The sequence below is a fragment of the Choloepus didactylus genome, chromosome 2 (assembly GCF_015220235.1).
Source record: "Choloepus didactylus isolate mChoDid1 chromosome 2, mChoDid1.pri, whole genome shotgun sequence".
Lineage (NCBI taxonomy): Eukaryota > Metazoa > Chordata > Mammalia > Pilosa > Megalonychidae > Choloepus > Choloepus didactylus.
In genome coordinates, this window is record NC_051308.1 from 27787865 (window position 1) to 28936540 (window position 1148676).

At 37.3% G+C, this 1148676-nt stretch overlaps 4 protein-coding genes and 1 pseudogene across 36 annotated transcripts; 3 read left to right on the forward strand and 2 right to left on the reverse strand.

Moving 5' to 3' along the window:
- The first annotated feature begins 54510 nt into the window (after positions 1 to 54510).
- On the forward strand, positions 54511 to 55730 carry LOC119515315 (actin-related protein 2/3 complex subunit 1A-like). Its single transcript, XM_037811168.1, is given in 2 exon segments — positions 54511 to 54531; positions 54534 to 55730. Coding segments are annotated over 2 exon segments (1071 nt in total). The 3' UTR covers positions 55584 to 55730.
- A 30103-nt stretch (positions 55731 to 85833) lies between these two features.
- Positions 85834 to 269574, reverse strand: CEP170 (centrosomal protein 170). Of its 13 annotated transcripts, none has more exons than XM_037822156.1 (20): positions 269331 to 269574; positions 215853 to 215998; positions 205700 to 205789; positions 199044 to 199122; positions 190900 to 190958; positions 190622 to 190787; positions 189488 to 189622; positions 181771 to 182247; positions 177534 to 177697; positions 177054 to 177347; positions 157660 to 157809; positions 154933 to 155059; positions 150538 to 152367; positions 128941 to 129175; positions 123670 to 123817; positions 121648 to 121818; positions 119426 to 119514; positions 93172 to 93265; positions 89647 to 89698; positions 85834 to 88146 (listed from the first exon to the last, which is right to left on the reverse strand). In XM_037822156.1, the coding sequence occupies exons 2-20, from the start codon at positions 215955 to 215957 to the stop codon at positions 87857 to 87859; spliced, it is 4755 nt and encodes a 1584-aa protein (XP_037678084.1). In that variant the 5' UTR covers positions 215958 to 215998; positions 269331 to 269574; the 3' UTR covers positions 85834 to 87856. The 13 variants fall into 13 exon arrangements, with proteins under 13 accessions (XP_037678084.1, XP_037678047.1, XP_037678112.1 ...); XM_037822119.1 differs by lacking the exon at positions 269331 to 269574 and adding exons at positions 212525 to 212697; positions 214249 to 214292 and having other exon boundaries at positions 123640 to 123817; positions 177054 to 177697; positions 215853 to 215917; XM_037822184.1 differs by lacking the exon at positions 177054 to 177347 and having other exon boundaries at positions 123640 to 123817; positions 128941 to 129067.
- Positions 269575 to 270326: 752 nt separating this feature from the next.
- On the forward strand, positions 270327 to 558430 carry SDCCAG8 (SHH signaling and ciliogenesis regulator SDCCAG8). Of its 15 annotated transcripts, none has more exons than XR_005214623.1 (21): positions 270327 to 270492; positions 280616 to 280768; positions 281467 to 281552; positions 293002 to 293115; positions 302012 to 302137; positions 306709 to 306849; positions 322787 to 322851; positions 345291 to 345479; positions 357692 to 357830; positions 368621 to 368773; positions 379412 to 379546; positions 382293 to 382409; positions 441192 to 441334; positions 472338 to 472465; positions 474584 to 474692; positions 483813 to 483944; positions 548455 to 548581; positions 552099 to 552158; positions 555630 to 555798; positions 556424 to 556542; positions 558101 to 558430. XR_005214623.1 is itself a non-coding variant. In XM_037822222.1 (19 exons), exons 1-18 carry the CDS (start codon positions 270426 to 270428, stop codon positions 552141 to 552143), a joined length of 2169 nt encoding a protein of 722 aa, XP_037678150.1. In that variant the 5' UTR covers positions 270327 to 270425; the 3' UTR covers positions 552144 to 552158; positions 558101 to 558430. The 15 variants fall into 15 exon arrangements, 6 of the variants coding, with proteins under 6 accessions (XP_037678150.1, XP_037678167.1, XP_037678157.1 ...); XR_005214631.1 differs by lacking the exons at positions 552099 to 552158; positions 555630 to 555798; positions 556424 to 556542; positions 558101 to 558430 and adding exons at positions 508173 to 508257; positions 508866 to 509111; positions 538550 to 538653; positions 538938 to 538972 and having other exon boundaries at positions 548455 to 548527; XR_005214625.1 differs by lacking the exon at positions 555630 to 555798.
- Positions 284193 to 285780, forward strand: LOC119523512 (annotated as a pseudogene).
- A 1670-nt stretch (positions 558431 to 560100) lies between the features above and the next one.
- Positions 560101 to 973994, reverse strand: AKT3 (AKT serine/threonine kinase 3). Of its 7 annotated transcripts, none has more exons than XM_037822269.1 (15): positions 973727 to 973994; positions 963399 to 963551; positions 886404 to 886553; positions 788302 to 788427; positions 736165 to 736276; positions 725583 to 725727; positions 716503 to 716634; positions 693585 to 693650; positions 692177 to 692245; positions 645203 to 645325; positions 637014 to 637142; positions 626138 to 626352; positions 619917 to 620004; positions 577204 to 577306; positions 560101 to 563645 (listed from the first exon to the last, which is right to left on the reverse strand). In XM_037822269.1, the coding sequence occupies exons 2-15, from the start codon at positions 963442 to 963444 to the stop codon at positions 563560 to 563562; spliced, it is 1590 nt and encodes a 529-aa protein (XP_037678197.1). In that variant the 5' UTR covers positions 963445 to 963551; positions 973727 to 973994; the 3' UTR covers positions 560101 to 563559. The 7 variants fall into 7 exon arrangements, with proteins under 7 accessions (XP_037678197.1, XP_037678209.1, XP_037678204.1 ...); XM_037822281.1 differs by lacking the exons at positions 963399 to 963551; positions 973727 to 973994 and adding exons at positions 872501 to 872695; positions 874768 to 874827 and having other exon boundaries at positions 886404 to 886531; XM_037822276.1 differs by lacking the exon at positions 886404 to 886553.
- Positions 973995 to 1148676: the final 174682 nt, after the last annotated feature.

Here is a 1148676-nt window from a genome sequence, read left to right on the forward strand (position 1 = left end):
AACATAATTTGATATATCTGAGTACCTGCTAGATAATTAAAATTACTATTATTAGGGATAAAATGATGCTTTAAATGTTTCTGTCCTGCCTTATATTAGCATCTAGTGATGGATGCATGTGCACGTGTGCGGGCACACACATGCATGCACACACACACGCACACACACCCCCACACTGGAGCCTAAAGAAAGTAGATTGTGTTGAGCACTGTATAGGGGATTCCAACTCCCTCTGCTTTGGGAGCCCAGAGAAAGGTGAACTTAAATCGAACTGGAGCTCAGTGAGAAGACCATTTACAAGCGGGTGGAATGTGAGCTGAGCTAGGAGAGAAGCAGAGATTTGGCATATACCGAGGGATGTGTTCTTGCTCTATTGGTGGAGGACACGTGAATCATTGGGACTGGAGGGAACAGGCCCGGAGAGAAAAGACTCCTCAGGGCATTTTTAGGAACTAGGGATTAAATCTGTCTACTGAAACCCAGATTAGGTGGCTAGGAGAGTGGAAAGTAATACCAGAGAGGTAAGAGAAAATCAAATTGTGGGGGGTGCTGAACCTTGAAGTGAGGCGTTTGGACATCACTATGTGAAGTGGGCTTTTTCAGAGGTGGGCTTTAGGAAGACTGCAGCTGTGCAGGTCATGTGGGGGTGGGGAGGATTCCAGAATCAACAATGAACCAACATATTAAGAGCCTTCTTATCGTTTATCCCTGTGGTTTCATATCCTGAGGAAGTGAGGGATGTGCTAAGCAAAACAGCTGCGTGGATGCACACTCATCTGAAGGGAGTGGTCCTCGCTGGCTCATGGCACAGCCTGTGTGAGGACCACCACTCCCTGCCTTCTCAACTTTGTCTCTACCCTCATCCCCCAGCTTTATTAAGTGGAAAAATTCACTTTCTCAGGGCTCAACAAATAATTTAATCTGCACAATTGCACATTCTGCTGGTTGGGCTCACCACAGACCCTTGACTTGGGTGCCAGAGAACACGGTAACTTCTAAAAGGATTGCTACCATTTGAATACTCCATCTTTCTTGTGGCAGACTGTCAACGACAACAGTTCAGAGTCCATATATAAAGAGGGGTAGGCCTCATCCATCAGCCTTGAAGATTTATACCTAACATCTGTCAGTTCCAGAGCGGCCCAGGAAGCACAGTAATTAGATTTAAGGTTTGGAGTTAGCTCTTCAGAGTGGAAATGTGATGCAAAAGCTCTAGTTTGTTGGCTCCAAAAGGCCTAGCTTTGGCAAATCACCCTATTAAATGTTCAAAGTGAAATTTGTTGCTGCTTTCCCCTCTGCTTGAACAGCGCACACTATTCTGCCCCATTCCAGCTGGGGACCTAAGGGATTTGCTTATCCTTTCTGAGCCTCAGTGTCCTCCTCTGTAAAATGGAAATAAGATATAACTGACTCCTGCTCTGCTACAGTTTGGTGCTCTCTCCCACGAGAAGGTGAAGCCACTGACTCATCACCTGTGAGGTAGGTGTTCATTGCACAGAAATTTAGGCATATGCCTGCTGTACACCAGGCACCAGGAGAGGCCTGACCCCTTCGGTTGTGTTTCCATTGGTACTCATGAGTCAGGACAGTGGTTCTCCAACCCGTCTGGACATTGGAATCATCCGGGGGGATTTTTTAAATTACTGATGTCTGCCACCCTCTCCCACCCATGAGGTTCTAATTTATTGGTCTTGGATGCAGTGTGGGTATCTGGATTTTTTAAATCTCCCCTGGTGATTCCCATGTATAGCCCAGTTTGAGAGTGCCCCGGTGCCAGGGTCAGCAGTGCCACTGGGGGCAATGGAACAGTCAATCCAGGGGTGACAGACCTCACTGGACTCCTGACATTGGCCTCAGCAGTACCCATATGTAACCATGGGCACCTAAGGAGGGTGAGGGGCTGAGTCAGGTAATACCACCTGTTCCAGTTTGCTAATGCTGCCAGAATGCAAAACACCAGAGATGGATTGGCTTTTATAAAAGGGTGTTTATTTGGTTACACAGTTACAGTCTTTAAGGCCATAAAGTGTCCAAGGTGACACATCGACAGTCAGGTACTTTCACTGGAGGATAACCAATGGCGTTCAGAAAACCTGTTAGCTGGGAAGGCACATGGCTGGCATCTGCTTGCTCCCAGATTGTGTTTCAAAATGGCATTCTCCAAAATGTCTGCATCAGCTTCCAACAGCCGCCTTGAAAATGTGTTTCTCAGCTGCAGCTACTCTCTCAGTTCCTGTGTGTTCTTCAAAGTGTCTCTCTTGGATGTAGCTAGCTATGAGCTCCTTCTGTCTGAGCTTATAGTGTTCCAGTGAACCAATCAAGGCCCACACTGAATGGGTGGAGCCATGCCTCCATGGAAATTATCCAATCAGAATTATCACTTACAGTTGGGTGGGTCACTTCTCCATGGACACAACCAACCCAATCGAAAGGTTCCAACCTAATCCACAATTAATACCTCTGCCCCCACAAGGCTGCATTAAAGAATATGGCTTTTTCTGGGCGACATAATGTATACAAACTGTCACGCTACTCAAGAGGCATGAGGAAATTAAGAAACAGGGAACCAGCCCTGAAGCTGGGCCTTAATGTCTGAGTTACCAGCTCACAGACACGGCATCAACAATCAGGCCCTCTCCTGCAAAGAAACGAGAGGGCAGGGCTATGCTGGCAAGGGCTGTGATGCCTCTTGAGGCTCAGTGTCCATCCTGTCCTTCTCACTTTCTCTCCTCTCTACAGAACAGCCTTTCACCCAAATGCAGCAGGCCTTTGGTTAACAAGCCCTGTCCTTTAATCCTCATTCTCTCTCAGAATCAGTGCAAGTTCCTTGAAGCAGTTAAAATACAAAATTGATATTTAGAGGCCCCAATAATGAAACAACAAACCAACAAAAAGTCCCCAACAGCTTTAAGAAGGAAAAAGCAAGTGCTTTCCAGGCAGAGCCTCCAACATGACAATGTCTCAAAAGCTCCTGGAAATGGAGACGTTATAGTCTCAGGGCCTTTCTTTGTTTTTTCAGATGCTGCATCACAACCAAAGTCCTATGAATAGGTGAAGTGGCAAGCATAAAGGTAATCTAAATTATTATGTTTTGGCACCTGGTTTAATTGCTGTCATAACTTCTCCACTGAGATCCTGACTTACTAGTATAAATGCTGATTTCTTAGCATGGATTTTAACTCAGCTACTGATCATGGAAATATTATTACAGATTCCCATTAAAATGGATGAACCATTTCCTTTCTTTGCACAGTCACTCCTCTGAAGATGCTTGGGTATATCTAATGGGGGGGGGGGGGTGAAATGCCAGCTCTGACCTCCAAGGATCCCTCCTCTCTTTCCCTTCCAGGGCCAGAGAATTGAAATCACACACACTGCCTTTGGCTTCAGGCAGCAGAACTGCTTCCAGTAGCTTTGTCTGCCACCATGTTTACTTCCCATTGCGAGAGACCCTGAAACAAAGGGACTGCAAATGTTTCTATGAAACCCTCCTGATTCTCTCGGCTAGGGTAAAGCACTATGATGGTGGGATGATGGTAGTGGGAGAAAAATGCACAGCTACTGGGCATACAACCAAAAATACAAAAGCTATATGTTCCTCAGAGCATTTATTGCCACCTGGTTATTTTCTGTGTTCCTCCCACAGGAATGGAAATTCCCTGAGAGTAGGGACTTTATTGCTGTATCCCAAGAGCCTATGACAATGTCTAACACGTGGTTGGTACTCAATAAATATTTGAGATAGGAAAGAAGGAAGGAGAGAGGGAGGAAGGGAAGGAGGGAGACTCCAGACTGTGGAACCAGGTAAGACTTAGGTTTGAATTCTTTCTGTGCCAATTCCTAGCTGTGCAAAAAACATGTACGAGTTACTTAATTTCTCTGAGTCTCTTTTCTTCATCATATTACCAATTAACCTGATGGTGGTAAAGATCAACAATATTATATGTATAGCAACTAGCCTATATTAGGCAACCAAAACATGAGAGCTAATTACTTACTTGATTAGTAATATTATAAGTAAAACTCTGAACACTAATTACAGAGATATGGGAATTGGCCTCTAGTCAGAGATAATTAGATAAGAGACTTTGGCCTGCTTGTGTCTGCTCCTTGTGTTAAGGTGTTTCCAATTTAGTGAAAGATTTAATCTTTTCTCTTTACTCTCACCATTCCTGCTTTGTTTCTCCTCATATGGGTCCCATCATTCTGGCTGGCATGGCTATCTCAGCAATTGGGCCCACCCCATCCCACCCCCATCTTTGGCCCTGGTCCAGGACCCTCCTCTCTGGGAATGAAGCTCAAGTTAGCTATCATAGAAAATAGCCTGGTTCTATCCTTTTTACTTCTGACCAGCCTCTTTGGTTGAGTCATCAAAGCATTAATATCAAAAAATGAAAACATGATTCTCAAGAATTTAGTGAGTGCTTGTCGAAGATTTATTTAATCATGAAAGAAAGAACCAGGGGATGGTAATGCTGTTTCCCAGGAGAATTTAAAGAACAATGATTTAGATAGCCATTCAAGGATGGCATGCTAAAATAAGTTTGCTAATTTCAATACTGAATTGGTTAATGTGCTGTGAGGCCATAATATCTTTTTTTTTTTAATAACTTTATAATTTCCTGATGGATTTAGTTTGTGAATAAAAAAGAAAAAATGAATGAAGTGTTCACAATAATTATCAAGGCAAAGTTGAATATAACACATTTCTTTGTAATGTCATTACCCTGTCAGTAACGTGACTCCAGCAAGGACGCACACACAGTTGAAGACAGCGGTGCACGTGCCTCACGGGTACCACCACGTGGGCTGCTACTGCTACCAGAAGAACTCAAGCTACAAGGAGGCAGTGCCCAGTACTCCTCAGCAACTCCGCTAAAGTGCAACCCTTCTCTTCTGAAGCAGAGGGGAACGAATCCCAGGGTGACCCCCAAAGCCCCATCCTGGACTTTCCAAGGTGCTCAGCAGGTTCCTGGGCTGGGCCTGCAGTGGGGCCAGCTAGCCAGAAGGGGTGGTGTGTTGCCTTCAGGTAGGTCTAGCAGCATTAGAGGATGAATGCAATACTGGTGTGGTGGGGAGAGCAGGGCTGGGCCCAGAGTGCTTGCTCAGAACCAGGGCTGGATTCTGTGGCTTCCGCATGGTCCCTTCCTTTCTTGGCCATGGCATCTCTGGGGCCATGGGAGAGATTCTGGGCCTGGGAGATTTGGGGTCTAAGAAAAGGAAAGAATCTAGGGACTGAAGCCCATAGGAATTGAGATCTGAATACAATTCATTCCACCCGGATTGCAGGCTCCAGGCTGGCCAGTGCCTGGCCCATACTGGATGGGTCACTGGGTGATATAGTACCAAGTGGGCAGGAGAGAGGTTCTGTGGTTTGGGCAGGCTGCTGCCAGGTGTGGGGCCTCCAAGTCAAGCCCAGGTTACCACATGGTACTAGGCACACTGGGCTGGGACCAATGTGGGGGTAAGGATAGTTCTGGGGTCACAAAACTTGAGGCCTCTACCTAGAGATCCTGAGGATGTATAGGAAAACCCTGGTGCAACTGGGACTCTCTGAGCCCCCAGATTCTCATTCCTTTTACTCACCAGCTGTCTCTTTCACCCAGGCAGTCACTTGCCTGGAGTGTGGTCGTTGTGTTTCCCAAGAGGCTAGCTGAGCTTCCACCTAAGCCAACTTGGGAGGAGGGAGAGGAGTTTGGCTGCCCCATAGCTTGAATTCCTTTTTTAACATGACATTGATTTGCAATTTTTAAAACACAGCTCTTTTTTTCAGTTCTACAACTACTTTTTAAAATGTTATAATCTCAACAATGGACATAATGTAACTGCCCCAATTCTCTGAATCACACAGACAATATCGACAAGCAGAGAAACAAAAGAGGAGGTGGGATGGAACAAAAATCCACTTCCTCCAAATCAATCCCTAAAACCACCTCTCCCCTAGAAGAGTCAGAGGGAGAAATGCATACCTACAACAGGGTCACAGCACTCGCCAAATACATTAGAAAAAATCAGGAGACACTTGGTTACAGTTTTGACACTAAAAAGTTTGGAAACAGTATTTGCTTAAAAAGAGTAGGTAAAGACAGCCATTTTGTTCAGAGGGATTTCCCTGTAATTTATGTATCTTCTTGCCTAAAGAATCCCTTAGTTCACATGGAGGGGACACCTGATTCTTTTTAAAACATTTCTTTGAATGATTCAAGTCCCTGTCCTGAGACGCCCAGGACCTGGCAGTGGCGGTGGGCTGGCCTCGCAGGCATTGTGAGAGAAGCCTGCTACACTGTGGTCCGTTCTGTCCTCATGCCCTTGCCAACGTTCTGACTCCGGCAGGTGGGAGTCGAAGCTGCAGAGGCAGACACACACGTTATTGATATTGCTGATACTAGGTCCCACTGGGACTTGGGAGATGCTATGTGCAGATCACATTCTAGTGGGGACATAGTCCTCACTTGGCTTTTTCCTCAAAGGGAGTCATGAGACCCAGTGCTTAAGTAACGGTTGCACAGGAGGGCACGATGATTTTGGAATTGGCAGGATGCTCTAGCAGCAAATCCAAATGCCAATCCTGACCATCAACAGGGGAGCGATTAGTTCAGCAGCCGCTTCAAACTTTGTCTATATTGACTTCTCCTTCGTCTTCTCTCTGGGGAGTGGGTAAGCCAAAGGGCCCCTCATGGAAAACTATATATTGACAAAAAATGGCGAGTCACATCACCACCATTAACACTGAAGATGGCCTGGGGTCCAGTCTGCTTTACTAGGATTTCTAAAGCCAAAAACAAGAAAGAGAAGCTCTTAGATCTTCTTTAGGTGTAAGGTCAAATGTTAGAGCTGAGATGGATTTGGGGATTCCCATTCACATTTTTTAATATATTAAAGCCCATTTAAAAACATTTCCATTGCAGATGGTATCCAAGTCTTGCAAATCTCAATTCAGATACTACATCAATAACTCAAAGAGAACCTGGGATAGCAGTACATGAAAAGATGAGAAACTCACACTGCATTTCTTTAGTTATGAGCCCCAGGTGGGATTCCACCCACTCCTCTTCTTATTGTCCCCTTTGTGATGACTGTGATTTGGGGCACTGATCTTTAGGTACCAATGGAACAGATGAGTTTGGAGAACATTAATAGGCAATCTGCAGTGAGTTTTCAAAGTCACAGATCTTCACTTCAGTAGCAGTTGAGTGACCTTGTGAATACCAGAAAACGGTCATGGAATGACAAGTCCTAGTGTGATGGAAGTTTTGTATTTAGTAAATGTTGGCTCAATCAATGAGCTAAGCTCACTAAGATTCTCAAAATGCTAGGAAATGTATTAACTTTGCCCCTACAATATAAGGGCAGGTCACGTTCACTATTACACTTTATTCAGAGCCTGCTTTCATCTAGAATCACTTGAGATACCAGGATCACCACCTAAGAAGGATCAAGGAGAATCCTCGCTAGGTTCATGGAGACCAGACAGATGTCTGTCCCAGAAATTTTTCTTCTCAGAAACACCTCTCACACAGGGCTTCCATACTTTTTGGGGGGGAGAGAAAGCCATGGGTAGGGCTGAAATGAGGAGAGGAAAGGAGATGCAGTTGGAGTCACATGCCAAGGGGACAAGAGTGGCAGGGATTGTATTTGAGGATAATGGCCAAGTGGGGGGAGTCCAGGGAAACCTGCCTGATGCCTTCCCTATCCAGGCCAGTCAGGGAAGAGCAGGCCAGGTCTGGCCACTTTGTTGTTCTGCTGTGGTCCTGGGAAGGGTGTTCGCATACCTCAGCCCTCTGCATTATGGGGGGTGGTGTGAGATTCTAATACCCAGCCCTGAAATACTGGAGAGGCTTTCTACATGATTTATGGAGCATGCAATAAATAAATGGAATTGAGGTAATTGACCACAAACAACCACCACTTACTTCCTAACCCCTGTACCCACCCCTGGCTGGCCTCCCTATCAGGAAGCATCTCAGTAAAAGGTTTATGAGCAGAGTCCATTTAAACCTTCCGTAAGGAACACTCCACAGCTTCCCACAGGGAAAGGGATTGTTTTACAGCTGGGAATAAGGCAGCTGGATACTTGACCATACAAGTTAATGGGATAGTCAAGGGCTGTGGGGGGAAGATACTGGGTTGATGGCTGTGATGGGTTTATAGGCAGCATTAAATTCTTTGGGTGAGTAACTGGGGGAAGGGGAGAGGAGAAAATGCAAGATAAAAACATTTAGCCCAGCAACTCTTATCAGAAGATGTTAAGTGTCTGTTGGGAGGCTGGTGGTAGAGATGGCCAGAGGGCTGGATTTGGATTAAGTGGCTTATTTCTTGGTGCCTTATTATTTGCCACTGTAATTGTCTATGCTTGGGAAAAACACCCTTCACAATGCCAATACTTTTAACTGGATTTGCAACTCTTGGGTCAACTTTCTGAGTTGCAACATGGAACTCGCCAAGTTCTACACGGTACACGCAGATGTGGTGAGAAAATACTATCTGCAAGTGGGTGATCATAGCCCTGTAATGAGTAAACTCTTTCAGGGTAACAACAACAACAACCAAAATCCTGAATTACTAAACGAGATCTTGCAGGCAATAGGTGACTCAGCCTTCTCAAACCCATTAATTCCACTATAATAAGAAATGTTGATTCGTGAAAGGCTTTTCTTAAAAAGAGACCTGCTATTAGACAGGGGAGGGGACGGGGTATGCTTTTTACAGCTTTGTCTTAACCACCTGGTAGGTCTCACAAAATCCACCACACCTGTTCCTCACTGCAAGGAGACTTTTTCTAGGATAGTGGTAGCACATGACTTGCACAGAGTAGGCAGTTCATGAGTATTCTTTGAAAGGGGGAAGGAATGTGTATGGGATAAGGAACACTCACTGAGCCAGAAGGTTCCAGGCAATGCACAAGGCTGTGGATCTAGGAGTGCAAGTGAAGAATGAAGCTCACGGGGTGGGAGATGGAGTATAAATTGTGGCAACCACTGGGCAGCACGAGCTGGGAGCTTGGGTGGTGGGAGGGGAAGCGGCATTCTTGTCTTCCATAGGATGCAGGAGGTGCTACAGTGTCTCGTGTGTCATTCCCTCTTCTCTTTCTTTCAATTAGAGATTTTATCTGACAAACTTAAGTACAATAAGGTCAAAGGTCCTAAACAAGAGAGACTAGGGAGACATCTTTCCATATCATGAGCCAGGAAGGTTGGGACAGTCAGGGCTGGGGTGAAGACTCAAAACTTGGGATATTAGTATTTGCTAAGACATCATGAGGCTTGCCTGTACTCCCCTGAATAAAACATTACACATGAAAAGGAAGCAAACGGGATAGTAAAAAGAAGAGTTGGTTTTCTCTTTGTTTCTGTTCTCTCTTTTTCCCCATCTTTTTCTAATACTCTCTTTTTGAGATTTTTTTACCCTTTTAGGAAGAAGCACCTGTTGTGATGTTAGAACACTATGCTCTTTGGTCCATTGTGAGACATTCTCTCAATATGGTGAACTTGGAGTCCAGATTTAGTTCTCATGTCACAGGACAAAAGGTAAGAGGACACTCTGCTCCATGTCCCTCTGTAAGGGCACAGTCACCAGCTTCCACAGTTTTCTACTGCTGACAACAGGATGGCAGTCCTTCACAGAGACTCAGCAGCTTTCTCACCCTAGACATCAAGAAAATTAGTGTAGACATATGACATCCAAAGCAGACAGGCACAGTAAGATGACAGACAGCATTAAATTAGTAGAAATGCTGCTGGAATCACACTTGAAGAGCTGAGCAAGATAGGATGGAGTTTGTAGTGTTGGTTTTTTGCCAAGAAGTTTCCTTGTACTGTTCCTTTCTTGGCTCCTGAATTGGCCATATCAGGCTGCTGGGTTCGCTGCTCCCCATAACACAGGGTCAGGATGACTCTTCTAATGTGTTGACCACCTGCCCCAGGATGTCAGGGCAATGATCTGCTATCTGCTGGAGGATGGCATTGGCAAACTCCTGCAGCTCTGCATTGTCCCACTCACCTTTTTCTAACTCATTCCGAAGCTGATCATGGGTCATCTTCTGCAGCTCATTCTCCCAAGCTGCCTGGTCATCGTCCAAGTTATAGGAAGCTGGTGGGGTGAGACCACGAAGGATCAGGGGGTCTCGATCATGGCAGAGGGCTGTCAGGTGTCCTCCTTTAATTTGCTTCTATTTTGGTCAAGTTCTAAGAGGGGTTGGATAATACTGTTGTGCTACCATCTCCCAAAATTGTGTTCTAAACCACGCACTCCTGTCTTCTATCACTCTGCAGTGCTCCCTTTAGTATTTCCTGTAGGGCAGGTGTCTTGTTCACAAAGCCTCTCATTGTCTGTTTGTCAGAAAATATTTTGAGCTCTCCCTCATATTTGAAGGACAGCTTTGCTGGATATAGGATTCTTGGTTGGCGGTTTTTCTCTTTCAGTATCTTAAATATATCACACCACTTCTTTCTTGCCTCCATGGTTTCTGCTGAGAGATCCGCACATAGTCTTATTAAGCTCCCTTTGTATGTAATGGATCACTTTTTTGTTGCTGCTTTCAGGATTCTCTCTTTGTCTTTGACATTTGATAATCTGATTATTAAGTGTCTTGGCATAGGCCTATTCATATCTCTTCTGTTTGGAGTACGCCGCGCTTCTTGGATCTGTAATTTTATGTCTTTCATAAGAGATGGGAAATTTTCATTAATTATTTCCTCTATTATTGCTTCTGCCCCCTTTCCCTTCTCTTCTCCTTCTGGGACACCGATGATACGTACATTATTGTACTTTGTTTCATCCTTGAGTTCCCGGAGATGTTGCTCATATTTTTTCATTCTTTTCTCCATCCTCTCCTTTGCGTGTAGGCTTTCAGGTGTTTTGTTCTCCGGTTCCTGAGTGTTTTCTTCTGCCTCTTGAGATCTGCTGTTGTATGTTTCCATTGTGTCTTTCATCTCTTGTGTTGTGCCTTTCATTTCCATAGATTCTACTAGTTGTTTTTATGAACTTTTGATTTCTGCCGTATATATGCCCAGTGTTTCCTTTACAGCCTCTATCTCTTTTGCAATATTTTCTCTAAACTTTTTGAATTGATTTAGCATTAGTTGTTTAAATTCCTGTATCTCAGTTGAAGTGTACGTTTGTTCCTTTGACTGGGCCATAACTTTGTTTTTCTTAGTGTAGGTTGTAATTTTCTGTTGTCTAGGCATGGTTTCCTTGGTTATCCAAATCAGGTTTTCCCAGACCAGAACAGGCTCAGGTCCCAGAGGGAAGAAATATTCAGTATCTGGTTTCCCTGAGGGTGTGTCTTAGAAAATTGCTCCACCCTTTGATGCCTCAGGTCACTGTGCTTTTCTGCCCAGCAGGTGATGCCTGTTAGCCTATAATTCTTGACTGGTGTGAGGAGGTATGGCCGTGTTCCCCCAGGCTCTGGGGTCTGGTTCTGAATGGAAAGGGCCCCACCCCTTTCCTCCTAGAGAAGACAGACCCCTCAGGTGGAGGTCATTAGCATTTCAATGGTCTTGCTCTCTGCTTGTGCTGTCTCCACCCTTCCCAGAGTCACAGCCCTGCAAACTGAAAATGACTGGGGCTTTCTCCACTGAGCTGAAAAAGAAACAGATAGTCCCCTTCAGACCCAGTCCAAGGCGACCCTCCGGCTCTCCCAGGTCAGTCGTCACCCAAAGCCTCTGTCTGTTTTTTGGGGATGCGTACCTGTAGTGAGCAGTTCACACTCTCTACTTAAAACCCCAGTTGGAGCTCAGCTGAGCTGTATTCACTTGCTGGGAGAGAGCTTCTCTCTGGCACCACAAGGCTTTGCAGCTTGGGCTATGGGGGAGGGGGTCTCACGACTTGGTTCCGCAGGTTTTACTTACAGATTTTATGCTATGTTCTCGGGCATTCCTCCCAATTCAGGTTGGTGTATGATGAGTGGATGGTCTCGTTTGTACCCCCGCAGTTATTCTGGATTATTTACTGGTTGTTTCTGGTTTTTTGTAGTTGTTCCAGGGGGACTACTTAGCTTCCACTCCTCTCTATGCCCCCATCTTCCATAATATCTTTTTACAGCACAGAAATCATTTGCATCTCTACCAAACAAAAACCTACAAGTTAATGTGTAAGTTTGCAGATGCTGAGCCCTAATAGATAGTAAATGGTAAGTTAAACAAAAGTACATTTCCCTAGATAATTGAATAATCTTAGGTGGGCCTGTTAGGCAATCTTCCAGTATAACATTGGAAGAACATACAGTCTTCTTTTTTTTTTTTTCAGTTCCAAGTTTTGGATAATTTGTTTTTTTAACAGAATTGACTCATCCTAGTGGATACCACTGAAGTATGTAAGAATGCTGTTATGCTTAGATGCCTGGCACTACCAGATCCTTCTGATAGAAACTGCCCAGCCCATGTCTCTGGCTGAAGGGGAAGCTGCTGGTGGCCTTGTTTTGTACCACCCAGCTCTCTGGAAGCTGTGAATTAGACCAAGAATGGGCACCTGGCTCAAGGACAGCCCATCCAGTGATGGTCCAGTGATTTATAACATAGTACAGGGCAAAAGCTGTGCCCAAGCAAGAACAGCATGGCCCAAACAAGTTGTCACTTTCTGGGGGAATTTATATGGAGAAAGCCCATTAATAATGGAAGATAAAGAAGAAAGACCCAGAAAGAGAAACAGGGAGAGTGTAGTTGAGTCACAGAAATTACGGTGCTTAAAGAAGAATCTACAGACACCTCATCCTAAGGGCACAACATCCTCTCGGGTCAATAGAATTGTTAGCAGAGATAGGAGGATAGAGTCTCCATGAGCCCAAGGCCAGATGGTTAAAGTTCCCGTCTTCCTTATTTCTAGGTGTTATGTGTATCCTTAAACAAACTAAGAACCCACTCATTATTCAAGGTCACCTGAGTAACTCTCTCTCACTGTGCCAGTTTGAGTGTATTATATCCCCCCAAAATGCCTTTATCTTTGATGTGATCTTGTGTGGGCAGACGTATTAGTGTTGATTAGATTGTAATTCTTTGATTGAGTGTCTCCATGGAGATGCGCCCCACCCAACTGTGGGTGATAACTCTGATTAGATAATTTCCATGAAGGCGCGGCCCTGCCCATTCAGCGTGGGCCTTGATTAGTTTACTGGAGCACTATATAAGCTCAGACAGAAGAAGTTAGCTTGCTACAGCCAAGAGGGACACTTTGAAGAATGAACAGGAGCTGAGAGAGGAGCTGAAGCTTTCAGAGACATTTTGGAGATGGCCTTTGAAAGTAGACTTTTGCTCCGGAGAAGCTAAGAGAGGACAAACACCCCAGAGGAACTAACAGTGACATTTTTGAGGAACTGCAGCCTAGAGAGGAACGTCCTGGGAAAAAGCCATTTTGAAACCAGAACTTGGAGCAGACGCCAGCCACGTGCCTTCCCAGCTAACAGAGGTTTTCTGGACACCATTGGCCATCCTCCAGTGAAGGTACCTGATTGCTGATGTGTTACCTTGGACACTTTATGGCCTTAAGACTGTAACTTTGTAACCAAATAAATCCCCTTTATAAAAGCCAATCCATTTCTACTGTTTTGCAAAAACGCAGCATTAGCAAACTGGAACATTCACTTTCTATTTTGTGTGTGTACGACTGAAAACAGCTTCCTAGCACAGAAGAGGCTCCTAATCCAGAGGCCCCATGGTCTGGATTACACTGTTACCTGGAGCTGCAGACACCAGTCCGTTTCTGAGGACATTAATATTTAAATTAATTTGAGTTTGTGGGTCAGACTGAAGCAACAGCCAGTGGTTTATTCAGGAATCATTCAAAAAAACAAACTCAGTCAAACTAGCTCAAGTAAAAGAGAATCTATTGTATGGATACGGGGGATCTTAGAGAAAGCAGTTTAGTTCTACAAGTTAGATCACACTGTGCAGCTTCACCCTCCATCTTTTTCTCTTTGGGATCTTTAATCTCTAGTTGCTGCTTCTTTCTATGCTTCTTTTCCATTATTTTCATTCTATAGACTGACTTCTCTGCACATTCACCCATCTCAGGACCCCTCAAAGTTATTCCAAAATGGCTGTCTAAGCACAAAGTTAACAGGACCTTCCAGCTTACCTCCCTCAGTCACCAAACTCCCAATTTCAAGTTGCCAGGAGAGGGTATCTGTCCAGATTAGGTCAGGTGTCTATTCTTGGTCCAGTCTGTTGTGCCCAGAGACGGGTACACAGGGATGTTCCCTGTCTGCTCTTGGTGAAGCAGCTTCTCCAAGAAGGGAGTAGGCTGGAATGGAAGAAAAGAGTGTAAAAAAAAAAAAAAAAAAGAAAAGAAAAGAAAAAAGAAACTACAGTAGAAAGAGAACTGCTTTCACCTGTGGGGTGTGGTCTTGAGAGGGTGAGCCCCAGTTTAATGACTCCTCTTTTTCAAATTTGTCCAGCAGAGGAAGTACCTGCGCTCAGTGGGTGGAAAACCTGGGTAACCTCCTTACTGCTCACAGGAGCAGACTGGCATCCCACCCAGGTGTGGCAGAGAGAGTGAGCCTCACCCTCCTAATCCTGCAGGCTCAACTACACAATCTCTCTAAACCTGTTACTGAAGTCACCATTTATAGGGTGTTCCGGTTTGCTAATGCTGCCAGAATGCAAAACACCAGAAATGGATTGGCTTTTATAAAGGGGATTTATTTAGTTACACAGTTACAGTCTTAAGGCTATAAAGTGTCCATCAACAAAGGGCACCTTCACTGGAGAAAGGCCATTGGCATCTGGAAAACCTCTGTTAGCTGGGAAGGCACGTGGCTGGCGTCTGCTTGCTCCCAGGTTATGTTTCAAAATGGCGTTCCCCAAATTGTCTGCATCAGCTTCCAAGAGCCGTCTTCAAAATGTGTGTTCAACAACAGCAATGAGCTCCTTCTGTCTGAGCTTATATAAGGCTCTAGTAAACTAATCAAGGCCCATGCTGAATGGGCAAGGCCACACCTCCATGGAAATTATCCAACCAGAGTTATCACCCACAGTTGGGTGAGTCACATCTCCATGGACACAACCCAATACAAAGGTTCCAACCTAATCCACACTAACGCACCTTCCCCCACAAGACTGCAAAAAAGAATATGACCTTTTCTGTGGGACATAATATATACAAACCAGCACATAGGGTTATGAGAAAAGGAGTATTTTCTGGTAAAAGGACAGTGAATGGGGTTTTCAGAGTCCATTTGGCTGTCTCCCCTCTGGGCCTCAATGGCCAGCATTTTATCAGTAGCCTTTTTATCTTAATATTTCTAATGGGTCTATTTTGAGTAAGGATACATACAAATCCTTTTGCGATCCCAGGAGGAGATAAGATGTATAAAGCATAATTAACTTCTTTGAACTTCACCTTTCCTTATTTGTAAAAATGTCCACATTGAAGTATTATTGTATTATATTAAACTAAATTAAATTAAATGATACAGGTAAAGGTCTTAGCAGGAGCCTGGTGGATAATAAGCAGTTAATAAATGGCTGTTATCATTATCGTTAGCCTCCAAGGGAAGAGAGCAAATGTTAATTCTCAAGAAGAATTTTATAGAACAGTCTGCTTTCAGCCCACCATTTTCCCAAGTCCCTTGATCCTGATTTGAGGGTTGAGAAAAGAAAGGAGAGAATGGGCATAAAATACCATAGGCCCTGCTAACAATAAAGTCTCTGTTTCTCTGTTTTCCCATATCAATAATCTAAACTTGGATGGGTTATTCTCTCCACACTCCCATCACTGTGCACATACTATTTACCACACTCATGAAATGTGCTTATTAAAATGTACGTGTGTCTCCCTAACAAGCTGAGAGGTCCTGGAGGAGATGGTCAGTAGCTTATTTATCTTCCATTCCCAGTTTCTGGCTCAGTATCTGGCACCTACTGGATGACGGATATCTTTTGAGTGAGTGGATAAAGAAAAGTAGGAAAAGCAGGAATATGAACCCCAGCAGTTGGAATCTTAACCACGGCATCTCTCTGAAATTAGGCCCATTGGTGTATAAAAGCAAATTCCAGAAAATGTCAAGCTACCCAGGGCTCTGCAGACCCCACAGGATGTAAGGCTGGATGATTCGTTGGGACCCTCCGTGACCTCCCCGGGGACAAACCAGACTGACCTCTGAGTAAGCAGGTCCAGGGGCCGCAGGCTGGGCAGCTGTCAAGAGACCCTCTCTACTCCCAAGATGGGTCAGCTCCTGCCCTGAATTATCGGTGATTTTCAGACATGAATTATTAGGGCCACGGTTCTCAAATTGTGTTCTAGAGGCTAGCGTGCCACCAAGGAGCAGTGCAGATCAGAAGAGCTCCCCCTCCCCTAGTCATCTCTTAGAGGACTTTGGTAGGGCAGCTCCAATCACCAGATTACAAGTTCTCATTATCCTCCTACGATTTCATTAGGAAAAGAACACTGCTGTTTTAATTTTCTTTTTAAATGCCACACTGAAAAGAACGTTCCTTCATGCTCTCCAATGGACCAAAGACCCCAGTGGCAGGATGGTCAGAATCACAGCTGCTGTTCACTGGCCACTTACTGCACTTTCTGTCCCTCAGTCCTCACAACGGTCCTCCGAAGTGAGCCTAAGTATCCCCGTTTTTCAGATGAGAAAACCAAGTCTAAAGAGGGTAAGTTTATTCTAGGCTCAAATGTCCTTCAAGTTGCTTACAGCCTACAGGTCTGAAACAAATAAGAAAGAGGAAAGGCGAGAGGAGAGGAACAGAAATTCTTGTTGTCTATAAAATACCAACTGTTTATGCAGCCCATGTTTTTTAAAAATCCAGTTTGTGCCTATGACATAATACTTAAATTTGCATTGTTTCTCCATGAATGGCTTGGAAGCCATTCTAATAAAGGAAGAACTTAAATGAAAACTGGGAGGTGGTTTTTGACTCACTGTGTATGTACTTTCTGAGCCACATAGATTCACAAAGAACATCAGAGAGAGTCAGCTCAAGGAAATTGGCAGGCATTCTAACCTCACTTGCTGTCTGATGGCCTCTACGCAATTTCCAACAATGCTTTATAATATTTCATTTAGAATCATTGTGGCTTAGGTATGAAATTGGTTCTCCCTAAAGCTTTCCTGAGGCTTAAACGGTAATTGTTATCATAACTGTGACAGGGAGACTTCTTGAATTTATAATATTTCGACCCTTCACAACATACTTTACAAATCCATTTCAGGATTTCTTAGCAATAGAAGTGCACTTAATTAATCATATTTCCTTCACTACCTACACAGATGGCTTAGTATGGATCATTCATAATGGTCATTTATCCTTTGGCCTCACTACCTAAAGTCTATGAACAATGAAATTATTTTCTTCAGTGGGATTTGATTGTTTAATATAGGATGTCAAATATTTCCCCTGATATAGGGCCCAGTCTTTTAGTTTTTAATGCTGTATTTCTCAAAATACTTTCTAAGGTATTTGTAATATATTGAATTATGTATCTCAGTTTTGACATGTTCTTAATCTTAATCTGCATTCCTGTGAGTGTGAACCCATTGTAAACAGGGTCTCTTGAAGATACTATCTTTAGTTAAGGTGTAGCCAAAACGAATAAGGGTGTATTGAAATCCTATCACCAGAGGCCTTGTAGAAAGAAAGCCACTAGGAAAAGCCAGAATTTGGAAGTCAACAGAACCAGAAGAGAAAAGAGAGGACATCACCATGTGATGTGAGGAGAGATGCAAACCACGGAACCCTAAAAACTGCAGCAGAGCAGCACCAGGATGGCACCACCCCAAACTTCTGAAACTGTGAGACAATAAATTGCCATTGTCTAAGCCAAATCCAGGTTATGGTATTTGTGATAGCAACCCTGGCAAACTAAGACACCACTGAAATTCTGTCAAGAACGGCACTAAAAGAAAATTCTGTGATCTACTGAATTTGGGAAATACTGAGTATTAGAGTCACCTCTTGGATATTTGCAAGAGCCACTTAGCTTATTATATGTTAAGTAAACACAACAGTTTTTGCTCGATTTTTGAGTGATATCTATTAATATCTCCAAAATGAGTGCTCTGGGGAATCTACTTTGGGGAAAGCTTCTTGGTAAAGAAGATTCTGAAGCATGGAATCTATTTACAATAAACCCACTCACAAAATCACACCTAATACCTGAAATCACACCCAAAAGCTCCTAGAAATAGATTGAATTGCCCACTTCAGAAATAAGATGATTCTTTTGTAATAAAGACTACTATTTAATGAACACTTATTGTCTCATTGAATCATCAGGATTACCTCACAAGATAGGTATAGTTCTTTTCATTAAACATATAAGGCTGAAGAGGGTCAAAGAGGTGAAGTGACTCACCCAAGGTCCTACCACTGGGAAGAGGCAGAACCAAGTGTAAGGTGGTCTGGCATGAAAGATGGGCGACAAAGCCAAATGGTAGGCAACAAAAGAAGTTTGTTAAGAGAAACCATAGGGCCATCCCCCTCCAGCAGAGAGGCTGCTCGGGGTGGAAACCATGCAGTTGGGTGGCAGTATTCTTTTTTTATAGGGCTTTCTGTCCATTAGGAGGTTACATGGTATCTTGGAATGTAAGGTACGTGAGCTTTCACCAACGGGGGATTACACGTAGTTTATCTTGTAGCTTGGCAATGCCTGGTTTGCAGATTCAAGCAGGAGAGGTGAAGGAGGGAGGGAACAGCGAAGCAGCCTGGCTTCACAAAAGAGGGAAATGGGGTGGGGTATGTGTGCAGGGCCCAGACCTAACACATAAAAGCCTACAGGAGGAGGCCCTCTCTCATACTATCCAAGCTACAGAACATCCTCAAGAGAGTGTGGCCAGGCCTTCATCTCAGAACTCAGAAAGCAAGCCAGACTGCAGCCCTTCCCTCCCTCAGTCAAAGCACAGAGTCAAAATCCAAGCTTGGCTCCTTCCCAAAGAGAAGCAAATGATGAAGCTTAAAGTGGTCTCTGCACTGATGGGGATTTGGTAGGTTGAATTATGTACTCTAACATAATGTTGTTGGTCTTAGGCTGTGTGCCTGTGGGTGGAAGCCCACTGTAAGTGGCATCTCTTGAAGATGTATGGGTGCAGCCCAACTGAATGAGGGTAGGCCTTACTCTGATTGCTAGAGTCCTTTGTAAGCAGAATAAAAGCAGACAGAGGAGCTGGAAATCTGAAGTCTGGGGAGCCAGCAGGAAAAACAAGGAACCCAAGGACTGCTATTCAGCCAGAAAGCTACCCACCCTGGGAAGAAGCAAGGCTTCTTCGCAGAGTAGCCTTGTCATAGCGGCCTGGGAAACTAAGACAGGGAGCAAATCAACAAACTCAGGGAATTGGTCTCTAGCAATGTAAATTTGGTTGTCAGGCCACAGTGGGAGCCCTGAGATCCCAGTACACACCCTAACCCACAAGTCCTGCTTAGAGCTGCTGAATTCGGGCATGCTCATTGCATTCAATCCTCCTGTCCCCAGTGAGGAGTCTGAGCCTAATACTCATTGTCATGCAATAAATACTTAATGAGCCCCTACTCTAAGTGAAGCACTGTTGTACGTGCTGGGACTAGTAATGAATGGGTCAGGAGAAGTCTCTGCCCTGATGGTGCTTTCTTTCAAGTTAAACAAATACAGAGTATAATATAACGCCAGGTAGTAATAAACACTTCGAGGAAAATGAAAGCAGTGTAAGAGGGAGGGTTGCTACAGGAGACTCAGGGTGGACCTCCGTGAGAAAACCCCTTGTTTAGGCAGAGAGATGTGAGTAAAGTGAGGGAGCAACAAACAAAAGATGTCTAAAGGAAGAACTTTGCATGGGTCCTTCTCAGCGTCTGATGGTGCAGCCAACAGGCTGCCTGCCAGGCAGATAGTTCAGCACTGCCATCTTGGGGGCTGGCCCAGGCTGGCACCGATTCTGGGGAGAGGGGTTGGGGCTAAAGACAGGAAGGGAGGACTGTGTATTATTGCTTTCTGATCCACTCATTATTTGTTTGGGAGTAATTAAGGCAGAGAAGATTAGAAGGAACATTACAATGGAATTCAGTTGTTGAGGCTGAATTCCCTTTAATAGTGTTTAACTTTGTGTGGTGGTGTTCAACATCTAGGCTCTTTTTTGTTGGGCTGAGTTCCAGAGCCAGGTTACCTCATTCTGAGTTCGAGCTGCACCGCTTGCTAGCTTGGCAACCTTGAGCATCTCTGTACCTCAGTGCAAAATAAAAAAGAATAGTAAAAGTACCTAATCTGTAGGGTTATTTTGAGGATTAAATGAGCTAATATATACAAAACATTTAGAAGTAGTGTCTGGTACATAAGAAGCTATTTTTAAAATACTAGCTTTTTATTAATATCCTGTGTCTACATCTGAATGTGTGTGTGTGTGAGGGGTGGGGGGTGGAGAGGGAGAGGGAGAAGGGGATAGATAGGTCAAAAGACCTCTACAAGCTCTTCTGGAAATAACTTTTTTCTTTATTTCTTTCTCTCTTTCATTACAGCAGTTGTAGGTTTACAGAGAAATAACTATTCTTTAATTTCATGATTTGTCTGACATTTCACAATGATAGCTGTCCCACAGGCTATCAATAAGACCTATCGTTAGGTCTTATTCCCATTTCCTATCAGATTTTAGATGAGAGAAAAGTGGAGCACAGTATAGGCTTACTACTCAGGAAATTAATAATTATGCTGGTAATCACTGTGATTATTTGAACAGCAGCATCGAGACAAAATTGAAGTCATCTGAAGTACAGAGGAGTGATTTGCCATAGTTGAAAAGAAGGCCTCTTTATTTGCTTCTGCTAATTAAAAAATCAGAGCTAAGGATACTTAAACACTACAGTTTAAATGGCATGGCTCTATATTGGTTTAATGAATTCTCTTATGAAATCAACTAGAAAATGTTAAACATCGTAAATCGTGAAACACAACCTTCCTTGTTCTGTTATGAGCTTTATAGTTAAAATTAAAGATCACACAGTGCTTTTGTTCTTTTCTATAGGTTGTGCAATAACTTTTAGCCCAAAGAAATAAAACCCTGGGTTTCAAATTTATATGTGTTTGCCCCTTAAACAAAAAGGGAAATATATTTTATTTCAAATTCACAATTATTGGTGGTCTTGATTTTATTGTAAGTTCACCTCTGACCCTGACCCTGGGCCAGGGCAGCTACCAGGAGGCACAGAAAGTAACCAGGTTGCCCATCCACTCTCTCAACCTGTTATTTTAATCACATGGCACACTTTGGTGTTTAAAATCCCAGGGGTTAAGGAAAGTGCATGCTTATCAGAGCAAACACTGTTTACCTTGCTTGGAAAGTCATGCCTATATTTCTGTCCATCAGAAGAAATAACAGCAATAACAACAAAACAGCAACACAAGACTGGGGCAATTTCTAAACACCATGTAGCTCATTGATACATGCTCAATGCAGAAAGTGCAGGTCAGTCCAAAGAAGAAAATCAGTATTTCCCATAATCCCATAGCCTGGAGGTAACCAGTGTAAAGAATCTGGTGTAATTTTAACTAATAGACCAAAAGACGCAATGATTAGAGATTCTCAGCCTCCCTGGGTCACAGAATGAAACAGCCAGCATCTCCAGTCTCTCCAAAGTTCCTTGGCCTCTAGAGTCTGCTCTAGGCCAGGGCCAAAGGCAACTTGGGAGCCAATCCCAAGAATCAGGACATCCAAGCCACACTGCAGGAAGGGGCAAATCCATCCAAGGACACGCAAGGACAAATCCAGCAAATGATTCCGGGGGAGACATGAATACTAGTTACCGGTTCTGTTATGCCTCAGTGTGGCTGAGAATGGGATGGAAGGAACGGTGAGAGATCATCCAAACTGCAGAAGGGGCAGCCTCCATCAGGGCCTGAGAGCTACTGCAGCCTCAAATTAGAGGGAAAGAAGGTTGGAATTTAGCCGTATCTCTTAGCTAGATTGTGGGTGCCCTCAGGCTTTTTTTTTCCTAAGCACTTTTTATTATGAAATATAACATGTATACAAAAAAGTGATAATTTCAAGTTCACTTTAACAGGTAGTTATAGAGCAAAGTAAGTATGGGTTGCAGTTCCACAGTTTCAGGTATTTTCCTCTGGCTATTCTAATATGCTAGAAACTAAAAAGAAGTATCTATGTAACGATTCAGTATTCACAATCATTTATTAAATCCTAACTTCTCTGTTACAACTCCTCCCTCTCATTAGATCATTTTCTCAGTCTTCAGGGATATTTGGGCCATGACCATTCTAACTTCTTCATGTAGAAAAGGGGTGTTGACGTTATGGGGTAGGGGACGGCAACTGGTTGATATTCTGGGGGGGACAGGTAGCTCTAAGTCTCAGGGCTTATCTGGCAATAGGAACAATCTGGAGGTTTTAAGTTTCTGGATTATAAACTTAATATATAAAACTATTATAGAGTCTTAGATAGATCCCAGGGTATTCTTTGGGGTTTTCAGGAATACTGTTGGTTGGGGCTTGATAGACCATGGCAATTTGTAATATCTGTGCCCTCAGTCTTGAGTGTGCTGACACACAGCTTGACAAAGAAGAAATGAGAAAGTTTAATAAATGCTGGGAGATATTTAGGCCCCAGGAAAACATAAACTGTAAATGGAAAAAAAAAAAATACACAAAACCAAAACCCTCACAATGTTCTTATCTTTGTGTGAGTCATTTGCTGCCTGAAAATTGAGGATATGTTCATAGGATGATAAGTTCATAAGGCAAAAGGGAGGCAGCCCCTGAAGGTGGCCCTCCACTCGCCCTGAGACAGCGAGGGCACGAGGCAGTGGGAAGTGGGGTATAGTGCTTCAAAAACAGTTCCATTTTTTTTTACTCATTAGATAATAATGAACAGGTGATTTCCCTAGTCATTGTTAGTATGAGGATATCTAAGAAAGTGATTTCTGAATACCCTGTACAGGACCGATGGAGATATACACAAGGCAACACCATGGTGGGTTATTTTTAAAATGGCCTTTTCAGTTGAGCAATAAATTGGTTCAAGTAGCCATGCTGAAGGGTGAATATGGGCTCCGTAATTCAGAGGTGCACCCCAGCACCTCTCTTGCCACTGGGATAAAAATAGCTCACCAAAGCCTCCAGCAGGCACCACCATGGGCTCTGAGTACATTTTTTCAATAAGTAACCGCAAACCACAGACTTGGGGAATAAGCGAACTCACTTGTTTTATTTTATTTTTTTCACATTACAGTAGCAGTTATAGGTTCCAGCAGACTGAGTGGAAAGGAATTTGGTTTTATATAGTCTCCCTAAAGAGAAAGTAGATTAGTGAACTAATCCCCAATAAAAGCAAACCTGCCAACAAGATTGAAATTGCATGGGCTGTTGCGTGTGTGTGTGTGCATGCATTTTGGGACCAGGTGGTAAGAAAACAAGAAATACAAGATAAGAATAAGAAGGCTTGATCCAAGGCCTTCCATTTAACAAGTGGTGAACTGTAAGAAGCACTAGTGCTCCCTTTACCCCAAACTATATTTGAGCCTGAGGTGACATTTTTATAGTGACACCATGTATTTGCTTTATGTCATGTTTTATGTTCTTCCTAGACAGATTCAGAACCAGCAAGAGCTAGCCACGTGACCCCACATTTTAATAATAATGCCACAAGCATGTTCTGTGTTCTGAATGAACATTGGTTATGATTTGTTAATTCAGCAATCATATGAAATAGTGACTTAATGCTATATTGATTTGGCCATCAACTTGTTTCTACTCTTAAGCAAATTACTTAATACATAATTAAATTAAATTATATTGAAGCTACAGTTGTTTTTGTCTCAATTATCTAATAAGGGTGTTTAAAATTCTCCTTTGGCCCACTTATTCAAATATTAACTTCCATTCTCAATGTTTCATTTTATTGAGTAGATTGAGTCCATCAATAAGAATTCCATGGTGCACACCATATCAGAGTTGCAAAGTAGGTCTTTAAAGGAAATTTACAGTTATTTATTTCCATTTAAGAGCTTCCTGCCTCATTGGAAATATAGGAAAGTCACACAAAGAGATAATACAGAAAACTCTATGAAATAAGCTATAAACATACACTGAGGTAGTTGGGGCTCCAAGGACATGATAGGATTATACTTCTCCATCATCCTTGAAGTTAGGCATGGCCAAATGACTTGCTTTGGCCAATGAAATATGAATAGAAATGATCTTTACCTTTCCAAGAGAAGCTTTAAGACCCTGTGGGCTACATTCACTACTTTCCACTGCTATCTGGGTCGCAAGTGACTATTATGGGCAGAAGTCCCTATGTTAAGCCATAGATATTTGGGGGCTGCTTGTTTACACAGCATAACCTAGCCCATTCTAACTTATCCAGTATGAAAATGCATAACAAAGAAGTCTGTCAATGCTGTGGAGGACATATCAGTCAGGGCCCGAGGTTGCCAGCCCCAAAACCTACTCTGTATACTCTGGGTAGATTTAAAAATCAGGATTTATTTGAAAGCATGGGTGGAAAGACTCACAGAAGTGATGGGAAGTTGGAGAACCAGGCTGGGAGAACAGGTCACAACAAAGAGATCCCCCCCAGAGCTGGGCAGCAGAAAGCTCAGCCTTTCACGGGAACATTCTCGTCTACCTGTGCCTCTGTAGCATGTCTGCCCATGTCTCATTCACGATGCAAAACCTGAGAGAGAATGTCCAGGTGGCCAAGACTAAGACACATGCCTTCACTCACCCCAACAAAACTGCCCGCCATGAAGAATCCCTGATGAACAGAGATCACTGTGCTAATGGTAATTGGGTGGATGCTTCAGGGCCAAAAAAAATATGGCAAATATCCTTGGCAGTTGCAGAAGCAGAAATCCTTGAATTTCTGCTCATCATTTGTACCAGGATCAAGGAAGGAAATTAAGCAACTTCTAACCCCCACATTTCCCAAACTCCTATCATCCCATCGTAATCTGACAGAAGGAATTCCTGGTTGCTTCTTAAATTGAGGGTTTACCTCAGAACCCTTAGCTTGTCAGATGACTTCTTGGAGAGGCCACACTCACCTTTCTCCTTCTGCTCTTGCTGCTGACTCATGCTGGCTTTTAAAATTCCTTTTTATCCAGGAACCTCATCTCTGGAAAGGTCATACACATGCTCTCAGGAGCCTACATGGGCACTTGTATTCCTCCAGTAGCAATCAAAAGACCAACTGCAACAGAGAGGAAGAGAAGCCTCAATGATTATTATGGCTTAGCAAGTTAGGGTCCCACGGTAAAGGTCTTTGTAAAATGTGGTTTCTATTGGCATTCACTTCTGCACTAGACTCAGTGGCATTCAGTAAATATCATTGACCGACTAATTGACTAAATGTGGTCACTTGACTTCAAAAAGAAAGGGTCTCCATAAAAATTGAGGGATGGCCTTTTCCCAGCATTTAATACATCAGAAAATGCCTCCAAAAGAAAGCAGAGCTGCCTTAATTACCATCTGAAAGGAGACATGCACCGATGTGTCTTCCTGGTAGCAGGTGTTTTAAAAAGTCAAACATAAATGAACTTCAGTGTATTTTATATGTATGATAAATAAGAATCGAGTTTATTTTACTGTATTCAGGAAAAAATGCTCCCAAGATCCTAACAGAAGAATAAAGAGCCACTGTCAACAGGCTCAGTAGCCTCAATAGTGTTTTAATATCCATTTCTCAGGTGCCCATTGAAGGCACAATGTCCTGTAGCCCTTGGGATTTTTCTGTGCTGAATCTTGAATATAATGACAGATATTTAACACTGATGCTCTCAGTCAAGAAGAGCAATTAGCAAATTCATAAATTAAGTGCTTGCTTGCTCTTCATTAGTCAAACGTAAACATTTGTTAAAAGATACTTTTCTTCAAAAATTTCTCCCAGGAAATAAAAAAGACGTTTGGATTTCCACATAGCTTCTTGAATGTCACACCATTTCATCATTCCCAGGACTCAGACCCATCTATAGAGTTCCATGTGGCAGTGAGTACTGGTTAATAAGTCAGTGTGAACTGGGAGCAGGGATTATGCTAGTGTCTCAGAGCTCTCCCCTTGATCACACATGGGCCATGCTTTTATTAGAAAGTGTGTGGTGATGTCAAACTGTTCCCAGTATGGAGCTAGTTGGCAGATGGCCAAGCGGCCTCATAGGCAATGTCTTGGTGAATTCATAAGTTCAAGTTCTGGCTTTCACTCTCAACACCTGAGAAAGAATGAGTCCTGCACGTGGAGTCATCACACTAAGCTCACAGAGACTAATGCAAATAGCCGGGGTGCCAAATTATCAAATTATAGTGAGGCTTTTGCAGTCACGTGAGCTGAAATATTAGCATTGTCATACCTAGTCCCTTCTCTCTCTGCAGATGGAATTATATGGGATACCTAATTATAATCAGTATGATGTTTGGTGAGCAAAGAACCACAACAGGAAGAAGCAAAGTCACTGAAAGATTGCCAAGGGTCAAAAAGAAATTCCCAGTGAAATTATTTTTCCCCTCTATAGGAAGTTTGAACCGCAGGTCACTTGTCTACTCCCCTCCCCATGCCACACGCACACACACACACACACACACACACACACGCACGCTCATAGACAATCTATACTCTCGTTCTGTGAGAATAGAATGGCATTCTCGTTTTCCTTTTTTCTTTTTGGGATAGACCACAATTCCATCCTGTAATGTACGCCACCACCATCATTTATTAAATGCCTATGTAAAGGAGTTTTACAGACATTTTTGCTAAACTCACATGGAATTTTTCAGGAATTATGCCTATCTTATAGATGAAGAAATTGAAGCTCAGAGATTTTAAGCAACTTGTCCAAAGTCACATGCCTAATATTTCAAACCTAGCTCTATACATTCAAAGTCTATTTTTCCTCGTGATATTATACTGCCTCTCCATGGATGGAGACAGAGATGACACCTTAATAAAATCTACACACATTTGGTGAATTGTTGAGAGGGAATGCTAAGACAATGGATGATAATAAAAAGATACAAATGATCTCAACAACCTGAAACAATTAGCTGACATCCACATGAAGAACTCCCTAAGGGCAAAATGGAAATTACAATATTTGGGAGTCAAAAAAATAATAGTTTTAAGCGTACAGAATTAGGAAGACCTCTCTTATTGTGGTTCATTTGAAAACTTCCTCAGTATTTTAGGGGTCCGTACGTTCCTTATCCCAATCCGGGACCCAGCAGGAAATGGTGGTACTTTAAAGGGGGTTAAATGAGAACAGTTTAATGAAGGGTCTGTTTACAGGGCTAAGGGATCTAACAACTAATGGTGAAACATCCAAAGACTGCCGTAAGTTTGAAGGGTAATGGAAGAAGGGAATGATGTTACCAGAATCTGGCAAGTGCTTGAACCATGGACAAGAGGCTTCCCATCAGGAGCGGAGGCTATATAGATAGAAGAACACGGCCACTTTTTTATTAAAAGGCAATATCTCTTTGCTCCTGCCTTCAGAACTTTTGCCTGGTACTCCCATTGGCCAAACTCCACCAGAAGCTAGAGAGCAGGGACGCCTGGGCATGCATTCAGTAGACGTCAGTCTCCCAGGAATCTATCTGTGGGGAAGCAAACGGAGAATAACAGCACATTTATTCTCATCCAACTGAGCGATCTGGATGCTAAAAAATACACTAATTCAGTCTTGGGATTTATTAATATATATTCTAGGTCTTGATCATCAGAGTTCACAGTCCTACTATCCACAGACCAGAACACACTTGGAGGTCACACCCAACCTGATTGCTTCACAGAAAGGAAATTTACAGACAAGAACTGCATGCAGCGAAAGCAAGTTTAGTATGTCCAACATTACAAAAACTAAGGTGTTTAGGGTAGAAAAGACTCAAGAAGGACATGTAAGAAGATTTGTGCAGAAGCAAATTAATTTGTGGAAATTCAGAAAGCAGACATTAGACACATGTTGGGAAGCAGAATTTACCTCAGTATAAGCAGTAAGTTCCTGATCTCTGTAACTGTCCATCAGTGGCAAGGATTGCTACTGGAAAGAATAATCCCCTGTCACTTACAGGGTTCGTGCATAGGCCAGGCTGCCACCTGCTGTCAGGCAGGGCTGCTGTAGAAGGGATTCCCACATTAGATGGGAGAGCATTTCATTCTCCTAACAGCTGTGACATTCTGACTAGGTGACCTGATGCCAATTCTAAATACACTAAGCCCCACTTGAACAAATAACAGTCCTTCACATGAAAGGCCATATAGACAAACCCCCAAATTCTGAATTTGGTCAGTTGCTGTCCCTGCTACTGACACATAGGCATTGAAATATTAATCCCTCTATAAACAATCCGAATTCTGTTACTTCTCAGAGAGGCTAATGGGGGGTGACCAAATATCCTGAAGCTCAGAACACTTCTAAATCCTCTTAAACACCAAAATACAACTCAAAACAGACCAGTTCTGCACTTAACTTTAGACCTCACCTTACATCTCCTTTCTTGGCGATAAGGTACCCTTGATGCCCTGCTGAGGATGTCATAAATGTCCTGGTGGAGAATTAGCTGATGGAGCAGGGGACAAAATAATTTTTTGTGATCTTCAGTAGCCTACCAACCCCAGACTATGTCAAGACATGGGACCCAGAGATAAAAGTCTGTTTGTTTAAAACACTGTACTAGGCTGTGGGAGCAGAGATTCTGTTATATGCAGTTAGGCCTTATCTAACTGACATAATCACCACCCAAATGCCCCTCCCCAACCCACCCACCACAAAAAAAAGTGAATTGAGAAGCTAGCCCCATGGAAGTCCTCACCCTAAAAGAAATAGAAGTCAGAAAATTAAGGAAGCAGAGAGTCAACAATCCAGGAAGGAAATATGCCAGATTAACAGTCAGAAATGAGCAAGAGACAATTGTCAAACCAGAGTAGGAGTCCCTCACCAGCAATGACTGACTTGATTGTTTCAGACCAACCTTCCCACTGAAAAAAACTAGAAATTCTGGGTAAAATATCTCAAGAAAATCCTGTTTGAAGGCATCATAGAGCTGTCAAGATAGTGATAATTTGAAGGCCCAAGATGCAAAATAGGAAGGAATCTAGAAAGGGCGAGTCACACACTGGGGACCACGTTTACCCTCCTTCTAATTGTTGATTCCAAAAGTAAAAGTGCTTCTGAGAGACTGAGAAATGGAGCATAATTATTGGCAGTTTTATTGAACTAGGGGGACTAGAATTGAAGTTCATGTCCCTTCAATGAGGAAAGCCCAGGTAAACACCTTGGACTTATGATTGGAACACCAAAGGGCTATCTCTGGAAATATCAGTCCTCACAAGGAATGAAGCCCAGCTTCAAATCACCTCAATCCCTTTTGGGTTACACCACTCCTACCCTAGACTGCCTGCCCAAAACAAAAGTAAATCCTACCTGAATTAAAAACAAAAAAATAAAAATAAATAAAATAAATCCTATCTAAGGAAATTAACTTCACATGGAGCCTGCAATTACCTCTATTTTTGACTAAAATAAGCAGGCCTACAAAATGACAAGGATTGTCCAAAAATCAAGAGAAAAGAACAAACAAACAAAAAAAAAAAAAAAGAATTCCCAGGATATCCAGATATTGGAGTTAAACAACGTGGTATATTCTGGTACATTATTTCTCAAGGAATTAAATGTCAAAATAGTAAAATTTGGCAAACAAAACCGCTTAAAGCTATATGAAAGAATCAAATGGAAATTCTAGAACTGAAAAGTTCAATGTCTTAGTTTGCTAATGCTGCAGAATGCAAAACACCAGAGATGGATAGGCTTTTATAAAATGGGGGGTTATTTCACTACACAGTTACAGTCTTAAGGCCACAAAGCGTCCAAGGTAACACCTCAGCAATTGGGTACCTTCACCGGAGGATGGCCAATGGTGTCCGGAAAACCTCTGCTAGCTAGGAAGGCAGCTGGCGTCTGCTCCAAAGCTCCGGCCTCAAAACAGCTTTCTCCCAGGACGTTCCTCTCTAGCAAGCTTGCTCCTCTTCAAAACATCACTCCCAGCTGCACTCAGTGAGTTTCCTCTCTCTGAGTCAGCTCATTTATATAGCTCCACCGATCAAGGCCCACCCCGAATGGGTGGGGCCATGCCTCCATGGGAACATCTCATCAGAATCATCTCCCACAGCTGGGTGGGGTACATTCCAAGCAAATCCAGCCAGCACCAAAAACATCTGTCCCACAAAACTACAAAGACAATGGCATTTGGGGGACACAATACATTCAAACCGGCACATTCAATGACTAAAATTAAGATATCAGTGAATGAGTTTACCAACAAATTAGATGAAGTTGATAAGAAAATAACTGAAGTAAAAGATAGAACATAAGCAAACAAAAAATAAGGCACCAAGGGGCAAAAAAATGCAAACTTAAAAAAGAGATTGAGACATATCAGACATAGTAAAAAGCTTGAACACACATAGAACAGGTTCCAAAGGAGAGAGAAAGACAGGGGCAGAAGAAACATTTGAAGAGGCAATGGCACTCTTCCTCCTCCTTTCCTTCCTGAGACAGTCAGTCCAAAAGCAGTTGTGTGAGCAAGGGTAGATACCTGCCTGGGGTGGGAGGTGTCACAGCAGCCTGGCATGGAGAGGGCTCAGGCCGAGTGGGTGAGGAATGTGTCCATGCGAGAGGTAGTCATGGTGGCCCAAGGCAGGTTGGGGAGTGTATCTGTGCCAGAGAGAAGGGTGGTGGTGGCAATGAAAGAGTGATTCCATACGAGGAGTCAATCAAATAAGTAACATATTGAGAATAAAAGGAACAAGATTTCTCAATATCTGAGAAGGGAGTTATAAATACAAAGGGGCAAAAAACCAGAATGATCCTTGTGGTGTTGGACTGAAATCAGAGATATAGATGTAACATCAATATATGGAGATAGATGTAGAAATAAATATTGATCTAAATTATGTCTATATGTGAAGAACACACACATACACACACACTTACATAATTCCTAGCTCTGTCCACTGAGAGGGCTTGGGGGCAGCAATGTGTCATTAGCAATGAGCACACCTGGTACCCAGATCTTGGATTCTAAATACCGTCCTCAACTAAAAGGAAATAGGGCTCCTCACAGAAATGGTGATTTGGGGCCAGGAGCAGAGAAAATAGAAGATGAGCCCAGAATATCTTTCTGTGCAAGAAAGGAAGATAGTGCTCAAAGTGTGATAAAGATATGTCAAAAGGACGTAGATATCAGCTTGAAAGGGTTCCCGCTGGCCAAAAATCGGACAATTTCAGCATCAAAATAATAATACTAACAGATCATGACTCAGTAAGTAAAGTAGGGGTTCATGACACCATGCTAAAATAAACAAATAATTGAATAAATTCACATTTTGATGAGGGATGAGATACATAATCTGAAGTTAACACCTCTCTCTCTCTCTCTCTCTCTCTCTCTCTCTCTCTCTCTCTCTCACACACACACACACACACACACACACAAAATCATATTACAAAGGAAAAAAGTGCAACTTTACAGTGAAGAATAATCAGGTGGTCAAAGTGAGCGTCATTGATAACAGATCAAGTAAAAATCATTTGCCAGCTGACAGGATGCAACGAGAAGAATAAAGCATTCCTTCTGTGATATCCCTGCCGAAGATGCACTCACTGGGTCTAATGATGAGGAAACATTAGAAAACCTATATTGGGGGACCTTCTACCAAATAATTGACCTGTAATCTTCAAAAGTGTCAAGGTCATAAAAGTAAAGAAAAAAACTGAAAAACTGTTCCAGATTGTAGAAAGAAGGTTGAATTGTATCCCTCCTCCCCAAAAAGATATGTCCCTGTCCTAAACCCCAATACCTGTGAGTGTGACCTTATTGGGAATAAGGGTCTTTGCAGAGATAATTAAAGATCTCAAGATGAAATCACCCTGTATTTAGAGTAGGCGCTAAATCCAGTGACTGGTGATCTTATGTGAGAAAGGAGAGGAAGATTTGATACACACACATACAGAGGGGAAGGCCATGTGAAGATAGAGACAGAGGTTGGAGTGATGTGTCTGAAAACCAAAGAACATCAAGGATTGCCACTAGGGGCTAGAGAGAGGCATGGAGCAGAGTCTCCCAGAGGCTCTAACATTTTTGATTCCTTGATTTCAGACTTCCAGCCTCTAGTACTGTAGAAGCATAAACGTATATTTTTTAAGTTTCTGGCAATTTGTTACAGCAGCCCCATGAAACTAATATACAGACTTAAGGAGACTAAAGAGACATGGCAACTAAATGTGCAATTCTGGACTTGATCTTTTCGTTATAAAACACATTGTTGAGACAAATGATGAAACCTAAGTGGAATCTGAGGATTAGAAGGTAATAATAAGCCAGGCTTAACTTCCTGATTTTTTTGGTTGTACTGTAGTTTTGTAGAATGTTGTTGTTTGCAGGAAATACATACTGAACAGTTGAAGGTTGTTAGGGCATCATGTTGGTTGCTTCTCCTTAAATGTTTCAGAGAAAAAGTGTTCTTCATAGTATCTGTTTTGGTTTGCTAAACATGTTGGAATGCAATATACCAGAAATGAATTGGCTTTTACAATGGGGGTTTGTTGGATCACAAATTTACAGTTCTAAGGCTAGGAAAATGTCCAAATTAGGGCATCAACAGCATGATACCTTCTCTGAGGAAAGGCCACTGGCATCTGGGTTTCCTCTGTCACATGGGAAGGCACATGGCCAGCGTCTACTGATCCTTCTCTCCTGGATTTTGTTGCTTCTAGATTCTGGTTCTTTCGGTTTCTGTGGGTCCTTGCTTGCTTCTCCCAGAATTTTCCCTCCAAGCTTTCTCAGTGGTTCTCTCTGAGCTCTCTGAGAGTTTCTCTCTCTGAGCTCTTGGCTTTTTTCTGCCCTATATCCTTTCATAAAGGACACTAGTAAAGGATTAAGACCCACCTTGAATTGGGTAGGTCACATCTCAATTGAAACAACCTAATCTAAAGGTCCCAGACACAATAGACCTGCTCCCACGGGAATGGATTAAGAGAACACAGTGTTTTCTGAGGTACATAGCAGCTTCAAGCCAGCACATTGTCATTGCAACTTTCTGTATGATATTGTTTCCAAAAAAAAGTATCTGAGAATTTTCCAAAACTAATGAAAGATACCAAATCACAGATTCAAAAAGTGCTATGAAACCCAAGCAGAATGAAAACATAGAAAACCATACATACATCATAATAAAATCTTGCCTCAAAAACCCTTTCTAACTCCTAGAAGCAGCTACCTCACCCTACCCTGACACTGACAGGAATCTCCAAATGTCTCTGCTCTTCAGAGCTCAGATCCAATGCAACATTTCACTCCATTGAGAAGAAAAGATCCTTCCCTATCCCCTACCAAGGCCTACCTTCTTTGCTGCTTCAGGACTTTTGATGAAAGAGACATCCATTTTATTCAGAGTAAATCCAAACCTCAAGCCCTGAGATCCAGAAATCTCAATCACAAAAATCTGCTGTAGATATCCCAAAGGCTGGGATATTCAAAGATTCAGCATATTTACCTTGATGATTCCCAGCCAGACAGAGCTGCACCAAACCCAATTCCATTCCTCCACATCAGGCTGTTTTCCACCTGAGTTAAAGGGAAGGTCAGACATACACAACCTTCTTGCTATAGTTCAGCATGCTGGTCACCCCCATGAGCAGATTCTTAGATAAGACAAAGACACAGCTCTCAAGGCAAGTAATAATTTCTCAGACATCAGTAGGACAGTCATACATCCCATTTGCCTAGGACAGTCTCAATTTATACGCATTATCCCAGCATCACTCTTTATTCTCAAAGAAGCCCTGGTTTGCACTGTCAATTGCATGGTCACTAATTATAATGTGTATTAAAACAAAACTTTGAGGGAAAATTCTGTATGTAAAATAAACACTTGATGTTTGAAGTTGATTGGTTGGTTGATTGTTGTCTTGGATGTCTGGGACTTGATACCCATTCCACATTTGGGAAATCAACCATTGTTTGGGTCTTGGAGTAAGGCAGCGCATGGGCAATGGCTTGTGCACATGTCCCAGGCTCGGAAAATTATGGAGTCTTTCCCAGAGCTTCAAATTGGGAGCAAATGACAAAGAAGTTTTCTCAAACCTTATTATTGTGGTGAGAGGGGCAGCCCCAATATCCAGTGACTAACATCCAGAGTAGTGGTGGTAGCCCAGCATGCACATGGGTTGTTTTCCACTGGGGCTTCCTAAGCAGAGTATTCTTGTGCCATGAGCTTGTCTGTGGTGTCAGCTATCTAACTTCCCTTGGTTCTTGAACATTTATTTTCCAAGCCTAGTTCTCCAGGCTTCACATCAATTCCATCAGCTACCTGATGTTCTTCTAATAAATTACTTTTCTACTGATATTCAGAAGACTTGGTTTCTATTCCTTGTAACCAAGAAAGCTAATACACCCAGTTTACAATACTAAACAGAACTCAACCAGCCTAAAGCCTCTGCATATTTTACATAACTAAAAGGCCCAGTTGGATTTTTTTTAAAGGAAGTCTGCCGCAAAGGTAAACTGAATTGTCCCTTTTTGGTGAAGAGCACTGTCTGTAACTTTTGAATGGCAATCACCTGGATTAAAAGAAAATCTTTCCACCACGTACCAGATTTCATAAACTGAGCATTCTGAGGACTGCTAGTGGTTGTAGTATAGTCAACCCCAGGGATGTCTGCACCAAGACATCTAGGAGAAGAATCAACTTGCCTTGCTTGGGTTATTGGATTTTCATGTTTCGTATGTTACTGGCTTGAGTCTTTACAGAAATGTCCATAGAAAAAGAGAATAAATCTTTCACTTTAAGGGGCTAGAAAACACAACAATCCCTCTGCCTACTCTACACACACACACACACACACACACACACACACACACACACACAAATATGCATGCATGTTAAGAAAACTTTTTTAAAAATTCAACTTAAATATACTCAGGTAACTTGGCTTGGGCAGATTCTAATATTTCTTTGCACTGAAATTATTGTCCCAGGCAACTGTATACCCTCTCCCCTGGAACTTAGCACTGTCAGAAGTGCCGAGGGCTTTGTCTCAAATCAAAAATTGCTATCTCCCTATGAGGAAATTCTTTCCAAGGCCAGAAAAATTAGGGCAGGCATTCTTTACTTCCCTGCCAAAGACTTAACCTGGTAACTCTCTTTCTAAATTAATATTCTGAGACAGATTGGTTATCATAGCCCACTTGGTTAATCAAATTCCTCTCACACTCGCCACTTGTTCCTGGCTCTGGGCATTTGAAGATGCTCGGAGCATTTCTCACTTGCCAATTACTGAGGAAATCTAAGTTCACTTCGAAATATGGAACCCTGCCATGTTTGGATGCTCATGACATTCAGGGAACTCTGAAGACTATGCCCTTTCTCCAAATTTTGTTTAAGATTATGATCCTGTCCCCATCCTCACATCAGACCCGCGGGCAGCCAGTAGAGCCTGTATCTGATGCGCCGTCTCTCAATGTCCTGTCAGACAGCAAAGGGGGACTTGCTGTTTCCTACCCCTCACTCAGACAGCCGGTCTAGGAACTCATTCCTTCTTGGATCGTGAGCCCAGAGTGAACGCGGGAGTTTTCCTTCCTCTCTTCCATGGCTATATCCCCTCCTGTCTAACAGAAAATAGAATTGAGGGGGGAGGCAAAGGATTGCAGTTCATATAACCTCCCGCACATACTAGGTTTCGGGTTCCTATCGTGTATATTAATATTACCACTTATTTCACAACTGCTCAGTGCTTTATGTGTGTTATGTGATAAAATTTAATCCCCTTTACAATTCTAGGAGTTAGATATTATTATCATCCCCATTTCACAGATGAGGAAAATGGAGCACAGAGAAGTTGAGTAACTTGCCCATTTCATAAGAGGCAAAGCTAAAGCTCCAAAATTTTTCCTCTTAACCGTCCCCAGGTTACTCTGCATGCGCACCACACCATGTGATAAGTGTTATAATTGGGTTTGTGTGAAGTCCTGTGCGAGCATCAGGGGATGCTGTGGTGGGCAGAAAAATGTTCTCCCCCCAAGATGCCCACACCCGAATCCCCAGAACCTATGAATATATTGGGTTGCCTGGCAAAAGAGAATTGAGGTTGCAGATGAAATTAAGGTTGTTTATGAACTGACCCTAAAATAGAGAGATTATCCTGCATTATCCAGGTAAGCCCAATATAATCACAGGGGCCAGAGGAAGAGATGTGATGATGGAAGCAGGGTCAGAGAGATGCTATGTTGCTGCCTTTGAAGATGCAAGAAGTAGTCCGCGAGCCAAGAAATGCAGCTGCCTCTAGAAACTGGAAAAGGCCAAAAAAGAGATTTTCCCCTAGAGCCTCCAGAAAGGAACACAGCCCTGTCAACACTTTGATTTTAGTCCCATGGGGACTATATCAGATGTTTTACATACAGAACTGTAAGATTATAAATGTGTATTGTTTTAACCCCCCAAGTTTGTGGTAATTTGTTGCAGCAGTGATAGAAAATTAATACAGATGCCTTGCCCTGACTGGACAGGTAAAGAGAGACGGTGATATCTGAGTAAAGTTGGAAAGAATTTGTAGCAGCTCCCTGGGTGAGGAAGAAGTGCAGAGGATGATCTCAGCAGAGGGAAGGACAAACACCAAGGGAGCTGTGCGTTTCCTGGCAGGGCTGGGCCCAGGGCATGGGCTGGGAATGGCGGATGATGTCAGGTGGGTCTGCATATGTCAGGATAAAGAAGATGTGGAGATTTTACCTTACAAGGAAAGTGTCACCATTAAAAGATTTTTAAACAATGTGACATGGTCAAATTTTCATTTTACAAAGAGCATTCTGATTACCTTGTTCAACAACAATATCTATCAGATATTATTAAATCTGGAGAAGGGGCTGGAGGAGGGGTGGCTTACAGACTAGGAGAGAAATTAGGACACTTGCAGTTATTTAAGCAAGAGAAGATGAAGGTCAGAGGCAGCAAAGTTAGAGGACATAACGTATTTGTAAGATATTCAGGAAATACAATTCATGGGAGTTGGTGATTTGTTAGACATCAACAAATTTTATTACTTGAGAGATTAAGAAGATTTTGTTGCTGTTAGACAAGATAAGAAAAAAGAAGTATGCAGCCTACATTTGAGAAGAGGAAACTTGTTTTTGAGCATAATAATAATTACATACTTAAAATTTAAGTGCCAAATATGTGCTTGCCTTTTATATATGTATATTTTCTCTTGAAATATTAACACTATTATTTCCATTTGTCAGATGAAGAAAGTGAGCTCAGAAAGATTAGAAATAGCCTGTCTATGGTCACAGAGTTAAGTGTCAGAATCAAGACTCAATTCTAGTATACGAACAAAGCTTTTTCTAAGTCCAAATCCAAATTCTTGCTTTTCTCTCCACTATTATGTCATATCAAGTATATGGTGCTAATAAGAAAGATTTGATTAAAATCAAGTCTGAAAGTGAGCTCTGGACTGGAGGTTATATATAACAGTCATCAGTATACAGATGGTTGTGGAAATCCTGGGCATGGCTGGAATTGCTCAGATTAAGAAGAGAATAGAACTCATGTAGGAGTCCAGGAGAATGCATTGCTTAAGGGATGGACCAAGCAAAGTCAGCCAATGCCAGATGCCAAGGGGTGCCACAGACACAGGAGGAGCAGGGCTTAGTGATGTCACAGAGCCATACATTAGTGTCACCTATGGGGTGCCCTGTCCCCTACAAGTGTGGATGAGGTGCCTCCAAGAATTTAAGTCAGACAGAGACAGAAATAAGACTTTGTTTCGGTATGGTTTGTTTTGGTTCTGGTTTTTTAAGATTAGTAGTCAGAAGGCTAGAGACTACAATATGTTGAGGAGTGAGAATATGAGAGGCAGTAAGGACAGATTGTTGCAGTACTTTGAACAAGAAGAAAAATAGAGAAGACTGCTGCCAGGGGGTGATATAAGATTTGTGACAGAGAAATAGTCAGGTATATCTGCTAAGTGGGTTAAGGGAGTAAAAAGGACCAGTTTCAGGGATCAGGTGAGAGAAAGGGTATGGGTTATGGTTTTGGAGGAAGGGAAAGAAATGAAGTCAAGAGCCAGGTAGAGGGATTTACCTTGGCCAGCAGGACAGACAGACAGTTTCCCCACCAAGTCCAGGGAATGGGAATAAAGGAGGAGAGGAAAAATTGGAACACGAAGGTTTGATGGAAAGGGTAGAGGAAGTTGAGTATGTTTATTCTGAAAGCACTAGAGCACTAGCATACTGGAAGCAAAGAGATACACTAGGACAGGAGGGTCATAGTTCAAGAAACTCAAGGGAAGATAAGAGTGGTACTGTCATGGATTAAATTGTGTCCCAGAAAATACTCAAAGTCCTTATCCCCAGTACCATTGAATGTAACCTTATTTGTAAATTGAATCAGTACAGATGGAATTAGGCAAGTTAACATGAGGTCATACTGGAGTAAAGTGGATCCTTAATCCAATATGACTGTCATCCTTATAAGAAGAGAAAATTTGGACACAGAGGAGGAGAGAATACCACGGATTGCCAGCAAACTACCTGAAGCTAGAAAAGGAACAGATCCATCCCTCTGAATGTTAATTGAAGAATGGCCCTGCCAGCACCTGATTTTGGACTTCCAGCCTCCAGAACTATGAGGCAATAAATTTCTGTTGTTTTAAGCCACCAAGTTTGTGGTTCTTTGTTACAGAAGCCCTAGCAAACTAAGACAGGCACCTTTAGCTTCAGAACCAAAGAGATCCAAATGTAAGTCCCAAATTGGCATCATAGGGTGATTGTGAGGCTGAAATGAGGTGATGCTAATGAGATGCTCAGCACACCTGGAAAATAGTAGGCAGTCAATTAATGGTGTGGAAACAAATGAAGACCATCCAAATGAAGACAAGCAAAGGCTATTTATTCAGAGCTTGCTACTGCAAGGGACTCAGCCACCACTGTTTGACAGAGACTCAAAGGCAGGCAGAGGAGTAGGAAAGATTTATAGTAGAAAAGAGGGAAGACTTGAGGTAGACCTTGAATGAAAGCTGTTGGCATGGGGAAACCGATGAAGGTCTAACAGAAGCAGAACATCCTACCTGAGTGGTTAGGGGCACATCCTTGGCTTTCTCCAGTTGGTCCTAAGTTGGAAGTCAGGGCAAAAATAAGGCATGCTGTCAGTTACAGATCAGTTTCTAGACACTTTGGGCCTATTGTTATAGGGATTATGGTTTAGTTTCCTGAAGATAGTGGTTTGGCTTCCTGGACTGGTTGCTGCAAATAATAATGTAGCTTTCTGGGCTGGTTGTTGCAGACAGTGAGAGTACTATTTTTATATATGATCTGGCTATTGCCCATTTGTATGATAACTAACAACATTACCCATTGTCAGACAAAAAGCCAAGTGGCAGAGCCCAGACTAGAATCTGCCCTATTGCCCTTTCCTCTATGCTTTGGTACCTTTTGCTATCTGGGTAACCTGAACAACTTGTTTAACTGCTCTGGGTCTCAGTTTCTTACAAAGGATTAAGCTTATTGATACAAATCAATATATTTTTACCCCAGTGCTGAAGGGGACCCTGCAGGACTTTGAGTTCTTGACCGGTGCAGCAGGAATGACTTGTCAAACCAGTTTGGTTGCAAAGGAAAGTGATTTACTGGTCAGCAAAGAGAAGGGACCTCACAGTCTCAAACCTGTCTCCCCAAACTAAAGAAATGTGGGTTTTTATTAAAATCAATCAAAGGGAGGGGGAGACAAGAATGTTTGGGATATTGGCTTATGGTGATTGGCTAATAAATATCTAAATTAACAACTGCAGGTTAACTATTGTCATTGGCTGTTTAGAATACTCAATTTAGGGACTGCAATGACTAGCTACTTCTGCTGATTGGTCCTTTGTTGTGATAGGTGGGGCCTGTGACATTGCCAGTACTGGCACTGGACAAACCTCTCACTTTGATTTTGGTCCCATGTTTCCCTTTCTCTATTGTTCCTGCTCACTTTAATTCCATTTGCAGGGTGTTTTATGTTCCAGGATCAATTTAAGTCCAGAGTCCCTCTTTTAACACATGCACAGCAAACTGGTTTGGACTGCCTTTTAGATAAGGTGGGTGTTTCAGGACAGGAGGGACTCTGATTGTGCTTTTCACTAACAAATTTGAACTACTGAATAAAGCTACGAGCACAGATAAACCCAGAGCAAACAGAAAAGGAAACCTGATGTCTCTCCCAGCAGAGAGGTGGCAGGGCTGATGGAAAAATAAATAAATAAATAAATAAATAAATAAAAACAGAGGCTTTTGGAGACAGCTTAGCTCAGAATACTAGAAAAGGCCTGTGTCCCAAGAAAAGGGACACATAGAACTGGGTACCAATTCTGGTCAACCAGTAAAACTGGGGGGGCTGGGGACTGGCTCTGAAAAAGGGATTTCTTTCTTTCTTTCTTTTTTTCTCTCATTCCAAGTAGCTCATTAGAGAAAACCTCAGGCATTTTCAATTGTCAGGGTTGACCCAGGCAAGGGTGGAGTTAAGAGAGTCAGAAAGACAAAGGAAGAAATAAAGTGAAGGAGATAACTCCCTAAAGGGCATATCTTCCCTAAAAAGTTGGGGTGAGGGAACAGGGCCCAGCTCAAGTAGCTGTACTCCCTCAAGGAATTCAGACCCCAGGGCCTGGGAAAGAGAAAAACAAAACAGAAACAGCTTAAGCTTGACTTCTGACTCAACCTTGGTCCCTAGCAGGGAAAGGGTCTGCTAAGAATTAAAGGCACCAAGCCTCTTCATGCCAGTGGAGAGCTGAAGGCTGAAAGTACCACCTGCTGGGCAGAATAGGAAAAGCACAAAGTCTACAGGCCTCACATGAAAGTCTGACAATCTGCTGGGTCTCTTGGAAAACTTGATCCTGATTACACCCTCCTCCTGAGACCTGGGCCCATCTGGTCTGGGAAAATCTGTATGAGGTAATCAAGGAAACTGGATGCCTAGACAACAGAAAATTATGAGTCACACTAGGAAAAATGAAGATACGGTCCAGTCAAAGGAACAAAGTCACACTTCAAATGAGATACAGGAGTTGAAACAGCTAATTAAAGATCTTCAAACAAATCTAAATCAAACCAATTGAGCTGAAGAAAAATATGGCAAAAGAGATGAAGGATATAAAGAAGACACTGGGTAACCATAAAGAAGAATTCATAAACTTGAAAAAACAAATAGCAGAACTTATGGGAATGAAAGGCACAATAGAAGAGATGAAAAACACAGTGGCGATCTACAACAACAGATTTAAAGAGGCAGAAGAAAGGATTAATTAAATGGAGGACAAGACATCTGAAATCCTACACACAAAAGAACAGATAGGGAAACAAATGGAAAAATATGAGCAGCATCTGAAGGTACTGAATGACAGCATGAAGTGCATGAATGTACGTGCCATGGGTGCCCAAGAAGGAGAAGAGAAGGGAAAGGGGCAAAAACAAAGATGAGGAAATAATCACTGAAAATTTCCCATCTCTAATGAAAGACATAAAATTACAGATCCAAGAAGAGCAGCATACCCCAAACAGAAGAGATCCAAATAGACCTATGCCAAGACAGTTAATAATCAGATTATTGAATGTCAAAGACAAAGAGAATTCTGAAAGCAGCAAGAGAAAAGCAATCCATCACATACAAGGGAAGCTCAATAAGACTATGTGCTGATTTCTCAGTAGAAACCATGGAGGTGAGAAGGCAATGGTATGATATATTTAAGATACTGAAATAGAAAATCTGCTAATCATGAATTCCATATCTGGCAAAACTGTCCTTCAGAAATGAGGGAGTGTTTAAAATATTTTCAGAAAAACAGACACTGGGAGTTTGTGAACAAGAGACCTGCTCTACAAGAAATACTAAGGGAGTGCTACAGGCAGATAGGAAAAACACAAGAGAGTGACTCAGAGAAGGGTATAGAAATGAAGACTATCAGTAAGGGCAAAGAGAGAGAGAGAGAGAAAATAAAAATGAAATAAGATATGACATATAAAATCCAAAAGACAAAATGGTAGACAGTAGACATTACATTGAGTGAAATTAGCCAGAAACAAAAATACAAATACTGTATGGTCTCACTAAAATGAAATAACATTGACGAGTGAACCTTGAAAGTTAAAGTCGAGAAGACAGGTTCTCAGGAGATAGAAAGGGTTGGAGGTCAGGCATCTGATGCTGAAGGAGTACAGAATGTTCACCAGGATTGATTGTATAGATCCAGAAATAGCACAATACTGTGTGATGGTAGCACAATATTGTAAGCACTCTGAACAAAGATGATTGTGAGTATCAGTGAAAGAGGAAGGCTAGGGGCATGTATGATACTAGAAAGAAAGGTAGAGAGAGGATAAAGACTGGGACTGTATAACTGAGTGAAACCTAGAGTGCTCAATGATGGTAATTAAGTGTACTAATATAAGAATGTTTTTACATGAGGGAGAACAAATGAATGTCAACATTGCAAGGTGTTGAAAATTGGATGGTATAGGGGAAAAATATAATCAGTGCAAACTAGAGTCTATAGTTAACAGTAACATTGTAATATGCTTCCATTAATTGTAACAAAGACAATATACCAAAGCTAAATGTCTGTAAGAGGGGAATATAAGGGAGTGGAATGGGATTTTTGGTGTTATTGTTGTTTTATGACTTTTTCATTGCATTTAATTTTAATTTTTCCCCTTTTCTTTTCTTTTTTCCCCTCCTCTTCCTCTTTCGTTGTGAAAGAAATGGAAATGTCCTCATATAGACTGTAGTGGTCAATACATAACTATGTGATTGTATGAGGAATCATTGATTGTTTACTTAGGATGGATTGCATGGTGTGTGAATAAAACTGTTTAAAAAATATAGGGGGAGGCGGGGCAAGATGGCAGACTGGTGAGCTGTAAGTTTTAGTTACTCCTCCAGGAAAGTAGGTAAAAAGCCAGGAACTGCGTGGACTGGACACCACAGAGCAGTCTGTCTTTGGGCATACTTCATACAACACTCATGAAAATGTCTAACTGCTGAGATCAGCGAAATCTGTAAGTTTTTGCGACCAGGGGACCCGCGCCCCTCCCTGCCAGGCTCAGTCCCGTGGGAGGAGGGGCTGCCAGCTCCGGGAAGGAGAAGGGAGAACTGCAGTGGTAGCCCTTCTCAGAAACTCATTCTACTGATCCATATTCCAACCATAGATAGACTGAGACCAGACACCAGAGAATCTGAGAGCTGCCAACCCAGCAGAGAGGAGACAGGCATAGAAAAAAAAAAATAACACGAAAAACTCCAAAATAAAAGCAGAGGATTTTTGGAGTTCTGGTGAACACAGAAAGGGGAAGGGCGGAGCTCAGGCCTTGAGGCACATATGCAAATCCCGAAGAAAAGCTGATCTCTCTGCCCTGTAGACCTTTCCTTAATGGCCCTGGTTGCTTTGTCTATTAGCATTTCAATAACCCATTAGATCTCTGAGGAGGGCCCTTTTTTTTTTTTTTTTTTTTTTCAATCCTTTTTTCTTTTTCTAAAACAATTACTCTAAGAAGCCCAATACAGAAAGCTTCAAAGAATTGCAATTTGGGCACGTCAAGTCAAGAGCAGAACTAAGAGAGCTCTGAGACAAAAGGCAATAATCCAGTGGCTGAGAAAATTCACTAAACAACACAACTTCCCAAGAAAAGGGGAGTGTCCACTCACAGCCACCGTCCTGGTGGACAGGAAACACTCCTGCCCATCGCCAGCCCCATAGCCCAGAGCTGCCCCAGACAACCCAGTGTGACGGAAGTGCTTCAAATAACAGACACACACCACAAAACTGGGCGTGGACATTAGACTTCCCTGCAACCTCAGCTGATTGTCCCAGAGCTGGGAAGGTAGAGCAGTGTGAATTAACAAAGCCCCATTCAGCCATCATTTCAGTAGACTGGGAGCCTCCCTACACAGCCCAGCAGCCCAGAACTGCCCTGGGGTGACGGCACTCACCTGTGACATAGCACAGTCATCCCTCAACAGAGGAACCGGGGTGCACAGCCTGGAAGAGGGGCCCACTTGCAAGTCTCAGGAGCCATACGCCAATACCAAAGACTTGTGGGTCAGTGGCAGAGACAAACTGTGGCAGGACTGAACTGAAGGATTAGACTATTGCAGCAGCTTTAAAACTCTAGGATCATCAGGGAGATTTGATTGTTAGGGCCACCCCCCCCCCTCCCCGACTGCCCAGAAACACACCCCACATACAGGGCAGGCAACACCAACTACACACGCAAGCTTGGTACACCAATTGGGCCCCACAAGACTCACTCCCCCACTCACCAAAAAGGCTAAGCAGGGGAGAACTGGCTTGTGGAGAACAGGTGGCTCGTGGATGCCACCTGCTGGTTAGTTAGAGAAAGTGTACTCCACGAAGCTGTAGATCTGATAAATTAGAGATAAGGACTTCAATTGGTCTACAAATCCTAAAAGAACCCTATCAAGTTCAGCAAATGCCACGAGGCCAAAAACAACAGAAAATTATAAAGCATATGAAAAAACCAGATGATATGGATAACCCAAGCCCAAGCACCCAAATCAAAAGACCAGAAGAGACACAGCACCTAGAGCAGCTACTCAAAGAACTAAAGATGAACAATGAGACCATACTACGGGATATGAAGGAAATCAAGAAGACTCTAGAAGAGCATAAAGAAGACATTGCAAGACTAAATAAAAAAATGGATGATCTTATGGAAATTAAAGAAACTGTTGACCAAATTAAAAAGATTCTGGACACTCATAGTACAAGACTAGAGGAAGTTGAACAACGAATCAGTGACCTCGAAGATGACAGAATGGAAAATGAAAGCATAAAAGAAAGAATGGGGAAAAAAATTGAAAAAATCGAAATGGACCTCAGGGATATGATAGATAATATGAAACGTCCGAATATAAGACTCATTGGTGTCCCAGAAGGGGAAGAAAAGGGTAAAGGTCTAGGAAGAGTATTGAAAGAAATTGTTGGGGAAAACTTCCCAAATCTTCAAAACAACATAAATACACAAATCATAAATGCTCAGCGAACTCCAAATAGAATAAATCCAAATAAACCCACTCCGAGACATATACTGATCACACTGTCAAACACAGAAGAGAAGGAGCAAGTTCTGAAAGCAGCAAGAGAAAAGCAATTCACCACATACAAAGGAAACAGCATAAGACTAAGTAGTGACTACTCAGCAGCCACCATGGAGGCGAGAAGGCAGTAGCACGATATATTTAAAATTCTGAGTGAGAAAAATTTCCAGCCAAGAATACTTTATCCAGCAAAGCTCTCCTTCAAATTTGAGGGAGAGCTTAAATTTTTCACAGACAAACAAATGCTGAGAGAATTTGCTAACAACAGACCTGCCCTACTGGAGATACTCAAGGGAGCCCTACAGACAGAGAAACAAAGAGGGGACACAGAGACTTGGAGAAAGGTTCAGTATTAAAGAGATTTGGTATGGGTACAATAAAGGATATTAATAGAGAGAGGGAAAAATATGGCAAACATAAACCAAAGGATAAGATGGCCGATTCAAGAAATGCCTTAACGGTTTTAACGTTGAATGTAAATGGATTAAACTCCCCAATTAAAAGATATAGATTCGCAGAATGGGTCAAAAAAAATGAACCATCAATATATTGCATACAAGAGACTCATCTTAGACACAGGGACACAAAGAAACTGAAAGTGAAAGGATGGAAAAAAATATTTCATGCAAGCTACAGCCAAAAGAAAGCAGGTGTAGCAATATTAATCTCAGATAAAATAGACTTCAAATGCAGGGATGTTTTGAGAGACAAAGAAGGCCACTACATACTAATAAAAGGGGCAATTCAGCAAGAAGAAATAACTATCGTAAATGTCTATGCACCCAACCAAGGTGCCACAAAATACATGAGAGAAACACTGGCAAAACTAAAGGAAGCAATTGATGTTTCCACAATAATTGTGGGAGACTTCAACACATCACTCTCTCCTATAGATAGATCAACCAGACAGAAGACCAATAAGGAAATTGAAAACCTAAACAATCTGATAAATGAATTAGATTTAACAGACATATACAGGACATTACATCCCAAATCACCAGGACACACACACTTTTCTAGTGCTCATGGAACTTTCTCCAGAATAGATCATATGCTGGGACATAAAACAAGCCTCAATAAATTTAAAAAGATTGAAATTATTCAAAGCACATTCTCTGACCACAATGGAATACAATTAGAAGTCAATAACCATCAGAGACTTAGAAAATTCACAAATACCTGGAGGTTAAACAACACACTCCTAAACAATCAGTGGGTTAAAGAAGAAATAGCAAGAGAAATTGCTAAATATATAGAGACGAATGAAAATGAGAACACAACATACCAAAACCTATGGGATGCAGCAAAAGCAGTGCTAAGGGGGAAATTTATAGCACTAAACGCATATATTAAAAAGGAAGAAAGAGCCAAAATCAAAGAACTAATGGATCAACTGAAGAAGCTAGGAAATGAACAGCAAACCAATCCTAAACCAAGTAGAAGAAAAGAAATAACAAGGATTAAAGCAGAAATAAATGACATAGAGACCAAAAAGCAATAGAGAGGATAAATATCACCAAAAGTTGGTTCTTTGAGAAGATCAACAAGATTGACAAGCCCCTAGCTAGACTGACAAAATCAAAAAGAGAGAAGACCCATATAAACAAAATAATGAATGAAAAAGGTGACATAACTGCAGATCCTGAAGAAATTAAAAAAATTATAAGAGGATATTATGAACAACTGTATGGCAACAAACTGGATAATGTAGAAGAAATGGACAATTTTCTGGAAACATATGAACAACCTAGACTGACCAGAGAAGAAATAGAAGACCTCAACCAACCCATCACAAGCAAAGAGATCCAATCAGTCATCAAAAATCTTCCCACAAATAAATGCCCAGGGCCAGATGGCTTCACAGGGGAATTCTACCAAACTTTCCAGAAAGAACTGACACCAATCTTACTCAAACTCTTTCAAAACATTGAAGAAAATGGAACACTACCTAACTCATTTTATGAAGCTAACATCAATCTAATACCAAAACCAGGCAAAGATGCTACAAAAAAGGAAAACTACCGGCCAATCTCCCTAATGAATATAGATGCAAAAATCCTCAACAAAATACTTGCAAATTGAATCCAAAGACACATTAAAAAAATCATACACCATGACCAAGTGGGGTTCATTCCAGGCATGCAAGGATGGTTCAACATAAGAAAATCAATCAATGTATTACAACACATTAAAAACTCGAAAGGGAAAAATCAATTGATCATCTCAATAGATGCTGAAAAAGCATTTGACAAAATCCAACATCCATTTTTGATAAAAACACTTCAAAAGATAGGAATTGAAGGAAACTTCCTCAACATGATAAAGAGCATATATGAAAAACCCACAGCCAGCATAGTACTCAATGGTGAGAGACTGAAAGCCTTCCCTCTAAGATCAGGAACAAGACAAGGATGCCCGCTGTCACCACTGTTATTCAACATTGTGCTGGAAGTGCTAGCCAGGGCAATCCGGCAAGACAAAGAAATATAAGGCATCCGAATTGGAAAAGAAGAAGTAAAACTGTCATTGTTTGCAGATGATATGATCTTATATCTAGAAAACCCTGAAAAATCGACGATACACCTACTAGAGCTAATAAACAAATTTAGCAAAGTAGCGGGATACAAGATTAATGCACATAAGTCAGTAATGTTTGTATATGCTAGAAATGAACAAACTGAAGAGACACTCAAGAAAAAGATACCATTTTCAATAGCAACTAAAAAAATCAAGTACCTAGGAATAAACTTAACCAAAGATGTAAAAGACCTATACAAAGAAAACTACATAACTCTACTAAAAGAAATAGAAGGGGACCTTAAAAGATGGAAAAATATTCCATGTTCATGGATAGGAAGGCTAAATGTCATTAAGATGTCAATTCTACCCAAACTCATCTACAGATTCAATACAATCCCAATCAAAATTCCAACAACCTACTTTGCAGACTTGGAAAAGCTAGTTATCAAATTTATTTGGAAAGGGAAGATGCCTCGAATTGCTAAAGACACTCTAAAAAAGAAAAACGAAGTGGGAGGACTTACACTCCCTGACTTTGAAGCTTATTATAAAGCCACAGTTGCCAAAACAGCATGGTACTGGCACAAAGATAGACATATAGATCAATGGAATCGAATTGAGAATTCAGAGATAGACCCTCAGATCTATGGCCAACTGATCTTTGATAAGGCCCCCAAAGTCACTGAACTGAGCCATAATGGTCTTTTCAACAAATGGGGCTGGGAGAGTTGGATATCCATATCCAAAAGAATGAAGGAGGACCCCTACCTCACCCCCTACACAAAAATTAACTCAAAATGGACCAAAGATCTCAATATAAAAGAAAGTACCATAAAACTCCTAGAAGATAATGTAGGAAAACATCTTCAAGACCTTGTATTAGGCAGCCACTTCCTAGACTTTACACCCAAAGCACAAGCAACAAAAGAGAAAATAGATAAATGGGAACTCCTCAAGCTTAGAAGTTTCTGCACCTCAAAGGAATTTCTCAAAAAGGTAAAGAGGCAGCCAACTCAATGGGAAAAAATTTTTGGAAACCATGTATCTGACAAAAGACTGATATCTTGCATATACAAAGAAATCCTACAACTCAATGACAATAGTACAGACAGCCCAATTATAAAATGGGCAAAAGATATGAAAAGACAGTTCTCTGAAGAGGAAATACAAATGGCCAAGAAACACATGAAAAAATGTTCAGCTTCACTAGCTATTAGAGAGATGCAAATTAAGACCACAATGAGATACCATCTAACACCGATTAGAATGGCTGCCATTAAACCAACAGGAAACTACAAATGCTGGAGGGGATGTGGAGAAATTGGAACTCTTATTCATTGTTGGTGGGACTGTATAATGGTTCAGCCACTCTGGAAGTCAGTCTGGCAGTTCCTTAGAAAACTAGATATAGAGCTACCATTCGATCCAGCGATTGCACTTCTCGGTATATACCCGGAAGATCGGAAAGCAGTGACATGAACAGATATCTGCACGCCAATGTTCATAGCAGCATTATTCACAATTGCCAAGAGATGGAAACAACCCAAATGTCCTTCAACAGATGAGTGGATAAATAAAATGTGGTATATACACACGATGGAATACTACGCAGCAGTAAGAAGGAACGATCTCGTGAAACATATGACAACATGGATGAACCTTGAAGACATAATGCTGAGCGAAATAAGCCAGGCACAAAAAGAGAAATATTATATGCTACCACTAATGTGAACTTTGAAAAATGTAAAACAAATGGTTTATAATGTAGAATGTAGGGGAACTAGCAATAGAGAGCAATTAAGGAAGGGGAACAATAATCCAAGAAGAACAGATAAGCTATTTAACGTTCTGGGGATGCCCAGAAATGACTATGGTCTGTTAATTTCTGATGGATATAGTAGGAACAAGTTCACAGAAATGTTGCTATATTATGTAACTTTCTTGGGGTAAAGTAGGAACATGTTGGAAGTTAAGCAGTTATCTTAGGTTAGTTGTCTTTTTCTTACTCCCTTGCTATGGTCTCTTTGAAATGTTCTTTTATTGTATGCTTGTTTTCTTTTTAACTTTTTTTTTCATACAGTTGATTTAAAAAAGAAGGGAAAGTTAAAAAAAAAAAAAAAAAAGAAAAACAAGGAAAAAAAAAAAGATGTAGTGCCCCCTTGAGGAGCCTGTGGAGAATGCAGGGGTATTCACCTACCCCACCTCCATGGTTGCTAACATGACCACAGACATAGGGGACTGGTGGTTTGATGGGTTGCGCCCTCTACCATAAGTTTTACCCTTGGGAAGACGGTTGCTGCAAAGGAGAGGCTAGGCCTCCCTATATTTGTGCCTAAGAGTCTCCTCCTGAATGCCTCTTTGTTGCTCAGATGTAGCCCTCTCTCTCTGGCTAAGCCAACTTGAAAGGTGAAATCACTGCCCTCCCCCCTACGTTGGATCAGACACCCAGGGGAGTGAATCTCCCTGGCAACGTGGAATATGACTCCCGGGGAGGAATGTAGACCCGGCATCGTGGGACGGAGAACATCTTCTTGACCAAAAGGGGGATGTGAAAGGAAATGAAATAAGCTTCAGTGGCAGAGAGATTCCAAAACAAGCCGAGAGATCACTCTGGTGGGCACTCTTACGCACACTTTAGACAACCCTTTTTAGGTTCTAAAGAATTGGGGTAGCTGGTGGTGGATACCTGAAACTATCAAACTACAACCCAGAACCCATGAATCTCGAAGACAGTTGTATAAAAATGTAGCTTATGAGGGGTGACAATGGGATTGGGAAAGCCATAAGGACCAAACTCCACTTTGTCTAGTTTATGGATGGATGTGTAGAAAAGTAGGGGAAGGAAACAAACAGACAAAGGTACCCAGTGTTCTTTTTTACTTCAATTGCTCTTTTTCACTCTAATTATTATTCTTGTTATTTTTGTGTGTGTGCTAATGAAGGTGTCAGGGATTGATTTAGGTGATGAATGTACAACTATGTAATGGTACTGTAAACAATCGAAAGTACAATTTGTTTTGTATGACTGCGTGGTATGTGAATATATCTCAATAAAATGATGATAAAAAAATGGTAAAAAAAAAAATATATATATATATATATATATAGGGATACCAGTGCTGGAGAAAATGTGGAGAGAGGGATGTAATTGTTCACTGCTGGTGGGGAAGTAGAATGGTGCAGCCCATCTGGAAGGCAGTGTGGTGGTTTCACAGGAAGTTGAGTATGCAGTTGCCATATGATCCTGCAACCCTGTTAATGGTTGTGTACTTGGAGGAAGTGAGAGCGGGGACACAAGTAGACAATTGCACACTGGTGTTTGTGGCAACAGTATTCATGACTTTCAATGGATGGAGGTGGTCTAATGGAATACAATGGAATAGTGAGCAGCAGCAAGAAGGAATGAAGTTGTGTGATATGCAAGGAGGTGAATGGATCCTGAGGACAATAGGTTGAGTGAAATAATCCAGAAATGAAAAGACAATCATTATAATGCCTCACTAATATGGGCTAACAATAATGTGCACATGCTGAGAATTGAATCTGGGAGCATGGGTTATCAGGGGAAGGCTTATTTGAAGGTTCTTAGATTATAAGCTCTTATAGCAGTCACATCTATTCATGAATTGTAACAGTTATTTCTAAATTCTGAGGCACTGAGCTGTTTGTGTGTGACCTGGTCAGTCCCTGGAGCTTTGGGTGTTTTTATGACTCCTGGGACTCAGAGCCAGAGTTTGGCAGCTGTAAGTTTCAGCACTGCCCCATGCAGCAACTGTCAAAGAGGCTGAAAAGGAAATCAGACTTCAATGGAAGATATGAATAAAATGGACTCAGTTTGAGACTGGGGTAGCTCAGACTAAAGGGTAGAGGATGATATTAACTGTTTTAAAACTTTGACTTCATGTGGGACCAAAGGAAGAGATGTTTATTTGGTGCAAAATCTATATTTTCTATAGCATGTTATCTAATTTAACTTGTATGGTCAGTTTACTCAAATACCATAATTACATGGAATCTTGAATAGGGAGGGAGATCTGGTTGGTTTGTACAGGTTAGCATGAAGCCCTAATGCATCGCAGAGTAATTTGGGCAGAGAATAAAAGTATGTTCAAAGCCCCCTTGAGGGACTGGGGGAGAATGCGGAAATATTAAACTTCCCCACCTGAGAAATTCCTGATATTCTCACAAGCATTGGAGGCTACTAGTTTAGTATGCCAAGCCCTTGAAATTGGGGCTTGCCCTTATGAAGCTTGTTACTACTTAAAATTGTGCCTGAGAGTCACCCCCAGAGAACCTCTTTTGTTGCTCAGATGTGGCCTCTCTCTCTAATCCAACTTGGCATGTAAACTCACCTCCTTCCTCTCTATATAGGACATGACTTCCAGGGGTATAAATCTCCCTGCAACATGGTACATCACTCCTGGCGGTGAACCTGGACCCAGCATCATGGATTGAGAAAACCTTCTAGACCAAAATGGGGAAGAGAAATGAAACAAAATAAAGTTCCAGTGGCTAAGAGATTTCAAATAAAGTTGAGGGGTCATTCTGGAGGTTACTCTTACGTAGTACATAGATTTCCCTTTTTAATTTTTAGTTTATTAGAAGAGCTAGAAGGAAGTATCTGAAACTGTTGAACTGCGTTCCAGTATCCTTGATTCTTGAAGACAATTTTATAACTATATAGCTTATATGGTGTGATGGTGTGCTTGTGAAAACCTTATGGCTCACCCTCCCTTTATCCAGTGTATGAACTAAAGAGTAGAAAAATGAGGACAGAAAGTAAATGGATAATGGAGGAGAGGGAAGGGGACAGGATGTTTTAGGTGTTCTTTTTTACTTTTATTTTTATTCTTATTTCATTTTTATTTTTTGGAATAATGAAAATGTTCAAAAATTGATTGTAGTGATGAATGCACAACTATATGATGGTACTGTGAACAACTGTTGTACACTTTGGATGACTGTATGGTATGTGAGCACATTTCAATAAAATTGCATTTAAAAATTAAGAGAGTATCTATAGAAATACAAAAATATCCAGCACTCAAAATGTAAAATTCAAAATGTTTAGCGTCCAATCAAAAATGTACTAGGCACAGAAAGGGGCAGGAAAGTGTTGTTCACAATGCGGAGAAAAATGAATCAATAGAAATAGACCCAGAAATGACAAAGGATAGAATCAGTAGACAAAGGACATTAAAACAGTTATTGTAACTATATCCTTTACATTCAAGAAGGTAGAGAAAAAAATGGAGAATGTTAAGTATTCATGGAAAATATAAGAAGATATTTTTTAAAGACCAAGATCAAACTTCTAAAGAGGAAAACTACAATATCTGCCTCCCCCAAAATATGCTAATGGAATTAACAGAAGATTATCTTTTCAGAAGGAAAGATTAGTTGACATAAAGACATGCTAATAGAAACTATTCAAAATGAAACACAGATAGAAAAAAACTGTAGCAAAAAAATGAATGGAGTATCAGTGAGCTATGGGACATCAAACAGCCTAATTTATGTGTAACTAGAATCCCTAAAGAAGAGGTGAGAGAACAGATGAACAGAATAAACATTTGAAGAAATAAACAAAATATTTCTAAATGTGATGAAAACTATAAACCCACAGATTTAAGAAGTCTGAAAACCCCAAACACCAGAAACATCAAGAAAGGTCATAATCAAATTGCTTAAAAATTAAAAAAAAAAAAGAAGAGAAAAGAAAAAGAAACATCTTAAAAGCAGCCTGAGAACTAGAAGAGGAAGAACATCCAGCCCAAACTCAGGAAGGTAGAGGCAGCATTACTGCACCTGCCAGGGCCTCTTGTCTTTATCCAGATCTGGTTACACTCCAGAAGATGATCCTTTGCTTCTCCTCTTCTCAATACTTTCTTCTCCAACCCTGGGGTTGGGTTGGGAGGCATCTGATCATACAACTGTATCAGTCAAGGTCAATCAGAAAAGCAGAATCACTAAGAAACTTTATAAATGATAGATAGAGACAGATAGCAGAGATATGGCTATAAAGGGATTTGTTGGAGGGATTTGACCTCGTGTGATTGCAGGAGCTAGTTAAGCAGTCTTTGAAAGGCTATTCTCTTCAAATCGGATATTGGAGCCTGAAGTCCAAAGGGCAGGTAGTTGGGGAGGGAAGATGGATGTAAAATAAGGAAAGCAAGAATAAAGTAAAACCCACAAGCACAAGGTGGAGCCCATGGAAACTGACTGGAATCCTCAGATCTGACCTTGATGGTGTGGGTGTCTGCAGAGGCCAAGAACTTTCATCACAGGGATAAACACACACCCTGGCCCAGGAGTGTGGGAAGCTGAAGGAGAATCGAGGGGAAGGCCCGATGGCTGCCTCCTGCCAATGAAGTGTGTGTGCCTGCAGATAAGTGACAACCTGTGTAAGCTGCAAAACGCCAGCAACTTCACCTCGAGTCTCCCATAAGAACCTTTCTTGTGGACCACCCTAACCAGAAACCAACAGGAAAGGGAAATTTTGGAAATGTAACTCAACCCAGCAAAATCAACACATTAAAAGCCACTGCAGCAACTAAAATAGCATTTGTTTCAATGACAGGGAATTCCAATTATCCATGCTCCCTCTGGTCCTAATTAGCACTGATAATCAAAAGTATGCCTGTGGGTGGTCTATCCAAGTTTCTTGCATAATGAGTTGTTTTATAACCACCTTTTCCTGTATTTAGAAATCCTGTTGTAACACTGGGATGAATTTAACATGTGCAAGTGGTCCAAGTTACCTTTTTAGTGCAGAAGCCACACATTGGATAAAAAGATTAAGAATCCACTAAATGGCCAGAGCTTGTTCATGTCGACTGACCAGAATCTGCGAATACTCCGCTCTGGGACCGTCCCAACCCCAGCTTTCTACCCTTTGGAAACACTGAGAATAATGTCTCTGCATCAGTTTTTGCTAGAGCCAATCACCTGCCATGCCTGGAACAGGGATCGTACACAGATTGCCCTTAGCCCCAATAACCACGAAGCCCACATCTGTAAGAAGAACAGGAGCCAGCGGGTGAAGGCTCACAAACTCAAGGGGCACAATGGACACATCACAGGTATTGACTGGGCTCCCAAGAGCGACCGCATCGTCACTTGTGGGGCAGATTGCAACACCTATGTTTGGAGTCAGAAAGATGGTATCTGGAAGCCAACCCTGGTGATCCTAAGAATTAATTGTGCAGCCACTTTTGTGAAGTGGTCCCTGCTAGAGAACAAATTTGCAGTGGGAAGTGGAGCACGACTCATTTCTGTTTGTTACTTCGAGTCTGAGAATGACTGGTGGGTAAGCAAGCACATTAAAAAGCCTATTCGCTCCACAGTCCTCAGCTTGGATTGGCACCCCAACAATGTTTTGCTGGCAGCAGGATCCTGTGACTTTAAATGCAGAGTGTTTTCTGCCTACATTAAAGAAGTGGATGAAAAGCCAGCCAGTACGCCGTGGGGCAGCAAGATGCCTTTTGGCCAGCTGATGTCTGAGTTTGGTGGCAGTGGCACTGGTGTCTGGGTTCACGGGGTCAGCTTCTCAGCCAGTGGGAGCCGCCTCGCCTGGGTCAGCCACGACAGCACCGTGTCTGTTGCTGATGCCTCAAAAAGTGTGCAGGTTTCAACTCTGAAAACGGAGTTCCTGCCACTTCTAAGTGTATCGTTTATCTCTGAGAACAGCGTCATGGCTGTTGGCCACGACTGCTGCCCAATGCTCTTTAACTACGATGACCGCGGCTGCTTGACCTTCGTCTCCAAACTAGACCTTCCAAAACAGAGCATCCAGCGCAACATGTTGGCCATGGAATGCTTCTGCAACATGGACAAGAGGGCCACAACTGAGGACCGCAATACGGCCTTGGAGACACTGCACCAGAACAGCATCACTCAAGTGTCTATTTATGAGGTGGACAAGCAAGACTGTTGCAAATTTTGCACTACTGGCATCGATGGAGCCATGACAATTTGGGATTTCAAGACTTTAGAGTCTTCTATCCAGGGCCTTCGAATAATGTGAAGCTGAGTGAACCTCCAGGATCTAGCATGACAAACTGCGACTGACCGCAGCTCTGCTGTTTGCATGATGGGGAGGAAAGCCAGCCGCCAAGAAACACTGAGCACATCGTGTGCAAATATCGTTTGTGTGTTTTTGTTTGAATATAATTGGTGAACGTTGGTTTTTGAAAGCAGCAGTAATTTTTTTTTTTTTTCTATTTCATTCCATCTTTGACCAAAGCTTCTCTCTAAGTAGTTTATTATGGAAAATTGTCACACTAACTTAAAGGAAGGGGTAGGGAGGTATGTAAATTGTCTGCTAGAAAGTAAAAAAAAAAATAATGAATGTAAAAAAAAATAATAATAAAGAATCCACTAAATAATGCCAAAGGAAGATTGCATCTCTAGAGAATTTTTCTGAGGAGCAGGAAAGAGGTGAGGCTATCTGCTCTCAGAAAGGAAGATACTAGTCCTTTAGAAAGAGCTGGAATGGAATTAGTTAATGAACTCGAATCTCAGCTTTCTCTAAAGGATAATTTGCCAAGCATGAGCTCTAGAGGTTATTTCTGATATGAAAAATAGCTCAATGACGACAAAACGAGGTAACCAAATCTCTCTTTCCTGGGGTTGGCCCCGAGGTCATTTTCCTTGGTGAGGTGGAAGATCTGGAAACGGCTTACTTAGGATGGCAGCGTGTTTCAGTGGTATTGAAAGCTGGTGAGAGCAGCAGCCAGATTTCTTCACAGACATAGTGGCAAAGGGGCGCCTTTAGTGAGAGACAGACAGACTTCAAATAGTCTCCAGTGGAGGCAACTTTAAAGCAATCCTTGGTTGTCTGAAGAGAGGAATACAGCATCCGGTAAAGGATCACTCAGAAACAGGGCCACAGTGGAGAGTAGCTGGCAACAGATGGAGGGGGAGGTGGCTTCTCTTTAGGAGTAGGGTTTCTGGGAACCAAATAGGAAAGCATGCACATGCATATACAGACACACAGACAGACAGACACATATGCATCACTGCCACCACCATCATTATCTCTGTTAAAGAGAAAGGAGAGCAGGATAACAATAAGAGCTTCAAGTTCTGAGTGTTGACAATACTTGGCACTTCTCTTTCTGCTTTAATTCCCCTTATTAAGGAGGAAATAAAGTCATAAAGATAGAGCGATAGTCTATATTAGGTAATTCAGACTATTGAGTACACAAAAGATCCAGGGAATCTTGGGGAATTTTTGTGTTATTGGCTTGCCATGAAGTTACATACCGTTTATGATCCAAACTCAGATTATATGTATGTTTTTCAGTTTCTTATTTCTGGGGCATTCAGGAACTCATATTTCTGCCTCAACTTACTATTCTTTGTCATAATTTTAGTCAGTACCCTTTTCATCCTTACAATACTCCTCTGAAGTGATCAGGGAGTTAGATTTTCAGAATGCTCAAGCTGATAAGAGCAGCCTAACAATTGAGACATGCTGAAGATAATTGCATGAAGGAACAGGCCAAAGTTACCAATCAGCATCAAACAAGAAGCACAGGCAGCTCACCTCGTAAGCTCCATTATGGAACTGGCTCCTGCACTTAAGGTATGCAATGTGGTTTTTGCCTGTTGGCTTTAATGCATTTGCTAAGGAAGGACTAATGGTTTCTCAGTATGAGGAAACTGTAGTAGGATGTGAGGTGCCTGTTTGTGGCTAATTGGAGACTAGCATGCTTTTAGTGCTATTCACTAAGTATGGAATCACAGAGGGGTAATTTCTAGTCATAACTACATTGGTGCCTGGATTTCATTTCAATTGTCTGGGTGGGAAGTGTGACCACGGTCAGCCACTGTTTTTCAATAGGCAGAGAACTGCAAAATGTGAAGGCTAAGAATATTCTTTTACCCTCTGCTTAAAACTACTATTGTCCCTTTATATTCTTATATTTGGTTTGTTAAAGAATATCAAATGTTATGAATTATCAGAAACAGTCTTCATCGGGCACCCAAGTGGAGTTTATAATTAGTCTTTTATTAGGCCTCTTAATAAGTCTATGATGCCAACAATCACTGTCACATTGAAACTGTCTAGCTTCCCTATTTCTCCAGTTCTGCACTCCAGCAAGAATAAAAATTTCCTTTTGCTCTTGAATTCGCTAACTCTTGCAGATTGAATTATTGGCCCCAGTTGTTCATCCCTCCCTGAGTCTGTACTTTTTGCCATGTAAATATGCAGTTCTTTCCACTAAACATGTAAATTTCCCCAGCCCGTAACTTTGGGCTTGGCCATGTGACTACCTCTGTCTAACTGAATGAGGGCAGAAGTGATCATTTAAGAGACCGCATGCCTTTTCCTCTTTCCTATTGGACTTCTGCCGTTGCCATGAAAGAGCATGACCTCACTAGCCATTTGTGAATTTGAGGATTTCAGACTTGAGCAAGAAAAAGATTTGACCACTAGATGGCAGGAACACACAAGCTTTATTCAGGTGGTCCCGGACAGGTTGCCTGGAAGGGGCAGTCCCTCCCTGTAGGAAACTTTATAGATGCTGCACACAGTGGACCACCCAGAAAGGGACACAAGACCAGAGAATCCCTGAGGGAAAGAGCAATGGGAGAGGGGACTGACATATCTAGATGATGTCACTCCTCAGCCTGGTGGGGAGTCTCTGGGTCAGAGAGCTCCAAAAGGCAGCGGTGGCTTGGGGTCTTTTTAGCCTCAAGGTTTTATATTATCTATGGTTAGCAGCTGTTTGGTGCAGTTTCACAGGTATGCAAAGTAGATCAGTTCTAAATAGCTAAAAACTGCTTATTAATGCTATTTTTAAAGCAAGGTGGATGTGTGAGAATTTGAGTTTTGCACCAGCTGGCTTTGAGTCCTTAGCCTGCTGTGAAGAAGTAAATAACACACAGAGTCAATACACAAGGATTCCAGACCCATGACTGGAAGAGTGAACAGACTAGCCAAATAGATAGAAAGATAGATAGATATGCCTATATGATATATCTACCACAGATGCCGTAACAAATAGATGGCAAGACATAATTTTAGAGAGGTACAGGAAGGTACCACGTGCATTTACCAAAATCTAAAGGATAATATTATTTATATATTTTAAGAGGACTTTAGGTTTTAAAGGACTTTAGGAGTCCTCTAAATGGCAGCCTTCCTGATTGAATTAAAAATGTAATTTGATTTACTACAATTGAATTTACATGCAGCTCTTCAGCCATGAATTTATTGGGTGAAGGATGTCCCTTCATAATCTCCTTTTTATTTGTCCCCAAATCTGCACTGAGTTTAAGTGACAGTTAATGTAAAGCAGCATCTTAAAAAGGCAGAACCCCAGGTTTGGAGGAACCACTAAAGAAAGATTGAGATGGTTGTTTTAAACTGTTGAGTTTTGGGGTGGTTTTTTAAACAGCAGAAAGTGACTGACCAAGTATTTATTGAGTTCCTGCAATGCACTAAGCAAGATGTAAGTCCTTGCACTCAAGGAGAGTCCCATCTCACCCAAAGGCTCCATCAGTGCACAGTGGGACTACTGCTGCCAGGGAGGAGGATACAGAGGTTCCGGGGTCCCACAGACTCCAGCTCCAACTGTCACCCTCATCAGGAGTGTCCACATAAACAGTGAATGCTGCAGTGCCAACAGAGGAATATGGTTCAAGGGTCCTGGGAAATCTTATTACAGTTTGGGCTTCTAATCTAAACTTTAGCAGCTACTTTTTCAAAGAATCTTTTTTAATTTACAAAAAAAAAAAACATTTCACCAAATGGTTCCTTTAAATTTGTGGTTTTCAAAAGGCTGTGTAAGAATGACTTTGGAACTGGTTTTATTTTCTTTCTAAATTCAGAATTCTTAGGAATTCTGATTCAGTATGCCTGGGATGAAACACTTAAATAAGCATTTCCATGCTCCGCCCCAATCCCTTCATCCTGTGAAATTATGGTGCAATAAGTCTGGAGGCCGCATGTTGACAAGTCCCACTCTAAGTTGACATGAACATTCACGCACACTGTCCTAGATTTATGATCAGTTCCTAGATTCCTGCCTGCTTCTTTGCACTATTAGTCCCATCATTCCACCTTGACTCCTGATACCTGTTCCTTGACCTGATCTGCCTGGACTCTGGATATAGCTCTGTACTTAGTAGGTGCTCAACAAATGTTTGATGAATGAACCAATAAGCTCACCATCTGCCCAGATACAGAGTCGTGCATGTGCCTCCTTGTCCGTCTGGCTCCTGCAGATGTAAACACTGGCCTGATTATGTGATCTTCCCTGTCAGCATCTTAAGGAGGTAGGGATATGGAAGCAACTAGAAACTGGTTAATTTCTATAAATAATGACCTGCCACCTGTAAATAGGCCAAGGCAAACAGAATCAAACGCCATCTCAGAAATGGCAGCAGTAACCATTCAGCAGTCATGTTTACAATGCAGATCTAAGTCATTTAGAATTACTGAAGTGCAGTCCAGAATATGGAGCTGCTGGCTGTTTTATAGGGATTATAAATAATTCCAGCATATAATGAAATTAAAACTCTTCATTGCCATCTGGAACTTGGTGTTCACACACTGATTAGAAACCAGTTACTTGACATAATTATATAATTATATTTCTCCCCTGCCTATTTTAAAAAAATTTCACACTATCTGAAAGTATGAAAAAAAAAAAAGAAAGAAAGAAAACCCACATAGGAGAGACTAAGGTTTGAGACTGTTCTGCATGCTTAGGAGTTGCTCTCAGACATAGAATGGGAATTTGTTTTGTTTGGTTTTGTAAATGGAATTCTTTATTTAACGGCCCCTCTAAACCTGGGGTTCTGCCTTTTTAAGACGCTGCTTTAATTATAACTCAATGCAGATTGGGGACAAATAAAAAGGAGATTATGAAGTGACATCCTTTACCCGACAAGCTCATGGCTGAAGAGCTGTGTGTAAATTTAATTGTGGTAAACAAAATTAAATTTTTAATTCAATCAGGGTGGCTGCAATTTGGAGGAATCCTATGGCAAATTCTTTTATAAAATCTAAAGTCCCCTTAAAATACATAAATAATAATTATCCTTTATGTTTCTGTAAATACAAATTTTCTATGAATGCACATAGTACATTCCTGCACCTCTATAAAGTCACTTATCTCCTCCTTTTTGTTCCAACATTTGTACCTGTATGTAGATATATCATATCACTGGACAATCAGTTCACTCTTCCAGTCATGGGCCTCCCTAATATTTTAATTCTGATTGCACTTGTATTGAGCCATAAGCAAAGAAGTCGCATGTATTTACTAAATAATTGATTGTCTAGAAGGTACAATTTATATTTTTTAACACAGCAGCCAGAGTACAGATGCTTCTCTTTAGTACCAAGAGATGACATCAACTGAAAACATGAATCAGCTTTGAGAAGGGTTTAGCTACATTTAAGAATGACAGATCCAGTATTAAAAAAATGATATTGCCCTGAATTTTGAGGACACATGATATTTTTCCCATAAAATATCCCTCAGTGCTATTGTTAGAGAATATGCAGTCAAATTATTTAAACAAATGTTCTGTGTGTTACTAGGCTCTCAAAGTCACTCACAATTTCATTAGCTGTAAGTAAAAATACCCTGTAATAATTTCCTTCAGTCTAGTAAGCCTGTCCTTTCTCCAAATCCTTCATTGTCCTATCACCTAATATCACATCTATGTGTTTTGGCATCTCCCTTATGGTATGTAGATCTTGTATTTTTCTAACTCCTTAAAGTCAGGAACTGCCTTAGGTTTTTTTGTTTGTTTGGGACTTTGCTTTTTATTAAATGAATATCGATTATCATGGTTCTGTGTGTGAAAATAGACATTTGAGGAGTAAATTTAAGGGTTTTATTGAAATTAGACTGAACACATACTGTGGAGATTTTTTAAAGTTTGGTTATTGCAAAGAGTACTTTTTTCAGTACCATGGATAGTGGGCAACTTTCTAATTCTTGATCATATAAAACACCCCTTAAATATTTTTGCAAAGTAGGAAAGATATATTAGGTAGGACCACATACACAGAGTCATTACGAAACTACTACTTGAAGAAATATATCTAAGATACGGTCACAAAGTATTAGTGTTGGGAGAGAATTCTCCATGGGTCTTCTGCATTTCTGCACATCCTGAAAGCAGAGGCACTGATTACCTTTTTCTAGACTATCTTTTCGAGAATGTTTGTATAGCACACAGCCTTAGAGGAGAGAGATGGTATATTCCTCTGGAGCAAAGGGTAGATTTTATTATAGCCTTGGAAAACAGACATAAAGCCTCCCTTCAGAGCAATGGACAAGCATTCTTAAGTCCAGTGTAAAAGACTAAGGTTCCTTAAGCACAGGGTTTTCCCCTGTATCACTACCCTTTGTGTGTGCAGATGTCACCTGGCCCTCTTTGAATTGCCTTGTGGGAACTGGGGCTTGGAGAACCAGCTCAAGAAAATGCCGCTCTTTTGGCTATTGCTATGTTTGTGAGTAATAAAGCCTTTTATCTCTGGTCCAGGTCTCGTATACTTCCTGCCACAGTTCATGGAACTGTGAGAGTCTAACCTCTCATCTTACAAGTAGGGTAAAATCTCAGTTCCTTCACAGTTCTTGACTGACACTCAGTGGTTGAATGCTTCTATTCAAATCCTGGCTCTGTCACTTTATAATTGAGTGATGTTGGTGGAGTCAATTCACCTCTCTTAGCCTGAGTTTCCATACGTAACACAGAGAAAACAATAATATCTGTCTTACAGAGTTACAACATGGACATTTCTTAACGGTCTTTGGTACACTGAAAGGCATAATAAGTGGTTACTATTTTTATCTTTTTGAATCAGCCTCACTCAGAAAGTGCAGTCAAATATACAGTAATTTTTATGACAATAAAATATTTATATTAGTTGATATTTGCCTCAAACACTGAAAACTGTGACAGAGAACCCCAGGGATCCAGCTAACATATTCCTGGGTCATAGTGGGTGCCCTCCATGTTTTTCACTTTTCCATAGGTGGCAGGGGAGGAGGAGGGCAGAGGCAATGCACGAACACAGCTAATGGTGCGCAGGTGGCAATCGATCAGCAGTGTTAGTAAATGTCTTCTAAACCAGCATGGATGTCTGCGAGGTACCTGATTTTGTTCAAGTCCAAGCAGCAGGGTGAGAATCACAGAAATGAGCAAGTGTTGGTGATTCTGAATGGAGCTGTTTTTCCTGTGTGATCTTATTGCTCCCTTGACAATGAAAGCATTTCACACTTTTTTAGAGAATACAAAACCAAAATAGTTAGGATAGGTCTTTAATTTTGCATTTAAAATGAATTCATTAACATAATCCATGCCTTCAATGTACATTTTGAGCACTTACTGTAGGCTATCCCCTATGAGCTAAGCTGATTTAGAAACATATATAATTCACAGTCTCTGCCTTTGTAGAGCTCACATCTAGTCAGGAAGAGAATCAAACATCTAAGTATGAGTCAAAGTAATAAATCCATAACCTATGCATAAGGACTTGGGAGGGAAAATTAAGCATGCATGGAAGAATGAGGGAGAAACTGTAGAGAAGGAGCACTACTTGATGTAGACCCTGAACAATCTTGGAGGAAACATGTTGGTTGGCTCCATTTCTCTTCCCTCATTCTGCACATCATTTCTGGCTACAATATTTCTGCTTCTAATGACCTGCATGCACCTCTGGCTCTTTTTCTGCACCTCTGGTGTGTCCACCGACTACTGGAGCTGCTATGCCTTCACATGCTGGAAGCTGCAAGTGTCTGGAAGTTTAGGTACCCCTCAGGGTAGCCCTTAGCCAATGACTGGTGGAGTATGCAGGAGAATGAAAGTGCACATCCTTGACTTAAAACGGAACAACTGCAGGGCATAATTTATACCCCAGGGTTCCCCTGCAGAATCAGGCTGAAGCTACCCTCTGTGGGGCTTGACCTGAAATCACACCTTTCCTGAGCCTCTTTCCCTTCCCTGTCCAGACTCCTCCACTCTCTTAACAGTTCCTCCTAGGAGCAGTTCCTTAATAAATCCTTTGCACATGAATTCTCACTTCTAGGTCTGCTTCTCGGCCACTGGCATAAGGCATATGGATAGGAGATTTTTCAGGAGAAAATAAGAGGATTATAGCCAGAGGGAACAGCAAATATAAAGGCTTGGAGGCATGAAAGACCATAGGATGGTGTCTGTGAATTGGGCATAAGTTGTAGTGGGGCATTTGGATAAGACAAGAAAAATAAGCAGAACCCAGATGTGAAGGCCCTGCATGCTATGTTCAGGGGTTTGCACTTTGGCCTAGAGGCGGTGGGAAGCCAAGGAGGTTTGTCTGCAGCAGATGAGGTAAGCAGTGACCAGTTCATATCTAAGTTCTAGAAAGATACCTTGGCCTCCTTACCTCAATATGTTTTAATGAGCCGTTATATGAGTAAATATTGTTTTCCCTCAATTCTAAGAACCACTTTTTGAAAAAAAAATTTTATTAATGGGATCCTTAACCCAAATACAAGTTTGTTTGTTTGTTTTTTGTTTGTTTTCTGTTTGCTTTTTTTTTTTCCTCTCCAGAAAGTGCTATTTAATTGATGGTGGCTTATAATGAGTAGAGTTAGACATAAGAAACTATTAAATCAGCAAATAATTGGCTCAGCTTGGATAGCATGTAGGTATGGTTTGTCTAAAGACTACCGAAGTTTGTCTATTTTTGTGTTTTTGTACTACTTTTGTACTACTGCTACTTTTTACTTTCATTAAGGCACGTTTCTATCCCTATGGTGGAGGGTGACCTGAACAAACATCTTCTAGATCCTGGTGACTGAGGACTCCTTTTGATTGAAATGATTGAAGTTCATAGGTTGAAGAAAACTACCCTAATTTTTAAACTTCCTGCAATTTATGGAGAAATGTATCCCCTTTAAACGAAGGCTGACAAGGGGCATTGACTGAAGAGAGGACTAAAGAGTGCAAGCCTGTTAGAACATTTTTCTTACATTGCAAGCAAAGCATTATAACTAAGACAGAAAGAAAAAAATCTGGTACTATATGAAATATTGTGACTTTGTTGACCCTTTCTGGTTAAATTTTCAATTTAAACATAATAGTTTTTTGTGTAATGTTCATAATATCATGCCAATTTTATACCAATCAAAAATAGCGCTGCACAGAGAGATCAGCACAGAAGGACAACCAATACACAGGCACTCTTTCAATAAAAATGAGTAAAATATAGCGTGAGTTGGAAACTCACAGATACCTGTTAAGCGGCCATCAGTTTATTAATTGTGACAAATGTACCATGCTGTCATGGTTTCCTAGAGCTACCATAACAAAGTACTGGATGACTTAAAACAACAGAAATGTTTGACTCACAGTTCTGGAGGCTGGAAGTCTGAAATCAAGATGTTGGCAGGGACATGTTCCATCTGAAACCTGTCAGGGAGAATCCTTCCTTGCTTCTTCTAGCTTCTGGTATTTGCTGTCAGTTCTTGGCATTCTTTGGCTTATGGATGAGTCACTCAAATCTCAGCCACATTGGATTAGGACCTACCCTACTTCAATATGATCTCTTCTTAATGTAACTAATAGCATCTGCAATGACCATGTTTCAAATAAGTTCACATTATGAGGTGCTGGGGGTTAGGATTTCAACATATCCTTTTGGCAGACAAAGAGTTGACCAAGAATACTCCTATGACATTATTCATATTTTCCAAAAACTATAAATAACCCAAACATTCATCAACTTGTGAATGGATAAACAAAATATGGCACATCCATACTTTGGAATACTACTCACAATAAAAAGAAACAGTATTATTAACTCAAAAACATGGATAAACTAAAAAACATTATTGCTAAGTGAAAGAAGTCAAATATAAAAGACTCAAAGTGTACGATTCCATTCATATGAATTTCTAGAAAAGGCAAAAGTATAGAGATAGAAAGAAGAGTAGTAGCTGCCTCTGGCTGGGGTTGGGAAAGAAGATTGACTGCAAAGTTTCATGAGGAAACTATAGGTGGATGGAACTCTTCTATGTCCTGATTGCACTAGAGGTTAAATGACTGCATGCAAATACAAAAATGCATCAAACTTTACACCTAAAGTTAGTGAATTTTATTGCAAATAAACTGTACTTCAATCAAGCTATTTGAAAAATATAAAACTAAAAAAATTATGTTAGTGATAACAGAAGTTCAATGATCAGAAATAACTCATTTGTGTAATACAGATTTTAGAAACGGATGTCCAGTTCCTCTATGGTAGAGCTTTACAACAAGTGTTATTCATCTCAAAGTCATTTGACAAATGCGTGGATGACTCTTTAATCCTCTTTCCAATTATGGTCTCTTTCAAAATCAAAATATTTTATTGGTGCTTATTTGTGTTGTACTAACATGTTCTTTGTATAAAAAATATTAGGGAAAATCATTATAGCATACTTTCTAAAAATTTCCATGAGCAATAATGCTTAACCTTAAAGAGTACATTTATAATGGTAAAAGTTTGGATTCAGAAACCAGGGGGTATTTGGGGATTGGAAATATTCCTGGCATTCCTCAAATCACATCCTTCAACATTCATTCATTCATTCACTCAACAAGTATTTATTGAAGGCCTGCTTGATGCCAAATGATTTATATATGCTGGTGATACATCCATGAACAAGAGGGATATATAAGTATGTAAGGCTAGATTAAGTGATGCTTTGAACAAACTATTAAAAAATCTTAGTGACTTATAATCAGAGAAGTTCATTTCAGCTCCTGGTACATGACCATTGCTAGTTAGCTGCAGCTCTGCCACACATTGCCTTTACACCAGGACATAGCCTATTAGGGCAGCCAGTATCTGCAGCATTGAATTAACAAATTGTGGTATATTCACACTCTGGAATATGACTCACCAATGAAAAGGCACAAAATGTTATGAACTCAAAAAAATATGGATGAACTCAAATATATTATCGCTAAGAAAAAGAAGTCAAATGCAAAGGACATCATGGCAGAACAAAGAGCATAGCTGATTGTAACCGAGAAGTTACTATTTAAGGGCTGAGTATGATTACTGAATCATTATATAGATAGTCCTTTTTACTTTCTGGTATATTAGAGTAGACAGAGGGAAATATCTGAAACCCGAGCTGTAATCCAGCTGCCTTGATCTCTGATAATGATTGCACAGTTTTCATCTTGTGACCTTGTGATTGTAAAAACCTGGTGACTAACTCTCACTTGTACTCCCTTTATTCATATTTTTTACTTTAGAAACTTGTAATCACAAGGGCATCTCCCCCCACCACCACCCCCAATGTGAAGACGGAACTTGAGTCAGCTTAGCACTAACCATTAACTTGGTTCTAGCACATTTTCACTCCTTTACATTTGTAAATTTTTCCTACCTGTACTTGCTATAGAAATGACAGTAACCCTGTCTCCCCTCCTTTCTGTTTATACTTGCTATTGAAACAGTAATGACTCCATCTCCCCTTGTTAGAATCCATGAAAACCCTGAACTCCTTAGACAGGGTAGAAACAGATTTTTAGGCCATAGGCCATCTGATCTCCTGCTTCACGCCTAGCAATAAACTCTTTCTCTCTTTGAAACTCCCGGCGTCACAGATACCACCTTTGGTATCACAGTAGCAGGGTGTGGATACTGCCTCACTGCAGTCTCAGGGCATTTCCTTTCATCCTAGTAATCTGAGGTTTGATGAACTCCCCCAAGCTCACTGCACCTGCTACTGTCATTGCCTCAGATAATATTCTGTCTTTTAGGAAAAAGATAATCCCTCCACCCTTCTTTTGAGCATATGATTCTTCTCTGAAAAACATTCTTTGTGAACTTCCCAAGTGTGCAGGCAACAGCTTATAGCAATAAACAGGTTCAGATATGCTCAGTGTATTAATGTTTCTGGTAGGTCTTTCTAAGCTATTTCTAAGACAGGTTTAGTTATAAAATATTTACTGGGATCATGGAGTCTAGGAGAAAAAAAAACATTTTGATATTTTTTCAGATTTTTTTCTTTCTCCAAACCCAACAGGAGGGAATCTTGGCTATTTAGAGAAGCTGAAAATGGAGATAATGCAATTTAGGCATTTCATTGCCCTTATGAAATGCTGTGTTATTATTGTTCTTATAACATAAAATGTGATGAAGGAACATACTTTCTCTTTTTGCTTATTACTTTAAGAAAAAAATAACTGTAATAGTCTTTACTGAATGGTGTCTTCTCAAAACTCATTGCATCGGTGCGCAATGGAGGGATTCTGGAATGGATTTACTGCTTTCTCTAGAAAACAGAGCGTAACCTCTTCCATATAATATTGTTTTGATTCAAATCAATGGGAATGAAAATTAATAATTTCTAGTGCTAATAAGTCAGCAATTCTGATGTGCAATTTTATTCCCCGAAAGATGAGATGGGAGCAACACGTGAATTTGCCCAGTTAAGTATTGCCTCTTGAGTGATTGAAGATGGGATATGTGGGGGTTTTAATATCTCACAACCCAGGATATTGCCATTTTTACAGTGACAGCCTGCATGGGACAAAACTTTGGTCCTGCCTCTCATCCTTACTCCAGCCTTTGCTGCAGCAACCAGCTTCAAGCAGGTATAATTTGGAAATATCACTCCCCTCCCCCTTCTGCTGCAGCACATCTCTTGCTTTTGTGCCTTGAGGCTGCTCTGACACCACAGCATGGAACACCTGCAGGCACCAACCCAGCACTCACACAAGTGCCACCTGACTGTGAAAGAGTTGACTCCTGAAGGGGCAACCCTTAAACAATGGGGGTGGCGTGGGGGAGGGAGATGGTGACTAAGTATTTCCTCCCCTCTGCAGGCAGCAGGCAGACAATTCTGAAGTGCCTCCTATGGGCCTCACCAGAAGGTCTTGTGGGATCGGGTGCAATTGCCTATAAGAGAGAAGGACTCAAGAATGCACTCATTAGTTTTTCCCTCCTTATCTGCTTCACTTTCCCAAATCCCTCATTCCTGGGATTTCTGGTTCCCTTCCCAAAGTTAGAAAATTCTGGAAACCAATCAAGGTGACAAACTAGGCAACTGTGCTGAGTAGTCCTGGTATGGACTATCTAGAGATACTTGGAGAAGTCCTTTAGCCTATCCTCTGTCTTTAGGTAAGACCACAGGTAAGTCACTAACCAAAGAACCATTGAAAAAAGACTCCCAGATAAATGGAATTCCAAAATCTCCTTTAGTAATTCTATTAGGCATTCATATCCTCATGGCCTAAAAATTTTCCTGAATAGAAGACAGGAGATAAAGAGGTCTGGATGTTGGATATAAGCTCCATTGCCCATAATTGCATGAGCCAATGAATTAGCTTAAGGACTTTGGTCTCTGTGATTTTGTTCTTTTCAGCAATGTTAGCTCAGTTTCAGAACAGAAGTTTAGTGCCATTTGTTTTTCCTTTTTACATTTTGCCTACATCAAGTGTTATATAGATTTGATGTATTACTCTCCTTGTTAGACATGAAAGAAATTCACTATCAATATCAATCTTTTAACTATTTGATATTCTTTAAGCATGAATTTAATGAGGGTGGAAAGAGAATTTCTCTTAAAACCTTTTTTTAACTTGAAACAATTCAGGCATACAAAAAAAGTGCAGAAAATAATAAAATCTGTGGTATACCACCAGGATGATTCATATTTTATCTTAGTTGCTTTGAACCCATCCTTTTAATAAAAATGCTATCTTTTAATAAACGAGGTATTACAGCCCAGTTAAAGTTTCAACCAATGTCCGTCTCCTTTCCTTTCCCCTCTATCCTCAGAAGTAACTCTATTCAAAGTTACTCACAGATCTTTTATGCTTCTCCCCACATATGCTTTTGTACTTCTTCTTCAAAAGCATGCATAAGCAATATTAGTTCACTGCATTCCAGCTTTTCTTGTAATGGTAGTTCTTGGTAAATAATCTCTTTTTTCTCTGATTATTTTTAAGATTTCCTCTTTGACTTTGGTGTTCTACAATTTTACTACAGTGCATCTAGGTTTTAAAAAATTATCCTGCTTGACATAGGTTATCAGGGATAGAATGTGGGTGGAGAGTGGGCAATTGATGATTTAGGAATATAGAATTTCAATAAGGCTCATTATAAATGTTCCTACTTTGTAAGCTCTTACAGCAGTCACATCTATTCCTGAGTTTTAATGGTTATTTCTAAATTCTGGGATGCTAAGTTCTTTGGGTATAGCCTGGTAGTTCCCTGGAACTTTGGGTATCTGAGTGACACCTGAGACTCAGAGTTAGACTTCTGCAGCTCTGAAAGCCAGCTTCACTCCATAAAGCAGCTGCTAAAGAAGCTGAAATAGAGAGCATACTTCAATTAGAGATATGAATGAGATGAACTTGATTAGGACTAAGGTAAATCAGAATACAGGGTAAAGGATAATATTGACTGTATTTTAAAACTTCAACTTCTGTGTGAGACCAAAGGAAGAGATGCCTATTTGGTACAAAATTTAAATTTTCTGTAGCACATTATCTAATTTAACCTGTGTGGTCAGCTTACTTAAACAGCATAATTATATGGAACCTAGAATAAGGAATGAGATCCTGTTATTCTATACAGGTTAATGCAATACCCTGATACATTCCAGAGTATTGGGGGCAGAATATAAAAAATAATTTGCAAAGTTCTCTTGAGAGACTGAGGGAAAATGTGGAAGTATTAAATTTCCCCACTTGGGGAACTCTGGATATTCTCTCAAGCACTAGGGACTCCCAATTTAATAGGCCAAGTCCTAGATCTTGGGGCTTGCCCTTATGAAACTTATTCCTGCAAAGGAGAAGCTAAGAATACCTATGAGTATGCCTAAGAGTCACCCCTAGAGAACCCCTTTTGTTGCTCAGATGTGGCCTTTCTCTCTAAGGCAACTCTGCAAATAAACTCATTACCCTCCTCCCTACATGAGACATGACTCCAAGGTTGTAATTCTTCCTGGCAATGTGGGATATAACTCCAGGATGAGCCTGGCTCTGGCATTGTGGAATTGAGAATGCCTTCTTTACCAAAATGGGGAAAAGAAATGGAGCAAAATAAAGTTTTGGTGGCTAAGATATTTCAAATAGAGTCAAGAGGTCATTCTGGAGGCTATTCTTATGCATTATATAGCTATTCCTTTTTAGCTTTGAGTATATTTAAGATAGAAGGAAATACCTGAAACAGTTGAACTGTAATTCAGTAGCCTTGATTCTTGATGATAGTATAACTATATAGCTTTTAAGGGTTGACCATTTGATTGTGAAAACCTTGTGACTGACACTCCCTTTATCCAGTGTATGGGCAGATGAGTAATTTTAATAAAGATTAAAAATATGTAAATGATGGGGGCGGGGATAAGGGTATGGGATGCTTTAGGTGTTCTTTTTTATTTTTATTCTTTTTTTCATTTTTTTTTGGAGTAATAAAAATGTTATAAAATTGACTGTGGTGATGAATGCACAGCTATGGGGTGATACTGTGAGCCATTGATTGTATTCCTTCAATAGATTATATGGTGTGTGGATATATCTCAATAAAATTGCATTAAAAATTATCCTGCTTGAGACTCATTGTGATTGCCAAATCTGAAGATCCATGTCTTTTCTCATTTCTGGAAAAAGACCCATATTTCCCCTTCAGCATTGCCTCTTTCTGATTCCAAATCACCCTTTCCCTGAGGCAGCACCTGTGGCAGTATCTGTTCCAAGTGCCCATGTGTACTGACCCGAGGTCCATCTCTTTTCCCTGCATGAAGTAAAACCCAAGCCCCCTGCTCCCCAATAACTAGTGCCAATGCTCTCTCAGCAAAACCACAGCATCAGCTCTGTTTTTCAGTTTTCTTTTGAATCCTGGCACCTGGAATCTTATGAATTCAGTTGTGCAATTAAGAATGTCTGGCATGTTTTATCCAGTGTTTCTGTGGGTTAAGAGAGAGCAAGAGATTTTCTATCTGGTTGATATTGCTGGAACAGAAGGCCAGGAAAACATATCCCAAAATATATCTTCATGTGGATTCCTCACCTCATCAGGACAGAGTGATCACTCTACCAGAGTCTTGATAAAATACAGTAGTTCAAAAGTCAGAAGTTAAGTTCAGAAGCACCTTGGGGATAGGATTTGCTAATCCACTGGATATGGATTATGAATATAAAGTGCTGACATTTCAGGTTTAGGCATCCATCACTTTGTAGAAGGGGCACTTCCCAAATGTGGGTTTGTCACTTGGCATGGCCAATAAAAGTCACAGTGAACCAGGCTGAGGAGGAAAATGGTGTTTATTTATGCTGGTAAGAGGACTGGAGAGATTTTCCAAATCAGCCTCCATGAAGTGATTTTTCAGTTGGCTTTTAAACCCATCAGAGACAAAGAGAGATAATGATCTTAGTTAAGAGGTAACAGAAGTCTGGAAAATTTCAGTAGTTTATCCTACTTCCTTCAGGATTTACATCCTATGACACCTGGGAAAGTCCCTCCAAATCTTAGGGAGATAGATGAAAGGTTTATTCCTATCTAAGAGGTTTGGGGCAATAGATTAAAGCTGATTCAGGTCTGGGTGCAGACTTTACATTTACATATTGCTCCTTGTGAGACTGAGAGCTTCTGTTATAGCCTGCTTCCAGCTTTGAAGGTTACATTTTAAGGCTACTTTACAATTTCCACAGTTTTAAGATTATATTTAAAAAGTTACTGTTGGGGATGACATCATCAACAAGATTATATTTAAAAAGTTACTGTTGGGGGTGACATCAAAACAGCTACTGAAAACTCCTCTCCAGAGATTCAATGAAAGAAAGGAAAATTCTGAATGGTTTGAAACTCTGGAGGAGAATAGAGACTGGAGAAGGACCCTGGGAATGCTGAATTGAAGAAAGAGAAGAAATATCAGGTAGGAAACTTTTGTCCCAGACCAGCCGGTCCTCTCCCCAACCCTTCACTCAGTCTCCATGGGGGAAAGGCACAGAATCAGCATAAGGGACTCCTCCCACCAGGGACACAGATTTTAAAATTTCTCACAGCAGTGAGACATACTCTCACTGTTTGAAGACCTAGGGAGCAGGGGAGGACATTTCAAGACCTGGATTACTGAGGGACAAGGAGACTGAGAAAATGTGAACAGAGACTGTGTTTCCAATCCTGGGGACAGAACTCTTGATGGAATAAGCAGTCAGGGACCATTTCCTTGCCTTGGGGACAGCGGGGGTACTGGGTCAGCTGAGGGAGTACTCTGCCACAGGTGTAGCCCCACATCGAGCCAGATTGTGGCCAGCAAAGTAAGGGCATAGGAAACCCACAGTTTCAGCTCACCTGTGTAGACACAGTCTGTGCTTGAAGGCAAAGCAGCAATGGAACAGCACCATTTGCTGGACAGTCTGGAAAGTGCAAGAGTATAGAAACACTTTTTTAAAGATGCTCCAGACCCTTTCTTAGGGCCACAGGAGCTGGTCTACACACCCTGCACAGAAACCCAGCCCAGTTTTGGCTGAGAAATACAGACAACATAACTGTTAAAGCAGGGCTCTAAAACAAACCCGTGTCTTGCTGGCAGATGGAAAGCTGATCATCACTGGAAGCCAGCAGATCTGTATTACCACACAGAGTGAACTTGCTGAGATGCCCAGTGCCTACCTCCCATCCCTGTCACAAGCCACAGAGGGTGCCTGATTTTGGGGAAAGACTAGGTGCAGAGGCAGTCTGACAACTGGCCAGTGAGAGAAAGAAAGAAATATAGAGATCAAAGAAAATCAACAAGAAAACCCAAGGCAAAAGAAAGAAAACAGCCTCCAGAATAAACTAATCAAGAAAATCTCATGACTAGACAGCAAAAAATCACAAGCCAAACTGGGAAACATGAAGATATAGCCCAGTTAAAGGAACAAACTAACACCTCAACTGAGATTCAAGAATTGAAACTAATTAAAGATGTTCAAACAAATCTTCTAAATCAAATCAATAAGTTGAAAGAAAATGTGACAAAAGAGATGAAGGATATAAAGAAGACACTGGGAGACCATAAGGAAGAATCTGTAAGCTTGAAAAAACAAATGGCAGTGGCAGAGAGATTCCAAAAGGAGCCAAGAGGTCACTCTGGTGGGCACTCTTATGCACAATTTAGACAACCCTTTTTAGGTTCTAAAGAATTGGGGTAGCTGGTGGTGGATACCTGAAACTATCAAACTACAACCCAGAACCCATGAATCTTGAAGACAATTGTATAAAAATGTAGCTTATGAGGGGTGACAATGGGATTGGGAAAGCCATAAGGACCACACTCCACTTTGTCTAGTTTATGGATGGATGAGTAGAAAAATAGGGGAAGGAAACAAACAAACAAACAGACAAAGGTACCCAGTGTTCTTTTTCACTTCAATTGCTCTTTTTCACTTTAATTATTATTCTTGTTATTTTTGTGTGTGTGCTAATGAAGGTGTCAGGGATTGGTTTAGGTGATGAATGTACAACTATGTAATGGTACTGTGAACAATTGAATGTACAATTTGTTTTGTATGATTGCGTGGTATGTGAATATATCTCAATAAAATGAAGATTAAAAAAACAAATGGCAGAACTTATGGGAGTGAAAGTCACAAGAGAAGAAGAGATGAAAAACACAATGGAGACATACAACAGTAGTCTTGGAGAGGCAGCAAAAGGATTACTGAACTAGAGGACAGGACATCTGAAATCCTACACACAAAAGAACAGACAGGGAAAAGAATGGAAATATATGAGCAAGATACAGGGAATTGAATGACAACATGAAGTGCACGAACATACATGTTATAGGTATCCCAGAAGGAGAAGATAAGGGAAAAGGGGCAGAAAGAATAATAGAGGAAATAAACAATCAAATTTTCCCATCTCTTATGAAAGACATAAAATTACTGATCCAAGAAGCACAGTGTACCCCAAACAGAATAGATCCAAATAGACCAACTCCAAGACAATAATCACATTATCAAATGTCAAGGACAAGAAGAGAATTCTGAAAGCAGCAAGAGAAAAGCAAACTATCACATACAAGGGAAGCTCAATAAGACTATGTGCAGATTTCTCAGTAGAAACAATGGAAGTGAGAAGGCAATGGTATGATGTATTTAAGATATTGAAATAGAAAAACTGCCAACAAAGAATCCTATATCTGGCAAAATTGTCCTTCAAAAATGAAGGAGAGTTTAAAATAGTTACAGATAAACAGACACTGAGAGAGTTCATGAACAGGAGACCTCCTCTATAAGAAATACTAAAGGGAGTGCTACAGACAGATAGGAAAAGACAGGAGAGAGAGGTTTAGAGAAGAATGTATAAATGAAGATACCAGGAGATAGAAAGAGGGTAAAGATCAGGCATTTGATGCTGAAGGAGTACAGGATGTTCAACAGGATTGATTGTATAGATCCAGAAATAGCACAATATTGGGTGATGGTAACACATTATTGTGAGTACACTGAACAAAGATGATTGTGAGTACAGTTGAAAGAGGATGGTTAGGGGCATGTAGAACACCAGAAGGAAAGATAGATGATAAAGACTGGGATGGCATACTTAATGAAACCTAGAGTGGTCAATGATTGTGATTAAATGTACAAATATAAGAATGCTTTTACATGAGGGAGAATGAATGAATGTCAACTTTGCAAGGTGTTCAAAATGGGATGGTACTGGGGAAAAATACAATCAATGCAAACTAGAGTCTATAGTTAACAGTAATATTGTAATATGCTTCCATTAATTGTAACAAAGGCAATATACCAAAGCTAATTGTCTATAAGAAGGGGATATAAGGGAGAGGTATGGGATTCTTGGCATTGGTGGTATTGTCTGATCTTTTTATTGTATTTTCTTTTATTTTTTTATGTATCTTTTTTTTTTCTTTTCCCTTTTTTCTCCTCTTCCCCTTTTTTTGTGGAAGAAATGGAAATGTCCTCATATAGATTGTGGTGGTGAATGCATAACTATGTGATTATACAAGGAATCACTGATTGTTTACTTAGGAGGAAATGTATGGTGTGTGAATAAAATTGTCTAAAAAATAAACAGAGGGATACAAGTGCTGGAGAATATTTGGAGAGAAGGATATACCTAATCACTGTTGGTGGGGAAGTAGAATGGTGCAGCCCATCCAGAGGACACTGTGGTGGTTCCACAGGAAGCTAAGCATGGGGTTGCCATATGGTCCTGCAACCCCGTTATTGGGTATATACTTGGAAGAACTGAAAAGAGGGACATAAATGGACACTTGCACAGTGGGATTTATGGTGTTAGTATTCATGATTTGCAGTGGATGGAGGTGGCCTAAAGGTATATCAACTGATGAATGGAATGGTGAACCGTGGTGTACACATACAATGGAATATTGAGCTGCTACAAGAAGGAATGAAGTTGTGAGGTATGCAACTAGGTGAATGGATATTGAGGACAGTATGTTCAGTGAAATAAACCAGAAATGAAAAGAAAAACATTATAATGCCTCACTAATCTGGACTAACTATAATGTGCAAACTCTGAGAATTGAGTCTGAGAGCACATGTTACCAGGAGAAGGCTTAATATGAAGGTTCCTAGATTGTAAGCTCTTACAGCAGTCACATCTATTCCTGAGTTGTAACGACTATTTCTAAATTCTGAGATGCTGAGCTCTTTGTGTATAACCTGGTCAATCCTTGGAACTCTGGGTATCTATGTGACACCTGAGACTCAGAGCCAGAGTTCATCAGCTATGAATGTCAGCATTACCCCATACAGCAAATGTTAAAGAGTCTGAAAAAGAGATCAGACTTCAATTAGAGATATGAACGAAATGGACTTGGTTAGGACTAAGGTAAATCAGACTAAAGGGTATAGGACAATATTGACTGTGTTTTAAAACTTCAACTGTCTGAGACAAAGGAAGAGCTGTTTATTAGGTGCAAAATCTACACATTTTTAACACACTATATAATTTAACTTGTATGGCCAGTTTATTCAAACACCATAGTTACATGGGACTTTGAATAGGGAGTGAAATCTTGTTGGTTTGTACAGGTTAGTGTGAAGCCCCAATACATCCAAGAGTAATTTGGGCAGATATAAAAATGTATTTGCAAAACCCCCTTGAAGGACTGGGGGAAAATGTAGAAACATTAAACTTCCCCACTTGGGGAATTCCTGATATTCTCACAAGCTTTGGGAACTACTAATTTAGAAGGCTGAGCCCTTCATCTTGGGGCTTGCCCTTATGAGGCTTTTTACTGGAAAGGAGAGGCTAAGCCTACTTTGTTGCTCAGATGTGGCCTCTCTAAGCCAACTCAGCAGGCAAACCCACTGCCTTCCCCTCTACATGGGACATGACTCCCAAGGGTGTAAATCTCCCTGGCAATGTGGAACATGACTTGTGATAATGAGCTTGGCCCCAACATTGTGTGATTGATAAAGACTTCTGGACCAAAAGGGGGAAGAGGAATGAAACAAAATAAAGTTTCAGTGACTAAGAGATTTCAAATAATGTTGAGAGGTCATTCTGGAGGTTATTCTTATGTATTATATAGGCATCCCTTTTTAGTGTATTGGAACAGCTAGAAGGAAATACCTGAAACTGTTGAATTGTAACCCAGTAGCCTTTATTCTTAAAGACAATTGTATAACTATGTGGCTTACACTGTGTGACTATGTGATTATGAAAATCTTGTGGCTCACACTCCCTTTATCCAGTGTATGGAGAGATGAGTAGAAAAATAGGGACAAAAAGTAGATGAAGAATAGGGAGGGATGGGGTATGGGATGTTTTGGGTATTCTTTTTTACTTTAATTTTTATTCTTATTCTTTTTTTCTGGTAATGAAAACATTCAAAAATTGATTCTGGTGTTGAAAGCACAACTATATGATGGTAGTGTGAACAATTGACTATACTGTGGATGAGTGTATGGTTTGTGAATATATCTCAATAAAATTGAATTTAAAAAAAGTTACTGTTACAACTGCACTCTCAAAAGGGATCTTCCCTTAGAGGTTACAGTAAACTTAAATAAGATAGTGCCTAAAGGTGATACAGGGTGTGATCCCTGAAATTGCTGAGTTGAGGGTAACAGAAGGGTCCCTGCCATGCTGAAGTTTTCTCTCCAGCCCTCAACCCCCTGAGCTACTTTGGGGGTGCTGAAAATTTTGTGTCAGGAGTAATTCTGGCTTAGGAGACCAGCTTGAACTTGCAGCAGCTCAGAAAGGTCCAGAAAGTAGGGAACTTTTCTGACCTCCTTAATGCTGTACTGCAGAGCCAATCACAGTGTCTTGAATAAGTAGAAGCTCAATAAATACTTGCTAAATAAACAGATAATCTAGTACATTTTCAAAGGGTGAAGCACTTTGGCTAGAGAGCCAGGGGGAAGGAAACCAAAGTCACATTAGAGGCAGATTTACAGTGAATCCAAAGAAGCTTTTGTTTCAAGGCCTTTCACTTGCAAAGGCCCCTTCCAAAGCCCTAGGATATGCCTAGCAATGTGTTGGCGGTGGTGGTGATGGGCTGTGGTGTCATATGTCTTATGTAAAGTTTCTAATTGGTTAAGGTTATTGTGTCCTTCCATTCTAAATTCTTCTCCACCACCTCTCTAGTGTCAGGTGACACTGGAATGGTCAAGGACATTTTTGGGATCCAGCTAAAGGGAGCTTGAGCTGGGGATATCTTTAGTTTGGGTTTAGTAGGAATATTGAGGTGGTTCACAGTCTCTTCTGGGGATTGCTAAGTTGTTTCTATCTGTCCCAGTGTTGGAATGATCTCAAGCAGTTCTCCTACCAGCTACCAGTGCCAACTCAACCTGCATGGTGACACAAAGGTACAGACAAGATAAGAATGTGCTCTACAGTGCCCAGCACAGGAAGTAAGTGGACAGTGGAAGAGATACAGAGCTGGAAGCTGATCTGTGGAACAGTCTTTCAATCACAAGATATATAACATTGCAAACCAAAGAATAGCTTTTCCTTAATGCCTAGGCAAAATGAAAGTTCTCTTCTGCTGGGAATATGCTTGCTAATGCAGCATAAAAAATTATAAATTCACCATTAATTAGTTTTCTTGTTTTGGTGGGAATAGCAAAAGACTTCGTCAGAATCTCCAAACTTATGAGACACAAACAGTAATATAGTGAGTACACCTATGTATATGTCACTAGTTTTGTGTACCCCACTTATCAAAACAATAAACTTGATCAACCATGCTGGAGAAAAGATTGAAATATCTTTCTTTTCTCTATGTAGAAAATTATATATTATAAAATTGTTATCATATGTAGATGCAATCAAAGAGACTGCCATCAAAAAATGCCAGGAAAAAATATTGTAGAAGTTTCTTTTTCTTTTTTTCAAACTTGTGATTCATTGTGATTTCCTTTTTCATTCAAAATATTTTCAGTGTCAAATTTTGTATTCATAATTTCATATTCCTCTTCTTTAAAATGACCCCCTAAATAGTATAAGCTTTGTAGATGGGGCAGTCCCAAATCTGGGTTCTTCGCTCACTGTGGCCAATGAAAGTCACACCGAAGGAACCAGGCTGAGGAGGTAAAAGGGTTTATTTATGCCAGCAGGAAGACAGGGGAGATTTCCCAAATGAGCCTCCCCATAGTGATTTTTTGGTTGGCTCTTTAAATGTCAGAGACAAAGAGAGATAGATGATCATCTTAGTTAATAGGTAACAGAGGTGTGAAGAACTTCAGTAGTTTTTTTAATCTCAGTTATTTCCTACTTCCTTTAGGATTGACATCCTCTGTGACACCTGGAAAATGTGCCTCCAATTCTAGGGAGATAGATGAAAACTTATTCAAATCTGGGAGGTCTGGGGACCATAGGTGAAAGCTTTTTCAGGTCTGGGTACAGACTTTACATTTACATCTCCTTTGTGAGACCAAGAGCTCACATTCACAGCTTGCTTATGGTTTTAGAGTTACATTTAAAGACTACTATTAAAATGTCCAGCTTGCTGACATTTAACAAGTTACTGTTACAGCTTCAGGAGACAACACTTGCTCCTCCAACACAGATCCTGGGAATCCTAATTGAACTGGAAACTCCTATACTTTCCCCTGGCATTCTCCTGAGTTCTGACACTGCAAGTGTCTGCAGATTTTCTGAGCTTGTCTGAGTCACAGCAGTGAAGGCAGCCACGCACTCAAAAGTCATCTATCCAGTTGCCAGACCCTGGACTCCTCATGACAATCCCTGGTCCCATAACTTTGAAGAGCCTCCCAGCACCCAGCCCACATGATCCAAGCAACTCCAGCTCCACGGAGTCATTCCTGTACACTCTCTCTCAGCTTTGAGACTGAGGCAACAGGAAGTGGTAGAGAGTGCTATAGGCATCAAATTGTGTGATCATATAATTTGTGGCCCAAATAGAGACACTTGGGAGTAAAAGAAGCCACTGCTAATATTTTGCCAGTTCTGTCCCAGACAAACTGACATAGGCTCAAACCTTGGCTCTGCTTCTATAGTTGTATGGTGGTGTGAATAACCAAATTTGCAATGTGCTTGTTTCCTCACCTGTAAAATGGTAATAGGAGCTAAGAGGTTGAAAGATAATGAAAGACTTGGCTGGTCCTTGTCCCCAGTTCCTGAGAAAGCAACCTATGCACCTTTGGAATTTCCTGTGATAGGAGTGTCTTCTGTCCTTCTTCATGGACCCAGGACCACACCTGATAGCTACAGGGAGGGGCCAGCTACATCTGCAGCCTTAGGGTGGGGGCTGGCCATGCCAGAAAGACCAATCCTGTGATTAGGAGGTTGGGGCTTTGAGCTGGGTCCTATAGCCCATCTTTGACCCCCAGGAGGGGAGGGAGGCTGCAGATTGAATTCAACCATGTAGGCATTGATTCTGTCAATCGTGCTTATGTAATTGAATGCTACATAAACTCGGGACATTTGAGAGCTTCCATGATTGATAAGCTACCTCTCTGTGCCAGGAGGGTGACATGCTCTGACTCCGTGTGAAGAAGATGGGGAAGCTTGCATTGATATCCTCACAGACCTTGCCCTGTGCATCTCTTCTTCAGGCTTCTTTTTATTTGTATTCTTTTACTATAATAAAGTTATTATCATAAGAATAGCATTTTCAGTGAGTTCTGTGAATCCTTCTAGCAATTCATGTCCTCCAGAGGGGGATCTCCCAAATTTGTAGCCAGTTGGTGAGAGGTGTGGCTATCCTGGGCCTGGAACTTGGAACTGGTACCTGAAAGGCAATTTGCTAGGCTGCTGAAAGCAGGTCCCATTAAATGGTTGGGACTTTAACAATGGGAATTTATTAGCTTACAGTTTTGAGGCTGAGAAAAATGTCCAAATCAAGGCACTGTAAAGGTGATGCTTTCTTCCCAAAGGCTGGCTGCCAGAAATCCTTGACGTCTCTGCCACATGGCAAGGCACATGGTGGGGTCTGCTGGCCTCTTCCTTCTCTTCTGGGTTTTGCTGCTTTCAGCTTCTTGCTTCTGTGGCATTCTCTCTGTATGCATCCCGTTTATTATGGACTCCTGTAAGAGGATTAAGAGCCACCCTGAATGAGGTGGGTCACACCTTAACTGAAGTAGTCTCATCAAAAGGTCCTGCTTACAATGGGTTCACATACATAGGACTGGATTAACTTAAAGAACATGCTTTCCTGGGGTACACGTGTTTCAAACCACCACAGCGATCTGCAGAGAATTGCCCTTAACCTGTGGAGTCTGGAGCCTATTGTCCCCAAAGCCTGACCATCTGTCCAAGGCTATCTGCTACTTTCACGCCACATTTGAGTCAAGGAGAATCTTTCCACTACCCGCAGTCCCAAATGCCCAGACACACTGTGCAGCAGTTTTTCTTCTTGGATGTTGCTGTCTCCCAGGTGGCACTACTATAGCAGTTCCCTGCCCCTATTCCTTTAGGACCCAGAGACTTCATTTTCTAGTTTAGAAGAAATTCTTCTCCCTTCAAATCCAGTCAAGACATTCCGTCAAAGCCTGAGAATTTGCTTTTTCATTTCTGTTAACATCATGTAAATTCCCATAAGAGTTCTGGTCTTTAAATCCCCCAAACCAGAGAGAATTGCAATCTAGGTTTGCTTTCTATCCTGCCAGAGTCTTACCTGGAGACTGAGTAATCAGGTTGGCCAAAGGGAGAAATATGGGGGAAAACAAAATCTCAAAGCCACTAGTGCCCGCCACATAGAAGGGTTTCAATAAATGCTAGTTTTCATTCCCCTTTTCCTGGATGTGGTGCCACAATTGCTAAGCCATCCTGATTCAGTCCAACCTACTGGCAGCCTTTATGTGGACAAAAGTGAAATGGACAAAATATGGTGAATCAACAGGAGTAGAGCAGCAGCTTAAGGAAGAATAACATGAATGAGAGTGTCTGATGAGTTGTTTGTATAGGAGACAAGAAGAGATAACAAAACATGTTTCTGCTAGAAATCTGACAGAAGAGAGAAAAGAGTGTATTAGTCAGGGATCTCCTGGGAAATAGAACCAACAGGAGGTATCTATCTATTTATCCATCTATCTATTATGAGATTTATGATAGGAATTGGATCGTAAGAGTCCAGATAGGTCCGAAGTTGGGAACTCCAAAGGAGGTTTTGATGAATTCCCCAGAAGCTGGTTGGCTGAAGTAGAGATGGAAATTCTACTTCCTGACTGCTGAAATCATGTTCTCCTTTTAAGGCCTTCAAGTGACTGAATGAGGCCTTTCTCATTGCTGAAGGCAGTCTCCTTAGCTGACTGTAGATGTGACAGCCTTAGATGCAATGGACTTATTTGATGATTTAAATCCACAAAATATTCTCACAGTAACAATCAGGCCAGTGCTTACCTCATCAAACAACTGGGCACTATAACCTGGCCAAGGTTGGTCCAAGGGGCATTTACTTTTCTCCATTTTAATTTGCCTTGTTCAGAGCCAAGTATTGTAACTAATAGCTTGGGGGGGCACTTATCATGGGACTGATACGGACTCACTAGAGGCAGCCATATCATATTGCAGCCCTAGGTTTCACCTCTCTTAAACTAGGGAACTGTACAGCTGGCTCATAAACTGAGAAGGTTCTTGATAGTTTTCTTCCTGAAGCATTGAACAGTCAGCTTTCTATCACTTTCAAGGGATTTGTGCCCCACAAAAAGAAACATAATATTTGGCCATTGCTTGTTACCACTAGAGATGTTTATTAGGACAATGCCAGGGTCCCCAGCTCAAGAAGTTCTGTTCCAAAAGTAGAGGAAGTGGAGATAGAACAACATTGTGAATGTGATTAATTCCACTGAATGGTATGCTTGGGAGAAGCTGAGATAGGAAAATGTATATGTATGTTTCCACAACTAAAAAAAAAAAAGAGCCACTATAGAAACAATGACAATTAAATCCAGTACATGATCCTAGACTGGAACTAATAATGGAGGAGAAAAGGCCCAAAAGGACATTATTGGGACATAAGAAAAAATTGGAATATACACTAGACTTTACATGAATATTAAAGATTTTGAATTGTACTTAAAGTAGTCACATAAGTAAATCTACTTGTTCTTAGGAAATGTACATGTAAATATTAAGTATTCAAGGAACATGATGTATAAAACCTACTCACAAATGTTTAGAAAATAGACGGATAAATAGATGGACAGAGAGAAGTGTATGGCAAATGTGGCAAAATGCAGCAAAATGCTAAAAGTTGCTGGGTCTGGATATCTGGTTGGGATGTATGTTGGAATTCTTTGTACAGGTTTTGTATTATTTTTCAACTGTCCTGTAAATTTGAAATTATTTCAAAACAAAAAGTTAAAAAAAAGTAAAGGACCCAAGGACCTTTTTGGGTCTGTCACTGGCACGAGACAAAGCAGTGAAGAGCAAGTACAGGGTGTTGGCATGTCTAGGCTATACCAGTTTGCTGGGTGAGAGCCAGAAGTAGTGGATACAAACTTGGATTTCCAAATCAAATAGATCTTGATAAATTCTGGACTGCTGAATACATTCCTTGATCTCAGAAGCCTGTTTCTTAATTTCTAACAAATGAATAATACTACCTCATTTATCATGGAGTTGTTGCAAGGATTAACAGATAATGCATGTAAAGCACATAATATACTACCTAACCAAAAAGGATCCCTCTTTCAGTACTATCTATTATATTTATCTATGCCTTGATTATCTCAGATATGGATGAGGTAGTGGAATGACATGATCGCCAACATTTCTAGATCTACTATCCCATGCCTCCAAAAGTGAAATGTTGTTTCAACCCTCAGTTCAAGGTGAGAACTCTTAGTGGAAGTAGTAGCAATAACTAAAGTTAACAGAAAAATAATTCTAATAGAAGATTTCAATCAATTGACAAATGTTTAACATTTCTATATATAGAATACCAAAAATTCAACAAAAATTATATCAATTGGGGCCAGCAGGGGTCTTTTCCTATGGACAAGATACTGGAAAAGAAGTAACAAGGGGAGGTGTGAGGCTAACTAACCATCCCTGGAGGAGAGGGAGTGGGGAACTCATTCAGGCCAGCTCAAAGAGAATGTTAAACGAGGCCTTGAATTGAAAGCCACAGAGTTCAGATATTCCTGTTGTATTAATAATTCCAATATCTAAAAAAAGAAGCATGGGTTACCTAAAAGTTAGAAAGCTCCTTGGAGTAATTTCCTGGAGACCTTGAATACAAACTTCAGGTGGAATTCAGCTGCCTGGTGGAATCCCTCAGGGACTGTCAGCAGCAGCACAGTCCTGGAGAAGTCTCTACATCTTATCTAAAATCTAATGCTAAATTGTATACCATAATAAAAGTGACTTTCAGGTGAATCAGAAACCGTGGGCCTAATTAGAGCAAAGAGGAGAGCCAAGGGGAAAGGTTAGTTGGAAGTCTGACCACAGAAAATTCTTGAAATTGAGAAGAAAACTGCATTTCATTAAATAGCCATTTATTGAGTGATATATTTATTTGCAAGAAACTCAGTCTACAGGGAAAGATAACTATGTAAATAATTCACTTTAAGTAAGGTAAGACATAATGTGATCTTTATCTGACATTATCTACTTATTAAAAATTTTTATCAGCTGTCTCCCTACTTTAGAATCTAAGATCCACAAGGACAATGGTCTATTTCTGTTCACTGCCAGTAACACTCAGTGCCTAGAATAATGCCTGATATGTGGCAGGCACTTAGTACATACATATTGAATATATATGATCTGGGCTGCAACTAAATGCAAGGGGCTATAAGAACATGCCAAGAGGAAGATTTTAAATGACGAAGAATCAGAGACAGCTTTTGGAAGGTGATCTATTTCATAAAGTCACAGACCACTTGGACTGAAAGGTACTTGCAGGATAATTCAGAATGATTCCCTCATTTTGCAGATAAAAAAAAAAAAAATAGAGGAATACACTTACAGCTAATAGGGAATGAATAGATCTAGATCTCCAGTTTCCTAATCTTGCTTCCTTTCCAAAAGTGAGGATTCGACAGGCAGAGATATGGTAAACTAATCCAAGGTCAGACATAGGAAGCAAAACAGCACAGTATAAAGAACTGGGTCTATCCAAGAAACAAAGAATACTTCAGTGATTAGAAGGGAAGGACAGGTGTTTATGTAAAGGGGGGAAGGGAAGAGAGAACACAAGTGTGTGGCACAGTCCAATAAAGTAAGAGAAGCTTTACGAAGAGGCTGGTGGGACCCTGAAGAATGGATGGGATGCAATAAGAAGAGAAGATGGGGAGGAAGAGGCAAATATACAAGGGGATGAATAAGGTAAACAATGTCAAGTAATCTGTAAATGGTGGTAGAGAGTTTGTATCAGATATACAGAGATACATAAGAATGGGCCAGATTATAGAAAGCCCCAAAAGATCAAGCTGAGAAGTTTAAAATGTTGAATGGCAATAGGGAAACATTCAAGAGCATGAATAAGATGAAAGAAAATGAATCCAAATAACTCAAATTTAAGATTTCCAGGATATTTCTGTTCCTGAAATATATTACTGTCATAAAGCTTTCTCATGACCCAAGGCCAGCCAAACTTAAAGGCCTGGTTTGTACACATTACATTACAACATTAAGCTAAGAGAATTATATTTACTATAATTTGCTAAAAAAATATTTTCTTCTTTAAATAATCAAAATAATAGGAGGTTTTACAATCACCGCATACTAAACAGAATTGAAGGATTGATTCTATTTTTTGTTAAGACTTGGAAACTGTCTTAAAATAGCTATTTGGGAAATTGATGGCATATTAATTGGAGTAATAGAAGAAATAAAATATACAATCACTGTATAAAGTTCCAGAAACACTTTATTTAAAAATGGAGCTGTAAATGCATAACAAAATAACATAAGTAATAAATGTAACAAAAATAAATAAAGAGAATAATGTATTCATACAAAATAAAAATAACATCGTAAAAGGCCAAATGTTTACCATTGAACAAAACCGTGTAAACACAAACAATAATGTAAGTAGAATAGATTCTAACAATTTCCTAAACAACTTCTTACCTTCTACTACCATATGAATATAACCAGTACCCAAACATTACATAAAAGAGAGAACAATGGGTGATTATTTATTGAACATATTTTTCAAATGACTTGACCCTGTTTTAATGTTTGATTATTCCTTCAAAGCATTTATATCTTTCCATCCATGTTCTTGAAACCTTTTCGAGTCTTCCTTTATTAGACAGATGGGGAATTCAGCTTTACAAGAAGAATAGTTTACCTTATTTTTAAAGAAAAATATCAGATCCATTATACAACAGACGTTTTTCTATCTCTACAAAAAGTCTTTTTGCATCTGGTCCAACAGTATAGACTTTTAAAAATCCTGTCAAGTTTTGAAATGCACAGAATTAGTTTGTTTCTTAAAACAATGTAGCACAGGATTATTGCTGAAATATTAAAGACCATTTCATAAGCTGCAAAAGTTGAAGTTTTAACCTGTATAGATCAAGGGGAAAATACAAGTCTACTAATAATATTTAACCGAATTAAGACTGACCCAAATTATAGTGTTCTGGAAACACAAAGATAATTCCTTTCTTTTAAAACTTATCCAAATGTCAACTTACTGGAAAGAGAAAAAACAAGCTTATAGAAGATATTTTTCATAGGCTTCCTATTTAGTAGCATAGGCCCAAAGCCTTTGTCACTGTTATCTTCCAGAGTCCTTTTAAATACGTAAGACTGAGACAGGAATTACTATTGGGTCCTACAGGGAAACACATAGAAGCAATTTATTGCTTGGGAGTGAAACTATCAACTAATCTTATGACTACTGGTTCTTCAAGTCTCCTAATGAAGAAAATTTAAACCTCATGATTATTTCAAGGGAAATTTTTTTTCAACTGTCACATATAAACTTGGTAACACAGGACCAATATACATGTTCTTAGTTTTAAAAATATACTCCACCTAAACTATCTGTCTAGTTTAACCTTTCTAATTTATCATTTGACCAAAAATGAGAAACAGAATCTTATTTCCAGTGGAAAAAAAAAAAAAAAAAAAAGAAAAAAGTGCCAAATTGATCGTTAAGAAAAGTGGAGTACAACACTGTGGGGTTAAAACAAATACAGAATTATCAATCTCCTATTTACAAAAAAGACGTTTAGTCCTTACTGATATATAGATATGTCCACCTACCACTCCCAGCAAATCTTAGTGCAAACGTAATAGTTAATCTCCGTAAACCCCAAGACAATTTACGTAGCAACAAAGTTATAGAAATCACATATATGCTGGAAAATTTTAGGACACAAGAATGAATGTTTTGAAAGGTCTGTTTTACTGTGAAGAGTAATATGTCATTGTATCCAATGGTAATGAATACTAATATAAATCCTATTATTAAGAAGCAAATGTAACTGTTTAACGAATCTGTACAGATGAAAAGGAAATCCATTTCAGGGAGCAGCTTGGCACAGGAGACATGGGGTTTCAGAAATGTTGGGTATTTAGTTTGCTTGTAGGTCACAGCATGGCTTAAAAACAAAACAAAACAAAGATCTATGAAGGGAAAGGATGCAATTATATAATTCAATTAGAAAATCATAAAACCACAAAAGGCAAAACTGCCACAATCTGCTTTTGCCTCTATGTGCATCAAATGGTTATCTAAATGGTCTGAAAGGATTAATATGACACGACATTATAGGTAAAAAAAAAAAAAAAATTAATAAATAGAATCAAGAAGACAGGAATAACAAAATTGTAGTTGACCAAGCTGTCTTGTTTTGTATAAGTCAACACTATGCTGTTTCCAATATTCCTAGTCATTCCACAGGTATTATCCTTTAATAATCAAGAGAAAGTCATTCATGTACTGTAACGTCTTCCTCTTCCCCATCAGGGTTGAATCTATTGAAATGTATACTGAAATCAGCCTCAGATTCAGCATTCTCAAATTCAGCTGAGACTGAGACAGCAGCAGGATGAAGAGCCCTAGCTTCGGGTTGGCAAAGCGTCGGTGTCTGACCCGGGCTGCTGTGGTTATTCACAGGACTGGACTTCTGTTTTGGCGGAGATGGCAAGATAGCACTGGGAAACCCCATGTTGTTGAGAGCCTCCAAAGTTCCGTCTGGGTCAATCATGGCATTGATTGCTGAAGGAAAAAAAAAAGGAGTTTGGGGAGAAACATCTAATTCTAAACACAGTTACATTTGGATATGATTTGGATAATATTTCAACTATTGTTCTTCTGTGATTTTAAATTTGGCTAATCTTTCTGATACTGTATTTAAAACCCCACTCAATAATTCTGTGGCTGATCTATACTGCAGATTGCAGTCCCTTGGGTAGCTTTATGGGCATTTCAGAGCCTGTTAGAAGACTAGGTTTGAGACGTGGAATTCAAGATAGACCTTTTTGAAATTTGTTTTTATTATTGTGAGAGGATAGTGAAAATATTGGTTATGATTTAAATAAACACTCCTATCCCTATTTATCACTCAGTGGTTAGTTGCTAAGACATGGTTCAGAGTAGACTGAAGGTTTGCAAGGCTAGAACAACATCAGCATACTTTGCTGCCAGAGCAGTTTGTCATTTATCCTGGTGAGAGTGCCAGGACATCAGACATTTGCATATGCATGTGTATCACTGAGCCATATAGGTCCCCTCACAGCCTAGGTACCAATAACCCATGGCAACACCAGCAGGCCAAATAGACCCTCCACCTCCCTGGGAGGTGCCAGCTGAAGACCAGCTTTCAATCCAACAGATCCTTGGGCGGATGAGGGAAGTTATCAGGTAGTGATTTTCAAGTTGGCAGCGGGTAGTGAGTTGGGAGAAGGAAGCACCATAGCTTTAAGAGTACTTAGGAGGTCCTTTTAAAAGTACACCCCCATCCTACAAGTGAAGAATCATTGTGTTAGCAAGCCATTTTTACTCATGGGGGTATATCATAACCTTTAGGTGTGTTGGGACTGAAAAATGTTAAGAATCACTTAGCTAGGACCCACATATTATGCCTTTTATAAATCAATCAATAAGAACTGAGTACAATTAGCAGGAGGCAGAGTTTCTTTCTCTTCTCTACTTCCTCTTCTGGTCCCTATGACCAAAATGCAGTCATTTCTTGTAGTTCACTCAAGCAACCATTATTTGAATTAAAATATGTATTCATTTGAGGTTATATCACAAATATGATTTAAGAATTTTCAAATCAAACAAATATTGCTGTTAATATTAAAATAAGACATTAACAATGTGTTATGTGTTTTTACAAGTAGAGACAGCAGGCTGGATAACAGTATTTTCAGCTGTATACACAAACTTTAATGCATTATTTTATATATATAAAATATATATTATATAGAACCATAATATATAAAATACTGTGAATTAGTTTATAACATCTAGCCTATTGACAAACCTAAGCACTAAAACATGCCCCAAATTTAACTTAACTATCTTTTTAATTCTTATACTGGTTTTAAAATTTCCTTTTTATGTGTAATTTGGATATGTAGAACTCTATTTTTATCCATAGGCCATTAAATTGAATGAGACAATATCCTAATAAGAATATTTTAAGAAATACCATGTAGAATACATTTATCCTAAATTCTTAGCTCTTTATATTTAATTTAGAAAGAAATATACCTTGTAGTTGCTTTTCAACTCTTTTTAGCTCCTGTAAGATAGAAGAAATCTCCTGCAGGGAAAGCAATGATAAAAATTTGCTTACTTTAAAATGTTTTTAACAAGCAATGAACCTCACTCTGATTTTATCTGTGACAGCTGATATTACCTACATGTACTACTTTACTAGTAACATGATAGGAAATAATTATGATATCCAGTAAACAAGATTCAAAGCTTAAAATCTTTAATGTTGAAATAAATAATTTTTAAAACGAGACAATGACAGTAGAAGATGAAACGTTCAAGATGATTTACTACCGTATGAGAAAAGAATTTTAAAAACTTGTTTTGATCATCTCTGCAACAACTCTGTAAGAGTGCTTAAGAATTTTCTTTGGAAAAACATAAACTGCAGTCTCAGCATTAGGATGCCTCTGAACAAAGAAAATTTGTTAAAATTCTTGAGGAGGAGACAAGTATTACATGAAGCAGGTAAATGGAAACAACTCATGCCAACTTATTTGAGTTTGGCTCTTATTTCAAAATTACAGATCTATAATGTATACTTATGTTCAAGAACAAGCATGTATAAGAGTGAGAAACATGAAAGGTTCCTTCTTCATATCCTTGTAACTTGGAAGATATTGATATTTTAAGCACCTGTGAGAAACTTGAAGACATAAAATTCTCCAAATTTGTGCATTTACATCTTCTCTTATAAACATAAATTAAAAAACAGTTAAAAATTAAACATGTTGGCCCTGCCCCAGTAAAGATGGTGGAACGAGAAGCTTCAGGGCTCCAACCACCCACAGAAGCTTTGAACAACCAGCAAGAACTGGCAGAAACACCTTTCTCAAAGCTCTAGAAAACCATCAAAGGACAGAGGGAGTACCAAATCAAGAAAATCCTATTTAAAAGCAGTAGGATCTCCTGGTGCCCTGGCTGGCTCCTCCCCCAACCCTCAGTGCGGACCTCAGTGTGGAGATGGTCCACGCTCGCAGTGCAGATCCCTGGTCCTGGTTCCAGAGGGAGCAGGGCAACCCTCATGCACATACTGGCCCAATCTGTCTGGTGGTGGCCTGAGGGACTTGCTGCCCCAGAACCTGCCCTGCATATAGAAGACAGCTCATGGAACTCTCCTATAGAACGCTGTGGAAGAGCAGTCAAGTCACACTGCCTAGCACAAAGGATTGTTGGTGTAGGACATATGGTGCAGTGCCTGGGACTACAGGAAGAGAAAATATTCAGACTGTAAATGGGGGATTTCCTAGGGCCAAATATGCATGCCCAAGACAAGATACATGTGCAGAAAGGCTTATCATTGCATGGATAAGCACTGAAGGGGAGCACTGGCACAGATCAACCTAAAAAGACTGGGAAAGGTATTTTCTTTCTTTCTCTTTTTCTTTTTTTTTTTTTTGGTTAGCTCCTGGCATTTAAGGAAAGCTCTGCCATAACAATAACTGGATACAAGCTTAAGAAAAAGATGCCTTGGAGTCTAAATTCCATTGATAACTCATTAAAATATCAAAATGTCCAGGTTTCAACAAACGATTACAAACCATTCAAAGAAAAAGGAAGCAATGGCCTAGGCACAAGAGAAAATCTAAAGAATTAGAAATCATCAGTGAGGAGGATCAGACCCAGGACATACCAGACAAGGACTTAAAAAAAAAAAAAAAGTTCTTCAATAAGGTCAAAGAGCTAAAGGAAAATATAGACAAAGAGCTAAAGGAAATCAGAAAAACAACAGACGAACACAAAGAAAATATTGACTGGGAGACAGAAATTGTGAAAAGGAACCAAACAGAAGTAAAGACAATAGAAACAGAAATTAAAAATTCCCTAGAGGTGTTCAACAACAGATTGGAGCTGGCAGAAGAATGAATCACTGAACTTGAAGATAAGACAACTGAAATCAACCAGTCTGAGGAGCAGAAAAAGGAAAAAATAAAGAAAAGTGAACAGAACCTGAAGAATCTGTGGGACACCATCAAGCATACCAATATATGCATTGTGGGAGTCCCAGAAGAAAAAAGAGAAAAAGGGACAGAGAGATTATTCAAAGAAGTAATGGCTGAAAACTCCCCAAATTTAACAAAAGACACGAATCGAATATACAGATCCAAGATGCTCAACAAACTCCAAACAGGATAAACTCAATAGACCCATTTTGTACCAAGTTACAATCAAAGGGCTGCAGCCAGGTAAAGAGAGATTTCTGAAAGTTGCAAGAGAAGAAGCAACATGTCACATTCAAAGGAGCCTCAAAAAGACAGAGTGCCAATTTCTCATCAGAAACCATGTGGGAAAGACACACTTTTGCTGAAAGCAAAACAATTCTGACCAAGATTTTGGTATTTAGCAAAACTGTTTTTTTTCAAATGGGGAGGGATTAAGACATTCCCATATAAACAAAGCTGAGGAACTCTATCAGCACTGGACCGGACTTAAAAAAATTTAAAAAAGAAAATGCTACAGGGAGCTCTGCAGATTGAAAGGAAAGCACACTAGACAACTGACTGAAGCCACCTGAAGAAAAAAAGATCTCCAGTAAAGATAATGACACAGGTAAATATATCAGTATAACTGTATTTTTAATTTGTACCTCTACTTTTTACTTCCTACAGGATCTAAAATGCAAACGTATAAAATATAATCATAAACCAACGGTCTATAGTGTATAAATATGTAATTTGTGACAGGAACTACATAAAGGTCGACGGACAGAAGGGGAATAGGTACATACTTTATGCTACTGAAGTTAAGTTGGTACCAAAAGAAATGAGATTTTATGGATTTAGGATGTTAAATTTAAGCCTCAAGGTAACCAACCACAAATAATATATCAGAGAATATGCAAACTCATAGAGACAGTAAGTAGTGTACAACTTAGTAGGGGTGGAAGGAAAGGGCAATGGGAGTTAATGCAAAATGAGGGCAGGGTTTCTGTTTTGGGTGAAGGGGAAGTTCTTTAGTAATGGAAGGTGGTGAGGGCACTGCAACATTGTGAATGTGATTAATCCTACTGAACAGTATGCTTGAGAGAGGCTGGGATGGGAAGAATTATGTTATGTATATGTTCCCACAATTTTAAAAAAGAAAGATAAACTAAAGAGAAAATGACAATTAAATGCATTATATGATACTGGATGGAATCTAAGATTGGAGGAGAAAAGGCTCAAAAGGATACTATTGGGACATAAGGAAAAATTGGAATACAGAATGTAAGCTTTATGTCAATGTTAAACTTCTTGAACTTCATAACAGCTCTTAAGGTGATTACATAAGTGAATATCCTGTTCATAGGAAATGTACATGGAAGTACAACCTGCTCTCAGATATTCAGAAAACAGATCAATGGAAAGAAAGAAAAACAGAAAGAAAGAAAAAGAAACAACAAAGGTGGCGAAATGTTAGTATTGGTGGATCTGAGAGGGTGGGGGTATACTGGAATTTTCTGTATGGAGTTAGTATTATTTCTGCATCTGGATAAATTTGAAATTATTTCAAAATAAAAAGTTAAAAAAATTACCATACCATGCTTGAAGTTTTCACAATAGGGACTTCACTTTCAGCTCTTAACTTGCTTTCTATTTCATCCCAATTCCGATCTTTATCTTTAAATAAAATTCTATAAATCAAGAAATAGAAGCATTTTACTTTTCATAAGTTAAACATCTATCACATTTTTGTTAAAGATAATATAAAAAAAAAAACAAAACTTTTAGAATCTAAACAAGGAAAAAATAATCCAATCTAACCATTGCATGAATTGAGAATTAAATACTGGGCCGATGTTACCAATAAACTCATGTATGTGAGAGATCTGTACTGAAAAAGTAAATAAATATTAATATATGTATAAAATCTTTACTATTTATCTCATTCATTATTTAAAACCAAATATAAAACAAATGCAGATGATAATATAATCCAAAATTTTATATAATATTTTTAATTAACAATATAACTACCACTTAAGAAGAAAACACAATTTTGGTCAGATAAAATACATACATTATAAATGTAAGATTAATTTAAGATGAAAATAGGCTGAATTAGGTATGTACAACTCTGTTGGTTAAGGCCTCTTTATACAGAAAAGGTGTATCGTTGATTGAGCAAAATATGAACATTATTTTAAAGGTTGAAAACTGGGAAACTCACTATGCTTTTTTTTTTAAAAAAAAGCACCTTAATTCATGTTAGTAAATTTCTAAATAGTAACCTATTAAGGGTTAATATGTATCCTTTTGATAAAAACAATTGCCAATAAAGACAATTATCCTTATGTTAGAAACTACATTCAAATATCTTAACTTGTAACATGAAGATGTACCATAAACTTTTGATTTGTCTTTCAAATGTGGCACACTTCCCTCCCCAATATTTTAAAAACTACAGGAATACGTCAGAGATATTTTGGGTTCAGTTCCAGACTACTGCAATAAAGCCAGTATCACAATAAAGCAAATCACAAAAATTATTGGTTTCCCAGTGCATGTAAGTATGTTTCCTCTATACTATAGTCTGTTAAGTGTGCAATATCATTATGTCTAAAAAAAACCAATGTACAAACCTTAACTAAAAAAATACTTTATTGCTTAAAATTGGTAAGCATCATCTGAGCCTTCAGCAAGTCCTAATCTTTTTGATGGTGGAGGGTCTTGCCTCAGTGTTGACGGCTGCTGACTGATCAGGATGATGGTTGCTAAAGGTTGGGGTGGCTGTGGCCATTTCTTAAAATAAAACAATGAAGTTCACAGTATTGATTGACTCTTCCTTTCACGAAAGACTTCTCTGTAGGGTGTGATGCTGTTTGATAACATTTTTACCCACAGAACTTTCAAAATTGGAATTAATTCTCTCAAACCCTGCTGCTGCTTTATCAACTAAATGTAATATTCTAAATCCTTTGTTGTCATTTCAACATTCACAGCATCTTCACCCGGAATAGATTTCATCTCAAGAAACCACTTTATTTGCTCATCCATAAGAAGCAACCCCTCATCCATTAAAGTTTTATTATAAGATTGCAACAATTTATTGTCATCTTTGGGATTCACTTCTAATTCTATTGCTATTTCCAAATCTGCAATTGTTCCCTCCACTGTAGTCTTGAACCCCTCAAAGTCATCCAAACTTCTTCCAAACTCCTGTTAGTGTTGACATTTTGACCTTATCCCATGAATCACAAATGTTCTTAATAGTATCTAGAATGGTGAACCTGTTCCAGAAAGTTTTCAATCTACTCGGCCTAGATCTATCAGAGGAATCACTATCTTTGGCAGATACAGCTTTATGAAATTATTTCCTAAATAATAAGATTTGAAAGTTGAAATGACTCCTTGATTCATGGGCTGCAGATTGGATGTTGTGTTAGCAGGCATGAAAACAACATTAATCTTGTACATAGCCATCAGAGCTCCTGAGTGACACAGGAAATGCACAGGTGCACTGTCAATGAGCACTAATATTTTTAAAGGAATCTGTTTTTCTGAGCAGTAGGTCTCAACAGTGGGCTTAAAATATTCAATAAACCATGTTTTAACAGATGTGCTCTGTCATCCAGGCTTTGTTTTTCCATTTATAGACTCAGGTAGAGTAGATCTAGCATAGTTCTTAAAGGACCTAGGATTTTCAGAATGGTAAATGAGCATTAGCTTCAACTTAAAGTCACCAGCTCCATTAGCTCCTAAGAGAAGTGTCATTTTGTCCTTTGAAGCTTTGAAACTAGGCACTGAGTTCTCACTAACCACGAAAGTCCTAGATGGCAACTTGTTCCAATATAAGGCTATTTCATCTACACTGAAAATATGTTGTTTAGTGCAGCCACCTTCATAAATCATCTTAGCTAGATCTTCTGGATAAGCTGCTGCAGCTTCTACATCAGCACCTACTGCTTCACCTTGCAATTTTAAGTTATGGAGATGGCTTTTTTCCTTAAACTTCATGAACCAACCTCTGCTAGCTTCAAAGTTTTCTTCCACAGCTTCCTCACCTCTCTCAGCCTTCACAGAACTGAAGAATTAGGGCCTTGCTCTGGATTAGGCATTGCTTTAAGGTAATGTTGTGGCTGGTTTTATCTACCTAAATCACTAAAACTTTCTCCATATCAGCAATAAGTCTGTTTTGCTTTCTTATCATTCATGTGTACACTGGAGTGCACTTTTAATTTCCTTCAAAAACTTTTCCTTTGCATTCACAACTCAGCTAACTGTTTAGCACAAGAGGTCTAGCTGTCAGCCTATCTTGGCTTTTGATGTGCCTTCCTCATTAAACTTAACCATTTCTAGCTTTCGATTTAAAGTGAAAGATGTGGGATGCTTCCTTTCACTTGAACACTTAAGAGGCCATTGCAGAGTTATTAATTGGCCTAATTTCAATATTGTTGCATTTCAGGGAATAGGGAGGCCCGAGGAGAGGGAGAGAGATAAGGGAACAGCTGGTCAGTGGAGCAGTGAGAAGGCATGCAATATTTACTGATTAAGTTTACCATCTAATATGGCACAGTTTGTGGTGCCTCAAAACAATTACAATAGTAACATCAAAGATCATAGATCACAGATCACCATAACAGATATAATAATGAAAAAGTTTGAAATATCGTGAGAATTACCAAAATGTGACACAGAGACATGAAGTGAACCCATACTGTTGGAAAAATGGCACCAACAGACTTGCTTGACAGAGGGTTGACAAAGGGTTGACACAAACCTTCAATTTGCAAAAAACGTAGTAGCTGCAAAGTACAATAAAGCAAAGCATAATAAAATGAGGTATGTCGGTAATCAACTTTTGAGCTTCTTTTTAATTTTTTTCATGGAGTCTGGAAATCTAGTTGAATTGCCTTATATAAACATCAAAATTGCAGAATATTAAGAAAGTAAATTATTACTAATGGGAGCTGATTAATATTTAAGTGGTAAACCAAATTAACATTCTTATTTCTATTTCTTCAAAGGTTAATATGCCAGGTTCGCCTTGTTGAAAAACATGAAATTCATCAACATCAAATAAAGTCTGGAATATCTGCAATTACATATAGCCATACTTAAATAAGGCACAAGCAGGTCTAGAATCTGACACAAGAATATTCTTTTGGTCTACTATTAAATTTTCTAAACTTCTGAAAAGATCAAACACCTTTCCATACTGAAGACTATGATATTAAGGCATAAATAAGTTATTATGTGCTTTGTAAGAGTCCTTATAGCATTAGGATTGGTGGGAGTTAACAAAATAATGACTATTTCATGGACTACCTTAGAACCATAACAGACTCCTACAATAGAGAAAGTCTCTGTTTAGCCACATGGTATTGAAAATTCTGTGATTTTGCCAAAGGATGGTTACTAGGTATTGTGCTTTTGCTTCTGAATTGTTAAATCATGCACATTTCACTTTTGGTGAAAATGGATTAGAATGGTCACCTAAGGTCCTGACTTACCTATAAATGCCCCCAAAATTCAAAGCCACTGATGAGATAAAAAGCTTAAAGTCAATTTATAAATAATATGGTACAGATTTAAGAAGTCAAACATAATTTTGACTTTATGAAATGAAATGCTACGGAAGCAGAAAACTAGAACAAAGAAGGCAATATGCTTTTGGGAAGTTGGCAGCTAGATCAGGGTATTATATGGTGCAAGTGACATATTCTTTGACTTGATATAGATCTTATATTCAATTTATTAAGCAGTTTCACAATGGCAAAAGTAAATGACCATTCTTGTTAGGGAGAATGAATATAGAGACAAATTTATTGGTAATAAAGTTAAACCTACTCAAGTGAGACAGCATTTTAGAAACAAAGTGGCTTTGAAGATAATTATAACCCAGTGGTTCTCAAAGTTTAGTACACACCAGAATTACCCAGAGGGCTTGTTAAAACACAGTGCTGGGACCCATCCCCAGAGTTTTTGATCTGAGTTTGGGATCAATAATTTGTATATCTATCAGGTCCCATGGATAGATAAAACCATTTATGTAGTCCAACGTTTTCATCTAACAAAAGAGAAAACAGGCTTGGATTCATTAAGTGATTTGTTAAAAGTGAAAGAAATGCTTCCAACAAGCAAACATGAAGTATGCAATAAACATTGACTAAATAAATAAAACTATGATGATTAGAACAAAGGTTTCCAGATTTGCAAACTAGAGTTTTATTTCACTGTCTGCTTTCTTCCCACTAGTACCAACCTAAATGGAGTATATCCCTTTCAGACTCAGAGTTAAAATTACACATAACACAAATGTTATACATATATGTATTTTCATTAACTCTTTTAAGTAATGAAGTGATTTAGTTTTAAAAAGTTTAAAATATGATTTACCTGGGACAATTCATCTACTATATTGAGAATATGGTCTAATGGAAAGAGTCAAAAGTTTGGGTCAGGAAACCTGGAAACAAGCTGAAACCTGGTTCAAGGCATTTTACCTTCATGACCATTGCGGTGCAATAGAAAACGGAGAAAACAACTTCATTTTTTATCTTCTAAGGATTCTAGAACTTTCATGAGGATCAAATTATATGATCTATCAGAAAGCGTTTAGTAATTTAAAAAGGACTATTTGTTTTTAGTTTTTAGACTCATATTATACATAGTCACGTATGTGTTGTCCTTTTTAATTAACCAAAACTATAATGCAGTGTGTATCTGTGATTCTTCAGTACTTATTTAACCCTTACTCTGAAGGAATATTAAAATGAACAAGGCATAAAATTTAAATGAAAATCATCTAGCCAAAAAAATTCTAGTGTTCATAATGTTTTACTTTAGACCTAGTCACGATGATTAGAATGTAAGTATTCTTGTTCAAAGGTCACTGCAAATATTTCAGAAGAAAGCATAGCTTCAAAGAGTTCTTCAGATTACATTATAGTAGATTTAAAATAGTCAAAAAGCTAAACTTCAGCAAGAACAGACATTAAATTCCAAAGCCAAATTCATTCAATAATTTAATTATTATGCTAAAAATCTCTTTTGATAAATCATTTGGTTTTAGGGAAAAAAATGTCTTGGGCTCATTTTCTAAGTCCATCTATATACTCTCTAGCACCGTCCCCTCAATACATGCAAATTGTGGGTTCCTAACTGACAATCTTACCATTGGAAGGCCATGTTACAAACACAGCTTGAAGGGGTTACTTTCACTTGAAATACGAGAATGCTGCGAAACAGGAGGTCTTTATTTATATAAAGAGTTTTTAACTGGGCCCATAGAATGTATTCAAACAATTTAAATATGCACGTCTTTAGACAGCCAGAGTGGGCATTTGAGTTTATAATTCCTGGCAAACAGTTTAATGACCAGTTACACTCAGATTATTCTGATACTTTCCATGCAGAAGGCTCAGGGTTTCTATCCCTCAGATTTGCTTATCAAAAATCATACCTACCTTGAATATTATGCCCTCCACCTTAGGTGAAAGTGATTCTTCCTTTGTGTTCACCTCTAATTGGACACTAATCTATCATATCCTATGTCATACAATATTTAATGTATATGTGCCCTACCTTACCAACTAGATTGTAAATGCCATAATGGTAGACATGATGTTATGTTCTCCTTATTATCTTCCATAAAGCCTGGCATGGTGCCTGGGCACACATTAAATCTTAATGCTCAAACTAAAGGCAACTCAAATATATCAAATATTCTTAATAAGGCATTTTTACATATGTAATTTTTTTTAGCTATCCAAATTGTCAAATTTCTGAGAGAGTAAAATCAAATAACCAATCAATCAATGTGTTCTTTCGTCTCAATTTTAATTAAATGTCAAAGCTACTAAAAATATTTTTCTTTGGAGGATATTAGGAATGTGTTCAATGCAGGATGTTTGAGAAAGATGCTCTGAGGTAAGGAATAATCAACAGGAAGAGAATGGTAACAAGACAGGTACTCTATGAAAATCTGTTGAATGGATGACTGTATGAATGGACGTGGATCCTGTTAACTGCAGGGAGGATGAAATAACATGTATAAGTAAGGAGAACCCAGGGTCTATAAGTAAGGAGACCCAGGATTTTCCAGTGGCAAACCAAATGACCATATGATGAGACTTACATTAAGACATTTTTATGGATAACAATGATGTATAAAGAAGACCCATATTTGATATATTACTTTTCCATTGCTTTCAACATAAAGTACAAAATCCTTAATAAACTCTGCCTATCTGATACAGCCTTATCTCTCCAGTGTTACCTTTCACTATTCCGTAGTCCCTTCAATTCACCTAGTTTTCAACTATCTTAACTCCTTTCCACAACCTACAGGACTTAAATCGCATGGTAATTTCTCTGAGAACCCTTCTCTGAATCTTCCCCAAGTGCTCTTGCTATGGATCAAACAGTATCACATCTTTTTTTTTTTTTAATGTATAAAAACCACTCATATTTTTATTGTCTTACACTTCTACGCACTATGTACGTGCTTTTAATTTTTTTATCTTCATTTTATTGAGATATATTCACATATCATGCAGTCATACAAAACAAATCGTACATTTGATTGTTCACAGTACCATTACATAGTTGTACATTCATCACCTAAATCAATCCCTGACACCTTCATTAGCACACAAACAAAAATAATAAGAATAATAATTAAAGTGAAAAAGAGCAATTGAAGTAAAAAAGAACACTGGGTACCTTTGTATGTTTGTTTGCTTGTTTCCTTCCCCTATTTTTCTACTCATCCATCCATAAACTAGACAAAGTGGAGTGTGGTCCTTATGGTTTTCCCAATCCCATTGTCACCCCTCATAAGCTACATTTTTATACAATTGTCTTCGAGATTCATGGGTTCTGGGTTGTAGTTTGATAGTTTCAGGTATCCACCACCAGCTACCCCAATTCTTTAGAACCTAAAGAGGGTTGTCTAAATTGTGCGTAAGAGTGCCCACCAGAGTGACCTCTCGGCTCCTTTAGGAATCTCTCTGCCACTGAAGCTTATTTCATTTCCTTTCACATCCCCCTTTTGGTCAAGAAGATGTTCTCCGTCCCACGATGCCGGGTCTACATTCCTCCCCGGGAGTCATATTCCACGTTGCCAGGGAGATTCACTCCCCTGGGTGTCTGATCCCATGTAGGGGGGAGGGCAGTGATTTCACCTTTCAAGTTGGCTTAGCTAGAGAGAGAGGGCCACATCTGAGCAACAAAGAGGCATTCGGGAGGAGGCTCTTAGGCACAATTATAGGGAGGCCTAGCCTCTCCTTTGCAGCAACTGTCTTCCCAAGGGTAAAACCTATGGTAGAGGGCTCAACCCATCAAACCACCAGTTCCCTATGTCTGTGGTCATGTTAGCAACCATTGAGGTGGGGTAGGCCAATACCCCTGCATTCTCCACAGGGTCCTCAAGGGGGCACTACATATTTTTTTCCTTGCTTTTTCCTATTTTTTTTTTTTAACCTTTTTTTCCTTTTTAAATCAACTGTATGGAAAAAAAAAATTAAAAAAAAAAAAAAAAGAAAAACATACAATAAAAGAACATTTCAAAGAGACCGTAACAAGGGAATAAGAAAAAGAACTAACCTAAGATAACTGCTTTACTTCCAACCTGTTCCTACTTTACCCCAAGAAAGTTACATAATACAGCAACATTTCTGTGAACTTGCTCCTACTATATCCATCAGAAATTAACAGATCATAGTCATTCCTGGGCATCCCCAGAACGTTAAATAGCATATCTGTTCTTCTTGGATTACTGTTCCCCCTTCCTTAATTGCTCTCTATTGCTAGTTCCCCTACATTCGACATTATAAACCATTCGTTTTACATTTTTCAAAGTTCACATTAGTGGTACCATATAATATTTCTCTTTCCGTGCCTGGCTTATTTCGCTCAGCATTATGTCTTCAAGGTTCATTCATGTTGTCACATGCTTCACGAGGTCGTTCCTTCTTACTGCCGTGTAGTATTCCATCGTGTGTATATACCACATTTTATTTATCCACTCATCTGTTGAAGGACATTTGGGTTGTTTCCATCTCTTGGCAATTGTGAATAATGCTGCTATGAACATTGGCGTACAGATATCTGTTCGTGCCACTACTTTCCGATCTTCCAGGTATATACCGAGAAGTGCAATCGCTGGATCGAATGGTAACTCTATTTCTAGTTTTCTAAGGAACTGCCAGACTGACTTCCAGAGTGGCCGAACCATTATACAGTCCCACCAACAATGAATAAGAGTTCCAATTTCTCCACATCCCCTCCAGCATTTGTAGTTTCCTGTTTGTTTAATGGCAGCCACTCTAATAGGTGTTAGATGGTATCTCATTGTGGTCTTAATTTGCATCTCTCTAATAGCTAGTGAAGCTGAACATTTTTTCATGTGTTTCTTGGCCATTTGTATTTCCTCTTCAGAGAACTGTCTTTTCACATCCTTTGCCCATTTTATAATTGGGCTGTCTGTACTATTGTCATTGAGTTGTAGGATTTCTTTATATATGCAAGATATCAGTCTTTTGTCAGATACATGGTTTCCAAAAATTTTTTCCCATTGAGTTGGCTGCCTCCTTACCTTTTTGAGAAATTCCTTTGAGGTGCAGAAACTTCTAAGCTTGAGGAGTTCCCATTTATCTATTTTTTCTTTTGTTGCTTGTGCTTTGGGTGTAAAGTCTAGGAAGTGGCCGCCTAATACAAGGTCTTGAAGATGTTTCCCTACATTATCTTCTAGGAGTTTTATGGTACTTTCCTTATATTGAGATCTTTCGTCCATTTTGAGTTAATTTTTGTGTAGGGGGTGAGGTAGGGGTCCTCTTTCATTCTTTTGGATGTGGATATCCAACTCTCCCAGCCCGATTTGTTGAATAGACCATTATGACTCAGTTCAGTGACTTTGGAGGCCTTATCAAAGATCAGTCGGCCATAGATCTGAGGGTCTATCTCTGAATTCTCAATTCGATTCCATTGATCTATATGTCTATCTTTGTGCCAGTACCATGCTGTTTTGACAACTGTGGCTTTATAATAAGCTTCAAAGTCAGGGAGTGTAAGTCCTCCCACTTCGTTTTTCTTTTTTAGAGTGTCTTTAGCAATTCGAGGCATCTTCCCTTTCCAAATAAATTTGATAACTAGCTTTTCCAAGTCTGCAAAGTAGGTTGTTGGAATTTTGATTGGGATTGCATTGAATCTGTAGATGAGTTTGGGTAGAATTGACATCTTAATGACATTTAGCCTTCCTATCCATGAACATGGAATATTTTTCCATCTTTTAAGGTCCCCTTCTATTTCTTTTAGTAGAGTTATGTAGTTTTCTTTGTATAGGTCTTTTACATCTTTGGTTAAGTTTATTCCTAGGTACTTGATTTTTTTAGTTGCTATTGAAAACGGTATCTTTTTCTTGAGTGTCTCTTCAGTTTGTTCGTTTCTAGCATATACAAACATTACTGACTTATGTGCATTAATCTTGTATCCCGCTACTTTGCTAAATTTGTTTTTTAGCTCTAGTAGCTGTATTGTCGATTTCTCAGGGTTTTCCAGATACAAGATCATATCATCTGCAAACAATGACAGTTTTACTTCTTCTTTTCCAATTTGGATGCCTTTTATTTCTTTCTCTTGCCAGATTGCCCTGGCTAGCACTTCCAGCACAATGTCGAATAACAGTGGTGACAGCGGGCATCCTTGTCTTGTTCCTGATCTTAGAGGGAAAGCTTTCAGTCTCTCACCATTGAGTACTATGCTGGCTGTGGGTTTTTCATATATGCTCTTCATCATATTGAGGAAGTTTCCTTCAATTCCTACCTTTTGAAGTGTTTTTATCAAAAACGGATGTTGGATTTTGTCAAATGCTTTTTCAGCATCTATTGAGATGATCATTTGATTTTTCCCTTTCGAGTTTTTAATGTGTTGTAATACATTGATTGTTTTTCTTATGTTGAACCATCCTTGCATGCCTGGAATGAACCCCACTTGGTCATGGTGTATGATTTTTTTAATGTGTCTTTGGATTCGATTTGCAAGTATTTTGTTGAGGATTTTTGCATCTATATTCATTAGGGAGATTGGCCGGTAGTTTTCCTTTTTTGTAGCATCTTTGCCTGGTTTTGGTATTAGATTGATGTTAGCTTCATAAAATGAGTTAGGTAGTGTTCCATTTTCTTCAATGTTTTGAAAGAGTTTGAGTAAGATTGGTGTCAGTTCTTTCTGGAAAATTTGGTAGAATTCCCCTGTGAAGCCATCTGGCCCTGGGCATTTATTTGTGGGAAGATTTTTGATGACTGGATCTCTTTGCTTGTGCTGGGTTGACTGAGGTCTTTTGTTTCTTCTCTGGTCAGTCTAGGTTATTCATACGTTTCCAGGAAATTGTGCATTTCCTCTACATTATCCAGTTTGTTGCCGTACGGTTGTTCATAGTATCCTCTTATAATTTTTTTAATTTCTTCAGGATCTGCAGTTATGTCACCTTTTTCATTCATTATTTTGTTTATATGGGTCTTCTCTCTCTTTGATTTTGTCAGTCTAGCTAGGGGCTTGTCAATCTTGTTGATCTTCTCAAAGAACCAACTTTTGGTGATAGTTAACCTCTCTATTGTTTTTTTGTTCTCTATGTCATTTATTTCTGCTTTAATCCTTGTTATTTCTTTTCTTCTACTTGGTTTAGGATTGGTTTGCTGTTCATTTTCTAGCTTCTTCACTTGATCCATTAGTTCTTTGATTTTGGCTCTTTCTTCCTTTTTAATATATGCATTTAGTGCTATAAATTTCCCCCTCAGCACTGCTTTTGCTGCATCCCATAGGTTTTGGTATGTTGTGTTCTCATTTTCATTCGTCTCTACATATTTAGCAATTTCTCTTGCTATTTCTTCTTTAACCCACTGATTGTTTAGGAGTGTGTTGTTTAACATCCAGATATTTGTGAATTTTCTAAGTCTCTGATGGTTATTGACTTCTTTTTTTTTTTTTTTTTTGTGTGTGTTTATTTATTTTTTATTGAAATATGTTTACATACCATACAATCATCCAAAGTATAAAACAATTGTTCACAGTATCATCACATAGTTGTGCATTCATCACCGCATCAATTTTTGAACATTTTCATTAATCCAAAAAACAAAAATGAGACTAAAAATAAAAGTAAAAATAACACCCAAAACATCCCATACCCCTCCTCCCCCATATTATTCATTTACTTTTTTTTTTTTTTTTTTACAAAACAAATTGTACTTTCGATTGTTTACAGTACCATTACATAGTTGTACATTCATCACCTAAATCAATCCCTGACACCTTCATTAGCACACACACAAAAATAACAAGAATAATAATTAGAGTGAAAAAGAGCAATTGAAGTAAAAAAGAACACTAGGTACCTTTGTCTGTTTGTTTGCTTCCCCTACTTTTCTACACATCCATCCATAAGCTAGACAAAGTGGAGTTTGGTCCTTATGGCATTCCCAATCCCACTGTCACCCCCCATAAGCTACATTTTTATACAACTGTCTTCGAGATTCATGGGTTCTGGGTTGTAGTTTAATAGTTTCAGGTATCCACCACCAGCTACCCCAATTCTTTAGAACCTAAAACAGGTTGTCTAAAGTGTGCGTAAGAGTGCCCACCAGAGTGATCTCTCGGCTCGTTTTGGAATCTCTCTGCCACTGAAGCTTATTTCATTTCCTTTCACATCCCCCTTTTGGTCAAGAAGATGTTCTCCATCCCACGATGCCGGGTCTACATTCCTCCCCGGGAGTCATATTCCACGTTGCCAGGGAGATTCACTTCCCTGGGTGTCTGATCCCACGTAGGGGGGAGGGCAGTGATTTCACCTTTCAAGTTGGCTTAGCCAGAGAGAGAGGGCCACATCTGAGCAACAAAGAGGCATTCAGGAGGAGACTCTTAGGCACAAATACAGGGAGGCCTAGCCTCTCCTTTGCAGCAACCGTCTTCCCAAGGGTAAAACTTATGGTAGAGGGCTCAACCCATCAAACCACCAGTCCCCTATGTCTGTGGTCATGTTAGCAACCATGGAGGTGGGGTAGGCGAATACCCCTGCATTCTCCACAGGCTCCTCAAGGGGGCACTACATCTTTTTTTTTTTTTTTTTTTTCTTTCCCTTGTTTGTCTTTTTTCTTTCTTTTTTTTTTTTTAACTTTCCCTTCTTTTTTCAAATCAACTGTATGAAAAAAAAAGTTAAAAAGAAAACAAACATACAATAAAAGAACATTTCAAAGAGACCATAGCAAGGGAGTAAGAAAAAGACAACTAACCTAAGATAACTGCTTAACTTCCAACATGTTCCTACTTTACCCCAAGAAAGTTACATAATATAGCAACATTTCAGTGAACTTGTGCCTACTACATCCATCAGAAATTAACAGACCATAGTCATTTCTGGGCATCCCCAGAACGTTAAATAGCTTATCTGTTCTTCTTGGATTATTGTTCCCCCTTCCTTAATTGCTCTCTACTGCTAGTTCCCCTACATTCTACATTATAAACCATTTGTTTTACATTTTTCAAAGTTCACATTAGTGGTAGCATATAATATTTCTCTTTTTGTGCCTGGCTTATTTCGCTCAGCATTATGTCTTCAAGGTTCATCCATGTTGTCATATGTTTCACCAGATCGTTCCTTCTTACTGCCGCGTAGTATTCCATCGTGTGTATATACCACATTTTATTTATCCACTCATCTGTTGAAGGACATTTGGGTTGTTTCCATCTCTTGGCAATTGTGAATAATGCTGCTATGAACATTGGCGTGCAGGTATCTGTTCGTGTCACTGCTTTCCGATCTTCCGGGTATATACCGAGAAGTGCAATCGCTGGATCGAATGGTAGCTCTATATCTAGTTTTCTAAGGAACTGCCAGACTGACTTCCAGAGTGGCTGAACCATTATACAGTCCCACCAACAATGAATAAGAGTTCCAATTTCTCCACATCCCCTCCAGCATTTGTAGTTTCCTGTTTGTTTAATGGCAGCCATTCTAACCGGTGTTAGATGGTATCTCATTGTGGTCTTAATTTGCATCTCTCTAATAGCTAGTGAAGCTGAACATTTTTTCATGTGTTTCTTGGCCATTTGTATTTCCTCTTCAGAGAACTGTCTTTTCATATCTTTTGCCCATTTTATAATTGGGCTGTCTGTACTATTGTCATTGAGTTGTAGGATTTCTTTGTATATGCAAGATATCAGTCTTTTGTCAGATACATGGTTTCCAAAAATTTTTTCCCATTGAGTTGGCTGCCTCTTTACCTTTTTGAGAAATTCCTTTGAGGTGCAGAAACTGCTAAGCTTGAGGAGTTCCCATTTATCTATTTTCTCTTTTGTTGCTTGTGCTTTGGGTGTAAAGTCTAGGAAGTGGCCTCCTAATACAAGGTCTTGAAGATGTTTTCCTACATTATCTTCTAGGAGTTTTATGGTACTTTCTTTTATATTGAGATCTTTGGTCCATTTTGAGTTAATTTTTGTGTAGGGGGTGAGGTAGGGGTCCTCTTTCATTCTTTTGGATATGGATATCCAACTCTCCCAGCCCCATTTGTTGAAAAGACCATTATGGCTCAGTTCGGTGACTTTGGGGGCCTTATCAAAGATCAGTCGGCCATAGATCTGAGGGTCTATTTCTGAATTCTCAATTCGATTCCATTGATCTATGTGTCTATCTTTGTGCCAGTACCATGCTGTTTTGGCAACTGTGGCTTTATAATAAGCTTCAAAGTCAGGGAGTGTAAGTCCTCCCACTTCGTTTTTCTTTTTTAGAGTGTCTTTAGCAATTCGAGGCATCTTCCCTTTCCAAATAAATTTGATAACTAGCTTTTCCAAGTCTGCAAAGTAGGTTGTTGGAATTTTGATTGGGATTGCATTGAATCTGTAGATGAGTTTGGGTAGAATTGACATCTTAATGACATTTAGCCTTCCTATCCATGAACATGGAATATTTTTCCATCTTTTAAGGTCCCCTTCTATTTCTTTTAGTAGAGGTATGTAGTTTTCTTTGTATAGGTCTTTTACATCTTTGGTTAAGTTTATTCCTAGGTACTTGATTTTTTTAGTTGCTATTGAAAATGGTATCTTTTTCTTGAGTGTCTCTTCAGTTTGTTCATTTCTAGCATATAGAAACATTACTGACTTATGTGCATTAATCTTGTATCCCGCTACTTTGCTAAATTTGTTTATTAGCTCTAGTAGGTGTATCGTTGATTTCTCAGGGTTTTCTAGATATAAGATCATATCATCTGCAAACAATGACAGTTTTACTTCTTCTTTTCCAATTTGGATGCCTTTTATTTCTTTGTCTTGCCGGATTGCCCTGGCTAGCACTTCCAGCACAATGTTGAATAACAGTGGTGACAGCGGGCATCCTTGTCTTGTTCCTGATTTTAGAGGGAAGGCTTTCAGTCTCTCACCATTGAGTACTATGGTGGCTGTGGGTTTTTCATATATGCTCTTTATCATGTTGAGGAAGTTTCCTTCAATTCCTACCTTTTGAAGTGTTTTTATCAAAAAGGGATGTTGGATTTTGTCAAATGCTTTTTCAGCATCTATTGAGATGATCAATTGATTTTTCCCTTTCGAGTTTTTAATGTGTTGTAATACATTGATTGTTTTTCTTATGTTGAACCATCCTTGCATGCCTGGAATGAACCCCACTTGGTCATGGTGTATGATTTTTTTAATGTGTCTTTGGATTCGATTTGCAAGTATTTTGTTGAGGATTTTTGCATCTATATTCATTAGGGAGATTGGCCGGTAGTTTTCCTTTTTTGTAGCATCTTTGCCTGGTTTTGGTATTAGATTGATGTTAGCTTCATAAAATGAGTTAGGTAGTGTTCCATTTTTTTCAATGTTTTGAAAGAGTTTGAGTAAGATTGGTGTCAGTTCTTTCTGGAAAGTTTGGTAGAATTCCCCTGTGAAGCCATCTGGCCCTGGGCATTTATTTGTGGGAAGATTTTTGATGACTGATTGGATCTCTTTGCTTGTGATGGGTTGGTTGAGGTCTTCTATTTCTTCTCTGGTCAGTCTAGGTTGTTCATATGTTTCCAGGAAATTGTCCATTTCTTCTACATTATCCAGTTTGTTGCCATACAGTTGTTCATAATATCCTCTTATAATTTTTTTAATTTCTTCAGGCTCTGCAGTTATGTCACCTTTTTCATTCATTATTTTGTTTATATGGGTCTTCTGTCTTTTTGATTTTGTCAGTCTAGCTAGGGGCTTGTCAATCTTGTTGATCTTCTCAAAGAACCAACTTTTGGTGATATTTATCCTTTCTATTGTTTTTTTGTTCTCTATGTCATTTATTTCTGCTTTAATCCTTGTTATTTCTTTTCTTGTACTTGGTTTAGGATTGGTTTGCTGTTCATTTTCTAGCTTCTTCAGTTGATCCATTAGTTCTTTGATTTTGGCTCTTTCTTCCTTTTTAATATATGCGTTTAGTGCTATAAATTTCCCCCTTAGCACTGCTTTTGCTGCATCCCATAGGTTTTGGTATGTTGTGTTCTCATTTTCATTCGTCTCTATATATTTAGCAATTTCTCTTGCTATTTCTTCTTTAACCCACTGATTGTTTAGGAGTGTGTTGTTTAACCTCCAGGTATTTGTGAATTTTCTAAGTCTCTGATGGTTATTGACTTCTAATTGTATTCCATTGTGGTCAGAGAATGTGCTTTGAATAATTTCAATCTTTTTAAATTTATTGAGGCTTGTTTTATGTCCCAGCATATGATCTATTCTGGAGAAAGTTCCGTGAGCACTAGAAAAGTATGTGTATCCTGGTGATTTGGGATGTAATGTCCTGTAGATGTCTGTTAAATCTAATTCATTTATCAGATTGTTTAGGTTTTCAATTTCCTTATTGGTCTTCTGTCTGGTTGATCTATCTATAGGAGAGAGTGATGTGTTGAAGTCTCCCACAATTATTGTGGAAACATCAATTGCTTCCTGTAGTTTTGCCAATGTTTCTCTCATGTATTTTGTGGCACCTTGATTGGGTGCATAGACATTTACGATTGTTATTTCTTCTTGCTGAATTGCCCCTTTTATTAGTATGTAGTGGCCTTCTTTGTCTCTCAAAACATCCCTGCATTTGAAGTCTATTTTATCTGAGATTAATATTGCTACACCTGCTTTCTTTTGGCTGTAGCTTGCATGAAATATTTTTTTCCATCCTTTCACTTTCAGTTTCTTTGTGTCCCTGTGTCTAAGATGAGTCTCTTGTATGCAACATATTGATGGTTCATTTTTTTTGATCCATTCTGCGAATCTATATCTTTTAATTGGGGAGTTTAATCCATTTACATTCAACGTTAAAACCGTGAAGGCATTTCTTGAATCGGCCATCTTATCCTTTGGATTATGTTTGCCATATTTTTCCCTCTCTCTATTAATATCCTTTATTGTACCCATACCGAATCTCTTTAGTACTGAACCTTTCTCCAAGTCTCTCTGTCCTGTCTTTGTTTCTCTGTCTGTAGGGCTCCCTTTAGTATCTCCAGTAGGGCAGGTCTCTTGTTAGCAAATTCTCTCAGCATTTCTTTGTCTGTGAAAAATTTAATCTCTCCCTCAAATTTGAAGGAGAGCTTTGCTGGATAAAGTATTCTTGGCTGGAAATTCCTCTCACTCAGAATTTTAAATATATCGTGCCACTGCCTTCTCGCCTCCATGGTGGCTGCTGAGTAGTCACTACTTAGTCTTATGCTGTTTCCTTTGTATGTGGTGAATTGCTTTTCTCTTGCTGCTTTCAGAACTTGCTCCTTCTCTTCTATGTTTGACAGTGTGATCAGTATATGTCTCGGAGTGGGTTTTTTTGGATTTATTCTATTTGGAGTTCGCTGAGCATTTATGATTTGTGTATTTATGTTGTTTAGAAGATTTGGGAAGTTTTCCCCAACAATTTCTTTGAATACTCTTCCTAGACCTTTACCCTTTTCTTCCCCTTCTGGGACACCAATGAGTCTTATATTTGGACGTTTCATATTATCTATCATATCCCTGAGGTCCATTTCGAGTTTTTCAATTTTTTTCCCCATTCTTTCTTTTATGCTTTCATTTTCCATTCTGTCATCTTCCAGGTCACTGATTCGTTGTTCAACTTCCTCTAGTCTTGTACTATGAGTGTCCAGAATCTTTTTAATTTGGTCAACAGTTTCTTTAATTTCCATAAGATCATCCATTTTTTTATTTAGTCTTGCAATATCTTCTTTATGCTCTTCTAGGGTCTTCTTGATTTCCTTCATATCCCGTACTAGGGTCTCATTGTTCATCTTTAGTTCTTTGAGTAGCTGCTCTAGGTGTGTCTCTTCTGGTCTTTTGATTTGGGTGCTTGGGCTTGGGTTATCCATATCGTCTGGTTTTTTCAAATGCTTTATAATTTTCTGTTGTTTTTGGCCTCTTGGCATTTGCTGAACTTGATAGGGTTCTTTCAGGATGTGTAGACCAATTAAAGTCCTTATCTCTAATTTATCAGATCTACAGCTTCGTGGAGTACACTTTCTCTAACTAACCAGCAGGTGGCGTCCACGAGCCACCTGTTCTCCACAAGCCAGTTCTCCCCTGCTGTGCCTTTGTGGTGAGTGGGGGAGTGAGTCTTGTGGGGTCCAATTGGTGTACCAAGCTTGCATGTGTAGTTGGTGTTGCCCGCCCTGTATATGGGGCGTGTTTCTGGGCAGTCAGGGAGGGGGGGTGGCTCTAACAATCAAATCTCCCTGGTGATCCTGGAGTTTTAAAGCTGCTGCAACAGTCTAATCCTTCAGTTCAGTCCTGCCACAGTTTGTCTTTGCCAGTGACCCACAAGTCCTTGGTATTGGCGTATGACTCCTGAGACTTGCAAGTGGGTCCCTCTACCAGGCTGTGCACCCCCTGGTCCTCTGTTGAGGGATGTCTGTGCTATGTCACAGGTGAGTGCCGTCCCCCCAGGGCGGTTCTGGGCTGCTGGGCTGTGTAGGGAGGCTCCCAGTCTGCTGAAATGATGGCTGAATGGGGCTTTGTTAATTCACACTGCTGTACCTTCCCAGCTCTAGGACAATCAGCTGAGGTTGCAGGGAAGGCTAATGTCCACGCCCAGTTTTGTGGAGTGTGCCTGTTATTTGAAGCACTTCGGTCACACTGGGTTGTGTGGGGCAGCTCTGGGCTATGGGGCTGGCGATGGGCAGGAGTGTTTCCTGTCCACCAGGATGATGGCTGTGAGCGGACACCCCCCTTTTCTTGCGAAGTTGTGGTGTTTAGTGAAATTTCTCAGCCACTGGATTATTGCCTTTTGTCTCAGAGCTCTCTTAGTTCTGCTCTTGTCTTGACCTGCCCAAATTGCAAGTCTTTGAAGGTTTCTGTATTGGGCTTCTCAGAGTAATTGTTTTAGAAAAAGAAAAAAGGATTTTTTAAAAAAAAAAAAAGGGCCCTCCTCACAGATCTAATTGGTTACTGAAATGCTAAGAGACAAAGCAATTAGGGCCGTTAAGGAAAGGTCCACAGGGCAGAGAGATCAGCTTTTCTTCTGGATTTGCATATGCGCCTGAGGGCCTGAGCTCTACCCTTCCCCTTTCTATGTTCACCAGAACTCCAAAAATCCTCCGCTTTTATTTTGGAGTTTTTCGTGCTGTTTTTCTCTATGTCTATCTCCTCTCTGCTGGGCTGGCTGCTCTCAGATTCTCTGTTGTCTGGTCTCAGTCTATCTATGGTTGGAGTTTGGATCAGCAGAATGAGTTTCCGATAAGGGCTGCCACTGCAGTTCTCCCTTCTCCTTCGTGGAGCTGACAGCCCCTCCTCCCACGGGACTGAGCCTGGCAGGGAGGGGCGCGGGTCCCCTGGCTGCAAAAACTTACAGATTTCGCTGATCTCAGCAGCTCCACGTTTTCATGAGTGTTGTATGAAGTATGCCCAAAGTCAGATTGCTCTGTGGTGTCCAGTCCACGGAGTTCCTGGCTTTCCACCTACTTTCCTGGAGGAGTAACTAAAACATACAGCTCACCAGTCCGCCATCTTGCCCCGCCTCACATCTTTTACTTCCCTTTTTACATGCTTATCACATTGAACTATAATTACCTGTTTACTTGCCCATCTTCTGCACTTAATTGAGGGTATCAAAAATCGTATTTGACAAATAACTTGCACTCAAAAATTATTCAGTGAGTGAATGAGTCTAGAGACTATATTATCATATAAAATTATTTTCAATCAAAGTTTATTTCATTTATTCTTACTGACTAATCCTCCATAATGCCCCAATTTTTAGAATATAATTTTAGTAGAATTAAATTAAAAAGTACAACAATTATATATCACCTTAAAATACATTGACTATTTGTGTGAAACCTGAAGCCAGACCCCTGGAATTAACAGTATGCAGATGACTGGGTGCTACAAGTTTATTAATTCATGTGTAACTAGTTAGTTAAGCTCAAGTTTTGTTTTCCTAAAAATTTCTGTTGTGCTCTTCCCCAGGGAATGCTGGACTCGATTTGTCTCTGACCACATACTATATAACAAATCATTGGTGAATGAGTTGTTATGGTGAAGGGAGAGTTCTCTTAGTCGTGAAAGAGATCAGTAAACTTGGGAGTAGTATCATTAAGAGAATACAATATCACCTAATACATTATTAGAATACAAACTACTTAATCACTGTGTATGGATTAAAATAAAAACAATGGACTCATTTATAAGCCCGGTCAGAATTTACAGCATGTTTTATTTATAAACAGCATGCAACAAATTTGTCTAAAATCAATTAAAAATCTTAAAATATACATATCTTTTTAATTTAATAAGGATCCAATTATATTTACTGCAATTAGCATTGTTACTACACTTTTTATCTCTTCTATATAACAAGTGATTTGAATAAGAAGGAAAACGAAAAAGAGGTGACTGGGCTTGGGTGGAAACTGAAATTCTGAATATTAAGACAGATAGAGAACCTAAGATGGCAGCTAGGTGAGACAGGGCAAAAAAACACCTCTGGGAAAAATACTAGATAAAAACCAGAAAGTGACCCAGAACATCACTGCCAGCAATGCACCAGCCGGACAAGGTCTGCTAAATCCACAGGGAACTTGCATTTGGTGAAACCAGAGGCTTGCATTCTGAAATGAGTGAGTCGGCTAAAAGTCCTGCGGCCGTGCTGCGGTGTAGGGAAATGGTGGGCTGGCGTTTGGAGATGGACTAGTTCTTAAAAAAAAAAAAGCCCAGGAGTGGCTGCAGATCCAACGGGGAGAGCCATGCAGTGAAGCACGGCGGGAGTGGGCTCAGCTAACACCTCAGTGTCTGGCATGGAGGATACCCCTTCCCACACCCACTGCCGTCTCGAGACCAGAGGAGCAGAGGGGAGCCAAAAGGAGAAAAAAACTGCATTCCTTGCAGCCATCTCCCCAGCGGGCGGGGGATGCTCCTGCCCGGGGCCAGACCCACAGCCCAGAGCCGTGCCAAGAGACCCAGTGTGACAGGGAATCTTTCCCACAGCACTACACACAAGCCACAATATTGGCTGTGGACAGTGGCCTTTAATACACCCATGGCTGATTGTCCCGAAGTGGTGCAAAAAGGGGGAAGTTAACATGTCCCATTCAACCATCTTTGAAGCGGGCTGGGAGTGCCCCTGCACGGCCTAGCAACCCAGGGCTTCCCTGGTGGGCCGGTGTGCACTTGTGACGTGGTGCGGCCCTCCCTCAGCAGAGGTCCTGGAAGAGCACAGCTGGGAAGGGGGAACCACTCGGAAATCCCAGGGACTCTATGCGAATCCGAAGGACTTGTGGGTCAGTGGCAGAGACAATCGGTGGAAAGACTAAAATGAAGGCTTAGGCTCCGGCAATAGCCTTAAATCTCTGGGAACACCTGGTAGGTTTGATTATTAAAGCTGCCCTGCCTGCCTAACCACCCAGACACATGCCCCACATTCAGGGCAGACAGCACCAGCAACACACCAAACTTGCACCAATTGGACCCCACAAGAATCAGATCCCCACACACCACAAAGACAAAGTGGGGGAGAACTGACTTGAGGGGAATAGGTAACTCTCGGACGCCATGGGCTGGTTAGTTAGAGAAAGTGTATGTCACCAAGCTGCAGTTCTGTCAAATTAGGGATCAAGTAAAGCAAATGCCAAGAGGCCAAAAAGAACAGAAATTCTTAAAGCATATGATAAAAGCAGATGATATGGAGAACCCAAACCAAAACACCCAAATCAAAAGATCAGAAGACACACAGTACTTGGCACAATTAAAGAATTACAGACAGGCAACAAGAGCATGGCTCAGGATATAAAGGACATGAAGAAGAGCATAGCACAGGATATAAAGGACATAAAGAAGACCCCAGAAGAGCATAAAGAAGAAATTGCAAGAGTAAATAAAAAAACAGATGATCTTATGGAAATAAAAGAAACTCCTGGCCAAATTAAAAAGACTCTGGATACTCATAATACAAGATTAGAGGAAGTTTAACAACAACTCAGCATCCTTGAGTACCAAAGAACAGAAAATGAAAGAACAAAAGAAAGAATGGGGAAAAAATTGAAATGGATCTCAGGGATATGACAGATAAAATAAAATGTCCAAATTTAAGACTCATTGGTGTTCCAGAAGGGGAAGAAAAGGGTAAAGGTCTAGAAAGAGTATTCAAACAAATTGTTGGGGAAAACTTCCCAAACTTTCTACACAACATAAATACACAAAACATAAATGCCCAGCAAACTCCAAATAGAATAAATCCAAATAAACCCACTCCAAGACATATTCTGATCAGACTGTCAAATATTGAAGAAAAGGAGCAAGTTCTGAAAGCAGCAAGAGAAAAGCAATTCACCACATACAAAGGAAACAACATAAGACTAAGTAGTGACTACTCAACGGCCACCATGGAGAAACGAAGGCAGTGGCATGACATATTTAAAACTCTGAAGAGAGAAAAATTTCCAACCAAGAATACTTTATCCAGCTAAACTGTCCTTCAAATTTGAGGGAGAGCTTAAATTTTTCACAGACAAACAAATGTTGAGAGATTTTGCTAATAAAAGACCTGCCCTACTTCAGATACTAAAGGGAGCCCTACTGACAGAGAAAAAAGCTGAGGGACTTCATCACCAGTAGATCAGTCCTGTAAGAGATGCTAAAGGGATTTGAGCAGGCTGCAAGGAAGGGACACTAAACAATTGACTGAAACTACATGAAGAAATAAAGGGTACCACTAAAGATAACAGGGTAAATACAACTACCAATACTACTGTATTTTTGATTTGTAACTCCACTATTTACTTCCTACAGGATCTAAAATACATAAACTGTAATGATAAATCAGTGGTTTTGGACTCAGTGTAAAATATGTAATTTTTGACAAGAACTACATAAAAGTGGGGGAATGAGGGAGTACAGGAACACAGTTTATGTGTCATATTGAAGTTAAGCTGGTATCAAAGAAAAACAAGATTGCTATAGATTTAAGATGTTAAATTTAAGCTCCATGGTAAACACAAAGAAAGTATCAGAGAATATGACCATAGAGACAAAAAAGTAGAGTAGGGGTTACAAGAAGTGCGGGAAGGGGCAATGGAGAGTTAAGAAATGAGTATAGGTTTTCTGTTTGGGGTGAAGGGAAACTTCTAGAAAGGGATGGTGGGAAGGTGATAGCATTGCAACATTCTAAATGTGATTAATCCCACTAATGGAACGGTAGGGAGGGGATGGAATGGGAAGATTTAGGCTGTATATATGTTTCCACAATTTGAAAAAAAAAAAAGACAGTCTAAATAGATGACAACTGAATGCCAAGGATGATCCTGGATGGGATCTGAGGATGGAGGAGAGGCGGCTCAAAGAGACACAGATGGGACATAAGGAAAAAGGAAAAAAAAAAAAAAAAAATATATATATATATATATATATATATACACACACACACATATATATATATACACACACACATATATATATATATATATATATATAGAATGTAAGCTTTGTATCAAGGTTGAATTTCTTGAACTTCTTAGCTGTGTTTAATGGGATTGCATAAAAGAATGTTCTTGTTCATGGGAAATGTATATGTGAATTATATTGCTTTTTCAAGGATGTGTGCAGGTTCCTCTCATATGTTCAGAAGACAGAGCAATAGATGATGGATGATAGGGAGGGAGGGAGGGAAAGAAAGAAATGGTGGTGTGACAGGATGTTAAAGGTGGTGGATCGGGGTATCAGGGGAGGGGGGTTGGGGTATGCTGGAGTTCTATGTATTGGGTTTGTACTTTTTCTGCAACTGTTCCTGTAAGTTTGAATTTATCTCAAAATAAAATTTCGTATAAAAAAAAAAAGAAAAGCAGGGATACACTTTATTCTTTTCTCTATTTCTCACAGGCAAAAATAATGTTTAAAATGTAACATTTTAGATAAATATACTTGCCTTTATAATAACATTTCTTAGCTTGGCCTTAAATAAAACTAGCAACTTCACTTTTACAAAAAAAAAAAAAAAAAAAAAAAAGACATAATATTCAAGGGAAATAATGAAAATAAGACAAATCACGTACAGGTAGCAGAAACAGCTAACTTAAGCTGATCTGCTCAAATAAATGAGCTAGAATGTAAATTCCATGACAGCAGGCATCTTTGTTTTCTTTAATGTCTAATCATAAAGTGCCTAGAATGTGTTTTATAATTATTTGATATGAATGAATATTAAAGTATTATTCTGTGGAAAATCAAATTTATTTAAAACTCATAGGGATATGTGGGAATTTATAAGGGTAAATTACCTTGAAAATACAATGGATGGCAACATAAAGGTAGTCATTAAAATAGCTTTTAAAACTATATGCACCAGGTGCTGACACCATTAAGGCAGTATGCCTCATAATCCAAACAAAGTTGGAGGTGCTAGCTATACACTTCACAGATATACATTTGAAAATGCAAAGACAGTATTAAGTGAAAAGACTAAGGTGCAGAATGTAAATACATTATTATCTCATTTGTGTAAAACTTTGAGAAATGAACCTGGAGGGAAGAAATATACACATACATATGTACATTAAAATATGTATTATATATTATATATATATTTTTGGAATAGTTGAATTTTTTACCATGCTCGTGTATTAAAAGAATTCAAAATTTAAAAATAATTAAGAGGGAAAAAAGACAAGACAGAGCTGATTACACTATTCTGTTTAATACAACTGATTTTAGACTGATATTCTTCTAGAAGGCAATAAAGTGAATAGAAGCTCTGGAACATTTTTAAGGGAATATAAAGATATAGGTTCAAGATACAAAAGAAGGCTCAAGCCATTACTTAACATGCCAAGTAAAATTTAGGTGTACAGGCCATCCTTAATTTGCAAAATAAAGCAAACTGCTTTTATAGCGGCAAAAAACATTTTGTAAATGGTTAGTTTTTAAACACAACTTTAAAAAAAATACTTTTGAAATAGTTTTTGAAAACAATTTATATTAATGACTTCTCTTCTAGCTTTACAATTCAACAAGTGATTTTCGATGTGTTTTTACTATGCTTACTGGTGCTCATCAAACACCAATGAAATGCATTATTTCAACATATAAACAATATAAAATTATACTTGTATGGAATATTATAATTCACAAAGCATGTTCAGACATGGTTTCATTATATTTAAAGTTTTTAATTGCAAGAATTAGAAATAAATTAAGCTATAGTGTCAATGAATTTCTGAAACATTTTTACATATTTTACATAAAGTTTATAAGCCTGTTTCAAAATTACTTACTAATTTGAAGTGGGAAAATAGTATCTGACAGAGATTTACTTTGGGGCTAACCTTTCCAAGGTAAACACATTCTATTTCCAAAGATGGAAATTTAATTTTGAGAAAAATAACCAAAAAGCAGAGGGGTGGTATTACAGTTTAAATATATACATATATAAGCTAGATACATGTACATGAATGAAAAACAATTTTATCTTTTTCCTCTCAACAACCCTATGAATAAACAGTGAAAGTACACTTATTTCTGTATAAGGTGATGAAATTGGGGCTCAGAGACAAGGTCACAGAGTAAGTGGCAGAGCCAACTCTTAAGGCCCTCAACTCTTCTGTCCATTAGGCTAACTTCTTCTCTCTAGAGATTTTCTTTCCCCCACCTCCTTGATACTGCAAAAACTCATTAATATAGTCTTCACATTCTTCAGCCCTCTTTTCAATGACAGTTTTATAGCAGTAGTAAAGTTAAAAAGAAACAAAGCTCATTCTTTCATCTATTAATTTCAAGAAATATTTATGGAATACACACTTCATGGCAGGACATTGAGGAAAAAAAAGTTTGATATAACACAGTTCCTGTCCAACAAGAATTCAGGCTAGTGAAGGGATCAGATATTGAAAAAATCATTATAATTCAATATAAATAAATAACAGTGGCAGTAAAAAACATGGGGCTGTTACATAAACTTTTTGAGTTTCACCAGAGTTCACATATTGACCCCATTACCAACAAAGAAGATGCAACTAAAGTTTGAGGTCCTATAAAAGAATCTCCAAAAGCCTATTCATTTAAAACATTTACTATTATTTTTTTGAAGAACAAAAATGTTTCAGATCATTAATAAAATTAATCTAAGTGATTATGCTGTTAATTCTTAGTTATGAAGGAGCTGATTATCTAAGACATTTGTCTTTTTGTCCTCTTCATGCTGTCTACCTCATGGTTATTACATAACAAGCAAAAGTTAGGAATATGGCAGTAGCAGCAACAAGATTCAGTTCCACTGACTTAACTAGTTCCTAACAGCTGTGGTAGCAGGCTTGAAAAAAGTGGAACAAGAGCTTGTTAATATTTTAAGCAAGGATGTTTGAGTAATAGAACAGTACCTGATCTTCCCAGCTGTTTTGTCTATAGATTGTCTAATTTTCCTAGAGAATTGAAAGACAGATGACAGCAGTAGATTATCTCCCATGACCTGAAACATACAAAGAAAAAAGCAGACATTAAAGTATTACAACAGTATTATGTAACCTTGAAAAACACTAGTCATAACTCACTATATTTATGGGTACTTAATATCTACTCTAATTTTAATAAACGATCATTGAAAAATATAACCACAGTAATGTGTAACTAATTTGAGAAAAAGAAATAAATACTAACTTTGTTATATAACTTGTCAAGTTTGCATATTATTTTGGTAATGACACTTTAAAAAAAATCCATTTTATCCTATGTTCAATTACTATCCCTGCCATGCATACCTCAATTTCAAATTAACTCAAAAAAGGAAAGATATAAAAAGTTTATAGCACTAAATTTATTATTCAGTCTTACACCAAATAATATGAATACAGAAATCAAGAATGTTATCCTTGCTCTCTAAGATGGTCTAGTGAGAGAGATTAAAAAAAAAATTTCCTCACAGTAAGTTTTGATAATGGGAGGTGGTACCACCCCAGTTTGAGATTCACCAGTTAAACAAGCGGTCAGCAAACTTTTGCAGAGTCAGACAGTAAAGATTTAGGCTTTGAAGGCAATATGGTTTCTGTCACAAATACTTAACACTCCTGTTATAGCATGAAAGCAGACATAGATCCTATGCAAATAAATGGGCATGGCTGTATTTTAATAAAGCTTAATATACAACAACAGAAAACAGGTTGGATTTGGCTTGAGGGCTGTAATTTACCAAGCCCTCGCCTAAACCATGAAAGGCACAGCTGGTATAGTACACTAGAAAAAAACACTGAATTTGGGACTAGATGTAGGGTCTAAAATCAGCTCTTTATTCTGATAGAACTGTATTCAGGCTCTGTAATATCCAGAAAATAAGACATGGTTCTGGATAGTAAGAAGTTTTAAAGACCACTAAGAGATATTAGCAATATATAGAAAATACTATTAAATATTTTATATGAAAGTATGTAAGTAAGTGCTAAATTTCGTGACTCAGGGCTTTAAGAGTTCCAGTGACAGGGAATTCAATGAAGTATGGTATAAATAAGGAAGCCATTACGGAAAAACTGAAACTTGAGAATGACAAGGATTTGAATTTAGAGGATAAAAGGTCATTTCCGATGTTAAAAGCAATATAAACAAAGGCAATGAAAGGGTAAATAGATAACAACGGTATTTTATGGGCCTTGAAGAAACAAGTCAAATAAGGATGGAAAGAGTGAGAAAGGGCAGGACAGTCCAAGAGAAGATTATAATACAGAATAGAATAGCTCTCTTTTCTACCCCCAAAAGAGTGTAGTTCAGTACCACAATGTATGGAAAATACTAAATAAATTTCTGATATTAATCTTGATATATATCTCCAGCCTGAATGACAAATTCCGGGAAAATTATTCATTCTTTAAATTCAGTAAGAATGATTCTGTTGCTCAATAAGCAATCAAGTAGCTTGATTTACTTAGGCAAGGGAGAAGATTCTGAGGGCAGACTCCCTTGTTTCAAAAACTGGCTCTACCATGTTTCTGGGATGAGTGTATAATTACATAGCTTATATGGTGTGACCGTGTAATTGTAGAAAATCTTGTGGCTCACACTCCCTTTATCCAGTGTAGGGACAGACAGGTCGAAAAATGGGGACAAAAAGTAAATGAATAATAGAGAGGATGGGTTGCTTTGGGTGTTCTTTTTTACTTTTATTATCTTTTTTGGAGTAATGAAAATGTTCAAAAATTGTGATTACTGCATAACTATATGACGATACTGTGAACAACTGACTGTACACTTTGGATGATTGTATGGTATGTGACTATATCTCAATAAAATTGCAAGGGTAAAATAAAACAACTGGCTCCAATACTTCCTACCTATGCCATGCCTTGGGCAAGTTGCTTTACCTTTCTGGGCCTTAATTTCCTCATTTGTAAAAGGCAGACAGTAATGGCACCTATCTCGTAGTGTTGTAAAGATTAAATGACTTTTTCTGTTTTTACCAATCTCTACAAAGCCTGGAATACCTGTTGATAGCCTCCCCACTTATAGGGAGGAGTCAGGTGAATATTTATTAAAAAATAAATATACCACTTTTTTTCTAATTCGTAGTCTTTTTGAATAACTATTTCACTTGATGTATATATTATGGTTTACTTACTTCATCCCTGCTCCATGTTCTCCGCCTTGTAATTGTTAAGTGATCAGGAGTCTCTGCTGATTGAGGTCTTGAATCATTAGAACGACAGTTGTTTCCTTCTGGAGGTTTAGAATGAATTAATGGAGGGATTTTTCGGAAGTTGAGGCTTTCATCAAAAACACGATCAACCAACTAACAGGACAAAAGCAAACACATATGAGAACATAGTAATGTAGAAAAGTACAGATATTGACATTATAATTTTTATGATTAGACAGAAGTTAATCCATAATTAAGTAGTAATAGAAGCATATCTTCAATAAACCAATTACTCTTTCTTTTTCTAAGCACTTCAAAGGTATTTGCTTTATAAAATAGATGTTCATCTACATAGATTTTATTTTCAAAATCCAAACTATATAACTATGTTAAATCTGATTCTTCTATGGATAGACTTCCTCCACAATGGAAAACAAATGGTAAATTTTAAAAATTGAGTCATATAAATGGACAATGAGTTCATTTTACTCAAATAATGTTTTTTTCTTTTAGTTTCCTCTCATTTTTTTCCTCCCCCTTCTCCCAATCCAGGTGCCAATTTTTTTTTCACAAGGTACATACATTTCAAGTTCCAATTTAGTTTACAAAAGGAAAAAACTTTGAATCCACAAAATAAGTATTTCAATCTTAGATAAACTTTTAACAAAGCTAAAGAAATTACATATTCTGATAAAAATGATATACTGCCACCTACAGTGCAAATTATACACATACAATCCAAAGTAACCCAGGTTTACTGAAGAGGGAATAAATTCTAGTACAATATTTTGAAATAAAACAAAAATGAAAAATGGAAGTCTTATTGAATGAAATGTTAGAATAATTTTACTGGATCAGAGTGAATGTATAATCATGTTAGGCAAAATTCAGTTAGACAGCTGAGAAAATAATATCATTTTAAATGTACCAGAAGAATTGTGTATGTCTTGCCACCAAAAAGATTCTGTTTTTCCCAATAAGGATGATAAATTTATATACATTTACAATTGATCAATGTGGTAACAAAACTACACAAAGACTAACAAAACGCAAGTTACTAAATTAAGACAACATAAGAAGGGGTAAAAAAAATACACTTAAAAAAAAGTGACTATTAAAGAACTACATTAAAATAGGAATATGACAAAAAGCAACCAAAGAAAATATTATTAGCACAATTTACCAGAATTAAATTTGTCAAAAAGGCTAGTAATTTTTGGCTACTATTTAGAGCATTATTTTACAAAATTAAGGAAGTGGAATCATCTATATTTGAGGCCGGCAAAATTTTTCAGTCAAGGGCCAGATAATAGTTTAGGTTTTCTCTTAGTCTCTTCTCTCAAATACTCAATTCCGCCATTGTCGCACAAAAGCAGTAAGTGTGGCTGTCTTCTTATAAAACTTCTCATAAAACTTTATTAATGGATGCTGCAATTTGAATTTCATATAATTTTCATGTCATGAAATATTATTCTTCTGGTATTTTTCCAACCATTTAATAATGTAAAAATCATTCCTAGCTTTGGAGTTGTACAAAAACAGAAGACAAGCTATAGCTTGCTGATCTGTAAACTACAAAAATTCATTCTTTCACATGCCAATCCTTTCATTTCTGCCCTACATCAAGATGGTCAGTATGACCACAGAGTACTATTCAGTTTGTGTTACATGGTAAAGGCACCTTTATCAAATTTTGGTTTGCTTTTCAGATACCATTTATATTCATATTTTAAGTGAAGCTACAGATCACTAATGAGCAGGCAAAGTGCTTATTTCTAAAAATAGTTTACAGCTTCATGTTAATAGTAGACCAAATGTCAGCCTTTACTAGGTTTTGTTACAAAAATGTAAAAAAAAAAAAATGGTAAGGAAAAGTTGGAAAATGCAGAGCTTTATGCAAATGGGGAGGGCTGATAAAACTAAAATAAACCAAGCAAAAAGCTAAAAGCAAAAGAAATAAAGAAAAGAAAGAACCTTATGCATTTCTCCATGAAGATCTCCTACCTCTTCTCTAGTGTCTATGGCAGAGCCAGGGGTGGTGGCAGCAGTGCTTACTGTGGTACTAGGGGCAGTGCCTGACGAAGTCACTGAATCTATCTCTCCTGCTACATCGTTGATTTCCCGAGCAATGAGAGCAAGATCTTGGCTGATCCTGGTAATAATTTTAGAAAAGAAGTTTAATCCCTTTCAAATAACAGCTCTAGAAACAATCATTTATGATAGAATCAGTTATATACATTGAATTCAAATTAAAGAAGATCTGTACCCCAAATGAAAAATTCTTTGAAAATGATATTAAGTATTTTGATACTCAAAGTCTTGAAACTTTATTTTCACAAAGTAATATTAATGAAACTAAATTCCAAATAATTTACAAGATACCCTCTTGAAATATATTTTTAAACACCCTGAAGTAGTGCTAGGTCTTTAAAATACACTGTTAGTGTTAATGACTAGCATTTTATATCACAGGTGTTCTTAAACTTAGGGGTGGTAGATAGAATTCAAGGGGTCCATGAACTTGGATGAGAAAAAAAAACTGACAACTTTATTTTCACTAACCTCAACTGAAGTTTAGCATTTGTTTCAATTATAAATATGGACAACAAACCACAGTGATATTACCAATATAGTGGTGATTTCTGTCATTAACAGAAATCACGTAGTTGCTACAGGTATCTCAACATAAAATTTATGCTCAACATTACTTCAAGATTATTTTAGTCATTATACCGACAAAAATAATGCTTTAGTTAATATAATACCATATATTACTAAATCAAATATTTTGATAACTGTATTTCAATATAATTGGATTCCTTTATAATAAACATTTTATATCTATGCATTTAGAAGCATTGTTCTAAGAAGAGCTCCATAAGTTTCACCAGAGTGCGAAAGGGGTACCAAGAAAGTTAGAACTCTGACATAGCACTTTATGCTATGCAAAGCACTTTACTGGAATTGTGGCATTTGAGGTTCACAAAATAGGACTTATCTTACTGATTTTATGAATGAGTACTACTGATTTTATGAATGAGTACACATCCTCAGAGAAGCTGAGTGACTTGCTCATAACCACACAACTTAAAATTGATTAAGATTTTAAGACCAGATTCCAGGTTTAGAGCTCATTTCCATAAAGTCATAAAAACAGAACTAAATAATTATCAGTGATAATCAAAGAAGAAAATATAAATTTTCCTTTAGCATTATTTTTTTAAGAGGGAGAAACATAAAAAAATCTACCACTCATATTCTTGCTTTTCTCAAAAGTTCCTTCAAATCATTGTGACTTGAAAGCTTTCCATGCTATGCATTCACTGCACATGAACTCAATTTGGTTGCTTCCTTACGGAAGGTTTTGGAATGATAGAATATACTTAAAAGTACATGAAAAAGCTTCTGTAACTTTTCCAAAGTAAGTTCAAAGTAACATTTTTTAACATATAAAATGTGAGTCTGAAAGACTTTCATGGAATTCAGTAATTGCATGAAAACTTAATTACAGATTTAAAAAGAGACACTAAATTGAAGCTTATGGCACCACAGGCACAATCTGTGGTTAATTAATATATGGTTTATAAAAAATGACAGATGGTTAATCCATCTTTTATTTCCTGATACAAAAATGTAGGGGGGAAACCAACAAATATTTACTGAGCCCTTACTATGTGCCAGGCACTGTGCCAGGCCTTAAGGGCTACAATGGTGAAGAAGGCAGACAGGGTCCCGGCCCTCATGGAGCATAGAATAAAAATGAGCACTATTATAAAGAAGCTTCATATTTATTATCTCATCTAATTCTCACAACTAGATCCTAAGAGATATTAATCATCTCATTTTACAGATGACAAAAATTAGGCTTAAGGGAGGTTATGTGACCACTGTATTGGCAAAGGTTACAAATAGTAAGTGGCGTAACTGGGTCTTTTTATTATGACATGCTCTCTCTCACATTATCGTTTCAGCTATGTATTTTAAAAAACTGGTTAACTGTTGCTGTCATTCTTTTGAGAAGGGGTTTAAAGGCTTCCCTTAGATAATATATTCAATTCTTACAATTTCCTGAAATAAATGAACTAAGATGAGAAACAGGATTGCCAACCTAAACGAGATTAAAAGTGTGTAAGCATCAGCTTATTCAAAAATCTATTTGTCTTTTAAAGCTTGTATGCAGACATTTTACACAATGAAGCTTCTGATATTTATGTTTAGAAAAAACAGGAAACGGCAATCTCAGTAACATGTTATGCACTAAAAATTGGACTAAATGAGTATCTCAAGGAATACAAACAAATAATGTTCTGTTGCTGAGCACCCCAAAAAAGTCATCTTTTAATTTACAAGTCTGTTGTATATTTCCCAGCTGTTTCTTTGCACGGCAATTGCTATCTTAAACATGACTCAATAATATAAACTATTAAATTAGTTTAAATCCACATTGCTTAAAAATCTCAGCACCTACTAAAACAGTATTTGGAATTCTTAAAGGTAAATACAGTTATCAAAGAAAAAATAAATCCAAGTTATTGAATATCTTCCAAGGAGCAATACTAGATTTATGACTCAATACAGAGTATGGCTGTTAAAATAAATCTAAGCTTTCAAACTAATTTAATAATGCTTCTAGATAACATTTAATTGGACTATTTTATAACAATTCAAATGGGAATTAGATAATCTTCCACTATAATTTTTGAGTTAAATATATTTTATTTGGTTATCTGTAAAGGTGGTATTGTGGGTGGTACTGCTTTGTTTTCCCTAATATTCATAAAACCAGTAAAATCTATAAAACTCCTACTGGAGGCAAATTTATACCTATGATATAATAAATAAAATTATTTCTCAAATGCTATTTAGTTTGTGATTCACAGCTATCTGAAAATAGTCACATGTTAAGCTAACTTACAACTACCTTGTATGAATATGAAACATTAACGTTACCTTTCCTTCCATACTTTCTATTCTGCCCTTCCTAGCCCCACTCCCCACCTTTTTTCCCCTTAAAAACAAACCAAAACAAAACAAAACAAAGCTTCTTTGGGTTTGAGATTTATGGGTAGAGAACAGACCTTAAAAAGTTAATCCCCAAAGGCAGTGTTTATTACCAGCACAATTCTACTGATAAACTAGGAGGGAAAGGTACCAAATAATTACAGGTTAAATGGCCTGGCCTTAAATTCCTTTTAGAGATAAGGAAAGCACATATTCACAAAATAGAACCCAGTGAAAAACATAATGGTTAACCCTTGTTCACTTTTCTTTTTTGATTATAATTCTTTTCGGTTTGGGGGAATGGGAGTGGGTATGACCCAGAAGACTAAGTCTTTCTAGTTTGGGGTAGAGAGCTTGGGAGGGAGGCCTCCTGAGACGAGGCAGATATACACTATAGTTCCCTCACAGTTACTACTTGAGCTTCTGCAGATGCACATATTCTCCATGGAAAGTGGAAAAATGATGAAACAAAAGCAAGGCCTACTGTTGCCAGCTGTGTCCAGAAGAATAAAAAAACATGTCAAGATTCTCTCACTACAGGCATTTTGTACACATAATGATCCAGGGGTCCTGAAGCACATATATGCCCTGCCTCTAACTAGAACAGTTGTTTTAAAATGCTTCAAGAATTATTCTAATAAAGAAGCTACTACAGATTCTAAAACAAAAATGTTTTAAGCAGCAAAATGAGCCTAGAAGGGCATGTTCTCCAAGAATAAAAGCAATTACAAGTGAATAGTCATTAAAACCAAAAAACCTAAACATCACTAATGAGCCAGGAAAAACACAGTTCACACAATTTACAGAAGTCAGCAGAATACAGACAAAAAGGTAAACACCAATAAACTATGGTAAAAGTTTTTTTTTTTTAATTAAAGCATTTATGGACTATTATACATAAGTTCTTTAATAATGTGACCAAATATAAAACTGAAGCTTAGAGTCTTAAAAGTAAAGGCAGAAATAATTTTAGCATGTATATAGTGAAAATGTTTAGATAACATCTAAGATAAGGATACTGCCATAAAATTTAATCTCACAAACTTAAAAAAACAAAACCTTGTATTTTAATGGCTATAATATCTGTTGAAACATAATTTCTCTTAATGTACAACCACAATAAGTCATCAATAAAAAATTCCATCTCTAGCATGACTTTTACTTATTTTATATAATCTAAAGCTTATAATAAACAGAGCTAAAATTAAAAATAAGCATATTTTAATTATTAAAGAAAAAGGGTTGATTTGAACTTACTGTACATAATGACCTCATAAGTATGAGTAACATCTGCCAAGACTAATTCTCCCCAGAGAACATTAGTAACACAACGTCTTCAACAAGTACACTACTATTTCTTCGCAAGTTGAAAGGAAAGTAATCAGTAGTTGTGGTAGTTTGAGGCTGTTATACATAAGCACATATATGCCCTGCCTCTAACTAGAATAGAATAGTACCCAGAGAAGGTCATGTTTTAAAAATCCATTCCTGTGGGTATAGACCTATTGTGAGTGGGACCTATTGGTTAGGTTGTTTCAATTGAGATTGGTGGGTCTTAATCCTTTTACTGGAGTCCTTCATTAGAGGATAAGACACATACAGAAGCAGAAAAATGAAACCAAGAGAAACATACAGAAAGAAGTCCCAGAGAAGCTGAGAGACAAGGACACACCCACAGAAGCAGAGAGAGGAAGCCACTGAAGCCAGAAGCTGAAAGCAATGAAACCCGGGAGAGAAGGACCAGCAGACACTGGCCACGTGCCTTCCCACATGACAGAGGTGTCCCTGATGCCAGCAGCCTTTCATCAGAGAAGGTATCCTTCTGTTGATGCTTTAATTTGGACATTTTCATGGCCTTAGAATTGCAATTTGTAAACTAATAAATCCCCATTCTTAAAAGCCAATCCATTTCTGGTATACTGCATTTTAGCAGCTTTAGCAAACCAAAACAGTAATTTACCTGCATAATGCTTAGTTGTGTAGAGCTGATACTGACTGCCTTTCAATAATTTTACTAACTAATCAGCATCTCTACCATAAATAAAAATAATAGAAAACAAAACAAACTAATTCTACAATGTGTTAGTAGTACTGGCATTAAAAAAAAAAAGAAAACAAAGCTGGATGGAGCATAATACTACCAACAAAATTGAGTTAACAGTTACCAGTGAATTTCATTTCTTGGACTTTTACTACAAATCAAGTAAACTTTGTTAACAAGTTGAAATGTTGATGAAAAACTTCAACTCTTAAAGGTAATCCATTAAAACCAACCTCGCTATCTCTTCTCGATGAGCAGTCCAGTCTCGGATGTAGTCTTCCTGTTCTTTTATCCGATGCTTGAATGAAGAGCTAGCAGGCATTGCTGATCCAGTGCTCTGCAATCGAGTGGTTTTCAAGGCTGGAGAAGTACGTAGACGGGTATGTTTAGGGGAATTACGGTTTGATCCAAATTCATCTTCTGAGGTGGAAGCATAATCAGTAGGAAAGCGCCTCCATCTTGAATTTACTAAATTAGTTTAATTATTAAAAAAAGAATTACTATGTCATCTTTTAAAGGAGATAAAATAAAAAGTATGACTTCAAAAACATCATGAGAGCACACACAGCACAATTTTCAATAAGTGACATACACATACCTCACAAAACCATAAGTAAACTACGTCTTTGAAGAAACATTACACTTTGGTGAATTAAAAACAATGAATAATTAAAAACAATCAAAAGACTGTTTTCTGTAGTGTGGTGAGGAAACATTCAGATGAAAAATCTAATGATAAACAACTAAGCAAGCTCTATTCATAAATGTTTAACATGGCTACTTTTTAAACGCAAATATTTATTCTCATTTGAGTGAAGATATGGACTTTTTAAATGACAGCAACAACAACAACAAAAATAAAAACAAGGGAAAAGATCTCCTCATGCCACATGGACTTTCAACATGGAGATGGTAAAAATCCTCTTTTCCCCACATACAAATGTGCATAATTCCTGCTGTGGAAATTATGCCTTTATGGCAGAAAAAAAGCATTACCTCTGTCATTCAACATCCTGTTATGCTATCGTTGAAAAAAACTTTTTACATGGTAAAAAACACAATAAAGCATCTTCAGTACAACTCTGCTTCTCTGACACTGAAAGCATATGGTGAAAATAGACAATGGCATAAAAACCTACAAAAAGCAGACCCCTACAAGCTATTTTTGCAACCACTGACATTTAAGGCACAAGGAGATACTGTGAATAGCCACATTAAAGTGAGTGATACTCACTTTTTTAAGGTTAGTAAAGACATTTTAAAAATGGCATTGCTGACACATTTGGAAAATCAGAAGACAGATTAATGCAGACAGTTCCCTACTACTGTTAGTATGAGAATCAAAGATACAAATAATATGTGAAGCTTAAGCACAGGCCCTAAACAGGGAGATCAATAGTTAATTCAGGGTAAATTTCATGAGGGCAGGCACTATGTCTGTTTAATCCACTCATGGAAACCTAGCACTTAGCAGAGTATTTGCCTAACAATGTCCAATAAATATTTTTGAATAAATGAATAAATTCCTGGAGACAGAACATGTTTTTCTCCAATAAGTAAAAACCTAGTAAGAAGTATGAGATGTTTTTAGTGGTTAAGGTGACCAATGAGTTACCATTTCTTAAAATAAGTTCCAATTGCCATTTATACTAGAACAGTTACCCACACACCCTCTTTAATAGAAACTTACCCTAAGCAGTGTCCAGAATTCCTTCATTTTATTCATTAGAAATTTTTATACCTTTCTGTCTTTTCCCCACAAAACTACATTTTTGCCTATGCTAAGGCTGAATTGGCTCTCAGCCAAAATTTACATACATCGCCAGAGGAGTTGGAATAAAAACAGAAATCTACAATCAGAAATATGCCATAATTAGAGCCTACCCATTTGCCCTTTTTGTCTGGTCCTACTTGAAATTCCTGGGGATTTGGAACTAGATTCATGACTATGAGAGAATGAACAAACGTAGAAAACTCAATGCTCTCCATAAAAGTATATGCAAATACATACACAAGACTCTGGATAATTAATCATAGTTTTTGAAGGAAGGGCTTAAGTACATCAATCCTTATTATTCATGGATTCTGTTTCTGCAAATTTGCCTGTGAGTAAAATTTATTTCTAACCCCAAAATCAGTACTAGCAGCACTTTAGTGGTTATTTGCATGGTGAAAACTTTGAGTTGCCTGATGCTTATGTTCCCAGCTGAAGTTGAACAAGGCTCTGCCTACTTGTTTCAGCTTTCATACTGTAAACAAGTGTCCTTTGTGCAGTATATTTATAGTGGCATGTTTTTCATATTTTTGTGATTTCTGTTGGTGATTTCACTATTTACAATGATTCCCAAGAGTAGTGCTGAAGTGCTGTCTGGTGTTCCTAAGTGCAAGGCAGTGATACGTCTTATGGAGAAAATACGTGTATTAGATAAAACTTTGTTCAGGCATGAGTTTTAGTGCTGGTGGCCATGAGTTCAACTTTAATGAATCAACAATATGTGCTAAATAAAGTGTTTTTAAACTGAAATGCTAATAAAATAAGGTGATATATTGATTGGTTGATAAAAATGTTGTGTCCAGAGGCTTGCAGGAACCTAACCCTGTATTTCTCCTAGAGCAATGGTTCAGTATTTGCTAATTCAGTATTCACAGTGACTTTATGGAATATAACAATCACAAATAATGAGAACTGACTATATAACTTCTGATTTTAACACTGGAAGATAATTCATTAACATAGAAAATAAATACTTTTACCATGATAGAAACTTAGTCATTTCTAGACATTTCAAAAGTTCCATGATTGAACTGAGTCTTGAAAACAATAAATGAAAACAAGTTGAAAAGTCTTATTTATAAAATAAAAAATTGCCATGTATTAGTAAGTTATGTATTTTAGAACACAACTTAAAGTTTAGAAACAAGAGCAAAGAGGTTTTAGAAGAAAATAGAAACATGGCAAACAAACTATCAGATTGTTCTTTTCAATAAAGGCATTTCATTAAAGGAGAAATGTGTATGTATTTATTTTTATACCTAGAATATTTTCCATAAAAGACATAAATATGAAAAAGAGCATTTGTTAAACTAATTTTCCTATTTTTGGTTGGGAAACTACAGTCACAATACCCATAATGGAAAATTGTTTGGCGAGATACAAAACTAGTAACAGAATTTTAACATATTGTAGCAGATATGAAAACATAAGCAAATATGATGGAACCAAGTATGTTAATTTAGAGCAAATTTAGAAAGAATAGAACTAACAACAGATATATTTCATGAGTGGCAGAGTACAATGAAAGCAGACTGAATAATTGGGTCTCAAATTCTATTAATGTACATTAAAAGTCAGGTGAAAATAAGTAAGTAAAGCCACACTAGAAATAACTTTTTTTTTTTTTTTTTTTTACCTTTGTCTGTTTGTTTCCTTCCCCTATTTTTCTACTCATCCATCCATAAACTAGACAAAGTGGAGTGTGGTCCTTATGGCTTTCCCAATCCCATTGTCACCCCTCATAAGCTACATTTTTATACAACTGTCTTCGAGATTCATGGGTTCTGGGTTGTAGTTTGATAGTTTCAGGTATCCACCACCAGCTACCCCAATTCTTCAGAACCTAGAAAGGGTTATCTAAAGTGTGCGTAAGAGTGCCCACCAGAGTGACCTCTCGGCTCCTTTAGGAATCTCTCTGCCACTGAAGCTTATTTCATTTCCTTTCACATCCCCCTTTTGGTCAAGAAGATGTTCTCCGTCCCACGATGCCAGGTCTACATTCCTCCCCGGGAGTCATATTCCACGTTGCCAGGGAGATTCACTCCCCTGGGTGTCTGATCTCACGTAGGGGGGAGGGCAGTGATTTCACCTTTCAAGTTGGCTTAGCTAGAGAGACAGGGCCACATCTGAGCAACAAAGAGGCATTCGGGAGGAGGCTCTTAGGCACAACCATAGGGAGGCCTAGCCTCTCCTTTGCAGCAACCGTCTTCCCAAGGGTAAAACCTGTGGTAGAGGGCTCAACCCATCAAACCACCAGTCCCCTATGTCTGTGGTCATGTTAGCAACCATCGAGGTGGGGTAGGCGAATACCCCTGCATTCTCCACAGGCTCCTCAAGGGGGCACTACATCTTTTTTTTTTCCTTGTTTTTCTTTTTTTTTTTTTTTTAACTTTCCCTTCTTTTTTAAATCAACTGTATGAAAAAAAAGTTAAAAAGAAAACAAACATACAATAAAAGAACATTTCAAAGAGACCATAACAAGGGAGTAAGAAAAAGACAACTAACCTAAGATAACTGCTTAACTTCCAACATGTTCCTACTTTACCCCAAGAAAGTGACCTAATATAGCAACATTTCTGTGAACTTGCTCCTACTATATCCATCAGAAATTAACAGACCATAGTCATTCCTGGGCATCCCCAGAACGTTAAATAGCTTATCTGTTCTTCTTGGATTATTGTTCCCCCTTCCTTAATTGCTCTCTATTGCTAGTTCCCCTACATTCTACATTATAAACCATTTGTTTTACATTTTTCAAAGTTCACATTAGTGGTAGCATATAATATTTCTCTTTTTGTGCCTGGCTTATTTCGCTCAGCATTATGTCTACAAGGTTCATCCATGTTGTCATATGTTTCACGAGATCGTTCCTTCTTACTGCCGTGTAGTATTCCATCGTGTGTATATACCACATTTTATTTGTCCACTCATCTGTTGAAGGACATTTAGGTTGTTTCCATCTCTTGGCAATTGTGAATAATGCTGCTATGAACATTGGCGTGCAGATATCTGTTCGTGTCACTGCTTTCCGATCTTCCGGGTATATACCGAGAAGTGCAATCGCTGGATCGAATGGTAGCTCTATATCTAGTTTTCTAAGGAACTGCCAGACTGACTTCCAGAGTGGCTGAACCATTATACAGTCCAACCAACAGTGAATAAGAGTTCCAATTTCTCCATATCCCCTCCAGCATTTGTAGTTTCCTGTTTGTTTAATGGCAGCCATTCTAACCGGTGTTAGATGGTATCTCATTGTGGTCTTAATTTGCATCTCTCTAATAGCTAGTGAAGCTGAACATTTTTTCATGTGTTTCTTGGCCATTTGTATTTCCTCTTCAGAGAACTGTCTTTTCATATCTTTTGCCCATTTTATAATTGGGCCGACTGTACTATTGTCATTGAGTTGTAGGATTTCTTTATATATGCAAGATATCAGTCTTTTGTCAGATACATGGTGTTCTAGTTTGCTAATGCTGCAGAATGCAAAACACCAGAGATGGATAGGCTTTTATAAAATGGGGGTTTATTTCACTACACAGTTACAGTCTTAAGGCCACAAAACGTCCAAGGTAACACATCAGCAATCGGGTACCTTCACTGGAGGATGGCCAGTGGCGTCTGGAAAACCTCTGTGTGCTGGGAAGGCACGTGGCTGGCGTCTGCTCCAAAGTTCTGGTTTCAAAATGGCTTTCTCCCAGGACGTTCCTCTCTAGCAAGCTTGCTCTTCTTCAAAATGTCACTCACAGCTGCACTCTGCTCAGTCTCTTTGAGTCAGCATGCTTTATATGGCTCCACTGATCAAGGCCCACCCTGAATGGGTGGAGTCACGCCTCCATGGGAGTATCCCACCAAAGTCACCACCCACAGCTGGGTGGGGCACATTCCAAGCAAATCTAACCAGCACCAAGACGTCTGTTCCACAAGACCACAAAGATAATGGCATTTGGGGGACACAATACATTCAAACTGGCACATTCCACCCCCTGGACCCCAAAATGACATTATCTTTCCAAATACAAAATACATTCATTTCATCACAATATCACAAAAACTTAAACCATTTCAGTAACAAAAGTTAAGTACAAAATCCCATCAAAATCAAATATAGGGGTGGTCAGTCCTAAGGCATACTTTTCCTTTAGCTTGGATCTGTGGACTTAGAACAAGTTATTTGCTCCCAATATACAAAGGAGGGACATTCATAGGATAAACATTCCCATTGCCATAAGGAGAAACAGTAAAGAAAACAGGGTTAACAGGAGCAAAACAGTTCCTAAAACCCACAGGACAAAGTCCATTAGATTTCAAAGTCCGAGAGTCATTTACAGAACAATGTTGCATCCTTGGGGCTTGAGAGAGTGGGAGCCTAACCCTTCCCAAGGGCCTTTTCTGCAGCCCGTTCCTCTCCAAACACTTAGGTGAGTGCTCCAACATTTCCACACATTGGGGAGACCACCTTCTCAGCCCCACCCTCCTCAAACATCGGGGCAGCTCCCGGATTCCCTTCCATCTCCGGGGCACACGCTCAACCCCTTCAGAACAGTGTGGTGGCAGCCAGGCTCTCCCCAATTCCCTGGGAATGTGCTCCACCCTCTTTGGGGCTTGGGGTGGCAGGACATTTCCTGAGCAACGAGGCGGAAGGCCCGCCCTAGACCTCCAGGGCAAACTCACCCTTTCCCTGCGTGTGGGCTGCTCCGCTCTCTCAGCCCTAGACCTCCTGACTCCAGACCTCAACCTCCATGGCTCTGTCTTTGAAGAGATTTTTCCTTTAATTTCTTCCTTGTCTGTCTCCTCCAGTCCAGACCGGCAATGGCTCTGTCTATAAAGATCTCGCAAAAATTCTGTTGGCTTTGCATGAAGCATGCAGGGGTCAAAGCCATCAGACAATAGGACTTTCCACAAATCCTTTCTGGATAATTCCATCTCCAATCCTGGCTTGTACTGAAATGGTGGCTGGGTTCCATGTTTGGTTACATCCTCACGTTGGGCTGTAGCTTCTGGGATTCCACCCCCTGGAAGCTCGTAATTTTCCAAGCCATCAGTTTCTGGTTTCTTGGAACCCAAGAGTTCAGTTCTAAGTTTATCTCTCTCTGCTCGCATTTTACTATAAGCTGCAAGGAGAAGCCAGGGTATATCTTCCACATGTAGTCTAGAGATTTCCTCAGCTAAGTATTCCAGGTTGTCACTTTTAAATTCTTCCTTCAATCTGACACCAGGACTCAATTTTGCCAAATTCTCTGCCACTTTAAAACAAGGATCGCCTTTCTTCCAGTTTGCAACAACACATTCATCATTTCTGCTCAAGTCCTCATCAGAAGTATCTTTAGAGTCCATATTTCCATAAACAGTCTCTTTAAAGCAGTTTTGGCCTTTTCTATCAAGCTCGTCCCAATTCTTCCAGAATCTTCCCCTTATCCATTTAAAAAGCTGTTCCAACATATTTGGTATTTGCAAACTCAGCAGCAAAAGCACCCCACTTCTCTGGTACCAAAATCTGTTCTAGTTTGCTAATACTGCAGAATGCAAAACACCAGAGATGGATAGGCTTTTATAAAATGGGGGTTTATTTCACTACACAGTTACAGTCTTAAGGTCACAAAACGTCCAAGGTAACACATCAGCAATCGGGTACCTTCACTGGAGGATGGCCAATGGCATCTGGAAAACCTCTGTGTGCTGGGAAGGCATGTGGCTGGCGTCTGCTCCAAAGTTCTGGTTTCAAAATGGCTTTCTCCCAGGACATTCCTCTCTAGCAAGCTTGCTCTTCTTCAAAATGTCACTCACAGCTGCACTCTGCTCAGTCTCTTTGAGTCAGCATGCTTTATATGGCTCCACTGATCAAGGCCCACCCTGAATGGGTGGAGCCACGCCTCCATGGGAGTATCCCACCAAAGTCACCACCCACAGCTGGGTGGGGCACATTCCAAGCAAATCTAACCAGCACCAAGACATCTGTTCCACAAGACCACAAAGATAATGGCATTTGGGGGACACAATACATTCAAACTGGCACACATGGTTTCCAAAATTTTTTTCCCATTGAGTTGGCTGCCTCTTTACCTTTTTGAGAAATTCCTTTGAGGTGCAGAAACTTCTAAGCTTGAGGAGTTCCCATTTATCTATTTTCTCTTTTGTTGCTTGTGCTTTGGGTGTAAAGTCTAGGAAGTGGCCTCCTAATACAAGGTCTTGAAGATGTTTTCCTACATTATCTTCTAGGAGTTTAATGGTACTTTCTTTTATATTGAGATCTTTGGTCCATTTTGAGTTAATTTTTGTGTAGGGGGTGAGGTAGGGGTCCTCTTTCATTCTTTTGGATATGGATATCCAACTCTCCCAGCCCCATTTGTTGAAAAGACCATTATGGCTCAGTTCGGTGACTTTGGGGGCCTTATCAAAGATCAGTCGGCCATAGATCTGAGGGTCTATCTCTGAATTCTCAATTCGATTCCATTGATCTATATGTCTATCTTTGTGCCAGTACCATGCTGTTTTGGCAACTGTGGCTTTATAATAAGCTTCAAAGTCAGGGAGTGTAAGTCCTCCCACTTCGTTTTTCTTTTTTAGAGTGTCTTTAGCAATTCGAGGCATCTTCCCTTTCCAAATAAATTTGATAACTAGCTTTTCCAAGTCTGCAAAGTAGGTTGTTGGAATTTTGATTGGGATTGCATAGAATCTGTAGATGAGTTTGGGTAGAATTGACATCTTAATGACATTTAGTCTTCCTATCCATGAACATGGAATATTTTTCCATCTTTTAAGGTCCCCTTCTATTTCTTTTAGTAGAGTTATGTAGTTTTCTTTGTATAGGTCTTTTACATCTATGGTTAAGTTTATTCCTAGGTACTTGATTTTTTTAGTTGCTATTGAAAATGGTATCTTTTTCTTGAGCGTCTCTTCAGTTTGTTCATTTCTAGCATATAGAAACATTACTGACTTATGTGCATTAACCTTGTATCCCGCTACTTTGCTAAATTTGTTTATTAGCTCTAGTAGCTGTATCGTCGATTTCTCAGGGTTTTCTAGATATAAGATCATATCATCTGCAAACAATGACAGTTTTACTTCTTCTTTTCCAATTTGGATGCCTTTTATTTCTTTGTCTTGCCGGATTGCCCTGGCTAGCACTTACAGCACAATGTTGAATAACAGTGGTGACAGCGGGCATCCTTGTCTTGTTCCTGATCTTAGAGGGAAGGTTTTCAGTCTCTCACCATTGAGTACTATGCTGGCTGTGGGTTTTTCATATATGCTCTTTATCATGTTGAGGAAGTTTCCTTCAATTCCTACCTTTTGAAGTGTTTTTATCAAAAAGGGATGTTGGATTTTGTCAAATGCTTTTTCAGCATCTATTGAGATGATCAATTGATTTTTCCCTTTTGACTTGTTAATGTGTTGTAATACACTGATTGATTTTCTTATGTCGAACCATCCTTGCATGCCTAGAATAAATCCCACTTGGTCATGGTGTATGATTTTTTTAATGTGTCTTTGGATTTGATTTGCAAGTATTTTGTTGAGGATTTTTGCATCTATATTCATTAGGGAGATTGGCCGGTAGTTTTCCTTTTTTGTAGCATCTTTGCCTGGTTTTGGTATTAGATTGATGTTAGCTTCATAAAATGAGTTAGTTGTGTTCCATTTTCTTCAATGTTTTGAAAGAGTTTGAGTAAGATTGGTGTCAGTTCTTTCTGGAAAGTTTGGTAGAATTCCCCTGTGAAGCCATCTGGCCCTGGGCATTTATTTGTGGGAAGATTTTTGATGACTGATTGGATCTCTTTGCTTGTGATGGGTTGGTTGAGGTCTTCTATTTCTTATCTGGTCAGTCTAGGTTGTTCATATGTTTCCAGGAAATTGTCCATTTCCTCTACATTATCCAGTTTGTTGCCATACAGTTGTTCATAGTATCCTCTTATAATTTTTTTAATTTCTTCAGGATCTGCAGTTATGTCACCTTTTTCATTCATTATTTTGTTTATATGGGTCTTCTCTCTTTTTGATTTTGTCAGTCTAGCTAGGGGCTTGTCAATCTTGTTGATCTTCTTAAAGAACCAACTTTTGGTGATATTTATCCTCTCTATTGTTTTTTTGTACTCTATGTCATTTATTTCTGCTTTAATCCTTGTTATTTCTTTTCTTGTACTTGGTTTAGGATTGGTTTGCTGTTCATTTTCTAGCTTCTTCATTTGATCCATTAGTTCTTTGATTTTGGCTCTTTCTTCCTTTTTAATATATGCGTTTAGTGCTATAAATTTCCCCCTTAGCACTGCTTTTGCTGCATCCCATAGGTTTTGGTATGTTGTGTTCTCATTTTCATTCGTCTCTATATATTTAGCAATTTCTCTTGCTATTTCTTCTTTAACCCACTGATTGTTTAGGAGTGTGTTGTTTAACCTCCAGGTATTTGTGAATTTTCTAAGTCTCTGATGGTTATTGACTTCTAATTCTATTCCATTGTGGTCAGAGAATGTGCTTTGAATAATTTCAATCTTTTTAAATTTATTGAGGCTTGTTTTATGTCCCAGCATATGATCTATTCTGGAGAAAGTTCCATGAGCACTAGAAAAGTATGTGTATCCTGGTGATTTGGGATGTAATGTCCTGTATATGTCTGTTAAATCTAATTCATTTATCAGATTGTTCAGGTTTTCAGTTTCCTTATTGGTCTTCTGTCTGGTTGATCTATCTATAGGAGAGAGTGATGTGTTGAAGTCTCCCATAATTATTGTGGAAACATCAATTGCTTCCTTTAGTTTTGCCAGTGTTTCTCTCATGTATTTTGTGGCACCTTGATTGGGTGCATAGACATTTACGATTGTTATTTCTTCTTGCTGAATTGCCCCTTTTATTAGTACGTAGTGGCCTTGTCTCTCAAATCATCCCTGCATTTGAAGTTTATTTTATCTGAGATTAATATTGCTACACCTGCTTTCTTTTGGCTGTAGCTTGCATGAAATATTGTTTTCCATCCTTTCACTTTCAGTTTCTTTGTGTCCCTGTGTCTAAGACGAGTCTCTTGTATGCAACATATTGATGGTTCATTTTTTTTGATCCATTCTGCGAATCTATATCTTTTAATTGGGGAGTTTAATCCATTTACATTCAACATTATAACCGTGAAGGCATTTCTTGAATCGGCCATCTTATCCTTTGGTTTATGTTTGTCATATTTTTCCCCTCTGTCTATTAATATCCTTTATTGTACCCATACCGAATCTCTTTAGTACTGAACCTTTCTCCAAGTCTCTCTGTCCTGTCTTTGTTTCTCTGTCTGTAGGGCTCCCTTTAGTATCTCCAGTAGGGCAGGTCTCTTGTTAGCAAATTCTCTCAGCATTTGTTTGTCTGTGAAAAATTTAAGTTCTCCCTCAAATTTGAAGGAGAGCTTTGCTGGATAAAGTATTCTTGGCTGGAAATTTTTCTCACTCAGAATTTTAAATATATCGTGCCACTGCCTTCTCGCCTCCATGGTGGCTGCTGAGTAGTCACTACTTAGTCTTATGCTGTTTCCTTTGTATGTGGTGAATTGCTTTTCTCTTGCTGCTTTCAGAACTTGCTCCTTCTCTTCTGTGTTTGACAGTGTGATCAGTATATGTCTCGGAGTGGGTTTATTTGGATTTATTCTATTTGGGGTTCGCTGAGCATTTATGATTTGTGTATTTATGTTGTTTAGAAGATTTGGGAAGTTTTCCCCAACAGTTTCTTTGAATACTCTTCCTAGACCTTTACCCTTTTCTTCCCCTTCTGGGACACCAATGAGTCTAATATTCGGACGTTTCATATTATGTATCATATCCCTGAGGTCCATTTCGATTTTTTCAATTTTTTTCCCCATTCTTTCTTTTATGCTTTCATTTTCCATTCTGTCATCTTCCAGGTCACTGATTCGTTGTTCAACTTCCTCTAGTCTTGTACTATGAGTGTCCAGAATCTTTTTAATTTGGTCAACAGTTTAATTTCCATAAGATCAACCATTTTTTTCTTTAGTCTTGCAATGTCTTCTTTATGCTCTTCTAGGGTCTTCTTGATTTCCTTTGTCTCCTGTACTATGGTCTCATTGTTCATCTTTAGTTCTTTGAGTAGCTGCTCTAGGTGCTGTGTCTCTTCTGGTCTTTTGATTTGGGTGCTTGGGCTTGGGTTATCCATATCGTCCGGTTTTTTCATATGCTTTAGAATTTTCTGTTGTTTTTGGCCTCGTGGCATTTGCTGAACTTGATAGGGTTCTTTTAGGAATTGTAGACCAATTGAAGTCCTTATCTCTAATTTATCAGATCTACAGCTTCGTGGAGTACACTTTCTCTAACTAACCAGCAGGTGGCGTCCACGAGCCACCTGTTCTCCACAAGCCAGTTGTCCCCTGCTTAGCCTTTTTGGTGAGTGGGGGAGTGAGTCTTGTGGGGTCCAATTGGTGTACCAAGCTTGCGTGTGTAGTTGGTGTTGCCTGCCCTGTATATGGGGCGTGTTTCTGGGCAGTCAGGGAGGGGGGGGTGGCTCTAACAATCAAATCTCCCTGGTGATCCTAGAGTTTTAAAGCTGCTGCAATAGTCTAATCCTTCAGTTCAGTCCTGCCACAGTTTGTCTCTGCCACTGACCCACAAGTCCTTGGTATTGGCGTATGGCTCCTGAGACTTGCAAGTGGGCCCCTCTTCCAGGCCGTGCACCCCGGTCCTCTGTTGAGGGATGACTGTGCTATGTCACAGGTGAGTGCCGTCCTCCCAGGGCAGTTCTGGGCTGCTGGACTGTGTAGGGAGGCTCCCAGTGTGCTGAAATGATGGCTGAATGGGGCTTTGTTAATTCACACTGCTCTACCTTCCCAACTCTGGGACAATCAGCTGAGGTTGCAGGGAAGGCTAATGTCCACGCCCAGTTTTGTGGTGTGTGCCTGTTATTTGAAGCACTTCCGTCACACTGGGTTGTGTGGGGCAGTTCTGGGCTATGGGGCTGGCGATGGGCAGGAGTGTTTCCTGTCCACCAGGATGATGGCTGTGAGCGGACACCCCCCTTTTCTTGGGAAGTTGTGGTGTTTAGTTAATTTTCTCAGCCACTGGATTATTGCGTTTTGTCTCAGAGCTCTCCTAGTTCTGCTCTTGACTTGACCTGCCCAAATTGCAAGTCTTTGAAGCTTTCTGTACTGGGCTTCTTAGAGTAATTGTTTTAGAAAAAGAAAAAAGGATTAAAAAAAAACAAAAACAAACAAACAAAAAAAACGGGCCCTCCTCAGAGATCTAATGGGTTATTGAAATGCTAAGAGACAAAGCAACCAGGGCCATTAAGGAAAGGTCCACAGGGCAGAGAGATCAGCTTTTCTTCAGGATTTGCATATGCGCCTCAGGGCCCTTCCCCTTTCTATGTTCACCAGAACTCCAAAAATCCTCCGCTTTTATTTTGGAGTTTTTCGTGTTGTTTTTTTTCTATGCCTGTCTCCTCTCTGCTGGGCTGGCTGCTCTCAGATTCTCTGGTGTCTGGTCTCAGTCTATCTATGGTTGGAGTTTGAATCAGTAGAATGAGTTTCCGATAAGGGCTGCCACTGCAGTTCTCCCTTCTCCTTCCCGGAGCTGACAGCCCCTCCTCCCACGGGACTGAGCCTGGCAGGGAGGGGCGCGGGTCCCCTGGCCGCAAAAACTTACAGATTTCGCTGATCTCAGCAGTTCCACGTTTTCATGAGTGTTTTATGAAGTATGCCCAAAGTCAGATTGCTCTGTGGTGTCCAGTCCACGCAGTTCCTGGCTTTCTACCTACTTTCCTGGAAGAGTAACTAAAACATACAGCTCACCAGTCTGCCATCTTGCCCCGCCTCCAACTTTTAATTATCTGAATCTTGATATTGGAAAACAATTATATTTGCGGGGGGGAGGGGTAGTGGAGGGAATAAAAGAAAAACTCCTTTTTCTAAAGAAGTTCATAAACTTTTCACCTATTGTTACAGGTTGATCTAGAAGCCAGTAAGAAAAGTGACACTTTGAATTATAGCTTCAAAAAGGAAAAGTAATCAAAAGAATAAATCATATTATAAAACTCAAAGATAAGATCTTTAGGTTTGTCCTCTGAAAACTGAGGGCAGAATGAGAGGATAAACAAAAGAACACGAATAAGTAGGGTATAGCAGAGAAATGAAAATATGATTAATAAATCTTCAATATATAGAAAATATATTACACATGGTGTACTATGCAGCAAAACTCAAGTTGGACACTTAAAACAGCAAGGTGGAAAAGGGACTGGGAAAGGGGAATTTAAGGGCAGGGCCTCTAACTTGTTAACTGATTTCTCAAAGAACTTTTTAAATAATTTTTGCTCTCTTGACCACTGCTTTTAAACTATAGCAACCATAAATTTTATCTGAAGAAAACTGCCTACAATATGCAGGTTAATCACATGGAACTTCAAGTTAGAATCTTTTAACTTTCTCCAAACCTACTTATATCATAGAATTTTAGTTGTGGAATGACCTAACACATCAAGTAGTGCAAATTCTTCAATAGACAGAGAAGAAACAGGCCCAGTGAGGTTTAAAATCACAGTGTAAGACAGGTCTACTAACACCTAGAGTTCAAAACTCATTCTTTGCTATTCCAAGTGGGTTACAATTAAATGTTGGAATCTCTGATTTTTTTTAAATATTCCTAACTAGATTAGTTTTTTTTTTTTTTTTTTTTAAGACATCTGTAATGTTTCAAGGAATGACAGTTTTTCTGATTTCTACCTGTGGGAAACGTTGAATAAAAATTTACTTCTTCCTCTTGAATTTCATTCCTCTTAGAAAAAAACACTTCTAGAATTAAACTTAATTTTATATAAGAAAGGATAGATCAGTATTGCAAGGCACTTCACATAGATCATTAAGTTGAAAATTTGTACTGAAGGTATCTGAAACACCAGCCTCTTAAGAGGTTTCTTGTTAAAGTGTTGGATAGCATATTCTTCATCATATATTAAAATGAGAGCAAGTTCCAAGATGGGCTTAATTACTCTTGCAGTTCATTTGAAACTTATTTAATTATAAAATGCATTTTAGTTATAAAATTATGTCATGTTCATGAATCATGTAATAATGTGGATGAACCTTGAGGACATTATGTTGAGTGAAGTTAGCCAGAAACAAAAGGACAGATTCTGTATGGTCTCACTAATATGAACAGACATTAATGAACAAACTTTGGGAGTTAAAAGCTGACAACACAGGCGACCAGGAGATAGAAAGAGGGCAGAGATCAGCCATTTGATGCTGAAGGACTACAGAATGCTTAGGATTGATTGCATAGATCCAGAAATAGATAGCATAATACTGTGTGATGGTAGCACGGTATTGTAAGTACACTGAACAAAGATGTCTGTGAGTAAAGCTGAAAGAGGTGGGATAGGAGAATGTATGACACCAGAGGTAAAGATAGATGATAAAGACTGGGACTGTATAACATGGCAAAAACTGGAGTGGCCAATGACTGTTACTAAATATACAAATATAAAAATGTTTTTGCATGTGGGAAAGCAAATGAATGTCAACCATGGAGGAATTTGAAAAAGGGATGGTATTCAGGAAAAAACATAATCAAAGCAAACTGGAGTCTATGGTCAACAGTAACATTGTAATATACCTCCATTAAATGTAACAAAGGCAATATGCCAATGCTAAATGTATATGACAGGGGGATATAGGGGAGCAGTATGGGATTCTTGGTAGTGGTGTTATTTGCTGTCCTTAGTAGTATATTGTATTATATGACATGCTATTTTTTTTTTTATCATTTTTTATTATTGCTAAAAAAAAAAAAACAATTTTTCTTGTAGTAATCAGTATGTTCAAGTGCTGATTGTGGTGATAAATGTACAACTGTATGATGATACCATGAACAACTGATTGTACACTGTGGATAAATGTATGGTATGTGAACAGAACTCTATAAAATTGTAGGAAAATATATATATAGGAGTAAAAGTGTTGGAGAAAACATGGTGAGAGGGATGATGCCTCAGCAATATGGACTAACTACAATGTGTAAACTCAGAATTGAATCTTAGAACATAGCCTAACGTGGACACAATAATTGTAATAGTCCCTAGATTGTAAGCTCTTACACCAGTTAACTCTATCCCTGAATTTTAAGGCCTATCTCTAAACTTTGAGATGCTGATCCCCTAGTGTATACCTGATTGTTCTCTGGAACAATGCATATCTCTGAGACACCTGAAACTCAGAGCTAGAGCTCGGCAGATATGAATGTCAGTATTAGTGCATACAGCCACTGTCAAAAAAAAAAAAAAAAAAAAAAAAAAAAAGCTGAAAAAGAGCCCAGACTTCAATTAGTGATATGAATGAAGCAGGTCTGGTTAAGACCAGGGCAAGCCAGGCCAAAGGACAAAGGTTGAAACTGATTGTGTTTTAAAACTTCAACTTTCATATGAGACCAAGGGAATAGGTATCTATTTGGTACAGGATCTAAATTTTCTAAAAGGTACAACTCTACAGTCGATTTGTTCAAACACCACAATTGCATGGAACTTTGAACAGGAAGTGAGATACGGTAGGTTAGTATAGGCTGGAGTGAAATAGTGACACATCCCAGAGCAATTTGGGCAGATAATAAAAAATATATTTACAGCCTCCCCCTCCCCAGCCCCAAGGATCTGGGGGAACGTGTGGATGTGTTGGACATCCTCACCTGGACTGATGTTGATGTTGTCACAAACATTGGGACTAGCGGTTTGATGTGCTGAGCCCTCGAGCATGGGACTTGCCCTTACAAAGCTCATTACCACAAAGGAGAGTCTAAAGTTGTATGTAATGGTGCTTAAGAGTCTCCCCGAGTACCTCTTTGTTGCTCAGATGTGGCCCTCTCTCTCTCTAACTGAGCCATCTCGACAGGTGAACTCGCTGCCCTCCCCCCTACGTGGGACCCGACTCCCAGGGGTGTAAATCTCCCTGGCAACGCAGAGTATGACTCCCGGTGATGAATGTGGACCCGGCATCGTGGGACTGAGAGTATCTTCTTGACCAAAAGGGGGATGCAAAATGAGATGAAATAGTTTCAGTGGCTGAGAGATTCCAAATGGAGTCGAGAGGTCACTCTGGTGAACATTCTTATGCACTATACAGATAACACCTCTTAGGCTTTAATGTATTGGAATAGCTAGAAGTAAATATCTGAAACTACCAAACTCCAACCCAGCAGTCTGGACTCCTGAAGACAATTATATAATAATGTAGATTACAAGGGGTGACAGTGTGATTGTGAAGACCTTGTGGATCACACCCCCTTTATCTAGTGTATGGATGAGTGGAGGAATGGGGATAAAAACTAAAGGACAAACGGGGTGGGATGGGGGGATGATTTGGGTGTTCTTTTTTCACTTTTATTTTTTATTCTTGTTCTGGTTCTTTCTGTTGTAAGGAAAATGTTCAGAGATAGATTGTGGTGATGAACGCATAACTATGTTATCATACTGTGGACAGTGGATTGTATATCATGGATGATTGTACGGTGTGTGAATGTATTTCAATAAAACTGAATTTATTAAAAAAAAAAAAACAAGCAAGTTAACAAGACATAAAAAAAAAAAAAAAAAAAAAAGAAAAAATATGCAGAGCCCCCTTGAGGAGCTGGTGGAGAATGCAGGGGTATTGGGCTTCCCCACCTCAATGGTTGCTGATGTGCTCACAGACATAAGGGACTGGTGGTTTGATGGGTTGAGCCCTCTACCACAGGACTTGCCCTTGGGAAGACTGTTGCTGCAAAGGAGAGGCTAGGCCTGCCTATAATTGTGCCTAAGAGCCTCCTCCCAAATGCCTCTTTGTTGCTCAGATGTGGCCCTCTCTCTCTGGCTAAGCCAACTTGGAAGGTGAAGTCACTGCCCTCCCCACTATGTGGGATCAGACACCCAGGGGAGTGAATCTCCCTGGCAACGTGGAATATGACTCCTGGGGGAGGAATGTAGACCTGGCATCGTGGGATGGAGAACATCTTAACCAAAAGAGGGATGTGAAAGGAAATGAAATAAGCTTCAGTGGCAGAGAGATTCCAAAAGGAGCCGAGAAGTCACTCTAGTGGGCAATATAGACAATCCTTTTTAGGTTCTAATGAATTGGAATAGCTAGCAGTAAACATCTGAAACTATCAAACTACAACCCAGAACCCATGAATCTTGAAGATGATTGTATAAAAATGTATCTTATGAAGCATGACAATGTGATTGGGAAAGCCATATGGACCACACTCCCCTTTGTCTAATTTATGGATGGATGAGTAGAAAAATGGGGGAAGAAAAAAAAAAAGGCACCCAGTGTTCTTTTTTACTTTAATTGTTCTTTTTCACTTTAATTTTTATTCTTATTATTTTTGTGTGTGTGGTAATGAAAATGTCAAAAATTAATTTTGGTGATGAATGCACAACTATATAATGGTACTGTGAACAACTCAATGTATGCTTTGTATGACTGCATGGTATGTGAATATATATCAATAAAATGAATTGAAAAAAAATTATGTCATGTTTCTTCTCGTGGTAGTAATAAACTACTATATTCACTATAAAATAGTATATTCATGATGTCAAGAGAATTACAAAATGAAAAAGTTATCAAGATCATGTATCTGTGAATGCTTTTTTCTTTTAGTGTTAACCAAAACTTCTTTGGCCTGAATACACAGTCACATCTACAGATTTAACAAACACCTTAAAAAAAACAAACATTATATCTTCATACTTTGTTTCAGAATATTTTAGTGGGAAATTAAACTACAAGCACATTTTACATTGTACATTTATGTGCATGCAGCAATAAGATTTTATGGGGAAAACACATCCCTGACAATGTTTTCTATCAGCCTTTGACATGGAGGAAGAAATAGCTCAAGCCATGTTTGCCCAACATATGGTTCTTACCATCCATAAAATTTGAACATTAGAATAAAAAAGGGAATGCAAATAACCAAAAAAAAAAAAAAAAAAAATTTAAGGCCATTAATATAATCTTTCCATTTTTTAGGGAATGTGCCTTAAACACAATGAAAACCAACTGCTTTATTTTGATAATTTAAGGTACTTAATTTAAAATTTATCTTCCAAAAATAAATCTGGAACCTCTTCCTAAATTATGCTTATTTTCAATGTATTTCTTTAATAATCAATAATTTTAGGAACTTTAAACATAATAATTTCTAAATAATGCCATGATAGTTATTTATTACAACTTAATATTGAAGGAATTTGGGGGGCAGGGGGAAACTAGATAATCAACTCCTAAAGGAAATTACATCAGAGCTAAAGAAACACAAAAGTACTTGTACCATAAATTTTACTGTCAAAGATTTCCATTCCTCTATTTTTGTCATAGACATTTCTTTAAAAAAATGTGAATTTTTTAAAATATGGAATTTGAAACATTACACAATTATCTTTACATATGCCAATTTGGATAATACCACAGGCTCTAGGTTTAGGCATTTCCAAGATCTTCACAGTTTACAGTGGGCAAAGCAATAATGACCATTATGATTTCATATTTTTAGAATGTATTTCAAAAGCTAAGAGTTTTTATTTTCTTTTTTCATTCAAGATATTATTCTTTTCTGAAATAGAAAGGTCATAATATCAAAGACATCTCAATTAGCAAAATCAAAAAGGTATGTTTATTTTTTTTACTACCTACCCAACACAACTCTTTTAATGTGTTCCTGCTGAATGAAAGATCTGGCCATTGTCCTTCTAGATAAGACATAATACTGTAAAAGGGACATTTTGTATATGCCCCTGAATATAGAATCTTGGATCGCAATATGGCTTTAAGCCCTTAAGACAGAACAGAGAACAAGAGCAGATTTAACAGAATTATAGACATTAGAGTGAACAATACCAAAACCTTTATATCGACCTTGTAAATAATACTCCTGATAATAATCCAATCGATTCTGGCTATCTTTTGGAAGCTTGCAAATAAGTAGGCCCTTAGAGGCTATTTTTCAGAGCTAGAATAGATGTGGTAGAAAAGCCACGATTGGAATTAGGAGACTCGGGTTCTCATCCTGCCCCTGACTTAGCTATGTGACCAGGACAGGTTATCTAATCTCTTGGCCTCAGTTCCTTAACTGAAAAACTACAGATAACCTATGCGTCCAGCTCTTGAATTCCACGATTTCAATGCTATTAAGTACAAAGAAGGCCAAACTCATGTACCTCAATTTGCCCTATGAATTTTCAATAAGGAATCTAAGATAATTTCTGGATGTAGAAAATTGAATGTTTATCAAGTTCTATATTTGAAGATGCAGAAAACAAAATTTATCTTTAAAGACATACAGAATATGGCATCTTATAGCTCTTACTTGGACTTGCTGAAGTAATCATATTTGGTTTGAATCTCAAATAAGCACCTCATGTTAAACGCTGAGGAATAAAACCAGACCACTTATGTGTTAAGAGCTAGTCAACCAGTACAGAAGGAAGAGCTGCTCCATGCTACCTGGTAACATACAACTTTCATTACAGTTTATATTTAAACAATGCAATGTACTTAAATAGAGATGAGGTGACCAAACAAGCAGTGTGGGAGATGAAATTTTGTCAGCATACACACCACAGAATGCAGCACAAAGGAAATGTGAATCGAAGAGGTAGAGCCATAAGGAAACAACAGAATAACAACACTGGATTAACATAAACCAAAAGATAGTTACTTTTAAAATACTTAGCAATAAATTCATTAACCCCCATCCAAACCCTGACACGTGGAAACAAGAATGAGGGAATTAAGGAAAAAACCATCTATCCTTTTTGGATCCATGATCATATGCTATCTATTTTCAGCCTATATCCATTCCTTCCACAGACTATGATCATCATCATCACCACACCCCTCTGAGCAGCAGAGAGAAGGAAAGGTGAAAGGAGCAGAGGAAAACAGCAGTGAAGTGAGGAGGAATAAAAAGTGGAAAAAAAAAAAAAGAAGAAGAAAAAAAAACCCCACATACTAAGTACCATTAGATTGGGGTCTTCTAGGATATACTGTAGCATACATAAACCAACTAAAAATAAAGATTGCATACCAAATCTTTCACACTAAACTCAAGACCTAGGACTCCTTCTCCTTTAGATGCTTGTAGACCAACAAAAATCCTACATCTTCAAAGACTTATAATAGCTGGGCTCCTCCCCTGGTCTTTTCAGCCACACCCATGAATGAGGTTGATTATGAAGTCATGAGACCATACTTAAAGTATACACACAAAAATCTACCTAATTACTCTTTGGCAACACATGTATCCTCAGTGGCTTGAGCTCTGAATATGAAGTACTTGAACAACAAATACGCCCAAAACAGATAAAGTCTTGTGGGCAGTTAAGTAGTTTTTCTAATTATTATGTTTAACTACATCTAATTATTACATTTGCATGCTACAACAGCACCTCAAAAGATAAAAGCTCAGTTAAATTCCGATAGCCCAGTCTGATCCATATGTGCTGAGTGACTGCCCCCTGCATCCATCTCCTTCCACTGAAATAAATTAAGGGTTAGCTTTCACCTGCCCCAACCATAAACTGATTTAAGTTTAAAAACTATAAATAAAAGATATGAGATTTGAAATAAGTAGGGAAAAAGGGTAAACTATAGATTTCTTTTAGTTCTGAAAGAAATGACAGCTTTATTCCAAAGGCATTGTTTTTATTCATATTCTTAAGGACTTTGAATTATGAGGATATTTAAAGGTTAAAAACATGCTTTTAGAAGCACAATGTTAATTATTATTTAAACCAGATAATTCCTAATTTAATTTTGACACACAAATCCAGCTTACTTCGCCAAACAGGCAGTAAAAACTCCTAAATCAGTTTAATGGAATCGAATTTTGAAACCACTATTTTGTCCTAGGTCATAAATTAGAGGTCTGCATAAATGGGGAATTTTCAATTAAGCTAAATACAGCAATCAGTTTTTATAGGAAAAAAAATTCTACGTAACTTTCTGTTGAATGTTTTGGGAAGACAAAAACTAGACATTTAATTTTTTCAAAAACAATTCTCAAAAAACAGAAGAAATACACTTATAGAAAGTTTGGATCCAATTTACCTGAAGGAGAGCCATGCGCTGAGGTCATACTTTTGACCTTGGAGTCTGATAGTCGAGAGATACTGTTAGCTCTAATTCTAGGAGAAAATTTATCTGATGGTACTAATCTGGCTCCACTTCTAATGATGGCTTCTGCTGTACGTGAAGAGGCACTACTTCTAGATATTGTTGCTTCAGAGTCACTACGTGCCGATAATGAACCAAGCCTTGTTCTACGAGGCTGAGCCAATAAATCAATCCTAGAGACGTTACGTCTTCCTGTAGGAGGTTTTGATGTAGAACTTGTTGTGGATACCTCAGAAGCAACAGATGCTTTGTCAGCATCAGCAAGTTCACTGTCTGAAGCTTCACCAAGTCGTGCTCTGCGTAAGAGGGAAGTCCTGGTAGGTCGTGGCCTTGGAAGAGTGGTCGATTTACTGGATGAACCAGATGCTACAGAAGTCTTAGATTTAGTAACTTTGCTTCCTTCCAGTTTGAAATGTGTATGTTCATCTGTTGAGGTAATTGGAGTCCTTCCATGAGATTTACAAGAATAAGTTTCCTGATCAGATGACATAATATCAGAGATAGCAGAATGAGGTACACTAGAGGTTTGGTCATCATCTGTTAAATCTACTGAAGGCTGCCTTATTCTTCCACTGGATTGCACAAATTTACGACCATCTGCCCTTGAACCTACATCTGTGGAACGACTTTTTGTTTTCTTTTCAATCTTTTCTCTAGCACCTGAAGATGCTTTTGTAACATCTTTGGAAGGAGAACCTGTGGAACACCTATCTTTATAAAGGCTGGTGAAACTCTTTCGTTTCTGGGTTGACTTTCTTTCAGTTTCTCCAGTAACCAGACTGATTGTACTAGCTGTATCCACATCAGATTCTGGTGAAATAGAATTGTCTCTGTTATAACTGGGAGTATCTGGGCCTTCATCAGTTTTATTATCTTCACGCAGTTTAGCTTCTAGAAAAGCCATTACTGCTTCTGTATCTTTTAGAATAAGGGTTGTGTCCATACTAGAATCAGTATCCACAGAGTCACTTCTTTCTCGTGTTTTACTTGTAGATGTTAATGCTGAGGAAGGGGGAGTAGATGTCATCTGTTTATTTATATGTGGAATAAGTTCTATGGGTATGTTTGGGCTAGGTTTTTCTATAGTGAAGCTTCCTTGTCGTACTAATGACTTGGAGGATTCCTTCTTATCTCCTCCCTTTGGAGTTTGACATTTTAGAATTTCCTCAGCTTTTCTTCTATTGCCTTCATTTTGAACAACTCTTTCTCCTTTGCTTGCAGAATGTCCTGTAGTTTTTTCTTGAAGCTGTGACTCTTGTTTAAGAGATTCCTCTCTACATTTATCTATCTGACCTAAAACATTTTTTGAAGAAGACAATTTAATGGGTGTCCACTGTGCCTGCTCCTTTTGTTCTTGTTGCTGAATTTTAGCTAGTGTTTGCTTTACCAAAGAAGCCTCCTTATCAGTTTCACTTTTCTCTTTTCCAGGAGAAGTGCTGCCTAAGTGAAACAGGGTTTTATTATCTCCACCAGTTTTATGAGTGTCACCATTTACCACCCTGTTCATTTTATTCAAGGCTCTGTCAGTATCTTGTTTATCTTTCTCGGATACGTGTGTTGGTGTTTCTTTCTCCTGAAGTTCTGTGTCTTGTTTCTCTCCTATCTCTGATCGCTGTGTTATAACCTTTGCTCTTGAGCTCTCAAGAAACTTTTCTTCATTTGGAAGCTGGGGAAGGGTTCGTCTCCTTCTCTCTCCCTGACTAGGCAAGGAAGTTGCTGAGCCAGTACTTCTCATTGAAATGCCAGATTCACTGATATCTGTATCTATAAAAAAAAAACCACAAAGACGGAATTCATTAGAGGGAAATGAATATTATATTACATTAGATTTTGAAGTGTAAGCTAAGAAATGACTTAAATATAAAATAAAAAGATTTGTAAATAAATGAGCTAACACTGTGATAGCATGGTTTAAAAAGCAAGAACAATCCCAAACTGCAAAAATAGGCAGATTATTAATAAAAGACCAGGAAAGCAAACTGTATGAGATGAAAATTAGGGCCACCTCATCATAAACCTACATTTATTGTTCCTTTTGTCTTTTAATCTGTTTTATGGCAAAACATTTCACTGTGTTCAGTCTTGCTTTGGTGACTTTTCCCATCCTGAAGGTTTTGTTCAAGAAAACAGACTGGAACTAGTTTATTGTAGAATAGCACAAATAATGCTTAACAAACTTTGTTTATTTGCTATACTCTCAATTACACAGTACAGAATAATAACATTCCCAGCTTTTAATAAGTATTATTATCTACCTGAAAGAATTAAGTTTGGATTTCCTAATTAAAACAGAAAACTCAGAACATTAACAAGGGTTTAAAAGAATTCTAAAGCTGATTATAATATGTTTTTTTAAAAAGGTAGCAGGACATATTATAATTTTACAAACAGTGATTTTTAAATTAGGGCATTCTGGTATATTGTGCGTGGTGTGTACCCCAGGATCATGATCTTAAAGCTAATCCATTCCTGTGGGTATAAAACTATTGTTTTTGATGAGGTTACTCTGGTTAAGGCATGGACCAAGGTGAGTCTTATTCGTCTTACTGGAATCCTTTATTAATTGGATGAATACAGAGAAAAAGACAGAAAGCCAAGGAAGCAAGCAGCTGAAAGCAAGGAAACCCTTAAGAGAAAGGAGAGACCAGCAGACGTTGCCATATGCCTTGCCATGTGGCAGAGGACGCAAGTATCGGCAGCCAGTCTTTGAGAAGAAAGCATCACCTTGATGATGCCTTGATTTGAACATTTTCATGGCCTCAAAACTGTAAGTTAATAAATTCCCACTATTCAAGTCAAAACCGTTTCATAGCATCTGCTTTCAGCAGCCTAAGAAACTAAAACATGGGGCCTCATGCAGAAATAGATGATCAACTTCTTTTGTTTCCACTAGTTAGAAGCCAAGGAAAAAATACATATTTTGATTTTTCCATGTAAGGGGATTTGAGAATATTTAAGGAGGATTCTCTTGACTGTTAATAACTGAATGGATTTCTGAGAAACAGGATACATCTTTTCAGGGAACTATAAATTAACATTAAAGCATTCTAATATTTTAGGGATAAATGGGGAAAAGATACTCAATTTAGCTTAGCTGGGTCTTTTTATCCTTTATAATTCTAAAAGTTTAACATTTAAATTTTATGGCAACACAATGGTTACGATGTAGCGAAACACCTAATAAATTTACTGATTTAACTTTAATTTAGCAACTAACCGTGTTATCTTATTTTCTTATTTATTTTTTCATGTGTATATGACTTATCTCCTAAATACCTAACATGTAATAAGTATTTTATCTTTTTATTACTTTTCTAGCATTTCTCACACTTTTCACCTGCAAATAAACACTCAAATATATATTTAACGAGAGCATTTTAAGATTTAACTGGATTTATCACCTTATCTAAATTATTTATCTAATTTATTTGTCAATTATTTTTTTAACTAGGATAGAATTTGGGCTTTCATAGCTAATACTTAATAGGCTCTTTAGTAAATTTATCTAGCATGTGTCTAATTCCTTTGCTTGCCAAACTTAACTAGCTTATGTGAATAAATGTACAAATTACTGTTCTTACCAAATATTTTTTGTACTATCAATTACTTCCAGTTTCCATGATAAAAAACGATATAATTTTTATATAGTATGACCATTGCTTAAATGCTTGCTGAAAATGTTTGCAAAATTCTTAAAACAGTTTGCTGGGCTGTCACAAGCCAGAGAGAAAATAAATTTCCATTTCCATTTTCAATAAGAAAAAAATTAATAAGAATAAAGCAAAGAAGCCAAATACAAATTCTCCTTGAAGGTTTTATTTTTAATTAAAAATGTAAATAACTGAATAGGATAAGATAATGAAATGTATTAGAGGCATATAATTGGGTGGTTTTTTTAAAAACAAACATTATATTTTCACATCAGCTCACAGAATTATAATCAAAAGACTGTAAAAAATCACATTACTTAGATTTGTAAGAGATGTATTACGTAAATTCTATTTCATTGAATGATGGCACAAAGTAGGTACTTGACAATTATCATTTGTTATATTAATTAATGGGCTATGTCAGACTGGCTTTAGTCTTACTTTAAGTATTTCATTTACTGTATGCTTTATCTACTTCATCTCTTTTCCTTCTTTTAATGTTCAGTTAGGATTACACATTAATGATACATGCATTATTAGTCCAAAAAAAATCTCATTGTGTAGTATGAGCATGAGAGTAATACATGAACATAGTTTAATTGGTTTAATTTACTTAGTTTGTTTTTGAAAAACTGTGATGCTTGAGGAGGAAGCAAGGAAGGGAAAGAAAAGAAAATACCATTCTCTAAAGAAATAGGTGCAGACAATTCAATTATCCTTTCTTCTTGATCATGCCTTGTATGATTGGCAGCCAAACTAGCCCACTGTGAAACCCAACGTTTGTTTCCAGATGAAGATTTGCATTCCTAAAGAACAATGAGAGAATGAAATAATGTAGTCTGTTCAAATCTGATTCTTAGGAAACAGAATTCCGTTTAGTCACATTAACCTGTGAAAGAAAGCAATATTTAAACCTCAAGTTACTATATGATCATTTATTAAATTTCCTCATATATAAAGAGAATATTCTCTAAGGATCTCCTTTTAAGTATGCAACATTTCATTCTTACTATGAATGTAGTATTTTTTTCTTTATTTATTAAATACAAACAATGTTACTAAAACTCTTGAAGCTTAAAATTTACTGGGCTGATAGATAAGCTCAGATGGCTGTCATAGTTCTGTGGCTACAGCAGTGAAGTTAGTTCTACTTCATTTTAAGATTCAGAGAGTCCAAAGATTTATTCCCAAGTTGTTGTCTAGCCATTTAAAATATCTTTAGGAAGTTAAATTGGTACTATTATCTCTGGGAGTAATAAATCTGTAGGGCCATGTCTTCAAGGGATTTCAAAAACAAATCCAAGCCTTTCGACATCTCTCTACAACACTTTAACATTTCCAGAAGGAGCTAGAAATTATTCAACTTTTAAGAATCTTTGTATAACCAGTTTGGATCTAGACCTTCCCATGTCTAGATCTGTCCTTAAGGCAAGTACTCTCTGAACCCTTATAGTCAAGCACAAAAATAAATTTAATTCATGATCTGGTCCCACATACTTAAGATCATTAAGAGCAGGGCAATTTAGCTATTTAATATGAAAGATTGAGAGGTATATATAAAAAAATTGTTCCCTCTCACTATAATTCTAAACCAAGGCTTAATATTGAAGCTGGAATGATAACCAGGGAATGGAAAGCTATAACTGAAGCTTTATTTTGAATTATTAGATAAGTATTTTATTAAATGTGTCAGATTTACTATATTAATGATAACAGGACAGATACTGATGAAGTAACTATTTCACATAAACTATGATTTCAAGAACAACAGATTAAAAAGTACATACACAGAATGATATAAATATAATGAAGACTTTGGGATACCGCTTTATGGGAATAAACTAGTGCCTGCTGTGGTAGTACCAGAGCTATTCCCATCATGCTAGGAATACCCACAATAGAATGGGTGTCACTGTCAAACTCTTAATTTCAATCTATTGGCCTGTTTAGGTGACTCCAACATAGGCGCATATATACTAGACTCATATATAAATTTTTATGCATATATACTAGACTCATATATAAATTTTACATAGCATAGGTTGAAGGCACAGAAGAGAGGATAGAGTTTAAGTTCACAATTCACCAGAACCCTCCTGGAAAAATCAGAGTATCTAGTCACTGCCTTGCATCAACATCATTTGCTTTCAATAAGTAAATTAAACATCTTTTAAAAACAGAAACCAGAATAAAAATTCTCTAAGATCAAGGAGGAAAAAAGAACACTAAAGTACAATAATTGCTCTGACAGTTTTCAGGAAATGTCAAACCATAAAGGGACAATTTTAACATTAATATACAAACACAGATCTATTTTCCTGTCTACAAAACAAATATTTTATATAAATGCAAACTTTCACTTGTATTTTATTTGTGCCTTGAGATTTCATTCTGTTTATATTTTATATTCATGTACCATTTGTATGTTTTAAAATCAACTAATTTCCTGAGAGGCAGTATAGCATGAGTTGAGAAATCAAGGCTTCTAAAGGTTCAAATTATAGCTCCATTAGGTACCAGTTCTAAGATCTTGGCCAAGTTAATCTCTATGAACTTCAGTTTCCTTATATGTAAAATGGCATAAAGAATGATCTTATTGAATGTTAGCTGTTCCCATCTGAAGATACATGTTTTACTGCATTTCTTTTTCACACATTGGTGAGGAATGAAATTAGTAACTTTTCCAATAAAGGAATAAACATAAATCTGAGGCAGGTGCTGAGTGCATAAATCTGAGGCAGGTATTACGCTGGGTGCTTTAGGACTTCATTATAGGTTTTACCAAAATTCCATTTGTGTAGATGAGGAAACTGAAGCTAAGAGGGGGGAAGTGACTGAACCAAAGTCACTCAGCTAGTTAAGTGGCAGTTGTAGGATTTGAACTCAGGTCTTTTTACCTCTACTATACCATAAAGACTCCATACCTATATTAACCAAGTTATTCTTAATTAATTTCACATTATTTTAATTACATGTTGGGTTGTAGTACTCTGGCATTTATTTATGGGTATAAGTTTTATCTATTAGGCACTTCCTTCTACACGTTTCCTGGCATGATATACTGGTCTTTCCATTCCAAATACATGACCTCCTAGAATGTATAAGCAGTATATGATATTTCTTCCTTTATCTCCTTTTATCAATTAGAGCAGTGAGTATATAGCTCAATAACAGCTTACTAAAATGTAACATTTTTATTGACTAAAGAATATTAAAAGAACAGAATAACAAAAAGTAAAGCTGAATTACTGTAAAATTCTTTACAGCTGTCATTAGAAACAAATAATTTGTGAAAATCTGGTTGTAAGAAATATTTTACAAGGGGATATATCAATATAATTAACAAATGATACAATTTACATTTTATGCAGGTTAATTTATGTAATTATGAGGAAGAGATACATACCTCTGAGTTGTGAAATCCAGGTGTACTCAGTGGTTTTCTTTCTTCCATTACTACTGTAGCAGAACTGAGAGCCCAATCTTTTACCAGATCTCTATGTTTTTCATTGATAACAGGCCTATTATAATCCTGATTGTCATCTACTCCAAAGACCTAGAGGGAGAAAATTATTATAAATGAAAATGGAAAGTCTGAGCACCAGATTAATATGTGAATATTGCTAATTTCACAGGCAAACAGAAATATTCTAAATTAATTTGAGTATATGATTTCAATAATGAGTAAAACTTGTTTAATGACAGGGTACCATACAATTGTAGTGATGGCTGGAGAGAAAAACAGGACAGGGACGATTTATATAAATGTAATTCTCCTTTTAAAATATATAGCAAATACAGTTTGATAATATAAGAAATATTCATGATATTACATTTGATTTGTTAGAAGATGCTAATAATGTTGCTAAACATCATAATAATGCAAAGAGTCAGGAAAGAGTACCTCTTCAGCTTGTTTTCAGTTTGTTTCTATGTTCTATTATTTCTGAGAAGCATGATGAAAAACTATAAAGGTATGGTTGATTTTAACTGTTTCTTCTGTAACAAATGTTTAACATTATAAGAGTTAAGTTTTTACTTCTAATTTACCAAGTTGCCAAATAAAAGATTTTATCGTATGCTCTTTGTATAGAGTACAGCATAATTCTCAAACTTCATTGTGCCTAACAATCACCTAAAGAACTTGGCTTGAAATGCAGATTCCTGGGCCTAATCACATAGATCAGCATTTTCAATAAGTAGGCTATCTATGATCAACATTTTTGAAATATTCTAAATGCACAGACCAACTTTTTTAAGGGCAGGACCTGAGTCTTACTTGTTTCCTGGTACATAATAGGCCCTGGGTATTGTTAAATAGATTAGAAACAGGTTTAATTAAGTAAACTTAAACAATGTGTTTTACTATGAATTCCCTTCTTTGTTTCCAATGCTTATTCTTCACAGCTGTAAGTTTGGATCTGCTTATTAAAATCAAGAAAAATATTATGCATATAAATGAGCAATTTGTACAAAGAATCTTTGGAACACATCACAGAAACCTTCATTTTCTATAAGAAAGGAAAAATACCTTAGGCTAAACGATTTTCTAGACATTATTTTAATGGTCATACATTACAGCTATCTGATATTCTGAAGTCCACATTTAGTAAAAAAGATAGCAGATTTTCAAATTCACCAAAACCTGGAAATTTTGCCACTAGATGGCCTTATTACTTAATAGTTAATTTAAATAACTACATAGTTTTCAAGAATTATAAGATGTAATATTCTGTTGAGCTGCTCAATATTCAAATTATGTTTGTTTAAGAGCAAACTATATATTATTAACTTTAAATCAAACATTAGTTTTAATAATACATGGGAGTACAGTGAGCAGAAGAAAAAAAACAGAAACTGCTTCATTTTGCTAAACATTAGAATGGGCTAAAGTGAATGCCAGTAAAAAAAGTGAGTATACCCTTCTGAGTCCTCTGCTTTTAATCCCATTTTTAAAGAAAGCTAACTAGAGCTTTCTGGCTTAAAAAAAAAAAAAAAAAAAAAAAAAAAAATGCAAGACATTTTCGTCTCCCAAATTTGGTGTGGTTTGTTTCCTTATGTTTATAATCACTAGGAAAAAAAAATCTAACTCAAATTTGGAAGTAAAAGGTGAAATACAACCCTTTGATTATGTGCATTTTTGCGTTTTTTGGCAAGTTAATTTAGAAATTACCTTAAGTGATTATCTGATTTGAGAATACTTAATTCTAATCCATACTCAAAACTTGATTTCCTCAAACATCTCAGCTTTTTCAAATAAAATATAACAAATCTCCCCAAATCACTGACACTATTTTCAAATAACAATAAAACATACACACAAACACCTAATGTTTTTTGGGGAAAGGGAGTTAAAATGTATGGAAAGAGCACTCAAATGATGTTCCACAGATTCCTTTCAAAGCATTAAAGACAGCTATGCATATATTTTTTTAGAAAAATAATACTTATTTTAGAATCAAGAGCCTAAAGTACTAACATTTGGGGGGAAAAGTCTTCACAGTTCCTATGTATATTTTTGATACTGTTTTAAAAAATTAATGATAGCAATAAATACCTCTGCTTGAAATCCATATCTATTTTTGTGTTTGGTCGAAAAACACCCATTTGTGACAACTTTTGTGTGAAAACAAGAACGTAAACAGCTTAAATCTGTCTATATACTTTAAAGCTATTTTTTAAGTAAAAAAAATAACTTTTAAAATAAAAAAGCAAAATTTAAAAAAACAAAAAGCTGTTTTTCAAATTTAAAAAGTACACATAATCTGATACATGATCTAACAACTGTATAGAATTATCTCAGAGCCGAGACCAGGTTCACTAGATGTTCACATTTTTTTCTATAGTCTGTCCCTAGGTGAGTTCATCCATATCCAAGGCTTCATTTCAATTACCAACTATACAAAGCTCCTTACCTGTCACCTCATCTCCTGGATGATTCAAAGATACTAAATGCAGAATGTTAACACTAGACTCATGATTCTCTTCCCTTCTATCCTACCCTGACCTGGTTCCAATAAAAACTCCAAACTTGATATAGTATAAATTTTGATCTCAAAGTACTGAGGGAAGATGGTGAAGTAGGAAACTCCAGGAATCAGTCCCACCATGAGAACAACTATTAAACATGCAAGAACTGTATTAATCATCTGTTTTGAAAATCTGGAGTCTGGCAGAATACAGTGAAGCATCCAGGGAAGTGAAGGAGGAAGAAGCTGGTAAATTGCAGTAGGTATCAGTGAACTGCACTCTCCACATAAGCAGCTACACAACCCCCAGTCTCATGGCTGGCAGCAGTGAAATATTCAATCAGAGCCCCTGGTGCAGCTTGCTGGTATCAGGATGGGATATAAAGACCTAGCTCCCCAAGATCCTAGTGTTTGGTTCAATCGTTGACCACCACTTTTGATCAGCTACTTCAGACTGCTGGAGGCCTGGCTCTGAGGATAGCCACTATTCTAACCCACTCCAGGCAAAAGTAGCAGGAGTCTTAAAGATAATAAACTTCCACAAGATTACAGAAAACAGTAAAAGGGTACATTTACTGGACAAGTGCCAAATCAAGAAAATGCGGCTTCAAAGAGCCACAGGAGAAGATTCTGGCACTCCTGCTGATCCCTCCTATTTCTCCTCCCCAAGGCAGTGCAGAGCTGGCTAGTGTTCCTTTATGGATCCCTGGCCTCCTTCTGACTGGGAAAGACTGACCTAGGAAACTTCCCTCTAGCTCATCCCCCCTTCCAGATTTGCCCTCCAGGGCATGTAATTGCTAAAACAATATAAAAAAACAACTGAGGCAAAGGCTTATCTGCTTTAAGTCCTGGAAGGAAGCACCCAAAAGAGGGAGGAGGTCTGTTTCCGAGGGAGTAGGGGGGTGCTCAAATTCCTGTTAACAGGAAAGCTCCTAAGGCCACTAGCAAGCACAAGCCAGAGCAAGACACAGGCTCAAAACAGACAGGAAGGATCCTGTCCTCTGCATTTGCCTTGGGCCAACCTTCTTGATAGGAGGCCTGAACTCTGAAGGAGAGCAACAGACAAAGCAAAGCCAATTTGCAAAGTCTGTGAAAGGTTTTTATATTGCATTGGTTTGTTTGGTTTTGTTAGCTCCTGGCACTCAAGAAAATCTTTGTTTCTATCATTAGCAAGATACAAACTCAAGAAACAGACAGCTCATGGACTAAATCCCAGTGCTGGCATTTAAAAATAATAAAATGTACAGTGTGAAACAAAAGATTACTAGACAACAAAGAAACAGGAAATGATGGCCAATCCAAAGGAAGAGGATAAAAGTCCAGAAAACATCAACAAAGAAGAACAGATTGTGGATATACCAGGCAAAGACTTTAAAAAAATGGTCTTTAATATGTTCAAGGAGATGAAAGAAAATACAGAGACAGAACTAAAAAAGTCTCAGGAATATGAGAATCTCAATAAAGAGATGGAAATTTTAAAAAGGAACTATGCTAGTTTGGATGTATTATGTCCCCCAAAACACCATTATTTTTATGCAATCTTGTGGGGGCCGATGTATTAGTGTTGATTGGGTTGGAATGTTTTTACTGGACGTTTCCATGGAGACATGACCCACCCAATTGTGGGTGATGACTTCGATTGGATAATTTCCATGGAGGTGTTACCCCACCCATTCAGCATGGTCTGAATTAGATACCGGAGCCATATAAATGAGCTGACAAACAGACAGTCCTAAGAGCAACTGAGAGTGACATTTTGAAGAGGAGCTGCAGCTAAGAGAGCACAAAATGCCGCAAGAACAATATTTTGGAGAACACCATTTTGAAACACAACCTGGGAGCAAGCATATGCCAGCCACATGCCTTCATAGTTAAAAGAGGTTTTCTGGATGCCATTGGTCATCCTTCAATGAAGTCACCCTACTGTTAATGCCTTACCTTGGACACTTTATGGCTTTAAGACTGCTCTGTAACCAAATAAACCCCCTTTATAAAAGCCAATCCACTTCTGGTGTTTTGCAAAATGGCAGCATTAGCAAACTGGAACAGGAACCAAACAGAATTACTGGAGCTGAAAACCAAAATAACTCACATGAAGAATTTTCAGGAGGGTTTAAATAGCAGACTGGAGCTGGCAGAAGAAAGAATTGGTGAACCCAAAGACAATACAATTGAAATGAGACAGGCTGAGAAGAGAAAGAAAAAAGAATTATTAAAAGCAAAAATAGCCTAGTAGATCTGTGGGTATATGGGAGTCCCAGAGGTAGAAGGTAAGAAAGGAGTAAAAGAAATATACAAAGGAATAATGACAGAAAACTTCCCAGATTTGGCAAAAGACGTGAATATTCATATCCAAAGAGCCCAACAAACACCAAACAGGATACACTTGAAGAGAAATACAACCATACACATTGTGGTCAAACTGTTAAATGCAAAGGACAAGGAGAGTGTTCAGAGAATTGCAAGAGAAAAGAAATGTGTTATGTACAAGGGAGTCTCAATTAGATTAAGTGCCAATTTCCCATCAGAAACCAAGGAGACTAGAAGGCAGGGGTTGAAATACTTAAAGTGCTAAGAGAAATAAATTGCCAACCAAGAATTTTATATCTGGCAAGACATTCCTTCAAAAATAAGGGAGAGATAAGACAATAAATAATTAGATAAATAATAATTAATAAATAATTAGATAAACAAAAGCTGAGGTAGTACATGACCACTAGACCTGCCTTCCAAATAATGTTAAAGGGAGTTCTTCAGACTGAAAAGAAAGGGCACTCGTCAGGAGATCAAAGCAGCACAGAGAAATATTGTATGCTTTGGTATATAACCCCACTTCTTACTCTTACAGGTGCCAAAATGTAAATGCATAGAAAGTAATAATAAATCTATGGTTTCAGACATATAATGTACAAAGACATAACCTGTAATAAGCACAAAAAAAAAAGGTGGGGAAACAGAGGGGTACAGGAACAGTGCATGCGTATGCTATTATTGAAGCTAAGTAGGTATGAAATAAACTCTGTTATATATTTAGGATGACACATTTTAACATCATGGTAACCACAAAGAAAATATATGAAAAATATATCCAGAAGAAATGAGAAACAAAGTACAATAAAAAAATCATATAAATATGGAAGTATGCATTGATGGAAGAACTGAGGGTTAAAAATGCGTAAGACTTACAAACACTAAATGGGAAAATGACTGAGGAGAGTCCTGCATGATCAGCAGCTACTATAAATGACTGTAACTCTCCAGTCAAAAGGCAGAGAATGGATAAAAAAGCATAACTCAACTATATGCTGTCTGCTAGAGACTCACCTTAAATTTGAAGATATAGGTTGAAAGAGAAAGGATGGAAAAATATATATACCATGTGTGCTGGTTTGTATATATTATGTTTCCCAGAAAAAGCCATATATTCTTTAATGCAGTCTTGTGGGGGCAGACATATTAGTATGGATTAGGGTGGAACCTACTGGTTCAGTATTTCCATGGAGGTGTGGCCCTGCCCATTCAGCATGGGCCCTGATTAGTTCACTGGAGCACTATATAAGCTCAGACAGAAGGAGCACACTTGCTACAGCCAAGAGGGACACTCTGAAGAATGCACAGGAGCTGAGAGAGAGCCATTTTGAAACCAGAACTCTGGAACAGATGTCAGCCACATGCCTTCCCAGCTAACAGAGGTTTTCCGGATGCCACTGGCCACCCTCCAGTGAAGGTACCCTTTGTTGATGGACACTTTATGGCCTTAAGACTGTAACTGCGTAACCAAATAAACCCCCTTTTATAAAAGCCAATCCATTTCTGGTGTTTTGCTTTCCGGCAGCATCAGCAAACCGGAACACCATTCAAGTAGTAACCAAAAGAAAGCTGGGGTAGCTATATTAACATCAGATAAAACAGACTTTAAATCAAAAACATTTACCAGGGACAAAGACGGTCATTATAAACTGATAAAGGGGACAATTCAACAAGAAGATATAACAGTTATAAATATATATGCACCTAACAGCAGAACCCCAAAATATATGAAGCATATACTGATAGATTTGAAGGAAGAAATTGATGGTGCTACATTAATAGTAAGAGACTTTAATACACTACTTTCAATAGTGGGATAGAACATCTAGGCAGAAGATCAATAAGGAAATAGAATACTTGAATGATATTCTACCTGAACTAGACCTAACAGACATATATGGAACACTTTACCCAGCAGCAGAATAAACATTCTTCTCTAGTGCACATGAACCATTCTCCAGGACAGACCATACGCTAGGTCACAAAATAGTCTCAATAAATTAAAAAATATTGGAATCATATAATGTATCTTCTCTGACCATATTGCAATGAAACTAGAAATCAGTAACAGAGGAAGAAATGGAAAATTCACAACTGTATGGAAATTTAAAAATGTTCTCTTAAACAATCAATGGGTCAAAGAAGAAATCACAAGGGAAATTAGGAAATATCTTGAGATAAGTGAAAATGAGAACACTACATACTAAATCTTATCGGGCACAGAAAAGGTAGTGCTGAGAGGGAAATATATCATCAAAATGCTTACATTAAAAAAAAGACGAAAGATCTCAAATCAGAGACCTAACTGCAAAACTGAAGGATCTTGAAAAAGAAGAAAAATAAACCCTAAGGGAGCAGAAAAAGAAAAGATTAGAGCAGAGATAAATGAAACAATTAAAAAAAAAAAAAAAAAAAACACAGAGAATCAACAAAACCTAAAGATGGTTCTTTGAAAGGATCAATAAAATCAGAAAACCTTCAGCTAGACTGAAAAAGTAAAAAGAGGACACAAATAACTATAATCAGAAATGAAAAGGGGGCCATTACTAATGACTTCATAGAAATAAAAAGGACTATAAGAAGACACTATGAACAACTGTATATCAACAAATTAGATAACCTAGATGAAAGGGACAAATTCCCAAAAATATACAAAGTACCTACACTGACTCAAGAAGAAATAGAAGATCCAAGAAAACAAGTAGAGATTGAATCAGTAATCTAAAACCTCCCAACAATGAAAATTCCCAGGACCAGAGAGCTTGACAGGTGACTATTAACAAACATTCTAAGAAGCATTAGCACCCATTGTGCTCAAACTCCTCCAAAAATCTGAAGCAGAGGCAACACTCCCTAAATCATTCTATAAGGGCAACATCACTCTCATACCAAAGCCAGATAAAGATACTAAAAGAAAATAAAATTACAGACCAGTACCTATTATGAACGTAGATGTAATAATCCTCAACAAAGTACTAACAAACCGACTCTTAATAGCACTCCAATAATGAAAAGAAATATACGCCATGAACAAGTGGGATTTATTCCAGGTATGCAGGGGTGGTTCAACATAAGAAAATCAACTAATGTAAAATACCACATTAACAAAATGAAGCTTTGAGAAAAAAACCCACATGGTCATCGCAATTGATGCAGAAAACCCATTTAACAAAATCCAGTACCTCTTTCTTGACAGAAACACTTAGAAAACTAGGAGTAAAAAGAAACTTCCTTAATATGATAAAAGGCATATATGAAAAAAACCCACAGCTAACATCATACTTAATGATGAAAGACTGAAAGCTTTCCCTATAAGATCAAACACAAAACAAGGACACCCACTGTCACCACCGTTGTTCGACACTGTACTGGAAGTTCTAGTCAGAGCAATAAGGCAAGAAAAAGTAAAAGGCATCTAAATTAGAAAGGAAGAAGTAGAACTTTCCCTATGTGCAGATGACAAGATCTAATATAAAAACAAATCCTTAAAAATCCAGAACAGAGCTCCTAGAGCTAATAAATGAATTCAGCAAAGTGGCTGAGCAAAGGATCAACATGCAAAAATTGGTAGTGTTTCTATATACTAGTAATGACCATTCTGAAGAAGAAATCAAGAAAAAATTTCCATTTACAATAGTAACTAAAAGAATCAAATATCTTGGAATACATTTAACCAAGGATGTGAAGGACTTATATGCAGAAAACTAATACAACTTTGCTAAACTAATGCAACTTTGCTAAAATAAATCAAAGACGACCTAAATAAATGGAAGGACATTCCGTACTCTTGGATTTGGAGGCTAAATATTGTTAAGATGTCAATTCTAAGACATCAACAAGATTTACAGATTCAATGCAAACCCAATCAAAATTCCAGCAGCCTTCTTTGTAGAAATGGCAAAGCTAATCATCAAATTTATATGGAAAGGTAAGGGGCTCTGAGTAGCCAAAGCCATCTCAAAAAAGAATGAAGTTGGAGACTCACACTTTCCAATCTTAAAACTTATTACAAAGCTGCAGTAATCAAAAAAGTATGTTAATGGTATAAGGACAAATATATAGACCAATGGAATTGAATTGAGAATTTGGAAATCAAATTTATTTTTATTTTATACTAAAGAAAGCCTTAATTTCAAATTATTTCCTTTTACAGCTCCAAGTCCTAAAGATGAATTAGGGAAAATTAAGGCTAACCTAATAGCCCAGATAACTTATTGATTACTTCTCCTCTGAAAAGGAGCTGCTACCCCTGAAAGTTTTCATATATTTATAACCAAGTTGTAGTGGGTTGAATATTTCACTTACTATCCTCCAGTGTGAAGTAGCACCTTTTTCTGTTGTTTCTATTAGCAGTAAAAAACAAATTAATGTAAAGAGTTAACCCCTGCAGAGCAAGTGCTTTCAGAGCTCCCCTTTTCAAACAAATCTAACTTCTAGTTAGACAATTTTTACACATTACGGCCAACTTATGTTTGACCAGGGTGCCAAGTTCACTCAATCATGAAAGAATAGTCTCTTTAACAAATGGTGTTGGGAGAATTGGAAGTCCATATGTAAAAGAATGAAGATGGACCCCTACCTCATGTCATGAACAAAAATCAACTCTAAATGGATCACAGATCTAAATATAAGAACCAGAACTATAAAACTCCTAGTAAAACATAGGGAGGAATTCTTAGACCTCATGCTAGGCAACGGTTTCTTAGTCTTTACACCAAAAGCACAAGCAACAAAAGAAAAAAATAGATTAAATGGGCCTGTTGTGCAGAGGACTTTACCATAGAAGCAAAACAACTTTCACAAAGGGAGAAAATACTTGGAAACCACATATCCGATAATGGTTTACTATCTAGACTATATAAAGAACTTCTACAACTCAACAACAAAAAGACAAACAACCTAATTAACAAATGAGCAAAAAACTTGAATAGGTATTTCTCCAATGAAGATTGGTCAAAAAGCACGTGAAAAGATGCTCAACATCATTACCCATTAGGGAACTGCAAACTGAAACCACAAGATACAATTTTACACCCATCAGAACAGTAACTACTTAAATAAAAAAAAGGAAAATTACAAGTGTTGGACAGGATGTGGAGAAATTGGTACACTCATTCATGTTGGTAGGTAAAATGGTGTAGCTGCTGTGGAAAACAGTTTGACAGTTCCTCAGAAAGTTAAATACAGAACTACCTATGACTGGTCAATCCCATGTCTTGAGATAAACCCAAAAGAACTGAAAGCAGGGACTTGAACAGATATTTGCACACCGATGTTCACAGCAGCATTATTCATGATTGCCAAAAGATGGAAGCAACCCAAGTGTCTATCAACTTATGAATAAACAAAATGTTTTTATTCATCTGTAAAAAGGAATGAAGATCTGATACATGCAACAACATGGATGAACCTTGAAGGCAACATTTTGAGTGAAAATAAGCCAGACAGAAAAGGACAAATATTGCTGACCTTACTGATGGGTAACAATTAGATTAAGCAAATTCATCAAGTCAGAAACCAGAATATAGGATACCAGGGGTCAGGGTAGGGAATAGGGACTTAATGCTAAATTGTACAGCTAGAAGCCTATAGTGGGGAAGAGGGTGATGTCAGATTCCTTCCTATTTTTATGGTTCCTCTTTAACAGAACCCTCCATTCCAAGTTTGCCAATCAGTTTCTGACTCTTTCAGGGCAGGAGCAAACGGAAGGAGAAATAATACAGAAATAGAAAACTTAGTTTTGAATGTGTACTATCTCAGCTCTCTGGACCTGGCAGATGTTTAAAGACAACTCATTTATGTTGGGGGTGGGTGGCATCTTTCATATGCTCTCTCCTATAGTTCCCTTGATACAGATAGCTGCATCTTTATTTGGGTAAGTGACCATGACCCCTCTCGAGCCTCTGGGCTAGTGGTTAAAAAAACAGCACCATCCTACACACCCCCTTCCAAGAATCATGGGACATGTGTTCAATCTTTTCCACTGAATATTTGCATGCGATGATTTGGCATCTCATTTTGGTTTTCATATCTATATCTCAAAGGCTACTCTAAACATCAATTTTAATATCTTGCTGAGTTATAGTAGTACTATAGGATGCAGGGAGAGCCACAATAGGGTATTTAAAACTATATATGTCTTAGGCCCTCTTCTCAAAGACCTTAGGTCTAATAAAGGAATTCATAAAAAAAAAAAGAGGTCACCTCAGAGAACTATGTAGATACACTCTGTAAAATTAAAACCAAATTTCTATGAGAACCAGATTATGTTTTTAGATTTCAGTCTGAATATAAAGAAAGTAAACATTCTTCAGATAATAAAGGATTAGTATGTTTAACATAAACCTAGTCTATGAAAATTTTGACCCTCATTTTTTGCTAGGATATTATCATCAACATCATTATTATTACTTAAAAGCTTAGACTGTTCAGAAAAAAAGTCCACAATTTTCAGTGCTGAAACTGGAGGTGTGGGGAAGTAATTGTACATCAGAATACAGGGTCTATTTTCATGGTGGTAAATATACCATCTATTAAATACTTGCTAAGAGAGGTCAAAATTACATTTGACAACATCAGATATAAAAACTTACGATGACAGAAAGTAGGGACTGATGTGAAAAGGACTGGGGTGGGGGGAGGACTTAGGCATACAAAGTAATGCAAATATGGAGCAAAATGTCAACCTAATAGCAGTAGTCCTTAATTTGTCAATTAAAAACAAAATTTAAATCAGTTGGAATTCAGAATATATCTTCCCACAGAAATGAGAAATATGATGCTAGATTAAATACCAAGCTTTTGTAGGTTTATTTTAAAACAACTGAAAAATAGTATTGCATTAGTATTTCAATCCTATCAAAGCTTCCAAGTGAAAACGTAACTCAAGTTTCAACCTCATGACCAAAACACCTCTCTCCTCAAATCAGTAGCAGTGATTCTCATGGCCTATGAAAATCAGTTGACACACAGTCACTTTAAGAACTAAGCAGAATTCTAGCAACTAATGTCAAGGAACAAAATCAGGACGATTAGAGGAGAACATTTTAAAACTTGTTCTCAATGAAAAGTCTAATTTCATTTGTAAAAAGAAAAATCCCTTATTATTCAGGGGAATAAATAAATGATTATGGATGTTTAACACTGATTTTTATAACATATTTGTAATAACTTTTAAATAAAAAAATTCATACAAAATTGTTAGAGAGAGAGAGAATTCAGAAAGAGGGATAGGAGAGACATTTTATAATTCATCATGGTGCTCAAAACAAATACATGTATATGCAAGTTCACAGAAGTACCATTCACCACAGTCAAAAGGTAGAAACAACCCAAATGTCCATCAACAGGTGAATGGATGAACGAAATGTGGCATGTACATACAATGGAGTATTATTTTGCCACAAAAAGGAATTAAGTACTGACGCATGCTACCACATGGATGAACTCTGAAAACATGCTAAGCGAAAGAAGCCAGTCTCACAAAAGGCCATACAGTATATGATTCCACTTATATGAAACGTCTAGGATAAGCAAACCCATAGAGACAGAAAATACATTAGAGGTTATAAGAGGTGAGAGAGAGAAGGGAATGGGGAGATCCTGCTTAATGAATACAGAGTTTCTATTTGGCTGATGAAAAAGTTTTGTATTGGATCATGAAGATGATGGTTAGCATGACATTGTAAATGTTAATTAATGTCACTGAATTAACCGTACACTTAAAAACTGTTAAAATGGCAAAAAATATATTACATATATTTCATCAGAGTAGCTTGTTTTGAAAGCTGTAAACTAGTTTCAGTAATTAAAAATAGAAGAAAACATCTTTGTGGGGACCTCATTGGGTTTAATCAATCTATATATTCATTTAAATAATTTAGCTAATATATAGCTAACTACATGCAAATATTGACCAGAATGAAAAAAATTTTCTTTCTTATTCATTCATTCAAAAGATATTTACCGAGTGCCTGTTAGGCACTGTTCTAGGCACAAGGAATGCAAAAATCATGAGAAATGAGGACATTCTAGAAAGGAGAGACAGAAAATAAACTAGTTAGGGGTGAATTCTATAAAGAAAGTAACACATGGTAATCTGATGAAGAGACGAAAGAGGTGGCTGCTGAGGTTACTTTAGATAGGTTGGTCAGAGAGAGCCTCTTTTAAAAGGTGACATTTAAATTAAGGACTGAATGATGAAAAGAAACTAACCATGCAAAAAAACACAAGGAAGAGCTTACTAGGCTGGGGGAACAGTAAGTGGAAGGCCCCTCAAGCTGGAAAATAAACCCCATTAACTCAAGATTGTTTCTGGATTGGCTTCAGATAAAAATGTTAAATCAAAATGCTGTCTCGGTTATCAAGATCCTCTCTTATTGTTCATAGCTTTATTTGATCTCCTACTCCTTTAGTTCTTATACACAGCTGATTTTATGTTTGAGTGGACTTTGGACATGCTGCGTTCCTCTGTGTTCTAATCGACAATGTCTGCCTAGATTCTGACTCTTGTTTATCATGGTTCTCCTCATTTTGATTCTTATTTGTATCTAATCTAAAATCTTGCTGTGATCTTCAGGATTTGGAATATCCCCACATTACAAAGTCTTATAGCTGGATTCAGGTCCTCTGCACTGACTTTCCTAAGCTGTTTGACTCACTGCTATAGTGTTCTTCATCCTTTGTTTCCAGTCTTGCTATAGTTCTCCTGGTTCTGGATCCTCTAATACCTGTTGCCTATGGAACTAGCACTGACAGAAACAAGACACCATGAGGGAAGAGAATATGATATTAAGGGGCATTTTGTGGGAGATATGTTGACATATTGAAGAGGAATCAAAACTCAGATATGAAGTTTATGGGATAGAGAATACGTTCAAAAAGAGAGAGCCTCAAGCCCTCTGCTAGGGAAAAATGTTTTCTTGTTCCTTAAGTTTTGCTTTCTGTTCTATGAGTTTTTCTGATTTAGCTAGAAAGACTAGGAATAAGCTCTGACAATATCCTTCTTTTCCCTCAGTAGTGTCTATTTTGATAGAGGAGAAGGGAGAACAAACTGGCACTATGATGGGTTCTCTAGGGAGGCAGATGTCATAGGTAGGTCAAAGGAGGGGAGTGGGTATAGAGATTGTTTATGACTATTATAAGATATAATTACCTTTAATCTGGGCAGTCGATAGCACCTTATTATAGAACATTCCTCCATGTAAGCTTAGATATAAAACTTACAGGTCTTTATCAATATCATCAGGCATTTGTGTTGACATTATAAATAGTCATATAAAAGAGCATTATGAAGGTGGGACAATATATAAAATAAGTTTATCTATTGACAGCACAAAAACATGAACCCAAGTGCTGTAATCCCTCAACTTGGGGGTTGGGAAAGTAGATATCACACTACTTTTTAACTTCTACCAGCACAGAAAAACAAGGATGTGGCATTTCAGCTTGGCCATCTCTTTAAAGAGACTATATTTTAATTGTTTACAGCTTCTGAGTTAAGATACAAACATATGTTCTACTCGTCTTCTTTAGACCCAGGAATACAATGTATTTTGGGGGAAAACTGATAAGGCATTCAGTGTTTATCTTATTTAATATCTATGTATCATTTGATATTGTTGCCTAACTCTTTTTTTTTACTCTTTTGATTCCAAGACACTATTTTCTCTTGGTTTTCTCTTACTCCTTTGATCATTTTCAGTTTCCTTTGTTCACTCTTATTCATTTGCCCATCCTATAGATGTTAGTGTTGCGAAGAATTTCATCCTTTTTCTCTTTTCTATATAATCTCTCTAGATGATCTCATCTCTTATTTTGAATTCAACTACCCCCTATTTTCTGATAATTTCCAAATCTGTATTTTTCAGCCCAGATCACTTACCTAAGATCCAGTCCTTTATATCCAAATGACTACTTGGGCATATGCCAGCAGCCTTCTAATTGCCTCTCTGTTGCTGGCCTTTCCAATTTACAATCCATTCTTCACACTTCTGACCGTGTTCTGATCATGTAACTGCCCTACTGAAAATTCTTCAATGATTCCCCACAACCTTCAGCATAAACAAATCTAAAATCCTTAGGTATGAGACATGAGTGCCTTCAATATCTAACCCAATCCTCTCTCTCCAAAAGTAATTGTGGTCCTCTGAACAAGTCCTGCAGTCTCCCACTTCTGTGCTTTTGTACAGGCTGTCCTACTCTACTATTCCTGCCTATTATGAAATTAATTCCACATATATTTCAAAGCTAGCTTAATTTGCAATTAACTTTAACATTTATTGAACACATTTTATATGCCAGGCACTAGATTCCCTCAGTCTTTACATTCCCTCAGAGTTCATATTTGGGAGGAGGGGGTATAAAGAGTGGGTACAAATAAACAAAAAACTATTCAGTAGTGATAAAGCTTATTTAAAATGAAAGAAGGTGATCTGACAGTGAGTAGGTGGGCTTCTTTAGATTGGACAGCTAAAGACTTCTCTGAGGAAGAGATGTGTAAGCTGCAATCTCCTTTTGGAAGTTACTGGTACCCTTCCTCCAACAACTTATGTCTACCAATGCATTTAACATACTATTTTTAATTTATCTGTTTTTACTTGTCTGTTGCCATGCCACTGCACACTCATTTCTTGAGGTGAAGAATTCTGTCTTTTCTATTTGAATTTTCCCCTGCTAACACAAAGCTTGGCACACAGTTGATGCTGAATAAAAGTTGTTAACGAAATGAATTAATGAAATAACTCAGTTCTCAAATGAGGGAGTAAAACGGAAAGTGCCAGGCTACATGCAAGTCTCCAGGCTCAAAGAACATTTAAATTCAGATGGATAATAGCCACCCTACATAACCAAACTTCAAAAGCAGGAGTATGGATGACGGAACTCATCCATGCAATTTGATATATCTATATCTACTCTTACTCTCCCAAGTCACTTCTTATGCCTTGATTCTGGCTATCCTTGGCCTTTGTTTTCTCCACACCCACAAATTACTTCATCTTCTTCAGACATATTATTCCTGGTTCCCTGACTTCGTTTCCCCAGAGTCGGACTTTAGATAGCTTAAATTTGGCTTGCACCAACTTGGCAGGTGAAATCACTGCCCTCCCCCCTACATGGGATCTGACACCCAGGGGAGTAAATCTCCCTGGCAACGTGGAATACGACTCCCAGGGAGGAATCTAGACCTGGCACCGTGGGATGGAGAACATCTTCTTGACCAAAAGAAGGATGTGAAGGAAATGAAATATGCTTCAGTGGCAGAGAGATTCCAAAAGGAGCCGAGAGGTCACTTTGGTGGGCACTTCTACACACAACACAGACAACCCTTTTTAGGTTCTAATGACTTGGAATAGCTAGCAGTAAATACCTGAAAACCTCCAACTACAACCCAGAATCCTTGAATCTTTAAGACGATTGTATAAAAATGTAGCTTATAAGGGGTGACAGTGTGATCGGGAAAGCCACATGGACCACACTCCCCTTTGTCCAGTGTATGGTGGATGAGTAGAAAAATGGGGGCAAAAAAACAAAAAAACAAAACAAAAAAAATCCCAAGTGTTCTTTTTTACTTTAATTGTTCTTTTTCACTTTAATTTTTATTCTTATTATTTTTGTGTGTGTGGTAATGAAAATGTTCAAAAATTAATTTTGGTGATGAACGCACAATTATATAATGGTACTGTGAACAACTGAATGTAAACTTTGTATGACTGCATGGTATGTGAATATATCTTAATAAAATTGAATTAAAAAAAAATTCAGCTTGTAGCTTTAACCACAGCTAGTGGAAATCTCAGCTCTTTTTTGTTGGTATTCACAAGATAATGTAGTGACCCTGGTTTTTCCCTACAGTTATGGTCTCAGCTTTGTTTTCAGGTTTACACAAACTAAGAATGACTATGAATTATCTCCTGTTGGGGGTTGATTCATGTCCCCCACAAAAGGCACGTGCAGGTCCCAACCACTGGTCCTGTGGGTGTGAACCCTTTGGTAAACAGGACCTTTGAAAATGTTACTAGTTAAGGTGTGCCCAAACTGAATGAGTGTGGCCCTTAACCAATATGGTTGAAGTCCTTATAAGCAAAGGAAATTGGATACAGGAGAAGCCACAGAGAACAGCCAGGGCTGGAAGTCAATGGAACCAGGAAGAGAAAGGAGAAGATGCTGCCATGTACACCGCCATGTCACAGAAAACCCAAGGATCAAGGACCAAGGATCATGGGCAGCCAGCCCCAGAATGCCACAGTCTTTGGGGATAAAGCATTGTCTTGCTGATGCCTATATTTAGACTTCTCCTACCTTCATAACCATGAGCCAATAAATTCCTGTTGCTTAAGCCAACCCACTGTATGGTACTGTTTTAGCAGCTAGGAAACTAAGACATCTACGCAGTCATATATTGCCCTTAAATGACTCCCTTAAATGACTCCTGCTCTAAAATTTTGGGTTTCTCAATTCACAGTGTGAACATACAATTTGTCATCAAAACCAGGACTCTTTTTAAGAATAAAAAAGATGCTATTAATAATTACACTCACAGAAAAGGTGTAAACTGGTTTTACAGTCATCCTTCTCTACGTAGCAGTTTCCTACAGAGTCATCTGCAACAATGTATTTTTTCTTGGCTTTCTGTTGGCATGCCCTGGCTAGTCCCTTGCACTATAACTTTTATGTGCGCTTCTTATTTGACCCTTTCAGTGCTGTAAGCACTTTCCGGGATTTATCAGTACCCAGTATAGAGACCCACACGGAGAAATACCTAATAAGGGTAATAATAAACAGAGCTAACATTTTTCGAGTTCTAAGTGTAAGTCCCTTACATATTTCACTGAATTCCTTTAGTAACACAGTAAAATTTCCCCCATTTTACAGATGAAATAACTGAGACTTAGAGAGGTTAATTTATCTAAGGGCATATGCTAGGGTATATCAGAGCTTATACTTGATACCAGATCTGTCTGCCTGCAAAAGTTCATGTTCTTAAATACTACAAAATAATTCCTGTTAAATAATCTTTTATTAGAAAAACAATGATCATTATGAATGAAATATCCATTAAACAAGGATAGAATAGTTAGAATAAAATTAATATTAATCTAAATTTTGAAACTTTACCATTTCCCCTTTATTCAATCTTTTATTTTCCATTTGAAAGTATTTTAAATAGCAAAGTACCTGTTCTCAATAACCAAAGTATGTATTTCAAAATAATCTGAAAGACATATGTCATTATCAATCCTCGATGATGAAAGTAAACCAAAATTGCTAACAGTCATTTTCCGTGCTAACACTGTGCCCTTAGAAGTCCTTTAATACAATCAGAAAACTTGTTCTATTCATCTAATATTCTCAAATCCTATATTTCTTATTAGTCATAATAATATTGCTTACATGACATCTATTTCCTATACTAATGGAAACTAGCACCACTAATAGAAGTTATATATGTGTACCAGTGTAGTAACAGACTACATACATTACAGAACAAATTATGAAATGGAAATAAAATATATGAGATTAAATGCAAATATAAGCCCTAATATTTTTCCTCCATCCCAAAGGGTTTTCTTGCCCACTTGCCGAGAGACCATTCTAGAAACTCATGATCTAAATTATTGTATCTCAAATGTTAATATGATCACCTGGGCATCTTGTTTTTAGTTAGATTCTGGTCAGTATATTTGGAACGGACCTGCGATTCTGTATTTCTAACAAGTTCCAAGTCAGGCTGATGCTGTTCACCCATGGACCACACTGAGTAACAAGAACTTAAAAGATTAATGTTTAGCCAAATTAAGTTATAACCTCCAAGGGGGGCAAATAAATAGTTGACTCTTAAGTCAACTTTTCATTACCATAGGAAAAATTGGGAAAAGCTACTTTTTAAATTAAATCATACACATATACCATTAATATTAAAGAACAAATCTGAAATGTAGGTGGTAGTCATTATTACTAGGTATACACTTGGCTAAAATGAGAGTATCATAAACTAGTTTTGTTGGCATACACTTCTTTTCTATCACCAAAGATGGCAGTGAATGGAAATTAGGAAAAAAGGGCAAAAACATTAACTAAAACATGTATTTTCATCGGTTTCCAGGATGAAATTAGGCAGGAAACCTATGGTTAACTATTATCAGTTAAAATTTATGTTTATGATAAAAGTCATAGCAATCTGTTTGGGTTTTGCCTTTAGTTTTTACATAAAACAAATGCAAAGCAAGAATGTCCAAATAAAGTATATTATTTCTAAATCTTGTCTTAAATTTATACAATTTGAAAAGGTCCAAAAAATTTACATGTACAAGGTTTTACATATGAAACTCAGGTATATTCAGAATATTATCAAAATGAAATTAAAAGGCATTTTGGTCTTTTTGTTGTCTTGCAGTTGTCTACAAATACCTAAAGCTCCAATATCAGACTTCATGAGAACACTGCATATTAACTCTCCAATAATTTCCAACAGTCAAATACCCCATGTGAAAACTAACATACCCAAATTTCAGTTATTTACCTTGTCAATCATTTTTCTTGCTTCCACTTCCTCACTGTTGGGATTCTCTAACTCAATGGTATAAGTACCCTTGTCACTTTGGTCATCATCATTATCCTTTTCAGAAGTAGCAGAAGTAGCTTGACTTTTTAACATTTTATCCATCTCCTGGTTTGGTCTGTGCCCAAGACTCCCTGAACTTCTTAATAATGCAGTTTGTAGGAAGGGTATTGACACCGATGGCTCCTCTGATTTCTGTTTTAACAATTTCCCATGTGGAACACCATGCCCCCCTCTGTGATGCGTAGAGCTAGTCTGTAAAGACAAAGAAACCACTGTGGCATCTGCTGTTGGAGATTTTGCTTTTTCAACTTTTGTATGTGATGCTGAATAGGTAGTTTCCTGACACAAGGTTCCTGCACTTTGAGAAAAAGAATTTGACCGTCTTTTCCTGGGATTTTCTTCATCAAAGAATGCAATCATAAAAGCAGTTTGACTTACAACGGCTTGGTCTTGATGCTTTTCAGTAGCCTGGGCCTTCTGTAGCTTTTTCTGTTCTGAATGGTGGCGCCTTAAGTGTTCCTCAAGAGATGCCCGTTTGCTACAGCGTCTGTGAGCCCCAGCATTCTCTGAATCGCTTTGTGTGCCATCATCATGTTTATGTCCTGAACACAAAAAGAAACCGCATAATAGAGAAGGGAAAAATTCCATGTAGAAAATCAGAAGCATACACAAAAGTGCTATTTGTTTTGTTTCCTCCCATTTTTCAATCCAGAGTCATATGTTCTTTTCAATAACAGGCTCAGCAAACTTCTTTCAATTGCAATGCTTACATTCAAATTTATCAACCAACAACGAGGTCCTTTATAAACAACTGAATTGGATTGCCCTTCTTTCTTCAAATTTTAACCTTATAATGATTCATTAATGCCTTAACAGATAAGTAATGCTATTATCATCTGTGATAACTTGTATTCATAACAACAATAAATATTTATCTGAACCTCAAACTGTCTTATTTAAGCAATCAAAAATTTGACTCTAGCATTAGAAAGGAAGAGATATAATCAGATAAAAATCTATTTCTATCTTCTCCATGAATCATACAGACTTAAGTTAGAAAATATCTGATTTTTGAAACAGCAGCTTCCTAACAGAGTTATTTCTTTTTCTTATCAGTAAAAACTACTAAGTAGATACCCTTCATAGTTATGGAGTGATTAGATGTGAAACTTTATGAAGATTACTTGAATTTTCACCAATTTAGAATTTGCATTACTTAAAGTACATTAGAAGAAATACTGAAATGAAAATTATTATACTATCATATCATATAATTAATATGATTATTTTAATAGAAAGTCAAGAGTTTTGTGCACGTTTTAGATCACAATGCAAATCAGGGGTTAAATGATAGCTTCTTTAGAAGAAAGCTATAAATGCATCTAGTCAAACAGGTACATTCCAATGCTTCCAGGCCAAATCTGATATTCAAATTTCCCTCTTCTACACATTTTAATCTAAGCAACTGCTGAATAATATGGCACCAGAGAAACTGATGATTAGAGCTGAAAGACTCAGGGGTGGGAGAAGAAGCAAAGGACAGAGCCTAATGAAAAAATCAAATTTTAATATTTAAGGGTTTCTTTCTAATGGATTTAGAGCTAATCATTTGATGGTAGTGATTTAACACAAGAGAATAGGTTGGAAAAAATGAGGTAGATAAAAGGAGTGAGAAGACTCAGAGTAGAAAACAGTAAAGAATATCAAAAAGGGTGATGTTCTGGAAAAGTAACAGGCAAGGGGAAAAAAAGGGAGTGAATAAGATCAAAGTGAAGGGGGTAAAGGGAGCACTCCCAACAGAGCAATAGTGACTAATATAAAAATTAGATACAACAACTAATTTGAAAGTCTTTCTTCAAATTAACAACTATTCAAAATATAAACTGAAAAAAAAAAAAGAAACAAGTGTTTAGGTAATCCTTGCCTCAGAGAATTAAGCTAGGAATCATGGATAACAGATGGAAAGCAAAATCCAAACAAAACCAGTAGTTCAAATAAAAAATTCATTAAAAACATTATTTTTATAACTGATTTTATTTGTATTGGATATATTGAAAAAGTATCCAGTTTGTAGGTGTCAAAACAACTAAACTCCAATTCTTCGTGCATAAGAATAAATAACACATATCACACAAATACACAAAAAATTTTTTACGAAAATATCACCTTTACAGAATTAAATTCTTGTATCAGTATATATTTGCACTAAGAGGAGGCTGGGCCCTTTCAGTATCTTTCCTGTAATTTATAGTATAAAACTTCTCTTATGCCAGTACATTCCTTGTATTTCTTATATTAGATATTTATCAGAACTGCAACTTTATATCTTTATTGTTTTTACTCAAAACAGATCACCAAGCAACTCCCTTCACCATGTTTCTTTCTTTCCATTTTGTCTATCATTAACCATGCCTAAATATGATGAAATTCTTTTAGTATTTTTTAGGGTAGATTAGCTCTATCAAGTCTGTAGCTGTGGCCAAAGAAACTGCAACTCTCCTAAAGGGTAAAAGTGTATGGGCTTTGTGAAGATTATTTTCTTCACTGTCCCAAAGCGTGTGCACTTTACTCTTGTAGGAGCAAGGTTTTTTTGTTTTTTGCTTTGTTTTGCCTACTTTCAAGTTTGTAACTGATCAAAATGGCTCTTAAAAGTCTGATTATTGTGAAATTGTTACTATTTACTGTAATTGCATTTATTTAGAATTTGGGTATATACTTTTGATATCCTAAATTATGGAAAATATTTATCTAATAACAGCAGGTCTGACTTTTGGAAAATGCCAAATGTCGTTTGTTAATCTGTCTCGAGAAATAAAACGGATCTAACTTAGATCAAAAATTAGTTATGTCCATAGAGAAAAGATGGCTTGTAAAATGGTCTGAAGGCAAATCCAAGAGTTCTAAACCAGCTTTAAGCAATGGCAACATACTGGAATACATGTCTACCTATAAATCAACTTTGTAGGATAACAGTAATTTGCATAATTTCTAGTAAGGCTTTTAAATACTGAATCATTGATGAATAGATACAATATGCCTGTAGACATCAATGTCTCTGTTCGGAATCAGAGAGGCTCATCAATGGTCCTTATTCAAGAGCATAGAATGTCTTAAAATGATGGTTTATAAACATAGTTCATAAAGAAAATTGTTAAAATGAATGAAAAGTTATAATAAAAAAGGGTCTAATAGAAGTTTTTTTAAAAGGTACATTTGTAAAAGGATCTTTTAGTTCATTTTTTGTATATTTATTAAAAGTGGTTTAAAAAAGACTAACAACTTTCCTAAACTTTCAAGATTCATGCTGCCTCTTTTAGTAGGCTATCAGTATTATTTATATATTCATAAAAATGGTTAATTTAGAAATTGAGAGCTTCATTTGTGAGTTTTAACTTACACAACCACATAAAGGTCTCAATTATATTTTTATTATCGACTAGTAGAAGTAAAAGATGGGCACCTCTCAAGAACATATATGCCATGTATGTAACTGTTGATGACTATACTTAAACATGTTAATAGACCCCAACAAAGAAGTAGGCAATTACGCTATCTCACTATCCTGAAATGTCTTAGAAGCAAATGAGAAATAAGAATAAAATACTCTTTCCTTATTACTTGATTGGAACCCCAGGGCATAAAGTACCAGTTAAGCCAGGGTTAGTCTTGTCATTGATCATGAAGTCTTTCACTATTAATTCAAATTACAGAGCGCCTATCACTGGTTCAAGTCCCAGGTGAGGTGTTAGGGATACAAGGTAAGTAATAAACAGTCTGGCCTCCAAGAGCATTACCTCCTTGTATGGTAATAAAGTGGTTAGAGTAACATGCCATCACAAGTTGTTCCAAGTCATTTCCCTTATAGATACCTTGTTAAATAAAGGGAAGACAGCGCAATACAAGTCTGTACTCGATTAATTCTAAACAAATTTAACTGGCAAAACCAATGGGGATCAGCAGACAGACACCTCGATGAACAGATATGAAGACTTTGCTAATTTTGGCCAAGTGTTACACTAACAAAGCATATATAATAAGTATTTTACAAATAAACATTCAACTGTGATTTTCATTAAGTCTAAAATAAAAAAAAATTTCAATTAGGTTAATAGATTCCTAGTAAATACCTCTAAACCCAAAATCTTTGTTTTATGAGTAAAAACAGAACAGTCTGAAACACTATCAATACTGTGACACTCTATCAGCATTGTGGCCAAAAGTAGAACTTCAGGCCCATATCAATTGGCTTAAAATTTTCTATCAAAATCTAGATATTGACATTTTACTGGAAGCATTACAACAGAGAAGAATAGAATTGAATATGTATTTTCCTTAAGCAAAGAAAATGATGTGAATTGCAGGGAACGCCACTGAATGAATGAATGAATGGAATGAATTATACATTTCCCAAGGGAAAAAAGGAGTCCTATAAATAACATAAGTACAAATTCACAAAACCAATTTGGTTTTGGCAAGAAAATGAAGACTATTATGAATGAGTAAGTTGGATGTGGGCAGTGAGACTTGATTTTGAGCTTTAAAATCAAATAAAAACCTTTGAAAAAGCAGAAATTTTCTACCATATGATAACTTATGTAAGAGATATGCTGGTAAGTGAAGACTGAATTTTCCTTATAATAAAATAGGAAGTTCTCAAATCATCAATTCACTTTACCTTTCAACCTTTTCAAGTAAACTGGAACATCACTTTTAATACTTTTGGAATCCTCTTCTGTTCTTTCCCATACCACTTGAGGAGGATTGTTCTGTGCTAGCCAGTCAGCTACTTTGTTTTCTGGAGCCATCATTCCTGTTTGAATCCCTGGCAGGTCTTGAGTTCCAGGAAAGGATTTCTTTGACTTGTGGCGCTGATCAGAAGAAAATTTTGTCACATGGTCTCTAATAGTTACCTTTCCTGGGGCATTGTCATCAAATTCAATGGTAAATGAAGCATGCCCTGCACCTGTTGTATGGGAACTTGGTGTGTCTTTTGTTGGGATTTCATGAATAGTACTCTCTGTTATTTGTGATGGTTGCTGAAATTCTTTTGTAGGGATTTCAAAATAACTTGGTTCCCTACAGAAAGGAAAAAGTATTTCTTCAGTTGCAGCTGCAGATTGTTCCTCAACTTGCTTGGCATCTATGCTGCACCCTAATGAGAAAAATAAGAGAAAATTCAAAATATTTGGGAGCTTCCAGCACTTGAAGGAATCCAGTAAAGGCCATTTGTATTACTCCATGTGAATCAGAAGACAGATCATAGTCTGGATGAAAAACAATGGCATTTACATCAAAGAATGAATGTCACAGAGAAGAAAGAATCTTAATTATAAACATGCCAAGTTAGATAGTATGCTTAATGTGAAACTGTTGAAATCTATGTAGTATTCAATTATCAGCAGGAAATGCAAGTTAAGCAACAGCAATGGAAAAAGGAAAGCAAAGCTGTTAAGAAATGGATTTTGCATAGCTAGATCCATATTTTTTCCAACTTGGATCTAGAAATCATCAAGGTACAAAAGAACAGAAAGCAAATGTTGAAGGAGATCCACGTTCATTGTATATATCTAGAATGATAGAAAAAGCATGAATTTTCTTATTAAGTTAGCAGGATGAGATATCTGAAATATCTATGAACACAAGTAAGGATCCAAAGGAGAACAGATGCTCAAATGAGGATATAAGCATGAACTAATTATGTAAGCAATGCTCTAGAAGAAACGGTTCCACTTACCATTCTTCAGTATCACATTCAGAAACATTACTTTTAGAATGACATAAAATATTATTATTGATTTCTGATCCTTGCAAGAAGATGGATATATTTTATAAAGAATAAAAGAATGGTTGAAGATAAAACATGTGGTTTGCGTAAAGCATTGCAATCCAAGCAGCAGTGTGAAAGAAATAAGATAAAAATAGAAATTCAATTGCCAGCCAATAACTCTGAAGAAAATTAGTTTACATTTCCATACAGCAAAATGTGCACTGGTGCAAAAAATACTTGGAGGAAAGCTGAATTATAAATCTCTGATTAACCAAGTATAGCGGAAGAACAAGCAACTTCTGAACATTATCATTATTCTCCTGTTGCCACAGAAATTAATATAAAGGTATAAAAATAAAGGCATTTTCAAATAAAACATATAAAGATGAATAAGTGACAATTAAAATATTTTCTTTTAAGTATCTGTTCTTAGACAGTGCTAATTCAAAGCAAAAAATTTCAAGGATTAAACTGTTTCCTGGCGTTCAGGAAGCAAAAGAACCATGTCTATTATCAAGATGGAGAAGAGTGACTTCAAAAGAAATATTTTTCCTAAAGCCCATAAAAGTATTTGGTTTTAAAACAGACTAACAGAAAAATCATTTGCAGAAGAATTTATTAGGAAGAAAAGGCAGCATGGAGAAACTAAGTTATTTCCAATAATTTTCTAATTTAAAGTGATGTCTTTTGACGGGATTCTTTAGGTGCTATAATTTTCTTAACAGGACAGTCATAAAACTGTTGGCTTTTAGGATTTAGAGGAAAGAGACAGCAATATCTATAAACCTAAGTGTGAGGCAGGGTATTTAGAAGACATCAAGCTCCATTTCCAGGAATGTTAAACGGTCAAAAAAAATCTAAAAAGAAGGCAAAGAGAATATCTAATGGTAACAATTTTCAATGTAAAAACTATCTTTTCAAAATCTACTTAGTTTTTCTTACCACTAAAATTGAAACAAGAATATTAGAAAAACTCTACATTATCAGAGGACTAATTTCACATACTATTTGGAAGGAGAAGTTATACAACCTGACTCTTAATAACTTAAAGTCAAGTTTTTACAATTTCTTTATAAAAGAACTAATTCACTTTTTTCTTAATAATAAAAGGTCCACTTGGACTTTGAATGTTTACACTGAAGGCCTGTGACTTAAAATCTCCAAGAGAATAAAATGCATTAACCACTCTTCATATATTAATAAACTCATCAATAAGTGTTGTTTTCCATTTTTAGAACTGATTTATTTACTAGGTACAATGTAAACTGTAGCTGATCACTTCCATACTGTATAACTGTTCTATAAGCCTATTCCATCAATCTCTTTGTTGCTTTGCTCATCCTTCAGGTAACAGAGTAATATTGGGGACAGGGGATGGTAATTTCCTACTATAACTACCATCTTGATAACCAAATAAACATGATGTAGCTGAGCTACTAAGCAAAAATACTCAAAAAACTGGTTCAGGGGTATAGTATTTATCATCTACTTGTCATTCATTTTCCAAAGGAATAGTTCCCTATTTCTCCTCTCTAATGAAAAAAAGGTTACAGTTAATATTGACCCATTTTCAACATTTTCCTATTATAACATATTAAAACAGCAGAGGATCAACAACTAGCACACCTCTTTTTTAAGGCTGTCATTCCTTAAGCTGGTCGTACTTCAAAATCACCTTTATTCAAAGAATGAGTAACATGAAATTCATACAAAATAAACCTATATTATCCTGAAATCAGTTATCTAACAATGTCCAGAAGCACAACACAGTGGAAAGGCAGCATGTTATGTATGATCTGGTTATTATAAGCAGGTATACCAGTTTGGTGGAAAGCTGGGATGAGATTTGAAATCAGATAAATCCTGATTCTATCAGTCTTTAATCCTCATTATCCCCATCTAGGGAAGTAGGAAAATAGTAATATCTGCCCAGAAAGGTGCTGTGAAGCTTTCAGTAAGATAAGTAGTGTGAGATAATGTAGTTTAAGGAGAACAAAACCTGGCACAAAGTAGGCATGCAAATAAATGTTTCTTTGCCTTCTCCTGTATCTCTTCAATACAACAACCAAAAATCTAAAACTAAAAATCTAACTCTAAAAAACCTAAGAAAGATATATCAATGCTTATACTCTGATGTTCATGAACATTACTAACAGGGAAGTCCCTCATTGGGAGCCTTTTCACTATTTACTCAGATTACATGTGGCAAATCTGAAGCGGTACAGAAGTGAGGATTAAGGTCAACATACTGTACTAGGAAGTAACAGTCAAGTGGTAGAGATAAGATAAAGCAATGAAGAGCAGACACATGGCCTCAAAAACATGCTGGTCCAGAATCATTCATTATGTAGGACAAACAGTCTTCCATACTTCAAAGTCTCCTGAGATCATCAGTGTAATGTATCAGTCAATAATTGATATTCACAATGATGACTCTGAGTCATAGAGAAAAAAACCTAAATTACACTCAAGTTTCTCTGCTTAAGACAGAAGTGATATGGGTATTACACTTAATAGAAACACAGGAAACAAGTAAACTTAAAAAAAATTGTTAGTTTTAAAAGTAAAGATCATAAATGAATAATGGGGGGGACGGGATGTTTTGGATGCTCTTTTTAATTTTTATTCCTATTTTATTTTTACTCCTTTTTTTGGAGTAATGAAAATGTTCAAAAATTGATTGTGGTGATGAATGCACAACTATGTGATGCTACTATGAACAACTGATTGTACACTTTGGATGACTGTATGGTATGTGACTATATCTCAGTAAAATTGCGGAAAAAAAGAATAAAGGTCAATTATCTGGGAATTTCATTATATGGAGGATTTCATTTCTCTGAAGATGATTAAAATAGATGAAAGTGCAGGCCTACTACAATTGGGAAGTATAGGCCTACTAGAAAAATTATTAGGGGTCTTTTAAATTATATAGAAAAATATAACAGCTTTTCTCTTTCAGAACGCTGATACAGCAGCATTCTGTAACACGAATTTTATATTCATTTCTCTTCAAAACCCATTTTGTTTATACTAAATAAACTAATTTGCTAAAATTTTGTTTATACTTACATTTTGTTATTAATCTCAATTTCTAGATATTTAAAATTATAAAATAATTTATTCTGCTAGAATTAATTCTGTACATATAAGTCAGAAGAGCAGCTAGTGATATTCTGCTTATGTTCTTAAGGTATTTTATGATCAGGTGACCCTTCAGAGATATTTATGAGTAATCCAGAATAAATGTTCCCTTTATTTTTCTGTATTAAACAAAATAAAATATTAAGCCAATTAGAGATGACAAAGACTATAATCATGAAGGCTCATTCTGTTTTTAAGACATCCATCCAACTTAGTTCCAAGTGCTTCAAATTATGAAGATCGAGAAACGCTTTAAGAATTTACAACTTGAAAGTTTCTCAAATTAGTCTGATTCAATTAGAAATCATTATGAAAAAAAAACAAGAATATATTCCTCACAGCTGCACACTCATGAACACCTTTTCAAAATGTATACAACATTCAAAGTCCCTTAATTATAACCTGAATACATGTTTAAATCAAATTAGCTTGTAGGTGAGAGTATACCTGAGCACAGCTGTAGCTAAACTGATGGAAAATTTCCATTCTTAGTAGGATTCAAAATATTTGCACAATTTCTGAACTTAATTGCTCTGATGTAGATATTAGCTTCTAGGGTATTTGAGGCTATATGGTAAATCTTTAGGAGATTCTGGATACGTGGACCCACAAAGAAGGACATAAAAAATTTCTACACAGCAGACACTCTATTACCCTTTCTAGAAAGCTCACTTCCCGTAAGTCCTAAGATTTTTGAATTGTAAAAATTGGCAACCAAGAGGCAAATTATTTTTTGTTTAAAAGAGTGTATACTTAAAGCATAAATTATTAAACTAAGTATTTACATTCCATAATTTGAAACATCTTTTTTAAAGCCAAAATGATCGAATGAAGTGAGATTTCACTGTGGTATACATTTTCAAATCTGATTCTACAATTTCTATCAGCTTCATAAATTATTTCAGGTCAGTAAACTGTTTCTCTCATCCTATATTTTAAAAAGTTGCAAATGATAAATATGAAGCAATAACAAACTCACACTAACATAAAAAAGTAAGTGAAACTCTCATAAGGCTATTAATCATGTACAACTGATAGGGTGCTTTAAGCTATTAAACACAAGATAAATGTCACATATTTCCTTATTCACAAAAATAATTCTAGGACTATGAGGCAGCTTTTGGTTATCTGGCAGCAATTACATTCAATGAGAGAGGTCACACAAGCTGGCAATCATTTAAGAATTTAGCTTCATTCAAGATATGAAATAACTGCTGGATGCTTTGCAGTTTGACTTATTTTACTATGCTGAGGTATGAGGGATCAGTTTTTTATTTCTATTGTTTACGTGTTTAAATCTTTATACCCTATAAAGTATACACCCTTTTGGAGTGTCTTTGTGTGTATTGGTATGTGTATTTATTTACAAGAATAACAATCACTAAAATGTCAACTACTTGTGGTTAAGAGCATGAACTCTGGAGTCAGGCTGCCTGGGTTCAAACCCCAGCTCTATTCACCTTAATAGTAAGCAAATTAACCTCACTGCACTTCAGCTTTCTCATCTATAAAATGAGAAAAGTAACTACCTATTTTAATTACTGCTGTGAGGATGTAATGATTAAATGTATGCAAAGCACTTTAAGAGTGTCAGCCTAAAAGTTAGCCCCAAAGAAGTCTTAGTTATTATTATAAATCATGTTTATGCCTCCAGTACAAAGATTACATATACACTTCATTGGATTCTAGACATTATATATTTTGGATTTCAGAAGTTGTTATTTTTGGTGAGGGGGGAGGAGGGCTAAATGATTAATGGCTAGATGACATCACTACCACAATTATTTTCAAAATTTGCCAATATTAGGTAACATATAAGACAGATGAGATGAAGGAAAGGGAAGACATAATTCTTCCAAATAAAGCAGAATTCTTGATTGGCTTCCAGTATCCATTTTCTGCTCTTCCCTTCTAACAAGACTCCAATATTCTAAGATATCCACTTTTCCCTGATACAGCTCATACTGACTTAGGGGAAATGTAACCCCATACTTAGTTTCAGGGAAGGCAAGATTGTTTAAGGAAAATCTCATATTCCTTGCCAGGAACTGGTTCTGAAACAAGCAGGTGACTTAATTCTAAACCTGTGAGAAATCAATGAGATGAGAGATGTGTTGAGAATTCTTGGGGAAGTTCTTCCATCTTTTGGGAGGTCTTTTGGAAAGAACCTCTGCTTTTTTCTGCTGGATATGATAAAAGTAGCATGTTGCCCTGACTGCTGATGGCAGGCAGCAGATGACTATGAGAGGAAACTATCTCAGGATGCAGCCACTGTGGATAGCAAGGCTAAAAGATTGAGAGAAGCTAGGTATTTAATGACACTGTTGAGATGCTGGATTTATCAACACCAAAGGGGTTCAGCTATGTGAATCAGTAATTTCCTTCCTGATTAGTCCCAGGAAGGAGACTGTTATTTGCATCTAAAGCATGCTAAATAATACTAAGGTTCTGAGCTTGTAAATAAGGCACACTGTACTGGTGACAGAAACACAGAAGCTCTGATGGGAATTAATTTGCCAAACAGACTTCAATTTGGTATAGTAAAACAAGTTGATAATGCCAGCTTTCTTAGATTTGTATCCTCATATAATTCAGAGCACACCCAAAGAACCAGTGTTCATATTTCCAGCTAAGGTAAAATATTTTATTTACCTTGTAGGACTAGGGTCATGAGTAGATGATTGAGAAGACCTCTGACGGAAGCTACCCTTGGTCTTCTGTACCAACCCCTGGTGCCTGTACTTAATTCTTCTGGTCCTGGATCCTTATCTAGTGTTTTCTCTGAAACAATTACTCCATTGTTCTGTTTTGATGTCTTTGCCAGATCCTTATGTGTTAACTGATACTACAGTTTATTTTATGGGAATCTTGATTTTCTGGGTTAGGGACACTTAGTTTGCCACTGAAACCCTTCAGCAATAAAAGATGTATGCTTCTTGATTATTAATCTGAGAATCTGACCCAGAACTACTACTTCATTCTGGCTGCTGAATTCAGCTAATCTTGTTAGCTTATCCAACAAATTTGGCACACTGAGGTTTCTAAGAAATTGTAATTTCAAATCACATCATCATATTTCTGAACACAGGAGAAAATGTTCATTTTACAATATATATGCTTGTAAATCTAATGGAAACACACAAAATTAATTTGTACCTTCTAGTTTGCTCTAATTGATACATTTTAATTATTACTTTAAAATACCCAACAAGGTTATTAATCTAATTCTCCAAATTTTAGTAATCTCACAAACTGGAAAAATTTTAAATAAGAGTGCTTTACAAAGATACTGGAATTAATTCTTTATAGTGTGAGAATACTCATAGTAAAGAAATTAAATAAACATTTTCATTTAAACATACAGCAACTATCTTTAACAAATTATAGAGTACTAGATATTTCTTTTCAGGACAGCTTTTTTCTGAGATTATAAATTCTTCCCAAATATCTATTTAATATCATGGCCATTGAGATCTTTTACCTGATGTTCCAGTTTCATGATTTTTTCCTTCAGGTTTGCCATTTGACTTGAAAATACTTTGTTCATCCACTTCATCATCCCCCCACCATGATGGCTGACCATACAATGGAGTACCACGGGGCATAGCAGAAATATCTGGAAAGAGGTGGGAAAAATCTGTGTAAAGCAGAAAAATATACTTTCGCAGAATGCTAGAATTGCTTGGTTGATTTACTACATGGAAAAACAAAGTATAGTCTACAGAGCTAAACAGACTCTAAACTGAATAAGTTAGTATTTGCATAAGACCTTATTTAATGTTGGACATGATGAAATAAATGAAAATCTGCCCTGCCAAGTGTCTAAGCAATGCAACCTGCTATCTCCCAATAGCTTTTATTAGAGTGTACAATTTCTTTGGTATATAACTAAAGCATTTGTAACAAATGGACTTTGACTTGAAAATTTAGACAGGAAATGACCTCAGCAGGACAAGCTTGAAGAAATTAGGCAATAATCAATAAAAAAAGAATGAAGCCCTGTTCAGAAAAGGCTCATTAAGTCTAAATATAAAAGGCAAAATTGAAGTAAATTTTGGCATTATCAATCATTTTTAATTTTTTAAAGCCCAAGGGCATACATTGCACAATAACTTAGTTTAAACTAGTCATTAGCAGGATGAATATATCTGTATTTCAGCAAATTTGGAAATGTCCACCAATTAATTAAAAATTGCTTTTGTTTGAATAAAATTATTAATGTATTTTTTTTCACAATGCCTGGAACATGATAAATATGATAAATATGATGATGTAGCACTAATAGATTTTTAAATTCTTTCCTTTTAAGTCATTTCAGTTATCACAATCCAGAAGAAAAAGCAGACAATCATGAAATAAAAATATTGTAAGGTAAACTACTTACTTCCTTCAAATATTTAAACATATTATACATAACTGTATACAAACACCATATATAATTATGTTTTTATAACGCTTTCTAATGAAACCACTGGCTGCATTAAAACCCATTCAGAAATCATCATAAAAATACTTAGTACAAGTCTAACAGGACATGGCCAACCTTTTGAGAGCAAAGTACGTAAGTTCTTCATGATTACTTATGAATACAGTGTTTTCAAAGCAGTTGACTTACCCACAGCTTTTTCCTCAGATTTTAGTGCTTCTGTAGCTTTGTGCTGCACTTCTGTTGTTACAGCATCTGCTACCTTTGAATCTGTGCTTTTGGCACATGCAGATTTTGACAATTCTGATTCTGAAGATTTTTGGGACAACTGAAGTTGAATGGTAAACTTCTCATGCTATAAAACATTTAAAAATGGTAGTGAAACATCCATTTTTTCACTACTAAAATCCACCCTAGTCAATGGTAGGTTTACAAAAGATTACAAAATAAGTAACTAAAAATTTTACCTTAAGTGCTTCTTCAGGGACCCTCATTTCTCCCCGCACTACAGTGAAAAGATTTGTATGTAAACAGGGCTAAGGAAGGATATAATTTCAAAGTTGTTAATTAAGCTTAAACTGATCATCAAAGATAATTCAGAAATTGTCCTACTTTCAACAGGTAATTGTAATAGAATTATTATATTCTGCTTGATGATAAAATGTTAAAATATGCTTCCAAATATAAGATTTTTCATTTTGAAATAGTAAAGAAAAACTTAAAATCTAGCAAGTATTTCTAAACTTAGGTAACAATGGCATTCAAATAGCAAATAACTGGAATATTAATAAGAACACAAAAGACATTTTCAGTTTTCACTAATAATAATATGACTACAATGAAGAAAAAGCACATGGATCAAATTATATTTATAGCTAATCATAAAAATTTAAAAGGAAATAGCTCAACAATATTACCCAACAGCAAACCCTGAAGCAATTTGATTACTCAGACTTTACAAGCACTGATAAAAATGAAGCTCACTTTGCAAGTGCAAAAGAAATGTTATACTTAGGGTCCTTACAGCAACCATAATCACCCCTTTCCCCCACAAACTGCAATCAGGGTCATATTGCATTATCAAACAACTGACTGTACAGATTCTAAGCAAATGCTAGATACAAAGAATGCTTTCATTATTATACCAAAAAGAACAATGCCACTATATATTAAAAGGATCTATTCACTAAACAGTAGAGGTCACATTTCCCACCATTACTTAACCTCGTAATGAAAGGACTTTTTATAACCATGTACTAAATTCTGTTTTTTACCCTTACAGAGCACCCATGACTTCAAGGGTAGAAAGCTGTAATGATGACTACACAGGAGGGGGAAAAAAAAAAAAAAAGACTCTTCTAGCATAAGGAGCATTAAACTTGCTAACGAGTATTAACCTATGTTTTCACTAAGTGAAATAATAAAAACTCAGAATTTTTTAAATTGTAAAGAGCTTTGGAGAATATCCTATTCAATACCACTATTCCTCTTTTCCTGTTCTATAGATAAAGAATATGGGGATTCTTTATCCACAAGATAAAGGCAAAACCCAAGACAGAATCTAGTCAACTGAACCCCAATCCAGAGCTTTCTACCACTTTAGATTGCTTCCTATACTTCGGAAATAATAAAGCTTTTTTTTGATATGTACATATGCTGATACATATTTGTTACTGAAATACGTATTTTATAACTAAGTATACTTCATGAAAAATCAAAGTCTAATAACTTTGTATTTCACCTCTGAAAAACACATTAATAGAGAAGATTCATAACATTCCTATTTTTTCAAGAGAAAAAAAAAAAACTTTAAAAAGAAATTCACAGACATTTCTGTTTTTTTCAATAGAAAACTTAACTGGTTTAACACTGCTGTGCAGGTTTCTGGTGTTTCAGGTTTACCTTCTGGGAGTACTTGAAGGCTCATCACATATCCTTTTGTGCCTAGGTAATGAAAAATGTGAGAGGGGCCATCCCTCACAGGTTCAAACGCTTTGTCTTCCCAAACTGCCTGACTGCTCAACTGTTTCTGTGTATGAGAATAAAGGAGACCTCAAGAATCCGTGTTTAGGTCATGAATTTATATGACAACTCTGAAAGGACTGAGATTTTGAGACTGTCCTAGCTTAGATTATGCCTCCAAAGCTACCATCTTCCAAGTGGTGCTAACAGATGTAATTGTCTGGGGTACAATTACTCATGATGTCAACAAGTTATAAAAAGTTTAAATTAATTACTTATTCTTAAAAATAATCTTTACAGGTTATTTCCCCATAAGCCTATGATTGCTATTCTAAGTCATTCATGTGCTCAATTTATTCAAGAAATGTTTATCTAAAAGTGGAGTCTGGAAAACTCATCTGAATACTAGTAATGTGTTCTAAAATATTCCACTTTACCTTAATGACAATTAAGGCTAAAAGGAAAGCAAAATTTTAAACAGATTTGCTTACTCCTGGGGATATGGCCTTAACACACCAAGTGTCAGGTATCATTGTGAACAAGTTTTTCGTTTATAAAATTAACTCATTAAGTGGTTCCACTGGGGAGATACCAATACACACATAGTAGCAGACAAAAGGGGAAAAAATTTTAAACATCCTAATGTCACAGAATGAGCTCTTGGGACATTTCCACAGAGACACGGTTTCAAAAAATGCTATATTCTCAAATAATTTAGATGAGGATTAATGTACTAGTCTCTGAAAAACTATGTAACAAAATAAATGTGAATCTCATGGTGTTGAAGACACTAAAGTCAGATAAAAGACAATACTTGAATAAAATTATTCTATAATATGAAAGAAGCAGGAAAATCTTCTAAAAGATATTTTATATGTATGATTTAAAATAAACATGTAAGAAGGCTATTCCTAAGTTAAAATATGTAACTTTTCTTTTTGGATCTTCTCATGAGCAACATGGGAAGTTTCCTTTATTTGACCATATTTAATAATAAAATACACAATTATGCTCCATTAAGAGTCCATAAAACTTCCAAGGGAATATTTCATATGTTAGCTTAGTTTTATCTATACCATTAGGAAAATATATCATTTTATTTTAGCAGATGAAAACCTTGTCCAACTTACAGGAACAAAGTTTTTCAATAACTGATTTTAACTTTTCTTGGATCAATTCCTTCTTTAATCCAATAGCTCATCTTCATTAATTTTTAAAATTTGGTTCTTTTAAGCTTTGAGAAATGTTCCCTAATTTTGAAATTTGGAAAGTGTGTTCATGTTCATCATGATTTTTTTGTGGATATAAACCACATTAAAGGACAAAACTTCTCTGAATGAACAAGCCTTAATTTTTAAGTATGTTTACCCTCTTTGGTCATTTTAGCAGCCATTATCTGTACTGCCAAGCTACAGCAAACAGTGCTACATATAGGGTTCCAGGTACAGAATAATCATGATTTTAGATGCTATGACAAAATTTTTTTTAACCTCATTTCTAGTATGATTAACTCAATCATTTTGTAGGTCATTACGGTGGGAGTAGAAAACATTTTTGTGAAATGGTTAATAATCTGAATTTAAAAATTAAGGTACTGGGTTATTTACTTAAACTCATATGAATGGGATGGTAAGGAAGAGGACCTTGGTGGAGGAGCTGAGATTGAGGTTTATGTCATGTAAGTAATGTCTGAATAGTGTCCCACTAAATGTATACCTGCCCATACCATACACTGATTTTCCTCCTAGCCCACTAGTGTCCCCTCCCCCGCCTTTTTTTTTGCTGGTTCCTCATCTTACCCACCTGTCAATATTGCAATATGTCACATTTCAGTCCATGGACCTCTTACCTATCTATATTTACTCTTTTAGGATCTCAGTCAATCTCAAGGTTTTAAATATTATAGATATAAAGACCATTTCCAAATTTTGTTCCTAGCCTATACCTCTCCTCTGTATTCAGAAAAATAATGGTTTAAAACTTACCAAATTTAATGAAAGACATGAATATACAATCCAAGACACTCAACCCAAATAGATTAACACTGTGATATATTATAATCAAATTGCTGAAAGTCAAAGATAAGCTGCAAGAGAGAAGCAAGGTGTCACGTACAAGGGAGCCTCAATAAGATGAAGTTCCAATTTCTCATCAGAAACCATGGACCCAAGAAGACACTGGGATGACATATTTAAAGTACTGAAAGCAAAAAACTGCCAACCAAGAATTCTATATCTGGAAAAACTGTATTTCAAAACTGAGAGCGAGATTAAGACTTCTCCAGACAAAAGCTGAGGGAGTTTGTCACTACTAAACAGGCCCTAAAAGAGATGCTCATGAGAATTTTGTAAGTTGAAAGGAAGGACAATAGACAACAGATTTAAGCTGCAGGAAGAAATAATGATGTCTAGTAAGGGTAATGACATGAGTAAGTACAAGCCAGTACTATTGTACTTTTGATTTGTAACTCCACTTTTTTATTTCTTACAGATCTAAAAGGCAAATACATAAAATGGAATGATAAAATCAGTGGTTTTGGATTCAAAAGTATAAATATGTAATCTGTAACAAAACTACATGAATTTGGGAGGTTGGAGGGGTACAGGAGCACAGTTTGTGTATACTATTGAAATTAAGTTAGTATCAAAGCAAATGAGACTGTCATAGATTTGGGATGTTAAATTTAAGCCCATGGTTGCTACAAAGAAAATATTGGAGAATATGCAAGCTCACAGAGACAGAAAGTAGAACACACACTGCCTGAAGCAGGGGGCAAGATGGAAAAGGGATGAATGCATAATGGATGTAGGGTTTTTCTTTGAGGAAATGGTAAAATTTTAGCAATGGAAGATGGTCAGGGTACCACAACATTGTAAATGTGGTTAATCCCACTGAATGGTATGCCTGGGAGTAGTTAAGATAGGAAAGCTTATGTTGCCACAATTAAAAACCAAAAGAAAGAGCGAGCAATTAAAGAGATAGTAAAAACTAAATGCGATACATGATCCTGGGCAGGAACTAATAGGAGAGAAAAAAAAGACTCAAAAGGACATTATTGAACAAAGAAAAAATTGGAATATAGACTACAAGTTTTATATCAATGTTAAATTTCTTGAACTTGATAACTTTACTTAAGGTGGTTATATAAGTGAATATCTTTGTTGTTAGGAAATGTATTAAGGCAGTATTACATGGGAGTATTAAGTGTTCAAGGAATATAATGTTACAACCTACAATCAAGTGTTCAGATAATAGATTGCTAAATAGACAGATGGACTGATTGATGGACAGATAGAATGATACAGCAAATGTGGCAAAATGTTAATATTGGTGGATCTGGATATCTGGGTGAAGAGGAGAATGTTGAAGTTCTTTGTATGGGGTTTGAAAGTATTTCAAAATAAAAAGTTAAAAAAAAAAAAAAAGACTACATTTGCTATTACCCTCGCCTTATTACTTTCTTAGCCTACACAGTTTGATGAAACAGGCTGACATGTAAAAGTGGCCCACCTGACAGGGAATTGAGGTCAGTTTCCAGCCAAAATCCAGCCTAGGAATTGAGACCCTTAGTCCAACAACCCTCAAAGAACTAAATTCTGGCAACAACTATGTGAACTTGGAAATGGAACTTTCCTCAGGAGAGACTCCAGCCCTGGATAACACGTTAACTGCAGTCTTATGGGAGATATTAGGGAAGAGAAGACCTAGCTAAACCATGCCTGGACTGCTGATGTACAGAAACTGAGATAATATAAACACGCATTATTCTAAAAAAAGAAAATGAAAGAAATAGATGTGACAAATAGAACACAAATATCAACATGATAGATATAAACCTAACCACATCAATAATCATATTAAATGTAAAACGTCTAAATTCCCAACTAAAGGTAGAAATGATCAGATTAGAATTTAAAAATTAGGATTTAACCACATGCTGCCTAAAAGAAAAGTACTTTAAATGGAAAGACACATATAGGTGAGAAGAATGGAAAGTGATCTATCATGCTAACACTAATCAAAAGAAAGATGGAGTGACTGTATTAAAGTAAAACAAACCAGACTCTAGAGCAGAAAGTGTCATCAGGGACAAAATGTGTCATTTCATAAAGGGGGTCAATTTATCAAGAGGACACAATAATCCTAAATGTTTATGCACCTAATAACAGGGTTTCAAATTACATGAAGCAAAAGCTTCTGTAAGGGAAAATAACACAACCCTACAATTACAGTCTGAGATATCAATCTCTCTCAATAATTGATAGAACAAGTAGAAAACTAAATCAGGAAGACAGAGAAGGCATGAACCACACTATAAACCAACTTGGCCTAACTGACGTTTATAGAATGCTCTACCCCAAAACAGCAATATGCAATTTTTTCAAGGACACATGAAACATTTACAAATATAAGCCATATTCAAGGACACAGAAGAAGTCTTAATAAATTTAAAAGGATTCTAGACATACAAAGTATACTCTTTGGCCATAATGAAATTAAACTAGAAATCAATAACAGAAAGATCTCTGGGAAAAAAATCCTCAAATAAATAACAAACTTATAAATAACCTATGAATAAAAGAGGTAATCAGAGGGGAAATCAGGAAGTATTCTGAACATGAAAGCAGTACTTACGGGGAAATTTACAGCACTAAATGCTTACATGAGAAAAGAATAAAGATCTTGAATGATTCAGCTTCTACTTTAAAACATAAAAAGTTTGGATGATTGTATGTTATATGAATATATCTCAATAAAATTTAATTTAAAAAATATAAAAAGAACAAATTAAGCCCAAAATAAGTAGAAGAAAAGAAATAACAGATAGCAGAAATCAGACAGAAAACACAAAAACATTAGAGAAAATTCAATGAGAACAAAGCAGGTTCTGTGAGAAGATTCTTCCCATTTTCTCCACCAAAGTTGCTCTACCCACAGAATTCTGTCAGTAAATGATGACTCTATTTTTCCAATTGCTTAAGCCAAAATCTCGTATCCATCCTTGATTCCTCTCTCACATTCCACATCTATTCTAACCAGGAAACATTATTGGCTCCATCTTTAAAATATATCCAGAATCCTATCATTTCCTACAGTCTCCATTACTCACACCCTGGTCCAAACTTCCATTATTAATTGCTTGGGCTACTGCAATAGCCACCTAACCGTCTCCCTCTTCCCTCATGTCCTCACCTCTACCCTGTTTTCTGTGAACAAGAGTAGCCACAGTGATCTTTTTAAGCAAGTAAGTCATATCATATCACTCCTCTGATCAAAACCTCCAATGGCTCCCCCATTTCACTCAGAATAAAAGTCAAAATCCTTACAGTGGCCTATTAGGGTTCATATATTCTGGCCCCCCATGTCCTCCTTCTCTTCTCTGGCTCCAGCCATGCTGGTTTTTAATGCTGTTCCTCAAACATGTCAAGCATGTTCCTGCTTCAAGCTCTTTGCACGTACTCTTCCATCTGCCTGAAAAGCTCTTTCTCCAGTTATCTATATGGCCAACAACTTCACTTTCTCCACATCTTTGCTCCATTTCTGGTTTCTCAGTGAGGTCTTCTGTGAACATCCTTTTAAAAATTGTTAATTTACCGCTTACAATCACTGGCTCTCTGTATCCTCCCCTTCATACATTTTTTCCATAGAACTTACCACCCTTTAATATTCTTACTTTTTGTTTGCTGTCTGCTTCCCCCAACCCCATTAAAGTGTAAGCTCCAGGATGACAGGGATTTTTGTCTGTTTTATTCACTGTTGTATCCCCAGACCACTGGGACTGTGACTGGCACATAGGAGACATTTAATAAATAATTGTGAAATGAATGCTTATCTGCCACATTTTTGGCCACTTGGAGATTTATGAACTCTTTCTGGAGTTTTTATTGATTATTATAGCATTTTAGAAATGCTTTTATTCTTCTCCAATCCAACACATTCCTTCTATTCACAAGTGATTCTTTACTCTCTCCTGTGTGGTAGAATACAGTCATGTCCCTGTTCAGTTCTTAGAATCCTATTTTTAAAGAAAATAATTTTTAAAACACACTAAATGCATAATGCACATAATTAGGGGGCTTTGGTCTTAAAAGCCACAGGATATTAAAAAGTTTGAATTAAATAGGCAATATACATCTAATACATAAACTGGGGAAATGGGGTACAGGACGGGAAAGTGAAGGAAATTCTTATATTCCCTCCGGAAGGTTGATTTGTGCCATCTTCAACCACTTGAAAATAATCCCTAGGCTAGGCTAAAAATAAACACTTGCCTGTTATCTCCACAATTACATCCTTTGATATCCAAATAACATATGCAATAGCATTTCAGGAAGACCTCTGCTGAATCTATCTATCTATCTATCTATCTATCTATCTATCTATCTATCTATCCATCCGTCCATCTGTCTATCTAAAGGGAGGGAGGGAGAAAGAGTCTCTGAACTTTTTCAGGATTATTTTTAAAACAGGTAAAGCAACCAAAGAAAAAATATTTTTAACCATGAATTTTAATACAGGAAGAAACTCAAAAGACAGAGATGCCTAGTGTACCTATAATGTGAATTCTTATGTCTCAAGAAATGTTAATTTATACCAGAATAAAGATTTTTAATAAATCTAATACACATACAAAATCATATAAGGATATCATATCCAAATCTCAGCTTATCTTCAAGCTTCAAGGTGATATAAGTCTGTTCTGGAATTCTTACATCATTTACAAAAGTCTACAAGAAAAAAAGATAGTAGGTTACAAATGAAGTATTAATTCTTACATTTCAGGCAAAGCAAATTCTCAAACTTGATACTTACAATTTCATATAATAGTGGCTAAAACAGCTAACATCAGATGTATAATGCATACTTATATCATACTAAGCCCTTTATCACTATTACAGGTACCACAGAGAACCAGACTGTAGTGTCTTTAAGTCCACCATGCTGCCAAGACAAATTCAGGAGGCTTAGAATAGTTCCAAAAAGATGATGCCAAGAAAAGCTAGCAAATTGCAAGGGGGAAAATAGTTTACTATCAATATACCATCAGGTTTCCTTGTCCCCAGTCTCAGCAATTTTGGGCAATTCTAACTATTTTGTAGGGATTGGTATTTCATTACTTTTATTCTTAGAATTCTTCCAAAGAACAAAGAGAAAATTTACTTTAAAAAATAAAATTAAACTAAATCTATCGTGTACAAATACCATATGGGTCTTTTAGACCCTTTTATGAATCTAACATACATTATGGGATCTTCGTGATCCTATTTTTCCTGTATCTTGAAACATTCTGTTATTTCATCATTCTAGTAATTACTACATCATTACTCATCAATTATTTCTAAGCTGAAAAATACTAAAATAATCTAAAAAGTGAATAAAGGAATTACCTAGTACAGTGTTATCAACAGAAATATACTGCAAGCCACAAACGCAAACCACATGATACTAAATTTTCTAGGAGGCACAATAAAAAGGCAAAAAAAAGAGGTGAAATTAATTTTAATAGTATTTTTATTTAACCCAATATATCTAAAACATTGCCATTTCAACATATAATCAATATATAAAAATTAAGATATTTAACATTTTTTTTTTCTGTATTAAGTCTTTGAAATTTAGAATAGTCATATTTCTAGTGCCACACACATTTAGTAGTGACTGTGGTGGAAAGCAAAGGCCTAGAAGAATGATCCCTATTTCATCGTCGTTGAGCTTTCTTATTACATTGCTCAAAAAACTGCGTCTTCTTTAAAAGAAGATATAACAGACACCTAGAGATACTATCTTTGTACTTTTGTTGTTGCTATCAGGGCACCACTGAGAATTCAGAATTTTTCATTTAGAATCCATAAAGGCAAAAGAGAAGTGACATAATTTGTAATGATACAATGAATAAAAAGAGGAGAGAGCAACACTCTAGACTCTAATAATGACAGTAAAACTGATCGAGTAAGCAAAATGTGACTAAGCCTTCAGACAAAGATACCCTAGATATATCTTCTCTAACACAAGAATTGAGAGAAGATGTTTCTAAGGACAAAAAGAAAATATGATACTCTCATCCAGTAAGACATTCAATAAGAAGGACTTCAAACATTACTTTTCAACAAGAACCTGAACCATCTTTTTCAAAAGAAATTGTAACAGTATTCTTTCATTTTTTTTTTTTGATGATTATGCTCCCAACTTATTTGATATGGTTTATTAAGTGGACAGAGCTCAAGGTGTAGTTCAATCAAAGGTGACTGGAAGGAAACAGATGATGTAGTAATAAAATTATTGGATTTATCTAAATGTTGTTTACAAATCAAAAAATTAAAAATTTTTGCAATTATGGAACAAAGAAGATGGCTATTCTGTAACAAAATTATAAACTGTTGAAGTTTTTAGTAGACAATGCAAGAGTAAGAAGAACCAGAAATAATTATAAGTTATAAACTGGAGATGTACCTGAAATGCAGAATCAACATATATATCCCAGATAAACGTTATGACAACTGATGAGCAGTTAGTTGCATTCAAAGAACACTGCCCATTTTATTTATTATATAACTTTCAAAACTAGGAAAATATGAGCTAAAAATTTGAGTTTGTTATATCTAAAATTTTACTAAATTTTCAAAATTGTTTTTCACCATTTCTTTATTCTTACTTCTGTAAATTATTTGTAAAAATACTTAAAAAAATAAAAAGGGTTCACTGGACACAGATAGTCAATAGTGGTGACTATTTTTCCTGGCATACTACGGGTTAAAGACCTAGAATTTGCTTGATTTACAGAACACAGAACAATGTTGTACTTAATTGCCTGGCATCTTATAAATACCCAACAATTTTTCCTTTGATAAACTGAAGTTTTAAAAATTACTTATTTCTTTCCTTTTGAATTCTATTTTTCTAACTTCTACTCCATTGGATTTGAGTTGGTCATAAAAAGTTATCTGGCAAGGCTCCCTCCATGGTGAGGGTCTTGAATAATGTGCAGTAGAACAGATAAAGAGATTTTGTTATTGTGGTCATACTCTCAAATTCCTATGCATAATTGGCACTTTAGAATATGTCATAAAATACCAATTTCTAAATCTACCAAAAAAAATTCAGGTTTATTTCCAAAATGAACATTTCAAAGTGTTTCAAAACTTACAACTTGAGTTTACCAAAGTATACTGCGTATAATTACAAAACAGAAAATAGAAGAATGAAAGATAATATTAATTCACCAACAGTAGGTAAAAGATAAAAGACTGAGTACACCAGGCAAGAGGAATGTCACAGTTCTAAGCCAATTTATTTAAAACTGCCTCTAATAACCTAAATACCATACTTACTCAACAAGGTCTAAGATGGACTATAACATCCACTGAAAGCTTAAGATTGCATAATTCTTAAATATTAAGCACATCTACATATATGTGCTTAGAATATGTACTAGGAACTTTCAGAGATCAAGAAACAGAATTCTAACATGCTGGCTTTTAAGACAGAAATGTTCCCTAAGGTCTAAAGAGGCCTATGAAATATGAGCCAAACACCAAGTTTCAGCTCACAAAAATGTAAGTGAAAACATATGTGTGAAAATCATCTTCTCAAGGTCTAAAATTACAAATGGAGGAGAGAAAATTTAAAGAATCATTTTAGTAAATCTAATATGAAGCATTTTAGTAAGTTAGAAGTAGAAAAATAGGTTTTATTTCTTAGGTCAGTTCCATTTGATCACCTCCACCTGATAGGCAGAACTAATAAGGAAAATCCACAGAGAGTGAACTAACAATCAAGATCAACGAGTTCAGCAGCAGTAATGCTGGGATTCAAACTTGGGTCTCTGAACTACAAATCCTATGTTTCTCTACATCAAGGAAGTTTAGGAGCCTGAGAGCAGACCAGGTCCCAGTACTTCCCCATCCAAAACTCTTAATACTCCAGAAACAAACCAAACTAGATAAATACTTATTTAATTTACATAACAACTAAACTACATAATTGATGGTATAAAACCATACAACTACCATGTATTTTATTGATGCTCTGGGAAATTGAATGGAGTGGCCAATGCACAGCTAATTCAATTACTTTTCCCATGATAAAGGCACTCTCTTCTTCCCTAATCTTTCCTTTCTTATCTTCAAAGAGCATCCTTCCCCACTCTATGCTGCATTGGTCTGATGCTAGCAAGAACTCTCCAGCGTGGAAAAAAAGATACAAAAGGTGCCAAAACATGAGTAGTTGACAGGGCAGCCTAATAACAAACAACAGGATTGGAATGGGATGGGTGTGGTAGAGAAGCCAAGGTGGCTATCAGAGGGGCAAGTGTTCCAGTGGAGAGAGAAGGCAGGAAGAAGACAAGGCAAACAAGGGATCCCATGGATAAATTTCAAGAGGGCTTGCAGGTAAATGGCCCACTAAAGCATCAGCAACAGAACCACTCCAGCTTCCCAAGCAGAACAACCTCATTTCTGGTGGCAATAACAAGGTCCCTTGGGACTGTATTTTGGGCGGGATGATAGGGAACAGGAGTGAAAGTTGTCACAAGAAGAGTTATTTATAAGCTGAGTTTACTGAATAAGTGCTTTTCTCTAAAATATAACAGTGTATTCGTTGAAAAGTACAGTATATACACGCCACTCCAGTACGTTAAACTTAGCTGCTTGTTACTACAATAGCAACAACATTTACTGAATGCTTACTGTGTACCAAACACCATTCTAACTGTTTAAAATTATTAACTTATTTTTATTTTCACAACAACCTGTGAGGTGAGTTCCATTCATAACATTATCTCCATTTTACAGATGAGAATACTGAGAAACAGAGAAATTAAGTAACTAGCTCAAGGTTACATCACTAGTAAGTACTCAAGCTAGATCCATAACCACTACACTGTATCCCCTGCTTCTGATATTACTACTTTTAACTGGGTGGCTCAAATTTCTAGAATTATATTAATATCAAGAGTAAAGAAGCTGTGAATAATAGTCTACAAATCGTTCTATAAATAAAATGCAAGACAGTTGGTAGTTCATAGATTTGTCATTTTTCTAGCTACCCAAAGTCCTTTCTAACATTTTTTCTGGGCTGTCATTTGAGTAATAGTACATTTATAATCTGTATAATGCTTTAACGTTTTGTAACAGGCACACACTCACATGTATTGTCACATTTAATCGTCCTAACAACACTACTGAGCAGGAATTACCATTTCACTGTTTTATAGCTGAGGCACTGCTAAAAATCTAACTAAAATTTACACTGCACTTTCACTATCATAAACATCACTCATGACATTTTCACACAACTTGGGGAGATAATACGAATACATATGAGGAAACTAAATTTCAAAGATAATAAGTGGTTTGTCCCAGGTTACATAGCCGGTAAGTTACCAATCTAGGATTCAGATCAGGTACTGATTTCAAGTTCAACAGGCTGATGTTGCTTTCTACGAGTTATTACACTTCGTAAAATTATTGAGCATATCGAAACTATGAGAAAAGCTAGTCTAGAGAAATAGGTATGTTCATATTTCACCTGACTTAAATTTTTTATAACCAGCACCAGTTTTTCATATTTGATCACAGTCTTCTGAAATACTAAAACACTGTGGTGTAATTGTCACTCACTATTTTCCAACATAAAAGTTTAAAGACAAGTATGAACATCATTGTGGTCAAGGTGAAATTTCTAGGCTTAAAAGCAGAATATATTTTTTAAAAAAACAGACTACAACATTGTTAAAATACTTCACAGTAGTATGTAAAAATTTTCTCTATAAAGACCTTCAGATAGAAAATCAATTCCATTCAAAAGAGATTTACTGGGTTCACCTGCTTTGCAGGGTGGTCTCCTTACAGAAGAATAAATTACAGGGGCTATTCACGAGCTCATAATCCAGCAGAGGAACAGATATGTAAAAGTAGATTCAATACAAAGCTGATAAAGCAGCCAAAATAGAGATTAAAACAACAGTTTATGAATGTGGAGAAGGAAGAGAGTACTTCTGGCAAATAGGAAATGAGAATCAAAACCACCTACTTACATGCCTCATGTTGCAACATTTCTACTTAGCTTGCCTATCTCTTTCCACTTTAATCCATTCAACACGTTAACAACAATATCAGCAAGTTAATATTCCTAAATACAAGTGCCTTCTTGTTCCTTTGCTTTATTTTTAAGAAAAAGGACCAGACAGAAGAAAGCTTAATAAATTATTTGGAGAAAAGAGACAGTATAGTAGGAAGACCACTGCTTTGGAGGTATGGCAAGGTAAAGTGTGAAGGAGCATAAGTCTGAAAAGCAGGTACATACCAGATATGGGGAATTTCAAAGTAATGCCCAAAAATTAAATTAAATTATATATGCCATGACAAATAAAGGCTTGAATAAAACCAACAGAAAAGCATGCTATAAAAAAAGTATCTCAAGGAATAAAGAGAAAAGTCCTTTGGTAGCAGGCCAATTGAGAACTGCAAAAAAAAATTTTTAATGTTTTCATCAAATTTCTGCATATGTTTTTCCATATAATGCTGTAATGTATATTTTGAAAAGCAAAGCAGTTTAAAGTACTTGGGATACATTTAGTTTCTGTTAAATAGCACAGATATGAACAACACTATAATTATATATGCTTGTGCTGGTAAAGTTAAGAAAACTGAGAAACTGAAAAAAAAATTACTCAATATTTCAGCATTCTCTGAAATTCTATGGTTACCTATGTTCTGCTAATGTGGAAAGACCACATAAAGAAATAGGAAAAAAGTCACTGCAGCGACAAAATATCTTCAAAGTAGGAATCAAAAAAAGCAATAAATAATGAACATTAGTGTAATTCATGTATTATATTTGTTAAGGTAAGTGAGTGTGCTTCATCTCTTTTTACCCTACAGAAGCTCTTCCACTATCTGGCACAAAATTACCTCTTTATCTTTATTTTCTAAAGTTAAAATACACTTCTTTCTTCCCCAAAAGTGCTGTTTTGCATTTCTATTGCCATGAGTTTCCACTGTTTTTCCCCACATATAAATTCAAGCCATATATTGAGGTCCCTCAAGTTTTGGTCTCTTCTCCTTAAGGAAGTCCTTTTTAACCATTACATATAGCAACAACCAACCTTTCTGAAATCCTTATTTATTGTCTATACAGTTTCTTGGCAACACTGACTAGTTTCATATTCCTGTTGTATGCCCCAAAGTGCTAATTATCTAGTAAGCATGTAAAAGTAAAATACAAACTAAAGATAAAGGAAATATAATACAAACAGGGAATATAATCAGATTTGTCTTCCTACGATATTAAAAAAACTCAACTTACCCCATTTAGGCTGCCCAAATCTTTCACCAAATGTTCATCTGTAGAGGCATCATAATTGATTACAGCATGCTGCTTATCCACACTACGAGACTGAAAGGAATTTTTAAAGTTAATATATATAAGAAAATACTAGAAAGAATACCAAACAAAGATTTTTGGTTAGATACCTATTATTAATAGGATAGTAGATAAAAACAGGGAACTCTCCAAGAAAAAGTGTATTAAATGAGATTTAATTTGTGCTACAATACAGCAAAAATTTTGCAATACTCCACCAAAAGGAAAGTAGCCAAATTTTTAAGATACTCTTGTCTATTAAATTCACAAGTTCTACTTTTGAGAGAATTTATATCAGTTGACCTTGTTGAATATATCAAATGACAATTTTTTCATCATTTGAATCAGTTATATGGAAATCGTGAGTTACAGTTTTATAATGTTTTATGTATCTTTTTGTAAAAAACAAAAAACCTGTAGAATTTTCTTCTTTCATTACTGAAAACTGTTATATAAATTCTGTACGGAATCTCAAGATACAGAGAAAGGGAACATAATATGATATGTTCCTGAATAAAATTATCCTCACTTAAAACATGGGCTCTAAAACTGTAATTTGGGATGTGAGTGGGGGTATATTTTAAGAGGGACAGGGCAAGGAGGGGGGAGGAAAACATCAGTTTTTCCTTTTAAGCCTCTTTTATTTCCCTGTATTACTGCCATGTAAGTCTTTTAAAGTATAAACACAAACACATCAGAGCACATTGAGTTGTTTGCAGATGGAAGCACCTGAAAGATGAACTACAAGTCTGTGGAACCTTTTATTGAAAGGAAGAATCAGTATAGTCAAAGGAAGAATAGTCTGATAACAACTTAAGTTGAACTTAACAGTCACTTAGTAGAGGTTACTGTGTGAACCTTGGTATACTAAAAGCAAAGGGAATATCCAAAATGGGGAGGAGAGTGTCAGCAAATGATTAAGAAAACAGTACAGACTAGTTGATATGATACCCTTTCTAGATTACTAAAAATAAAAACGAAAAAGCCCTTCCCCAATTAGCTTAACATTACATGTTGAAAAAGTTTTATTCTTTCCTTCTAGAATACAAAACTCTATGTTAAATTAGCTGTCATTAGGGAGAAACAGTATATTATCTAAAATGTTCTGCCAACAAAACCTAAACATTCATCATACACTCTTGTTCTTCTTTAAAGGTTTTTTGTTACCATTTTGTTTGTTTTCTCTGAAATCTTAACTTCTCTAGCCTAGGACAAACTGCTAATCTCAAAATTAAGGGGAATATTATGAATAGCAGTATTGCTGCCAATTCTCTACAGCTTACATGAAAAACCATCTATTGTGGCAAATTAAAATTGCCATCATTTTAAAACATCAGCATTAAATCCCAAAATTTCTTAAACTTCATTTTGCATTTATCGTTGTGTTTTAAATTTTTTGCTCTGTTTAAACTAATGGAGTACTGAATTTAGTTCTTTGAATGATAAGCAAATGAAGCACCACCAGGCAAAATAAATTTGGCTTATTATGGATTTATCAAGTTGCTCTAGCAAATGGTTAAAAATTTCTACATGTTTTTAAGGCAAGTGAGACTACAAGTATATGTAGGTGTTCAATAAATAATGAATGACTCATCACAAATAATGTCTCTGTAAGGAAGAGAGTATAAAGAAAAAGTAGAAGTCCTTAGAATAATGAAATTTGAGGAAAAAAATCTAAATTAGGATCGTGAAAAGGATAATCACAAAGGAACGTGATGTAGTGCTATCAGATGTGGGAAAGAAGTTAAGGAACGGCTGCTCTTGGAGCCATGGAAAGACAACTTTTTAGGGGGAGCACCTAACATGAATCAGAGAGATACTGAAAAAGAATAGTTTGGGGGGGGGGGGTAAGTAATTCAGGATTGATCACTTCACTAAACTCACAAGTTTCTAGAAACCCGGAATATTCTGAATCTGATATACAACCCTGCACTCAAACTGCTTATGCAGGTGGGTAAGTAATGAACACCTACAACAAAAGGTAAAGCACAGATAAGACATAAGAGACTGACAGAAACCACTGAATCAAGATACCACTTCAACTTTGGGGATTAGGGAGTGAAGGAGTGGGGACTTCTTTGTTTTTGTTTTTCTAAATAAAGAGTGTAATAACTTTTTAAGAAGAGTAGTCTTATGAACTCAAGGCAAAGAAATAACATCAGTTTAGAACTCACAGAATCAAGTCATTCCCATTTGTGTACCTCTTTAAAAAAATCAGCTAATGAAAGCAAATAAAAATTACTGTTTGGACTTATCAAATGTATTCAAAGTATCAATGTGTTTCAGTATCCATCACAGGATCTAAGCAGAAAACCAAGATTACAGAACACAATATACCTACGGTCAATGGGCAAGAAAAACTGAGGGAACACGAAAGATATGTTATTTTCATCTAACCACATAGCATTAAACTATTTTCATTTCCTGGCAATCAAATTCACATTTCCTGTAGGTTAAACTGAACCAGGAGAAGGTACATTACAGCTTAATATTCACAACCCATTTGGAAAATTTAAAAACAACCTCTCAGAAATCTACAATTTGAACCCTAACAAAGACTGCTAACTTCATTAAGTCTCTGATACTAATGGGAAAAACTAAGCCCATTATAAGCCTAAAACCTCAAAGACAGTCAGTGTGACATGCCTCTTATTCCTGTCTCTGCAGGTCTTTGGTCAGAAAGTAACACCCTCCAGTCACTGTCCCCTTATAATCTGTTTTTCCCACAGGAATACATTCTTCCTCCTTCTCGATTTTTACTTCCTCTATGGACCTTCTTTCCCAGGCTTTGCACTGTGCACTTGAGAACTCACCTTAACTGAAACTCCTCTTTATTCTCAAGCAGTTCATAAATTGTTACCTACTTCCTTCCTTTAACTGATACCTGTCTCTCCGAGAACTCAACTGCCCCTGCATTCCTTTCAAGTGGATGCTGCCTTTCTCCTAAATCCAACATCCTGTTGAGTTCCAATGAATTCACCCAGTTTACCATTGTGGCTTCTAGATCATAACTTCTACCTTTCAAAGAAAAATTCTTCACTCTTTCAAAGTTCTTGTCATCCATCTACATACACACTAGCTTCTCTTCGCTTGCTGCAATCTTTTAGATTTGTGGCCACTCTAATTCCCCACTCCACCCAAATTTACACTCTCCTTTACTTTATTTACTACTATTTACAAATACTTGATGGGTACACCAAGCAACAACTCTCCCTTCCCCCTAATGCCACCTCTCTGGTAACCTCCACTACTTTCTGCTTCTACAAATTTGATATTTCTAGATATTACACATAAATGAAATCATATAGATTTGTCTTTCTGTGCCTTGCTTATTTCACTAAGCATATTTTCAATGCTCAATCATGTTCTAGCATGTATTAGGACTTCATTCCTTCTCACGGCCAAGTAATATTCCACTGTGTGAATGTACCACATTTTTTTTTTATCCATTCATTTGCTGATGGACCCTTGGGTTGTTTCCACCTTTTGATTATTGTGAATAATACTGCTATGGACATTAGCGTACAAGTTTCTGTTTGAGTATGTTCAATTCTTTGGGATATCCTTAAGAGTGGAACTGTCGGAACCTATGGTAATTTTTTATTTTATTTATTTTTAGAACACCACTCATTTGTTAGCTCACAGTTCTGTAGGTCAGAAGTTTGGCAGCATGGCTGGACTCACATGGTTGTAAGCAGAATTCATTTCCTTTTGGTTGTAGGACTGAGGTTCCTGTTTCCTTCCTATCAGCGGGAGGCTTCTCTCAGCTCTAGGAGGCACCCATATTCCTTGACACAACTCCTAGGGGGTGCCCCCTCCATCTTCAAAACACAGCTAAAAAGTGCACCTTAGCTCTTTAATCTCTCTTCCTTTCTGCCTTCTTTTCTTCATTTCAAACAATACTCTTTTCTTTAGAACTTGCTTAGATTATGATAACCTGCTAACTGCTTATCCTGATTCCAATCTCCAATTCCAAGACACTGCAGTGGATTGAACTGTGTATCCCAATTTGGACATGTTCTTGGTCTTGGTCTGCATTCTGGTTGATGTAAACCCACTGTAAATAGAATTTCTTAGTAATGTTGGACATTGGGCTTTAATACAGATAACTGGAGTCCCTTACAAGAATGAAATTCAGAGATGGAGAGAAAGCCAAGAGAAAAAGCTGGAAGTCAATGGAACCCAGAGGAGAAGGGGAAGACATCATTTTGTGTATTGCCATGTGACAAAAAAGCCAATGACCAAGGATCACCAGCAGCCAGCCCCATAAAGCCACAGTCTTTGGGAAGGAAGCATCACCTTGCTATGCCTCAATTTTGGACTTCTCTTAGCCTCAAAACTGTGGTCTCGTTGTTTAAGCCAATCCTGTATGGTATTTATTTTAGCAGCTGGCAGAATAATTCAGCAGTATTATAAAACAGCAGCTTAAAGTACAGGTGCTGGAGTCAGAAAGAAATGGTCCAGTCATTTGCCAGCTATGTGACCTTGGTGAAGTTACTCATCTTTGGTTAATCATCTATAAAAAAGATATACATACTTCATAGACTTTTTTGTGAGGATTCATTGAGATAATGCATGTAAAGTATTTGGCAAGGCAATACTTGCCCTGTCTAAAAACTCCTCAGTCTTCCTAGTGCCTAAGATAAAATATAAAGTTTCTAATACAACATACAAGGCCCTCCAAGATCTAGTTTCTGCTAACCTCCAAGGCTTTATCTCTCAAAATGTGTGTCTTCACATCCTATATATAAATCATAAAGAACTATTTGAATTACTTGAATAGGTATTTAAAGCCACACTATCTTGAATACCATGAACTTAACTATACCCTAACCTTCCAGAAACCATTTACTCATGTTTTAAGATTGTTCAGCTCAAGCCATCTCCTCTCTGTTTTCCCACATATCTTCCTTACATACTCCCGCAGGTGAAACTGATCAATCTCTCTATTGTACACCCAGGCAACCCACACAAACTCTCCATTGCCCCTTGTCACACTATTTATACGTGTATGTTTACATACATATCTTCTTCTTCAAGACTCTAAGACCTCAAGGATAGAGAAACCCTGTCTGCATATATGTGGATCCTCAGCAGCTACACAGCACTTAGCACATGTTGATACTATTCTATTAATAAAGGTTTGTTAAAAATAAAATAATACATGCTCTTCAACCAATCTCATTTCACAAAGAATAGAGGTAGAAAAATTTCTTAGACCATAAAATAACAGATTGCTGAAGTTACAAAGTTCAGGCCAAATTTTAGGTTAGTTGCAAATTAGTGAAGTAAATTTCTCAAAATGATAATCAATAACTTCTAGTAGCCATGATTTAAAAAAAAACCCGAAGCATTATTTTCTGGATTTGACAATTCTCCTCTAGAGGTCAATAAAACTGCAAGAAATAACTAAGACAGTCTACTAAAGGAGCAATTCATAATCAAGACCTGTTTTCTATTACCTATTCAAAAAGATACTATTAAGAACATCTGAAAATGCTTTGTCCTATTCAGAAAGAATGGATTCTACACAGCAGATAAAAGGACTACTGTAACATCTTTAACATCCAAATCAACAGTTACTGTCAGGTTTCTTCTCTCTTCTTCCACAATCAATGATGGGATAGCAGTCAACTACACCAAAAATCTAAATATTGAAGTCACAAAGTGGAAGTAAAAAGCACTTTCAGAATTTATTTTGTTACTGCTGCTATCTCTTTCTCACTCCCACTTCAACCCAATTACATGGCTGGGCTGTCTATCTAGTTCCTTTTTGTTTGGGGATCTTAGATATCTTGGCTTTCTCTGCACTCATTAAGGGTATGGATGCTTAGGGCATAGTGGGGAATGCTGCTGTTACCAGTCAACTGACCCTGTTGTCCCTGTTGGTTCCCTATTCATCTTGATTTGTGCAATCCTGAACAGAATTCCTGAAATGATTCAAATCTGCACGTGACCCTTCCAAGCCAAGATATGAGACCCTGAAGCTATGCTCACTGTTATAGTTTGCTAAATGCTGCCAGAATGCAAAACACCAGAAACAGATTGGCTTTTATAAGAGGGGATTTATTTGGTTACACAGTTACAGTCTTAAGGCCATAAAGTGTCCAAGGTAACGCATCAACAATCGGGTACCCTCACTGGAGGATGGCCAATGGTGTCCGGAAAACCTCTGTTAGCTGGGAAGGTATGTAGCTGGCATCTGCTCCAAAGTTCTGGTTTCAAAATGGCTTTCTCCCAGGACATTCCTCTCTAGGCCGCAGCTCCTCTTCAAAATGTCACTCTCAGTTGTTCTGGGGCGTTTTTCCTCTCTTAGCTTCTCTGGAGCAAGAGTCTACTTTCAACGGCCATCTTCAAATTGTCTCTCATCTGCAGCTACTCTGTCGGCTTCTGTGCATTCTTCAAAGTGTCCCTCTTGGCTGTAGCAAGATTGCTCTTTCTGTCTGAGCATATGTAGTGCTCCAGTAGACTAATCAAGGCCCATGCTGAATGGGCGGAGCCACACCTCCATGGAAATTATCCAGTCAAGTGCTATCACCCACAGTTGTGTGGGGTGTATTTCCATGGAAACAACCTAATCCAAATGTTCCAACTTAATCCCCACTAATATGTCTGCCACACAAGATTGCAGCAAAGAACATGGCTTTTTCTGGGGGACATAATATATACAAATCAGTACATTCACCATCTAACATTTATCATCATCAAACATTCTCTATCTAACATATTCCTCTTGAGCACTGACCTTTTACCAGGTCTGCAACATACCTCTAAAATCCCTTGTGATTTGCTGGCCCTCTCAGTGGGGTAGATTGGAAGGTGGGGGTGGGGGTAAGATCTAGCTCTGAGGGCATTTCTCCACATCGTTGCAATCTTCTCTCCAAATCCTCTTCCCCTACACGCTTTCCCCTTTGCTCTCAACAGAAATAAAAGCATTAAGCCTAGGAAGAAGGAGCTCTGTTCCAGTTACTACTGCTGCGTAACAAATTACCCCAAAACTTAGCAGCTTAAAACCACCACTTTATTATGCACACAAATTTTGTGGGTCAAGAATTCATATGTGTTCTTTGCACCACAATGTCCAGAGCCTCAGCCAACAAAACTCAATAGCCGTGGGTGACTCATAGGTTGGGAGCTGGCATGATACCTGGAGTTGTCTTCACTCACATATCTGTCAGCTGATATGGGCTGTCAGGTGGAACCTCAGCTGGGGCTAATAGAGCACCTTCATGTGGCTTCTCTAAGGGGCCAGAGATGCCTCTTGGCACCAGTCTCTGTAGAGTCCGAGTTCTTAATTGATGGTCTGTGACTCCAAAAGCAAGTGCCCCAACAAACAAAGCAATACATTGCATTATCTTTCTGAATTAGCCTCAGAAATCACATACAACTTCAAGGGAGGGGCCAGGGACCCCACTTTTCAATGTTAGGAATCAAGATCACACTATAGAAGGGGATGTGCGATGAGACGTTGCAGCCATCTTTTAAGACTATAATCAGCCACTGGCTCTACAAAGAAAAATTTGAACCACCAAACCAAGTTTGCCAGCTCTGCCCTTTCTGGTTCTAGGTTAATCACAAATGCTATTATCTATCCCTGAAGATTAATAGGGTGGGTTTTTACCTTAGGCTTCACCTCTGCCTCCCTTAGTTTTTGGCCTTCCTTGAGAAAAAACCTTTATTTCAGCTTTGAAACAAAACCACATTCCTCAATTTCAAATTGGTTTTTGGAATTAGTGTTTTTTAAAAATGACATCTAACTGGAGGTGAAAATTTCACTGTGAGAAACTCAACCTCACTATCAATTAAAACTGAATTCCACATATTTTTGGCAAGTTTCAGAACTGAAACAAAATGCAGTTCTTCTTTCAAGGTACACAGAGTTTAATATAAGAAACTAAAACAAAACAATTTCTAGCTCTGAGACAACTGTAAAGTCAGAAAATTCTGGAAGCTCAAAAAAAAACAAAAGAATTAAACAGAAAATAACACCTTTTCATTTATTCAAGATACACTTCCTTTCCTGCAAAAACAAACAAACAAAAAACCAAAACAAACAAACCAAAAACCCCTGCTATCCAGTAAAGCCAAACTGAAAACAAAAAAAATTCAGACCTGGCACAATAAAAAAAGCATCAAAGACTCAAATCAACCAATTTCTAAATAAAAAATAGCACATGGTACAAATGACAACTGGATGTGTGTCATGCTTTGAGTATGAAATAACTAATCAATGCTATTTCTGCAAATATTCTTTTTACTACTTAAGAAGGAGAAAAAGACACAGAAAGTCATGGATACATATGCTAAGAAAAATATATACAGAGAAAAAGAGATTTCCACTGCGTGTGATAACCATTTTAAAATATTTTTTTTCATAAAGATACTGTAGCTAAAAAACTATTTAAAAGCCCAGATACAAGTTTATGGTCATAGTAATAAACAGAGATGTATCCTTTGCTATGTACCCCAAAGGATAGATGAAAATAAATTACCTATTATCTTCAATCATATTCCATTGTCCTCCTGGGGACTGTTCCTACATCAGTATGAAAATTAAAATATTAAAATAATAAGTCAAATATGATTTCATTATACTTTCTACTATGCATCAGAAAAAAACTGTTTAATTGGTATGATGGTGTTGCTCAAAATAGAGTTCAAAATCCAAGTATTTGCTGTAATTGAAAACTTCCAGAAGATAACATTAGAGAATTTAGATGTGAGCTTTTTTGATCATGGGACTCTTTTTCTACATAGAGGTTTTCACTATAGTATAGCAAATGGTTGGGCATGTTAACTAGCATGAAAATTAAGTTATCAAACCAATTTTAGTTTACATGCATGAAACAGCAGCAACAGAATGGTAGAACAAAAAGACCATTTGATTCTGAGTCAGGATACTCTACCACGGAATGAGTGTGTGGAACTTAACCAGTCACTAAGTCTTTATGAATCTTAATTTTATCACCTGCAAAATGGGAATAATCACATCTTTCAGAATATTGTTGAGAGGAACACCACAGAAATGTACACTGAGAACTAGAAAGTATTATTCAAATATAAGGTACTTGTAATAGTAGTAATAATATTAATGGATCACTCAGAACGAAGGATAAAAATTATACTTCATACCTTTCATCCACAGCTCTCTAAAAATTAATTATGCTGTAACATCCCTGGTCTCTATCCATTAGATGTCAGCATAACACCAACAACTGTGGCAATCAAAATGTCTCCAGATATTGCCAAATGTCCCACTGGGGTAGGGGTGGGGCAAAATCATCCCCAATACAGACCCACTGGGCTAATGAAATAAACATTTCTGCTCTAAGTTAATGTTAATAGTTATGAATCACAAATAAATAAACAAATAAAACAAAAAACAGGGACGGGGGGAGGCAGCGTAACACTTTAATCCAGATTGCCAAGACTGTCAGATTTGCCTTTTGATCTACTACATAGGCTAACTCTAATAATCATATACTTTGTTTTATCCTAATATTAAAATAACTAAATCTACAAAAATCTAGAGATTCATTTTTTAGTTAATTATCTTACTGAAAGGTATCTTAAAAGTATGTTTTAAAAGCATTTATTTAAGTATTTAAATAAATAAAAGTATTTACTTAAGAAATACTTCCTTTACATGAGTCAGTGAATACCAATATTTAATTATGTTCAAACTATTAAAAGGCATAATAGTGAACATCTCTAAAAGAGTCAGTAAAACTAATCTCAGTACCACTAAAGTAACCAGGATTAAAATTCAGTTTCATTCCATGCTTTGCTAATTTATGAATTATTTGCAAGTCTTATTTTAGAAGTGTATGATGTGAAACTTTCTACTTCTTAAGAATAAACGTCTTTATTTTGAGCCCTTATTTTTCAGCTTGAAGATATAATCCCCAATAAAGTTAGATTTGGGGGGTAGGTGGTGGTGGGGTGGGTGGGTTTATTGAACTGGTAGCAAGAGCTAAAAGGATAGAGAAAACCAGAAAGTTCAAATCTAAATAACACTGTTCTCCAAAGGAATAGAAAAACATTTTATACCAGCTCTTAGTTTTGAGTAGTCATATATAGAAGGCTGACACATTACCTGCAACATGAGCTCACAGTCATCTCTTCCAACAAAAATCATTTCTCGTGGCAGCCTGTGGCGAGTGCCTCCACTGCTCACCAAAAACCAGGATGTTAGGCTCATTTTCTCCTTAGCTTCTAGGTCTTTGGCAAAGCTACGTCATCCTGCAGAGAAATATACAGAAAAAACCTGCATTCAGAATTTTTAGCTTTACCTCTTCTCTCTTCACCAATCTCTAAAAGTAGACCTAAGAACAGAACTGCATTCCATCAACGTTTATCCTTGACTAAATGGACTATCCACAGGAACCAGGAAATGATATTTCTACAAAATTTTCATCAGTAAAGTAAACCCCCAGAGCTCAATAGGAACCCAATTAAAAAGGAAGACCTTGTCATATTACTGAAAGGCTTTTAGCATAGCTTATAAATGTCTATAATCTTCAAGTAAACAATCACATTAGTATCAAGTTAACATCAAAAAGACACAGCAATGTATACAAATAAATGTCTAACCCATAAATGGTTTGAGAATGATAGACTGAATTTAAAATAAATATATTTACTATCTGACTAAGAACTTAAATGGAGACTAAACAAACTGCTTTTCTGTCTACCAAATGAAGGACCATTGAGAATGCAACAGCAGTATTTTGAAAACATAGACTTCCCCTTTTCTCACATGTACTTTACTTTCTTGATACATTTTTTTAGAGGAGTAATTCTTAAACTTTTTGGCCTCTGGATCCCTTTTCACTCTTTAAAAAAAAAAAAGACCCCCAAAAGTACTTTTTATAAAGAGTTATATGTATATTAATATCTACCATATTAGAAATTAAAAGTGAATAAAACTGGTAAATATTTATTAATTCATTTAAAATAACAATAAACCAATTTCATGTAAATATAACATTTTTATGAAAAAATAACGTTATTTTCCAAAACGAAAATAGTGAGAATAGCACTATTTTATATTTTTGTAAGTCTTTTTAATGTCTGACAATAGAAAATTCTCATATCTGATTTTGCATTCAATCTGTTGCCATATATTGTCTAACTTGATTCCGAATATGTACTTTCTAGCCTAGTCAATAGAGAATTAAAATAAAATTTTACATGAGAAAAAAACTCCAATCTAAATCTAGCATATAATTTTCATACTAACTTTTTGAGGAAGGAAAATTTTAAAACACCACATTAATAAACAGGCCAACAGTTATGCACTTATTCCTACAGTAAAGAAAAACAACAGAGCCAAACAGGGGCAACAGGAACAGTATACTATTTTCAAAATCACAGTTATACATAAGCATTTTTCATATACTGCAAAACAACTTTTTAAGTATTTATACTAAATAAAGCATAACAGTATAAAATATAAAGTTATAATACATAGTCCTGTAACATATAACTATATAAAATAATGGCTTGATATATATTTCATTTTTACTTTCAATGAGGCTTAAAATGGAACTAAAAGAATAATTATTTTCTGAAAAAACAGAAACTAAACACATCATCCTCAAAATGAAGTATATATGTATGTATTGGAATGGGGCAATGACCTTGCATCCTCTTACAGCTTCTCTACATCGAGTGGGAATGTGACATGGCAGAAAGTTCTTGTCTTTCAGGTTTTGTCTGTGACCCTCTAAGACAGCTTTCTCACTGGTCCCTCAGTTTAGGGTGTTTTTTTCTTACCCACTGAGTCCTTCTGAAACTACACATGGATGAAAGTGAAACTGATTTGGGTTTTCCTCAGTGGCTAAGGCATATGTTCCTGCTCAGGTTCCTCTAAAGGGTAGGGAAAGAGGCCTTTGGATTTGCAGTTTATACAGAATATGCTAAAGTTTTGACTAGATGTGACAGCAGTTACATTTCTTTCCAAAGTTACTAGATTAGCTGAGGAGATAAGACGTTTGGAGTAGACTTTCTGAGTAAAATTCCCAGCCCCTCCTGGTTCATAAGTGAATGTAAAAAATGTATATAATGTGTCTGCATTTCAGGTTTCCTATAGGAGAAAATGGAAGAGAGAAAGAGAGAGAGGAAGGAAGGGACGGAGGGAGGGAGGAAGGGACTGAAAGCCCAAGAAGATACTATCTATTTCACAGGATTGTTTTAAACATAAAATGAAATATAGATATGGTACCTAATAATAACTGGCATATGGGAGACACTCAAATAATGTTAATTTCCTTTTCTTCTCTCCTAATTTTTTCTGCCAAATAATACCTAAGGTCATAATTTGAGACTAGAAAGATACCAGTTCAAAAAAGATACGTTTCTATATGTTTCTATATTAATGTACTAAAAGTATTCACTAAAAGGAATATTTTTATGGTAAAAATTACGACAATATGGCTTATTCATAAAATAAAAAATGTTATAATACACATTTTAATTCTAGAGCAGATTTAAATTTATAACACTTCCTCAAAATATTAGTTTACAGGTCGTACTGGTGATCCGAAGTCTGAATAGTACAGAGGTTCACTGACACCTGAGAAGGCTACAGCACCAGATCTACTCAAATACTACCAACAAGTTAATATATAATAACCCTCTGCCCTATGACTTTGAAATTCCACCAATTTGAGAGGGAATATAATTCCCCATTCTTTAACTCTGAGCTTTGCTTCACGTGACTTGCTTTGGTCAATGGGATGATGATGCTAGATGTAATGTGAGCAGATGCATGAAATGTGCTTGGGCAACTGGGCTAGCTGGTTGGTGCAAGGTGAGTCTGTTCCACATGTCCGTTGACCTAACATTGCAGCTTGAAGCCAGGCCCTTCCAAGATCATCCAACACCAAGCTGAAGAACAGATATTTGGGCAGAGATAAAAATTATTGTTGTTTCAAGCCACTGAGAGGTGAGGTGGTTTGATACATAGCCAACTAGAGTATACAAAAGATGAACGCAGTGTATTAAAAATATAGTATCTTTTAAAAAGTATTCAATCTAACAACTAAAACCACAGGATAAGATGGCTGATTCAAGAACTGCCTTTACAGTAATAACACCGAATATGAATGGATTAAACTCCCCAGCACAGTTTCACAGAATGTATTAAAAACAGGAACCATCAATAATGTTGTTTGAAAGAGACTCATCTTAGACCCAGTGACACAAAGAGATTGAAAGTGAATGGATGAGAAAAAATATTCCACAGAAGCTACAGTCAAAAGAAAGCAGGGGTAGAAATACTAATTTCAGGCAAAATAGACTCTAAATGCAAGGATGTCGTAAGAGACAAAAAGGACTCTACACACTAATATACGAGACAATTCAAGAAGAAGAAATAACAATCATAAATGTTTATGCACCCAATAAAGGTGCTCAAAAGTACATGAGACAAACATTGGCAAAACTGAAGGAAGCAACAGATTTATCCACAATAATTACAGGAGACTTCAACACACCACTCTCTCCTATAGATAGATCAACCAGAGAGAGGACCAATAAGGAAACTGAGAACCTTAACAATGTGATAAATGAATCAGATTTAACAAATACAGAGCAGTACATCCCAAATTACCAGGATATACATTCTTCTCTAGTGCTCATGGAACTTTCTCCCGGACAGATCATATGCTGAGGCATAAAACAAGCCTCAATAAATTTAAAAGATTAAAATTATTAAAAACACATTCTCTGACCACAACAGAATGCAACTAGAAGTCAATAACCATCAAAGATCAAGAACATTCGTAAGTATCTAGAAGTTAAAGAACACACTCTTAAACAATCAGTGGGTCAAAGGAGAAACTGTTAGATACCTAGAGATGAATAAAAATGAGACAAAACATGGCAAAACTTACGGGATGCAGCAAAGACAGTTTCAGGGGGGAAATTGATAGCTTTAAATGCTTACATTAAAAAGGAAGAAAGAGCTAAAGTCAAAGAACTAATGGAACAACTGAAGAAGCTAGAGAATGATCAGCAAACTAATCCTAAAGCAAGTAGAAGAAAAGAAATAACAAGGATTAACCAGAAATAAATGAAGAAGAAGAAGAAGAACAACAACAACAAAACAATAGAGAGAATAAATAAAACCAAAAGTTGGTTCTTTGAAAAGATCAACAAGATTAACAAACCCTTAGCTAGACAAAGTCAAAAAGAGAGAAGATGCAAATAAACAAAATAATGAGAGGACGGACATTACTGCAGATCCCAGAGAAATTTAAAAAAACCATAAGAGAATACTATGAACAAAAGTATGCCAACAAACAAGACAATTTAGAGGAAATGGATAATTTCCTGAAAATATATGAACAACCTGACTGATCAGAGAAGAAACACAAGACCTCAACAAACCAATCACAAGTAAAGAGAGCCAATCAGTCAAAAAACTTCCTATAAATAAAACCCCAGAGGCAGATGGTGTCACCGGGAATTTTACCAGAGTTTGCAAAAAGAACTGACACCATTCCTACTCAAACTTTTTCAAAAAAACTGAATAAAACGGAACACTACCTAACTCATTTTATGAAGCCAACATCACTCGAATACCAAAACCAGATAAAGCTGCTACAAGAAAAGAAAATTACAGGCCAATCTCCCTAATGAATATAGATGCAAAAATCTTGACAAAATCGAATCCAAAGACACATTAAAAAATCAACACCATGACCATATGGGGTTCATCCCAGGCATGCAAGGGTGTTTCAACATAAGAAAATGAATCAATATAATTCAACACATTAACAAATCAAAAAGGAAAAATCAAATGACCATCTCAATAGATGCTGAAAAAGCATCTGACAAAATCAGCATCCTTTTTGATAAAAACACTTCAAAAGGTAGAAATTGAAGGGAACTTCCTCAATATGATAAAGAACAAATAGGAAAAACCCACAGCCAGCATAGTACTCAATGGTGAGAGACTGAAAGCCTTCCCTCTAAGATCCGGAACAAGACAAGGATGCCCACTGTCACCGCTATTGTTTAACATTGTGCTAGAACAATCCAGCAAGAAAAAGAAACAAAATGCATCTGAATTGGAAAGGAAAAAGCAAAACTGTCATTATTTGCAGATGATATGATCTTATATTTGGAAAATCCTGAGAAATCGACCACAGTGCTATTTGACCTAATAAACAAATTCAGCAAAGTGGCAGGACATAAGATTAACGCACATAAGTCAGTAATGTTCCTATACACTAGAAATGACCTAACTGAAGAGACACTCAAGAAAAAGATTCCATTCACAATAGCAACTAAAAAAATCAAGTACCTAGGAATAAACTTAACCAAGGATGTAAAAGATCTCTAAACAGAAAATTGTATAACTTTACTAAAAATAATAAAAGGACCTAAAGAGATGGAAGATATTCCATGTTCATGGATAGGAAGGCTTAATGTTGTTAAGATGTCAATCCTATCCACACTGATCTACAGATTCAATGCAATTCCAATCAAAATTCCAACAACCTATTTCACAGAATTGGAAAAGCTAGTTCTCAAATTTATTTGGAGATCCAAAATGACAGATTAGGAGAGACAGAGAAAAATTCTCCTCCATGAAAAACACTAGATAAAAGACAGAAAGTGCTCCAGCATACAGTTACAGGGTCCCACCAGCTGGGCAAGGACTTATATATCCATAATGATTGAGCAATTGCAGAAGCCAAGAGCCTGCATTCAGAATTGTGTTAAGTCTTTGATCCAGAGAGCCACTGAATAAATGGCAGCTGGACTTGTGCTGCAGTTGGAGGCTGGTCAGAGTGGGATCTAGGGAGCGACTTCCATGCCCCAGGCACATGCCTTGGTTACTAGTGTGGGTGACAGCCCTTTGCACACTTACAGCTGAAGGTCCTCAAGTTAGGGACAAGCCACTGCAGCAAGTGGACAACTGCAGAAGTGGGTTATTTTCCACACCATGCCCCACCATCTATGAAGTAGGCTGGGAGCCACCCCTTCAGAGTGGTGCAGCTGAGAGCTTCCTCAAGGGAATTCAGGATTCAGTTGGGTTGTGACAGTACAACTCCTCCCCCAAAGAAGCCCATGAGGTACACAGCCACACGGATGTGACAGGAGTCCCACAACAAGCCCAGGGACTTGTGGGTCCAGAGCAGAAAGGGACTGAGGGGAGCCTGAGCTGAAGGTGTGGATGCCTGCTACAATCCCAGGTTATCAGTGCCGCAACCCCAGGAACAGCTGGGAATACTGTTCCCTGCAAAACTGCAGAGGGCAGAACTCCCAACCACAGGGCTGGTGGTGCATATTACACATGGAAAATTGGTGCTCTGATTTGACATCCACATGGTTTGGACCCCTACTCACTGTAAAAACGAAGTTGGGGAGATCAGGATTGAGGATAAGAGGTGGCTTGGGAATGCCATCTGCTGGTAGGCCAGGGAAAGTGCGCTGCATCAAGCTGTAGCTTCGTCAAATTATAGGTAATTGTTTAAATAAGCCTGCATATTCTAAAAGAACCCTATCAAGATAAACATATGCCAGGAGGCTAAAATCAACAGAAAATTATAAACCATATGAAGAAACCAGAAGATATGAATAATCCAATCACCCAAATAAAAAAATCAGAGGAGATACAGAACTTGAAGAAACTGATGAAAGTAATCACAAACACCAATACTATGGCTCAGGAAATAAAGGACAGCAAGAAAACCCTAGAAGAGCATAAAGAAGAATTTGCAAGAGAAAATAAAAAAATAGACAATCTGATGGAAAGAAAAGAAACTGTTGATCAAATTAAAAAGATTCTTGAGGTGGAACAGAGAAGAGTGGACGCTAGTTAGACCCCTGGAACAACTAACAAACAACCAGGAACAACTAGTAAATAATCTGGAATAACTGCTGGGAGACAAATGTGACTGTCCACACATCATAAACCAGCCTGGATTGGGAGGAATGCCCGAGATCACAGCATAAAACCTGTAAGTAAAAACTGCGGACCTGAGCTAAGAGCTCTCCCCCTTACCATGGCAGCCCAAACTGCAAAGCCTCCCTGTGTTAGAGAGCAGCACTCTCTGAACAAGTGAATATACCTCAGACCAGCTCCAACTTAGGTTTTAATTAACAAATGTTGACTGATCAATATAAGCTACAAATCCCAACAAGCAGACAGAGGCTTTTGGTAAAGACTGACTTTGGAGAGCTGGAGGACCCCCCTGGGAGGGAGGGGAGCCCAGAGGACCAGGTACTGTCTCTGGCCGACAGGTGAAACTGCCGGTGGCCATGGATTGGCCCTGATGGGGGCTTTCTGTCCCTTTTTAGGTTCAGTGGAGAAAGCCTCAGCCATTTTCAGCTCCCAGCACTCTGACCCAGAGAAGGGTGGAGATAGCAGAGGAAGAGAGACTATTTGAATGCAAACAATAACTCCCCAGGGGGTATATTTTCCCTAAGATGAAAGAGGTGGTGCCAAGCTCTACTACCCGCTTTCCATTTAGAACCAGGCCCCAGAACCTGGGGGAAAACAGCCACGGGACACACCTCCTTACACCAGTCTGGAGTGACAGTCTGACAGGGGCCAAATGCTGGGCAGAAAAGCACGGTGGCTTGAGGCCTCAAAGGGTGTACCAATCTTCTAAGACACACCCTCAGGGAGACGTGATATATTGCCTCCTTCTGAGGGCTGAGCGTGTTCTGGTCTGGGAAAACCTGATTGGGGTAACCAAGGAAACCAGACGCCTAGACAACAGAAAATTACAACCTACACTAAGAAAAATGAAGTTATGGCCCAGTCAAAGGAACCAACTTACACTTCAAGTGAGATACAGGAATTTAAACAACTAATGTTAAATCAATTCGAAAGTTAGGGAAGATATGGCAAAAGAGATGAAGCACATAATGAAAACACCAGGCGTACATAAGCTAGAATTTAAAAGTTCAAAAAAACCCTGGCAGAATATATGGAAATGAAAGGCACAACACAAGAGATGAAAGGCACAATGGATACCTATAACAGCAGATCTCGAGAGGCAGAAGAAAACACTCAGGAACTGGAGAACAAGGCACCTGAAAGCCTACACACAAAAGAACAGATAGAGAAAAGAATGGAAAAATATGAGCAACATCTATGGGAACTTAAGGACAAAACGAAAAGCAGGAATGTATGTGTCACTGATGTCCCAGAAGGAGAAGAGAAGGGAAAAGGGGCAGAAGCAATAATGGAGGAAATAATCAATGAAAATTTCCCATCTCTAATGAAAGACGTAAAATTACAGATCCAAGAAGTGCAACATGCCCCAAACAGATATGAATAGGCCTACGCCAAGACAATTAATGATCAGATTATCAAATATCAAAGATAAAGAGAATCCTGAAAGCAGCAAGAGAGAAGCAATCTATCACATACAAAGGAAGCTTGATAAGACTATATGTGGATTTCTCAATAGAAACCATGGAGGCAAGAAGGAAGTGGGCTGATATATTTAAGATACTGAAAGAGAAAAACCACCAACCAAGAATCCTATATCCAGCAAAACTGTCCTTCAAATATGAGGGAGAGCTTAAAGTATTCTCTGGCAAACAGGCAATGACAGAGTTTGTGAACAAGATACCTGCTCTACAGGAAACACTAAAGAGAGCACTACAGGCAGAAAGGAAAAGACAGGAGCGAGGGGTCTGGATCACAATTTTGGGAGATAGCAGCCCAGCAATGTAAGTACACTGAACAAAGATGACTATGAGTATGGTTGAAAGTGGAAGGTTAGGAGCATGTGGGACACCAGAAAGAAAGAGAAAAGATAACGACTGGGACCGTATAACTCAGTGAAACCTAGGGTGCTCAACAATTGTAGTAAAAGGTACAAATATGTTTTTACATGAGGTAGAACAAATGAATGTCAATACTGCAAGGTGTTAAAACTAGGGTGGGAATTGGGGTGGAAATACAATCAATGCAAAATAGAGATTATAATTAACAGAAACATTGTATTATGCTTCCTTTAATGTAACAAAGGCTATATACCAAAGTTAAATGAAAAAGGGGGGGCAAGGGGGTGTATGGGACTCAGCATTGGGGATGTTGTCCGACTCTTTATTCTACTTTGGTTTAATGCTCTCTTTCCTTTTATCGCTTCCTAGCTGTCATGTTTTTTTGTTTGTTTGTTTCTCTTTCTTGTCTTTCCTTTGTCTCTCTCCCTTCTTTGACTCTTCCTCCCTCTTTGGGGAAGAAATGGAGATGTCCTTATACAGATAGTGGTGTTGGTGGTAAATACATAGATACATGACTATACAGGGAACCACAGATTGTTTACTTAGGATGGAATGTATGGTGTGTGAACAAAACCATCTTAAAAAAGGGAGGCTGATGAAGAAACCTTGAGGGCACTATATTGAGTGAAATAAGACAGACACATAAGGACAAATATTTCAGGGTCTTTATGATATGAACTAGTTATAATATGCAAACTCATAGACAGGAAATATAAGTTACCAGGATTTAGAACGGGGCTAAAAATGGGAGCAGTTGCCTATTATGAGCAGAATTTTCAACTTGGGTGAACTTAAACGTTTGGAAGTAGACAGAGGTGATGGCAGCATATTGTGAGAATGACTAACAGTGCTGAATGGTCTGTGAATGTGGTGAAAAGGGTAAGCTCAGAATGACATATGTCATCAGAAGGAAGGTTGGAGGTTAAAAGATGGGAATGTATAAAACAGTGAATCTTGTGGTTGACAATGTCCATGATTAATAGAACAAATATTAGAAATCTCTCTCATGAACTAGAGGAAATGTATGACACTATAACTAGAAGTTAATAATAGAGGGGTGTTCTAGTTTGCTAATGCTGCTGGAATGCAAAACACCAGAGACAGATTGGCTTTTATAAAAGGGGGTTTATTTGGTTACACAGTTACAGTCTTAAGGCCATAAAGTGTCCAAGGTAACACATCAACAATTGGTACCTTCACTGCAGGATGGCCAATGGTGTCGAGAAAACTTCTGTTAGCTGGGAAGGCACGTGGCTGGCATCTGCTCCAAAGTTCTGGTTTCAAAATGGCTTTCTCCCAGGACGTTCCTCTCTAGGCTGCAGTTCCTCAAAAATGTCACTCTTAGTTGCACTTGGGGTATTTGTCCTCTCTCAGCTTCTCCAGAGCAAGAGTCTGCTTTCAATGGCCGTCTTCAAACTGTCTCTCATCTGCAGCTGCTGTGCTTTCTTCAAAGTGTCCCTCTTGGCTATAGCTCCTCTTCAAAATGTCACTCACAGCTGCACAAAGTTCCCTCTGCCTGTCAGCTCATTTATATGGCTCCACTGATCAAGGCACACCTAGTGGGCAGGCCAACACTCCATGGAAATTATCCAATTAGAGTCATCACCCACAGCTGGGTGGGGCACATTCCAAAGAAACACTCAAAGAATTACAATCTAATCAACACTGATTACGTCTGCCTACACAAGATTACATCAAAGATAACTGCGTTTGGGTGACACAATATATTCAAACTGGCACAAGGGGCATATAGGAAAAAATATATACCTATTGTAAGCTATATATTATAGTTAGTAGTGATTTAACATTCTTTCATTAACAGTAACAAATGTACTATACCAATATTATGAATCAATAATGGAGGGAGGGTGGTTAGCGGTATGGGAGGATTTGAGTTACCTTTTTTTATCGTTCTTTCATTTCTGGAGTAATGAAAATGTTCTAAAAACTGAAAAACAATTGTGATGGATGTACAGCTGTATGATGATATGGTGGGCAACTAACTGTACACTTTGGCTCTCTGGACAATTTTAAGGTTTGTGAACAATCTCAGTAAAAAAAAATTCTTGATACACATAGTACTACATTAGAGGAAGCTGGCTGAGGAAAAATAAATGAACTGGGATTGGACAGGTTGGAAAGTGTAAGCATAAAAGAAAGAACGGAGAAAAAAAATCGAAAAAGTTGAAATGGATCTCAGGGATATGATGGACAACATGAAGAACACAAATATAAGAATTGTTGGTGTTCCAGTAGGGGAAGAGAAGGGTAAAGGACTAGGAAGAGTATTCAAAGACATTTTTGGAGAGAACTTCCCAACCCTTCTAAACGAGATAAATACACAAATCATAGATGCGCAATGAACTCCAAACAGAATAAACCCAAATAAACCCACTATGAGACATATTCTGATCAGATTGTCAAATGCTAAAGAGAAGGAGCAAGTTCCAAAAGTAGCAAGAGAGAAGCAATTCATCACATACAAGGGAAAACGTACAAGGCTAAATAGTGACTACTCAGCGGCCACCATGGAGGAGAGAAGGCAGTGGTGTGAGATATTTAAAATTCTGAAAGAGAAAAATTGCCAACCAAGAATCCTTTATCCAGCAAAGCTCTCGTTCAAATTCAAGGGAGCCTTTAAAATCTTCACAAACATATGCTCAGAGAACTTGCTAACAAAGAGACCTCCCCTACAAGAAATACAAAAGGGAGCCCTACTCACTGAGAAAAAAAGAAGAGAGAGAGGTAAGGACAAGGGCACAGAACTAAAAGTTTTACTAAGGATACATTAAGTGAAATAGAGAGAGGGGAAAAATATATCTGACAAATAAAAACCAAAGGATATGATGTCTGATTCAAGAACAGCTTTCACAGTAATAGCACTGAATGTGAATGGATTAATCTCCCCAATGAAAAGATATAGATTGGGGACACAAAATGTATGAGGGTCAGAAGCGGGGAAGATGGCGAACTGGTGAGCTCTATGTTTTAGTTACTCCTCCAGGAAAGTAGGTAGAAAGCAAGGAACTGCGTGGACTGGACACCACAGAGCAATCTGACTTTGGGCATAATTCATACAACACTCAAGAAAACGTGGAACTGCTGAGATCAGCGAAATCTGTAAGTTTTTGCGGCCAGGGGACCCGCGCCCCTCCCTGCCAGGCTCACTCCCGTGGGAGGAGGGGCTGTCAGCTCCGGGAAGGAGAAGGGAGAACTGCAGTGGCAGCCCTTATCGGAAACTCATTCTACTGATCCAAACTCCAACCATCAGACCAGACACCAGAGAATCTGAGAGCAGCCAGCCCAGCAGAGAGGAGACAGGCATAGAAAAAAAACAACACGAAAAAATCCAAAATAATAGCGGAGGATTTTTGGAGTTCTGGTGAACATAGAAAGGGGAAGGGCAGAGCTCAGTCCCTGAGGCGCATATGCAAATCCCGAAGAAAAGCTGATCTCTCTGCCCTGTGGACCTTTCCTTAATGGCCCTGGTTGCTTTGTCTCTTAGCATTTCAATAACCCATTAGATCTCTGAGGAGGGCCCTTTTTTTTTTTTTTTAATACTTTTTTCTTTTTCTAAAACAATTACTCTAAGAAGCCCAATACAGAAAGCTTCAAAGACTTGCAATTTGGGCAAGTCAAGTCAAGAGCAGAACTAAGAGAGCTCTGAGACAAAAGGCAATAATCCAGTGGCTGAGAAAATTCACTAAACACCACAACTTCCCAAAAAAAAGGGGGGTGTCCGCTCACAGCCATCATCCTGGTGGACAGGAAACACTCCTGCCCATCGCCAGCCCCATAGCCCAGAGCTGCCCCACACAACCCAGTGTGACGGAAGTGCTTCAAATAACAGGCACACACCACAAAACTGGGCGTGGACATTAGCCTTCCCTGCAACCTCAGCTGATTGTCCCAGAGTTGGGAAGGTGGAGCAGTGTGAATTAACAAAGCCCCATTCAGCCATCATTTCAGCAGACTGGGAGCCTCCCTACACAGCCCAGCAGCCCAGAACAGCCCTGGGGGGACGGCACTCACCTGTGACATAGCACAGTCATCCCTCAACAGAGGACCCGGGGAGCACGGCCTGGAAGAGGGGCCCACTTGCAAGTCTCGGAGCCATACGCCAATACCAAGGACTTGTGGGTCAGTGGCAGAGACAAACTGTGGCAGGACTGAACTGAAGGATTAGACTATTGCAGCAGCTTTAAAACTCTAGGATCACCAGGGAGATTTGATTGTTAGGGCCACCCCCCCTCCCTGACTGCCCAGAAACACGCCCCATATACAGGGCAGGCAACACCAACTACACAAGCAAGCTTGGTACACCAATTGGACCCCACAAGACTCACTCCCCCACTCACCAAAAAGGCTAAGCAGGGGAGAACTGGCTTGTGGAGAACAGGTGGCTCGTGGACGCCACCTGCTGGTTAGTTAGAGAAAGTGTACTCCACGAAGCTGTAGATCTGATAAATTAGAGATAAGGACTTCAATTGGTCTACAAATCCTAAAAGAACCCTATCAAGTTCAGCAAATGCCACGAGGCCAAAAACAACAGAAAATTATAAAGCATATGAAAAAACCAGACGATATGGATAACCCAAGCTCAAGCACCCAAATCAAAAGATCAGCAGAGACACAGCACCTAGAGCAGCTACTCAAAGAACTAAAGATGAACAATGAGACCATAGTACGGGAGACAAAGGAAATCAAGAAGACCCTAGAAGAGCATAAAGAAGACATTGCAAGACTAAATAAAAAAATGGATGATCTTATGGAAATTAAAGAAACTGTTGACCAAATTAAAAAGATTCTGGACACTCATAGTACAAGACTAGAGGAAGTTGAACAATGAATCAGTGACCTGGAAGATGACAGAATGGAAAATGAAAGCATAAAAGAAAGAATGGGGAAAAAAATTGAAAAAATCGAAATGGACCTCAGAGATATGATAGATAATATGAAACGTCCAAATATAAGACTCATTGGTGTCCCAGAAGGGGAAGAAAAGGGTAAAGGTCTAGGAAGAGTATTCAAAGAAACTGTTGGGGAAAACTTCCCAAATCTTCTAAAAAACATAAATACACAAATCATAAATGCTCAGCGAACCCCAAATAGAATAAATCCAAATAAACCCACTCCGAGACATATACTGATCACACTGTCAAACACAGAAGAGAAGGAGCAAGTTCTGAAAGCAGCAAGAGAAAAGCAATTCACCACATACAAAGGAAACAGCATAAGACTAAGTAGTGACTACTCAGCAGCCACCATGGAGGCAAGAAGGCAGTGGCACGATATATTTAAAATTCTGAGTGAGAAAAATTTCCAGCCAAGAATACTTTATCCAGCAAAGCTCTCCTTCAAATTTGAGGGAGAGCTTAAATTTTTCACAGACAAACAAATGCTGAGAGAATTTGCTAACAAGAGACCTGCCCTACTGGAGATACTAAAGGGAGCCCTACAGACAGAGAAACAAAGAAAGGACAGAGAGACTTGGAGAAAGGTTCAGTACTAAAGAGATTCGGTATGGGTACAATAAAGGATATTAATAGACAGAGGGGAAAAATATGACAAACATAAACCAAAGGATAAGATGGCTGATTCAAGAAATGCCTTCACAGTTATAACGTTGAATGTAAATGGATTAAACTCCCCAATTAAAAGATATAGATTTGCAGAATGGATCAAAAAAAATGAACCATCGATATGTTGCATACAAGAGACTCATCTTAGACACAGGGACACAAAGAAACTGAAAGTGAAAGGATGGAAAAAAATATTTCATGCAAGCTACAGCCAAAAGAAAGCAGGTGTAGCAATATTAATCTCAGATAAAATAGACTTCAAATGCAGGGATGTTTTGAGAGACAAAGAAGGCCACTACATACTAATAAAAGGGGCAATTCAGCAAGAAGAAATAACAATCGTAAATGTCTATGCACCCAATCAAGGTGCCACAAAATACATGAGAGAAACACTGGCAAAACTAAAGGAAGCAATTGATGTTTCCACAATAATTGTGGGAGACTTCAACACATCACTCTCTCCTATAGATAGATCAACCAGACAGAAGACCAATAAGGAAATTGAAAACCTAAACAATCTGATAAATGAATTAGATTTAACAGACATATACAGGACATTACATCCCAAATCACCAGGATACACATACCTTTCTAGTGCTCACGGAACTTTCTCCAGAATAGATCATATGCTGGGACATAAAACAAGCCTCAATAAATTTCAAAAGATTGAAATTATTCAAAGCACATTCTCTGACAACAATGGAATACAATTAGAAGTCAATAACCATCAGAGACTTAGAAAATTCACAAATACCTGGAGGTTAAACAACACACTCCTAAACAATCAGTGGGGTAAAGAAGAAATACTAAGAGAAATTGCTAAATGTATAGAGATGAATGAAAATGAGAACACAACATACCAAAACCTACGGGATGCAGCAAAAGCAGTGATAAGGTGGAAATTTATAGCACTAAACGCATATATTAAAAAGGAAGAAAGAGCCAAAATCAAAGAACTAATGGATCAACTGAAGAAGTTAGAAAATGAACAGCAAACCAATCCTAAACCAAGTAGAAGAAAAGAAATAACAAGGATTAAAGCAGAAATAAATGACATAGAGAACAAAAAAACAATAGAGAGGATAAATATCACCAAAAGTTGGTTCTTTGAGAAGATCAACAAGATTGACAAGCCCCTAGCTAGATTGACAAAATCAAAAAGAGAGAAGACCCATATAAACAAAATAATGAATGAAAAAGGTGACATAACTGCAGATCCTGAAGAAATTAAAAAAATTATAAGAGGATATTATGAACAACTGTATGGCAACAAACTGGATAATGTAGAAGAAATGGACAATTTCCTGGAAACATATGAACAACCTAGACTGACTAGAGAAGAAATATAAGACCTCAACCAACCCATCACAAGCAAGGAGCCAATCAGTCATCAAAAATCTTCCCACAAATAAATGCCCAGAGCCAGGTGGCTTCACAGGGGAATTCTACCAAACTTTCCAGAAAGAACTGACACCAATCTTACTTAAACTCTTTCAAAACACTGAAGAAAATGGAACACTACCTAACTCATTTTATGAAGCTAACATCAATCTAATACCAAAACCAGGCAAAGATGCTACAAAAAAGGAAAACTACCGGCCAATCTCCCTAATGAATATAGATGCAAAAATTCTCAACAAAATGCTTGCACGTCAAATCCAAAGACACATTAAAAAAATCATACACCATGACCAAGTGGGGTTCATTCCAGGCATGCAAGGATGGTTCAACATAAGAAAATCAATCAATGTATTACAACACATTAACAAGTCAAAAGGGAAAAATCAATTGATCATCTTAATAGATGCTGAAAAAGCATTTGACAAAATCCAACATCCCTTTTTGATAAAAACACTTCAAAAGGTAGGAATTGAAGGAAACTTCCTCAACATGATAAAGAGCATATATGAAAAACCCACAGCCAGCATAGTACTCAATGGTGAGAGACTGAAAGCCTTCCCTCTAAGATCAGGAACAAGACAAGGATGCCCGCTGTCACCACTGTTATTCAACATTGTGCTGGAAGTGCTAGCCAGGGCAATCTGGCAAGACAAAGAAATAAAAGGCATCCAAATTGGAAAAGAAGAAGTAAAACAGTCATTGTTTGCAGATATATGATCTTATATCTAGAAAATCCTGAGAAATCGACGATACAGCTACTAGAGCTAATAAACAAATTTAGCAAAGTAGCGGGATACAAGATTAATGCACATAAGTCAGTAATGTTTCTATATGCTAGAAATGAACAAACTGAAGAGACACTCAAGAAAAAGATACCATTTTCAATAGCAACTAAAAAAATCAAGTACCTAGGAATCAACTTAACCAAAGATGTAAAAGACCTATACAAAGAAAACTACATAACTCTACTAAAAGAAATAGAAGGGGACCTTAAAAGATGGAAAAATATTCCATGTTCATGGATAGGAAGGCTAAATGTCATTAAGATGTCAATTCTACCCAAACTCATCTACAGATTCAATGCAATCCCAATCAAAATTCCAACAACCTACTTTGCAGACCTGGAAAAGCTAGTTATCAAATTTATTTGGAAAGGGAAGATGCCTCGAATTGCTAAAGACACTCTAAAAAAGAAAAACGAAATGGGAGGTCTTACACTCCCTGACTTAGAAGCTTATTATAAAGCCACAGTTGCCAAAACAGCATGGTACTAGCACAAAGATAGATATATAGATCAATGGAATCGAATTGAGAATTCAGAGATAGACCCTCAGATCTATGGCTGACTGATCTTTGATAAGGCCCCCAAAGTCACTGAACTGAGTCATAATGGTCTTTTCAACAAATGGGGCTGGGAGAGCTGGATATCCATATCCAAAAGAATGAAAGAGGACCCCTACCTCACCCCCTACACAAAAATTAACTCAAAATGGACCAAAGATCTCAATATAAAAGAAAGTACCATAAAACTCCTAGAAGATAATGTAGGAAAACATCTTCAAGACCTTGTATTAGGCGGCCACTTCCTAGACTTTGCACCCAAAGCACAAGCAACAAAAGAGAAAATAGATAAATGGGAACTCCTCAAGCTTAGAAGTTTCTGCACCTCAAAGGAATTTCTCAAAAAGGTAAAGAGGCAGCCAACTCAATGGGAAAAAATTTTTGGAAACCGTGTATCTGACAAAAGACTGATATCTTGCATATATAAAGAAATCCTACAACTCAATGACAATAGTACAGACAGCCCAATTATAAAATGGGCAAAAGATATGAAAAGACAGTTCTCTGAAGAGGAAATACAAATGGCCAAGAAACACATGAAAAAATGTTCAGCTTCACTAGCTATTAGAGAGATGCAAATTAAGACCACAATGAGATACCATTCTAACACCGGTTAGAATGGCTGCCAGTAAACAAACAGGAAACTACAAATGCTGGAGGGGATGTGGAGAAATTGGAACTCTTATTCATTGTTGGTGGGATTGTATAATGGTTCAGCCACTCTGGAAGTCAGTCTGGCAGTTCCTTAGAAAACTAGATATAGAGTTACCATTCGATCCAGCGATTGCACTTCTCGGTATATACCCGGAAGATCGGAAAGCAGTGACACGAACAGATATCTGCACGCCAATGTTCATAGCAGCATTATTCACAATTGCCAAGAGATGGAAACAGTCCAAATGTCCTTCAACAGATGAGGGGATAAATAAAATGTGGTATATACACACGATGGAATACTACGCGGCAGTAAGAAGGAACGATCTCGTGAAACATATGACAACATGGATGAACCTTGAAGACATAATGCTGAGCGAAATAAGCCAGGCACGGAAAGAGAAATATTATATGCTACCACTAATGTGAACTTTGAAAAATGTAAAACAAATGGCTTATAATATAGAATGTAGGGGAACTAGGAATAGAGAGCAATTAAGGAAGGGGGAACAATAATCCAAGAAGAACAGATAAGCTATTTAATGTTCTGGGGTTGCCGAGGAATGACTATGGTCTGTTAATTTCTGATGGATATAGTATGACAAGTTCACAGAAATGTTGCTATATTATGTAACTTTCTTGGGGTAAAGTAGGAACATGTTGGAAGTTAAGCAGTTATCTTAGGTTAGTTGTCTTTTTCTTACTCCCTTGTTATGGTCTCTTTGAAATGTTCTTTTCTTGTATGTTTGCTTTCTTTTTAACTTTTTTTTTCATACATTTGATTTAAAAAAGAAGGGAAAGTTAAAAAAAAAAAAAGAAAAACAAGGAAAAAAAAAGATGTAGTGCCCCCTTGAGGAGCCTGTGGAGAATGCAGGGGTATTCGCCTACCCCACCTCCATGGTTGCTAACATGACCACAGACATAGGGGACTGGTGGTTTGATGGGTTGAGCCCTCTACCATAAGTTTTACCCTTGGGAAGACGGCTGCTGCAAAGGAGAGGCTAGGCCTCCCTATGGTTGTGCCTAAGAGCCTCCTCCCGAATGCCTCTTTGTTGTTCAGATGTGGCCCTCTCTCTCTGGCTAAGCCAACTTGAAAGGTGAAATCACTGCCCTCCCCCCTACGTGGGATCAGACACCCAGGGGAGTGAATCTCCCTGGCAATGTGGAATATGACTCCTGGGGAGGAATGTAGACCTGGCATCGTGGGATGGAGAACATCTTCTTGACCAAAAGGGGGATGTGAAAGGAAATGAAATAAGCTTCAGTGGCAGAGAGATTCCAAAAGGAGCCGAGAGGTCACTCTGGTGGGCACTCTTACGCACACTTTAGATAACCCTTTTTAGGTTCTGAAGAATTGGGGTAGCTGGTGGTGGATACCTGAAACTATCAAACTACAACCCAGAACCCATGAATCTCGAAGACAGTTGTATAAAAATGTAGCTTATGAGGGGTGACAATGGGATTGGGAAAGCCATAAGGACCACACTCCACTTTGTCTAGTTTATGGATGGATGAGTAGAAAAATAGGGGAAGGAAACAAACAGACAAAGGTACCCAGTGTTCTTTTTTACTTCAATTGCTCTTTTTCACTCTAATTATTATTCTTGTTATTTTTGTGTGTGTGCTAATGAAGGTGTCAGGGATTGATTTAGGTGATGAATGTACAACTATGTAATGGTACTGTAAACAATAGAAAGTACGATTTGTTTTGTATGACTGCGTGGTATGTGAATATATCTCAATTAAAAAAAAAGAAAAAAAAAAGAAAAGATATAGATTGGAAGACTGGATTAAAAAATATGAACCATCAATATGTTGCTTACAAAAGTCTCATCTTAGACCCAGAGAAACAAAGACATTGAAAATGAATGGATGGAAAAAAATATTCCATGCAAGCTACAGCCAAAAGAAAGCAAGAGTAGGAATATTAGTCTCCGAGAAAACAGACTTTAAATGTTAGGGTGTCATAAGTGACAAAGAAGAACACTATATTGTAATAAAAGGGACAATTCCACAAAAAGAAATAACAATCATAAATGTCTATGTACCCAATCAAGGTGCCCCAATGTACATGAGACAAACACTGGCCAAATTGAAGGAAGCAATAGCTGTTTCCACCATAATTGTGGGAGACGAATACATCACTCTCTCCTATAGATAGATCAACCAGACTGAGGAACAATAAGAAAATTGAAAAACTAAACAATGTGATAAATGATTTTCACTTAGCAGACATATATAGAGCATTACATCCCAAATTACCAGGACATACATTTTTCTCTAATGCCCTGGAACTTTCTCCAGAACAGATCATATGCTAGGCCACAAAACAAGCCTCAATAACCTTAAGAAGATTGAAATTATTCAAAGGACATTCTCTGATCACAATGGAATACAACAAGAAGTCAATAACCATCAAAGATTAAGAACGTTCACAAATATCTGGAGATCAAACAAGATGCTCCTAAACAATCAGTGTGGTTAAAGAAGAAATAGCTAGCAAGAGAAATTGCTAAATATCTAGAGATGAGTGAAAATGAGAGCACAACATATAAAAACTTATGGGATGCAGCGAAGGCAGTACTGAGGGGGAAATTTATAGCTTTCAATTCATACATTAAAAAGGAAGAAAGAGCTAAAATCAAAGAACTAATGGAACAACTGAAGAAGCTAGAAAATGAACAGCAAACACATCCTAAAGCAAGGAGTAGAAAAGAAATAACCGGATTAAAGCAGAAATACATGACATAGAGAACAGAAAAAAAAGAATAAATAAAACCAAAAGTTGGTTGTTTGAGAAGTAATTGAGAAGCCCTTAGCTAGACTGACAAAATAAAAAAGACAGAAGACCCAAATAAACAAAATATATTTTGTGGATCTGGAAGAAATTAAAAAAATCATTTGAGAAGTAACTGAGAAGCCCTTAGCTAGATTGACAAAATAAAAAAGACAGAAGACCCAAATAAACAAAATATATTACTGTGGAACTTGAAGAAATTAAAAAAATCATAAGAGGATACTATGAACAACTATGCCAACAAACAAGATAACGTAGAGGAAATGGATGATTTCTTGGAAACACATGAACAGCCTAGACTGTACAGAGAAGAAATAGAAGACCTCAACAAACTATCACAAGCAGAGAGATCCAATCAGTCATCAAAAAGCTTCCCCAAAATAAATGCCCAGGGCCAGATGGCTTCCTAGGGGAATTCTACCAAACTTTCCAAAAAGAATTGACACCAATCTTACTTAAATTCTTTCAAAAAATTGAAGAAAATGGAATACCACCTAACTCATTTTATGACGCTAACATCACTCTAATAACAAAACTAGGGAAAGATGCTAAAAGAAAGGAAACTACAGGCCAATCTTCCTCATGAATTAAAACCCAAAAATTCTCAACAAAATACTTGCAAATCAAATCCAAAGACACATTTAAAAAAAAAAAATCATGACCAAGTGGGGTTCATCCTAGGCATGCAAGGATGGTTCAACTAAGAAAATCAATCAATGTAATAGAACACATTAACAAATCAAAAGGGAAAAATCAAATGATCATCTCAATAGATGCTGAAAAAGCATTCGACAAAATCCAGCATCCTTTTTTTTGATAACAACACTTTAAAAGGTAGCAATTGAAGGAAACTTCCTCAATATGATAAAGGGCATATAGGAAAATCCCATGGCCAGCACAGTACTCAATGGCGAGAGACTGAAAGCCTTCCCTCTAAGATCAGGAATGAGACATGAATGCCGCTGTCACCACTTTTATTCAACACTGTGCCAGAAGTGCTAGCCAGAGCAATTCAACAAAACAAAGAAATAAAAGACATCCAAATTGGAAACGAAGAAGTAAAACTGTCATTCTTTGCAGATGATATGATCTTATATTTGGAAAATCCTGAGAAACTGACGACATAGCTACTTGAACTAAGAAACAAATTTAGCAGAGTAGCAGGATACAAAATTAATGCACGTTAAGCCAGTAATGTTCCTATACACTTGAAATGACCTAACTGAAGAGACACTCAAGAAAAATATTCCATTCCCTATAGCAAGTAAAAAAAAATCAAGTACCTAGGAATAAAATTAACCAAGGATGTAAAAGACCTATACATAGAAAATTACATAACTTGACTAAAAGAAATAGAAGGGGACCTTAAGAGATGGGAAGATATTCCATGTTCATGGATAGAAAGGCTAAATGTCATTAAGATGTCAATTCTATCCAAACTCATCTACAGATTCAATGCAATTCCAATCAAAATTCCAACAACGTACTTTGCAGAATTGGAAAAGATAGTTATTAAATTCATTTGGAAGGAAAAGATGCCTCGAATTGCTAAAAACATTCCAAAAAAAGAAAAACAAAGTGAGAGGACTTACAATTCCTGACTTTGAAGCTTACTATAAAGCCACAATAGTCAAAACAGCATGCTACTGGCAGAAAGATAGACATATTGATCAATGGAATTTAATTGAGAATTCAGAGAAAGTCCCCCAGATCTACAGTTCAGTAATCTTTGATAAGTTCCCCAAAACCACTGATCTGGTACATAACAGTCTCTTCAACAAATGTTGCTGGAGAACTGGATATCCATATCCAGAAGAATGAAAGAGGACTCCTACCTCACACTCTATCCAAAAATTAACTCAAAGTGGATTAAAGACCTCAATGTAAGAGACAGCACCTGCGTTTAATGGTACTGCATAAAAGAATGTTCTTGTTCATGGGAAATGTATATGTGAATTATATTGTCTTTTCAAGGATGTGTGCAGCTTCCTCTCATATGTTCAGAAGGCAGAACAATAGATGATGGATGATAGGGAGGGAGAGAGGGATGGAGGGATGGAGGGAGGGAAAGAAAGAAAGAAATGGTGTGACAGGATGTTAACGGTGGTGGATCAGGGTATCAGGGGAGGGGGGTTGGGGTATGCTGGAGTTCTATGTATGGGGTTTGTACTGTTTTTGCAACTGTTCCTATAAGCCTGAATTTATTTCAAAATAAAATTTATTAAAAAATTAAATTAAATTAAATTAAATTAAAAAAAAAGAGAGAGACAGCACCATAAAACTCCTAGAAGATAATGTAGGGAATCATTTTCAAGACCTTGTATTAGGAGGTTACTTCTTAGACCTTACATTCAAGGCACAAGCAACGAAACAAAAAATAGATAAATGGGAACTCTCCAAAATTAAAAGCTTCTGTACCTCAAAGGAATTTGCCAAAAAAGTGAAGAGGCAGCCAATTCAACGGGAAAAAATATTTGGAGACCATGTATCTGACAGAAGACTTATATCTTGCATATATAAAGAAATCCTAACTCAATGACAATAGTAGAGAAAGCCCAATTATAAAATGGGCAAAAGATATGAAAAGACATTTCATTAAATAGAAAATTAAAATGGCTAAAAAAATACATGAAAGAACGTTCATCTTCACTAGCTATTAGGGAGATGCAAATTAAGACTACAATGAGATATCATCTCACACCAATTAGAATGGCTGCCATTAAACAAACAGGAAACTACAAATACTGGAGAGGATGTGGAGAAATTGGAACTCTTCTTCATTGCTGGTGAGATGTATAATGGTATGGCCACTCTGGAAGACAGTGCAGTGTTTTCTTTGATAACAAGATACTGAGTTACCCTTTGATCCAGCAATTTCACTTCTCAGTATATACCCAGAAGATCTGAGAGCAGTGACATGAAAGACATTTGCACACCGATGTTCACAGCGGCAATATTCACAATTGCCAAGAAATGGAAACAATCCAAATGCCCTTCAACAGATGAGTGGATAAACAAAATGTGGTATATACACACGATCAAATACTACACGGCAGAAAGAAGGAATGAGGTTGTGAAACATATGAAAACGTAGATGAACCTTGAAGACATAATGCTGAGTGAAATAAGCCAGACACAAAAAGAGAGCTATTATGTTACCACTATTGTGAACTCCATGAAAAATGTAAAATAAGTGTCTTATAATGTAGAATATAGGGGACCTAGAGATAGACAGAAGCTAGTGAAGGGGGAATGATAATCTAATATGTACAGATATGATAATGAGGGTGAGTTTAATGGTATGGGAATGGTCAGGTGTGACTATGGTTCATTAATGGGATTATAAATATCAGTGATGCACTGAAGGTGAACATGATCATAAACGGTTGTTTAAAGGCATGTAACCCCAAAGTAGCACCACAAACCTAAATAAGTGTTAGCATGATATACTTATAAGGTATGACACTGGTGCAGAGAGTAAACAACAGAGTGGTATATGGAAAAACTACCCATTACATATTAAAGACTATATTTAATAAGAATATCTTACCAACACTACACTAATACTAGGGATGAATAAATGGCAGCTAATAAGAGCTCTGAGATGTTTTATGTTATGATAATTGTTTAAAGTTGAGAGTGAAGATGATTGTCCAACTAAGTGAAGATAATGTAAAAAACTGACCGTTTATCTTAGGATAGAATATATATTAAGTGAAATTAGGAACACACTACTTAATAAAGCAGGCTATTGACTTGAGGCTTGCTCTTATAAACCCCAGGGCTGTAAACAGGGGGTGAAACTTCCTTTAATTATGCCTAAGAGGCACCTCCATAGAACCTCTTTTGTTGCTCAGATGTAGCCTGTCTCTAAGCCCAACTTGGTAAATAAATTAATTAACCTCCCCCCAACTTGGGACATGACTGCCAGGGGAATGAATTTCCCTGGTGATGTGGGACATGACTCCCAGGAATGAGTCTGGCCCTGGCAGTGACTGTTTGAAAATGCCTACTTGACCAAAAGGGGGAAAAATAAAGGTGACAAGCTGAGGTTACAGTGGTTGAGAGATCCCAAATAGAGTGAGAGACTATCCTGGAAGTTTCTTTCATGCAAGCTCCAGCTGGACATCCCACATGGCCACAGTATCCCCATGCCCTTACCAAAAGTAGTCCCCAGATACCTAGGTCCTTACCTCAGATTGTATAAAAGATTCACTCACTAAGTTTTATCTCTCAGAAACTTAAATCCACCAGTGTTCCTATACCAGACAAGTCCTAAAACCCAGAGGCAACAGCCTCCTTAAGAACAACAATCAGATGTGGATCCCTTTCCCATACTGTCAACATCCCCTTTCAGTATGAACAAGTTCAGGAGGTCACTGCCTAGACATCTCTGAAGATGGAGAAAGAGATTAAGTGAGAGGAAGGGGTAGCAACAAACAAGACAAGATTTAACAAAGGTCTATGAATACTGAAACTTTATATAGATAGACAGATACACAGATAGATAGACAGACAGACAGACAGATACATGCATGCTAGGGTACTGGAATAGCTGGAAGGAGGTAAATGACATGGTGGAACTGTATCCTATAACACTCTTTGAAATCTGCTCTATAGCTACTCATTGAATTGTACTTTGAAAGTCTTCATCTTTCTGTATATACCCTCCATTTCATAATTAGGAAAGAACTAAAACTGTGGAAATGTAACCCATAACAATTTTTGAAATTACCTATATAACTACTTGTTGATCTGTACCTTTCTGCATGTATGCTATATGCTACAATAATGGAAACAGCTAAGTTGTGGAACTGTGACCAATGACATTCTTTGAAATTTGTTCTAACTACTTGTTAAATCATACTTTGAAAGTTATCACTGTCATGTATATATGTTAAAGTTCACAATTTTAAAAATGCATTTAAAAAATGGGGTAATACTACCTGGAAGGACAGTTGTAGAGATCATTGATAACGAGTGTACAGTAACTTCACTCAATAGTGTTTGATAGATGGTAACTTCTACTATTAGGAGGGACACTGTGCCAACTCACATGTGCAGTTTGGGAGACTATATGTTCAAAAATATTTTATGTGGTTATTTTCAAGGAATAGGAAATTATATATGAAATAAAAGTTCTTTATAAACTGTTAAAAAAAAAAGTACATTCACAGGCTCACTTGAATATTTTTAGAAATAATAAAAATGGAATTTTTGCTGAAGCCCTTTTTCTACTTTACTCTTTTCATGATGGTAACACTTATTTACATCATTAAAATTAATGCTACCATAGAATACAGAACTAAAAATTATAGGTAAAGGGAATTTTCAGCTCATTTTAAGAAAGAACCCACACCAGTAGAGATTCCAGCAATGGAAGAAGATGCAAGCTCACCTTTTTTTTTTTTTTTTTTTGAGAAAACTCAAAGGTCAACATCTATAGTTTTCTTTTTTCCCCCTCTAGATCACTTTAGTTTATCCACAGGAGACTTCTCAAATCTACCCCATAGTTGGCAAAAACCAGGTGCTCATGTTCTAGGACTGGAGTGAGCAGAAGAGAAATCTCACTAGTCTATATAGTTTTCATATATTAATTCCCTTGGTCAGCATAGTACTTTATTCTACCCTCCACTCTACCTGATATTCACATATCCAGAGCTTCACTGATTTAATAACTTCAGACAATAAACTTCTAATCTCCTACGGGAATGGACCTTAGGTGGTGGACCCTATTTGCTCTTTATAGGGACTTTCAATTGCTCGCCTTATTTTCTGTTCCATATTTTATCCCTGACTTTCAGGATATCTGGTGGATCAAATACCTAACCCCTTCCTAGACTCTATGAGAATGTGCCTCTCTTTGTTCTTTTCCTTAGCAGGCACTTGGGTTTCACTTTTTCCTCCAACAACACCTTCTCTTCCAAAATTTTCTGAATTGCTCTCTTTCCAAAGTGAGTTCTTCTCTTATTTATTTATTAATTTATTTTTGACTTGGTAGAATTTGGGGAGGGAATAGAGAAAACTGTAGGAGTTCTAGTTACCAGATTTCTTATTTGCTTTTTACAAGAGAGATCTGAAAATGAAACAACTCCTAGAATAACACATGACTGATATTGTTTTAATTATCCTTTCTTCTGTGCAATATGAATATAAATAAATGTTCTGAGGATCTCGGTATGCTGAATGCCAAAACATGAACCCATGATTTTCTAGGTTAGAAAATTACTTACTTTAGCATTAGATTTTGAAATAAAACACAGGAGTGCTAAAACAGAATAGCTATCCAGAATATACCAATACATCCTAATGACCAACATACTATACCAATTTTTTCATGATAATCATTTTTCCCTTTATTTCTCTTTTACAGATTTGATTCAAAAATTTAAGCTACTTTAAGAGAAATGAATTCCCAATTTTCTATCTGCTCTCTGTATTTGTATTTTGGCTATTTCATTCTTATTTCAGGTTAAATTCTATTAATATTGCAAGCCCAACTATATTCATTAGAAATTAAAGGAGCAAATGTCTCTACATTCAAGTTAGTCTAACTCCTAAAATGCCTATAAACAGTCATTAGAGCAACCAGGAAAATGTAGCTCATCACTATGACACGTTTATGCTTGATGAAATGGCTAAGAGAATATTCTTCATAGCTTCATGAATTTAGAAAGAAGCTAAGATAAAGAAAACTTACAGATCAGTTCAGAAATTGGGTTTTATGAGAAAATACTTTGAAATAAATATTTGTTACTGATTATTTACTCTGCCCCTACCAGGAGGGTAGCTGAACCAATATATCCTAATGACCAACATACTACACCAATTTTTTCATGATAATCATTTTTTAGAAGCTGAACCTTTCCTTCATAGAGCATTCCAGTGAAATAATATATAAATATATTAAGATGTGTCATCATTTTTTTCCCCAGCTTAAACTCTACCTATGAAAGCTACCAAGCCCATTTTTGCCCTGATTTAACTGTATCTAACTCTTTACTGATGGCTCATGATTATCATTATTGTCAACAATTATTAAACTATCACTGTAAAATAATGATGTCTTCAGAACTTAAAGAATGTCGATGTATCAGTCCTATTAATATATAATTCTACTCTTCTGAGACCCAGTACTCACATTCTTTGTGGATTTTTTTGTTTTTTTTTTTTCTGTTTTCTCCGTTCTTTATCAGTAGTCACTTTTTAACAGCTATACTTACTCATGCAAGCCTTAAGACACACTGGAACTAAGTTCTTAGAGAGCAAATAGAATCTGAAAGAGCGAATTCCTGTGAATAAAAACTGTGTTTTTATTTAATGGCCTTAAAACATAAATTCTATCACTCTGAAAGTTTTTGCTCATATATTCTTGGATCTTTAGTTGGTAGGTAACAGAATTCTGGAAGCGAGACATTATTGTTAAAAACAAGTACCACTCTTCCAAATTTAAAATCACATTAAATAAGACTGGTGACTTGGTTGAATTCAAAGAAAGGAATTTGATACACTCAGCACAATATTTACTATCTGATTTAACAGAACTTTATTTAATGAGGAATTTAAGAGACTAAAGGAATAGTCCAAAAATTTATTAGTAAAGTTTCAGGGATTAGACCATATGGCATATGTTAAGCCATTAAACATTAAATATGTAATTAACATGTGTCTGGTGTAGGTTTAGATTTAACAATCTACAGAGATAAGAGGTATTCTCTGGCTGATAAACTACCCATTTATTACAAAACACAGTGCTCCTGACGAAATATTCATGCGTATTTAACTTCTAGTTTTTTCAGATTTAGTGTTTTAATAACGTGAAAAAATGAACAGAATCTTAAGATTTAAATACATAATTTCTGAAAAATCAGCAAAACTCTAAATAGTTATGTTTTGTTTGTATACAAAGGACACATAGCTTTAACTACAGTGAAAATGCCAGGAAATCTCACTTAATGGTTACAAATATTAAAGCCTGTCTCATATTGAGAAATGAATAAAAATTTCTTTGCTTCATCTAAGGTAATTAGCAATATAGCTAAAAAAAAAAAAAAAAAAAAAAAACCACTCAAAATTCTTCAATTTTCCATACCAGCAATCCTCACTGTCTTTTCTACCACTGCAATAACTTAATCTTCAAGCCTACTTGAAATATGAGGTCTAGACATAATTATAATATTCGTCTGTCTTCTGTGCTTACTTTCCAACGTTTAAGAAATCCCAAAGCATATGACAAAGTATGAAACTAAAAGATGTCTCTCTATAAAGCTTTCCCTTATTTCTCCAGACAGTTAGTCACTCCTTTCTCTGTAGTCCCACAATACTTTGTTCAAACATCTATTATACTATAATTTATGCTGTAATTTAAAACATTAATGATATTGCACTGCATATGTTTCTTTCTAGATGGTGAGCTTTTTGAAGGCAGGAAAAATCGGTCTTCGTCCATCCCTCTCCTTCCTACTTTCAACAAACAGAGAATCTTAAGAAACCCAGGCACTCTGAGCACCTCAGCCCACAAAAGCAAAACAAACAAATCTTGCCTCAAGAAACTTAGTCCTGTAGGGAAGGCCGGTCAGTAGATGCTATGATAGAGATACACATAAGGTGATAACTGGAACAAAGGGGAGGATATCATTACCCCATATATCCAGAACCTCATCCCATGTTTCACCTCTAGTGAGTGTTTCACAAGCTATTTTTAAAGAACGAATAAGTAGCTCTGGAGCTGTTACAAGTCTTTTTGAGGTGAGGATAACCTGGCAATCTCCAGTGATAGGAGGTGAGAAGTTAGTCATTTTACCTTTGCTGGCAATTAAATCTAACCATTAAATCCTAGTTACCAATCCCCTTCTGTTGTATCTTTCTTATTCTTCATCCCCTTGTCACATAAGACTTAGTTTTCAGCAGTTATCAGACAAAAGTTTCAAGTTCAGACATTTAAAGTTCAGATGGAGGTTAAACATTGACCCTGGCATCACAGACCCATTTCCATGATCCTGGTAGTTATTACCTTTAAAAATTGACTCTCCTGCTAGATTAAAGTTCATCTCAGGATCTAACGGACTAAACTTTTAATATTTAGGCTTTAAATTCTTAAAAAATGAAAACAAAAAACACCTCTACAGATGTTCAACAGCTCACAACTTCCTCAAACTTCCAGGTTTCAGCATTCTATATATTTTACTGTTTCTGCTTACTTATATAAAAAAATATTGCTTCCAGTCTCTCATGATTCAGACTGACAACAGATGGCAAGAAGGGTCTGAGTGAGCTTAATTACTATAATGCGAGAGCTGAGAGACAATCTTGATATATAACATTACAAAAGAACTATGAAATAATGCCTCATACAACCCATGACAAAGAAATAGTTTACTCACATTAGTAGGTTTGAGGGGGGGGAAAACCCTCTTACATAACTGATAATCGGTATATGCAATTACTCAAGCTAATATACATGTTAAGGGTAGTCTATCCTTTGCATCCGGCAATCAGCTGATTCATCGCCAGATGGCTTTACAGAGAATGAACCTCCTGTGACTCCACAACCCCTGCTATTGCAGAGTAAAAAATAACTGGCCTCACATTAGGACTAGCAGTCTAAACAGCTTAAAATAATTTCCTCTACTCTATGCATTCCTCATTTTAATAAAATATTTTCTATTTATGCATTCATGTGTCATCTTTTCTTCTCAGGAGGCATAAAGATCGACAAATATCTCCATGGGTGTGGCCTATTATAAATGAAATTTAAAACAAACGGGAAAACTGATAAACCTTGCCTCCTGAAATCATCATTTGAACCAGCAATAAATCTTAAAAACACTAAAATGAACTCACAAAATCACTGAATAAACTTCCACATAGGTTTCTTTAACTTCCACCATGTCTTTTTATCCCATCACACCAAGCACCCAAAAGATAAGTGAATAAATTTTAAACAAATGTATAAACTAAGAATTACAATTTCACTCTTTTTTTCCTTGCTAAGTCCCTAATAGAAAACATCCTCAACACTAAGGTCTCTTTCGACAGCATGTATTTCTGGATATGAAAGGAATAATATAATAATTTAGGGCTGCACTTTGGCTAAGGACTTAGAATCCAAATAAGATGCAAATATGAACAAACATAAATGATAAAAGCAAACATACTTAGAATTTTCTTTAGTATTTTATTAATAACAGGTAACACATAAACTGATTACATAAGAAGACTCCATTCTTAGAGTACTATAAAATGAATGAATCCATTCTCTTCTCCATTCACAAGTACGTTAAGAGCTAAGCACTATAAACAATAAAAAGAAAATGGTCATCAAGATAGAAAAAGTCCCTCATCTCATAGAAGCAAAAAATATACAAGGGCTAAATAAATGAAAAAGATGACTTCAGTGACAGTGGGAAGAAAGCAATGTGAAACAAAACAAAGAAAACAGGATGATGTAACAGTTTTAGGGTGGTGCTCTTCTGGACTGAGCGGTACAGAGAAACATCCCTGAGAAAGTGATACACGATTGGAACATAGTCAAAAATTCAGCTCTGCCATATAATCAAGTTGACCTAGGAGAGATAAAAAGTACTCTGAGAAAAACTGATTTCTTCTGAATCTCCATCCCCACTGTAACTGCACAGTTAATCCCAAAAATTAAATCCACAGCTGTGCTTTCCTTGGATTCCTACCAAGATACTTGCTCCATGCTCATGTGAACAAACTCTGTACTGGGAAAAATTTTTGCTTTCATATATTCATGTTTATTTTGGAATGAGTGTTCCAGATTTTATCTTTATCATCTACCATATACATTATTACTTATTTTTTAAAAAGCAATTAAAGAAAAGATGTATTGAGAAAAGATGTGATTTATAACTTTCATCAGAAATATCATTAAAGTAAGGAAAAAAAAAACTTCTCATAAAAGATAAGTGAAGATCCCAAAATGTTTCCATCTTCGAGCGGAGTTGCCACCCCATCGTCGTGGGTATGGCCTCTCTTTACTGTAGACATTTACCCTAATGGGTCTTCATTTTTCATTGCAGAGTCGAGCTCTGCAACGTCAGTGGGTAAAAGATCTACCCTGGACGTGGGAGGTGCTATGCCAGGACCAACTGGAAGGTTTTCAAATTTCTCAATGCAAACTGCAAATCAGTATACCTTTCTGAAAGGAAACCTCAGCAGGTAAACTGGACTGTCCTCTACAGAAGGCATAAAAAGGGACAGTTGGAAAAAATTCGAAAGAAGCGAACTCGCCATGCAGTGAAATTCCGAAGGGGTATCACTGATGTATCTCTTGCTGATATTATAGCCAACAGGAATCAGAAACTTGAGGTTAGAAAGGTTCAACAAGAACAAGCTATCAGGGCTGCCAAAGAGACAAAAAAAAAAAAGGCTAAGCAAGCATCTAAAACGACAGCAATGGCTGCTGCTAAGGCCCCCACAAAGGTAGCACTTAAAAGACTGTGAAGGCTGTGATGGTTTCTGCTCTCCAAGTTGGTTGAAAACGCTGTTGGCAGATCAGATTTTTAAATAAAGATGTGACTGTTAAAGAAAGAAAGAAGAGTGAAGACGGCATGTCAATTATCAACATGCATTTATTCTATATCTTGAGTTTATTACATATTTTCAAATTAAAATATTTAGATTTAATGGGGAAAGCTACTGATTAATAAAATATTTTTTTCACAAAAATCATGTTAAGAAGTGCTGAGAAAATACTTATGAGACAAGTTACACTATTACATAAATTATCTAGGTAGTAACAGTTATTGCTCAGTAGCCTTGATTCTTGAAGATGATTTTGTTTTTTTTTTATATCTTATACAGTGATACAGTGTGACCGTGTGATTGTGCAAACCTTGTGGCTCACATTCTTTTTTCCAGTGTGTAGACAGATGAGTAAAAAAATGGGGATAAAAAGTAAATGAATAACAGGGGGAATGGGAGGGATGGGATGTTTTGAGTGTTTTTTTTTTTACTTTTATTTTTATTCTTTTATTTTTTGGGGGGAGTAATGAAAAGGTTCAAAAATTGATTGTGGTGATGAATCCACAACAATATGATGAACCGTGAACAACTGATTGTACACTGATTGATGACTGTATGGTATGTGAATATATCTCAATAAAATTGCCAAGTTTTCTCTACCATTCTATAAAAAAATGTTAGGTCTGACTTGCTTTCTTCAGTAAAACTGTATAGCTGTTGTTAAAACAAAATTTTGTTGTTTTACACCAACAAATCAATTACAACTTAGAATCAAATGTTTAACAAATATCTCCTTTGTGCCAGAAACGGTGCTAGGTACTTTCACTTTTATTCCTTCATTTAACTCCCAAAACAAGCATGTAAGAAACACTTTTTTTCCTCAAAAAAAGTTGAAGATATTATATGACTTATCCAAGATCACAAATCTAGTAGTAGTAAACAGGAGCCTGGGCCTTCATATACCAAGTCTGGGCTTTTCCCACAACTCTCCTTTGTATTTTTCTCAAGTATAATGTAAAATGATGCTGGTGCTATCAATTCCTACATACTCAGATTTGGCTAAAGAGTTTGCACATGACTGAAAAGCAATATATTTTTATCTAGCAACTCTGTGTTCTGTGACACTATCTTCCGGGTCAAAAACGGTGAAAGTTTATGCAAAAGTTAACTCTATTTTCAATCTACTTCTTAGCCTTGGGTATGGCCAACAGTATATGTCACAAGATCCTCTAAGAAGTCCATTGATAAGAAAGAACTAATTAGTTTAGATTAGAATCAGAGACCAAACAAAACTCAGCTGACCAAACTAGAAGAATGAGGCAAATTTAGGAAAATAGAGTATAGAGGCATAGACACAGATCAAAAACCCAGACTCTGAAAGTACAATCAATTATCTCTAGGCTCACTGAACAGTAACTCATGAAAAATTTTCTTCCTTCAATTCTTTCTTTCCTCCTCTGTCTGGCTCTATTCCTCTTTTACTCATTTCAATATGTCACTGAATACCACACATATTCTCTACCTCCTTTCACTCTCTCTTACTCTTGTTTCTTTGTCACTCAAGGGGCCACAAGACAACACCTCTCATTTCCATGGCTACCCTCAATCTCTCTGAAAGTTTTCACTTTCTCTTTTCTCTTTAAATCCTGGTTTTCTACAGGGTTCCTCTGGGAATTCTTTGAAGCCATGAGGCTTCATTTACCACTTATTTTATTAAGCCACACATCTAAATTTCAAGTCAAAACTTCTTTTATAGATCCGGGCTTTACCTCTAATTCCTTAACCACTGGCACCTCAGATTTGAATATAATATAATATAATATAATATAATATAATATAATATATTGAATATAATATAAGCCCTTCCATCTTTCAAACAAAATCTGCCTTTCTTCCTGCTTTCTGTGTCTTGATGAATGGCATCACCAACCACCTAAGCACTTTCTCTTTCCAACTCTACCTTTATTTAGGTAAGACGCTACATCCTTTTAATTCCTTCCACGTCCTAAGTATCTATCTTGACACCTTTCCTCTATTCCCACCAGTACTGCCCAATAAATTACAGCAGAACTCTTTTTTCTGAATCCCTTGCCTTTAGTCCCCCACCCTCCAAATCCTTTCTCTACCCTACTATCAAAATTATCTTTATAAAAGTAAATATAATCATTCTACCCTCAGATATTTCAACATCCCCCAGTGGGGTTCAAAATAGAATACAACTCAGTTTTGAAAACAAAGTCTTGCTACCTCCCAAACCCTTACTCTGCTCCTTCCTTGCATCCCATGTTCAACTGAATTACTGATTCTGGTTCTCTGAAAATCAAAGCTCCATGTTGTTCCAAGACCCTTGACTCTGAACTACTCAGCAATCACTTCCTCTGGAAAGCTTCCCACGAACTGACTAGTCTCCCATTACTGATCTCCTACCTTGCTCTTCACATATAATTACAACAACTCTTAAACCTCTCTATACTATATTTGATTTTTGTCTATTTTCCCCTATAAACTGAGTTGCTTGAATAAAGTGATTATGATTTACTAAACTTGGTATCCCCGGCACCTTACACAATGCCTAAAATTTTATTAAAGGTTCAAGAAATATTATCAATAAATATTTGAGGCATGATATACCATTTTTAGTAAAGTGTTATTAATAGGCTACAACAGATCGATGACTATATTAGAAATCTGATTTATGAGATTCCCTGAGAATTTTCTACTGATTACTTAGCAATATGAATACAATCTGTTTAAGCCAACATAAATCAGATCAGAACTGGAATAAGCAATCCACATGATTAGTTTCAATGACTAATGTCCACTTAATCTTCTTATTACTTTCAAAAGATAAGCCACTGCAACCTTTTCTCTCAAATTTTCTAAGAAAATTGGTTAAAGAGAGCACCTTACTCAGCCCTAGCTATACATTAGAATTATCTGTGGAGTTTTTTTAAAAGTATATGTGTGAGTGTATATACAAAACACATACATATAAAATATATACCATTTGTATGTACATATGCATATATGTATGTATATGTGCATATTCATACGTTTGTATCCACATCTACGCTTTATATCTGAAGATTTGGACTCAGTCGCAATAGACTTGAGGTAAGGCACTGGCATCTGTATTTTCAAAAACTTCCAAAGTAGATTTAAATGGGCACAGACTGAAAAACAGTAACTTAAAATAAGATACTTAAAATTCCAAAATTCAAAGTTTTAATAAGTTCTAAATGAACAGAGAATTGCTGAAGGTAAAATTTATTTTGTGTAGGAGGAAGAAGCCTCTGAACATAAGATGAAAAGAAAATTCATAATGATGCGAAACAGCTTTTTGAGTGAGGTATTTATAAGAATTAAGGAATATTTGAATTACAGATTTAGCATGAAATCAGGTGAGGAACAATAATAATGGACAGAAAAACATTTCAAATTATCAAGACAGTATAAAATACCCTTTGAAGATATATTTTAATTAAGCTAATTTATTTCTAAGAAAGGAAAATTTTTCATTGTCTTCCCAAATAATACCAGAGTTAAATTATAGCCAGCGGAGTTTGAAATCTAAGTATCTCAAGAACTGAACTATGATTTTTATGGTTTCAAGATGTCATACATATATTTCATTAAAATGGCAGTTCCTGTTAACTATTTTATTTTATAGCAAGATTTTTTTCCTGTAAAATGAGACTATGAAAAGGACTGCTTCCTGTAATAGACAATTAGGTAGTTCAGACAAACTCTCTTATTGAGAGCAAATAGAAAACAAGAAAAATGTTTTTAAAAACTATTTGAAGACATCATAAAACTGAAGAGAGTGAAGAATAATAAAGCCAAGATATGAGAGAGAAAGAACCAGAGAAGTGAGCCTGGCATATGTGGTCATGTTCTCCCTCAAGGCAAATACTGAGAAAGCACAGGGGTAATTCAGGACTGCAAGGGGTGCGGGGTGGGGGGGGTATCTCCAAAGCTTTGAGTTGGGATCCCGAAGTGTTATACCTTAGGAATAAGGAAGGACTGCTGAAACAGACCAGCCATAATAGGGTCTGAAGCCCAGGTCTGAATCATCTTAATTCCTGACTAGATTAAGATCTCTGATTGTTGGTGCCAGGAACCTAGCTGCCTGGCTGAAATAAAAGGAAAACCTCTTTGGCGTAAGATAACTTCATTCTGCACCTCAAATTATCTGTACAATTCTTCACATACAATATCCAGCATTCAATAAAAATGACCAGACATGAAAGAAAACAAAGCAACAAGTTCAAAAACCAAGAAAACAAAAGAAAACAGAAATAAACTCATAGGGGATCCAGATAATGGAGACATCAGGTACGGAATTCAATGTTCATATATTCAAAGAATTAAAAATTAGATGAATTTCAGCAGAAAGATGGAAACTATAAAATAAAGAACCAAATAGAAATTTTCAAGCTGAAAAATTCAACAGCTCAAACTAAGAACTCAACGGATTAGTATGACAACAGATTAAATTCAGCTGAAGAGAGACTATCAGACTGGAAGAAAGAAGAAAATACCCAGACTGAAGCCAGAGGAACAAAAGGATGAAAAATATAGGGAAGACAAAAAGAGACATCTGAGAAACAATGGAAGATTTAGGGGGAAAAGAGAATGTATTCATGAAAATGAATTGCTAAAAGTCTGAATAAGAGAATTTTTAAAAATGTAGCTTCATCATTTCAAGTTTTTGCAAAAGATAAAGAACATTAATACAGCATACACAGGTTCTTAACCAAACAGAAAAGTTTCTGAACTGCCTTTAAATAAAAGATACAATTATTTATATATTATTTATTATATCAAGAGTGAAAGTAGATAGATTTGAGATATATTTTGAAGGCAGCACTGCCAGAACTTGGTGGCAAATCTGAGGTGAAAGAGAGATCAAGGATGACTTCAAAGTTACTACATAATTCAAATCCTGGCTCTGTATCTATCAGCTTTGTGACTATGAACCAATTACTTAACCTTTCTGAGTCTTATTTACAAAATAAGGGTAATAAAAGTACCTACATCAAAGGGTTGTTTTGATGATTAAATGAGCTAATATATGTGAAACATTAGCAGAGTAAGTGCTCAATAACCGTTACTTATTATTACCATCAGTGGACATTCACAAGAAGGTGAATCTGTTATTTGGACAAAGAGTTTGCCAGTTGCATATACCAACTATTAAACTAGCTTATTTTTTCTTTCAATTAAATGCATACATATAATTTGGGACTACAAGTGATTCAAAGAAATATACTTTAAGAAAGAATCCAGGGGAGGACTGTGGGAAGAGGACAGAATAAGAAGCTCCAGGAATCAGTTCCTCCACAAAAACAACCAATGAACTGGCACCAACAGTCTGAATCAACTATCTTGACACTCTGGGGTCTAGCAGAACACCACACAGATCTAGGGAAGAAATGGATCAAGAGGTTGGTAAATTGTGGTAAATATCAGTGGTTTCACCACCACTCCTACTGTCTACTGCCCACTCTCCCTTCCATATAGTGGCTACCACCTCCCATCCGCCAACCATGTGGCAAGCAGCAGTGAGGACTGCAGCCTCGGTTCCTGGTGCAACTTGCTAGTGCCAGGAAGGGCTAAAAGGAACTAGTCCTTTAAAATCTAGGGGTATGTGCTCTGACTGTTGATTACTGCTTAGGATTAGCTACTTCAGATCACTGAGGAGCCAGCTCTGAGGGACGCCATTTTTTCAACCTCCTCTCAAGTAAAAGCAGCAGATGAGTCTTAAAGAGGCAGTGTCTATTTTTTTTTTCTTTCCCTTTCTATTTCCCAATTAGGAGCAAAAATAGTTTGGAAAAAGTCACACATTGATGGCTCCAGCAATTCACAACAAGAACCACAAAAACAACAACAAAAAACTAGCAATCCCAGAGAAGTAGGAGAACTACACATCTAAAGTTCTAACAAAATAATTTTCAGAGTCCAGTTCTCGGTAAAAAGTTACAAAACACACGAAGAAATGGGAAAGAATGGCCCATTCACAGGAAAAAAAAAAAAATGCCAGAAACCATCCCTGTGGAAGCTCATATATTGGAACCATTAATCGAAGACTTTAAATCAACTGTCTCAAATATGTTAAATGAACTGAAGGAATCCATATACAAAGAACTAAAGGAAATTAGGAAAACACTGTCTGAACAAAATAAAGAGATGGAGATTATAAAAAGGAACCAAACAAATTTTGGAACTCCAAAGTACAGTAACTTAAATTAAAAGCCCAGATGTATTCAACAGTAGAGTTAAACAGCGGAAGACAGGATAAGTGAACCTGAAGACAAGACAATTGAAAGTATCCAGTGTAAGGAGCAGAAAGAAATGATAGTGAAGAAAACTGAACAGTCTGAGGAACCTATGGACACCATTAGGTGTACCAACACAAGCATCACTGGAGTCCAAGGAAAAGAGAAAAAGGGGCAGAAAAGTATTTGAAGAAACAATGGCCCAAAACTTCCCCAACCTATGAAACAAGTAAATATATACATCCAAGAAAGCCAATGAACCCCAAGCAAGATGAACTCAGATCTACACCAAGATATATTATAGCAAACTGTCAAAGTCAAAGACAAAGAGAGGATTTTCAAAGCAGCAAGAGAAAAGCAACTTGTCACATACAAGAGATCACTAATAAGATTAATGTGGATGATTTCTCATCAGAAACCATGGAGGTCAGAAAACAGTCAGAAGACTTAAAAAACTCTCAACCAAGAATTCTATATCCAGCAAAGTTACCTTTCAAAAATGAAGGGGAAATTAAGACATTTACAAAGAAACAAAAGCTGAAAGAGTTCATTACCAGAAGACCTGACCTACAAGAAGTGCTAAGAAGAGTCCTTCAGGCTGAAATAAAAGTATACTATACACTGACTCAAAGTCCTAAGAAGGAATAAAGAACACTGGTAAAGGTAACTATACAGGTAAATATAAAATCCAGTTACTATTGTACTTTTGGTTGTAACTGGCCCCCCATATGTGATTTAAGAGGTGAATGTGTAATGGGCATACAATGTATAAAGATGTAATCTGAGACAATAACAATAAAAGGAGATGGGAAGGAGAAATATAGCAGTAGAGAGTTTGTACACTACTAAAAACAGGTTGGTACTAGTCAAATTAGGTTGCTATTAGTATAGGATGTTAATTGCATTCACAAAAGCAATCACTAAGAAAATAAAAAATTTTTTTTAATTATTTATATTTAAAATTTATATTTATATTTAATTTTTATATTTAAAATATTTACATTTAAAATTATTATTTATATTTTAAAATATTTTATAATTATTATTATTATTTTTACCCAAACACCATAATTACATGGAACTTTGAATAGGGAGAGAGACCCTGTTGTTTTGTTCAGGTTAGTGTGAAACCCCAATACATCCCAAAGTAATCTGGGCAAAGAATAAAAATGTTTTGCAAAGCTCCCCCTTCAACCCCCCACTCCCTGAGGGACTGGGGGAAAATGTGGAAATATTAAACTTCCCCACCTGGGGAATTACTGATATTCTCACAAGCATTGGGGACTACCAATTTAGAAGGTTGAGCCCTCGATCTTGGGGCTTGCCCTTATGAAGCTTGTTACTGCAAAGGAGAGGTTAAGCCTACTTATAATTGTGCCTAAGAGTCACCCCCAGAGAACGTCTTTTGTTGCTCACATGTGGCCTCTCTCTCTAAGCCAACTCGGCAGGTAAACTCACTGCCCTCCCCCCTACATGGGACATGACTCCCAGGTGTGTAAATCTCCCTGGCAATGTAAGTCATGACTCCTGGAGATGAAACTGGACATGGCATTGTGAGACTGAGAAAGTCTTGACCAAAAGGGGGAAAAGAAATGAAAGAAAATAAAGTTTCAGAGACTGAGAGATTTCAAATAGAGTCAAGAAATCACTGTGGAGGTTATTCTTAGGCGTTAGACAGACAACCCTGTTTAGTTTTTAGTGTATTAGAATATCTAGAAGGAAATCCCTGAAACTGTTGAACTGCAACCCAGCTGCCTTGATTTTGAAGATGCCTGTCTAACTATGTAGCTCAAACAGTGCGACTGTGTGATTGTGAAAATCTAGGGGCTCAAACTCCCTTTATCTAGTGTATGGACAGATGAGTAGAAAGTGGCAACACATATTAAATGAATAACAGAGGGATGTTTGGGTTTGGGGTGTTCTTCTTCACTTGTATTTTTATTCTTGTTTTTATTTTTAACTTTTTGGAGTAATGAAAATGTTCAAAACTTGATATTGGTGATGAATGCACAACTATATGATGGTACCGTGAACAACTGATTGTACACTGTGGATGACTGTAGAGTATGTGAATATTCTCAATAAACCTGAATTTAAAAATACAGAGAAAGAATGAAAGAAGGTGGGACATGGATGACAGGAATGATTGTCCCAGGCACCAAAGGATTGTGAATGCTTTTTGACCAAAGGGGGAAAAGAAAGGCAACAAAATAAGGTTTTAGTGGCTAAGAGAATTCAAATTGAGTCAGGAGGTTGTCCTGGAGGTTTACCCCTATGCAAGCCTCACCTAAATATGTCAAATGACCACAATATGATAGGTCCAAGTCAACAGTAGTCCCGGAAACCTTAAAGAGGGCCAAGATCCATATCTGAGACTCTATAAAGGTTTCATTCACTAAGTTTATTGGTCAGAAACTTAGATCCTTCAGAGTGCTCCTATGCTAGCTAAGTCCCCAAACCCAGATGCAAGAGCCTCTTTAAGACCATCAACTAGATGTGTCCCCTTTGCTCATAAAGTTGACACACCTTTTCAATTTGAACAGGTTAGGGTGGTCACTGCCTAGCCATCCCTGAAGATGGGAAAAGTGACTGAACTAGAAGAAGGGGTGGCAACAGACAAGATAGAATTTAACAAAGGATTATGAATACTGAATATTTATATAATTTTCTTTTTCTTAGTTGCTAGGGTATTAGAATAGTTAGAAGGAAAGAACTGAAATGATGGAACTGTTACCCATAGCATCCTTTGAAATTTGTTCTGTAGCTACTTGTTTGAAAGCTAAACCTTTTTGTATATATGTTGTATTTCACAATAAGGAAATAACTGAAACTATAATGACTTTGGAAATTTCCTATATATCTACTTGTTAAATCATACTTTGAAAGATACTACTTTTTTGTATATATTTTATATCTCATAAGGAAATAAGAGAAACTGTGGAATTGTAACCTATAATATTCTTTGAAATTTGCTCTCTAACTACATGTTAAATTGCACTTGGAAAGTTGTCACTTCTATGTATATATGTTATATTCTACAATAAAAAATAAAAAAAAGAAAACAAGGAAATCAAAATGACATACTACAAAAAAGCAACTAAATAAAAAAAGGCAATAATGAATAACTGAAACAGATTTTTAGATTTTACAACAGAAGGAAATCAAAATGATATACTACAAAAAACCAACTAAATACAAAAAGGCAATAATGGAGTAACTGAAACAGATTTTTAGATTTTACAACAGAAGCACAAGCGTCATCAAAATTTTTAAAATTTAGTGCATCAAAGGGCATTTCAAGAAAGTGAAAACACAACCTACACAATGGGAGAAAATATTTAGAAACCATGTATCTGATAAGGGTTTAATATACAGAAGATAAAAAGAAATCCTACAACTCAACAACCCAATTAAAAATGGGCCAAAAATATGAATAGACATGCCTTCAAAGAATATGTCAAATAGCTAATAAGTATATGAAAAGATGCTTAACATCATTAGTCATTAAAGACATGCAAATTAAAACTACAAGATACCACTTCACACCCACTAGGAGGACTACTATTTTCTTAAAAACTGAAAATAACAAGTTTGGCCATTACTGGTGGGAATGTAAAATGATGCAGCATTGTAGAAAACAGGTGGTTCCTCAAAGTTAAACACAATTACCATATGACCTAGCAACCCAACTTCTCAGTATAGATCCAAAGAATTGAAAGCAGGGACTGGGACAGACGTTTGTGTAACAATGTTCATCGCCATATTACTCACAACAGCCAAAAGATGGAAGCAACACAAGTGTCCATCAAAGACAAACTGGATAAACAAAATGGAATGGAATATCCACAAATGGAATATTAATTTAGCTGTAAAAAGAAGTGAAGTGATGGTATGTGCTACAAACATGGATGAAACTTTCAGACATCATGTTGGGTAAAATAAGCCAGACACAAAAGGACAAATATTATATGATTTCTCTCGTATGTAATACTTAGAATATATAAATTCACAAAGACACAAAGCAGAGGAGTGGTTAGCAGGGGTAGGGGTCGGGGGAGAGGCAAATGGAGTGTTATTGCTTAATGGGTATGAGTTTTGGGTTGAGATGATAAAAACAGCCTGGAAACAGCAGTGAAAGTTACACAGTATTTTGTTAATGTATTTAATATAAAAAAATTGTCCAATTAAAATGATTTTTATGTTATGTATATTTTACCACAATTAAAAATCAATAAAGTATTTTTTGAAAAAGAACCCAACCTAGCTGAGTTTAACAGATAGTCTCAGGATTGACCAATATTAAACAAAAAGACTACCAAATTATCAAATTCTTAATCTTGGTCCCTCATATTAGCAAAAGATAGAAGCTTATATCTCTATGACTTATCAAACTCTTCAGAAACAGTGCAAAGGTTAATTTCAGTTCATCTCTATTCAAATAATTACCAATTTTCCAACTAGTAGAGTTAAAAAGAAATCCCTAGAGATTTGCCGTGTTGCCTATTACTTAAAATCCTATCATGCCCAGCTCATGATTTTAATTCTCTGCCCTGATGGCTTAATAACTTCAATATCCATCCCGGTGTCTATCAAACTGAAAAAGATAAAAAATAAGAGCACAAGATTTAGAATCCAAAGAAAACATTCAGGTCCTATCTCTAGATCAGTCATGCAACATATTCTCTAAGCCTCAGTTTACACATCTATAAAAGAGAACTCTTGGGAGGGGGGGTACTTTCACATTTATGGTGGGGAATAAAATATCATATATTTTGTAAAATATAATACAAAATTCCAGTGGTACTACCACCACCTCCTTTGGAATTTTATATCCTCTATTATGTGACCCTAATCAGCCTCCTCCCTCACAACCCCTCTCTCAATATACTCATGCTATTCTGTACTACTAGTCATTCTTGAAACACACTTTGTTATTCTGGATTTTAAGATATCACATCCATGTCATTTCTTCTATCTGGAATGTCCTCTTTTTGATCAATTCCTATCACAACCTTATCCCATCCTTTACAATTCAGATCAAATGAAACTTCTTCCTGATAATTTAATAACCCTAGTAGACTGGATTTCTATTGACATTTGGTTCATTTCACCACACTGCATATATTATATAGCAAAAAAGTACAAGCTTTTATTAATGAATTATGTTCTGAATATTATCACAATAATCACTAGACCTGCTTCTGAGGCACAACAAATATTCTCACTGTTGTGACCAAGCCATTCCACCCCCCAACCAAGTTACTAAAATTGACTTTATCTTTCCTTCTATTACATTCTATTTATTCTGACCTCTCCAGCTTACCAATTTTGATTCTTGATTTTGTATGGTTCCTTAACATTATAGAATTTGTTACAGACCACTTAGGTCTAATAGTGCTCTCACCTCAGGCAAAGGTTTTTATTTTTATTGAATAGTCCAAAACAGAATTCCTTGAATAGGTGTAAGGTAGAGCAACAGCGGAAGTGGAAGGTAGTGAGATATAAAATTCAGACTACATTATTTCATTCCTGAATTTGCTACTGAAGGAAACAGAACTACAAGTTTAGAGAAACAATGTAGTTTCCTTCAATAGCTCTCTGGCTTAAATAAAACTAAACCTTTAAGTATGCCTGCACACACACAAAGGAGGAGAGTTCTGTGTCAATTTTGTCAGCTAACTATTAAAACAGTGAGTTCAACAATGCTTCTGAAATAGAAAACAGTGCATTTCATTTTTAAATGCCATTTGTTTAATAAAGCAGGGGTTGTTGGAAACATTTCAGTAGCATAAATCATTCAGAAAAGTTAAAACTGAAATATAATTAGCCCCAAATGAGTTAAGATCACTTTACTTACAGATACACACACAAATACTAAAGTCTGCAATTTATTTTGAAATGCATCAAAAAATAAAATAAATAAAATGATGAACAGATGGCTATATATGTGATGAGTATAATTAGTAGAATCAAGGCAGTGGCTATATGAGTAGTCACTGAAATTCTTTCAACTTTCCTGTAGGTTTGAGAATTATCATAATAAAATTTTGGGAAAATAAATTAGAACAAGAGTAAAACACACAAAGACAGAGCACCTTGAATTAAGAAAACAAAATAATTATTTAAAAAAAAACAAAACAAAAAACTTTCTCCCAAATTAACTCTAGTGAAAGAGGGTATAAAAAAAAAATAGTTTAGAAAGTAAAACCTCTGAAACACTACATATAAAATCAAAGGGATGTGCCAAAAGCTGTACTGAGTAAATACTTTATAGCCTTGTAGGCGTTTCCTACTAAATTAGATAAAATAGAAATACATTTATTATTAAATAAATTAATGAAGAAAAGTATTAAAGATTTTTTTTTGTTTTGTTTTTTTAATCTTCATTTTATTGAGATATATTCACATACCACGCAGTCATACAAAACAAATCGTACATTCGATTGTTCACAGTACCATTACATAGTTGTACATTCATCACCTAAATCAATCCCTGACACCTTCATTAGCACACACACAAAAATAACAAGAATAATAATTAAAGTGAAAAAGAGCAATTGAAGTAAAAAAGAACACTGGGTACCTTTGTCTGTTTGTTTGTTTCCTTCCCCTATTTTTCTACTCATCCATCCATAAACTAGACAAAGTGGAGTGTGGTCCTTATGGTTTTCCCAATCCCATTGTCATCCCTCATAAGCTACATTTTTATACAATTGTCTTCGAGATTCATGGGTTCTGGGTTGTAGTTTGATAGTTTCAGGTATCCACCACCAGCTACCCCAATTCTTTAGAACCTAAAAAGGGTTGTCTAAAGTGTGCGTAAGAGTGCCCTCCAGAGTGACCTCTCGGCTCGTTTTGGAATCTCTCTGCCACTGAAGCTTATTTCATTTCCTTTCACATCCCCCTTTTGGTCAAGAAGATGTACTCCGTCCCACGATGCCGGGTCTACATTCCTCCCCAGGAGTCATATTCCACATTGCCAGGGAGATTCACTCCTCTGGGTGTCTGATCCCATGTAGGGGGGAGGGCAGTGATTTCACCCTTCAAGTTGGCTTAGCTAGAGAGAGAGGGCCACATCTGAGCAACGAAGAGGCATTCGGGAGGAGGCTCTTAGGCACAATTATAGGGAGGCCTAGCCTCTCCTTTGCAGCAACCGTCTTCCCAAGGGTAAAACCTATGGTAGAGGGCTCAACCCATCAAAACACCAGCCCCTATGTCTGTGGTCATGTTAGCAACCATCGAGGCCAATACCCCTGCATTCTCCACAGGCTCAAGGCGGCACTACATATTTTTCTCATTTTTTTTTTTTTAACTTTTCTTTCTTTTTTAAATCAACTGTATGAAAAAAAAAATTAAAAAAAAAAAAAAAACATACAACAAAAGAACATTTCAAAGAGACCATAACAAGGGAGTAAGAAAAAGACAACTAACTTAAGATAACTGCTTTATGTCCAACCTGTTCCTACTTTACCCCAAGAAAGTTACCTAATATAGCAACATTTCTGTGAACTTGTTCCTACTATATTCATCAGAAATTAACAGACCATAAATTTAAAAATAAAAAATTTAAATTCTTTAAAAGAAATAAAGTACTGTAAACAGCTGTTTTTTGTTTCTTCACTCATCATAAATATTCAGCTCTGTAATAAGAGGATATAACCATAAACACAGAGCTAAGCAATAAATGGCACTGTGACAAAAAGCTATATATGCCTAAATACATTTCAAATAAAGATTTCCATGTAAAAATTTGAATCATAAGAGTAAGAAAATAAAAAAAAAAAAATAGTGTGCAATGGGTTTACTTCAAAAGGAAAAGGAAATGAGAGATTTAGCTATACAAATGTTACAATCTCTGGTGGGTAAAAATAATAAAAAGGCAAATGATAATCTTGGAAAATAATTTATAACATATATGACAAAAAAGTTGTTACAAATGAATACTATCATTAATATTCCTGTAAAAAAAATAAAGGGTATACACACAAGCAATTCAGAATAGAAATAAAATAAAATGGCCAATGGATATTATTTTTAAGAAACTTTCATACGCATTACTGATAAAAGAAATTTAAATAAAGTTTTTAGTTTATCAAATGGGCAAAATTTTAAAAATATATATATGTAATATCCAGCATCAGTGAACTTTGAACAAACAGACATTCTCATGCACCAATGCAAAAGCATGCTGGTATAGATTTGGGGGCAATTTTATTAGAAAAACTTTTAGAATTCTGCATATTCTTCAATACAATTAATTTCTTGAAATACTGAAGATTTGCAAAGAAATTCATATTTAGAAAATATCTGCTGCAGTGTTGTTTACAATTTTAAAAACATTCTTAATTCTTATAAATTGTTAGTAATTCAAGTTTGATAAAATGGACTCCTATGCCACCATTAAAAATTAGAATCAGGAAGTTTAATGGTAAAATGTTATCAGATTAGACCTAATTATCTGGTATTTTGCAAGTACTTCTGATAAGGGATTAATTGGAAGTCAGTCACACTATTTGAAAATAAACTCTAGTCTCTACTCAGCTGTTTTATGCTTTTTGTAGAGGCCAAGGTATCACTGAAAAACATTTTTGCAAGTATGAATGCTTGTATTTGGTCCAGGAACAATATATTTTGGACTGGTTAGAATTACTGGTAGCTTATTTTAAAGCAGAGGGAAAAACAGCTGAATATGAGTTTGCTATCTTTAGAACACCTGTGAAAATATGGTATATAGCTAATAATACAGAGCTATTATTAATGCCTTTTTTAAAAAAAAACCTTAAAATTTGCCCCAAATAGCGACACAAAATGTCTTTGGTATATTAAACGTTTGTTCTTTGTGCATCTGTAATTTAATTTTCTTTTTAAATATAAAATTTCGCCTTTAGTACAACCAAAGAAAAATTTTATCAGATTAATATGCACATTATCCCATATTTTTAGACAAGAACATGTAAAATGGTGTCACTGGGATTATGAGTGTGTTCTTCTTTTGAATTAGCAGCATTTTAAATTTCTTCTGCAATATACAGGGATTAGTTTGGTAATACAAAAAAAAAAAACTATTTTTTTGCCCTTCAAGTTACAATGCATTATTTATCCAATGAGAAGTATTTATTTAACTAGGATGAGATATTTTAAAGTTATAGTCCTACTGCTTCAAAAAGCTTATCACAGAAAATCCTCTATTTGCAATGTTCCTTTTTCACCCAAACAAATATTTTATACTTTACATTTACAACAACTAGGCTCATTTCTCCTATTCTCTACTTCCTCAAATCAATTTCTAGTTGGCTGCTTTGCAGTTCAAGACCTCTTACCAAGTAGCTTTGAATTTTTACTTTATTTCATTTGACATAAGACTAACCATGTGACAAGCCCTTACCCAGTAGTATAGCTTCCAGAAAAACAGCCAGCTACAAGAGGAGATATTTCTTTGCCTGCTTACTTTTTTCTGCCTTCATTCTTGTTATTCAGACACTGTTTAGAATTAAAGGATGTGTCCAGGATTGAAGAAAAGTGTTATCTAACAGTCTAGTTGTACTTTTCTTCTTCCCAGAATCATGCCCTTTTCTCTACCTCCAAGAATATTGTAAAATAATGTGCAAAACTGCCTATGGGAATGAAATGCACAATTTAAAAAAAAAAAAAAACTTCCTATAGAGTCAGAATGAAAAAAAATATCTTTATTAGTAACCCCAGTGAATATATTTCCTCAATCTAACACAATCAAGTTGGTACCATACTTAGGACAATGGGGGAAGAAAAGCCCTATAACAGCAATTTTACCTTCATTTACTTTTTACTTTTCCGTTCTTCCTCATTTGGTTTTCACAACAAACTCCGAAGTAATTGTACTATCGCTAGTCTTATTACATAGATGAAGCAATTAAGCTTCCGAAATTAAGTGATATGCTCAAGATCATAATTTGTGATCACAAGGCAATTCCCAATGGCAAATTCTTTCCAGTGAAGAGCACTACTTCTCTTCAAATCTCTGTAGCAGTAGCAGCCAAGTTCATCCACCTAGGAAAAAGAAGTCTATTTATGAGTAAAAATTTGTTCAGGGCTTTAGATTCAGTAGTTTCTGAGGAGAATAAATGTGAATTTCCCTATCAATAAACTAGAATGAAGAGAGGTCTAATGAAATTGTTTTCTCAGACATCTTCCAAGAAAAGGTATCACCTGATTTCTTAAGAAGTGTTCAGGCGATTACAGGTGATATGGGTGACTGACCACTCCTTACCTTTAAAAAACAGAAGTCCTCCATCACTCTCTATCCCTTTAATTTTATTTTTCTCTATAGTACCTGTCCCTACTTGACTTTATATATAATTATATAATTGTCCATATCCTCCACCAGACTGTAAGTTTTACCCAAATCCTTTAGTACTGGAGGATAAGTGGTTTTCTCCTTAATTAAAAAAATATATATGCTCAAATAGTTTTCATTATCTTTGGGTCAGCTTTGTTCCCCAGCATATTTTATTCATGTAACATTTATTCTATTTATAAATCTGCATGGCTTTGTTCTTGGCTATATCCAGTACATGGCCAGGATGAAGGCATAAGAAGGCTGGCTTATTAAATTTATAAATGTCAAAAAGGCAGGAAGTGAAGGTAATCTCTTGGATGACAGAAGCTGATTTAAGAAGACCTCAACAAGTTTCAACTATGGCAATATAGGAAGTGAAATTTAATATGGGACAAAGGTAAAATATAGCTTCAAAAATATCAGGTATGCACATGTACAGAACAGGAGAGGATCTAGCTTAACACAAAAAGGATGTTAGGTTTACGTTGACTGCATCAGTGGTTTCCAGACAAGAAATTTTTCAGAATACAAAATGAGAACCAACATTAAGGCTGCCAACTTTGTACTGATTAAGAACATTAACACAAAACAAAAACCCAAAACCAACAGTAAAAGAACCTTACCACCTGCTAACACAATTATGCCATAAAAGAAGCCCATTTTAAACATCAGAAAAGGAGAAGTACAGAATCTCAAAATAATCCCTTAACTTGCAAAAACATAATTTTAGAAGACATAATGCTTTTCTCTTTCTCTTTTTTTTCCTCAGAATTGGCAAACATAATGCTGTTGTTAAAGAGTTAACACAATTTTAGACAGTAAAAACAAGTGTACCGGCTCAAAATAAGGAAAGGGATAAATTTCCCTACACTCTGTTCAAGCCATTACTGCAGAATTAAAAATGAACACCAGATCAGAACAAAAAGAATAGCAGTGAGAAAACTGACTGAATCCAGGTGACTGAGATGTGAAAGGTAAAGGAAACGGTATCATATGAAGTGGTAGGAGTTGTAATGTTTAATTAGAAAAGAGAAAATGCATCATAGACCTTATACATTAAGAAAAACCTTACTGTATCTTACTCTGGAAGAAAGAACTGGAATCACTGGGAAGAAGTTATAGTAAGCAGATACTAGCTCAATTTAAGTAAGATCCTTTACTTTTCAAAAGCTAAACTGAGTCCATGGAAGTGTTCATGGAAAAACTGAATTCAGTGAGCTCTCAGGGATTTTGTAGTGGGTGGCACATTGCACTAGATGACTTCTAAAGTTCCCTCCAATTCTAAAATTTTATCATTCACAAATAAAGGATTAAATTTTGCCTTTTTAACTTTCTGAAAAAGATGAGTAGAAAGAATCTTGGCTTTAGTCAGAAAGACAAAGCTTCAGTTATGGGCTCTACCACTTTGGAATGCGTGACATGGAGGCAAAGTTATTCTCTAACTCTGAGCTCCAGGATTGTTCAACTTCATATGTGTAAAGTAATATCTTCCTTATAAGACTGTTGCATGAATACACACACACGCCACACACAATGCTTGACCCTTAGTAGGTGCTCAATATACAGTATTATTCATATACTCAATATAACTCATTATAAATTATTATTGTTATATTTAAATAACAACCTTTGTTCTCTGCTAGGACTCTTATTTTTCAAACCTACACCATGCATGCTTGGGAATATTTTCCACTTCTATGCTTTGTGCAAATCCTATTTGTATATGGACAATTTTTTATAAGGTTTTCTTTAACCTTACTTTTGTTGGCTTCCTTCCTACCTTTGTTTCACATGAAAGTGTGCTTTACCTTCAGTACATATTAACTGTATCATTCATTTTGGCAAAAACAGTTGTACTCTTGCATAATCATTTCAACTATATGTCCAGTTTCATCAACCATACTACCAGGCAGATGTTTTCTCTTTCTTTTGTATCTTCCACAATAGCTGACTCATTGCTGAGCATACCCCTCAAGAAATGTTTGAGTAAATAAATCAAACCCCTTCACCAAGGTAGTTGATTATCAAAAATCTTGATTACTGAAACAAAGCCTAAAATTCCTCTCCATAGAAATAACCTCATTTCTTACCAAACCAGATCAATATGTAATGCTCTAGTCAATATAATCTACTCACAAAGCATTTTTCAGGTGGTATGTAATTGTTCTTTTGTTATACTTCCAGAATAATTAGCAGTTGCATAGACATTTTAGCTGGCAACTAAGTATCATGCTGTCTCTTAGATACTTATTACAATAGCACATTGCTTAACACTCCAATGTCCAGACAGAGTAGGAAAAATCATTACAAATTAATTATAATTCTAAGAAATTATTTTGCAACAATAGAATTTTGCTGAATAAAAAACATGTTGACATCAAGCCTAGACATACACAGTATTTAGTAATAAATATGTGATATCTGATTACTATCAGATACAACAATAAAACTAGTTTTTTTCCCTGTAAATAAAAGAAACAAGAAACTGATACTTGGAACAAATAAAACAAACCACAAAACATAGAATTTTTATAAAAAACCTTGATATCTGCATTAATAAATATGCAGGATGTATGCTAGTGTTTATAGTGGAAGTTTCACTAAGATGGAAAACATGCAGATGGATTTCTTATTTCCATATAAAATTTTGGAACACTATGAAATTTACCAGTAAAATATGTTTAATATAATCCCACAAACTGAATTTAATTACAGACCATGTTTCTTAAGTTAAAATTTAAAGAAAATATTAATAAATTCTAAAGAAAATACCTGTCCATTAAAATGCAGTACAAAATTGAAGGATAAAAATTATAGGGCAATATGACACCATGTATGGCAAACCAATCCAATAAAAAGTAATATTAATTTTGAAAAAAATTCAACATGGATTTTTTTTTTTCAAAAGGTAAATTGTAGTCTAAATTGAAAATGTAATTCATTAATCAAAGAAAAATGAACTTCATAGGTTTCTGTCATGTGGCAATTTTATTTTTAATACAGTTTATAGAATTGGTCATACTATAAAACATTATTGAATATGAATAAATAATATTAAAATATGGTCACTATTAAGTAGGAGAGAGAAAAAAAAAACCCAACAATTTCTGTCTTTATGAAAAGCTCACAGGAGGGCAGCTCTCCCTACACCAGTAAAGCACTTTATAAAACTAAATTTCCATTTCAGCAGGATTACTACCTTCATGTCACCAGGAAAAGGACAAGATTAATACAACTGAAGTATCAACAAACTTGATCCTCACAATTCAAACAGCATACAGAGAAGCTTTCCGTAATTTTTCACAGAGTAGGAGGACCAGGAGGCAGGACGCACAAAGGAAAGGGCACTCAGCAGATCAGATCCTGGTAATATGTGGCTCTGCCTTCATTTAACAGTTTGGCTTGGGTGCAGTCAGGTAACTTTCCAAGTTTTAGTTTCTTCCTCAGTCAAAAGTACTTAGACTCTTCGGTTTTAAAACACCAAAATTCTGCAATATCTACAAAGTTGGGAAGAACTAAAAGCAGCCATGGTTTCATCCTTTTAACATAATAGCAGAAAATTACAAAACGGTTGTAATTTGTTATTCTTCATGTAATATTTTTGGAGTCTTTGAAGCAGGCCCAGCTTTGGTTATCAGTTGAGAGATCTGGATACTGTATTCAGAACGTAACTCCTTCCTACAATGTCACATTTTTCCTCCACCTGCACTTCCCCATTCTACTTCGTTCTCTCATCTGCTTGTTTTAACTAGAAACACCAGCAAATGGTTGTAAGCACTGTAAGCTTAAGAATCAAATCATTTCAAAAGATTTTTTCAATCATCTGATTTATCAAATTCCTCCAAACTAGGTTAATTTTCATTACAAGAATAAAACTATGAGTAACCATTTCAGAAATATAAATACACCAGGCCTATTTTTTTGTTGTTGTTGTGATTGCTCTTAAAAAAGCAAAACGTAAAGATGTATCCTAATGTATTCCCCTAGGAAAATGAATGCATTACCCACCCAATGAAAAAACAATTCTGCGGGTTCATTTCCCTGCCACACAACAGCTTCATTGTCAGGCCCTTCCTAGCCCAGTCTTCATCGTCATCTAGTCATTTTATATCGATCACCTCTACAGGGCTGGGTTCCACCAGGCATAGTCCCTGTCTTCCAGGAGCTTACATTCTTCAAATAAAAAAATAAAACTCTACTGAACACGAAAAAACCGAGATTATGTGATTTAGAATGCAAATTCCACGTTTTCTCACCCTGCATTAGGCAGCTGATAATATTTTTTTTTCCTTGAAAATGAAGGGAACCATACCAAAGCCCTATATTTGAATCCTAGGACAATGAAGGCGACAGGAAGCCACTCTCTCCTCCCCCGGGTTTACTATGGGGCCAGAGCCTACGCGGGTGCATGTCTTCCACGCCTTTCAACCGCGTCCACAAGGCTCCTCGCCCCACCCCTCCCCAAAACCCAAAAAAAAAAAAAAAAAAAGGATCGGCACTGTTAGCTGTTCAGATCCGGGCCGCAGAGATGGGAAAAATCCCTTCCCCGGCGGCAGCGCAGCCATTCCCTCGCACCCTCACTAACTGCTACGGCAGAGGAGGGGAAGGCTGCACAAAGCCGGAGAGGGAGCTGAAAATGATACAATACATTTAGGGAAAGAGGGGTCAGCGGCAAAGAGTCCAGGAAAAGGCGGCTACGGGACTGACAGGACGGGGGTGGGGAACCACGGCGGGCTGGGATGGGGGATGGGAGGAGCGGCCCCGCCAAGCCCCGGGGGCTGGGGCGGGTGGGGGTGGCAGCGCCGCGCGGAGATTCCGGGAAGCGACCCCCTCGTCTCTCGATTCCGCAACCCCAGCCCCCGCCGCAAACCGAAGGCGCTCCCAGGAAGAGGATGTGGAAAAGCAGCGGCAGCGACGGCATCAGCAACGCCTAACCCGAGCAGCCGAGAGCATCACTTACCCCTCACCGCTGAGAGAGGGACCGGACAGGGGAGGCGGGGCGCGTCGCGACCCGTGAGTCTCTCGCACGCCGTCCTACCTCCCCACTCCGTCGTCGTCGTCGCTGCTGCCGCAGGAGTTGAGCTCCCGGCCCTTATGCTCAATAACGTTATTCCACACACGCCTCACACATAGCGGTAACGGCAAAGAGCGGCCGCCTAGTACGCAGGCGCCTTGAGAAAGGGCGAAGAGCCAGGCCCTATTTCCTCCTGCCCTGGCCCAATAATTTTGTACTGCGCAGGCGCCAAGATCAGACAATGAGAAGGGGTTGAGCGGAGAGTCTCACCCACACGCTTTTGCTGCTGCCCACTGCGCAGGCGTGCCCCGAAGACAAGCTTGAACAATAAAGAGGACCCTGTCAGTGTCTAGGACCGCAACCAAGAAGGACTACAGTTCCCAGCGGGCAGTGCGCCAACTCCAAGTAGAGGTTGGGTCGCTGGGCATACTAGGATTTGTAGTGTCGACCGCCTTCACAATGTAGGCGTTCGGAAGGTTTAGACCTTTTTTTCCTTAAGAATTTATGTGGTCATTAATACAAAGTCGCGGCCGAAACAGAATCCCGAGCTTGTCGTTTGCGTACTTGAGAAGCCTCAGAGGTCAACTGCATATTTTCAAATTTCGAAAAGTCAAGGCCTTCAGGGGGCCCTTTCGGTCAGTTAGGTGGTCCAGGCAGCAGAAGGATGAGACGAAGGCGGGACTAAACCAGGCTGGGCCGGAGGAAAAGGGCGGAGCCTCCAATATGTCTCTTGGCAACGGACTATTGCAGTCAAACTGCCGAAGCCTGAGCTTCGAGCGCGGTGCTCTCTGGGAATTATAGTGTAGCTGGAAGAGCTCTTAGGTGTCTCAAGGTTGCAGGTCGTGAGCCTGCGGACTACAACTTCCGACGTGCACCCTAAGGGCTAGTGGATGGGAAGAGCCCCAGGAGCTCCCTCCCCGGTTCCAGGCTCCCCGAGTGACAGCCGCGGCAGGAAGCGGGCGCGCGCTCTCGAGGCGCTAGGCCTGTAGTTTTCTGGACACTTCCCCACGTAGTTCCCGTCTTTGGGCCTCCGGTCCGTGCATGGCGGAGTCCCCGGGGAACTCTACCCTGGAGGAGATTCTGGGGCACTATCAACGGAGTCTCCGGGGTGAGTTGCTCCGAACCTCTGTGTCCTAGCCCCTTGGTACCCAGGGCCTAGTGGGTGACCAGGTGCGTTTCCTAACACCTCTTTTCGGCCCCAACCAGGCTGCGGAGGCAGAAGATGGATGTTGCTGTGATCCTTGAGGAAGGATGAAATAGTTTTATTTTGTGTTTACAGTTAAGCAGCGTTGTTTCCCTTGATTCCCATAGTAACCTCAACAAACTGCCTGATCTTGACTTTGGCATTTTTCTCAACCAGTGCTAGCGGAAACTTTTGGAAAGCTCTATCCTAATTTTGTCCAATTCCCATAGTTTGCTCTTTAATCCTGTTAGTTCCTGATTCACACTTTTTACACATTCAAATTCTGGTGTAGTGTATTGAAAGTTATTTATTGGACCGAGGTGGGGGTAGGGAGAAACTAAAAATTGTTTAATCACAAAAGCTTCTATTTAGTTGTCTAGGTTATTGAAGTACACGAGCGCATTTAAAACTTACGACAACCTTATGATTATCCCTAGTTTACACATGGGGAAATCGAGACCCAGAGAGGTTTTATATGCCAAAGGCCACACAGGTGATTCGTAGCAGAGCCATATATTGAATTCAGGTGAATCTACCTTCAACACGTATGTTAATAAAGGTATTAATCATATCACGATTATTATTACTGAAACTTCAGTCACTTAATTCAGATATTAGTTCAATACCCTGTGAGTGAGTATCTATGAAAGTGATGACTGTAGTTGTATCAAATGGCTCTGTCATCTTGGACGACTTACCTAAACTCTAGAAACCTCAGTTTTGTAATTTTAAAATAGAAGTTATTGTACTCTCTACAGGCTTATTGTAAGGAGCAAATGAAGTCCATGTAAAGAAGTGATTTTCAGATTTTTCTTTTTATCATAACCCATAGTAAGAAATACATTTCACATGGGACATATGCATATATAGCAACAACAACAACAAAAGTCCGCTAAGAGAAATTATAACTCTCTAGGTCATGACCCACGGTTTGCCAAAAGCTGATTGAAACCATTAAGCTCATCAACTCATTTATCCAGTAAACATTAATTCAGTGCCTACTATGTATTAGACATGCTAGGTGTGGAAGATATAAGGAAGAACACAAACAAGGTCCCTGTTTCTGTGGATTCTCTGGATTATGGAGGAGAAACACAATAAACAAAATAATTACACTTTAACATGATAGGATCAGCCTGGCACATAAAAAGCACTCATTAAATGTCAGCTGTTGTTTATACTTGGTATTGGCAACAAAGTGAAGATTTTTCTAGGAGATTAGTAAGATTATCTTCTAGTGACTCTAGATTTTGTAAGGGTAATTTGTTATTTACATCTATCAACAATGTTACAAACTGTCAACATTCTCAGTATTCAAACTGCAGGAGCAAAAATATTCGTCTTCATGAATACCTTCATTACTGATGTTTCAAGAGCTGTTAGATACAGAAATAAACCACTTAAAACTTTCCATTTGAAAGGAAGAAAAATACTGTGTGTAATGATAAATTGAGTGGTTTTGTTTAATTTTTGAGGCTGGTAAAATTTTTGTTCTCCATTGTAAGTTTTTCCTAATGTTTATTGCTTCCTCTTTGAGCTCATTTTGAGCCTTAGTGTAAGCATTGTAGACAATTTAATATTAGGCATTTTGATACAGTAAAGGGGCTAATTGTAAATTAATGTTGTGATGTGTTTAATACCAGTGATGCTGCTTTCAGTAAATACAATAGTTTTCGTTCACAGATAATAAATTTTAAAATAATTTCATTTAGTGTGCTAACATGATAAGGTAGTGAAAAAATTTTAACCAAGATCAAACATGAGGAGAAAAAAGTTAAAGCATTTTTAAAATGTTTTACAATAGTTTTAATAGTAAATAAAAAAATGGGACCTGAAATTTTTCATGGGTTCTCGGAACTTACTTTATTATGTAGTAGCTTTTTAATTTTTATTAGCTTATATAATAACTTCTACAAACAGACAAAACGGAACTAACCCTGAACTTAAGCAGAATCAGAAGTTCTTCACAAATATGAATTAACGCTTTAGAATAGGATAATGCCCTTCAAAGTAGAAACTTGTATTCCTGAATAAATAAAGTATGATAGAGTTATTGTATGTGTGGAACTTCATTAATTTTAGCACTAATGCCTAATAATTTAAGAAATGTGTCAATATAAAATCAGATGAAATTGAATTTAAAGTTCTTTAGTCTTGCTTTGTTTTTCTTTTTGTTGATTGTTTGAATTTTATATATCCATCATTACTTCCTGAAAATGTTTTGCCTAGTTCATGCTTAAAGAAAGGGTAATAACCATTCTTGGTCTTTCCTCACAAGTTATTCCTCTGGTTACAAATAACTGTAGCATGTAAATATTACTAATATTTCTTCATTTATTTTCAGCCAAGAGGTAGCCATATAAAAATTTAAAATACTTTCACAATTTTAAATGATTGTCCCTCCATATTTTAATAGCTTTTCCTCATTTCTTTACTTTAAGTAGAATGAAGAATTTAAAGCTCTGATGTGAAAAACAGTCAAAGTTCACATTCTTGCTTTAAAACTCGAGTGGAATGCGTGGCTCTCCTCCACTCTGATGATCCTGGAGCAGCTACAGAAATAGTATGCCCAGTTACAAACCCCACATTTACCTCTCATCTTTTCCCAACACTTTTCAGATGTATTCATTGTTTGTTCCCTCGAAAGGTATCTCCTGCTTTGGGTTGCCTATGCACCCTCTGCAAGAAATTGGAGAGGCTTAATGACTCTTCTTTAAAAGGAGAGTTCTGGCTGAAACACTGGAAAACGTGATTGTCCCACAGATCTGTAATATTATTCCTACACAGTAAATGATCTGAAAGTTTCCAATGTAGTAAAAAGTAGGCATGTCCCTGGTGTTCCATGGGTCAGCAGAGCTTAATCTAGAACTGGAAGTGATTTGGGAAGTCTCCTAGCAATATGGTTTAATGTTGTTCATTCACTCTATAATTCAGGACCCACAGAATGACTGGTAACTATATTAGTAACTCGGAGGATAGCAAAGGCCCCTCCTCTAACTTAAATTCAGCACATCGTTATACAAGGTCATGAGGCAGAAAATAAACTAGTTTGTGGCCAAAAAAGGGTCAGAAAAGTCATATTATCATGCAATCCAGACTCTCTTAATTTCTGAAGGTTTAAATGTGGTGATATGATTTTAGATAGGAAGAGAGAACTTGCTGGAAATGCAATGTTCTACCCTTAGTAACTAAATCATGTCTAGTCTATTTCTGAAGTGTGGGTATGGATACTGTTTTGTCAGAAACACCCATAAACATGACTCACCTATTCACCTAATTCCTAGCTGCCTTTGGTGGACATAAAGAAAAATGAAACTCCTTGCAATATGACAGGACCACATAATTTATTTTTTTTAATAAAAATTTCATATGCTGGTACTCCCTTTTCTTTCAGCATTTTGGTGTTCCAGGCTCTAGATTAACTTTGTGGGGAGGAGCATGATGGAGTCGGGGAAGAGAATGTAGGACTAAGAGCCACATGATTGAACTCTTTCTGTTGCTTTGCTGATAACCAACCATCTGTGTGTTCTTAGGCAAGGTCTTGGATTCATATTTCCTTAAATATGGGGATGTGATATTAGATAGGAGGAGAAAAATTGCTAGTTCAAATTTGGACTAAATGTGGGAATTAATGTTTTAGGAGCCAAGCAGAAAATAAAATGTATGTTGGAGTCAGTGGAAGACAGTAGGAAATGGTGAGGCTTATGTCTAAACTGGGCAGTTTATACTTTTCCTAAAAACATTCCAGTTTCTTTCTTGCTCCCTCCCTCTTCCTTCCTTGCCTTTTTTCTCTTCTCCCTTCCTTCCGCACTCTGCTGGCCAAACAAAACACATCTGAGTGCTAGGTTCACCCTCGAGGCACCACTCTCTGACCCCTGGATCTTTAATGTCCTTTCCATCTTCATCAACACTGGGTTGATCCATGTGGATGATAAGTGCTGTGTTTCAACCTTATGAAAATGAGATTAAAAAGTTGAACTAGATACATAGAAAGTGAGAGGACGAATATGGGAAGAAACTATTTAATTTGAAAGATGGTCCTTGGTAAGTTGATGTAGTTTGAGAAAACCAAAGATGATATTGATGTTCTATATTTGATGTGTATACAATTGGCATATGTCTCTAGATCCTGCAAAGTGTTTTTCTCCAGCAGGGAAGTGCTAACATCTGTAGAAGGGCTGTGTTAATCTCACTAGCCAATAATTTGGTCAGTGTATTAGCCAGCAGTGATGTCATCTGGACCTTTGGCATACTTAAGAAAACGTGTTAGACTTAAGTGAAAATTCTTCTTTTCCTCAGTTTTACTTATAAAACTTAAATTTCTTCCCCCCTCTTCCTCATCCTTGCTGTCTCCCCCTCCTCCTCCCCATCTCCTCCTACCCCTTCCTCCCCATCTTTACCCCTTCCCCCTTCTCTTCCTTCTTGTTCTTTTTTGCTTTTCTCAAAGGTTTTCTGAATATATTTGATATTTTTAGTGTATATAGTATATATGTGTATATGCATATGTATATGGGTATATGTATATACATACATATGTTTTCTCCACAGCTAGTGTTTTTTGTTTGTTTTGCTATCAGCCTCATTGAGACCAAGATGGTCAGCAATGTAATAAAGCCTCTGGAAGCATTTGTTAGAAAATGAGAAAATCGTTTTTGTTTTTCAGTGCAGATTGTTCCACAACACTTCTCTTTTCTAAAAATTAAAGAAATTGAATGTTTTGGTTATCCATAAATGAAGTCTGGTAATGCAAATAGAATTTGTAAACATCTGAATTTATTTTTGCTGATAAAATTTAAATCATATATATTCATTTTATTGTTTTATATATTTGGATATTTTTTCTCAGTAGTTTAAACTTTTATAATAATTTCTTTTACCAGAATAACATAAAGCCAGTCTAAATTCCATATTTCCTTTCCTACTATTGATGAGGTAAATTAGGTAAAAGACAGGATTTAGTAGCCAGGAAAAGGTGTTTTACAAATAGTCATCCCTGGAATAATCGAGAACCAAAACTATATGGTTCAGTTTTATGAAATTGTAAGAGCATTGTCACTTTTTCTTGGATATAAAAAGGGATAGACTAAGTTGATATCAACCTACTGAATGAATTATATTATCTCATTGGATGTTTAAAGACATGCTTTGATCACTTCATGGGTCTGTACTAAGGTTTTCACCTTTTTACTTAGTGACCTGCCTCTTGGTGTCAAAAGATAGAGAAGGTGGCTTGAAATGTGCTTGCATGCTTGTCAAAGCAACCTTGAATTTGGGGGAGCTTTATCAGAGCCCCACTGCAATATTTAAAGGAATTATTAACAAAGGTAACTTTGAAAACTGGCCATAGGATAAATATTGCTTCATGTGTTAGGCTTTGAAAGAAAATGAGGGTGATTACAGTGGATATAGTACTCTTTTCTGACAACTGGGTCAGAAGTGCCCCATAATGGTGGGTTTGATGGGAAGTCTCCTCAAGACAGACCACTTCCTATTGTGTTTTATTGGTTTACACCAGTGGTTCTCAACCAGGGGTGATTTTGCCACCCAGAGTATTTTTGGTAATGTCTAGAAACATTTTTTGGTTGTCACAACTGGGGTTGAAGGGGTGGGTGCTACTAGCATCTAGTGGGTGGAGGCCAGGGATGCTGCTAAACATGCACAGGACCCCTACCCACCACAAAAAATTATCAGGTCCAAAATGTCAATAGTGCCGAGGTTGAAAAACTGTGATCCTGAAGTAGCAATGCTCTTCTCAGCCCTCACTTAGACAAATCATATCTGAGAGTAATTACAAATAAGGATACAGATTGTATTGGCTGGTAATTTTACCTACATCCTACCAGCCTGGCTAGGATTACTTCTTTATCATTGGTAAGTGACAGGTACATAGGTCCTCTCAGTTGCTGCCAAAGAAATACCAGATGTATTCTTCATAATGCATACAGCCAATCTTCTTGATTTTTTGATAGCCATACATCATTAATGATCTTCCAGGAACTGTGTTCTTAAGATGTTTACATTCGTGTTCAGATTGTCTTTCACTCCTGGCACCAGCGAACTGCTTTAGTATGTTTTCAGGGGAGTCTTATGATGTATTTTCTTTGTGTTCCTGCTCAATGCTTTTAATCTCTTTCACCTATTGTAATTGCTATTTAGAAAGCTGGGTTTGGATGGCCTTGGATTATGCTGTTTCTATCTTGGTTGTGCTAAGCTTGCTGGTGAACAGTGACAGCAATCTTCTGAACAAGGCAGAGGCCCGGTCAATTATGGGCAGACATATGTATCTCTTATCTCCCTCTGGCTTCATTTCTCTGCTTGTGTGCCCTAGTCTAAGCTTGTGTGGGGAACTGCAGCTCATTTCGTATCTCAGGCTAGGGAGGTATGGTTCATTGTGTACTTTTCTCAGAGGCAACCGGGTGCTTCATAGTGTGTTTTCCCTCCCTGTCACCAGGGCAATTATCTTTCCCAGCTTCCAGTAGAGATGGAGGATATAGAAATTAATAATTCACAATACATATATATAAGTGATGATCCTTCCTAGACTAGACATATTTGCATTTTGTTAAAAAACATCTTGATGAAGAGAGTCCCATTGGTGAACTAGGAGTTTGAACGTATGGAAACTAGATTAGGAAAATGAGTAATACACACTTAAATTAGTCGGCAGTCAGCAGCCAATAACCTTTTCCAGTGCTTGTTGTGCAGATATGAGTTTGGATAATGGACTGGCAGAAATATCATTTATTTACATTTATGCTTATGTGATTCTTGTAGGGCTCAGAGTCCCTGTTTGTGTTAGGCTGAACTCAGTGGTATAGGGGAGAAGAAATCAGGATGCATTGTGAAATACCCTCAGTGTCCTCTAAGGAGACCAGAGGAAATGAGTGTTATTTACCCCCGTTGGTTGTTGGCAAGTAAAGCTGTGTTCTGTGAGCAGTTGGATAGGAAATAACTGGAACTCCTGTCTAATCTGGTTTCTTTAAGTGTAAGCAGCAGATAACTGCACCTGGGGAGTAATGTTCTTAGTAAGGATTATGGGACCTTCAATTGCAGTGGCTCTAGTTGAAAACCAATGAAATTTCATCCGTCTTGAATCACTTGAGAGTTATTTTTCCTCAGGATTAACTCTGTCTGTTATAGTATATAATTATGTTGCTTTGTATGTATTTGAAAAGCACTCAGCATGTTTTGAAATATAATAATGAAATGATTTAAAAATATTATTCACTTCTTTAGTTTTAGTTTTAGGACATCATTCTTGCAAATTCCTTCTTTTTCTCTCTGACCCTAGAAGTCTAGAAGTCAGTTATCAAAAAAAAAACACAAAAAAACAACAACAAAAAAAACAAAACAAAAAGCACCACGTCGAACACTTCTTTTATTATTTCCTTCTCTTTAGGATAGTTCTTCAATTCCACATCTCGATATTTAACATAACACCATTTTCATTGTATAATTTAATGTGTAGTCTTTGAATGTCATAAATTCTAAAAGATTAAACAGGAATATAGAGAAGGGATGAAAAGGGTTCATGAAACCATACCATCATTGTAATCTGATGAAACAACTCTACCTACAGGGATTTTGAACTATGCAATTTTTTTCAGGTTTCCTTTCTTTTCCCCAATATAACTTATTAGCTTTTAGTCTGATTAGATATAAATAAATAATATCCTTTATCTTAGATGTGAAGTCATTTGATAGCTCCATAGAATACTCTTTAATGTTAGTCAAACCCTTTGTTTCCTTTCTAATGGATGCAATAAAAATAAGGACTTTATTCATTGATTGAAGTGCATAAATCTAAAGCTCTGTGAGCTAAATTGCTTCTCATTTAACACTTTGATTTTCCATTTCCATTAACAAGTCTCTTTAGAAAATACCAAGCTATTGAAAAACTATTGCTGTTATTTATTTTGCTGAAAACAGGAATCCATCTCATCTGGACTTTTTAAAAACTCATGATGAGAAAGAAAGGGGAAGCATTGGTTAGTAATCAGCACCAAAGTGATGTCAGAAAAAGATCTGTGTGGAATTGATACTGTTGTAGAGGAAAATGTAGTGATGAATTTGTGAGTTCTCTTGTGTAGTTGATTAATAGAGTTTCATTGTTTAACCCTGACCTGAAAGACCTGCTCTGTTTAATTTAATCAAGGTAAAAAATGAGTTGCTATAAATGAACAAAGTATACTATTTTGAAATATGTTTCATTTTTATATTAAGTGATATTGTAATTTTTTTGTTCCAAACTTCGAAATTAATGAGCTCAGAGAAAATGGAATCAATTTTTCATAGTCCTATAGGATATATCTTTATAAATAAATTTTTCTACAGGATTGATAACTGAAACTCTGTGTTTTTGTGGCTTTCTAAGGGTTTCTGTAGGTAGCAAGGATTAGGTGCTTTTTCTCTTGAGAACACAAGAAGAAATAGGGCTCAATTTTCAAAGAAAGGCCTCAGTCAGAAGAAAGAACTTCATGGCCATCATTGTTAGGCATTGTCCTTATTTAGGGAAAGTACTATCTCCTATGAAGGCCTTAAAGAATTGTTTTGAAGGGTTTCATCTGAAATAGTTTAGGTGGTAGTGGTGATACATTAATTTGCATGGAAGTTGGTCTTTCTCAAATATAAATTCTATGTTACATATATGTAAATGTTTGGTAAATGAATTAATGAACTGAATAATTACTTTCAAATGCAGATGTCAAAATTCAAAAACGGTGGATGAAATATGGGTCCCTGCTCTAATGTGCAAAGCATATTTTTGTTATAAGTATTGTTTACTGGATTGGAACTGGTGAATTTAATCATAAAAGATTAGCAGAAACAATGAGAAATTTAAACCTGAAAAAGTAACTGGTCCTTAATTAATGAAATGGCCAACTAATTGTCTCATTCTTTAGTTGTTATACACATGAAAATATCCATAAAGTGGGGTAGAACTATTAGTATTGCCATCATCAGTGTCATTAGTATAGTTCTGTATTAATGTAATATACACATACATACTTGGGCCCTTTGTTGAAAACAACCATAGCAATTTTATTGTCTCTCAAAGATCTGTGGTTGACAGGACTCAGATGGGTAATTCTTGTGGTCTCTTTCATGCAGTTGCAATTAAATGGCCTCTGGCTCTGCAGTCACCAGAGCTGTTGGGGGGATTGAGCCTGGTTTCCTTTTCCCTGTAGTCTCCGGACATTTGCTCACCCATGGCCTCTTCTCGTCTCTCCAGCTGGGTAACCAGATTTCTTACACAGTGGTTTAGGGCTCCCCAAAGCAAGCATTCCAAAGGGGGAGGGAGGAGAAGCTGACAGTTTAAAAGTGAGGCTTGGATCTGGCATGCTGTTACTTCTACTGCATTCTATTGGTTATGCAAGTGGCAGCCAGACCAGTTTCAACATGGGAGGGGACTACATAAGGTCAAGAATCCAGGAGGTTGAGTTTCTTGGGGGCCATTTTTAAAGACAAACTTCTACAGTAATGTAGCATAAAATACTTCATTTTAGACAGTTTATATTTTGTATGTGGTAGTTAGTTTAAGCATAAATTCTAGGGGTAGTCAGTTGCAATAACCAAGAATCCATACATGGGGTGTAGTCCACCAACATTTTGTAATGACTTATCCCGGGGGCTGCCACTAGAAGCACTTCAGCTATTCAACTCTTGGTCAAACCAGGATAGGTAGTTGGATATCTCCAGGTGGGGAAGGGAATATCGGGCCTGAAAGGGAAATTAAGCGCTTCCCCTTGCTGCTTAGTTAACTGGTACTCTGGAGCAGTCCCCCTTGCAGATGGTGTATATATGTTAAAATCAGCCACTGAGGTGACAGGACCCTTAGAAATCATCAAATCTAACCTCTAACCCGTGAACTTTATCTCCTCTCACTTCCTCTGGCATGTTCCTTTGCAAGCTAAACTCAGAACTCTGCATTTTTCCAGGAAATGCCTGAAATAATTACTTCTCCTTTAGAAAATGCATTCTTGTGCAAGCATCCATGTGATCCACCCAAATTTCATTGGCCCTGACTTCATCATGTTTGTTGTTGTAGAGCGTGCCAATAGAAGCATCCATCAACTGAAATGTGCCCTGAGAGAAGGTGATGTCATGGTTGGAGAAGATGCACCGGATCTTTCTTGTAGTGCCCCTATAGGAAATGAGGACAATGAGACTGCCTGGCATGAACTGCAGCACAGCCATGCCGGTGAGTGTTTGTGCAAGTCAATCCTAGCTCTAATGGCACACAGTGAATTCTTTAAACCCCATAGAGTAATGATTCCAGTCCAGCTTCCATTTGATTGCTAGGATTTTAAAACAGAAACCAGATGGTATAATTTCCTTGTTTATATATTTTCCTTTGACTTTCCAATGCCTATAAGCCAAAGGTCACAATCCTTAGTGTGACATAGCAATATTTTCCCAAGAGGGCTCCAACTTACCTTTCCAGTGTCATTTTTCTGTCCTTCTCCTAGCTATCCACTCCATATGGCCATGTTCAAATCATAATAACTTCCTGGCCATCCTTTTATGCTTTTGCATGTGCTATGCTTTCCATCTGGAATTTTTCTCACTCTTTTCTGCTTGGTGAACTCCTGCTCATCCTCTGAAAATGGGCCCAATTAGATGCCTCCTCTTATAGCACCGTGTATTGCTTTAGGTCCAAACATAAACATATTATATTATTTTGCATCTGTTAGTGTATCTTTCTTGCTCACTGGATTTTCTTACCTCTCTTGGTAGAGATTTTATCACGTTTATCTTTGTATCCCCAGTGTTCAGCACAGCTCTTGATGTATAATATATTTTTAAAGAATATCTATTGGACGGATGGAAGGATGGTTGGGTAGTGATAAACCATGGCTCTTGAGTAAGGTTAATGAGCCCATTGCTTTTGCTCTGTAGTTAATCAGCTCAAAGCTTTGTTACGTCAACAAGCAAGTAAAGAAAATGAGGTATCTCCAACAAGAAGACGAAAAATGTCCCCTTTGGTAAGTGTGAACTTTTGCAACCTGACAAAAGCATAATTTTTCTAGCTGGGTTTTTAACTTTACAGTCTGATTTTAGCAGTACATGTTGAGGAACAAGTCTAAGGAAGACACGCTATTAGTGTAAAACGTTAAAAGAAACTCTCTCCATTCAAATTATTTTGGCTGAAGACGAGACTTCCATAGCAGAAGGAATCCTGATATTTTAAATGTATTATTCACTTGAAAAATGTGAGTGAGAAAACACTTTGGAGAGTTTACTTTGTAATTGTTAGCAAATATGAAAAGGGAACAATGTATGGAAAAAATAATGTTTTAATCATTTCATTTTTAGAGGCTCGTGTATATTTGATCATTTTTAGAAGTTAATTATAATTTCAGTCTTCCTTTGTAATACTCTTTTACTATGAATGTCAAAACTGAAATATGTAGTGTTAGTCTGTATTTAAAAATATACATTATAAAATTGTGTAAGATGAGAAGTTACCCTGTGTTCCAAAATGGATTTTTTTATTGCTCTGACAGAGTATCATTCCTGATAGAAGTAAGGCAGTATACTGAATGCAGAGATAAGTGTGAGGGGAATATCTCTGGGCCAGGTTTAAATGCCAAAATAATATTTTGGGTCTTAGGTTAAAATGGGTCTGTCGTATGCTTTCTACAAGGATCTTATACCTATCGTATAGGATTTTTGCAATAAGATAAGATTATACATTTAAAATTAATTATAAATCTATGGTATAAATATAACATGTCATAGGTGCAATAAGCATTTTGCATTTTCGATGTGTGACAATAGTTGTATGCAAAGCCTACATGCTGGAAACTGTGGAGACATGTCACTTTTCTTTACTCACAGCTGAAAGGTCTTAATGGTACCCCCATATTAATACTTAATTCCAGTCCGAAATGTATTTTTTTTTTTTTTTAAATTAAGAGAGTTTTAGAGGTTTATTTCTTTTTTTTTTTTTTTTTTTTTTTAATCATCATTTTATTGAGATATATTCACATACCACACAGTCATACAAAACAAATTGTACTTTCGATTGTTTACAGTACCATTACATAGTTGTACATTCATCACCTAAATCAATCCCTGACACCTTCATTAGCACACACACAAAAATAACAAGAATAATAATTAGAGTGAAAAAGAGCAATTGAAGTAAAAAAGAACACTGGGTACCTTTGTCTGTTTGTTTCCTTCCCCTACTTTTCTACACATCCATCCATAAACTAGACAAAGTGGAGTGTGGTCCTTATGGCATTCCCAATCCCACTGTCACCCCTCATAAGCTACACCGAAATGTATTTTTATGCTTAATTCCTACTTTAGAGAAATGTACTTCATACTCATATTTAATATGGATAGTTATAGATTATAATTTAATAAAACATTTCATCATCCTGTGAATTTGTTACTGTTGGCTCCTGTCTTCTAGAGTACTCTTAGGCACACAGTACAGAAGGTAGGTAGAATGCTTTTAAGTCTTTTAGGTGAAGTCTATTATTGCTCTGTCTGTTGAATGCTCAGACATGTCAATTAGCTTTTTAAAGCTTGAGCAATGATGTTACATAGCTGATTGAATCAGAATAGGCAGGAAGGCCTTCATCAAGAGCATCAGTTCAATATACTTTACAAACACAGGTCTATTTTTATGGAACTATATAAAAGAATATAACTTTGGATCTAAATGTATGTACCCTACATGTAAGGAATACATATAGAATAATAAAAATAGGTAGCTTTTTTAGATTGTACCCTTCAGAATATACTTTCATGGCCAACATGACATTTCAAAAATAAGTGAGGCACTGTTGAGATGGAAATAATTTAATTTGAAGTTAATTGACTTAAAGTTACTTTGGTTTTTAAATCTCTTAAATATACCAAAATGTAAAGTTCTGCTTAATTACTCTGCTGTGAAAGCCGGTACTTCATCATTGTTTGGAATCTCTGCTAGACCAAGAAACAGAAGGCATGTTTGTCTCAAGCTTTCCTTTGGATTCATCTAACTGGTTGACCCTGATTTTCCCTTCTCCTGATTTCCTTTTATATATGTATATATTCAAATCTGATAGTATGGTATATGATTGTATAAGCCACTTCAAAATCATTTTAGGATAAGGTAAGATACATATTAAAAGTCAGTTCTAATCTTCTTGACCCAAAGGCGGATGCGAAATGAAATGAAATAAAGATTCAGTGGCTGAGAGATTCCAAATGGAATCGAGAGGTCACTCTGGTGGGCATTCTTATGCACTATATAGATAACCCTTTTTAGGTTTTAATGCATTGAAATACCTAGAAGTAAATACCTGAAACTATCAAACTGCAACCCAGTAGCCTTGACTTTTGAAGACAATTACACAGCAATGTAGCTTACAAGGAGTGACAGTGTGATTGTAAAAGCCTTGTGGATCACATTCCGTTTATCCAGTGTATGGATGGATGAGTAGAAGAATGGGGACAAAAAACTAAACGAAAAATAGGGTGGGAGGTGAGGGATGATTTGGGTGTTCTTTTTCACTTTTCTTTTTTTTTTAATTCTTATTTTCACTTTTTCTGGTACAAGGAAAATGTCCAAAAAATAGATTGGGGTGATGAATGCATGCACAACTATATGATGGTACTGTGAAAAATTGATTGTATACACTTTGGATGATTGTATGGTATGTGACTATATCTCAATAAAATTGATTTAAAAAAAAGACTCAGTTCTAGACAGACAGCTGTGCTGAGTAGCAGAGTGGCGACCTGACACCCAGGGCTCTAGCTCTTCAGGTAGGGCTCAGCATGAGGCTCGTGCAGTTGCTGTGGGGGCCCATCTGGGCCAGCCTTCCCTCGGACTTGGGCTCTGGCTCTGGCCTGGTGGGCAAATGGAGCATTCTGGGCCAAATGGACTTCTGTGCATGCTTCTTGCATTCCCTGCTGTCCATGAGGCCAGATTACTTCAGCTCTGTGAATGCTTGTGTAAAGACCTCATTTATGCTTCTGCAGTAAGAGTTGTCTATTAGATTGGCAAATATAATGAAAGAAATGGTGTCCTTCCAGATAATCTTCTCAGGACGCCATCCGTTCAGTTGGTACAAAGGTGGTCTTCAGAAACCTTCTGGGTTTTAAGGACAAAAGCTCTGAAGATGCCAAAGCTATTTATGAGAGACAGACCTTCCCCCTCTCCAGGGTGTTCCATTGCTGGACTTAAAGCAGCTTTAAAGGTGCTGTGATACGGATCAGAAACCGACACAATGACGTCATTCCCACCATGGCCCAGGATGGAATACCAGGAGAGCTTTGGGATGGATCCTGTCACCATCCAGAATGTTCAGTACTTTTTGGATCTGCATTTCAATTAGAATCAATACTCTTTATTATTTGGTGGAAAAGGCAGAGGAAGACCTTCTCATCGCAAACACATTGGAAGCATAAATCCAAACTCCAATGCAGTTGAAGTTATTAAAGATGCCTATGAAACATGCTAGACATCTATGTGATTTGCATTATATTAAAATCCTGAACTAGAACTTGAATTAAATGCAAAATCACCAGGACAGCCAATACCAGTGGTTTATGTATTTATGTACCATCCCATCTCTAGGAGATGGTATTTGAACTTTTCAAGAATGCAACTATGGAACACAATGCTAACAAAGGTGTTTACTCCCCTATTCAGATTCACATCACTTTAAGTAGTGGGGATATGACTGTGAAGATGAGTGGCCATGGAGGCAGTGTTCCTCTGAGGAAAATTGAAGACTCTTGAACTATGTGTATTCAGCTGTACCCCAGCCTCATGTTCAGACATCTTGAGCAGTGCCCCTGGCTGGTTTTGGTTAAGGGTTGCCCATATCACATCTTTATGCACAGTACTTCCAAGGATACCTAGAGCTATATTCTCTAGAGGGTTATGGGACAGTTGCAGTTATCTATATTAAGTCTAGGTCAATGGAATCAATAGAAAGACTCCCAATATATAACAAAGCTGCCTGGAAACATTACAACACCAACCACGAGGCTGATGATTCATGTATCCTGAGCAGAGAGCCAAAAGATGTGACAACATTCCTCATTGGCTAGATACTGTTGAGACACCCAGAAAACCCAATAGTGGTTTTTGTATTAAATTTGGAAGGGAGAGTGTTCAGAACTACATCATACCAAATATTTCACATCATTTTCACAACTAATATTTGGGTAAATTAAATGGAAACTGAATATCATTTATGCCTGCTAAACCTCCTGAAGAATGAAATTATACCTATTTTACACTTATATTTTCATAGTTAATTGAACATATTTTTAAACAACTGTGTTTTGGTCAACTTTCTTCTTTATGGTAGACTTCAAAAGTGTGGAAGTCTTTGGGTTTCTACAGAAAGCTGTGTAGTTTTTAAAAATACTTTTCATTTATGTCTGCTAATCTTAATATTGATTATCTGGCTTGCCATCTTTCTGTTATTTGGAGGAGTTCTGCTACCTTTTATTTCACAGTGACAACTCTGATAAGATGGTGTTCATGTATCTATGACCAACTCCAAGTAAAGCAGAAAACATTTACCCTTAAGTGTAGAAGCAGCCACCTGTCAGCCTCTATATGCATTATCTTAGCTCCAAAGATAATTAATCATTTTAAAATTTTCTTGCAAAAGAGCATCATGAGCAGGTCTCCGTGGATATAAACCAAGGTCTTGGGCAATATACTTGAATGTGCTAATGATTAATGCAAGGGGAAATATTTATATTAAAAACAAGCTAGGCACTACTAAAATCCTAGAGGAGAAATGGAGGGCAGAGCAGTGAATCCAAAACTAATCCCCCAAACTGGGGAAGCTTTTGAGAAACAAGAGTTTTTCCAGGTCCTGTCCAAGACATACTGAATCAGAATCTTTAGGAATTATAATTTTTAAAAACCTTCCTGGGTGAGTCTGATACCTACCCTACTTAGGAAACCACTCTTTAAAAATGAATAGTAGGCAGAATGACCAAAAAAAAAAAAAAAAAAAAAAAAAAGAATCGTGGCCAGCCTCAGTCCCGCTTTTTGGGTCCTCTTCTATCTTTTCTATGGTCACTTGTCAGACCCCCAGCTGCCAAAAATGGTATGGCAGATCAACAATCAGGAGGATTCTTATGCAGCCTTGAAAGATGTTGGAGATAAACTGGTTTTTATTTACAAAAAAAGAAAGTTCACATATGCAGACTATATACCCAACTGCCATCTGATTAAAATGACAACAAAATATTAATTCTACTCTTTAAAAAAAAATGAATAGTGATACCATGTTTGCTAAAGTAACAGAGATATCTTTGGGTTTTGGTTTCCACCTATTTAAAGGTTAGATTTCTATACTCTAATTGAACTGAATCTCAGGTCTGGTGCAATTAAAAGATAAAGCAGCAAATTAGAGTTAGAACGAAATGACTATAGGAGAATAGTCAGATAACCAAAGGATCAGAACCCTAAATGCTCAAGTCTGACAAAGGACATATATTTTATGCAAATATCCAGACCTTACTATCAGGAGAAAGTCAAATTGCATTCTTCACAATAATCCTTTACATTTGTATGGTAATGTGTAGTTTACAAATACTTTGATATATGATAACTCTGTTGATCTTTAAAGCAATGAAAGATAGGGCCAGTGGTTTCATCCTCATTTTCCAACTCAAGTGTTTGGCCCAGAGTTGCAAAGACTTGGATCCAGGGCCCAAACTGGGTCTGCTGATCACTCCCATCCCCTGTTAAGTCTGGTAGATGATGAAGTTAGGAGACAGTGTCATAGGCACACCTCGTTTTCTTTTAAGATGACAGGGAAACACATTTAGAATAAATTTTAAAGTAAACTTTTAAATGTTAAAAATATAGCTTTACCATTTAAATGGGGGACTTTATTGATCTGGAAAATACATTGAGATGAAGAACCTCATTTTCAAAAGGATAACATAAGCTTGGCAATTCTCTATAAATTTATAGGTTGGAAGGGATATTAAGGGAAGGTTAGTACAGTGCCCTCATTTGATAGAAAAAGATCCTGAGACTCAGATGGTTGTATGGTTTGCTTAGGGTTTCTTAGCTAATCTGACCAAATGCTGGAAAAAGACATATTGCCTAATCTATCATTACTTAATTATGGATTTTGTGAAAAATAATAGAATAGGTTAATGGGTGGATTTATATTAGGTCAATGTGTTACTCCTTTTTAACTTGAAATCATGCTATTGTTGTAATGATGAAATATTTTAGAATCTTTTGAATCAAAGTATCCACTTTCTTTTCTAAATTAGACATTTGCACAACTCAGCATAAAGTTGATGATCCTTTAACTTATGAAACATTCTTCTCCTTCCTCTAAAAAATTAAAGTTTTTCCCTCTGTGTTTAAGAGTTAAGAAATGGTGCTTTCAAAGGAAAAGTGAAATATTTTCCTTTAGCTTATTTTTAAGGTTATTGTGGTAATAGACAGAAAATTACATACAAAAATATTTTGGGGGAGCTCTTTCCTAGTTGGTTTTTAAATCATTGGGCTACCTAAAAAGTTTTTAGTTTCTATTATGAGCTCTTTTATCCACCAGCATTATTTGATGCAGTGTAGCTATAAAAAGGTATTGAAGGATAACAAGTAGAAACTAAGTGATTGAAATAGATACTAGGTGATTTTTATAATCTGGGCAGCTAATGAATTTGCCAAATATTTTTCTTTAGGAGGGGATAGCAAAAATATTCTTCCTTATACTTAAAAGATTTCTCGCTTTAGCTGTCTTCATACTTAATAGTGATCACTTTCTTGTACTGTAAAGTTTTTATATGAAGATGTTGAAATGGAAATCTTCCATATTATTATTATCAATATTTTAATTATGTTTTGAAATAAATTCAAACTTACAGGAAGAGTTGCAAAAACAATACAAACCCCATACACAGAACTCCAGCGTACCTTGACCCCCCTCCCCCGATACCCCAATCCACCAACTTTAACTTCCTGTCACACCATCATTTCTTTCTTTCCCTCCCTCCCTCCCTCCCGATCTATCTTCCATCATCTATTGCTCTGTCTTCTGAAATATGAGAGGAAGCTGTACACATCCTTGAACAAACAGTATATTCACATATACATTTCCCATGAACAAGAACATTCTTTTATGCAATCACATTAAGCGCAGCTAAGAAGTTCAAGAAATTCAACGTTGATAAAAAGCTTACATTCTATATTTCCTTTTTATATTTTCTTATGTCCCAACTGTGTCCCTTTAAGCCTCCTCTCCTCCATCCTCAGATCCCATCCAGGATCATTCTTGGCATTTAATTGTCATTAGCTATTTAGACTTTTTTTTTTCAATTGTGGAAACATATATGCAGCCTAAATCTTCCCATTCCACCCCCTCCCTAGCATTCCCTTAGTGGGATTAATCACCTTCAGAATGTTGCAATGCCATCACCTTCCCACCATCCATTACTAGAAGTTTCCCTTCACCCCAAACAGAAACCCTGCACTCATTTCTTAACTCCCCATTGCCACTTCCCCCACTTCTCGTAACCCATACTCTACTTTTCATCTTTATGGTCATATTCTCTGAAACTTTCTTTGTGTTTACCGTGGGGCTTAAATTTAACATCTTAAATCTATAACAGTCTTGTTTTTCTTTGATACCAACTTAACTTCAATAGGACACATAAACTATGTTCCTATACTCCTCCATTCCCCCACCTTTATGTAGTTCTTTTCAAAAATTACATATTTTACATTGAGTCCAAAACCACTGATTTATCATTACAGTTTATGTATTTAGATCCTGTAGGAAGTAAATAGTGGAGTTACAAATCAAGAATACGGTAGTATTGGTATTTATATTTACCATGTGATCTTTACTGGAAATCTTTATTTCTTCATGTGGTTTCAGTCAATTGTTTAGTGTCCCTTCCTTTCAGCCTGCACATTTCCCTTTAGCATTTCTTATAGGACTGATCTACTGGTGATGAAGTCCCTCAGCTTTTGATTATCCGGAAATGTTTTCATCTCCCCCTCATTTTTAAGCTCCAGGTGTTTGTGAATTTTCTAAGTCTCTGATGGTTACTGACTTCTATTTGTATTCCACTGTGGTCAGAGAATGTGCTTTGAGTAAATTCAATTTTTTTAAACTTATTGAGGCTTGTTTTATGTCCCAGCATATGGTCTATTCTAGAGAAAGATCCATGATCACTAGAGAAGAATGTGTGTCCTGGTGACCTGGGATGTAATGCTCTATATATGTCTGTTAAATTTCTCTATATCTCTCTCTCCTTTCTTTGTTTCTCTGTTGGCAGGGCTCTCTTTAGTATCTGAAGTAGGGCAGGTCTTTTATTAGCAAAATCTCTCAGCATTTGTTTGTCTGTGAAAAATTTAAGCCCTTCCTCAAATTTGAAGGAGAGTCTTGCTGGATAAAGTATTCTTGGTTGGAAATTTTTCTGTCTCAGAATTTTAAATGTGTCATGCCACTGCCTTCTAGCCTCCATGGTGGAGGCTGAGTAGTCACTACTTAGTCTTATGTTGTTTCCTTTGTATGTGGTGAATTGCTTTTCTCTTGCTGCTTTGAGAACTTGCTCCTTCTCTTCAGTATTTGACAGTCTGATCAGAATATGTCTTGGAGTGAGTTTATTTGGATTTATTCTATTTGGAGTTTGCTGGGCATTTATGCTTTGTGTATTTATAGTGTGTAGAAAGTTTGGGAATTTTTCCCCAACAATTTCTTTGAGTACTCTTTCTAGACCTTTACCCTTCTCTTCCCCTGCTGGGACACCAATGAGTCTTAAATTTGGATGTTCTATTTTATCTATCATATCCCTGAGATCTGTTTCAATTTTTTCAATTTTTTTCCCCATTCTTTCTTTTGTTCTTTCATTTTCTGTTCTGTGGTCCTTGAGGACACTGAGTCATTGTTCAGCTTCCTCTAGTCTTGTACTATGAGTATCCAGAATCTTTTTAATTTGGCCAACAGTTTCAGTTTCCTTTATTTCCATAAGATCATCTGTTTTTTTATTTACTCTAGCAAGTTCTTCTTTATGCTCTTCTAGGGTCTTCTTCATGTCCTTTATATCCTGTGGCATGCTGTCGTTGTTTGTGTTTAGTTCTTTGATTAATTGCTCCAAGTACCGTGTCTCCTCTGATCTTTTGATTTCGGTATTTGGGTTTGGGTTCTCCATATCGTCTGGTTTTATCATATGCTTTAAAATTTTCTCTTGTTTTTGGCCTCTTGGCATTTGCTTTACTTGGTAGGGTTCTTTCAAGATATGAAAAACACCAATCTCTAATTTGTCAGATCTACAGCTTGGTGGCATACACTTTATCTATCTAACCAGCGGATGGTGTCCACGAGTCACCTATTCCCCTCAAGTCAGTTCTCCCCAACTTTGTCTTTGTGATGTGTGGGGGTCTGATTCTTGTGGGGTTCAATTGGTGCACCAAGTTTGGGTGTGTTGTTGGTGCTGTCCGCCCTGAATGTGGCGTGTGTGTCTGAGTGGTTAGGGAGGCAGGGCAGCTTTAGCAATCAAACCTCCCAGGTGTTCCTGGAGATTTAAGGCTGCTGTAAGAGTTTAAACCTTCGTTTCAGTCTTGCCACAGATTGTCTCTGCTGCTGACTCACAAGTCCTTGGTATTGGCGTAGGGTCCCTGGGATTTCCGAGTGGGTCCCCCTTCCCAGCCGGGCTCTTCCAGGACCTCTGTGGAGGGAAGGCTGTGCCATATCACAAGTGCGTGCCGGCCCTCCAGGGAAGCCCTGGGCCACCGGGCCGTGCAGGGGTGTTCCCAGCCTGCTGTAAAGATGGCTGGATGGGGCGTGTTAATTTCCCCTTTTCACACAGCTCCGCCTTCCCAGTCCCAGGACAATTAGCTGTGGGTGCACTAAAGGCCACCGTCCATGGCTGATATTATGGCATGTGCATGTGTTGCGGGAAACACTCCCCGTCACACTGGGACCCTTGGTGCGGCTCTGGGCTGTGGCTCCGGTCCCAGGCAGGAGCATCCCCAGCCCGCTGGGAAGATGGCTGCAAGGGTTGCGGTTTCTTCTCCTTTCGGCTCCCCTCTGCCCTCCTGGCTCCGAGACAATTAGCAGCGGGTGCTGGAAGGGCTGTCTTCCACACCAAATACTGAGGCATTCACAAGGCCTGCTCCTGCTGCGCTTCACTGTGCAGCTCTTGCCGCCACATCTGCAGACGCTCCAGGATTTTTTTTGTTTTTTGTTTTTTTTAAAAGAACTAGTCCGTCTCCAAACGCCAAACCACGTCTTCCCCACACCGCAGCGCAGCTGCCAGACTTTCAGCTGGCTCACTCACTCATTTCAGAATGGAGACTCCTGGTTTCACCAAATGCATGGTCCCTGTGAATTTAGCAGACCTTGTCTGGCTGGTGCATCGCTGGAACTGGTGTTCTGGGTCCCTTTCTGGCTTTTATCTAGTATTTTCATGGAGGTGTTTTTTTGCCCTGTTTCACCTAGCTGCCATCTCAGGTTCTCTACCATATTATTTTATAACATGTTTTCTATATGACAATAAACTGGAAACATGCACCAACTCTTATTTTGAAAATAATAAATAAATTAGTAAATAAAAAGTCAGTTCCAAGAAGGTTTCTGAGGTAAATAGTAATAACATTTCTTTCTGAAATCCCTTCATTGGATTCCTCAGTGATGTGTATTTTATTGTCTATTTGCTTCAGAGCTCTAGTGCTTGGAGGCCCTGTGCTCCAGAATAGCATAGTCTTGACTTGCTTTGAGTACTAGGGTCAAAAATAAAAAAACTGTATTTTGCTAATATGCCCTATATGAGGTACTTCATTGACTTACAACTTGGCATCAAAAACTCATCTAGCCTGAAGAAAATTCCTGAAATTGTTGAATTGTAACCCGTACCATATTTTGAAAGTTGCTCTATAACTACCTGTTAAATTGTTCTTTGAAAGTTATCACGTTTCTGCATATCTGTTATATTTCACAATAAAAAAAATGTTTAAGAAAAAAATAAAGTCTTTGTTATGTTCAAAAAAAAGAGAAACTCATCTAAAGAATCCTTTCTTTAGGGAACTATTCTGCAGTTTTAGCTTGTAATCCTCTCCCATGGCTACTTGTTGCAGAGTTGTCTCCTTGTATCTCAGCATTACTGAATGGATGGCACATTTTCAGATGGGTCAAATAACATTCCCAAATAGCAGCTCATCCTATGCCAATTATACTACCCAAGTATTTTTATATTTGCCATATGCTTTTTATAGTCACTTTCACATTCCATCTTTAAAAAAGGATAATAGAACCCCTAAATCTTGTCCATTTGTGGAATTTATGTGACAGAGATAGTAAATACCATTAGCTACAAAGTGATCTATTTTTTCCCAATGTATATGTTACATCCGTGCTAAATTGAATATGATGAGAGTATACTGATTTTTTACTAAATCCAAACATATTTAATTTTTTACTTTTGCCTTAGAGGTCATCAGAATATGAAGACACCAATATGCCTTCTGTACATAATCTTGTTCCTATCATTAATGACCAGTCTCAATATATTCATCATTTAGAGGCAGAAGTCAAGTTCTGCAAGGTAAGTTTCTTATTGAGAGTTTAAACTTACCTAAATTAAAGTTTATATTATTTATACCTTGTGTAAAACTTTATCATTAATCTTCATGGTTATAGCTGTACATTGATAATTGCTATCCCTATATGATTGAGAAGACTGATATGTTATAGGGACTTGTCAGGCATGGGGATGATGACTCTTGGCCTACCATTTATTATTATTATTATTTAATTAGAGAAATTGTGGGTTTACAGAAAAGTCATGTAAAAAATACAGTGTGCCCATATAATCCCCTATTGTTGACACTCTGCATTGGTGTGGTACCTTTGTTAAAACTGATGAAAAATATTAAAATAGTACTATTAACTATAGTCCATAACTTATTTTTGGTGTATTTTCCCCCTTTACCACCATATTATTAACACCTTGTATTAGGGTCATACATTTGTGATATCCATGAAAGAATATTCTTATATTTGTACTATTAACCACAATCCATCATCCAAAACAGGGTTCACTGTTTTATACAGTCCCATGTTTTATCTTCTAATTTTCATTCTAGTAACATACATGACCCAAAACTTCCCCTTTCAACCACATTCACACACATAATTCAGTGCTCCTAATTACACTCCCAATAATGTGCTACCATCACCACCATCCATTTCTAAACCATTACAATCTACTGAAATAGAAATTCTATACAAATTAAGCATCAGCTCCCCATTTTCTACCCCAATCAATCCCCTGGTAGCCTATAATACAAATTCTAACTGTGAGTTTGCTTATTACAATTAGCTCATATCAGTAAGCTCATACAATCTAATTATTTCATATTAATGAGATCATACATATTTGTCTATTCGTGCCTGGCTTATTACATTCAGCATAATATCCTCAAGGCTCACCTATATTTTTGAATGCATCAGGACTTCATTCTTTTTAACAGTTGAATAATATTCCGTTTTATGGATATACTACATTTTGTTTATCCATTCATCAGTTGATGGATACTTGGGTTACTTCCATCTTTTGGCAATTGTGAATAATGCTGCTGTGAACATCAGTGTGCAAATGTTTGTTCGCATTCCCTGTTTTCAGTTCTTTTGGGTATATACCTGGTAGCAAGATTGCTGGATCATATGTCAGTTCTATAGTTAGCTTCCTGGGGAACCTCCAAACTGTCTTCCACAGTGGCTGCACCATTTTACTTTCCCACTGGCAGTAAATGAAGGTTCGTATTTCTCTACATCCTTTCCAAAACTTGTAGTTTTCTGTTTTTGTAAGAGTAGCCATGCTAGTAGGTGTGAAATTGTATATCATTGTGGTTTTGATTTGCATTTCCCTAATAGCTAGTGATGTTGAGCACTTTTTCGTGTGTTTTTTAGCTGTTTGTATTTCCTCTTTGGAGAAATGTCTATTCAAGTCTTTCACCCATTTTTAATTTGGGTTGTTTGTCTTTTATTGTTGAGTTGTAGGATTTCTTTATATATTCTGGATATTAAACCCTTATCAGATATGTGGTTTCCAAATATTTTCTCCCATTGTGTAGGATGTCTTTTCACTTTCTAGAGAAAGTCCTTTGACACACAAAAGTATTTAATTTTGAGGAGGTTCCCATTTAACTATTTTTTTCTTTCATTGGTTATGCTTTGGGTCTGAAGTATAAGAAACCATTGCCTACTACAGGATCTTGAACATGCTTCCCTAACATTTTCTTCTAGGAGTTTTATGGTCCTTATTCTTATATTTAGATCTTTGATCCATTTTGAATTAATTTTTATATAAGGTGTGAAATAGGGATCTTCTTTCATTCTTTTGCATACGTATATCCTGTTCTCCCAACACCATTTGTTGAAGAGACTATTCTTTCCCACTTGAGTGGATGTGACAGCTTTGTCAAAAATGAATTGGCCATTGATGTGAGGGTCTATTTCTGAACTCTCAATTCTATTTCATTGGTCTATATATCTGTCTTTGTGCCAGTACCATGCTGTGTTGACCACTGTAGCTTTGTAGTAAGCTTTAATTTAGGAACTGTGAGTCCTTCAACTTCGTTTTTCTTCTTCAAGATGTTTTTGTCTATTTGGGGCCTCTTACCCTTCCAAATAATTTTGATAATTAGCTTTTCCATTTCTGCAAAGTAGGCTGTTAGAAATTTGATTGGGATTCTGTTGAATCTGTAAGTCAATCTGAGTAGAATTGACATCTTAATGTTATTTAGTCTTCCAGTCCATGAACACAGAATTTCCTTTCATTTATTTAGGTCTTCTTTGATTTCTTTTAGCAAAGTTGCATTAGTTTTCTGCATATAAGTCCTTTACATCCTTGGTTAAATGTATTCCGAAGTATTGATTCTTTTAGTTGCTATTTTAAGTGGAATTTTTTTCTTGATTTCCTACACAGATTGCTCATTAATAGTGTACAGGAACACTACCGATTTTTTTTTCATGTGATCTTGTCCCCAGCCACTTTGTGGAACTCATTTATTAGCTCTAGGACCATTGTTGTAGTTTTTAAGGACTCTGTATAGGAACATGTCATCTGCAAATAGTAAAAGTTTACCTCTTCTTTTCCAATTTGGATGCCTTTTATTTTTTTTCTTGCCTAACTGCTCTAGCTAGAACAGCTACATCATTGTTGAATAACAGTGGTGACAGTGGACATCCTTGTCTTGTTCCAGATCTTAGAGGGAAAGCTTTCATTCTGTCACCATTGAATACGATATTTGCTTTGGGTTCTTCATATATGCCCTTTATCAGTGGTCTATCCTGGAGGATGATCCATGTGTACTTGAGAAGAATATATCTCCTGCTGTTTTGGGGTGCAATGTTTTGTAAATGTCTGTTGGGCATAGTTCATTTATCATATTATTAAAGTTCTCTGTTTCCTTAAGGTTCCTCTGTCTAGATATTCTATCTATTGATGAGAGTGGTGTATTGAAGTCTCCAAATATTATTGTAGAGATGTCTGTTATGCTCTTCAGTTTTGCCAGTGTTTGCCTCATGTGTTTTGGGGCACTCTGGGTCAGATGCATGAATATTTATGATTGTTATTTCTTCTGGATGTATTTCCCCTTTTATTAATATATAATATCCCTCTTTGTCTCTATAACAGTTTTGCATTTAAAGTCTATTTTGCCTGATATTAGTATAGCTATCCCAGCACATTTTTGGTTACTGTTTGTGTGGAATATCTTTTTAAACCTTTCACTTTCAACCTATTTGTGTCTTTGGATCTAAGGTGAGTCTCTTGTAGACAGGATGTAGTTGGATAGTACTTTTTTTTTTGTCCATTCTGTCAATCTTTGCCTTTTGATTGGGTTTTTAATCCATTAACATTCAATGTTATTACTGTAAAGGCAGTACTTACTTCAACCATTTTATCCTTTGGCTTTTAAATGTCATATCTTATTTTTGTCTCTCTTTTCACCTTTTTAGTTACCCTTACTGATAATCATTTCCACACTCTTCTCCAAGCCTCCTGTCTTCCTTTCAGCCTGAAGAACTCCCTTAGTATTTCTTGTAGAGCAGATCTCTAGTCGATGTACTTTCTCAGTTTCTGTTTATCTGTGAATATTTTAAACTCTCCCTCATTTTTGAAGGACAGTTTTGCCAGATAAAGAATTCTTGGTTAGCAGTTCTTCTCTTTCAGTTCCTTGAATATATCAGAACACTGACTTCTTGCCTCCATGGTTTCTAATGAGAAACTGGCTTTTAGACTTCTTGTGTTTCCCTTGTATGTGATGAATTGCTTTTGTCTTGCTACTTTCAGGATTCTCTCTTTTATCTTTGGCATTTGACATTCTGATTAGTATGTCTCTGGGTAGGTCTATTAGAATTTATTCTGTTTGGAGTATGTTGTGCTTCTTGGACATGTACATTTATGTATTTCATAAGAGTTGGGAAATTTTGGGCCATTACTTCCTCAAATATTCTTTCTGCACCTTTTCCTTCTCTTCTTCTTCTGGAACACCCATGATGTATATGTTTGTATGCTTCATGCTGTCATTTAGATCCCTGAGACCCTGCTCAATTTTTTCCGTTCTTTTCTTTTTTTTTTTTGTCTGTAGATTTTAGATTTCCTATCCTCTAGTTCATTGATCCTTTGTTCTGCCTGTTCAAATTTGCTGTTTTATTATTCTAGTGCATTTTAATCTCTTGTATTGTGCTTTTCATTCCCTCGATTTCTTTTTATGTTTCTTTTTATACTTTCAAATTCTTCTTTATGCTCAATCTTCTTAATATCCTTTATCTCTTTAGTCATATTCCTTCATCTGCTTGAATTGATTTAGGAGATTTGTTTGAACATCTTTGGTTAGTTGTTCTAAATTCTGTGTCTCCTCTAAAGTTTTATTTTGTTCCCTTGGTTGGGCCATATCTTCCTGTTTCTTATTATAACTTGTAATTTTTGCTGATGTCTAGAAGTCTGATTATCTTGATGAGTTTACTCTGAAGGTCAGTTTTTCTCTCTTGCCTAGGGTTTTATTGATGTTTGGCTTTGTGTAATGGCCCTTCTTTGACACTTGGTTCAAACGATTTTTAAGATTGCACTATTTGTGCAGTTGTTTCACCCCCAGGAGAAAGCTTCCTTTCCCCTGTTCCTCTTCCAGGAATGTTGTTCTCTTTTGTTGGTTTTTGCTTTGCTTCTCTCTATATATTTTTTTTTTATACCTTCCATTGTTTCTAGCTGCTTTAGCCTGGAGAGCAAATTCTTGGAGAAGGGTCATCCTGGACATGACCTTCCTAAGTTCATATTTCCCAGCCCAAAAGGAGCCAGGGACTTATGAAGGGGTGCAGACCAGGTCCAAAGAGCCCTACAGACAGCATCAGGGAAGATACCAAAAGCCTTTTTGATGACTCCCCAAACTTCACTTTCCCGGCCTGCTCAGTAGATGGTGCCCTTCAACAAAGTGCTTCCTGCAGCCCTAAGGAGGTATTATGTCTCTAAACCCCACTCTGACTCTGTTGGGGGAAGAGTTGAAACAATGGCTGCAGCCATCCCTGTCTGGGGTGGGCAGAAACAGCAGCTCAGAGCTGGGACCTAGCAGTCCAAATTTCACTGCTCAAAAGCTGGGATTCATGCTCAGCTGTGACCCCTCCCATTCTTGATGAAGAGGACTTGCACATCCCTCTTTGTCCAGAGCAGCCAGCCAGGGACCAGACCCAGAGGCAGCTCACCTTTAGAGTGGGGGATGTGTGCCAGTAGCCATCATGGGGTGAGCTACTTACGGTTCTTTACTACAGTTTCCCAGCCTCTTCCTCCCACTCTTCTCTGGAGATACTATACAGTGCTCGCCTGGCCTCCAAAGCCCCATAATGGTTGTTTCAGACAGTTTCTGTCTGACTACTAGCTGTTTTGGAGGAGGAGTGAGTCCTGGAGCTCCCTCCTCCGCCATCTTTTCTAGTGTATTTTTAATCTCCATTATTGTGCCTTTCATCCCCATAATTTCTGTTGTTTCTTTTTTATACTTTCTGATTCTTCTTTATGCTCACATATTGTCTTCTTAATAGCCTTTATCTCTTTAGCCATATTTTCCTTCCTCTCCTTAAATTGATTTAGGAGATTTGTTTGAACATCTTTGATTGGTTGTTCCAACTTCTGAGTATCTCTGAAGTTTTAATTTGTTCCCTTGACTGAGCCATATCTTCCTGTATTCTTGACCTTTAGAATAGCCTGTGTTTAACCATTCAGGTTTTCTCAGCTCTTCTTCATCTGATTCTTGCCCTGGATATGTGGTGCGACTTTTAAGACTGTACGTTTTGTGCAATTATTTCACCTCTAGGAGAGAGTTCCCTTTCCTCTGTTCCTTCTCTGGGAATCTTGATCTGTTCTGTTTGTTTTACTGCAGACTTTTTCCCCTAGCTCCTATGATTTCTTTAAATTCTCTCCCACACTCAGTGCCCCATTTTCCTTATACTTTTCATTTCTGGGACTGCTCCTTTCTTATAGTACTTCCATTTATTCCCCCCACCTTCCTTTTGTTCTTCTTCTTTAAGTTTTTCTGCCTCTGGTTTCTTCCCCATTAAGTTATCTTGCCCTGGGGAGCTAGATGGAGTCAATAGAGAAAAGTGAGTCACTTCAGAAAAGTCTGTTTTGCCTTTAGGTTGTCCAGCCGACTGAAACTAAACTAAATTGAGTAAGGACACAGAAGTGCTTACCAGCCTTTTAATGGTGATATCTCTCTCTCCTCCCCCCCTCTCTCTCACATTTACTTATTTATTTATTTATTTAGCCCCTGGGGGCCCTTTTATGTGCAGCACTCCTTAGCAGCTTGTGGTTCACCCTGGGACTCTATGGACTTAGGTCCCTGTGGCTGGATATGTGTGGATTTCTAACTTGTTGCAGTGAGTCACTTAATACTGACAACAGAGATTTAAAAAAGCTTAGAATCCCTGCTTCTTGCACCAAATTTAAATAGGTTGACCATGTATGGGAGAATTTGTATTAATATTCTAAAGTATTTATCACCAGCCAGGCTAAAGTAAATGGAGTGTAAAGGAAAAGTTCTGAAACACAAGAGCATATTATCAAATAATTAGACATAGGTAAAGACAAGACTGATGAGAAATTAAGCCATCAGAAATGGCATGGTTGAAAAAAATAAAAGTTAAAAAAAAAGCAGTCTCAATCTGCAGTGGGAGGGACCCAGGCAGTGCTGCCTCTCTGTGACTTGCAAGCTATGTGTTTCTGAGTGAGGGAGAGGAGAGGGGAATGAGAAGCTGACCACTCTCTGGTTCAGAATTGTCCTACTTGAGATTTTTCTGTTTCCTGAATTCAGCATTTGTGGAGTCCTTCTCCATTCTCTGCTGTTCTCCAGAATTCTAAGCAATTGGGATTTATTCTTTTATTCGCTAAGTCTCTGGGGAGACTGTTTCAAGGGATATCTTATGTTGTCATGTTGATGACATCCAACCATGCCTTTTTTTTTTTCAACCATGCCATTTTTGATGGCTTAATTTCTCATCAGTCTTGTCTTTACCTATGTCTAATTATTAGATGATATGCTCTTGTGTTTCAGACTTTTTCCTTTCCACTCCATTTACTTTAGCCTGGCTGGTGATAAATGCTTTAGAATACTAATACCAATTCTCCCATACATGGTCAACCTATTTAAATTTGGTGCAACAAGCAGGGATTTTGAGCTTGTAGACTAAATCTTCTCTGTTGTCAGTATTAAGGATCTTACCTTGACCTCATATGAGAAGCATATCTCATAGAAGATACTGATAGTAATGATTAAGAAGCCAAAAGCATACCTATGACTTGTAGCATTGGAAGGTTATGTAGTTTAATAACATCATTGTTGGTCATTTCTTTTTGCCTTCTCAAAACATGTTAGTGTTTTAATTTTTCTTTCTTTTTTTTAAATCAATGTCAGTGTATCATCAGAATGGTAGATTATTTTTATAGGAGTTACTGATATTTTTTGCATCATATATTACATTTTGGCCTTTCTTCTAGGGTGTAAGACCAGTAGATAATTTAGGGAGTTTTAAATGTTTCATTGTCTTAACTTTATAAGGAAGTTCCTGATGTTAGTGATTATTTTCTGTTTGTTGTTAGAGGACACAATCATTAATAGAGAGGTGTTCTTGGATTACCAGTACAGCTGAAATAATATCCTAGGAATCATTCCATTAATAGGCATCTATTAACTCCTAAGATGTTTGGGCAAAACTTAATAGATATAAAGCAGAAATAATTAATGATTTAGTTGAAAAGACAGTAATATTATTCCAGACACCACCACCAGCAGCACAATAAAGAATACAATGTAGCCCTTTACTCTGTGTTGAAAACTGTAATTATAGTAAGAGAAGGTGGTTACTAAAAGCTAGTATCTTCAGGTGTATTTTTATGGGAGAGGAAGATCTTGAAACTGGTCTTAGAGTTGCATCATTTAGACTGACAGAAGTGAGATAAAGACTTTCCTGGGTGAACAGAACAGCAACAATGAAAGGATGTATTCCAGATGAATCTGGTTTGTTTGTGAGGGCTGTGAGGCATCTGCCTCTTATCTTCCTACAGTGGAGAATGTCTCCTAGAAATAATTGAAATAAAACTGAGCTGGTAAAGTGGAATAGAAGACTTGAAAGTCAGTGTAAATTTGGTACATTTTAACAAGGGAGTAATGAGATGAATGTAATGTTTAAAAGGCCTAGAAATATTTTTTAATTATAGTTTTTAATTGCGGCTTTGATTTTTTCCTGAATAAAATAATTGAAATGATTTTGCATATATTATATAATAACTTTGATTTTACTAGTAGTGAAGATGAAGTTAATTATTGTACCATATCTATATAGGTATTTTTGACATATTTCTCAGAAAGAGAAATGCCACTCAATAAGCAGTTTAATGTTATTTATTTATAATTCCTTGTTTTATAAAACCCTGCAAGGTCAAGAAAACATTCTTTCATAACTCTCCACCAAATTGTTTTAACTCACATGAACTGGCTACCAGTTTTTAGATAACTATTTTAACTTTTCATGACCTTTTTTTTTTTTTTTAATTTCAGAGTGTTCCTTTTTTAGTTGTCTGTCAGTTTTCAGCAAGTTATTGGCATTTGATCATATAGATTTTATCTGTACTTCTGCAGTCTACCTGGTTCTTAAGAATCCTTTAGATAAGCCTTTTAATTAAAGCCTTTCCATAAGATTTGATGCCTTAGAGAAACCACATACTTCTGAGGTATGGCTATCAGCAGGTCCTCTACCACACACCTCATTGTTTGATAGCTGATGTTTGAGTTGCCTTGTTTGTCTTAATATATTTGTAGTACTCCAGGAAATTGATAGAGAGTGTATGTTTTCCATGCTTTATGATATCCTAAATTTTCTTGTAATGAACAAGTAGAAGCACTTCTTAAACATGTTTATCATTTTTGGTGTTTTTTTCCTGCTTTTTATAGGAGGAACTCTCTGGAATGAAAAATAGGGTACAAGTAGTTGTACTCGAAAATGACAGGCTCCAGCAAGAGCTGAAATCTCAAAGAGGAGAGGAGACAATGAGAGAACAAACACTCCTGGATGCATCTGTGAGCATTTCTTAATAAATTATGTTCTAAGTTTGCTTGATTGAAAAAAGGTAACAAATCTAAAAATTAGCTTGAAAACTATGTTCTATGTGACAGTGTGCAATGATACTATGAGAGGGAGATTTGGAGTCCTAAGACAAGAGTGTACCTTGTCCCAATTATGTTTACTTTCCTTCTTACCACAAACATTCCCTCCTCCCCTCTCCCCCAGTCTTCTGAACTGTTAAATTCTCTTTTGAAGCCTGGCAAAAGTACTAAGCTGGAATTCTCTTGGGTCCTCAAAAATGAATAGTCACTTCAGTGGAATGAATCTTCAAATGCAGTGATGTAGTGCTGCCTAATTTCTACTCTAGTTTCTTTTTTGAGCATACCATTTTTGCTTTTTCCATATTTAAAGCACAGGTCTGAAAATAGGAAGTGCTTTATATAGGAAGGACTCTGTCTGAAGCCTGGGTCTAAGTCCAGAAGCTATTCGGAACCTTGGTTTAGATTTCTGTTGGATTTCTCTAAATTTCCTTGAGCACTGAAATGCAATAAGTCTGATGAGCAGCATGATGTAGTAGAAAGAACATTGGTCTCAGGGTCTGAGGATCAAAGTTAGCATTGTACCTGACAAGCTGGGGGTTTAGCTTTCTGTGGCTTAATCTTATGGATTCTTGGTTTCCTTTTTGGTAATTTGAAAAGATTGACCTATATTAGTAGTTCTTAAATGTTAATGTGATAATAATCACTTGGGATACTTGCTGGCAGTGCAGATTCCTGGGCTACAACCCTTGAGACTCTGAGTCAGTTGGCCTGGGTTGGGTTTTAGGAATATGAATTTAACAAATTCCCCAAGTGATTCTAATATTCGTGGATCACATTTTGAGAAAGCCTGGACTATATAGATGACCTCTTCAATTCTATGACAAAATTTTTGTGGTGATATTTAAGTAGTGTTTAAATTTGGTATTTCTTAGGACTTTTCATAAATATTTTTGCCTTAAAGATGTTTTTCACTCTTCTGCTGTAGAACAGAGTTAATCAAGCTTGTTCTGCTTTTTGAGACAAATTCAAGTTTCCATTGGGAAGTTTTAATACTTGCTGTTGCAGCTTTACTTTGCAGTTGACTTTGGTGGTTTTGACTAAGTTGTCATTAGCAAATCAGTTCTTATAAGAAAAATGTGAGTGCCTTAATCTTTTAGGTATATTTCCTCTAACTTTTGTGATCAGAGCTTTTTTTTGTATGTTTGTCTTTTTGTTGTTTTTGTTTTTTACCTGATATCTGAATCATTTGTAAACTCTGAATTGTATATTTGTTAGAATTTGCCATTTAGGTATAGGTGTTGGTGTTAACTCTGAACAATAAGGTGAACTGGTGAGTAGTTTGGTTTCTTTCTCTGTAATTATGTTTTAGTTAGTGATCAACTATTTTTCCATTCATTATATAACATTTTGAAGAATTATATAATTATTAATATTAATGCTTAAAAATTCAGTCTCAGTTGTTTATTTTAATAATGTCAGTTTGAAGAGAATGTAGCCATATAGAAAGTACTTAAAAGTAGCTCATTTAAAAAATAAATATATTCTTTTGCTTTGCTTCCAAGTATATAGTCATTTAGCTAACAGTGACTCAATTATGCATAGTTTTCAATATTTATATAATAGCAAAGAAGTGGAAGAAGGGGAAGTGAAGTGAGAAAGGAAATTAGGCAGACAAGTGAATCAGAGGGCAAGAGAAGTGAGTAATGCAAAAGGGGAAGGAAATGATGGGAAGAGCACATATGCCTCACAGTATGGACAAAGGAAACCTGCTAAAGAAAACTATAGCCGTAAATTTAGAAAGAACAAGGTTTCAGAGAAGTTTGCTTTCTTCAAAACATCCGCATAAGCTAAAATGCAGTACAAATGTTTCACTGATTGTTGTAGATATTATCTTGTGACCTTGATATCTATTTTTTTTTTTATTAGAGATGTTGTGGGTTTACAGAACATTCCTGCATCAAATACAGGTAGTATCTTTATCCGGTTTTAGTATGAGAGTGATATTGGCCTTATAGAATGAATTGGGGAGTATTCCCCCTCTTCAATTTTTTGAAGAGTTTGAGCAGGACTGGTATTATTTCTTCTTGGGACATTTTGTAAAATTCCCCTGTGAAGCCATCTGGTCCTGGAGTTTCCTTTGAAGGGAGGTTTTTGATTACTGATCCAATCTCTTTAATAGTTATTGTTTTGTTTAGATCTTCTACTACTTCTCAAGTCAGTGTAGGTGGTTTCTTGGTATCTATTTTAATGTTGGTTCCCTGTGTAATTTTGTTGTTATAGAATTGTTGCCCCCACCTTTTATTTGTGTAGGTAAATAAATTTCAGTAATGCATGCATGTTGCTTTATTAGGGGGGTTTAACTTGAATAAAACTTTCAGAATACCTTAAATATAAATAGATCAATAGGTATGTTCTTTTTTAACTTCTTTAAAAATTTTATTGTAGTAATATATATATAACCCAAAATTTCCCATTTTAAACCACTTTCATTTGTACAATACAGTGATATTAATTGCATTCACAGTGTTGCCCTATCCATACAATTATACATTACCAAAACTTTTCTGTTACCCCAAACAGAAACTCTGTACCCATTAAGCAATAACTCCCCATTCTTCCCTGACCCCAGTCCCCGGTTACCTGTAATCTACTTTTTGTCTCTATGAATTTGCTTATTTTAGGTATTTCAAATAAGTGAAATTTTACAACAGTAGTCCCTTTTGTCTGGCTTAGTTCACTCAGCATGATGTTTTCAAGGTTCTTCCTGTTGTCACATGTATCAGAACTTCATTCCTATTAACAACTGAATAATATTCCATTGAGTATATGTGTCACATTTTGTTTAGCCATTTTTCCATTAATGGACACTTGGGTTGTTTCCACCTTTTGGCAATTGTGAATAATGCTGCAGTGAACATTGTTGTGCAAATATCTTTTCAAGTCCCTGCTTTAAATTCTTTTGGGTATACACCTAGAAGTAGGGCTGCCCAGTCATATGACAATTCTATATTTAACTTACTGAGGATTTGCCAATTGTCTTCCACAGTAGCTGCACCATTTTACATTCCCACCAACAATGAACAGGGGTTCCTATTTCTCTTCATCCTCACCAAGACTTGTGATTTTCTGTTGTTTTGATTAATTGTTTACTGCTTACTGGGTACCAAATGGTATCTCAATGTGGTTTTGATTTTCATTTTCCTCATGGCTAATGATATTGAGCTTCTTTTCATTTGTTTATTGGCCATTTGTGTATCTTCTTTGGAGAAATGTCTATTCAAGTACTTTGCCCATTTTTTAATTGGGTTGTTTGTCTTTTTGCTGTTGAGTTGTAGGATTTTTTTTTATATATTCTGGTATCAATCCCTTATCAGATATATTATTTTCAAATGTTTCTCCCATTCTGTAGTTGTCTTTTTACTTTCTTGATAATATTCTTTGATGCACAAAGTTCTAAATTTTGATCAGTCCATTACTGTGTTATGTTAGATTTTGCCAAAGCTGTTGGCTAATATGAATATAGATTTTCAGTGTTTTATAATGCTTTCTTCTGAAAAATGTTCGAAACATTTATATAATAATAACTAATATTTACTGATGACTACATGGTTGTAATGTGCCAGGCACTGTATTAAGTACTTTATTTACATTCTTCATTTCAATTTCACAATAATCATACAAGACAAGTGTTATGATATTTATTTTCAAATTAATAAATTAAGGTACACAGTGTTTAAGTAGACTAAGTAATTTGTCTAATGTCAGAAAGCTAGAAAGCGGCAAAGCAAGTATCTAGTCCGGAACTGTGTGGTTCCCCAAATCCATCCTTCTAACCACTGTTTAGAAGACCTTTCTGCATGTTATCAGGAATAGCTTGTCAACATTGAATCAAGCCAGATTTTGTTTGCCAGAGAATAGTTCGCCACCAACAGAGCAGAGAAGAGCCTCTTCTTTCCTGTCTCTCAGTGTTAGTCCTGGACTTGGATGGGAGACTACATGACCACCTTTTAGACTAGTTTATGACTTAGAAATGGAAGAAACAAGCAGATTTCATTTTGAAAACTAAAACCATGTGAATGAAGTATGTTATATTTCCTTTCTGTCTTCATTTTCATTACTCTTCCATCTTTTAAAATATCTCTTCATTGAAGTCTTTTCTCAAGAGTTCAAACAAAAAGTTATAATTATGTTATATATATTAATTATTAAAAATTTTAGCATTTGTACTCTTTCAGGGATTTAGGAGATTTTTTTTAAGTAGAAAATTTCTGAACCATTTATTACATTCTTGGTGAATATGCTGACGTCCAGCCCTCTCATTCATTTACGTAATTACCCATACCTATAGATATTTGAGTTTGTAACACTTGTCTTAGAGAATATGACTCTAATAGCCTAAAATTTTAAGATGATTCTTAACTGTGGTTTAGAAGCATGTGCTTTTTTACTTTCCTCAAGGGAAGAATCAATATTCCATTTATAAAACATGCATGTTTACTTTAAAGTTCAATGGCAGTTGCAATTAGTGGCACATTTTATTTTAGGGAAACATGCAGAATTCTTGGATTACAACAGGTGAAGATTCTGGGGTAGATGAAGCTGCCAAGAAATCATCATTGCACGGCCATAAAGATCTTGTCAAAGCTGTATCTGCTGCTGAGGATGAGAAATGGAAGCTAGAACTGGTGAGTATATGGATGCTTTTCTCTTAAGTATCTGTTTTTGGTTCACCTCTTTTATTTTACATAGTAAGGTATAGGATGTTTTGGTTTGACTGATGACTAAATACTAGTAGTTTATGAAACATTATTTTTTCATCCACAAATTTAATTGTCTTAAAACTAATGAGGAAATCAGTTTATTTTGAAAATAAGGTAAAATGTTATTCTTAATAACTTTCTTATTTCTATTTATTCTACTAATTGTTTCTAATTATTCTTGATTCTGTAATTTAAAAAAAAACAACACATAACTGTCAAGCTTATTGGTTGTCCTGATTATCTAACTGTAAAGGAAAACTAAAAAGAAGCTAGGTTATCAGCAGGATTTTTAATCAGTGGAAGGGGGCCTCTTTTAGGATTCAAATGTTTAATAATAGAGTCTGATACATGAATATCCTACTAGATACGCCATAAGAATGTGATATCTCCAGTATAATCATGTACTTGGCAGACACTTAACTCAAAGTTCATGTTTAGATGCAACTATTTTTAAGGATACAAAATTTAGAAAAGAGAGCTGAACTCTCTTCTCAGTGACAGTAAAATACGACTATAAAGGGAGGGGAGAAATGAATTTAAATTATAAATTCAGTCATCACTAAAGCAAGCATTTTGGTTCACTAAAATTTCAGCAGAAGCAAATGCTAAATATAAGAGATAATTTGAATAATAGGCTAAATAGAGTTTTATAATCATGAGAAATCTGATTACTTGTCAGAACTCTGTTCCTCTACCCTGATTAGATTCTTGGTTGTCTGCCTGTGAAGTATTAGATGTGTGTAAGATTCATGTTACCATAAATTTCTAGTAGAGAGATTTTTCATTAAAAAAATCTAAAATCTAAAAAATCTATTTATATTAATAGTTAATTAACAGTGTATTTTCCCTCCTGACTTCAATCCGTTCATTGTTATTCAATAATGTCACTTCAATTTAATACCTGCTATATGCCAGCATTGTCTTGCAGATAAAGAGAAGATGGGTGTTCTAGTTTGCTAATGCTGCTGGAATGCAAAACACCAGAGATGGATTGCTGTTTATAAAGGGGGTTTATTTGGTTACACAGTTACAGTCTTAAGGCCATAAAGCATCCAAGGTAACACATCAGCAATCGTACCTTCACTGGAGGATGGCCAATGGTGTCTGGAAAACCTCTGTTACCTGGAAGGCATGTGGCTGGTGTCTGCTCCAAAGTTCTGGTTTCAAAATGGCTTTCTCCTAGGATGTTTCTCTCTAGGCTGCAGTTCCTCAAAAATGTCACTCTTAGTTGCACTTGGGATATTTGTCCTCTCTCAGCTTCTCTGGAGCAAGAGTCTGCTTTCAACGGCTGTCTTCAAACTGTCTCTCATGTGCAGCTCCTGTGCTTTCTTCAAAGTGTCCCTCTTGGCTGTAGCTCCTCTTCAAAATGTCAGTCTCAGCTGCACTGAGTTCCTTCTGTTTGTCAGCTCATTTATATGGCTCCACTGATCAAGGCCCACCCTGAATGGGTGGGGCCATGCCTCCATGGAAATATCTCATCAGAGTTATCACCTACAGTTGGGTGGGGTGCATTTCCATGCAAATCTAATCAGCACCAAAATTTCTGCCCCACAAGACTGGATCAAAGAATATGGCTTTTTCTGGGGGACATAATACATTCAAACCGGCACAATGAGGAAGCCACATTCTCTCTGCCCAATAAACTCACAAGCATGTAGAGGAGAAATACAGAAATAAATAGCAGTACAGTGAAAAATGCTGATATAGTTATTGACACAGGAATCATGGGAACTCTTAGAGAAGGAGAGCTTGAAAACTAGGGATGAGGGAAGAAGAAAAGAGAAAGTCAGTCCAGAAAGAGAAATTGCTTGGTATTAATTCTATTTTAAGATCAAATGATACTTGAAATCCTTTAATCTGTGAAACAGACCTTTTTTTCCCTCCTTGCTAACTTGAACCCTTCTGTACATTAAATTTAACATGTCAGAATTGATCAACAATGATGAAAGAGTGAAAATGGAATGTTTCCAGAAGAGACAATGAATGAATCACATTTCAGACTCTCACTATTTACAGGCAATATTAGTTTCCAAAAGTCTCTCTCTGCCCCCAATCTCCCTCCCCTAATCCAAGTTTATTCTACTATTTAGTAAAAGAATACCTTTCTTAAAAATGGAAAAAAAAAAAAAAAAGCTAAAAGAATGAATTGCATCTCTTTTTTTCCAGTTGAATAATCTATGGCATTGCTTAATACCCCTAGGATTAAAGATCCATGTCCTAAATTGTTCACAATTTGCCTCAAACGACCTTTCTAGACTCATTTCTCATTCTTCTCCTGTCACTCTCACAAATCTTAGCTCTAGGTACTGGAGACTACTCACTACTTGCTGCTTCTGAAATTTATTAGCCACTTTAATTGCTCTTTGAGGAACTGGCTTTATTTTATGCAATCATCCCTACCTAAAATGTTTCCTTCTCATCCTCTGCTTATCAAAATGTTTCCCAGACTGCAGGGCTCAATTCAGATGCCCCCTCCCATTCAGCCTCTCCTCATTGCATACTTCCACAGCTCCCCACCTCCACCTCCATTAGAATTAATCTCTCTTATGTCTTCTCTTAGTATTGTGTTTATAACTGTTATAGATTCATATTATTTATTCCCTTTTCATTCTTGTATCATTTTTCCCTGTCAATCAGGTTATTCTCAAGAGAATATGTGCTTTAAGTAACTCCTACCTTAAAGCAAACAAACAACAAATACATTCTCTGGTCCCTACATTACCCTCCAACTGTCACCCTACATCTTTTCTCCCCTTTGTATCAAAACTTTCCAGTTGTCTGTATTCATATCTCCATTCCTTACATGCCATTCTTTCTCAACAAACTTCCAGCCCCTATATTCTACCAAACTCTTTTTTAAGGTCATTAATGATCTCCCCATGTTAGTCTTCCTGAACCTTGTAGTAACATTCTATATTAGATACATTAGTTGGTTACACCTTCCTCCTGTCCATTTTATAATGACACAATATAATAAACATCCAGAAAAGTGCACAAAACCAAGATTTATCTCCAAAGAACACCCAAGTAACTGTCACTGTGTTAAGAAGTGTAACATTACATTGCCCCAGAAGCCATCTTCATGCCGCGTTCAATCACTTCCTCCTTTTCACTTAAAACTAATTACTATTTTGATTTTTATGATAATTGCTGGAGCTTGCATCCATACATATAGGTAGTTGATTACTTTTTTTTTTTTTTTTTTTTTACTTTTAAAAATATATTTAATTGTTAAAATAATGTTTTTGTTAGAGAAGTTGTACATTTACATAAATGTCATGCATAAAACGTATGAAAAACAGAGTTACCAAATACCACCCTATTACTAACACCTTGCATTATTGTGGTATATTTGTTATAATTTATGAAAGAGCATTGTTATAATTGTACTATTAACTATGTTCCAGTATTTACAATAGGGTTCACTGCGTTCTACAGTCCTGTGTTTTTTTTTTGTTTTTTTTTTTTTTTTAATCATCATTTTATTGAGATATATTCACATACCACGCAGTCATACAAAACAAATTGTACTTTCGATTGTTTACAGTACCATTACATAGTTGTACATTCATCACCTAAATCAATCCCTGACACCTTCATTAGCACACACACAAAAATAACAAGAATAATAATTAGAGTGAAAAAGAGCAATTGAAGTAAAAAAGAACACTAGGTACCTTTGTCTGTTTGTTTGCTTCCCCTACTTTTCTACACATCGATCCATAAACTAGACAAAGTGGAGTTTGGTCCTTATGGCATTCCCAATCCCACTGTCACCCCTCATAAGCTACATTTTTATACAACTGTCTTCGAGATTCATGGGTTCTGGGTTGTAGTTTAATAGTTTCAGGTATCCACCACCAGCTACCCCAATTCTTTAGAACCTAAAAAAGGTTGTCTAAAGTGTGCGTAAGAGTGCCCACCAGAGTGATCTCTCGGCTCGTTTTGGAATCTCTCTGCCACTGAAGCTTATTTCATTTCCTTTCACATCCCCCTTTTGGTCAAGAAGATGTTCTCCATCCCACGATGCCGGGTCTACATTCCTCCCCGGGAGTCATATTCCACGTTGCCAGGGAGATTCACTTCCCTGGGTGTCTGATCCCACGTAGGGGGGAGGGCAGTGATTTCACCTTTCAAGTTGGCTTAGCCAGAGAGAGAGGGCCACATCTGAGCAACAAAGAGGCATTCAGGAGGAGACTCTTAGGCACAAATACAGGGAGGCCTAGCCTCTCCTTTGCCGCAACCGTCTTCCCAAGGGTAAAACTTATGGTAGAGGGCTCAACCCATCAAACCACCAGTCCCCTATGTCTGTGGTCATGTTAGCAACCATGGAGGTGGGGTAGGCGAATACCCCTGCATTCTCCACAGGCTCCTCAAGGGGGCAATACATCGTTTTTTTTTTTTTTTTTTTTTTTCCTTGTTTGTCTTTTTTCTTTTTTTTTTTTTTTTTAACTTTCCCTTCTTTTTTCAAATCAACTGTATGAAAAAAAAAGTTAAAAAGAAAACAAACATACAATAAAAGAACATTTCAAAGAGACCATAGCAAGGGAGTAAGAAAAAGACAACTAACCTAAGATAACTGCTTAACTTCCAACATGTTCCTACTTTACCCCAAGAAAGTTACATACTATAGCAACATTTCAGTGAACTTGTTCCTACTACATCCATCAGAAATTAACAGACCATAGTCATTTCTGGGCATCCCCAGAACGTTAAATAGCTTATCTGTTCTTCTTGGATTATTGTTCCCCCTTCCTTAATTGCTCTCTACTGCTAGTTCCCCTACATTCTACATTATAAACCATTTGTTTTACATTTTTCAAAGTTCACATTAGTGGTAGCATATAATATTTCTCTTTTTGTGCCTGGCTTATTTCGCTCAGCATTATGTCTTCAAGGTTCATCCATGTTGTCATATGTTTCACCAGATCGTTCCTTCTTACTGCCGCGTAGTATTCCATCGTGTGTATATACCACATTTTATTTATCCACTCATCTGTTGATGGACATTTGGGTTGTTTCCATCTCTTGGCAATTGTGAATAATGCTGCTATGAACATTGGCGTGCAGATATCTGTTCGTGTCACTGCTTTCCGATCTTCCGGGTATATACCGAGAAGTGCAATCGCTGGATCGAATGGTAGCTCTATCTCTAGTTTTCTAAGGAACTGCCAGACTGACTTCCAGAGTGGCTGAACCATTATACAGTCCCACCAACAATGAATAAGAGTTCCAATTTCTCCACATCCCCTCCAGCATTTGTAGTTTCCTGTTTGTTTAATGGCAGCCATTCTAACCGGTGTTAGATGGTATCTCATTGTGGTCTTAATTTGCATCTCTCTAATAGCTAGTGAAGCTGAACATTTTTTCATGTGTTTCTTGGCCATTTGTATTTCCTCTTCAGAGAACTGTCTTTTCATATCTTTTGCCCATTTTATAATTGGGCTGTCTGTACTATTGTCATTGAGTTGTAGGATTTCTTTATATATGCAAGATATCAGTCTTTTGTCAGATACATGGTTTCCAAAAATTTTTTCCCATTGAGTTGGCTGCCTCTTTACCTTTTTGAGAAATTCCTTTGAGGTGCAGAAACTTCTAAGCTTGAGGAGTTCCCATTTATCTATTTTCTCTTTTGTTGCTTGTGCTTTGGGTGTAAAGTCTAGGAAGTGGCCTCCTAATACAAGGTCTTGAAGATGTTTTCCTACATTATCTTCTAGGAGTTTAATGGTACTTTCTTTTATATTGAGATCTTTGGTCCATTTTGAGTTAATTTTTGTGTAGGGGGTGAGGTAGGGGTCCTCTTTCATTCTTTTGGATATGGATATCCAACTCTCCCAGCCCCATTTGTTGAAAAGACCATTATGGCTCAGTTCGGTGACTTTGGGGGCCTTATCAAAGATCAGTCGGCCATAGATCTGAGGGTCTATCTCTGAATTCTCAATTCGATTCCATTGATCTATATGTCTATCTTTGTGCCAGTACCATGCTGTTTTGGCAACTGTGGCTTTATAATAAGCTTCAAAGTCAGGGAGTGTAAGTCCTCCCACTTCGTTTTTCTTTTTTAAAGTGTCTTTAGCAATTCGAGGCATCTTCCCTTTCCAAATAAATTTGATAACTAGCTTTTCCAAGTCTGCAAAGTAGGTTGTTGGAATTTTGATTGGGATTGCATTGAATCTGTAGATGAGTTTGGGTAGAATTGACATCTTAATGACATTTAGCCTTCCTATCCATGAACATGGAATATTTTTCCATCTTTTAAGGTCCCCTTCTATTTCTTTTAGTAGAGTTATGTAGTTTTCTTTGTATAGGTCTTTTACATCTTTGGTTAAGTTTATTCCTAGGTACTTGATTTTTTTAGTTGCTATTGAAAATGGTATCTTTTTCTTGAGTGTCTCTTCAGTTTGTTCATTTCTAGCATATAGGAACATTATTGACTTATGTGCATTAATCTTGTATCCCGCTACTTTGCTAAATTTGTTTATTAGCTCTAGTAGGTGTATCGTTGATTTCTCAGGGTTTTCTAGATATAAGATCATATCATCTGCAAACAATGACAGTTTTACTTCTTCTTTTCCAATTTGGATGCCTTTTATTTCTTTGTCTTGCCGGATTGCCCTGGCTAGCACTTCCAGCACAATGTTGAATAACAGTGGTGACAGCGGGCATCCTTGTCTTGTTCCTGATCTTAGAGGGAAGGCTTTCAGTCTCTCACCATTGAGTACTATGCTGGCTGTGGGTTTTTCATATATGCTCTTTATCATGTTGAGGAAGTTTCCTTCAATTCCTACCTTTTGAAGTGTTTTTATCAAAAAGGGATGTTGGATTTTGTCAAATGCTTTTTCAGCATCTATTGAGATGATCAATTGATTTTTCCCTTTCGAGTTTTTAATGTGTTGTAATACATTGATTGTTTTTCTTATGTTGAACCATCCTTGCATGCCTGGAATGAACCCCACTTGGTCATGGTGTATGATTTTTTTAATGTGTCTTTGGATTCGATTTGCAAGTATTTTGTTGAGGATTTTTGCATCTATATTCATTAGGGAGATTGGCCGGTAGTTTTCCTTTTTTGTAGCATCTTTGCCTGGTTTTGGTATTAGATTGATGTTAGCTTCATAAAATGAATTAGGTAGTGTTCCATTTTTTTCAATGTTTTGAAAGAGTTTGAGTAAGATTGGTGTCAGTTCTTTCTGGAAAGTTTGGTAGAATTCCCCTGTGAAGCCATCTGGCCCTGGGCATTTATTTGTGGGAAGATTTTTGATGACTGATTGGATCTCTTTGCTTGTGATGGGTTGGTTGAGGTCTTCTATTTCTTCTCTGGTCAGTCTAGGTTGTTCATATGTTTCCAGGAAATTGTCCATTTCTTCTACATTATCCAGTTTGTTGCCATACAGTTGTTCATAATATCCTCTTATAATTTTTTTAATTTCTTCAGGATCTGCAGTTATGTCACCTTTTTCATTCATTATTTTGTTTATATGGGTCTTCTCTCTTTTTGATTTTGTCAGTCTAGCTAGGGGCTTGTCAATCTTGTTGATCTTCTCAAAGAACCAACTTTTGGTGATATTTATCCTTTCTATTGTTTTTTGTTCTCTATGTCATTTATTTCTGCTTTAATCCTTGTTATTTCTTTTCTTGTACTTGGTTTAGGATTGGTTTGCTGTTCATTTTCTAGCTTCTTCAGTTGATCCATTAGTTCTTTGATTTTGGCTCTTTCTTCCTTTTTAATATATGCGTTTAGTGCTATAAATTTTCCCCTTAGCACTGCTTTTGCTGCATCCCATAGGTTTTGGTATGTTGTGTTCTCATTTTCATTCGTCTCTATATATTTAGCAATTTCTCTTGCTATTTCTTCTTTAACCCACTGATTGTTTAGGAGTGTGTTGTTTAACCTCCAGGTATTTGTGAATTTTCTAAGTCTCTGATGGTTATTGACTTCTAATTGTATTCCATTGTGGTCAGAGAATGTGCTTTGAATAATTTCAATCTTTTTAAATTTATTGAGGCTTGTTTTATGTCCCAGCATATGATCTATTCTGGAGAAAGTTCCGTGAGCACTAGAAAAGTATGTGTATCCTGTTGATTTGGGATGTAATGTCCTGTAGATGTCTGTTAAATCTAATTCATTTATCAGATTGTTTAGGTTTTCAATTTCCTTATTGGTCTTCTGTCTGGTTGATCTATCTATAGGAGAGAGTGATGTGTTGAAGTCTCCCACAATTATTGTGGAAACATCAATTGCTTCCTTTAGTTTTGCCAATGTTTCTCTCATGTATTTTGTGGCACCTTGATTGGGTGCATAGACATTTACGATTGTTATTTCTTCTTGCTGAATTGCCCCTTTTATTAGTATGTAGTGGCCTTCTTTGTCTCTCAAAACATCCCTGCATTTGAAGTCTATTTTATCTGAGATTAATATTGCTACAACCTGCTTTCTTTTGGCTGTAGCTTGCATGAAATATTTTTTTCCATCCTTTCACTTTCAGTTTCTTTGTGTCCCTGTGTCTAAGATGAGTCTCTTGTATGCAACATATTGATGGTTCATTTTTTTGATCCATTCTGCGAATCTATATCTTTTAATTGGGGAGTTTAATCCATTTACATTCAACGTTAAAACCGTGAAGGCATTTCTTGAATCGGCCATCTTATCCTTTGGATTATGTTTGCCATATTTTTCCCTCTCTCTATTAATATCCTTTATTGTACCCATACCGAATCTCTTAGTACTGAACCTTTCTCCAAGTCTCTCTGTCCTGTCTTTGTTTCTCTGTCTGTAGGGCTCCCTTTAGTATCTCCAGTAGGGCAGGTCTCTTGTTAGCAAATTCTCTCAGCATTTCTTTGTCTGTGAAAAATTTAAGCTCTCCCTCAAATTTGAAGGAGAGCTTTGCTGGATAAAGTATTCTTGGCTGGAAATTCCTCTCACTCAGAATTTTAAATATATCGTGCCACTGCCTTCTCGCCTCCATGGTGGCTGCTGAGTAGTCACTACTTAGTCTTATGCTGTTTCCTTTGTATGTGGTGAATTGCTTTTCTCTTGCTGCTTTCAGAACTTGCTCCTTCTCTTCTATATTTGACAGTGTGATCAGTATATGTCTCGGAGTGGGTTTTTTTGGATTTATTCTATTTGGAGTTCGCTGAGCATTTATGATTTGTGTATTTATGTTGTTTAGAAGATTTGGGAAGTTTTCCCCAACAATTTCTTTGAATACTCTTCCTAGACCTTTACCCTTTTCTTCCCCTTCTGGGACACCAATGAGTCTTATATTCGGACGTTTCATATTATCTATCATATCCCTGAGGTCCATTTCGAGTTTTTCAATTTTTTTCCCCATTCTTTCTTTTATGTTTTCATTTTCCATTCTGTCATCTTCCAGGTCACTGATTCGTTGTTCAACTTCCTCTAGTCTTGTACTATGAGTGTCCAGAATCTTTTTAATTTGGTCAACAGTTTCTTTAATTTCCATAAGATCATCCATTTTTTTATTTAGTCTTGCAATGTCTTCTTTATGCTCTTCTAGGGTCTTCTTGATTTCCTTCATATCCCGTACTAGGGTCTCATTGTTCATCTTTAGTTCTTTGAGTAGCTGCTCTAGGTGTGTCTCTTCTGGTCTTTTGATTTGGGTGCTTGGGCTTGGGTTATCCATATCGTCTGGTTTTTTCATATGCTTTATAATTTTCTGTTGTTTTTGGCCTCGTGGCATTTGCTGACCTTGATAGGGTTCTTTTAGGGTTTGTAGACCAGTTGAAGTCCTTATCTCTAATTTATCAGATCTACAGCTTCGTGGAGTACACTTTCTCTAACTAACCAGCAGGTGGCGTCCACGAGCCACCTGTTCTCCACAAGCCAGATCTCCCCTGCTTAGCCTTTTTGGTGAGTGGGGGAGTGAGTCTTGTGGGGCCCAAGTGGTGTCCCAAGCTTGCGTGTGTAGTTGGTGTTGCCTGCCCTGTATGTGGGGCGTGTTTCTGGGCAGTCGGGGAGGGGGGGTGGCCCTAACAATCAAATCTCCCTGATGATCCTAGAGTTTTAAAGCTACTGCAATAGTCTAATCCTTCAGTTCAGTCCTGCCACAGTTTGTCTCTGCCACTGACCCACAAGTCTTTGGTATTGGCGTATGGCTCCTGAGACTTGCAAGTGGGCCCCTCTTCCAGGCTGTGCACCCCGGGTCCTCTGTTGAGGGATGACTGTGCTATGTCGCAGGTGAGTGCCGTCCCCCCAGGGCAGTTCTGGGCTGCTGGGCTGTGTTGGGAGGCTCCCAGTCTGCTCAAATGATGGCTGAATGGGGCTCTGTTAATTCACACTGCTCCCCCTTCCCAGCTCTGGGACATTCAGCTGAGGTTGCAGGGAAGGCTAATGTCCACGCCCAGTTTTGTGGTGTGTGCCTGTTATTTGAAGCACTTCCGTCACACTGGGTTGTCTGGGGCAGCTCTGGGCTATGGGGCTGGCGATGGGCAGGAGTGTTTCCTGTCCACCAGGATGGTGGCTGTGAGCGGACACCCCCCTTTTCTTGGGAAGTTGTGTTGTTTAGTGAATTTTCTCAGCCACTGGATTATTGCCTTTTGTCTCAGAGCTCTCTTAGTTCTGCTCTTGACTTGACGTGCCCAAATTTCAATTCTTTGAAGCTTTCTGTATTGAGCTTCTTAGAGTAATTGTTTTAGAAAAAGCAAAAAGGATTTAAAAAAAAAAAAAAAAAAAAAAAAAAAAAAAAACGGCCCTCCTCAGAGATCTAATGGGTTATTGAAATGATAATAGACAAAGCAACCAGGGCCATTAAGGAAAAGTGCCCAGGGCAGAGAGATCAGCCTTGCTTCGGGATTTGCATATGCGCCTCAAGGCCTGATCTCCACCCTTCCCCTTTCTGTGTTCACCAGAACTCCAAAAATCCTCTGCTTTTATTTGGAGTTTTCCGTGTTGTTTTTTTTCTATGCCTGTCTCCTCTCTGCTGGGCTGGCTGCTCTCAGAGTCTCTGGTGTCTGGCCTCAGTCTATCTATGGTTGGAGTTTGAATCAGTAGAATGAGTTTCCGGTAAGAGCAGCCACTGCAATTCTCCCTTCTCCTTCCTGGAGCTGACAGCCCCTCCTCCCCCGGGACTGAGCCTGGCAGGGAGGGGCGCGGGTCCCCTGGCCGCAAAAACTTACAGATTTCGCTGATCTCAGCAGTTCCACGTTTTCATGAGTGTTGTATGAAGTATGCCCAAAGACAGATTGCTCTGTGGTGTCCAGTCCACGCAGTTCCTGGCTTTTTACCTACTTTCCTGGAGGAGTAACTAAAACATACAGCTCACCAGTCTGCCATCTTGCCCCGCCTCCACTTTTTTTTAAACATAATGTAAACAGAATCATTTAGTATGTATTCTTTTGTGTCTAGCTTCTTTTATTTAATAATATATGAGTGCAGTTCATCCATGTTGTTGCATGTGGCTGTAGTTCTTTTTTGTTTTGGTGGGTCCACTGTAAGAATATACCACAATTTATTTATCCATTCTATTGTTGATGGACATTTCTGTCATTCCCAGTGTGGGGCCATTGTGAATATTGCTGCTATGAAATTCTTTTATGTATCTATTGGTGTGCATTGCACTCATTCATTTTGAGTATGTACCTTGGAGTAGAATCGTCCAGTCTTGGGATATATATTTGTTCAACTTATGGAGATAATGACAGACTTTTCCAAGATGGTTTTATTAGTTAATACTCCTACCAGCAGCATATGAATGATAGCATTGCTCCACATCCTTGCCAACAAATGTTCTTGTCAGTTTTTCTTGTGGGTTTTTAGTACTATCTCACTGAAGTTTTTATTTGTACTTCCCTGATTACTAGTGTGGTTGAATATCTTTTCATGTATTTATCTGTCACTTGATATCCCCTTTTGTGAGGTCCCTGCTCAAATATACTGTTCATTATTTTTATAATTCAATAAAAACATTTATTTTTGGAGTTCATTATGTATTTTTGACACATCCCCTTTGTTGGCTATATATATTGTAAATTTATTTCCTCACTTTTTGGCTTGCCTTTTAACTGTCTTATTAGTTGCCTGTCTGCCTGCCTGCCTGCCTGCCTCTCTTGAATTGAATTTCTTAATTTCAATATAATTTATCTGGTTTTTTTTTTTTTTAAATTGTTTAGTGCTTTTTGTGTAAGACTTAAGAAGTCTTTGCCTACCCCAAGGTCATAACAATATTCTTCTATATTATATTCTAGAAGCTTCATAGTTTTGCTTTTTTTACAGTCTATCTGGAATTTATTTTTGTATATGATGTAAGGTATAGGGATCACATTTTTTCCCCAAATGATTATATATATGTGTGTGTTTATACACACACACACAGATATACATATATCCTGGTACTATTTATTGAAGAGACAACCCTTTACCACCTTTGCCATAAATCAGGTTTCCATATATGTGTGAGTCTGTTTCTGGGCTCTGTTTTATTTTATTGGTTTTTGTGCTAATCCTACATGATCTTGGTTATTACAGTGTATATCTGATAGACCTAGTATACCAACATTGTTCTTTGTCCTTGAGTGCATTGACTATTTTTAGCTTTTTGCAATTCCAAATACATTTTAGAATTAATTTGTCAAGTTCCAAACTGTCACTGATGAAGTTTTGATTGAGATTAAATTTAAATAATCAGTCATTTGGGTAGAGAACTGATTATCTTTCCAGTATTATATCATCTAATCCTTAAAAATTGCTAATTATTCCATATATTTTGGTAATCTTTTTATTTTTATCAATAACTTTTTACAGTCATCTGAGTATAGTTCTTGCACATCTTTGTTGGAATTATTCATAGATTTGTACCTTTAGATGCCATCATCAATAATACATATTTGCTGCTATAGAGAAAAGCACATAATTTTGTATTTTGACTGCCCCTGCTTCATTTTGAGTAGTGTTGGCAAGGAAAATCTTTTTTCTGTCCTTTTACTTTTCATCTGTTTGTATCTTTATAAAGTGGATTTCATGTGGACAGCATATGGATGGGATTTGCTTTTTTACCCAATCTGACGTCTGCCTTTTAATTTGGTATTTATACCATTTAAACCTAATGTGATTGTTCATATGTTTGAATATATCCACTATCTTACTATTTGGCTTTTTTTTTCTCCACCTGTTCTTTATTCCCCTTTTTCTCTTTTTTCAGCCTTCTTTTGAATTAATTGGGTTCTTAAAAATTTTTATGATTCCATTTTATCTCCTTTTGTCAAAATATTAGCACCGACATTTACCTGGTTACTCAATTCAGAAACTGAGGGGTTTTTTTTTAAATGTCTTCTCCCCCCATATCCATTCAATCATAAAGTTGTAATTTACTCTTAAATAACTCTATATTAAATCCTTTGTTTTCTATCCTTACTGCTTGATTGCTCATGTTCAGGTGTTTATCTCTTACTTAAGAATATGCATGATTTAAGATTCAAATCTGTTAAAAAGCTTTCAAATCTGATTTAAAAAAAAAAAAAAACAGCTGAGCCCTTGATCTTGGGGCTTGCCCTTATGAAGCGTTTTTCTACAACGGAGAGGCTAAGCCTACTTATAATTATGCCTAAGAGTCACCACCAGGGAACTTATTTTGTTGCTCAAATGTGGCCTTTCTCTTTAAGCCCACTCAGCAAATAAACTCACTGCCCTCCCCTTTACATGGGACATAACTCCTAGGAGTGTAAATCTCCCTGACAATGTGGGACATGACTCCTGGGATTGAGCCTGGACCCAGCATCGGCATTGTGGGATTGAGAAAGCCTTCTTGACCAAAAATGGGAAGAGAAATGAAACAAAATAAAGTGTCAGAGGCTGATAGATTTCAAATGGAGTCGAGAGGTCATTCTGGAGGTCATTCTTATGCATTATATAGATATCCCTTTTTAGTTTTTAGTGTATTAGAATATCTAGAAGGAAATACCTAAAACTGTTGAATTGTGATCTAGTAGCCCTGATTCTTGAAGATGATTGTATAACTATATGGCTTATACGGTGTGACTAAGTGATTGTGAAAACCTCATGGCTCATACTCCCTTTATCTACAGCTGATAGAAAAATGGGGACAAAAAGGGGGAGAAGGGGTGTATGGGGTGTTTTGGGTGTTCTTTTTTACTTCTATTTTTATTCTTTTTTTTTTGGACTAATGAAAATATTCAAAAATTGATTGTGGTGATAAATGCACAACTATATGATGATACTGTGATTGTATACTTTGGCTGATTGTATGGTATGTGAATTTATCTCAATAAAATTGCATAAAAATATTGTTAATGCCTGTACTACACAAGGATGACATGAGACATGTATGCCAAATAAAGGTCTTAATTTCTTCTCATGCCCAACCTTACCCATTCAGCCCATCTCTAACTACTCCTCCATTAGCATTTTACATTCTTGTATCACTGAACTACTTGTTCATGCCAAACACAGTATGCTTTCTCCAGTCTCTGTACCTTTTATTTCTACTGGAAAATATGCTTCAAGTTTTAGCGCCACCTTTGTGAAAACTTCTCTGTTTCTCTTGGCTGTATGAGGAGTTCCTGCCTCTCTGATTTCATTTTACCTTCTGTATACCTCACTAGAGCAATTCTATGAAATTGAAATTGTTCATCTACTTTTCCGTTTTCTTCCTAGAACGTAAGCTACTTGAGGTTAAAGGTATCATCTTAGGTATCCAATAAATATTTCTTAAATGAAAGAATAATTGGATACCAGCAGAAACATGTAGATAATATATCAGTTTGATCATCATGTGATTCATGATTATATTTTATCATTATCTAGCACTTATTTATTGTATTTCAGATGTGTAGGAGGCACAATGGGGAATTCTAATATATATGTAAGACTTAACCCTTGCCCTGTCATGGACTGTTCCAGTTTCCTAATGCTGCCATTATGCAAAATACCAGAAATGAAATGGCTTTTATAAAGAGGATTTATTAAATTGCAAATTTACAGTTTTAAGGCCATAAAATTGTCCAGACTAAGGCATCAACAAGATGATACCTTCACTGAAGGATGGCCGATGGTGTCCAGAAAACCTCTGTTAGCTGGGAAGGCACGTGGCTGGCACCTGCTGATTCTGGGTTGTGTTTCAGCTCCTCTCTCAGCTTCTGTGTGTTCTTGGTTCTTTCTCCCAGGACATTTCTCTCTAAGTTCCTCAGGGTCCTGTCTTAGTATATCCCAGGGCAAACTCAGGGCTTCATTGCTTAGCTAAACATCCTTCTGTCTGCATCTCCAAGCACTTCTAAGCATCAGCTCCCAAGCATCTCCTCAAAAGTTCCTCTCAGCTGCTCTGAGCTCCTTCTGTTTGTGAGCTTTTTTATAGGACTCCAGTGATTAAATCAAGACCCACCCTGAATGGGAGGGGTCCATATCTCCATGGAAATAATCAAATGTTTCGCCCACAGTTGATTGAATCCCATCTCTTGGAAACATTCAGTCAAAAGATTCCAACCTATTCAATACTAATACATCTGCCCCCACAAGATTGCATTAAAAAAATATGGCTTTTGGGGGGACATAATATATCCAAATTGGCACATGGACCATACAGGTTTTACTTGTTTTTTTTCAGAGTCACACTTTTAGGGGGTAAGATCTGATATATGCAATTTTGAAACCAAAATTTTGTTTTTGTCAATAATCACCATTTTTGTAACTCCATAATTCTTTGTATGCATTCATCTAAGAAAAAATGGAAAATTTTGTGTGAACTCTGAAAGGTGTTTCCAAAAAGGATTCATTGTTTTTCCTCTTGGGTAAAAAGAAAAAAAAAATAGTTTAATGGCAATAGTTAAAATTTGCATGTATAACAGGGGATGAGGAAAATGTACATATGATTTTTTTTTCCTTTTTTAATAGGCGAGGCTAAAACTTACTTATGAGGAAAAAAATGAAATCCTGGAATCTCAGTTGATGTCTCTGAGGTAAAGTGAAATCCGTCTAAAGTCTTAGTGAAAGCATAATGATCATAAGAGATTATATTTAAGTGTTTGCTGAAATACCAGTTTTAGTCCATATCTGAATTATATGATGACACTGTATATTATATACAATTTAAAACATTTCCTCAGATTTTTTAAAGGGTAAAAGGGCATAAAATTTTGAAGTTTTTTTCCAAATTCAATTTCAAAGATTTGTGGGCTAAACAATATGTTTTATCGCTTTATCAGTTTTTAAATATTTGTGTTTTCTCATAGAAATAAGAATCACTAGCTACTATTATAGACATTCTTCTTTCAAAGTAAAATAAATAGTGAAAATAAAGCATTCTAGTTTTCAAATTACAGGCAAATGTTTTTTTTTCTCTGTAAGTATTCTTATATTAAATTTAAAAGTAGCAACAATAATATAATAGTTTGAGTATTTAGAGTATTTCAAACACTAAACTGAATTACTATATTTTACTGATGTTATTTTTTTAAATAGGATGAATTTTCATATATATTTTTCATATATTTTTTAAAATCCCAGTAAAACCTTTATATTATAAATTAATCATTAGTGATTTATTATGTGTAATAAATAGAAAAAGACTCCAGGAATTGATTAATTTTATTTGTTAAATATTGTTTTAAATATTGGTAACAAAATATTTTCAAATCATATAAACTTTTAAATAATTTTTATAATTCTGTTTTAATAATTTGAAATAAATTTGAAATAAATTTAAAAATCTTCCTGGCCATGTACTTTCTAGAGACATATCTAGAGGAATGCTAAGAACAGGACTTATGTTTTTCACTGTACAAATTATTGTTCATTTAATTTAATATGCTCTTATGCTTTTCTAAGATTAGGATTTCTATAAAATGTTTACTTTTTCACTAAAAAATCTAACATTTAAAAAGTAGTCTAATTTTTGTTTTCTTGTTTTTCAACTTGCTTTGTTATATTTTGATTTCTATTGTGATTTGAATTTCAGTTGTTGAAGTAATATATTTCTAGATCATTATACTTATGGGAATGTGACTTATTTTGTCTCTTACAGAAATCAAACATCATCCTTAATTATATTTAAAATATCAAGGTGTAATGAACTAGACTTTTGTTTCCTGAATTATGTTTCTTCATTTTCTTTTAGCATAATTTAAGAAGCATTTTCTTAAAGAAAGAAATAAAATCACTCCTCTTTGAAACTCTGACTTTATAGCAGCTATTTCTTTTTCTGTTTTTTTTTTTTTTTTTCCATCATTTCATGGAACCAAATCTGCTTGAGTGTTTTGGGTTTGAACCTGATAGAGATAGTAATGGAGACCCTTTGACTTTGGAATGTGCTTCCAAAGTTCCTTTATTATTATTTTTAATGCAATTTTATTGACATATATTCACACACCATACAAACCATCCGAAGTAGACAATCACTAGCTCACAGTTTCATCACATAGTTGTGCATACATCCCCATGATCAATTTTAGAACATTTTCATTACTCCAGAAAAGAAATAAAAATAAAAGACAACCCAAATCCTTCCATACCCCTAGTATTGATCTATAGTATTGGTGTGGTACATTTGTTACTGTTGATGAAAGGGTATTAAAATATTACTGTTGACCATAGTCCAAAGTTTGCAAAAGGTACATTTTTTCTCATATACCTCTATTATTAACTCCTTTAATGTTGTCATTCATTTGCTTTAGATCACGAAAGAACTTTTTTATATTTGTACAGTTAATCGTGGACATTGTCCACCACAAGATTTACTGTGTTATACATTCCCATGTTTTAATCTGCAACTTTCCTTCTGGTGACATACATGACTCTAAACTTCCCCCTTCTACCACATTCATACACCATTCAGCACTGTTAATTATTCTCACAATAACTTGCTACCATCCTCTCTATCCATTTCCAAATGTTTAAGTTCAGTCTAGTTAAACATTCTGCATATATTAAGCAACCACTCCCCATACTTTAGCCTTATTCTATCTCCTAGTAACCTATATTTAATGTCTATGAGTTTGCATATTATAATTAGTTCATATCAGTGAGATCATACAGTATTTGTCCTTTTTTGTCTTATTTCACTTAACATAATGTTCTCAAGGTTCATCCATGTTGTCACATGCTTTAGGACTTCATTCATTCTTACTGCTAAATAATATTCCATCCTATGTATATACCACGTTTTGTTTATCCATTCATCTGTTGATGGGTATTGGGGTTGTTTCCATCTCTTGGCAATTGTGAATAATTCAGCTGTGCACATTGGTGTGCAAATGTCTGTTTGTGTCCCTGCTTTCAGATCTTCCAGGTATCTCCTAAGTAGCAGGATTGCTGTGTCATAAAACAACTCTCTACTTAGCTTCCAGAGGAACCACCAAACCGTCCCTAATAGTGGCTGTACCACTTTACATTCCCACCAGCCAGGAATAAGTGTTCCAGTTTCTCCACATCGTCTTCCAACACTTACAGTCTTGTGTTTTTTTTAAAATAGTGGCTATTCTAGTAGGTGTGAAATGTTATCTCATAGTGGTCCTCATTTGCATTTCCCTAATAGCTAATGATGTTGAGCATCTTTTCATGTGCTTTTCAGCCATCTGTATTTCCTCTTTGGAAAAATGTCTATGCATGTCTTTTCCCCATTTTTTAAGCGGGTTGTTTGCTTTTTTATTGTTGAGTTATAGGATTTCTTTATATATTTGCATATCAAACCATTATCAGATATGTGATTTCCAAATATTTTCTCCCATTGCGTTGGTTGCCTTTTTACCCTTTTGACAAAGTCTTTTGAAGCACTGAAGTATTCAGTTTTGAGGAATTCCCATTATTCTTTTTTTTTTTTCTTTTATTGCTTGTGCTTTGGGTGTAAAGTCTAAGAATCTACCACCTATCCCTAGATCTTGAAGGTGTTTTACTACATTTTCTTCTAGGAGTTTCATGGACTAGTTCTTATATTTAGGTCTTTGATCCATTTTGAGTCCATTTTTGAATGGTATGTGATACAGGGTTCCTCTTTCATTTTTTGGTTATGGATATCCTGTTCTCCCAGCACCATTTATTGAAGAGACAGTTATGTACCAGTTGAGTGAACTAGGGAGCCTTATCTAAAATCAATTGACCATAGATCTGAGAATCTATTGTTGAACTCTCAATTCTATTCCATTGATTAATATGGCTGTCTTTATGCCAGTACCAGGCTGTTTTGACCACTGTGGCTCTATAATATGCTTTAAAGTCAGGAGGTGTGATAACTCCCACTTCATTCTTCTTTTTCAAGGTGTTTTTGGCTATTTGGGGCCCCTTAATCTTCCAAATAAAATTAATAATTAGCTTCTCCATTTCTGCAAAGTAGTCTATTGGAATTTTGATTGGTATTACATTGAATCTCTGTATCAATTTGGGTTGAATTGGCATCTTAACATTTAGCCATCCAGTCCATGGACACAGAATGTCTTTCTATTTATTCAGGTCTTCTTTGATTTTTTTTAGCGATGTTTTCTGTGTATAAGTCCTTTACATACTTGGTAAAGTTTATTCCTAGATATTTGATTCTTTTATGTGCTACTGTAAATGGAATTTTTTTCTTGATTACCTCCTCAGATAGCTCATTACTAGTTTATAGAAACACCATTGATTTTTGTGTGTTGATCTTGTATCCTGCCAATTTGCTGAACATGTTTATTAGCTCAAGTAGCTTTGCTGTCGTTTTTTTTCTGGGTTCTCCAAATATAGGATCATGTCATATGCAAATAGTGACAATTTTATTTCTTCCTGTCCAATGTGGATGCCTTTTATTTCTTTTTCCTGCATAATTGATCTGGCTAGACCTTCTGGCACCATGTTGAATAGCAGTGGTGACATTCAGCATCCTTGTCTTATTCCTGATCTTAGAGGGAAAGCTTTCAGTCTTACCATTGTGTATGATGTTAGCTGTGGGTTTTTCATTTATGCCCTTATCATGTTGAGGAAATTTCTTTCAATTCCTACCTTTTGAAGTGTTTTTATCATGAAAGGATGCTGAATTTTGTCAAATGCCTATTCTGCATCAATCGAAGTGGTCATGTGGTTTTCCCCTTTTAATTTGTTAATGTAATTAAATGTACATTAATTGATTAATGTAATTAACTGATTTTCTTGTGTTGAACCATCCTTGCATACCTGGGATAAATCTCACTTGGTCATGGTGTATAATTCTTTTATTGTGCTTTTGGATTTGATTTGCAAGTATTTTGTTGAGGATTTTTTCATCTACATTCACTAGAGAAATTGGTCTGAAGTTTTCTTTTCTTGTAGTATCTTTATCAGGCTTTGGTATTAGGGTGATGTTTGCTTTATAGAATGAGTTAGTGTTCCCTCTTCTTCAAATTTTTGGAAGAGTTTGAGCAGGAATGGTATTAATTATTCTTGGAGTGCTTGGTAAAATTCACCTGCGAAGCCGTCCAGTCCTGGGCTTTTTTTTGTGGGTAGTTTTGTTTGGATCAAAAGGAGTTTTATTGTCTGGCCATGCACAGGCTGGCTGAAGCCTAAGAAAGTGGCAACAGCCCCGAGCCAAGGGACAGTAGGGCTTATAAGGGATGGTTGGTGGGAATTTCTTCATCCAGGGAAGGGGAGGCTGGCAGGTCTAGATACACAGTTTCTCAGTGTCTACTTTGGGAAAAGGGGGTACCTGGCAAGTTTCCATTGGCCAGTTTGAAAGCAGGAGCTTGGGAGTGAGGAAGTTTAAAATTTTAACCCTCAGGACTCTTAAGGGTGGGGGCAGTGGCTTCTTGCAGATCTGTAGGGTTCCTAGGGCGAAGGGGCAATGGCTCTGAGGCAAAATTCCTAGGGCAGGACCTAAACCTAACATTCCAGGATTTTTCTTTTATTTTTCTAGAGATGTTGAGGGACACAGGTCTGTTCTTTATCTGCTTCAGGCTGGTGGGGGGTATAGAGTTGTCCCTACAGTCTGTTGTGGGGTACTGGTTGGTAAGGCTGTTTTCATTGAAGGAGTAGCCTAGTTTGTCATGACTAGAACAGTTCTGCAAATAAACCTGGTTAGAAGTTGTAAGAAACAAGTCCCAGAATGAACACGGAGGAGATGAGAAGTAGGATAGGAGACAGCTAAGCTAGAATGTGTTGTTAGCTGCATTTTCTTTGGCTTGTTTTATGATGTTTATATAGTCTTTTAAAGTTCAATTATTAAGCAAAGTACAGGTTTTTCCCAATTTGGCAAGGGAGAGGTGGAGTAAAGGCTCAAGCTCGAGATTTTTATTTTCTGCCACCATGGGACAGGTTTTAGAGGAGAGAGGTCCAGAGTGAGAGGATAAGACAGAATAGGTGGCTCCCCTATTAATTAAAAATTTAACAGTCTTACTTGCCAGGTCAAGAGACACCCAGGGCTCGACGATGTCTGTTCTGGTTTGCTAATGCTGCTGGAATGCAAAACACCAGAAGTGGACTGGCCTTTATAAATGGGGTTTATTTGGTTACAAAGTCACAGTCTTAAGGCCATAAAGTGTCAAAGGTAAGTCATCAATAATCAGGTACCTTCACTGGAGGATGGCCAATGGTGTTCGGAAAACCTCTGTTAGCTGGGAAGGCTTGTGGCTGGCGTCTGCTCCAGAGTTCTGGTTTCTAAATGGCTTTCTCCCAGGACATTCCTCTCTAGGCTGCAGTTCCTCAAAAATGTCACTCTTAGTTGCTCTTGGGGCATTTTTCCTCTCTTAGCTTCTCTGGAGCAAATGTCTGCTTTCAACAGCCATCTTCAAACTGTCTCTCATCTGTAGCTCCTCTCTCAGCTGCTGTGCATTCTTCAAAGTGTCCCTCTTGGCTGTAGCAAGCTTGCTCCTTCTGTCTGAGCTTATATAGTGCTCTAGTACACTAATCAAGGTCCATGCTGAATGGGTGGGACCACACCTCCATGGAAACTATCCAATCAGAATTATCACCTACAGTTGGGCAGGTCGCATCTCCGTGGAAACACTCAAAGGATTCCAATCTAATCACACTAATACAATCTAATCGCATCAAAGAATATGGCCTTTTCTGGGGGACATAGTACATTCAAACCGGCACAATCTCCTGGTCAGAGGCAGCCAACAGGACTTTTGGAAAGGTGTTGCTCTCCCCTGGGGGCTCGTTGCATTCTCCGGCCCAGTGTTCTGGCTTCCCACACCTTGGACAGGGCCATGGAAGCTCTCCATTTTCGGGGCTCCTTTCATCCTTGGGGGCACTCTTGTTTCCAGTGCCTTGTCTCTCTGCTTTGATGACAGGTTCTTGGTGTCTTCTGTCAAGACATCTTGAGACGGCTAATTACTGTTTACAGCTAAAGCTATGAGCCTTGCCTTATCCAGTCCCATCTTGCTGTCTCCTCTGTAGTCGTGTCCCGATTATTAAAGACAGAAATGGTAGTATTTATAAAGTCATTCATAGGTATTTGAAGTTCTGAGGCTGACTGTCCTATAAAGTAAAAAACCCAAAGTAAGTTTTTAACATGACTTGTTTTTACCTTCTATTAGGCAAGTAATTATATGGTTCTTTGCTTTCAGGTTTTATTGTCCCCTCTGATAGTTCTAGATAGGGTCTGTGCTAGGGACAGCTTCAGTCCCAGCCATGTGGGCTGTTTCCCTTGCAGTTTGTCTGCATGTACTTGGGCTTCTGCACAGATCCTCTGCTTTTTCTCAGGAATGCAGCAGGAGGAAAGAATAACTTTAATGTTTCCCCAAGTAAACTCATAAGTTAAGACTAGATTTTTGAACTCCTCCATAAATTTGGATGGGTTTTCATAAAATTTCCCCAGTTGTCTCTTACATTGTGTTAAGTCTCTTATAGAAAAAGGGACATGGATCCTTTTTAGTTCCAATATTCCCATTTGCTATAGGTCTGGTGGGCTCAGAGGCTAGGTTTAGGGGATTTTTATTCCTGAGCCTTTTTGATGCTGTAAGTTGTGGAGGTTTGACTACCTGAGATAAAGGATTTATTTCTTATTTTACCTTTTAAGATAATATACTTTACAAGCCTCAATTTTACCTTTAAGATAACATACTTTATAAGCTCCGCTCATGGTCCTGTCCTGATAGAGGGTTATAATAGTTGGACATATGGTATTTCAGACTATTTCCCTTTTTTTTTTCTTTTTGTTTTTGCAAAAAAAGACTTAATTGGCATATGGTGTTGGAGCAATGTGGTAGTGTTTGGTACAGAGGGTGAGAAGTTGTGTAGAGATAGATTATAAGGGTTTAAGACAAAGACATTCCTAAGGGTGGGAGACCATAGGCATGGCAACAGGGTTCTATGACATGAGGGTGATGCAGGAAGGCGAGGAGAATTATAGGATGGGGCTTTGTAGATAACCTCAAGAGTGATATCATTTGGGAATCAGGAAGCATTTGATGGTGGAAGGTCCTGGGTACATTTACATCTTGCTCTTTTGTGACATCAAGGGTTTTTCAGTTCCTGCTTACTTCCCATTTCATGTTTTAAAGTTACATTTTAAGGTTAATTTACTATAATCTCTTTACTGGCTTACAAAGATGATAGGTTAAGCATTAGCTGCTTAGGTCACACTGGCTACTGTGCACTAAGGTTTGCAGGCCTGTTCTGCTCAGGCCAGGGGCTGCCACAATTTAACCCCGCACAACAGTTTGCGTTGACTGTAGGATAGACTTTGTGTTTACAATTTACAGCAACAATATAATAAGCAACAGAGTGCAAGTAACTAGTACATATGGACAGCAATTCTATTAATAAGTGGTGCCATAGCCAAGTTAATGAGTGTTACTATTTAAACAAAAGGTTATCAGATAAATGATTAATACTTTGTATGTGATTTTGCATATGATTAAGAGCATGGGTTTCATTTTGTGAATTATTAGGCACATACACACAACATCGAATATTAATTAGAGCACAAGTACTGCTTTGGGTGGCGGTTAGAATATTTAAATGCCATTCTGTTTCACAGAACTACCTTTTAAGTTGTGGGGTTTTATTATTAAGCAGTTATATTGCTAGTTTTTACCATTCTCTAACTTCAACCACAGAAATAAATTTCCCTTTTTGTAAACTTTCTGCAACATTCTGTATCCATTTTTAGGTTTCATCCCAAATTTTAAAAATAAACTACTTTCCTTTTATTTTTTTCAGTAAAAACATCTCTCATATCCTTTACATCTAAGTTATGAAAGCAATCATGGGAACTGTTCTTAAGCAATCATTTTATAACATACTATTACCATTAAAATTAAACTTGTTAGAATAACACTAAATACTTAAAACACTTTAGTTAATGCATTATTGAAACAGAAATACCTAATTTTTAACAAGAATTCCCAGAATAGGAGTGGGACATTTTGGGACTATTAGGAAGGAGTGACCCAGGGAGAAATGTAGACCCGGCATCATGGGATGGAGAACATCTTCTTGACCAAAAGGGGGATGTGAAAGGAAATGAAATAAGCTTCAGTGGCAGAGAGATTCCAAAAGGAGCCGAGAGGTCACTCTGGTGGGCACTCTTACACACAATTTAGACAACCCTTTTTAGGTTCTAATGAATTGGGGTAGCTGGTGGTGGATACCTGAAACTATCGAACTACAACCCAGAACCCATGAATCTCAAAGACAATTGTATAAAAATGTAGCTTATGAGGGGTGACAATGGGATTGGGAAAGCCATAAGGACCACACTCCACTTCGTCTAGTTTATGGATGGATGAGTAGAAAAATAGGGGAAGGAAACAAACAAACAGACAAAGGCACCCAGTGTTCTTTTTTACTTCAATTGCTCTTTTTCACTTTACTTATTATTCTTGTTATTTTTGGGTGTGTGCTAATGAAGGTGTCAGGGATTGATTTAGGTGATGAATGTACAACTATGTAATGGTACTGTGAACAATCAAATGTACGATTTGTTTTGTATGACTGCGTGGTGTGTGAATAAATCTCAATAAAATGAAGATTCAAAAAAAAAGGAGTGAGAAAATGTTACACTATGGAGTGCATAAGGCAGTGGGGGGGGGGAGGTGTGCAGGGGCCTAGAGATTATACCATCTATTCCCATAATAGAGACTGAGGAGTGAGTCAGTGGCTTGCAGAGTGAAGTCGTTTTTACCTGCGACTGAGAGCAGTACCCGTGGTTCCACCAGTGTGATGGTGGTGACTGGAGCCTTTTCAGTACCTGGGCATTTTCAGTTGTCCGTGGTGAGCCTCAGAAGATTGGGGAGCTCAAGCCCTGGATTGGATTGGCTTTGGGAGTTTGATGTTCTCTAGCTGGGAGGGGCATGAGAGCAGGCAGACTCAGTGGCCTCGCTGTTTGCAAATTGGACGTGGCTGGACGGTCTTTTTTCCTTAAGGTTTTTGCTGGCAATTGACACGCCTGCTTTTTAGTTAACCTTGGCTTTTGTTTTCTGCTCCTGCAGAGAGTGCTCCAGGTTTTTATTATTAAACACGTTGAAGGTTAAGTTTTCAGAGTTTGGGGTCCAGATTTTAATTTTTGGAGTTTGTGGTGTATATCAGAAGTGGCTTGAGTAGGGTAGCCTCAGGCGTGTCAGAAAAGAGATTAGCATAGCGCAGGAGGGTGTTTCTGAGACAGAAGAGAAAAAAAGGGCAGAGTTTTTAAAGTATGAGTGTAGGCACCATTTAATTTGGGAAAGGTGACACAGAGAGAGAGAAGGGGACATGGACATGGATAGGCCCTCCAGTCCAGTCACTTCTCACAAGGAGAGGACAGACTGAGGTTGAGAGGAGTGGGTCCTTTGCGGGGAAGGAAAGGAGGGTTGAGACTTTTAGGTGGAATTTGGAGATGGGGGAGCATCGTTTACTGGCCATGGTTTAACAGCAGTTTCCGTTTGGCCGGGAGGGGCTGCATAAGGAGGAGGAGGGGAATTGCAGCAGCTGTGGTACAGCCCTGGCGGAGGTGGGGCATAGCAGCAGCAGTGGCATGGAGCCCCAGCAGGGCTGGGCGGGCGCCCAGTGCAGCGAAGGCTGGGGAATGAAGCCAGGTGGGGAGCTCAAGGAGAATTGAGGAGAAAGTTTTGGAAGGATTGAAGAAAGAGTTGGGAAGAGGAGGAGGAGAAGGATTTGAGGACTAGAACAAGTTTGGGAGAGGGAGGAGGAGAGGGAGGGGAGAGGGAGGAGGAGGGGAGGGGGAGGGGAAGGGGAGGGGAAGGGGTGGGGGAGGGGAAGGCCTGGACATACCGGACTTCACTCCACTTGCTGAGATGCTGACAGTAATTGTCAAGGTTGAAAGAATGTGGGGATCAACGGCTCTGTTTTTTGGTCAGGTTGATCCATTATCTAATTTGTATTGTGGCCATGCACCCGATGATTTGAATGAAGGCATATAGGGCAAGCAGAAATCCCAGCTCCCAAGCTTAGGAACAATCAAGAGGGCATCCCCCCTTGAGAGTTCCCAAGCTCCAGTGTAGTGATAGAGGAGCGGATAGTGGCGCCATCCTACTTGCCCCTAGGGTCCCAGACCCCAAGAGACGCAGCTCTCACCTAGCTCTAGGATTCCCGTGAATGTTGTCTTGGACAACACAGAAAGGGTGCCAGAGAGAGAGAGAAGGCGCTTTCTCCTTCTCCTGAGGTTATTTGCCGTGGTGGGTATCGGAGTCAGGCAAATGGGTTCCTACCCATCTGATGGAGATTTCATCTCTTTTCTCGATCCTAGGTTTCGGCGCCAATATATGTTAGGTTTTTTCAATCGAGAAGAGAAGAGACGAAAACTCCATCAAAAGTAGTTTTCTTGTCTGGCCGTGCATAGGCGGGCTGAAGCCTAAGAAAATGGCAACAGCCTGTTGGTAGGTTTTTGATAACCGATTCAATCTCTGTACTTACTGGTTTGTTGGAGTCTTCTTTTTCTTCTGAATCAGTGTAGCTTGTTCATGTGTTTTCAGGAAGTTGTCCATTTTCTGGGTTGTCTAGTTTGTTGGCATACAGTTGTTCATAGTAACCACTTAACGATCTTTTTTATTTCTTCAGAGTTGGTAGTAATGCCCCTGTCTCATTTCTGATTTTATTTGCAGCTTCTCTCTTTTTGTCTTTGTCAATTTTATTGATCTTCTCAAAGAGCCAACTTTTTGTTTCATTGTTTCTCTCCATTGTTTTTTTTCTTCATTTCATTTATTTCTGCTCTATTGTTTGGGATTAGTTTGCTGTTCTTTCTCCAGATTCTCCAGTTGTTCGGTTAGGTCATTGGTTTTAGCTCTTTCTTCCTTTTTATTGTAGGTGTTTAAGGCTGTAAGTTTCCCTCTCATCACTGCCTTCACTACCTCCCATAAGTTTTTTTTTTTTTTTATCATCATTTTATTGAGATATATTCACATACCACGCAGTCATACAAAACAAATTGTACTTTCGATTGTTTACAGTACCATTACATAGTTGTACATTCATCACTTAAATCAATCCCTGACACCTTCATTAGCACACACACAAAAATAACAAGAATAATGATTAGAGTGAAAAAGAGCAATTGAAGTAAAAAAGAACACTGGGTACCTTTGTCTGTTTGTTTCCTTCCCCTACTTTTCTACACATCCATCCATAAACTAGACAAAGTGGAGTTTGGTCCTTATGGCTTTCCCAATCCCATTGTCACCCCTCATAAGCTACATTTTTATACAACTGTCTTCGAGATTCATGGGTTCTGGGTTGTAGTTTGATAGTTTCAGGTATCCACCACCAGCTACCCCAATTCTTTAGAACCTAAAAAGGGTTGTCTGAAGTGTGCGTAAGAGTGCCCACCAGAGTGATGTCTCGGCTCGTTTTGGAATCTCTCTGCCACTGAAGCTTATTTCATTTCCTTTCACATCCCCCTTTTGGTCAAGAAGATGTTCTCCGTCCCACGATGCCGGGTCTACATTCCTCCCCGGGAGTCATATTCCACGTTGCCAGGAAGATTCACTACCCTGGGTGTCTGATCCCACGTAGGGGGGAGGGCAGTAATTTCACCTTTCAAGTTGGCTTAGCCAGAGAGAGAGGGCCACATCTGAGCAACAAAGAGGCATTCAGGAGGAGACTCTTAGGCACAAATATAGGGAGGCCTAGCCTCTCCTTTGCAGCAACCGTCTTCCCAAGGGTAAAACTTATGGTAGAGGGCTCAACCCATCAAACCACCAGTCCCCTATGTCTGTGGTCATGTTAGCAACCATCGAGGTGGGATAGGCCAATACCCCTGCATTCTCCACAGGCTCCTCAAGGGGGCACTACATCTTTTTTTTTTTCCTTGTTTTTCTTTTTTTTTTTTCTTTTTTTTTTTAACTTTCCCTTCTTTTTTAAATCAACTGTATGAAAAAAAAAGTTAAAAAGAAAACAAACATACAACAAAAGAACATTTCAAAGAGACCGTAACAAGGGAGTAAGAAAAAGACAACTAACCTAAGATAACTGCTTAACTTCCAACATGTTCCTACTTTACCCCAAGAAAGTTACATAATATAGCAACATTTCTGTGAACTTGTTCCTACTATATCCATCAGAAATTAACAGACCATAGTCATTTCTGGGCATCCCCAGAACGTTAAATAGCTTATCTGTTCTTCTTGGATTATTGTTCCCCCTTCCTTAATTGCTCTCTACTGCTAGTTCCCCTACATTCTACATTATAAACCATTTGTTTTACATTTTTCAAAGTTCACATTAGTGGTAGCATATAATATTTCTCTTTTTGTGCCTGGCTTATTTCGCTCAGCATTATGTCTTCAAGGTTCATCCATGTTGTCATATGTTTCACGAGATCGTTCCTTCTTACTGCCGCGTAGTATTCCATCGTGTGTATATACCACATTTTATTTATCCACTCATCTGTTGAAGGACATTTGGGTTGTTTCCATCTCTTGGCAATTGTGAATAATGCTGCTATGAACATTGGCGTGCAGATATCTGTTCGTGTCACTGCTTTCCGATCTTCCGGGTATATACCGAGAAGTGCAATCGCTGGATCGAATGGTAGCTCTATATCTAGTTTTCTAAGGAACTGCCAGACTGACTTCCAGAGTGGCTGAACCATTATACAGTCCCACCAACAATGAATAAGAGTTCCAATTTCTCCACATCCCCTCCAGCATTTGTAGTTTCCTGTTTGTTTAATGGCAGCCATTCTAACCGGTGTTAGATGGTATCTCATTGTGGTCTTAATTTGCATCTCTCTAATAGCTAGTGAAGCTGAACATTTTTTCATGTGTTTCTTGGCCATTTGTATTTCCTCTTCAGAGAACTGTCTTCTCATATCTTTTGCCCATTTTATAATTGGGCTGTCTGTACTATTGTCATTGAGTTGTAGGATTTCTTTGTATATGCAAGATATCAGTCTTTTGTCAGATACATGGTTTCCAAAAATTTTTTCCCATTGAGTTGGCTGCCTCTTTACCTTCCCATAAGTTTTGATACATTGTGTTCTTGTTTTCTTTTGTCTTTGGATATTTACTGATTTCTCTTGCAATTTCTTCTTTGACACACGGACTATTTAAGAGTATGTTGTTTAACCTCCATATATTTGTGTATTTTCTGGTTCTCTGTTTTTAATTGATTTCCAACTTAATTCCATTATGAGCAGAGAAAGTGCTGTCTATGATTTCAGTCTTTTTAAATGTATTAAGATCTGTTTTGTGCCCCAGCATATGGTCTATCCTGGGTAATGTTCCATAAGCGCTTGAGAAGAATGTATATCCTACTATTTTGGGGTGCAATGTTTGATATATGTCTTGTTCATTTATCATATTATTTAGGTTCTCCGTTTCTTTATTGATCCTCTGTTTATATGTTCTATTTATTAGAGAGAGTGTTGTGTTGAAGACTCCCACTATTATGGCACAGTCATCTATTACTCCCTTCAGTTTTGCCAGCATTTGCCTCATGTACTTTGGGTCACCTTGATTAGGAGAATAGAAATTTATCATTTATCATGATATTTGGTGAATTTCCCCTTTTATTAATATATATATAGTGTCCTTCTTTATCTTTTATAACATTTTTGTGTTGAAAGTCTATTTTGTCTGATATTAGTGTAGCTACCCAGCTTTTTTTTTTTTTTCCTTTTGGTTACTTCTTGTGTGGAATATCTTTTTCCATCTCCTCACTTTCAACCTGTTTGTATCTTTGGATCTAAAATGAGTGTCTTCTAAACAGCATAAAAAGGGACCATATTTTAAAATTCATTCTGCCAATCTGTGTCTTTTCATTGCGAGTTTAATCCATTAATATTCAAAGTTATTACTGTAAAGGCGATTCTTAATTCAACCATCTTACCTTTGGTTTTTATTTGTCAGATCTATTTTTTCTCTCTTGGTTTTTATCCTTTAAGTTACCCTTACTAATACTCTTCAACTCTGTACACTCCTCCAAACCTCTTCCCCCTGTCTTTTCATTTCAGCCAACAGAATTCCCTTTAGAAGTTCTCATAGGTCTGGTCTCTTATTAATGAACTCTCTCAGTTTCTGTTTATCTGAATATTTTAAACTCTCTCTCATTTTTGAAGGACAGTTTTGCTGGATAGAGAATTCTGGTGTGGCAATTTTTCTGTTTCAGTATCTTAAATATATTGTACTACTACCTTTTTTTAATTTTTATTATCACTTTTTTTGGATTATGATTGTTCACATACCATACAATTATCTAAAGATCCAAAGTGTACAATAATTGCCCCCAGTTACCATCATACAGCTGTGCATCCATCACAACATTTAATTTGTTTTTCAATTCTTAGAACATTTTCATTACTCCAGAAATGAAATAAAGACAAAAAAAAGGAGACTCCATTCTTCCCATACCCCTAACCACCCCCACTCCATTGTTGACTCTTAGTATTAGTATAGTACATTGAAAGAACACTGAAATATTACTAACTGTAGTATGTAGTTTGCATTAGGTATATGTTTTTTTCCCTATATGCCACTCTATTATTATCTTCTAGTAATAGTGTCATACATTTGTTCTAGTTCATGAAAGAGATTTCGAATATTTGTACAGTTAATCACAGACATTGTCTACCACAAGATTCACTGTTTTATACATTCCCATCTTTTAACCACCAACTTTCCTTCTGGTGACATATGTGACTCTGAGCTTCCCCTTTCCACCACATTCATGCACCATTCAGCGCTGTTAAGTTATTCTCACAATAAGCTACCGTCACGTCTGTTCGTTTCCAAACATTTAAGTTCAACCTAGTTGAATATTTTGCTCATAAAAGTAACTGCTCCCCATTCTTTAGCCTCTTTCTATATCCTGGCATCTTATGTTTCATGTCTATGAGTTTACATATTATACATAGTTCCTATCAGTGAGACCCTGCAATATTTGTCCTTATGTGTCTGGCTTATTTCACTCAGTATATTGCCCTCAAGGTTTCTTAATCAACCCATTTTTTTTAAAGATGGTTTGGTTCACACCCCATACATTCCATCCTAAGTAGACAATCAATGGTTCCCTGTATAGTCACGTATTAATGTGTTCACCACCCTCACCACAATCCATACAAGGACATTTCCATTTCCTCCACAAAGCAGGAGGAAGAATCAGAGAAGGCAGAGAGGCAAAAGAAAAAGAAAGAAAGAAAGAAAAACATGACAGCTAGGATGCTGCAAAAGGAAAGACAACCCGAAACCAAAGTAGAACAAAGAGTCACACAACATTACCAATGCCAAGAGTCCCACACCCCTCCCTTATGCCCCCCTCCTATATGCATCCAGCCCTGGTATATTGCCTTTCTTAATTAAAGGGAGCGTAATACAATGTTTCTGTTAATTATAGTCTCTAGTTTACATTGATTGTATTTTTCCCTGAATACCTCCCTATTTTTAACACCTTGTAAGGTGGGCATTCATTTGTTCTCCCTCATGAAAAAACATATTTGTACATTTTATCACAATTGTTGAACACTCTAGGTTTCACTGAGTTATACAGTCCCAGTTTTTATCTTTCCTCTTTTCTTCTGGTGTCCCACATGCTCCTAACCTTACTCTTTCAACCGTATTTATGCTTATCTTTGTTCAGTGTACTTACATTGCTGTGCTGCCATCACCCTAAATTGTGTTCCAAACATCTCACTCCTGTCTTTTCCTATCTGTCTGTAGTGCACCTGTTAGTATTTCCTATAGAGCAGGTATCTTGTTCACAAACTCTATCATTGTCTGTTTGTCAGAGAATATTTTAACCGCCCCCTCATATTTGAAGGATGGTTTTGCCACATATAGAATTCTTGGTTGGTGGTTTTTCTCTTTCATTATCTTAAATATATCACACCACTTCCTTCTTGCCTCCATAGTTTCTCTGAGAAATCTGCACATAGCTTTATTAAGCTTCCTTTGTATGTGATGGATCGCTTTTATCCTGCTGCTTTCAGGATTCTCTGTCTTCGATGTTTGATAATCTGATTCTTAAGTGTCTTGGCATAGGCCTATTCAGATCTATTCTTTTTGGGGTACACTGTGTTTCTTGGATCTGTAGTTTTATGTCTTTCATTAGAGATGGGAAATTTTCATTGATTACCTCCTCTATTATTGCTTCTGCCCCTTTTCTCTTCTCTTCTCCTTCTGGGACACCCATGACACGTACATTCTTGCATTTCATTTTGTCCTTAAGTTCCTGGAGACATTGCTCATATTTTTCCATTCTTTTCTCTATCTGTTCTTTTGTGTGTAGGCTTTCAGGTGTCTTGTTCTCCAGTTCTGAGTGTTTTCTTCTGCCTCTTGAGATCTGCTGTTGTATATTTCCATTGTGTCTTTTGTCTCTTGTGCTGTGCCTTACATTTCCATAGATTCTGTCAGTTGTTTTTTCGAACTTTCAGTTTCTGCCTTATGTACACCCAGTGTTTTCTTTATGGCCTTTATCTCTTTTGCCATATCATCCCTAAACTTTTTGAATTGATTTAGCATTAGTTGTTTCAATTCCTATATCTCAGTTGAAGTGTAAGTTTGTTTCTTTGGGCCATAACTTCATTTTTCTTAGTGTAGGTTGTAGTTTTCTGAAGTCTAGGCATCTGGTTTCCTTGGTTACCCCAATCAGGTTTTCCCAGACCAGAACAGGCTCAGGTCCCAGAAGGAAGAAATATTCAGTATTCGGTTTCCCTGATGGTGTGTCTTAGAGGATTGACACACCCTGTGCTTTTCTGTCCAGCAGGTGGCACCCGTCAGCCTGTCACTCCAGACTGGTGTATGGAGCTGTGGCCCGTGGCTGTTTTCCCCCAGGCTCTGGGGTCTGGTTCTGAATGGAAGGCAGGTAGTAGAGCTTGGTACCACCTTCTTCTTCTTAGGGAAGATATGCCCCTAGAGAGCAGTTATTTGCATATAAATAGATTCTTTGTTTCTCTGGCTCTGCTATCTCCACCCTTATCTGGGTTAGAGTGCTGTGAGTTTAAAATGGCTGAGGCTTTCTCTACTGCAGAGCACTGCGAGCTGAAAATGGCTGAAGCTTTCTCCACTGAGCTGCCCAGGTTGAGAGAGAGAGAAAGGGACAGAAAGCCCCCTTTCAGAGTCAGTCTATGGCTCTCAGATTCACCCGTTGGCCAGAGATAGCACCTGATCCTTTGGGCTCCCTGTCCCAAGACAGATATGTCCCTTGGCTCTCTAAGGTCCAATTGTCACCAAAAGCCTCTGTCTGCTTGTTGGGGATGCGTAGTTTGTATTGAGCAGTTAACATTAAAACTGCTGAGGTATATTCACTTGTTCAGAGAGTGCTGCTCTCTATCACAGTGAGGCTCTGCAGTTCAGGCTGCTATGAGGGAGGGGCTTTCAGCTTGGGTCCACATTTTTTACTTACAGATTTTATGCTGCGATCTTGGGTATTTCTCCCAATCCAGATTGCTGCACGATATGTGGACAGTCTCAATCGCCTCACAGCATTTATTCTAGATCTTTTACTAGTTGTTCCTAGTTGTTTATAGTTGCTCTGGAGGGACTAACTAACTTCCGTTCCTCTCTGTGCCACCATCTTCCCTCTCTCCGTCGCATTTCTTAATTGATTGCTGAGTTACCTGCAATCCTCTTTAGAAACTCTTTGCTTAATATGCATCTTAGAGATAGACATTCACGTCCCAGCTGATGGAGAGTAGCCAGGCAGCCTACAGACAAATCTGTGCTTTTAAATGAGCAGCGTCAGCATGACTGCCAAGTCCTCTCTTTCTTCCTTATTATTAACTTGTACCACTACCTTTTTACCTCCATAGTGTCTGATGAGAAATCATCAGTTAGTCTTATTTGGCTTCCCTTGTGTTTGGTGAATCATTATTCTCTTGCTGCTTTCAGAATTTTCTCCTCTTTATTATGTGACAGTCTGATTACTATGTGTCTTGGAGTGGGTTTATTGAGATTTATTCTGTTTGGAGTAGTTTGGGCTTCTTAGATTTGCATATTTATGTCTTTTATGAGGGTTGGGAAATATTAAGCCATTACTTCTGAATATTCTTCCTAGCCCTTTTTCCTTCCCTTCTCCTTCTGGTATAACCATGATGCATGTATTTGTGCTGTTTGTGTTGTCAATAATTTCTCTAAGACCCTGCTGAAATTTTTCCATTTTTTCTCTATGTGTTCTTTTATCTCTTTGAATTTGGTTAATCTGTCTTTTAGCTCACTGATTCTTTCTTCTGCCTCTTCAAATCTGCTGTTTTGTGTCTCCAGTATATTTTTAATTTCACCTACAGTGTCTTTTATTTCCATAATGTCTGTAATTTTTCTTTGTATCCTTTCAAATTCTTTACTCTCTTCTACTGTCTTCTTAATGTCCTTTATCTATACACATTTTCCTTCATTTCTTTGAATTGATTCAGGAGATTTGTTTGCACATATTTGATCAGTTGTTCCAGATTCTGTGTTTCCGCCAACGTTTTGATTTATTCTTTTGGGTCATTTCTTCTTGAGTTTTAGTATGCCTTGTGATTTTTTGCTGATATCTGTTCTTCTGATTATCTTGGTGGCTAGGATTTAGTTGTTTCCTGGGTTTGCGTTAGGGCACAGCTTTGACAGTTGGGTTGTCCTTATTTCTCAGCCAAAACAGGGCTGAGAACTTATGCATGGGGTGTAGACCAGCTTCAGTAGACCTAGGATAGGGTCTGGAGAGGCTCTGAAAGCCCTCTCTTTTCCCCCTGCACTTTTCAGCCTGCCCAGAAAATGGCACTCTTCCATTGCTTAAGCATCCTCAGAAGCTGTCTACCTTCCAGAGCCCCATAGCATCTGACCAGGAGGGCATTAAACTGTGGGGTTCCTGTGCCTTTACTTCAGTGCCGCAAATCTGGCTCAATGTGGGGCTCTGTCCCCGACTGTACTTGTGGCGGAGGATACCCACTGCTGCCCTCATCTGCAGCCATCGCCCAGGCAAGGATCAGGCTGCCCACATTCTCAAGGATGGAGAATGGGTGCCAGGACCCGTGGCTGGAATTACATTCTCTGTCCATATTTACTCAGACTCTTCATCCTTCACTGACCTGGGCCTTGAGATGTCCTCACCTGTGCCCTGGGTCTCCAAACAGTTGATTCAGACAGCTTCTGCTGGCCTACTTTCTGCTTTTAGGAAAGATTCTGCATTCCCTCACTAATCCTCCATTTTGGAAACTTGTCTTTGGTGTCTTTTTATATTCTGCTCTCCCCAGCAGCTTAAGTTCTGCCATTGGTCCCTGTGGGCTTGGGTCTCTGTGTCTGGATATAGGGGGATCTCTCTCACTGCTTTGAGAGATTTTATAATCTGTGCCCCTGGTGGGAGGTGGGAGGGATCCAGGCTGCTGCCTCTGGACACATCCTGAGCTGTGAGGGACCGAGTGATGGGAGGGGACTGGACAGTCTGGGATGGAAGTTTCCTACCTGTTATTTTTCTCTTTCATTGATTCATCATTTGTGGGATCCTTCTCCAGTCTTTACCTTCCTCCAGAGTTTTGAACAAGTGAGAATTGTTCTTTTTTTCGCTGAAACTCTGTGGAGAGGTTTTCAGTAGCTGTCTAATGTTACCATGTTGATGATGTCGCTCTCCCAAAGTTCTTTTTACAAAGCCTTTGAATGTCAGACTTTCTTTACATGATACTTAAAAGGAAAACTTATGATGTTGGAAATAGTATCTTGGAGATAGGGCAAAACAGCTTCCCCCCACCAGCCTCAGTTTGTCAATAGATTAGTGTTTTTTTAACCATTAGATTGCCAATGGTTCTTTTCCACCTTACCCAGGATGCCTGAAAGCCCCCCCAAATCCTAAGTTGAGGTGGTATATGACAGCCAGATGCCTTTGTTTTTGGCATTTCTTCTGTGACAGTGAACAAACTCTGTCAGGGAGTGGTCTGAACTGGAGATAAAATACCTGCCTTCAGCAGTTTGAAACCCAAGGACTTCTCTTTTTTGAATTGGGGAAGTTTTTTTTTTTTTTTTCTTTCTTAATGTAGAAAAGGAAAATCTAGGCAAGGAAACTCAGGTGTCCAAGCTGACTTTTCCAGACTTTACTGGAAAGAGTGAAAATAATACAACCCATATATTTATCCCTTCATCCTTAAAAGATCAACTTGGATGTAAACCTTACCCAGGGGCTGTTCCATGAAGTTCACACACACACACACACAATTCCCCAGTCTTTTCCTTAGCAGGTTGCTTCTTTACAGCTAATAGCTGCTAGTTATGAAATGCTATGACTAAAATTTTTTATATAACTTCTTTCTTTAGCCTATTTTCTTTTGAAACAGCCCTTTGTAGATTTGGGGGGTGTTCCAGTTTGCTAATGCTGCCGGGATGCAAAATACCAGAAATGGATTGGTTTTTATAAAAGGGGGTTTATTTGGTTGCACAGTTACAGTCTTAAGGCCGTAAAGTGTCCAAGGTAATGCATCAACAATTGGGTACCTTTACTGGAGGATGGCCAGTGGCATCCGGAAAACCTCTGTTAGCTGGAAAGGCACATGGCTGGCGTCTGCTTTGGAGTTCTGGTTTCAAACTGGCTTTCTCCCAGGATGTTCCTCTCTAGGCTTTAAAATGTCACTCTCAGTTGTTCTTGGGGGCATTTGTCCTCTCTCAGCTTCTCTGGAGCAAAAAGTCTGCTTTCAAAGGCCATCTCCAAAATGTCTCTGTAAGTTGCAGCTCCTCTCTCAGCTCCTGTGCTTTCTTCAAAGTGTCCCTCTTGGCTGTAGCAAGCTTGCACCTTCTGTCCAAGCTTATATAGTGCTCTAGTAAACTAATCAAGGTCCATGCTGAATGGGCGGGGCCACTCCTCCATGGAAATCATCCAATCAGAGTTATCACCTACAGTTGGGTGGGTTGCATCTCCGTGGAAACACTCAAAGAATTACAGTCTAATCAACACTAATATATCTGCCCATGCAAGATTGCATCAAAGATAATGCATTTTGGGGGACACAATACATTCAAACTGGTACAGGGGGTTAAATAATTTTTTATGTTTTCCTCCTGAAGAAAAATGAATAATAATCAATTAGTCATGGATAAAATCCATGTTCTTTATGGTTATCTTTTTTTAGTATATTTCAATTTATTTTTTATAATTTCATAATTGTTTAAACACTCATCTACTGACACTAAAATATTATTTTAATAATATTTAATCTTATTTTCAGTGGCAATAATATGATCCACTCTGGTCCATATTTTTAAAAATTCAGTTTTATTGAGATATATTCACATACCATACAGTCATCCATGGTGTACAACCAATCATTCACAGTACCATCTTATAGCATTCCTCACCCCAATCTATTTTTGAACATTTTTGTTACACCAGAAAGAAAACACTGGGAATAAAATATAAAATTAAAAAAGAACACCCAAACCACCCCCCCCATTCCACCCTATTTTTCATTCAGTTTTTGTTCCCACTTTTCTACCCATCCATCCATACAGTAGATAAAGGGAGTGTGATCCACAAGATTTTCACAATCACACTATCACCCCTTGTAAGCTATAGTTATACAATCATCTTCAAGAGTCAAGGCTACCGGGTTGCAGTTTGACAGTTTCAGGCATTTACTTCTAGCTATTCCAACACACTAAAATATGGTTATCTTTTAAGGTACACTTAAAAAATTGTACTTTAAGGAGTTAACGCTTAAAAAAGGACATTTCCTCTGAGGATGTTATGTCATGTCTTTCTCTTCCCTTTATTAAGAGAAACTGTTTAGGATTTGTATTTGGAATTTTCTTTCTGTTTTGTGGGTAATATAATGCAATAATGGTGGGATTCAACATCAAAGCCAGACAAATATGTGCTAAAATCTTATAAGAACTTGGGCTAATTATTTAATACATCCAAGTTTCTTTTTATTCAACATATTAATTTGAATAATCATACTTACCTTGCAGGGTTGTGTTAAGGATTGCATCTAAAGAACATTCTATAGTATTTCTATAGTATTTGGTACATAAATGAGAGTAGTGGTGGTTATCATCATTATAATATATTTGAAAATGATATATTTTTACATCGCCGTTTACTAGAATTTTTTTGTTTTATTCTTCTTTTTTAGGAAAGACTTAGCTGAATATCAGAAGAATTGTGAGGAGCTTAAAGAGCAGCTAAAGCATAAAGAGTCTCTTCTTGCTGCTAATATTTCTAACCGTGTTGGTGGTCTTTGTTTGAAATGTGCTCAGCATGAAGCTGTTCTTTCCCAAACCCATAATAATGTTCATATGCAGACCATTGAAAGACTGACTAAGTAAGTATCTTTTATGCACATGGAGTCATTGGCAACATGGAAAATTATGTCTTTAAAGGGGCATTGTGTCTTTTATCCCCATGCTAGATCAGATGTGATTAATGTAAGCTTCAGATAAAATGGATTTTATTCATTGTAGTTTTCTTGGAGATGAAATAGGTGGATACTGCTGGTTGTGGGTAATCATGTCACTTTCAATAAGTTCTTGGTTTAATTCAGTCTCATTTGTGAAGTGAGAGATTATCTACATAATCTTTACAATTCTGTCCAGTTCTATGATAAGTTCAGCTCTACTCTTAATGAAATGTGAATTTGGGAAGAATTGTTTTGATTTTGCCGTAACTTGGATTTTCCTGCTATAGTTTCAATAGAGTGAGTTATGACCTATAGTTTCAGTAGAGTGAGTCTTCATCATGAAGCCTATATGAGTGCACTGGAAGAAACACTCACATACTCTATCTGGGTATTAATATTTGAGAATTGACTAAGGAAAAATTACATCTAACTTTTATGTAGTCAAAGTTTTAATCAAGGTTGAATTCTGCTATTCATTATGTTTATCTCTTTTGTCCTATTTGCATTATTCCACCAAAGCCTTTTCCTGTGGAAATTTTATTCAGTGGAAGTTGAGAATTACTATTTTAATATACAATCCAATGATGGTTTATAGTATGTGCTTTCCTATTCTTTCTCCTTTCCTTATGCTCAAGGTCACCTCTCTCTGTCTGCTCTGCACTGCTCATCTAAAGAGTTCACGTATCACTTCTTTTCTGATGACTTTCTCACTGTCCCCACCTTATTTTGTCCTTAACTGCCTTATGTTGCTTCCTTCTATGATTTTATAGTATCTAACATTGCAGCAACTGTATTTTGCTTGTTTCTGTATCCCTGGCTCCTAGCAGAGTAACTTTCCGCTGGCAGACACTCAGTAAATGTTTGTTCTTCATATGCCATGGCATTTTGGCATTTATTGCTTAGAAGCCAGAGGTCTACCACGTAGAAGTGGTGGGGAAGAGTAGAAAAAACTATGCTGTACATATTGCTGTACATCTTTTTTTTAAATGTAATTTTATTGAAATATATTCATATACCCTACACTCATCCACAGTATACAACAATTATTCACAGTTTCATCATATAGTTGTGCATTCAACATCACAATCAATTTTTGAACATTTTCATCACTCCAAAAAATAAAAATGAAAATAAGAATAAAAATAAAAGTAAAAGAGAACATTCAAAGCATCCCATACCTCTTCTCTCCCCTCATTTACTTTTTTTTAATTGAAATATATTCACATACCATACAATAATCCAACATATAAAACAAGTGTTCACAGTGTCATCATATAGTTGTGCATTCATCACCACAGTCAATTTTTGAACATTTTCATTACTACAAAAAATAAAAATAAGAATAAAAATAAAAGTAAAAACAACACTCAAAATGTCCCATATTATTAATTTACTTTTTTGTCTCCATTTTTTCTACTCATTTGTCCATACACTGGGTAAAGGGATAAGCCATAAGATTTTCACAATCACATGGTCACACCATGCAAGCTGTATAGTTATATGAATGCCTTCAAGAATCAAGGATACTGGATTGCAACTCAACAATTTCAGATATTTCCTTCTAACTATTCTGATAAACTAAAAACTAAAAAGGTATATCTATATAATGCATAAGAGTTACCTCCAGAATGACCTCTCGACTCCATTTGAAATTTCTCAGCCATTAAAACTTTATTTTGTTTTAATTCTCCTCCCCGATTTGGTACAAAAGGCTTTCTCAATCACATGATGCAGGGTCCAGGCTCATTCCTGGGGTCATGTTCCATACTGCCAGGGAGATTTATACCCCTGGGAGTCATCTACATGGGGGGAGGGCGGTGTTTTTACCTGCCAAGTTGGCTTAGAGAGAGAGGCCACAACTGAGCAATGAAAGATGTCCTCTGGGGATGACTCCTAGGCACAATTATGAGTAGGATTAGCCTCCCCTTTGCAGTATCAAGCTTTGTAAGGGCAAGCCCCAAGTTCGGGGTCTTGGTCTACTAAGCTGGTGGTCTCCAACGCTTGTGAGAATATCAGGAATTCCCCAGCTCAGGAAGTTTAATATTTCCACATTTTCCCCCAGTCCCTCAAGGGGGCTTTGTAAATATTATTCTCTGCCCAAATTACTCTGGATTGTATCGGGGCTTCATGCTAACCTGTACAAGCAACAAGATCTCTCTCCCTAGTCAAGTTTCCGTGTAATTATGGCATTTGAGTAAACTAACCATACAAGTTAAATTATATAGTGTGCTACAGAAAATATAGACTTTTGTACCATATAACCGTCTCTTCCTTTGGTCCCGCACAGAAGTAAAAGTTTTAAAACACAGTATCATCCTGTACCCTTTGGTTGGATCTACCCCAGTCTCAACCAAGTCCATTTCATTTATATCTCCACTTGAAGTCTGATCTCCTTTACAGCCTCTTTAGCAGCTGATTCATGGGGCAATGCTGACACTCACAACTGCCAAACTGCATCCCATAAGTTTTGATATGTTATGTTCTCAATTTCATTGGTCTAGAGGTTTTACTTACTTTTCTTGCAATTTCTTCTTTGACCCACTGATGTTGAATAGTGTGTTGTATAGCCTCTATATATTTGTGAATTTTCCAGTTCTCTGCCTATTATTGATTTCCACCTTCATTCCATTATGGTCAGAGAAAGTGTTTTGCGTAATTTTAGTCTTTTGAAAATTATTGAGACCTGTTTTGGGACTCAGTATTTTGTCTATCCTGAAGAATGTTTCATGAGCACTCGAGAAGAATGTATATGCTGCTATTTTGGGGTCAGTGTTCTATATATGTCTGTTAGGTCGAGTTCATTTATCATGTTATTCAAGTTCTCTGTTTCCTTATTGGTCTTCTGTCTAGATGTTCTAGCCATTGATGCATGTGGATATTGAAGTATCCAACTATTAAATTGTAGATACATATATTTCCTCCTTCAATTTTGTCTCATGTATTTTGGGGCACCCTGGTTGGTGCATAAGTATTTATGATTGTTATTTCTTCTGGTGGATTGTTCCTTTTATTAAAATATAATCTCCTTCTTTGTCTCTGTTAACAGTTTTGCATTTAGAGTCTGTTTTGTCTGATATTGGTATAGCTACCCCAACTCTTTTCTGGTTACTGTTTTCATGGAATATTTTTTTCCAACCTTTCATTTCAACCTATTTGTGTCTTTGGGTCTAAGGTGAGTCATATAGACAGCATATAGATATACCACATATATATTTTTTAATCCATTTTGGCAATCTGCATCTTTTGCTTTGGGAGTTTAATTCATTAACATTCAGTGTTATTACTGTAAAGGCAGTACTTACTTCAGCCATTTTATCCTTTGGCTTTTATATGTCATATCCTATTTTTGTCTCTCTTTTTACCCTTTAATTACCCTTACTGCTAATCTTCATTTCTGCACTCTACTCCTAGCCTGTCTCTCCTGTCTTTCCCTTTCTGCCCATAGAACTACCATTAATATTTCTTGTAGGGCTGGTCTCTCGTTGACAAACTCTCTCAGTTTCTGTTTATCTATGAATGTTTTAAGCTCTTCCTCATTTTTGAAGGACAGTTTTGCCAGATAAGGAAATCTTTATTAGTGGTTTTTCTAGTTTTGTTCCTTAAACATAGCATACTACTGCCTTCTTGCCTCCATGGTTTCTGATGAGAAATATGTATTTACTCTTATTTTGAGTTCCTTGTATGTGAAGAATTACTTTTATCATTTGACATTGTGATTAGTATGTGTCTTGGCATAGGTCTATTAGGATTTATTCTCTTTGGTGTAAGTGGTGCTTCTTGGATGTGTGCATTTATGTCTTTCATAAGATTTGGGAACTTTTTGGCCATTTTTTGCTCAGATATTATTTCTGCCCCGTTTCCCTTTTCTTCTCCTTCTGGGACACCCATGATGCATATATTGTGCACTTCATGCTATCATTTAGTTCCCTGAGACTCTGCTCGATGTTTTCCATTCTTTTCGCTATCTTTTCTTTTGTCTGTAGATTTCAGATGTCCTATCTTCTAATCCGCGGATCCTTTCTTCTGCCTGTTCAAATCTGCTGTTGTATGACTCTAGTGTATTTTTAATCTCTTGTATTGTGGCTTTCATTCCCATAAGTTCTGTTACTTTTTTGCATGCTTTCAATTTCTTCTTTATTCTTACCCTGTGTCTTCTTAATATCCTTTATCTTTTTAGCCATATTTTCCTTTATTGCCTTGAATTGACTAAGGAGATTTGTTTGAACATCATTGATTAGTTGTTCAAATCATGTGTCTCTTCTGTAGTTTTAATTTGTTCCTTTTAATTAGGACAAATCTTTCCTGTTTCTCTGCATGGTTTGCAATTTTTTGCTGGTATCTAGGCATCTGATTTTCTTGATGAGTTTACTCTTTTGGTCAATTTCCCTCTCTTTCCTAGGGTTTTCTTTTCGATTGGCTTTGTGCTGAAGTTCTTCTTTGACACTTGCTTCAACTTATTCTAGTCCTTTAGAATAGTTTGTATTTAACTTATCACAATTTTTTTTTTTTTTTTTTTTAGCTCTTATTTATCTGATTCTTGCCAGGATATATGGTACAATTTTTTGAGATTGCCCTATTTGTGCAATTGTTTCACCCCCCAGGGAAAGGCTTCCTTTCCCCATTCCTCCTTCAGGAATGTTGATCTCTTTTGTTTGTTTTTTATTTGCCTTTATATATTTTTAACACTCCTTTCATTACCTGGAGGGTTAATTCGGGGAGGAGGGTTCCCCTAGAGAGGACTTTCCCAAGTCAGTTTTTCCCAGTTAAAACAGGCCCAGTGACTCACAAAGTGGGTGTAGATTGGTTCCAAAGTGCCCTGGGGAGAAGACCCGGAAGGACACCGATCTTCTCTTTGATTGCTCCCTGAATCTGTACTTTCCTGGCCTGCCCAGCAGATGGTGCACTTCAGCCAACTGTTTCCCATAAGATGGCACTGTATCTTTAATTTTCAACCATCTCCGCCCTGCCAAGGGTGTGGTTGAGACAGAGGCTTCCAGCTGCTTTTGGCCTGGGGGGGTTGAAACTGTTGCTCAGATCCCAAACCTTTCAATCTGAATTCTCTAATCAAAAGTCACTGTGCTGGGCCATGCCCTCCCCCTTCTTGCAAGAAGGGCCACCCTTCAGCAAAATGTTCCCTGCCTCCCCTTGATGGCACTGTGTCTCTCAATCAGCCTCACTCCCCTCCAACACTCCCCCACCCCCACACCCCACCCCCACGCCCCGCTCTGCCCCTGCTTGCGGTAGGATTGAAACTGAGGTTGCCGGGTGCTCTCTATCCTGGGCAGGTGGAAACTGTATCTATTCTTAGAGCTGGAACCCAGCAATGTGTATTCACTGCTCAAAAACTGCAGTCAGTACACAGTTGTGCCAGTCTCCTTTCTGTTCTTGGGAAAGAGGACTTCAGATTCTAGTCAGGGAAGTGGCTCCTGAGGCAGTCTGCCACATCAGTGGGGGATGGTCACCAGCCTTCGCAATGTGGAGAGACCTCCTCACAGATTTTCACCGTAGGTTATCAGTCTCTTCCTTCTGCTGTTCCCTGGATGGTGTATGGTGGTGTTCTGGTCTTTGGAGACCCCAAACAGTTGTTTCAGATAGCTCCTGGGTGTTCACTAACTCCCTGAGGACAACTGAATCCTAGCACTTCCTTCTCCACCATATTATCTAGAAACTCCCCTCTGTGTGTGTGTGTGTGTGTGTGTGTGTGTAAGTATTATACGTATTTTCAGTTCCAACTAAAATGTAGTTGAACATTTATTATATACCAATGATTGTGCCAGGCACAAAACTTAATAATCACTTCACATCCTAGAAAAGCATGTGTGAGGGAAATATGATTACCCCCATTTTACATCTAGGGAAATGGAAGCTCAGAGAAGTTAAAAATTTGTCTGTGTTTTGAAAAGAAAAAAAATAGAACCATCAAAAAATTCAGGATAGTTTAAAGATCCAGATATAATTCAGACCATAAATAATATTAGAAGAAAACATAGAAAAATGTCTTTATTGCCTTGGGCTAGTTACAGTCTTAAATATGATATAAAAGATGAAAACTTTAAAGGAAGAATTTGATACACTTGACACCATTCAAAAGCAATTTTGTCATGATAAATACTTACAAATTAAGTTGAAAGACTTGGAAAATTTACATTGAAAATATTGGTACAACTTATAAAGAATTACCTTTGAAACAAAAAAAGACAAACTGCCCAGTTGCAAAGCGGATAAAGAATAGGAATAAAAGAGGAAAATTTCAATACATAAGTAGGTATTCATTCTGGTTAGTAGTCAAGGAAATACAATTAAAAGAAAAAAACTCAACACATGAGATTGGCAAAAAATAAAGAATACTGGTAATAGCAAGAGTTGGTGTGGCCATGAGTACTGAGTATTTTCATACCCTACTGGTAGAACTATAATTTGGTACAACTAATTTGGAAGGTAATTTAGCGCTATCCATTATTATTTAAATTGTACATTTCACTTTTCAAAATCTATCCTAGAGTAATAACTCATGTATGTGCAAATGGAGCATTTATAGAGAATTTTTTTTGCAGCCTTTTTTGTAATGATGTAAACAATCTAAATGTATTTCAAAAGTGAATAACTAAACTATTATTTAGTTAAACTATGAAATATTTTGCACACACACTAAAAAGGAAAAAGAATTAGGTAGATCTATGTGTACTAATGTGACATAATCTGGAAAATATATTATTGAAAGAAAACAAAACAAAATAAGATGGCTAAAGATATATCTGGTATGAAACCATTTGTATGAAACAAAAAAAGTCCACACACAGCTATGCTGTATGTTTTCTCTAGGTTCATACATATGCACAGAAAAGCATAGAAAAATAATTGAAAGGATAATCACCAAATATTTCTTAGTGATTTTCTCTGGAGAAATGAAGAAGGCATCTTAGGTGAAAGAATGTGTCAAATAGGTCTTTAAACATACTGAAAATAAATTTTACAAGGAGAATGTAATGAAAAAATTAATTAAAGCAAAAAAGCAAAGTCAAATAGATAGAAAGAGGCAGTAACACCAATTAACAAATAATTAAAAAAAGTTTTTCCCTATTATATTGCCTTCCATAATGAGATAAAGAGAAAAATATTTTTTAAAGGAAGTCATAATGTTTACATTGATTCCAAGTCTGGCGGGCTTTTAGAAATTAGATTCTTGCTCAGTTGTGTGTTCCTTTTTCCCTATCCTAAATTTAAACTTTTTGCTTCTTTAAAGTAAATGTCAAACCTTCTTAGTTCACTTTTCTGCTTTGTCAGCCTACCTTTGTGTCATGTTCTGCTATTATGACAAAATACACTGAAAGATTTCTGCTTTGTTGTCAATGAGAATCATTGAGTGTATGAGTCCCTTGGCCTAAGCTGGTGGTGTACTTCTTTCAACTTATTAATTTAGAATGCTGAATGTAGAGTACTATGCTGACTTTGAAGAGTGGCCCACTTTTTAGGTTTGGATTTCTGGTTTTATGTATGGTTAGAAGAGTGATCCCTTGATCAGCTGTTGTTGAAGTATTTTTTGCAAGACTTTCATACAGGACTAAAAAATTATATCCTAAATATGATAAATCAAGAGAGTTTTCTGGCCTCTTTTGAAAATGTGCTATTGTGACATCAACTTTAACCTCCTTTGTTACATGGATATATTTTTAACAATTGGTATTGAAATCTTCTTGGTATTTCTGAACTTCTGCTTTCACTCAGGTCTCATTATTCCATGAGGTAGGTAAGAGTAATAGTAATCTCTATCTTGTTTAATGATCAAAATATCTTCTAGTGATAATCAAGATGGGACTGTTTTATGTTAAATTCTTTCTTGTAGCTCACACTCCGTAAGAGAAGTTTCAGTGTACTTTTCTAAGAAGAGACATTATTATTACTGTAATATCCTGGGACCTTAGCCCAGCTTGCAATTTGGAATGGATTATTGGCAGTGTTCTGTAGAGTTGGATTTGAAAGACTATAGCCAGGAACTTTTTAGAAAGGAGAAACAAGGAAGTGTTGTATCCAGCCTACCAGACTTTCTTCTTAAAAACAGTGAAAATAATTCTTATTTATGATACTTAATAATGCTTAAACAGTAGTAATACCTATGGAAAAATTTAGGAATTATAAGGCGTTTCTTAGACACTCCATATTTCAAGATAAAGCTCAAGCATGTGTGTATCAGACCAACTCTTTTTTTTTTTCCCTTAATTTAAACATTTGGCCAAGATTTGTCAGGGAATTTCTCAGTGCTGTTTCTCTAATTGTTGCACAGAGTTCCTTAAATATTATATGCTTGTTAAAGTTGTGTAAGTACATGCTTTTTCGTCCCCAAACTGGCAGGCGTGCTTCTTACCTCTTCTTTCTGCCTCACAGCTCTTCCTTCTGGATCATGAAATGTTGTGATGTCAATGCTATGTTGCTTGCTGTGCTTCAAGAAACTCCTAGATTGCATTCAACAAAACACTCATATGATGTTTTTAAGCTCTCATAGAAATTCTGCTATGGAAAATAGTAATTTGTAGAAATGCCTTCTCACTCTCACATGGATCTATCACATGGATCTATCACATGGGTCTATATAACTTCCTATTATGAAGGCTTGCTCACACCTGGCTCTAGGCTGGTTCTGTGGACTGTGGGCTCTGGGGCAGGCCTACCGCTGACTGGGTTACCACGGGAGGCTAGAAATGACTGTTTCTGAGGGACTGAGCTGAGGATATAAAGCCAAATAATGAGTACAGTTGTCGACCTCAGAGACAAGTGTGGGGCTGAAGATGGGAGATAAAGCAAGACAATGACAGTCAGATGAACATAAGAATAGGGCAGGGAGCAAGGCCTTGTGCTAAGGACCATGTCCAGAGTTCACAAATGCGTGCCCTCTTGCTCTCTCTTGCTCTATCTCTATCTCTATCTCTATCTCTGTCTCTATCTCTCTCAATCTCTCTCTCTCTCTTAATGCTTACTATTTGGAATAGGGGCTGACTGAGTAAACAAAACAAAACAGAGCAAAAACAAAAATGTAGTCACTGAATGAATAATCCTAAATTGCCAAAATGGCTACCTGTACCTGCAAGTGTATGTATAATTTAGAGGTTTCTTCTGAGCTCCTCAGATGGCCTGAGGACCACCTTGAAGCATATAGTACAATTTGTCTTACAGAAAGTTGGAATGTATCTGTTCAGAGGTTATGCAAATTTTTAGTATAATCATTTTGTGGTCTCATTGCTGTATGATGAGCTTAACAAGACATCAATATTTTGGGGTTTATCTGTGATGATTTTCTGTTGTTCAGTAGTCCCAAGTCGGTAAATTGATACCCCGAAAATTTTTTTAGCTGGAGCAACTGAACTCTTTAGTTTCCAATTCTAAGGAGTCTGATGACTTTTTAAATTTATATAATAAAATAATTGAACTGGACCCTCACCTCTTTTAATGCCTCTGGTAGAAGATTCTTTATTCATTCGTTTGTTCTTTTGCCATTTATTTCATTGAGACTCTACTGTGTGACAGACACTAATCTTGGTAAGAGGATATTCTGAAAAGAGATTATGTATATTAAACAGAGGTCTACCATAAAAAGCACATTTGCTAGATTTTGACCCTGCCTTGATCTATCTGTTTATGTACTTATGAACATTGGGCTTTCTTTGTTAATTTTTTTTATTTGTAACTTTGGTTTTGATGACAGTATTATATCAGGAACAGATAACAATATCATTGAATTATAACTACTTTTGCTTTTCAGTAGGTTTTAGAACTTTAAGAAAGGTGACTATATTGACTGCTACTCTTAGAGAGTGAATTTTTATTTTGTTCTAGAATCACAAGTTCTACCTGAAGCTAGTTCCCTTATGTTATAGGACTTTTTTGGGAAGGAAGATAAAAACAAATTCAATTTTGATTGCCTTTAGTTTATTCATTAATTGATTAGAATAATTTAATCTTGCTTTAATTCTTTCATTTACTTTACATTCGTTGTGTTTAATTATATCTGATCAAAACAATTTACTCCTTTTTACATTTCCTTTGGAATTAAAAATTTAAGCAATTTAAATTAATTTTCTCAATTTTAAACAGAAATAAATATGGGATTCTAAAAGGAAGCTCATCATGCTCCCATGAATTTTATGTTTGCAGCCATTTATTCCCCCCCCCTTTTTTTTAACAAAAGAGCTTTTATGAAGCTGCTAATAATTACAACTTTGTTCAGTATTAGATTTTTCTTAAAATACGGCTGCTTTCCAAATACCACAAGTAGTTTAAATTGTTTTACCTTTGAGAGATTTTTATGTAGTAAATGGCCAACTCTGAGAGCAATTGAAACCAAAGTTTATACTCTTTTAAACTATGACTCCTTAAAGTTAACTAAATTAAAAATAAAGTACAGTTGCCACTTGGATGATAGTTTAGAACTTGACATGTCATTAAAATGGAAAATGCAAGCAGTTATTTCAACTGAATTTGAAACCACAGTTTAAAACTTGGATGTATTTTACAAAGCATGGAGTGGCATATGAAACAGTCAAACATATGTTTTTCTGCTTGTGTGTATAGAAAAAGATTATATTTCTAAGAAATTAATTCCAAAAGTCTTTCTTCTTTCTAAATAACTTTTAACACCTCTGTGAGGGGCTTAGTACAATTATTGCTTCTTTCTTTATAAACATTCCTGTTTATTTTGATTGTGCTTTATGTACTTTTTCAGTGTACTTATTATCTCAGTTCCCTCACTCCTTTTGTCCATTGACCATTTTTATCAATAGACGAATTCCAGTTATCTGGGATGTTTTAATCTGCTTTTTGTTTGTTTGTCTGTTTGTTTCTTAACAGATTGGATCCTTGCTAGTTTACATGCCAAAGCATTTTGGCATTCAGTTCACTTCTACCCACAATGAACAGTTTAGCTTAGGACTACTTCTGTGAATTATTAAGGACAGGGTAGCGTTAGGCAAGGATCCCACTCAGTGGGATAAGATTTAGTAAAATTGTGTGTTATATATTGTCCTAGTTTGCTAATGCTGTGGAATGCAAAACACCAGAGATGGATAGGCTTTTATAAAACGGGGGTTTATTTCACTACACAGTTACAGTCTTAAGGCCACAAAGCGTCCAAGGTAACACCTCAGCAATCGGGTACCTTCACTGGAGGATGGCCAATGGCGTCCTCTAAACCTCTGCTAGCTAGGAAGGCAGCTGGCGTCTGCTCCAAAACTCTGGCCTCAAAACGGCTTTCTCCCAGGACGTTCCTCTCCAGCAAGCTTGCTTCTCTTCAAAACATCACTCCCAGCTGCACTCTTTTCCTCTTTGAGTCAGCTCATTTATATAGCTCCACCGATCAAGGCCCACTCCGAATGGGTGGGGCCAAGCCTCCATGGGAACATCTCATCAGAATCATCTCCCACAGCTGGGTGGGGCACATTCCAAGCAAATCCAACCAGCACCAAAAACGTTTGCCCCACACAAGACCACAAAGATAATGGCATTTGGGGGACACAGTACACTCAAACCGGCACATATATCGATATATATATATATATACAGGGCATTTGATGGGCTCTACAGTACTATCTGTTGAAAAAACAGAATGTGTTCACAAATAGGTGGAGGACAGAATTTAATGAAAAGGAAGGGCAAAAAAGGATTATGGCAGAGGAAGGAAAGGAAGGGATGTATATTTTCTTGAAGTAAATGGGAGGAGAAACAGCAGTGTAAACAAAAGTTTAGTAATCCCTTCTTAAAATGTTGCCTCCACATTGAGATACAATCTCTACCTTCTCTACTTTGCTTTTTTTTCTTTCCTGCCTACTGTTTTTGTTTCTTTGTTTTGTTTTTACCAATTTTCACTTTTCTGGCTTTAATCTGCAATCCTTGACAGGCCAGTCCCTCTCCACAGTAAGTTATTGTCCCACCCAGATGCAGTCCTGCCATGAATGCTCTCAGCTTTTCTGGCTGTTCTGCTTGTGTATGGCCAAGTTAGGACAGGGGGTCTTTCTCTGGGGTGCATTTTAGTATGTGCTGAGCTGGCCCACCTGGCTCTTCTAATACATATTAATGCTTTTTACTTCCTGACTTATGAGTACAAAAAGTTTGATCATTTCTTGTTTTGAATGTTCTTTTTTTGCTGACAGAGAAAGAGATGACTTAATGTCTGCACTAGTTTCCATAAGGAGCAGTTTGACAGATGTGCAGCAAAGAGAAGCAAGTGCTTATGAACAGGTGAAACAAGCTGTGCAAATGACTGAGGAAGCCAATTTTGATAAAACCAAGGCAAGTCTAATTAGATTAAAATAAAGGCATTGTGTAATTTCTCCTCTTCCTCCTCCTTCTCCCCCTGTTCCTTCTTTGGATATTTCTTTGGTTATTCTTCTATAACTAAACTCTCTTTTCCCAAACACAGACTAAATACAATCTGTTAATGTTGATTTTTACCACCTAAGCAAATTTGCTGTTTGACGAATACGTATTCTTCTATAAACACTCCTGTTATAGCTATTCACAGAATATAGTACAACATGGCTAAGTACATTGAGAGATTTTATGCTTAATCCTTTTATTTGCTGATCTTTGTTAATGCTTTGAAAATTTTAACACCCCTAGTCACCAGTTTATATATCTTCACGCTTGACTAAGGACAAATATTTTTTCTCAATATATGGGAAAATTTGAGAATATCCAAATATGCCACAGAAAATACTATACGTATATTTAAATTGCATTGTTAGCTAAGAGTCTGGATCTTTTATATGCTAAGTCAAACATATTTAATAATAATGATAATGACAATAGAGTTAACTGTTACTGATAACTTACTGTGTGTTAGTATTTAAGCGCTTTGTATTGGGGTATTTTTGTGTGATGTTAGCATATAGGAGGTTAATTAATAGGAGGTTATTGTAATTCATTGCTGTGTTTGGGGGCCACACTTTAATCCATTAAAGTTGCTATGTATTTTCCAGGATAAATTTAAATTAATTTGAATTAAATAAAATTAGAAATTTGGTTTTTTAGACATGCTAGCCACTTTTCAAGTGCTTATTAGCCACATGTAGCTAGTGACTACCATATGGACAGCACAGAAGTAGAAAATTTCTATCATCACAGAAGGTTCTTTGAATAGTACTGGACTAAATCATATAGGAACATGTGTGTTTCTTTAAAATATTGGGACTGTTTAATTCTGTTTTAAGCCTTTGTTCAGTCATAGCCTTATCCTTCTAGAATACCTCCCTACCCCATCTCTTTATAATCTGTGTCATGCTAGTTGTAAACCCAATGTGTCTGTTCTCTTTTCTATACATTTGCCTCTATCCAGTCCATTTGACATATATTAGCAACATGGATGTTGAAAACTTTTCCTCCTTATTCCAGTTAAATTGACTTAACGTCCTCATTCCTGCCTCTAGTTCTTCAACATCCTCTCCTATCTAATTTTTTTCTGTTGTCTCTGAGCTAGTCTTCTTCCCTTACCATTTAAATATGAATATTACAATCCCAAATAGAACTCATTTGACCCTCACTGCCTTATCATTAATACCTTCTGTGCCTTCTGAAACTTACACTCAGTTCTAGACAAACTTCCTAACATTTATTTCCTCAAGGATTCCTTCTGTTTCTTCATTTGTACCAAGGTCTACTGTCCCTTGAATGATATGATCCTCACAACTTCTACTGAAACCCTTTTTGGCATTCATTTCATCTCAGGTGGCTGTGATGGAGGAATCAGCAATCACTTCAATCCTTACTGCCATTTCCAGACCTTTGTTTTGGCACCTACTTTGGTTACCATTCTTCTTTGAAATCAGGTTACTACTCCTCCCTAATCTTAATCAGTATAAACTAACAATCTAGAAGGAGCCCTGTGCTGGTATGAATTTATTATGTCCCCTACAAAAGCCATGTTCTTTTAATTCAATCTTGTAGACTTATTATGGGTGGGATGTTTTGATTAGGTTGTTTCCGTGGACCATCCCAACTAGGTGAGATCTTTGATTAAATTATTTCCATGGAGGTGTGACCCCACCCATTCAAGGTAGGTCTTGGTTAGTTTACTGGAGTCCTTAAGAGAGCTCAAGGGCTGACATAGACCCAGACACTTGGAGATGCAGACAGAAAGGTGTTTGGAGATGCTAAAGTAAGAGATGTAGCTCAGAGTTTGCCCTGGAGAAACTAAGAGAGGACCCCCAGATGCTTAGAGAGAAACACCCTGTGAGAGCAAGCAAGGATGCACAGAAGCTGAGAGAGAGAAGCTAAGAGAGACAGAGACATTTTGGAGAAATTCATAATTGAAACCAGAACCTGGGAGCAAAGATCCACCAGACACCAGCCATGTGGTTTCCCAGCTGGCAGAGATGTTCCGGACACCACTGGCCTTTCTTCAGTGAAGTCAATCCATTTATGGTATTTTGCATAATGACAGCTTTAGCAAACTGGAACAGAGCCCTTTGACACTTTTTAAGAGCTTTAGCATCCAACCCTTCCCTTTCCCATCTCTTTTCAGATCCTTAAAGTTTTCAACATCCATGTTGCTAATATATGTAAAACCTTAATCTCAACACACCTTGGCCTCCTTAACTCAATATTTTTTCTCCTCTTCTACTGTAACTCCCACATGAATCAGAGTGTCCATAAGATCTCAAATTCTGAGACTGCCTTTCCTGATCAAAGCCTTTTCTCTTTCCTCCTTATTCCAGTTAAATTGAATTAACGTCCTCATTCCTGCCTCTAGTTCTTCAACATCCTCTCATATCTCATTTTTTTCTGTTGTCTCTGAGCTAGTCTTCTTCCCTTACCATTTAAATATGAATATTACAATCCCAAATAGAACTCATTATTTCACTCCCCCAAATTTGTTCCTCCTTCTGTGTTCTTTAATTCACTGAATGAATGGCACCTCTGCCTACCAATGTGTCCTGGCCAGAAAACTGGTTGTTATCCTCTCCCTGAGCTTCAACTTCCAACCAATTACCAAACATAAATCTTACTTTCTGAATTTTTCTTAAATTTTTTCCTCATTGTCACCTTTCTTGTTCAGGCTACCATAATCGCTAAACAACTTTATTATAGCAGCCTCCTAACTAGTCTCCACTCTTTAGTCCATTCTCTACCCTGCAGCCAGAAGTGGTATTTCTTATAGGCAGATTTGATTATATGACTTCCCAATTAAAAATTCTTTAGTGATTTCCCACTCTCTTTACGATGAACTCAACTCCTTAACATGCTTATATAGTCTGTCATAATTTGGCTTCCTTTACCCTTCCAGTGTCATCTTATTGCACTTCTCTTATACCCTGTCCTCCAGCAAACTGAGCCACCTTTAGTGAGAAAGTTTCTCACCTTCAGTGAGAAAGCATGAGCTCATTAGAGTTAGCCAGACCTAGATTCAGCTCCTGGCCCCACCATTCACTAACTGTATGACCTTGGGCAAGAAGTTATTTAACTTCTCTGTGCTTTAGTTTTTCCTCATCTGTATAATGGAGATAATGTCTACCTCCTAGGATTGTTAATGAGGGCTACATTTTAAAATGTACATCAGCTATCTTATAGAAACCATGACACAAAATAATTCCTTTGTTGTGATGATGGTTTTTAATCCTCCTGATTGTGCCATGATCTTTCTAGCCTCTAGGCATTTGTGTATGCCATGCACATTCTTATCTACTCTACTGCCTGGATATTTTCTCCATCCTTCAGGTCTTAGCCTACAGGCTACTTTCTCTAGAAAATCTCTGATCTTCCATATCTAGATTTGATGTACCTCTTATATGCCTTTTTAGCAGAGTTTCCCACTTGGCACTATTAGCATTTTCTGTTTGGGGGGCTTTCCTGCATGTTGTAAGATTAAGTTTAGCTATATCCTTGGCCTCTACCTACTAGATTACAGTAGCACCCCTCCCCAAGTTGTGTCAACCAAAAATGTCTCCAGACACTGCCATATCACCCTAGCTGAGAACTACTGCTCTATAGCATGTTGTACTACTCATTGCAGTGATAATTATTATTGTTGCTTTTTTGTCTGTATTCTTTAAACTTTAAAATATCTGACATTAAAGTACTTATCTGTCATGCACCTTGCATAGTGCCTGGCACATAAGAGGTACTCAGTAAATATCCACTAAGGGAATTGCAACTCTCACTAGCACTCTAGAATTCCTTCTCCCTTATCTTTCCAGTTTACCTACTTTACTGATCCCAGTGAAAACTAAACCCAACCACACATTTTTTTTTTTTTTTAATTGCTACCTTCAACCTAATTCTACTGGAAAGTAATATGGGTCACCTTCAGTGGCCATTGATACTGCTTAGCCATTCTTTTCTCAACAGTTGATACCTTTTGTACTTTACACAAGAACTCTTCTTAGCCTTCCACTTCTTATTCTTTCAGCAATAACCTTATCACCTCACTCTGAACAGAAGACTTACTTCTTACCCTGCAGAGATCAAGACCAACTCACAAGACCTCCTCAACATTTCATCCCTCAAATTTATCTTCTATTCATTTATTTCTTGATTATCTGGCCCTCTTATTTCCCAAGATGACACTCTCGAAGATCTTGATTTCTCCTGCTTCAGTATGACAGTGACCCTGAGACATTTGTCATGTCTTTCTTGCATCTTCATTCCTCCCTCTTTACTGTTTTCCCTCTTATTCTATGTACAAACATTACTTTGTTTAACCAAAAAAAAAGGGCAGCTTTCTTGTGATCAGCTTCCACTCAATTTGCCACCCTCTGTCCATAATTTTACTGGCAGACCTTTCAAAACAGTTTCTACCTTCAAAACTTCCATTCACTCCTTAACATTTGCAGTCAGGTTTCGAACCAAGTTGTAGTCTGATTTTATGCTACTGAATTGCTCACATAAGGGACACTAGTCATTTCCTGATTACCAAACCCAATGACCTCATCTCAATCCTATTCCACTCGAACTCTGTAGTTTCAGAAGCTATTAACTACCATGTCATAACATTGTCTTTCCCTTGGTATCTCTGATAGTTTACTCTTGTGGTTCCTTTTTGTATGTCTCTTGTCTACTCCTCTTAAGTCTCTTTTAACTTATTTCTCATAAGCCTTGAATGTAGTTACTCATTAGAATTAGTCCCTAGCCCTCCTCCCATGTTGCCCTGATTCCAAGGCATTTGTCTCTCCTTTCATGGCCAAACTGTTACCTTCATTTGAACAACCCCCACATTACTTCTTTAGCTCTCACTGCTCTCCTGGGCCCGAGTCCTACATTTCTTGCTGCTGCTAGCATGGATGATATTCCTCTAGCATCTGAAACTCTATACAACCAAATTAATAATTCTCTCTATCCTTCTGACTACTGTTCCTTTTCCTTCTACTGTTTCCTATATTATCTTTTTGATGATAACAACATCACTGACTTAACAGCAGCCATGGCTTGTATCCTTTAAAATATCTTGACTCTTTTCCTTCCTTCACTCTCAACATACAATCAGTAGCCAAGCTCTAATTCTTTCTTTAGGGTCCCTTAAGTATCTATACCCCACCCTTCCATTCCTATATTCTTGCTCTGGTTCATTTCTTCACTTATTCTTATGCAACCTTTGCAGACTATAATGATAGTATCCTGTGGGTCTCTTTCAATTCTAGTATATCTTTCATATTGCTGCCATACTTTTTCTGAATTGTAAATCTCCGTGTTCAGGTAGCTCCCTTCTTACAGTAGTATAAAACACAAATTCCTTAGCATGACCTTTCAGATCTTTCACAATCTGTTCCCACTCTAACTTTTCAAGAATTATTTTTCACTATACTCTCATATAACCTGTACTGTTTCCACAACTTGGCCGGCAATTGACCATGTCCATGAATTTGCTCATGCTGTGCTTTCCTGCCCTATATTCATCTGTGAAAATCTGTTCAGTCTTTGAGGAATTCAGATGACAGCCTTCCCTGAAGTTTTCCCCAGCCCCTTCTTGTTTGCGTAAACCTCTGCTTTCTTTATAGTCCTATTGATGTCGTGTGTGATTTTGGTTGTTCTTTACATACCTGTCTCTACCAAAAAATGATAAATCCCCCAAAGTCATGGTTTGTAACATCTATTGTGGTACTCCTCATAAGACCATTTATATATTAATTACACAATAAATGTTTGTTGAATTCAATTAAAGTCAATTTTTAGTTTTAAATATTAACATGAACTTTTTGTAATTAGTGCTTTTAACAGTTTAACAGTTAAAAAATAGAAAGGCTATTGTGTATTATGAATCTATAATACTTTTTCACTGAATCAATAATGAAAGGACTGCTTACTAAGCAGTTTACAAAATGTAATGAAGTGCTAGTAGTTTTTATCTTGAAGATATGTTAAAACATATTAGGAATTTTGCTTTTTGAGAGTATAAAAAAGTCAGAAGGCATAGATATATTTTAATTTAGAAACCAACTATTTTATTTTTGAGCTGTGAAATGATGGCTGTTTTGTTTTTATAGTTCCTTGACATGTGTTGCCATCTAGTGTGTCATTTGTGTATTACATGCTTAGTAAATAGAAGGAATTGTTTTATATTATGTATTTATAATTATAGTGAATCGAGATAAAAAAATGAGGATTTTGTAAGAAAAGAAATACACGGCATGAAAAAATTATAATATCGTACATGGAAATTTCTCTGGAAATTGAATTTATCATTTCAACTAAGCTGAAATTTACTAAATTTCTAATTGTTCTTCAGTTACTGTAGCTAGTCCAAACAATGTTTAAATGATTTCTTTATGAAAACACTGTATTATATATTATTAGAACTTAATTCTTTATCTTGATGTGATAATAGGAATTTCTAGTAAGGTAAGAGATCTAAACCACTTTCTAAAGAATTTTAGCATGTTAAAAAACAAGTTAGCAGTTTTTACTCTGGGGATTTTAATACTGAAAAGAGTTCTGACTGAAAGTTAATTAAAGAAGAAACTTTCTAAATCCCACCATATACTAACAAGAGAGCACCTCTTATATTTAAGAAAGAGTCTCTTAATAAAAAGAAATTCTTTTTTTTTTCCCCATCACAGTAGGTAGTATTTTGGGATAAATTCAGGGATATTGTTTTGTTCCTAATACATTATTAGGAGGAAAAGGGATTCTTGAATTATATCTCTTATCTTTTGAAATTTAAGTCATTCATTTTCCCCACCCCTTCCCTTCTGTCATTATTTAGTGCTGCTATCAGGTATACACTGTTGCACAGTTTTAAGTGGGATTTCATATTTATTTACAAATTTTTCACTTAGTCTGTTTCACTTTCTGAAGTTATATGGCAAGCGAACAGAGCATAGTGCCTCTCTAAAGTCCCCTGCTTGGATGACATATCTTAGGCAGATAGTCATTAGAACTCATTTATATATTCTGCTTAATTTTGCTGTATTTCAGTGAACATAGACTCTTGACATTGGAGTCAGTCAGAAAAAATTTCTATACTTTTATTGAAACAACTGTTCTCTCCTTTTCATCCTCAAAATGGAAATACAGTAACCATCCCCTGGCTTCCTGAAATTATAGTATATGATGTTTGCACAGATATACTACTGTATACCTTTCCTTAACTTGAAAATTTTGATTCAACTACATCGGAGGTAGTAAAGTAAGATCCTTAAGATAATAGATTAAATCCCTACTTTGCCACTTTCATGCCTTTGATCTTGAGCAAGTTAGTATCAAAACCTTAATTTCTTCAACTGAGTGAAGAGAAACACTTAAAAATTATTGAGGAGATTAATTAATCCATGTAAACTAAACTGTATAGCAAAGTATCTGGTGCAGATTAAGTTCTTAGTGTTAATGTTAGTTATTCTCTCACTGTTTGAAAAAAAGTCATTACAACTGGGGATAATTTTAAAAGAGAAAAAAAATGTAACCTGGGAATAAATGAGGATAGAAAAGTAGAGGCTTTTGCAGTGGCACTTTAGTAAAGCTACAAGAAACTGATGAAAAAGTTAACCAAGTCTTAGAAATGTCTTATTCTATTGGAAAAGAAATTGTTAGTAGTTCCATGAGAGGGTCTGAAGGCATGAAGTTACCATGAGCATATCCATAGGGAGACAACCCTCTAAAGACGGATTAAAAAACAAAATATGAAGCCAACTCCATAGGTTGAATAAATATTACCAAAAGTTTAATTTCCTTTTCAGCTATCCAAATTATTATGTTTCTTGGACTATAGTGGGATCAAAAAGGCAGGAATTGGAAACTTAAAGTAAAAAAAAAAAAAAAAAAAGATATTGAGCATTTGAATGCACACATAGGAATAAAAAATAATGCCTCTTGATATGCACATTATCTGCAGAAAAGCAAAAACAAATTATAAACATCTTGAGAATTGGAGATAGGATAGACTGTTAAGTTCCTATAGTAAGCAAAAGATTATAAATTAAAGTAAATAGTTTGCATTATTCATAAGTTAAATGTTTAGAACATATTGATAATTATTTTTATCATGTGGGCTTTGTTTCATAAAAGTTAAAACATGTTGATATTTTTTTTTTCACAGAACCTGACTTTTATGTTCATATGTTTTTAAGTTTCTGTTCCTAAGTGTGTGACCCTTATATTTCTTATATTAGCTTTAATTCTTTAATCATGAAGAATCCTATCACAAGGATTTCTAGGAACTTAACCCTGGCTGTTGGGAAGGACTTTATGTCCCTAAAATAGGTTTCCTATTTTAAAATAGAATCGCGTTGATTTAAATTTTGTTTTGGAAGATTTTTTTAAACTCCGTTAAGACAGTAATGTATATCCTCTGGTTTAATAAAACTAGGAGTAAAAATATCAAATCCAATAAATTGTGAAAAAAGTATTGATATGGCCGGCATAGAACGGCCTTAAATAAAGAAATTTCCTGGAAGGGAGAAGGTCCTTTCAGGATTGAGTTTGCTGAATGGGGAGAGAGTAAAATTCTATATAACTCCCTTTCCAAGACCTACATACAGCCATTCTGAGAAAGGAAGGGGTTACGCTTAGGGAAGGAGAAAAGGTACAACCTACGCTCTGGGAACGACCAGGAGAAATGGTGGCACAGGCCCCAAATTGACTTTGTCAGGTGAGGAGATCTATGAGTTAATTACAGTTGACCAGTTCCTGACCTGGCCTTTGAGAGTTCAGTTATTACACCTTTATTGAATGGTTAGATGGGTATAGGCAGGAGTACCAAATCAGCTGGAATTTGGAAAACTAAGAGGGGTGCCCTAGAGTTAATAAGAAAGTTTTAATGGAAATAAACTCTTTTGGAAAGGTTAAATCACTTTTCTAATTTCAACTGTTACTATGCCTTTATATTTTCTTCATTGTGACCAGGCATACATATTAAAATCCAGTTTCTAACCTAAAGTTTTTATTCAGAGTTTCGTTACTCCTTTTATACTTATTTTTCATTACCTATTGGTGATGACTGGTCCTAATGCAGAGAAGGCTGTCCACAAAGCCAAGGATCCTGCCAGGATCATTACTGTTCCTTGTTCTTGAATTGACTGAATGCTTGGAATTAATTCTTTAGTAGCTTTTCTTGTTACCCTGATCTTCACGTCTTCAACAGTCGCTTCCACTGTTCCTATACTTAGTGAGGCTCATTCCTCGATTTTTTTTTCAATTAAAAGCCTTCTGACTGGATATATATATTAGTTAACATTCAATAATCAATTTTTTTTTCATTCATACCAGTGGTATTCCTTATATCACCCAAAGTTATGAACATTTTTATTAGGGTCATATAAAATATTTTTCATATAAGCAATTGCATTCTGAAGCACAAAAGTCACTAATTCATAACATTTCAAGTTTCAAGGACTTAAATTATAGAAAAATGTATGCTTTTTTATTTCTTTAAATCTAATTAAAATTTTTCTTTTCTGGGGATGGTTTTGGACTAACTCCATAGGAGAATTATTTTTAGTCATTGTATTTGCTCATCAGTTAACTTGAGATAGTTGAATTTTACCTTCATACTTTATGCCTAGGAGAACACAAACTTTCCAGAACAGTTTGAAAGAAATTGGGGTTTAATGTTTTTCAGATGAAGAAAGGAAAATTCTTGTATTCCAGATTATCTTTTGTCTGAATTTATTATAGCTTTCACCAGAGGGGAAATCATCCATTCATAAAATTTACAATGCTTACTGAGACCATTTCCATCTCTATTAACAACCAATGTGACTACCAAAATTGTAATCACACAGTATGCAAGTCACATGAGACTTGAGTTTCTTTCTGTTAATTCAGGGGAAAATGGAGATTGTGTGAGGAAGAAATTGTAGATAAGAACCAATTGGAATGAGACTAAGACATCATAGAATGACTCAGATTTTCCATGTTAAGCACCTTAATTTTTGAGAGGTTTTGAGATCACATTTTATTCTTGATATTATGCATAAAGATACCATGAATGCAGCCAAAAGCAAGTTGGATAGTTTTTATTTCTGGAACTGAAAAGTGGGAAATTTAGGCTCAAGTTCAATTATAAATTTTTAAATTACCTGAAATGGAAGATGACAGTTCTCATTTAATAAAATTAGGTAGTGAATGCTGTTTTGAGTCTTTCTTTACCTTAACTTTTGATTCTTACCTAATTTTACATTAATTATGTTTGAAGGGAGTGAACTAAATCTTGTCTGGCTTATTTTTGGACTTGATTATTATATAATATTAAGTAATAGATGTCCGTATGTAATGACAAATTCAACATCTCATTTTAAAATTTTTATTTGTTTATCATTTTTAAGTATTGAAGTAATTTTTAATCATGAGCAAATAAAAATTGATTAAATTGTTATACCTATATATTTATGTAATGTAAACATTATGTCTAATTGAAAATGCTGGAACATTTGGTTTTATTGATCACCTTTTTCAAGATTCTAACTCATGTGGCTCTCAACAAGATCCATTACCTGAATTTTCTTAGTTAATTAATTAATGTAGTCTTAATTGTGAAAATTGAGATGTGAGTTAATGTAACATTTGAATAACTGTTTTAAGTAAAACAAATGCATAAATGTCTAATTTTTCCTTTTTCCAAATTCTAAGCTCCCGCTTTGCTCTTATTCTGGCAGGCTTTAATCCAGTGTGAGCAGTTGAAGAATGAACTGGAGAGGCAAGCAGAGAGACTTGAAAAAGAACTTGCATCTCAACAAGAGAAAAGGGCTTTCGAGAAAGAGATGATGAAAAAGGAAATAACAAAAGAAAGGGAGGGCATGGAAGCAAAGGTACCGAGGACTTGGTTTGTTTTCTACATTGTAAGAGATATGTTTATGGTGATGTTATTGATCATTCTGTAGGCTCCCATTCTTGAAAAGAACTTTGAATTTTAAAACCTTGTAAGTATTCAAATTTCATATAATTTAAATGTCATAATTTTTTCTATTTTTCCTTATATTTATAAATTGACCTTTTCAAACAAAATAGATAATTAGATTCCATGTTATGAAATTAACTTTAATTCTGCCTTTCAGTTTGAATTCCTCTCATGGTGTTCAAGAAGAGAGTGGGTGCTCTGTAGATACCCAGGTTTTATTTCAACCTTTTTCAGCCTTGGTTAAATCAGGGACAGATGATGTCTCTACCTCATTCCCCATCTCCAGATTAATATTGGAAAAGATGAAGCACTTGTAAGAAAATGAGTAACCAAAAGAAAATGATTGCATTTGCCATATAACATACTTTCTGACAAACTACATGATGATTAATGACCATAACCAGATGAAATGGAAGGGAGAAATTAAAGGCAACGGAGTAAAATTGAGCAAGATGTGGTCCATGAAGTAACCAAAACAACTGTGTTAAACACGTTCTTTAAAGTGGACTCACACTTTGTGCCCTGAATACAGTGTTGTTATAGTATTCCAATGTGTGATAATTAACTCTTTCAGCAAATAACTACTTAGTATCTGCTGTGTGCAAGGCGATATGAAAGCCTAAGTATCTATAAAGAGAAAAAAAAAAATCACAAATTCTGTCCAGTGATTTTTAAATTTTGTGGGTAAATGGAGGCATTAAGTATAAACTGACTTATCTTTTTTTTTTTTTTTTAATTGTGCCTGTCAAAATCTAGCCATAGGTCAGTCTAAACTTCTCTGTCCTGGATTAGTGATCTCAACTGGTAAAATTCCACAACCTTACAGATAGCACCTCTGTATAGTCATGATCATCAGTATCCATGATTCTTTCAGTACTTTCTAGCAGTCCTCATTTGCATCCCTCTCTCTTAGCATTCATTCAGCATTCAACAAATATTTATTGAATGACTCCTATGTGCCAGGAATTGGGGATATGGTAGTGACAGGACCAATGCAATTCTCTCATGAAGCTTACAGATTAGTGGGAGAGGTAGACAGTAAACAAATACTTCCAATGATGAGTTTTTGGTTACCATTGTGATAAAGAGATGAAGGTACAGTAAGAGTCCTGTGAGAGTGTATCACAGGGGAATCTGACCTAGCTGAGGCAGTCATGGAAGACTTTTCTAAGAAAGAGATTCTGAAAATGAAACTCGAAGGGGCTAGGAAGGAGGAGTGGTCAGGTCAAGAGTTGAGGAGAAAAAGAGTTTCAGGCCCAGGAGAACAACACACCCAGGACTGTGAAGCTAGGCAGCATAGTACTTCTAGGAACTTAGAGAAGACTCAGGTGGCTGGAGCATAGATGAGCAAGGGACAGAGTAGTGGGGGATGAGTTTGGAGAAATATGCAGGGAACAAATCATGAATGGCCTTAAAAACCATGTTAAGAGTTTTAAATTTTATCCAAAAAGTAGTGGAAAGCCATTGGGCTTTAAATTGGGTGTTTATATTTGTGAAAAATTATTCTGCTGGCTTCATTGTCAGTAAGTTGGAGGAAGAACCAGAGTAGATACCTGCAGATGATGTGGGAGGTATTTACAATAATCCAGGTGGGGAATGATAGTAGCTTTGACTCATTTTTCCAAGGACTATTTCAAATCACTTTTATTCTCCTCAAATTCTCCACCTTACCACCTCTCCCCTCACTCTCCGCAGAGACCCTCATTTACCTAACAAAATTGAAGCCATTAGGTGGTAACCACTTCAATGATTCATCTTCCCCATCACCTCTGCTTTAAAATAAAATTTTACCCCAAGCCTGTCAGAATGGAAGAGACATAATCCTAATCTTTTCCCCTGTACTTACTAGATCCCATCCCTTCCTTAACTTCAGGGATCTCCTTTGATTAGTTCAGTCTTACTTGAATCTTTGATCTTTCCTTCACTTCCATCTCTTTATTAATTGGAAATTTATTTCAAGTTTCTCTCACCTTTTGAAAGAAAGAATAAGTCTTTTTTTCTAACCTAGTGGTTCCCAATTTTGCCTACACAAACTCTAAAAATCACCCTGCCCACCCTGTACCTTAAATAACTTACATCAAAATTTCTCAGGGTGGGATACAGGCATCAATAGTTTTTTTTTTTTTTTTTTTAAGCAGTTTTATTGAGATATATTTACATACCATACAGTCTATCCAAAGTGTACAGCCAATGGCTTTTAGTATATTCATATAGTTGTGCATTCATCACCACATTCAATTTTAGATCATTTTCATTACTCCAAAAAGAAAAACCCCATACCCCTTAGCAGTCACCTCTCAATCCCTCTGTCCTCCCCCTGCCCTACATAACCACTAAGCTATTTCTTTCTAATAGATTTATTTATGCTTACATTTTATATAGATGGAATCATACAATATCTCTAGTACTTTGTGCCTGGTTTCTTTAACTTAGCATAATTTTTTATAAAAAATTGTTATTTTTTTAATTAGAGAAGTTGTAGGTTTATAGAAAAGTCATGTGAAAAATACAATATTCCCCCAATATATCCCCCATTGTTGACACTTTGCATGAGTGTTGTGCCTTTGTTATAGTTGATGAAAAAATATTAAAATAGTACTATTAATTATAGTCCATAGTTTGCATTAGTTGTATTTTTCCATATATCGCCCTATTATTAACACTTTATATTAGTGTTGTACATTTGTTATAATTCATGAAAGAACATTCTTATATGTGTACCATTGTCTTTCATAAGTGTTGGGAAGTCTTCAGCCATTATTTCCTCAAATATTTTCTGTACCTTTTCCATTCTCTTCTCTGGGACACCCATGACATGTATGTTTGTGCTGTTACTTAAATCCCTGAGATACTGCTCAATCATTTCTATTCTTTTCTCTATCAGTTCTTCTGAGTATGATTTTCATAGAATCAGTTTGCTGATTCTTTCTTCTGCCTATTCATATGTGCTGTTGTATGCCTCTAGTGTATTTTTAATTTCCATTATTGTGCCTTTGATCCTCATAATTTCTGTTGTGTTTCTTTTTATATTTTCAAATTCTTCTTTACGTTCTTCTTAATATCCTTTATCTCCTTATGCATATTTTCCTAGATTTGTTTGAACATCTTTAATTAGTTGTTCCAACTTCCAAGTGTCCTCTGAAGTTTTAATTTGTTTTCTTGACTGAACCATATCTTCCTTTCCTTATTATGACAATTTTTTGCTGATATCTGAGCATCTGATTATCTTCATGACCTCTAAAGGTCAGTTTCTCCCTCTTGTCTAAGGTTTTATTGTTGATTGGCTTTGTGCTAAGTTCTTCTTTGACACTTGTTCTAACTTATTTTTGACCTTTATAATGGCCCATGTTTACTGGTTCAAATTTTTTCAGGTTGTGTTCTAACTCATTTTTGACCTTTGTAACAGTCCATGTTTAACTGTTCAGATTTTTTCAGGTCGTGTTCATCTGATTATTGCCCAGGATATGTGGTGCAATTTTAAGATTGCATTTTTTGTAAAATTGTTTATCTCCAGGAGAAAGCTTCCTTTCCTCTGTTTCTTCTCTGGGAATTTTGATCTGTTCTGTTTGGTTTTGTGTAGACTCTTCTCATTTCCTATGATTTCTTGTGATTGAATTCTCTCCATAACTCAATACTCCATTTTCTTCACATTTTTCCATTTTGGGACTCATTCTATCTTAGAGTTCAGTTAAGCCCCCCTCCCCATCTTTTTTTCCTGTGAGGTTTTTCTGTCTCCAGTTTCTTCCCTGTTAGAATATCCTACGTCAGGAAGCCAGATGGCATCAATCCAGAAAGGTGGGTCATTCCAGAAAAGTCCATTTTGTGTTTAGGTTGTCCAGCCAACTGAAACTGGATTGAGTGAGGGCTCTCAATCCAGTTCTTAACCAGCCTTTCTATCACACTCATGCATGCTTGCTGGCTCTCTCTCTCTCTCTTTTTTTTTTGCTCCTTGAAGTCCTTTTATGTACAGCACTCCTTAGCATCTTTTTTGTTTGCTTTGTGTCTCTGTGGGCTTAGGTCCCTGTGCCTGGACATGCATGGAGTTCTAACTCACTGCTGTGAGTTGCTCTACAGTCTCTGTCCGCAGTTGGAGGAACCTGGGCCGAGCTGCCTCTGTGTGACTGCCAAGCTGTGTGGGATTGAGGGAAGGGGAGGGAACTGGGAAACTTACCAGTGGTCTGAAATGGAATTCTTCTACCTGAAATTTTCTGGTTCTTTGATTGCAGCATTTGTGCAGGCCTTCTCAAGTCTCTATCATCCTCCAAAGTTCTAACCAATTGGTATCTGTTCTTTATTCACTAAATCTTTGGGGAGGCTTTTTCAGGGGATGTCTTACATCACCGTATTGATGATGTCAGCAGTCCATCAGTAGTTTTTAAAGTTGCCCTGGTGAATCCAATGTGCAGCCAAGGTTAGAAATCACGTCAGTGACCTCATATCCCTCCTTACTCTTCTCTTTAATAGTTAAGCTTCTTGAAAGTTTTGTCCATGCGTATTGCTTTTCTCACCTCTCATTCACTCTTCAACCCTCTGTATTTGAGCTCCTGAGCCCGTAGCTAATGGGATTACAATTGTTATGTTCACTGAAGACCTCCTTGCAGTATACTTAGCAACTATTTTTCTGTTCTTATCCTTAAGCTTCTTAAAAGGTTTTTCCTCCCTTGATTTCCCTGAATCCATACTCTTGTTTTTAGAGGAAGATTATGTGTGACTTTTGGGTTTCTCTGACTTTAAAGTGCATTTGAGGCAAGGAAGGCAACATGTCAAGAGAGCAGCTTGATAGAAGATTCTGGAGTTCAGCAGAGAACTGTAAATTTAAGTGTCTTTAGCACTACTCTGGTTTTAATTCCATTTATGTGCTATTGACTCCTAAATTTTTAGCCTTCTACTGAGCTCTCAAATAAGTTCTTTTTCCATTTTCCCTATCCCACTTGCCAACTCAGAAATCTTACTATCATCCTTGTCTCCTTCTTCTACCTTACCTTGCTCACCTTGTCAGTTACCAGAAATCCCCAAGAGATTCAGACTCCTTAACATTTTACATTGCCCATTCTCTTCATCTCACTGCTACCCATAACTCACCTTTGGATTGTTCCTACGGCCCTTAGATGGTCTCCTTGTCTCCTGTTCTCTAAACCATAGAAAATCCTTTAGTCTCCCTGCAATCCCTTGGATAAAATTTAGGATCCTTTAGCATAGCATAAATATTCTATATTATTCTTCCTTTCTTTGGCTTTCCAGCCTCATGTCCCCTCACTTTTCTTATATCACACCACACTGACTTACTTGCACTTCCCCAGACATGCCAACTTGTCATTCTATTCGGTCATTTCAAGCTTTTGCCTGTGCTTTGCCCCCTTCTGAAAGGAATATTGCTCTGCTCTGTCTTACTGATAATTCTGAGTTCATTTTGATACTACCTCCTTTCAGAGCCTCTGTTCCGGTTTGCTAATGCTGCTTTTATGCAAAACACCAGAAATGGATTGGCTTTTGTAAAGGGGGTTTATTTGGTTACAAATTTACAGTCTGAAGGCCATGAAAATGTCCAAATTAAGATACCAACACAAATATACCCTCACCGAAGGAAGGCCAATGGCGTCCAGAAAATCTCTGTTAGCTGGGAGGGCATGTAGCTGGTGTCTGCTGATCGTGGGTTGTGTTCCAGCTCCTCTCTCGGCCCCTGTGCATTCTTCAAAATGTTGCTTTTGGGGGGTTTTGTCCTCTCTAAGCTTCTCCAAGCAAAATCTGGGCTACCGTCTCCAAAGCATCAGCAAAAGTCTGCTTTCAACAGCCATCTCCAAAATGTCTCCCTTAGCTGCTCTCCAAAATGTCACTCTCAGCTGCTCTGAGGGCCTTCTGTTTGTGAGCTCTTTTATAGGGCTCCAGTGATTAAATCAAGACCCAACCTAAATGGGCAGGGTCCATATCTCCATGGAAATTATCCAATCAAATTTTTCACTCACGGTTGACTGAGTCACATCTCCATGGAAACAATCAAAGGATTCCAACCCAAACAACACTAATACATCTGCCCCCCCCATCAAAGAACATGGCATTTTGGGGGGCCTAATACATCCAAACCAGCACAGCCTCCCCGAGGTGAATTGGGAGCCTCTCCTATGTGTTGCCATAACTCAATTTATTGCATATGTTTGTTAAATTGTTGTCTCCCCCAATTTACTATGAGTCCCTTGAATGTATGGTCTTTAACCTACTCATTGCTTGACACCCTCCTTTCACACAGAATGTGTTCATTATGTATTTGTTTAATGAATAAATTAATTGATGTAATACCTAGGGGGATAAAAGGCTACATGCCATTGGAAAAGTATGCCTAAAGGGCTGAGAGTACAGAGGATCAGAACTGATCTCTCTCTGTCTGTGAAAGATCGTGGAAGGCTTTGTGCAAGAATAGGTAGGATTTATAAACACAGAGTATGGTGAAAGAACATTCTGGCCACACAAAAAAGACATGGAGAGAGAGAGAAAGTTGTCAATTAAGTATTGCTTGTGAGAGAGAATGGTATTTATAGCAGAGACAAAGTATTGTTCACTTCCATGAAATTTTAAATTTCTGAGTGGAAACCTTTTGCCTTGCTGAATATTTCCACTATGTAAAAATATGTTGATAAGAATTCCTGATAAGTAAGGAAAAAGAAGGCTGAAACATGCCAGGCAGTGTTCCAGGTGCTTTTGTATGTAACAGAATCTCTCTCTTTTACTGGTAATTGCTTCATGAATAAAGGTGGCAATAAACACAGTGCATGAATCTTATAAGTTTATTTTGCTCACTGTGAACTTTTACATTTGGTCCCATGGCCCTGCCTTAAATAAAGACATATGAATAAAGAGCTAAAAGTGGTCCAGCACTGAGGAAATTACTTTCACCAGGGAAGAGTTCAGAAGCCGTGGATATAGAGGAAAGAAAGCAACGTTGGAGTAAAAGGATTTAGGATTGGATCCAGATTTGATCTTTCAATGGCCTTGAACAATTCACTTAACTTCTCTAAGTTTCAGAGGAGTAAATAATGGAATTGATAATACCTACTTGGAGGAACTGATAGGAATAAATGAGACAGTGTTTTCAGAATATCTAACATAATGCCTGGCTTAGAGTGGGCATTTAATGTATTTTATCTTGTGGCAATTACTGTTCTTTCTTTACAGAAAGAGAGAAGTAAATTATTGGATAGATTTCATGGACCTTCATGTTAGTAAAAGCAGGCAGGCTTGAATATGAAGCATAGCTTTACCTTTTCTTTATTAGCTTGAGTTAACTTGGGCAAGTTGCTTAATTTCCTGAATCTCAGTTTTTTCAACTGTAAAATGAGTCCAATAACCCATCTCTAAGGAGATTAAAAGAAAAAATGTGCCTCAAACTACCTGGCACAGAAACGTAATCTAGTAGGGAGACTAACCAATTAATCATAATATTTATTGTAAATGCTGTGTAGTTAGTACTTAAGCAAGCATCCCGCCTTTCTTAACAGTTTAGTTTCCTAGGGCTTTTGTAATAAAGTACCACAAACTGGATGGCTTAAAACAACATAAATTTATTGTCTCACAGTCCTGGAGGCTAGAAGTCTGAAATCTGTAGGGAAGAATCCTTCCTTACCTCTTCCTAGTTCCTGGTAGGTTGCTGGCAATGCTTGGGCTTCCATCTGCTTCAGTCATCACATGGAGTTCTCCCCTGAAGTCTGTCTGTGTCCAATTCTCCCCTTCTTGAAGGCCATCAGTTTTATGGAATTATGGCTCCCTCCAATCTGGTCTGGACTCATCTTAACTAATAACATCTTCAAAGACCCTAATTCCGAATAAGGTCACATTCACAGGACCAGGGATTAGGACTTGAACATGTCTTTTTTGGGGGACACAATTCAACTTGGGGCAAACAGTACTGAATATTTGCAAGACTTCTAGATTTTCCTTTTCTTTTCTTTTCTTTTTTCCTACTTTCCTCCTTCCTTCCATTCTTTTTTTTTTTTTTTTTTTTTTTTAATTCCGTTTGTCTGTGAAGCTCTAGGAGAGTAGATGCCTTCTAACCTAGGCAGGTTTGAGTCATTCCCCCATGAGTAATACTTGCTGTGAATTTGTTACTTGGTTGTAATGAGCGATTCATGTTTGTTAGTTCATTCAGTTATTCATCATATATTTATTGAGCATCCCCTATGGGCTAGGCATTTTCTCAATTGGTTCTCTTGACAATAGCCCATTGGTAGGATCTTCATTCTTATCTCTTATATAGGGAGTACCACTTTGTACCATATTCAGTGCACTAGGGACTGGTTCAGTGAAGAAATTTCTTTCAAGTTCTTCCAATCTGGTTGTCCTTGTCTCTTCCTTGCCCCTGTCAAAGTTTAAAGGACTTACCTGATGTCAGTGCCCTGGACATCCAGCAGTGTTGCAGCTGTGTCTGTGTTACTTCTGTCTCTGCAACAGATGTGGATGAAGAAGCTCCTGCCGTGTAATGTTGGCTTCCAGATGGTGGGTGTGGGGAAAAAGGAGGTGTGACAACAGGAGGGGAAACCTCAGGAAGTGGGTGACAGGAGGTAGCAGACAGATAGTGGGCAGAGGAAAGAAGTGATGGGCAGTGCAGGAGAAATTCATATGAAAGGGATGAAGTTTGTTACATGCCTTGTAGAAACTGACTCAATTTACAATTAACAGAGTATCTACATATTTATTTTAAAAAACCTGCACAGTTCTAATGTACTTACCATCAGATGTATCTCACATAAATAAGTAATATATGACTTTTAGCTGGCAATTAAGGTTTGTTGCTGCTGCATAGTTTCAGAAAAGCTGTAATTATGCATTCATAATATGGATACTCATGAACTTGAATTTTTAAATTAAGGAAATTAATTTGTTATTTTTGATCTGTTACATTTAACTTCTTTTTACCTTGAATTTTAGGTTAGATTATAATGTGCATAAGTATACTTCATAGCTTGATATTAGAGAAGCTAATTTTGTGTGCAGATTAGATTTGTAACCAATTTTTTTGGATGATGAGAAGGACATGATAAGCAATCATAAGTCAAATATACAATTCTCCACAATCTCCAGAAAAGTTAATTAATGCGTTTACTGCCTAAATTAGAAAATAGCTCCAGGACTCCGTAGTTTCATGTGCATCAAATTTAGCTATTTATATAATTCTTAGACAACCACCTATCTTGCCTTTATTGATGTAAAACTCTTTATTTACCCCAAACTTTCATTCAATATTGATTTTTATCATGAAATAGTAGTTGTGGATTTCAGTTATAAAACTGAATATACACCCCAAATGTACAATGGTAGATTTCACGTATCATTTCAAATTTGTTACCAATTCTTGTTTTAACTTCTACAAACTGATAGGTATCCATATATATTTTGTTATGGAGTTGGGTTGCATTTCTTCTTCGTTTTATAACTGCCAATACAAACAAGAAATTAAGAGCCTAGAAAATACTGGAGTCAAGCAAATCATAATTACAAGCGAAAAGCTATAAAGGATAAATCTAAGGTCTAGAAAGCATTTCTAACCCTGAGAAGAAAAATTAAGAACTTGGTATCCCCTGGAAAAAGTGATTTATTCTAATTATTCATACATCAAACATTTGGTACCTCTGGAGGAACAGACCCTTGAGGAATTTCTAGTCTAATGTGGGACAAACAGGCAGCTAAAACCTGTGTGGTAAGTACCAAGAGAGGTATACAGAATTTGTGGTGTACTAGAGATATTACAGAGGTTATGGTGTAATAGGAGGCATGCAGAAGTTGTAGGAGCACATGCCAGGGTGCTACTCAAAACCTTAAACAACCAGTACAGAATGGGCAACCATCGGTGAGAAATGATGACAGCTGTAGACAATAGGAATAGCTGTTGTCCCCACATTAGCTGAATATCGATCCTGACTATTTGAAGGGACGTGTATTTTACTGAGAGCTGGAGGTCAAGGAAGGCTTCTTGGAGGAGAGGAGATTATGTCTAACTGACTCTATAGGAGGAATAGGAGATAACTAGATAATGGTAGGGCTGGTGGGGTTTTAATGGCAAAGGAAGCTGCATAGAACTTCTTGGTTGGAGTTTGGGGAAGGGGAGTAGGATTAATAGCATACCAGTAGCTCTCCATAAAGAAATATTTATTTTCACTCCTCTCAGTTATTCTTTTTATGACCTCCATGTGAGAAAAAGGTTTAAGAGTTGTCTGGTTCCTTGATACTTCCTCTGAAATTTGTTCATGGAGCCATCCCATAACTTACTTGGATGTCTTGATACCTGTCACCTTAGCGTTTCAGTCAAAATTTTGATTTTAGCATTTTGTGATATGTTTTTCAAAATGAGGATAAAGTCTAGGGGGATGAATAGGAGGCAAGTACATATTTCAAGTCATAGGGAATAGATGAGTTGAGGAGGTGGGAAAATAGACATATCCAGTTCACACAGAGAAATAACTTAGAGTCCAGTGGCCAAGCTGAGACCATTAATTTAAGAAATTGCTTAGTATTTATTTTGTCAAATGACATCATTGTTTAGGAATTTTATTTTTTATTACAGGTGATGACCCTGTCTCAGAATATTGCCCAACTGGAGGCTCAGGTAGAAAAGGTTACAAGAGAGAAGATTTCAGCTGTTAATCAGTTAGAGGAAATTCAAAACCAGCTTGCTTCGCGGGAAATGGATGTCACAACGGTACAGAGAGATTTTAATATAATAATTATGTAGATAAATATTCTCTTTGAAGAATTTTTTTTAATTTCAAGAATAGTAAAAGCCCACTTAATAGTCATTTGACAAACATTTATTTACAATGGGCAGGCCCTTTGCTGAGTGCTGCAAATACAAATATGAATTAGACACAGATAATGTCCTTGAAAAAGTTAAGAGTTAGATGGTAGAGGCTCACTTCTAAACAAGCAAGTTATATTACTTTATTGAACATTTGATAAAACTTATGTTTCAAAATTCATTAATTAAAAGGAATGATTTTTGCCATAGAGAGCATGGATTTGGTCTTCACAACAATAGTAAAAGCATGTATTTACAACTTGAAAAGTGTAGCTTAACATAAAAATTCTCCACCTCCCATTGCTGTTCAGACCTTGTCTTTAAAATCAAGAGTCCACCACTACAAGTTCTAATTTTATTGATCCTAAAATTTATATTTTAACATGCCACGGTGTTTGTATTGTGGGCATCGCTACCATGCAAACCAAGAACTCAAATGTTCCAGGGTCTTAACTGGCTAATGTAAGCCACATATTTAAGAACTACTAGAAGACTATCTAGGTTTCAACAGTTAATTGTTTTAAAATTAGGAAAGTAAATATGGCATGCGTTTTGTAATAAAATAAATTAATTTTCACTACTAAATACACAGATAATTTTTAAAAATACATATTCTTTTTATATTGTATTTTATTCTCAACATATTTTCCTTAATTTTGGCACATTTTAATGCCATCATTGCTTTATAATTCAGTAATTACAATGAACTCCCCCTTATATATTAGAAAAGGTAGCCTGTTTCTTTTTTTTTTTTCCTCTAATTTCTGTAGTTCTTCATTTGCTTTCTAAAATTCAAGGGAGCTAATTTAGAAGTTTGAAAAGATCATATTCATCAGTATAATTGATGTGCTTGTGTGGGGGTGAAGGATGTGAGATTGGTACAGAGAGATGGAATTGGTCAACTAGGATTTCTGGGCAAAAGCTGTGATGAGACAGTTTTCAGTTGAGACAACTTTCTTTTGAAATGTGATATAGCCAAGAATGAGCTCTCTGTCTCTAGAACTGTCCAAAAGGACTCAAGCATCAGAGGAGTGATTAGAGTAAATGGCCTCAAGGTTGCTTCCAACCCTGAGATAATAGAATTCTAGGTGAGTTTAATTTGTCAGTTTACTTTAGATGAAATTGAAGTGTTATGGATAAACTTAGCCAATGATAAACTAAAATCCTTAAAGCAAGGGAACTTTAAAAAGTAAAGTTAAGGGATAAAATAATTTAAAATAGGACCTGACACTTAGACATTTATCACATAATAAGTTTGTATTAGTATTGGGTTTTAGATGCCATGGTTGGGTAATTATTATTTTCTGATATTATTTTTCATTTCATTCCTAGATGTAAATCAAATAGATTGGAATAGTGAGGAATGGAGACAGAAGTAAATCAACTCTCACACATTGGAGGCATTTGAATTTCATTTTTATTAATTTAATTCTTGTTCTAGCTTTCGGAAGGTCACTGGGGAGAAGCTCATTGAATGTTTCTTCTGTCTTGTCACTATAACTTCTGAACCCAGATTAATTTATATTGAAAAGTAATTTTTATTTGAGCATAGGAAATGTTTGTAAATTTTATAAGATTGTAATACCTCAATAATGATGAAACTCATGTCTAAAGTTCCCTAAATCATCCTTCTTGGACAAATACTAAAATTGAAAAGTTTCAAGCAAGTATAACTATTGGAATACAATATGATTTTAAAAACCTATTATTTTTAAATTAGAAGAAGATTTAGCAGATCTGTATATTAATTGTTCTCTGCACGTTCTAAGTTTTCTCAAAAGGCTTGTAATTTCTTTAGATTTAGTTTATTGGCTAATTGCATTTTCAAAATAAACTTCTATGTCTTTAGAGACCCTAGATTGAAAAAGAAATAAAATGAATTATATAAAGAATGATGAATAACACTTGTAAGACACCATATGTGTTCATTATTTAGTGATATATTAAAGTCATTTCATTTAAATGTATATTTCCCTTTTATGTTTAGTGGTACAGTTATAAGTGCAGTACGTACTTAGTTCTAGACTGTTACTTTTACCAGAAAATATTTATTAACTCGAATAGTAAGTATTGTATCTGATAAGATTGACATTATCTACAAAGCTTACAGTAAGTACTGGATATTGTATACCTAAATATAAATCCTTCCTAAATATAATCCATCAGCAGAAAGAAAAATTCCTTTATAAAATTCCTTTATAAATTTCCTTATATAAAAGCCTAAATGATGAAGTCTTTAGAGGAAAATTTTATAGTATAGAGTGCCTAATCATAACAATTTGAGTGAATAATAACACATAAATATTTTAATTAGTAGTTTTATCTAGTCAAAATTTGGATGATAGTACATTTTGGATAATATTATGCAATTGAAACTGTTATTTTACATAAAATAATCTTGGGCATGTTACTTAATTCCCTTAGTTATGCATTTCTTTATCTGTACTTTGACATTGTTAGACCAGGTAATCCCTGGTATTGCCTCTAAATCTGAACAGTCTATATTAAATATTTCAATAGAAAAAGGCGCTCTTAGAAAAGTCCTGCTGTATTTCATCTATATGAACTCTAGGGGGCACCAAAAGACCTAATTGCAGGCATTGCCTGGTAGATTCCAGCAGCTACTGATTTTGTTTTTATAATCTAACAGGTGTGTGGAGAAATGCGTTATCAATTGAATAAAACCAAAATGGAGAAGGATGAGGCAGAAAAGGAGCACAGAGAGTACAGAACAAAAAGTAAAAGGGATCTTGAAATTAAAGATCAGGTAAGAGAATGACATAAAAGTAACTGCAGCATTAAAGACAAAACTAATGTTCTCTCTGAAGTTGATTTTATTCCTAAGTCATTTATTTCTATTATATTGTTTCTAACGAATGGAATGATCCAGTTTATACTATTAAAAGAATTTCATTTATAGTTGCCTAAAATTGTCACCTTTCATATTAAATGGTGAGAATACAACTGCATGCATATAAAAATCCAATCTGACAGGTCATAAATATACATTTGGATGTATGTATCTATTACTTACAAAGTAAAAAAAAAAGATGTTCTAATGCACATTTTGAACTTAAAATATATCTACATAAACTTAAAAGATGCCAACTTGAATCCAATTTTAAGTGAAAAAGTTTAAAATTTGTAAGATGAGATGGGTTGATATGTAAATATGTCAATCAAATTGATTGTTGGCAGAGTAAACCAGTTTTAACGAAGATAACCATGAATACTTTTGCTCAGGAAGCCTGAGTACAGTGAAATTAGAAATGTTAGGAGAAAAAATGCTGCTTACTTCAATTTTGGGTTGAACAGATGTTTTATGTTTTATCTTTGTTGAGATCATGTAGATACTCCAATTTTAATTGACAACAGGATAAAATTTGTAGAGAGGAAATTCTAATAGGCTGAATTTTGACTTTCAGTATTAAAGTACAGACCATAGACAGCTCTCATTCTTCATCTTTGTTGAAAGCAGATTGTTGACCTATTCAGTTAATAGTGAGAATTTCTGTGTCAGTATTTTAAAGAAATCACCACAATTTAATAGTATGTCATCCCTAGTAAATTTTTTTTCAAATGTAGTTCTAATTCAAGGCTTTTTATCATATTTTTTCCATCATATTTTCCTTTCAACTCAATCAATTCTTTATGACAAATAATGTGATGACAATTGAGGAAAATACTGAAAATAAAAATAAGAACAAATTAGTACAAAAATTCTTACAAGTCATAACTGAAATCCTTGCCACTCAATTAAAGTGCAGACAACCAAAATGAAATTCTGTTTTTGTACCACTATATTCAAAGTGTTATATTGAGTTTTAAGTTTTCAGATTTTTCATTGTTGAAACATGTACAAATAGTGAAACTACTTTATTTGATCCAGTTGGGGGCGTGCCTGGTAGTGGAATTGAAAATCCTTTCTATTAGGAACTGATGGCCTGGGACTAACCAAGTTTTGAAACATAGAGAATTTTTATGTCCCAATGCATTTTATATATATATTTAAAAATAGTTGCATATTGGTGTGCTCATTAGCATTATTATATACTTTCTATTTAGCAAGGAAAAGTCTCTGAGTTATTTTAAAATTACAATATAGTGTTCTAGAGAGAAAAACCCTAGAGGAACAATAAAAATATAATATCACTTGTAAATGAATCAGCTGTTGAGAAGTATTTGCAGTATTTGTCTTTTAACACTATATCTCATTCTAATTAATCAGTGATGATGTGAAGGTTTAAGGTACAGGATTTTAAAGGAAGCTTTCATTTGTAAACATTTCCTGATCAATAGTGAAACACTAACAGCTTTTATAATGATTTTTAGTGGTCTGTTTTCAGATGGAGATGTGCCTTTATAGGAATAAGGTCATAACATTAGGAATAAAAACCCTGAACAGTTACAAGATGTAAAGTGATGCGTTTGTTACCCTTTTTCTTGGACAGAATGTGAGGAAATCTTATAGGTGCTCTTTATAACTATTTTGTATTGAACAGACAATTTCAGAAAAGAAAGTAGTGGTGTCTCATTCCATGGATGATTTGGAGTAGCAAAGCAGCAATTGTTCTTTGGTCTTTCAGCCATGACCTGACCTTCTGTCTGTAAGACCAAGGAGCTACTTTGCTTGGCCACCATCTGCACTCAAGAGAGACATTTACATTTAACTTTTAAAAGCTGGACATGTTGAGTATTTATGTGAAATACCTATAATAATAGAAAGTGTGTTTAATTTTTAAAGTGTTTTATACCATGCAATTCAGAATAACAAAGATATCTCTAGGTTTACAAAGTGCTCTTTGTAATATAGTCATTTTATTCATATTCTGGTTAATCTGACCACTTGATACATTTTTGAAGTAAGTGGGAAACTGTGAGATTGGAATGTGGTGAGAACAAGAGCTTTTTTGATGTATACAAAATAGGGCAAATGGTTGACCACCAAAATCATCTTCCTTGTGACCTGAGCCATGACTCTGGCATAATTAGAGGAAAGGTTAGGGGAGTAACAATGGCAGTCTATTCCTCCCACTTTCTCCTTTTCTTTTTTATATTGTGTCAAGAACCCATGGGCAGATTATCCTTCCCATCAACTCCTTTGTATCTCTTCAGCTTAGAGAGCTCCTGTCAACCTCAGAGGATGCTTCTTGCACACAGACACAAAAAGACATTTGGTATGAAGGAGAATGAGAAACCTGTCCTCTGATTTTTATTAGAAAATTTTTATTGGCAGCAGGGGTGTGTGTGTATATAAATAAATATATATATATATACACTTATATAGGTACACATATAAGCACACACACTGTCCATGGGAATTTGAAAACATATAAGCTTAAAGGAAATATTGCAATGAGTTCTCAAATTTCTGTCACCTAGATTCATCAGTCTTATTCCATCTATCTCACACCTTTTTCTCTGTACTTTTCTTCTTCTTCATCTTCTTTGTTTTCTTCTTTGCTTTTTCTTTTTTATGTTCCTCTTCTTCTGTTTTTTTTTTTACCTCTTCTCCTTTTGGTGAAAATTTTAAAACAAATTTCAGGCACTGTTATTTCACCCATAACCATCTCAGGGTGCCTTTATAAAGGATGTATGTTTTACATAAACACTATGTCATTATTACACCTGACAGTACTATAATTTCAATAGCATATAATGCCTATCCCATATTCAAATTTCCTTGACTGTCTCAAAAATGTTTGTTTTATGGTTGGTATACTCAAATCAGGAAAATAGGTATGTGTTTGTATGCCAGAATGCTAAGGTGTAGCCTTCTTCAGTGGGAAATAAAAGGAAATCTTTGTAAAGATTTAACTTTCTTTTTCTATTTCTTATTAGATTTTTACATAATGTTTTGGTTATTCTCTAGATTTATAAGATGACTCATTGTCTTTCTAAAGGAATAGGAATTAATCCCGTAGCAAACTATTTGGGGGAAATGGTTACCAAGCAGCATTTCCACTTATCAAATCCAGAAAGGAGCCCCTTAGTGTCTGAATACATAATTAATTTCAGGACCTTACATTTAAGATTTGGGAGTGCTGCCGGAAGCCCTGTTATTACTCCACTGTTACAGGGTTAGCTGATCTGGAAATGGGCGAGGCATAAATGGAATTATCTTTTTCAACCTCCATTTTGGCAAATTTCAGAAGATGACTCCTTATAGCCTCTAAACTTGCATCAGGACCCAACACAAAAAACCTCAAATATACACAAAAAGCAAAAATACTACAGGGACCCTTGGTCAAAAAGAAGGGGAAAAGCACTGTTAAAGGAACTCAAAATATAAAACTTTTTCCTTTCTTCTATGGTTTTTTTCTCTCTTGTATTTTTTATTTGCTATTTAATGTAAGCTTCCTCCAGGGCAGGGTTACTCATGGGGAGTGCAGAACTCCACCAGCACCTGGACATGTGACCAGTCACATGTTTCACCTCCCATGGATACTAGACCTGACCAGGGTAGGAGGGAGTCAGTCTCCCTTTCAAAGTTCACCAAACAGATGGCTCCTAAGAGTATACCTTCCACTTGGGGACACCCTTGGTACCTGGATGGGGGTGGGCAAGAAATCAGTGCCAATTTGCCTGCTGCGTGTTCTATGGAACTGCCAACCTGGGGCAGGGATAGTCCCCACCATGTCCCACCCTGAGATGCCAGGGTTGGGCATGCTCAACTCGACCCTTTTTGGGTTCATATCCAGGCTCCTGCCAAGGATGGAGGACAACAGCAGAACATGTGCCTCCCTTCTAAACACCCCGCATGATCTGGCCACCAGCCTACATGGAGGGCAGGGAGGAAGTATCCAGTGGGGAACAGGCAGCTATGAACTGCACAGAGGCAAGAACACACTTGAGCTGGAATCCCAGCCTCCCAGCAAATGCTCCATTGTCCCATCAGACTTCATTTATAAAACACAGATTCAAAGATAAAATCAAAAATTTCTAAATTGTGACCACAGAGCATTAAACCTCAAGCAAAGGGCCCTTCTGAACATGAGGCCCTGTTTTCCTGTACTGGTCAGATGCCTGTGAAACCACTCTCACTGTGGGGATAGGCAAACAGATTTTATATGCTAACGCACATATATACATTCCCACTTACAGATGCAGACACCCATACATATTTAACATGTCCCTGTATTCTCTTTTTTGTTGTTTGTTTGTTTTTTTCATTTTTATTGAGATTGTTCAGATACCATACAATTATCCAAAGATCCAAAGTGTACAATCACTTGCCCCTGGGTAACCTCATACAGCTGTGCATCCATCACACTTAATTTTTGTTCAATTTTTAGAAACTTTTCATTGTTCCAGACAAGAAATAAAGTGAAAGATGAAAAAAGAAAAAAAGAAAAGGAAACTCTAATCCTCCCCTATCCCTAACTAACCCCCCTCAATTGTTGACTCATAGTATTGATATAAGTACATTTGTTACTGTTTATGAAAAAATGTTGAAATACTACTAACTGTAGTATATAGTTTGTAATAGGTATATAGTTCTTCCCTATATGCCCCTCTATTATTGACTTCTAATTGTATTGTCATACATTTGTTCTGGTTCATGGAAGTGATTTCTAGTATTTGTACAGTTGATCATGGACATTGCCCACCATAGGATTCAGTTTTATACATTCCCATCTTTTGACCTCCAGCTTTCCTTCTGGTGACATATATGACTCTGAGCTTCCCCTTTCCACCTCATTCACACACCATTCGGCGCTGTTAGTTATTCTCACACCTTGCTACCAACACCCCTGTTCATTTCCTAACATTTAAGTTCATCCTAGTTGAACATTCTGCTCATACTAAGCAACCACTCCCCATTCTTAAGCCTCTCCTATTGGTACCTTATATTTCATGTCTATGAGTTTACATATTATAATTAGTTCCTATCAGTGAGACCCTGCAATAATTGTCCTAATGTGTCTGGCTTATTTCACTCAGTATATTGCCTTCAAGGTTTTGTCATCAACCCATTTTTTTTTTAATATGGTTTTGTTCACTCACCATACATTCCATCCCAAGTAAATAATGGATGTTTTTCTGCATGGTCATACATTTATGTGTTCACCACCTTCACCGCTATCTATATAAGAGCGTCCACATTTCTTCCACAAGGCAGGAGGGAGAGTCAAAGAAGGTAGAGAGGGAAAAGAAAGAGGAAAAAAAAATGACAGCTAGGAAGCAGCAAAAGGAAAAATAAGCTTAAATCAAAGTAGAATAAAGAATCAGACAATACCACCAATGTCAAGTGTCTAACATGCCTCCCCTATTCCCCCCTCTTATCTGCATTCACCTTCGTGTATCACCTTTGTTACATTAAAGGAAGCATAATACAATGATTCTATTAGTTACAGTCTCTAGTTTATGCTGATTGCATCCCTCCCCCAATGCCTCCCCATTTTTAACACCTTGCAAGGTTGACATTTGCTTGTTCTCCCTCGTAAAAGAACATTTGTACATTTTATCACAATTGTTGAATACTCTAGATTTCACCAAGTTACACAGTCCCAGTCATTATCTTTCCTCCTTTCTTGTGGTGTCTCACATGCTCCCCACCTTCCTCTCTCAACCGTATTCATAGTTACCTTTGTTCAGTGTACTGACATTGTTGTGCTACCTTCTCCCAAAATTGTGTTCCAAACCACGCACTCCTGTCTTCTATCACCCTGTAGTGCTCCCTTTAGTATTTCCTGTAGGACAAGTGTCTTGTTCACAAAGCCTCTCATTGTCTGTTTGTCAGAAAATATTTTGAGCTCTCCCTCATATTTGAAGGACAGCTTTGCTGGATACAGGATTCTTGGTTGGCAGTTTTTGTCTTTCAATATCTTAACTATATCACACCACTTCCTTCTTGCCTCCATGGTTTCTGCTGAGAGATCCGCACATAGTCTTATTAAGCTTCCTTTGTATGTAATGGATCGCTTTTCTCTTGCTGCTTTCAGGATTCTCTCTTTGTCTTTGACATTTGATAATCTGATTATGAAGTGTCTTGGTGTAGGCCTATTCATATCTCTTCTGTTTGGAGTATGCTGCGCTTCTTGGATCTGTAATTTTATGTCTTTCATAAGAGATGGGAAATTTTCGTTAATTATTTCCTCTATTATTGCTTCTGCCCCCTTTCCCTTCTCTTCTCCTTCTGGGACACCAATGATACGTACATTATTGTACTTTGTTTCATCCTTGAGTTCCCGGAGACGTTGCTCATATTTTGTCATTCTTTTCTCCATCTGCTCCTTTGTGTGTAGGCTTTCAGGTGTTTTGTTCTCCAGTTCCTGAGTGTTTTCTTCTGCCTCTTGAGATCTGCTGTTGTATGTTTCCACTGTGTCTTTCATCTCTTGTGTTGTGCCTTTCATTTCCATAGATTCTACTAGTTGTTTTTTTGAACTTTTGATTTCTGCCGTATACATGTCCAGTGCTTCCTTTACAGCCTCTATCTCTTTTGCAATATCTTCTCTAAACTTTTTGAATTGATTTAGCATTAGTTGTTTAAATTCCTGTATCTCAGTTAAAGTGTACGTTTGTTCCTTTGACTGGGCCATAACTTTGTTTTTCTTAGAGTAGGTTGTAATTTTCTGTTGTCTAGGCATGGTTTCCTTGGTTATCCAAATCAGGTTTTCCCAGACCAGAACAGGCTCAGGTCCCAGAGGGAAGAAATATTCAGTATCTGATTTCCCTGCAGGTGTGTCTTAGAAAATTGCTCCACCCTTTGATGCCTCAGGTCACTGTGCTTTTCTGCCCAGCAGGTGATGCCTGTTAGCCTATAATTCTTGACTGGTGTGAGGAGGTATGGCTGTGTTCCTCCAGGCTCTGGGGTCTGGTTCTGAATGGAAAGGGCCCCACCCTTTCCTCCTAGAGAAGACAGACCCCTCAGGTGGAGGTCATTAGCATTTCAGTGGTCTTGCTCTCTGATTGTGCTGTCTCCACCCTTCCCAGAGTCACAGCCCTGGAAACTGAAAATGACTGGGGCTTTCTCCACTGAGCTGAAAAAGAGACAGATAGTCCCCTTCAGACCCAGTCCAAGGTGACCCTCCAGCTCTCCCAGGTCAGTCGTCACCCAAAGCCTCTGTCTGTTTTTTGGGGATGCGTACCTGTAGTGAGAAGTTCACACTCGCTACTTAAAACCCCAGTTGGAGCTCAGCTGAGCTATATTCGCTTGCTGGGAGAGAGCTTCTCTCTGGCACCACGAGGCTTTGCAGCTTGGGCTATGGGGGAGGGGGTCTCAGGACTTGGTTCTGCAGGTTTTACTTACAGATTTTATGCTGTGTTCTCAGGCATTCCTCCCAATTCAGGTTGGTGTATGATGAGTGGATGGTCTCGTTCGTCCCCCTGCAGTTATTCTGGATTATTTGCTAATTGTTTCTGGTTTTTTGTAGTTGTTCCAGGGGGACTACTTAGCTTCTACTCCTCTCTATGCCGCCATCTTGCCCGGGTCTCGCTGTCCCTGTATTCTTGAAACAGAGTTGACAAGCCATAGCCCTGTGGTGGTTTAAAGCTGTATGTACCCCAGAAAAATATGTTCTTAAACTTAAACCATTCCTGTGTGTGTGAACCCATTGTAAATAGGGCTTTTGATGAGGTTACTTCAGTTAAGTTGTGGCCTACCTCAATCAGGATGGGTCTTAATCCTATTATTGGAGTCCTTTATCAGCAGAATGAAATTCAGACAAAGAGAAGGTCACAGGAAGCAAGAAGCTGAAGGTCAGCAGAACCTGTAAGAGAAGGGAGAGGCCAGGAGAGACCGCCATGTACATTGCCATGTGACAGAGGAGCCCAGGACCAAGGTTAATCAGCAGCCAGCCCCAGAACACCAGTCATGGGGGAGAAAGCATTGCTTGATGAGGCCTTGATTTTGACTTTTTCCTGTCCTCAAAATCATGAGCCATTAAATCCCCATTGTTTAAGCCAACCTATTGCAATGTATTTGCTTGAGTAGCCAAGGGAACTAAAACAAGCCCAAAGGCCACATCTGGCCTGCTGCCTGTTTTTTCCAAATAAGGTTTTATTGGAACACAGCCACACCTATTCATTTATATATTGTGTATGGTTGCTTTTGAGCAACAGTGGCAGAGTTGAGGAGTTGCAGCAGAGACTATATGGCCAGTAAGTCTAAAATGTTTACTATTTGATTCTGTACAGAAAAAGTTCAGTAGTCCATGCCCTAAGTATAGAAATACAACTTTTTCATTTTTTAAGTTTCCCCATATCGCTAGGATGTGGAGCTTTGGGTTGAAGATGCAGCGTTCTTAAATTATAATATAATAGTTTCAGAGTATTTTGCAGTACAGCGTAGTGCCACATCCCTGGTGTCTCAGTCATCTAATGGCATTGCCATGTGAAAGTATGACTGGCTATAGTATCATTATCTTACTAGTGGCACATGGCTTGAATGGGAGTATAGGAATACCGTATTGTTTTACATTTACAATTTTGTTTTTAGGTTGGTACTTTTTTTTTTTTTTTAAGAGATAAGAAAAATGGCACAAAAGACTTACTTACCAGTATTGTGTAAGTTATTTATTTGAGTTCTGGCTGCTATTGAGTAAGAAACATTTAAGTTCAAAATGACCTTAACAAAGTAATCAAAGCAAATATTTAAGAGTGGAACACCTACACAAAACAAATAGATGAGAAAATTTGGGCTAAAAGTATCAGAGTAAAAAAAGATTTGAAGATTGCTCAAATCTATACCATATAATTTGGCAATTTAATACTGACATTTAACATGCATTCTGTCAACACAGGAATTATTTCCTAAGTTCAATTTAATTAACTAGATTATTGGAAGAAGTGTGTCTATTTTGTATGGCTTTGTGTAAAGATGAGAGGAAGCCCTACAAGCCCTAAAAGTAAGAGAAATTATTTAAGGCCAGAGAAATAAAAACAACAAGGAAAAGGTGAAGAATTGTACCTTTTTACTTAGCAAAGACTGAAACATAACTTCGGCATCTTGAAGGATTTGACAGATTATTTCAAGGAGAAAGTTAAACACCTATTCTTGGTCTTCACTGTGGAAAGAACAAGAATAAAGTGATTTAATCATAGTAACTGGAAACCACTGTAGCCTGAAATAAGAACTTTCTGCCAGTAAGAAAATTGAAATAGATTGCTACACAGGCTATGAACCTGTCTTCACTGCAGTTTTTAGTTTTAAATAGTAGCAGCAATATCTTTACCTGAAGACCCAGCTACTGGACCTCTTGGGGTCCAGTGTCATCTATCTGATTCTGGAAACATCCTAAAACTATGCTTTTGTATCTGTTAAAAGTGGATAACAATGGTGTTAGCCTTTTGTACTTGTAACCCATCACCTTCAGATTAAAGGAAAGAAAAATCCTGTACAGCTCTGTTCTCTGATTTGTGTCTTAAAGCCATATACTATCTTAAGTGGGCTTTTTTGGGAATATACTGAAATAATGGATGGCTTTTGGAGAACTAGACTTCAGAGACTTACTCAACTACCACCTGCAGTCTCACTCTCTCTGAAAAATGACTGGAAGAAGGGCCACTTGGGCATGACTTTAGCACATGTAATCACGCTGTCCTGGTGATGACAGAGAAGTTCTCCAGTGCTCTTCACACTCTATTTCAGTGCTGCAAGGCTTAGCACATTCCTCTCCCTGCTTCTCACTCAGACAACACAGTTAGAGAGGGCTTGGTTACCCAGACCATTATACTAGACACTGTGGGGCTAATAACTAGAAGACCAAGGTCCTGCCCTTAGGGAGTTTATATTCTAGTTGAAGAGATAGAGTATACATATGAGCATGCCTTAAGAATACTTGCAAAGCAGGATATCGACAAGTGCAAATTAATGTAGTGTGAACTTCATGCTGGCTACAGCCCATGAAAGGGAGAATCTGGTTCAGTATGTGTGATGCAATAAGTTTTTTTATAGTGTCTTCCCTAAGTATGCCCTAAAGCATTGTTCAACATACTTAGATAAATTTGTGTTTTTATCACAGCCTCACTAAGATTTTTGAGAACATTTTTCAGCCTGGCTTATGTCTAATAAATCAGCCTCTTTTGTTCTTATCTTGTATGATGCTTGAATGAGGCAAATAGAATTTATTGGATTATGAAAATAATTCAAAATATGTCCATTTAATAAAACTCTTAAATTATTGAACACATTAGTTTTCTAAAAAGCAATGCCAAAATAGTTTATTTTAAATCATAGTTTTGTTGATAAGTTCACAAAATTAGCCATAAAAAAGTAAGCTTGATTTTTTTTACAAAGAACAGTTGAGAATCAATTCAGTGAAAAATACCAAGTTTTAGATCCTTGGGGCATTTAGTAGCTATATTAATGATTTGGGCAGTGATTTTATGTGGTGGTGTATGTATTACCTCATTCATAAAAACACTGCAGAAGTAGTGTGCTCCAAAAAAGAGTAGTAATTTTCACTTGTCAATTGATTTTCCAGCAGAGTAGATAATGCTATTCACAATGATAATTTATTTAACAAAATCAAATGTATAAGCATTAACAATACATCTGAAAACAGCAATTGTGGGCTCTTTAACATTTAAGGGCACAAATAGGAAATAAAGCAAGTCCTTTTAGAAATTTTATACCTTATGGGATAAACATTGGGAAATAAATGTTTGCCTTGGGGTAGGAATATAAAACTGTAAACTGAACTCAAGGAACATTTTTTTTGTGTTTTAAGGAAGTGATAAGGTTCATCACCTTCTGACCCTAAACAAATAATTTTTGCTGTATTTTAGATTCAGTGGATGATATATATTCTGATCCTTTAAAAATAAGCTTGCATGCTTACTGTAACTTTAAAAGTTTGACTCACAAGGCTAATCTGTCATCCTTGCAGAGGGTTTTCTAAGGTGCCACAAGTCTGCAATTCTGGTAGCTGCCAGGTGGTAGTTTTCTTTGAATATGTATCCACGTAGTTTAGCAGATTGAGAAGGATGAGACACAGGAAAGCTACATATGTTTCTTTTTTAAGCAAATCACTTAATTTTATTAGGTTTCGATGGTCTTGTTTAAGAAGAATTTGGACAACTGTTAATTTCTGTCACATCCTAAATATAACAATGATATTTGATTTGATACTAAGTTGACTTCAGTAACATACACATATACTGTTTTGTTTTTTTGGCGGGGAGGGCACTCAGGGAGAACTGGGGCCAACATTTTTTGTTTTTAATCTTATTTTAAAATAAATTCAAACTTACAAGAACAGTTGCAAAAACAATATGAACCCATACACAGAACTCCAGCATACCCTGTCTCCCCTCCCCTGATACCCTGATCCACCAACTTTAACATCCTGTCACATCACCATTTCTTTCTTTTCCTCCCTCCCTCTCTCCCTCCCTACCTCCATCCCTATCTGTCATCCATCATCTATTGCTCTGTCCTCTGAGCATACGAGAGCAAGCTGCACACTTCTTTGAACAAACAATATAATTCACATATACATTTCCCACGAACAAGAACATTCTTTTATGCAGTCCCATTAAGCACAGTTAAGTTCAAGAAATTCAACATTGATACAAAGCTTACATTCTATATTTCCTTTTTTTTTTTTTCTTATGTCCCATCTGTGTCCCTTTGAGCCTCCTCTCCTCCATCCTCAGCTCCCATCCAGGATCATCCTTGGCATTTAACTGTCATCTATTTAGACTGTCTTTTTTTTTTTTTAATTGTGGAAACATATATACAGCCTAAATCTTCCCATTCCACCCCCTCCCTAGCCTTCCATTAGTGGGATTAATCACATTTAGAATGTTGCAATGCTATCACCTTCTACCATCCATTACTAGAAATTTCCCTTCACCCCATACAGAAACCCTACACTCATTCCTTAACTCCCCATTGCCCCTTCCCCCACTTCTCGTAACCCCTACTCTACTTTTCATCTCTATGGTCATATTCTCTGATACTTTCTTTGTGTTTACCATGGGGCTTAAATTTAACCTCTTAAATATATGACAATCTTGTTTTTCTTTGATACCAACTTCACTTCAATAGGACACATAAACTGTGTTCCTATACTCCATCATTCCCCCATTATGTAGTTCTTGTCAAAAATTACATATTGTACATTGAATCCAAAACTACTGATTTATCATTACAGTTTATGTATTTTAGATCCTGTAGGAAGTAAATAGTGGAGTTACAGATCAAAAATACAGTAGTATTGGTATTTATATTTGCCATGTGATCTTTACTGGAAATCTTTATTTCTTCATGTGGTTTCAGTCAATTGTTTAGTGTCCCTGCTCAACTCCCTTTAGCATTTCTTATAAGACTGATCTAATGGTGATGAAGTCCCTCAGCTTTTGATTATCTGGAAATGTTTTCATCTCCCCCTCATTTTTAACCTCCAAGTGTTTGTGAATTCTCCAAGTCTCTGATGGTTATTGACTTCTATTTGTATTCCATTGTGGTCAGAGAATGTGCTTTGAAAAAATTCAATTTTCTTTCTTTTTTTTTTTTTTTTAATTTATTGAGGCTTGTTTTATGTACCAGCATACGGTCCATTCTAGAGAATGATCTGTGATCGCTAGAGAAGAATGTGTGTCCCGGTGACCTGGGATGTAATGTTCTATATATGTCTGTTAAAATTCTCTATGTCTCTCTCTCCTTTCTTTGTTTCTCTGTCAGTAGGGCTCCCTTTAGTATCTGAAGTAGGGCAGGTCTTATATTAGCAAATCTCTCAGCATTTGTTTGTCTGTAAAAATTTAAGCTCTCCCTCAAATTTGAAGGAGAGTTTTGCAGGATGAAGTATTCTTGGTTGGAAATTTTTCTCTCTCAGAATTTTAAATATGTCATGCCACTTCCTTCTCGCCTCCATGGTGGCTGCTGAGCAGTCACTACTTAGTCTTATGTTGTTTCCTTTGTATGTGGTGAATTGCTTTTCTCTTGCTGCTTTGAGAACTTGCTCCTTCTCTTCAGTATTTGAGAGTCTGATCAGAATATGTCTTGGAGGGGGTTTATTTGGATTTATTCTATTTGGAGCTCTCTGGGCATTTATGCTTTGTGTATTTATATTGTGTAGAAAGTTTGGGAAGTTTTCCCCAACAATTTCTTTGAATGCTCTTTCTAGACCTTTACCCTTCTCTTCCCCTTCTGGGACACCAGTGAATCTTAAATTTGGACATTTTATTTTATCTATCATATCCCTGAGATCCATTTCAATTTTTTCAATTTTTTTCTCCATTCTTTCTTTTGTTGTTTCATTTTCCATTCTGTGGTCCTTGAGGAGGCTGAGTCATTGTTCAGCTTCCTCTATTCTTGTATTATGAGTATCCAGAGTCTTTTTGATTTGGCCAACAGTTTCTTTTATTTCCATAAGATCATCTATTTTTTATTTACTCTTGCAATTTCTTCTTTATGCTCTTCTAGGGTCTTCTTTATGTCCTTTATATCCTGTGCCATGCTCTTCTTCATGTCCTTTATATCCTGTGCCATGCTCTCATTGTCTGTCTTTAGATCTTTGATTAATTGCGCAAAGTACTGTGTATCTTCTGATCTTTTCATTTGGGTGTTTGGGTTTGGGTTCTCCATATCGTCTGATTTTATCATAAGCTTTAAGATTTTCTGTTGTTTTTGGCCTCTTGGCATTTGCTTTACTTGATCTCTAATTTGTCACAACTACAGCTTGGTGGCATACATGTTCTCTAACTAACCAGCAGATGGCGTCCATGAGTCACCTATTCCCCTCAAGTCAGTTCTCCCAAACTTTGTCTTTGTGGTATGTGGGGATCTGATTCTTGTGGGGTTCAACTGGTGCACTAAATTTGGGTGTGTTGTTGGTACTGTCTGCCCTGAATGTGGGGCTTGTGTCTGGGTGGTTAGGGAGGCAGGGCAGCTTTAATAATCAAACCTCCCTGGTGTTCCCAGAGATTTAAAGCTGCTGCAAGAGACTAAGCCTTCATTTCAGTCTTGCCACAGATTGTCTCTGCTGCTGACACACAAGTCTTTGGTATTGGCATAGGGTCCCTGGGATTTCCGAGCGGGTCCCCCTTTCTCAGCCGTGCTCTTCCAGGACCTCTGCTGAGGGAAGGTTGTGCCACGTCACAAATGTGCACCGGCCTGCCAGGGAAGCCCTGGGCCGCTGGGCCATGCAGGGGCATTCCCAGCCTGCTGTAAAGATGGATGAATAGGACGTGTTAATTTCCCCCTTTTCTCACAGCTCTGCCTTCCCAGCTCCGGGAAAATTAGCTGTGGATGCACTAAAGGCCACTGTCCAGGCTGATATTGTGGCGTGTGCGTGGTACTGCGGGAAACTCTTCCCATCACACTGGGTTTCTTGGTGTAGCTCTGGGCTGTGGGTGCAGCCCTGGGCAGGAGTGTCCCCAGCCTGCTGGGGAGATGGCTGCAAGGGGCGTGGTTTCTTTCTCCTTTTGGCTCCCTTCTGCTCCCCTGGCCCCAAGACAATCAGCAGCGGGTGTGGGAAGGGCTATCCACCACACCAGACGCCGAGGCGTTGGCCCAGCCTGCTCCTGCCGTGCTTCACTGCTTGGTTCCCCCCGTCGTATCCGCAGCCGCTCCCTGGTTTTTTTTTTTTTTTTTTAAGAGAAGAGTCCGTCTCCAAACACCAACCCACCGCTTCCCCACACCGCAGCATGGCCACCAGAATTTCAGCTGGCTCACTCGCTTGTTTCAGAATGCAGACTCCTGGTTTCAACAAATGCATGGTCCCTGTGGATTTAGCAGACCTTGTCTGGCTGGTGCTTTGCTGGAACTGGTGTTCTGGGTCACTTTCTGGTTTTTATCTAGTATTTTTCATGGAGGTGTTTTTTTGCCCTGTCTCATCTAGCCGCCGTCTTAGGTCCTAGGGCACATGCACTGTTCTTATACCCTTCTTTCCCCCACCTTTTTTTGTACTTGTTACCACTTATATCTTTGTACATTGTATGTCCAAAAGCATAGATTTTTCATCTTTATGCTTCTGTATTTTAGCACCTGTATGAATAAGTGGCATTTCATACAAAAAATACAATAGTACTGGCATTTGTAATTACCCACATCGTTACCTTATGGGAAGTCTTTATTTCTTTATGCCACTTTGAAACACTTCTGGTGTCTTTTCCTTTTAGTATGAATAATTTACCTTAGTATTGCTTGCAGGGCAGGTCTAGTGGTGATGAACTCCCTCAACTTTTGTTTTCCTAGGAATTCCTTAATCTGTCCTTCACTTTTAAAAGAAAGTCTCACTGGATAAAAAATTCTTGGTTGGCAATTGTTTTCTCTCAACCTTCTGCCTTCTTGCCTCCATGGTTTCTGATGAGAAATTGGAATTTAATATAATTGGGACTCCCTTATATATAACCTGTGGCTTTTCTCTTGGAGCTTTCAAAACTCTCTCCTTGTCCTTTGCATTTGACAGTTTGATCCATATGTGGCGGGCATATTTCTCTTCAAGTTTATCCTGTTTGGTGTTCTCTAGGCTTTTTGGATGTGCATATTCACATCTTTTGCTAAGTTTGGGAAGTTTCTTATCATTTTTTCTTTGAGTATTCCTTCTACCACTTTATTTCTTTCTTCTCCTTCTGGGACCTCCATAATGCATGTATTGATATGCTTGATTGTGTCCCACTGGTCTCTTAGGCTATTTTCACTTTTTATAATTCTATTTTTCTTTTGGCTCCTCAGCCTGACTTTTTTCAATTGTTTTGTCTTCAAGTTTGCTGATTCTTCCTTCTGCCAGCTCCAATCTGCTGCTGAAACCCTCCTTGGAATTTTTCATTTTAGTTATTGTGGGCCTCAACCAGGAGTTTTATTGGTTCTTTTTTAAAATTTCTATCTCTTTATTGAGTCTTTTAGTTTCCTATGTTGCTCAAAGCATACCATGAAGTGGGTTGGCTTTAAACAATGGGAATTTATTAGCTTAAGGTTTGAGGCTGTGAGAATGTCCAAATCCAGCCATCATCAAAATGATGCTTTCTTCCCAAAGACCAGCTACCAGTGATCCTTGACTCCTCTGCCACATGACAAGGCACATGGTGGCATCTGTTGGTCTCTCCCTTCTTTTCTGGGTTCCGTTGATTTAAGCTTCTTGCTCCCATGGCTTTTTCTATGTATTCATGCCATTTATAAAGGACACCAGTAATAGGATTAAGTTCTCTCTTGAATGAGGTGGGTCACACCCTTAACTGAAGTAGCATCATCAATAGATCCTACTTTAAAAAGATCCTCTCTGGGTTTACATCCCCAGGAATGGATTGGATATAAGAACATGTTTTTCTGGGGTACATATAGCTTCAAACCACTACACTGAGATTCTCATGTTGTTCATTCATTGTTTTGCTGATATCCTTTACTTCTTTTTCCCTATATTTTCCTTCATCTTCTTGCACATATTGAAGATCCTTTTTGTAAAGTCTTTGTCTGGTATAACCACAGTCTAGTCTTTTTCACTGATGTTTTCTGGATTTTTATCTTCTTTCTTTGGAGAGATCATTTCTTGTTTCTTTGTCTTGTACTCTTGTTGCACACTGTACATTTAATATTTTAAAATATTAACTCTGGGATTTATTCCTAAAATATCTGTTTCTTGAGTTTGTATCCAGCTAGTGATATGACAGAGATTTTCTTGAGTGTCAGGAGCTAACAAAACCCAGCAAAGCTAAACAAAAACACCTTTCACCATCTTTGCAAATTGGCTTTGTGTTGGCTGGTGCCCTTCAGAGTTCACCCCTCATCAAGAAGATCAGCTCAAGGCACATATGAAGTGGAGGCTCCTCTCTGTCTTTTCTGGGCCTGTATCTTGTCCTGTACTTGTGCTTGCTAGTAGCCTTAGGAATTCCCTTGTACAGAAGTTTGAATGCCACCCTTACTTCCCAGAAAACAGATCTCTCTCTCAGGAGTGTTCCACTGCAGGACTTAAAGCAGGTAAACCTTTGCCCCAGGCTGTGTGCCTCAAACATTTCTTACATTGCTTTCATTGTCTCAAGCTGATTTTGCCTGGAGGGCAAATTCAAGGGTGGGGATTGGGGAGTCTTGCCGTGGAGGTGTTTCCCAAGTCATTTTTTCCCAGCTAGAACAAGGCCAGGGACCTACAAATGGAGTGCTGGGCCAGCTCCAAATTGCCCTGGGGAGGGGATAAGGGAGAGACCAGGAAGGGTGCCAGGAGCTTCTCCCACAGATCCCAAATGCTGTCCTTTCTTGGCTAGGGACTTGCCCAGCAAATGCAGCCCTTCAACTGTTTCCCGCAGCTTTGAGGAAGCAGACTGCCTTTATGTCTCCTCTGCTGCCTTTGTCTGGGGTAGATTGGAACAATGGCCACCTTCACAGCCGGGCCCCTGGCAGTCCAAAGTAGCTAATCAAACATAGTAACCAACAATCAGAACACCCCTCCTCCCCCAACTCTCAATCTTGGGGAACTAGGTTTTATGTCAGCAAGCAACTGACAGGGCCGGACCCCACTGCTTCCTTTCATGAGAGTCAGGGATGGGTGACTGTTGTCACCACACAGAGAGTAATTCACTTGTATTTACCATAATTTACCAACCTCTTCCTCCTGTTCTTTCCTGGATGCTGCACAGTGTTCTACTGAATTACAGGGTTTCAAAATAGTTGGTTCAGATGATTTATGCCTGTTTGGTTCAGATGATTTATGCCTGTTTAATAGTTGTTCTGGAGTGGGGACTGATTCCTGGAGCTTCCTATTCTGCCATCTTCCAACAATTCATGGTGAATGTATTTTGAGTTTGGAGGGATATGAAATTCTGGGGGTCAGTTTGGCACCATGGTAGAAAAAAATTCTAAAACATTCTCCCAAATGTATTCCACCAAATTCTTGGAACCTGTGTATACGGTAAGATACTGCGCCTGTGATTATCTTATGTTATATAAAGCATATGACCTTAACATTGCAAGTTTATCTGTGTGGGACTGATCTAATTGCATGACTCCTGAAATACAGAGTGTATCCTCTGCCTGGTAGAGGATACAAAGTCAGAGAGAGTCAGAGTGTGAGAACTTAATATACTGTTGCTGGTTTAAAGATGGAGAAGGCCATGTGAGAAAGGATGTAGGATGACTCTACAAGTAGTCCATTGACTGACACCCAGCAAGACAATGGAAGCCTCAGGCCTGTAACCACAAGGAAATGCATTCTTCCAATAAATGCATTGAGGTTGGAGAAGGGGCCTGAGCTGCAGATAAAAATGTAGTCAGTAACACTCTGATTTCAATCTTGTGAGACCCCAAGTAGAGAGTCAAGCCAGGTCTTTCCAGTATCCAACCTACAGAAGAGTGTGATAACAAATGCAGGTTGTTTTAAATCGCTAAGTTTGTGTGATTTGTTGTGCACTAATAGAAAACCATATATAGCTGCCTGTCTCTGTTCTCCTGATTTAAAAAATTTTCAAATACAAGTATTCTAATACCTGTAGGAATAAAAAAGTAAAGCATACCCAGTAAAAATCAAGCAGAAAACTTCTTGTGATTGTTCTCAAGCCCTTGCAACCTGAAGGATTCTATGACGGACATTTTAGAAACATATGAGGAATTAATCTTTAATGTTACCAATCAAACATTTGAAAGAATTAATATGGTATAATACTTAACTCCAGGTTAACATTATCTGAGAATTTATCAGCTATTTCTGTGCCCTTGTTCACCTGAGCTCAGCACCTAAGGTTTTAACAGCAAGTACACTTACTGGCAAACATAAAACAAGAGGACATAAAATAGCCACTAGTTTTAAATTCCCAGATAAACTCAGAAATATGCAACCTTGACACTTGTTGTGGCTAGATATAAGGAAAAGATCCATTAAAGTCCCAATTTAAGAAAATAAAAATTTAACCTTAAATTTTATTCTGCTCAGGAGCATTCATTTTTATACTTCAGTCCTCTGTATCGTTGAGTTCTCAATTCACCGCAGCCTGGGCTCTCAATCCAGGGAAGTCAGATTCATCCAATTTCATGACTTCTTGTGAATCAGCCCATCAATGAAAAAATCCAGGATAATGTACAAAACCAACAAGTAGTAACATCCTCCAGCAAGAATAATGTGTTTGCACTGCTGTTGGCTTAGGTCATCTTTCTTTTCCTCTTTTATTCCCTTGCAATTTTTGTTCCAATCTTGAATTTTTTGTCCTTACCCCTGCTATTACAGTTTTCATTTCCATGAATTATTTTTTGAAGTTATTCTCTGAATGAGGGATCATCACCAGGTGACCTACATATGCTTTTTTATAGTCCAGAAATATTAGTACCAATATCCACTAACACTATTGCTAATTACTATGTGGGTATATACTTCAAACAGTATTTATTGTATAAACATAGGCACACTCACAGAAGCCAGTAATTCCTTCACCCAATAAAGCAAATTGTTCTCATTTTTCTATTTTATCTTCTACTTTTTGTCCATATGTATATATAATATTTACAAGTAGTAAGCATAGTGTATATGATTTTGGTTGTGCTTTGTTCACGTAACATTATCTTAAGTATTTTTCCATGTTGCTGTCTATTCTTTGTAATGATTGCTTTAATAAGACCAGTCACAGGTACTTTTACAGAAAAATAATGTCAGATTTTGAAGAGAACAGATGCTGTTACAAATTTAGAATGCTTTTGTCTTAAACTTCACTTGTTGTTTTAATTCAACAAATATTTACTGAGCGTACAGTGCTGACCTAGAATGAATTTCTGCCCTTAAAGAAGGTAGTATTTAAGGCAGTATGCAAATAAATATGTGTCAAAGAGAACCTAGTATCCCCAGCAAGCTACAAAGGATTGTGGGGATTTAGAAGAGGAAGAGAGATGGCATCCTTGTAGGAAGGTTAGGATATAGCCCAGCATAATGGGAGAAGAAGGCATTCTGTTGGAAGATCCAAGATGGCAGTTTGAATAAAGGAATAGGGAGTGGGAAAGTGAGATGTGTTCAAAGAACATATGTGTCTTTTAATTCCGTAGCATTCTTGTATAATTGATCTCAATACTTCAAATGCTATGGCACTGTTCTAATAGATTGCCCATAGAAAATGGACTTCTATAAGACTCAAACATTCCAGTATAATTGTTCTTTTAAAACATACTTCATGAGCTGTAGTTCAGGCACAGAAGTTATTTTATATTTTGGGAATGTTTGCACATTTTGCAGTCTCTTAGTAGTGTTTTCTATGTAATGGAAAATTTTGAAGATTTCAAAATTCCATACAATAAATGCAATAAAATGTTATTTTATTTAAAATTTTGAAATCAAGTAGGATTAATTTTCTGTAAATAAAAAATTCTCAATTATCTTAATGATTTATTGAAGATTTCTACATGACTAATGAAGGAAGGTGAAACACAGAATACACAGGGTATCATGGGTAAAGTAGAGGACTGGGGGTCTAAAACCTTGACTTTGTGATTAAGCTTTTCTGCTAGCTTCCTAAACAAACCTCTTAGAGCCTAAGTTTCTTTCCCTGTAAAGTATGAAGCTTGGATAAGTGGTAGTTAAGGTTTTCTCTAGCTCTAAATTCCTATGATTCTAGAACCATTGGGAATACTTCCCTATCCCTCTTAATTATGAATTAAGTTATTAATAAAGTCAATAAAATTATATGGAGTGTTAAGTGTCATTCCATATGTTCCAGTTATTCACTCTAATTTTATAAAAATAACACTCCTGTTAAGATTATAAGTATGAACTTTTACTGTCAACAGCAGTTTTAGATTATTTTTTTCATTATGATGAATAATAGAACAATAACATGTCTAGGCATTTTAAAAGTTGAATTTAATTCCAAGAAAACACCCTTTAATTTGTCATAAGTATTAAAGCCCTACCCAGAATTAAGAATGGTTTCTACTGGAGAGATTTTAGACACTAACAAACCTGATGGTAGTATTTGGAAGGGTGGGGGTTAGCCAGCTCTTGATAAACATGTGGAATTAAATATCCTTGGCTAGAGTATCTCACCCATGTGAACTCATGATTCTGGAGAATACCTCAGTGGTATTCTAATACCTAATTGAGAAATGTGGCATTATGATAGTTAATGCTTTCACTTCCAGTGTTTTACTCATAAATGCAGCCATGGAATGAAGTGCTCTGGCTGTTTAGACTCAGATGACTCAGAATATGTTCATATTAAGTTGGGTATTTTTTGTCATCAAAATGTAAGCAAATTTTTTAAAAATTATTTTAGTCATTTTATAGATTCCCCAGCATATTTATCTGCCCTTCGTTAGAGTCCAGTGTGAGGAAGACTGCTCTAGACAGAGATTCTAGATGCTCGGTATCATTGGTCCTCAGGGAAATGCAAATCAAAACCACAATGAGGTGCCACTTTACAACTGCTAGGATGGCTGTTGGTAAACAAACAGAAAATAAGAAGCATTGATGAGGATGTGGAGAAATAGGAACCCCTGTGCATTGTTGATGGGAATATAAAATGGTGCGGCCACTGTGGAAATCAGTTTGGCAGTCCTCAAAAATTGAAAATAGAATCACTGTATGACATGACAATCTCACTTCTTGATAGAAACCCCAAAGAACTGAAGGCAGAGACTTGAACAGATATTTGTACACCAATGTTCATAGCAGCCAAAAGGTGGGAGCAACTCAAGTGTCTATCAACAGAAGAATGGATAAATAAAATGTGGTGTTTACATGCAATGGAATGCTATTCAGTTATAAAAAGGAATGAAGTTCTGATACTTGCTACAACATGGATGAATCTTGAAGACATCATGTGAGGGAAGATAAAGCAGACACAAAAAGACAAATATTGTATGATCTCACTTATATGAAATATCTAGAATAAGTAAATTCATAGAGACAAAGTAGATTACAGGTTACCAGGCTGGAGGTGGAGGTGTAATGGGGAGTTGTTGCTTAATGGGCACAGAGATTCTGTGATGAAAACTTTGGGTAGTAGTTATTGGTGATGGTAGCACAATATTGTGAATGCTAAGGCATCTTGATATCCACTTACAAAAGAATGAAGTTGGACCCCGTAAGATTTTGCCATATGCAAAAATTAACTCAAAATGAACTAAAGACCTGAATGTAAGAGTTAACACTACAAAACTCATAGAAGAAAACATTCGGAAATATATTCAGGATTTTTTTTAGGCAATGGATTCTTTTTTTTTAATTCAATTTTATTGTGATATATTCACATATCATGCAGTCCTACAAAGCGTACATTCAGTTGTTCACAGTACCATTATATAGTTGTGTGTTCATCACCAAAATTAATTTTTGAACATTTTCATTACCACACACACAAAAATGAAAAGAATAAAAATTAAAGTGAAAAATAACAATTAAAGTAAAAAAGAACACTGGGTGCCTTTCTCCCCCCCTCCCCCCATTTTTCTACTCATTCATCCAAGGGGACAAAGGGGAGTGTGGTCCATATGGCTTTCCCAATCACATTGTCACCCCTCATAAGGTACATTTTTATACAACTGTCTTCAAGATTCAGGGGTTCTGGGTTGTAGTTTGGTAGTTTCAGGTATTTACTGCTAGCTATTGCAATTCATTAGAACCTAAAAAGGGTTGTCTATATTGTGCATAAGAGTGCCAACCAGAGTGACCTCTCAGCTTCTTTTGGAACCTCTCAGCCACTGAAACTTATTTCATTTCTTTTCGCATCCCCATTTTGGTCAAGAAGATGTTCTCCATCCCACGATGCTGGGTCTAGATTCCTCCCTGGGAGTTATATTTCACGGTGCCAGGGAGATTCCTTCCCCTGAGTGTCAGATCCCACGTAGGGGGAGGGCACTGATTTCACCTGCCAAGTTGGCTTAGCTAGAGAGAGAGGGCCACATCTGAGCAACAAAGAGGCATTCGGGAGGTGGCTCTTAGGCACAATTATATGCAGGCCTAGCCTCTCCTTAGGCAATGGATTCTTAGACTTTATACTAAAAGCATAAGCAACAAAAGAAAAATGAGATAAATTGGACCTCATCAAAATTAAAAGCTTTTTTCATTGAAAGGACACCATCAAGGTGAAAGGACAACCCATAGAATTGGAGAAAATATGTTCAATTCATATATTTGATAAGAGACTTGTATCTAGTATATGTGAAGTACTCTTACAACTAAATAATAAAAAGACAATAACCCAATTAAAAAGTGGGCAAAGGATCTAAATAAACATTTCTTCAAAGAAGATATACAAATGGCTAATAAACACATGGAAAGAATACTCAGTGTCATTAACAGTCAGGGAAATACAGATCAAAACCATGAGATACCCCTTAACACCCACTAAGATGGCTATAATAAAAAAGGCAGATAATAATGAGAGTTAGTAAGGATGTAGAGAAATAAGAACCCTTATATGTTGCTTGTATGGTTGTAAAATGATTCAACCACTTTGGAAAACAGTCTGGCAGTTCCTCAAAAAGTTAAACATAGAGTTACTATATAACCAGTAACTCTATTGCTTTGTGTATAATCGAGAGCAATGAAAACATATGCACACAAAAACTTGTACATAAATATTCATAGCAGGATTATTCATAATAATAGCCAAAACATGGCAACAATCTATATGCTCATCAACTGCATCAACTGTTGAATGGATAAATAAAATGTAATATATCTGTGCAATGGAATATTATTTGGCAATAAAAAAGAATGGAGGATTGATATATTCTACAACAGGCATGAACCTTGAAAACATTATGCCAGGTAAAAGAAGCCAATCACAAAAGACCATGTATTTTATGATTCCATTTATATGAAATGTCCAAAATAAACAAATCTATATAGACAAGGAAGTAGATTAGTGGTTGCCTAGTGCTGAGGGAGCTTGGGGAGAAATGGGAAGTGACTGCTAATGGTATATAGTTTCTTTTTGGGGTGATGAAAATGTTCTAAAATTGATTGTGGTGATGGCTATACAACTCTATGAATATACAAAAAACCATTGAATTTTACACTTTAAATTAGTGAAGTGTCTGGTATATGAATATATCTCAGTAAAGCTGTAATTTATTTTTAAAAAAGGTTCTACAAAAAGGGGGATATTTCAGTCTAGTCTGGAGGTAAGCAGAGAGATGGAAGGGAAGGTCATTCAGGCAAAAGGGACAGAATAGGCAAAGGGCACAGTGACATATGTACATCTGGAGGGCAAAAGGAGATGCAGAAGATGAGGATGGAAAGACAGAGGTTTCACATCAAGAAAGACTTTGCTGGGAAATTTGGACTTGTTTCCTAAATTGACAAGGAGCCCTTGAAAGGTTTCCATTTAAAGTAAAGGAATAATATTGGTGTTTTAGAATCATGTTGTTGACCAGTGTGGAGAATGGTGTGGTAGATTGAATCGTGTACCCTACAAAGGACATGTCCTTAATCTTAACCCACATTCCTGTGGGTGTGAACCAATCTGTAAATAGGACCTTCTGAAGATATTACTAGTTAAGATGTGGCCAAATCAAATCAGGGCATGTCTTATTCCATATTATGGGAGATCTTACAAAGAGAGGAAATTTGGATGCAAACAGAGAAGCCAGAAGATATAGAAGCCATGAACACAGAAAACCACTAGAGGCAACCAAGAACATCGCCAAGTGATGGAGGACTGCTATTCTGGTTTGCTAATGCTGCCATTATGCAAAATACCAGAAATGGATTGGCTTTTATAAAGGGGATTTATTCGTTTACAAATTTAAAGTTCTAAGGTCATAAAAATGTGCGAACTAAGGCATCAACTAGAGGATACCTCCTCTGAAGGAGGGCCAGTGATGTCCGGAATACCTCTGTCAGCTGGGAAGGCATGTGGCTGGTGTCTGCTGGTTCTTTGCTCCTGGGTTGTGTTTCAAAATGGCTTCCTCTAAAATGTGACTTTTAAACTCCTTCTCTCGGCCTCTGTGCATCCTTGCTTGGGCTTCTGTCTCTTTTAGCTTCTCTCTCTCAGCTCCTGTGCATCTTTGCTTTTTCTCCCAGGGCACTTCTCTCTGAGCATCTGGGAGTCCTCTCTTAGTTCTCTGGGGCAAACTCTGGGCTTCATCTCTTAGCTTAGCATCTCCAAATGTCTTTCCGTCTGCATCTCTGAGTGTCTCCAAGCGTCAGGGTCTGTGTCGGCTCTTCGCTTCACTTAAGTACTCCAGTGAACTAATCAAGACTGACTCAGAATGAGTGGGGTCACAGTTCCATGGAAATAATTTAATGAAAGGTCTCACCCACAGCTGTGTGAGTCACATGTCCATGGAAACAATCAAATGGTTCCACGCAACATTGGGTTAAAAGGTCATAGCTCTTCTGGGGTCCATAACAGTTTCAAACCAGCACAACTGCTGTCACCAGAACACTCCCAATTCCAGGAGAAAGCATGGATGACCTTGCTAACATCTTGGTGTTGCACTTCTATCCTCCAAACTGTAAGCCAATATATTCTTGGTATTTAGCCCTACCCAGTTGTGGGATATGTGTCAAGCAGGCCTGCCAAACTAAGACAAGTGGATTGGAATAAGTGAAACGAGACAAAAAGACCAGCTATGAAGCTCCTGCTGCAATCTTGTCTAGAGATCAGGCCTAAATTGTGTAGCAGGAGATGCAGATGAGGGGACGGATGCAAGAAGTGTTTGAAAGGTAGAACTGAAAGGTCATGGTGATAGAATGGGTATGTGTGTTTAAGGGATTGTGCAGGAAGTTGAAGAAAAGGGAGAAAGCTAGATGGTTTGAGTTTGGCTGACTTGGTAATGTTGACAGTTGTGGGTGGAGGAGATAATGAGTTATATTGGATATATTAAGCCTGGGGTTCCTATGGTATGTCCATGCAGAAAAACATCTTAATCATCTTTTTATCCACATTGTTTGGCACATAGTAAGTACCCAGTAAATGTTGATGAATTGATCAGGAAACCAAGCACTAGAAAATTGAACTTACTTGCCAGAAGTTTCCATAAATTACTTGAAATCAGGGTATGTATCATATTCATCATATTTCTAGTACCCCACACAGAAAAGGCCTAGCACAAATATTTATTTGTTGGCTGAATGAAGGAGTGAATTAATGCATAAATGAACAAAAGAATGAACTTCAGATAATTATTAACAATGCCTAAACCAGATGACAGATCTTCTAATTCCTAGTTTAATCTTTGTTAGGCTCTAGCAGGCAGAAAATTTTAGAACTAGGGAGCAAATAACTTCTTTTATAATGATGTTATAGTTTAGCAAATTTTAAATATAAAATTTAAATTTTAGCCGTTTTAATTGGTGTGTAATGGTATCTCATTGTAGTTTTAATTTACATTTCCCTAATGATCAATGACGTTGAACATCTCTTCTAGTGCTTTTTTGCCATCCGTCTTTTTCAGATATACTCATTGCTGCACTCTAGTTCAATGTTCTATCATCTACACCTGTGTTGTTTCAATAATGTTCTAACTGACCTCCCTCCTCCCTGCCTCTCCTCATTTAGTACCTTCACAGCACAGCACAGCACAGCAGAGGGATCCTATTAAGACCTACATCAGATCATGTCACTCTTCTTGTTAGAATTGCCCAGTGGTAAAAAATCACACACCATTTTCCCAGTACTCCTTATTTCCCTTTCTGTTTTGTTTTACTCCATATTTTACTCATTTATTACATTATCTGTCTTTGATCACTACAGTGTTACTTTCAGAACATGATTGCATATGCATACATATTAGCAAAGACAAAATGTGGATTAAATTACATTGTTCATCCATTTAACATTTGTGAGTGGTTTCCCATTTGTATTTAGAAACATGAATCTAAACTTTCCACAGTTTACAAGGCTCTGCGTTATCTGGCCACTGCCTGTCTTTCACCCTCTTTTCACCCACTCTTCCTCTGTCTCCATTCACTCTAGCTTCAGTGGTTTTCTTTAGCTTCTCAAACATACCAGGGCCTTTGGACAAACTTGCACTTTATATGTTCTGCCCCACTATTCCCTTTACTTAACTAGCTCTTTCTCTTTCTGTTGGCTTCCACTTAAATGTCACTGGCTAAGAGAGGACTCTCTGAGTACTAAAGTATACCCCTCTCTGTTATTCCCTAATAGTATCTTGCTTGTTTCCTCCATGGCACTTATAGTTTTTAATTATAATTATAAATCATGTTATTGTTTGTTTACTTAAAATCTTTTTCCTTCTTTGGATTGTAACTTATTTGGGGGCATAGACTCAACTTGTCTTATTAAATTTGTATCCCAGTGATCCAGTGTCTAGCATCCAATTAAGATCATAGTAGTTATTTGGTAGATGAATGGATGGGTGGGTGGGGGCATGGTCAAGAGTTTAGTCCTGAAAGTAAACTGAAGTCAAAGTCTCATTTCACAACCTACTGTCTGGTGGACTTAGGCAATTTACTTGAGATCTCGAAGCCTCAGTTTTCTGCTCAATAAAATGAAGGTAAGTGCAGTTCCTAGGATTTTGTATAATTTGAGATAATCTGTTAACCTCATAGCACAGTGAATGGCATATAATAATTGCTCAAATAAATGTTAATAATTATCATTTTTATAATGTTATCATTATTATTCACATTCTTCATCCTTATCTCCTGCTTTCCTGTGTTCCATTTTAGCTAGTTCCTTTCCAGAGTCAAGATAAGTGAACATGATACTTTTGGCATATCCTGACCAGTACATAGAAGTGAGGCTATCACCTAAGATTACATTAATCTAGCTTTAGAGCCAATTATTTTTAAACATTAAAAAAAAATTTTTTTTAATTAGAGAAGTTGTTGGTTTACAGAAAAATCATGTAAAAAATAAAGTATTTCCATATACCCCCCCAATTACTGACACTGCATTAGTGTGGAACCTTTGTCAAAACTGATGAAAGAATATTAAAAATGTACTATTAAAAATGTACTATTAATGTACTATGTAGTCCATAGTTTACATTAGGTGTATTTTTTTCCCTTATACTACCCTATTATTTATACCTTGTATTAGTGTTGTACATTTGTTATAATTTATGGAAGAACATTCTTATACTATTAACAATAGTCCATCATTTATGATAGGGTTCACTTGTTATACAGTCCTATGTTTTATCTTTTAATTTTTATTTTAAATTTTATTCTAGTAACATATATATATATGTTAACTGCATTCATATATATAATTTACTGCTGTTAATTACACTCACAATAATGTGCTAACATCACCACCATGCACCTTTCTAAACCTTTACAATCAATCTAAGTAGAAATTCTGTACAAATTAAGCATCAGCTCTGCATTCTCTACCCAAATCTATCCCCTGGTAACCTATATTCTAGATTCTAACTCTATGCATTTGCTTATTATAATGACTTCTTATCAGTGAGATTATACAATATTTCTCCTTTTGTGTCTGGCTTATTTCACCGAGCCTAATGTCCTCAAGGTTCACTCATGTTGTCACATGCATCAAAACTTCATTCCTTTTTACAGCTGAATAATATTACATCATGTATATACTGCATTTTGTTTATCTGTTCATCAATTGGTGGATACTTGAGTGACTTCCGTCTTTTGGCAATTGTGAAAAATGCTGCTATGAACACTGGTATGAAAACATCTGTTCAAGTCCCTGCTTTCAATTCTTCTAGGTATATACATAGCAGTGGAATTGCTGAGTCATATGGTAATTCTATGTTTTGCTTCCTGAGGAACTGCCAAACTGTCTTCCACAGTGGCAGCACCATTTTACACTCCCACCAGCAATGAATGAGTGTCCCTGTTTTTCCACATCCTCTTCAAAACTTGTACTTTTCTGATTTTTTAATAGCAGCCATTCTAGTGGGAGTGAAGTGATACCTCATTGTGGTTTTGATTGGCATTTCCCTATTAGCTAATGATGTTGAGCATCTTTTCATATGCTTTTTAGCCTTTTGTATATCCTCTTTGGAGAAATGTCTGTTCAGATCTTTTGCCCATTTTTAACTTGGGTTGTTTGTCTTTTTATTGTGGAGTTGTAGGATTTCTTTATATATTCTGGATATAAAACCTTTATCAGATATGTGGTTTCCAAATATTTTCTTCGATTGAGTAGGTTGTCTTTTCACTTTTGTGACAGAATTCTTTGGTGCATGTTCCGGTTTGTTAATGCTGCTATTACACAAAATACCAGAAATGGATTGTCTTTTATAAAAAGGGTTTATTTGGTTATGAAGTTACAGTCCTATGGCCATAAAAGTGTCCAAACTAAGGCATCAACAACAGGATACCTTCACTGAAGAACCAGCTGATGGCATCTGGAACACCTCTGTCAGCTGGGAAGGCATGTGGCTGGTGTCTGCTGGTCCTGGGTTGTGTTTCAGCTTCTCTCTCAGCTCCTGTGCATCCTTAGTTTAGCATCTTCAAATATCCTGTCTGCAACTCAAAGCATCTCTGAGCATCTCTGTCAGCTGCCAAGTGTCTCTCCAAAAGCCTCTCTCAGCTGCTCTTGGGGCATTTTGTCCTCTCTTAGTGTCTCTGGAGCAAACTCTGGACTAGCATCTCAAAGCATCAGCAAGCATCTCTCCAAAAGTCTCTTCCAGCTGCTCTGAGTTCCTTCTGTCTATGTGCTCTCTTATAGGACTCCAGTGATTTAGTTAAGACCCACCCTGAATGGGCAGGGTCCATATATCCATGGAAACATTCAATCAAGAGGTCACACCCTAATCAAGAAGATTAATCAATCTGCCTTCACAAGATTGCATTAAAGAATATGGCTTTTTCTAGGGGACATAATATATACAAAGCAGCACAGTGCACAAAAGTTTTTAATTTTGAGGAGGTCCCATTTATCTACTTTTTCTTTCATTGCTTGTGCTTTGGGTGTAAAGTCCAAGAAACCATTGCCTAATATAAGATCCTGAAGATGCTTCCATACATTTTCTTCTACAGGTTTATAGTCCTTGTTCATATATTTAGATGTTTGATCCATTTTAAGTTATTTTTTGTATATGATGTAAGATAGGGTTCCTTCTTCAATATTTTGCATATGGATATCCAGTTCTCCCACAACCATTTGTTGAAGACTATTCTTTTCCAGTAGAGTGGACTTAGCAGCTTTGTCAAAAATCAACTGGCATAGATGTGAGGGTCTATTTCTGAACTCTCAATTCAACTCCTTTGGTCTGTATGTCTCTCCTTGTACCAGTACCATGCAGTTTTGACCACTGTAGCTTTGTAATAAGTTTTAAAGTCAGGAATTGTGAGTCCACCAACTTTGTTCTTCTTTTTCAAGATGGATTTGACTGTGCAGGGCCACTTGCCTTCCCAAATAAATTTGATAATTGGTTTTTCCATTTCTGCAAAGTAGGCTGTTAATATTTTGATTGGGAATATGTTGACTCTGTAAATCATTTTGGGAAAAATTGACATCTTAACAATATTTAGTTTACCAATTCTTGAGCATGGAATTTCCTTCCATTTAAAGTTCTAAGGCCATGAAAATGTCCGAATTAAGGTATCAAGAGGTAGATACCTTCTCTGAGGAAAGGCCAGTGGCATTTGGGGTTCCTGTGTCTCATGGGAAGGCATATGGCCAGAGTCTGCTGGGCCTCTCCCAGGGCTAGTGTCTGGTTTCCATTGCTTTCTTCAAAATGTCTCTGGGCTTCTGTCTTACCTTTTCTCTCTCACCTCCTGTGCATCCTTGTGTGTTTCTCCAAGGGGTCCTCTCTTAGCTTCTCTGGGGCAAACTCCGGATTTCATCTCTTAGCTTTTCTCCTGGTTCTGTTTCAACTACTGTCTCCAAAATGTCTCTAGGCATTTTCTCTCTAAATGTTTCAGTCTTTGTCAGCTCTGAGCTCTCTTAAGGACTCCAGTAAACTAATCAATACCCACCCTTAATGGGCAGGTTCACATCTCCATGGAAGGAACCTAATCAGAAGGTCCTACCCACAATAAGTTTGCAACCACAGGACTGGATTAAAAGAACATGGCTTTTGTGGGGTACATAATAGGTTCAAACCAGCACAAATAGCATGCATGCTCTCTGTTCCCATATCCCTCTGTTTCCCCCTCTTTAAGTTGTTTTTGTCTCCCTTTATTGCTTTATATTTTGTACGTCCAATATCAGGAAATATGCCTTTTTCTTGTTGAATTATATTCTGATTCTTATATGAAGTAAAGAGTAGAGTTGTATATTGAGATACAGTACTATTGGATTTCACATTTATCCTTTTAGTTACCCTTGGCTTAAGATCTTCATTTCCACACACTACTACAATCCACTCTCTCCTTTCCTTTCCTTTGAACCTGCATGATTGCCTTTAGTATTTCTTGTAAGGAAGGTCTCTTGTTGATAAACTCTCTCAGTTTCTGTTTATTTGTGAATATTTTAAACCCTTCCTCATTTTTTTTTTTGCTTTATTTTTATTTATTTATTTATTTATTTTTAACATATTTTCAAACATTCATTTATTTATGTTTATATACGTGTGTTGAATGCCTGCTTTGTGTGAGCCAAAATACTAGGTTCTGAGGATAATGAGTAGAAGAAACACTTTTCCTCCTGCAGCTTGTGTGGTGGGAAGGTAGATATTGATTAAATAATAACACATATATTTTAAAACTAATAAGAATTTATGAGAGTACATAGCAAAAATTAGAACCTTTTCTAATGCTTTCACCCTATTTTTTTTTTTTTTTTTTTTTTGCAAGTTATCAACTTTATTGAGCACAGGACATCGTGCTAGACCTTCTTGAGGAAGAAAATAGATGCAAAAGGGGCCATCATTCTTGTCCTGAAGAAACTTTTTTTTTTTTTTTTTTTTCACAGTAGCATCATTTTTACTGGCCCCAATCTGGTAATGAACCAAATGTCCATAAACAAGAGAATAGATGATTGAGGTACAGTCGTATGGGATATGTCACAGCAAATAAATTAACAAACTACATCTATTTTTAACAAACTACATGTAAATTAATAAACATGGGTGAATCTTATATATTGACCAAAAGAATACATACTGTATAACTTCAAGTTTCATTGTAAGTAGGAAGGGCCTGTTTGGCTTGGTATAAGAGGGATGTTATCACATTGGCAATATTCCGTTTCTTCTCTTGGTTTGTAACTATTTGTCAATCAGTACATAAGTTTTCATGCACTTTCCTATATGAATGCTATATTTTACAATTTTTAAAGGATATATTTTTTTTTAAACTTCATTTTATTGAGATATATTCACATACCACGCAGTCATACAAAACAAATCGTACTTTGGATTGTTTACAGTACCATTACATAGTGATACATTCATCACCCAAATCAATCCCTGACACCTTCATTAGCACACACACAAAAATAACAAGAATAATAATTAGAGTGAAAAAGAGGAATTGAAGTAAAAAAGAACACTGGGTACCTTTGTCTGTTTGTTTCCTTCCCCTATTTTTCTACTCATCCATCCATAAACTAGACAAAGTGGAGTGTGGTCCTTATGGCTTTCCCAATCCCATTGTCACCCCTCATAAGCTACATTTTTATACAACTGTCTTCGAGATTCATGGGTTCTGGGTTGTAGTTTGATAGTTTCAGGTGTCCACCACCAGCTACCCCAATTCTTTAGAACCTAAAAAGGGTTGTCTAAAGTGTGCATAAGAGTGCCCACCAGAGTGACCTCTCGGCTCCTTTTGGATTCTCTCTGCCACTGAAGCTTATTTCATTTCCTTTCACATCCCCCTTTTGGTCAAGAAGATGTTCTCCGTCCCACGATGCCAGGTCTACATTCCTCCCCGGAAGTCATATTCCACGTTGCCAGGGAGATTCACTCCCCTGGGTGTCTGATCCCACGTAGTGGGGAGGGCAGTGATTTCACCTTTCAAGTTGGCTTAGCTAGAGAGACAGGGCCACATCTGAGCAACAAAGAGGCATTCGGGAGGAGGCTCTTAGGCACAACCATAGGGAGGCCTAGCCTCTCCTTTGCAGCAACCGTCTTCCCAAGGGTAAAACCTGTGGTAGAGGGCTCAACCCATCAAACCACCAGTCCCCTATGTCTGTGGTCATGTTAGCAACCATGGAGGTGGGGTAGGCGAATACCCCTGCATTCTCCACAGGCTCCTCAAGGGGGCACTACATCTTTTTTTTTTCCTTGTTTTTCTTTTTTTTTTTTTTTTTTTTTAACTTTCCCTTCTTTTTTAAATCAACTGTATGAAAAAAAAGTTAAAAAGAAAACAAACATACAATAAAAGAACATTTCAAAGAGACCATAACAAGGGAGTAAGAAAAAGACAACTAACCTAGGATAACTGCTTAACTTCCAACATGTTCCTACTTTACCCCAAGAAAGTTACCTAATATAGCAACATTTCTGTGAACTTGCTCCTACTATATCCATCAGAAATTAACAGACCATAGTCATTCCTGGGCATCCCCAGAACGTTAAATAGCTTATCTGTTCTTCTTGGATTATTGTTCCCCCTTCCTTAATTGCTCTCTATTGCTAGTTCCCCTACATTCTATATTATAAGCCATTTGTTTTACATTTTTCAAAGTTCACATTAGTGGTAGCATATAATATTTCTCTTTTTGTGCCTGACTTATTTCGCTCAGCATTATGTCTTCAAGGTTCATCCATGTTGTCATATGTTTCATGAGATCGTTCCTTCTTACTGCCGCGTAGTATTCCATCTTGTGTATATACCACATTTTATTTATCCACTCATCTGTTGAAGGACATTTGGGTTGTTTCCATCTCTTGGCAATTGTGAATAATGCTGCTATGAACATTGGCGTGCAGATATCTGTTCGTGTCACTGCTTTCCGATCTTCCGGGTATATACCGAGAAGTGCAATCGCTGGATCGAATGGTAACTCTATATCAAGTTTTCTAAGGAACTGCCAGACTGACTTCCAGAGTGGCTGAACCATTATACAGTCCCAACAACAGTGAATAAGAGTTCCAATTTCTCCACATCCCCTCCAGCATTCGTAGTTTCCTGTTTGTTTAATGGCAGCCATTCTAACCGGTGTTAGATGGTATCTCATTGTGGTCTTAATTTGCATCTCTCTAATAGCTAGTGAAGCTGAACATTTTTTCATGTGTTTCTTGGCCATTTGTATTTCCTCTTCAGAGAACTGTCTTTTCATATCTTTTGCCCATTTTATAATTGGGCCGACTGTACTATTGTCATTGAGTTGTAGGATTTCTTTATATATGCAAGATATCAGTCTTTTGTCAGATACATGGTTTCCAAAAATTTTTTCCCATTGAGTTGGCTGCCTCTTTACCTTTTTGAGAAATTCCTTTGAGGTGCAGAAACTGCTAAGCTTGAGGAGTTCCCATTTATCTATTTTCTCTTTTGTTGCTTGTGCTTTGGGTGCAAAGTCTAGGAAGTGGCCGCCTAATACAAGGTCTTGAAGATGTTTTCCTACATTATCTTCTAGGAGTTTTATGGTTCTTTCTTTTATATTGAGATCTTTGGTCCATTTTGAGTTAATTTTTGTGTAGGGGGTGAGGTAGGGGTCCTCTTTCATTCTTTTGGATATGGATATCCAACTCTCCCAGCCCCATTTGTTGAAAAGACCATTATGACTCAGTTCAGTGACTTTGGGGGCCTTATCAAAGATCAGTCGGCCATAGATCTGAGGGTCTATCTCCGAATTCTCAATTCGATTCCATTGATCTATATGTCTATCTTTGTGCCAGTACCATGCTGTTTTGGCAACTGTGGCTTTATAATAAGCTTCAAAGTCAGGGAGTGTAAGTCCTCCCACTTCGTTTTTCTTTTTTAGAGTGTCTTTAGCAATTCGAGGCATCTTCCCTTTCCAAATAAATTTGATAACTAGCTTTTCCAAGTCTGCAAAGTAGGTTGTTGCAATTTTGATTGGGATTGCATTGAATCTGTAGATGAGTTTGGATAGAATTGACATCTTAATGACATTTAGTCTTCCTATCCATGAACATGGAATATTTTTCCATCTTTTAAGGTCCCCTTCTATTTCTTTTAGTAGAGTTATGTAGTTTTCTTTGTATAGGTCTTTTAGATCTTTGGTTAAGTTTATTCCTAGGTACTTGATTTTTTTAGTTGCTATTGAAAATGGTATCTTTTTCTTGAGTGTCTCTTCAGTTTGTTCATTTCTAGCATATAGAAACATTACTGACTTATGTGCATTAACCTTGTATCCTGCTACTTTGCTAAATTTGTTTATTAGCTCTAGTAGCTGTATCGTCGATTTCTCAGGGTTTTCTAGGTATAAGATCATATCATCTGCAAACAATGACAGTTTTACTTCTTCTTTTCCAATTTGGATGCCTTTTATTTCTTTGTCTTGCTGGATTGCCCTGGCTAGCACTTCCAGCACAATGTTGAATAACAGTGGTGACAGCGGGCATCCTTGACTTGTTCCTGATCTTAGAGGGAAGGCTTTCAGTCTCTCACCATTGAGTACTATGCTGGCTGTGGGTTTTTCATAAATGCTCTTTATCAGGTTGAGGAAGTTTCCTTCAATTCCTACCTTTTGAAGTGTTTTTATCAAAAAGGGATGTTGGATTTTGTCAAATGCTTTTTCAGCATCTATTGAGATGATCAATTGATTTTTCCCTTTTGACTTGTTAATGTGTTGTAATACATTGATTGATTTTCTTATGTTGAACCATCCTTGCATGCCTGGAATGAACCCCACTTGGTCATGGTGTATGATTTTTTTAATGTGTCTTTGGATTCGATTTGCAAGTATTTTGTTGAGGATTTTTGCATCTATATTCATTAGGGAGATTGGCCGGTAGTTTTCCTTTTTTGTAGAATCTTTGCCTGGTTTTGGTATTAGATTGATGTTAGCTTCATAAAATGAGTTAGGTAGTGTTCCATTTTCTTCAATGTTTTGAAAGAGTTTGAGTAAGATTGGTGTCAGTTCTTTCTGGAAAGTTTGGTAGAATTCCCCTGTGAAGCCATCTGGCCCTGGGCATTTTTTTGTGGGAAGATTTTTGATGACTGATTGGATCTCTTTGCTTGTGATGGGTTGGTTGAGGTCTTCTGTTTCTTCTCTGGTCAGTCTAGGTTGTTCATATGTTTCCAGGAAATTGTCCATTTCCTCTACATTATCCAGTTTGTTGCCATACAGTTGTTCATAGTATCCTCTTATAATTTTTTTAATTTCTTCAGGATCTGCAGTTATGTCACCTTTTTCATTCATTATTTTGTTTATATGGGTCTTGTCTCTTTTTGATTTTGTCAGTCTAGCTAGGGGCTTGTCAATCTTGTTGATCTTCTCAAAGAACCAACTTTTGGTGATAGTTAACCTCTCTATTGTTTTTTTGTTCTCTATGTCATTTATTTCTGCTTTAATCCTTGTTATATCTTTTCTTGTACTTGGTTTAGGATTGGTTTGCTGTTCATTTTCTATCTTCTTCAGTTGATCCCTTAGTTCTTTGATTTTGGCTCTTTCTTCCTTTTTAATATATGCGTTTAGTGCTATAAATTTCCCCCTTAGCACTGCTTTTGCTGCATCCCATAGGTTTTGGTATGTTGTGTTCTCATTTTCATTCATCTCTATATATTTAGCAATTTCTCTTGCTATTTCTTCTTTAACCCACTGATTGTTTAGGAGTGTGTTGTTTAACCTCCAGGTATTTGTGAATTTTCTAAGTCTCTGATGGTTATTGACTTCTAATTGTATTCCATTGTGGTCAGAGAATGTGCTTTGAATAATTTCAATCTTTTTAAATTTATTGAGGCTTGTTTTATGTCCCAGCATATGATCTATTCTGGAGAAAGTTCCGTGAGCACTAGAAAAGTATGTGTATCCTGGTGATTTGGGATTTAATGCCCTGTATATGTCTGTTAAATCTAATTCATTTATCAGATTGTTTAGGTTTTCAATTTCCTTATTGGTCTTCTGTCTGGTTGATCTATCTATAGGAGAGAGTGATGTGTTGAAGTCTCCCACAATTATTGTGGAAACATCAATTGCTTCCTTTAGTTTTGCCAGTGTTTCTCTCATGTATTTTGTGGCACCTTGGTTGGGTGCATAGACATTTACGATTGTTATTTCTTCTTGCTGAATTGCCCCTTTTGTTAGTACGTAGTGGCCTTCTTTGTCTCTCAAAACATCCCTGCATTTGAAGTCTATTTTATCTGAGATTAATATTGCTACACCTGCTTTCTTTTGGCTGTAGCTTGCATGAAATATTTTTTTCCATCCTTTCACTTTCAGTTTCTTTGTGTCCCTGTGTCTAAGACGAGTCTCTTGTATGCAACATATTGATGGTTCATTTTTTTTGATCCATTCTGCGAATCTATATCTTTTAATTGGGGAGTTTAATCCATTTACATTCAATGTTATAACCGTGAAGGCATTTCTTGAATCAGCCATCTTATCCTTTGGTTTATGTTTGTCATATTTTTCCCCTCTGTCTATTAATATCCTTTATTGTACCCATACAGAATCTCTTTAGTACTGAACCTTTCTCCAAGTCTCTCTGTCCTTTCTTTGTTTCTCTGTGTGTAGGGCTCCCTTTAGTATCTCCAGTAGGGCAGGTCTCTTGTTAGCAAATTCTGTCAGCATTTGTTTGTCTGTGAAAAATTTAAGCTCTCCCTCAAATTTGAAGGAGAGCTTTGCTGGATAAAGTATTCTTGGCTGGAAATTTTTCTCACTCAGAATTTTAAATATATCGTGCCACTGCCTTCTTGCCTCCGTGGTGGCTGCTGAGTAGTCACTACTTAGTCTTACGCTGTTTCCTTTGTATGTGGTGAATTGCTTTTCTCTTGCTGCTTTCAGAACTTGCTCCTTCTCTTCTGTGTTTGACAGTGTGATCAGGATATGTCTCGGAGTGGGTTTATTTGTATTTATTCTATTTGGGGTTCGCTGAGCATTTATGATTTGTGTATTTATGTTGTTTAGAAGATTTGGGAAGTTTTCCCCAACAATTTCTTTGAATACTCTTGCTAGACCTTTACCCTTTTCTTCCCCTTCTGGGACACCAATGAGTCTTATATTTGGACGTTTCATATTATCTATCATATCCCTGAGGTCCATTTCGATTTTTTCCATTTTTTCCCCATTCTTTCTTTTATGCTTTCATTTTCCATTCTGTCATGTTCGAGGTCACTGATTCGTTGTTCATCTTCCTGTAGTCTTGTACTATGAGTGTCCAGAATCTTTTTAATTTGGTCAACAGTTTCTTTAATTTCCATAAGATCATCCATTTTTTTATTTAGTCTTGCAATGTCTTCTTTATGCTCTTCTAGAGTCTTCTTGATTTCCTTTGTCTCCCGTACTATGGTCTCATTGTTCATCTTTAGTTCTTTGAGTAGCTGCTCTAGGTGCTGTGTCTCTTCTGGTCTTTTGATTTGGGTGCTTGGGCTTGGGTTATCCATATCGTCTGGTTTTTTCATATGCTTTATAATTTTCTGTTGTTTTTGGCCTCGTGGCATTTGCTGAACTTGATAGGGTTCTTTTAGGATTTGTAGACCAATTGAAGTCCTTATCTCTAATTTATCAGATCTACAGCTTCGTGGAGTACACTTTCTCTAACTAACCAGCAGGTGGTGTCCACGAGCCACCTGTTCTCCACAAGCCAGTTCTCCCCTGCTTAGCCTTTTTGGTGAGTGGGGGAGTGAGTCTTGTGGGGTCCAATTGGTGTACCAAGCTTGCGTGTGTAGTTGGTGTTGCCTGCCCTGTATATGGGGCGTGTTTCTGGGCAGTCAGGGAGGGGGGGGGGTGGCTCTAACAATCAAATCTCCCTGGTGATCCTAGAGTTTTAAAGCTGCTGCAATAGTCTAATCCTTCAGTTCAGTCCTGCCACAGTTTGTCTCTGCCACTGACCCACAAGTCCTTGGTATTGGCGTATGGCTCCTGAGACTTGCAAGTGGGCCCCTCTTCCAGGCCGTGCACCCCGGGTCCTCTGTTGAGGGATGACTGTGCTATGTCACAGGTGAGTGCCGTCCCCCCAGGGCAGTTCTGGGCTGCTGGGCTGTGTAGGGAGGCTCCCAGTCTGCTGAAATGATGGCTGAATGGGGCTTTGTTAATTCACACTGCTCTACCTTCCCAACTCTGGGACAATCAGCTGAGGTTGCAGGGAAGGCTAATGTCTACGCCCAGTTTTGTGGTGTGTGCCTGTTATTTGAAGCACTTCCGTCAACTGGGTTGTCTGGGGCAGTTCTGGGCTATGGGGCTGGCGATGGGCAGGAGTGTTTCCTGTCCACCAGGATGATGGCTGTGAGCGGACACCCCCCTTTTCTTGGGAAGTTGTGGTGTTTAGTGAATTTTCTCAGCCACTGGATTATTGCGTTTTGTCTCAGAGCTCTCCTAGTTCTGTTCTTGACTTGACTTGCCCAAATTGCAAGTCTTTGAAGCTTTCTGTATTGGTCTTCTTAAAGTAATTGTTTTAGAAAAAGAAAAAAGGATTAAAAAAAAAAAAAAAAAAAAACAAAAACGGGTCCTCCTCAGAGATCTAATGGATTATTGAAATGCTAAGAGACAAAGCAACCAGGACCATTAAGGAAAGGTCCACAGGGCAGAGAGATCAGCTTTTCTTCGGGATTTGCATATGCGCCTCAGGGCCCTTCCCCTTTCTATGTTCACCAGAACTCCAAAAGTCCTCCGCTTTTATTTTGGAGTTTTTCGTGTTGTTTTTTTTCTCTATGCCTGTCTCCTCTCTGCTGGGCTGGCTGCTCACAGATTCTCTGGTGTCTGGTCTCAGTCTATCTATGGTTGGAGTTTGGATCAGTAGAATGAGATTCCGATAAGGGCTGCCACTGCAGTTCTCCCTTCTCCTTCCCGGAGCTGACAGCCCCTCCTCCCACGGGACTGAGCCTGGCAGGGAGGGGCGCAGGTCCCCTGGCCGCAAAAACTTACAGATTTCGCTGATCTCAGCAGTTCCACGTTTTCATGAGTGTTGTATGAAGTATGCCCAAAGTCAGATTGCTCTGTGGTGTCCAGTCCACGCAGTTCCTGGCTTTCTACCTACTTTCCTGGAGGAGTAACTAAAACATACAGCTCACCAGTCTGCCATCTTGCCCCACCCTCCAAACCCTTCCTCATTTTTAAAGGACAGTTTTGCTGGATAAAGAATTTGGAGCTGACAGTTTTTCTCTTTCAGTACCTTGGATATATCATACCCCTGCCTTCTCACCTCCATAGTTTCTGATGAGAAATTAGTGGTTAGTCTTTACTGAGGATCCCTTGTATGTGAAAAATTGCTTTTCTCTTGCTGCTTTCAGATTTCTCTCTTTATCTTTGGCATTTGACATTGTGATTATTAATATGCATCTTGGAGTAGTTCTATTAGGATTTATTCTGTTTGTAGTATATTCTGCTTCTTGGACATGTATATTTGTCTTTCATAAGATTTGGGAAATGTTTGGCCATTATTTTCTCAAATGTTATTTCTGCCTTCTTTCTCTTCTACTTCTGGGATACCCATGAAATGTATGGTATATGTGTTTCATCCCATCACTCAAATCCCTGAGACACTGTTCAATTTTTTCTATTCTTTTCTATATCTGTTCTTCTGACTCTACAATTTTGATTGTCCAGACTTCACTGATTCTTCTGTCTTTTCATATCTGCTGTGTGTTCCTCTAGTATATTTTTCATCTCTATTATTGTGCCTTTCATCCCCATAATTTCTATTATGTTTTCTTTTATGTTTTCAAATTCTTCTTTATGCTCACACATTGTTTTCTTAATATCCTTTATCTTTTTATCCATATTTTCCTTCATCTCCTTGAATTGACTTAGGAGATTTGTTTGAACTTCTTTGATTAGTTGTTCCAAATTCTGTTTCCTCTGAAGTTTTAATTTGTTCCCTTGACTGAGCCATCTTTTCCTGTTTCTTATTATGACTTATAATTTTTTGCTGATGTCTGTTCATCTCATTATCTTCATGAGTTAACTCTGAAGGTCATTGTATTAGTTAGGATTCTCTAGGGAAGTAGAACCAACAAGAGGTATCTGTAAATATAAGATTTTATAAAAGTGTCTCATGCAACTGTGGTCATGCACAAGTCCAAATTCCATAGGGCAGTCAGCAAACTGGTAACTCCGATGAAGGTGTTTGATGAACTCCTCAGGAATCACTTTGCTAGCTAGCTGAAGAAGAAGTGAAGGTCCTTTCTTTTCCTCCCTTAAAAGTCTTCAGCTGATTGGATTAAAGTCAGCTGATTGAAGTCTCTCATTGCAGAAGACATGCCCTTCATTGAAATAAATAGCCCATGTTTAACTCTTCAGATTTTCTCAGGTCTTCATCTGATCCTTGCCTTGGATATGTGGTACAATTTTTAAGATTGCACTTTTTGTGCAATTGTTTTATGTCCAGGAGAAAGCATCCTTTACTCTCTTCCTTCTCCAGGAATCTTGATTGGTTCTGTTTGTTTTTGTGCAGACTTTACTCCACAACTCCTATGATTTGTTTAAATTATCTCCCTCACTCGGTGCCCCCTTTCCCTTACAGTTCTAAGCCTGTCCTGTCTTACAGCAGTTCAGTTCAAACCACCCTCCCCCTTTTTTTTTCTGTGATGCTTTTCTGCTTCCAGTTTCTTCCCTGTTAGTGTATATTGCATCCAGGAGCCAGAAGGGGTTAATCCAGAAAGGTGGATCACTCCAGAAAAGTCTGTTTTGCATTTAGGTAGTACAGACAACAGAAACTGGAAAGAGTATGTGCACCTCTTACCAACAGTTCTGCTGCTGTCTCTCTCTCTCTCTCTCTCTCTCTCTCTCTCTCTCTCTCTCTCTCTTTCTCTCTCTCGGCCCCCGGGGGCCCTTTTGTATACAGCATGACTTAGCAACTTGTGTTCTGCCCTGGGTCTCTGTGGACCTGGGTCCCTGTGCCTGGATATGCGTGGGATTCTAACTCATTGCTGTGAGTGGCTCTATCTGCTGCATCTGCAGCTGGAGGGGCCCGGGCCAGCTGCCTCTATGTGGCTCCCAAGCTGTCCAGGACCAAGTGAGGGGAGGGATATGACTGGCATGCCCAGGGCAGAAATTTCCTGCCTGATATTGGAGATTCTTTTTCTTTTTCTTTGATTCCAGAACTTTTGGAGTTCTCCAGTTTCTATCATCCTCTAGAATTCTAAGCAAGTGGGATTTTTCCTCTTCTTAGTTGATTCTGAGGGAAGACTTTTCCAGGGGATGTCTTACATCACCATGTTGATGACGTCACTCCAGAGCCAATTACTGTTTGAGTTATCTGTTTTTTAAAGTGTCACATTGTGAACTCTTATAACACCCCTGATGGTATGTATCTACTGCCCTAACTTGGGCATTGGTATTTATCTCTCAGAAAATAGATCATTTTAGTTTGGGCTGACTGTTTTAACTTGTCTGAATCCTTTTGTGTCCTGTTCTAGACATCTTACCATAATAAATTATTCCTCTCAGGTTTGAGAAGTAAATTTAAGGTAAATTTGATCAGCACATCATTGGTTCTCATGAAAGTTAGATGGTTTAAGCAGTATAGCACCAATAGCAGGGGAGAGCCCTGTGACATACAGCCAAAGACCTCCACACAGCTTGATATTTTCTATGTTGTCTTCCTTATAATTTGTTTAAACTAATGTGTTTGTTTTTCTGTTTAAGAACCAGACCATTTCCCTTCTTCAAAATAATTCTAGTCAAATAAAAAAAAACATTTATTATTTTTTCACACTTTTTATGGTAAAATATAACATATATACAGAAAAGTGATAACTTTCAAAGTATGATTTAACAAGTAGTTATAGAACAAATTTCAGAGAAAGAAAAAACATTTTTTTTTGTACCTACTATGTATAAGTACTGTACTTAGGTACTATTGAACTATGTGACAGAAGATTACAGTGAAGACAAGTAATGGAAAAATTATAAATGAATGTCTAAGGAATTCAAAGTGCCTTTGTAAATATGGAGCAGATTTGCAGTTGGCAGGTTATAAACGTATGTTGGGAAGCTCTCAATGGAATGGAAAAATTAAAGTGGGCCTGCCTGAAATTCCAATATGTTCATCTAAATAATCTGGATAAATGGGCTAAATTGGAATTTGCAGAAGTAGTCTATAAAAATATTTCTTTGAGATCTCTTCCTTCTAATGGCCCCTTCTCCTTCTTTCACTCCATATTTAAATAGAGTTCTTTCTTAGTCATTATCATATATTTATCTGTTCTATTTTTTATGAAAATAAGTGAAAGCAGTCTGTTAGTTTTCCAATTGTCATAGCATATAGATTCATTAACATAAAAGGGAGTATTTTTTATCTATGAAAATCTAATGTGTACATAGGATTGTTGTGATTGAAAGGATGGTCAATAAATTGAATAGATGAATATACTCCTTTGTCTATAGAGGCTGTTACTTTAAAAGAGCTACACCCAAAATATTTATTAACCAAAGTGTCTATTTCGCCTTAGAGGCTGTTTGCCAAAATGAGTTTGAAAATTAGGTTATTTTATAGTTAAAATGAACTACAATAATTTTTTTAAATTTCCTCAAATAGAATTTTAGAGAAATATTTATATAACCCACTGCTAAAGTGAATTTTCTAAAAAATCTCCATAAGGTGAGATCACGTATGCCATGTCTCAGTACAGAAGGATTTTTTTTCTATCAGTTATGTCCCTAAAAATAAACCTAGTTTTGTTGTTAAAATTTGCTGTTTCCTCTTCACATAAGAACATGTCATTAATTTTGGTAAAAACCTGCCAGTAAAATAAGGTTAAATTGTCCAGTATGCCAGTGGAAGAGGATCCATTGTGTGTCACCTATGAGCAGCTTTACAGAGTAACAGCTAAGAGGTAAGTTGAATACAGACATGCTGTGTAGGTGGTTAGACTATTTTGAATCTTCAGGTGAGAGTCGATAGGTTTGAATGCTCTAGGTATGCTTTTAGTAATACTTATACCTCTCTACTCTCTTTGGGGTTTTAGAGCCTGAGCATTGGATTGATGTTGTTTGTAATCAGATATATGGAGGAATAACAGAGAAACTGGCTAGTTCACCTACCCAGATTGGGGACCACATAGTGGTCCAGGGAATTTGTACAGGAGAGTAGAGGAGCTGTTTTCCATTGTCCATACTATTCAGTACTCTAGACTACAAAGATGGGGGTTTCCTTTCTCAGTCATTGAAAGTTGATTTATTGAAAAATTAAAATGTTTCCTATAAAATAAAATCATTCAGTTTGAAGTGAAAGACTGAGAGATCTAGAATGGGAACACATGTTTGAGATTTTATTGGCTTGAGAGAAAAGAACTATAGAGAAGTAACTATTTTATTTTGCCCCAGCACCTGTACTAAACAGCATTATTGACAAATACCAAATCCAAGAAATGTGTTTTTACTCTAAATTAAAAAATAATATATATGGTTTTAGGAAACTAGTTTTAAAAAGAAGTCTGATACTTAAATGTGTTCTGATTGTCAGAGAATGACAGAATTTGACTAATAAGAGAATACATAGAAGAAAAAGAAACAGAAAACTTTTGTTGAATAACAGTTGTCAGAGGAGAAACAGATGATGTGTTTTCTTTATTGCATTTTAAAAATTGTACTTATTACTAATAGAAGTTTGTTTATGCTTGTAACTAAGAGAACTGTGGTTGGCATTTTTCCACATTTGAAGGGAAAACAGGTATCAGGGGTTCTAGTCTGGGTTCTAGTCCGGTTGTGTGGGCTTCAGTGAATCGTTTGATCCCACTGGGCCAGTGACCTCGTCTGTAAAATGAAGGGCTAGATGAAGAGGGTGACTAAGAAGTCTCCTTTCCTTAAGTGTATGTGTGTGGTTTTTTTAAATGCTCTTGTTTTTATTGAAGAAAAAAACAAAGTCTTGATGTAAACATGGGAGTTAACTCTCAAATGATTGAGAGTCCTTTTGGTGGAAGTACACTTTAAAAAATAGACAACCAGCACAAAATTTAAGTTGGAAGAAGAATTTATATGCTAAATTTAAAAGTGTGCATTGAAGTCTTGAAAGTTAGATGCAAAATACCCAAAGCATGCCTTGTATTTTTCCCTTTATGTGTCAGAATACCTCACTGACATTTTTCAGACAACTCCTATATAAAGTAACTTTGAGTGTAAGAGTTGTAATTTGTTCTGGTTGAAAAAGTAATAAAAATTTGTGCATTGTCTAAGAGAAAAAACAATTTTGCCAAAATTGCCTGTTTTTCTATTTAAGAATAAATGGGCCTCATTTTTATACAATTTTTGTTGATGATATAATAATCAAAGTATGTTTACTGTTAGAATAGTAATAGAAATAATATTTATCTAGCTTTATTTGGAAATTGTGATTTTGTAGTCTCAAGAATTTATCTAATCTAAAAAAGTTGGTTTTGAAAAGCATACATGAATATCATATTGTTATTCCTTTATTTATAAGTTTATCTGAAAAAATATTACATTTGAAGCATAAAGGGAACACTAGGGAATTGTTGAAATTTCATATTGCAATAAAATTTTTACTCCTATTCATTTAAGATAATAGTGTTAATTTGGAACACTTTTTGAAATCACAGCTATTTGTTTAATTTAAGATAAAGAATAGTAGTCTCATTCTTTTTTAAGTATTTTAAATTTCATAATGAGAACCTGAAAACATTATAAATGTATTTAATAATAAAAAAGCTATTTTCGAAACCTAAATAGGTGATAAATTTCACATGCTTAAATTTGCTTAGTTTTCCTATGGCAAAACCAGATATAACTTTTGGTATAGCAGTATTTTCAGTTCATTTACATTCATTTTATTTTTTATAGGTAATGAAAGTATCTGTATCTTATGAAAAAATTCCTTCTATTCTCTTGTTTATTAAAATCATCTTAGTGTGCCTTGTAGTCATATTTCAAAGCATAGGGAATGTTGCGGTCTTCTGACTTGAGCAGCATCAGCTATGATTGGTGGGCAATGTGACCAAAGTTATTTTAATCTTATATTTCAATTGATTTTCAAGATTGAATTATTCTATTAGAAAATATTGATAGCTTTAGTATACAGAGATAAAGTGAACAAAATTATCCAAAAATATAGTAAAACAAGGAAACGATGGTGCTTTATCATTTAACAGGAATCCTGGAGCCTTACTATTATAAGACATTTTGTGCTTTAGAAGACATTTTGTGCTATATATTTATGATGTTAGTTTCCAATTTTTACAAGAACGAGGCAGTATTTTAATAATTTCCGTTATTTGCTGTAACCCAGATGATTCTAAGTTTGTGGGGGGAAATGACATGAAAAATTAGATGTATCATTGGCTTTGCTTTTTTATAAAATGATAAAGGATGAAGTTTATATTTTAATAGTTATGAAAGACAAAGACAGAGTAAGTTTAGTAGGTGAGGAATGGGATAGATTGGCTATTAAGGTGTGTATGTGTGTTTATACATATCTGGTGTACAGTAGGCAATTCATTGTTTAAGGGAAGAAATTGACATGATGCTTTCCCATGTCAAAATATTTTTATAAACAATTTTTTTATTTGGATTATTTTCTCAATTGACAGTAAACGATTTTCAAATGGTAATAAACATCAGCCATTGCAATGAGCATTGCCTTTATTATGCTATGATTTGTTTCCCTGAATTTGGCTAAATATTTATAGATTTTTTCCTTAGTATATATTTTGCCCCCAGTTTTTTTACTTATTAGATTGTTCCTCTTTAACAAGAGAGAAAAGCACATGAAACAATTTCTTGGCCTTTGAAAAGACTACTCTTTTATTTGGGGTTGTCCCACTAGAAAAGGAATTTTCCTGTTTTTATTACAGTTAATTTTGAGAGAAACAATTCCAACTTCGTTTTTCTTTTCAATGTAGTTAGCAAAAATACTTTTGAAATGTCTTCAAAAGTATTCAGTCAGAGTTAGGTTTAGCTTTTTTTTTTTTTTTTTTTTTTTTTTTTTTTTTTTTTTTTACTTGAAGTAAATTTCAAGTTGCTATAAAAAAGAAGTGGGTTAACTTGTTAGCATACACAGGTCAAAGACTCCTCTGCACAGGTGACTCTTACCTCAGAAACAATGGGTTATCGTTACCAGCCACCCTTCCTTGCATCTCCATGGAGAATCATGGTCCTATTCTCAGGGAAGAGTGGAAGGAGTCACATTTTCTTCTTGACTCTTTTTATTACTAATGAAGCCAGGGATATTTTATTAAATAGCATTGGAAGTAAATTTGAATATATTACACGTTTAGTATATGGATGCATATGTAATATAAAGTTTAATATATAAATATGTATTTAAATATATGTATATATTTAAATATATTATATAAATATATTATAGACATAGTTAATTTGATATTAGTAACTTTTTGAAACCTTTTAAACTTTTATTATTAACTTTTAAAATGGAAAACAGTTTCCTTTTATTAAATTGGAATGTTTAGCATGTTGTTGATACAAATTTCCTTCTAGAAGATAAGAAACCAAACTGTTACTTTTGGAATGTTATTCTTTTTCAAAAAGTTTTAACATGTGATGCTCATAGCATATTAAGGACCCTATTTATATGCACACTAAGCACAGGATTATAGGCCAACATTGGTCTTTTTAGTTATATTTCTTCACAAATGGCATTATAACATTAAAACATATATTCAAATGTTCCAATATAGCATTTTATACTATAAGTGGTAGAATACATGCTGTAGGATTACTAGCTTGGTAAAAGAGGTGACTGCCAAAAATGCAAAATGTTTGAGTTTATTAACTCTGTTAACATAGTTCTCATGATGTAGCTACAAACAAAATGTGGAAATATTATCTCCAATGAGAGTTCACTTAGGTGCGTTTGTAAGTGATTGGGCAGCCATTCCTAGGAAGTTTTTACCTTTAAATACGTAAAAGTTAGTAGATCCTCCAGTATTCGGGTGCAGGGCAGGAGGGTAGGGGGCAGTATTAGGATGTTAGAAAACTTTCCAAATCTTTGAAGTTTCAATAGGCCCGTGACATTTCTGGGAACATATCCCAAGTCCTTCACAAATGCTAACGAGCAATAATTCCTTCTATTAAATGTAGTAAAATATAACTGACTCCTTCAGACTTTAAAATGTTTATAATATAGACTGAAATTACTTTTGAAGCTATCAAAATAAATTCTGCTACAAAAATTAAACTCAGTGTATTTCATAATTTCATTATAGTGGAATGACTTTCAGGAGGGGATTATATTCTAAATTCAGCTTGAAAGGTGAATATTCCATATGGTAAAAATTAGTCTTTGAAATCTCACAAATCACCCATAATTTACATACTATACACAGACATGTATATTGATTTTTTCTTTTTTTAATGTACTTTTATTGAGATATATTCACACATGTGTATTGATTTTATGTTTGGTTTGGGCTTTATATTCTTGCCTTATTGGAGACAGTCATACCCTTTCCCCAAAATTTTAACTTATAAGATTTTATTTCCACTGTTGAGACAGATTGCTGTTTATTCAGATAGCAATAATTTGTCTTGTGTTTAGCGGCCCTTTTATATGAAAAACATTCCTGTTTCTTAGATGAAATTATGCTTAGTGTGGTGAGATACTCATACCATGAGACATGCACATGCACTGTGACTGATAAAGGGCTCAGTAGATTCATGTGTCTTTCTTCATATTCATTCCAAGGCATTCACTCACTGAGTTGAACAGTGAGCAAAGTCACCCAAACTTCTTCAGTTTCTCCCTTATTGTTAAATGTTACAACTCCACTGTTATGTCTTTGTTGCAGTAACATTAACAATGAATCATCTGACTCGGTGATTATGATGAAATGTACCAATAGCAGGATAATACGAGATTGTATTTACTGAGGGCCATTGCGATAGAACTCTGGAGGAGAAATGGGGGACATTCAAAGTGGAAAGTGAAAGATACACCCTGGGTGGGCAGCAAGTGTGGTTGTGAGGTGGTAGGTTCTTTCTTAACATCATGGTTGCTGGCCATATTTTAATAGTGCAATTTCTGATTCATTTTCTGGTATTGAACCAATACAAAATTTATTCTCAGTTAATCTTAAAACTCCACACCATTCAGAGTTGGTAACTAGTGAGATTGATAATAAGCAGATTTGTATATTTGAATCCTTCCTTAAATTTAAGAACCTCCCATTTATCTCAATATTGTTTGTTTGTTTGTTGTTTTTTTTTTTTAACTTCTTTACCATTGTTTACCCACAATTTGGGGTCTTTGTCCATTTCAATCTGTGATATGCACCTACTTGTCCCAGTCATTCTTTTGTCATGGTCACAATACCTTTACTACTACTTTGCTATGTGTCATTTGAAAAATTTATCACCTCTTTTTTTTTTCCCAACAATTGCATCCTATTTCAGATTTTACCTCACCTAAAGTTATCTTAGTATTCCTTTATATTGCCAACAGTACTATACTCATAACATCTGAAAATTTGAGATCTTTCTCCTTGGTGTTTACAATGTAAATATGTAAGCATACAATGCCTTGAATGTTTTAAATATTTTACCCTTTTTAGAACACTGAAGGAGCATGATAGCATTACAAGAAAAAAGGCACCTAAATATTTTAAAGAAAAAAATGGACAGACTTTATGAATGGCCTAGCATGTTGTCTTTGATGAGCAGAAATTTACATTAAAGATAGTACAAAGCGAGTACTTTCTCCACTTCTGGAAAGCACAAAGCATTTACTAAATCAGACCAAAAAAGTAATGTTATCATTTGAGCTTTTTTTGTAAACTGACCATAGAGCTGTGATTATTCTTAGTTTTTGCCTCTAAATCTCCTGGGGTCACAGAACAGTAGTGTAAACATGGCTTAACCATAAAGTCTACAATGTTGTCACAATGTAACAGAATGAGCTTTATCTCAGATGTCTTAAGTTCTTTTTTTTCTTTGGATATACGCTTTTAGAAAGGTACTTCTTTCTGCCACAGTCCTGTCTCATCTGTTTTGAATACTTGTTTTGGCTGAGAGCTCTTTTATCTCTGTGGAAGTGCTTCTAAATTTAAGTGATCAGTTGATGTCACTTCTTATAATTTAATGTTATGCAAAGAAAAAAAATCTTCTCTTAAAATTATTTTTAAAAAATTTGTTTGGAGTAAGGATTGATTCAATAGCCACATTAGAAGGTAGAGGAAAATTGCCAAATTTCATTAAAATGTTGGCTCTTTTATTGGAAAGGCTAAAATATTAAGTTCCATGTTGGTTCTTAGGCTGGTTGTTAAGTCATCCTGTTGAAAACAATGTACTCTAGGACAAGAGGCTAAGCAAGTCCAAACGTCAGAATTCTTCAAGTCACCAGCCCTAAGGTCTCATGGAGAAATGCTTCTTCAAAATGAACCTTAGACCAGGGCTGTGCCCTTGGTGATCCTTGTGTTTGATGGCATGGTATTTGCTCCAAGCCATTCTGAAGTGGATCTTATCCCAACATCTCTGTGTTAATTTTGTCTTCTACCCATGTCAAATGGTAGGCCCAAGGTTTGGGTAAGCAGACTGTGTCATTTCCTTTTTACCTTTAGTTATATGTGGAAGGTATGTTTAGGAAGGCAGTGTGGTAATGGAAAGATTATGGGACTTGAAATCAGACTAACCCAGTTTCAAATCCTAGCTTTGCCAATTTCTAACTGTATAATCTTTTGCAATTTACTTATAACGTCAATAAGCTTCAGTTTTCTCATCTGTGAAACAGAGACAAGATACTAATTTTTACAAGATTGTTATGAGGATAAAATGAGATTCTTAAAATACAAAATGTTGACAGTGCCTGTCACATGGTTAACACTCAAAAGTGATAGCTAATATCAGCAATACTATTTTTAATGCAGTTTTATTGATATATTCACCTACCTACAGTCATCCACAGTGTACAGTTATTCACAATACCATCATATAGTTGTGCATTCATCACCAGAATCAATTTTTGAACATTTTCCTTACTCCAAAAAAAATAAAAAAATTAAAAATAAAAGTAAAAAAGAACACCTGAAACATTCCTTCCCGCCCCATCTCACCCTATTTTTCATTTAGTTTTGGTCTCCATTTTTCTATTCATTTGTCCATACACTGGATAAAAAGAGTGTGAGCCACAAGGTTTTCAAAGTCAAGCACTCATGCCATGTAAGCTACATAGTTATGCATTCATCTTCAAGAATCTAGGCTATTGGGTTACAGTTCAACAGTTGCATGTATTTCCTTCTAGCTATTCCAATATACTAAAAATCTAAAAAGGGATATCTATATAGAGCATAAGAGTGCCCTCTAGAGTGACCGCTTGACTCTACTTGAAATCTCTCAGCCACTGAAAGTTTATTTTGTTTCATTTCACCTCCCCCTTTTGGTCAAGAAGATTTTCTCAATCCCATGATGTTGGGTCCAGGTTCATCCCTGGGAGTTATGTCCCACATTTCCAGGGAGATTTACGCCCCTGGGACTGATGTCCCATGTAGCGGGGAGGGCAGTGAGTTCACCTGCTGCATGGGCTTAGAAAGAGAGAGACGGTCACATCTAAGCAACAAAGAGATTCTCTGAGGGAGACTCTTAGGCACAATTATAAGTAGGCATAGCCTCTTTTTTGCACTAACAAGCCTCATAAGGGCAAGCCCCAATATTGAGACCTCATCCTACCAAATTGTTAGTCCTCAATGTTTTCAGAATATCATTAATAACCCAGGTGGGGAAGTTCAACATTTCCGCATTTTTACCCAGTTCCTCAGGGGGACCCTGCAAATATATTTTTATATCTGCCCAAATTACTTTGGGATGTATTAGGATTTCACACTAACCTGTACAAACCTGCCAGATCTCACTTCCTATTTAAAGTTCCATGTAATTATGGTACTTGAATAAACTGACCGTACAAGTTAAATTATTTACTGTTCAGTAATACTATTAGACACACAATAAAAACTTATCAAATCAGTGTCATGTGCCCTCAACAATGGTAACCATGAACAGAACTTCTGGAATGGTATCAACCAACTTTGACATCTACTGCAATAAAGAGAACAACCGTTTTGGCTATTTCTAAAATATCTTCATTCACATAGGCTGGTTTTCATGTATAATTTGAAGAGTGAATTGGAAATAATTTTGTAGACTCTAGACTTTTGCTATCCAATAGAATTCTCTGTGATGAAAATATTTTTTTATCTGCACTGTTTAATGTTAGATAGCCACTAGGCACAGGTGCCTATTGAGCATTAAAAACGTGGTTATTGTAACTTAGGAACTGATTTTTTTTTATTTTACTTGAGTGTAAATAATCTCTTGATAGCTACTGCAACTCTAGAAAGAAACTTATTAATGATTTGTTAAAATCATTCTTAATATCTACAAATTATTAAAAGTGTCAACTGGTGGATACTAGATTTCCAATGAGTGCATTCTTATTATCCATACAGAACTTGATAGAAACTATTATTTCTTTCCCAAGTCATATGTTGTTAGGTTTCAATTTTCATTATCATCTATTACCTTAATTTTCAAAATTAATGAATTCAAAATTATGAATTCTTCCATGATTTTCTGAGTGATATATTCACGTTATCAACTTGTATCATCTTCAAAACCACCAGGTTCTTTCTTCTCACTGTGCAAGAAATTTGGGTTTCAGTCTTTTAACTGTTCTCTAATTTTTTTTCTTTTCTCCCCATCCCCTTGTTTCCTTTCTACAAATAAGTACTCTATATAAAAAATTATGAAATGATTTTAAATCACTAATGTTTAGTAGGAAGAATAAATCAATAGCATTGGATTATAAAAATTTTTGTATGCTACCTTTTTTTCTTACTAGGTAAAGGTATTCTTAAAATTAAGATGATATAATATTTGTCAAGTGGGTTTTAGAGTACATTAATTTCTTCTACATATTTTTTTTCTTAGGAAGCCAGGAGAAAAGTATAGTAGAGATTCTCTTAATGAACCTCTTCCTTTGATTCTACTTATTTGAAGTAAAATAAATATTCTTTTTTCTTTTAATTATTAGACATATACCATGCTTTTCAAATTGCAGAGTTTGGAAATCAGTTCTGTGGCTTGAAACCAGATTTTTTAAAAAGAGGAATTAGAATAGAATAGAATAGAAGGAATAGGAAATGTTAGAGTGCATCACATACAGTAAAGATTAATATCATTTCATGAAAAGTTTATTATATGTATGTGCGTGTATGTATGTGTGTTTTTGGATCATGTTGTAAAATAGATTTTTTCACTGTGGATCTTGGTCAAAAATTTTTTTTTTCAAGTTTAAAAGCCACTGCCTAGTAACTGGTATGGGCTGGAAGAGGCAACAAAGTCAGACGATGTAGTTTAAGGCTTGGATTTACTTCTTTGGACAATCATTTAATGTTTTTGACCCTCAATTTCTTACATAGATGAATAGGAATACCTGCCCTATACGCTTTGTGCAGTTGTTGTGAAGAGCAAACAAAATTCTAAATTGATATACAGGTGCAACACCCCCTATTCCTTTAAAGTGGTTTTGTCAGTCATTTGATATTGCTAAAACTTAGTGACTCTCAATAGCTAGCCTTTATGCTCATGTTTATTAGTCTATAGGTCAACGGAGACTTGGCTGACCTACACTGCGTTTGACTGAGTGACTCTGTTTCGGGTTGTGGGATGTCTGGGCTATGGTTTGGGTTTGGGTATGCTTCACATGTGTTCATTCTGTGGTCCAGTCTGAAAGGGCAGTAGCTACCTGGGCATGTTCTTGTTATGGACAATCACCAGAAAACAACCAAGCCAAGACGCGTAAACTTATTTGTGCCTTCTGCTTGTATTATAGCCATGAAAATTTCTTTGGACAAATGAAGTCACATGGCTAAGCCCAAAGTCAATGGGGAGAACAGTATGTATTCCACCCTCAGTAGGAGGAAGATGGCAATGAATATTTGTTGAACAATAATCCAAACCATCACATCACCCAAAGATCATTACATCTAAACTTTTTTAACTGCCTCACTCTCAGATATGAAAGGATAACCAAGTATCAGCGTGTAATTGAGGAATGCCTTCAACATAATCAAGTGTCTAAGACAGAAAACCTGAAACCTGGAGAAAACTGAGGCAATATGTAAGGGGCATAGGAGAACATTTAAAATACTTTAATATTCTAAAAGAGATATAAGCTATGACATCTGTAAAATACAAATAGCATGCTATGTGATAGTGTCAATAAAAACAAAAAATAGTTCTGCAAGTAAAAACCATGGTAGATTTTTTTTTAAAACTTCAATGGAAGGTTTGGAAAGATAAAATCAAGAAAATCTTCCAGTAATTGGAATCCGAAGACAGAGCCAAAAACCAATGTCCAGGAATTCTAAGAAGAGAAAATATGAAGATGTATGACATTAAAATGTTTAAAAAAATAATACAAGAAAATTTCCCCTGGTTTAAGAAGATAAATCTCCAAATTGGAAAGGGCCCACTGAAAACACAGCACAAAGAATGAAAACAGACCCATTCCAAGATCCAACATTATAAAATTTCAAAATGCCAAGGAAAAAGAGATGATTCTGAAAGCTTCCAGAAAGAAAAAGCTTCATGAAACCATTATTAGGAATCAGAATAATAACATAGAACTTTTCTATTGTTATATTGGAATCTTGAAAACAGTGGCACAGTCCCTTAAAAATACTGAGTGAAAATTCATTTAGAGTTCTATACTCAGCCAAACTATCAAGTGTATGCATAGAGTAAAGTCGTTGTCAGGCATACAAATACTCAAAAACTTATTTCTCAGTACTTTTTCTTATGAAAGCTGTCTGGAGAATGTGCTTCAACCAAAAAGGGGAGTAGACTGAGAAAATAAGAAGACTTGAGACCCAGAAATAGGGAACTCCAATAGGAGCATGGTGAAGGTTTGACCTAAAACAGAATCAATCAGGCTAGATGTAAGGCAACAATAAGGATATGGCCCAGGTGAAAAATAATAAAAGAATCTGACACTTTACCTAATGTGTTTGATTATTTGAAAAAATATTACTCATGAGTATTTGATAGATTTGTTTGAACATTTGGGGAAAAAATGTCAGTTACCTATAAAAGTGAACTATTTTAAGAAACCATGCTATTATTCCAGAAAGAAAGAAATTATAAGAAAATTAATTTAAGCAAGGTGATGATTGTCTCAGAATTACTGGCTATTGATTTAACCAAAATGGTAATGTAACTGTATGAGAAGATGAAGTAGGAATGTTGGATAGCTGGTACAAGACACCATAACTGTTACCTTTTCTAATGTAAGGCATCAGTAGATCTTGCCTAATATTGCAAAGTAGCCATGTAAGTATGTTATTTAGAAGTGGGGAGATTAATATCATAAGAGTTGACATGTTTTCTATTGGGGATTAGGCTTGGAGACTGGGAACTGCTCTTTGTTTAAGCAATTGAGTACTGTTTGATTTAAATTAGGTCCATTACTTTGATAAGAAAATTTAATCAATAATAAAAATAATGTTACATATATATGGATTAAGGAAAAAGCTTCCTATAGTATTAATGGATACAAATGAAGAGTAACAGTCTCCGTTTCATCATACCCCATTCTGGGTACTATTCTGAGGTACCATTTTAATTTTCTATTTTTAGTTGTTCTGATGATTACAGTCATGACTTGAAGTGAATATTTTGGTAAAGTGTAAAGCTATTTGGACTTGTCTTTGCCTGGTTAGCCAAAAGATGGCTACATTAAACTGCTTTGTAGACATTGCAGGTTAATGGTGTGCTCTGAGAGTGATGTACAATTAGCCTATAACTCTTGCTGGTCTTTCATCCCTGTACCACTCTATACCAGCCAAGGAAGTAGCCCTGACCTAGTTGGGTGAGGCAAAAGATTGCCCTGCCAGTGGGAACATGGCATTTCTGGCAACAGATTTCTCTTCTAACTATTGGAGTTGGTGCCATGGCAGATTTTCCTGACTCAGGGAGTAAGTGCTGAACTCCAATCCAGCTGGTTAGGTTGTTTGTTGATTTTGAATATCTGCACCAAAAGCTCTTTTGTTGGCAAGAATGAGCAAAAGCAGGCAGTAATTTTCCATCTTCCTATCAGAAATGGTTTTTGCATTTTGAAATTATAATAGATAAAGTTTTATTCAGTTTTTCACCAATTATCACTTTGTAGAGTAGGAAGAAATTTTATTGGATTAAATTGAGAATTCCTCTGTTCTCAATAATAGTCATATATCCTTAGGCAGGTCAGTTTTTCTACTTATCACTTTGATTTTCTTGAGAGATACATAGAGAAAAAAATCAATAATAATAATGGTAATACCTGCCGTTTTTTCAGTTCTTATGACATGCTAGGCACTCTGCTGAGTACTGATAATCTCATTTAATCTGGTACAGTCATCACGCTCATTTTAGACTGAAGAAGCTGAATTATAGAGAGAGGTTGAGTGACTTTTCCAAGGTCACAAAGCTGGAAGGTGCCAGGGCTGTGTGGGGAACTCTGATTTGTGTTTACTTTAGGGCCCTTGTTCTTTACCTCTATGTTTGACTGACTTTCAATTCATTATGGAACTTCTTGCTGATTTTTTTTATGAGACTAAGAAAGCAGCTGATTTATACTTAAAGCCTAATTACCAATGTAAGGTACATATGTTGTTGTACAGTGTTTATAAAAATTCTTGCATCTTTTCTTTTTTAAAAATTTGAAATTTTATGTTTTCTATTTCTGTAATTCTTTGTTATCTTGTTGATTCAAAACTCTGAAGTCATCTTTGATTTTTCCCAATACCTCTCCTTTTATTTCCATATAAGCACTATGTTTTCTTTATGTTTATGTTTTAAGTTTCTCTACCCCTCATGTCTGGAATATTGCAACTATTTTTCCATTAGTCTCCCTTCTTCCTGTCTCTGCCACCTTAAATTGGTCATACACATTGATCCAGTTTCTTAAACTCCACTTCTCTCATATTACGTACCTGTCTAAACCATTAATATGTCCCTGTTATCTGTTAGAAAAATGTAGCTTCATTAGTCTAGAACTCAAAATATTTCATACTGTGGTCTTAATCTTTCATTTCATGAGTTTATATGCCCGTACCCCTCTCACCCACTTCTCTTTTCTTGCCCATGTTAATTTGCCTTCATCTGGTAATCTGTTTTCTCTACTACTCATTTGGTGTTTTTTAAATGCTTTGTATTTTGGTAGTCTTTTACGTTTATGTGTCTCATTTTTCCAACTGAATTTTGTTAACGCCTGAGTATACGAATGGTAACTCTCAAGTCCATCACAATATTTAATATAGTGCTTTGCTTATAACACTACTTAAAAAAAAAAAAAGAATGAATTTCTTAATTTTAAAGTCCATATAATTCCGATTCTATACTTTTTGCTTTTTTTAATTTCATACATGTTAGACAAGTAAAACTTAAGACTTTCCTTTTATAGTCTTTCATTTCTCTAATTATATTTAATTTTGAGATTAGAAGTATGTAGTATAAAATATTTTAAAGAAATAATCAGTTTCATTTAGTTTTCTAATCTTCTAAAAGATACAGAAAATCTAATCTGAATGAAAGTGATATACTCATTACATAAGTTTTCAAATATTTGACAACTTGTAGTAAGGATTCATGTTTTTATTTAAATGTTGTTAATGTATACCTTTGATGGTTCTTACAAATGTAAGAAAAATTTATAATTCAATTGTTTGTTTTATCTTGCCTGATGGATTAAATATAGTTGGAAATGATTCAGAATATTGAGTAATGATATAAGGACATTTGAAAATGTACTTAAATACTAAGTTTAAAACACTCTACTTAGGCATGATTTTGTTTTCCAAAAAGAGATTGCATTTTGTCTATTTAAATTGCTTCCTGCTTTCTGCTGAATTTTCAAATGTTTCTGCCTTTTACTCTCTATTCTTGTTTTTCTTGTTTTAATAGTATAAATAAATATTTTTTAAAGTTCATCTTTCACTTTCTTTTCCTTAATTTTATAGATGCTTTAGGATAAATATAATGGTTCTACTTTAATGTATAGATTATTTAAAGCTATATTTATATGAGGATTCTTTTTGCCTTAAAATATTTTAGTTTTCAGTAGGCTAAGGATAATTTGATTCTGATATAAATAATAGACTATCATAAATTTTCACATATTTTTGATATTCATATTTATATTATTAGTGTTAGGGTGTTTTATTGCTTTGAGTACAAATTTTAATGTATTATTATTTTAGCCTAGAAATCTCATACACTCTAAATGCTTAAAGGTTTTTATGCTGTATGTTTTTCCAAATTATATTGACCATTATAATGATGTTTTCTTTTGCATCTCACATCTTTTTAAAAGAAATCTTAAATTATTTTCTCCTTTAATTTGGTTTTCAAACCATCCAAATGAAACAAAAAAATATATATTTCAGAATAAAGAGTCACAATTACTTGTTGTAAATTATTGCATTGTCTTGTCTAATCTCACGAACAAAAATGTTAAATTTTAATAGTGGCATTTTTAAGTTAGTTATTTTTAATATAATTTTTAAAGGGAATGAGCCTTAGAATCAAAGTGCTGATAATCCATTTTGACTACTCTCATTTAATCATTTCATTTTTAAAATTAGACTTTATCTTACGATCCAAAAGCACCTCACTAATGTGTATTTTTGGATGTGTTAATTCCCTTTGTCATAAAATGAAAGCTATCCTAAATTTTCTAATAATTTTTCATCACGTTAAAATTCATGGCAAAAATAAAAATGAAGTAATTTTGAATTCAAGTGCATGTATTTTATATGAATGCTTTTTCCCCTTCTCTCTGCCTAAGGAAATAGAAAAATTGAGATTAGAACTGAGTGAAAGCAAGCAGAATTTGGAACAGGAGCAGCAGAAGGGAGCCGGAGCCAGGGAGGAGTGCCTGAAACTGACAGAACTGCTGGGCGAATCTGAGCACCAACTGCACCTCACCAGGTACTCCCTAATCCCATTATGCACCATAGCACCAATTTCATCCCACTAATTTTTGCCACAAGCTTCCAAAGAGCTGTTAGAGTTAGTCTTAGTCATTCAATTCACACACAGCTTTCAGGCATATTAAGAAAAGTGGAGATATGGCAAGCAAAACACCCAGACATGTGAATGATAAGTGTGGCAGGGAATTACTGATATATTACAAAACCTTTCATCTACAGTGCTTAAATATTTAGGTGATTCTCTATCAATATAGGCAAAATGACATGTTTTTGCTACCACCACCACTACCTCTCCTGTTAATTCTATGTCTAATAAAAACGTTGAACTGAAAAGTCTGAGGTATATATTTAGAAAAATAATCAGATACTGTCAGTGGTAAAAGAGACAAAGTAAAAGACATCCTAAGATGCTAATTGAGAGATGGAACTGATATAAAATAAGAAATGTGAATCCTAGGAAGTGTAAAATTTAGAGATAAAATTGATTGGCACTGTTCCTGTTCAGACCATTATTATAACCATGCATATACCATCGTGGTTTCAAATAACATAGTTTCCATCATGAGATACTGTGATGTGATCCTCCTTGTCATAAAACTTCAGTAAACATACAGCTCAGCCCTAAATTACAATAAGAGTTTTCAGATAGCAAGCATCGTGAATTTGCTGTATTGGAAACAAAATACACCCCCCCCACACACACACATCAATATACACATGTAGAGGAAAATTCAAAAATAGATAGTAGATATTTCACATTACCATATATGTGGTTTCTTCTCACTTTGAGTTTTAGTATGGGTTTTCAATTTGCAGGTCAAACCTTTGGTTTTGTTCATTTTTTAGCATTTTTCAGTTTTTAGAGAGAACTTTGAATACATATATAAGTTTATGATATTTGGATTGGCATACAAATTAGAAGAATACTGGTCTCCCAATCATAGTAATATGTTGAATTTAAACTATGAAAAGGGGACTGATCCCTCTTACATTAAATATGACAATGTAATTCTGAGCACGGTACGATAACAGATGGAGAAAAGCACCACTTGAACAGCCTGCATTTGGAGAAAAAAATATTCTAGAGGTTGGTGAACCTCCCAAAGTTTTGGGTTAGTGTTAAGATTCCTCTATTTCTGTTAAAATCAAACTTTGTTAAAAGCATTTTGTTATGATAATATTCCAAATGGTTTGCCAACTTCCCTTTTAAACAATCAAAGAAAAAGAGGAGTGGGGGGGGGAGAAACAGAAAGAAAGAGAGAGAGAGAGAAAGAAATTACTTATACATGTGTGATATCTGGGGAAAAATTGCTTATTACTGCAGAATAATAACTGCTCTTTTAATGCACATTTGAAGTATTGTCATTATAGAACTGAGAATATAATGTTAACATAGATCCTGTGATTATTTAATCTTAGAGGTTTCAGAATTTAGCTTCATCATGAGAATGTTAATAGTTTTCCTTCTCCGTCAGACTTCTATTGAAAACCAACCATTTATGTGCTAAGCACTACTAAACTACTGAAATAGGACAGCTTTTAATGTCTTAGTGTGTTTGAGCTTCAGAAAGTAAATAATGCTGGTTTTGCCCCTTTTGTCATTCTGCCTTATTCAGAGAGTTTATTTCTGTAGTCAAAGTCCATAGAGAGTTTTCCTGTGCAATATCAATTTGTACTGTCTGACAAGATCAATTTCTTGCAAGTAGAACATATTAAGATGCAGCAACTGCTGAAAATGGACGAGTGGTAACTAATTCCTTTGTTCTGAAGAAAAACGGTTTTGCTCGGTTGCGTAGAAAGCTTTTTTCTGTTAAGCTTTATTTACATCAAATCTACAAAAATGTAACTCTAGTTTTACAGGAAATACAACGTAATTACCTATTTTCTAGATGCAGTACTCTTTTGTAAGCACTATACACTTCTTCATCTGTTTTGTAAAATTCGCCTACATAAATTTAAAGATGACAATTTAAAAGGCAAGGAACAATGTCAATATATCCCTTGCACTGAAAATGTAACTTAGTTTTTGGGTTAAATGTTTCAGATATACCTTTTTGGGTGTTTTAGAGTTTGTTTCCCCTCACCATTCTTTACTGATTCAGGATACTTAGGTTTATGACTGTGAAATGTTATTTCTTTTTTTTTTATTGTAGACTAGCTAAAATAAATTATTCCCAGTCAGGTGGCTCCTCACCATTTAGCCTCATTTAAACATGTCAAATAATAGTTCTAAACAAAAGTTTAAAATTGGATATGAAAACTATCTGCTAAAGTAAGGATGAAATAAGCATCTAAACCTTCATGGGGAAAAAAAATTAACTTGATTAGAAACCTGTAGATCTATTGGTAAGATACCACTTTTTGATATTTCCCCTTATTGTCCAATTGGAGTTAAAAAATGGAAAACAGAAATTTAGCATTTTTTGAAGGACCCAATTGGTAACATTCAATTATCAAACAAATATCTGTTGAGCACTTAATATCTTTTAAGTACTTTCTTAGCCCTGGGAATAGAGAGAAAAATAAGACCCAGTCCCTACCCTTATGTTACTTGTATTCTGTGAGAGGAGCCAGACCAGTAGATAGCAATTATAACAGAGTGTGATAATAAGTGCAATGAGAGAAATAAAGATACTACAGGAGCCACCTGGGAGGGAGAGTCTGCTTATTCAGCATTGGTGGTGAAGGTGATAGTCATGGAAAAAAGCTTTCTGGAGGAGGAGGTATTTGGTAGGAATCTTCGTTAATGAGGATTTTTCAAAGTAGAGAAAAGTGGGTGGGTACTTCAGATAGACGGAATAATATATGCAAAGATATAAAGATGAGAGAGAACATAAACTCCACAAGCAGGTTAGCTCTTTCTGGCAGCATAAGGCCGGAAAGGGCAGTCAGGACAAGAGGAAGTGCTGTTTGAGTCGTTGTCTGGATTTTTGACCATCCTAAAGGTAAAGGGGTACTTTTGAGGTATGTTAAGCCAGGCTATACAGCACAATCAGTTTTGTAGGGTGGGGACATGACTGAGACAGCAGTGTAGAAGATGAACATGGAGTGTTGATAATAGGAGGCAGGAATCCCAGGTAGGCAGGGTCAGCAAACTATAGCCACCGACCAAATCTAGCCTGTCGCCTGTTTTTGTACACCCCATTAGCTAAGAAAGGTTTTTACATTTTTAAATGGTCAGAAAAAAAACAACAGAAAAATATTTTGTGACATGTAAGTTATTTTGTCACACTTTCAACAATAAAGTTTTTTTGTAATAGCCAGTATTATCCTTTACATATTAGCTCTGACTGCTTTTGCCCTACCACAGCAGAGTTGAGTCGTTTCAGTAGAGACTGTATGGCCCCCAAAGCCTAAAATATTTACTGCCTCGTCTTTTACAGAGAAAGCCTACCAATCCTTCCATTAGGAGGCTGTTTAATTCAGGTAAGGAGTCAAGAGAGCCTGATCTAAGACAGGTTCAAATGTGTATTTAAAAAGGTAAATTGAAAAGTATTGTGAAAAACAGATTGCTTGAGAAAGAGATTATTGGCAAAGACCCTGATTATAATATGAGCACAGTGTTTCAGAGGAATAGTAGTGAAGTCCTGGGCTGTGGCTACAACAGTGAAATGGAAAGGAAGTTGCATATTCGAGAGGCATTTAGGGTAGCTCTTAAGAGAAAATGAAATTAAAGATGACTCCAAGGTCAGTAGTCTAAGTTGATTCAACAATCCATTAATCCAACTAGTGAACCTAAAAGGTGTAGCAGAAAAAAATAAGGAGTTGTATTTTGGAAATCAGGTGGAGATGTCCAGTGTAGATCTGGTGTGAGGACAAAGGTCATGACTAGAGGCTTAGATTTGGTTACCTTTATATAAAGAAAGTTAATTGTAGCCAAGGGAGTAGGTGAAAGCATGTAGAGAGCATCATGTTTTAAAAGTAGTATTGAAGACAAGACATCGCCCAAGGAGACCGAAAGTGGGGCCTTCAGATAATTAAGAAAATGTACTTTAAGGAGCCTTGAAAGGAAAGTGATTCAAAGGAGACTTTGATGAAATAGCAATTAAAACCATATGTCTTTGTTCTTAGGGAAGTCCCTAGGCAGCCTAAGGTTGAGGAAAACTGAGATTTTGTATGTTCCTAGGCAATCACAATCTTTGCAATTTTTGACAAATTACTTAAACCTTTGGGCCTGCTTACTTATCTGTAAAATGAGGTTAAACTAGATGATTTTGTAAGTTTCCTTTAAGCTCTGATAGTTAATGATTTGAGACAAACTCATTAAATTCCTATATCTAGTTATTGTTTTTGAATTGTTGGGGGTAGGCTTTATCTAAATATTTTCCTAGTTTGAACTTCAGAGAGATTTCATAGCAATGTCCCTCATGTCTGCCACCTACATTCATCATAATTTAGGCTCTTCTGACTTCTCACAAAGGTTATAAAAATAGCTTCCTAATACCCCTCCAGTCTCTTTTGCCAGCCACTGCCATGTTACTCTACTCTCCAAATCTTTCCTGGGGCTGCATTGCCTATTACAGAATGTCCAAGCCACTCAGCGTGGCATTTAAGGTCACCCCCAATAGACTCACAGCTTTCCTGACTTATTTCATCTCTACGAGTCCTCCACGTGTTGATTTCCAGTCAAAGTTAAGCATGTGTCCCCCAATGCCCTTTTGGACTTTTCTCTCCTTTTGCTGCTCTCTCCACCTAGAATACCCCTTTGACCTTCTCTAGCCCTATTACAATCTTACCTTCTTTTCAAGGGCTCTCTGAATTCCTGGTTGGTTTTTCCACTGTAGCCCTCTCTGATGACCCCTGCTGGAATGGAGCGTTTTTCCCTCCAAATCTTTCTTCCCATTTAGAACTGGTGTTACTTCTACATACTGTACATACTGAATTAATTACTCAAAGGACAAAAAATGAAAATCTGAAAAAAATGAATTAATACTCTGAAGTATTTTATGTGCATGCTTTCCTTCCTTCCTAGAATGTATTATTCTTCAAGTCAGGGGGAGGTCTTATTAATTCTTATATTTCTTATATAAGGTCTTTTATTTCTCAGAGCGCCCAGCTCAACACTTTGCTGAGATGGAGTTCAATAAGTCATTATTATAGGAATAGTTAACATATTGCAAATTTATCCATGTATAAATATGTTCAGTATCCATATATAAATAAATATATGTATCGTCTCAGTGTATAAGGGTAAAAAGTACACAGTTGTCTATATGATACTATATTAAGATTTGGTGATGGTTTTTTTTTTTGGAAAAAACTTTGAACTTTATATGCACATATATGTTTAAGAATAGTAGAATCAAATAATAAACATTTTAACAATGCAAGTAGGGTTGGTAAAGAATACCATACCTCTCACTTAAATCTGTTCATTTAAAAAGCATATCACACACACAGACACACAGACACATTTTAAACTAGAATTCTCCATGAATAAAAGATGACCTCTCTCACAGTGTTTGACATCAGTATCAAATAAGCATGATCATTAAGCATACCCTACCTATATGTACATTGAAACAAAGGCAAACTGCGTTCTTCCAATTATTTCTTTATTATTAGGATTATTCAAGCTATTTCTTCCTTTTCTGTAATAAACTTTCAAGTACATTTTTAAAGTCTGTTCGTTTACTTACTCTTTACACATGAGCATTTCCTGTTGTTAGACACTGTGCTAGGAATGAGGAGAAATAGAAGGTAAAAGAGCCTCAGATATTGCCCTTCAGAAGAAAAGATAATGGACTCATAGTTGATAAGATAAATGATAAGATCCAGAAGGGAGGTTCCAGATAAAGTATTACAGGACTTTAGAGAGGGACAGATTACTTCTTACTGATCTTGGTAGGACTTGGACAAAGGAAAGTGGGAGGCGAAGGGCGTTCCATGCAGGGGAAACAATGATATCTGAGCGTGCATGAAGTATATATGAGACTAAGTTAAATACAATCAACCTATCGCTTAAATTTCTAAAGGTATCAGTCTCTGAAGTTGAGAATACATACACATCTTAGTATCTGCCTGGTACTGTGCTACATATAGTAATGCTTTGAAAAATAATAATAGAGATAGCAGTTAACCAGAATAATGAATAATGAACATTTGCTGAGTCCTCACTCTGTTCCAGGAACTGGTTTGATTGCTTTTCATTTAGTCCTCCTAGTAGGTGCAGACTGTTATTTCCCCTGGTTTTCAGCTGTGGGAACTAAGGCACAGAGAAGTAAAATGATTCATCTAAGTCACACAGCTGATATTTTATGTAACTAGGTTTTGAAACCTAGTAATTTGCCTCCAAAATCTATACCCTTATCCATCAGTCAGTAATTCTATGTAAATTAATAAGGAAATGAATTAATATGTTTATTCATAAAAAGACAACTGAGAAAATTAGTAACATGTATTTATGTATAATAAATTTATAATAGGAATGTATTAGCTACTTCCTTACACACTGAAATAAATACATGTCAATGAATTTTAGTCTTGATTTGGGCTTTTCCTAAGAAACAGTTTCCTTTGGCCCATCATTTGCCTTAGCTATTTGTTTTGACATGTACAAACATCTTCAAAGAGCTGCAAGATTTAAATCCCTCTCATGGGACTACCATTTGCATACATGTAGGCAAGTTACTTTATGATATGATATATTAAAGCAACCTTTTCTGAATGTTTATGTAACTATTATTAACCACATACTGAGGAAAACCCTCATCTCCATACTTATATGTGTGTTGAAACACATTTTTTGAATCCTGCATCTTTTTCTCAGAGGGCGTTTGTCTCTGACTGGGGAGTGGGGTGTGGGATGGGAGGGCACTCGCTGCATGAAGACGTCTTTGGTTTATTTTCTGGACAACTTAGGATTTGAGTTGCCCTGGGTGCAAAAGGGAGACCAACCTGCTACTAAACCTGCAATGATTCTCCAGCTTCTGTCAGCAGGGCTACCCTTCAAATTATTTTTCCTCCTTTATATCAATGATACTTTCAATGATTTGTGTTTTAAAGAATTTCTCAAAGCAGGAATCTAAGTGAGAGTATATAAAATGAATATTATGCTGTGACCTACTTTTGGGATCCAAATGGGAAAATCTGCCCTCTGACCTGGAGAGATAGCAACTTGAGCTATAGTATTTGTATCTTTTTAAAAATGAGAAAGAGTATAACAGAGGAGCCACCAAGTTATCCTATAGTGATGGTTGGTTTACTTGGGGAGAGATGATTAAATTTCCTTCGCAGAGCTTATTGACATTTCGCTTTCACATAAAAACTATTGTAAATGCTCTCCTGAATTTAACCATTGACTTCTCAGACTAACTGAATGAATGAGGATCTTTGATTGAAATGACAAAAACCCAAAAAGGGAGAATCAACTAGTTTTTTAACCAGGCCCTGTAAAATCCAGGTGCAACTGTTCTCTTGGTTTCCTGGACCAGAGACTCAATGCGGCACCAATTTTATATTGTACATTAACTTTCAGTTGCTGGGCTCTACTTTCCCCTGAGTGTTGGCTCATTCCTGCATGGAGTCACACCCTTCGGTCTGAAACTGAAGAAAAAGGAGATGCCCTTGATTTCATATTGTAAGAATGTGACTTCTTAGCTCCTCCACTTCCAATTTCAAAAATCTCAAACTGAGTCATGTGTTCATAGCCCCATGGTTGGCAGCCTCAGCAGAGCTACATGGAGTAAGGGAAGAAGACTTGCTCTACGGAAGGGGAGGTGCTCTTGCTAGGAAACGAGTTTCAGGGACCCTGGGTCAATAAACAACCGGTATCCACTCCATTGCCTCTGTTTTTTTGAGATTGAATCCCTGATGTTTTTCTGTAACAATAAAGAATGGTTTGAATTGGAAAGAGAGGAAGAAAGAGTATATTTCTGTTCATGTTGTTTTGAGGGTAATCTTTTCCATTGCCAACATGATACAGGTCCAAGGAGGCATAATTAATTCTTCACAAGGTCACTTTTTGTGTGTTTTATTTAGAGAACTCTCATAATGAAAAAAGAGAGCTGGGTAAAGGGTGCATAAATGAATGTCTACCATGTGCCAAGCAAAGACTGTGCTTGGTTCCCAATAGCAGTGCTACCCAAAGTGTGGTTTGTGGTGGGCGGTTTTTTACCAGTCTGGGACAGGTAAGTACAAAAATTGAGAGTAAGCATTTAGAAATATTTATATCAGTTTAAAATTACTGAAATATCCCTGTGCATGCTCAATAGACTTTTTTTTTCTTTTTTTGGTATCTTTAAATTTTTAAAAAAGTTTTCTAGTAATTCATTTTTATTGGCTTTTATTTATGCATTTTATTGCATTTATTGCAAAAGATTAGAAATTTAAAAAAACAACAACAAAGAAAATCTGATCTTTTATGTCAAGGAGTTTGAGAAGCCCTGCCTTCTTGATTCTCACCACAAGCCCAAGGAAGGACAATACTTTATAGATGTGGAAGCCAGGTCTCAGAAAGGTGCAACATGAAATCACAGAGCTGGAGGGATCATGGGAATGAGTAAAGGAGGCGGGTTTTGATCTGGGTCCCCCAGACTCAGAGCTGTGCTTTGAAACTTATATTTACTTATAGGTGCAAAAAAATTTTCAAAGCTAGATAGAAATACTTTTAGCATTTTAAGATCTCAGCTCAAGGGCTAGGAACCACATATCCTTTATCTCTGTATCCCCAGCACCAAGTTTGGCATCAGACTTTTAGCAGGTTCTCTATAAATATTGAATAAATTTGCCTTTGTCATTTATTGTTAGGAATAATTAAGAAAGAACTGCACTTGTGTTAAGGTGACAGCCACTTAGGTCAAAGACACATATTTTCAATCTCTGTACACTTGAAGAGAGTAGTATAACACAGAGATGTATTCTTGCCATTCCACAGAATATTCAAGAATTTTTAGCCTAAAGTTTCCATTTAAAAGTTAAGCTTGTTTTTTCCTTGTACTCCTTTCATGAATAAATTAAGCAGAGAATGTGTCAAAAATAATTTTAAATGGATATATGTGCAACCAACATCTTCAAGTCTTGAAATAGATGGCCTTGGTACTGTTTTAAATTGCGTCCTCTTTTCCTTCCCCCACCTAATATCAGAGGGAACAGGCTGTCAGAGACCCAAGAAAGAAAAGGTGTTTCATTTTGCTGTCATGGACACCACATTGCCTGAGTCCACTCTGCCCCACCCGTTTGATGGCCTAAGAATCCTGGTCTTGATGTGTCCTGGATGGGGAGAGGTTAGAGAGCCAGAAGCTGCCAGGAAATGTGTCTCTGCAGGTTCTGCTTATCTTCCCTGGCTCACTCCTCGCAGTTCTGTGTAGCCAAAATGTGTGTGCAATGAAAATCTACACTTGGGATGCATTCTTCTCCCCTGCCCCATAGGCCCACAGCCTGGAGCATGGTGGTCGCAGCAGCCAACACATTTTCTGAAGAAGTGCAGAGGAAACCAAGGAAAGTATTGCCCACGGCACTTGCCTGACTCAACACAATAAACATCCAGTTCAATGAAAATAGAAAAAAAAAAAAAAAAAAAAAAACAAACGTAATTTTTATCACAGTAGCCCTAGTTCAGAGTGTTTTTCTAAAAGAAAGTTCTGATCATCAATGTTATTTTAGGGTAAAAGGACTAAAAAAAATCATCAGTTTAATGGTGTTTAATTTCTTCTTAAACACCTCTTCCTGATTGGATGCATTCGTTACGCCAATTATTAGGCATTACTCACTAGTTATTTAATATTTCGTGATATCCACAAGTATAGTATATAGTAATTCATTGACTGATAAATTCAGTATCAAAGCTCATCTTAAGCATCCTGAGAAAGGAAGAGGCTTGGAGAAGATGCAGTCTCCTCAGATCCCATCTCAGTCCATGTTTCATGGGGACTCAGGGTCCGATTCAAATACACAGATTTTTATTAAGCAACTACTTGTTTAGATGGGTTGAGCAGATGATACATTCCCCTGAACTCAGGAATTCAGAATGGGCAGCAAATGGGTCAGAAAATGTTTGGAAGGAGCCCATAAAGCCAGAGCCCAGATGAGGGGAAGACTGCTGCACTTGGCTGTGTGTGACCTCTCCCAGCAGGCACTAGGTCAGCCTGTGAAAGGGCTGCACATCGCCTGCCTCCACCCAGCCCTCGGGGGGACCTGGGGATGGGCAGGTGAAGGGGGAATACAGGCTGCTTGGGCTGCCAGGTATCAAATGGGATGATCTCTAGGGATGAATTCCTTCTCTAAGCGATGAATGCCTATGACAATTGTGTTGTGCCTACCTTCAAGAAGCATTTTTCTGACCAGGAGATTTACCAACAGAATGCACCCTGTTTGAGGGAGTAATTATTATAAATATAACTACACCAACAAAAACAATCTATAAAATAATATAGCACAATACTATAGGAATGTACGCAAGGGGTAGAGATGAAGGGTGATCACAATGAGACATTAAAAGTGGGTTATAGCGGTATTTGAGACTTGCCTGTTTTCCAGTAGCTAATCTGAAATGTGGTTCAGCAGGCTGGGTATCATTTGATCTTGACACTAGTGCTAGTTCTGTTTCTGATTTTCTTCTGTCACTTTAGGAAAAAGCTGTTACTGCATTTTAGTTCTTACAGTCCTTAACTGGTTTTATGACTATATATGAGTATGCAAAGTTGTTTTAACTAATCCAAGGTTCTGTAAATCTGAGATGTCGCTCATCTATTCAGGGACTACAATATTATTAATACAAATTTTTCTAAAATAAATTATTTAGCAGTCAGAGTGCATTGTTCAAATCAAAGAAACTTCAGGGCAATTGAGGGCATGATCAAATTACTCAAGCCCTTTGTGGCAAGGTGGTGGTGTTGTCAAATTAGGGACACAAAGAGAGTATATTGCTAAGTGTATCGCTTCCTATTTTCTAAATCTTAAATGTCCCTCTTTGCCTTTAGAGGGAAAACCATCTTGCCATTCTTAACTCTTTGTCAGAACAATATCTAATGGAAACAGCCCTGCAACCTAGGGGCTCTTTAAGTTCTACTTTGTTGCACTGATGGCAATTCTCTATTCTTAACCTATTTCTGAAATAAGTCCTTTGTGCAGAATTGTTCTCTATTGAATTAGTTGACAATGTTTGGCTTGCAGAAAGATGATAATTATATTAAGAAATCATGAAATTTATCTACAGTGAAAATAGAACCCATATCAAAAGAGGAACCTAAATTCAGATCCTGCACTCAGGCTCATTTGCACAAATAATTATCTGTTAAAAGTAGAAGAAAGAATGACAGTATGAGACAACTCATGTAACTAATAAACTTTTTAGATGATGTTTCATATGTTTGCTTTTCATTAAATTCAGGAATGGTTGCGACTGTGTTGTTGTGATTCAGTCAACATTTATCCCTATCTGTTTTTCATATACAAAGGCTTAGGGGTGCCAGAAAATAAACTGTTAACGGAGAATTAACTTCTTTGGCATGCTTTCATACTTATCTTCCAAATTAAAGAAAATGAAATGGGCAGAAGCAGAGTGTAGATTACCTCCTTTTTGTCAAAAATGGTGGGAATTTGAAAATTAATAATAAAAAAGGGAACAGATGCAGTAACATGCCAGAGGGAGATTAATGTGGAGAGTAAAATCTGTGAGCAACAAAACTGAAGCAAACTGAATCAGTGGGAGGTGGTTGTACAATCAAAATCAGGATAAAAGAGAAATTACAAACAACCCTGCACTTGTCAAAGTAGTAGTAATGAAATCCTGACTCTGCCAGCAGTGAGAACCTGTGTTAGCACTTTGGGGTAAGGATGGTAGCCGGGTGCCAGGTAGGAGGGCAGTGTTAGGTTGCTGGGCAGCAGCCATCTTGTGTAGAACAGATGGCACCGAAAGCTGGCAGGGGAGGGGCTCCTTAGCAGAACTAATCAGACAGTAACAGATAGGGCAGCTGGGAAGACTGACCACAGAGAGGGAGTCTGCGGGGTAGCCGAGTGCCATGATGTTTGCAGTGGTGTGCCCATTGGTCTGAGATAAGACCTTGCAATGTCTTTCCCGTTTATGGATGAACTGAAACTTTTGTTCAGAAAGAAAATTGGAGTTGGATTGTGTCAAAATTGGGGAGGAGGATGGGTTTCGGGTAGAGATTGAGAAAGGAAGAATTGTCCATTTCTGAATTTGTTGTGTGAGTTTCCAATCCTAGCTTCCATGGAACTTTGATTTTTTGCTGTTTGTGTGGTTCTGCCAATCTTATATGTACGGTGTGGCACAAGGAATGATCACTTTATGTATTTTATGCATCACAGAGTTTGCAGTATCAAAGCTATAGTTAAAATTAGAAAACACTTTTGGATATGATTTCTACCACATATGTCTTTCATAAATGAAAACTAAATACAATGTATGCATTTATCCTTAATAATTTTTAAAACCTAATTATGTTTGATTCAGAGCCACTTGCCCTTCTTTTTTCCCCATGTAACTGTGGATTGAAATCAAAATATAAGCATAATTTAGAGCCAAAAATCTTACAACTAAAATAAAAGGAAATCAGTCTGCAGAAATGAAAGAGAAAACTGACCTATTAAATTTAATAACTTACGAAGAGGTCATGTTTTTAAATATAGAGTTGGGACATTGGTACTAAAGCTATTACTTTAACAAAGAAATCCATATCTCCTACATCTGTTTTTGAACTTGTATATTTCCTTTTTTTGCAGGTTTATGGCTTTGCTCAATTTATTCATTTTAGAGGGGGAGGGGGAAACATTACCAGGGTTTGAAATAGGTGGTATAACATAGCCATATGCTATTTATGCAGCAGTTTCTGCAATAAATCTAATTTGGTGCTGTCAAAAAATTAGACTTATTTGATATAGCAGCACATTAGTAAATGATTGTGGCAGATTTAAAGTTGTCATTTAGTCTCTTACATCTTAACAGAATCTCGCAAATACGTTTTTCCCGCTTGATCAACCCTATGAAAATGTCTCAGTTCTTTGTCCTGCAGTCCTGCAAATCTTTCCACATCTGAAAGAAGGTCTTGTCTTAAGGTAACTGAGGAAGGGGTGGAAGAATGAATATCATCTGTTGTTAAAAGACTTCATGAGTGTGTAGGCAGAAAAATCAATAAACCAGAGAAAATATTTGTTTTCCTTATTTTCAGTTCTTAGAAAAGCAGAAACTGTTGATCTCATTCAGAATGTAGATAAATTAAGGGAAGTTTTTTTATTAAGGAGTTTAAATTTTTTACTTCTCATCCTACATCCATATGCTGTTTTAGGAAAACTGATATTAAAGAATGTGAACGACATCAGCTCTTCGTCTTCACCTAGCAGTGCCCTTAGAAACGGCTTTACTGCTCAGTAGTGTAACCTGTAAACATTGCTTCAATGCCTCTTTTTTTTTTTCCTAAAAAATTTATGCTTCAGGTATTGGTATCAAACTATCTAAAACTTTCCCCCAGTTTTTCTATTTAATAGATAAAATAAGCATATTACACACTAAGCAGATAAGTATTAACTTTATTCCCTGAATTCTTAAATTAGTCTATTCATAAAAGTAGCCATAACATCATTTCCCTTTTCTTTTTCTTATTTATGGAGGGAAAAATTGTGTGTGCATGTGTGTGTATGCACACTCATGCATCTGTGTGTGACTGTAAGCAATGTTAAACTGAGTGCTTTTCATTTGTTTATGTTCTTACTATACAAATTTTCCTGAAGAAGGCTGCTAGTGTGTTTTTGAAACGCAATTTGCTAAAAATGAAGAGTTCCTTCACGGTAATTTAAACAGCCTCTATTAAACTGGCATTTTGCTAATGCTTCTTTCTTTTATATAGCAAATCAGAGCATGGAAGGGATCAATTTGCCAGTGCTTTTTCAATGCTATTCGGAAGCAGGTATCCAGGTAACTAAGCTACTATCAAGCACAGATTACACTAAAGCGGGGGGGAATGTCCAGAAAGGTATTAACAGACTTGCTGGGTAAATTAGGTAATATTTTTGAAATTTTCTCCACATAAACAGAAATTATTTAGAACATATTTTAGGCAGATGAAAAAGAAAGCGTCTCTTAGAATTCATATTTTGATTTCAAAATCTGCATTTTAAATTTCATTATATATATTACAGAAGAATGATTTACAGGATATAGGGTATTTTTGAGGCTAGTAAAACAATTGAAATTACAGCTAAAATGAATGCCTCTGCACTTGGAGTTTAAAATTTTTTTTAATTTAGCTTCACAATAATTTTCTTTACCACATCCGAAAACTGCTTTGATAATTCTTTATAAATTATACATATTTAATCAGTCAGTACTATATATTTTCCAGATTCTAATTTAGAATTCTGTGTTTCTGGGCTTCTTTTATTAATAAAACCTGCTTCCAATTTTATGTCAGTGAAAAAAGCTTTACTTTTTATCTTTTCTAAAAAGAATTTAGAAAATTTTACAGACTTGATTGATTATGCTTAATATAAGCATAAGCAATAAGATTAAATCTTGGAAAAATCCTTCAAAATATAAAAGCAGCCTTATAAATGAAGTGCCATTAAGTTAACATATTATGTTCACTTTGGAACAGTACTTTAGGCTAAAATTTCTGCCATGTATTTTCTCCTAAAAAATGATCCTCCTTCTTTGTATAAGAAATTTGAATTGAATCATTGGTTTGCCTTTTTCCTAAAGAATATGCTTATCTAAAATACTGGTAAATATTCAACACAAAGTGATTCCATGTCCGATTTATGAAGGGAGGGTGAGTGCTCGATAGCTGTGGATGACAGAATAAATTTAATTGAGAATATAAATTTCACCTAATTTCTATGAGTTTATTTTTTTTTTACAGAACTGAACTATTGATACAACTTCTATTTCTCTAAGTAGATTATACATTTGTCTGTCAGCATATATTTGAATATTATTTAAGCAGCAGTGCTTTTTAAATGACAGAATTTAAAATATGCATTAATTCATTTGTATATTATGGGTTAATTTTTTCAAAGCAGTAATGGAGCTGAGTGGTAATATATAGCTTATAATTGAAATGGTACATATTTGTACATTTTAAGCATTTCTGTGTAAATTTTCTTAATTGGAATTCTCTCTCCCTTGGCTAATTCATTAGTGGAAATATTTACACCTCAAGTTAATGCTATATAGTATGAAGCAATTTTTACATAGTGTAAACTTGTTTATGATATTTTGATTTCACTTTAAAACTTTTATTTTGCTTCTTATCCATATAGTTCATACTCAATATAATAAGAAGTGCAGACACACATGAAGAAAATACACATCAGCTGTCTGCTTTTACAAATGATCATTAAAATACCATGTCTTACTACTTTGACTCCAAATTATTGTCTTCCCGAACCCAAAAGTAATTTTCACAAGTACGTTACACAACAGAACTTCATCTTCTGCTGGTTAGCAGTAGAGGATTTAAATCCATGCCGACAGTTCATTTGACAATGACCTTGAGGGGCTTTGCTTCTTGAAGAAGAAAGCAGAAGCTTGCGGTAAACAAAGTTCACTTCTGACAGATGGATTGAATGACAGAAAGGTTGCGAGTGCCAGAATAGCCCTGGCAGAGGAGGAAATGTTCAGTGGAATCCAACAGGAGAGGAGGTGTGAACAGGTGCAGGGTTGCTGACGGAAGGGGAACCAGATGGAAGGAGCCAGAGCCAGTTTATTTAAAGGAAAAGGCAGAAAACATTGAAAGGCTGTGCGATCAGTGGCTAAAAGTGTTCATAGAGGAAGGTAAAAATTCACAAAGCAAAACTGCACAGTGGGGTAGCTAGCACTTAGCATAATGGTAGTAATTTGTGAGTTTAGTTTGGAAGTTGCAATTGAAATACATTCATCTTGGCTCTTGACACCATCAAGTACAGATATTTGAAAGTTGTTTATTTTTTTAAGTTTCTATGCTTTTTTTATCCATCCATTAATTTAATTTTTCCAGCCAGAAGCTCCATTGTGATAATACTAAAATTGTATCATCAGTTAGGAAAAGAAGAAAATTTAAAGTGAAGGTTAGCTTTCCATTCAAATTTATCTCGTGATGCCTCAGTTTTGTTCACATATGGGAAGCGAATGCAGGCACTTATTGGATGACATCTGTAATATCTAAGAAATTTGCAATGTTGGAATGTGATGCTGTTGATTGCTTTTGTTGTTTTGAGTCTCTGTGTTCATTTTGTGAAGTCCAGTTTGATCGTTTGAGTAGGAATAATGCTCTCTAAAATATACCTTTGCCTGCCATGATCTGCAGGTTATTTTCTGCTGCTGAAGTTGCTCTGATTTTCACTGACTTTCAGTGACCTGCCTTTGGGAATTCACCTACAAATTCAAGTATAATTTACAATTGGAACAGTGTATGGTGTGGCAAGGAAGGAGGACTTTCCTATTTTCATAGAGCTGTTAAAATTAAATTTTCTCCTCTGCAAACAAAAAACATCCTTAGTGATACTCTGTGTGGTAACCTCATGCATGACATTTATGTGGGCCCTTGTCTACAACAGCCGTCCTTGAAAAGTTTCCTATATCACAGTACCAATAAGGAAATGCCAATAGAGGAGGAGCTTTTTTGAAACAATCCCCAGGAGAAATGATTAAGATGCACAATGATTTTGCATTGTTTGTAAGCTAGTGATTTTAAAGATCTAGTAATTTTTCCACAAAAGTTTCTGCACACTTTTCATGAAGATTAAATGCGTAGAGTAAATTAAATGAGACCTGTAGTCACACACCCCCATCTCAGAGCAACCTAGATCAAATAGATTGCATTTGATTAAGGCTGGGTATCTGGAATATTTTGATTTTAGGGATAATGTCTGTTATCCATGGCACACTTTTGTCAGTAAAGATAAAGAACTGAAAGTTCATTAGCATTTATAAAAGATATTTATTTACTTATATGTTGCTTATGGACATCAATACTGCAGGTCATTTTTTATAAGTCTTGGTGAGGCTATATACAACTACATTTTTAAGGAAAAAGGTAAATGATTTCTCCTGATAAAAGGAAATTGCTAACCTGTATTTAAAAATCAACTGCCAAGTATGCCTCTCCCCACCCCACCCCCACTTGTTAAGAAGTTTCATCTAATACCTATGCCTTATCTATCTACAATTTTTCTAAAAAACGGATTGGTGCATAGTTGCTTCAATTGTAATATACTGGTTTTGCCATCTCCCATCACAGTTACTGGCTACCTTTATTTAATAATGCTACTAGCATAGTGCTGCTGTGTAAAATAGTAACATAAAACTCACTTGCATTATGGGATTCAATTGAAAGGTAGCTAAAAGAAACAGTAACAATCAGTATCATCATTTGATATTTGTACCACAAATTAAATTGCAAGGTCTTTAAAGGTAGAACTAATAGCTTCCCTGAAATATGTAAATTAATTTGTGCCCCGCATAGTAACTTACATCAGATGGGCCTTGAATTTCTTTGATTGAAAGGATAATGGGTCAATTGCTATTAAACAGATATTCATTCAACATTTATTGATCATATGTTCTGTTCCAGTTCTACTATGCGTTGTGTAAATTTTTTAAATGAAGAGGGCATGATCCTTTTTTTTCAAGTATCCTACAACATAGTAGACAAAGTTTATGTAATTACATACAGACATATGTATGTACGTGTGTAAAATCTAGTTAACAGTGTATAGATTATAAAGTTTTCTTAACTCAGGCATCTTGAATGAATTAATAAAACTATTCATCTTGTCCAATATTCATTATATTATGTGAGAATTCAGATGCAAAGAAGCTATGTGACTTGCTCAAGGTCAACAGTTATTTAGTGGCAGCTAAAATTAGAATCTCCATCCCCTTGCTCTTAGTCTAGTACAATATATTCCTTTATACTCCTTTATACTCTTTGATAATATGACTCATGTGAATATGCTTATTAAATCTCTTTGTAAAATGATCTAACAACCTTTTGCTAAAAGGAAAAATCATTTTCCTTTGGGATTTTTGCATATGGTTACTAGTTCTTGGAAAAAAAAAAAAAAAAGAATGGAGTTTTAGCTTACAAACAGCAATTGTCAAATTACATTCCTTGGAACACTCCCTGGGATGGTAATACAAATAACTGACCCGTTTACACAGCTTACTCTGTCATAGGCATATTACACACTTTAACTTGTTTTGTCCCACCATGACCCTATGGGGTAGATTCTGCCATGAACCTTATTATACAGATAAGGTAACTGAGGATATGGAGGTTAATAACTTGACCCAGGTCACAGAGCTACTAAATAGTAGTGTTGGGGTTCAAGCTTAGATAGTTAGATTCCTGAAGATATAGTTTTATTCATTATACTCTATTGCTTCAGATGGTGAGTGTTGTGAAAAATGGGTTCTGTGGTCAGTACATTTATGAAAATGGTATTAAGCAACATTAAACAGGGTGCTTGACAATAGGACTTCTCAGAGCCTTTAATGTGCTAATGCACATTGTGAATCTCTTAGAAAGGAATTCAGTTTGCAGTGTTTCTCATTTAAAAGGCTATGGAAACTTTTCTATTAAATCTCCACATATCTCTCAGAAGTCAGGTTTTCAGGAATACACTTTGAGAAAAACTAATCTAAAGTAATTTGTGGTAGGACATCTGAGAATTATCATGTAGAAATTACTTGTTTTCATGTCTCATCAGTGCCTCTGGAACATCACTCCCCCCTCCTTAACTTTGATTATAACACGTGGTTAATGAAGACAGCAAGTAGTTAACTTTCAGTTTAGATTTAGTCAGTCCTTGGACTAGGTGGGGAAGTGGGTGGGGTGTTCATTTTTGTCCATTACTGAAGAGTAGCTGAGCAGTTAGCTGTACCTGAGTCACTTTACTTTAAGTTTTCCATATCTTATTGTGCCAACTTTGTCTATACATGTTAATAGCTGAAAATAAATTTTACAATTAAGTAACTGGTTTAAATAATAGTCAGTTAATTGAGTTTAGGTACCTTTTAAAATTTGACTCTGAATAAGATTTTATAGAATAAAGTGTTATCATGGATATGTTCATATACAAATCCTTTTGAAAATCTCCTGCCAGGAATTATTGGCACAGTTTTAAAGTATGGGCCCCTAAGTCAGACTCTGCAGTAGATTTTATTCTCCTTCCACCCTCAGTATACAATAGTCCTTCCTTTTCTTTACTCTGAGGAAATGGAGCAACTCATGGGCAGTAAGTTCTAGAAGTTGAAAAGTTTAGCACTCAAAGTGTGCTAATTCTTCTGTAAATACACTTGGAGGTGCCTGTAATTTGTACTTTAAGCAGCTTCTGCTGGTGAAATTTTTCTATAAAGAATGGTCTTGTAGTAATAACGACTGGAATTGTGATTCTCACAAGAGTTTACTGTGTGTGGCCCTGGCTTTCTCACCTACCTTCCTTTCTGGATTCTTGAATTATATTTCTTTCCAACAAAACTCCAGCAATTTTTATAGAAACTTGAAACCATTCGCATATTCACATTCAACAAAGTATAGATTATGTTTTGGCAATAAGTGAAAACTTCAAAGGCAACAGATTAACTCACCAGGCAGTGGGATAGTTTAACAAACTGGTTGACAGATTGATTGACTAATGTGACTTGCATGGTCCTTTTTTATGAACTTTGAAAGTTTTAGTTTCTTACTAGAAACAGTAGTAATCTGAGGATGATTACTGAATATTGAGGAAAGAAATCAGGGGTGGGGGTGGGGGTGGGGATCTCTCAGAGATTCTGTTATTTCACATTTAACAATTATAGAAAGACTATCAAATGATAAAGATTTTCCTATTATATGCACTTTAACTTATTAGAATCTGTAGCCCATGTACACAATTGGACATTTTTCTATAATTTATCAGTTTGGGTGTATGAAATAACTTTTTCATGTGCTTTATGATTTAATTTTAAATAGGAATATGCATTTTGGGAGATGCTTCAGACCAGATCTGATTTACAGAAAAAAAAAAAAAAGAAAAGTTTGTATCACATACATGTGTATAATATGATGACTACTTTAGCTTCAACTGTTCTTAGTTTTGTATCAGAATTATTCTCCTTTGTTTCTCCTTTCAAGTAAGGGCTAATGGATAACTTAAATGAGGAATTTATCTAGTAAAAAGAAAATTTCATTTTAATAGTTTTTGCTTTTTATAAAAATTATGAGCTTTTATATCTTCATGAGACATTTAAATTTAGCAGTTTTTGGCACATGATTATGTTGATTTGTGAGACATCAGGATTTAAAATAATGCTTTGGTATAAGGAGGTGGTCAGAGTTCTATTTCCAATAAAAATATAATAGGAGCCACAAAATGTAAACCATATATGTAAATTGAAATTTTCAAAAAGCCACATTTCAGCATATAATCAATATAATGAATTTTTCATGAGCTAGTTTAACTCTTTTTGGTGTTTTTTCTTTTTTTTTTTGTACTAAGTCTTCAAAATCTGATGTATATTTTACACTTGCTGCACATCTCAATTTACACTCGCCATATTTCGATTGCTCAATAGCCACATGTGGACAGTGGCTGCTGTACTGGCCAGTGAGCCCTAGAGCTTTTGTTATTTAGTTTTTCTAACTTTCTTGCCCAAGGTAGATGCACTTTGTTTCTCATGAGTGTAAACCCTGAATTCTCTTTCTACAATAATTGGAATCATTTTTAAACAATAAAATCACGTCAGCTTTTTCTTTAATTTTGGAGCCAGTACCCAGGACTCACTCTGACTAGTCCTTTTCTAAAGAACCCACTTCCAGCAGAAGGAGGCTAGAGGAAGCTGCCACATACTGGCCACCACTTGAAGAGTAGCATATTACAATACATTAATTTCTATGTTACAGTAAGTTCTTCCATATCTTACTGTCCCATTTATGTGTTAATAACCTTTGCGTGTTAATATTTGTTGAAAATAAATTTGACAAATAACTAGATGCCAGTCGAATTTCAAAATGATGATCGGGGCCAGAAATGGCTGGTGATTTATGTGGAATATCTCATGTAATCTTGATAATATCATTTTATATGTGAGAAAGCCGAGGCTTGGGCTGAAGTGACGTTCCACTTATAGTCACACAGTTAGTACATGGTGGAGCCAAGTTTCAAACCTAAGGCTGGGTGTCATCAAAGCTCAAGCTTGCATCAACTGTGCAATAGCACCTTCTTCTGTGTAGCTTTTAGTGGTAAATTGAGGAAAATTTTTATTCCTTCCTCAAGGTTATGTCTTTGAGGTAAAGATATTGATTAATATACTTTGAGTTGTCATATTCTAAGAAATAATGATAACAGTAATAGTACTCATTAATATTTTTGAACACTTACTATGTGTTGGCACTGTACAAAGTATCCATTATGTACACCATCCTAATAGTCATTTAAGGAAAGGTACTGTTATTAACCCCATTTAGCATTTTAGAAAGCCAAGTCATAGATAGGGTAGATGACTGACTCAGGGCACACAGCTAAGTAAGGGGAAGAATTGAGACTCTTTTGCCAAATCTGGCTGAGACCAAAGCCTGTGCTCCCAATCCCTGCCTCCTAGTGTACAAATGAATCACCCAACCTTGCTGGGAGTGGAGCTTTTATGCTTTTACGCAGTTGCGTCTATTCCTCTTCTCAGGGCCTGGATTCCCTGAGTTTGGGTAGGCCCAGGGTAGGCTCCCTTATAGAAATTAGTTTAAAGATGGATTTGGAGTAAAAGAAGAAGCAGGTCTTCCAGAGTGGAAAGGGCAGCTCTGCAGTGAGGAAGAAGGCTAAGAAACGACCATAGGAAGAGGAAAATCCAGTAAAGTTTACGTAACTAAAACAGAGGAAACAGTTAAAAAATGTAGATAAGAATATTTGAAAGCAAGTGGTGTATTTTAAAGCCTAATGTAAACAATACTAAATCATAAAATGACTAAGAGGAAAAATGTTTTGATGTGGAAAATGGACTAATTACAGTGGCACGAGCAATAATTTTATTAATCAAAGCGGAAGGCTGGGGCATGGTCTATAGGAAAGAATACTGGACTAGGAACTGGACAACTTGGGGTCAGATCGTTTTTTTCTTCTGTAAATGTAATATTTTTTGGCTCTAGAGTTGTGTGCAAAAATGAAGAGGTTACGGAGATCTCAGACAAGCTCTGAAATTGAACTAACCATGTTTTTGTTATTTAGCCAAGGTTGTCAGTCAGTCAATCAGGCAATCCTTATTTCTACGTATAAACACGTTGAGTGTTTGACCATTTCAGCGATAATGAACATTCTGCTGTATTTTTTTTATAGCAGTTCCCCACTTATTCAAACTTATACTTCTAGCAAATTCAGCCATTTGAAACATATCCATAAATTGAGCTGTACTTTTAAGTAGCAAATAACCTTGCAAAGCCCTTGTACTTTCTCTGCAGGATCCATGGAACTATCCTTAGGCATTACTTTTAGACATTAAAAAATGAATAAACAAAAAGCATGGCAGAAAATCATAGTGAAACAACCAATAGAATATTATAAGAAGCAGATCGGTGTGTTTTCTATGCTTTTTGGTTCTTTAGTCTTGCATCTGGGACCTTTCAGGCAACAAATATTATTTGTTTATTATTTATTATACGAATTTATATATTATCTGTGTTTCCCCTCACTGTGTTAAGCACTGAAAGCTACATCAGTGAGTAATGACCCCTAAAGACTTCTCTAGAAGCAGGAAAATAGCAGCAAGTGGGTTACTTCAATTTAAGTTATAAATCTTAGTTATCAGGAAGAGTTTGTTATATTTAATGTATTTTGCGTAGGGAAGCAGATATAAGTAATATATTTTAGACATTTTTTTATTGCAAGTGGTCAGATTTTTATGTGACTGATAACCGGAAAATTTTCTCATGTGGAATGCCTTATCTTCCAACAATTCCAGATAAGTGAAGCATTACTCTAGCATACTTCAGAAAAAAATGTATTTAATATTGTAATTCTTACTATTGCAATGGTTATATTGTGGCAACCAACATGTTCTCCCACTTAATAGATCCTAGACATTAATTACAAAAATGTTTTAATAATAGAATTTTAATAAACTAGAAACATTTTAATAATTGAATAGTTACTCTTTTCAATCAATTGTAATACAGCTTGACAAAGATGGATATCATTGACAGGTTACAGAAATGCCATGGTATTGTAAATTGACCCTACTGATGTCTGATTTAAAGGTACTCATCAGCAGCATTAACCGCTAGGAATATGTAGATATTTACATATTTTTAGAGAGGAAAGGTAAAAATGTACCAAAGCCACCAGTTTAGACAGCCAAACAAAGATAGAAAATATGAATATTTTGACAATTTAAAGATACAAAAGCAAAACAATTGTCTGCTTTATTTTATACAATAGTGTATTTGTCCTTATTCTTTAGCCTGGAGAATTGGGCACATGGTGTTGTAAGGTAGAATATAGGAGTGCTTTACTATTTCACAGGAACTTTGCTGCAATCGCTCAATGTATTAGGAACTTCTGGGCTGTTGAAAAAATTTTAAGACCGAAAATTAGTGAAAGGTACACTGGATGGCAAAGTCTCAGTATCTACCTGTGGTACCTACTATCTCTAAAGAAACAATTACAGAAATTGCTCTTACTATTGCTGTAGTAATAAGTGCTCTCCCAGCTTCTAATGTTGTCCCTTTCCCATCTGTTCCCCACACTGCAGCCAAAGTGATCTTTCAAAGCATGAGTGTGATCACAACACTCCCTTGCTTAAAACCCTACATTGGCTCCCTATTTCCCTCAGGATGAAGTCCTTAAAAATAGCTTCATGTTCTGGCTCCTGCTTACATCTCCAGTACCATCTTTCTTCAATCTCCCTTCCACCAACTGTTCGCTTCCACCCCACAACATATATACTCCACCTTCCAATAATGCCGAGCTGTTTGCAGTTTTCCAGAGGCACCTGGTTATCTCTCCTTCCTGGATCCTGGTACATGCTGTCCCCTTCACTTGTAGCAATATTCTTCTCACTCTTTTTATGGCTAATTACGACTCAGATTTTAAGTCTCTGATTTTTTAAGCCTCATGAAATCTTCCTTTACTCCCCCTAGTTACCCCCCAAACCCTGTCTTATCTGTATAGTAGCAGAAATTTAGTCCTATTTTAATTTTTATCATATTGTTTTCATTGTTTGGTTGTTCTTTAACTTACCTATTCTCTGTACTGTTCCAGAACTCTCTGAGGGCAGGGTCAGTGTCCTGTATACTGTTACCTGCCCAGGGTTCAGCACAGTGATTGGTATAAAGTAGGTGCTTAAGTATTTGTTGATTGGCCGACGGATACGCTTGCTGCTGATTAAGCAAACCCCTCATGTGAGGCAGTGCTGTTGAATGGAAAGAACATGAACTTGAAGTGAGAAGACAGGTCCTGGTTCCAGCGCTGCCACTGACAAACTGTGTGATTTTGAGCCAATCTCTTAATTCTCTGATCTTGAGAGGCCTCATCTGTCAAACAGAGCTATCTGCCCCATCTCCCTGCTTCACAGAATGGTTATGAAGAAGAAAGAGGTCAGTATATTTGAATGTGCTTCATAAAATAGCACAGACAAATGTGAAAGATGATATGATGGTAAGAGTCTGTGATTTTGTTTTAAGTAAGTATGAGTTATGCAGGAAGTGTAATAAAAGCAGGCAATATCTAGTTAGCACACCCTTCTTTGCCTTGAAGGTAACAGTTTTTCCAGTTATTTTGGGAGTACTGTAAGAGAACTTTTTGAAGGGAAAATTATTTTTAGGAATGTTTCTATTAAATATTTCCTTTTCTTTGTGTTTGTTCCTTTGAAAGAAGTTGACTTCCTTTCTGTTTCCTGCTTCCTTTCCTAGAAATGGCCAATGTTCTTATCTGATAACATATCTTTCAGCATTGCACTTAAAGTTCTGACATGCTTTGCAATGATGAAAATAGAAGTAATTTACTTTAGGAAATATGTATGATGTCATTAAGTGCTTTGCAAACTTAAGGAAGAAGAGGTTACAGAATCCTAGTCCACTATATTTTCCTTTCTCTGTTCCCTCCCAGTGTTTCCACACTTATTCAAATATGAGAGCATAGCCCTGTTACCAGTAAACAACCATAGGAGTTTTGGTCTTCAAAAACTTAATAATTTTTATTGTTTTTTTTTGTTATTATTGTCAGTAACAATAAACTAAATTAAATTCTAGGTCAAATTGGGGATTATCATATCACATTCGCTTCCTCTAGTAAGTAGAAGGATCCTTAAACTTGTGAGGATACTTAGTTCAGTACTTTCTATCTCCTAACATTTCTTCATTCATTAATTCATTCCTGAAACATTTGTTGACCACACAACTATGTGCCAAGCACTTTGCCAGGCTCTTGGGATAAATTAGTGGGCAAAACAGACAAAAGTCCCTATCCTCAATGCTCTTATATTCCAGACTAGATACATGTCTTGTCTTCCCTAGGATTCTATGATCAGCTTGAGATAGATGTGTGTGTGACTTTTAGTGTTTTTGCAAAGGTCAATGTATTTCTTTGAGCAGGATACAACTAATTGATGGTGTTGTTGTAGGAGGAAATGGTCCGATAGCATATAGGACAAATGGGAGAAGAAAAGGCTATCAAGGTGGATAATATAGGAATGACACACACATACATATGGATAATTGAAAGAAATCTCTTTTGTAGTCCCTTCAACCTTCTCTCATTTCTCTGCATCTCTGGTAGAGTAAGAGATTAAAACATAGTTATTCATACTGTGCACCTTGGAGTCAGGTACGCCTGGATTTCTTGGCTCTGCCCCTTATAATTGACTTTGGACAAATTGCATAACCTCTCTAGGCTTTACTTTCCTCATTAAAAACTGAGGATAATAAAAGAATCTACTTCACAATGGTTTTTGTGAGGACTAAATGAAAGAATACATGTAAAGAGCTTAGCATATGATAAACAGGAATAAGTAGTAGCTTACTAAAATGATCAATTCTTTAAGGTAGGCGTTTTCTTTTCTGTCCTGTTTGAATGATGAGTCTCAGAATTAAAGGAGTTAAGTTACTTGTCCACCATCACATAGGAATGAGGCAGTAGAGCCATCACCAGACTATCTAGCTCTGTGAGTTTTCTACTGTACTTTTGAGACATAATCTTCCCAGAACACTAAAGAGGATCATTTGAAAATGATGGTAAAAAAGACAAAACAGAAACTCCATACTAATAGTAATAAATTATTAACTGTTAGAGAAAGGAAAGCTCTTCTTTTCAGCAGAATATTAATAAATATAGAAGAAATAATAGAGTTAGAGTCATCAATGGATGCTAAAATTAATTAGATCCTATATCTAAGGGATAGTCTGTTTTTGTAACTCAGTATCTCCTCATAAATTATTTATTAATTACAAAGAAGAAACAGTAACTTTATAGTGGCGAGACCTGGCAGACACCCCCTAACCAGTGGTGTGCTGGGACTGGTTCATATCAGCTCATGAGACCCAACTGTGTATATTTCTTACCAACTTTCTGTTTAGTGATGTCACTTTGGTGGTTTGAAGCAGGCCATGGTGGGAGTATTTATGCTGAAAGTTGGCAAACACTACAAATCAGGTTCCTTCACATCCTACCTCTATTCACCCCCCCCCCAACTCCAAAGACCAGTTCTTAAACATTTTTCCAGCATACCATTGACCTTAACCAAGTTATCAGAGCTGATATAACCAATATTGGAACAAATTACTATGTGTCTTATCTCACAATGACACCTGGCACCTCACTGCTGCTTCTCTCCATATTTCATCAAGGATGTTCTCAGCTAGTCAGCATGTTGGAAATGGCTAAGTTTTGTCACACCAATATGCTACTGCTCCCAGAGCACTCTACATTGTACTTTAAAAGGAAAATATCTTTTAACTGAAAGGATTGTACATCTAATGCTAGAACTTCAGACATCAGTAAATGGTGACAAGAAATGGCAGGTGGGATGGTGCCTCAAGTCACTGCCACTACCAGGTCCTCATTCTCAGATTCAATCTGATTGTTTCTGTATTTCTGTCCCAGATTCATTGTTGAACATTAGGATTGTGAGAAATGCCCAGTCCTTCAATCTCACTATAAAATTGAAAATATACTTTAAAAATTCTGTTTAATAAGTCACTTTTGCTCGGTGACATGCACATTTTAAGAGTAACAAGTTTAAAAAAAATAATAAACATTTGTGAAAGCTGAGGATCAGAATTTTAAAGTTTATTCTTAGGTCCTATTGTTTTTAATGTGATGGTAAATATCATTGCAGCCATTTTTGGAAAAGACACTCAGCCACATATGTAATTGCAATTAAAGGAGTGACTAAACCTCCATATGCACTTAGCCATGTGTGAGGCCCATCCAGTATTTGTTCACTCCTTTTAATCCTTAATTGTTATCAAGAAAGCATTGATATGGCCCATGCATGCATGGATTACAGGTGTTGTGGATAACTAGGGGGAAAAGGTGGATGTTCCTATTCTAGTATATTTGCTTCTTTTTTATCAGCTTTATTGAGATAATTTTACATATAATAAAATTCACCAATTTTAAGTGTGCAATTCTGAGTGTTTTGACAAATGTTTACAGACCAGAAACCATCACCATAATGATATAGAACATTTCCATCAACCCAAAAAGTTTCCTTGTGCCCCTTTGCAGTCAACCCTTGCCCCTACTGCCAGACCCTAGCAAAACTGATCTACTTTCTGTTGCTCCCGTGTTGCCTTTTTAAGAATTTTATATGAATGGAAGCATAAAAGATGTAATCTTTTGTGTCTGGCTTCTTTAACTTAGCATACTGCTTTTAAGGTTCATCCATGTGTTATGTGTATCAGTAGCTGGTTGCTTTTTATTGCTGAGTAGTATTCCATTGTAAGGCTATCTCACACTTTGTTTATCCATTTAGCAGTGACTGGACATTTGAGTTGTTTCCAGTTTTTAGCTATTGTGAATAAATCCTTCAGCCCCATTTAAGGATCTACCAGGAAATTATTTGCCTCCTTTGGTTTCATTCTTTCCAATTTGTGAGATAGAAATAATTACAGGCTTGGTTAAATGAGTTCATTGATATTTTGAGTTAGGATTGAAAACGATCTAGTTGGGAGAGACTTGAGTGCCTGAACCATCATTCATGAGGCTCTCACACCCAGCTGGAATTAACCTCTCCTTTTTCTATGTTTGGCATACTTTCTTTTGAATCTCCTGTTAGATACTGTAAACATACTTTCTTTTGAATTTCCTGTTAGATACTGTAAACATCTTAAGAGGATAAATATTTATCTTTATTTGACCCAGTGCCTATGTGTCTTTCACGTAGTAGTGCTGTGAAATATACTTAATGAAATGATTTGAATATTTCTCTAGTCATTCTTTAGATACCTAAATGGATTTTATTAATTATTTCAATCCATTATTGCATTACTTCTATAAAATAGATTTCCCTAAATCAAAATATTTCAAATTCCACCTCTGCCTTTAACTCACCCACTATGTAACTTTTGGGCAAATTTCTAATCCATTATGGCCTTCAGTTTTTACAACTATAAAGTGAAAGGACTTGGTTAATCAAATTTGAGTTTCCCTTTCATTCTAATATTCTGAGGTTTTATGACATCTATTAAGTTTTTAACCTGCAAGGGGAGAGGGAAACATAGGAGGAAAGGAGGTAGGAAAGCAAGAATATGCCACATATTTAGGCAGTAAAAAATAAAATGTGTATTTTCTTAAACTGTGAAATTTGGGGAAGGATTTAAGAAACTTAAGGTTATGTGTAATACAACAGTTGTCAGTAGAGAGTTCTTTTAAATTATTTGTTTTATAAAGAGAATTACAGGAAGACAATAATGCTTTCCTATAGTAAATTTAGGATGTCAGTTATTAGGCAGCTTTCTCTTTCTAAAGATTGATTGCAAGATTGATAACCCTTTTATGTAGGGGAACCATAAGTCCCAGTTTGCACAGGGCAGACCCCACTTATGACAGTTGTCTTAGTATAATTATTATTGGTGCTCCTTTCACTCTCAGAGTATTGGTTTTGGACAGTACTTTATATGGTCACCCAGTTTTTAGGAATGTCCAAGCTCCAGGTCTCCTTACTAGTATTCCCTGCTCTGGACAGAGGTCCAACTTGGGGATCATTACTAAGCTATAGAAGAGATCTTCTTCTTCAAGCAGACTCCTTCAGCCCATGGTCTTCCGCTAGTGAAGCACTCTTCTTTTCTAACATGTATAAAGTAGTTTTTGCCTCCTCATGGAATTTGAGCAGATTCTCCAGCTTCTCTTAAACACTTCAGCCTTCCTTCCACCTATGGCAAGTGTATAAGACCATCCATTCATTAAACGTTCACAGCTCATTTTTCATGTGCCAAGTACTGAGCTGGGCTCAGGATATAGAGACAAAGATGACAAAAAGAGACAAGACATGCAAACCAATAACTGAAGTGTGATAAATGCTATCTCAGTAGGATGTACACAGCATAGTAGGATGTACACAGCATATATTGAGGTCTCAGTAGGATGTACACAGTATATAATGAGGTCTCTGAGGAAAGAATAGTTACTTTAGGAGAGAGAGGAATGAGGGAGGGTGAATTTTGAGCTAGGCCTTAAAGGAGTAGTGTACATTTTGCAGGGAATTGCAGGGAAGAGGAAGTGACATGTGCAGCAGATCCATGGCCGGAAAATATGTGATGTGACAGGAGTCATAAAAAGGCCTAGTATGACCATCCATTTATTATAGTCTAGTAGTTTGGAACTAAGTGTGAGGCAAGACCTTGGACCAGATCCAAGGGGATATTGTTATTAGAAGGACCAGAAGGGACCTTATTTCACATTTAGTGTGGACCGCTGATGATTCCATTTGAGTGAGGTGTGGGTGTGTTTTCATTCTGGAATTTTACACTATAACATTACCACATGCATTGACCAATTTCAATACAGGCTTTCCTTATGTTCCTTTATAATTAGAAGCCAGTGAATTGAAGTTCCACAGCGGTACATAGACTAATAGTGATAGCTTTATGGAATTGTTTATTTTTAGTTTGGCAAAGGCTAGGCAGTAAATATCTCGATTAGTAAACTAACGCAGCATGGATGAGAAGTGCCCACAAGGAGATCAGGAGTTAGAAATAACTGAATCAGTTAATTGAAGGAAACCCTCATATCACTTACCCGTATTTAGAGTATAAAACCCTACCGTGTGTCTGTGCGAGTGCAAGTATCCAGAGTGCTGCCAGCAAGGAGGTCCTTCGCGTTCCTCAGGTTCTAATTGTTCAGGAAGTTTCTCTTTTTCGGAGCCTCTGTGATTGGTTGTTGACCCACCACAGTGGGTCAATATCCTATCACGGTGGGACAGGGTATTGTCTGTGATTATTGAAGCTTTTTTATCTTGCGTTTTCTTTTGATGTGACCCAGAAGGGATTTTATTATGAAGTACAGGGGGGAGGTTATTCATTTTTTATTTATATTCATGTTATATGGCTTAATGTATGGAATATTTAATGAAAATGTGCATGGGGCACTGCAGAATCATTTACTTGCCTCTAGATAAGAGTCTCATACATTGTATTTGAGATTTCATTTTAAGTTTTGGAGGAAAAACAGAGGTGGTCCACAAAGCTTGGTTTCCAGAATATAAGTTTTGGTGTATTGAGTCATGCTGTTCCTATAACTTCAGGATCTTTAGGAAAATTGACCATTCAGAAGATAAAAGATTAATAAGGGTACAAAGAAGATACTAAAAATGTTACAGTAAAAGGCGTTCATTTTTTAAAGTTACAAAATGCTGTTTTTCAGTTGTCATGATTTCTTAGTTTTTAAAGTGTGTACTTTTGCCCATTTGGACTTATGGCATGTGTTTAACATTGTAGGAAAAGTCCTGTGGATTTCCCCCTTAAAAGAGGTTTGTAAAAAGATTGTTGCCTTCTTATGCTTAACAATTTACTACCTATCAGCTCTCTGTGGTCTGTAGGGGACATGATGGGGGTTGTGCATTTGCAGATTAAATTTTTGTATGTTGCCTCTCTGTTTTGTAGGCTGGAAAAAGATAGCATTCAGCAGCACTTCAGCAATGAAGCAAAGGCCCAAGCCCTTCAGGCCCAGCAAAGAGAACAGGAGCTGACACAGAAGATACAGCAAATGGAGGCCCAGCATGACAAAACTGGTAGGTGGTAGGGAAAGATTAGAGCCTGGGCACTCACTCACAAGCCAGGCCCACGCCTTACTGTGAAATGACATCAGGAACACCTGTAACCTTTGGCTGGCCGAAGGGAGCAGATGCTAACTACACCGGAGATTCTGAATTACATATTAGTTAGCGTTTAAAAGAGAAAATGGAAAGTATTGCCCACTGTCTGTTGATTTCAGAGTGCTGCTCTCACATCTGTTGCACCATCTGGATTATGAGTTTATTTACCTGTGTTCAAGAAACGTAAAGCTGAGAGAGACCACAACAAAGTAGAAAAACAAAGGGCTTGTTTTTGGCTGGGTTTGCAGGCACACATGTTATATAAAGAAAATAGCATCAGAAGCTCTGCGGGAAATGCTCTGAGCTTACAGTTAGAGTCTCCTGAATAGCACTGAACAGTTCCCACAGTACACACATTATAGCTACTCTAAAAGCCTAATGAGTTTGCTTCAGCATCCAAACTGGAGAAAAGCTTTAGCCATTAATCGGTTCTTAATTCACTGTCGCAGCTGGATGTAATTCAGTGGCTCCAAATTGATATGTTCCTTTATTTAATCTTTGCAGCTTCGAACATTTTTAGCATTTGTATGATTTCCCCACCTCCCCCACCCCAGTCTAGAGTGATGTTTAATCCTTTGCATTCTTCAAGTTCTCACAACTGCTGTTCAAATTCACTAATACAAGGCATTGACCACAGCTGGCAGCTTGGCTAAAAATTGCCATCTTTCATCACATTGGCACTATTCTGCAGACTGAGTTGGCCAGTAACTCTTTACCTTTAATTTGAAAGTAAAATGCACTTTCAAAATAGGCAGTTTGATTTGTTCAGTTGGAGTATTATGTAGTTCCTTTCACTTTTGAGTTGTGGGTTCACAGACAGTGTTAGGCAAAACAAGACAGTACCAGTCATTATAATTCCACACCACGTACCCAAAGCTTATTGTACTATTAAAACCAAAGTTTAATTGATCCTGTCTCTTCCAGAAAAATGTTGCTTAATTTTAATGCCTTGATTTATTTTGCTTCGTATGCTATATGCTTTTGCCAATCATTAGCTAAAATTTAAAAGATATAAAGGTGCTTGTTTACATTTACACTTAAAGGCAATTTTCACATGATTTAATGTATGTTGTATTTGATATACCAGTAAAAAAAAAATTCTTATCCTATAGATGAAAAATTGCTAACATAAAAGGTATTAAATATTCTATATATTTATAGAGGCAAACATGTCATATTGACTTGTATAATTGCCACCAGCACTTTCGGGAGAGATTTTCTTCTAATAGGCTTTGGGCAGAAGAAATGAAACTTCAGCAGACGTATAGATGTTTTTCCACTAAAAAGAAAAACAGGAAATTATAGGATAAAGTATTGTTTACTCCGACTGCTTACAGGATCCCAGTGATCAAAGAGTCTTGGGCAGACTCTGAGTGCTAGCTAAGGGCATTTAGCTGTTAAAACCACCTTAAGAACACTTCCTTTTATTTTGCACACACAAAAAATGTATCACTCTCTCTCTTCAATTTCTTTGATCAAACTTCATTGAAGCTCATCCAGCTGACAATGAAATCAACATTTGAAGGAAAATTATATATATCACTTTCATAATTGAAGAAGTATATGCAAGATGAAGATGGGGAAGTGAAATATGTGAGCAAATATGAAACATAAAGCATGAATTACAGTGTGGAAAAGAGTTCCTCAATGATTTTAGTTTTAATTATCTGGTGGTAATAATTTTTGATGCTCTGTGTTTATAGTAGATTTGTCAAAATAAAAATATCTATCAGACCTTACATATTATAAAGATCTAAGCATCCTTGACCCCACCTAAGATTTTTGACAATTTATTAAAATGTTAAAACATTACAACAAGCTAGATCAAAATGTTTCTGGTGTGTAATTGTTAGGAAAATATCTCACAAGATTTAGTGTCTTGCCCATTAAGAGTTCCTTTGCCTTGGGACCTTGAAAGTGGCTTATGTGAAATGCGTCCTGGACTTACTACTTTTACTAGTCTACATATAAACATACTGCAGAGCTACAGCCCAAAACATCTTATGTTGGTGGGGGGTTTCTTGTTATTTCTAGAAAATGAACAGTATTCATTGCTGACATCCCAGAATACATTTTTGACAAAATTAAAGGAAGAGTGCTGTACATTAGCCAAGAAACTGGAGCAAATCTGTCAGAAAAGCAGGTAGGTAATATTATACAATAATTTCAGAGCTCCATTTGCATGAATTCTGTAAGTTTTCCTTAAAAATAGCATTTCCACTATTTTATGATCTAATGGCAAAACTACATCTGTTGGTATGTTTTCTATGAAAATATTTTCTCTACATGGACATTTTCTTTATTGCCCATACAGAAACCTTGTTGTTTTTTCATGATTATGTTTACATACTTTTTGACTTTTTAATGTTTAGAATTGAAAACTATGGAATTTCAGAAAACAAAGATAGCAGTTATTCTAACAAAGGATGCAGATAAATCAGTCAAGCAGTTTTAAAATCTTGTGATGGTACGGTTAACAAATGTAACCTATTATCGCAGTTATCCATGAACACACAAAAGCTGTCTTTAGGTCAATGAGAATAGATGAAATGAGTATATGTAAAAAAGAAAATAGATGATACTATGAAATAAATAAAGCAAAATCACCCTTTTCTTCTCCTGAAAGTGCTTTATTTTAATAGAGGAGCCATCATTTATTTTGTAGGTACACTGCTCTTTAATAAATCCACTGATTTGGATCTTACTGATTTTTTCCTGCACATTTTCTATTTAGATTATGTCAATGAATAAATTATTTTATATTGTAAATTGTGAGAGGCCGGAGTTCTCTTCTCAGCTCTGACAGTACCTGTGTAACCTTGGACAAGTTTATTTGACCTTTTTGGACTGTGGTTTCCTCTTTAATAAATGAATGCTACTGGGCACAGTCACTTTGAACTGAACCATAAAAGGCAACATTCACATAAATTTTTACATGTCAAATATCACATTAAATGATGATCTAATGGAAAATATTCTGTATATCTTCTGCATTTTTTGAAACTCGGATCTACACAGAGCAAGCAATATGGCTGAACAAACAAACTAACGACTTAGGTATCTAATTCATAAGGAGTTTCTAGGAGGATCAGAGCATATCTGATCACTGAACCCTATCTTCAATTCTGAATCAACAATCTGCCTTAGCTTGTGGAATCCCCATCCCTGAATCTTTGAGGGAATCAGAGGACTTGGGAGTCTAGTTCTTTCTGCTCACAGGTAGGCAGATGCTTTTGTAAGCAACCAGAATGTTGTGGACCTTCTCCAACATGTGGACCTTCTTAGCAAATACTAATTAAATATCTTGTTTGGGTGTGAGGAGAGCACAGGGTGCCAAAATGCCAGATATTTTTTGGCAAGGTAAACCAAATGGTTTTGTCATGACAGAGACTTTCATAAAACATTAACAATAGCTTTTTCTAACCAGAAATATTTGATTTGCCTCACATAGATCCAAAAGCAAGTAATTTGTTACAAACAAATGAACCAGATTGTATAATTTAGGAAATAATGACTTTGACCTGCAGTTTAATAATATTGTATTATGTTTAAGATTGCTTTGTGAGTGATTATTGATTATTTTGTTCTCTAAGAGACGTAAGTAGGTAAAATGAAGCATATCAAAAAAGACAGAGGTTCTAGGTGCTTGGTATATATGATTTAATTCTTAACAACAGCCTGAGACAGGAATTACTATCTTTTTTACAGATAAGGAAACCAAAACTCTGAGTGTTTAAAAAACAGGTAAGTGGTAGAGCTAGAATTCTAACCTATCTTACTCTTGCTCCAAAGCCTATGATTTTTCTTACAATAATTATAATATTTGACATCTACTGTTAAAGCAAATCCAAGCCAAAGCCATTATGATTGGAAAGTTTGAGGAAGAAAAATTAATCTTTAAATTCTCATGCAAAAGTAGGCATATCTGGCATGTGAGGGTTAATCTGAGAGCCTGGCTTATTCTGTACCATGTGCCGCTAGACCCTCTTTTTCCTGCTGTGTGTCTATCAACTTACTGTATACTGCTCTAGTGAACTTGAACCTTGAACCTCAGCACCTCTCCAGCTCCTGACTGATCACCACTTGGTGGATTGAATGTGTTCCTTTATGTCTGACACGTAGATGGCACTCAATACATATTTATTGAATGAGTGAATGATGAACGGATGAAACAAACAGGCTTGGTGCTACACTTCACGTCCAGATCTGACTCTGATTCTAGCCTGTGATGATAGGCAATGTGCAGTAAAGAGCACTTTGGAATTCAGAAAGAACTAGGTTTAAATCTTACTCTGCCATTTAGCTACATAATCTTGAGTACATTGCTAATCTCTCCAAACCACAGCTTCCTCTTCTGTAAAAAAATTTCTAAAAAGTACTTTGCAGAATTGTTGCGGTAATTAGGAAAAAAATTATTTTTCATAGCACCATTTATGTGTAAATATATGTATTTGCACACAAATATATATATAAAGTACCTGACACAATGCTTGGCACATACACAGTAGATGTTATTGTTGTCATTAATGGCATTGTTTTAAGTGACTTGTAATTTGGATAGCACCTCACCGAGCTATTATTCTTTCCCAGAGGAGTCTGAGTGCCATTCTCTGACAGACATAAAGTCTGTACCACAGTGAAAATCTTTTAAAGGCAAAGAGGGATTGGGAAACTGTGGACCTGGTTGTGTTTCAGATCATACTCTGTTTTGTAAATCCAGAGAATTAAAGTAGGCACCTGCTATAACTTTACAAGTTGATTCAAAACTAAGGTCTAGGCAGGTAGTAAATACTCAATACATTTTAACTGTTATTATTTTTAAAACTTTTAAGGGCCCTTAAAACATTTTACCAGCTTAGAAAATGTGCACTTCATGTGGCTCATAAGAAAGTAGTGGATGGGATAAATTGTGATTTTAGGGTTTTTGTTTGTTTGTTTAATTTCTTACATCTCCAGTCTCATTTCTCTCAGGCTTCCTAGATGAAAGCTATGCCATTTTCACTGACTTATTCATGCGGAATTTTACATCCCATTTTAATGTTAACCTCTGCTTTGAAACTACCTATAAAACTTGAAATCATTTCTTAATCAAAAGAGCTCAGTGTTTCTTTTAAAATAAAAATTATAAACCAGGAGTGTGGCTTTGCACAACCTATACCAAATTTGGGGGAAAAAATTTCCCCTGTGGTTTTGAGGTAAGGAAAATCTTGGAGTTTTTTGAGCTTTCTAGCATTTTATCATTGTAGAAGCTCAGCCTCCCAAAGAATTATATAACCCATGTGAATACTTTTGGTACCGTTTTTCCTAAGGTATTACATGAACTTTTTCATGGAAGTAGGTATGTTTTCTTTTTTATTGATTAACAATTTAAAGCACTTTTTTTTTTTTTTTTGCCCTCTGTCCCTTGCTAGCAACATTTCTCTAAGAGTTTCATGTCATTCAAAATCTCATGCTGAACAAATGGATTCATACCATTGAAACTTGTAACTCGCAGATCTAGTCATTTGATTAAAGCCCATGCAGAGTCACCAGGGAAGCTGACAATCTGAGCTCGTCATTCCCATACACTCTTAACTCTTTGCTCCAGCCTCGTGCTAGACTGCTCTGTGAAAGTGTTTTGAAATGGTTCCTCTGTGTGTGTGTCTGTTGTTATGTGCTTTCTCCCCAAGTAGTCCGTAAGTCTCATTATGGCACTAACTACTGGTTCTTTTCTCTGGAAGCCCTCCACAGTGATTAGCACAGTACTTTCTGCACAGTGTGTATTTCACACTGCACACATAGCCGTGTATATAACTCCAGGGTTTGTGAATGACACATTCCATTTTAAAGCTAACATTGAATGGCCGATTCTATGCATTTTATATAGCTTGTTTTTGACCATCAGACAGGAGAATTAATTCCATTTGCTTTTAATTGGCACCAAGCAGACTTCTAGCTGATTTTAGTTGAAGCTCATATGAACTTTAGATACTCTTTCAACTGCATTCTTCAGTATCTGAGAGCTTATTACAGTTAGGGGTTTGTTTTGAGGGAGGTAAATGGAGATATTTAAATATCTTTGGTGTAACAGTGATTTTCCTTTATCAAAGTGAAGGAAGTGTTCCCTCTTCCTGGCACTTAGGTGAATCAGAGGTAAAATGTTTCATTGCGATCTGCAGTAGATCTAAAATCTGGCCTGGGGAAGAATGGGAAGGGTAGAGTAATGCTGGCTAGGAATAAACCTCTGCAAGCTGCAGAGGGAAGATAAGCATGTGCTGTGTTTTAGCCTCTCAACATTTGCAAGTTGTAAAGAACAGTATGTAGTACATAACCCGAGTCTATGTGGTTTTGCTTTCTTTTTTCTTTTTCATCATTGTCACTTTCTGGGTTGCTAGGCTTGTGGATTGATGTCTAACACTGCCCATTGTGTATTTGTGATTTGCGTTTTGTAATTAAGAGGAACAATGGGAGTCCACTGGGTCTCGTTGTATATAATGGTTGGTTTAATTTGTTTCACTTCTATCTTGTTAATTGTAAATTGATCATTAAGATTTGAATTCTAATCTGTCACCAGGGTTGTGAGTATTGAGGCTAGAGCAATGATCCTGGTTTTAATCACTGATGATGAGAAACAAATTTTATAATTTTGATACATATTGCAGTTCATATATTTTAACACTGTATTTTATGGTGTTATAAATATTGTTAAATGACTTTTAGTGTAGTTTTACTGTTTGGACTATAATGTATAAATTACATTACTGTTTTGGCAACAGTAGGTATCCAACTGTGTGAGTTTAATTGAAGTAAAGAATACACACCCGATTGAACTATTTTTTTTTTCCCTTGTATGCTTAGATGATGTTAGATTGGGTTATTCTACAAGAGGAGACTATGCCCTCTGCCAATTGTTACCAAAAAGTCAAACCAGAAATATAAAATATGAAAAATTAAAGTCTCATGTTCTCCCTTAATAAGCTATTATTGTAATCCTAACTATAGTTGTAAAATATTATTATATATTTCATGTAAATGCAATGACACAATATAGCCAGTATATTAAAATGCAGGAGGAAGTTCATGTTTCTGTAAAGCCAGATATTACCTAAATTTTCTCCTAAATGGATTAGAGTCAATTATCCTTTTTTATGACACTAGGATAATCATGCAACCAATGTAAACTCAAAACTGACATTGGAAACCTATAAGTTTACTCTTTGAACTTTGCAGACTACTGGTTCTATGAATATATCATGGGCTCTAGACAAATAAAGATGATGTCTATAAACCTCTACCATAATTTTATTGAAAAGTTGAAGTCAGAAGGCAAATTACCCTTGTAAACAAAGACATATATGTATACGCAAAGCAGAAAAGAAGATTGTTGCTGTAACAGCTGATAGTAATATGTCCTTATAAAATGCTATTTCTGTTTTTTTGTGATTATGTAACTAATACATCCTCAATTTGTTGAGGGAATTGGGAAAATACAAGGAAGAATTAAGGAGAAATTTTCCAGTGATATTAGCACCCAGAGTTAACTATTGTTGACTTTTGACATATTTCCTTTCATTTTCCATGTGCTTGTAACCGTGTATACAAACATAAACATACATTTATATCATGATTGAGATATGCTATATGTACAGTTTTTCATCCTGCTTTTTCACTTAATATCATCTAAGAAGCATTTTTCTACATCATTACATACTCTGGAAACAATTTCAACTGAGTAATTGTATGCATAATAATTCATTAGGCATTTAAAGTGTTTCCAATATTTAACTATTATGAATACTAGTGTAATAACTTTGTATATAATTCTGAATTTTTGATGATTCCCTTAGTAGAGTTGCCCAAAAGATACCTAAAAGATTGCGAACCTTTTCAGGACTACTAATTACTTTGCTGAAATTCTACACTAAATTCTGTTCATTATATGTAGCTATATCAGTATATTACATTAAAAAGAGGTGAGAGGCAGTATTGCTCAGTGAGTGGAACAACTCCATTAGAGTTGGACAGACCAACATTTGTATTTGGTCTCGACTGCTCACCATTTGGATGACCTTAGGCAAATCATTAAATCTCATATTTACCTCATAGAGAAAATGAAGTGAACACTTACCTTGTAGGATTAATTGAGATCATTAATGTAAAAGATGAATTCCATTATCTGACACACAGTAGGCATATGATAAATGAAAATAGTATTTGGTTTCATTATGCATTTCTTTGAATAATGGTGAAATTGAATATTTTACAAATATTTATTGACCATTTTAGTTTCTTCTATGAATTTTTTTTTCTTATCCTTTCTCCTTTTTTAAAAATGGGGGTAGGTGGGGTTAGAACTTTATTTATTGATGCCTTTAACCTCCATTTGTCTTAAGTTTTTTAATATATGTTTTCCCGGTTCTTTGCATTTGATTTAATTTTATTTTTTGTTTTAAATATAATACATGGCCATTGTAAAAATTCAGAAAATACCAAAAGGGAGAAATGAAGAAAAGAGACGTCATTCCTAATCCTACCACCTACAAATAATCAATATTAATATTTTGGTATACATAAATATTTTTGGAATTATAAAATGGAAACACATTAGCCATGCTGATTTTTCATATTTTTCCTTTCTTACCAATATGCCGTATTTTGGGTCAATAAAGAATGCAATAAATAACCACATTATCAGAAAAGCATCTTGATATTCCATTGTATAAGTAATATAATCCATCTCTTGTTGATAGATTTCTGGGTTATATTTTCAGGTATTCAGTTGAGGAGCAAGTTGCTTCTCAAAACAGTTCTCCAATGAACATTCTTGTGCAAACATATGAAATTTTTATGTGTATAAGTTTTATATTTTTATATTGTAAAATCTATTTTTTTTTTCCTTTGTGGTTTTTCTTTTAAAAAAAGTGCCCTTTTACCTGAGAACATGTATTCTTTTGTGTTTTTTCCTCATCTGGGTTAAGGATATTTTTTCTTCTTTTGAAATTTATTTTAATGCATGGTGTGATTGGAGATACTAATCTTGAAAGAGTACTAAATTAGCAATTTATTATAACTGCCTCTAAATTCTTTTATGTTGTATGTGATTTGAAAGCAGAAACATAGGTCATTATTAACTGATTTAAACTATTTCAAATACGGGTAAATTCTTACTAGGAGTAGCAAATGTAGTTTGCTCACTTGATCTGAGCTTGCAAATGAGATAATCCATGCCCTCATGTATATTCTAGTAAGAAAGATGAGGCATAAAGTACAATTCAAAGGAATAAATTTTAAACTAAAGTATGCATAAAGGCTCGAGGTAGTTTCAAAAAATGTGCTGACATATTGGGACTTGTGAGGTATTAATTAGGGCAAACTTCCTTTGAGATGACACAAATAAAATGAAAATGAAAGGAGGAATGAGGTAAACTAAAAATAAGATTTTGTTCCATGCATGTGAAGCAGTTTGGTCCTTGGGATGAATGACTTGTAAGATTTCCCTTAGCATATCCAAATCCTTTCTTGACCAGGAGTAAAAGGCTATTTTGCCTTAATGGAAGCACACTTTTTTGAAAGGAAATAATTCTCCTTCAAGAGTATTACTTAAAAATCATGCAAGAAGCCACCAGTCATAGTGTACTACTTATATTACAATGTGTAAGAGTTTTTAAACTTTCATTTCTAACTGATGCTGCAATTGGGCATGAGACATTGGTGGCAGATGGGTCAGTGGGTAATCATTTAGAATTAAAGCAAGAACAGTGAGACACTTTTTCTTGAATGGACATTTTTCTGGTTTGTAAATTTTGAGACTTGAGATTGTCATCTAAGACATTGAAGAGGTAGCCTGTTTCCGAGGGACATCAGCTGTCACCAAAGGAAATAAATATCTGTGACCCCAAATGAAACACGTGAAGACTGACGATTGGAGGAAGGGTGCCTGACTCTGTAGAGAGGAGGAAGATGAAACCTAAGTGTCTACAGAGGGGATATGTATATGCGAAGTAAGCTGATCTGCTCTCAGAATTCTGGTAAAATCTTGAAAGGCAAGGATGGAATATAGAGCTGAAACCAAAATTGACAATTCCACCTCAACTCTATGCAGCCAGGTGGCTCCCTATCTCTCTCCCACGTAGAAGACTAGGAATTTCTTCTCCAAAGAGATTAAACCAGCGCCTTGGGTTAGAATAGGAGCACTGAAGTTAAAATAGAGGGAGTAAGTGAAAGTCTACATTCTGAAAGGTGATATCCTCATCCCCCTTTTTTTCACCAGCTCCTCCACCGCCACAATCACGGTTATCCACAATAAGCAGGAAACTCGGGCATCCTTCTCTTGAGAAACAGAATGGCCATAGAGGAAAGAATTACTGATAACTGGTATCTGGGAATCTCCCACTGGAAAAGATGTCTTGCTGCTCAATCACTCTACACTAAAGCCCACTGATTTGGGGCCAGGGGGCAGGGGGAGAAGTGCACAAGTGCAAATGAATCATAGTACACTACTTAGAGAGCAAGGACCAATATTTATGTAGTCATTATAATGTAAAAACTGATAGTGATTTGACATGAAACTGTGAAAAACTAGTGATTACACTGACAAGATGGAGATGGAGGAAAGATAGGGGCATATAAAAGAGTTTAATCTTCACCTACTTATAGTAAATCATTAGAAATTTTTTAATTGATGAAACAAGAGATACTGGTATAAGCATATTTTGAAATATAGAGGTAAATACCAGAAGAAATAGCTTAAAAAAAAAATCGAAAGTATTTATTGGTGCTCAGCTGGATTGGAGATCAGGGACAGAGGACTGCTGTTTTTCTTTATTATGCCTTTTGGTACTATTTGGTTTTAACTATGTGCCATTAAATGAGCTATATTAATTAAGAGAAACAACTCTATGTTATAGAAATTAGGCCTGGGGTTATTCCTTTAACAGCATGGTGGCTGGCCTATAATAGCCACTCAGTAAATATTTGTTGTAGGTATGATGTTCTTTAAAAACAAGAAAGATTTGATCATTATCATTTTTGTCTTTTTCCTTGGAGAAGCCATCTCTACTAAAGTAAGTCGTTATTCATTTATCTAATGCTTGAGTGCCTGCAATGTGTATATTCCTCTAATAGGCATATTGCAATTTCTGAAATCTTTTATGTAAAATAACTTTTGTTTACACTCTTATGCTTAAGCATAGCATTTAGGATAATGTTAACATTATACAATAAAAATATGCTCTGGTAATAAAAGCCTTTAACATCTATCATTTCTGTGTTCTCACCTCTCCAGATCTGAAATAGCTCAGCTCAGTCAAGAAAAAAGGTATACGTATGACAAACTGGAAAAGTTACAGAAAAGAAATGATGAATTGGAGGAGCAGTGTGTCCAACATGGGAAAGTACATGAGACAATGAAGCAAAGGTAATAAAGTTTTAGTAATCAACAGATGTACCACATATTGAATGCATTTGATTCATAAACCAAATGGAAATTTCCATGGAATAAATAGAATTCAAGATTATTGTGCTACTCAAGGGACATATTCAAAATCTTAATGATTTTAATTTATGTATTTATGCTCCCTCAGCTTAGGTTGTTCTTACCATAAGCAGAGAGGAGAGCATGTCCTGTCTTTACTCTTTTCTAAAGACACAGAATCAGACTTAATATAGAATATTGTAGGTTTAAGTTGCTAATATTGTAGTATGGAGGAATTTTGAAGCTTCTCTCCTAGAAATTAGGTTTTATATGCTTTTTGTAAGATAAAATATGTACTAGGCCTAAAGATATTAAATATCTTATCATAGGGTGCATTGATAGTATTGCTAGAGCCAGGATATGACTCCAAACTCTTTGCTTCTTTGTAGTGGTGGTGTTACTTTGAGCAGGTCACTTAAGCTCTCTGAGTGTCAGTTTCTTCATCTTTATATTGGGGCTAATAATGTTGCAGGTTGGCATAAAGATAAGATATATGTAAAACACCTGACTCATAATAGCCGTCTAATGAATTACACCAGTGATCATCCTCTCGTTTTGTAGAAGAGGAAACTCAGGCTCACAAATATATGTTTGTATACTGCTTTAGAGTTTACAAAATGCACTCACACATATTATCTATGTACTGCAAGACAAACCTGTGAAGTATCTCTTATTATCATTTCCAGATGGGAAACTGTGGCTCAGAAAGATCAGCTTGCCAAATGAAGTTCAGATAGAAAATTAATGATTTATTCATTCAACAGATATTTATTGATTGCTACAATGTGCCACACTCTCTACCATGTGCTAGGATAATAGATATGGTTCCCCTCAAATGGAGCTTATATCCTTATGAATATTAACAAATATCTATTTAATTACAATAATGATTAGTGCTGTGAGAAGAAATGTACTTGGTTTTACAAGCACATTAAATAAGGGGACTTATCCTGACCAGTAAACCTTCAATGAGTCTGTAAGTGAGGGGAGAGGAATTATTAGCCATTTACAATAGGAGTTTGTAAATTGCAGCCCAGCCTACGACCCATTTTGTAAGGTCCAGAAACATACCCTGGCTCGTTCATTTACATATTGCCTATGGCAGCTTTTGTGGTACAACAAAGACAGTTGAGTAGTTGTGACAGAGACCATATGTGGCCTCTTGCCCACAAAACCTAAAATATTTATCTGGCCCTTTCCAAAAAAAGTTTGTTGACTCCTGTTCTAGAGAAAGAAACAACAAAATCGAAGGGTCTTTGTGGTTAATATAAAGAATAAGGAAAAGAATGGTGTGTAGTGTGAGGCTGGAAGGATAGGCCAGGGCCAGGCCTGAATGCAGGGTCTTTAATTTTTTATTATGGACTTTTATTTTATCCTTTAACTAATGGGAAGAAATGAAAAGACATTTTAAAAACAGAGGAAAATGATGTGATAAGATTTGCATTTTAAAAATAGCATTCTAGCTCCAGAATAGATAATGGGTTCAAGCAGAGCAATAATATTTACACAAGACCCAATCAGGAAGCTACCGAAGTAGTCTAGTAAATTGATGATGGTGGTGTGGACTGAAGTGATGGTAATGGTGATAGAAAGATGTAAACAGATTGGTGAAATATAAAGGAAGTAGACTCAACAGGACATAGTAATTGATTGGATATGTAGGGTAGAGAAGAGGAACATGTCAAGGATGACACCTGCATTTCTGGTGTGAGCAATGGGTGGATAGTGATGTTTCTTATTGAGGTTTAGATAACACTCAAATAGAAGCAGGTTTGTGATCAAGGGTTTGGTATAAGACCTAGCGTTCAGTTTGGCCACACTGAATTTAATATCCAAATGGACTGTACAAATGCAATTGACATAGGGACTAAGCTAAGGAGATAGAAATCTCATAAGCGTTCGTTTATGGCGGATACTTAAAACCTCGGGAGTAAATGAGGACACCTAGAGGAAAAAGTAGAGTAAGAAAGAAAGAAAAATGTTGGTGCGCTTTAGGATTAAGAAACAGCAGAGGTTGGTAAACACTGAGACCCATTAATCTGAGAAATAAGTGGAAACTGGAAGAGCATGTTATCATGCCTGCTGAGGGATGGGAATATGTAGGAAAGAGGAAGCCATTACCAGGTGTTGCTGAGTGATTCAGCAAGACCGCAAAGTATCTGTTACACCTAATGACGTAGATATTATTGGTTACATTGGCAAAAATATTTTTAGAATAGTGGATGCAGAAATCAGATTAGAGTGGATTGAAAAGTTAATGTGAGTTGAAAACCAAAATAGCAAATTTAGACCACTTTTTCGTGAGATTTGGCTGTAAGGAAAAACGGGGAAGAGACTAACCAGCTGGTGTTGGGAGGATGTATTTGGAGAGGGATTTCTGGACAGGAATTTTTGTTTTAAGTTGAAATAGAAGTGAATGTATTAATGTTGATTGTAAAGATCCAGTCAAGTTGTGTTTCCCACCTGGTTGTTTGTGATCCCTGGCGTCCACAAAGGTTGTCCAGGGAATTTGTATTGTTGATAGTAATGACATCTTTTTTCAATTTCTATTTTAAAATAATGAATATTCATTCATAAACTACCCCTCTAGAAACCAGAATGATATGGGAACCCCCCAGTACATACAGAGTGAACAAGCCCAGAGCCCAGGAGATCCACTCAGCGCTCTCCTGCCCTCTCCTATACTCTTGGCATGTATGATGTCACCACCCACTGGCAAACCTAGTTGTTTTGTCAGTCATTCACTTTTACACCTTTTTCTTTCTTATAAAATATATTGGTTAACTTACGTACATAAAAACCGTTGTCTAAAAATATGAAGCAGTTGAAATGTGCAAATTAACGAGTTTAAAATTGATAATACTCCTATGAACTAGGTTTAAGATGATCTTTACCAAATCTGTAAATTCTACTTTTATAATAGAAATTTTAATTCTTCAAAAACCAGTGTTAAAAAGAGGAAATATAGTGATGCTTTTATCTAATTTGGGGGGAAATGAGACTGTGCACCATTTTCAGAGAAGTGCTTGAAAATAGAAGCCTGAAATCTTAAACCTTTGTTTCATCATTTAGAAACGAAACTAGAGAACTATCAAAGTAGCAATTGGATCTTATGGTCAAAATACAAGAATTCCAAAAAATATCATGGAGCTATTTTTGTTTATTTTTGGTTCTATAACATGGATTTAATTTCAAATCTATAGTTTAGTACACGTTAAATTAAATTTATGCTGATTTCAAGTAAAATGATTTTGCTTAAAAATCCCCTCTTTATCATATATCTTGAAAATTATGAAGCAATTTGATAAATTCCTAAGGAGGTTTATAACACTGTTTGTTTCTGTGAAGAGGATTTGAGAGTCAAAAGAAGTTTGGAGATGGTGAGGTAGATGAGGAGGTGATACTATAAGGTTTCAGAGAATGGTGGAGGGTTGGGACTCCATTGGAGACTAATGCATTGAGCTGGGATTGGTCTCTGACTGGGAAGGGTCACTTCCTCCATTGCATCATCTGCTTCGCTTCCCTCCCCTGCTCCCACAGCAGTTTGCTATGTAGAGGCACTTCTTGGGTGATGTGCTCCCTGGAAATCTGTGCTATTTAAATAACTTACAACATACTCTTAAAAGCAAATTAACAGAATTGCTGCATGATTTTAGGTTTAATTATCATTATTTTACAATATAAAATTATGTTCTTTTTATGAAGAAAATGGGAAGTGATTCATATGTTGCTAGGAGAGAAGTTTATTGCAATTTATTTATTTTGAAATTTTTCTTTATTATCACTAAATTTTTTTCACTAGAAATGTGTGGGTTAGGTAAGCTGCTTCCCCTAAAGGGGCTAAGGACAAAAAATCTGAATACTGTCAAGAGGAAAGGAAGAAGCAAGGAAAGCCAGGAACAGCTTTGAAATGTTGATCTTTTTCCCCTAAAATTATACCATTTAGAAGCCAGTTGGGGTTCCTAAGCAATCGCTTTACTATTCAGTTACTCTGGGCATTATTGATAAATTCCTTAGAGAAATGGAAGTCATGGTTTGACTATACTTGATTGTGAAGACATGAAATTAAATTGCTTTGTCTCCCAATAACAGTAGAAATCTGCCACCCTGTAAGAGATAGAGCTTTGACCTGGTAATGGATAATAAGTTATTTAAAGCAGACTGTGCAGTTACCATAGATGGAATAAAGCGGGTGCTATTACAACTGATCACCTGGAAAAAGGTTAGATGGGATAGAAACCCAACAAAAGAGAGTTAGGAAAATGCCAAAGAGCTTCTGAAGTAATTCACACTTTGCTTAGGATAGGTCCAATATCCAGGAAAAGGAAAAAGACTCAGTTTTATTTATTCATCAAATATTCATTCAGTGCTTATTACAGTTAATTCTCATTGTTTCCAGTAGTTATGCTTTATAAATTTGATGCAAACACTGAATTAGAAAATACTGAACCATTGCTCCTAGGAGAAATAAAGGGCTAGATTCCTGCCAGCCTCTGGTTACATTTTCATCAATCAATCAATACATAACCTTGTTTAATGTGTGTTTCTGTTTAAAGAGACCTTATTTAACATATATTGTTGATTCATTAACATTGAACTCATGGCCAACAGCTCTGTAACTCATGCCTGAGTGAAACTTATCTAACACGTTTTCCTCTGTAAAGCACATCTCAGCCTTAGGTTTACAAACTCCAGATAGCACTTTGGTACTATGCTTGTGGACCATTTTAAATGGCAAAATCACAAAAGGAAAAAAAAAACATGACACTAAATACAACTCCAGAAGAACACTTGTTTACAGTATGAGCACTGAAACAAGGAGGTGGAGCATCGTGTCTACAAACGGCTGCAAAAGCACCATGAGTATTAATTTGGGGTTACAAATAGGTTTTAGCAAGTAGGCAAATCTACAAATACAGAATTTGCAAATAATGAGGATCGACTGTATATGACACTGTTATGCTTGGGATATATCACTGGACAAGCAGGCAGACATCCCTGCAAGCTATCTTCAGGTTAAAATGCTGTTTTTAAAACCTAGAACTGAAATTATAGAGGCAGTTTGCAGAGTGGTTAAGAGCATGCACCCTAGAACCATGTTCTTTGGGTTTTTCTGGCTTTGCTACCTTCTAACCTCTCCTCACTTACTCACTTTCCTCATTCACAAAATACTCTTTTGTAGGGTTGTAAGGATTGCCTAAATACTCCATGAAAAGTCTTGAGAGCAGTGCCTGGCACAGAGTTGCTGTTCAACAAATTTCATACTATTGCTAATTAGTTCAATTTCCTTCATTCAACAAGTTCTTCCAGGCCCTTAATATACTCCAGTGTCCATTCACGATTCTGGAGATGCAACAGGAACTTTAGAAGGCTTATAATCATTTAGGAAGATAGTTTATCTGCATTATGGGTTAAATTTGCTCTTGTAAGCCCATGCCATTTTTATATAATGTTATTTCCAAGGAAAAGTGTCTTCTGGATTTTCAACAACTGATTTATGGAATAATATTTTGGACCATAATTTTGAATATGCCTGTGATGCTGTTTGTGAGTATGTGACTGTGTGTGTTTGTGTCTCCTACTCAGCTGTGAAAATTTTCAATGTGCGTCCTAAACCAAAGTTGAAGAGGGATATCTTTTCCTAGCTGTTTAAAAGAAAAACAAAAAAACTAAAAAACAAAATTATATTTTCAGCATAGTTGGGAGTGAGGAGTACTCTCTTTTAAATCCCAATTGTACTTTCATCCATTAGCTCTTTTCTTAGAAACAGAGGGAGGAAAAAAGGCTAATGGAATTTAAGTTTCATGCCTGGGGTTGAGGGGGGTGCGGGGGGTGGATTTACAACATTTAAAAATTTTAAAGGAAAAAACGTTAAGAGCATAAGATGCCAAGAAATAACTTTTGGAGGCAAAAATTCTGACAAACCATCTATAACCAAACAATTTTAGTATTCTTATACGGTTTATTACAGTAAGTTTGCTTTTCCTACTATTAAGTCTGGATAATAAAACAACTTAATTTAAAAATTGCTAAGCATGCATTAGAACTGTACGAAGAACCATGAGCCTATGAGCACTGAACATCTATCTTAGACAGGGTTTCTGCTAAAAACTGAGTTGGTAAATTTCTGTTCTTTTTATATTAGAGGACAAAAAGTGTATTTCTGTGCTTCAAATCCATAAAAAATTTCTTCCAATGTAAATTTCTTTCAGTTGGGGCACTCTTTAAAGTTAAATTTTTCTGATTTTGTCTTTCAATAAGGTTGAGACTTTCTGATTACCATTTTCAATATCCTACCCCTTATAGTTAAAATTAATTTTAGTGTTTCTAAATTAAATAGGGTAAATCTTTCATTTCTGAAGTCATGTGCGTTGCTTTTCCTTAGACTTTCTATAATTTTAAACATTATGTAATTTGTTTTCCCTAAACTAGATTGCCAGCCTGTGCTCTATTTTTGTGTCTTCTAGCTTACTAATATATCCCTACATTTATTAACATGTATTAAACATTGAGTAGACATAAGCAAAAAGACACAGTCTCTACCTTCAAGGAGCTTCCAATCCAGAGGTGGAAGCAGACGGTAATCATCAGATATAATATTCTATGATAAGAGTAACCCCAGGTACTTTGAGGGCACATCAGACTGAACCTCACTCAGGTTTTGGGGTACAGGGTGCAGTTCCTTAGAAAAGTAATACCAAACTGAATCTGGAACATAGGTAAAAAATACTGTTAACAGAGAAAAGAAATGCATGATTGAAGGTCTTGGGGGCAAGGAGAACATGTTCTCTTCAGAAACCAATGCTATGATTTTAAAATATAAAGGGAGGAGGCGGGGCAAGATGGCGGACTGGTGAGCTGTATGTTTTAGTTACTCCTCCAGGAAAGTAGGTAGAAAGCCAGGAACTGCGTGGACTGGACACCACAAAGCAATCTGACTTTGGGCATACTTCATACAACACTCATGAAAATGTGGAACTGCTGAGATCAGTGAAATCTGTAAGTTTTTGTGGCCAGGGGACCCACACCCCTCCCTGCCAGGCTCAGTCCCGTGGGAGGAGGGGCTGTCAGCTCCGGGAAGGAGAAGGGAGAACTGCAGTGGCAGCCCTTATCGGAAACTCTACTGATCTACTGATCTACTGATCTACTGATCTACTGATCCAAACTCCAACCATAGATAGACTGAGACCAGACACCAGAGCATCTGAGAGCAGCCAGCCCAGCAGAGAGGAGACAGGCATAGAAAAAAACAACACGAAAAACTCCAAAATAAAAGCGGAGGATTTTTGGAGTTCTGGTGAACATAGAAAGGGGAAGGGCAGAGCTCAGGCCCTGAGGCTCATATGCAAATCCCGAAGAAAAGCTGATCTCTCAGCCCTGTGGACCTTTCCTTAATGGCCCTAATTGCTTTGTCTCTTAGCATTTCAATAACCCATTAGATCTCTGAGGAGGACCCTTTTTTTTTTTTCTTTTTTAATCCTTTTTACTTTTTCTAAAACAATTACTCTAAGAAGCCCAATACAGAAAGCTTCAAAGACTTGCAATTTTGGCAGGTCAAGACAAGAGCAGAACTAAGAGAGCTCTGAGACAAAAGGCAATAATGCAGTGGCTGAGAAAATTAACTAAACACCACAACTTCCCAAGAAAAGGGGGGTGTCCGCTCACAGCCATCATCCTGATGGACAGGAAACACTCCTGCCCATCACCAGCCCCATAGCCCAGAGCTGCCCGAGACAACCCAGTGTGACGGAAGTGCTTCAAATAACAGGCACACACCACAAAACTGAGCGTGGACATTAGCCTTCCCTGCAACCTCAGCTGATTGTCCCAGAGTTGGGAAGGTGGAGCAGTGTGAATTAACAAAGCCCCATTCAGCCATCATTTCAGCAGACTGGGAGCCTCCCCACACAGCCCAGAAGCCCAGAACTGCCCTGGGGGGACGGCACTCACCTGTGACATAGCACAGTCCTCCCTCAACAGAGGACCAGGGGGTGCACAGCCTGGAAGAGGGGCCCACTTGCAAGTCTCAGGAGCCAAACGCCAATACCAAGGACTTGTGGGTCAGTGGCAGAGACAAACTGTGGCAGGACTGAACTGAAGGATTAGACTATTGCAGGAGCTTTAAGACTCTAGGATCACCAGGGAGATTTGATTGTTAGAGCCACCCCCCCCTCCCTGACTGCCCAGAAACACGCCCCATATACAGGGCGGGCAACACCAACTACACACGCAAGCTTCGTACACCAATTGGACCCCACAAGGCTCCCTCCCCCACTCACCAAAAAGGCTAAGCAGGGGAGAACTGGCTTGTGGAGAACAGGTGGCTCGTGGACGCCACCTGCTGGTTAGTTAGAGGAAGTGTACTCCACGAAGCTGTAAATCTGATAAATTAGAGATAAGGACTTCAATCGGTCTACAAATCCTAAAAGAACCCTATCAAGTTCAGGAAATGCCAAGGGGCTAAAAACAACAGAAAATTATAAAGCATATGAAAAAACCAGACGATATGGATAACCCAAGCCCAAGCACCCAAATCAAAAGACCAGAAGAGACACAGCACCTAGAGCAGCTACTCAAAGAACTAAAGATGAACAATGAGACCATAGAACGGGATACAAAAGATATCAAGAAGACCCTAGAAGAGCATAAAGAAGACATTGCAAGACTAAATAAAAAAATGGATGATCTTATGGAAATTAAAGAAACTGTTGACCAAATTAAAAAGATTCTGGACACTCATAGTACAAGACTAGAGGAAGTTGAACAACGAATCAGTGACCTGGAAGATGACAGAATGGCAAATGAAAGCATAAAAGAAAGAATGGGGAAAAAAATGGAAAAAATCGAAACGGACCTCAGGGATATGATAGATAATATAAAACGTCCGAATATAAGACTCATTGGTGTCCCAGAAGGGGAAGAAAAGGGTAAAGGTCTAGCAAGAGTATTCAAAGAAATTGTTGGGGAAAACTTCCCAAATCTTCTAAACAACATAAATACACAAATCATAAATGCTCAGCGAACTCCAAATAGAATAAATCCAAATAAACCCACTCCGAGACATATCCTGATCACACTGTCAAACACGGAAGAGAAGGAGCAAGTTCTGAAAGCAGCAAGAGAAAAACAATTCACCACATACAAAGGAAACAGCATAAGACTAAGTAGTGACTACTCAGCAGCCACCATGGAGGCGAGAAGGCAGTGGCACGATATATTTAAAATTCTGAGTGAGAAAAATTTCCAACCAAGAATACTTCATCCAGCAAAGCTCTCCTTCAAATTTGAGGGAGAGCTTAAATTTTTCACAGACAAACAAATGCTGAGAGAATTTGCTAACAAGAGACCTGCCCTACTGGAGTTACTAAAGGGAGCCCTACAGACAGAGAAACAAAGAAAGGACAGAGATACTTGGAGAAAGGTTCAGTACTAAAGAGATTCGGTATGGGTACAATAAAGGATATTAATAGAGAGAGGGGAAAAATATGACAAAAATAAACCAAAGGATAAGATGGCTGATTCAAGAAATGCCTTCACAGTTATAACATTTAATATAAAAGGATTAAACTCCCCAATTAAAAGATATAGATTCGCAGAATGGATCAAAAAAAATGAACCGTCAACATGTTGCATACAAGAGACTCATCTTAGACACAGGGACACAAAGAAACTGAAAGTGAAAGGATGGAAAAAAATATTTCATGCAAGCTACAGCCAAAAGAAAGCAGGTGTAGCAATATTAATTTCAGATAAAATAGACTTTAAATGCAGGGATGTTTTGAGAGACAAAGAAGGCCACTACATACTAATAAAAGGGGCAATTCAACAAGAAGAAGTAACAATCGTAAATGTCTATGCACCCAATCAAGGTGCCACAAAATACATGAGAGAAACACTGGCAAAACTAAAGGAAGCAATTGATGTTTCCACAATAATTGTGGGAGACTTCAACACATCACTCTCTCCTATAGATAGATCAACCAGACAGAAGACCAATAAGGATATTGAAAACTTAAACAATCTGATAAATGAATTAGATTTAACAGACATATACAGGACATTACATCCCAAATCACCAGGATACACATACTTTTCTAGTGCTCACGGAACTTTCTCCAGAATAGATCATATGCTGGGACATAAAACAAGCCTCAATAAATTTAAAAAGATTGAAATTATTCAAAGCACATTCCCTGACCACAATGGAATACAATTAGAAGTCAGTAACCATCAGAGACTTAGAAAATTCACAAATCCTTGGAGGTTAAACACACTCCTAAACAATCAGTGTGTTAAAGAAGAAATAGCAAGAGAAATTGCTAAATATAGAGAGACGAATGAAAATGAGAACACAACATACCAAAACCTATGGGATGCAGCAAAAGCAGTGCTGAGGGGGAAATTTATAGCACTAAACGCATATATTGAAAAGGAAGAAAGAGCCAAAATCAAAGAACTAATGGATCAACTGAAGAACCTAGAAGATGAACAGCAAACCAATCCTAAATCAAGTAGAAGAAAAGAGATAACAAGGATTAAAGCAGAAATAAATGACATAGAGCACAAAAAAACAATAGAGAGGACAAATATCACCAAAAGTTGGTTCTTTGAGAAGTTCAACAAGATTGACAAGCCCCTAGCTAGACTAACAAAATCAAAAAGAGAGAAGACCCATATAAACAAAATAATGAATGAAAAAGGTGACATAACTGCAGATCCTGAAGAAATTAAAAAAATTATAAGAGGATATTATGAACAACTGTATGGCAACAAACTGGATAATGTAGAGGAAATGGACAATTTCCTGGAAACATATGAACAACGTAGACTGACTAGAGAAGAAATAGAAGACCTCAACCAACCCATCACAAGCAAAGAGATCCAATCAGTCATCAAAAATCTTCCCACAAATAAATGCCCAGGGCCAGATGGCTTCACAGGGGAATTCTACCAAACTTTCCAGAAGGAACTGACACCAATCTTACTCAAACTCTTTCAAAACATTGAAGAAAATGGAACACTTTTATGAAGCTAACATCAATCTAATACCAAAACCAGGCAAAGATGCTACAAAAAAGGAAAACTACCGGCCAATCTCCCTAATGAATATAGATGCAGAAATCCTCAACAAAATACTTGCAAATCGAATCCAAAGACACATTAAAAAAATCATACACCATGACCAAGTGGGGTTCATTCCAGGCATGCAAGGATGGTTCAACATAAGAAAATCAATCAGTGTATTACAACACATTAACAAGTCAAAAGGGAAAAATCAAATGATCATCTCAATAGATGCTGAAAAAGCATCTGACAAAATCCAACATCCATTTTTGATAAAAACACTTCAAAAGGTAGGAATTGAAGGAAACTTCCTCAACATGATAAAGAGCATATATGAAAAACCCACAGCCAGCATAGTACTCAATGGTGAGAGACTGAAAGCCTTCCCTCTAAGATCAGGAACAAGACAAGGATGCCTGCTGTCACCACTTAGTTATTCAACATTGTGCTGGAAGTGCTAGCCAGGGCAATCCGGCAAGACAAAGAAATAAAAGGCATCCAAATTAAAAAAGAAGAAGTAAAACTGTCATTGTTTGCAGACGATATGATCTTATATCTAGAAAACCCTGAGAAATCGACGATACAGCTACTAGAGCTAATAAACAAATTTAGCAAAGTAGTGGGATACAAGATTAATGCACATAAGTCAGTAATGTTTGTATATGCTAGAAATGAACAAACTGAAGACACACTCAAGAAAAAGATACCATTTTCAATAGCAACTAAAAAAATCAAGTACCTAGGAATAAACTTAACCAAAGATGTAAAAGACATATACAAAGAAAACTACATAACTCTACTAAAAGAAATAGAAGGGGACCTTAAAAGATGGAAAAATATTCCATGTTCATGGATAGGAAGGCTAAATGTCATTAAGATGTCAATTCTACCCAAACTCATCTACAGATTCAATGCAATCCCAATCAAAATTCCAACAACCTACTTTGCAGACTTGGAAAAGCTAGTTATCAAATTTATTTGGAAAGGGAAGATGCCTCGAATTGCTAAAGACACTCTAAAAAAGAAAAACGAAGTGGGAGGACTTACACTGCCTGACTTTGAAGCTTATTATAAAGCCGCAGTTGTCAAAACAGCATGGTACTGGCACAAAGATAGATATATAGATCAATGGAATCGAATTGAGAATTCAGAGATAGACCCTCAGATCTATGGCCGACTGATCTTTGATAAGGCCCCCAAAGTCACTGAACTGAGTCATAATGGTCTTTTCAAGAAATGGGGCTGGGAGAGTTGGATATCCATATCCAAAAGAATGAAAGAGGACCCCTACCTCACCCCCTATACAAAAATTAACTCAAAATGGATGAAAGATCTCAATATAAAAGAAAGTACCATAAAACTCCTAGAAGATAATGTAGGAAAACATCTTCAAGACCTTGTATTAGGCGGCCACTTCCTAGACTTCACACCCAAAGCACAAGCAACAAAAGGAAAAATAGATAAATGGGAACTCCTCAAGCTTAGAAGTTTCTGCACCTCAAAGGAATTTCTCAAAAAGGTAAAGAGGCAGCCAACTCAATGGGAAAAAATTTTTGGAAACCATGTATCTGACAAAAGACTGATATCTTGCATATATAAAGAAATCCTACAACTCAATGACAATAGTACAGACAGCCCAATTATAAAATGGGCAAAAGATATGAAAAGACAGTTCTCTGAAGAGGAAATACAAATGGCCAAGAAACACATGAAAAATTGTGCAGCTTCACTAGCTATTAGAGAGATGCAAATTAAGACCACAATGAGATACCATCTCACACCGATTAGAATGGCTGCCATTAAACAAACAGGAAACTACAAATGCTGGAGGGGATGTGGAGAAATTGGAACTCTTATTCATTGTTGGTGGGACTGTATAATGGTTCAGCCACTCTGGAAGTCAGTTTGGCAGTTCCTTAGAAAACTAGGTATAGAGTTACCTTTCGATCCAGCGATTGTACTTCTCAGTATATACCCGGAAGATCGGAAAGCAGTGACACGAACAGATATCTGCACGCCAATGTTCATAGCAGCATTATTCACAATTGCCAAGAGATGGAAACAACCCAAATGTCCTTCAACAGATGAGTGGATAAAGAAAATGTGGCATATACACACGATGGAATACTACACGGCAGTAAGAAGGAACGATTTCGTGAAACATATGACAACATGGATGAACCTTGAAGACATAATGCTGAGCGAAATAAGCCAGGCACAGAAAGAGAAATATTATATGCTACCACTAATGTGAACTTTGAAAATTGTAAAATAAATGGTTTATAATGTAGAATGTAGGGGAACTAGCAATAGAGAGCAATTAAGGAAGGGGGAACAATAATCCAAGAAGAACAGATAAGCTATTTAACGTTCTGGGGATGCCCAGGAATGACTATGGTCTGTTAATTTCTGATGGATATAGTAGGAACAAGTTCACAGAAATGTTGCTATATTAGGTAACTTTCTTGGGGTAAAGTAGGAACATGTTGGAAGTTAAGCAGTTATCTTAGGTTAGTTGTCTTTTTCTTACTCCCTTGTTATGGTCTCTTTGAAATGTTCTTTTATTGTATGTTTTTTTTTTTTTTTTTTTTTTTTTTTTCATACAGTTGATTTAAAACAGAAAAACAAGGAAAAAAAGATGTAGTGCCCCCTTGAGGAGCCTGTGGAGAATGCAGGGGTATTGGCCTACCCAACCTCGATGGTTGCTAACATGACCACAGACATAGGGGACTGGTGGTTTGATGGGTTGAGCCCTCTACCATAAGTTTTACCCTTGGGAAGACGGTTGCTGCAAAGCAGATGCTAGGCCTCCCTATGATTGTGCCTAAGAGCCTCCTCCTGAATGCCTCTTTGTTGCTCAGATGTGGCCCTCTCTCTCTAGCTAAGCCAACTTGAAAGGTGAAATCACTGCCCTCCCCCCTACATGGGATCAGACACCCAGGGGAGTGAATCTCCCCGGCAACGTGGAATATGACTCCCGGGGAGGAATGTAGACCTGGCATCGTGGGACGGAGAACATCTTCTTGACCAAAAGGGAGATGTGAAAGGAAATGAAATAAGCTTCAGTGGCAGAGAGATTCCAAAAGGAGCCGAGAGGTCACTCTGGTGGGCACTCTTATGCACACTTTAGACAACCCTTTTTAGGTTCTAAAGAATTGGGGTAGCTTGTGGTGGATACCTGAAACTATCAAACTACAACCCAGAACCCATGAATCTCGAAGACAATTGTATAAAAATGTGGCTGATGAGGGGTGACAGTGAGATTGGGAAAGCCATAAGGACCACACTCCACTTTGTCTAGTTTATGGATGGATGAGGAGAAAAATAGGAGAAGGAAACAAACAGACAAAGGTACCCAGTGTTCTTTTTTACTTCAATTGCTCTTTTTCACTCTAATTATTATTCTTGTTATTTTTGTGTGTGTGCTAATGAAGGTGTCAGGGATTGATTTAGGTGATGAATGTACAACTATGTAATGGTACTGTGAACAATCGAATGTACGATTTGTTTTGTATGACTGCATGGTATGTGAATATATCTCAATAAAATGAAGATTAAAAAAAAATATATATAAAGGGAGACAATCAGTAGTTAAGGCAGAGGCAGTAAACAGGAGTTCGATCTTGCCAGGTACACATTTGTTAGACCGTTTGATGTTGTCCCATAGCTCTTGAATGCACTATTTTGATTCTTTTTTAAAAATGTCGTACCACTCTTTTCTCTCTGTATTTTAGCTTAGATACTTTCTATTGACCAGTATTCAAATTGAGTGATTATTTTCAAATGTAATGATTATTTTTTTTCTCTGCTGTTTAAATTCTGCTGATAGGTCTATGAAAGTCATGCTTCATCTCTAATGCTGTTTTTTTGCCTCTGGCTCTTCTATTTGACTCTCATTGTGGCTTATGGTGGAAGTGGAGGTGGGGATGGGATTTCCTGCTGCTTCCTCAGGTTCAGAGGTAGTGGTTTGCTGGGGCTGATTATTGAAGTTTTAGAAAGTTGTGAGCTGTTTGACATCACATAATTTAAAATCAGCCATGGTGGAAGTGTTTACCTCACAGAAATTGTCAGTATGAATCAGAACATTAAGCACTTGTCATCATACCAGGGTGGATTTTGCTTCTACTCCTCCGTCATTGACGGTTTATCTTTCCCTAGGACCAAGGGCAAGAAGCTTTCTACCCATTTCACAGAGGCAGAGAGCTTTTGCATCTATCATCTTCCCAGAGGAGTGAACCTTTGCTTGGAAGGTTTCTTGCCCTTACCCCAGCAACTTTTGCATCATGTATTTAAAAAAAAAAAAATCTAGTAATTAGATAGGGGTTTGTGCCTGTGCAGAACCTGGACATAAAATGTCTCTCAGTTCTTGCCTTGCTTCTAATCTTTCTTGTGAGCATCCAATGGAAGCCCATGGAAAAGTACAGACTTGTCTTGTGTCTGGGACTCCCAGGGGTGCTAGACTGTCACACTAGCCCACATGCTAAGAATCCATTAAAATTTTGGCTGCTTTTTTCTTACCTACTTTTATCGTGGCTGTTTGTTTTTCCCATGCTCTGCCAAAGATGAAACAGTTCAGGTCTCCCTTCAAGGGGGCATGTTGCCCTTTGGAGTTCAATTCAGCTAGGTTGTCTTGTAACCTCAGCTCTCTGCCTCAGGAAAAATTATGATTTTGTAAATTATCTGACTTTTTCTCATTGTTAAGGTAAGATAATGTTCTTTTGTGGTTTCCTACTTCCTAGGAGGAAGTGGAACTCTCAGAAGTTAGATCTTGAAAAGTCTCTTGAATCATGCAAAAAATTTGGGATTTTTTCTGAGCATTGTCAGAAGGGAGGCTTTGACAAGTTTTGAGCAGAGAGGAGACATTTCTGTGACATAAGCCTCTTAAACACTGGGATGTCTGTCTGGTATTTGGTGAGCCAGAGTGGCTCCCTAGTAGTTTTCTGCTTATCATTTCCTATCTTTAACTTTGTAGTTTATTTATGATCCTGGGTTTGTTGAATTTTTCATCAGTCATTTTGTTCCATTATCAGACTACTTCCATTTCTGTGAATGATGTCTCTGCTTTGTGTCATTCTAGATCTGTTTTCAGTATATTAACTAATGAGGTCGGTGATTTCAATGAAGCTTTTACCATTTCCTTCATTCCAGTTATCTTAGGACCTAAGCAAAGATTAAATGCTAATATTTACTTCGGCTTAATTCTAGAGCAGTGAGATTGAGAGAAAGGAAGATGAGGCATGGAAGGATGGGAATAAATGTGAGATGATGTGTCAATGAATTGGCCATTGCCCCATTGGAGATAATTCCCCTACACTTCAGATTACATTAACCTGTCCTTTCAACAGCTATTTCAGCAGCCAAATCCTAAATTCTAGGGTTTGAAGTCCAATGACTTCAAATGGCAGGAGGAGCCAGTGAAGTGTGTGCAGTGACCCTCAGGTGACAGAACCAAGAGGGCCAACATGCAATCAATGAACTCAACAGAAGCTGAGGCAGAGGAAGGGATTGAGGGTCCAGGAGAAGAGGGCACTAAGAGAATCCGATTAAGCCCATGAGATATGTCTGATTCACCTGTCATGGATAACAACATTAAATAATGTCAGCCTCAGGGCCAGTCCTTGAGTGATACTTCACTATGTGTGTCCCTTTGTGCTGTATCTTGTTCCTTCCAGAACCATTGGTTGCCCTTAACTGATTATGAGCATACCTGCAAATGTCTGTTCGGTTGGACATCGCTCTATTTTCTTTTCTTCATTCTCCTCCTAGAATCGCTACCTTGCTGCTTCTCAGCTCTAAACAAGCATGGCTGCTGTATTCTCCTTCATGCATGACACACCCCAGCCAGAGACATCTCCTCCATTCTCTCCAGGATCTGGAGCAATTAAGCATTTACTTCTATTTTTTTTCACATTCTTTTTCTTTTACCATCTATAGTGTAAACTCATTGCAAGTCGGCATCAAGTCTTCTGTGAAAACACAATAAGGAAAGAACCCTGGATAGGTATTAAGAGATCAGCGTTCGTGGACCAACCATGTCAGCTGCTAGTTGTATGATCTTGGGCAGCCTAAATAAACTCTTGTCAGCCTCAACTTCCTTAACTATAAAAAGGGGATGAAATACCATGCCAGCTGGTTATGAGGATCAGGTGACATAATGTGTATGAAAATTTGGGGAAAAATATAAGCGCTATATCAATCTAGTTCAGTATTATTATAATTAACTATCCTACAGTCTTGACATCATGGAATCACAAAATTGGTAGGATGGACAGGACCTTCTAGATCTCTAATACAAGACAGCAGTTTTATACTTGAAGAATTTGCAGAGAGAGGCCATTTAAAATTAATCAGAGCAATTACATTGAGATCGTATTGTTGTCTCCTAATTTTTAAATGTGGAAACTGAGGCTCTGTGTGGTCATGTAACTTTACCCAAGGTCACATAGCTAATATGTAGCATCTAGGAATATATGGCATCTTGGAATAAAGGGTTGTCTGATACCAGAGCCCATGCTTTTACCCACAGTGCTGCGGTGCTTATCTAAGTTCCCCAGTGAACCAGTATCTGAGCCAGGCTTGGATTCTGGGTCCCCTAATTCCATACAGCTCCCTGGCAGATTTTTCCCATTCCAATTTGCTAATGACAGAATTATAACTCAGAGGCAAATTCTGTTCTAGGAACTTTCTGGCTAACATTGTGCCTCAGAGATCTCCCCAAGTTACAGCAAGACTAAATGACCTTTTTATAAGATTTTTAAACTACTGATTGAGCATAAGGTGCATAGTGGTTAAGAATATGCAGTTTCTGGAGCCATCTACCTAGGTTCTAATCCCAGCCCCATCATGGAACCTGCTGTGGTGCTTGGGCAAGATACTTCACCTCTGGGAGACTCAGCCTCCTCATTTGTAAAGTGGGAAAAACGATAGTCCCCAGCTCACAGTGTTGTGAGACTTCAATGAGTTTATAAGGTCCGTGGCACATAGAAATCAATATATGTTTTTGTTAAAAGAATGAGTTCTTAGGTTTTATTTTGTAGTTCAAACCTTATAATAGAATATCAGTATTTAGTTTTAAAAAATCAAAAGTTTTACTACAATAAAAAGTTGAAAAAATAAATAAAAGGAAAAGAAAAACAAATGAACAAGTTTTCCTATGAAACTAAATCAGCTCCACTGATAGATAGGACTGCAAAAACCTCACTTTTTATTTCAGGAAATATTCTGTTTTAGGCTGCTTTTGTGGAGTTGGGTTCCAAGGCAGATGTTCTTCACCTGACTTGGAAAGGAAGTTAAATTTGCCTATCAGAGAGGCTATTGGTCAGTTAAAGGAAGAATTGCTGGAAGTCTCAGCAGCAGCTGGGGTGCTGCTTGAGTTGAGTTGGGTGTGTGGTTCTTGTGCAGTAGTGATTCATTGTGCTCCCTCAGCTAGTTCATATTTCACAAAAGATTGAAATCTGGACTCAATCAAACATAATGAACCAATTCCTTTGTTGTTTCTGACGTTTCTTTGGTAATTTTAAGCAAAATAACTCCTGAGGTGATTACATAAGGAGAACATAAGGAGAGCAATGCCTTATTCCTTTTTAAAATTGTTTTCTTTGTTTAGTTGAATGCATATATTTAGGGGGGAAAGAAGTCATTTAATGTGTTGTTTTGGCCATGTGTAGCATGCAGACTGCTGGTGATGGAAATTTAACAGATTAAAGAGAATGTTTGGCTTTGTGATAATATCTTGATATATAGTGATATTTTCTTGGTTTTGGTTTTCTAGAAATTACTTGACTTAAAATAATAGCTATTTTCCATGAAATAATTTTTTTTGTATGAAAAGGTTGGCAGAACCGTTTTCTTCTTATCATCCATGGGAAATATGCAGCAGTTTACAAAGCAGGTATTTTAAGGTTATTTTTTTTTTACAAATACAGAAAAGCAACATTACAGTGACTTTTCAGTCACTCTTTCCCACTAAATGCAAATTTTAATGTTTATATGCTAGGCAAATGTGTCATTAAAAAAGAGTAGACATCTATCTAGCTGATAAATTGCTGACTCTGGCTGCTGAGTGAAGCACAAACAGTCATCTGCAAATGTGCGTACAGGAGATGGGTGGGTATTAAGATGCCAAACGTGCTATCATACTGAACTGTTTTCTTTTTATCTGCACTGTTTATCTGCTATTTCTTCATTTTATTCTTTGTCTGGTACTCCCCTCGCTTGTCCATTACGTTCCCTCTCTCTTGGTTCTGTTACTTTGCTGTGGCTCTTCATTTCTAGGATACCCACTTGTGGCCAGATTTCTTATACGATGAAACAGTGTGCCTGGGGTGTGGCATTTTATTAAAATTCATACTGTTTGGCTGCATTATCCAACATCTGAGCTTGGAATTATGAAACATGGAACTTTAATCCAACATCTAGTTGCCAGAAGTCTCTGGGTTCTAATAATAATAATAATAATAATAATAATAATAATGATAATGATAATAAATAAAGGACACTGAACTATCTTAGACTTTGTACCATCTCAATATGGAGGTTGTTTTATGCAAGCCAGATCAGCGCTGAGGAAGAAACCAATCACATCTGTAGTCAGTCATAATTGAGTATGCTTTCTGGACTTTGTTATAAAAAGAAATGCCTTGTATTCAGCTTAATTCTTTAGTATCATAGAAATTATTCAAGGAAGTTGATGAATAGAAGAAATCTTTATTTACTGGCCCAAATCTTCATAGATAGCATTTGTATATATGTCCAGATTAATAGTGCCAGTTTTCCAGGGTAAAAAGAGGCTCTTTCAATATTGAAATTATTAAAACCTTGTATTTCCAATTCCTAAACTATCTCAATTTGATAGCAGTTGAACTAAATCCATGATGGTTTGTAGCTGTGACATAAATTTGGCTGTGCAGTAAATGGTTCATCATGGTATACTCAGAGGTGATTTTTACACTTTTAACAACAGTGTTTCTTGAGGGTTTGAGTAAAAGATCTTAGAAGGAAGGCTGGAAGTTTGGGGCAGATGTGTATCTATACCTCTAATACCATTGGTTGTAATTTAACTACAAAAAATGTTACAACCATCTGGGCAGCAAAATGGCTAAGATCTATACTTGCCTGTTTATTATAAGAATGGAGGAGATTTGTTTGACTTCATTGATACTGGATTTACACAAAGGAGATATGTCAAGCAGTAAGTATGCAGCACACTGCTGGGATGTTTCTGCAGCCAACTTCCGGGGGTCGCCTTCCCTCAGACACTCAAGTGTGTCAGTGCCGAGTGACACAGTGCCAGCTGACTTTCATGTCAGGTCTACGTCAGGTTAAAGTCCTGATTTTCATAGATAACCTAATCTGTAGAAAGAAAGACTGTTAAAAAATTTTCAAGAAGTACAGTACAAAAATGGTTTCTAATAATGTGTGGATTTTACTTTTTTTGTTTCCCCTCGAGAGAGAAACCAAATTACAGCCTCACTTACCACAGAATCTTCCAACATTGAAAGTTAATGGCTGGTTTCTTCTTCACGAGAAAAAGCTCACTGACCTTTTGGAACCACTTTAGAATCAATTCTTTAAATCATATCATCCTTCCTGATTTATATAAATGTTTAGCTGTGTACCTCCACAGTTAGAACTATTGGAGTTTTTGCTGATTTGCTTGGCACATATCCAGCAAAATAGTCCATTAAGATTCAAATCCTTTCCCAATAATTGAGACAATCAATTTGCATTAAACAAGGCACGATTATAATTTTATGTACAATTTAAATTCTATAGAAAATAATCAGTATGCAATAAAGAGGGGCACTTATTTTGATGCAAAAGAGTGTTTTTATAGTCTGCATTAAACAAATCTTTCTTATTTTCAAAATAGTTTCCTCATTATCTTTGGTATAGGGAAGCTCTATCATGCTCTATTTTGATGTAGGGACAACTGTATCTCCATACTGCATATTTGATAAGCAATGTGACTTTCAGTGGCATTTACACTGAAAGGAGTGAGATAGAATAAGGTAGGTACTTGACTGCTATTTAACATGCAATAATTCTTATTTAAAAAGCAAACAGAGATAATGCATGTCGAGTGAGTTTGACCCCTTTGTGCCAGCGTTAATGAAATGGAACCATTCATGCCAGTTACCTTTTTGTAATAGACTAGGTACCTATTCCTCTGCTAAGGATCTTGTGTTGATTCCTAAGAAAATCTTTCAAAGAGATTGGGAAAGGATGTATAGGATGGTGGGGGTGAAGTTGCCATGGTTTTGTGCTTTTGTGTTGAAGAGTTCCTGGAAAAGCTTCAAACCCCCAACGAGTAGCCTTGCCAGGCGGCCCGACTACATCAATGTGCCCAAATCCTCCACTCGCAGCTTTCTTCCTCTCATTTGTAAGCTCTTAACGAGACTGGTATTGTCGGTCAGGAAATTTAGAACACCAGAGAAATATTATTAGGAAGAATACAGTAAAAATAATGACAAGATAGAAAACAAATCCTGTCAGAGCCGGAGAATGTATTTGGCTTCTGCTTGCTGTGTCTGTCTGTTTCTATAAACGGTCCAGAATAGAAACCGGATGTTTAAAATCTCTCTCCCTTTCACATGCTCTCCTCCCCCTCCTGTCTTCCTTCCTCTTCGGTATTAGTAGACTTACTATTTTTACTATTTTTTATTTATATTCCTAGTTTTCAATATTTGCCATTTGTGTGGATAACACATTAATTTTTAATGAAATATTTTCAGACTCTTGGAACTCTTGGAATAGCTGAATCATAAAAGAAAACTTGAAATTGATATAGACTCCAAGGCACCATGTAAACTATTACACTCATCTTATTTTTCCCACTCCAAAATGGCAAATGATTATTTTAAAAGATGGCACATATTTAGATTTAAATCTCTTATCTTTGTAAATGCATCTAAGTTGTATAATTTTTGTGGCTTACAGGGTAATTCAGGCACCAATCTGATTAATTGTTATTATGAAAGAAATATAAAAACAATCTGTTAAGCAGTGCATTGCTCTCCAATAATTCTTCTTTTATCTGGAAACACATATTTTTGACAAGCTACATTGCTGGTAAAGAGATTCAGTTGTGACTTCAGTTGAGTCTTGAGCTTAACTTTTCACTTCAGTTTTGTAGCACTTATATTCTAAAGAAGGCCCTTGTTTCTTTGGGTAGTTTATTTTCTCCAACCGGTAATTGTTTTTAACTGTGTATTTGTAAAATTAAAATTAATACCGGAAATTATTTAGATGATTTTATATTACATGTGTTCCCAGAGCTGTACCTTGTAATCCGTTTTGCAATTGTAAATTAATAAGAATAGTTTCTTCCGAATGGTGTTTATTATAAGAAACATAGACATTCAAGATTTAACATCTTACAGATTTTTTTCCCATTCTTAAATTATAAGGATATCAATTATCAATTTTATGTTGGTAACTTAAATGTTATTTTTATCATAATATATATAAAGTATTTCTTCTTTTTAATTAAATTTTCCAAATAATTTTATTTTTCTCAATTCAATGTACTTTTTCTCAATATTAACAGTGAATTTATATAATTTTTCAAACATTTTTTAATCTAATATATCCCTAAAAATGATTTAAGGAATGCTACCTTTCTTATATGAGCTGAAATTGCATAGAATGGCATTTTATAGAGCCAGAAGAGACCTGAAAGATTCTGCTCTCCTCACCTCCAACCCAAACATAGACTTTATAGATGAGGAAACTGAGGGCCAAAGAGATAAAGTGACTTTCAAGACTGTAGTGCAGGCTCTCGTTTCTGATTTCTGGTCTAGTGTTTTCTACTATACCCACTCAATAGTTTTTATATTCCCAAAAGTGGGGAGGTAGAGTAGTACTAGTAACCAAAAGAAAAAACTAAATGGAGGTAAATAATTAGATGTTTAGCAGAAGCTGTCTTGTCTGGTAAGACTGAGACCAGAAGTTGAATGGTTAATAAAAAGGTCAGGAAATCATAACAAGTGTTTTATATGTTGGGCCAAGACTTTTCTTTGCATTTGAATTACCTGATTTGGAGTGCCACATCATTTTCCCAGGATAAACCACATCTACAATGCATCTTTTGTTGTACCCAATTTTGGTTTCTTTAAACCAATGGAGGGTATAAAAACACATGTGAAGCTGCCTCCATGAAGAATTCTCTGTTTTAATACACATACCCACCCCCACCCCATCAAGTCTCTTACAGTTTTATCATGTATGCCTAAGTTGACAGACTTTTTTTAAGGAAACTTACCTTTGTTGCATATTTCTAAATCATTCTAATTTGTTTTCATAAGATAAGCAACCCCTTATTTGGCAACCATATTTCTGAATTAAATAAACTTTAAATTATGTTCACATAAGCTGCATAAAAAGGCTTGGGAAGAAACACAACTTACTCTTGAAGTATAGCACAACTGGTGGGAGCAGAAGTGCACAGTTGTACCAGAGAGTAGCTGTCATTGGCCGCAAGTATTAGGTGTACCCTAGACATGATTCAACACATTTTACAGACAGAAAAGAAAAGCGTCAGCTAACTGAGTGATGAGGACAGGTGAAGGTCCATTCAGAGAGCTTCTACTCTGCTTTGGAAAGAACTGCAAGAGTCAGACAAATGAAGATTTAGAGCATAATAACTGGCTTTATAAAAAGAATCTGCACTGCATTCTTCATACACAAACTTTCCCTTGTTTCAGGGAGAGACCAACCTGGAGGCAGAAGAAAGGAAACATTTTCTATTCCCTTTTTGCCTTCTCTTACCCTCAGTTAAGAAGGCCAGCCTCCCACCACCCAGAAGCTGGCCCAATGGAGCATTCTTATACCAAGCAAACTTTCCTCAGCTGTGCTTGGCAGTAAAAGCAGAGGCCACAGTTCAGCCTAGGAAATCACCCCTCATCTGCAGGTTTCTGGGTGATCTCCTGCCCAGTTGGGGGTATCTGAGGCTTCAGCCATGTTTCCTCAGATAGGGATATGGTCTACTCCTTGTATAAAGTCATGGAAGGACTACTTTCTTAAGAAGCTATTCTGCTGAAAATCTAAATGGTTTCAAAATGGATTTAGATAAATTTTGGATTAAGAACCCATGCCTCCTTCTTACAGGATACTGTGACTGTATTAGGGCTCATTCCTAAATAGTGAATAAGCAAATCAACCAGCAATGATCAACAATCCTCTCTTAAATTAGGTGAGTATAATCCTTCCACTTTTCCTTTCATTGTTTTCTTGGTTCAAGCATCCATTTCATTTTCCTTTCTTAATGGGACATAGTACTTATCAAGATGATGGTTATAGCACAAGGATTTAACCAAAAAGGGAGTGTGGGTGGCTTTTTAATTAACTCTTTGTTCCCTTGCAACACTTTCTGTGTCTGTGGCCTAAAGGGGTGGGACAACATTTTTCCAAATGTTTTCCATGGACTTTGAGAAAAGGATTACATGATGTTTAATTTGGGGACATATTGCATGAACTATCCACTTTTTGGAGAGCGAGAATGCACATTAATATCTTAGAATCCTTGGTAAATCTTAGAATTATTGATTATTTTTAAAGTTAACTTAAAATAATAATATAAATAAATATTTGTGAAGGGATAAGAGGATGCAGCATGAAGGACCACACACCGTCCCTGAGGGCTTCCAGTCTAAGCATGGAAATGACCCACTGTGGCCTTTCTTGGAGGAACTGAATAGTTTCTCCCTAGCTCTGTGACAGTCTTTCTCTCATTCACCTCTCATTCACCCCTCTTATCTCAACCTTGGTTTTTATTTTCACTTTATTTCCTTTATCCTCTAGTGTGTGACATGATTACCAAGTCTACAATTTCTGACTCATGAGCTGGAATTGCTGCTCAGGGCTGTAGCAGTTGCATACGCCTGCACCACTGCCAAGCCATGGGAGGCTACTGTCCACAGGCAAAGCTTGAGGTGTGATTAATGCAGGCTATTGGGACTGTGCCAAGGAATGAATTTAGACAGAAATAGGTCCCAGAGGGCTTGGTTATCTCTGTTGCCACCTATCTGGCCATAATGAGCATGGAAGGTAAGCATCCATTTTTCTCTCAGTTCATAGCCTCTTAAAAAAAAGGATTTGTTGTTGTTGTTGTTATGTCCTTTCTTCTTTTTCAGAATCTCAAATAATTTCTGAATATATACAGAGGGGAGATTGATGCACATTCATTTATTAATTTGTTCTTTCGCTGTTACAATACACTCTGCAGGTATTTATTGAGTATCAACTATGATAACTGGGACCATGGTTGGTCTTGGGATTGAAAAGATGCATGAGACATAACCCTTATCTTTGAGCACTCACGGTCAATAGGCCCTTGACTGTGCCCACTATAGCCTGGAGTACCTTTCCTTTCTTGCCTGGGGACCTCTTACCTCTCAAGGTCCAGGTCAGCTGTCATTCTTCAGTGAAGCCTTCCTTGATCACTCGCTGCATTACGCAGCACTTGGTTCAGACAACACTTTGCTCAAACATAGAGAACATCACAATTACTCTTGGAATGTTTGACTCAGATTATGAACTCCTCAAGAGTAGGAACCCGTTCCTAGTCATCTTTGTGTTTCTATCGTGTAGCACAATGCCAGGCACTTAGAAGGCATCCATGAATGAATTTGCAATCTTTCTTGTCTTCTAGCTCTTTTTCAGTCTTCTAAAACTGTAGAAGAGAAAAAAATAGCAAAACAAAAGCAGAACTTGATGAATATGTACAACATTTTGAAAAATGTTTTATAACCTCTCATCTGTATCTTCACATTTGGAAAAACTACTCAATATATGTGTGTCTAATCACTGTCATTAAGTAATATAAATCTGAAGTTTTATTATATAATGATGTGCAGCCAGAGAGCACTCAGTAAATATTTATCACAACTATTAAATATGTTTTGATCTCATTAAAACCAGAATGGCTCCCTCATTCCATTTAGGCCATTTAACTACTTGGTGTGTTATTAGCTGGTTCTTATTTTTCAGGGTTTTTTAGGTCACATTTAATGGAGCTACTTGTTAAGGTTGTTAGCAGTTACATAAATGACTTTGACTTTACAAATTTTATGACAGTCATTAGGAATGCATTGTATCCTTTTATAAGCTTTTGGTTTCCCCAGTGGCCTGGTATATTAAAGAATGATTATTAAGTTGCAAATTTTGTGAGAGGTTTTTTTTTTTTTTAATCAGCTAAATTTGACTTTTTATGTAATGCTAATGATTTCTGTATCGTAGATGAAGAAGATAATATAGAATTGAAGCTGGGAAACTCTTTCTTCTTTACATGACCAGTCAGAATAGCACTTGGAAGATGATCCTTAGAGGAAGATAATCTTTTCTTCTTCAAGCCAAATATACTTGTGTCTCCTATGCTTTAAAATAATAATTTTTGTGACCCATGTGAAAGTGGTCTTCCAGTTTTTCCAACAATGTGGAAGTGATTCAGTTTTACCACATGTCCCTTAAAATATAGTGTTAGTGTGTCATTTCATATTTCTCATTTTGAATTATGCCCACTGTGCTCACTAGCAGGGTTATCCCCTGCTGGGCCTTGCTGGATCATATGCAAGTCTTGGACTCCTTTTGACTCATTGCCCAGAATGGGGAGGCCTAAGTGACTGCAAGTTGAGCAGCCCATACAGCCTCATTGGCTCTTTTTCCTTAGGCCCTCACTCCAACCTTGGGGTTCTAGATCTATCTCTATATTCCAGTCTGGAGAGAAAATGACTCCAAGGAAAGTTCTGAAAATGTGTGGGCCTGATCTCCAGATATCTCACATCAGGACTACTCTTTCAAGTGTGAAATTTAGAGGGGATACGGAGGGACAAGGCTCTCAGAAAACTTGAGCTCTCACTAGAGGCCAGCATTCCCTAATTCTAGGCAGTTAATCATCCTTCTATTTCCATAGTAAATACGTCTATTTTCTAGCACTTAGAGCACTGTATTTCATAGCATTTTATGTCCTTCTCCCTTATTAGAGTGTGAGACTGTCATTGAGAACCATGTGTTATTAATCTCTGAAGTTCAAATTCATAAAACTTAGTAGCTACTGAACAGGTCAACTCAAATCTTTGGGTATTAATTTTCTACCCTATAAAATAAAAAAAAAGATTATTTTTGGAGAAAACTTAATAGAAACCTAGTAAATGATGAATTAATGTATAATCCTCTAGTAACTGAAATTGTTTTAATTTAAAAGCTGCTAGCTAATAGGATAATACATGCTAATTCCATATGTGTTCTCAGTTATTTCCATCAAGCATTTAGATTTCAAACTCACCTGACTTTATTAGCTGTTTGTCAACCTTTTAAGCTACGGTATCGTTTCATCAATTAAGAAAATAAAATGTAATTGAATATCTGTTACATGATAGAACTGTTTGACCATGGAGATATAGAAGATAAATTGGGTAGTCACTGACCTCCAGGGATTCATGGTCTAGTAGAAGAGAGGTGCAGAACCTTCAGTGTGGCCCAATAGCCCCATGTGGTAGAGACTTTAGTAGAGATATGCATGTAGCAGCATAGAATCACTTGAAGAGAGGCACATACTCAGCCTGGGGGGTGTCAGAAAACTTCTTGGAGGAAGGGATGTCAGAACTTAGCTTTAGAAGACAAGCAGGTGTTACCTCAGAAAAGGGTAAAGATGTATGCCAAACAGAGGAAAATTGGAGAAAAGTTCTGGAGGAGAGAGATGACATTACATGGTCTAGGAGCCACAAACAGGTCAGTGTTGGTGGAGTGGAAGGTGGAAAGCAGGGAGTGCACTGAAGGTCCGTACCAGGGCCCTGGCTTTTTAGCCAGTGAAGGGTTTTAAATAGGGCATGATAGCAAAATTACATTCAAATAACTCACTCTGATGGCAGCACAAAGGATGAATTAATGGGAGCCAGATGAAGATACCAGTTAGGAAATGATGGGTGCCTGAAAAAGGGATGAAGAGTAGAAGATGGATTGCAGAAATATTTAGAAGGTAAAATTGGTTAGTGACTGGTAAGGTATCTGAAAGGGGAGGAAAAGGGAAATCTAGTATTTTTTTTTTTCCTGACTGTTATTGTTAGTATCTGTTCCTTTGGTCTAATTCCCAATGGCATTCTTTATTTTGCTCTGTAGGATGTCTTAAATGCCCATTTGTTAAAAATCATGTGCTTATCAGGTTTAAATCTTTCTGACGCAAGTCTGCATTTTTATTGTCAAATTTATGTATCCGTTATTCCTATAACCATTCAAACTAAATCTATTGTTTTTACAGTAAGTATTTTAAATCCCAAGAAATGGGTCTCAAGGATTGTGTCAGAAAAGGGATTGTAGTTGACTTATAGGTCGTTCTTTCTCCAACTCCTAACATGGCCAGCAGAGAGCCCTCCCTCACCGCTCAGTTGGGCTAACTCTCCTCCCCACACTGTGATGGAATTTTCCACCTGTGCAGTTCATTTCTGAAGCTTACAATTCAGCTAGCATTGTCCTTGGTGCCAGATAAGAGTCCTACCCTATAGAACAGACACATAAGTAGATAATACAATCCATACAATCCAGTGTATTAAGAATAATGATATTTTTCTTTGACAGACCCATTAATTATGACTCCAAGTGACAGTATTATTTATAAGAGAAGAACATTAAAAGTAATCTAAATATCCAAAATGCCCAAAATTGGGTGATCAGTTACATAAAACAGTTACAAAAATCCCTTACATTGGAATTCTAGGATGCCATTAAAATCATTTGTTGAAAATTAGTGTTTAGTGACATGACATTTTGTCATATTGTATGATTGCACATTATGTGATTCCATTTTTGCAAAAGAAAAAACATATGGGTAAATAGATACGCACCCAAAATATCATTATCTTCTTCATACTCTAGCTTGCATACCCCGCATATGTGGACTCAGATGTTGTCCTGTGCCTACTTGTGTGTAGAACTCAGCATCTCCTTTAGTTACCCAAAAGACTTCATAGGCACAAAAGTCCTGCTGATTCATCTGGACTTAATCTCTTAAAAATAATGTAACAACTTCTAATTGATACTTAGTTCTCGCCTCTAAAATCTTTTCCAGACTGAATTCCCACTCTGGAAGTTTTTTCCTCTTTTCTTCTCTTCCCAGTCTCTAAGGTAGCATTCAGATTCCTTGACTTCTCTTCTGGGAACCATAAACTCCTTACTCCCCTTCTATGCAGAATAATAGCTCTGCCCCAGCTTTTACCTCAAGTGTACATACACTCTAGCCTGAATCTCAAGGATTTACACACACACACACACACACACACACACACACACACACACAAATAGGTTCATTAAAACAGCACTTAACCCTTACTATGGACTCTGCAGTCCATATTTTCTATTTTTTCTCTCTCTCTTTTTTTTAAAAAAAAATCTGACTTGTGACCTGCTAAATTATTTTTATGACCCACTATTGGGTTATGACTCAGAATTTGAAAAACTCTGCCACAGAATGCTATAGAATGACCATGAAACTTCAGCAAGCCCCTTTGAAATCTTACTTCTCTTTCCAAGAAGATCATCAAATTATTTTTTCCAGATTCTAGTGAATGAAGTTTTCTAGAATTCCCATCCCATTACACCTGTTGTGCATGCACGTGTACCTGCACATGCACACATGCATACTCACATACGAGACACACACCAGAATATAATACATTTTTCTGTGACTCTGGGCAGTCAGTGGTATTATTGGTGAGTTTTCCTCCTTTGCACTTTTCCAGTAATGTCTAAGTTTTCTGCACTGAGCATGTGTTACTTTCATAAAAGGAAATGTAAACAGTAAAACAAAACAAAAAAAAACAAAAAAAAAACCTCTTCTAGGAAACCTTCCCTAACTCCCTCCAAACAAAGTTAGATCCCTCTATCTTTTTTTTCTTTTTGCCCTTTTGATTTCTCTATCCTGCACTTTTCTCATTGTCTCATGATTATTTGTTTTTATCGTCTTTTCTGCCTCATTCTCAGACCCTTCCTCCTCAGTTCCTTTGGCTCATTACTGTCATAGACCTCTTCTTTTATCCCTTTGCAATGAGATTCTTAAGCTGAAATCCATAGATGGGCTGTGGCCCTCCAGAAAATGTTTGCAAATTTTAACATTTGTTCATTTTTAACTGAGAAGCAGATTCAGTTATTTTACAACTATGACATTATGCCAGGCAAGATTTTTAGGTGCTGATCCTTCTTTGGGCTCTCAAATCAGTTAAGAACCACAGAACCACTGTTCTCTGTACTCCACCCTATTTGTTTGTTGTTAGCTTTCCTTCCCTAGAATGTGCCAAGAGGTGAGGAAGGACCTGCTCTTTCTTGATCACCACGGATTTCCTACTGCCTCAAACAGACCCTGGAACATAGTAGACACTCAAAACGTGCAGTGTTTTAAACGATTAGACATTATGAGGTAGAAAAGACACTTAATAGCATCCCGTATTTCAAAGTTGGTTAAATTGAGGAGCAGGAAGTAATCAAAAGCATTCTAAGAGTCTGGGAATTCAGACTGGGGTTTACGATTAATCCTGCCAGTAAACTGGCCTTGGAGCAAGGTTCAGTTTGGCTCCTGAGAGGGCATCTGTTTCCTTGTCCATCAGGATGTACTCCATGGTCTCCTAGGCCCTTCTGACTAAAACTGCACTGTTCTTAGCTGGCTCGAGGCCCCATACCAGTCAGTAGGGTCAGTGCAGTTACACAAGCCCAGAATCCAAACTCTTTGTCTGGAGAATGTGGCAGCACTCTTGGTTGACTTTCCCTTTTGGCTTCATTTAATGTGGTTCATTTTGTTTTTGAAGGTAGTTTGTTCCATAGAAACCAGATAGGGTGTTGTTTAAATAGTAGGCTTGATGTCTCAATGTAACATATTGGCCCACTGAGATCTATAAGAGTGTGAATCACAAATCCGCCTCTGTACATTTCTGATATGGTGTGAATGTTCTGGATGTAAGAAAATCCTGTTAAGAGTGATCAGGTTATCTCATTTTGCCATCAATCGTATTTTGAAATGTTAAGTTGGGAGAATAACTGCTGTTCTTGGGTAAATAGATTCTCTCAACTACAGCAAAATATTTTTTAAATCAAGTAATTCAGTCTCTAACCTAAATTGTGTTTGGTTTATTTTCTTCAGACTGTATATATGACTGGGACTGTGTGTTTAAAGTTCAGCTTTGTGTGTGGTATTCCTGTGATAATTTCAGTGCGTAAAATAAGTTGTTTACAAAAGCCAACCTGAGACCGATACTATACAGCAATTTAGCAGCAAATTTCTACTCTGGGTATTTAACAATAATTGGGATCTTTCTGTTGGCTTTACATAAACTCAGATTAGTAGTAAAATCTAAGTACCATCCCATTTGGCAAACTCTTACACTTCAAGCAGTCACAAATTTGCTTCTGATTGTGCTTTTCATTCGCACCTAGCTCAGATTTTTGCCTGATGCTTTTAAAAATCCTCTAATTTACATGCTGTGGTAAATTTAAAATGAGGACAGATGAATGCTGCTAAACTTTTCCATTTCTCTGATGAATATGGTATTTTGCTTCAACTATCTGGCTGTTATATATTCAGTGACCTTTAAAACATGAAATAGATACTTCTTTTCATATACACTGTGTAAACTGGATTATTAGTATTGTCTTCCTTTTGAGATAATGATTCTGAGAGACACAGAGGCCAAGCAGAGCATCTGGAAAATAATTTCAATGAGACTAAAATTCAGTTTCTTGTTCAAGGGGCTCACCCCTACTCAGCTGGGCAGAGAGGCCTCTTCTGCCTTGGTTTTCCTGGAGCTGTTTCTTCCTCCCTTGTAGTCCCAATGCACCACAGTGTGTTAGTGTAGGACTGAATATGTACCTGATCAGGGTTGTTAGAACTTATTTTTTAAGTTTGAATAAGAAAAGAGATAACATTTTTTGAGTAGCTAATATGGACCTGGCTCCAGCTAAGTGGTTTTAATATGTTATCTTTTATTATTATTTATAATAGTAATCTTGTTCTCCAACAGAGCAAATAGCTAAGTTAGTTAATGCCCATGCTTTTTCTGCTATTCCGCACTATCTTCCTGGTTACAGAGACCTGTGTCCCCCACTAGATGATGAGCAGCTAGCGAAGAGAGTCCTGTTATTTGTCCCTGCACTTGCACCGTGGGCAGCACAGGACTTCGCACTGGTGGGCCAGTCAGCTATTCAAGATTTCAACAAACATAGAAATGTGCCAGCCACCATGCTGCGAAACTGGGGTAGTCAAAGACAACTTTCTAGAGGAGGTGAAAATAAATGCTTGATGAAGTGAATTGAGGAGGTGAAAATAAATGCTTGATGAAGTGAATTTAATCCATCATCACTTAACTTTGTGACTGTATTCACTTTGTAACCAAAATAAAAAATAATTTTTAAATTATATACACTACTTAGGATAAAAATGCCTCAGTGCATAAGACAACAATCTTGGGCACATTTTAAAAGAGAAATACAACAGTTTTAAAATAAGGAAATCTTTCTGTTTCAGAATGAAGGAATGAAAACTTGAAAACTGTAACAAAAAATTTCAGGGGAATTTTGAGGTTTTATTTTACCCTAACATGAAAAAGTGATCCAGTTGCTAAATAGCTTTTGCTTTACTTTATCTATCTTGCTCATACTGAATCATGTAAAGAGACTGGAAACTCCAAAATTTTATAAATGACCCTAATTTAAAAATGTCTTCCTTCAAATTCAGCTTGATAGAAAGCCAGGCTGTTCTTACTATATCTCATTTTAAGCAAGCACAATATATTAAATCCAAATTTACAAAATGGTTAAGTGGTCATTCTTCACTTAGCAATATAGTTCATCGTAGTAAGTTTCCCTTGTAATGCTTGTAAATGTGATGTAATTTATTAGCGCCCTCCTTATGTGCCACATTTCAAGTGCAAAGTCCATTTGATAATGTTATACAGAAAACCAGCAGTCAAAATATTTGTCAAAATATTTGGTTTTAAGCATGTGTATATATGCATTATATATATAAAAATAAATATGCATATATATATATACATACGTGCATGCACACACCCATATATACATCGAATCATTTCTTGAGCACCTTCTATTGTTTTGTGCACTTTCCTGGTCCCTGAAGAAACAAACAAACAGAAAAATAGGTTAGAATGGTCTCTGCTCTCAAGTGGTAAGGGCACTGATGGCTGTGCCGGGGCCCTGGGGAGCTCAGTGCAGGGGCCCCATTCTGTGGTCCCCATCGGGCTACTTTTCCCTGCCTCCAGTTCCTCATCCATCAGATGAACCAGGAGTGTGCAGTTTCTTTTGGTGGAAAGCCCTGCCCCTCAGCTTCCTCTCCGTGGTTTAGTTCACTGAAAGGGGAAGCCTTACATAATTAGGTCTGAGAAGAATGGTCAGGTTCTCTTTTCATCCTTAATCCTGCCCTGACCAGTGGGGAAATTAACTTATTAACTGTGTGGCTGGCCGGATCATGCAGGTGACCCGAGGTGGGGGACTGTCCAGCTCATTGAAAGCTAAACGATGTGGGGCACTTTAGAGGATTAGATTAAACAAACCTGCAGATATATAGTCATTTGATAAATTTGGAGATATAAAAGCAGAGGAAATTGTATTTAAAAAAAATGAGTGTCCTCAATTTTAATGATCTAAATCATTTGATAAACCAGTATGGGAAAATCTGCTTAGTGAAAACATGGTAAGAGAAATCAGAACTATTAGCTGTGCTTATAATCATTTTTATGCAAACAGAAGGAAAACCAGTCCTTTGGCTTTTTTTTTTTTTTTTTTTTTTTTTAATACCAGTATGCCTAGTTCAGAGGGGATCATTCCCAAAATTAAAAAAAAAAGAAAAAAAAAAAAAAGGAGGGGGTATTTTTTACTGTTGTTCTTTGCTTGTTGTTTTTGGTTTTGTTTTTTGGGGTTTTTTTTGTTGTTTTTCTTTTCTATTTTGGGAACAGTCTTCCATCTTTATCCTTTCTGTCTTACTGTGCTTTTCTTAGACCTTTTACTCTGTTCATATTTAATTTTCTCTTGTGGAATTGGGCTTGAAGAGTTAGCATTCAACCTGAGTGTCTTTTGGTAGATGCTATATTCTTAATAAATGTCAAATATACTCATCACACTGTCTTTTAAAGAACATTTGCTTTTTCAGGGTCTTTGTGCATCCACCTGAAAGAAAAAAGCAAACAAATCTGCTTTATTTAAATTCCAAATTCTAGGGTAGCAGATTGTTACAGAATATACAATGATGAACTTCCAAAAGGAAAACCTGAGTGAAGGAATTGTAGGTATTTATCACACATGCCAGATACATTCATGTATTGTGAGTAATAAATTGACCTTCTATTCTCTTTTGGTTAGAAGCATCCTGCTTCATAGCAATTAGCTTATTGATTATTTCATAATTTTTCTTTATGGAGAAAATCTTTTAAATATTCATATTCAGCATGTCTCTGAATCTGAATGTCCACTTTGTTAAGTAATTGGTTATAGATCTAAAGCATAGTTCTTTCTTCTTAAAAATTGGTCATTCAGAGCTGATCATTTTAAATGTAATATGGTAATCCTGTGGAAAATATACAGAAGATCCATCCTTTAAGTAAAAATGTATTTGGTTTTCTTGATCAATCATTTTCCATATTTGCAATGAGTTCCTATGTTGACTGGCATCATGCATTGAGAAATAGTTTTTAAAATACAATGTATTTATTTCCGAACTTTCTGATTTATTTCTGACCTTTGTGAAAATGTGAATTTGTGAAGGCTGATGTCAAATCTGGTATCTAAGTCCAATTTTTCTTTAGTTTTATAAAGCTTTTGTTGATTTAAGTCACTCAAAACTGACTCTTAAAAGAGAGACCATTTCTGTGTTTACATAATTGCCACCTCAGCGATGCTTTATGAATTTCATTTGGCACTCTCCTATCTTCTGTTAAGTAGTTATGGAGGGTGGTTATTACCATTTACCATATGAGGAAACCAAGAGACAGAGATGTTTATTGACTTACACTGTAAGACAGGGTTACTACTAGTCTGTTGTTAGGTGTTTTCTGTTCTTTTCTTAATAGATGAAAAAATTTGCCTGCAATACCCAAGATATTTCTCTCTTTTGAAAATATAACCATCAGATATCCTGATATGGATAGAGATCTCCCTGTAGGAACCTTTGGGACCCATTCCAAAAGGAGATCTCTGAAGCAAAAGACAGTTATATTTGGTCTTGACTGTTGTATGGGTTAGAACAAGTTACTGATTTTAGGAGCTTTCTTCTTAGGAAGAACCCTGGCTGTTCAGCACATACGACCTTAAGCTCCTTACTATAGAGAAGTTCAGCCACACCTTTAGCCTTCCTAAAGGAAGGCCCATGGCCCTGTCTCTAGTCTTATTTTGTGCTTTGTGTGCTTCAAGGCTCCCTGGTTCCTCGCCCTCTTCTCAGTTCCCTAATTTCCCTCGTCTGAAGGCTGTTAGGCATTGTATTATACCTCTGGCTACCGTGTAAAAATTTCCTGGCACTCCTTACAATATTATTATTATTGTATTATTATTATCATTACTATTATTATCTTATGGCAGCAGCTAACTTTAGATAGTGCTTATTACGTAGTAGTCATTGCTCTAAGTACTTACTTTTATTAACCCATTTAATTTTCATCACAACCCTATGAGACAAGTACTACCATTATTCCTATTTTACAGTGAGGAAAACTAAGGCACAGAAAAATTAAGTAACTGGCTCTAAGTCACACAGCTAGTGCAAAAATGGAACTTGAACCCAGGCAGTGTAGCTCCCAAGTCTATGAAGGAGGAATGTTGGTGTGCAGAATCTTAGGAATATTTTATATCTCTTAATAGCAATTAAAAAGTTCCTCTTGTAGTTACAATCAGATAAGGCATTAATTTATGTTCCCATCTTCTGTGCTCTCTGAGCTTCCCCGTGTAAACTTGTTACTTTTGTCCCACAAGGAGTATCTGAGCAATTTTTGAGATGCTCTTACATGCATATTTTTAGCATGAGTGTCTTGTTTTCAGATAGATGAAATAAAATATGATGGAGATAAGGTATTAACAGTTTCAAAAATGTTTGTTACTTTAAATTTGAGGCAGATTGAGAGAGTGAGAATAAAAGGAAGAACAATAATTGGAAATGAGAATGACAGAAAAGATAATTCAGTAAAGTCTTTTCTTCCCATAATAAATAATAATAATAATTCCTACTTATTGAGCGCTTACTGTGCATTACACTAGGTGCTTTACAACAGCCCTCCAAGGTTTACCTAAATTTACAAATGAGGAAACTGAGGCTCAGAGGGATCAGGAAATGTGACATAGCTATACAGTCCATTAGAAATGAAGCTAGAATTTAAACAGGTTTGCCTGACTTCAAAGCCTGGACTCCCTCTACAATACCACCCTATCTTTCTATCTCTAAAGAGAAGTTGATTTCACTGGAACCGGAAAATTAGTGGCTGGCATGGGACCTGTCAAGACATAGTTAGATGGAGATCTGAGACTCAGCAAATGTTGCCAGGAACAAAAGTCACTGGAAAATTAGAGAAGAGAAGCATTACAAAGTGACTAAAGGAAAAAAAAATAGTTGTACCTAAAAGGAAATAATATGTACTACCTTTTGAAAGAATGGGAATGGAAGGTGATGGGGAAACTACTAAAAGTTTGTAATTAGTTTGCACATGCTTTTGAGCATGTTATTGTTTTTTATTTATTACCCATTCAGTGGTGATGTGGTAATTCTAAACTTTTAGGAAAAACTTTGTACCACCAAATATCACTGTCACACCAGGGTTTATTACATACAAATGTCTTATTTTTGTTTTGTTTGCTTTTTTTTATATTTGCTCTGACTTTTCCCTTTCTGTTACTATAACAATATTAATGTTATTGGTCTGGATAGAGCAGGAAGTTATTCGCCAGTGTGGTATAAATTAGATTATAAAGAATCTGTTCAATAGAGCGATTTATCAGATGTTAATAATGCTTTTACATTTTATGATTTTTTTGTTTGCTTTTTAGTCACCCAATATAGAGGCCTCAACTCAGGGTAATAAAGAGGCGTACTTTTTCCACAAAATATCTGGTTTCTTGTTTTAAACACAAGATTTGTATAGTGAACACTACTTTATACAGGATTTGCTGTAGTGTGTTTGTCAATTTTCCCCAAGGCAACCTGTGAGAATGGAATTGGTGACAGGCAGGAATGGTCATGCAAGCCTAACTCATGCAGTTATAGATCACTACTTCAATATTGTAAAAACTGGAAATTTCCTGCTCTTGGAAAGTTGAAACAGGTTAGTCTAGAAGAACATCTGATTAGACATTTTAACATGGATGAAGATGATTCAGAAAATCAATAGTCCAACTTTCCATTTTCACAAGCTAAATATATTGCAGCTCCAGTTGATTTGTGGCAAAGTGTGAATGATGCATGTTCATTATTAAGAAATAGATGAAAAGTCTGGAGGTGGAAGCTTACTTAACTTAGTTTCAGTAATGTCCAGGACACACAGATAAACGCCAACTTCCAGTTTCTCTGCATAGTTGTTTTTGTTTTTGTTTTTTTTTTCCCCTCCTTGTGCCTACTTATGTGCACTCCCACCAGCCACTTCTTGGGCTTCCTCTGTTTCTTAGGTGGTTGAAGTCAGTGTCCCTTTAGCTTGTGCTTCACAGCACATCTGAGAGGAAACACAATTCCTAGCAAGGCACTGCCCGTTGTGTCTTACTGCTTAATTATTCTGCCTTTTTAATGCTACTTAGAACATTGTCAGCTGTTGAGAAAAGGTAATTATCACTAATCAAATGAAAAACCCTTTTTTGGCTGCCTTACGAATACACATTTTACTGGTACCTTGATACATAATGAAGCCTGATAGCAAAACTTTTGCTTGTCTCTTCTTCAAGCCACAGCTGTTTCCCTGCTAAATTCATCCCATCTGTCTTCCCTTCCGTAAAGCTGTAGGCAGTATAGCATAAGTACAGAAGCAGTTCAGTGCTATTTTGGATAAACATAGCTGAAATTTGAATCTTTGCCATTTGCGATGCACACATTTTGTTTTACTGCTGTAAAGAGAGCTGTCAAAATACAACTACATGGATAATTTACTAAAATACAGTCAAATATAAGGTTGATCAAAGAGAAAGTGCATTGGGTCAGTCTGGCTGTTCCAGCATGTGAACTGAAAGGTGTCACTGACTCTTGGCCCCCATGAATTCTGGTTGGGGAGAACAGCATGTGAAGTCTTTGCTTTAGTCCTGGAGCACGGTTTCAGGAGTTACCAATTCCTTGTAACTGTTCATGTCATGAGTTGCAGAGTTTTTGAGAGGCTTTAGGAGTTCACTTTTTTAGTCTCCAAAAATATTTGCATTAATCGGGAAGGTTTTCTCTTTCTTGGCACATATAGTCAGAATTGAGCTACATTACCATTCTAGTGTGTGTTGAAGTTTACTGCATTGAAATGTTTGTTACCAGTGGGCAGTCTATTGAATTTCCATCCCATTCCATGTTTCTAGGTTATTGATGCATATAAATGTGCATTTTTATCAATAATACATAATGGTTTAGAATCATAGAAGTTTTTTTGAGTGCATTCCTCTTCTGAATTCTAAGACCACTCTCACACCTGGACCACTCCCCCCTCACATACAGGGACTGTTTTCTTCCATGTACAATGAAAGGTCATATCTAGGCCCAAATGGGTTGTGACCTCTTTGAGGGGAGGGGCCAGCATCCAATACATTTTGGTGGCCACTGTGGCCAGAGGTCATTAAATGTATTTTGGATTTCTGTTTAGACAAAGGTAACTGAAACACAACATTGGGTATGGGACCATAAACTGATTCCTTAATCTAAAGTTTGACATTTAACTTGCCTTTTCTCCACCACTTCACAATCCTTTTCCTAGCTGCATTAATATAACAAAGAGAGAGTGAAGAGGATTGCAGGCCCAGGTGTGGATCCATCTCTTTCTGTCCATACCACATTGGACAGAATTCAATCACATGGTTCTGCCTTACTGCCAGGGGCCGCGAGGCTTGGTCTAGAAGATGAGAAGCTGGATGGTGTTGAGCTCTAGCCTTCTTTGCCTCACCACCCCTGCCTCCAAAAATAACCCCCAATAAACAAAGTGAAATTCATGCATATAGAGCCACAACAGAAAGCACTATCTTTTTAGGAGAAGGGGTGTATGGTTATGAAGTGAAGACACTGACCACAGAGGTTTCTCTCCTAGCATTTTCATAGAAGCTGCTTTGCAAAATTCCCACAATTGTGGATCCTGTTAACAACTGCACAACCTCCATGAGACTATAATCTTGTCTGTCTTGTTCTCCATTGTAGCCCAGTACCCAGTAGAGAAGACATTGTAGGTGCTCAGGAAATGTTTGTTGAACAAACAAATTAGCCAAAATAGAGTATTTGAATACTGTGGTATTTTCTTCACATTGCCCTTCCTGGCCTTTAGTCAGCTGGAACACACCAGCAGCTATGTTGTGCGTTACATTTAAACAGCTTTCACATAATCATATGTTGGATCCTCAACTGCTGTCAATGAAATTGTCTAGAAAGTTCCCAAGACCTTTCCTGCACTAAGGCATTACCCTTTCTCATCGAGCATTCTTGTAGCAAAACAAATAGCTCAGAATCTTTGGAGGGCATACGTGACAGCTGCAAATGCCACCAACTCTTTTCTTCAATGGAAGGTGGCAATGGTAGCTCTTGCCAGAGGTTTTTGAAAGCCATCTATATAAAAAGGGTAAATAAGTCTTTAAATTTACATGGTTACACCATCTGATCCAGGATCAGTAAGTGTTTTAGAAGCACAGTCAAGTCCACTGTGGTGCTGTTAATAAAATTCATTCTTTCCTTCCAAACTTACATGTGACAGGCATTGTGCTAGATACACTAGGTACCAGTAAGATTCAGCCCCAGCCCTCAAGGAGCAGACATTTTAGTGAAGGAGACAGACTTGCAGACAGTCATGATGCAATAAGATTTGGGACATGGTGTGGAGCTCACAAGAAGGAACAAGTTAAGTATGAGGAGCCCAGAAAAAGCTCTGTAGAGGAGTGATTCTTGACTCCTAAGGAGATGCAGAGCATGTGCAGATAGTGGAATTAGGTACTTTCTCTAATAATACTCTTTGGATTATTTGGATTCCACATTTTAAGAGGCCATTTAAGACTTAAGACCCAAGATGAGAAGTAGCACATGACTTCTGGCTGACCTAATACCATAACATGGTTCTATGCCTTGTTGAACTTCCTGCCTGCCCAGCCAGCTAACCTGGAAGTGTGCCTGGGCTATCCAGCCCCAAGATCATGCTGACTTAAGTCACTTTTTATAATGCCTGTACAGCTCAATCTAATAACAGCATGGGCTTATAGGCAGATTCTTACCTTAAGAGAAAATAGTATAGATAGCAAAAAATGGTATCTGTAGTAACATTATTCATTAAACTCACCATTTGATGAGTTTTGCAAGTTTTTTTCTTTTTTTTCTTAGTAATCCATTGACACCTTCTCCCCAACTTGATGATAATTCTAGGGCCTATGCCTTTGACTCCATTTGCATGGGAGGTATGCTCTGCCATCTGTGATAGGAAGGATAACAAGACCCTTATGCCAAATGGGCACATGCCCATACAGGCTATTTGAATAATGATATCTCTTGGAAATAACTGTCCAAATAATTGATGTGAACTCTCAGTGTTCCTATGTGAGTTAGCAGGTGTAGGTGGCTGTTGGTTAGAAAGAGGGTTATTCAGAGAAGTGAGAGTTATTCATAGCCCATGGAGAAAGTTGGGTTGCCGTGGTCAGGTCCTCTTGACCTGGGATTGCTAACATGGTTGGATAAGATGGTGTTCATAGAATGAAATGAAGGTGGCTATCAAGAAATAACAGGAACCCTGATTGACATTTGGTCTGCAGAGTGAGATTTGTTTTATAATTTCCAATTTAAAGCATATGATGGTGTTGGTGGTGCTTTTAAAAAAAAAAAAAGTCTGAATATCGTATACTTAGACTTTTCAGTCATGCCAATTGTTTACAGGGAGCTTACGCACTTGTTCCCAGTCTCTGGGAGGGACTAATTGCTATATTGTGAATTTTAACCTTTGCATCTGCCTCTGTTTATATCCATGGAAAGTTACAACTTAGTGATTCTGTTTAGTATTCAAGCAAATGATGTAAGTGCTTAGTAGATTCGTCTGTTTGGAATTCGACTTGAAAGGGACGAAGACTAATTAATAGTTGTTTGAGACTATACTTAATATTTCATTGTACAAGTAAGCCTGCTACCACTTTGTTAACTGGAATGCTTGGGAATTACTTTAAAAATCAAATTAATACACATTATTAAACATATTTGCACACACCGAACTATTTCAAACCAGTCATGCTGGAATAAAGACAAAATAATATTGTGTATTTACATAACAACATAACACCTTTCATTAGAAAAATCTCAAGCCTTCGCTGACTAGCTCAACTGCACAACACCCCGTGAGGTGTGTAGGAAGTAAGGTAGAACAATAAACAAGAAGATGAAGAGAGAAAGGCGAGTGCGCTTGCCTGGGGTAATAAAGAGTCCTGCTGGATAGTCCTTAGCATTCAAGTTTGGGTGACCCTATAGAACGGAAACTCAGAATGAAGGTGCCTGTAGAGGTCACAGGTGATTATAGATTTTAGTGTGCTACTTTATGTTGTTTTTCTAATCTCGGCTAAAGTCTGTACGTTACTTTCGAAATATTCTGGGTGGACAGTGGCCTAATCTGATCATTTGATCCATTGTTTAACATTCTCGAGGCTCAAGTAAGTACTATTTCCTTTATTTTTTCTTAGCCAGACTTTTTTTTTTTTGCTAAAGTGTGACAGTCCATTGTCAGGATATGCCAAGAGGCGGCCAGGCACCTGCTAGTCAGTGGGAAAGGCATTGTTGAGCCCGGGGCCTGGCCTTTTCGGGGTGGGGACAGAGCCGATGGCAATAAATTAGAGCCCAGGCCTGCCTCAGTGACTGCTCTGCCCAACACCTCCCATAGTACACCTGAGCCTGGCACACTGAGCACACAGAATGTACCAGGATGTCTGTGGGTCTCCTAGGGCAGGCCTGCAGCTTGACGCTGTAGGAGCCACAAGGAAGCTATTAGAACACAAGAATATCAGCAGACCAATGGGAACAGCGAATTTTGCATTTGGAATTTTAAAATAGCATTTATTAGCATCTTTGAATAAATTTTGAATTTAATAGTCCATTGGATTCCCAAAAAGTTTAGAACTGGAACTTAGTACTCATTCCATGATCTTACACATTGTATTTATTAACCTGATTCTTTGAGAAGAAAGAGTAACTTCCTCTCTATAAGTTCTTTCTGTCAGTGAAGTCTCTAACTTGGCTTAACCTTTCAGATTTTCAGATAATTTAGGTGTCACAGATATCAATGATACAGCAGTGTTCAGACACTATAATTTAAATGTCTCTGAAATGTAATCAATAGAGTTTTGTCTGGGTTTTAGAAATGCTGTTTTCTTCCTAAACAGCTGTTCGTTTGTATTAACAATTTTCTCTGTCTCTAGAAGAGCAGCACTTTTTTTTAAATATATAATCTTGTCACCCTTTTCTTCATGTTAAGCTGTTTTGGGTCTGTCGTTGTGGGGTTGTTTTGATATCCCTGTGCATTGGGGGAAGACTACAAACCTGACCCAGAGGCTTCAGAAGCTCCTCTGTTTGCCCTGGCCTGTTCAGTCCAGGCTGTAGTTTCATCTAATTTCCCACAGTAGCATTTTCTTATTGGGGGCTGGCAAATTTCACTGCCTTTTCGATTCATCTGGTACCATCTTGGTAAAGGCTTTTAAACACCAAGCGCAGTACAAACCAGTCCTTGCCCCTGTCATTAATTAGCAAAGCAAAGGGCCCTTGGCTTTTCACTTTGGGTGCTACCCAAAAGATGGCAATTTATGAGGCTGTGATGAAGATGGTGACAACTAAAATTTTATACAGATAATTTGCACTCCTAAGAACCCTGGATTGAGGTGGGAAAAGAGTTGTTAAAATTCTCCTTTTAGCCTGAGCGAGGTTAACTATCTCCATGAGGTTAAATATCACATTCCCACGGTAGTAGGCTGGACCTCATTACCTTTCCTGCTTAATGCCTATGAGATTCCTCATAGGAAGGGCAGTTAAGAGTGTGAGTTCTAGAGCCAAACCACTTGAGTTCAAATCTTGGCTCTACACCTTCTGTGCTATGTGATTTTTTGAAGGGGGTGAGCTATTTAATATGGGCCTAAAATTCTTCATCTGTGAATTTATGACAATTATATCATCCACCTCATGGGGTTCTTCTAAGGATTAAATGAGTTCTTACACAAAACATTTCCAAACAGCACCTGGCACATAGTAAGGGTTCAATAAACGTTAGCTATGTGAATCATTAAAGCACTCAACACGGGGAGCAAGGTGTAATAGGAAATTAGAGTTTGTGATTATTCTCTGGTGGTGAATGTGAACAGGACCTATTCGAGTGGATACGCTGGCTCAGGAAAGCAAACTGAAGTCTGTGGGGGAAAGTCCATCCTAACTAGACCTATACGAAAGTTAGGATAAAAGACTATTTTAGTTCTAGTGTTACAACTCAGTACTACTCCAGACCAGTAAAAGTAATGAAGGACAAATAATTTTAAATGTCTGCTTCTGGGGGAACCTAGTCCCATTCTCAGTGGGGTGGTGGATGTACAGCTCACCACTCTTGACACATCAGAGCATTGCTTCATAATTGGATGTATATCAGAAACATTCTCAAGAAGTCTTCAAGATTTTACCCTTTAAATTTGAAACCCTTAGGGCACCTTGCTCTTACACAGAACTGGATTTCAGATAATGCATCTCTATTCATAAACTGTTATGCTCAGGCACTCCCAGAACCTGCTATTGAACATTGATTGATAATGTTCACAATCAAGGATTTATGAAATTAGAAGCATTGCAGTGATAAAGACTTTCTTTTGTTTGCTTTTGGGTTGTTTGCTTGTTTTAAATCCTGTTCCTCTTTGAACTGGATTGAAGTCAGTAATGAAATTTGGGGCCTGGAAGCTGTGGTCCTAGAGGAGAGAACCAGAGGAAAGGACTTGGCTTCTGGAAATCCATCCAGATCAAATCAGAAAAGGGAGACTCAGGGAGGGAGAGAACATAGTGATAGAGAAAACCCCACCTGAGATGACAGCATTCTTGTTCACTGACATGAGAAACAAGAGTTGGTTCACCAGAGAAGCCCAGTGACTTCATTTGAGGAGTGATGTCTGGTTAAGCACATATGTGCACCATAAATCCAGATTTTAGTTACACCCGCTCAGATTTCTTCATGTCAGCATCTGATCAGCAACCTCCAAATGTTCTAGCATCCCTTGCAAATAATTTTGATTTGGAAGCTTTCTATTGATAGTTTATTCTTATTGAAAGACTGTTATTCTCTTGATAAAAAATTGCTGACAATTTCAGTGGTGTTAAATTAGGTTCCAAATATATAATGACAGCTTTGTTGGTGTGTGTTATGTGTGAGATGCATTTAAATGCATATGTCATGTCCTGCCATTTTATAAAGAACACTGCCTTAATAGAAAATCTATCTATCTATCTATATTTGTTTATTTTTAAACTTTTTATTTTGAAATAAATTCAAACTTACAGGAAAGTTGCAAAATAATACATAGAACTCCAACATACTATCCAGATACCCAAATTTACCAACTATTAGCATTTTGCCACATTTGTTATATCTTTCTCTCCCTCCCTTCCTATCTATCTCTTAATCATCTACGTTCCAAACATTTGAGAATAAGTTGCATATATCATGCTTTTTTAAAACGTAACACTTCCATTGACATTTCCTAAGAACAGGGACACTCACTTGGGTAACCGCTGTGCATTTCTTTAATTTTTAACTGTACTCTAAGGAGAACTCAGCATTTGAGTTAATTTGTGTGAATAGATATATGACGCTTGAACCAGGAGTCCTATAGAATTTGTTGGAATACATGAGAATTTGGTAAGGACAAGGATTTTTATGCTAGATAACTTCCTTGTCAAATGTCCAGTAGTTTTAGATGTTTCACTCCATGACACTGATATAGGCAAGGGGGCACAGGATTTTGAACAGAGAAATCTGACTTTCGGCCCTGTCTACACTATTTTACAGCTATCATTAGGTTCATGGGCTCAGGAGACAGACCTGGGATTGTTTTCTAGCTCTGTCACTTACTACCTATGTGAATTTAGGCAAGATATTGGTAACGTCACTTAGCCCCAGTTTCCTTGTCCGTAAAATGGAGATCATAATATCAACAATACCTTCCTCAAAGGGTTGATGTGAAGATTAGTAAATGGCTGTAAAAAGTGCTTAGCACAGAAAGGGCTTGATATGTGTTGCTTATAGCTCAAGTTATTTTCACTTAATCTCAATTACTTCATTCATTAGATAGTAGAAACACTTCCTAAATTACAGAGCTATTTTCAGAATTGAATGATCTAATGTATGTCAAAAGCACTGTGTATGCTCTGAAGCACTATATTAAAAATAATAACAATAATGATTATTCTCATTTTGGGGGGACAATCACTTTACATAAATCACTGATTCTCACAACAACCCTGTGAGGTAATATTATCTCAGATTTCATATTGCAGATGAGGAAACAGGCTCAGGATCCCAGGATCACAGCAGGGCTGAAATTCATGCTCAGATTTCAACTCAGATCTGTTTTATTTTAAATTCACACTAGTCATTCTGCATAGCATAGCCACATCTCAACAATAATTGTAACCCTGAGAATTGTTATTAATAGTTTGTTGTCCTTATTGATGATAGAATTGGGCTTATACAGTCTAATCTGGGCTGATGTGTCATCTTTGATTAATATTGCATCTACTAAAAAATAAATAAAAGAAAAAAATATTGCATCTACTGTGTATATTTATATTAAAACAAGATTTTGATGAAATGCACTTAATACATACTCATTTACAAACTTGCATGTTTCAACCCAAGAAAGACAGATATTTGTACCGTTGAGCCCTAGGCTATAAGAGCAGTTCCAAAAAAAGGAATATGTCAGCAATGTCCTAAGCAATAGCAGAATTGGTTGGAATATATGTGCTGGCTCCAAGGTGAATAATTTGAAGGGCATGCTTTTTGAATGGATAAAGTCTGGTATTTTTATTATAATTTTCAATGCTTTTTTTAGTCATTCCTCATGTTTTTACATTTTAGTTACATGAATTTTCATTCATATTGTAGATTACAAGTAAACTGAATTTACAATTTGATACCCCTGCCTGCATACTAATTATAACTAGCTAATTTCTCACTAGCTAACCATGATTTGCAAATTGGCATAGTGGACTCTGGGTACCAGTTAGGTCATGTGTATGTGTGTGAGTGCACCTGCAAACCTGGAGGCTGGTGGTTGTAGTGAGATGCGCATGGACTTTGAGTTTGGCAGCTTCCTACTTTGGTAAAGGTTTTTTTTTGTTGCTGTGTTTTTGTTTTTGTTTTTTGCTTTCTAAGCCTTGGTCTCCTCACCTGTTCAATTGGAAGTTTCTGGGCAGGTAAAAGAGTATTTCATGTAATGTGCTCAGTACTGATTTTCCTTTCCACCCTTCTTTGACTTAAAAATCCACTTTTGCAAATATGGACTATTCGCTTTGCTTTTCTGCCATACTATATTTCCCCAGACGTATCTCCTCATTTATGATGAACCAACACATGGTTCAAACAAACTCACGAGGAGATCAGCCACTTGGCTCTTCACGGGGGACGGCGATGATGCCGCCAGTGAGGCCGTCCCATCTGTGGACGGCGCCGCCCGCGCGCCAAGCAACGCCCCGGCAGCCCGTGATGTGGCCGAGGCTGTAGGTTACCCCTCACCCCAGCCGTGCAGGTTTTGACTTCTGAAGCCAGGCATCACTCACATGTGTCTACCAGGGTTAACTTTTAGTTCAGAAGAAACCTGTTTTTCACCTGTATCTTTTTGAATCCTGGCCTGGCAAATATATTTTTGTAATACCCTCCCAATTGCTGTAAGTTACAAATAGCCAGATTTCAGTCATAAGGAGACTAGACTATTATTTTCTTGCAGCCTGTCTCACTGGGGGCCGGGTTCCAAGGAGGCAGCCCGCACGCTCAAGGCCAGGAGAGCCAGGATTTCAACAGTGTCAACAATCTTTGCTCATCATACCGAAAAAGCAGTGTGTCGGTGCCGGCTCATTAGCATACAGCCGCGCCCTGCTTGCTAACAAAGCAGGCTCTGGGTAGCTGCTCGAGTCGCAGCTTGTCTGTCTTCTTTGACCGAAAAATAGAGGAGAAACAAAGCTTCAAGGGAAGATGCTGTCCCTGTCCTGTGGCAAGAAAGCATCTCAGTGATGCCAGGAAGAGACAGCTTTGAAGTGATTTTAAAATAATTGTTCTTTGATGAAACAGCCATCCATCCTTTGTTTTTCTAATCTTGCTTTAAATCATTGACAAGCAAATAAATCACTGTGTTGTCTGGTTAAAAATGATCTCGCCCGGAATACTTTCCAGCCATCCCTTTAATAGCTGTCTGTTTTATTTTGTTTTGCTTTACTTTGTTACAGTGCTTAAAAAGAAATCTCTATCTAGGCAGAGGTATACAGGCGTCCTGTTCCTCTCTGTCTGTCTCTCTTTCCCTCTTTTGTTGGGGGGATGGAGGGAAGAAGAAACGTACAAGCAGATGTGCTGCTAGATCTACAGGCTTCTGCCAACCATATGGCATCTTAAAGAAAGATGGTTGGAGCGTCTGGATTAGCAAAGACTCGGGATGGGAAGCCATGTGTCGTGTTGGTACAGGCAGTTGTTTGAGCTCGCTCTAAATGGCTTCAGGAGATTGTGTAATGGAACAAATGGTCCTGTGAGCCCAGGAACAGCCTTGCCGCTGCTGGAGAGGCAATTGGCCCTCGGGCGGGTACTGCTTCCCCTTTTTTCCCCCAGTATTATGTATTCTCCTTTTAATGTTCTTCGAAGTCAGAATTGACTCAGAACTTTTCAACTGATAATTACACTGGTTGGTTCTGCCTGCCTCTATGTCCGCCTGAACTCTTCTCTCTCTTTTTCTCTTGCTCTAAATTGGTAATTAAAAATGTGCCGTCCCCCCGTGTCCTTGCCTTCTGCCCTCCACAGGGGGTCCAGGCTCAGCGCCCCCAGCCTTCCTCAGTGCCCACTGTCCCTCCTGGCCGAGGCTGTCCTTGGGAAGGCTGCCCAGCTATGGCGGGTGGGGGGGGGGGGGAATGTGTCCTCCCACTGGCATTCCCAGAAACCCCAGGAGATGGAAAATCTGTCATTTCTTAGTCAGCTGAGAGTCTTATGTCGTCCCTGGTGTTGAGCACACAAGAGATGTGTCCCTTCACTGTTTTGGACCTCGAGGGTGGCAAGTAAGGTGATCCAGGGCCAGAGAATTGCTTTCTGAGAGTTTGGTGTGTGACCACACGGGGTTGACGTTGGGTTTTCAACTCGGTGTGCTGGTGCTGCCCGGAGCACGGCAGACCTCGAAACATGGACGCCCCTAGGCATGGTGCTGCCGGAGAGCATAAGTAAGACCTCTTATTTTTCCCAAATCGAACGTGTTAAGAAAGGATGTACATTTAAAGTGTGAGTTGGAATGTTTTCTCATGCAGAATTGTCTTTTTTAGTACTAATATATATGTCTTTTTAAATTATACTACTTCCCTAACAGTAAACTTGTTGGACTCTTTGGTCAACAATTTGAGACCTCGGGATTCCACTCCCTAATAAAACATCTAAGTGTAAGTTTAATAATTGAGGTACTGTGATACTGGCAGCATTCCCACAAGACTTCAACTGTGGTGAAGTTTTCAGACCATTACTCTTGTTCTGAGAAGATGGAGGCGAAAGGAGCTGTGAGACCTCTGTGAGTCCCAGTTAGAGCAGATCTTCAGTGTTTTTTTTACTCAACCAAGCTCTTTGTACGTTTCAGCTACACTTTGGTGCAAACAGATCTTATTTTGTTGCTGTGAAAGGGCCATTGCACATGTAATGCATGTCTTTGGCTGCTAGAAGAATTAGGCCCACCTCCTCAGTTGGGATAGATAGCTAATGCTGAGACTCTGGGTGCATCATAAATTGTGGTTAATGGAAGGTGAAATGACTGGTTGATTCAGTCAGAGAACTGGTCCATTTATCTGACCAAATCACCAAACCAGTTTGATTTAAGTGGTAAGTTTGGGTCAGTGAGAGTGCCTGGTCAGTGGCTAGTTCTCACCGTGCACCTGGGAGCCGAGTGCACTCACCAGCAACACCTTCCACTTCAGGGGCTGTGTCACCACCTCCCACCTCACAGGCAGTGACCCCAACTCTGTGCAGGCCCTGGAAAATGGGATCAAGTAAGAAATGCTGCATCCAGCTGTCACCAGCTGTGGGCACTAGAAAGCTACCATGTGTATCACAACTTCTATCAAAGGTATTTGGAGCAATGAAAATACATTCTAATTTATGGTGCTGTGTTATGATGTAAAGGCTTTCCCCAAACGAGAAATGAAACCTAGAGAATGTGTGATCGGGCTCTGATAGGATAAAAGGGTGCAGAGTCTGAAGATCCGCATGTCTCTTCAAACTGTCATCAGTTTTATGTACTACTTATGGCTTGGTCAAATAATTTTTACCATCTCAAACAAGGTCAACAGAGAATCACTTGACGATTGCTACCGACTTCCTTCATACATAACTTTTTTGCAAGGATAGCAATGTCACCCAGAAATTTTAAATAGAGTGCCATTTGATTTTCATGACTTCTTTGTATGAAAATTATGTATTCTCATCTCATAAACATAGGTTAAAAACACTTTCCTGTTTTTCACTTTCAGAGCTGTTTCATGTTCAACACGTTAAGTGTTAGAATGGTCTTACTTTGTCTTCTGAGTTTAGGATCTGTGTGGGGAGGCAGCTGGAGGTGGGGTCTATGGAAAAATAATTTTGATTGTTGTCTATGGATGGCAGAAGTTACCACTTTAATCCTTTCCCTTTGAAGTGAACATGGTCTCAGATTTGTCAGCATTAGAATTTCTCAAAACAATGCAATTAAACTGCAACATATTTCCTAACATTCTTAATTAAGACAGTGACTGAAAAATGTAGATTAACAGAAGTTACTGTTTTTTTCAACATATTTTTCTCTTTCTTTCCCGCCACCATCATATCCCCCTTCCCCCACGCCTTTTTTGCTTTAAATGTCTGATGTCAGTTTCATCCACATGTACATTATGCACATGGCACTGAAAAAACAAAGTAAAAATTCTCTTTTAATTCTGTGCTGCATGCCCAGCGCCACATGCACTGTCTGTTACATGTCGCTTCTTATGAGGTTCATGCTGGGAGTTTCTTTTTAAAGGCAAAGTGTTTCTGAAGGAAAGAGTTTCTGAAGGAAAGAGTTCAGGTTGGGCAGATTGTGTTAGAAAAGTCAGTGTCTGCAAGTGGAATTAATATACTGATTATTCTGTGCAGGCTCAAGCTGGCAGTGTGTGCAAAGTTCAAGAGTGTTTGCGAATTGAAATATGGAGGAGAAATTAAGAGAGGGACAAAGACAAAGAATTGGAAGTGGGGCTTAGAAGTGAAACTAATGGTAACTTTGTAAAGGGGGAGGGAGTTCATGTATGAACAATATGAGCAACTGTGTCATAAAGCAGTACTCACTGAAAATATTTTTATGGAATTAGAAGTCCTATTTTCCATGGCAGTTTTTGAGATTGATCTTAAAATCAATTTGGTTATTGGAGGAGAATGTGGAAGGAGGGGCAGAAAGAAATGTCATGCCCAGCACCTTTTTTTTTTCCACGTTGAGACGCTTAATGACTAACAAAGAAATTAACACGAGTTTTAATGTTAGCCAATATTTTTCCTGTTTAAAATGTGAGTCCTGCATGATCATCAACAAACAACAATTCATTTATTTGCTTACAAATAAGGAATTAAAAGTAAGAAAACCAAATACGTTCACGGAGCACCTTTCACATCACAGGGAAATCAAACTTCTCGTTGCTTCTCAGGGGAAAGAAATTGGGACATGAGCACGGAGTTAATGAAGCTTTCACCCATCTCCTCCCCTCAACTGCCATCTCGGCTTAATCTTCTCCTTCTGCCAAAGTCCAGAGGCCCTGCGACCCCCTGCGGAGTCTCCCGAGCCAGATGCTCCGCACCCAGCCTCCTCCGCCCCCGGCAGCCTTCCGACCTCCAGCTGCGAGGCTGCGGGCTCTCCCGCGGGGCAGCAGGATGGCTCGGCGGAGCGCGGGGCCGGGGACGCGGAGGCGGAGCAGCCGCGAGGCAGCGATGGGCCGGGAGCCGCAGGGGCCGCGCGGGCCGGGCTCTGCCTGTCCGCGGCACTCGGAGCCCGGGCCGGGGGCTGCCCAGACCCGCGACGAGGGCGCTCAGAGGTGGCCGAGAGCAGGTGCTGATGCGAGGGAGGCAGATGCTGAACTCTTGTCAACTATTCAACAGGCAGGAAAGCACAACGGCGCAGCGCGGGGCTGAGAGATGGGGCTGGGAGTTCCCGGGACGCCTGCTCTGCGAGCGCTCTCGGGACTAGCGGAGGCTCAGCAGAGGCTCGTCCTGTCCCTCCGCACACAGCCACTTCCTAACTCCGACAGCTACATTTCACAAAAACTCTAAGCCTGAAGCTTTTTGTTGGCAGCATCTAAGATGGGAAAAAAAAAATCTACCTTCTGTTTGGCAGTTGCTCTTTTCTTAGGCAGAAAATTATCTCTGGGAAAGCCTTAGCACACCGGGCACCCCTGCTGCCGTGTGGGTCCCGGGGCTGGGAGACGGTCAGAGCCCTCCCTCCTCCTCGCCGGGCACCTCTGAAAGTGGCGTCTGCAGCTGCCCCCAACTCCACGCGAACACACGTCCTGCCGCTGTGTCCTATAGCCCCTCACACCCTATTGCCATTTGCTCTCAGGGAGGTTGTTTCTACTGCCAGTGACCCTTGCTTCTCCCACCATTTCTTCCACTACTAAGAGACTAAATGCAGTTTGGATGATTTCGCATACCTGGGGTATGCCAAATCACATCTTAAAATGTGGCAGCGTTGCCTGCAGGGGATTCCTAGTCTACACAGCAGGTGGTCACTGGGCGTCGGGACCATGACTAGGTGGCCTGCGCCGTTACAGTGAGGGACCCTCGGTGCTCTGCTGAACCCACTGCCAGGCCACAGTGTGCTGCCTGCAGTCACCCAGAGCAGCCCAAGGAAGGCCCCTCCTTCCTTTCTTTACTGCCCCTCTTATTTCAGGCTTAATTTAGGAAAGGTGTGTGCTTTGCTCTATGAGGAACTCAGACTTCATCCTGTTCAGAGTTAGTGAATGACCCTTTCTGAGACCATCACATAGTGACGTTCTAACTCCTCAAGTTAAATCCCAACATCTTTCCTACCATCTCAAGGACTACAAGTCTTGGGCACATAGATGGTTTCTGCTTGGAACATCCAAAAGTTGATTTATGGCAGAGAGCTGTTGCTAGACTGTCTTATTCCAAAGCAATCTTAATCTTGGTTCTCTTTGCCACCTTCCTTGGGGCCACAGTGGGTTCCCAGGATATGTGAGGCATTTTGTTTACTTGTGCCACTTAAAAAAAAAAATAAATGGCACAAAGAGAGTTGGAAACCTAGATATATTCTTTTGCCATTCCTTAAAATTCAAAATTTTGCAGCCCAAATATTAAAAATTGACATAGCTGTTCCTTCTTCCCCACGGTGGCACGTAACTGGGCAGGATCTGTCTCTTCTGCATTTGGAGCCCACTGGAAACCAGATGAGCCTTCCAGCAGGCCTAATCACTCCGATCTGTCAAGGACCTTCTAGCTGGAAGAGTTATACCATCATATTATCCCAACACTCATCACTGTGTGGAGGACCCCCTTTACTAAATGATTTATTACTCTTAGCAGAATTCCTTTGGCTGCCGATTTTATTTCTGTGTCACTCTGTTCAGCTCAATTGGTCGCCTTCAGTTACCGTGGCAACCAGCAGATGGGGTTCTTTGACAAGGGTCAGCAGGGAGACTGCCTCCGTATAGAGGCAAGAGGAGCTAAATAAAAAGCTTTCAGCATTGACAGTTCTGTAGTGGATGGCCAGGAGTAGTTATCAAATTACTTGCATTATAACCTAATTAAGATGTGTGCCAGTAAGTGCACTATAGTGATTGAATCTGGTTATTTAGCTGCCAAGGGCTCACTCTTATTCAATCACACCTCTGTGACCTGGAGGATGGTGAAAGAGAAAGGAAACAGAGGAGCACCTCACTGCAGCATGAAACTTAACATACCAAAGGCCTGTTCAGGACCACCCCAGGAGTGTTTTAGTCTTTGGGAACACTGGGAGGCCCTCCTTAGGACAGAAACTTCCTGAAAGCACAACACTGTGCTGCAAAAACGCGAGATGGCAAGTGAGCAAGATCCCCATGCATTTTGGAAGTTCCTTGTCTTCTTTTTGATGGCTGCTTTAATTGCGAGAAGCATTCATCAAAATAAAAACAGGTCTTTTTTTTTTTTTTTTTTTTTTTTTTAAACTGCTCCAGATTAAAGGGGACATGACAACTAAGTGCAAAGGATCCTTTCTGGAGGGAGGAAAAGGACATTATTGGGTCAATAGACAAAATTGGTAGATTAGAGAAAGGCATTTATCAGTGTTAAATTTACTGTAGTTAATAATACACTATGGTCATGGAAGAGAATATTTTTATCCTTAGGAAATACACATGAAATAGTATCTAAGGGCAAAGGGGAATGATGAATGCAACTTACTCACAAATGGTTCAAAAAAAATGTTTTATCCTACAATGAAGTGAGGCAAAATGATAACAGATGAATCTGGATAAAAGGTATGTAGGTATTCTCTGTACTTTCCTTACAACTTTTTATAAGTATGAAATTATTTCCAAGTGAACAGTTTTTAAAGAGCATGGGGTGGGGAGGTGCTTAAGTTTAGACTGCCTTCAGATATGATGTACGGTGTGAGAGGCAGTGTGGATTTTCCTGCTAGCACTTCTGTATGGTGGCCTGGATTCTGCTCTGCAAAGATTGCAATTTTCAACAATTTTTATTTCTCTGCCCCTTTTTCTTTGCACAGTGGGCCTGTGCTCATCATGACTGTGCTTTTGCTTAAAAATAGAGCTGGTAACAGTAACTTGGACTTAAAGCAAATAATGGTCATCAAGGTTCTTCAAAGTAGAAGATACTTACTCCGTTAATTCTTGTCCCTCTTGTTTCATGGTGCCCAGTCCTCCAAAAGTATTGCAAGCTCAGCCTTGCTCAGATAACACTTATTAAGCCCAATACAAGGTAGCAATGCAACAGATGTTCCTCACTGAACCAAAATGAAGCTGTGCCTCAGTTTCCCTTAGAAGCACCATTTTAGGCAGTTGGTCCATAAGAGAGTCTGGGTGATGTTGAAGAGCTGAATATGCTGCTGTGGCCATTCAGGGTTGCTGGAGGACACCACCACCAACAAGAGTGTCCCACGTTGGTCGTCAGAGCCTCCAGCCTCTCATTTTTGCATCCTTCACACCAGCTCAAGACTGGACCAGGTCAGTGCTACTCAAAGTGTGGTTTCTAGAACCTTGAACTGTTTTTAGTCATTGAACTGTTTGTTAACCAGTTTGTGACAAGATAACAGATACTTAGAGTGTTTAGAAATTCATAGCAATTAGAAATTGTTAGAGCATTTTTATTGTATTCCACAAAAAATATCAGTCTGTAACAGATTGGAAATTTATGAAAAAGAACAAAAAGTACAAAACTGGTTCTTTTCACTGAACTAGTTTGAGAAACAGTGGCTTAGGGATTGTCTCCTCTTTTCTCTCATCCCCAGATCTCAGAAAATGACCCTTTGGCAGCTACTTCCCAGTGAGTTCCCCAGTTTGGTACTTTTCTCAAGCTACTTACTTAATCATGATTTTCTAGTATGAAATAGAAGACTTTTTCAGGCCTTATAAAAAATGGATTTTGAAAAGCTGCAGAGAACGCTGGATTTGGAGTCAAGAGACATGGATTCTAATCTTAGATTTACTGGACAGACTGGGTGACCTTGGGCAAGTCATTTGTACTCTCTGGGCCTCATAATACAACTTGGACTGAATCTCTAAGATGCCTTTCAGCTCTAATATGACATGATTCTTTTGGAGAGAAGAGCAGGGATCCCCCCCATCCCCCATCACTAACCCTAAGCAGTCCCTTGTTTGCCTCTGCAGGCAGCAAGGCTAACTGGGAATTTAATAGAATGAAAAATTAAAGGGACAGTTCAGGAACATGAACTCTACTGGAGATGGTAAATCTCCCCAGAATTTCTTGATTCTCAGGTGGAAATACTCTATTGAAATCATTATTGAACAGAGTGGATTTAGGCAAAGGAAATTTTAAGTGGTAAATCAGCCACCAAAATTGCTTTAACTTTGCTAGTGGGATTATTGTTGAGAATGTGTCACAGACTCCTAAGCGCAGTGCTTGCTTTCACTGATTCTGTAAGCTCATGATGAGATGAAATTATGTAAAACACAGCAGCAGATTTTTAGTGTTGGAACAAAGTATGCAACTTTAAATTAATATGGTTTATTCACCAAAAGTAACTACCCAGAGCAGTAATTAGAGTAATTGGGTTTTCAAAACTTCAACTTGAGAGACCTAGGTATATTGTTATGACTACATAACTAGCAATATTTGAAAATAGGAACATAGTAAAAGTCTGTAAAGTCATAATATTATAGAAATTTGGAGCTGGAAGAGAGCTTAGTCATCTTATAGCCCAGAGGTTGGCAAACTTTTTCTGTAAAGGGCCAGGTAATAAATCTGTTAGGCTTAGCAGGCCATATGATCTCCACCATAGCTACTCCACTCTGCCCCTGCAGCCTGAAGGTCACCATGGACAATATATAAATGAATGGGTGAAGCTACTACATTCCTGTAAAACTTTATATGTGGACACTGAAATTTGAGTTTCATACAATATTCTCATGTCTTGAAATATTATTATTTTCATTTTTCCCCAACCGTCTACAAATATAAAAGCCATTCTTTTTAATGCAATTTTATTGAGATATATTCACATACCATACAATCATGCAAAGTATACAATCAATTGTTCACAGTATCATCATATAGTTGTGCGTTCATCCACCACAATTTTTGAAAATTTTCATTACTCCAAATATATGTATATGACTAAAAATAAAAGTTAAAAAGAACACCCCAAACATCCCATACCCCCCCCCTATTATTCATTTACTTTTTGTCCCCATTATTCTACTCATCTGTCCATTCACTGGATAAAGGGAATGTGAACCACAAGGTTTTCACAATCACAGTCACACGATATAAGCTTTATAGTTATACGATCATCTTCAAGAATCAAGGCTACTGGATTGCAGTTCAACAGTTTCACGTATTTCCTTCTAGTTATTCCAATACACTAAAAACTACAAAGGGACATCTATATAGCATGTAAGATTGACTTCAGGGAGTGAAGGTGGAAGGAACAGGGGAATGGATTGGAGAGAGGAGGAAGGTGTAGAAGGCTGATCTACAGAACTGGGTGACAATGTAATCAGTGAAAGAGAGGAAAGAGGAGAAGAGGACTTGGCAGGTGATTAGGGTTGGCTCCACCCATGGGAAAGGGACACTGAGGGAGGAGCTCTGGGAGACAAGTCCACTGTGTTACGTGGTGAGTTTGAGGTGGATTTGAAGTGCTGGTGAGCCATCCAGCTAGACAGGTCTTGCTGGGGAGAGGCCTGAGAACAGAGAGCAAGTTTTGAGAATCCTCAGCCTTCACATATTCCTTGGAGCCATGAGTGCAGATAAAAAATCACCCAGGTACAGTGTTTAAAGTGAGGATATTAGAGCCCAGCCCTGGGCCTCACATGCATTTAAAGGTCTCATAGTAAAGAAGAGAAACTCAAGAAGGTGGAGCAAGAGGGGCAGGGGAGTGAGAGCCTGGGAGAGAGTTGTATCCTGAAAGTTAAAGAAGGAGAGTGACGAGGAGCTCAGCCGGCTTCTGTGCCATCGGCGGCTTCGATACTCCAGGTTCTACTACTTCTAGTTGTGTGAGTTTGGGCAAATGACTTAGCTTCACGTGGCTCGTTTTTCTCATGTGCAAAATGCAGATGATAATAGTACCTACACTGTGGTATTGCTGTGAGGATTGTATTAGTTCATGAATGTCAAATGCTCACACTGCTCCCTGGCACACGGTAAATGCTCAGTAAATATCAGAGCATACCACTGGCAGTGGTGGGGACCTGAGTACATAGTTTACAGTTAAAATATTTGCATTGTTTTAATGCATAAATTCGTTGAGAAATGTTCTTCATTTTCATGAGGAGGCTCCTTCTTCCAGAGAAACTGAGGGTCTGAGCATTCTGTAAACACTTATCCAAGAAGGGGAGAGAAAATCTTTGCTGTAATCAGCGTGATCACAGGAAGGGGCTCTGGTCTGAAAACATTTCAAAATGTCAAAAGACATTTTACCTCTAAAGAAAAAATACCCACAGTGGTTTGTGAGATTTTGCCAGGTGAAATTTTGGAGTGAAACTAAAACCTCAAATTAAAAAAACCGTACAGACATACCTCATATTTTTTACAAATTGAAGGTTTATACAACCCTGCATCAAGCAAGTCTATCACTATCATTTTTCCAACAGCATGGGCTCACTTTGTATCACATTTTGGTATTTCAAACTTTTTCATTATTATTTTATGTTGTGAAGATCTTTGATCTTTGCTGTTACTGTTGTAATTGTTTTGGAGTGCCACAAACTGTGCCCATATAAGACGGCAGACTTAATGGATGAATGTTGTGTGTATTCTGACTGCTCCATTGACTGGCTGTTCCCCCATCTCTCTCCCTCTCCTTGACCTCCCTATTGCCTGAGACACAACAATACTGAAATTAGGCTAATTAATAATCTGACAGTGGCCTCTAACTGTTCAAGTGAAAAAAATCAATTGATGTGGCAAACTTCATTGCTGTCTTATTTTAAGAAATTGCCACAGCCACCTCAGCCTTCAACACCCAACACCGTGATCAGTCAGCAGCCATCAACATTGAGGCAAGACTCCACCAGAAAGAAAAGATTATGACTTGCTGAAGGCTCAGATGATGGTTAGCATTTTTTAGCAAGAAGGTATTTTTAAATGAAGGTAGCATTTAGACATAATGCTGTTACACACCTCATAGACAACAGCATAGTGTAAACATTATCTTTTTTATGCATGGGAAACCAGAAACTTCATGCCTTGCTTTATTGCGGTGGTCTGGAATCGAATCCCAATTCTGTGTGAGGTAGGCCTGTAGATGCACAAGGTCATTGGTCGGTCACTCAGGGGGAAGAATGGGGCTGGAGGGAGAAGCACATAGGTGGTGGCTCTGAGCTACTGGGACTAGGTTCCCAAGTGTTCATTTGATTATTTTACCTCAAACTTATTTATACACTGCATATATTTTGCATGTATCACAACATAATAAAAAGATTTAAATATATGTATTCATTGCTTTCACAGTATTCATAGCAAATGAGTGTCTGAAGCATTGGACCAGAGCTGGCAGCTTGCACTGCTTCTGTTTTGCATAAGATATTTTCCCCAGCCCACTCAGATCTATAAAGTTATCTTGCAGACTTGCATATATATATATGAAAGAAAGCTGGTTCTGCTAATGCTGTGGGGAGTGGCTGAGAGGAACATGTTGGACCAATAGAGATCTGCCCCAACCCAGCACACATGACTCCCTTTGAATTTTATCTGCATGCCCTGCTTTAGGAACCTGGGGCCGTATGTTGCCATGGTAACTGTTGCCCCTCCCACTCCTGAGACTCCCCGAGGTGCCTTTGTGCAGGAGACCCTATGCTGATCGCTCTACCCCAGCACGGTTGCAGCTGCTCTCTCTCCAGTTCTGCCCCAGGAGTGGCAAACGATGTACCTGCAGGTCCTTAGGGAAATGGGCCCTGTGCCCCTGTTTGGGATGGCAACACCAGCCAGGGTGGCAGAGGGGCCCAGAAACGTCCTTCCTTGTGTACTGACTGACCCAGCAGGCCCTGTAGAGCAGGGGGTGCATCAGCTGCTTCATGGGAGAGTAGGTGGCCTCCTGGCCTGGCTCAGCTGCCCTGGGTGTCATGACATCACAGGGCAGACACCAGTACATCTGGGGTTTTCTGGGACCAGACACCTGTCTGTTACAGGAAGACAGAAATCTTGGGAACAAAGGGTCTGAACTAGAGGGTGAGCCCTGAAATCTGATGATTCTGTCTCTTTCCTGGCTGTGTGGAAGTCTGGATGTGGTTTGCAGGCTGTCGGGTGCTCCTACCTGCAAGACGGGCAGGTGCCCAAAAAAGACTGCAGCAGCCCCAGTTAGTGGTTGTCCCTCTTTCTCACTTAATTACTTAATGCCTTGTAAATGCAATGGCTAAAGACGAAAAAGACCAAAAAAAGAACAAGAAATTGCAAACCTATCAAAATGACAGTTACGCTTAGACCTGAAAACAGACAACTTTCCAACCCTGGGAAAGTAGAGGGGAGCAGTGTTCCAGGCAGAGGTCTTGAGGTGGAAGGAGAAGGGCAGCAGGAAGCAGGAAGCCTCTGTGCGGGAGGGGAGGGAAGAGAGCTGGGTAGGGCCACGCCTTGCAGGGTCAGAGAAGGGGTGCCGCCCGTCTAAAGGTTCTCGTCAAAACAGCTGAGGCCCCAGAACCTGTGTCTACCTAAGAGGACCCTGCCTCAGCTTGCAAGTTATGTTCCTGGCCTGGGGCAGTGCCCTTATCTTCTTTAGTAGCTCTCCCACCAACATGCTGCCTTCTTCCTTTCTCTCAGCAAACGATCACACCCTCTACCTGGCAGATAATATGGAGGCTGTGCAGCATGAGCTCCCTCCGCTGCTGGCTTCCATGCCCACCTCAGTCTTGCCTCAAGGTGGAGGGTTCGGTCTTCTGCCCAAGGCACCTTCCTCCATTGGGAAGCTGGGTTTCCCGTCTCTCCTCTACAGCCGCCTTCCTGCTGGTTCAGGTCTTTTCCATCTTCTGCACCGTCCTCTAACGACCTTCCCTTCAGCCAAGCCCCTCACCAGAAAAAATCTCCCATCTTCCCATCCCTGTAATCAGGCTCCTGTGCCCACCTCTCCTGAAAGCAGACCGTGCCAGGCACTGCCCCATTGTGCTCCAGCACGAGGTGGCATTTCACGCAAACTGGCCAACAACTAGCAAGACTTTTCCTCCTTGACATCCAAGCTCTTCTCTCCTGGTTTTCCTCATACCTCTTGGATCATCTTTGTCAGCATCTTGCTGACTTCTTTTCCTCTGCCAGCCCTTAAAGGCTGCTTTCCCCCAGGCTCTGTCCTTGGCCCTCTTCTCTCTCACTCCAGCAGAGGTTCTTAGTCAGTAGGTTGTGGGGGACCCAGATATCTGTAGTTTTAATAAACTTTCCTGGCTGAAAATCTCTGCCAGTCTTTCCTGCATGGATTATCGTCCCACTTTCATGGCCTAGGTCTTTCAGCAGCTAGAGCTCCAGCCTCAGCCCTTCCCAAGGCCCCAAACCTCAAAACTGCTCCATGGGCATGTCCACCGCGTGTCCCACGGGTACCTCAGACTCATCTGACCCTGTCTCTTCCTTCTCCCATCTCCTCTTTCTCAGTAAGTGGTGCCACCATTGCCTGCAGGATAAAGGACATATTTGTCAGTTCGGCTTATGAAGCTTTATTTGGTCCCAGCGTTACCTCCCTCTAGCAACCCACAGCCCCTGGTCAGGCCACGTGGCACAGCTCAAAGCTGCCCACGTGTACCCACGCATCTCCCACATGGGAATGTCCCGCCCCTGGCCCCTGCCCAACCAATGCCCACTCCTCTCTTCATATCCCAACTAATCAGCCGAGTGACCTTGGACTAGTCATTTATCCTATTTATGCTTCGGTTTCCTCATCCTTAAAATGGGGATGTTAGCAGCTCTTGCCTCATAGGACTGTTGTGACCACTAAAAATCTTAATAAAATGATAAGCACTTAGCACAGTGCCTGGCACATAGTAAAGCACTCAACAGATGATGATGATGATGAGCTATTTCTTAAGTAGATCCTCCCCAGACCTCCCAGATGCCTTAGTGACCACTGGCCTTTATGGCTTCAGAATAGCTGTTTGAATTCAGCACCTATTTCTTTCCAAGTCTTTCTCTCCTTAATTGGCTGGGAACCCCTTGAGGGCAGGGACCATTTGTAATTCTTGATGTATTCCCAGTATCTACCTGAGTCCTTGGCACAAGAGAAGTGTTTACCAAGGATGGTTGGGCTTTGAATTAGTTTGATAAATCAATTAGCCATTATCAATGGTTAAGAATAACTGGGGCACTTCCTGGATTTGAATCCAAGCTTTACCACTTGCTATTAACTTTAGGCAAGTTAATTTAACCTCTCTTAGCCTCAGTTTTCTCAACTATAAAATGGGTAATGATCCTGCCTCATAGGATTGTACTGAACGTTTAATTAGATAATCAATGTAGAGCTATAAACTCGGGCACTCAGTAAATGTTGGCTGTTGTCAATGGTGGTAATTGCAACTGTGGTCGGCTGACAAGATGAACTCAGACAACAAAAATGAGAGCAATAACTACCATGGAAAATAAAAGCCTACTTATGTTTCTGTAGAACACCCCAAGAAATTCTTCCAATTGAGTGTAGGCTGGGTTGTGCAGTGTTTGGGGAGGGCTTTTCCAAAGATAACTATTTAGTTAAAAAAAAAAAATTCATTTTCCCAATCTTCATAATAGCTTTTAAAGACCTGATACTGAAATGTACTCCCTTAATGAAATCCCTTCTATCTAAAATCTGGTTTTAATTTTAATTTTTAGAAATACAGGTTTGAGTTTGTTAGTTTTCCCTTTTCCATCTTGTGACTGCCTTCATTGTTGTATGTGGAGTGACAGACTAGAGGCCGACCTTCAAAACGGAGGGGGCATGAAGAGGGAGAAGCCTCATAAGGGGAACTGCTCAAAGTGTTGTAGTTGGTTTAAAAATGAGCCAACTGTAAAGCCATCCTTAACTCTCCAGCCGTGAAGCTTGTGAGGGCTTCGGCCTCCGGATGGAGGGCAGGGCTTTCTCAAGGGCTGTACTTCTCGCATCAGTGGTGCTTGGGCAGGAGAACGCTGGGCAGCTGGTTTTGTGGGCTCACGCCCACCTCACCCCGAGGCCTGATGCCAGGGGTCAGGGTGGGGTCTGTGCGCTGCAGGTGTCCAGGGCCCACACTTTGCAAGACACTGTGGACTGAGCCTCATCTTGGTTCTCATGACTCCACAGGGAGAAGGTCTGGGCAGGAACTGGCCCCATTTCTGGCCACCGAGCCAGTGGCCGGCGTTTTGTGCTGGGAGAACTGGCTTTGGGTCTGCTGATGGCTCTGGATCCCTTTTCAGGAGGCCCTAAACCCATCAGTCCACAGGATGTTATCCCGCTTGATCAAGGCACAGGGCAAGGCACCACAGGGAGAATGGCCACTCTTATCACTGAGCCTTAATGGTGTCATTTATTTATGACATGCTTCTGTTTCTGTTCCACTCATTTCTAGTAAACTCGAACCCAATGTGCTCCTAGCTCAGTAGCTATTGTGCCTGTGGCTCTCTCCACACCCAGGACGTGATTGGAGGGAAAACACCTAAGGGTTTAGAGAGGTCAGCAGCTGGTGGTTATTTCTGCCTGTCTGATTTCAATGAAGCACTTGATAGTCTGCTTCTCAAGGAAAAGGCAGTTCTCACCATCTCTGCATCTTCAGTGGGACCTGCTCCAGTGCTCAACACAGTAGGTGCTCAGATGAAGGCTGGCTGTCGGGGTCGGCACGGGCAGATGCACCACCACCTGCCCGCCCTGTGGAGGACGTAGGGAGCTGGCACCCCTGCCTCCCACCCCGTCCCAGCCTTCTGACCAGGGACCTCCTGACCTCCCCCAGCCTCTCCCTGTTTAGGGCAGTGATGATTCAGGAGGCAGTACGGGAAAACCTCAGTTTGGTGTGACCCGCTCCGGGGTGGATTTGAGACTATGCACTCAGGAAATCTTGTGTGCACTAGGGCACACAAGATTAAGAGTAGCAAATTGCTGGGTGTGACTGAAAATGGGGAGCCCACTGGGAGTTGAGAGGAGGGGATAGGAGTGAGAGCTGGAATGGCAGGAAGTGTTGCCTGCACAAACATTCAGCAAAATTGATCCAAGTTAGAGAATGGTGGGTGGGGGTGATTGTAGGTGCAGCCTCAGAAATACAGAGTTGTAATTTGCAGAAGCAGCTGGGAGATTGTGAATAAATTACTAGAATACTGTTACGTTTCCCAGAATGCTGTTTTACCTGTCCCTAGATGCCACATTATTTTTAGTAAATGAACTTGCCTCAATCGTAAGGCCTGAGTTTTTGTCCTTGTAAATGTCTAGTTGAACTCAAAGCCCATCAAAAATGATGCCACAGGAGAGCTTGGACTAAGGGCATCCTGAGGCCAGTGTCAGCAAATTGGAGCCTGAGAGTTCTCTGACTCTACGTTGGATGTGTAGCCTCGAGTTTGAAATGTATCTTCAGCTTTTAAAATCCTTTTCTTGTGGAAATACAAGTTAATTTCCCTATTGATCCGTGAAGGCTGTGAGGAAGGGCATGTGACATGCCCAACTTTTTTTCCAGAACAGTTTTGGGTAGTTGTTCTACTCTAAATTTAATTCAAAGCCCACATTTCCACGGGTGAGTATACTACTGGCTGTTAGGAAGCTGTCTGTGGACAAATGAGGATAATAGTTTGAATGAATTAGCAAGTCTGGAGAGGAGAGCCCATCAGCAGAATGACAAATTTAGGATCTTTAAAGACATCTGGTCAGCGATGCCGGAGCTCATGACTGACTGAGTTGATTAATAATGGAAAACCCTTAGTTCAGTGTTTCCACCATCCTCGCCCACTTCCCCAGCCAGGGCTGGCCGTCTGCTCCGGCCTGTGAGAGACGCTTCCAGCTGAGGAGCGGAGGCATTTAGGTCCATCTTTGACCTCTGCTTGTGAGTTTAAGGTTTCAATTTTTCTTATCCAACTTATCTGTGCTTTTTCTAATTGACAGTTCATTGCACGTGTTCCCACATTCACATTCGATACAGTTTCATTCAATTTAACAAATGATTACCAAGAGCCCACTGCTAGCCGAAACCTCACACCCCAGGGCCACCCTAGACCTCCAGTCGGTTGCATTTGGGACTCTGACTTCAACTTCCAGGGCGGCCCCCAGATTCACTCAGCAACAGAAAGAGCTTAAAGGGCTGAGGTCGACCATGATACCTGCTGACCTCTGACGCCTGTTCGGCCGCATTTCCAAGGACCCATCTTTAATTCTGTGGTGGATTTTCCTCCAGGCTGAGGCAGCTGGACAAGCACAGCCAGGCCACAGCCCAGCAGCTGGCGCAGCTCCTCAACAAGCAGAACCAGCTTCTCCTGGAGAAACAGAGCCTGTCGGAAGAGGTGGAACGCCTGAGATCCCAGGTACTGTGTCAGACCCGCACAAGGCTGAGTCCTCAGGGAGGGCCTGGCCCACAGAGAACACAGGAGTCTGCAGTGGGTCTTTTCTCATCCCTGTTTTCAGAGCCACGTATTAAGAATAGGCTAAAATTCCCAGTAGTCACATTGGTCGGCTGATACCCTGGGAGGGAGATCCCGAAGACTGTGCTGGGTACAGTGGGGAACACAAGATCCCATTCTTTTAAGGGAGCTAATGTCTCAGGGAGGGAGAGCAGACCCTGCCGGTGAGCTGGCAAGCAACGCCGAGCACAAGGGTGGGACGGTGAGGACTGCAGAGGTCAGGGGAGGCTTTTGAGAGGAAGGAGGCCTTGATCTGCCCTTGCAGGATATGTAGGATCTGAACTGGATGAGGAAAGAGATGTTTCGAAGTAGAGCAACTATCATGTAGAGTGCAGAAAATTAGCTGATGGGTAATTGGAGCTAGTATTTTGAGTGCTTGCAGAGCACCCAGCACAGTGTTACATAAAGAACATACATTAGCATTCTTTACCCTTGACCCAGCCTGCAGGAGTGCAATCATTGTCTCCATTTTGCAGATAGGGAAATTGAGGCTCAAACACGCGTATACAGCTGGTACATAGGGAAACCGCAGGGGAACCGAAGCCTGACTACAGCCCAGGCTTTCCCCATTCAGGTCAGATCTGGGGCCACCAGCAGGGATTAGGGAGGAGAGACAGTGTCCAGGTGAGGCTGGAGTAAATTGTTTCTGTTCCTGTCAGAGAGGCTGTGGTTTTTGTCCCATCAAGCAATTTGTTAGGATAATGAGGTAGTCCGTGGGCTGGCCGTGGCATCAGCCTTTAATTAGGACTGCGCCCAGGTGCTCTGCAAGTGCCCAGCAGACATTGTGCAGTAAGTGCTTGGAATGATTAATGGGAAAAATGCATCTGGAAATGAAAATGATGAGAAATTAAGTCTCATTTTCCTTTCAAAATGACCATATACCGAATGGATATGAGAGAATCTCTAAATACTGACTTCTCCCACCCAGCCCACCAAATTGCTCTGCAAAGTATTTCTTTATTTCACAGATAGGAACTGAGCAGCCCCAGGAGGCCAGGCACTGCGCTAAGGGCTGGGGGTGGAAACACGCCTCTGCCGTTCTCTCCCAGAGGGCCTGAAACTGCCCCTAAGGAAAGTACAGCATATACCGCTCAGAGTCTGAACCACAGAACACCCACCACAGTCTCCTGGGACGCTTGTAAAATAAACAGATGCTGATTCCAGGGCCTCACCTCATACACACTGAGTCAGAATCTCTGGGAGCAGGGCCTGGGACTCTGTACTTTAATAAGCTCCTTGGGTAATTCTGGAGGACCTAAAGTTTGAGGACCTCTAAAGTGCTTGGAGCCAGAAGGAACACAGAATGATTCCAGACTCCGTCATTGTGAGACCCCTGGGCAAGTCTCCAAAGTCTCTACTGAGCCTTAGTTCCCACAGCTGCACAGTGGGCGCTGTTCCTCAAAGGCTATTGCCCTCAGAAGAGTATTGGAAGTGTTAAATGAGTGCAGCTTGAGGTGCTTGGTGGGAAGTCTGCACTTAGTAGTCCAAAGAAATAGCAAGGTGTTTTCTTCTCCTCTCTCCTCCCCTATAACCTGAGGAAGTCCTGGGAGAAGACCCACCTGGGGAGAAGCATAGGAAAGGGTGGAGGCCCAGTGAAGATCCTCACTCCCCTCTGCCTCTGCTCCTCTGTGTGCTGACACCACCCCACCTGCATCCTCCACTGGTGTGGGCTTGACTCGGGCCAGAACCCGAGCCCTGAGGGCAGATCCTGAGGGAGGACCCCTGGGTGGTGCCAGCTTTAGGCCTGGCCAAATAAAGGTCAGGCCATTGGGGCCACCAGCTCTCCAGGCAGACAGCTAAGCTCCTGTCACCTGTGACTGGAGGGACTGAATCGTTTGACTTTAGAATCTTTAGAATCTTTAGAATCCAAGAACTACTTCAGAACCTGAATTGTGGGGAATCTTATATACATACTCGGAGCACACTGCGGAGCACATCTAGATTCTAGACTAGATCAGTATGTGGGGTTTGCCTTTTAACTCCCCATCTGCCTACTTTACAGCACACTCAGATCTTAACATGGATCATCAATGCTTAGAAACCTTTTCCAGGGTTTTAAAAATCTGATAATTGCCAAATGAATTGTAAAATTTCCACAAAATGCATTAAAAAAAAAAAAACAAAACAAAAACCCAAAACAAAAAACTCCTCAGAGAAATTAGCAGGTCTTTCTTCTTTTGCCTGAAGCAACAGAAGTGATGTGACCATTCTGTGCTATCTGATACTGGCCCATCTGGCTCATCTCGAAAGGGACCTTTCAGATTCACATATTACATTTGGAGTTATTTTAATATGAACATGACAAAAGAAATTTGGTAGAGGAAATGTTGCCTTCAGTGGCAAATACTAGTGTTCAAAAAGGAGGCAGGGATCCAGGTTTGCAAGTTCTCTGCTGAATATCTAAACCAAATGCCTGTTCTTTCCACCGAAGGGGTTGCATTAGACTCTACTTAGAGGCTGTCAGTGTATTTCGGCCTCTGTGATGCATTTTTGTCACCGAACAAACTTGAATTATGAGTTAAGCTTCAAATGAAACTTTCAAGTGAGTAGGGCTGCTGTTTGACACCGAGCAGGTATTTTGGAGAACAGTAGCTCCCAAGGGTTCTGGGGCGATAAACTACACTTGCTTTTTTCCTGGAGAGAGTCTGCTGGGCACAGCTCTTGGGCATCTGGCTATCCGAGCTGTCTTCCTTTCTGGTTTTGGAATGGTTCAGCCGAAGCCTCCCATTTTCTCAGCCTGGATGAATTAAGCATAACAACTTAATTTTGCAAGTCAAACTCTAGAAAATATATGTTCACCCGCTACCCAAAAGAGAAGGGATATTTTTTCTAGTCTGGGCAGCTGCCCTGAAGCTGAGTCAGGTCCCTCTGATTTTGTTCCTGTGCACTGAGCCCTGCTGCCTGTGACCAGATGACGGATGGGGGGGGGGGGGGGTTGGGGTTGGTCTGTGGCCTCTGACAGGAAGCATCTAGCCTGTTTGGAAGGCTTTATTATTCTAAATTGTTTCTGCTTAAACTCTTGACACATGAAAAAAACATGTCTGGCAGAGGCGGATAGTTAACTTTGTAGCTATGACATGGTGAGCTTTTGCCGTGAGAATTCTCACCCTCCCCGTAATCCACAGCATTGCGCAGTAAGGAGCCTGATGAGGTGGGCTGGGCCTGAGGGCCGACAGCGTGGGTGTGTCTCCGAGTGGAACCAGGAAGCTCCAGGCTTATTTTCTGGCTTGTTCTTAGTTTAGGACGCAGTAAAAACAATGGCTTCATTAATCTGCCTCACTGTGGGAGGAGGGGAGGGGAACTTCTAGAAAATGGCTTTGCAGGTATCACTAACTGGCTGTTCTGGTTCTTGCGGAGAAATAGATATTCCAGTACTAGCCCAGTTTCACCCTAACACACCTCCCCTGCGTTCCCTGTTCAGCCAGCCTGCGCATCTCCAGACCCCGGCCCAGTGTCTTCTGTTTGAGGACTGGACTAAACGGTAACTCTTTCCTTTCCGTGGGAGGCAGGCTTGGCTGGGGACGGCTATAAACTGGTAGTGGTGGCGGGGGTGGCTGCGAGGTGAGGAACTTCCATCCCAGGGGAGTTTAGGCAAGGCCTGACAGCTGGAGGAGGGTCAGGGGTTTGTGACCCAGAGCCCAGAGGCTCTAACATCTGGCCAGGAAGGATGGAGCAGCTGGTGAGGAAGTAAGACTCTTTTCTTGAGGAGGAAGACAACTGGGAGAGGGAAAAGAACAGAAATTATCTGTACATTTAGAGAATCGTCTTAAACATCCAGATTGTTTTATTTGTTTCTTTATTTGGAAATGAATATGGCTTCACCTTACTTGTACTTCCTGGTAGCCATCATCCTAAACAGGCTGTTTGGGTCAGTCCTCAGTGTTCAGTCTGGGGAGTGATTCCCTTTGAGTCCTTTCATAGGAACCACTTTTGCAATTTAAAAAACAGTCTCAAATGGACTTATCAATGGTTAATCAGTTGGACCTATGACTTTTAAGCATTCGTGGCTGTGAATTTGCTTTCTAATTTGATTTAAACTTGTGCACGGGTCCAGCAGCCATATGTGATTATGTTCCAGGAGCACTGACATCAGCTCATTACACCAAAGGACTCAGAATAGAGCTGAAAATGAGCACAAGAAGCAAACACACACATGATGCAATGGGAGGGAGGAAAGGTCGGTGTGTGACCTGTAGCTAAAGGAGGGAGGCCTTAGAGACCTGACAGCTCTCAGGCACGAGGCAGCGCCTGCAGAAATGGCCTGACCACGCTGGGGCCTGACGCCTTCACCTCGTTTCCCCCGGGCCTTCCCAGGGCCTCTGTCCATCGCTGACTTAGGAGCTTCCATCGAGTTAGCTACCTGCAAGACAGATGGTGCATGAATAGAACAGCAAATACACTGAATAAAATAAATTAAAAAGCCTCCTCCTGAACCAAGATTTTTTGGAAAGAATTCTAAATAGATGAAAACAAACAATTTGATTTCAACCAAATTGTTGTTTTTTTGTTTTTATCCTGATTTTCACCCGAATTGTCAGTCTCAAAAATAAACACTGATACATTCCCAGAAAATATTTTTCAAATAAAAACTGACTCTGTTAAAGTTTGCCCTGATTCTTTCAAAACTGTGTACAAGACACTGTCAACCAAAATGACTTGCATATTTTTTTAAATAAACTTGAACATATGCAGCTAAAATGTCATTAACTCCCGGCTGCCTGAGTGTTTTTAAAGAATGACATAAGACCCCTGGTGCTACATTTCTAACGTAAGGGTCAGAGAAGCTTCCCCATGCAACTAAAATATCATATAGTTTAACTTTTTTTTTTTTAACTGAGGGTTCTGTGTGTAATTAATGTTGAAAAGCACATAGCGATTCATTTCAGCCAAACTTGCTCTTCCTTTAACAGTTCATTTTGCCCAAGAGTGAATAATTTCAGAATAAGAATTGTAGGAGAAAAATAAGTTGAATTTTATATTGCTTCAGATACATTTGCTCCACTTATTGCTTCCCAAGTCAAATGTTACATTTTGCAATATAAATTCACAATCAAGATTTTAAAGGGAGCTAAATATTTTAATCCAATTAGACAAGTGAACAAAACACTGAATATTACATGTAGTGTAGATAAGTGGTTCTTGCCTTTAAAAGACTGTAATTCCGTCACATTACAACCCCAAATGTCAATGTTGTCTTTATTTTTAACGCTTTCAAACATGAGGCAGCCAGAGGCTCCACTCTCTGCTGTTGGTGACACTGTCTGTCCTTTGGGAATTCTTAAAACTCTATTTACCATGGAAACATGGTTCACATAAAACACAGACACCTGCCCATGTGCGGAGGAAGTTCTCGTGACTTCTGTGATTCCGGAAAGCTGGAAGACTTCAGGCTCGGGATTCCGCGAGTCACTGAGGGAACACGCACTTCTGTGTATGCCCTGGGAAGGAGGGCTGGCCTAGCAAGTGCGCTTCCTGTAACTCCCACCCCTCCTTTAAGTGGAAAGCGTTGCTGTTCTTCTGCAGGGGCTGTCTCCCCCGCACAACTGGAAGGCCCAAGTCCAGCTTGAGATGCTATTTTACAGAAAGCCGAAGAATCATCCTTCTCCGTCTTCTTGTCTGCAAGGAAGCCTTTCCTGCTCCTACCTTCTAACTTCTCTGGCTTCCACAGTTGTGTTCCTTTGCTGGAGCCCAAAGCCAGGAAAGCCAGGCGCCTTAAGCTAGGGAGAACGGGACTGTGAACTCTGATGCTGCAGCGCTTTCATTGTGCGAGGCCCGCCTGGCAGTTATCGGGGAAGAATGAATTGCTGGGTCTCTGTGCTGACCTCGCCGTGAACTCCTACCCAGCTTTGCAGCTGGCAATAGCCAGATTCCAAGAAAAGCTTTGAGGGAAGGTTAGGGAGCTCAGCAAGAGTTTGTTGCTCCTGCTGGGGGAAAAGGAGGCAGGACTGCAGTGATGTGAAGGCAGCGGACTCTGCCCAGGTGGCTTGTGAGCAGGCTGCCTGCTGACAGGTGGGCATCCAGGTTCTAGGGCTGCTTTGCAAAGTTCCACAGCACAACTGCTGGGGGCCCCATTCCCCTGAACACATCAGTCAGCAACCAGGGTTCACTTGGCTTTTTTATTCCAGGTTGTCTTCCAAATTTGACTTCTCCCTAATTCCACACGTCATATTGGTTGACTAGGGGCTCTTTCACTAACCTGATCAGAACAGGCAGTATATCCTAAAAAGTCTGGACTCTGAGGGTCAAACTGCCTAGATGGAGGTGGGGAAGAAGGGATTCTGTCCTCTCTAGTTAAAAATAGATGCTTTACTGCCAGTGGCAGAAGGAACAGGACCATTTTTTGACCAGCAATCCAGAAACAGAAAATGTGCAAATGAGCAGGGTGGAGATGCAGAGAGCAGAGAAACAAGTGCAAGCACAGGAGAGTGGGCCTGAGGCTGCGAGGCTCTCCTGCAGGGTTGGGGTGGTACACGACCTGTCCCTTGGCTGATGGCTTCATCCCAGGCCAGCTTGGGAACAAAACAGAAGAAAGGGCTCCACCCCACAGCGTGGTTGCCTGGGGAACAATTCAGGTCATCCAGAACAACTCATCTTTAAATCCCAAATTTAAGTGAAACATCAGAACTAAATTAGACAGAAAAGCCAGGGTTTGTGGAGAGAAGGCTCTGTCAGGAATTAAAATGAGAGCAAAGAAAATGGGTTAGCAATCACAGGCTTGCAGATGGGGAGCATTTTTATCATCTGGGGTCAGTATTTTAGAAGAGCAGCTGCCAGGGCATCCTGTCCGCCTGCTTCTAATCTGGAGAGCAGCCACGGACAACTGCAGATAGGGCCACACCTCCTGGGAGGGCCACAGCCAGGGGCTGACGGGTAGGTGGTGACTGAGGGCTCGGGTCACAGTTCAGACTGGCTAATGTGCCCTGGCACACGCATTCTCATCTTTCCTGTACAGCAAAGCCATGGTCACTGGGATGTGGACGATGCAGCCACCTTCCTGGAAATAAGCAGATAAGCCAGCTTTGGCCAGGAACTAAAAGCTTCTATACCTCTGGACACACTACAGGACCAGAGAAGGGAAAGCACTGAGAAATGTTCTTTATTAAAGAATCAGCAGACTGCAGGTAACAGTGCTGCAGTTAACAAACGAAACAGTGGTGTACTAGGGTAGCTTCCTCAGTCAGATGAATGCTCACCAGCGCTCAGGCATAGCTGTAGGCTCTGGGGTTGAGCAGTGAATAAGCACTATAACATAAAAGTGAAATGAATACAGGGCTTCACACCAAACCCAAACAACATGTAAAACTGATGAAGGGAGAGCAAAAGCTGATTTGCCGCAGGGAGACCAATTGGGGTTACCTTCCATTTGTCCGCACTGAGGCCCTCACATCTGTGTCACTCATGTGGATCCACAGGAGCAGGAGGAGGTCAGTGGTTTCAGCAGAGCAGGATGAGAGCCAGCAGGGATTGGATCAGATGATGATAAATTACTACATGGCCCTGGAGCCCACAGGCACTACAAAGATTCATGAGAAATGCCAGTTTCCTGGCGCTCAGTTAAAAAAAAAATCCTGCAACACATTTTACTTCTACTTCAGGTCTTTTTGTTGTTGTTGATTTGTTAATCACTATTTTATATTGTGCATTTATGGGTGTGTTTTTTATCCAAAGTTCTGTTACATTTGTCTTTTGAAATATCATTATGGTTTGTGCTTATCCGTGTATTAAAGGACATCTTTGCATTTCTAGGGTTAGGAAAAAAAGCCACTCTCTAGAGCACCCAGATCAGCAGACAGCCTTACTAAACCCACCCATGGAGCGAGGAGGGTGAATCATTTCAAACCAGTCATTCAACAGAACTGAACTGGGTCAGTTCAATCAAAACTTGAAGGCAAATAAAGTCTGGATAGAGGCTTTGGGTGGTGAATTCAAGTGGGTGGGAGCCCCTGAGCCGTGTGTATTCTACTGAGGACAGAGGGGAACACGTTCTGCAATGACAGGGCTCCAGGGCACAGCAGACTCCCTGCAGTCTACTGAGGAAGGGCCCTGATTGCAGAAGCAGCTGTGGGCTCTAAGAAAGAGGGTCCGTCTACCATCTGCTCAGACCTAAGAAGGCTACAAACATCACACCACAAATCTGCTCACAGGGACTGAGGCCTACATCCAGTGTGAGTCCTGTATACTCACTACCTGCGTTGAAACCATTCTACTCACAGACCTGTTCATGAAAAAGCCACAATTAGTAGCTCACACACAAAAGTTTTACTTAAAATGTGAAATTACCTTTTCTCATTTTACCAAAACAGGCAACAGATTGTTTTTCATATATTTCTCTTGCATGAATTCTGAATAGCTTACTTTCACTCACTGTTCTGTCTTGTAAACCCCCAACAAGTAATCATGGCTTAAACTGGAGAGACAAGAGTCCTCTCTGATTCAAGCTTAGGAAATCTGGCTTGGGGAATATAAGGCCCACTTCTCTTTCTAGAAGATGATTCTCAGCTAACCAGAGACAAAATCTGTCTTCTGACCCAGCATTGCATTTTGGTTATCAGTTGAAGTGAAAACTGGGATTTAGTGAATATCATCTTAGCTCTCTTCTGGAGTTAACACTCCAAGAGAGCAAAGACTATGTCTTATTTATCTTCCCACACAGTAGAGACTCCGTAAATGTTTTGTGGAATATAACTATTTCTGATGGTTTCTGACCCTACTTCCTGATGTGGTTTAAATTAATGTGAACACCCTCAGCAGAGGCAGGTATCAGTATTCAATACTTTCCTAAATTTTAATACCAACTCAGTATTTATGAACTAGTTTGGAAACATATCTGTTTAAAACTAATGGACCACATGCACCAAATTCTGTCTTTCGGCAAACAGAGGTTTCCATGTAAAAATGCCTTTATACGTATTATAATAAATTGTCTGGAGCAAAAAACTCGGAAGTTACAGTTTGTACCACTTCACCAGGGATTCCTTAGGGGCACTCAGCCTACATCTTGTTTTTGTTCTAGCTTTACCTGCTGTACTGTTGGAACAATTTTCACTAAACAGATTCTGGCTCAGATCAGTATCTCTTTTCCTGAACAAGGAAAGAGATGGCTTTCTGGAAATGTCCTACCATCAGATTACCCTTATTTAAAATGCACACATGTCTGGAATGCAAGTTATTTTCAAGTGTAAAGCATTAAGACAAAATAGTTAATATATTAATATGCAAAAAGGGCTCTGATCTGTGGTCAAGATGAGACACAAATTTTTTATACAATTGTATATGGTAAGATAGCCACATTTTTAGCAACAGAAATTTTTTCTCCAAATGATTAAGTCATAAGGGGTGACTAAACCATTAAATGAGAACAGAAGTCAACATTGAAGAACATGATATATTTAAACTTACTTTTTATTATCATTTTTTTTCCAGTTACCCAGCATGCCACAATCTGATTTCTGACCTGGATGAAACAGAGTGAAATAAATGATTTACAAAGAGATATTTACATTCATGTGTTTTGTATTCCATATGCCACAATCCACCACAACCCTCCTGGACTCAGTGCAGCTGATGTCATAATTGCCACATTTGGTTCTCAGAGAGTCCCCTGCACTAAGGATGAGCTGGAACCAAAAAGTGTATTAGAGGAGGAGAGAACTCCTTGTATGTTTTCAGAAATGTTTTGCAGTTTGTTTTAAAATATGCTCATTTGTATGCTTTGTTACACATATGAATTTCAATAAATGAACTTTTTAAAGACTTGAATTGTAATGTTTCTTTTTTTACCTTGTAGTGATGAACACAACACACCAAAAAGGCACATATTTTAATTAGGCCAAAGTGTAGTAAGGACCAGATCAAATTTTTTTCTCACCATTCATTTTTCTTTCCCTCTTTGTGATCTACATATCATCCTTCAACTTTATTTGCCTTTACGCAACATCCCTTAAGACTCCATTATTATTTACCATCCTACCAAGATGTACACAATAAGGACTCACCAGGAAACATTATGTATTATTATTCTCTCCACTCTGTTAATGAAACAAAACAAAACAAAACAGCATCTTTGGCTCTGTGATGTCAGCTTTTTTCTTCAATATGCAGTAGTTGAGAAGAGCCTAAAGATGTGTATTTAGTGAAATCAGAAAACTTAGAGTGTATCAAATAACTGTAAACAGATCATCATTTTAGTTTAAAATAGTATTTCTACTATCCATAGTTAAGCCGTTAAAGGGTTTAAAGAAAAATGGACAGTGAAAACTTTATGTTGTCTTTGAGGATGACAATAGAACACCGAAGGCAAGGCCACAATTGGGACAAATCACTGGCCTTAGGCTATACTTCGTGGCAGCCAGTGATCTGTCAGCATCACCATCATCATCATTTCGACAGAGATCTGAGGTTACCATACGTTCAGCCTGGCCTCTCAGAATCAGTGTGGATTAGGCTTTGGGGCTGGCGGCACGATAAACACAGAGACTGTTCAAGTCTCTTGACCATGTAAAAGGTTCAAGCCTGAAATAGTAGAACTAACTACTATTCAGATTTAAAGTTTTTGACTTCATTAAACGTGTGAGACATAAAGGCTGTCACATAAGATATTTTAATCGTCCTTAATTCTGCTTTAGGAATATTCTGAGCAAATTATACAATATTCTACAAATAGCACCTTTAAAGAATTACAGAGGTCACTTTATTTTAGCCTCCTGAACTGTCAACCCCAGTGGTTCTGAGAGAAGAGCATGTGTGAAAATGCCCTCAGATTTGGCTGTGTGACATACCCACACATGCTTGACTAACACTGGTCCCAAAAGCCATTCCTTTACCTGGTTTGGTCACAAGAGCAAGGCCAGGTCTACAATAGTAGGTTTACATTGGTATATGAGGTAAAATCAGAAAAAAGCCCCATCCAAAATGATTCTAGGTAAATCGGATTGTAGGTCACCCATCCTACTCATCTATTGCCCATGTCTAAGTAAGTTTAATTTGCCTTGAAGTTTTAAAAATATATTGTAAGAAAGGAAGTGTGCAGAGCCATACATTATCAGGAAGACGACATTACTCAGGAGCTACCCTCATTAAGACTTCTGGGTCTAAACCATTTGGTGTGAGGATTATTAGGATCTGATCTGAATTAATCTCCAAGGAGACCTATTCTATCCCTGGCTTCACAGATCTATCCTAAAACCAGTGCTGAGTAGTCACCATCTCCCTTTTGGAAGTAGCCCTTCAACAAAGTTTGTACAACCCCACTATTGTAAGTTTATTGAAGTTATAAAATAATCCTGTGTTTTCAACTCTAAGGAATTTACATACTTTCCTGTCACATTAGTACAAGGTAGGTTAAGACCAGGTGGGGCTATTAAAAAATCTTTTTCAGAAAAGACTATTTTCTGAAATTTACAGAACCACATCCAACAACAATAAACAGAGAAGTAGCAGATTGACATAGTGCTTTATTTAAGCTCTGTACGAAGGAAAATAATGTGCATCCCTATCATATACGTGTAAAAATACTAAGGATGTACAGTGTACAAAAACAGTTTCTTGTAGTTATTTCACATCCTTGAGGGTCATATATTTAAGGAAATCAACAGTTTTAATATGACCAACAGTAATAGTAATACAGTTTCTTGGGTTCGTAGTCGCGTCTGCTTAAAATCCTTAACCAGATGACTAGATCTTGCACGGATCTAATGAAAGAACTAGCAAGGTCAAGAAATGTCACAAACTATAAAGCTACAGGGAGGTAATTCAATTACCAATTTAGAGGTTTTCTTTTTATTTAAATAAATACTTTACATTTCATGCTTGCCTGTAATGCACTACCAGGAGCAAGATAAGGGAATTCTACTGTAGACAGTACAAACAGTAGCAGCAAAGTGTGTACATTGAGGTGTAATATATAGACCCTGCAGTTAGTAAGGAAGGCCCTTACTTTTGTACTCTAGGAGAAGCAAGTGGCCCCTGCAAGAACAGTCAGCTTTAAGAAGCCGGAAATCAGGTATGGGAAATGGAAAACAATACTGGAATAATGCTATGTAATTAGTGTAGAAAGCAAAGCTGTGAGCAACCCTGCCAAAAATCCAAGCAGAAATGGCCAATTTCCTCCAAGATGGCTGCATTATAAGAAGAGGGCAAAATTAATGAAAGTTAGTACAAGCTGGATTTCCCAAAGTCTGAAGTGTATGCTGAGAGAATGATTCCAGGTTTCAGGTCTTTCCACTTGCCAGAATCCAAAACTACAGCTATGGACAAATAACAAGGGAAGTTTTAGAAACCTCCCTGCATACACATTTTCTGTTTTTCCATTACTCCTCCATGCTAGCGAATTGAGATCTGGGAGTGAAAGTAAGAGACTCTCAAAATTTAAGCCAAGAGGACAACTTGTGCGAGACTAACGAAATATCAGAGCGGATAAGTAACCAAGCCCCAGGCATTGGCTGGGTGGGGCATGAGAGCCAGCTGTGAGGAGTGGCCAGCCTGGGGCACTATCAGCGCCAGTCATTAATCTTTAGGAAGTGTCCTTAGCCTAAGTCATGCAAATCACTTTATTAAAAAAAAAAAAAAAAAAAAAGCTTATGTGCTTAGTATATGTATATGGTGTTACACTTTCCCTCTAAAGGAATCAGCCAGTCTCAGCTTTCTCTTCCTCTCATCTGTTTCTTATATAATGGATGGGAGACAACTTACAGGACATACCTTCTAGTCTACTTTCATGTCAAAGTGAAACAATTAGCATAATTCCGAGTGAAAAACAAGTTGAGCTATATTTGTAGGTAAGAGTGACCTACCACTTACTGTAACCTCCCACTCAATATTAAGGATGAACTTCGCTCAGGTAGAAATATGAAAAATCAGGATAAAATTATGTCTGAATATGTCTTAGCTGCCTTAATAAAATGCCCTTTAACCCCCATCCGTTCCAGTGGCCCACCCACCGCCAGCAGTGGTTTCAAATCTATAAATCCACACTCCCAGCGTCAAGAGGCTAAGACATCTGCATATGAATATGATTCATCCTGCTTAAAAAGTCACTTGCTCTTTCATACAGTGCACTCATAATACTACGTAATGCTGTAGTCTTCCATTTTGGGAGCTGTCAGATAGTTCAACTAAAATACATTTCCATGATCACTCCAGGGAATCAGGAATGCCTCCTGCTTGCTGCAAGAATGGCGTCCCAGCTCCTTGGACTTCATAGGCTGCTTTGGAAAACGTCAGCTCCTAGCACCAAAGGGTTTAATCTGAAGATCATCATTAATGAAGGAGAAAGATGAGGTTTGCATACATGTCCCCTTTCAGTGAGAAATGTTGGAAATTTGGGAACATGAGTATATACAGAAAAAGAAAAGTTGGAGGTGTTCTTTTTTTGTTTTGTTTTTTTCCCTGATGGCTTAACTCAGTGATAAATGTACCATGATCAGGATAAACACACCAGGTTCTTAACCTTTACTGCCTAGTTGGAAATACTTGAGATGTGTTCATTTTGCCAAATAAAGTTCATTTCTCACTCAATTTTCTTCATTGCATTATGTTGTCAGGCCTTTGCAATGTATCATTCTCAACATCAACATCCATTTGTTTCATTAACCCCTTGGCATGGATAACTGGGCATTTTCTCATTTTCAGCACCAAGGGGTTAAATGGCAGCATCTCTTCTCCCAAAGCCAAATTCCAACCAATATGTACAATTTCAGAGCCTTATCAAACTTTTTTACATAGGAGAAAAAGTGCATGATTCTCATCAGCTTGTACATTCCTTGCACATGGGTCAAAATAACTGCAGTAAGTCTACTTTATGTAAGTTGGAGCTGCATTTGCTAATATGACATATAATCCTCATCACTAAAAAATAAATACTACTGCAATATAAACAAAATCATAAAAGGACATTCAAAGTTTTAACATCTGAGAGAAAGCTAATTCACATAAAACCTAAAGTAAAAAATTCAAACAATAAGGCAAACACCTGTTTACCTTGGGTGTACAAATTTTGGTGAAAAGCAGGATCTTTATACCAGTCTACATTCTTCAGCCATCAGAGGTGATAAATATCAAAAAGGGAAAAAGGTTTCCAAGCACAGGGGAAAAAAAAATGCTCTCTGGAGCAAATCATATCATAAAACCCTTGAAATGATTTCAACTCTGCTGTGCATATGCCTTCATTTCTTGGAAGAACAATGTGCATCTGTACAGGAGGCCCACGAAGTCTGGATGTCCACGTGCGACACGGGGCTTCCTCTGCAGTATCCACATTTAAAAAACAAAAATCTCCACAGTTGTCCAGTCCTTCTCTCAAATGCTTCCTAATGGATTCCTGCCAGATCTTAGGGGTATCTATTTACTGTATGTACTAACATGCTTTACTAAAGTTTTGCATATGCACATCACCACCCTTCCACAACTGTCTGTTCTGAATTACAAACTAAATCTTCTTAGTCTAATTAGTTTTTGATTTATCTTCTAGAAAGTTAAAAAATGTACCTAGAATCAACGTATCTCTTTTAGTTTCACTGTTAGGGAAAAACAAAAACTAAAAATCAAAAGATGACAATTGGTGCACAAATGAACAATGGTGGACTCATGACTTCCAAAGATTGTAAAGTTACCTCTTAAAGTTGCTATAATATTAAGACAGTAGCAGCAACAGCATGAGACCTTAGACTGAGAGACAATTTCATGCAAAAAGAAAAAATCGAGTGTGTTTGCGTATATGTGTGTTTTCATGGGGGTGAAAGGTGGCCAGGGTGAAGACCCTTGATCGGTTGGGGCTGTCTGAAGGGGCTCCTGCTATCTGTAGGAGCTGGGACTGGTGTTGATGTCCAGGAATCATTTTCAGTAATAAATCTAAGATGACAGTGAAATAGCAGAATGAAAGAGAATTATTCTCGTCCACTTGCAGAGTAGGAAAATTGAGGGAAATGCGGCCGCCTCTCGTTGTCCATGCAGTCCATCCCATCTTCATCATCTGTGGACAGGAAACAGCTATTTCAATGTTACATTTATTTTTTGTCAATATTATCTCTGGTCTTAATTGTTCTAATTCCTCAGATAAGAAAGATTAACACAGGCAATAGCTACCATAAGCTTGTGTTTACCAATAGAACATAACAGTATTTACACTTCAAAAATTATCTCATCTTTGTAAACACATGGTCTGTGAAGAAATAACACTATCAAATCGTCTCTTTCTAGACACTAACATTTCAAAATGTAATGAACCTGGAAAAAAATACTTCTGAAGAAAACAGGATTTTTTTAAAAATAGTAAGGAACAAACCATCTTCATTGCCTTTTAATTTCACAAACTTCATATGTCCAAACTATAGAAGTCAATGAATCTAAGACACCCACAGTGTCTATAGAGAATTAATTATCTTAGTCATTAAATGCGTGTATTTTTTTCTTCATTGTATTTTAGGTGTGACTGCAAAATAAAGCTTTCTATGATTCATTTTCATTTGTGTCCTTGATTAGATGTTGTGCCAGTCTGAATGTATTATGTCCCCCAAATGCCATTATCTTTGATGTAATCTTGTATGGGCAGACATTATCAGGGTTGATCAGATTGTAATTCTTTGAGTGTTTCTTTGGAATGCTCCCCACCCAGCTGTGGGTGATGACTCTGATTGGAAAATTTCCATGGAGGTGTTGCTCCACCCATCCAGGGTGGGTTTAAGTTGATCAGTGGAGCCATATAAATGAGCTGACATAACAGAAGGAACTCAGTGCAGCTGTGAGTTTTGAAGAGGAGCAAGCTGGCTAGAGAGGAATGTCCTGGGAGAAAGCCACTATGAAACCAGAACTTTGGAGCAGACGCCAGCCACGTGCCTTCCCAGCTAACAGAAGTTTTCCAGATGCCATTGGCCATCCTCCAGTGAAGGTACCTGATTGCTGATGTGTTATCTTGGACACTTTATGGCCTTAAGACTGTAACTGTGTAGCCAAATAAACCCCTTTTATAAAAGCCAATCCATCTCTGGTGTTTTGCATTCCGCAGCATTAGCAAACTAGAACAGATTTTGGTACCAGAGAAGTGGGGTGCTTTTGCTGCTGAGTCTGCAAATACCAAACATATTGGAACAGCTTTTCAAATGGATAATGGGAAGATTCTGGAAGAATTGTAAGGAGCTTGATAGAAAAAGCCAAAACTGTTTTAAAGAGACTGTTTATGGAAATATGGACTCTAAAGATACTTCTGATGAGGACTTGAGCAGAAATGATGAATGTGTTGTGGCAAACTGGAAGAAAGGCAATCCTTGTTTTAAAGTGGCAGAGAATTTGGCAAAATTGAGTCCTGGTGTCAGACGGAAGGAAGAATCTGGAAGCAACAACCTGGAATACTTAGCTGAGGCTATCTCCAGACTACATGTGGAGGATGTAGCCTGGCTTCTTCTTGCGGCTTATAGTAAAATGCGAGCAGAGAGAGATAAACTTAGAACTGAGCTCTTGGGTTCAAAGAAACCAGAAGCTGATGGCTTGGAAAATTATGAGCTTCCAGGGGGTGGAATCCCAGAAGCTACAGCACAACGTGAGGATGTAACCAAACATGGAACCCAGCCACCATTTCAATATAAGCCAAGATGGGAGATGGAATTATCCAGAAAGGATTTGTGGAAAGTCCTATTGTCTGATAGCTTTGACCTCTGCATGCTTCATGCGAAGCCAACAGAATTTTTGCGAGATCTTTACGGACAGAGCCATTGCCAATCTGGCCTGGAGAAGACAGACAAGGAACAAACTGAAGGAAAATTTTCTTCAAAGACAGAGCCATGGAGGTTGAGGTCTGGAGTCAGGAGGTCTCGGGCTGGGAGAGCGGAGCAGCCCACATGCATGGAAAGGGTGAGTTTGCCCCAGAGGTCGAGGGTGGGCCTTCCACCTTGATGCTCTGGAAGAGTTTTGCCACCCGAGGTCCCAAAGAGGGTGGAGCACATTCCCAGGGAATTGGGGAGAGCCTGGCTGCCACCCCACTGTTCTGAAGGGGTTGAGCGTATGCCCCGGAGATGGAAGGGAATCTGGGAGCTGCCCCGATGTTTGAGGAGGGTGGGGCCGAGAAAGTGGTCTCCCCAATGTGTGGATATGTTGGAGCACTCACCCAAGTGTTTGGGGAGGAAAGGGCTGCCACAAAGGCCCTTAGGAAGGGTTAGGCTCCCGCTCTCTCAAGCCCCAAGGATGCAACGTCGTTCTGTTAATGACTCTCAGACTTTGAAATCTAATGGAGTTTGTCCTGCAGGTTTTAGGAACTGTTTTGGTCCTGTTAACCCTGTTTTCCTTACTGTTTCTCCTTATGGCAATGGGAATGTTTACCCTATGAACGTCCCTCTTTTGTATATTGGAAGCATATTACTTGTTCTAAGTTCACAGATCCAAAGCTAAAGGAGAATTATGCCTTAGGACCTACCATGTCTGTAATTGATTTTGATGGGATCTTGTACTTAACTTTTGTTACTGAAATGATATAAGTTTCTGTGATATTGTTGTGGGATGAAATGTATTTTGTATATGGAAAGAGAATGTCATTTTGGGGTCCAGGGGGTGGAATGTTCCAGTTTGAATGTATTATGTCCCCCAAACGCCATTATCTTTGATGTAATCTTGTATGGGCAGAAGTCATCAGGGTTGATCAGATTGTAATTCTTTGAGTGCTTCTATGGAATGCACCCCACCCAGCTGTTGGTGATGACGCTGACTGGATAATTTCCATGGAGGTGTTGCTCCACCCATCCAGGGTGGGTTTAAGTTGATCAGTGGAGCCATATAAATGAGCTGACATAACAGAAGGAACTCAGTGCAGCTGTGAGTGACGTTTTGAAGAGGAGCAAGCTGGCTAGAGAGGAATGTCCTGGGAGAAAGCCATTTTGAAACCAGAACTTTGGAGCTGACGCCAGCCACATGCCTTCCCAGCTAACAGAGGGCTTCCGGACACCATTGACCATCCTCCAGTGAAGGTACCTGATTACTGATGTGTTATCTTGGACACTTTATGGCCTTAAGACTGTAACTGTGTAGCCAAATAAACCCCCTTTTTATAAAAGCCAATCCATCTCTGGTGTTTTGCATTCCGCAGCATTAGCAAACTAGAACAGATGTTTAAGATTTTACTGTTCCTATTCAACTTCTAATATCTGCCTTCCCCATTTCCAAGTGATAAAACTTTAAACTAAAAGGAAAATAAGAAAGTAAAAGAGGGGAAGATGTCAGCATCGAATATTAGTTCATCAGTAAACAAATAGGAAGAAGGGACTTGAAAGGGATTGAAGGAGGCTGTTTAAAATCTAGCTGCTCCTACTCTACATCTTTCCTGTTTTCTTGTATTTAAAAGATTACAAATGATCACCTAACTTCTTCTCATAAATGTTCTGATGATTAAAACCCCACATTATCAGGATGCCCTTCCTCAGATGTGGTTGTTTGTTTAATCCCTTAGTCAACAAATGCTTCCTGGGCATCAGCTTGGCGCAGCTCCGACCAACGCCCCTGCCGCCCTCCCGGCTCACTTTCCACGGGGGAGATGCTCCTTTTAAAATCTCTCCTGCTCCACTCTAAACTCACGTAATCAGATGCTGTCCTTACAGTAGAAATAAATGAAAGTCTTTCAATTACCCAAGGTTCATTTCTTCAAGAAAAATAGTTCCATTTCCTCAAATACATATAGGAAATACATTACCAATTCTTTCAATTTTCCAGCTTCTGATGAACATCAATTTCACATAATGAGAGAAAGAATACAGATCATATCTTGTGCTGTGGTTACTGACCTTGCCACACTACCAAGGATGATGCTTTGCATTTGTCTGAAGCAAAAGACAAAAATGTCTTGTCTTTTCTTTTCTCACTGTTCTTTTTGCTATTCTATTCTAAATACAAGAGAATCTAACAGATGTGCTTAAGGAACTAACCAAAATTTGTCAATACCATTGTATTAGCTTGGAATCAATAGATCAAAAAGCATTTGTGATTCCCTCTTCTGTGAAAACCACTGGAATATGAGGATCCCTCTCTCCCTCTTTGCAAACAGACTGCTGTAACTGCGGTCAGCGTTTCTAGATAGAAGTGAGTTTTAGGCAAATCTCTGCCTCCTTATTATAAAATACTGGTTCAATACCAAGTAAACCACATGCTCCTTTAGATCATCAAATACCTTTAACAGTATTTTTGGCAACACTAATGATGGTGGGAACTGGGGAATGATGGCGTATCCATTGTGAAGTCCTAGAGTATAAAAACTCTCTGGAGAAAAGGCAGCTGAAATCCTAATGTTCTGACTCTGACATGTGCCAATCACATTTCAAACAGTTTTCCTCATTAACAGCTTTGTTTTGCTGAGTGTGTTTTTGCACAGCGAACGTGAAGAGAGCCCAGGGCAGCAGGCGTGGGGAAGTGGGGTGCCCGTCCTGCCTCAGCCAGCGAGGGGCAGGCTGCCCTGGAGCCCTGGGCGTCCAGCCTTTGACCAGTGCCAGTGAGGCCCAGGTGCTCAGGTCGGTGCTCTCAATAGCGGGAGAGAGGGTTTTCCTGCAGAGCAGGAGCACTGGTCACCATGGGGCTGGATGTCAGCTGAGAATTAAGACAGTCTTCATTCTGTCACTTCAGTAACAAAGAAATCACATTTCAGAATATAAAGAAGTCCAAATTTCATAAATGACAATGTGAGGACCCCATGCCATGCTATTAAAGCCAATGATATCACTGTGTCACTCCACTCCCTGGAGTGGGCAAATATGAAATCATGGCCCAAAAAGGAGCCACAAGCCTGGGAGAGGCACTGGGGCAGGAACAGTCAGATATCAAGGAAACGGAGCATGTCCACTCAGTCAGTGAGTGTGTGTTTGTGTATTCATTCCTGTTATTAAAGGATATTCACAACAAAGAATGATAATAATAAAGATTAATATGTTAAAAAGAATCTGAGAAAAGAAAACAGAATCAACTCTACATTTGAATCACTGGATCCAAGTAGCATCAGTTACCTAATTTCCTTAGTGCATTTAACAAATGTAATTATATGGCAGTAAAAGCTACCAGATCTCAAAGAAACTATTTTTCTGTAAGAGGAAGACAGAAGACCATTAATGGATATAATGCAAGAAGACACATTCCAAAATCTGTTCAATTAATTAACACCAGTGAGGACAATCTGGCATGTTACTGCAGCTGTTTATAGAAAATGGAACATTTTGCCTTTCTAACTGCTGATTTGTTCTAAAAAATAAATTCATTCTGTTTTATCAAAGCAAGGTGGCAAGCGGGAAGACAAATGCTAAGTAACGTTACTATTGTGGACTTTTATGAACAAAACCTCTGTGCTTTAGCAGTTAGAGAGCTGCAATGGTTTTTTTACCAGCACCATTATTCAAGGATGCAAGAAGGAAAGATTATGTTAAATGTAATCACAGTTCAAGGTTTCACTGATTCACCTTTTATCTGCCCATTAAGGGAATCTAGGATTTATCCCAGGATTGTCAAACTGAGAACACTGCCCCTTGGCCCTGGCAGAAAGCAGGTGCTGCAGTTAACAATCAATGAGGCCACCACCTTCCAACAGGAAACCCAGAGAGCCTGTGGGGCCTGGTGATGAGAGGTGCGCTGGGCTGAGCCCCTGGGAGAGCACAGCCTACTGCTCACTGCTGAATGGAGACTGCAGAGGGGCTGGGGGCCTGCCTTTGCCTTGCCACACTGCTGAGCTCTTATATCAGATCTTCCTATCTAGAGACGCTCAGCAGAGAAGCAATGGCCATCAGCAGTTTGGTTAGGATAGCAAGTCTATAATGTCCTCCCCACCCCTGGACTGTGACATGCACCGTAAGACACAGATGACATTGCTGGACTCTCACACTCTGCACCGCTGGGGCCCAGAGGCAAAGCAGTAGCCACACCCCATTTCTGATGCCAACAAATGCCCGATTTTCACAGGCTTACAATTGCAGGTGAAGTCTGAAGCCCACACCTGGAAATTACTACACAGCGTGTGCTTCCTAAACATCCCTGTCCTAATCTAGAAATAGATTAGCCTTTATAGACATCTAGATTGCTGGGCTTATAAAGTGCTACCAACATCTAAAATCATATATTCTTTGTGTGTGTGTGTGTGTGTGTGTGTGTATGTAAAAAGAGTTGCTGTTAATGATAAAATGTGACATGGCAGGAAAAAGGTTCTACTGATGGTTTTCATATTGTTGATCAAGGAAGCTGAGGAACTAGGTTCGAATTACATTCAAGAAACTGAGCTGGACAACTTAAAACATATTCTAACGTTTTAGTCTCATTTTACAAGTTCTAAAAATTGAGCAATAAAAGGCCTATTAATGCCATATTCTCATCATGACAATGGCCTGAAAGCTTGGAGTTAGGGATAAGCCAGGTAAGATGAATTATAAAGAGACTGTGGTCCTTGACAGCTTGAAATTTAATTCAATCATGATAAAAATTGACTAGCTAAGGATACACACACACACACACACACGTATATATATATATATATATATATATATATATATGTATGTATATATATATATATATATATATGTATGTATATATATATAAGCTTTTAATTTATTTGTAATCAAAATGGATTTTTAAACAGTTTGGCAGTGGTCCTTTTAGTCTTACATTTCTTAACATCATATTTTGTTGTTTTCTTCCCCACCGCACTCCTCACTGCCCTCACACCCACTCTTTTGAGCTAGATATTATATTGGGCCTATCTTCACTCTTTATATCATCACCAAACAAAGGAACACTACAAATTGAAACTTGCAGAATTCTACGTGACTTTCCTATAAATATGGCTCCCAGGTGCTCAAAGGGGGAAATCTGGGACTCCTAGAGATTATCCGGCCCTGTCCTCCCAGATTTATAGGTGGGGGAAACTCAGTCTCAGAGGGCAAAATGACTTGCTCGTCATCTCACAGCAACTGAGTAGCAGAGCAAGGACACAAAATTTCCCAGGTCTGAGTCCAGGGCTTTGTCAACCTCACCACTCTGTCTCCCAAATTGGGGATTTGTTTTTATTTTGCTAAAGTAAAATATCTACTCCTGGCACTGCATTTACAGAGTAAACCAACTTCTATGATTTCCAAAATGACCTATTTATTTGTCCTATAAGGAGTCCACAAATGCCAAAAGCTCTGTTTAAGAGAGGAAAATGTCTCAAAGAGGCTGAGGACTTGGACAGACATGTAAGGCCCTTACTATCCCAATGCCCCTGTGGAAACTGACGGCACCACCTGCAAAGTGGAAGGTGTCCTCCTGCCCTGAAGACTCCAGGCATTCACTGAATTAGTTTATCATCACCTTAGACACATCTATTGAATATCTGGCCAGGCACTTAGCTAGGAGCTGGGACTAGCAGAGAATACAACAATTAAGATCCCTCCTGCTAAGGACATTCGTTCTTTAGAGAAACAGAACGTAAACAAAGACACAAACAAATTAACCAGAAAAACATCAAGTAAAAGTGCCAATGTAGAGAATTCAGGGGGAAGGGTACTGTGATGGTTAGGTTCACGTGTCAACTTGGCCAGGTGATGGTGTCCAGGTGTCTGCTCAAGCAAGCACTGGCCTAACCATTACTGCAAGGAGGCTGGTTTATTAAATCATCAGTCAATTGGCTGCAGCTGTGACTGATTACATCAATGAAGGGCATGTCTTCCTCAATGAGAGAATTCAATCAGCTGGATTTAATCCAATCAGTTGAAGACTTTTAAGCAAGGCAGATAGAGGACTTTTGCTTCTTTGGCTAACCAGTGAAGCATTTCCTGAAGAGTTCATCGACGTTGCCAGTTCACTGCCTGCCCTAGAATTTGGACTCGTGCATACCCACAGTTGTGTGAGACACTTTTATAAAATCTTTTATCTACAGATATCTCTTGTTGGTTCTGTTTCCCTAGAGAACCCTAACTAATACAGCTAGTCTCAGAGGGGGGCCGCACTGTTCTTTAAATTAGGAGGCCAGAGAAAGTCCTCTGATGAAGTGACATTTAAACTGAGATCTGAAAAACAAGAAGGAGCCATTCATGCAAATATCTGGGAAAAGAACACTTGAGGCCGAGAAAATAGAAAATATAAAAGTCCCAAGGTAAGGTGAAGTGTGGCATGTCTGAGTATGGCTGAAACACAGGGACAATGGGGGAAGATGAAACAGCATGAAGTTGGAGGTTGACTGGACCCAGATCAGACAGAACTGGGCAAATCACTGAGAAGTTTGGGTTTAAAGTGTGATGGAAGCCACTGGAGGGTTATATGTAAAGGAATGATGTTGTCTGATCACAATTAAAATTTTACCCAAGTGATGGGGTCTAGCAAATGCTATATAGAGGAAATTATCCATGGCCCTGATTCCAGCAACTCACTAGTGCTGCTCAGCATTTCAGACAGTTATATCACTATAGTTGATGCTAGGGTTGGAGGACACTATGCCAAGGCCAACACCCACTGTTTTTATTCAGAAGCCCTTAAATACTTGTCCACAACACTAAAGGCTTTCTAACACTGAGAACTGACTGTCAGAGAGTCTAAGATTCTTCCAATGGCACTTAGGAGAGAGTGGAAACTCATTGCCCTACCATGGATAATATACTATAAGCAGCACATCAACATTTGATATTCTACAACTTAACCTGGGTATCAGCCAAGTTGATAAGTCCTGCTCCTGGCTGTGGCTCACACCTATTGTGGGACCTTCAGCAGCTTGACTTCTCTCTGGGTTTCAATTTCTTCACATATAAAATCTTTATTTATAAAATGAAAGTTCAGAGGTTCTTAACTTCTTGAAAATCTGAAGAAAGGTACAGACTTTCCAGAAAAGTACACATGTGCACATGCAATTATATTTTTCACTTTAGGGTATTCTAAGTGCCCCCTCTCAATGCTAAGGTCTGTTGACTGCATGCAGAAGTGGAAGAACACTTCACTCTCATCTTCCCTATCACGGAGGACATCAGTGGGTATCAGTACTATCAACTAATCTGCTTTAAAAAGGAAGAAGGAGATCCTGCCAACCAAGAGAACAGCATAAGACACTCCAGAGAATCTTTGAACAACTAGGGAAAACTAGCAAAGCCATCTTCCTGAGGACTCTGGAAAATAGTTAAAGGGTTGCAGTAACTGGGCAAAGACCAAATCAAGAAAACACAGCTTTAAAAAATGGTAGAAGTTTGTACCCTCCTGGCGCCTCCATCCCTGCCACCTCTGTGGCGTGGAGCCAACCTTCACTCCCACTGTGGGTCCTGGCCCTGCTCTGGAGGGAGGAGAGTAACCCCCACAACAAACTAGCATTGCTACAGGCCAATTTACAGAGTGGCAGCCTGAAAGACTAACCAGGAAACTCCTCTCTAGCTCACCCTCCCAGAACTTGCCTGCAGGCAGAGACAGCAGGCAGACAGTTAAAACAGTTTAAGAAACAATTAAGTCAAAGAGGTCTGGGGCAAAGGATTACCTGCTTTAAGTCATTTAATAGAGTAACCAGGAGGGGGAGATTTCATCAGGTGTAGAAGTTTACAGAATTCCTGTGAACAGGGGAATTCCTAAAGCCACAAGCAAGCACAAGCCCAAGATAAGATACAGGCTCAGGTAAGACAAAGAGGACCCTGTACTTCCCATTCACCTCCAAGCTGATCTTCTTGACAGGAGGACTAAACTCATCAGCCAGAGCAGAGACAATTTGCAAAGACTATGAAAGGTGTCTTTTGCATTGGTTTGTTTATTTTGTTAGCTCCTGACACTCAAGGAAATCTTTGTCATATTACTAGCTGGATACAAACATAAGGGACAGTTCAGAGACTAATTCCCAGAGTTAATACTTTAAAATATTAAAATGAACATTGTACAACAAAAGACAAAGAAACAGGAAATGACAGCTCATCCAAAGGAACAAGAAAAAAATCCAGAAACCATTAATGTAGAAGAACAGACTTCTCTATATGTCTGTCCTTGTGTCAGTGCCATGCTGTCTTAATTACTGTAACTTTGTGTAAGTTTCAAAATTGGGAACTATGAGTCCTCCAACTTTGTTCTTCCTTTTCAAGACGGTTTTGGCTATTTGGGGCCCTTATCCTTCCATACAAATCTGATGATCAGACTTTCCATTTCTGCTTATCTCTGCCTTTTGACTGGAGATTTCAATCCATTTACATTTAAAGTAAATACTGATAATGCAGGACTTTGTTCTGCCATTTTTCTATTTTGTCTTTGTGAGTCTTATATCTTTTTTGTCTCTCAATTTTTCTGGTAATGGTTACTTTCAATTTTATTTGACCTTTTTATAGTGTACTATTTTGAACATATTGAGGTTCTTTTTTTAATGTCTTTCCCCAATATATCCAAGTCTGTTCTTCTACATTAATGGTTTCTGGATTTTTTTCTTGTTCCTTTGGATGAGCTGTCATTTCCTGTTTCTTTGTCTTTTGTTGTACAATGTTCATTTTAATATTTTAAAGTATTAACTCTGGGAATTAGTCTCTGAACTGTCCCTTATGTTTGTATCCAGCTAGTAATATGACAAAGATTTCCTTGAGTGTCAGGAGCTAACAAAATAAACAAACCAATGCAAAAGACACCTTTCATAGTCTTTGCAAATTGTCTCTGCTCTGGCTGATGAGTTTAGCCCTCCTGTCAAGAAGATCAGCTTGGAGGTGAATGGGAAGTACAGGGTCCTCTTTGTCTTACCTGAGCCTGTATCTTATCTTGGGCTTGTGCTTGCTTGTGGCTTTAGGAATTCCCCTGTTCACAGGAATTCTGTAAACTTCTACTCCTGATGAAATCTCCCCCTCCTGGTTGCTCTATTAAATGACTTAAAGCAGGTAATCCTTTGCCCCAGACCTCTTCGACTTAATTGTTTCTTAAACTGTTTTAACTGTTTTAAAAGGGGAAATTTTAGGTTGTATATATGTTACTAGAACAAAATTAAAAAAAAAAACAAAAAACAGGACTGTACAACACAATGAATCCTATGGACTATAGTTAATAGTAAAATTATAATAATAGTGTTTCATCAATTATAACAAAGGTATCAAACTAATGCAAATAGAGCAGACATATAGAGCAATGGAATCAAACTGATAGTTTAAAAATAAATTCTTTCACATCTATGGCCAATTGATTTTTGACAAGAATGCCAAGTCCACTCAATGGAGAAGGAATGGTGTCTTCAACAAATGGTGCATGGAAAACTGGATATCTATATGCAAAAGAATGAAGGTGGACATCTACCCCATACCACAAACAAAAATTAATGCAAAATGAACTAAAGACCTAAATATAAGACCAAAACTATAAAACTCCCTGAAGAAAAATTAGGGAATTATATTTAGGTGATGGCTTCTTAGACTTTATACCAAAACCATGAGTAACAAAAGAAAAAATAGACAAATGGGCCCTCAATCAAAATTAAAAACTTTTGTGCCTCAAAGGACTTCATCATTACAGTAAAAAGGAAACCTAGAGAATGTGAGAAAATATTTAGAAAATACATATCCAATAAGGGTTTAATATCCAGAATGTGTAAAGAAACCCTATAACTCAACAACAAAAAGACAAACAACCCATTTAAAGAGTGAGCAAAAGACACAGATAGACTTTTCTCTAAAGAAGATATACAAATACCCTATAAACACATGAAAAGATCCTCAACCTCATTAGCCATGAGGAAAATGCAAATCAAAACTACAATGAAATACCATTTCACACCCACCAGAATGGCTACTACTAAAAAACTGAAAAAAACAAGTACAGGAGAGGATATACAGAAGTAGGAAAACTTATTTATTATTGGTGGGAATGTAAAATGATGCAGCTGATTTGGAAGACAGTGGTGGTTCCTCAGAAAGTTAAGTACAGAATTACCATATGACCCAGCTATGCCTCTCTTGGTATATACCCAAAAGACTTGAAAGCTGGGACTTGAACAGACTCTTGTACACCAATGTTCCTAGCAGCATTATTCACAATTACTAAAAGGGGGAACATTCCAAGTGTCCTTCAAAAGATGAATGGTTAAACAAAATGTGGTATTTACACCAATGGAATATTATTCAGCTTTAAAAAGGACTGAAGTTCTGATACATGCAACGACACAGAATAACTCTGAAGACATCATGTTGAATGAAATAAGCCATTAATATAAGGACAAATATTGTATCATCTCACTGATATGAAATAAGCAGAATAAGTAAACTCATAGAGCCAGAAACTAGAATGCAGGTTACCAGGGGCTGGGAAAGGGGTAGGAAACAGGGAGTTAATGCTTAATCTGTACAGAATTTCTCTTGAGGTGAAAGTTTTAGTAATGGAGAATGGTGATAGTAGCACAACACTGTGAATGTAATTAACATCACTGAACCGTACATATGGTGTTGGTTAAAAGGGGAAATTTTAGGTTGTATATATGTTACTAGAACAAAATTAAAAAAAAAAAAAAAAGGACTGTACAACACAATGAATCCTATGGACTATAGTTAATAGTAAAATTATAATAATAGTGTTGCATCAATTATAACAAAGGTATCACACTAATGCAAAGTGTTAATAATAGGGAAAACAATGATGTGAAGGAGGATATATGGGAATTCTGTATTTTCTTAGTGATTTTTCTGTAAGCCTATAACTTCTCTAAAAAAAAAAAAAGAAAATGAAGGGAAAGAGAGGAGAGACAAATCAGGAAATGAAAAAAAAAAAAGGAAAAGAAAACTAACATGATGTTATTTGTAAGCCAAAAGATGTGTGATCTGAAGAATTCTTTTAGCCATCCAACTAGCACCCTACAACTCAATCTTATCCTCAATTCCTGAACTAAAGATGACATATACAACTTTTGAGAACCGACACTTGTCAGCATATGAGAATATTTTAAAAATATATCTGATAACCTTTTTTTTCCTGTAAGACTCCACTTATTTAGGTTATTTCCCAAAGTGTGAGGCACATAACAGTATATGTGGAATGATTTTAAGTGTTGCATGAATATATAGTTTTACTATATATGTAATTTAATTTATATGTATCAAAGATTACAGCATTAAGATTTTAAAGAAAAGTTTAATATTCTCCAACAAATTACTAGTAAATTGAATTATGATTTCACAGATATTATTATGTAAGACAAAAGTAAATAAAAAAGTATTCAATTTAAAATGAATTTAGAAAATATTAAGTAAACAGGAGACCAGAAATGGCAAAAATCATGAAGATGGTATATGGGTGATCAAAGTCTGGGAAAAACTGGCAGTCTCTATTTAAGAATCCTTTTAGCTGATGTCAAAAATCTACTGGAAAACAGTAAAGAAGGCTTAGTTTGTAAGTTAGTTTATAATTCTTAGTTGACAATTCTCCCTTATATACTTTTTCCTACCCATAAAAGCTTTTTTCTCAGCGCCCTGTCTTTTGATATTTCCATACTGGAAACTCTACATCCTTAAATTGACTAGAGTAAGTAACCGTGAAATTTGATTTTGAAAATATCAAATGATTTTAAAAATGACCAATACCCTTCACTTAGATTTGAAAGTTATCAGCTGTCTTCTAGACTTACTTACATTTTTCAGGTGGTGTTATTGTAATTGTCTGAGCTGTAAACTCTTCATCAAAATATCTGGTATCTGTTTCAGATGTTACTTGAGGCTTAAAAGGAGGTAAAAGCTATAGGAAGAAAGAGAGTACAGTTAACAGATTTCAATGCAGGAAAATTCATACCTAGGATAAAATTAGAGAACAAATAATTAAATGAATACTGCAAAAGACTAGAATGCTGAGGCACTGCCTAAGGTAGATGTGGTATATAAGTTACCAGCCAACAATCTAAACATAGAACAGAGGGTACTTGGTTGCTCTGTATAAAATTTGAGTGTGTATGTGAAACTGAACAAAGGGGAACCAAAGAATAGGGCGGGAGGATGTTGAGAAATCTGTCCTGATATTTTTTCTCATAACATACATACATACGAAACCACATGGATATAGATGACTGTAACAAAACATGGGCTCTTTTGAGTGCAATGAAAGCACAAACTTACTGGCTTTTCTCCTTCTTCCTATTGCTTGACTGAACTGTTTATCAAAAACACAATTTGAGTAACAGCTATTTCTTATGTCACAGATAAAGTGTTGCCTTTGTACTTCACAAAGAACTAAACTGCTCTGCTTACTTGAGAGATGGACATTCAGACTGCTCCTGATTTGGAATAGTGATTCTTGGCAGCCCCTGAATTATATAAAAATGTTTTCTCCTTTGCTTTCATCAGATCCTCAAGTGTTCACTGACAATTGAATGGATAAACAAAATATAGTATATACATAAAATGGAATATTACCCAGCTGTAAAAAGGACTGAGGTTCTGATACATGCGACAACATGGATGAACCTTGAGGACATCACGCTGAGTGAAATAAGCTAGACATAAAAGGGCAATTATTATATGATTCCGCATATATGAATTATCTAGAATAAGCAAACTCATAGAGACAGAAACTAGATTACAGATTAACAGAGGTTGAGAGGTGAAGGGGAAGGGTAGTTAATTCTTAATGGGTATAAAGTTTCTGTTTGGGGTGATGAAACAGTTTTGGTAATAGATGGTGGTGATGTAGCACAATATTGCAAACGTAATTAATACCACTGAATGTACACTTAAAGATGGTTAAGATGACAAATTTTATTTTACACATATTACCACAATAAAATAAAAAAATGCACAATTGCCTTTAGATCAATGCATTTCCCCACTCTTACTGTCACTAAATTTATGTTAAATAATAAGGCAAAAATCTTTATACTTTAAACAGACTGAGTTTTTAAAAATTGTGGGATAAGCAGAATTAAAAGCACGTTTTTACAATAAGGGACCACATTTCAGTTTATGGCACATCTTACAAAACACTATTCATGGCTTTTCTTTTTATCACTCTTACTCTTCATCCTCAATACAGAAACATTCTAAAATGTCCAAAATTAGCAAGCACTCTTCTGGGGGATGGAACCAAATTCAGGTTCCACTTATCTGCTGGTAATAAGTACTAAAGTACAATGTGGCTCCTTTCTCAGTAACCTTTAATCCCCCCACCTGGAACAAGTTCTGCCAGTTTTAAAAGAAACCTGCTATTGTGCCAGAATATCTCTCTCTAGCTGTTCTGTTAGGATGACTTCACTTAAGCAAGCAGTTCATTCTACTGATGAAAATCTTCTCTCTTCCATTCAGAAACCAGTGCATTCTCTTCACCAGCACCATATTCATGCACACAAAAACACCAAAGGTGACACATACTGGAATATTTTTGGTTTTCTTTTTAGAAACCAGAGGGGTAATTGCCCCTACTTGGCAGGAAATTGAGACACTGAGATTCTGATTGTGATATTCCTTCTGACTCATCATTCTTTGATGTTCACAAAACAGATTATCCTTCCAATGAAAAATTAACCACTAGAAATGATTTTAGCAGAAATGGACTTCTATTATTGGGCATTTGGAGTAGATTTGCTTACCTCTGCCCCACCCCTACCATCTGCTTCTTTCTGATGTTAAAAATTTAAATCTGCCTTCAGTTTAGGGGATGCTGTAAAAATGGCAAATTTTATGAAAAAAAAAACATATATATATATATACAAACACAAAACTACAATAATCATCAGTTATGCTGTTCTTTTAGACAATGAGAAAGAGAATGGTTACCTTTAACGTTAAAAAATGGAAACATACCTTAAATCAGTTTTCAAAAGATTACAGGGGAACTTAAACTAGTCTCTGTTCAGATGTCATGCTGTTACAAAGTATTTACTTGACCTCTTAAATAAACAGTTACCCTCCCCACTACTTCCTATCTTTACACTGCTTTGTTTTTCGTCAAAAGGCTTTTCAACATCTAACACTCTCTCCTTCTTTTACATTATTGGAAGGCCTCAGTTATCCTTAGAGAGCAGTTGCTTATAAAAGTAAAAGGGCTCTCACTAATAAAACCCAAGGGGCCTTTTTGGAAGGCAGGGGAAAGCAGTAAAAAGACTTTGCTTCTATGGCAGAGTTATGGCACGTTTGTTTATTGCCATCACCTTTATACAACATCCCCCTCCTCAATAAAATCTTAAGTTCCATGAGGGGAAGGATTTTGTTTTTTTTTTTGTAAAACAGTGTTACTGAGGTAGAATTGACATACAATAAACTGTACATATTGAGTGTACAAATTGGTAACTTTTGCCCTATGTAAATATCTATGAAACTATCACTCCCAAATTTTCCCTGTGCTCCTGTGAAATTCCTCTACTCCTCCCATCCCCCCTGCCACAGGCAATGATTGAATGCTTTGTATCACAATATGAGTTTGTATTTTCTAGAATATTATATGAATAGAATTGTATAATATGCACTTTTTTTTTTTTGGTCTACTTATTTCATTCAGCATGATTGTTTTGACATTCATCCATGTCACTGTGTGTATCAATAATTCATTTATTTTATTTTTGAGTGATATTCCACTGAACAAATGTACCACAGTTTGTTTATTCATTCACATGCTGATGGACATTTAGGTTGCTTCCAGTTTGGAGCTATTACAAATAAAGTTGCCATGAATTTTCACAGCAAGTTTTAAATGTTACCAAATCACTCTACCATTTGCCCTCTTACTAAAAGTAAATTTTAAGTGTTTCTTTCCTGTGTAAACAAAGAAAAAAGAGAGAAAAAAATTTTCTTAAACTTGTTATCATAAAACACATTCACTTCTTTTGGTATCCGGAATGACAGCGTGGTATACCAACAGGGTACTCTTTGAAGGGCAGTGTACCCTGACCTTCCACGGTAACAAATCCCTTAACCACCAGATCTCTACATAGTTTCTTCTATTTTTAGTTCTAGAAGTTCTGGAAATGGAGAGCAGGGCTTTAAACTTGCAGTGAAAGCTGCCACAGACAGTGATTATGGTACCTTATAATTGCCGTAAACTCCAACACCCTGTGTTGGTATACATGGATGAAAATACCATCAACAGAGATATAGCAGTACAAATGGCTCAATGTCTAGATTTGCCACAGACAATACTCTGGTGCTATAATTTCCACCTCTCTGAAAGAACATCAGAGAGTAGCTAAGCTTAAGTGGGCATTCTCATTTATTTAAGCTCTATTTCTCCTGACAAAATTGGTTTTATGCTTTGTGAATATACACTTGCATATGTACTAGAAAAGCAGGAATACAGAAAGAAGATATATTTCTAACAAAACTAAGGGACTTATGAAATCCATTTAATCACATTAGCTGCTAAGCTTTACAGTAACAATCTTTCTTAAGACTGAAAACTCAACTATATTTCATTTTTGCAAAACCACACAACAGTAACTCTTCATAATGTTGAACCTATAAAGAAATGAACCAAGGGCCAAAGGTATATACAACACTAATATATTACTAAAGTTCAAAAATACTGGATGCCTCAAAATGTACACATTACCTATAATGAACAGTAAATATTTAATTAATATGTCTGCTTTCCTGGCTGTAATTTACAAGGGATTTTTAACACATGATATGGGTGGTGTGGACTGCTTTAAAAGTAATCCCAGACATTTGAACTTATGTTTTCCTTTCCTTGATAAATTTTCCTGTTTAAAGAGAACTTTGCAAGCACTCATTCTATTGCCTGAAGGTCTGTGGACAAGTGATACTATTCACGAACATTCACAGGTACATGACATTATTGGAAGGTCTCAGTTATTCTTAGAAAGGAGTTGCTTATAAAAGTAAAAGGGCTCTTGCGGTCGGGGTTACTGCTTCTAGGGGGAGTGGCGGCCGGTAGCCGAGCCCTCAGCTCTCGGGGCTGCTTAAAGGGTACCGGCGGCGGGGGCTCTTTCCCGGAGGCGAGGGCGAGGCGGAGGACGTGGCCAAGGTCCTCGGCGAGAGGCGTGCAAGGAGGGTGGCGATAAGGACAAAAACACTCTTCATCCAGTAGGGGTATGCGCCAAAGAGATTTATTCAGGGGTGATTACAGGTTATATAGGTTGGTAAGAGGGGCAGGGCTGGAAAGGAGGTGAAGTAGCCTAAAATGGCAATACTGAAGGAAGAGGGGCTAGGATTGGTTCTGAGAGGATTCAGGAGCCGTTGCAACGGGCGGGGGTTGTTTTGGCCACGGTGCATGCGCACTGGCGGTGGCAGGAGTGGCCTTGGCACAAGGGAGTATGTGGGTAAGATAAGGAAGTGGGGAAAGGGCAGTTGGGAGAAAGGCGGTTTCCTCTGGCAAGCCTCCCCTGCCAGTGGCATTTTGGGTGAGGAAAAGGGAGCTGCCTTGACCTCGCTCCTCAGGCTCGGGGGGGCTGCAGAGGGCACTCACGCCCGTACCTACTACCCTCCCCAGGGGGTGATATCAAGTCCCCTGGCCCAGGCCTGGTAAGTCGAGGCACAAGCTCAGCTACCCGCAATTCCCCTTTCTTTTCTAATTAGAGGAAGAGGCTTTACCGGAGAGGCCCGCTAAGGGTGAGGGAAGGGGGAGGTCAGGGAAGGGAAAAAGGGGTTGACGGTGGCTCAGCGAGGCTGGAGCTCAGTGTTGGTGTGGTGCCCGGGCGCTCGACAAGGGCTTCGCTGCAGCGGGCTGGGCGAAGGTGAGGGGTTTAAAGTTCAGGGGTTTAAAGTTCAGGGGTTTAAAGTTCAGGGGTTCAGAGAAGCTGGAACTCGAGGTGAGAGCGATGTTCAGGTGATTGGGAAGGGCCTCGCGGTCGGCGGGTTGACCGGTGGCGTTGAGGTCGCGGAGGGCTGGCTGTCATCTTGGAGTGGGGGGTGTCAGAGGTGGCGAGTCGCTGATACTGGATTTGCACGAACGAGGAAAAAATGGCATCCGTTTGTTTTCTTACAAGCTGGACAATTTTGCGTATGATGCAGGGTCCTAAGATGAGAGCTAGAATAATTATTAATAGGGGGCCAAGAAAAGGAAGGATGTATGGGAGGATGGGAGTGAAAAAACTGGACCGATAACTGGTGGCTTCACGATCTCTTTTACGCTTTTCCAGTCCCTCTCGGACCCTTTTCAGGCTGTCCTCGACAAGACCTGTGGAATTGGCATAAACACAGCACTCTTCTCCTAGGGCGGCGCAGAGGCCTCCTTCTTTGAGGAGGAGAAGGTCAAGACCTCGGCGGTTTTGGAGCACGACTTCAGAGAGGGAATTGACAGAATTTTTTAGATGGTAAATAGCGTTTTGTAGGTGGCGAATGTCCTCGTCAACAGCCGCCCTGAGGTGAGTTAGGGCGGAGCTTTGACTGGCTAGTGCAGCGATTCCGGTGCCAGCGCCGGCAAGACCTAGGAGGGAGGCAATTGTGAGGACGGTGATGGGCTTTCGCTTTTGCAGTGGGGCTGGAGCTGCAGTTCTTTCCAGACGGAGGAAGAAGTCTTCTTCGCTGTGGTATAAGACTCTAGGGATAAGGACAATTAGGAGGCAAGTTTCTTTATATTCGCTGATGATATTTGTGCTGAGACAGGGGGTAAGTCCTGTAGAGGAGCAGAGCCATTGGGAGGAGTTATGAGGAATGAGAAATTTTGCCGAGCTACTGGGAGATGAGTAGCTGGCACAGGCAGTGAGGTCGGGAGAGTTACTGGAGCGAGGGCGGACGCACTTTCCCGTATAGGAGACTGAATGAAAGGTCAGGGGGACGGCAGAGGTATTCCAACTGCATTCCGAGGGGCTGTCTTCTGTGCTTTCTGAAAAGGAGAGGTTGGAGGCAACGGGCTCGTACAGTGAGGAAGAGGTGGAGAGGCAGAGCCAGCAGGAGGAGGTAAAATTGGGGTTGGAGGAGTTCACTGAGGCAAAGGCGGCTTGGATGAGGCTGAGGAGGGGAGAGGAATAGCGAGAAGGGGGCAGAGGAAGCTGGGGTGGTGGGGTTTGAGATGTAGTTGAAGTACGTTTAGTTGGAACTAAGGTGCGGCTGGAGAGCTGTGGAAAAAGGGGGTTAATGACTTTATTGGGACCAATGTTAAAGGGCTTTTTTATAACAGTATCTTTTTTTGGTTGGTTTAAAGCCTCCTTTCTTATGATTATAAGGGTTCCCCGATCGAACCCCGATAGCCAAATTCGGAAGCCCCAAGTTTTACCTAGGAGCCAAGACGTATCGGCAGGGTTTTGTATGGTGAGCATTAATCTTTTAGGGCAAAGGTACCTGTTGAGATAGTGATAGCCTGAATTTTGGCAAGTATACGGGATTACTGCGAGGTTTAGAAATTTGTCAGGGACAGAAGGTTTCCAGCCAGTGGCTAATGTTTCACACCCCCAGTATGCACAGTAGTACTCGTTGGGGGAATTACAGTACGATTTTTCAGGATTTGAGGATGGGCACATGTAATATTGGGCCTGGGGATCACTTACCTTTTGAGCGCAGGTTTCTTCGACTCTGGAGACAAAGGTGGCGAAAGGCTTACTCGGTTCCTGGAAGAGCTTGGTAAATTTATTAGGCCGACAGGCAGAGCAATTGGCAAACGCGCGTAAGGCGATGCCTCTGAGGACAGTCCAGAAGGTGGCAGGGACATTAATATAAGCAGATGCACTTAGAAACGTTCCAGTGCCCAAATAGGCTTCGGGGGGATGATAGACTCCAATGGCTGCATCTTGCTCACTTTGCTTAGCTGCTTCTGCCTGGAAGTGAGCACGCCAGTCAACAAACTGACCGGGGTTAAAAATTGAACGGGCAAGCGAGGCCCAGTCTTGGGGGATGCAATAGTTCATGGCGAGATCCTGTAGTATTTGGGAAGCATATGGGCTACCTAACCCGTCCTCCTTGACGGCCCTGCGAAGCTGCTTGATAGTATCTAAGTCAATGGGATACCAGTCAAGCGGCCTCTGTGGGGTGGGGGCAAGGTTAAGAGGAAAGCAGCGAAAAGCACGAGAGAAAGGAGGACACGCTTGCAGAGGACTTGGCGCGGGAGTGGGGGTAGGGGGAGCGTTGCCCCAAGGGTTGCCTTGAGGTGCAGAAGGCAGCCAGGGGTTGTTAGTCGGCAGGGTGGAAGGAGCGGCGGCAGCTGCCGGTAGCGGCTCCGAAGGGGAGCTCGCCGGAGGGAGAGGCGGGAGTGGGAGGCCCCAAGCGTCGCAAGATGGCGGCGCGGTGGGCGTGGCTAAGACACAAGATGGTGGATCAGCCCCGCCCTGTGAAAGGGTGGGGCCCAAGGCATAAGATGGTGGACTAGCTCCGCCCTGTGGAAGGGCGGGGTAAAGCGTATGCGGTTTCTGGCCCAGCTTAGGGCTGATGTCATCGCCGGAGCATTTCCTCCCCTCGATGGAAGAAGAAGGAGGAAGTTCGCCATCTTGGCGTGGCGCAGTGTTATTTTGCTTTTTGGGAGTCACCTCGAGCGCGTTGTTAATCTGCTCGACTAAGGACTCCGTGTCCGAGTCATGATTTGAATTAGTATCGCTATCAGAATCTGTTGGCTGGGTTGATAGTGCCTCCTTGGATTTAACGGGGCCTCGATCAGGGGGGAGGGAGCCTTGAAGGCAGGAGCGGATGGTTATCAAGGTGGGGAGCAAGCCGGGAGGGAAACGCTTGCTCTCATGTTCAGACGATCATAAGTAACAGGGTCCCAAAGATGGCAAGTGGTGAGCCATGGGTTAAAGGGCAGCAGGAGATCCCAGTATATCTGCAGCTGCCGGACAGACACTTTACAACGATGCGTGTCTAGGAGACCCGCTAGAGCACGAACTTGAGGTGCCTGACATGTAGATATACGATTACCCATAGCTGAGGGGAGAGGAGGGGGAGTTGTTCCCGAGCCGGGCCGGCCGGCTGGCGGGGAGGAGAAGGAGTAGTAGTTTACTGAGCAGAGAGAATGAGATAAACTGTGGCTGCAAGGCCGAAGGAGACGGCGAGAGCAGAAAGCAGTGCCCTTTGGCAACGAGAGCAGTCAGGGGGGGCGGTTGCAAAGAGGCACACGGTGCCAAATGAGGAAATAAAGATACAAAGAACTACAGCAAAGTAATGGAGGGGAAGAGGGAGAGTGTTAGGAGGAACGGGGGTCATAGAAGTGCGCATACAAGAGGACGAAGAGAGCGTGGGGGAAGGGAGGAGTTCCTACTGGAGGAAGAGAGCGTGGGGGAAGGGAGGAGCGGCTTCGGAGCAAGGAACCTCACACGGCTCCGGAAGCGGCGAGGGAGAGGCGGCCCTTACCTTGCAGGCGAGGAAATGGGAAGCTGGAGGGGCGTCCGGGCGAGCGGGTGACCTGCCAAACTGTCGTGTGGAGACGTTCCTCACACGGGGCACCAGTTGCGGTCGGGGTTACTGCTTCTAGGGGGAGTGGCGGCCGGTAGCCGAGCCCTCAGCTCTCGGGGCTGCTTAAAGGGTACCGGCGGCGGGGGCTCTTTCCCGGAGGCGAGGGCGAGGCGGAGGACGTGGCCAAGGTCCTCGGCGAGAGGCGTGCAAGGAGGGCGGCGATAAGGACAAAAACACTCTTCATCCAGTAGGGGTATGCGCCAAAGAGATTTATTCAGGGGTGATTACAGGTTATATAGGTTGGTAAGAGGGGCAGGGCTGGAAAGGAGGTGAAGTAGCCTAAAATGGCAATACTGAAGGAAGAGGGGCTAGGATTGGTTCTGAGAGGATTCAGGAGCCGTTGCAACGGGCGGGGGTTGTTTTGGCCACGGTGCATGCGCACTGGCGGTGGCAGGAGTGGCCTTGGCACAAGGGAGTATGTGGGTAAGATAAGGAAGTGGGGAAAGGGCAGTTGGGAGAAAGGCGGTTTCCTCCGGCAAGCCTCCCCTGCCAGTGGCATTTTGGGTGAGGAAAAGGGAGCTGCCTTGACCTCGCTCCTCAGGCTCGGGGGGGCTGCAGAGGGCACTCACGCCCGTACCTACTACCCTCCCCAGGGGGTGATATCAAGTCCCCTGGCCCAGGCCTGGTAAGTCGAGGCACAAGCTCAGCTACCCGCAGGCTCTCATTAATAAAACCCAAGGGGCCTTTTTGGAAGGCAGAGGAAAGTTGTAAAAAGACTTTGCCTCTATGGTAGTTTGTATGGCAAATTGTGTGGATTACAAATCTCACCTCAGGATTTAACTGAGACCCTGGTAAAATAATCTGCTTTTTATCTCTCTTTCACCTAATGTCATAGGCACTGTCCTGCATTAGTAGTGTGGGAACAACTAATCACTATTTCTGATTAGAAATGCTCATGAACATGAGCAAAAGTCAAATGAGGCATAGATAATTCCTATTTATAAGCCAGTTTTATTATAAAAGGTGGTGTGATGGTTAGGTTCATGTGTCAACTTGGCCAGGTGATGGTACCCAGGTGTCTGGTCAAGCAAGCACTGGCCTAACCATTACTGCAAGGACATTTGTGGCTGGTTTATTAAATCATCAGTCAATTGGCTGCAGTTGTGACTGATTACATCAATGAAGGGCGTGTTTTCTGCAATGAGAGAATGCAATTAGCTGGATTTAACCCAATCAGTTGAAGACTTTTAAATGAGACAGACAGAGGACCTTCACTTCTTCCGCTGACCAGCAAAGCATTTTCTGAAGAGTTCATCAAAGTTGCCAGTTCATTGCCTGAGGAGTTCATCGAACATCTTCATTGGAATTGCCAGTCTGCTGCCTGCCCTACAGAATTTGGATTCGTGCATACTCAGAGTTGCATGATACACTTTTATAAATCTTGTATTTGTAGATATCTCTTGTCGATTCTGTTTCCCTAGAGAACCCTAACTAATACAGGTGGCATGGACACTATTTGAACAGACCAAAAAACAAAAAAACCAACAATGTAGGTAGCCTCCCAGACAATAAAATTAAGGTCTGCTAAACATGAAATACAGGGAAAAAATGCAATATTAATAATATTAAAGAGTCCAATCAATATTTATATGATTTCTATAGAGATGTTCATATCATATTTCAGTGAAGATGACTAAGAACCTACTTCCTTCTGCCCAAATCCTAGCAATGGCACCCTCTCACATCAAATCACTCCCTATAGATGACTAGTGATAAGGCTAGAGGTAAGATTTTGGTTAGAAGGAAAGTTAGGGGCTTTAGAATTGGGGAGGAAGAGATGAAGTTCGGTTTGAGGGAGAAGGACAGAAAGCAGTTTCTATGATAGTCAAGAAAACTACTGGATACGTGGCAGTGAGAAGAAACAAGGTCGTGAAACATGTGACAACATGGATGAACCCTGAAGACATAATGCTGAGTGAAATAAGCCAGGCAAAAAATGAGAGAGATTGTATGTTTCCACTAATGTGAACTCCGTGAAAAATATAAAACAAATATTTCATATTGTAGAATACAGGGGATCTAGCGATAGCAACTAGTGAAGGGGGAATGATAATCTAATAACAGGTAAGTTATGGAGGGTAATGTTAATGCCATGGGAATGCTCAGGAATGACTATGGTTTGTTAATTTTGTGGGGGTATGGTAGGAACATGTTGGAAACAATGTAGTTATTTTAGGTTATTTGTTTTTCTTATTCCTTTGTTTTGTTTTGTTGGAAGTGTTATTTTTATTGCTTGTTTTTTAATTTTGTGATAAAGTTAAAAAAAAACTACTGGAATAGAGAACTTAAATTTATTGGGCGCTACTATGTACAGGCATGTGCTAATTAAGTGATTGTTGGAAACTAACTGCAATTTCAGGATGGATCCAGAAGGAAGGGGTTAATTTTGGAAGGCTCTTGTTCTGGCAAGAAACAGCTGTATAGGCTTGTCTCCAAAAAAGGGTAAAAGAGAAGAGGTGGCAGAAGAGGTTCTAAATACACCACATACTTCATAAGTCAATTGTACACCAAAGGCTGCCCATGTAGGTATATATTGGACAGCTAAATAGCATAGTAAAATGCAAAGAAATGACAAGGAGCACTGCCTGATAATGTGGTAAATTCTCAATTAACCAGGGCTTTACCTGAAATACAGAACGGAGGAGTGGGTTTTTGACTTTCTCTTCTTTTCAAAGCATTTTAAATGAACTATAAAATATTTGCAATGAATAGAATCTTTTAGATCTAGGTCCAATCTTCTCATTTTAAAATGAAAAAAAAAAAAAAGAACAAAAAAACAAAAAACAAAAAACCTGAAGTCTCCAATGTTTCTACTAGTCAAAGACATCCTGAAGCATCATACTATGAATAAAATTTTGATTAATTTTAATTCAACCCTAAAGTACAGGCTCCACAACATACCTCTTAAAGCCTATATTAGATATCTTCTGAAATATTCCCATAGCACCTGGAACACATCACTGCTCCCAATGAAATGCAAATAGACTGCTCATTTATCTGTCTCCTTTACTAAGCCACCAGCAACTTGAGGACAGGGATCCTATCTTACTTATCTCTATATGCCCAACACATAGCATAATGTTCAATACAAAGTAGACAAGCTGTAAATGTTTGTTGACTAAATACTGGAAAATATTCATAGATGGTTCTTTGGTCCCTCAGCTATTGATGCCTACTCAACAAAGAAAGGTGAGGAAATGGGTGAAGAAAGTTGGCAATAAATGGTGGTAATGGTGGCAAAAAAATTGTAAATGCAATTAACACTGCTGAATTATATACTTAAAATGGTTAAATTTTTGGTTTTGTTAATCCCCTCAATGTTTGTTTTCTACGAATTTCATTCATTTTTGCCTTTGCATTTATTGTGTGCTTCTACTTAATTTTTTCAAATTTATGCTGTTGTGATTTCCCTCCCTGATTTTCTGAGTTTCAAGTTTAGCTAATTAATTTTTTTTTCTTTTTCTGTTTCTCTTTCTTTTTCCTCCCCAATACAAGTATTTGAGTATCTTTTGGCTGCATCTCACAAATTTTCACTGTCATTCAGTTCTAAATATTTTATAAATTCCATTGTAACCTACTTCTTTACCTATAAATTTTTTTAAAATGTATTTTAAAGCTTTCAAACATTTGGGGTATAGATAATACTTCTTTGTTAATTAGTCCTAATTTTATTGCCACATGATTAGAGACTATGGCCTGAGTTATATAGTGTGCCAGTTTGAATGTATTGTGTCCCCTAAATGCCATTATCTTTGTGGTCTTGTGTGGGGCAGACGTTTTTGGTGCTGGTTAGATTTGCTTGGAATGTGCCCCACTCAGCTGTGGGTAATGATCATTTTGATGAGATGTTCCCATGGAGGCATGGCCCCACCCTTTCGGGGTGGGCCTTGATCGGTGGAGCTACATAAATGAGCTGACTCAGGGGGAGGAAACTGAGTGCAGCTGGGAGTGATGTTTTGAAGAGGAGCAAGCTTGCTGGAGAGGAACGTCCCGGGAGAAAACCGTTTTGAGGCCACAGTTTTGGAGCAAACGCCAGCTGCCTTCCTAGCTAAGCAGAGGTTTAGCGGACGCCATTGGCCATCCTCCGGTGAAGGTACCCGATTGCTGAGGTGTTACCTTGGACACTTTGTGGCCTTAAGACTGTAACTGTGTAGTGAAATAAACCCCCGTTTTATAAAAGCCTATCCATCTCTGGTGTTTTGCATTCTGCAGCATTAGCAAACTAGAACAGATTTTGGTACCAGAGAATTGGGGTGCTTTTGCTGCTGAGTTTGCAAATACCAAACATGTTGGAACGGCTTTTTAAATGGATAAGGGGGAGTTTCTGGAAGAGTTGTGAGGAGCTTGATAGAAAAGGCCAAAACTGCTTTAAAGAGACTGTTTGTGGAAATATGGACTCTAAAGATACTTCTGATGAGGACTTGAGCAGAAATGATGAATGTGTTGTTGCAAACTGGAAGAAAGGTGATCCTTGTTTTAAAGTGGCACAGAATTTGGCAAAATTGAGTCCTGGTGTCAGATGGAAGGAAGAATCTGGAAGCAACAACCTGGAATACTTAGCTGAGGAGATCTCCAGACTATGTGTGGAGGACATATCCTGGCTTCTCCTTGCAGCTTATAGTAAAATGCGAGCAGAGAGAGATAAACTTAGAACTGAACTCTTGGGTTCAAAGAAACCAGAAGTTGATGGCTTGGAAAATTACAGGCTTCCAGTGGGTGGAATCCCAGAAGCTACAGCCCAACGTGAGGATGTAACCAAACATGGAACCCAGCCGCCATTTCAGTACAAGCCAAGATTGGAAAAGGAGTTAAGCAGAAAGGATTTATGGAAAGTCCTATTGTCTGATGGCTTTGACCCCTGCATGCTTCATGCAAAGCCAACAGAATTTTTGCGAGCTTTTTATAGACAGAGCCATTGCCAATCTGGACTGGAGGAGACAGACAAGGAAAAAATTAAAGGAAAAATCTCTTCAAAGACAGAGCCATGGAGGTTGAGGTCTGGAGTCAGGAGGTCTAGGGCTGAGAGAGTGGAGCAGCCCACACGCAGGGAAAGGGTGAATTTGCCCTGGAGGTCGAGGGCGGGCCTTCCGCCTCGTTGCTCAGGAAATGTCCTGCCACCCCAAGCCCCAAAGAGGGTGGAGCACATTCCCAGGGAATTGGGGAGAGCCTGGCTGCCACCACGCTGTTCTGAAGGGGTTGAGCCTGTGCCCCGGAGATGGAAGGGAATCCGGGAGCTGCCCCGATGTTTGAGGAGGGTGGGGCCGAGAAGGTGGTCTCCCCAATGTGTGGAAATGTTGGAGCACTCACCCAAGTATTTGGAGAGAAAAGGGCTGCCAAGGAGGCCCTTGGGAAGGGTTAGGCTCCCGCTCTCTCAAGCCCCAAGAATGCAACGTTGTTCTGTAAATGACTCTCAGACTTTGAAATCTAATGGACTTTGTCCTGTGGGTTTTAGGAACTGTTTTGCTCCTGTTAACCCTGTTTTCCTTACTGTTTCTCCTTATGGCAATGGAAATGTTTATCCTATGAATGTCTCTCCTTTGTATATTGGAAGCATATAACTTGTTCTAAGTTCACAAATCCACAGCTAGAGGGGAATTATGCCTTAGGACTGACCAAGCCTAAATTGATTTTGATGGGATTTTGTATTTAACTTTTGTTACTGAAATGATTTAAGTTTCTGTGATATTGTGATGGAATGAATGTATTTTGTATTTGGAGAGATAATGTCATTTTGGGTTCCAGGGGGTGGAATGTGCCAGTTTGAATGTATTGTGTCCCCCAAATGCCATTATCTTTGTGGTCTTGTGTGGGGCAGACGTTTTTGGTGCTGGTTAGATTTGCTTGGAATGTGCCCCACTCAGCTGTGGGTAATGATCATTTTGATGAGATGTTCCCATGGAGGCATGGCCCCACCCTTTCGGGGTGGGCCTTGATCGGTGGAGCTACATAAATGAGCTGACTCAGGGGGAGGAAACTGAGTGCAGCTGGGAGTGATGTTTTGAAGAGGAGCAAGCTTGCTGGAGAGGAACGTCCTGGGAGAAAACCGTTTTGAGGCCAGAGTTTTGGAGCAAACGCCAGCTGCCTTCCTAGCTAAGAAGAGGTTTAGTGGACGCCATTGGCCATCCTCCGGTGAAGGTACCCGACTGCTGAGGTGTTACCTTGGACGCTTTGTGGCCTTAAGACTGTAACTGTGTAGTGAAATAAACCCCCGTTTTATAAAAGCCTATCCATCTCTGGTGTTTTGCATTCTGCAGCATTAGCAAACTAGAACATATAGAATCTGTTTTTTATTGAGATTTGTTTTGTTGCCTTAAAAATGCACATTCTCAAACTCTTGGATGCAAGGGTCAATATATGTCCATTAGACTAGTTGTGCTTGGATCTTCTATATCAGGGAATGGCTCCTGAGCTAGAAGTAGTTTTTATATTCCTAAATGGCTATAATTTAAATGGCTATATAAGTACCTTATTTTATAATTTCCATTTTGCCTACTGTCCCAGAAAACCAAAATTTATTTATCATCTGAGCCTTTAAGAAAAAGTTTGCCAGCTCCTCTTCTATAACCTTCAAACACATTTGTCTATCAAGTATTAAGAGACATGAAAATTTCCATAATTGGGATTTAACTTTCTGAAGAGCCGCCAAACTGTCTTCCACAGCACCTTTACCATTTTATGTTTCCATCAGGAATGAATGAGTATCCCTATTTCTCTACTCCTCTCCAACACTTGTATATATTTTTTTTAATAGCAGCCATTCTACTAGGTGTGAAATACTATCTCATAGTTTTGATTTGCATTTTCCTAATAGCTAAGGATGTTGAGCATCTTTTCACGTGCTTTTTGGCCATTTGTATATCTTCTTTGTAGAAATGTCTATTCAAATCTTTTGCTCATTTTAAAACTGGGTTGTTTGTTGTTTTGTTATTGAAGGATTTCTTTATATATTCTGGACATGAAACCCTTATTGGATATTCTGTTTTCCAAATATGTTCTCCCATTAGGTAGACTGGCATTTTACCTTCATGATAAAGTCATTTGAGGCACAAAAGTTTTACATTTTCATGAGGTCCCATTTATCTATTTGTCTTTTGTGGCTTGTGCTTTGGGTGTAATAAATAAGAAATCATTGCCTAATACCAGGTCCTAAAGATGCACTGGTCTATATGGCTGTCCCTGTGCCAGCACCATGTTGTTTTGATTACTGTGGCTCTGTAATAAGTTTTAAGATAGGAAAGTATGAGTACTACAACTTCATTCTTTTTCAAGATGGTTTTCAAAAATGGGGGCCCCTAAACTTCCATATATACTTGAAGATTGGCTTTTCCATTTCTTCAAGAAAGTTGTTGGATCGTTGATTGGGATTTGATTGGGATTGCACTGAATCTATAAATTGCTCTCGGTAGAACTGACATCTTAACTATATTTAGTCTGCCAATCTATGAACACAAAATGTCCTTCCATTTATTTCTGTCTTCTTTGATTTCTTTTAGAAATGTTTCATAGTTTTCAGTGTGCAAGACTTTATATTGATATTTGGCCTGATCTATTCCTAGAAATTTGATTGTTTTAGTTATTATTGTAAATGCATTATTTTCTTGATTTCTTCTTCCAATTGTTCATTGCTAGTGTAGAGAAACAATGCTGATTTTGGGGTGCTGATCTTGTACCCTGCCACTTTGCTGAATTCATCTATTACCACTAAGGAACTGTGTTGTAGATTTTTCAGAATTTTCTGTATATAGGATCATGTCATCTACAAATAGGGAAAGTTCTACTTCCTTTTTCCAATTTAGATAGCTTATTTCTTTTTCTTGCCTAATTGCTTTTGCTAGAACTTTTAGTACGACGTTGAACAACAGTGGTGGCAGTGGGCATACTTGTCTTGTTACTGATCTTAGAGGGAAAACTTTCATTCTGTCACCATTGAGTTTGATGTTAGTTCTGGGTTTATATATGCCCTTTATCATGTTGAGGATTTTTTTTATTATTATTATTCCTAGTTTCCTAAGTGGTTTTTTTTTTTAAATCAAGAACTGGTGCTGGATTTTGTCGAATTCCTTTTCTGCATCAATTGAGATGATCATGTGGCTAGTTTTTACTTAATTCTGTAAATATGGTATGTAACATTAATTGACTTTCTTATGTTGAACTATCTAATGTGCTCTTGGATTTGATTTGCTTATATTTTGTTGAGGAGTTTTCCATCTATGTTCTTAAGAGATATTGATCTGTAATTTCCTTTTCTTGTGGTATCTTTATATGGCTTTGGTATCAAGGTGATGCTGGCCTCAAAAAATGAGTTAGGAAATGTTCCATCCTCTTCAGTATTTCTGAAAGAATTTTAGCAGGTTTGGTATTAATGTTTCTTAAAAGAATGTGTGGTAAAATTCCCCTGTGAAGCCATCTGGTCCTGGGCTTTTCTTTGCTGGGAGGTTTTTGATTAATGATTCAACCTCTTTACTAGCTATACGTTTGCTGAAATGTTCAATTTCTTCTTGAGAATATGTAGATAGTTTGTGCATTAATACGAGTTTTTCTATTTCATTCAGATTATCTAATTTTTTGGCATACAGTTGTTCACAGAATTCTTATATAGCACTTTTTATTTCAGTGGGGTTGGTAATATGTTCCCCATTTAATTTCTGATTTAGTCATTTGGCTCCTCTTCCTTTTTTTATTCATCAGTCCTAGCTAAAGGTAATTTTACTGACCTTTCCAAAGACTAATTTGGTTTTGTTGAATCTATCATTTTTTTGTTTTCTATTTCATTCTCTCCACTCTAACCATTGCTATTCCCTTCCTTCTGCTTACTTTTGATTTAGTTTGCTCTTCTTTTTCTAGTTCTATCAGTTATAAAGTTAGGTTTCAGATTTGACATCCTTCTTTCTTTTTAATGTAAGAATTTGAGCTGTAAATTCCCCTCTCAGCATTGCCTTTGCTGCATCCCATAAGTTTTGGTATATTTTCATTTTCATTCACCGCAAGCTATTTTCCAATTTTCCTTGTGATTTCCTCTTTAACCCATTGGTTGTTTAAGAGTATGTGGTTTAATTTCTACATATTTCTGTATTTCCCATTTATCCCTCTGTTATTATTTCTAGCTTCGTTCCATTGTGGTCAGAGAAGATAAATTGTATGATTTCAATATTTTAAAATTTATTGTGACTTCTTTTTCAGCATAAGGTATGGTCTATGTTGGAGAATGATCCATGTGCTCTTGAGAAGAATGTGTGTTCTGTTTTTGCTGTGAAATATGCTCAATATGTGTCCTTTAAGTCTAGTTGGTTAGAGTATCATCCAAGTCTTCTATTTCCTTACTGATCTTCTGTCTTTCTATTCTTTATTGAAAGTGGTGTATTAAAGTCTCCTATTAATGTAGAAATGTCAATTTCTTCCTGCAAATCTGTCAGTATTTTCTTCATATATTTTGGGGTTCTGTAGAAATGTCAATTTCTTCCTGCAAATCTGTCAGTATTTTCTTCATATATTTTGGGGTTCTGCTGTTAGCTATAATATATATATATATAGTTATAATTATTACGTCTTCTTGTTGAATTGACCCTTTTATCACTATTTAACAAAAGTCTTTGTCTCTCATAACTATTTTTGTCTTATGATCCATTTTATCTATTAGTACAGCTATCCCAACTCTTCTTTTATATATACACATATATATATGGTATGTAAAAGTCACCACAGTGACCTCTCGACTCCATTTGGAATCTCTCAGCCACTGAAACTTTAATTCATTTCATTTCACAACCCCCTTTTGGTCAAGAAGATGTTCTCTATCCCAGGATGCCCGTCCATATTCCTATCTGGGAGTCATATTCCGCATTGCCAGGGAGATTTACACCCTTGGGAGTCAGGTCCCACGTAGTGGGGAGGGCAGTGATTTCACCCACCAAGGTGGCGTAGTTGGAGGGAGAGGGCCACACCTGAGCAACTAAGAGGGATTCAGAGGAAGACTCTTAGGCACAATTATAAGCATGCCTACTCACTCCTTTGCAGTAACAGGGTTCTTAAGGGCAAGTCCCAGGATAGAGGGTTCAGCACATCAAACTGCCAGTCCTCAATGTTTGTGAGAACATCAGCAACCATCCAGGTGAGGAAGCCCAACACCTCTGCATTTTCCCCCAGCTCCTCAGGGAAGCTCTGCATATTTTTTTTTCATAGTTTTTTTGTAAATTAACTTTATCAACAAATTAAAAAAAAAAAGACAATAAAAAAACATTTCAAACAAAACCAAAGGAATAAGAAAAAACAAATAACCTAAAATAACTACATTAATTCCAACATGTTCCTACTCTAACCCAAGAAAATATACAGATTATAAACCCAGCAAAGGAATAAGAAAAACAGATAACCTAAGATAACATTTCTGTGAACTTGTTCCTACCATACCCAGCAGAAATTAACAAACCGTAGTCATTCCTGAGCATTCTGACTGTTAAATTTATCCACGATAACTTATTTGTTCTTATTAGATTATTGTTCCCCATCACTAATTGCTATCTATCACTAGATCCCCTACATTCTACATTATAAACCATTTATTTTACATTTTTCAGTGTTCACATTAGTGGTAACATGTAATATTTCTCTTTTTGTGCCTGGCTTATTTCTCCTTAGCAGTATGTCTTCAAGGTTCATCCATGCTGTCATATGTTTCACGACATCATTCCTTCTTACAGCCATGTAGTATTCTATCGTGTGTATGTACATTTTATTTATCCACTTATCTGCTGAAGGACATTTGGGTTGTTTCCATCTCTTGGCAACTGTGAGTACTGCTGCTATGAACACTGGTCGGCAGATTATCTGTTTGTGTCACTGCTTTCAGATCTTCCGGGTATATACCGAGAAGTGCAATTGCTGGATCGAACAGTAACTCTGTATCTAGTTTTCTAAGGAACTGCCAGACTGAGTTCCAGAGTGGCTGAACCATTATACAGTCTCACCAACAATGAATGGTTCCAATTTCTCCACATCCTCTCCAGCATTTATACTTTCCTGTTTGTTTAATGGCAGCCATTCTAATTGGTGTGAGATGATATCTCGTGGTCTTAATTTGCATCTCCCTAATAGCTAGTGAAAATGAATATTTTTTCATGTGTTTTTTGGCCATTTGTATTTCCTCTTCAGAGAACTGTCTTTTCAAATCTTTTGTCCATTTTATAATTGGGTTGTCTGTACTACTGTCATTGAGTTGTAGTATTTCTTTATATATGCAAGATATCAGTCTTTTGTCAGATACATGGTTTCCAAATTTTTTTCCCATTGAGTTGGCTGCCTCTTCACCTTTTTGAAAACTTCGAGGTACAGAAACTTCTAAGTTTGAGGAGTTCCTATTTATCTATTTTTTCTTTTGTTGCTTGTGCTTTGGGTGTAAGGTCTAGGAAGTGACCGCCTAATATAAGGTCTTGAAGATGTTTCCCTACATTATCTTCTAGGAGTTTTATGGTACTGTCTCTTATGCTGAGACCTTTAACCCATTTTGAGCTAATTTTTGTGTAGGGTGTGAGGTAGGGGTCCTCTTTCATTCTTTTGGATATGGATATCCAACTCTCCCAGATAGATCTGGGGGTCTATCTCCAAATTCTCAATTCAATTCTATTGATCAATATGTTTATCTTTGTGCCAGTACCATGCTGTTTTGACTACTATGGCTTTATAAAAAAAGCTTCAAAGTCAGGGGGTGTTAAGTCCTCCCACTTCATTTTTCTTTTTTAGAATGTTTTTAGCAATTCAAGGCATCTTCTCTTTCCAAACAAATTTGATAACTAGCTTTTCCAAGTCTGTGAAGTAGGTTGTTGGAATTTTGATAGGGATTGCAATGAATCTGTAGATGAGTTTGGGTAGAATTGAAATCTTAATGACATTTAGCCTTTCTATGCATGAGCATGGAATATTTTTCCATCTTTTTAGGTCCTTTTCAATTTCTTTTTGTAAAGTTATATAGTTTTCTTTGACAGGTATTCTACATCTTTGGTTAAGTTTATTCCTAGATACTTGATTTTTTCAGTTGCTATTGAAAATGGTATCTTTCTCTTGAGTGTCTCTTCAGTTCTGCCATTTCTAGTGTATGGGAACATTACTGACATTTCAAACAAAACCAAAACAAACGAATAAGAAAAAACAAATAACCTAAAATAACTACATTAATTCCAACATGTTCCTACTGTACCCCAAGAAAATATACAGACTATAACCAAGCAAAGGAATAAGAAAAATAGATAACCTAAGATAACTACATTTCTGTGAACTTGTTCCTACTATACCCAGCAGAAATTAACAAACCGTAGTCATTCCTGAGCATTCCCAGACCGTTTAATTTACCCACGATAACTTATCTGTCCTTATTAGATTATTACATTAATCTTGAATCCCACTACTTTGCTAAATTTGTTTATTAGCTCTAGAAGCTATAGCATCGATTTCTCAGGGTTTTCCAGATATAAGATCATATCATCTGCAAATAATGCCAGTTTTACTTCTTCCTTTCCAATTTGGAAGCCTTTTATTTCTTTGTCTTGCTGTATCGCCCTGGCTAGCACTTCTAACACTATGTTGAATAACAGTGGTGATAGCAGACATCCTTGTCTCACTCCTGATCTTAGAGGGAAGGCTTTCAGTCTCTCACCATTGAGTACTATGCTGGCTTTGGGTTTTTCATACTGAGGAAGTTTCCTTCAATTCGTACCTTTTGAAGTGTTTTTTTAATCAAGAATGGATGTTGGATTTTGTCAAATGCTTTTTCAGCATCTATTTAGATGATCATTTGATTTTTCCATTTTGATTTGTTAATGTGTTGAATTACATTAATTGATTTTCTCATATTAAACCACCCTTCCATGCATGAAATGAACTCCACTTGGTCATGATGAATGATTTTTTAAATGTGTCTTTGGATTTGATTTGCAAGTATTTTGTTGAGAATATTTGCATCTATATTCATTAGGGAGATTGACCTGTAGTTTTCCTTTCTTGTAGCCTCTTTACCTGGTTTTGGTATTAGAGTGATGTTAGCTTCATAAAATGTATTAGGTAGTGTTCCATTTTCTTCAATGTTTTGAAAGAGTTTAAGTAAGATTGGTGTCAGTTCTTTTTGGAAAGTTTGGTAGAATTCCACTGTGAAGCCATCTGGCCCTAGGCATTTATTTGTAGGTAGCTTTTTGATGACTATTTATTCTCTCTATTGTTTTTGTTCTCTATATCATTTATTCTGCTTTAATCCTTGTTATTTCTTTCTTCTTGGTTTGGGATTAGTTTTGCTGTTCACTTTCTAGCTCCTTCGGTTGTTCCATTAGTTCTTCGATTTTAGTTCTTTCTTCCTTTTAATTGTATGCATTTAGAACTATAAATTTACCCCTCAGTACCGCTTTTGCTGCATCCCATAGGTTTTGATATGTTGTGTTCTCATTTTCATTCATCTCTATATATTTTGCAATTTCTCTTCCTATTTCTTCTTTAACCCACTGATTGTTTAGGGGTATGCTGTTTAACCTCCAGGTATTTTTGAATTTTCTAAGTCTCTGATGCTTATTGACTTCTAATTGTATTCCACTGTGGTCAGAGAATGTGCTCTGAATAATTTCAATTTTTTCAAAAATTTATTGAGACTTGTTTTATGGCCCAGCATATGACCTGACCTGGAGAAAGTTCCATGAGCACTAGAGAAGAATGTGTATCATGGTGACTTTGGATATAATGTTTGATATATGTCTTAATTAAAATTCATTTATCAGAAGGTTTAGGTTTTCAATTTCCTTATTGTTCGTCTGTCTGGTTGATCTATCTACAGGAGACAGTGATGTACTGAAGTCTCCCATAATTATTGTGGAAATATCTATTGCTTCCCTTAGTTTTGCCAATGTTTGGCGCATGTATTTTGGGACACCTTGATTGGGTGCATAACATTTATGATTGTTATTTCTTCTTGAATTGTCCTTTTTACTAGTATGTAGTGGCCTTCTTTGTCTCAGAACATCCTTGCATTTAAACTCTACTTTATCTGAGATTAATATTGCTACTCTTGCTTTCTTTTGACTGTAGCTTGCATCAAATATATATTTCCATCCTTTCACTTTCAATTTCTTTGTGTCTCTGTGTCTAAGAGGAGTCTCTTGAATGCAACATATTGAATGTTCATATTTTTAAATCCATTCTGCCAACCTGTATCTTTCAATTGCAGAGTTTAATTCATTTACATTCAATGTTATTACTGTGAAGGCATTTCTTGAATCAGCCATCCTATCCTTTGGTTTATGTTTGTCAGATATATTTTTTCCCTCTCTCTCTTAATGTCCTTTAATGTACCCTTACTGAATCTCTTTAGTTCTGAACCTTTCTCCATACATCTCTCTCCTTTGTTTCTCTGTCGGTAGGGCTCCCTTTAGTATCTCAAGTAGGGCAGGTCTATTGTTAGCAAATTCTCTCAGCATTTGTTAGTCTGTGAAAATTTTAAGCTCTCCCACAAATTTGAAGGAGAGCTTTGCTGGATAAAGAATTCTCGGTTGGCAATTTTTCTCTCTCAGAATTTTAAATATGCCATGCCACTGCCTTCTCACCTCCATGGTGGCCACTGAGTAGTCATTGCTTAGTCTTATGCTGTTTCCCTTTAAGTGGTGGACTGCTTCACTCTTGCTGCTTTCAGAACTTGTTCCTTCTCTTCAGCATTTGACAATCTAATCAGAATATGTCTTGGGGTGGGTTTATTTGGATTTATTCTGTTTGGAGTTCACTGGGCATCTATGATTTGTGTGTTTAAATTGTTTAAAAGGTTTGGGAAGTTTCCTCCAACAATTTCTTTGAATACTCTTCCTAGACCTTTACCCTTCTCTTTCTCTTCTGGAACACCAATGATTCTTATATTGGTGTGCTTTATATTGTCCATAATATCCCTGAGATCCACTTTGATTTTTAAATTTTTTTTTCCCCATTCTTTCTTTTGTTCTTTCACTTTCCTTTCTGTCCTCTTTGAGTTCTCTGATTTGCTCCTCAGCTTCCTCTAATCTAGCACTGTGAGAATCTGGAATCTATTTGATTTGATTGACAGTTTCTTTTATTTCCATAAGATCATATACTTTTTATGCACTCATGAAAATTCTTCTTTATGCTCTTCTAGGGTCTTCTTCATATCCTTTATATCCTGTGCCATGCTCTTCTTCATGTCCTTTATATTCTGTGCCACGATCTCATTGTCATTAATTCTTCGATTAATTGCTCCAAGTACTGTGTCTCCTCTGATCTTTTGATTTGGGTGTTTGGGTTATCCATATCTTCTGGTTTCTTCATAAGCTTTAAAATTTTCTGTGGTTTTTGGCCTCTTGGCATTTGCTTATTTTGATAGGGTTCTTTTAGGATATTCAGGCTTATGTGAGCAATTAGCTCTAATTTGTCAGAGCTACAGCTTGGTGGAGTGCACTTTCTCTGACTAACCAGCAGACGGTGTCTGCGAGCCACCTATTCCCCTCAAGACAGTTCTCCCCAACATTGTCTTTGTGGTGAGTGGGGGTCTGAATCTTGTGTGGGTCCAACTGGTGCATCAAATTTCCATGTGTAGTTGGTACTACCCACTCTGAATGTTGGGGGTGTGTCTGAGTGGTTAGTAAGGGAGGGCAGCTTTAATAATCAAATCTCCCAGGTGTTCCAGGAGACTGAAAGCTGTTGCAGGAGTCCAAACCTTCGGTTCAGTCTCCCCACAGTCTGTCTCTGCCACAGACCCACAAGTCCCTGGTATTGGTGTATGGTCCCTAGGACTTCTGTGTGGGTCCCTCTTCCAAGCTGTGCTCTCCTAGGGCCTCCGCTGAGGGAAGATTCCCAACTTTCTTTTAGTTACTATTCGCATGTTATATTTTTTTCAATCCTTTCACATTGAACCAGCTTAGGTCTTTGAATTTAACATGACTCTCTTGTTGACAGCAGATTTTGAGTTATGCTTTTTTTTAATCCATTCTGCTAGTCATTGCCTTTTGGCTGGAGAAGTTAATACATTTACATTTAATGTAACTGCTGATACTTTAGAATTTTCTTCCGCAATTTTACTACTTTGTCTTTTTAAATCTTATACCTTTTTGACCCTCAACTGTTCCAGTAAGGCCCACTTTCATATTTATTTGAATTTTTGTACCACACTCTATTGTAACAATACAATTATATTGTATTGATTTATTGTATTTTAACTTTCTCATTTCCTTCTGGATACACATTTCATACATTTTCCTTGTGGTTACCCTGGGGTTAAAGTTCAACATCCTAAATATATAACAATCATATTTGATTTGATACAAACCTGACTACAACAGCATACAAAAACACTGTTCCTATACCCCTCTATCCCAACTTTTTTTGTACTTGTAACAAATATCTTTGTAAATTGTATGTCTCAAAACCATAGATTTGTCATTAATTTTAATGCATTTGCATTTTAGCACCTGTATGAAGTAAGAAGTTGAGTAACATACCAAAAAATATAACACACTTATACTGGCATTCATACTTACCCAAATTATTTTTACTGGAGGTCTTTATTTCTCTATGCTGTTTTGAACCACTGTTTAGTGTTCTTAATTTTAACTCTGAGTAATTTCCTCAAGCCTTGCTTATAGGGCAGGTCTAGTGGTGATGAACTCTCTCAGCTTTTGTTTACCTTGGAAAGTCCTAATCGCTTACTCATTTTTAAAATCAAGTCTAGCCGGATAGGAAATCCGTAGATTGTAAGCTCTACGGCAATTTCATCTATTTCTGAGTTGTAATTTATTTCTAAATTCTGAGATGCTGCGCTCTTTGTGTATAACCCGTCAGCATTTCATATATTTCAACCCTCTGCCTCCTTGGCTTCAGGGTTTCTGATGAGAAATGAGAACTTAATCTGATATAATATGTTGTATTTGTCTTGCAATTTTCAGAATTCTTTCCCTGTCCTTTTGGAGAGAAGATGACAGCATATCATCTGGCAAGTTTTTACTATCAATGTAAGTTAGTTTTCTTTTAAAAGTGTCATACAAGTAAGGAATATGTAGTGGATGTTGAATTTGGTTTGTTTTCCTACTTAGACATTGTCTTCTAATTGGAAACTTTAACCCACTTAAATTTTTTTGTCATACCTGATTTACTTGGATTTATTATTTACAAATTATTTTATCCTGTTAGTTAATAATTCTTTTATTTATTTCTCTTTTCTTGTTTTATATTCAATAACTGAATTTTCATCCTTTCATTTTCTCAGCTCTACGCTAAGAAATTAATACATTCTATTTCCATTTTAAATGGAATATTGTCCTTTACCCTTTAGTCTGATTTACCTTGGTTCTAACCAACTCCATTTTGTTCATATCTCTAATTGAAATGTGATCTCTTTTTCAGACTCCTTAACATTTGCTGTATGGGGTAATGCTGACATTCAAAGCTGCTGGACTCTGGCTCTGAGTCTAAGGTGTAACAGAGATACCCAAAGTTCCAGGGACTGACCAAGTTATATACAAAGAGCTCAGTGTCTCAGAATTTAGAAATAGCTATTACAACTCAGAAATAGATGTAATTGCTGTAGAGCTTATAATCTACAGAACATTACAATAAGCCCTCCCCTGATAACCTATGCTCTCAGATTCAATTCTCAGAGTTTGCGCGTTATAGCCAGTCCATATTAGTGAGGCATGATGTTTGTCTTTTCATTTCTGGTTTATTTCACTCAACACAACCTAGTTGTATACCTCACAACTTCATTCCTTCTTGTAGCAGTTCAATATTCCATTGTATGTACAGACCACAGTTCACCATTCCATTCATCAGTTGATGTACCCTTAGGCCAACTCCATCCATTGCGAAATGTGAATACTGACACCATAAACCCCACAATGCAAATGTCCATTCATGTCCCTCTTTTCAGTTCTTCCAAATATATATCCAATAATAGGGTTGCAGGACCATATGGCAACCCCATGCTTAGCTTCCTGTGGAACCAACACACTGCCCTGCAGATGGGCTCTACCATTCTACTTCCCCACAAACAGTAATTACGTACATCCCTCTCTCCACATTTTCTCCAGCACTTGTATCCCTTTGTTAATTTTTCAGAAAGCTTTATTCACACATCATACATTCCCACCTAAGTAAACAATCAGTGGTTCCCTGAATAATCACAGTTATGCATTTGCCACCACTATCTATATGAGAACATTTCAATTTCTTTCACAAAGAAAGAGGAAGAGGCAAAAAAAAAAAAAGAAAAGAAAAGAAAAGAAAAGGAAAAAAAAAAGAGAAAAAAATGACTAAAGAAAAACAAAAGAAAAAATAAAATTAAAATAAAATACAATAAAAACTTCAGACAACATCACCAAGGCCAAGAATCCTATACTCTTACCTTATATCCCCCTCTTATAGACATTTAGCTTTGGCATATTGCCTTTGTTACAAATTATGGAAGCATATTACATTTTACTGTTAACTATAGACTCTAGTTCACACTGATTGTATTTTTTTCCCAATACCATCTCATTTTCAACATCTTGCCAAGCTAAAATTCATTTGTTCTCCCTCATGTAAAAACATTCTTGTATTTTTACATTTAATCACAACCAATGACCACTATAGGTTTCACTAAATTATACCATCCCAATCTTTATCTTCTATCTTTCTTCCTGGTGTCCTACATGCCTCCAACTTTCCTCTTTCAACTGTACTCACAGTCATCCTTGTTCAGTGTACTTACAATATTTTGCTCCCATCATCCAGTATTGTGCTATCCATTTCTGGATCTATACAATCAATCCTGTTGGACATTCTGCACTCCTTCAGCATCAAATGCCTGCTCTTTACCCTCTTTCTATCTCCTGGTACCTTCATTTCTACACTCTTCTCCAGATCTCTCTCTCCTGTCTTTTCCCATCTGTCTATAGCATTCCCTTTAGTATTTCTTGTAGAGGTGGGCTCTTGTTCATGAACTCTCTCAGTGTCTATCTGTATATATTTTAAACTCTAATTTTTTTTTGATATTAAAATGTCAACTTTACTACTAATAAATACTCGGTTGGTGGAGATGGCTTGGGTGTGCAGCAGTGGGGCTTCCTAAATGCAATACTACCCTCTTCCATTATGCGGCCATTATCCAAATTCCAACCAGGCTCTTTTGGGTATACTGGAACTTCTCGTGGGTGGTTTAGAATTTGTCCTTCCCCCAAAGGCTCTTAAACTAGCCAGACAGCACATTAATTAAATTAACTCCTGGGTGATGCAGAAACCAACAGTGAAAATTCACTTCCTATTCTAGTTCCCTTCTTGAAGTATGTCTAGCTACCCTGGCTAATATAGCTCACCCAAGTATTCTGTAATGTGATTAAATGAAAATATTAACATTCTTCAATAATAAAATGTCAACTACAAAGATTTGCACCAAAAATTGAATAAAAATTCTCTCCCCATTATAAAGTTTTCTGGGAAAAATTAAATTCCTAAGAGTAAATTCTCTTGTAAGTTAAAGTCCAAACATTTTAAGGTAAAGTGTAAAATCAAATATTTTTTACTTATAAGTCAAAGTCCTAAGAAAGTCCAAAATTATTAAGTAGTAAACTCTTCCCCATTTTCTTTGTTTGGTTAGTCTCAGTCAGTCTTCAATGCTTGACTGGAACTGCGATTTTCTTAGCTTCAGCTTAAGCTGGTTGTGATTGGAATGTGTGTGGTTCTGTCAGCGGCTGAGAAGATATGTTAGTTCTATGCCATGTTCCTCATTAGCATCACTTTTTTGGGTCTGGTCCCTCCACTCCTTTATTCAAATCCTTGTCCCCATGTCCTGGTGCTATGAGACTATTCTGTCCCCACCTTTGCTGAACCAGAGTTGGGCTGGGACCCTTGAGGAAATCTCCACAGCAAATCGCCTGATCGCTCTACCAAAACTTCCCCATTTAAACAGAAGTTTGGCCGGAGTAGGGGTTCCATAAATATGTATGAATTGGTCACCTATTTCCAAGCTGTTCCTGGGATACATATGACCAGCAATGACAAATACGCCATCATGAGCTAAGGGCATCATACACCTTTTCTACCTTTCAGGATGGCCTAAGGGGGTGACTCTAGAAGACTCTCTCCCCATCTTCTTGGATGTGGACCTTCACCCACGACAACTCGAGCCCCGCCTCTGCAGCCTCTACCCCTGTGGGTGGCAGGCAGAGCTCCTCCCTCATTTTTGAAGGACAGTTTTGCTGAAAATAGGATTCTTGTTTGGCAGGTTTTCTTTTTCAGTATCTTGAATATATCATACCACTGCCTTCTCGCCAACATGGTTTCTACTGAGAAATCTGCTCCTAGTCTTATTGAGCTTCCTTTGTATGTGATGGATCACTTTTCTCTTGCTGCTTTCCGAATTCTCTGTCTTTGACATTTGACAATCTGATTAGTATGTGTCTTGGAGTAGGTTTATTTGGATCAAATCTGTTTTGGGTATGCTGCACTTCTTGGACCTGTAATTTTATGTCATTCATAAGTATTGGGAAACTTTCAGTGATTATTTCCTCTATTAAATCTTTCTGCCCCTTTTCCCTTCTCTTCTCCTTCTGGGACACCTATAACATGTATATTTGTGCACTTCATGTTGTCATTCAGTTCCCTGAGACCCTGTTTCCATTCTTTACCCTATCTATTCTTTTGTGTGTAGGATTTCAGATGTTCTGTCCTCTAGTCCAGTCCTGTCCTTTCTTCTGCCTCTCAAAGTCCACTGCTGTATGTCTCCATTGTGTTTTTCATCTTATCTACTGTGCCCTTCATTCCTGTAAGTTATGCCATTTGTTTTCTCAAGCTTACAAATTTTTATGGTCATCCAGTGTCTTCTTTATATCCTTCATCTTTTTTGTCACATTTTCATTCAACTAATTGATTTGATTTAGAAGATTTGTTTGAACATCTTTAATTAGTTGTTTCAACTCTTGAATCTCAGTTAATTTGTTCCTTTGACTGGAACATATCTTCATGTTTCCTGGTGTGGCTCATGATTTTTTGCTGTCTAGGCATCTGATTTTCTTGATTAGTTTATTCTGGAGGTTGTTCTCTCTTTTCCCTTGGGTTTTCTTGTTGGGTTTCTTTGATCTCTATGTTTCTTTGTTTCTCTCACTGGCCAGTTGACAGATTGGCTCTGCCCCCCAGTTTTCCCCCAAATCAGGCACCCACCATGGCCTGCCACGGGGATGGGAGGCAGGCACTGGGCACCCCAGCAAGTTCACTGTATGTAGTAATATATATCTGCTGGCTTCCAGTGGTGCTCTGTTTTCTGCCGGCCAGAAAGATCTGGGTTTGTCTTAGAGCCCGGCTTTAACAGTTGGGTTGTCCATATTTCTCAGCCAAAACTGGGCTGTATTTCTCTGCAGGGTGTGTAGACCAGCTCCTGTATTCCTAACAAAGGTTCTAGAGCATCTTTTAAAGTATTTTATTCCCTTGGACTTTCTGGACTGTCCAGCGGATGGCACTGATCAGTAATTTAATCATCCTTAGAGGCTGCTTTGCCTCCAAGCACAGGCTGCATCTACACAGGTAAACGGAAACTGTGGGATTCCTATGCCTCACTTTGCTAGCCAAAATCTGGCTTGATGTGGGGCTATGCCTGTGGCAGAATACTTCCATAGCTGACCCAGTACTCCAGCCATCCCCAAGGCAAGGAAACAGCCACCAGTTGCTGCTTCCCTAAAGGGTGAGGGAAGGGTTTTCAGAACCAGGGGTGGGAATGCAGTCACTTTCCATGTTTTCTCAGCCTCTTTGTCCCTCACTGGTCTTGGAATGTCCTCCCCTGGCTCCCAGGTCTTCAAACAGTGGGGGGTATATCTCACTGCTTGAGAGATTTAAAATCTGTGTCCCTGGTGGGAGGGGTCCCATCTCCTGATTCTGTGCCTTTTCTGCACCAAGCCCAAGTGGGTGGGGGGTGGGGGAGAGGACCAGCTGGTCTTGGATGGAAGATTCCTACCTGATATTTCTTCTCTTTCTTCAATTCGGTATCTGCAAATTCCTTTTTGTGTATATCCTCCTCCAGAGGTTCAAACAATTCAGAATTGTCCTTTTTTTCACCGAATCTCTGGAGAGGAGTTTTTAGTAGCTGTTTACATCGCCATGTTGATAATGTCCCATGCTATGATTTCTCACCCTTCATTTTTAACATGCATTTTTAAAATGGAAAACCAAGTTAATCAAAGTTTATACCTTAAAAAGTACATGAAACATGCATATGTTAAATTTCATTATCCCAGTCCAGTCATATACTTTACCGTAACATAAAATTATTGTTCCACCTTTGTTAGAAATATCTTCAAACTTAGCCAATATGAATACTCTTGAGTTTTACTGTCATTGCTTATTTAGATTTGCCAACATGTTTGGCACTTTCCTTCAAAAGACATTTTTTGCATCTTATTTTTTAGTTTTTTTTCCTTATTCCTAAAGTAAACTGATTAATTTTGGCAAGGGTCTATGAATGGTAAATTCTTTCTTGATCTGAAAAATATCTTGATTCCATACTCACTCTTCAATAATAATTTAACTGGATTTAGAAGATTAGGATGAAATTTATTCTCCCTTAGCACTTTGAAAGTCCATATAGTCTTTTGAGTACTATTGTTGCTGATGAGTTAAACACTATACTTGTTGCTCCTTTTAAGAGATTTGTCTTTTCTCTTAGGTTTAATTTTTGTTGACATTGTATTTAGTATCCCGCGGTTATACTATGCTGTCTAGTTGAAGCTGTTATGTACTGTAGAAAAGATCATGTTCTTTTAATCCATTCCTGTGAGTTTAGATCTATTGTGGATGGGACTCTTTTGATTAGGTTATTTCAATTGAGATGTGGCCCAACTCATTCAAGGTGGGCCTTGATAAACTTATTGGAGTCCTTTTTAAGAGGATAAAACACAGTAAAAACCCCTGGACATATAGAAAACGAAGTGGAAGCCACCGAAGCCACCAAAAGCAACAAAACCCGGGAGAGAAGGACAGCAGATGCTGGTCATGTGCCTTCTTCCTATGTGACAGAGGTGTCCCAGATGCCAGCAGCCTGATTTCAGAGTCAAGATATCATCCTACTGATGCCTTATGTGGGACATTTTCACAGATTAAGAACTGTAAATTGTTTCAGTTAATAAATCCCCATTGTAAAAGCTAATTCCTTTCTGGTATATTGCATTCTGGCAGCTTGACCAAACTAAAACACTAATTGTGGATTCATTTTTATTTATTCTTCACAGAAATTCTGCTTCTTCAACATGAAGGCTCATGTCTTTAAAATATTTTGGAAAATTCTCAGCTATTGTCAGTTTCAATATATCCTCTCATTTATAATCTCTATTATCTCCTTCTAAAACTCCTAATAGGCATATTTTTGACCTTTCCTTCTATCTTCTAGATTTCTTAATTTCTCTTGCATATTATCCATCTATATGTGCTGCATTTTCAGGTAATTTCCCAGCTCTACCTTGTAGTTCAGTTAATTCTATGTTTAGGTCTACTTAATCTGTGTTTCAATTCAGGGGTCAGTAAAATGCCAGGTTGTATGTGGCCTGAATCTATCACTTACATTCATTTTTGTTTTCTTTTAATCCTTGAAAATTGTAAAAACCATTGTTAGCTTGTGGGTCATACTAAAAATCTTTAGGTATTTGGCCTACCTGATGTAATCTATCCATTTAATTTTTTTAATTAATTACTATTTTTTATTTCAAAAAGTTCCATTTGGGTGTTTTACAAATCTGCCTGTTCAGTTTTTCATTGGATTTGGTCTTTTCCTATTTTTTTTAATAACATTACCTCTAATCATTTTAAAACTTACTGTACAATCTCTTGTTATTCCAGTTTCTGTAATTCTTAGGGTTCAAGGCCCTTATTTTGTTTTGTCAACATTTTGTTTGTTTGTTTGGTTGGGTTTTTTTGTTTTGTTTTGTTTTGTTTGTTTTGATTTGTCATATATTTTAAAATTTTTACTGTGAGCTCATTTTAAGTAAGATATTTTTCAACTTTGAAAATCCTTACGTTGCTTTTCCTGTTCACTTGTTCCCCAAAGCTGTTCTACATTAGTTTCTCCTGTTTCAGGGTTATCACTTTTATATTAATTTCACAGCCTAGACTCTCCCACACAATGCATATAGTGTAAATTTAAGACTCCAAATCCAGGAAATGTACAGAGGTACAATTTGTATCCTTCCAATTATAATTTCCCCAACCCAGAGCTTTAGCAAAGATACAATTTGTTCTTGGGTCAAATAAGTAGTGTTTTAATAGTCCTCTTTCATTGTGGTTACAGCATTTTGCAAGATATTTAGTTCTAGTTCTTCATCATTCTGAAGTCAGACTCTTATCCCTTTGTAATAATCAAAATAAAATCTGAGACCAATCTCTTCTGCTACAATTATCACAATGGCTAGAGCTGTGTTAATGAGCTGAGATGTTTACCTTATTTTCTTGCAAGTTCAGTCATGCATTTAAAAACTAGCTTTTTGGTTATGTTTTAATCCAGCTTTCCTTGTTGTTTGTAATAGGAAATATTTTGTTTATTTTAAGTGGTTGTTGAGTTTTATTAACATGCTTTTATCCAGATCTCTCACCATGTCCCTTAGATGACTCCACTCTGGACTAAATGGCCTTTTTCTATTCCTCTAGTTGCTTGTTATTTATTGCCTTAGGGCCTTCACACTTGCTGTTTCTCTGCCTGGACTACTCTTGCCCCTACATATTTGCATGATTGCTTTCTTCTTATTATTCATGTCCCTTCAAACATCACCTCCGCAGAGAAGTCTTTCCTGATTATTCTAAAATAGAACTTTCTCACCCATTAGGGCTCTAAGCCATTGCCTTAATATTTTTTTTTTACCAAAATAAAAAAGTATCTGCATTTTCTGTTTAGTTTTTTAGAGTCTGTCTCTTCTCTCTTAAATGTAAATTTGCTGAGAGCAATGACTGGAACCTTTCTTGTTCATGGTCTTCTTCACAGTACTTAAAAAAATGCCCACATATAATTGTGCTAATAAATATTTCCAATGAAGTAGATTACTACTATTAGAACCACCTAACCTAAGTATATTAATCATTTTCTACAGTTTGACTTTATTTACTAATACAGGATTTTCTTTAGGATTGTCAAATCTATATCCACTAGTTAGCTAATTCCTTTGTATTATTTTTTCTTTCTGTGATTACTTTACCAGGGTTTAGAATCAGTGTCATGCCAGATCAATAAAATGTAAGTAGAGTTCAGCTTCTACTTAGATTATAAGAGGAAGCAAGAGACATCACTCCTACTCCAACAATATGAAAAGCTGTGTAATTTACAAATCATGAGACAATAAGAGAAATAAGGTAGACTGGCAGTCAACTAAATTTGAATCTCAAAGAGTGATAACCCTCTTTAAAGAGAGATAGGACACATGACCTTTTCACCTTTGCAAATATGAGAGGAAGAGGTGGCAACCATAAAAGTGGATAAGAAGAAAACAGCTAAAAATGTAATTAATTCTTAAAGGTCAAATGTGGACTAGCATGGAGACCCAGACACACAAGTATGCACTCATTCAAAATCTCTTTTCACAGGCTTCCAGAGGGAGCTTCTGAGAAAGATTATGGACAGAGCAGGAGAATCAGTAGACAAGAAACTCCACCCACTTCACCAGACCCTTCTTTCATGTGAATCAAAAGACTTAAGCTGCTGCCCCAGGACCCAGACTCAGATCCTATCCATCTGAAAGATGGGTAAAAAACAATATGCCTGTTTCTGGGGAAGGGGTAGAAAACACCTGGGGTCCAGGATCCTGCTCAGATAAAGCAGAGGTTTGATACTGCCAGGGGAGAAGAAGGAAACTCTCCCAACTAAGAGCCATCAGAGATTCAAGGCAGAGTTTGACTTCCACAGGAAACGAGGAGGAACACAGAAAACCCAGTCCAGCCCTCAGGTGCTGGTGAAAAGACTCTGCCTATCTCAGAAACCAGACCAGACGAACCAAGAACCTCCCTGCCCCCACTACAAGCCTAAAATCCAGTAACATGGAAAAGCAGTCCATTGTTGAGGCTAGGACAAGTGTGTGCAGAGAGAAGTTCTCTGTGGTGTAGACATGCAGGCCCTTTCTGAAAAAGCACCGTAACCACCAGGCTAGGCACAACATATCAAAATTTACAGGGTGTGGCTAGAGTAGTGTATGCTTACATTAGAAAAGAAGACAGATTCATATCTAAGTTTCCAACTTAGGAAATTAGAAAAAGAAGAGCTAATTAAACAAAAAGCAACCTGAAAGAAAATTTTTTAACCAAGAAAATATAGAACAACAAAAAAGAAAACCAATGAAAATAAAGACTGCTTCTTTGAAAAAGTAAAATTAATAAATCTCTAGCCAGAATAATCTAGGAAAAACAAGGGAAAAGGAATAAAGTATGAATTTCAGGATTGGAAGAGGAGTCAGCACTAGTAATCTTAAAGGTATTAAAAGAATAATATATTATGATCAACTTTATGCCAATAAATTCAACAGCCTAGACAAAATTTTAAAATTTCCTTGAGAGGCATAGGCTACCCTCATTCAAAAGAAACAGAAAACCAGAATTGCCCTGCATCTATTAGAAAAATTGAGGTTTCTTTCATCTAGGCCCAGACAGCTTCATAGGATAATTCTACCAAAATTTTAAAGAAGAAACAATACCAATTCTACACGAACTCTTTCCTAAAATAAGAGAAGGGAATACCACTCAGTTTTTTCTAGGAGTCCAGCATTATCCTGATTCCAACCCCTGACAAATAATATATGACAATAACCTCACACATATAGATGCAAATATCCACAACCAAATACTCGTAAATCAAATCTGGCAAGGATAATACACTATGGCTGTGTGGGGTTTACTCCAGGTATTTAAGGTTGGTTTAATATTTGAAAGTTCAATCTGATTCACCATATTAACAGGCTATAAAAGAAAAACCAGATGTTCTTCCCAATGAACGCAGAAAAGACATTTGATAAAATCCAGCATCCATTCATAATAAAATGCCCATAAAACTAGGAATAAGAATTTTTCTCAGCCTGATAGGACTACAGCTATAAAACACCTGTAGCTAATATAATATTCAATGGGGGAAAATGTGAATGCTCTCTCCTTAAGACAGGAAAAAGGTAAAGATGTCTGCTCTTACCATTTCTATAAAACAATGTTCTAGTGATCCTAACCACTGCAATAAGGCATGAAAAAGGAATAAAATAAATAAAAGGTTTACAGATTTGAAAGAGATGATATGATCTCTTTGTAGAAAATCTCATAAAATCTAGAAAAATGCTACTAAAACTAATAAATAAATTTTGAAAGGTTGTTGCTTATAAGGTCAATATATATACGGTTGTATCTTTTTTTAAACAGTTTTATTCATACACCATACAATCCACCCTAAGTAAACAACCAATGATTCCTAGTATAATCACATAATCATGCATTCAGCACCACAATCTATATGAGAACATTTCCATTTCTTCCCCAAAGAAAGAGGAAAAGGAGAAAAAAATGAGGAATAAAAATATAAAAGATAGAAAAAAATAAAAATAAAATACATTAAAAAGATCAGACAACAATACCACCACCAAGAATCCCATATCACTCCCTTATATCCCCCTCTTATAGACATTTAGCTTTGGTATATTGCCTTTGTTACAATTAGTGTAAGCATCTTACAATGTTACCATTAACTAAAGACTCTAGTTTGCATTGATTGTATTTTTCCCCTATACTATCCAATTTTCAACACCTTGCAATGTTGTCATTCATTTGTTCTCCCTCATTTAAAAACATTCTTATATTTGTACATTTAATCACCATCATTGACCACTCGAGGTTTCACTAAGTTATACAATCCCGGTCTTTATCTTTTTCTTTCCTTCTGATGGATACATGTGCCCTTAACCTTCCTCTTCCAAGAGTACTCACACTCATTTTTGTTCAGAGTACTTAAAAATTGTGATACCATCACAGACTATTATGCTATCCATTCCATTTCTGGATCTTTACAATCAATCCTGCTGAAGCTTCTGTACTCCTTCAGCATCAAATGCCTGATCTCTAACCTCTTTTTCCTGATCACCGTATTCTAAACTTTCAGATTTCACTCATCATGAGTGTTATTCCATATTAGTGAGACCATACACTATCCTTACTGATAGTCTTCATTTCTACACACTTCTCCAAACCTCCCTCTCCTGTCTTTTCCTGTCTGCCTGTAGTGCACCCTTCAGTATTTTTTGTAGAGCAGGTATCCTGCTCACAAACTCAGTGTCTGAAAATATTTTAAACTCTCCCTCATTTTTGAAGGACAATTTTGCCAGATAGAGAATTCTTGGTTGGCAGTTTTTCTCTTTCAGTATCTTAAATATATCATACCAATGCCTTCTTGCCTACAAGCCTTCTACAGAGAAATCTGCATATAGTCTTATCAAGCTTCCTTTATATATGATGGATCACTTTTCTCTTGCTATTTACAGAATTCTTCGTGTTTGACATTTGATAATGTGATTATTAAATGTCTTGGAGTTGGTCTACTCAGATCTATTCTGTTTGGGGTACACTGCACTTCTTGGATCTGTAATTTTATGTCTTGCATAAGAGATGGGAAATTTTCCGTGATTATTTCCTCCATTATTCTTTCTGCCCCTTTTCCCTTCTCTTCTCCTTCTGGGACACCCATGACACATATATTCATGTGATTCATGTTATCATTCATTTCCTTGAGACACTGTTCATATTTTTCCATTCTTTTCCCTATCTGTTCTTTTGTGTGTAAGTGTTCTGGTTTGCTAATGCTGCCCCTTTGCAAAACACCAGAAATGGATTAGCTCTTATAAAGGGGGTTTATTTGGTTCTACAGTTACAGTCTTAAGGCCATGAAGTGTCCAAGGTAAGGCATCAACAAGGGTACCTTCACTGATGGACAGCTGATGGCATCCAAAACCTCTGTTAGCTTGGAAGACACGTGGTTGGCATCTGCTGATCCCGGATTGTGTTCCAGCTTCTCTCTCAGCTCCTGTGCATTCTTCAAAATGTTGCTCTTGGGGTGTTTTTTCCTCTCGTGGCTTCTCTGGAGCAAAAGTCTGCTTTCAATGGCTGTCTTCAAAATGTCTCTCTAAGTTGCAGCTCTGAGGTTCTTCTGTTTGTGAGTTCCTTTATATGACTCCAGTGATTCAATTAACACCCACCCTGAATGGGTGGGGTAACACCTCCATGGAAATTATCCAATCAAATATTTCACTCAGATTTGGCTGAGTCACATCTCCATGGAAACACTCAATCACAGGATTCCAATCTAATCAACACTAATATGTCTGCCCCCACAAGACTGCATCAAAGAATATGGCTTTTTCTGGGGGACATAATATCTACAAACTGGCACAGTAGGATTTCAGATGTCCTGTCCACTAGTTCTTGAATCATTTCTTCTGTCTCTTCAAATTTGCTGTTGTATGTCTTCATTGTGTTTTTCATCTCTTCTATTGTGCCTTTCATTCCCATAAGTTCTGCCAATTGTTTTTTCAAACTTTCAAGTTCTTCCTTATGTTTGCCCAATGTCTTCTTTATATCCTTCATCTATTTTGCCATATCTTTCCTCAACTGTATGACATGATTTTTTAATTGATTTAGCATTTTGTTTGAAGATCTTTAATTAGTTGTTTCAACTCTTGTATCTCATTTGAAGTGTAAGTTTGTTTCTTTGACTAAGCCATATCTTCATTTTTCCTAATGTGATTCATAATTTTTTGTTGTCTACGCATGTGGTTTCCTTGATTAACCCAATCAGATTTTCCCAGATCAGATGGGCCCAGGTCTCAGGAAGAGGCTATATTCAATATCAGGTTCCAGTTCTATGTTGCAATCTCAGCCGTTCCACCCATTCCATACTGGTATGCGATATATGTTTGGCCAGGGATGTCCTCCCATCAGTTGTTCCAGACTATTCTGTAGCTATTCCTGGCTATTTACTAGTTGCTCTAGGGGATAACTAAATTCCATACCTCCTTATGCCGCCATCTTGCCCCGCCTCTATACAGCTGTATCTTGCTAGAATTTCTATGTGCCAGCAACAAACAATTGGAGAATTAAGTTTAAAAAAACACACCATAATGGATCAAAGACCTAAATCAAGAGCCAAAACTATAAAACACCTAGAACAAAACTTAAGGAAGCATCTTCAAGACCTTGTGTCGGTGAATGGTTTCTTAGACTTTACAGTGAACACTCAAAAAAACAAAAGAAAAAATAGATAAATGGGACCTCATCAAAATTAAAAACTTTTGCACCTCAAAAGACTTTATCATATAAAACAACAACCTACACAATGGGAGAACATATTTGGAAGTCATATACCTGATAAGGGTTTAATATCCAAAGAATGTAAAAAAACAAAAAACAAGAAACAAAAAAAAACCACTTCAATTTAACAACAAAAAGACAAACAACCCAATTTTTTAAAAAGGCAAAAGGCTTGAATAGATATTTCTCTGAAGAAGATATACAAATGTCCAAAAAGCACATGGAAAAATGCCCAACATCATCAGCCATCAAGGAAATGCAAATCAAAATCACAATGACTGTGATGTTTTCAAGCTATATGGACTCCAGAAAAGTATGTTCTTAAAGTTAATCCATTCCTGTGGGTGTGGACCTATTTTAAGTAGAATCTTTTGGTGAGCAGGATCTTAAATTAATATGTTAACCAACTTATTTAGGGTGGGTCTTAATACTCTTACTGGAGACCTTTGTAAGAGAAAGAAATTCAGACAAAGAAAGAAAAAGGCACAGAAGCTGAGAGAGAAAGCGGTAGAAAGAAAGAGGAAGCCACTGAAGTCAGAAGCTAGAATCAATGAAACCTGAAAGAGATGGAAGAGATCAGCAGATGCTGCCATGTGCCTTGACATCTGACAGAGGAGTCCAGGATCGCTGGCAGCCTGTCTTCAAGAAGAAGGTATCGTTCTGATGGTGCTTTGATTTGGACATTTTCATGGCGCCAGAACTATAAGCTTGTAAACTAATAAATTCCCATTGTTAAAAGCCAGTATTTCCAGTTTATTGCATTTTGGCAACCTAGCACATTAAAACAATTTCACACCCAACTACAATGGCTACTATTAAAAAATGGAAAATTATAAGTGTTGGAGAGGATGTGGACAAATAGGAACACTCATTCACTGCTGGTGGGAATGCAAAATGGTACAGTTGCTGTGGAAGACACTTTAGCAGTTCCTCAGAAAGGTAAGCAGAGAATTAGCATATGACCCAGCAATCCCACATCTAGGTATATACTCCAAAGAATTGAAAGCAGGGACTCGAACAGATAATTGCACACTGATGTTCATAGAAGCATTATTTACAATTGCCAACAGATGTAAGTAACCTGAGTGTCCATCAACCACTGAATGGATAAACAAAATATGGTATGTACACGTAATGGAATATTATTCAGCCATAAAAAAGGAATGATGTTCTGATACATGTGGCAACACAGATGTATCCCTGAAGACATCAATCACATTGAGTGAAATAAATTAGACACAAAAGGACACATATTGTGATATGACTGATATGAAATAATAGAATAAGCAAACTCATAGAGTCAGAATCTATAATATAGGTTACCAGGGGATGAGATAAGTGTAGGGAATAGGGAAAAAATTAAAATTAAAAAAATTAAAAAAAAATACCATTTATAATGGCATCAAAAAACATGAAAACTTAGGGATAAATCTAACAAAATATGTGCAAGATGTATATGCTGAAAACTACAATAAACAAAATAGAATCATAAAAATACTCAATATATCCCAAAGAAGGCATACAAAAAGAAAGGAATAAAGAACAAATAGAACAAATGAAAACCAAAAAGCAAGATGGTGGATTTAAACCCAACTATATAAAAAATTACATTAAGTGAAAATAGTTCATACATCCATTAAAGGTCACACAATGTCTAACGTATATTTTAAAAAAAGCAAGAATCAACTATTTGCTGTCTAAAAGAAAACCCACTCTAAATACAATGACATAGGCAAAAAGTAAAAGGGTTGGAAAAGATATATTATACAAAATCTAATCAAAATAAAACTGCAGCACTTATATTAATATCAGACAAGCAGATTTCAGAACTAAGATTTTTAGGGATATATAGGAACATTTCCAATAATAAAGAGGTAGATTCACCAAGAAAATATAACAGTCCTACATGTGTATGAACTAACAATGAAGCTTCAAAATACATGAAGAAAAGCTGATAGAACTGAAAAAAGAAACAAATCCACAATTATTAGTTGAAGATTTTAACAAGCCTCTCTCAATAACTGATAGAACAAGTAGACAGAAAATCAGTAAGAATAGAGAAGACATGGACCATCTTAATCTAATTGACATTGCTAGAACAGTTTATGCAACAAAAACAGAATACATACACCATGATAAACCATTTTCTGGGCCATAAAACAAATTTCAATAAATTTAAATGGACTGAAATCATAAGTATGTTCTCCAACCACAAGACAATTAAATTAGGAATGAATAACAAAAATATATCTGAAAATCCAAATATTTGGAAATTAAACAACACATTTCTTAATAAAACTATTACCTAGCTTATTAGGGGCCTTCCTATATTTGCAAGCAACTCTTAAGGATCATCACCAGTGTAATAAAGTGGACTTAAAAATGTCTATGTGAAGTTAATGAACATTTAGGATAAAGAATGGTCACATCCTCATAAGGGTGCTGAAGGTTCTAATACTTACCACAATGCCTTATGAACAGTAGAAACTCAAGAGATGTGAGTTTAATTGAACTGAACTTTTGAGCACAGGTGTTGAATACAGTGCAACTATTTAAAATTCCTAGTTACAAGAAATAGATAGAAAATCAACATACTTTCCCCATCACCATAACAAAATAATAGAGAAATGAAGTACTTGTATTACTTATAATACATATGATATCATTCTGTCTTTACATTAGGGCTTAATAGATGAGAATACTTTGTATAAAATAGGCATTACATGAATGTTGCTGATTGATAACTGTTTCAGAAAAAAGTATGGAAGCTGGAATAAATGGAAATGGATGGGATGACTAAACAAGAAAACTAAATTAAAATTATAAGGAAATTACTGAATTACATAAAAATTTCATAGTAAAATGTTTTTACATGAGTATTTGAAAATCAAAATATCAAAATCAATGTCTGTACTAACAACATGTGAAGTATTTAAAAAAAAAAAACCAATTTCTTCATATAAAACTATATAGTTAGAATGGGTAGTAGGGCTAATTCTCGCTTAACACACACAGAATTAAAAAACCATGACAGAAGAATTGTTTTCCTAAGAATATCAACCACGGACATTCCCAGATTTTGCATAAAAAGAGGCCAAGACTAGTCTGTGTTTTTAAAAAGGATGGAACAGACACAATAATTTCCTGCTTCAGAATTTAATAAAAAAAATAGCAGTATCACCAAAAAAAAAAGATTACAATAAAAATAGTTATATAGCTAGTATCCATTTTGTGGACAATAAAAATCAATTTAAAATAGAGAAATCCCGAATAAGATGTGAATTTATTACTTTGATAAAGATTAAAGCTAAATTTCTTTTTAAAATAAGAATTTTTATAAATAAATCTGAAGTATTCATTTGAAAATTAAATGCATAAGGGCAAATAAAAAATTTATGATTTTGCTAGTTTGTTTTCCTAAAAACACACATAGTATTTGTTGTCTAATTTTTTTTTAAATTAAGGAAACTAGGAGAGGCAAACTATTATGAAAATTTTTAAGAGAGAAAAATCAATTGTTTGACCATGTTGAATAAAATGTCAAGATGTAGTTTGACAGTCAAAATTAAGAATAAAATTTTGTATTAAGCAATCAAACTCCAGAGTAAAATAAAAAATAACATTGCATCATCAAATTTTATTCAATTTTAAAGTTTCTTTTTTTTTTCCTGTAAATTGATTTTAGCAGAGTAGCCAAAGTATATAAACACCATGCCATAAAGATATCCTACCTTTTTATCATATACTTCTTGCCAGTTTACTCCAGAAAAGAAACTGTGTCTCATAATTTCTTTTGCATCGTCTGGTCCTCCACCAAGGCTATGAAGACAGAAATAAAAGTAAATGAGTATTAAACATTTACATAAGTCCATTTCATAACAAAAAAGTTTTCATGAAAGTATACGTTTCTAGGTGACAAATAATTCTGGTGATAAATAGCTATAAATGTAAAAAGATGCTGTAAGATCTAGTTTGCTATTAACAAAAACTAGCCTCAATATGGTATTTTGGAAAGAGCATAGGCTATGGAGGCAGACCTGAAAGAAAAACCAACATTGGCACTTATTAGATATGTGACAACGGAAGAGTTGCTTAACCTTAGGATTTTCCATCTTTAAAGCAGGAATAATACCAATCTCGTGGCTACTGTAAGAAATGACATAGGTAAGCATTTAGCACAATAAGTGGTAGCTATTATCACTGTCAATTCTATAAATCAAATTTCTTTTAGAATTATTCAAGTCCAAAGGCACACTGAAATGTATGAATAACTGTTAGAAAAAATAATTTGTGGAGCATTGATAACAGATAGAAACTCATTGGTTATTTGCATATTCCAAAAGAATTTCCACAGAAATTGTATTGTTAGTCTATGAAATACTATTGCCAAAGCAATGTAAATTAAAAATGAAAACAAAACAAAACAAAACAAAAAAACCAGCCTCCCAATTTTTGAAGGTACTCTTTTTTAACTGATACCTGAACACAAAATTGAATTCAGGTGTTTTCTGGCTTTGTCAGCTTATTTTTACAGATACACAATCTTTAGAAATCACAGTTCAGAAACAGACAATGTGATAATTTAGTATTATTTTGCATGCATTAATGGTTCTTATTTATATGCTTGTAAAATTGTATACTTTTTAAACTAATAATATAGAATATATAGTCACTAAGGGAGGGAAAGAGGAAAGGCAGGAGAGAGAGAGAGGAAGAGAAAGAGAGGGAGACGGAAAGGGAGGGAGAAGAAAGGAGGGAGGGAGAAAGGGAGAGAGGAAGGGAGAAAAGAAAAAAAAACAAGGACAGAAAGAGGAAAGGAAAGCAAAGAGAATTTATTTAAATCTGAATTTTATATGGCAAGTTTTATTTGGACTTGTTCATGGTTAGGAATGAAGGTGTGCTGTAAATGCTTAACAACCAACTTTCTGGGGGAAAATGTATGACACATACATAAGTTTATTATTTATTGATTGATACAAAGGATGTACAGCATAAAATTTACAAAGAACAATAAAATATACAATGTTCTAAATTAGCCAACTGATTCTCATAGAAAACTTTCTTACTTTTTGCTGAACTTTCATATCCAAAGCCAATGAAGAATACAAACTGCCTTACGAGTAGTTCCAACATGAATATTGGTTGATATTTCTGTTTATATTAAAGAGTAAGGTGAAATGATACAACAGAGAGACATAGGTCAGGACATGACTTGTTTGTCAATAATGTGAGTTTGTCAACATTTCTCTGCTGAGTGGTTAATAGTTTTTGAATAGTGGAAGAATATTTTCTCAAATTTTTGTGGTATTTACAATGTAACAGCTATCGACACAACAGACTTTTGAATTTAACCGGCATTACTTTCTTAAGTCTAAACCATCAACAAAACAATAAACCAAGTCCTGGTTTATTTTGTGTTTGCTGATTTCATGGCCAATTTCACACTACCAACACAGTATCAGTCAACACGGTGGTGGAAAGAGATGCACTGTAGTATGCTATTATATAGTATTTCTATACAGATACAAGAGATGTTATTAATCACAAAAGTATAGAGATAATAGTAAAATATAACAAAATTATTAAGAAATGATGATTTTGGGGTATTTATTATCTTTTATTTTAATACACTTGATTTAATCATAAGCTTATATAGCTTAATTTTTAATAATGACTATGTTTAACAATCAGTTCACAAAACTCCTGAAAATTTAAAACTGGCTCTCCCGAACTGGTATGTACTGGCTCCAGCAAACCACTGAGTAGGAAGAAAACCAAATCACTGAGTAGGTGACAGAAACAAGCAATTGTTTAATTCCAATGAATCCTGGTTTTACCAGGTGTAGGAAAACACATGACTGGGAAGGATCTCAGATCCTCCGACACACTGTCAGAATGGAAAATAAAACAATCAGCTGATATCTAAATAACTTTTGTGATGTTAAGTGGTTCCTACAACCTGGGTCTCCTACCCTCAGATCCATATAGAATTATCTAAACGAACCACATCCCTGCTATGGAACTTTTAGAAGGATTAGATCATAATACATTTCCATTGGAACCTTCAGATTGGCAATTTTTTACTTAGATAACAGCACTTCACAGCTTGCTGTCACCCTTTTCACTGTATTTCAAGTTGTGCATGTCTTTCACCTAGGAGACTGCAAAATTTCTTTAAGGGCAGAGATCAGTACTGAATTCTGTACAAGGCATTCTAACTAAGCATGTGCTTAGGGAATTAGAGGAGCAGAAATACCAAAACACATTGTTTGGAAAGAATTTAATATTTCAAAGTATATATCGAGGCAATCTGCCTGAAAAAAAGATCAGAACTTCTTTGTATTTTCTTATACTTATGTTATACTTTATTTCAATATTGTTTTTGCTTTGAGTTAAATCTGTGGGGATGGGTGAGAAGGGAGTTTGAATGGAGAATCACAATCATTTTGTTATTTAGGGCTTCTAAAGGTCTTAACCCAGCTTTGGTTATTCATCTTTGTGTAAGCCCTCAGTTCTCTAGCAATAATTTGGCCTTGGACATAAATAATTAATTTATATTTATCAAATAACATATAAAATTAAAATATAGGCAATGAACACTACGCAAAGTCTAAGAATATTATCTTAAACTGCCATTTTAGAAGCTGGGAAGGATTCTTCAACACAAACTTCCTCAAAGTGTAAAACCGTCAAAAATTTCAATGTCAGTGATTCCCTAATATACAACGTAGGACTTCAAAATAATATCAAAATATCTTTTAAACCGAGGTATTTATATCTAAGAATACTAAACCCAAACATGAGAATGCCAAACTAAGTCCTCAGCTACTATAGATTCTTCAATATTAGGACGTCATAGAGATATTTTCCCAGTTTTAGTGAATTCAACATGAGGTCATCCTTTCCTATAAAGTCTACATGAGAAAGAGACTAATGGAATGACCATAAAGTAATGGAGAATAATAAAAGCAAAATAGTCGACCCTTTGATAGAACTGACAGCAATTCAGTAAAGAATATCAGAAAAATTGAGACAGTATTTAATATAGCTGAATAGGAATAATTAAGTATACTGTAATATACTTAATTGATTATGTTTCTGAAGAATTTTCAGGGTTCTTTTGTTGGTTCTCTTCTTTCTATCGTCTAAAATTTTGAGGTTTCCCAGGATTCTGTCCTAGGCCCTCTTCTCTTCATGTCCCACCCTCTGTACTAGGCTATGGCTCCAGCTACCTCCTATATATCCATGACTCCCAAATCCATATACTTATTACTGGGTTTCTCTTAAGCTCTTGTACTATTATTTCCAGTTGTTACTTGACATTTCCATTTAGGCTTTCTAGAGAAACCTGATTCTGTATATCCAAAGTTATGATCAACCCTCTTTTTGGCTTTATTTCCCATCTGCTATTAATATTCCCATCTTCCCAAAGTAGTTGCCCAAGCTAGAAATCTCAAGAGGCATCTCTGACTCCTCCCATTTCCTTACTGTTTCTATTTAATCATCCACAGAGCTCCATTCTCTTTTCCCACTGCTTCAGGAAGGACTCTTATCTGGAAAATTCTATAAGTATTCATAACGGTTCTGCCTGCCCACCCGTGGTTCTTCACTCTTTTAACACATTTCTCCACAAAGCTGCCACAGTTAACTTTTCAAAATACAACACTGATCATACCGTCTCTTGCATTAAACACTTGAGGAGCTTCTCATCTCCTTCTAAATAAGGATTAAATATTTTCTAAGAAACATAAGGTCCTTTACAATCTAGCATATTAGTTTCATCTCTGTTACCCAACTCTTATTCCATACTCCAGTCTACTGATTTTATCAAATGTTATGCTCATTTGCAATTCTAGCTGTACTTCATACACAAGTTTCTCTGCTTGGAATGCTACTCTCTTCTCTGCAAATTCCAACTCCTTCATGAACCAGCTCAAGTCTTCCAACCCCCTTAGAGCTAATAATTTCAACAGCAATTTGCAAATAGCTTTCTCCAAGCATTTCTTACATTTGTGAACATGTGTTTTGTGCCCCACATTGTTCTATGAACATCTAGAGCAGAGGCTTGTTCATCCCTGCATTCCCAATATTAAACGCAACAGTGGAGAGGCTTGATATATCTGTTATCAAAGGAAAGATTAGATAATTGAAAATAACCTTATCTTCTCCTCAAAACAACAGCAACATCCTAGACTGACAAACCATTAAGAGTTGCCCAGATATTAAGGCACTAACAGTCTAGAAATTTAACTCAAATTTATTCAACAATTACTAATACCTATGGTGTGCTATCCACAGGGGTGGGGAGGGCAAAGAAAAAAAAATGAATGGGACACAGACATGTAAACCACAACTACAATTTTGTTTTATCAGCCACTTATACAGGTACCACAAAGGAAAGGATGGTAAATTACATGGAGGAATTAGGAAAGGATGGGTTAAAGATGCACTGCCCTTAAAACCCAAGCCAAATATTAGATTCCAAAATCAAGTATATAAAATGGAAATCATAAAGACTACCTATAAGCCAGTATAAATCATTTCACTAATTGTGAAATAACCACATTAAATGGCACACATTTCAAAATTTGAACCAATTGGGAAACTGATGCACTGTAAATAAGATGTAGAAGAAACACTGAATAGGTACCAAGAGGCTTGATTTCTACTCTTGCTTCTGCACATATTTTCTGTGAGACCTTGGATAAATCACTTAACTCTGGGCCCCTGGACCTCTGTTTTTTCCTCAAAGAGTAACAACAAATAACATCTGCCCTATTTACTCTAAAGACTGCTAAAAAGAACAAGGGAGATAACAGATGTTAAAGTGCTCTGAAAAAGAAAACAAAAGCATTTTATAAATATAAGGTAGTATCTCAGTTACTATGATTACAAAACATTTTTAAATGGTTCTTCACAAAGCCAAAGGGTGATACCTCTTTTACTATGCTTGCCTATCTCTGCTGAAGGTAAAATCACTTCCCTTATGAACTGAAAAGCTAGAAGCATCTCTAAGGTAAAGAATACCCAAATTTGGAATTTATTTATTTTTTCACTCACTCATCTAGACTGCCAAAAAATATATACTGAACAGCAATCATGAACAGAAGATTGTAACAAAACATTATGTGAGGTGTTGTGGAAAATTCACAATATATGGAATAGTCTTGATCCTTGCGATGAGTATGATCTAACAGACTTTCAGATATACAGAGATATCTAGATAGAAGGATACACATACACATTTACACACATATACATATACACATGCACAAACATTAATAAAAGGGACATTTAAAAATTAGTAGTGATTTCACATATGATTTACAAAATGTATATGTAAATTAACATATAAATATGAACAAAGAATATTGTAGACTCATTGAGTAAAGCAGCAAAGGCTGTAGTATTCTTTAAGTCATAGCTGCAGCTACAAAAACAGGAATACAAAGTGTGGACATTTTTTTTCTTTTCAATCCTTTTAGCCATGAATGGGAAAGAGTATTTTCAAATGACAAACAAGAAAGTAGTTAGATATGCTGACATAGGTTGGGGCAGGGGAGCGTATAGAAACTAGTCTATTATTCTATTTTACAGTGTAAATCAGCAGAAATGTAGACTCAGAGACTGAAAGGAAAAAAATAAAGAGATCTTCCTTACCCAAAATATCAAGCCACAGGGCAATTAAGAAATTATTCGCTCATAATATAGATAATGAAGCTCTCAATGTCCTCATTTAGTAAAATCTGCATAACATTTCCAAGCTGGAGAAAAAGTGAGGAGCTCTTTAAAATATTCTATATTATGTGCTAAAAATAAGTCAGTATCTCAGTGGGAAGATGTCTACACTTAAGACATCACTTCTTGGAGTTAGTTATATTTGAATTCATTTCCATATCACAATTTCTAACCACATCCATTGGTAACTCACTGAGTGTTATCTGAGGCTTACCGTTTATTTGGATCTTTTATCAAGAGCCCTGAAAGCAATGATTTTGCATCTGAAGAGAGTGTTCGAGGAAATTTAATATCTTCCATAAGTATTAGCTCAAAAAGCTTCTCATGATCCTGGTTGTAGAAAGGTAACCTCCCACACATCATCTCATACATGACAACCCCAAGGCCCCACCAGTCCACAGCTCGGCCATAGTCATTATCTTCTAACACCTAAAAGTGAAACCAATAAAAAAGATTAATTATTACACATTAACTTTTAAAGCATTATGCAAAAAACAAAAGATTTTTACATAAAAATGAATCACAACTTTCGAAGCCAAGGTAGGCTATTCCGAGACCTTGACGTTTAAACTATGATGCATCCTTTAAAAGATATGTGAAATATTCAATGTACATTCAGAAATGATCAGTGTACAAAACAGGGGACAGGTCGTATCACAATATTCCAAGCAAATGAGTATATGAGCACACTAAGGATCAAATGAAAAGGGTTTGCTTACTTGTCTATTTTCTCTTAGGCCTACTTAATTTTTCATTCTGGTTCCACTAATTGGACTTTAAGTAACATCTTACAGTAACTCCACACTGATTAAAGAACATATAATGTGCCTTATACATTTTTGTATTCCAAATACAAATTGAATAATAAAATATAGGAGTAAACAAATGCAACTTCATAGAGAAGGATACAGGACATGACAACCATTAAAATAAATTTATAGCTTTTGGGGGTCTCTATATGGTTAGGTCTTTCAGGAAATATTTAATCAAGAAAGTTAATATAAAGGTTTAGGTTGCAATAAACTTCAGTATCCAAAACTTAAGTACTTCACAACAAAAATCTGTTGAACCCAAACAATAGAAATCATGTATTTTATCTCTGTGTGGTACATGTCCTTAAATTTGTTTCCCAAAATTTACATTACACACAAAATAAGCTTTTTAAGAAATTATATGAAAGTACCTGGTAGGCTATGTTAGAGCAATCTGCTGAAATCAGAACACGGCAGCTTGATATTTGTCCCAGAAAAAAGTTTGGCTTTACCTTTTTATTAGATTTCATATCCAATGGAATTTTCAGGATTTTATTTTAAATAACCATATTTGAATAATTTTAAAGCTTACTTTATTGATCCTATCATCTTAGGGAGATCCAGATCAAGAAAACCAGATATATGAAATTTATCAATTAAAAAAAAAACTTTTAACTGATTACATAAGAAAGAGATTTGATGCAGAATCAGGTAATACTCATGTTCTAAAATGTCTTGGTCTAAATTAATTAAATACTTTGATGATTACTCCAATGTGATTTTTATTTAAAATTTACAAGTAATTTCATAGAATTGCAGATATTTTTTATGACAGTAACATGATTATCTACAAATTCTATAAAAGGCACTTTGGTAGACAGATTTTTAAAGATGGAGGATATAATTTCAAGACAAAAATTACATTACATTAAAGATACATTCAGTATATGTTTTAGCAAAGCTATAAAAAGATTCTTAATTCAATTGTAACATTTTTATTCTGGGCTAAAGAAGACTAGGAACTGCATTGGCAAGATATGAACACAAGCCCAGTTCCTATGTTTTCAGAAAAATCCTTTGTAAATCACAAGCAAAATATTTTCTGGAAGAACAAAACAACAAATTCTAGTTTTCCTCTTTAGCCAAAAAAATTTCAAATTTCTGTATGTCTGAAATGAGTAATATGAGAATATTAGGTTATTTCTAAAGCAAAGGAAGGAACTCTATTTGTGTACTTAAGTTAAAGGAAATGCTATATATCTAATTTTAAAATACCAGTGACTTTTAAAAATTATGATAATCGTTCAAGGACCTATCTCATGGCCAGTTAGGAGAATGTAATGTTTGTGGGCCTTTATCTTACTGATACAGGATTTTACCTAACAAGAAAAAATTTTAAATCTAAGTAACCTTTTGCTGCATTCCTACAATACCAGCAGAACAGAGGTACACATGCAAAAAGAGCCAAATGTAGTTTTTAACCTTCTTTTTCATAAAACCATAAAAAGCATAAAAGCTGGATTAACTGCTTCCCGAACCCACATTTCACCAGCCGGGTTCTCATTCCCAGCTGGCAAAACTGGCAATCCTTTATTTTTGTTTAAATACCTGGTTTGCAGCCAGAAGGGAAAGTGAGTACATAAAAAAAAGGGTTTTATTTTTTGACGAGAAGTAAGCAACTGACAAATAAAACTGCACTGTAAACGAATGTTTGATATTAAAATAAAATATATTTTATGCAGCTTTGTAAAATGAATACCAATTCTCAAAGTAGGTCATTTTGCTTCTGAACATAAATGCTTTCATTGATATATATATACATAATGCTATAATTAGAATAGTTAGCTGCTATTTTATACTGAACATAATGTATGACTTATTAACATGGAAACATAAGAAATGCTGAAGAGAAACACCAAACAACTCAGCCGGTCCTCTTTATCAAAGAGTCTTTGCTATCAATTAAAATTTTTGCTCAACCAGACACTCCTGCCTTCCAAACAGCTGTAAGATGAAATGAAACATACAAGAAATAAAAATAAAAGTGATTACAATGTTCTGCACATGGATATATAACATAAAACATGTTCCTACTGTTCATACAAAATGCTCTCTCTCTCCTTAAATCAAAACTATTACAAAACACTCTACTTTGAAATACCATAGAAATCATAGAGTCAAATTATTTCAAATGCAATAGCCTCTATAAAATTATTTTTAGAAAATAATTTTCCTCCCTTACTCAAGATTACACTAACATATAAAATTTATATTCACTTAATCTAAGTGCTGTAATTCTTCTGGCTATTTCTGGTGATGTTTGTTCTAGCAAAAAGGCTAATTTACTTCACGGTTATCATGAGAGCTGATCCGAAGTAGAGGTACAACAATGGTAAAGCACATGTCAACTCCATTAAAATGCTGCTTACATAATTTGGATGTAAACACAGATCAAAACCTACTCTTGGAAAAATAATCCAGTAAAAACCTTATCTTGAAGAGTTAATCCAAAAGAAGTTAACTCTTTTCCTTAAAACCAATGTAAATGCCTTTCAAATTAAACTCGAGGTTTAAACGTGAATGCAGACATTTAGCATTTTCTTCTATCTCTACTGTGCTTTGTAATCATACAGGTAAGCTTTATTTTAATACTTACATTTAAAACAAATGCCCAGAGATAAAGAATAAGAGGAGATTTGGAGCACTGAAATAAATGTAAATGTTGTAAATGATGAGAAGTCACATCAAATCAAAACCCAGAGAACAAGCTTAAAACAACAAGGTTTAGTTTCAATTTTTCCACTAGAACCCAAAGATTGCTTCATTTTTAGATATAATAAAACCTAAAGTTCAAAGAGGTCACAATGATATTTGATGAGGACACTTCCATTTACAAAACAAGCAAGTGAATTAAAAAAAAAAAATCATCACAAATAGCTTTTGAATAATCATCCAAATACCTATTTTCAAGAAATACATTAAACAAGAAACTACATATTTTTAAAAATAGTATTATTATTTAAAGTTCCCAATATAAATATTTATTTGGCTATTGGGCATTTTCAAAAAAAAATATTCATTCCAGTATTATTTTACCAATTAGGATTTACTGGGAAGTTGAGGAGACATCTCTCTCAGCTTGCTGGCCAGGCCACACAATGCACCCAAGGCAAGCAATTATAAGGAGTCTATGTATGCCCTGGAGTGGCTTACTACTCAATCAGTAGTCCTGACAGAACAGATGGGGGAAAAATTAAACATCTAAACAAACTGTCTGCACACCTATGTTGTGAAAGTAAACTGCGAACCTGGATACACCAATTTACCGTTAATTCAAAAAAAAATTGTTTTCTGGTAACCTTACATTTCAGGTAACTGATATATGTATATTTTATATATAAACATACATCTCTGTATTTTATCATTTATGGAACCCTTCATATATTCTTAACATCAAAGGTACTAAAAAAAAAAGGACCTATAGATCTTCTAATTCAGGTTTTAAAATGTATTATAACTTCAGGAAAAGTATACATGTTATTCATAAGAATTATAAATTCCATCTTCTTCATAAATGTATATATTTTAACCAGTTCTCAACTGCTTTATTAATCCTTAAGACACTGAACCTGTAAATGCCACTTGCTGTGAATTAGAACGCTATAAGCTTTATGGCCATTTCTTAGCAAGCATTCACAAATACACACAGTGGACATTGTACTTTAAAAAACAAACTGACTTCAACAGGCAAAATCTTTGAACAAGACAAAAGAATATCTGTCTTGCTGGTGATCAAATGCTGGTGATCAAATCATACTTATATCTTCCTAGAGATTTCTATATTTCCTTTTTATCCTGAAGCAAAAGACATTATGGGGTTCTAAGAAACTGGGTCTTTGTAACTGAAATAAAAATAGCCATAGGAAAACACTAATGCTCACAATTAGGTTTAGTCTTGTGTATATTCTCATGATTCAGAGAATTTAAAAATAAACTTTGTGCTTCAACTAGCAGCATATCAAAGAGCTGATCCAACTATTCTGACTGTTAAAGCCAAAAGACCACATACTTTAAAAAGATGTTTAGATGGAAAACAGCTACTACAAGAACTGACAGACCTACAGGTAAGGAAAACTGCCACTCATAAGCATTGGCAGGCACTAAAATGGAACTAAAATTTTAGTTCATATTTAAACAACATTTGATTATGCGACAAAATGAGACGGTTTTAATATTATCAGAAACAGTATAAAACAGCATTGTAGTAAAGAAAGAAATGGGTTAAATATATTCAATTAAGTATTAAGCCAACTCATAAGGACAGTTAGTTCTTAAATATAAATACTAACTGTAAAGCAGACAACATCTACGTGAACTAATCACTATGCTTCTTTAGTTAATTTTCCCCTTTAATGTATTTGATTAGACCCTTTTAGAACTACCAGAAAGACGAAGATTTTCAAAAAAACTTTTGGAGGACAGGTGTTATACGAATTATTAATGAATAAAATAGGATTGCATACAGTCAATTTAAGAACCACTTTTCTTTTTATAAAAAGCTTGTAAATTCTAAAACTAGCTCCATAAGCTATTAGAATATAGTAGAATTTTGTCTTAAGGCTAATAAAAATGTAACTATGTATACTATGATTTTTCCTTAGAGATCAAATGTGTAAACTTATGTAACTTTGGCCTCATTCATTTCTCTTAAAATATCCTAAAAAATATATTGCCAGGGACCATAAAATGATTATCTTCTACATTTATTCTTTGTTGGACTTAAAATATTTAAATTGAATTCTATTTTATACATTTAAATCGTTAGGTTCTAACCACCCCCCTCATTTGTGCTATCCCCATACTAGCATTATCTTTACTCTTAATTTATGTGATTCACTCAACTTATTTCAAAGAGGTAAATGCATACCTTTGGCTCTAAATTGATAGAGAATTTAATTTCCATTTGTGCTACTATCTATATAGCATTACAATTACTTTGAGCAAATCTTTGTATCAGAAGTTATCAAAATACTCTGACCTACTTATATATATTTCTATATACACTATATATTTTCAAAATATTCTTATATTAAAGATATTACTAGGTTTCAAAAGAAAAATGAATAACATTACAGCAATGTATGTTTTCTAAAAATGGGGTTCTGAAAATTAAGAGTGCATAAAAATTTAATGCATTTTTCAACCACCAAAATGAAATAACATTAGAAGAAATAAAATTATATATTTTTTGCTAAATAACAACTGTAATGAGAGACTATACATTTTTCAACAATCCAGTCATTTTTTGCAATCTTTTTGTTAGTTCTAACTTGATTATCAAATAATTTTTATTTTTACACTATTACAGAAGTGCATTTCTCTAGGTTTCCAAAACCACCTTATTCAACCTTCCCCATCTGTCACCATCTGCTTCTTTTTAGCATGTACTTTTTGTGTGATCACATAAGCATGTGAAAAATAACTAACATTCAGATGATTATCTGCTGGTACATTTGAGGACTGGGCATAATAAAAGTGAACTGCCAAAACGTACTTAACACTTTTAATTTTGTTGGGTCTTGCATGTAAGCTACATTTGATTTTCAAACTGTTTTACAGTTGGAAAGTTGATCAGGTACTGCTAACTCTTGAGCAAAGCTGAGACTCAAAATAATTAGCACTGCATAAAATGGTTATATTCAATGAGAGGGAAATTAAATAATAAAATTTAACAGTTCGAGTTTATATGTAATTTCAAATTTCTTTTATAACATCTAGGTGTGAAAATACAGTATATGTTACAGAAACAAAATCACCTCAAGATATCTTATGGTCCTTAATTTTCTGTAGGTCAAGTTTATTTCCTTCTGATACTTACATTTCTTAAAAGAGCAAAAATTCACTCATTTAAAACTGTACAGACTAAAGCATTTTTAGAGATTTAGCATATTAAATGCATAGCTTATATGCCTGCTAGGATTGCATATTGCAGCCTCAGTAAAAAAAAAAAAGAGCATGATTTTTCCTTTAACAATAAATAACAATAAAGATCTATAATTCTTGAGATGTTGGGAAACTGCATTGTAAGCTCCATTCTTCATCAAAAGAGGTAACGGAACAATTACTTTTCTAAATATTCTCTTTTATCAAATGACATATTTTAAAAATACAATACCTCTTTTCTGGTGGTCTTTGCACCAAGAAGAAGTAAGTTAATTTAAAACGTAAGTTTGTTTAAAATTCTGCTATGAATCTGACATATTGGACATTTAATAAACTAATTTTCAACTGATTTCTAACATTAAAATATATATATATCTTAGAAATATCCTTCATCTATCTTTTAATAGCAAAGCATATCTACCAGATTAAAATCATTTAAAAGGCAAAGGATGACCAAGGGTAGATGAAGTATGATTCCAGCAAGAGATCTACATCATGAGTAAAAAAGTTCTACGAGAACAGGAAAAGGGAAAATATTGACAGTGAGTCACTCACAAAAGAAGCAGTACTCAAGAATGTATTCCAGTCTGCTAAACTACTACTTATATTATCATCAAGAACAGGCTGGGATTAAAAATGGTATGCGCTAGAAATTTCAGGGCTCAAAAAAAGTGAGAGACATCATCTGTAGTAAAGGGAAGAGGCTAGTTTCAGCTCTTGCCAATCCTCCCCTAACACTAACCACGTAAAGCTGGGCGCATTATTGCCTTGAAGTCACAATCTCACCAGTGACTCTCTCACCCACAAAATCACATCTAAACTCCTTTGCATTCTGATTCCTACCTATGGGTCCAGGTCTCCCTCTCTCTGCTTTCCCATTATAGTCCCGGACTCTCCAAGCAGGCTTATGCAATTCGCTTTTCTTTCCATTACACCGGCACATAACTCTAGAACAGCAGTATCTTCCTGCATAGTAATAATTATTTTGCATATCTTATCACTTAGTAAACAGCAAGCAACTTGAGGGCAAAAACCATTTCTTGCTATCTTTGTATTCCCAGTATCTAACATAATGTTAATACCTAGTAAATATTCAGTAAATATTTAATTAATGAGTGAATATTGTTTGGTGAAATGGTCCATATTGGAGACAAGAATAAAGCAGCTAAATTATTGTTTGTAAAAGTGAAGGCAAACATGAAAGTAACTCTGATTTAACAAAAATACAGTATATGACACAAATATTTAAATATAATTATAAGAATTAAAATTGCATAAGAAGTTAGTTGTTTCAAGATTTGTTATCCTTGAAAAATAACTACAATGATCACTCTCCCTTTTAAGGTGTCAATATTTTAATTTATGAATAAGCATGTATCAACCATAAGCTGCTCTTAAAGGCACTTTCGCAGTATTAAAAAAAAGGTATGCAGAAATGTTTTCATACTTATCTTTAAAAAGAAATTGATAATTTCTTGTGAACTGTAAACTTTCTATTTAGAAACAATCAGCCTCTTGCGCTAAATTCTTGGTTTTGTTCTTCAGTTGATGACATTTGCATAGAAAACAATATCTTTGTTTCTCAGGAGATCATGTGCTTCTGAAATTAGATGTATTTATCTTCTTCAGAAATGATTTTCCCCAATTGTGACACAACTAATTTTGTTATTCTAAATATGGGATATCATCATCCATGGAAAATGTATAGCAAGGGTAATTGAACTCCAGAGAAACAAAGAATTTGTTTTTCATGACCTTCACAAAACATTCCTATTTAGAAAATATTAGCTTGTATTTGAATAAACAAGGAATAGTGTTTCTAAAATTTTACCTAATTCAGTCATAAAAACGGAGAATTTTAAACTCCTGTAGATTTTAACATTTTAAAAAATGTTATTTTTTGGCAGCCCCCAAGAAAGTAATAGTTGGAAATTTACTGTATTTCAAACATTAACACTTATTTACAACTCAACATTTTTGAAACATAAATTTAATTCCTAATTGAAAAGAACTACTATAATAATAAACAGGCATGAGTTAATATATGTATACATAAGGAGTGCTGGTATCATTGTGAATTTATTCCTACTTTCTTTTGATTACCCTTTTCCTGTTGAACATTTATTTACAAAGCACCCACTTAAAAACTTACAATTATTTACACCTATAAGTGGCCTTGAAACTGTGATTTATTTTGGGGGCGATGATGTAACTAAAACAGTAAAAAAAGTGGGCTTTGGAGTCAGATGGTCCTAGTTAGCATCTTGATTCTACCTCCATTACCTCTGAGCTGTGTATATCACACAAGTTTTGTGAAAAAAATCTGTTCCTCAGTTCCCTCATCTTTAATACATCAGGTTTCAAAACTATTCCAAATATTAAATGAGTTAACTGATGCAATATACTTATATAGTAGTGGCACATAGTAGATAATAGTAATTCTAACCATCAAAAATTAATCCTTCCCTATTTGCTCTAGCTACACTAAATTGGAATTTGTGGAAAAAATTGAGCTTGTTCCTGCTTTGGGTGTCTGTCTCCACCTAATCTGCATGAGATTAGGACCTGCTTCAACCAAGCATATGACAGAAATTATGATATGTGACTCCTGAAATGAGGTCATCAATGAGTGCATACACAATGTTCATAGCAGCATTATTCCTAACAGCCCCAAAGTGGAAACAACCCAAATATCTAGCAACTGTTGAGTGGATAAACAAAATGTGGTATATCCATATAATGGAATGTTATTCAGCCATACATGTGAATGAAGTTCTGATACATGTTACAGCATGGATGAACTTTGAAAACATTATGCTAAGTGAAAGAATTCAGACACTAAAGGCCATATACTGTCTATTTTCTTTTATATGAAATGTCCAGAATAGGCAAATCAATAGAAACAGAGAGTAGATTGGTGGTTACAGGACCTGTGGGAAGAAGAGAGGAGACTAAGGAGTGACTGCTTGGATACGGAGTTTCATTTTTTGGGGGTGATGAAAATGTTCTGGAATTAGACAGTGGTGATGGTAATACAATTCTGTTAATATACTACAAAACCACTGAATTATATGCATAAAAGGGTGAATTTTATGGTATATGAATTACATTCCAATACAATTGTTATAAAAATATACTATGAAAATATATATATTTTTAAATTAGTAAAACATTTCCTTATGGTTTACTGGTGAAAAGAAAAAGGAAATGCAGCTTCCATTTTGTTCCTTGGGGCATTCACTTTTAGAGTTCACAGCCAAAGGAGTCCAACTACCCTGAAGCTCCCATGCTCCGGGGAAGCCCAGGTCATACAGAGAGGGTTAGTATAAATGCTTCTTTTAATAATACTGCTAAGGTCCCAGTTTAGCCTACATCAAATGCCAAATCAGATACCGCCCTTCTCCAGCCACAGAGTCATCCCCTAGCTGTAAAGTGCTTACAGTTGAGGCCCTATACATCACAGAGCTGTGATAACCCATCCCTGCTGTTCCATCTGAATTCCAGACTCAGAAAACCTGTGATTACAATAAAATGGTTGTTTTTCACCATTGAGTTTTGAGGTAGTTTGTCACACAACAATAGTAACTGGAATGTTATCTTAAAATAGTCACTACCCCATACCCTTTTTTTAACCTTGCTTTTTTTTTTCTTTATAGCACTTATTCACTACATGATATTATGTTACATACTGATTTTTATTATGTCTCCTTATGCTAGAAGTAAGTTCTCTGAGATAAGGGTCTTTTCCTGTCTTGTTCCTGTAACCACAATACCGAGAATAATACCCACTGTATTACAGTAAATACATAGTAGGTACACCAAGCATAGTAGACATAATAAAAATTTGTTGAACAAACAAATTAATGAATTACTGTGGCACTCTCAGCCTGGGAAGGTCACTGGGTAAGAGCTTTCTCTGACACAAATTCCAAAATGTAGCCACTGTCATTTCATTAACTTTGTCAATGAAATAATTTCCTATAATGTAGTATCAAATTCAAGTTCCTGCAATACTACAAATTCAAATAATCATTGTTTCTTTGATTCTAAGGCAAGTCCAAGATGGACTTGGACTAAACTAAACATTCAACTATTCTATTTTAATGAATAAATTAAAATGAGCATGACCAAGGAATAAAATATACATGGCCAAGAAATAAAAATTGACTTAATCTACTACAGCTAGGGTCTTTGTGCTCATAAAGTTTAGAAAAATTAATTTCTTTATATTCTTGCCCCTATAATACCACATTAGACAAGTTGGCACAAAATAAATTTGATTCAGGTGAAATCCACATAAAAGTAGTAGGTGCTACATTTTTTTTAAAAAAAGTTTACTTTGCAAAACATTATGTCAAGATTAATTTTTTTCCTATTAATGTAACCAAAGCCTACCTCTGGTGCCAGATATTCTGGTGTACCACAGAACGTTTTCATCGTGGCTGCATCTGTGATCCCTTCTTTGCAAAGTCCAAAATCTGTAATTTTTATATGGCCATCTTTATCCAGCATCAAATTCTCCAACTGTGTATTAAGAAAAATGACATAATTTGTTTTACAGTTATCAACAACAAGAAAATACAGTTTTGAAAAATTACTGAATGTTGAGTAAGGTATTTTGGAAAGAGGAAAGAGTTGTAGTTGACAGAATTTTCAGTACTTACAAACTGTAGTTTCCTAATTTACGTGTTAAGAGAAACACATTTTTTCACATACTTTATGATGATGAAATTATTGATTTTTAAACCAATGGGAAAGAGTGCTATGGCTTTAAGAGCCATTATGATGTAAGTTCTGAGGACTAAAGCTGAATCAACCTTTCAAAGCAAACATCAATCTTTTTCTTTCTTTTTTTGTTGTTTTTTTAAAAATAATTGAATATGATCTAAACAATCCCAATGAGATGAGCATCTTCTTCTAGGTAGACGGTTTCCAACAAATTCTCTTGGGCATCTATTGCTATTATAAAATATTCACTTACAGAAACATTTTTTTTTGGTGGGTGGTTGTAAATCAAGCCTAAACCTTATTTTGTAAGGTAAGGTGATATTCTCTTTTGTAATTCTTCGTAATAAAGAAATACCAACCCCTTTAAACATAAAAAGAAAAAGAATATCCAAGTCAAACATTCAACAGTTAATAAAAATATATAACACAAATATTATAAAGTTGGAATCCCTTTGAAGCCATTAAGTAAAAAAAAAAAAAGAAAGAAAGAAAATGCTACATCTGAAAGATTTATCCAAATAGCAAGATCACCTTCCACAAAAGAAAATTATGAAATTCAGAGAGGAGTTTGTGCGAAGCCACCACAATTAAAAATAACAAAAATATAATCATTTTTTCCGATTTGAACCCCAAATTATGATTATCATCACACAAAAATACATTTGTATTTGGATTTGTAACTCTACAGACTTACATAGATGGGCACCATAACTTGGCCCAATCATTTAGATACAACCTATAGGTATACCAAGTAGAAACTTCTCTTACCACATATAAGAAATACACATATGAAAAATATATGAGCAGAGTGAATGATAATAAAATTACTTAAGGAACAGATACTTACTCTACTCCTTAATATGATGACATTGTAGAGTGCTCACCTGAACTCTCAAGTCAATATTAAATTTAAAACAGAACTCTACATATGAACATAAACAGATACCAATCATGTAACATGAGATGACATTAAATTTGCGACATGTCATATCAGCAAATGTCTCATAAACCAGAAAATAAATACAAGTTTATCTCCACCAAAGGAAAGATCAGAATAGACGTAACCTTTTATATAGTACTAAAATCTGCTACCCAGGTGAACTAACTGCTCAATAAATGTTTTACATATACCAGATTTCAGAGAAGTGAATGTCTCCAATTTGTATACAGAAAGCTGAGTGAACCCTAAATATATTGTTGAATCTTTTAAAAGTTTAAGTTCTTTTATTTTATCCAAATTCAGACATCTTGCATCTTAAGTTTCTCTACTAACCAGAAACTAGAAATTAAACCTACTTTGCAGAGTCCTGAATACTGAAACGAGTCAGGACTATCAAGATTCTCTGCCTAGTTCTGTTTCTTCCTACCTGTGATTTCTCTCTCTCTCCCGTTCTTTCTCTTCCTCATAACCTCTGTCTGCCTCTGATTTTCTCGCCTTTTTTCTTTCTCTTTCAAACAACAGTCTCTTCTTCTCTCACCTAACTTCCCATAATGGGAAAGAGAAGTATATACTAGAGAGTCTGTTGTTTTGTTGAATAAAAACATATGTGCTCTGTTTTTAATTTTTTTTTAGATGTCTGTTTTAATATGTTAATATAATTTATAAACTCAAAACCTAGTTCTATTATTATTGGTAATTTTTCAACAGTAGAAAGTTTAATGGCTGATTCTTAAACTCTTTTGACAACATTGTATTTCAAAGGAAAGAGCAAAGTTCAAGAATAGACCCCTATAAAACACTTTGCCAGTTCAATAACTTCATTAAAAACACTTCCATATGCAAAAGTTTCTTCTGAATAAAATAAAAAAACTTCTAAATATTTCATAATTTTCAAGTCAGTAATTCTATAATAGTGTTCACTTTCTTCCATCAATTATTTTTCTTCTCTCACCATTCTAAAAATGTCATTTTGCCAAGCATGACTGACAAAAACAACTTGTCCATCAAAAGTATAGACAAACAGCCAGAGATGTGTCATTTTAAAAAATAATTATTCCCCAAACTAAACCTGCATAAACTTAAATCACATGGTAACTAAATGTCCATTCTTATAATAAAATCAATGATAATTTTCCAAGAATAGATGACAAAGTTTCCTTAGAATACAAGAACCATTAGCGGGGTGATTCCCAAACCTGAAGGATACACAGAATCACCTGAAGTCTTTCCAAAGTGAACCAATGGACTAGATATCAAAAACATCTGGAAATCACTTCCTTACTGCATTTAATACTAACATATAAAGAGTGTTCAGTCATACATTTTTAGGAACCTTCTCTGTAAAGGAGGAAGAAAAATATTTACAAATTGCTTTTCTTTGGTTCTCTCTTCTAAACCTTATGGTTTTTCCTTCTTCCCTTTGATAGATACAAAATGCAAAATGCATAGTTTCACTGACTGTTCAGGTACCCTCTATAAAACTTTAAATGCATCTGTTTTATCTCCACTGTCAGTTTCCAACACTGAGAGCTGGGCAGTATGCTTATGCTTATTTGATACATCTACTAGCAAATCAATGATGAAGTCAAATGGGAGGTAATAAGAAAAGATTATATATCTAAAATCTGGGTAACGCTTATTGTATGTTTCAATTTGAGGATTGTTATCTAACAATACATGCTTTTAAGGACAGAAAAAATTAGACTATGTCTCATAGAATTTCCACACACATACAAAATTACATGTTTTTACCTAGTTGAAATGGATATGCACTATTTGATAGAGGGTCTTGATTCAGCATGTATTTGAGGAAATGGTAGATTTTAAAATCTTTTTTCCTCTGTGCTTTCTTGTGCTTACAAGAAAGTAGTATGATCCCTCCTGCTCTTGCATTCTAAAAATTCTGTCTTTATTAATACAGTGCTTCCCCAAATTTTATACTTCATAGCACAATAAAAAATGAAATTTATTGAGCACATCAGGATAAATGGGTAAAGCTGCTGGAGGCCAGAAGTAAGTGGCCTGGAGGCTCCCCTGCCCACCTTGAGGGCTGAAGGATGCTGCATATTGGGTTCTTTTATAACCCATTCATGGCATACAGGCTGGGAAGCTGTGCTCTAAAATATGCTAGGCTGTTAAAATGTTTAAAAGCAAAACCAATGTAGATATATATATATATATGGCATTTAGGTATTATTTCATTTAAATGGCTGACATGTTGATTAAACAAAGAAATGAAAATAGGAGTTCCTCTCTGGTGACTATTGTAGCAATATCAAGAAATAATTCCCTTCATTCACTCTCAGACCCCATGCTAATATAAATATATCAAAATTGATTTTAGGTACCAGGAATTACTCAAGCCCATGAAAGCAGTAAGGAATTCCTCCTTTGCACATTGCAGATTTAGTTATATGGGCATCAAAGTGATAAAATGTCACAGGCTGACCTGCAGGAATTGAACAACCATCAAATTAAGAGAGTGTGCTAAAACAGTGATAGGAACATATTTCTTCACTTTCAACCCTCCTAACCTAGAAAAGAATTCAGAATGTATATTAGTGGAGATACCACCTAGATTACCAAGCTATTTAAGTATTTGCTACAAATAAGGCACATGGCCCAGTAATACCACTTAATTTTAAGAGATGGAAGGGATTCCTAACTAGCGGTGGCTTAAAATTTCTCTAAAGGCGTAATCAAGAGTGACCTTATGGTTAAAAGTGGGAGTTAGAGGGTATTTTTTATTTTCTAAGCTTATTACTTTGAAGAACTCTCAAACTTACAGAACAGTTGCAAAAATAATACAAAACCCATAATAGAGAACGCCACCATACCCACCATCGAGATACACAGATCCACCCATTTTTAACATTTTTATACATCTGAACTTTCCTTCCTTTCCTCGCTCTCTTCCTCCCTCCCTTCCTATATATCTGTCTTCTAAACATTTAAGAATAGGTTGTATACATCTTGCTCCTTGAACACTTAATATTTCCATGTATATTTTCTAAGAACAAGGATATTCACTTATGTAACCATGTTAATTACAATTAAGTTAAAAAAATTTTAAATTGATATAAAATTGACTGTCTATGTTACAATTTTTTATATGTCCCAATCATATCCTTTTGGGCATTTTCGCCACCATTATTAGATCCAGCCCAGGGTCATGCATTGAATTTAATTGTCAATGTCTCTCTAGTCTTTTTTCAAATTGCAGAAACATATAAAGAACATAAATCTTCCCATCTCAACCATTCCCAGGGGCTATATCTTGAGACGAGGTATGCACAGCAAACATGGTGTTTTAATTTAGACTGTACATTTATTTGGGGTGGAATTCATGGAGCTGATGAAGATTGGGAGTGTGGTAAAAGAGTCACTGAAGCCACCCTTTTGTGACATCACTGTGTCTTAGAAATTAACTTAATCTATTTGGTAGTTTCTCAAATTAATAAAGTAAGTGATAAATACTCTGATTAGGTAAAAAAATATGATTAGATGTTTCACAAATGGAATACAGCAATAATTTATGTATTATTTTCTTTTTTTTTTCTCCCTCGCACACTCTTAGAGAAAACTCTTAATGAATTCCAATCTCATTATATGCATCTTTGCAAATGTCCCTGTTCAGCCTACTCTGTACTTGGATGGCCATGGTCACTGAAAATATAAGTTATATTTGCAAAAAAAGAACAAAACAGAAAAGAAGTTTCCAAAATGTCATTTATATTACTGAAGAAGTCTTAGAAGAAATTTCTTCAAATTATTATACTATCATGAAGCAACACCAGTGTTCTCTAAGTAATCACAGGGAACTTAAGTCCTTAATAAAACAAAATTTCATATCATGACGTACACTGATAAATTAAGCAAACTTACTTTTGAAGGTGTAACAAGGCCTCAATAATTTATCTGTTCCTATGAACACAAGCTATTAGGAAATATAAAATGATACACTATATCGTAAATTAACTTGCATATGAAATAAGACTTTGCCTTCAATGATAAATGGGGCAGCAGCATACAGGTACCAACTTACTTAAGAAGCGCAGCTACCACTGGCTTCTCAAATGGATTTTTATTTGAATAAAAACAAAGTCATTATTAATGAGACCAAAGAAACAAATTTGAGACTGGCCAATCAAAGAGAGTATCTAACTCAAGTGTTTGATGATGCTGTTTTTACTATAGCTGGTGTAAGTATATTTGAAATAGTCATCCTGTTATCTTTAGCAGCTTTATTAGACTGTTAGGTTTACAAAGATCTCCAAATCAATCCAATACATTCTCTCACATAGATTTTATTTCAACTCTAGAAAGGCAGAATGGTGCAATGGAAAGGACATTAGAACTGGTGCTAGGATTCATGGGTTCTGATAATCCTCACTGTGTCACCATCTTGGTCCTTTACTTCGAGTAAGCCACTTATTAGGCTTCTAGGCTTCAATTACCTCACCTGTAAAATACAGACCAGCCCTAAATTTCTAAGATTTTACTTAAAGGATCTCATTCTATTGTGCATAATACTGTGCACTAGGGCTACAAATAGCACCTGTACAAATTTGGAATGTTTGGCTTATTATATTGTATGTATTTTTCTTGGTGTATATTTATATGTTTTCTGTCTTATTATATACATTTACTTAGACCTTTAAATTAATGTTATAATTTTAAAAAATAAACTTAGAGAGGAGACACCACTTAACTGTTTAGTAAAGCTTAGTGATCTATGCATATGGTAATTACATGACTAGTATTCATATATAAAGTAGGTACTTTCTATTGCAGTTAGTAAATGTAGTCTAATTCCATAATCAGAAAGGATAGGAGAAGGAAGTATATTTGATAAAATTCAATACACCAACCATATGTTGATTAAATCAATGAGAAACGATTAATGTAGGCTACTGACCAAGACGATACCAATTGTATTATTCCTTATCTATGCTTGCAATCAAATGATCATTATTTTCTTTATGTTTCTTTAGGTTAATAATCCTAACTTCCAGCTTTAAGCATTTTGAATATGTTACCAAGTACTTCAAATTTATTCTCGTTTCCTTTATTCCAGGCCTCCCCTTCTTCCTCCCTATAAATAGGATTCATAGAACATAAAGTGGGAGTGGGGAAGGGGGCTTGGACAGAGAAGAGCTAACTATTTGGAAAGTTAATGCATGTTTTGTCTTAATGAAAATGTTCTAAAATTGATTGTGATGATGAATGCCAACTCGGTGATTATACTAAAAGCCACTGATTGTATACCTTGGATGGAATGTATGGTATGTGAATACATCGCAATAAAGCTGCTAAAAAAACTAGACTGAAGACAAACACATAGGATTATTTGGCCATGTAGTCATCAGATGCAGAAGTGCTGAATTCTACCATATTGCTAGTTATGAGAAGCTTCATGCTAAATACAATCACACTGTTGATAGGTATTCATCTCTAGTACATTTTAGCACTTAAGACAGTTGATCATCTAGACATTTCTCACTAAATATAGTATCTTATGGTTTCTTTTGAACTTCAGTAACTAATAATATGTTATACAGGCATATATAGTTCACTGTCATTGTGTAAAATAGGACTTTGTGAACTAGTTACTCCAGGTTCATTCATAAGTTAAAGATACATGATAGGAACATCTCTGACTAACCTAGACAATTGTTTAAATAATTATATAATTCAAGAATTACAGGTGCATAAAGGAACAAGAAGGAAATGAGAAGAAAACTGATTTCATTTATATGCAGTAATATACAGATATACCTCACTTTATGCAAAACATAATTTCATAAAAGTGACATGTAACTTCTATTACTGAAAATCAAATTATATTTTAAGTATGCTACCACTTAATAAAGAATTCTGTGTCAAATATTAATAGATCAAGAATACTACATGATTTACTTTTTTTTTTTTTTATTAAATTCAGTTTTATTGAAATACATTCACATACCATACAATCATCCATGGTATACAATTCACTGTCCACAATATGATAACATAGTTATGCGTTCATCACCACAATCTATCTCTGAACATTTTCCTTACATCAGAAAGAACCAGAACAAGAATAAAAAATAAAAGTGAAAAAAGAACACCCAAATCATCCCCCCATCCCACCCCATTTGTCCTTTTAGTTTTTATCCCCATTTTTCTACTCATCCATACACTAGATAAAGGGGGTGTGATCCACAAGGTCTTCACAATCACACGGTCACATGATTTACTTTTTAAGAAAGCAAGATGGTCAGTCACATTTAGAATGTGTCGTGGTTCAAATTTCCTTAATATGGCCAATCTAATTCATAACGGTGTCATGAGAATTATTATTACCTTTTATGAGCTTCTCTGGGGATCAGCAAACTTCAGCCTGTGGGCCAAATCCAGCATGCTGCTTCTTTTTGTAAATAAGGTTTTATTGGAATGGATGGCAGAATGTGTAGCTACAAGGCCTGAAATATTTACTATCTGAGCCTTTTCAGAAAAAGTTTGCCAACCACTGAGCTGTTCTAAGGTTCTCACCAGAAAGGAAGTTAGAGAAGTAAAAGTAACTATTACTGATAAAACAAATACAGTGCTTTTTTAAATTGAAAGATTTTTAATCGGATGTTTAACATAATTAAACATTTATGGAGAAATGAACATTATTGGTAGATCATATTAAGCCACAGTAGCCAAGCAGAAATTATGTTGCATATTAAAAAACTCAAAACATTAAGGAACTACATACACATTGAATGAAATTTCCTATCAAATGTAACAAAATGAATTCTTAAACAGAGCTCCTTTTTTTCCCTTTCTAAATCTGCTTTTCTCAAAACTGTGTAACTTTGTAATTACTTTGTGTTTGTCCCCATAGTCTCTGCAAAAACAAATTTTGATTACTCTTTTTTTTTTTTACCTTGAGATCACGGTACACAATCTTTCCGGAATGTAGATAGTCCAAAGCAGAGACAATTTCTGCACCATAGAAACGTGTGCGGTCTTCAGAGAACACCCGCTCTCTCGACAAATGGAAAAACAGCTGCAGGGTAAACAGCAGGGACAGGATTGTAATAATTACTGATTTAGTGGGGGAAATTAACACAAACATAAAACACCTCTCATCACCATATTGTGATGATAGATAGTGTACTCTCAGTGGACACTGAGCACTGTTAGACACAGCTGGCTTATCTTTACCAGGTTTCCAAGGGGAGACTGCGAGCTGTTAAATCAGCGTTTTAATCAATATACCAATCTTGTTTAAGGCATTCTACTTGCTACCCATTTAACCTTCAGTTACCAGAGGAAAAAAGAATGTGTCATCATATTGTACTTCCTCATCACTTTACTGTTACTTCACTCTTTCAAGGATTAGTTATTGAAACATATTACTAAAATAATGAGTGGAAGCATAGATGTAATATTTTTACTTAACTACTTCATTTATACATTTGATTTCAGAGAAAGGACTGGTGATCTGCTGAAACTGAGTTCTGTGAAATCACTACATTCTACAACTGTCAATTAATCATGATACTACTAGAAAGCTTTTCAAAATGAAATCATTGTTTTCTATGGTGAGAAACCATGAGGCTTTATTTTTGTATGCCCACAACATACTGCGAGGATTCCATTATATCCCTTATATTTCTCAATGTCTACTCTTTCTTTTTTTCAATAATAATTAACCATCATTCCAACCTTTTCTCATGAAGTTACTTAAAACTATAAGCCCACCCATTTCCTAGTTAGCCACTTAAAAGATACGCCATTAGACAATCGATAAATATTTACTGGGTGCTCACTATGATGAAGAACCCAGCTTTTCATTTAAGCCAGGTCTTCATTTAAGAAACTGCATGACACTGTACATGAGGAATGAGCAGTTTCCAGGTACAAGGAATTGACCACTGACCTTTGTTGTACTATTTTACACTATGAAGAACTCTGTCAAGAACAATGAAAGATGGTTCATAGTGCTGAACACATTACCAGGTACCATAGCAGGTACTCACTAGATGCCTGTGATTAAGGAAATGAAACAGTCAATGCAGTACCCTTGACTGCAAGATAAAAAATTAACTATATATTCACATGGGTCACTGACTCTTAATATTTCTAAAAAATCTGAAAGAATCTTGATTAACTAAAATTTGTTTTGGACACACCAAATCACAATTTCAGTTAATATAAAACAGCCTCCCTAAAGATTACTGTCCTTATATATAGTTGTACCTTAAGAATATGACTTTAGCTCTTTTTTTTTTTAAATTGCTACTGAATTCCTAGGTTATACTGTGTATCCTTGGTTTTAACACGATTCCCTATATAAATGACCCCTTTACCTACCTCTTCACCCTTCCCCTCTCCCACCCTCCCCTTCATTTAATTTATGCCTTAAGAGTCTGTCATTGTTTTAAGATAAACTTTATGTACGACCCATTTGTGTTATAGTTAAAGAAAACAAGAGAGAATGAGGAAGGAGGAGAGAGTGAATTATCTAATTACTGCCATAAAAAAAAAAAACTGACAACATCAATTCTATCAAAACTAGCAACATTCATTCATTGCTGGTGGGAATGTAAAATGACTGGAAGACAACTTGGCAGTTCCTCAGAAAGTTAAGTATAGAATTACTATATGATCTGGCAATCCAACTTCTGGGGATAGACCCAAAAGGAGTGAAAGCAGGGACTTGAACAGGTATTTGCATACTCATGAGTTCATAGCGGCATTATTTACAACTGCCAAAAGATGGAAGCAACCAAAACTCAAGTGTCCATTAACTGATGAGTAGATAAATACAATTCAGTGTATATACACAATGGAACATTATTCTGCATTAAAAAGAAATGAAGTTCTCATACTTGTGACAACATGGATGAACCCCAAAGACAAAATGAGTGAAATAAGCCAGACACAAAAGTACACATTTTGTATGATCTCACTGATATGAGAATAAGCAAGTTCATAGCGTCAGAATCTAGAACACAGGCTACCAGAGGATGGGGTGGCAGGAGGGAACAGGGAATTAAGGCTTAAAACGCACAGAATTTCTATTTTGAATGATGGAAAAGTTTTGGTAATGGATGGTGGTGATGGTAGCACATTGTGAGCATAATTAATAGCACTGAATTATGTATTTGAATATGGTTATAAGGTAGAATTTTAGGTTGTATTTATGGTACTAGAATATAAAAAAATTTAAACCCATAGAGCCATGCATCATAAACAGTGAACCCTAAATTAAACCATGGACGATAGCTAATAATGCAATTATAAAAATGTGCTTTCATCAATTGTAACAAGTGTTCCACACCAATGCACAGTGTTAATAATAGGGTGATAGATGGGAATCCTGTATTTTATGCATCATTTTTCTGTAATGAGAAATTTTTTTGAAAATTTAGCATCTAGTCTCTAAACTTTACTTTCTACTATATCATCATACTTTATTAACTTGAAGATGCTAGTGATTGTGATTATATAACACCATAAATCACAAATGCCAAGTATAACTTTGACATTCTAACAACTGTAAAAGGTATTCTGATTACAGAAATATTCAATGTGTCTAACAAATGAGCAAATACAGAATGCCTTAGTTCAAACAAATTTATACAGTTACCCAGAGATATTTTTCAAAATTAATTCATGGGCAGATATATATTTTTGATGCATTAATATCCAAACTAAGACAGGGAGTAGGAAGAAACACGGAGTCAGTGAAACCATTCTGAAAAATTACCAGGCAAAATAATGTCTGCCATGTTTTATACAAAAATACAGATGTTTGGTATTATCAGAAGTTACATTTGAGTGTAAAAGCTTCTGAGAGACTTCAGTTAGGGTGGTAGACACAGACATTTCAAGTGAGTCAATGTTGCAGAGGGAATTAGCATGCACCATTTGGGCCAACAGCAACACTTTTGAGGTTTCTCTCTTGCTTGGCTGAGAAGACGTTGTGCCAAAAGTACTGATGAAGAAAATGGGGCTAGGAAGGGAGGAGACAATGGGTTTTACATAATGACTTTAGAGCAAGCATTTGGTAACACAGCTTTGGGAATATGGGTCCCAAGGGTAAAGAGGTAGGTAAAGGGGTCATTTATAAAGGGAATTGTGTTAAAACCAAGGATGCACAGTATAACCTAGGAATTCAATAAAACCAAAAAAAAAGAGCTAAAGTCATAATCTTAAGGTACAGCTACATATAAAGATAGGAAAAAGAGTCATGTCAGGATACTGAGAAGGAGTCGTAAGAGAAGCACAAGGGAAACAAGAACATAATATATTAAGAAATCAGGGGAAAAAAAGTTGCAGCAAAGAAGCAATATTTAGTGCATTTAGGAATTAGGTCATTTGTTACCTCTCAGGGAAGAGATACATTGCAATAGGCTGAGAAGTGAATATGAGGTAAAAGTAGAAATGGTACAACTCATTCAGGAAAAAATGGATGATCTAGCCAAGATATTATTGAAACGGAATGCAAGAAAACTTTTGCTGCAAGAATTTAAAGATACTGTAAAGCTACAATTCATAACTAATAGGTACACAAATTGAAAGAAAGAGCAGTGAAACCAAGCAGCCCAAACACAGGTTATTTCATACTATAGGAATTCAATTTATGATAAGTTGATGGTGACTGTAAGTCACAAAAGTATATGGGAAAAATGACTATCTAATAAATAATACTGTAATAACTGCTTAACTCTGGAAAATAATAAAATTAGATTTTATATGAAACTAAAGAAAAACTAGAAGGAAAGATGAATAAATATATTTTACTATCAGCATGAAGAAGGATTTTCCAACTAGAAAAGAATTAGAACAAATAAGGAAAGGAAATGGTAGAATTAACTATATGAACTATCAAAAACATAAATGAAATTAAGTATTTATATAAATTATGACAGAAGGTTCAAACCCTTAATATAAAGAAATCACATGAAAAATAAAGACTAAAACATAAGTAAAGCATCCAGACGATCTGCATGAAAGGAAAACAAATTATTAGAGTATATGAAAACATATCACCTTATAATAATCAATGGAGTAGAGACAACTCATCAAGGAATAAGCATCGCCAGTGAAAATACTGTGAGGTAAGCATTTTTATACACTGGTGGTGGTGAAAAACTCTGAGAACAATTTGGCAATAAATACTAAGATGAATTTAATGTCCAATGTTTCCCTTTCTAGCAATTTCCTTAAGAAAAAACAGACATGTCTTCTACTCAAGGATATTCTCTACAGTAATATATACAACAAAAATGTAAAAATAACTTCTCAACCATCAAATAAAATGGGAATGGATTTGCCCTTCTGCTCCAAACACTGGACAGAAATATATAAGCAACAGGAAAAAAAAAAAAACTGGGCAAAATATACAAAAGAACTTCCTTTAAATATTGGACAACAGGCAGTACAGGACTATGATCCCCATGAGAAAAGAAAGCAATGAAGAGAGCCCTGTGATGACTCGATTTTTTATCTGAGGGCACTTTTCTGAAACACTATGTAGGAAAGGAAATTCTAAGCATAACTCAAAGGTCTCACTATTGGAGAGACAAACATCAGATTTTCAAGAGGATGAAGTGGATCTAATTATCAGGACAGCACACTAGAGAGAAAGAAGCCATACAGAATCTGCATTGTTGAGTCTGCTGCCGGATAGTAAGCAATGCAAAGTAGGGATAAACTCCATGAGGATAAGTAGAGAAGGAATGGGGAGATGTATGACAAATAATTCCCAGAATTCACAAAGAGATGGGAGATGTCTAATTTCTGATCAGACTAGACAGTCCTCAAAGAAAACCCAGGTAATCAACAGAAACTACAAAAGAGACACGTATTATTTTAGGGCTAAATTAGCTCAGAGTAAAAGCTAAACCTACACTAACAAAACTAACTAGCAAGATTGTAAAATATCAATCACTAATGATCACCAGAACAAGGTGTCACACTCTTGGAAGGAAGACAACAAAGTCAAGATACTCAACAACATACAATACAAATTGTCCAGCATTCAATCAACAGTAAACCCCGACAAGATGAAAACTTATGAACATGCATGCATGCTTGAAAATAACATGTCATATCATACTCAAATTGCTGAAGAACCAGTAACAAAGGGAAAAATCTTTAAAATATGCTGAGGAAAAAGACATGTTACATAAACAGGGAATGTCTCCAGACTACTTGTCAGAGATCGGATATGTAAGACGACAAAGAATATTTCCAAATTGCTTTAAAAAAAGGAGGGACGGGGGGAGGGAGCAGTGTAAAATTCTGCATCCAGTGAAAATATAAAAAATTAAGGTACGAGATCTTCTGCTATTACCATGATGGAGTAACAGACCAGATTTACGCTCTATTTTTCACCATCTAAAAAACCATACGAAATATATGAAACAAGGATATTCATACACTAAACAATAGGTAGCAGAGTAAACTAACTTCAGAGAAAATGGAAACAAGTAAGGTGATAAGTATGGTTGCCCCAGCTTACTGCGTTTAGAAAGTGTCCAAGCTGCAGCACAGGGAGAGAAAACAAAAATAGAGCCTGGCTGGCAGGATCCCCAAGTTGCAGATATAGAGTTCAGATTTAGCGGAGATTGAGATGGTTAGAATTCATGTAGCACAGAACCGTAAAGAGAGCTTCAAAGATCTGCAAAGGTCTGCTTTCAGGTCTTATTGATCAGGACATATATGACATACTCAGGCCAGAGAAAGAGATCAGGTGGAGCAATCACCAGGTCCACACAGAGCTCCAAATAGTGCATATTCTCACCAGGCACAATGGAAAGAACTTCTAGCAAATGTGGCATCCAGTAGAGCCTGAAAGTTACTTACTGCTTCAGTAGTGCAGCTCTATTAGTCCTCGACTAAAGGCTATCTAACCCAGCTTAATTAAGTTTAAAAGCAAGCCCTAAAAAATTCACAGTGTTTCAAACTAACTTAACAGCATACTAGAACAAAGTATCAACAATGTAAAATTTACAACGTCTAGCCTCCACCAAAAAATCACCAGGCACAAAAAGAAGTGGGAAAGTAACCACTCATACGTAGGAGGAAAACCAATGAACAGAAATAGACTTACAAAAATGGCAAAGAAGTCCCCTTGAGGGACTGGGGGAAAATGTGAAAATATTAAATTTCCTCAACCTGGGGAATTCCTGATATTCTTGAAAGCATTAGGGACTCCCAATTTTAAGTCAAGCCCTTGACCTTGAGGCTTGCCCTTAGGAAACTTATTCCTGCAAAGAAGAAGCTAAGCATAATCTTACATAATCTTGATGATTGTATAACTATACAGTTTTTATTGTGGGACTGTGTGATTGTGAAAATCTAGTGACTGACACTCCTTTATACAGTGTTTGGGCAGATGAGTAATAAAATAAAGACAGAAAACATATAAATAAATAGGGGGGACATGGGGTATGGAATGTTTTGGGTGTTCTTTTTTATTTTTTTGTTTATTTTTGAGTAGTGAAAATGTTCTAAAATTGATTGTGGCGATGAATGCAAAACTATATGATGATACTGTAAGCGACTGTATATTTTGGATGGATTATATGGTGTGTGACTTATATCTAAATAAAATTGCATTAAAAATGGCACAGATGATAGAACTAGAAAACCATGATAAAACAGCAATTAAAATTATAGCCTAAAAGTACAAAAAGGTTGAAGGAGGCATAATAAGGAAAGAAATTGAAGAAATAAAAAAAAATACCCAACACAAACATCAAGATGAAAATAAAATGTCTAAATGAAAAATATAGTGGATGGAACTTACCGTAGATTAGACACTGGAGAATGAAATATCAGTAAACTTAAATACACAGGAAAGAAACAATCCAAAATGAGAGACAGAGAAAAAAAGATGAGAAAAATAAACAGAGCATTAGTAAACTGTGGGACAGTATTAAGCAGTGTGGTTTGGATATAATTATGTCCCCCCAAATGGCATATTCTTTAACGCAATCTTGTGAGGGCAGATGTATTAGCATTGATTAGGTTGGAATCTTTTGATGGAGATGTGACAATCAACTGTGGGCGAAATGTTTGATTAAATTATTTTCATGGAGATATGGACCCTGCCCATTCAGGGTGGTCTTAATTTAATCACTGGAGTCCTATAAAACAGCTCACAAACAGAAGGAGCTCAGAGCAGCTGAGAGGGACATTTTGGAGAAAAGCTAAGAGCTGACATTGATGCTGACACTTGGAGATGCTTAAGAGACGTTTGGAGATGCTAGCCCAGAGTTTGCTCTGGAGAAGCTAACAGAGGACCCTGATGCTAAGATACACGGGAGCTGAAGAAATTAAGAGAGACCCAGAGACATTTTGGAGAAAGCCATTTTGAAATGCAACCTGGGAGCCAAGGAATAGCAGATGCCAGCCACGTGCCTTCCCAGCTGACATAGGTGTTCCGGATGCCATCCGCCATTCTTCAGTGAAGGTATCATCTTGTTGATGTCTTAGTTTGGACACTTTTATGGCCTCAGAACTGTAAATTTGTAGCCAAATAAACCCCCTCTATAAAAGCCAACTTATTTCTGTTATTTTGCATAACAGCAGCATTAGCAAACTGGAACAAGCAGTCTGACATCTGAATAAGTGGACTCTTAGGATAGGACAAGAGAAATGAGAAACCAGAAAAAATACTTGAAGAATATCCAAGAAGTTCCCAAATTTGATGTAAACTATAGACCTACAGCTCCACAGAGGCTTAAAGAATCTTCAGCAAAAAAGCGAAAAAAAAGTGAAGCAAACCACATGAAGTCATGTCATAATCACACAGCTAAAACCAGTAATAAAGAGAATAACTTAAAAGTAGCTGGGACATGGGGTGGGGAAATAGGACATGCAGTGAAGGGGGAGAAGACATATTAAGTGCAAAGGAACATAGATAAGAACAAGAGCAGACTGCCTGCCAGAAATTATGCAAGCCAGAAGAGAGCAGAGTGGTATCATTTTAATAGTGAAAGAATAACACTGTCAAACTAGAATTTTATATCCAGGTAAAATATCTTTACAAAAAAATGACAGCATAATAAAGCACTTTAAAATGTACAAAAGGTAAGAGAATTCATCACCAGAAAAACTGCAGTATAAGAAATATCCAAGGAAATGCTTTAGGGTGGAAAGAAAATGATACTGGGGGAAAACTGGATCTACACAAGGTAAAGAAGAGATAGTAAATTTTAATTATTTGGGAAACTATAAATTTATTTTTCTTGTTTCAAATCTCTTTAAAAGAAAACTGACTATTTAAAACAAAATAACAATGTATTTTGGGATTTATAACGTAGAAATAAACTGTACGATAACAACAGCATCAAGGTTGGAAGGTGGAAAAGTGGACTGGTTAAAGGATCTTGAAATATATGTGATGTGGCATAATAAAATGAACATTAAATGTGGTAAGTTAAAGATGGTTTGGACTTAAAAACCATGCGACATAGAAAAGTGCAGTTCCCCCAAAATTCAATGGTGAAATCTACCAAATATTTAAGGAAGAAATAATAACAATTTAATACAAACTCCTCCAGAAAACTGAAGAGAATACTTTCCAGTACAGTGGATGAGGCCAGCATTACCATAAGACAAAACCAGACAAAAACATTACATGAAAAGTACAGATCAATATCCTTCGTAATTATAGATTTAAAAAGTCTTAAAACTTCAGCAAATCAAATTCCATAATATATAAAGAGGTCAAGACATTATGACTAAGAAAGGGTTAATCTTGGGAATAAAAGATTGGTTTGACATTCGAAAACTCAATGTAATTTATCATTTTAGACTAAAAAAGGAAAATAGGACCACCTACCTCAATTGAGACAGAAAAAGCTTAAGAAAAGTCACTGTCCACTCAAGATAAAAACTATTAGCAAAATAGGAAGAGGAGAGAACTCCCCTCATAAAAAGCTTACACTACAATCATATTTAAGAGTGAAACCTGAATTCTTTCCCCCTAAAATTGGAACAAAACAAGGATGTTCACCATCACTATTCAACATTTTACTGGAGTCCCTAGCCAGTGTTATGAGGCATAAACAAACAAATAAATGTCATACAGATTGAACGAGGAGTAAAATTACTTTTGTTCACAGATAGCAAGATTGTCTACATAAACAAATGAAATTAATTTAAAAAGTTACCAGAACTAATAAGTTTAGGAAAGTTGAGGAATACAAGATCAATACATGAAAATCAACTGTATTCTTATAGGCTACAACAATTAGAAATGGAAAATTTTGGGAATATGTACAGACAAATTTGAAAAAAAAAAAAAAGATGTGCGAGATAGAAATAATTTCCTTAGAAATTAGAGAACACATAGAGAGATTATCATGCTCATAGATCAGAAAATTCAATATTGTTAAGATGTTAATTCTCCTCAAATTCATCTACAGACTCAATGCAATTCCAATCAAAATCCCAGTAGGCTTTTTGTGTAATACTAAAATTTATATGAAATGCAAAGGATCTAGAGAAGCCACAATAATTCTGTAAAAGAATAAAGTTCCTCCTGATTTCAAGATCTACTACAAAGCTACAGTAATTAAGGCAGTGAGGTATTAGTGTAAGGAGAGATACACAGAGATCAATGAAACAGGACTCTATACCCAAATAGAGTTCAGAGACAGGAATACAATATACTGTAAGCTGATTTTCAAAGATGCTAAGGCTATGCACTGAGGGAAAGGATACACTTTTCAACAAAAGATACCAGACTAACAGAATATCGACATGGGGAAAAAATTTAATCTCAACCCTTACCTTACCACCTACATAAAATTTACCTTAAATATAGTACGGAAAACTATAAAACTTCCAAACCAAAATACACGAGAAAAGGAGAAGATATTTGTGACCAAGAATAGACAAAGATTTCCAATATACATACAGAAAGTATAAAACATAAAGGCAAAACCCAAAAAAAACAGTCTTCAAAATTCAAAAGTTTGGTTCCTCAAAAGATCCATTGATAAAATGAATACGTAAGCTGTGGTCTGGAAGAAACTATTCATTATATATATCAAAATATTTGGAAGCAGAATATGAAGAACTCTTACAATTCAATAATAAGATGATAAACCCAAATAATAAATAGGCAAAATATTTGACTAGACGGTTCATTAAAAATGTATGCAAATGAGCAGGAACCATGTGAAATGATGTTTAATACCATTAATCATCAGAGAAATGTAATTTAAAACCACAACAGCATACTCCCATACAAGCATTTGAATAGTTAAAATTTAAAAGACTGATCACACTGAGCATTGGTGAGGATACGGAACTAGAACTCTCATAACACTGCTGCTGGGAAAGTAAAATAATAATGCTACTTTGGAAAGTAGTTTTGGAGTTTCTTGAAACATAAATATATGCTTACCATAAACCCAATAATCATAATCCTAAGTATTTACCAATGAGGAATGAAAGTATATGGCCACACAAAAACTCATATATTAATGTGCATAGCAGCTTTATTCATATTAGGTAATAACTGGAAACAATCCAAAAGTACTACATAGCCAGCAGGATAGAGAGTATACCCATAAAACAGAACATGAGTTAGCATTAAGAGAAACAAATCACTGAGAAAAGCAACAATACAGATGACTCTCAAAACCATTATGCTGAGCAAAAGCAGCAGACCCAAAAGAGTACACACTGTATGATTCCATTTCTATGAAATTCTAGAAAAGACAAATCTAATCTTCAGTGTTGGAAAGCAGATAAATGGCCAGATGTGGGGGTAGGGGAAGGACTGATTGCAAAAATGCATGTAGGAACTATTTTTCAGGTGACAGTAATTTTCTCTATCTTTAATATGATGGGGGCTACATGTGTATATAAGTCTGTCAAAAGCCATCAAACTGTACACTTAATATGAATGCATTTTATTTAATGTAAATTATACTTAAATAAATTTGAGTAAAAACTGGAAACAACAAAAGTTCAACAATTTGAGAAGGATTTATAAATTATAGTATAAACTACATAATGAATTATTAAGCAACTAGTACACATTTTAAGAAATTACTAAATAAAATACAAAATGTGTAGAGCATAAAATCAGGAAAATACATTAACATGGTATTGGTAAATTTTGCTAGATGATCAGATTTAGAATGATTTTTAATCCTCTATTTTAGAACTTGAAAATTACTTGTAATGATTTAATAGACACTCTTCAGAGCATTACTCACCTTAAATGCAAAGACCATCTTTGTGCCTTGTGTATGCAGTATACTAAATACAAATCACAGAAGGGCTTATAGCAAGTTTCAGTAAATATTTTTTCAATTGAATTGAAATGACTTTTTGGCTTTTCCAAGTTCTCTGCAATGAACATGTATCATTATTTTTATAAATAGAAAAATATATATTTAAAGGATTCAATAAAATGTACTGTTGGTCCATGTAATGATTTCTGCTTATGACAAATTTAATCCTCTATTAAAATTTTCTTTTTTCTTCACAGGGGTTCAGGGATAAAAGAAAGATTATGCAAGTACTCTTTATCTTTGCATCCTCAGCAACATGCCTGGTACTGGTAAATATTATGTGCTTACTACATGAGTAAAAAAAAAATAATAATAATAAAGTTAAATTAAAAAAAATTGCCAATGAAATATTTATTTAAAAAAATCAGGTTTAAAGTTTTGAAGGCAAAGTATTTTTATTAGAAACATAAGAATTGTATACACTAAATAAATCAGCTTTTGTTCAAAAAGAAAACTGGGTTATATGCTACTCAAGCAAGGTGCATATCTTTAGAAAATTAAATTCCTGTAGGCAAAGATTACATGTTCTATTTTTGTGTTTTGTGCTTAGTATTGCTGTAGGAATACAATAATGTCAGTAAATTATCTTCAACTATTAAATGTAAAAGTTTCTTTTATCACATCCCAGAATGCTTATTGTGAAAATAAATTGCTATATTTTGCAAAATAGTTATACTCTTAATGCAACAAATCTTCCAAAACAATTAAAGATCTGGGCTTTTAAAAATGTCCTGAGAATCATCACAGAACCCTAAGTTTTTAAACTCAATTATCTATCTTCTCCTAAATGTTGCCTATGCAATTTGTAATGCTAAAGGATTGGCGATCAAGAGAAAAACAAAATATGTTTAATAAAAGTCTCATTAATTTCAGAGATTAGATTCGTTATCATAATATTGATTGAGCTTACAGCCTGAGTATATTAAACACAACTAACTAATTAAGCAATAAGACAGGGCAGTCTGTGAATAATTCTGATTACCACACCCATGGGATATACAAAAATTCTTAAGATGAAGAGAATGGTTCTAGCTCACCTGAGAGAAATTAACCAACATTATACTACAAAATTTTAATAGCACTAGTTACACTGTAAAATGGACATTAGAATACTCACCATAAGATTAAATTAAAATATTCTTATATTTAGTGAAGTATTTCATAAAAATCATCTTTGAGATAATTCCTATCACTTTCACAATCTGTCCTCATACTCTTAGTTGATTTTGTAAAGCAAAATTAATGAAAACCAGTGCAAATTTACATTTAGTTTTTGAAGTAAGATTGTTCCAGAAAGGATAGGGATATAGACACAAAATACAAATTTAAAATTGCCATATCTTAGTAAGACACGTGAAATGAAAAAATTCTTTAAACTATAAATTAAACTATAGAAAACCTGATCAGTCACTATGATCAAAACTGATAAACTCTAAAAGAGTTGTGTGGTGGTAAATGCATTAGCTATAAATACTGTTTATTTGTATTTAAATATTTATAAGTATTTAATTTACTTTTTATTTTTTGTTAAAGAAGTTGCAGGATTACAGAAAAATAGTGCAGAAAATATAGAACTGCCATATACTCCCCTCATACATGCAGTCTTCCCAACTGTTAACAATTTGCATTACTATGGTATACTTGTTACAACTGATGAAACACTATTATTATAACTATACATTATCTATAGTCCAAAGTTTACATATTAGGTATCAATGTTTGCGTTGTATAGTCCTATGATTTTAAAAATTTTTTATTCTAGTAATACATATACAACCTAAAATTTTTCCTTTTAACCATATTCAAGTATATATTTCAGTGGCATTAATTACATGCACAAGGTTGTGCGACCACCGCAACCACCAATAACCAAAAATTCTTCTCACCCAAAACAGAAACCCTGTACCAATTAAACATTAACTGCCCATTCTCTACTCCCACCTCTGTACCCTGGTAATCTCTATTCTAGTTTCTGACTCTATGAATTTGCTTATTCTAATTATTTCCTATCAGTGACTTTACACAATATTTGTCCTTTTGTGTCTGCCTTAGTTCATGCAACATGATGTCTTTCAAGGTTCAACTGTGTTGTCATATGTATCAGAATTTTGTTCCTTTTTACAGATGAATAAGATTCCATTTTATGTACACACCAGATTTTGTTCATCCATTCATTTGTTGATAGAAACTTGAGTTACTTCCATATTTTGGCAATTTTGAATGATGCCACTATGAACTTTGGTTTACCAATACCTGCAAGTCTCAGCTTTCAAATAGTATGGTTATAAACCTAGAGTGTGACTGCTTGGTCATACGGTAATTCTATACTTAACTTCTGGAGGAACTGCCAAACTGTTTTCCATAGCAGCTGTGCATTTTTCATTCACACCAACAACGAACAAGTGTTCTTATTTTTCCATATCCTCTCCAACGCTTATTATTTTGTTTGTTGAACAGTAGCCATCCTAGTGGGTATGAAATGGTATCTGCTGGTTTTGAATTGGTATTTCCTAATGACTTACGAGGTTGAGCATCTTTCCATGTGCTAACCTGGCATTTGCTTATCTCCTTGGAGAAATGTGTGTTCAAGGCTTTTGCTCATTTTAAAATGAGTTGTTCGTCTTCTAATTCATGAGATGTAAATTTTCTTTAGATACTCTGGATAATAAACCATTATCAGATAAATGCTTACCAAAAATTTTTCTTACATTCTCTAGGCTTTTTTTTTTTACTTTCATGATGAAGACTTTTGATACACAAAAGTTTCTAATTTTGATGAAGTCCATTCATTCTTTTTCTTGTTTGTGCTTTTGGTATAAAGCATAAGGAACCATTGCTTAACACAAGGTCCTGACTCCCTAAGTTTTCTTCTATGAGTTTTATAGTTGTGGTTCTAATACTGAGGTTCTTGATCAGTTCTGAGTTAGTATTTGTATGTGGTGTGAAGTAGGGGTCTGCTTTCCTTCTTTTGCCTGTGGATATCCAGTCTTCCCAGCACCATTTATTGAAGACATTGTTCTTTCCTCATTGAGTGGACTCTGCACCCCTGTCAAAAATCAACTGGCGAGGAAGAGGGCAAGATGGCAGCATACACAGGAATGGAATTTAGTTAGTCCCCTGAAGCAACTAATAAACAACCAGGAACAATTAGTAAATAATTTGGGATAACTGCTGGGGGACAACCATGACTGTCCACACATCGTACACCAACCTGGATTAGGAGGAATGCCTGAGATCGCAGCATAAAATCTGTAAGTAAAAACTGTGGAACCGTGCCAGGAACCCCCATGGCAGGATGAGCTGCAAAACCACGCTGTGGTAGAAAGCAGCACTCTCTGAGCAAGCGGATATAGCTCAGCCCAGCTCCAACTGGGGTTTTAATTAACAAATGCGGACTGATGAATACAAGCTACAAACCACTCAGAAGGCGGCAGAGGCTTTTAGTGATGATTGACCTTAAAGAGCCAGAAGACTTCTCTGTCCCAGGAAGGGGAGCACAGAAGACCAGGTGTTACCTCTGGCTGACGAGTGAAACTGGGGGGGCGTGGACTGGCTCTGAAAGGGGGCTTTCTCTCCCTTTTTCTCTCTCTCAACCTGAATGGCTCAGTGGAGAGAGCCCCAGCCATTTTCAGTTTGCAGGACTCTGACCCAGAGAGGGGTGTAGGTAACAGAGTCAGAAAGACAAAAGAAGCTATTCAAATGCAGAAGATAACTCCCTAGGGGGTGCACCTTTCCTACGAGGAAGGAGGTGGGGCCCAGCTCTACTATTGGTCTTTCCTTCAGAACCAGACCCCAGAGCCTGGGGGAAAACAGCCAAAACAGAAACTAAAGGGGCCACACCCCCTTACACCAGTTGGGAGCAACATGCTAACAGGCACCATCTGCTGGGCAGGTCAGGAAAGGCACAGTGGCTAGAGACCTCAAAGGAAAGTCTGTCAATCTCTAAGAAATACTCGCAGGGAGACTTGAAACTGAATATAACCCCATTCTGAGATCTGAACCTGTTCTGGTCTGGCAAAATCTGATTGGGGTATCCAAGGAAACCAGATGCCTAGACAACAGAAAATTACAATCTACACTAGGAAGAATGAAGATATGTCCCAGACAAAGGAAAAAAGTTACACCTCAATCAAGATACAATTGAGATATTGTTATACTTTAATGAAACAATTAAAGACTTTCAAAGAAATATGCTAGAATCAAAAATCATATCAATGAGTTCAGGGACGATAAGGCAAAAGAGATGAAGGATATAAAGAAAACACTGGGCAAACATAAGGTAGAAATCAAAAGTTTGGAAAAAGAACTAGCAGAACTTGTAGAAATGAAAGGCACAACACAAGAGATAAAAAACACAATGGAGACATACAACAGCAGATCTCAAGAGACAGAAGAAAACACTCAGGAACTGGAGAACAAGACATCTGAAATTCTACACACAAAAGAACAGATAGGGTAAAGAATGGAAAAATATGAGCAATGTCTCAGGGAACTGAATGACACATGAAGCCTAAGAATGTATGTGTCATGGGTGCCCAGAAGGAGAAGAGAAGGGAAAAGGGGCAGAAGCAATAATAGAGGAAATAATCAATGAAAATTTCCCATCTCTTATGAAAGACATAGAATTACAGATCCAAGAAGTGCAGCTTACTCCAAACAGAATAGATCTGAATAGACCTATGCCAAGACACTTAATAATCAGATTATCAAACATCAAAGACAAAGAGAGAATCCTGAAAGCAGCAAGAGAAAAGCGATCCATCACATACAAAGGAAGTTTAATAAGATTATGTGTGGATTTTTCAGTAGAAACCATGGAGGCAAGAAGAAAGTGGTGTGATATATTTAAGATACTGAAAGAGAAAAACCCGTGAACCAAGAATCCTACATCCAGCAAAACTAACCTTCAAATAGGAGGGAGAGTTAAAAATATTCTCTGACAAACAGACAATGAGAGAGTTTGTGAACAAGATACTTGCTTTACAAGAAATACTAAAGGGAGCACTACAGACAGATAGGAAAAGACAGGAGTGAGAGGTTTGGAACACAATTTTGGGTGATGGTAGCACAGCAATGTAAGTACCCTGAACAAAGATGACTGTGAGTATGGTTGAAAGGAAGGTTAGGAGCATGTGGGACACCAGAAGGAAAGAGGAAAGATCAAGATTGGGAGACTGTATAACACAGTGAAACCTAGAGTGCTCAACAGTTGTGATAAAATGTACACATATGTTTTTTACATGAGGGAGAACAAATGAATGTCAACTTTGCAAGTGTTAAAAATAGGGTGGTATTGGGGAAAAAATACAACCAGTGCAAACTAGAGACTACAGTTAACAGAAATACTGTATTATGCTTCCTTTAATGTAACAAAGGTAATATACCAAAGCTAAATGCCCATAAGAGGGGGACATAAGGGAGGGGTATGGGACTCTTGGCATTGGTGATGTTGTCTGACTCTTTTATTCTACTTCAGTTTAATTCTGTCTTTCCTTTTATTGCTTTTTAGGCTGTCATTTTTTTTCTTTCTTTTTCTTTTGTCTCTCCACCTTCGTTGACTTGTCCTCCTTCTTTGTGGAAGAAATGGAGATGTCCTACAGATAGTGGTGATGCTGGTGAATACATGAATATGTGACTATATAGGGAACCATTGATTGTTTACTTGGAATGGAAAGTATGGTGGGTGAACAAAAACATCTTAAAAAAAAAACTGGTTGATGAAGAAACCTTGAGGGCACAATATTGAGTGAAATAAGTCAGACACATAAGGACAAATATTGCAGGGTCTCACTGATATGAAATAATTATAATATGTAAACTTACAGACATGAAATATAAGTTACCAGTATATAGAACAAGGCTAAAGAATGGGGAGAGGTTGCTTATTATGACCAGAATGTTCAACTAGGTTGAACTTAAATGTTCAGAAATGGACAGAGGTGATGGTAGCACGTCATTGTGAGAATAACTAACAGTGCTGAATGGTGTGTGAACGTGGTGGAAAGGGGAAGCTTAGAGTCACGTATGTCACCAGAAGGAAAGTTGGAGGTTAAAAGATGGGAATGCATAAAACAGTGAATCTTGTGGTAGACAATGCCCATGATTAACTGTACAAATATTAGAAATTGCTTTCATGATCTAGAACAAATGTATGAAACTATAACTAGAAGTTAATAATAGAGGGGTAAATAGGGGGAAAATATACCTATTGCAAACTATGTACTATAATTAGTAGTATTTCAACATTCTTTCATCAACAGTAACAAATGTACTATACCAATACTATGAGTCAATAAAGGAGTGAGGGTGGTTAGGGGTATGGGAGGATTTGAGGTTTTCTTTTTTTGTCTTTATTTCTTTTCTGGAGTAATGAAAATGTTCTAAAAATTGAAAAAAATTAATTGTGGTGATGGATGCACAGCTGTATGTACGGTATGCGATTGTGCACTTTGGATCTCTGGATAATTGTATTGTATACGAACAATCTCTATAAAATTAAAAGTAAAAAAATAAATTATACACCCCTAATAAAAAAAATCAATTGGCTATAGACTTGTGGGTTTATTTCTCTCAAATCAATTCCATTGCTCTATACATCTCTCCTTGTGCCAGTACCACCTGTTTTGATTACTGTAGTCTTGTAATAAGTTAAATTTGGGGAGTATGAGTTCTCCAAGTTTTTCTTTTCCAGATGGTTTGGCTGTTCAAGGCCCCTTATGCTTCCAGATAAATTTGTTGATAGGTTTTCCATTTCTGTGAATAAGGCTGTTGGGATTTGGATTGGGATAGTTTTCAATCTGTAAATCCTGAATTGCCTATAAAACAGAATCTCTACCCCGACTCCCACCTGGGAGCTCCTGTAAGAAAAGTTCTGGGAGGTTGAGCCAGAGAGGAGTTTCCTGTTTCAATCTTTCAGTCCATCACCTGACGTACACCAGCATTGCATAAGACTTACTCTGGTCCCTCTGGAACAGGGCCAAAAACCCACAATGGGAGCACAGACTAGCTCCACATTGTGCCACAGAGAGTTGAGAAAGGTGCGAGCAAGAATGCCATGAGCTTCTCCTACTGTTTTTAAAGCTGTTTTCTTGAACCAGCACTTAACCCAGTTACTGTAACATTTTAACTTTTTTTGGAGTTTTAAGGAAGATAGATCTGCCAGTTTGTGCTAATTGTTCAAAGATTCTGTGGGGCAACAGCACCCTGGAGTACCTTACACCACCATCTGGCCCCCCAACCTACTTAATTATTAATGTATTTATTTATAATTTAATCTTATTTAATACCTAGTGCTATTCCTCTATTTCTTCCCCTTGTATCTTACAAGTCTGAAAATGTACCACGAGTTCTAAATCACCAACAATTTGCTTGATATCTGAAAAACTAAGCTATTTGCTGGCAATTTTTAAACAAGTAAAACAATATGAGGAGTTAAGGAAGTTTTCTGATTTTAAAGTCACTGAATGAAAGAAATCATTTAATATAAAACATAGTCCTTTAAAGAAGATAATTTCAAATTCCCACTATTTTTACAATTAAAATAATACAAAAATATCTCATTAAAAAAAGAAAAACTATATTAGTAAGATTAAAGCAGAGATTGGAAATTAAAATATATTTTAAAGGGCAGAAATTCTCAAGGTAATTATATTGAATATTTAAATGTTATGAAATATGTGAAATGTCTAGGCCATTTATGACATATGTTCAATGCAAATACAATAAAAAATAAGCACTACAATTTTTTGAGACTTAAGGGCATTACATTCTAACAATCATGAAGGCTACATACTACCACCACATTAAAATAACTAAATATAATTATTATAAGAACTGACTATTTTAAAAGGCAGTATTTCGTTAGTGCTGCCACTTGCTTGGCACTGTTTTAAATCCTTTACATACATTAAATAATTTAACCCATGAAACAACCTTATAAGATATCTATATCTTATGGAAGAGAAAACTAAGACTTAGTGAGGTTATAAAACTTGCCCGGCATCACATAGTAGGTGATGCATCCACCATAGTAAGGGGCAGAGATGGGATTCAAACTTAGCTCAGTTGGTTCTAGAACATTTCCTCTTTTTTATTATGGTAAGTACAGTTTTATTAATTTGGGCCTATAAATGTATACATCCCATCAAGAAGAAATTTCATTCATAGTCTATTTTATAATGGTATAATGTAAGCTGCATGAGAGAGAGAAAGTGTGTAGAGCACTGTTGTCTTCTTAAGGTCTAAAATGGCATAGACATTAAATAAATCTTTGTTAAAAGATCAAGGCATCTATAGCTATGCGATAAAGTCTCATTATCAAGTTTCTCTTCTCAGAGCGACAGCACATACTGTTCTTTCCCTAGTACCCTCTTCATGACACTCAGCAATCAAGTCTGAATCTAAATCTTACTTCCTGTAAGACACAACTCAATTTATAGTGGGTTATCCATTATTCTTTCTCATACCATAGCACTCTGTTCATTATAATAATAATAATACATTTACTAGTTTTATTATAATGTTTCCTTTTCTAGAAGTCATGACTATTTTGTTCATCCTAGTACACCTATTACCGGGATACAAAACATTTTTGAATGAATGAAATGTACCTTATTTGGAGAACATAACTATCTTTAAAGATTTTGTTGAAATGTTCACCTCCACCCCAAAATTTTGAGTGTAAGAGGAAACTGTGGGGTGAAGAATGTATTTATTGTCTTCACTGCAGTGATAATTTCACAGGTCAAAAGTTACCAAACTGTACATTTTAAGTATGTATATTTTTATACTTCCATAAAGCTGTTTAAAAAAAGAAAAAGATTTTAAGACAAAATGAAGATCTTACCAAATGGACAAAAGCTTAGAAAAGTTAAAATAGGACCTGCACTATAAACAACATTAAAGGAAGTTCTTTATGCAAAAGGAAACAGTAACAGACAGAAATGTACATCTATACAATGGAACAAACATTAGAAATAGTGATCATGTAAATAAATATGAAACATTTTTTCTCACTTAAAAAAATTTTCTTTGAAAGGTAACTGACAGCTTAAAGCAAATACAGTAACAGTGTATTGTGGAACTCACAGCATAAGTGGAAGTAAAATGTATGCCAACAGTAGCATAAGAAACAAAAGGTAGCGAAAAACCTGTACTCTTGCAAGCATCTCACAATATATGCAAATATGATATTGATGGAAAATATACTATGATGAGAAAAGACACTGAAAGGGGAAATAGATAAATCCACAATTGTGGTTGGAGATTAAAATCCTCCTCTCTCAAATGAAACAAAATAAAGTTTCATTGGCTGAGATATTTCAAATGGAGTTGAGAGGTGTGCCGGTTTGAATGTACTGTGTCCCCCAAATGCCATTATCTTTGTGGTCTTGTGGGACAGACGTTTTGGTGCTGGTTAGATTTGCTCGGAATGTGCCCCACCCAGCTGTGGGTGGTGACTTTGGTGGGATACTCCCATGGAGGTGTGAACCCACCCATTGAGGGTGGGTCTTGATCAGTGGAGCCATATAAAACATGCTGACTCAAAGAGACTGAACGGAGTGCAGCTGTGAGTGACGTTCTGAAGAAGAGCAAGCTTGCTAGAGAAGAATGTCCTGGGAGAAAGCCATTTTGAAACCAGAACTTTGGAGCAGATGCCAACCACGTGCCTTCCCAGCTAACAGAGGTTTTCCGGACACCATTTGCCATCCTCCAGTGAAGGTACTTGATTACTGATGTGTTACCTTGGACGCTTTATGGCCTTAAGACTGTAACTGTATAGCCAAATAAAACCCCTTTTTATAAAAGCCAGTCCATCTCTGGTGTTTTGCATTCTGCAGCATTAGCAAACTAAGACAAGAGGTCATACTGGAGGTTATTCTTATGTGTTATATTATAGACATCCCTTTTTAGTTTTTAGTATATTGGAATAGCTAGAAGGAAATACCTGAAACTGCTGAACTGCAACCCGATAGCCCTGATTCTTGAAGACGACTGTATAACTATGTAGCTTACACAATGTGACTGTGTGATTTGAAAACCTATGGCTTCCACTCCCTCTATCCAGATGAGTAGCAAAATGGGAACAAAAATTAAATGAATAATGGGAGTGATGGGTATTCTTTTTTACTTATATTTTTATTCTTATTTTTATTTTATTTTATTTTTTTGGAGTAAATTGACTGAGGTAATGAATGCACAACTTTATGATGGCACTGTGAACAAGTGATTGTACAGTGTGGATGACTGCAGGGTTTGTGAATATATTTCAATAAAACCAAATTAAAAAAAAATTCTCCTCTCTCAATGTTTGATAAAACAAGTAGACAGAAAAGTAGTTACGTTTAAGTAAGACTTCAACGTTATATTTTCAAACAATTTTACCTAATTAGTATTTATAGAATACTCCACCAACAAAGCAGAATATACATTCTTTTTAAGTTCACATAGAATATTCACCCAGATAGAACATATTCTGGGTCAAAAAACAAATCTTAATAAATTTAAAAGGATTTAAATCATGCAGTATATTCTCTGACCATAGATAAATTGGACTCTAAATTAAAAGAAAGATATATGGAAATTCCTAAATTTTTGGAAATTAAATGACACACTTTAAAATAGTCTATTGATCAAAAAAAAGTCACAAGAGAAATCTGTGAAATGGGAACAAAATAACAGACATAACATATAAAATAACATAAATAAAAAATATATAAAATGTTGCTTATATTCAATAAATAAAAACATCTAAAAACTTGTGGCTAGGGAAATTCATAACATTAAATACTTATATTAGATTCAGAAGAAAAGATCTTAAATTATATAAGCTTCCACAGAAGAAATAAGGAAAAGTAAAGCAAATAAAAGCCAAAGTAGCCAGAAGTAAAGAGATAATAAAAAAGCAGAGATTAAAGAAATAGGCAACATGAAATTAATAGAAAGAAAAAAAAAAATCAATGAAACCTAAACCTGGTTCTTAGAAAACAGCAATAAAAATTAACTTTATACAGACTGATCAGAAATAAAAAGAAAAGACAAATATTGTGAATATCAAGAATAAATGACAGAACAGTACTACAGATCCTACAGACATTAACATGATTATTATAAGACAACAAGGGAATATTATTCACAATAATGTGTAAATAAATTTGTAAATTTAGGTGCAACAGAAGAATTCTTGGAAACACAAACTACCAAAGCTCATTCAAGAAGAAACAGATAAAATAAACAGCTCTCTCTCTATACATTTTTTTTTCAATTTCAACTCATTGTTAAAAAGTTTCCGAAAAGAAAAATTCTTGGTTCCAAAATTTCACTGGTGAAATCAACCAGGAAAAAGAAAAGGAAGGAATGCTTTCCAACTAATTTTAAGAGATCAACATTATCCTGAATCCAAGCACAAAAACATTACAGGGTTAAAAACAAACAAAACAAAACAAACAAACAAAAACCAACAATCCTAGAGAATAATATTCCTTATGAACATAGATGAAAAGTTCCTTAAAATTTTAGTAAACTAACTCCAACAATATATCAAAAGGATACTGCATCATGATCAAATGGAGTTTACTGAAGAAATGAAAGCTTGTTTAACTTTCAAAATCAAACAATGCAATTCAAACAAATAGCTTTTACTCTTTATTTTGCTAATAAACTAAAAGTTGTAGAAAAAGCATTTGACAAAATTTAACAATCACAATTAAGAAAAAATTCAGCAAACTAGAAAGAGAAGGGAATTTCTTCAACCTGATAAAGGACATCTATGACAAATCTATAGCTAACATCCTAGATGTTAGTGAAAGTATGAATGGTTTCACCCTAAGATCAGGAATAGGACATGGATGTCTGCTTACACTATCCTACTCAACATTGTTCTGAAGGTCCTAGCCAGCACTACAAGGCAAGAAACAGAAGATATAAAATGTTTACAGATTTCAAAAGAAAAACTTTCTCATCACATGACATAATCATCTACATAGAAAATTCCAACAAATTTATAAAAAGAACTACTAGAACTAATAGATGAGCTTAGCAGGGATGCCATGTGCAAAGCTAATATGCTAAAAACAAAAAATTAGACACTGAAAATTTAAATCATTTACAATATCAAAAACATAAAATAAGGATGAAATTAACAAAAAAACAGACAAAAACTAAAAACTTTTTGTATAAAACAAGTTAAGGATAAATTTAACCAAAAAACGTGCAACTGAAATCTAAGAAAAAATGTGCAAAACACTAGAAAGTACAAAGTATTATTGAAAGCAATGAAAGAAGATCTAAATAATGGGAGAGATACAACATGCTCACTGATCAGAAGACTTGTTAAAATGTCAACTTTCCCCAAGTTGATCCATTTATTTAACACAATACCAATTAAAATAAAGTAGGCTTTTACAGACAAATCAAAGAGCTTATTCTATATTTATATGACAAAGCAAAAGTAACAGGACTGCCCAAACAATTTTTAAAAAAATGAACTTTGAAGAAAAACCACCTGATTTTGACACTAAGTCTAAAACAAAAGTACTGCAGACAGTGTGGTATGGACATTATGATGGATATTGATCAATGAAACAGAATAGAGAGTCCAGAAACAGGCCCACACATATTTGGTCAAATTTCTGACGAAGGTGTCAAGGTGATCCATGGGACAAAGAACAGTCTTTTCAACAAATGCGCTGGAACAATTAGATAACCATTTACAAAAATATAAACCTTGACCCTTATACAGCACCACATAGAAAAACTATCTTGAAATGGACAGTAGACCTAAATGTAAGAGCTAGAATTATAAAACTTGTGGAAGAAATCATTGTATAAAATGCTGATGACTTTGCAGTTTGTTCAAACAGCATAATTACATGGAACTTTGAATAGGAAGTGAGATCTGGTAGGTCTGTATAGGTTAGTGTGAAATAGTGACACATCCCAAAGTAATTTGAGCAGAGAATAAATACATATGCAGGGTCCCCCTGAGGAGGTGGGGGAAAATGCAGAAGTGTTGGACTTCCTCACCTGGGTTGCTGCTGATGTTCTCACAAACATGGAGGACTGACAGTTCAGTACGCTGAGCCTTCTACTTTAGGGCTTGCCCTTATGAAGCTCATTAATGCAAAAGAGAGGCTAAACCTGCTTAAAATTGTGCCTAAACCTGCTTATAATTGTGCCTAAGAGTCTCCCTCCGAGTGCCTCTGTTGCTCAGATGTGGTCCTCTCTCTACCTAAGCCAACTCGGCAGGTGAACTCGCTGCCCTCCCCTCTACATGAGACCTGACTCTCAGGGGTGTAAATCTCCGTGGCAACACAGGATATGACTCCCGGGGATGAATCTGGACCCAGCATAGTGGGATTGAGAACACCTTCTTGACCAAGAGGGGGATGCGAAATGAAACAAAGTTTCAGTGGCTCAGAGATTTCAAATGGAGTTGAGAGGTCACTCTGGTGGGCATTCTTAGGCACTATGTAGATATCCCTTTTTAGGTTTTAATGTATTGGAATAGCTAGAAGTAAACACCTGAAACTATCAAACTATGACCCAGTAGCCTTGACTTTTGGAAACGATTGTATAATTAAGTAGTTTACAAGGGGTGACACTGTGATTGTGAAAACCGTGTGGATCACACTCCCTTTATCCAGCGTATGGATGGATGAGTAGAAAAATGAGGACAAAAAAGAAATGAAAAATAGGTTGAGATGGGGGGATGGTTTGGGTGTTCTTTTTTACTTTTATTTTTTATTCTTATTTTTATTCTTTCTGGTGTAAGGAAAATGTTCAAAAACAGATTGGGTGATGAATGCACAACAATATGATGGTGCTGTGAACAGCTGATTGTACACCATGGAGGACTATATGGTATGTGAAAATATCTCAATGAAACTCAATTTTTAAAAATGCTAACAACTTTCAGTTAGGGAAAGATGTTTTAAATTAAACACAAAATTCACTTACCACAAAAAAAGAATTAGTAAATTGTATTTCATCTAAATTTAAAAGTTTAAAAGACACTGGGGAAAAAAAGCTTATCAGTGATTCCCAGGGCTGGGGGTGATGAGAGGAGACTGACTGTAAAGGGGCATGAAGGTGATAGAAACTTTTGGGTCACAGAAACATTGTATATACGGACTGCTGATTAGATAAACTAATTTATACATTTGTCAAAACTCATTGAATTTTACACTTAAAATGACTAGTTTTACTGAATGTAAATTACAGATTTAAAAAATCTAAACAAAAATATACACAGGAAAAAATTCCCCGTCAAAAAATTAAAGGACAAACCATAGATGAGGAGAAAATACGTGCAAAATACAAATATGATAAAGCACTTGTATCTAGAAGACATAAAGAAGTTTGACAACTTAATATTAAGAAAAACAGTCCAATTTAAAGTGGGCAAAAAATGTTAACAGATACTTGAAGAAAGAAATTATATAAATGGCAAATCTGCACAGGAAAAAGATGGTCAACATCACTAGTTTCAGGAAATTCAAGTAAAATCTACACTACAGACCCACTAGAATGGGTAAAATTAAAAAGGCTAACCATATCAAGTATAGCGATGATGTTCAACATCATCCTGGAAATGCAAAATGGTACAGCTAATTTGGAAAATGGTTTGGATGTTTTTCATAAGTTAAACATACACTTACAAAATGACTTAGAAATTGCATTCCTATTTACCCAAGATTTGTACTTGAATTCTCACATGAAATTCTTTTGTATTAGCCTCAAACGTCAAAGAACCCAAATGACCATCTACAAGTGATTTTATAAACATATTAAAATACATCCATAAATAACCATAATATATCCATAAAAAGGAACAAACTACTGATTTTTGCAACAACACTGACGAATCTTAAAAGCATATGTTAGGTGAAAGAAAATGAACAGAAAAACACTATATGTGGTGTTTACGGATTATAGGTCTAAATAAATATCGTTTTGTTCCAGTGTCCTGATTTTCATCTTCAAGGTCTCCAATTATACATATATTGTTTCTTCTGTTTTTGCCCTCTTGAAATGCTCACTCTGGGGTAAGCCAGCCTCTGTGTGAGAAGCCTGACTACCCTGAAATTGTCAAGCTGTGCCATAACCACATGAAAACAGACGCCTGTTGAACTCTTGCAGTTCTAGCCACCTCAGCTGAGATTCAAAATATGTGAGTGTTTTAGTTTGCTGGGCTGCAAAAAGCAGATACCATAAAACGGGTTCGGTTTTAGTAACGGGAATTTATTAGCTTACAAGCTTACAGTTCTGAGGCTGTGAAAATGTCCAAATCAAGGCATCATCAAGATGATACCTTCTTCCTGAAGACTGGCTGAAAGTGATCCTGGACTCCTCTGACACATGGTAAAGGACATGGTGGAGTCTGCTGGTCTCTCCCTTCTCTTCCAGGTTTCCTTGCTTTCAGCTTCTTGCTTCAGTGGCTTTCTCTCTTTGTATTTTATTCTCTTATAAAGGACTCCAGCAAGGGGATTAAGACCCATCCTGAATGTGGTGAGTCACATGTTAAGAGCCTACTCACTCAAAGATCCATCCTACTTATAATGGGTGCACACCCACAGGAATGGATTAACTGTAAGAGTATACTTTTCTGGGGTACATACAGCTTCAAAGCATCACACTCTACCCACTGGACCCCCAAAAGACATGTTCTTTCAATATAAAAAATATATTCATTCCACAAAGCCTTAAATCATTTCAATAACAATATTAAGTACGAAGTTGCATCAAAATAAGTTATAGGTGTGGTTTGCCCTGGGGCACAATTCCCCTCTGGCTGTGGACCTGTGAAACTTAGAAAACAAGTTATCTGCTTCCAATATACAAAGGAGGAACACTCATAAGATAAACATTCCCATTGCCATAGGAAGAAATTGGAAGGAATATAGGGGTTGTGGATCCCAAACAATTCCAAAACCCTGTAGGGCATAATCCATGAAATTTCAAGGTCTGAGACTCATCTATGGGATGATGCCTTGCCCTTGGGGTCTGATGGAGCAGCAGTCCCACCCTTTCTAAGCACTTCCACAGTGGCCATGCTCTCCTGAAACCTTGGGGTGAAGACTCCAACATCTTCAAGCACTGGGGTGATGGCCAAGTTCTCAGCTCCACCCTTGTCAAGCATCAGGGTGGTGTCTGGACTCTAAGCTCCACCCTCATTAAGCATTGGGATGCAATCCCCAGGTATCTGAAAAACCTAGAGTGGTAGCACTCTTCCTGAACAATGGGGCGGAAGGCTTGCCCTTTCCATACTCACCCTTTCCATATAAATGGGTGGGTCCACTCCCTTGGCCTGAGAAGATGTCTTCAGTCCAGATTTCAGCTTCCATGGTTCTGCCTTTGAGGTAATTTTTCCTTCCATCTGTCCCTTTTCTGTCCCTTTTAGTCTTGGCCTGGCAGTGGTTCTGTTCATAAAGTTCTGGCAAAAAACTTGTCGGTTTCACATGTAGTACACAGGGGCCCAAGCCAGAAGACAAAAGAACTTTCCACATATCCTTCCTGGATAACTGCATTTTGAATTCTGACTTGCACTGAAATGGCAAGGTGGGTCACATCTTAAGATCCTACTCATCAAAAAATCCTATTTACCCCACAGTAATGGATTAAGTACATACTCTTCTGGAGTATACACAGCTTCAAACCATCAAAGAGCAAATACACATCTTGGCTGTTGAAGCTAGTCAAGGCTTCCAATGACTCCAGTCCAATCCCACACCTGATTTCAGTAGCATGAGACCCCAAGTGAGAACTGCCCAGATGCACCTAGCCAATCCCAGAACTATGAAAGATAATAATAAATTATTGTTTCTTAAGGAGTTTCATTGAGATATATCACATACCATACAATACATCCAAAGTATACAATCAATGGTTCACAGTACCATCACACAGTTGGCCATTCATCACCACAATCAATTTTAGAACACTTTCATTACTCAAAAAAAAAAAAGTCCCAAAACATCCCAAACCCCTTATCCTCCACTATTACTGACCCTTAGCATTGGTGTGGTATCTTTTTTACTGCTGATGAAAGACTACTAAAATATTACTGTTAACAATAGTCCATAGTTTGCAATAGGTACATTTTCCCCCACATACCACTCTATTAACATCTTATAATAATATAAATTTGTTTTAGTTCATGAAAGAACATTTTCATATTTGTCCCATTATCACAGCCACTGTCCACAACAGGGTTCACTGTGTTATACAGTCCCATGCTTTCTCCCCTAGCTTTCCTTACATGACTAAATTTCCCCTTTCAACCACAACCACACCTACAATTCAGTGCTGCTAATTACACTTCCCAAAATGTGCTACCATCACCTCTATCCATTTCCAAACATTTAAATTCAACATAGTTAAAAATTCTGCACACGTTAAGCATCTGTCCCTATCCTGGTACCCTCATTCTATCTCCTGGTAACCTGTATTCTAAATTTTAACTCTTTGAGTTTACTCATTAAAATTAGCTCAAATTACAAAGATCATACAATATTTGTCCTTTTGTGTCTGATTTACTTTACTCAACATAATGTCCTCAAGGTTCATCCATGTTGTCACATATGTCATGACTTCATTTCTTCTTATAGCTGCATAATATTCCATCACATGTATATACCACATTTTATTTATCCATTCATTGGTTGAGGGACACTTGGGGTGTTTTCATCTTTTGACAATGCAAATAATGCCGCTATGAACATTGGTATGCACATGTCTGTTCGGGTTCCTGCTTTCAGATATTCTGGGTATATACTGAGTAGGAGGATTGCCAGATCCGAAGGCAACTCTATACTTAGTTTCCTGAGGAACTGCCAAACTGTCTTCCACAGCAGCTGCGCCATTTTACACTCCCACCAACAGCGAATAAGTGTTCCTATTTCTCCACATCCTCTCCAACACTTGTAGTTTTCTGCTTGTTTAATAATGGCCATTCTCAACGTGGAATACGACTCCCGGGGAGGAATGTAGACCCGGCATCATGGGATGGAGAACATCTTCTTGACCAAAAGGGGGATGTGAAAGGAAATGAAATAAGCTTCAGTGGCAGAGAGATTTCAAAAGGAGCCGAGAGGTCACTCTGGTGGGCACTCTGACACACAATATAGACAACCTTTTTAGGTTCTAATGAATTGGAACAGCTAGCAGTAAACACCTGAAACTATCAAACTACAACCCAGAACCCATGAATCTTGAAGACGACTGTATAAAAATGTAGCTTATGAGGGGTGACAATGTGATTGGGAAAGCCATATGGACCACACTCCCCTTTGTCTCGTTTATGGATGGATGAGTAGAAAAATGGGGGAAGAAAAAAAAAAGGCACCCAGTGTTCTTTTTTACTTTAACTGTTCTTTTTCACTTTAATTTTTATTCTTATTATTTTTGTGTGTGTGATAATGAAAATGTTCAAAAATTAATTTTGGTGATAATGCACAACTATATAATGGTACTATAAACAACTGAATGTATGCTTTATTTTGTATGACTGCATGGTATGTGACTATATCTCAATAAATATGAATTTAAAAAAAAACAAAAGGAAAAAAGTTCTCAGATACGCTGCCACATGGATGATCCTTGAAAACATGATGCTGAGTGACATAAGCCAGACACAAAAAAACAAATATGGTATACACCCAGAAGATCTGAAAGCAGTGACGTGACATGAACAGATATTTGCACACCGATGTTCACAGTGGCATTATTCACAATTGCCAAGAGATGGAAACAATCCAAATGTCCTTCAATAGACGAGTGGATAAACAAAATGTGGTATATACACACGATGGAATACTATGCGGCAGTAAGAAGGAATGAGGTCGTGAAACATATGACAACATGGATGAACTTTGAAGACATAATGCTGAATGAAATAAGCCAGACACAAAAAGAGAGATATTGTATGTTACCAGTAACATGAGCTTTGTGAAAAATGTAAAATAAATGTTTTATATTGTAGAATGTAGGGGACCTAGAAATAGACAGCAACTAGTGAAGGGAGAACGATAATTTAATAAGAACAGATAAGCTATTGAGGGTAATCTTAATCTTATGGGAATGCTCAGGAATGATTATGGTTTGCAAATTTTCTTGGATATGGTAGGAACATGTTGGAAACAATGCAGTTATTTTAGATTTTTTTTTAATTCCTTTGTTTTGTTTGAAATGTTTGTTTTTAATCTTTTGATAAATAAAGGTAAAACAAATAAACAAACAAAAAATAATGGCCATTCTAATAGGTGTGGAAACGATATCTCATTTTGGTTTTGATTTGCATTTCGCTGATAGCTAGAGATGCTGAACAACTTTTTTGTGTTCATTTTAGCCATTTGTATTTCCTCTTGGGAAAAAAAGAGTCTATTCAGTCTCTTGCCCACTTTTTAACTGAGTTGTCCGTCTTTTTATTAAGTTATAGGATTTCCTTATACATTCTAGATATTTAACCCTTATCAGCTATGTGGTTTCCAAATATTTTCTCCCATTGAGTAGGCTGCCTTTTCATCTTTTTGACAAAGTCCTTTGATACACAACAGTATTCAATTTTGAAGAGGTCCCATTTACTTATTTTTTCTTTCATTTCTTGTGCTTTGGGTGTCAAGTCTAAGAAAACTCCACCAACCACAAGATCTGGAAGATGCTTCTCAACATTTTCTTCCAGGAGTTTTATTGTCATGACTCTTATAGTTAGGTTTTTTGATCCACTCTGAGCTAATTTTTGTATAAGGTGTGAGAAAGTGATCCTCTTTCATTCTTTTGGATATGGCTACCCAGTTCTTCCAGCACCATTTGTTAAAGAGACTGTCCTGTCCCAGCTGAGTGGACATGGCTGCCTTGTCAAAAACCAACTGACCATAAATGTGCAGGTGTATTTCTGAATTATCAACTCAGTTCCATTGATCAATATATCTATCTCCATAACAGTACTATGCTGTTTTGACCACTGGAGCCCTTGTAATATGCTTTAAAGTCAGGAAGTGTGAGTCCTCCAACTTCATTCTTCTTTTTAAAGGTGTTTTTGGTTATTCGGGGCCCCTTGCCCTTGGAAATAAATTTGATGATTAGCTTATCCACCTCTTCAAAGTAGGCAGTTTTTGAGTTTTGTTGGGGATTGCACTGAATATGTAAATCAATTTGGGTAGAACTGACATCTTAACAATATTTAGTCTTCTAATCCAGGAATACAGAATGTTCTTCCATTTATTAAGGTCTTCAATTTCTTTTAGCAAAGTTTTGTAGTTTTCTAAATACAGGCTGTTTTAGTTTGCTAAAGATAAGGAATGCAAAATATCAGAAATGAGTTGGTATTTACAATGGGAAATTATTAACTTACAAGTTCACAGTTCTGAAGCCATGAAAAATGTCCAAATCAAAGTATCAATGGGTGATACTGTCTACTGAAGACTGGCTACCAGTGATCCTCAGCTCCTGTGTTACATGGCTAGGCCCAAGGCAATGTCTGCTGGTCACTACCTTCTCTCCTGCATTGCGTTGCTTCCAGCTTCTAACTTCAGGAGTTCCTCTCCAATTCTATGGTTTCTCTCTGTTTTCCTCCTCTCAGCTTCTCTCTATGCTTCTCTGAATTTCATCTATTTTATAGAAGTTCCAGTAAGAAGTGTAAGACCCACCTGGGCCTACCTCAACTGATACAACCTAATCAAAAAGTTCCACCCACAATAGGTTTACACCCACAGGAATGGATTAGCCTTAAGAACATGATCTTTTCTGGGATACATACAGCTTCAAACTATCACACAAGCCCTTTACATTCTTGGCTAAATATATTTCTAGATATTAGAAGCTTTTAGTTGCTACTTTTTTACTTGACTTCCTCTGGAGAATGCTCATTATTAATGTATAGCAACATGGCTGATTTTTGCACATTGATCTTCTATCCTTCACTTTGCTAAACACATTTACTAATTCTAGTAGCTTTCTTGTAGACTTTTTTTGGGGGGAGATCTTTCTAAATATAGGATCATGCCATCTGCAAACAGTGAAAGTTTTAATTCTTCCTTTCCTATTTGGATGACTTTGGCTTCTTTTTCTCACCTAAATGCTCTAGTTAGGACTTCAGTCATGATGCTGAATAAGAGTGGTGACAGTGGGAATCCTTGTCTTGTTCCTGATCTTAAGGGAAAGCTTTCAGTCTTTCACCATTAAATACAATGATAACTGTGGGTTTTTCATATATGCCCTTTATGACATTGTTTCCTTCTATTTTTATCTCTCAAAGCGTTTTTACTAAGAAAAGATGTTGGATTTTGTCAAAAGCTTTTTCTGCATTGATCAAGATGACCATGTGGTTTTTCCTCTTCAATTTGTTAATATGTTGTATTATATTAATTGATTTTCTGGTGTTGAACTACCCTTGCATACCTCGAATAAAACCCACTTGATAATGGTGTATGATTCTTTTACTGTGCTGTTGGATTCAATCTGCAAGTATTTTGTTGAGGATTTTTGCATCTATATTCATTAGAGAGATTGACCTATAATTTTCTTTTCTTGTAGTATCTTTAAATGGCTTTGGTAAAAAGGTGATGTTAGCATCACAGAATGAGTTAGGTAGTATTCCTTCCTCTTCAATTTTCTGGAAGAGTTTGAGTAGGACTGGTATTAAAGCTTTCTGGAATGCTTGGTAGAATTCTCTGTGAAGCCATCTAGTCATCAGCTTTTCTTTGTTGGGAGGTTTTAGTCTCTTTACTTGTGTTGGTCTGTTGAGGTTTTTTTTTTTAATTTCTTCTACAAAATGTAAGTTGTCCATGCATTTCTAGGAAATTGTGTATTTATTCTAAGTTGTCTAATTTGTTGGCATACAGATGTTCGTAGTATCTTCTTGTTTCGGTTTTCTAAAGCTGCCAGAATGCAATGTACCAGAAATGGGTTGGCTCTTATGATAGGATTTATTAACTTACAATTTACAGTTCTTACACCATGAAAATGTCCCAATTAAGGCAAAAACAGGACAATACTGGGACTCTGAAGAAAAGGCCGCCAGCACCTGGGACACTTCTGTCACATGGGAAGGCACATGGCCAGTATCTGCTGGTCCTTCACTCGTGGGTTCTGGTGCTTTCAGTTTCTGATTCCAGTGGCGGCCTCTCTGAGCTTCTGTGGGTCTTCTCTTAGCAACTTGGGGGAGTTTCTCTCTCAGTGTTTTTCTCTCTCAGCCTCTTTTGTCCTTTACCCGCTCATAAAGGACTCCAGTAAAAGGAGTAAAACCCACCTTGAAAGGGGTGGATCATATGTCAATTGAAACAACCTGATCAAAAGTTCCCATACACAATAAATCCACACCTACAGGAATGGATTAAAACAACACGACATTCTCAGGGGCACATAACAGCTTCAAACCAGCAAACCTCTTATGCTACTTTTTATTTCTGTTGGGTCAGTTGTAATGTCCCTCTCTCATTCCTCATTTTATCTACTTGCATCTTCTCTCTTTCATTCTTTATCAGTCTAGCTAAAAATTTGTCAATTTTATTTATTTTCTCGAAGAAACAACTTTTGGTTTTGATTCACTCGATTGGCTTTTTGTTCTCCATTTCATTTATTTCTGCTTTGAAATTTATTTCTTTCTGCTTGTTTTGGGATAAGTTGGCTGTTCTTTTTCTAGTTCCTCCAGGTGTTCACTTAGTTCACTGATTTTAGCTCTTTCTTCCTTTTTAATCTAGGTATTTAGGACTATAAATTTTCCTCTCAGCCCTGCCTTCACTGCATCCCATACATTTTGATATGTTGTGTTCTCATTTCTATTCATCTCGATTTCTCTTGCAATTTCTTCTTTGACCTACTAATTTTTTAAGAGGGTGTCGTTTAACCTCCATATGTGTGTGAATTTTCCTGTTCTGCGCCTGTTATTGATTTCCAGCTTCTTTCCATTCTGACCAACGAAAGGGTGTATAAAATTTCAGTCTTTTTAAATTTACTGAGACTTGTTTTTGGCCCAACATGTAGTCTATCCTGGAGAATGATCCACAGGCACTTGAGAAGTGTGTATATCCCGCTTTTTTGTAGTGTAATGTTCTATAAATGTCTGTTAGGTCTAGTTCATATATGATTTTATTCAAGTTCTCTGTTTCCTTATCGATCCTCTGTCTAGATGTTCTACCTACTGATGAGAGTGGTGTATTGAAGTCTCCAACTATTATCATAGAGGCCTCTCTCTTCAGTTTTGCCAGTATTTGCCTCATGTATTCTGGGGCACCTCATGTATTTTGGGTTAATAGCTATGACTTATTTTTTCTTGGCGGATTGTTCCTTTTATTAATATATAGTGTCCTTTCTTTGTCTCTTATAACTGTTTTGTATTTAAAGTCTATTTTGCTTGATATTAGTATAGCTACTCCAGCTCTTTTTTGATTGCTGTTTGTGTGGAGTATCTTTCCCCAGCCGTTCACTCTCAACCTGTTGTATCCTTGGGTCTAAGGTGAGTCTCTTGTAGACAGCATATAAATGGATCTTTTTTGTAAATCCATTCTTCCAATCTGTGTCTTTTGTTTGGAGAGTTTAATTCATTAACATTCAATGTTATTACTGTAAAAGCAGTACTTTCTTCAACCATTTTATCCTTTGGCTTTTGTATGTCATATCTTACTTTTGTCTCTCTTTTTATCCTTTTAGTTACCCTTATTGACAATCTTCATTTCTATACTCTCCTCGAAGCCTCTCTCTCCTGTCTTTTCTTTTCAGCCTGTACAACTCCCTTTTGTACTTCTTGAGAGCAGGACTCTTAACAAACTTCCGTTTATCTGTGAATATTTTAAATTCTCCCTCTTTTTTGAAGGAAAGTTTTGCCAGACAATGAATTCTTAGCTGGCAGTTTTTCTGTTTCTGTACCTTAAATATATAACACCATTGCCTTCTTGCCTCCATGGTTTCTGCTAAGAAATTGGCACTTAATCTTATTGTAGTTCGTGTTTAAGTATCAAATTGCTTTTACCTTGCTGCTTTCAGAATTCTCTCTTTATCTTTGGCAGTTAACATTCTGATTAGTAAGTGTCTCAGAGTAGGTCTATTAGGTTTTATTCTGTTTGGAGCATGCTGCACTTCTTGGATTCATATCCCTATGTCTTTCATGAGAGTTGAGAATTTTTGGCCATTATCTCCTTGAATATTCTTTCTTCCCCTTTTCCCTTTTCTTCTCCTTCTGGGACACCCATGACATATATGTTTGTGTGCTTCATGTTTTCATTCAATTCTCTGAGACCCTGCTCAAATTTTTCCACCCTATCTCTATCTGCTCTTTTGTTTGTTTGATTTCAGATGTACTGACTTGCAGGTCACTGATTCTGTCTTCTACCTGTTCAAATCTGCTGTTGTATGCCGTTAGTGTATTTTTAATCTCATCTATTGTGCCTTTCATTCCCATAAGATCTGTTATTTTTCTTTGCATGATTTCAAGTTCTTCTTTATGCTCATCCAGTTTCTTTTCAATATCCTTTACGTCTTCAGCCATACTTTCCTTCATCTCCTTGAATTAGTTTAGGAGATTTGTTTGAACATCTTTGATTAGTTGGTCGAATTCTGTATCTCCTCAAACTTTTTAATTTGTTCCTTTGGCTGGGCCATATCTTCTTGTTTCTTATTAAGTCTTGTAATTTTGGGGGCATTTTATTATCTTGAGATTAGTCAGGTCAGTTTTTCTCTTTCATTTAAGATTTTGTTGTTGATTGGTGTGACAGTTTGGGGTTATGTCCCCCAAAATGCCATGTTCTTTGATGCAATCTTGTGGGGGCAGATGTATTATTGTTGATTAGGTTGGAACCTATTGATTATTTCCATGAAGATGTGACTCCATCAACTGTGGGCAAGATCTTTGATTGGATAATTTCCATAGAGGGGTTACCCCACCCATTCAGAGTGGGTCTGAATTAAATCACTGGAGTCATATAAAAGAGCTGACAAACAGAAGGAACTCAGTGCTGCTGCAGCTGAGAAAATCATTTTGGAGACAGTCATTTTAAGTAGACTTTTGCTAGTCTGGAGTTTGCCTGGAAGAAACTAAGAGAATACCCCCAGGCACCTAGAAAGAAATGTCCTGGGAGAAAGCCATTTTGGAACACAACCTAGGAGCAAGAAGACACCAGCCTCGTGCTTTCCTAGTTGACAGACGTCTTCCGGATGCCACTGGCCTTCCTTCAGTGAAGGTACCCTATTGTTGATGCCTTATCTTGAACACTTTATGGCCTTCAGACTGTAACTTTGTAACCAAATAAACCCCCTTTATAAAAGCCAATCCATTTCTGGTATTTTGCATAACAGCAGCATTAGCAAACCGGAACAATTGGGTTCATATTAAAACTCTTCTTTGGCACTTGATTTGTCAGCATTTCCCAGACAAAACAGGGCCAGAGTCCCACACAGGGGAGCAGACCAGTTCCAAAGGGCCCTGGGGGGAGGGTCAGGAAAGCAACTTCCCAAGACTGCACTGTCCCAGCCTGCCCAGCAGATGGCACTCTTTGGTAAACTATTTCCCATAGCCCTACAAAGGCAAATTATTTTTAGTCTTTGTTCCCTCTGCTTCTGAGGCAAGTGGAAACAATGGCACCACTGGCACCGCGGGAGCCTGCCCAGAAAGGGACAAGGCTGCAGGAACAAAGGTTCAATTTCACCGGCCAACAGTTGGATCAGATCTGTACCATATCCTCCTCTGTTCCCAGTAAAGAAGGCTTCCCTGACTTTGCCAGTCCAGCAGCAGCCAACCAGTCAGGAACTGGACCAACCCAAAGCTGCTGGCCTCAATAATTTGGGTTGGGTGCCAGGAGGCACAGCTGAGCAAGTCCCTTACCACAGTTTCTCTGGCTGTGGAATCAATATGCGCAGCAGGTGCCATGGGCGCCTGTTTGGAAAGGGTCAAGACTGAGGGACCCAGAAGTTCAATTTTGCTGGCCAACTGTTGTATCAGAACCGTGTTACATCCCATTCTGTTCGGGGGGGGGGGGGGGGGGCAGAGGGTTGCGGCGGTGTTGGCTTCCCTGACTTTTCTAGTCTGCACCACAGCAGCCAGCCAGGCAGGACTAAATTGCTGTATTAATCAACCAAATTATGGGGTAGTCTGACATGTAGGAGTACATAATCAAAACACTACCCTATCTCTGAAGGTTACCTCTCCTTGCCTTTTTTTTTGTATGTCGTCTGTTTTATTAGCTAGGAAATGAAAGAGAAGTCAAGAGAGACAAGAATAAAGAACAGACTATTTGATTTAGCAACATGGAGGTCATTGATACTAAGAAAAATGGTCTCCATGAAATGTGAGAAGAAGGGGAAGCAACAATAAAAGAACTTTTATAAAGTTTTTCTGGGAAGAGGAATAGAAAAGTTGGGCAACAGTAAAATGGAGGGCAAAGGTATGTTTTTTGTTGTCTTTTTTTTAAATTCATTTTTATTGATATATAGTCACATACCATGCAGTCATACAAAACAAAGCATACATTCAATTGTTTACAGTACCATTATATAGTTGTGCATTCATCACCAAAATTAATTTTGACATTTTCATTACCAGACACACAAAAATAATAATAATAAAAATTAAAGTGAAAAAGAACAGTGGGTATTCCCCCCCACCCCCATTTTTCTACTCATCCATCCATAAATGGCTTTCCCAATCACATTGTCACCCCTCACAAACTACATTTTCATACAATCATCTACAAGATTCATGGGTTCTGGGTTGTAGTTTGACAGTTTCAGGTATTTACTGCTAGCTATTCCAATTCATTAGAACCTAAAAAAAAAAGTTTTTATAGAACTTTTTCCGAGAAGAAGCAATGTTTTTCCAACATTGCTATCAATAATCATGCACACTTTTAAGTATTTTCCTTGTAGTAAGTAACTCTGAGGTAACAGCACTTGGGAATAAGAGTCGACTTTTTCTTTCGGGTACCGATTTTTAGCTCATTCTTAGGCATGCCATTATCTTGCTCTTCTTTCTACTATGCAGATTTTCCTGATTGCCCTGAGTCTCCCAAAAAGTTTAAAGAAGATGCATGAGAGATAACTCACTGGGATTTGACATTTATTTATTTTTACTGGTAGTTTGAAGTTTGGACATTCCCTATCTGTTAGTAATATTGAGGGCATGCATTTTGTGTGGTTTTCTCTGCTCATCATGTTCCGTATTGTAATTTTAGACAACTTTAGAAGATTCAGTTTTCCTAACCACCATTACCTTCCCTCATCTTCATTTTCTTTAAAGTATTATTTAATCACATAAGTTATTTGATACAATCTCACATATAAATCTTAGAATCTTTCTGCTATGATTGCTTAAAAATCACATCACTTCAGATGCAGTGATATATTAACTTAATGATTCATTTTAGGAAACCAAACTTGAAATATTATAAACTTTATACTATAAATATTTCCTACTTTATTTTGCCTTGAACTTCAGATGTTAACCTGAATATTATCATGAATACTTCCTGACTTGGTAATTTCTGAGAAAGCTTTGAGCAAAAGAAAAATAATTCTTATATAACCTACATAATATATGAATAACTAAAATGGCAAGAAAATTAGCTTGTGAGACTCCTGACAATAGTGATATTCTTATCCCTAAGAATTTAGTGAAATTTTTAAAATCATCACTGTGGATATAAAATGATATGTTTAATTTAAAAATCACCCTACTCACACCTCTCTAAATTACTAAGTGGAACTAAAATGTTAACTGCCAGTGCTTCTATCTTAATGTGAATTAAAAATAAGAGGATTTTGGTTTACTGAAGACAAAACATCAGGCAAATAATGAGAAGTCTGAAATAAGTATGATATGATCTCAAGAATGAAAATGAAAGTCATATGGAAAAAATAAAATGAGCTTTATCAAATAAATATAGAATGTACAATGAGCTAAATATGGACACAAATAGTAAATAACTGAAAGTGTTGCATTAGGTTGTACCATAAAGAATATACAGGAATATAAAGAAGTCATCAGATGAATAACACTTCTACATAATGATTTTTCTTCACCTCCTAGTGAGTTTCTAATTTCCAGGAGAGTCCAGCCTTTTGAGAGATTTACAAAGTCTCAAGTTACAGGCCTGAAAAAATATGAAGCCATGAACAAGATTTTGGGGAGGAGTCCTAAATCAAGCCTTTCAACACTAAACTTAAAAAACCCAACAGTAATAATAACTTAGTCAATTTTCAATTTACTTTTTTTCCCAGAATCTTTTTCTTCTTCTAATGGAAATTTAATATTATCAAAAAGAGAGTGGCTTGAACATGTTAGGAGCAGTGTAATTGGTCATATTATTACAGTAATTTTACAATCAGTTCTACAGGTACTTATTTACTGTCCACCAAAGACTGCACTGAACTCACTTTCATAGTGTGGTCCTACTAGTCTCAACCCTTGTGCATTCTCTAGTATAGCCAAGGTGTGTACCTTGCACCAAACCAAGAAAAAAAGGGAAGAATCTGTGGTACTCTGCTGGTGAACTACAAGATGTTAGATCCAATGGGCATTTTTCAATTACTACCTTGAAAGATTTAATATACTCTTGTTGAGAAGTTAACTACTTTCTCGTCTTAACTACTAAGGCTTCTCTCATCTGGCTCCTCCTCCCCAGGATCCTTCTTGGGTTCCTTTCATCAACAATACGTTAAATGTTGGTTATCTACAGGCACAATTCTTGGTTACTGATGTTCCAACTTTATCAATTTTCTCATGCTGGACATTTCTTCAGTATTTCAGCATTGCTGACGATTCCTATTTGTATCCCTGACCTGACTCTTGCCTTCTTGATATCCCACTAGGTACCTCAAAAATATAAGATGTTCACCCCATAACTCATTCCTCTTCCAGTGTTTCCTATCTTTATGAATAGCACCAGTATCCACCTAATTCCTCAAACCAGCAAAGAGGAAATCACTTTGTATTTCTCTCCCTTTCCCACCCCCTTCTTTCTCCCTTTCTCTCCATTTAGTCATTAAGTACTGGTAATTCTAGTATCTAAACATCAGTAGAATTTGATTCCTCCCCACTAACACTGTCAATTAATGCCTTTATCATTTTAATAATCAGATTACTGATAACCTTCTAAATTTAAGAACCTCCCATATAGTGTTCCTGCTTCCAATTTTGTCCTCTTGAAACCAAGCTTCATTCACATTGCTACAAAGTAGTCTTTATAAAACATTCCCTAACAGAAATCCTTCCATGATGTTCCAATGCCTTCAGCATAAAATTCAAATTACTTGGGAGAGATCTGTCCTATTATGACCCTCTCTTGCTCAGACTCTTCTGGCTTTCCTCTGCAAGAATCTGTACATGGTCCATACTGTGCTATATATGGTATTGGGGAGGGGAGGGCACACACCTATAGGCTTCTGCACATTCTACACATTCTTTCATCTGCGTGGGAATGCCTACCTTCCCATCCTTACTGATCTAGCTTATAGTTATCCTCTAAGCCTTAGCTTAGCAACCACTTTAAGAAGGGTTTCCTGCTCCAGCATCAACTGCCCCTCCTTCCTTTTCTCCCTTCTCTTTAGATTGATTCAAGTGCCCCTTCTCCTTTATCCCATAGTATTATCATAGTAATAATGACACTATAAAGTGCATGCCTGTTCTCTTATCTCTCTCCCTAATTAAGCACTCATCTTCTTAAAGGAAAATGCCATTCTTTTCTTATTTCTGTAAGCTCCAAGGCCCAACTCATAAATATTTCCTAGATGAATGGATGATAACAGTGAGGTTTAAAGTTAACACATAAAGCCAATATTAAGTTAACTCCTTAGAAAGATACTACACTGAAGACTAATTTACTGTCTCTCAATATAATGAAGCTCAGCACAGTTTTCCCTCTAGCACTGTAACAAGAATTTGTGTCTTTAGATGGACAACTGTCATTACAATGCATATAATGACCATGCTTTATGAACATTCCATATTTTAAACACCAGAAATATATCTCAAGAAGCTCTAAGGATGGCAGGTAGGAACTTGCATGGAGTAAAAGAATAGCAAATTCAGATCTTTCATTTTGAGATCAAGAAGAATGGCAGAATCACTATACTATTTAAATTATCTATCTATCTATCTATCTATCTATCTATCTATCTATCTATCTGTCTGTCTATCTATCTATGCATGCCATCTCTTGCTGAGCCTATTTAGCTGAATCCATATAAACTAAATGCAAGTAGGATGCTACTCCACTGATTTTATATACCTATAAGTAGCCACTGCTGAGTTTTGATAATGACTATTTCTCTCACAATCCACTTCCATCAAAATTATTTAGTGCTTTGAATAATTTTGGCAAACATAGGGATACTAACAACCATGGCCACAAGCCTGCTAAACTTCTGTGCAGTCTATAAGGCTAAAGGAGTCCAGAGATACTCCAAAATGTGAAGAAACTGCAAGATAAAGTTCTAAGTATTTATATTTCAAGATAAAACATTCTACAACATGGGCTAAAAGGATGCTATTGCTAGTTCAAAATCAACAGACAATTAAGCATGAATTGAGAAATAAATTGGGCTTGTTATTTCGGTGGACCTACCAAAGAAGTCTATCTCTGCCAAAAAAAAAAAAAAAAAAAAAAAAAGGATATAAAGAGATTTGAGGATGAAACTGGGTGAATACTATCAATTTACCAGAACTTACTTTTCAACAGGCCAGTATCCTCCACCTTAAGTCTCCTATACACTATACAGATATTTTCTATTGCTTAAGTCATGATGCATGCATATTTGTTGGTATGGATTGTTTATCTAGGTTTATAGTTGCCCTTTCTCCTCTGTCTTTATTTCAATCTTATTTAAAAAACATAACTACTCTGTTTAGTATTTTTTCTACAGCAATTAAATTTTCTGCATTTCTAGGAAGCATCTGTGCTGGTTTTAATCTGTTATGTAATCCAGAAAAGCCTACGTTCTTTTAATCCATCCCCGTGGGTACAGACCTTCTGTGGGTGGGACCTTTTGCTTAAGTTATTTCCATGGAGATATGACCCACCCAGTTCAAGGTGAGTCTTAATCCTTTACTGGAGTCCTTTATGAAAGAATAAAAGATGGTAAAAGCCCAGAAGCTTAGAGAGAAATGCACAGACTGCCATTTGGAGACAGCCATTGAAACCAGAACCAGGAAAGAAGGACTAGCAGATGTTGCCATGTGCCTTCCCATGTGACAGAAGATTTGGCAGCCTTTCCTCAGAGAAGGTATCTTCCTCTTGATGCCTTAATTTGGACATTTTCAGGGCCTTAGAACTGTAAATTTTTAACCTAATAAAACACCCTTGAAAAAGCCAACCCATTTCTGGTATATTGCATTCCAGCAGCTTTAGCAAAGAATGTCTTTCTGGGGTCTAGAGGGTGGAGTTTGCTGGTTTGAATTTGTTATGTATCCCAGAAAAGACTATGTTCTTTTAATCCATTCTTGTGGGTACAGACTTTTTGTGGGTTTTTGTGACCTGTTTTGATTAGGATGTTTCCATGGATATATGACCCACCCAATTCAAGGTAGATCTTAATCCTTTACTGGAGTCCTTTAAGAGAGCTCACGGAGAGAGAACTTAGAAAGAAAATGCTCTGGGAGTAACAAAGCAAGAAGGACCCAAAGAAACTGAGAGAGCCATTTTGAAACCAGGGCCCAGGGAAGAAGAATCAGCAAACGTCGCCATATGCCTTCCCATACAACAGAGGAACACCTGATGCCAGCAGCCTTTCCTCACAGAAGGTACCTTCCTTATGCTGCCTTAATTTGGACATTTTCATGGCCTTAGAACTGTAAATTTGTAACCTAATAAATCGCCATTGAAAAAGCCAACCAATTTCTGGTATATTGCATTCCAGCAACTTTAGCAAACTGAAACAGCATCCCTGGGCGGAATAGACAGCAAGGTGAACCTAAAGCACAAACAAAACTAAATAAGCTGCCATAGGATATACTGAACACAGATATCCTCCCAGCAATGATAAAGAAAGAATTGAGAATCACATTAAGTTCCAAAACTAAATAAATACATTAAGTATATTTAATAACCTAAAAGAATAAAAAAGTGGGGATTACAAATACTCAAATTTCATTTTTTTAAAATATTTCTAAGAGACATTTTAAAACTGCATCACTGAAAAGAATTAATTAGGAGGTAATAATGGAAATGCTACAATTACTGTCTATTTACTTTAAAATTATATAAGAATCAGTTCATTTGCTTTAATACATTAAATAATTTACTCCTTATTCTACGGCATACTTCCATAACAGAAATTATGAAAAAAAAAAAGAAGAAATGCCAAACAAGAGAGAGAATGCTGGACTTTCAGTGCTAAATAAAACCATTTAGCTAGCTTGAAAATCCAATTTCATGTGTAAAATTTTTTCAACTATCAATTAATAATTCTCATAAGTACTCTAGGTTTACAATAAAAGTGCAGGTGGTACCCAGATCCCGCCAGCAAGCTTCCCTTCATCCTACCACGCAGAATTCCTCTCTTTCTCCCTTATGACATTCCATGGTCTTTAATCTGTAGTTTTGATACATCTGATATTTATCACTTTACACTTAGCATAATTTTTTTCCTTCTCTTCCCCACCAGACTGTAAAGTCTTTGAGGTTAAGATCCATGTTAAATTCAGATCTGTGTGTCCCACGGTATCTACCAGAGTGCCTTGCATGCAGACTTAATAAATATGTATTTTATAAATACACTCAAAAATACTCTCTCTTGAAAATAAATTTCCAGCATTTTTTTCCAAAATAAACAATACAGTACATTATTTTCTATTTTTCTTCCTGCTTCTCTGTAGTTCCTAATTTACCACTTTTGCCAACTTCTCTTATTCTGTTCTCTGGGGAACAACAATAATTTGTTTATCCAGTCACTTATTAATTAATTTATTCATTCAAACCATCCAATAAATATTTTTCAAGTACCTATTTAGTACCAGGTAATATGCAAGGTATTGGGGTTATACCAGTGAATAAGCCCATTAGGGAACTAAGAGTCTAGTGGAAAGAAGACAAGTAAATACATAATTCTAAAACAATGTGATTAAGTGTTACAATAGATTTGAATATGTGATACTCTTTTATGAAAATAAGAGAGACATTTAAGAGTGTTTCCCAAGATTTTGTCTTGGGAACATGTTCAGGTCCTACGAATATAAACTTATTTGTAAATAGGATCTTTGAAGACGCTATGAGTTAAAATGAAGCGAACCTGGATTAGGGTGGGCCCTAATCCAATATGACTGGTGTCCTTATCAGCAGAGGAAATTTGGACACAGGGAGTAAAAAGACAGAGAGATATAGAGTGAGAGAGACAGCCATGTGAAGGAGACAGAGATTGAGTTATGCTGCCACAAGCCAAGCGATGTTATGGATTGTCAGCCATGCATCAGAAACCTGGAGAGAAGCATGAAACAGATTCTCCCCTTTAAGAGAAGGCATGGCCCTGTTGACACCTTGATCTCCAGATCACAAGACAATTAAGCCAACTAGACTATGTTACTTTGTTACAGCAGCCATGGCAAACTAAAACTGTCTCTCTCTCTACCCATCTTCCTTCAATTTTTTAAGATAATACATGCATGTGGTACAAAATACAAAAGTTGCAAAAGAGTGCATAAGTGAAAATAAACCTTGCACTCACCTTGTCCCCAGTCACCCAGTTTACTTTCCCAGAAGCAAGCACTAATTTTCAGCGCATAATTCCACAGGTATTCTATGCAGAGAGGAGCATATACACATATACATATGCATGTGGTCTTACTTTCTTTTAACACAAATGGTAGCATACTTTATACTCTGCCTGTACCTTGCTTTTTTTCACTTTATAACGTATCTTAGAAAATTGTTCCATATTGGGCTGCCTCTTTCTTTTTAATGGATACGGAGTATTACACTGTATAAATGTAACACAATTTATTTAAGCAGTCTCCTGATGAATACTCATTTAAGGTACTAAAATGTTGCAATGAATATATTTATCCATATATCATTCTGCTGGTATATCTGTAAGTTTATAGGAAAGAGTCCTAGAGATGAAATTGCTGGGCCCATGAATATGTCATTTTTAATTTTGATCGATATTGCCATAGAGGTTTATAAATTTTATTTCCCATGCAAATTTATCCACCCCACATCTTAAATAATAACCTTTATGAGAGTGGCTCCAAATCTGTGTATCTATAGTTCTGACCCCTTATTTACTCTCTGCAACATTTCCACAAACATATTTCCCAGGAATGTTAGGAAAAGCTTTTCAAACCAAATTTATAATCTTTACCCACAACATGTTCTTCCTATCTTCCCTGTATCTATTAACTCTTCCTAATTCAAACAAACAAACAAAAAACACTTCTGATATTTCCCTCTTTCTTTATATACTCATCCAATTAATTAGTTAAGACCTATCAATCCTACCGTTCCACAATGTCCATCTTCTTTGTATTTTCTCAATCAACACTTCTGCATGCCTGGGCAATTATTATCTAACCATTCAAGTTCTTCTTGCCCAGTGCTCACCCAACCAGTGCTTCCGCTCACACCATCCTCTCTGCCTCCCTGTTGAAGCCTCATTAAGCACACTTAAGGCCTAGTACCCTAAATGCCAGATCATCCATGAAGCATTTTATTTTATGAATGTATTTAGCACTTAGGTCTTTCATAACACATTCTCATTTATAACACAGTTATAAGATAACTGTATAACAGTTATAAGATAAACTCATTCAGAGCAAGGAAAATGTCTAACACATTTTCATAAACCCATACTGCCTAGGGCACTCCAAGTGTGTTTACCAAATGAATGAACGAATTTTTGCAAGGAAGTAATTTCTACAAATTAGGTAATTTTATAGGGGAAAATATTCTATATTAATTAAATTCTTTATTTTGGAATACTTTTTGTCTATAAGATATAAGCCCTTATTTAATAATTAAATTTACTTCAGGAAGCCCATGATGTAAATATTTCAGATTAACTATTCCAGTAAATTACATTTTTCCCTCACATTAATTTTCATCAAAAATAGGGAAGAGAATGAATAGAAAATAAAATGTACTACTAAAATGATTGAATTTCTCTTCAAAACTACAAGATTCCTTACATCTCTTAAATATAGCCATGGTTGTACTTCATACCATATAGAAGAGAAAACTCATGCATAGACTAATGTTCAATTGAGTTTTAAATGAGTAAAAGAACTTTTTCCAAGTTTTTCAAAAAGCCTACTTGAGGAAACATTTTGAAAGCATCACAGATCCTGTATTTCCAGTTTTCAAAATTTAATAATATGGTCTCAAAAATTATACTTGTGGTAAAACTTTTTACATCTAAAAAATATAGGACAAAGGTGAATTTGATTATACCTTCCAATTTATGAAAATTGTTAAATACAAATGATGATCATCAATACATTTCTTTAAAAATTATTCAGTTCTTATCTACTCACTAGCAGAAAGAGCTATACAAACCCATTTTAAGTGGAGACCTACTATATTATAACTTGGATATTTAATAATTAGTTTTTTGAATAATGACAATACTACCATGCAAATGCAAGGATTGGATATACTTCTTTGACTCACCTCTCCCCCATTAACATATTCCATCACAAAACACAAACGGTCTTTTGTCTGGAAGGAATATTTCAAGGACTTGAAATGAAAAAGAAAAAAATATTATATTATAATCCCACATTCTTATAATTATAACGGCACCAAAAATAAAATACAGAAATAAGGCATGATTGATGAAATGAATTATTATTGCTCCTTAAGAACCTATTTACAGTGCTTTGGTAAGAGTATGAGAAAAGTAAAAGTCATTTTGTTTAGTTAGCAATGTATTAAAAGGGATTGTTAGGGAAAATAATTAAAATTAAAATTTTAAGTAAAATGAACTTATTTATTGAACCATCTATTCGAAACTGTACTGCTGTTCAAAGTTCTCATCCATGCTACCTCAAAGTTTAGCCTACAATTACTTTCTAGTGGAAGACCCTTAGGAAAACAGTTAACAGTTGTTATATTCAGGTTTCCAAAACAGCTTCAACAAGACTTTTTGCATATTGGGTGCATAACGTGACCCAACCCAACAGAGTTGGTTCATGTGATTTCATAAGTTATGAAAGACAAGAAAACTTCAGAGCCGTTTTACTACACTGGACAATAAATAAACAACAATGTAACAAAGTCATTCTAGGTATCTAGTGATACTTCTGAAAACTTTAAGTATAGAAAACTCTAAAACTCTAAAATGTTCCACTTTGGGAAGTGTAAGTATTATTGTTAATCTTAATACACTTCATTGGGCCAAAAAAAAACCTAGAGAAACTTTACAAATGATGCTTCTCTTACAAGGAATCTAAGAACATGACTAAAGAAATCAGTTTGTTTCAAAACAACTAAGTGATAGGCACATAAGTCAGTTTATGTTTTCTCTAGTGAAGAAAATATGTCGTCATCCTGCCTTTAATGTGTTCAATATTGCTATATGTGTAGAGTACTCTATTCTTAAAAGAAGACTCAATTTCTATAAAACTATTTAATAAAGATTTCTACCCTTCATATTTAAAGAAAATGCTGCCTGATAAAACTAAATATTTATCAGAAGCCAATATACAAAAGAAACATAGAAACCTTACATGTAATATTAAAGATTTTTTTTTCTTTATATCTACTGTTTTTTCAGTAGTCTCCTTCAAATGCCACAGGGGACTTATCTGCTTTATGGTTTGTTTTTAAAGGCAATGAAATTCATGGGTGCAAAAAAAAAAAAGTTTCAAAAGAAATGGGTATAGAACATTAATGTGGAGAAATTATTTATAGGGACATATATATTGTAGGCTTAATCAATACACTCCAATAATTTCCAAGAAATTTGACTTATAATCTAAATGAATGTTATTTAAAATGTTATTGTTCATAGCTTAGCTTCTATAACAAAAGTCCCTTAAATTTAAAATGTTATAACTTCTGTCCTCTGATCACTTACGGTTAAAAAGGGATGTCTAGTGTTCTTTAAAACTCTGCTTTCAGTTAGAGTGTGTGCCACTTCATCCTAAAAAGAAAAAGGCAAACTTTTAATATATTTTCTAAGCACTTATAATATAAAAATTTCACTGTTTCTCTCAGACCAGAAGAAGTTAAACTCAGAGATAGAAAAGGATTTTCTATCCTGAATAGAGGAAGCACTGGCATACTTCCTCTATTGCTAAGTTTCCCCTCCATAGGAAAGAAGAAAAAGGAAAAAAAAAAAAAAAAAAAAAAAAAGATGGCTATAAAGTATAAATTCATATAAACTCACTTTTACTTAATCAATGTATGACAATAATGGTGCAAAAAATTTTCAGGGACACTAAAAATTAAATTGTATACTTTTCCCCTTGAAGGAAATACTTTATTAACTACTAGGCATGACATAGTTAATATTTCTATGTTTGGAATACATTTTATTCAGGGAGATGTAAAGGATATATTTCAGTAATAATCATAGAATCTTTAAGTCTCCTTCTTAAAAGAGAAATCAGTTTCTGAAAAGGGGAATATAAGAATACATATAAAATTTAATTCTAATTTTAAAATCTTAGAAACAGAAATAGAATACAAAAATTGTTCCATTTTGCTTGTGGCTTTTCCAGATGCTTCTTTTTTTAAAAAAGGTAACAACCTTCCTACTCAAGGTGACAATTTTAAAAGTTGTGTTTATAATTTAGATTTTAAACCAAATACACATGAAACATTTAGTTTCAGCCAAACCTCTTATAAAGTGAGTGTATTTCCCCAATTTTGTATATAAATTTCATCTTGACATTGAAAGCAAACCAGAAAAGATTTTCCTCAATACACAGAGAAATGAAAAAAATCTTTCATACTTTAGAACTAACACAATCTTACAGCAGAAAAAAAAAGAAGGTAACTGCTGAAACTAACACAGCAACTCTGTTCTCTAGTTCTGGCAAGACCCTAAACAAAGCCCTTCCTGGATCAATTTCTTAACACTGTCAGCAAATCAAAATTAAATAACAAGTAAGACATGGAGAGCAAAATATCATTATATTTGTCATTTTTACAAAAACATTTGACCTTAGCTAGTCCTAGAAGATAAATGAGAAATAGATTGATCAAAGACGTTAAGATCCGAAACCCATTCCAAGAAGGTGAGACCAATTATGTCTAAACATAAAGTAAAGTGTAATTAACAACCCAGTATTTAAAACCCGTGAAGCAAAGCATGAGTGTGAAACCTCTCCAGCCTTATTTCATCTACTTTTATAGGAGCCAGTCTTAAGTGCTCAGTCTGAAAGCCAGTTATATCATACTATAATCCCTAAATTAATTAGAATAGCAAACATCTTTATACAAAACAAATCAGAAGCAGAACTAACACCATAACTTACTGATTTCTATATTCCACAATGCCTAGCATAATACTAAGCATACCACAGATACTCAATAAATGTTTTTCGAACTGAACTATTTATCATAGAAATGAATTCTAAGATGTTAGGGTGAGGACGATCATTCATTCATTAATTCACTCACTCAACAAATATGCAACAAATATTTGCTGAATATTGTTCTAGCACGGGAAGTGGAGCAATGAACAAAACAGATAAAAGTCCCTGTCTTCACAGAGCTTTCATTCTACTTTTTCAGATGGTGATCAAGTTAATGGAAAAAAAAAAACAAAGAATGGAATAATGTAATTCATGATCATCATGTAACAAATATGAAATATTTAAGCATTATGCAAGAAGCTATTTTATTTGTGATATACAGAACCATATTCATTCATTAAAAAAACAAAATCCTTAATATGCACTTTTAAATGCTAAGGAGAGTGCAGGTTTAAAGTGGTTTAAAAAAAAAGACATGGTCCCTTTGTTCATGGAGTTCGCAGGCTAGTGAAGAAGAAAGATAACAAACAAGTGAATATCCAAGTTAATAAATACTTACCAATTCTGATAAGTGGTATTAGGGAAAAAAGGAAGTCTCCACTATTTAAAATGGAAAAACCAATGCAATGGGAAGTTATGAGATGAGCTTAAGCTGAGCAATGTGAAGGTGTGGGAGAGTGGGGAGAATGGGGGTGACACAATTTATATTTAAAAAGTTTACTCAGGTCCTTCTGAGAAGAATAACAGCAAAAATAGGAGGAATCAATTAGGAAACTATTATAGTACTCCAGGAGAGAAAAGAGGATGATTTGGAGTATTATGGTGGAAGCAGGAACAGGAAAAAAGGGGACAGTTTTGAAATATTTTTGAGATATAAAATTAAGTGATAATCTAAAAATTTCATGTCTCCAACATGAGCCTAAATAAAAAGAAATATTTCTTTATCGGCAGTCAGAAAGAGATTCCCAGAAGAGGTAACATTTACCTGTTATGCTTTAGGATGTTAGGTGATTTGGGATAGTAAACTAAGGCAAGAATAAAGAAAGGGAGGTATCAAACCCATATGGAAAACAGAAAAGGTATTCTAGTGCTTCAGAAAATATTTCTCTGGGGTATTTCATTTTATTTTGTTAAAATAGGCCCATCACATATAATAATCAATAGTTATTTTTCTAAATCACTTAGTAAACTTCATGAGAAAAAAACTGTTTTTTGGTCTAAATTCTATAATCTGTCTAAATACACTGAAGAAGCCATGTAAAGGTATATGGAGACAAAAACTAAGACAATATTTCTTCGTGGTAATCATGGAGCTGGAATTAATACTATGTACATATCTTTCATATATTAAAATGTATTTTCAACCATATCTTACATCTGACCAGATTACAATTTTTCCCCATTAATGCAAATTTAATGGTACTGTATTTCACATACTAATTAAGTTTCTGTTATGAAGATAAGGTACACTCAAGATAAAAGGTAAACACAGGTGCCAATAATTTTCAATTACAGCAAAAAGTAACATGTAAAAACAAAAAGTTAAAAATAACGATAAAACTTAGTGGCTAAAACAATGAGATAATTTTCATAAAATCCCATTCATTTACCATGATTATAAATGAAGAGAACTAAAATGCTTGGGCATACAATGTTAATAATGTTTTCATGAAAAAGCTTTTGAAATATAGATTCACATATACTCATCCCTAGTGAAATGCTAAATAATGAACAGGTTTTATATCTTATTTGTTTCATAGAAAGAAACTTTGGGGGGGAAGGGAATTTTATTTCTTGAGGACATGAGATAGAAGAATAGTCCACCTTCTCATTTATTTTCCCCATTCTCTCCAATTTATATTCAACCTCTACCAGACATGTTCCAAAACTCCCTATTTGCCCGCCCTTACTCTTTTGTATCAGTTGGGGTTTGGAGGTGGGGGTGGGGGCAGGCAGTGGCGTGGAAGAAATGGCAAGAAGAGGAGAAAGAATATCTCTACCCCATGAACAAGGATATACGGACTGTTTTTTCTTTTATTTCCTGTAGCAATTTGGCAAAGTATGTTTTATTATTCCCATTTTGTATGAGGAAGCTGAGGTTCATTGAAGTTAAATTGTTGAAGTTGCAGGTGAAAAGGTCAATATCAATCCCACAAATACCTAAGTCCAAATTTAAAGATCATTTCCACTGCTGCCCATCTTCAAAGCTACCCACTTAACTAGGTACTTTTACCCTGTTCACATTATTTTCTCCCTCTTGACCACAAGACTACAGTGACTGACTCTTCAAAGAAGCTAGCTGAAATAAAGATGCATTACGTATAAAGCATTTCCTTGATCTACACAGAGTAATAAATAAGACCTAGAGGATATAGAGGGAGCAAGAGAAAAAGGAGGAAGAGGGAAGGGTTGTTACATTAGCCTACTTTTTTCTTAGTTAAACCACAATGACTACCAATGATCAACTACCTTTTCTCTGTTTTGTCAAGCCATATTGGAAATCTACACATTTTTTTTTCAGAGGACAGATGTCACAATTATCAAACTCTAAATTCTGGAATCTAACTCTGCCCTTTTGAAAACATGAGCACTAGTCCAGATGGTGACTTGTAATACTTCGCCCACTCTCCAGTTGTCAAACTGTCTTCTCATTGATCATTTTTTTTAATTTTTATCCTTGAGAAAGAAAATGAAAAAACAATTGTTCTCTGTCATCTACAAGTGCTCTATAATCTTGTTCAAGTATTGTTTCTGATATCTTGTTATTGATGTTCCTGTTCCAAACATTGCTTGGATGGAAGCTACATGAACTTAGACTTTCATCACGACAGAATTACTTAAATTCTATCTTAAACAGTAGATTGTGTCACTTGTCTGCACTGCCCTTCACTATGTTCCCTTCTTTTGCTCTGCCTCTCACAATTTCCAGTATGGGAATAAGTCAATCTCTAATTTCTCCCTCTATATTCTACATCTAAAGAAAAAAAAAATCACAATAAACTTATTACTAGGACATTATAATTCCCCCTCCAGATCTATTTGACTTTCAATCCCAAAAGCTTTTCATTCAATTGTCTGTTTATCTCCACATTTCTTCATACTTTCAAAATGTGATCTTACTTTCTATTCAGAGAGAAATCACTAACAACATTTGCATATTTTATCACTCCCTTCTCCTGAAAACATGTTTTTCTCTTGGCTTGCTGGACATCATAATCTCTTAGTGTTCTTCTACAGTGGTTGTCTATACTGTCTATTTTGCTGGTTCCTTTTCCCCACATTCTTACTCTATGCATTTCCCCAAGACTCAGTCCTTAGACCTCCTTTCTTCACAAGCAACACTCATTCTCCTGGTGGTTTCATTCAGACTTATGGGACCACCCATCTCCATCTCATGGTAATACTTATGAGTTATATTCTTTTTTTTTTTTTTAAGTTTTTATTGGGATTGTTCAGATACCATACAATTATCCAAAGATCCAAAGTGCACAATCAGTTGCCCCTGGTACCCTCATAAAGCTGTGCATCCACCACACTTAATTTTTGTTCAATTTTTAGAACCTTTTCATTACTCCAGACAAGAAATAAAGTGAAAGATGGAAAAAAAAAGAAAAAGAAAGAAAAAGAAAAGGAAACTCGAATCCTCCCACATCCCTAACCAACTCCCTTCAATTGTTGACTCGTAGTGTTGATATAGTACATTTGTTACTGTTTAGGAAAGAATGTTGAAATACTACAAACTGTAGTATATAGTTTGCAATAGGTATATATTTCTTCCCTATATGCCCCTCTATTATTAACTTCTGGTTGTACTGTCATACATTTGTTCTGGTTCATGGAAGAGTTTTCTAATGTTTGTACAGTTAATCATGGACATTGCCCACCACAGGATTCAGTTTTATACATTCCCATCTTTTGTCCTCCAACTTTCCTTCTGGTGACATACATGACTCTGAGCTTCCGCTTTCCACCTCATTCATGCGCCATTCGGCACTGTTAATTATTCTCAAGTCTTGCTACCGACACCTCTGTTCATTTCCAAACATTTAAGTTCATCCTAGTTGAACATTCTGCTCCTACTAAGCAACCGCTCCCCATTCTTAAGCCTCGTCCTATATCTTCGTACCTTATATTTCATGTCTATGAGTTTACATATTACAATTAGTTCTTATCAGTGAGACCCTGCGATATTTGTCCTTATGTGTCTGGCTTATTTCACTCACTATATTGCCCTTGAGGTTTTGTCATCAACGCATTTTTTTTTTTTTTAAGATGGTTTTGTTCACACACCATACATTCCATCCTAAGTAAACAATCAATGGTTCTGTGTATGGTCACATCTTTATGTGTTCACCACCTTCACCACCATCTATATAAGGGCACCTACATTTCTTCCACAAGGCAGGAGGGAACATAAAAGAAGGTAGAGAGGAAAAGAAAGAGGAAAAAAACGACAGCTAGGAAGTAGCAAAAGGAAAAGTAACCTTAAATCAAAGCAGGGTAAAGAGTCAGACAACACCACCAATGTCAACTGTCTAACATGCCTTCCCTATCCCCCCCTCTTATCTGCATTTACCTTGGTATATCCCCTTTGTTACATTAAAGGAAGCATAATACAATGATTCTGTTAGTTATAGTCTCTGGTTTACATTGATTGCATCCCTCCCCCAATGCCTCCCCATTTTTAACACCTTGCAAGGTTGACATTTGCTTGTTCTCCCTCATAAAAGAACATATTTGTACATTTTATCAGAATTGCTGAACACTCTAGATTTCACCAAGCTACACAGTCCCAGTCTTTATCTTTCCTCCTTTCTTCTGGTGTCTCACATGCTCCCAAACTTCCTCTCTAACCATATACATAGCTATCTTTGTTCAGTGTCCTTACATTGCTGGGCTACCATCTCCCAAAATTGTGTTCCAAACCACGCACTCCTGTCTTCTCCTATCACTCTGTAGTGCTCCCTTTGGTATTTCCTGTAGGGCAGGTGTCTTGTTCACAAAGTCTCTCATTGTCTGTCTGTTGGAAAATATTTTGAGCTCTCCCTCATATGTGAAGGACAGCTTTGCTGGATATAGGATTCTTGGTTGGTGGTTTTTCTCTTTCAGTATCTTAAATATATCACACCACTTCCTTCTTGCCTCCATGGTTTCTGCTGAGAGATCCGCACATAGTCTTATTAAGCTTTCTTTGTACGTGATGGATCGCTTTTCTCTTGCTGCTTTCAGGATTCTCTCTTTGTTTTTGACATTTGATAATCTGATTATTAAGTGTCTTGGCGTAGGCCTATTCATATCTCTTCTGTTGGAGTACGCTGCGCTTCTTGGATCTGTAATTTTATCTTTCATAAGAGATGGGAAATTTTCATTGATTATTTCCTCTATTATTGCCTCTGCCCTTTTTCCCTTCTCTTTTCCTTCTGGGACACCAGTGACAGGTAGATTCTTGTACTTTGTTTCATCTTTAAGTTCCCGGAGACGTTGCTCATATTTTTTCATTCTTTTCTCCATCTGCTCCTTTGAGTGTAGGCTTTCAGGCGTTTTGTTCTCCAGTTCTTGAGTGTTTTCTTCTGCCCCTTGAGATCTGCTGTTGTATGTTTCCATTGTGTCTTTCATCTCTTGTGTTGTGACTTTCATTTCCACAGATTCTACTGGTTTGTTTTCTGAACTTTCCATTTCTGCCTTATATATGCCCAGTGTTTTCTTTACAGCCTCTATCTCTTTTGTGAAATATTCTCTAAACATTTTGAATTGATTTAACATTAGTTGTTTAAATTCCTGGATCTCAGTTGAAGTGTACATTTGTTCCTTTGACTGGGTCATAGCTTCGTTTTTCTTAGTGTAGGTTGTAGTTTTCTGTTGTCTAGGCATTTGACCTCCTAGGCCACCCCAATCAGGTTTTCCCAGACGACAACAGGCTCAGGTCACAGAAGGAGGTAATATTTCAGTATCTGGTTTCCCTGATGGCTTTTCTTAGAGGATTGAGACACCTGTGCTTCTCTGCATGGCAAATCCACCTGTCAGCCTGTCACTGCCTGTGTAAGAGGGTGTGGCCTGTGGCTCTCCTCCCCCAGGCTTTGAGGTCTGGTTCTGGAAAGACTGAAAGACGGGCAGTAGAGCTGGGCCCCTCCCTTTCCTCTTGGGAAGCTATGCCCCCTCCAGAGAGGTCACTGCATATCAATAAGTTCTTTGTTTCTGTGACTCTGCTGATCAAAGTGTTTTGATTTTAAAATGGCGGAGGCTGTCTTTACTGCGAAGAGCTGCGGGCTGAGAACCACTGAGGTTTTCTCCAGAGAGAGAGAAAGGTACACAAAAACTCCCAGGTTCGCCCGTCAGCCAGAGATAGCACCCGGTTCTCTGGGCTCCCTAACCTGAGACAGATATTGTCCCTTGATTCTCCCAAGGTCAGTTGTCACCAAAAGCCTCTGTCTGCTTGTTGAGGATTCACTGTCTGTATTGAGCAGTTAATATTAAAACCTCACTTGGAGCTGGGCTGAGAGAGTGCACGGCACGGCTTCCGTGAGGGAGGGGCTCTCGGCTCTCGGCTCTCGGCTCTCAGCGCGGGTCTGCAGTTTTACTTACAGAATTTATGCTGTGATCTTGGGCATTCTCCCAATTCAGGTTGATGGATGATGAGTGGACAGTCACATCTGTATCCCCGCTGTTATTCCAGGTTATTTACTAGTTTTTTGGTCATTTATGAATTGTACCGGGGAGGACTAACAGTCTTTCACTCCTCTCTATGCCGCCATCTTAGCTCCTCTGAGTTATATTCTTTTAAATTCTTTAATTTATTCTTTATTTTTTCTCTTAGGAGAACTTTAAATACACCTAAGCCTCTATTTTTTTTTATTATTTTATTTTTATTTCATTAGCTTTAGACAGTATCCTGTCTCCCCTCTAATAAGGATATTAAATCTCTTTACATACCCTACATCTCTCCTCACCTTGCCTCCACCTCCTGATGTCCATTTCTTTTACATTGACAGGGTTTATAAAATTCGCAGTCTGTTCTATAATTAAGTCTTATCGGCTGTATCTATTAGTCAATTCTGAAAACTGACCACCATTTTATGTCTGTAGTATTGTAATTAAATAAATAGCATACACAGCAGAATCAAATAATATGGTAAGTCTACACAAATTAACCTGAGCTCCTCAAAGGACAATGATTCAAGTGTCTGAGTCAAACATTCGAATCACTGTCCTTAACTATTCCCTCCATATTTTCCATTTCTGTATTTTGGCTTTTTATTGTGAGATATTTTCCAAATTTGTTTCCAATCTTATTATTCGTTTATTTTAACAATTATATGTTAAATATACAATTATTCTTTCTTGTACTCGACTTCTTTTGCAGGCTATTTTGCTATATATATGTAATATATTTTCCTCTCTCTCTACAAACACTAATTGGAGATTGTTGTCTTCTGTTCTGTTTTATATCTGCTTTCACCAGATTCAAATATTCTTTTGCTCCTCTTAGTCTTTCTGTTTTATACTCTTCAGATTTTTCTTATCTGTTTAATGATCTGTTCATATTCGTGAGTGACAAACAAGGTAGAGTTAATAAGAGTATGGGTCTCCTTACTGAATGGGAAAGCTAATGATAAGTTCTCCCTTCATGGATTGGGAAACAGATGCTGGCACACTTCATTTTAAGAGTTTTGAGGTGGGGAACTGAAAGACAATTTGCCTACTCCACTCTGAACCCAGAAATGTCCAAAGGAAAAAAAAAAAGTGTGTGGTAACTCCCACACTTGGGGTTCTAGCTTTCCTAAGAGAGACCAATAACTTAAAGGGGCAGCTCTGTTTTCATCCTATTGACATTAATACTACATTTAGTTACTCTGTACGGAAGGAGATATGAGTGGGATTTGACTGACCCGGTTGCTCCACCCAAAGTAAAACCCTGTATTCTGTTGCATTATCCACTTCTACTCTCACGACTTGCTAAATAAGAGCTTGGGGGTCTCCACAGAGCTGTACCTTGTACAAACGCTCCCACCGCAGTTAAATTCCTTTCTTTTTTCTGTGATAGTTTCCTCTCTATTTATGTTATATTACTATACCATCTGTTTTTAATGCCCATAACTTCATAAAATTTCCACATAATGTAAAAATAAGGAATTAAAACCACTGTTTCTTGAGAGAGTTTGATTCCAAGGCAGGAGTAGGAAAAATACAAGATGAGCATGGAGCCTCTTGTGGTACCAGAAAATAGGATGCTACAAAAAGGGTAAGGGTATAGCAAAGGGTACAGGAACAACCTGAAAGAGCTCCCAACTGCCAAACTGTTAACACTTTTAGCAATTAAATACATGATGGTATTGGATTATAATCCATAGAATAAAATAAATAACCATGACTTCATACTAACATGAATAAAGTAGTGAATAAATAAATGTGGGAGAAAGGACAACTCCTTTCTGAATAATTCCAATTAATAAATACAGAAGGAATGAAGGAAGTAGAAATTCACCATTAGAACACCACAGTAATTGTTGCAGACAAAATCCACTGATGGATGCTAAAAATAGTGGGAAAAGTTTACAAAGAAACAAGATATTTGCACAACCTCAGAGTATTACCTCTAAGATGTTTATTAATTACAAAGGGAAAAATAGTAAATTTACAGTGGAGAAATCCATTAAACATCACTTGAATCAAGTAATCAAGGTTAATATCACCAATAATAAGACATATTGATATCATTTAACCTCTAATGTGATGCTCTAAGTAGGGTGCATCAGGATTCAAAGCCCAGGTCTTGTCAGCCTCCAAAAATTCATACTGTTAATCATTTCAATATAAATAATCATATTTTCTTTCAAGGCAATGATAAATAGATTTGCTAGGGAAGCAGCAAGGAACTACATCAGTAAGGATAGTCCACAATTTGTGAAATATACCTAGTGCAGTACAGTTACTCAAAGAAAGTGTGAATAATTAGTGAAATAAGACAGTGCCTAATAGGAGAGTCTCATGTCTGATAAACAGAAATTAAATAATTGGAGTCCAAGGGAGAGTAATGTAGAAAAGGAAAACGGGAGTGGAACTTTTATTTACAGACACTTGATATACAGTAGGTGGTAATAATAATAATAACAATAACAGCAGCAAATACTTTAACAATATATTTATTTTTACTTAATACTATTTTAATTCAATTTATTTAATACTTTAATGTATTAAATTCACTTAATAATTATTTAATAGTGATAACAAATGCAATTACATATATTTAATCATTTAACCCTGATAACAGCCCCAATGGTTGGGTACTAATATTAACCCTATTTTGGAGACGAAGTAACCAAGGAATAAAAAGTTGAGTAATTTGCTTGGGATCATTTAGTAGGTGGCAGAGCCATTCTGACCATACTCTTAACCACCACACTGTATTACCTCCCAGAAAATATCAGTTTAATTAATAATCTGTTCTAGGTACTATGGCGAATACTTTACATATCCTGATCTTCAAAATATTCCTGTGCAGTACATTTTATTATACCTATTTAACAAATGAAAAAACTAAGGCTGTGCTGGACTGTTGTACACATTACGGGATATTTAGCCCGCTGGGCCTCTACCTGGTAACTGTCAATAGTGTCACCCCTTCCCCACCTCCAGTCATTGTGATAACCAAAAATGTTCCCTAACAAACATTTCCAAATACCTCTAGGAAAGCAGTACTCCCCCCAAAACTGATTACTAACAGTCACTAGGTGATAAGATGCAAAGCTGGGATTTGAACCTAAGCATCTATGACTCCAGTATGAGTTCTAATACCAAACACTGACTTGTAAAGAGTTGAGATTGAAACAGATGTATAAAAATAGGAAAACTTAGTTTCACAAAACATATGGAGAACACATACCAAATGAAGAAAATATAATTATAAATAACTGAAAGTCAAAGAATAACTGATATTATATACTGTTCGTTAAATAAAGCAAGACATGAAGCACTGACCAATTTGTAAATTACATCAAATTTGTCTCTTGAAGGAATGTAAATTCAATTCAGAACTTGTTAAAATGTTAATTATCTGCATAGGTCAAAGCTGAATAAAGTTATGGAGTTCAGCGGGGTTCATAAGTTGTCGTGAAAGAATTTCAAAGAGTATCATTCCTCTTAGTTGCACCATTCCAGTATCTTCAAAACTTATGTAGGAACAAAAAACTAACAGAAATCATTAATTCACCAAAGGAGAGAACCAATCTTGAACCAACAAAAAACAAATGAACAAAACTCAATTTAGATCCAGTGAGAATACCCAATTTGAGAATGAAAAAAGGATGCAGAAAAATGAACAGAGCCTAAGAAACTTGTGGGATACCATCAAGTGTATCAACATACGTATAATAGGAGTCACAGAAGGAGACAGGAGGGGGAGCAGGCCTGAAAGAATATTTGAAGAAACAGTGGTAGAAAATTTCCCAAATTTGATGAAAGACATGAATCTACACATCCAAAAAGCTCAAAGAACCCAAAATAGGATAAACTCAAAGAGATCCACTCCGAGTCATATTATAATCAAACTGTCAAAAGTTGAAGATAAAGAGAGAATTCTGAAAACAGCAAGAGAGAAGCATCTTGTTATGGACAAGGGATACTTCATAAGATTAACCTCTGATTTCTCACCAGAAACTATGAAGGCCAGAAGGCAGTGGGGTGGCATATTCAAAATTTTGAAAGAAAACAATTGTCAACCAAGGATACTATAACCGGCAAGACTGTCTTTCAAAAACAAAGGAGAATTTAACGTATTCCCAGATCAACAAAAATTGACAGAGTTTGTTGCTGGTAAACCTGCTCTCCAAAAAATGCTAAAAGGAGTCCTTTAGCCTGAAGTGAAAGGACACTAGAGAGTAACTTGAGTCCTAAGAAATAAAATACACTTGTAAAGTTAGCTACATATGTAAATATGAAAGTATATTTCTGGTCAGTACTTTTTTCCTGTATTATTTAAATGATAGCTACATAAAATAATAAATCAATGGCAGCAGACATACAACATATAAAGATGCAATCTGGGAGGCGGGGCAAGATGGCAGACTGGTGAGCTGTATGTTTTAGTTACTCCTCCAGGAAAGTAGGTAAAAAGCCAGGAACTGCGTGGACTGGACACCACAGAGCAATCTGTCTTTGGGCATACTTCATACAACACTCATGAAAACGTGGAACTGCTGAGATCAGCGAAATCTGTAAGTTTTTGCGGCCAGGGGACCCGCGCCCCTCCCTGCCAGGCTCAGTCCCGGGGGAGGAGGGGCTGTCAGCTCCAGGAAGGAGAAGGGAGAATTGCAGTGGCTGCTCTTATCGGAAACTCATTCTACTGATTCAAACTCCAACCATAGATAGACTGAGACCAGACACCAGAGACTCTGAGAGCAGCCAGCCCAGCAGAGAGGAGACAGGCATAGAAAAAAAACAACACGAAAAACTCCAAAATAAAAGCAGAGGATTTTGGAGTTCTGGTGAACACAGAAAGGGGAAGGGCGGAGATCAGGCCTTGAGGCGCATATGCAAATCCCGAAGCAAGGCTGATCTCTCTGCCCTGTGCACCTTTCCTTAATGGCCCTGGTTGCTTTGTCTATTAGCATTTCAATAACCCATTAGATCTCTGAGGAGGGCCGTTTTTTTTTTTTTTTTTTTTTTTTTTTTTTTTTTTTTTTAAATCCTTTTTGCTTTTTCTAAAACAATTACTCTAAGAAGCTCAATACAGAAAGCTTCAAAGAATTGAAATTTGGGCACGTCAAGTCAAGAGCAGAACTAAGAGAGCTCTGAGACAAAAGGCAATAATCCAGTGGCTGAGAAAATTCACTAAACAACACAACTTCCCAAGAAAAGGGGGGTGTCCGCTCACAGCCACCATCCTGGTGGACAGGAAACACTCCTGCCCATCGCCAGCCCCATAGCCCAGAGCTGCCCCAGACAACCCAGTGTGACGGAAGTGCTTCAAATAACAGGCACACACCACAAAACTGGGCGTGGACATTAGCCTTCCCTGCAACCTCAGCTGAATGTCCCAGAGCTGGGAAGGGGGAGCAGTGTGAATTAACAGAGCCCCATTCAGCCATCATTTGAGCAGACTGGGAGCCTCCCAACACAGCCCAGCAGCCCAGAACTGCCCTGGGGGGACGGCACTCACATGTGACATAGCACAGTCATCCCTCAACAGAGGACCCGGGGTGCACAGCCTGGAAGAGGGGCCCACTTGCAAGTCTCAGGAGCCATACGCCAATACCAAAGACTTGTGGGTCAGTGGCAGAGACAAACTGTGGCACGACTGAACTGAAGGATTAGACTATTGCAGTAGCTTTAAAACTCTAGGATCATCAGGGAGATTTGATTGTTAGGGCCACCCCCCCTCCCCGACTGCCCAGAAACACGCCCCACATACAGGGCAGGCAACACCAACTACACAAGCAAGCTTGGGACACCAATTGGGCCCCACAAGACTCACTCCCCCACTCACCAAAAAGGCTAAGCAGGGGAGATCTGGCTTGTGGAGAACAGGTGGCTCGTGGACGCCACCTGCTGGTTAGTTAGAGAAAGTATACTCCACGAAGCTGTACATCTGATAAATTAGAGATAAGGACTTCAACTGGTCTACAAACCCTAAAAGAACCCTATCAAGGTCAGCAAATGCCACGAGGCCAAAAACAACAGAAAATTATAAAGCATATGAAAAAACCAGACGATATGGATAACCCAAGCCCAAGCACCCAAATCAAAAGACCAGAAGAGACACACCTAGAGCAGCTACTCAAAGAACTAAAGATGAACAATGAGACCATAGTACGGGATATGAAGGAAATCAAGAAGACCCTAGAAGAGCATAAAGAAGACATTGCAAGACTAAATAAAAAAATGGATGATCTTATGGAAATTAAAGAAACTGTTGACCAAATTAAAAAGATTCTGGACACTCATAGTACAAGACTAGAGGAAGTTGAACAACGAATCAGTGACCTGGAAGATGACAGAATGGAAAATGAAAGCATAAAAGAAAGAATGGGGAAAAAAATTGAAAAACTCGAAATGGACCTCAGGGATATGATAGATAATATGAAACGTCCGAATATAAGACTCATTGGTGTCCCAGAAGGGGAAGAAAAGGGTAAAGGTCTAGGAAGAGTATTCAAAGAAATTGTTGGGGAAAACTTCCCAAATCTTCTAAACAACATAAATACACAAATCATAAATGCTCAGCGAACTCCAAATAGAATAAATCCAAAAAAAACCCACTCCGAGACATATACTGATCACACTGTCAAACATAGAAGAGAAGGAGCAAGTTCTGAAAGCAGCAAGAGAAAAGCAATTCACCACATACAAAGGAAACAGCATAAGACTAAGTAGTGACTACTCAGCAGCCACCATGGAGGCGAGAAGGCAGTGGCACGATATATTTAAAATTCTGAGTGAGAGGAATTTCCAGCCAAGAATACTTTATCCAGCAAAGCTCTCCTTCAAATTTGAGGGAGAGCTTAAATTTTTCACAGACAAAGAAATGCTGAGAGAATTTGCTAATAAGAGACCTGCCCTACTGGAGATACTAAAGGGAGCCCTACAGACAGAGAAACAAAGACAGGACAGAGAGACTTGGAGAAAGGTTCAGTACTAAAGAGATTCGGTATGGGTACAATAAAGGATATTAATAGAGAGAGGGAAAAATATGGCAAACATAATCCAAAGGATAAGATGGCCGATTCAAGAAATGCCTTCACGGTTTTAACGTTGAATGTAAATGGATTAAACTCCCCAATTAAAAGATATAGATTTGCAGAATGGATCAAAAAAAATGAACCATCAATATGTTGCATACAAGAGACTCATCTTAGACACAGGGACACAAAGAAACTGAAAGTGAAAGGATGGAAAAAAATATTTCATGCAAGCTACAGCCAAAAGAAAGCAGGTGTAGCAATATTAATCTCAGATAAAATAGACTTCAAATGCAGGGATGTTTTGAGAGACAAAGAAGGCCACTACATACTAATAAAAGGGGCAATTCAGCAAGAAGAAATAACAATCGTAAATGTCTATGCACCCAATCAAGGTGCCACAAAATACATGAGAGAAACATTGGCAAAACTAAAGGAAGCAATTGATGTTTCCACAATAATTGTGGGAGACTTCAACACATCACTCTCTCCTATAGATAGATCAACCAGACAGAAGACCAATAAGGAAATTGAAAACCTAAACAATCTGATAAATGAATTAGATTTAACAGACATCTACAGGACATTACATCCCAAATCACCAGGATACACATACTTTTCTAGTGCTCACGGAACTTTCTCCAGAATAGATCATATGCTGGGACATAAAACAAGCCTCAATAAATTTAAAAAGATTGAAATTATTCAAAGCACATTCTCTGACCACAATGGAATACAATTAGAAGTCAATAACCATCAGAGACTTAGAAAATTCACAAATACCTGGAGGTTAAACAACACACTCCTAAACAATCAGTGGGTTAAAGAAGAAATAGCAAGAGAAATTGCTAAATATATAGAGACGAATGAAAATGAGAACACAACATACCAAAACCTATGGGATGCAGCAAAAGCAGTGCTAAGGGGGAAATTTATAGCACTAAACGCATATATTAAAAAGGAAGAAAGAGCCAAAATCAAAGAACTAATGGATCAACTGAAGAAGCTAGAAAATGAACAGCAAACCAATCCTAAACCAAGTACAAGAAAAGAAATAACAAGGATTAAAGCAGAAATAAATGACATAGAGAACAAAAAAACAATAGAAAGGATAAATATCACCAAAAGTTGGTTCTTTGAGAAGATCAACAAGATTGACAAGCCCCTAGCTAGACTGACAAAATCAAAAAGAGAGAAGACCCATATAAACAAAATAATGAATGAAAAAGGTGACATAACTGCAGATCCTGAAGAAATTAAAAAAATTATAAGAGGATATTATGAACAACTGTATGGCAACAAACTGGATAATGTAGAAGAAATGGACAATTTCCTGGAAACATATGAACAACCTAGACTGACCAGAGAAGAAATAGAAGACCTCAACCAACCCATCACAAGCAAAGAGATCCAATCAGTCATCAAAAATCTTCCCACAAATAAATGCCCAGGGCCAGATGGCTTCACAGGGGAATTCTACCAAACTTTCCAGAAAGAACTGACACCAATCTTACTCAAACTCTTTCAAAACATTGAAAAAAATGGAACACTACCTAACTCATTTTATGAAGCTAACATCAATCTAATACCAAAACCAGGCAAAGATGCTACAAAAACGGAAAACTACCGGCCAATCTCCCTAATGAATATAGATGCAAAAATCCTAAACAAAATACTTGCAAATCGAATCCAAAGACACATTAAAAAAATCATACACCATGACCAAGTGGGGTTCATTCCAGGCATGCAAGGATGGTTCAACATCAGAAAAACAATCAATGTATTACAACACATTAAAAACTCGAAAGGGAAAAATCAATTGATCATCTCAATAGATGCTGAAAAAGCATTTGACAAAATCCAACATCCCTTTTTGATAAAAACACTTCAAAAGGTAGGAATTGAAGGAAACTTCCTCAACATGATAAAGAGCATATATGAAAAACCCACAGCCAGCATAGTACTCAATGGTGAGAGACTGAAAGCCTTCCCTCTAAGATCAGGAACAAGACAAGGATGCCCGCTGTCACCACTGTTATTCAACATTGTGCTGGAAGTGCTAGCCAGGGCAATCCGGCAAGACAAAGAAATAAAAGGCATCCAAATTGGAAAAGAAGAAGTAAAACTGTCATTGTTTGCAGATGATATGATCTTATATCTAGAAAACCCTGAGAAATCAACGATACACCTACTAGAGCTAATAAACAAATTTAGCAAAGTAGCGGGATACAAGATTAATGCACATAAGTCAGTAATGTTTCTATATGCTAGAAATGAACAAACTGAAGAGACACTCAAGAAAAAGATACCATTTTCAATAGCAACTAAAAAAATCAAGTACCTAGGAATCAACTTAACCAAAGATGTAAAAGACCTATACAAAGAAAACTACATAACTCTACTAAAAGAAATAGAAGGGGACCTTAAAAGATGGAAAAATATTCCATGTTCATGGATAGGAAGGCTAAATGTCATTAAGATGTCAATTCTACCCAAACTCATCTACAGATTCAATGCAATCCCAATCAAAATTCCAACAACCTACTTTGCAGACTTGGAAAAGCTAGTTATCAAATTTATTTGGAAAGGGAAGATGCCTCGAATTGCTAAAGACACTCTAAAAAAGAAAAACGAAGTGGGAGGACTTACACTCCCTGACTTTGAAGCTTATTATAAAGCCACAGTTGCCAAAACAGCATGGTACTGGCACAAAGATAGACATATAGATCAATGGAATCGAATTGAGAATTCAGAGATAGACCCTCAGATCTATGGCCGACTGATCTTTGATAAGGCCCCCAAAGTCACCGAACTGAGCCATAATGGTCTTTTCAACAAATGGGGCTGGGAGAGTTGGATATCCATATCCAAAAGAATGAAAGAGGACCCCTACCCTCACCCCCTACACAAAAATTAACTCAAAATGGACCAAAGATCTCAATATAAAAGAAAGTACCATAAAACTCCTAGAAGATAATGTAGGAAAACATCTTCAAGACCTTGTATTAGGAGGCCACTTCCTAGACTTTACACCCAAAGCACAAGCAACAAAAGAGAAAATAGATAAATGGGAACTCCTCAAGCTTAGAAGTTTCTGCACCTCAAAGGAATTTCTCAAAAAGGTAAAGAGGCAGCCAACTCAATGGGAAAAAATTTTTGGAAACCATGTATCTGACAAAAGACTGATATCTTGCATATACAAAGAAATCCTACAACTCAATGACAACAGTACAGACAGCCCAATTATAAAATGGGCAAAAGATATGAAAAGACAGTTCTCTGAAGAGGAAATACAAATGGCCAAGAAACACATGAAAAAATGTTCAGCTTCACTAGCTATTAGAGAGATGCAAATTAAGACCACAATGAGATACCATCTAACACCGGTTAGAATGGCTGCCATTAAACAAACAGGAAACTACAAATGCTGGAGGGGATGTGGAGAAATTGGAACTCTTATTCATTGTTGGTGGGACTGTATAATGGTTCAGCCACTCTGGAAGTCAGTCTGGCAGTTCCTTAGAAAACTAGATATAGAGCTACCATTCGATCCAGCGATTGCACTTCTCGGTATATACCCGGAAGGTCGGAAAGCAGTGACACGAACAGATATCTGCACGCCAATGTTCATAGCAGCATTATTCACAATTGCCAAGAGATGGAAACAACCCAAATGTCCTTCAACAGATGAGTGGATAAATAAAATGTGGTATATACACACGATGGAATACTACGCGGCAGTAAGAAGGAACGATCTGGTGAAACATATGACAACATGGATGAACCTTGAAGACATAATGCTGAGCGAAATAAGCCAGGCACAAAAAGAGAAATATTATATGCTACCACTAATGTGAACTTTGAAAAATGTAAAACAAATGGTTTATAATGTAGAATGTAGGGGAACTAGCAGTAGAGAGCAGTTAAGGAAGGGGGAACAATAATCCAAGAAGAACAGATAAGCTATTTAACGTTCTGGGGATGCCCAGAAATGACTATGGTCTGTTAATTTCTGATGGATGTAGTAGGAACAAGTTCACTGAAATGTTGCTATATTATGTAACTTTCTTGGGGTAAAGTAGGAACATGTTGGAAGTTAAGCAGTTATCTTAGGTTAGTTGTCTTTTTCTTACTCCCTTGCTATGGTCTCTTTGAAATGTTCTTTTATTGTATGTTTGTTTTCTTTTTAACTTTTTTTTTCATACAGTTGATTTGAAAAAAGAAGGGAAAGTTAAAAAAAAAAAAAAAAAAGAAAAAAGACAAACAAGGAAAAAAAAAAAAAAAGATGTAGTGCCCCCTTGAGGAGCCTGTGGAGAATGCAGGGGTATTCGCCTACCCCACCTCCATGGTTGCTAACATGACCACAGACATAGGGGACTGGTGGTTTGATGGGTTGAGCCCTCTACCATAAGTTTTACCCTTGGGAAGACGGTTGCTGCAAAGGAGAGGCTAGGCCTCCCTGTATTTGTGCCTAAGAGTCTCCTCCTGAATGCCTCTTTGTTGCTCAGATGTGGCCCTCTCTCTCTGGCTAAGCCAACTTGAAAGGTGAAATCACTGCCCTCCCCCCTACGTGGGATCAGACACCCAGGGAAGTGAATCTCCCTGGCAACGTGGAATATGACTCCCGGGGAGGAATGTAGACCCGGCATCGTGGGATGGAGAGCATCTTCTTGACCAAAAGGGGGATGTGAAAGGAAATGAAATAAGTTTCAGTGGCAGAGAGATTCCAAAACGAGCTGAGAGATCACTCTGGTGGGCACTCTTACGCACACTTTAGACAACCTTTTTTAGGTTCTAAAGAATTGGGGTAGCTGGTGGTGGATACCTGAAACTATTAAACTACAACCCAGAACCCATGAATCTCGAAGACAGTTGTATAAAAATGTAGCTTATGAGGGGTGACAGTGGGATTGGGAATGCCATAAGGACCACACTCCACTTTGTCTAGTTTATGGATGGATGTGTAGAAAAGTAGGGGAAGCAAACAAACAGACAAAGGTACCTAGTGTTCTTTTTTACTTCAATTGCTCTTTTTCACTCTAATTATTATTCTTGTTATTTTTGTGTGTGTGCTAATGAAGGTGTCAGGGATTGATTTAGGTGATGAATGTACAACTATGTAATGGTACTGTAAACAATCGAAAGTACAATTTGTTTTGTATGACTGCGTGGTATGTGAATATATCTCAATAAAATGATGATTAAAAAAAAAAAAAAAAAAAAAAGATGCAATCTGTAACAATAACGGGGTAGGGAACGGATCTATATAGGAGCAGTTTTTTTATAAGCCGGGAAGGCAGCAGTGGAGGAATTGAGCAACAAAATTATGACCTAGAAAACAGATAGCAAACGGCAACCTAACTCCTTCCTTTTCGGTAATTATATCAAATATAAATTGGTTAAAAGGCTGAGATTGGCAGAACAGAGTAAGGAAACCATGAGTCAACTATTGCTGTGTACAAGAGACTCACTTTAGAACCAAAGACACAAATGTGATAAAAGTGAAAGAACGAAAAAAGATATTCCATACAAACACTCACTGAAAGACAACTGGAGTGGCCATACAAATATCACACACGGTAGACCTTAAGACAAAAATAGCTTTTAGAGATAAAAAAGGACATTATGTATTGATAAAGGGTCAGTCATCAAGAAGATACAACAATTATAAACATACCTATCAGCAGACTTTCAATATATATGGAGCCAAAATGATAGGTGAAGGGGAAAATAACAGTTGTATTTGGAGACTTCAACCCCCCAACTTTCTGTTGGTTAGAACTGGACAAAAGATAAACCAAGAAACAGAAGATCTGAATAACATATAAAGCAGCTAGATCTAACAGAACACTCCATCCAGCCACAGCAGAATATACATTCTTCTCAATACACATGGGACATTCTCTTTAGACCATGTTAGGCCACAAAATGTGTCAATAAGTTTTAAAAGATTGAAATTGTACAAAGTATTGTCCATGACCACAATGAAATGAAATCAGAAATTAATCGAAGGAAAATTGACAAATACGTGGAAGTTAAAAAAAAAAAAATGTGCTCTTAAGCAGTGCATCAAAGAAGTTAGTAAATGCTTGCAGGTTAATGGAAATGAAAGCAAAACATACCAAAACTAATGGAATCAATGAAGCAAAGGCCATTAATGATCAGGGAAATTTGTAGCTATGCCTGCATTAAAGAATGATCTCAAATCAATAACCTGACTTTCCACTTCAATGAACTAGAAAAAGAAGAGCAAACCCAAAGCCAGCAGGAGGCAGGAAATAAAGTTTAGAGTGGAGATAAGTGAAATACGAAAAGCAGAATCAATGAAACCAAAAATTGGTTCTTTGAAAAGAGCAACAAAATTGGCAAACTTTTAGCTAGACTGACCAAGAACAAAAGAACACCCAAATTTCTAAAATGAGCAATAAAGTAGGAACATTACTACTGACATTGACAGGAAAAAAAGAGATATAAGAAAATACTGTGAACAATTGTATGCCATCACATTAGATAACTTAGATGAAATGGATAAAATTCTGGAAACAAAGTGCTAACACTGACTCAAGAAGAACTAGAAAATTTGAATAGGTCTATAACAGATAATCAGATCCTTGTAACAACAAAAATATCCAGAACCAGATGGCTTTGCTGGTGAATCTATCATTAAAAAAACATCAGTCTTCCTCAAACTGCTAAAAACTAAAGGGTATGCTTCCTAACTTGTTCTGTAAGGCCCATATTACCCTAATACCAACAACAGCACCAAAAAGGACAATACAGACCAGTGTACGTAATAAGCATACATTCAAAAATCCTTAACAAAATGCCAGGAAATGCAATCCAACAGCATATTAAAGTATTACTATATACCACGACTAAGTAAGTCCAATCTGAAATATATGCCCAGGAGAATTGAAAACAAAATTGTACATAAATATGTATAGTGGCAGTTATCACAGTAGCCAGCAGGTGCAAACAAACAGGATGTCCATTATCTAATGAATGGATAAACAAGATATGGCATGTCCTTACCAAGGGGTATTATTCTGCCATAAATAGGAATGATTTACTAATGCATGCTGCCATGTGGTATCTTGGAAACATCATGTTATGTGAAAGGAACTAGCTACAGAAGTCCACACATTGTTGGATTCATTTATGTGACCTGTCCAGAACAGGCAAATCCATATCACTTAAAGCAGATTAGTAGCTGTCGGGCTGGGGAAAGGGGTAATGGGGTGTGACTGCTTGATGGGTAAGGGGTTCCTTTTGGGGGTTATGAAAGTGTTCTGTAACTAGATAGTGATGGTTGAACAACATTGAGAATATGCTGGAAGTTAATGAATTATACACTTTAAAATAGTTAAAATGGTAAATTTTACCTCAATAAAAAGAAACTGTTCTCAAAAAAAAAAAAATCTATGTAAGTCATCCTATATATGAATATACCATAAGCTCTACAATTTATGGGTACAAATTCATCTACATTATTTTAACTACTCTTTTAATAGGAAGAAATTCTAATTACTAAAAACAGGACTTATAATTAGTGATCTATATCTCAAATACATGGTAAAAGTATTCTCCCAAACACAAATGTAGAATAAACATCTCTATTTCTTCAACTCAATAAAAAAGCTTTAGTATATAATACTCAAATATTATTATAAACTTTTAAAAAAAGCCCTTAACATTATAAATAAATACTTAAACACAGTTAATACTACAGCAGTAGCCTACAATCAACATTTTGGTCATTTAATATGTGGATGTATGAGCATATCCATATGTGCATGCCGCAAAGAAAAATTTAGTAACCAACTCTAGCATTCAAAGTTACCTTTGCAATAATAACTTCTTTCTTCAGAATCTTCATAGCGTAATATTTCCCACTTGCCTTCTCTCGAACCAAAATGACTTTCCCAAAAGTGCCTTTACCTAGTAGTTTCAAATAGTCAAAATCATTCATTGTCTGAAAAATACAAATTAAAAAATTTAATATGAAATTTTTGATACAATTTCCTCATAAACATATATGTATATATTTGCAATATTCACTCAAAGGCAAATATCATAAATTTCTAAGTACCTTTAAATAAACAAGAATCAGACTGGCATTGGCTGTCTCATAAGTAATCATGGATACTGGAGGTCATTTAAGCAGTTCTCAGATACTGGCAACAATAATTTTGAACCTAGAATTTCTCAGCCAGTCAAACCATCAGTAAGTGTTAGGGCAAAAGAAAAAAATCATTTTCACTCATTCTCAAGGACTCAAATTTTCAAGGACTTCGTAATACCTGCCCCTCCAGACAATGCGATCAATAAAAAAGTCCCCCACAAACATTTCCAAATGCACCTAGGGGAGCAGTGCTTTTGGAGGGAGCTAGTTGAGAATGTTATCCAGCAAAACAAGGATGAGATCCAAGAAAGAGAAATGTATTTGTAAGAAGCATTGAAAACAACCCTGGAGCCCAGTGAAAATAAATAAAGGAAGACAAGAGTACAACTTCTGATAAAGAAATTGGTGTAATTCAGAACAGGAAGTCAGGGAGCTTTAAGAAGAATGTCTTCAATTAATCTGCCTGTTTTCAGTTTCATTTTGCATTCCTATTTCTAAATCAAGTGGTTCCCTGGATTTTCGCAGGCACACCTACCTACTCTATACAGCCTCTGCGCCAGTTTGAAACTGTTATGTTCTTTTAATCCAGTCTGGTGGATGCATACTTACTGTGGGTGGGACTTTTTGATTAGGTTATTTACATGGAGATGTGATCCACCCAACTGTGAGTGAGACCTTTTCATTAGAGTATGTCCATGGAGGTGTGAAGCCACCTATTTAGGGTGGGTCTTGATTAGTTTACTGGGGTCCTTTAAGAGAGCTCATGGAGAGAAGCAGCTCAGAGAAGCTGAGAGAAACATTTTGAAGAGAAGCTAAGATATGTAATCCAGAGTTTGCCCCCAGGAGAAGCTAAAAGTCAACAAAGACCCAGACACTTGAAGACACTTGGAGATGCAAGCAGAAAGATGTTTGGAGATACTAAGCTAAGAGATGAAGCCCAGAGTTTGCCCCAGAGAAGCTAAGTGAGGACCCCAAGACATTCACAGAGAAACACCCTGAGAGAACAATCAAGGATGCACAGGAGCTGAGAGAGAAAAGCTAAGAAAGACAGAAGCCCAAAGACATTTTGGAGAAAGCCATTTTGAAACCAAAACCCAGGAACAAAGGACCAGCAGATGCCAGCCACTTGCCTTCCCAGCTGACAGAGGCATTCCAGATGCCATCAGCCATTCTTCAGTGAAGGTAGCCTCTTGTTGATGCCTTAGTTTGGACACTTTTATGGCCTCAGAACTGTAAATTGTAACCTAATAAATCCCCATTATAAAAACCTATCCATTTCTGGTATTTTGCATAACGGCAGCTTTAGCAAACTGTAACAGTCTCCTCTGTGTGTACTCTTCCTGATCTGCTTTAACTATCAACATTATTCCATCAGCTTATAAAACTTTGACATTGCTTAACACTAATGTCCCTCCCCTGCCCAGTTTTTCATTTTTTTTTTTTTTTTTTTGTAAACTTGTTCCGTTTTTAAATTCCTTTACTATCATTTTGATTGGCTTTTGGACAGAAGGGGAGGTAAACGTATATATGTGTACTCAGTTTACTAACTGAATTTGAATCCAGTTTAAAGGCTCACAAATAACAAATTAACAAATTTATATTTTACCCTTCAGACAATCAGAAGTCATTGAAAATTTTTGTGACTTTTTTCCTGTTTACCACTCATCTGAAGTGAATGTCAGAACATTCTCAAATCACTGATCTCAGATTACACCTTAAGGAGCTAGTAAAAGAAAAGCAAATTAAACCTAAAAGCATTAGACAAAAGGAAATAATTCAGAGCAGAAATTAATGAAATTTTTAAAAAGAAAGAAGAACTATAGAGCAAATAAATGAAACCAAAAGCTGGTTCTTTGAGAAGATCGATAAAATGGATAGACCTCTAGCCAGACAGGTCAGGGAAAAAAAAGAGAGAAGACAAATTACAAATTACTAACATTAGGAATTAGAGTGGTGGGATCACTAAAGGAATTTATTAAAAAGATCATAAGGGAATATCATAAACAGTTTTATGACAATAAAATGGTAATTAGGATGAAAGGAACAAATTCTTTTAAATTCTCATACTACCAATGCTGAATTAAAGAAATAGATGCCCTGAATAACCTTGTAACTATCAAGGAAATTGAATTTGTGGTCAAAAACCTTCCAACAAAGAAAACTCAACTCCAAACAGTTTAACTGGTGAATTTTACAAACATTTAAGGAAGAAATGATACCAAGTCTACACAAATTCTTCCAAAAAAATTGAAAAGAAGGAAATATTTCCCACTTCATTCTATGAAGCCAGCACTCCCCCGATAACAAAACCAGACAAAGACATTGCAAGAAAAATAAACTACAGACCAACAGCCCTCAAGAAGATAAATGTAAAATTTCTAAAAATCTTAGAAATGAATGACTACATTCATTTTCAAAATTACTTGCTGCCTGTAGTTTGATAATTTCCCCTAAATAGCAAGTTATCATGTCTTAACCAATCAATAATAGCTCTAGCTCAAAACAAAAGTAGCAAAGACACCAGGGAGTTCTTTTTTAATTTGTTAATTCAAGTAAAAATCAAACATGTGACACTAAACATCTAGAGTAGTAAGAAACCTAGTGTCATTTAAACAAACAATTATTAGGTAGATTTCATTTTCGTTAGATTTTTTAAAAAAATTCAGGAACTATTATATAACCACAAAGCTATTTGTGCTAGGTTGTCTCCAAAGATGTCAGCCACTAATTTCTCCCCTCCTTTCCCATGAAGAGAGAGAGTCTACTTTTCCTCTCCCTGGCCTGGCTTTGTGTCTTACTTCCAATATAGAATGTGGTCAAAATGATATTCTGCCTGTTTCAGAAGTATCCTTTAAGAGACCTGGCAGCTTATGCTTTCTCCCTCTTGGAAAACTCAATCTTGGAAGCCAGCTTTCATGCTGTAAAGAAGCCCAGGCCATCCCTGAGAGGAAGGCCATTTGGAGAAGACCTAGAGGCTGAGACACAACCTGGAGAGATAAGCCGCATAGAGGAGAACCAAGGCACCACAGTCAACAGCCAGCACCAAGGCCCAGACATGTGAGAAAGGCTTTCTTGAATTTTCCAGCACAGCCCATATGCCAGCTGAATACAGCTGCTTAAGAGATCCATGTGAGAACAGCAGAATCATCCAGTCAAATGACAAAATTATGAAACATAATGTACTGTTGTTGTTTTAAGTTACGGGTAGTATGTTCCACGGTAATAAACAACTGTGAGAATACTATTCTCACTGCTAGGCCATAATGCCATTTTATAGTTTAAAACTTCATTTGAACAGTACCTTCCTCATTTTTACCTAAAAGCAACAGAAAATGATAACCTGCTATGCCTTATCACTAAATATCATATAAAATGCAACTGAATTTTTGCTAGCAAGAAATAGAAAAGAATTTATAAATTGCTTTATGACATTTTCAGATGAACTGCAACATATCATTATAACATATTATTATATTTTTTAAGGACTGCAATTCTTAGGGACAATGAGTATGGAAAAAAGTATGACAGCCTTAACTCTGAATTTCACAGCTCTGTCAGTTTGACTGTCAACCTTAAAAAAACAAAAAATGGAATTTGCATGGAAAATAATATTAGTAAAAGCATTCTATGTGATAAAATCAGAAACAGATTTCATATCTATTTTGACAAAACTTCAGAAAATTGAAAAAGTTATCTCTGATACCAAATGCTCATATTCAGCTGGGCATACACAATAATTATCTGGGCTTTAAAAATGAAATGTATCCTATTACAAAATGTTTCATATTTTTGGATTGTGTTATGGGAAAAGATACTATAAGACTTTAAGAAAAAATGGGAGCATGGCTACTCTCCAAAAGAATTACTCTTCCAAAATCTGACCCTAAGAATTTATTAGGGAAATACTTTACATAGTGATACTCTTTCCCTTTATATAATCTCTAACGTGTTGATGTGGCTTTTTTAGATTAAGAGATGCGTATATAAGTGCTCAATAAATATATTCAAATCACATACACTAGAATATAAGAAAAAAGACTGTCTATCCACAAATGCAGGTTAAAAAAATGAGTATGTAATTGATGAGGAATACTAGGGACCTCTCAGAAAAGAATATACAGGTATTAGCATATTTGGTCAAAAAATAAATTCCAGATATTCATGCTCAGAATGTAAGAGCTAAACCAAATAAAGCCTCGTGGGGTGCTAAGTATAAAGGCAAAAAGGTTCTCATTGAAAGTTTATGCCTCTACCTATGCCTCTGGCCACTTCCTCTGGTGCTTTTTCTGAAGGGAAGAGGAGGAGCTAATCTGATCAGTCAGCTTCTACAACATTGATTATGCCACCCCTTCCTTTTTGTAGTATGCAGATCCACACAGTGCCAGATTGCATGATTTCAACAAGTCCTACCATCTCCTCCTTTTTTCCTTCTGATTTTCTCTGCATGCTAGTCATTGCTTTGAGCCACTGTAATCAGGCATTTCATGACAACATACCAAGAACTGGAGTCAGACTTAATGGGAAGGTATGAGGTACTGCTTAGACTTTAAACCTAAATCATGCAATTAAAACCAGCTGCTCCAAAGAGGCCTACACTAGCCAGTTAAAACTTAGGTAGAACTTTGATTCTCATTTGGCTGTTTATCCTTGTATGCTGTGCTCCTTGAGATACTTTTCAGGGTATATTAGAATAACAGTTTGTAAGCCAAGATTAGGCATTGCTGAGTCCTCTAATCAAATTCTTTCAAAACACCATCTTGTAATTAAAACCCAGAACACACATAATCTATTGGTGGGAATGGAAAATGGTGCAGCCGCTGTAAAAGACAGTTGCAGGATCCTCAGGAAACTAAGTATAGAACTGCCATTTGATTTTGGCAATCCCACTACTAGGTATATACTCAGAAAAACTGAAAGCAAGGACACGAACAGACATTTGCATACTGATCTTCATAGTGGCATTATTCACAACTGCCAAAAGATGGAAATGTCCCAGGTGACCATCAACCAATAAATGGGTAAATAAAATGTTGTTTAAACAAATGATGGAATATCGTACAGCTGTAAGAAGAAATGAAGTCATGACACACGTGACTACATGGATGAACCTTGAGGACATTGTGTTGAGGGAAATAAGTCAGACACAAAAGGACAAATATTGTATGACCTCACTAATATGAACTAAATATAACTAGCAACTTCATGGTGTTAAGATCTAAAATACAGGTCACCAGAACATAAAGTGAGAGCAGAGAATGGGGAGCTGGTGCTTAATTTGTGCAGAATATGTAATAAGGTTGGTTGTAAATGTTTGGAGGTGGTGGGCGCACATTATAGTAAATGTAACTAAAAGCAATGATATGTGGGAGCAAGTGGCTGAAAGGGAAAGTTTAGGGTTGGAAAAAAAATCTGGCTTGAGACTTTTATCTCTTTTCTCCACCACCAATATCCTTCCCTCTCAAAGAGAGTTTTTAACCCAAGACACTATGGCAATACTTTAACACTAAGCAAAGTAGCCACCTGTGTGCTCCAGGCAAGAGACAGCAGTCAAGACCACTCTCAGAATAGCCACCATTATCAGTTGCTTTTCTCTTTATCCTACTGCCCATTTTTTCAAAAAGTGATCAAATAAAACATTCTGTAAATTATGAGAAGGATATTATTTCATTTCAGAATATTTGGGTTTATAGTCTGAAATTAAACAAAAATAATCTGGACTTCTGCATTTCTTTCCATGATAACTGATAAACATAAAGGATAGTTCTAGAGCCACTGATCTTAGGGAAGTGTCAGTAATATTTCACCATTTTTCATTAAGTAATTAGGACGATTATAGAAAAGATAACGGTCCAAACTTTTGATTTTTTCTGCCCTCTGTTCAAGAAGAACAATGGAAATCAGGTATATTCCAAATAAGACACTGATCCCCAAATAAATTAAAAATACTTCTGATTCTCCTATCTCTTTTTCATTTTGGAGACTTCAGTTCTGGTGAGAGAATTCTAAAATAATCTGGTTGAGGAAGCTCTTTATGTTTAATTGTCTTCATGTGAATGAAATAGAATACCAACTAGCATAACTAAGATTTGCTGAGCACTTACTTTATAAGCACTTTACAGTATTCCCTCATTTTAATCTTCACAACTATTCTAAGTTCCATTATTATCCCTTCCTTGTTAAGGAGAGAACTAAAGGACAGAAGGATTAAGAAACTCTCCCCATGATTACACAGGTGGTGGAGCCAGGATTCAAACTCAGGCAATAGGCCTCCCAGCTCCTCACTCGACTACTACACTGTAATATTAAAATTCTGCTGACTTTGTAATCTAATATAAAATGAAAATAACCAATATCCAAGCACAGTGTAAATACAACAGTTTATCATAATACTTGAGGGACACAGTACAAGCATAAGAGAGAATATCTGCATAATTTTGTTTCTATACAATTGGCTAAGCTGTGAGCATAACAATGATAGAGGTTATACAGGTTCAAGATACCTGAAACAAGAAAAAGAAATGTTACACAATGTTACACAATTATTACTGTGTAATAATTAAAAGTCCATAGCTTGAACAAGGTACTTAACTTCTCTGGGATGACTCAGCTGTGAAATGGGATAATAATAGTATCTACCTCAGATGATTCCTGTGAGAATTATAGGAATACTACATATAAAAGTACTTCTCTGAGCATGGCACAAAATAAGCATATAATAAATGCCTGCAATTGATAATTAGTGATAAGGATGGATTCTAAGATGATCCACACTGGTAACTTCGCAAAGGGGAAATTTTATTAAGCCTGTAAAATTCATTTATAAGTTGGTGGAGTGGGGTATCGGGAGGAGGGTCAGGGTATGCTGGAGTTCTGTGTATGGGGTTTGTATTGTTTTTGCAACTGTTCCTATAACTTTGAATTTATTTCAAAATAAAATGTAACAAAAAAAAAAAAAAGAAATGAGCTATTGAGATACAAAAAGACACAGAGGAATGTTAAGTACATATTGCTTAGTGAAAGAAGGCTACCTATGATTCCAACTATACAACATTCTGGAAAAGACAAAATGATAGAGACAGTAAAAAGATCTATGGTTACCAGGGACTTGAAGGAGGGAACAAGGGATGAATAAGTAGAGCACAGGGAATTTTTATGCCAGTAAAACTATTCTGTATGATACAGTAATGGTGAATACATGACATCATGCATTTGTCAAATCCTATAGAACTATACAACCCAGACAGTGAGCCCTGATGTAAAGAATGGACTTTAGCTAATAATAATGTATCAATTTTGGCTGATAATCGTAATAATGCCCCCCCCCACAAAAATCATTTATAATCAGCTTTAGCAGGAAAAAATTAAAACCTCATAATTTACCAATTTTACATCTTTCAAGATGTTGGTGCCCCTTCAAGGTTTTTTTGGTAAATTCCCACATTAACTTTCCAAATTCTTCCATCCATCAGTCACAGAACTTCTGGTTAGGGTGTTCTAAGGTCCCCGTTTCCAATCTTCTAATTGCCTCAGCACAGCTTATAAAACTTAATTTTAATTCTTAACAATTTTAATTCTACTTAAACAGTATTCTTGCTTTTGAACAGAGAAGTTTACAATTCAAAGCACAAGATTAATGGAGAACTGGTTTTAAAGTCAGGAACATAGTCAAACTTGAAGTTAATTTTGCACTTGCAAGAGAAGCCTTCTTACATGTGAGTAGGTAGTTAAGCTAGATCATGTTTTCTTTCTGCAAATACTGAGGAGCAAGGGGAGTAACACTGATTTCAAAGACAAGAGGGATTCATGTTAATAAACTGACAGAGGATAAGTCTTCAAGGAAGGCAGAAAGAGTTCTCAGACAGCCAAGATCAAGAATGGAATTTAATTCAAATTAGGATAGAAATTCCATTTAAGAAAAGCATAATTAATTCTAAGTTGTGACAATATAACTTAATCAACTTCACACAGTTAGTATATAGAAGAGGATTTGAATCTAGGCAGTCTAATTCCAAAGGGCTCTTAAGCATTCACTGTGCTAATAACAAATTACATGGATAATATCTTTAAAAAAAGCGGTTTCCTACATGAATATGAATTTAAAAACTATTATAAAAAATATATTCTAAAATGATAAATGGTATGTTGATTTCTTTTTAATACATGTATCTTTAGATCAATCCTAAAATAACATTTTTTTTTTTATATATAGAAGTCCTTTTCAATTCTCTATAGCCATGAAAAACAGCATACAATTCCCATAAAAATATGAATTGAGGGAAGGAAATGTCTGTTTTCCTCCTTGGTTCAGAAGCAACCATTAAAATAAAAAGGTATTATTTCCAAGTTTGTTCACTTTCCTGCTGACTTAAGTGAGGCTGGGGGCACCAAGCAGCAAGTATAACCAGACCCATTTCTGCTTCTGCTTTCAGGAAAACACAGAATGCCAAATGGAAAAGGACCAAATCATTAGGAAAAACATTTTATTTCCAAGTTTTCAAAACAATATTAAAAACAATAAGGAATAAATGCAAATTATAAAGTAGCACTAGGGAACATCGGTCACAATTCTATAACAACAAACCCTATCAGCATTCAATGCTAAATTGAAATAAGGCAATGTTTCAATTATGTGGTTTTAACAACAAATATGTCAATGCACCTGGATAAAAACCCTCAAATGCCTGCATATCATAAGATAAATGACTAATAGCTTTTTTGGAAATGTCATTTTTACCATATTTCTTCCAGTCAAATAAGTGTTGTACTGAGTAGGGAAATAAATTATCCATGTTTTCTACCTTTCTTTTATGATGGGTTGTGGAAGCATCCATCTCTTCCTCCCCTATATTATCAATTTGGGAAGTTGGACTACAATTCATTCTCTCCTCTTCTTGTCTCTGAAGTCTGTCTGCTACAGCCTGGATAGCTTCTGTCCATTCTTCCCTATAAAAATGAGTGAGACAATTCAAATATTTTCCATTTATGAAATATAAAATTAACACCAATACAGTCTATTCCTGGATAACACAAACACAAACACATGCACACTAACTCATTCTTCCACTCTTCATCACAAGGTGAAAATAATCCTTAAAGTATTTTACATTACAAGGTTGAAGTCTGCAGTAGCATTTATCTGAAAGTTTGTTATCAAAAAAAGGAGAGGCTTATTAAAAAATCCAAGTAAAATCCTCTAAAAGTACAGTTAAATTTTATTTGTTCACACCCATTTTACCTGTAAAGTACTAACTGACCCCCAAAAATTCACTGTCAATTTTTAAAATGTTTTGTTTAGACACTGTAAGTCCATCATTGAGCTAGTCAAGAGTTTTACTGTGGTCCAAAAGAAGTGGCAACAGTTTTCTTCTGGGAAACTCTCACTGTTACAAGACCTTAATTAAATTAGTTTCTTCAAAAAAAAAAAAAGTAGGCATAGGTTGCAGTCTAAAAACTAACTCGCAGGAGTACCTGTATCAGCTATTATTTTTTGACAGTTGCACTGTCTTGTCAAGATTCATTTTTTTTCCTTATAAATTTTTAAATCAGCCTGTCAATTCCTTGAAAAAAAGTCTGTTAGGATTTTGACTGGAACATCGTTCAATCTATTTATCAATTTGGGCAGGGGAGAGGGACTGCCATCTTAATAAACTATCTTCCAATCCATGGCATGGTCTAGCTCTCCCATTTTTTTAGGTCTTTAATTGCCAAATAAAATGTTTTGCAATTTTCTGTGAAAGGTCTTGCACATCTCTAACTGAAATTGTTCCTGAGTATTTTTGATGCTATTGTGGCAGTTTATACACACACACACACACACACACACACACACACACACACAGGGAGAGAGAGGGAAAGAGAGAGAGACTGTCTCATTAATATTCAGAAATACAATTGATGTCTGTATGTTGACACTAGATCCTGAAGGCTTACTAAATTCATTTATTAGTTTTAGTAGTTTTTATTTTTGTGGATTTTCTACACACACAATGAAGCTATCTGAAGGACAACTTTACTTCTGTTCCAAATTGTATGCCTTTTATTCCTTCTTCTTGCTTTATTGTCCTAGATCAAACTTTCAGTACAATGCTAAATAAACATGGTGAGAGCAGACATCCTTGCCTTCGTCCATAGGGAGAAAGCGCTGAATCTTTCAGCCTTCAGTATCATGTAAGCTGTAGGTTTTTTATACATACCCTTAAACATGTTCAGTAAGTTCCCTTCTACTCCTAGTCTCTGAGAGATTGTGTTATGAAAGGATATTGAATGGTTCAATGCTTTTTCTGCATCTGTTGAAATGACCGTATTTCATTAATAAGATGAATTTTGTTGATTTATTTTCAGATGTTAATGACACCATGAATTCCTGAGATAAGCTCAATTTGGTCATGATGTATTATCTTTTTAACAAGTTGTTGGATTTAATTTGTCAATATTTTGTTAGAAAATTTTGCATGCATGTTCACAAGTGATACTGAGCTATAGTTCTCTTTTCTCAAGATAGCCTTTTTTGGTTAATGGAAGGAGGGTGATAGTGACCTTATTAAATAAGTTGGGATGTGTTATAGTTAGTATTAACTAGTTAGTATTAATTGATTCAATTCTTTTCATTGATATAGGGCTGAATCAAGTTTTCTAAATTTTTCCTGAGCCACCATTGGTATGTGTTTTACCTCTTTTTCACTTGATCAATTCTTAATCTCTCAGATACCTCCTCCTAGGGAAAAATGGGACTACTTCTCTGGGTATTTTTCTTCAATGAAGTTTTGGCCCCAAAATTCTTTATGGCACTTCTTGACTCTCTGATGCCTTTCTAGAAATTCTTACTGGGCCACTAAACCCAAATTACTTAGTTTACCATAAATGAATACAACCCAACACCATTTTTGGGGGAGGGAACTATGTCCCCCAAAGAGTGTTGAGCCCAAGTATCTCACTAATATAAAGAGGATATACAATTTTCTAATTCCTAAGTCACATTGGAAAATGTAACAAATCTGGAAAACAGAATGAAAACCCCTATGAAGCAAGCAAATTAATCTTTAAAAAAAATAAAATACTACTCATACAGTATCTAAACAATTTTCAGATGCTAATCATTTATTTTCTAATAAACTATTTAATTAAATGTCTAACGTATTTTTGTTACTAAAGCTCTAATAAGCCATGGCTTAAGAGGAATTTACAGCCTAATAAACTGATACTGTGAATAAATACAGTAAAGTGTTACAGACAAAATGAAGCAAGTATGTACTGAATACAGTGGCATTATAAGGAAAAGAATGGTAAGTTTATGATGGGACCAAAGGAGAGTGGCGATTCTTGAGCAGAGATGTATGAGATGAGTAAGTCCTAACCAGCATGAGGAAGAGACAAGCAATGGAGGGTACTCCTGTAGGTAGGTGCAGAAGGGCCAGAAGGAGGTGATGTGAATGCCCAGTCTAGAATTAGTACTTGGGACACTATAAGTAATGCAATATACCTGGACCACAATGGGTGTATATGTGAACATGCATACCTGTGTGTGTGCGTGTGGGTGTGTGTGCATGTACGTGTGAATGCATGAGAATAGTGGGTCTTGGTGGTGACAATGATAGCAATTAACTGTAAGAAAGAAAAATAACCTGAGTCCAATCTTGGATGTGCCCGTATGACACAGTCAATAGTGTACATATAAAAAGCCATATCTAACAGTGAATTACTTGAAGTGTACTGATTAAAATCAGCAGGGAAAAACCAAATATGTCTGTGGTCACAATAATTATTAAATACTGCTTTAAAACATAAAGAAATAATAGGCAAAACTACCAGCAAGGAAAGGGGAAAATTCTTATTACCTACAGATGTTATGTTCTCAAAAGAATAATTGCTTTGAGTTACATAAGAAACAGAAACCAATCACTTTCCTTTTAAATATAAGAACTACCAAAAATATAATGAAAAACCTCCAAATCTCAATACCAATAAAAATATGAAATACCTAAAAATAAGTCTAATGTCAACTGTTTCAAAAGAAGTGGAGAAAAAAACTCTATCAAAGGAATTGAGAGAAGATAAATAGCATGTTACTGTAATGAAATATTAAATATTGTAAATGGATCAGTGCTTCCCAAATAAATTTATAGAATTAATACATTTCAATCAAAGTGCTGATAAGACACAACCAACACTGTCTCCAGAAGAAATACAAGAACTCTAAAGACCAATTACAAGCTCAGAGATTGAATCAGTCAATAAAAACCTCCCAACAATAACAAAAAAAGCCCAGGACCAGATGGCTTCACAGGGGAATTCTACTAAACATTCCAAGAATTAATACCAATCCTGCTCAAACTCTTCCAAAAAACTGAAGAGGAGGGAATACTACCTAACTCATCACTCTAATAACAAAATCTGATAAGGATATTACAATAAAAGAAAATTACAAAACAATTTCTCTTATGAATATAGATAGAAAAATCCTCAACAAAATACTAGCAAATTGCTCCAACAGCACATTAAAAGAAGTAAATACCATAATCAAGTAGGATTTATCCTAGGTATGCAAGAGTGGTTCAGCATAAGAAAATCAATTTCCGTAATACACCTCATTAACAGAATAAAGAGAAAAATCCACATGATCATCTCTATTGATTCAGAACAGGCATTTGACAAAATCCAGCATCCTTTCTTGATAAACACTTAGAAAAAGTGGGAAGAAACTTCCTTGTCATGCTCAAGTGCATATACAAAAAACCCAGTGCTAACATCATACTTACCTTTCCCTCTAAGATCTGGAACAAGACAAGGATGCCCAGTGTCATACCCTTATTCAACATTGTACTAGAAATTCTAGCCAGAGCAATTAGGCAAGAGAAAGAAATAAAAGGAATCCAAAATTGGAAATGAAGAAGTAAAACTTTAACCATTTGCACTATCCTATATATAGAAAGAACCTAAAAAATCTACAACAAAGCTACCAGAGCCAATAAAAGAATTCAGCAAAGTGAGGGATACAAGACCAACATGCAAAAATCAGTGGTGTTTCTATACACTGGTAATGAGAAATGTGAAGAGGAAATCAAGAAAAAAAAAAATCCCATTTACAATAGCAACTAAAAGAATAAAATATTTAGAAATAAATTTAACCAAGGATGTAAAGGACCTATACATGGACTACTACAAAACATTGCTAAAAGAAATAAAAATTAAAAAAAATTTAAAAATTTTAAAAAAAGATCTAAATGAATGGCAGGACACTGTATCCTCACGGATTTGAACACTAAGTACTGTTAGGACTACAATTCTACCTCAAACAATTTAAGATTCAATGCAATTCCAACCAAAATTCCATAAGCTTACTTTGCAGAAATGGAAAATCCACTCCTCAAATTTACTTGGAAGGGTAAGGGCCCCCAAATAGCCAGAACCATCTTAAAAATAAAGAACTAAGTCAAAGAACTCGCACTTCCTGACTTTAAAAGTTATTATAAAGCTACAGTGTCAAAACTATATGGTACTGATGCAAGGATAAATACGTAGATCAATGGAATCAAATTGAGAGCTCAGAAACAGAACCTCACATCTATGGCCAATTGATCATTCATAAGGCTGCCAAGCCCACTGAATTGGGAAAGAATAGTCTCTTTAACAAATGGTGCTCAGAAAACAGGATAGCCACACGCACAAGAATGAAAGAGTACCCAGATGTCACACTTTTACAAAAATTAACTCAAAATGGATCAAAGACATGAATATAAGAACCAGGACTATATAACTCCTAAAACACAGGAAAGCATCTTCCGAATTTTTTGTTAGGCCATGGTTTCTTAGACTTGACACCCAAAGCACAAGCAAAAAAAGAAGAGCTAGATAAAGGAGACCTCATCAAAATTTGAAATTCTTGTGCAAAGGACTTTGTCATGAAAATGAAAAGACAACCACTGTATGGGAGAAAATATTTGGAAACCACATATCCTATAAGGGTTTAATATCAGGTATATATGAAGAAATCTTACAACTCAACAAAAAAAAAAAAAGACAACAACTCATTTTAAAAATGTGCAAAAGACTTGAATGGACATTTCTCCAAAGAGGATATATGAATGGCCAAAAACACATGAAAAGATGCTCAACATCATTAGCCATTAGGGAAACGCAAATCAAAACCACAATGCTAAAATAACTACTATTCAAATAAAACAGAAAATTACAAGTGTTGGAGAGGATGTGGAATAAGAACACTCATTCACTGCTGATGGGAATGTAAAATGGTGCAGCCACTGTTAGAAGACAGTTTGGTTGTTCCTCAGAAAGCTCAGTATAGAATTACTCTATGACCTGGCAATCCCTCTACTTGGTATATACCCAAAAGAATTGAAAGCAGGGACTCAAACAGGTATTTGCACACCAATGTTCACGGTGGCATTATTCACAATTGACAAAAGATGGAAGCAACCCAAGCGTCCATCAACCAACGAATGAACAAACAAAATGTTATATATACATACAATGAAACATTATTCGGCAGTAAAAAAAGGAATGAAGTTTTGATATGTGCAACAACATGAACACTGAAGACATCATGTTGAGTGAAATTCCCCAGACCCAAAAGGACAAATATTCTATGATATTATTGACACAAAACAATTAGAATAAACAAATCATAGAGTCAGAATCCAAAATATATAGGTTACAAGGGGCTGGATTAGGGGTAGGCATTGAGTAGTTAATGTTTAAACTGTACAGAGTTTCTATTTGGGTTAATTGTAAAGTTTTGATAATGGATGGTGGTGATGGTAGCATAACATTGTGAAAGTAATTAACAGCACTGAATTATATATGCAAATGCAATTAAAAGGGGAAATTTTAGGTTGTATAAATGTTACTAGAATAAAAATTAAAAAGAAACAAACACGAGACTGTATAATACAGTGAACCCTATTGTAAACAATTATATTGTAACAGTACAATTATAAAAATGTTCTTTCATGAATTATAACAAATATACCTCAATAATGCAAGGTTTTAATAATAGTGTGGGAAATGGGAACTATGTATTTTACATATTTTATGAATTATTGCTTTGCAAACTTATAACTTCTCTAATAAAAAAAGTGCTATGCACAAAAAAATATTAATAGGAATTTTCTTCAGACTTTACAAATTAATCTCAATTCACCCAGAAGAACACACTATAATAGTCAAGAACCTTTTGAAAAAGAGAAGTAGTAAGAGAAGACTTGCTCTATCAGAAGCTAATAGTTTCGTAAAGTTACTATGATGGTTAATTACTGGTGACAATTTGGCTAGGTTATACTACTTAGTTGTTTGGTTAAACTCTAGCGTAGGCTGCTGTGAAAGTATTTCATAGATATGCTTAACAGTAATAATCAGATGAGACTTTAAGTAAAGGAGATTACCTTCAATCACTTGAAGGCCTTAAAAGCAAAAATCAAGGGTTTCCCAAAGAAGAAGAAATTCTGCCTCAAGACTGCAGTACTGAAATCACTGCCTGAGTTTCCAGCCACCAGCCAGCCCTACAGATTGTGAACTTGCCAGCCCCCACAACAGCAAGAGCCAATTCCTTAAAATAAATCTTTAAAAAAACATATCTCTATATTCACTGAGAAAAATATCCTATTGGTTCTGTTTCTCTCGAGAGCCCTCAACAACAGAGTTACTCTAATTAAAATGCTGTGGTGTGAGTTAGAATGGTGTGAGCTAGAATGACAGAAAGCTCAAGAGGGGGAAAAATAGAAGTCTAAATACACAAGTACTTATTTTGTGTATGTACCATCTACAACCAGTGAAAAAAAAATTGGATTATTCAATAAACGGAGCTTAGCTAACTGATTTACCACATGGAAAAAGTTGTTAGATTCCAGCCTTACATCATGCACTGAAATAAATATAAGCTAGATTAAAGCTATCCTTACAACAGCTAAGGGTTCTGGACTGGGAGACAGAATATAGAAAATAGAGTTATCTATCTCTCACTAAGTCTCCCAAAATCTTCACTGACATTAGATTAAAGTAATTTAAAAATCTCCAAACACTGGATTCAAGATGAATCTAGAAAAACACACTCCAATGACAAATGTAAATACACTGTTTTTCATTTTTCCTAAAACTGCTTTCTTCTACTCATAAAATGCAAATGAAAACTGATTGTTCCAAAAAGTAGTGTGATATTATTGCAAGAAAACAGCAAAGGATTTTACAATCTTAAAATATGGCTTAAGTCCAGCTCTGCAAACATAAACGGCAAATGGATTATGTTTCAATGGGATGTTATAAAATCACTAAGAACAATATTTTCAAAGAATGTTTGGTGGCATGGGAAAAGCTCCATTAATTCAGTCAGTCGACAAATACTACGCCAGGCCCTGAATATATGCTACAGATAAAATAAGCAAGGATGACATGATCCTTGCCCTCAAGAAACTTCTGTCTAGTGAACAAGGCAAACAAGGATTATAACCTGTGATATATTTGATATATAAAGGACAAAGAGATATATAAGTAAACAGAGGGACCTACCTAGTCTACAAGAGCTGGAGAAGGTTTTGCAGGAAAGGTGACATTTTAGACTCATATTGTAAGGATATGCAGGAATGAATTAGCCCAACCATGGTTTTGAATAGAGGTATAAGCAAACAGAGGGTGCAATATATGGAAAGGCCTGGGGAAGGCAAGGGGGTGAGGGAGAGATACAAAAGTATATGTATACTAGGGATCTAAGTACATTTGCACAGAACAAGATGGAAAGTGTATAAAAGAAAATATTATCAAGGCTTAACTCTGGTTAATACAATTAGAATTGTGTAATTTCTAGCTCTTTTTTATTCTTTCTCTTCTGTATTTGCTAAAGTGATCACACATTACCATTTATGGCTTTTTGATCAAAAAAGTACTATTAAAATAATACTTTAGATAGTTCTTAAAACTTAATTTATTCATTTGGAAAACAAGGTTAATAACACTTAACAGGGTTGCTGAACTGTATCACAGACGATAATACATATGCAGTAAAAAGATTTTGTAATAGTATTCCTTGGACCTAACTCAGTAACAGAGCCACCACATAAAAAAGGTATTAAGATAGAATTTGTGTCCCAGGGGTGAAGAGGTGGAGCTGGGGATGGGTGATGGACACCAGGAATTGATAGTGGATCAGGAGGGAAAATTAGAAAATTGCCCTGGAGAATTTGGTCAGTTGGTTACTGTGGCAGTTTGAAGCTGTGTACCCCAGAAAATAAATGTTCTGAAAATTAATCCATCCCAATGGGTATGAACCCATTGTAAGTAAGACTTTTTGATGAGGATATGTCAGTTAAGACATGGCCCAACACAATCAGAATGGATCTTAATCCTATTACTGGAGTCCTTTGTAAACAGAATGAAATGCAGACACATACAGAGAAAGCCAGATGGAGTAGCCAGAAGCTGAAAGTCAAGGGAACCTTAGAAGAGAATGGAAAGGCCAGGAGAGGCTATCATGTACACTGTCACGGAGAAACTAATGACCAAGGAACACTAGCAGTCAGCCCCAGAACACCACAGTCTTCTGGGAGAAAGTGTCACCTTGATAAAGCCGTGATTCTGAACTTCTCCTAGCCTCAAAACCATAAGCCAATAAATTTCCATTGTATAAGCCAGCCCATTGCATGGTATCTGCTTTGGCAGCCAGGAAAACTAAAACAGTTACTCTGTTGCCACTCTCTTCTTTAGCACTGATGACAGCCAATGCCAATCAATCCAGATAATTTCTCCAATTGAACTTCGACCCAGTCTCAGAATCTTTATCAAGATAATATTCTAAGCAGTCACTTACAATTAATCTAAAATGGCATGCTACTTAATCTTTACTGTTACTAGCCTTGGAATTTCAAATGTGAACACAACCAATACTACAATCTTTTTAAAAAAGTAATTTAATTATAAAAATGTCTTTATATTTTAAGTTTTAAGTTTACTGTTATATTAGAAATATATCTTACTTCTAAAATATTAATGAAGGTATTTTAAAATAAGTGGGCTAGAAGGGCCCCCCTGAGAAGCTGGGGGAAATGCAGAAGTGTTGGACTTCCTCATCTGAGTTGTTGCTGATGTTCTCACAAACATTGAGGACTGGTGGTTTGGTATGCCGAGCCCTCTATCTTGGTGCTTGCTCTTATGAAGCTCATTACTGCAAAGGAGAGGCTAAACCTGCTTATAACTGTGCCTAAGAGTCGAGTCTCCCCCTGAGTGCCTTTTTGTTGCTCAGATGTGGCCCTGTCTCTCTAACTAAGCCATCTTTGCGGGTGACCTCACTGCCCTCCCCCCATGTGGGACCTGACTCCCAGGAGCGTAAATCTCCCTGGCAACGCAGGATATGACTCGCAGGGGGATGAGCCTGGACTTGGGATCAGGGGATTGAGAACATCTTCTTGACCAAAAGGGGGATGCGAAATGAAACGAAATAAAGTTTCAGTGGTTGAGAGATTTCAAATGCAGTCGAGAAGTCACTCTGGTGGACATTCTTATGTACTATATAGATAACACTTTTTAGGTTTTAATGTATTGGAAAAGCTAGGAGCAAATACCTGAAACTATCAAAATCCAACCCAGTAGCCTTGACTCTTGAAGACGATTGTATAACAATGTAGCTTACAAGGGTGACTGTATGACTGTAAAAACCTTGAGGATCGCACTCCCTTTATCCAGTGTACGATGGATGAGTAGAAAAATGGGGACAAAAACTAAATGAAAAATAGGGTGCAATGGGGGGGATGATTTGGGTGTTTTATTTTTATTTTTATTCTTATTCTTTCTGGTGTTAAGGAAAATGTTCAAAAATAAACTGGGGTGAGGAATGCACAATTATATGATGGTACTATGAGCAGTGGATTGTACACCATGGATGACTGTATGGTATGTGAATATATCTCAATAAAACTGAATTTAATTATAAAAAATATAAAAAAAAAAAGTGGTCTAGAAATGGGTCAGAAACATGTTTCAACCTATTTAAATCCTTACAGTTTATTGAATATATTACCGTGATGAGGTTTTGAAGTAGAATCACTATGTACTAGACAGGAATGATTCTTAGAACATATGCATTTTAGAAAATAAACCACTAAATTTATTTTGATTGGCAAGACATGTCTAATAATCATGGAAAGAAAGGTAGGATAACTGAATCAAGTATTTGTTTCTATTAAATTTTAACACTTACAGAGGTTTTAATTTAGTATTTCACTTGCCCCTGTTATTCATCTATTAAACCAGAAACAGAACAATTAAGGAACTGGGGCATTTTACATATATTTACATATATCTACAAATAACAAAGACAGATACAAAAATGTCTTAGGTTGAGTGCTGCTTGTTCACAAAATTGAAAAACAGGTTTCTTACCTTTCCTCTGGAGTATCTACATGAAATGTTCTCTCTATAACAGTGGTCCACTGGAGACATCTGATAATAAATGTGTTTGGCTTTGGTCGTTCTGTTTTCATTAACTGACATTCTAGAAATAAAACAAAATATCTCTTTAAACCAAGAAGTAAATATTTGTGAACTATAGAGTTCTATTGTAAATAAAACCCACTGCAATCTCACAGCTTCTGTGGATATCCATTCAAGGCTGTTCACAACCTGACATTAGGTATTCCTTTCTAAACCTAGCCACATGCTCTATTAATCAGCCAAACTGGACAACCTAATTTTCCCCAAACACATCGTGCTCTTTCCTATATCTCTCTCTTTGTTCCAGCTGTTCTTGCTATCTGGAATACCTTCTGTTTCTTCCATCCCTATCCATATGCAATCAGTCACCAACAGTCAAAATAATATTTATCCTTTAAAGGTCCAAATCAAATCCTCTCTCTTCATGAAGCCTTTTATAACTAACTGGCTCCACCTGATCACTTCCTCCTCTATAGTCTTATTATTTATTACTGAGTCACTTGTTTTCATTTTTCATAGACTATCTTGCATTATGACTTATCATTTTAAGAAGGTATCATTATCTCTACCTAGAGTAAGAATCTTTTGAGGGTATAAACTGCCTATAATTCTTTGTATCCATAGCTCCTACAGCCAGTCACTTAAGAAGTAATAAATTCTGTCAGGGAGTATCTAGGAAGTCTTCACATAAAAGGAGCATAATGTAGTGGCTAAAAAAATAAATTCTGGCATCAGTGTACTTAGGGTCAATTATTTTTTCTGCCATTAACTAATGTGAACGTGGACAAATTAATTAATCTCTCTGGGCTTCAACTATTAAATGGGAAAAAATAAGAGCACTTACTATTAAATGGTAAATACTAGGAATACCTACATCATAGAACTGGTTTGCGGATTAATAACAAATTCATGAAATGGTTAACAAAGTCATTATTCACATTACACTAATTCTTCACTGTTTCTATACTGAAAGAGAACTTTCACCCAAAGATCTCTGTACTTAGTTTGTTTCTCTTTTCTAGTCACTTTCCATGGTTTCAGCCATCATCTCTCAGTTCACAAATGCCAATATCCAAATTTCTTTCCATCTTAGACCTCTATTTTAAGCCATATATGTCTAACTATACAGTGTATATTTCTACCTCGTTGAAACACTAGTACCACACCTAAAATCAAACCCAACATCTTTCTCTCTAAATCAATTCTCCATTCATTGAGAATGAAAACCAGATTGAAATATCCATAGTATATAACATTACATGACTTTTCCACCACTGCTATTCTACATCAGACTCACTGCCCAATTGCTAAACCTCCCAAACTGCCATAAAACCAGTATCTTATTCAGAGACATTGAGTGACTGGATAACTTACTTAGAGATAGAACCTCTGTTCTACTAAGACATCTCAACAAATCCAAAATCGAATTCCTGATCTTTCCCATTGCGTTCCCCCTGCCAACCTCTATCTATATATCTCTCCATTATCTCATATAACAACTCCATCGTTTCATTTGCTTAAGTTAAAAATTGTGAGAGGTGGGCAAGATGGTGGCACAGAGAGGTGTGGAATTTAGTCCTCTAGAACAACTAGTAAATAGCCAGGAACAACTAATAAATAATCTGGAACAACTGTTAGGGGACATCCATGACTGGACATACATTGTACACCAGATTGGAAGGGGTGGAATGGCTGAGATTGTAGCATAGAACTGCTAAGTAAAGCTCCCCAAACTGCAGAGCTGGCACCCCACCCCCACTGGCATGGCAGGCTGAGCTAAAACACTTCCCTCTGGAAAAAAGCTGGTTACCTGGAACAAGGGAAAGTAACTCAACCAAGCTCAATTTGCAGTTTTAATTAACAAATTTGGAATACTGAATACAAGCTACAAGCACAGATAAACCCAGATCAAACAGGAAAGGAACCTGAGGTTACTTCTAGGAGAGAGGAGGTGGGGCCAATAGAAAAGAAAAATACAAAAATAAATAAAAAAACAGAGGCTTTTGGGGACAGCTGAGCTCAGAATACTGGAAAAGGGCTGTGTCCCAAGGAAAGGGGCACAGAGAAGCAGGTACCAACATCAGTCAACTGGTGAAACAGGAGAACTGGGGACTGGCTCTGAAAAGGGGCTTTCGCTCTTTTTCCTTTTTTTCCCTCTCATTCTAAAAAACTCATTAGAGAAAGCCTCAGACATTTTCAATCATCACCCCTAACTCAGGCAAGGGTGAAGTTACAGTCAGAGAGACAAAGAAGGAATTCAAGTGCAGAAGATAACTCCCTAAATGGGTGTATCTTCCCTAAGAAAAGGGGGGTAGGCCCAGCTCAAGTGGCTGCGTTCCCTTAGAGAATTCAGGCCCCAGGGCCTGGGAGAGAGGTGGGGGGGACCAGAAACAATTTAAGCTTGGCTTATGACACCCTCAGCCCCTGGCCAGGAGAGGCTCTACGGAGAATTAAAGGGACTGCACCTCTTTACACCAGTGGGGAGCTGCAGGCTAACAAGTACCACCTGTTGGATAGGACAGGCAAACCACAGAGTCTAAAAGCCTCACAGGAAAGTCTGACAACCTGTTCCTGAGGTACACCTGATACTGATTACACCTTCCTCCTGAGAGCTGGGCCCATCTGGTCTGGGAAAATCTGATTGGGGTAATCAAGGAAAACCAGATGCCTAGACAACAAAAAATTACGAATCACGTTAGGAAAAATGAAGATATGGTTTAATCAAAGGAATAAAACTTACACTTCAACGGACATACAGGAATTGAAACAACTAATTATTAATCAAACAAATATCCTAAATCAATTCAAAAATCAATCAATGAGTTGAGGGAATATATGGCAAAAAAGATAAAGGATTTAAAGACGACACTGGGTGAACATAAGGAAGAATGCAAAAGTTTGAAAAAATTGGCAGAACTTATGGGAATGAAAGGCACAATACACAAGATGAAAAACACTATGGAGACATACAACAACAGATTTGAAGAAGCAGATGAAAAGATTCATGAACTGGAGGACAGGACATCTCAAATCCTACACATACAAGAACAGATGGGGAAAAGAACGGAAAAATATGAGCAGCATCTCAGGGAACTGAATAAAACATGAAGTGCATAAATATATGTGTCACGGGTGTCCCAGAAGGAGAAGAGAAGGGAAAGGGGCAGAAACAATAATGTAGGAAATAATCACTGAAAATTTCCCATCTCTTATGAAAGACATAAGATTACAGATCCAAGAAGCGCAGCGTACTCCAAACAGAACAGATCTGAATAGACCTATGCCAAGACAGTTAGTAACCAGTTTATCAAATGTCAAAGACAAAGAGAGAATTCTGAAAGCAGCAAGAGAAAAGCGATCCATCGTACAAAAGGGAAGCTCAATAAGACTGTGCGGATTTCTCAGTAGAAACCATGGAGGCGAGAAGGCAGTAATATGATATATTTGCAATACTGAAGGAGAAAAACTGCCAACCAAGAGTTCTGTATGTGGCAAAAGTGTCCTCAAAAATGAGGGAGAGTTTAAAATATTCTGAGACAGACAGACACTGAGAGAGTTTGTGAACAAGATACCTGCTCTATAGGAAATACTAAGGGAGCACTACGGGCAGAGAGGAAAAGACTAGAGAGAGAGGTTTGGAGCACAATATTGAGTGAGGGTAGCAGAATAATGTAAGTACACTGAACAAAGATGACTGTGAGTACGGTTAGGAGCATGTAGGATACCAGAAGGAAAGACAGAAGATGAAGACTGGGACTGTATAACTTAGTGAAACTAGAGTGGTCAATGATTGTGATTAAATGTACAAATATGTTTTTACATGAGGGAGAACAAATGAATGTCAACTTTGCAAGGTGTTAAAAATGGGGTGATATTGGGGAAAAAAATATGATCAATGCAAACTAGAGTCTACAGTTAACAGTAACATTGTAATATGCTTCCATTAATTGTAACAAAGGCAATATACCAAAATTAAAAGTCTATGGAGGATATAAGGAAGAGGTATGGGATTCTTGGCATTGGTGTAGTCTGACTTTTTGATTGCATTTTATTTTTTCTTTTGTTGCTTTTTAGTTGTCATTTTTTTCTATTTCTTTTTTTACCTCTTCCTCTTTCTTTGTGGAAGAAATAGAAATGCTCTTATATAGATGGTGGTGGTGAACGTATAACTATGTGGTTACACAGGGAACCACTGATTGTTTACTTAGGATGGAATGCATGGGCTGTGAACAGAACTGTCTATAAAATAAACAGAGGGATACAAGTGATGGAGAAAATGTGGAGAAAAGGATGTACCTAATTACCACTGGTGGGGAAGTAGAATGGTGCAGCCCATTTAGAGGGCAGTGCAGTGGTTCCACAGAAAGCTAAGCATGGGTTGCCACATGATCCTGCAACTCAGTTACTGGTATACACTTGGAAGAACTGAAAAGAGGGACATGAATGGACACTTGCACAGTGGGGTTTATGGTGTCAGTATTTGTGATTTGCAGTGGATGGAGGTGGCCTAAGGGTATATCAATTAATGAACGCAATGGTGAACTTTGGTGTATCCATACAGTGGAATATTCAGCTGCTACAAGGAGTGAAGTTGTGAATTGAATGGCTATTGAGGACAGTATGTTGAGTGAAATAAACCAGAAATGAAAAGAAAACCACTGTAATGCCTCACTAATACGGACTAACTATAATGTGCAAACTCTGAGGATTGAGTCTGAGAGCACAGGTTATCAGGGGAAGGCTTATTATAAAGGTTCCTAGATTGTAAGCTCGTATAGCAATTACATCTATGTCTGAGTTCTAATGGTTATTTTTAAATTCTGAGATGCTGAGCTCTTTTGTGTATAATCTGGTCGTTCTCTAGAACTTTGGGTTATCTGTGTGACACCTGAGATTCAGAGCCAGAGTCTGGCAGCTATGAATGTCAGTGTTATTCCATATAGCAAATGTTAAGGAGAATGAAAAAAGAAATCAAACTTCAATTAGAGATATGAACAAAATGGATTTGGTTAGGACTAAGGTAAATTAGACTAAAGGGTAAAGAACTTCAACTTCTATGTTAGAGCAAAGGAAGAGAGATATTTATTAGGTGCAAAATCTGTATTTTTTTATAACACACTATATAATTTAACTTGTATGGCCAGCTTATTCAAACAATATAATTACATGAAACACTGAATAGGGAGTGAAATCTGGTCAGTTTGTACAAGGTTAGTGTGAAGCCCCAATACATCCCAGAGTAATCTGGGCAGAGAATAAAGATTTATTTGCACAGCCCCCTTGAGGAACTGGGGGAAAATGTGGAAATATTAAATTTCCCCACCTGGGGAATTAATGACATTCTCAAAAGCATTAGGGGCTACTAATTTAGAAGGCTAAGACCTCGATCTTGGGGCTTGCCCTTATGAAGTTTGTTACTGAAAAGGAGAGGAGAAGCCTACTTAAAATTGTGTCTACGAATCACCCCCAGAGAACCTCTTCTGTTACCCTCTCTCTAAGCCAACTCTGCAGGCAAACTCACTGAACCCACCCTGCCCCACACTCCCGTTTAGGACATGACTCCCAGGGATGTAAATCTCCCTGGCATCGTGGGACATGACTCGTGGGATGAGCTTGTCCCAGTATTGTGGGATTGAGAAAGCCTTCTTGGACCAAAAGGGGGAAGAGAAATGAAACAAAATAAAGTTTCAGTGACTGAGAGATCTCAAATAGAGTTGAGAGGTCATTCTGGAGGCTATTCTTATGAATTAAATAGACATCCCTCTTTAGTTTTTAGTGTATTGGAATAGCTAGAAGGAAATAACTGAAACTGTTGAACTACAACCCAGTAGCCTTTATTCTTGAAGATGATTGTATAACTATATAGTTTACACTGTGTGACCATTGGAGTGTGAGAACTTTGGGGCTCCCACTCCCTTTACACAGTGTATGGACAGACGATTAGAAAAATGAGGACAAAAAGTAAATGAATAATAGGGAGAGATGGGGTGTATGGGATGTTTTAGGTGTTCTCTTTTACTTTAACTTTTTTTTTTTTTTTTTTTTTTTTTTTAAATCATCATTTTATTGAGATATATTCACATACCACGCAGTCATACAAAACAAATTGTACTTTCGATTGTTTACAGTACCATTACATAGTTGTACATTCATCACCTAAATCAATCCCTGACACCTTCATTAGCACACACACAAAAATAACAAGAATAATAATTAGAGTGAAAAAGAGCAATTGAAGTAAAAAAGAACACTGGGTACCTTTGTCTGTCTGTTTCCCTCCCCTACTTTTCTACACATCCATCCATAAACTAGACAAAGTGGTGTTTGGTCCTTATGGCTTTCCCAATCCCATTGTCACCCCTCATAAGCTACATTTTTATACAACTGTCTTCGAGATTCATGGGTTCTGGGTTGTAGTTTGATAGTTTCAGGTATCCACCACCAGCTACCCCAATTCTTTAGAACCTAAAAAGGGTTGTCTAAAGTGTGCATAAGAGTGCCCACCAGAGTGACCTCTCGGCTCCTTTTGGATTCTCTCTGCCACTGAAGCTTATTTCATTTCCTTTCACATCCCCCTTTTGGTCAAGAAGATGTTCTCCGTCCCACGGTGCCAGGTCTACATTCCTCCCTGGGAGTCATATTCCACGTTGCCAGGGAGATTCACTTCCCTGGGTGTCTGATCCCACGTAGGGGGGAGGGCAGTGAATTCACCTTTCAAGTTGGCTTAGCCAGAGAGAGAGGGCCACATCTGAGCAACAAAGAGGCATTCAGGAGGAGACTCTTAGGCACAAATACAGGGAGGCCTAGCCTCTCCTTTGCAGCAACCGTCTTCCCAAGGGTAAAACTTATGGTAGAGGGCTCAACCCATCAAACCACCAGTCCCCTATGTCTGTGGTCATGTTAGCAACCATGGAGGTGGGGTAGGCGAATACCCCTGCATTCTCCACAGGCTCCTCAAGGGGGCACTACATCTTTTTTTTTTTTTTTTTTTTTTTTTCCCCTTGTTTGTCTTTTTTTTTTTTTTTTTTTTTTTTTTTTTTAACTTTCCCTTCTTTTTTCAAATCACCTGTATGAAAAAAAAAGTTAAAAAGAAAACAAACATACAATAAAAGAGCATTTCAAAGAGACCATAGCAAGGGAGTAAGAAAAAGACAACTAACCTAAGATAACTGCTTAACTTCCAACATGTTCCTACTTTACCCCAAGAAAGTTACATAATATAGCAACATTTCAGTGAACTTGTTCCTACTACAACCATCAGAAATTAACAGACCATAGTCATTTCTGGGCATCCCCAGAACGTTAAATAGCTTATCTGTTCTTCCTGGATTATTGTTCCCCCTTCCTTAATTGCTCTCTACTGCTAGTTCCCCTACATTCTACATTATAAACCATTTGTTTTACATTTTTCAAAGTTCACATTAGTGGTAGCATATAATATTTCTCTTTTTGTGCCTGGCTTATTTCGCTCAGCATTATGTCTTCAAGGTTCATCCATGTTGTCATATGTTTCACGAGATCGTTCCTTCTTACTGCCGCGTAGTATTCCATCGTGTGTATATACCACATTTTATTTATCCACTCATCTGTTGAAGGACATTTGGGTTGTTTCCATCTCTTGGCAATTGTGAATAATGCTGCTATGAACATTGGCGTGCAGATATCTGTTCGTGTCACTGCTTTCCGATCTTCCGGGTATATACCGAGGAGTGCAATCGCTGGATCGAATGGTAGCTCTATATCTAGTTTTCTAAGGAACTGCCAGACTGACTTCCAGAGTGGCTGAACCATTATACAGTCCCACCAACAATGAATAAGAGTTCCAATTTCTCCACATCCCCTCCAGCATTTGTAGTTTCCTGTTTGTTTAATGGCAGCCATTCTAACCGGTGTTAGATGGTATCTCATTGTGGTCTTAATTTGCATCTCTCTAATAGCTAGTGAAGCTGAACATTTTTTCATGTGTTTCTTGGTCATTTGTATTTCCTCTTCAGAGAACTGTCTTTTCATATCTTTTGCCCATTTTATAATTGGGCTGTCTGTACTATTGTCATTGAGTTGTAGGATTTCTTTGTATATGCAAGATATCAGTCTTTTGTCAGATACATGGTTTCCAAAAATTTTTTCCCATTGAGTTGGCTGCCTCTTTACCTTTTTGAGAAATTCCTTTGAGGTGCAGAAACTTCTAAGCTTGAGGAGTTCCCATTTATCTATTTTCTCTTTTGTTGCTTGTGCTTTGGGTGTAAAGTCTAGGAAGTGGCCTCCTAATACAAGGTCTTGAAGATGTTTTCCTACATTATCTTCTAGGAGTTTTATGGTACTTTCTTTTATATTGAGATCTTTGGTCCATTTTGAGTTAATTTTTGTGTAGGGGGTGAGGTAGGGGTCCTCTTTCATTCTTTTGGATATGGATATCCAACTCTCCCAGCCCCATTTGTTGAAAAGACCATTATGGCTCAGTTCGGTGACTTTGGGGGCCTTATCAAAGATCAGTCGGCCATAGATCTGAGGGTCTATCTCTGAATTCTCAATTCGATTCCATTGATCTATATGTCTATCTTTGTGCCAGTACCATGCTGTCTTGGCAACTGTGGCTTTATAATAAGCTTCAAAGTCAGGGAGTGTAAGTCCTCCCACTTCGTTTTTCTTTTTTAGAGTGTCTTTAGCAATTCGAGGCATCTTCCCTTTCCAAATAAATTTGATAACTAGCTTTTCCAAGTCTGCAAAGTAGGTTGTTGGAATTTTGATTGGGATTGCATTGAATCTGTAGATGAGTTTGGGTAGAATTGACATCTTAATGACATTTAGCCTTCCTATCCATGAACATGGAATATTTTTCCATCTTTTAAGGTCCCCTTCTATTTCTTTTAGTAGAGTTATGTAGTTTTCTTTGTATAGGTCTTTTACATCTTTGGTTAAGTTGATTCCTAGGTACTTGATTTTTTTAGTTGCTATTGAAAATGGTATCTTTTTCTTGAGTGTCTCTTCAGTTTGTTCATTTCTAGCATATAGAAACATTACTGACTTATGTGCATTAATCTTGTATCCCGCTACTTTGCTAAATTTGTTTATTAGCTCTAGTAGGTGTATCGTTGATTTCTCAGGGTTTTCTAGATATAAGATCATATCATCTGCAAACAATGACAGTTTTACTTCTTCTTTTCCAATTTGGATGCCTTTTATTTCTTTGTCTTGCCGGATTGCCCTGGCTAGCACTTCCAGCACAATGTTGAATAACAGTGGTGACAGCGGGCATCCTTGTCTTGTTCCTGATCTTAGAGGGAAGGCTTTCAGTCTCTCACCATTGAGTACTATGCTGGCTGTGGGTTTTTCATATATGCTCTTTATCATGTTGAGGAAGTTTCCTTCAATTCCTACCTTTTGAAGTGTTTTTATCAAAAAGGGATGTTGGATTTTGTCAAATGCTTTTTCAGCATCTATTGAGATGATCAATTGATTTTTCCCTTTCGAGTTTTTAATGTGTTGTAATACATTGATTGTTTTTCTGATGTTGAACCATCCTTGCATGCCTGGAATGAACCCCACTTGGTCATGGTGTATGATTTTTTTAATGTGTCTTTGGATTCGATTTGCAAGTATTTTGTTTAGGATTTTTGCATCTATATTCATTAGGGAGATTGGCCGGTAGTTTTCCGTTTTTGTAGCATCTTTGCCTGGTTTTGGTATTAGATTGATGTTAGCTTCATAAAATGAGTTAGGTAGTGTTCCATTTTTTTCAATGTTTTGAAAGAGTTTGAGTAAGACTGGTGTCAGTTCTTTCTGGAAAGTTTGGTAGAATTCCCCTGTGAAGCCATCTGGCCCTGGGCATTTATTTGTGGGAAGATTTTTGATGACTGATTGGATCTCTTTGCTTGTGATGGGTTGGTTGAGGTCTTCTATTTCTTCTCTGGTCAGTCTAGGTTGTTCATATGTTTCCAGGAAATTGTCCATTTCTTCTACATTATCCAGTTTGTTGCCATACAGTTGTTCATAATATCCTCTTATAATTTTTTTTAATTTCTTCAGGATCTGCAGTTATGTCACCTTTTTCATTCATTATTTTGTTTATATGGGTCTTCTCTCTTTTTGATTTTGTCAGTCTAGCTAGGGGCTTGTCAATCTTGTTGATCTTCTCAAAGAACCAACTTTTGGTGATATTTATCCTTTCTATTGTTTTTTTGTTCTCTATGTCATTTATTTCTGCTTTAATCCTTGTTATTTCTTTTCTTCTATTTGGTTTAGGATTGGTTTGCTGTTCATTTTCTAGCTTCTTCAGTTGATCCATTAGTTCTTTGATTTTGGCTCTTTCTTCCTTTTTAATATATGCGTTTAGTGCTATAAATTTCCCCCTTAGCACTGCTTTTGCTGCATCCCATAGGTTTTGGTATGTTGTGTTCTCATTTTCATTCGTCTCTATATATTTAGCAATTTCTCTTGCTATTTCTTCTTTAACCCACTGATTGTTTAGGAGTGTGTTGTTTAACCTCCAGGTATTTGTGAATTTTCTAAGTCTCTGATGGTTATTGACTTCTAATTGTATTCCATTGTGGTCAGAGAATGTGCTTTGAAAGATTTCAATCTTTTTAAATTTATTGAGGCTTGTTTTATGTCCCAGCATATGATCTATTCTGGAGAAAGTTCCGTGAGCACTAGAAAAGTATGTGTATCCTGGTGATTTGGGATGTAATGTCCTGTAGATGTCTGTTAAATCTAATTCATTTATCAGATTGTTTAGGTTTTCAATTTCCTTATTGGTCTTCTGTCTGGTTGATCTATCTATAGGAGAGAGTGATGTGTTGAAGTCTCCCACAATTATTGTGGAAACATCAATTGCTTCCTTTAGTTTTGCCAATGTTTCTCTCATGTATTTTGTGGCACCTTGATTGGGTGCATAGACATTTACGATTGTTATTTCTTCTTGCTGAATTGCCCCTTTTATTAGTATGTAGTGGCCTTCTTTGTCTCTCAAAACATCCCTGCATTTGAAGTCTATTTTATCTGAGATTAATATTGCTACACCTGCTTTTCTTTTGGCTGTAGCTTGCATGAAATATTTTTTTCCATCCTTTCACTTTCAATTTCTTTGTGTCCCTGTGTCTAAGATGAGTCTCTTGTATGCAACATATTGATGGTTCATTTTTTTTGATCCATTCTGCGAATCTATATCTTTTAATTGGGGAGTTTAATCCATTTACATTCAACGTTAAAACCGTGAAGGCATTTCTTGAATCGGCCATCTTATCCTTTGGATTATGTTTGCCATATTTTTCCCTCTCTCTATTAATATCCTTTATTGTACCCATACCGAATCTCTTTAGTACTGAACCTTTCTCCAAGTCTCTCTGTCCTGTCTTTGTTTCTCTGTCTGTAGGGCTCCCTTTAGTATCTCCAGTAGGGCAGGTCTCTTGTTAGCAAATTCTCTCAGCATTTCTTTGTCTGTGAAAAATTTAAGCTCTCCCTCAAATTTGAAGGAGAGCTTTGCTGGATAAAGTATTCTTGGCTGGAAATTCCTCTCTCTCAGAATTTTAAATATATCGTGCCATTGCCTTCTCGCCTCCATGGTGGCTGCTGAGTAGTCACTACTTAGTCTTATGCTGTTTCCTTTGTATGTGGTGAATTGCTTTTCTCTTGCTGCTTTCAGAACTTGCTCCTTCTCTTCTATGTTTGACAGTGTGATCAGTATATGTCTCGGAGTGGGTTTTTTTGGATTTATTCTATTTGGAGTTCGCTGAGCATTTATGATTTGTGTATTTATGTTGTTTAGAAGATTTGGGAAGTTTTCCCCAACAATTTCTTTGAATACTCTTCCTAGACCTTTACCCTTTTCTTCCCCTTCTGGGACACCAATGAGTCTTATATTCGGACGCTTCATATTATCTATCATATCCCTGAGGTCCATTTCGAGTTTTTCAATTTTTTTCCCCATTCTTTCTTTTATGCTTTCATTTTCCATTCTGTCATCTTCCAGGTCACTGATTCGTTGTTCAACTTCCTCTAGTCTTGTACTATGAGTGTCCAGAATCTTTTTAATTTGGTCAACAGTTTCTTTAATTTCCATAAGATCATCCATTTTTTTATTTAGTCTTGCAATGTCTTCTTTATGCTCTTCTAGGGTCTTCTTGATTTCCTTCATATCCCGTACTAGGGTCTCATTGTTCATCTTTAGTTCTTTGAGTAGCTGCTCTAGGTGTGTCTCTTCTGGTCTTTTGATTTGGGTGCTTGGGCTTGGGTTATCCATATCGTCTGGTTTTTTCATATGCTTTATAATTTTCTGTTGTTTTTGGCCTCGTGGCATTTGCTGTCCTTGATAGGGTTCTTTTAGGGTTTGTAGACCAGCTGAAGTCCTTATCTCTAATTTATCAGATCTACAGCTTCGTGGAGTACACTTTCTCTAACTAACCAGCAGGTGGCGTCCACGAGCCACCTGTTCTCCACAAGCCAGATCTCCCCTGCTTAGCCTTTTTGGTGAGTGGGGGAGTGAGTCTTGTGGGGCCCAATTGGTGTCCCAAGCTTGCGTGTGTAGTTGGTGTTGCCTGCCCTGTATGTGGGGCGTGTTTCTGGGCAGTCGGGGAGGGGGGGTGGCCCTAACAATCAAATCTCCCTGATGATCCTAGAGTTTTAAAGCTACTGCAATAGTCTAATCCTTCAGTTCAGTCCTGCCACAGTTTGTCTCTGCCACTGACCCACAAGTCTTTGGTATTGGCGTATGGCTCCTGAGACTTGCAAGTGTGCCCCTCTTCCAGGCTGTGCACCCCGGGTCCTCTGTTGAGGGATGACTGTGCTATGTCACAGGTGAGTGCCGTCCCCCCAGGGCAGTTCTGGGCTGCTGGGCTGTGTTGGGAGGCTCCCAGTCTGCTCAAATGATGGCTGAATGGGGCTCTGTTAATTCACACTGCTCCCCCTTCCCAGCTCTGGGACATTCAGCTGAGGTTGCAGGGAAGGCTAATGTCCACGCCCAGTTTTGTGGTGTGTGCCTGTTATTTGAAGCACTTCCGTCACACTGGGTTGTCTGGGGCAGCTCTGGGCTATGGGGCTGGCGATGGGCAGGAGTGTTTCCTGTCCACCAGGATGGTGGCTGTGAGCGGACACCCCCCTTTTCTTGGGAAGTTGTGTTGTTTAGTGAATTTTCTCAGCCACTGGATTATTGCCTTTTGTCTCAGAGCTCTCTTAGTTCTGCTCTTGACTTGACGTGCCCAAATTTCAATTCTTTGAAGCTTTCTGTATTGAGCTTCTTAGAGTAATTGTTTTAGAAAAAGCAAAAAGGATTTAAAAAAAAAAAAAAAAAAAAAAAAACGGCCCTCCTCAGAGATCTAATGGGTTATTGAAATGCTAATAGACAAAGCAACCAGGGCCATTAAGGAAAGGTGCCCTGGGCAGAGAGATCAGCCTTGCTTCGGGATTTGCATATGCGCCTCAAGGCCTGATCTCCGCCCTTCCCCTTTCTGTGTTCACCAGAACTCCAAAAATCCTCTGCTTTTACTTTGGAGCTTCTCGTGTTGTTTTCCTTCTATGCCCGTCTCCTCTCTGCTGGGCTGGCTGCTCTCAGAGTCTCTGGTGTCTGGCCTCAGTCTATCTATGGTTGGAGTTTGAATCAGTAGAATGAGTTTCCGATGAGAGCAGCCACTGCAATTCTCCCTTCTCCTTCCTGGAGCTGACAGCCCCTCCTCCCCCGGGACTGAGCCTGGCAGGGAGGGGCGCGGGTCCCCTGGCCGCAAAAACTTACAGATTTCGGTGATCTCAGCAGTTCCACGTTTTCATGAGTGTTGTATGAAGTATGCCCAAAGACAGATTGCTCTGTGGTGTCCAGTCCACGCAGTTCCTGGCTTTTTACCTACTTTCCTGGAGGAGTAACTAAAACATACAGCTCACCAGTCTGCCATCTTGCCCCGCCTCTTCCTTACTTTAACTTTTACTCTTATTATTTTTTGTATGTGGTAATGAAAATGTTCAAAAATTGATTGTGGTGATGAATGCACAACTACATAATGGTAGTGTGAAAAATTGTACATCGTGGATGATTGTATGGTATGTGGACATATCTCAATAAAAGTAAATTTTAAAAAAATTGTGGAATCATCCTTGAATCCTCTCTTCTTTTACTCCACATTCACCCCTTCTAGAAATCATATTACTACTACTTTCAAAATCTATCCAGTATCTGATCACTTCTCCCTACCTCCACTATACATTGGATCAAGCCTTCTCACTCACCTGATGACTCTAAAAACCTTCTAACAGCTCTTCCCTGTCCCTTACTGCAGGATATTCTCAGAGCAGCAGGCTAGAAATCTTAAAATGAATGTCCGCAAAAAAAAAAAAAATTCTGTAATGTTTCCAGTTCACTAAGATTAAAAGACAAAGGTCTTCAATGTTCCACAAGGCCCTACATGGTCTGGCTTTCCCAACCATTCCTTTAAATTTTTTACTTCCTCCCATAGTACTCTCTTTCAGGCCACCTGTCCTGCCAACAACGCTGGCTTCCCTGCATTTCCTCAACAATTCACATCACTCTCTCTTCTTAGGGTCTTTGGTCTACCTGCTCCCTCTAACTGACATTCTTTCCCCTCACTTTTCCTCTGGCTAACTGTTTCACCTCCTTCAAGCCTTGCTCACATCTAACCTTCACATTGAAAACCACCTGTTCCATCTTAATACTGCAATCCCATCCAGGATTCCTCAAACCCTTTTAACTGCTCTATTTTTTTTTTTCTTTTCCATAGTCTGTTACTACCTTCTAACATCAAATGACTGACTTATTTATTAACTTTCTTGTTTACTGGCTTTCCCAAACTTGAACATAAGCTCCACTGATATATTCTTAACACCTAGAACAGTGCCTGACACAGAGTAGACAGTAAATATTGTCCAAATGAATGAATATTGGTAGTTATAATACAACAAAGAAGGTAATTTTGATGGGGTAGGAAACAGGAGAGAATTTCTGGAGCAATTTCCTTAAACAGGTAAGAAGGGATGGGATTTTCTGGGTAAGAAAAGGGAGTAGACACAGTCCAGTGATGTAACAGGAGAAAAGAAAGGGCCCGAATGCTTTTAGGAGTGCAGATAAAAGTAGAAGCTTGCAGAAATTATTTTCTCACTGCTTCTATTTTTTCAGTAACTTAGAAAGTAAAGTCATCAGTTGAGAATAAGGTTGGAAGAAGATACAATAGGGCTCTGAGAAGAGAGAAGATATAAACGTAGCCCTTCAGGAGAGCAGAAAAGCAAACAGACTAGGAACATAAACCTTGATTGCTTGATTAATAATCAAGAAGTCAAAGTAATACCAGAAACATGGTCATGTATTTTTCTCCAGATATATTCAGCTGCCAAGGCATAGGTGGAGAATACACAGAGGACTGGATTTAAGCAAAGCAGTGAGTTAACCACATGAGTTTGACAAAATAAGAAAGTAAGATAAGAAAGAGATGTAAGGCAAGGGAGTGATTACGATAACTAAGGAATTTTAAACGGGGAAGGAGAGAAGTGAAACCATAGGAGCCAGGGATGTGAGGGATAATAAAAAGGTGGTATAAACAGTATATCATAAAATCTATCATTTCACAGTTAAATTTTGTACGGCAATGTTACATATTTTCTGCAACATGAAACTTTTAAAATACCAAATACAGTATGCCAATTTATATTGTTTGTTTAAAAATTTTAAAATACCGAACACACCATACCAATAAAGAAACACACTTGCCTTTTTATTTACTCTTCCTTTAAGGTACAGACCATGTCTGATTCTCTTTGAAAGCCACTGTTCCTTCCCAACATAATTCTTTCTTTTTATATATATTTTTTGTCTTTATTACTCATCTTCCCATACGCTGGATAAAGGGAGTGTCAGTCACAAGGTTTTCACAATCACATGGTCACACGATAAAAGCTATATAGTTAAACAATCATCATTAAGAATCAATTCTACTGAATTACAGTTCAACAGATGCAGGCATTTCCTTCTAGCAATTCTAATACACTAGAAACTAAAAAGGAATATCTATATAATGCGTAAGAATAACCTTCAGGATGACCTCTCAACTCTATTTCAAATCTCTTAGCCACTGAAACTTGACTTTGTTTCATTTCTTTTCCCCCTTTTGGTCAAGAAGGCATCCTCAATCCCATGATGCCAGGGCAAGGATCATCCCTGTGAGTCATGTCCCATGTTGCCAGGGAGACTTACACCCTTGGGAGTCATGTCCCACGTAGAGGGGAGACTGATTGACTTTTAATGTAAAGAATGGAGAACAGATACTTAAAAGAGGGGCAGGCCTAACAAATATACCCAAGAGTGAACTATGGAATACAGGGAAGCTAGAAGAGAAGACTAAGAAAGAAAGAATGCCCAACATAAGGTTTATTTAACTATTTCAGTTTTAGTTAAGAGTCCCATTGTGGTAATATCACAGTAGGAAATAAATAAGGGCTTTGAAAATACCAGGGGGCATAGCTATGTATTTGAAATTGAAATACCAGTTCAAATCCAGGCTCCACTATCAGCTGCGAGACTCCAGACAAAGTCTGTTACATCTCTAAGCTTCCAGATTCCTCATCTTTTAGATGCACCATCAGAAAATAAAGTAAAAACTTTAAAGGAAGCATATTTTCAATACCATCTCTAAATGAAGTTTAAATGCTATAATCTAAAGAACCTCTCAAATCTAGAATTTAAAAATCTATTTAAAATACTACATATCAGAGTGATTATCAATTACTTTAATTTACAAGTCTGTTAAAGATGATAACAAAAGCTATTACTTTAATTACCATTCTCAAGCAATCCAGTGAACAGGAATTGTTTAGAAAAAAAGTAAAGATTTGTATTTACTTATGGAGTACTTCTGGAAAAATATTAGAATAGTAATACAATGACCTAAATAATTATGCTCAACTTGACTTGTTTTGACTAAATACAGTAAGTATTCATGGGCTCAACAACATACATGAATGCCAATTATGGGACAAACACTAAGAAAGATTCTAAGCATACAAAGATGAGTAAAAAATTCTTCACACTCACAGCACATATTCATATTTATTATTAATCATTCCACACATGTAATTATAAAGTAATATTTCATCAAGTCCTCGTGAAGCCTCCAGTCAAATAAAAATGCTACATGTAATTAAGAACAAGTAGTATAATGGAAATTAAGCTTTATTTTATAGGTCTTAGTATGAACTCTACAAATGAATTCAATTTCTAAACAACAGTCAATAGAATGAAACTTAGAACAGAGAAGCAGCTACCAAAAGCTGCCTCAGGACATTCAAGCAATAGCCGGATCACTACCAATAGAAGAGAATACTCTACCATAATGTCTTAGTGTTTGCTCTTGTTCATAAAGAAATGTAAAGGGCTGAATCTGAATTCAAAACAATTGGAACTCTAAATTACTGTGTTAAAACAAGTGAGCCAGTAAATAGAAAAACTACAACTTTGGGTTCTCACATGTTAGCCATAACAAGGGATCATAAACACATTGTAGAACTCTGTATAAAAGAACAAAAAAAATGTGCTATGAAACTTCTAAATTTTCAGATTAAGTTGGTTCATGATTTGAAAATTCAGATTCTTAAAGAAAAGAATGGTTAATAAATAGATTATCTAATACTTCTTTAGAAGATATTTTCCTTCTAGTTATGTGAAGATTCTCAATTCAAGCTAGGCCAATTCAAATTAATTTTCTAAAAAGTACACATTTTGAATAGAGATTCTAAAAAGCTACAACCAAATAACTATAATTTTTTAAATCATTTAGTGTAAATGAATAAAGTAAGCATTCTTGTACAAAATTTCAGGTAGCTAACTTTTATTTTAACATAACACATGACACTTTTCAGTAAAGTATATGTTATGCTGGTACTTAAATTAGTTAGAGTAGCTAAACTGTCCTGAGCAACTTGAACTACAAGCTGAATTTCAAAAGTTCTGTTTACTTTACACCACTTCAAACGACAGATGACGAAGCTTGTTAGAAGCTGTAACTACTCTTTAAAGTCTGAAAGCCAATTAGAAGGCCTGTAACATGTCAGTTAAATATATATATATATATACACCAAAAAGAATTTCTTTGGAGATCAATTCAGAATTTATTTAAAAGTTTATGATTTTATTTCAACTTCTTTTAATCCTTTAAATACTAATTTTAATCATTTAAAAATAAATTCTATTAACATTCAATGTGAAAAACAGAGGAATAATAGATTCTTTTTATAATTATAATTTAATCACATAATGAAATAATGCTGACTGCAAGTTATAATGATCAGAGTTTATTAAGGCCTCAAATACAGTATTATGGTTGGACATTCTTTAAAACGGGCAACAGCATTTCTTTCTTTCTTTAATGTTTTTAGTACTTTAATGTTTATATATATAAAGAGGGTGGTGTCATAGGTGTGGCAGTGCCCTGGGAGAGAGCAAGTCTAGCAGAGGGTATCTATTGTGCGATCTTATGTGCCAGCCACTACACTCACTGGGTGGGTTCATAAACGTTACTCACTGAATCTTCTGAGGGACAAACCTGAGAAGTAAATGTTATCCCACCTTTTATAGATGAGCAATTAGACTGAGACAAGCTCAATAATTGTCCCAAACAAAGAGCCATGAGTAAATAAATAAAGATCCCTTCCAGGTCTATTTAAGTCCAGATTCCTCACTCTCTAACAATATACCGCCAAGAAAACTGCCTTTAAAAAAACAGTAATTATTATCTGTGAAAACGACAAGCCTGTCCATTTCTTCTTCTACATCTTCCCCATAACTTCCCCGTGTTTGGCCCTTCTCCCATCTATGACACTCCTTCAAAGAGATCCAGGATAATTTCCACCTGATAATAATGTTTGAATAGGAAGAGGGCCCCCGATGTGTTTACTCCTGGCTTTTTTTAACACAGTGTAGGGATGGGTAGGGATGAGAAGTATTCCCCAGCAGATCATGGTTCTTGGAATTTCTTGTTTTTTGGAGGGGTTTGGGGTGAGTGGATGCGGAGTATGTTGGGCTGAAGGGAAAAAAAGTTAGTAAGGAAGGCAGAGCCTCTGGATTCTTTCACTGCTGGTTCTTATACCCTGCAATACCAATAAAACTAATGATGATAAAAATTTTCAATTACTAATGCTGAAAAACTGTTTCCTAAGCTTGTAGGGATCCAGTCCCACTTTTCAGGTTATTTGTGTTTGAATCATTTATCTATTATCCAAGAATTAACAAATCTTTTTCCAGGAAAGGGATTAGGAGGAGAAACAAAGAAGTTCTCAAGGTTTATTTAAGAACATAAGGAATTCTATAAATTAGGGGAGTACTCATTGGGGTATTAACATTATAATCTACAGAACATGTTTATAAGTTTATAATCCATATTCCAAACTCTAACATTTTAGTTATCATAAGACTACTATGTTGGCATTAACACAGATTACTATTTATGGATTTACACTGAACTTGGAATCATTACATGTTAATGTGAACTTGTCCTAATACATTTTCTTTAATGAATATGGTCACCATAGATACCACTATTTACCAAAAGTAAATTTTCAGACCCAACATTTTCCACATCAATATTTCTCTACTTTATCTGGTCACCTCAATCCTCATCTAATTAAACAAACACACACTTAGAGAGTCTTTGAAAACAATTGTTCACTGCATACCCTCTGCACACTTGATATTTCAAGTCAAAATACATTGTGGTCATTGTGGGACAATAATTAAAATAGTAAACTGATATGAGGCATTGAGTAACAGAGAGATACAAACTGCATACAAACATTTAGTAGACTCAAAATTAGTGATTAGGCAAGTTGATCTTTAAACTTATTTATTTACTTTCATTGTACAAATCATCCATGTTTATTGCAGAAAACTTGAGAACTAATTATATTCAAAATGAAAAGAAAACCACCCATAATCCCACCACCCAGGTATGACCACTGTTAATCTCCTGATGAATGTATATTATTTCAGACATTCTCTAAGCATTTTTTTTTAAATTTTTATTGGAATTGTTCAGATACCATACAATTATCCAAAGATCCAAAGTGTACAATCAGTTGCCCCTGGTACCCTCACACAGCTGTGCATCCATCACCGCACTTAAATTTTGTTCAATTTTTAGAACATTTTCATTACTCCAGACAAGAAATTAAGTGAAAGATGTAAAAAGAAAAAAAAAGTAAAGAAAAGAAAAGAAAAGAAAACTCGAATCCTCCCATATCCCTAACCAACCCCCCTCAATTGCTGACTCATACTGTTGGTATAATATATTTGTTACTGTTTATGAAAAAATGTTGAAATACTACTAACTGTAGTATATAGTTTGCAATAGGTATATATTTCTTCCCTATATGCCCTTCTATTATTAACTTCTAGTTGTAGTCATACATTTGTTCTAGTTCATGGAAGAGATTTCTAATATTTGTACAGTTAATCATGGACATTGCCCACCATAGGATTCAGTTTTATACATTCCCATCTTTGATCTCCAACTTTCCTTCCGGTGACATATATGACTCTGAGCTTCCCCTTTCCACCTCATTCACACACCATTCAGCACTGTTAGTTATTCTCACATTTTGCTACTGACACCTCTGTTCATTTCCAAACATTTAAGTTCATCCTAGCTGAACATTCTGCTCCTACTAAGCAACCGCTCCCCATTCTTAAGCCTCGGTCCTATAACTTGGTGCCTTATATTTCATGTCTATGAGTTTACATATGACAATTAGTTCTTATCAGTGAGACCCTGCAATATTTGTCCTTATGTGTCTGGCTTATTTCACTCACTATATTGCCCTTGAGGTTTTGTCATCAACCCATTTTTTTTTTTAAGATGGTTTTGTTCACACACCATACATTCCATCCTAAGTAAACAATCAATAGTTCTCTGTATGATCACATATTTATGTGTTCACCAACTTCACCACTATCTATATAAGGGCATCTACATTTCTTCCACAAGGCAGGAGGGAGAGTCAAAGAAGGTAGAGAGGCAAAAGAAAGACGAAAAAAATGACAGCTAGGAAGTAGCAAAAGGAAAAGTAACCTTAAATCAAAGTAAAGTAGTCAGACAACACCACCAATGTCGAGTATCTAACATGCCTTCCCTATCCCCCCTTCTTATCTGCATTTACCTTGGTATATCGCCTTTGTTACTTTAAATGAAGCATAATACAACAATTCTGTTAGTTACAGTCTCTAGTTTACGCTGACTGCACCCCTCCCCCAATGCTTCCCCATTTTTAACACCTTGCAAGGCTGACATTTGCTTGTTCTCCCTCATAAAAGAACATATTTGTACATTTTATCACAATTGTTGAACACTCTAGATTTCACCAAGTTACACAGTCCCAGTCTTTATCTTTCCTCCTTTCTTCTGGTGTCTCACATGCTCCCAACCTTCCTCTCTCAACCATATTCATGGTTATCTTTGTTCAGTGCCCTTACATTGCTGTGCTACCATCTCCCAAAATTGTGTTCCAAACCACGCACTCCTGTCTTCTCCTATCACTCTGTAGTGCTCCCTTTAGTATTTCCTGTAGGGCAGGTGTCTTGTTCACAAAGTCTCTCATTGTCTGTCAGAAAATATTTTGAGCTCTCCCTCATATTTGAAGGACAGCTTTGCTGGATATAGGATTTTTGGTTGGCGGTTTTTCTCTTTCAATATCTTAAATATATCACTACTTCCTTCTTGCCTCCATGGTTTCTGCTGAGAGATCTGCACATAGTCTTATTAAGCTTCCTTTGTATGTGATGGATCGCTTTTCTCTTGCTGCTTTCAGGATTCTCTCTTTGTCTTTGACATTTGATAATCTGATTATTAAGTGTCTTGGCATAGGCCTCTTCAGATCTATTCTGTTTGGAGTACACTGCACTTTTGGATCTGTAATTTCATGTCTTTCATAAGAAATGGGAAATATTCATTGATTATTTCCTCTATTATTGCCTCTGCCCCTTTTCCCTTCTCTTCTCCTTCTGGGACACCAATGATATGTACATTCTTGTACTTTGTTTCATCTTTAAGTTCCCGGAGATGTTGCTCATATTTTTTCATTCTTTTCTCCATCTGCTCCTTTGCGTGTAGGCTTTCAGGCATTTTGTTCTCCAGTTCTTGAGTGTTTTCTTCTGCCTCTTGAGATCTGCTGTTGTATGTTTCCATTGTGTCTTTCGTCTCTTGTATTGTGCCTTTCATTTCCGTAGATTCTACTAGTTGTTTTTTTGAACTTTCGATTTCTGCCTTATGCATGCCCAGTGTTTTCGTTACAGCCTCTATCTCTTTTGCAAAATCTTCTCTATACTTTTTGAATTGATTTAGCATTAGTTGTTTAAATTCCTGTATCTCAGTTGAAGTGTACGTTTGTTCCTTTGACTGGGCCATAGCTTTGTTTTTCTTAGTGTAGGTTGTAGTTTTCTGTTGTCTAGGCATCTGACCTCCTAGGCCACCCCAATCAGGTTTTCCCAGAGGAGAACAGGCTCAGGTCACAGGAAGAGGAAATATTCAGTATCTGGTTTCCCTGACGGTTTTTCTTAGAGGATTGACACACCTGTGCTTTTCTGCCTGGCAGGTGCACCTGTCAGCCTGTCACTGCCTGTGTAAGAGGGTATGACCTGTGGCTCTCCTCCCCCAGGCTTTGGGGTCTGGTTCTGGAAAGGCGGGCAGTAGAGCCGGGCCCCTCCCTTTCCTCTTGGGAAGCTATGCCCCCTCCAGAGATATCATCTGCATATCAATAAGTTCTTTGTTTCTTTGACTCTGCTGATCAAAGTGTTTTGATTTTAAAATGGCTGAGGCTGTCTTTACTGCAAAAAGCACTGCAGGCTGAAAACAGCTGAGGTTTTCACCACAGAGAAAGAAAGGGACAGAAAAGCTCCCAGGTTCACCCATCAGGCAGAGATAGCACCCGATCCTCTGGGCTCCCCGTCCTGAGACAGCTATGTCCCCCGACTCTCCCAAGGTTAGTTGTCACCAAAAGCCTCTGTCTGCTTGTTGAGGATTCGTTGTCTGTATTAAGCAGTTAACATTAAAACCCCAGTTGGAGCTGGGCTGAGGTACACTAGCTTGTTTGGAGAGTTCTGCTCTCCAGCACCATGAGGCTTACGTGAGGGAGGGGCTCTCGGCTCTCAGCACGGGGCCCCAGTTTTACTTACAGATTTTATGCTGTGATCTCAGGCATTCCTCCCAATTCAGGTTGGTGGATGATGAGTGGACAGTCACGTTTGTCTCCCCGCAGTTATTTCAGGTTATTTACTAGTTTTTTGGTCATTTATGAATTGTTCCGGGGGGGATTAATAGTCTTCCACTCCTCTCTAGGCCGCCATCTTAGCTCCTCTATCTCTTTAAGCATTTTTTAAAAAATAAAAATAAAACCATACTATATGAACTATATTACATAACTCCTTTTCTCACCTAATATAACGTGAATATTTTTCATCATAATAAATGAAGATATACATCATCACATTAAATGGTGGCATACAACTTCACTGTACTCATATACAGAAAAGTTTTTTACTAATCATAATCCATGGAACAAACACAAGTGAATTATCCACATGTAAACAGGATATCTAATCATACCATGACATAACATGAATCAAGTAATACGTTAAAAATCAGATAAATAATTGTGAGAACCATATTTCTTTCAATTAAATAGAAAAACTAATTTGCATTTGAAGCATGATGAAGCTGATATTCAATAATGAAATTTTGAAACAGTTCCACAAGACTGTACATTTGATTGCAAATTCCCTAAAGGGTAAAGTCCACACTACTTGACTGCCTGGTATTGTGCCCCAACAGAGCAGGTCTCAAATAAATAAACATCATGAAAGAATAAATGACTAACACTAGCCAAATTCAGTAATGGATTTGTGTCTTGGCTAATTGGCATCACATTTAAAAGAAAAGTTGAAAGATAATCCACACTCAATAAAATAATTAAGGCAAGAATGATCAATGGATGCTCAAATCATTAGGAAAAAAAGTGAAGAACTGAATATTTGCAAGGTATCAAGGTGTCATCCCATAGTTTACTTACCAGTCTCAGGGAGGAAAACCTAACTTGATAATGAAGAGGTCAGGCTATCACTACCTTAACTCGGCATCACTAATAGCTCCTCAACCAAATACTAAGCACCTCCTGACATGACGCACTAAGAAGTATATAAAATCACCAGTGAAACACTCTAGACAGAAATATTGAACCTGAACCTAATGGAGTCTCTAACTTCCATTTTACAGAAATACAGGGGTAGAGAAACAAAGTAAATGTTAACTTATAGAAACAGAGTAGTCCAGAAGATGGGACTTTCTTCAGGGCAACTGTCCTGGTCTCCTTAATAAGTGTATTAACAAAAAGGCAGGGGAAGGGGTGTGGGTGGACAAGTAGAGCATGGAACTGTTCCAGACTAGAAGAGACTGAAGAGACAACTACTAAATGAAATGTGTGGTCCTTATGATTCTGGTTTAAACAAACCGGATGTAAAAGATAATTTAGGGGACAACTGGGGAAATCAGAATATGAACTAGGTATTATATGATATTAAAGATTCTAAATGTTATTAGGTATAACAATGGTACTGTAGTTATGGAGAAAAATGTCCTTATGTTTTAGAGATTCATATACTGAAGAATCCAAGGATAAAATATCTTAACAAAAGGATGATGCAAATATGGTAAAATAAGGGAAGGCTTCAAGAGTTGAATGTGAAAAAAAATTTTTTTAATAAAATTATAAAATATAGACAAATATCTTTTTAAAAAGACAATTCTACCTCATGAAACTCATTTAACTCAAGTTAAACTTCTGAACAGTTCATTGGGCACTGAAGTTTAAAGGTATCACTGTTGCAGAAGTTTATTTTATATCAATCTTAATTCACAATTTCAATCCTTCAAGTTTACTTAGGTGTCAATGGGACAATTTCTACTCAGCTCTTCAAAGTTGCTTATCAATGCGTACGAAACTGAAATAGACCAAGATGCAAACATCAAAGTCCTTCTTTAAAGCACCTGCTCTGGTCTATAGCTTTCCTGCCATTAATTATCCCTGTTTCTCTCCTTCCTTTCACTAGTAAACTATTCAAAATCATTATCACCAGAGCGGCCTTTATTTGCTTGTTACCTATTCCTTAATCAATTAGCTAATCTATGAATTCTGTTACTCTTCTGAAATCTTCTCATCAGATATTTTTCCTTTGTCCTTATTTTCATTTCTCTACTGCATTTGATGTTCTTGGCTCCCTACCCTTTGAATCACACTTCCTTTTGATTTCTAAGGCACACACTTGCCTAGTTTTACTATCAACTCTGATAAAACCATTAGCCTTCTCTCTTTGGGTCTTCCTCCAAAACGAGACACTCACTGAGGCTCAGACCGATCTTTGTGTTACACTTTTCTCTTTTGATAATTTTGCCCTTTATAAATTTAGACATTCGTTAAACAAATATTTATTGTGCACCCACAATATGCCAGGCAATGACCAAGACAGTGAGGATACAGCAGTGAACAAAACAAAGTCCCTATTTTTCATAAAACTTTTATTTTATTGAGGAGATGAGTGGTCAGGCAATAAGTCAAAAACTTAATTTATAAATACTAGGTGCTATTAATAATAAAAATTGTGTAAGATAATGACAGAGACAGGGAGTCAGTGCTATTTTAAAAAGAACAGTTAAAAAGGGTATCTCTTGATGAAATGAAGGACTGAGCAATGTAGATACCTGTGGGAAGAGCGAATTAAACTGAAGAACCAGTAAATGCAAAGACCCACAGTTGAAGGGAGCCTGCAGATCCATTTGAGAAACAAGAAAGAGCCCAGTGTTACTGGAGTAAAGTAAGTCAGGGAAATGATAGGAGATGAGGTTAGAAAGACCTTCAGTGACCTGGTAAGGATGCTGAATCTAATTATGATGGGGTTCTCTTATAGCTTTGCCTCAAATATTATTTGACATTTGATGACTCTGAAACCTGTTATCTCTAGTCCCTACCCTCCCCATCAAGCTCCATCCCCACAGGGCAATACTGGCATCTCTATAAGAAGGTTCTATCATTACCTCATTCTCAACATATCCAAAAGAGTTTTGTTTTAATAATCTTTCAAGCTGAAAACTACTGCACCAGAGCAATATTTCTATTCATTTTCTTTCTGTATCATTTTCCTAATTACCCAAGAATCACATCGTCAGTCATCTCTGACACATCCCTATCTTTCAACCGACATGGCTACACCAGCAACATTCATGTTAACGGATCTTTTGTAATGTCTATCGCGACAATCCATTCCTTTCACTGCTGACACCCAACTCTGGGAATTTTTTTTACCAAACTCTCGATCACTGGAATGGCTTCCCAAATGGACTCCCTTTCTTCAGTCTTGTCTCTCTCCAAGTGGTCCTACATATTTCTTGCCAGATTAGTCTTACTCAAACTCTTGTTCCATTATATCAATCATATTCTCAAAAATATAACTCCTCTCTACAGGAGAAAGGTAAAATTCCTTACCTTGACTCATAAGCAAACCTGAATCTTTTTCAAACTTTATTCCTCACACTGAAAACTATGAGTACTTTCTGCTGATAAATATCTTTTCACTGCTGCCTGAACATACTCTGATTATTCTTAATGTCAAGCTTATCCCATGCTGTTTCCCTCACCTGAAGCAGTCTCCTTCCCTTCTATCCAGATTCTCATCACTCAAGATCTCTAATTATTCCAATCCACATTCTCTACTACTGCAGATCTCCTGCACTTAACATTTATACCCCATATTCTGTTACATGATCATATGCTGTGATGTGACTGTTTTATGTGCATTTCCTTAACTATATTGTAAGCTTCAGGGAATCTGGAATACTTCTCATGTTTCTTTTGTATTCATCACAGTCTACATACATACAGAGTGAATAAAAACAAAAAAAATTCAGGAAACACTTCAGATAAAATATACTTTATCACAATAATTCCTTTTTTACTTAAAATAACCTAAATGTTTTAGAGCTAACATTTCTTTTGAAACAAAATTTACTTTATGATGTCTTTCCCTCCAAAATCTGACATATCTATTTCTTCAAAATTTAAACTGTCAATGTTAGACGACCTCTGAGAACATGAGAAATAAGTATTATAGAAGAAAACTACATGCTGAAGCAAGTACTTATATATTTATGTACAAATACATCCTTAAAACATCAATTTGAAAAGACACACTTTTAAAGCCTAATTAAATTCTTGATTTAAGAGCAACTACTCTAACACGTAAGAGACATACTTCTTTCTTTCCCTAGGGAGAATGGTAGGAAGGATTAGATTTATAGAACAGTTAAATGATTTTTTTCCTTGGCAAAAAATAAAAAAAAAAAGGTAGGCCTGGAGAACCTAAGATGGTGGCCAGGTGAGACAGGGCAAAAAAACACCTCCGTGAAAAATACTAGATAAAAACCAGAAAGGGACCCAGAATACCACTTCCAGAGTAGCACCAGACAGACAAGGTCTGCTAAATCTACAGGGACCAAACATTTGGTGAAACCAGGAGTCTGCATTCTGAAATGAGTGAGTGAGTCAGCTGAAAGTCCCTCGGCCACGCTGTGGTATGGGGAAACGGTAGGTTGGCATTTGGAGATGGACCAGTTCTTTTTAAAAAAAAAAAAAAAAAAAAAAAAAAAAAAGCCAGGGAGCAGCTGCAGATAAGACGGGAGCGGTCTGGACTAATGCCTCAGTGTCTGGCGTGGAGGATACCCCTTCCCACACCCACTGCTGATTGTCTCGGGCCCAGGGGAGCAAAGGGGAGCCAAAAGGAGGAAAAAACGCACAACTTGCAGCCATCTCCCCGGAGGGCAGGGGCACTCCTGCCTGGGGCTGAATCCACAGCACAGACACATGCCAAGACACCCAGTGTGACAGGGAGTCTTTCCCTCAGCACCGTGAACATGCCACAATATCCACCGTGGACACTGGCCTTTAATACACCCACAGCTGATTGCCCCGGAGCTGGGGGGGCGAAGCTGTGCGGAAAGGGGGAAGTTAACGCATCCCATTCAACCATCTTTGAAGTGGGCTGGGAATGCCCCATGGCCCGGCGTCCCAGGGCTTCCCTGGAGGTCAGCACGCACTTGTGACCTGGCATGGCCCTCCCCCCCTCAGCAGAGGTCCTGGAAGAGCACAGAGGGAAGGGGGAACCACTCGGAAATCCCAGGGAACCTACGCCAATACCAAGGACTTTTGGGTCAGTGGCAGAGAACAGCCTTAAATCTCCGGGAACTGGGAGGTTTGATTATTAAAGCTGCCCTGCCTCCCTAACCGCTCAGACACACGCCCCTAATTAAGGGTGGACAGCACTGACAACACACCCAAATTAAGTGCACCAATTGGGCCCCACAAGAATCAGATCCACACACACCAATAAGACAAAGTTGGGGAGAACTGATTTGAGGGGAATAGGTGACTCACGGACACCATCTGCCGGTTAGTTAGAGAAAGTGTATACCACCAAGCTGCAATTCTGACAAATTAAAGATCAAGTAAAGCAAATGCCCAGAAGCCAAAAACAACAGAAAATCTTAAAGCATGTGATAAAACCAGACGATATGGAGAACCCAAACCCAAATACCCAAATCAAAAGATCAGAAGACACACAGTGCTTGGCACAATTAATCAAAGAACTACAGACAGGGAATGAGAGCATGGCACAGGATATAAAGGACATGAAGAAGAGCATGGCACAGGATATAAAAGACGTAAAGAAGACCCTAGAAGAGCATAAAGAAGATATTGCAAGAGTAAATTAAAAAAAATAGAAGATCTTATGAAAATTAAAGAAACTGTTGGACAAATTAAAAAGACTCTGGGGAGGCGGGGCAGGATGGCGGACAGGTGAGCTGTATGTTTTAGTTACTCCTCCAGGAAAGTAGGTAGAAAGCCAGAAACTGCGTGGACTGGACACCACAGAGCAATCTGACTTTGGGCATACTTCATACAACACTCATAAAAACGTGGAACTGCTGAGATCAGCGAAATCTGTAAGTTTTTGCGGCCACGGGACCCACACCCCTCCCTGCCAGGCTCAGTCCCGTGGGAGGAGGGGCTGTCAGCTCCGGGAAGGAGAAGGGAGAACTGCAGTGGCAGCCCGTATCGGAAACTCATTCTACTGATCCAAACTCCAACCATAGATAGACTGAGACCAGACACCAGAGCATCTGAGAGCAGCCAGCCCAGCAGAGAGGAGACAGGCATAGAAAAAAACAACACGAAAAACTCCAAAATAAAAGCGGAGGATTTTTGGAGTTCTGGTGAACATAGAAAGGGGAAGGGCAGAGCTCAGGCCCTGAGGCTCATATGCAAATCCCGAAGAAAAGATGATCTCTCTGCCCTGTGGACCTTTCCTTAATGGCCCTAATTGCTTTGTCTCTTAGCATTTCAATAGCCCATTAGATCTCTGAGGAGGGTCCTTTTTTTTTAATCCTTTTTTCTTTTTCTAAAACAATTACTCTAAGAAGCCCAATACAGAAAGCTTCAAAGACTTGCAATTTGGGCAGGTCAAGACAAGAGCAGAACTAAGAGAGCTCTGAGACAAAAGGCAATAATCCAGTGGCTGAGAAAATTCACTAAACACCACAACTTCCCAAGAAAAGGGGGGTGTCCGCTCACAGCCATCATCCTGGTGGACAGGAAACACTCCTGCCCATCGCCAGCCCCATAGCCCAGAGCTGCCCCAGACAACCCAGTGTGATGGAAGTGCTTCAAATAACAGGCACACACCACAAAACTGGGTGTGGACATTAGCCTTCCCTGCAACCTCACCTGATTGTCCCAGAGTTGGGAAGGTGGAGCAGTGTGAATAAACAAAGCCCCATTCAGTCATCATTTCAGCCGACTGGGAGCCTCCCTACACAGCCCAGCAGCCCAGAACTGCCCTGGGGGGACGGCACTCACCTGTGACATAGTACAGTCATCCCTCAACAGAGGACCCGGGGTGCACGGCCTGGAAGAGGGGCCCACTTGCAAGTCTCAGGAGCCATACACCAATACCAAGGACTTGTGGGTCAGTGGCAGAGACAAACTGTGGCAGGACCGAACTGAAGGATTAGACTATTGCAGCAGCTTTAAAACTCTAGGATCACCAGGGAGATTTGACTGTTAGAGCCACCACCCCCCCTCCCTGACTGCCCAGAAACACGCCCCATATACAGGGCGGGCAACACCAACTACACACGCAAGCTTGGTACACCAATTAGATCCCACAAGACTCACTCCCCCACTCACCAAAAAGGCTAAGCAGGGGAGAACTGGCTTGTGGAGAACAGGTGGCTCGTGGACGCCACCTGCTGGTTAGTTAGAGAAAGTGTACTCCACGAAGCTGTAGATCTGATAATTAGAGATAAGGACTTCAATTGGTCTACACATCCTAAAAGAACCCTATCAAGTTCAGCAAATACCAAGAGGCCAAAAACAACAGAAAATTATAAAGCATATGAAAAAACCAGACGATATGGATAACCCAAGCCCAAGCAACCAAGTCAAAAGATCAGAAGAGACACAGCACCTAGAGCAGCTAATCAAAGAACTAAAGATGAACTCAAAAGATCAGAAGAGACACAGCACCTAGAGCAGCTAATCGAAGAACTAAAGATGAACAATGAGACCATAGTACGGGATACAAAGGATATCAAGAAGACCCTAGAAGAGCATAAAGAAGACATTGCAAGACTAAATAAAAAAATGGATGATCTTATGGAAATTAAAAAAACTGCTGACCAAATTAAAAAGATTCTGGACACTCATAGTACAAGACTAGAGGAAGCTGAACAACGAATCAGTGACCTGGAAGATGACAGAATGGAAAATGAAAGCATAAAAGAAAGAATGGGAAAAAAATTGAAAAAATCGAAATGCACCTCAGGGATATGATAGATAATATGAAACGTCCGAATATAAGACTCATGGGTGTTCCAGAAGGGGAAGAAAAGGGTAAAGGTCTAGGAAGACTATTCAAAGAAATTGTTGGGGAAAACTTCCCAAATATTCTAAACAACATAAATACACAAATCATAAATGCTCAGCGATCTCCAAATAAAATAAATACAAATAAACCCACTCCGAGACATATTCTGATCACACTGTCAAACACAGAAGAGAAGGAGCAAGTTCTGAAAGCAGCAAGAGAAAAGCAATTCACCACATACAAAGGAAACAGCATAAGACTAAGTAGTGACTACTCAGCAGCCACCATGGAGGCGAGAAGGCAGTGGCATGATATATTTAAAATTCTAAGTGAGAAAAATTTCCAACCAAGAATACTTCATCCAGCAAAGCTCTCCTTCAAATTTCAGGGACAGCTTAAATTTTTCACAGACAGACAAATGCTGAGAGAATTTGCTAACAAGAGACCTGCCCTACTGGAGATACTAAAGGGAGCCCTACAGACAGAGAAACAAAGAAAGGACAGAGAGACTTGGAGAAAGGTTCAGTACTAAAGAGATTCAGTATGGGTACAATAAAGGATGTTAATAGAGAGAGGGGAAAAATACGACAAACATAAACCAAAGGATAAGATGGCTGATTCAAGAAATGCCTTCACGGTTATAATGTTGAATGTAAATGGATTAAACTCCCCAATTAAAAGATATAGATTCGCAGAATGGATCAAAAAAACTGAACCATCAATATGTTGCATACAAGAGACTCATCTTAGACACAGGGACACAAAGAAACTGAAAGTGAAAGGATGGAAAAAAATATTTCATGCAAGCTACAGCCAAAAGAAAGCAGGTGTAGCAATATTAATCTCAGATAAAATAGACTTTAAATGCAGGGATGTTTTGAGAGACAAAGAAGGCCACTACATACTAATAAAAGGGACAATTCAACAAGAAGTAGTAACAATCGTAAATGTCTATGCACCCAATCAAGGTGCCACATAATACATGAGAGAAACACTGGCAAAACTAAAGGAAGCAATTGATGTTTCCACAATAATTGTGGGAGACTTCAACACATCACTCTCTCCTATAGATAGATCAACCAGACAGAAGACCAATAAGGAAAGTGAAAACCTAAACAATCTGATAAATGAATTAGATTTAACAGACATATACAGGACATTACATCCCAAATCACCAGGATACACATACTTTTCTAGTGCTCACGGAACTTTCTCCAGAATAGATCATATGCTGGGATATAAAACAAGCCTCAATAAATTTAAAAAGATTGAAATTATTCAAAGCACATTCTCTGACCACAATGGAATACAATTAGAAGTCAATAACCATCAGAGACTTAGAAAATTCACAAATACCTGGAGGTTAAACAACACAATCCTAAACAATCAGTGGGTTAATGAAGAAATAGCAAGAGAAATTGCTAAATATATATAGACGAATGAAAATGAGAACACAACATACCAAAACCTATGGGATGCAGCAAAAGTAGTACTGAGGGGGAAATTTATAGCACTAAATGCATATATTAAAAAGGAAGAAAGAGCCAAAATCAAAGAACTAATGGATCAACTGAAGAAGCTAGAAAATGAACAGCAAACCAATCCTAAACCAAGTAGAGGAAAAGAAATAACAAGGATTAAAGCAGAAATAAATGACATAGAGAACAAAAAAACAATAGAGAGGATAAATATCACCAAAAGTTGGTTCTTTGAGAAGATCAACAAGATTGACAAGCCCCTAGCTACACTGACAAAACCAAAAAGAGAGAAGACCCATATAAACAAAATAATGAATGAAAAACGTGACATAACTGCAGATCCTGAAGAAATTAAAAAAATTATGAGAGGATGTTATGAACAACTGTATGGCAACAAACTGGATAATGTAGAAGAAATGGACAATTTCCTGGAAACATATGAACAACCTAGACTGACCAGAGAGGAAATAGAAGACCTCAACCAACCCATCACAAGCAAAGAGATCCAATCAGTCATCAAAAATCTTCCCACAAATAAATGCCCAGGGCCAGATGGCTTCACAGGGGAATTCTACCAAACTTTCCAGAAAGAACTGACACCAATCTTACTCAAACTCTTTCAAAACATTGAAGAAAATGGAACACTACCTAACTCATTTTATGAAGCTAACATCAATCTAATACCAAAACCAGGCAAAGATGCTACAAAAACGGAAAACTACCGGCCAATCTCCCTAATGAATATAGATGCAAAAATCCTCAACAAAATACTTGCAAATCGAATCCAAAGACACATTAAAAAAATCATACACCATGACCAAGTGGGGTTCATTCCAGGCATGCAAGGATGGTTCAACATAAGAAAATCAATCAATGTATTACAACACATTAACAAGTCAAAAGGGAAAAATCAATTGATCATCTCAATAGATGCTGAAAAAGCATTTGACAAAATCCAACATCCCTTTTTGATAAAAACACTTCAAAAGGTAGGAATTGAAGGAAACTTCCTCAACATGATAAAGAGCATATATGAAAAACCCACAGCCAGCATAGTACTCAATGGTAAGAGACTGAAAGCCTTCCCTCTAAGATCAGGAACAAGACAAGGATGCCCGCTGTCACCACTGTTATTCAACATTGTGCTGGAAGTGCTAGCCAGGGCAATCCGGCAAGACAAAGAAATAAAAGGCATCCAAATTGGAAAAGAAGAAGTAATACTGTCATTGTTTGCAGATGATATGATCTTATATCTAGAAAACCCTGAGAAATCGACGATACAGCTACTAGAGCTAATAAACAAATTTAGCAAAGTAGCGGGATACAAGATTAATGCACATAAGTCAGTAATGTTTCTATATGCTAGAAATGAACAAACTGAAGAGACACTCAAGAAAAAGATACCATTTTCAATAGCAACTAAAAAAATCAAGTACCTAGGAATAAACTTAACCAAAGATGTAAAAGACCTACACAAAGAAAACTACATAACTCTACTAAAAGAAATAGAAGGGGACCTTAAAAGATGGAAAAATATTCCATGTTCATGGATAGGAAGGCTAAATGTCATTAAGATGTCAATTCTACCCAAACTCATCTACAGATTCAATGCAATCCCAATCAAAATTCCAACAACCTACTTTGCAGACTTGGAAAAGCTAGTTATCAAATTTATTTGGAAAGGGAAGATGCCTCGAATTGCTAAAGACACTCTAAAAAAGAAAAACGAAGTGGGAGGACTTACACTCCCTGACTTTGAAGCTTATTATAAAGCCACAGTTGCCAAAACAGCATGGTACTGGCACAAAGATAGACATATAGATCAATGGAATCGAATTGAGAATTCGGAGATAGACCCTCAGATCTATGGCCGACTGATCTTTGATAAGGCCCCCAAAGTCATTGAACTGAGTCATAATGGTCTTTTCAACAAATGGGGCTGGGAGAGTTGGATATCCATATCCAAAAGAATGAAAGAGGACCCCTACCTCACCCCCTACACAAAAATTAACTCAAAATGGACCAAAGATCTCAATATAAAAGAAAGTACCATAAAACTCCTAGAAGATAATGTAGGAAAACATCTTTAAGACCTTGTATTAGGTGGCCACTTTTTAGACTTTACATCCAAAGCACAAGCAACAAAAGAGAAGATAGATAAATGGGAACTCCTCAAGCTTAGAAGTTTCTGCACCTCAAAGGAATTTCTCAAAAAGGTAAAGAGGCAGCCAACTCAATGGGAAAAAAATTTTGGAAACCATGTATCTGACAAAAGACTGATATCTTACATATATAAAGAAATCCTACAACTCAATGACAATAGTACAGATAGCCCAATTATAAAATGGGCAAAAGATATGAAAAGACAGTTCTCTGAAGAGGAAATACAAATGGCCAAGAAACACATGAAAAAATGTTCAGCTTCACTAGCTATTAGAGAGATGCAAATTAAGACCACAATGAGATACCATCTAACACCGGTTAGAATAGCTGCCATTAAACAAACAGGAAACTACAAATGCTGGAGGGGATGTGGAGAAATTGGAACTCTTATTCATTGTTGGTGGGACTGTATAATGGTTCAGCCACTCTGGAAGTCAGTCTGGCAGTTCCTTAGAAAACTAGATACAGAGTTACCATTTGATCCAGCGATTGCACTTCTCGGTATATACCCGGAAGATCGGAAAGCAGTGACACGAACAGATATCTGCACGCCAATGTTCATAGCAGCATTATTCACAATTGCCAAGAGATGGAAACAACCCAAATGTCCTTCAACAGATGAGTGGATAAATAAAATGTGGTATATACACACGATGGAATACTACGCGGCAGTAAGAAGGAACGATCTCGTGAAACATATGACAACATGGATAAACCTTGAAGACATAATGCTGAGCGAAATAAGCCAGGCACAAAAAGAGAAATATTATATGCTACCACTAATGTGAACTTTGAAAAATGTAAAACAAATGGTTTACAATGTAGAATGTAGGGGAACTAGCAATAGAGAGCAATTAAGGAAGGGGGAACAATAATCCAAGAAGAACAGATAAGCTATTTAACGTTCTGGGGATGCCCAGGAATGACTATGGTCTGTTAATTTCTGATGGATATAGTAGGAGCAAGTTCACAGAAATGTTGCTAGATTAGGTAACTTTCTTGGGGTAAAGTAGGAACATGTTGGAAGTTAAGCAGTTATCTTAGGTTAGTTTTCTTTTTCTTACTCCCTTGTTATGGTCTCTTTGAAATGTTCTTTTATTGTATGTTTGTTTTCTTTTTAACTTTTTTTTCATACAGTTGATTTAAAAAAGAAGGGAAAGTTAAAAAAAAAAAAAAAAGAAAAACAAGGAAAAAAAGATGTAGTGCCCCCTTGAGGAGCCTGTGGAGAATGCAGGGGTATTTGCCTACCCCACCTTGATGGTTGCTAACATGACCACAGACATAGGGGACTGGTGGTTTGATGGGTTGAGCCCTCTATCATAGGTTTTACCCTTGGGAAGACGGTTGCTGCAAAGGAGAGGCTAGGCCTCCCTATGGTTGTGCCTAAGAGCCTCCTCCCGAATGCCTGTTTGTTGCTCAGATGTGGCCCTCTCTCTCTGGCTAAGCCAACTTGAAAGGTGAAATCACTGCCCTCCCCCCTACATGGGATCAGACACCCAGGGGAGTGAATCTCCCTGGCAACGTGGAATATGACTCCCGGGGAGGAATGTAGACCTGGCATCGTGGGACGGAGAACATCTTCTTGACCAAAAGGGGGATGTGAAAGGAAATGAAATAAGCTTCAGTGGCAGAGAGATTACAAAAGGAGCCGAGAGGTCACTCTGGTGGGCACTCTTACGCACACTTTAGACAACCCTTTTTAGGTTCTAAAGAATTGGGGTAGCTGGTGGTGGATACCTGAAACTATCAAACTACAACCCAGAACCCATGAATCTCGAAGACAGTTGTATAAAAATGTAGCTTATGAGGGGTGACGATGGGATTGGGAAAGCCATAAGGACCACACTCCACTTTGCCTAGTTTATGGATGGATGAGTAGAAAAATAGGGGAAGGAAACAAACAGACAAAGGTACCCAGTGTTCTTTTTTACTTCAATTGCTCTTTTTCACTCTAATTATTATTCTTGTTATTTTTGTGTGTGTGCTAATGAAGGTGTCAGGGATTGATTTGGGTGATGAATGTACAACTATGTAATGGTACTGTGAACAATCGAAAGTACGATTTGTTTTGTATGACTGTGTGGTATGTGAATATATCTCAATAAAATGAAGATAAAAAAAAAAAAGACTCTGGATACTCACAATACAAGATTAGTGGAAGCTGAACAACAACTCAGCCTCTTTGAGGACCACAGAACAGAAAATGAAAGAACAAAAGAAAGAATGGGGAACAAAATCAAAAAAATCAAAATGGATCTCAGGGATATGATAAATAAAATAAAACATCCAAATTTAAGACTCATTGGTGTCCCAGAAGGGGAAGAGAAGGGTAAAGGTCCAGAAAGAGTATTCAAAGAAATTGTTGGGGAAAACTTCCCAAACCTTCTACACAATATAAATACACAAAGCATAAATGCCCAACAAACTCCAAATAGAATAAATCCAAATAAACCCACCCCAAGACATATTCTGATCAGACTGTCAAACACTGAAAAGGAGCAAGTTCTGAAAGCAGCAAGAGAAAAGGAATTCACCACATACAAAGGAAACAACATAAGACTAAGTAGTGACTACTCAGTGGCCACCATGGAGTCAAGAAGGCAGTGGCATGACATATTTAAAATTCTGAGAGAGAAAAATTTGCAACCAAGAATACTTTATCCAGCAAAACTCTCCTTCAAATTTGAGGGAGAGCTTAAATTTTTCACAGAAAAACAAAAGCTGAGAGATTTTGCAAATAAAAGACCTGCCCTACTTCAGATACTGAAGGGAGCCCTACTGACAGAGAAACAAAGAAAGGAGAGAGAGAGAGAGAGAGAGAGAGAGAGAGAATTTTAACAGACATATATAGAACATTACATCCCAGGTACCAGGACACACATTCTTCTCTAGTGATCACAGATCTTTCTCCAGAATGGACCATATGCTGGGACATAAAAACAAGCCTCAATTAAAAAAAAAAAAAAAAAAAAAGAATTTGTTCAAAGCACATTCTCTGACCACAATGGAATACACACAGAAGTCAATAACCATCAGAGACTTGGAGAATTCACAAACAACTGAAGGATAAAAATGAGGGGGAGATGAAAACATTCATGGATAATCAAAAACTGAGGGACTTCATCACCAGTAATCAGTCCTATAAGAAATGCTAAAGGGAGTTGAGCAGGCTGAAAGGAAGAGACACTAAACAATTGACTGAAACTACATGAAGAAATAAAGATTTCCAGTAAAGGTCACATGGTAAATATAAATACCAATACTACTTTATTTTTGACTTATAACTCCACTATTTACTTCCTACAGGATCTAAAATACATAAACTGTAAAGATAAATCAGTGGTTTTGGACTCAATGTAAAATATGTAATTTTTGACAAGAACTACATAAAGGTGGGGGAATGATGGAGTACAGGAACATAGTTTATGTGTCCTATTGAAGTTAAGTTGGTATCAAAGAAAAACAAGATTGTCATAGATTTAAGATGTTAAATTTAAGCCCCACAGTAAACACAAAGTATCAGAGAATACGATCATAGAGATGAAAAGTTAAGTATGGGTTCTGAGAAGTGGGGGAAGGGGCAATGCGGAGTTAAGAAATGAGTGTAGGACTTCTGTTTGGGGTGAAGAGAAATTTCTAGAAATCGATGGTGGGAAGGTGATAGCATTGCAACATTCTAAATGTGATTAATCCCACTAATGGAATGCTAGGGAGGGGGTGGAATGGGAAGATTTAAGCTGTATATGTTTACACAATTAAAAAAAAAAAAAAATAAAGACAGTCAAATAGATGAAAATTAAATGCCAAGGATGATCCTGGATGGGATCTGAGGTCGGAGAAGAGGAGGCTCAAAGGGACACAGATGGGACACAAGAAAAAAAAAACGGAAATATAGAATGTAAGGTTTATATCAATGTAGAATTTCTTGAACTTCTTAGCTGCACTTAATGAGATTGCATAAAAGAATGTTCTTGTCCATGGGAAATGTATATGTGAATTATATTGTTTGTTCAAAGATATGTGCAGCTTGCTCTCATATGTTCAGAGGACAGGGCAATAGATGATGGATGATAGGGAGGGAGAGAGGGAGGGAGGGAAAGAAAGAAAAGGTGGAGTGAGAGGATGTTAAAGGTGGTGGATCGGGGTATCAGGGGAGGGGGGTCGGGGTCGGGAGTTCCATGTATGGGGTTTGTACTGTTTTTGCAACTGTTCCTGTAAGATCGAATTTATTTCAAAATAAAATTTATTAAATTAAAAAACAAAAGGTAGGCCTACCCATCCAGAGTAAAGCAGAGAATTGTCCAAACAAAAACGAATTTTCCAGGATTGTGAACAGCCAATCCTAATAATTTCATCAAGAAGATACATAAAGACAATCAGAGGTTACTAATAAGAATCTGATCTATCTGGAAAACACACTCATATTTTGAAATTTTAAGAAGGTAGTGGACATTTTTCTTTGCACTTGGGAATTGTCTCCAAATAAGTTAGCCTGACCTTAAAAGGTTTCAAATACAACCATAATGAGGACTCTACATATTTCCTATAGCAAGAAAAAACTTCATTTTAAAAACTAGTTTAACTGATGCATAGCAAGCAAAATGCAGAACTTACTCATCTCTAGAAGAATAGGAAAAAAGAACTCACCTTAAATCGTTTGTCAATTTAGGTCAGTTTCGCTTTCCATTACATCCTTCTCCAAAATGTACTGTTTATTTAAAGAATTAACTAAGTAATTATTTCAGCTTAGTATCGGCTGTTTTACCACAACACTAAGACTCTATATACATTATAACTCACTTAATTCTCCCATAACTCACTTAATTCTCCCAATCAAGTTTTAAAGTATTTTCATCATTTCCATTTCACAAGTAAGAAAGCAGAAGCTGTATGATTTTAAAGTTGCTTGTTCAAAATCACAAAGCCATTAAGATGGTAAAACAGAGTCTCAAATTCAGGTTTTTCCAGCCCTAAATTCTGGGCTCTTCTTATTACTGTATCACAATATTGTTTTAGGAATGTTAGCTGCTTACAAGAGAGCAAGTAAAGTTTTGTTTCTTTATAAAAGCTTTACATACTTCACTTTCTAGTTTTGTGCTAACAAATTAATGATAAAAACAGGTGACATCTAGAGTATTAAAATGTTTTCTCCAAAGAAGATTGACCAAACTTATTATTTAACATTTATGCCCTAAAAAAAGCAATTGCCATCTACCTTGCGAATACTACATTTAAAAGCACCACTGAACTTTGATCATATGATTATAAAATAAAGGAAGTTCAAGGTGATAGATAAGCTGACAAAGGATAATACAGTGTCAGAATTTCTTTATAGAAATTATATCTAAAAAATGTTTATCTGTCAATATCAGATTACTGGTACATGGCTGAGAGCACATTTGAAATATTTATTGGACAAATATTAAAAAGCTAATGAACTAACATAACTAAAGTTGCCTGGGCACTGATATCAGCACTTGTTCAGGCTTGTCAATCTATGCTAGCTTTGCTGATTCCTTTGTCATAATAAAATGACCTTTCTATAAGAAAAATAGCAATTAGTAGGAAAAGAACAGAAACATAATTTCCAAAAGGCACAGATATCCCAAACAATCTAAGGTAACAGTACATCTGTAAATAGTACAGTTTTACGAAAATACTTCAACAAAATGCTCTATTTTACAGGATGATTGTGGAACTCAAAGGAAACAATGAATACAAAATAATGCTATAAAAAAGGAATCTATACTTATTTTTAATTACCTTATAAAAATACCCTATATATCTAGGTATTGGATGGTGGTGATGGTAGCACAACATTGTGAATGCAAACAAGAGCACTGAAATATATATCTGAATATGAAAAAAAATACCTTATAGAGATGGAAACTTTATCAGTGTGCATTTGGAAGCAGCAACTGTTGCTGGTTGGATGATTCAATTATCATGAACTATTCTGGCATGTTTCAAAAGCTTTGCCATTTTAAAACATAAAAAAATGTCTAAAAATGCAACCACATTGGGTGCACGGGTGAGGGGGTGGTGAGGAAGAAAGACAATGACAAATTGGTCCAAAAGGACACTGAGGCCTCATATTTGGAAGACTATTGTGCTGACAATTAGTAACACAGGAAGCAGAGCACAAAACGAATGAAAAAAGCTGAACTTGCAATGAAAGACCTTATTATAGTGCAGAAACATTATTGTAATAAAGGGGCAATGTACTCTTCCCATAAAACTTTCAAACAGGCACCCTTGTCTCTTTTCTCTTCCCCTGCATTTCATTTTTTTAGCATCTGCTTGATTATGTATTATTTCCAACCCAAAAGAATGCCTCTATATCTTTTTTAAATTCCGAGCCTTAAAGGTCCTTCCTTCCACTGTGGACTTGAGCCTCATTTGACTTTATTCAAAATACAATAAGTGCTTTTAAATTAACATAAACATTCAGAAGAAGAAAAAAATACAGAAAGGCAGTGATTTAGCATATAACAACTGTAGAGGTAACAACAGAAACGTGATTTCTCTGTATTAAGCCTCAGTTTTCTTAAACAGAAGTATCCAAAAGCTCTGAAATATATCTTCATATACTTGTTGAGAATAACAAGATTTGATCAATGATTATGATATATAAACTAGTCTAGAAGCAGGAAATGCCCATACCCTCTGAAGTGCCCACACCAAAAAAACCTCTCACCTCAAGGCCCTAAGGTAGCCAGAGATGCTTTAATTAAGCAGTGGTGTGGAAAAAGCACTGGCCTTGAAACCTGAAAGCTGTGGGTTTACTCCCACAGCTCCACTGGTTAATAGATATATGACCACTGGTGAATTCTATGAGCCTAGTTTCCCTAGCTATAAAAGTGATATTATTTACCCTGCAAGGATGTTAGCAGGATTTGCAATACATGAAATGCAGAGCAATAAGTGGTATTATTATTATTATTATTTCTCAGTAGACCATATGCTTCAATAAATTAACTTCTACTGCTGATGGGCAAATCACCAAATTTTATGAGAAGAAATACAGAGATTCTTCAATCTAACTTCCTCACTCTACAGATGACAAAACTCTAAGACCCAACCCAATATTACATAGTTAAGCTTCTAGCAAGTAAGTGACCACCTGGCTACTATCTCTACCATGTTCCAGCATAAACAAGAATCACAGTTTCATAAAATACACTGCCGGAGAACAGTGAGAATCTGCTATTAACCTATGAAGTATAACATCTGGCATATCACTAAGCTTTTGTAGGTGTTGACTAAACATGACTAGAAGAAAGTAGTCATCTTTGAATCCCATATATGACTACATACATTTAAGCCAGGCATTATTAGATAGATGGGAGTTCAAAGCACAGTTTTGCGATTACTTGCTTTGATACTCTGAGAAAGTTTCCTAATCGCTCTAGATATCATTTACATTCTCTAGTTGTTGGTTTTTTTTAATAAGAAAAGGTGATAATATGTACTTCCTCTTGTTCCTGTGATGTTAAAATGTGAATATATAAAGCACCTATTATTTGGTAGGTTCTTAAAAATGCAAATTCTCTTCCCTTACTTCCTTAAACCCCTCGTAATTTCCTATGTATTAATAATGAAGAAGGTGGGAACTAAGGCACCAAATGAAGGGCAAACAATCATTCTTCTAATTACAATTTTAGAGTCATAATTACACAAAACCTCTACTTTCTAAAACTAAAAATTTAAGATAAAAATGATATATTAAAAATAAAAAATAAATAAGTCAGATCACTTACTAGCCAGAAAAATCTATGCCTTCCTTTAATCAAGTAATAAACGAGTAAAGTCAGAAGGCATGCAAAAGAATTATTACTCAACAGATGTGGAAGCATGTCATGAAGGAAATGAGATCAGTAATAAGACACAACAATAGTACAAGAATCCTTAGCCTCAGCACCAAAGGCTGGCTGTTGTTATACATTCAGTAAATTTTTATCTGAAAAACTGAGACATACTGATAATTAATTTAATATAAAGAAATTATATGTCATATCCACCATAGCTACCTTATTACACACAGGCTGCAGGTGATGATCAAAGCAAACAGAAACAAACAAAACCCATGGGCATACATGTTGCTCCCCCAAACCCACATACATCAATCTCTACTCTCCATCCAAACAACCTCCACTTTCCTACTTTAAAGGAGTAAGGTATTAAAAAACAAAACAAAAAACAAAACAAAACAAAAAAAAACAGATAAAGAGATAATGCTCCCTCTTCCAAACTAAAATACTCTAAGACATTTTTAGCTGAAGGAGAAAACTGAGAGACCAGTAACTCCTTTTAAACTTCTATTGTAGTAACATATATACAACTCAAAATTTCCCATTTTAACCCCTTTAAAGTATATAATTCAGTAATATTAATTACATTCTCAATATTGCACCATTATCACAGACATCCACTACTCCAACTTTTTCATTACTTCAAAAAGAAATTCTGCACCCATTAATTCTGCATTCCTCTTCCCCCTTCCCCCACCTCTGATAACCTATAATCTACTACCTCTGAAATTTGCTTCTTCTAGGTATTTCATATAAGTGAAATCATAAAATATTTGTCTTTTTGTATCTTGCTTATTTACTCAACATGATCTCTTCAAGGTTGATCCACATTGGAACATGCATCAGAACTTCACTCCTTTTTACTGCTGAATAATATTTCATTGTATGTATATGACACATTTTGTTTATCCATTCATCTGTTGATGGGCCCTTGGGTTATTTCCATCTTGTGGCTACTGCGAATGCTGCTGCTATAAATAGGTGCACAAATATCTGTTCAAGTCCCTGTTTTTTATTATGTTGGATATATTATAAGAAGTAGGAATGCTTCATTATATGATAATTCTATGATTTCAACTTTCTAAGGAACCGCCAAACTGAATTCCACAGTGGCTGCAACATTTTAAAATGCCACTAGCAATGTATAAAGCTTTGTATTTCTTCACATTCTTGTCAGCACTTATTATTTTCTGTTTTGTTTTTCTAAATAGCCGTCATAGTGAGCATAAGACCCAAAACTTCTAAGGTGGGATTTTAAAATGGAATATTTGTTTGTGTCGGTAAAAGTCTTTGATGTTCTACTAGGAGGAAGATGAGCAGCAATGCTGCTACAGAAATTGCATATAAAATATCAGGTAATTGAGGAGGATCTAAGAAGGTGGCATAGAAAGGAGTGGAGGCTGGTTAGTCCCCCTGGAACAACTAATAAAAACCCAGAAACAACTAGTGAATAATCCAGAATAACTGCAGGGGGACAAGTGTGACCATCCACTCATCATACACCAAACTGAATTGGGAGGAATGCCCGAGATCACAGCATAAAATCTGTAAGTAAAAACTGCGGATCCAAGCCGGAAGACCCCTCCCCCCACAGCCCAAGCTGCAAAGCCTCATGGTGCTAGACAGAAGCTCTCTCCCAGCAAGCGAATATAGCTCAGCTGAGCTCCAAATGGGGTTTTAATTAGTGAGTGTGGACTGCTCATTACGAGCTACAAATCCCCAACAAGCAGACAGTGGCTTTGGGTGAGGACTGACCTTGGAGAGCCAGAGGGTCTCCAAGGACCAGCCCTGAAGGGGACTTTCAGTCCCTGTTTCTGCTCAGTGGAGAAAGCCTCAGCCATTTTCAGTTCCCAGTGCTCTGACCCAGACAAGGGTGGAGATAACACAGGCAGAGAGAGACCATTGAAATGCTAATGACCTCTCTCTAGGGGGTCTATCTTCTCTAAGAGGAAATGGGTGGAGCCCAGCTCTACTACCCAACTTCCATTCAGAACCAGACCCCAGAGCCTGGGGGAAAACAGCCACAGGCCACACCTCCTTACACTAGTCTGGAGTTACAGGCTGACAGGTGCTGCCTGCTGGGCAGAAAAGCACAGTGACCTGAGGCATCACAGGGTATACCAATTTTCTAAGACACACCCTGATACTGAATATTTCTTCCTTCTGGGACCTGAACCCGTTCTGGTCTGGGAAAACCTGATTGGGGTAACCAAGGAAACCATGCCCAGACAACAGAAAACTACAACCTACACTAAGAAAAATGAAGTTATGGCCCAGTCAAAGGAACAAACTTACACTTCAACTGAGATACAGGAATTGAAACAACTTATAATAAGTCATTTCAAAAAGTTTAGGGAAGATACGGTGAAAGAGCTGAACCATATAATGGAAACATTGTACATAAGATAGAAATTGAAAGTTCAAAAAACCAACTGGCAGAATCTATGGAAATGAAAGGCACCAACACAAGAGATGAAAGAAACAATGGAAACATACAACAGCAGATCTTAAGAGACAGAAAAAAAACACTCAGGAACTGGAGAACAAGGTACCTGAAAGCCTACACACAAAAGAACATATAGAGAAAAGAATGGAAAGATATGAGCAACGTCTCCGGGAACTTAAGGACAAAATGAAAAGCAAGAATTTATGTGTCACTGGTGTCCCAGAAGGAGAAGAGAAGGGAAAAGGGGTAGAAGCAATAATAGAGGAAATAATCAATGAAAATTTCCCATCTCTTATGAAAGACATAAAATTACGGATCCAAGAAGTGCAGTGCACCCCAAGCAGAATAGATCTGAATAGGCCTACGCCAAGACACTTAATAATCAGCTTATCAAACGTCAAAGTTAAAGAGAGAATCCTGAAAGCAGCAAGAGAAAAGCAGTCCATCACATACAAAGGAAGCTTGAAAACACTATGTGTGGATTTCTCAATAGAAACCATGGATGCAAGAAAAAAGTGGGGTGATATTTAAGATACTTAAAGAGAAAAACCACCAACCAAGAATCCTGTATCTGGCAAAACTATCCTTCAAATATGGGGGATAGCTTAAAATATTCTCTGACAAACAGACAATGAGTTTGTGAACAAGATATCTGCTCTACAGGAAACACTAAAGGAAACGCGGCAGACAGAAAGGAAAAGACAGGAGTGAGAGGCTTGGAAAACAATTTTGGGAGATAGTAGCACAGCAATGTAAGTAAATTGAACAAAGATGACCGTGAGTATGCTTGAAAGAGGAAGGCTGGGACCATGTGGGACACCAGAACAAAAGACAAAGGATAAAGACTGGGACTGTGTAACTCAGGGAAACCTAAGGTGCTCAATGATTATTAAAAAAAGGTACAAATATTTTTACATGAGGTAGAACAAATGAATGTCATCATTGCAAGGTGTTAAAAATAGGGTGGGATTGGGGGGAAAATACAATCAATGCAAACTAGAGACTATAATTTACAGAAACATTGTATTACGCTTCCTTTAATATAACAAAGGCAGTATACCAAAGCTAAATGCATATGGGAGGGTGGGGAATAGGGGAAGGGTATGGGACTCCTGGCATTTGTGATGCTGTCTGACTCTTCATTCTACTTTAGATTAATCCTATCTTTCCTTTTGTCGCTTTCTAGCTATCAAGTTTTGTCTTTGTTTGTTTTTTCTTTCTTTCTTTTTCTTTTGCCTCTCTGCCTTCTTTGACTCTTCCTCCATCTTTGTGGAAGAAATGGAGATGTCCTTATATAGATAGTGGCAATGGTGCTGAATACATAAATATGTGACTATACAGGGAACCATCTATTGTTTACTTAGAACAGAATGTATGGTGTGTGAACAAAACCATCTTAAAAGAAATGGGTTGATGAAGAAACCTAGAGGGCACTATATTGAGTGAAATAAGATAGATGCATAAAGGCAAATATTGCAGGGTCTCACTGATATGAACTAGTTATATGTATACTCATAGACATGAAACATAGTTACCAAGCTATAGAATGAGGCTAAAGAATGGGGAGCAGTTGCTTATTATGAGCAGAATGTTCAACTAGGGTGAACTTAAATGTTTGGAAATGGACAGGGGTGATGGTAGCATGCTGTGAGAATAACTAACAGTGCTGAATGGTGTGCGAAGGTGGTGGAAAGGGTAAGCTCAGAGTCACGCATGTCACCAGAAGGAAAGTTGGAGGTTAAAAGATGGGAATGTATAAAACAGTGAATCTTTTGGTGGACAATGTCCCTGAGTAACTATACAAATACTAGAAATCTCTCTCACGAACTAGAACAAATATATGACACTCTAACTAGAAGTTAATAATAGAGACGCATATAGGAAAAAATATATATCTACTGTAAACTATATACTACAGTTAGTAGTAGTTTAACATTCTTTCATCAACAGTAACAAATGTACTACATCAAAAAACCATGACTCAGTAACGGAAGGGGGCATGGTTGGGGGTATGGGAGGATCTGAGTTTTGTTTTTTTGTCTTTATTTCTTCTCTGGAGTAATGAAAGCATCCTAAAAATTGAAAAAAAAAAAAAATTAGTTGTGTATGATGGTACCATGGGCAATTTATTGTACACTTTGGATCTTTGGATAGTTGTATGGTATGTGTGCCCGTTTGTATATATTATGCCCCCCAGAAAAAGCCATGTTCTTTGACGCAATCTTGTGGGGGAGACATATTAGTGGGGATTCAGTTCAAACGTTTGGATTAGGGTGTTTCCATGGAGATGCGCCCCACCCAACTGTGGGTGATGACTCTGATTGGATAATTTCCATGGAGGAGTTACCCCACCCATTCAGGGTGGGTCTAAATTAAATCAATGGAGCCATATAAATGAGCTGACAAGAAGAAGGAACTCAATGCAGCTGAGAGTGACATTTTGAAGAAGAGTTACAGCCAAGAGGGACACTTTGAAAAAAGCACAGGAGCTGCAGATGAGAGACGGTTTGAAGACGTCCACTGAAAGCAGACTCTTGCTCTGGAGAAGCTGAGAGGACAAATACCACAAGTGCAACAAAGAGTGACATTTTTGAGGAACTGCAGCCTAGAGAGGAATGTCCTGGGAGAAAGCCATTTTGAAACCAGAACTTTGGAACAGATGTCAGCCATGTGCCTTCCCAGCTAACAGAGGTTTTCTGGACACCACTGGCCTTCAGTGAAAGTACCTGACTGCTGATGTGTTACCTTGTACACTTTATGGCCTTAAGACTGTAACTGTGTAACCCAATAAACCCCCTTTTATAAAAGCCAATCCATCTCTGGTGTTTTGCATTCTGGCAGCATTAGCAAACTACAACAGTATGTGAACAATCTCAATAAAAAATATATTTAAAAAATATATATATCAGGTGATTTAACAGGGTACAGTGCTTTACTCTGACCCTGAGAAAGTGTCTAGTATGATTATAGCATTCAGTTAAATATTTCAAGTGCCTTATTTACTCCTATCATTTATCCTTTTTCCTCTTTTGATATTTTTCAGTTTATACTAGGCACAGGGAAATAACATACCATCTGGAGCTTTCATTCATTTCTGAGGGTTTCATAACCATTTAATTCAAGAATAAGAGACTCAGCCAAAGTTCCCCCGAAATAACTGCAAATTAATGCTATTCCTATTATCTGGAATGTACTTCATCTTTCCAAATCTTACTACCTACTTCTCCAAACAATCTCAATTTCCAAGAAGTTTATCTTAGTGATCCAGTCCTCAATGATACCTCCCTTTCCTAAACTTTTACTATGTATATACGTATATTAGTTGCAAAACTTACTTCAAAACTTAACAATAAAATATCTCAAAGTACCAATTCCAATAGTTTATGGAAGATTTTTGATATCAGACTATAAATTCTTCAAAGCCAAGGGTTAGATCATATATCTGTGTGATAATGAAATGAGTATGGGCTTCAAAGTTAGTAGAATTGTAGACATGTCTCAAACTCTGGCTTTGATATTTGCCAGATACGCAACCTAAAAGCAAGTCACATAACCTCTCTGAGTCTCTTTAAAATAGGGACACAGTGACTCATACTGTTTTTGTGAAGATTAAATTAGATAACCTATGTGAAAGGGTTTGGCACATAGTAATGTTTTAAAAAAGGTGGGTTTCCTTCCTTATTTCCTTCTTTTACCCCTCAGACTTGGCACAATATTGAGAACATAATAAACCTTCAATAAAAACTTTCTAAATATTTAACAGAACTTAGATTTCTGAAAATATATTTAAATATCAATTTTTGATAACTCCTATGTTTCCAAATACTGTTACTTTAAATTACCCCCACACACAGGATAGGAAATTTCAAAAAGGATTAACTGTGTGACACTGTTATTTGGGATGACTAGGAAAGAAGTCAAGGAAGGAGTCAGAGGAAAAAGTATTTAAAAATGATATTTACATGTAGAATGCTCCTTTACTTAAGCACCTTTGGACAAGAGATGATGAGAGCTCATTCCAGGACAATTTTAGGAAAACGTAACAGGTTCTAGAAGTAAGAAGTAAAATCAGCAAAACTAGAAACGGATTGGGAATAGATTAATGACTTGAAGAAAAAAAAAGTCAAGGAATGGATCCACATTTCTGCTCAGGTAGAGATAAAACTGAGATACTAAATATAGGGGAAGAAATAGACAAAATTATCTTGAGTTCAGCTTTGGGTATGTCGAATCTAAACAGTACCTACATAGATCTGTCCAGCAATCAGTGAAATAAAGGCATCTAATTTCAGGAGAGAGGTCTGATCCGAAAATAGGTGTGGCAGTAAGTTGTATACAGGTTATAACTAAAACCTTGGAACTGAATGTAACCATCCAGGGAGAGGGTTCAAATTGAGAAGAGATCTTGGCCAGAAGCCTGTTAAACACCATAATTTATGAGTTAGCTAAAGAAAGAAGCCCAGGAGAGAAATGCATCCCAGAACATAATGGAAGAGATCATCACAAGATCTCTTCTTGTAATGAGTGGTGATCAACAGTATAACATACAACCCAGAGGTAAATCCAGAAAAAATAAGAATTGAAAAATGACTACTAGACTTGGCAATTAAGTGGTCACTGGAGACCTTATTAAAAGTAGTTTCAATCAACTGATTAAGAAAGGAAGCTAAAACTGCCATGGGCTGAGAAGTAAAGTGAAGACAATGATGATAGACTATCTTTTTGGAAAATCTGAATCAGAAGAGAAGGAATCTGAAATTTAAGGAAGATTAGAAATCAATTCTAAAATCCCTTTCAATTCTCATACTTTGATTTTTTTCAGATGGATAAAAAGTCTATTTCAATAAAATTCTACTAAAAAACAGATTAAATTTGAAATGGCATTTTTCATTTTATATGAAAAACAGGGACCCAAATTGTAGTTATCAGTGGAATATATACGTATATAACATTTCCCAACATACCACAGAAATATCTTGTAAAACAGTTTTTTTTAATACCCTAAAGGGGGCTAGCACAAAAGGCAAAGTATTGGTGGAGTAATCCTCTCTTGCTCCAACTCTTACTTCTCTTAGTGCCTCAGGAAAAACATTCTTTGTCCTTCTGGCCTGGAATGCCTTTCTCTTCTATTTTAATTTGCTTAACACCTACTCACTCTTCTAGGACCTGCTCAAACTCCACCTCACAGAATCACAGAATGTTAGAGACAAAAAAGAGCGTACAAATTCAGTGCATCCAAGTGTTTTCAATACGCTGATGAAGGAACTAAAGATCAGAGAGTTTCAGAGAATAACCTGCCCAAGGTCACAGTCATACCTTAGGGCAAAGTTGAAATTTGAATCATTTCATTAAACAGTGCCCATTTCACTAGACTCATTATTTCCTCAGATAATATTATTTATAAAGTTTAAGTTTGCAATAAGTCAAGCTTTAGGGATAATCAATTTAAAATAATTTATTTAGTGTAAGATTCATGTTAATAACATTTCTGAAAACTAAGAAGCTGGTCTACAACTTTACTTATTAGTTTCAGTCAACTGTCTACAACTTCTTGGTTACACAAGTAAAAATTACAGATGTAGACTATTACTTATTTCATGGATACGTTGACTGTCAGTCACTAAATAGGATCTCTCCCCAAGAGTGCAGCATTTATTTCAGCCTCTGCCAGTGGAAGTGTTGGAGCAGATGTTGGCAGACTGTGACATACAGTATGTCTTTAAAACTTGTTGGGGTGTGAAATTTCATAAGGTCAAAAAATGCTGCATTTTGATCAGCAGTTATAGGAGTTCTGCAATGTTATAAATTATTTCAGACCAACAGCATTTGCTAGTAAAACGGACAAAGTAAGAAACTACTCTGGCTTTAGACAGGACATGATAATGAATGCTGCTATTGTTTTAAAAGCCAATTTCTACCACTTTAAAGCCAATGCTTTCTCAAAAGCTCTTTAGAATGAAAATGTGTTCTTAAAGCAATATGAAATACAAGATGTTATTTCAATTGACAACAGAATTTAAGAATAATTTTCTATTGAGAGCAATTAATACCTAATGGGCATTTGAGTGGGGCAAAAAGATGTGTTCCTTAACTAATACATGCATATGATAGTGATCTCATTTTAAAAAAAAAAAACAAAATTCCTGCATAAGAATCTACTGATATAGTCAAGTCTGTTTTGTTTTGTTTTTTCCAGTTAGTATCTTATTATTCAAATGACTTCACAGATCCTTTGGTTTATTGTTTCATTTTTACTTTAAAAGAAAAGAAAAAAAAAAAAAGGCTACCCATTCTTACCTATTGAGAAGGGTTAACCTGCACAAAATAATAGGGGTAGAAAAAGAGGGAATCTATATAATGGTAAAATGAATTTTATAACATTCAAGAACTTTTGATTTCTTGGATTTGTTGTTGTTTTATTGTACTTTTTATTTTATACTTTGCTTCACAGTTGGGGAAATTTGCCTCATACCTTTTCCAAACAACATACAACCAAAATGAAAATTAAGATTGTTGTTTATTATACGGTTTTATTTCAGTGGTATAGATGCTAGCTCTTATACAAGTTTATTTTAACATAACTTTTAAAATGCTTTACTTCTAAATTAACACAGAAAGACCTTTTCCTTGATTAATCAGCAAATTTGAACAGCCTGAAGAGGTTGATCATAATGTAACAATAATAACCATCATCATCATCAGCTTTCAGTTTATTACGTGCTATGTTCAAAAAAATATAAAATTTCCAAACAAGTTAAAAACATTTTGTTAGATATGTGTAAGGAAGAAAAACTTGACTAAAAATATAAAATACACCTATAAAATAATTTCTAATTTAAATCACTGATTTCTCATGATGCAATCAAAAAAGCTAAGATTAAATAGGAGACTGATTAGAAATACACTAAGTACTCACACATCTTACAACCAAGTTCAATTTAGCAACGAAGTGCAAAGGTCTTTGTTTACATTTTATAAAGAAGAACTTGAGGCACATTTGGGGAATCATATTTATCACAAATTCTAACTACAAAAATATTAAACTGTACTGTACTATACATAAAGTAAACATATTATCAACAATCCCTATGCTAAGGAATTGGGATTCTATCAAAGCTGAAAATGTCTCTATTAAATTCAAAACCAAACTTCTCCACAGGCTTTTCATATATCCTAAGATATCTGACACATAAGGACTGAGAAGCAAATAAATGCAAGGTGAATCAACAATTATAATTAACTTACTTGCCACTGAAAAGTTGTTGAGGGGATAAGGTAAATCCACATCTTGAGGTTTCTCTTTATATCCTATGAATGAGCCATCTGTCTTCAAAAGGAAATATCTTGGCCTCCAGTTTTTTATATATTCTCCTACATGAGGAAAGCACGCATGTTAATGCTGGAAAAAAATGAACAGCAGCTTTTATGTGAAAAATAAATTATGGTACAATGTATGTCCTACAACACTGGCCTCCAAAAATTTAGTTAAGTAATTTTCTTTTTACCTTAGCACACAAAAGAAAATACATAAGCCTGCAATTAAGATTCAATAAAACCCCAAACATGTTTTGTTTTTAATGATTCCACTCTTTGATAATTCATTTGCACCATTATTCCTTCAGAGAATCATTCATCTGAGTACACATTTTGTTCAGTTTTTCATATTATCAGATGGTTGTTAGAGCATATTTTCAAACCATTTTAAAAAGTCCTTGGTAAATCATCTACACAGTATCAATGAATTTCAAATAAAAACACTTGTCATAAGAGGGATATGAAATAGATGTTTCTCTTCCATGTACCAATGACTAATTGAGTCAGTTTTTAAAAGAAAGAATGAAATCTATTTTCATTGTTAAATTCTGATTATAACTCGTTTAAATCACATTTTATTGTCATGCATAGAAAAAAAAATGATCTTTCATACAATGTTATAAATAAATCTTGAAAATGAAAGAGCATGGGGTAATGCTCAAAACCATCCAAACACAGACACGGGCATGAACACACAAACATATATAAACATAACTGCAACAACACATGGTACATGGCCCAGCATATTAGTTAATAAATGTGCTTTATATCAAATCAGAGATGCTCCATGATATCAAAAGAGCTGGAAGGCTACTTTGGTCCAAAATTTTAGTTCTCTACTGTATATTTCTACTTGGTTATTCTATCTCAAATCCTTAATTATACAACACACACACACAAAATCTGAAAACAGCTGAACTTTCCCTACGAATCAACTTCTTCTCTTGTCCCCACTTATCGAAGCTCAAACTTGACATTTGAATGCTCCCTCCCCTTATCCTATCAGTTGCCAGGTCAAGTCAAGAGAGACTTCAGCAGTCTTTCTCATTTAGAGCTGAAACCAAACCTGGCCCTTAAAGATCTTACATCTGCCCTTCTACTAATGCTCTATGACTCCTCTCCCCATTCTACTTGTCATCCCTTTCATCCTAATGTATCTATCACCTCCAGATTAATCTTATTTATTTGTGTACCACTTCAATTATATCACTTTTCTGCTAAAAAATATTCTGTAACTCCTTATTGTTTTCTGTAAAGTACACATTTCTTAGCATAAAATGTTAAGATTCTCCATAATCTCATCAACATATATTTCATATATGTAAGCATTCCTATGAACCAGAAATTCTCAAATATTTTATCTCAGAACTTACTCTAAAATATAACTGAGAACCCCAAGGAGTTTTTGTTTATGTAGCTTATACGTCAATACTTACTGTATTAGAAATTGAAACTAAGAAAATTTTTAATTTTTATTACTTCATTTAAAAATAATAAACTCATAACATATAACATTTGTAAAAATAACATTTTTGTTAAAAATAATTATATTTTCTAAAAAAAAATTGTGAGAAGCAGCAGCACTGCTTTGCGTTTTTTGCAAATCTCTAAAGTCTGGTTTAACAGAAGACAGCTGGATTCTTGTATCAGCTTCTATATTCAATCTATTAAAGGAAGAAAATCTAGCTGACACCGATACACAGCTGGAAAAGGGAGGAGTATTTTAATAGTCTTTCAGATAGTTACGAATATCCTACTTTGATACTACACCAGAATTCAACCAGTAGTTTCTAAAAGGTGATCTGCAATGTGGAATTTAAAACCATAGCAATTAACTTTTCATATTTCATAATGTGAAAATGCAATATTCTATAGTGCACCTGAATGAATATTTTATACCATGCATGATTTGGTAACATCATGCATTGGTCATTTGGAAAACACTGGTTTACTGAGCTATCTGATCTTCCAAATGTTGATACATCTCATTATAAAATCACATTCGTTACCACTGACAATCTCATCAGAAAAGTCTTTAAGCATTGGGAAGCTGTCAAGCTCATGGTGGCAGACATGTTTTCCAAAATTCTGATTTTTGCCCGAAAGCTCAGATTTCATCATTGGCAGCAAATAAAGTCAACTTTTTTTTCCTTGCAGTCACATACTCAAAGTGCCCAACATAAAGCCTACCATATGATTGATGTGCAATAATAATTCATTAAATGAATGAAAAAAATGGAAGATCTGTAATAAGTATCCCTTTACAAGTGTGTAAGCACTTAAAAGTAAACATGTTCCTTTTCTATTCCTCTTCTAGGTCTCTCTTAAAGGAAAAGAAAAAGAAAACCTGACACACCCCACCTCCCCCAGCTTGATTTTTCTGGAAACATGAATCTAATGTCCACAAATACAACCTGATAAACCAAATTTATAAAGCCAAAATAATAAACTCACAATTTTCACTTAAAAATAAAATAGTTCCTTCTCCTGAATGATTATTTATTTTTCCATTTTAATTTACATATTTCTATATAAAATTTGAAATAATTAGATATTAATTCCCAAGTTAGCAACATAATTAATAGTTAGATTTCAAGTGCTGTTTTAAATTAATAACATATTAATATTGGTATAATATGCGACAATTCTATCAAGTGAAATAACAGTAATAGTTTAATAAGTATACTAAAGTTAAATAAAATTTAAATTCATTTGAAAAATTTAGGAGAAAAAACAAAATGTAATAACATTATTTCTTTCTATTTTATAATTGTACTGATATACTTACCCAAGAAATGTGAAAAATAAAAAAACATTTTTTAAAGCTTCCATTTCTAAGTATAATTTCCCCTCAGTCTCTAAGTATTATATATCCTTAAATGAAAAACACACGCACAAAAAACTCAAAATATCATACAAATCCTACATCTTTTTTATTAAACAAATCTAAGGAAATTCAAAACCTTCCATTAGCATACAAGACTTCCGGTTGCTAAAAAGTTCTTCAAAAATAAATATCTAATGTATTCCTTAAGCATAACACATTATACCAATACAAAGGAGAAAAATTAAATAGTCAAAATCTCCCTTTTTGATAAAACAAAAATAAGCATTATTTCTCACAAAATTTTTAATAATTTTGTGTTGGTCCAATAAAATCAATTAACAAATGTATTATCATACTAAGTTAGTAGGTCTTGAACTTCCAATGAAGACTCTTGAATTCAGTTTCTGTTTGTACTTGCTGTCAGGATAAACCTTTAGCAAGCACCACAATCATAACTAGACAAGATTTCCACACAAACGTTTCACAACTTTCTATCTCCCTTAATGGGTGCTTCCACTTCTCTCACATACTCTTTGGTGAAGGCTATATCTATTCTGAAGTATGCTGCTACCAATAACAAAATACATATTTTGTATCAATGACTCTGATATTTTGGGTTCTGTAGTGGACTGAATGATGGCCCCCCAAAAGATATGTACATATACTAATCTACAGAACCTGTGAATATTACCTTATATGGCAAAATATGTGATTAAGTTAAAGATTTTGAGAGGAGAGGCTTGTCATGGATTAGAAAAGTGAGGCAGAGGGAGATTTTGACAAACAGAGAAGAGGTGCCAATGTGACCAAAGAGACAGAGATTGGAGTGATACGGCCACAAGTGAATAAATGACAGGAGTGATCAGAAGCTGGAAAAGGTAAGGGAGTATCCTCCCCTACAGCCTTCTAAGGTAATGGGACCCTGCTGACAACTTTATTTCAGACTTCCGGCCTCCAGAACTCAGGGAATAAATTTCTGTTGTTTTAAGCTGCCCTACAAAACTAATACAGCCTTCTAAGTACTATAACCAAAGGCAGACGAGCGGGGGGTGGGGTGGGGGGGAAGCCTGATTCATTAAGTTCTTGGCATGGGCAGTATAAAAACTCATAGTAAATACTTTCTGAACGCAAAGGAAAAAATCCACAACACTCCTATAAATAGTAGAGAATCTCTTTTGGGAATTATGGGGTTGGAAGAAGCTGTTCACTAGAGTTCCCATTTTATTAAATTATAATGAATTCAGATTCTGGAACTTTACCTATCTTCTTACCTTCCTTAATAATTTATTTCTTGTAATTTGTTAAAACAAACAAACAAACCAAAAATGCTCAATGCTTCTGAGTGACTGTTTGCCATAGAAGACATTCTGGATTTCCTCAGCCCATGTACAAATGATATTTCGCTTTAGTTCTTAGGCTTAATCTTTAATACTAACCTGAGATGAAAAGATGGTATGGGCTTAGATTCATGTTCACTTTCCACCTAAAAAATTTGATAGAATATTCAAATTGATCATCTTTATCAGGGATCATATGCATTCAAATCAGGGTTGCCTAATGAAGTTGACAGTGCTATTTCCTGTTGTTCATCTAATGTAAAATTGCATTTCTATTTGTCATCTTCAACCTTAATTTAGTCCACACATACTACAGACCTTATTTTCATTATTCATTAACATATTTTATGAGACTCTCATTTTGGCTTTTTAAAAGCTGAGATTATCAGAAAAGTACCAAGCAGGAGCTAGGAATATATATCTATGGACTAAAAATTGATCAAAATGTTCAAATTGTCTTACATCTACAATAACTAGAGACTGCCTAGATTTGTTCAGACAAGCAAACAGAGAAGACTATTGGAAATAATTCAGCCTAATGTCCTCATAAATGGATTACAGCAATGAATATTTTATTCCATTTTAAGGCTAGACTATGTCTAGACTCTGCTCCTCTAACTCTATGTTCATGAGAGGTAGAGTGTTAAATGTGAGGTGAAGTATGTAATGGTTGAGAACAGTGCAGAGATATTCATTCATCTACTGGAAGCCTATCCTCAACTGCCATGTACTATGCTAAAGAAACAATTAGGTAAATTAACTTAGATGCCAGTAGACAAAGCAAATAAGACACAATCCAACTGAACAGAAATCTAAACAATGGTAGCACTATTTTTCATAAATCTCATAAAACCATGACCATTTAGAATTCAGACAATCATTGTTTTAAAAAACGTGCTACTTTCCAAACATAAAATGTAAAGAAAATAAAATGCCCTGATTACCGACAGCTATATACCAAACAAAACAAAATTCTGCTTTTTCTAATAAATACAGGGAATACAGCTTTTAAAGTTAACAGTGGTCATTCATTCAAAAGCTAATCACTATCTAAGGAAGACAGTGTAAGTATTCTCATATGAATGTTAGGAACAAGTATTATCGTTTTGATATCTCATAAAGCTGAGACAATTGTAAGCTTAAGTTTCCTGACAATATGAAGGTTGTTTACATTTTATTTAATCACAATCCAGGTTTTCAAGATGTTTTATTGTTTATCCTTGTACATCGCTGAGGAAAACAATGAATAGATGATATCCATGCTTAAGGCATATATTAATTAAAAACAACCTCTTTCAACACCTTCATTATTTACAAAGAAAACAAGTCATTAGTGTCTATACAAAAGAAATTGACCGTAATGTCACTGTGATAAAGTATGATGCCACATTTTCAGAAAAAAAGAAATTTTATTTAAAACAAATGATGTGTTGTATAATAAAAGTTACAACAAATTAATGTAGTCAATATGAGGTCAATAAACTTCTCAAATTAAGCACCACACACAAGGTATCTTCAATAAGACTAAGTGATGATTTCTCAGCAGAAACCACGATGGTGAGCAGGCAGTGTTATGATATATTTAAGATACTAAAAGAACACAAAAAAAAGCCAGAGAAACTGAGAGAGGACACATAGAAAACAGAGAGAAACCACAGAAAGAGAGGAAGCCACTGAAACCATAAGCCAGAAGCAACCAAATGCAGGAGAGAAGGGAGAGACCAGCAGACGTCACCACGTGCCTGGCCATGTGACTGAGGAGCTGAGGATCACCAGTAGTCAGTCTTGGGGAGAGAGCATCGCCTGTTGATGCCTTCATTTGAACATTTTCATGGCCTCAGAATTCTAAACTTGTAAATTAATAAATCTCCATTGTAAAAGCCAGAAAAAAAAAAAAAAGATACTAAAAGAGAAAAATTGCCAGACCCAAAATTCCTTATCTAACAAAAATGCCCTTCATAAATGAGGGAGAGTTTAAGACATTCACAGATAAACAAAAAGTGAAAGTTTGTCACCAAAAGACCTGCCCTACAAGAATTGCTAAAGGGAGTTCTTCAGGTTGGAAGCAAAAGACAGGAGAGAATGGCTTGGAGCAGTATGATGAAGGAAAGATCTTCAGTAAAGGTAACAAAATGGGCAAATGCAAAATCCAAATGGTACTATATCATCAGAATATAACTATACTCTTTATTTTCTATAAGAGTTTAATATAATTGAATAAGAAATAATCATATTTCCTTATGATGGTGCACAAAATATAAAGTACTATGTTGAAAAAACAACAACATAAACAGGAATGAAGGGATATGAAAAAAGAGAACATGTATGATATTGAAGTTAAGCTGGTATCTTTTCAAATTAGTAAGTTATAGACTTATTTTATTTAATACAAACCCCAGGGTAAACACAAAGAAAGTATTTAAAAATATATACAGAGATGAGAAAGGTATCAACTAGTTACATTACAAATGATCAAGTATATACAAAATGGAGGCTGCAATAAAGAAAAAGAGACAAAAAAATATAATGTATAAAAACAAAGGACAAAATGGTTGAAATAAAGTCTTGCCTTAGCAGTAATAACATTGAATTAATGGATAAAACTCCCCAAACAGAAGTCACAAATTGGCAGAAGGGATAAAAAAGCGTGAGCCAACTTTATGTGGTTTACAAGAAATTCATCTTAGACCCCAAAACACAAATAGGATGAAAGTAAAAGGATGGAAAAAGATATTCCATGCAAGTAGTAACCAAAAGAGAGCTGGGGTACCTATACTAGCATTGGACAAAGACTTAAGTCAACATCTGTTAAAAGAGACAACAAAGGACACTATATATTAATAAAAGGGTCAATCTACCAAGAAGAAATAACAATGATAAACACTTATGCACCTTACCACAGTGGTCCAAAATACATGAGGCAAACGCTAGCGAAACTGAAGGGAGATATTATAGACACCTCTACAATAATAGTTGGAGACTTCAATACACCATTTTCATCAATGGTATAAACCTAGACAGAAAATCAATAAGGAAAGAGAGAACTTGAACAATATGATAAATAAACCAGACATCTACAAAACACTGCACTCCAAAACAGCAGGTTACACACATTCTTCTCAAGTGCACACGGATCATTCTCCTGGATAAAACATGTGTTAGGTCACAAAACAAGTCTCAAATTTTAAAATATTGAAATTATATATAAGCATCTTCTCTGACCACAATGGTATAAAGCTAGAAATCAAAAGCAGACAGAGACTAGAAAATCCACAACTATATGGAAGTTAAACAACACACTCCTAAACAACCAATGGGTCAAAGAAGAAATCACAAGGGAAACCAGGATATAACTTGAGATCACTGAAAATGAGAATACTACATATCAAAACTTAGGGGACACAACGAAGGCAGTGCTCACAAGGAAATGCATAGCCCTAAATGCTTACGTTTAAAAAGAAGAAAAACCCTGAATTTAAAGGTTATCACACAAAGCTACAGTGGTCAAAACAGCATGATACTGGCATAAGGATAGATCTATGGACCAAAGGAATCAAACTGAGAGTTCAATTTGGGAAAGAACAGTCTCCTCAACAAATGGTACTGGTAGAAATGGACAGCCATATGCAAAAGAATGAAGGAGGACCCCTATCACACACCATATATAAAAATTAACTCAAAATCTATCAAGATCTAAATATAAGAACCAGGACTATAAAACTCTTAGAAGAAAGTGTAGGGAAGCACCTTCAGGATCCTGTGTTAGACAATGGTTTCTTAGAGTTTATACCCAAAGCACAAGCAACAAAAGAAAAAAAATAGATAAATGAGACCTCATCAAAATTTAAAACTTTTGTGTCTCAAAGGACTTTTACCACAAAACTGAAAAGACAACCTACTCAGTAGGAGAAAATATTGGAAACCACTTACCCAAAAAGGGTTTCATATCCAGAGTATATAAAGAAATCCTACAATTCAACAACAAAAAAGAAAAACAATCCCTTTTAAAAAAATGCACAGAAGACTTGAATAGAGATTTCTCCAAAGAGGATATATGAGTGGCCAAAAAGCAAATGAAGAGATGCTCAACATCACTATTAGGGAAACACAAATCAAAACCACAATGAGATATTGTTTCATACCCACTAGAATGGCCACTACTAATAAAACAAAATTACAAGTGTTGGAGAGGATGTGGAGAAATAGGAACACTCATTCATTGCTGGTAGGAATGTAAAATGGTGCAGCCACTATGGAAGACAGTTTGTTGGTTCCTCAGAAAGCTCTGTAGAGAATTATCCTATGACCCATCAATCCCTCTACTAGATATGCAGGCAAAAAAACTGAAAGCAGATACTCGCACACCGATGTTCATAGCGGCATTATTCACAACTGCCAAAAGATGGAAGTAACCCAAGTGTCTATCAACCAATGAATGGATAAACAAAATGTAGTATATATACACAATGGAATATTATTCAGCTGTAAAAAGGAATGAAGTTTTCGTATATGCGACAACATGAATTAACCTGGAAGACATCATGTTGAGTGTAATAAGCCAGATACAAAAGGACGAATATTGTATGATAAGACTGATACGAAATAATTAGAATAAGCAAACTCCTAGAGTCAGAATTTAGGTATAGGTTACCATGATCTAGGTATAGGTTACCAGTGGATGGGATAGCAATAGGGAATAGGATGGAAAAATTTCAATAATGGTTGGTGGTGATGGTAGCACAGCATTGTGAGTGTAATCAACAGCACTAAATTATATGTGTGAATGTGTTACAAGGGGAAATTTTAGGTAATGTACATGTTACTAGAATAAAAGTTAAAAGATAAAACATAGGACTACACAACACAGTGAACCTTATTATAAACAGACTATAGTTAATAGTACAATTATAAAAATGCTCTTTTTATGAGTTACAACAAATGTACCACACTAACGTGAGGTGTTAATAATAGGGTGGTATATGGGAAAAATGTACACTATAGACTATAGTTAATAATACAATTATAATATTCTTTCATCAATTGTAACAAAGTATCATACTAATGCAAAGTACTAAAAATGAGAGGGGTATATGGGAACACTGGTTTTCCTGTAAATCTACAACTTCTCTAAGAAAAATTTTTTAAAAAGAAGAGTGTGCTCAAATCAGAGACCTAACTGCACACCTGGAAGAACTAAAAAACAGAACAGCAAACTAACCCCAACACAAGTAGAATGAGAGAAATAACAAAGATTTGAGCAGAAATAAATGAAATAGAGTTAAAAAAACAATAGAGAGCATTAGCAAAACCAAAAGTTGGTTCTTTGAAAATATCAATAAAATCAACAAACCTTTAGCTAGACTGAGAAAGAAAAACAGAGAGGATACAAAAAATTAAAACCAGAAATGGTACAGAGTTTTTATGTGGAAGGAAGGAAAAGTTCTGGTAATGGATTATGGTGATGGTAGCACAACATTATGAATGTTACTAACACCACTGAATTATATACTTGGATGTGGAGAAAATGGGAAATTTGGGGTTGTTCATATGTTACTGGAGTTAAAAAAAAAATAGGACTGTAACAACATAAAAAGTGAACCCTAATATAAACTATGGACTAGCGTTAACAGTATAACTCTAATAATATTGTTTTCTCTATTGTGACAAAGGTACAACACTAATGCAGTGTGTTCATAATAGGGAAAACTGGGAAAGGGAGAGGTTGGAGGGGTATATGAATACTCTGTATTTTGTGCATGACTTTTCTGTAAACAACTCTAATAAAAAATAAATTGAAATTAAAAAGGTCTTCATGGATCAATTTTTAACAAAGACAGAAAGAGGCTGAATGTTAACTTCAGTAAAAATCTATTTAATTTCATGGTTCTCAATACAATACTTAGTTGCTTGATGACAGATGCCAAGCGTATACGTATAAAGGAACTATCTAAAAAAGAAGATGGCAGAATCTTGTTTCCCCTAGAGGATTTTCATAATTAAATAGTAGTACCTGTGGTAAACAAATACTGAATAGATAATTCATAATACTGTGCTATGACCTAAATAAATTAAAAACAAGTATTATAGCATAATGATAGATCTCATAAAATATTTGGAATCTTTCAAACTGCCTGTTATGTTTTATATAGAGTCAAAGTGTCAAATTCCAATTGGTTCTAGTGAACACTTATGTGTATCTCTCAAGCAGTAGAAGAAATGTGTTTCATTGAACTCATCATCTTTACCTTCTATAGATGTCTTGAAAATAATCCTAAAAGATTTTTTATATGATCTACATTGCAATGAACTAGCATAACAAGTTTTCAACAGCACAGGAATAATCTGAAATGTAACCTTTATAAAAAATGAAAGCACTTTTGCTTATTGTAGGTTCCAATTAAATATATGTTCATTAGATTTTCCAGCTTCCTGCAAACTCAAATTTTCAGGTTATGATTCCCCTTTTACACAAGTTCCTTCAAATAAGTTCTTTTCTGTTCTTGGGCAAATTAAAAGTATAAAATCCTATTGCAATATCTATGCAACATTGTTGACTAATTGTCACTGACCAGCTTTGGATGGGTTTTTTTAATAGTCTCTGATAACAGGGTGAGGTCTACAAAATATGCTTATTTCCAGGTACTCCTCAATGAACACCGCAGATCAAAGAGTAAGTTCATTTACAATTTTTTATTTAGAATTCGGGAAAATGGCCTTCAAATACATTCATTCATTCAGCAAATACTTAGTGAATACCAAAATATATACAAGTACTGAGAATGCAGCAATGAATGATACAGGAGCTTTAAGTCTAGTAGGCAACTGTAAGAATGGAGAACTGGAAAGATGTGATGGTGGGAACAATTAAAATGCATAATGAAAATGTCTCCATTTCTTTAATCATTCTTACTGATCCAGGAAGTCATAGTTAGGGATGGCAATATGTCCTATTCCTTGGCATTTCAAAATAGCATCTTATGTGCCTTGCAAAAAACATGCTCAATAGTATTTTTTGATTTGACGCGTTACTGTGGGGAAAGGGACTGGGAGGAATATTAGCTTTTGATCCCACAATATTTCATGAAAGAACTATGGTTTGCTGCTAAGTTGATTCCTAAATGAGGCACCCCACCATTCCTCTACGAAGCCTTATGACAGTACAAGCAGAAGCAAGGTAAGATAGTTTATAATGCTTTCATCTAGCGTAACATGTAACACACCTTGGCTTTTCAGGTGTTAAGAGGTTTTAGGATACTGCCATGCTTGTCTTTTTCTCGCATAGTTTTCTGCACAGTATTGATTAACGAGGTCATATTTCAAAGCACTCAAATTTCTCATTATGATGATTTCACCCAGGTTGTCTGGTTATTGTAGAAGGTCATTGAGAGATTTGTCTACTCTGGTACTGTCAATGTTACCACTGCAACTGGCCAGATGGAATGTGTTTACAATTTTGGTGATTTTGCGCTGTGCTTCCAAGATGCCTTAAAAGCTTTCCAGATGCACCCACATTCCTCTGCTTTGCCACATATGCTCCTTCCTGATTATTTTGAAAAGTATATTATAGTTAAGAAACTTTGCTTCCACTGCATAATGCATGAATTTGTCATTTTTAGATTAAGTCTAGTTTTCACTTCCTAAAGAAAGCTAGGGTCCATGTTTTTGCCTTGAAACTGAAGCAATGATGAGAAAAATACCTATGCACTGAATATCACAAGATGTTAGAATGCCAAATGCTCTGGTATCTCAGAATGGCTGTTGTGTCAATACTTTATCTTCTTTAATATTTTCTTTTGGTATCCAGAAAACTGTAAAATTACCATCTATCTTTAAGTATTCCGATATCTGTTTTATGTTAGTCTGTAAATTGGTCAATACAAACCTGGTTCCATGATTTTTTCTTTTTTAGGAAATATATTACACTCTAAAACATGTTATACTTATTAATTATTCCTTTAAACACAAGAACATATTAAAACAGAGTTAGAGTATCAAGTTTTACTCTGAGAGAAAAGCAAGGTAAGTGCAGAGAGAGAGAAAGATTATAAAGCGTCCACACAAACTAGCCAACAGAAAAATAGCATCTTGGCAATTAAACAAAGAATAAGACGTGAGTTTTAGTTTACACAGCAGTAGAAATGTTGTGGAGAATTACTCAATCTGTACTCAGCTTCCTGCTGGGTTAAATGCGAGCTAAATTATTATTTTGCTTACATTTACGCCCTTGTAGATTGAGAAAGCAGTGCTTTCTTTTTAATCTGCTTTCTGCATTATAGCAAAAAGTCTCTAATTCCACACACTGCTTTGAACACAAAGTCATTCATGCACTATTCTAACAAAGTAACTGTGGTCATACAATGTTAAACTATAGCAAAGAAATGGGCCAATTTTTTCAAAGATTTTCATTAGAAATTTTATAACTTCCTTATTGCATATGTTTTCTATTTCATCACACCATACACTATAAATATTTAAATCAATTTAATATCCTACATTACACATACACTGCAGTAAATAATCGTAATGATTATCAAATATGGAAGCAGTAAGTCCATAACACAGATCTACTCACTCATGTATCTCTAGCACCTACCACAAAGTCAGGACAGAGCATGCTGGCAAAACCATTAATGGAATGGATAAACAAACACACCATTATTCAAAATAAGGACTCCCATATCAGAAAAGTCCCTCAAACAGAGAACTCTCACTATAACACGACCCTATACCATGAACTGTGGTACTCAGCCCATTTTTTCTATTATAACATACCTGATGGATATGATATACAATAATATTGCAAGTTGGCAGAAAAGGCTGTGCCATTTGAAAAACCCTCAGGTGATCCAAACCTCATCCTCTCTATATTAAAATCAATGCCTCATCGAATAAAAGCCAATAAAACAGAATTGGGTTTTGCCTTAGATTATCAATAATGGAGTCTTTTCTGTAATAAATTTCCTATAGAATGGGATCCCTAAAATGACACTTCTTCAAACCACAAACTCTAGTTATTCTGAGGGTGAGTCAAGGATTTGAACAATCCATGGCCTTCATGATTCTCCTCTTCCCTCTTTCACTTTCCTTACACAATATATTTATAGAGAATTGAATCATAGTATGTAAGTGGTGAAAAGAAAGAAGTGGTAAAAAGCAAGGAAGGAAAGGAAACTTAAATGTCCTGCGCCAAGAACTTTGCTCAGACTTCACCCATATGAGATCTCTTCTCAATAGCACTGACAGACTTGTTGCTAGAGTATCCTCACTTTTCACAGATAGCCATGCTGAGGCTCAGAAACACTGGTAATGCCTAATAAAGGGCAAGCTGAAACTTGAACAGAGAGCAACTTAAGTCAAAAAATCCTACTGTATCACACCGTTCGAGCTTTCAAAATGAGGCAGCAAAGCACAGTGGTTAGAAGCACATACTCTGAAGCCAGACTGCCCAGTTTCAAATGCCAACTAGGTCACTCACTATCTGTGTGACTGCGGGCATGTCACTATCTCTGCGCCTCAGCTTCCAAATCTAGAAAATGGGTATAGTAATAGTACTTACCCCATAAGGTTGCTGTGAAGAAAAAATAAGTTAATGTTTGTAAGGACATAGAATGATGCCTGGCTCATGGTACACACTGTATATTCGTTAAATTAATAAAACATCTTAAAGGAAACCAATCAAAAAAGATATGGTAAATGGCTAATATATACAACACAAATGTAAATCGAGTGTTTAAAATGGAATTTGTTCATTTCACTTGTCCAGTTTATCACCACTCCACATCAGTTTAGCAAACCAGGTGCTCATTTTTGTGGATAAAATTTCAACTTTTGTTATTCATTTTGCTTATCTGTCCCATTTTCATCTCCCAGGATGACCAATAATCGTGAATTGTGTATCGTCTATACTAAATCAATTAAAATCTTTATTTAAAGACAATTCTGTCATAGAAATGGTGTTTCTTAACTCAATATCAAGTAACACTAGGGAGAAAAACAAATCAAAAGTACATGATTGGATTTACTACTAAAACTCTCAATGTTGTTTTCAAATTATAAGAAAAGTACAACATACAAAAAGAGGAAAAAAAAAACCAAAAGCCTATCTCTTGTTAATTTGGCATCAGGTCTTCCCCACTCTTCCTTTTTTATTGCACAAGTTAATCATAAATTAATTTTGAAGGGTCTGAATTCAGAAACATGACAAACCATACATCAACATTAAATTTTTATAAGTGCTTAGACATAACCGTATGTTTTAACTTCTGATATATTTATATTTACATAAAACAAGTGCATATCCAGTGAAGTAAATTATTCTTGATTTGAATTGTATTTTAAAGATGCGATTATGCTTAAGTTAATAAAACTGAAGGGAACAGATACATCCATTTCAAAGAATATTGTTGCCATATATGCAAAAGTGTGGCCACAAATAATTTTAAATATCAGAATATCTGTCACCAAAGAGCTAAAAAAGTATAACACACCCAAGTAAAAGTACCCTAACTTTCCTAGGTAATTTTATTATCCTTTTTGTAAACCAATCTAATTTGGCAATTTGTGGCCAGTCATCTATTACTGTTTTCTTAAAAAAGTACTGAATGTGCTTAAATGTTGTCATCAAATTGAACTGCATGGATACATCTAACATATTTAAAAGAACAGAAGCAATCAAAGAAATGGCATCACAAATCGAATACTATTCAATTTTTCAAATAAATCCATGTCTCCTCCTCAAAGCAAGCGTATATCAGATAAATACCAGAAAAGCTGCTTCTTAATGTTAAAAATGAATTTACTTACCTTGGCCCTCTGAGGGCAGTATTACCTAACACAAAGACAGAAATTATCAAAACAATCTTTACTGCAATTCTAATAAAAATTTAAAATAAAAATCTGAAATGGGTATTTTTGTTCATCATATATAAATATGTCTTAGTTCATCACTATCCACACCTCTACAGGCAAAATAATGCTTGGTTTCAAATGTTTCCAGTAATTTTGAAAGGAAAGATTACTTAAAACCAAGGCATCATTAAAGGAAACGTCTTGATGTCTCAGTATCATAGAAGTTATCCAAAAGATAATGAAATAAAAAATTTCTAAAATGATTCTGCACTGTGCAAATACCCTATTAAGTTCCAATTGCAATGTCCTCTACAGAACAATTTGTTTTTTAAAATTGCACCACATCAGAGTATAAGAATCTTTCAGTACAAGATAAAGCAATCATCTTGTAAAATAAAGAGATTAACATTCAGCCCCAACTATAGGTGATCAGGATTCTTACTAAAAGCAGCCAAAAGCCAACAGGCTCATTTGTTACAAATCACTCATTTATTAATAAAAAGTAATAGAAATGACAAATAGACACTATAGGGTCAAAGCATCCACTTAACTTTCATAATGGTTCTCAAACTAAAACATCTTAACATAGCATAAGGATTATCAATTTACCTTCTAGAATCTAAATCAATGTGCACTGGATGCTTTATTCCTTTTCCTCAGAAAGTGCATATTTCATACAAAGTAGGAAAAAAGTTTCCTGGCATTCACTTATCAAAGATTTTTCCTGATATACAAAACAGTAATTACCTTTATATACCCAGTGGCATGACAGACCTTCACGAATATAAAAAGTCTAATCTTCAAATCAGTTTTATGCATAAATTAATTAGTGATTATCCGGTATGAACTGCACACCCCCCAAAAAAAACTAGTCTAAAAAAAGAGTTTACAACACAAAGAAGGAACCCTAATGGACTATAGTTAAGAGTACAATTATAATAACATTCTTTCATCAAATGTAACAAATGTACCACACTAATGCAAGGCACTAATAATGTGAAAGGGGGACGGTATTTTTTTTTAAAAAAAGAGCTATCTTATAGTGAATGACTTACTGAAGGTAAATAAAAAGTATTACAAGCAGGTAAGTAAGCATATTTACACAGAGATTATCTCACACATGGCTACCATTTAGTAGAAAAGTACTTTTATTTAGAATTTGTATTTACTTTTAAGAAAGTCCTTTCTTCTATAATTTAAGGTATAATTATCCACTCAGGAACTATGCAATATCTGGCATAACTGTGAGTAAACTAGGTTTTTAAGATTTGTACTACTGGAATTAAACAGTTTTCCTTCTAAAGTGTACATACTATGGAAATTTTAAGTCCAAAGAGAAATTTTCAAAATTAAATTCCAAATTCTTTTTTTGCTAAAACAAAAAGAACCATGAGCTATCTTAACAGAGTCAGTCTAACAAAACACAAATGCAGAGAAGAGAAAGAAGGTCATTTAATGAAATTCTTTTCTGTAATTAATATATATATATTTATATTTATATTTAAGCTTAAATATCTCTTCAGAAAGATGCCAGGAAACAACAGCTGCTGTTCTATGTGTTTTCACTTAAAGTATAAAATTATGAACTTTGATGCTGTGTTCCAGTCTCAAGCAAATAAGTGACTTGCTTAGCCAAACAAATATACACACTTCACGGTTTATGCCTTTGCTGCCTTTGTATCTTAATCATCTTCTGTTCTAAAAAGTGCTACCAAGTTTACCAACATCTTTAATCAGATTTTCTTGAAACTAAAACACATTAAAAATTTTAAGCCAAAACATTTAGCAAGATTCCTTAAAGAATATGTCAGACAGTGAAATACTCTTCTGTTTTCAACATACTGGCCAATATTTTTAAAAATTACTATTCATGCAGGATTTTTCTGAGGCACAATTCAAATACATCTATATACCATTAAAGCTAAAAATTCCTAAATTTTTTTCATTATCCTGAAAATACACCAAGTACAGTTTCATTCTTATGTGAAAATGCCCTCATATTTAAAGTTTCACCCTAATCTGTGATACATCATTTCATGAACTATAGGGATATTTCCATTTCTTTGGTACTACAAGTTGTTTTTAGTAAACATAAGGACGTTATAAAAAAAAAAATTACGACTGTTAACATTTAACTAATGGTGCACCATTAAACATTAAAATATCCATATATGAAGCTAGTACTGCATTTTACACCATTCAAATTGAGGTTTATTTTTTCTAGCATAACCCATATATTCTTTGAAACCAAAATAGAAGCCCTCCTCTCACTATACCCAGTCCTACTAACCACTCTTAGAAACTGTTCGGGCAGCTCTCCTAGGTACTAGATCTCTTGACTCTTCATCCAAAATTACTGAAGACTATTCAGTAAAGAGTAAAAGCCTGACAGAAACAACAATTTTAAAAGAAAAACATTAAGACCCATCTACTTTCTGGATGGGAATTAATCATCCCAAACTGAATTTACTGAGTTCCTCGGGTCAATCAAAGGCAATTCCCAATACTGTCATCACTGTATGAACTTGGTAAGTTTCTTCATGTACAAAACAAAGAGTTATGATAATCAAATAATGCTTCAAAACTACATAGGACATAAAGAATCATTTCTCATATTGTTTGTCCACAATAATTATACTATTTGTTAATTATAATGTGTTCCAAATCTTATTTCAAAACTAATTAACCCCAAAAAGTTTAAATATTGACCAAAAACAGAGAAAATGCTGCTACAAAATAATTTGAAATTAATGCTAACTTAAAGGAATGAATACAATTCTTCAGAATCTCATAATGATTTTTAATTAGAAAAGAGATGTTATAGGTTAATACATAAAATCTTAATTACTGAACACCACTCATACCACATCCCAAAATTCAACAATTTTATTTATATTCTCTCTAAACAACTGATTTCCCTCCAGATGTATGAAATAATCATAAGTCACTAAATAAACCTAAGGTTCTAAGAAAACAACAGTATTTTGGTGACCATTCTCTTAAATGGCCCCTAGAACTTCACATGCTCACTTGGCAATAGGTCAGAACATTATGTAAGTGTTCCACTGCAATTGTTACAGACCTCTAGACTTGCACAGAACACCTAACAAAAATAATTACTACTAACAGCTACTACTGAATATATTCCAGACATTCTAAACACATTATTTCATTTACTTCTCACAAGATCTTTGAACAGCAGTTATTGTTTCCTTCTTTTTACAGTTGAAGACATTGAAGCTTGAAAAGGATAAACAATTTTCCTAAGGTTACTTATCTAGTTAAGTAATATTGAAATCTCATCTGTGTAACTTCAAAGACACTCCATTTCTAATACTTCAATCACTTTAGTATGTATACTTGCCTGTACTACTATGATTTGGCAAATGGATTTGAAAAAATGAGTAGCAGTACGATATGATGAATGAAGCATACAACTACAAGTTTGCTTTTATGGAAGCTTGCTTTTGTTCAGCCACTCACTTAACATCTTGACTGCTGGCAAACCACACACTCTCAAGTTGTTAATACCTTTACCTGGAAAATAGCATGCTGCTTACCCCCAAACTTAGCAGGGATACAAGCACTGACACTGAAACTATAAATATATGTACATAATTCTACATACAAAAATCTCAACATATCAGTGGCCTTCCAAAGAAAAGAAAAAAAATAAAAACACAAGACAAAGGAAAGGTCCAGTGTAGCTGATGATTCTCCCCATCTTTTCAGCAAATCTGGGTTAGCGTCACTTAGAGAAAAACTGATAGTGAGATACAAAGTTTTTCCAGATTGACTTGGCCTGTTTCTTTATAAAGAGTAAAAAAATAACAGAAAACCTTCTTGTAATCCTTTCAGAAAGACATTACTCCAGACACAAAGTATAGGTAGTATGTTTGCCTTTCAACCATGCTTTAAGCATTTTTGCTAAATAATTATACTACAAAACTCCAAGGGTTTTAGAAATGCACAAGTTTACCAAAATTCAAAACATAAACTCTTTGTTTTTCCACACATATTTTTTGTAATATAAATTCAAATGGAAAAAAAAGAGAAAGAAAAGTTAAGGCTTCTCTTTTAGTTTTTTTTTCATTTTACTCATATTATGATTGCTTTTTAGATTCTACAAAACTTGAGGTGCTCTGGAAAATAAGTACCTTTGAAAAACTTTACCTAACATCACTATTTCTTTCAATTATTTAAGGTCAAGGTAATAAAACAGACATCTAAATAAACATACTCACTTCAACCTAAACAGAAATATTGCCACAGCATTTAAAAGCATCCCAGGTATATCAAATCTCTAACACCTAATGACAAGAATGGATCAGAAGGAAATATACAACCAACAGATCAATGCATGATGAAAACACATGCAGCCACATATAACAACATAACCAGAGGAAAAGAGCATTGAACAAGCAGGCCCAGTTACGATATAACTTTGTTTCACAACTAGGAGCATCTAAGCTCAAAGTATGATGGAATTACTTGGTAAAATAAACTTGCTACTCCCTATCTCACCCCTAGTGGTAGACTTATAAAACAAATCAATGCAGTTTCAAATAATAGTCTACTCACTTACTAGAGTTCAACTGTTAATGTATGCATTTAAAGCATGGCAAGTCACCTGACTGATTTCCTAATCAAAAATGCCTGTTATCAGTTTATCAGTTCACATCAAACATTAACCAACTGTAGTAGCCATCATCTATACAGAGAAATCAGAAAGTTTGTATTGCCAGTTAAAGAAGTTGCTTTCTAAAACTAGAGATGAATACGGGAAGGAAGAGGAAGTATTAAACCCCTAAACTAATTAACAAAATGAGGAGAGGGGGCACATGAGAAAACAATGATAATTAGTATGTACCCTTGGTTAACCAAATCCACACATACATTCATTCTGTATATGCACAAACATCAGCAGCATCATAAACCGTCTCAAGTTCTAGCCATTATTCAGTTCGACATCTGCACATGTTTATGCGTCTCTCCAAACAACCTCTTGAACACCCTGCTGGAGCTGTCATTTTTTTCTTCTCCCTATCTGGCAGATGGCAAGTCAACAATCGGCATCAACAGCAGCCGAATATCTCCCCCTTCGTCCTACCCCCCTAAACAGACACAATAATAACTTCTTTGTGCTTCCCTACAATGCAGCTGCTTAAACCATTTCGCTACAAGGCTGCTTTGCCTTAATAAAAAAAAAAAATCCCTTCTGTCAAGTCTAAAAAGCAGCATAATGTTAAGCAAGCTAAAGCCACAGCACAGCTGCAAACGGGCAGACACATTGACAGCTCCTCCCTTAACAAAGCCCTGTGAATTGAAGGGGGTTCATCTGAGGCTCACACAGTAATTAGTATAAAAAAGTCCGACAGCCTCTATTATGCTAAGGGAAAAAAAAACACTGGACAGAACTGGGCTGCTGTTTTGCGTCAAGAGTTCTGCTGCAGAGTAGATAAATCATGTTGGGTTTTTTCCTCTCTTTTTAAAGACAGTAATAAGGAGGATGAGAGAAGCTAATTTGAAAACTTGGACACAGTAATTGTACCATATGGTGAGCATTTATCCTTTCTGAAATGCACGCTAACAGTCACTTACATGCACACTGCTTTGTTTTACAGTTGTTATTCTCTCTACCATATTCATAAAATGGATTTGAATATTTGATACTCATGAGAAGTTATGTGTAATTAGCAACAGAACTGCCTGGGTTTAATTTATTGGCCTTAAACTTCTATCTAGTAAAATGTAAAACAAATTAAATAATGTGTCCACTTGGTAAAATGTTTTTATTCTTTAGCTCAGTAACAAATGAATGACTACAGGTATGTGGAAGAGTTTCTAAGTTAAGGTACAGCATATTTTGAAAACTCCAAAAGAATAAGTTATGGCCATTGGTAACATTTCTACTGACCCATTTCAAAGATAAAATATCAACATGAGAATGACCTTTCATTGAGACCATCTGGTTCAATTTTATATCTGACTGAAACAGATGTAGCTCTTCTTTGTATATTATATCAGTAAACATACACTCAGAATCTCCTTGTATGTGTCCTAACAAATTTTTCAAGAAATTTTGTCACTTAGTAAATAGTTATTAAGTTCTACATGCCAAGCATCATGCTGGGCACAGAGAGGAAGATATAATATCAAAATGTTCACATTTCTAAAATAAACCCTAAACATAAACTGACTTAATATTTCAAAATTCTACTTCAAAATTTTATAAGAATCCACTGACTCTTTTAAAAAAAGACTTCAATAACATTAGGGCATTATTGTTATCAAAGCCCAATATATGTCAAGTGTCATATTTGCCTGACAAGAAACTGTGTAGAAAAAATTGTATAATGAGTTTTTTCGTAGTGAGAAGTAAATTCATTTTAATGGCAGTTGTATACCTCTTCAGATAAAAATGTAAAGTGCTTACCTGCTACAAATTACATTCTAAACACTCAAAAATACTCAACTAGAACACATATGCATCCTTGAAATTCTAAGTGGAGTAAAATTATAGGTCTGAATTTCTATAATTGACTTGTGACCACAAGCAGACATCTAATCAATATTTTTGGACATGAAAGTGTGTAATATTCTAAAGAATTAATAGCTCAATCCAGAACTCAAGAGTACCTATTCAAGCTTGAAGTAATCTGTGTCTTAATAAAAAAAAAATGTATTGATAATAATATTCAAATGCTACCCAGGAAGACTGTGATGTCACCCAAGAAAGTAGGCCTAATTACATTCAGAAGGAACTGCCCCAACACAATCAGTACTACCAATGATTTGTTCTACTAGTATTGGGCCATAGGACCAATTTATCCTAAGATAAAAGTCTTTTACTACATATACTGCTTTGCAGTTTACTAAACATCTTCAGATATTAAAATGGGTCTTAAAAGCTCATTGTGTTGGATCAGAATTTGGTTTGATACATGCAGATGTTTTGTTTGGGAAATGTGTGACCAGGAGTACAAGTCTGATTCTGTATACTTTCAAACCAGGTGAAGAGCACTGTATTAACATGGTCATGACATTATCTAATGTTAAACAATAAAGAGCTCAATATACAGAAGTGAGGTGGGGGAATCATTCTCTTTCTAAAAATGTGCAGAGAAACTTTATATGGTAATTATCCTGGTTAATTAAAAGACAAAATGAAGAAATGAATAATATTGTTTGGAAGATAGGCTCACAGATGTGACCATATAATGACTGATCACTTCATCATATAAAGATAAACAGCCATTCTTGGTGGAGAAACAAGAACTTGATTCTATTTAGGAAAATTAAGTTGAAGATACATTTATAAGCTGTAAGCTCCATTTAGTTGTAACACTTAGGGTATTGGAACTTCAAACTTAATGGAAAAATGATGGACTTCACTGCATAAAAAATGTTGCATCACTGATCAACTGTTTTTCTTAGCTAAATCAATCAACAGTTTCTAAACTATATGAAACCATTTTTTAAGTTTTATTGTGGTAACATTTATTACATAAAATTTACCATTTTAACCATTTTTAATGAATTTACCCTTTATCAATTAAGTGGCATTAATTACATTCATAGCATTGTGCTACCTTCTCCACCACTCTTTACAGCAGCATACCAGGCAGGGACTGACTGACCCTAAGTTGCTTGTCTCAAAAGTGGGCAATGCACACCAGGAGCTACAGCTGTGCAAGTTACTCATGGTTTTTCACCATAGTTTTTCAGTCTCTTCATCCTACTCCTCCCTAGATGTTGTGCAGTATTCCCCTGGTCACTTGAACCGCAGAACAGTTGTTTAGGACACTTTCTGCCTGTCCACTAGCTGTTGTAAGAAGCGAAGTGAGCCTTGCATGTCCCTATTCTGCCATCTTCCTGGAAATCCTACTGTGTTTTATTTACTAACAGAGAGTGGTACATTCAAATTGAGTTTTTCATGTATGCCTGAATTGTTCTGTCTAGTGGTCACACAAAACATAAACCATTAAAATTTTTTTTTTCTTTTTAGCAAATTCACTGACTTACTCCATGAGGTTCTTAATTATTAGTAATTTTTTTCAAATACCAAACTTCAATCCAGTAAACCAGAAATCTGTTTATGGAATATTCCCTACCCAAGTGGCTAACTTTTCTAAAGATGCAATGATTTATTGCACCATCCATAACCCCTTCTAAGGGAAGCTGTTTTACTGTCACCATCTAAGTTTGGAGGTAAACAGACAGCCCTACTTCCAGTCAAGCTCATCAGTGGATATCTGACCAAAGAGCTCATTCAAGAATTAGGAAGATGTAAGAGTGAAGCAGTGAAGAAATGGAGAAGTAAAGCTGTAACACTGTGTCAGTGTTAGAACTGCCATTATCAGCTAACAGCAAGCTGTACTTAGGAGGGAACATAACCTACATGCAAGTCCCAAGGAGCTAGTGGGTGGAGAGTGTGGAAAATGTCAGCATGTACGGTTGCTGAGGATGGGAGAACCACAGAAGTCCTCCTACCCAAGGAGGGGCCACACACCATTACTGACCAGTTATCGGCTGGCTAATTTAGACTGCCGGGTGCTACTGTTTTAGTCCAATTTGGACAGGCACAGCTTCAACCTGTGTCACAAGCAGAGACACCAAATGGCTGAAATTACCCTGACTTCTTAGGGCCGAGGGGGTAAATGTTGCTAAAGGGCACCATTTGCTGGGCAGACCAGGAAAGTACACTAGGGGAAGCCGTCAAAAAGGTTTCTTGGCAAAGAGTGCCACCTACAGGGAAGGCCAGAAAGCTCAGCATTGGGGAGCTGAAAAAAGGCTTTGGGGCATCTTTCCCGACTCTCTCCCCAGGGCCCTTAGGAACTGGTCTGCGCCACTTGCATGGGTACCAGGCCCTGTTTTAGCTTGAAAATACCAACAAACCAAGTGCCAAAGAAGACGCTTAACACAAACCCAATCAACAACAAAATCCTAGAGAAGAGAGAGAAACCAACATGGAGAATAATTTCTTCAAGATAATCAGATGTCCAGAGATGAGAAAAAAATTACAAGCCCTACTAACAAACAGGAAGATATGGCCAAGCCAAAGGAACAAATTAAAAAGTCAGAGGAGATACAGAATTTGGAACAACTAATTTAAGATGTTCAAACACATCTCCTAAATCAATTCCAGGAGAAGAAGGAAAATACAGCTAAAGAGATAAAGGATTTCAAGAAGACCCTGGGTGGGCATAAAGAAGAATGTGAAAGCATGCAAAGAAAAATAATACAACTTATAAGAATGAAAGGCACAACAGATGAGATTAAATAAACAATAGAGGCATACAACAGCAAAATTGTACAGGCAGAAGAAAGAACCAGTGACCCAGAAGACAGGACATCTGAAATAGAACAGACAAAACATAAAAAAAAGAATGGGAAAAACTGAGCAATGACTCATGGAATTGAATGATGGCACAAAGTACACAAACATATGCACCATGGGTATCCCAGAAGGAGAAGAGAAGGGAAAAGGGGCAAGAGAATATCTGAGGAAATAAGTACTGAAAATTTCCCAACTCTTATAGAGACATAAATATGTCTATCCAAGAAGGACAACATACCAAAAACAGAATAAATCCAAATAGATCTACTCTACGACACATACTAATAAGGCTGTCAATGGCCAAAATAAAGAGAGAATTCTGAAAACAGCAAGAGAAAAGTGATGTATTACCTGCAAGGGGCATTCAATAAGACTAAGTGCCAATTTCTCATCAGAAACCATGGAAGTAAGAAGGCAGTGGCATGATATATTTAAGATACTGAAAAACTGCCAGCCAAGAAATTCATTATCTGGCAAAACCGTCCTTCAAAAATGAGAGATATTCACAGATAAACAAAAGGTGAGAGAGTACACTAACAAGAGATCTGCCCTACGTGAAATACTAAAGGGAGTTCTGCAGGCTGAAAAGAAAAAAACAAGAGAAAGAGGCTTGGAGGGGGCTGTAGAAATGAAGATTACGAGGAACAGTAACTAAAAGGGTAAAAAGAGAGACCAAAAAAGATAGGGCATATCAAAGCCAAAGAATAAAAATGGTTGAAGTAAGTATTGCCTTTATGGTAATAACACTGAATGTTAATGGATTAAACTCCCCAGTCAAAAGATAAAGATTGTAGAATGGATAAAAAAATATGATCCACTATATGCTGTCTTCAAGAGACTCATCTTCGATGCAAGGATACAAATAGGTTGAAAGTGAAAGGCTGGAAAAAGAATTCCACTCAAACAGTAACCAAAAAACAGCTGGGGTAGAAATACTAATACTGGACAAAATACACTTTAAATGCAAAAATGTTGTAAGAAATGTTGTAAGGCATCCAAATTGGAAAGGAAGAAGTAAAACATTCAGTATTTGCAGATGACACAATCCTATATCTAGGAAGTCCAGAAAATCTATAACAAAGATAATAAATGAGTTCAGTTAGGTGGCAGGAGACAAGATCAACTTGCAAAAACCAGCAGGGTGTCTATACACTAGCAATGAGCAACCTAAGGAAGAAATCAAGAAAAAAGTTTCATTTACAACAGCAACTAAAAGAATCAAATACAGTCATACCTTGGTACTCGACTGCTTTGAAACTCGTGGAAATTGGTACTCGACACGTTTTGATGTGATACTTTTGTCCTTGTACTTTTCGTTTGTTTGGTACTCAACACACAAGCTAGAACTTGTCGGTGTCAGTTATCTCGTGACTCGCTACCCTTTCCAGGCGAAACAAAGGGTCATGCATTAGTCACGCAGTAGCTCTTGCCCTGTGCACATCCCCTTGCAGTCTTATCTTAGCTTCTATGGTCATTTTGTGTATTTTTCGTGCTTTTTTTCTCAGCATGGGTCCTCAGAAAATGAGCAGTGATAGCACCGAGCAGAAAAGAAAATTACTTTGCACAACCATGGAACAAAAAAGAAATAACAGGCAAATATGACAGCAGTATTCACATTACTGATCTTGCTAGGGAATATGGTATGCCTAGAACAACGGTCTCCACCATCATTAAGAACAAAGAAGCGATAAAAAAGGCTGATGTTGCAAAAGGAGTTACAGCAGTAACAAAGCAGCATTCCCAAACACTCCAGAAAGTTGGAAAACTGTTATTAATTTCAGAAAATGAGAAGCAGTTAGCAGGCGACAGTGTATCAGAAGTCAGGATATGTGAAAAAGTGAAAGTGTTGCATGACGATCTTTTGTAAAACAAACCAGGACCAAGTGACGAGAATGTTGAAGTTTTTAAGGTCAGCCATGGCTGGTTTGATAATTTAAAAAGAGGAACAGCATCCATAGTGTCGTGAAGCATATCATGAGACATGGTGAGGCAGCAAGTGCTAATAAAAAGGCTGCAGGTACAGAGGATACAGCTGTGCAGGAAGTTGTATCTTTGGGTCAATCCACAGGTCTGGTGGTCAATGCTGCTGATGCTGAGGAGCTGCAGAAACTACAGAAAGAGCAGCAACAAGAGGTGGCTGAATAGATTTCATCAGGTGAGCAGGAGGAGATAAGGGAGGATATTCCCAGTTTCTTGATAAAAGAAAAGTGTGCAAAATGGGCAGAAGTTCAAAACTTTGAGAAGTACCATCTGGACAAAGCTCTGGTAAGCAGAATTGTGAATTTATTGAATGATCAAACAATTTCACATTTTTGAGGAATTCTGAAAAGAAGACAGAAGCAGTCCTCATTGGGTAAGTTTTTAGTGAATGTGACAAAGAGTGTGTCAGAGCCTGTGGTGCAAGATAAAAAAAGAGAGAAAAGGAAAAGAACATACGAAGTGTAAGTGCCCAATGTTCTACTGGAAGGGGACTCACCTTCCAAGCAACACTCCATGTAACCCCTCCTCCTCACCACTCTCCTCCCACCATCCCCTTAGGCCATGGACTCTTCTCAGTACAGGTAAAGTGAAGTTTTTATTTTATTAAATCTAAATATTCATTAATTTTTAGGTTTATTTCTCATGTAAAGTAATGACATACAATCATATCTTTTTACATATTGCCTTAAAAATGTGCATTGTCTTTGGTTTGGGAAGACATTAAATTTATTCACATTATTACTTACGTGAAAAATTGGTTTGGTACTCAACGTTTTTGGTATTCGTTATGCCTCCCGGAATCCATTAACAATGAGTACCAAGGTACCACTATATTTAGGAATAAATTTAACCACAGATGTAAAGGACTTGTATTCAGAGATCTATAAAACATTGCTAAAAGAAATCAAAGAAGACCTAAATAAATGGAAGGACATTCCACATTCATGGACTGAAGACTAAATATTGTTAAGATGTCAATTCTACCCAAACTGATTTATAGAATCAATGCAATTCCAATAAAAATTCCAATGGCCAATTTTGAAATGGAAAAGCCAATTATCAAATTTATTTGGAAGTAAGGGGCCCTGAATAGCCAAAAACATGTTGAAAAGGAAGACAAAGTTGGAGGACTCACACTTCTTGACTTTAAAGCACATGACAATGCCACAATGGTCAAAACAAGCTACTGGCAGAAAGATAGGCATACTGATCAATGGAATTGAGTTGAGAGTTCAGAAATAGACCCACACATTCATGGTCAACTGATTTTTGACAATACTGCCAAGTCCAATCCACTGGGACAGAATGGTCTTTTCAACAAATGGTGCTGCAAGAACTGGAAATCCATACCCAAAAGAATGAAAGACGACCCCTATCACACCTTATACAAAAAATTAACTCAAAATGGATCAAAGACCTAAATATAAGAGCCAGGACCATAAAACTCCTAGGAAAAAATGTATGGAAACACCTTCAAGAATCTTGTGGTAGGTGATGGTTTCTTAGACTATACACCCAAAAAAAGAAAAAAACAAATAAATGGGAATTCCTCAAAATTGAAGATTTTTGTGCTTTGAAGGACTTTGTCAAGAGGGTAAAAAGGCAGCCTACTCAATGGGAGAAAATATTTGGAAACCACATACCTGATAAGGGTTTAATGTCAAGAATATAAAAAGAAATCCTACAACTCAACAATAAAAAAGAAAAACAATCCAATTTAAAAATGGGCAAAAGACTTAAATAGACCTTTTTCCAAAGAGGAAGAACAAATGGCTAAAAACACACATGACAAAATGCTCATCACTAGCTTTTAGCAAAATGCAAATCAAAACCACAATGAGATAGATATCATTTCACACCTACTAGAATGTACACTGTTAAACAAACAGAAAACTACATGTGCTGAAGAGGATGTGGAGAAATAGGAACACTTACTCCCTGTTGGTGGGAATGTAAAAATGGTACAGCCACTGTGGAAAACAGTTTGGCAGTTCCCAAGGAAGCTAAGTATAAAACTGCCATTTGATCCAGCAGTCCACTACTAGGTATATACTCAGAAGAAATGAAAGCAGGGATGCAAACAGAAATTTCCACACTGATGTTCACTGCGACATTATTCACAATCGCCAAAAGATGGAAATAATGCAAGTGCCCATCAACTGATGAATGGATAAACAAAATTGGTTTACACGTACAATGGTATATTACTAAGTTGTAAGAAGAAATGAAGTCCTAATGCATGCAACAACATGGATGAACCTTAAGGACATTATGTTGAGTGAAATAAAACACATACAGAAGGGAAATATTGCATGATCTCACTAATACAAACTAAATATGAGCAAACTCGTGGAGTTAATATCTAGAATATAGGTTACCAGAAGATTGAATGAGGGTAGAGAATGGGGAGTTGATGCTTAATTTGCACAGAATTTTTAATAAGGCCAATTGTAACTGTTTAGAAATGGATAGAGGTGGTGGTAGCACATTACTGTGAGTATAATTAACAGCGCTGAATCAAGGGGAAGTTTTAGAGTCGTGTATGTCACTAGAAGAAAAGCTAGCAGATGAAACCTGGGATTTGTAACAAAGTGAACCCTGTTGTGAACAATGAAGTGTTTAATAGTACAAATATAAGAATGTCCTTTCATGAAATAGAACAGATGTATATCACTGTCACAAAGTGGTAATAGGGTGGTATATGGGAAAAAATACACCTATTGCAAACTATGGACTATAGATAACACTAATGATACTCTTCCACTAATTATAACAAATGTACCATAGCAATGATAAGTGTCAATAATAGGTGGGTATAAAGGGTATGGGGATTTTCCTTTTGAAGAAATGAAAATGTCCTAAAACTGACTGCGGTGATGAAAGCACAACTCTGTGATTACACTGAGAGCAAGTGATTGCACACTTTGGATGGATCATAAAAAAAAAAAAAAAACAGAAACCAAATCAAAACAACACACAGTCATGTTTTTACATTGATGAATATTTTTAAATAACAGATTTGGAAATAACACTACTCCTGTGGCAAAAGTGTGTAAGTAACTTCCACATAATTTTAATTTGTATTATAGTCTTTTCATTGCTGCTATTTTACACAAGACAACCGTCTTATCCTGTGGTTTTAAAATATTGGGTCAAGATTTTTAATTTTCAAAGAATAAGTAGTATCAAAAGTACTGGAAGCACTGGTAGACTTCATCTGACACACAGGTAGGATCCAAAAGTTATTTATCAGAGATTTAAAACTCATTTTTATCATAGAAAAATATTATTAATATAAATGGTAGTGAGATTCCTATATGTTATTAGTTGAAAAAGTACCAACTATCCTGTAGTGATAATAACAGTTGATTTTTTTTACACTATATCATAGTTTGTTTTCACTCCCCTTACTTCATTTGACCTTTCTCTCAATCTGTAAGATAGACAGGAGAGGTCTTGCTACTCCCATGAGTATTCTCTGCTCCTCTAAGTGACACAGCAAAGAATAACATAAATATTCTACTCAAGAGTTTCAAAGCTAGCTATATATACCTGATGAGAACGAGATATTGAGTTACTATCACTGGACAGCCATCTGTCAAAGATGGAATAAAAGAAATTTGAGTGTGAAAGTTTGTACCAAATTGCCCCATAGGTCACTGTCAACACTGATTGTAGGATATTATGATTTTACAAATTAGGAAGCCAAGATTTAGAGTTTGTAAAAGACATACCACCAAAAAAAAAAAAAAAAAAAAATGCCATGGCCCAGTTTTTTTGAATTCAAGTCCAGTGTTCCTCTTCCTAACTGATATATCATTAAGCCTACTTTCTAAAGTACACTCATGAGAAATCCTGGAAATTAAAATCATCTTTTATAGCATTTCTATTTTTAAAATGAGTTTTAAGTTAGAATCCAGGGCACTAAATATACAATGTATCTATGATCCTGTATACCTAATGAAAAATATGAGTAAGTGTAGGTTAAAAGAAAGAGGCCACATTCTTTAAATGCTGGATATTACACAAAGGAAGAAAGAACATTGTTCCAGTTTGCTAATGCTGCTGGAATGCAAAACACCAGAGATGGATTGGCTTTTATAAAAGAGGGCTTATTTGGTTACACAGTTACAGTCATAAGGCCATAAAGTGTCCAAGGTAACACATCAGCAATTGGGTACCTTCACTGGAGGATGGTCAATGGTGTCTGGAAAACCTCTGTTAGCTGGGAAGGCACATGGCTGACATCAGCTCCAAAGTTCTGGTTTCAAAATGGCTTTCTCCTGGGACGTTCCTCTCTAGGCTGCAGTTCCTCAAAAATGTCACTCTTAGTTGCTCTTGGGGTGCTTGTCCTCTCTTAGCTTCTCCAGAGCAAGAGTCTGCTTTCAATGGCCGTCTTCAAACTGTCTCTCATCTGCAGCTACTCTCTCAGCTTCTGTGCATTCTTCAAAGTGTCCCTCTTGGCTGTAGCAAGCTGGCTCCTTCTGTCTGAACTTATGTAGTGCTCCAGTAAACTAATCAAGGCCCATGCTGAATGGGCGGGGCCACACCTCCATGGAAATTATCCAGTGAAAGGTCTCGCCCACAGTTTAGTGATCACATTTCCACGGAAACATCCAATGAAATGTCTCCAACCCAATCAACACAAATACGTTCCCTGCCCACACAAGACTGCATCAAAGATAATGGCGTTTGGGGGAACATAATACATGGAAACCAGCACAAGTACTTTCTCTTAAGATTAGTAGTAGCCATCGCTTCCGCAACAACAATGGCAAAGACCCAGCTGAGAAGGTCTTACCACTTGGTTAAAAAGGGAATATCAACTGCAACTGAAACAAATGTGAACAGTTTAAGAATATCTCCACATCTTACAGCCATGAACACAGATGCCATACTTGGGAAATGGGAGTTCATAAGTCAATGACTGGACATATTATCCTTATTATCATTTCAAAAGGAAATGAAAATCAGAAATATCATGTCAGTCATGAATTATATATTAAATTTGTAACTATTATTAATTTTGCATTTTTAAAGCTTTTATAAAAAGCTTTCTAAGCCACAAATAGTTAACCAGTTTTTTTTAATTGGTTAATAGAATCCAATTTTAGACCCAAAAGGCTAAATGGTATCAGTTTAAAATATGAAGAGTAAATTTTAGTAAAATGAATTGAAGATTTCTTCCTTTGTAAATAGTCTATGCAATATTTTACATGTCCAAAACAAGGTAAATTTCACATACAACTGACATTGTCAAAATATGATACACTAAATTTTATATATGAATAAAAGATGGCCACAATTCAATTCTTTTCATGTATCTAGCAGAATGACTTATTAAGGAAATAATTCAAGTAATGTATCTAATGTCCCAGTATAAGACATACAAGCTTGCAACTCTGTTCATTTTAACAAGCCAACTTTTTCTGAATATCATGTTTGTCAAGATATTAATTAAATCTGCAATAAGCAGAAAATATCTTTGCAAATCACAGGTAGAATGAGGCAAAATTCCTTTTTAAAAATCAATACTGTTTAAAATCTTATCTACTTCTCAGAGATTTGATATTATGTCAAATTACCCCCTACTCCTCCAACTCCTAAGGACTGCTCTCCTAATTTGCTCATACTACACTCCCTACTACCTATAAGTGTTTCGTATCATCTACCTAACACAATATCACAATTTTTTTCAGAGCATCCTTTATTCATTTTCCCCTCCTTCCACATTGAGATTTCCTCCAATTTGCGTCACACCCAATTTCTCACTTCCCAATTTACTTTTGCTTTCTTGATTTCCAATTCCTAAAAACTGATAATTAAATTTAGAATAAACTAAATTATTCACTCTAACCATTGTTGAGCATATTACTGAAGGTAATGCTAGCAGCCGAAACATATAAACCATGAGGTCTCAGTGGTTTAACATAATGGAGATTTTATTTTAGGCTCATGTAAAGTCAAAACAAATGTTCCTGATCAGTGGGTAGCTCTCTTTCAAGCAGTAATTCAGGAACCCAGATTCCTTCCATCTAGAGGCTCTGCCATCTTCTTAGTTTCATGACTGCCATCAGAAAGGAAAAGGGAAAGGCTAGTTGTGGGCAGGCAAGGAGGGGCTGGGGGGAATGGATTCAGTGACTAACTAGCCAATGTCTGCTATACTGAACATCTACTGCGTGTTCTAAATAAACTCTTATGTAACCACCTTGGTATTATAAGAGACACACAAGAAACAAAAGCAGCCTCTGCCACTAAGAAGCTTAAAACCTTTTTGGTGAGACCAAATACATTCATATATATAAAATAGTCAAAAAACATATTTCAATGTAAAGAAGTACTAAATATAAGCAAGTGTCAAAATATAAGTAAAAGACAATAAGTACAGTCTAACTGCGCTTTACCTTACTTCCATGGTTTTGAACTTCAATAGGGTCTTAATTTGACTCTGTCTGGTTACTCTGGTCTAAAAGATTGGGAAGGGGACAGGCTTGGTAATATCCATTAATATTAATTCAAGAGTTCAACTATAATCAGTTACAGAGGTAATCTTCTCAAATATAAGTATCCTTGAAAATTGTAAAGTAGATACACATTAAATCGATGCAATTTGGAGCCAATCAAAATGTAATCACTTCTTGTCCTCCTTTTCATTTTTTTTCCATCTTCCTCAGTGTTCTTCCTATTTCCAAAAGCACACATTATATCACTCTGAAAAATAATCATGCAAACCATTCTTTTAAAGTGTGTGCTGCAACACATTCCATTGGAAAATAGGGATACCAAAGATAAGTCATATCCTTATAATTTTTATACTTTCTGTTTTTTACATCATGGAGAGAAAGGGGAATTACAAACCATGGGAACTGTATTACTAAGATGTAATCCTATCTATTTGATATCTTTTTAAGAAGGTAAGAATATATTCATAAAATTAAAGAACATCGGTACTAAAAGAAAAAAGATACTGGTTGTTAGTACTAAAAGAAAACAGGTATTAGTGTAGTATTAGTTAACTCTTTCTGTTACTCCTGGACAAGATAGAGGGTGTGATTACCCTACAGATAACTTTTTTCTTTTTTTTTAAATGAAAGAAACCTAGGCATTCTTGTACTTTTCAGTTTTTACACCAGATTTAAATCTAAATATTACATAATAAAATCTTTAAAACAGCCAAGCATAAAACATTCCAAATAATTTCCAAACACATTTTGGAAGGAAACACATTTTAATTTTATAGTCACTAAAATTTACATAGCTTAAAAGGTCACAGCAGGAGTTATGTTATTCTCATGAACAAAAATGTTTAACATTTAGAACAATTCATACATTTTGACACATCTGCTACATTCATGTTGCAAGTACTAGACTGCTGGCTTAAATTTTTATTATATTATGCTTACATTTGAACTTGTTACCATAAAAAAGAAACACAGTATAATACCAGAGAAAAAGATATATAAATTAAAATAGAACCTAAATTTATTTTATAATATAAAGTCATAATTCCATCAAAGCAGTTCCAGCTAATTTTCTACATTTCTAAAACATATTCTAGTCATTCTTCTGAGTGCAGGCACATGAATAAAACACTAAGGAGAAAAACAATATGGTTACCAAAATTTGTTTTATAAAAGGCATTCTCTAGTCACCCTGCTTCATCATTATAAGAGGATATCACATCCCCAGGCCAAAGCCTCAACAGTCAACAAAGGGTCCTTACACTGCACATGGAAGGTCAACAAATTCAGATGACCAAGAAAAAAAAATTCCAAACTGGAGAATGCCAGAAGAGAAAGCCCTGCCCAATACCCACAGGAAAAGAAGGAAAACTTCTTCCTGAAATTTCCTCCTGAATGCAGAGAAAGAAGTAGCGATTCATGCCTTCAATTAAAATATCAACTCAGAAAAAGAAATAACATGACAAATGACACATCAAATATTATACTAGACATGGGTAAAATAAATACAAATATCATTACATGTACCTTGTCTAGGGAGTAATTATTCTTTTTCAAGAAATGGAAGATATAAATCTAGGCAACAATTTTCAAAATTATCAAAGCCACTTTTCATTCAACACTTATTGTCATTAAAAATGTTAAAGGTAAAATTGTTTACATTGTAAGTGATAAGGTCTGCAAAACCATCTGTAAAAATGATAGGCTCAAATTTACCCAGGTCTCACCAGGTCCTTTTATCAACAAGCATTATTACAAAGCAGCTAAAAACTTAATCCCAACATAAGAAAATAAAGTTGAAAGTTGGCTGGCATAGGAGAGTGTTTTGAAGTGCTTTCTGAATACCTCAGTCTCACACTCAAATCAGGAGCATCTGTCCGCCAACTGTCAAGATAATGTCTAGCCTAGGAGTTTTCCTGAACTCATTACTATTCATGGATGCCTGTCACTACACCAAAAAAAAAAAAAAAAAAAGAGGAGGAGGAGGAAGAAACAGAAACAGAAAGGAAAAAGAAAAGCTTTCAAAGCCAATTTATTTTTCTATATGTCCTAGTAGAGGTAAATATGGAATGGATCACTTTAAACCTAGTCTACTCTGACTCAAGTGCTTCTCCATCTCCATATCTGAGAAAGCAAATTAAATGTTCTCTAGAAATGAAACATAATTTACCATTTCGTATTAATACCTCTCACCCTATTTTACTACTGATGAAGAATCTCATCCCTATACTCAAAGCTACTATATCTCACTATTAATTTCACAACTAGATACAAGATAACAGCAGAATACAATCATCAACCCCAAGGAAAATGGCACAAAAAAGTACAGGTTGTTTTCACTAGCTTCTTTTTAGATGCAGAATTCAAGTTAAATAATGCTGCCTCTCTCAAGAAACTTCACTTAAGGTCAATTCCTATGAAAATACATAACCTTTTCTTCCAATTCAGATCAGCAAATTCCATTTTCTGACAAACATATAATCTTCAAGTTACTCAAGAAATAAAAGAAGAATGCTTCTCTGAGCCACTGTGCCAATGCCCTGTGAGACAAGTAGGGAAGACAGCCCTTGTAAAACATCTATGCCCAGGAAATACAGGGACAATACAAGGCAAAACAAAATCAAGAAAAGCTGAAGGAAAAAAAGGAAAAAAGCTAAGAATTCGAAAGGTTAGACTACTCCTTACTGAGTGTGCAGCTGTACTATTTTCTTTTTACATAGAAATAAATTCATTTGATTACATCTCTCACTTTTAGTTGTAAAAAACCTACATACATTAGAGAGCTATTATATGAACAAATATAGTCAAGACCAAAAAGTAAGAATCAATAAGAAAGTTAGTACTCAAATACATATTTTTAAACACAAAAGTGAAGAAACATTTTCCACATAACATATACTGTAATGTTAATTATTACATTTCTGACAAAATTATGTATTAACATCTCTAAGCTGAAATTGTTTTTCTTACTGACTTGCATCATAATTTAAGAGAATGAGTGTTAAATTTTAGTCTATATATGAATTACAAGAGATACTTAATGCAAATACATTCATATACCAGGATCCCAAATCTAGACATTCTAATTCCAGTTTCTAGAAAATTGCATTTTTAGCAAGCATCTCAGCAGATTCTAATTCAGGTGGACTACAGTACACACCATCCTTTAAGAAACACAGACTTAAGAGCTTAATTTCTCTGGGTTTAAAAAAAAAAAAAAACTTGAATTTTAAATTAAAACCCATACTTCATTCATTCAGCAAAGCATTTAAGGTATTGCAAAAATTATGAATAAAAGGCAACTGCTGTTCTAAAGTATTTTACAATATAGAAAGGGAAATCAAGCACAGAAGTAACAAAACTATGATATGTGTGATAAGAAAAACTCAGACAAAGTGATGGCCCAGTCTAAAAGGGAGAGTTCTTTTATATAGGAACAAGGGAAGAATGAATAAAAGAAGTAAAACTTGAGCTAGCTCTTAAAGGGTGGATGTGTAGGGTTTCAACAGCCGACTAAAGTGAAGAAAGTACTCCAGAATGGTAAAGTGCTATCCTCAAAGGCACGAGGAGGAGAAATTATACGCTGATCTCTGAGAAAAGGTGATCTGTCTGGCTGATTAATGGAACAGTGAGTCTCTGCCTTTTTTCTGCTTCACAGACAGAAGGAAACATTCCAATGGTAACACTGTTCATTGCACAAAATGATTTTCAAGGATGGAGGGTAGGGGCATGACCCACAGAAATTAGGACCTCAATGACAACTAAATAAAATAAAATATTATATTTAAGAGATCAAGTATCTTTTTGTTCCTTTTGAAGAGCATTTTGGCTTTTTCAGGATACAGTTTAGATACATGTAATTCTTCCAAAACACCATTCCAAGAAAAACTAGTGCAAGTAGTAATCAGTTGACATCATTCGGGTATATTAATGAAAAGTGTATGCATATACACACCACATATATGTGGCCAAACAATATCACAATGGATTCAAAATGAGTAACACACATCATTACAACTTTCAAAGCAGTAACTAAGAGTACACAAGAAATGTGTCTATGGCATTCACTCATTTATCAAATACTTAGTTGAAGCTCAGTAAAGCTACTGCCTTTTTAAAAGGTTAATACTCATAAAGACCTCGTGCAGGGCAGATCTGGAGTTTACACCTCCAATATTAATGTTTCCATTATGCTGGTGAGTGCTAAAGGTCTTTTCAATTTTGTTTTGATTACTCTGTTGCTGAGCATTAAAAGGGATCTTAAGGTTTGATGAATTTGGAGTTCCAACTGGGCCATAAACCATTCCACAATACATAGGCCAAATCCATTTCAATTATTCACGAAAAGCAGATAATAACAAAATAAGATTAATCATCTATGTGTCAGAGGACAGTTAAGTAAATTCCAGTGGTAAATCTGAAAAAAATATCCCTGGATGAATAGCCAAACAACCAGATTTTTGATTCTGCCACTTATTAGCAAATGAGTTAGGACCTGTAATTTAACACTTTGAAACTTCATTTCCTCCTCTAAAAAAAAGGAAAAGAAAAAGAAAGAAAGAGCATACAATGAAAATGTTATGCCTCAGTTTTTAAAAATCTATCCAAAAATGGGGTTTACACACAAAGGGACCTCAACTAATACAGGAAGCAAACTAAAAATAAAGCAAACATTTAATATGGTCTTTTAGAAATGCTTAAGTTCCATTTCTATGACAACTTACAACAGTAGTTTCCCAAAATAGTAGACATCATTTTTCTCGAAAAACATTCTCTTTCTCTACCCAAGAGAAAGTTTGCATTCTATGGACAAAAGGGCTCAGCCTCACAGGCATCAAGGCTATAGTTTAAGAAGTTGTCAATAAAACACAGGAAAAAATGAACCAAAGGTCTAAGAGATAAGCAAGTTTAAAAATGGTCAGAATATTCCAATTAAGTGCCAAATATGTTCTCTCTTATGGTTCTAACATAAGAAAGCCAGAACATTCCCATGAAAAAATGCAGGTTCTTTTTCACTTTAATTATTATTCTTGTTATTTTTGTGTGTGTGCTAATGACAGTGTCAGGGATTGATTTAGGTGATGAATGTACAACTATGTAATGGTACTATGAACAATCGAATGTACGATTTGTTTTGTATGACTGCGTGGTATGTGAATATTTCTCAATACAATAAAGATAAAAAAAAAAAAAAAAAAAAAAAAGCAGGTGATTTGTCAGTAGGGATAGAGAACAAAAAATTCATTTTACCCAAACACCTGGCACCCTTGGACAAATTCCAGAAATATAAAGTCAACACAAGACATAGAAGATTCTGCCAACCCCACAGCATTTTAGGCCGTTTAGGCAGTTGCATAGGTGGCCTAGCCAAGGCTCCCTGCCTGAGCTGAGGAGAGTCTTCAACAAGTTCTTTCCACGCCCCCAGGTTATGACAGAAAATGAGCAATTGATGCAAATACAAATGTTTTTAGTTACTGTGATCACATTAAGATTTAAAAGGAGCCAAAGCTATATAATGTATACTGAGGCTACACAAAGACTATTGGTCAAATCAGAGTGCAAAAGGACAAGGCAGTTCAACCTGACATCTGTTAAGGAAGGAAAAATAAAGGGCGGAGAGAATTGACAACATTTAATCTTAGGGTCAAAGTTCATAAATCAGCCTACAATGCCAAAAATTTATTATAAGGATTTTTGCCCTTTATAATAATTTAGAGGTTGAAACATGCAAAGTTGAAAGGCCTATTCTTCTTGAAACAATTAACTTAGGCTTATTTAGAACCAAGTTTCACATCCTCTTACTTCATAAAAAGGGGAACTCCACCCTCATATTTCAAAGTATTTCTAGCAAAGAAAAAAAGAGTAGAACCAAGAAAATGAAGCATCACTCTTTTAAAAACATCAAACTCAAAACTTTAATGACTAGAAGTGAGTATTACAAAAAAGAATAAGAGGAATTATAATACTCATTATACCCATTGGGGATGCTGACATTTTATACGAATTGACCTATTATATAGCACTCAACTAAATCTCATTAAAATAAGTGAAAAATCGCCATTCCAACAGCTCGAAGTTGTGCCCGCTTCAGCAGCACATAAACCAACAGTCTAAAGTTAAAATGTTGTAATCCTATGACATTAATAGGTTAACATACACCACATGCAACTTGGACACTGAAGACGGAAACTACCAATTCTCTAAACAGCTTACTGTCCACGTTAGCATTACCTTACTAATTTAGGAGACTCTGACCCAGGCAAATGGTCTGATTGTTCATTACAGGAACTTTTCAAAAGACCCATCAACTATTCCATGAAAAGTATCAACAGACAGTTTGTTCTCTAAGATTTCTTTGAATCCCATCCCTCAAAAATCCTCACCTTGCTGTTTCCACCAACATTGGATAAGGATCTGTGATCCTTGTCTAATCCTAATTAAACATTACAGCCCCCCAACCCTCACTCCCATTACCCCTGCACACACTGAAAGACATAATTTAAACCAAAGTTCTAATTTTAAATAAAAGCTGATCTTGCCTTCTCCCCTCCAAGCCAGTGCCAAAACTCTGCCCAGATGGTATTCTCCCTTACTGAGGTAAGCAATAATCTTAGCTTTATCTTATCAAGAGGTTGTGTTGGTGACACCTGGGTAGCCAGAATTTGACACTATGCCAGTCATAAATTTTAATCATTTCAGGAAAAAATTAAAGGGCCTCGTTAACTTTCAGCTTGCTAATATATCACACTAGCCACTGTGAGTATGAATTATAAACCTCTTATTTTATCTAAAACTTTATGAAAACAGGGTTACACAGGCAATCACAATGCTCTTTTGGGAAAACTGTTCTGGTCATGTTTTTCAGTTCTTGAAAGTCTCAAAGGATAACCAGGTGAAGCAAACTCCCAAAACCAAAAATCATAAAACTATCTAAGATTAATGGGTTTAAAATACATACTCCCAAATTACAAATTCCTTTACAGTTTTCAGACTCTAAGGCAAGAGTCACAAGCCACACTTGGGAGAAGTTATTAGAAGAAAAGTTATCTAAGGGAAATCTGTTTTATCTTTAGAGAATAGAACCCTAGATAGAGTTCCAGTCACAAGGCCCTCCATTACTTAGGCATCAGGTAGAGTTTCAAGAACCAATAAAAGACCAAAAAAAAAAAAATTTTTTTAATTCAAAAAAAAAAATTTAAAAAGCCAATGAGTAAGGAGGAACCAAGAGAATGTTTCAAAAAGGCAGAGTTGCTAACTGTGCTGAATGCTGTTAGGAGATAGAGAAAGATAAAAGCAGAAAAAAATGTTCACTGAATTGGGAAACATGGATTTCATCAGTGATTTTGACAAAAGCCTTCTCAGTGGAGTGGTGAGACTACTGCAATTAAACTAAAGTGGTTTAGAAAAGTTAACCATGAGATGACAGTGTAAACTGGAGGAACAGACAAATCATTCAAGAAATTTTATTAAAATGGAAGCAGAGAAACAGAACAGAGATGTCAAAAAAAGTCTTTCTTTCTAAAATGGAAAATACTAGTTTATATTTATATACTGATCCAGATGATAAAAGTAGTGACGGACAAACTGGTGATGCAGAGAGGGTGCAACTAAAATTGAGATATCTTTAAGAAGACGAAAAGGGATGGATTCCCAAAATACAACTGAAAGCAAGTGCACACATCGAGTTAAATGCATCAGAATATGGTGGGAACATATTCTGGAACAGCCTTTCCAGAAAAAAAATCAAGTACTTTATAGATAGATTATAAAGAGCTTTGAAAACAGCCATATTCTTTGAGCCAGAAATTTTACTTGTAAAAATCTATGTAAAAAAAAATCAAAAATCTATCTTATCTAATGATTAAAGAGAACTGCTAGGTAAATTACAGTATAAAATGCTTAATGACATGGGAAATGTTTATAGTACAAGGAGAAAAAAGTAGGATACAAGTTCTAAATGTTGGATTTCAAATACGTAAAATAGACAAAAGACAATGGAAACAAAAAGTGTTAATAATAGACCTCTGGATAGCAAAATTATAGAAGACAATAGTTTTCGTTTTGTGTATTTTTAATATTCTCCAATGAGGGTGGATCATTTTTAAAACCAGAGTAAAATAATTTACTTTACTCTGCTTGTATTTTCAATGTTTCTTTATCTACTGGCTCCTTCCTAACGGCCTTAAATATTTATATTTTTCAGAAATTGTTTTATTATTTCTATCTGTAGTACAAAAATGTATACATAAGTCTCTGGGACATTCAGATCAATCTACCACAAGCCAAAATGAAAGCAAAAGAATGTAAAGACCTTCTGTAGATATATATTAGTGCTGTTGTAGCAGTCCATTCATGTTTTCTACAAACCATACTTTTATGTTAAATGCCATAGCAGACAGTCTACGAAATCTAGAGAAAGATTTGCTTTCATAAAGCAGTAAGGAGAACTGAGGGTACGTGAAGGAGAGGTAACGGTAAGACCCAAGTTTCTCTTATTGGATGATCTCAGTAGAGCAGTAGCAACAAGGATGAGCCAAAGTTTCCTAAGAACACAATAAGGTCAACTTCAAACAAGGAAGCACAAGACCACCAAACTAGGAAATAGCAACCGCAGATATTTAAAAGTCAATGGAGACAGGAACCTAAGATGGCGGCTAGGTGAGACAGGGCAAAAAAACACCTCCGTGAAAAATACTAGCTAAAAACCAGAAAGTAACCCAGAACATCAGTTTCAGCGATGCACCAGCTGGACAACGTCTGCTAAAACCACAGAAACTGTGCACTTGGTGAAACCAGGAGTCTGCATTCTGAAACGAGTGAGTGAGCTTGCTAAAAGTCCCGCAGCCATGCTGCAGTGTGGGGAAACCGGGGATTGGCGTTTGGAGACGGACTAGTTCTTTTTAAAAAACAAAAAAACCAGGAGCGGCTGCAGTTACGAGGGTGAGAACCACGCAGCGAAGCACGGCAGGAGTGGGCTGTACCAACCTCTCAGTGTCTGGCGTGGAGGATAGACCACTGCTGATTCCCTCAGGGCCAGGGGGGCAGAGGGGAGAGCCAAAAGGAGAAAGAAATGGTGCTGCTTGCAGCCAGCTCCCCAGCAGGCTGGGGACACTCCTGCCTGGGGCCGTACCCACAGCCCAGAGCCACACCAGGAAACCCAGTGTGACGGGGAGTGTATCCCATGGCACCACACACCCGCGACAATATTGGCTGTGGACAGTGGCCTTGGGTGCAGACGCAGCTAGTTGCCCAGAGCTGGGAAGGTGGAGCTGTGCGGAAAGGGGGAGAGGAGTGAGACGCCCCATTCAGCCATCTTTGCATCAGGCTGGGAGCGCCCCTGCACGGCCTGGTGGCCCAGGGTTTCCCTTGAGGGACGGCACACACTTGTGACATAGCACAGCCTTCCCTCAGCAGAGGTCCTGGAAGATCACAGCTGAGAAGGGGGGCCCGCTTAGAAAACCCAGGGATGCTACGTCAATGCTGGAGACTTGTGGGTCAGCGGTAGACAAAATCTGGGCTAAAACTGAAATGAAGGCTTAGACTCTTGCAACAGCATTGAATCTCTGGGAACACCTGGGAGGTTTCATTATTAAAGCTGCCCTGCCTCCCTAACCACCCAGACACATGCCCCACATTCAGGATGGACAGCACCAACAACACACCCAAACTGAGTTCACCAATTGAACCCCACAGGAATCATTTCCCCACACACCACAAAGACAAAGTTGAGGAGAACTGACTTGAGGGGAATAGGTGACTCGCAGATGCCATCTGCTGGTTAGTTAGAAAAAGTGTATACCACCAAGTTGTAGATCTGAAAAATTAAATTGGTATTTTTTACAACTTGAAAGAACCCTATCAAGCAAAGCAAATGCCAAGAGGCCAAAAACAACAGAAAATCCTAAAGCATATGATAAAACCAGATGATATGGAGAACCCAATCCCAAACACCCAAATCAAAATATCAGAAGAGACACAGTACTTGGCGCAATTAATCAAAGGACTACAATCAAAGAACGAGAGCATGGCACAGGATATAAAGGACATGAAGAAAACATGGCACAGGATATAAAGGACATAAAGAAGACCCTAGAAGAGCATAAAGAAGAAATTGCGAGAGTAAATAAAAAAAATAGAAGATCTTATGGATATAAAAGAAACTGTTGGCAAAATTAAAGACTCTGGATACTCATAATACAAGATTAGAGGAAGCTGAAGAACGACTCAGTGTCCTAGAGGACCACAGAACAGAAAATGAAAGAACAAAAGAATGGAGAAAAAAATTGAAAAAATCGAAATGGATCTCAGGGATATGACAGATAAAATAAAACATCCAAATTTAAGAATCATTGGTGTCCCAGAAGGGGAAGAGAAGGGTAAAGGTCTAGAAAGAGTATTCAAAGAAATTGTTGGGGAAAACTTCCCAAACCTTCTACACAATATAAATACACAAAGCATAAATACCCAGTGAACTCCAAATAGAATAAATCCAAATAAACCCACTCCAAGACATATTCTGATCAGACTGTCAAATACTGAAGAGAAGGAGCAAGTTCTGAAAGCAGCAAGAGAAAAGCAATTCACCACATCCAAAGGAAACAACATAAGACTAAGTAGTGACTACTCAGTGGCCGCCATGGAGGCAAGAAGACAGTGGCATGACATATTTAAAATTCTGAGAGAGAAAAATTTCCAACCAAGAATACTTTATCCAGCAAAACTCTCCTCAAATTTGAGGGAGAGCTTAAATTTTTCACAGACAAACAAATGCTGAGAGATTCTGCCAATAAAAGACCTGCCCTACTTCAGATACTAAAGGGAGCCCTACCGACAGAGAAACAAAGAAATCAGAGAGAGATATAGAGAATTTCAACAGACATATATAGAACCTTACATCCCAAATCACCAGGACACACATTTTTCTCTAGTGATCACGAACTTTCTCCAGAATAGACCATGTGCTGGGACATAAAACAAGCCTCAATAAATTAAAAAAAAAAAAATTGAATATATTCAAAGCACATTCTCTGACCACAATGGGATACAAATAGAAGTCAATAATTTTTGATTTGTCACTCCACTATTTACTTCCTACATGATATAAAATACACAAACTCTAATGACAAATCAGTGGTTTTGGACTCAAGGTAAAATATGTAATTTTTGACAAGAACTATATAAAAGTGGGGGAATGAAGGAGTATAGGAACATAGTTTACGTGTCCTATTGAAGTTAAGTTGGTATCAAAGAAAAACAAGATTGTTATGGATTTAAGAGGTTAATTTTAAGCCCCACAGTAAACACAAAGAAATTATCAGAGAATATAACCATAGAGATGAAAAGTAGAGCATGGGTTATGAGAAGTGGGGGAAGGGGCAATGAGGAGTTAAGAAAAGAGTGTAGGGTTGCTGTTTGAGGTGAAGGGAAATTTCTAGTAATGGATGGTGGGAAGATGATAGCATTACAACATTCTAAACGTGATTAATCCCACTAATGGAATGCTAGGGAGGGGTTGGAATGGGAAGATTTAGGCTGTATATATGTTGCCACAGTTGGAAAAAAAAAAAAAAAAAAAAGACAGTCTAAATAGATGACAATTAAATGCCAAGGATGATCCTGGATGGGAGCTGAGGATGTAGGAGAGGAGGCTCAAAGGGACACAGATGGGACATAAGAGGAAAAAAAGGAAATATAGAATGTAAGCTTTGTATCAATGTTGAATTTCTTCAACTTCTTAGCTGCGCTTAATGGGACTGCATAAAAGAATGTTCTTGTTCATGGGAATTGTTATGTGAATTATAGTGTTTGTTCAAGGATGTGTGCAGCTTGCTCTCATATGTTCAGAAAACAGAGCAATAGATGATGGATAATAGGGAGGGAGAGAGGGAGAGAGGGAAAGAAATGGCGGTGTGACAGCATGTTAAAGTTGGTGGATCGGGGTATCGGGGGAGGGGGGTCAGGGTATGCTGGAGTTCTGTGTATGGGGTTCATATTGTTTTTGCAACTGTTCCTATAACTTTGAATTTATTTCAAAATAAAATAAGTTTTTAAAAAAAGTCAATGGAGAGATTTTTAAGCCACCTTATCTAAAGAGGTTCTGTGAAGAAAAGAGAAGACAAAAGTCACTAGAAATGGAAAGGTAAAAAAATTAATTTTCACATAGTCAAATATCTCAGCTCCTAGAATTATCATATTTGTAAACTAAGGGCCCATGTCTCTTTTCTGAGTACTGTCCTTTAGTCAGAAAGCTCTAGGTTAGAATTCTAGCCTCTCTGTTTACTAGCTCTGCAATCTTGGATCAATTATTTCACTAAATCTCAGTATCTTCATTATTTTTTAATTTGGGGATTGTAATATCCTATTTGGAGGGCTGTTGAGGGGATGAAATAAAATAAAATATAGAAATCATCTATTAAAATGCCTAATAATTATAATTTAATAACTTTTAATTACTTTTTCTTAATTTCACTCATTTACACCTTCACAATTTTTGTCATATCCACATGCCATCTACATGTAGTCTTATTTATTTAATACTCTTTTTCATATTAGCTCACTACTTTCTAATTAAATAAATTTAGCCTCACTTTAACAATACTACCCACTGAAAAGCTTTATATAAAGGGACAATGGCCAGATTATATATGACAACAGAACTCTGACCACAACCTCTGCAGCAACCAACCCTAGAAGCCAAACCACGAGCTCTACAGCATTTAGACCAGAACAGTCAAGACTGTCAATGACTGCCAGCTTCCCTCATTTTTGCCCCTGCTCCCAAGTCCAGACCAACCAGAAGAATCCAAATATGTTCCTCAAATCAATCATGTAAGATTGTCAGCTTTACCTTCCCTATGCCAACAACCTCCAATCAGAGCATACCAGGCGCACTATGAAGCTTTCTGACTACCCTGCCTGTCTCTGAATCTCTAAGTAAGGCAAGTGATGGTGGCTGACTCCCATGCTGTATAGCAGGAGCTGAATAAATACCTTTTATTTGTTCTCAATTGAGTGGTCTTCATTTATTTCCACACCAGGAAGTACAGGTTTGTCATATTTTTTCTAATATATAAAAATACAGTTAACTGTTAAAATTAAAATGTTCCTCCATGTACCAGCCAAAATAATCTCAAATATCAAACTCAGGGAAATCCTGTCATTGCACTTTGGTCACAGACAGGACTAATGGCCACTTGGAGGATATTCAGTCAAACAGGCCAACAGTTAACCTCCTAAGGAGATAAAGTTAACAAACTTCATAAAGTGTCTTTTTCATTAACACTACCAAATCAGAATTGCTGAAGTCTGACAATGCTATCAGAATGTTTTATGGAAGGAGGAAAGCCACTTAGACCTCTAGAGAAGTATACTACTGAGTCACCAGCTGCCCACAACTTTACAAGGGATAACGCATGGAAACTTGAGTGGATATGAGTGTGCAGGAAGGGGGGAAAGGAAAACAACGTTAACAGCCTAATAGCTTTTATGTAAGGCTGTTTGAAATGCCTATGAACCTCTTTTGCACTCATTATCTCAAGATGCAAAGTATGTGGTCTAAATAGTCTTACAAGAGGGCTATTCAACAATCTGATGAAAAGCCAGAACCTTATGAAATAAGAGAACATACATTCTGTTTCTTTGCTCATAGGGCAGATCTATATGTCTTAGAGTGTTTTTGTTTCTTTGTTTCTGCTCAGTCTAAAAATCCACCAATGTGGACTGAGTTTAGCTTTCTAACAAGCATGTATGTTTCTCAATCTTTGGAATTATTATATACATCTAATGTGTTTTTAAATAATAACCTCAGATTCTAGCAAGTATAGAAATTTGCAACATTACTTCTTATTGGTGACTTTAAAGAGTTCTATAACTGAAACTGGTTCAATAAAAGGAACAAGAAAGGAGTTTGTGTACTGATAACAAAAACAACTCAACAAGTTGAGGAAAAAAAATAAATATCAATGAACAAATAACAAGTACCCTCAACAACTATATGATGACACATCTATTCTCAGGTGCTTTTGCCATTCAGTATTGTTATGGTTCTACAAAGAATTCAGTGCACTAGACTGTAGTTAATTATGTATATTCAAGTGATTAGCAAGCACTTGTTGCCTCTTTCACACCACCATCCAAACAGCAGCCTCTGAGAGGAGAATAGACTGCAAATTTATTGAGAGAACACTGTTAATCCTTTGGGGAGAATGTAAATGTAAACAGGACTACTCTACATCAAGGTGCTTTGACAACAACAATCATCTGCATAAACACATGCTCAACAACAAACAGGTGTTCTATTTCACAACTAGCACCCATTTGATGCTATCAAGTAAGCATTATGCACAAACTGTCAGAAGTACTTTGAAACCAGCTGCAATTACTGTAATTAGCTGCTTTCCTACACTTTTTCTTTTACCTGTTCAGAACTGTTAGATGCCAATTCATAAATTTCAAGTAAAATGACTATTTCAAGACTTTCACATTTAAGCTATCAAAAGAGGAAAGAACAAAGTCATTTTCAACCAATTTGACCTAACCCTTCTGCCAAAGGGCCCAATCAAAAATACTAAAGGCAAACTCAAAACTTTTTAAAACATCAATTAGTCAAAAGACAGAAGTTCTTTTTCAAAGGCTGTTTAAAGTTTTGACTCAAAGGAGACCCAAATTATTTCAGTATTGTTGAAAGTGAAAGGAAAAGGGGAAAATATTTGAAAAGTCCATTAATAAGAGAATAAACAAAATGTATTGCTGTATATTCAAATGGAATACTACACAGCAGTTAAAAGACATGACCTATCTATCCATAGCTGTAGCTATAGCTACAACTACATACCATGGATAGAGCAAAAAACATAATACTGAATGAAAAAAGGAAATTTCAGAACACCAATAAGTAAAAGCTAACCATCATAAAAATACGTAGTAACCAAATCAGTATTTATGTAACTATAAACATGACTCTAAAGCCAGAATTTTCTTTCAAATGTATTAATACAAAGCACAGAAAATACAAAGTCCTCTTAGGACCTCTTTACAGGAAAAATGTGGAGGGCAGGGACTATGTCAGCCCTGTGTGCCATTCTAGGCCCTATACCTATACAGCACTTTGAGTAAATAATAATATTTTGATCAGTCAATTATGCATGAAATAAAGAGTGGGTGAATGAGTGTGTTAATGAAGTCTGCAAATTAACTGAAGGGCTGGAATACTGATTGTTTTAAAAAAATTAAATGTTAAGATAAAAAGGAAAAACTTGGATAATGTATATAAAAAAATTTTTAAAATATGGTTTTAGTAAGATATTTGAAACTTTGAGGCTAAACACAACTAAAAATTAGTAATATTATTTTACAGCTGGAAAAACATTTTGTTCCATATCCCCTCATAATATTTTTCACCATTTTCTTCATTATGGGAGACTACTGTAGCATTCCCAACAGCAAACTTCAGCATATGAAGGGCCAGGTCTTCTCCTTATCATCACTATCATTAACATTGTCATTATGATTAGTTGTCCAAATATTTCCATCCTTGTTTAAATAGACTGAGCTTCAACAGCGGGTGCAGGTTGATACAATCACATGGAAAACATAAATTAAATCCAATAAAAGGATCATAGTTTAAAAATTTGAGGCAGGAGAGGGAAAAAAAATGACAAGTATCTAAGATAACGTGGGAAAATAAGGAGAACAGCAGGTTGAATATATGATTGCAAAAAATAATTCAATTTTATTAAAAAGAGAAATGATTTTCTTTTCCTAGTTCTGAGCACAAAATACATCATAAATAAATACTTATTAAGTATAGTGGTAGGTAACTTAGAAGGAGATATGTTCAGCTTTGGTTATATTTAGCCTAAACCATCTGGCACATCAAAAAAAAACTGTAAAACAGGAAAATGCAAGTACCCTCAGAAGGCTTGAGATGGGGGTAAAAAAGTATGTGCTTTGTAGTCCGAGATACCTGAGCTCAAATCTCGGCTGTCATTTATCATCAGTGTAACCTTGATACATAGTTAATCCTTCTGAAACTTCATTTCTTTAGCTATAAAATTAGATATTTTTATATTGGATAATAATATATTTAATATTGGATAATATAAGAAAGCCCACCACATAAAAAGTTGTTAAAAGGCATAAATTACATAATGCATATTAAAAACTAGCATAGTGTGTGGCACACCCTACAGCAAGCAATCAATATGTGTTAGAAATTATAATCACCAATCACTGTCAACAATAATCAACATGCAGCTTAGAAAACACTGAGGTGAAGGAAAAAAACAAAAGGTATCAGATGGCTGCAGTAGAACCACAGTGTAACAGGCTTTACTAGAAAAGAAAGGTACTAAAGGAAGTGGGAAGAAGCATAGTCCTAGAAGAAAAAGAAAAGCAAGAATTAGGAAAATGTCTCTACAGATAAAGGTTTAAAAAAGTCAGGAAAACACCAGCTGTGCAAAAGATATTTCAAAGCCAAAATAAAACAAGAATGAAGAATACTGTATTATAGAACAACCTTAAAGAAATCAGAAGCCTTAGAAAGTACTAAGATCAAGAAATGGAAGCCTAACGACAGGCTTCAAGGCATATGAGAGTTAAAACAACAATACAGAGAAAGGTACAACTTTGCTCATTATTCAACTACTTTAAAAAACCCAGAAGTCCACCTGTTTCCATTCAGACAGATCCCACCCATCATTTTCTTTCCACCTTTCCAATAGATGGTACCCATGTAACTGGCACTTCAAAGACACCTAAAAAATACTTGCCAAATAAACGAACTATTGCACACTTAAATTGTGTATGTAAAACATTATCTGGAGAGAGAGTACATATCTCTCCAGCATAACTGCTCACCAGCCCCTTCCTAAAAGACTTCTTCCAGGCCCACAGATGTACTTTCACTTCCAGGGAGGTGCCAGATTCCATGCTGCCACACTTCTTGCTAATCTCTCTCCCAGTAACCATATTTCCTTTATAGTGTACCAGTTAACTCTTATTCTTCCTTCAGGTCTTAGCTTCAACTTCACGGCCTCTGGATAGCCTTTCTTGGCTCCACCACTTAAAAGAACGTGTGGACATGGATAAGTCACTTTACTTCTCTTGTGCCCCAGAATACTCATCTTTAAAATGGGAATAAGAATAGTGCCTACCTCATAATGTTGATATGAGAATTAAATGAGGTAATTCATGGAAGGCATCCAGAACAATGCCTGACACATAGTAAGTGCTCAATAAAGCACAGCTATTATTATTAGTCCCTGACTCCTAAGTCCAGGTTAAGAGACCCTCTTATATATTTTTATCATTATTACACTCCTTTCCCTATCACAGCATTTACAAAAGTGTGCTATGGGTTTGTCTCCACTCTGACCAGGAATATCTTGTTATTGTTTACCTTGATATCTTCAGTGGCCTGCACAGTGTCTGACACATAATTCATACGCAATAAATACTTGTTGAACGAAAAACTGAGCAAGTCACCTAAAACTGACTTCTTTTCTGCTGCTTCATATTTTAATATATCATGAAATAGTCTACATTCCACAGTCCAAGAAATGAAGGTTTTCAATTTATGTTACAACAGTTCCTCCCCACTCCTCCACCTCATTGGTCTTAAAAAAGTGAAATAGTGATATTCTGTTTATTGTTAGCCTTGATGACTGAAAAACCTACTTGAAAAAGTGGAGGAAAAAAGCTCCAAAGAGAAAACAAAAGGATCTGGGAAAAGACAGTTCACTTAGAATTCCTATTAAGCCAAACAATAATTGTGTCTAAAATTCTGTACAAATAGAGGATGAAAGTAGGGATAATCAGGAAAGAACAAAGGGATGAGAAGAGTTGTGATGAAAAGACTAAGTACAATACTGGGATAAAACAAATTTGAAATTATATCAGATCTTTTATAATGTCTGACTTTACTTATGCATACTGCTTAACTGCTCTGTGCATCAGATTCCTCATCTGTAAAATAGAGATAATAATGGTACATTCCATAGAAGTTTCAAAGATTAAGTAAATTACCAATGTAAAATTCAGTACTGTGCCTGAAACATAATAAGAGCTCAATAAACATTAGCTATTATCACATACACTCAACATAAAAATGTATTTGTTTCTCTATGAAAGAACACTAGTCCGTAAAAGAAAGATAAACAGATAAATAGACTATCACACTGAAGCAAACACAACTTAATTTAGGAAACAAGTAACAACTGAAATGAAAATTGAGGGTACAAGGGGCTAAGAAAGACATACAAAGGATTTTAAAATGTACCTGATTTTTTAAATTCAAAATAAGGAAACTCTGAACCCACTCTTGTAAAGGTTACCAATGATTTTCACACTATTTAATCCAATTCAGTCTACATCTTACTCAACATCTCTGCCTCACAGACCAGATAATGATTCCGTCCTTCTTGATACAATCTCTTCACTTGGCATCCAGGACACCACCTCTCCTGATTTTCCTGTCTCACTGGCTGCTCCTTCCTCAGGTCTTCTTCCCCCTATCTCTAAATGTCGAGGCCCCCAAAGCTCAAGCCTCAGAGCTCAAGCCTCAGACCTCTGTCTATACTCACACCCTAGGTGACGTCATCTGGTCTCCTAACAGTCACCTATAGGTTGATGACTCTCAAATTTGTATCATTTCTTATGAATGCCAGACAAATGTTATCTAACTGTCCTTCCGACATCCTCCACTTGGCTATCTAATAGGCATTTTCACATAACAGTCCAAAATTGAATTCTTGATTTTCTCCCTGAAAATCTGGGTATCTTCCTCTTGGATAACTAGCCCTGACATTCTCTAGCTGGCAAAGTCAAAAACCTTGACTTTATCCTTGACTCCTCTTTTTCTTATATCCATGTCTAATCCATTAGCAAATCTCTACCTTAAAAACATATCCCAAATCTGACCATTTTTTAATTAACATCCTAGTCCAAGCCACCATCATCTCCTATTTGGTGTCTGAAATACTTTGTAACTCTTCTGCCACTTCTTCCCCTCTGCCCCAATAATCCACCATCATATTGGAGTCAGAGGGATACTTTCAAAACAAAAGCCGCGAGTAACTTTCCTATTCTCAATCTTCTGGTGGCTTCTCGTCACTCAGAATAAAATCCAAAGGGCAGATGAGGGCTTATAAAATCCCCCTGGCTTTTCTCAGCGCTGTCATTAACACTAACTTTGTTGCAGCCACAGCAGCCTCCAGTCATTCCTCAAACACAGAAACACATTCTTATCTTGGGGTCTTTGCATAAACTGTTCCATTATATGGAATATCCCCACTCCAAACACTGATACGATTTACTTCACACTTCTTTCAGGTCTCTGATCAAATATCACCTTCCCAAAGAGGTTTTGCCTGACCTCTTTATGAAAATAACATTCCAGGCACTTTCTGTTTTCTACCTTTCTTCATTTTCCTTGATAGCGCTTATTAACAATTTGGCATTAGGTACCAATACCTAATATTTATTTATTTATTGTCTGTCCTTCCCCCATGACAATGTAAGCTCCATGAGATCTATTATGTTCACTGCAGAATTCCCAACGTCTAGAACAGCAAGAGCCTGGTTAAAAGTTTAAAGATGAAATGAGCAAAGATAGGAAGAGATGGAGGGATGGGAAAAGATAACATATTATTTGTGGGCATGCAGCATAGCATAGTGGTTTAAACCGTGGGCGCTGGAAATTATCTGGATTTGAATCCAGCTCTAACTCTTGGGCAGTTTATTTTCAACCTCACTGTACTTCAATTTCCCTATCTATAAATAGGAACAATATCCAATCTCCTAGGGCTGCTGTAAGGATTAAATAGCTGATACAAGTAACATACTTGGTACAGTGCTTGGCACAAGAAACCAAAGCTACTGTTACTTGTCTCAGAGTGAGAGTGTTGTGATGGTACAGACTGTATTTCTCAACTTTCTATTCCCAGTCTTTTTACAGTGTCTGGCACATAGAAAGCACTCAATAAATATTTATTAGCCATATTCATGTATGAATAGATTTGAAATAAATACTTCTATTTTAATATGTTCTTCAATTCCATATATTTTGGTAAGGAAGATGAAAAGTAGTAAGAAAAAGAAAAATTAAAAAAGAGGTAGAAGGCAAAAGGAGAATGGGCACTCAACACAGGGATGATCAGAGAGTGAAAAAGAGAAGGAAAGGGTAGATTTCCTTAATAAGACAGTAAACTTTAACTCCTGTTTTAAGGATTTCATTAGTTTTACTTTTGAGCCTACAAAGATTACACACTAAGTAAGACAACTATGGCAGTCCCCTGGGAGAAGCTGTTGGGTGGCAGTGACAAGAATAATATTTTGCTATAAATCAAATGAAATAAAATAAAGGATAAAAAGGATTCTTCATTCTAATTTAAGAATAAAAATAAAAATCACATATAAAAACCGATCGAGGCTGAAGTAGGACAACTTGTCAACTATGAAAAGATTCTAAAACACTGAAGTACTCTGGTCTCAAATTGCACCAACTACATCTATGGCCCAGAGAAGTTAAACAGAAGAAAGCAACAATGAATAGACTCTTCACCAAAAAAGAAATGTTTGTTTTTGCAGGTTAGCGCCACCATTTTTTTCACATTTGCATCCTAATAGTTCTTCTTGGTCTCCCCATTATGCAACAGTGCTTTACAATACAGCCAGCTTCCCTGACAACTGGGTTCTTTTGCCAGAGTGGCTTTGTCTAAACCCTAAAGCTGTGCTTGGCTCTGCACTCAGCCCAGTAGCTGCCTGTGATGTGAATGCCAATGAAGAGTACAGACCCTGTTGTCTAACAAGCTAGAGACTAAAAGGTGTCTTTGGGGTCAACAAACTGTCTCGACTACTTTTAGAAGCTTAAAAGACTGGAAAATGAAGCTAGAAATGCATCTTATTTCTTAGGAGGATAATAGGTAAAGTATTAAACATTGAACAGCCATCAGATACTTGAGGGCTTCAACTTTTAATTAGGGAGGGTCTAGTAAACCTTCACATATAAATAAAGTATTTGTTGTTTTAAATAGGAACAATCTTAATTGTAAAGAAAAAATGTCAATCAATTCCATATTATATCAAATTTGAAAATGGTTAAGAGGATTTGCAGCTCAAAATTATACAAAAACTCTGGGTCACATTTCCCACTTGGCAGCTGGCTGAAGGAAATGAATGGACAATGACAACAAGGTAATACAAATGGTAAACCATTATTACATTGTCAAATTTAGTGTTCAGCTATTAATCTAAGAAATGCAAAAAATATATAACTGTAAGGAATCAATTAGTAGGCAATATTTACTAAACTGCAAAAATTTTAAATGCGAAAACATCCAATAGTAGAAGCAGAATTTCTTTTCCTTTATCTGTATACTTATTTGAATGTTCCACAAACAAAATATTTCTTGTAAGGCCCATGGTTTCTTTTATATTTCATTTTCACTTATTTATCTGCAGCCTCACCCCACCCTGCTCATGGAATTCCAACAGTCTGAGAGCCCACCAAACTTCAAGATTTCTCCGAAATGTCTAATTGTACCTTGAAAATACTAAACATTTTCAAATCAAGCTTTGTATATGAAATCATAGAGAAGTCCAACTAGAGTAGTTTCCACCAGGGTTACTGTCTTCAGTTTTCCCATGTACCAGATTCAGTGCACACACACACACACCCAAGAATATTCATGAAGATGCTACCACCAAATTTCCTTCTTATATATCATGAGCAACTGCCTCAACCAGGTGGGTACCTTTTAGTGATTCTCTAACAAAGTACAATAATGTACTTTTTTCCCAAAAGAGAATCCTTAAAAGCAATTTCCCCCTAATTAATCAACAAACAGAAATTGTGAAGGGCTCAACCAAATTCTCATGCACGTGGAGAGTCTAGGAGTAAAACTTGTCTATATGGCTCTAAACAATTAGTCTGAAAAATATTCAGTCTGGGATGTCACTTACCTCAAGATCTGTCAGTTTGCCACTTTTTTTTTTTCCCCAAAGTACAGAGCACCCATATATCCCCCTCTCACATGCAGTTTTCCCTACTATTAACATTTTGCATTAGTATGGTACTCGTGTTACAGCTGATGCAACAACATTATTATAATTATGTTAAGTACATTATAATTATACCACTTACTATACATATTTTAACATTAGGGCTCCCTCTATGTTGTACAGGTCTATGTTGTTTTTTATTCTTGTAACTTACATACAACCTAAATTTCCCGTTTTATCCACTTTCAAATATACGATCCAGTGGTGTTAATTACATTCACAAAGTTGTGCCTCCATCACAACCATCCATTGCCAACACTTTTCGATCATCCCACACAAAATTCATACCAATTAAAAGCTAAACCAACTTGGCAAGTGAACAAACTGCCCTCCCCCCTATGTGGGACTTGACTCCCAGGGGTGTAATCTCCCTGGCAATGCAGGCTATAACCCCCAGGGATGAATCTGGACCCAGCATCATGGGACTGAGAACATCTTCTTTACCAAAGTGAAATGAAATAAAGTTTCATGGCTGAGAGATTTCAAATGGAGTCGAGAGGTCACTCTGGTGGACATTCTTACGCATTATATAGATAACCCTTTGCAGGTTTCAATATATTGGAATAGCTAGAAGTAAATACCTGAAACTACCAAACTCCAACCCAGCAGCCTGGATTCTTGAAGATGATTGTATAACAATGTAGCTTACAAGGGGTGACAGTGTCATTGTGAAAACCTTGAGGATCACACTCCCTTTATCTAGTGTATGGATGGATGAGTAGAAAAATGGGGACAAAAACTAAATGAAAAATAGGATGGGAAGGGGGAGATGATTTGGGTGCTCTTTTTTACTTTTATTTTTTTATACTTCTTTCTGGTGTAAGGAAAATGTTCAAAAATAGATTGGGGTGATGAATGCACAACTATATGATGGTACTGTGAACAGCTGATTGTACACCATGGATGACTGTATGGTATGTGGATATATCTCAATAAAGCTAAATTAAAAAAAAAAAAACATACAAATTAAGCATTAACTTCTCCTTCACCACCCCCACCCAATCCCTTGTAATCTTTCTGTTTCTGACTTAATGAATTTACATATTCTTTCATTTCATATAAGTGAGATCTTACAATATTTGTCCTTTTGTGTCAGGCTTATTTCAGTCTTCAGGTTCAACCATGTTGTAGCAAGCCTCACAATTTCATTCCTTTATTACGGCTGAATAATATTCCATTATGTGTATATACCACATTTTGCTTATCCATTCATCTGTTAATGGACATTGGGTTGTTTCCACATTTTGACAATTGTGAATAATACTATCAACATCAGTTTGCAGATATCTGTTTGAGTCCCTGCTCTCAATTCTTTTGAGTATACACCTAGAAGTGGGATTGCCAGCCAGATCATATAATAGTTCTATACTTACACTTACAAAGGTCCAGCAATGTAAGATTCCTCTTCCTTTCTAGATTCATCTCTTTCTACCTTTCCCCTCATACCCTACGGTCCAGTCAAACAATGCTTCTTCCAGACCCTGGAACATGCCTGAGCTCTGTCACCTTTGGCATATGCTGATCGCTCTACCTGAATATTTTTCTGCTCCCCCATCCCTGTCAATTTGCCATCTCTGGCTCATCCTTCAGGTTTTAATTTAGATATCACTTTCTCTTCTCAGAGCCCTTACTATTAAACCACACAAGAGTAAAAGCTCTTGGGAGGGCTGGAACCATGTTGCTCGTGCTCACTGTTGCATCTCTAGCATTTATCAAAATGCATGGCACTTTGCAGACACTCAATAAATAATCAATCAACAATGTAATCTGAGCTATCTTACCTGACCTAAAGGCATGCCATCATGTGCCCACAGAGATAAGGGTCCTCCTGTAAGCTCAGTACAGGGTTTACTATCGACTAGCAAAAAATAAACTGACCATAAGAGAAACTACTCCAAAATTAAAATGGAAACACAATACTCTCAAAATTTAAACATTCAGTACAAAATAACAAGTTGTGCCTAACATATTCTTGTAAATCCACTAGAAGGCAGTGCGCCTAAGGATTGGAGTAAATTCTAGGATCAATCAAGCAGCTTGTGAGGATACACCTCCCTCAACCCGACTTTTGATGTTTCTTTTTTGTAAAAAGATCTGGCATTGGTGTAATTCTGGGTTTCTTTCTCTTATTTTACATACTCTAAATTCTGGTGAGATCAAGTAATTTTATCTGATGGTAAATTGGGGGGAAAAAACCTTGGTTTGGATCTTAGCTCAGCTCTTTCTATTTTTTTCTTTTGAGGCTAGACTCCTGCAGAACAAATATGCCTTTGTTCCTCTATGCAAGGGACCAGCAAAGACAGAGGCCTGCAGCTGGTTTCTCTAAATAAAGTTTTAAGGAAAAACAGCCATGCCCATTCATTCACCTATTATTTATGCTGCTTTCCCACTACCACCACAAAGTTGAATAGCTAAAGTTGCAACAGAGGTCACCTGGCTCACAGACTAAAATATTTATTATATGGTCCTTTACAGAAAAAAGACCCCAGCTCTATGACATACTTTTTTTAAATAGTTTTATTGAGATATATTCACATACCCTACAATCATCCACAGTGTACAACTATTCACAGTACCATCATATAGTTTGTTCATCACCAGAAACAACTTTTGAACATTTTTCTTACTCCAAAAAAGTAAAGATAAAAATGAAAGTAAAAATGAACACCCAAAACATTCCATCCCCCCTACCATCCCACCCTATTTTCCATTTAGCTTTGGTCCCCATCTTTCTACTCATCTGTTCATACACTGGGCAAAGGGAGTGTGAGACACGAGGTTTTCACAATCACAAAGTCACACCATGTAAGCTACATAGTTATGCAGTCGTTTTCAAGAATCAAGGCTACTGGGCTGCCGTTTGACTGTTTCAGGTATTGCCTTCTACAAATTCCAATACACTAAAAACTAAAAAGGGATATCTACATATCATATAAGAATGCCCTCCAGAGTGACCTCTTGACTCCATTTGGAATCTCTCAGCCACTGAAACTTTGTTTCATCCCTTTTTGGTCAAGAAGATTTTCTCAATCCCACAATGCCGTGACCAGGCTCATCCTCAGGAGTCATGTCCCATGTTGCCAGGGAGATTTATTTTCCCAGGAGTCATGTCCCACGCAGGGGGTGGAAAACAGTGAGTTCATCTGCCACATGGGCTTAGAGAGAGAGAGAGGCCACATCTGAGTAACAAAGAGGTTCTCTGGGGGAGACTCTTAGGCACAACTATAAGTAGGCTCTGCCTCTTCTTTGCAGCAACAAGCTTCACAAGGAAAAGCCCCAAGATCAAGGGCTTATCCTACCTATCAGTCCTCAACGTTTGCAAGAACACCAGTAACAACCCAGGTGGGAAAGTCCAACATTTCCACATTCTTCCCCAGTTCCCCAGGTGGGGTCAGCAAATATATCCTCATTCTCTGCCCAAATTACTTTGGTATATATCAAGATTTCACACTAACCTGTACAAACCCACCAGATCTCACTTCCTATTCAAAGTTCCATGTAATCATGGTGTTTGAATAAACTGACCATACAAGTTAAATTATTTAGTGTGCTGCAGAAAACATAGATCCTGCACCAAATAAACATCTCTTCCCTTGGTCTCATACAGAAGTTGAAGTTTTAAAACACAGTCAATATCGTCCTTTACCCTTTGGTCTGGTTTGCCTTAGTCCTAACCAGATCCACGTCATTCATATTTCTAACTGAGGTCTGAACTCTTTTTTCAGCTTTTTTAACAGTTGCCGTGTGAGGTAATACTGACACTCATAGCTGCCGAGCTCTAGCTCTGAGTTTCCGGTGTCACACAGATACCCAAAGTTCCAGAGACTGACCAGGTTATAAACAAAGAACTCAGCATCTCAGAGTTTAGAGACAACCATTACAACTCAGGAACAGATGTGACTGCTGTAAGAGCTTACAATCTAGGGACCACTAGAATAAACATTCCCCTGATAAACTATGCTTTAAGATTCAATTCTCAGAGTTTACACATTATACTTAGTCCATATTAGTGAGGCATTATAATGTTTGTCTTTTCATTTCTGGTGTATTTCACTCTATGACACAGTCTTACCTGCATTGCTTGAAATGTGGGTAGGTAAGTATACCTAATTCTGTGATTCAATTAGCAGGCCCATTTAACTCTCACACTAAGACCTCCAACTTAACCTTCATTAGTAATAAAGATAATATTTTGCCCTCTATCTTTACTCTTTATTTATAATATTGTATAGAAGGTCAGGTAAGGAAGACTAATTATTTAAAATATACCCTCTAGAAACCCCAATGCTATACTTACAAGCAAATTTTCCAGGCATATTTACTAAGTTCTATAGTATGAAATTTGGAAGGAGGGGGTCTCAGCCAAGTACTTGTTCAAGCTCTGAAATATCTGGAAATCTGCTTTTAGAAGGAAATGATGTCCCTATATCTGGAAATTTTCATTATTAATATTAACTTCATCATACATATAAGTATATATTCTTTATATTGTTATTAAAGAATACTAGCAATCTAAATTCTAGCTTAATTCTTTACTAGCATTCAAAACTCCAGCTTATGGTGTTTTCATGTAAGGTCCTCTCTCTTATGAAAACGTATACTTATATTTCCTGTAAAACTTTGCTTGATATTTGAACATTAACGATTTTGATTCTTCATGTCTCTTGAAACAAATAAATTAGTATTAAACAAAAAGCAGCACTAGATCACCTTTTTCCAGTAAACTAGTAAAAAACTATTCCAATAATTTATTAAGGACCATTCATCTTGTTTTCTCATGCTAACTTTTTTTTAAACTAAAAACATTTTCCAATAACATTTCCATGGCACATACCTGCAAAAATTTAAATGCAAGAATGTTAATCTTAACTATAGGGAGGTTAAACAGAGTGAATCAAGATTTTTCTTTCATAAGTTTATATGAAATGATCCAACAATAAACTTACGTTAAGATATTTAACTAATTTCACTCAATACAAACAACTTTAAATTGAAAGCAAGTAGGTGTGCTTTCTCCTATAATTCTTTTGAAAAAGGAAATTATAGTCTAACTTTAATTAGGTCAATAAGAGTGTAGCATATTTTTGTAACATGCTTTAATCCATTCCAATTTCATACCCAATTTTATCCTATTTAAGAACACTTCCCTGGTGCTAAACATCGCGCATTTCCAAGGTTTTCTACTGAAGTTGCTTAAGTTAGCACAAGAAAACACAGAGCATAATAGTATATAAAATACTTCCTATCTCAGTTCTAACTCAAGCTTATTTTTGGTTGCTGGGTCTTCCTTCTGGAACAAAATGGAATATAATAAACTAACAAATTTACAGCTCTTATAAAAATTACTTGTATGCAAAGAATTAAAAATGAGAGAAACTGAAATGAAAAGGACTTTATTTCGCTAAATAAAGTTTTTTTTTCATCTCAGTTAGGCTATGGACTCTTTGTACTCCCAGCATTCAACAAAACACTTGTAGACAAAAATATTGTTTTCATAATCCTTCAATATTTTTTATGATATATACCCTCTGTGATATTTACCCCCTCTTTAAGTTGAAAATTAAAAAAAAAAAGTTAATCAGTTAAAATTATTTTTAGTGTTATGAAAACCATGGTGTTCCAGTTTGCTAATGCTGCCATTATGCAAAATACCAGAAATGGACTGACTTTTATAAAGGGGATTTATTAGATTACAAATAACCTAAGTTTTAAGGCCATAAAAGTGTCCAAACTAAGGCATCAACAAGAGGATACCTTCACTGAAGGAAGATCGATGGCGTCCAGAACACCTCTGTCAGCTAGGAAGACACGTGGCTGGCATCTGCTGGTCCTTTGCTCCTGGGTTCTGGTATCAAAATGGCTTTCTCCAAAATGTCTCTGGGCTTCTGTCTCTCTTACCTTCTCTGCTTGGTTCTCCTGGGGCATTTCTCTCTTAAGCATCGGGAATCCTGTCTTAGCTTCTCCGGGGCAAAGTATGGGCTTCATCTCTTAGCTTAGTATCTCCAAATGTCATTCTGCCTGCATCTTCAAGCATCTCCAAGCATCTGGGTTTGTGGTGGCTCTTACCTTCTCTCCAAAAATGTCTCTCTCAGCTTCTCTGAGCTTCTTCTCTCCATGAGCTTTCTTAAAGGACTCCAGTGATCTGATAAAGACCCACCCTAAATGGGCAGGGTAACATCTCCATGGAAATAATTTAATCAAAGGTCTGACCGCCAGTTGGGTGAGTCACATCTCCATTGAAACATTCAATCAAAAGTTTCCACCCAAAAAAGACTGGATTAAAAGATTATGGCTTTTCTGTGGTCCCTAACAGTTTCAAACTGGCACATATTGGATTCCAAGTAAATGAGAAATATGATTCTGTTAATCAGAAATCCTAAACATTTATTTTTATGTTTTCTTTTCTTCTCATTTGATAGTACAACAATGCAAACTTCCCAGTATTTTCTATTTTCCCATTATAAATTTATTTATCTTCCTAAGAATATTCTCTGAATTCTGGTCTTTATGAAAGGCAGCAAGCACACTGCTCACAAAAATTATGCACATAAAAACATTTCAGGGGCTTCATGGTAACTTATTAAAAAATATATGTAGATCTTTTTCTGAAGTAAAACTGTATTAGGATAGTGACTGCTACAGCAAATGTTGGCTTAACACATAAACCTGGAGTACATAGCCTCCAAGGTCACCATGTCAAGGGAAAAGATCAATGGAGGAGGTGCACCAGCCCTTAACTTCACTGACCTAGAAGTGACACGCAATATTTCACTCACAGTCCACTGTCCAGAAACTAGTCATATGGATCCACTGTAACTTCATAGGATGCTGGAAATTTAGGAACATGTGGAAAAGTTGGTCTCTGCATCAGAAACATAGCTCTAAAATATTCCTCAAGGAAATTTCAAATTCCATGTTAAAGATCAAGTTGTGGTTTTTGATAAAGTAAAAAAAAAAAAAAAAAAAAAGTATTGCATTAAAAATTAGCTTCAATGTAGTTATTTTAGGTCATTTGGTTTTTCTTATACCTTTGATTATGATTTGTTAATTTTCTTGAGATATGGTAGGAACATGTTGGAAGTAATGTAGTTATTTTAGGTTATTTGTTTTTCTTAATCCTTTGCTTTGTTTTGTTTGAATGCTTTTTGTTGTTGTTTGTTCGTCTGTTTTAATTTTTTGATAAATAACGTTAAAAAAATAAAAAGATACAGTTGTGGGACTTCCAGGAAGATGGCAAAATAGGATAGGCAGAATTCACTCCTCTACCATTAAACAACTCGAAAACAGGCAGAAAGCAACCAAAGCAGCAGTTCTGGAGTCTGGGTGACCAGAGAAGAACCTCTGCATTACATAAGGAAAACCTAGATGGAAAGCAAAGAAACTACAAGTGAGAAATTGGGGTGAATGTACTCAATACGACCACTCCTAAGATCCATCTCAGTGTAATGACTGGATCAAGCAGCCGAAAACTGGCACACTCCTGCTTCAGAGTGGTGGGTGAGGCATTCCTCCAGTCCCAGAGCAAAGAATTCCCATGTGGGAACCCAGAACCCAGAAGCCTCCTTTTATCCACATACAGAGACTCTACTGTGGTGCCCAGTGCTCAATCCCCATCACTGTGGCAGGGGGAGTCTGGGAAGCCCTCCCCTTGGGAGGAGAGGAGGATGCAGAGCAGAGCTGATCTGACAACTGGCCAGGAAGAGAGATACTGTTGGTCCTGCTGCCTCAATCATATCTACACAGGGACACAGGGTGCTCACTGCATTCACAAGGAGAGAGGTGGGGATAAGGCAATGGTATTACAAGGCCAGGCACTCTTCCCCCACCCCTGAGGTGGTCTTGCTGGCAAGCAAAAAGCAGAGCACTCCTAGGCCAGCTACTGGCTGAAGTTGAATCTCTCAGTCCTGCAGCCCAGTCTTTCCACATTGGAGTACGCGAATCACCAGAATCTTCACCATGTTGCCCAGTGCCCATCTTCCACACCCAGAGCCAGCAGCTTCCAATACACCCAGGGGCCTATGGCCTTGACTGGATTTTCAGCTGGTCTGGACCCTGCCCAGTGGGCTGCCACAGACAGGGAGAAGGGGGTTGTGGGGGAAGAGGTGGCCGAGGGGTGTCATATGCTGGGAAGACTGGGAAATTACAGTATGGCAAGCTGCTTCTCTGCCTGGCCTCAAACAGACTTCTGAAAAGGACTGTACCCACTGAGTTAGGTCCTAGCCTTGGTTTGGTTGGGAATTAAGGCCAAACCAAGCGCCAAAGAAGGCCTTCAACACAAACCCAAGCAAAAACAAAATATTAGATGAGAAAAAAAAACCAACTTTCAAAATAACCTTACCAAGATAATCAAAAGCCAAGAAGCCATCAAAAAATGACAAACTGTATGAAGAAGCAAGAAGATATGGCCAAGTCAAACGACCAAATGAAAATTTAAGCCAGAGGAGACACAGAATTTGCAAAAACTAATCAAAGATGTTCAAACAAATCTCCTAAATAATTTCAATGAGTTGGCTAAAAGATAACAGATTATCAAGACACTAGAAGAGCATAAAGAAGAACCTGAAAAAAATATATACAAATACCAGATCTTACAGAAATGAAACATACTATAGATCAAATTAAAAATATACTAGAGACACACAACAGCATATTTTTTATTGTAGAATATAACGTATGTACATAAAAGTGACAACTTTTCAAGTGTAATTTAACAAACAGCTAAAGAGCAAATTTCAAAGATTATAGGTTACAATTCCACAGTTTCAGTTATTTCCTTATTAGGAAATATAACGTATATACAAAAAAGTAATATCTTTCAAAGTATGATTTAACAAGCAGATATACAGGAATTTCCAAAGTTATTATGTTATAGTACCATAGTTTCAGTTATTTCCTTATTGTGAAATACAACATATATACAAAAAAGTATAGCTTTCAAATTACCATTTAACAAGTAGCTATAGAACAAATTTCAAAGGCTGCTATGGGTTACAGTTCCACCATTTCAATTCTTTCCTTCTAACTACTCTAATACTCTAGCAACTAAGAAAAAGAAAATTATATAAAGATCAAGTATTCATAATCCTTTGTTAAATTCCATCTTATCTGTTGCTACACTTTTCTCTAGTTCAATCACTTTCCCAATCTTCAGGGATGTCTAGGCAGTGCCCTAACCTGTTCATGTTGAAAAGGGGTGTCAACTTTATGAGCAAAGGGGACACATCTAGTTGATGTTCTTGAAGAGCCTATTGCCTCTGGGTTTTGGGACTTAGCTGTCATAGGAGTACTCTGAAGGATCTAAGTTTCTGATGAATAAACTTAGTGAGTGAAACCTTTATTGAGTCTCAGATAGGGATCCAGGCACTCTTTAAGGTTTTCAGGACTACTGTTGACTTGGGCCTATCATATTGTGGTTATTTGGCATATCTAGGTGAAGCTTGCATAGGAGTAAACCTCCAGGACAATCCCCTAACTGACTCTATTTGAATTCTCTTAGCCACTAATATGTTATTTTGTTGCCTTTCTCTTCCCCTTTTCGGTCAAAAAGCATTCTTAATCCCTCAGGGCCGTGTCAGGGTCATTCCTGGAATCCATGTCGCATATCGCTAGGAAGGCTAATTCACCTTGGGGGTCCTGTCCCACATCAGGAGGAGGAGGATGAATTTATTTGCTAAGTTAGGCTTAGAAAGAGAAAGTCCACATTTGAGCAACGAAAGAAGTTCTCTGGAGGAAACTTCTAGACATAATTACAGATGAATTTAGCCTCCTCTCTACAGCCCTTAGTTTCACCTAAGCAAACCTCAATATTGAGGGCCTGACTTATAAAGTAGGGGGTTCCTAAATTCACATAGCATAAGTTATATACAGGATAATCCATCCACACACATCATCATCACTTAGTTGTACAATCCTCATCACTCTCCATTTTAAACAATTCTCATGACCCAAAACATCTCGTAGCTCTTGTCAGCCCTTAATTATCTGTCCCTACTATTTGTGTAATACTAGTATGGTATTACAATTAATTATATTTCCTAGCATGCAATATGTAGATTTTTCCAATATACGCTTCTGTTGTCAACTCTCTGTGTTAGTGTCATACCTTACAAATATATCATACAAGCTCTTATCTAAATTTGTGGTGCTGATCTGCAGGAAACATGCCTTTAAACAACCCCTTTCATTCCTATTCACCTACAATATAACTTTGATACTTATAATCCCATTAACAAACAATCGTCACCGCTAACCATTACCATACCTTTGAATTCACCATCATCATCAACATACCTGAACATATTAGATTATTATTCGCCCTCACTAGCTACTGTCTATCAATAGGTCCCCAATTTTCTTTTAAGACAATGATTTTACACTGTTCCGATAGTTCAAAGAAGTGGTAACATACAATACCTCTCCTTTTGTGTCTGAGTTATTTAACTCAGAATTATATCTTCAAGGTTCATCCATGTTGCCATATGTTTCAGGACCTCGTTGCTTCTTACTGCTGATAGTATTCCATCATATGCATATACCACATTTTGTTTATCCACTCATCTGTTGAAGGACACTTGGGTTGTTTCTATCTCTTGGCAATTATGAACAATTCTGCTATGAACATCAGGGTACAAACGTCTGTTCATATCACTGCTTTCAAATCTTCTGGGTATATACAGAGAAATGGAATTGCTGGATCATAGGGTAATGCAACATCTAGTTTCCTGAGAAACTGCCAAACTGTCTTTCAGAGTGGCTTTACCACTATACAGTCCCACCAGCAATGAATAAGTGTTCCAATTTCTCCACATCCTCTCTAGCATTTGTAGTTTTCTGTTTGATTGATGGCAGCCATTCTTATTGGTGTGAGATGATATCTCATTGCGGTCTTGATTTGCATCTCCCTAATAGCTAGTGAAGATGAACATTTTTTCCATTTTTTCATGTGTTTTTTAGCCATTTGCACTTCCTCTTCGGAGAAATGTCTTTTCACATTTTTCGACCATTTTATAATTGTGCTGTTTGTACTACTGTCATTGAGTTGTAGGATTTCTTTATATATGCAAGATAACGCTCTCTTATCAGATACATGATTTCCAAATATTTTCTCCCATTGAGTTGGCTGCCTCTTCACCTTTTTAACAAATTCCTTTTAAGTACAGAAGCTTTTCATTTTGAGGAGTTGCCATTTAACAACAGCATATTTGAGGAGGCAGAGGAAAGAATAAGCAAACCAGAGGACAGAGCAACTGAATTAAAACACACAGAAGAACAAATGGTGAAAAAGATGGAAAAATTTGAATTGGATCTCAGGAAATGATGGATGACATAAAATGCACAAACCTAAGACTCACTGGCATCCCAGAAGGGGAAGAGAAGGGTAAAGGGTTAGGAAGATTACTTGAGAAGATAATTGGGGAAAACTTCTCAATCCTTATAAAAGACATAAAAATGCAAATCAAAGAAGCCCAAAAAACTCTAAACAGAAAAAATCCAAAAAGACTCGCTCCAAGACACATACTGATCAGTCTGTCAACACTGAAGAGGTGAGAATCCTGAGAGCAGCAAGAGAAAAGAATCCTGAGAGAATCCTGGGAGCAGCAAGAGAAAAGAATCCTGAGCGCAGCAAAGAGAAAAGAGCACCATGGAAGTGAGAAGGCAGTGGTCTAATATATTTAAGACTCAAAAAGAAAAACTGCCAACCAAGAATTCTTTATCCAAAAAAGCTGTCCTTAAAAGTGAGGGTTTAAAATTGTCACAGATAAACAAATGCTGAGAGAATCGTTAACAAGAGACCTCCCCTGCAAGAAATACTAAAGGGAGCTTGGTCAGCTGAAAAAAAAAAAGACAGGGGAGACTTGGAGGAGAGTACAGAGATGATGGTTATCTGTAAGGGTAATTAAAAGGATAAAAAGAGAGAAAAACGTTAGATCTGACAAATACAAGCCAATGGATAAAATGGTTGAAATAAGGACAGCTTTTACAGTAATAACGTTGAATGGTAATGGCTTAAACTCCCCAGTCAAAATACACAGATTGGCAGAATGGATAAAAAATAGGACCCATCTATATGCTGTTTACAAGAGACTCACTTTAGTTTCAAAGATACAAATAGGATGAAAGTGAATGGATGAAAAAAGATACTTCACACATGCAAAAACTAAAAAGCAAAAAACAAAAACAAAAATAAAACCAGGAGTAGCTATACTGATACCAGAAAAAATAGACTTTAAATGGAAAGACGTTGTAACAGACAAGGAAGGACATTATATATTAATAAAAGGGGTACTTCGCCAAGAAGAAAAAAATAATCATAAATGTTTATGTACCCAATCAAGGTGCTCCAAAGTACGTGAGGCAAACACTGGCAAAACCGAAGGAGGCAAGAGATATTTCTATATAAATAGTGGGAACCTTCAACACACCACACTCTTCAATATATAGAACAATTAGAAGTTCAATAAGGAAACAGTGAACATAAATAATATTATAAACGAATCATACCTAACAGACATATAGATCGTTGCATCCTAAAACAGCAGGATATATATTCTTCTCAAGTGTCCATGGAACACTCTCCAGGATAGATCACATGCTGGTGCACAAAACAGGTTTTAATAATTTTTAAAAGATTGAAATTATTCAAAACACATTCTCTTATCACAATGGAATGAAGTTGGAAATCAGTAACACCAAAAAAACTTTCACAAACATATAGAAGTTAAATAACATATTCTTAAACAATCAGTGGGTGAAAGAAGACATTACAAGAGAAATCAGTAAGGACCTGAAAACAAATGAAAACGAGAATACAACATATCAAAACTTATGGGATGCAGAGAAGGCAGTGTTGAGAAAGAAATTTATAGCTCTAAATGCCTCCATTAAAAAGGACGAAAGAGCTAAAACCAAAGGCATAACTGAATAACTGAAGAAACTAGAGAAAGAGCAGCAAACTAAACCTGAATTAAGTAGAAGAAAATAAATAACAAAGATTAAAGTGTAAATAAATGATCTGAAGAATGAAAAAGCAATAGAGAGAATCAATAAAACCAAAAGTTGGTTCTTTGAGAAGATCAAAAAGACTGACAAACCTGTAGTTAATACTGACAAAGACAAAAAAAGAGAAGATACAAATAAATAATAACAGAAATGAGAGGGGATCATTACCACAGATCCTGAAGAAATTTAAAAAATCATAAGAGGATACTACATACAACTGTATGCCAACAAACTAGACAACTAAGATGAAATGGACAATTTCTTAGAAACACATGAACATCCTATACTGACTCAAGAAGAAATAGGAGAAGGCGGGGCAAGATGGCAGACTGGTGAGCTGTATGTTTTAGTTACTCCTCCAGGAAAGTAGGTAAAAAGCCAGGAACTGCGTGGACTGGACACCACAGAGCAATCTGTCTTTGGGCATACTTCATACAACACTCATGAAAACGTGGAACTGCTGAGATCAGCGAAATCTGTAAGTTTTTGCGGCCAGGGGACCCGCGCCCCTCCCTGCCAGGCTCAGTCCCGGGGGAGGAGGGGCTGTCAGCTCCAGGAAGGAGAAGGGAGAATTGCAGTGGCTGCTCTCATCGGAAACTCATTCTACTGATTCAAACTCCAACCATAGATAGACTGAGGCCAGACACCAGAGACTCTGAGAGCAGCCAGCCCAGCAGAGAGGAGACGGGCATAGAAGGAAAACAACACGAGAAGCTCCAAAGTAAAAGCAGAGGATTTTTGGAGTTCTGGTGAACACAGAAAGGGGAAGGGCGGAGATCAGGCCTTGAGGCGCATATGCAAATCCCGAAGCAAGGCTGATCTCTCTGCCCAGGGCACCTTTCCTCAATGGCCCTGGTTGCTTTGTCTATTAGCATTTCAATAACCCATTAGATCTCTGAGGAGGGCCGTTTTTTTTTTGTTTTTTTTTTTTTTTTTTTTTAAATCCTTTTTGCTTTTTCTAAAACAATTACTCTAAGAAGCTCAATACAGAAAGCTTCAAAGAATTGAAATTTGGGCACGTCAAGTCAAGAGCAGAACTAAGAGAGCTCTGAGACAAAAGGCAATAATCCAGTGGCTGAGAAAATTCACTAAACAACACAACTTCCCAAGAAAAGGGGGGTGTCCGCTCACAGCCACCATCCTGGTGGACAGGAAACACTCCTGCCCATCGCCAGCCCCATAGCCCAGAGCTGCCCCAGACAACCCAGTGTGACGGAAGTGCTTCAAATAACAGGCACACACCACAAAACTGGGCGTGGACATTAGCCTTCCCTGCAACCTCAGCTGAATGTCCCAGAGCTGGGAAGGGGGAGCAGTGTGAATTAACAGAGCCCCATTCAGCCATCATTTGAGCAGACTGGGAGCCTCCCAACACAGCCCAGCAGCCCAGAACTGCCCTGGGGGGACGGCACTCACCTGTGACATAGCACAGTCATCCCTCAACAGAGGACCCGGGGTGCACAGCCTGGAAGAGGGGCCCACTTGCAAGTCTCAGGAGCCATACGCCAATACCAAAGACTTGTGGGTCAGTGGCAGAGACAAACTGTGGCAGGACTGAACTGAAGGATTAGACTATTGCAGTAGCTTTAAAACTCTAGGATCATCAGGGAGATTTGATTGTTAGGGCCACCCCCCCTCCCCGACTGCCCAGAAACACGCCCCACATACAGGGCAGGCAACACCAACTACACACGCAAGCTTGGGACACCAATTGGGCCCCACAAGACTCACTCCCCCACTCACCAAAAAGGCTAAGCAGGGGAGATCTGGCTTGTGGAGAACAGGTGGCTCGTGGACGCCACCTGCTGGTTAGTTAGAGAAAGTGTACTCCACGAAGCTGTAGATCTGATAAATTAGAGATAAGGACTTCAACTGGTCTACAAACCCTAAAAGAACCCTATCAAGGACAGCAAATGCCACGAGGCCAAAAACAACAGAAAATTATAAAGCATATGAAAAAACCAGACGATATGGATAACCCAAGCCCAAGCACCCAAATCAAAAGACCAGAAGAGACACACCTAGAGCAGCTACTCAAAGAACTAAAGATGAACAATGAGACCCTAGTACGGGATATGAAGGAAATCAAGAAGACCCTAGAAGAGCATAAAGAAGACATTGCAAGACTAAATAAAAAAATGGATGATCTTATGGAAATTAAAGAAACTGTTGACCAAATTAAAAAGATTCTGGACACTCATAGTACAAGACTAGAGGAAGTTGAACAACGAATCAGTGACCTGGAAGATGACAGAATGGAAAATGAAAGCATAAAGAAAGAATGGGGAAAAAAATTGAAAAACTCGAAATGGACCTCAGGGATATGATAGATAATATGAAACGTCCGAATATAAGACTCATTGGTGTCCCAGAAGGGGAAGAAAAGGGTAAAGGTCTAGGAAGAGTATTCAAAGAAATTGTTGGGGAAAACTTCCCAAATCTTCTAAAACAACATAAATACACAAATCATAAATGCTCAGCGAACTCCAAATAGAATAAATCCAAAAAAACCCACTCCGAGACATATACTGATCACACTGTCAAACATAGAAGAGAAGGAGCAAGTTCTGAAAGCAGCAAGAGAAAAGCAATTCACCACATACAAAGGAAACAGCATAAGACTAAGTAGTGACTACTCAGCAGCCACCATGGAGGCGAGAAGGCAATTGCACGATATATTTAAAATTCTGAGAGAGAGGAATTTCCAGCCAAGAATACTTTATCCAGCAAAGCTCTCCTTCAAATTTGAGGGAGAGCTTAAATTTTTCACAGACAAAGAAATGCTGAGAGAATTTGCTAACAAGAGACCTGCCCTACTGGAGATACTAAAGGGAGCCCTACAGACAGAGAAACAAAGACAGGACAGAGAGACTTGGAGAAAGGTTCAGTACTAAAGAGATTCGGTATGGGTACAATAAAGGATATTAATAGAGAGAGGGAAAAATATGGCAAACATAATCCAAAGGATAAGATGGCCGATTCAAGAAATGCCTTCACGGTTTTAACGTTGAATGTAAATGGATTAAACTCCCCAATTAAAAGATATAGATTCGCAGAATGGATCAAAAAAAATGAACCATCAATATGTTGCATACAAGAGACCCATCTTAGACACAGGGACACAAAGAAATTGAAAGTGAAAGGATGGAAAAAAATATTTCATGCAAGCTACAGCCAAAAGAAAGCAGGTGTAGCAATATTAATCTCAGATAAAATAGACTTCAAATGCAGGGATGTTTTGAGAGACAAAGAAGGCCACTACATACTAATAAAAGGGGCAATTCAGCAAGAAGAAATAACAATCGTAAATGTCTATGCACCCAATCAAGGTGCCACAAAATACATGAGAGAAACATTGGCAAAACTAAAGGAAGCAATTGATGTTTCCACAATAATTGTGGGAGACTTCAACACATCACTCTCTCCTATAGATAGATCAACCAGACAGAAGACCAATAAGGAAATTGAAAACCTAAACAATCTGATAAATGAATTAGATTTAACAGACATCTACAGGACATTACATCCCAAATCACCAGGATACACATACTTTTCTAGTGCTCACGGAACTTTCTCCAGAATAGATCATATGCTGGGACATAAAACAAGCCTCAATAAATTTAAAAAGATTGAAATTATTCAAAGCACATTCTCTGACCACAATGGAATACAATTAGAAGTCAATAACCATCAGAGACTTAGAAAATTCACAAATACCTGGAGGTTAAACAACACACTCCTAAACAATCAGTGGGTTAAAGAAGAAATAGCAAGAGAAATTGCTAAATATATAGAGACGAATGAAAATGAGAACACAACATACCAAAACCTATGGGATGCAGCAAAAGCAGTGCTAAGGGGGAAATTTATAGCACTAAACGCATATATTAAAAAGGAAGAAAGAGCCAAAATCAAAGAACTAATGGATCAACTGAAGAAGCTAGAAAATGAACAGCAAACCAATCCTAAACCAAGTAGAAGAAAAGAAATAACAAGGATTAAAGCAGAAATAAATGACATAGAGAACAAAAAAACAATAGAAAGGATAAATATCACCAAAAGTTGGTTCTTTGAGAAGATCAACAAGATTGACAAGCCCCTAGCTAGACTGACAAAATCAAAAAGAGAGAAGACCCATATAAACAAAATAATGAATGAAAAAGGTGACATAACTGCAGATCCTGAAGAAATTAAAAAAATTATAAGAGGATATTATGAACAACTGTATGGCAACAAACTGGATAATGTAGAAGAAATGGACAATTTCCTGGAAACATATGAACAACCTAGACTGACCAGAGAAGAAATAGAAGACCTCAACCAACCCATCACAAGCAAAGAGATCCAATCAGTCATCAAAAATCTTCCCACAAATAAATGCCCAGGGCCAGATGGCTTCACAGGGGAATTCTACCAAACTTTCCAGAAAGAACTGACACCAATCTTACTCAAACTCTTTCAAAACATTGAAAAAAATGGAACACTACCTAACTCATTTTATGAAGCTAACATCAATCTAATACCAAAACCAGGCAAAGATGCTACAAAAAAGGAAAACTACCGGCCAATCTCCCTAATGAATATAGATGCAAAAATCCTCAACAAAATACTTGCAAATCGAATCCAAAGACACATTAAAAAAATCATACACCATGACCAAGTGGGGTTCATTCCAGGCATGCAAGGATGGTTCAACATCAGAAAAACAATCAATGTATTACAACACATTAAAAACTCGAAAGGGAAAAATCAATTGATCATCTCAATAGATGCTGAAAAAGCATTTGACAAAATCCAACATCCCTTTTTGATAAAAACACTTCAAAAGGTAGGAATTGAAGGAAACTTCCTCAACATGATAAAGAGCATATATGAAAAACCCACAGCCAGCATAGTACTCAATGGTGAGAGACTGAAAGCCTTCCCTCTAAGATCAGGAACAAGACAAGGATGCCCGCTGTCACCACTGTTATTCAACATTGTGCTGGAAGTGCTAGCCAGGGCAATCCGGCAAGACAAAGAAATAAAGGCATCCAAATTGGAAAAGAAGAAGTAAAACTGTCATTGTTTGCAGATGATATGATCTTATATCTAGAAAACCCTGAGAAATCAACGATACACCTACTAGAGCTAATAAACAAATTTAGCAAAGTAGCGGGATACAAGATTAATGCACATAAGTCAGTAATGTTTCTATATGCTAGAAATGAACAAACTGAAGAGACACTCAAGAAAAAGATACCATTTTCAATAGCAACTAAAAAAATCAAGTACCTAGGAATCAACTTAACCAAAGATGTAAAAGACCTATACAAAGAAAACTACATAACTCTACTAAAAGAAATAGAAGGGGACCTTAAAAGATGGAAAAATATTCCATGTTCATGGATAGGAAGGCTAAATGTCATTAAGATGTCAATTCTACCCAAACTCATCTACAGATTCAATGCAATCCCAATCAAAATTCCAACAACCTACTTTGCAGACTTGGAAAAGCTAGTTATCAAATTTATTTGGAAAGGGAAGATGCCTCGAATTGCTAAAGACACTCTAAAAAAGAAAAACGAAGTGGGAGGACTTACACTCCCTGACTTTGAAGCTTATTATAAAGCCACAGTTGCCAAGACAGCATGGTACTGGCACAAAGATAGACATATAGATCAATGGAATCGAATTGAGAATTCAGAGATAGACCCTCAGATCTATGGCCGACTGATCTTTGATAAGGCCCCCAAAGTCACCGAACTGAGCCATAATGGTCTTTTCAACAAATGGGGCTGGGAGAGTTGGATATCCATATCCAAAAGAATGAAAGAGGACCCCTACCTCACCCCCTACACAAAAATTAACTCAAAATGGACCAAAGATCTCAATATAAAAGAAAGTACCATAAAACTCCTAGAAGATAATGTAGGAAAACATCTTCAAGACCTTGTATTAGGAGGCCACTTCCTAGACTTTACACCCAAAGCACAAGCAACAAAAGAGAAAATAGATAAATGGGAACTCCTCAAGCTTAGAAGTTTCTGCACCTCAAAGGAATTTCTCAAAAAGGTAAAGAGGCAGCCAACTCAATGGGAAAAAATTTTTGGAAACCATGTATCTGACAAAAGACTGATATCTTGCATATACAAAGAAATCCTACAACTCAATGACAATAGTACAGACAGCCCAATTATAAAATGGGCAAAAGATATGAAAAGACAGTTCTCTGAAGAGGAAATACAAATGACCAAGAAACACATGAAAAAATGTTCAGCTTCACTAGCTATTAGAGAGATGCAAATTAAGACCACAATGAGATACCATCTAACACCGGTTAGAATGGCTGCCATTAAACAAACAGGAAACTACAAATGCTGGAGGGGATGTGGAGAAATTGGAACTCTTATTCATTGTTGGTGGGATTGTATAATGGTTCAGCCACTCTGGAAGTCAGTCTGGCAGTTCCTTAGAAAACTAGATATAGAGCTACCATTCGATCCAGCGATTGCACTCCTCGGTATATACCCGGAAGATCGGAAAGCAGTGACACGAACAGATATCTGCACGCCAATGTTCATAGCAGCATTATTCACAATTGCCAAGAGATGGAAACAACCCAAATGTCCTTCAACAGATGAGTGGATAAATAAAATGTGGTATATACACACGATGGAATACTACGCGGCAGTAAGAAGGAACGATCTGGTGAAACATATGACAACATGGATGAACCTTGAAGACATAATGCTGAGCGAAATAAGCCAGGCACAAAAAGAGAAATATTATATGCTACCACTAATGTGAACTTTGAAAAATGTAAAACAAATGGTTTATAATGTAGAATGTAGGGGAACTAGCAGTAGAGAGCAATTAAGGAAGGGGGAACAATAATCCAGGAAGAACAGATAAGCTATTTAACGTTCTGGGGATGCCCAGAAATGACTATGGTCTGTTAATTTCTGATGGTTGTAGTAGGAACAAGTTCACTGAAATGTTGCTATATTATGTAACTTTCTTGGGGTAAAGTAGGAACATGTTGGAAGTTAAGCAGTTATCTTAGGTTAGTTGTCTTTTTCTTACTCCCTTGCTATGGTCTCTTTGAAATGCTCTTTTATTGTATGTTTGTTTTCTTTTTAACTTTTTTTTTCATACAGGTGATTTGAAAAAAGAAGGGAAAGTTAAAAAAAAAAAAAAAAAAAAAAAAAAGAAAAAAGACAAACAAGGTAAAAAAAAAAAAAAAAAAAAAAGATGTAGTGCCCCCTTGAGGAGCCTGTGGAGAATGCAGGGGTATTCGCCTACCCCACCTCCATGGTTGCTAACATGACCACAGACATAGGGGACTGGTGGTTTGATGGGTTGAGCCCTCTACCACAGGTTTTACCCTTGGGAAGACGGTTGCTGCAAAGGAGAGGCTAGGCCTCCCTATGGTTGTGCCTAAGAGCCTCCTCCCGAATGCCTCTTTGTTGCTCAGATGTGGCCCTCTCTCTCTGGCTAAGCCAACTTGAAAGGTGAAATCACTGCCCTCCCCCCTACGTGGGATCAGACACCCAGGGAAGTGAATCTCCCTGGCAACGTGGAATATGACTCCCAGGGAGGAATGTAGACCTGGCACCGTGGGACGGAGAACATCTTCTTGACCAAAAGGGGGATGTGAAAGGAAATGAAATAAGCTTCAGTGGCAGAGAGATTCCAAAAGGAGCCGAGAGGTCACTCTGGTGGGCACTCTTATGCACACTTTAGACAACCCTTTTTAGGTTCTAAAGAATTGGGGTAGCTGGTGGTGGATACCTGAAACTATCAAACTACAACCCAGAACCCATGAATCTCGAAGACAGTTGTATAAAAATGTAGCTTATGAGGGGTGACAATGGGATTGGGAAAGCCATAAGGACCAAACACCACTTTGTCTAGTTTATGGATGGATGTGTAGAAAAGTAGGGGAAGGAAACAAACAGACAAAGGTACCCAGTGTTCTTTTTTACTTCAATTGCTCTTTTTCACTCTAATTATTATTCTTGTTATTTTTGTGTGTGTGCTAATGAAGGTGTCAGGGATTGATTTAGGTGATGAATGTACAACTATGTAATGGTACTGTAAACAATCGAAAGTACGATTTGTTTTGTATGACTGCGTGGTATGTGAATATATCTCAATAAAATTATTATTAAAAAAAAAAAAAAAAAAAAAAAAAAAAAAAAAAGAAGAAATAGGAGACTCAACAAACCAATCATAAGTAAAGACATTCAGTCAGTCATCAAAAACCTCCCTACAAAGAAAAGCCCAGGGCCAGATGGCGTCAAAGGGGAATTTTATTAAACATCTCATGAAGAATGAATACCATTTCTGCTCAAATTCTTCCAAAATAAATTGAAGAAGAGGGAACACTACCTAACTCATTCTATGACACTAACGCCACTCTAATACCAAAACCTGATAAAGATACAAGAAAGTAAAACTCTAAGACAATCTCCCTAATGCATACAGATGCAAAAATTCTCAACAAAATACTTGCAAATCAAACCCATTAAAAGAATTATACACCACAATCAAGTGGGGTTTATTCCAGGCTTGCAAGGGTGGTTCAACGTAAGACAATTAATTTATGTAATATAACACATTTCTCAATCAAAAGGGGAAAATCACATGATCATCTCGAGGCTAAAAACACATTCAAAAAAATTCACCATGCTATCTTGATAAAAACATGTCAAAAGGTAGGAGAAGGAAATTTCTTCAGTATGATAAAAAGCATACATGAAAAATCCACAGCCAACATTATACTCAATGGTGAGAGACTGAAAGCCTTCCCTCTAAGATCAGGAATGAGACAAGGATGCCCACTGTCACACTGTTACTCAACATTGTGCTAGAGGTTCTAGCGAGAGCAATGAGGCTAGAAAAAGAAATAAGAGGCATCCAAATTGGAAACGAAGAAGTAAAACTCTTATCATGTGCAGACGACATTTGGAAAATACCGAGAAATCTACAATAAAGCTACTTGGGCTAATAAACAAATTCAGCAAAGCGGAAGGATACAAGATCAACGCAAAAAGATCAGTAGAGCTAACCAAGGGAGCAATTAAGAAAAAAATTCCATTCACAATAGCAACTAAAAGAATCAAGTACCTAGAATAAATTTAACCAAGGATATAAAGGACCTGTACTCAGAAAACTACAAAACATTGCAAAAGAAATCAAAGAAGACCTAAATAGGTGGAAAGACATTCTGTGTTCATGAACAGAAAGGCTAAATGTCCTTACAAAGTCAATTCTACACAAACTGATCTACAGATTCAATCCAACACCAATCAAAATTCCAACAACCTACTTTTCAAAACTGGAAAATTTCTTATCCAATTTATTTGGAAGGGAAGGGAGTCTTGAATAGCCTAAAACATCCTAAAAAGAAGAATGAAGTGGGAGGACTTATACTTCATGAATTGAAAGCACATTATAAAGCCACAGTGGTCAAAATAGCATGGTGCTGGCACAAAAATTAGACATATTGATCAATGGAACCAAATTGAGAGTTCAGAAATAGACCCTCAGATCTACGGTCAATTGTTTTTGACAAGGCCCCCAAATCCACTGAACTTGGACAGAATAGTCTCAACAGTAATTGGTGCTAGGAGAACTGGATATCCATATCCAAAGGAATGAAAGAGGACCCTTATCTCACACCCTATACAAAAATTAATTCAATGAATCTGAGAACACAGTCTAAGAGGGGAACGATTATTGTAATGGTCCCTAGATTGTAAGCTGTTACTAGCAGTCAAATCTATTCCTGAATTGTAATGGCTATCTCCAAACTTTGAGATGCTGATCCCTTAGTGTATAACCTGACTGGTCTCTGGAACATTGGGTATCTGTGTGACACCTGAACTCAGAGCTAGAGCTCGGCAGATATGAATGTCAGTATTAGTGCATGCAGCAACTGTTAAAAAATAAATAAAAGCTGAAAAAGAGCCCAGACTTCAATTAGTGATATGAATGAAACAGATCTGGTTAAGACTACAGCAAACTGAGCCAAAGGGTAAAGGTCAAAACTGACTGTGTTTTAAAACTTCAAATTCCATATGAGACCAAGGGAAGAGATGTCTATTTGATGGAGGATCTATATTTTCTAAACAGCATAACTCTACAGTCGGTTTCTTCAAATACCACAATTACATGGAACTTTGAACAGAAAGTAAAATATGGTAGGTTAGTGTAGGTTAGAGTGAAATAGTGACACATTCCAAAGTAATTTTGGCAGAGAATAAAAATATATTTACAGGGCCCCCTGAGGGGCTGAGGAAAATATGGAAGTGTTGGACTTCCTCATCTGGACTGATGCTGATGGTGTCACAAACATTAGGACTGGTGGTCTGATATCCTCAGCCCTCTATCATGGGACTTGCCCTTATGAAGCTCATTACTGCAAAGGAGAGGCTAAATTTGCAAATAATTGTGCCTAAGAGTCTCCCCCTGAGTACCTCTGTTGCTCAGATGTGGCCCTTTCTCTCTCTAATTGAGCCACCTTGGCAGGTGAACTCACTGCTCTCCCCACTTCATGGGACCTGACTCCCAGGGGTGTAAATCTCCCTGGCAACCCAGAATATGATTCCCACGGATGAATCTGGACCCGGCACTGTGGGATTGAGAATATCTTCTTGACCAAAAGGGGGATGCGAAATGAAACAAAATAAAGTTTCAGTGGCTCAGAGATTTCAAATGGAGTCAAGAGGTCACTCTGGTGGACATTCTCACGCACTATATAGATAACACCTCTTAGGTTTTAATGTATTAGAATAACTAGAAGCAAATATCTGAAACTATCAAACTCCAACCCAGTAGTCTGGACTCCTGAAGATGATTGTATAACAATGTAGATTACAAAGGTGACAGTGTGATTGTGAAAACCTTGTGGATCACACTCCCTTTATCTAGTGTATGGATAGATGAGTAGAAAAATGGGGACAAAAACTAAATGAAAAATAGGGTGGGATGGGGGGGATGATTTGGGGTGTTCTTTTGTACTTTTATTTTTTATCCTTATTCTAATTCTTTCTGATATAAGGAAAATGTTCAAAAATAGATTGGGGTGATGAATGCATAACTATACAATGGTACTGTGAACAGGTAATTGTACACCATGGATGACTGTATGGTATGTGAATATATTTCAATAAAACTGAATTTAATTAAAAAAAATTTAAATTCAAAGTGGATCAAAGACCTAAATATAAGCACCAGCACCATAAAACTCCTAGAAGAAAATATAGAGAAACATCTTCAAAACTTAGTGATAGGAGGTAGCTTCTTAGACCTTACACCCAAAGCACAAGCAATAAAAGCAAAAATAGATAAATGGGAACTCCCCATGACTTTCCTTCAAAGGACTTCGTCCAAAGAGTGAAAAGGCAGCCAATTCAATGGGAGAGAATATTTGGTAACCATGTAACTATAAGGATTTAATATCCAGAATATATAAAGAAATCCTACAACTCAACAATAAAAGGACAAACAACCCAATTATAAGATGTGCAAAAGATATGAAAAGACATTTCTCCAAAGAGGAAATACCAATAGCTAAAAAGCACATGGAAAGATGCTCATCTTCATTATCTATTAGGGAAATGCAAATCAAAACCACAGTGAGATATCATCTCACACCTATAAGAATGCTATTAAACAAACAGGAAACTTACAAGTTTTGGAGAGGATGTGGAGAAACAGGAACACTTATCCACTGCTGCTGTAAGTGTAAAATAGTAGAGCCACTGTGGAAAACAGTTTGGCGGTTCCCAGAAACTAAAAATTGAGTTGCCCTATGACCTGGCAATTCCACTACACAGTACACACCCAGAAGATCTGAGAGCAGGTAAATAAACAGACATTTGCACAGCAGTGTTCACAGCAGCATTGTTTACAATTGCCAAAAGATGGAAACAATCCACATGCCCATCAACAAATGAATGAATAAACAAAATGTGGTATATACATAAATGATTATTATGCAGCAGTAAGAAGAAATGAGGTCCTGTAACAGGTGACAACATGGATGAATCTTAAGGACATAATGCTGAGTGACATAAGTCATACACAAAAGGACAGATACTGAATGTTTTCACTAATATAAACTAGAATATGTCAATTCAGACTCTTTAAAATGTAGAATATAGGATAACTAGAAATAGACAGAAGCTAGAGAAGAGGGAGCAGTAACCTAATATGTTTAAAATGTATAATAAGGTTGACCTTAAAATGTTTGGAAATAGATATGAGGTGAGAGTAGCTCATTATTGGGAATATAAATAATACTGCTTTTTTGTGGGTAAATTTGATTGAAAGGGGTTATTTACAGTCATGTATGTCAGCAAATAACACTACAAATTTAAATAAGTTCTTGTATGAACTAGTACAAATATATGACACTATGACATAGGTACAAGAGTTAATAAATGAGTGGTATATGGGGAAAAAACACCTATGGCAAGCTAGGACTACAGTTAACAGTAATACCTTAAAATTCTTTCATGAACAGTAACTGGTATGTCACACCAATACTAGGGGTCAATAACGGGGAGACAAGGGATAAGGGGTGTTTTAGGTTTTCTTTTTGTGTGTCTATCTGATAATTTTCATTTTGGAGCAATGAAAATTGTCTAAAATTGGGTATGATGATGACTGCATAACTAAGTGATGATACTGTGAGATGCTGATTGTATAGTCTGGATGAAATATATGCTCTGTGAATAGACCTCAACAAAATGCAAAAATTAGCTACGGTTATAATTAGTTGCTAAAATTAAAATTAGATAGATATTTCAAAATTACACTGTTTAGAAACCTAGAATTGTTCCTAGTGGGAAAAGAGCTTATACTATTTGTTTAAACTACTTCATTTTGATAGTTTCATTTTTAAAAATAACATCAATTACTAGTTTTAAGGACACTTAAAAGGTAAGCATTAGAGAGACACCCCAAAAAGCTGAGGGAGTCTGTCACCTAGACTGGCCCTCCAGGAAATGCTAAAAAGGGTTCTGCAGGTAGAAAGGAAAGAACAATAGACAATAGATCAGAAGCTTCAGGAAGAAATAAAGATCTCCGGTGAGGGTAATGACATGGGTAAATATAAATGCCAGTTCTATTATAGTTTTGGTTTGTATCCACTTTTTATTTCCTACAGGATCTAAAATGTAAATGCATAAACGTAATCATAAATCAGTGGTTTTGGACTCAAAAGGTACAAAAATGTAAATTGTGATGAGAACTACATAAAGGTGGGGGTACAGAGGGGACAGAAACATAGTTTGTGTCTACTACTAAAGTTAAGATGGTATCAAAGCAAATGATACTGTTACAGATTAAGGATGTTAAATTTAAACCCTATGTTTACAAAGAAAATATCAGAGGATCTGCAAGCTCATATAGACATAAACTAAGAGTGCAGGTTACCAGGGGCGGGGGGCAGGGGCAATATGTGTAGAGTTTCTGTCTGGGGAGACAGGAAAGTTTTAGTAATGGATGGTGGTGAGGATACCATAATATTATGAATGTGATTATGTGGTTAATCCCATTAAATGGTATGCCTGGGGGTGGTTGAAATGGGAAAATTTATGTTGTATATATGGTCCCACAATTAAAAAAAAAAAAGAAAAAAAAAAAGCACAACTAAAAAGACAATGACAATTAAATGATGCAATATGTGACCTGGATGGGATCCAACAAAAGAGGAGAAAGGCACAAAAAAAGGGTATTACTGGGACATACGGAAAATTGGAATGTAAACTGTAAGCTTTATATCAATGTTTAATTTCTTGAACTTCGTAACTGCACTTAAGGTGGCTACATAAATGAATATCCTCATTCTTAGGAAATATACATGGCAGTATTAAGAGTTCAAGGAGCGTGATATATACAACCTATACTCAAGCGTTCAGAAAAGAAATTAATAGACCAACAGATATTAAATAGATGATAGACAGATTGATACATGATCATTAAATAGATGACAAGGTAAACGTAGCAAAAGGTTAAATTTGGTGGATCTGGGTATCTGTGGGGGTGGGTAGGGGTATGTTGGAGTTCTTTGCATGCAGTTCCTATTATTTTTGTAACTGTCCTGTAAGTTTGAAAGTATTTCAAAATAAAGTTTTTTTAAAAAAAAAGATAAACATTTGAAATTAATTTTAAGGTTTGAAATACAGAGAATAGTTTCATTAAGACAGAAAAGAGTTTCAAAAAATTTCTTAATTTGTCAAATAGAGATTAACAGAGCTAGTGATTATGCCAAATGTTTTAGATAAAATATTTAATTTATAGCATCTCTTCTGAAAATAAGGAAATTTAATTTTTAAAAACGCAACTGTCATAAAGTTATTTGAGTCCCCAAATGAATAGTAAACATATGCAGAGGTGCTCAACTTCATTAGTCATCAGGGAAATGCAAATTAAAACCACAATGCCATACCACCACACACCCACCAAAAAGGCTAAAATGAAAAGGACAATCTCAAGTGCTGGAAGCTATAGAACAAATGAAACTCTCATAAACTGCTGGTGGGAGTATAAAGAGCCAACATCCGGGTAAATATATGACAACATCTACAAAAGCTGAACATATGCATATCCTATAATCCATCAATTCCACTTCTACATGGAATTTCTCTTCAAGTTCACAAATGTATGCTAAAACACATACAGCCAAAACTTAAAAACAATCCAATATCCATCAACAGAACAGATAAATTGTGGTACAAACAATGGAATATTATATACCAATGAGCATGAACAAATTATTGCTACAAGCAACAACACATAATGTTGAGAAAGAAGCTAAATAATTCCTTATTCAAAAGCAGACAAAACTAATTTATGGTGTAGAAGTCATCCTACTTCTTGGCCAGGAAAAAGAAAATGGGGTAGGAGGGGTAGGAAGTGAAGACTTATAAGGTACAGGTAATGTTCTGTTTCTTCTTTCTATATATATATAAGGGTTGGTTTTGTGGGTGTGTTCATTTCATGAAAATTTACAGCTGTATTCTCATGATTTTTTTTTTTATTTTTCTGTATGTATCTTTTTTTTTAATCATCATTTTATTGAGATATATTCACATACCACGCAGTCATACAAAACAAATCGTACTTTCGATTGTTTACAGTACCATTACATAGTTGTACATTCATCACCTAAATCAATCCCTGACACCTTCATTAGCACACACACAAAAATAACAAGAATAATAATTAGAGTGAAAAAGAGCAATTGAAGTAAAAAAGAACACTGGGTACCTTTGTCTGTTAGTTTCCTTCCCCTATTTTTCTACTCATCCATCCATAAACTAGACAAAGTGGAGTGTGGTCCTTATGGCTTTCCCAATCCCACTGTCACCCCTCATAAGCTACATTTTTATACAACTGTCTTTGAGATTCATGGGTTCTGGGTTGTAGTTTGATAGTTTCAGGTATCCACCACCAGCTACCCCAATTCTTTAGAACCTAAAAAGGGTTGTCTAAAGTGTGCGTAAGAGTGCCCTCCAGAGTGACCTCTCGGCTTGTTTTGGAATTTCTCTGCCACTGAAGCTTATTTCATTTCCTTTCACATCCCCCTTTTGGTCAAGAAGATGTTCTCCGTCCCACGATGCCGGGTCTACATTCCTCCCCGGGAGTCATATTCTACGTTGCCAGGGAGATTCACTCCCCTGGGTGTCTGATCACACGTAGGGGGGAGGGCAGTGATTTCACCTTTCAAGCTGGCTTAGCCAGAGAGAGAGGGCCACATCTGAGCAACAAAGAGGCATTCAGGAGGAGACTCTTAGGCACAAACATAGGGAGGCCTAGCCTCTCCTTTGCAGCAACCGTCTTCCCAAGGGTAAAACTTATGGTAGAGGGCTCAACCCATCAAACCACCAGTCCCCTATGTCTGTGGTCATGTTAGCAACCATGGAGGTGGGTTAGGCGAATACCCCTGCACTCTCCACAGGCTCCTCAAGGGGGCACTACGTCTTTTTTTTTTTTCCTTGTTTTTCTTTCTTTCTTTTTTTTTTTTAACTTTCCCTTCTTTTTTAAATCAACTGTATGAAAAAAAAAGTTAAAAAGAAAACAAACATACAATAAAAGAACATTTCAAAGAGACCATAACGAGGGAGTAAGAAAAAGACAACTAACCTAAGATAACTGCTTAACTTCCAACATGTTCCTACTGTATGTATCTTAAAGTTTATCTTAAAAATTACTGGTAACAGAAATAGAATCTCTTGATTTATCATATTTTGCACCATCATCTATTTGTTCCAGTATTCCTTACTATGTTCAGTGGTAATTTCTGAAATGGTTATTCTCTTCACCATTTGGAAAGCTCACTTGTGATAACTATACTCTTCATTAGTCCTTGTTCATTAACGACGTATATTTTTATGACTCTCTCACAAAGATGTTTCTTTTACAAGTCATGGAGAGGTTTTAAAATTTCTTGTAATGGCCTTTTTGAAGTTCTCAGTTGCTAAAATAGAAACAAGAGGCATATCAATTTTTGCAAGAATGAAATATAAAGCTGAAAACATTGATTTTAATACATCACAGTATGTTAAAACATGTCAGAATCTTAAGAGAAGATTTAGGTCAATCCCTCTTATTTTACAGAAAAATTGTAAAATAATTTGTCCAATATCACAAAAGTACTGGTAATAGATGGTATTAGTACTCAGCTCTCCAGAATGTGAGTTTATTATTCTTCCCTCTAGATCATGCTCCAGCCCATACAATGCCACTACACAATGTCTTTGAAATCAGATTTAATGAATTCAAGACACATATTTATCACATAAAGTGAGGACCTACAGCACAAGTAGTGTTCAACTTGAAAATACTTTTCAAAAACCAATGCATTAGACAGACCTTCAAAAAATAATTTTGGAAAATCTGCACTGATTACAGAACAACTTTAAAGCAAGTATCAACAAACAGCAAAAACACAAATTCCCAACATTGAAACAAAATTCAATATTTCAAGTTTACCGGACAAATTTTCACTTTGCTTTTTTTTCTATTTCGGTACTTATTCTACTAAATTCAAACATAGGTAAAACTTTATATTCCAGAATGTTTCTCTCTCTGTATTTTTTTAGTAGTTTTTAACATGTTTCTAACCTGGCCAAACTTCTAACTTTATGAATATGCTTAGAATGGAAATAAGTTACAGAAGATAAAGAAGTTATCAGAAATTTTCAGTTCTGTGTTTTACCTCTGGAGAATTCTTATTGTCATGAAGAACATAAACATGGGTGCGTGTGTCAGGGAGGGGGGATGGGGGGACTAGTACAGGAACAGAACAATAGCAAGCTCCCATGCTGAGTTTAAACACAATCATCAAAAGGGGCTTTGGGAATTCATCAGCTGCAAAGTTTTTGTACTAGGCTATGATTCCACTGGGAGGGTGGGAGCCCCTAAATAATGATGTCAAAAGAGTTTTTACACACCCAGGAAGCTAATTCAAGCAAACAAAAATCTACATTTGTCCCTAATGGAGGTTAAGGCCTTTCAGGATTAGAGCCTCAGTATAGATGCTATTATCTAAATAAATGTATTGTTCTTAGCACAACAAAGGAATGAATTTCTAAAAAGGAATATATAATATTTTCACTATAAAACTCCAAAGAAGTGGAACGAACACTTTTTCATGTACATGCAAAAATGTTAAAAAGAAGCTTCATTTTAAAAATTATATGGCAAAGTGAATTTAAGAATAAAAGGGGGAATTAAAGAAAAATTCAAGAGGAATTTCATCAATGGAGCATTTCTGTATCATACTTTAACATCTTCTTAGTCAAAGAAGCTGTACTACAATTTCATTGCTGGAAAGCTTTTACTGCTCCCACCCCCACCCCCTTCCTATTTTAACATCCTACCCAGCAGACCTCAGTAAATTTAACACTTTCATGTTCTGTTGTCCAAAAAGAAAAACGACCCCACCCCCACACACACACCGAAACAAAGAAGAGATTAAGGAAGATATTTTCAATCAGTAGTCTAAAATATTACCTAACAACATCTGGTCTCGAAAACCAATGAAAAAGTAAGTTTTTTTCCCAGTCAAGGGGAAGTCTTACATATAACTCTCAAAGCAAGCTACAGTGGCACCTTGGCCTACTTCCAATTATTCCAAATAATGGATTTTTTTCCTCTTCATTATAGCTTACTAAATGTGTGCCACAGTTTCTATTCTATTCTGATTCAAAAGGGCTTTCCTGATTAATGTCTATTTTTATATGGATTATAATGATCTTAACAGATACCATTCCAAATGAAAGTTTTACAGTGGGTTGGCACCATAGAAAACAACATTAAAATATAAACTGACCTGGTCTATAAATACAATAAAATTCAATAGGGATAAATTTAAGGCCATTCACTTAAGCAGGAGACGGAGTACCGTTTTTTGTAAACAAGACTAAAAATGATTTAAGATCTTAAGGGATCACAAACTAAGTAAGAATGAGCAACGAAATAAAGTAAAAATTTTAGCACTGCGATATATGATTAGGCATATCACATGCAGAAAATGTGGTTCCATACTTTTTCTAGAATAATGATCTTCAAACTGTTTCATGTTGCAACCCATAATTCTGCACCTCTCTGTCAAAGTGAAGAAAAAATAAATAAAATTAACAAATTAAAACACATGAAAACATAAACATGTAAGTGCCCTGGGTATTGTTTATATACGCATTTTTTTCAATTGTTTGTTTTTGGTATATGTTTATGTGAAGTATATTACATAGCTGTGCAAAGCTATTCAGAGATCTTGAAAGAATCAGGGTGCAAAAAGTTGTGGGTAGGCAGGTAGTCTGACAGATTTTCTAAGCATGACCCCTTTATTTGGACATGAAGATAAAGAAGCAAAACTATTCTTGGTAATCTTATTTGATTAGGAAACAAAAGGATGGAATTTAAAAAGAAAAGGGGGGTAGATAGATACCATATTTTTCCTTATAGCTCAGTACAGATAGGCAACATAGAACAAAACTTTACACTCACAATTATGGTGTCAACATGCACAAACTTGCTATTTAGAAAAAAGCAGTTTCATTAGTGCTTTTAAAATTCATTAGTCCCTACAAAACCAGAACCAATTTAGCAGACAAATTACTAAAACAGTATTAAAGGAAGATAATAACTTCAGTAAATTTAATGCAGAGAAATATACCCTTCAGTGTGATTAACTTGGTTTAAGAAAATCAACAAAGTAAAGAGTATTAATAATAAAAACTTTTTCAGGTTAGAAGATTTTTCTTTTTTAAAGGCAGTATTCTCTCAAAATTTACTTGTAGAAAAAGGGCACTCTGGTAATAACGAGTGGACTTACAAGAGCCCTCAAAGATAGCTTGTTTATATGTCTGATTCTCAAAGCCATGTATCTTGAACAATTTATGCCAAGGATAGCCTTACCGTATGAGTCAGAGTGACATCTAGTGGCAACTCCATTGAACAGTATATACTTGGTATTTCACTTGTAACAACAAACAAATGGTACCTAGCATGGGGTAGGCACTCAAAATATTGTTGCATGCATAAAGTACTTTACCTTCATGTTTAAAACTAATATTTCAATTTCTTCATTCCTACTGAACATCCTCTTTCCTTTTCTTTACCATCTCTACTCCTTTGATCTCTATTTTCCTACTCCACAAGTTCCCTTCTACATCTTCACTTGCTTATCTCATTATCTATGGAATCCATGGTCAGCCTATATTTTTTTCATCTACTTTTTCTTTCATTGTACTCACTTTATCAATCTCCATCCTAGGTACAATATACAATCTTCTTTCTGTGTACCTGTTCTGTATATTGCTATACTAAATCATGAAATTAAGCCAAATGAATCCACCATTAATTCATACAACCCTGGAAAGTTATTTCATTAATCTAATTAACTTGATAATATGATTTACCTACCAAAGCAATCATGTCCATTCTTCCTTACCCTATCCAACCCCCTTTCTCTCAACCCTATTTCTCTCATTCTATTAAAACCTTACCTCCCAGAGAACTATAAAAACCACTAAATGTAAATAACTCAATTTCTCAACTCTCCACTTCAAAGAGTCTCTTTATTTGGAATACTCTTCCTTTCCCTATTTCAAAAACATACACTCCTCCTCTTCAAGGGCAAGTCCCTTTTCCTGGTGTCCCATTTTTACTGCCATTTAAGATTTATGTCAATGATTCTCTCGCTTTAATCTTCACAATTTCTTTCTGCATTCTGATTCCTTCCCTACAACATGTAAACATGCTTAGCACACTCCTATCCAAAACCATTTTTCTTTGACCCTTCCTTTTATTATAAAATAACTGAAAAAAAATAACTTAGGACTTCCACCATTTCTTCAATATCCATTCTCTCTTCAACCCCTTGCAATTTGCCTTTTATCATCACTACTCTACTGAAACTGATCTCTAGGTTTCCAATGGGGCCATCAAAAGCCTTTCTTCAGGCCTCATTCTCCTGAAATCCTTACACGATATTGTGATAACTGCTCTCCTACATGCCAATCTTCCCATCTTCCTCATAACTCCTTCCCTGCCTATTCTTTCTTCTCATGCTGCCTAAATGCAATATGGCCTCATATATACTTCAGGAAAAAAAGAGGCATGAAAGTTGTTGTTATGAAATAATTGGTGGGGTTAGCCAGTGGGAATCAAATAATTTGTCTGTGAACTCGACCCAAATTTACATTCTGCTAATCTATCCTCCCTTCTTTCAAAATTCTGCTCTGAACGTACTTCCTTTAAACTTTCCCTGATTATTTCCAACCATAATTCATAATGTATCAAATTTTACATATTGTATTAATGCATACATTTTGTCATCTTCAATGTACAAAGTTTCTTCTTCATAATTTCACACCATAAAGTTTACTTGCAACAACTGTAGGTGCCTCTTGCTGGCATGAATGCACTCAGTTTGCTCATTATATTACATGGGCAGCAAGCACAATGCCCTTGTCCTCCAATTACAGGTATTTTTTCAAAATTTTCTGAATCTGAACTTATCATTAACACAGTAGGTTCTTAGCAAATGTTGATGATTAAGGCTAATGCTTGAAAAACTGGTTAATTCACTAAAAATAAACTGTAAAATCATATATAAAAAAAAGAAAACTGACTTTACCTAGGTTTTGCCTATTGATACTGACACTATTGGGTTATAAGCTCATGTAAGAAGTGAGATAATGGTGATACTGCTTTGGGAAAAAAAATTAACTTTCTAACTCTGAGCTATCTGATCCAACTTTGTGAAAAAATTGCTCTATAATTTGTCACAACTCTAATTTACAACAAACCAGACCTATATTTTTAAAATATTTCTGAAAAATTAAAAATACTACTAATGGGAAGAACTAGAAAATAATCAGTACAGGAGGATGGAGAACAACAAAACATTTTAAGCATCTATGCAACTTTTATAATATGAAGACATTTGCCACAAGGCAATTTTAGTGTGTACAAAAACTAATTTGTAAAAGTTGGAAGAAGATGGAGGCATAGAGAGGAGTGGAAGCTAGCTAGTCCCCCTGGAACAACTAATAACAAGGAACAACTAGTAAATAATCTGGAATAACTGCTGGGGGATAAACGTTGACTGTCCACACATCAACCTGGATGGGAGGAATGCTGGAGATCACAACATAAAATCTGTAAGCAAAAACTGCAGAGAGCCCCTCCCCACTAACAGCCCAACCTGCAAAGCTTTGCTGTGCTAGAGAACAGCACTCTCTGAACAAGTGAATATACCTCAGTCCAGCTCCAACTGAGGTTTTAAATAACAAATGTTGACTGCTCAATACAAGCTACAAATCCCCAACAAGCAGACAGAGGCCTTTGGTGATGACTGACCTTGGAGAGCTGGAGGACCTCTCTGGGAGAGAGGGGGAGCCCAGAAGACCAGGTGCTATCTCTGGTCAATGGGTGAAACTGAGGGTGACTGCAGACTGGCCCTGAAGGGGGCTTTCTGTTCCTTTTTTGGCTCAGTGGAGAAAGCCTCAGCAATTTTCAGTTCCCAGCACTCTGACCCAGACAAGGGTGGAGACAGCAGAGTCAGAAAGACTTTTTGAATGCAAATGCTATCTCCCCAGGGGGTGTATCTCCCCCAAGAGAAAAGAGGTGGTACCAAGCTCTACTACCCACCTTCCATTCAGAACCTGATCCCAGAGCCTGGGGTAAAACAGCCACAGACCACACCTCCGTACACCAGTCTGGAGTGACAGGTTGACAGGCATACCTGCTGAGCAGAAAAGCACAGTGGCTTGAGGCCTCAAAGGGTGTATCAATCTTCTAAGACACACCCTCAGGGAGACCTGATACTATTGCCTCCTTCTGAAACATGAGCCCGTTCTGGTCTGGGAAAACCTGATTGGGGTAACCAAGAAAATCAGATGCCTAGACAACAGAAAACTACAACCTACACTAAGAAAAACGAAGTTATGGCCCAGTCAAAGGAACAAACTTACACTTCAACTGAGATACAGGAATTGAAACAACTAATGCTAAATCAATTCAAAAAGTTTAAGGAAGATATGGAAAAAGAGATGAACTGTATAATGAAAACACTGGGCATACATAAGGTTGAAATCAAAAGTTCGAAAAAACAATTGGCAGAATATATGGAAACGAAAGGCATAACAGAAGAGTTGAAAGACACAATGGAGACATACAACAGCAGATCTCAAGAGGCAGAAGAAAACACTCAGGAACTGGAGAACAAGACACCTGAAAGCCTACACACAAAAGAACAGATAGAGAAAAGAATGGAAAAATATGAGCGCTATTTCCAGGAATTGAATGACAACATGAAAAGCAGGAAGGAAAAGAGAAGGGAAAGGGGGCAGAAGCATAAAAGAGGAAATAATCAAAGAAAATATCCCATCTCTTATGAAAGACATAGAATTACAAATCCAAGAAGCACGGCGTACTCCAAACAGAATAGATCTGAATAGACCTACACCAAGATACTTAATAATCAGATTATCAAATGTCAAAGATGAAGAGAGAACCCTGAAAACAGCAAGAGAAAAGCAATCCATCACATACAAAGGAAGCTTAATAAGACTATGTGCGGATCTCTCAGCAGAAACCATGGGGACAAGAAGGAAGTGGGGTGATAAATTTAAGATACTGAGAGAGAAAAACCACCAACTAAGAATCCCATATCTGGCAAAACTGCCCTTCAAATATAAGGGAGAGCTTGAAATATTCTCTGATAAACAATAAGAGAGTTTGTGAACAAGACACCTGCTCTACAGGAAATGCTAAAGGGAGCACTACAGACATAAAGAAAAAGACAGGAGTGAGAGGTTTGGGAAACAATTTTGGGAGATAGTAGCACAGCAATGTAAGTACACCATGTTCTAGTTTGCTAAGGCTGCCAGAATGTAAAACACCAGAAATGGATTGGCTTTTATAAAAGGGGGTTTATTTGGTGTGCCGGTTTGAATGTATTGTGTCCCCCGAATGCCATTATCTTTGTGGTCTTGTGGGACAGATGTTTTGGTGCTGGTTAGATTTGCTTGGAATGTGCCCCACCCAGCTGTGGGTGGTGACTTTGGTGGGATACTCCCATGGAGGTGTGATCCCACCCATTCAGGGTGGGCCTTGATCAGTGGAGCCATATAAAACATGCGGACTCAAAGAGACTGAACGGAGTGCAGCTGTGAGTGACGTTTTGAAGAAGAGCAAGCTTGCTAGAGAGGAATGTCCTGGGAGAAAGCCATTTTGAAACCAGAACTTTGGAGCAGACGCCAGCCACGTGCCTTCCCAGCTAACAGAGGTTTTCCGGACACCATTTGCCATCTCCAGTGAAGGTACCCGATTACTGATGTGTTACCTTGGACATTTCGTGGCCTTAAGACTGTAACTGTGTAGTGAAATAAACCCCCATTTTATAAAAGCCTATCCATCTCTGGTGTTTTGCATTCTGCAGCATTAGCAAACTAGAACAGATTTTGGTACCAGAGAAGTGGGGTGCTTTTGCTGCTGAGTTTGCAAATACCAAACATGTTGGAACAGCTTTTTAAATGGATAATGGGGAGTTTCTGGAAGAATTGTGAGGAGCTTGATAGAAAAGGCCAAAACTGCTTTAAAGAGACTGTTTGTGGAAATATGGACTCTAAAGATACTTCTGATGAGGACTTGAGCAGAAATGATGAATATGTTGTAAACTGGAAGAAAGGCGATCCTTGTTTTAAAGTGGCAGAGAATTTGGCAAAATTGAGTCCTGGTGTCAGATGGAAGGAAGAATTTAAAAGTGACAACCTGGAGTACTTAGCTGAGGAGATCTCCAGACTACGTGTGGAGGACGTAACCTGGCTTCTCCCTGCAGCTTATAGTAAAATGCGAGCAGAAAGAGATAAACTTAGAACTGAACTCTTGGGTTCAAAGAGACCAGAAGCTGAAAATTACGAGCTTCCAGGGGGTGGAATCCCAGAAGCTACAGCCCAATGTGAGGATGTAACTGAACATGGAACCCAGCCGCCATTTCAGTACAAGCCAAGATTGGAGATGGAATTATCCAGACAGGATTTGTGGAAACTCCTATTGTCTGATGGCTTTGACCCCTGCATGCTTCATGCAAAGCCAACAGAATTTTTGCGAGATCTTTATAGACAGAGCCATTGCCGGTCTGGACTGGAAGAAACAGATAAGGAAAAAATTAAAGGAAAAATTTCTTCAAAGACAGAGCCATGGAGGTTGAGATCTGGAGTCAAGAGGTTTGGGGCTGAGAGAGAGGAGCAGCCCACATGCATGGAAAGGGTGAGTTTGCCCTGGAGGTCGAGGGCGGGTTTTCTGCCTCGATGCTCTGGAAGAGTTTTGCCACCCCAAGCCCCAAAGAGGGTGGAGCACATTCCCAGGGAATTGGGGAGAGCCTGGCTGCCACCACACTGTTCTCAAGGGGTTGAGCGTGTGCCCCGGAGATGGAAGGGAATCCGGGAGCTGCCCCAATGTTTGAGGAGGGTGGGGCCGAGAAGGTGGTCTCCCCAATGTGTGGGTATGTTGGAGCACTCACCTAAGCATTTGGAGAGGAAAGGGCTGCCGAAAAGGCCCCTAGGAAGGGTTAGACTCCCTCTCTCTCAAGCCCCAAGGATGCAACGTTGTTCTGTTAATGACTCTCAGACTTTGAAATCTAATGGAGTTTGTCCTGCAGGTTTTAGGAACTGTTTTGGTCCTGTTAACCCTGTTTTCCTTACTGTTTCTCCTTATGGCAATGGAAATGTTTATCCTATGAATGTCCCTCCTTTGTATATTGGAAGCATATAACTTGTTCTAAGTTCACAGATCCACAGCTAAGGAAAGATTGTGCCTTGGGACTGACCACGCCTAAATTGATTTTGATGGGATTTTGTGCTTAACTATTGTTACTGAAATGGTTTAAGCTTTTGTGATATTGTGATGAAATGAATATATTTTGTATTTGGAAAGATAATGTCATTTTGGGGTCCAGGGGGTAGAATGTGCCGGTTTGAATGTATTGTGTCCCCCAAATGCCATTATCTTTGTGGTCTTGTGGGACAGACGTTTTGGTGCTGGTTAGATTTGCTTGGAATGTGCCCCACCCAGCTGTGGGTGGTGACTTTGGTGGGATACTCCCATGGAGGTGTGATCCCACCCATTCAGGGTGGGCCTTGATCAGTGGAGCTATATAAAACATGCGGACTCAAAGAGACTGAACGGAGTGCAGCTGTGAGTGACGTTTTGAAGAAGAGCAAGCTTGCTAGAGAGGAATGTCCTGGGAGAAAGCCATTTTGAAACCAGAACTTTGGAGCAGACGCCAGCCACGTGCCTTCCCAGCTAACAGAGGTTTTCCGGACGCCATTTGCCATCTCCAGTGAAGGTACCCGATTACTGATGTGTTACCTTGGACGTTTCGTGGCCTTAAGACTGTAACTGTGTAGTGAAATAAACCCCCATTTTATAAAAGCCTATCCATCTCTGGTGTTTTGCATTCTGCAGCATTAGCAAACTAGAACATTTGGTTACACAGTTACAGTCTTAAGGTCATAAAGTGTCCAAGGTAACACATTAGCAATCAGGTACCTTCACTGGAGGATGGCAAATGGTGTCCGGAAAACCTCTGTTAGCTGGGAAGGCACGTAGCTGGCGTCTGCTTCAAAGTTCTGGTTTCAACATGGCTTTCTCCCAGGACGTTCCTCTCTAGGCTGCAGTTCCTCAAAAATGTCACTCTTAGTTGCACTTGGGGTATTTTGTCCTCTCATAGCTTCTCCAGAGCAAGAGTCTGCTTTCAATGGCTGTCTTCAAACCGTCTCTCATCTGCAGCTCCTGTGCTTTCTTCAAAGTGTCCCTCTTGGCTGTAGCTCCTCTACAAAATGTCACTCTCAGCTGCACTGAGTTCCTTCTGTTTGTCATCTCATTTATATGTCTGCACTGATCAAGGCCCACCCTAAATGGGTGGGACCATGCCTCCATGGAAATTATCCAATTAGAGTCATCACCCACAGTTGGGTGTGGCACATCTCCATGGAAACACTCAAAGAATCACAATCTAATCAAAACTGATACATCTGCCCACACAAGATTTCATCAAAGATAATGGCGTTTGGGGGACATAATACATTCAAACTGGCACACACTGAACAAAGATGACTGTGAGTATGGCTGAAAGAGGAAGGTTAAGAGCACGTGGGACACCAGAAGGAAAGCAGAAAGATGAAGACTGGGACTGTATAAATCAGTGAAACCCAGGGTGCCCAACGATTGTGATAAAAGGTACAAATACGTTTTTACACAAGGGAGAACAAATGAATATCAACATTGCAAGATGTTAAAAAATAGGGTGTCACTGGGGGGAAAACACAATCAATGCAAACTAGAGACTATAAAAAAAAAGAAAAAAAACTAATTTGTAGACCAATTCCAACTGTTTAAAGTATATCCAAGGCAATGATAAATGAAGTGGACACTCTCGCCAAATGCTTTGGATTTGAATTTAAGTATCAAGAAAGTTTAAATGAGTAATCTCATAAGAAATTCAACTGTATCTAAATTTTATCTATGTGGTATACTCTATTGTTTCCTTTGCGGGGAGGATGCCATATTCATCTTTAAAAATAAATTCTTTATTAGTTTTCCTTTCCAAGCTGCTAAAAAATAAATATCATACAATGGGGTTGGCTCAAACAATAGGAATTTATTGGCTCACAGTTTTGAGCCTAGTAGTCTACAATCAAGACGTCAGAAAACAATGCTATCTCCCTGAAGACCGTTGCATTTGGGGCTGGCTGCAGCAATCCTTGGTCCTTGGCTTTTCTGTCACATGGCAGTGCACATGGTGGCATCTTATCCTTTCTCTTCTAGATTCTGCTGACTTCCAGCTTCTGGCTACTCCCTAAGGTTTCTTTCCTTGTGTCCAATTTCCTTTGCTTATAAGGACTTCAGCCATATTGGATTAAGGCCCACCATCACTCAGTGTGCCCACACACATCTTAACTAACAACATCTTCAAAGGTCTTATTTACAAATGGGCTCACACCCACAGGACCAGGGTTGGGACCTGAATATGCCTTTTACTGGAGACATGATTCAATCCCAAACATTTTTGTTTTGTTGTTTTCTTTACCCCTTCAGTCTAGTGAGGAAAGAGTCAAAACATTCTGCTACATGGCCCTGTTTAGAAGGGTCTTTTTGGCAAATCTAGTCCAGGGAGAGGAGGACTTTGACCTGGGAGGTACTTGGGTATTCAGATTGAGAAATGTAAATCAGAAGAGAAACATTTATTGCTTAATAGGCCCTTTTCTAAAGAAAAAAATCTGAGACATGCATGGGTGTGGTAGTTCAGAGTTGTTACATACCCCAGAAGAGACCATGTTCTTTCAATCCATTCATGTGGGTACAGACCTATTGTAGGTGGGACCTTTTGATTAGGTTACTTCAACTGAAATGTGACCCAGCCCATTCAATGTGTGTCTTAATCCTTTACTGGAGCCCTTTGTGAGAGGACAAAAGGCAAAGACTTTAGAGAGAGCTGACAGAGAAACATCCTGGAGGTGCCAAGAGAGAACCCACAGACACTCAAGAGAGAAAGCCACAGTAATCAGAAGCTGAAAGCAATGAAACCCAGGAGCAAAAGACCAGCAGAGGCCAGCCATGTGTCTTGCTATCTGACAGAGGAATCCCAGATGCCAGCATACTTTCTTCAGAGAAAGTATCTTCTTGATGATGGCTTAATTTGGACATTTTCACGGCCTTAGAATTGTAACTTGTAACTTAATAAAGCCCCACTGTTAAAAGCCAATCCATTTCTGATATATTGCATTATGGCAGCTTTAGCAAACCACAACAATGGAAGGGGTAAAACAAGACCCAGCCCACAGAGTAACAAGGCAGTTAGGGAGAAAAAAAAGGAAAAAGAAACAGAAACAGGAAAGCAGAACCTAGACACTTATTCAAGGCTGAGTTCTTAGGTATTAAGGGGGTTTCAGGAAGTTACTGGCCTCCAGTAACTTCAGCTCTGTGGCCTACAACTGCCTAGGACCACTTTAATTAGACAATCTGCTATTCATACTGGTATCTCATCTAACCAAAACTCTTACACTCCAGAGAAATGTGAGGGAACCTATAGAAGTCTGGCTAGCTAATCACAGTCAACTGCTGAGCCAGGGCTAAAGCTGGGCTCAGGATCAGAAACAATGTTCCAGTGCTCACTGGGAGAGCTCTCTTTATTACTTAACGTACTTGAGAGTTTCTTTACTTTTGGTACAAAACCAAAAAACACTGGGTAAAAGGAACATCTATAACTAAGATTTTTTAAAAATCTATTCAATACTGGAAAATACAAAAAATATGACAGTTCAAATCAAATATATAAGCATCTGAAAGATGTATCTATTAAAGTGATATGGCATAACAATCTTAAATAGTACTGAAATGTTTTATAGTAACCATGAGCAGTGCTTTCCAAACAGGTTTGATTCTGAAATGAACATTCTTTGTATTTGATGACACTAATTCAGCTTTTTTTACGGTTAATGCTATAAATGTTACAGAAATTATGTACTGTTCACGTTCATTACCTCATTTTCACACAACAGGTTTGCTAAATTAATTTTTCCCTAAAATAGATCAATTTAATTTTCTAAAACAACCCCATTTCAATCACATACAAGTCTTAGATTTGATATTTTCAACTTTTTATCTTATTTTTTCACACTTGATAGAGTATTAAAATGTTAACTAACACACACTTTTAACTAACAGTAGCCCTCTGACTTACGAGTGGTCTTTGCTCTAAAATTTCAGTAGTAACTTTTGGGTACTCTGGATACTTTGTTCCAAAGAACAATGCTATAAATAGTTGTTGAACTTGAGGTTATCTTCACAAAAGTCTATTTAACTCAGTTAAATAGTACTAGTCAGTACTAGCTAAACCAGCCTAAAATCTGGGTCCTTAGAATGGTAATAGGAAGGGAAAACAGTTCAAGTTTTCATCCTCCTTTCCAGGCACAAAACTGACCCTTAGCAAATGTTTAAAATGGACAAGTGTACCTTTGGCATAATTCCTCCATTTTCTAATACATACTTTTCTCCCATATCCTGCTGTCATATATAGCAGTTTCAAGGCCTTCATGCTTCCTCCATTAAGTTATACCATCTTGATGTGCCTTAATTTCCCAAAATGTCCCATATTTTCAATTTTACAATCTTCCCTCCACCACCATCTGATGTCAACCATGCAATAAGAAGACTGCAAACTGATTCACAGGAATAAGTGAAAGGACATACCTAAACTTTTTAAAAGGTAATTTAAAATCTTAAATAGTATGACTACTAATTTAAATAAACATGTAACTTACAGGGTTTTAAGTAGTATTAGAAATTAAAATAAACATAACATTTACAAAAGCAAATCAAGGAATATGAAGAAATTTATTTTGATGCAGAAATTTCCTACATAAGCAGGTCAGCCCTGACCTGAAAGTAGTAAGCTTTATGGCATTTTAAAGTTTCACCCCTTCCTTTTTTTTTTAAACATAGAGACCCTCAAAATCTCCTAGTATTTTCATAATTGTCCCTAAAAATAACAAGAGAAATAGAGCAACATTTTCCATTTATGTGTATGAATGATCCTAGGAAATCTGTTTTTGACAAGAGGGCTCGAGATACTTGACTTAATTGAAGAAGTTTTCTTTAAGTATACATACCTGATAGTTGTTTGTCACCCATAGTTGATAAAGTCAAGATTGGTATATAAAAGATGTTTTCTTCCAGGAGATGGAACCATTTCATCATGTAATATTTCTCACCAAGACTCCCCAGTAGTTGTCTATTGCCTGCTGCATCGAGTTCAAACTCTTCAAGAGGGTAAGAGGAGGTTAAACAGTAGAATGTAATAAATGAATAGAAGTGGTTGAGACATGTTAGAGAGAACCTGAAAAACTAAGCTGAAGAACTAGAATTCCATCTTTCACCATGAAACCTTCTACAAAGCAAGATGGAAAAATTACAATGAAACCCCTCAGTAATAGCATCAAACAGTTCAACAATTTACATACTGTCTTGAATTAGTCTCTATATTTCATGCTGATCTTCTTCCCTGAGTAATTATGGAAGCATGGAAGTAGACTATGATAGTCCTCACGCAGAATTTGTCTCACTTCCATCTACTGTCCCAGCTTAGTTATTAACAGTGTAACTTTTTCACTCTCAAATGTGTCCTGGTTTGAATGATAAATTACATGGTCAGCCTATCCTTAAAGTGAAGGACCATGTCTTAAGTTTCTTTTATTTTCTCTCATGAAGTACATAACATGTACTCAATAAAAACTTTGTATCTGTTTAAACTCAATTCTGGGCTACACTGCCTCATGGCTCTCCGTGCTTTTCTAACCTAGCATTTATCACAATTGATAATATATATATTTATTTGAATAATTACCTGTTTAATACCTGTATCTGTAATTTCATTTTAAGCAGTGGTTCTCAACCAGATATGATTTTGTCCCCACCTCCACCCCACCCTTCAAGGCCTTTAGCAATGTCTGGAGACATTTCTGACAGTAAAAACTGCAGGGGTTGGTGGGAGTAGGGGAGATGGGAGAAGTGCTACTGGCATCTAGTAAGCTGAAGCCTGGGATGCTGCTAAACATCTTACAATACACAGGATAGCCTCCCATGACAGAATTAAAGAATTCTCTGGTTCAAAATACATGTCAATAGTACCAAGAATGAGAAAACCCTGTTCTACAAGGAAAAGAACCCTGTTTATTTTGACATATATCTTAACCTATCCTGGACCTCATCAAAAGTGGAAAGTTACTAACACACTAAAAGAACTACTACAATAAAGCAATTTCACCTAAAAGCTCAAAGTTTGGGTCTATAAAATTCCGAAGTATGCATTAAAAGGTGAAGGTGTGCACTTCTTTTCTTCCTTAAATCATCAAGCATGGACAGAGGAGGTAGGAATCTGAATGTGCTGGGGAGGTGGGGTTAGGAAACAGAGCTCAACTGAAGACTGTAGTTGCAGGGAGTAGTGGCCAGCCATGATTGGGAGAGTCATTATACAGTGGGAGGTTGATCAAGCAAATAATATATTGAGGATAACTGGAGCCAAGTTTCTCACTAGAAGTTACAAATATAGAAAGGAGGAAGCTAGAATGAATGAACCGATAGTGTTACAAACGAATTGAGATGTTGGTATATACTCAGTTTTCAATATATAGGTACAGAAATTAACACAAATGTAAATGTATAGATCCTATATAAATTTCCTAATTCTGTTCACTGACAGGGCCTAAAAACAATGATAACCGAATACAATGAATATATCTAGTACCCAGATTTTGGATTCTAAATATCTGTAGCCTGGCTTCATGTCATCTGAATAGCCCAGGAAACCTCAGGCTTTGAACTAGGATTAAGGTGCTCCTGGACTGCTATTGCCTCAAAGGCAACTGGCAAATAGAAAACAAAATCCTTTCTGGGAGAAGATAATGTTATTCAAGGCTCCATATTTCTACAAATAATTTTCAAACGTAATGTCTAATACATATTTATAACTAGCACATGATAAGCCAAGACATCAGAAAAAGAACCAACAGAAACAAGAAATCACAGAAACAGATCTACAGGGACTTCAGATTCTAAAATTCTACACAGTCTGATAATTAACCAACTAACTAAGCTTACTCTGTTCAAGGAGATAAAAGCCAAACTTGAAAAATTCATCAGTGAAATACAAAATTACAAAAAATTACATTGCTAATTTGAATGAGAAACAAATAGAAACTCTAGAACTGAAAAATACAATGAACAAAAATTACCCAAAAGACAAGTTTAATATCATATTAGATATCAGTAAGGAAGACTTGTGAATGGGAGACTGTCAGAACAAACTACCTAGAATGAATCATAAAAAAGACAACAAGATGGAAAACAGAAAGGAAATAAGATACATAGAGTACACATTTGGAAACTGTCACAAATTTTCAACTGGCATTGTAGAAGATCAGAGAGATAACAGGTCAGAGGAAATATGTGAAGAGTTGAATGGGTAAGCATTTTCTTTCAATAATGAAAGAAATCAATCTATATCTTCTAGATAGCTAATGAATACCAAGCCAGGATAAATGAAAAGAAGCCCACACCTAGGCATAAAACAAAGAAAAATCTTAAAAGCAGCTAGAGAAAAAAGCAACAGCTACATTGACAGCTAGTATCCCAATGGAATAGTAGAAGCTCAAAGACATAAGAATATCTTCAATAACTAAGAGAAAATAAACCCCAGTCTAGAATTCTCTACTTAGTAATAATATCCTTCAAGAATGTAGGCAAATCCTTACATTTTCACACAAATAAAAACTGAAAGAATTTGCCACCAGGCAGCCATATTGAAGGAAATTCTAAAGAATATACTTCAGAAAAAAAAAAGAAAAAAGATCCCAGATAACAGATCCTAGACATAAGAAGAAATGAAGGGATGGCTAATGTGATAAAATATTTAACCTTGTTAGCAATCAGAGAATTACAAATTAAAATCATCAAAAGATATTACCACACACCCACCCAACTGGCAAAAATAAGAATCTGGCAATACTAAAGGTATGAGAGGCCGTAGGACAAACACTACTGGTAAAAACTTAAATTGGTACAGCCACTCTGGAGAACAGTTTGTAATTATCTAGTAAAGTTGACAATATACGTCCCCTATGACTCACTGCTAATTACACTTCTGGATGTAAACTCCTAGAGAAATGCAGGCACATATGCACCAAGAGACATGTATACGAAAGTTAACAGCAGCATTGGTAGTAATAACAAAAAACTAGAAACAACTCAAATGTCCACCTACAGTAGAATGGATAAATAAGTTGTGGTCTATTCCTACAATGGAATACTATACAGCAATGAAAATTAATGAACTAAAGCTACACCCATCAGGGATGAATCTTACAAACATAATAATGAATGAAAGACACGAATATATAAAGTATTAACCCAATTTATTTAAATTTTAAACACAAGGAACATTCTGGATTGTTTAGGGATATAGATATGATAAAACTATAATAAAACTAGGTAAGTGATCGCCACAAAAGTCAGGAGAGAACATTTATGTCTAAGAGAAGACAAGACTATATGTGCACAAAGAGACACGATGGGATGGCATGGAAGAAATATTAGTTAACTTAAAGACATTAAAATTTTTAGGGAAAATAATACGAATATATTTTAAGGAATATAATATACATGCATTTTAAAAAATACATATTTTGTTGTTGAAGCAAAAATGCATAGTATTTGGGCTCCTCTATCCTGAAATCTCTTCTTGGCTCAACAACTGATAACTAATCCAAATCCAATAACCCATACATAATTATGATGCTCGGATAATTTCTAAAAGTCAAAATAACAGATTTTTATCAAGATACCTGGCAATTATAAATGAATAAAGCACAACAGTTGCCCCAAATTTCTGAAAAATTAGTTTACTATCTTCATAGTAAATTCTGAATTTCTGAGAAGTTTTTGGCATGTATTTAATGACTAAAAAATGTGAAATGGATAGATTTAAAATATGTTTATTAAAATTAATCTTTCATTTCTAGAGGCAAAAAGGAACCATTCATTCTCAGGCTAAAATTGCTGATCATCTGTTCTTAAAATTTTTTATGAACAGAAAATACAAAAAAAAAATCATAGACAACAAATTCATTCTATATGGTTATTAACCTCTCCCCTTTGAAACTCCTTTGTAATGATTTGGATCAAGCTAACACACAGTTTTACAGAAAGCAAGGTATTAAGGGAAGGAAAGATGTCAAAATTATCTTTTTTATCTGACTGCTGTATAATCACTGATCCACCTTCTACAGATGGCAATGAAAGCATCCAAAAAAATGTTTCTATGTGACAGAGTAGATCATGCTCCACAAAACGGACTGTTTCCCATACTATTAATAAAACCATTAATATACTTTCACTCACAACCTTCTTTTCACCCTGCAAGATTTATGTAAGTAAAATTTCAGAAAATAACTTAAGATAACATGAATGGTTAAAATATTTACCTTAGCACATCTGGGAATGCAAATTATGCATGGCAAGGTAAAGATTACTGACAATGTATTTAAAATGTAAATCTTCTAATCTTCCAAAAATCATTTGCTCACTGTTCCAGAAATATTTCTAGAATAAGTCATAGCTTTCAAGACTGGGGCCAAGTATTTTACAGTAAATTTTAATGTTGGCTTATAGATCTGGTATCTGTCACTTGCTTACTTTATGACATAAAGACAGACGATTCTGAATAGAAAACAGTTTAACAACTTAGGAAATTTTTAAAATGCTGTTTATAAGTGCAATTACTCAGCTATGAAATCAAATCAAATACCAGATTTTCCTACTAAATGAAAAATTATTAAATATTCTTCATTAAATACTGCCTACCAATGACACAGAATTACACAGCTTATTACTTCAATAAATAAAAATGACCCAATTTAAAGTTTATTATTGCTGATAATTAATAAACTAAAAGCAATCTGTCAATTTCTAAATCATTTCATTCTATTGAAACTCCCGTTAAGTTTTAAAAATGAATAAACAGCCTATTCAAGGATTTCATTTCTGGAGATTCTAATCATTATAACAACCTTACCAGTTAAATTATTTAAAGTTATAGCTCCAGGAGAAACTCCTAAAGTCATTTTTCAAACCAGTAAACTATTCAAGGAATCCTGATATTTTTTTAAACTGAGCGTTTACAATTAGGTATTAATCCAAATTTTATGAATTTTATTAAATGAATGAGAAACCAGTGCTTTATTATGAATCACTTAAAAATTCACCTTTATTATTTAACTTGAGGCTTAAGTTCAGAGACCACCTGGGAAAAAACATTCCAGCAGCCACTAATGGATATTTGTGTTTACCACCATCGGCTAAAAGCTTGTCATTTGATAGGGAAAGTTCTGCCACAAATTTAGAGTAATAAAAGATTCCTAGAACAGATGCCCCCATCAAAATTCTTTGTAAGATATTGAAATTCAAATGAAAATAATTATTGTGATATTGAACAGTTTAGTAAATGAATTTGGAAGTTTTTAGACTTGCTAGAACCTCATAACTGTATATGGATAATATTCTGAGTAGTGCTTTAAAGTAGAAACCAAAGGAATGTTACAGTTACCTGCTTAATAATTCCATAATTTACCTATCATTTTTCCTTGAATGTTTACAATTAAATTGCCTTTCAGTTTATTTCAATTTTAGGGACAAATACCACCTTTTGTTTTGATTTAATTTCAGACCCTGTACATGCACAGCCTTCACTTACTTTACTTCAATGATCTAATCTGCAGAATGCTAAGAATTAGAGAAGTTAACTTGAACACCCTCCAGTGGCTGGCTCTGCAGCACAAAAGAAAATATTTTACTCTTGAATTCTTATTTCACTGTGGATATTTTTGCATAACAGACAGAAAACTATAGCTTTATGCACCAGATTACAAACATATAAATTCTGGGAAAAGTCCAATCTTTAAAAAAATGAAGACATAAACTATAAACCACCACTTTAAATTGCAAAAATCTTAACTCAAAATTTCCTCTACAAAATGCCAGATGCTATTTTAATATTAGACTGATGTAAAAATAATTTAACCCATTTTTAATCTGCTGTTGTAATCAAGCAATATTCGGGAAATAAGACTGTAATTCTATAGAGGAAAAGTGACTTTAGTCAAATTAGTCAATGCAAATAGTGAATGCTTATGAGAGAAAAAAAAAGTAAATTTTAAAATATATAACTACATCTATATAACTATATACCTTTGTTGTGTATCAAAGGTAATTATCACATAACATTTTCTGGTCCTCAATCTAGGGTAACATGACTAAAACAATTTCAAATACTAAGTACAATTCCTTACACATTTAATTTATTTAATCATACAAGCATAATATAATGCATATGATGAGGGAAAAAATTAACTGGCTGTATTTTTAAGAAATGAAAATTTATTCATTTTGCAATGAAATTTATGCCTATTTAGAATGGAATTATATGTTCATGCTAACACTTTAAATACATCGTTGAGTACTGAACACTGACCTCTAAAAAAAATTAGTTTAAAAATACAGATTAACAAAGAATAGTAATGAAAGAAAAAAGACCCAAAAAGTCTATATTTAACTGGCTGCTCAGTCATTAGAAAGGTGCCCCATAACTACCATATGTTACTCAAATATGTTATCACACCTACAATTTCATCATATGTCTCCCAAGAAATTAATTAGCTCTAACTTTTTCAACTTTGACAAAAACGTCTGCATCAGTCAGATTACTAGCTGTTGCAAACATTTAAAAATTCAAAGCTTTCTTCAGCTTATATTTAACCTTTTAATTACTATTAATCATTTAGCAACATTTAGAAGAGCATTCATTAGACAGATGTCTAATTCTAAAATTTTGAATAATGTAAAGTCATTTACACATATTTACTTCTGGAACACATGTGCTTATTAATCTTAAAAAAAAGTTAATCTAAGGTCTAAAAACCATTTTCTGATATATCATTCCATGGCTGCATTTAGGCTAAAATGAAAAAAAATACCTAAAATTTTCATTCTCTCTAAAAATCTAAAAAGTTGTAAGAAGTTGAGGTCATGACTCAAGATAATAAATAAAATAACTTGATTATAAAACTTATTTAAAGTTAAAAACAGAAAGCTAAGGGGACATGTTAATTTTTTTAAATTCCATTTTATTGAGATATATTCACATACCATGCAGTCATACAAAGCATACATTTAATTGTTCACAGTACCATTATATAGTTGCACATTCATCAACAAAATTAATATTTGAACATTTTCATTACCACATACATACAAAAATAATAAGAATGAAAATTAAAGTGAAAAAGAACAATTAAAGTAAAAAAGAACACTGGGTGCCTTTTTTTTGCACCCATTTTTCTACTCATCCATCCATAGACTGGACAAAAGGGAGTGTGGTCCATATGGCTTTCCCAATCACATTGTCACCCCTCATAAGCTACATTTTTATACAATCGTCTTCAAGATTCAAGGGTTCTGGGTTGCAGTTCGATAGTTTCAGGTATTTACTGCTTTAGCTATTCCAAGTCATTAGAACCTAAAAAGGGTTGTCTATATTGTGTGGAAGGGTGCCCACCAGAATGACCTCTCGGCTACTTTTGGAATTTCTCTGCCAATGAAGCTTATTTCATTTCCTTTCACATCCCCCTTTTGGTCAAGGAGATGTTCTCCATCCCACGATGCCAGCCTACATTCCTCCCCGGGAGTCATATTCCATGTTGCCAGGCAGATTTACTCCCTTAGGTGTCAGATTCCACATAGTGGGGAGGGCAGGGATTTCACCTGCCAAGTTGGCTTATCTAGAGGGAGGGCTACATCTGAACATCAAAGAGGCATTCAGGAATAGACTCTTGGGCAAAATTTTAGGCAGGACATGTTAATTTTTAAAGACTTTAAAAGCTACTAGCAGTGGAAAGAAACAAAAGTGACTAAGAACAGAATTTTCATAAATATCCTCTTTACCACCAACCTATTCAAAAGAAAAGCGAAAATGATTCCAGTCTAATGTAAAATCTCCATCCCAAGCTGTCTTCAACAATGTAAACTATGTTCAACCATGTAAACTCCACTACTTTATTTAAATTACTCTCTTAAAGCTACCAATGACGTCCTAAGAATTCACTCAACAAATATTTATTGAGCAATGAACAAAACATACAAAAATCTCTACTCTCATGGAGCTTACATTTTAGTGGGAAGAAAACAGGGAATAAATATAAGTAAATTAAGAATTAAGTAGTTTATTAGTAATGTTAAGTACTAATGTCTCCTGATTTCTTCCTTAACCAAACAAAACATAATCCACAAACAATAAAAGCCTGCACTAGCTTCAGTAAAGCCATATAAATCACTATTGAATTGTCCTTTCAGTTATGTGAGCTAACAAAATAATGGGTAATCTGAAAATATCTCTATCTGGTAAGGAATTAGATTTAAATTCCAAGTAAATAAGAAAGAGGGCAGCCTCAGAAACAGCCAAGTAGCTATCAGTCTTCAGTCTTTTCTTGCAGCTACCCAAGTCTAATGCTAAAGAAACGGCAACTTTGAATTATAGAATTTTTAAGCTGAAAAGGATATCGGTTGTTCTCTAAGAAGGTTTCCTTGACCTCTCCAAGGAGACATATGCATTTCTTCCTCTTTATTCCTGAATTCCATAAAAAAGCAGGAATGATGTTATTACCTTTGTATTCCCAGAACTTATAAGCCTGGCAAGAAGGGGTTTGACTGGATTTTTCATTGATAAAAGTATTGTTTTAGAAAGATCAGTGTTGTAGCAACAGAGCAGACTCATAATTGTTGTGAAATTATTTACATTGTGTATATATGCATTCCTCTGTAACTGGGGGGAGATGCCCATTCATTTATTCACTAAATGTTTACTAAGGTCCTACTGTGAATAGGGTTATATTAAAGGACATAAAAATGAATAAGACTGACAGGGTCCCCACGGTACATTCCATGGGAAAGACAACAATGAAAAAGAAAATAAATAATAGTTTTGGATCACAATAAATTCAATGATGGAAATACACAGGGTACTTGCATGAAGACTCTTGCTTTCAGTAGATTCTCAAAGGGTTAAGATTATACAGGATAGATGGCAAATGAAGGACAAGGAAGGTATTACAGGATTACAGGCAGACATTAGCAGTTCAGTTCAATTCAATTAACATTTAATGAATATTACAATGTTTCACGTACTATGACAGAAAGCATGAATAAAACTCAATTTGTATTTTGCAGAACTGTAGAAGAGTTTGTATTCTAATGAGGGGGAGATGCGTAAAAACATCATCTTGACTGTGGAAATGCTTGGGGATAGTGGGATCAGAGAAGGGCACTGAGCTGAGCCTAGAAGTAGCTAGGAAAAGTTTCCTAGAGAAAAAAAAAAATGTTTAGAATTGGCAGGAATAATGAAAATACAAATAAGTGCCATATTTTGAAGGAAGAATTAACAATATTAAGTAATAGTACGTACAGATGGGACTGAAAGAAGATGAAATCACAAAAATGTCCAGTCTGATTTGAAGAAGTCATCTATTGATTTGTCAGTAAAGGAATACTGAAGTGTAATCAATATTAATCAGGAAGAAGAGGGATTCAGTTTTGAAGATCTGGTAATGTTTTCAATATTCAACTAGAACACTCAAGAGGTTCATTCATTCAAGAGTTTAATAAACATCTGGGATTCTGATATACAGATAGGATTTGTAATCATGAAAGCAGAAAAGCTCCCTAAGAGTTTACATAGAGGGCAGAGGAGGCCCAAGAACAGAGTAATATGGGATATAGTCACATTTTGTGGGTATCAAAAGAAAACGTGTCAGTAAAAACGTACTCAAACATAGGGATGAACCAAGAAAGCGAAATGTCAAGGCAGTCAAGGGAAACGTGTTTCAGTAAGGAGTAAGTAATCAATAGTATTAAATTATACATGCACATTTGAAGGCAAAACAGAGTAAAGGCACTGAATATGATAAAAGGAGATAATTATTAGTTGTGGAAAAGGGTTCTACCTTTAAGTTCTACTTAAACATAATTAATCACAATGATGAGTTTAAAAAATTAATACATGTATCACATTCTCATAACATCAACCATACCATTTATCAGAAAAAATGAGTAAGTCAATAAAGTATAAGAGTAACAAAGTATTCATTTCCAATAAAAGATATCATTTTTTAATAATTTGTTTTCATAAGAAAAAACTTCCAAATTAAAAAACACTCAATGGTATATGTTTAAAAAATAATAATTCTTGTCATTTAGAGATAAATGACATATATATGGCATGATACGATATCTGAGATTTGCTTTTAAAATTATCCAGGAATAAAGGAGTAGTAGGTGAATATATAGATAAAATAAGATTGGCCATGAGTTGAAAATTTTTGAAGCTGGTGATGGCTACATGGGAGTTAACTATACCATTTTCTCTACTTCTGTACATGTTTGACATTTTTTCCTTAATAAAATATCTTTTTTATTAATTAACAGCAAATAGAAATAAATATTTCAGTTTATCTTAACTCCACAGTAAATAATGTTTACAAGAATCTGAACTTAACCTCAAACTGTCAGAAAGAAAGAACACAGAAGAAATCTATAGAATGAAAGGTTGGAAACATGCTTTATAAAACAGAGGGGAGAAAAAAGTCTAGCATGAACAACTTCTAAATTTTAGCTTGTTTCATGAAAACCAGAAAAAAAAAACAACTATAAAATGACATACACAGAAATTTAAAAATACTTAGAATCAAATTATAAAAAATAAATGCCCTGTCTTCCTCAGAAGCTTGGATATACAAATTTTTATAATAAACATTATTATATTGCTTTGGTCCTCCAGGGAACAGACAAATCACTTAAGGGAAAAAGTGTCTGACAATCTTACATAGTGGCAGGTAGGAGCTTATCCGTTATAGCTGAAATTGGCTTAAGCTGTTTAATATAGTCTTCCTTCTTTCCTCATTTCCATTACTACCACTCTTTTCACCTGAATAATGCCAATTCATTCTTCAGGTTTTCATTTAAATACTACTTATCCCCAGAGTCTGCCCTTAACCCCACAGAGAAGTACAGAATGGCTTACTGTATTCTCTCCCAGAACGCACTTCTAAATCTATCATAAACCATTCATTTTAGCAACTATCATTACTAATTCCAACACATTTTTATCACCCCACAAAGAAACCCCAAAGCCATTAGCAGTCATACCCTTGACCTTCCTACCCCTTACAAACACTAATCTTCTTTCTGCTTCTGTGGATTTACCTATCCTGGACATTTCATATAAATGGAATCATACAATATGTGGCTTTTTGTATCTGAGTTCTTTCACTTAGCATATGTTTTTAAGATTTATTTACGAAGAAGCACCTTATCAGTATTTCATTACTGGCTGAATAATACTCCATTTTATGGATATACTATATTTTTATCCAATTAACAGTTGATGGGACATTTGGATTGTTTCCACATTTTGGCAATTATCTATAATGCTGCTATGAAAATTCATGTACAAGTTTTTGTACTAACATGTTTTCAATTCTGTTGGGGTCCTAGGAGTGGAATTGCTGGGTCACATGGTAACTCAATGTTTAACTTTTTGAGAAAATGCCAAACTGTTTAACAAAAGCAGCTGCACCATATTACAATCCCACCAGCAGTGTATGGGGGTTCAAATTTCTTTACATCCTCACTGTTCTAGTTTGCTAATGCTGCAGAATGCAAAACACCAGAGATGGACTGGCTTTTATAAAAGGGGGTTTATCTGGCTACACAGTTACAGTCTTAAGGCCATAAAGTGTCCAAGGTAACACATCAGTAATCGGATACCTTCACTGGAGGATGGCCAATGGCGTCCGGAAAACCTGTTAGCTGGGAAGGCACGTGGCTGGCGTGTGCTCCAAAGTTCTGGTTTCAAAACGGCTTTCTCCCAGGACATTCCTCTCTAGCAAGCTTGCTCCTCTTCAAAACATCACTCACAGCTACACCAAGTTCCTTCTGAGTCTGCTCATTTATATGGCTCCACTCAACAAGGCCCACCCTGAATGGGTGGGGCCACGCCTCCATGGGAATATCTCATCAGAGTCATCACCCACAGCTGGGTGGGGCACATTCCAAGCAAATCTAATCAGCACCAAAACGTCTGCTCCACAAGACTACATCAAAGATAATGGCATTTGGGGGACACAATACATTCAAACTGGCACACTCACCAATACTTGCTTTTATCTGTTATTTTGATTACCGTCATCCTAATGAGTGTGAAGCAGTATCTCATTGTGATTTTAATTTGCATTTTCCTGATAGCTAATGATACTGAGCATCTTTTCATGTATTATTGGCCATTTGCATATCTTCTTTGGGGAAATGTCCATTGTTTGCCCAGTTTTTAATTGGGTTATCTGTCTTTGTATTGTTGAGTTGTATGAGTTCTCTCTATATATTCTGGATACTAAATCCTTATCAGATACATGATTTGCAAATATTTTCTCCCATTCTGTGGGTTGTATTTTCATTCTCTTGGTAGTGTCCTTTTACACAAAAGGTTTTTAATTTGAAGTCCAATTTATCTTTTTTTCTTTGTTTGCTTGTGTTTTGGTGTCAAGTTAATAAACCACTGCTTAATTCAAGGACATTAAGATTTACATCTACATGTCTCTCTAAGAATTTCATAGGTTTACCTCTTACATTTAGGTCTTTGACCCACTGAGAGTTCATTCTGGATATAGTGTGAGGTAGGGGTTCAAATTCATTATCTTGTATATGGATATCCAATTGTCCCAGAATCATTTTGTGAAAAGAATATTCTTTCCCATTGTTTGTTCTCAATATTCTTGTCAAAAATCAATTATCCACAGATGTATGTGTTTATTTTTGGGCTCTCAATTATATTCCATTGATTGATATGTTTATCTTCCATGTGTCTTTCTTTTTTACTGCACCTAGTGGCACAGGGCCTGGCCTGTGGGAAGCACTCAATAAGGATTTTTTAGTTGAATAAATAACAAAATGATAAGATTTTGGAGCTGAGAAATACCTTGGCAAGGGATAGCACTATACTAACCCACTATTTAATAAACAAGGAAACTGAGGCCCACAAGAAGTTAACTGACTACCTCAACATCAGTGAGCAAATTAATTAGAGGCAAAGAACCTTGTTTCCTAACTTCCAATGCAGGATCCAAAAACATCATACTGCTTTCAAGTAAAAATAATTGCTTTAAATAAACTCACTACCTTCCCCTGACGTGGGGCATGACTCCCAAGGGTGTAAGTCTCCCTAGCAATGTGGGACATGACACCCGGGGATGAGCCTGGCTCTGGCATTGTGGGATTGAGAATGCCTTCTTGACCAAAAGGGGGGAAAGAAATTTAACAAAATAAAGTTTCAGTGGCTGAGATTTCAAATAGAGTCAAGTGGTTATTCAGAAGGTTATTCTTATGCATTACAGAGATTCCTTTTTAGTTTCTAGTGTATTAGAATAGATAGGACATACCTGAATCTGTTGAACTGCAATCCAGTAGACTTGATTCTTGATGCTGACTCTATAACTATATAGCTTTTACCATGTGACCATGTGATTGTAAAAACCTTGTGACTGACACTCCCTTTATCCAATGTATAGGCAGATGAGTAATAAAATGAAGATAAAAAATACATATAAATAATAGGGGGGCATGAGAGGTATGGGATGGTTTGGGTATTTTTTTATTTTTTTCTTCATTTTGGAGTAATGAAAACATTTTAAAATTGATTGTGGTGATGAATGCACAACTATATGATGACATTGTATGCCAATGATTGTATACTTTGGATGCATTATATGGTTTGTGAATATATTTCAGTAAAATTGCATTAAAAAAATAATAATTGCTTTAATATCCATCAACGTGCCAGTCTTTGAACCTGCATGTATATGAGAAGACAGAGGAATGTATATGCTTGCTTAATCATAGTGGAACACTTAAATGTACAACTCACCAAAAAGCTTTACAACCAAAACTGACTAGAAAATAATATACCACAGAATAAATGTTTCCCTCCAGACAATTGTTCTGCAACTTTATTTTCAGCTCAAGAACATAGCTAATCACACTTTCAGTCTTCAGATTATTCTTTTTTTTTAATTGATTTTATTGAGATATATTCACATACCATGAAGTCATACAAAACAAAGCGTACATTCAACTATATAATTCAACATTATATAGTTGTGCATTCATCACGAAAATTAATCTTTTGACATTTTCACCACCACACACACAAGAACAATAGGAATAAAAATTAAAGTGAAAAAGAACAATTAAAACAAAAAAGAACATTGGGTGCCCTTTTTTTTCCTTCCCCCACTTTTCTACTCATCCATCCATAGACGAGACAAAGGGGAGTGTGGTCCACACAGCTTTCCCAATCACACTGTCACCCCTCATAAGCTACATTTTTATACAATCATCTTCAAGATTCATGGGTTCTGGGTTGTAGTTTGATAGTTTCAGGTATTTACTGCTAGCTATTCCAATTCATTAGAACCTAAAAAGGGTTGTCTAAAGTGTGCCTAAGAGTGCCCACCAGAGTGACCTCTCAGCTTCTTTTGGAATTTCTCTGCCAATGAAGCTTATTTCATTTCCTTTTGGTCAAGGAGATATTCCCCATCCCATGATGCTGGGTCTAGATTCCGCCCCAGAAGTCACATTCCACGTTGCCAGGGGGATTCACTCCCCTGGGTGTCAGATCCCACGTAGAGAGGAGGGCAGGGATTTCACCTGCCAAGTTGGCTTAGCTAGAGAGAGAAGGCCACATCTGAGGAACAAAGAGGCATTTGGGAGGAGGCTCTTAGGCACAACTATAGGGAGGCCTAGCCTCTCCTTTGCAGCAACAGTCTTCCCAAGGGCAAGACTGTGGTAGAGGGCTCAGACCATCAAACCACCAGTCCCCTATGTCTGTGTGCACATCAGCAACCATCAAGGTGGAGAAGCCCAACACCCCTGCATTCTCCAACAGCTCCTCAAGGGGGCTTTGCACATTTTTTTTATGTTTTTTTTTTAATCAACTGTATCAAAAAATTTTTTTAAAAACATTTCAAACAAACCATAACAAGGGAGTAAGAAAAAGACAACTAACCTAAGATAGCTACTTTACTTCCAAAATGTTCCTACTCTATCCCAAGAAAATAACCTAAAATAGCAACATTTTTGTGAACTTGTTCCTACCATACCCATCAGAAATTAACAGACCATAGTCATTCCTGGGCATTCCCAGAACATTAAATTTACCCACGATAGCTTATCTGTTCTTATTGGGTTATCATTCCCCCTTCCTTAATTGCTCTTTATTACTCATTCCCCTACATTCTATGTTATAAACCATTTGTTTTACATTTTTCAATGTTTACATTAGTGGTAGCATATAATATTTCTCTTTTTGTGCCTGGCTTATTTCACTCAGCATTGTCTTCAAGGTTCATCCATGTTGTCATATGTTTCATGACATCATTCCTTCTTACAGTCGCGTAGTATTCCACCATGTATATATACCACATTTTATTTATCCGTTCATCTGTTGAAGGACATGTGGGTTGTTTCCATCTCTTGGCAATTGTGAATAATGCTGCTATGAACATTGGCGTGCAGAAATCTGTTCGTGTCACTGCTTTCAGATCTTCCGGGTATATACCGAGAAGTGCAATTGCTGGATCGAAGGGTAACTCTATATCTAGTTTTCTAAGGAACTGCCAGACTGACTTCCAGAGTGGCTGAACCATTATACAGTCCCACCAACAATGAATAAGAGTTTCAATTTCTCCACATCCTTTCCAGCATTTGTAGTTTCCTGTTTGTTTAATGGCAGCCATTCTAATTGGTGTGAGATGGTATCTTTGTGGTCTTAATTTGCATCTCTCTAACAGCTAGTGAAGCTGAACATTTTGTCATGTGTTTCTTGGCCATTTGTATTTCCTCTTCAGAGAACTGCCTTGTCATATCTTTTGCCAATTTTATAATTGGGCTGTCTGTACTACTGTCATTGAGTTGTAGGATTTCTTTATATATGCAAGATATCAGTCTTTTGTCAGATACAGGTTTCCAAAAAATTTTTCCCATCGAGTTGACTGCCTCTTTACCTTTTTGACAAATTCCTTTGAGGTACAGAAACTTCTAAGCTTGACGAGTTCCCATTTATCTATTTTTTCTTTTGTTGCTTGTGCTTTGGGTGTAAAGTCTAGGAAGTGGCTGCCTAATACAAGATCTTGAAGATTTTTCCCTACATTATCTTCTAGGAGTTTTATGGTACTTTTATATTGAGATCTTTGATCCACTTTGAGTTAATTTTTGTGTAGGGTGTGAGGTAGGGGTCCTCTTTCATTCTTTTGGATATGGATATCCAACTCTCCCAGCCCCATTTGTTGAAAAGACTGTTATGTTCCAGTTCAGTGGCTTTGGGGGCCTTATCAAAGATTAGTTGGCCATAGATCTGGGGGTCTATCTCCGAATTCTCAATTCGATTCCATTGATCTATATGTCTATCTTGTGCCAGTACCATACTGTTCTGACAACTATGGCTTTATAATAAGCTTCAAAGTCAGGGAGTGTAAGTCCTCCCACTTCATTTTTCTTTTTTAGAGTGTCTTTAGCAATTCGAGCCATCTTCCCTTTCCAAATAAATTTGATAACTAGCTTTTCCAAGTCTGCAAAGTAGGTTGTTGGAATTTTGATTGGGACTGCATTGTATCTGTAGATGAGTTTGGGTAGAATTGACATCTTAATGACATTTAGCCTTCCTATCCATGAACATGGAATATTTTTCCATCTTTTAAGGTCCCTTCTATTTCTTTTAGTAGAGTTATATAGTTTTCTTTGTATAGGTCTTTTACATCTTTGGTTAAGTTTATTCCTAGGTACTTGATCTTTTTAGTTGCTATTGAAAATGGTATCTTTTCTTGGGTGTCTCTTCAATTTGTTCATTTCTAGCATATAGAAACATTACTGACTTATGTGCATTAATCTTGTATCCTCCTACTTTGATAAATTTATCAGCTCTAGTAGCTGTATCGTTGATTTCTCAGGGTTTTCCAGATATAAGATCATATCATCTGCAAACAATGACAGTTTTACTTCTTTCCAATTTGGATGCCTTTTATTTCTTTGTCTTGCCAGATTGCCCTGGCTAGCACTTCCAGCACAATGTCGAATAACAGTGGTGACACCGGGCATCCTTGTCCAGTTCCTTATCTTAGAGGAAAGGCTTTCAGTCTCTCACCATTGAGTACTATGCTGGCTGTGGGTTTTTCACATCTGTTCTTTATCATATTGAGGAAGTTTCCTTCAATTCCTGCCTTTTGAAGTGTTATCAAAAAGGGATGTTGGATTTTGTCGAATGCTTTCTCAGCATCTATTGAGATGATCATTTGATTTTTCTCTTTTGATTTGTTAATGTGTTGTAATCCATTGACTGATTTTCTTATGTTGAACCATCTTTGCATGCCTGGAATGAACCCCACTTGGTCATGGTGTATGATTTTTTAATGTGTCTTTGGATTTGACGTGCAAGCATTTTGTTGAGAATTTTTGCATCTATATTCATTAGGGAGCTAGGCCTGTAGTTTTCCTTTTTTGTAGCATCTTTGCCTGGTTTTGATATTAGATTGAAGTTAGCTTCATAAAATGAGTTAGGTAGTGTTCCATTTTCTTCGTTGTTTTGAGAGTTTAAGTAAAATTGGTGTCAGTTCTTTTTGGAAAGTTTGGTAGAATTCCCGTGAAGCCATGTGGCCCTGAGCATTTATTTGTGGGAAGCTTTCTGATGACTGATTGGATCTCTTTGCTTGTGATTGGTTGGTTGCAGATTATTCTTAAAAGAAAAGTTTCTGTGACACTAAAAATGCTAAGCAATCAGATTTATCTCCACCACCCTGTTCTCTATACCATTCCCCACCACTACTGTGATCCCTCACCCACTACGGAGTGCTGTAAAGATTTGCAGAAATAAGAAATATCAACATTATTTTGACTGCTTTACCTCCCAGAAGTTAGTCCTCCTGCTTCCAATAACCAGCCAAATTTCCGAGCCAGGAAGCAGAAAAACAAAGGGAAACAAATGAGTAGCAATAAGAGGAACCTTCTAAAAGTTATACAGGGATGGGGTGGGGTGGGGTGGGGGGAATATACATGTTTATGTATGATTTAGGAAAGGGGAAGAGGCTAAGTGTTCAAGCTTAACATGTACTTCCGTGTACACGGGAGGAAAATGCTGTATGTACACTTAAAAAATACATGATTTGAGAGTAGACTGTAATATAAATAAGCCAGTATGAACTTTACTGTAGTTGAGAAAATATTTGAGTTTAGTTCAAACTACAACTTCTCTGAATCTTTCACCCAAGCACAATTAAATATGCCTTTCCCAGTGCCACTACTCTTCCTTCTATAAACCTCTATTACTGTAAGTATTACAACGCATTCTAATAGTTAAATGACACATTGGTATCCCTTCTAAACTGTCATCTTATTAAGGGCAGATGTATTTTCAAGTGCTGTTTTCAGTGCAGAATCTAGCATAGCCCTGGCACGTGGTAAGCACTTAAAAGTTCTTTGTTGAATGAACATTTCAAAATGTAATACTGAATACATCCATTCAAAAAAGTGTCAATAAGAAATTTGTTAATTCTTCCTATAATTTCCAAAGATTACAGTTCACACAAAACTTGCAAATACTTCCTTACTCTAAGCACAAACTTCAAAGTTGGCCAGTCTGCTAGCACATATGCGTGCACGTGCACACACACACACAAACTCAAAATATTTAAAATTGAATGTTATAGTTGTCAACCATCTCTGCTAATAAGGCATTCCTATACTCCCAGCCAAAATCACAACAAAAGGTTCAACTAAGACTAGATTAATCACAAGCAGCAGAGTCAATGTGGTGATTCACAAGCAAGCTGGGGAAACATCTCTATACAGGCATATAAAGAATTTCTTGGGGCAAGTAAACATATCTTTATGTTCATCAAAAAGAAGAATGGGTAAAATCAAAAAAATAAAATAACTGTGAAATACTTGTCTAGTGATAAAGGCAAAGGTTCTAGAGCATGAAAATTCTGATTCTCAAATATGCCTCCACTGTAACATTCTTAGGAAGGTCACTTCACCTCTCTGTACCTTCTTCAGATTCCTCTTTGTAAACTGTGACTAAGAATGCCTGTCTCACAAGCTCACTATAAAATTCCAATGACATCATATAGTTAAAGGTCCTACCACAGTAGGATTTTCTAAAAATATCTCCTCCAATGGGTATCAAATGTTTGGAAATTTTACCATAAGGAAATGTTTGAATTTTTGAGAGCCCCAATTAAATGTTAAATAATATATCAACTGTGAAAGGAAATGAAATAAGCTTCAGTGGCAGAGAGATTCCAAAACAAGCCGAGAGGTCACTCTGGTGGGCACTCTTACGCACACTTTAGACAACCCTTTTTAGGTTCTAAAGAATTGGGGTAGCTGGTGGTGGATACCTGAAACTATCAAACTACAACCCAGAACCCATGAATCTCGAAGACAGTTGTATAAAAATGTAGCTTATGAGGGGTGACAATGGGATTGGGAGAGCCATAAGGACCACACTCCACTTTGTCTAGTTTATGGATGGATGAGTAGAAAAATAGGGGAAGGAAACTAACAGACAAAGGTACCCAGTGTTCTTTTTTACTTCAATTGCTCTTTTTCACTCTAATTATTATTCTTGTTATTTTTGTGTGTGTGCTAATGAAGGTGTCAGGGATTGATTTAGGTGATGAATGTACAACTATGTAATGGTACTGTAAACAATCGAAAGTACGATTTGTTTTGTATGACTGCTTGGTATGTGAATATATCTCAATAAAATGATGATTAAAAAAAATAAAATAAAATAAAAAATCCATTGCTAAATTCAAGATCAAAAAAAAATAATAATAATAATCTATCAACACTTTAGTGTGTCTATTCAGCTTTTTGAAAAATAACCTGTCAAGGCCCAAAGGTCCTAGGGACCTTTTTTGACAGGACAAAACAGAGAAAAAGTCTGTGGATGATGACTTCTAAATGAGGAAACTGAAGAAAAAAGCAGTAAAAGGATCCTAGAGACAAATTTTTTCTACTTTACAATATTACTTATAATCAGTCCCATCTAACAGAATAACCATTATAAATTATCAGTAAATCATTACACCAATTTAAGGATATTTTTATACTGAAAAATACAAACACCTGCCATAGATATAAACCCAAGACTTCTCTCTTTTTTTATTATGATTCCACTTTTTAGACCCTACTCTTTGTCTCATAGTCCTTTCATAACTATGACTTACTACCTTGTTTTCCTTTGTTTATATTATTTTGTTGCAATACTGATTTTGTTGTATAAAATCACAGCTTTCTATTTATATAATATATACTATTATAAAGTTAATCTTGGATGTATAAAAAATGTTTATCACAATGATTATTTTATGTTAATACTAATTACAGACTGTTTCCCTGTGATTTTTTCTTATTTTTCTCTCTCTCTAGTTTGATTTCTGTGGTTCAGGAAGTTCTGTCTGTTTACTATAATTAAAATACTATTTATTATCAAGAGTTAAATTTTATGTTATTCAAACAAAAAAGAAAAGCCCCAAACTGCAATTTAATAACACGTTTGATCACTGTCACCAAAGACAAAAAGGATCTATTTTAGGATATATGGTTTGTTATACATTTCCCCAAACTGCCAACTGTATGCCAAGTCACTATGTGAATGTCAATAAAATCCTAGTACAGATGACATGATCACTATGCCATAAGTTATTAATAAAATTGACTTAAAAGGATAAACCTTAAAACCATTATATTTGTCTTTATAGACCTCAACAAGACAATACAAATTTATATTTCAAATGTTATTCCTGTTAATAAGGAGCACCTCTATCACTTCTGTTTTAAAAGTCTCTGCCCAAGTTCTCAGTCACTCACCCGCCCGCCATCTTATGAATCCTGTGCTTCCTTTCCTCTCAGCCTGTGGGCTCCACCAAAGAGGACTCTATAAAGTAAATGTGGAGACAATTATTGCCAAGAGTGAAAGAATAAGGATTCTTAATAGTTCTAGAAAGGTTAATAACTCCTTGATTCATTAACTTAGAGAAGAAAATATCTAAATGCAAAAGCTACAGAGAAGGAACTGATTTTATCCCAATATTAAATATCAAAATATGTCTCATGCAAAATGTCTGAAACAGAACTTCTCAATATCCAGCAAAATGAATTTACTATCATTCGCAGACAAAATCTCAATGACACTACTGCTTTCCCAAGCTCACATAAAAACCCACCCTATCAAAGAAATTTTTTTAAAAAAAGCAATATTTGAATGACAACAAATTAAGAGCTATATTTTAAAGGTCACATATGTATAAAGAACATTGAAGGTTCTCTTTCTTCTACTCTTCGCAAAGCTATGTTACATATATCTATTTCTATAAACTGACTTGCATTTGCAGTCATCTTCTTCATCCTTCCTGATATAGTGAAAAATGCGTCTCTCTCAGCACTGCTGAAATCCTGCTCTTCCTCCTACATTTCCCTTCTTAATAATCTTATCACATTCTCTCAATGAAGATCAAAATCACCAAATTATTTCTAATTTTCCCTATTACTCCATATGCAAAATTTATGCCAAGTCCAAATAATGATAATGATGATAATAGCAGGTAAAATAAGTACAGCACTTTTTAAGCTGAGTGCTTTCCATAAATTATTTAATTCTTATAACTACCCTACAAGATAGGTGTATTATTATTTCCCCACTTTACAGATAGGAAAATAATGGCTTAGATAGGCTAAAATAACCTCTCCACAATGGATCCAGACTACAGTGGTAGAGCCAAGATTTAAATCTGGCTTTTAACCAATACTGTTCCACTGACATATCTTTCATTATTGAGCACCTAATATGTATCACTGTGCTAAGTGCAAGAGATAAAAATAAGGTTGCTCTTAAGGAACTCATATACCTAATTACACAGAACAGACAAAACACATGGACTGCCAGAGATGGGCTGCCAGAGTGTAAGTTCCTTGAGGTCTAGCACTCAAGAAATGTTTAATGAAGTAAACAGAAAAGCCATCAAACAATACTACTATGTGATAAGAGATATATGAAGGGGATCAAATAAAGTAACATAGGCTTTTCCAGGAGGGAGCAATTAATTCTGGAGGTGATTACAGCAACAACCGTAAGACAAGCAAGAATATGAAAAAAAAAGTTGTAAAAGAAATTAAAAATGAAATGCAGCCAAAACAGAGTACAATAAATTATAATTGGAAGGAAGTTATCAGAAAAGGATTACTAGCAGAAATAACATTTAAGCTGTCTCTTCAAAGATAAATAGAATCTCACTGTTGGAATGGCAGATAATTCCAGGTTGAAGGAACTTCGTATGGACAAAAACATGCGGTTTGAAAGCGTAGCCGGCTGTTCCTTTTTTAAGCCCAAATGCAATTATAATTTACAGTATAAACTATCAACAGGTTCCCCTGCCTCTCATCTCTTCTTTTTTCATATCCTACACAAAGCATAAAAGCACTAACCCTAAATACAGATTTGATCATTTTGATTCCTTATTCAAAACATACATTGGTCCTACTCTTCCTACAAAATATTTAAATTCCTTAGACTAGAATGTTACCCCTTCTGCAATCTGCCCCTGTTTTTCCTTTTCTCCCCAATTCATCTCAAGTCATGATTCCTCTATGCTGAAGATACACCAGATTATCTGCTGCTCCTAAACAGGCCCTGTTAAAATGTCTCCATCTGGACTCTGGCCTGTCTTCAAGACCCATGCCAAGGACTTCTTCTGGAAATATAAGCTTTCCATATGCATATGATTTCACTTATTACACTCTATCTTATGTTACATTTCTGCATATCTGTATCCATTAAAGACTGTAAACTATTTGAAGGATGGCCCCTACCCAGCAGGCGAAGACATCAAAGAAAACACATTAAAGCAAATATTTGAGTCTCTATGTGTAGGTACTATAAAGAAGCTGGTTAATACAATGCAAAATAAGAGTAATAACAAACATATACTCAGAATATTATGAAAGAATTATCTAACTCAGCCTGCAGAGTTCAGCATGGTTTCCCAGAGAAGATGACACAAATTGATTCTTACAAGATGAACAGAAGAAGATATAGGTAAAACATGCTCAAATATGAAACAGTGCTGAGTGTGAGAAGAAAAAAACATGGGACTGTATAACACAGTGAACCCTGCTGTGGACGTTGGACTGGGGTTATTAATACAAGTATAAGAACGTTCTTTCATGAACTGTAACAAATGTACAACACTATTACATGGTGTTAATAATACAGAGGTATATGGGGAAAAAATACACCTAATGTAAACTATGGACTATAGTTGATGGTATTTTAATATTCTTTCATCAATTGTAACAAAGGTACCATACTAATGCAAAGTCTCAAGAATGAAGGGAGTGGTATAGAGAAATACTACAGTTTTTATGTGATTTTTCTGTAAACCTACAACCTAATTAATAATAATAAGAGCTTTTTATAAAAGGTACACAGTGACAAAGCTCATCCCCACCCCTATCATCTGTCCAGTTCACACCCTGCTTCCTTGAATAAAGTATTAGTTTCTAATTCTTCCTTCCGGAGTTCCTTTATGCCAATATAAGCAAATACAACTAAATAATCTTATTTCTTCCCCTTTTACACAAGAAGTAATGTATAATACGATCTGCACATTGCTCTTTTCATTTTTTATTGTGATTTTTCCATATAAATACATTGCTTCCTATTAATTTTCAACTGCATGATATTCCATTGTATTGCCATACCATAATCTACTTAACCAATCTCCTATTAATGGAGATTTGGCCTTTATTCCACTCTTTTGCAGTATGTTTTGGCTGACACATATGAAGAATATATGACATACATGCAAATACGAGTAGAAAAAAGGAGAAATATGTTAATAGACCATTCAGATTATGGTGGATAATCTTCAAATCTTTTGGCATTTCAAACAATACTCATATGAATAACCTTGCACATATCATTATGAACATGCATAAGTATTCTGTAGGCTACATTCAGAGAAGTCGGAGTATGCACTTGTAATGTTGACATATATTGCCAAACTGCCTTTAAAAGGATGGAATCAATTTTACGCTCATGTCCAACAATGTCTGACCACTAACAGTGCCTGGTTTCCCAGAGAAGGGCAGAATCCTGGGGAATTCTACCTTTTAAAAACCTAACACAGAAAGAAGAATCTAAAAAGAGAATGATACGAACATTCAAAGAGGTCAAGTAAAAACAAGATATTATTGAATTTTGGAAGACAAGAGAAAAAGGATCATTGCTCATCAATGTCAAATATAAAGCAGAAATATCTGCTATATTTAAGATAATTAAATAATTAACTAAAATATAAAACTAAAATAATTAAAGCAGTATGGTACTCCAAATAGAACGGATCAGAACAGCACAGGAAGAAACCATGCAGTTCTGGAGACTAAAGGTAATTAAGAATAAAAGAATTAAAGAAAATAATACTATTGTCCACTGAAAGGAACCAGAAGTCCTGGAGAAATGATTCTATACTGAGACAGGGAAAATATTTGAAGAGACTAGAATATCGTACTGTGCTAGAAAGTAAGAAAGTCCTCAGAAATTGATGGGGACATATCAAAAGAATACCAGAGCTAGCTTGAAAGAGTTTTCATGTGCCAAATCTAGGATAATATGAAAATAAATAAAGAGCATTTCAAAATAAATAATGATAATAAAACATTATAACCCAGTGAGTAGAATTCATAAGAGAGCAAAAAATATCTTCCTTATAGTAAAAAGCCAATTAAAAGATGAAGAAAAGAATGACAGAATTGGAAAATTATCAGTAAAAGCCAATTCTAGCAAGAACCACCAATAGTTGATGAAACTAGTAGGTCAAAGTTTGAGGAGTAACCAAATATTTACACTAAAGGACTCTTATTAATTACAAAGGAAGAAATAACTTTACAATGGAGAAGAAACTTCCTAGATACCACCATAACCAGGTCATGAATATTAACATCAGTATCAGTATCATCTGCCTCCTGATTAAAGAGGACTAGAAAGACATAACAAATAAATTCAACACATAATGATACAGAATTTTATTTTGGAGGGGGAGAGCTATAAAGGCCATTATTGGCAACATCTGGATAACAGTATTGTATCAATGTTAATTCCTTGATTTTAGTAGCTGTTTTTTAATATGTAAGATAAAGTCCTAGTTTTAGGAAATATACACCTAAGTCAGTGCTGGTAAAAGGGGTCAAATATACAATTTACTCTCCAATAGTTCTGGGGAAAAAAACCTATATATTTTAACATAAATATATTTAAAATATTTATATACATTTAAAATATATATAAATATCAATGTATTTAAAATATCATATATAGAGAGAGGGTAGGACAAAGGAAGAGAGGGACAGAAAGAGAAAAGGAACAGAGGAAGAGAGAATGTGGAAAAAATGTTAATATTTGAGGAACAAGGTATATGAATCCTTTGTAATTCTTATAACTTTTCTGTAGGTCTGAAATTATGTCAAGACAAAAACTTAACAACAACAACAAAAAATAATGGAAACACACTTCTCAAAAAGACAGAGCTACAGTGACGAATAACAGATCAGTGGTTGGCAGGGGTTAGGGGTCATGAGAGTTGGTAAGACTATAAAAGGATAGCAAGAGGGAGTTTTGTGGGGAGATGGAACTGCTCTTTGTCCTGACCGGGTGGCAGGTTACACAAACTTAGACATGTGTTAAAACTCACAGAATTATATGCCAAACAAATCAATTTTACTTTACATTAATTTTTAAATAAATTTTTAAATTTTTGGATATATGGTTCACACTCACTCGAAGGAGAAGAGTCCATTTGGACCAACTCACACTATTCATAAAATAAAATTTTAATGTCTTTAAGACTAAAAAAGCAGTTTAAATACAAAACCATTAAAAAAGAATACAAAATAGAATCAGATATCTATCAAACTATCCAGAAGTAAGATGGATTTTCTGATTAAAACCAAAAGCAAACATCAAGAGGAAGAAGGAGAAGAGGAAAGAAAGAAGGAACCAGAGTAGAACAAATGTGCCCACAGGAAAATTTAAAATTTCTTTAGGCTAAAACATAAACTCACAAGCCAAAAACAATAACCAACATAAAAAAAGGAAAAATGAATTCTCTATGATCCAAAACAACGAAAGTACACAAAATCCAATGGCAAACAGATTCAGGAAAACATTTACAGAAACAGTGACAAAGCATTAATACATTTATCATAAATGTAACTCATAAAAGTAAAAAGAAAACATGACAAATATATAAAGGATATGAACAGAAAATTCTAAAGGAGAAAACATACTTCCGCACAGGAAAACATTAGACTAAAAACTAAAAGTTAAAACCAAAATTGGATATATATTTTATATGTCAAATTAACAACACTTCTCAGAATGCAATAAAATGGTTATTCTTGTGACTTGTAGATGAGAGTATTAAGAAGTGGCACACTTTTTAAATTAATTTGGCAATATGTAGAAAAAGCCATAATCATAGTCATACAAAAATAATAAAAATACTATGGCTACAAGTGTTTTCTTCATTAAAAAAAGAAAGAAAAAAAGAGAGACAGGTGAAACAATCCGTATGTCCATCAACTGACATCAACTGGTTGTCTTTTTCTTAAAGATTTATAAAAACATTGTATAATAAGAATATTAACCCTTATTTTTCCCAAGATATGATGCCTTTTGCTGTAGGGAAGATTTAATTTTTTCAAAATCAAATCTTTAAGCCTTCTGTAAAGCCACAACAATGGTGATGTTTGGGTGATGGTGCTAGAGATAATTTTTTTAAGTTTTTTTTCCTGCTTATTTATATTTCACAAATCTTTAATGAGCATCTATTACTCTTTTAATGAAAAAAATGGTTATATTTATATATTCCTTAAACTAAGCAAAATCACAACAGAATTTTTCATGGCACATGGAAAACCAATTCTAAAATTCAGATGGATTTTTTAAACCATTACTGTCTTAATGGATATACAGTTAACCCTTTGGAGACAAGAAGAGTCAACCAACCATGAACAAGGAAAAGAAAACAGAGAGAGTTCCCTTATAAAAATCAAGAGTTGTGAAGTGGCATAAGCACAGGAATCAAAAAATAGGCTAAAGGAGAACAGAAAACCCAGAAACACACACACACATATATGGACCACTGATACATGACATAATGACATAAATGACAGATGATTCAATAAATGGGATTGGAACTATTATTCCTTTGTAAAAACAGTAAGGTTAGATCCCATGCCTAACACCATACACACACACAAACACACACACACACAATTCCAGATGGATTAAAAACCTAAATGTGAAAGAACTTCAGGTCTTTTAGAAGAAAATATAGGAGACTCTGGCAGCCAATCTCCAAAATGGCCCCCATTGTTCTTCACTCCTTGGTATTCAAGTCCCTGTACAGTCCCCTCCCACAATGGATAAGCCTGAATGATCGTATACAACTTCCAAGACTAAATCATAAAAAACATTGTGTTCTACCTTGTTCTCTTGGATCACTAACTCTGGGAGAACCAGCCTCCAGATCATGAAGATGCTCAAGCACCCTAGCAAAGGACTATATGGATAAGAACTGAAGCCTCCTGCCAACAGACAGCACCAACTTGGCAACCATGTGTGTGGGCTATCTTTAAAAGCAAATCATCCTTCCCCAAACTTTCAGATAACTGCAGCCCTAACACCTTGACTGCAACCTCACAAAGAGACTAGATTAGAATCACCCAGACAAGCTGCTCCCATAATCCTGAACCACAAAATCTGAGAGATAATAAATGTTTATTATTTTTTAAGCAACTAGGTATTGGTTGTAATTTGTTCTGTAGCAATAGATAATAAAGAGACTATTTTTATAAACTCAATGGAGGGAAGGAGGTTCTTCAATAGGATATGAAAAGAAAAACCATATAGGAAAAGATTGGTAAATTTATCTATAGTAAAACAATAAATTTTGAATAGGGAAAACCAGTACAAATATAAATGAAAAAGGCAAGTGCAAACTTAAAGAAGATATCTGCAATGCAAATAACAAATGACTAACACTCAAAATACCTGATGAATTCCTACAAATCAATAAGACCAATCACCTAATACAAAAAAAGTGAGGGGGCAGGGAACACAAGGGACAGAAAAAGCAATTTCCAAAAAACTGAACAGACAATAAACATATAAAAAGAAACCTTACCAGTAACCAAGGAAATGCAAATTTTAAACATAAAATACCATTTCTCAGACATCAGACTGACAAAAAATAATGTTTGACAAAACAAAGTGATAGCAAAGGCATGAAGAAATAAGTCTCACAAAAAACAACTTTAGAAATCAGTATGACAAAACGTGGTAAAGGTAAAGGATGGGCATGTCCCAAGATCTCGCAATTTTCCACTCCCAGTTAGATATCCTAGAAAAAAAGATTTCACATATACAGACACATGTATAAAAACATTCACTGCACCATTGTTTGCAATAGGGAAAACATTGGCAACCACCTAAAGGTCCCTTAACAGAAGAACAGTTAAAGTGTGGTTTATTCATGCCATACCACACAGCAGCAAAAACGAGGAAATCAGAGCTCTGAATAGCAATATAAATAAATCTTAAAAATACACTGTTAAAAAAAGGTTGCAAAGGAGGGTGTCATTTATATTAAGTTGGAAAACAGATTATTTCTACTGTTCTTTTATATATGTATTTATACACAGGAAAACTGTCAAATACAAATGCATGGGAATGATAAACACAACTTGTTATGCCTCTAGAAGCAGGGAAAAAGGAGAAGAGCACGATGAGAGAGGGATGCACAAACTTCAAGTATATATATTTAATTTTAAAAAAGGATCTAATGCTAAAATATGACAAAGCTAGGGGATGGGTTATTGGGTGCTTATTTTATTATTCTTAATGCATTATGATTGCTTGAATATTCTACAACAAAATATATTTAACTAAAATCTAACAGTAGATAACAGGCAACCAATATTTGCAGCAGAAAAGATCACAAAAATAATTTATACAAATTGATAAGACAAACCAGGATTCCATTCAGTGAATACATAAATGACATACACAAAAAAAAAAAAAACCAATAGTACCACTAAATAAATACTTGGCAAAATGTACAAGCTCAAGCTCATTAGTAATTTTTCATTTCAACAAATATCTTTTGAGTGCCTTATATGGCCCAGGCACTATTCTAGGCTCTGGGATTACAGCAGTAAACCAGATAGCTCTCATACATTGAACTTATATTATGAAAAGGATAGGCAACCAATAAATATACAAACAAATAAGAAGTGTGATGTTGGCAAGGGCTATGAAAATAAAACAGGTTATGTGGTTGAGATGAGGGAGGGAGGAAGGCACGCTACTTGATTGGGTAGTCAAAGAAAGACAGAATGAAAGACACCTGTTTTAGTCTCCTAGGCTACTCAAAGCAGATACCAAAAAATGGGTTGCCTTTAATCAATGGGAACTTAGCTTTCAGTTTAAGGCCATGAGAATGACCAAATCAAGGCACCAAGGTGATGCTTTCTTCCTGCAAACCAGCTGCCAGCAATCCTTGGCTCCTCTGCCACATGGCAAGGCTCATGTCAGCATTTGCTGGTTGCTCCCTTCTCCTTCAGGTTTCACTGATTTTAGCAGAATTCGCTTCTTGCTTCCATGGCTTTCTCTCCCTCTCTCTGTATTCATCCCATTTATAAAGGACTACAGTAAAAGGATTAAGACCCACCGTGGGCCAAGCCTTCACTGAAGCAACCCCATCAAGAGGTCCTTCTTACAATAGGTCTATCCCCAAAGGAATGGATCAGCTTTAAGAACATGATTTTGTGGGGTACATACAGTTCCCAACCACCACAACACCTAACGGGAGAAATTAATAATGAAAAGTCCTTCAAAAAAGTTAAGGGAAGAAAGGCAGCAAGTGCAAAAGCCCTGATATGAGAACAAACATAATCCATTTGAGAAATGAAAAAGATTAATGTGATTAGAACATAGTGAGATGGTGAGTGTATGAGATGAGGTTACAGGATAGAAGAGATCCAAAGGTGAACCCAAGTTTTAAAGGACCTTAAAACTTTGCTGTGCTACCATCACCCAAAATTGTGTTCCAAACCTCTCACTCCTGTCTTCTCCTATTACTCCGCAGTGCTCCCTTTAGTATTTCCTGTAGCACAGGTATCTTGTTCACAAAATCTATCATTGTGTGTTTGTCAGAGAATATTTTAAACTCTTCCTCATATGTGAAGGACAGTTTTGCCAGATAGGGGATTCTTGGTGGGTGGTTTTTCTCTTTCAGTATCTTAAATATATCACATCACTTCCTTCTTGCCTCCATGGTTTCCACTGAGAAATTCACACATAGTCTTATTAAGCTTCCTTTGTATGTGATGGATTGCTTTTCTCTTGCTGCTTTCAGGATTCTCTCTTTGTCTTTGATGTTTGATAATCTGATTATTAAGTGTCTTGGCATAGGTCTATTCAGATCTATTCTGTTTGGAGTAAGCTGCACTTCTTGGATCTGTAATTCTATGCCTTTCATAAGAGATGGGAAATTTTCATTGACTACTTCCTCTATTATTGCTTATGCCCCTTTTCCCTTCTCTTCTCCTTCTGGGACACCCATGACACATACATTCTTAGGCTTCATGTTGTCATTCAATTCCCTGAGACATTGCTCATATTTTTCCATTCTTTACCCTATCTGTTCTTTTGTGTGTAGAATTTCAGATGTCTTGTTCTTCAGTTTCTGAGTGTTTTCTTCTGTCTCTTGAGATCTATTGTATGTCTCCATTGTGTTTTTCATCTCTTGTGTTATGCCCTTCATTTCCATAGATTCTGCTAGTTGTTTTTTCACATTTTTGATTTCTACCTTATGTTCACTCAGTGTTTTCTTTGTAACTTTCATCTATTTTGCCATATCTTCCCTGAACTCGTTGATTTGGTTTTTGATTTAGCATATTTCTTTGAAAATCTTTGATTGTTTCATTAAAGTGAAACAATGTCTCAACTGAAGTGTAAGTTTGTTCCTTTGGGCCATATCTTTGTTTTTCCTAGTGTAGTTTGTAGTTTTTCATTGCCTAGGCATCTGGTTTCCTTGGTTACCCCAATCAGATTTTCCCAGACCAGAATGGGTTCAGATCTCAGAATTCAGTTATATTCAGTATCAAGTTTCCCTGAGGGTGTGTCTTAGAAGACTGACAGGCTTTCCTGTGAGGTCTCTTGCTGCTGTGCTTTTCCTAACCGCCGAGCAGGTGGCGCCTGTCAGCCTGTCGCTCCGGACTTGTGTAAGGAAGTGTGGCCCCTTTAGTTTCTGTTTTGGCTGTTTTCCCCCAGGCCCTGGGGTCTGAGTTCTGAAGGGAGGGCTGGCACTATAGCTGGGCTCCACCTCCTTCCTCTTACAGAAGAAAAACTCCCTAGGGAGTTATCCTCTGCATCTGAATAGCTCCTTTGTCTCTCTGACTCTGTTATCTCCATCCCTGTCTGGGTCAGAGTGCTGCAAACTGAAAATAGCTAAGGCTCTCTCCACTGAGCCACTCAGGTGGAGAGATAGAAAATGGGAAAGAAAGGCCCCTTTCAGAGCCAGTCCATGGCCCCCCCAGTTTCGCCTGCTGGCCAGAGGCAGCATGTGGTCTTCTGGGCTCCCTTTCCAGGACACAGGAGTTTTCTGGCTCTCTAAGGTCAGTTGTCACTAAAAGCCTCCGTCTCCTTGTTAGGGGTTTTCTATGTTTATAGCTTGTATTCAGCAGTCCACATCTGTTAATTAAAACCCCAATTGGATCTGGGCTGAGCTATATTTGTTGCTTCAGGACTGCTGATTTCTCCCACAGTGAGGTTTTGCAGCTCAGCCTGCCAAGGAGGGAGGGGGCTCCCAGCATGGTTCTACAGTTTTTACTTACAGATTTTATGCTGCGATCTCAGCCATTCCACCCAATCCAGATTGGTGTGTGATGTGTGGACAGTGATGGTTATCCCCCAGTAGTTATTCCAGGTTATTTACTAGTTGTTCGCGGTTGTTTATTAGTTGCTCCAGGGGACTAACTAAATTCCACTCCTCTCTATGCTGCCATCTTGCCCCCTCCCCTTCACTGTCTTTTTATATGACAATAATTTTGTAATATTTTCTAGACAGAGACCAGAGAGGATAGTTCAATCTTTCATCTAGAATAGAGGGTGGGCATTTATGTTTTATAACTAATACTTTAGAAGATTTTCTTTCAGCTTCACAACTAACTATTGGTAATGTCGTATAAATAACTTCAAATTATCAAATCTGTGAAAACCTCTTTTATGTTCCTCTCACATATAAGCTATAAAGTTAGAAGTGTATCCCACACCTGGCAACATGGAATATGACTCCCAGGGAGGAATCTGGACCTGGCATCGTGGGATGGAAAACATCTTCTTGACCAAAAGGGGGATGTGAAAGGAAACGAAATAAGGTTTAGTGGCTGAGAGATTCCAAAAGGAGCTGAGAGGTCACTCTGGTGGGCACTCTAATGCACAACACAGATAACCCTTTTTAGGTTCTAATGACTTGGAATAGCTAGCAGTAAATACCTGAAACTATCAAACTACAATCCAGAACCCCTGAATCTTGAAGACGATTGCAATAAAAATGTAGCTTATGAGGGGTGACAATGTGAATGGGAAAGGCATGTGGATCACACTCCCCTTTGTCCAGTGTATGGATGGATGAGTAGAAAAACAGGGGCAAAAAAAAAAACAAAGCACCCAGTTTTCTTTTTTACTTTGATTGTTCTTTTTCTCTTTAATTTTTATTCTTATTGTTCTTGTGCACGTGGTAATGAAAATGTTCAAAAATTAATTTTGGTGATGGATGCACAACTATATGGTCGTACTATGAACAACTGATTGTACACTTGGTATGACTGCATGGTATGTGAATATATCTCAATAAAACTGAATTATTAAAAAAAAAAAAATGAAGTGTATCCCACAAGCTTGCAAACGGCTCCACACATTGCAGTCTTTTTTCTCCACCACTGCTCAAATTTTTCCTGTGTTGGGTGGGTGCCATAGGACAAGTTCATATTGCCATTCAACCTCTGGCCTTGCACCTTCATGCGACAATGCCAGCTGAAGGGGCAGTGTAGGGAGGCATAGGGTTCCTAGGAGCCATTCCTATACTGGGTCAGCAAGAAATAACTAAACTATACATGAAGGTGACTCCCAATCACCTAAATGTATTTCACCAATCCCACTCACCTCTCCTTTAGATTCTAAAAATGCCTGTGCCAAACCAACATCAGCAGATAGGATAGGTACTGGACAGTGAGGAAGTCAAACTGGAAAATTATAGTGGCCTTAACCATTTCAGGTCAAGCCTTAGAAAGAGGCTGTACAAGTAAAAGTCCTTAAGTTTTATTAGCTTCATGGTAAATCCACCTCTGTCCAGATCACTCTGAGTCTTAAAGATTTTCATAAACAGTTTAGATTTTCTTCTACATAAGAAACTGGTGAAGAGTTTTAATCTAGGAATCTGAATTATGTTTCAGAGAACACCCCAAGAAATGCACTGAACTAAAGCTATCCTCTAACTCTCAAAAAGGGGTATTCAAGCACAAAATAGGCCAAAGTTATGCTTTCATCTCTTGAAAATTTGTATTTCTTCTTTCTCCCCATCCCTGATTTAAAATGCCACAACATGCAAATCCAGTCATCCAATTATTTTTCCCCACTGACTTCTATTTGGAAAAAAAAAAGTAATGACTTTTCAACTTAAGGTTTATCACAAAAGAGTATAACAGTAATGCAGTAAAGCACAGCAACTTTCAAAAGCAGGTTCTTCTACAGATATTTTAAAAATAGAGGCACTTACTGTTCCTGGCTATATAGTACCAATCCTGACAGCCTGGCCATTCCATCAGTTCAAGGAGACTCCTAACATCTTTAATAAATCCCCTTTCTGCTTAAATTAGCAAAATGTAACTAGTAACTTAGTTTTTACTAACAATTAAGAACTCTGAATCTGGCAGGTAAGTATACAATAAGCAAACAATAATAAACCAGTCAAAAATGAATCCCAAAGTCATTAAAAGCATTGTGGGGTAGAGATAGAAAAAATGATTAGAAGCTGTTAAACCAGAAATGCTGGTGGCTCCTGACATTCCTCAGCCCTTGCAACCACCCACAAGTGTCGTGTTCTGCCCTTCAATCCATGCTTCAGAGAGAGATGTTGTTTTAGTGTCCTAGGTTCCTTAAAGCAGATACCATGAAATGGATTGGCTTAAACAATGGGAATGTATTAGCTTACAATTTGAGGCTGTGAGAATGTCAAATGAAGACATCATCAAGGCAATGCTTTCTTCCCAGAAATCCAAATGCGGGCAATCCTTGGCTTCTCAGCCACATGACAAGGTTCATGACATCATCTGCTGGTCACTCCCTTCTCTTCTGGGTTTCGCTGCTTTCGGCTTCTTGCTTCTACGGCTTTCTCTCTGTCTCGCTTCCATTTATAAAGGACTCCAGTAACAGGATTAAGACCCATCCTGAATGAGGGGGTCACACCTTAATTGAAGTAACCACATCAAAAGGTCCTACTTACAATGGGTTTAAACCCACAGAAATGGATCAGCTTTAAGAACATGATGTTCTGGGGTACATACAGTTCCAAACCACCACAGGTGTCATGAGAGGAGTACAGCTGCTTCTCACCACATAAAGTTATCCCTGCTATCAAAATGCTAAAGAAATAGAGGCTGCCAAGACAAGGAAATTAAGGAGAGTGCCTGCCCCCCAAAACAAAGTCCACAAACAAATCCATTTGAGAACAGTTACAGCATAATGAAACACAGAGAACAGCATAATACAAACAGAATACACAAGACTCACACAAGAGTAGGGGGCACAGAATAAAAGCATTGTAGTATTAGGTTAATCTGGGAAACACTGTTGGTACTACAGTGGTTAATGTGGACAAACTGCCAGCCATCACCTCATCCATAAACAAGGGTTCTGTACCTAAATAATGAAGACAATGGCAAGGCAGATTTACATGTTCCAAATCCAGTCATATACTACAGAAACTAAACTAACTGCTAATTAAGATTTAAGTGAGAAGCTAAAACAATTGACAAAAATTTTGATCTAAAAAAAATTCTGCTAAAATAATGAATTGATTCTCCAAAATCTAGTTTCAGAAATAAAATGGAATCACAAGGTACTGTTGCTGTCTGTATTTCAGATTTTATTTTTATCAGTTACATAAGCATATAGCTTCTTAATATCAAATAGATCTGTTAGGTTTGTCAAGAGAAACTAGTCTCTAGCCCCCCTCTCCAAATCTCCTTTCACCAAAAACTTGCTTTAGCTTGTTAGTTAGCTCTGATTCCTAGTCCTACCACCCTCCACCACCATCCTCTCAATATACTTTTACCCTAGCTTTGGGTATATCAATGTTTAGGGCTTATATTATGACTCCATAGGGTATTCCAAACTAAGCCAAGTGGTAAACAACAATTACTTTTCTTTTCCTGCCCAATATTTTGTTTTCCTTGGAATTAATTACTGTCAGGTTTCTCATTTGCTTAGTTTTCTATATATATTTATCCCTATAAACTTACCTAATAGACATTTATCCCCAATTAACCCCAGATTCTCCAGTCTGACAAATCTCCTCTGAATATATTCATTCATATCAGGTTTCTATCAGTTTCATCTTGAGAAGACTCACTGAGTCTTCCAACTTGCTCCAGTCTGGAATGGTTACCCTGAACCAAGTACACAGCTATTAATCTGGTGTTCTTTTTGCCACTGTCCTGAGTTAGAACTCCTCTTTCCTCTCTCCCAGGTGCTCCTCTTTCTTGCTATATTCCCTTATTCTGATGGAGTACATTCCCAGCTTCCTGAGGAAAGGTTTGTTAGAGATAATTTTTGAGACTTTGTCTCTCTGAAAATACCTTTATTCTACCCTTAAACTTGATTAATACTTTAGACTAGTTTGATATCATGTTTCTTCAGAATTCTGAAGGCACTCCTACTCCACTGTCTTCCAGCTTCTACTGTTGTTGAGAAATCTAAAGCCATTCTGGTCCTGATCCTTTTTCTATGTGGTCTAGTTCCACACAGACTTCACAATGTGGTCTAGTTCCACATAAACTTCACAATGATGTGCCTTAGCAGGGATCTATCATCAACAATGTGCATGGTTTTTGACCAGCCCTTTCAATTTGAAAAAAAATCATGTCACTCAATTCTGTAAGATTTTCTTGAATTATTTCATTAATGGTCCTCCCACCCCCTCCCAATTTCTTCTGATTTCTGAAAGTCTCCAAATTCTGATGTTAGAAACTTCTGGACCTGTCTTCTAATTTTCTTAGCTTTATCTATATTTTCCATTCTTCCTATTACTCTACTTTCCAGGAGATTTCCCTACTTTATCTTCTAATCCTTCCCAAAAAAAGTTTTTTTCAAAATGTATTTATGAAATATGCAATGTAGTAAGAATAATATAATTCAATATAGTATAGTTTGTAAGTTCTGGTACAGATAGATCTCTTGATAATAGTAATTAACTAAAGAAAAGGAGTTATGACACAAGAAACTCCTTAAACTACCATTTTTAAATACATTCAGCCTTTATTTAATAAGCATCTATACAATAGAGGCAGAAGATATGTCACTGATGAGGATGATAGATAAGATTTATTGAATAATTACTATATGCCAAGTATTTTACCTGCATAATCCTAGTTAAATCTCACCAATGAGAAGATAAGTAACTTGTCCAAGATTACATAGCTGGTAAGTGGTACAGCCTGAATTAAAACCCACGTTTGTCTAACTTCAGAGCCCAAGCTTTTAAGCACACTTACAAACTGCCATGTGTTCACCAAAACCAGTTCCCCTTCTTCCTAGGCACATGTTTCCCAGTCTTCCTTGCAGTTAGAGTACGGCCATTTAACTGAGTTTTAGCTAACGAAACATGAGAAATAATGTGTGCCACTTTCCAGCTTTGCCCACTAAAAACCTTCCAAGGGTGATCATCTGTGTTTTTTCTCTTTCCGGCTTCATGCAGAAGCCAAATGAACACATGTCGATAGGAGCAATTTGCTGAAGACGAAGACACAGATTGTAAGAGCCTACCAATCAGGAATACTGTACTTGTTTTGGACTTTACGGAGCAAGAAACAAAATGTAATTAAATGAGATTTGGAGCTTTATCTGTTACTGCAGCCAATCTCTATACCATATTTGCCTCAAGAAACTTAAATCTTAGACAAAATAAGCCACATACAGAAATATCTACCATAATATATATATGGACAATGCCAAAAAAGTACGAACTATATTTACAAAGAAAACTTATCTGTTCAGAGAAAGTAATAGCACTCTCAGCTGTACAGACCATGGAGGTAGCAGCATTTAATGTGAACTTTGTTGACAGATTTAGGTAATTAAATGTGTGGCCAAAAAAAGGCATTACAAGTAGAAAGAATGACATATGCCATGAGTCAGAAACTGTTAAAGCAAGAACTTTACAGGAAATAGTGAATAGCAGTATTATTTGGAAAGGAGATATGCTATAAATCTAAAAGCAGCAAGGTCTAAATCTGGAATGGTAGACTGGTGCTGGACAACAGTGCCAGGTTATGACATTTGGATGATTTTGCTAGGCAATAGAGAGTACTAATTGCAAAGAGCACAAACTCAACATAATCACGGAGTTCAACATGATGAAAGTGGTATAAAAAGAACAGGGAAAGCCTGAAGGCACATGTATCATTGGAGGGTATTACAGTAGTCCAGACGCAATCATTTGACAAACATTTACTGATCACCTACTTCATGTGACTCTAAATCAAATGACAGCAAAGGAAAGAGAATAGAACACAGGAATTTTACGGAAAAATTAGGCAGGATTTGGTTATAGAAGTCCTGGATAGGGCTGGGTAAGACAGGCAAAGGTCAATGATGGCTGTGATTTCAAGCCTAACTGCCTAAAAAAGGAGGGAAAAACTATAATCAAAATTTAAAGGCTGGGAAATGTAACTTCTGTGGAAGAAATGATGATTAGTCTGTGTGCTGGTCTGAATGTATTATGTCCCCCAGAAAAAGTCATATTTTTTGATGCAATCTTGTGGGGCAGACATATTAGTGGGGATTAAGTTGGAACGTTTGGATTAGGCTGTTTGCATGGAAATGTGCCCCACCCAACTGTGGGTGATGACTCTAATTGGATAATTTCCATGGAGGTGTGGCCCGGCCCATTCAGCACCATATAAGCTCAGACAGAAGGCGCAACCTTGCTACAGCCAAGAGGGACACTTTGAAGAAAGCACAGGAGCTGCAGATGAGAGACAGTGTGAAGACGGCCGTTGAAAGCAGACTCTTGCTCTGGAGAAGCTAAGAGAGGACAAATACCCCAAGCGCAACTAAGAGTGACATTTTTGAGGAACTGCAGCCTAGAGAGGAACGTCCTGGAAGAAAGCCATGTTGAAACCAGAACTTTGGAGCAGACGCCAGCCACGTGCCTTCCCAGCTAACAGAGGTTTTCCGGACACCATTGGCCATCCTCTAGTGAAGGTACCCGACTGCTGATGTGTTCTTGGACACTTTATGACCTTAAGACTGTAACTGTGTAACCAAATAAACCCCCTTTTATAAAAGCCAGTCCATCTCTGGTGTTTTGCTTTCCAGCAGCATAAGCAAACTAGAAGAGTCTGTTTTGAGACAGGCTGAAATTGAGACGGCAGTTGTCATTTTTCATACTCACTAGTTTCCATTTCCAATTTACTAATTCACTCAGAAGACCCAAGAACCTTATCTACCTTTAAAGGATTAGAAAGCATGGAGATTCTGAAGCAAATGCTAGGTTTCAGAGATACTGCTCTGAGGTGTAAGCCAGGTAAGAATACTAGTCCAGTGTTTCCCCAAATGTGTACCATGATACATTAATCATCTTCCTCTTGAACATACTACTGCCATTACCTCTCTTACCCTCCCCTCCATTTAGGTCCCAGTCGAAAAATTTCCTGACACAAAAAGAAAAGTTGTGTCAAGAAGTTTGAAAACCTTGCAAAGTATAATTGCTTTTCTGGTATGTACATAATTACACCTTGTATACTTTTGTACACCACAATGTACCTTCTGAGAGTTCTATATTAAAGAAACTTACTCAACTTTGTTTAGTCCAGGTATTTCCCAATTTTTCTCAAGGAAGGAGTTCTATTTTGGAGGAACACACACCTATTAATGTACATTTTGGGAAATGGTTCACAAATGCTTGGTTCCTTGAGGGCAGGGATAATTTCTTACTGATCTTTGCAAATGCACACCTAACATGGTATAAGACAAAAGAAACAATGCATACTGAAACATTGATAAGTTTTATGTAACAAAATATGTTTAAGCAACATATTTTGACCATATTGTAAAAAAGGGTTAAGTTTAGCTTTCACATACAGACAGCATGGAATAGGGAAAATGGAGGCAGAACAGGCTTAAACAGGCCCTGTGGTAAACGGAAGAGAGAGAGAATCTGCGCCAGCTCCTTATATGGAAAAGTAACCATGGTTACTGGAATGTAAACAGATATGGGGTAAAATCAGAGGCGGGAACTCCCAGCAGGAAATTTAAACTGAATGAACTCTCTTGGATAGGCTGTACAATTCAAAATCTCAAAGACGGGCTAGTTAGCTCTCTCGGATTGGCTGTAACCTCTGCAGTACCCAGCCAATGGGGAAACAGAGGAGGGACTTGCGCATTAGGAGTAGGAGATTAAAAGATCGCCATGTTCTTCCTCCTGCGCGCCAGCCCACCACTTTTTTCTGGCTATGCACCCTATCTTGCAAGATTGTAAATAAATTCTTTTCTCCTCCAGAACTGAGTGAGCGTTTATTCCCTTACAGGTACCGCTTTATTTCCAATACATATTCTAAATGCTTTTCCAAATACCATGGATCAGCCTAGGTTTATTATAAAAATTTAAACACTTCATAAAATCTCTACCATAAATTCATTATATTTGAGTACAGCTATTATCCCAATTCCAATAGATGTAACGTATTCCTCTTTGCTTCCAAATCTAACTCCATCCCCAAAATGCAACATTGCTGAAGACACCTGTGACTCATTATGACCTTGAACAACAGATTACTCAAAACAGAGCATAAAGTAAAACGGCTCTGTAAAACTAGAGTAATATATGTATTATTATTCAGCATGCACATTACAGTATGAACACAATTCCTAAACAATTCCGATGAACCTAAATAAAGGGAGTCACTCTATTCCTGTCCCTTTCCCTCAAGAGGGATGAAAGGAAGAAAAACATTCTGCTACTGGGTTCGGTCAAGAACAAATTGTGCCCCCCTCCAGGCTTCATTCAGTAGCTTTGGGCCAAATGAATCAACATGTTTATCTACTAATATAGCTGAGCTCATTTTAAAGTGTTACGCACTTGAAAGGAAAACTTAACTTGTTTAAAATGGAACTAGTAAAAATTAGGAAAAAAGTTTTTAGCAAATTTATGGAGGCTCTTTGTTTATGAAGATCAAAAATTAATAGAGTAAATCCCTCATTAGGACAAAATGTTTATTACGCAACTGAAGAAGATATAAGGAAATTTAGGTTCTAAAACACTTAGAAGGGTCTAAGGGTCAAGGACAGTCTGACTTCTTCTGCCAAAAGGTTTTAAAGGTAGTTTCCTGTAATAGGGAATGTTCACTATTCTTGAACAAATAATAATGTCATTTATGCAACTACCTTGATTATTCTTTCTCTTAAACTCACTGGTAATAGCAAAGGCTCAAACATAATCCTAAAAGGCATTCTGAGCTTTTATTTACCATTATAGTTCTAGCATTTATTATTCATGGGGAAACAAAGTTACTTTATTCATTCATTCAAAAAGCATGTCCTGAATACCAATTATGTACCAGACTTTATAGATAAAAGTAAACAAGATGTGTTCACTGCCTTCCCAGAGCTTTCAATCTAATTGGAAAAAAAAGATATTAAGAAATTATACATATATATAATCCAAACTGCGAAAAGGGAAAAATACTTTGCAAGCAAACAACACGATCTAGCCTGGGCATCAGGGAAGGGATTCATCTGGCAGTGACATCTGAGCCGAGATTAACTTTACAAACATTAAACATGATTTAAAACATACATACACGCTCCAAATCATCCTAGGAAAATGAATGTCCACAACTACTGGGGGGAAGGGGTTCCCTAAGACCACATGACTGAAAATAAAAGGTGATGGCTTCATGTGAACAGCACCAAGAGATCACTTATCTCTGTAGGAAGGAAAACTGTGGTCACTACCGATATATTTCCACTCAAAAATAAGTTTCACGTCTGGAACTATTTCCCAATGATAAAGCCAAACACGAGGTATCTGTATAGTATTCTCCAATCACCTCAAATCCTCCAAAAACATTAAGCTGCATTTATAACACTAAATGTAACCCAAACCTCAACAGCCCTTAAAACCCAAGTGTCAAAAAGATGTCTTCAGTCTCACAGATCACAAGATCATATGATGCTAAATCAGAAACAAACTTTTAGAAATCATCTTGTAATAAAACACTTCCATTTTGCAAATCAGGAATATGACACCCAAAGTGGGGAAGTAACTTATACACGTCACACATCAAGTTAGTAGAATAGGAGGCTAGCCAGACCAGGGATCTCCTGAGTCCCATTCTTACGCTCTTTCTACAGCATTATAATGGCAAATATATAGAATGACAAGGAAAACAGATGTTGCAAATAAATAACACAGAATTAAATAACACAAGGATTCCACTTCAAAAGTTTCATACACCTTCAACTGGCCTGCACTTAGGATCTAGAAAAATGATGTTACCTTCTTACCACATACCACAGAATGATAAAAGTGAAGGAAACTAAAATTTATTGAGCCCGTAAGGTCTAGGAACTGGGTTGAGTTGCTTTATCTTCTTGAATTTCACTTAATAATCACTACTACTCTTCAAGTTAGATATTATTAAGCTCATTTTATAAGACTCTGAACATTAAATAACTTACCCAAGCATAAAAATGGCAGAGGCAAGATTTGAATTTAAGTCTGCCTGACTCAAATCCATGTAGGCACTTTATCACAAAAAAAAGCATTTTCTTACAGCAAAATATTGTCCAAAGCAGTTAGGTCTCCCAGAGAGCTGATGAAACATCTTTCTAAGTTTGGCCTGGGAATCTAATCACCGTTTACCACATTAGTTTAGAAAAAAGTACTAAGTTTTAAATAACTGCTTTAAAAATGAAATTTAGAACACATTCTTAAGTTGAGTATTGCTTATATTTTTTCCCCAGCATTCTTTTCATCCCAGATAAGGATTAGCTATCCACTCCTATGAAATGTTGGTTCATGCACAATTAGGAGAAGGGTATAATGCATGACCTCTTAAGAGAATCATGAGAAAATAAGACCGTATTTTAATAATTCTGATTTCTCCATTGATGAATAGCCCATTATCAGCTTCAACTGGGAGAGAATATAATACTCAAAAAATAAGCAGTCCAAATAGAGCAAAGTACATCATACATTAAAGGGAGACCAATTTTTAATTACACAATTACACATACCATGGGACTTAGTTTCTGCTTTCTCAGCTGTGCTAACTCAGTTACCACTCATCCAGGTTTTCAGCTTCCAAAATTAACTGGTTATCCTTCTCTGCTGTCATCTTTCATTCACTCTTTACCCTATGGATTTTTATGCTTTTTAATTCTCTTACTATGATTTTAGTGGAAAGATAAGCATGTGTAAAAGGTATAATCAATCTGTCATTTTTAGTCAGAAGTACTGTTGGAACTCTTTAGGCTCCCTCAGGATACTGCCTTTAGGGCTTATTATAGGTCTAAATTAGTGTGTTCACAGGTCTGCATCAAAATCCACTGGGATACTTGTCCACACAAGAGAGTGCCCTGGATTTGCTCTTTTCCAGGAATTTATTTATTAATTTTAGCATCATTGGCCAAAACAGTACTTCCTTAGTTTCTCTCTCCATTTGCATTTTTATATATTGCCGAGTTCTAACAAAACCAGTTCTGGTACCAAAGCTTGTACTGATCATCTATTGGTACATTACAAATTGCCCTAAAAGTTAGTGGCTTTAAATACAATGAACTTTACTGCAAGTTCTAAGAGTCAGGAGTGACTTAGCAAGGTGGTTCTGGACCAATGTCTCCCATGAGATTGCAGGCAATAAATCAACCAGGGCTGCAGTCACCAGAAGGCTTGAGTTGGGTTAGAGGATCTGCTTCTCAGATGCCTTATTCACATGGCTAAGAAGTTCATGATGGTTTTGGGCTTATGATTCCATAGTCTTAGCATAAAAAGAGCTTGAAGACCACCCCAGCTTTACAGAACTCTAGACAATGGTTTTCCAAGTTTGTGCACATAGTTGAATTGCTTCTTGAACTAGCATATCAACAGGTTATCAGACATGTTTTAAATCACAATATTTGAACAATTCATAATCTCAGTATAATTATATGAGCAACCTAATGAAAACATTTTTATAACATGTAAAAAATCAGTACTGATTATCAAAAGCCAAAGTAATCTCAGTCAAAAAGGGATACTTGATCATCTTCCACTACATCCCTAAATCAAAGACTAAGGATTCTTAATGTAAATAACAAAACATGGTAGATGCCACCCTAGTCTTCCTGACACTACCTGTAATCCTGCTACCACATCTATCTAGGATTTATGTTAATGAAAAATTTTGATTAACTCCATAAAATCAGAGATGAAAGAAATAAAGAAAAGGTAGATGACTAAAATGTGGAGTAGATTTTAAAAAAAGACTAGAAAAGCATGCAGCAAAGTGAAAACGCAAGGGCAGAAGTGAAATCCACACTGTAGAAATTAAAAGTTTACATCAAAACAGAAATTTGATTCTGGAAAATAGAGGAGAAACTACAAAAATTCACTGAGAATGAAGGAAAAAAAGAAGAGATACAACTTAAAGGGGAGAAGTGACAGATATGGAGGACAGGATGCAAATATCCAATCAAAGATAATAAGGCCCTCTTCTATGATGGTGGATTTAGAAAGGCCACAAATTCTTTGCAGCTTTTCCCATCAAGAGACAGAGTCTATTTCTGCTCCCCTTGAATCTGGGCTGGCCCTGTTTTACCAATTAAATGTGCTAGAAGAGATGCTGTGCCAATCCTGGAACAACCCCGTAAGAGGCTGATAACGTCTGCTCTTGAAGCCAACCCTACATTCTAAAGAAATCCAAGCTATCCTGCTGGAGAAAAGCAACATGCGTCAACATCCTTACAGCCAACAGTCAACACCAAGGCCCAAATATGTGAGCAAGGCCTTGTTGGACCTCCCAGTTAAGCCAAGCCACATTCGAAATACAGCCATATGAGTGACCACAGGTGAAATTACAAAAAAACCACCTAGTCAAACCACAGAATTATGAGAAATTATAACCACTGTTGTTTTAAGACACTAAAGTATGGGGGTAGTCTGTTACATAACAATAGATAACTGATGTAGCTATACTGACCTATGACAATACAATGCTGCAAAAATATATGGATATATATATATATAGTCTGTAGTCTAAGAATATATATATAGCCTGAAGTCTAAGATACTTGTATCCCAAGTCCTTGCTGAAAAATGTTATCCTGAACTGTTTGAAAACCCAGCTTGTTTCAACAGACCAGGTGCAAGTAATAGCATTTCCATTCCTTAAATTATCTTCTGTTATTTACTCACTTGAAAAAATTTTCTAAATTCTATCTCTGGATTAAGTCAGGCATGGAAGGTTGGACATTCACTTTTTATAACACATCTTCAAATCTGATTGACTAAACATCTACTTTAAGATGTTTTAAGTAACAAGTCTTATTTCCACTTGTATATTCTCATTCTGATTCAACTGTTCAATAAACAGTTTTTGAGGACTTACTATAGACAAAACATTGGAGCTGTGTTTCAGTTTACTAAAGCTGCCAGAATGCAATATACCAGAAATGGGTTGGCTTTTACAATGGGGATTTATTAATTTACAATTTACAGCTTTTAGGCCATAAAAATGTCCAAATTAAGGCATCAACAGGATGATACTTGGACTCTGAAGAAAGGCTGCTGGTATCCAGGACACCTCCGTCACACAGCAAGGCACATGGCTGGCATCTGCTGGTCCTTCGCTTCCATATTTCACTGCCTTCAGCTATGGTTCCAGTGGTTTCCTTTGTGGATCCTCTCTTAGTTCCTCTGTGGCTTTTCTCTCTGAGCTCTCTTGGCTATTCCTGTCCTTTATCCTCTCATAAAGGACTCCAGTAAAAGGATTAAGAGCCACCTTGAATGGTCTGGGTCACATCTCAATTGAAACAACCTAACCAAATGGTCCCACCCACAACAGGTCTGTACCCACAAAACTGGATTAAAAGAACATGGCCCTTTCTGGGGTACATAACAGCTCCAGAGCAGCACAAGCTGCAAAGATGAACAAGGATATTATGAAACTAGAAGGCAGGTTAAAATTTTACCACTCCCCTAGCTTTTTCCAGAAAGTCAATCCCAACTTAGTCTTTCTCCCGAAGTTATGTGTACAAATCTCTATACTGTAGAAATAATAATAATAATAGCAGATAATGTTTAGGAAGCACTATTTATCAGGCATAATTCTAACCCTTTTACATGATTTTACTCAGTTGATCCTTACAACCAACCTCATGAGGCAAATAGGTACTATCATCACCATTTTAAAGATAAGGAAATTGAATCATCTACATTCTTTTTCCCCTACTAGACTCTAGACTCCCTAATATCTTCCTGGGTGTCTAGCATATAAGCTAATTTTCTATAATAAAATAGTTTGTCCAAGTACTAGAAACGAACTTGCTCATTTACTTTACAAGCACAATTTTTTATCCCTCATAAGCATTAGGCAATAATATCGTTTTGAACTTAAAAAAAAAAAAAAAAACAGATACTGCTAAATAAATGTTAAGGAACATTTACATATGATAAAAGTTTGTCAATTCATTGGTAAGCACAACTATTAAGACATAAAATTTTATAAACAAGTTGAATCTGATAGTAATACATTTCATTCTGCATCTGAAGTCCATAAACAACTACATGAACCTGCATTTTTTTAAGTATTTTTTAAGACGTCAGTGACAGAAAGAATAAATAAGGGATACTGTACTGCCATTAAAATTCAAGAATGGAAAAAAATCCAAGTATATATAACCAACTAATACTTCAAACCAGGTAATTTGGGTTGGTAGATTTGGAATCATCAGCTATAAATCCTAGAGGCTACCAATTTCATTTAATACTCTGACTTACAAACAAAACACAACAAAAAACTTTATGTAATGACTTGCTACACTAAAAAAACATAGCCCTCAAGAGGCTAGGCCTGCTTATAATTGTGCGTAAGGTCTCCTCCTGAGTGCCTCTTTGCTGCTCAGATGTGGCCCTCTCTCTCTAGCTAGGCCACCTTGGCAGGTGAAATTACTTGCCTCCCCTCTATGTGGGACCTGACACCCAGGGGTATAAATACCCCTGGCAATGTGGAATACGACTCCCGGGGAAAATCTGGACCCGGCTTTGTGGGATGGAGTACATCTTCTTGACCAAAAGGGGGCTGTGAAATGAAATGAAATAAGTTTCAGTGGCTGAGAGATTCCAAAAGGAGGTGAGAGGTCACTCTGGTGGGCACCTTTACACATACTGTAGATAACCCTTTTTAGGTTCTAATGAATCAGAATAGCTAGCAGTAAATACCTGAAACTATCAAACTACAACCCAGAACCCATGAATCTTGAAGACGATTGTATAAAAATGTAGCTTATGAGGGGTGACAATGTAATTGAGAAAGCCATGTGGATCACACTCCCCTTTGTCCAGTGTATGGATGGATGAGTAGAAAAAAGGGGGCGCAAAAAAAAAAAAAAAAAAAGCACCCAGTGATCTTTTTTACTTTAATTGTTCTTTTTCACTTTAATTTTTATTCTTATTACTTTCTTGTGTGTGGTAATGAAAATGTTCAAAAATTAATTTTGGTGATGGATGCACAACTATATGGTGGTACTGTGAACAACTAATTGTACTTTGTATGACTGCATGGTATGTGAATATATCTCAATAAAATTGAATTATTTAAAAAAAAAAACAAAAAACATAGTCCTCAGATTACTGGCTAGAAATTGAAATTTGAATTCTGCAAAGAAAATAAAGCCAAACTGGGTATAATTTTTCCAACATACCCCTATTTCACTATCACTTCAGAATACCAAACTATCTCTTTTTCAAAAAGAAAGCATAAACTCCTACAACCAGTCAAAATGGCTATATTTTAGAGTAATAATCTCAGTGGTACATTTGAGAATGTTTGTGAATATAACTAACCCACAGAAAAGCTGTTGTCTCTCCTGGAAATTTGAGTTAGAGCTGAACTACAAACATTATAGTTAAATTTATCAAAAAAATTTTGAGGCAGACACTGGAGGTTGGCTAACACAAACAGCAATTCCCAATCCCCTTTACCAGATACTCGCTTTCACACAGCTAAGGGTGACCACATAACCCAGTTCTGGACAACAAGACATAAGGGTAGGTCTGATAGTGAGCTTCTGAGAAAGCTTTTGCTTTTCTAATAAAAAGAGGTAGTGTGGCTTACACCATCCATCCTCCATTTGCCGGCCTTGAACAGAAATATGATGCTTGTTACAACAGCCATCTTGAAACCTTGAAGAAACAAGTATAAACATGAAAAGCCAACAAGGTAAAGGTGATAAAGTAGAAAGAACATAAGGAAAGAAAAGAAGATAGTAAAGAAAAAGGGGCTTGAATCTTTGATAATCTTATCCTGATCTGCTAACAAAACAGCAATTGTTTTGGTACATCTTTAGTGAAAAGAAAATAAACCTGTATTTATTTGGCTACCAGAGGGTGGGTTTCCTTTTACTTTCAGCAGAATGCATGCCTCATTAAGACATTTACAAATATTTTGAGAATATAAAGTGCAAGTCCTTTAATTGAAAAAAAAAAAGCTATAGTACCTGTATAAAGATACTGATGCCAAGAAGTGTGGCAAATTAAATCTAGGAAGTCCTAAACTTTTTCCCTTAATAATTTCTCTATAAAAATAACATAGTCACTTAGGAAATTTATCAAAATACAGAAAAAAAAAAAGAAGGAAAAATGTCACTCTTAGTTGCACTTGGGATATTTGTCCTCTCTCAGTTATATTTGTGAATATAACTAACCCACAGCAAGAGTCTGCTTTCAACGGCCGTCTTCAAACTGTCTCTCATCTGCAGCTCCTGTGCTTTCTTCAAAGTGTGCCTCTTGGCTATAGCTCCTCTTCAAAACATCACTCACAGCTGCACTGAGTTCCCTCTGCCAGTCAGCTCATTTATATGGCTCCACTGATCAAGCCCCACCCTGAATGGATGGGGCCATGCATCCATGGGAATATCTCATCAGAGTTATCACCTACAGTTGGGTGGGGCACATTTCCATGGAAACACTCAAAGAATTCCAACCTAATCAGCACTAAAATGTCTGCCCCACAAGACTGCATCAAAGAATATGGCTTTTTCTGGGGGACATAATACATTCAAACCGGCACACTGCACCCACTGGACCCCAGAAAAACATATTCTTTCCAAATACAAAATCCATTCATCCCATCACAATATCACAAGAACATAAATCATTTCAGTAACAATAGTTAAGTACAAGATCCCATCAAAATCGATTATAGGCGTGGTCAATCCTAAGGCATAATTCTCCTTTGGTTGTGGATGTGTGAACTTAGAACAAGTTATGTGCTTCCAATATACAAAGGAGGGACATTCATAGGATAAACATTCCCATTGCCATAAGGAGAAACAGTAAGGAAAATAGGGTTAACAGGACCAAAACAGTTCCTAAAACCGCAGGACAAACTCCATTAGATTTCAAAGTCTGAGAGTCATTAACAGAATGATGTTGCATCCTTGGGGCTTGAGAGAACACGAGTCTAACCTTTCCTAAGGGCCTTTTCAGCAGCCCTTTCCTCTCCAAACGCTGATGTGAGTTCTCCAACACATCCACACATTGGGGAGACCACCTTCTCGGCCCCACCCTCCTCAAACATCGGGGCAGCACCCAGATTCCCTTCCATCTCCGCGGCACATGCTTAACCCCTTCAGAACAGTGGGGTGGCAGCCAAGCTCTCCCCAATTCCCTGGGAATGTGCTCCACCCTCTTTGGGGCCTGGGGTGGCAAAACTCTTCTGGAGCATCAAGGTGGAAGGCCCACCCTTGACCTCTGGGGCAAACTCACCCTTTCCATGCATGTGGGCCACTCCGCTCTCCCAGCCCAAGGCCTCTTGACTCCAGACCTCAACCTCCATGGCTCTGTCTTTGAAGAAATTTTTCCTTCAATTTGTTCCTTGTCTTTCTCCTCCAGTCCCAACCGGCAGCAGCTCTGTCTATAGAGATCTCACAAAAACTCTGCTGGCTTCGCATGAAGCACACAGGGATCAAAGCCATCAGACAATAGGACTTTCCACAAATCCTTTCTGTTTAACTACTTTTCCAATCTTGGCTTATACTGAAATGGTGGCTGGGTTCCATGTTTGGTTACATCCTCACGTTGGGCTGTAGCTTCTGGGATTCCACCCACTGGAAGCCCGTAATTTTCCAAGCCATCAGCTTCTGGTTTCTTTGAACCCAAGAGTTCAGTTCGAAGTTTACCTGTCTCTGCTTGCATTTTACTATAAGCTGCAACGAGAAGCCAGGGTACATCCTCCACACATAGTCTGGAGATCTCCTCAGCTAAGTATTCAGGTTGTCGCTTTCAAATTCTTCCTTCCATCTGACACCAGGACTCAACTTTGCCAAATTCTCTGCCACTTTAAAACAGGGATCGCCTTTCGTCCAGTTCACAACACATTCATCATTTCTGTTCAAGTCCTCGTCAGAAGTATCTTTAGAGTCCCTATTTCAATAAACAGTCTCTTCAAAGCAGTTTAAGCCTTTTCTTTCAAGCTCCTCACAGTTCTTCCAGAATCTTTCCCTTATCCATTTAAAAAGCCATTCCAACATATTTGGTACCTGCAAACTCTGCAGCACAAGCACCCCATTCCTGGTACCAAAATCTGTTCTAGTTTGCTAATGCTGCCGGAAGGCAAAACACCAGAGATGGATTGGCTTTTATAAAAAGGGGTTTATTTGGTTACACAGTTGCAGTCTTAAGGCCATAAAGTGTCCAAGGTAACACATCAGCAATTGGGTACCTTCACTGGAGAATGGCCAATGGTGTCCGGAAAACCTGTGTTAGCTGGGAAGGCACACGGCTGGCATCTGCTCCAAAAGCTCCACTGATCTAGGCCCACCCTGAATGGGTGGGGCCATGCCTCCACGGAATAAAGAATTCCAATCTAATCAGTACTAAAATGTCTGCCCCACAAGATTGCATCAAAGAACATGGCTTTTTCTGGGGGACATAATACATTCAAACTGTTACACATATCAACTGACTTCCCACTATGGAAAGGAAGAAACTGAGCTTCCCCACCCCCTATTAATCCCAATTTTGGTCACTTTTATTTTCATTTTTAGTTTTCCTACTGGTTGCTTTTATAATGTTAAATAATACACTTAATCCTCTATTTCTTGGCCCATGAATTTTAGATATACTGTCTTCTTAGCTCCCCGCTATAGAGAATTAGTATTCTCACATGACAAAACATTTTTATTCATAAAGCCTGACCACAGGATTAAAATAATCATCAGGCCTTACCCAACCCCCAGGTGAAGAGGAAAAATGTAGTACACTTGTTGCTGTATTACAAATTCATTTAATTTAAGAAAGAAGTATCAGAAAACAGAAGTATCATAATAAAGAAGAAATATACAAAGTAACTACTAGAACTTGAAAATCTTATGAAGAATTGAAAAAGAACTGCTACAAATATGAATTTTAAAATTTAAAAGATGAAGCCTACAAAGAGAGCACAAGATCAGACCAGATGACAGAAAAGGAGTACTAACTAACGCCTCTTTCACATTTGGCTTCTCCAATAAGAAACATCAAGAGAAAACTGATGCCCAAAGTTGCTGGGACAAGAGTCAGCAAGTAACTTATCACTTTAAATGAGTTCCAGTTAGCATCAATAAACTTACAGAAACATTATCAGGACTGAAAAGAAAAAAAAAAAACTTAAAAGGGCAAGTACACGGATTGTTTTTATAGAAGAAAACAATGGGGTCTAAATACTATATATGAGTCAACTTGATGTCAAACCTAGCAATATTCTGTAACAAATTATTAAATAATAACAGCATCTCAGGTATACTATTTAGTATGTCCCATGTGATAAGAGTTATCAAATATTATGATCTTTTATTCTCACAACCATAAAAAAGAGACACTATTATCATCTCCATTTTTTTTAATGTTTTTTTTTTTTCATTTTTATTGAGATTATTCAGATACCATACAATTATCCAAAGATCCAAAGTGTACAATCACTTGCCCCTGGGTACCCTCATACAGCTGTGCATCCATCACTACACTTAATTTTTGTTCAATTTTTAGAAACTTTTCATTACTCCAGACAAGAAATAAAGTGAAAGATGAAAAAAGAAAAAAAGAAAAGGAAACTCTAATCCTCCCCTATCCCTAACCAACCCCCCTCAATTGTTGACTCGTAGTATTGATATAGTACGTTTGTTACTGTTTATGAAAAAATGTTGAAATACTACTAACTGTAGTATATAGTTTGTAATAGGTATATAGTTCTTTCCTATATGCCCCTCTATTATTAACTTCTAATTGTATTGTCATATATTTGTTCTGGTTCATGAAGTGATTTCTAGTATTTGTACAGTTGATCATGGACATTGCCCACCATAGGATTCAGTTTTATACATTTCCATCTTTTGACCTCCAACTTTCCTTCTGGTGACATATATGACTCTGAGCTTCCCCTTTCCACCTCATTCACACACCATTTGGCACTGTTAGTTATTCTCACGTCTTGCTACCAACACCCCTGTTCATTTCCAAACATTTAAGTTCATCCTAATTGAACATTCTGCTCATACTAAGCAACCACTCCCCATTCTTAAGCCTCGTCCTATATCCTGGTACCTTATATTTCATGTCTATGAGTTTACACATTGTAATTAGTTCCTATCAGTGAGACCCTGCAATAATTGTCCTAATGTGTCTGGCTTATTTCACTCAGTATATTGCCCTCGAGGTTTTGTCATCAACCCATTTTTTTTAATATGGTTTTGTTCACTCACCATACATTCCATCCCAAGTAAATAATCGATGGTTTTCTGCATGGTCATACATTTATGTGTTCACCACCTTCACCACTATCTATATAAGAGCATCTACATTACTTCCACAAGGCAGGAGGGAGAGTCAAAGAAGGTAGAGAGGCAAAAGAAAGAGGAAAAAAAAAATGACAGCTAGGAAGCGCAAAAGGAAAAATAACCTTAAATCAAAGTAGAATAAAGAATCAGACAATACCACCAATGTCAAGTGTCTAACATGACTCTCCTATCCCCCCCTCTTATCTGCATTCACCTTGGTATATCACCTTTGTTACATTAAAGGAAGCATAATACAATGATTCTATTAGTTACAGTCTCTAGTTTATGCTGATTGCATCCCTCTCCCAATGCCTTCCCATTTTTAACACCTTGCAAGGTTGACATTTGCTTGTTCTCCCTCATAAAAGAACATATTTGTACATTTTATCACAATTGTTGAATACTCTAGATTTCACCAAGTTACACAGTCCCAGTCGTTATCTTTCCTCCTTTCTTGTGGTGTCTCACATGCTCCCCACCTTCCTCTCTCAACCGTATTCATAGTTACCTTTGTTTAGTGTACTTACATTGTTGTGCTACCATCTCCCAAAATTGTGTTCCAAACCACACACTCCTGTCTTCTATCACCCTGTAGTGCCTCCTTTAGTATTTCCTGTAGGGCAGGTGTCTTGTTCACAAAGTCTCTCATTGCCTGTTTGTCAGAAAATATTTTGAGCTCTCCCTCATATTTGAAGGACAGCTTTGCTGGATACAGGATTCTTGGTTGGTGGTTTTTCTCTTTCAGTATCTTAAATATATCACACCACTTCCTTCTTGCCTCCATGGTTTCTGCTGAGAGATCCGCACATAGTCTTATTAAGCTTCCTTTGTATGTAATGGATTGCTTTTCTCTTGCTGCTTTCAGGATTCTCTCTTTGTCTTTGACATTTGATAATCTGATTATTAAGTGTCTTGGCATAGGCCTATTCAGATCTCTTCTGTTTGGAGTACGCTGCACTTCTTGGATCTATAATTTTATGTCTTTCATAAGAGATGGGAAATTTTCATTAATTATTTCCTCTATTATTGCTTCTGCCCCCTTTCCCTTCTCTTCTCCTTCTGGGACACCAATGATACGTACATTATTGTACTTTGTTTCATCCTTGAGTTCCCGGAGACGTTGCTCATATTTTTCCCTTCTTTTCTCCATCTGCTCCTTTGCGTGTAGGCTTTCAGGTGTTTTGTTCTCCAGTTCCTGAGTGTTTTCTTCTGCCTCTTGAGATCTGCTGTTGTATGTTTCCATTGTGTCTTTCATCTCTTGTGTTGTGCCTTTCATTTCCATAGATTCTACTAGTAGGTTTTTTTGAACTTTTGATTTCTGCCGTATATATGCCCAGTGTTTCCTTTACAGCCTCTGTCTCTTTTGCAATATTTTCTCTAAACTTTTTGAATTGATTCAGCATTAGTTGTTTAAATTCCTGTATCTCAGTTGAAGTGTACGTTTGTTCCTTTGACTGGGCCATAACTTTGTTTTTCTTAGTGTAGGTTGTAATTTTCTGTTGTCTAGGCATGGTTTCCTTGGTTATCCAAATCAGGTTTTCCCAGACCAGAACAGGCTCAGGTCCCAGAGGGAAGAAATATTCAGTATCTGGTTTCCCTGAGGGTGTGTCTTAGAAAATTGCTCCACCCTGTGATGCCTCAGGTCACTGTGCTTTTCTGCCCAGCAGGTGATGCCTGTTAGCCTATAATTCTTGACTGGTGTGAAGAGGTATGGCCGTGTTCCCCCAGGCTCTGGGGTCTGGTTCTGAATGGAAAGGGCCCCACCCCTTTCCTCCTAGAGAAGACAGAGCCCCCAGGTGGAGGTCATTAGCATTTCAATGGTCTTGCTCTCTGCTTGTGCTGTCTCCGCTCTCCGCCCTTCCCAGAGTCATAGCCCTGGAAACTTAAAATGACTAGGGCTTTCTCCACTGAGCCGAAAAAGAAACAGATAGTCCCCTTCAGACCCAGTCAAGGCGACCCTCCGGCTCTCCCAGGTCAGTCGTCACCCAAAGCCTCTGTCTGTTTTTTGGGGATGCGTACCTGTAGTGAGCAGTTCACATTCGCTACTTAAAACCCCAGTTGGAGCTCAGCTGAGCTGTATTCGCTTGCTGGGAGAGAGCTTCTCTGTGGCACCAGGAGGCTCCGCAGCTCGGACTATGGGGGAGGGGGTCTCCCAACCTGGTTCCGCAGGTTTTACTTACAAATTTTATGCTGTGTTCTCGGGCATTCCTCCCAATTCAGGTTGGTGTATGATGAGTGGATGGTCTCGTTTGTCCCCCCGCAGTTATTCTGGATTATTTACTAGTTGTTTCTGGTTTTTTGTAGTTGTTCCAGGGGGACTACTTAGCTTCCACTCCTCTCTATGCCGCCATCTTGCCCCTCAGTCCCCATCTCCATTTTACAGATGAGAAATTTAAGGCATATTTAAGGTTTGCTATCTTGCCCAGTCACTAATAAATGGCCAAGTCAGGACTTAAGACTTAAATTCCATCCTCTTAAGAAGTAGACTAACCTGGCAATATATGTGTGCTTAAAAAGAAAAAAAAAGAAAGTAGATGGATAAGAAGTGAGAACAGATTCATAAAAAACAAGTTATGTCAAACAAGTCACTTTTTCTTTTCTGAAAGAGTTACCATGCTACAACGGCATGGACAAATCTCTAAATCATATTATTCAGTAATTATAATGTCATTTATTTAAAGTGAAACAAAACAAAAAAGATGCAGGTGTTTATATAGAATAAAGTATGAAAGTCTCATTTTTTTAATCAACCCCTTCCTGCCCACTGCCTAATTTCTTCAATCCCCATCTCTTGGCAAGAAGTAAGTTCTGTTTATAGTTTGGTGTGTAACTTTCTGATTCTTAAATGCATAAAGAAAATTTTGGCTTTATATTGGCTCAAACCTGACAGTGGTTATTTCTGCAAAGGAAAATGGAAGTGGAGGAGACATATTTTACTATTTACTGCTTGAAACTTTTCCAAGGGGAATTTATGTATTACTCAAATAACAAAAAATTTTTCATTATGAAGATTCCCAAAGAAAAGAGGGAAAGAGTTTCTAAGTATGACCTCAATGGCCTGCTTGCAATAGAAAAGTCTGAGACATACTAGACTTTCTAACAATTAAGAACTTTCACATGACACAAATATAACAAAGTTAAAAGGTATATACAGACTGCAAAAAATATTCTCAACAACAAAAAAATTAATAAAAGGTGTTTATATATAAATATATATATATATTAAAAGCTCTAACAAATAAATAAGAATATATAAAAATATAGAAACCTGACTACAGACAGAGGCCTCAGACATAAAAACTGACTAAGGACAAGAATAAGCAATGCATTTAAGGAAAAAATGGCTAAAAAGAATGTAAGTTTTGGAAATAATTCAATGACATTTTTTCAAAATCAAACTTAAACAGCAAAAACTTAATAAAACTGATTCTTGAAGAAACAGAGTTTAATGAAAACCATCTCATCATTTCACTGGATCTTCACAATAGCATCCCCCACCCAAAAACTTAAGAAAACCTCAGTAACAGAAAATATGTAAAATAAAACAGCAACATAATGGCAAAACCTAAAAATGATAATACCCAGTGACATCTATGGTATGGGAAAGGAGAAATTTTTACATTCTAGTGATAGGAATGTAAACTGGTAATACCTAGAGAACAATTTGGCATATTTAAATGATTTTTATAATCAAAATATAATGAAAAGTTCTTTAAAAGGTAAAACTGAAAATAGTGAATGCAGTCTTATATTGCATTGACACCCTCTCCTCTTGTGATGGATTTGGGGAGACTCCCTTCTGGATGCCACATTTTAAGGAGAACTGACAAACTGAGATATTTCCAATTGGACACCAACACTAAGTATGAGAGCACTAGAAACCACAGCATACAATAAACAGAAGAATTGAGAACAATTTGCTTTAAAAAAAAGATTTGGGGAAGACACAATGTAATAGCAATCCTGAAATGTTTGAAGGCCTAACACATGGAATACACAACAAACTTGTTTTATACTGCTCAAGAGGGCAGAATAAAGACCACTAGTGCTCAAAGCAGTTAAAAAATGAAGCAAGTATACCTTAGATATTGAGATTTTATTTACAAACAATATCTGAAATGAATGATCCATCAGAAACACAGTTGAAAAAACTCTTCTTGTAGAACTGGAAAGCTATGTTTTGTGAACTCAAAAGTACTTTCCAATTTTAAGAGTAAAGCAAGAATTTCCCTTAAATTTTTAATTTAAGAACCAGAGGGATACATAAATAGTGGCTACCTCTTGTCAGGAGATTGGGATTGGAAAGGCAGAAGGGGATTGAAGATGACTGGAGAAATGAGACTTTTAGATTTTACTTTATACAGTATATCTATATTGTCCAACTCACACAACAGGAATATATTTATGTATAATTGATATACATTTATTTATGTATATTTATTTAGATAATAATACAAATGTATATTTGTATTTACATATTGTATAATATAAATGTATATTTATATAAATAAATGATTTTATTTATCATTACGAAATGATTCTTTAACATACATTTTTGAGCTGATCAACCAAATATATGTGGATGCTGCAAAAGAGACAAAAGAAGGAAACATATGCAACAAAAATGGTATTAGAAAATGAGTAGCTCCCTGAATTTTCCAACCTTCTGCAACCTTTCTCTGTAACTAATTAAAAAATACACATAAGGGGATTTAAAGGGAAAAAAAAAGATGGCTCAGAAAACAATTTATTAATACTGAGGAATTAAAACTAAAAAAAAAATTCAAATTCTCTAAAACATATTTACAACAAATTCTGATTCTTTATCAAGATAATTCATACCAAGCCAATCCCATTAAAACTATAATTATAATTTAAATGCACAATCAAGTTATGTTTAAACCTAGCCAAAGGTCTTCATAATAGTGCTTTTCCCTTATTCAAAAATACTGCAATACAGTTCCTTAATTCATATTACCATAAATATCCATCCCCAAGTTCTTCAAAGAGCAACACTATTATAGGGAACCTCTAATTCTCTACATCATAATGAAGACATATTTATATTTAACAAGACTAAGAGGTGTCTAAGAGGACAATGGTTTTTCTAAGTTTTTTGTCCCCTTCTTTTTCTTCAGTGTCCAAAAGATTATCTGCCACATTGTAAGTACTATTTGACAAATAAGAAAACAGAATAATTTGGGAGGTTAAGTGCTCTACCCAAGGTGGCCCATTCTTACATGGTAGAGCAGGACTGAATGACTGTTTGGATTACAAAGACAACTCTCTTGCACAACATAAACAAATCCTCGGGGTGAAACTGTTTTTGTCCCCTGATCCTACAGCACAAAGAACATTTCCTCTTAGTCAGCTGTTCTGTCAAATTCAGAGTAGATTACTTAAGTGTTCAAGAATTAGGAGAAATGGACATGATGGTAATTAACATGTCATAGGATAAGATTAAACTGTAATTAAATTCTGAACATTACCATCCAAGTGAAGAGTAAAGAAAGAAATTCCAATACGACCTCTGTTTATGACTCATCTTATAACTGGTTCCTTTTAAAAGATTTACAACAGCTAACACTATTTCCATCAAATACAAACACAATGCACAAATTCACTTTCTTTGCCTACAAGATCTCCCAAACAGAACCAGAGCCTATTTTGCCTTACTAGTCTTTGCTCCTAATCTAATCTGTCTCACTGGAGCAGCTTCCTAATCAGTACGGAACCAATCTTCCAGAATCATAAACACTATCATATTCTGTCTCTACTGTCCCACTTAACTGATTTTGATACCTTATATACTAACCCATTCTGGGGCCATCACTACTACTCAGCCAGCTTAACCAAGAATAACCATGCAGTTAGTTCTACCAATTTCTATGCTGTTAGTTCCATTTTGCTAAACACAAAAACCTGAGAGATGTACAACATGGTTCCAGAACTCCAGCAGTGCCCTTACCAAAACCCTATCCTCGATACAGTCTGCTTTCATAACTGTGATCTCTTTTGCGTTCCTTGCCTTGCCTCAGCTATACCAATTCTTGTTCCTTGCTATTTAAAACTGATATTTTCTTCTTCTTCCTCAGTCATTCATCAACTACTGATTAAAAGCTTAGTTGGTCAAGGTACTGCTAGATCCTATATGGGAAAGAAAAACAATTGTACTAGATACAGTGCCTACTCTCAGGAAGTTTATAATGTAAACAGAGAAATAATAGATCCATGTTACTAACTATTCAATATAAAGCCAGAAGAAAACAAAAGCATGAAAGTGTTATAATATTACAGAGAAATCATTCCAACTTTAACACTGTGACCAGGAAAAATACTGAAGTGGTGCTATTAGGATTCGGCCTTAAAGAACACAGGAGACTTTCGTTCACAAAGACCAAGGGATAAAAAGGTATCTTAGGCAGAAAAAAAACGCATAAGCAAACACATGCATAGAAGAAAATACAGTGGTAGACACATCGCTATCACATCAGTAAGAAAATCTGATTAACAAAAGATGCTAAGAGACAAAGTTTCTCTATGTCAAAAACTTATGGAAGCAGCTATTCAAAGGAAGATAACACAGGAAGTCCAAAAGATACAACTTCCCTGGTTTCCCAGCATTTCCCACTGGGACACAGTGCAGTGAATGATAACTACTCACACTACATGAGGATGCACCAGATGGAAGATACTCCCCCTTTTTCCATTCTCAGAGGGTTTTAAACCCTCCTGCCAAAGAGTTCTGAGTCTCCTCTCCCTCTCTGCACAACCAGGTACTAGTAACCAGTTTAAAAAAAAAAAAAAAAAAAAAAAAAAAACTAACACATTCCTCAGAGTTCAGTGAGAAGATTAAGTTTCTTGGAGCCAAAGGCCCAGGCTTCAGATAGTCTGAGGTCCATCCCTAGTAACAGGTTTGCATAAAGAACCAAGATAGATAAAGCTAGAAACAGAGGTTAAATTCTTGAACATTTTTGAACATATAATGTTTGTTTATGAAGATAAACCTGACAGTATAGGAAGGTAAGAAATAGAATATGAAAGCAAGGACTTAGGTCCCTATTGCCATTAAGTCTAGGCGGCAGGTAACTTTCAGAGTATAAGTAGCACACACCAAAAATAAACACAAAGAAAAATATTTCAGGGCCACACATGTGCCATCTACCAAAACTAATTCCAATTATCTCTCCATTCCCCTTTATCTTCCTGGTTACTATCCATGGCTTCAGCTTCTAATTCACAATTCCAGTTTCAACTCAGATAAAGCTTTGGCATATCTTATTCAAACTGCATGTTTAAACCTTAGCTTTATCCTAAAGCTCACACTTACCACCTACCTGCTCCTTTTCCATTACAGGGCCTACCAGTGCCCATAGTGTCAATATTTCTATGTCCAATTATTTCTCTGTCCTATGATATTACATACAAGGTGACAAGAAAAGAAATTAAGATGTTGACAATGGAAACAGAAAGAAAAAAAACAAAATATATTTTGAAGGCAGAACAAGATAATTGTTTACCTACTAATACTTACATTCTCTCCTTTCCTTTCTAGTTCATACTCTTTCTTTCACCTCCATCCGCCCTCTATTTCCTTCTTTCCTTGCTTTCTGGTCCTATCTATCTCTCTGGGCCCTTAAAATAATTATTAATTTTAATAGTTAAAAAAATTTTTACCCATTGGAAAAAAGCCTTTTACATCTTTTCTTAATATAAAAGCCAATTTGTTGAAAATTTCATACATATCTAAAAAAATTATATTAAGTTGCTTTTTTAAATATAGTTCTCAAATTACTGTTTTCCTTTGGTCATAATATCAAAAATAAGAGACAAGACACCCTATTCTTTACAACTTACTGTATCACTGCCCTATTGCAGGCAAGATAAAAGCATCCTATCATAAAGGAAAGCAAATAGATTTTTACAGGACAGTTCAAGGAAGAAAATATGAAGTATCAGAAAAGATAAGCAAAGAAATCTGAAGTACTTGTCCTGATTCTGCCCCCAACTCAAAATGCGACCTCAGTTTTCTAATGAATGGGTATTGTACTAGATTTTCAAAGTTCCCTCTAGCTTGAAATTCTATAAGTATGTTTGAAGAAAAAGATCAGCTATGTTTCCAAGTCAGTGGTTGGAATTCAGCTGTTTTAAGCCTTTAGTTTCGTCAATTATTAACATAGCTGAAATTTCTACCCCCCTAGTTTACTATAAGCATTAAATTAGATAATAAATAACTATGCAAATTATAAAGTATAAAACAAATTTTTTATCTATACATTGAAATATGCATCTGGAAGACTGCCACTTCCAGTAGTGATGGAGTAGCACTTTGTAAAAGACTAACCTTATACAAATAAAATTATAAACTCTGTACAAAATACTTTTGTTTTTTTCATTTTCAGGCTTTTTTTTTTAATTTTATTTTAAAATAAATTCAAACTTACAGCAACAGTTGCAAAAACAATACAAACCGCATACACAGAACTCCAGCATACCCTGGCTCCCCTCCCCCGATACCCGGATCCACCAACTTTAACATCCTGTCACACCACCATTTCTTTCTTTCCCTCCCTCTCTCACTCCCTCCCTCCCTATCATCCATCATCTATTACTCTGTCCTCTGAACATACGAGAGCAAGCTGCATACATCTTTGAACAAACAATATAATTAACATATACAATTACCATGAACAAGAACATTCTTTTATGCAATCCTATTAAGCGCAGCTACGAAGGTCAAGAAATTCAGCATTGATACAAAGCTTACATTCTATATTTCCTTTTTTTTTTCCTTATGTCCCATCTGTGTCCCTTTGAGCCTCCTCTCCTCCAACCTCAGTTCCCATCCAGGATCATCCTTGGCATTTAATTGTCATCTATTTAGACTATCTTTCTTTTCAATTGTGGAAACATATATACAGCCTAAATCTTCCTGTGAGAAACAAGCACTATTCCTAAAAGGAATAAATGCTCACCCGATTGTGGAGAAGAAAAGAATTTATTCACAATCTTGCAAGAACGGGCCCCCAACCAAAATGTGGGGGTTGGCACGCAGAACAATAGACCCAGCAGTATTTATTCCCTACACCTAACCGCAAGTCTCTCCCGTTTCTCCATTGGCTGGATACTCCAGAGGTTACATTCTATTCGACAAGCCTAACTAGCCCAGCAAATTTGAAATATGCAGCCCGCCCAAATTGGAAACATTTGAAATACGTTTCCTGCGCAAATCTGCAACATTAGGAATCGTTGGAACAAATCTCCACCCTTGACTATAGCGGTTATGCCCAGGCCTCTTTAGAGCCAGTCTGGGCTAGTTTGGTAACAAGTTATGAGGCTATTTTGGGAACCTTACCCTGAGTCTCCACCTTGCAAGGATAGTAGATAGTGGGCGGATAAGCAGGAGGACTGACTGTGGATTACAGTTTGTCTTTTTAACCTTCTGTCAATTTCTTAACTGCCCCACCCTGCAAGGCACACTTATTTTGTGTGAAAGCTAAACTTAATTTCATTCTCACATTCCCATTCCACCCCCTCCCTAGCATTCCATCAGTGGGATTAATCACATTTAAAATATTGCAATGCCATCACCTTCCCACCATCCATTACTAGAAATTTCCCTTCACCCCAAACAGAAACCCTACACTCATTTCTTAACTCCCCATTGCCCCTTCCCCCACTTCTTGGAACCCCTACTCTACTATTCATCTCTATGGTCATATTCGCTGATACTTTCTTTGTGTTTACCATGGGGCTTAAATTTAACATCTTAAATCTATGACAATCTTATTTTTCTTTGATACCAACTTAACTTCAATAGGACACATGAACTATGTTCCTATACTCCATCATTCCCCCACCTTTATGTAGTTCTTGTCAAAACTTACATATTTTACATTGAGTCCAGAACCGATTTATCATTACAGTTTATGTACTTTAGATACTGTAAGAAATAAATAGTGGAGTTACAAATAAAAAATACAGTAGTACTGGTATTTATATTTACCATATGATCTTTACTGGAAATCTTTGTTTCTTCATGTAGTTTCAGTCAATTGTTTAGTGTCCCTTCCTTTCAGCCTGCTCAACCCCCTTTAGCATTTCTTACAGGACTGATCTACTGGTGATGAAGTCCCTCAGCTTTTGATTATCCGGGAATGTTTTCATCTCCCCCTCATTTTTAACATCCAAGTGTTTGTGAATTCTCCAAGTCTCTGATGGTTATTGACTTCTATTTGTATTCCATTGTGGTCAGAGAATGTGCTTTGAATATATTCAATTTTCTTTTTTTTTTTTTTTTTTTTTTTTTTTTTTTTAATGTATTGAGGCTTATTTTATGTCCCAGCATATGGTCCATTCTGGAGAAAGATCAGTGATCATCAGAGAAGAATGTGTGTCCCAGTGACCTGGGATGTAAGATTCTATATCTGTCCATTAAAATTCTCTAAATCTCTCTCTCCTTTCTCTGTTTCTCTGTTGGTAGGGCTCCCTTTAGTATCTCAAGTAGGGCAGGTCTTTTATTGTCAAAATCTCTCAGCATCTGTTTGTGAAAAATTTAACCTCTCCCTCAAATTTGAAGGAGAGTTTTGCTGGATAAAGTATTCTTGGTTGGAAATTTTTCTCTCTCAGAATTTTAAATATGTCATGCCACTGCCTTCTCGCCTCCATGGTGGCCACTGAGTAGTCACTACTTAGTCTTATGTTGTTTCCTTTGTATGTGGTGAATTGCTTTTCTCTTGCTGCTTTCAGAACTTGCTCCTTCTCTTCAGTATTTGACAGTCTGATCAGAATATGTCTTGGAGTGGGTTTATTTGGATTTATTCTATTTGGAGTTCACTGGGTATTTATGCTTTTTATATTTACACTGTGTAGAAGGTTTGGGAAGTTTTCCCCAACAATTTCTTTGAATACTCTTTCTGGACCTTTACCCTTCTCTTCCCCTTTTGGGACACCAATGATTCTTAAATTTGGGTGTTTTATTTTATCTATCACATCCCTGAGATCCATTTCGATTTTTTTTATTTTTTTCCCCATTCTTTCTTTTGTTCTTTCATTTTCGGTTCTGTGGTCCTCTAGGAGGCTGAGTCGTTGTTCAACTTCCTCTAATCTTGTATTATGACTATCCAGAGTCTTTTTAATTTGGCCAACAGTTTCTTTTATTTCCATAAGATTTTCTATTTTTTTATTTACTCTTGCAATTTCTTCTTTATGCTCTTCTAGAGTCTTCTTTGTCCTTTATATCTTGTGCCATGCTCTCGTTGTCTGTCTTTAGATCTTTGATTAATTGCGTCAAGTACCGTGTCTCTTCTGATCTTTTGATTTGGGTGTTTGGGTTTGGGTTCTCCATATCGTCTGGTTTTATCACATGCTTTAAGATTTTCTGTTGTTTTTGGCCTCTTGGCATTTGCTTTACTTGATTTCTAATTTGTCAGAACTACAGCTTGGTGGCATACACTTTCTCTAACTAACCAGCAGATGGTGTCCATGAGTCACCTATTCCCCTCAAGTCAGTTCTCCACAACTTTGTCTTTGTGGTGTGTGGGGATCTGATTTTTGTGGGGTTCAATTGGTGCACTAAATTTGGGTGTGTTGTTGGTGCTGTCCACCCTGAATGTGGGGGTGTGTGTCTGGGTGGTTAGGGAGGCAGGGCAGCATTAATAATCAAACCTCCCAGGTGTTCCTGGAGACTAAAGGCTATTGTAAAAGCCTAACCCTTCATTTCAGTCTTGCCACAGACTGTCTCTGCCACTGACCCACAAGTCCTTGGTATTGGCATAGGGTCCCTCGGATTTCCAAGCAGGACCCCTTTCTCAGCCATGCTCTTCCAAGACCTCTGCTGAGGGAAGGTTGTACCACGTCACAAGTGTGCGCCGGCCCACCAGGGAAGTTCTGAGCCACCGGGCTGTGCAGGGGCATTCCCAGCCTGCTGTAAAGATGGCTGAATGGGACGTGTTAATTTCCCCCTTTTCGCACAGCTCCGCCTTCCCAGCTCCGGGACAATTAGCTGTGGGTGCACTAAAGGCCACCGTCCACGGCCAATACTGTGGCATGTGCACAAGTGCTGCGGGAAAGACTCCCTGTCATACTGGGTTTCTTGGCATGGCTCTGGGCTATGGGTCAAGCTCCGGGCAGGAGTGTCCTCAGCCTGCTGGGGAGATGGCTGCAAGGGGCATGGTTTCTTTCTCCTTTTGACTCCCCTCTGCTCACCTGGCCCTGAGACAATCAACAGTGGGTGGTGGAAGCGCTATCCTCCACGCCAGACACCAAGGCGTTGGCCCAGCCCACTCCTGCTGTGCTTCACTGTGCAGTTCTCCCCATCGTATCCGCAGCTGCTCCCGGGTTTTGTTGTTTTTTTTTTAAAGAACTAATCCATCACCAAACACCAACCCACCATTTCCCCACACCGCAGCACGGCCGCCAGACTTTCAGCCGGCTCACTCACTCATTTCAGAATGCAGACTCCCTGTTTCACCAAATGCGCGGTCCCTGTGGATCTAGCAGACCTTGTCTGGCTGGTGCATCACTGGAACTGGTGTTCAGGGTCACTTTCTGATTTTTATCTAGTATTTTTCATGGAGGTGTTTTTTTGCCCTGTCTCACCTAGCCACCATCTTAGGTTCTCGATCCAAAATACTTTTTTAAGACCAACTATTTGAAAGCAGTGGAAGCACCAAAAGCTGGCAGAAACTCAAGGGAAATCAAGAGAACTGCAGTGGGTGAGATCGGCATTTATATAGCTTTTTGCCTGAGGGCTCCCTCATTCCTTGAGATTAGGGTAGAATGGCTAGAACTTGGGGAGAAAGCCACATGGCTTGAGGTGTCAGCGGATGGAGCTTAGAGGTGCCAGAAAGTTCGAAAAATAAGGGAGAAATCCAACAAAAGGGAGATGGAGGGGGAGTCCAAAATCTTGGCAAACTCCTGAATTAGGCATGCATAGGCGAAGACTCCAATAAGCACAGCAGAAAGCAAAACAGCAAAGCTTTCAACTGCTGCCCACACAGAGGAAACAAAGTTTAGAGTTTGAATAGAACCAAGGTAAATACCAGTCACATCGAAAATTAACACTCCTCAAAAATGTTCAAGGATTGATTGTGGTGATGAATGCATAACTATATGACGGTACTGTGAACAACTGATTGTACACTGTGGAAGATTGTGTGTTGTGTGCATGTATCTCAATAAAACTGAATTAAAAAAAATTGACACTCCTCAGAAAGGATAAAAGATCAAGAAGTTCTACAATATAGCATCTCAATGAACTATATACAACCAAAAATTACCCTTCATGTGACGAAACGAGAAAATGCAATTATAGTCAAAGAAAAGAGCAATCAACAGAAACTAACACCCTGAGAAACCCTAATGTTGGAATTATAGACAAGGACTTTAAAGCAGCTATTATAAAAATACTAAGGACTTAAAAATATGTGGTCATAATAAATGAAGAGATAGAGAATTTCAGTATAGAAAATGAACCTAAAAAGAAATACCATATGGAAAAATTCAGTGTATGGGCAAGCAGACTAGAGATGACAGAAATCAGTGATCTTAATAGAGTAATAAAAATAATCCTCTCTGAAAATCTAAGAGAAAAAGGTTTGAAAAAAATAAAGAGCTTCATAACTGAGGGACATACATTACCAATTGATCTACATAGCTTTAAGGGGAGTCCCAGAAATAAAGGAAGAAAACAGAGCAAAAAATGTTTGAAAAGATAATGGCCAACAACTTTCCAAGTTAAGTGAAAAATGGAAGTTTGAGAATCAAAAAAAGCTCAATAAATCCCAAGCAGGATAAACAGAAAGAAAACAATACCTAGGCACATCATACTTATACTAGTGAAAATCAAAGAGAACACTCGAAAGTAGCCAGAGGAAAAAAGATACATCATATATAGGGGAACAAAACAAAATGACCGCTGACTTCTCATCAGAAACAACAAAAGCTAGAAGACAAGGAAATGACATCTTTAAAGTGTTGAAAGAAAGAAAACTACCAAATCAGCATTCTGTATACAATACAAAAATCCTTCAAGAATGAAGGTGAAATAAAAACCCTGAAAGATAAACTAAAAATGAGTGTACTGGTCACTCTAAAAGAAATGCTAACGAAGCTCTTTAGGAGAAAGAAAAATATCAGACAGAAACCCGTTTCTATAGAAAGAAATGAGGAAATCAAAAAATTATAAATACGTGTACAAATATAAAAGACATACTTTTCTTTCTCATATTTTCTACTTTAAGCAAAAGCTATGACATTATATTGTGGGATTTATAACATGTAGATGTAATATACATGAGAACAATAACACAAAGCTCTCAGGGGTAGGGGGAGGGATACATATAACTGCACTATTACAAGGGTTTTATTTTACCTGAATAGCACAATATTAACCTTATTTACATCGTGTTAAGTTAAGGATGCATGTTGTAATTTCAAGTGCAGGATTCCTCAGCCACAGCACTATTGACATTTTGGATAGGATAATTCTTTGCTGTTTGGGGCTGTCCTGTGCATCCCTGGCCTCTACCCACTAGATGCCAGTAGTACACCTGCCTCCAATCATGACAATCAAAACTGTCTCCAGACATTGCTAAATGTCCCCTGCATGGGCTGGGGGTGGGGAGGGTGCAAAACTGCCCCGGTTAAAAATCACTGCCCTGCAACCACAAAAAAGGTAATGCAAAGAGAGATAGCTAAAATGACAACAGAGCAGAATTTCTCAAACTTTTTCTCCATTATCACCCACCTAAGGAGACTTAAGACTTTTTTTCTTCCTAACCATTCTACCCCCCACTTAAAATTTTAATACCACAGATGAATTATATATAAACTGTATATATGTTTATGCAATGTGGCCCTTTGAAGGGCTGTAAACAATTATAATATTAAAGATTTTTTGCCCTCCCCCCCAAAACCAATTCTTATTCCCTTGGGGATAATCATATACCCAACGAGAATGCATAGTGATAAAGGAATTTAAATGGAATACAAAAACAAATTAAATTAACCCAAAAGAAGGCAAGAAAGAAGGAGCAGAAGAATAATCCAAGAAGAACAGATAAGCTATTTAACGTTCTGGGGATGCCCAGGAATGACTATGGTCTATTAATATCTGATGGATATAGTAGGAACAAGTTCACAGAAATGCTGCTATATTAGGTAACTTTCTTGGGGTAAAGTAGGAACAGGTTGGAAGTAAAGGAGTTATATTAGGTTAGTTGTCTTTTTCTTACTCCCTTGCTATGGTCTCTTTGAAATGTTCTTTTATTGTATGTTTTTTTTTTTTAATTTTTTTTTCATACAGTTGATTTAAAAAAGAAAGGAAAGTTCCAAAAAAAAAAAAGAAAAACAAGAAAAAAAATATGTAGTGCCCCCTTGAGGAGCCTGTGGAGAATGCAGGGGCATTGGCCTACCCCACCTCGATGGTTGCTAACATGACCACAGACATAGGGAACTGGCGGTTTGATGGGTTGAGCCCTCTACCATAGGTTTTACCCTTGGGAAGATGGTTGCTGCAAAGGAGAGGCTAGACCTCCCTATAATTGTGCCTAAGAGCCTCCTCCCGAATGCCTCTTCGTTGCTCAGATGTGGCCCTCTCTCTCTAGCTAAGCCAACTTGAAAGGTGAAATCACTGCCCTCCCCTCTACGTGGGATCAGACACCCAGGGGAGTGAATCTCCCTGGCAACGTGGAATATGACTCCCAGGGAGGAATGTAGACCTGGCATCGTGGGACGGAGAACATCTTCTTGACCAAAAGGGGGATGTGAAAGGAAATGAAATAAGCTTCAGTGGCAGAGAGATTCCAAAAGGAGCCGAGAGGTCACTCTGGTGGGCACTCTTACGCACACTTTAGACACCCTTTTTAGGTTCTAAAGAATTGGGGTAGCTGGTGGTGGGTACCTGAAACTATCAAACTACAACCCAGAACCCATGAATCTCGAAGACAATTGTATAAAAATGTAGCTTATGAGGGGTGACAATGGGATTGGGAAAGCCATAAGGACCACATTCCACTTTGTCTAGTTTATGGATGGATGAGTAGAAAAATAGGGGAAGGAAACAAACAAACAAACAGACAAAGGTACCCAGTGTTCTTTTTTACTTCAATTGCTCTTTTTCACTTTAACTATTATTCTTGTTATTTTTGTGTGTGTGCTAATGAAGGTGTCAGGGATTGATTTAGGTGATGAATGTACAACTATGTAATGGTACTGTGAACAATCGAACGTACGATTTGTTTTTTATGACTGCATGGTATGTGAATATATGTCAATAAAATGAAGATTAAAAAAAAAAAACAAATGGGACAAAGAGAAAATAAATAACAAATAGTTATGAATAGACCTAAATTCACACTAAGAGGCATACCTAGTAAGCTAATAGGGGAGATAAAACGAGAATATTAAAACTCAATCCAAAAGAAGGCAAGACGTTAAGATAAAAGTAATAAAGAACACACGGGAAAACAGAAAACTAAGCAAGACAACAGGTTTAAACCCAACCATATCAAAAATAACATTAACTATGAATGGCCTAAACACCCCTACCAAAAGGTAAAGTTTGTCAAATGAGATTTAATAAAAAAAGCAATACCGAGACATAGCTGCCTGCAAGAGAGGTGTTTAAATACAAGACACAGATCGGCTGAAAGTAAAAGGATGTTTGAAAAAGATATAAGATCCAACAATATGCATAAAAAAACCGGAGTGACTATATTAAAGTCAGACACACTGAAGAACAAGACAGAATATTCCCAGAAATAAAGAAATTAGCATCACTGAATTATATACGTGATTGTAGTAAAAGGGGACATTTTAGGTCATGTATATGTTACTAGAATAAAAATTAAAAGAAAAAACATAGAACTGTACAACACAATGAACCCTATTATAAACAATGGACTTTATTATTAATAGTACAATCATAAAAATGTACTTTCATGAATTATAACAGATGTAACTCACTAATGCAAGCCATTAATAATAGGGTAGTAATGGGAACTTTGTGTTTTATATACTTTATGCCTGATATTTCTGTAAACCAACAACTTTTCTAACAAAAAAAAATTAATTAAAAAAATCAAATTATATAAGTTTCTATCTTAAGAGGCCAGAAAAAAGACAAATAAATTAAATGCAAAATACATAGAAAGAAGTAATAAACATAAAAGTAAGAAGCAATGAAACAGTGATGATACTGTGAGGCACTGATTGTAGGATGGTTATATGGTATGTGAATATGTCTCAACAAAATTTGCAGTTAAAAAGAAAAAGCAATGAAACAGAAAACAATGGATGAAGAAAATTAACAAAGCAAAAAGCTGGTTCTTTGAAAAGATAAATAAAATGGATAAAACCCTAGGCAAGGCGATTCAAGAGGAAAAAAAGGAGAGAAAAGAACTTAAATTAACAATATGAGGATTTAACAAAGGGATATCAATAAAGATCCTGCAGACATTAAAAGGATAAGGGAATATTAAAACAACTTTATGCTAAATAAATCCAACAACTTACATGGAATAGACAAATCCCTTGAATCCACAACTTACCCAAAATGACACAAAATGGAATAAATAATTTGAATAGCCCCGTATCTATGAAAGAAATTCAATTTATTACCAAAACTCTTCCAACAAGGAAAGCTCCAGTCCCAGATGGCTTTACTGGCCATTTTTATTGAACATTTAAGGATGAAATTAAAAACTCCTTATATTACTTTAATAAACAGAGGAGGAAGGAACACCACCAACCTATTTTATGAGTCTAAAATAGCCATGACGCAACAACCTGGAAAGAAAATTATAGACCAATACTATAGGAAACATAAATTTTAAAAAAATAAACTCCTTAACAAGAGATTAGCAACTCAAAATTGGTAATGTATTAAAAAGATACACATCATTACCAATGGAATTTATTCCAGCAATGAAAGTAATTCACCAAATTAACAAAATAATGGAAAATACCAAAAGGTCGTTTCAATAGATGCAGAAAAATCTCTTGACAAAATTCATATATACACATGATAAAAACAATCAGCAAACCAGGAATAGAAGGGAACATTTTTAACCTGATAAAGGGCAGCAATGAAAAACCTACAGCTAACATGATATTTAGTGATGAAATAATGAATGATTTCCCCAATGACGTGAGAAATTAGGCAAAAATATTCATTCTCAGCACTTTTTCTCCTGGAAAGTGAAATAAGACCAGAAAAAGAAATTAAAGGCAGAAATATGGGAAGGAAAAACAACATGGCTCTTCACAGGTGACCCAACTTTCCATGTAGAAAATCCTAAAAGTAACTCCTAAAATTAAGAAGTGAATTTAGCAAGGCTGCAGAATAACACGAGGTCAATGCACAAAAATCAACTGCTTATGGGGAAGGGGTAAGTGGGTGTGTGTGTATGTGCACGTGCATGGGTGTAACACAGCAACCTTAGAATTCTACTAATAATTCTAGAAAGCATATGAAAGTTCACTGGATGGTTCTCTCTTCATTTTGATTATTTTGGTTAAAATTTCCCAAACAAATATACTGAACTATAAGAAAAACAAAGTTTGAGGCACTTTTATAAATAAAGTCTCGGAGTTTCAATGTCATGAAAATAAATTTAATTTTCCCATGTTTATTCTCCATTTATAACAACTTCAACAGTCAAAGTGAGCTCTAATCTGTCATGTGGTTTACACAAGTCACTACCACAGCTGTTTACTCTCTATGGAAAAAGCTTGCTGCAGGGTAGTAAACAGGAAATCATACTGTCATTTTTCTTTTTCCTTAATCACTTTACAATTTATTTCTAAAGTCACATCATGAATAGAACTTGAACAAAAAAGCACACAAGTACATACAAAATAAAGGAGAAGGAAAGGCCCTAGACTTAGGTAAACACCAAATATATATATATATATATATATATATATATATATATATATATATATATATATATATATATATATTTTGTTCTCTACAATAACTTGTCAAATTTAACTAAACCACAATAATCACACATTAAAAAATCACCAAGCTCTCAATTTTTATGTTACAAAAGTATATTTTGTATTGGAGGATTAAGTTATCTTGTGAGACAACTCGCAGACTTTCAGAATTTTTTTAACTTTGGAATTACTAAACACTAACACTCTAGTTCATCTAAACAAACCTTATCATAATTCTATGAAAAGACAAACATAACTTAAAGTGCAAAATTTATGGATACCCCTGAACTGGAAACCATAAGTACAAGGCAAACTAAGGGAAAAAAATTATTTGAAAGCACAAAATGGCTTCAAAGACAGACACAACACAAAAGTTCAATTTGTTAGACACTAATGCAATAAAGACTGTAAGAAATGAACACATTTGCAGCATTTTCATGAATCAAAATCTTTTTCATGATAAAACTGTCTTAGATTTACCAGTTTCAAAACAGTAAGATTATGAACTGACTAATACATTATAGATTTTAACTTGTTATGAAGGAACTGGCTCTCCACATTTATAAATGAATATTTTGGTTAAGAAGTAATATTAAGCAAATGAAATTTTATAAATTACAATAAACCCTTGATTTACATTATTGCAATTTACTTATTCCATGATTTAAACCTTTGAAACAGATGAAATTTCTCACTTTTTAATGCACTAAGTTTCTTCATAGCAAATATTACCACTATCTGCAGTGTAACAAGCTCTAAGAGAGCAAAATTTTTAGCATCTAGTTTATAGAGATTTAGAGACACCTAGAATATACCTACAGACTGGTCCTGAAACAAGATAATACAATAAGTCTTTACTATACAAGCAGATGCCTTCTATGCTGACAAGCAGCCAAGTTGTAAGGTACTTTCCCAGGTCCACCAAGAAGGAAAATACTTCCCCTATGTCTGCTATATGACTTTTCATTCATTGTCATTTCTAACCCCAACATATCTATGTTAATATGTTATTTCAATCAGTACTCACTATTTTTCAACTGTTCCAAAAAAAAGTACAGGAAAAAAGTTTCACTATGATGTATCACCAATAACCAAGTTAGGAAAGCATTTATTCTACACAATATCAATATCTTTAATTTCTTTTTTTTTCTTTTCCAGAAAGATATACTGAAAACATCTTAATCATATTAGAAGTACAAATAAAATGATGCATCTGGAAAGGAGCTATCAAGAACTCATTCATAAATAGAGGTTTTAAGATAAAGGACTAATATTCAAAGTAAGGGATATATTATAACTTGTTTTTATACTAATACCTTCTATTGATAAGCGTACATTAAAGTTTAAAAACACTGCTGCACACATTATCTTATAACGCTTACCACCACACTATGAGAAAGAGAAGACAGATATTATCATTTTTATTTTCAAGTGAATACCAGAAAATTCAAAATTCTGGTGTACAGAGGCAGTAAATAATAATGCTCTTTTGGGAGAAACTCTTTGAACCAAAATATAGTGAAACTATCATGGGCTACAAAATGCAATTTACTGAGTGAAACATAAAATCATTATTAAAATAATACTGAAAATCTATCACTAAAAGAATAAATTAAGAATAACGGAGGGAAAAAAATGCCCCTAATATTTCAATTAATGCTGTCAAGAGTACAGTTAAACATTACCATCACAAATCCTAATTTAGTGAATGAATCTTACTGTAAATATAGAGAAAATAAGTAAAGTGCAAAAATAAATGAGAACTGGTAACAGGCCCTGCATATCAAAAGAAACTGCCAGTAAACCTTGTCTGTTCATAAATATAAACAAACAAGGATCACCAGAAATCTGAAAAAATACTAACACCACACACACTTTAAAAAAGAACCAAAATAAATAAACTGAAACGTATTCAAAGAGGAGGAAAAAAATCTTAAAATCTAATTAGAATACTGAGATTCAACACTACATATGTGTTAAATAAGAGCAAGCAGTGATGGACTAGAAAGAATTCCCTGAAATAGCAAGTGATAGCTGAAATAATTAAATAAAAGGCTGGAAAAAAAATTCAAGTAAATCTTTCAAAACATGGGGGGTGCAGGAGAAAACAAAGACATGGAAAATAAAAGAAAAATTAAGAACAGAGGATTGAAATAGAAACTCTAGGGGGGGAAGGGGGGAAGGAGGAGAAAACAGAGAAAGTAGAAGGGAAGAAACAGAAATACAGAAGATTTCCCAGAACTAATGAAAAACAAAAACCTTCACATTCAAAGGGTCTACCAAATGCTTTAATGGATGAATAAAAAAATACTATAACTTATCCTCTTTAAATTTTAGAATACCAAAGATAAAGAGGCATGGACACAAAAAGCTTCCAGAGAAAAACAGGTTACCTACAAAGAAATGATTCATATTAACATATCGGTTAAACTGGTTACTAAAAGACAATGGAATGTAACGTTCAAAATTCTGAGGGAAAATGATTTTAAGCCTTAATTCTATATCCAGCCAAGGTATCCACCAGGTATGAAAATAAAATAGACATTTTCAAACATTGTGTTGACAAGCATCCACACACATTCTTCTTGAAAAATTTACTTCAGGAAGTACTCTAGAAAGCTGTAAAAGAGAGCCCCCCCCCCAAAAAAAAAGAGGACAGACATGAGATCCCAAAAGTGTGGAACTCATCCAAGAATGTAATTAAATAAAATGATGTTGATGCTGCATCAGATCAGAAAGAAATTAGTTAATATGAGAGTTTCAACAAATACTATGAATAAAAAGCTGGGTAACCAAGTGATATAAGATGAAGAAGGCATGCACTCTTCTACCAATAAGGAGAAAACATGGCAATCAGAAAATACCAAGCCATGATCCAAACTAGAAACTTAACTAGTTTAGATCTTGAGTATCAATCCAATATAAGAAATACATTTGTTCTCTATGGATCCCATCATAATAGTTGGTTTAGCAGCATGTATTGTTTATATAACCACACAACATTGTTTACTGCTTTTCAGAATCAACCCTGACAAAATAGATAAATGTTAGAGCTGACATAAATTGGGAAGAGAATGTGAAGAATTCCCAGGAAAGATGATGAGGGGAAGCTAATTTTCTCAATTTACAAAGTGACAAGATTAGAGATAATGTCTAAATACTTTCTAAAGTTAATAAGTACAAAAACTAAATGTTTAACTATATAAAGGCAACCCCTCATCCAAAAAAAAAATAAATAAACAAAAATAAAAATTGTGAGAAGAAAGAAGGAAGAATAGTATTAAAAGTTAATTCTTCATTTTTCACACTGGGAGGCACACAATTGCTTAAGATTGATTAGTCAAAAAATAAAGTTTAAAATATTATATATAAAAATAGATAAAAATCAGCAGAAGAATTCCAACTAAAAAAAGCCTAAAATGCCAACTCTGGAATGAAACCAGTTAGAAGAGGCAGAGGGTGGAAAGATTTTTGCTTTTCATTTTATACCTCTGTGTACTATTCAGGTTCCTATATTTATATGTCCATTAATTCTTGAAATAAAAACATACACACACATGCACATGCACACAGTCATTACACTCCCCCTTCCCTGACCAATGCAGGAAACACACTAACAAATTATTTTTCACTTATTATTTTTCCCATATTCCATGTACTATACAACTTTCTATTATTATATTTCAGACCAATTACAATTAATTAAATAGACTCAAGAGCCACCATAACCCCTTGATAAAATGTGGAGACAGCAATAGGTTACATTTGAGTTAGAGCTGTCAAAGCATATTCACATCCATTATCTCATTCAGCCCTCAAAACAATCTTGAGAGAGCAGATTTTAGAGATCAGCAAAGTAAAATTACAAAAGGATTAAGTTATTGGCCACCCCAATAAAACAACATAAGAACAATGGCAAATAAAATAGATAAGTAAAAAAATAAATAAATAAATAATGTAAGAAAATTTCACACAGCACTGAAATCCTAAAATGCTTTACCAACATATAATATAAGAATAACATGAAAGAAATTAAACTTAATACAAATGGTCAGCCACTTTGGAAAACAGTTTGGCAGTTTTTATAAAGTTAAACATACACTTACCAAATGACCCAGCAATCTCATACATAAGTTATCAACCAAGAAAAATTAAAACACATCGATACACAGTGACATCTATGCAAATGTTCATAGCAGCTTTATTCATAATAGCCAAAAGTGGAAACAATCAAAATGACCATCAACTGGTGGATAAATACACAAATTGTGGTATATCCAGACAATGGAATACTACTCAACAGTAAAACGGAACAAACTACTGATTTACACAACATGAACCTTAAAAGTATTATGCTATGTGAAAGAAAACAGACAAAAAGACTACGTAATGTATGATTCCATTTATATGAAATCATAGAAAAAGCAAAATAATAGTTACAGAAAGCAGATTAGTGGTTGCAAGAGTTGAGAGGACTGACTGAAAACGGACTCAAGGGAACCTTTTGGGGTAATGAAAATGTTCTATAACATGACTGTCATGTTGGTTACATGACTGTTCATTTGCAAAACTTGTCAAACTGTCATGTAAAATTGTTGAATTTTATTGTATGTAAATTACACTTCCATAAAGCTGATTTTTTAAAACTCAATAATTCACAATCACATTTAACTACTTACAACAGCTTCTCACAATAGCTATTAACTACAGGCCTTCGGAGACTATTAAAATCAATATATAAGAGGTAACTTTTAACCAGAAAATAGATATGCAGGAACTAAAAAATCCTAAGAATGGTAGTCTTCATTCTACTCAACTTGGCCATGTGGGTAAACAGTAGCTGTATAACAACTAGTCTAAGCTCTAGATTTCTAATAAGCACATTAACCACATAACTAGATGATCTCACAGAGAAACTAAACTGTACATTGAAGAATTCTTTCCCTAATTAAAAAAAGGATGCATCTGAATTATTTATCTAAATCATTAAAAAAGAGTGAACAAGAAATCCTAAAAGTACATTACAAAAAATAAAATATGAAATTAAACATACATACCAAAAAAAAAAGCCTCTTTTCCTTATTTGGCTGCCTTCTACTTTAGGACTTTACTTACTTCATGGACTTTACTACCCCCTTTTACCACTTTAAGCCCTTTCGCTGCCACCACCCAAATTGGCTTACTGTAACTGAATACTTATGTATGTATTCACGTTTTTAAGTGCGTATGAGACAGACATTTTTCTAGATACTAAATCATTCTAAGAACATCACTCTGGATTGTAGAATTTGTGGATACCATAGAAAAATACAACACTAACTTTTTGTAACATGCATGTATACAACATACCAGAAAGTCAAACCTGACTTCACAACTAAATTTTAAATTATCAAAATTAAGAATAACAAAGAAATCCCTAAATAACAAACAAATTCCTAATACATGTTAAACAACATTTATCTCTTTCTGGACATAGCATGTCACTGTTTACATTATTAATAGCATAAAAAATATTTATCAATTCCAAGCACACCAGTAATTGTTTAGAACTCTTACCAACACTGTATTATTTTGGGTTTTGTTGAGCACTTACCCCTCTTCTGAACCCAGCCTTCTTTCACAATGGTAACATCGCTCATGATGGCTCCCCTGTGAGCCCCCAACTTGGAGAAATGGTACTTTGTGATACCAGCTTTGGGGTTTGGATTCTCTGCTGCTGCCCTTCCCACTTTGGTGATGACTCAGCCTGGAAGGAAGTATTGAAGAAAGAATTTCTTTTTTTTTTCCATTCTTGCAACTCACATAGCAATAACAAACAACTAATTCTTTGTAAATGTCTTCAACTGGCCTGACCTCACATAAAAGTCTGGCTCTTCAAACTGGGGAACTTATTAAATAGTTTTATAATGAATGCACTTCCCTGATCTTGTGACAGATTTCAAATGATAGTGAAACTTTTAACATAAGAGACTGCAACAAAAAAATGTCTTAAGAAAACCACTGTCACACCTACACAAATAATACATAAAATTTGCACAGTGATATGTTTTCGGGGTAGAGAAAAGGAAATTAAAATTAAGTGGCCTAAAAGTAAAATCTTCATGTATGGATTTTCAAAATCCCTGTAATTTCAGAAATAATTAATGGTAAAGCAATTGTAAATGTTTTTCACTGCTGTATTTTATGTAAAATGCAATGTGCCAAGAAACCACATTGATGTATCCTTATTTCAAGAAGCATTTTAGATTACATAAATACAAAATATAAAATCAATTATATTTTAAGTAGATGAAAAAAGTGAAATGAAGGAAATACGAAAGTAGAAAAAACTGAGTGTCCAAAATGTATCAGAAACTGGTACAGGTGCTTACATCTATTCTCAGGTAATTTTCACAACAACCCTGTGAGGGTACTATTAAAACTCCATTTTACAGATGGGGAAACAGGCTTGATTTCAATATAGCTAAAAAATGATGGAGCCAAGATCTGAACCTCAACTGTCTGACTCTAGAGCCTACATTCTTAATTCCAAAACTATACTACCTTAAGTAAAGATAAAAAGAAGCCACAGTAAGAGTCTACATATCTGCAAAAATTGGGCCACAAATTTGGTATAAAGCTTTCAGAAAGACAATACAATCAATTTCAATATTTACAGTATCCGTGACTTTTTATATAAAGTTGCTCTGAAGGAACACAACTATTCTTACTGGGACAAAAAACAGAAATTTATCCCATGGGTTTTCATAAGATACCTTATTGTTTAATAAGCAAATTCTTTAAAATCACCCTTACATATATACAATGAATTTCGCATGGCTATTTCTTATTGTCTCTCTTAACTGAACAGCAAATGCCAAAACACATTTGAGCAAAAAGCTTTATTTCCATGGAAGGGAACCAAAAAAAGTGATATATTAGTCTCTCAACTCAGGTTTTGATGAACAGCGCACAGCAGTAAATTCAAGGTTAGAATCCCTGGTGAATACTGAACTAGACTGGCACTCTTTCTCAATTGCAAATTAATTGCAGACCCTAATCATTTAGCAGTCAGCTAAACTGGAGACAAGACTAACATCCTCTTAAGAACCCCTGACAAGGCTGTGTGCCTAGATAGAAGACGACCCCTCTGGCATGGCAAGGGGCTAAGAAAACTATCTGTAAGTAGAGTCAAGACTTTCCTCAAGATCATTGGGGTCTGCTGCTGTAAAAGGGGGAGATTAAAATCCGGGTATTATTTTCCCAAAATATGTCAGTTAGAATATTACATTACAGAAATTCTGGGGTTAAAAGAAGAAAAAGAAAGAAATGAAAAAAGAAAAAAAATTCTGTGGTCAAATAATCTTGGATACTCCTATAAACCAAATCCTCCTTGTGAAACGTCACTATTGGCATATTAAAGGTTCTGAAATAAAGAAATACACATAACCTTATTTATCCCAGTATATCCTAAACTCATTTGAACACACAGGTCCCTCCTTCTTTTTTCTTTAGTAATATCTACTGATATCCAAAGGAACACACTTTGGGAAAATTTCATGGGATATGGCAACATAATTCAAGACAAGACCCATTTCACTGTTAGAAACAAGGAGAAAAAAAATTTTCAGTAAAAGAACCAAGACTACAGCACTAAGCCAAAGCCCACTTATAAATGTACCTAGAAGTCCCCCCAGAGAACCTCTTTGTTACTCAGATGTGGCCCCTCCCCCTCTAAGCCCACTCGGCAAGTGACCTCACTACCCTCCCCGCTATATGGGACATAACTCCCAGGGGTGTGAATCCCCCGGTGATGTCAGGAAATGACTCCCAGAGATGAGCCTGGACCTAGCACTGTGGGATTGAGATGATCTTCTTGACCAAAAGGGGGAAGAGAGATGAAGTAAAGTAGGGTTCCAGAGGCTGAGAGATTTCAAATGGAGTTGAGACGTCACTCTGGAGGGTACTCCTATGCGCTGTATAGATATCAGTCTTTAGTGTGTTGGAATGGCTAGAGGGAAATACCTGAAGCTGTCAAACTGCAATCCAGTGACTTTGATTCTTGAAGACGACTGTGTAACTATACAGACTGCATAGTGTTACTGTGTGACTGTGAAAACCTTGTGGCTCGCACTCCCTTTATCAATATGTGGACAGATGAGTGGAAAAATGGGGACAAAAATTAGATGAAGAATAGGTGGGATGGAGGAGATGGAAAGATTTAGGTGTTCTTTTTTACTTTTATTTTTACTTTGTAGTAAGGAAAAAGTCCAAAAACTGATTCTGGTGATGAATGCACAACCATATGATGGTGCTGTGAATAAGTGATTGTACACTGTGGATGACTATAGGGAGTGTGAATATATCTCAATTAAACTATATTAAAAAAAGTAAATGAACAATGGAGGGAGGAGGGGAATGGGATGTTTTGGATATTCTTTTTATTTCAATTTTCATTTTATTTTTTGGAGTAATGAAAATGTTCAAAGTTTGAGTGTGGTGATGAAAGCACAACTATATGATGATACTGTGAACAACTGATTGTACATTTTGAATGACTGTATGTCATGTGATTATATCTCAATAAAATTACATTAAAAAAAAGAACCAAGCCAACGCTCTTACCATTCACATTGCTTCTTCGGTACAACATAATATACTGAAATATCCAGATCAACTCAAAATCAATGAATTTTTGCGTTAAAATGAAATTGCCCCTAAAACATACATAATTAATATATTTAATATTAAATTGTTAAAATGTTATGTTTAATCAATAGGATGAGATTTGCTATCTTCATCAGGGCCAGTGATACCACTCATTATAGTGATGCCTTTATTCATTTGCATCTTAAAATGTTACCAAATTCCACCCATAATCACAATTTTCGGCTTTAAAAATAGCGCCTGTGTTTCTTTTGGCTAAAACGATATGATGCAGTCTCTGATTGTAACACGAAAGATTCCAAAGGTATACGACCCAGGAATTATGATCAATAGGCTAGAAATAAATGCTTTCTTATGTATATAAAAGTAATGCTATTGACTCTTAAGCAATAAACCATGTTCTTTGATTTTACTTTCTTACAATGGCAATATTCTTGCACCAAGTCATCTACAATCTCCCACTCAGTCTTCCACAATACTAAAAACACTCATCTGCAAAATGAAGAGTTAGATGTTAGGTTTCTGATTTGTTTCCTGGGGTAGAGCAAACTTCACTTCCCTAACTACTTCTACAAATGTGTACTATTCAATGAGAAAATATTTGGGGTTTTTTGCCTTTGAAGCCTATTATGTTAAATACTCCCTTGCTGGATAATCTAATTTTCCCAAATTTATAAAAAGTTTCACACAAAAATCCTGGCAAATTCAACTCAGAAGATACACAAAGCAGTTACACTAAAGGTACCTTCATTCAGAACTATTTGAGAATTTGATGACAATAATAATTACCCTTGAATGTCATTTTGCAATTTACAAAATATTTTCTTTTACTTCAATCACATTATAACTTAGGCAAACAATATGACAGTGCCTGGCACATAAGAGGTGCCTAGCCCAACAAATGTGGAATAAGTGAATGAATGGTTGAATGAAGGTATGAAATGCAGCTTTAGACAAGTAAAAAAGAATAGGTTAACCAAACTTATAAGTCACAGAGAGAATAGTGGTATTAAACCATCTTTAAAACAAAACTGAACCTAAGCATTATGGAAGAACCTGTATGTAAATAATTCATATAAAATATAATAAATATTTTCTATTCATTAAAGTATGTTTCCTACAGATCTCCACTCATTGCAAGAACTAGAATACGTTAAAATTATCTTTTTTTCTACACATTTTTTACTCCTTTTGAGTTGAGATCAAGTTTCAACTCTCAAACAAAACAAGACAAACATCAATATTGCCCAAAATCATCCATTATAGGAGGAAAAACGATACTTAAGAACTTTAAAAAGATATTTGTTTACTTATGGCAACCAACCATTCAAATTTTAAGCAAATAAATTTCTTCAAACATCTTCTAAAAACATCATTTACTTAAAATGTGTAATACACAATTTACGTCTAGTCAGTCAAACACTTACTGAATGTCTCATCTGTTACAGGGACTACAGTTGAGTACACAGCAACACAGCAAAACAAGATATTTTTAAAAATATTTTCCAAACCTATACTAATTTATCAAAGTGCTTCCATATATATCACCTAATTTGAGTCTAAAAACAAATCTGTGCTACAGCTATTGCATACACAATTTTGACACTAAGAAAACTGTTATCCACAGGGATGACATTTTTTTCCCCACAGCTACCATACCAAGTTAGGGGCACAGTGACTACCTACAAGTCTGTTCTTCTATTAGTTTGGTATGCTTTCTACCCAATAATAAGTTATAAACTCTCAAAAGTATGAAGTTAATATTTCCAAGTAATTCTAAAAGTTTTTTGCATCAAAATTTGTTTTCAAAACTCCCATAAAGCACAATGTTTTCAAATAAATTAAAAGTTAAATATAACTATGGCACCACAAATAAAATTATAACAGAAGACTAAAAGTAGGCTGACATCAAATTAAAATGTACCCCAGCAATTCTCCTTTATACAAAAAAAAAATTCATAATAATTTCCTATACTTCAAATTCTAAGTTAAAAGCCCCAAAACAATTCTACACTACAACTTTCTCTAAACTACAAACTCTGACTGTAATTATTATGTAGAATATACTTTCAATGTACCACAATTTAGTATGTACTTTCAAAATGCTAGCCAAATTGAATTAATGAAGGACAACTAATGTCCAAATACAACAGAACACTAAAACACAAATGATGGTCAAGGGTAACCATAACATAATTCATAAAGCATTTACTGATTTTAAGAAAGAGGTAAAACCAATATATGCCATGATAAATGGATAGGGCCCTATCAACCTTTTAAAAGGGTCTGTAGGAGAGGTAAAATATGCAAGTGGAAGGGAAATTCAAGGCAACTTATTCTGCCCTTTAAATGATTCTAAACCAGTCTGTGCCATTTAAGAGTTATCTGGTTAAAGTATATCATATAAGGAAGTGAGCCACACAAACTACATATTTGGGATACCTTTCCTCTCCTCAGAGTAAAACAATACACTTTACAGGATTTTCTTAAAACCCATTCAATAATTATCTTCACTGAGTTTCACACTATGGAAAAATAACGGAATAAGCACAGGAGAAAATTTCTAACTTTCACACATTATATCAGTTTTTCCAAATTGCCAGGTAAGTTCTTAAAAATCAACTTTATAAATTTTAAAATATATGTGCAAAAAAAAGGCATTTTTCCCCTCTTCTCTGAAGCATTTGCATGCCATTTCACCCTATATGTCTGTTATTAATTAAATATGAAAGCAACTTGTATTGGGTGATATATTTAATTTCCTAATTTGAAACAATTAGGAAAATGCTTATGTCATTCCAATTCATCTAAACTACTGAACATGCTACTAAGAAATTATCCACTACATTTCTCATGTAAGGTGTGGCTGTCTCAGTGTGAAGGCATTCATTAACAACATGGACAGGTAGAGAGCTGCTACTAAAAGAAAATCGGTTGTACAGTTAGCCATATTTTTCCCACAAGCATGTAAAAATCCTTCAAAAATGTGCTTTGGTGATCTCCCTGATTATAAACTGAAAAAAAAAACAATCCACACACGCACGCAAAATACAGTTGGTATATAGTCCATTAAATGCCAAAGAATCAGTTTAATAGACTTTACCTCTGATTAAACTGACAGCTAAACCAACAGGTATGGAATCCTACGACAAAGTCCATTACAAATGGTGCAATAGAAAGAGCAATGGACAGGCAAGAAACTTGGGTCCTCGTTCCCAACTCTGCCCACCTGAGTAAGGATGTATAAGGTCACTTTAATGTTCTGTGCCTCAGCTTCCTTGTCCATAAAAATCCTGATTACAAAATTAAATGAACTCTAAATAGCCCAGTAGCTCTTCCAGAGCTAATATTTATGATTCTACAAGTTAAAATCTATTATCTACTTCATGTATACATAGCATTGTAGGTAGCAGTTTCATGATTATAAATAGTTCCTATCCTCAAAAAGTTAATATATAATTAGGAAAATAAAACATTGAAAAAGCAATTTAACTTGGACAAAATTTGGGCTAAAAACTGATACTGGCAAAATATTATATTCCTCCTCTCATTCCCTAGACCCCCAAACACAGTGAGAGACTTTCTTACTTAATATAGGGAGAGGGGGATCTTCTAGTAAATCTTTTTACTTTTCCAACTCTTAATGCTAGCAAAATCTATCCATTTAGAAATGTAAAACATCTGTGGATGGAAGTAAATATAAACAGGGAATTGAAAAGAAACTGAACTGAAAAACAAATCTACAGGTCAAGAAGTACATATTAATTTATATACGAACTATTATTTGAAGATTTAACTTGATGAAATACTGTGGTGCTACAAAATATGTAAATATCTGAGTCTTTTCTTTTGGCATTTGAAACAACTGAAATGAAAAAGAATGTTGATGGATCAGTCAATAATATCAAGACAACTTCCTTACTCTATTAATTTAATTCTGGGGAAATTAATAAGTACTAGTTTATTCGAATTTAGCATCGTCACTGTGAACTTTAACAACAGGTACACACAAGTTAGGAAAATTACTAAAATAAAAATTGTTCAAAATTAGGAAAGTTAAAATGAAACAGATTTTTATAATGCCAGAGTAAGCATTTTTCTCATGTGAAAATCACATTAAAAGTCTAACAAGGGTTACAGGGGTTGTTGGTAAGATTAAATGAATTAACACATGTAAAACACATATAAGACAGTCCCTAGCACATAACAAGTGCCCACCAGGTACTGGCTAGCATTAACTCTAAACTGAATCTAGTCCTATCCCACATAAAAGACCATGATAAAATATTTAAGTTAATATCATATGATTCAGGGCTATCTCCATATGACTTACAGGGACCAGGACTTAGAATATTAATGCACACCCTGGAACCTGGAGTTAAGAACACAGCAATTTTATATGATTTAAACATTCTAACATAAATCTACAAATATTAATTACGTGCATTAATTTACATTAACTTAAAAAAATAAAAATGCAAGTCAAATTACAAAACTGATAGGTTAAAACAAATTGGTTTTTCTCTTCTTGCATTTTATGCTATTCAAATCCAAATAGTTTTTAAATTAGGCACTTTATTTTTTAATGCTTGAAACTTAATTACACTATAAAGACCAGATCCTATCAAATCATGCTAAAACTCCAACTAACACACTGTTAACAATAATTGCATTATCTTCCCAAAAGTGAATTCTGGAACAAAAGAAAATATAGCTAGCTTTTCACGTAAGTATGCAAACTTTAAGTAAACTCTAAACTTCCACAAAATCAATTCGTAAAACAGGTTCCTCTTTTTAAAGAAACCTAAACAGTTGGAAATTTCCACTGAAGTTTTTTGAGAATGAAAAATTCTCTTCTGTATAAATCAAAGGTTAGATTTTTTTTTAAATCCTTATTAAGTCCCTACTTTGCAAAAGTCTCTATGCTAAGCATATGTGTCCCATAAGTTTAACCAAACATATTTATTTAGATTTGCAATGATTCGTGAAAGCAAATTCTTTCTAATGGTAGTGATCTTCTGAATGAAATATAAATATTAAAAATTTTTATTCAAACCAGCCCTTAACACAGAAGTTCACATTCAAGTATTTGCTGAATGAAGGAATGAAGTCTTAATTAAAATATTTCAGCTATAAAATTATAAAACAAAAATAAAAAAAAAGTCCAAAGCGGAACTCTTAAAAACTCTGATATGTACATAACATGAACAAAGGGACAATGTCAAGATTGTTAAATTAAAACTTAAGGTATCTTTAAGATGGAAAACAACTCAGTAAAGTAATCCTTAATGAAAGGCTAAGTGTAGGAGACAAATGAATAGAGACAAATTTCATAAATATTTTCACAGAATTACATCAAATATTTTTAAATACTTTAAGAAAATATACTACTGCAAATCCACAATACAAACTGAAACTGAAAACTAAAATCCTACATTCATCTAAATTCCAATGTTTGTTGCCTTCAAATGATAAATGTCCTCTCTCATTTTAAAATAAGGTCAAGCCAATCAAAAATATTGAGGTCAATTCCAGTAAGAAAAAAATATAAAGAGCTTATCTTTAAATGTAACTGACTTTGTAAACTTTCAATGTCAAGATTACTTAAGATTATGTACTGAGGAAAGAAAAAATCTATAGTTCTGATACATATCTTGCATATAATTGTGTATTCAGTTATATGCCTTGGAAAACTAGTAATCTATGACTGATAAGTCATAGACATTTTGATAAAAACATTCTAACATAAATCTACAAATATTAATTTATCCACCTTTTTGATATTAATTGAATATATAACCTAATCTAATGAGTTGCCACCAAAATTGTCCACTAGACAACTGTCTATTCATTTACATCCTACTAGAAGATATCTTACCCATGCTTTACCAAATATGGAAGCATGTCTCAATTGATAGACAATTACCAATGTATTAACTTTAAAAAGTCATTATTTTATATCCCTTAGCTTCAAGATGACTAAATCCAAAGTGTAATCAATCGCTACAGATAAAAAGGTTTAATTGCTGAATTTCTATTTGGAAACTTTATCAATTACAAGCTACTGGGCTTTCAATCAAAATACCACACTAGTAAAATGAGGATTTTATTTTCATAACATCATTTTGATGTAGAAAATGTCAACATCCAACCTTGACAATGCATAAGAATCTCCTCTGCTTTCAGAAGATAAACAGTAAGTACCGGTATTTGAAAACCAGACCCTAAAGAGAGTCATTATCTCCAGCCTAACTTAGGTTCCCAAGAAATCCCAAATGAGGGGTAACTCTGCCTAGGCGTCAGGGCGAACACAGCAACCAGCTAGGCTTCAACTTGGGGCTCTTTAGGGCCCCACCAGCATCATGGCTGATGCAGACCTATGCGCAGAAGGAGGTAGACGAGGAAGAAGCTGGTTTGTTTACTTGCAGCCTGAGCCGCCGCCGCCGCCGCCAGTAGCGACAGCATCACTGGATCAGCCAAACCCAGCATCTTCCGCACATTTCTATTCTTAGCACACAACTCCCAGGCGGATCAAAACCCCACTACTATTAAAAACACAGACAAGCACGTTACCCACCTCCCACACACAGCCCCCACCCCACCAGTGCCGCCGTCTTTTCCTGTGCGCCGGCAGCGGAGTTGGGTGGAGGAGGGTGGGGGAGGAAGGAGACCCGGGGGGGACTCTTGCATCCTTGCCTTCACCCCACCCCACACGCAGACAGCCCCAGCGCCAGGGAGCGCGGCAGACAGCCCCCTCCCCCCAACCCAAACACAGATACAGGGCGCTCCACGCGTTATATAACCTTGCCGCCACCCGCAGTCGAGTCAAACGCCCCCTCCCCATGCCGCGCGGCCGGGGCGGGGAGAGGCGAGGGGAGCTACCGAGAGTTGCGCAGAGACTAGAGGCTCCCGGGCCAGGGCAGCACAGACACGGACTGTACCGCTAGGCCGGGAACACCCCTCCCCCCGGGTCCCCGCGCACTGACGCCCCCCAGCTTTCCCCGGAAAGTAAGCGGCTGTCAGTGTCATCCGCACCGGACATCCCTCGGCCTCCCCACACACACCCCAAAGCCTCCATTGACCTAGCCCCCGCCCACGCCCCTGAACGCCCACGCCCACCTCCTGGGTTATCACCACCCAGACGCCCCCGCCTCACCCCACCCCGCAGCCACCCCTCGCCTGAGGGAGGCAAAGAGGGAGGACCCGGGCCAAGGGCCCGGAGGGAGTGGAGGAGATGCCAGGAAGGGAAAGAGAGTAGGGGGCGGTGGCTGTTACCTGCAAAGGCGGCGGCGGCGGCCCCGCAGCTGCTCGGGCGGCGGCGGAGGATGGAGCCGGGGGGGCGGGGGGAGGAGAGGGGGCGACTCGGGGGTCCCCCCTCCCTCCTCCTCCCCTCCTGTCCTCCCCCCACCCCACAGAGCCTCTAGCCCCCCTAGAGCCCGGTGCGGCCGGCGGGTGGACAAGCGAAGAGCTGCAGGGGAGAAGGAGGAAGGGAGGGAACCGGCCCGGCCGGGCCGCGAAGCTGGAGCGGGAGGAGGCGGCGGCGGCGGCGGCGGCAGCGGCGGGAGGGGGAAAGAGGAGGGAGGGCGGCGGCGGGGGGAGGAGGGGGCGGAGACTCTACATGGGAATCGGATATCGGCTACAAATTCAATTCATCACCATAAAACAGCGCTCGGGCAGGGACCGGGTCACGTCGGCAAGGCGGCGGGGGGGGGTGTGGAGGCTCTGGGCTCCCGGGCGCGCCCGGCGCGGGTCTAGGGTCTGCGGCCTCCTCTCTCTGGCCGCGCCTCATCAGGGGGACCCCGTCGTCTCTTCCCCGCCCCCTCCTCCCTCCCTCCCAGGGCCGCAGTTGCCGCTCGGTTCTCGCCGCCGCCGCGGGGCTTGTTGTTGACTTTGAGGAAAACTCCTGACGTCAAGGCCTGGCTCTCGGCGACAGGCGGGAGCGGCTTCCCCGCATCCCCAGCCTTGCCCGCCGCCTGTGCTCCCCTCCCCGCCAGGCCCTTGTCCTCAGGCTCCCCCGCCTGCACCCCTCAAACCCGCGCCGCCCAGCGCCCACTCTCCTTCTCTCGCGAGAACACCCTCCCCCCAGTCCCTAGACAGCCAGAGCCGCGAGTGGAGGCAGTCGTTCCCGGGCGGGAAGTTCTGGGTTTCCCCGGCGCCCTCGTGGCCCTTGGCGGGCACCCGAGGCCAAAGAACTACGGTTTTCCTCCCGGCAGCTTTCCCAGTGAGTAGCCCACTGCCTTCCTCGACGCACCCACCCGCCCTCGCTGCAGATGCACAAGCGGCCAAAAAGGGTATCTCCGGATCACAGCGGCTGGTCGGGAAGATCGAGCCCGGCGCCAGAGGGCAAGCACCTAGAAGCCCCCGAGGTGGCGGTACTCAGTGAAGAAGTAACCTTTGAGAGAACTTGGAGCAAGGCGAGAACGTACCTCACCTCTCTGGACCTGTGGTGAGGGGCTCCTGATCATTACTAAACACAAAACCAACCTCGTCTCTCCCAGTGCAATCCCAGAACACTTCTTAAGAGCAACCCACGGCTGTCCCTGTAAGCATTTATAACCACACATGGTATACAGGTTGCAGTGGGTTCGTGATTCCCTCTTTAACAAATTACACCCTTTATAGGGATAATAGTTTTCATGGGCATTGGGGACACCATGATTTATTACATTCACTACGAAGATGATAACGTTTCTTGATTTCTTTTGAAGTTCTTGGTTCCTGAGAATATTTGCAAGAGACACTTTTTTGCGAAATGGCAATGCTTTACAATACATCACACTCCGGAAAGTTATAAAAAGAAGTTTGCTTTTTCCGAGGCACACCTGGCAAAAACCCATATTATTTCCCTTGTTGGTATACCTGTTATGTTCTTCCAGTGCAAATTTCTTCTTCATGCCTTTGCCTTTTTTCTGTAGAAGATGCCACTTCCTCCTCCTGACATGCCCTTCCTGACATGTCCTTCAACTCATTATCGAGGTCAAAAGATAACTTTCTGCAATACTGGAATGACAATGCTGTAATGGTAGTCATTTTTTTTTTTTTACTATGTCCCCTGGTATTTATATAGTGAGTTGTATTTGTACATATACATCCATATCTTTTCTCTTAAGAAAAAGTCAATTTCCTCTGTCTCTAAGGGACACTCTTGGTTCCCTGACCATTCTAGAACAGAGCTGGCCATCTTAAGCACAATCCATCTAAAAGTAAACTCCTTGATTGCTGCCTTTCCTATGTCCCCATGTTTCCCAGCAAACCATGAACTTATTAACAAGTATAGACTGTGTCCAAATTCTATTCCATTTACCTGTATATAAAATATAGATAATTGATTCCAACACTTATCAGACTACTGGCATAATGCTTCAGTTACAGGTTTCTTACTGTGAAATACAAAAATGGGCCAGACTTTTATTCTATAGTAACCCAACCCACTTTTTTCTTAAAGAACATAGTCCTTTATAAAACTAACACTAGAAAGAGTGTTTCCAATGCTCTTTTAAGTCATAACTCTGAGAGTTGTGGTATTCAGAATTATTAGATACCTCAACAATTTGTCTCCAATTTTAACATCAAAATATTTGTGAGAACTAAATTTATCTTAGGAGCCATACTACATCAAAATATTTCTCCTGGTCTATTAAATCTTAAATGGATTGAACCATCTTATATAAGTATTGCATATGCTACAGTAGATTCTGTATTCTGGGCTTCATTTTAAAAATGTAAACTTTTACTTCTGCTCTATTTTGCACCTCTATAAGACTATTTTCATAAATTCCCATAATGAAGTATGTCAGCTCATTTTACTATTAGTTATTTAAATGGCATTTTCTTTCTGTTAGACTGTGCCATTAGAAATTTGGCAGAATCTACCAATTGTGGCATGATAGTAATCCACACCATGCATCTCCTCTTCATTCTCATCATATCCCAATAATATGTGGAGTAGCAGGTCTTGCATTGTTCATCCACAACAATGTCCCTTTTAAACTCCAGAGAAAGCCCTCGTTCTTTATTAAGCCAGGTATTTTGAAAGTTAACATTTCTCAGTAGTAGTATTTATGCATTTTAAGAAAAATATTGGAGAAACTAAGATGACGGCTAGCTGAGACAGGGCGAAAAAAAACGCCTCCATGAAAAACACTAGCTAAAAACCAGAAAGTGACCTAGAATACCGGTTACAGCGATGCGCCAGCTGGACGAGGGCTCCTAGCTCCAGAGGGGCCGCATACTTGGTGAAACCGGGAGTCGGCATTCTGAAACAAGCGCAGCGGGCTGGGGAAGCCAGGGTTCAGCGTTTGGAGACCAGCTGGCTATTTTTTTTTAAAAAAAAAAAAAGGAGCGGCTCCAGCAGCAATTGTGGGAACCACACAGTGAAACACAGCAAGAGGGGGCTGGGCCGGCCTCTCGGTGTCTGGCTGGGAAGATAGCCCGCAGCAGATACCCTTGGGTTCGGGGGAACAGAGGGGAGAGCCGGAAGCAGAAAGAAACCCCGCGGCTCAAAGCTGGTCCCCCGGAGGGCTGAATAAACTCCTGCCCGGGCCGTGCCCACAGCCCAGAGTCCCGCCAGTTGTCCCAGAGCTGGGAAGGAGGAACTGTGCGAGGAGGGGGGTGCTGAGACGCCCTGTTCGGCCATTTTTGCTTCGGGCGGGGAGTGCGCTGCCGCACGGCCCGGCGGCCTGGGGCTTCCCTTGAGGGACGGCACACACTGGTGATGTAGCACAGCATTCCCTCGGCTGAGCTCCTGGAGGAGCGTGGCTGGGAGGGGGGATCCTCTCAGAGAACCCAGGGATGCTATGCCAAGTCCAGTGGTTTATGGATCAGCGAGAGAGAGGGTCTGGGGCTGAACTGAAATGAAGGCTTAGACTCTTGTGGTGGCCTTGAATCTCCGGGATCCTGGGGGATTTGAGCATTAGAACTACCCCTCCTCCCTGGCTACCTGAACACACGCCCCACATTCAGGGCAGACAGCTCCAGCGACACACCCAAACTGAGTTCTCCAACTGAACCCACAAGAATCATTTCCCCACACAACGCAGGAACAAGGTTGAGAACTGACTTGAGGGATATAGGTGACTCACAGACGCCACCTGCTGGTTAGTTAGAAAAAGTGTATGTCACCAAACTGTGTTCCTGAAAAATTAGATTGATATCCCTTTTTCTTTACAACTTGAAAGAACCTTATCAAACAAAACAAATGCCAAGAGGCCAAAAACAACAGAAAAACTTAACACATATGATAAAACCAGAAGATATGGAGAATCCAAGTCCAAACACACAAATCAAAATATTGGAAGATACACTATATCTTGCAAAATTAATCAAAGAACTACAATCAAGGAACGAAAACATGGCAAAGGGTTTAAAGGACATCAAAAAGACCATGGCCCAGGATATAAATGACATAAAGAAGACCCTCGGAGAGCATAAAGAAGACATTGCAAGAGTAAATAAAAAAATAGAAAATCTTATGGAAATAAAAGAAACTGTTGGCCAAATTAAAAAGACTCTGGATATTCACAATACAAGACTATAGGAAGCTGCACAACATCTCAGTGTCCTAGAAGCCCACAGAACAGAAAATGAAAGAACAAAAGAAAGAATGGAGAAAAAAATAAAAAAATCTAAATGGATCTCAGGGATACGATAGATAAAATAAAATATCCAAACTTAAGACTTATTGGTGTCCCAGAAGGGAAAGAGAAGGATAAAGGTCTAGAAAGAGTATTCAAAGAAATTGTTGGGGAAAACTTCCCCAACCTTCTACACAATATAAATACACAAAGCATAAATGCCCAGCAAACTCCAAATAGAATAAATCCAAATAAACCCACTCCAAGACATATTCTGATCAGACTGTCAAATACTGAAGAGAAGGAGCAAGTTCTGAAAGCAGCAAGAGAAAAGCAATTCACCACATACAAAGGAAACAACATAAGACTAAGTAGTGACTACTCAGTGGCCACCATGGAGGCGAGAAGGCAGTGGAATGACATATTTAAAAGTCTGAGAGAGACTCTCTAACTGAGCCATCTTGACAGGTGAACTCGCTGCCCTCCCCCCTACGTGGGACCCAACTCCCAGGGGTGTAAATCTCCCTGGCAATGCAGAGTATGACTCCCAGAGATGAATGTGGACCCAGCATCGTGGGACTGAGAGTATCTTCTTGACCAAAAGGAGGATGCAAAATGAGACGAAATAGTTTCAGTGGCTGAGAGATTCCAAATGGAGTCGAGAGGTCACTCTGGTGGACAATCTTATGCACTATATAGATAACACCTCTTAGGCTTTAATGTATTGGAATAGCTAGAAGTAAATACCTGAAACTACCAAACTCCAACCCAGCAGTCTGGACTCCTGAAGACAATTATATAATAATGTAGATTACAAGGGGTGACAGTGTGATTGTGAAGTCCTTGTGGATCACACCCCCTTTATCTAGTGTATGGATGAGTGGAGGAATGGGGATAAAAACTAAAGGACAAATGCGGTGGGATGGGGGGATTATTTGGGTGTTTTTTTTCACTTTTATTTTTTATTCTTGTTCTGGTTCTTTCTGATGTAAGGAGAATGTTCAGAGATAGATTGTGGTGATGAACGCATAACTATGTTATCATACTGTGGACAGTGGATTGTATATCATGGATGATTGTATGGTGTGTGAATGTATTTCAATAAAACTGAATTTAATAAAAAAAAAAAAAGAAAAAGAGAGAAAAGAAAAAAAAAAGTCTGAGAGAGAAAAATTTCCAACCAAGAATATTTTATCCAGCAAAACTCTCCTTCAAATTTGAGGGAGAGCTTAAATTTTTCACAGACAAACAAATGCTGAGAGATTTTGCCAATGAAACACCTGCCCTACTTCAGATTCTGAGGAGAGCCCTGCTGGCGGAGAGACAGGGAAAGGAGAAAGAGATATAGAGAATTTTAACAGACATACATAGTACCTTACATCTCAAATCACCAGGACACTCACTTTTCTCTAGTGATCACAGATCTTTCTCCAGAAGGGACCGTAAGCTGGGACATAAAACAAGCCTCAAGAAATTTAAAAAAAAAAAAAAAACATTGAATATACTGAAAGCACATTCTCCAACCACAATGGAATACAAATAGAAGTCAATAATTTTTGAACTGTAATTCCACTAGTTACTTCCTACATGATATAAAATACACAAACTCTAAGGACAAATCAGTGGTTTTGAACTCAATGTAAAATGTAATTTTAGACAACTATATAAAGGTGGCGGAATGAAGGAGTATAGGAACATAGTTTATGTGTCCTATTGAAGTGAAGGTGGTATCAAAGAAAAACAAGATTGATATGGATTTAAGAGGTTAATTTTAACCCCCACAGCAAACACAAAGAAATTAACAGAGAATATAACCATTGAGATGAAAAGTAGAGTTTGGGTTAAGAGAAATGGGGGAAGGGGCAATGGGAAGTTAAAAAATGAGTGTAGGGTTGCTGTTTGAGGTGAAGGGAAATTTCTAGTAATGGATGGTGGGAAAGAGCATTACAACATTCTAAACGTGATTAATCCCACTAATGAAAGGCTAGGGAGGGGGTGGAATGGGAAGATTTAAGCTGTTTCCACAACTGGAAAAAAAAAAAAAAGGCAGTCAAACTAGATGACAATTGAATGCTAAGGATGAACTTGGATGGGACTGGAGGATAGAAGACAGGTGGCTCAAAGGGACACAGTTGAGACATAAGGAAAAGGAAATATAGAATGTAAGCTTTCTATCATTGTTGAATCTATTGTACTTCTTAGCTGCGCTTAATGGGATTGCATAAAAGAATGTTCTTGTTCATGGGAAGTGTATATGTGAATTATAGTGTATGCTCAAGGATGTGTGCAGCTAACTCTCATATGTTCAGAAGACAGCAATAGATGATGGATGATAGATAGGGAGGGAGGGAGGGAAAGAAATAGCGATGTGACAGCATGTTAAAGTTGGTGGACTGAGCTATCGGGGGAGGGGGGGTCAGGGTATGATGGAATTCTGTGTATGGGGCTAGTATTGTTTTTGCAACTGTTCATATAACTTTGAATTTATTTCAAAATTAAAAATTAAAAAAAAAATTCACTCTTCTTGACTATTTAGGTTCCATTTAGTAAACTACCAATGAGTAAATTAGATACTGAGAGATATTTCTTAGTACTTCAGCCATTTCTTCATAGTAACCTAAGCTAAAAGGTAGAATTTCAGGACATCAGATAACAAAAATTAAATGACTACTACTCTGTCTCAATAGAAAAGGTGTCTTGTTTTTACTAAGCAGACAAAGAATAAGTGTTTGTTGAATAATGAAGGAATGAATGAATAGGCAAATGAATTTTTAAATGGCTGGGCAGTACATGCAATTTATGCAGTATTTTATTCTAGGGATGTAAAGTGGTTTATTGGGAAGAGCATAAATGTGCTTTGGAATTTTGCAGACCTGAGTTCAAATCTTCTCTCTTTGCAGATTTAGTACTTCTGTCATCTCAAGCAAGTTATTTAACATTTCTAAGCCTTAATTTCCTCATTTGTAAGATGGCAACTACAATTACTTCAACAGGTTATTATCAGTATTAAATATGGCGCAATATTAGATTGTGCCTAAAACATACTGAGTGGTCAGCAAATTAGAATTCCTTTACCTTGAATGTGAATGTATGGGTTAAGGTAACACTAGCTGCTACAACAAACACAAAAATATATACTGGCACAAAAACAATTGAAATGTATTTCTCATTAGGTGAAGTCTTGAATTATACGTCTCCTCTAAGCAAAAATTCAGGGGCCCAAGTTTCTTCCATGTTAGGGCTCTGACCTTTTCAACACAGCATCACAACATCGAGCTGGCAGAAAAAGGAAAAGCAGGGATGATTGCTCATGGAAGGTTTTATGAACAGCACTTCCATTCTCATTCCACTGACTTGAATTCTCACAAGCCACCTCACTACAAGGTAGACCAAGAAATGAAGTCTAGCCCAGGAAGAAAAAGAAAATAGGTTTGGTGACCAGTCAACCTGTCTCTGCTACAGTCGGTTTCTGAAATAACCATGCTAAGTTTCTAGCTGTAATCAATGAATATCCTAGATAATAATAGAGCAATTTTCCAAGAAAAGCATAGCTTAAATCCAGGGATAAGTAGTGGAAGAGTCCATTGCTATAGATGTCCATTCTAATTTCCTTTTTATCACAGATGTCTTTCTTAAGGTGTAGGTCAAGTACCTGTGTACACATTCTAATGTACACATTAGAATACCTGAGGAACAGATATATCTCTAATCTGGGGCCACATGAAACTGGGATATTTAAAGCCTGTGGAAACCTCCCTCTTATTTCATTGTCAGATTTTTTTTCCTGCTGCATTACTAGTGTATGAATGAAAAAAAATTCTCGTTGATATTTTAACTCTCTTAGACAGCTGAGTCTGTTGGTAACTTAAGCAATCTCCTGACATTATATTTAGTGCTTCAAAATACTCAAGTCCCAAAAAGTTACTAGCCACAATTAAATAGCTGTGGGCCCTCAAGCTAGAATTCATGTTTTAATTCTGGAGCAATAAACATACAAAATTACTACTACTTGCTGTGTGGAAGAATCATAATATACAATAAAACTAAAACACATATATTGTAGTTCCAGAGCCTTATTTTAGTATATAATTTTAACTTCCTGAGTGTGCATTTTCTAGTTTCTTCTGAATCTGCTCTATGGAGATTGGACTTTCTGTCACAATGGCTAGCAGTGAAATAATGACAGAAATTTCCAACCCATACCTGGATATTAACTCCTTCCTCAGTTATCTCATGTAGGTACAGTCCTGTTCCAGAAAATCCCCCGATCCATGTTAAAACACAATTTCTCTTTATAATAGACATACTTTCAGAATCAATTGGAAAGCTTCAAATCTACACCTGACTTACCCATTCTGAAGTTCTTTAATTGTTGCATCTGTAATATTTCATTAAAGATTATTGGTCTGTGGAGAAGTATAGCATCTTCAACAAACGGTTCTGGGAGAACTGGATACCCATATATAAAAGAATGAAGGTGGGCCGCTACCCCATGCTGTATACAAAAATTAACTCAGAATGGATTTAAGACCTAAATAATTAGAACCAAAACTGTAAACCTCCTAGAAGAAGACATAGGGAAACATCTTCCGGACCTTTTGTTAATCAATGGTTTCTTTAGGACTACACCGAAAGCACAAGTAATAAAAGAAAAAAAAAACATAACTGGGACTTAAAACCTTCTATGCATCAGATGACTTTATCAAGAAAGTAAAAAGACAATGTACAAAAGGGGGATGTGAAATGAGACAAAATAAAGCTTCAGTAGCTGGGAGATTTCAAATGGAGTCGAGAGGTCACTCTGATGGACATTCTTACACACTATATAGATAACACTTTTTAGGTTTTAATGTACTGGAATAGCTAGAAGTAAATACCTGAAACTACCAAACTCCAACCCAGTGGCCCTGACTCTTGAAGATAATTGTATAACAACGTAGATTACAAGAGGTGACAGTGTGATTGTGAAAACCTTGTGGATCGTACTCCCTTTGTCCAGTGTATGGATGGATGAGTAGAAAAATGGGACAAAACCTAAATGAAAGATGGGGGGGGATGATTTGGTTGTTCTTTTTTACTTTTATTTTTTTATTCTTATTCTGATTCTTTCTGATGTAAAGAAAATGTTCAAGGATGGATTGGGGTGATGAATGCATAGCTATATGATGGTACTATGAACAGTTGATTGTTCACCATGGATAACTGTATGGAATGTGAATATATCTCAATAAAACTGAATTTTTTAAAAAAATTTTTTTAAAAAAGACAGTGTACCCAATAGAAGAAGAAACTATTTGGAAACCATATATCTGATAAGGGTTTAATATCCAGGCTGTATAAAGAAATCCTACAGTTCAACAGCATGAAGACAAACAACCCAGTTTAAAAAATGGGCAAAAGACTTGAATAGAAATTTCTCCAAAGATGTACAAATGGCCCATAAACACATAAAAAGATGCTCAAAGTCATTAGCCATCAGGGAAATGCAAATCAAAGCCACAGTGAGATATTTCACACCCACTAGACTGCCTAATATTTAAAAAAAAACAGAAAAGAAAGTATTGGAGAGGATGTGGAGAAATAGGAACACTTGTAAGTTGTTGGTGGAAATGTAAAATGGTGCAGCTACTGTGGAAAACAGTTTGGTGATTCCTCAGAAAGTTAAGTATAGAATTAACCATATGACCTGGCAATCCCACTCTAGGTATATATCCCAAAGAATTGAAAGCAGGGGCTCAAACAGATATTTTCACACTGATGTTCATAGCAGCATTATTCACAATTGTCAAAGGTCGAAGCAACTTAAGTGTCCATCAACAGATGAATGGACAAACAAAATGTGGTATATACATACAATGTAATGTTATACAGCCATAAAAACAAATGAAGTTCTGATGCATATTACAACATGGATGTACCTTGAAAACATCATGTTGAGTGAAATAAGCCAAACACAAAAGGACAACTGTTGTATGATCTCACTTATATGAAATAAGCAGAATATGCAAATTCATAAAGTTTGAAACTAGAATACAGGCTACCAGGAGCCAGGTAAGAGTGGGAAATGGGGAGTTAATGATTAATGGTTATAGAATTTCTGTTTTGGATGATGATAAAGTGTTGGCAATAGATGATGGTGATGGAGCTCCTGTATTGTGTATTTGAAAGTGGATAAAGTGGGAATTTTTAGGTAGTGTATAAGTTACCAAAGGGGGAAAAAAGCATAAACTGTACAACACAAAGAGTGAACCCTAATGTAAATTGTGAGTTATAGTTAATAATGTAATTTTAATAATGTTTCATCAGTTGTAACAAAGATACCACACTAATGCAAAATATTAATAAAAGTGAAAACTGTGTGCCTGTGAGGGGGGATATATGGGAACTCTGTACTTTCTGCATGATTTTTCTGTGAACCTGCAACTGCTCTAATTAAAAAAAAAAAAATTATATTTATATATATATATATATATGTGATGAAATCCAATCTCAGAATTTTTCTAGTAACCTTTAATAACTGGACAGAACTGGGGCCACTTTAAATTGCAAATGCCATCTCAATTTAATTGATTTCAATCAAAATTATTAAAATAATTAAATAATTAAAAAAATTAATTAAATCAGTAATTAGATTTCAATCAAAACTCTGAATTTGGTTTGGAATTAAACCTTCTTCCTGCCCACATTCAAATCTTCCCTTAGGCTGGAACTCCATAAGAGGAAAAGCAGGCAGGTTCAGCTTCTTTATTTATCTGTCTTGCTTTTCTCTTCCACCACTTGGACAAAACAGTTCTTTTACCCAAGTTTGTACCATTTTAAACTGGCTTTGCACTCTCAGCCTGGCATATAGGACCAGCTACATAATCTGCAAGGTCCAGTGTAAATTGAAAACATGGAACCCCTTGTTGAAAAATAATTACAAATTTAGAGACCATAACAGCAGAGCGTTAAACCAACCATAGAGCCCTGTATAGCTCACAGTTTTGCACTCCTGTGAATCTCTCCCTGCTGGCATGTGCATAAGGCTAGCTCTCTCAGGGGCTCTTTGGAGAACTGCTTCTAGACTCCTCTAACTGCAACCCCTGAAATATGGACAAGGCACCTTTTCCTTCATCTGCTACTCCAGTTCATCCCTCAGCTGTGGTTTCCTCAGCTCTCTATTGGGGTCTCACTCTCACCCTCTGGTGGAACTCAACATGGCTCCAGGCCACTCCTCTCTCTCCCATGGTACTTAACCCAGTCCATTTATCTAAGCCATTTATCCAGGAAACAGTCACACATCTTTTGTCCTGCAGCCTGTTCTCTCCCTCTTGGCTTGCCACCAAAGCAATTGGGCAGCCTGTTTCCCAATTTCCTGGGAGGAAGTCAGAGTCCCCCCATTGCACAGAATATATTCCAAGCTTTCCATGTGATCCCATGGAAGCCCCTGACATGAGGTAAAGAAATATCCTCCACCCTCCACCCCTTCCCCACTGGGAGAGGAGTAGGTGATGACCACAATTTCTCAAGTAAATCTCTTCACAAATCTCCTGTATTTGACATTTTATCCACTATTTTATATTCTTCAAGTGAATAAGAACATTTGAGTCAGAGAATAGATTTTGAACTATTTCCTTCATAATGGTGACCTAGCTTGAAATTTCATATTTTTTGTATCTTGGGACCTCAGCTGAAACTTCAATTTTAAGATCCTGCTACAAAGCATATTTTCTCGGTAGGATAAGTATTTTCCTTCTTCCTTATTTAGATGTGTGCTCACATGTATAAAAATATTATCAGCTATTACTGAATATAATATATTTAGGTTAACAGGTGTTCAAGGCACAAAATTAATTGAAATAGTATCTTCTCTACATTTGTTTGTATTTCTGTTTGACAAATATGTGCCAACAAATTACCTTTTCATACATTATTACCTACATTAATAATATTAAATATTTTAGAGACTCTTGCCCTTTGTTAATTTCTCAGAATTTGTTCTTAAGAAAATATGAGTAGAACACTGAAGTTTTATCTCTGAAAATCCAATGCTACAACATCAAAAATAAAAATATAAAATACAATCTGTACTAAGAGTCAGTCACTTGGACAAAGATTACATTGAGCCATGAAAACCCCTGGATATAGGCATGAATCTCACACCAAATGGATTTAAAAAAAAAAAAAAATAGTAATGTTAGACTGCCTTGATTTCCCTTTAATATCTAATTACCAAAGAGGAGTTGCCTTCCTTTGTTCTATATCAAGAGACAAAAAAATTCAGAAAATATCAGACTTTGGTGTCTGTGCTGGTTTAGCTGTATTATGTCCCCCAAAATGTCATGTTCTTTGAGGCATTCTTGTGGGGGCATACATATTTAGTCTTGATTAGGTTGGAACTTTTGGATTGGGTTGTTTCCATGGAGATGTGACCCACCCATTCAGCTTGGGTCTTAATTAGATCACTGGATCCCTATAAGAGCTTGGACAGAAGGAGCATGCTGCTGCAGCTTAGAGAGACATTTTGAAGATAGCGGTTGAAAGCTAACGCTGACATTTTGGAGAACGACATTTTGAAACACAACCTGGGAGCAAGCAGACGCCAGCCACATGCCCTCCGAGCTAACAGAGGTTTTCCGGATGCCATTGGCCTTCCTTCAGTGAAGGTATCCTTGTACTGATGGCTTGCTTGGACATTTTTATGGCCTTCAGACTGTAAAATTGTAACCAAATAAACCCCCTTTATAAAGCCAATCCATTTCTGGTGTTTTGCATATCAGCAGCATTAGCAAACTGGAACAGTGTCTAATTTAAATTCCTTTATCTTTTTCTTGCTCCATTCAAGATGTTGTACAAGCCATGAGTATGCAAGCAAGAGAATAATTTACTAAACTCATCATGCTTGACTACATTAGGTCTCTTTCTACTCCTTATCCTCTAAAAAGTTACTTCTTTATTACTGTCTTCTTCCAAATATCTGAGGAAGTCCTCGTGTTACATGACATCCCGCAATCTTATTTACGAGCAGAAACTTCTTTAGATAATTTATTAGGAGAAATCTTCTAAAGAGTGAGAAAAAAGTAAAATCTCCAACTTTTGCTACTTTCGTGTACTTTCTCCTCAATAATGGGTCATCATAACCACTTTTTCTCAAATCTCCAGTTAGGATTACGTAAAACATATTTATATATTACCTAGTTGCATTGTCTTCCCTGATAAAAGGTTTTAAACCTCAGTTCATACAGTTCACATTTTAACATCCAGGTCAATTCAATTCTATAAACACTTGTTGATTCTCTATCCAGACAGAGGTCTAGAGTAGATGTGAGTACAACATGGTGCCTACCTTCAAGATTTTCTACTTGGGAGATCAACATAAACAAGCAACTATAACATGAATAAATGCTATAATAGAAATATGTATAGATGGATATGAGAACATACATGGGATCAGTTAATACTGGGATGAGGGGAACTGAGTCAGTATAATAGGTGAGGTTAATGGCATGTTACCTGGACTTTGATACGAGGTCAGAAGTTGATAAAGCAGTGGGAGGACATGCCAGGCAGTGAAAACAACACACAGAAAAGCAAGAAGAGAATAGCATCAGGGACTCTAAGAAAATGGATGTAAGAAAGGTGTCAGTGAAGTGAAGACATTTGAACTGGTATTAAAGAGTAATCATGAGTTTTGTGAAAGAAGATGAGAATCTACATGAATGCAGGAGCAGTGGTAAAGAAGAAGAAAGAAAAGTCTCCAGAGTAATTGATAATGTAGAATCAAGAGGACTGAGTGATTAGATGATAAAAAGAGGAAGGAATCAAGGATGATGCCTGTGCCAGTTTGGATATACTATGTCCCCCAAAAAGCCATATTCTTTAATGCAATCTTGTGGGGGGCAGAGTGATTAATCTTTTTAATTAGAGTGTGACCTCTCGATTGAATGTTTCCATGGAGATTTGACCCTGCCCATTCAGGGTGGGTCTTGATTAGTTCACTGGAGTCCTTTAAAGAGAGCTCTCACAGAGAGTAGAGAGAAAAAAAAAAAAAATGCCCCAGGATATGCTACGCCAGGACACACAGATTTTAGATGCTTAGAAACTGACAGTGTTGGTTGCTGACACTTTGGAGATGCTAGCCCAGAGTTTGCTCTGGAGAAGTTAAGAGAGACAAACCCAGAGACATTTTGGAGAAAGCCATTTTGAAACCAGAACCCCAGATGAGACGCTAGCCATGTGCCTTCCCAGCTAACAAAGGTTTTCTGGATGCCATCAGCTGTTCTTCAGTGAAGGTACCCTTTTGTTGATGCCTTAGTTTGGACACTTAAAAGTGTCTAAGTGGCCTTAGAACTGTAAATTTGTAACCTAATAAATCCCCTTTGTTAAAGCCAGTCCATTTCTGGTATTTTGCATAGTGACAGCATTGGCAAACAGGAACAATGCCTGTAATTTTCCCATCCTAGCACAAGGGGGAGGAGCAGCATGTGTGTGTATGTGTGTGTGTGTGTGTAAGCATGCACACACTAAGGTTGTTACTGCCTATACAAGGAAGAAAAGAGAAAATGGCCTCCATTTTAGACATGTTAAAATTGAAGTACACCTGTGAGACTTTATATGTATACTCTATGGCTAACATTCTCAAATGCTTACCCTGTGCCAAGCCTTGTACTAAGCACTCTACAGGAATTAACTAATTTAATATCAGAGGCATTTTGAGATACAAAAATAGGGAGGACTGACTAAAAGATTTGGTTTGAAGACATGGATCTACATAGAACCATGGTGAAGGTAACACCAAGCATCAATGTGTACACTGATAAAAGAACTGAATCTTGGAAAATACTAATAGTTGAGAACTGAGGAAATGGAAGGAAAATAATCAAATGGATAAAAGGAGAAACAGAAGAAAGGAGTTTTGAAAGTAGAGGTAAGAGAGAGTTACAAAAAGGAAGGAGTGTTCAGCAATGTGAAATGCTGCACAGAAGTCAACTAAAAAGTAAAAGTGCCTGTTAGATTTTACAATTGGAAAGTCACTGGTTACCTTTGCTGATGTAATTTCATGATGTAATGGGGTTGAAAGGGGTAGAAAGCTCAATGGAACCGAGTTAAGGAGAAAATTACAAATTGAGAAAGAGGATAGTGGAGGAATTAACTAGTATTTATTGAAATCCACTATGAGTTAAAAAAAAATAGTTTTGTGCTAGGCACTTTGCTTAAGTGGGACAGGACATTATTTTGAAATATTAGCTATTGTTTTCTATCCCCAGAGTTTTGGATTCCCTTTAGCCCTTCCCCTTCTAGTAAGTTAGAAGATCATTGCCTCAGGAAAGAGATGCCAGAGCAGAGAGAAGAGGTAAGGAGTCTTTTGTGGCTTTTGAGTTTCAAAATCCTAGCCCTCCAGGAGAAATGGAAATGTCTCTAGGGCTTAGAACAGCAAATTTGGGAGAATGTGTGATGCTCTGAGAACAAGGCTTCACATGCACTTACTTATACACAACACCACAACCACTAGAGGAGATTCTTCAGGCTAGCAGCAGGAGAGTACGGAAGTAGATGGGTGGATTTCTGGAGAAGACAGCTCAGCAGTAACTTTCAAGGATAAACAACCAAGGGGCAATGGGTATAACTGACATCTCAGACAACAAAGACAAAAAACCCTCTCTCTCCCAATAAATTGCTACTATGTAAACCATTCTCTCCACTCCCCTTCCTTCCAGAACTTAATCACAGCCCCAGGCAGAAAAGAAATTTCCAATCACCCAGCAAAATGGAGACTCAAAATAGAAACTGAGTTATTGTAATACAATTACATTTCCTACACATCTGGATTTGTGGATTTGTGGAATTAAATTTATCCACCCTATATATGTTATATGACATTTAATTCTCAATGCAACTGCATAAAATAGAAATTACCATTCCCACATTACTGATGATAAAGTAGATTCAGAGAGGTTAAGGAACTTTCCTAGGCTGACAAATGACAAAGCCAGAACTCACACCGTCTGTCTTACCCAAAGCCAGTGTTCTTCCCATTCTACCACTTTGCTCTTTCAAAATTTTGACAAAGAGAATGATAAATGACAGCCAGAGGGGGATTCAGGGTCATGAGACATTTTCTCTTTTTTAAAAATGAGAGAAATTGGACAATATAGCAGGAAAAAGGAAAGAGCCAATGGAGGGGGCAGAGTTGAAAATGAAGGAAAGAGTGCAGTATTTATTGAGAAATGATTTCAAAGGATGTTGGAAGAAAATAATCCCAAAGGGAAAAGTCTTGAACAAAAAGTGGCTACCTCTCCAAGATAAAAGAGAGGATAGAAAGAAGAGAGCTGGAAAGGGGTCTGTAGACAGGAGGGAGCATTTGACAGCGTTCATGCTTCATGGCATGAAGGAGGAAGGGCCAAGTAGCAATGCAGGTCAGAAGAAGACTGAATCATAATGCCTTGCATGTTAGTTCCTTGAACATACGGTTATATATTTCTTGCATTTTAGTTCCTTCAACATTGTCATGGATGCTAAGTCACTGCCCAGATCCACAACTCCCACTTTCAGAACTGAAGCAGACATTCCCCCAGCTGCTGGGAATGTCAGTCTCTGACATTTCTTAATTAAGTTCCTTTCCAGAAATTTCTCTCTGATGAAAGCACCTCCTTGCCCTAAAAAGTACTTTCTCCAACGATTGTTCATTCTGGAGTTGTAAGGACCACAGCCCAATTCCCTCAGTTCAGGACAAGTCTGCAGGGCAATCCCAGCTCCAAGCCATGCCCCTGCACTCCCCAACCCCACCCCCTACCATGGGATAGACTGAGGTCTTTTTGGATTGCTTCCCACTTCTCCCTCCTCCCAATCCTGCTGCCTTCATTCCTCACAGGTATTTATCCTGAGGGCACTCCCCATAAACTTCCAGCAAGCCAATCTCCATCTCAGAGTCTGTTCCACTGGGAATCCAACCTGAGAAAAAAACATAACTTATAAGAGCCTGAATTCCTTGGAAGCAGAGTCAGTACTATGGGAATGAACACCATCATGCCTTGGGAAAATCAAAGTTTAGTGAAGGAGCAGCTGTGTGGTGGGACAACTTCCTCTCTTCCTGCCCTTTTGTTTCCGGGTGCCTTAGAGTTAAACTCCTGACCTCTCCCGATCCTTACTCTCTCCTTCCCAGGGACTTACCTGATTGGGGAATTTGGGTGGAAGTATGGCCACTGAGCCCTTTCTAGGGTCTTCTTGTTTGGGGGTGCAAATCTGCAATGCCTATCATTTGTATCTTATTTTCTCAGTTGGGATCTAAATTCACATGGGGAAAAGGGGGGTTATTTTACTTTCTGAAACTGTTACCACTAAGGTATTTTTGGAAGGGAAAGAAACAGTACTCAGTGTTTTGATGACTATTTCGTATGGGGAAATGGCAAGTAAAGAGTGACAAGCGATGTGAAAAACAAACATGATGTGGAGTATGAGATAAAGACAAATATAATGGTTTCAATATTTAGCAAATGCCCGTGAGCTCTAGTTCTATATGCAAAGCAGTTCCTGCCTGAGAGAAAGAATGAATCACTTACAGAATCTACACAGGCTCCTAGCTGTTAGATTTAAATTATTGTTGTTTTATTTGCCAAATTTTTGGCTTACTTCAGAAGATTAATAAAGAACCAAGAGTGTTGGCTCTGTTACAAAGAAGAACTGAATCAGCTTTTGCTGAAACCAGTTTTACCCTTAACTTAATTACATTTCATTACCAAAAAGATAAGTATTCTAAATGGATCCACATATCAAAACATCTATTATAGGTTTGCAGAAGTGATGGTAAGGATGACATTATTTTTATTAATGCATATTTTTAAATTAATTTGACCTCATTTTACCTCAAATTACCCATTGAGATAATTTTTCAGGTTTATTCCCAAGTTAAGGTTGGCTCTGAAACTTCTGTAGCAAGAAGTTAGGCAAAATTTGGTTTGGTTTGCGAATAAACAGATTAAGAAAAATTTACATCTAAAGACCAGTTGAGTGCCTCAGGTGTCATCTTGTACAGATTTCACACTGAATATAATTCTAATTCTGATATAAATTTTTATTACTCCATAAACTAGCCAGAAGTAACAAGGCTTCAAGAACTAGAAAACACATGTTTGGCTTTTCTCATCTATTTGGGTCAATGTCATAATTTCTATGGTACCAGTAAGTGTTGGTGAAGTGAGTCCGTAGATCGTTTGTTTCTTGCCAATGGTATTGCTTGTCAATAATGCTATTATCAGTTGTTTTTAAAGCAAATGTAATTTTTCACCTTTAAGAATAAGATGGTGGAATGCAGTAAGTTGGGAGGACAGAGGGGCCTTTAACTTCTCCATCCTATTGTAATATTCTTTGCCATATATGAGATGAAGAAAGTATGAGATAACACAAGGCTCTTCCCTCAGAGGTGATGATGGGATTGCTTGAGCTATTGACACTCATACCTGAGCCTCTTGTGATCAATGACGCACAATTTGGAAACGGCTGACTGGGGTTAATGGTGCAATCTGTGGCTTTGGAACAGAGTTCTTCTCTGTGTGAAACTAATTGGCCCATATGGGAATTAAACTGATAACGTTGTCCTCTTTCTTCAACCCATCTATTCAGTGTTAGAATCTGGTTGTGTTTTAGTACTGCCCCAAATACAACCAATGTGCTTCCAACTCATAATATAACTTCAGAAAGGGGAAGAGGTAATTTTTAGTTTACAGGCTATTTATCAACCAAAATCACTGTAAGAAATATCACTACAAATCAAATAATAATTGTTTTGTTTTGTTTTGTTTTTTGCCAATTATTCTTAAATGAATATCCCTGTGCTGTAAGAAACAAAACCAGAATTTCTTTCAAAATTAACAGGACATGCCCTCAGACCCCCTCCTGATTGCGCAGTGGTTGCTGAGAGGACTGCAGTCCCAAGCTGTCCTCTGCTCCTTCCCAAAACGTCAGGTTTAAAAATGTCAAGAAGGACTTGAAATCCTTCTTTTCCTCACTTTATCTTTCTTTGTTTCTATGTTCATTAGGAGGCTTTCTTTAATCTTGACTCCAGAGTACTTTCAAAACTGTATTTACCAATTACATGATTAATGTTCTGACTTTGGAAAAAAGCACTATTTGCCATGAAATAGAGGCCCATCCTTCAATTTAGACTTAAACAATATAACATATTTAAATCCAAAACTTCTTTTTAGATCGGCTTACATTTTTCTCTATTATTTTTCTTCATGATTAACTTGTTGGCTTTCTCCAATTCATTGGTTATTTAAAATATGGCTAATACATGTAAAAACAGTCTAAAATTGTCAATTAGGCTTGCCTGTGATAGAGCCTAGAGCATAGTGCAAGTGAGGGTGTTAAATACGAAGCCCAGAGGGGGTGAGTAATGTTGCCTCATGGTAATCCAATGACCACGTTTATATCCAATCTTAAACCCCCAGCTAGAAAACTACTTTCCTGGCCGAAGAGATTTTTAAAACAAATGAACTTTGAGTAGGTTCAGAAATAGAGAAAATTCCCGTAGATCACAATAAAGAGCAAATTCAAGAAAGTGGTAGAGAGGTGTAGACTGATAAGAGCATAGGACATAGAAAAGCATCAGCAGAACCTTGGCCAAGAGAGAAGAATTATACAGGCCTGAGTAGAAAAAAAGGATCTTATTTTAGCCCCACTGGCCATTCATTTTACACCAGCTCCCTAACGAAGAGATGTTGGAATTTAACATCAAAACTCTAATGAAGGTAATGTATAGTAATATTTATATATGCTTAAATTAACATTAGATTCTTTTATTGTCTTCATAAATTTGTAATTAAAATGACTGCCTTATTCAACAAAATTCAGCATCCTTTCTTGATAAAAACACTTCAAAAGGTAGGAATCAAAGGAAACTTCCTCCATATGATAAAGGGCATGTATGAAAAAACAACAGCCAACATCATAGTCAATGGTGAGAGACAGAAAGCCTTTCCCCTAAGATTGGGAATGAGACAAGGATGCCCACTGTCACCACTGTAATTCAACATTATGCTAGAAGTTCTAGCTAGAGCAATTAAGCAAGAAAAAGAAATAAGAAGCATCCAAATTGGAAAGGAAGAAGTAGAACTCTCCTTATTTGCAGATGACGTGATCCTATATTTGGAAAATCCCAAGAAATCTATGACAAAGCTGCTTGAGCTAATAAACAAATTCAGTAAAGTGGTGGGATACAAGATCAATGTACAAAAATCAGTAGTGTTTCTATACACTAATGACCTAACCAAGAAGGCACTTAAGATAAAAATTCCATACAAAATAGCAACTAAAAGAATCAAGTATCCAGGAATAAACTTAACCAAGGATGTAAAGGAATGAAAGGTAAAGGATGTAGAGGATGAAATGTCAGACACAAAAGGATAGATATTGTATGATTTCACTAATATGAACTAACTAGATTATGTAAACTCAGAGTCTTAAAATGTAGAATATAGGGTATCTAGAGATAGACAGAAGCTAGAGAAGTGAGATCAGTTACCTAATATGTATAGAATTTTTAATGAGGTTGAACTTAAATGTTTGGGAATGGATAGAGGTGAGGATAGCTCATTATTGGGATTATAAGTAATAGTTTTATATTGTAGGTGAATTTGGATGAAAGGGGTTGTTTAGAGTCATGTATGTCACCAATTAACACTACAAATATAAATATTTTTTGTATGAATGACTACAAAGGTACGAAACTTGTACAAAGTTAGTAATACAGTGGTGTACGAGGAAAAAAAATCACCTATTGCAAGTTACTCACTATAGTTAACAGTAATACCGTAATATTCTTTCATCACCATTAACAGGTGTACCACACCAATACTAGAGGTCAATAGTGGGGGGATAAGGATTTTAGGGGTTTTCCTTTTTTTGTATATATCTGATATTTTTCTTTTTGGAGCAATGAAAATGGTCTAAAATTAAGTGTAATGATGATTGCACAACTAAGTGATGATACTGTGACACATTGGTTTTATACTTTGGATGCAATATTTGGTATATGAGTATATCTCAATAAATCTGCAGATTCCAAGGAAAATAACTGCTGTATATATATATACATATACATATATATATATATATATATATATATATAAATACACGCTGCCTTATAATGGCAATCAATCAAAGTTATAATTCCAAGAGGAAACAAAATCAGCTCAACTGCTTCCTTGGAAAAGAATGCTTTACTTAGAGTGTGCAACATATATTGCATTAGAAATGGGGAAAGATTGAGCTAATATGTGTAAAATGAAGAATGTATATATGACTTTCTTTTTAGCCCTGTACTGATTTCCCCCCCCTCAGGCCTTTTTAAAATTGTGAGATACAATATTTATGCAGAAAATACATAAAATTTTAAATTGCTCAATAATTTTAAGGCAAACACCTATGTAACTAACTACCACTCAGGTATGAAAAATAATTAACCAGCACCCCAGAAGCCTCCAGTGTACCTATCTCTGTATTGTGAGAAGCTGTATTTTTTTCATTTTTGCTACTATGTAATATTCCATTGTATGAGATAATGAGTTTGGTTTTTTACGAGTTTGTCTGATTCACCTAAATTCTCAAATTTATTGACAAGTTTTTAAAGAACAACTCTAGTTTCTTTTTAATGTATGAAAAATCTGTGGTGTTCCTTTTCTCATTCTGGATGTTTGTTCTTTAGGCCTTTTTTCTTTCTTTCTCTGCCTTTACCTCTCTCTTCTGTCTTCTTGTTCATTCTCACCAGAGGTTTGTCAATTTTACCAAATTTTTTCACTGACAATTTTGAGGATTGTGGACTATCTATATTATACATTTATTTTCTATTTCATTAATTGATGCTATCTTTATTATTTACCTTTTTCTACTTTCTTTGGTTTTATTTTTCTGTTCTTTTTATAATTTCTTGAGAAGGATCTTTAGCCCATTCATTGTGTGCTTAGGAATATACATTTTTCTCTAATGACTTTTTTAGTGATGTTTCATGTTTCAAGATGTTATATTTTCATTATCTTTCAGTTTGAAATAATTTTTGTTTCTTTACAATTTCTTCTTAGAATTTTATTTCTTGATTCCCAAAATATGGGAAATTTCTGGTTATTTTTATACTATTATTTCCAAAATAATTATGTTGTTATTAGAAAGCATACTTTGTATGATTTCAGCCCTTTAAAATTTATGGACACTTGCCTTATATCCCAGCTTTTGGCCAGTGTTTGTAATTGTTCCATATGTGTGCTTGAAAAGAATATGTATTCTGCAATTGCTGGGTGTAATGTTCTCTGTATGTCCATTGGAACATGTTTTAAAAATCATGTTGCTAAAATCTTTTATACTTTACTAATTTTTTTGTTTGTGTTCTATTAATTGTGTATTAAAATCTCCCCCTATGATTATGGATTCATCTCTTTTTCTAGAATTTTGTCAATTTTTGATTTATATATTTTAAGGTCATGTTATTAGAAACATACACATACATGTTCCTGATGAATTTAACCTTTTATCATTTTGAAGAAACCCTCTTTATCTATAGTAATGCTTTGATCTTAAAGTCTATCATCTCTGATTGTAACAGACTTATACTAGCTTTCTTTTGCTTAGTATTTACATGGAGCAGCTTTTTTCATCCTTTCTGTATACATATGCTTTGTATGGATTTTTTTTTTAATGAAGTCTGACAATTTCATCTCTTAGTCAAAGCATTTAGTTCCTTTAGGCTTCTTAATGTAATTGATAAAAATAGGTTTAAAAACTCTACTGTCCTATATGATGCTTTCTATTTGTCCCACCTGGTCTAGGCTTCTGTTTCTCTCTTTTTAAAGATATGGCACTGATTCCCTCCCTCACTTTCTGTAGCTTAACAAGCAGCTGACTCAGCAGATCCTAGCTCAATAGATGGACATAAAGCCTCTGGCAAATACCAGTGGCTGAGATTCGGAAGCTGCTGCTTTCTGATAAAATGGTTTGCTTGACCAGGAAGTTCCCACTGTTATAGAGCCCAACTGGCATCCCCTGCATCCTTCCAAGTTCCCCTAAGGAATAAGCATAAAGAATAGTGTAGGACTGGGCCCTTCTCCAAGCATGCCACTCTATGGGATAGTGAGAAATGGGGGCTTTGGGTTTTTCGCCTGCTCTCTGCCTACAAGTCTCCTTAATAAACCTGACTACATTTATGTTCTGTGTTGCTAGCAGTATATGTATGCATGCCCCTTGGCCCAACACCTGTATACTTTTCTTACCTTGTTTTTGATGGATTACTATTTATCATTCGTTTGGCCTCTATTGACTTGGCACTTATTCTTTTTGTCTATTATCTTTGTGGGTACTTTAGAAATTAAAACATGCAAAATTAATATATTAAAATCTAAAGCTAATCAATACCTTTAGCCTCCTCCTGGAGTGATGGGGGACAAACAAAAAACAACGGATGAACCCCATATTGTCCACAGCTACCAATGTAAGATATTTTTGCAGTTAATTAATTTAAAAAGCAAAATTAATTTGCTTTTTAAAAAAATCCCCACAAGATGTCATTAATGTTTATGCCATCAGTGATTGTTTAGTGTATCCAAATATTTACCATTTACTTTTCTTTCCATTCTTGTGTGTATCTTGGATAATCCACATGACATCGCTTTCCTTCTTCCTGGAGTACATCCTGTAGCATAATGCTTCATGAATTATCTGCAGTAAAGTTCCTGTTTTACAGTATAACCCTACAGTCAGTTTGTTCAAACACCACAATTACATAGAACTTTGAATAGGAAGTGAGATATGGTAGGTTTGTACAGGTTAGAGTGAAACAGGAACAAATCCCAAAGTACTTTGGGCAGAGAATAAAAATAAATTTGCAGGGCCCCCCTGAGGAACTTGGGGAAAATACAGAAGAGTTGAACTTCCTCACCTGGACTGATGCTGATGTTGTCACCAGACATTGGGGACTGGTGGTTTGATGTGCTGAGCCCTCTATCATGGGACTTGCCCTTACGAAGCTCGTTGCTGCAAAGGAGAGGCTAGACTTGCATATAATTGTGCCTAAGAGTCTCCCCCTGAGTACCTCTTTGTTGCTCAGATGTGGCCCTCTCTCTCTCTCTCACTAAGCCACCTCAGTGGAAGAACTCACTGCCCTCCCCCCTATGTGGGACCTCACCCCCAGGGGTGTAAATCTCCCTGGCAATGCAGGATATGACTCCCAGGGATGAATCTGGACCTAGCATTGTGGGATTGAGAATATCTTCTTGACCAAAAGGGGGATGTGAAATGAAACAAAATAAAGTTTCAGTGGCTGAGAGATTTCAAATGGAGTCAAGAGGTCACGCTGGTAGACATTCTTATGCACTATATAGATAACACCTCTTAGGTTTTATTGTATTGGAATAGCTAGAAGTAAATACCTGAAACTACCAAACTCCAACCCTCCAATAGCCTTGACTCTTGAAGACAATTATGTAACAATGTAGCTTACAATGGGTGACAGTGTGATTGTGAAAGCCTTATGGATTGCACTCCCTTTATCCAGTGTATGGATGGATGAGTAGAAAAATGGGGACAAAAACTAAATGAAAAATAGGGTGGGATGGGGGGAGATGATTTGGGTGTTCTTTTTTACTTTTATTTTTTATTCTTGTTCTGATTCTTTCTGATGTAAGGAAAATGTTAAAAAATAGATTGGGGTGATGAATGCATGACTATATGACGGTACTGTGAACAGTTGATTGTACACCATGGATGATTGTATATGGCATGCGAATACATTTCAGTAGAACTGAATTTAATTAAAAGAAAACATACAATGAGTTCGTCCTGACATGCCAAAGATTAAAAAAAAAAGTTCCTGTTTCATTTTTCCCTTTAATAATCTCAGTCTCATATTTTTTAAAAGTATGATGGAAATGAATTACTAGAACCTTCCAGGTTTTCCCATGGTGGCACCTTTTTATCACTTATGTCTCAGATTGAATATCACCATTTTAGGGAGGCCCTCCTGACCATCTAATTTAAAGTCGTCCACCTATCCCAACCCCTGCCCCTCCTGCACCTTGGCGAGCCACTCTCTGTCAAATAGCCCTAATCTTTTCCTTCATAGCACTCAATGTGATCTGTTTATTTATTTATTTATTGTATATTTATTGTCTCCCCAGTTTGTACTGTAAGTTCCATGAGCACAGGGACCTTGTTTGTCTTACTCTCTTACCAGCTCCACTGCCTACAAGAAGGCCTGGCAGATACAATGGGCTCAAAAACTATTTATTGAATGATTATGTGGAGCAGTGAATAAAAAGATGAGTTTATACTGAGGTTTAAAGAGTGAATAGTAAGACGGGATGGGGATGTGTAGGGCATTCCACATTAGAAGAAAAATGTTTGTAAAGAAATGGACTGTGGTATTCTTTTTATCTCCCCAGGGGTCACGACATCAAAAGTCTTCAGGTCTGGGTCATGGTATATGGGGATTCATTATACCAGTCTCTTTTTTATTTTGAAATTTTTCATAATAAAAAAATCAGGGAAAAAAGGAAATACTAGAAAAATTAAATGAAAAAAAAAACACAAAGATATGCAAAATACAGGTTCCCTGTATTCAATTCAACAGGCATAAAATTACGCTGTCAAATTGCTACAGAATATTTTGAATGTTTGCTACCAGTTTCTGTAATTCATCAGGGTTAAAACAAACACCCATAGATTTGCACTGGTCTATGGGCCTTACTTTGAGTAGCACTGCTTTAGCATTTTTCTTAGTGAGGATCTGCTAGTAATATACTCTCTTGGCCTGAAATGGTATTTTTTTAAATGCTCATATTTTAAAATGAACTTATTAATGCAACACAATATACATACAGAAAAATGCACATATCAGAAGTATACTGCTCAGTAAATTATGACTAAATGGACCCACTCATGTAATCACCATCTGGTTCAAGAAATGAAACATTGCCAGGACTCCTGAAAGCCTTCTCATCCCCTTCTCAATCATTACTACTCTTTCTCCCCAAAAGTAACTACTAGCCTGACTACTAACATTATAAATTAGTTTTGCCTATTTCTTAAGTTCGTATAAGTGGAATCATATGGTACATATTTTTTAAAAAATCTGGCTTACTTCTCTCAACACCATGTTTGTAAGATTTGTCTGTGTTATTCCATGTAGCATCATTTTTTCATTTTTACTGCTTATGGTATTCCATTGTCATATGGTATTCCATTGCATGACTATGTCACATAGTTTTTAAAAATCCCATTCTACCATTGATGTACATTTGGATATTCTCTACTTTGGGGCTGTTATAAATTTAATGTTTCTATTTTTGTACATCATCATTTTGTACATCTATTTTTGTACATCAGGTACACATATTTATGCATTTCTTTTGGATAAATGGCTAGGAATGGAATTGTTGGGTCATAAGATATGTGTATCCTCCTCTGCTGCCAGAGAGTTGCCTCATTTGGTTGGCCCAAATAACCCAGCCTGCTTTTACCAGAAACTGGAACTTATTTTATTACATTTGTGTTTTGTTGTTGGAGAATCTTTAAGGTTGATTAATTTCTTACTTAGGAATATATTCAGAACTTCAATATAAATTTTTTCAAATTCCAAATTTGTTATGAGTATGGTAACTCTGCAGCACATATGTGCATACATATTTATGAGTATAACAATTTACAGATAAATTTTTATATTTGTTTTATTAGCGAATATTATTTTGCATTATTTTGCCATTTGGAAGTAATTATTTTTCCATTGACCCACCTTCATTGGTGTGGTATGGAGGAGTGCTTTCTCTAAAGATAAAAGGTTAATTAATTACTTAATATTTTATGTTTCTTTATTCTTTAGTTAGACCCTGTAGGTTGGAACCTCAGCTGCCATGTTACACTTGTCAACAGTATATGACATAAAAGAATAAAAGACAGTGATACTGTGAGTACAATGTAAGGGAAATCACTAAGAAATTCCCAAGGACAGAAACTGGGATTAGGGAGAGATTTAATACAACAAACCATTAAAAATTTGGTAAATAAGGACTCAAGGGAGGTATGTTGATACTAAGTATAATTTTAGACTATTCTTGTTGAACAAAAGAAAAGAAAGAAATCAAATGTAGCTTGAGGTCACTTGCTCATTAAATTCTTCAGTGCATTAAGAATGAAAAGGCTTAGGTTTATTAATATGTTTTCCAGAAAAGCCTGCAAATAATCATATAATAGAGTGGAATGGATAAAGGTTATGGAGTCGGGATTTTGGTTCAAGTCCCAGCTTTACTATGTCCCAGCTATGTGAAATGAGCAAAATATGTAATGAAACTTCAGTTCTGTCATCTGTAAAATAGAAATAATAATACTTAAATCACTGGTTATTGCAAAGTTAACATGAGAGACTTGTGAAGAAGCTTGGCAAACTGTAGAGCCGAGGCTGCAAAGCAGCAGTTCTGGGTCACAGATGTGTTATCTTTGGCTCATGTGGGTTATTTTCTAAAAGTTTTAGTTAGCTGTCATATTTTTGAAATTTGGAGTTGCGATTTCTTTTTTTAATAGCTTTCTTCATGTATTATTCCCATACAATAAAAAAGCATCTATTTTTAACTTTATTTTGAAATAATTTCAAACTTACAGGACAGTCGCAAAAATACTACAAAACCAATATATTGAACTCCAATATGCCACCTACCCAGATACCCACCCAGATATAGTCTCTTTAAACATTTTGCCACAATTGTTATATCATCCTTTCTATCTATCATCTATCTAGCCAACTATCTATCACATATCATCTTCTAAACATGTTAGAGTAGGTTACATACATCATGCTTCTCAACTGCTTAATACTTCCTTGTGTGTTTCCTAAGAACACATTCACTTATGTAACCATATGAAGTACAGTTATCAAGTTCAAGAAATTTAATATTGATATAAAACACACAGTCTATATTTCAATTTTTTCAGTTGTCCCAAGAATGTCAAAAGCACCTATTTTAAAGGTACAATTTGAAGAGATTTACGTAAATATAAACACCTGTGCAACAACCACCACAGTCAAAATAAGGAATAACTCCATCACTGCAAAAGGTTCCCTTGTGCGTCTTTACAGTCAACCTCCCCACTCCACTTCCGCAGCACCCAGCAAACAATTATCGTCTTTCAGGAACTATAGCTTTGTTTTGCCCTTTCTAGAATTCCATATAAATGGAATCGTACAATTTGTATTCTGGAATCATACAATTTGTATTCTTTGGTTATCTGTCTTCTTTTGCTCACTATACAGTTTTTGAGATTCACCCATGTCATTGTATGTATCAGTTGTTCCTTCTTTAAAATTGCTGGGTAGTAATCAGTCATATGGATACACCACAATTTGTTCATTCATCTGTTGATGGATGTTGGAGTTGTTTTGTTTCCAGTTTTTGGCTATTATGAATAAAACTGCCATGTACATTTCCACGTAAGTCTCTGTGGACTCTTTTCATTTCTCTCTGGCAAATATCTAGGAATGCAATTACTGAGTTATATGGGTCATATGCTTTACTTTATAAGAAATTCCAAACTTTTTTCCAAAGTGGCTGTGTCATTCCACCAGCAATGAATGACAGCTCCAGTTACTCCACAATTGTGAACACTTATTATTATCAGTCATTTTAATTTTCACCATTCTGATGGGTGTATAGTGTTATCTCATTGTGGTTTTAATTTAATTCTAATGATTTTGAGCATTTTTCATGTACTTCTTGGACAGGCTTATATCTTCTTTCATGAAGGGTATTCTTAAATCATTTGTCCATTTGTTATTGAAATATTTGTCTTCTTGTTATTAACTGTAAAAGTTCTTTATATATTCTGGATATGAGTTCTTTGTTAGACATATGAATTGTTAAAATTTTCTCAAGTTATAGCCTGCCTTTTTGTTATCCTAGTGGTTTTCTTTGAAGAATAGAAATTTAAAAACATTTTTAAATATTTGTTTATTTTGGAAGCGTATATATACAAACATACACCATAAAATGTGTCATTTTTACAATTTTTAAGTGTATTATTCTGTGGCATTAATTGTATTTTCAGTGTTGCATTACCATCAGCACCAACCATTACCAAAATTTTTCCTCACCCAAAACAGAATCTCTGTACCTATTAAGCAAAAATCTCCATTCCCTCTTCCCCCAGTCTCTGGTAACCTCTACTATACTTTCTGTCTCTATGAATTTGCTTATTCTGGATATTTCATGTAAGTAGAAGCATACAATATATGTCCTTTAATATCTGGCTTGTTTCATTTAGCATAATGTTTTCAAGGTTCATCCATGGTAGCATGTATCAGTACCACACTTTGTTTATCCATTCATCTGTTGTTAGACACTTGGATAGTTCTAAATTTTAATTAAATCCAATTTATCAATATTGTCTTCATGCTATTTTATATCATATCTAAGAAATATTTGCTGAAGATTTTCTTCTATGTGTTCCTCTAAAAGTTTTAGAGGAAAAAATTTCCTTTAAAAGTTTTGCCTATTGCATTTCAGACCTATGAGCCATTTTGGTTTAAAATTTTGTGTATAGTGTGAGGCAAGGGTTGAGGTCAATCTTTTCCTTGTATGGATATTTAGTTATTTCCGCATCTTTTGTTAAAAGACTATTAACCCACACACCTTTGTCAAAATTAAGTGACTGTATATATGAGGATCTATTTCTCAATTCCCTATTTCTTATGCCAATACCACACTCTGTTGATTGTGATAGCTTTATAGTAAGTCGCAAGATCAGGTCATTGTAAGTCTTCTGCGGAGCGAGTTGCTACATGGTGTGTCGTGGGAACACAAGCTCAGGCATAACAGAGACTCCCATCGAATAACTGTGTTATTGCTTGCACAGCACAAAGGGTCCCTAAAAAGCAGGGGAGAACTTCCCACCTAGGTTGTCCCCCAGGGAGGCCAACTGCTCAGGTGAAAGTCGTCGGATGGCAACTCCGCATGCCTTGCTTCACATTGGAGATGCAGGGCACCTGCACTGACTGAGTGCCGAGCTTTTTTTTTTTTTACCTCCCACTTTTCAACCTTAACCATTTCTTGTCCCCTACTTAGGGCTAAACAGCTTGGATTCTAAGCCAGATTCACCATTGAGTGCTGAGCATTTTGCATTCCAGGGGGAGAGGGCTCTGCCAATGAGCAAACTGTGTCCTGGCAAGCATCTGGGACTGGTTAAGATTTGACATTTCCCCTTGCTGCCTGCAATCTTTTGCAAAATAGAGGCACAGTGAACACCTGCATGTAAACAAGCACAAATGGAAACACAACAAACATCTGCACTCAAAGAAGCAAGAAGGGAAAAGGAGCGGGGGTAGGCAAAGGTTGGTAGATGGACACTGAGTGTGTTCTTGGCTTCCCCAACATCTTCCAACAGTGTTCCTCTTTTTCAAAATTTTGGTTTTTCTATTTGTCTAATCTAGGTTATTTGCATTTCCATAAAAATTTTAGAATCAACTTGTCAATTCCTACAAGAAAATCTACTAGGGTTTTGATTGGAATTGCATTGAATGTTCAGATCAATTTGTGGAGAATTATCTTTAAAATATTGACTCTTCCAACCATGAGCATGGTATATCTCAACTCTAATTTAAAATTAAAAATTTTTTTCAATGATGTTTTAGTAGTTTTCAATGTGCAACTCTTACACATATTTTAAAATTTATCCTTAAGTATTTCATGTTCATCTCTGAAGCTATTATGAACGATGCTTTTTTATAAATTCAATTTTTCAATTGTTTTTTGCTAGTATATAGAAATACAACTGATTTTTGCATCATAGAGCTTTGCTAAATTTACTTAATAATTTCTAGTAGATTCTGTGTAGACTTCCAATGTGTGTGGTTTGTCACCTGCAAGTAAAGACAGTCTTATTTTTACTCTTAAATCTGTAAACTTCTTCTTTCTTTTCTTTGCCTCATTACACAGGTCAGGACTTCCAGTATAACATTGACTAGAAGTAGTGAAAGTGGCAGAATGCATTCAGTATTTCACTCTTAGGTAAGATTTTAGCTATAGGTTTTGATCACCGCTCTTTATAAGTTTGAGAGAGTTCCCTTCTATTCCCGGTTTTCTGAAAAGTTTTATTGTAAATGGATGTTTAATTTCTTAAAAGTTTTTTTTTTTTTTTTTTGCATCTATTGGGATACTTATTTGATTTTCCTTCTTTATTCTGTTAATATTGTGAATTACATTAATGGATTTTTGAATGTTAAACCAACCTTGCATTCCTTGGATAAACCTCACTTGGTCCTGAAATCTTATCCTTTTTATATATTGCTGAATTTGATTTCCTAATACATTATTGAGGATTTTGAATCTGTGTTCATGAAAAATACTGGTCTGTAGTTTTCTTGTAATGTCTGTGTCTTGCTTTGGTATCAGGGTTATGCTGGTCTCATAAAATAAGTTAAATATTCCCTTTTCCTCTACTTTCTGAGAGAGCTTTGTAGCTTTTATAGGCTAATCCAGGTTTATTCACATGGTAGTTGTTTTAATTTCCCAGCTGCTGGAACAAATACCATACAATGGGTTGGCTTGACAACAAGAATTTCTTGGTTCATGGCTAGAAGGCTTGCTTTTCCTGGGGTTGGTATCTTCTGGCTGGCTGGCAATATTTGGGGTTTGTTTTAGTTTCCTAGGCTGCTTAAAGCAAATACCGTAAAATGTTCTGGCTTGAACAATGGGAATTTATTATCTTATAGTTTTGAGGCTGAAAAAACATCCAAATCGAGGCATCTTCTTGACGCTTTCTTTCTGAAGACCAGCTTCTGGCAATCCTTGTCTCCTCTGCCACATGGTAAGGCACATGGCAGCATCTACTGGTCTTTCCCTTTTCTTCTAGGTGTCACTGGTTTCAGCTTCTTGCTCTTGTGGATTTTTCTTTTTGTCTGAATTTCATTCTGTTATAAAGGACTTCAGTAATAGGATTAAGACCCATCCTGAGTGAGGTGGGTCACACCTTAACTGAAGTAGCCTCATCAAAAGGTCCTACTTTCAATGCGTCCACACCTACAAAATGAATTAAATTTAAGAACGTATTATTCTGGGGTACATGCAACTTCAAATAACCACAGGGTTCCTTGGTTTTTCTATCACATGACAATGCACATGGCAGCATCTTCTCTTTTCTCTTCTGGGTTCCCTTGACTTCCAGCCTCTGTGTGCTCCTCATGGCTTCTCTAAAAGGGTTCTGTTAGTAGGATTAAGACCCATCCTAATTCATTTGGTCCACATCTTAACTAAAGTAACTATATCAAAAGGTCCTATTTGCAATAGGTTCATACCCATAGGAATGGATTATGATTAAGAACATGCTTTTCTGATGTACATAACTCCAAGACACTACAGTTGTGGAAAGATTCCCAGCAATAAGAGAGGGCAAGTACCAATGAGTAAACAGTTGTCAGGTCTCTACTTGTGTCACCTTTTCCAATGTGCCATTGGCTAAAGCAAGTCAAATGGCCAAACCCAAATTCAGGAATGGAGAAATAGATTCTACTTCTACTTGGAGGAGCAACAAGGTTTCATTGCAAGAGGACATGTATACAGGGATAGAGGAATTTGGGACCATTTGTGTGATGTACCATACCTGGTTTCTTCACTGACTGTGAAGTCCAATGCCATCTGACTTATTTTACTCTTCAATGCCTGTTTCCTTGTGGCCAAAAAACTGCTTGGTTTCAATATTTCCTAATTGTAACCTGTGCTTTCTGTGACAGGGACAACAAACTTCCCACCAAAAAGTCATGCTTTCCCTTCCATAGTTAGAGTTGTTGCTGGGAAGCAACTTCTTAGCTAAGAATCTCCAGTTCCTAGTCACCCTTGCATCAACATGGATCCATGTGATTAGTTTGTACCAGTGGAATGTGAGTGGAAGTGATATATGTTACTTCATGGCCAAGCAGTTAAGACTGTCTTCTCAACCCTCTGTTTTCTAATATGTCTACTGAAGTAGAGGATACCAATCCCCTACAGAGAGCTAAGCTAACAAGCTTAGATCCCTGAATCACTATGTGATGCCTTCCCACCAACCAAGAACACCTGCCATGAGCAAGAAATACTTTTGGGGGTGTGTGTTAAACCATCGAAATATTGATGTCTGTTTGTTACGGCACCTAATGTTTCTCTGACTCTCTCAGTATTTGTTTACCCCAATAAAATGTTGTGAGCCTGATTCTAGATTTCTTTGAGGCCTTCCTTAGGTCTGGCTTGCTCTTAAGCCAGCCTCTTCACCTAAATTAGCTCTTGAGCTAGGCAGAATTCTAAGATGAACCCCATGATTATATTATGTTATATGGCAAAGGTGATTGGGCTAGTCACTCTTGTGATTATGTTGGGTTGTGTAAGACTCTGTCTTATCAGAATGGAGTGAGATTCTCCTGCTGGCCTTGTAAAGGTAAGCTGCCATGTAGGAAGAAGGCCATGTGGCAAGGAACTGCAGGGGACCTCTTGATGCTGCAAGTGGCCCCACTGACAGCCAGCAAGAGAATGGGGACCTCAATCCTATAGAAACAAAGGATTGAAATCTGCCAACAACCACATGAGCATGGAAGAGGACCCTGAATTCCAGAAAGGAGCAAGGCCTGGCCAACACCTTGATTCCAGCTTTGTGAAATGCCAAGGAAAGGACCCAGCTAAGCTGTGCCTGGACTCTTGACCTATGAGAACTATGAGATAATAAAGACACGTTATTTTAAGCTGAAAAGTTTGTGGTCATATAGTGATTAAAAAATGAACACGGCGCTCCATTTTCCAAGTCTTTCCTTTATATCTGTGATCTACTTCTCCCCTACTCTACACACTGCATCAATGACATAAACAAAGGGTAAATATAAACAATTTTGGACATGCTTAATGATTTATCTGCAGCAAGAGCTAACAAACACTTAATACATTTCTTGTCACAAGAAGTAAGTGGGTTTATTGGAGAGTAGTCTTTTTTGCCAAAAGTTGGAGGAGCAAAAAGGGGAAATAAAATTTAATATCTGAAGAGATGGCAACAGATGGACTGTAGGCTTTTAAAAAATGAAATACTGAAATGTCTAAGGTGAATGAATCCTTTATGACTAAAAACAGAAGATAGGTTTTATGAGTATAAAGAAAAAGTAAGCAAAGTTGAACTATTCTGTAAGAGATTCAGAATAAAAAAGTTAAAAGGAACAAATCTATAATTAGCATCATGAAGTACATCTGTGCCAAGATGAAAGAATAAAAGAAAACAATTTAGTAAGGGAGATAATAATAAAATGTCTCACATTAAGAAACATGAAAGTGAAGACAAAATCATGACGGAGCAAATGATAATGCTGGCATGGGTGCTAAATGTCACTAAAGAAAAGAGTTTTCTGTCCAGAAGCATGAATGTCAGTCAATTCTTGTACATTTTAAAATTCCAAAAGAAGCTGGGTCCAAGATGCAGCATGAGTCTCATCTAGCCAAACATCATATTATTTTCTCCTCAATTAAATCTTCTTGGTGAGCTACAAATGTTTCTTTTGTCACTAACCACTCCAGGTGGGCCTTGTTAGCTCTTGGTTTCTTGCCAGATTGTAAACCCACTGCTCAACTGAGTGCTGTCATTTCCTCCTCTTCCCACATTTGCTACCTCCACTCTCTTAAATCACAACGACTTACAGCTCCCACTCTTCCCTTACACTTCCACCTCCTCGTGTGCTTCCACATGGCCCTATAGGATGGAAACAAAATTCCCTAATCCATCTGACATCACCTTTCTCCTACATACTCCTCCAGAAATCTTACCTCTCCTGGGAAGGCAATTCTGCAACAATTTTAATGACAAATGTAAGTAGCACAAAATCTGCTTATCAAAGTAACCTATCTTTGATCTCAGGGAGATCCATACATTTCCACCCCCCCTGCCAAGCACAATCTCCTTTCCATATGTCCCTGAGTCTTGACTGCTAAAAGAATATAAATTATGAGCCCAACAGGCAGAGACTAAGCCCATGAGAACGTTCTAGGTGGTATCTCTCCCACTGCTGGAGAACTGCAAACATAACTCTTAGGTGATTGATAAAAAATATTCTTGGGAACTTAGCCTTCAGTTCTGAAAATTATACTATTTCATTAATTGTTTCAATTATTCAACAAATGCCTCTTGAGTGCCAATTATGTACTAGGCACTGCCTTGTGTTATATGTACATTGGAGGAACAAAAACCAGACTTTCCATTGTGGGAGACAATCAAGATTAAATACAAAGGAAAAGTACAGATTGGGAAGGAAATGAAGAGAGTTCAGCAATAGGGAATAAGGTGAGAAGGGAGTGGAGTAGTCAGGGAAGTCGTCACTAAAACTCTTGTCAGCAACAACATTGTGTTTTGTTCCTTTTTTGATCTTTGTTCTTTCTATGCTTCATGACTTCCAGTCCTATTCCACGTTCATGCTCCTAATCACTACCAATTTTCTCTATTCCTTAGCAGACAGTACCTTCCTGCTCCTATACTTGTCAAAAGATGAATTTGTGCTGCATGATGCTGGACAGAGTGAGCTCTGGAGTCAGACCTCGGGCCTGAAATTCTGGATAATCAGTCAAGGTTATCCAGAGAAACAGAACCAACAGGATATAAGCATATCTATATCTATATCTATATTTATATCTATATCTATATCTATATCTATATCTATATCATCTATATCTATATCTATATCTAATAGAGGGAGATTTATTATAAGGAATTGGCTCATGAGATTTTGGGGGTTGGCAAATCCGAATTCTATAGGGCAGGCTAGAGGCCGGAAATTCTGGTAGGAGTGACGTTGAAATCTTGAGTCTGAATTCTGTAAGCTGGAAACTCAGGGAGGAGTGGAGGAGGTAGTCTTGAGGCAGAATTCCTTCTGATCACTGGAACCTTCATTTCTCACTCTTAAGACCTCCAACTGATTAGATGAGGCCCACCCACATTATTGAGGGTTATCTCCTTTACTAAAATCAACTGATTGTAGATGCTATTCCCATCAGCAAACTACCTCCAGGGCAACAAGTAGACTATTATGTGACCAAACTATTAGACACCATAACCTAGCCAAGTTGATAGCTAAAATTAACCGTTGCATCCACTTAACACCTGCATGATCTTGGGAAAATTTTTTTTTTAATTTCCTCATATGTAAGATGGAGATAATTATGATTCCTACATTCTAAGGTAGTTGAGAGAATTAATTAATATGCAACATGCAAAATACTTAATATGGTGCCTGGTATATAACAAAACTCAATTAATGTTAGCTGTCCTGTCATTCCTTCTTGCCTGCATTTAGGATAAGTTGACTCTTTAACTATGTGTGTGTGGACAGGATGTTGATTTATGGTACCATGGCCCAAAGATCAAAGCATTCCACAAGGATAACTGAGTCAGAGATTATTGGTTTCAATCACATATATTTTATACAAATATATTTCTTTATTGCAATGGCTTTGCACACATGTTAAAGAACAGTACATTCTGTTGGGCTACATTTGAGTGAAATTTAAAGAAATATAAATACCCAGGCAAATACAACACCTTTATATTTGTAATCACTATTTGTCTCAGTCCCAATTTTCCTTTAGAATTCAACCACAACCAATAGAACAAAGGAAATCAAACTCAATCTGAAAAGCTTTTGAGTCAGACCACTTCCCTGAGAGTTCTGAGATGGTAAGCCAGGTAGGAATTAAAAGGTTTCTGGGCTACAATCCTCAGCTGCCCTAATTAAAAGATGACTTTATTATTCTCTCTGATTCCACTGCTATCGTCTGCTTAGGCTTGTGCAAGATATACTTCTATACAGTTTCTGAATTTTGGAGTTAAATTCCCTGTAGACTTCTTCGTAGTGCTCGTCCTGTGTTCCTTCCATCTCTACCTCAGTTTGCTACTAAAGTAATTCCCCAAGGAATTTTAGTGTCTTTCCCTTCATACCTCAACTGTTCTCTTCAAGGAAAGATTGCAGCCACACTATTAATCTCCATGTGTCAGTCACAAGAATCTTGGTTCCATTTTTTTTAAATTGGCCAGACTGCCTCCCTTGATCTTTGCTCTTTGCCCTTTGAACCTAGAGCCATTCCTCCACTTTTGGAAAGATTTTACCACAAAGCCCTGGTATCACATCTCTTTAACGGCCATCTCTCACACTGAGCACCTCCTTGAAGGCAGAATACGTGCCTTTTTCTTCTGTTACCACAGCTCCTAGAGCAGTGCTGGGCACACAGTAGGTGCTCAAGAGGTTTGCTGAGTTAAAAAAAGAAACAAATACTTAATTCTTACACTTGCCGCAGCCTTTGATGGAGAGTATTTCTTAAACAGAGTAAGAACTGTTACTCAAATCTAATAACTTGTAAAAGTTAACAAGGTCTAAAAGTAGCATATAAATGGTTTCATCAGTGTATTTATAGTTAAGTAGGTGGTATTTAGATTAACAGTGCAGAACTCTTTCCCTGCCCTGAAGGTTGTGTTGAAATGGTTGTCAAGGGTGGCAATAGAATTTGGTAGAGCATAAGATGACCTGGTTGTAGTTTTGAGTTAATTAGAATATACTGTCTTATTTGTACGTCTGTATTATCTATCAAGGTCCATTCCGTATCTCTGATTCAATATTAGATTGTACATGTACAAACACTGTAGCATCTGAAGAGTTTAAACCCATTGGAGAAAAACTATTAATAAAATTTAGGCACAAAGCTAATAAGCCTTAAATATTTGAAAAATAAAATATAGTCCATCTGGGAGAAGCATAAATTTTATTTTCATTCATTAGGGTGATCAACTCACTGACTCATAGTTCTAACTTCCTTTACTAATTTGAAAAATTAGTCACTCTATATAGTGATATGAACATTGCAACAAAAGGTCTATTATATTTTTAATCTGCATATTTTTTGTATGCTATCTATAAATACTAGTATTTTCCTAAAAGTTGGAAATTACATAACAACAAAAGAAAACTCAAGCCAACAGTAAGTGTGAAGTGTTTAAATTTACTTTCAAATATCTTAAACAGAGAACTTTATTTGAAATGAGTTACAGAACAAGGAAGTTTTTGATTAAGCAAGGTTTCCCTTAACAATCTTTTCTATCAACATTCACTCCTTGGTAAAACTTTATTCTCCACCCCCCAGCCCCAAATTACTTGCCTTTCCTAAGATAAACTTAAGAGGGGAAAGGATATTCTAGAAAAATCCTGCCCTTTTCAAGCTTTCCAGGAATTACTATCTTCTTCTGTCAGCTATAATCTTATTCAAACAGCCAGTGATTATTCCAAAACAGAAGCAGTAGTGTCCTATATGCTTATTTTTCTTCCAAACAGTCATTCCCCTTTTCAGTGTGCCATACTTAGGGGTGGGGAGCTCCAGTTAAGTTCTTTATATAAAGAATTTTAATTGTTGAAATTTTTTCCCTAAATTTTCTATCACAAAGATTCCAGAATATTCTTCTTGAAAAATATATTAAAGGTATTCAATGCTATTGCCTCTCAGAAGCACTTAATATACAGAATATCACTATGGAAGGAAACAATGAGGAGAAGGACAGAGGGGTAGGCTTTAACTTGGGTAATAGGAGATTGGATTTATGACAGTAAAAGGAAAAGATGAAAATCATAGGTACATCATGGCATTGCATCTGTAATTTGGTTCAGTGTATAAGAGCCTGCCTGGAGCATGCTCATTTCTCTCCATTGGGCCTGACAGAATCATGTTTTCTTGGCTTCTTACAGGTAGAGTGGTAGTATTGTAGAGTCTGCAGCAAAAGACTTGTTTACAAATCTTTTGATGATGCTGTGGGTTTGCAGTGAGCTGCACTGTAATTTTCTTCTGAGTGACGTTAAGGATGTGGAACTGAACTCCTCAGCTCTGATGGTAACTGCCTTCCTCTGTGAGAAAATATATTGCAGAGCTATAGTATGAGTTATAGAAGATGAAAAGTGAATTGCTAAAAGGCAACCTGCTTCAAATTCCCCGGTTTCAGATTTTAGGACAGAGGAATGCTTGAGAACAACTGAGTTATGGTGTGCTCTTAGTAATTTTGCTAGAACTTCAGGGATGAGGTGCTTGATATTGCATACTGCTTGCATCTGGATGGAATTAGAGCTTTTAGTTTTTCTCACGCAGGACTTATTAATAGCAGAGGACTAAAGTAATAAGTGTGTGCCATGTATAGCATTTAAGGAAGTGAGCAATGTCAGAGAAGGTTTATCAGGACTTGCTGTTTGTCCTTCCTCTACCCCTGGAGAAACAGATGTATTGATTAGATTTTCAAAGAAAAACAGCCTGTAATGGGTTCACTGTGCTAAGATATGATAAAACAGAAGTGTCTTGTATGACTGCTCAGGAAATATTCTTCCAGAAAGATTCAAAGAGTTGCAACCTAAATGGCAAAGGGAAGGCTGTAACACATACAGAAACTAAACGATGTCAGGGTTGATTTCTGGTTTAAATTCTGTTAGCCTCTTAAGCTAACATGGCTGACTTGGGAGATATTTTAAATCGTTATTTTCCAAGCTGATTTTAAAGGCTGAAGTTAAGGGGTCAATGATGAAAACAGTCTTAAGAAGTAACTTCTTTTTCTTCCCCATCCCCACGCCTAAATCTTCAGCATGTACAAGAGCCCCCAAATTAAAAACAGTGTTTTTAAAAATTTTTTTATTAATCATATTTTTTATTGTGAAATATAATATATATACATAGAAGTGATAATTTTCCAAGTGCAATTTAACAAGTAGTTGGAGAGCAAATTTCAAAGAGTGTTATGGGTTACAGTTCCACAGTTTCCTTATTGTGAAACATAACATATATGCAAAAAGGTAATAACTTTCAAACTACAATTCAACAAGTAGTTATATAGGAAATTTCCAAGAATGTTATGGGTTATAGTACCATAGTTTCAACTATTTCCTTATTGTGAAATATAACGTATACAAAAAGGTGATTAAGTTTCAAATTACAATTTAACATGTAGCTATAGAACACATTTCAAAGAATGCTATGGGTTACATTTCCACTATTTCAGTTCTTTCCTTCTAGCTTTTCTAATACCCTAGTAACTAAGAAAAAGAAAATCATACAGAGATTCACTATTCATACTATTGTCAAATTCCATCCTGTCTGTTGCAATCCCTTCCTCTAGTTTAATCACTCACGGTCTTCAGGGATGTTTAGGCAGTGACCACCCTAACTTGTTCATGTTGAAAAGTGGTGTCAATATTATGGGAAAAGGGGGCGCATCTGATTGCCCGGGCATTTTTCATTTCAGTTATTGTAGTCTTCAACTCCAGTAGTTCTGTTTGATTCCTTTTTAAAATTTCTATTTCTTTACTTAGACACTCTATCGTTCATTATCCTTTTCCTTGTATCCTGTAGTTCTTTCTCTGTACTCTCCTTCATCTACTTAAGAACTCTTAAATTCATTCTTTTGAAAGCTTTGTTTGGCATGTACATATTCTCATCTTCTTTGTTGGTTTTTATTTATATCCTCTTATTTTGGTTGGGCCATCATTTCCTGTTTCTTTGTCATATACCTAGTGTAAAAGATACACAGTGTACCTTTTAATATTTTAAAATGTTAACAGTGGGATTTACTTTCTCAGATGTCTGTTTCCTGGTTTTGTAAGCAGCTGGTAGTAAGACAGAGATTTTCTTGAGCTTTGGCCCTCCTATCAGGATGGTCTGCCCAAGGCAAATGCACTGTGCAGGGTTTTCCCTGTCTTGTCCTGGGCTTTCCCTGGGTCTCTGTCTTGTCCTGGGCTTTTGATTGTTAGTTGTTTTGGAGTAACCCTGTTTATAGGAGTTTGGTTGTCTCCTCTCTTCCCCAGAAGACACACCTCCCTCTCTGGGGTATCTGAAGCTGGCAGGCCTTTGTCACGGACTGTCTGCCTCTGAAGTTTTTTTTTTAACACAAAGTGTTTTTAACTATGAGATTGAAAATGAAATATATGAATGATTAAGTCAGACTAAAACTTAATGACAATATAAGTGAGCACAACAAGTACAATACCATATATGTATAAGCTATAACACTTCTTATTTTTATTTTATTCTCCCCCTTGGCTGAATTCATACATATGGAAATATATCTTAACTGCATATAAGTCAAAAAATGAATTTATTGGCTCATATATCTGACAAGTTCAGAGTCCAGCTTCAGGCAGAACTGAATCTAGCTACTCACATGATGTCATCAGTATTCTCTTTCTCTAACTTTAAATTCTACCTTTGCATTGGCTTCATTTTCAGGAAAGCTCTTTCCGTATGATGGTTCCTGGCAATTACAAGCTTATATTCTCAACTTAGTAACTTCATATTTCTCTCTCCGGATAATTTTAGCCAAGTCCTGGAATTGAATCTCACTGGTGTGGCTTCGGTCTGGGGCCCATCCCTGAACCAGTCACTGCAGCCACGGTAATGGAATGATCCGATTGTTCTGGTCTCAGTTGTACACCCTCCTTAGGAGCTAAATGGATGACAGCAGACCAGGGGCTGGTTCCCTAGAGGAAATCAGTGTACTGGTATCAGAAGAAGGAAGGATGGGAGCTGGGCAGACAAAGCGACAGGTTTACTTCAGTTAGTAAATATGTTGGATTTATTTACAGAAATGAGACTCTGTTTTTTCTCTTTAAAAAGTATGTCAGTCCTTTACACCAAACATGAGCCATCACCTTCAGAATAGCTTTTTACTCAACGTGTTTTTTGGAACTCCTTTTTCGAGTTGTCCCTTGAGTGAGTTTAAAAACCATAAAATATTTTGTGTCATTGGTTATAGTTACATAACATTTTACCTGAAATATCCAACCATATTAAATAGATTAGGATTCTTTTCCACTGTTTGAGAATGCATATGTGAAACAACGTGCCCCCAGGCACTCTGAAATTCCAAAATGGAATTCTAGAAGTGATCTGAATAGAGGAGTCATTGGGTTAAGAATGGAACTTCCAAAAGTACCTATTTTGAGAGGGACAATACCCATTTGGGTAGATAAGCCATAGTACACTTTAATTTGGTCCTTGACCTCAAAGAAAGTATAGTTTCACTGTGCTTCTGACTATGTGTGCAAAAAGTTCTACAAGGAGCGTTAATAAGCTTGTTTCTGGGAGTGAGTTTGCTTCGTGTATATTTGGGAGATGTAAACGCTAAACACCAAGGAGCAACCTGTCTACTAGCATAAGAATCAGAAGTACTGTGCTCCCCCATCCTCAGTAATGCCAAGATTTGAGAAGAGTGCTCCTGAGCAGATGGTTTGACAGACTAAAGCATTAGTTTGCTGAGCCTCCGTGCTTGCTAATTAATTCTTCAGTTTACTAGGATTTAAAATGATTGTTCAAAACAAGACATCCCTTAAAATAAATGCTAGGTGAAAGTCTCAACATGGCAGTGATTATTAAGATGGTTATTTCAAACAGCTGAGGGTTGTCATTAAATAACAGAATTGCCTTACCTGCTCTGTTGATTTAATTAAGCTGTTTTCAACCTGTAAAAAGAATCTACAGTTTTAATATTCGTGTTCCCTGCATTGTGTTTTCCAATTTTCTAGTTAAAATGGTAAGCAGAATTCTACAGTAGATTTCATTTCATAATTCAGATATATAATATAGTTGACGCTTATTACTGGGAAAGCAGAGTTTTCAGGACTATGGCTTGAATACCCCAGGTATTGAGAATTAAAAGCTGTAAATTCCTGTTTTGACACAGCTACTTACCATGCTACCACATGTCACCTAATTTGTGTGTGTTCCTTACTCCCTGGAAATATGAGAACAGAATACTGACCTACCTCATGCAGAGTAGTAAGGGTTAACTAAGTATCTATTATAAATCATATTGAGATCATGCAGTATTTTTGCTCTACAAAAGATTGTGGAAGAAAACCTAAGGCTTAAGATTTTTATTGTATAAATTCTTAAAATTTATTAAAGGGGTTTTGGGGCAGGTTTCTTTTATATTGGAATTCTGATATTGCAACTGGGTTTGTGCAAATGTGAACCATGCAACTATTTATTTAGAGCAGTAAAGGAAATCTCAAGAGCATTTTTGTAATAAGACAGACTTTCCAAGTGTATATTATTCCCTTAGAATGAGGAGCACATTTTGAAACATATAATAATTCATACAGGTTGCTAGGCTGTTGTTGTCATTTAAAAAAAGGAGCATTATAACCTGAAGGTCTGAAATCTTAAAGAATTCAGGGCACAATCAATTTTTAAAAATATGCTATCAGCGAGCAGATAAAAATGATTAGTGGATATAAATGAAGTCAAGACACATACTCTTTCCTCCTCCTCCCTTTTGCTCATTGTTGTGAGGATCTCTCTCTCTGGGAGGGAATTTTAGAAGACCTTTGTAAGGGTAGATTCTTGTTGTTCTCTTAATCTGGTGAAATGGGGGGAGGGGTGTGATGTGAGCATCAAAGATCAAGTTGAGTATTTAGAGGGAGGACATTACCTTTAGTAAATGTGAAAATTGATATAATTTTTGTAGGCCCAATAGAACTTGTAAGTTTTAACAATTTATGAAAACTATTAGAAAGTTAGATTATCAATAAGCAACTAGTAAATTGTGTACTATTATCATGTTCCAAAACACAAAGTGTACTTCTCAATCATTCAGTATATGCTAAATGAGAAGAAACTGGAAGTTTCCGGATTTTGTTATCTAGAAGTCTTAAGATTTATTAGAGGGGCTTTTGGTTAGATTCTTTTATTTGGGGGTTCTGTTATTGCACCTGGGTATGTTTGATGCTGTTTGCCTAAGTCTAACGTTCAGGCGCACACTATTCAATTGTCAGGCTCCTCAAACTCAACATCCCCTTGAACCAGTTTAACCTGTTTTTCATTCAGGGTTTCTATTTCTCTAAATAACATCCCATCCACCCAGTTGCCCAAGTCTGAAACCTGGAAACTATTCTCTATTCCCATCTCTCCCTCTACCCCTAGTGTTTAATTCAGGGTTCAGCCAGAGAAGAGAACTACCAGAAGATATGTGTAGATAGATAGATACATACATACATACGTAGATAGATACATAGATGATAGATAGAGATGATGGATGGATAGATAGGTAGATAAGTATGTACATATACACACACACCTATACTAAGGTATTTTTTTTTTACAGGGATTTGATTTCATACAGTGCAGGAGCCAGTTATGCAGACTCTGAAAGGCTATTCTCTTTGTGTCCAATGTTGGAGCATGAAGTCTACATGTGGGCAGTTGGGAAGGAAAGATGGATATAAAGAGAAGGGGACTGAGAACAATTTGCAACCCATAAGCATGAGCTGGGGCCCTCTGAGACAGAATGAAACCTATGTTGGCTCTTGTTGCCTCTGACCTTGGTGGTGGGTGTCTGCGCAAAGCCAGTGTGCTAACACCCACAGCTGGACCAGGAGCAGAAGAAGCTGAAGGAGGATGCTGGGGTGGGTGGAGCAGTTGTAGGCCTGGCCACTGCTGCCCACCAACAAGGTATGTGTGCCTGAAGATGAGTGACAATGTGAGGGAGCTACAAAATGACTGTTGCTTCACTTCCATGTTCTAAATCTCCCACTAGAATCTCTCTTGTGGCTTACCTGAACCGGAAACATAGAGGAAAGAAAAATCTGGGAAAGGCAGTTCAGCCCAGCCAAGCTAAAACATTACAAAGCCACCATATCTACACTGAATCAGTCACCAAGTCCTGATCATTTAATCTCTTGAATCTTTCAATTTCATCCTCTCTACTCCACTCCCATTATAGCTTAGCTGAATTAGTCTAATGGCCCTCTAACTCACCTCCCAGTCTCTCCCCTCTAATTAATCCTAAAGAGCTGGTTGGTCATTAAAAATAAAATCTGATCCTCTGCTTAAAAGCCTTCACTGGCCCTTAGAATAAAATGCCAGGCCCATGGCACAGCCCACATGCCCTGGGTGAGTTGACCACTGCATACCTGTTCAGACCCACCAACTGCCACTGGCCTGCATGCACCCTATGCTCCACTGAGCTTATTTTTTCCCCTTGAATTTACCAGGTTTTCTCTTAACTTAAAGAACTTACACATGCCATTTCCTTTTCTGCTAACGTTTGCCCTCTTCTTTTTCCTTTTATTCCTTACCTCAAAATTCTTCCTTACTGAGCCCTACTCCTCACTTACATCGTAGGTGAAATATTGCCAGGTCGGAAAGGACTTCCCACGGCATCATGCACTTACCATGACATAACTCCCATCACACTGCATCGTTTAGTGCTGATCCTCCCTGCCAAGCCACACTCTCGGCGAGGGCAAGGACTGGGCCTGTCTTATCTATTGTTGTGTCTTCAGAGACTGGTACATAGTAGATATAAAATAAGTATTTGCCTAATAAGGGAAAGAATTAAAGACTGCCATGTATGAAGAAGCAAAACTACTTGGGCCCTGCCTTCCCATTCTAGCCGCAAGACAGACTTGCCAGCATTTACAACATGCATGATAACTGCTTTGATGGAAGATTGCAGAAGGCAGTGCTTTCTGGGAGACAGGGAAGATTTTGCTGAGGGAAAAGTATGAGCTGAGGCTTAACAAAGGAGTAAGTTTATCAGGGGTACAAGTGGGTGAGATTGAGGCAGAAGGATCAGGGTATCCAGAATCAGGACACATAATGGTTCCCTTGGGCTGCTGTGTAGGCAGAAGCTGAGGCCCATAGAAAACAAGCAGGGCCAAGCATCCTGGCAGGCTCAGGACTTTAGATTTTTTTCCTATAGGGAAGGGGAAGCCTTTAAGAATTGTGAGCCAGGAACTTTGGCGAATCATTTGCAAACATGTAGGAGATGGATTAGAAAAGGTAAGTGGTGTTAGGCTCTTTTGTATGCAATAGAAGCTTGCTTTTTAGTTAGTGGGAGATTACTGAAAGCATCTGTGGGGAAAGTAAGGAAGACGTGACCTGACCTTAACCACAGCACAGAAGACCTCATGAAAATCAGAGTGACTGTTATTCCTGGTTTTATACAGCCCTGGTCCCTCCACTACCTTGTTGCCCATTTGACTTCAGGCTACCCCTGGTTCCTCCTCAAGCAGATGCCGCTGCTCGCCATCACTGCTTCTGCTGCTTCTGCCACTGCTCACTGACAGCCGCTCTGGGTGCCTCAGCTCTCCAGGAGAGAGGGTTTGATTGGCAGCCAGTTTCCAGCTCTTTCGGTGCAGAGCTTCCCTTTGGGCCAGGTCTCTGATGCTGGACCTTCTCCTGGGCCTGCGACTGGCTGCCTAGGAGCCAATCTTTCAGCAGCTGTGGCCGAGATCGGGTCTCATGGTATAAAATGTAGAAAATTTGGCTTAAGAAATCCCTAGGAAGGGGGCTGTAGGCGTGGCAGTTGCTCTAAGGCTTCTCAGAGGAAAGAGTGTAGCTGAAAGTCCCCTTACCTGGACCTATCCAGTATAGGGGATCAGGCCAGAGGCAGGAGATCAGTTGAAAGACTTTTGTACCAGTGAGAGAAGGGCAGGGCTGGAACAAAGTCAGTGACAATGTGTATGAAGAAGGGATAAATTTAAAAAATATATTGAGGAAGTAGAATTGGCAGAAACTGATGACTCGATTGGGTTCAGGACATGAGAAAACATGACTCCTGGGTAGAAACAGGCTGGCTCTGTCTAGTAATATTTAGCGAGTTAGGAAGCACAGGCAAATAAGAAGTTGATGTATCATGAAGGAGAGTTTGGCTTTGGATATGTTTGTTTTTAGGTATCTACAGTATTGGACCCAGATTGGTGATCTAATAGGCAGCTGACTAAAGGCTCTAGAGGACATCTGGGCTGGTAGTGCAGTCATCAGCATTCAGGAGAAAGTTAAAAGCAGGGGAATGGGTGGATCATCTAAGGAACATAGAATGAGAAGAAAAGTAATCTAGGGATCAAGCCAAGGTGGACAATCCAGAGAAGGAGACTGAGATGAAGTAGCCAGGCAGTTACATTCCTGGGGAAAAAATGATGCAACTAAAGCACTAATATTTTAAATATTTATAAGGTAATTTATCAGTTAGTCTCTGAATGTATTTAATAATAATTATATTTATGTCTCAGCTTTCTTTCTGTTGCTTCTTGGAAGATCTGGCTTTGTGTCTGAAAACTTCTAAATGTATCAGATATTTAAATCACCTTTGTCTTCTCTAAGATTGTAAAAGATATGTGTAAGTGTCTTGAATAAATGTAGAATAGGAAATTAAATTTGAGCAATTATTAGATATTAATTTTTTTTCATATTTATCACCATGTAAGGCATAATCAAGATTTTAACTTTACTCCCCTTTATTTAGTTACCCTTTATAAAGCAGAACTTTATTAGATCTAAACCTACCCCTTAAAGGTCAACGAATATTCAGTATTTTCCTTTGGTAAATATCTTTCGTAAGATACATCAGCCTAAATACGCTAATATTATTTTAGTAATGCTTTTTGTTTTTATTTCCAATATACTTCTTACCAATTTTCTTTATGTTTTTACTACCCTGAGCTATAGCAAAAGACTCCCAGACCACTGTTTTTCAAATTGCAGATTGTGACCCATCAGTGGGCTGGGAAATCAATTTAAAAGGTCTTATCAGCCTTTTCAAAAACTGAAACAAAATAGAAAAGACTGTATTAAAGTATACCACATGTAGAAAGGTTAAGTTAATTTTGTGAAAATTTGGTTTCAGTTGAGTGTTATATGCATGAGTGTTAGTATGTGTGTGTGTGGGTACATGAGAAGGTTGTGTTTGTGCTTAGAAGAACAATGGGTTGTGATACAAATTTATTTCTTACTGGGTATTGTAGTAAAACAAAGTTTCGATTTTGAGAAATACTGTCCCAGACAACTTTGGGGATGATATATGTCAATTTAGATCCCATCACACTATGTACTCTTTTTTCATCTTGGTAATCCTAGAATTTAGCATGAGGTAGACATGCAGCAAATGTTTGTAGAATAAATGAGTGAGTGAATGAATATATGCACATTAGTATAATTTGGGTTAATTTTCCCTGAACTCATTATCCTACATTTGCTCATGTTCAAGATGGCCTGTGATGCAAGAGGAAAATAAGGACAAGAAATCAACTCACTCCCTTCAGGAGCTTTATAAAAGGAAACCTAATTTTGACAGAAACAATTATTACACATTTCAGCCACTCTACTCAGCAGAGAATGCCTGAAATACTAAATGGAAATGCTATGTATAGCACATTTATAAAGTTTTGAAATATTATCACATAGCCACAATCCTGTACATTCCATTTATAGGAAACACATCACTTCTTAAAAAAAAAAAAATTCTTTGTTCTTTTAAGAAACAATTTATCCTGATCCTTTAGCTTCCATGTAAAATAGCCTAGCCTAGTGAATATCTGATTATGGTTGGAAAAAACAAAGATAGACATTTTAATATATTTTTTCTCTTTCATGATGAACTAATTTACAGAGCTTTTATTTTTCACATACCAAGGTCATGAAACTTAATCCAGTGTCTTGGCTGAAACTTGAATGCAGGGAAACTCACAGCTAATAGAAAGAGAAAACAACAGATAAATCCCACACCCCTGGCAAAGAGCAACTGAAGTCACTGGTGCAACATCCTGAGAAAATGAAACTTACACCTCCTTCCACCTGGGGGAGAATGTTGAAAATCCCCGGTTAACGATATCTGAGCAGCCTGTGCAATATTATTAATAGGGAAATTTGGCAATAGATTTTTTTTCTTGTTTATTTTCCTTTCCTATATTTTTGTCAGCTTTTTAAATGAATTGGTTGTATGATGGTAAGAGATCAGGATTCAGTGATGAAAGTATCAAACCATTTTTTGTATGACTCTGATGGCAGAAGCTATCAAAATTTGAAATTACAAATAGCCACTTATACACTCACAGAATGTATTATTATTTCGTGCTAGAAAAATAATAGATAGTTTCTGTGTAGTAAGTTTTGTAATGATGTTCTAGTTTGCTAATGCTGCCGGAATGCAAAACACCAGAGATGGATTGGCTTTTATAAAAAGGGGGTTTATTTGGCTATACAGTTACAGTCTTAAGGCCATAAAGTGTCCAAGGTAACACACCAGTAATCAGGTACCTTCACTGGAGGATGGCCAATGGCGTCCGGAAAACTTCTGTTAGCTGGGAAGGCACGTGACTGTCATCTGCTCCTAAATTCTGGTTTCAAAATGGCTTTCTCCCAGGACGTTCCTCTCTAGCAAGCTTGCACCTCTTCAAAACGTCACTCACAGCTGCACTCCGTTCAGCCTCTTTGAGTCAGCACATTTATATGGCTCCACTGATCAAGGCCCACCCCGAATGGGCGGGGCCACACCTCCGTGGAAATATCCCATCAGTTATCATCTACAGTTGGGTGGGGCGTATCTCCGAATCCAAACATTCCAACTTAATCCCCACTATTATGTCTGCTCCACAAGATTGCATCAAAGAATATGGCTTTTTCTGGGGGACATAATACATTCAAACCGGCACATTCCACCCCCTGGACCCCAGAAAAACATATTCTTTTCCAAATACAAAATACATTCATCCCACAATACCACAGAAACTTAAATCATTTCAGTAACAATAGTTAAGTACAAGATCCCATCAAAATCAAATATAGGCATGGTCAGTCCTAAGGCATACTTTTCCTTTAGCTTTGGATCTGTGGACTTAGAACAAGTTATATGCTTCCAATATACAAAGGAGGAACATTCATAGGATAACCATTCCCATTGCTATAAGGCGAAACAGTAAGGAAAACAGGGTTAACAGGACCAAAACAGTTCTTAAAACCTGCAGGACAAACTCCATTAGACTTCAAAGTCTGAGAGTCATTTACAGAACAACGTTGCGTCCTTGGGGCTTGAGAGAGCGGGAGCCTAACCCTTCCTAAGGGCCTTTTCGGCAGCCCTTTCCTCTCCAAACGCTTAGGTGAGTGCTCCAACATACCCACACATTGGGGAGACCACCTTCTCGGCCCCACCTTCCTCAAATATTGGGGCAGCTCCCGGATTCCCTTCCATCTCCGGGACACAAGCTCAACCCCTTGAGAACAGTGTGGTGGCAGCCAGGCTCTCCCCAATTCCCTGGGAATGTGTTCCACCCTCTTTGGGACCTGAGGTGGCAAAACTTTTCCAGAGCATCGAGGTGGAAGGCCCACCCTCGACCTCTGGGGCAAACTCACCCTTTCCATGCATGTGGGCTGCTCCGCTCTCCCAGCCGGAGACCTCCTGACTCCAGACCTCAACCTCCATGGCTCTGTCTTTGAAGAAATTTTTCCTTTAATTTTTTCCTTGTCTGTCTCCTCCAGTCCAGACCAGCAATGGCTCTGTCTATAAAGATCTCGCAAAAATTCTGTTGGCTTTGCATGAAGCATACAGGGGTCAAAGCCATCAGACAATAGGACTTTCCACAAATCCTTTCTGTTTAACTCCTTTTCCAATCTTGGCTTGTACTGAAATGGCGGCTGGGTTCCATGTTTGGTTACATCCTCACGTTGGGCTGTAGCTTCTGGGATTCCACCCCCTGGAGGCTCATAATTTTCAGCTTCTGGTCTCTTTGAACCCAAGAGTTCAGTTCTAAGTCTATCTCTTTCCGCTCGCATTTTACTATAAGCTGCAAGGAGAAGCCAGGTTACGTCCTCCACACGTAGTCTGGAGATCTCCTCAGCTAAGTATTCCAGGTTGTTGCTTCCAGATTCCTCCTTCCGTCTGACACCAGGACTCAATTTTGCCAAATTCTCTGCCACTTTAAAACAAGGATCGCCTTTCTGCCAGTTCACAACAAAACGTCCATCATTTCTGTTCAAGACCTCATCAGAAGTATCTTTAGAGTCCATATTTCCACAAACAGTCTCTTCAAAGCAGTTTTGGCCTTTTCTATCAAACTCCTCACAACTCTTCCAGAAACTCCCCATTATCCATTTAAAAAGCCGTTCCAACATGTTTGGTATTTGCAAACACAGCAGCAAAAGCACCCCACTTCTCTGGTACCAAAATCTGTTCTAGTTTGCTAATGCTGCAGAATGCAAAACACCAGAGATGGATAGGCTTTTATAAAACGGGGGTTTATTTCATTACACAGTTACAGTCTTAAGGCCACAAAGCGTCCAAGGTAACACCTCAGCAATCGGGTACTTTCACCAGAGGATGGCCAATGGCGTCCGGAAAACCTCTGCTAGCTAGGAAGGCAGCTGGCGTCTGCTCCAAAGCTCTGGCCTCAAAACGGCTTTCTCCCAGGACGTTCCTTTCTAGCAAGATTGCTTCTCTTCAAAACATCACTCCCAGCTGCACTCTCCTTCCTCCCCCCAAGTCAGCTCATTTATATAGCTCCACTGATAAAGGCCCACCCTGAATGGGCGGGGCCACGCCTCCATGGGAACATCTCATCAGAATCATTGCCCACAGCCGGGTGGGGCACATTCCAAGCAAATCCAACCATCACCAAAACGCCTGCCCCACAGAAGACCACAAAGATAATGGCATTTGGGGGACACAATACACTCAAACTGGCACAAATGATAATATCTTACAGTTGAAAGGACCACTAGACTACTATGAAACATGGATCCACCAACTTGTGCTAGTCTCAGAGGAAGTTTATCCAATTCACAAAGAAATGAGCAGTTAGAACTATAGGAATAATGTATTGAATTTTTCAAAAAAACTAAATGATTATATTTACTAGATTGTTCTTTATTCTGAGATTATACCTATCATACTTTTTGGTTTTATGATATCCCTCTTCCTTTTGTAAAAATGAAATTATGATGATAGTAGATGGGATTTTTTTTTAATGTGGGAGGAAGGTTTGAAACCCTAAACTGGGAACCACTGATCTAGTCAAACCTCCAACTAGCATTTGAATCTCCTCATCAATTCTTCTGTGGAAAGTTCATTTTAGCTTTTGCCAGATCGTTGCCAGAAACAGGGACCATGACAACTCCTGGAGAACTTGCACTGAATAGGATGCTTTTAGAACTCTCTATAAGGTCTCTTAAAACATTAGACTGCTCTATTTTCATTGAGTATGTAATTCTCAAAAGTCTCCCTAATGGCCATATTCTACATTTGGTGCCTGGGAGGCTGTAACTAATCATAAAATGTGTAGAACTGCTTCATTTTTGGGGTGAGACTTTTTGTGTGTTTTTTTCTAGATTATTTTAATGGTCCTCTTTACAGTATAGGCATTATAAAGAATATTGTTAGAATGAAAAGATCTTTGTCAAACTAAATTTCTTCCAGTTCCTACTAATGATCTTTCAGTTTTGAGCACTTTGAGGGAATGGAATTCCAGAAGGAGAAAATTGAAGTATTTTCAAATTTATTATAAGAGTATTAACTTGTACTTGGGGAAAATACGTTGATAATAACTTAAATGGCCATCCTCTGAACTGCTATCCTCGATCCTGGCTGCTTTTCCCATTTCATAGACACTGTGATAAATTGTTATCATAATTATCAATCCCTTTTCCAGTTTACAGAACTGGTTCACATTGTGGTCTCACCCCTTGTAATAATCCATTAATATAGGCAGGCCATGGTTTCTACCTTATTTTAGAGATGGGTAATTTGAAGCTTAAAAACAGGCTACTTGCTTAAGGTTAAACAACTTGGTTAAGTAATGGGGCCAGAGTTCAATCCTAGATTCCCTGACTCCAAATCCAGAGCTTTCCCAACATATCATGAAAACCTCATCTGAATACAAGGATTAATACTTTTCCTCTTATCTCAAGTTTGCTAACATCAGATGTTAAATCCACTAAAGAGAAGGTACATCAAAGAATACATGATCAATGGCAAATCTCTGGTAAACAGACTTTTAGATCAATTTGTTCTATCTAAATAGAGTCAACAAACAATAAGATCAGCCTTTTACTGTTCTGTGTACACATGAGGCCTTAGTAAATATTGTTAACATACTGCTGTGACAAAGTTAGCACACAAAATGTAAATGGTAACTAAAAAGTTGTGGTAATTCTGATTTGGTACAATCCCAAAGGTCTCTCAATAAAAATTCTGTATGTATCTATATATATATATATATATATATATATGTATACACAAACACACATATTTTGATGGCACATAGAATTTCTCCCAATTCAGCTTATCATTTTGAATGACCAACCAAAAATAAGCTTTTCTCTCATATTTTTTTCTTTCATAAGAGAGATCGGTTCAGAATAGTAATAGTAATTAGTATTCCGTAAGCAACAACCCATCTTCAGCCGCAATGGCAGGATCCAAACAGCCTAAGCCAGAATCCATATGACAGGAGCTCAGTTCTTTTTATTTATTTATTCTAGACATATGTGGTCTCTATAACTTAATAGCTTGAGATTGTGATTATAAGGGCAGGATGACAATTTCTGCAAAGGAAAATGGCTATTTGATTAAAGTTTAAGACCACTAAACAGACTACTAGGAAATACAGATTCAGCTTATACTTTTACCTGCTGGTTCTAGCGATTCAGTTACGTTCAACAGTTTCTCAAGGACAAGAGAGAATTCATGCTGGCTTTATATCAAGAACCTAACTCCAAATAGAAAAGAGAAACAAAAGTAAGAGCAGGACCAATAGATAAAAGAGCCCTTGTTAGTGGACTAAAGCAATTGCTACAAATAGGACAGCGGAAGGAGAGTTGGGAGGGGGAAGAGTGAAGCAAGGTCAAAGAAGGATGATATCAATAGAATATCTCCAAATAGCACAGAATGCAGCAAGAAGTAGCAGCAGATGTCAGTCCGGCCCAGTGTCAACCCCCATGGAGCTATGTAGAAAGACTTGGAAAGAAACAGCATCACTGCAGTTGGTATTAGGAGTAAAGAGACACCAGACGATACCTTTCTCTCCATGAATTGAAAGCTGTGATTTGCCACTGGCCATAGCCGAATCTCCTTTCTGACTGGCCCCATTCAAGCTTTCAGCTTTTTTCTCTATATCTCAGATCTTTACTCTCCCTCCTTTCTTTTTGATTTTCTTTCTTATTCCAGACCCTCTTGCTGCCAGTTCTAACTCTGATCCTCACCCCACTGGCTGTTTCTTGCCTATGCCACCAGGTATCCCAGTTCCAGATGCTTGCTTACCCTGGCCCCATCAGCGTTCCAGGACTGATGATGCATATCCAGGATAATATATTTACTGCAGCACTCAGAAAATTCCCATCGTGATTTTAGACATTACTGGCTTGGATTGACTTTCATAACTGTGGAGGAAAGCCAAAAATGTATAAAGGAAGTCTGTTTTCGGAGTTCATATCCCTTAATTTTAGTGAATGGATGTGGGTGTGTTGAAAACTTAGTTTCATAAGAACTGCCTAAATTTCATAATTATTTCATTTTCATCCGCTCACAGATGGCTTTGCCCTGGGTGTAAAAACTGAAGAGCCAATATAAAATGATGCTACCTTTACTCTGGCAGTGAAATGTTAAATTTCAAACATTGGTTTTCAGAACCTTGGAGAGCATCAAACTCAGCCCTCCATTTCCCTTACTGGAGCCAGCTCAAGCATAGGCTGATTTCTCCTGTAAAAATGTGAAATAAGAAATAATGGAATAAATTGACAGTGAAGCTAGTAAATTTTGTAACAGAAATGCCTCCTATAATATAGACCTATTTTTTCTGTTGTACGGTTGATGTAGGTCTTAAGAGGGTGGATTTGGAGTTGATAAGACATGAATTCAAATCCATACTCTGCCAATTCCTTGTTATGGAGCCGTGGGCCAGCTGAATCTCCCTAAGCCTTAGCTCTTCTGTAAAATGGAGCCAAAATAGTAGCTGCATCACAGGATCATTCTGATGATTATACGAGGTATTGCGCATAAGATACTTAGTACATAACAAGTACTCAGTGTTTTCTCCACACTTTACAATGAATTCTTTCCGACCTAATTGGCAATAGCTGTAGTCACAAGTATCTAGGGTTTGGGGATTTTCAGGGTTCTTTTTAGTCTTTCCTTCTTGTCATGGGAGGGGTTCTGGAACCCCAGGAAAGATGACATACCTAGGAAGTAAGCAGCCCAGTACTAGCCTTGTCAGTTTTAGCTCCATGTTCTGGAACCGGGGCTCCACTCCCACTCACGTACTACCCACGACTTTCAGTTGAGTGCAGTTTATCTGCTTGCCCATTTCAATAGTGTTACTGACTGTTGATAGTGTTTTCCTGCTTTACATTGTGCCCCTCCCAGAGATAACTGGATCAAACCTTCATTTGTTTATTTCATATATACTTATCAAACATCTACTAAGGGCCAGGTACTATGCTACATGCTTGAGATATGGTGGTGAACAAAAGGACATGATTGTTTTCTTCTTTGGGGGAAATTTCACCATAGGAAGCTTGGTGCAAGGCAGAGCCTACCTCCCACCATCAGCTAAAAGAGCCAAACTACTCATTTCTGACTCTGTTGCAGCTGGGGCCCAGGCATGTGACCTAAACCTTGAATCAGAATCTGTTGACCCTAAAAAAACAAGCAGAGTGAAAAATTCTTGCCAGTGGTAGCAGAGGTAGCCACATCAACCAATTTCCAGGGGCTCCAAGAACACTTGTTCCAGCAGTAATGTCTGGTTCCTGGTACTGGCAGTGTTGGTGGTACAAGTTGCTGTAATTTCTCTCTGATGTGTCTGGAATCAGCCAGGCTGGTTTGGTGGCATGCTTTTGGCTGTGGTTGTACCTGCATAGCTTCCCTTTGCTCTTGTCCATCTCCCTATGGCTGTTTCTGTAACCCTCCAAGAAATTCTAAAAGTAGTATATTATCTTTGTAATATTTTTTTCTGTGTAGTCAGTTTCTATATTGTGTAGCAAAGAATCTTGACTGCCTCATCACAGGCTCAAATCCCAGCTCCATCACTTTAAAGCTGAATGACCTTGGGCAAGTGACATTCTCTATAAGGCTCAAACTTCTTATCTGTAAAATGGGAACTATTATAGATGAAAGAGTGTACATAAGATGCTTCACATACTATATCTGAAACATGGTGAATACACAATAGCCTTATAAACACTTTTTTTAGAAATAAGGAGTATATACATAATATACATTTTGCCTCATAGACACATTTTTAAAAATTAGGAGTATAAAAATGCAAAATGGCATAACCACTTTGGAAGACAGTTTGGCAGTTCTGTAAGCCAACCATAGCATTATCATGTGACAGCCATCAGTCCCACTCTGAGGTGTAATAGGGTTATATGGGAACCCTCTGGATTGTCTACTCAATTTTTTTATTCTAAAGAATAAAGTCTATTAATTAAAACAAAACAGAAAACTCACTATGACTGTCACCAAGGGGAGAAAAAAAGAGACTGATGAAAATAAAGTCAAAGTAATAAAACAGATGAGTTCCTGAAAATACAGTAAGGTAGCAGATGTCACTGAAACTCCTAGTGGTGACATATGCTACTCAAACAGAAAATGATCAAAACAAAAAGAAAATGATCAAATTTATTTTAAGTTAGTTCAGGGATTGAAAATATTATAGAGCTTTATAAAAGGTAGGCACAATTTAGACCAATAAACTTTAATTTCTTTTGTTACAGAGCATTAAATGAGGTTTCCAGATACTTAAGGGTTTTTTTTTTTTGTTGTTTTAATCTCAAGCAGAGAATACATCAGAGTGATTGAATTTTTAAATTGTGGCTTGATATTTCAGCACCGTATATATACAGATGTAGAATCCTTCAGGTATAAGGACTCTCAAAACATCACCTATTATAAGTTCTTGCTACTAGTTAGTACAGGTCCTAAACATTCCGAAATTCATGTGTGTCTCTCCTATTTGTAAATGTTTCTATTTATGATTCTCCTAATCTTTCCCCAAAAGAAATGAGTGCATACCTTTGGCTCCATACTCTTCCACCACTTCTGTGGTAGTTTCTCTCATACTTGTGACTTTTTAATCAGGAACTTTTGTCTGATATTCAACCTCAATCTTTTTTTTTAAGTTCAATTTTATTGAGATTATTCACATACTGTACAATCATCCATGGTGTACAATCAACTGTTCACAGTGCCATCATATAGTTGTGCATTCATCACCCCAATCTATTTTTGAACATTTTCCTTACACCAGAAAGAATGAGAATAAGAATAAAAAATAAAAGTAAAAAAGAACACCCAAAGCACCCCCCAATCCCACCCTATTTTTCATTTCATTTGTGTCTCCATTTTTCTACTCATCCATCCATACACTGGATACAGGGAGTGTGATCCACAAGGTTTTCACAATCACATTGTCACCCCTTGTAATCTACATAGTTGTACAATCATCTTCAAGAGTCAAGGCTACTGGGTTGGAGTTTGATAGTTTCAGGTATTTACTTCTAGCTATTCCAATACAATAAAACCTAAAAAGGGATATCTATATAGTGCATAAGAATGTCCACCAGAGTGACCTCCTGACTCCATTTGAAAATCTCTCAGCCAATGAATCTTTATTTCATTTCATTTCGCTTCCCCCTTTTGGTCAAGAAGATGCTCTCAAACCCATGATGTTGGGTCCAGATTTATCCTCGGGAGTCATATCCAGCATTGCCAGGGAGATTTACACCCCTGTGTATCAGATCCCAGGTAGGGGGAGGGCAGTGAGATCACCTGCAAAGTTGGGTTAGCTGGAGAGAGGGGGCCACATCTGAGCAACTAAGAGGTACTCAGGGGGAGACTCTTGGGCACAATTATATGCAAGTCTAGCCTCTCCTTTGCAGTAATGAGCTTCATAAGGGTGAACTCCAAGATAGAGGGCTCAGCATACCAAACTGCCAGTCTTCAGTGTTTGTCAGAACATCAGCAACAACCCATCAACCTCAATCTTTGACTAGCTAATGGAATCAATGTGCTTTGCACTGCTTATGATGAAAATCAGCTTGAACCAATACATGTTAGTCTTTTGGAGCATTTATTTGTAAGAACCATAATAAACATAGAGATAGAATTAATATGTTAATCTTGCACCTGAAACTAGCACCTTTCAACACTCTGTTTTAAAAATTCTAAGTTTCAGTGCATATTATTGTATTATGGTTTCATATGGCAGATGTTTTCTCCATATTCTTTAATCCTACAATCTGTACAGCAAAGTTTTGCATAATTATTATCTACATAATCCTGCTAAAACATATTGGAAGTTCTACAGATGCCTTGATTTTAGGCTAAGTAACTGAAGTGTTAATTACCCTGGTTGCACAAAGAGAGATATCGTTCTTATTTGATACCCACTAGTCTTTGCTCAAATTAACTTCTTTTCCAAAACCAGCTATCAAACCAAAAGAGCTTGATTAGGTAAAACCCTAATATGTACAAACAAAACCCAGAGCAAACAAAACACAGAGCATGAAGATTTAAATAGTTGTGGGAATGGGTTGCTTGGAATGAAAGTTCCAGCTTATTGCTCATGTGAAGGTGTTTCTAATAGAAAAGCTACTTTATTCTTCAGGATAGAAGGTGGAATATGGAACAGTATTTACAACAGAACCAAACAAATATTGAAGAGTGGAATGATAAGGATTTAAAAAAAAAGAAACTTCATAGTTTCACGTGAACTGTGAAAGGGTTGCCAAGACATAAGTTCTTGGGGGAGAAGGTATCTGTTTAATTAAGAAACCGGTTTCAAGGGCTTTGTTCAACAAAAACTCTCTTCTGAAGTCAATAGGAATGCTGAGTTCTTAACAAATCTTATCACACAATAAAAGAACAAGATTGCAGTTCAAAAGTGTATAGGAATATTTGTGGTGGGGCTTACAGTCTTCATCTTTGAGCACCAACAAATTGTTTGATACTTCACTGAATAGATTGCCTTAGTGTTAAATGTTAGTAAATTCAGGGTTGAATACAACTGGGCCTTTTATCCCTATTTATTTGAAATTGTAATAATTTTCATTAAAATTGCTTATGGAAAATCACATACAATGAAGGGCTTTGTGTCTGTGCATTAACTCCAGCAATTGGTTCTCATTATCCTGAAATTCTAGATAAAGAGACGATTTTTCAAGGAGTAAAGCCACTGGGTCGAAATACCACTTTTCCTGTTTCATTAACATTTTTGTGTCATTTAATACTCCCACAATTGGATAAGAATGCAGTTGTACTTTCATTTTCTACTTTTAATAAATGTTTAGATTCCTATTTTCCTTTTTATTCTATTTCTTGATCCCTTCTGTTCTTTTTATTTTAAGATATCTTTTATTCAGATGCTATCTCTTTTACTCCAAAGCTCATTTCTTCCTTTATTCCTGTTATTTGACATTTTTTAGAAGTATGGTTTGCACCCTCTTCCTTTAGACAAATTACTTTTCTTAAACACAAAAACTTCTTTAGGGTGGTGATCTGTCAAAATAGTGTGCAGGAGGTAAAAGCACCAAGGCTGTTATTTATCAATGAGAACTACATGTCGACTTGTGTAGAAAGATTTGAAAATTACTCTTAAAGAACAGTGGGAGTCTAAGCTGAATACAGATATGAATCCATGTCAGCATGATTGCTGGGGAAAGGATTTATTCAAATGCAATGCTGGCGTGAGAGAAAATTTATTTTATGGCATAAAGAAATACTTGGTAAATTCTCCTTGTTTGTACCAGCCTATTCTGTGAAGTATGTGAATTAAAAAAAACACTTCATTATGTCTGACATTAAACACCATGAAATGAGACAAATTAGAAGCTCTGTCAGCTGCCTTCCAACTCTAAGTGTTTGCTTTTTTTTTTAGGGGACTTGCTGTACTAGCAAATGAATATGATAATATAGAGAGGGTCTGCTGTTCATCAAGTACTCTAAGTCTGTTCTCTCATTCAACTCTCACAGCTTGTTTGTAAGGTAGATATTATCCTTATGTATAGCTAAAGACACTAAGGCTGAGAAACATTGAGTAAATTGGCCAATAAACAATGCTCAAAGGAAAGGAACAGGGACTTGGACCCAGGACCACCTACCTCCAAAGTCCATACTCTTTCTAACATACCCTGCATTTTTAATTTTTCCCAAAAGTGTTTCTATTTATGCACACAGTATCATCTTCTTTGATTTAAATTTAATTGCAACTTTATGTTTGTGTCTTCAGGAGAACGTATCTGTCACCTTGGATTATCTCCATGGTGCTGCTATTGTGAGAAAGTGAGTACCTGGTGCAGAAAACTGATTGAGTAAATTCCATGTGGTGAAATGATTCTGACTTATATACTTGCATTGTTTGGATTAATATTCAAAGTTACCATTTATTAATTTGATTAAGTATTTATTCATTCAATACATTTTTTATCAAGCTATTATGTGGTCAATATCCAGGCTCTGGGGATGCATCAATGAGCAAAACAGATAAGATTCTTGCCCCTCATGAAGTTCATGTTCTACTTGGGGAGACAAAACAGGAAACAAACAAAAAACTGTAAGCATGATTTATAGGTTGTGAAATATGTTGTAAATGACATTTAAGCTAAGGCCCAAAGGATAAGGAAGTTCTTGTTTTATAAACATCTGGATATGTAAGTGGAGGCAACAGTGAGTACAAAGACCCCAAGAAGAGAGCAAGCTTAGAGTGTTCAGGGGCAGAAAAAAGTTCAGTGAGGCTGAGTGTATTGATCAAGCAGGGTGCCTGGAGTTGGATGAAGAAGTTGGCAGGTACAACCCACAAAACTTGGTAATGAAGGTTGAGAGAAAGGGAGGACTGGCGAGTGACTCCTACGTTTTAGTGTTAACAACTGAGTGGATGGTGGAGCCATGTACTGAGATGTATATGACCACGGGAGCAAGAGGTTTGGAGAGGAAAATCAAGGGCTCTGTTTTGGATATATTAGTTTTGAGGTATTTATTAGACACTCAGCTAGAGATGATAGGAAGCAGTTGGCTCTATGAACCTGGGGCTCAGGGAAGGCATTTGAGCTGGGGACAAAACTTAGAATCATCAGCAAATAGACGATATATAAAGCCAAGGTTAGAGTGAAATGAAGAAGAGAGCTCTCTGGTGATCCAATAGGTCAGTTCAAGAAGAATTAGTCAGCGAAGAAGTAACAGTAGCTGTAGCCAGAGAAGGAGGAGGATGTCAAGAGAGGGCAGTAGCTGTAGCCAGAGAAGGAGGAGGATGTCAAGAGAGGGCAGTAGCTGTAGCCAGAGAAGGAGGAGGATGTCAAGGAAGAGGGAGGGGTCAACTCTTTTGGATGCTTCTGAGAGGTCCAATGAGATGAGGACAGAAAACTGTCTATTAGGTTGGGCAACTTGGGTGGAGATCCTTGACCTTGAGTAGTGAAGTTTTGTAGTGCTAGAGATGGAAGCCTAGTTAGAGTGAATTAAAGAATGAACTAGGGGTAAGGAAGTGGAAGCAATGTCTATAGCAATAGAGACCCTTTACAGCAAAGGCAGCATAAAAGATGATGGTTACTGGAGACAGTTCTGAAGCTGAGGAGCTTTGTGGTTGTTGTTGTTTGTTAAGCTGGCAGATGTTAGAGTGTTTTGTATGATGATGGGAATGACTCAGGAAAGAAAAATAGATGTACTGATAGTGATGGAAAGAGAAGGACCAACTCAAGTAACAAAGATCATAAGAAGGCATTAGGGAATGGTGTCCAAAGTAGAGAGTTTTGACTTTAATGAAGGGGTTTGTAGCCTTTTCTTGTGCCTTGGGCCCCTTCAGCAGCTGGAGAGAGTCTACAGACCCCTTTTCTGGATAATATTTTTAAAATCATAAAACAAAAAATGTAAGATTACTAAGAAAAGCCAATTATATTAAAATATAATTATCAAAATAGTAAAAAAAAAACCTCAAATTCATCTTATTATGGATGTTTATCAATGTAATAAATTGCAAGATCTAGCAGTGGATTGACTAACTAACATAATTTTGAATTCATGATAACGCATAAATGCTATTTCGAGATATCTGCAAAACTGTAGCATGATATGAAAGAACATCTGTGATTTCTACTGCTGATAATGATGAAAGTCTTGCTAATACTACTGTGGTTTGTTAGATTAGTGAAAATATAGATGTAATTTTTTTCCTGTAAGTTAACAAGACACTTGAATTCTGAGATTTAGGACCTGGGTTTTATAAGAGCAAGGAAGTATACTTTTTTATTATAATTGGAGAGATAGAAAAGATGGATACTTATGAACGCCAATTTATAGATTTGGTGGCTTCTATTTTCTCTGGGAAGGCAAGGTCATCTGCTGAGAGTAGGGAGGGAGAAAAGGGGCAAGGCAATGTATAGAATGAAATACTCAGCTTGGACAGAGAAAAGCAAACATTTAGGGAAGAATTTTAGGCTTGCTAGGTTGTACAGGGCTGTCACTAAGTGTGTGGATTTAAGAAGCAGTCTTCTGTGGTTTGAAATCAGACTCTGTCATTTGTTTACTGCGTGACCTTGAAAAAGTTAGTTAACATCTATGTGCCTCATTTTCCTCATCTCTAAAATCAGGATAATAATTTTTACCTACCACCTAGAGTTGTGAGGATTAAAACAGTTAATACAAATAAAGAGCTTACATTGTGCCTGTTACAAAGTAAGAGCCCAATAAATGCTTATTTTTATTTTTAATGCTTGTAGTAGTGGTTTTAGCAGTGATTATGGAAATGAGTATATGTATTCAAAAGATATGTAGGAGGTAGAATTGTCAAATTTTGGAGATTAATTTGATAGGAGTGATGGAGAGGGAGAAGTCAAGACTGATTTCTAATTTTATGGTTTAAGTAATCTTCAGTGTTTGCTGAAAGGGCAGATTTCTTTTATTTTAGGGCATGAGGATGGTAGTATATGGGGAAGAAGATGAGAAAAAATTGTCACCTTGTCCAGTGAGCCACCACATAGACAGACCATGGATTCTGGAACCCAAAATGATGAGTGTAACAGTTCTGGGGATTGCCCCACCTCTAGGTTCAAAGACATGGCTTTCAAGTTCATTTTAATAGATTGATTAGAACATACCCCTTTTTTTTTTCCTATTCTATCTCATCTGCCTCCAGGGTAGATCTGAGGAACCCAACCTTGATTTCTAAAGATTCACAGTTTGGGGCTGTCAATTATTAATTATCAATAATCACTTATTGAATTGTCCTTTTCATAACCCCTTCTCATTGTCCCTTATGTGTTAATTTATCCACTTCTAAACAGAATTAAAGGCAATTTCAAAAAAAATAATGGGGTCTCTGTGACCGATTGAGTTAGGCATCCCAGATAAAAATGTGTTCTTAATTTTAATCCCATTCCTGTGGCTGTGAAGCCATTGTAAACAGGACCTTTTGCAGCTGCTATTTTTAGTTAAGGTGTGGCCAACCAAATCAGGAGAGATCTTAATTCTATTACTGGAAGCCTTATATAGAGAAAGTCATGAAAAGAAACAGTTGGAAGTTGGAAGTCAATGGAACTCAGAAGAGAAAGGAGAGGACATCATCAGGTGACAGGAAAGCCAAGGAACCCAAGGACTGTTGGCCAGCCAGAATGCCACTGATTCAAGGAAGCAAGACTGCTAGCCTCTGAAACCATGAGCCAATAAATTCCTCTTGTTAAGCTAATCAATTGTGTGATATTTGTCTTAGCATCCTGGCAAACCAAGACAGACTCCGTAGAAACAGGAAGTTTGTCTGTTTTATTCATTACTATTTCCCAGGTGTTTAGCACAGTATTTTTGTTTATATAGTAGGTGCTCAATTAATAGGGTTCCTAAAAAAGTAAAAATCAGGTAGAATGAGAGGAAATAATATACTAAGAACCTAGACTAACATAACTGTTTTTATTCTGGGTTCTTGGCATTCAAAGTAAAATAAGACTCAAGAATAGGTTTATACAGGTCTTATTATCTCCTGAATAGATCCATATAAGACCTCCAAGGGAGATGAGTATCTTCTGAATTATATATTTTCTATTTATTATTTATTCCAGGCTTATTCTCACACTTAAAAAACATTAGAATCCCTTTTCAAGTAAAATCTCACCTGGGAACTCAATACATATTGTATATGAAGGGATCATGAATATCTAAAAAATAGAATATTAATTTATAATGTGCTTTTCAACTCTCTCATAACAACTAATTTTATTCAAACCCTGTAAATGAATTTTAATATCAATGTCATCATCAAGTGGAGCTGCTTTTTGAGTCTTCGGTGTTTTCCTAGAGAATATTGTCTTCTCTTCTAATTTACTTGGGATATAGCAGTATTTGAATCTATATATGATACAGTGACTAGTATTTTGTCTCCAGAAACAAGTAACATTTTCACAAGACTAGTAAGTTGGTTTTGAACAGTTTGTTCTGTTGATATATATTTGTGATCTTCACAGCATAATCACTTAATGTTACTGCTTTTTAAAAATGATCTTTAAATGTTTTGTTTCAGTGGCATCCAGAAACTTCCAATTGTGAGGTCCTAGCTACAGAAATAATGACTTAAATCTGTGTTAAATTTCTTTGTCTTTTAAAAACACTCATTCCATTAGTTGACTGCTAGAATCATCCAAAACTAGCATTGACTGAGGTGGTATCAGGATAAAATATCTTTCCTAAATAATGCTTTATGGTTTAAAAGTAATTGGTTAAGTATCTTGTAATATGAGAGAGTTTTTAAAGGCTCAAGTATAAGAGGAATTCCTCTTTTCCGAGATTGCTTTTGGAGAGGGTGTGAAATTGCCACATATTTGGCATCTGTGGTAGGACGAGTAAAACCTGTTCCCTAGCAGAAGAGGAGCCTGTCCCTCAGCCCCTTCAGCAGCTCCTGGGGCACCACCAGGGAGCTCCTGCAGTTCCTGGGAACCTGGTTTAAAGCATCACCACTCTAAAGGGATTCTATCAGCAGAGGCAATGCACAAGAGGTATTAGACAACCTAAAAAAATATCTTCAGCAAAAGATTCATAGAAAATATATTCCTCATTTGACCATTTCTTTTCTAACCCAGATAAAACCCAAGGGCATAAGATGAAAAAAAATAACTCAGCAAAGTTATGTCTGTAGAGTGCTAATGTGATGAGGTCTGTGTGCAGAGCTGGTGAACTAACAGAGAGGGAGTAATTCTGAACTAAAAATAACTATGGAAGTGGGTGGTCAGCAAGCCCCATGGACTCTTCTTTTGAGTTTCACTTCTCTTGGATGGGCATTTGCCAAGCATTGAATAACATTTTCCAGTTAAACTCCTTGGTGAGAACCTAAGACCTATGTCCTCTGTGCTATTGACTGAAGGAAATGCTCATGTTTGGGTACCAGACACCGTGTAGGAAGACACATATTCCATTTATGAAAGTGGTAAATCCTGTCACTATTGCCACCTGATTGTAGAACTGTCCCAGCTTTGAATCAGAAGCTGCTGTCATTTTATCATGATGGGGGAACAGAGGTCTGTTTTTCCCTTAAAAATAAACTTTCTGTTTTATTTATTACTCATAGAATACATATTTATTGAAAATAAATTAGAAAATACAGGAAAACAGAAAGGAGAAAATAAAACACAATCATTGAGCATGAACACAGTTAACATTTTGAATGCCCTTCCAGACATATTTTATGTAATTTTTTTAATGAAAAGGGCACTGTGATATGCATACTCTTTTGAAATTTGCTTTTTCCCCCTGTTTTCACTATATTGTGAATAGTTTTCCTTTGTAGGGATTACCATAACTTATTAAGCAATCCCCTATTGATGGAAAACTAGATCTGTGTTTCCATTCATTTGGCATTATAAACAATGTTGTATTGACTCTTCTATCCAAATTATTTGGTATATTTTAAATTATTATCTTAGGGTAAAACTATATACTAGAACTGTTGAGTCAAAAATATACACATTTTAAGCCTTTTGAAAAATATTTCCAAATCATCTCATAAATTTGTTCCAATTTTCTCTCCCACCAGCAGAATATGAGATGATACACAGTACATCATTAGATATTATTATTATTTTTTTTTTTTTGCTAATTTGAGAGGCAAAATTTGGTATCTCCTTGCTGTTTAATTTCATTTCTTTGATCACTAACGGAGCTGAAACTTCTTCCCCCAGATATTAAACAACATTTTCTAACTAATATGTCCCCAAACCTTGATACATCTGCCTGGACTTTCTCAATTTTTCTTACTTCCCTGTCATTACCTGATTATCAGATTATTTCCATACATATAGCATGCTATATCAGGCATCTTCCAGAATACCAAGGAGACCACTTGTCACCAGTTAGTAGACCTCCACCCTCCTTTCACCCTCTAACTGAAAAATGCATGAGGCAGCTTGTACAAGATTTTTACTGCTTGGTTTTTAAACACCCTTCTCAGGGGTAGAAACTCTTCCTCAACTCCTTTCATGGAGAAACTGGAGCTGGTGGAGGTGGGGGCTCTCAGTAAAAATGCACCCTTACGGAAGCAAAAAAAAAGTCCATCCCTTGGGCGTTTTCCTGGTGAAAAATGCCTTGATAAATCGTGAACGATCTTTCTCGCCTCTTTCTTCCCCTTTTCTCCGTTTGACTGGCATGTGAACTCGTTGCTCTCTCCAGATGAGTCCGCTGAGATGGAAACATAGACATGTTTATGTCAGGGCGATTCCCGGTGCAGGTTACAGAAAAGCTCTGGGCTAGAAACTGCTGCAGCGACGTGGAACTTAGCCTTAAAGAATGTGGGCTCTGGAGATGGTCTGGGTTCCACATCCAGTGCCCCCTGGGCTAGTTTGTGTCGGTTTCCTCGTCTGTAAAACGTAGTAGTCCTTACGTCACAGGGGTGTTATTGAAGATCAAATCAGCAACTCCCTGTAAGGCTCTTAGGAGAGAATGGAACCTGGCGCATTTGAAAGTGCTAAATGAACCAAGAGAATGGAAAAGAAGAGGGAAAAAAGACGTTTTGTTAAGTGAGATGAGGAAGAGTAGAACAGAGAAGTGAGCGAGGAAAAAGATCTGTCTTGTTTTTCTCCTTTCTCCAAAGCATCAGTACTAAGGAGATGGGAATGCAGCCAGCCCCTTTATCTTACTTCCCCAACCCTGCTCCCCCCTTATCCCCAGCTTTCCCCTTACCCCTCACTCCCATCCTCCCACCCCCCCCCACCCCCCAGAATTGAGAACCTCGAGGCGGCGCACGTGGAGGTAACGCAGAGCCAAGCCCGGCAAGGTCAAGGCTTGCGGAGAGCGGCGTCCCGTGGGCACCATGTGGCCGCCAGAGCTCAGCCAGCGCATTGTGCGAGGGAGCTGAAAAGAGCTGATATGTGTGCGCGCGGGGTTGCACGGATTAGTCGTGCTTTCCCATGAACTACAAAAGAATGCCCGAATCTGGGACATTTGTCATCAAGGGGCAGGCTGCTCAGGATGCAAGGTAACTAGAGCTTTTCCCCGGACTGCTTCAGTCTTTTGGGGACGTGGGGTCACTCTAATCCTTCCTGTTTATATTGTGAACGCGTATGCAGTGCGGCTTAAGCTCTGCAATGGTAAATAAGAATTGCAATGCAGGCATTCCTAAACAGCTACGTCCTCTGGCTTCTTTTTCATTTTGTTTTTTGGAAGGGGCACTGTTCCCTCCTATTTATTCAGCCCCCTCACAGCAGTGTGACCGAAATGCGGCCGCAGAAGCGCAACAAACGCTCCCTTTCTGCCCAGCAAAACTCGATTTAGCTCTTGGATAGTGCTCTTGTTTATGCATTTATTTCCCTGTTTTATTTATTCTTTCTTCATGCAACCATTTGCCTTCCTATTATTGTGAGGATTTCAGAAGGTAGTACATAATTTTCCAGACACGTCCAATTTAACAGTTAATTGTCAGAAAAACGACAAGCATATTCTGGTGTTTGTGGAAGCCAGGGGATAAACTCCCTGGTAGAACCCTCTCAGAATTTACTCAGAATCCCCCTTCCCCAAATTACTTGTGTTTCTCCTTCAATCTGATATATTTTAGAAACTGGAATCTCAAGTCTTCAATTTGGCACAATTAGAAGTTGGTGAAGTTTAATTTTGTAACCTCAGTTCTAGTCAAAAGGAAAGGAAAAACGTCATGGGAATTGAGCCTGGAGTCAGTTCTCATAAAATAAGGGCCCTTCACGTGGGGCTGCAAGGAATGACTTGCTGCTGGTGGTAAGAGTTGGAATTGGAGAGAAGGAACACACAGTTCCAGCATGAGGCCAAAGGAGCAGACCCCATCTCAGCCTTCTCATCTTCAAAATCATGATCACATTTCCCCTGATTTGCTCATTTATTGATTCCTCTCACAGATGTGTACAAACGTGTACATATTTGGGTTAGGTATAGGAAGACTAATATGACGGAGATCCTGCCTCTTAGGGTTCTTAAGGGGAAAGGAGGAGGGAGAGGCTGGGAAACACAAGGTGAGAGTGTGGCGAATGCTACAATACAGGGTATAAGAATGGGATGCTATGGGAGAACAGAGTGAGAAGGTTAAGGAAGCTTCTGAGACAGTGGCATTTGAGGAAGGTATTAGTAATGGCTCCCAATTTGCCTATACTTTGGAATTACTTAGGGAGCTGACAAAAATTCATATTCCCAGCTGCTTCTGTTTGTTCTTAAAGCATGAGAAATAGTAGGGGCATGGGGGGCGGGGAGGGGGCAAGTGGGATGGTTCAGGGCTAAAAGAATAGCATGTGCAACTAGAGCAGCGGTGAGAAGGACTGTATTGGGGAATGGCAAGTAGCTAAACCATTTGTCCCAAAAGCAGTTAGCTGGTATTTCTGCAACAACTATGTAAAAAGCCTTTACTCTTAGAATTTGTTTCTTACGTTTGACATTTTTTTTTACTCCAATAGAAATCAGTGGGAGAAAAAGCACATTATAGAACTTGCTTTAGTGTCCCTCTCCAACAGCAACACACTCACACGCACACACACGCACAGACACACACACACACTACTAGACTGTACCTAGTTAATATAATGAGGAATACCTGTTTTTCTGGGGATTGTGAAATATCTGATGCAAAGCCTCAGACTAAATGTAAATTCTCATTTAAAAAAATTAGACTAAGTATGGGAATATTTGTGTTATAATTACTTTACATCCAGGCATAACGGCATTTTGCATAATCAGCAATGACAGAAAAAGCCTTCAAGATACTTGTGGGAAAAGTTATCATACAAAACTAAATTGTAAGCAACTGACCTTTTCTATTTTAAGCCTAGTAACTAACCACTGAAGCATAGTACTGAATTATAAGGTTGGAGATATTTATTAGTTTTTTCATTTAAGGAGATACTTAAGTTTGATTTTCTGTTTCATAATTAAAGCTTCAGGACTTCTAACAAATAGTACCACAGCACATCACCTCTGGTTGTTTTCTCTTCCTTATCTTTAATTCATTGCTGAACTTTTAAAAGAAATCATTCCTTCTGTCTGCATTAACATTTAACTCCCCACCTGCATGCAAAGATTTTCTTAAAGCTAACCTTATAGTGAAACTTCTAATTAAGTTAAGGGAAAGCCTAGTCCCTCTTCATCTCTTAGATTAAGTAGCACTGCTCAGTGAAGCCTTTTCTCATCCTTCAGATCTTAACCCCCAGGAATAGCACTTGCAATTCTTTCCTTGAATTACCCATCAAAATAGTTTTGATTTGTTTAATGTCAGTCTTTTCACCCCCTTAAACCCCTTGAGGACAGAGACTGTATGTATCAAGTTCAACTGTGTATCCCTGAAATCTAGCACAAAGCCTACCATGTAGTCTTTTTTTTCAATAAATATTTGCTAAATTAGTGAATAAATATACATTTTCATAAATTGAAATAGCATCCATCCATTGACCAATCATTTTCAGTATTAAAATTTTTAAATTTCTTCACAATGCCACAGAAAATGATCCAATTATCTTATTTCCTGTGTTAGGTCATCTCCTTCATAGAGGCCAAGAGATGCCTCTTCTGTGGGTTCTGTCAAAAGTTGTGTGGAGGAGCTTAACAGCCATTTGCTGTCTGTGACTAGTAAGCAGGGATATATTGTGCTGTTTACCTCTTTTATACCACAGTCTGTTGCTTTGCGACATGGTTAGTTCAACTCAGCAATTGTCTATTGAGCATATTTTAAGTGTTCAGCAAAGCAAAAATGTGGCATTCGATTTGTGTCCCTGCCTTCAAACTTAGGATCTAACTGAAGAATAAATAGGACCAGGCTAGGCTGAGAGAAAGGAATAGTATTTTCTGGAAAAGAGGGTAGAATGAGGGACAACATAGTGGCTGGGTATCAGTGAAGACTCCCTTTGCCCAAGTGGAGAGTCCACACAGAGCAGAGCGAAGTCTGGCTGGGAGGCAATGCTTTCAGACACGCTGTTTCCGAAAGGCCTGAAGGAAGAAGGGAAGGGAAGGAAGAAGGTTTAAAATACCTGACCTCAGAATTATGGTTTCTGAGCAGAAGGCAAGTATCATAAAACTTAGCAAAATAAAAATATCACCAACAGCAATTTGGGAGTGAGGAATGGGAGGAGATAAGTGGGACCAATCCTAACTGTCTAAAGTTAAATTTGTATTTTAAAAATAAAAATACTCTAACTTAAACATTTTATTCTCTTTTTTAATCTTTTTTAATATTAGAGAGATATTTTAGGACTTAACGTATCTTGGTGGTCAAGATACATTTTTGTCTAAAATTCAGTGATACTTTGGGTTTCACTTCAATTGATTTTTTTCTGCTGATTAATATCAAGTAAAATTAAAATTAAGACCTTGTGTTATTAGGGGCATAGATAGCACATGGTCATCCTTATAAAATTACTTCTCTCTGCCTAGTTCTCCAACTCTGTCTCTACCATCTATCCATATGTACATAATACGTTTTCAAGGAGGCTCATCGAATATTAACTGTGGTTAGTTCTGGGCAGTGGTATTTGGGGTGGGATTTGTTTTTTTTTTTTTTTCCTTTTACCTTTCTGTATTGCTCATTTTTAAAAACAATGAGTACACATGATTTTGATGAAAACAATTAAGTTATTACTTTTTTAAAAAAATGCATGTCTAGCCAAAATGAGGCAAAAACTTGGGGAGTAGAGCTATCCACAAAGAGACACAGGAGATTAACTTTTCTAATGAAAAAGTTTGCTGGTAACATAGGGGACTGGTGGTTTGATGGGTTGAGCCCTCTACCACAGGACTTGCCCTTGGGAAGACTGTTGCTGCAAAGGGGAGGCTAGGCCTGCCTGTAATTGTGCCTAAGAGCCTCCTCCCAAATGCCTCTTTGTTGCTCAGATGTGGCCCTCTCTCTCTAGCTAAGCCAACTTGGCAGGTGAAATCACTGCCCTCCCCCCTACGTGGGATCAGACACCCAGGGGAGTGAATCTCCCTGGCAACGTGGAATATGACTCCCGGGGAGGAATGTAGACCCGGCATCGTGGGATGGAAAACATGTTCTTGACCAAAAGGGGGATGTGAAAGGAAATGAAATAAGCTTCAGTAGCAGAGAGATTCCAAAAGGAGCAGAGAGGTCACCCTGGTGGGCACTCTTACGCACAATTTAGACAACCCTTTTTAGGTTCCAATGAATTCAAATAGCTAGCAGTAAATACCTGAAACTATCCAACTACAACCCAGAACCCTTGAATCTTGAAGACGATTGTATAAAAATGTAGCTTATGAGGGGTGACAATGGGATTGGGAAAGCCATAAGGACCACATTCCACTTTGTCTAGTTTATGGATGGATGAGTAGAAAAATGGGAGAAGGAAACAAACAAACAAACAAAGGCACCCAGTGTTCTTGTTTACTTTAATTGCTCTTTTTCCCTTTAATTATTATTCTTGTTATTTGTGTGTGTGTGGTAATGAAGGTGTCAGGGATTGATTTTGGTGATGAATGCACAACTATTTAATGGTACTGTGAACAATCGAATGTGCGCTTTGTTTTGTATGACTGTGTGGTATGTGAATATATCTCAATAAAACAAATTAAAAAAAAAAAGTTTGCTGGTAGAAACTCCAGGCTCTTTCTTCCTACCCTATTTCCATATAACCATTATCCTAAATATTTTATTTGCCCAGCATCAGGGATAAAATGTGTGGGGTTCTCACAATGTCATGGCCTGAAGATATTATTTTGGGTGGCAGAACAGGCACAATTGTTTGTCTACTCATCCTCATATGGCCTTGTTCTCAGGCAAGAGGTCCTTCCTTACTCTAGGGTGAATCTTGATTGGTTTAAGCCGCACATGGTTGTCCCGTTCCCTTGTTAGTGATTTTTTTTGGCATGGACATTATGATGCAGTTAGGGCCGATCAGATGTGAAATAAGATTGCTTTCTAGTGATCTTCTGTGAAAGGTTTTCATTGCCTTTCAAAAGAACACCAGGGAGGGGGGGGACTCATTTTCTTACCTCCATATATTACTGTTTAAGGATAAAATATTTGGAGCTATGGCAGCCATCTTGGGGCTATGAGGCATTAATTCTGAGGACAAAAATTACTATACTGTGAATTCAAGAGCAGAAGAAAGGAAAGATTCTGGATTCTTGATGATATAGATCTAGTCACTTGATTAACCCTAGAACTGCTCCATCTATAGTCTTGTTATGTGAGATAATAGTTTGGTTTCTGTTCTTGTAGCTGAAAGCATCCCAGAAGATACATGGAAAGCATTGATATATACATTGGGCTGACAATAGAAGCAGAAAGAGTCTCACAATTTTTTTTCCTACAATTAATGCTCAGGTAGAATTAAGATAAAATCCTAGGCCTTTCAATTCCAGGGGTTCCATTTGAGATCACATGTACATGCACAAAGGCTGCCATTTATTGAACACCTATTCTGTGCCAAATACTTTACCTTACTATTACCTGTAACAAACTGCATGAGTAGATGGTATTATGCTTGCTTTACAGGTAGAAAATCTAAAACACAGAGATTTTAAGGGCAAGGCCCTGCTAGTATGTAGCAGAGCCAGGATTTGAAATCCAAAGCTCTTTTCAATAGCTGATGTTGCTTCTGTATCGCCCTGCAGTAGTTTTCAGTGGTCAGATTGTAGATATCTGTTGTGAGCAATTACAAAGCACCAAAATAAAAAAGAAATGCATTAGGGCAGATTCAAAGTTATCCCTATATAAAGCCACTCACATGAACTTGGATGCCAATGTGCTTGCTTTCTGTCATGGGAGAGAGAACAGTGGAGCTCTCTCCAGTCCACAGGGAATTGTGCATAATGCGCAGCCTACCTTATCTGTACTGCAGCCTCTAATGGGGGGCAAGTAGAAGAACATGCATGACAGGTAAGGATTTTAGGCCTGAATATGCTGGGGCAGGGTGGAGGTGGGGAGTAGTTGGGGGCACTGCCTTAGAGTTTTTCTTTCTCACTGTCTATAACTTAGGTGCTCTCCTTGATTCCTGATACCATAATTACAAAGCAGTTCTGGTATTACTGTGACTATAAAAGTAAAGCTGATGCATGTGTTTAAAACTCATAGAACTATACACCAAAACACAAAAAGTGTCAATTTTACGTAGGTTAATTTTTTTTTATTAGAGAAGTTGTATGTTTAGAGAAAAATCATGCAGAAAATACAGACTTCCCCCACATTGCTCCCCATTATTAACATTTTGACTGTGTGGTAACTTTGTTACAAATGATGAGAGAATCTTATTATGTTTGCACTATTAACTATCGCCCGTAGTTGACATTAGGGCTTACTGTATTATACCGTCTTATTGTTATTTTTCTTTTTTTCAATTTTTATTTGAGCAGCATACGTACCATCTAAAATTTTCCCTTTTGACCACATGCAGATATATAATTCAGTGGTGTTAATTACATCCACAATGTTAATATAGAAAGAAAGTAAAGCCAAGTCATTGCGATGGTGTGTGTGCCACTATGTCAGCATGAACCCCGGGTTCGCCGGCTGTAATAAAATACACTTTTCCAGCTGAGCCCAGAGAGCAAGACCTCAGCCCTGGAGAAAAGATGGTTCCTTCCTTAGCTTGACATTGCCAGTGGCAAGTATCCAAGGCTGTGCAAAGCCTGCATGTAAATCAGAACTCAGGAGATAGGTCTAAAGCCAGCAGAAGAGGGGTGCCAGGAGTTATAGAGAAGAGACAGGTTGAAACTTCTCAGGGTGCAGGTAGAACCTGGTTTTCTCTTCCCTACTGACCCCATTAAACTTACTCTATGTTCTCCTTCTTCCCTGCCTTTTGGGGAAATCTTGGTCAGGTCACATCTGCCTGATGGCTATTCTTAGATAACTAAAACCCGGTCCAGCCTAACAATCACATCTCTAGTTGAGCCCAGTGTATTTAAAAATGTCACGCTTTTATCATAACAGCTTCTGCCTTCTGCATCTTGGGCTTCTTTCTCACTTAGAAACATGCAGGGGAGGGGGCTGGACAGCTTGCTTTCCTTTTCCTTGCTTCACTTCTCATGCTTATTGGAGGCTGCTTTGGTTCCTTTGCTGTCAGGTGTGGGGTGGGGGACAGAAAGTTAAAGAGACCCCATTGATATCTGGCACCAGTCTTCTCTGCGTGTGACTGATGCCCAAAATGACTTTCTCTCCTGGGGTCCTTTTGGGTTTCTGGCAATGCCTGTCCTCTGGCTGCTTGCTCATGCCTCATACTCAGTCCCTGGGATTCTAACTCTCTATCCCTGTGCTGGGGTAAGTCTGATCCTCCAAAAGGATCCTTGTTGGTTGGGTCTTGTTTTACTTCTGTTTAAAAGACAACCCCAGGCCAGAAGAACAAGGTCTAGAGTCTCCTGGTTTTTCCCCCAAAGGTGGGCTAAGGTCCTCCTCTGGGGCAGGGTTTTTCAACTGCAGGACCATTGACATTTGGGACCAGAGAATACTGCATTGTGGGGTGCTGTCCTGTGCAATCTAGGATGTTTAGCAGAACCCCTGGCCTCTACCCATTGAATGCCAGTAGCACCCCCTACCTGATGGTGACAACCACAAATGTCGCCAGACATTGGCAAGTGTCCTCTGGGGGACAAAACCACCACTAACTGAGAAGCACTGCTTTAGAGTCTTGTGTTGCTCTCAACTTTTGGCACCCCAGAGAGCTCCATTTTAGCAATCTGTTGCCGATGACTTCTGAGAGAAGAAGGTGAGCCTGGAGCCAGGCTGAAAATGAACCCCAAGAAGATGCGTAACTCACACTTGTGGTCAGTTCAGTTATCTATGTTAGTCATTTCTGTTTAGTACCTTTTTCTTGTCTCTTTAAAAAAGTCGTGTTTATGCATTGCAACCTCATCTCAGCTGCAGGACTGGATATCAAGAGGAAGGTGAGATGGCTCCACTGGGGCCTGGAGAGGGAGTGCAGCCCCCTCCCCTGGCCCTGTCCCAGCAAGACCAGCTTTGGCTGTGATGAGGATTATAATCAGTGAGCTCTCACAGAGAAGAACAATCCAGGTTTCAAGATCTGGCTGCCTCTTCCTGCTGGGAGAATCTTCCTTCACTGTCAACCCAGGTAGATCTGAATTTTGTTCTTTCTTTTTCTTTTCTTAGAAAATCAGCAGTGCTCCCATGGTGTCTTGTTAGGGCTGGACAAGCAATATGAACATCTTTATGCTGAGCCACAGAATGTGGGTGTGGAGCTGCTCAAACCTTAAGTCAAGTTCGTCCTTGAGACCTGGTGTGCGGCTGGGCCCGACTGTGGGGAGGAGGAGCAAAAAGCTGCTGTCAGGAACCGTACAGTCAGAGAGGACTCTCTTTGGAAGAAGATTGGGCTTTTCAGCTAAATGCATGTGATCGGTCTTCATGGAAAATAAATGAGGAAGGAAGAGTTGTGGCCAAAGGGATTACAGATTTCACACCCAGGCACAAGAGTTCTCGCCAAGTCCTCATCTCTGGGCTTCTGTCTTGGTCTTTGTTGCTCCTGAGGGCACTTGCCCAAGTGAGCAGAATCCTGCCTTGCTGTGGGCTCCATCCAGAGACTGAAATTACAGCATCAGCAATATAAACCTGAACATTAGAACGAAAAGCAGACTCACCTGAGTTTTTAAAGTGACCTACAAGTGGATGAGTAGACATGCAAGTGCAAGGTTTATCCACAAATGGGGAGGGGAGGTGAAGGAAAAGAAGGTTCGAAGACAAACATTAACAGTAACAGACAGACAGATGCTGCCAGAAGAGAAGTTGCATAGCTAGACCTATGGAAGAATAAAAAAAATAATAGAAAAATGCCTGGAAAGAAATAAAGGAAGCAGATTTTGAATATACTATCCTCTCTGGTGTGCATTTCTTTTATTTTTAAAATTATTGCTATTTGGTGCCATTCTTGATATGGTCTGAGGAAATGGTAGGGTTTGTAAGGAATGGGCAGGAGGATGAGACCCTGGCTGATTGGGGTAGACAGTGCTCATTGCCACCCAATAGCCATTTGCACACATCTTCCCCATGGCAGGTATTGGACAGAGATTGCATTCCAGGGAATGATCATGATTGTCCTAAACCTGTTCCAGTAATCTTTTTCATTTTGACTAGTGATTGGTCTAGGGATGGACATGAGACCCAGTTCCGCCAATAAGCTAGAAGGGGAAGTCTACAGAGGATGTCTATACCTGAATACAAAAGGGAGCCTAGCAAGGACTTTTTGCCTCCCTGGAATACCAGTGAGGGAATATGATTCTTGAAGATTTATTAGCCAACTTTGGACTCTGATGACAAATGCTGGAACGAAAAGCCAATACACAGAGGATGGTAGAGCAGAAGACTGGAAAGAGTTTGGGTCTGAACTACCCTGAAGCCACCCACCTCCAGACTTCTTGTGAGGACAATAATAAATATTCTTATGGCTTAAGCCATGACTAGTTGTTTTGTTTCCCTGTAAATATTATAGCCAAACTCATGGCAATATATAGTCAGACCAACTCCTATATTATGTGTTTCCTAGTTCTTTAAATGATGTATTAAGCCAAGTTCTTGGAAAATGACTTACATTTAAAAAAAAAAAACACAACTTTTTTTTCTTTTTTTTTTTTTTAAATCCTGAGAGCTAAGTAAAAGCTTGTGGAAAAATGGAATTCTTTACAAAAATAACACACTGCATACATATTTGCTTGATATTGTGAGAACCACTCTGGCTTAGAGAAACATTTTATAATGTCTGGTTTTGTTGATCTTGGACATGGTTATCTTACTCCCTGTCATATGATGGATTGCCACTGAGAAGCAGCCGCTGACTTTTTTTTCCCTTTTTGTTCTGATGATGCTAGCGATCCCTTGTATGACAGACACAGAAAAGAATGCAGCAGACAAATAGGGGAATGCATTCAATTCCCATAAGGATTTAATGAGTCAGTCTAGATTTCAAACCCCTCACTGGCAAGGTTATGTCTTTGTAGTGATTTGTTCTCACCTACCCCTATTATTGTTTATTTTCTCCATGCCAACAACAGTAGGCACAGAGGTTAGAGTGACTATTGCTATTTGTCAATAGAGATTTAGTGGCTTGAGGTTTTGAGCTGTGGCTTTGGTTCCAGCTAGATATTTTCATGTAGTTTAGATTAATAAAACATGAAGGAATTTCTAATATAATGCATGAGCTCTGCGTTGCTCTTTGATTGCATGTTAATTATATGCATACATCTTCCTTCTAAGAAAATAGACGCAAACAGCTCTGAGCTTTAACTTGTTGTCCAGGTTCCTGTTGCTTCTACCCTTATTATTTTTTTTCAAAGAGAAAATATGAAATAAAAACAAGGACAAGTGCTTTGTTTTTTGTTGTTGTTGCTAATAACAGAAAATAATTGGAGCAGCTCTTTCTCTCATCCTTCACCATGGGAAAGAGCAATGCTAGCAACGCCTGGGAGTGAAGGTCAAACTGCCTGGCTTTGTGGGGACAGATGGCTATTACTCATGTTAGCAAGGAGCTTGATGCTGACTTCTGGACATCAGCTGCTCACTATGTGTATTAAGTGATAATTTAGCTTTAGGTGGCACCAAGCCTGGTGCGGGCTGATCTCCTGCCACCTTAATGGACAATATTTCGGCAGCAGGACCTTACTCTCCTGTACTCCACTATGAAACAAAAGCAGACTCTTCAATACACCTAACTGTAATAATAAGAAACATTGAATTCAGGCCCCAAAGGACAATTTTTCAAGGAATCTGAACAAAAGCCTTGTGAAAGTAAAGCAAAAGGAGCACTGGGGCTCTAGTGAGTGGGAGGTGCACAGGAGGGCATGGGGTTTGGGGAAGATAATATTCATCCAGAGCTCAACTCTTACTCGGTTTCAGAAGAATATTAACTTCCTTGATTGTTATTGCTTTATTGATAAGTTTTCCACTTCTGAAGTAGCTTAAAGTTCCCCAGAGCAGCTGTATCATTAATCCTCAATGGATTCCTGAGAGTCAGTGTCTTCACAGGTAAATTGAAGAATCAGGCACTCTTTCTCAGGTGATGTTTATTAATGCTTTCCCCATTAGAGGGTTTTAGAAAAATTAATTAATTTATATCATTTATATTCCTTACCAATGGATTGGATGTAGCATCCAGAAAATGTATTGTATAATAAGAGAAAAAAATATATATATACATATAACATTAGGCTACAGAAAACATGGTAGGATTGGAAGACCATGATCCAAGATAATATATGGAGATACACGGGTCATAAAATCTTATAGTGCTACTAAAATTAGCTGACACATTTGGACCAAAGTTTCCTGGATACCAGAGCAAAACAGGAAATATGTTAAATTGTAAAATTAAGGAAAATATGCTAAATTTCTAGAATTCACATTTTCATAGGGGAAAAAGCACCTTTTTTAACAGATGCAAATGTTTTCCTGACTTTCAGGCTGTAATAAAAATGTTGGCATGTGTCTCATAGGCCATGGATCTTCGAGTGGTTAGCAATAGGTCACAACCTCAACTAATAAGGCATATGATAGTGGGCTCATACTGTGCCCAGAGCAGTGTCCCCAAGTAACTGGGGTCACCCTTGCACCTTTGCAACAGCACACCTTGCTGAAGGCATTTCTTCCAGAAGCCCTCTATGGAATAGGATCAGATCTTCATAGATGGGTTCTAAGGAAGGATTTGTGCTTTTAGCTGTGTTGCATATTTCCAGGCCAGCTGAGTGCAGAATCTGACATTCTCCTTTTTCCTTTCCAGAAGGATCTGCAGTCAACAGGGGCAAGAAGCTCCAGGAAATTTTCCTGACTGATTTTCTCAGACATTGACACATACAGGATTTAAAAAAGAGCAGGGGTGGGCCTGAGACAACCCTAACACAATTGCCACAGAGGCATGACCTAGGCAGTGAATGAAGAGGTAGCCAGTGGCCAGCCCAGCCGTACTCAGAAAAGAAACTGGGCTCCACCCTTCTCCTCTCCTGCCCCCCAGCCCAGGATATTAACCATAGAACCAACACAGTGCCTAGTAATTTGTTTCTAAGTTACAATGACATACCTGTGGGAAGCAACCTAAATTCAGTAGTACAGTGAATGTATTGAAGAATTTTCTTAAAGGAGAAGGACACCTATTTAGAACCAGGGCATTTTCAAAGTCTGTATAACAAATAGTGGAGGTGGGAGCTCCTCTGCCAGGTAGTGAATGCACAGGGTGCCCTTCTCAGGAGATAAGTTTAAGGCCTCTATTCCAGGGATGGCCTAAGACAATGTGAAATTATCTTGTGTTTTTTTCTTACCAAGTACATTATCTCTTTAGATTTTCACAAGATTTCTGAGAAGTCAACAATTATTGTCCTCATTCCTGATAAGGAAACTGGGACTCAGAGTAAGTCCTTGTCTAAGTGGTGGAGCTAGAATGCACCTAAAACCAGGTAAATTCCCAGGGGTCTGCCAACTAACCTGGTTTAGCAAAACCAGGGGCAGTATTATGGGGCATTCTTTAAAGCTATGGCGCTAGACTGTCTGGACTGTTATCTCGCTTCAATTGCAAGTGTTTAATATAATACCTTTGTGCTTTAGCCTCCTCATCTGAAAAATGGGAATGATAACTTTATCTCATACCCATAGAATTGCTGTGAAATTAAATAAGCAGTTTAGAAACAAGACCTGGTATTTAGATGGCATTCCATGAAGGTTAGTGATCATTTTTGCTGACTGGTTGCTAAAGTCCTCCGTCCTCTGAATCGCTTCCTCTCCCCTTCTCTCTTACAGACATGTCTTCTAAATTTTACCCTGTAGCATCACATCAAACATTACAAACCAATATCATCCCAGGGGTAGAAAGCTCCACTCTCAGTTCTCTCATTCTACTCCTGTCCCTGGAATTTTGGACCAATTCCTGGCATCCTGAGCATTAAGTAAATCTGAAAGTGAGAGCTAATTCTAAACCATTCCCCTCAGACCTCTTAGCATAGATTCAGATTTTTTGAGCTGAGCTGCTTTCACTTTTAAGAGGCCCGAAAGAGTTTTCAGTGTAAAGGGTGGAAGGTGTCAGTCCCCTTCTCTGGCCCCAGGATCTGGCTGGCGTTGCTTCCTCCCCTATCATCAGAATGCACCGCCACTGCCAGGCAGAGAGTGTGGGAAGAGCTGCCTGGGGTTCTGTGGGCCGAGAATCTTCTCCACTGGACCCAGTGCACGTCAGAGAGGGACTTAACAAGCAAGGCTGGTTTCCTGAGTGTCTTTTGGGGTTGGAAAAGGGAGAGAAATTACAAATGACTTGGTGCTTGCTGAGAGCACAAAGAGGGAATTATGACTCTGGCGGTGAAAAGGGGTGAGTCCCCTGATAATGCTCTGTTGTAACCTCAGCTCATTCCTCTCATTCCTTTGAAGATTTCAGTGGTGTGAGCAGCGCATGAAAACAACTCCTACCGAGAGAGAGCATGAAGCAGCTTCAGGCAGGCCCCACCTGCTGCCGGCCCAGCCTTTCCCTGAGCCCAAGGGCCAGGGCTCTGCACCCAGGAAGTCCAAAACCTCCTCCCTGTCTGCCATGCCTCTAGCTCCCTGCAAGACTTTGCATTTTAGCCATCTCAGGCCCTCCCCGTGATTCCAAGTAGATGGGAGCATTGTGCTAATTTCTTATTTCTTTTTGAATTCTTACTGTGACTGCCATCTAACAGCAAACCAGCTAAACTGCTGGATGTTTAAAGAACGATTGTATTTGCAAAAGGTAAATGAAGACATGCAGGAAGAAAACACCAAGCATTTGTTTACATTTTCTTAAAATTCAGACTCAGATCTGATGGAATACCAGCTTCACCCTCCTCCCTGTGGCTTGGAGGCCTTTCAATGACTCATCTTAGAAGGAAAGCCACAATTGGGTGCTAGGCACTTTATTATGTACGTTATCTGTGGTTTTACAGATGAGAGGACTGAGACTGAGAAACTTACAGTCATTGCACAAGGTCACACTGTTAATTATTAGCAGGACTGAGATTAGAAGCTGGGTCTCCTACTTTCTACTATACCTACTAAAATATTGAACTCCAATGCTGTTACTGGGAGCCACATTGGCTTATATTCCTTTGTGACTCTGTCAAGGTAGCCTTTGGTCATTTATATGTTGAAATGGGATATTGTACCTGGGTGGGTGTGGGTGGGAGAGAAAAAGGTGTGTGTGCATGCGTGTGTGTGTGTGTGTGTGTCTAAGGGAGCTATGGGAGTCTTAGTTCAACATTTTAAATGCCTGTGGGTCATATTAGAAAAGATAAGTTGGTATCTTCCAGCCACTGCTGCATTCCAGTGCATCTTCTGAATTTCGAAATCCTTTTGGTTACACAGAGGGTAGGGCAGGAGTTTGTAGGCTATGGGCAGTAGGCAGTGGCTAGAAGGGTGTGTCTAGGAGGGACTGAGGCTGAATTGTGGAAGGTTGGGAATGTAACCTGCTCCCCAAACCTGTGGGATTTGAAAACTCTTCTCTCACCTATCCCTCCTCACCCAAACATCTCTGTTCCAAGCTTATAGGTAAGCAGTAGAGCACTCCTCCTGAAGTCTGGGGCTCTAAATGGGCATGATGGTTTTATTTCCTGCAATAAAAACAGCCAATCCAAAGCAAAAACCAGGAAGTTGTCTTTTCAGTCTTAGCGATATGGAAATATATTCTTTATTACAGCCAAGAATACAATAACATTTTGTGGAAGCTCCTTTCTAATTGACTTTCCCTTGTTTATGACTAGAGCAGAGGAGTTAGCAGCAGGCAAAGTTTCAAAAACCTTAGTCCTATGAGTGGATAACACAAACTGTGATATATACATATGATGTAATATTATGTAGCTGTTGGAAGGAATGAAGTCATGATTCATGCAACAACGTGGATGAACCTTGAATACATTATGAGGAGTGAAATAAGCTAGAAAAAAAAGCAAATATTGTATGGTCTCACTAATATGAACTAATTATAATGAGCAGACTCTGAGAGTTAAATTTGATGAGCATAGGTATCAGCCAGATAAAAACGAAGGTAGAGACTGGGCAAATGATGCTTAAGGAGTACAGAATGTTTAATAAGGTTGATTGTAAAGGTTTGGAAACAGGTAGCACAATATTATGTGATGGAAGCACAATACTGTAAGTGTAATTAATAATTAACAATGTTGACAGTGCTTTTGGTTGAAAGTGGAAGGCTAGAGTTGTGTATGTCACCAGAAGGAAAGCTAGAGGATAAAACCTGAGACTATATAATTTAGTGAAACCTGAAGTGGACAATGAGAGTGGTTAATTGTACAAATATAAGAAAGTTCTTATGTGAACTAGAACAAATGTATGTCATTTTTACAAGGTTTTAGTAATAGGGTGGTGTATGAGAAAAAATGCAATTAATGCAAACTGAGGTCTATACTTAACAATAACACTGTAGTATTCTTTCTTTAACTGTAACAAAGGCACTATACCAAAGCTAAATGTCAATAATAGAGAAGTACGATGAGTATGGGCTTTTTTTTTTTTTAGAAATGAGAATGTTCTCTTATTGATTGTGGTGATGGATGCATAACTATGTGATTATATCAAGAGCCATTGATTGCACACTTCGGGTGGATTCTATGATGTGTGAATAAAACTGTTAAAAAACAAAATAAACAATCAAAAAAAAACCTTAATCCTGCCTTTTCCTCCCACCATGAGCTTGGACAAGGCAAGCTCTAGACTTGGCTCCTTGTCTGGAAAATGAGGAAAATTCATCTATCAACCAAAAATTATTGAGCACCTACCATGTGGCTGTTACTAAGCAGGGACTGGGGATACAGGACTCCCGTGGAACTTATATTCAGATGGAATAGATCTAATATCTTTTTAATAAAGCAAATAAAGAGAATCACATGTTATGATAAGTATGATGATGAAAGTGACCCGGTCAGTGAGATGGAGGGCAACAAGAAGAGACCCTTTTGGAAATCCAGTAGTTCTCAAAGTGTGGTCCATAGGCCCCCTAGCAGGAATATAGGCTGAGACCCTTTCAGGGAGTCCATGAAGTCAAGTTCATTTTCATTAAAATGCTAAGATATTTTCCTTTCTCATTGTGTTGACATTTGCATTGATGAGGTAAAAGCTATGGTAGGTAAAACTGCTGATGCCTCAGCAAGAATCAACGCAATGGCATCAAACAATACTAGTAGTTATTGTATTCTTCACCACCACTCACTTGCAGTAAAAATAAATAGACAAGCAAACAGCAACAAGTAAATAAAATGCCTATTTCACCTGAGTGTTCTTGATGATGCAGGGAAAATTATTACTTTTATTAAATCATTACCCTTGAATACGTGTCTTTTTAGTATTTTGTATGACAATGGGAAGTATGCATTAAAGCAATTCTGCTGTGTGCCAAAATACAGTTATTTTGAGGAAAAGCACCTGTGTGATTGAGTTGCTAGCTGAATTAGCTGCTTTTTTTCATGGAACACCACATTTACTTAAAAGATGATTGACAGACAAATTATTATACACATCTAGTTATTTGACAGACATTTTCACAAAAAGTGAATGTAAATAATTTGTCCAAAACAATTAGTGAGAAAAATGGCATTGGTTTACAGTTTTGCAACTCTCTTCAATGTCCAGCTTGATGGAAGACAGCTAGATTCTTATATCTCTTTCATCGTTCAACCTATTCAGATACATTGCTTTGGTTGAAGTATATGAATTAAATAACTGACAGTATTTTTTGACAATAAAAATTGAACTTCCAAGTGAATTTTCAAGGGAAAATACAAATTTTGGAAATTTGTATTTTCCACCTTGAGCTTGACAGCTTCCCAATGGCTTAAAGACTTCTCTGATGAGCTCAATGTCAATATTAATGAATGTAACTTTTTGACTTTGTATAATGAAATGTGTCAACATTTGAGAGATCTGCATAACTCAGTGAACCATTGTTTTCCAAGTGACCAAAGCATGATGTTATAAAACATGAATGGGTAAAAAAGATCCATTCTAAGTTCAAATGAGCCAATGGCTTTTATTTTATTTTTTATCATATTTTTTATTGTAGAATATAACATATATATGTATATGGAAGTGATGACTTTCCACGTGCAATTTAACAAGTAGTTGGAGAGCAATTTCAAAGAATGTTATGGGTTACAGTTCTACAGTTGCAGTTATTTCTTATTGTGAAATATAACATATACACAAAAAGGTAATATCTTTCAAAGTATGATTTTTACAAGTAGTTATATAGAAATTTTCAAAGTTATGAGTTATTAGTACTATAGTTTCAGTTATTTCCTTTTTGTGAAATATGACATATCCAAAAGGTCATAGCTTTCAGATTACAATTTTAACAAGTAGCTATAGAACAATATAGTCCATGGGTTTTAATGTAATAAGAGTAGAAAAGCTCACTGATACAATTTCAAATTAGTCATTGCCACTAACCTTTAGAAACTACCACTTATCAAATTTTGTTATAATAACAAAAGAATATACACAACTATCAGAAAAGGCTATTTGTATACTCCTCCCTCCTCCAACTACACAGCTGCCTGAGGCCAGATTTACTTCATATACTCCACTCAAAGCAATATATCTTAACAGTTTGAATAATGAAGGAGATGAAAGAATCTAGCTGTCTTCCATCAAGTGGGATATTAAAGAGAGTTGCAAAACTGTAAACCAATGCTACCCTTCTCACTAATTGTTTTGGATAAATATAATTACTCCCAATAAAAACATAATTTATGGTTATGTGAAATGAATTTATTATTATTATTTTATATGAGTTAATAAATACATATTTCAGTTTTAATTCTTAATCCAGAAATATTGATGAGCATAACCCACACAGAGTCCCAATCTCTCTCCCACTCTCTCTCTCATTTTAAGTGTGAAGTGTCTTGAGACTAAAACATATTTGAGAATCTCTGAAATAGGCTATCAGGAGAGGCCTTTCCAACGTGGAATATGACTCCCGGGGAGGAATGTAGACCCGGCATCGTGGGATGGAGAACATCTTCTTGTCCAAAAGGGGGATGTGAAAGGAAATGAAATAAGCTTCAGCGGCAGAGAGATTCCAAAAGGAGCCGAGAGGTCACTCTGGTGGGCACTCTTACACACAATTTAGACAACCCTTTTTAGGTTCTAAGAATTGGGGTAGCTGGTGGTGGATACCTGAAACTATCAAACTACAACCCAGAACCCATGAATCTCGAAGACAGTTGTATAAAAATGTAGCTTATGAGGGGTGACAATGGGATTGGGAAAGCCATAAGGATCACACTCCACTTTGTCTAGTTTATGGATGGATGAGTAGAAAAATAGGGGAAGGAAACAAACAAACAGACAAAGGTACCCAGTGTTCTTTTTTACTTTAATTGCTCTTTTTCACTTTAATTATTATTCTTGTTATTTTTGTGTGTGTGCTAATGAAGGTGTCAGGGATTGATTTAGGTGATGAATGAACAACTATGTAATGGTACTGTGAACAATCGAATGTACGATTTGTTTTGTATGACTGCATGGTGTGTGAATATATCTCAATAAAATGAAGATAAAAAAAAAAAAAGAGAGAGGCCTTTCAGCAGAGGAGACGTCTGTCCTGGGGTCTGAAGGGTATTCCACAAAGGGGAACATGAGAGCAAGAGCATAGAGGTGGGAAAGGGCTTGACATGTTCACGGTAAAGAAAGGATATCCAGGTTTATAGGGATGATTAAATGAAAAAATCCAGGTGAAACTCCCTGGCATTGTGTCTGACACATAGTGTGTAAGGAACAACTAATTAGGCTTAGATTCCAGGAGGGCTGCATGGCTCACAGCTGGAGGCTTGCAGTGGGTGTACAGGCGTTTTGGGCTCACTGACAGCTCTCCTGGGTCACGAGGTAGCTAAATCACTCAAGTACATGTATGCTTTGGTTTTTCTTTTAACTATTGGACAAGAGTGACCTTTCAATCTGGCTTTACAGAGTAACCCTGGACAAGTTACTTAACCCAGCCGGATCTCAGTTCCTCCTTCTGTAAATGGTGATAATGATCCAAGCCTCCTTCACAGGTTTTATGAAGATCAGATGAAAAGGCATCAGCGAGAGCAATTCAAGTGAACTTGCAATGAATAAAGGTTCGATAAGCATTTGTGTACATGAATTGTGTTAGAACAATACATGCTACTATGCTCCTTTGGGGGAATGTGTTTGAAAACACTATCTCATGGACCAAAAGACCTACGGCCCCCAAACTGCCCATGCCCTACACAAAACTGCATCTGGGGAAGAACTCTGACTCACTAAGAACCCTGAGGGATCTATCAGGCTTACTGGAGCTCACAAACATGAGGTCATGAATATAGTTATTGCCCTCAAATGTTATGATTTGACCTCTGACAAATTAGGTGAATAAGCTATCTTCACAGTTATTTAGGTGGTTGCACATAATTTACCCACTGAATCCTTAAAAATGTCCTGCAGTGGAAAGGTAAATAATTTAAGTTGATTCTACTTAATTTCTTTTAAAAAAGCATTAAGTATTACCTATATGTGTCAGGCAATTCCTCTTTGGACTCTTTACGGAAGACGTTTGAGAGCTGGGTTGAACTTTGCTGTATTCTTTGAGATTAGGGGGAATTACTCCAGGATGCTGCCCATTTTCAAATTTACACACTTGTAATTTCTTGCTGTATTTATTAGAGTGTCTTTTTAGCGTTATACCTAAGGAGTGCCACGTTTAGGAGCAAATTTGGAACATCTCAAACTTTGGTGCTCCTGGTAGGAAGAGGCATTTTGCTATAAACTCAGATCAGTATGTAAAAAAAAACTTAGTCCCCCAGGGGGAAGATCCATGGTGATTTATCAATATACTCCCTAGTGCAACACAGTGAAACAATAGAAAAGGGAAAAGATTTAAAGGAAGAGAATGGAGACACTGCTGCTGCTTTTTCTTACAACAAGCTTCTAGTTTAAGAAGTCTTTCTTAGCACTTATTTTACATTTTATAATAAAATTATCATCACTCATTGAACTCTGAATTTCATGTAGTCAATTACTTATCATAACTCTTGTACAGTTTTCTTGACTTTCCAGAAATTTTTGTTGCACTGAAACTTTTCTTTTGCTAGAGTACTTCCTTGAGTGAGTTTTTCAGAAAGAGAATAAAGTGGGATTCATGTAGAATTCTTAAATAACAAAAACACTATTATTTTTCTCTCACATATGAGTTATTCAGTGTCAGGTATAGAAATCTTGGATCAGACTATTTTTCTCTAGATAGTCTGAAATCATTGCTCGCTGTCTTCTGGTTTTAGGGTTGAGTATGAGATGGTGCCAAAACTATTTTCTTTGCTTTAAAAGAGGAGTGTGTTCTCTGTCTGAGAGTTGTAAGATTTTCACTGTAAAAGAAAAATTGTCCTAAACCTGGTCTGGATAGAATGTTTTGCATAATGTGTTTCTTGACTTCCTTCTGGGAAGAAATTAATATTCCTGATAAAATGCTTAAGCAATTTTTAAATAAACTTTAATGAGCTTTAAGAGAGCCTGCCTCTGGGAAATTAACTTCCCACCCACTCAGCTGACTGTCACTTAAGAATCTAATGCTCTTTAACTAGCTCTTCTTTTCTAGCCCCTCTTTTTTACCCCTATAAATTTCTCTACCAAGAGATAAATTTTTAAATTAATCTGTTTCTGGATTCTTCCTTTGTGCAAGTTTGAAAGAAAATCTTGGCAAAGTGCTCATAACTCAATTTTCTGAAAAGTTTTTGTCTTTTTAATCATGACTTTTGGACTTCAGAAATTTCCCAGGAATGTGTCTTAGTGCAAAGAATGGTTCTGCTGTTGATGAATCATTAAATAAGGGAGGGCATAAGAATGCTATTAATTTTTGTGGGAAACCATTGGGTCATGGAGGAAAGGGTTTTGGGAAGTCAGTTCTGGTAGCAGTGGGTAGAGACAAAAGCACAGACATGCTCATATCAGAAAAAGTACCCTACCAACTGCTTGTCATGTATCTGTGGACTTGAAGAGCTTGTAGTAAGAGCTGATTCAAACCATGCCTTCTCTTTCTCCAGTGGGTTCAAACTTCAGCACCACTCCAGACCAGGTGAATCAAAATCTCTTGGGGTGGAGTTTAAGTACTGGACCCTCATCATTAATTCTTTGAGGCATAATCCCCAACTACTCCTACCTTTTTTCAATCTCCCGTATACCTTGTTGCCCATAAAGTACCTTTATTCACTTAGATGCACAGTAATTTCACCCAATTTAGTCATCAATGCCACAATTTGTAGGACTTCCTTTTTTTTTTTTTTGCCCAGGCCATGCTAAATTATGCCTTCACTTGAGGGGATCCCAGTGTAAATAAGCATCCTCTTCCCTTATTGACTTGGTTCCCAAAGGCACTGCCCCCAAGCTCTCACTGCCATTGCTACCTGGGACATAGAATGTCCTGCTTGTCCTTAGATCCTCAAATCATGATAGACACTTGCTTCCACCCCCAAATTTACCACCCGATCATTTGTGCTCATGATCATTTGGTGCATCCTGGTCTTGTTGGAGGAAGCAGACTAGGACAGGGCCAGCAAACCTCCTCAGATAGTCCTTTTTTGGGACAAAATTACTTTGAGCTGAAACAATCTTTGGTCATTGCAATATTCAATAACTGGATATTCAAAATGAACAAAATATCCACATGAATGTAGAAGAAGAAAAAATTCCTCTAAAATTTATCATCAAAGCCTCCTGGCCATAACATTCCTTCTTTCCCTGTCATTCCAGTGCTTTCTACCATCCTCTTCTCTTGAATAAGGCATTGGGACCCTTTCTCCTTGTTGTCTTTGGGTTAAGAGAGCCCAGAGTCGGATGTGGAGAAATTGGAACTCTTATTCATTGTTGGTGGGACTGTATAATGGTTCAGCCACTCTGGAAGTCAGTCTGGCAGTTCCTTAGAAAACTAGATATAGAGTTACCATTCGATCCAGCAATTGCACTTCTCGGTATATACCCGGAAGATCGGAAAGCAGTGACACGAACAGATATCTGCACTCCAATGTTCATAGCAGCATTATTCACAATTGCCAAAAGATGGAAACAACCCAAATGTCCTTCAACAGATGAGTGGATAAATAAAATGTGGTATATACACACGATGGAATACTACGCGGCAGTAAGAAGGAACGATCTCGTGAAACATATGACAACATGGATGAACCTTGAAGACATAATGCTGAGCGAAATAAGCCAGGCACAAAAAGAGAAATATTATATGCTACCACTAATGTGAACTTTGAAAAATGTAAAACAAATGGTTTATAATGTAGAATGTAGGGGAACTAGCAATAGAGAGCAATTAAGGAAGGGGGAACAATAATCCAAGAAGAGCAGATGGGCTGTTTGGCGTTCTGGGGATGCCCAGGAATGACTATGGTCTGTTGATTTCTGATGGATATAGTAGGAGCAAGTTCACAGAAATGTTGCTATATTAGGTAACTTTCTTGGGGTAAAGTAGGAACATGTTGGAAGTTAAGCAGTTATCTTAGGTTAGTTGTCTTTTTCTTACTCCCTTGTTATGGTCTCTTTGAAATGTTCTTTTATTGTATGTTTGTTTTCTTTTTAACTTTTTTTTCATACAGATGATTTAAAAAAGAAGGGAAAGTTAAAAAAAAAAAAAAAAGAAAAGAAAAACAAGGAAAAAAAAAGATGTAGTGCCCCCTTGAGGAGCCTGTTGAGAATGCAGGGGTATTCGCCTACCCCACCTCCATGGTTGCTAACATGACCACAGACATAGGGGACTGGTGGTTTGATGGGTTGAGCCCTCTACCACAGGTTTTACCCTTGGGAAGACGGTTGCTGCAAAGGAGAGGCTAGGCCTCCCTATGGTTGTGCCTAAGAGCCTCCTCCCGAATGCCTCTTTGTTGCTCAGATGTGGCCCTGTCTCTCTAGCTAAGCCAACTTGAAAGGTGAAATCACTGCCCTCCCCGCTATGTGGTATCAGACACCCAGGGGAGTGAATCTCCCTGGCAACGTGGAATATGACTCCCGGGGAGGAATGTAGACCTGGCATCGTGGGACGGAGAACATCTTCTTGACCAAAAGGGGGATGTGAAAGGAAATGAAATAAGCTTCAGTGGCAGAGAGATTCCAAAAGGAGCCGAGAGGTCACTCTGGTGGGCACTCTTATGCACACTTTAGACAACCCTTTTTAGGTTCTAAAGAATTGGGGTAGCTGGTGGTGGATACCTGAAACTATCAAACTGCAACCCAGAACCCATGAATCTCGAAGACAGTTGTATAAAAATGTAGCTTATGAGGGGCGACAATGGGATTGGGAAAGCCATAAGGACCACACTCCACTTTGTCTAGTTTATGGATGGATGAGTAGAAAAATAGGGGAAAGAAACAAACAGACAAAGGTACCCAGTGTTCTTTTTTACTTCAATTGTTCTTTTTCACTCTAATTATTATTCTTGTTATTTTTGTGTGTGTGCTAATGAAGGTGTCAGGGATTGATTTGGGTGATGAATGTACCACTATGTAATGGTACTGTAAACAATCGAAAGTACGATTTGTTTTGTATGACTGCGTGGTATGTGAATATATCTCAATAAAATGAAGATTAAAAAAAAAAAAAAAAAAAAAAAAAAGAGAGAGCCCAGAGTCACCATGGAGTGATTAGGAATGTAGCTTATATTTGGCTGACTCTAAAAAGGACTGTAAGATTTTGTGGTCAATTTATTTTCATCTCATTTATTCTCAGGGGTACATGTTTTCACCTCATTGATTTTCTGTGTTCATCGACTTGAAGTCTGCTATCCACTGGAGGTTGCTTCATGCCATCTTTTTACTGCCTTGGCAACTCTCTGCTCTAAGCTTGGACTAGTTTGAAATAATCTCAGTGGTTTACCTACTTAACATGACACTCTTTTTTTTAGCAGAAGTATTATACAATACTAATATTATACATAAATGTTAGAGTTTGAAGGGATCTTATGGGTTGCTTTAGTCCAGTTCTTTCATTAAATATGGGAAGACTGGAAACTAGAGAGGTTGAGGGATTTGTTAAGGTCACACAGCTTGAAAAGCAGCAGAGCAAGACTACCTTGAAAGAAGAAAGAAGGGGAGAGAGAGACAGAGATGGGGGGGAGGGAGAGAGAGGAAGAAAAAGAAAGAAAGAAAGAAAAAGAAAGAAAGAAAGAAAATTTTACTCCAGATATATCTGTTAGGATGGTTTTGGCTGCAGGTAACAGAACATTTGATTCAAACGGGCTTAAATAATAAGGGCATTTATTATCTCAAGTCCCAAGAAGTCCTGAGGTCAGGTGGGTTCCAGATGTATATGATTAGGGCTCTGGCTCCATTTCTCTGTGATTCCTTACCTAACCTGTCTTGTCTGTCAGCTTTGTTCTCAGTATGGCTTCTCTCCTGGGCTTGAGATGAGTGCCAGTGGCAACAGGGCAATATCAGTAGGTTTCTTTGTTCATATGCAGACTGGGGTACAAAGTGTGGGAGAGGGAGAGAGAGAGCATGGATTGGAAGTCCTTCCCTTCAGTTTGACTTAGGTTACGTGCCCACCACTAGGCTAGTACCAGTTGCTAGAAGAATGCCATGACTTTGCACTGACATTTCTGAACCAATCACTGGCAAGAAGAATGGGCTCGCCATGATACATTTAGACCCACTGTTTCCGGAGATAGGGACGGGTCAGTTTCCCATGTGTCGCCGGTGCTTCGTTGGGGAGAGGTTGATCAAGGTACCATTAGAAAGAAAGAAGGGGGAAGAGATGGGTGAGTAGGCAACCAAATGTATCCCCCACACCAGAGGACCATCAGGCAATAACCTTTCATATGTAAAGCACAGGGTATAGAGCCCACATGTGGTTGACAGTATATGACAGCTCTTGGTGCTGTTCTTAATTATTATTTATTTTAACCTGGGGACTTGTGGGACAAACTATAGCTTTAGAACTTTACCTGTGTGGGGGAAAAAAAGGGATGCTCTAGAAAGAGGACCAACCTTACCTCCTCCTGCCTCTTCAAACTCCTCCCTATGATAAGAGTGGCCAGAAGATAAGAAAACCAGCTATAGGGTGGGGTGAGATTTTGCCTTACATGTTTTGAGGAGACTACCCCATAAGATACTGGGAAGGGGTGCCTGTGGCAGGTTCAGCATTCAGGGTAGGACCTGGTTACCTACCTTAGGGCATGGGTCATGTAGAAACTTCAGTCCAAGTAGGGATCCTTACTGTCTAAAAAAGATTTGAGCTAGCATAGACAGAAGGAAAATCAGGGGCTGTGCCAGTTTGAATGTATTATGTTCCCCCAAATGCCATTATCTTTGATGCAATCTTGTGTGGGCAGGCATATTAGTATTGATTAGATTGTAATTCTTTGATTGAGTGTTTCCATGGAGATGCAACCCACCCAACTGTAGGTGATAGCTCTGATTAGACAATTTCCATGGAGGTGTGGCCCTGCCCATTCAGCATGGGCCTTGATTAGTTTACTAGAGCACTATATAAGCTCAGGCAGAAGGAGCAAGCTTGCTACAGCCAAGAGGGAAACTTTGAAAAATGCACAGAAGCTAAGAGAGTAGCTGCGGATGAGAGACAATTTGAAGATGGACATTGAAAGCAGACTCTTGCTCTGGAGAAGCTAAGAGAGGACAAACACCCCAAGAGCAACTAAGAGTGACAGTTTGGAGAGAAGCTGCAGCCTAGAGAGGAACATCCTGGGAGAAAGCCATTTTGAAACCACAACTTGGAGCAGAAGCCAGCCACGTGCCTTCCCAGCTAACAGAGGTTTTCCAGACACCATTGGCCATCCTCCAGTGAAGGTACCGATTGTTGATGCTTTACCTTGGACACTTTATGGCCTTAAGACTGTAACTGTGTAACCAAATAAACTCCCTTTATAAAAGCTGATCCATTTCTGGTGTTTTGTGAAAAGGCAGCATTAGCAAACCAGAACAGGGGCCATCCCTGCAATTTTTTTCCTGGATTGATTATAAATCTCTCTTGCCAAAAAAACAGATCCTTTTCAGGTAGGGTTGGCAGGGTGTGTCACATATAGGAATGGTAATGAGGCACACAGCCAGCTCTGTTCTTGCCCTATTGGGTTGTGATTTTTTCCTTCTTTCTGAAGTTTTTATTTATCACCATCCATGAATGGTAGTCTTAGGGCAGAATTCCTTCCCCGCCAAGATGCATTGTTTTGACTTTAGGCCATTCCTAGAACTTTTTACTATTCTGAACACTACTCATCTCAATTTATTGTTGCTCCTATGGGTGTGTTCGATGGGGAATGCTTTGAGGTTTGTGCAAAGTATTTTTGAGAAACTTGTAGTTAGATAACATCCTTGGGTCTCAACGATCCTTTTTTAAACATCACCACCACCTACATTAATCATCCTGTTTTTGAGGCACGGACAAAAGATGTGGAACTGTTTCTGTACAGGCTTTGGTGGTGGGGGGCTGTCTCTAGGAGCAGCCTTCTAGTCTGGAGAGGCAGCTTCAGTCTGAGTTGTGGGGGCGGTGTGGAAAAGCTTTTGGCTTCTGAATTACAATAAGGACTTGAATCAAGGGAGCCCACAAAGATTCTGCCCATAAAGCTGTTTCACTCTCATTTGCTTTTTCTGGAAGTGAGGCCCCAAGTATTAATGCTTTCCCCCACTGAATGCAATTATGCATGTCGAGTACAAAAAGAGGGTAGACTCAAATTATTCCATGTCTCTCTCTCTCTTTTTTTTTCTGAATAACTTAGTTGAGTTCTCAGAATCTTGGGAAGTGTGTGCTAATGTGTTCTGGGTCTGGGCGATATTGTTGTAGGAGGCCTGGGGCTTCTGCTGTTTTCTCAGGCTGGTCAGCCCGCCTTGCTGCCTCTGATGTCACCGTCTTCAGTCCCTCTAGCTGAATAGTCTGAGGCCCTTGCTGCCCGGTTCAGACTGGCCCCAGATCCTGCATCAATCCTGGCTAATGATAGGAAGATACCTGCGATCTCAGCCCTCTCTACCCTCCAGTAGCTATGAGAATTAAATCAAATGCCCCTGCAGACTCAGGATGCAATGCAGCTGCCAGGCCTGTGCCATGTCTGCTAACTTTCCCCGGCCCACCAAGGTCCTTGGCTGCCAATGAACCCCACGAGTGAGTAAACCAAGGATAAGCCCTGATCTTTTGCACTGCACTGAGTTGCTGCATCTTGCTGCCACCAGCCCATGTGACACTCCATCCATCAGGCTGGTAGCCTGCCTTGCTCCAGCACCCCTACCTCTGCTAGCCTCTACCGTGCCCTGACTGCCAGCTTGCTGGGTGGATTTCTTCACACCAGGCATGGATGGCTCTTGGTAGCACTCCTCCCTTGAGCTGACTCACGCCCTGGGCCTCTCTTCTCTTGGTCCACAGTCTCAGCATCTACCTGGCTTCTGATTCCTGAAGGCATGACTACTGCTTAGGTTTGTCACCACATTGAACAAACTGTTTGGATGACGGTCTGCATAATGCCTGAGGGGTCAGGCCCTTTGCCTTTGAATCTTAGACCAATGGTTAGAGTATGTGGGATATGGATACTTGGAGGGTATGGGGGGTTTTGTGAGGGGTCCAGGCATCCATATATCCACTAGCCTTATCTGTGGACTAAATATGGAATGTCTTTTGCAAATATGTATAATTTAAAAAAATGTGTATAGAATTTTCTGTATCTAATTTAATTAGATATAAATTAATTTAAAAGCTTTCCTGGATTCAGAGCATCTTTTTTATCATTATGTGTCTTCTCAGTCCCTGCATACCGAAAATACGAGTATAGCACAATACAGTGTTGAAACCCAAGGAAGCCCTAGTTTGCAGTCATTTTATGAACTGGCTTCCTCTCACTGATCTGCTAACTCCCTTGGGCTGCAGCACTCTGACTGCAGCATAAAACTCGTAAGGAACAGTTCATTCTGCATCAAATATGAACATTTGCTGGAAGTTTTTCCTGATAACTATAGGTAGGGGGTCAAGGTTAACCCCTTTGAGCTTTCTCCGTAGCTATTTCCAGGCAAATTGACTCCAGAATTGTACTGGCCTCAGAACCAGTACATGCAGCAACTGCCTTGGGGTGAATATTTCAGGGAAAATAGTCCCTGTTTCTGAGCCTCATTTTACCCTCAAAGGCTAGTGGAGGACTAGGGATCTAGAGATTTCTGAAATGTGAGGACCCTACTTTGTCCCCCCAATCTCAGAAGCAAGCTCCAGCTTCTAAGATACCCTGAGCCAGCATCCATTTAAATGTCCCATTCTGTGGGAACAAACAGAAGGAAAAGGCAGCCAGAACAAATAATTTACAAGTTAATATTTTGCCAAGACTAACCCAGCCTGGACCAGACTGGAAATTCCTGATGGAAGAAACTAAGATTCCTCTCCTGCCCCTTCCCATACTACATTCCAAATGTACCCTGGAGTTAAGTCTGAGATGCACTAACCACATTCCGTGGGAAAATCTCTGAGCTCCAGGGCTGAGTGAAGCCTGGCCTTGGACCCTGTATGATCTTCTAGTGGCCCCTGAACCTCTGAAGTTATTACAGAGGAAGAGTGGCTCAAAGCTGTAACAAAAGAGGCAGGGGTGGGGTGGGGTGGGCTGGGGTGTGGAAAGCCGCCTCCCGAATCGGGCCTAGCGTATGCGCTGCAGCCTGCTCTAGAGTTACCCCCGCCCATCGAGTGAGCCAAGATGGCGCCTGCATCCTGTTTCCGCATAGTGACGCATGTATCCGCCACCCGCTCCTACCAATCGAAATCCTGTATACGCGATACTAGCCTAGAAGCTTATTGGTTGTTAATTGTGTATAAAAGGTCTTACCCGGACGGGGTAGGGTGAGACAGCCCACAAGGAGCCGTGCCTGACGGCCACATCGAGGCTGCTCTCCCACGAGGCGCCGTGCCCCGTGTGGGAACCAGTAACACAGAATGTTCATCTAGCTGTAGTAAAGGGCTTGCTTTCACAACTGCCGTGTGGTTCGAGTCGTGATTCATGACCAGGTTAGTTCGCGCAGTCTGCATCTTTCTCTCTCCTTCCCTGTTTCCCCTCGCCGGCCGGGAACCGGGGACCGAGCGGGGCAGCGCCGGACACTGGGGGTGGGTCTGAATGCACCAGGCAGAACAAGAAGTCCCTCTGCCTCCCTCAGGGCCAGAAGAGCTGTCCCTGGTGTTGAAGCAGACCGTCCACCAACTGTCTCCACTCTAGCAGGGGAGTGTACGTAAATAACACCTGGGTGTCCTGGGAACTCCATTGACCCTAGTGGAGGGGAGCTCCAGGCAGAGCATTCAGTCCAACATGTGCCCATTGCCTTTGGCCCTTTCTGAGTCAGTAAACAGGCACAGGAGAACTAGCCTGTCAGGGAAGTCATGGTTAGAGAGAAAATTAAGGCCCTGGACATGCCCCACCATCTCCAGTAACCCCTCAAAGGAAAACTCCTGAGCTCTGAAACAGGTCTTGGTAATAGCTAAGTTCTCTTGTTCCTGCCCATGTAGGAAGAGCACTATCAGGGGTCTATGACTCTCTTGGTTGGGGGACGTGAAAAAAGCCTGGGCAAGCCAAATGACGTGGCCTGTTGTCATGGCAATGACAGCCATTCCTCAGATACCAACAGAGAGTGCCTGTGCTGAGCGAGGTACCCTGCTTTGTGCTGCGCAGAGGAGAGAGTAAGAGATAGGCAGAGTCCTTCCCTTCATGGAGCTTACAGTCTGAAAGGAGATACAGAAAAAGAAAAGAAAGGCAACAAAAAGTAAATATATAATTACCTACTCTGGTGAGGAAACAAAATATGCAAGGAGACAATGACAGTCGGAAAGGCGGACCTACTTTGGATGAAAGGGTTAAAGAAAAGCTCTTTTAAGGGGTGATTTTGGTACTGAGATGTGCAAGCATCAACCTCCTGAAGAATGTGGGAATAGAGTGCATTGGGCTGAGGGAAAAGTAGGTTAAAATGCCTTGAGGTGGGAAAAACTTGCTCCTTAGATGAACTTACAGAAGTCCTCTATAAGATGAAGTTGTAAGAGCTGCCTCCCTTGACAACATCCAATAGCAAAGAGAAATGTCTAAGTTGAGATGGCCAAATTGAGTAATTTGTAAAGATGAGACTGAAGTTAGCTAGTAATCATGAGTTTAATTCGTTATTATTGCAAAGGGAGGCAAAAAGCTCATGAATCTGTCTCATCAGACAGAGCTTGAATTCTGCCTAGTTTTACATTAAGACTTTGATGCTGTGATTTTTACTACCAAATAGAATTCTATTTTGTACCATGGCATGTGCCTTTAAAACCAGGAGAAAACTGTATTCTCAGTGCGGGGGGGGGGGGGTTAAGGGGGGCGGGGTGGGTTGGGGGGGTTGGGGGGGGGAATTGGGAGGGGAGGGAATTGTGACTAAAAAGAGAAAGTCTCAGAAAAAACAAAGAAGCAAGCCAAGGCAGAGACAAAGCTCTTATCTGCACAACTCCAGATTCTGGTCAAGAAAAGCTCAGGGAGATCAGAGACAAGTTGTAATCTGTGATAAACAGATGAGGAGACATAGAAGGTTGTTGTTGGTGGTGGAGCCTGGGAAGAGCCTAAGGGATTGGATTTGGGGAATGGAATTTGCTGGGCCAGGTCAGGCTGCCTGATGGCTAGTTAGTCTCAGAAGAGCTATGATTATGCAGGAGACTAGGAATAGATCCTTGTGTGGGCCAAAGCTTATAGACTTACATATGTATGGATGTATATGCATAGTATGCACACATAGAAAAAAGATAACACAGTTACAAATACAAAATTGATTAGGACCCTCCAAGAGCCTCGGAAGAATCCTGGGCAAGGGAGAGGCCATAAATCTTACGCTTCATTCATTTCACTGTATCTCTGCTTCTGTGCAAGATACTTCATACAAGTCAGTGTGACTTAACTTTACTCCACATAGAAAAAGGCACCAAACTTGAATCATATGCCTAGTCCCTGCTGTAGTGGTGAAGGGAGAGTGGGGAGAAAGAACCAGAGAGGCAGGAGTTAATCATTAGAAGAAAAGGGAAATTGGCTGCGGGAACAAATGACGAGAGAGAACCGAGCCAGACAAGTGGTGATCCTTCTTTTGCCTTCTCTGCCCAATGGCCACAAGGATGCTTTCTCAACTTAGGGATGTTGATTGACTTTATTGACAAAAAGGGGACTGTCATTGTTCTTGGAAATTAGCATGTAACAGATATACTATAGGCTACACAAAGTAAAAAGTGTGCCAAGATCCCTTTGCCCTTGAAACAGCCTGACCTGCTGAGAAGAGCAAAGTGGGAGAAATGCTTGAAGTCTCTGCCCATGTTCCCAGGTCCCTAGTCCCTCGGTGGCCACACCCCAACCCTTCATCCTTGTGCTGCTTTGAATGTATTATGTCCCCCAGAAAAAGCCATGTTTTTTGATGTAATCTCGTGGGGCAGATGTTTTAGTGCTGGTTAGACTGTAATTCTTTGAGTGTTTCTGTGGAGATGTGCCCCACCCAACTGTGGCTGATGACTCTGATTGGATAATTTCCATGGAGGTGTTGGCCCGCCCATTCAGGGTGGGTCTGAATTAAATTACTGGAGCACTATATAAGCTCAGACAGAAGGAGCAAGCTTGCTACAGCCAAGAGGGACACTTTGAAGAAGGCACTGGAACTGAGAGAGGAGCTTCAGCTTACAGAGACAGTTTGAAGATGGCTGTTGAAAGCAGACTCTTGCTCCAGAGAAGCTAAGAGAGGACAGATACCCTAAGTGCAACTAAGAGTGACATTTTTGAGGAACTGCGGCCTAGAGAGGAACGTCCTAGGAGAAAGCCATTTTGAAACCAGAGCTTTGGAGCAGATGCCAGCCACGTAACTTCTGAGCTAACAGAGGTTTTCTGGACACCATTGGCCATCCTCCAGTGAAGGTACCCGACTGCTGATGTGTTACCTTAGACACTTTATGGCCTTAAGACTGTAAATGTGTAAACCAAATAAACTCCCTGTTAAAAAAGCCAATCCATTTCTGGTGTTTCGCAGTCCGGCAGCATTAGCAAACTAGAACAATCCTACCCTGCTGATCATTGGAATTTGTTGTCCAACCTATAATTTCCCTAAATCAATCCCTACTCTTTAGCTGCATTCCTCCTAAAGTCCCTGAAAACTTATGCACACAAATCATGTATCATTCCTTTTGTGATTTGTAAAGCAACTACTTTGACAAACACTTCAATATGTGAATTTATACTCAGACAAAGACTTCATATACTACTCTGTCTAGAAATATCTTTTCACTGAGCATTCACTACGTGTTGGACACTGAGTTAGGCCCTGGGGGTAAGAGTTGACTAAGGGAAGTGTCTGACCTGGAGAAGTCCATCACCCAGGGGGAAAGCAGATGCAAAGGGTAGGCTCAGAATGGTCCGCATTATGTACAGCACAGCCAGGGCACTGCAGGTGGCATTTTGAAAGAGGACCCTGGAGAGAGGCAGGAGTGGTGTTGAATGTTCAGAATTTCAAATGCTGGGTCCAGCTGGCAAGGGATGGACTACAGGATTCTGAGCTCAGAGAGCTCTGAGCATGTCCTTCTTATCCCAGCATGTGAAAGTTCACCCAGTGCGCCTTGGCCAATTGAGATGACGGCCACAGACTTAGAAGGTGTGGCTCAAAGTCGAGTATTTTCTGTCCTGAGGTCTCTTCTTGCTTCTGATTGGGTAGAACATAGGTTGAATCTATTTCACATGAGCCCAGATGAATGGCAGAAAGAGTGACCACAAATTGATTGTTTAGTCCTCCCTCTGTGGTGGAGGGCAGTGCACGGTGGGGCTGAATTTGAAAAAGCCAAAGCTAGAGTGACAATATTTTCAAAGTTTTGCTTTCCCACAGTCCTGCTGTCTTTATACTTGCAATGGTTTGTAGGAATTAGCTGGAGTGCTAGAATGTACCTGCGATTTTAGAGTGGTTATAAATCCATTTGGTCAAGATACCAGTATCCTGGGGCTAATCCTCACCCTTTTGGTTCCATGAGAAAATGATTGTGAAAGTGACTGTCCAGGCAGGGTGTGGTCTAGAGAAGTGAAACGCTGTAAACTGCTTTGAAAACATTTAATGTGATGATCTGAATTGAAGGGTGATAGGGCAATTTGGTCTTGCTGGAAGAGATGATTGTATAAAAGCATAACACCTCCAGCAGTTGCTTTCAAAGCAGTACTGAGTGCTGTATCTGCTAATTCAGATTGTGAATCTGGTCTGGGCATCCATGCCTCATGTTTGTTGGTTATGTGGGGCAGCTACTGCATTTCTGATGCTTGAAGCTAGGACAGTTACTGGATTGCAAAGATCTATATAGGCTCAGTTCTGTGACTGTATGTACCATGTTTTTGCAATGGAAGTCTTAAATATTTGAAATGACTGACAGCTTATAGAGGTGCTAAGAACACTCACTGCCAATATCTAATCTTTGGGGGCCCAAAGAATTTATTTTATTTCCACTTTCATGTCTCTGCACAGTTATCTACCCAATTGCCACCATATGGTATCACTGTCTCTGTAAGTCTTCATCAATCCTATTAGCATGCTTGATTCACATTAAAGGTTCAAAATGAAATGAAATAATGCTAATAATCATTTCAGATTCAGTAGATCTTTTAATACTGGATAGATCTTAAAATTACAATCAAAATGGTTCTCTAATTCACATAACTTTGATATTTTTTCTCTTAAGAAAATCTCTAGCATCCTGAGTTTGTAAAAACAATTTCTATGTCTCCTTCTATTATTAAAAATGAAGGCAAAAGAGCTACAGTTTCCTTTTTTCCCCCAAACTTGTATGTTAGATGTTGGGCCCCTGATATGGTATCTGCCTTTCGAAGGCTTTATGAGCACCTATGCTTATTTCTGAGACAGGCAAGTTGGTTGACACAGAGAACTTATCTCATGGGATACACAGAATTCCACTGGAATATCAGCAGCCAAAGGCAAAATCTAGTTCACTGGGCCTTAACAATATAGTCTAAGAAATGGGCCAGAGAGGCTTGTGATGCTGTTTGTTGTCAAAGTAACTACTCAGTTACTTATGAAGTTATCTTGTTGTGCTGTTAATAACTGGGGATTCTCCATTACAAGGGATCTGATCATCTTGGGATACCAGCAAAGGATTTGAGTACAATTAATTGATGGCAACAAAGGTTGCCTGGTTTAACTTTAATAAATGTAGCACCTTGGGGTAAAAAGACCATCGGTTTGATGAGTTCTGTAAAGGAGCTGGTGGCATTTGACATCATTTTATTGTTTTATAATTTGTGGTTTGCAAGTTTCATCAGCTGGGAGACTTCTCATCTCTCCCCACCCCCCAGGTACCGTCCCTGCAATTAGGATAGGCTACCACTAGGTGGCCGATGGTGCCTGTTCTCACAGTTGAAATCATAAAGAGTTTTGTCCAATATCTAGATCACAACCACATTTTATTTTTTTATCTTGTATAAAATTGGCTGTTACTACAACAGATAAACATCTTGAACATAAAATTGTAGAGTGGACAATCTCATAGCAGACAACACAAAATAATCTCCTGTGTACCCTGTGGTTTTTTATACATCTCAGACTAATCCCTTAGTCTGAGATTATAACCTTTTCCTATTTTAAAAAGGCCCTTTCTGCCTGAATCTAAGCACGAGCAATCAGATGAATCCAGAATATGGAGCATTGCACTTTTACTTGGTTTACCTGAATTTTCTGCTTAGACTGTTTTTTTTTTTAAAAAACCCATAATGAATTTTTGGCTTGGAGACTAGAGGCTGGAATGGTAGGACACCTCTAGAACTCAGAACCTAATTCAATTAACTGTATTAGAAAGATGCAGATTTTCTACCAGGCACACAGAATAAAGACTAGACTATTTAGTAAATATACTAAACAAATATGCAATAACCCAACTAAAAAAAAAACCTGTCCACAGAAGGGACATGGTCAAAACAGAAAATAGGATTCGAAGAACCAGAATTTGTCCTGGGAGGGACACTGATGACTTCCTTATCGGTATTTTTGTCCTCAATTGCTCTTTTGAGCTTGATTCATGTTTAAAATTAGTTAAATTAACATTTCATTTGGTATTCTGAAGACATCTCAAAAATCACTATGTCCAACACCAGTATGGTTCCTACCACACAGTAGGTATTAAAATTTGTTTTGAAAGATGAAAATGAACAAAGGTTCACCTGCCCCACCCTAAGCCTAATCTCTCAAAATTTCCTTATTAGTTACCTGCATCAACATTTAGTTGTTGCCACACTAGAAACCTTCGAGTTGACTGATTCTTCCCTCTGCTTCACTACCCACATCTAACTGATCACCATAGGAAGCCAACTTTCCACCTCCCATTCCTTGAAAAAAACACACGCCACCTGCTCCGCCCAAGATGTGAAGGCACGGGGGTTCCTAACTGCATGGCATATTCAGGAAAAGTCTTCTCCATTTCCTCCAGGCAGATTAAATCCCTCCCTCTGTGGGGATCTGATGTGCTATGCAGGATGGACAAAATACTCACCACCTCCCCTCCTCATTAGTTATTTATGTCTCTGTCTCCCCGGTCTGATTATAACTTCCTCAATCAGAAGGCTTTTCTTATTCATCTCTGAGTACGCAGTGCTCGGTCTACTGCCTGTTGAGATGCAGTGAATGATCAGGACAGGATGACTGAGTGAGCAGAACGATGCTGTACTGGCCCAGAGGGGAGAATGTTGGAAATGCAGAGCATAGTCTCTGCCCTTTCTGGCTGAGCTTGGTCTGAGAAGCAGCGCCAGAGGCGGGGACAAGGAGATAGTTCAGGAATGGCACAGAGCAGACACCAAAGCAGCTGAGTGGAAGTGGAGTAATGGAGGTGAGAAGTGTCTGTTCTTAATCCACAACAAATCTTTTTTTTTAGAAGCAGATGAATGTCCATTTAAAATAAGTTGGTGTCAGAATTGTGACATTTGGTTACACTTGTCATGTCCACTGTCCTCTGCACTCTTCACTGGGTGGAGGTGCAGATATGGGCAGTGTAAAGTGACCAGCAACTAATACAGAAGCAGCTGCAACTCTTCTTTCTTCCCTCCCCACTAAATGCACACTGTAGGGTGGAGGGAAAGGGTCGGATGAGTTGGAGAGCAGCATCTGAGGCTCGTGGTCCTCACTGTGAGAGGAAGATACTTGGCACCCAACAAGGCTGTTAGGTGCATCTTTAGGGCCCACTTCTCCAGGGAGGAAACAATGGACTGCCCCGGACTTTGTGGCCATGCACCACGGTCCTAATCAGCATAACTAAAGAAGTCTCTTGATGAAAATCAGGGTACCATGACAGAGATTTGCTCATGCTTGAATGTGTTTCTATTTTATTGTCTCTGACAGAAAAGCTCTGCAAATAAATGGGGCATATGGTAATTAGGACATTCCTAGGACTGAGCAGGTTCATGAAGCAGACATGTTGGGTTATGTGGCCACGTGAGCCTCTCTGCTTTGCTTCATTTGAGGTTTGCTCCAGTCCTCCAGAGAAGCGTGGGTGTTTTGGCATGTCATTATTGCATTGGCTCTCCAACCAGTCAGTGGGCACTGAATCTAGTCTCTTTTGTTAATGGTTTAGTAGATCTTATGCCCCAGAACATTTTACTTTGATCATAAACAACATCCAGAGTAAGATAAAGCCATTAGCCCCCAAATTTTATTGAGATGAGCAATTGTCCTAGTGCCTATGTAAGTGAACCCTGGCAGAAATTTAGGCCAACTTTCTGAAGGCCTGGGGTCTTTTTCCAGTGATGCAGTTGTTTGGTAGATGATTGTAGTAGAGTCATTTTTATTTTCTAGGATGCTCCTTCCCTAAGGCTGACCTGTGGAAAGTGCCATTCTGGGACGAAGTTATTGACGCTCTACAGGGAGTAAAATAGAGACCATGGAGGAGGTTTCTCCCTTAAGTTCAAAGTATTCACTTAGTCTGAGATGATAACCTTTCCTATTTTAAAAAATGTCCTTCCTGCCTGAATCTAAGCATGAGTAATCAGATGAATTCAGAATATGGAGCATTCTAAAAGCAACTTGCCAGGACTCTTTGAAAGAATTAGCATCCTGAAAACAAACAAATGGAGGCAGAGCAACTAGTCTAGATTAAAATATATTAGACATATACTAATGAAATTTAATGTATGGAACTGAATTGATTCTGGACCAAACAAACAAACAAAAAAACTCTATAAAGAACATTTTTAGGATAGCTAGGAAATTTTGACTATGAACTGTTTATTAGATGACATTGGATTCAGGTTAATTTTCTTAGGTGGGACCACAGTATTGTAATAGTTTGGGAAAGTGTTTTTATTCTAAGTGGTGGATGACAAAGTATTCAGGGGTGACGTGCATGATGCCTGCCCCTTCCAAATGATTCTACAGAAAGTTAGACAGAGATAAAGCAAATATGGCAAAATGTAAACAACTTGTGAATATAGGTAAAGGGGATGTAGATATTCATTATGATATTCTTTTAGCTTTTCAGTAGGTTTGAAATTTTCTAAGATAAAAATCTGGAAGAAAAGATTCAGTTCTTCTTGATGAACTATTTTATTGGTACTATGTGTTTGGGCTGTACTATCTTGTGTGATGTAAACAACCTTGAAATGAAAGCATTTTAGAAACAAATGACAAAACTATCCCCTTTCTTTTATGAAATTATAGTCATAGGTGATGGTTGCTTTGTATTAATATCCAAAGTAAAAACTTGGGAACCCTATAATTGGTTTTCCTATTTTTTTTTTTTATTTTTTTTATGTTACTGGTTCATTAAACCTACATGTCTGGGAAGTGCTGCTCCAGGGCCAGGTTTGTGCTGTTCAGTGCTCTCCAACATTCTTCATGTCATGGCACAGACAGAAAATGGATTGCATGGCCAAAGAAGTGAGGAGCTTGTGCCTGCAGGCGACTATCCTAGGAACTCTTGATGCCCCCAGGATGAAGGTGGTCACTATCTTGGCACACTTATGAGCCATCTGGGCCACTTGGGTGTGCCATGATTCCACAGGTTGGGAACAGCACTCCTTGTGCATAAAGGAAGTGCAAACTGCTTTAAACATGATTTGAAATGTTTGCCTGAAGAAAGCTATTGTCCGTGTTCCACACCTACTAATTCATACTTGGGAGACTCTGAATGAGGTTTAGGTATCACAGTGTATTTGTGATAGCACTAAACACCAGCGCAGTGACCGATCTCTCTAACACAGTTCTGTCTGTATCATCACTCATCACAACACTTGCTATGATGAATCTTGAGTAGTAACAAGGTTAACAACGAGGCAGACTCCTACATGAGCATATGGCGCAAACTCAGGGGCTAATGTTCTCTCTCTGGCTTTTGTGATTCAGTCCAACTTGAATTTATTGAGATGAGGCAAGAAATTAATCTGAAAACAGAAGCCTAGGAAAGGAAAGGAAAAGTTAACCCAATTTAATCCAAACCTTTTTAATGGAGTAACATTGCATGTTTAAAGCTCAAAATTCCCAAGTTCTAAACAATGGATTTAAATTTATTTAAGTCTCTCTATTAGGAGGCTGTTTTGGTGAAGAGGAAAGAGGACCAGGCTTGGAAAAGTGATTTTTAGGCCATGCGGTGCATCAGTATAGTCTGGTGAGCTTTTTACAAAACACAGATGGCCAGTCTCCACTCCCCAGAGATTCTGATCCAACTGGTCTGGTCTCTTAGTTCTCCAAAGCCTCCCTCCCTGGTGATTCCCATGTGCAGTGATACTGAAGACCACTCACCTAGAATCGGAAGATGAGAGTAAAAAACAACTGTAAAGTGCTTTACCAATATGAGACATTAGCTTTATTATGTTGTTTCTATAATTTCTTTTTTGTCACCTCCTCCTGATTTCCTCATCTGGTTAAATCATACCATTTTGCAGTGGAGATTTTTCTTCTGAAATCCCCATGGCCTTGTTCTTTTATTGCTCGGCAAGGACCCACATACTGGTGATTTGTACAAAAGACTGGAAAGTATCTGCATGAGTACTGCAAGAGTGCTACACTTGATAGTTCTTTAGAATGAAAGAGTGGGCTTTCATTCTAAGCCCAGATACTACTGTTTTTGTGTCATTTACTGGTCTAGAGTAGTCGTGCCTTTGCTTCCTCCCATTAACTTGGGCACCTGAGTTCGCCGCATTGACTGAGTATCTGCATTGTGTGCCACGTAGCATACAGAAAATCAAGTAATTTGGAGCATTGCTCAATTCCAGGCTCTAGTCCAACTTTTTTTTTTTTCATAAAACAAATTAAAAAATCCAAATGTTCAAAATACAAACATGGAAATAAGATGATACAATAGACTGGGATAAAAGTGTGATTATAAACTGATGCTAACAGTAGCAAGATTCAGTTAGTGTGATCCTAGAGAAACAAAAACCATACAGGTTCAAGTATCCTGATGATGATGATGGTGATGATGATGACGATGATGATGATAGCTACCACATAGTGTCTACTATCTGCCAAACACTGTTCTAAGTGCTTTACATCCACTACGTCATTTAATATTCACCACAAATCTATGGAATTGGTAAAATATTATCATTTCTACTTTACAGATGAGCTGTGGTCCAGAGAGATTGGTTCTAGACTTAATTTTGTCACTCATTAGCAGTGTGAGCTTGAATACATCACTTAACCTCTCAGGACTTCAGTTTTCTTGTTGGATTAGTGAGTCTCTAAGGCTCCCTCCTACTCAAAAACTTTGGAGTCATTCTTTTCTAATGATCTCTTTTCTCTTTGTTTCATTTAGCCAAGAGAATCTGCCCCCTTATATTATTGATTTGGTGCAGTGATTTATTCTTTTCCATCCTTGCTCTATTGTTTTCTATTAACCTCTTTTTCTGCTCTTTTTCAACTCTTCAATGTTTTGACAGACTTCTCTTCTATACCTTATCTATACATTGTTACATAAGGTAGCTGAGAGTTGCTTATCTACATATGCAAATACTAGAGTTTAGGGACTGACATTTAGGAGCTGAATATAAATCTTGGAAAATTAGTGAGTCTAGTAATGTCATTTGCCTGAAAATAATACAGAATAGCAATAAGTAATAAAGTGATGAAAATGTCAACAACAGTTCCTGGAGAACCAGACAGGCGATAGTATCCCAGTGTAAATTATTGCCCCTTTTTATTCTATTTTCACAAATGTTGATCATACTGCTAACATACTTGTGATTGAAAGAATAATACTCATACTATACTAATGCACTTACTAGTGATGCAACTAAAAAGTTAGGATTTTCCATTCTCCTTCCAAATTTGAAACTGTGGACAGTGAGCTTGGTTGGGGAAGTGTGCAGAAAAATACTCAGGGAACCTGAGAGGACTGTGGTGCTCTGTTTACTGCAAAGGCCAGGGGGATTGATGGACGCTGTTTTCTACCTGGGGGATTATTCATTCTGAGCAAGCAAATATGTAAAGGGTAAGCCAAACGTTAGGCTACCAAATTTTAAAAACACTAGGGTCTTTTCTTCTGCTTTGCCATTGGAACCTTGAGATGTGTAGTTTTCTATTCTTTATCTGCATATCTGACAATTCTCATGATCACTATGTATTTATTAAGAACATATATAAAAGAGGTCAGATAGACAACAAGAAATATTCTCAGCCGAACGTAACTACCTGACCACTCTACCGCTCAGTTCTCTCTTTCACAAGAAACCATGATGTTGGTGGATTCCTCCAAGTATCCAAGTGACTCACATGAATGAAGGCGGTAAATAAGTTGGGCCAAAACACCATCGGAAACATCTTTGTCAGCAGGGAGCAGAAGTTATGTTAATTAAAATGTTCTGAGAAGGTACAGGGTGCACTCCAACGAGTCACATAACTATTTTCATCCTAATTAAGGATGTTCCTTCCTGGCGTCTTGTAAAGTAAGGAGTTGGAATCAAAAAGTTTGTGGCATTTCTAGAAGTAGGGTCAGCAGACTCAGACGAGATTCCTCTAGCTAAGGACTGGGCATATTTGAGATAAAACCACCATTTTAACTAATCAATATTTATTCAATCTCCTCTCCATATTCAGAGAAGCTTAGCAAAAGGTATAGAGTGAAAGATCAGAAACAGATAAAATTTGGGGTGAGAGAATGAGAGATTGGGATATAGAGAAATAATCAGTGGTTCTCTAAATGAAGAGCATGATTGAGTGAAGGGCATTCTACCCAAACAGAAATATAGAAATATCAGCATGTATTGGAACCATGGCCCATGTAGTTCTGGAACCTCGGTGTAAAGACCCTTGGCCTGGGAAGCTACAATGTCACAAGTATTTTTAGCCTAAGATCTAGATAAGTTCATTAGTTTTAGGGTAATTCAGTGATTCACTTAGAATTTCCTCTTTGGATTTTGAAAACCTAATAAGGCTGTTGAGACGTTTCTTCACTGTTCCTCACCACACGAATAGACTGAGTGAAAATCTTTGGACATTTTTATGAGTTGATTTTTTAACCATTGTCTAATGAGAATTTTATCATTAACACTTTCAAGCATTAATAAACAGAAGTAATTTTTATTCTTGGAAAGCCAAGGTAAATAGATGCATGTTGAATACACTGGAGGTAATATCAGCTCCTCTGGATTACATGTTCCTGGTAAGCCACTGATTTTCAAATCACAAGCATTGGGCTTATCTTCTACATCTGAAAATGATTTGAGAGGAAAGAATTTGGGAGATTAAGTGCTAGTACCCCTCAAAAAGACTTTCTTTAATGAGGAAGAAAAAAAAAGAAAAACATTTTTTCCTTTGGTTTATGGTGATGTAAATTATTGAGATTGTGGGTATGAACTTTATTTCAACTTTAGAGCTGGAAGAGTATATGAATAAGAATGGTTTGTTTTGGCACCAGCAGAAATGACATTTGAGAGAGAAGAGAGAAGCTAGCTTCTAGCTGGAGAACCAGATCCTTAGCTGGCTTAATTCTACCAGGAAGTAGTAAGTGCAGTAGATCTGGCCCTACCACCCATGTGCACCCTTGGTTAACACTCTCTAGAGCAGAAGCTAGAAAATGGGAGTATATGACATACACTTTGTCAACTAAAAGACCAATAAACAGGCAACTTAATAGAATGTTATGCCATAGATTACTCTAATTGATTCAACATACTGATTTTTGTGAATTCTCAATTTGTTTATCAGGACAAAGTTTATTCTTTTTTGATTTCTTTCAATTTATTGCTGTATCCCATAGCTTTTGCAATATTTGCTTGTATGTAGTTTTACATTGAAGTAAATGCTCTCTCACAATTGATGTTGAAACGGTTTTCATGAACTGGTTTAATATGATCAAAATAACATGGACCAACTTTACATTGTCAGATAAAGTTGTAGTTGCAAAAAAAGATGGACAGACAGATGCAAAATCATTGTAAGGGGGATTTTGCCTGGATTCAATCTAAATACATCTCAAAAAATTGTAAAATAGAATCTACCAGCTAAAACTAATGAGCACAAAACTGCATTGATTTGGCCCAGGGTGGACAAATAGAACATCTGGCATATTTGGCACCGATGACACAGCTGGCATTGTTGGAAATGCTTCTGCAGAAGGTACAGATGCAGAAATGGGAGAATTGGTACAAACAGTGCAGATGGAACGGTTGGAACAGATGACAGTGGGCAGAGCTGGCGATGCTGGCACAGGTGTCATAACCTCAACAGCTGGCACAAGTTGTGACAATCCTGGGATTTCTTAGTACAAGGCACATGTTCATTTTGGCTTTGGCTGCAGAGAGATAAGAAAATTTTATAATTAGTAAATGTGCCATTTAAAAAAGAACTTTTTTCTCCTCCATCCTTAAGGACATCCACCTCCAACTGTTAAAGCTTGGAATATAGAGCATGTTTGCTAAATTAGAATTACCCCAAGAAAGCCATAATTGATAAATACAGATTTCATATAAGAGGCAATTAGATATTTTTGTTCTGATGTAGATAACATTCATGAATGGAATTTCTTCATAGGAGTTTTGTGGGAAATAAAGGTCAGAATTTTGGAAATCAAAGTATGCTTTGTATTTAAACCAAAATTTGTTATCAAATTAGAGGGTTATTTGTTTCTGAAGTATAGTGAGTATTTCCCAATCATATGAAATTTCCTGTAGAATCACACTTGAAGATATAGTACAGAATTGGAAACCTGTCTACAGAACAGGTTGGAGAAAGAGAAAAAATGCTGGAATATGAAACACGGAGAAATCATGATACTGCCACTTTCAAATACCAATGAGACTTGGCTCTAATTTTTCATCTAAAATGCTATAATTTGGGCTTGAATTTAAAATACAATATAGAACAATCTTTTGGGCAACTAAATTTAATACCAGATGAAAAACTGAAAGGACAAAGCAAGCTGTTTTCTAGTAGCTAGATATCACTATTTTCTTCTGAATTTTTTTGTAACTTAAGTCTGTCCATATCATGAGAAAAGCTGGAAACTGTCACCTAACTATAAAATAATGAAAACATACCAAAGGATTAATAATGAGCTCTTAAATCGCTGTACACCTTCCCTTGACTATAGTAGGTGCTTCACAAATCCTTGTTGAATAAATGACCCTGTGGTCTAAGAAATAGCAATATTTGGAATTTTTTAAAAAATCAGTAATCGCTGTCAGTATCAGTGACTAATCTTCTATTAGGAGGAAATAAAGCAAATCAGGTCTCAGTCCTCCTTATAAGCCTCAAATTCCATCCATGCATATTGGCTAATTTCCTTCCCCCAAAGGAAATCATATATAAGAAAGATTAGTTGGATGTCACCTACTCTATGTCCCCAAGTAAACCTGAAATTCTTTAGGTTTACCAGTTTATCTTGAACCTAAAGTCATCATAGTAAATTAGCTTCTATTCCTAATGAGTGCAACACAGTAAATGTTTTACATGGATTTTGAAACTTATGGGAAACCACTACTTATGAGTTAGTTGTTTCTCACTGGATGTCAAGTTCTTGACCATTAAAGGCATGCCACCTTTGTTTCCAGATGGCCCACATACTGTTACCTACATTTAACTAACATGACTGATTAAAGTCATCTAAACATATTTGATTTCAATTTCTCCATCACTTCTGCTTTGTTATAACCTCATGTTGAACCCAACTAGATTCTTCTTATTATTCAGAACTTTAATTCTATCACTTCACTTTACTTCGTCTCTTGACTGAGCTGACACAAACGTTTCTGCTGAAAACATACAAAATACCTTAATTTGGTAACTGTACCTTTGTGACACTGAGTAACTGAGAGATAGAAGAGGAGGTAGGAGGGCTCACTGTTCCCTTTGGACACATAAATGATGACAGATGATTCCATTTAAATGAATAGCTGGAAATGTCCACCCAGTGCATCCTTATGGCTTCCAAGCTGGAACCCACACGAATACTGCTTCTAATCAATAAGTACCCTATGAAAAATGATCAATCCAGGGGAATAACAATGAGGGATATTTCCAGTCTTTGGTATTTGAGGGGTCACTAAAAGTTTTTCTGAAGGATGGATAAGTGTGAGTCATTCCTTTGAGCCTCTGCCTTCTTCTGGAATTAAATGAAAATTAAACATGAAAGATGCAATTTGCTGCAGCAGTTTGATTCTTCTATCTTGTCCCAGCCGCTGTCTATTTCTAAGCACATTGAACTTTCCAATTTATTGGTGTCTCATCTTATGTAAATATCCTTTTCCTTCTCTTAGCTCCAAGACATCAGGATGTGCTTTCATTCCACCCTTCAAACAGTTGCTCCACATTATGCCTCTCCACTGTCCCTGGAGGACTTCGGAGTGCTATGTGAGCGAGAGTTTCTGGCGGTGGGGTCTAGGCAGGGATTCTCCGATGAGGGGCAGCTTCTCTTCTCTGCACATGGCAATCTGGGATATACTTTTTCCTGAGGTTTTAAAAAAGACCTGTCATGTTGGAGAGGTGGGGAACAAAAATAAAGCTCATGCCTCTAAGATAAAAACATTTATAAATGCAATAAATAAATAAATAAATAAATAAATAAACCTATGGGAAAGGCATACATTAATTTTGAGAATTGAGGAACTTTTATATTTAGACATCATTCCTTTCTATCTTCCATGTATCCTTCTCTCACATGAGCTACAGTCCCCTAACTTGACCCCAACCCCAGCTCCTCTTTGGAGTTGTGGGCATCAATTCATGCACCGGGTTCAGTACTAAGCTGTGTCAGCAATGAAGATGTTTGTGTGAAGGCAATCTTGTCCCTCCCTATCCATTCATGGAAGCCCGTGTGATGATTACCAAGATGCAGTGACACATGCTGTAAAACAACCCACTCTTGTTAGTCTGCTAGAAATGGGAAAGAAGGGAAGGAGAGACAGGGAGAATTATGTGGCATATTTTTATGGAAACCTCAGCTTTGTGTGGAGGCTATTGGGCTACTGTTCCAATACAGCTTAGAATTGAGCTTGTTATTGGAACTTTGATTTAGAATCAACATTTAAGCTACAATCGATTCCCCCAAACTATTATGCTGATATCTACCATTGTGTGTATGTGGCTGAATCATTAAATAAAGTGTAGATACATTTACTCTTTTAAAATGGTTTTAGTGTGAAAAATTTCAAATATACAAGTAAGTAGACTAGAATAATGGGCTCTCAGGTACCCATCACCTAGATTTAACAATTATTAACATTTGCCAATTTGTTTCATCTTTCCACCCTGCCATCCACACACACACACCCCTCTTTTTTTTTTTTTTTTTTTTTCTCCCTTTTTTGGTGTATTTTAAAGCAGATCTCAGACATCATGTCATTTTTTCCTGAAATACTTCAACATTCATCTCTAACAGACAAGGGCAATTTTTAAAAGCACAATGACCACACTATTATCACACAAAAAATAAAAGGATTTTCTTAATATCATCTAAATCCAAGTCCAGATTCAGAGTCCCCTGCTTGCCTCAGAGGTGCTTAAACAGGACACAAAGTCCTGGTTATGTCTCTTAAGTTACTTTTGTTCTCTTTTCCCATTTCCTTGATTAGTTGGATAAAACAGGTCTTTTGTCTTTAGAATATCCTTTATGCTGGGTTTGGCTAATTGCTTCCTTGTAAGAATGTTAAATCTGTCCCTCTGTCCCTTGTATTTCCTGTAAATTGGTGTTTTGATCTCTAGTTTTGATTAATTTCAGATTCAATTTTTGGGCAAGAACATTTCATGCTTGGTGCTGTGTACTTCCTATTGCATCACGTTATGGGACACATTTTATCTGGTTGCCCACTTTTAGTGATGCTAAGATTGATCAGTGAGTTCAGGTGGTATATACCCTTGATATTGAAGACTGTATTAATCTATTCTGAAGCTTCTTCTCATTTGTGGAAATAATTAATTTTGTCTCAATTTCTTTGTATAGTCACCAGGGAGTCTTTAATTTGTAATAAATATTCCTTGATGTTCTTTTTTGTTAGAGAACTGTCAATAGTCTATGTCTATGTCTATATCTGTATATCTATCTGTCATCTATCTATCTATCTATCTATCTATCTATCTATCTATCTATCTATTGAGAAACTTTTCCACAGCATATTTGACTTGCTTATACATTTATTTTTCTTGCCTATATATCCTTGGAGGTTAAATCTAAATTATAACAATTTTGTACATCCAAACGCATTGGCTTTTTGCAGGTTGACCACTGAATAATAGACTAGCTCACCAAATGATCAGTTAGCAATTGCAGTAATCAGAATAAGTATTTGTAGTGTGGTTAATTTCAGTCATATTTGTAACTAAATTGAGTCAACTCTTCATTGTTTGGTAACTAGTCTACAAATAGTTGGTCTAGTTGCTTCAGGAATCCTAATGGCTAAATAAATTAAACTATACTACCACATTAGTTCATTGCTTGGCAATTGATCCCTGTGATTCTCAAATATTGAGAATAACATTTGTTATTATTATGACAAGTAATATTTATTAATAATCAAATACCAAATTCAATATGGAAGATATTATGTGACTTGCTTTTTACTTCACACAATGATAAAGAAATAGAATAAATGGAAATATAGTGAAATAATTAAAGTTCTTAGAATAATTATCAAATGCAAACATTCAAGGTCAAAAGCCTATGAAAAAAATGCTTGCTAAATTTGATTGCTAAAAATAGATTACTGCTAAATAAATATAACTAGAAGTGTATGCAACTAAGCATTTTATAGACAGTCCAAATATTTCAATCTTTTAAATTCTTACCTGTTTCTTTGTTTGAAAATAAAAGTGCTATTATCACTAGTCCATGATTAAAGAATACAAAGTTGAATGTTTTTCCGTGATGATTAATAGTAACTATAAACATTCTGAGTAACAATAAAACATTTCAAGTTTTTGTGAAATCTTAATTATGAAAAATGTCTTATTCCTATATAAAGTTTAAGATTCCATTTCCATTATTTCATTTGATCATTACTACAACCCTATGGGAGATGTAGGAAGAAATCAAATATCTTATGCAAGGCCATACAGTCAATAAATGACCATGCCAATGGTCACTGCTAAATGTAATTCAGACTACCTCATCCTGTTCTAGAGAGAAAATATTTAACTTGCTTTCCCCTGTGGAGCACCAGGTATTCTGAAGCCTTGAGCCTGTCCGAAGCACTGTGGGAGCTTTCAGTGTGAGCATGCTCCACCTGCTTCGGGGTCCAGGAATCTTTGGCTTCAAAGGCATCTCATGATCTATCCTCAATTTATCTGACAGAAGACATTTGGTTGCCTTCAAACTCTCCTCCCTCTTGGGGATTTCCATCTATAAGCCTTTTCCTCCATTTTTTACTCACAGGAAGTCTGGATTTACATGCAGCTTTCTCCTTCCTTTTACTTCTTTATGAGAACAGAATACAGTTGGAGAGAAACAAGGTGTAAGACTTCAATTCTCTCCCTCACAAATACAAAAGAGTTTTCTCTGCAGTCATCCCCCTAGTTTGTTTCCCTTTCTTCCTGATGAATGTCCATCTATGTTGGGAAGGATTTCTATGTTAAGCTCCATCAGTTTTCAACATGGTTTTTTGCTAGAGACCTCATTTTTTTTTTAAATTGCTTTTTTGTTCTCCCACCTTCTGCAAATACATTTAATTTGAAAACATTTTGTTTTCCTTATGATGATGCTATGTTTATAGGACAATGACCATTAAAATTGGGAAATGATATTTTCTCATTGTTTAGTATCCCATTTTAGGTGTTTTCACCATATGTGGAGAAAGTATATGGTGCTTTTGAGACATTTGCTAAAGTGAATTTGGGGAACAATCAAGAACCTGGAATTACTGCGCCCACAGAAGAAAAGGAGAAAGGACATCTCTCCAAGGCTCTATGGTTTGTAATCATTGTAAAAAGGATTTTATCATTCACTTTAGTCACTTTAAAAAACAAAGTGAAATATTTTTAAATTATAACAAAAAATTTTGGAGAGACATAGGAAATACCTTAAGAATAATTTTTTTAAATATGAGAATGTGATTTTAGGAGACTTTTGTAATCTTTAAGAAGAACAAAAACAACAAAAGCAGTCAGTGGTCTCTGATTACTAGAGGATTGGGAGACGGGTGGAGGCTTTCAGAATACCCAGGTCTGCCTTTTAGCTCCCAGAAGCTAGGAGACTTTGCTTTTCAGAGTTCCCCTGTTTGGAGTCACTTCCTCAGTAGGGTTGAGGTCTTTTTTAGCATTTGGCTTTAAACTTGGGTCATTCCTTATTTCTTCTTCCTCTCAACCACCTCCATCTTCAGAATGACAGACTGCATTCAGTAATTGCTGTCTTTTGTAATTGTTCTATCTCCAAATTGGCTGATTAGGGGGAGAGACACAGCTGTCCATCAGAATGGTGTAGAGTGGCTGAAGCAGCCACCTCCGAGCTGGAGAAAGTTAATTGCACTTTCCGAGGCTGTCCCAGTAGGAGCGATGCATAGAAGGACCCCAGGAACTCTGTGAGTGGTATTTTTTCTGAACATGTCCATTTGTAACCTGGAAAAAATGTAGTAAACAGCATGTTAATTAGATTTGCAGATGAAATTAAATCAGGAAGTATTGGAAACACCAGTGAATAAAGAGAAACCCTCAGAAATAGGGTTTCTGAGGCTAAAAATATGGAAGGAATCAAACAAAATGAGAATTAACACAGACAGGTGTAACCCCAATGCTTTGGAGGGAAAAAACAAGACGTAAAAGTAAGCAGCAAGAGGGAAATTCCAGAAAATAGTAATGCCCGAGAGACCAGGGGGAGAAGGGACAACAAATTAGGTGTGTTTGCAATATGCCATGGAAGCTAATGTGATTTGGGGCTGTATGTGCACATGCATCACATCATGAGGGAGAGGTGAAATAATTTAGTGTGTTTGGCAAAAACACACCTGGAATATTGTGTTCAGATCTGCGTATCTTGGGAGCAGACAGATATAGAGGAACAAGAGGGAGATCAGCATAAAGCAACAAAAGTGATTAACAAGAGATGGTCTGATTTATGAGAAAAATGGAGGTGTGATTTGGTTTTAAAGGCATAAGAAGTATGGAGCATTTAATTTTTCTAAGAGTGGTTTCCTGATTTTTTTTACCTGTAAGACCCAAGGATTATTAAAAGTGTAATTGGCATAAAGGTATATAGTATAGTTTAAAATTTATAAGAAGGACAACTTGTTGAGAATAAAAGCTATGAGATTTTATTAAAGTATCTTTTTAGGGGAGTGAAAGGAAGGTCATAGTTAAAAAAAATTAGTTTACATTGTTATCATAGTTTTCATTCCGAAGCCATGAAATTTACCCTAGTGGACTCTTTAACATTGAAGAACTAAATGAAAATGCTAACATATCAGAATCCTGGACATCTTCCTGCATGCTTCCCAGAAATTGTTCCTCTACAAAGCTCCACTCAGAGGTGGCCATTTTAAATTTGGTTTTAGTGTACTTGCCATGCAAGCACTTATGTCAGATGGTTTATCTTTTCCATCTTTTTGGAACCTCCTGATGTCTGCAAAGGCAGAGACCAAAAGCAACAATTGATCGGCTGTGTTCTCTCTCTGTGACTGGAGGCTGTCATTTAATCTGAGGATTGGCTTCTGATGGCAAAGGAAAGATGAATCTAATTTAAAAAAGTCTCAAAATGATAGCTGGAGAAGCAGCATTTTGTACTAGCTAATGAGGCTAATTTGTTCTTAAAATACAAGTTGCTGTACTTCCTAAATTAAAATTCACTTCTGATGTAAATACAGAAGCTATAAATATAGAGAAGAGATGTATGCTGTGTTTTTTATTTCTGCAATTTGGAGCCCATTCTAAGAGGAACTGGTTGGAAAAATGATTTTATTCTCTAAATTCAGGGAAATCTTTACTTCCTGGCTTCAAATACATGGAAAGGCATTAGTCTGAGATAAAAGATAAGGTGAGATGATTTCTTCCTGGCCGAGAATTGTAAAGTGCATTGTCCTGGAGATTATTTCCTAAATTGTTGATTTTCAGTTCTCTCATCTGGAAAATGAATATAGGGGAGTCTGTTGCTTTCAAAGTAATTAAATAGTTCACTGACAAATGCTTTATTAACCTTTAGATATATAATTACATCTGCCTGAGATGAAGTTCTTATTCTTAAATCAAAGGGCTTCTTTTCTTTTTCTGTTCCGTATTAAGCTATGGTGGGGAAAATGATTGTTCTCATATGGTCTTTCTATGGAAGGAAATGTTCTTATTCTTTTCATTTTGATTGTACAGAGAAAAAAAAAGGAGCTTAAAAATAAGTGGCATTAATTTTCTAAATACTGTTTGATCAGCTATTTAAAATGACAGTTTGACTACTTCTAGAAGAAATAGATACTCTCTTAATGGGACAATATTTAATACCCAAACTAACAATTTACACAAAGAAATTACCTAAAGTATAGTTTAATACCCAATTTATTTTAAGGGATTTATGCTACCCTTTTACTCTAAATCTTCCTTCTTAACACTGAGCTCTGATTTTTCAGAACAAAACAGAGAAATTAAGGCTTTAGCTGCCCCCACCTTTATCTCAATTTAAGTTCGGTAAAGGAAAAAGGAAAAAACTATGCTACATATATGAATGATTTGATTAATTATGTCTGTGATTTTGAATGTGTCTGTAACAGATAAATTTTGCCCTTTCTGATACCAATATTTCACTTTACAACAATGAAAATAGCTACTCAAAGGGACTTAAATGATCGTTTACTGACCCATCTGTCTTCAGAACAGACTGGTTGAGGGCCACCACAGTTTTACAAACAGGAGCAATGCACAAAAGGCCTTTTTTTCTCCTTCCCATTCAGATCTGGAAAAGTTTCTCCCAAAATTGCTTCCTCCCTATGCTGCCATTTCTTTATTTTAGCATTGCTGAAAAAGTCTTGCATTTAGCAATTTGTTGTTAAAATTGGAGAAAGTGTATGCCACATCAAAGCAACGAAAGATCTTCTTGCAGAGTCTAACATGCAGTACAAGTTGCTAACTTGTCAGACATGTTTTCATCAAATGCAAATGCCTTACCATGGTCTCCAGGGCCCTGCCTGATACAACCACTGCCTCTATATCCAACCTTAAGCTGTACCACTCTCCTTCTAGCTCATTAAGCTCCAGCCACACTGGCTTGCTTTCTCTGGGCTTGAATGCTATTGTCTTTTATGCCTCAGGGTCTTTGTACTTGCTGTGTCTTCTGTCTGGAATGCTCTTCCCCTAAATCTTTAAGTGGCTGGCTCTCTTATGTCTTTAGGTCTCAGCTTAAATGTCAATGCTTCAAAAAGGACATTCCCACTTAGCCAAACTCAAATAGCTTTGGTGCTGCCTTTCTACAACTTTTTATCTATTACATAATCCTGTTTTCCCCTCCTCCCTTTCTCCTCTTCCTTCTCCATAGTATTTAACACAATTTAAAATTGTCCTGCTTGTCTGGTGGTCTGTTTATTGGCTATTTCCTCCACTAGAATGCATGTTCCACGAGAGCAGAGAATTTGCCTATTTTGTCCTTTGCATTTTCTCCAGTGCTGAGAACAATGCTTGGCCATAAAAAGTGAGCCAATATTCCTTAAACATTGGAGAAATTTTTGAAGAAACATCTCATTGCACATTTTCCAAACATTTCTACTTGTAGAAATAGAGGAAAAAAAGAGACATTAAAAATAATCATCCTCGCTCCCTACCCCCAGGTAAATGAGAAGTACACTCAAACAGTAAAGATTGGTCTCTTCTCCATGCAAAGTGGGGCTCAGCAGAGCTGCCATGTACTGACTCTGACCTGGAGCAGTTTTCTGCCACCCAGGGAGACTGGATGTGATGGGACATCTTCCCCTGCTCTTTTGGACTATGACGGTTCATAGTCACCACCATTCAAGATGCACAGGAGAGATGCTTTCGAACAGGATTGAGAAACTCTGCATGCCAAACCCCGCTTGCTGCCAGAAAATGAGCACACTTATGTAACCAGCACCCAGATCAAGAAACAGAACATTTGAAGTGTCCCCAAAGACTCCTACTGCTTCCTTCCAGTAACAACCCCTTGCTGGTACTATCCTGATTTCTAATGGCCAAGACTATTTTGCCAGCTTGTAATTTATAAAATGGAATCATAGAGTATGTACAAGTTTGTGTCTGGCATCTTCTGCTCAATATTACGTTTGTGAGATTTATGCAAGTTGTTGTGTGTAGTTGTAGATTGTGCATTTTTATCATTGTATCATATTCCATTGTATAAATATAGTAAAAGTTATTTAGCCATTCAATTGTCAAAAGATATTTGAGTAAGTTACAGTTTGGGACCATTAGGAAAAATGCTGCTATGAACATTCGTATGCATGTCTTTTGGTTAACGTGTGAACATATTTTTGTAGGATGTATGTCTAGAACTGGAACTGCAAGATCATAGATATGAATTTGTTTGTCATCTTCTCTAGTGGTTAGCTTTAGTGGATATTGGAATACAGTTTTCTAAATTAGTTGGACTAATTTATATTCCCACCAGCAGTGTACGTGAGTTTCAGTTATTGTACTTCGTCATCAACATTTAGCATTGTATCTTTCAATTTTCGCCACCTTGGTGAATGTGTGGTGGTAGTGTACTCTAGCTTCAGTTTGCAGGCACTTGATGACTAATACTTAATAGTTAATTACCTTTTCATAATTTATTGGCCATTGGGATATTCTCATTTTTGAAGTTCCTGATCAAGTTTTTTTCCATGTGATTGTCTTTTTTGTACTGATTTGTAGGAGTACTTTATATATAAAAAAATAAAATAAAATAAAAAAATAATCATCCTTAAATACACTCAGGCATGCTTCTTAACTATGGCTGTATCAAGCTGTCAGGATATAATCAACAATAACTCCAGTGAACTAATCTGAATATTTAATATGCCAGGATACTACCATAATGAAGACAACAAATCAATAGACTAGATTCTTGTAGATGCAAAGGAAATTGGAGGACTTACACAAGGATACAGGCTGGAAGTTCTTTGAGGTCAGGAGCCTTCGTTTCATATCTTTTTGGATCATCTAAAACAACTGTAGGGCCCAAAACAAAACTTTCACAGCCTATGAAATGGGGTGGAATGGAGTATTGTCAAGATAGATGCCAGGAGAGAGCTGATGGGAAGGATATGAAGTAGGCTCCATTCTCAATCAAAGAACATTACCAGTATAAGGCACCTGGAATTGCCCCCTTGCCTTTCCCACATAACAGAAGCCTGAAAAGAGGGATAAATCCATGGATACAAAGGAAAGAATCCAGGTCTACTTTAAGAGTAGATCAATCAGAAAAGAAGAACTGCATCTCTCAAGCCCAGTAAGTCTCAGTGCCAGTAAGGACTCCCAATCAGACATACTGGGGTCCTAGGGAAGCAGGGAAATCTCTCCCAGGGTCATTGCCACAAGGGCAGGGGACAAATCTGCCCACAAGACAATAGTAGCTAATAGACTACTTCTAAGCTTCAGCTTTCTAAACTTCAGGTATTGTTCTAAGTACTTTGCATACATTAACTCATTGAATCCCTACCATAATCCTGTGAAATAAGTACTGCTATTATTTCCATTTTACAGATGAGGAGACCAAGACACAGAGAGGAGAAACAATTTGCTCAAGGTCAATCAACTGGTAAGAGGCAGAGTCCATATTTGAACCCAGAGATGTTAGCTCCAGAGCCTGTAAAGACTCGAAACATTCATGCTGTTTATTCTGAGATCTTGGTTTTACAGCGAGATGCTTTTCTGCAGCCATCTCAAGGATATCCTGTCATCTAGGGAATTACGAACACCAGAGTCATATATTAGGGAGGAATTTAAGGCTAATCGTGACTTAACATTCCTGAGAATCATGATGGAGTGAATATGTAGTGATCCAGCTGTACCTCAGCTGCCTCCAAAGGGGTTTGATGGAGAGGCAGCCTGCTTCTTTCTGTGAGTGCCACAACATGATGTGTGGGGCAGAACAGAAAGCACTTATGACTTCATGAACAGAGTCCTCTTGGCTTTTTCTTTTGCTACACTTCAAATGATGCTTGATCTCAGCACTTGTCCCACTGGTCCTGCACTCATTAGGAGAGACAGTGCAGTCGAGAGGAAAGAAAATGGACTCTGGAAACAGGCAGACCAGGATTTAAGTTCTGGCTCTGCCACTTATTAGCTATATTGAGCCCAACTGCAATACTAAGTCACTGGAATCCATTCCAGTTTTATTACTGAAGGTGTATCCCAGGTTTAGTGATACAGGGCTTAGGTGAAGGGTCACGTGGAACAACGCTTACCGTGATGGCAACAAGATAGTTATGGCAATTAAACTGGATTTTACCCCTCCAGAGTCCAACACTTGTTCCTCCAAGTACAGTGAATTACAGAGATAGCACATAATGTACCAATAATGAAAATAACTCTGTGAACAGCACGGAAGTAAGTTGGGGCTACTACCACCCACACAGAGATGAATTTTATGTGCAGAAGCCCAGTGGAATATAAATGAATTGCTATATATGAGAAATAAGAAACAAGAGGCTAAATCAGGGACAAATCTCAAGAAAGAACCTGCACACTTTTTCTCACTTCTCTTCCCCCAAAGAAAGATCATGGACATAAGGATTCCCTTCTTGCAGAGGTATCACTGGCTGTAATAAAATGCCATACACAGTGTGAGTGAAAGTATGCTGTTTGGAGGAGCTCAGCACCAAGAGACTCTGGTTCTCATCACAAACTCTCTAAATGCTTTTCTGTGTGTCCTTATTCAGGGCACGATTCACTGGCAGCAGGTGTTTGCTCATTTTGATAAATGTCAGCTTCTTCACATTCGTTTTGGAGAGGGAAGGGTGACAGACACCACTCCTACCCCTGCTGCTCTGAAGGCCGTTCCACAGCGCATGCTGAAGGGCAAGCCACTTACATGCTTTATAGCCCTGTGGGCTGAAGTTGGTCCCAGCTTTATCTCCTCTTGCAGTGTCGGGACAACTCAGCATTGGCAGACGTGCTCCAGATGTCTTGTCATCATCTGACTGGTCTAGACTCTGGGGAGCACCCAGGCTCCCGTGATATGCAGGAGACAGGAAACCCAAGGCTTCTGAGTGGTGCCCTAGAGGTTTCTGAAGTGCACTCATGCACTAATTGGGTATCACTTTTTGCTGTCTGTTATGCTCCTTCTATCCCTGTCCATTCCTCCTTTCTTAGTTGTTTGCTTTCTGAAGGCTTACTTAATCACTTAATCTAATTTCCCACTTAGTCAATCGAATGAGAGTCGGATCACAGAAGCCAAGTCGCTGTCCAAGGTATCCTACCCTACTCTTAGTTACCACTGATTGCTATATACTACCAGAGGGCGTGCTCCATTTTTGCTTCTGTGAAACTCAAATACGAAGAATAACAATGGATAAAGAATAAACTGATTCAGCAATACAAATGGAAAGTTTAGAGATAAAATGCAAGATGAGATTTTGTGACACATGGCTCTCTTAAAATTTATTTAAAACTTTAAGAGAAGCTTCAAATTAGGGTGTGTCCAACTACATGAAAATCCTTCTTAATCAATCAATAATTATTGATTAGTTATCTGCTGTATCACGGCATGGTTATCAGTCTTAAGAGAAACTTAGAAAAGATTTATACGTGGTTCAAGCTTTCAAAAGGCTTATAATCAATCTAGTTAAGAAGACATAACATACACATGTGAAACAACCCAAGCAAGATATAGTTAAATGGTAAATTTTGTGGCACAGACTAGAAAGGATATAGAAATTGGAAAAAGTGGAAGATCAGAGGAGTCCAATGTTCTCAAAGAAGATGTTACGAACTCATGTTCAAAGATGATTAGTATTTGTGTGGATAGAGGCGGAAAGTGAAGGTATGTATATGGTACACCAACAAGATTTGCCTGACTGTCCCATCTATCTTTCATGGCTGCTTGAATGTGAAACAAGGAATTAGAAAATAAAAAAAGCTCTGATAAATGTAAAATTTTAGAATGAAAAATCTTGTTTTAAATGAATTAAGAACTCGAGAGTCATTTTACAATCTTGCTACAGCTTTTGTTTTGTTACGTTGAATTAAAAAATGTTCTCAGCAGCTGAGTCTCAACGTGTAGCTCATTAAACATGGCTATTAATCAAAAATGATTCTAACTCTTAAAATTTTCTATGCATTGAATGGCCAACTCATATAAAGGTGACAGTTACTATATCATCTACTTGCAATTGGCATGGTTATGGGAAACTTCTGATTTTTTAAAAACTAAAATTTTCTGTAGGGGTTGTATTTCTGAGGAAGACTTGCTGAAGACTATGTTATGACACATCACAAATTGCTTCACCCTTTATTGTCTCAATGATGAGAACTCAAAGGAAATGTGGATATTGTACTAAGAAAAATGCAAAGCAAACCAACACGCAACAAAAATAAATTCCATGGCCACATCAGGAGATTCTGATCAGTGCTTATTACAGAGTGCCAGGTGGAATCTCAAGGAAGAAGGGGTCAGCAGTCCAAGGTTCTAGTCCAGGTTCTGGCACTTAATCACCTTGGCAAACTATCCCTCGTGAGCTTCAGTCCCTTCATCTAAGTCAGTCACATGAGCCACATTCTCTCCTCTCCATTAAATGTCCAATGAGCTCATATAAAATGATGATAATACCTGCTCTTCCTAATTTTCAGGATTTTGTTTGTATAAAAATGGATTATGATATAATAATAAGATGGGAATATTATTAATGTGGAAGTCCTCCAGAGAAAATGGCCTAGATGGAAGAAACATGGATCATAAAGGCAGTGTTTTAAGAGTCATTCTTAAGGTACATTTAGATGATAGAAGTGAAGACTGGACTCTTCATGTTAATTTATAGCACAATTAAAAAAAACTTCCACCTGCATGACTTTGGGCTTATTTGTACATCTACTTGTTAAGTTTGTTTATATGCATGTTTTAACCATGATTCTCCTATTATCTTTCTCTGTGCAAAGTCCCTTATGTGGCATTTGCATTGAGTGGAGCGATTTTTGTTTTCAAAGAGGGAAATTTTACAAATTGTGCTTCACTTTTATTTCAGCTTGAGCTGTTTTCTCCTGGGAAAACAGCTTTTTGCTTGGCAAAAATGGATGTGAAGCATTGGCGAAAACGAAAGGCCGTTTTCATTGCAAAGAAAACTGCCTTTTGCTTTTGCCAAAAAAAAGCAAAACATATGAGACAAAACCACAAATATTTCCCTGTTTGCAAACCCTGCGAAAACGTGATTTTTCACCAGTGGTGAGAATGTTTTCTACTCTTCCCATTCCTAAAAATTATGGTTTCAATGGTAAAAGCCATAATTTATACCTACAACACCTCATTACTATTATCAAATATCATGAATATTGTCATTAAACATGTTGAATATACTTTCTGACAAACATACTATTGAAGGAGCTATAGCCCCTATTCAGTAACATTATGGTCCCAACAAAGTAAAATGAAAATGATAGTGAATGACGGTGGACCATTGATGCTGAGCAACAGAAGTGGAAAAAGGAAGGTGTTTGGAGCTCAATTTGCATTTAATATAGAGTGCATAGCAAAATAAAGACTTAAGAGAATGATAATGAAAAAGAATGAAAGAGTAGTAATTATATAATATTGGTAGAAAGAACATTGATATGGTGCTTGAGAAATTTGGGTTCCTGCCTTGGTGCAACATCTGGCAGATCAGCTCAACCTCTTGGGTCCTCAGGTTCCTCATCTGAAAAGGATAAGATTCAATGAAAGGATCATTCAGGCTCCTTTCAGATCTGAAATTTTGCAATAACCAAATTTGAAGTGCACTTATAAAACATAGAAATTGTGAATATTAAGTAATCTCCACTAATCAACTCTCGATTCCAAAATAATCCACTAAAGTAAGTGGGCTACTTTGGTGTCTTTAATTATGTTTACATGAAGCTATTCACATAACAAACTTAATTGTTAATTTCTTTGTGTTTATGATTGCCCTTAATATCAATATGCTCTTCCTCATGCCAATGTTAAGTCTTTTCTACTGTAATTAGACTAATTTCTTCTCATTTTCCCCAGTGAAGTTGTAAGCATCTGTATTCGTCAGGGATCTCTAGGGAAGCAGAACCAACAGTAAATAGTATGAGATTTTATAAAAGTGTCTCATGTAATGTGGGGATGCATGAGTCCAAATTCTGTAGGGCAGGCTTTGAGCTGGCACTCCATTGAAGGTCTTTGGTGAATTCCCCAGAAGAGGTTGGCTGGGTCGAATAGAGATGAAAGTTCTCTCTTCTGACTGCTGAAGTCCTCACCTCCCCCTTAAAAGCCTTCAACTGATTAGATTAAACATCTCTCATTGCAGAAGAAACTTCCCTTAGCTGACTACAGATGTAACCAGCCATAGATGCAATCAACATACTGATGAATTAAGTCCATGAAATGTCCTCACAGCAACAGATCGGCCAGTGCTTGCTTGACCTGACAGCTGGGAACCATCACCTGGTCAAGTTGACACATGAACTTAACCATCACAGCATACGTTCACCACTTTTTATATAATTCAGATATTTAAAATATTAATAGAGATGTGACTCACTTGAAGTAACAGATTTGCTCAGGAAACTGAAAGGCAAATAAATTTGTGTTATGTGGAATAGTATTTTGAAAACAGTTCTATGATGAATAATTTTTTATCAAGCAAGGAACCATTTTGTCAAATAAAGACATTTCCCAAGCTGAATTTATTTTATACAAATTTATTTTCCTGGATATTGCAGAGAACCCTAATAAGTTCATGAAGGGTTCAGAGATATTTATGGATACTGGATCCATGATGGATCTTAAAGAAGAATTAAGATCAGTTCGGAATATATCTTTAACTTATGAGGATAGCATATGGAGCAACTACCTTCTCTGTGACTGGTGTTGAAACCTCATGAGCTTGTATTTACAAGGGCAGCTTTTCCAAAGTTCCTGTTTCTCCAGCTCCTGAGAGTTAGGTATTTGTCACCAGTAAACAGTTACGCCAGGGTTTAATCAAAAGTCCCAGGTAACTGGACTTCCACTAGGTGTGGCTAATAGAAAGCCTACCATCTCCTGGCAACTACTAATCTACTCTCTGTATCTGTAGATTTTCTTATTCTGAACATTTTATGTAAATGGAATCATAATATATGGCCTTTTGTGACTGGCTTCTTTCACTTAGGACAATATTTTCAAGGTTCATTCATGCTGTAGCGTGTAACAGTATTTCATTCATTAAAAAAAAAACTTTTTATTTTGAAATAATTTCAAACTTAAAGGATAATTGCAAAAATGAAACAAAATCCATACAGAGGATTCCAACATACCCCTCACACCTTGATCCATCAATTTTAACACTTTGCCGCATTTGCTGTATTTCTCTATCCTTCTCTCTATCAATATAAATGCCTGTTTGTCTGCTATTTTTCTACCCATTTTTTGAACATTTGAGAGTAGGTTTTATATGTCATTTCCTTGAACACATACTATTTCCATGTACATTTCCTAAGAACAAGGATATTTATTTATGTAATAACTTTAAGTTCAAGGAATTTCACATTAATATAAAGCTTATAATCTACATTCCGTCTTTTTCATACATCCCACTAATGTCCTTTTGAGCCTTTTCTCCTCCTTTATTAGATCCCATCCAGGATCATGTATTGCATTTAATTGCCATTGTCTCTTTTTTTTTAAATGCATTTTTTTATTGCAAACTTTAACATATATACATAACAGTGATAACTTTCAAACTACAATTTAACAAGTAATTAGAGAGCAAATTTCAAAGAATGTCGTGGGTCACAGTTCCACAACTCCAGCTATTTTCATCATTTGTAAAATATAACATACATACAGAAAGGTGTAATTTCCGATGTACAGCTCAACAGGGAGTTATATAGGTAATTTCAAAAACTGTTATGGGTTACAGTTCCACAGTTTCAGTTCTTTCCTAATTATGCAATATAGGGTATATAAGAAAGGTGAAGACTTTCAAAGTACAATTAAACAAGTAGTTTTAGAGCAAATTTCAAAGGTTGTTGTAGGTTAAAGTTCCACCATATCATTTACCTCCTTCCAACACCCCAGCATCTAAATATATGTGTATATATATATTTATATAAAGTTTCAGTATTCATAGAAATTTGTTAAATTTATCTGGTTTGTTGCTACCCCTCCTCTCACTTCATCCCTTTCTCCATCATCAGGGGTGTCTAGGCAGTGAGCACCCTAACTTGTTCAGATTAAAAGAGGTGTCGACAGTATGGGGAAGGGGGCTGCATCTGATTGTTGTTCTTAAAGAGGCTGTTACCTCTGGGTTTTAGGACTTGTCTGGCAAAGGAACACTCTGGTGGATTTAAGTTTCTGAGCGATAAAACTTAATGAGAATCTTTTATAAAATCTCAGGTAGGGACCTAGGTATTTGGGGACTACTTTTGGTAAGGGCATGGCATACTGTGGCCATTTGGGATGTCTAGCTGGAGCTTGCATAACAGAAGCCTCTAGGATAGCCTCTTGACTCTATTTGGGATCTCTTAGCTACTGTGACCTCAGCTTATTTTCTTTCTTTTTTTCCCTCTTTTGGTCAAGTAGGCTTTTTCAATCCCTCGCTGCCAGGGCCAGGCTCATTGCTGGGAATCATGTCCCGTGTTGCCAGGGAGATTCATTCCCCTGGAAGCCTTGTCCCTCATGGGGGTGGGGAGGGGAGGTTAATGAATTGATTTCCTGAGTTGGGCTTAGAAATAGAAAGGCCACATCTGAGCAACAAAAGAAGTTACCTGGAGATACCTCTTAGGCATAATTATAGGAGGGCTCAGCCTCCCATTTACAACCCTAAGTTTCGCAAGAACATGCCTCAAGTTGAGGGCTTGATTTATTAAGTAGTGGGTTCCTAATTTAACTTAATATATATTCTATCCCAAGATAAATGGTCAGTTTCTTACATTATCTTCACTTAGTTGTACAATCATCATCACTCTCAACTTTGAACAATTATCATAACATAATACATCCCAAAGCTCTTATCAGCTGTTAATTATTCTACCCTAGTATTAGTGTAGTATTGGTAAGATATTCCTATTAAATATAATCTTTAATATGTAATGGGTATTTTTTCCATATACCATTATGTTGCTAACCCTCTGCACCAGTGTCGTATCTTATAAATATATCATGCTAACACTTATTTAGTTTTGTGGTGCTACTCTGTGGGTTACATGCCTTTAAACAACCATTTATGAACACGTTCGCCTTCAATGCATCACTGATAATTATAAACCCATTCATGAACCATAATCACACCTGACCATTTTCATACCATTAAGAGCACCCTCATTATCATATCTGTACATATTAGATTATCATTTCCTCTTTACTAGCTTCTGTTTATCTCTAGGTCCCCTATATTCTACATTATAAGACAATTATTCTACATTTTTCATGGAGTTCACGTTAGTGGTAGCATACACTATATCTCCTTTTGTGTCTGGCTTATTTCACTCAGCATTATGTCTTCAAGGTTCATCCATGTTGTCATATGTTTCACGACCTTGTTCCTTCTAATTGCTTTGCAGTATTCCATTGTATGCATACACCACATTTTGTTTTTTCACTCATCTGTTGAAGGACATTTGTTTTATTTCCATCTCTTGGCTATTGTGAACAATGACACTATGAACATCAGTGTGAAAATAACTGTTCATGTCATTGCTTTCAGATCTTCTGGGTACATACCAAGAAGCAAAATTGCTGGATCATAGAGTAACTTGATATCTAATTTTCTGAGGAAACACCAAACTGTCTTTCAGAGTGGCTGTACTATTATACAGTCCCAGCAGCAATGAATAAGAGTTCCAATTTCTCCACATCCTCTCCAGCAATTGTAGTTCCCTGCTTGTTTCATGGAAGCCATTCTTACTGGTGTGAGATGATATCTCGTTGTGGTCTTAATTTGCATCTTCCAAATAGCTAGTGAAGATGAGCATTTTTTCATGTGTTTTTTAGCCATTTGTATTTCTTTTTCAGAGAAATGTCTTTTCATGTCTTTTGCCCATTTTATAAGTGGGCTGTTTGTACTATTATCATTGAGTTGCAGGATTTCTTTATATGTGCAAGATATCAGTCTCTTATCAGATACGTGCTTTCCAAATATTTTCTCCCATTGAGTTGACTGCCTCTTCACCGTTTTGACAAATTCCTCTGAGGTACAAAAGCTTCTGATTTTGAGGAGTTCCCCTTTATCTATTTTTTCTTTCATTGCTTGTGCTTCGGGTGTAAGGTCTAAGAAGTGGTCTCCAAATACTTGGTCTTGAAGATGTTTCCCTACATTATCTTCTAGGAGTTGTATGGTATTGTCTCTTATATTAAGGTCTTTGATCCACTTTGAGTTAATTTTTTGTATAGGGTGTGAAGTAGGAACCCTCTTTCATTCTTTTGGATATGGATATCCAGCTCTCCCAGCCCCATTTGTTGAAGAGACTGTTATATCCCAGTTCAGTGGCTTTGGGGGCCTTATCACAGATCAGTCGGCCATAGATCTGGGGGTCTATCTCTGAATTCTCAACTCGATTCCATTGATCACTATGTCTATCTTTGTGCCAGTACCATGCTGTTTGACTACTGTGGCTTTATAATAAGCATCAAAGTCAGGAAGTGTAAGTCCTCCCACTTCATTTTGCTTTTTAAGAGTGTTTTTTAGCAATTCAAGGCATCTTTCCCTTCCAAATAAATTTGATAACTAGCTTTTCCAAGTCTACAAAGTTGGTTGTTGGAATTTGGGTTGGAATTCTGTTGAATCTGTAGGACTGCCATTTTAGCAATGTTAATGTGTCATTTTGTTTTGGGAAGTTTGGTAAAATTTCCTTGTGAAGCCATCTGGCCCTGGGCTTTTATTTGTAGGAAGTTTTTTGATGAATGATTGGATCTCTTGTGATTGGTTTGTTGAGATCTTCTATTTCTTCTCTGGTTACTCTAATTTGTTCATGTATTTCCAGGAAATTGTCCATTTCTTCTAAATTGTCTAGTTTGTCAGCATACAGTTGTTCATAGTATCTTATGACTTTTTTAATTTCTTCAGGATCTGCAGTAATTTACCTCCTCTCATTTATTATTTTGTTTATTTGGGTCTTCTCTCTTTTCGACTTTGTCAGTCTAGATAAGGGTTTGTCAATCTTATTGATCTTTTCAAAGAACTAACTTTTGGTTTTATTTACTCTGTCTCTTTTTTCTCTTTGTTTGTTCTCCATATCATTTATTTCTGCTTAATCCTTGTTATTTATTTTGTTCTACTTGCTTTAGGATTAGTTTGATGATCATTCTCTAGCTTCTTCAGTTGTACCATTAGTTCTTTGAGTTTAGCTCTTTCTTCCTTTTTAATGCATGCATTTAGACCTATAAATTTCCCCCTAAATACTGCCTTCACTGCATCCCATAAATTTTGCTATCTTGTGTCCTTTAGTATTTCTTGTAGGGCAGGTCCCTGGTTAACAAATTCTTTCAGCATTTATTTGTCTGAAAATTTTAAGCTGTCCCTGAAATTTGAAGGAGAGCTTTCCTAAATAAAGAATTCTTGGCTGGCAATTTTTCTCTTTTAGAATTTTAAATATGTCATACCACTTCCTTCTTTCCTCCATGGTGCCTGCTGGGTTGTCAGTACTTAGTCTTATGTTGTTTCCCTTGTATGTGGTGAATCACTTATCCCTTGCTGCTTTCAGAACTTTCTGCTGCTCTTCAACATTTGACAATCTGATCGTAATGTCTTGAAGTGGGTTTATTTGGATTTATTTTATTTTGAGTTAATTGGGCATCTTTGATTTGCATATGTATGTTGTTAGATGGGTCGGAAAGTTTACCCCAACAATCTATTTGAATACTCTTCCTAGCCTTTTAGTTTCTCTTCCCCTTATGGAACACCACTGATTCTTATATTTGTGTGCTTCATGTTGTCCATCATTTCCCTGAGCTCCATTTCAAATTTGTAAATTTTTTCCACCATTTGTTCTTTTGTGCTTTTGCAATCCATTTCCCTGTTCTCAAGTTTGCTAATTAATTCCCCTACCTCTTTAAATCTGCCATTTTGTGTCTCAAGAGTATTTCTAATTTGATCAACAGTATCTTTTATTTCCATTAAATCTGCTCTTTTTTAAAGTTACTCTTGCAAATTCTTCTTTATCCTCTTCTAGGGTCTTCTTCATGGCCTTTATATCCTGAGCCATGACAATGATGTTTGTGTGTACTTCTTTGATTAATTGCTCCAAGTTCTGTGTCTCTTGTGGCATTTTAATTTGGACATTTGGGTTATCCATATCTTCTGGTTTCTTCATATGCTTTATAATTTTCTGCTGTTTTTGGCCTCTTGGCATTTGCTTATCTTGATAGGTTTCTTTTAGGATATGCAGCATTATTTGAACATTTATCTATAACTTGGCAGAGCTACAGCTTGGTGGCATGCACTTTCCCTGACCTACCTGCAGATGGCACTCCTGAGCCACCTCTTTCCCTCAAGCCATTTCTCCCCCAGCTTCATCTATGCACTGAGTAAGGGTCCAAACCAAGTGGAATTTCAATCAGTGCACCAGTTTTCTGAGTGCACTGGGGACTGTTATCCCTGTGGGTGGAGAGCATTCCCTGTGCAGTTTGGCAGGGGTCCACTCCAGGACACAGTGGTTCCAGTGTTCCCAGGATTGTGGGTGGAGTATTCTGGGGCTGCAGAGCTGCATGTCTCACCTTCCAGCTCAAATGCCCCATAGTCCCTGTCTGCCATGCACCTGCAAGTCCCTGGGATTTGGGGAAGGCTTCTGGCTCTTCCCTGTGGTCCCCTTGCCTCTGGGCTGTGCACACCATGGAATTCCAGAGAAGAAGAGTGGATGCCGTCACAAGCCTGCTGAATCCCGAATTCCCACAAGGTAGCTCTCAGCTGCGGGGCTGTGAAGGGTCATCTCCCCAGCCAAGTGAAAAGATGGCTGCATGGGGCATGGAAAGCTGCCCCCTTCCACTTTTGTCTGCCTGCTCCAACCACCAGTCCCTGGCATGGGGGCTCTTAGCCATGGGTCTGCAAAGGGTTGTCACCTGAGCTAAAAGCTGAGGAGGGTGCCTGGGGCATGGAAGGCTGCTCCCTCTATGGTCATCAGCTGGCTCCAACCACCCATTCCCTGGCAGCATTCTGGGCCAAATACTCACCAGTCTTAAACACAGTCTCTCGGTTTCTCCAAATACACACTCACTATGGGTGTAGAATTCCATGCCCAGCTGGTGGAACCCTGGAACTGCTGTTCTGGAGTGCATTCTGTCCTTTATCTAGTGTTTTTCATGGAAGAGAATTTTGCTCTGTCTCTCCTAATTTTCCTGGAAGTCTGCAATTGTCTCTTTAGTTGCTCTTTCTTTTTAAATTGTGAAAACATATATGTGACATAAACTTTCTCATATTGACCACCCCCAAGCATTTTATTTAGTGGGATTAATTAAATTCACAATGCTGCACTACCCTCACCATCATCCATTACCAGAATGTTCTCATTACTCCAGACAGGAACCCAGTATTAATTCTCCATTCTCCCTGAGCCCCAACCCCCAGCAACCTGTATTCTACTTTCTGTCTCTGTGAATTTGGACATTCTAGCTATTTGATATAAATCTAACCACAAAATATTTGTCATTTTGTGTCTGAATTATTTCACCCAGAATGATGTCTTCAAGGTTTGTCCATGTAGCAGCAGGTATCAGAACTCATTCCTTTTTAAGGATGAGTAATATTCCATTGAATGTATATACCACATTTTGTCTATTCACTCATCTGTCAATGGACATTTGGGTTGCTTCAACTTTCCTGCTATTGTGAATAATGCTGCTACGAACATTGGTGTGCAAATATCTGTCCAAGTCCCTGCCTTCAATTCTTTTCAGTATATCCTAGAAGTGAGATTACTGAGTCCTATAGTTGTCCTATGTTTATCTTTCTGAGGAACCACCAAACTGTTTTCCACAGTGGCTACTCCATTTTACATTTGTACCAACAATGTACTAGAGTGCCTATTTCTCCATATCCTCATCAGAACTTGTCATTTTTATGTTTTTTTCATGATAGCCATTCTAGTGGGTGGGAAATAGTATCTTATTGTGGTTTTGATTTGCAGTTCCCTAATGGCTAAAGATTTTGAGCATCTTTTCATGTTTTTATTAGTCACGTGTATATCCTCTTTGGAGAAATGACTATTCAAGTCCTTGGCCCATTGTTTTCTTTTGGTTGTTGATTTGTGGGAATTCGTTATGTTTTCTGGATATTAAACCCTTATCGGATATATAGCTCCCAAATACTTTCTCCCATTCTGTTGATTGTCCTTTCACTTTCTTGATAATATTATTAGATTAACAAAAATTTGTAATTTTGACGACGTCCAATTTATCTAGTTTTTCTTTTGTCACTTGTTCTTGCAGTGTAAATTCTAAGAATTTATTGCTTAAGGTATCTGTTTTATTGTAAAATTTTATAGTTTTAGCTTTTCCATCTAGAGCATTGATCAGTATTGAATTTATTTATATATATGGTGTGAGGTATGGGTTCAATTTCATTCTTTGTCATGTGGATATCCAGTTTTCCCAGCACCATTTGTTCAAATATTCATTCATTTTTATTTGCCAATATTGTGTTGTTTCCTTCTGGATTAATTTCCCCTCTTGAAATGTATCTCCCAAGAACTCTTTCAAAGAGGTATGAATCTTCTTAGATTGAGTATCTTCATTTTACCCTTTCACACATAAATAAAAGATTAGCCAAACATATGTCTATATTCAAAGTTCTTTACCTTCAGTATTTTAAAGATATTTTTTCACTGCTATCAAGAATCCTGATATCAATCTAATTCTTTTTTCTTGTTTCTTTTAATGTGATCTGATTTTCCCTCTGTAGGCTTTTAGAATTTTGTCTTTGCTTTGATGTTCTTAAATTTCATTGTGCTGTGTCTAATTGTGTTTTTTCCACTTTTTTCTATCTTGTTTAGTACTGGATAAGATCTTTCAATCTGAAACACTACCATTTTTCTCCAATTCTGGAAAATTATTTCTTCAAGTATTTTTCTCACTATTTACTTTTTCACCTCATTGTGTGAAAACTAATTACAGTTTTACTTCTGTTTTCCATGCCTCTTAACTTTTCTTTCCTTCTTTCCTTTCCTGATGCTTTCATCAAGAGTTCCTTGACCTGAACTTCCAGTACACTAAATCTTTCTCCAGCTGTATCCATCCTGATATTTAACCCTCATATCAAATTCTTTACTTGGAAATTATATTTTTCTATATAAAATATTTCTAAGTGTTTTTGTTCTCATAACCTCTTGATTCGCTTTCATGTATCCAATATACTCTGTTATTTGTGACTTTCAAAATTTTTTATTTTAAATTCTTATTTTTTTCCAAACTTTTTGCTTCCTCTGAAACAGTTGCTTTGCTTGTTTTCTCTGTTGGTTCATGTTTTTTAAAATTGAGATTCTCAACTGTATTGCCTTTGAGGAGGGAAGAAAGCCTTGCTGATACTTTTCAGACTAGTTTAGGATGGGGGAGGGCTTATATTCAAGGTGAACAACTTCTTTTATTGAATGCTTGTTCAGCTACTCACTCCTGTTTAACTTTAGACATCATCAGTTCCCCAGGATATTTCCCAGTACTCCTGTCCCAGAAAAGGTGGTTGTAGGTGTGTGGCAGGGAGAAGATGCTTCAACCCCAGTCAGCCTGTCCACACTCACTGCCATAAGCCTCCTATTCCAGGAGGCACTGATGCTGTCTTACTACTACCTCTCCAGCAAACAAGTGGTACTGGGCTAGTGTTATTGCATAAAGTGATCTCCCAAGGGAAGTGCCATGGAAGTAATGGACACAAAGGGAAGAAAGGAATCCTGTGGCTCCAGCTCTCTCTCACTCTAGACAGACTACATTGTCTCTCATGTTAGTTTCTGAGCTTGGCTCTTTGGTTCTCCAACTTGAGCATCCCCAACTACTGTGACATTTCCATCCAGGTTTGGATTCAGGGGAGGGAGTCAGAAATGCATGCTAGTTGTCTATTTTTCAGTCTTAACATATTGCTATTTGTCTCTCCAAATATGAAAGAAATATTAATTTCAGTTTAAACAAGACTGTTTCGACAATAGATTGGTTGGACATTCAGAATAAAATGTACAAATCATGGAATTTTTAATGTACTTTATTAGCTTTTATATACAAAGAGACTGTTTCAAAATCCAATCAATGGTCTGATTAATATTTCATCTTAGTAGAAGTCTACACACTGAACTCATCCAGTGTGCCGGTTTATGTGTACTGTGTCCCCCAGAAAAAGCCATGTTCTTTGATGCAGTCTTGTGGGGGCAGTCATGTTAGTGGGGATTAAGTTGGAACATTTGGATTAGGTTGTTTCCATGGAAATGTGCCCCACCCAACTGTGCGTGATAAATCTGATTGGATAATTTTCATGGAGGTGTTGCCCCACCCATTCAGGATGGGTCTGAATTAAATTACTGGAGCACTGTATAAGCTCAGATAGAAGGAGCGAGCTTGCTATAGCCAAGAGGGACACTTTGAAGAAGGCACAGAAGCTGAGAGAGTAGCTGCAGATGAGAGAAAGTCTGAAGATGGTCATTGAAAGCAGACTCTTGCTCTGAAGAAGCTAAGAGAGGACAAACACCCCAAAAGCAGCTAAGAGTGACATTTTTGAGGAACTGCAGCCTAGAGAGGAACATCCTGGGAGAAAGCCATTTTGAAACCAGAACTTTGGAACAGATGCCAGCCACGTGCCTTCCCAGCTAACAGAGGTTTTCTGGACACTATTGGCCATCCTCCAGTGAAAGTACCCGATTGCTGATGTGTTACCTTGGACAATTTTGTGGCCTTAAAACTGTAACTTTGTAACCAAATAAACCCCCTTTATAAAAGCCAATCCATTTCTGGTGTTTTGCTTTCCGGCAGCGTTAGCAAACTAGAACACCCAGTAACTCTATTCAGTCAGATAGGATTCAGTCTGTTGGTATTTTGTCCAAATTTCCAAATATAGAAAATGGTAAAGTACTTCTGAAGACATCTGTCTGTACAGCTGCCAGCCCCAAGCACTCAATTAATATAACTATTGGAGAAGGTGATTTTTGGTGGGGGAGGGTAAATTGTAACAATTTCTTCATTCAAAAAATATTTATTGCACACCTACATTGTGTAAGGTCCTATGCTAAGATCCTCAAAAGACATTCCTTTATGTGAGGGATAGCCAAGGTTTTAAAGTATAAACTGATCATATTCCCATGACAATGAACATATAATTTGAAGAACTCTGTCTTCATGTTTTGTTAAATTTCTGGGCTTGCGCTAAAATTTGGACTGTTATCCAAGAAACTTTAGTTCAATAAAACCTCAGTGGCTCTGGAAATACTGTATTGGATGGACGGCTATTTCTTTAGACTGTCCTTTTCAGCCTCTTCTGTAGAAAAAGTGACATCCTGGCCTGGGGATGCAAGGAGCTGAGGTCAGTAGTCAGCTGAAAGCACTCTAGGCAAATACCTAGGGTAGGTGCTGTGGTGCAGCCATTGCACAATACAATACCTGGAGATCCTCCGAAGAGGCACAGAACTAGTAACTCTGGGGTAGGGGCCCAGGAATCTGAAGAGTTCAGAGCCTTGGTTATATGCGAGTCTCTTCTTTTCCACAGAGGAAGAAGGAAAGGGCCTCAAGGGTTGGACTACATTGGAGTATTTTTGACAGTAGCCCTTAAATGGGTTGAACCATAATGGAGAATTAAAAAAGTATTCAGAAGATAGCTGAGGTTCTAGGTCCTGAGAAACAAGATTATGTATGATAAGTGCACGAGGTGATAGAATGGTTGCCTGGGGTGGGGAAGGGGGTCTTGAAAATGGAATTGGGAGTTAGGTGTGGGATAGATGAAAAGCAGTATTTAGGGAACTGAGTTCCAGAACACTGGGACATAGTAGAACTTTAATCAGAGACTTGTGTGCATTGCCATGGAATGAAGACCCCTTCAAGTTTCTACTGGTGGCTAGAAGAAATTATTTTGCAAAGTCCTAAGGGGAGGTTGGCATATTCTTTCATCCATTCATTCATTAAATTATTAATTTAATCAATAGCTAAATGTGGCAAATTCATTCCTCAGCAAATATTCAAGGTCTCCTAGGTACCAAGCCCTGTGTGAATGGTGAGATTGGAGAGGTAGGGAGAGACCAGACCATTCAGGGCAGGTTAAGTTTTGTCTTTATCATAAATGCAAGTAGAAGTCACTGCAGTTTTAAGAAGTGGTGTAGCATGACCAGATGGCATGGGGAAAGGCCACTCTGCTGCCGTGTGGAGAATAGATTGGAGGGGCTTAGGTGTGGCTGCAGGCAGGCCAGATGGGAGGTTATCACAGTTTTCTAGATGAGAGGGGATAATGGCTTGGACTGCAGTGGTGTGGAAGTAATGAAAAATGGACATTGTGGGAGATATTTAAAATTAATAGGACATGATGCTAGATTGGATATGGGGAGAGGATTTGAGGGAGAGAATGGTGTCAGGAATCACTCCTTGATTTTTGGCTTGAGCAACTAGCTGGATGATGGTGCTATTCATTGAGAAGGTAGGTTTGGGGGTTGAGTGGAGGTTGTGAATTGTGCTGCTTATGATCAAGCCACTTTGGCTAATTCTACTCTCCTGTTGCCCCTAATGGACAACTCTTGTTGCCTCCACATGCATTCCCCTCCACAAAGTGTTGATTCATTACTCAGGGCTCTGTTCTAGAGACAAATGATTCCTAAACTAGTTGGTGACCAGTATGGGGAAAGCCGTCAGGTGAAATAACCGGGAGGAAAATGAAACTACCACATCTTGCCCCAGCATTGGGGGGAAGGGAAGAACTTGAATGGTTCAGACTTGAAAATTCATCAGCCTTCACAGCTTTCATATGCCCTTCCTTCCCACATACCCACTCCCACTCATTTATCAGCATTAACTAAAAAGCACTGACTATTTTGAGTTTCCTTTTCTTCTGTTTTTTTCTGATCCCTCTGGAACTTATAACCAGAAAAATGTCCAAAACATGATACTAGTTTTTTGAAGAGTTAAAAATAAATAAATAAATAAATAAAAAATAAACAGTTCCCAAGAAAAGAAAGAGTAAAAGCAAAGCATCTGGATAATCTATAAACTGTATAATGAACCCTTGACAACTTGAGGGAGATACAGTTTATTACCAGGAGGCTGCACAAACAGAAGCTGGGAGGGATGTCAGCAGAGAAGGGCAATTGAACCACTTGCTTCAGTACTTTAGAGGGGAAAGCTGGCAGTCCACTTGAAGCTAAGGGGCAGTATTGACTCCAGGGTTTTATAGACTTTGGCCACTTCTCTTCCTCTCACTTTTTCACTGGAAAATGCTGCTTTAACTCCCAACCAGGTAAGCCAAGCTGTTCATGCAAATCATGAAAGCTATATGTAGATATTCCTGGAAAATATTCATCCAATTCCCTTAGTGTGTAGGTTTAAGAAAATGAAATTAATTCCTTCTGCCCAGTGGGTGAACTGATCACATGAAACCCTTGAAGTAAAGTGGAAAATAACATCTACAGGATTTTACAGTGTAAATTGAGAAGGTAAAGGCTTTTCCTTACTTTGGGAAATATCTAAGAAGTAACCAGATATGGGGTCCAGATATGGGACCGACTGTATGTGGAACAGTTGTGGGAAACTGAAGCAGGGGCTGGAAATGCCATTTCCTAGGCACCCACTGTGTACCTGAGCCAGGCACTACAGGAGTTTCATAGCCATTATCTCATTTAATCTTTATAACAATCTTATTAAATAAGTTGTGTATCCCCACTTTTATAGCAAAGGACACTAAAGCTCGGGGACATTGGGTAACTTGCCCTTGGTCACATTGCTGGGTAGGACAGAACTAGACTCAAAAGTGTTCTACCTGATACCATAGTCTGTGATATTGTGCTGTCTCCTATTCTAGGTTCCCTTCACACTCCTGTGGTCTTTTTACATGTAGAGAATTACTCCTCCTAAACGATATGAGCTGCATAGGGAAGTTCCTACAGTTGTCTCCCCAAGGCAGTAGACACTTAGAGCAGGGGTTCTCAGAGTGTGGTCCCTGGACCAGCTCCCCCACATCACCTGGACACCTGTTAGAAATGCAAATTCTCAGGCTCCTCCCCAGAAGGACTGAGTCTGAAACTCTGGGATGGGGCCAAGCAATCAGCATCTTAATAAACCTTCCAGGTGATTTGGGGGAAACCAGTGACTTTGAGGAATTTCCTGGGGATCTGTATTCAAGTGTCTCCAAGAAGTACTCTGGGGTACTTCAAGGAAGTGACCAAGAACTCTCCAGGGCTCAACTATTGAGAGGCGGCAGATTGTCTCACAGAGGACTGCAAAGGGCCCTATATTTCTGGTGCTTCTGCATCAGTTGAGGAGGTGGGATGGAGGGGTGCAATAACCAGGGATTGGCCTTGCCTGCAATCTTTGCCTAGCAACATATGAGAACCTTCTGGAGTTTTCACTTTAGAGGCCATCTAGCCTTGCCTCTCTCCAGGTGTTATAAAATAAGCCAACCCTGGTTTTTCCTTACCATTGTAGTGTATTCCAACTGGACTCTTTCTGTCACATTCCCCTGTGTGTTTGTGTCTTCCTTGCAGGAAGGCTGTGGCTGTGGAGGAGAGCTCTTCTCTGTTGAGAGCTCCTCGGGTCTGAGCCTGGTGAGGAGAGTGCCTCCTATATGAAGGTGTTGGGGACCCCACATCTAGAGAGGACATGCCCTTGTGGAGAGACAAGTGGAGAGCCAAAGATGATAAGCCCGAGGATAGAGTCCAAACAGATCCCAAAACAGAGGAGAAGGGCAGATGCAGATATTAAATAGTAATATGTACACTTTGGAAAACCACAGAGCTGAGAGCAGGGAGTTAGTGGAGAGTGATCCTGGGCAAAGAGCTGAGATGGATGTTGTGGTCCAGGAGCTGCATATGAGAATTATTTGGAGACCTTGATAAAAATGACAGATTCTGGATCCCTTCCAAGTCTGACTAAATCAAAAACTCCAGGGTTGGGTCCAAGGAAATTGTTTCTTTTAAAGAGCTCATCCGCTGATTGATTCTGATGTAGTTGATCCATAGACCATTATATGGAAACCACTGATGACTTTTATAATACTATGAGTGTCCTCTATGTATAAAGGCCAAAAATGGAATGTCACCTGGATTTTGGGGGCACCTTCATTATAGTTACAGCACCAACTTTTTCTTTTTTTTTTTTAATTCAGTTTTATTGAGAAATATTCACATACCATATAATCATCCATGGTGTACAATCAACTGTTCACAGTACCGTCATATAGTTGTGCATTCATCACCCCATCTATTTTGTGAACATTTTCCTTATACCAGAAAAAGTGAAAATAGGAATAAAAAATAAAAGTTAAAAAGAACACCCAAATCATCCCCCACTCCCATCCTGTTTTTAATTTAGTTTTTGTCCCCATTTTTCTACTGATCCATCCATACAACTGGATAAAGGGAGTGTGATCCACGAGGTTTTCACAGTCACACTGTCACCCCTTGTAAGCTACATTGTTATACAATTGTCTTCAAGAGTCAAGGCTACTGGGTTGGAGTTTGGTAGTTTCAGGTATTTACTTCTAGCTATTTCAATATATTATATCTTAAACAGTGTTATCTATATAGTGCTTAGGAATGTCCACCAGAGTGACCTCTTGACTCCATTTGAAATCTCTCAGCCACTGACGCTTTATTTCGTTTCATTTTGCATCCCCCTTTTGGTCAAGAAGATGTTCTCAATCCCACAACGACAGGTCCAGATTCATCCCCGGGAGTCATATCCTGCGTTGTCAGGGAGATTTACACACCTGGGAGTCAGGACCCATGTAGAGGGGAGGGCAGTGAGATCACCTGCCGAGGTGGCTTAGCTAGAGAGAGAGGGCCACATCTGAGCAACAAAGAGGCACTCAGGGAGAGACTCTTAGGCACAATTATAAGCAGGTTTAGCCTCTCCTTGCAGCAACAAGCTTCATAGGGGCAAACCCCAAGACAGAGGGCTCAGCACATCAAGCCGTCAGTCCCCAGTGTTTGTGAGAACATCAGCAACAATCCAGATGAGGAAGTCCAACACCTCTACAGCACCAACTTTTTCTTGATTAGTATAGTGATTTGGCTATTTTAACAGGAGCCAAAAACAGAGACTTAAACCAGATAGAAGATTTATTTCTCCTTTATTTACATGTTTGAGCTGATGGGCCATCCGGAGTGGTATGTTGGCTGTGCTCCACAATCCCAGGAACCAGGCTCCCTCTCTCTTTTTGCCTGCCATCCCCTGGGATGGTGTCCTTATCTATCAACTCACACCACCTCGTCCATGTTCCTGCCTTCAGGAAGAGGGATAAGAAGTGAATATAACCTAGAATTTGTAGGCATCACTTTTGCTCCCATCCCATTGGCCAGAATCTGGTCATATGGCCACACCTATTGCCAGCTAAAATTTGGGAGTTCTGTTATTAAAGAGGAAAAAGGGAGAATGGATATAGAAAGCTAATTGGGTGTCTTTCCAAGTGGTTTGAAGTAGGGGTGGGGTGAAATAGTCACTATACCTCTCTTCCCAAACTATCATTTGCTCCATCTCCTATTTCTTACTTTGTGTGCCACCCTTCAATGTTTATGCACCATGGCTGTAGACATTATGAAGATCTCTCAGAGGCTGTGACCAAGTCTATATCTGCCACATGGGATGCAGTATTTTAAGCTTCTGGGGTTATGCTTCCTTGGGTGGGGGTGGAAGGGCAATGGTAAGAGGTCAAGAAAATAGTGGGCCTGGTGGTCCTGGGTTCTCTCATAGCACCTGCTCATACATCTATTTAAGACACTTCCCCTGGGTTATTAAAATAGGAGCTCCCAGTTTTGTTTGCTTGTTGGATTGCATTGGATCAGTACATATTCAGCTTTATTTCCTACGTCATAAACATCTATCTTGCCACATAATAAAATTCAAGATTTATCCTAAAGCCCCTTAGGATCTTGAAATATATTCTTAGCCATGAAAAAGTCTTAAATTTAGCAAGAAAAGAAACAATAGATAAATTTCATTTTATCAAAATTGAAAATTTTGTTGCATTGAAGGAAATTATCAAGAAAGTGAAAAGACAATCAATAGAATGGGAGAAAACAGTTGCAAACCATGTATCAGACAAGGGTTTAACATCCAGAAAATATAAAGAACTTTTACAATGCAACAACAAAAAGACAAACAACCAATTTAAAAAGTGGGTAAAGGACTTGAATAGACATTTCTCCAAAGAAGATACACAAATGGCCAATAAACACATGAAAAAACAAAACCATTAGCCATTAGGGAGATGCAAATGAAAAGTGCAATTAGATACCATGTCACACCCATTAATTTTTTTAATGGAAAATAAGTGTTGGAAGGAATGTGGAGAAATTGGAACTCTAGTGCATTGTTGGAGGAAACATAAAATGGTGCAGCTACTGTGGAAAGCAATATGGCAGTCCCTCAAAAAGTTAAATATAAACTTACCACTTGACCTGGTGATCATACTTTTAGGTATACACACAAAGAGAGTGAAAACAGGGTCACAAACAGATACTTATATAGCAGAATTATTCACAATAGCCAAAAGCTGGAAACAACCCAAGTGTCCATCAAGAAATGGATAAATAAAATGTAGTACATATACGCAATGGAATATTATTCTCCCATAAGACAAAATGAAGTTATGTGACATGCTGCAATGTGGAAGAAACTTGAAAATATTATGCTCAGTGAAATAAGAAAGACACATAAGGGCAAAAATTGTATAAGAGATTACTAGAAATAGCAAATTTGTAGAGATAGCAGATTAGAGGTTATGGAGGGATGGGGCGAAGAGGCATGAGGGCATGTTTGTTTGTAAAAATTAAAAGAAAGGTAACATTAAAAAACTACCAAAAACAAAACAAAACAAAAAAAACCCCTCACCCAAACCAGTAGAAAGTGACCATCCTTCTTTATTTAATTCAGCTTTGAAATCAGAATGCAGTCCTAATAGTGGGAAAAATATCTTAAATTTAATGGGTAAATCATTCAACAAAATTTTATAGAATGTGGGCTATGAGCCAAGCACTGTTTATAGTTGAATTCCATTCCTAGCCTCTAACACAAAATAGGTTTATGACAAATATTCCTAACTGGTGACTTGGCGATGAGGCAAACTGTCCTGAAAGAGTTCATTCCATGGGGAAAACAAACATGTAAGCAAGACAGTGTGACACCATTCAGTGGGTCTTCTGACTCCCAGACCTCTCTTTCTTGCCCGCCACACTGCACTGGCTTTCCAATGCTGGAGGGTGCATCACCCCATCCACTAGATCAATCAGTTCACATCCCCTGCAGTTGTGCTTTTTAATTAGCTAATTCTGGCTGACCAGAATATCTCAACAGAGCATCATTGATATTATGGACCTGATCATTCTTTTTTTGTGGGAAGGGCTCTCCTGTGCATTGTAGGATGTTTAGCAGCATCCCTGGCCTCTACCCACTTGATGCCAGTAGCACCTCTCCTTCAGTTGTTACAAACAAAAATGTCTACAGACATCACCAAATACCCCCTGGGGCAAAATCGCCCTCCATTGAGAACCACTGTGGTAGACCATCCACAAGGTGTGATGTAGATGCCAACCAAGCACTTGTGCAAGTCAAAGCTGTTCTCTCAGGAACATTAGAGCTTCTCTCAGCTTCCCAGCTCATGCAGCAGGTTGGACTTCTGTCTTGGTGCAAATATACATCTTATTCTCGAACTTTCGACAGAATGGTAACTTTGCCTCCCTCACATCTGATTTTAAGGCCTGTGGTTCTTCATCTAATCAGTCAAATATTTTCTCTAAGGCAGTGGTTAGAAGTTTAGCCAAAAATTAATGAAAATCCAAAAACGAAATTTTAGAAAACAATTCCACTTACAATAGCAACAAAAAGAATAAAGTATATAGGAATAAATTTAACAAAGGAAGTGCAGAACACATACTCTGAAAACTATAACACATCATTGAAAGAAATTTTAAAAATATAAATAATTGGAAAAACTTTTCACATTTATGGATCAGAAGACTTAACATTAAGATGGTAATACTCCCAAATTGACCTAAAGCATCAGTGCAAGTCCCATCAGAATCCCAGCTGACTTCTTTGTAGAAATGGACAAGTTGATTCTAAAATTCATGTGGAATTATAAGGGATCTAACAAAAGCCAAAATAATCTTGAAAAAGAAGAAAAAAGTAGGATTAATACTTCCTGATTTCTAAACTTACTACAAAGCCAAGGTAATCAATATAGCGTAGTACTGGCATAAGGAAAGACATAAACACCAATGGAATAGAGTTCAGAGTCCAGAAATAAACCTTCACATCTATAGTCAATTTATTTTTGACAAGGATGCCAAGACCCTGATGGGGAAAAAGTACTCTTTTCAACAAGTGGTGCTGAGAAAACAGGATAGCCTCCATGAAAAAGAATGAAATTGGACTCTTAACTCATGCCATATGCAAAAATTAACTGAAAATGGATCAAAGACTTAAATGTAAGGGCTAAAATTATAAAACTCTTAGAAGAAAACATAGGCATAAATCTTCATGACCTTGGATTTGGCAATGACTTCTTAGATATGACACCAAAAGCACAAGCAACAAAAGAAAAAATTAATAAATTGAACATCAAAATTAAAAATTTTTGTGTTTCAAAGGACTCCATCAAAAAAGTGAAAAGACAACCCACAGAATGGGAGAAAATATTTGCAAATCATATATCTGATAAGGGATTGATATCCAGAATATATAAAGAACTCCTATGACTCAATAATAAAAAGATAGACCCAATTAAAAAAATGGGCAAAGGATCTGAATAGTCATTTCTCCAAGGAAAGTATTCAAATGGCCAATAAGCACATAAACAAATGGCAAAAAACTTGACATCATTAGGCATCAGGGAAATACAAATCAAAACCACAATGAGATACCACGGCACATTCAGGAAGACAGGAATCAAAAAGTAAGATATAACAAGTGTTGGTGAGGTTTTGGAGAATTTGGAACACTCGTATACCATTGACAGAAATGTAAAATGGAGCAGCTGCTTTGGAAAACATCTGGAAGTTCCTCAAATGATTAAACATAGAGTCACCATATGACCCAGCAATTCCACTATTAAGCAAATAACCAAGAGGAATGAAAACACATGTCCACATAAAAATTTATACATGAATGTTTATAGTAGCACCATACATAATAGATAAAAGGTAAAAACAACCCAAATGTCCATCAACTGGTGAATAGATATACAAAATGTGGTATATCCATACAAAGGAATATTATTCTACCATTGAAAGAAATGAAGTACTGGTACAAGCTACAACATGGATGAACCTTGAAAACATTATGCTAAGTGAAAGAAGCCTGTCACAAAGGACCACATATTATATGATTCCATTCATACGAAATGTCTCTATTAGGAAATCTATATATAGAGAAAGTAGATTGGCGGTTGGTTAGGCCAAAGAGTAGAGGACAAAAGGGTAAAGGGGTAATAGAAAGGGTATGGGGTTTCTTTTCAAGGTGATGAAAATGTTCTAAAATTGTGGTGACAATTGGGCATATCTGTGAATATACTAAAAATCATCAAATTGTATACTTCAAATGGATAAATTGTATGGTATGTTAATTATATCTCAATAAAACTGTTAAAAGAAAGAATTAATGAAAGCCAGGAAATGCCAGGGTTCACTATGAACATCTGTTATCTGAGAGGCAGTTTAATTAACATGTTGATGTTTGAGTGCAATTTATCATGCACTAACTTTACTGTGCATCAGAATTACCTGGGGATTTTGTTCACATGCATGTTTTGGTCCCATTTCCAGAGATTCCGGTTCACTAACTTTGGGATGGAGCTCAGGAAGCTACATTTTCTAAAATGCCCTTCCAGTTAATCTGTGTGCTACACTTTGAGAAATGATACTTAGCTTCCCCAAGTTCTATTTCTGTGTGAAATTGAACAATCAGAAAGAAAAGCTCTCATATATTATCTCAGCCTTCTTAATAAATGCCTTCAATAAATCACAATTTAATGTTATATGTTCAGACGTTATACATAAACTGGATCCAAAAATTGCTTACCTGCATTCAAAATTCTAGACTTTATTCATTCTCTCTTAAGTCCTTACATAAGGACACATATGATGAATTCCTCTTAAGTTTAGTTAAGAAAGTATCTTCTCTGCAAAAGATATTTGTATGTGTTTGTGTGTTTGTGTATTTTGGCAAGGGGCAGGGCAAAGGAATACAACTAAAAGTCTGTAACCTAATACACAGCTCTTCTTGTTTGAATGGTCTATCAGCCCATACCTGGTATTACCTGTTCTGGCTGTGACTTGCATCCATGTGCTCTGCCCAATTCCTAACCATGAGATCCCAGCTTGGCAGGATATTGGAAACTATGCCATACTGAGGGAATATGATATTGTCATAACTGGCTTCCACACATGAGATTTTAATTAGAGTCCCAGCCTGTGTCATAGTCTGCCTTACAGTTCTACCGAGTTCTGACCTTCTCTCCAGTTCTTACTGGGCCTGAGGCTGCCCCCAACCCCTGCCTGGCTGCCCTTGTGCCTGGTTCTTGCTAGCTCTTTATCCTACCCTTTGGGAGCTGGATCCTATTTCAGTTATCATTCCAGCTGCCTTGCTGGTTCCAGAGTAAGAATCACTGACTACTGTGAAGCCTTACCCCTGATATCCACTCAAAACCAAACCTCACTGTGGTCTGAAAGTTCCAACCAACCATTGAGCAACAGCAGCACCAAGTCACTGAAGAATAGAAAATTTAAAGAAAACTTCCAGCCATTGCAATTAATTCATAAGGTAACAGGCATCTTCTGATCTTTTTAGGCAATCTGTTTGGTTTTTATCTCTAACTGTCTTATTTGCCAGTTTAGTAAATTTTGTAAGACATTTAAATTTGGTTTCATTCATTCATTCAACAAATGTTTATTGAGCAATTATTTCATGCCAGGGAAAGAAGAAATAATGAACAGGATAAGTACAGTCCTGCCCTTGGGGAGCTTACAAACTAGTAGGGAAGGCTGACATTGAGAAAGGAATTTAGTGTGGTAAGTGTGGCAAAGAGGGGGCTAAAGGTCTCGGAGGGGCCACAGATCTGAGGATGGGAACGGGCTGAGAGGAACTGAGCTAAGTCTTGAGTAATGATATGTCTAGGAAAAAGATTGGGAACACAATATGGACAAGGTGTGAAGGTGAGAGACTGCATAGGGCATTCTAGAAACAGAAATGACCAGACTGGTTGAAGACGAGGATGAGGTTGGAAATGCAGGCTGAAGCAGACAGTGAGGGGCCTTGGGAGCCTGGTAATCATCATGGATATCATCTTACAGACAACAAGAAGCTACTGAAGGGATTAAAGGAAAGGAATGACATGATCAGATTTGCATTTAAAAATGATCACTCTGGATTCAGTGTATAAAAGTTCTAAATAAAACATAAAACAAAGATACTAAATTGTATAGTTCATGTCCAGTTTAAGCGTATTTTGTGGGGCAGAAATCTTTAACTTTCTACCAAATAGTATATTTTATTAACCCGAACACCAACTTGGTTAAACAGTTACCTTGTTTCAAACAAAAAGGAAAATAATTGATGGCTAAATGATGGCTGTATCAGGTTCCATTTTGGCCCTATCTCATTAACCTTCTTAATATGTGGGTCTCCTGTTAAAGCTGATGGGTTTCAAAGTGATTTAATGAAGTGTAGAGCAAGAGTTTTGTAAAGGGGTAAAATTATAAAGACTATCTCTGACAGAAATATAAGCTCACTGAGATGGCAGCATTGGACCTACAACACATGCTTTTATTTCTTTCTCTCAACTCACTATTACTGTCAAGCAATATTTCCCGAATCACTTATAGGACTCCAACACCTTTAAGATCAGTGTTAGTTAGGACTCTAATAAAATATAATATATATAATATAAGTATTAGTTAGGACTCAAAAATAGCTAGTGGACAGACAGAAACTGTCTGAAACATCTGTTTTGTGAGCTCTGGAGGCCAGGGGAGCACTGTACATCCTGGGAAGAGCGGGATGAAGAGAGAAAATGTGGTAGAAAACTGTAACTTGCTCTGCAGTGACTGCTGGCACCCACCCCGCACTCTTTTTTTTATTCAGTTTTATTGAGATATATTCGCATACCTTATAATCAACCACAGTGTATAATCAGTTGTTCACAAAACCATCAGATAGTTGTAAACTCATCACCACAATCAATTTTTGAATGTTTTCATTACTCCAAAAAAAGAAATAAAAATAAAAGTAAAAAAGAACACCCAAAACATCCCATCCCCCCCAACCTCCTATTATTCATTTAATTTTTGTCCCCATTTTTCTTCTCATCTGTCCATACACTGGATAAAGGGAGTGGGAGCCACAGGGTTTTTACAATCACTCAGTCACACTATGTAAGCTACTTAGTTATATGGTCATCTTTAAGAATCAAGGCTACTGGGTTGCAGATTGACAGCTTTGGGTATTTCCTTCTAGCTATTCCAATACACGAAAAACAAAAAAGGGATATCCATATAGCACATAAGAATGCCCTCCAGAGTCACCTCTCAACTCCATTTGAGATCTCTCAGCCACTGAAACTTTATTTTGTTTCATTTTGCTTCCCCCTTTTGGTCAAGAAGTCTTTCTCAATCTCACGATGCAGGGTCCAGGCTCATCCCCGCGGGTCATATCCCATGTTGCCAGGGAGATTTATACCCTGGGAGTCACGTCCCATGTAGGGGGGAGAGCAGTAAGTTTACCTGCCAGGTTGGCTTAGAGAGAGAGACAGGACACATCTGAGCAACAAACAAGGTTCTCTGGTGGTGATTCTTAGGCACAATTATAAGTAAGATTTTAACCTCTCCTTTGTAGTAACAAGTTTCATAAGGGCAAGCCCCAAGATTGAGGGCTTGGCCTTCTAAATTGGTACCCCCCAAAGCTTGTGAGAATATCAGTAATTCCCCTGGTGGGGAAGCTTAATATTTCTACATTTTCTACCAGTCCCTCAAGGGGGCTTTGCAAATACATTTTTATTCTCTGCCCAAATTACTTTGCATCTCCCACTCTTGAGGTGAGCCACCTCAGGTCCAGTCCATGGTTGGAGGGAGAGGGATGTGGAAGCCCTCCTCCCCAAGAACAAGGGCAGAGGTGCACACCCAAGTACTGATCATGGCTTTTGATCAATGAATTTAAATCATTGTCACAGCTCTGAACTGCTGTTTTAGTCTGCCCTGGACAGGGACCCACCATTATTTCAACACCACCCCTGACAAGGGCAAAGGTGGTGGAGGTTTAAAGATGCTGGGCCTCCCTAAGGCTGTGGGGAACAGTTTGCTGAAGAGCACCATCTGCTGAGCAGGCCAGGGAAGTGCAGCTTCAGGGAGCAGTCAAAAAGGCTTTTGGGCATATTTCCTGACTCTCTCCCCAGGGCTCTTTGCAACTGGTCTGCATCCCCTCCATGGGTCCCTGGCTCAGTTTTGGCCAGGAAATTCTGACTTGGGAAAGTCATCTCTGTGGTGACCCTTCTTCCAGAATTTGCCCTCTGGGCAAAAGCAACTAGAGGGAGCGAAAGGAGAGGTAAAATCTTTAGAGTCATAACAAAACCAAACAGAACAGATCAAGATTTCAGGAGAAGAAACAGAGAAAGGGAAGGTTTCTCCTGGGGATGAAACAATTGCACAAATAGTGCAATCTTAAAAATTGTACTGCATACTCAGTGCAGGAATCAGATGAAGAAGGGCTGGTCAGTTAACATGGGCTACTCTAAAGGTCTAGAATAAGTTGAACCAAGTGTCAAAGAAGAGTGTTAACACTGAGACAAATCAACAATAAAACCCCAGGAAAGACGGAAACTGACCTTCAGAGTAAATTCATCAAGATAATCAAGTGCCTAGACATCAGCAAAACATTACAAGCCATACTAAGAAACAGAAAGACATGGCCCAGTCAAAGGAACAAATTAAAACTTCAGAGGTGTCACAGAATTTGGAACAACTAATAAAAGATGTTCAAACAAATCCCCTAAATCAATTAAAGGAGATGAAGAAAAATATAGCTAAAGAGATACAATATATTAAGAAGACACTGGATGAGCATAAAGAAGAATTTGAAAGTATGGAAAGAAATATATCAGAACTTATGGGAATAAAAGGCCCAACACAAGGAGACTAAAAATACACTGGAGGCATACAACAGCAGATTTGAACAGGCAGAAGAAAGCACCAGCAAACTAGAAGATAAGACAATCAAAATCTTACAGACAGAAGAATAGATAGAGAAAATGGAAAAATTTGAGCAGGGTCTTAGAGGATTGAATGACAGCATGAAGTGCACAAATGTATGCATCCTGGGTGTTGCAGAAAAGGGGCAGGAAGAATATTTGAGGAAATAATGGCCAAAAAGTTCCCAACTCTTACAAAAGACAAAATTATGCATGTCCAATAAGCACAAAGTATTCCAAACAGAAGAAATCCCAGTAGACCTACTTGGAGACACATACTGATCAGAATGTCAAATGCCAAAGATAAAGAAGGAATGTTGAAAGCAAGAGAAAAGCAACATGTCACATAAAAGGGAACTGCAATAAGATTAGGTGCCAATTTCTCATCAGAAACCATGGAGGTGAGAAGGCAGTGATATGAGATATTCAAGGTACTAAAAAAGAAAAACTGCCAGCCAAAAGTTCTTTCTTTTAAATGTAATTTTATTGCTATATATGCACATACATACAATCCATCCAAAGTACACAATCAGTGGTTCACAGTATCAACACAAAGCTGTGCATTCAGGGCCATGATCATCCCCAGAACATTTGCATTACTCCAGTAAAATAAATAAAAAGAAACAAGGAAACCCCAAGCATCCAATACCCTACTGACAACTGTGTACTACCCAATTTTAAGACTTACAGTAGAGGTAGGTTAACTAAGACAGTATAATATTGTCAGAGATAGATATAGATCAGTGGAACAGAACAAAAACATCCAGAAGTGGATCCATACAAACATGAGCAACTGGCTTTTTTTTTTTTTTTTTTTTTTTTTTGCTATATAGTTATATGATCAGAGCTACTGGATTATAGTTCAACATGTTCAGGTATTTTTTTCCACTAATCTAAAACACTAGACACTAAAAGGAAATATCTATATAATGAGTCAGTGGTCACAGTCATATGTTAAATCCAAATTTCTCAGTTATGCCTCCTTCCTCTCATTTGATCATTCTCTCAATCTTTGTGATATCTGGGCAATGACCATTTTAACTTCTTTGGGCTGGAAAAGCATACTGACCTAATGGGGTAGAGGAATGAAACTGGTTGGTGTTCTTGGAGAGATGGGTAACTCTGGGTTTCAGGGCTTATCTGGCATGGGATCAATCTGAAGGCCTTAAGTTTCTGAAAAAATAAACTTACTCAGAAAAACTTTTATAGAGATTCAGAAAGAGCCCAGGGCATTCCCTAGAGTTTCCAGGAATACTGTTGTTTGGGGCAGCAAGAATTCTTTATCTGGCAAAACTGTCCTTCAAAAATGAGGGAGAGTTTAAAATATTCACAGATAAACAGAAACTCAGAGAGTTCATCAACAATACACCTACCATACAAGAAATAATCAAGGTAATTCTATAAGATTAAAGGAAAAGATATGAGAGAGAGGCTTGGAGGAGAGTATACAAGTGAAGATTATCAGTAAGGGTAACTAAAACGGTATAAAGAGAGACAAAAAAATAATATATGACATAAAAAAAGCCAAACGATAAAAATGGTTGAAGTACTGCCTTGACAGTAATAACATTGAATGTTAATGGACTAAATTTCCCAATCAAAAGACAGATTTACAGAATAGATTAAAAAGTATGATGCATCCATATGCTGTCTACAAGAGACTCATCTTAGACCAAGGACACAAATAGGTTGAAAGTGAAAGGTTGGAAAAAGACATTCTGAGCAAAAAGTAGCCCTTCCCCCCAAAAAAGGGGCTGAGATTAGCTATACTAATATTTGACAAAATAGATTTTAAATGGAAAACTGTTATGAGACAAAGATGACAGTATATATTAATAAAAGGGCAGTTCACCAAGAAGAAATAACAATCACAAATATTTATGCATCTAATTATAGTGCCCTCAAATATATGAGGCAAACACTTGAAAAACTGGAGGGAGATCTCTACAATAATAGTTGGAAAGTTCATTACACCACTCCCATCAATAGATACAACACCTAGACAGAGAATCAAGAAGGAAACAGAGAACTTGAACAATATGATAAATGAACTAGATCTAACAAGCATACAGAACAGTATACCCCCAAACAGCAGGATATACATTCTTCTTGATTGCTCATGACTCATTGTCCAGGATAAACTACATATTGGGTCACAAAACAAGTTTCAATAAATTTTAAAATGTTAAAATTATACAAAACACTTTCTCTGACCATAATGGTATGAAGTTGGAAAACAGTAGCTTGCAGAGAACTGGAAAATTCACAAATATATGGAGGTTGAACAATACACTGTTAAACAATAAGTGGGTCAATGGAGAAATTGTAAGAAAAATCAGTAAATATTTTGAGATGAATGAAAATCAGAACACAACATATCAAAACTTACGGGAGAGAGTGAAAGCAGTACTGAGAGGGAAATTTATAGCCCTAAATGTCTACATTAAAAAAGAAGAAAGTGCTAAAAATCAAAGACCTCACTGCACTCCTGGAGGAACTAGAAAAAGAACAGCAAACTAATCCTAAGCAAACAAAAGGAAAGAGATAAAAAAGATTAGAGCAGATAAATGAAATTGAAAATATAGAGGCGATTAACAAAACAAAAAGTTGGTCCTTTGAGAAGATCAATAAAATTGCTAAACCTTTTCAGTGATTATTTCTTCTATTTCTTCTTTCTGCCCCTTTTCCCTTCTCTTCTCCTTCTGGGACACCCACAGCATGTATATTTGTGTGCTTCATGTTTTCATTCAGCTCCCTAAGACTTTGCTCATATTTTTCCATTTTTTTCCCTATCTGTTCTTTTGTGTGCATGATTTCAAATGTCCCGTCTTCCAGTTCACTGATCCTTTCTTCTGCTTCTTCAAATCTACTGTTGTATGTCTCTATTGTGTTTCTCCTCTCTTCTATTGTGCTTTTCATTCCCATAAGTTCTGCTATTTGTTTTCTCAAGCTTATGAATTCTTTTTTATGGTCACCCAGTGTCTTCTTTATATCCTTCATCTCTTTTGCCACATTTTCCTACAGCTTATTAATTTGATTTAGGAGATTTGTTTGAACATCTTTAATTAGTTGTTTCAAATCCTGTATATCAGTTGAAGTTTTAGTTTGTTCCTTAGGCTGGTCCGTATTTTCGTGTTTCCTAGTATGGCTCATTATTTTTAGTTGCCTAGGCATCTGATTTTCTTATTAGTTTATTCTGAAGTTTGTTTTCACTCTTTTACCTAGGTTTTCTTGTTGTTTGGCTTTATTCTCTATCTGTTCTTTGGTGTTCAGTTCAACTTCTTCTAGACCTCTAACCTAGCTTCTGTTTAATTGGTCAGAATTTTTCACCTCTTGTTTTTCTGATTCTTGCCCTGCCTGTATGTAACCTTTTGTGAGAGGGTCTCCTCAGATTTGATTGAATCCAATCAGATTTTTCCAGTCTAGAGAGGCCCAGGTCTCAGGAAGAGGGTATAAAGTTTCCCTGAGAATGAGACCCCACAGGTTGTCAGACCCTTCTATGAAGCCTCTAGACTCTGTGCTTTTCCTGTCCTGTCCAGCAGGTGGCACTTGTCAGCCCACAGCTCCCCACCAGTGGAAAGAGGTGCCACAGGTGTCTTTAATTCTCTGCAGACCCTGTCACTGCCAGGCGCATGGCCGACTCAAGCTGGTTTTTGTTTTCCAGACCCTAGGGTCTGAGTTCTTTGAATGAGGGCTACCACTTGACCTGGGGCCTGCCCCCTTTTCCTTGGGGAAGTTATGTCCTTTAGGGAATTGTCTCCCCCATTAGACTCATTGCCTTGTCTCTCAGACCTATCTTAGCTCTGCCCTTGCCTGGTTCCAGCAGCAAATATCTGAAGTTTTCTGTAAAGAGCTACTTAGAATGGTTATTTAGAAAAAAAAGGAAATCCCTTTTCAAGGCCTTTCCCCAGCCCCCAAGTTTTGTCAGTCCCAATATAGACTACTTAAAGATATGCCCTTTAGGCTATTATCTCTTTCACCTGAATAGTTACTCTCAGCTAGCTTTAATTCCTCCCTTGCCTGGGGCAGTACTGAAGCAGGAGCTCTGATGGACTATTGAAGAATACGAAGATAAAGAGTCAGAGAGAAAGAAAAGAAAAGAAAAGAAAAGAAAAAAGAAAAGAAACCCTTTTCAGAGCTGGACCCTAGCTCCCTGGGTTTGCAAATGAGAGCCCGAGTTGGTGCCCATGTCTATGTGCCCCTTTTTCTTGGAGCCCAGACCTTTTCCAGTATTCTGAACAACTCCAACTCCAAAAGTCCCTGGTTTTGTTTGTTTGTTTGTTTGTTTATTCCTGCTGTTGTTAGCCTCACCTTCTCTCTGCCAGGCAGAATCCCCTGGGTTCCTTTCATTCCTGCTCCTGGTTTATTTGTGCTTGGAACTTTTATTCAGCAGTTCAAATTTGATAATTAATTCTGTAATTGGGGCTGGGTTGAGCCCCCCTCCTTGCTCCCAGCACAGATAGTTTCTTTCTCCCTTGGGGAACCAGCTCCAAGACAGTCTGCCATGCCTCAGGGAGGGGTGCCAGCCCCTTGGCTGGAAAACTTACAGGTCTTTGCTGCAATTTCAGCCATTCCACCTGATCCAGACTGGTGTATGATGTGTGACCACTCACAGAAGACCCCGAAACGGCTGTTCTATATAGTTCCTGGCTATTTACCAGATGCCCTAGAGGAGTAACTCCACACCTTTGGTTTTGATTGTGCTCTTCCTTTTGCTCCATTGCGTGGCCCTCAGGTGGCTTCCAGTTCTCCTTTCCAGCTTCTGGTTCCAGTAACTGCTCCTCCACTCGATCAACATAAACCATGTTTTTCACACACTCTCCCTGATCTATGTGCCTAGAATTTCAAATGTGGCCACTAATACCTGTGCCAAGAGTGTAGAATGCATGAAGTTTGGACACAGTTCTGCCACTATACAAATGTTGTTCACCGGGTTCAGAAAATGTTCTACACATATCTATGCAGGAAAAAATAAGAACAAGGCAGAGACTTGAAAGTTTGAGGAAAATCTTACCGCCCCCACCTCCTTCCCTTTGGGTCAGTGTAGGCGCACTCTGCCTTTTGAGGGCCATAATGAAAAGTGTTGTCTTGGTCCACCATGACCTTTAATTATTTTTAAGTAGCTGTAGCCAAACAGAAGAAAAATGAAAACTTTCTCTACTTGACATTGAAAAAATTACTGGCATGTCGTGGTAATTCATTAAAGAATTCTCATTCATCAAAACAATTCATTTTTGTTTGAAGAAGCTGAATAAGCAGTTTCTTGCTGATTTCACTGTCAGCTTCTCTGGCCACATGTGGCTCAAGTTCATCTGCAATCATTTTATTCTTAAATATTTGGGGGCATATGTGTAATATTTTATATCAAATTGGGCTCTTTTCTTTAGATATTTCTGTATAAGCTCATTCTCACCCTTTAAATTCTTTCTTTTGTAACTCAAAAATTGCAGGACTTGAATTTAATCACTTTTTTTGATAGAGACACACACACAAAGTGGTTTCTTTCTTTTTTCAGAAACTGAAGTATGCATGATTGATTTGGCTCTACTGCTGAATTGTACAGAGGAAAATGATCTCAGGGTAATTAAAAAAAGACTTTTTATAATAATGCTCCAAACTAGGGAGAATTGTTGTTACAGAATTTCTTAGAGATTCTAATTAAACTTTGTAAATGTGTGTTTTACAAAACCTTTCATTATAAAGCATAGCCAGTTCAGTCCCTATGTTACCTGTGTTTAAGCACAACAGAAAGATAGTGATTACATCTTTAGTCAGGATTATTTCCCAGTATCTAATTTGCATTATCCATCCAATAGAGCTTCTTTTAAAAGATTCCATTTTCCTCTTTAGTCTTTCAGATGATTCTCCTGCAAACTCCCATTCCTTTAGCCAATTCTCTTAGTACCTTTTTCTCTTACCTCTCAACGTTGTCTTCTTTCCTTTCCTCCAGAATAGGTCTTGTAAACTCAAAATGATGAGGACAGACAGGTGTTTTAAATGAGTGAGTGGATTGGGAATGATAGAAGGATATAATGTGGCAGAGGAGGGGAGGGGACAGGACGGGATGGGATGGGACTGGAGACCCTTGTCTACTGGGTAGGCTCCCACCATGCAAGTTCAGCTAAGAGTTGCCACAAGACAATTCAGCACCAGAATTGCCAGAGCTTACACATCTCAAGAGAAGCTAGAAATCCATATTTCAGTGTGAAATGTTAAAATTTTAAAAATTGTCAACTATTTAAAATTTTTCAGGTCATCCCTCCCCAAAGCCTGTAAATGTTACACAGGCCACCAGAAATTCTTTAAACTGGGCTTCAACCAAATTTGCTTCCATTCAAGTCTGATTATGCCATATTGATATTTTGCTCCTCCTCTCACTTCTTCCAGTTCTTGGTACAAAGTCTTGCAAGCGACAGTAGTAACTTGATAAATATCTATTGAGTGACAGCCCTCCCTCACCACCTAATGGTCAGTTCAGGCATTGGAACCACAGGTCTTCCTGGGAAAGAGTAAATTAGGATAAATGTCCTTTGGCCCTGCCCTTTGCTACTTGCCTCCAAACAGTGACTCAGGAGTAGTTTGTGGTTAGGAAGGAGGTGGCTCTGTCCATTGATGCTGAAAAATACAAGAGCAGCTGAATTGTATTCTCATCTGTCTACTTCTCTCCTCTTATCACTTCTCACTTTCTCAACACCTCCACTCCCACCACCAACCAAGGCTGGAGAAAGGCTCATCCTCAATTACACACACCCGCATGCATACACACATACACACATGTGCATGCATGCACACACATACCCTGCTGCCATTTCCTGACTTGTTTCCCTCTTCTCACCTGCTCTTGATGTTCATTTTTCCCTGATTTTACTTGTACAAAAAATGTGTTGTGTCTGGGATTTCCGATTTCCAATGAAAAACAGGACTACAGACTTGGTATGTGTTTAATTGTATTAATACCCTAACTGGTCCATTAATTCAGATAATTGGGAGCTGGCTTTAGTGTAATAATTATACCTTGGATTTATATAGTACTTAAGCATTTAAAGCATTTTTGTCATTACCGTTTCATTTTTATCCTTACAACAAACCCTGTGGCTGCAGTAATGCAGATATCATCGTCCCTTTTTAACAGAGTAGCAAACTCCTGTCAAAAGGTTCAGTGACATGCGTGTTGCTGGGGATCAGACATGAGAGCGTCTGCAAATGGATATCAAATATTTAAATATTTTAGCTGACATGCATTTTTACTGAATTGTGTGTGTCCCTTTTCCTGTGATTTTACTCTTCTAAGAGAAGTGATTCATTATCAACTATACACACACGCATACACACACACACACTTGATTGACTGTATCGTGTATTTGGGTATGGTGTCCCAATTTGGGGGCTGGTTAATCTAACCACTGTAAATATAATGCCATTCAGCTGGTTAATGAGAGATGAAGGACCAGTACTCATATCCTGAATCAAATGATTTGTTTGCTTTTATAATTAAACCAGGCCAAGCAATACAGATAAAAGGATAAGTGTGAGGTTTTCGCTATGTTTCTGCTTGTACATTGCTTACTAAAAATTTTAATTGCACGACACTGTTAGCTTTATGATCTAGTAAGATCTTCTCTAAGAAATTAATATTGATTAGAATGTTTTTGGCTATAAATAACAGAACACCCAACTGAAAAGTATTCTCTCACCTAAAAGAGAGGACAGGTAGGACAGGTTCTGAGAGGGTCCATTGAGCAAGTCAGCAACATCAGCAAGGACTTGAGTTCTTTCCGTCTCTTCTCACCTCACTTGTTGGCTATGACCTCAACTGGTCCATCCTGTGGTTGTAAGATGACTGCTGCAAAGCCATGTTGCAGGCAGTATCTAACGGAAGGAACAGAGGAGCTGTCCTTTCCTTATGTTTCTTTGTAAGAGTCAAGATCCTTTCCCCAGAAGGCCCAGGAGGTCTCCCCCAGAGAGCACTAGACAGAACTGGGTGACACGTCTGCTGCGGGCCCATCACTGACGAGGGAATGGGATGACAGTGGGGATCCACAGGAACCAGGATTGAGCCCTGAGTCTCCTAGTGGGGACATGTGAACCAACTGAGCATTCCAGCCCCTGTGAAGAGGTCAGGCAGCTGGAAGTGCTGCTTTACAAGCTAAAGTAAAGCTAACTGCCTTCGACTTGTGTTGTAGTTACGTCTGCTTCCCTGGTTTGAATACACCTCCGTCGTTCCTATTAAACTACATACTCTTTCTGTGCATCCATTTCTCCAACTTGGGCAAGTCATTTTGAAGGTTAAACTTAAAGATGCTATATTAAGCAGCAGGCATATTATTTTTCTCTCTTCTTTTAGGTGGCTGTTTAATAGCTTTACCTCTCGCTGTAACTCTACTCATCTCTCAAACTGAATAGGGAAAGCTGCTTGGCTCAGTGCCCTGCTTTCAGTTAGTTTATTTGCAGTGCTTTCATATCTGTACTCCATTTTCAGGACTCTCATGGAGCTCTGATAAGGCACAAGCATTTCCCTCCTGCTTCTCATCAGACAAATGCAGATGACATGCAATTAACAGAGCCTCCGTTAGAGATCCTAAACATCTTTCCAGTGCCTTGATCCTACCAGGCTATTGCATCCTGCCAGTTTCTGATTCTCCAAATGGTGGTCAAGGTTAAGTTAAGATTCTAGATTTTCTGCTTGCAGCAATGTGGCATCTAATAGGTTATGGACTGATTAATTATAAATTATTACAACCAGTCATCTGAATTCCACAGACTCTTTTTCAGAGGTGAGGTGGGATAAAATACTTATAAATAAAATAGGCAAAACTTTTATATCTTCAAGAGGACAAAAATTGCCAGAAACCACTGAGCAGATGCTTTTTCTTCTAAAACCAAGAAAAGGCAAGAAATAAGAGAATAGGTGTGAGTAGAAGATCTAGATCCTGTAAGTGTACTTGTCAGAGAATGGTGTATCCTACAATGACATAACTCTGGATTTGAAGCCAGATTACATTCCTGAGAAAGAGAATTCTATCCATAGGATTTTTTTTCGGGAGGTGCAAAACCAGAGTAAGATTTTGAAAATCATTATTTCCTGGCAAAAAGCGTAAGCTGACTTTGGTGAATAAGTACAAACTTAAGGAAATCTCTGGGGTAAAATTGCTCCTTCCTCTCAGCCACCACCACCTTTTACTTTATCTTCTTATCATCTTTTACCTTTACCTGTGTGCTGGCTTGCAGCTGTATGTACCCCAGAAAAGCTCATGTTCTTTTAATCCATTCTTGTGGGTGCAGACATACTGTGGGTGGGAACTTTTGATTAGGTTGTTTCAATCAGATGTGACCCAGCCCATTCAAGGTGGGGGCTTAATCCTTCACTGTAGTCCCTTATGAGGATAAAAGAGAGCTCAGTGAAAAACACACAGAAATTTTAAAGAGAAAAGCCCCTGAGAAACAAGCAAGGACCCACAGAAACTGAAAGAGCCACTGAAGTCAGAACCTGAAAGCAATGAACTGGGGAGCAGAGGACCAACAGATGCTGGCCATGTGCCTTGCTATGTGACAGAGGTGTCCCAGATACCAGAGGCCTTTCTTCAGAGTCCAGGTATCATCTGTTGATACCTTAATTGGAACATTTTCATGGCCTTAGAACTGTACATTTGTAGATTAATAAATCCCCATTGTAAAAGCCCACCCATTTCTGGTATATTGCATTTCAACAGCTTTAGCAAACCAAAACAACCTGCCAATGCAAAAAATAAAACAAATAAACAATTGTCTAATGGTCATTTCTGAGCATTTTATGCCTCTTTCTTTCTTTCACCCAAATCCCTGGGGAGGCATTAGTCTTATGACAGCTGAAGCCCAACTGAGTTGAGAGCTCGTGTGTGTGTGTGTGTGTGTGTGTGTGTGTGTGTGTGTGTGTGTGTGTGACTGAGAAGGAGCAGGGATGAAGTAAGCACAGACAAACAGACACAGTGAGAGAAACCATGGGCATATTCTTGCACACCTGTATTTATCTGATTTGAAAGGAAAACATTCTGAGGTAAAGTGATCTGATACCTCCCTCCCATTTAGAATTCACTTCAAAACCACAGAAACCTGGATCACCTTCATTAAGAGAAGAAGATAAAACAGACTTTAGGATAATTTAAAGATGCAGGAAATGCTGGGAATCAGCATGTGCCTAATTGCAAAGGAGAAGGTAAGACTAAGAGAATCCTCTTTTTTCAATCCTTCACAGGTACTGTTCCTTGGGCTTTCCCTAATAAACTTCTTACACATAAATCTCTGCCTCATTATCTATTACCTCACCTAAGACCACTGGTGCCAGGATGTCTAACCGTGCGTATTTAAAAACGGGATTTGGGAGTTGGAGCATCCACAATTCCCTGGCATAATGTAGTGGCACAGTTGTTAAAATTTTCACTAGTGGTGAACAAAGATGGGACACCAGTGAAGGAGAATAAAGTGGCAGGTGCAATATCTCAAGTGGTCGAGAGGTTTAGAGTGTGGGAGAGAGTAGTAGTTATAAGGACAGTAACAATCAATAGCTCTTGCAAAGTGCCACCAATGCATTGGAGAAAGACAATGAACGACTGAGAGTGAGTAATCACCAATTCGAGGCAGAATGGGAATGTTAGAGGACCTCCTTGGCAGCAGATGAAGAGTTCTCATCTCTTGCAATCGGAGGCCAGACAAAAAGCGAGGATAAGACCAATACTTAATTATAAGGTGAGTGGAGCTCCACAGAAGATTGACTTCTCAATCCCAGCAAGTCTGCAATGCCAAAATCAAAACCCTGGTAGGAAGCAAATGACACCCTGTGATATGGGATGGGGACATCTGTGTTGATGCACTCAAAAGCCCTGAAAACCTGGATTATCCTGAATCCTCTGGTCCTGCAGAAATAACCTTTTCCTCCCTATTAAGTGTTAGCACTCCTCCTTGCATGAGGATGATGCGCGGGATTCCACTTTGTGAGGCAACACGTGACCCCCTCCCTACTTCAGGGTCTGCCCCACATCCGCTCCCCATCAGATCAATAACTAGGATCAAGTGAGAACACAACTTGGTTGGGGAAGTACTGGACCTAGTAAGCAAGGAAATTGCAGGACCTGGTTAACATGTACCAGCAAATGTTGGTAGAGTATGCATGGGGCTGGATCCCAAAAGTACTGGATCAAGAAAGATAGAAGTAAAAAGTTGCATAGGGAGCCTCCAGGAAGATGGCAGAGTAGGTGAGGCAGAATGGGCTTCTCCTCCATCAGAGTAACTAGAAAGGGGCTGGAGGACATCAGGGACCATGGTTCCAGGATGGGACTGGCCATAGAGGGTCCCCCAGAGTACGTGAGGGTGACACCTGACAAAAACAGAGGAGAGATGGCAGGGACACAGTGAGTGTGTTCCCAATCTGGACCTGCCACAGGCTGGCAGCAGCAAAACTGCTGCTGGGCAAGGGAGTGAGCAGTGGCTCTCCACTCTTGTCCACCTACCTTGACATTTTGTTGGGGGTGATCCTCCACAGTGATCTAGTGGGGAGCTCCCGTGGGGGAACCCAATAGGTGGTGATTGCTGCCATGGAAGTCCTGGAGGGTGTGTGTGAAATGATAAGAAGCAAGGAAGGGAGAGGCACCAAAATGGTGATAGGGAGTTCCTCCCAAATCCCAGAGACTTGCAAGTGCAAGGCAGGCAGAGAACAAGTAGGCAGAGTCCACGTCCCACCTGCAGGGTGCCCTTTATCAGGCTCCCTGCTTTTATCAGGCTCAGGGCCCATGTTGCAGCCCCAGGACCAGGATTTCCCAAAGCATACAGAGATCTGGTGTTTTGATTGGTTCCCCACCCAGTTTGGATTCTGTCACTGCATAGGATAAGTTGGGGGGAGACCTAGTTAAGAGTGCCACCTGCTGGTAGATAGGGAAACTGCACCCCAGCAAGCTGTACTTCAAGAGAACCATCTGCTGGTAGGATTGGGAAACTGCACTCCAGCAAACAAATTATATACAAATGCTCAATTGATTCTGCATTTTCCAAAATAACCCTATCAAGACAAGCAAATGCCCCCAAACCAGGAGAAAATTACAAAGTACTTGAAGGATACAGAAGATATGGACAAGCCAAATGAACAAATTAAAAAGTCAGAAGAGATACAAAATTTGGAGGAACTAATCAAACAAGTACACACAAATATCATTATTATGGCTCAGGATATAAAGTACATGAAAAAGATCCTAGGAGAGCATGAAGAAGAATTTGCAAGAGTAAATTAAAAAATAGTGGATATTATGGAAATAAAAGATACTGTTGATCAAATTGAAAATATTCTTGAGACACATAATACCAGATTTGAAAAAGTAGAGGAATTAATTAGCAACCTTGAAGATTGGGTGATGGAAAGTGACAGCACAAAAGAACGAATAGTGAAAAATAAAAAAATTTGAAATGGATCTCAGGGAAATGATGGGCAACATTAAGCGTACAAATATAAGAATAATTGGCGTTCTAGAAGGGGAGGAGAAGAGTAAAGGGCTAGGAGGAGTATTTGAAGAAATTGTTGGGGAAAACTTCCTAACCCTTCTAACAATATAAATATGCAAATCAAAGATGCCCAATTATATCCAAATAGAATAAATCCAAATAAACCTACTCTGAGACATATACTGATTAGATTGTCAAATGCTGAAGAGAAGGAGAGACTTCTGAAAGCAGCAAGAGAGAAGCTATTCACCACATACAAGGGAAACAACATAAAACTAAATACTGACTACTCAGCAGGCACCATGGAGGCAAGAAGGTAGTGATACAACATATTTAAAATTCTGAAAGAAAAATTGCCAGCCAAGAATTCTTTATCCAGCAAAGCTCTTCTTCAAAATTGAGGAAGAGCTTAAAATTTTCACAGACAAACAAATCCTGAGAGAATTTGCTAACAAAAGACTGGTTCTGCAAGAAATATTAAAGAGAGATCTACCAGCTGAGAAAAAAAGAACACAGAGAGAGGTCTGGAGAAGAGCACAGAATTAAAGAGTTATTAGTAAGTATAACTTAAAGGAAAAAAGAGAAAGGGAAAAAATAGATCTAACAATTAAAAACCAAAGGATAAGATGGCTGGTTCAAGAACTCCCTTCACAGTAATAACTTTGAATGTGAATGGATTAAACTCTCCAATTAAAAGATACAGACTGGTAGAATGGAATAAAAAATATGACCCAGTCATATGCTGTTTAAGATCCTGTGAGCAAACAGATTGAAAGTGAAAAGAGGGAAAAAAATATTCCATGCAAACTGCAATCAAAAGAAAGCTGGGGTAGCTATACTAATATTGGACAAAATAGACTTTAAATGCAAAGATGTCATAAGAGATAAAGAAGGACACTATATATTAGTAAAACGGATAATTCACCAAGAAGAAATAACAATTATAAATGTTTATGCACCCAATCAAGGAGCTCCAAAATACAGGAGACAAACATTGGCTAAATTGAAAGGAGCAATAGACATATCTACAATAATAGTAGGAAACTTCAATACACCACTCTCTTCTATAGATAGAACAACTAGTCAGAGGACCAATAAGGAAATTGAAAACCTAAACAATATGATAAATGAATTAGACTTAATAAACATGTATAGATTGTTACATCCCAAAGTACGAGGATATACATTCTTCTCTAGTGCCCATGGAACACTTTTCAGGGTAAATCATATGCTGGGGCACAAAACAAGTCTTAATAAATTTAAAAAGATTACAATTCTCTGACCACAATGGAATGCAGCTAGAAATCAACAACCACCAAAGAACCAGATCTTTCACAAATATATGGAGGTTAAACAATACATTCCGAAACAACCACTGGGACAAATAAGAAATTGAAAGAGAAATTGGTAAATATCTAGAGATGAATGAAAATGAGAACACAACATATCAAAACCTGTGGGATGCATAAAAGGCAGTGCTGAAAGGGAAATTTGTAGCTCTAAATGCATATATCAAAAAGCAAGAGAGAGCTAAAACTAAAGACCTAATTGAACAACTGAAGAGGCTTGAGAATGATCAACAAACTAACCCTAAAGCAAATAGACAAAAAGAAATAACAAAGATTAAAGCAGAAATAAATGAGCTGGAGAAAAAAAAAAAAAAAGCAATAAAGAGAATAAATAAAACCAAAAGTTGGTTCTTTGAGAAGATTAACAAGAGTGACAGACCCTTAGCTAGACTAACAAAGTAAAAAAGAGATAAGACCCAAATAAACAGAATCAGAAATGAGAAGGAGATAATTACTACAGATCCCAGAGAAATAAAAAAAATCATAAGAGAATACTACAAACAACTGTATGTCAACAAGCTAGATAATTTAAAGGAAATGGACAATTTCCTGGAAACACTTGAACAATCTAGACTAACCAAAGAAGAAATAGAAGACCTCAACAAATGAATCACAAGCAAAGAGATCCAATCAGTCATCAAAAATATACCTACAAATAAAAGCCCAGGGCCAGGTGGCTTCACAAGGGAGTTTTACCAAACTTCCCAAAAAGAATTGACACCATTCCTGCTCAAAAAAATCGAAGAAAAGGGAACGCTACCTAACTCATTTTATGAAACGAATATCATTCTGATACCAAAACCAGATAAAGACACTATGAAAAAGGAAAACTATAGGCCAATTTCCCTAGTGAATACGGATGCAAAAATCCTAAACAAAATACTTGAAAATTGAATCCAAAGGCACACTGAAAGAATTACACACATGACCAAGTGGGGTTCATTCCTGGCATTCAAGGGTGGTTCAACATAAGACAATCAATTAGTGTAATTCAACACATTAACAAATCAAAAGGGAAAAATCAAATGATCATCCTGATAGAGGCTGAAGAAGCATTCGACAAAATTCAACATCCCTTTTGGATAAAAACACTTCAAGAGGTAGGCATTGAAGGAAACTTCCTCAACATGATAAAGGGCATGTATGAAAAACCCACAGCCTGCATAGTACTCAATGGTGAGAGGCTGAAAGCCTTCCCCCTAAGATCAGGAAGGGTGCCTGCTATCATCTCTATTATTCAAAATTGTGTGCTAGAAGTGCTAGCCAGGGTAATTTGCCAAGATAAAGATATAAAATGTATCCAAATTGGAAAGGAAGAAGTAAAACTGTCATTATTTGCAGATGATATGCTCTTATATTTGAAATATCTTGAGAATTCAACTACAAAGCTAACTTGAGCTAATAAATTCAGCAGAGTGGCAGGATATAAGATTAATGCACATAAATCAGTAATGTTCCCATACACTAGTAATGACCTAGCTGAAGAGGCACTCAAAAAAAAAAAAAAAATTCCATTCATAATAGCAACTAAAAAAAAATCAAGTACCTAGGAATAAACTTATCCAAGGATGTAAAAAAGACCTCTGTACAGAAAATTACAAAATTTTACTAAAATAAATTTTAAAAAAGGACCTAAATCGGTGGAAAAATATTCCATGCTAATGGATAGGAAGACTAAATATTATTAAGATGTCAATTCTACCCAAACTGACCTACAGATTCAATGCAATCCCAATCCAGATTCCAACAACCTGCTTTTCAGACTTGGAAAAGCTAGTTATCAAATTTATTTGGAAGAGAAAGTGGCCTTGAATTGCCAAAAACATCCTAAAAAGTAATGAATTGGGAGGACATACTTTTCCAGACTTTGAAGCCTACTATAAAGCTACAGTGGTCAAAACAACATGGTACTGGCATAAAGATAGATATATTGATCAATGGAATTGAATTGAGAGTTTGGAAGAACAACCCCCAGATATACGGTAGACTGATTTTTTATAACGCCCCCAAATCCATTGAACTGGGACAGAACAGTCTCTTCAACAAATGGGGCTGGGAAAACTGGATAGCCATAACAAAAAGAATGAAAGAGGACCCCTACCTCACATCCCACAAAAAAATTAACTCAAAGTGGATCAAAGACCTCAATATAAGAGACAGTACCATAAAACTCCTAGAAGACAATGTAGGGAAACATCTTCAAGACCTTGTATTAGGAGGTCACTTCTTAGACCTTACACCCAAAGCACAAGCAACAAAAGAAAAAAATAGATAAATGAGAACTCCTCAAAATTAAAAGCTTTTTTACCTCAAAGGAATTTGTCAACAAGGTGAAGAGGCAGCCAACTCAATGGGAGAAGATATTTGGAAACCATATATCTGCTAAGAGACTTTCATCTTGCATATATAACGAAATCCTGCAACTCAATGACAATAGTACAAACAGCCTAATTATAAAATGGGGAAAAGATATGAAGACATTTCTCCAAAGAGGAAATACAAATGGATAAAAACACATGAAAAAATGTTCATCTTCATTAGCTATTACAGAGATGCAAATCAAGACCACAATGAGATATCATCTCACACCAGTATGAATGGCTGCCATCAAACAAAGAGGCAATTAAAAATGCTGGAGAGGATATAGAGAAATTGGAACTCTTATTTATTGCTGGTGGGACTATATAATGGTACAACCCCTCTGGAGGACAGTTTAGCAGTTTCTCAGAAACTAGATATTGAATTACCCTATGTTCTGGCAATTCCACTTCTCGGTATACACCTAGAAAATTTGAAGGCAGTGACACGAACAGACATTTGTACACTGATCTTCATACATAGCAGCATTGTTCACAACTGCCAAGAGACGGAAACAATCAAGTGTCCTTCAACAGACGAGTGGATAAACAAAATATGGTATATACATATGATGGAATACTATGCAGCAGTAAGAAGGAACAAGGTCTTGAAACATATGGCAACATGGATGAAACTTGAAGATATAATTCTGAGTGAAATAACTCAGACATAAAAGGAGATATATTGTGTTTTCACTTCTATGAACCATCTGAACAGTGTAAAATCAATGTCTTGTAATATAAGAATATTGGGGACCTAGTGATAGACAGTAGCTAGTGAAGCAGAATGATAATCTGATATATTCAGTTATGTTAATAATGGTGAATTCAAAGGTATGGTAGTGTATAGGGGTGACGATTGTTTGTTAATGGGATTATAAGTATCAGGGTTGTATTGAAGGCAAATAGGAATGAAAGGGTTGTTTAGAGGCATGTTTCACATAGATAAGCATCACAAATATAGATAGGTGCTTGCATGATATACTTTTAAAGTATGACACTAGCACAGAGAGTTGACAACAGAAGGGTACATGGGAAAAATCTACACACTGCATACTAGGGACTATAATTAATAGGAATACCGTACTAGTATTACACAAATACTAGGGACAAATAATTAAGGGCTGACAAGAGCTACAAGATGTTTTTGGCCACGAGAATTGTTTAAAATGGAGAATGATGAGGATTGTACAATTAAGTGATGAAAATATGGGATATGGATGGATTATCGTGGATATAGCATATGCTATGTGAATTTAGGAATCCCCTACTTTATAAGTCAAGCCCTCGATACTGAGGCTTGCTTGGGTGAAACTTATGGCTGTAAAGAGGAAGCTGAGTCCATTGTAATTATGCCTAGGAATCACCTCTAGAGAACTCTTCTTTTGCTCAAATGTGGACTTTTTCTCCCTAAGCCTAACCTTGCAAATAAATTCATCACCCTCCTCCTGATGTGGGAATGAGTCTCCCTGGTGATGTGGGACACAGATCCTGGGAATGAGCCTGACTCTGGCATCGAGGGGTTGAGGATGCCTTTTTGACCAAAAGGGGGAAAAGAAAGGCAACAAAATAAGGTTTCAGTGGCTAGGAGAATTAAAGTAGAGTCAAGAGGCTGTCCTGGAGGTTACTCCTATGCAGGCTTCACCTAGGCATGCCAAATGACCACAAAAACCCAAGTCAGTAGTAGTCCCCAAAACCTTAAAGAGTATCCAGATCTGTATCTGAGATTCTATAAAATTTCACTCAGTAAGTTTATTCTTCAGAAACTTAAATCCTCCAGAGAGTTCCTGTGCCAGCTAAGTCCCAAAACCCAGAGGCAATAGCCTCTTCAAGAACATCAACCAGTTGCAGCTCCTTTTCCTATAATGTCGACACCCCTTTTCAACATGAACAGTTTAGGGTGCTCACTCCCTAGACATCCCTGAAGATCGGGAAAGTGATCCAACTAGAGGAAGGGGTAGCAACAGACAAGATGCAATTTAACAAAGGATTATGAATACCAAATCTTCAGATAATTTTCTTTTTCTTAGTTGCTAGGTTATTGGAATAGTTAGAAGGAAAGAATTGAAATGGTGGAACTGTAACCCATAGGATCCTTTGAAATTTGTTCTACAGCTACTTGTTAAATTGTAATTTGAAAACTATACCTTTTTGTATATATGTTAGATTTCACAATAAGGAAATAACTGAAACTATGGTACTATAACTCATAATAACTTTGGAAATTTCCTATATATCTACTTGTTAAACCATACTTTTAAAGATATCACCTTTTTGTATATACGTTATATTTCATAATAAAGAAATAGCTGAAACTGTGGAATTGTAACCTATGATATTCTTTAAATTTGTTCTCTAACTACTTGTTCAATTGCACTTGGAAAGTTATCACTTTTATGTATATATGTTATATTCTACAATAAAAAATATGATTTAAAAAGTTGCATAAGGGAGAGTTAAATGGGAGCACTCTCCCATGTTTCAGAATTATACAACCTATCTAGGACTGTCGGGAATTATATCCTGGGAATACCTGCTAGTTCAGTTCTTGGAAGCTTGGGAAATATGATGGGCTGAACTAAGTGAAGTGAAATTGCTAGAACTTCTCTCTATGATAAATGATGGAGGAAAGGCTCAAAAGACTCGGAGAAGTGGACATGCTGGAGTGGATATACTATGGAAAGCCAGAAATTCCTCCCACTGCCACATTATGGGAAGAACCTGGAGACTGAAGATCCAGGAGCTTGCCACATCAGTGAATATATAGGGAGGCATTCCAGGACATCCTCTCCAAAGCAATATGGAATACACTGGTGAGAGGGGCTTCAGCAATGTTGAGAAGTTTGAATCTGGCTATCCTCTGTAGGCAGCGTCTGATGGTAGTACTGTAGTTGTTATAGAACTGGGCTCTCTAACAGCAGCAGCAATGACAAGATCCCAAAATAATATAGGCTAAGAGGGTAGAATTATTGTATTGAGCATCAAAGACAGAGAGGTGGGGGGAGCAGTGACCTGCAGAGGGCTACAGTGATAGTCAGTAAAACTTGGCATTCCTGGGAGCAAGATAGATGGGCAGTCAACGAGAGTATTGCTCAATCTATACAATCAAAAGGAATCAAAGATGAATGATCAGGAGGCTGAAGGCAGCCTCCCCTGAAAACATCATTATTTCTTGTCCACTTTCTGTATCTGTGCCAGTTTTCAAACCTGAAATTCATAGACTGAAGGAGAAGCTGGGTCCTTAGGAGAAGGGCCCTGCATCACCATAGAAATTGCATGTGGAAAATGATTTCCCCAGTCTTTGCCCAAAGGGACCTATAGCCATTTACTCAGGTAACTCATACAGTGGAAAAAGGTGATTACCCAGACATTTCAAGGATTACTGGACACAGGGTCTGATTTCACACTGATACCTGAGGATCCAAAGCATCATCACAGTCCACTTATTAGAATAGGACATTGGGGGCTAGGTAATAAATGGATTCCTGGACAAGGATGATTTCAGTGGATCCGCTGAGTCGATGAAACCACTGAATGGTCATTACTCAGTGTCTGAATGTATAATTGGAATGGACATACTCGGTAGTTGGAAGAACCCTCTATTGATTCCTTGGTTTGTGGAGTAAGAAGTATTGCAGTAGGCAAGGCCAAGTGGGACCCCTCTGAAACTGTCCCTCTAGTCCTCAGCCAGAATAGTAAATGGAAAACATTACTGAGTCCTGGGGGAAAGGCAGGGATTAGTGCTACTCATGAAGACTTACAGTACCCAGGCAAAGTGGTTCTAATCACATTCTGCACTTAATTCACCAGTCTGGGTCCTACAAAAACCAGACAGATTCTGGAGGATGTGAACTACTGCAGACCCAATCAAGTGATAGTCTCAATTCTTGCTGTTATGCCAGATATGTTGTTTTGCTTTTACTAGAGTAGAGAAACACGACCTCAGGTACATGGTATGTGGCCTTAATCAGGCAAATGTTTTCTTTCCGCCCCTATTTGGAAAGAGAACCAGAAGCAGTTTATATTCACATGGAGTGTACAGCACTATGTATTTACAGCCTTGCTCCAGACCTACGTTAACTCCTCAGCTCTCTGCAATCATATAGTTCAAAGGAAACTTGGACTGTCTGGACATTGGCCAAACATCACAATTCTCCACCAATTTGATGACATTAAATTAATAGGGTCACATGAGGGAGACATGACAAGTATATTAGTAATTTCATAAGTCATGTACTCTAGAGGGTGGGAGACAAGCCCTACAGAGATTGCGTCCATCATATCTATGAATATTTAATAAAGGAGAAATTTTTGCATTTAATACCTTGCATTACTAAAAAGGAAGTACACTACATGGTGTGATAGTTTGAAGTTGAATGTACCCCAGAAAAGGCCATGTTCTTTTATTCCATTCCTGTGGATGTAGATCTATTGTGGGTGGGACCTTTTGATTAGGTTATTTTCAGATGTGACCCGCCTCACTGAAGGTGTGTTTTAATCCTCATATTGGAGTTCTTTATAAAGAGATAAAACACATACAAAAGCTAAGAGATGAAATTAAGACACATTCACAGAAAAAGCCCCAGAGAAGTTGAGAGGAAGCCACTGGAGCCAGAAGCTGAAGCAACGAAACCCAGGAGAGAAGGAACAGCAGACATCACCATGCGCTTTGCTATCTGACAGAGGAGCCCAATTTCACTGGTAACTGGTCTTCAGAGAAGATAACATCCTGTTGATGCCTTAATTGGGATATTTTCACAGCCTTAGAACTGTAAATTTATAAGCTAATAAATCTCATTGTTAAAAGCCAGTCAATTTCTGGTATATCGCATTTCATCAGCTTTAGCAAACCAAAACACCTGGTAGATTCTTTGGTTCTGGAGGCAGCATTTTCCCACCTGCAAATACTACTCAGACACATTTTACCAAGAGACATAGAAGGCTGTCAGCTTCAAATGGGGCTCATAGCAGGAAAAGGCTCTGCATTAGGTCTAGGTTGTGTTGCAAGCAGTCCTACTATTTGGACCGTATGACTATGTTATTAGAGGTATCTGTGGTGGGAAAAGATGCCATGTGGAGTTTATGGCAAGTCCAATAGAATACATGATGTAGACCCTTAGGGCTCTGGAGCAAGGCCATGCCATCTGCAGTAGAGAACTATATACGATTTGAAAAATAGCTCCTAGTATGCTACTGGGCCCTGGTAGAGATGGATTAACTGACCATGGGGCACTAAGTGACCATGTGGCCAGATCTGCCCATGATAAACTGGGTTCATAAGATTAGGCAGGCCTAGAAACAATCCATCATAAAAGAGAATTGGTGCATCAAGGATAAGGCATGGGCAAGGCAAGATGGCACCAAGAAGCTAAATAAGCAGATGGGCCAACCCCTTATGCCATCCAACACTGTTGCACCAGCTCTTCTCCCTCAGCTCACACCTGTGACTATGATCATAAGGGTTGTGTGATCCCTTGTTCATCAACTGATGGAAAAAAAAGGTCAAGATTAGTTTATGGAATTCAGATTAGGTTGTAGATGCAAGCTAAAAATCCTCCTCTAATAGTAAGAACTTTAAACTACACACTTGATCATCCATTTTTTTTCTTTTTTTTTAATTTTCATTTTGAAATAAATTCAAACTTACAGTAACAGTTGCAAAAACAATACAAAACCCATACACAGAACTCCAGCATACCCCACCCCCACCCCCACCGATACCCTGATCTACCAATTTTAATATTTTGTCACTTTACCATTTCTTTCTTTCCCTCCCTCCCTCTCTCCCTCCCTATCTATCATCCATCATCTATTGCTCTTTCTTCTGAATATATGAGAGCAAGTTGCACACATCCTTGAACAAATAATATAATTCACATATACATTTCCTATGAACAAGAATATTCATTTATGTAATCACATTAAGTGTAGTTAAGAAGTTCAAGAAATTTAACATTGATATAAAGCTTACATTCTATATTTCATTTTTTTCTTATGTCCCAGTTGTGTCCTTTTGATCCTTTCCTCCTCTATTCTTAGATCTCATCCAGGATCATCTATGGCATTTAATTGTCATTATCTATTTAGACTGTCTTTTTTTTTCAATTGTGGAAACATATATACAGCCTAAATTTTCCCATTCCAACCCCTCCCTAGCATTCCATCAGTGAGATTAATCACATTTAGAATGTTGCAATGCCGTCACCTTCCCACCATCCATTACTAGAAATTTCCCTTCAACCCAAACAGAAGCCCTACACTCATTTCTTATTTGATCATCCATTTTTGAGAAAAGAGAAGTGGGCCATAAAAGAGTTGTGGGCAGCGGCAAATGGCTAGGCCAGGGGCCTGGAAGGATCAGGGACAAGGAATCCGGGGAAGAGGCAGGTGGACAGACCTAAGGGAATGGGCCTAAAGAGTGAAGATCTGTGTATCACATGTTAATGTCCACTAGAGAAATAATACCAAAGAGGCACTCAAGTAGACAAAATGACAAAATGACTCAAAGTCAATGTCAATGAGCCTCTGTCATTGGCCGCCCAAGTGCTGGTACAATTGGTGCATAAACATGGTGCCCACTACATCAGGGATGGAGGTTATTTTGGGTTCAACAGCATGGGCTCCCATTCATCAACGCTGACCTAATCATTACCACTGTTGAATGTCCAACTTGCAAGCCACAGAGACAGATGCTGGACCAACTGTCACTAGTGGGAAATTGATGACATTGTTTCCCTTCCACTTCAGCAGGGGAAGTGATTTATCTTGATTACAATTACACATATTCCAAGAATGAGGTTTACTCTTTCAGCTTACAGTGCCATGGCTAACACTTAATCTGGAGGCTTACAGAGTATTTGACCCATTTACCAGAAATCCCATATAACATTGCTTTGGGCCAAGCAGTCCAGTTTGGAAAAGAGACACAGCAGTAAGCATTTGACCATGGGAATCTATTAGTTCTTTCACACATTGCGTCATCCAGAAGCTGCTGGCCTGATACAGAGATATAATGGGCTTTTGAAGGAGCAACTGAGGTGCCAGCTTGGAGATGATACTGTGCAACTACATGACACCATTCTCTAGAACCCAAAATCAATAAGCATTATAAGGTACTGTGTCTCCAATAGGTGGAATACATGGATCTGGGAACAAGAGGGCAAAGGGAGAATAGCCCCCTTTACCATCACTCAGAGTGACCCACGTGGGGAATTTGTGCTTCCCATCCTGCAATTCTGGGTTCTGCAGGCTTAGAGGTTTTTGGTTCCAAGAAGGAGAATGGTTCCACCAGGGGGCAGAGCAAGAGTCTCATTAAACTTTAAGCTTTAGCTGCCACCACCTCGTGCCAAGAGACTTTCAGGCAAGGAAAGGCGTCACCAGCCTGGCAAGAGTAACTGACTGATCATCAGAAGGAGGTTGGGCTGCTGTTTTACAGTGCAGGGGGGGAGAACATGCTTGCCACCAGGGGGTCTATTTTGGTGTCTTTTGGTGCTCCCTGGCAAATTTTG

Coding starts and splice junctions, on each gene's coding strand:
- CEP170 (XM_037822119.1), bottom strand. CDS start 212,692: ATGCTTTTATTTCTGTTGAGAGCAAAGGGGAAAGCGTGTAGGGGAAGA. Junction 190,788..190,899: donor TCCCTGAAGAAGCACTTAAG/GTAAAATTTTTA, acceptor AATGTTTTATAG/CATGAGAAGTTTACCATTCA. Junction 189,623..190,621: donor ATCTGAGGAAAAAGCTGTGG/GTAAGTCAACTG, acceptor ACCTCTTTCCAG/ATATTTCTGCTATGCCCCGT.
- SDCCAG8 (XM_037822202.1), top strand. CDS start 270,426: ATGGCGGAGTCCCCGGGGAACTCTACCCTGGAGGAGATTCTGGGGCAC. Junction 368,774..379,411: donor GGGAGGGCATGGAAGCAAAG/GTACCGAGGACT, acceptor TTTTTATTACAG/GTGATGACCCTGTCTCAGAA. Junction 472,466..474,583: donor GGCCCAGCATGACAAAACTG/GTAGGTGGTAGG, acceptor TGTTATTTCTAG/AAAATGAACAGTATTCATTG.
- AKT3 (XM_037822269.1), bottom strand. CDS start 963,444: ATGAGCGATGTTACCATTGTGAAAGAAGGCTGGGTTCAGAAGAGGG. Junction 725,728..736,164: donor GTAGATACTCCAGAGGAAAG/GTAAGAAACCTG, acceptor TCATTTTTATAG/GGAAGAATGGACAGAAGCTA. Junction 577,307..619,916: donor AAGAAGTATATGATAAAAAG/GTAGGATATCTT, acceptor TTCTTCCTATAG/CTTTTACCTCCTTTTAAGCC.